The sequence below is a fragment of the Bufo gargarizans genome, chromosome 5 (assembly GCF_014858855.1).
Source record: "Bufo gargarizans isolate SCDJY-AF-19 chromosome 5, ASM1485885v1, whole genome shotgun sequence".
In the NCBI taxonomy this organism is placed as follows: Eukaryota; Metazoa; Chordata; class Amphibia; order Anura; family Bufonidae; genus Bufo; species Bufo gargarizans.
Genome location: NC_058084.1, coordinates 204,305,728 through 205,459,160, shown reverse-complemented (window position 1 = coordinate 205,459,160; position 1,153,433 = coordinate 204,305,728). Strand labels below are relative to the sequence as shown.

Here is a 1,153,433-nt window from a genome sequence, read left to right as displayed (position 1 = left end):
GCGAGCGGACAGCGGAGCATTTTAAAGCTGCTGCTGCCTGATTCAGCTGAGCTGATTGAGCCTGCCCAGTGCCTTGAATGCCTTCTGCCTGGTCTGGCTAGACAGACTGAGTGGCGTGCCATCGATCTGATCATCTGCCTGCTGGCTGCTGCAGTGCCTTGCGAAGTGGGTGCTGACTGCACCTGACCTGGCTGGCTTCCCTGGCTGCACCCTGTGTGTAAGTAATACTGTTACTGTGTGCCATTAAATGCAACCATTGTGCCCATCAAACTGCAGCCACTGTGCCCGTCAAAATGCAGCCACTGTGCCCATCAAAATTCAGGTCACAAAGAGGGCCTCTGTTAGAGAGCCCCCCCTCCAGGATCCATTAGACCCCATTGTAGTTGCCTAATATATCCCACCCCTTGACATGTGTCATTGTAATAATATAATCAATGCTATTCACTTCACCTGTCAGTGGTTTTAATGTTGTGGCTGATCAGTGTAGTATACATTTGCTTTTCCCCTTAGATGTCTAGCAAAAAAAAAAAGTTATCAGGATGTCAATACAAGCAACGCCGAAAAAGAAAGGAAGAAGCTTTGAAAAAATTACTTCTTCTATTACAAGCTTCTTACAGCCACAGTCTTCATTAAGCAGTGGTCAAGATTCCCTTTGCACTGATGCATCAACATCAAGCAAAGAGTTAAGGTCCAGTGTCATAGACATTTCACATAGGGGAGAAGGAGAAAAAAATAAACAATTGGAAGAATCAGAATGTGATGATGATCTGGTACCCGTGGATCCCGAGTGTTGTACTGAGCCAATAACAACTGGAGATGTAACTTCAGGTTACATTGTTTCAGCAGCAGAGATGCATTTTGACATTGAAGAGGAAGATATATCTGATGTTTCCTCTGAGTCAGACACTGAGTCTATTGTACTTATGGATGATGAAACTGAAATGGAACTTGAAGAGCCATCAACAGCATCACATGGAATCTCAAGTGATCCTGCTTTCTGGCCTGAAAATATAGATGACCAACACAGAATAACTTTGATAAAAATTGGTCCTGTTCAAGAAAAGGCTTTTACTTTTCCAAAAGATGATACCAACAGGAGCTTTTCTATCTCTTACTACCAAAGAGTACTGGATAATGGAGAGAAGATACCAAGAAATTGGTTGATCTATTCTACAGCTAATAATTCGGTCCAGTGTTTTGCTTGCCGGATATTCAACAGTGACAATATGGCTTTGGCCTCAAAACAAGGCTTTAATGATTGGCAGCATCTGACAAGACATTTAAGCCGACATGAAAAAACCACAATCCATATCACAAATTATAAGAAATGGATGGATCTTTCAAGAGCTCTGGAAAAGGGAACAACCATTGATCATATCAATCAAAAGATCATTAAACAAGAAGAGAAACGCTGGTATTCTGTCATACAGCGAATAATCTACATTATCCAATATTTAGCAGGACAAAATCTGGCGCTTCGTGGCTGTGATGCCCGTTTGTTTCAAAACAATAATGGTAACTTCCTGAAATTGGTTGAAATGATAGGGAAATTTGATCCCATCATATCTGAACATATTCAGAGAATTCAGTGCTCCATTTCACAGCATTCACAAATGCCACATTATCTCGGTTACAAGATTCAGAATGAGATAATTGCCATAGTTGGCACAAAAATAAGAGAAAAAATTATACGAAGCCTAAATGAGTCCAAATATTTCTCCATTATCCTGGATTGTACTCCTGATATGAGCCACACTGAGCAGATTAGTATTGTTGTCCGATTTGTTGTTCTAGATCAAAGTGCAAAAAAAATTGAAGTTCGAGAACACTTCCTTGATTTTTGTCCAGTAAACAATACAACATCTGAAGGACTGACATCCTTTTTACTGGCCTACCTAAAGAACAATCACATTGCAATTGAGAATATGCGTGGCCAAGGCTATGACAATGGCGCAAACATGAAAGGAAAACATAATGGTTTGCAGCAAAGAATACTCAATATCAATCCAAGAGCCTTTTTTGTGTCATGCAGTGCACATACTCTCAACTTGGTGGTGAATGACGCTGCAAAGATTTCATTCCTGACAATAGATTTCTTTGGCATCGTTCAAGAACTTTATGTGTTCTTTGCCTCATCCACCCAACGGTGGCAAGTACTCAAGGAGCACGTTACAAATCTAACTTTAAAACCACTCTCCGAAACCAGATGGGAAAGCAGAGTTGCAGCAATTAAACCCTTGCGATATTTCCTACCTGAGGTATTTGATGCACTGTATGACATCTCAGATGATGACAACAGGGACATTAACACTAAACATCAAGCTCAATCCTTGGCAACGAAAATAAAATCATTCAAATTCATCTGTTCCATTGTCATTTGGTATGAATTATTATCAAAGGTGAATGTGATCAGCAAAATAATGCAGCAAACAACATCAAACCTATCAGGCTGTGTACAGGAACTGGAGAAGTTGATCAAGCACTTGGTGGAATACAGGTCTGATGAAGGCTTTGAGAATGCGCTAGCTGATGCCAAAGGAATAGCTGAAAAGCTTGATTGTGAAGCAAAATTTCCTGATGCATTTACAATTAGACCTCGACGGAAAAAGAAGATTTTTGACTATGAACATGAAGATGAGTCTCTTGCAGACCCTACACAATATTTTAAAGTGAATTTTTTCTTTGCCGTTTTGGACACATCCATCCAGTCCATAAATGAGAGATTCACATTACTTCAGAGCCACTGTGACACATTTGCATTTTTATATGAAATCCCAAAACTTGGGATGGACAAAAAGGATATATTGAAGTGTTCCATGGATCTGCAAAACAAATTAACTGACAGCCAGTTATCCCACTCTGACATTAATGGAATAGATCTTTGTGATGAACTGGACACCATTCGACCTTTTCTAACCCAGGAGATGACAGTCACCAACATCTTGCAGTATCTAGTGGAGAATAACTTGACCAACACATTCCCAAACCTTTCTGTTTCACTGAGAATATTGATGACACTTCCTGTAAGTGTAGCTGCTGGGGAACGTTCATTTTCCAAACTAAAGCTGATAAAAAATTATCTCCGTTCCACGATGTCCCAGGCAAGACTTACCAACTTATCCATTATATCCATTGAAAAATCCTTCTGCGAAGACTTGGATATAGATGATGTGATTAGAAATTTTGCTGTTGCCAAGGCTCGAAGAGTTCGTTTTGTTTGATTAAATAATCAATGTGTACACACTGCATGCATCCTTTCCTAGTGTCTCACAACTAGAAGATAATGTACCAACATTTTTTGGGAGACTGCAGATGTGTGTTTTCAATATTTAGTTGGGCTTGGATGTTTTTCTTAAGAAAAGGCGTGCCACTCTACCCCATAGCCCAGGCATTTGAAGAATACTGGAGATTGTTGTCACATGTACCACCTTACAGCCAGCACTTGCCATATATTCCTGCAGCTCCTTTAATGTTGCTGTAGGCCTCTTGGCAGCCTCCCTGACCAGTTTCTTCTCATCTTTTCATAAATTTTGGAGGGATGTCCAGTACTTGGTGATGTCACTGTTGTGACATATTTTCTCCACTTGATGATGACTGTCTTCACTGTGTTCCATGGTGTATCTTAGGCTCCTTTCACACTAGCGTTCGCTGGTCCGCTCGTGAGCTCTGTTTGAAGGAGCTCACGAGCGGACCCGAACGCAGCCGTCCAGCCCTGATGCAGTCTGAATGGAGCGGATCCGCTCAGACTGCATCAGTCTGGCGGCGTTCAGCCTCCGCTCCGCTCGCCTCCGCACGGACAGGCGGACAGCTGAACGCTGCTTGCAGCGTTCGGGTGTCCGCCTGGCCGTGCGGAGGCGTGCGGATCCGTCCAGACTTACAATGTAAGTCAATGGGGACGGATCCGTTTGAAGATGCCACAATGTGGCTCAATCTTCAAGCGGATCCGTCCCCCATTGACTTTACATTGAAAGTCTGGACGGATCCGTACGAGGCTATTTTCACACTTAGCTGTTATATGCTAAAAATAATGCAGACGGATCCGTTCTGAACGGAGCCTCCGTCTGCATTATTATGAGCGGATCCGTTCAGAACGGATCCGCCCGAACGCTAGTGTGAAAGTAGCCTAATGCCTTGGAAATTCTTTTGTACCCTTCTCCTGACTGATACCTTCTAACAATGAGATCCATCTGATGCTTTGAAAGCTCTCTGCGGACCATGGATTTTGTTCTAGGATGCGACTAAGAAAATGTTAGGAAAGACCTACTAGAAGTGCTGAACTTTATTTGGGGTTAATCAGAGCACTCTAAGACTAGATTTACATCTAGGCTGCTGTGCTGCCTTGATGTGTTTTTCAGGCATGTTTTGCAGTGCTTTTTGTGTTTTTAAACCCTCCTTTTTGCATGCAGTTTTTATGCATTTTGTGTTTTTTTTCCTCTTTAAACACACTGTATATAGCTGGTTGCTAAGAAGGAGGCCGGGAAGCAAGCCACTTTAAGTTTATTTAACTTTATTTAATTGATATTTGCACTTGATTGTATGCATGAATCTGTTATTTGCACTTTAGTTATTGTATTTATTGAAAATGTAAAAAGTACAGAATCAATCTATCTTGCATATTTTGCATCTGTTATTATAGATTTTCTGCTACCTCATTTTCTGTTCAAAAATGTTATATTGTTCAGTTCATATTTATAGTCCAAGTACACTATTTGTACTATTTGCACTATTTGATTTACATGCACTTGACACAGATTTGTCAATAAATAAAACATTTATTTTGACTTGTCAAAGCCGTTGACTAAGTTATTGTCAAAGCAAATTGGTGGGGCTGAAGTTGGGGGCTGAAGTTGTTGCCATAGAAACATTGTAAAGGGGAGGAGTTAGTAAGATAACCACGCCCACGTGGGGGCGCCAGAAATATTTCTGCACCCAGGCGCCTGTGACCCTAGGATCGGCCCTGTGTATGCCATCTGTACAATGTATACGCCTAGCTTTTTGTATAGCACCTTAGTTTTAAGCATAGCACTGTAGGGCTTCAGAACTTGATCAGAGAGATCAACCCCTCCTATGTGCCTGTTGTAATCAAGAAAGCAGTCTGGCTTATTGACAGTGGTAGTGGTACCTCACACTCGGGCAGGAGAACTGGTGTTAGTGTGAATGGTGGTCAGTGCAAGGACATCCCTCTTGTCCTTGTACTTAACCGCCATTATCTTATCATGGTGGAGAGCCTTACTATTGCCTTTTTGGAGTAGTTGCCCTACCAGGCATCTAGGGAGGCCTCTCTGAGTTTTGCTTACTGTGCCGCAAGCCACAGTACCTCTGGCTTTTAGGGACATGAATAGGGGGATGCTGGTGTAATAGTTATCTACATAGAGGTGGTAACCCTTATCCAGCAGTGGGTGCAGTAAATCCCACACTATCTTCCCAGTAAATTCTAGGATGGGTAAGGCATTCAGGGGGTTGTATCCGGGAATCATTCCCTTCATAAACCCGGAACCTGTAGGTGTACATTTTAATTCCGTACCGCTTGCTAGGCAGGTACTGGCGGGATTTTACCCTTCCTTTAAAATGTACAAGGGACTCATCTATGCTAATTTCTTTTTCTGGGGTGCTCCAGGAGGGGTCTTATTTTGAATAGACGGTCAAATTGTGAGTCATTGGGGGGGGCGGCAGTGTGCATTATCATTATAATGTAGGCATTTAAAAATGGATTCAAATTTTGAGCGGGACATGGCCATGTTGAAATTGGAGTGTGGTACAAGACATCTGAACTCCAATATGATCTCATTTGCATTTTTTTACCAGGCCCATATGCAGCAAGAGTCCCCAAAACATCATAATGTTGGTTGCATTTACTGGGGTCCAACCAAGGGGTCTTGCATATGAGGATGTCGGGTTTTGAGCAATAAATTGCTGGGCGTAAAAAATGTGTTTGGGTCACCATCAAATTTATGAAATCGTCAGAGAAAAAGATTTTGAAAAAATCAATTTTTGTGAAGCCCATGCAGTCAATCTGGATCCCAGAGTTTCCCACGAACTCTGGAATTTGGGGCTCATAATCCTCAGGTGGTGTGGTCCATAGGGGATCACTGGGGGGGCTACTTCATCTCTCCTGGGGCGTCTCCTTGACGGTCCCTTATCACTGGTTGACGATGATAATGGAGTAGATGGAGTTTCAGAGGCAAGGATGCTGTATGCCTCTTTAACGGAGTACATTCTCTGGTATAGACGGGACATTCTTACTTTTATTGGTGTGTGAAAAGTGTCAGGGGGGTGTATGTAGTGATTTAACACGTGAATGTAATGAATTTAAAATAAAATTTATGATAAAGAAAGAAAAGAATAAAAGAAACCAGAAAAAGATAAATTAAAGAATAAAATACAAATTTAGAAAAAAAAAGCCCCCCCCCCCAAAAAAAAGCACTGAAACCTGACCAGACACTTGCTGTCAATAACTGACAGTACTGACCGACGCTCAGCAGGTGAAGGACCCACGCACGCAGACGGCAGTGCATGGGTTCAAAAATCTAAACTAGTACTAACTAAAATTTATATATATATAACTGATTTCTTTTTTTTATGATTAGCACTTGCTAGTCACAACTTGCACACAGAAAAAGTGGTGCAGTGCTGGAAAAGATAAAAAAGGCAAAAAAACAACAACCCCAAAATAGGACAGACTGGGGAGGGGAGGGGGGGGGGGAGGGACAGGGAAGGGGAATGGAGATCTGAAACTGCTGCAGATGACTCAAAAATCACTGCAGCTATTCCAAATGTTCTTCTTCGTCTTTAGTAAAAAGCACAGATTTATATGGTAGTACCACAAGTCCGAGCTGACAACCAGCAGCACAGTAGGGAACCAGGCCCTCTCTGCAAGCAGTCACCAAGCTAGAATGGCTGCCTGCAGAGAGGCACCAACTGTTCTTTCAGCTGCATAGCGCTGCTATTGGCTGGAGCGTTGTTCCAGTCAATCGTAGAGCTGGGAGCCAAGCCCCCCCTGCAGCACCATACCATTGCAGGCGCTGCAATGGGTCGGTCTTTACTAACCAGCCAATCGCAGTGATCGGGCCTGCAGGAGGGGTAGATAAACTCCTGCTCGCCCTCAGCAAAGATGGCTGCCTGCCGATTAGAGCAGCCATTTTGTTCCTTTCAGCGCGCTATTCAGCACGGTGAAAGGAGTTAACCATGACGTAGTATTACTTCTATGACGTAATAGTACGTCATGTATCGGGAAGTTACCAGAAAATTTTACATCAAAGGGAATCTGTCACCCAAAATGTTTTCTGCCAGTTAAAACCAGATAGCAACACATATACTTTTTTTTTCTTAGCTGTTTTTATTTTCTGATTGCAGAATTATTCTATTTCCTGAATATGATAATTGAATCTGCCATCTTTCTTAAAAGCATTTAAAGAATTGTTTTACATCAGCCACATGGGCCAAAGACACAATGTTCAGGAGGAGACCTTATTTAATTTCTATGGAATTGTTTTCTAGGCATGTTCTGTGACCTTTGTAGAGGTCAGGAGGGAGTAAATAAGATGTGTTATCAGCTAATGTGAATGGTAGGTTCTGTGTTATATATCCACAGAAGGGATATCTCATTCTAATCCTGCCTTTAATTATAAGCACATTAAGCAGTAAATGGATCTGTACAGACCAAGAAATGAAGCCTATGAATTAGGCTGTGTGGCCAGTGTGAAAACTGCATAAATTTATGCTTTTTGGTAAAAAATAAAAATCATAATAATAAAAAAAATATATATATATATATATTGACATGGAAAATAAAAAATGAAATCATCAATAATTCTTTAAAAATTAGTTAAATTGTTAAAAAAATATGTGTAACTTAAAATTGTGATTTAAACACTAGGTAATTTTTTGATGAAACATTCTCTTTAGCCCCTTAAGGACTCGGCCCTATTTCACCTTACGGACTTGGCCATTTTTAAGTGCTGATAACTTTAAAACGCTTTGACTTATCCAGGCCATTCTGAGATTGTTTTTTCGTCCCACGTTGTACTTCTTGACACTGGTAAAATGAAGTAAAAAAATGCATTTTTATTTATAAAAAAATAGCAAATTTACCCAAAATTTGTAAAAAATAGCAAATTTCCAAGTTTCAATTTCTCTACTTCTATAATACATAGTAATGCCTCCAAAAATAGTTATAACTTTACATTCCCCATATGTCTACTTCATGTTTGGATCATTTTGGGAATTATATTTTATTTTTTGCGGATGTTACAAGGCTAATAAGTTTAGAAGCAAATCTATACATTTTTCAGAAATTTTAAAAAACCTAATTTTTAGGGACCAGTTAAGGTCTGAAGTCACTTTGCGAGGCTTGCATAATAGAAACTACCAAAAAATGACGCCATTCTATAAACTACACCCCTCAAGGTATTCAAAACTGATTTTGCAAACTTTGTTAACCCTTTAGGTGTTCCACAAGAATTAATGGAAAATAGAGATACAATTTCACTTTTTTGGGAGATTTTCCATTTTAATATTTTTTTTCCCAGTTACAAAGCAAGGGTTGACAGCCAAACCAAACTTAATATTTATGGCTCTGATTCTGTAGTTTACAGAAACACCCCATATGTGGTCGTAAACTACTGTACGTGCACACGGTAGGGCGCAGAAGGAAAGTTATGCCATACGGTTTTTGGAAGACATTTTTCTGGACTGTTTTTTTTTGACACCATGTCCCATTTGAAGCCCCCCTGATGCACCCCTAGAGTAGAAACTTCATAAAAGTGACCCCTTTTAAGAAACTACACCCCTCAAGGTATTCAAAACTGATTTTACAAACGTTGTTAACACTTTAGGTGTTCCACAAGAATTAATGGAAAATAGAGATACAATTTCAAAATTTCACTTTTTGGGCAGATTTTCCATTTTAATATTTTTTTCCAGCTACAAAGCAAGGGTAAACAGCCAAACCAAACTCAATATTCATGGCCCTGATTCTGTAGTTTACATAAACACCCCATATGTGGTCGTAAACAGCTGTACGGGCACACGTCAAGGCGCAGAAGGAAAGGAATGCCATACGGTTTTTGGAAGGCAGATTTTGATGGACTAGTTTTTTTGACACCATGTCCCATTTGAAGCCCCCCTGATGCAAGCCTAGAGTAGAAACTCCATAAAAGTGACCCCATCTAAGAAACTACACCCCTCAAGGTATTCAAAACAGATTTTACAAACGTAGTTAACCCTTTAGGTGTTCCACAAGAGTTATTGGCAAATGGAGATGAAATTTAAGAATTTCAATTTTTTGGCAAATTTTCCATTTTAATCCATTTTTCCCCAGTAACAAATCAAGGGTTAACAGCCAAACATAACTCAATATTTATGGCCCTGATTCTGTAGTTTACAGAAACACCCCATATGTGGTCGTAAGCAGCTGTACGGGCACACGGCCGGGCGCATGAGGAAAGGAATGCCATATGGTTTTTCGAAGGCAGATTTTGCTAGACTGTTTTTTTTTACACCATATCCCATTTGAAGCCCCCCCCTGATGCACCCCTAGAGTAGAAACTCCCAAAAAGTGGCCCCATTTTAGAAACTACGGGATAGGGTGGCAGTATTGTTGGTACTAGTTTAGGGTACATATGATTTTTGGTTGCTCTATATTACAAGAAATAGCTGTTTTGGCACCGTTTAAATTTTTTTGTTATTTACAACATTCATATGACAGGTTAGATCATATGATATTTTTATAGACCAGGTTGTCACGGATGCGGCGATACCGAATATGTATACTTTTTTTATTTATGTAAGTTTTACACAATGATTTCTTTTTTGAAGCAAAAAGAAAAATCATGTTTTATTGTTTCCATGAGATGATGGTTTTATTGTCACTATTTTGGGGTGCGTGTGACTTTTTGATCGCTTGCTATTTCACTTTTTCTGATGTAAGGTTACAAAAAATAGTTTATTTAGCACAGTTTTTATTTTCAATTTTTTACGGTGTTCATCTGAGGGGTTAGGTCATGTGATATTTTTATAGAGCCGGTCGATACGGACGTGACAATACCTAATATGTATACTTTTTTATTTATGTAAGTTTTACACAATGATTTCATTTGTGAAGCAAAAAAAATCATGTTTTAGTGTTTCCATAGTCTGAGAGCTAAAATTTTTGCAGTTTTTGGTAGATTACCTTGGGTAGGGTATGATTTTTGCGGGATCAGATGATGGTTTTATTGGCACTATTTTGGGGTGCGTGTGACTTTTTGATTGCTTGCTATTACACTTTTTGTGAAGTAAGGTGACAAAAAATGGTTTATTTAGCACAGTTTTTATTTTTTATTTTTTACGGTGTTTATCTGAGGGGTTAGGTCATGTGATATGTTTATAGAGCCGGTCGATATGGACATGGTGATACCTAATATGTATCCTTTTTTTATTTTCCCTATTTTTTACCTTTCTTTTTACTTTATTTGGGGAAAATGACTTTTTAGTTTATTTTTACTTGAAACTTTAAATTTTTTGGGCGAAAACTTTATTCTTTTAAACTTTTTTTTTCATTTTATTTTTTTGTCCCACTTTTGGACTTGAACTTTTGGGGGTCTAATCCTTTACAATTTTTTCTAATACTTCTGTATTGGAATGCATTGGCTGTATGAGTAATTTTGTGTGTATTATTCATACAGCTTCCGGCCTGTGAGATCCAGGGGGCTGGATCTCACAGGCTTGACACCGAAAGGCAGCGCGATACCTTCCTTAGACATTGCGCTGCCTTCCATGCCATCGGGTCTCCTCTACAGCCGCATGGGGACCCAATGGCACCGCCCGCCGATGCCGCAACCGCAGGTAAAAGCCGCAAACCGCAGGTCTGAATTGACCTGCGGTTTGTGGTGATCGCCGATACGGGGGGGGGGGGTCACATGAGTGGAAGACTGCTTTCAAGACCCCTGATGGACACTACGAGTATCTCGTCATGCCCTTCGGTCTGTGCAATGCTCCCGTAGTATTCCAGGAGTTGGTAAACTATATCTTCTGGGACCTGCTCTAAGTCTGCGTGATAGTGTACCTGGACGATATACTGATCTATTCTCCAGATTTGACCACTCATCGGAAGCATGTACGTTTAGTTTTACAGCGGTTAAGAGAGAATCAACTTTATGCCAAACTAGAGAAATGTATCTTTGAAAAATCAACCGTACCTTTCCTCGGATACATAATCTTGGATGCCGGGTTGCAGATGGATCCTGAAAAAATGAATGCAGTAATGGACTGTCCCTGCCCACAGGGTCTTCGTGCTATACAGCGCTTCCTTGGATTTTCTAATTTCTATTGTCATAATTTTTCATCTCTTACATCTCCGATCTCCGCTCTTACTAAGAAAGGGGTGAATGCCAGAGTCCGGATTCCTGAGGCGGAGGCCGCCTTCATCCAATTGAAAAGGTCCTTTGCGTCTGAACCTGTGTGAATTGTGTGCTAGTGGAGATGGTGTTGTCTTTGCTGTTGAGATGGAGGTCTAGAAAAAACACATTTTTTGGGTCGGATTCTAGTTTTAGATTTATGTTCTAATCATTTTTATTGAGAGTGTCTATAAATGTTCTGAGGTCATCGTTGTTTCCCTGCCAAATGAAGATGATGTCATCAATATATCTTTTATAGAATTTAATGTTGGGGTATTTTAGTAGGCCATGTTGGTCCTCAAAAGCACCCATGAACAGATTAGCATAGGGGGGTGCAAATTTGGTGCCCATTGCTGTTCCTTTTGTTTTAATGTAAAAGTTTTCTTTGTAGGTGAAGTAATTGTGGCATAGAATGAACTCTATGGATCTGAGAATAAAATCTTTTTGTGCAGGTGACATGATGGTATCGTTATCTAAAAATATTTTGGTGGCTTTCAGGCCTAATGAGTGTATGATATTGCTATATAGTGATGTTACATCTAACATGGCCCAGTGTCACCAAAATATACTACAACAAGTAAGTGGAAATAATGTATCAAAATATCAATTTATTATAAAATATATAGTATGGAGAAAATACAGTATGGTATACAGTGTACATAAAAGCAAAGGGTCAAGGACACTCTAGCATACACCTGTCAACCTATGTACCAATCAGACACAGGATAGTGTAGCACTCAAGGAACGAGGGATAAACGCACAGGGACAACTGATACTGCATAGCATAAAAATATCCACCACAAAAGGGTTATATGCTGTCAAATGCAAAATATCATACCATAGTGTCCATGGGCTATCTCTCACATCCCCTAAAACATATGCGGCATGACTAATAATGATAAAAGGATCTATCAGTATCCTAAAAAATAATAGTCACAGTGGTGGGCCTGAGGAATCTAGGACCCACTATGGATGTAATGGAAGTGCCGGGGGGATGCCAACTAGGCTAAACACAGGACGTACCTGAAGACATGGTGACTGGAAGAATGCCAGACCCTAAGCGCGAGACCTCGACGCGCGTTTCACCTCAGCGGCTTCGTCAGGAGGTACCGAATGATATACCAGCAGGGTATATATAGTCTAAATAGGGGTGGGGAGATATTACTTGGATTCAAGCCACCTGCGGTCCACTTCATCGGGCGCGGAAGACTCCATGATCCACGACGTCATCTCTCAGCGCGTCAATGTCTGCGTACCGCGCATGCGCGGCAATTACAGACATCACAGAGCACGTTGAGATGGCGTCGTGCAGCGCATTCGTGATCCGCGACCCCGTGGAACGCAGGTGACCCGCACCAACCAGTAATGGATCTAAAACAGGAAGTGATAGTGGTCGCATGGATCGTGTAGCATATATGAAAGGGAGGGAAGCACTCTATACATCCATATTGGGTCCCACACAGCCCGCATGCCCAAATCAGAGAAATATATGTATACATTCATGTGAAGATATAAAACGTTTTTTTATATATAAAATCGCATAGACGATCTATGCACTAAAATGACATAGTGAGTGAAAAACATTAAGGATACCTTATGTAAATGATACAAAATGTGACGGTGATAACTATATATACATATATATATATATATATATATATATATATAGTGCATATATAATCAATATATTAATAAAATAATGATAAATGCATGATTAGTAAAACATAGATCATGGATTTATGATACAAAGAAAACAAATCATCGTGAAACTGAAAAGAAAGTGTCAAAAGCATAAAACCCTGATCAATGCTTGAGGATTAAGCATGCAACTCAATCCCAACTAAATAATGGGACAGGCTCACAGGTGTTCAACCAGACTGCGTGGACAATATGCCATAATTGGCTATAAGATCAAAGTATCCTGGCTGGATCTAAATATGCATCCCTCTAAAAATCTAAGACCACAACAGTGTAGAGTAAGAGTGGCCGGGGCGGCCACACCGGCGGCAAAAGCCGCCAGTGGGGTCGACCAGGGCACTCCCACCCCACATAAAATAAAGGCATCAGGAAACGGGACCCATAGGGCGGGATACATATATGCATCTCCCCCAACGTAAAGGACATAAGATATCCATATGAGGGCTGCCCCTAGTCCGAATAACTAAGAATAGCCCCAAACCAGCAATATACAAAGGTATATTAAAGGCCTCATTGGCCATATAATGTCCATTCTCTCATAAGTAGGTGTATATTGCTTGATGTTCTTATTCTTTCTTGTCCTTTTTTCCCGGCCATGTCTTCCGCTGGTTAGTTGCAGGATCCATCCCCACGGAATCCCAAAATACTGTGGATTGATCTCAAGAAAAGGAAAAGACACAAATATTATAGTAAATGTAAAAATGTAGCACAGGTCGGCTCACCCCTGATTCCAGCTGGCAAGGTGCTCCACCCCGATGTCGTACCCCGATCACCAGAAATAAAGCAATAATAGTTGAAAGGATGGGCACTCTAATATCTGGATCACAGAGTAGGCAATGCGACAGTAATTTATTTAACAGTAATTTATTTATGTATCAACCAAAACAGATCAAATCCTATTAAAACACGATGTATATATAATATTAATAAAAAAGGGTAAATATACTTGATAAAATATACTGTGGTAAGTCCACTGGTAATACTATAAAATAGCCTAAATATACTGGCCAAGGATCATGGATATGGTAGCCGTACGTTCCCAGCTGTCATCTATTAGCAGTGATTGCCTCCCTTTATATCCCCTCCCATACTGCCTCACTTAGCAGTTTATACTACTTCCTGGATTGCGCTCACTGCTAGAAGTTTGCTACTGCTGGTTTCCCAGATAAGTCTATCCCTTTATTTGTGTTTTCCTGTTGGCTTGATTCTAGGTGACCCTGACTCCCTCCGTATTAAGTGCAGGGAGCCGGTGGTCGTGTCCCCTCAATATTATAGGGTTTTCAGGTGTCACTCAGTCTAGGTACGTGGACATGCAACTTTCTATCACAGAGATCTTTGCATTGGCTGAGCAGTCAGGGAGAGCTATATGGCTTTAATAGGGCTCACCCTTTTGTTCCTTAGTTTGGGATCAAGTCAGTCGGATCTTTATTTGTTACTTCTTGTTTTCTGCAACACCATCCGTGACATTGTAAACCGCTAAAACCATCTTAAGCATGGATCCGCTTTCAGACTTGACGGACCGCATGCGGGCTCTTTCACTGGAGGTCGCAGAGCTCCGTAAAACTGTGTCTCAGTTTCAGGTGACCGGTTCTGCTTGTGTTCATGGAGTTTGTTCTGAGCCTAAGATCTTGCTTCCGGATACCTTCTCTGGGGTAGTGAGAATTTTGTTTGTTTTAGAGAGGCTTGCAAACTCCATTTTCGCCTACTTCCCCATTCCTCTGGTAATGAGGAGCAGAGGGTGGGGATCATCATATCACTGCTCAGGGATAACGCTCAGTCTTGGGCCTTTTCGCTGCCGGTGGCGGCACGGCCCCTCCGATCAGTGGATGAATTTTTTTTGTAGCTCTGGGTCAGATATATGATGACCCGGATCATATTGCTCTGGCTGAATCTAAACTGCGTCTTTTATGCCAGGGTAAACAGTCCGCAGAGATATACTGTTCAGAATTTCAGAGATGAGCAGCTGATACTGGTTGGAATGATGCTGCACTCCGAAGTCAATTTTGCCATGGTCTTTCAGAGGGATTGAAAGATGCATTTGCCTTTCATGAGAGACCTACCTCCTTGGAGTCTGCCATGTCTCGGGCCGTTCGTATTGACAGGCGTCTTAGAGAGAGAAGAGAGATCACTCCTTCCTGTTATACTCAGTCCAAGGACAGTGGGACTGTCTCATTTATTGCGCAGGGGTCTCAGTCTCTCTCAATCCCCTCTGAGCAGGAACCCATGCAGCTGGGTTTGCTTGCCTGTAACAACAGAGGATTCAGCTCTCAGAGGAGGGTTTGTTTCTGTTGTGGAGGTAGAAATCATTTGGCAAATGTTTGTTCCCCTAGGAGATTCAGGGAGTTTTTTGAGAGTAATAAAGAAACAAAAAGAAAAAAGTCCTCTAAAAACGTTCCATCTGTTACAATTGGCAAGGTTGATGCGGAAATTGAAGGTTTTCCGTTTGCTTGTAGTTCCCGTTTTGTCCTACCTGCCAGGGTGGCGCTAGAGAGCAAGAACATTGTTTGTGAGATTTTTGTAGATAGTGGAGCAGCTGTCAATCTCATTGATAATCAATTTGCTATAACACATGGTTTCCAGGTATGCACTTTGGGAAAGGACATACCTGTTTTTGCTATTGATTCCCCTCCACTTTCTCAAAAATCATTAAAGGGCATAGTTCACAATATCCATTTGACTGTGGGTGATGCTCATGTTGAGGATGTGTCATGTTTCATCCTAAGCAGGTTACCTACTCCTCTAGTGTTGGCGCTTGCCTGGCTCACTAAACATGACCCCATCATTGATTGGCAAGCGAGGCAAATAAATGGTTGGAGTGACTTTCGCAGAGAGAATTGCCTCTCAACGTCTCTTTTAGAGGTTTCTACTAAGACTGTACAATCTTTTCTCTCAGAATTTTCGGATGTGTTTTCTGAGAGTGGTGTTCAGGAGCTCCTGATTTCAAAACTCATAGGGACCACCTACGTCAGGTCTTGCTCATTCTGCGGGAGAATAAATTGTATGCTAAACTGGAAAAATGTGTGCTTGCGGCTCCAGAAATTCAATTTCTGGATTTTCTCCTCTCCGCTTCTGGTTTTCGCATGGACCCCGAGAAGCTCCTCACTGTGCTTGATTGGGAGCTTCCTGAGAATCAGAAGGCAATGATGCGCTTTTTGGGTTTTGCCAATTATTACAGGAAGTTCATTTAGAATTATTCCTCTGTTGTTAAGCCACTCACTGATATGACTAGAAAGGGGGTACATTTTTCTTCCTGGTTGGTAGAGGCGCGTAAGGCCTTTTCTAGTATCAAAGAGAGTTTTGCTTCCGCTCCCATCTTGGTACAACCTGATGTCTCTCTGCCCTTCATTGTTGAGGTGGACACTTCTGAGGTGGGTGTGGGTGCGGTCTTGTCTCAGGGTCCCTCTCCTGCCAAATGGCGTCTGTGTGCCTTTTTCTCGAAGAAACTCTCCTCCGCAGAGAGAAATTACGATGTGGGAGTTGTTGGCCATCAAGTTAGCTTTTGAGGAATGGCGCCATTGGTTAGAGGGAGCCAGACACCCTATTACCGTGTTTACTGACCATAAGAATCTGGCCTACTTGGAGTCAGCCAAGCGTCTGAACCAGAGACAGGCCAGATGGTCTTTGTTCTTTTCAAGGTTTAATTTTGTTGTCACGTTCCGCCCTGGGGTTAAGAATGTGAAGACGGATGCCCTGTCACGTTGTTTTCCGGGAGGGGGGAACTTTGAAGACCCGAGTCCCATTTTGGCTGAAGGGGTGGTGGTCTCTGCTCTTTATCCTGCATTGGAGGCAGAGGTTCAGGCAGCCCAGGTAGAGGCTCCTGATCTTTGTCCTCCTGGGAGGTTGTTTGTGCCTCTCGCTTTACGACACAAGGTTTTTAAGGAGCACCACGATACTGTCCTTGCTGGGCACCCAGGGGTTAGAGCCACAGTGGATCTCATTGCTCGGAGATTCTGGTGGCCGGCGCTTCGTAAGTCGGTTGAGGGTTTTGTGACAGCTTGCGAGACCTGCGCTTGTGCCAAAGTCCCTCATTCAGGGCCATCAGGTCCTCCCCTCCCGTTACCCATTCCTTCCCGTCCTTGGACACATCTGTCCATGGACTTCATTACGGACCTGCCTCGTTCCTGATTCTGGTGGTGGTGGACCGTTTTAGCAAAATGGCGCATTTCATTCCTTTTCCTGGGTTGCCCAATGCTAAAACGCTGGCGCAGGAATTTATTGATCACATATTCAAATTGCATGGTATTCCTTCAGACATAGTCTCTGATAGAGGCACGCAGTTTGTTTCCAGAATCTGGAAGGCTTTCTGTTCTCGCTTGGGGGTTCTGTTGTCATTCTCTTCTGCTTTCCACCCGCAGTCGAATGGCCAGACAGAGCGCGTCAATGCGAATCTGGAGACATATCTGCGCTGTTTTGTGGCGGAGAATCAGGAGGATTGGTGTTCTTTTTTTGTCCCTTGCTGAGTTTGCTTTAAATAACCGTCGTCAGAAGTCCTCAGATAAGTCACCATTTTTTGGTGCATATGGGTTTCATCTGCCGTTTGGGACATTCTCTGGAGAGGGATCTTCTGGCTTACCTGATGAGTAGAGATTCTCCTCGTCTTTGTCATCTATTTGGCAAAAGATTCAGGATAATCTAAAGAGCATGAGTGAGAGATAAAAGCGTGTGGCGGATAAGAGACGTGTGCCTGGTCTGGACCTGAATGTTGGTGATCTGGTGTGGTTGTCTACTAAGAATATCAAATTGAAGGTTCCCTCTTGGAAGTTGGGTCCTAAGTTTATTGGGCCTTACAAAATCTTGTCCGTCATCAGTCCCGTTGCCTACCGTCTTGATCTTCCTCAGACTTGGAAGATCCATAATGTTTTTCATAAGTCCCTATTAAAACTTTATGTCCAACCCACTGTACCCTCCTCTTTGCCTCCGCCTCCGATTGTGGTTGATGGTAATCTTGAATGTCAGGTCTCTAGGATTGTGGACTCTCGTATTATCCGCGGTTCTCTTCAGTACCTCGTTCATTGGGAGGGTTATGGTCCTGAGGAGAGGATGTGGGTTCCAGTGGCGGACACTAAGGCCACTCGTCTTATCAGGGCGTTCCATAGGACCCATCCTGAGAAGGTGGGCTCTGAGTGTCCGGAGTCCACCCGTAGAGGGAGGGGTACTGTCACCGCCAGATCTCTGAGAAGTTCTGACAGACGTTCTTCAGTACCTCCTGCATGATGTTCTTTTGTTTTGGTTTCACTTTGACATCTCTTCTCCCTCTCCCAGCTGTCATCTATTAGCAGTGATTGCCTCCCTTTATATCCCCATACAGCCTCACTTTGCGGTTTATACTATTTCCTGGATTGTGCTTACTGCTAGAAGTTTGCTACTGCTGGTTTCTCAAATAAGTCTATCCCTTTATTTGTGTTTTCCTGTTTGCTTGATTCTAGGTGACCCTGACTCCCTCCGTCTTAAGTGCAGAGAGCCGGTGGTCGTGTCCCCTCACCTCAGTCTAGGTACGTGGACATGCAACTTTCTATCACAGAGATCTTTGCATGGGCTGAGCAGTCAGGGAGAGCTAATAGGGCTCACCCTTTTGTTCCTTAGTTTGGGATCAAGTCAGTCAGATCTTTATTTGTTACTTCTTGTTTTCTCCAACACCATCCGTGACACCCAGATGTAATCATCCTGCCACGTGATCTCATTAAGGCTCCGGATCTTTCAGGTGAGATGGTAGGGCAATTACTATACATGGCCTATTAAGGACTCCTAAATAACATGACCCCGATAGACACAGAAGAAACGAAGACAGAAGAACCAGGCGAATATCAGGAGCCGGAATAAGAACTTGCGTTCCAGCTTGGAATGCACCGCCATAGAAATTCAACTTCCGGACCGGCGCATAACCGCCTAGCCGCTCCGGAGACAAGTACTGGGCATGCACAAGATATCGTGATGCGTTCCCCCTTGACACGCATCAGCTTTCAGCCATGCGCAACATCACAACAGGGCATTTCCGCTTCCGGCAGGCCGAGGAACTTGACGAACAATCTGCCCACAACAGGTTGGCGGTCTTTTATGTATTTTGGCGGTCTTTTTTTTTGTGTGGTTTTTTTTGTGTTTGTTTGCCATTTCATACAATAAACCATTGCTCCTGATGAAGGGACGTGCCTGTCCCGAAACGCGTTGAGCCGGATATCTACCCTAATAAAGACAAGTGAACAGAAGCACCCGTGTGTTTGGCTACCTTTATCTTGTAAAATCCTAGAAGCGATCCAGGCTGGGGGGGTGTTTGGTTTACAGGTGTATTATGCTTATCCTGGTAAACCACCCCCTTCGTGAAGTGAGTAAGAAGTATACGATACTTTAGTATCTTTATGATACATGTATCTTTTTATACGTATTTTACCCTTATGTTTCTGCTTGTTCGCTTTATCCATTGACCACACATTGGCTTGTATGATATTATAGCTACTGGTCTCTTAGGCACCTGAGACCCAGTGTAGTACATTGTTGTTTTATGGTACTTTAGATTAAACACATACCTTCCTACCAACCTAATACGATTGGCGCTCACAACGGGTTTCCAGAAATAGGCAGATTCGAGGGGTTACCCATACCCACCAGTCCCCCCAATTTATTCTTCCCCAATTATCCTACACAAGCAGATGCACTAATCTGCTTGACAAACCCCGAGCTGCCTGTCTACCTACTCTTTCTCCTCTAAACCCCTGGCGCCTCAAGTTTTTCAGAACAAGTGGAGTCCTTTCCATCAGATCTGACTAACCCTCAAACCTTCTTTCTCCTTTTATACGCCTCCATAGGAGTCGGTGCTTTTTTACTACAGAAAGGTTCCAAGGGCAAGATGTTTACATGTTGATTTTTCTCCAAGCTCTTCTCCCCTGCTGAGAGGAATTACTGGGGATTATAGGAAACAGAGAGCTTCTGGCCATAAAGCTTGCCTTGGAGGAGTGGTGTTATCTATTGGAGGGGGCCCAGCATACAGTGATAATCTTCACCTACCACAAGAATCTTAAATATCTGCAGACGGCCCAGCATCTGAACTCTCACCAAGCCAGATGGGCACTCTTCTTATCCCGTTTTTATTTTAAGCTTCACTTTCACCCAGCCAAGAAGAACATCAAGGTGGATGCTCTGTCTCGGTCATTGTAATTTTCCGACCAGCAGGAGCCCCAGTACATTGTAGATCCTGCTCGCTTGATCAAAGTGGCTCCTCTCCTAGTAAAAAAAGATCCCTCCCATGAGGACATTCGTGCCACCTGCCAAGAGAAAACGTATTCTAGCTTGGGGGCACAACTCCAAACTGGTTGGTCACCCAGGGATCCGCAAGACCACAGAACTTTTGTCTAGTCTCTACTGGTGGCCCACACTGTCTAAGGATGTCTGTGATTATGTGTCTGCCTGCACTGTCTGTACTCAGAATAAAGTCTCCAGGACTAGGGTTGAGCAAACCCGAATTGTAAAGTTCGGGTTCGTACCGAACTTTAGGATTTTTTTTACGCCGGACCCGAACCCGAACATTTCAGTAAAAGTTTGGGTTCGGTGCAGGGCAGCCAATCAACAAGTGTTTAACTGGTGTGCCCTTAGAAGCCATCACAGCCATGCCTACTAATGGTATGGCTGTGATTGGCCAGTGCAGCATGTGACCCAGCCTCTATATAAGCTGGAGTCACGTAGCGCCGCAGGTCACTCAGCTATTACTAGTGTAGGGATAGGATCTTGCTGCTGTGAGGGAGAGAATAGGAAAGAATCTATCTGATATCAGAACTTATTGTTAACTCTGCGATCTACAGCATTTTTTTTTTGTGTGGGTGCAATGCAACATTTTTGTACCCTGCCCTGAGCCCAGTGACACAGAAAAATAATTTTGATCCGTCTGTTAGTTAGGTGGGCGTCGCCGGCCATTTTGTGCAAGTTCAGTGCACCAGCACTGCATATGTGCCAGGGAAAATAGTTTAATCCTGTTCTTTTAGTTCAGTGGGCAACATATAATAATTTTTTAAGTGCACCTGCACTGCATATGTGCCAGGGAAAGGGAAAATAATATAGGTAATCCGTCTGTGAGTTCAGGGACCCAGGTGACATATTCATATTTTCCTGTAAAGTACCCCTGTGAAGCATATGTGAGTGTAATCAATTCAGTAAATTCATCTGTTACATTTGCGCCCTGCACTGCATTTGTGATAGTAAAAGAAAATCAGTTAAATTAATCTGTTTAATTTGTGGGTGAAAAAATCATATCTTTTTTTTCCATAAAGTACCTTTAAGGCTTGCACTGCAAATCTGATAGTGAAATATAATCAGTAAATCCATCTGTTTCACTGTGGGCGAAAAAATCATCCACAGTGAAACAGATTGTAAATTTGCGGCCTGCGCTGAATTTCTGAAAGTCCAATACAACCGTTAAATACTGCTGTTATATTGTGGTTTGAAAAAAACACACTTTTACTACGATGCTACATCGTGCATTTGCCGCCTGCGGTCACATTGTCGCCTGACATAAAACATCTGTTAGTTTGGTTGGTGAACGCAAAGAATGAGGAGAGCGCCAAATAAGGGATGTGGCCCTCGTCGTGGTGCTGCTAGTGTTGGTGGAGCTCCTGTTGCAGGGAGAGGACCTGGTCGATCTGTGCCAGCTAAACGCACAAGTGAAACAAGGCCCGAATGCCGCTATACGAATGATGAGACCAGAACAAGTATAGGCAATAGTAGATTGGGTGGCTGACAATGCCTCCATTTCCTTCACATTGTCTCCCACCAGTTCCTTCCTGAAAGATCAGAGTTGGCACCTGCAACCCATGGCCATCAGTCTTTCACCTCACCCCCTTACAAATCAGCCAAGCAGTCTGAGCACCAAGTCATGCAGCAGTCTCTTCTGCTTTTTGATGAGTCTGCTAGGGTTTCCCATCCACATAACCCTGCCCCAGAAGTGGAAGAGTTTGAGTGCACCGATGCCCAACCACTTATGTTTCAGGATGAGTACATGGGAGGACCACCGCAGCACGTCTCGGATGAGGACGAAACACAGGTGCCAACTGCTGTGGCTTTCTGCAGTGTGCAGACTGACAAGGAGGAAAGGGGTGAAGACTGGGTGGAAGATGATGTGGAGGACGATAAGGTCCTCGACCCCACATGGAATCAAGGTCATGCGAGTGACCTGTGTAGTTCGGAGGAAGAGGCAGAGGTCACACAGAGCCACCAGCACAGCAAAAGAGTGAGTAGGGTGCAAAAGCGGAGCCCACTACTACTGCCCACCGCACAAAGGGACCGAGCACACCAAAGCCAGCTCCAAAGAGTTCCCTGGCATGGCAGTTCTTCAGACAATGTGCTGACAACAAGACACGCTGTGCAATCAGAGCCTGAAGCGAGGCATAAATGTTTTAAACCTGAGCACAACCTGCATGACCAGGCATCTAAGTGCAAAGCACGAGCTGCAGTGGAGTAGATACTTTAAAAACCAACAAAGGTCTCTGGCCCCTCCTGCTTCCTCTTATGCTGCAGTCTCTGCCTCTTCATCCTCCTCTGAAGTGACAGTGCCAGCAACGCCACCACCTCGGTCACCAAGCATCTCCACAATGTCCCATGGAAGCGTTCAACTGTCTATCCAAACACTGGAGCAAAAGTACCCACCTACCCACCCACGATCCCTGGCCCTGAATGCCAGCATTTCAAAATTCCTGGCCTTTGAAATGCTGTCATTCTGTCTGGTGGACACGGACAGTTTTAAGAATTTGATGGCGGTGGCTGGCCCACAGTACGTTGTGCCCAGCTGCCACTACTTTTCCAGTTGAGCCTTCCCTTCCCTGCACAACCAAGTGGGAGACCAAATCAGGTGTGCACTGCGCAACGCCATCTGTGGCAAGGTCCACCTAACTACGGATAAGTGAAGCAGTAAGCACGTTATATCTCCCTAACAGCACACTGGGTAAATGCAGTGGAGGCTGGGCCTGAGGCGGATAGCAGTTTGCCGCATGTCCTTCAACCACCGAGCATTGCAGGGCGTTTCTCTTTGCCTCCTGTTGCTTCCTTCTCCTACTCCACTTCCTCATCCTCTACTGCCTCCTCATCCGGTCAGCGTAACACGTTTACTACCAACTTCAGCACAGCCAGGGGTAAAAGACAGCAGGCAGTTTTCAAACTTATCTGTTTGGGGGGCAAACCCCACACCGCACAGGAGCTTGGTTGGTGCCAGTGAGCCTCAGGGCTGGCCTGGTGATGTGCGATAATTGGCAAAATCTCGTAGCAGCTCTGGGCCTAGATGGTTTGACGCATATCCCTTGCCTGGAGCATATCCCTTGCCTGAATTTGGTGGTGCAGAAATTCCTGAAAAATTACCCCAATATGTTAGAGCTGCTGCAGAAAGTGCGGGCCGTCTGTGCATGCTTTAGGCGTTCTCACCATGCTGCTGCTCGCCTGTTAGCGCTGCAGCATAACTTCGGCCTTCCCGCTCACCGCCTCATATGCGACTTGCCCACAAGGTGGAACTCCACCTTGCACATGCTGGCCAGACTGTGCGAGCAGCAGCAGGTGATAGTGTAGTTTCAGCTGCAGCATGCACGGATGAATCGCTCTGCGGAACAGCACCACTTTACCACCAATGAGTGGGCCTCCATGCGAGACCTGTGTGCCTTGTTGCACTGTTTCGAGTACTCCACCAACATGGCCAGTGCCGATGACGCCGTTCTCAGCATTACTATCCAACTTCTAGGCCTCCTTGAAAAACGCTATGGGCGATGATGGAAGAGAATGTGGCACACGAGGAGGAGGAAGAAGGATCATTTACAAGAGTTTCAAGCTAGTCATTCGCAAGTGGCATTGAGGGTGGGTTCCTGCACCAACATACGCCAGGTACACAATTGTCCAGCCAGGGGACAGTTCTAGTGGAGGACGAGGTGGAGGATGAGGAAGAGGAGATGAAGGAGGAGGAACCGTGTTCATAGCAGGGTGGCACCCAAACCAGCTCATGGGCATCACTGGTGCGTGGTTGGGGGATACAGAGGACACAGACGATACACCTCCCACAGAGGACAGCTTGTCGTCGCCTCTGGGCAGCCTGGCACACATGAGTGATTACATGCTGAAGTGTCTCCGCAATGACCGCCGAGTTGGCCACACTCTAACTTGTGCTGATTACTGGGTGGCCACGCTGCTGGATCCCCGTTACAAGGACAACGTACCGTCCTTACTTCTCTCACTGGAGCGTGATCGGAAGATGCTCGAGTACAAGCGCACGCTGGTAGACGTGCTGCTGATGGCATTCCCACCTGACAGCGGGGGTACAGTGGAGGCACAAGGTGAAGGCAGAGGACAAGGAAGAGGTCACAACGCAGCTGGGGCACTGACAGCACCTCAAAAGGCAGGGTTAGCATGGCTGAAATGTGGAAAAGCTTTGTCAGCACGCCACAACAACCAGCACCACCAGCTGATATGGAACGTCTTAACAGGAGGAAGCATTTCAGCAACATGGTGGAGCAGTATGTGAGCACAAGCCTACACGTACTGACTGATGGGTCTGCCCCCTTCAACTTCTGGGTCTCCAAATTGGGCACATGGCCTGAGCTTGCCCTTTACGCCTTGGAGGTGCTGGCCTTCCCTGCAGTTAGTGTATTTTCTGAACGTTTGTTTAGCACGGCAGGAGGGGGTTATCACAGACAAGCGCAGCCATCTGTCCACAGCCAATGTGGACAAGTTCACGTTTGTTAAAATGAACCAGGCAGGGATCCCACAGGACTTGTCCGTACTTGTGCAGAATAGACATGTATACCAGCCTCACCCAGCCATTGTTGCACGCCAGCGTACTTTGTCTTTGTTTTATATTTTTTATTTACCAATGTTTTGGGGTCTACCCAAATTCAAACAAACAAAAAAATAAAAAAATAAAAATAAAAAAAACATACCAAAAACCTTCTCCTCCACTGTCGCTTCCACCTACAGCACCACACCCACGCCTCCTCAACCTCCTACCCCATATGGACCTCCTCCTCCTAGATCAAGATTATTATTTTTTACTTTTACATATTTAATGTTATTTTAAGTATCCACATTTTCCTATACACATTTGTTTGCAGAGCACTTGCCATGCTCTTAACATAATTTAGCTGCCTTTTGCAGCTCTGTAGCGCTTTCCATGACTTTTTTAGAGCCATTTTAGTACTCCAAAGTTCGGGTCTCCATTGACTTCAAAGGGGTTCGGGTCAAGTTCGGGTCAAGTTCAGCTGCAGATTCCTCTTTTAGGGATTTTTTGAAGATTTGACGTGACACCAAGGAGTGTATTAACAAAGTGGTGACCTGCATTAAAACGAATGCGAAGAGAGGAAGACAACCAACTCGGTTTTCCTCTGGAGATAAGGTGTGGCTCTCCTATAAAAACATCCGCTTAAGGGTTCCCAGTTGCCAGTTTGCTCTTAGATTCCCTGGAGCATTTGAAATATTGAGGAGGATCAACAAAGTGACATATAAGTTACGTCTGCCTCTCTCTGCATATTCCTAATGCCTTCCACATGTCGTTGCTGAAATCAGTAGTCTTTAATCGCTTCTCGATGGCTTCTTCTACTCCAACTCTGGTATCTGAAGAATCTGACGAGATATTTGAGGTCAAAGACATCCTGGACATCAAGATGCATGGCAAGAAGACCTACTATCTTGTGGACTGGAAAGGCTTTGGTCCTGAGGAGAGGTCTTGGGAACCAGAGGAGAACATTCATGCTCCAAGCCTGATTAAAAAGTTTCTGCCTCGTCGTGGGCTCAAGAAGAGGGGTGTAAGGGGGGGGGGGGTACTGTAACAGCGTCTGCTGTGTGCCGCTGTTCCCCTGCTTACCATCATGGTTCCAGGCGCCGGGTGCATTCTACTGTTTGAGGACACTAAGTGAGCATAACTACTGCGTGGGAACACTCAGAGCATAACTACTGTGTTGGGACACTAAGAGGATAGCACTGTTGCGTGAGGGCACTAAATGGGCATTTCTCTGTTTGGGGATACTATGGTGGCATAACTATTGTGTTGAAACACTAAGGGGGCAAAACTACTGTGTAGGGGCCTAAGGGAGCATTATATTGTGAAGGGGCACTAAGGAGGAATAGCTACTTTGTGAGGGCATGCAGTAGCTATAGACAGCATAGATAGGCATTGGGTGAGGTTATAGGCTTTGTTACATGACACTTATCTTGTCCTTCCTTGAGCTTTTCAAAAGGTGGGAGTTATGGTTTTACTGAATCTTTTCCTATAAAAATATATATATATATATATCACTCTACTCAGCTCCTCATGTTCTATAACATGCTGTCAGCCGTGATCATAGATTTTTCTTAAACTATGGTAGTATATAAAGGAAATGTGTCACCAATTTTTTTTCCTGCCAGTTAAAACCAGATAGCCACACATATCCTTTTTTTCTAATCTGTTTTTATTTTCTGATCACAGATTTATATATTTTATTTCCAGAACATGATTATAGGGGCTACCATCTTGCCTAAGCTGTTCTTAACAACAAAGCATTAAGAAAATTGCCTTACAGCAGCCCCATGGGCCATAGACACAATGGTCTGGAGGGGACCTCATTGACTTCTATGGGAGAGTTTTCTATGCATGCTCTGCACAAGGAATTAATAGATAAGCTTCGACAATAACCTATTGTGAATAGTGGATCCTGTCTTATCTGTCATTCTAATCCTGCCTATAATGATACAATTTCTGTGTATATAACTACAGTTAAGTGATCTGTACAGATCAAGAAGTGACGCCAATTATTAGGCTTAGTGTTCAGTGTGAAAACTGCAGGAATTTATAGGTTTTGTTTAAATATAGATTTGATATTGATATGAAAAATTAAAAACAACCACCTAAAAATGATTGAAAAATATATTAAACATAATTTTTTTTTTTGCACAATAGGTAATTTCTGATGACACATTTCCTTTAATTAGTAAGTCAATACTGCTATTGTCTTCTGGGACCTGTTACTAATTGGAGATTACCTTGAACAAAATAAAGTTAGAAATCTCTGCAGCAAAGTCCAGATTTCCAGTCATGACATAAAGGATCCACTACCAGTTTTTAACAGAAATAAAGTTTCCATGATATATGTAAGATGGTATTAAATTTGAGTTAATGCACCTTAATTATGGCATATACTCTTTCCATTTCTTGCTCATTGAGACATATTAAAACATTAACCTTAGTTGACACACTGGGTAATGGTCCTCCAAAAAAGTGCAAGCTTTAACCTAGATTTTAATCTGACCGAATGTCTAAAATGCGCAGAGAAATTCAATAGGAAAAGGAACTAAAAGACAAACAGAAAGTCATTGCCAGCAGTTTTTATTTCAGGTAATTGCTCTTCACTATCTGATTTTGGCTTCACAGTCAGTACTTATATAGTCTACCGACTTATACAGCAGAGAGAAATTCAAATGAAACAAGTTTCCCATTCCAAATGATTAATCCTTTCTCTGAAAAAAATAATAAATCTCAAGAATGTGAGCAATGTAAATTACCAAAATGATTGATAAGACTCTGGTTAGAAAGATGACTTTGAATTGCTGAGATGAGGATGAGACTGCTTCAAACATCTTGAAAGGAATTTAAACATCTACGCAAGTGCATTTATGCTAATAGTTCTTTAGCTTCCTGTCTTTCAAGTGGAAATCTTCTTAGATGTTCTGGTCTTGACAGTCTGTATAGGCAGTTGCTGATAACTTCAAATTGTCTATACCGTTCAAATTAGTCTTGGGCTCAGTTTATTACCTTTTGTGCAGATAAAAGATGAACTGGGATAATGATGGCAATGTTCTCTTCATTTCCATTGTCAGATCAAATTCAGGTATCAGTCAAACCAGAGAAAGTCCTTAGCTTCCAAGGTAGATTATAAAACATTTTGGATACATCAAATGCAGCACTGCAATCAGCAGCTTGTAAAATGGACAATTACCCACCATTATGTCTTGCTGTAGAGAGGTTTGCCATTGCACAGGATCTTCCTCCTTTTTAAAACAGCTGAAAATTATTAACTTGCCAAATCTATTTTGGCCAAATCAGTCACTATTACATAAATGACTACTCTTTTAATACCAATGATAAGATATATTTAGATTGTGAAATGGAACCTGTAAATATCTTTTACAATATATTTTATTTTATAAGTACAGTTTTGTATATCCTAGGGATAGGATAATTTTCACATAACTATGTACAGTACATGACAAATTGTACTTTGATGGGAAATGAAATATATATATTTTAAGGGTGAAATCAGACATGCATGGTCTGACATGTGCAATTATGCATGCTGCAGATAACTAAAACCAAATAAAAACAATGAACATAAGAACAACACTTCAATATATTTAATGTAAAGGCATATAATGTAAGCCAAGGCATGAGGCAGAGGAATATTCAAAGTTGGATGGGTTGCAATCCATAATGAAAGGTCAGGTTAAAGGGGTTGTCTAGGTTTAGAAAACATGGCTGGCTTCTTCCAAAAACAGCACTAGACTTGTTCATAGGTTATGTGTAGAATTGTAGATAAGTCTACTTAAATGAAACTGAGATGCAATACTAGACACAATCTATGGACAGATGTGGGGTGATTTCTGGAAGAAAGCAGCCATGTTTTTCTAATCCTAACAACCCCTGTAGGGAGAATACAAAAGGAGAATAAGGAATAAAGAACAAACTATTTGTCCCAAAAGAATGTTTAAAGGGAATCTGTCACCAGGTTTTAGCATATTAAGCTGTCACCATTGCCATGTACAATAAACTACCTTCTTTCCTGCTGTGGTCTTCTTTTATCGTTTCATTGTGTCATTTTGATTTAAAAAAAGCACTTTTTATGATATGCAAATGAACCTCCAAGGTGCCGAGAGGGGCGTTATTCTTCTTCTCTTGAGCCCAGTAACGCCTCCCTGTAGTGCCCAGGCCGCCTTCTCATCAAGAAATATCCTCCAATAGCCAAGGTGAACGGTGAGATGACCAACTTTGAAAAAAAACACCAGAGTGAGGGAAAAGATTATTATTATTATTTTTTTTTTTTTTTTAAGTAGGACACATCTCTACTAGTACTTTTTTATTATAGTACAAATTACACACTGTCCATTTTACTCAATGAGCTATTTTTGTAATATATGGACATAGTGCCTCTTCCAGCAAAGATCCACTATGTGGGTCATCCACTGTGTGTGTGACCAACTGAATAACAATGTCCAATGAAACCGATATCCGTTGAGAGTGGGAATTACTAAGCCAGTGTTCCTGCAGAGTAAGCGCTACTCTTTGATCATACAGGATTCTGATCAAAGGACACCCCCTATTACTTCCCTTTGCCTCTATAATATAATTAAAATATGTGATGAGATTGCATTACAGTTAATAATTTCATGCATTGCTAAAGTTATTGCATTTCGCTTACATTATTTGAATGTAACACTTGTTTTTTTAGGTTTTCAAAGTATGCATTCTTTTATCCAGTTTCATATTAACCCATGTGGCTATTATGGAATTGGATTTAACTGTCCCCCTGCAGTACATAATAACATAATGGTCAAGTATTTAATATATAAAACATATGCAGTCAATAGCTTTAGGCTTCATGCACACGACCGTGCCGTTTTATGCGGTCCGCGGATCCGCAAAAAATGGAGGTCACCCGTGTGCCTTCCGCAATTTGCACAATGGGCGGCCCATTGTAGACATGCCTATTCTTGTCCGCAAAACAGGCAAGAATAGGACATGCTATATTTTTTTTGCGGGGCCTCGGAACGGAGCAACAGATGCGGACAGCACACGGAGTGCTGTCCGCATCTTTTGCAGCCCCATTGAAGTGAATGGGTTCGCATACGAGCCGCAAAAACTGCGGCTCGGATGTGGAACATAATTACGGTTGTGTGCATGAGGCCTTAATGATAGGGGTAATTTGGGTTATAAGGGGGGCATTTGCTACAATAGATAAAATGTATAGTGCACTGTACTTAGTCCTTGTAACTATTTCTGTCACATGCAAGATTGAAAACACTCAGTATATAATTTCAGTCTCTAAAAGCCTTGATTTCCAGTAAAGCTTTATCCAGAAAAAAGTTTTTTCGAAAAAGGCTTATGTAGAAAAAGGGAGGATCAGACATTTGATTTAGGCTTAGCAGGAAGTGCTGAGTGAAGTGGGATTAGAGGAAGTATGAAGAAATCCTTAGCAGCTTGTTTTATAAAAGTGTTGCCAAAGTGTCGAAAATTCAACACCTATCTGTCCCTAGATCTAGAGAGACTTTATGATGTGCTATGACCTGCTTTAGTTCGTTAAGAGGTCATTAAATATCGTTTGACAGTGTCATGCTCTCTGATTATTACACAATAGAATTTTAATATCAGATTCAAAGCCCACACAAAACCTGTGAGACATATGTATGTTAAGAGTCTGCACAATAAAGCTTTAGTACTGAGACACAGTTGGTAATACTTATAATATGAAATGCTATAGCATTGTATCACAAAGTAATCTTCTTTAATAAGTCACCATGAACCTGGGAAAAGTTTTATTAAATGAAATAAATATTTCAAAATTGCCTGACCAAAGCCATAGCATGAGTTCATGCCGAGTAGGACAAAATATCAGACTATTGCAGAGCCTGGGAAATGTTATACACAAATAATGAAGCCTCTATAGAATCTCACCATGTGGCCGGGCTTATATTTCCATAAAAATATTTACACCAGTCTTTAAATTTGGCCAATGCTATTTTCAAGTCAAATAAAAATATATCTCTGCTTCTCATCTTCAATAACATATAATTTTATTCTTTGTCAGCAGAAAAAGAATCTCTCACAAAACATAGCATTTGCAAAATATTGAAGGTTGGGTCCATTTGTTCTGGGAGTGTATGGGCAAAACGTAAAATCTTTGTCCAAACCAAAACTACAAGCTTCTTAACCAAGTAATAGCCAGCCAAGAAGGAAATAACATCGAAACAATGTCTAATATGAAATATATTTATTAATAACATTTCGGACTCCTTTTAGCATGTTTTATTGAATGCTAACCAGTGAAAATAGCTATAATGTCAGGGTGCTTTAATATTACATTTCATATTATATACTAAGCATGATTCCAGTTTTTGAAAATTATTTTGTATTCATATTTTATGTCAGCTTTAAAAATATTCTACCATAGAGAGATGAAGATCCATGAGATAGGACTTAAACTAATGGCCTGAACAACAAGGCAACTATAAAACAATTAATGCAGCCTGGTTCCATACATCCATAGAAAAAGTGAAACTTATTTGCACATTTTATATGCAAGGTGAATGCTCTTTAATATTTAATAGTGTTGGTCGAGCACCAAAGTGCTCGGGTGCTCGAGTAGAACACGATGGAACTCAATGAGAGAACCCGAGCATTATACCAGGCAACCCCTGCTCTGAAGAGGGGAGGGTGTCTGGTTCATAGGAAAGTTCAGAAATTGATGGAAACACCAGTGAAATGGTTCGGGAACATGGGGAGGATGTCTGGATGCATCTTGGACTCCCAGGTCGCTGCTAGGAACGATGTTGTCCGAGTAGTACGCCACTTTTACAACTGACAATAATACACACAAAACCGAAGATAAAATCAATTTTAGAGGAAAAATTGTTAGGAACCATTCTTTCCTCTTTCCTGTATATTTACTTGTATATAAAGTGCAAGTGCTGCCAAAAATTACAAGAAAGAGGCACTCCGATACAACCTGAATATCACATAAAGGAGGGCCTCATTCACAATGTGGTACAATTGTTCAGGTAGTGGGACTCCTACACTCATATAGCCTATGCACTAAGGGAAAGAGCTGCCAAAAATTCCATGGAACCGGCACTCCAATACAACCTTTATTACACATAAAGGAGGGCATCATACACACCCTTGAAAAATTCTGAATGATGGCCTGCTGGTGATCCTCTGAAACATTAGGAGCAAGGCCCTGCTAGTGACCCTGTAAAACATTAGGGGGGAGGGCCTGCTGCTGAGCTGACCATCTAAAACATTAGGGGTGAGGGCCTGCTGCCGAGCTGACCATCTAAAAAATGTTGTGGGCGAAAGCCTGCTGCCGAGCTAACCCTCTAAAACATTATGGGCGAGGGCTTGCTGTCAAGCTGACCATATAAAAAAATGTGTGGGCGAGGGCCTGATGCTGAGCTGACCATCTAAAAATTTTGGGTTGAGGGTCTGCTGCTGAGCTGACCATCTAAAACCATATGCTTGAGGGCCTGAGGGTGACCCTCAAAAACATTATGGGTGAGGGTCTGCTGGTGAGTCGTGACCCTCTAAAACGTTATGGGTGAAGGCCCGCTGCAGAGCTGACCCTCTAAAACATTAGGAGTGAGGGCAGCCTAATAAACATGTTGATATGATGGAGAAGGAGGAGGAGAGAAGGGAGATTGAACCATATACCCTTTTTATTTGTGCATGGGAATACAATGCATTCAATACACCATAAAAGCCACATTTAGAGTGCCTTTATGTTCAGCAGCTTTCCTCTGATGGAGTAGAGAAGTCAGTGGCAATCCAGTCCTTGTTCATTTTTATAAAAGTCAACCGGTCAGCATTTTCAGTTGACAGGAGGATGCGCTTATCCGTTATTATGCCCCCAGCAGCACTAAATACGCGCTCTGACAAAACGCTGGTGGCAGGGAAGGCCAGCGCCTCCAAGGCGTAGAGCACCAGTTCGTGCCACGTGTCCAGCTTGGACACCCAATATTTGTAAGGCACACTGGGATCGCTAAAGACGCTGACACGATCTGCTACGTACTCCTTCATCATCTTCCAAAACTTTTCCCTCCTTGTGACACTAGGCTGCGCATCAGGGTGATGGTGCTGGCGGGGTGTCTTAAAACTGTCCCAGGCCTTGGAGAGTGTTGCCCTGCCTCTGTTGGAACTGTTATGTGTTCAAATCGTCTCCCCTCCTCGGTTGGCCAAGGAACTATGTACTCTGCAGCCAGCGTTGTCAGCTGGACATTTTTGGAGAAATTCTTTCCTCAACTCACAATTATACAAGCCGAAGTTAAGGAAAGAAAAAAGGATAAATTTGTGAGGGACAAACAGGATTACGAGTCAGGTCACATATTTGACTGGATTACAGGAAAAAAATTCAGGAAACAGAAGAGAAGACCTGTCCGTTATCAGAACAATGATTATTGGACCACTGACTCCGATTCCAGTGTGTCGGATGATGCCAATCAAGTGTTGGTGGGCACCGAAGGGGAAACAAGTGACCCTTTAGGAAAAAGGTCAGACGGGGCCGCAGAAAGACAAAGAGGAAGAGGAGTCAGAAAATCAGAGAGGGAGAAGAAACAAGTGTCCTGGAGGAAGTAACTATCTGCCCACCACCATCAGCCTCACAGAACATGAGCTGCCTCCTGGTTGTATAAAGGTCCTTAGTAAAGGACTGGGCTACAGCCTAACCGAGCAATTTGATGTTGATGTTGTTACATTTGAATTAGACCTGTTTAAAGCCACTCGCAAGCTCCATTTACATAAATTGTTCAGGGAGACACCACAGAAAGTTGTGCACAGACAGGGAGAGATCCCCTTAGGATTCCACATTTCCACTAGATTTGATATAGATGAATTGACCTGTCTAGAATTCCTCATGGGTAGCGAGACTGCATTAGAACCTGCTAGTGAGGTACCTTCGGAACCATTTACAGGTGGAGTTAAATCCACATTTTGCCCCCCTATGCCCGCCGTCAGTAGCATCGACATATTTCAGTATCAAGTCATGAGAGACATTAGAGCTGCTATATATTCCTCAGCACAACCTAACATTACTGCTGAGAAAAGTAAAGCTCTTCAGTGGCTGTGCTCTAAAAGTGATGTGGTGGTAAAACTGGCGGACAAGGGGGGCAATGTTCTCATGTCCAGAGATTGTTATATAGGGGAGGCCCTAAAACAATTGGGGCCCGTACTAATGAGAGGATACGGGGGGACCCCATACCCAGTACCCAGCAGTTGCTCAGATCCCTTGTAACTAAATATGTAGAGGTAGATTTCCTTCCCAAGAATATGTTGGATAAGCTTATCCCCTCATCTCCAACAAAACCGTCTTGGTATTTCCTACCAAAGGTTCACAAGTCACTGAGTCGCCCTCCGGGACGTCCCATTGTCGCGGGGATTGGCTCAGTGACTGAACCGTTGTCTAAATATGGTAGGCGCCCCCGCGTATCTTAGAGACACCAACGACTTTTTACCGGCCCTCAAGGATTTACATTGGCAGGAAGGGTACCAGTTGGTATCTCTCAATGTGCAGAGCCTCTACACTCGCATCCCACATGATGCGGGTGTGGAGGCGGTCCTTGACATTGTTACCAACCTCGGAAAAAGTCAAATTTTTGGTGACTTCATTGGTGAGGCACTCGAGTTTATTCTAACTAATAACGTGTTTCAGTTTGGAGATGAGTGGTATAGGCAAAAGCTGGGTACGGCTATGGGGAACCCCGTGTCTTGCACGTTCGCTAATATGTACCTTGCCAGGTTGGAGGACAAGTATGTATACTCTATGACCAATCCATTTTTATCCAGGTTAAAGACGTATTTACACTTTGTGGATGATGTTTTCATAGTGTGGGAGGGTACAGAAATTCAATGCAAAGATTTTGTCAAGTATCTCAATACTAATGACATGGGAATGACATTTACCCTCAATTTTGGGGGGAGGAGTCTACAATTCCTGGATGTGGTTGAGGGCGATGAGTTGGTCACGGAGGGCTTTCGCAAGCCCACGGCGACCAACTCCTTGCTCCACTACGACAGCTTTCATCCATGGAATGTCAAGAAGGCCGTGCCATACGGCCAGTTCATTAGACTCAGGCGCATTAACAGTAGGAATAGTGGGTACCAAAAACAAGCACTTGATTTAAAGCAGCGTCTATTGGCCAGAGGCTATCCAGAGGATCTGCTCAACAAAGATATGAAAAGAGTGCAGTCCTTTTACCAGGAGGATTTATTAAGAAGTGGTACATGTGGAGAGAAGAAAGGAATAAAACAGACGGGGGAGGTTAGAGGGGATCCTAGGTTTGCATTCTCCTTTAAGTATAGTCCCATGGCCGAACGTATACGCTCAGTGATACATAAAAATTGGGACATTTTGAGGAGAGATGCAACCTTGGCCAAATTAACAGATCACAAACCTATCATATCCTTCAGAAGAAGTCACACTATCAAGGATAGGCTTGTAAGGAGCAGGTTCCAGACCAGTAAAAGGGGTAACTGGCTTAGGAGCAGTATCCCAGTTGGCAACTTTCGTTGCGGCACCTGCTCATTTTGTGCAAACAACTCTCAAAAGAAATATGTCGAGTTCGATGGCACCCAACACAGAGTCAAAAGCTTTATTAACTGCAGGAGTACCTACGTAGTGTACTTGCTGCAGTGTGATTGCGGCCGATTCTATGTTGGGAAAACAATCAGGTGCCTCTTTGAGAGAGTCAGAGAACATTTTAATTCTGTGAAAACTGGTAAAGGCTGCCCCAGGTTCATAGAACATGTAAGGAACACACATGGAGGCAGAACTGATTGTATTTCCTTCATGGGGCTTGAGACTGTGCCTACCCCTCTGCAGGGGGGAGACAGACACCGCCTCCTCCTGCAGAGGGAAGCGAGGTGGATCCTGCGCACCTAGGCTTTGGGTGAACTGGGTTTAAATGACAGGAACAATTTAAGTTCCTTTCTGTAATTATTGTCACGGCCTATGGTGTGCGTAGTGATATTTTCCTTCACTTGGTTGCCCGTGACTACGTTTGGCATTGTATGCATGTGGTGGCAGTGTCTCGGCCTTCTGGCTGATCCCCAGGACATGGTTGACACGCATGCTGTTGCCTGCGGCAACAGGTGAAGTGTTTGTTTATGTGTGTACTTCCCTTGCCTTGTGTTGGAAGGGTTAAATCCCTTCTGTGTGTGTGAACACTGGGTGTGTCTGTGTGGGTGTGGCTACTTGGGCCTATAAAGCCTCAGTTAAGATCACTAGTCTGAGGGGGTACTTCAGCCATGGCTAGCTGGAGTCAGCCTCCTGTGTTATACCATCTGCCAGTGGGGGCCACCCTTGTGGTCATAAGTTCATGTATAGTGTTGTGAAGATGTTGCTTTGGTCTCTTTATTTATTGCAGCGTATGGTTTCCTCGGTTCCTGTGTGGTGTGTGCTGTGTCTCTTGTGTTGTTGTGGACAGCAGCACTTATACATGGGTTCCAGGCTCTGTGTCTGTGGCAGGTAGGTGTGGTACTAGTTGCACTTACCTGCCATTGCCATATGTTTGTTTCTGTTTCCCCTTTCTTTATAGCTTGGCCAGTGAGACTCCTGTTCATCCGCATCTAGGAGGAACAGGTAGTCTTACCCTGCTCCTAGTCCAGGGCCACCCTGAGGGCTAGCAGGAATATCAGGAGTATGAGCCCTCCTACCATCAGGGCCAGTTCATACGGCTAGGAGACAGGGTCAGAATTAGGGATTGATAGGAGGTGACCTGCTCCCTGATTCCTGTCCTGGCCTTGCACTGACCATCCATCTTCTGGCATCGCACGGCTGAGGGTTTTCCCCATGCAAACACTGATTATTTGTGTCACTATTATATTGCCTGCTATTTGTTGGTTTTTTTATTGCTTGTTTTGATACATTTGTACTGACCTTTAACGAAGGCACAGCTGCTTTGTCAATTAGCACTGACAATCTTTGGTGCCGCTATAAAAGGGTGATGCGCCGACGCATGCGCCGACGCAGAGCCTGAGGAAGCGCTTGCTAGCGCGAAACGGCCAACGCTCTTCTCATGCGTGTCTAGAATTGTCTGACTCCTGCCTGTTGGAATAAAATACCCGCTTGATTTTCATCACACTGGTGAGTGCCGCTGCATTTTTTCATTCCTCCACTACTGCAATCTTCCAAAACATTTCCCTCCTTGTGACACTAGGCCGCGCATCAGGGTGATGGTGCTGGCGGGGTGTCTTAAAACTGTCCCAGGCCTTGGAGAGTGTTGCCCTGCCTCTGTTGGAACTGATATGTGTTCAAATAGTCTCCCCTCCTCGGTTGGCCAAGGAACTATGTACTCTGCAGCCAGCATTGTCAGCTGGAAATTTTTGGAGAAATTCTTTCCCAAGGACCTTCTGGTATTGCACCATTTTGCTCGTCCTCTCTACCACAGGAATGAGAGATGAGAAGTTCTTTTTGTAGCGGGGGTCAAGAAGGGTGAACAACCAGTAGTTGGTGTTGGCCAAAATGCGTACAACGCAAGGGTCACGGGAAAGGCAGCCTAGCATAAAGTCAGCCATGTGTGCCAGAGTCCCAACAAACAAGACTTTGCTGTCCTCATCAGGAGGATGACTCTCAATCTCCTCATCCTCTTCCTCCTTTTCAGCCCATCAATGCTGAACAGATGGAATAAACCTGCTATGGGTACTACCCTCTGTAGCGTAGGTAATAGTCTCCTGCTTCTCCTCCTCCTCATCATTCAATTCACGCTGAGAAGACGAACTGAGGGTGGTCTGGCTATCACCCTGTGTACTTTCTTCCTCCATTTCTACCTCTTCCACATGCAAAGCGTCCGCCTTAATTGTGAGCAGCGAGCGTTTCAATGCACACAGAAGTGGGATGGTTATGCTGACAATAGGGTGAATGCCGCTCACCATCTGTGTTGATACCTCAAATTTGCGTAAAATCCCACAGAGGTCAGACATCAATGCCCACTCGTCGCTTGTGAAGAGCGGAAGTTGACTGGAAAGGCGACCATGTTGCAGCTGCTATTCCACTACTGCCCTCTGCTGCTCACAAAGCATGGCCAACATGTGGAACGTCGAGTTGGCATTTGCAAGCACTGCTGCAACGTTGCCAGACCGGCGGAAGCTGTCGATGACTTGCGGAAATTGGCACACACACAGCGCACCTTCACAAGTAGCTCAGGCAAATTGAGGTAGGTTTTGAAAAAACGCTAAACCACTAGGTTGAACATGTGGGCTAGGCATGGTATGTGTGTGAGCTTGCCGAGCTCCAAAGCCACCACCAAGTTACGGCCATTGTCAGACACAACCATGCCTGGTTGTAGGTTGAGTGGCGAGTGCCACAGCTCAGTCTGATCCCTTATCCCTTGCCACAGCTCTGCGGCATTGTGCTGTTTGTCACCTAAGCACATCAGTTTAAGCACGGCCTGTTGCCGCTTCCCCACTGCAGTGCTACACTGCTTCCAGCTACTGACTGATGGCTGACTGGTGCTGCAAGATGAGAATTCAGAGGTGGAGGAGGAGATGGAGAAGAGGGGGTTGCATCCATTAATGTATGTGGTGGCGGAAACCCTGATGGAAGTGCGGCCCGCAATCCTTGGCATCGGTAGCACCTGTGCCATCCCAGGGTACAACTCGCTCCCGACCTCCACATACCAGTGTGCCATCAGGGAAATGTATCGTCCCTGGCCAAAAGCACTTGTCCATGTGTCAGTCGTTAAGTGGACCTTCCCAATAACTGCGTTGGTCAGGGCACGGGTGATGTTACGTGACACATGCTGGTGTAAGGCTGGGACTGCACACCGTGAATAATATTGGTGGCTGGGGACAGAGTACAGTTGGACAGCTGCCGCCAACAGGCTGCGGAAAGCCTCAGTGTCCACAAGCCTTAATGGCCACATTTCCAAGGCCAGCAATTTGGAAAGGTGCACATTTAGTGCTATCGTCTCTGGGTGGGTGGCTGTGCATTTGCACTTTAATTCAAAGGCCTGGGGTATAGACATCTGTACGCTGCGCTGGGACACAGAAGTGGATGTGCTAGCTGATAGTCCTTGCGAAGGTCCAGGTGCAGGGCGGGAGGCATCCGGGCATGCGTCTTGGACAGAAGATTGGCCAGCACATAACACAGGGGAAGAGGAGGCAGTGGTGTGACCTGCAGACACTGGCTGTGGACCCAGGCGTTCAGCCCACCTATTAGGATGCCTTGATTCCATGTGGCGGATCATGCTGGTGGTGGTGAGGTTGCTAGTGTTCACGCCTCTGCTCATTTTGGTACAGCACAGGTTGCAAATGTGAATACTTTTATCATCCGCACTTTCCCCAAAAAAGCACCAGACTGCAGAACACCTACCCCTTGGCAAGGGCGATTGCCGCGAGGGGGTGCTCAGAGGAACAGTTGCGGGCCTGTTTGTTGTAGCCCACATTCTCCCTTTTGCCTCTTCAAGCCTGTTGCGGTGCTGCGAATCCCTCCCCCTCTGCACTGCTGTCCTCGCTCGGCTTCCCAGGTTGGGTCAGTGACTTCATCATCCAGCACCTCCACTTCCTCACTCTGGTCATCCTCCTGACTTGTTGACCTACAACGACCTCAGTTATTGACAAATGTGTCTCATCCTCATCCTCTTGAGACCCTAATTGCGGTTGACTTATTGGCAACCTCGTGAAACACTAATTGCCATTCCCTACCTTCTTCTGACTGTGGATGCTCCAGTTTGGGAATCAGGGCGCAAGAACTCCTCATGTCCCTCTTCAAGCGGGCTTGGCAAGAAGCCCAAATTAAGGAATGTCGATGAAAACAGCTCCTCGGAATATCCGAGTGTGGGATCACTTGTCTGCCAAGACTCTCCATGGTGAGTGAAAGGACTATCAGAGTGAGGATTCTGTTGACCAGATTCTTGGCTACTGAGACTAGACTTTGTGGAAGACAGGGTGGTGGTTAACCAACTGGAAGCATTATCTGCTGCAATCCAACCGACTACCTGGTCGCACTGGTCTGACTTCGAGTGGTGTCCTGCAAACTGGGACATGAAGCTAGGTATCGTGGATGAGTGTGTTTCTTGTCCTCTGGCAGCAGGCACAGTTTCACCACGCCTAGGGCCACGGCCTCTGCATGCACCATCAGCAGCACGGCCACTTGCCCGTTCCTTATTGCTCGCCTTGAGCATATTAAATGGTATATATGCTTGCAAGTATGTCACACTTACAGTAGCACAGGTTTTGCAAGTGTATGCGCAAATAAAGTACACAGAATGTCACAGATATTTCCAGGATATGCACACGTTAAACAGGGGGTATAGCGCAAGTGCAGCACGCCAGACCTGCAGGGTATTGCGATAGTGAGGTCACGGTTATGGGCAATCGAGGGTTACTCACTTTTCTGAGGAGAACCCTGGGCAGGCATGCGACAGTGAAGGAGAGGTAGACACTAGTTCCTCTTGGGCACACTCTGTAAATAGGGACCAGGCCTGATGGTGTGTGAGGTGCCCTGGATGTTGCAGGTATTTTGAGTGCCTTAGGTAAGGTCCCTTTAAGAAACGTGACGCCAGTGCCTGTAACGGTGGCACACCGGTTTGCAGGAGGACTAATGGAGTACACAGTTGGTAAACCAAACGTTGCTTTACTTCAGGAAACAGTGCAACTTTATACAAGCAATTGCAGTGGTGTATAATGCAGTCCTTTATAGTACAAATGCACAGCAGGTTTACTTCACAGCACAGCAGGTTTCAATCTTGCAAGATACTTGGAGGGTATACAGTTAATGCTTTGCAGTACAATGCTGCTCTATCCCCTCAGCTATTCTAGCTGGCTGGATCCCAAGGCCCGGATGCCTAATTGCTGGCTTGAATCCTTGGTATATATAATTCTTCCTCCAGTATTGGCACTTGCTTTAGATTACAGTACCTTTGTTTCCTAGCTGGCTTCTCTGCTGGAGTGGAAAAGTGGCTGCAGGTTTCTCCCAGGAGGTGCTCTCCTACTACTGGGGTGTCTCAACTGAGCTAGCTTAATCTCAGGAGCTTCAGGCTGACTAGGTTGCACTTCTAGTCCCCTGGCATTCACTAACTCTCCCCTGTCTGGGCCGTCCTATATATATCTAGGGCTCTCTATCTCCCTCTAGCGTTTGGGAGGCTAAACTGCACCCTGACACCCAGATAACACAGGGAAATGCATACACATGACAGTAAATGCAATAAACACATTAACCCTTGTGTAGTGCCCACCTTTACCCAGTGGGACACTACACAAGTAATGTCGCTGAATTACACTGAATGAATGTCACTGATATTTAGGATGCGCACATGTTAAACATGAGGTATAGACAGGGGCGTAGCTAAAGGCTCATGGGCCCTGGTGCAAGAGTTCAGCTTGGGCCCCCTACTTTGTGGCAAGGGACAGGGAAACACATAGCCTTCGTGCCACCTGAGGAAAAAATTGAAACAGCATCCCCTCTCAATCCAAATTCTTGACCTAACCCCTGCCCTTCAGCCAGAGGTGTAACTTGACCAGCATGTACTTTCTATAATACCAGTGTCCTCTTATATGGCACAAAGGGCTTTGGGCTCCCTCAAGCTCCTGGGCCCGGTAGCGACTGCTACCTCTGCACCCCCTATAGCTACGCCCCTGGGTATAGCGCAAGTTATGTCTCTGTCACCACCGCCTTATAAAAAATGACACTGAATGAATGTAACTGATATTTAGGATGTGCACATATTAAACAGGAGGTATAGCGCAAGCAATGTCGCTAATAAAAAATTACACTGAACGAATGTCACTGATATTTAGGATGCGCACACGTTAAATAGGAGGCATAGCGCAAGTAACGCCGCTGTCACCACCGGCTAATAAAAAATTTCACTGAATGAATGTCACTGATATTTAGGATGCGCACACATTTAACAGGAGGTATAGCGCACAGTGGCGTCGCCAGGGGGGGGCCAGAGGGGGCCACGGCCCCCCCTACATCAGGCTGTGCCCCCCCATGTGCCCCCCCAACTAAAATGCCCCCCTCCCAAGTGAGCCGCCGCCGCACTGCTGCAGCCGGGCTGGGCACAGGGAGATGAGCGCTTCCATTGCGCTCATCTCCATTGTAATCTGCCTGTGCCAGCGGAGGTGCAGGGGAGGGAGAGGTGTGTCCCTTCCCCTTCCTCTGATAGGCTGCAGGCCTAGTGCCTGCAGCCTATCAGAGGGCGGCACAGGCAGCGCGATGACGTCATCGCGCTGCCTGAGCCATATAGAGCGGGACACAGACCGGAAGAGGCTGCATCGCATCGCTGACATGGAGGTAAGTATACTTTTTTTTTTTTTTTTGTGTGTGGTTTTTTAACAATATTGTTACAGGCACAATATGGGGGGCTCTTGTTACAGGCACAATATGGGGGTCTCTTGTTACAGGCACAATATGGGGGGCTCTTGTTACAGGCACAATAAGGGGGGCTCTTGTTACAGGCACAATATGGGGGGCTCTTGTTACAGGCACAATATGGGGGGCTCTTGTTACAGGCACAATTTGGGGGGCTCTTGTTACAGGCACAGTTTGGGGGGCTCTTGTTACAGGCACAATTTGGGGGGCTCTTGTTACAGGCACAATTTGGGGGGCTCTTGTTACAGGCACAATTTGGGGGGCTCTTGTTGCAGGCACAATTTGGGGGGCTCTTGTTGCAGGCACAATTTGGGGGGCTCTTGTTACTGGCACAATTTGGGGGGCTCATTACTGGCACAATTTGGGGGGCTTATTACTGGCACATGATGGGGGGCTCTTGTTACTAGAGCATTGGGGGGGCTCTTGTTACTGGCACGTTATTGGTGGGCACTATAGGGGCATCTACTGAGGCCACAAAGAAGGGGTATTTTATATGGGGGGCTCTGTACAGTACAATTTTATACTGGGACACATGGTGGGTACTATGGGGAAGGGGGAGAGGAGTACTATGGAGTCATCTACGGGGGGGAATAAGAAGGGGAATTTTATACTTGCAAATTATGGGGGCACATTAGCTCAATTGGGGGCATTACAAGGGGGTATTTTTTGCAATGTCACATTATAAGGAGAATTATTTCTACTGGGGGGGGGGCATTATGGTGGGCTTTATTACTCCCCCATGGTATGACCCCTAGTAGCAGCGCCAGCCTCTCCCTGCTCTGCTATCCCTCTGCCTCTTCTCCAAATCCTTATTATGAAATCTTTCTCATTAGGATAAAGCACAACATCAGCTCCGCCGAGCCCCCGGCCAAAGTGTGGAAGTGGTGTCCGAGATCCCCAAGGGCCAAGCCAAGTAACTGTGAGTGTTCATGTGAAATATGTTTTATATTATACACATATAGCCTACACTGTGCCCCACAATATACAGTATACCTCTACACTGTGCCACACAATATACAGTATACCGTTACACTGTGCCCCACAATATACAGTATACCGCTACACTGTGCCCCACAATATACAGTATACCGCTACACTGTGCCCCACAATATACAGTATACCGCTACACTGTGCTACACAATATACAGTATACCGCTACACTGTGCCCCACAATATACAGTATACCGCTACACTGTGTAGTCTGTTCTATAAGCACCCTTATTCTGTGGCGGCGGACAGAAAACAATCTGGAAGTGCCCCTCCCGAGACCAGGTTCTGGATCCGCCACAGTTTAGAAATGTCAAATGTACCCTCCTGTGAGAGACGGGGAGGGAGATCTGTGGATGACACTGTTAGGGCTGTTTCACACGAGCGGATGCCGTGCGTGGCATCCGCTCCGTGAAAGAGTGCCAAGACCCGATGCAGACTACAGAGGCACGGAGCATTAACATGACTGATAATGCTCCGTGCCTCTCTGTGACCTCTTTACTACGAAATCACAGTTGTCACTGTGATTTCGTAGTAAAGAGATCACAGAGAGGCACGGAGCATTATCAGTCATGTTAATGCTCCGTGCCTCTGTAGTCTGCATCGGGTCTTGGCACTCTTTCACGGAGCGGATGCCACGCACGGCATCCGCTCGTGTGAAACAGCCCTTATAGAGGGGGAAATGGGGATGACACTGTCATGGGGTGGATCTGTGGATGACACATATAGCATAAGATGGTATATACGGTATGTGGCATCCACAGATCCCCCCTCCCATAGCAGTGTCATCCACAGATCCCCCTCCCCCCCATAGCAGTGTCATCCACAGATCCCCCTCCCTATAAAAGTGTCATCCACAGGCAGCTAGGACATGTTGAAATCTGAGTGATTATTTTTTTTTTAAACCACAGACAGCAGGACTTTTCTTCCCTGTTGCGGTTTTAGGTATTGGGTAAAGTATCGCAGCATTTCTAAGCATACTTGTGTAAATGTATCGTTGTTATAGCTGCCCCCCCTACTTTTGTCCTGGCCCCCAGTGTGCCCCCCCAAAATTTGAAAGCTAGAGACGCCACTGATAGCGCAAGTAATGTTGCTGTCACCACCGCCTATTAAAAAATTACACTGAATAAATGTCACTGATATTAAGTATGCGCACACGTTAAACAGGAGGTATAGCGCAAGTTATGTCTCTGTCACCACCGCCTAATAAAAAATGACACTGAATGAATGTCACTGATATTTAGGATGTGCACACATTACACAAGTAACGTCGCTGTCACCACCGGCTAATAAAAAATTACATTGAATTAATGTCACTGATATTTCGGATGCGCTAACGTTATACTGGAGATGTAGCGCAGGTAATGTCACTGCCACCAGTAGCAAAAAAATTAGACTGAATGTCACTGATATTTCGGATATGCAAACATTATATGGGAGATGTAGCGCAGGTAATGTAACTGTTCGCAGCGGACACTGTCTACGGAAAAAGTACACTGGATGTCAGATATTTTTAGGCTGCACACACGTTACACAGGAGATGTAGCGCAGATAATGTCGCTGTCTGCTGCGGCCAAAGAATTGCAAGCTATTTAGCGTAGGTTGCGCTAAAAATATATATTGCTGCCAGATACAACAATAGTCCTTAAAAGGACTTTTGGGTCTCTAACAAGTTTTAGAAATTTAGCGCAGGTTGCGCTAAAATATATTGCTGCCACACACAATAGTCCTTAAAAGGACTTTTGGGTCTATAACAAGTATAAAAGCTAAAATATTCCTATTTCACTTGCTACACTATCTATCCCTTCTGCTCTCCAGCTCTCCCTGACTAAGACTGAGCCGAACACGTGTCATTGGGTGCTATATAGCGTTCTGGCCAGCCAATCACTGTAATGCCAGTAGCCAACATGGCCAGGGCTTAACAGTGAATGGCAGTACTTGCCTGCACGTTTATAGGCTGCGTAGCAGCCAACCAACTTGCGGGGAGGAGACTCGAGCACTCGTGGTATTAGGCCGAACACCGCAATGTGCCAAGCATCGCGATGCTCGAGTAAAATTAGTGTTCAGCCGAGCATGCTCGCCCAACACTAATATTTAACTTGACAGACTATATGTGAATATTCTATGTATTTTTTTACCAAACAGGTCAATGGTTTTCTAGATATCGTTTTTTTTAGTCACCCCATGTATTCTGCTTCCGGTCCTGGCTCTTAACTTCCTCCTTCAGACTTTTTGTATGACCAAAGGCCTTACTTGACTTGATGCCCATAGAAGAGCTCTTCTATGGGCATCTTTATTTAGGTCTATCAGAAAAATAGAGCTGTCAGAATATTATTCCACTAATTTACCATTATGCTAACATTATGATAACAGCAGTAAACTAACAATTGGATCAATATCTACATAGGAGCTTTTTCTCTGTGTGCTGACTGCTACAGAAAGACAATATTGTGTATGAAATTTTAAATGGCACTGCCAAAAATTATTTAAAGAATTATTAATGAATAGCGATCTTAAAGCCTACATACACCTCCAGAGACATTATTTTATGATTGCATTTTACTCATTTTGGGCAAAAAAAATTTTTTTTTTCAATTGGTCTTTATTAAAAATATTGAGATATTCAGTCACAACTATTTGTCTAGCTGTGTGAATCATACTTTTAAATTTCTCTTTGTGCCTGTCATCTAATAAACCTGTCACGGGGCACCGGCGATGTGCTCCGCAGCGCAGATGGCGCCCTGCCTCTGTACAGAAGCGAGGACGCGTGCAGCGTCCTCATCTCCTAGGTGATGGGGGCGGGACGGACCCAGCCGGGCACATCTTTCTAGTGTGGTCGGCGTCCTCGGTCCTGCCAGCAATCAGATGAAGCCTGAGCACCGAGCTGGGCACTCGGTGCTCAGCCTTTTGCAGCAGGGTGAGTCATGTGATGCTGGCCACGTCACATGACCCCTGTTACTCAGTATTTAAACAGGCAGCCTGCTGGCCACAGGTTGCCTGTTATTTAGGTCCCTGTTGTGAATTTGCATTACCTGGCGTACTTACGGATCCTCTGCCTGCTCCTTGTGTTCTTTGCTGCTCTCCTGGAATTCTGACCCCGGCTTCCTCCTGATGATCCTCTGCTGACTCCTTTGGTACTTCTCGACTCTCCTGGTATTTATGACCCCGGCTTCTCCTGACTATTCTCTGCTTGCTCCATTTGTACTTCGTTGGTCTCCTGGTATTGACTCGGTCCGTTCACGTTCTGTTGTCTGGTCTGTCCTCCTAGCACTTATTCCAAGCTAGGGATTGCCGTCCAGTTGTCCCCTGTCATTAGGACTTGCGAGGCAAATAGGCAGGGCCAGGGGTGAGGGTGGAACGCAGCGGTCACTTTCCTCCCCCCTGTGTGTGTGTGTATGCGACCGTTACAAAACCCTATCTCTAAATAAATAAAAGGTCTGAAACACTTATTTAAGTCACATTCTTATCAGTAAGATAAGCTAGGCTGATGGAGCAGAGAGAAAATTCAGATCCTGCTACTAGAACTTCTCAGTCCTGAACATTCAAAAATGCTCCATATTTTTAATAAAGACCAATTTAAAAAAGGGATTTTTAGGTCAAAAGGAGCACAATGCAATAATAATAATAATAATAATAATAAATCCCACCAAAGGCGTACATAGCCTTTAAAGGAATACCCCTCCTTTCTTATAGAACCGTTCATTTAGGAATAAGTAGGTTCTCCAGTAACCTAGTCTGAGTAATCTTTGGGAACCAAAGCTTAAAAACATAGTGGAGCAAGCAATTGGTTTTCTATAAGCTGATGGTTTTCTATCAGTATTAGTGATTAAACTGACATAGGCAGATCCAAAAGACACAAAAAAGTACAAAGTAACAAAGTAAAAAGCAAAAAAGGCAGTACAAGGAGACACAAACTGATTAGTCGAGTGAAGCTAGTTAAGGCTACTTTCACACTAGCGTTCGTCGGTCCGCTCGTTAGCTCCGTTTGAAGGGGCTCACGAACGGACCCGAACGCTTCCGTCCAGCCCTGATGCAGTCTGAATGGATGCGGATCCGCTCAGACTGCATCAGTCTGGCGGCGTTCGGGTGTCCGCCTGGCCGTGCGGAGGCGTGCGGATCCGTCCAGACTTACAATGTAAGTCAATGGGGACGGATCCGTTTGAAGATGCCACAATATGGCTCAATCTTCAGGCGGATCCGTCCCCCATTGACTTTACATTGAAAGTCTGGACGGATCCGTACGAGGCTATTTTCACACTTAGCTTTTATATGCTAAAATAATGCAGACGGATCCGTTCTGAACGGAGCCTCCGTCTGCATTATTATGATCGGATCCGTTCAGAACGGATCCGATCGAACGCTAGTGTGAAAGTAGCCTCAGGTCAAGAAAAAGAGAAGATTGGCAATCCAGACAAGGTTCAGATATAGTCAAATATACAGGGTCAAGGCAAATAAAGAAAAAAAATAAGCAGGATATCAACTTGGTGCAGGGAGAAAATAAAAGCTATAACTGGCAACAGCAGCAAGCCAGATAATATGTCAAGAAATCTCTAAACCATACAGGTAAATTCTTAAATTAAATCCTTCACTTTTGGACCAAGATTTACTGCACAGCATTTCTTTAAAGGCTCTATTAATTTAAAATTTCAAAATTCATGTTGTAATTAGTAACATTTCTTAGATTATAATTGTATCTAATATTCCTTTAGGCTAAGAAAGTAAAAATAACGATGTAATATTGTAGTAAAGATGATAGCACATTATTAAACAATTACTATAAAGATGTGGAAGCATTTTGAAGATGCTCGTGACTTCTTTACCAGAATTAAAATTGTCACAGAGCGGTTCACTGTGACAGTTGTGGCCGTGCAGGTTGGCTGCATGCTCTCTCTTGTACTGGCTGCAGGCTGACACCTGTGTATGCTGGTTGCTTGGGGACACGTGCTGGCTGCGGTGTTGTATGTGAATTGTTGCCTGTTTTTGTGTCTCCCCACGTCCATATCTCTGTGGTTCCTGTCACCGATGCCATGCAGGCTGTATGTGCTATGTGTACTGGCTGTGGGTATTCCCATGAATGCTGGTTCTGTGATGCGTGTTGGCTGCGGTTTTGTGTGAACATGGTCTGAGTATGGATGCATTTGTATCACAGTGCAGTTCTGTCACTCCTTGTTGTGATTATATGTTTTATGTTTCTTGTTACTCCTGGTTCTGGTAGGGTTAACATTCCTTGGTCTGTTCCTGGGTGTGGTATATCTGGTGCCCTCATTATGCAGATATTTCTAAATGTGAGCTGTGTGTCTTGGGGTCAATTTGTCGTGTGCCTTGCTGGGTGTAGCCCTTTGCTGCGGACCCAGTTTTTTTTTCCATATGCGCTTCTGTGTGGTGTCGCCTGGTAAAGCATTCTTGTTGTTGTTATATCCTTGTCCATGCATTGTCTGATATTGTGTAACTGCTCTGTGTCTTGATCCTGTCTGTTCCATGTATAGCCTGTAGAAATAAAAAAACTGAGTTAGGGCTGAGGAGGGGGTGGGTAGGTAGGAAAAGAGAATATTGTTTAGGAGAAGGACTTAGTGAAAGAGGCACCAAATACATACTAAACAAACATTGGTCACATCCAAAAAGACCCAATTCTGGGGGAACACATCCTAACCAAACTACACCTTACATTTCACAGGACCTTTAAAGAAATTATAGCACCATCTTGCTCTAATTTAGGCAAGTTGAGTATGATCAAAACTAGGGATCCAGGATCCTACAACCCCGCTCAGAGTTCAGGTGGATCCTTCAAATGAAGACACAAACGGTGCAAATGCTGCTCCAGTATAACTGATGGAGCCAAATAAATAACAATCGCCACATTTGGCGAAAAAAATCCCAATCCATAGCAGTATGGATTGTAGTTAATCGCTAGAGATGAGCGAATTTTTCAAAAATTTGATTCGCTGGTTTGCTAAGTTTTTGGGGAAAAATGTGGTTCGATCCGAATAAATTTGCGGTGAATTACGTTAAAAAAAACAGCTATTTCCTAGCTGCAGAGAGCCTTTATAATGGTGTAGAACACTGTGCCTTGCAGTAACAATCATAGGGAATCTGCTTTGGTAGTGAATAGTGTTGATCGAGCACCAAAGTGCTCGGGTGTTCGGGCGCTCGAGTACAACAGTCAGCTGGAAATTTTTGGAGCAATTCTTCCACAAGGACCTTCTGGTATTGCACCATTTTGCTAGTCTTCACCACAGGAATGAGAGATGAGAAGTTCTCTTTGTAGTGGGGGTCAAGAAGGGTGAACAACCTGTAATTGGTGTTAGCCAAAAAGCTTATAACTCAAGGGTCACGGAAAAGGCAGCCTAACATAAAGTCAGCCATGTGTGCCAGAGTCCCAACAAATAAGACTTTGCTGTCCTCATCAGGAGGATGACTCAATCTCCTCATCCTCTTCCTGCTATGGGTACTACCCTCTGTAGCGTAGGTAACCGTCTCCTGCTCCTCCTAAGCATCATCATCATCTAATTTGCGCTGAGAAGACATACTGAGGGTGGTCTGGCTATCACCCTGTGCACTATCTTCCCCCATTTCCACCTCTTCCACATGCAAAGCATCCGCCTTCATTGTGAGCAACGAGCATTTCAGTAGACACAGAAGTGGGGTGGTTACACTGATAATAGCAGCATCGCCGCTCACCATCTGTGTTGATTCCTCAAAGTTGCGTAAAACCTCATAGAGGTCAGACATCCATGCCCACTCGTCAATTGTGAAGGGCGGAAGCTGACTGGAAAAGTGATGACCATGTTGCAGCTGGTATTCCACTACTGCCCTCTGCTGCTCACAAAGTCTGGCCAACATGTGGAACATTAAGTTCCAGTGCGTGCTCAGGTCGCACAACAGTTGGTGAGCTGGCAATTACAAGCACTGCTGCAGCGTTGCCAGACCGGCAGGGAAAACATCATCACACCTAGCCCTGTCAAAGAGGGCAGAAAAAGCAGAGCCTCTAGGTGTAAAAGCAAAGCCCAGTTACTTTTAGAGCCTGATTTGCATTAATTAAAACATTTTTCGTAGAAATGCGGACACATTTGAACATGGGACCAACACAGATGTCTTCAGCTGCCAAGTGCACATGTAAGAGGTCAGCCAGTTACATAGGTACAAATCTGCTGACAGATGTCCTTTAAAAGGAGATATGTCACCAAACATGTTATCAGCCAGATAGCAGCACATATCCTATTTTTTATTTTGTTTTATTTTCTGCATGCAGATTTATGCTATTTACTGAAAATTATTATGGGGGTGGCCATCTTTCATGAGCTGCTCTTTACAGCATTTAGAAAGCATTAATAAAATTACACATTTTTCACAGTTATGGCATTTCATTGTACCAAAAATTGTATCTACCAGCTAAAAGCAGATAGTGAGACATATCCTTTTTATGTAATCTTTATTTTCTGATTGCATTTTTTTTTTTATTCCCTTTCTTGAACATGATTATGGGGGTGGCCATTTTCCATGAGCTGTTCTTAATAGCATTTAAAAAGCATTAAGAAAATTGCCTTAGACCCATAGACACAATGCTCAGGAGGTGACCTCATTGACTTCTATGGGACAGTTTTCTAGGCACGCATAGTGACCTGTGCAGAGGTCATTGTACAAAGAAAGAATAGATAAGCTTGAACAATCACCTATTCTGAATGGTGGATTCTATCTTATCTATGCACAGAGGTGGCAACATTACAGGCAGGATTAGAATGACTGATAAGCAGATAACTGCAGTAAAGTGATCTGTACAGACCAGGTGATGCTTATTATTAGGCATGATGGCCAGTGCAAAAACTGTACGATTTTTTTCTTTTTGTTTAAATATAGATATTGACATGGAAAATAAAAAATAACATCATTTTAAATTATTTAAAAATATGTTTAAAATAAAAATGTGATTTAAACAATAGGCAATTTTCTGATGACGCATTCCTTTTAAAAACTTAAATTTCATGATGCCATAAACAGAGCATGTGTGACCACCTCAGTGAGGTGGACAAGAAATAAGGAAAATAACAAATAGCAGGTTTTATTGAATAGCTCAGTGACTATATTACATTTTTAATGATGTGCAATTGCAAAAGTAATCAGATCCATAAGCTGGTTTGAAAAACTGGAGAATTTTTTTTTGTGAAACAAGCCCTTTAAGCAATTCATTTTTATATCACATTTCACAAAAATGTAAAAACTGCAAGAAAGATGACTGATAATAATAGAAAACACTGACGATCCCTTAATAAAGATTGAGAATAAGATAAAGAATAAATGAACTGCTGTTTTTTCTTTTTTTTTTTAAGTACAATTCTTGTCCATGGACATAGTCTGTCTGCCATATTCGCTTCCATGTCAGACACAGCCCATGGACAAGAGTAGAGTATTCTAAAGTGTGCCATATTTACAGACTGTATTTAAACTGAACTGTGTCACCAAAACTGTTATATGCCACACACATCCTTTCCTTCTAATCTGATTTCATTTTCTGATTGTAGATTTGTTTATTCTATTTCTGAACATTATTATGGTGGCGGCCATCTTGCCTGAGCTGTTCTTAACAGCATTTTGAAAGCATTGAGAAAATTGCTTTACGGCAGCCTCATGGCCCATAGACACAATGGTCAGGAGGAGCCTCAGGTTTCTGGGCATGCTCTGTGACCTGTGCAGAGGTCATTATACAAGGAAATAATAGATAAACTCTGACAATCACCTGTTGTAAATGGTGGATCCTGTCTTATCTATAGACAGAGGTGATATCATTACAGGCAGGATTAGAATGAGTTAACTGCAGTCAAGAGATCTGTATAAACCAAGAAGTCGCACCAATTATTAGACATAGCAGCGAGTATGAAAACTGCAGGATTTTATATTTTGTTTAAATATATGGAATATATGGAAAATTATATAAAAAATGATTTAAACATATGTTAAACATAAAAACGTGATTTAAACAGCAGGTCATTGATGACACATTCCCTTTAATTGACTAAACATGCTTCACAGAATGTCATTCTAGTCCTTTTAAAGGGAGTCTGTCACCATGAAAATGCAATGTAAGCTACAAGCAGCATGTTATAGACCAGGAGAAGCTGAGCAGATTGAAATATAGTTTTATGGGAAATGATTCAGTAAAACTTGTATTTGATTCATTTAGGGCTCATTCATACAACCGTGTGTACCCCATGCTGCGGAAGGCAAATTGCAGTCTGCAATGCACAGGCATCAACCGTGTGAATCCCGTATTGCGGTTCGGACCCATTGACTTGAATGGGTCCACGATCCTCAATATATGGCAAAAGATAGGACATGTTCTATATTTTACAGTGCAGAGGCACAGACCCAAAAGCCCACGGAAGTGCTTTGCAGTGCTTCAGTGGGCTTCAGATCTGTACCTTCATTCCCCACTGCGCTTTATCTTGCGGATTGCAGACCCATTCAAATAAAAGGGTCCGCATCCGTGCTACGGCTAATGCAGTCATGTCAATGAGCCCTTAAATTCCTGCTCATTCCGGGCTTTGAAGTGCTTTGATTAAATTCAAGTTTTACTGAATCTTTTCTCATGAAACTATAAATCAATCAGCTCAGCTCCTCCTGCTCTATAACATGCTGCCTGTAGCTAAACACTGTGTTCAACATGACAGGTTCCCTTCAAGATACAAATTGATACATTTATTAGGGAACAATAGCATGGTACAGACAACAAACCAACAAACATTTTTAAGTGATCAGTTGTTATCAGGTAAAAACTAAATCTAATGCCCATTTGCAGCTTTATTCCTCCATTACATAGTATAATATCTTAAACTTGAAGTTTCAATGTTCATCACTGTGTGTGTTTCCTAGGAAAATGATATTATAAAGTCCAACTAATCCAACCTGTTTTTAATTCTAGAAGTAGTAAATTGATCACAAGGAAGGCTGAACAATTCATCTGCCAATCTAAGCTCAGAAAAATGTGCTTGATTTCATATTTAATGTTCAGATTATTTCCCAGGATGCTTAACTCAATTTCAATTGATGGCTACAACTACATATACTTTTCAATGGAAATATCTCATAACACTGTCCATTTCAACTTTTCCCTACAGTGAATTCCTAAAGTGAACTCTAAGTGAAATTAACAAAAAAAAAATGATCAATAAACTGACACATAGTTATATAGTGGAACACTTGATAAGGGCCCAGCAACATTCATTGCTGTGTAATTACTTTGACAGGCTCTTACATTGTGCTGTTTTGGTTGGCAATGCTTATTATGAATGACCTGATCGTTATTATGGAACCACAAGGAACAAAAAAAGATTGCTCACTGAGTTCATCATTTACTACATAATATATGGAACTGTATAGGGAAGGGTCACAATTTCAACTTTAGTGATGTAATAGATATCCCATGTGTCTAAAGTCTAGTACCCCAAGTGTGTTGACCTCCTCAATATGTCTACTGTGCTATGACTGCATCAACTTGCATCTGCCCTCAGGGGTGAAATAGCCATAGACCCTACAGGGAAATTTCTTGGTGGGCCGATGCCCAATGGGGCCACTCAAGCTCTTTAGATGGCCCGGGGCAGGTACATAATGATCTGGTGCTCAACGGCCACATTCACTCTATGTACAATATCTTATTCTGTCCTATTAGAAGAGGCTAGTTGGCCATACACATTAGTCTAAAGTCTATCCAAACAGCCAATTTCAACCAAAATGATTGTTAATTGGGTGAAATTTGAAAACGAACAATCCATTTAGACAACAGATAAACTAGTATCAACTAAAAAGAAGTCAGCCATGTTTGAAATTTTTGTCCAATAGTCAGACGAAATGTCTTTCTTACACAGAAAGATTATTCTTGGATGAATGATCTTTCTTGGAAAGAATGCTCCCAGAAATATTGTTTGTGCATCACCCGGTTTTATTGAATATGTATGGCCAGTTTTAACAACTGTAAGGGCCCCATATACATTATTCTAATGTGTGTGGGGAACTAGCAACTTTTCCAGACATGATGTCAGGGGAGAGAAGAATAGGTCTAAGTATATTCTTGCAGATAGGCCCCCATTAAATTCACATACATGTTAAGCCAAACCAAATGTGTATGTGTGTGGGGGAGTTATGAGTGAGTTAGAAGCGATAACTGTCATTAACTGTTGGCTGAATGTGCAAATTCATTTCAGGTCCAATTCTAACAAATAAATCTGCAGATTTGATTCAGGTACAAATAAATTTGACCCAATGGAAAGTGCTAAGATTGTCCTGAAAATTTGTGTATGCTAAATATAATATAAATATAATTTTTTGCAATTTTTCAAGTGGTCTTAAACTTTTGATTTAGGACTGTATTATTTTTTTACTGGTAGATTCCTTCTTCTCTGTCTTCTGACCTGTAAAATGGTGGCCACCATTTTGAGGGATTTGACCAATTCGAATCACAAAAGCTTTAGATTGGGCTGAAACGCAAATCTTTGGGAAATGTGAGATGAATTTGATTAGTTTAGAATCAATTTGCTCATCTCTACCCCCAACTGGTGACACTCAGAGTTCTAAGAAAAGATGCAGCAGAACTGTAACATTATGTGTAATTCAATCATTTATACCACGCAACAAAAATAAAAAATTTCGTCTGCTACTGGGCAAAAACCATTTGTCCTATAATAAATCAAGTGTGTGGACTACAAATCCGAAGTCAGAATTGTTGTAACACGTCACGAAATTTTGCTATGCATAAGTATGCCTAAATGAATTAATCACTTGGAAAGCATTGAATAATTTTGAACACAACGAGTTTTACTCCAACAATTACCTGATCTAGATCAAAGTTTGGGTAGTCAACAGTGTATGAAAATGTAATGGAATAACAAAATTTAAAAAATTCTTGTTTTTCAGTTTAAAAGTCTTACTTGAGCAAGGCCCAGTACTGTTAAAAGTGCTTCAGGCATCTGCTTTTGGGTTTGTGCACGGTCATATTTTCCCATTGCAAAAACCAGCAGTAGTCCCCCATCATGTTGGGATTCCAGCAGCCTTGATCCCTGTTCTCCATTGTAGAAATATCTTTATGGAAATATATGGAAAATTTCAGCCCGCACAACCCCTAGCAGGTGCAGATTGCTGTGGCTCCCTGGACTTTGTGTGGCTGTCATGGCCCATAAAAGGTAGGAACTAGTGTTAGGGACCACTCATGAAGGCGACCTTGACGTGGTGAGTGGCTTATTACGCTTTGGCCAAAATGTACACCAATGCCTTATTCAACATCCAGCATAAAGGCAGGGCAGTGTGCGATTGCATTTTGTGTTTTTACATTTATATCTCTATTTCGCCACAGCAATCTGCACCTGCTAGGGGTTGTGCGGGCTGAAATTTTCCATATTTTTCTCTTTGTAGTACGTATTGGAGGCGTGGCGATCTCCAAGCAGTCAAGCACACCTGTCCAGTTAATCTGCCCCCTGGAGGCTGGTTTTAAAGTCAGTATAAAACTGAGTCTGCTTATACAGCACCTACCAGTAGCCATTAGGCTCCAGGAGAAGTATAAAGTGGGCTCAGCATGCATGTGAGTACTTGCATCCCTGGATCCGATGAAAGCTGTAATGGCACCGGACGGGGTTAAAAGCAGAGTGTGCTTGGCGTGCATGCTGTACCTGCGCTCCCTGGACTTTGTGTGGCTGTCATGGCCCATAAAAGGTAGGAACTAGTGTTAGGGACCACTCATGAAGGCGACCTTGACGTGGTGAGTGGCTTATTACGCTTTGGCCAAAATGTACACCAATGCCTTATTCAACATCCAGCATAAAGGCAGGGCAGAGTGCTGGTTGCAGTGTGCGATTGCATTTTGTGTTTTTACATTTATATCTCTATTTCGTCACAGCAATCTGCACCTGCTAGGGGTTGTGCGGGCTGAAATTTTCCATATTTTTCTCTTTGTAGTACATATTGGAGGCGTGGCGATCTCCAAGCAGTCAAGCACACCTGTCCAGTTAATCTGCCCCCTGGAGGCTGGTTTTAAAGTCAGTATAAAACTGAGTCTGCTTATACAGCACCTACCAGTATCCATTAGGCTCCAGGAGAAGTATAAAGTGGGCTCAGCATGCATGTGAGTACTTGCATCCCTGGATCCGATGAAAGCTGTAATGGCACCGGACGGGGTTAAAAGCAGAGTGTGCTTGGCGTGCATGCTGTACCTGCGCTCCCTGGACTTTGTGTGGCTGTCATGGCCCATAAAAGGTAGGAACTAGTGTTAGGGACCACTCATGAAGGCGACCTTGACGTGGTGAGTGGCTTATTACGCTTTGGCCAAAATGTACACCAATGCCTTATTCAACATCCAGCATAAAGGCAGGGCAGAGTGCTGGTTGCAGTGTGCGATTGCATTTTGTGTTTTTATCTTTATGGAAATGCTCTCCATGTTCGTCACTTACGTGTCCCAAATTGGGTGGGAAAAAGTCAAGATGGGAATGTGAGAAATGCACTTTCAATGACATTCGGCAGTCAAGTTGTTCATATGCTTTAAGCATGTTGTCTACTAATTCAGCATAGTTTGCAGCTCGTCTGTTCCCAAGGAAATTCTGCACCGCTAGCACAAATGCATCCGAAGCTGCAAGACGCACTCGCTTTGTCAGATTCTTGAGCTGATCATAAGTAGTGTATTTGCCACATTTGTAGAAGAAATTGTCTGGATCGTTAACACATTTGCTTTTAATCCATCTTAAGTTTTCAAACTGATAGCACTATAGCAGATCACTTTATCAAAATCTGTCCAGCTTGCCTTATATACTTACTGCTGACATCAGCTTGAGTGCATCCGAACAGGTCTGGACATGTCCATTGGAATATCTCTAATATAATAACAGGCCGAACTGGATGGACAAATGTCTTTTTTCAGCCTTATATACTATGTTACTACGTTATAATGCATTAATATTATAACTAAATAGGCTTTGTATGTACAACTTAAAATCTAGACGTGTCAGGCAAATTCCGAGTTCATATTTGGAATCAGAGCCTTCATTTTAGTATAAATCACATGTTTTACTCTCAGTAGCAAAATCATGGTTGCGCAGTGTTAAAGCAGACATGCCATAAGACCTCGTTCAGGTCTAATTTAGGTTATCTAGCTTAGGCGTGTTTTACACTTCTGGCATGCTGTTCTGGCATAGAATTCTGGGAATCGGCTGGACAAAAAACGCGGTGCTGCCGATTCTTGGCATGTTTGCTGGATCACGCGCAGATCACCGGTTGGCCCCATGATAGTTAATGATGGATCATCGAACGGAAATGTGAAGCAAGCCTTATTTTCGGCTTTCAAAATTCAGGACTTTTTTTTTTTTTCATAACTGCATTCCAGTAGGACTAACTTTTATTTTTTTTGTGGTGCCATCTTAGAACTTGTTTATTTACAAGATTAGTTGCATATTCGATTGGAACCATTTTAGCAACTTATTTAGGGGGGGGGGGGGGCTACAATTTTGTTTAGACACAAAAAATACTTCATATTTTCTTGTGCTGTGCATTTTCTCAGACACCTGTTCCTTGGCATGGAAAAATGATTTTATCACATTCCCAGTTGCTAAACTACACTCCAAAGCAGCAGAGCTCCGAGAGTCAGATATTAACACCATGCCTTAGACTGATAAGTAGTTTTCAGTCTGCTGGAATTACTGGCAAATGATGAAAAGCAGAGCCAGGAAAGTATGAGCCGGGGCAGGGAAGTCCCACTCTGTTAGCACCACTTATTTTACACCTAGCCAGCACATTGGTTTTGTTAATTCAGACATCACAAATGCCTGTACACATTACATAAAGGCAGAAACTAAATTACACACAGGTTTCTAAGTGAGTACAACTGAAGTCGGAGGCCAGGACATTAGTCATGACCCACACAGCATACCAACATAGCAAAGGACGAGAATAGCAATGGTTTACGCTATATAAATATCCCGACCATCTGCAAAGTACAGCTACAAATGATACAGAATTGCTTACAGGACAGTTATTACTTGAAGCATATGAAGCTGTGTATTGTAATTATTGATCAATTTTAATAATTTATGATGATAGTTATTAATGATAATTGTAGAAGGATACATCTAAAGTGAACCACTATTGCACCAAACCCAAAAGTACATGGGGAAAGCAACATTTTAATGCAACAGTTAATTTCGCAGCTACATGAGTGTAATAGTATATTAGTATTCAGGCACGAGCAGCAACAAAAAGTTACATTGAAGGGTGATATAATTTAATAAATATCTGTAATGTTTTAGAGAGATTTATATCCAGGCAGTTCATTCACATTCACAATAGCTATTGCTGCCTTTGTGTGGCTCTCACAAGTCCCAATACCAGGCAATATTGACTAAGTACATAGAACAAGAAGCAAACTCCTTCACATTAGATCACGGTGTATATATAAATGTCCGTCAAATCATTACCAACAATTTTCCCAATCAATATTTGTCCGACAGTGGTCTAAAAAATGTATGCAAATTATGTGCCTAAATAGTTTGTATTTTATCTTAGTACATAATAGTCTTTAAATGGAAATATATTGAGACTTTTTATCTTGATATCACACACTTTTATTTTACCAGTTTTATTTTTCTTTGTTTCATTTTTACATTATTACTAAGTAACTGTCATATAAACAAAGCTACTTCCAAAATACTGCAGCGCTCCGTAAATGAAATATATTTACTATTATTATTATTTTTTTTTACTTACTTTGTACTGTGAAATATTATCCTTAAAATGAAGGACCTCTAGGAGATCACAGCAGTAGACAGAGACCATATTACAATACAATGATCCCAGTAAATAATACAGAATCCTCATTTTTACCTTGACTGTCTTTTGTCGCATTCAGGTTACTAACTGCCCCATAAATTATTGTTAGGAACTGTTTGTTACATTCTGGAATGTCACTTAAGTATCAAATGCTATAGCAGCAGTAAACCATTTTATAATAGCTATTAAAGGCCTCATGCACACGACCGTTGTGTGCATCCGTGGCCGTTGTGCCGTTTTCCGTTTTTTTTCGCAGACCCATTGACTTTCAATGGGTCCGTGGAAAATCAGAAAATGCACCGTTTTGCAGCCGAGACCGTGATCTGTGTATCCTGTCCGTCAAAAAAATATGACCTGTCATATTTTTTTTACGGTTCAAGTCAATGGGTCCGTGAAAGAACACGGATGCACACAGGATTGGCATCCGTGTCCGTGATCCGTGGCCGTAGGTTACTTTGATACAGACGGATCCGAAGATCCGTCTGCATAAAAGCTTTTTCGTGAAAAATAAAGTGTCCTCCCAGGACATTTAACTGCGGGAGCAGATCTCCTGGGTACCGCTCAGAGAAATAAGAAAATATGGAAAAGAAGGGGAGCAGTAACAATTTAAAACTTAACTTTTACTAAATCTATTCTCCCAAGATGGGGAGTAAGAGACCCCTTACAAACAAAAATCACAACAAAACAGACATAACCCCTACAAAGGTTTTTTTTTGGGGGGGTTTGGCGTAGCGTAAGTGGTGCTGCACACCAACACAGGTATCGCCCTCCCCAGGTCTATGGTAGTGACACAAAGACCTGTGATGGAGGGACCGAGTGATCCCTAGTGTCTGAATACCTTGGGGTGGTCAAAGGAACAAACATAAAAAAATGGAAAAATCTTACCAATTTTTATGGGCCTCACTTAGCGACCGCGTGTTTATGGGTTAAAGCAGGAGGTGGTCACATGTGGCAGGTAGGTACTACATGTGGCAGGTAGGTACTACTATAGGCGGTCACATGTGGCAGGAGGCGGTCACATGTGGCAGGTAGGTACTACTATACAGGGAGTGCAGAATTATTAGGCAAATGAGTATTTTGACCACATCATCCTCTTTATGCATGTTGTCTTACTCCAAGCTGTATAGGCTCGAAAGCCTACTACCAATTAAGCATATTAGGTGATGTGCATCTCTGTAATGAGAAGGGGTGTGGTCTAATGACATCAACACCTTATATCAGGTGTGCATAATTATTAGGCAACTTCCTTTCCTTTGGCAGAATGGGTCAAAAGAAGGACTTGACAGGCTCAGAAAAGTCAAAAATAGTGAGATATCTTGCAGAGGGATGCAGCACTCTTAAAATTGCAAAGCTTCTGAAGTGTGATCATCGAACAATCAAGCGTTTCATTCAAAATAGTCAACAGGGTCGCAAGAAGCGTGTGGAAAAACCAAGGCGCAAAATAACTGCCCATGAACTGAGAAAAGTCAAGCGTGCAGCTGCCAAGATGCCACTTGCCACCAGTTTGGCCATATTTCAGAGCTGCAACATCACTGGAGTGCCCAAAAGCACAAGGTGTGCAATACTCAGAGACATGGCCAAGGTAAGAAAGGCTGAAAGACGACCACCACTGAACAAGACACACAAGCTGAAACGTCAAGACTGGGCCAAGAAATATCTCAAGACTGATTTTTCTAAGGTTTTATGGACTGATGAAATGAGAGTGAGTCTTGATGGGCCAGATGGATGGGCCCGTGGCTGGATTGGTAAAGGGCAGAGAGCTCCAGTCCGACTCAGACGCCAGCAAGGTGGAGGTGGAGTACTGGTTTGGGCTGGTATCATCAAAGATGAGCTTGTGGGGCCTTTTCAGGTTGAGGATGGAGTCAAGCTCAACTCCCAGTCCTACTGCCAGTTTCTGGAAGACACCTTCTTCAAGCAGTGGTACAGGAAGAAGTCTGCATCCTTCAAGAAAAACATGATTTTCATGCAGGACAATGCTCCACCACACGCGTCCAAGTAGTCCACAGCGTGGCTGGCAAGAAAGGGTATAAAAGAAGAAAATCTAATGACATAGCCTCCTTGTTCACCTGATCTGAACCCCATTGAGAACCTGTGGTCCATCATCAAATGTGAGATTTACAAGGAGGGAAAACAGTACACCTCTCTGAACAGTGTCTGGGAGGCTGTGGTTGCTGCTGCACGCAATGTTGATGGTGAACAGATCAAAACACTGACAGAATCCATGGATGGCAGGCTTTTGAGTGTCCTTGCAAAGAAAGGTGGCTATATTGGTCACTGATTTGTTTTTGTTTTGTTTTTGAATGTCAGAAATGTATATTTGTGAATGTTGAGATGTTATATTGGTTTCACTGGTAAAAATAAATAATTGAAATGGGTATATATTAGTTTTTTGTTAAGTTGCCTAATAATTATGCACAGTAATAGTCACCTGCACACACAGATATCCCCCTAAAATAGCTAAAACTAAAAACAAACTAAAAACTACTTCCAAAAATATTCAGCTTTGATATTAATGAGTTTTTTGGGTTCATTGAGAACATGGTTGTTGTTCAATAATAAAATTAATCCTCAAAAATACAACTTGCCTAATAATTCTGCACTCCCTCTAAAAGCTTTTTCAGAGCTGAGTGCTGCCAGGCAGCAGGGGGCAGACCCCCCTCCCCCCCTGTAGTTAACACATTGGTGGCCAGTGGGCCCCCCTCCCTCCCCTGTAATTAACTCGTTGGTAGCCAGCCCCCCCTCCCTTCCCTGTAGTTAACTCATTGGTAGCCAGTGGCCCCCCTCCCTCCCCTGTAGTTAACTCGTTGGTGGCCAGCCCCCCCTCCCTCCCCTGTAGTTAACTCATTGGTAGCCAGTGGGCCCCCCCCTCCCTCCCCTGTAGTTAACTCGTTGGTGGCCAGTGGGCCCTCCCCCCCTCCCCCTCCTAATTAAAATCGCCCCCCCCCTATCATTGGTGGCAGTGGAGAGTACCGATCGGAGTCCCAGTTTAATCGCTGGGGCTCCGATAGGTAACCATGGCAACCAGGACGCTACTGCAGTCCCAGTTGCCATGGTTACTTAGCAATTTGTAGAAGCATTATACTTACCTGCGAGCTGCGATGTCTGTGTCCGGCCGGGAGCTCCTCCTACTGGTAAGTGACAGATCATTAGGCAATGCGCCGCACAGACCTGTCACTTACCAGTAGGAGGAGCTCCCGGCCGGACACAGATATCACAGCTCGCAGGTAAGTATGATGCTTCTACAAATTGCTAAGTAACCATGGCAACCGGGACTGCAGTAGCATCCCGGTTGCCATGGTTACCGATCGGAGCCCCAGCGATTAAACTGGGACTCCGATCGGTACTCTCCACTGCCACCAATGATAGGGGGGAGATTTTAATTAGGAGGGGGAGGGAGGGGAGAGGGCCCACTGGCCACCAACGAGTTAACTACAGGGGAGGGAGGGGGGCCCACTGGCCACCAATGAGTTAACTACAGGGGAGGGGGGGCCCACTGGCCACCAACGAGTTAACTACAGGGGAGGGAGGGGGGGCCCACTGGCCACCAATGAGTTAACTACAGGGGAGGGAGGGGGGCCCACTGGCCACCAATGAGTTAACTACAGGGGAGGGAGGGAGGGTGGCCGGCCGCACTGGCCACCAATGAGTTAACTACAGGGGGGAGGGGGGCGGCCGCACTGGCCACCAATGAGTTAAAAACAGGGGGCAGTCATGTACACAGTTTTTTAGTATATTCTAACCTGAAGCGTCCCCATCACCATGGGAACGCCTCTGTGTTAGAATATACCGTTGGATCTGAGTTTCACGATCTAGCTCATATCCGACAGTATATTCTAACATAGAGGCGTTCCCATGGTGATGGGGACGCTTCAAGTTAAAATAAACCATCGGATTGGAAAAAACTCTGATCCGATGGTATAAAAGGGACTCCTGACTTTACATTAAAAGTCAATGGGGGACGGATCCGTTTGCAATTGCACCATATTGTGTCAACGTCAAACGGATCCGTCCCTATTGACTTGCATTGTAATTCAGGACGGATCCATTTGGCTCCCCACTTTTTTTTCATGTCCGTGGATCCTCCAAAAATCAAGGAAGACCCACGGACGAAAAAACGGTCACGGGTCACGGACCTACGGACCCCGTTTTTGCGGACCGTGAAAAAATACTGTCGTGTGCATGAGGCCAAAAAGGTCAATCTATGAATAATGTAAAAAATGAAAATCAGATAAGCCCATGATAGTATCTTAATAACAAAGCTAGAATCAGCTCTGTATATTACATGGATCCAGAGATTTCCTCATTCATTGCTCCAATTGCTCTGCTAGAGTTATTTTAGGCTACCAGCTCAGGGTATGTGTACTTTCTGCTGCAGTTCAAGGGCTGTGTCCTTTCTGCTGCAGCTCTCTAGCCATAACTGTCACAGCTTCTAGCAGTAGATACAGCTGGTGGCAGTTGAAGATTTAAACTGAGCATGTGCGTCCGCCTTAGTGAGGTGGACAGAGAAATAAGAAAAAAAGCGAACAGCAGATGGCACTATACATACATTCCAGATGGGGTCGTTCTTTTTAGGATGGGTGCTCCGTGGCTAGGACCATAGGGCCAGCATAGCACCCGTACCTTAGGGCTGTCTAGGGATCTAGAGCCCCTCTCCGTACCTGTCCGTTACCTGCCTTGATTTTTCAGGATCATACCACCAGTTGTGTATTCATGAAATCAGGAGGACTCCCATGATATGGTAGGACTACCAGTTACTTTTTAGGTGCCGCCGTGCATCATAATGTTTGAGTGTCATTGAGCACTCCAATTGTGTTTTTTCCTTGTTGACCTGTTATATTTTTAGGGACCTTTATTAATTTGAACTGATTAAAAGTTACGTTTTATTAGGGATCACCGTTGATAATTTTCTTGATTCTGTACCCCTTGGTGATTGTGTTATTGATTATCATTTAGTACTCATTAATTCACTATACATACATATTTTACTGAATAACTCACTGGATATACAAAAATGTTATTTACATGCAATTACAAGAGTATTAAGAGCTATGTGCTGGATTGAAAAATGTAGAATATTTTTCAAGGGTATGTTTAGTGTTTTTACTATTTGTGTATTCATTACTCATATGAAACCTTAAAGTGATAGTAGGCTGGAGGAACACTGAACCCAGCCAACAGGCCACAAGCAATATAAACCTTGTGGCCACACCCAGGACACACCTACATCCCCACCAGCTAGATAATTAACCCCTCCGGCACCAGACAGGGAATGCCAGGGAAGGCCACAGGAGAAAGGATGAGGCATCTACATGCTGCAACCACAACAGGCTGCCGCTGGTAACAGCATGCACGGCAACCATGTCACAGCACACACCACAGAGGCCATGACATTAGCCCTCTTATTCATTTAGATAAGTAAGGATATGACCACATGGTCAGGTTTCCTGATGCAGCTTTGGGGGTGAATATCAGAAGTAGATTCTAAAAGTAGAGAAAGTATAAAGGACAGACACCACATCTTCTTATTTTAATTTATTCCTGGTTTTGGCTTTCAAAACTGCATAAGGAAACCCGACTATTTGGCCCTTACCTAAGGGCTGAGAGTTGCTTCATGTGATCATGGAAGTGCTGCTCAGTCGAATATGGTCCCACCCCATAGAGATAGGCTGCCCCTGGTCAAGTAGTGTTATATATAAAGCCATATATTCCTTAGGGTATTTCCTCACAGACAGATTTTCCACTTTGGATTTTGCCCCGAATCCATGGCAAAAATCATGATAAATTTGCAGCAAAATCCACATGTGTTACATATGGATTTTGTCATAGATTTTGCTGGAAATTACTATGGATTTTACCTTATGCATTGCGAAGAGTGAAATATACAGTGGAAATTTGCACAAATATTTGACATGCCGCAGATTTAAAATTATCATCACATGTTAATTTACCTGCTATTTTTTTAATTAACAATGTTTAGATTATTTTTGTATTATGTCTCAGATTCTGTATTGAATCCATGGAAAAAAGGATTGCATGCTTTATCCTATAAACGTATAAAATATATATTGAGGCATTCTCTCCTAGAAGATTTGTGTTTACAGAGACTGATGGAGCCTGTGAAGTACACAGAGGTGGACAGCTCTGCACTATGGTATCATAAGCCTCCAAGCACTGCCAAACAGGCTCAGTGCACTGGCTCTTGGTGTGTGTCCTTTCTGCTGTAGCTCTTTATCACAGCTTCTAACAGCAGATAGTGGCAGTTGAAGGACACCTCAGCAGTGCCACAGGCTGAATGCCTCCATGCCACGCCGCATTGAAGCAGTCATTTCTGCAAAAGGATTCCCGACCAAGTATTGAGTGCATAACTGAACATAATTATTTGAAGGTTGACTTTTTTTGTATTAAAAACACTTTTCTTTTATTGGTCGGATGAAATATGCTAATTTTTTTAGATAGGAATTTTGGGTTTTCATGAGCTGTATGCCAAAATCATCAATATTAAAACAATAAAAGGCTTGAACTACTTCAGTTGTGTGTAATGAATCTAAAATATATGAAAGTCTAATGTTTATCAGTACATTACAGAAAATAATGAACTTTATCACAATATGCAAATTTTTTTAGAAGGACCTGTATATAGAAGGTAGCATTATAAACTTTACATGGTAGGTGGGAGGCCCTGTCACAGACTTCACAATGGGGCCCATGTTGCTTCTCAGTTTTTACATACTGAATATCTATAACATAGAATTCCATTAAATTATTGAATGCACTCGTATTACTATGGGTTTGCCAAACAAGTAAATAAGTGTTCAGCGTTACACATAATTTTTTCTTGATCAATATTTGTAATGGTTGCCGCATAAAGGACAGCTCACATTTGGGCTACACACATGCTGCACACACAGGGATTATTTTAAGGAAGACAAGATAAAATAAGCACTGTTGCTATTACATCTATGGACCTAAGTAATTGCACCCTTGTTAAAAAGTGAATTGTATTTAATGACACAGTTGAGTGCACATTATTTACATTATGTAATGCCTACTTAAAATTCCTCTTTTGAAATGAAATTGTGATTATATCATATGTAAGCAATTTCTTACATAGAGATTTTCTGTGTTGTTAAATATATGTAATTACTGAAAACTACTGTTGGGAGAAACATAACTAAAAAAAAACATATTCATAAAAGCTCTGGGGCTCTTGACTTTTGCCTGAATTTACTATAGCCAGGAGTCTTATTTTTATGTTCTCTGCTAGAGCTGTCATAGCAAATCATTCCATGTGTAGTTTCTGCCAGGGTCCCAGATGGGAAAGAGCAGCAAATTGTATTTTGCTTCTCACTGTACTAGTTTGCTTACCAATAAAGACTCAAGTCTTAGGATATAACATTGTAACACATGAAAATAGATGGTGATACAAATGAATCAAAACAGTATAAAAAGATCCTACAGAATAGAAAATGTATAGAAGTGGTGGAGTAAGCTTTGGACTACTGGTTGAGGGATGTTTTTAAGCCAGATTGTCGGAAGTACCACATTTTCAGAAAGTGTATGAAGGTTTAGAAGGTTGGAGAGTGGATGAGATGAGGGAGTTCCAAAAGAGAGAAGAGGCATAAGAGAAGTCTTGCATGCCAGAGTTTGAGAAAGTAAATAGCCTGGTAAAGGATTCATTGTCAGAGGTGAGGTTGTTTGTAGGGTGGTATCTGAAAATTAGAGCAGATATTTAGGTCGTAGCAGAATTTCATAGAGTTTTTTTAGGATTTTAACCTGGATTTCCTGATCAATAATTTGTAGAGTATTTGAAGAAGATGGGTCAGCACTGCGGTTTGCATGTGGTGCACTCGTCCAGGGAAGGCGTCCCACTAGTATATATTAAAGACGGCCCTGTATGTTGTTACCACCTCCTTCAATATTTTCTGCATCTGTTCCTTCCTTATACACCTATCAAGTCCCAGCTAAGCTGCACCACCCTGTTGGTGGCTTCAGAGTGGGATAAATAAAGGAGCCATGCTCACCCTCACCAGTACCCAATTGCTCCCAATCTGCCACTTACTGGATACCTGCTGGTCTCTCCTTTCTGGTCCCTCAAGTCACACAGGAAATGACTGGTGACTTCTACTCTACTAAGACATTTTCTGTGTGTTGAGGCCGAATTTCTATAAACCTCTTCCTGTCGTTTTTCACCTTCCTGACAGTGTCATTTTATGTAGTAATAACTTTGGAATGCTTTTACTTTCACAGGCCATTCTATGATTGTTTTCTAATGAAACAGCATATTTCTTAGTGGTAAATTTAAGTCAATATGTTTTACCATTAATAAAAAAAAAATCAAAATTACAAAAATTTTTGATAAATTCTCTAAATTTGAACTTCTCTGATTTGACAACAGATAGTGATTATAGATGAACGAATCAAAGTTGATGAAGTGGAATTCGATCCGAATTTCAAAAAAGTTCAATTTGCACCGAATCGAAAATTTCCTCACGCTTCGTGGTAATGAATCACATTTTTCCTAAAATGGCTGCTGCGCATTTTAGGACATGGAGCAAGGAACTCTGAGAATGAGGGATCACCCCCAATGCCATGCATGCAGGCAATCAGCAGCCAGCCCTGTGATGTCACAGCCCTATAAATAGCCTCAGCCATCTTGGATTCAGCCATTTTCCAGCATACTTAGTGCAGGGAGAGACGTCAGCAGGCGCTACGGACAGTGGTAGAAAAGACTTTAAAACTTTTATTTTGTTGTACAGGTATAGAAGTTCAGGTAAAGGATAGGGAGGAATCATTCCACAGTATTTAAGCAGAACAGGGTTCAGTAGGGGAGTTTACAGCCTGGGTAATAGGAACAATCCTATTACACCTTGCTGCACTGTTCTGTAATTCCAGAAAACCACTCTTGTTATTTGGGTGCAAGCACCAAGTTTGATACAGCCATTAACAGGGTTTATTACAAGCAACAGGTGCAATTGCAATTGCCCCCTTGCCTATATGGAAGCGCAGGCCTTGCCAGGAGCTCTAGGCTGTGTATACTTACCAGAGCTCTAGGCTGTGTATACTTACCAGAGCTCTAGGCTGTGTATACTGTGGGGATTCGCTGTGGTAGTTAGGATTAGCGGGTGCAGCACAGAGGCAAAGTATAAGTTCTTGTTTCAAAACATCAGTGTTTATTCACACGTGAATGCAAAACAATAACGTAGACATTGTGTGGTGAAGTGAGAAAATTACAGCCCTTTTTGGCATGTATTAGTGGTAAAAAAATATATATTTGCCATTCAGCGGTGCAGTTGTATGTTCTAAAGCCCTTTTTGGCTTGTATTAGTGGCAAAAAAATATATATTTGCAGTTCAGCAGTGCAGTTACTGTATATGTTCTAAAGTCCTTTTTGGCGTGTATTAGTGGCAAAAAAATGCATTTGCCATTCAGCGGTGCAGTTATATGTTCTAAAGCCTTTTGCAGCGTGTATAAGTGGAAAAAACAAGGGCCTATTTGCCATTCAGCGGTGCAGTTATATGTTCTAAAGCCCTTTTTGGGGTGTATTAGTGGGAAAAAAAGGGCTTATTAGCCGTTGTGTAGTGAAGTGAGAAAATTGCAGACTTGTTGGGGGTGTTTTAATTTCCTTTTTATTTATTTGATCTAGCAATATGTCAGACAGAGAAGTGCCAGGCCCTGCACAGGGGAGTGTCAGAGGCTTAAATGTTTCTGGCGCAGGCACAGGTTGCAGCAGAGTAAGGGGGCGTAGCAGCAGGAGTCACAGCATAAGGCCTGAGCTCCCTGTGTCATCTAGTGGTCGTGTCTTGACCAGCAACCCAGTGGTTCTTGAATGGTTGACGCTGTCATCCACTTCGTCCCAAGTGATATCAGACACCAACAGCCAAGATTCGGTGGGTTCGTAAGACACAACCCTTAGTTGGCATAGACCGGGAGCAGACCCTGTGCCCTCACCTGCCCTCAACCTGCCTCTGTACTTTATTGTTCCCTCAGCCAGAGAAGTATTATATGCTGTGGGCTCAGCTCCACTATACAGAGAGGATGAGCCACTAGAGGACAGTCAGCAGCTACTGGCCAAGCCAGCAAGTCAATAAAGTGGCCGGGAGTCAGCAGGGTGGCAGCAGTGGGAGGTACGGAGCCAATTGTGCCCAGAGTAGACCACCTGCTTCGCAGGAGCCTACCTGCCCAGAAATTAGTGGTGCAGAAGTTCACGGAAGCAGCTGCGGTAGCAGTCAGTAGTGATGGTAAGTTTGCAGTGTTCGCCAGCGAACACTTGCAGGCTGCCATCTTTAGTAAGGTAGACTCACACGTCCGGCAATGCACAGGTAAGCCCTTACCTGTGCCGGGAGCCGGTCTGAAATGAAATGCAGTCACAAGGAGCAGGCTGTTCCGAGAACAGCCGCCGGGGGCCTTAATCGGGCTGTTCTTGGAACTGCCTGCTCCTGGTGACTGCATTTGATTTCAGACCGGCTCCCGGCACAGGCATAGATAGGGGCTTACCTGGGCATCGCCGGACTGGTGAGTAACTTACAGATGGCAGTCTGCATGTGTTCGCTGGTGAACACTGTGAACTGAACATTACTGGAAGTCAGTCAGTGTGCAGTGTTTGGGTAAAATCACCTACTCTGCGGTGTGGCAGTTTTTTGTTAAGCCGCCGGAGGAGGTGAACATGGCTATTTGTAGAATCTGTGGGCAGAAGGTGAATCATGGCCAGTGAGCAACACTTGGCACCACAGCCCTATGTCAACATATGCAGCGTCACCATAAAGTGGCCTGGGAGAACCGTGGCTCCAATGTGGTGGTCCAGCCTGCCGAAGCAACCGCTGCATCACCCAGTGGCACACACCCGATTTCAGGCAGTCAAGACTCCAATTTCAGCCGTCTGTCCTTCCCATCATCTGCTGGTCCTGATACTCCTGCTCCTCCTCCTACTCCTCATCATTCATTCCATCAGCAATCGATCACCAAAGCGATTGCCAAGAGACAATAGTATGCGTGCACTCATCCAATCTCAAGCCAATCAACAAGCATCATACTACTTGCCCCAAGAGGCCATCAAAGCCATGCCTACTAATGGCATGGCTGTGATTGGCCAGAGCAGCATGTGACCCAGGCTCTATATAAGCTTGTATAGCTTGCTCTATATGCGCTGCACGTCACTCTGCTGTTACAAGTGTAGGGAGAGGATGCTGCTGGACTTGTGATTTCAGGGAGAGAATAGGAGAGAATCTAACTTAGTGATCTACAGAGAAATAGTTGTGTGGGTGCAGGGCACAATCGTTTTATCCTGCCCTGAGGCCATTGACCAAAAAAATAAAAACTTTTACAATTCTGTTAGTTAGGTGGGTGGCGGCCATTTTATGCATGCTCAGTGCACCAGCACTGCATCTGAGCTTTTGGAACATTGCAAATCACCATTTTTGGGGGGCAAACTACAACATCTGGATTAGTCAGTGTGCAATTGAAGGTAGAAATACCCCCATCATTATCCTGGGGTTTGAAAAACACTTTTTTTTTACAAAAAAACACTATTTTCAGACCTTGCAGCATCAGCACGTGTGAAATTACAGGCTTATATACCGCTGTCAAATTTAGTTGCTAAACAAACACTCGTTTGGGCACAAAAAATTTAGTTGGCAGCCTTTGATGCAGATGTCATTGTGAGATACACCCTTAATACATTTGGGTTACATTCAGAGATGTTAAATACCGCCATTTGGTGCACCAATCTTGAATTCAGGCCTACACTGGTTCAGGAACCAATATATAGCTCAAACAAAGTTCAGGGCCCACCCCTGATCAAAGCATGAAAAACCGACCAGAAGGAGTGAGTCAAATATATTACAAATAACACTAATAGTACTAGGATAGTCCAAAAATAGCATAATTTTATTAGAAAATCACAAGAGGACACATGATTAACGCAAGTCACACAAAGACAATTAATACAGGTCACAATACATATTAAAAACCAAGGGGACCGATGGTGAACTGCTGGTACATATAAATAAAGTGCATGTGCAAAAAACGTTCTGATTGGTCATCAGTAAGAGGATATGTAATATCCACACACTATGGCTCAAAACTAACATGAATTACCTAAATGCATTATTTGTATAACAGATCCCAAGAATGGAAGTGATAATACACACCACAATTGGCTAACTGAGGCAATGAGGTAAATAGAGTTATAACCAGCACATAGAAAAAATACTGACCACACAATTATAGTATACCGTACAGCAATACTACCGGTCCACTCCCCAACGCACATTTTGTGTACAGCTTTTTCAGGCAGTGTGAGATACACCCTCTACATACAGGGGTTTGAATCAGGGATTTGAAATACAGCCATTTGAAATACAGCCATTTTGTGCAAAGAGATATTTACTTCAGGCCTACACTGGTTCAGACCGTGTAAGATACCCCCCTACATACAGTGGTTTGATTCAGCCATTTGAAATACAGCCATTTTGTGCAAAGATATATTTGCTTCAGGCCTACACTGATTCAGAGCGTGTCAGATCCCCCCTATACATACAGGGGTTTGAGTCAGCCATTTGAAATACAGCCATTTGAAATACAGCCATTTTGTGCAAAGATATATTTACTTCAGGCCTACACTGATTCAGGGCGTGTGTGATCCCCCCTATACATACAGTGGTTTGATTCAGCCATTTGAAATACAGCCATTTTGGGCAAAGATATATTTACTTCAGGCCTACACTGGTTCAGACCTTGTGAGATACCCCCTCTACATACAGGGGTTTGAATCAGGCATTTGAAATACAGCCATTTGAAATACAGGCATTTTGTGCAAAGATATACTTACTTCAGGCCTACACTGATTCAGGGTGTGTGAGATTCCCCCTATACATACAGGGGTTTGATTTAGCCATTTGAAATACAGCCATTTTGGGCAAAGATATATTTACTTCAGGCCTACACTGGTTTAGACCTTGTGAGATACCCCCTCTACATACAGGGGTTTGAGTCAGCCATTTGAAATACAGCCATTTGAAATACAGCCATTTTGTGCAAAGATATATTTACTTCAGGCCTACACTGATTCAGGGCGTGGGTGATCCCCTCTATACATACAGGGGTTTGATTCAGCCATTTGAAATACAGCCATTTTGGGCAAAGATATATTTACTTCAGGCCTACACTGGTTCAGACATTGTGAGATACCCCCTCTACATACAGGGGTTTGAGTCAGCCATTTGAAATACAGCCATTTGAAATACAGTCATTTTGTGCAAAGATATATTTACTTCAGGCCTACACTGATTCAGGGCATGTGTGATCCCCCCTATACATACAGGGGTTTGAATTAGGCATTATAAATACAGCCATTTGAAATACAGCCATTTTGTGCAAAGAAACCTTTAATTGAGGTCTAGTCTGGTTTAGGTCATGTGAGATACACCCTTTACATACTGTCGTTCTTTTCTACTATTAATTAAACACCCATTTAGGGAAAGATCCTAAATTCAAAAAATATGAGGAGAGCGTCAGATAAGGGACGTGGCCCAGGTCGTGGTGCTGCTGGTGGAGCTCCTGTTGCAGGGAGAGGATGTGGCTGATCTGTGCCAGCTACACGCATAAGTGAAACCCTTTCCTCAGGTGCGAGTAGGCAACAAAACCTGCAGCGGTATTTGGTCGGGCCTAATGCTGCTCTACGAATGGTGAGGCCTGAACAAGTACAGGCGATAGTAGATTGGGTTGCTGACAGTGGATCCATTTCCTTCACATTGCTTCTCACCCAGTCTCCTGCTGAAAGACCACAGTTGGCACCTGCAGCCAAAGTCTATCAGTCTGTCACCTCACCCCCTTGCAAATCAGCCAAGCAGTCTGAGCCCCAAGTCATGCAGCAGTCTCTTCTGCTTTTTGATGTCTCTGTTAGCAGGGTTTCCCAGGGCCATCCACCTAGCCCTGCCCCAGAAGTGGAAGAGATTGAGTGCACCCATGCCCAAACACTCATTTTTCAAGATGGAGTACATTGGAGGACCATCGCAGCACATCTCGGATGATGACGAAACACAGGTGCCAATTGCTGGGGCTTTCAAAGTGTGCAGACCGACAAGGAAGTCAGGGGTGAAGACTGGGTGGAAGATGATGTGGAGGACGATGAGGTCCCCAACCCCACATGGAATCAAGGTCATGCGAGTGACCGATGTAGTTCGGAGGAAGAGGTGGTGGTCGCACACAGCCACCAGCACAGCAGAAGAGGGAGCAGGGTGCAAAAGTGGAGCGGCCGTCCTCTAGACAGTACGCCTCCTACTGCCCACCGCAGCAAGGGACCGAGCACACCAAAGCCAGCTCCAAGGAGTTCCCTGGTGTGGAAGTTCTTTAGACAATGTGCTGACGACAAGACATGAGTGGCTTGCACGTTGTGCAATCAGAGCCTGAAGCGAGGCATAAACGTTCTCAACCTGAGTACAACCTGCATGACCAGGCATTTAAGTGCAAAGCACGAGCTGCAGCGGGGTAGACACCTCAAAAACCAAGAAAGGTCTCTGGCTCCTCCTGCTTCCTCTTCTGCTGCAGTCGTGGCCTCTTCATCCACCTCTGGAGTGACAGTGCCACCTGGCACCCCACAAACAGAGGATCTGCCAGCAACACCAACACCTGGGTCACCAAGCATCTCCACAATTTCCCACTGAAGCGTTCAGCTCTCCATATCCCAAACGCTGGAGAGGAAGAGGAAGTACCCCTCTACCCACCCGTGATCCCTAGCCCTGAATGCCAGCATTTCTAAATTACTTGCCTTTGAAATGCTGTCATTCCGTCTGGTGGAGACAGATAGTTTTAAAGGCCTTATGGCAGTGGCTGTCCCGCAGTACGTCGTGCCCAGCCGCCACTACATTTCAAGGCGAGCCATCCCTTCCCTTCACAACCAAGTAGGGGACAAAATCAGGTGTGCACTGCGTCACGCCATCTGTGGCAAGTTGCACCTGACTACGAATACGTGGACAAGTAAGCACAGTCAGGGCCATTATATCTCCATAACAGCACACTGGGTAAATTCAGTGGCGGCTGGGCCTGAGGCGGATAGCAGTTTGGCGCATGTCCTTACACCACCGCGGATTGCAGGGCGCTTCAGTTTGCCTCCTGTTGCTTCCTCCTCCTACTCTGCTTCCTCATCCTCTACCAGCTCCTCATCCGGTCAGCGTAACACCTTCACCACCAACTTCAGCACAGCCAGGGTCAAACGACAGCAGGCAGTTTTAAAACGTATCTGTTTGGGGGACAAACCCCACACCGCGCAGGAGCTGTGGATGGGCCTTGAACAACAGACCGATGAGTGGTTTGTGCCAGTCAGCCTCAAGCTTGGCCTGGTGGTGTGCAATAATGGGCGAAAACTCGTAGAAGCTCTGGGACTAGCCGGTTTGACGCACATTCCTTGCCTGGCGCATGTGCTGAAATTGGTGGTGCAGAGATTCCTTAAAAATTACCCTGACATGTCAGAGCTGCTGCATAAAGTGCGGGCCATCTGTGCGCGCTGTCAGCGTTCTCACCCTGCTGCTGCTCGCCTGTCAGCGCTGCAGCGTAACTTCGACATTCCCACTCTCCGCCTCATATGAGACGTGTCCACAAGGTGGAACTCCACCTTGCACATGCTGGCCAGACTGTGCGAGCAGCAGCAGGCGATAGTGGAGTTTCAGCTGCAGCACGCACGGCTGAGTCGCTCGTTGGAACAGCACCACTTTATCACCAATGACTGGGCCTCAATGCGAGACCTGTGTTCCTTGTTGCACTGTTTCGAGTACTCCACCAACATGGCCAGTGCCGATAACGCCGTTCTCAGCGTTACTATCCCACTTCTATTCCTCCTTGAAAAAACGCTTCTGGCGATGATGGAAGAGGATGTGGCACAGGAGGAGGAAGAGGGATCATTTCGTAGGGTTTCCGGCCATTCATTCCCAAATGGCTCGAGGGTGGGTTCCTGCACCCACAAACCCAAGGTACACAATTGTCCAGTCAGGCCACAGTTCTGGAGAATGAGAAGGTGGAGGATGAGGAGGAGGAACCATGTTCACAGCAGGGTGGCACCCAGACCAGCTCATGGCCATCACTGGTGCGTGGATGGGGGGGGGGGGATGCAGAGGACACAGACGATACACCTCCCACAGAGGACAGCTTTTCGTTGCCTCTGGGCAGCCTGGCACACATGAGCGATTACATGCTGCAGTATCTCCGCAACGACTAACGAGCTGCCCACATTCTAACTTGTGCTGATTACTGGATGGCCATGCTGCTGGATCCCCGTTACAAGGACAACGTACCGTCCTTAATTCCATCACTGGAGCGTGATCGTAAGATGCGCGAGTACAAGTGCACACTGGTAGACGCGCTGCTGGTGGCATTCCCACCTCACAGCGGGGGCACAGTGGAAGCACAAAGGCAAAGGCAGAGGACGAGGAAGAGGTCGCCACTGCAGCTGGGGCACCACCAGCACCTCAGAAGGCGGGGTTAGCATGGCCGAAATGTGGAAAAGCTCTCTGCGCTCACGTTCCTCTGCCATGGCTGCTGTGGCAAGGTGAGGGGGTAGGAGCAGTTCCAGCTCCATCAGCAGCAACCTGAGTCTAGAGTCGCTGATGAGCAGCTTTCTTTACCCGCCTAGTGAAGAAAATACTCAGCAGCAGCTAGACCTGGAGCAGGAAGTGAACCAGCAGGTGATGTCATACTTTGACAGTACCCTGGCACCCCATATTGAAGATCCGCTGGACTACTGGGCAGCCAAACTGTATTTGTGGCCGCAACTGGCAGAGTTTGCCCTGGAAAAGCTGTCCTGTCCACCAGAGCGGGTATTTAGTGCGGCAGGGTCCATAGTTACCCCAAGAACTCGCCTGTTCACCCAAAATGTGGAGAGACTGACCTTTGTCAAGATGAATCAGGCATGGATCTGCCAAGATTTACACCCACCAATGCTGATGCATCAGACTAGATCATCCATGGTGCCACACCAACACTTTGACAAAAGAGACCGGTTTCTTCTGGCTACTTGCCTCAGCTACTATTCTGATGCTACCACTTGTCGGATGCCACATGATGCCATGCTGATGCTAAGTACTCCTTCTTTCACTCACCACCTTCAACTGGTACTGGTATTGCCACCCACCTCCCCACTCTGTCACCGGGTCACTCTGTGGTCTCCTGATGCTGGTGCCACCTCCACACTATGTCACCTTGATACTCTGTGGTCTCCTGATGCTGGTGCCACCTCCACTCTATGTCACCTTGCCACTCTGTGGTCTCATGATGCTGCTGCCACCTCTATACTGTCATTTTGCCACCCTTTGGCCTCCTCTTGATGCTGCTGCTGCCACCTCCACACTCTGTCATTGTGCCACTCTGTGGCCTCCTGATGCTGCTGACACCTCCACACTGTCATAGGGCCACTCTGTGGCCTCCTCCTGATGCTGCTGCTACCTCCAGACTCTGTCATTGGGCCACTATGTGGCCTCCTGATGCTGCTGCCACCTCCACACTGTCATAGGGCCACTCTGTGGCCTCCTCCTGATGCTGCTGCCACCTCCAGACTCTGTCATTGGGCTACTCTGTGGACTTCTCATGCTGTTTCCACCCTTCCACTTCATGACTGGGCCACTATTTTGCCTTTCGGCCTGGCTGACATCACCATCTATTTGACCCTTCTGATCAGAAGGAAGGAAAAATGAGACGCACAACAGATCTTGTCTGTGTAACAGCTGTAAGGTCTGCATGACATGGTCTTTTTTTTTGCATCAGAATTGGCTTATGATTTGGTAGCCAAAAGCAGGAGTAGTTACAAAACACAGAAGACATGCAAATATTCCATTCACGTGTCATCTCTGTTTTGGATCCACTCCTATTTTTTGGGCTTTAGCAATACGGATGGATTACTGACCAAATGCTGACCGAGTGAAGGCGGGTGCTCTACAGACCAATCAGTTTTTTGTGGGTTATTGTTCTGACGGATCTGAGGAAGGGCAAAAAAAAAACTGTGAAGTCAACACAAACTTACTTACTTTTTGCATATTTTCCATTTAAATGCATTCTTTCTGTAACACAGCCGTGTTTAGCAGCAAAACAAACCCAATATTTATTACCCTGATTCTGCAGTTTACAGAAACACACTATATGTCATCCTAAAATGCTGTATGGGCACACCACAGGGCTCACAATGGAAGGACTGCCATATGTTTTTTGGAGGGCAGATTTTTCTATAATGGTTTTTGGGTGCCATGTTGTATGGGAAAAGACCCTGAGGTACCCCTACAGTGGAAACCCCTAAAAAGTGAACATATCCAAAAACTACACCCCTCAAGGAATTTATTGATAGTTATACTGAGCTTTTTGACCCTACAGGCGTCTCATAAAATGTAAAAACACTTGGCTATGAAAACATAAAATTATTTTTCTAATAAAAAGTTGCAACAGATTTTTCATTTTCACAAAGGATAAGAGGAGAAAAAAGACCCTAAAATTTCTTACCCATTTTCTTCTGAATACGGCAACACCCCATACGTGGTCATAAAGTGCTGTTTGGGCACACCGTAAGGTTCAAAAGCAAAAGAGCCCATGTCCATTTGAGGCCTAGTTTGGTGATTTATACAGCACTGGCCGACAACTGCAGAGACTCTGAGGTGAAATAAATAAAAAAAAACTAATTTTAGAAACCACACCCCTCACAGTATTTACCAAACAGGTGCTTTACAAAGATTATTTTACAGCAGATGGTGCAAATGCAAAGAAAAAAAAATTACATTTTTACACAGAAATGTCAATTCAGTCCCCAATATGTTTTGCTCAGTGTGTGCCAGGGCCAGACATCTTAGTATTATGCTGTGCATCCTGGTATTATAAACACCGTACATGTGACCCTAATCTTTTGCCTGGACATACCACAAGGCTCAGGAATAAAAGAGCACTATGCGCATTTAAGGACCAATTTGGTGATTTACACATACTGTGCTGAGAACTGTAGAGGCTCTGGGGTAAAATAAAAATTGGAACCCTTCAGAAGTAACCCCATTTTGGAAACTCCATTCCTCAAGATATTATAGGGGTTATCCAGGTAAAAATCATGATGACCTATGCTCAGGATAGATCATCAGTATCACATCGGTGGGGGTTCGAGTCCTGCCATCCCTGCCTATCAGCTGTTATAAGGAGCCGCACTCACCAGAGCTCTGGCAAGTACATTGTATAGAGGCCGAGCTTGGAATTGCAGCTGAGCTGTCTCCATTTACTTTAATTGGACCAATGTACAGTGATGTCATATGGCCTAGGGAGACCCACGGCATCTCATGGAGGACCAGCCTCTAACAGCTGATCGGCAGGGGTCCCAGATGTCAGACCCCCGGCAATCTAATATTGATGACCTATCCAGAGTATAGATTATTAATATAAATTAATGGATAACCCCTTTATATATTCATATATTAGAAGTTAATGCGCAGCTCACCGTGCAAAATGAAATAATAGATATGGCATTTCATTGCCCGACTTGCCCGACTTCAAAGAATGTGTCACCAAAAATGTTATCTGCCAGTTAAAACCAGATAGTGACACATATCTTTTTTATGTAATCTGTTTTTGTTTTCTTTTTTTTCTTTTTTTTATTAATCCTTTATTATTTTTTGGAGCAAATATACAAGTTCTCATATCAACCAGTTAAAATTTACAAATATACTTTATACAAGTTAATACACTTGTTCCTTTTACTCACCCCATCCCTTTTGTTTCCCTGCTGCGGGATCCGTCCGCATTTTAATATCTACCTTGATTTCTGTTTCCAAAAGATCCAGTATAAGGGATCTTGGGAGCCTGAAGCAAGTAAGGGAGCCTGCTCCGTCGGGGAGCCATCACTCCAATTTCCTTGCCACTCTTCTATACTCCTCAATAGTGTCTAGCCGAGCCCTCCATTCATAAAAACTAGGGCTATCCTTCGTACCCCTATATTTAATTATCAAGGCCTTTGCCACCATAAAACCTTCCATGCTAACTCGTAATTGGTAGGGGGTCAGCTCAGAGCGGGGGAAAAGACCCAATATTCCCTGCGTAAAACTTCGCTTCAATTTGATTTTATATCTTTTATATAATTCCTCATAAATACTAGTCCAAAACCCACGCACTTCTGGACAATTCCATAGTAGGTGATCTAACTCCGCATTTTCTGATGAACATTTCCAACACAAGTCCTTCCTTTCCTTATATATCTTGGCGAGGAAGGAGGGGGAGTAGTATAGGCGGTGAACCATCTTGAACTGTATCAATGTGTATTTCTGAGAGATCGATATTTTTTTATGTTTTTATATACCATATCCCATTCCAAGCTGTTCCCCTCACCCAATTCAGATCCCAGCCTCCCTCACTTTTAAATTTAGTTATTTCCCCCAAACAGTCCCGGAGTTTATGATATATTTGAGAGAGTGTAAGTTGAGTATCCTTAAATCTGAAACAATAATCCAAAAAGGGGCTTGTCCTAATGGCCAATAAACTTTTATCCTGAGTGCTCATATATGCGTGACTAATTTGTGCATACCTATATCTATCTAAGAAAGACAGTGTACCTTTTATTAATTCATCTAAAGGAATAATATTACCGTGTAATATTATATGAGTTAAGCGGTTAATTCCGCGTGAATTCCAGTATTTATAATCTACAATTGACTTAAATTATTTTAAATTATAATTGTGCCAAAGTGGGGTAAAATAAGTAGGGAATGTCTCACCCAGTATTTTTTTTATCTTATTCCAAACCTTATTTAGTGTATCGCTAATCAAACATTGTTTTTTCCTCGTGTCCAAATGACCAGTCTCCAGGACAGAAAAAAATATCCCCATATGGCCCCTGGAAATCCCTTGAGAGGATACCCAACAACAAAGCGGCCTGGCTTTCTGCCCTCCCCCCTCCCAAACACCACTTTATCTGTGCTGCAATATAGTATCCCTGGAGGAATGGAAGGGAAAGGCCACCCCTTCTCTCCGATATACAGAGATATTTTTGCTTAATCCTAACCCTTCCCCTCCCCCAGATTAAGTCGTTCATCAATTTGTCCACTAACCCAAAGATGGAATCATCAATCCATATCGGGCATGCTGTCAGAGGGTATAATGCAATAGGGAGGACCACCATCTTGATCAGTGCAATCCTTTCCTCCTGTGACAGAGGCAGCTTCTGCCAAGACCAGATCTTCTCCCTGATCTTATTAACCATAGGAGTTATATTTAAGGAATTATATCGAGACAGGTCCGCACTTATACTGATACCCAGATATCGGATGGAATCAGTTAGTCCGAGTAACTTAATGCCTCAGGGCCTGTCAGGGGGCACTCGGACCAGAGGGAGAAGTTCAGATTTATCCCAGTTTACTTTATACCCTGATATCGCCCCATATTCTTTCAAGATATTCATAACAGGTGTAACGTCTTTCAATTCCCTGCCTCAGGAATACAAGAATGTCGTCCGCATATAGACTAATCTTATCTTCCTCTCCTCTCCCTCCAAATCCTATGATCTGATTAGACTGCCGGATTTTACAAGCGAGAGGTTCCAGAGCTAGGGAAAATATCAGAGGTGAAAGGGGACAACCCTGCCACGTACCTCGCTGTAGGGGAAGCTGTTCCGAGTCTATCCCATTTATCTTAACCCTGGCCATAGAATCCGAATAAAGTAACTGTATCCATTTAATGAAATGTAATTTGTTTTTGTTTTCTGATTGCATTTTTTTTATTTTTTATTCCATTTCTTGAACATGATTGTGTGGGCGGCCATTTTGCCTGAGCTGTTCTTAATAGCAATTATAAAGCATTAAGAAAATTGCCTTATACCCATAGACACAATACTCAGGAGGTGACCTCTTTGACTTCTATTGGACAGTTTTCTAGGCATGCCCAGTGACCTGTGCAAAGGTCATTGTACAAGGAAAAAATAGATAAGTTTTGAGAATCACCTATTGTGAAAGGTGGATCCCATCTTATCTATACTGTAAGGGATCGCCTCTTATTCGGGGGTCATTCTCACAATGATCTTCATAACTACTGGGTTTCAGGTCCAAACAGTGCAATTTATTTTACACTCTTCATACACAACATGGCATAAAACAAAAGCCTGCCCGTCTGGGCTCTACCTAAACATAATAAACATCGTATCCCTAACTCGGCTATACGATAGCGTTCCCGCATGGAACCCGGTGCAGCTTACCCCAGACATACAGTCAACCAGCCCTCAGGCTGTAACAAATGCAGTACCTTTGGAGGGGGTTGTGGTCTAGGAGTCCTGCCGAAATCCAGGCTATTGCATAGCCTCATGGCCCCTCAGTCTTGCCTAGCTGAGACCACACTGACAGAGCCTCACCAGGCCCCTGTCTGCACACTCTCCAGAGTGAGACACACCCAGGATCCAGTAGCAGGATTAAATAGGATCCCTGGACATGAGCGTGCCCTAAATCCTGGACTAGAACCTGGGGAACCAACAACTCAATGTTCACATTGCCACAATACACAGAGATTATATAATTATAGGCAGGATTAGGATGACTTAATGGCAGTAAAGTGATCTTTACAAACCAAGAAGTGGCGCCAATTATTACACATAGTTGCCAGTTCAAAAACTGCAAGATTTTTTTTGTTTTAGCTTAAATATAAAAAGTGACATGGAAAATTTAAAAATAATCTAATCAAAAAAAAATTCAAAATAAAAAAAGTGATTTAAACAGCAGGCCATTTTCCGATGACACATTCCCTTTAAAGGGAACCTGTCACCTGGATTTTGTGTATAGAGCTGAGGACATGGGTTGCTAGATGGCCGCTAGCACATCTGCAATACCCAGTCCCCATAGCTCTGTGTGCTTTTATTGTGTGAAAAAAAACGATTTGATACATATGCAAATTAACCCGGGATGAGTCCTGTCCCTGAATCATCTCACATACAGGACTCATCTCAGGTTAATTTGCATATGTATCAAATCGTTTTTTTTACACAATAAAAGCACACAGAGCTATGGGGACTGGGTATTGCGGATGTGCTAGCGGCCATCTAGCAACCCATGTCCTCAGCTCTATACGCAAAATCTCAGTGACAGGTTCCCTTTAAGCTGGTGTATAGGAACACAGCAAGGCCAGAAGGGAAGGAGCACCATTTGGCTTTTGGAACACAGGATTTTGCTGGAATAGTTTTCAGGCGGTACATCATATTTGCAGAGCCCATGAGGTACCAGAAAAGTGAAAATCCCCTATAAGTGACCTGATTTTGGAAACTACATCCCTCAATTTAATTATCAAGAGGCGAGGTGAGCAGTTTGACACTACAGATGTTTTGCTGAAATTAACTAGCGGGGGACTTTGTGAAATAATAATTGCACAGATGGTCTTGTATGAGGGCTCGTTTTTTGCTAGATGAGGCGACATTTTCATTGGTACCATTTTGAGGTACATAGGACTTTTTGATTGCTTGATATTATTTTTTTAGTGAGGCGAGGTGACCACGAAAATTTGTGCTCTGTAGTTTTTATTTTTATTTTTTAGAACGTTTACCTGATGGGGTAGATAATCAGATATTTTTATAAAGATGGTCGATACTTGCACGGTGATACCTAATATATCATTTTTTTTTTTCAGTTTTACACAAAAAAGCATTTTTGAAACAATAAATCATGTTTTTGTGTCACTATTTTATGATAACCATAATTGTTTAATTTTTTTGGGTGATGGTCCTGTCTGAGGGTTCGTTTTTTGCAGAATATGTTGGTATTTCCATTGGAACCATTTTGGGGTGTATACCACTTTTTGATTGTCCGATATAACACTTTTTGTGAGGCTAGATTACCTAAAAATAGCTGTTCTGGCACTATATTTATTTATTTATTTTTTAAAGCATTCACCTGAAGGGGAAGATCATGTGATATTTTTCTACAGACATGGATGTTATGGATGCAGCGATACCCAATTATTATTATTTTTTTTAATTGATGATGAGTTTATTTTTTTATTTAAAACTATTTTTTAATTTTATAAAACCCTTTTTTAATTTTCTTTTTCCTTTTTATTTTTGTTCTTTTAGAGGACTACAACTTTTGAGGGTCTGGTCCCTTCATCAATGCATTACAATATACATAGTGTCTTGCATTGTGACTGTCAGTATTACAATGATAGTTGTCTATGAGACCCAGCCTGGGGGCTGAACCTCATAGGCCTACGTAGATGGCAGGCCCAGAAACTTTTGTAAGGCCTCAAGCTCCTTTAACAGCAATCGGCACCCTGCTATTACATCACTGGGAGCTGGTTAGTTGACAGGGAGCCCCTTCCCTCTGTAAACCCCTTAGATACATCAGTCAGCATTGACCATGGCATCTAAGGGGTTAATCCACCAGAGTTAGTTTTCATCAATGCCAGCCGGGCCCCCGCCGGTGATCGAGCAAGCACAGCTCCTGTGCACTCTGCATATATGGTGTGTATATAAAACCCACTTCCTGATGTGCTATACATGTTCAGTTGCATTTATTATACTTATACTTATTTATGCCGTATTTATTAAAGTAAAACAGGGAAGTAAAATCAGTAAAAAATATAAATATTAGCCATATGACACATCAAAATAAACATATTTGGTATAACCATTACAACCTGTGCAATAAATGTATAACATTATTTGTGATGATCGATCTGTGCACAAAGTAGAGGAAGAGTACATACAGTACAGACCAAAAGTTTGGACACACCTTCTCATTCAAAGAGTTTTCTTTATTTTCATGACTATGAAAATTGTAGATTCACACAGAAGGCATCAAAACTATGAATTAACACATGTGGAATTATATACATAACAAAAAAGTGTGAAGCAACTGAAAATATGTAATATTCTAGGTTCTTCAAAGTAGCCACCTTTTGCTTTGATTACTGCTTTGCACACTCTTGGCATTCTCTTTATGAGCTTCAAGAGGTAGTCACCTGAAATGGTTTTCCAACAGTCTTGAAGGAGTTCCCAGAGATGCTTAGCACTTGTTGGCCCTTTTGCCTTCACTCTGCGGTCCAGCTCACCCCAAACCATCTTGATTGGGTTCAGGTCCGGTGACTGTGGAGGCCAGGTCATCTGGCGCAGCACCCCATCACTCTCCTTCATGGTCAAATAGCCCTTACACAGCCTGGAGGTGTGTTTGGGGTCATTGTCCTGTTGAAAAATAAATGATGGTCCAACTAAACGCAAACCGAATGGAATAGCATGCCGCTGCAAGATGCTGTGGTAGCCATGCTGGTTCAGTATGCCTTCAATTTTGAATAAATCCCCAACAGTGTCACCAGCAAAGCACCCTTACACCATCACACCTCCTCCTCCATGAGTCCATCCGTTCACCTTTTCTGCGTCGCACAAAGACACGGTGGTTGGAACCAAAGATCTCAAATTTTGACTCATCAGACCAAAGCACAGATTTTCACGGGTCTAATGTCCATTCCTTGTGGTCTTTAGCCCAAACAAGTCTCTTCTGCTTGTTGCCTGTCCTTAGCAGTGGTTTCCTAGCAGATATTCTACCATGAAGGCCTGATTCACACAGTCTCCTCTTAACAGTTGTTCTAGAGATGTGTCTGCTGCTAGAACTCTGTGTGGCATTGACCTGGTCTCTAATCTGAGCTGCTGTTAACCTGCAATTTCTGAGGCTGGTGACTCGGATGAACTTATCCTCCACAGCAGAGGTGACTCTTGGTCTTCCTTTCCTGGGGCGGTCCGCATGTGAGCCAGTTTCTTTGTAGCGCTTGATGGTTTTTGAGACTGCACTTGGCCTTCATTTCTTATTTTTTTTTTACTTATCTTCTTTTTTCTTGCCACAATACAAATTCTAACAGTCTATTCAGTAGGACTATGAGCTGTATATCCACCTGACTTCTCCACAAAGCAACTGATGGTCCAAACCCCATTTATAAGGCAAGAAATCCCACTTATTAAACCTGACAGGGCATACCTGTGAAGTGAAAACCATTTCAGGTGACTACCTCTTGAAGCTCATCAAGAGAATGCCAAGAGTGTGCAAAGCAGTAATCAAAGCAAAAGGTGGCTACTTTGAAGAACCTAGAATATGACATATTTTCAGTTGTTTCACACTTTTTTGTTATGTATATAATTCCACATGTGTTAAGTCATAGTTTTGATGCCTTCAGTGTGAATCTACAATTTTCATAGTCATGAAAATAAAGAAAACTCTTTGAATGAGAAGGTGTGTCCAAACTTTTGGTCTGTACTGTATATTATACTATTGTTATATGTAGAGTAATGGATGGATGGTAATCTAAAGAATTAAAGTAAAATGACTTTAGAGGTTACAGGAGTCACAAAATAAAAAGTGACTTTAGAGCCTATAACCCACCACATTTATTTCATAGTATTCACACATCTTTACAATACAATAGCCTTTTTATACCAAGGCAGCAATAAAATTGTCATAGAGGTTGTTTCTTCATATATTGCACAGATGTGAGTCTATGCATTTCACATCTCTTGTCTAAAATTAGTAAAGTGAAAAGTAATAAAAGTTTAGCTCTTTCAATTTTCTTACTGAAAAGGTAATTTATTTTTGAAATTGCAGGCTTTATTTTTTATACATCAGGTAGCATTAGTGCAGATTCTATTTTGAGCTATTACATAATGTGAAATGGGGTTGCAGTATTATAAAACTGAAATTAAATATTAGATTAATTTGCCTTCTTTTATTTCTGCGATTACTTTGTCTTTTATTTTTGCTTTTTAAAGGAAAAGCAGTGAGCTTTGGTATATTAGTAACGGAGGATATAATTACATGACAGATAGATAGATAGATAGATAGATAGATAGATACAGTAGATATAGATAGATAGATAGATAGATAGATAGATAGATAGATAGATAGATAGATAGATAGATAGAAAAATGACAGCACCAGAGTCAAAAAGAAACAAATAAGGAGCAAGCCTAAGGGGACTAGAGTATTGCCCAAAAGGTGGCGTCCACATGGGTGAATAAACTTTTTTCATTTTTCAATTATTTGAGAGTGCTGCCTGTTTGCATTTTTAGATAGATATAGATAGATAGATAGATAGATAGATAGATATGAGAGAGAGATAGATATGAGATAGTTAGATAGATAGATAGATAGATAGATAGATAGATAGATAGATAGATAGATCCTCCTTCACCTCTAAAAGGTAAAACTTCTCCAAGGAAAGGCTTTATTGATTATCTTCAAGCCCAGAGATAACTAGGATGGCAAGTTTTACAGGGTTCACAGTTGGAGACTTTTTTACTATCAAGGTTCAGCAGAGGAACCTCATATACTCCAAGAAGACCTGATGACATTCCAGGCTGAATTCCATACAAGGATCAGCAGTCAATTCAATTGTGAATGGAGAGAATCATAAAAATGTGATTTAGGACTGAACTTGTCAGATTATCTTAAAACGTCTATGTTTAACTGCTAACATATGTATCTTACAGTATAACAGACAACTGGACTGTACAGGATTGATACAATTGATTATGTTGTGTAAGCCACTGGTCTAATTATTCTGTAAATAATAAGCCGTAAGGGTAAGTTCACCAGTTGAATGATCTGGTTATGCAGGGTCTCGGAGACTTGAGCTGGTAGACACAGCCTTTGCCTGTCATCATAGCACAGTGTATTTGTCTTTTCCCTCTTGATAGAGTTACAGTCCAGCTGGCTGTTTTAATTCAACTTGGCATGAATTAACCCAGCTTCTCCAGGACTCCTACTAAGCACTAAAGTCAATCCCAATGCACTCTGAATAGTTCATCTGGTTTTCATCGACTAAAACAAAGAACACTGTTAATTTCTTATTAAGGATCCCAATAAGTATCACTCATGCAGCATGCAGGTGGTGTCTGAATCCCACCGGTGGATTGTAACCATAATTTCAGTTTTCCTTCAATATTACCATAACATATAGTTAACAATGGCAATATTAGGACTTACACAATCAGCAAAACGTCGCCAGGATACTAAAGACAACCCCAATGCACACCGAACAGTTCATCTGGTCTTCATTGACCAGTCCACAAGCGAATTCTAAATATGAATTCATCATTTTTATCCATGACTTAAATGTGTCTGTGCCGATATTAACCCCATTCCAAACTGTACTGAACACTTTCGTTGTGGTTGATGTGGTTTAACGCATTGAAAATGTAAATATATCATTACAACAATTCATGTTTGGCTGGCTGCAGGTAGTGTGAAGAAGTCACCTCATGACAACTACACCTTTTCAACTGAAATTCTCTATTCTTTATAAAATTATCTGCTCTTGCCTATACTGTCAGATGACTTTATAAGCTATCAGATTATTCTGGAACCTCTCTTGAGGACTATAAGACAGAACCCGAATATTTCGGGACTTCCGGTTGAGGGCAGAGAATTTAAGATTGCGGCATATGCGGATGATTTATTGTTCACACTCACTAACCCCAGGATTTCCTTCCCGAACCTGATGTCAGAATTCCGCACATTTCATGGCCTTTCTAACCTGAAGATCAACCTTCAGAAATCAGAGGCCTTAAATGTATCATTACCGGATGCTCTCTTGTCCGATCTGGTCACATCCTTCCCATTCAAATGGGCAACCGTAGCAGTGAAATATCTGGGCACTTATATCCCCTCAGATCTCAAGGAGGTATACCAGAGGAATTATGTCCCTCTCCGGGATCAGATAAGAGAAGAGCTTAAGAGATGGTCGAAGGGACTGCACACGTGGTTTGGAAGATGTGCTATTTTTAAAATGAACATCCTTCTGCGTGTGTTGTACCTCTTTTAGACCCTTCCCATTAGACTCCCCGCTAGATTTTTCGATAGGATTCACGGGGACCTATCCACATTCATCTGGGCAAGAGGCAGTCCAAGATTAGCTAGATCTCTTTTACACATCCCAAGGTACAAAGGAGGGTTGGGCGTTCCGGACTTATGAACATATTACATTGCCTCCCTGCTCCAAAGGATTATAGACTGGTGTCGACACGCTCAATACAAACAGTGGGTCTCTATTGAACAAATGTACTCAAGCTCTCCTCTGGCCTCCTTCCCATGGGTGTATCTGGAACTCCCTTCGCCTCTCTCTACTCATCCGATAATCGGTCCCACCATTACACAATTCCATAAGGTTAAAGAAAATCCTCTAATCTCACCCTCTCCCTCCCCGATGTTCCCAATTCTAGGAAACCCCAGTTTCCCGGCGAGTTGTCGGGGGGGGGGACCGTTTTTGCAATGGTGCGTTAGTAGTAGGTCCCATGTTCCCTTTTTTAGAACCTCGGGCAGATGGCGTACTTATGACGAACTGCTGACATTGACGGATCCCTGCTCCCTGGGATCTTGGAGATCCAGACAGCTGACACATTTCCTATCCTCGATTCTGGCTTCCACAGGGTATGACAGATCACTTACCTTCTTGGAGAAGGCATGTGTGGGGTCGGGTACATAAAGACATTCACTATCGGAGTGTTATCAGTCATTGGTGGCTGCACGACAGGACTATCTGCCTCCATATGTGACGAAATGGTCGCAGGACCTGGGAGTGGATGTCCCCCCTGACCACTGGCCTAAACTATTCTGCCTGCTCTACAAGTCATCCATTGCGAGTAGTTTTCAGGAACCGGGCTATAAGATAATGTCCAGATGGTATTATGTCCCGGTCAGATTATGGAAAATGTTCCCATCTGCGTCCCCAATGTGCTGGCATTGTGACTCAGCCATGGGTTCGATGCTTCATATTTTTTGGGGCTGCCCCAGACTCAACCCCCTTCTGGTAGTCGATCCACGCAGCTCTGTCTTCAATTTTTCAGTTCTCAATCCCGAATACGCCAGTTTTTTTTTCCTATTATTTTTATCGGATTTACCAATGAGCGTGCTTCGGAAGTCTTGTCTGTGCTCCCTGGTGATAGCGGCGAGGGCATGCATCCCTGTGAGGTGGAAGTCCTCTTCGCCTCCAACGAATGAAGGAACTCACTTCGCAGCTACGTTCTAAACATAAAGTATTTCTGGATGCCTGGGCCCCGTGGTTCTCCTTCCAGGACTCCCAGGGTTTTCAGAGCTTACTGGCGTGAGAAACTAGACAATTCATTCTTAGTACTCTTATGTGTCCCTCCCCCTGTGCTCCTTGTTAGTCATGGTTATGTTGTTGTCTAAAGTCTTGCAGATGAGATCTGATATGTTTGCTTGTTTCTGTGCCTTCAACTTTTATGGGTGACATTTTCCAGTCTCCATAGGTACCTGTTATTTGCACCTTTTCATTTGGGTACGGGTGTGAAAATATGTTCTTTCTGGTCACTCTCGTTAAGGGTACCGGATCTGCCTCTTCATCATTTTAATTTTTTTTGTGTTAGATACATGTTTAGTTGATATGTTGTGTTTTAAAGATACATATCACCCTTTGCTGCAAGCGCCATTACACTATGTATGTTCAATCTATTATGTTGATCTTTTCACTGTAGTTTTATGCTTTTGAAATATGAGATGTACACTGTTTAATTTACTGTTGCACTTTATGGTATTAGTATACATTTAAATAAAGAATTGAAAAAAAGAAAAAAAAGAAAGAAAGAAATATATCTGATTATTATATGCTGTATGTACTTTTTTGTACATTTTTTGTAATTCTTAGTTTTACACGAGGTAGAGGATGGAGACCAGCTGCTATGATATCTTCCATAGACTACACAGGAAGATTCTGCTCCCTAAATCACTCTCACTCACTCAGAATCACACAAAAGTACCATATATCACATTTTAGAGACATACAGAACCAAATTTATGTGAATAAAGTCTTTGGATTATAGAGACATACTGAACAGAATTTATGTGAATAAAGTCTTTTGGTTAGATAACACTTGCTATTAGCTCCTTCAGTCCTTGTCTCTGTGGCTCTCTCTCACTGCAACTCCAACCCACTCCCCTCTCCATATACCCCTCTGGGCAGCTGTTATCTGATCCTTCAGTGAGCTGACAAACCAGATTGGTGTCTCAAGCCAAAATCAGCAGAGAATGCAGAAAAAACATTAGTTTAAGATAAGGGGAGGAGTAAAATAGCTGATAAGAGGAGAATGAGAGATTTGTCTCTGAAGTACAGTACTGTTGAAAACTTTTAGACATGTGTGAAAAAATGCTGACAGGTAAGAATACTTCCAAAATTATAAGACTTAATAATTTCTTTTTATCAATGAACAAAATACAAAGTTAATGAACAAAAGAGAAATGCAAATCAAATCAATACTTGGTGTGACTACCTTTTCCCTTCAAAACAGCATAAATTCTTCTACGTACACTTGCACACCGTTTTATCCGAAGAACTTGGCAGGAAGGTTGTCCCAAACATCTTGGAGAGCTAACCACATATTTTCTGTGGATGTAGACTTGTTTACTTCCTTCTGTCTCTTCATGTTATCCCAGACATACTTGATGGTGTTCAGATCAGGGCTGTGTGGGGGCCATGTCATCACTTCCAGGACTCCTTGTTCTTCTTCACACTGAAGATAGTTCTTAATGACATTGGCTGGATGTTTGTGACCATTGTCCTGCTGCAGAATAAATTTGGAGCCTATCAGATTCTGCCCTGATGGTATTGCGTAATGACTATCTATCTGCCTGTATTTCTCAGCTTTGAGGACACCATTAATTATGACCTCACCCCATTGTGTGAAAAGTACCATATTTTTTGCTTTATAAGATGCACTTTCCCCCACCCCCCAACATGGGAGAAGGAAGAAGTGTGGGGCGGGGAATGGATATAAAGCACTCTGGAGCAGACAGCGGTAGTGAAACAGCTGAATGCCGCCAGCCCGCATGTCCTTTATCTGCAGCCGGGGTCCATTCCAGAGGAGGAGGAGAGATGAGAGCCGTTCTCCTTTTTCCTCTGCTCTGCCGCCCTGAATGATGCTCTGATTGGTGGTGAGCGCTGCCTCTACCAATCAGCTTACTCCCTCCTGGCTATGTGCGGCGCTGCTATTAGGAAGAAAGAAGGGAAGGACTCATAATGGCCTTCCGTCATCTCTGAATGCTGTGCTGTCCACTGGCCCGTCTTCAACTCAAGTTCCTGGGTGAGTGACAGCCAGGACATGAAGAGGCGCTCAGAGGCAGACCTAAACTTTAACTATGACTATAACCCCCCTCATCCATAGGACAGCATCCTGGCACTGCAGTACATGGATGTATTCTTAAGGATGAGGGGGTTATCGTCACATTTAATATAAACACTGGCCAGGAACTGTACCATTATTTGCCTACATCTATATAGTAAACGTGACTATAACCCCCCTCATCCACAGGAATGCACCCATGTACTGCAGTACATGGGTGTATTCTTAAGGATGAGGGGAGTTAGAGTCATTTAATATAAACACTTTTGAGGGACTGTACTGTAATTGGTGTTTAATGGTAAGTGTTTATATTAAATGCGACAATAGCCCCCTCATTCTTAAGAATTTATTCATGTACTGCAGTGCCAGGATGCATTCTTAAGGATGTATAGTAACATAACATAACAGTGTGTTAACCGTAGATCCCCCATAATAGTGTCATTCACAGATCCCCCCATAACAGTGTGTCATCTGCCAAACCTCCTATAACAGTGCTTGCGTCTTCCACAGATTCACCCATGCACAAACGTGCAGGTAAGTAATGCTGTAGCCATGTTGGTTGATGGCATTACAGTGATTGGCTGGCCGAAACGCGTCATCGGGTGCTATATAGCATCTGATGACGCATGTACGGCTCATTCTTAGGGAGAGCTGTGCTGTGGAAGGGACAGTCAGTGTAGGGAGTGATTTAAGAATATTATTACCACCAAAACTTTTCAGAGAACCAGAGTCCTTTTAAGGACTATTGTGTGTGGCAGCAAGCAATCTATATTTTTTACGCAACCTGCGCTAAATAGCGAAAACTTTACAGACCCCAAATTCTTAATAAGGACTATTGTGTGTGGCAGCAATATCTATTTTTAGCGCATCCTGTGCTAAATAGCTTACAATAATTAGACCGCTGCAGACAGCGAGATTAGCTGCGCCACATCTCCAGTGTAAAGAGTGCGCATCCAAAAATATCTGTGACATCCAGTGTACTTTTTCCATAGACAGTGTCCGCTGCAGACAGTGAAATTAGCTGCGCTACATCTCCAGTGTAAAGAGTGCGCATCCAAAAAATATCTGACATCCAGTGTACTTTTTCTGTAGACAGTGTCTGCTACGGACAGTGACATTAGCTGCGCCACATCTCCTGTGTAAAGTGTGGGCATCCAAAAAATATCTGTGACATACAGTGTATTTTTTCCATAGACAGTGTCTGCTGAAGACAGTGACATTAGCTGCGCCACATCTGCAGTGTAAAGTGTGCGCATCCAAAAAACATCTGTGACATCCAGTGTACTTTTTCCATAAACGGTGTCTGCTGTGGACAGTGACATTAGCTGTGCCACATCTCCTGTGTAAAGTGTGCGCATCCAAAAAATATCTGTGACATACAGTGTACTTTTTCCGTAGACGTGTCTGCTACGGACAGTGACATTACCAGCGCCACACCTGCAGTGTAATGTGTGCGCTTCTAAAATGTATCTTTGACATACAGTGTACTTTTTCCGTAGACGGTGTCTGCTGCGTATAGTGACATTACCAGCGCCACATCTGCAGTGTAAAGCGTGCGCATCCAAAAAATATCTGTGACATCCAGTGTACTTTTTCCGTAGACGGTGTCCACTGCGGACAGTGACATTAACTGCGCCACATCTCCAGTGTAAAGTGTGCACATCCAAAAAATATCTGTGACAACAAGTGTACTTTTTCAATAGACGGTGTCTGCTGCGGACAGTGACTTTAGCTGAGCAACATCTGCAGTGTAACGTGTGCGCTTCAAAAATTTATCTGTGATATACAGTGTACTTTTTCCGTAGACGGTGTCTACTGTGGACAGTGACATTACCAGTGCCGCATCTGCAGTGTAACATGTGCGCTTATAAAATTTATCTGTGACATACAGTGTACTTTTTCCGTAGATGGTGTCTGCTGCGGACAGTGACATTACCAGTGCCACATCTGCAGTGTAACGTGTGCGCTTCTAAAATGTATCTGTGACATACAGTGTACTTTTCCGTAGACGGTGTCTACTGCGGACAGTGACATTACCAGTGCCACATTTGCAGTGTAACGTGTGCGCTTATAAAATTTATCTGTGACATACAGTGTACTTTTTTGCGTAGATGCTGCGTAAAGTGACATTACTGGTGGTACCCCTCCTGTATAACGTTTCCTCATCCCAAATACCTGTGACATTCCCTGTAATTTTTCATTAGCTGCTGGTGACAGCATTGACATTATCTGCGGGATATCTCCTGTGTGACGTTTCCACATTCCAAATACCTTTTTAAATTTGTTTGTGCATACACTTCCAAATCCTACACTACTGTACGTGTGACAGACTTTCAATCATATATAACATTTAATATGAAGAAGGCGAGCAGTAAGGGACGGGGCAGTGGCCATGATGTTGATGGTGCACACAGAGGCCGTGGCCCTGGGCACGGTGAAACTGTGCCTGCTGCCAGAGCACAATAAAAACAATCATCCATGATATCTAGCTTCATGTCTCAGTTTGCAGGGCGGCGCAGGACACCACTCTTGGAGTCAGACCAGTGCGACCAGAGGTCGGTTGGATTGCTGCAGATAATGCTTCCAGTCAGTTAAGCACCACCCTGTCTTCCACCAAGTCCAGTCTCACTAGCCAAGAGTCTGCTCAACCCAATCCTCACCCTGATCCTCCTTCCTCCCACAATGGAGAGTCTGGGCAAACAAGTGATCCCACACTCGTATATTCCGAGGAGCTCTTTTCAGCGCCATTCCTTGCTTTGGCCCTCTCGCCAAGCACGCTTGAAGAGGGACAGATTTTGTGCCCTGATTCCCAAATTCTTGAGCATCCACAATCACAAGAAGATGATGGCGGGGAACAGCAATTACTGTTTCATGAGGTGGATGAAGTGGATGATGATGAGAGGTTGAGGAAGAGGATCAGACACAGTTGTCAATCACTGGGGTAGTGGTTAAGTCAACAAGTCAGGAAGTGGAAGAGGAGGTGGTGGACGATGAAGTCACTGACCCAACCTGGGAAGGTGGAAAGCCGAGTGAGGACAGCAGTACAGAGGGGGAGGGATCTGCTGCACTGCAACAGGCCGGAAGAGGCAGTGGGGTGGCAAAAGGGAGAAGGCGGGCGACACCAAACAGGCCCAAAACTGTTCCCCTGCGCACCTCCTTGCAGAAATCTAGGTGTTCCGCAGTCTAGCGCTTTTTGGAGGAAAGTGAAGACGACAAAAGAATTGTAATTTGCAACCTGTGCCATACAAAAATGAGCAGAGGCGTGAACACTAGCAACCTCACCACCACCAGCATGATCCGCCACATGGCATCAAAGCACCGTAATAGGTGGGCAGAATACCTGGGTCCACAATCTGTGTCTGCGCTTTACACGACTGCCTCCTCTTCCCCTGTGTTACGTGCTGGCCAATCCCCTGTCGAAGATGAAGTCCCGGATGCCTCCCACCCTGCACCTGGACCTTCGCAAGTACCATCAGCGACCACATCCACTTCCGTGTCCCAGCGCAGTGTACAAATGTCCTTACCCCAGCCATTTGAATGCAAGCGCAAATACCCAGCCACAACCCATAACACTAAATGTGCAGCTTTCCAAATTACTGGCCCTGGAAATGTTGCCATTTAGGTTTGTGGACACTGAGGCCTTCCGCAGCATGATGTTGTGGGCCGTCCCGCATTACGCAGTCCCCAGCCGTCATTATTTATCAAGTCGTACACCAACATGTGTCCCGTAACATCAAACGTACCCTGACCTACACAGTTACTGGGAAGGTCCACTTAACCAATGGACACATGGACAAGTGCATTCGGCCAGGGACACTACCTTTCCCTGACGGCACACTGGGTGAATGTTATGGAGGCAAGCCATACCCTGGGATGGCACAGGTGCTACCGACGCCAAGGATTGCGGGCCCTACATCGATCAGGGTTTCCGACAGCACCTACGTTAGTGGCTCCAAACCCCACTACTCCTCCTCCGCTTCCTCCTCCACTTCCACCTCCGAATTATCTGTGTGCAGCACCAGTCAGTCATCAGTTGGTAGCTGGAAGCAGTGTAGCACTGCAGTGAGAAAGCCGCAACAGGCCGGGCTGAAGATGATATGCTTAGGGGACAAACAGCACACCGCCACAGAGCTGTGGCAGGATATAATAGACCAGACTGAGCTGTGGCTCTCGTCACTCAACCTACAACCAGGCATGGTTGTGTCTGATAATGGCCGTAACTTGGTGGCAGCTTTGGAGCTCGGCAAGCTCACACACATCCCATGCCTAGCCCACATCTTAAACTTAGTGGTTCAGTGGTTTCTCAAAACCTACCCCAATTTTCCTGAGCTACTGGTGAAGATGTGCTGCGTGTGTGCACATTTCCAAAAGTCATTGACAGCTTCAGCCGGTCTGTCAACGCTGCAGCAGCGCTTTAAATTGCCAGCTCACTGGCTGTTGTGCGACGTGAGCACGCGCTGGAACGCCACGTTCCACGTGTTGGCCAGGCTTTGTGTGCAGCAGAGGGCAGTAGTGGACTATCAGCTGCAATATGGTCGTAGCATTTCTAGTCAGCTTCCGCTATTCACAAGAGAGGAGTTGGCATGGATGTCTGACATCTGTGAGGTTTTAAGAAACTTTGAGGAATCAGCACAGATGGTGAGCGGCGATAACGCTATTATCAGAGTAACCAACCCACTTCTGTGTCTACTCAAACGCTCGCTGCTCACAATTAAGGAAGACGCTTTGAATGTGGAAGAGGTGGAAATGGGGGAAGACATTACCCAGGGTGATAGCCACACCACCCTCAATTCGTCTTCTCAGCGCGAATTGGACGATGAAGAGGAGGAGGAGCAGTACCCATGGAAGTTTAATTCTATCTGTTCAGTGTGGGTGGGCAGAGGAGGAGGAAGAGGATGAGGAGATTGAGAGTGATCCTCCTGATGACGACAGCAAAGTCTTGCCTATTGGTACTCTGGCACACATGGCTGATTTCATGTTAGGCTGCCTTTCCTGTCCATAGAGAACATTGCTCCAATCATTTCCATCTGACAACGCTGGCGGCAGAGTCCGTAGTTCCTTAGCCAACCAAGAAGGGGAGACAAGGGAAACACACAACAGTTCCAACAGAGGCAGGGCAACACTCTCCAAAGCCTGGGACAGTTTCATGACACCCCGCCAGCACCCTCACCATGATGCGTGGCCTAGTGTCACAAGGAGGGAAAATTTTTGGAAGATGGTAAAGGAGTACATAGCAGACCGTGTCAGCATCCTCAATGATCCCTCAGTGCCTTACAACTACTGGGTGTCCAAGCTGGACACGTGGCACGAACTGGCGTTCTACGCCTTGGAGGAGCTGGCCTGCCCTGCCGCCAATGTTTTGTCTGAGCGGGTATTTAGTGCTGCTGGTGGTATTATAACAGATAAGTGTATCTGCCTGTCAACTGAAAATGCTGACAGGTTGGCTCTTATAAAAATTAACAAGGCCTGGATTGACCATGACATCTCGACTCCACCAGAGGAAAGCTGATGAACATAAAGGCACTTTAAATGTGTTGTTTATAATGTACTGAATACACTATATTCCCATGCACCTCTTCCACCACAAACAAGGGTATATGGTTGAATCTTCCTTTTCTCATCCTCCTTCTCCTCTTCCATCATATCTACTCATAACATCACATATATGCCCTTCACATATAATGTTTTACAGGGTGAGATCACCAGCAGGCCCTCGCATATCATTTTTTACAGGGTCAGCTCACCAGCAGGCGCTCACCTACAATGTTTTACAGGGTCAGTTCACCAGCAGGCCCTCGCATATCATTTTTTCGAGGGTCAGAATTAACCAGACAAATCGCTCCAACAACTAAGAATGTCCACCACCCACAGAATCAAGAAAGAGCTATCAATCTGTCAATCCTTTAAGTGTTTGGGCCGGGTGAGGATTCCCGTGTTGAGTCAAATTAAGCCGCATGCTCCACTCCTGGTGGTGCCCTTCCATCAATTCCTTTAAGTTTCAGCTTTGCAAACATACTCCCCCCAGAACCCAAAGACTTTGGTTTCCCAGAAGCTGCTTGGTGGGTTGTTTTTGATTAATGAAAACATTCTTGGCAAATGCTTTTGCTTTGGTTTGTCTTGCGCCGGTCCAAGAACTTCACTTCTAGCTATGCAATACGGATGCCCCCGGCCATCCCTCTTAATCATGGCCCCAGTTCTGAAAAACAAACAAATAGAATCAGAGTCCAATTCCATTATTCCTAACTGAAGTATTCAGGCGATCCGGCCTGCTTTAAACACTGTAAATTTTTTCAATGGTCAGCTAAGCAGCAGCTCCTTAACCATAATATTTTTGAGGGTCAGCTCAGAAGCAGGGCCTCGCATATAATTTTTTAGAGGGTCAGATCACCTGTAGGCCCTCGCATATAATGTTTTAGAGGGTCAGCGAACCTGCATGCCCTCACCTACAATCTTTTAGAGGGTCAGCTCACCAGCAGGCCCTCACCTACAATCTTTTACAGGGTCATCTCACCTGCAGGCCCTTACCTAATTATACCTAATAGGTAATTTGAACGCATGCTGCCGTGCTTGGAAGTGGTAGCCGTAGCTGTTTCTCAGGCTCCCTCTCTGGAATCAAACCCTGATTACCTGTTACCCATGGTCACCGCAGTTCGCGCTGAAAATAACATCGAAAGTTGATAGGGCAGACATCCGAATGGATCGTCTCCATCACGGGGACGTGTGATCGGGCCCAGGTTATTTATAGACACCATAGCGGCAGCAGGCCCTCGCCCATAATGTTTTAGATGGTCAGATCAGCAGGCCCTTGCTCCAAATGTTTTTGAGGGCCAACAGCAGGCCATCAGTCATAATTTTTCAAGGCAGTGTATGATGCCCTCCTTTATGATATACAGGTTGTATCGGAGTGCCTCTTCCTTGTACTTTTTGGCAGCACTTGCACTTTATATACAAGAAAATGTACAGGAAAGAATGTTTCCTAACAATTTTTCCTCAAAAATCGATTTTATCTTCTTTTTTTGCGTATTATTGTCAGTCTGTAAAAGTGGCGTACTACTCGGACAACATTGTTCCCAGCAGCGACCCAAAATATTTCAGTGGTCTTTCCATCAATTTCTGACTTTTCCTATGAACCAGGCACCCTCCCCTCTTCAGAGCAGGGGGGTGCCTGGTTTAATGGTCGGGTTCTCCCATTGACTTCCATTGTGCTCGGGTGCATCCTGATGTGTTTGGCCCCACTATGGTGTTCGATCAACACTAATTATACTATCTACAATACAAGACTAATTCAGAAAAATAAAAGCCAATTCAGGTGTTATCACAGGATTACATCATCCTGTAAATAGAGGAAAGAGCACACGGTGCTTTCTCATATTCACACACGATGGTCTTTACTAATGGACAATGGTATGTTAAAATCTTTTACAAGCATAGTTTGGTCTGAACGCTCAGACAGTATTTTTACATACTGTAAACCTCCCAAGATGTGTTTTAAACAGCAGGCACTTAGTTCACAAGTCTAGTTCTTGCTTTGTATTCCTGTTAACATTGTAAAATAACTTCAATTGACACGGTTCTACTTTGTCACAACAATTAAAGCTCATGGGTAAAGGTAATGAGGGTATTCTGTCTTTTAGGGATATTAGCATTTCAAGCCTGATAGGGCTATTCATTTGGTTCTAAAAATCATCTGTAAAACCCGAGGCAGTAAAGGAAGCTAGATCATGATTTCATTATTTCAATATCTTACTTTAGAGAGATGTTAAAGTGCACAGAATTGCACTTCTTATGCACCTACTTAGATACTTCAACTTTTTAAAAGTTAATTTGCATCAAACGTTGCATAGTTTAGGGTTCAAATATAATTTTCTTAGGCTACCTTCACACTAACATTTTTACTGGATCTGGCCAGGGTTCAGCAAAAACTCTTCCGTTACTGATAATACAACCATCTGCATCCGTTATGAACATTGCCAAGATGGATCCGTCATGAACTCCATTGAAAGTCAATGGGGGACGGATCCGTTTTCTATTGTGGCAGAGAAAACTGATCTGTCCCCATTGACTTGCATTGGGGGTCATGCCGGATCCATCTTGCTCCGCATCCCAGAACAGAAAACAAACTACAACATATTGCGGTGCGGGAACACAACTAAATGGAACGGGATGCATTGTCGAGCATTCCGTTCTGTTCAGTTCAGTTTTGTCCCCATTGACAATGAATGGGGACAAAACTGAAGAATTTTTTTCCGGTATTGAGCCCCTATGATAGATCTCAATACCAGAAAACTAAAACGCTAGTGTGAAAGTAGCCTTAAAGAGAATTTCAACACATAAAATTAGTCATAAACAGATTTAAAAGGGCATCTGTCAGCAGATTTGTCCCTATGAACCTGTTGCATGTGTACTTGGCAGCTAAAGACATCTGGGTTGGTGCCACGTTCATAAGTGCCAACATTGCTAAGAAAGATTATATTTTAATATATGCAAATAAGCCTCTAGGAGCAACAGGGGGGTTGCTGTTACTCCTAAAGACTCAGCTCTTTCTGCAGCTGCCGCGCCTTCTGCACTTTGCCAGGGCCAGGCAGTGTAAGCATGATCACTCCTGCCTGACCCTGCTCATATTAAAACATCATTTTTCTCAGCAATGCGGGCACAGGTGAACATGGGACCAACACAGAAGCCTTCAGCTGCCAAGTGCACATGCAACCAGTCAGCAAGTTTCATAGGTACAAATCTGCTGACAGAAGCCCTTTAAGCTTTTGAATTGCCCTAGCTTTTGGATTCTGGTGGTCATAGTTTTCATAAACTTAAAAAAGTACCCTTGCATTTTGTACCTCTTGTAACAGGAGATTTTTCTCAGTTTTAACATACAAATAAAACCAAAATACATTTAAAAAAAATAAAAATCTGCTGCATGATTGTAACCCAGTTACCCAGAACCATGAAAGGCAGATCTTCCTAACTACGATTTATTTAGGTAGACTTAATATTTAGTGGTCCCTATTACAGCTTCACATTATGTGTTACCCAGCTTTCCCGGGATCCTGAATTACAAATCGGTCTAGCTTTGCTAAATCGTGGCTACTTTTCACGGAGATTCTTACTCTTGATTTTTCAGACTTCTGGTTTGCAAATCCAGCTAAATATTCTACAATACTGGGGATTTACCAATTAACAAACAGGCTGATCTGGCGTTCTGCAGTCTGGGAGACAATCTCTTTGGGGTATTGATGGGGGCATATTGGTTATATTAAATACACACAATGCTGCCCTGATATATTGTGTGAGTCTGTGACATGATACCAGAGCAACATAATCACCTATTCAGCTCTACAGTCTTGTCATCCAGCTTTTCCAGCACCCTGGTCAGCAAGTTGGTCTATCTATATGAAGGGATTTATCTCTAAATAGTAAGGGCTCATGCACACAAATGTATTTTCTTTCCGTATCCATTTTTGGGGGTTTTTTTTGCGGGCCTTATGCGGAACCATTCATTTCAATGGGTCCGCAAAAAAAATATGAAGTTACTCCGTGCGCATTCCGTTTCTGTATGTCCGTTCCGTAAAAAATAGAACATGTCCTATTATTGTCCTCATTACGGACAAGCATAAGACTGTTCAATTAGAGGCCAGCTATTCCGTTCCACAAAATACTGGATGCACACGAACATCATGCATATTTTTTGCAGATCCGTTTTTTTTTGGGACCACAAAATACATACGGTCGTGTGCATGAGCCTTTTGGGCAAATTTGGAATTCAGTAGTCCGGGTAATCTGGGGACCAATATCTGCAGAGATATAAAGGAGACCACACTTGGTAAATACATTCTGTATACGCTATATACATAAATAAAATAACAGGAAAACTGTGAGTACAGTATATACAGTATATACTATATATGTAGTTTGATCTCCACATGCTACCCAGCTATCGGAAGCTGCTGAAAGGCAAATCTGCACAATTATGCAATAAAGAGGAGGAACTACTAGTACATCACTGGGCAGATTAGCTATTCAGCTATATATATTATGGCTGGTACTATGTGCCCTTTAACATTGGTAATATTGGCACTATGGCTGGCACCGTTACCAAATCTATTTTGTGTTATTACTAAGAAATTCCAAGGTTCACTGTGTAGAGAGAAGGAGGGGGGAGAAGACATGGCTGCAGCCTAAGAGAACAATGCACTGCTGTTCCATTGTAGTTTTCTGCAATTGTGATATCTTATGAAACAAGAGCAAATAACAAAGACACATAAGGAGATTATGCTAGGTTTTGTTGATTGTTCTATATTTTGTCTTTGGATTCCCGATTTAGAGGTCCTTTAAGTTTCCACAGCTAAATTGTCTTTCAGCCAGAGCCAACCCTATGTTCTAAGCATATTTTTATATTTTCATCTTGGAGACCCTTTCTAACAAACAGCTTTTTAATTTTTAACACAAATCCCACGAATAGTAGATTTACTTATTTCACGTTAACCCAAATTATCTAAAAAGTATTTTTATAACAAAAAAGTACATTAGAAATACAAACATTGTAGAAATATAATACAAAATTATGACTCCTCAGTAGAATGTGGCTTTATAATGAAGTAAGAAAATTGATTGAATATATAAAATATATGTAGGAATAGAGATGGCCTTGCAGTTCGCCCGGCGGTTGTTTCGCGGCAAACTTTACTCGTTCACTATTCGCTGAACAGGCGAACATATGTGTCACGTACCGGCAGGACAGGTAGTGGATCCTCTGGACCAGAGAGGCGATGGCGCGGGTTGTACTAGAGGACCGGTTCTAAGCAGTTACTGGTCTTCACCAGAGCCCGCCGCAAGGCGGGATGGATTTGCTGCGGCGGTAACTACCGGGTCGTGTCCCCTAGTAACAACTCGACCTCTCTGGCAGCTGATAAGGCGTGGTACACAGGGAGAAGGCAAGAGCGTAGTCGGACGTAGCAGAGGTCAGGGCAGGCGGCAAAGGTTCAAAGGCGAGTAGACGGTAGCAACGGGTTCGGCAACAGGCAAGGCAAACAAACACAGTGGAACACTTTCTCTGAGGCACAAGGCACAAAGATCCGGCAGGAAGCTGTGGGAGGAGAAGGTATAAATGGGCAGTGCACAGGTGCAGCCTAATTAAGTCAGCACTGCCTCTCACAAACCTTAACCCTTAATATCCCTTTTGGACCAGGCACCAATCACTGGTGCACTGGCCCTTTGAATCTAAGAGTCCCGGCGCACGCGCGCCCTAGAGAGCGAGGACGCACGCGCCGAGACACTGGAGTGCTGCCTGGGGGCATACGCTGTGAGCGCTCCGCGGCCAGCAGGGGACCCAGAGCGCTCAGCGTAACAGTACCCCCCCCTTTGGTCTCCCTCTCTTTTTGGTACCGAAGAACTTGCGGATGAGACTGCGGTCCAGGATGTTCTCCTCCAGCTCCCATTACCTCTCCTCAGGACCGCAGCCCTCCCAGTCGACCAAAAAAAATCTTTTTCCCCGGGAGATCTTGGTCGCCAAGATCTCCTTGACAGAGAATATATCGGAGGTACCGGCGACAGGGGTGGGAGAAACAAGCTTGGGAGAAAAACGGTTAAAGACAGCAGGTTTAAGAAGGGAGACATGGAAGGAGTTATGGATTCGGAGGGAGGGAGGAAGATGGAGCTGATAAGAAACTTGATTGATACGACTCTTGATTTTATAGGGTCCCAAGAAACGAGGGCCCAACTTGTAACTTGGGACCCTAAATCGGATGTACCTAGAGGAGAGCCACACCTTGTCACCCGAGCGAAATTCCGGAGGAGATCTGCGTCTCTTGTCAGCTTGAACCTTCATACGGGCGGAAGCCTTGAGGAGAGCAGCAGTGGGTTTCTCGCCAGATGGAGGAAAAATCCTGTACAAGACTGTCCACGGCAGGTACAGAAGAAGGAGTGGGAGACTGCGGCAGAGGTGGAAGAGGATGACGGCCAAAAACTACAAAGAAAGGAGACTTGTTAGAGGCAGAGGATTGTTTGTAGTTGTAGGAGAACTCCGCCCAGGGAAGTAGATCAGCCCAGTCAGTTATGGCGTGAGGATACAAAGTGACGCAGATAGTCACCCAAAATTTGGTTCACCCGTTCTACTTGGCCGTTAGACTGAGGATGGTACGAAGAAGAAAAGTCCAATTTGATCCCGAGCTGAGCACATAGAGCCCTCCAGAATTTGGAGACGAATTGTACCCCACGATCCGAGACAATATGTTTGGGAAGGCCATGGAGACGGAAGATGTGTTGGAAAAATTGTTTGGCCAACATGGGTGCAGAGGGTAGACCGGGCAGGGGTACAAAGTGAGCCATCTTGGAAAAGCGATCCACCACGACCCAAATAACGGACTTGCCATGGGAGGAGGGAAGATCTGTAATAAAGTCCATGGCGATGTGAGACCAGGGAACTTCAGGAACAGGTAGAGGCAAGAGGAGACCCGCTGGTTTCTGGCGAGGCGATTTATCCCGGGCGCAAATCATACAGGCCTGGACAAAGTCCGAGACATCTTTCTCTAGAGAAGACCACCAGTACCTTTGGGAGATTAGTTGGAGAGACTTTTGCACCCCTGGATGACCGGCAAAAGGGGAGGCGTGGCCCCACTTGAGAATTCGCAGCCGCTGACGTGGAGGTACGTAGGATTTGCCAGGAGGAAGAAGGCGCAGGTCCACGGGAGCGACTGCTATAAGGCGTTCTGGAGGGATAATATATCGAGGAGTTAACTCGTCGCCCACCACATCAGAGGAGCGAGACAGAGCATCTGCCCTAATGTTCTTACAAGCCGGACGGAAATGGATCTCAAAATTAAAGCGGGCGAAGAACAGAGACCAACGAGCCTGACGGGGATTTAATCTCTGAGCAGACTGGAGATAAGCCAGGTTCTTGTGGTCCGTGAAGATGTACACAGGATGTGTGGCGCCCTCGAGTAAATGTCTCCATTCCTCCAGTGCCAATTTAATAGCCAGCAGTTCCCTGTCCCCAATGGAGTAATTTCTCTCTGCGGAAGAGAATGTTTTGGAAAAGAAGCCACAAGTAGAAATCTTGCCCCGGGAAGACTTCTGGGTGAGGACAACTCCGGCTCCCACCGAGGAGGCATCCACTTCAAGAGAGAAAGGCTTGGTGGAATCTGGTCTAGAGAGAACGGGTGCAGAGGCAAAGGCGCATTTCAGGGACTGGAAGGCTTCCTCGGCTTGGGAAGGCCAGGATTTGGGGTTAGCTCCTTTTCTTGTGAGGGCCACGATAGGAGCTACCAGAGTGGAATAGTGAGGGATGAATTGCCTGTAGTAATTCGCAAAGCCCAGAAATCTTTGTATGGCTCGGAGACCAGAGGGGCGTGGCCAATCCAGAACCGCCGAGAGCTTGGCTGGGTCCATTTGAAGTCCTTGGGCAGAGATAATGTATCCCAGGAAAGGCAGGGAGGTCCGTTCAAAAAGACATTTTTCAAGTTTAGCGTACAGGCGATTTCTCCTAAGACGAGTAAGAACTTGTTGCACATGGACCCTGTGTTGATCCAAATTGGAGGAAAAGATCAGGATATCATCCAGGTATACGACCACGCAGGGGTAAAGTAAGTCCCTGAAAATATCATTAACGAATTCCTGAAAGACAGCAGGTGCGTTGCAGAGGCCGAAGGGCATCACCAAATACTCAAAATGGCCGTCCCTTGTGTTAAAGGCGGTCTTCCATTCGTCTCCCTCACGGATACGGATCAGATTATAGGCCCCTCGAAGGTCCAATTTAGTGAAGATCTTAGCCCCTCGGAGACGATCAAATAGCTCAGAGATTAGAGGCAGAGGGTAACGGTTCTTGATGGTAATTTTATTAAGACCTCTGTAGTCAATGCAGGGGCGGAGGGAGCCGTCTTTTTTTGTCACGAAGAAAAAACCGGCCCCAGCAGGAGAAGAAGATTTTCTTATGAATCCTCTCTGTAGGTTCTCACCTATATAGTCGGACATGGCAAGAGTCTCAGGAGGTGAGAGAGGATAAATTCTGCCCCGAGGTGGAGTAGAACCGGGTATCAGGTCGATCGGGCAATCATAGGATCGGTGAGGAGGAAGGACCTCAGCTTGTTTCTTGCAGAAGACATCCGCGAAGGAATGGTATGGCTTGGGCAGCCCAGAGGGCGGAGAAACTTGCGGGTTCTGTTTGACCAGAGCAGGCTTGAGACAGCGGTCCGAACAGGGGGAACCCCAATGCAGGATCTCACCGGTGGACCAATTCAGGATAGGACTATGACGTTGAAGCCACGGCAGACCCAGGAGGAGTTCGGAGGAACAGAAGGGAAGGACAAAGAACTCTATAGTCTCGGTATGAAATATTCCGATGTCCATCTGCAGAGGCTGGGTACGGAACTGCACGGTGGCAGAGAGTCTCTCACCGTTAACAGTAGAGATGAAAAACGGCTTGGGTAGACGGATTACTGGAATACGGTACTTGTCAACCAAGGAGGCGTGAATGAAGTTGCCAGCTGAACCGGAATCCAAGAAGGCGGCTGCGGAGAAAGAGGACTTGGAAGAGATGATCAACTGCACGGGTATGATGAGACGTGGAGAGGAAGAATCCACACCTAGCAACGCCTCTCCCACGTTTACTAGGTGCGAGCGTTTCCCGAACGCGGTGGACGGAGAGGACAATCTCTAAGGAAGTGCTCGGTACTGGCACAGTACAGACACAGGTTCTCGTTTCTGCGGCGGCTTCGTTCTTGCGGAGTCAGGCGTGACCGATCCACCTGCATGGCTTCCACGGCGGAAAGCCCAGTAGCGGGTTGAGGTGGACGCAGAAAAACGGGAGCCAGACGAGGAAAGCGTCTAGGACGAGCTTTTTCCTTTTCAAGGAGGAGTTCCTCTTGTCTTTCGGCGAAACGTTTGTCTATCCTAGTAGCCAGCAAGATGAGGTCACTAAGAGTGGAAGGAAGCTCACGTGCAGCCAGAACGTCCTTTACTTCACTATTAAGTCCCTTCTTGAAGGTGGCGCAAAGGGCTTCATTGTTCCAGTTCAGCTCAGAGGCCAGGGTGCGGAACTGAATGGCATAGTCACCCACGGAAGAACCTCCTTGGGTCAAATTTAGTAAGGCAGTCTCTGCGGAGGTAACCCGGGCAGGCTCCTCAAAAACATTCCGGAACTCTAGGCAGAAGCTCTGGACGGAAGCGGTGGCAGGATCTGCGCGGTCCCATAGTGGTGTAGCCCAGGCCAGGGCCTTCCCGGACAGCAAACTGAGAATAAAGGCTACCTTGGCTCGCTCAGAAGGAAACTGGTCGGACAGAAGCTCGAGGTGGAGAGAGCACTGCGACAAGAACCCACGGCACTGCTTAGGATCTCCGTCATATTTGTCTGGTAGGGACAAACGGATTCTGGAACCGGTGGCAACTGCAGGCGGAGGTGACGCAGCAGGAGCAGACGGAGGAGCTGGCTGTTGCTGAGAAGGCAGGAGCTGCTGCAACATAGCGGTCAGCTGGGCCAGCTGTTGACCCTGCTGGGCCACAATAGTGGTGAGGTCCGCTAGGCTTGGCAGGGGAACATCAGCGGGATCCAGGGCCGGACCTTACTGTCACGTAGCGGCAGGACAGGTAGTGGATCCTCTGGACCAGAGAGGCGATGGCGCAGGTTGTACTAGAGGACCGGTTCTAAGCAGTTACTGGTCTTCACCAGAGCCCGCCGCAAGGCGGGATGGATTTGCTGCGGCGGTAACTACCAGGTCGTGTCCCCTAGTAACAACTCGACCTCTCTGGCAGCTGATAAGGCGTGGTACACAGGGAGAAGGCAAGAGCGTAGTCGGACGTAGCAGAGGTCAGGGCAGGCGGCAAAGGTTCAAAGGCGAGTAGACGGTAGCAACGGGTTCGGCAACAGGCAAGGCAAACAAACACAGTGGAACGCTTTCTCTGAGGCACAAGGCACAAAGATCCGGCAGGAAGCTGTGGGAGGAGAAGGTATAAATGGGCAGTGCACAGGTGCAGCCTAATTAAGTCAGCACTGCCTCTCACAAACCTTAACCCTTAATATCCCTTTTGGACCAGGCACCAATCACTGGTGCACTGGCCCTTTGAATCTAAGAGTCCCGGCGCACGCGCGCCCTAGAGAGCGAGGACGCACACGCCGAGACACTGGAGTGCTGCCTGGGGGCATACGCTGTGAGCGCTCCGCGGCCAGCAGGGGACCCGGAGCGCTCAGCGTAACAGTACCCCCCCCTTTGGTCTCCCTCTCTTTTTGGTACCGAAGAACTTGCGGATGAGACTGCGGTCCAGGATGTTCTCCTCCAGCTCCCATTACCTCTCCTCAGGACCGCAGCCCTCCCAGTCGACCAAAAAAAATCTTTTTCCCCGGGAGATCTTGGTCGCCAAGATCTCCTTGACAGAGAATATATCGGAGGTACCGGCGACAGGGGTGGGAGAAACAAGCTTGGGAGAAAAACGGTTAAAGACAGCAGGTTTAAGAAGGGAGACATGGAAGGAGTTATGGATTCGGAGGGAGGGAGGAAGATGGAGCTGATAAGAAACTTGATTGATACGACTCTTGATTTTATAGGGTCCCAAGAAACGAGGGCCCAACTTGTAACTTGGGACCCTAAATCGGATGTACCTAGAGGAGAGCCACACCTTGTCACCCGAGCGAAATTCCGGAGGAGATCTGCGTCTCTTGTCAGCTTGAACCTTCATACGGGCGGAAGCCTTGAGGAGAGCAGCGTGGGTTTCTCGCCAGATGGAGGAAAAATCCTGTACAAGACTGTCCACGGCAGGTACAGAAGAAGGAGTGGGAGACTGCGGCAGAGGTGGAAGAGGATGACGGCCAAAAACTACAAAGAAAGGAGACTTGTTAGAGGCAGAGGATTGTTTGTAGTTGTAGGAGAACTCCGCCCAGGGAAGTAGATCAGCCCAGTCGTTATGGCGTGAGGATACAAAGTGACGCAGATAGTCACCCAAAATTTGGTTCACCCGTTCTACTTGGCCGTTAGACTGAGGATGGTACGAAGAAGAAAAGTCCAATTTGATCCCGAGCTGAGCACATAGAGCCCTCCAGAATTTGGAGACGAATTGTACCCCACGATCCGAGACAATATGTTTGGGAAGGCCATGGAGACGGAAGATGTGTTGGAAAAATTGTTTGGCCAACATGGGTGCAGAGGGTAGGCCAGCAGGGGACCCGGAGCGCTCAGCGTAACAATATGTAGGTGCCGCCGGTGCCATATTCTTTGCGTTGTGCCATTATACATTCAGTCTTTTGCCAGTGTAGGGAGAGGTTGCTATGTGGAGCAGGGACAGACTGTTAGGGACACCAAACACTAGCTAATAGGGCCACAAAAGGTATAGGTGTGCTATCGATAGGTGTGACATACTGAGAGGTGTAATATACTTATAATATACTTTCTAACATAGAAAGTATATTATAGTGCATTTGTATTGTGCAGCAGTTGTGTGCGGTTCTGCTGTGATACCGCAGCTATACCGAGGGACAAACTCTATTGGAACAACTAATTGCAACTGGTGTCATATACAAGTTGCCCCCTCAAAAAAAAAATGATTGATGCAGGGGTGTGATATACGTATAATATAATTTATATATAGTGCATGTGCAGCATTTGTGCGCGGTTCTGCTGAGATACCACAGCTATACAGAGGGACAAACGACATTGGAACAACTAATTGCCACTGGTGTGATATAACAGTTGCTCCCCAAAAAATCAGATTGAGGCAGAGGTGTGATATACCTAGAATATAATTTCTATATAGTGCATTTGTATTGTGCAGCATTTGTGTGCAGTTCTGCTGAGATACCGTAACTATACAGAGGGACAAACGACATTGGAACAACTAATTGCAACTGTCGTGATATAACAGTTGCACCCAAAAAAATCAGATTGAGGCAGAGGTGTGATATACCTATAATATCATTTCTATATAGTGCATTTGTATTGTGCTGAATTTGTGTGCGGTTCTGCTGAGATATTGCAACTATACAGAGGGACAAGTGTCATTGGAACAACTAATTGCAACTAGTGTGATATAACAGCTGCCCCCCTAAAAAACGGATTCAAAGGTTCTATATACCTGCTTCCACAAATACTGCTCTTCTATAGGGACTTTGTCACAGGATCATTTTGAAAATGACAGGCAGAGGAAGAGGAAGGCCATTCCGCAGGGGTGGTAGGGGTCGGGCAGGTGCACCAGAACGGAGCCCAACTGGGAAGTTGGAGAAGGTGCGTGCAATTACGTCAAAGGACGCACCCGAGTTGGATTAGTGGCTCACTCAGCCTTCCGCTCCTGCGCCCTCCTAATCATCTGTATCTGCACCCCCCTCACTCTCTGCTGTGTGCACCCCCAAAGACACCACCACCCCCACCATAGCCCCTCCACTCAAGTCAGAGGAATTATTTTCCCATCAATTCCCAGACATTACTGATGCGCAGCCATTCTTGGTATCGGATCAGGAAAAGGAGGTAGCAACGGCCGCCACCTAGCGGTCTGATGACAGTACCCAGATCAGCCCGAGGAGGGTGGTCCCCACTGTTGCTGTCTACTCCGAGATCTCTAATGTCAATGGTGGTGAAGGTGACGATGATGACGTGTCGATGGACCAAGTAGGGGAGTTCAGAGGGAGAGACGGAGCAGCAGATAGGGAAGAGAAGGAGGAGAAGCAGGCAGAACTCGCAGTGCACAGGAGGCAAAAAGCAGACTGCAAATGTATCTGGAGCGAGCCACCCACCATGCACGGTCACATGTTGCTCTACCAGGACACCAGCACATGGCTCCACAGTGTGGGCTTTTTTAACTTGTCAGCTGCTGACAATAGTGTTGCCATCTGCAGCCTGTTCTGTCAACGTATAAGTCGCGGTAAACCCAACACTCACCTAGGGATGGCCGCCATAAGAAGGCACCTGGCCTCCCATCACCGAGCCCAGTGGGAGCAACGCCGTCAGAACCCACAAAGCCACACTCCTGGTGCTCCATGTCCTGCCTCTTCTCCTCTCTCCTCCCATTTGTCCTGCAATCTACCTTCCACTGTGCCGCCTTCATTTGGCACAAGGCAGGCTTCCGTGGCCCAAATGTTCAAGCATAAAAAAATTATGATGCCGTATAATCCTCTTGCCCAACGGCTGACCGCTGGCTTGTCGGAACTGCTAGCCCCCCAACTACTGCCATATAAATTGGTAGACTCAGAGGCCTTTAGAAAATTTGTGGCCATTGGCACACCGCAATGGAAGGTCCCCAGAAGGAAATATTTCTCCCAGAAAGGCATCCCAGCGCTATACGGCCATGTTCAGTGGCAAGTGAATATATCTCTGTCACACAGTGTTGGTGCCAGGATACATCTGACCAGAGACATGTGGTCTAGCAAACACGGACAGGGAAGGTACATAACTTTTACTGCCCACTGGGTGAATCTTCTGACGGCCGTCAAGCATGTAACCCGTGGCACCCGTGTGGATTTGGTGTTACCGTCCACGGATTGCATGCAGGCCTGCCTCTTCTTCTTCTCCTCCTCTTACTCCATCCTCCATCTCCTCCTCGGCTGACTCCTCCTTTTCCACTGCTACCGCCTCTTCCTCTGCACCCCCCAAGCTCCCGAAAACCTATTTCAGTGCCAGGTGAGACATTGCCATGCTGTGCTGCGGTTGCTGTGCCTGGAAGCCAAGAGCCACACAAGTCCTGCACTGTTTTCAGCTCTGTGATCACAGGCCGATCAGTGGCTAACTCCGCTCAATTTGACAGTTGGTAAAGTGGTGTGCGACAACGGTGCCAATCTGCTGAGCGTGCTGAAACAGGGCAAAATGACACACGTGCCATGCATGGCACATGTTCTGAACTTAGTTATGCAGCCATTCGTTGCCAAATACCCCAGGGTCCAGGACGTCTTGCGGCAGGCAGGAAAATCTCTGCCCATTTTAGAAGATCTTACACGGCCATGGCTCGCCTTGCTGACGTTCAGCGGCAACACCAATTGCCCATCAGATGTCTGATTTGTGACTGCCTGATGTGCTGGAACTCCACCTTATATATGCTTGATAGGCTTCTCCAGCAGAAATGTGCCATTAACGACTACCTGTACGAACTCTGCGGCAGGACAGGTTCTGGGGAGCTTGTTTTTTTTTCACCACGCCAGTGGCGACCTTTTGATGAGATGACCAAACTGGTCAGTTGCAGCCAGGGCGACATCAGTGACATTGTACTTGTACCTTTCGCCTTCTTTCTGAAGCGTGCTGTCACGGCTGAGGATGGGGGAAATCCTCAGCCGTGCGGTGGCGTAAGATGTCCAGTCGCTAATCGCCAGGAACAGAGAATTAGGGAGCAGGTCACCTCCTGTTGCGTCCCTAATGCTGACCCTGTCTCCTACCTGCATGGGCCGACCTTGATGGTAGGAGGACCCATGCGCAGGAACCTCGGAGCCCTTACTTACCCTCCGTCCGGTCCCTGGGCTAAGGAGCAGGGTAAGACAACCCACTCCTCCTAGGAACGGAGGAGCAGGAGTCTCACTGGCCAAGCAGCATGAAGACAGGGGTACATAAACAGGACTACGGATAAGACAGGTGAACCCTAACAGTTCCACACATACCTGTCTCAGCCTAGCTGACTGGAACCCGTGCAAACGCTGTCCACACAAACAAAGGTAAACAGCACACACATGAAGACACACAGGGACCAGGGCATCCATAGCTGCACTAGAACCAAAGACACAGGACATCAACAGCAAATCACGCAATAACATATGACTGGAAGGGTGGCCCTTACAAGGAGATAGAAATCACAGGAGGCTGCTACAGCAAAGCATGACTGAAGCAACCTCCTGAGCCATGCCAAAGACAGAAGCTATATAGGCCTAAGTGGCCACACCCACCGGTCAGACACACCCAGTGACATCACAAACACTGGGAAGAGAGTTAACCCTTCCAGCACCACAGGAAAGGGAAAACACCAACTTAAAGGAACCGTGTCCAAAAACAACAAACACACTGTGGTTGTTACCGCTGGCAACGACATGGGTGGCAACCGTGTCCTGGAAGTCAGCCCAAAGGCCGGGACACTGCCACCACATTTACACATCACCAAACGTTGCCACGGGCAACCACAGTGCAGGAAAGGTGTCAGTGCACACCACACAATACACAGAGTGCACACAGACAAACATCGGTGCATCCATACACGCACACAGACTCCAAAGGGACTGCACACACACCTGTTGTCCGCGGCAACCGCACCTGAGACAAGAAACATCATGCCTCAAGCTGCGGTTGAAACAACAACCCAAACCGCGGGCAACAGTATGCGGCTCCCAAGGAGTCACGGCCAAAACCGTGGCCGTGACACGTGCATTGCGTTGTGTCATTAATCAAGCCGTCGAGGAGCAGGAAGATGAGGAAGTCGCAATGCTGAATGAATTCTCCATCCTCTGAAGGGGAGTCAGAGGAGGATGGTGCCTGGGGGGAGGATGAGGAGGAGGAGGAGCAAGAATATCAGGCTTTAAACTTTTCTGGTATCTCTGGTGTTCTCCTGGGCGATAAGCAGGAGCCAGGCCGCTCCACTGGTCCAATTTAGTGCAAATGGGGGCCTTCATGCTCCAGTGTTTGAAGAGGGACCCCCGTATAAAAAGTATAAAGGGAAAGGCAACGTACTTAGACCCCCGTTCCAAACACAAAATGGTGGACCTGTTACCAGCATCACAGAGGGCTGTCAGAATGCAGCATTTCCAGGCCTTGCTGCGAGAGATGCTGCATTCTGCTGTTGCCGATGCTGGTAGAGGAATTTCCACCCACACAGAAACAGTTGTGAGTACCAATCCTACAGCGCATGCAAGAAGAGGACAGTTTGAAGATGTGTTGGTCACTTTGGATATGAGATCATTTTTGCAGCCAACCCATCGACAGCCACCCTCCGGATCCAGCCTCAGGGAATGCCTAGACCAACAGACGACGTGGATGCTCTGAGAAGCGAAGAACCCCTGGACTACTGGGTGTGCACGCTTGATCTGTGGCCAGAGCTGGCATAATTTGCCATGGAACTCTTGGCTTGCCCCTCATCGAGTGTCCTGTCCGAAAGGAAGTTCAGCGCAGCAAGGGGGATCATGACCAATAAGCGTACCTCACATTTCTAAAAATGAATGAGGCATGGATCTCGGAGGAATTCAACACCTGTGACGACCATGTTTAATTGAATTTCCTCATGACAGCCCACAAATATCCGCCACCACCCAGAACAAATAATGGTCCCTGTCTTAGGTAAATACAGCGGCATAAAAGGCCTTTTCTGTCCGGTGAATGCCTAATGTTTGGGACCTCGGAGGAATTAAACACCTGTGACATATGTTATCGAATTTCAACTATTATCATTTTGTTTTTTTTCAAGAGGGGGGATTTCTTTAGCCATGTTTTTAATCCAATTTTATATTTTTTGTTCTTTTAAAAGATATGTATTTGACATCGATTTGTACTGGCCTGTAGTAAAATTGATATATAATGACCGTCTAATATACCTCCAGCCACATAATTACTTGTTTTCTGTCCGGTGAATGTTTGGGGCCTGTACTACACTGGCCTGCAGTAAAATTGATATTGAATGGCCGTCTAATATACCTCCAGCCACATAATCCCTTGATCATTTATGTACGGTGAATGCATAATTTTTGGGGCCTGTACTAAACTGGCTTGCAGTAAAATTGATATTGAATGACCGTCTAATATACCTCCAGCCACATAATCACTTGATGTTTTCTGTCAGGTGAGTGCCTAATTTTTGGGGCCCGTACTCCCGTGGCCTAAAATAAAATTTATCTAGGCTACAGCAGGCCACATTTTTGACAGTTTCCCTTTAAGACACATAAAAATGGCCCCTGATTAAAATACATTTTTTGTGGGAATTTTTGCCATTCATCCCCCTTTGGCATGTCACTGTCCATGTTGTAGGACGATTTGTGCACCTCTTGTAAGTTTTTGGTGGCTGCAATAATGACCTGAAGGTTTTTCAGGTTCGCCTGCTATTAAAGGGAATGGGGCCCGTCGCAAACTTGTGGTTCGGGAATATTTGATCGCATTCGCAAATTGTTCCGGCCAATGTTTGTAGATCACTATGTAGGATGCATGGGCAGAACTTAATGGTAACCAAAAGGGAGTCTGTCACCTAATCTAAGCGTTTTAGACCGCTCAGATCAGGTTATAGACTCTCTGACCCTCATTACAATAGTACCTTTCTTTTCTATGTCCCTCGTCAAGATCATGAATAGACACTTTTTAAACGTATGCAAATAAGCTTCTGCAAGTGCCCTGGGGCAGTGTTACTGCCGCAAGTGCCCAGGCCCCTCAGCGATGTGCCCAGAAAAACACACCTCTTTCAGCCCTCTGGCCCGCCCTTCTTTCCTATTATTACCTCCTCCTCTGTCTCCAGCTGGCAGAAGTCACGAGCGGCACCAGAGCACGGCGCATGTGCCGTCTTTAGTTGTCTGGCACATGCGTAATATGAAAAGCTATTTCTCTGCCCATAATGGGCAGAGCAGTGCGCAGGTGCGGGCCTACTGCGCTGAGACTTGCCAGCCCACTGTCCTCTGGCGCCTCTTGTGACTTTTGCCGGCTCCAGATTATTATCGTTGGCTGGAGCGGTGTATTGCCATGTTCATACACTACCAGACAGGAAATCAGCCAGTGTACAAGGAACTTTAGTTGGGCATTGTATGCAGTATTATTTGTTTTTTGTATAGCACTTTTAAATGGTCATTGTATGGCAGTAAAATCTTAGTTGCTTGTGAGTTTATTTTAAAGCAATCCACAGAAGCATAACAACATTTGTAACATTTTGGGTCCTTTAATCTGGAGAATATATCTAAGAATACATAGCCTGTGCACTTCACTAAATACTTTGTACCCTTCGGCTTTATGTTTGACTTATTTTTCAATGTGTAACTTCTTGCTCTTCTGTGTCTGAAGAAGGTCCAGATTATTGGACCAAACATGACACATTTGTATACTTCTGTGGATTGCTATAAAATAAACTCACAAGCAATAGAAGTTGAATGCCAAGTTTTATTTGCATTCTTATATGGATTAGGATTGTTTTAGTAATTGTACTATGTGAACCATTTGTTCAGTAGTTCAGGGAGGGCAAAAACTACATCTGATGTATAAACCGCATGCTCGTGTACTGTGTGCAAATGATGTCATTATGACTCAATTCTAAAAACATGCAAGAAATAGAATGTATCTGTGAGATTAATATGTGATTTTATGGGACTAGGGCTGGCATCATCTCTGTAATACATAAAACTTTTTTTTTTTTCAATATTGTTCCTCAAAAAAATTTCCCCTGCTCTAGACAATTTCTAAAACTGCATAAATGACATGTAAATCTTACTTATGGAGCAATGGTTTCCCTGGAGGCCTATAAACAAAAATCCTTGGGCATACTCATACATATTAGCTCACATGTAAATAATGGCAGCAGAATCAAACTAAGACTACACGGTGACTTGGTCAAACTTTTATTTAAGGTCCAGACTCATTCATAGTTGGAGTCAAACTGCTCTAGATGCAGAATACAATATTGCAGTGACTATCGAGTACTAACTTATGTCACCAGCTATGAGCAGGTTATCATTTAGACTTTGAACAGCTGTATTACATATGGCAAAGAACTAAGCTAGCTACATACATTTTAAATAAATCATGTTTTCAGCAGAAAATTTCATAACATCTAGCATTGGGTATAAATTATTTATTTTACACTTTTCATTTTTGTATTTCAATGCATTGTAAACTTCTGCCAAGCATAGCTGTGTGTGTTTCATGCAGTGTATGGGCATTCTCTTTTTGACCAATCATCATTGCAGCAGGCATCACTGTTACTTACATTCAAGAAAAGGATATGTCTGATGGAAAAAAATGACTGATGGAACCTACCTAAACGATCTCAGGACACGTCAGCAATCCATCCTCAGACCAGTTTTTAATCCATTTACTCTGATTTATTTGTCATCAGACAATTTAGTCTACAACAACAATTTTCCATCCTAAATTATATCTGGCACACAATTTTAATTAAAAATGTAATAAATATGACATATATACATAATCATAAAGGACTGCTAGAGAAATTACTGTCTCATCTACTCTCTACAGTTTATTACATTGTGAGTGGCTAGGTTACTATGCATGGAATAACCAATGGATCTAGCAGATGACCAAATAACTATCCTGTGAGTGCAGTCTCAAACAGTTGTCTACTTTCAGTTCCTAGCCACTGAATTATCTATGCAAGTACAGAGCTGTCCAACTCCCAGGTGGCCCTCATGTGGTCACTTTATCCTGTCTTTTTTCCTTTCTAGATAGAGAGTGATGATGGACTTCATCAGAGAGATTCATAATGGAACAAAACTCGTTTGGCTATATGCCCCCCCCCCCCCCCAATTATACATGCTCACCCTCATATAGGCCATATTAATCCAAAATAGTACATATGACCCTTTTCGGGACACCCCAAAATAAATGCATGCCACACAAAAGACCAGGTAAACACAGAATCCATAACCACACTCCTAGACAAATACAGACCCATAAATAAATACAGATTCTCGAAGATACCCTAAATACATACAGATCCATAAATACATGTGCACCAAATGCCTGACCGTCTGAAAATTATAGGTCACTGATTTCCTAAAATATACAGATTTCAAATATTGACACCCCCTTTTGCTTACACACCCCAGTACAAGACAACCCTGCTGACAGAACCCATACTAGATCCCTACTGTTTACAGAATCCAGGCCCTCTATGTTTACAGACTCAAGACTAGACTCCTCCATTCAGAAACCTGAGACTCCCTCCTGTATATAGACCCCAGATCCGATCCCAAACTACCCTATTACAAGCCTCAAACCAGACATTGAGATTCCCACATCTCCCCATTTCTGTAGTTTTCTCCACTCTTGGTTGCTCACGCTTTCAATGGCTTGACTGCTTTCCTTTTTAGCTGTGAGTCTTCCAGACATTCCAGGAGCTGACAAGTATGATGATGGCGCATCAGGTAAGTGTATATGTGGTAATGGTCTATGGGCAGATATACATGCCACTATTGTTTAGTTACTACTGATACATACTTTAACAATAAGCTGCATTGTTGCATTCTTACCAATACCCACCCAGCACTACTCTGTAGTCAAATACATATGCAGATATTAACACAGCTGTATAGAAAATTATGTATATGCACCTGGCACCTGAACTAGGGTATATCTGGCACTGTTGTGAATAAATGCATACCTGCCTTGCACGTACAGTATATCAAGAACCAAAGTGTACTATTTAACATACCAGTCACCAATATAAGTGTGCACTATTGTATACTAGTCTATTGACATTATTGTATGTTCTCATGTGTAGAGATACATAGCTCACACTTCTCTAGTAGGAAGCTGTAGAGGCTCTGTGCATATGGCTATGGCATGTGCACAAGCCCTCAATCTAACACCATAGCTGTAGGAGAGGTGATTATTACCTGTTTAATAGATTTCATTCAGGAGCTGCATGTTTAGGTCCCAGTTATTTAGACAGAAGGTGTGAAAATTTCCAGAGTCAATGACATTTTGGTTGCATTAACACTACATGTGTGTCCAGTATATCGCATGACATATATGCCAATTTTCCCAAGGATGTTACTTGCCAATATTAACCTTTGAGGTCCTCTGTACTCTGGGGATACTTTTTTGCCAGTTTATGCACATGCTACGTGGTTCCTGTGTGCTTGTTAGTACTCTGCATGTAATGAGTATTTCTGTGGTTTTTGAGCTTTCTTGTTTATCCGAATCCTCTTTGCCTTTTCCTTGCCCGCTACTATTTTTTGACCTTAGACTGTCTCCTACCTTTGCATCTCTGTACCTTCTGCCTCTCTTGGCTTTGACTTGGCTAGTTTCTGACATTGCAGTTCTATACTATTGTTGTGGTAGACCAAGGGTCAGTCACATGATGATCGTTTCCATGTGTTCAGGTGAATGACGTCGACGGAAGAAAATGACAGAGATCAGCGTATAGTTCAAAATTCTGCCAGGATCCCAAAAAGGGAGTGTCCTAGCCCCTTTATTTATACACAGTTCAAAGGGTGTAACCTCTCAAAGTAAAACATGATTGGTTTACAGATATTTCAATAATGGCTTCTGATTGGTACACATATAGTACTTCTAATTGGTTAGAACTGAATCCATCTATTGATTGGTTAATATTCTGTGGGCTTTTTAATATTCCACTATCAAGTTAATAGCTAAGACTGTATTTTTAGCAAGGAATGCATATTTGGTTATTAGCACGCACACACACTTATCTTAACACACACAGATGCTAGTATTGTCTTTCAGCTTAATTCTTGTTTTTCAGCTGTCAGCTGTCACCATTTTCTTTTGAGCACACAGAGAAATGGAAACATAAAGTCCTTTATAATATCCACTTTCAGAAAAGCTGGATAATTTCTTTAACACTATCTTGACTTTGACCACTCTGTTTCTCACCTTAACTAGTACGACTACTCGACCTGTCTGCTTCACTTGCCAGAAGCTACCCAATAAAATCAAGATAAATTCCATACCACCCACAGGGACCTCTCAGGGTTCTTGATAGTGGGATCACTCTTTTCAGGGCGACTGTTCCACTGTTGGCATTGCCCTGTAGTGATACGGGTGTTACAGGGCAAGTTCACCAGCTCTTGTTGAATTGGGAAGCTAGCAGCAAGTCTGGCAGGGAGTGCACGGTTGTCTGGACAGATTACTGGTCTACCTTCAGTTTCACTACAGTTATACAATAAATTGATGCCTGCTAAATATGTACAAATGATAATAACACTTGACATATTTCTGTATTTGGATTGCATTAATATCTGAAATTGCTCACAATTTTCCAAGCAAGTTGGCACAATACTGTATGCATAATCGTTTTATTATTACAGCACTCTTCATATTTATTGCAAAGTATGTAACTGTGTCTAGAACATAAAAGACATTCCTTAAAAAAAATGTAAAAGTTTGGTGAAATATTAAATAAATAATCTAGACTTTGCTTATTAATTTCAAAATCATCAGAATTAACTAAAGGGTTTCTGGCATGTTGTAGATGCCCAATAAACCTGCGGACTTTGTTGTGTATGTTCAGCCATTTAAAACTACACTTCTCTTAGGCCACTTTCAATCATCAGTGTTTGTGAGTGAAACCCAGGAGTGGAGCTTCCACATAGATAAGGTATAACGGAAAGATTTTCTGTGTTTTTGACCCATGCCCGGGTTTTGTGAAAGCAGCCCTAGGCCTGGTCCACTACACCATTTATTTTTCTGTTCCTCTGATCTATCAGAAGAACAGAGCCTGCATCCCAGGAGGATCTTTCCCCCGAGTACACTGCCATCCAAGCTCCTGAATGCTGCAGCTCTCAGCTGGTTCCCGGGCAGGACAATCGTAAGTGCACCAACATTAGGGCAGAAACGTTTTCTGCAACCAGGCCCCAATGTTCGGACTGGGTTAATTGCTAGACAGTAGCGAATAGTAAGCTGAGTGCTTGGAGTAGATAGCTGGGAAGTGCATACTGTCTTTATCTTCCAAAAGATAGTGTGTGTGACTACCATCATGGTTTAACATTAAAGATAGCCATGCCCTTCACCAGGGTTTTTTTCTTAAACAGAATTGCAATCTGTGCCTTGTTCCTTTTATTGCATTGTCTTTATGTTCCTCACCATTGTTCACCCTTTCCCAAATAAATCTGTTGATCAATTAACTCCTTCCTGGGGTGACTGAGTACTGAGGTGGTCAGGGGTTTCCCTAGTCGGCCCCTGACAGAAGAGGAAGTCCCCCCTGCTATCCTATAGAATTTGAAGCAAGATTTGGGTGGAGGAACTGCATCATAGTCAGGTGAGAAACAACAATACATCCTGCTGCCCAAGGGCTGCCCAAAGGGATGCTACATATTATTTATGCAAATTAGGTGACAAAACCTCCTGCTTTCCTGTGCCATTCTCCCTTGCCACTCCATGCCTCCCCTTTGGGACTGATCCCACTAATCTGCTACATTACTGTTTGAGGCCACAAAAGGGCACACATACACCATGTGGTCTCCATCAGTGGGCAAATTCCTCATCTACAGTAGGTATTGTGCATGCATTGGCATGGGACTGCAAGGTGCAAGGGCAGGATTTCATGGCTGCATCCAGTGATGCCAGAGGATAATTGGAATGTCAGTCAAGGCCAAGAGGACAGCAGGGGGCATTTGTGAGAAAGCATTTGCCAAGCTGGGGACTGCACACAGGTAAATTTCCAACTCATAAAGAATAAAACTTCTGTTATTTATCAATAATAAGGTGGGCAATAGTGGTAAAAGTGGGGTTCTAAATGTCTGACAGTAGTAATAGTTTATTGGACACATACTACCTGACAGATTCCATTTCTGGCTTATCACTTACCCCTGCAAAACATTTGCATATGTTGATATTTGACAGATTTATCGAATTGTTGCAAATGTTCCCTACATCTAAATAAGGTAAATAAGGTTTCTAAAAAATATATGCACTGCTACAGCAATAACACCACTTTAAAGAACAGATTTGCTGTCACAAAAATGTATGCAATCAATATAGCTGTCATATGTGAACATGCCTTTCCCTACATATAAAAGAACATGTCACACAAGGACATCAATGTCTATGTGGAGCCATAAACCCAATCCAGTTCTCCAAGGTTGGGTAAAAATGCAGCATGTTGAATCACATCCATATAGTGCAGGTAGTTAGTGGAGGTCTGACGCTTAGGACAATCCATTAATTCCTTTTTCTATGGAAAATCAAGAAAGCGACTGAAGCATAAATCAGTGGGATTCAATAATCACTGCATTTCACTACATGCACAAAACATCACATACGTGATGAAATTGAAGTACACTTACCTCTAGAAGGATATATTCCCATGCAGCAGATTAGTTGCTTAAATCTCTCATTATGTCATATATTGGAATTTTGCTTGCTGAAAACCATGCCCTTGCTATAGAAACAAACCCATTCAGATGTATGGAATATATTTTTCAGTCAATCTGCAACAAATCTGGAAAGAGAACCATAAACAAAAAAAAGACAATCCATTATTGAACCATAACCCATAAAGCTATCTAAACAATTATATTTCGGTCATTCTGAAAGTTTACAGGCAGGGATGTGAGTGCAGCAAATAAGGGGGTTTTGTAACAAGTATAAAAAAACATATATTTTTGATAGTTTATATCTTTAATTAAAGCCATTCTTCCATTGCATACTGAATTTTCTAGTTTGGCATTACCCTGTTTTCCATTTTGCTATTACATTTGTTGGTCTGCTGTGCTGTACTTCCATCGAGAGATGTAACATATTACTAAATTATGAAATAAATTGAGTTAAAACAAACAGGCTCAGTCTGGTTCGCAGTTGGGTGCTGGCTGCTCTATCAAGACTTCATTCTTGTATTGGATGAAAATGTTGAAGAATATGTCAGGTCATTTTTCTTTTCAGAAAAAAACAATCAGTCAACAGCTTTTGGTGCCTTGATAATTCTGGAACTGTTCACAAGTCCAACATTGTAATAAAATGTCACTGAATAGTTGATGTTTTGCTTTGTTTTGGAGTTACAGCTTTTGTGTACGTTTTCTTTGTAGATTTTATATTTAGGCCACGTTCACATCAGCACTTGTATTTCCTTTGTTCTCCTCTGTCATAAGAGCATCACAGACATGAATGATAAACTCTATTGACCTTGATGGGGACTGTTGGGTTTCATGCAGCATGCTGTACTATGTTGTCCAGCATTTCTGACAGAGTCTGCAATGGAGACTCCAAATGAATCCTCCAAAAGAAATGTAAACGCAGACTTATTCTCTAAAAGGTGGGCAGTTTTATACTTTAAAGTGTACCTGAGTTTTCAAAAAAAGCTTGCATAATGGTTGTACTTCTTTGCACAATCATAACTGTGAAGGAGCAGTTATTTTTGGGCAGCCATATTATTCCCTGTTTCAGCAGCACAGCTAGATTAATTTAACTTAGAAGCAGGGGGTGTCTCCCTTCTGCCAGCACTGTACTGCTAAGACATCTTTTCCCTTACTTCCCACTCCATTATCTTTGTTTTGAGCTCCAGAGCTTTAACAAATAAGGATGAGGAAATCACGCTTCCAGACACACATTAGGTTCCTGTGTTGTTCAGAAGCAGAGTAAAAGCAGTTGTTTTATCAGGCTCACAATCTCATCTAGCTCTGACATGCACCCACTTCCCTTCAGCCATCTTCTGAGTCTCTGTTACCAGAGATGGATCTTGCCTGACAACAGGCAGTGGACTGCAAATTAGGTGGAAGTGAGACTCCTAATGGCCAGACATCCAATAAGAGGAAGAGAAAACTCAGTTGTACTGTATGTATCACACTAAATAAAAGTACTTGTGGAATGGATAGGATGATAGGAGTGCATTCTGACTTGAAGGTGGACACATCTTCAAGTATGTACTACTGTTATGGAACAGCGAGTGTGGACCCACTGTGCCAATCAACTGGTTTGACTTAGGGCTAACCCTAAGGGCGTTATCCTAATGCTTCCCTAGTATTGACTCTTTAACCCCCTACAGGGATTTGGACTTTTCAGTAGGGAAACAATCAGGCTGCTAACTCCTGGGATAGGTGTGGTTGGCACCTGACCCGATGGGGGTCATGGATCCTGGTGCAAGCGCCAGGAGCTAAGGATGCAGAAAATGTACCAAAACCGAAAGGTATGTGTGAACAGGCACAGACAGGTTTTCGGTAACTTGTAGTCCGGATTGTATAGAAACATAAAGACACAGGGAGAAGCTTGCAAGCAGTACAGACTCAGGCAAGACAAACAGGCTGAACACTGAGTAGAAGGAAGGACAATACAGATGAACTAGATAAACAGAACTTCACACTGAAAACTGAAGGTACTGGAACACAAGGGTGGACTAGGTAAACTCTGGAGAACTCACAAGGCGGGAGGTAATGCAGGGATAATGCGGGTAAGATGCAAGAGAATACCATAAGCCTCAAGGGATAAAGCAAGGCAGTCTTAACACAGTCCAAGGTCAGGGCAGGCTGAGTATGTGCGTAGTCCAGGTAACAGTTTCAAGGTTGGGGCAGGCAGCATGGAGCAGAAACAGTAGACAGGCAAGGTACGGTACATGGGTAGTCAGACAAGAGAAAAAACCTTTGCTAGTTAGAAGAGACTAGAAAACCTCACAGCTCAGGCACCCTCCCCGTGAGGAGGCTGCCTTCTGCCTTAAATAACAGGGGAACATCAGATATTAGCTAGGGAAGAATTTGGAGATGCACACACTGGCCCTTTAAGAGGCCACATATGCATATGTGCCCTAAGGAAACAGAGACTGATGCAATGGAGACAGCAGCTTTCAGGTTGCTGAGTGTTATGGTAAGTAGCAGGGCGCTGGTGGACACTGACTGTTGACCTATAAATTACAAAGACAAAAAAACAAACACAAAAGTGATCCTGCATCTTCTCTTTTGGGTTTATAGGTGACGTCATCGGCGCAGGCGCACTGAGGGAGTGCTGAGGAAGCGAGCGTCCTTCTCTCAGAGGTGCAGGCGCGGGATTTGAACTGCAGACAGGGCCAGACGGAGGAGAAGAGCACTCGCTGGCCCTGTCAATCAGCAGGAGGAGGGGGCTTTTTTTTAAGGAGGATGCGGCGGCTACTAGCAAGTAACCGCCCTATTTGCCAATAGAGAGGTAATTTACATATTATAAAAGTGCAATATTTAAAGAAACTAGCCAACAGAAAAGGGTAAGAGCCCTATATATTGAAAAATCGCAGTATAAGGATTTTAATTAGCCTAAAAAAAAAAAATTTACTTTTGGGGGGTGACAGAAGCCCTTTAAGTTTTTATAATAGCAATTTGCATATACTCCATAATGTTATGAACAGTGATCAGATGAATTGCATAGTCCTTCTTTGCCATGAAAATTAACTTAATCCCAAAAAACCTTTCCACTGCATTTCATTGCTGTCATTAAAGGACCTGCTGAGATCATTTCAGTAATCGTCTTGTTAACTCAGGTGAGAATGTCGACTAGCACAAGGCTGGAGATCATTATGTCAGGCTGATTAGGTTAAAATGGCAGACTTGACCTGTTAAAAGGAGGGTGATGCTTGAAATCATTGTTCTTCCATTGTTAACCATGGTGACCTGCAAAGAAACACATGCAGCCATCATTGCGTTGCATAAAAATGGCTTCACAGGCAAGGATATTGTGGCTACTAAGATTGCACCTCAATCAACAATTTATAGGATCATCAAGAACTTCAAGGAAAGAGGTTCAATTCTTGTTAAGAAGGTTTCAGGGCGTCCAAGAAAGTCCAGCAAGCACCAGGATAGTCTCCTAAAGAGGATTCAGCTGCGGGATCGGAGTGCCACCAGTACAGAGGAATGGCAGCAGGCAGGTGTGAGTGAGCGCATCTGCACGCACAGTGAGGCGAAGACTTTTGGAAGATAGCCTGCTGTCAAGAAGGGCAGCAAAGAAGCCACTTCTCTCCAAAAAAAACATCAGGGACAGATTGATCTTCTGCAGAAAATATGGTGAATGGACTGCTGAGGACTGGGGAAAAGTCATATTCTCCGATGAAGCCTCTTTCCGATTGTTTGGGGCATCAGGAAAAAGGCTTGTCCGGAGAAGAAAAGGTGAGCGCTACCATCAGTCCTGTGTCATGCCAACAGTAAAGCATCCTGAGACCATTCATGTGTGGGGTTGCTTCTCATCCAAGGGAGTGGGCTCACTCACAATTTTGCCCAAAAACACAGCCATGAATAAAGAATGGTACCAAAACACCCTCCAACAGCAACTTCTTCAAACAATCCAACAACAGTTTGGTGAAGAACAATGCATTTTCCAGCACGATGGAGCACCGTGCCATAAGGCAAAGGTGATAACTAAGTGGCTCGGGGACCAAAACGTTGACATTTTGGGTCCATGGCCTGGAAACTCCCCAGATCTTAATCCCATTGAGAACTTGTGGTCAATCCTCAAGAGGCGGGTGGACAAACAAAAACCCACTAACTCCAAGAAGTGATTATGAAAGAATAGGTTGCTATCAGTCAGGAATTGGCCCAGAAGTTGATTGAGAACATGCCCAGTCGAATTGCAGAGGTCCTGAAAAAGAAGTGCCAACACTGCAAATGCTGACTCTTTGCATAAATGTCATGTAATTGTTGATAAAAGCCTTTGAAACGTATGAAGTGCATGTAATTATATTTCACTACATCACAGAAACAACTTAAACAAAGATCTAAAAGCAGTTTAGCAGCAAACTTTGTGAAAGCTAATATTTGTGTCATTCTCAAAACTTTTGGCAACGACTGTACACTCCAGACATCCCATCCATTCCTTAAATGCTTTTAGTTAGGTGATAGATAGATACATACATACATAGCTGAGTTTTCTCTTCCTCTCATTGGATGCCTGATGGCAGACACAGCTAAAAATAGTAGCAACACAGTATATGTGTGGGTTCTGCTCTCCTGAATGTAGATATCCAATGGCATACAGATAGGTATTAAATAGAGTAGGTTCCAGCCTGGACTGAGGTCACCTTGCTGTGGTGGGTGGGCGGATATTGTTTGGTAAAAATATATTTCCTAAGAACCTCATGTTTGTTTATCATATCAATTGTGGTATTAGTTGTATATATATGTCATTAATAAAGGGGCGGTCACTGTGGAGGTCACTGTTAAAGGGGAAGGCTCTATGGATGTTACTGTTAAGGGGGCAGGCTGCTGTGGAGGTCACTGTTAAGGGAGGAGGGGACTGTGGAGGCCACTATTAAAGGGGCAGTGGGGTACTGTGAGGTCACTGTTAAGGGAGTGGGATACAGTGGATGTCACTGTTTAAAGGGCAGTTGCTGTGTAAGTCTCTGTTAAGGGGGCTGGGAATGGTGGAGGTCACAGTTAAGGGTTTTGTAACCTATATTCAGTGTTAAGGGGTGGGTGATGTAGAGGTCACTGTTAAGGGAACGGGCCCCTGTGGAGGTCACTGTCAAGAAGGTGTGGTGCTTTGGAACTCACTGTTAAAGGGGCAGGCTTCTGTAAAGGTCAAAGTTAGATGGTTGGGCTGCTGTGGAGGTCCCATTTTAAGGAGGCGGAGCACTGTGGGGGGGGTCAGTGTTAATGGGTGCGGGGCTGTGGAGGTCACTGTTAAAGAGGCAGGGTACTGTAGATGTCACTCTTATAGGGGATACTGTTGATACCACACACACAAACATTAAATAAAATAGATGAAATATACCCGTGCGAAGCCAGGTCCTTCTGCTAGTATATATATATATATATATATAGTAGGAAGGCGCAAGGTAAGAGACAGTATTTTCACGTGTCAGTGGCAGCTAATGCTGATTGACACTTTGCTATTTTAGTATGGCTGTATAACTGTTCCGGGACGGCTCTTACTGGGAGTAGTCAAAGTAATGGGTGGGTGACTACACGTTCCAGGACGGGTTTTGACTGGCCTATAAAAAACCCAGCCAGTAGTGTCAGCATTGAGTGATTACCTCTCTCTGACAGAGCAGCTCTGGCAATCGCTAGTGTGAGAACTGAGCTCTGTGCTGGGCTGAAAAGGTGAGACCTGTGTGTTGGGAGAACAGGCCACCTAAAGCCTGCATTTTGATTGATGGAGGCAGAACCGCCGACAAGTTGACTTTTTTTGTTATGCACAAACTTTCTACTTGGTGTGAACAAACACCAACCTTGCAAAGAGTGTTTTTGTTTGACCTTATGTGTGAATAAACACGGACATTTGAATAACCAACCTGTACTTTGCCTCTGTACTGCACTTGCTTATCCCAACTACCAGAGCATTAAGTGCCTTGAGAGTCCTGTTATGTTCTGTGTTTATAGTATCGATATATATACATATACATATCTATTTATTATATCATGCAGAATGTGTTTATCATTTTTGTGTTTTGTTTTCTTGCCTATCTTTTATGACTTTATGCATCTCAATGATAGTTTAGTAGAAGTTAAGACTATATCCCAATATGCTGAATATACAGTAAATTATTTGATTGTATGCGAGCTATGACTTTTGAAGACTTTATAAGAATGGCTCATTAATGGTCAGGGCTAGATGTTTCATTAAGGATTCGTAGACAGCCTTTGCATTTGAGAAAAAAGTCTGTGAAGACACTGTCACTGGCAGTACATTGATATGGTTGATCTAGTTTCTCACAGTAGAAGTCCCCTGAAAATGAGCAGATTGTCTTTTATAAATGGCCAGCAAGTTTTCATAGATCCACTACACAAAGTCCATTAACATTTAAAGGCAACTCAGGCCAGATGAGAACCTGTGAGAACAAAAAAATCTATGTTTGCCATTATGTACAATCATATGTCATATGGAAGAACAGTATGGGCCTATACAGATCTTAGGTGCCATAGATAATGCATTGCAAGTCCCGAGTACAGTTATGTGCGAGTGACGTTAAAAAAGGCTCATAAAGACACCCCTATTCATATGGACATCATAAAAGTAGTTGCCCACTCAGAACCACCTTCTATGAGCCAGCACGGATAGTTTCTCTGTAAGAGTGGCTTCTGCACTGGTGGACTTGGCTTATCTATGCTGTAAGGTCACCATAGGGAAAATCAGTGGCCAGAAGCTACATATTTTGTTTTTTGGGGGGGATAATTTTTTCACTCCCTAGATATTTTTGCTTTTAATTTTCCCTGCTACCAAATAAAATGTCACATCAGTTAATAAACCAGGTCTGAGAATCTTTAGTCTACATCATTGCTTAAGTGGTCAGTTTTACTCAGCTGTTCCATCCCTTGAGCATATAAAGTTTAGAATGTGAATTGGCTGCCCTACATGTGATGAATAATGTCTGGTCTTCAGCTTTTTCCCTTGCATTGTACAAGAGAGCTAGAAGCCTGGCAAAAGCATACAGGCACACAGATTGTAGGAGTTCATAGATCACTGGTCATTTCTTTGCTGTTAATACTCTTGTGAAATATTCTTTGCTTATGAGAAATCTATTATAATTTAGAGGATAGAAATATTGTCTTGATGTATAATTCAGAGATCCACAATTTGTAGCAGTATAAATTATTGTATTAAATAATTATGTCTTGAGGGAAAATATTAATTGCGTAATTATAGCTGTTAGTGGTTGTCACGCTTGTCACCATTATGGTATTTCCATGTGTCCATATTTAGAGAAGAAACTAACTGTTCAACATGATTTGGAATAGACCTAATTTTGGCCATCTTAGGTATGTCATACTCAAACTTAAAGAAAAAATTTCACCAAAAAGTTAAAACCAGATAGCAACACTGCTTTTTTTCTAATGTTTTTATTTTCTAGTTGCAGATTTTTTTATTCTGCTTTCCTGAACATGATTATGGGGGTGGCCATCTTGCCTGAGCTGTTTTTAACAGCATTTAGAAAGCACTAAGAAAATTGCTTTATGGCAACCACATGGGCCATAGAGACAATGGTCTGGAGGGGACCTCATTGATTTCTATGTGAGAGTCTTCTAGGCATGCTCTGTGACCTGTGCAGAGGTCATTGTACAAGGAGAGAATAGGTAAGCTTTGACAATCACCTATTGTGAATGGCGGATCCTGTCTTATTATATCCAGGGGTGATCTCATTAGAGACAGGATTAAAATGACAGATAAGCAGGTAACTTGGGTTAGCGAGGAAAGTAGAGAAAAGACTGGGCATAACTATATACTAATGAAAAATAGAACTGCTGGTATCAAGAACCTGTTGCATACAAACATCATCCAAGGTAACCCAAAATTCCTGGATAATCACTTTACACGTAATAGTAATTTAAAATGTATTTTCATAAATGCCAGAAGTCTAGCTAGCAAAATGGGGGAGCTGGAGGCTATGGTACTAAAATAACACATACATGTAGTTGGTGTGGCTGAGACATGGTTGGACTCTTTGCATGACTGGACTGTAAATATTGATGGTTTTACATTATTTAGGAAAGGCAGGGTCAATAGAAAAGGTGGTGGTGTGTGCCTGTATGTGAGGAGTGATCTGAAGACAAGTGTGAAAGAGGCAATTGTGGGTGAGCATGGTGAGGATGTGGAAACCTTATGGGTGGAAGTTCAAAGGGATAAAAACACTGAAAAAATAATACTTGGTGTAATCTATAGACCCCCTAACATCACAAAAGAGATAGAAATGCAACTGTATAACCAAATAGTGCGGGCTGCACAAGCTGGTACAGTGGTCATAATGAGAGATTTGAGAACCACTTTATGGGCCAGTTTGTAGAAGCTCCCACTAGGGGCAATGCTTTGTTGGATCTGGTAATTTCTAATGATGCAGAGCTTGTTGGAAATGTTACTGTTCGAGAAACACTAGGTAATAGTGACCACAATATAATTATATCCCCCCTAAACTATAAGAAGCAAACTCTGCCAGGCAGAGCAAAGACACTAAATCTCAAAAAGGTTAATTTCCCTAGGTCGAGGGCAGCATTTCATGGCATAGACTGGGAGCAGCTACTGTCACAAAATAATACTGAGGATAAATGGGAGAGTTTTAAATCCACATTGAGTAATTGCAATAAAAAATGTATTCCTTTAGGTAACAAGTATAAAAGGCTAAAATTAAACCCCCCATGGCTGACAGCTACTGTAAAAAGGGCAATAAAGGACATAAAAAGGGCATTTAAAAAATAAAAATCTGAGGGGTCAGCTGTAGCATTTGAAGAATACAAAGGGCTTACAATCTGTAAAAAGGAGATAAAATTTGGAAAAATACAAAACGAACATCAGGTAGCAAAAGAGAGCAAAACAAATCTAAAAAAATTCTTCAAATATATAAATGCTAAAAAACCTAGGTCTGAGCAGGTAGGTGCCCTAAATAATGGTAAAGGGGGGTTAGTCACTGAAGATAAGGAAAAGGCAGAGTTACTAAATGTTTTTTTTAGCTCTGTATATACAAAAGAGAAAGGAGCTGATATCTGTGGTGTTGGGGTTGTTAGTACATCCAGTAATGTACTCAATTGGCTAACTGTAGATATTGTCCAATATATGTTAAATAGGGTAAACAAGGCTCCAGATGGATTACACCCAAGAGTGCTTAAAGAGCTCAGTTCAGTCATTGCTGTGCCCCTGTTCATAATTTTTAAAGATTCTCTAGGTACTGGTACAGTGCCAAATGATTGGCGCAAGGCAAATGTGGTGCCGATATTCAAAAAAGGATCAAGGTCCTTCAAAGGTAATTAAAGACCTATAGGCTTGGAAAGTATAGTTTGTAATTGGATTGAAAACTAGCTGAAGGACCGTGTCCAGAGAGTTGTGGTCAATGATTCCTATTCAGAATGGTCCCGGGTTATAAGTGATGTACCCTAAGGTTCAGTGCTGGGTCCTTTATTATTTATTTAGTACCATTTCTATTTTTGCTGATGATACTAAGCTATGTAGAACTGTACAGTCTATGGTAGATGTCCTTATACTACAAGCTGACTTGAACACTTTGAGTGACTGGGCAACAACTTGGCAAATGAAGTTCAATGTGGACAAATGTGTATGGTAGATTAAATTACAGCATACAATGTCAATCAGCTGCTTCTAAGGCCACCAGGATGTTGTCATGAATTAAACGATGCATAGACTTGCGGGGCAGGGATGTGATATTACCACTTTACAAAGCGCTGCTGCAGCCTCATCTGGAATATGCAGTTCAGTTCTGGGCACCAGTCCATAGAAAGGACAGCTGGAAAAAGTACAGAGGAGAGCGACTAAAATTATAAGGGGCATGGAGGATCTTAGTTATGAAGAAAGAGTAAAAATAATTTTAGTTATTTAGTCTTGAGAAGAGATTTATAAGGGGGGGGGGGGGGGTGGCATAATTAACCTATACAAATATATAAATGGGCTATACAAAAAATACTGTGAAAAACTGTTCTATGTAAGGCTACTTTCACACTAGCGTTCATGGGTCCGTTCGTGAGCTCCGTTTGAAGGAGCTCACGAGCGGACCCAAACGCCTCCGTCCAGCCCTGATGCAGTCTGAATGGAGCGGATCCGCTCAGACTGCATCAGTCTGGCGGCGTTCAGCCTCCGCTCCGCTCGCCTCCGCACGGACAGGCGGACAGCTGAACGCTGCTTGCAGCGTTCAGCTGTCCGCCTGGCCGTGCGGAGGCGAGCGGATCTGTTCAGACTTACAATGTAAGTCAATGGGAACGGATCCGCTTGAAGATGTCACCCTATGGCTCAATCTTCAAGCGGATCCGTCCCTTATTGACTTTACATTGAAAGTCTGAACGGATCCGCTCAGGCTGCTTTCACACTTAGAATTTTTTCTAAGTTATTAATGCAGACGGATCCGTACTGAACGGAGCCTCCGTCTGCATTAATATGATCGGATCCGTTCAGAACGGATCCGATCAAGCGCAAGTGTGAAAGTAGCCTAAAATGCGTTCAAAAGATAAGGGGGCACTGCCTCCGATTGGAGAGGAAAAAGTTTAGTCTCCGGAAGTGTCAAAACTTCTTTACTATAGGAACTGTGAATTAGTGGAATAGACTTCCTCAAGACATGGTCACAGCAGGAACGGTGGACAGTTTCAAAAAGGGTTTAGATAAATTCTTAAAAGTAAAGAACATTAATGCTTATAAAAACGTGTGGAAATCTGAGTCTCAATTCCTTCTGGGATTCGCATCTCCACCTATCCCTTGGTTGAACTTGATAGACTTGTGTCTTTTTTCAACCGTATTAACTATGTAACTGCAGTAAAGTGATCCGTACAGACCAATCCGCAGGATTTTATGTTTTTTGTTTAAATATAGACATTGTATAGACATTGATAAAGAAAATGTAATGTAACCATCAAAAAATATTTCAAAATAAAAATTTGATTTAAAAAATAGGTCATTTTTGATGACACATTCCCTTTAAAGATACACTGTCAGTACTGTAATAGGCAGTCACTTCTCCTGCCAAAATCAGCAGCATCAAACAGGGTGGTCTACTTGCCAAGACAACTGTGTGATTGCAGGATCACCCCGTACTGATACTGCATTTCCCATTTCCAACTTTTGTCATGAAAGTGGATAGTAATTTTCTACTAAACTGAAGAGTTAAAATATGCTCTCAAAGGTGTTTTTCAACGTTATAGCCACAGAAAATATTAAAATCTGATATGCAGGGATCCAACCTCTCGGACCCCACCTTCTTGGGAAAGCAGGAGTCCATTTACGGCCCTTCCACAATAAAAGTGACTGTTGGTACTAGAATCTAAGTGTAGGCTAAGAGAGGTATAGGCATGTGCGCAGCTCTCACTATTCAAGTATATGAGAGTTATTGAAACTAGGCAAGTTTGATTTAGTGATATTATTACCAGGAGGAGAGGTTTAATCAAGAGATATTTCTTGACAACATTTTTCTTATGTAACTCAATTAAAAATATTCTTAATTTTTCAGAGTTGGTACCCTTCTAGTAAAGAAAAAAAAAACACAATGGTCACTGAAATTAATTGAAACTGACAAACGTAATAATGAACAAAAATTTACTGAAAATCAGCTAATGAAAATCAGACATTGGGCTTGTCCGATTATGTTGGCTGATATTGTTTGCAGCTCTTCAACAGTGATGCTACGCATAGTGTTTGTTAAGTTTTCCTTGAGTTCATCCAAGGGATGTGGATTGTTAGCGTAAACTTTCTGTTTTAAATTTCCCCACAGATAAAAATCGCATGTGGACAAGTCTGGGGAACTTGGTGGCCATAACCCCTTGCTTATAGTTCGCTGCTCCATAAACAGTTAATGAACTCGTGCCAGTGAGATCCATAAGGTGCGGCCTCATCTTGTTGGAAAAAGTAGGACATTTTTTCTTCTGATCTTAGTTGGTTGTAAAATTGTTCAAAGATGTCCAGGTAAATTGTGGTATTTTCAGTTGATTTGAAGAAAATTGGGCCCACTAATCATGTTCCTTACAGTGCACACCAAATGACAATTTTCTTTTTGTGAAGTGATTTTTAGTGAGTCAAATGGCGATTTTCGTCGGACAAGTACCTCGTATTCTGGAAATTTAAGTGACCTGATAAATGAAACCAAGCTTCGTCCATCATGAAGTACAGCAGTGGCTCCAAATGTCTGTCAGCAATCATGGTCAGCAACCATGTACAGTAATTTACGCTTTTACCTTTGTCAGACTCTTACAGTTCCTGCACACATTATTCAGTACGGTTTCAGGTTCAGAGGTTTTCAGCACTCGCTGACATGTCATTTGTGATACAGTAACTTGCTGTATCTTGTCTTTGAGTATATTTTTGGGGGCTACTTGCAATCAGCTGCGCAATTTCATGCAAAACTTCAGCCATCCTGATCAATGAAGGCCTCTGTTTCTTCATGTTTGCAACAGAGCCAGTTTGATGCCATTTCCAAACCATACTCTGAATACTGCATTTAGCTGCTAGTTTTGTTCCTGGGTACTTGTCGGCAAAGGTCTCTTGCATTTCCTTAAATCGATCTGCTTCTCACATAGCCTTCCACAATTACTATTCGCTGTTCCAAGGAGAACACTATCTTTCTGACACAATAGGCCACTTTTATGAAACTGAATAATAAATCAGTCTTAGTTGCCCATAGAAACAAATCAGCGCTCAGCTTTCAGTTCCTACAAGGCTCTGAAGAAATGAAAGCTGATCTCTGATTGGTTGCTATGAACAACTAAGGCTACTTTCACACTTACGTTTCACAGATCCGTTTAAAGCGGATCCATTTATTACGCCTTCTTCCGTTTTGACTTCCGTTTAGCGGATCCGTTTTTATGGAGAAGGTGTGCCTCAAAGTGTCCACCTACTTTTACAGTGTATTTAAGCAGGGAAACCTCCATTCAGGCTCATTGTGTTTTGGAACCCTGTTGCCTGCACACTTACATCTGCAATTGAGGTTTCTAATCCTGAAAGTGAGATGGAGAAGACGTGCCCAGGAAAGAAGAAGACTTTTGGATCCACCCAATAACTTCCAAACGGATGACCAGAGGCATTTTTTCTGTCCTCTATTTGGAGCTTTGTGCGAATCCTGAAACATTTTTCAATTATATGCGCATGACTGTTGAGAGTTATGACCAGTGTGGGGGGTTAGCTCTTTTCCGGGGGTCATTCTCAGAGATACGGCTATAGGACACCAGATTTCAGGTCCAAACAGTGCATTTATTGTGCAGCACCAGCAACAACAAAATGACAAAATAATAAACACTTGCCCAGCTAGGCTCTAACTAAAACAGAGTTTTCTGACTCATCTAAGTTACAGTTCACACCCTGTGAACTCATGCGGCTTTCTCAGCCAATGTCCCACAGCCTCCTGGCTGTACAGAGCACAGTACGCCCACTGTCTCCAGTTCAGTTTTTCTTGTGGGGGATTGGGGCTTAGTAGTCCGACTGACTATAGCCCTGTGACCCTCCTAGGAGTCGCTTTGTCCCCCACCTCCAGGCTATCTCCCAGCCTTGTGGTCCCTCAGCCTTGCCCAGCTGAGACCACACAGACAGAGCCTCCAGGCCTCTGTCCACCAGACCAATGTCTCTTGTGGGGGATTGGGGCCTAATAGTCCGACTGACTATAGCCCTGTGACCCTCCCAGGCGTCGCTTTGTCCCCCACCTCCAGGCTATCTCCCAGCCTTGTGGTCCCTCAGCCTTGACCAGCTGAGACCACACAGACAGAGCCTCCAGGCCTCTGTGTACAGGTAACACACTTCCCCCTTTCTGACACTCTGGGAGGTGCTTTATGCCAGGCTGATTACATCCAGCTTGTCTCACCTGTGGTGGAACAGGGGTGTGGACCGCACTATCCACCCCTTCCTTGGCTCCAACCTGCGTGAGACCTGTCACTGTCTCACACCATCTACTGCTGCGCATTTCCACACGCATTGAAAGACAGGATATCCGCTACAGAAGGGCAATTTCTCCTGCAGAGTGGCTAATGGTGACAATAAGGTAAGCATTGTATTTTTTGTATAGTTGTGTATATATATATATATATATTTTTTATTTATTTTTTTCACAGGTTTCTTGCTAGTCTGTCATCACTGCATTACCAATATCGGGTGACAACTTCGATATTCTCCGGTATAGTCTGCGATACTTGTCGTGTCTTGTGGGAGGTATTGCACGAGGATTACATCCCACATCCAACTACAGAACAGTGGCTTCAATAGCAGACTCCCATATTGTTGAATGGATTAGGCAGTGGGAGGGACAGACAAAAGAGGGTTGTAGTCAATGGAGTATATTCAGACCATGGTCTTGTTACCAGTGGGGTACCTCAAGGATCTGTTCTGGGATGCATATTGTTTAATATCTTTATCAGAGAAATTGCAGAAGGCCTCGATGGTATGGTGTGTAACAGGGTTGATGTTCCTGGAGGGATACACCAAATCTAGATTTAGGAAAACTAGAGGAATGGTCAAAAATCTAGCAACTAAAATTTAATGTTGATAAGTGCAAGATAATGCTCCTGGGGCGTAAAGACCCAAGAGCAGAATATAAAATCAGTGATACAGTCCTAACTTCAGTATCTGAGGAAAGGGATTTAGGGGGTCATTATTTTAGAAGACTTAAAGGTAGGCAGACAATGTCATAGAGCAGCAGGAAATGCTAGCAGAATGCTTGGGTGTATAGGGAGAGGCATTACCAGTAGAAAGAGGGAGGTGCTCATGCCACTCTACAGAGCACTAGTGAGACCTCATTTGGAGTATTGTGCGCAGTCCTGGAGACCATATCTCCAGAAGGATATCGATACTTTGGAGAGAGTTCAGAGAAGAGCTACTAAACTAGTACATGGATTGCAGGATAAAATTTACTAGGAAAGATTAAAGGACCTTAACATGTATAGCTTGGAAGAAAGACGAGGCAGAGGGGATATGACAGAAACTTTTAAATACATAAAGGGAATCAACAAGGTAAAAGAGGAGAAAATATTTAAAAGAAGAAAAGCTGCTATAAGAGGACATAGTTTTAAATTAGAGGGGCAAAGGTTTAAAAGTAATATCAGGAAGTATTACTTTACTGAGAGTAGTGGATGCATGGAATAGCCTTCCTGCAGAAGGGGTAGCTGCAAATACAGTGAAGGAGGTTAAGCATGCATGGGATAGGCATACTGCCATCCTTCATATAAGATAGGGCCAGGGACTATTCATAGTATTCAGTATATTGGGCAGACTAGATGGGCCAAATGGTTCTTATCTGCCAACACATTCTATGTTTCTATGTTTCTAAGTTCATGGAAACCAGCCAGTTTCTTAATTGTGTCAGAGCTGTGGATGGCAAACATATACGGATTGTAAAACCTCCCGAAAGTGGCTTCGAATTTTTCAACTACAAAAAATATTTCTCAATTATCTTGATGGCCATTGCGGATGCTGATTATCGATTTGTTGCCATTGGAGCTTATGGGCGGACAAATGACTCGATGGTGGCTTTCAAAAACTCAGCTATGGGATGCCTCCTGTATCCAAAGGACTTTGGATTGCCAGCTCAGAGACCTTTGCCAGGTACTGATGGACCTCTAATGCCATTTGTGGTAGTAGGGGACGAGGCGTTCCAAATGTGTAAGAACCTAATCAAGCCGTACTCTAGCCGTGACTTAAAAATTAAAAAGTGTGTGTTTAACTACAGACTGACACAAGCTAGATGACTGGTGGAGTGTGCATTTGGCATTTTAGTTGCCAAATGGCATATTCTCACCAAAGCCATTAATCCTAAAGTGGAAACCATAGACGATATAGTCAAGGCTTGTGTAGTTCTACATAACTATCTTTTATCAGAGGAACCTCTGCACCTGGACACGCAAGAGGTTGATTGCACACTCACCAGGCTACAACATTTGTCATATCGGTCAACCCTTGCCGTCAAACAAATGAAAGAACAGTTTCACTGATTACTTTGTTTCTGAAGCGGGCAGAGTGAGTTGGCAGGATAATATTGTTTAATTGTTTTAACTGTTTTCCCTTATATTAAATAAAAATATATATTTTTATACACCTTTTGTCTTCTTTTTTTACTCAGCCCCAAGAATGGTTCTGCTACACTGCTTTGATTACATCAGGACATAGCCATATCTTGAACCTAACTAACCCACTGAATCTTGCAGGGCAGATGCATTTTATGGAGATTCGTTGGTGTACTGGGGTCTCCATAGCGCTGCCAGGGGAAGGCATGCGCCCTTCAGTGAGTCCCGTGGCATCACCAGCACAATTGGGCCGCTGGTAGCCCTGCCATAGCCTGTAAAATGGCTAGGACATCACAAAAGCCTGCCCATTACAGTTTGGTGGAATCCTTCACTTAGCAGTGTGTTATTGTCAGCCTTTGTTCTGCCCAATACTGAGCAGGGCAATGAGAACATTGGCAGCTTGAACTGCTCCGTTGTTAACATCTGTGTGTTTTGCTGGATGCAGGTCTGGCTTCGGTTTTAACAGCATCATGTCCCTTTCCTGTCCCTTGTGGTAATAATGCTACTTTATGTGCGGCTTCATCTGCACTAAAGAGCAAAATAAAAATTTGGCGCTCTCTAGTAAATAAATTGTTGATTAGGCTGATTCACATGTACCGTGACTCCCACAATGGCTCATGTGAATTTGCACAAGATTGACTGATGAACAAGCATTTGCTTGTTCATGTGCCAACCAGCAGGAATATGATCAATAAGGAGCTATAAGAAAGCCTGTTATTGAGCGTGCAACATCAAAGGTTAAGACAACTTTGGCACTACAGGGGTTCAGAAAATAAAACTCCTAGAAACCTATTTTTAATTCTATGAGCGTTATAATAAACGCAAAGTTGTGTGTTGCTGGGAATTCTACTTTCCCAACAGCTGGAGTTGCCAAAGTTGAGGATAACCTGTACCAGAAAATAAAAAAAACACACACACACACACACACACTGAAGTACAGTTAACGTATTTATTTTACAAAAATTAACAAAAATCTTTTTTTAATATTGAAAATAAATATTAAGAAAATAAAACAATAAATTATAAATTTTGAAAACGGAAAGGGGAGGTGGACCATTGCAGGGTGGGCACTCTTTGGCCAGCAGGGCTAGCCCTCCTGTCTTCGGTGGTGGGATAAAATCAACGGGCCGCAGAAAAAGATGCAGGTTGGATTTGACGGGTGTGAAGATAGGAGGGGTCAGAACTGGAATGTTCCAGAGTATGTGTCGAAGATGGAGTTTGGAAGGAAGTGGGAGTGATATAGTGAGGAGGAGAAGGAGTAGAAGAAAAAGAAGGAAGATTGAACACATGCTCGGGGGTGGGAATGGGATGGTGATTGGGAAAGACGGATGGCAGGAATGAGATGGTTTACAGAAGTGGGATGGGGGTAGGTGTGGGATGGGGGTTAGGTGAGGGAGGGGGTGGTGCAAAATTTCCCATAACCCGTTCTCCACCAAATCTTTTAAATCATGCACCTGCTTGGGCGTCATTAGGTCCATCATGGGGATTAAGGTTTGCACGTAATGATGGTGAGGGGTGAGTTGACGTGCCGCCTCTGCCTCCAGGCAACGTGCCAAGTCATCTAACCTTCGCCTAATTTCATCGGAAAAACCTTCTGGAGCATCGGAAACAATCTCTACAAGGTTCCCATAATCCTCATGACGGCTCCTACCGGATCTGCTACTATTCAACATAGCGCTCACATTTTGTCAATTAGAGAGAAGAGGGACCCGGTAGGGGACCAGAATTGCCCTAAACAGGGGCATGATGGACAGTAGGGCTGGGGGTGGCAGCTGGTTCAGGGTCTGCTTCAAGAGCTGGGTCAGGCGCCTGAGTGCTGCTGGCAATTCTGTGGGTAAAAAAAAGGAGGCCATGAATAACTGCATCCCGGTTCTATGCTATGCCTTCCTCTTACTGTAGGGGGATGCCAGAAACAGAGGGGCCAAATGCTCCTCTGTCTTCGACAGCCCCTTGCAGTCAGAGGGAGAGAACAGTTGTCCCTCTGAATGTAGGGGCCTGCCAGAAACAGAGGGGCAAAATGCTCCTCTGTCTCAGACAGCCCATTGAAGTCAGAGGGAGAGAACAGTTGTCCCTCCAACCGTAGTGGGCTGCAAGAAACAGAGGGGCCAAATGCCCCTCTGTCTCAGACAGACCCTTGCAGTCAGAGGGAGAGAACAGTTGTCCCTCTGACCGTAGGGGGCTGCCAGAAACAGAGGGGCCAAATGCTCCTCTGTCTCAGACAGCCACTTGCTCTCAGAGGGAGAAGAAAGCAAAACCATTTTATATTTATTTTCAGAAAGAAAAAAAAATACCTTCTAAGCGCCAGCGTCCGTCGTAGGAACCCCAAGGCTGCAGTATACAGGGCCTGAACCTCCTTGTTGTAATCTTTCTTGAAGCGGTCCTGGATTGATCGCCACCAAATAATAACCTTGTCAACGGTGATCAAAAAAACTAAAAATTTATATTAAAATATTAGCATGGTGTTAGGTTAACATTATACATGTGGTAAAAATACATATTGCTGTACTTAGCACATTGTTTCTATGTCACAGTAACCTGCATTAAAAAAAAAAGACTTTTTTTACTGTAATATAATTGCAGTTAGTTGCCTGCAAGCGTGTGTGTCAGGCCTACAGCGTGTACTGTGCCAACTACTGCCAGTGCACAGTGCCACCGGTGCCACTCATATCTGGTGTCATAGTAGCTTGCATAAAAATAAAAAAAAAACAATTTTGACTGTAATATAATAGCAGTTAGTTTTCTGCAAGCGTGTGTGTTAGGCATACAGCGTCTACTCTGCCAACTTCTGCCAGTGCCACTCATATCTGGTGTCACAGTAGCTTGCATTTAAAAAAAAACAACAATTTTGACTGTAATATAATAGCAGTTAGTTGTCTGCAAGCGTGTGTGTCAGGCCTACAGCGTCTACTCTGTCAACTGCTGCCAGTGCACAGTGCCACTCATATCTGGTGTCACAGTAGCTTGCACGCATAGTACAACTAAACTAATGAAAAAAAAATGACAGGCAGAGGCAGGCCACCCCGCAGGGGCCGTCATGGTTGTGGTGCTGTGATTCCCCTTGGCCCTAGAATAATGCCCAGTGTTCAGAGGCCACGTACCCTGAACTCGAAAAGTTCTGAGGACATAGTTGACTGGCTAACACAAAACACCCAATCTTCTACAGCTTCCGCTCAGAAACTTGACGCACCATCCGCCTCCAGCTCAGCTTCGGGCACCTCTCAAGTTACCACTCGCCCGCCTGCCGCCACCACCAACACTAGTACCACAGCTGTTTCACTTGATCTGTCAGAGGAGTTATTTACACATCAGTTGAAAGAAATGATTGATGCGCAACCATTATTGCCAGAGGATGTAGATAACAGGGATATGTCTCAGGCAGCATTACACACATGGACGTACGGTGTGATGATGATGATGTTGTACCTGCTGCTGCTTCCTTTGCTGAGTTGTCAGATACAAGTGAAGTGGTTGATAATGACGATGTGTCCGTGGATGTCACGTGGGTGCCCGCCTGAAGAGAAGAAGAACAGGGGGAAAGTTCAGATTGGGAGACAGAGAGGAGGAGGAGACGAGTTGGAAGCAGGGGGAAGTCGTCGCAAGGAGCTAGTGGAACAGTCAGACAGAATGTATCGGCACCCGGGGTCAGCCAGACAGCACGCCAATCAACGCATGCTGTTGCCACCACCAGAATGCCGTCATTGCAAAGCTCAGCAGTGTGGCATTTTTTTTGTGTGTCTGCCTCTGATAACAGCGATGCCATTTGCAACCTGTGCCAAAAGAAACTGAGTCGTGGGAAGTTCAACACCCACCTAGGTACAACTGCTTTGCGAAGGCACATGATTTCAAATCACAAATGCCTATGGGATCAACACATGAGTACAAGCAGCACACAAACTCAAAGGCACCATCCTCCTCCTGGTCCAGCATCTTCAGCCACTCAACCACCCGCCACTCCGCCTCTTGCCTTGAGCAGTTCCTGCTCATCTGCCCACAGTCAGGTGTCTGTCAAGGACATGTTTGAGCGTAAGAAGCCAATGTCACAGAGTCACCCCCTTGCCCGGGGTCTGACAGCTGACTTTTTGGAACTGTATAGTTCGGGTTCGTACCGAATTTTGGGGTGTCCGTGACACGGACCCGAACCCGGACATTTTCGTAAAAGTCCGGGTTCGGTGTTCGTCGCTTTCTTGGCGCTTTTTGAAAGGCTGCAAAGCAGCCAATCAACAAGCGTCATACTACTTGCCCCAAGAGGCCATCACAGCCATGCCTACTATTGGCATGGCTGTGATTGGCCAGAGCACCATGTGACCCAGCCTTTATTTAAGCTGGAGTCACATAGCGCCGCCCGTCACTCTGCTCTGATTAGCGTAGGGAGAGGTTGCAGCTGCGACAGTAGGGCGAGATTAGGCTGATTAACTCCTCCAAAAGACTCCATCCAGTGATCGATCTGCAGCTGTGGATCATTGAGCTGCTGATACTCAATTGCTCACTGTTTTTAGGCTGCCCAGACCGTTTGTCAGTCACTTTTTTCTGGGGTGATCGGCGGCCATTTTGTGTCTTGTGGTGCGCCAGCACAAGCTGCGACCAAGTGCATTTAACCCTCAATGGTGTTGTTGTTTTTTGGCTAAAGCCTACATCAGGGTGAAGATGTCACACCAAGTGCATTTAACCAGCAATAGTCTGTTTATTTTTTGGCCATATACTACATCAGGGGCAAGCTGCGCCTGTCACCAAGTGCATTTAACCCTCAGTAGTGTGGTTGGTCAAGCTGTCACACCAAGTGCATTTAACCATCAATAGTGTGGTTATTTTTTGGCCATATCCCAGTCTAATTCTGTCAGTAAACGTATACCTGTCACCCAGCGCCTAAATACTAGGCCTCAAGTTTATATCCAGCTAAATCTGTCGTTACTGCTGTACTGTTGTGGCTGGGCAAGTTATTTAGTGTCCGTCAAAGCACATTTTTTGTTCTGGGTTGAAATACAATTCCCAATTTCGCAATTTCCTAATTTAGTGGTTTCTGCTGTATCAGAGCTATTTTATATCTATCCCTAAAAGGGTATATAATATTCAAGGTGCACATAGGGTCATTCTGAATAACTTCACACACACGCTACTGTGCATTTCCAAGTCTAATTCTGTCAGTAAATCTATACCTGTCACCCAGCGCCTAAATACTAGGCCTCAAATTTATATCCCGCTAAATCTGTCATTACTGCTGTACTGTTGTGGCTGGGCAAGTTATTTAGTGTCCGTCAAAGCACATTTTTTGTTCTGGGTTGAAATACAATTCCCAATTTAGAAATTTCCTAATTTAGTGGTTTCTGCTGTATCAGAGCTATTTGAAATCTATCCCTAAAAGGGTATATAATATTCAAGGTGCACATAGGGTCATTCTGAATAACTTCACACACACGCTACTGTGCATTTCCAAGTCTAATTCTGTCAGTAAACCCATACCCGTCACCCAGCGCCTAAATACTAGGCCTCAAATTTATATTCAGCTGAATTTGAATACAATACATTGGGCCAAATAATATTTTTGCTGTTGTGGTGAACGATAACAATGAGGAAAACATCTAGTAAGGGACGCGGACGTGGACATGGTCGTGGTGGTGTTAGTGGACCCTCTGGTGCTGGGAGAGGACGTGGCCGTTCTGCCACATCCACACGTCCTAGTGTACCAACTACCTCAGGTCCCAGTAGCCGCCAGAATTTACAGCGATATATGGTGGGGCCCAATGCCGTTCTAAGGATGGTAAGGCCTGAGCAGGTACAGGCATTAGTCAATTGGGTGGCCGACAGTGGATCCAGCACGTGCACATTATCTCCCACCCAGTCTTCTGCAGAAAGCGCACAGATGGCGCCTGAAAACCAACCCCATCAGTCTGTCACATCACCCCCATGCATACCAGGGAAACTGTCTCAGCCTCAAGTTATGCAGCAGTCTCTTATGCTGTTTGAAGACTCCGCTGGCAGGGTTTCCCAAGGGCATCCACCTAGCCCTTCCCCAGCGGTGAAAGACATAGAATGCACTGACGCACAACCACTTATGTTTCCTGATGATGAGGACATGGGAATACAACCTCAGCATGTCTCTGATGATGACGAAACACAGGTGCCAACTGCTGCGTCTTTCTGCAGTGTGCAGACTGAACAGGAGGTCAGGGATCAAGACTGGGTGGAAGACGATGCAGGGGACGATGAGGTCCTAGACCCCACATGGAATGAAGGTCGTGCCACTGACTTTCACAGTTCGGAGGAAGAGGCAGTGGTGAGACCGAGCCAACAGCGTAGCAAAAGAGGGAGCAGTGGGCAAAAGCAGAACACCCGCCGCCAAGAGACTCCGCCTGCTACTGACCGCCGCCATCTTGGACCAAGCACCCCAAAGGCAGCTTCAAGGAGTTCCCTGGCATGGCACTTCTTCAAACAATGTGCTGACGACAAGACCCGAGTGGTTTGCACGCTGTGCCATCAGAGCCTGAAGCGAGGCATTAACGTTCTGAACCTTAGCACAACCTGCATGACCAGGCACCTGCATGCAAAGCATGAACTGCAGTGCAGTAAACACCTTAAAAACAAGGAAGTCACTCAGGCTCCCCCTGCTACCTCTTCTGCTGCTGCCGCCTCCGCCTCTTCTGCTGCTGCCGCCTCCGCCTCTTCTGCTGCTGCCACCTCGGCCTCTTCCTCCGCCTCTGGAGGAACGTTGGCACCTGCCGCCCAGCAAACAGGGGATGTACCACCAACACCACCACCACCTCCGTCACCAAGCATCTCAATCATGTCACACGGCAGCGTTCAGCTCTCCATCTCACAAACATTTGAGAGAAAGCGTAAATTCCCACCTAGCACCCCTCGATCCCTGGCCCTGAATGCCAGCATTTCTAAACTACTGGCCTATGAAATGCTGTCATTTAGGCTGGTGGACACAGACAGCTTCAAACAGCTCATGTCGCTTGCTGTCGCACAGTATGTTGTTCCCAGCCGCCACTACTTCTCCAAGAGAGCCGTGCCTTCCCTGCACAACCAAGTATCCGATGAAATCAAGTGTGCACTGCGCAACGCCATCTGTAGCAAGGTCCACCTAACCACAGATACGTGAACCAGTAAGCACGGCCAGGGACGCTATATCTCCCTAACTGCACACTGGGTAAATGTAGTGGCAGCTGGGCCCCAGGCGGAGAGCTTTTTGGCGCACGTCCTTCCGCCGCCAAGGATCGCAGGGCAACATTCTTTGCCTCCTGTTGCCACCTCCTCCTTCTCGGCTTCCTCCTCCTCTTCTTCCACCTGCTCATCCAGTCAGCCACACACCTTCACCACCAACTTCAGCACAGCCCGGGGTAAACGTCAGCAGGCCATTCTGAAACTCATATGTTTGGGGGACAGGCCCCACACCGCACAGGAGTTGTGATGGGGTATAGAACAACAGACCGACGAGTGGTTGCTGCCGGTGAGCCTCAAGCCCGGCCTGGTGGTGTGCGATAATGGGCAAAATCTCGTTGCAGCTCTGGGACTAGCCGGTTTGACGCACATCCCTTGCTTGGCGCATGTGCTGAATTTGGTGGTGCAGAAGTTCATTCACAACTACCCCGACATGTCAGAGCTGCTGCATAAAGTGCGGGCCGTCTGTTCGTGCTTCCGGCGTTCACATCCTGCCGCTGCTCGCCTGTCTGCGCTACAGCGTAACTTCGGCCTTCCCGCTCACCGCCTCATATGCGACGTGCCCACCAGGTGGAACTCCACCTTGCACATGCTGTACAGACTGTGCGAGCAGCAGCAGGCCATAGTGGAGTTTCAGCTGCAGCACGCACGGGTCAGTCGCACTGCGGAACAGCACCACTTCACCACCAATGACTGGGCCTCCATGCGAGACCTGTGTGCCCTGTTGCGCTGTTTCGAGTACTCCACCAACATGGCCAGTGGCGATGACGCCGTTATCAGCGTTACAATACCACTTCTATGTCTCCTTGAGAAAACACTTAGGGCGATGATGGAAGAGGAGGTGGCCCAGGAGGAGGAGGAGGAGGAGGAAGAGGGGTCATTTTTAGCACTTTCAGGCCAGTCTCTTCGAAGTGACTCAGAGGGAGGTTTTTTGCAACAGCAGAGGCCAGGTACAAATGTGGCCAGCCAGGGCCCACTACTGGAGGACGAGGAGGACGAGGATGAGGAGGAGGTGGAGGAGGATGAGGATGAAGCATGGTCACAGCGGGGTGGCACCCAACGCAGCTCGGGCCCATCACTGGTGCATGGCTGGGGGGAAAGGCAGGACGATGATGATACGCCTCCCACAGAGGACAGCTTGTCCTTACCCCTGGGCAGCCTGGCACACATGAGCGACTACATGCTGCAGTGCCTGCGCAACGACAGCAGAGTTGCCCACATTTTAACGTGTGCGGACTACTGGGTTGCCACCCTGCTGGATCCACGCTACAAAGACAATGTGCCCACCTTACTTCCTGCACTGGAGCATGATAGGAAGATGCGCGAACAAGCCCACGTTGGTAGACGCGCTACTTAGAGCATTCCCAAAAGTCACAGGGGAACAAGTGGAAGCCCAAGGCCAAGGCAGAGGAGGAGCAAGAGGTCGCCAAGGCAGCTGTGTCACGGCCAGCTCCTCTGAGGGCAGGGTTAGCATGGCAGAGATGTGGAAAAGTTTTGTAAACACGCCACAGCTAACTGCACCACCACCTGATAAGCAACGTGTTAGCAGGAGGCAACATTTCACTAACATGGTGGAACAGTACGTGTGCACACCCCTCCACGTACTGACTGATGGTTCGGCCCCATTCAACTTCTGGGTCTCTAAATTGTCCACGTGGCCAGAGCTAGCCTTTTATGCCTTGGAGGTGCTGGCCTGCCCGGCGGCCAGCGTTTTGTCTGAACGTGTATTCAGCACGGCAGGGGGCGTCATTACAGACAAACGCAGCCGCCTGTCTACAGCCAATGTGGACAAGCTGACGTTCATAAAAATGAACCAGGCATGGATCCCACAGGACCTGTCCGTCCCTTGTCCAGATTAGACATTAACTACCTCCCCTTAACCATATATTATTGTACTCCAGGGCACTTCCTCATTCAATCCTATTTTTATTTTCATTTTACCATTATATTGTAAGGCTACCCAAAGTTGAATGAACCTCTCCTCTGTCTGGGTGCCGGGGCCTAAATATATGCCAATGGACTGTTCCAATGTTGGGTGATGTGAAGCCTGATTCTCTGCTATGACATGCAGACTGATTCTCTGCTGACATGAAGCCAGATTGTCTGTTACGGGACCTCTCTCCTCTGCCTGGGTGCTGGGCCTAAATATCTGACAATGGACTGTTGCATTGGTGGCTGACGTGAAGCCTGATTCTCTGCTATGATATGAAGACTGATTCTCTGCTGACATGAAGCCAGATTGTCTGTTACGGGACCTCTCTCCTCTGCCTGGGTGCTGGGCCTAAATATCTGACAATGGACTGTTGCATTGGTGGCTGACTTGAAGCCTGATTCTCTGCTATGATATGAAGACTGATTCTCTGCTGACATGAAGCCAGATTGTCTGTTACGGGACCTCTCTCCTCTGCCTGGGTGCTGGGCCTAAATTTATGAAAATGGACTGTTACAGTGGTGGGTGACGTGAAGCCTGATTCTCTGCTATGACATGAAGACTGATTCTCTCGTGACATAAAGCCAGATTCTGTGTTACGGAACCTCTCTCCTCTGCCTGGGTGCTTGGCCTAAATTTATGAAAATGGACTGTTGCAGTGGTGGCTGACGTGAAGCCTGATTCTCTGCTATGACATGCAGACTGATTCTCTGCTGACATAAAGACAGATTCTCTGTTACGGGACCTCTCTCCTCTGCCTGGGTGCCGGGGCCTAAATATCTGAGAATGGACTGTTCTAGTGGTGGGTGACATGAAGCCAGATTCTCTGCTATGGGACCTCTCTCCAATTGATTTTGGTTAATTTTTATTTATTTAATTTTTATTTCAATTCATTTCCCTATCCACATTTGTTTGCAGGGGATTTACCTACATGTTGCTGCCTTTTGCAGCCCTCTAGCCCTTTCCTGGGCTGTTTTACAGCCTTTTTAGTGCTGAAAAGTTCGGGTCCCCATTGACTTCAATGGGGTTCGGGACGAAGTTCGGATCGGGTTCGGATCCCGAACCCGAACATTTTCGGGACGTTCGGCCGAACTTCTCGAACCCGAACATCCAGGTGTCCGCTCAACTCTACCCGCCAGCTTTTACCATACAAGCTGGTGGAGTCTGAGGCCTTTGTAGCTATTGGGACACCGCAGTGGCGGCTGCCAAGCATGGAATGCGTGGCTCTGCAGAGGAGTTGGTGACACCGCCACGACTTGCAGGCAGGCCTGCTGCCACCTCCTCTACTCCTCCTACTCCATCCTCTTCGCTAACCTCCTCGGCTGAGTCCTCTTCTGCTGCTGCGTCTTGCTCCACATCAACTGCACACCCCCAGCTCCCCAGGGGCTATTCCACATCCCGGATATGACAGTGTCACGCCGTCTTTGGGTTGACTTGCCTGAAAGCAGAGAGTCACATCGGACCAGCACTCCTGTCCGCAAAGGTGGATCAGTGGCTGACTCAGCACCAACTGGAGATCAGTGGTGTGTGACAACGGAAGCAATTTGTTGGCGGCATTGAATTTGGGCAAGTTGACACATGTGCCGTGCATGCACATGTGTGTAATCTGATCGTACAACGCTTTGTGCATAAGTACCCAGGCTTACAGGACGTTCTCAAGCAGGCCAGGAAGGTCTGTGGCCATTTCAGGCATTCCTACACGGCCATGGCGCACTTTTCAGATATTCAGAGGCGAAACAACATGCCAGTGAGGCGCTTGATTTGCGACCGCCCCGACACGTTGGAATTCGACACTCCTAATGTTCGACCGCCTGCTCTAACAATAAAAAGCCGTCAACGAGTATTTGTATGAATGGGGTGCTAGGACAGCCTCTGCGGAGCTGGGAATTTTTTTGCCACGTTACTAGACGCTCATGCGCAATGCCTATAGGCTCATGCTTCCTTTTGAGGAGGTGACAAACCTAGTCAGTCGCACTGAAGGCACCATCAGTGACATCATCCCATTTATTTTCTTCCTGGAGCGTGCCCTGCGAAGAGTGCTAGATCAGGCCGTAGATGAGCGTGAAGAGGAAGAGTTGTGGTCACCATCACCACCAGAAACAGCCTTATCAGCATCGTTTGCTGGACCTGCAGCAACGCTGGAAGAGAAGTCTGAGGAGGAATGTGGCTTTGAGGAGGAGGAAGACCAACCACAGCAGGCATCCCAGGGTGCTCGTTGTCACCTATCTGGTACCCGTGCTGTTGTACGTGGCTGGGGGGAAGAACAGATCTTCAGTGAGATCAGTGAGGACGAGGAACGGGACATGAGTAGCTCGGCATCCAACCTTGTGCAAATGGGGTCTTTCGTGCTGTCGTGCCTGTTGAGGGACCCTCGTATAAAAAGGCTGAAGGAGAACGACCTGTACTGGGTGGCCACGCTACTAGACCCCCGGTATAAGCAGAAAGTGCCTGAAATGTTACTGAATTACCGGAAGTCGGAAAGGATGCAGCAGTTCCAAAATAAATTAAAAAGTATGCTTTACACAGCGTATAAGGGTGATGTCACAGCACAATGGGAATCTAACAGGGGAAGAGGTGAAAGTAATCCTCCTCCTACCACGACCACGCTGGCAAGGACAGGATGCTTTACAGACGTGTTGTTGGAGGACATGCAGAGCTTTTTAAGTCCTACGCATCGCCACAGCCCTTCGGGGTCCACCCTCAGAGAACAACTCGACCGACAGGTAGCAGACTACCTCGCCTTAACTGCAGATATTGACTCTGAGGAACGATGAACCCCTTGACTACTGGGTGTGCAGGCTTGACCTGTGGCCTGAGCTATCCCAATTTGCAATAGAACTTCTGGCCTGCCTCGCTTCAAGTGTCCTGTCAGAAAGGACCTTCAGTGCAGCAGGAGGTATTGTCACTGAGAAGAGAAGTCGCCTAGGTCAAAAAAGTCTAGATTACCTCACGTTTATTAAGATGAATGAGGCATGATACATTTTAATAAAAAAGGCTTGATAAGATGAGCTGCCTTGGGCTAAAAATGGTCCACACGCTGCTGTATTTTATCTCTGCATGTCGGATGACTTGCGTGACTTATCCGCCACCAACTAGGGTTCAAGCCGTAATGTTTTAGTGCACTTTCTGCCTGGAAAACATCAATTTTTCTGGCCGCTGCTACAGCTACAGCAACAATACCTAATTTTTCAGGCAAGTGCACATGCCTAATTTTTCTGGCCTCTGGTGCTGCACTGTGGCTGCAAAAACAAAACAAAAAAGGCACATACAGGTGTCAATTTCGTTACCTTGTGGTGAAGGGGCTTGCGTATCACAATGAAGCGACCACCTCTATGAGTGTGTTGGCAATGGCAATGTTGGCACACCCCCGATGATCAGTTCGTTGCTTCATTGTGAACAGACCAAAAGCGATTGGCTGGATAATTTTGCATAGAAAAAATATTAATTTTCTTTGTGATCATCTAAGGTGATCATTAAAGCCTACTGGGCCAACAATGGGGCCACACTGCAGAATCATTGTTTTATGGGTCACTTAACTGTCACTGAACTACCTCAGCACGACCATAGGATTTGAAAAAAAACATTGCCTGCAATCTCCCAAACGTGCGCACGAGCACAGTCATCAGTACACCAAGATTGACGTATAGAGGAATACAATTTATGTCATGAGTGTGTCAACTATTGACAACTCTTTGCGGTTGTCTAAAATCTATTCGATACACGTCCCCTGATAAGAGACGTAACAGGGATTAAACTGATAGGAATAGTACTACTTAACACACCACTCATATCTGGCGGCACAGTACATTGCACGGCGCATGTGCAGTGCCCCGAATTGGAAGTAGAAGGACCAACCAAGCATCTTTTTCCATCTCCCGGTTCCTAAAATCTATTCCATAGACTGGCCCCTGATAGGGGACCAAACAGGGATTAAACTGAAAGGAGTAGTACTACTTAACACACCACTCATATCTGGTGGCAGAGTACATTGCACGGCGCACGCGCAGTGCCCCAAATTGGAAGTTGGAGGACCAACCAAGCATATTTTTCCATCTCCCGGTTAATAAAATCTATTCCATAGACTGGCCCCGATAGGGGACGTCACATGGATTAAACTGATAGGAATAGTACTACTTAAACACACCACTCATATCTGGTGGCACAATACATTGCAAGCCGTACGCGCAGTGCCCCAAATTGGAAGTAAGAGGACCGACCAAGCATCTTTTTCCATCTCCCGGTTCCTAAAATCTATTCCATACACCGGCCCTTTTTAGGGGACAAAACAAAGATTAAACTGTTAATGTCACGGCTGTAAGTGAGCAACACACAGTAAATAGCAACTGACCGGACCCAAACTAGGGAGGATAAAGGGTGACCCCTGTCAGACCCTAAAAGCTCTCCCTAAGCTGCTATGCACATGTCCGGATCCATATGGTGGATCGAGACATGCCCGCGTACCTCAGGCTGATGACCACTGAAACCCCTACAATAGTGGAAGGGGCACGGCCACCGGTACCCTGCTCAGTATATGGACGGAACCGGGGTCGCCTCGGATCCAGTCAGCAAACAAACAGAAACACACAATGTCACAACACTTATCTGACGGAGCTGCGGCTGCAGTGAAAACAGATCCAAAGTCAGCAGACAATATCCGAAGTCTTTGCTTCAGCAGAACACAGATCCAGTGAAAATATATCACACAGGTGAACCTACTCAAGCGAGAGATACAGCTCAAATGAAAAGTATAATCCGCACCTCTACAAAGAAGGAGGGGTGATTTAAAGGCAGCGAAATTAAACACAGGAGAGACAGCTGGGAGGAAGGAAACCGAAAGTAAAGACCTTATCACAGGGGCAGAGAAACAGGGCAGAGGGAACTCCTCCAAGCTCTAGTAGTGACATCATCACAGGGGTGGAGAAACAGAGCTGTGAGAACGTCTCAAAGCTCTGGTAGTGACAGTTAAGAACAGATTTTTTTAAATTTTAAAAAAGAGGACAGCCTCTGCGGAGCTGGGTATTTTTGGGCTACTGAACGCTCATGCACAATGGCTGTAGGCTCATGTGTCCTTTTGCGGAGGTGACAAACCTGCTCAGTCAAACCGAAGGCAACATCATGGACCTCATCCCATATGTGTCACGGCTGTTTAAGGGTAACAAGAGCATACACAGTAAAAAAGAGCTACTGACCGGACCCAAACTAGGGAAGAGAAAGGGTGACCCCTGTCAGACCCTCAACGCTCTCCCTATGCTGCTAAAGCACATGCCCGGATCCATGTGGTGGAATGAGGCATGCCCGCGTGCCTAAGACTGATGAGCCCTGTAACCCCTACAATAGTGGAAGGGGCACGGCCACCGATGCCCTGCTCAGAATATGGAGGGAACCGTGGCCACCTCAGATCCAGTCAGAAAATTACCAGGTACACAACAATGTCTGCACACTTAGCTGATGGAGCTGCAGCCGCAGAGAAGACGGATCCAAGGGCCGCTGGCAATATCCGGAGTGCTTGCAGCAACAGAACACAGGTCCAGAGAACTAATAGCTTAACTGTTAAACAAAACAAGGAATGCAACAGCTCACTGCAAACCAAATAAAGTACAAAATTGCATCATAATATCAAATGCTGAACTAATAAGTTAGAGATATTTGGCAAATCGTTTTGTACAAAATTATTTGAGCCCGTCTGCCGACCGTCAAGGCAATCTCTAGTTAGACGGGTTCCTAACACTAAATATATCTGTTATGTGCCATAGCAGCTATCATACAATTCAGAAAGTGCAGGTTCCACTTACATGCTGGATCCGCCTGAATTTCCGTCATTTTCGGTGCCAAAATGGCCTCCACTGACTGACCCCCTTTTTTTCTCTGCAGTTTGTGCTGGAGGTGTGGCTGCCTCTTTAGTCGTGCACTCCTGACCAGCTCGTTTGTCCCACAGGTTGATTTTAATTAGTGTCAGTATATAGCCTGGCCCACTCCCCATCACTCACTGAAGCCACATGGCACCAGGAGAGAGATAGTGTGTGGACTCTCATTGCAGTCCTTGGTGACCATGTGGCGCCGGAGGTGGTGTGGAGTCGGCCCGGCGTGCATGCTGGTGACTGCTTTCCCTGGATATAGTGGAGGCCATTTTGGCACCGAAAATGACGGAAATTCAGGCGGATCCAGCATGTAAGTGGAACCTGCACTTTCTGAATTGTATGATAGCTGCTATGGCACATAACAGATATATTTAGTGTTAGGAACCAGTCTAACTAGAGATTGCCTTGACGGTCGGCAGACGGGCTCAAATAATTTTGTACAAAACGATTTGCCAAATATCTCTAACTTATTAGTTCAGCATTTGATATTATGATGCAATTTTGTACTTTATTTGGTTTGCAGTGAGCTGTTGCATTCCTTGTTTTGTTTAACAGTCTTGTTCTCAGCCATAGCAACGTGCCCCTGCGCTTTGGGATGTGCTGACTGACCCCCTTTTTTTCTCTGCAACTAATAGCTTAACAAGTGAAGATACTCAAGGCAGAGCTACAACTGAAAAGAGAAATATAATCCACGCCCTGCAATAGGAGGAGGGGTGATTTAAAGGCAGGGAAATCAAACGCAGGAGGAACAGCTGGGAGTAAAGACCTCATCACAGGGGCAGAGAAACAGAACAGTGAGAACACCTCCAAACTCTAAGTGACATCATCACAGGGGTGGAGACACAGAGCTGTGAGAACGTCTCAAAGCTCTGGTAGTGACAGTACCCCCCCCCCCCTCTACGGGTGGACTCCGGACACCCAGGACCCACCTTCCCAGGATGAGCCCTATGAAATGCCCTGATAAGGCGAGTGGCTTTAATGTCCGACATCGGAACCCACATCCTCTCCTCAGGACCATAACCCTTCCAATGAACGAGGTACTGAAGAGAACCGCGGACAATGCGAGAGTCCACAATTCTGGAAACCTCAAACTCAAGATTGCCATCAACCAAAATCGGAGGAGGAGGCAAAGAGGAGGGTACCGTGGGCTGGACATATGGTTTTAAGAGAGATCTGTGAAATACATTATGTATCTTCCAAACCCGTGGAAGATCAAGGCGGAAGGCAACAGGATTGATGACTGACAAAATTTTATAAGGCCCAATAAACTTGGGACCCAATTTCCAGGAGGGAACCTTCAGTTTAATATTTCTTGTAGACAACCACACCAGATCACCCACATTCAGGTCCGGACCAGGCACACGTCTCTTATCAGCCACACGCTTATACTTCTCACTCATCTTTCTGAGATTACTCTGAATCTTTTGCCAAATGGTAGACAAAGACGAGGAAAATCTCTCCTCCTCAGGTAAACCAGAAAGAGCCCCTCCCGAGAATGTCCCAAACTGCGGATGGAACCCATATGCACCAAAAAATGGTGACTTATCAGAAGATTCCTGATGACAGTTGTTCAAAGCAAACTCAGCAAGAGGGAGAAATGAACACCAATCCTCCTGGTTCTCTGCCACAAAACAGCGCAAATATGTCTCCAGATTCTGATTGAGGCGCTCAGTCTGACCATTCGACTGCGGGTGGAAAGCAGAAGAGAAGGACAGCCGAACCCCCAGGCGAGAACAGAAAGCCTTCCAGAACCTGGACACAAACTGCGTGCCTCTATCAGAAATATCAGAGGGAATGCCGTGCAATTTAACAATATGGTCCACAAAAGCTTGCGCCAACGTTTTAGCATTGGGTAAACCAGGGAAAGGAACGAAATGAGCCATCTTGCTAAAACGGTCCACGACCACCAGGATCACCGACTTCCCCGAGGAACGAGGAAGATCCGTGATAAAGTCCATGGACAGGTGTGTCCAAGGACGGGAAGGTATGGGTAACGGGAGAAGGGAACCTGAAGGTCGTGAACGAGGGACCTTAGCGCGAGCGCGCGTCTCACAAGCCGCCACAAAACCCTCCACAGACTTACGAAGAGCCGGCCACCAAAATCTCCGAGCAATGAGATCTACCGTGGCTCTACTCCCGGGGTGACCAGCAAGAACCATATCATGATGTTCCTTAAAGAGTTTGTGACGTAGCTCAGGAGGTACGAACAACTTCCCGGAGGGACAACGGGCAGGTGCCTCAGACTGGGCAGCCTGGACCTCGGCCTCCAAATCGGAATATAGAGCAGAAACAACTACCCCCTCCGCCAAAATGGGACCCGGGTCCTCGGAGTTTCCTCCTCCCGGAAAACAGCGAGAGAGAGCATCAGCCTTCACATTCTTGATCCCAGGGCGGAAAGTAACAACAAAATTGAATCTGGAGAAGAACAGAGACCATCTGGCCTGTCTCGGATTCATACGCCTGGCCGACTCCAAGTACGCCAGATTCTTATGGTCGGTAAAAACGGTGATAGGGTGCCTGGCCCCCTCCAACCAATGGCGCCATTCCTTGAAAGCCAACTTGATGGCCAACAACTCCCTATCTCCCACATCATAGTTTCTCTCTGCCGGGGAGAGTTTTCTAGAGAAAAAGGCACAAGGTCGCCATTTGGCAGGAGAGGGGCCCTGGGACAAAACTGCACCCACACCCACCTCGGAAGCATCCACCTCAACAATAAAAGGTAAGGAAACATCGGGATGCACCAAGATGGGAGCAGACGCAAAACTCTCTTTAATCTTAGAAAAGGCTGCAAGCGCCTCCTCCGACCAAGAGGAAAAATCCGTCCCCTTTTTTGTCATGTCAGTAAGGGGTTTGACAATAGAGGAATAATTCAAAATGAACTTTCTGTAGTAGTTAGCAAAACCCAGAAAGCGCATCAATGCCTTCTGATTTTCAGGAAGCTCCCACTCCAGCACTGCACGGACCTTCTCCGGATCCATGCGAAAACCAGAAGCAGAGAGGAGAAAACCCAGAAATTGAATCTCTGATACCATAAAAAGACATTTCTCCAGCTTGGCATACAGTTTATTTTCCCGCAGTATCTGCAGGACCTGAAAAAGATGATCCTGATGGGTCTGAACATCAGGGGAAAAAAATCAAAATATCATCAAGATACACCAATACAAATTTCCCCATTAAATGATAGAAAATACTATTAACAAAATGCTGAAAGACGGCCGGAGCATTCATCAGGCCGAAAGGCATAACGAGATTCACGAAATGCCCGTTAGGGGTATTAAAGGCCGTTTTCCATTCATCCCCCTCTCTGACCCTGACCAGGTTGTATGCGCCTCTCAGATCCAATTTGGAAAACACCTTGGCCCCAACAATTTGGTTGAAGAGGTCCGGGATCAGAGGAAGGGGATAGGGATCGCGAATCGTGATACGGTTCAGCTCCCTAAAATCTAAGCAAGGTCTCAGAGAGCCATCTTTTTTTTTAACAAAAAAAAAACCTGCGGCAACAGGTGACTTTGAGGGACGAATATGCCCCTTCTCGAGACTCTCGGAGATATAGGTTCGCATTGCGAGTCTTTCCGGTTGTGAGAGATTGTAGAGGCGTGCTTTTGGCAGCTTGGCGCCGGGAATGAGGTTAATGGGACAGTCAAACTCCCGGTGAGGAGGTAGCTCCTGAACACCGCTCTCGGAAAACACATCCGAGAAATCAGAGAGAAATGATGGCACAGTTTTAGTAGACACCTCTGCAAAAGTCGCTGTGAGACAATTCTCTCTACAAAAGTCACTCCACTCATTTATTTGCCTTCCTTGCCAATCAATAGTGGGGTTATGTCTAGTGAGCCAGGGTAGCCCCAAAACAAGAGGAGAAGGCAATCCGTTAAGGACAAAACAAGATATCTCCTCCACATGAGTGTCACCTACAGCTAGCCGGATATTGTGAACAATGCCTTTCAGAGATCTCTGCGAGAGTGGGGCAGAGTCAATAGCAAAAAACAGGTATATCCTTTTCTAATGTACAAACCTGAAAACCATGCAAGGCTACAAATTGAGTGTCAATAAGATTGACGGCCGCTCCACTATCGACAAAAATCTCACAAGGAATGACTTTGCTCTCTAGCGCCACCCTGGCAGACAGGAGAAAACGGGAACTGCAGGTCAGAGGAATAGCATCAATTCCCACATCACTTTGCCCAAAGTAGCAGATGAAGCAGAACTTGATGATCTACCTCTTGAGGTTTTTCTCTTATTATCGCTCTTAGTACAGTTCAGGAATCTCCTAGACGGACAAACATTTGCCAAATGACCTATGCCCCCACAACAAAAACACACCATATTCTGAGGACTAAATCCTCTTTTATCAGGGGCAAGTCGGCCTAGCTGCATGGGCTCCTCCTCAGAGGGGAGCGAGACAGGATGAGACCCCTGCATACTGAATGAGTCCGCACCATTGCCCCTAGACTGACAATGGCTGGACGGAGAGGTCTTGTTTCTTTCCCTTAGACGCCTGTCAAGGCGTACCGCCAATGACATGGCAGACTCTAAGGACGTTGGTCTCTCATGGAAAGCAAAGGCATCTTTCAAACCCTCTGAGAGACTATGACAGAACTGACTTCGGAGTGCAGCATCATTCCAGCCTGAATCAGCTGCCCATCTCCGAAATTCAGAACAATAAAGCTCCGCAGACAGTTTGTTCTGGCATAAAACACGTAGGTTCGATTCTGCCAGAGCAACACGATCCGGGTCATCATATATCTGCCCCAGGGCCACAAAAAAATCTTTCCACTGATCGAAGGGAAGGATCCCCTGATTGCAGCGAAAAAGCCCAAGTCTGAGCATTACCCCTGAGCAGGGAGATGACAATCCTCACCCTCTGTTCCTCATTACCAGAGGAGTGGGGACACAAACAAAAATGGAGTTTACATGCCTCTCTGAAGCGAACAAAATTCTCACTGCCCCCGGAGAATGTTTCCGGAAGTGAGACCTTTGGCTCGCAACAGACTCCATGAGCCGGAGCAGAGCCCAATGCTTGTAGCTGAGTCACAGATTGACGGAGATCCGCTACTTCCAAAGAAAGACCCTGCATGCGGTCAACCAAGCCAGAAAGCGGATCCATGTCAACAAGGACGGTTTTGGTGGATTATAATGTCACGGCTGTTTAAGGGTAACAAGAGCATACACAGTAAAAAGAGCTACTGACCGGACCCAAACTAGGGAAGAGAAAGGGTGACCCCTGTCAGACCCTCAACACTCTCCCTATGCTGCTAAAGCCCATGCCCGGATCCATGTGGTGGAACGAGGCATACCCGCGTGCCTAAGACTGATGAGCCCTGTAACCCCTACAATAGTGGAAGGGGCACGGCCACCGATGCCCTGCTCAGAATATGGAGGGAACCGTGACCACCTCAGATCCAGTCAGAAAATCACCAGGTACACAACAATGTCTGCACACTTAGCTGATGGAGCTGCAGCCGCAGAGAAGACGGATCCAAGGGCCGCTGGCAATATCCGGAGTGCTTGCAGCAACAGAACACAGGTCCAGAGAACTAATAGCTTAACAAGTGAAGATACTCAAGGCAGAGCTACAACTGAAAAGATAAATATAATCCACGCCCTGCAATAGGAGGAGGGGAAATCAGGGAAAGGCAGGGAAATCAAACGCAGGAGGAACAGCTGGGAGTAAAGACCTCATCACAGGGGCGGAGAAACAGAACAGTGAGAACACCTCCAAACTCTAAGTGACATCATCACAGGGGTGGAGACACAGAGCTGTGAGAACGTCTCAAAGCTCTGGTAGTGACAATATGCATTTTTTCTGGAGCGTGCCCTGCTAAGAGTTCTGGATCAGGCCGTAGATGAGCATGAAGAGAAAGGGTTGTGGTCACCATCACCACCAGAAGCAGCCTTGTCGTCGTCGATTGCTGGACCTGCGGCAACGCAGAGAGAGGATACTGAAGAAGAGGAGTCAGAGGAGGAAGGTGGCTTTTAGGAGGTGGAAGCCAACCACAGCAGGCGTCCCAGGGGGCTTGTTTTCACCTTTCGGGGACCCTTGGTGTTGTACGTGGCTGGGTGAAGGAAGAGACCTTCAACGATGTTAGTGAGGACAAGGAACGGGACATGGCTAGCTTGGTATCCAACCTTGTGCAAATGGGGAGTTTGCGGTTTTGCAAAAGGACTGTTTGCGGTTGTTTGTGGTGCGTTAAACGGGAGTTTGGTCTGTCAGAGTTTGGTCTGTCACTGTAAAGCGTGTGTAACCCTTGCACTACCTGATCGATACAACATCATACCTGATCGTATACACACACTGGATGTTTTAAAGCACGTTATTCCAAACAATTTAGGAATGTTAGGTGATTTATGCCCTTTATGGATTAAAACCTGACACTAATTTTCCATGGGAGTTTTGCCATAGATCCCCCACCGGCATGCCACAGTCCAGGTGTTAGTCCCCTTGAAACAACTTTTCCATCACTATTGTGGCCAGAAAGAGTCCCTGTGGGTTTTAAAATTTGCCTGCCTATTGAAGTCAATGGCGGTTCGCCGGTTTGCGAAAATTTGCGTTCACCAACGGAAAATGTTATGTTCGCGACATCTCTACTTACCACTTGTTGTATTGACTGCGCCTTCTGGGTGGCCTTCTTGGATGTGATTCTGATGCTTCAGACATCTGTAAGAGTCATAATCCGAAACCAAATCTATATTAAACACGCTATATGACCATGTTTACACCAACATCAACAGAGATATCACATTAAGAACTTACTTTTGATTAGTAATTTTTTGGATTTGGACACCACAGTAATTCTTTTTTTTTTTTTTTTAAATGAAGTTTAGTGGCTCACTTGTTCAGACTTTATGTCTGAATTGTGGTGCTCTATTCTAGGCGTACCCCTCACCTGATAGGAACATGGAATGAATAAAATATATGGATGGCACACACTATATCTGGACCAAAATATAGGAATAAAATATATTTATTAAGAATATAAAGATAAAATCCCGCAAGGACAAATGAGCCTATGGATAAATTACTAACCAATAACAAATAAATAGTAAAAAAAATGGTAAATCAAGATCGGACAAAAGAGGAATAGAAGAGTAGTAAACTCTTTGTGTCCGATTTTGATTATGCCAATAACATAATATGATATAGTACAAAATCTACACAGAAGTATCATATCAAAATAGCTCTAAAATGACATGAAAACAGTATCAGGTATCCATTAATGAAATATCTCTCTTGTTTGACAGAGACTATTTAATCACTCATAAATACATAGAAAATGAAGTACAGTGATAAAAGTATACTTTTTAGTTGTTAGTCTTCTTATATTATAGGAATGAAGATATAAAAATAATAGTTCCTCAGGTTGTAACAATGTCTCCACTTATAAAGGTAAGAAATATTCCAGATGGTTGGTGGCTAGTACTCAAATCATATTAGGGACGTCAATGTTGGTGGTTAGTAGTCAAACCATATTCACATCAATATTTTCAACACTCTAAATCCCTGTATAGTTGGATTGCCTTTATCACAGCTTCGATTCGTACACTAATGCCTCGTTTCCACTGAGCGGATCGGGTCGGTACGGTACAGTTCGCTATTTTGGGTTTTTCCACTATGAAAGCGATCCATACAAGCGAACCGTACCGCACCATTCAGGGTCCTGCTTCAGATGTAGGGTCATAGAAAAATGGAACGGTTCGTATAGGGCGGAGGTACTTGCGTCACACAATACATTCTCCTGATTGGTGGCCTGAATTGCGTCAAACGTAAGCGCAACATAAACACCACGCCGCGATTAGTACAGATAATAGAAGGATGCCTGCAAACAACAGCAAGCTGTGGTCGTCTCAGGAACTATCCACTTTTTTAACTATTCTTGGGGATGGCGCTATTCAGAGTGAGCTTGATGAATCAGTGAGAAATGAAAAGGTGTTCCAAGATATTTTTCAGCGGATGGCGGCCGAAGGATTTGAACGGATGTCGGGTCAGTGTAGAGCAAAGCTTAAGAAGCTTAAAATACAATATAAAAAAATTAAGGATGCCAACGGCCGTAGTGGAAACAGTCGCAGTACCTGGAAGTGGTACGATGCCATAGGCGCCATTTACGGTCATAGGCCGGCAAACCAAGGCAGAGAGGGAGGTCTGGACTCTGCTACTGCACTTCTCGAGTCCATGATAGAACCTGTTGGTAAGTGGTTTTTTTTTGGGATTCTGCATATCATTTCGCTCTGCTAACCTTAGGCTACGTTCACATCACCGTTCAGCCTTTCCGTTCTCCTGCTCCTTTTAGGGGCAGGAGAACGGAAAGGACGGATAAGCACATAACTGACGCCAAACTGAGTCAAACAGAGCTTGAGGACCCCATAGACTATAATGGGGTCCGTTATGTTTCTGCTCAGAAGATGATTTTTAAGCGGAGACAAAAGTTGTGCATGCAGGACTTTTGTCTCCGTTTAAAAATCATCTTCTGAGCGGAAACATATCAGACCCCATTATAGTCTATGGGGTCCTCAGGCTCCGTTTGACTCAGTTTGGCGTCAGTTATGTGCTTATCTGTCCTTTCCGTTCTCCTGCCCCTAAACGGAGCAGGAGAACGGAAAGGCTGAACGATGATGTGAACGAAGCCTAAAAAATATATATATAACCATATTTGCATTTTCAGATACAGTTGAAGGACTCTCCAATGATGCGTCAAACTTGTCTGATGATGGTCCGTCAATGTCGTTCAGCAGCATCAGCACTATTGCATCACCACCTTCCAGTACGCCCAATGCACCCCGGCAAACAGGTAAGACATGATCAGGTTTTTTTCTTATTTTTTTATTTGTGCATATATTTTGTCCACTCACACTAGAAAGAGTACATAGCAAGATTACTTGTGAACTTTTTTCTGTCTGTACGTTTCATATGTGTTAAATCCGTTTTTTATTATCTAATATTAGACATACCAATTTCTAACAAAAACACTATTCTGTTCTGTTGTATATTCCAGTTGAAAGGAGACGCTCGCAGCTGGATCTGCGCACAGTCATGGAGGATATGCGGGCAGCTGAGGAAAGGCAGCTGGAAAGGCTGGATAACCTTTCTGAGCTGAGGTTTCAGGCACTGCGTCAAGATGCCCAGGAAGCTATGCGCAAGGAGGCTGAAATTGCACGGCAACAGATGGAGCAGTTGGCTACATTCAACCAGGCCTTCCTGGGTGTCCTTGGGCAGATTGTTCAAGTGCTAGGAGCCAGTCGTGATCCCGGACCACCACCAAGGGAGTAGTCCCTCTCTGCCAGCACTGTTCTGATGTAAAGATTTGATGTAAATTTGTATATTTCTTAGTATATAGCAAGATTACTTTTTGTTTTGAAAATGCAAGACATGAGAGACTCTGGTTGTGTCTGATGTAAGGTAAACTTTATTTGACCAATAAAAAAATTAATACAACAATAAAAATTAAGCGTTAAGGTGTCGCATCAGAGCCTGACGTACCTCATTGCACTCTTCCTCCATATCCTGTACTACTACCCGTACTGGCTCTTCTGCATTCGTATTCCAGTCCTGGTAGAAGTCTTCTCCATGTCTTTCACAAATATTGTGAAGAGCACAGCAAGTAAGCACCATGGCTTTTGCAAGTTCAATGTCACTGTCATTCCTTTTCATAAGACACCACCACCTACCCTTTAGGCCTCTTTCACACGGGCGTGAGTTTTTTTGCCCGGATAAGAGCCGGGTGCGTTGCGGGAAAATGCACGATTTTTTCTGCGCTCGCGTGAGAAAAATCGCGCATGTTTGGTACCCAAACCCGAACTTCTTCATAGAAGTTCGGGCTTGGGATTGATGTTCTGAAGATTGTATTATTTTCCCTTATAACATGGTTATAAGGGAAAATAATAGCATTCTGAATACAGAATGCATAGTAAACCAGCGCTAGAGGGGTTAAAAAAAATAATAATAATTTAACTCACCTTAGTCCACTTGCTCGCGAAGCCCGGCATCTCCTTGTGCCTCCTCTGCGCTGAGCGGCTGAACAGGACCTGGGGTAAGCTGCTCCATTAAATACAGGTTAAGGACCTTCGATGACGTCACTCCGGTCATCACATGGTACGTCACATGATCTTTTACCATGGTGATTCACCATGGTAAAAGACCATGTGATGACCGGAGTGACGTCATCGAAGGTCCTTAAGCTCTATTTAATGGAGCAGCTCACCCCAGGTCCTGTTCATCAGCAGAGGAGGCACAAGGAGATGCCGGGCTTCGCGAGCAAGTGGACTAAGGTGAGTTAAATTATTTTTTATTTTTTTTAACCCCTCTAGCGCTGGTTTACTATGTATTCTGTATTCAGAATGCTATTATTTTCCCTTATAACCATGTTATAAGGGAAAATAATGATCGGGTCTCCATCCCGATCGTCTCCTAGCAACCGTGCGTGCAAATCGCATGGCATCCGTACTTGCTTGCGGATGCCATCCGATTTTCACACACCCCATTCATTTCTATGGGGCCTGCGTCACGTCGAAATCGGACAATATAGAGCATGCTGCGATTTCAACTGAACGCACAAGTGATGCGTTAAAAACAACGCTCATGTGCACAGCCCCATAGAAATGAATGGGTCAGGATTTAGTGCGGGTGCCATACGTTCGCCGCACGGATCGCACCCGCACGGAAAACTCGCCCGTGTGAAAGGGGCCTTAGTCTTCCAAATGCATTCTCTACAACCACCCTTGCCCTGGATGTTTTCCTGTTGTAGATTTGCTGTTCTGGTGTCAGGCGGCCATTGTCAGCAAATGGTTTCAGGAGCAAATTTTGTAAAGGGTATGCAGAATCCCCGAGCACATAATAGCCAACATTCACCCCTGAAATGTTCCTAGTGTGGCCAGAGTACAGGCCTCCCTGGCCAACCCAGTCCCAAAATGTTGACAATCTTAGAACTCGAGCATCGTGCAAACTTCCAGGTTTTCCCACATTCACACTCCAGAATAGTCATTTTCCATCCACTACTCCCTGGAGGATGATGGAATGCCAGCCTTTTTGGTTAAAATAGTCAGTGTGGTATACTTGTGGTGCTATTATTGGTATGTGTGAACCATCAATAGCGCCAACACACTGTGGAAGGCCCCACCTGTCCTCAAAGTAGTTAGCCATGTCTTTTAGCTTTTCACTGTCTGGAAAATGAACAATCTCAGGAGCTAGCAATGTGCAGACAGCCTTACAGAAGTCCTGCACACACCGGCACACTGTTGATTTGCTCACACCGAAAAGGTGGCCTATACTTCGGTATTCACTGTTGGTAGCTGGCTTCCACAGTGCAATGGCAACTCTTTTCTTCACTGGCAAACTAGCTCTGAAGTTGGTGCTTTGCTTCTCCATTGCTGGACTTACCTTTGCTCAAAGGTATCCAAAGGTTTCCTCCGACATTCTGAAATTGCACAGCCACTGTGTGTGCGTAAATCCGAGGACGGTCACATTCCACCACTCATTGGAACGGGGTAGAGCCCAAATGACTGGTCGGCGGCGCTGCTTTAATGAAAGGAGAAGCATCTGCCGTCTTTGTCTTTGTCGCACAAAGCTGTATTTCTCCTCCCGGCTCAAGATCCAAGATCAAAGTTTTCGTCTCTTTTCTGCTGTATTTCTCTTTGCCGCTCGCAATGTTCTTTCATACAGAACAGCATGTATTTTAACTACCATACACCTAAATGCAAGTAGTGAAAACACGAGCTGCTGGATGACCTCCATTTTTGTTGTTTGTAGCGTCGCGTTTGTTGTCGCACTGCCAGGAAGAAGTCACCAGGGCGCATGCGTGCGCATTCAGTCCAGCGTGCAGCCCGGCCGGGAGAAGACTTCAATCAAGATGGAGCCCGCCCCCTGCCGAAACCAGAAAGTAGACAGCGCGCCGGGAGCAGGTAAGTATAAAACAGCGTGATGGGAATACCCCTTTAATAAATATATTTTATTCCTATATTATGGTCCAGATATAGTGTGTGCCATCCATATATTTTATAATTATATATATTTTTCTTTATTGCAGATGCTAAAAAAAAAAAAGATTCCCATGATCTGGTTTTTGATGCCCCCCTCAGTGCCATCCACCCCCCTCCCAGTGCCATCAACTGCCATAATACTGAAAATATTGTATTTCCCCATATAAACAAATCCCTTATTGTGCAAATAGTGCCTCAATACTACCCATTCTTACTTACATAAATGTGCTGCCAAATAGTAGTTATGAATATCTGGTAGGGCCATACCCCCTTTATCCCAAGGCAAGTATTAAGTCTCCATTTTAATACATAGCGTTTTCCTGTTCCACACAAAATCTCTAAAAACTCCTATAATACATTGTATCTACTGTGACACAGTGAGGGGTTGTGTATGGCAAGGCAGGTATGTTCCTCCCAGCATGTGCGGCTGAGCTGGTTTCCAGCCAGGTGAGGTCAAATACTGGACCAGAGTTTAAGTGCCGGTCTGGGTTTTGGCAGCACCTGGCTGTCCTAAAATAGGCAGCTGGGCTCAGCAGAGATGTCTCTGTTTTTGGGGTCTGAGGCTTTGTGCCGTGCTGGAGGGCTGAGACACATGCTGGGGAAACAGGCCCCCTAAAGCCTGCTGTGGACTACTGGAAGCAGAACTGTAAGGCCTCTTTCACACGACGCTACGGATTGGGGCCGGATATGATGCGGGTGCGTGGAGGGGAAATCGTGCGAGTGAGCACACAATTTCAGTCAGTTTTGACTGCGATTGCGTTGCCTGGTTCAGTTTTTTCCACGCGAGTGCAATGCGTTTTGCACACGCGTGGGAAAAAACTGAATGTGGTAGCCAGACCCGAACTTCTTCAATGAAGTTCGAGTTTGGGTTAGTAAACTGTCATGGAACCATGAACCAGACGTACAACAAGAGATAAGTGGAAATAAGAAGGCTTTATTGAAAATCAAGCTGTGAGGCAAAAGTCCAAACGGATGGCTAAACCGAAGCAGGGTCTTGCGAAGCCAGAGGTCAGGAACCAGAAGGGTAGTCAGACGAAGCCTGGATCAGGAACCAGCAGGGTAGTCAGACGAAGCCTGGATCAGGAACCAGCAGGGTAGTCAGACGAAGCCAGGATCAGGAACCAGAAGCAGCAGCAGTCTTAGAAGCATGTGAACACAGGAGGACCAAGCAAGGAACTGAAGCCACAGACCTCCTATATATATATGAGCTAGGCATCCAGCTCCTCCCAGTGGGAAGGAGAAGCCGCAGGGTGGGAGGCTACAAGAAACCCAGAAACCAAGATGGCCGCCAGCACATGTCAAACGAAGGAGAACAGCAAGAAGGTAAGACCATGACATAAACTCTAACTTGTAGATTTTATTATTGATTAGTAGAAGGTCAATTGAGGGTTAAAAAATAAAAATAAAGTTAACTCCATAGCTGCCGGTCTCTGCTCTTTCTTCAGGACCTGTGGTGACATCACTGAGCTCATCACATGGTCCAATCACATGGTCCATCACCACTGTGATGGACCATGTGATGTGACGTCACCACAGGTCCTTTAGCCGGCAGCTCATGATTAAAGTAGTAAGAAGAGATCGGCAACTACGCGATCAAGAGGAGGAGGTGAGTTATTTTTAATTTTTATAATCCCTCAATCCACATTTTACAAAGCATTCTGTATTGAGAATGCTATTATTTTCCCTTATAACCATGTTATAAGCGATAATAAAGATCGGGTCCCCAGGCCGATCAGTGGCTAACCCCGCTCAATTTGACAGTTGGTAAAGTGGTGCGCGACAACGGTGCCAATCTGCTGACCATGCTGAAACAGGGCAAAATGACACACGTGCCTTGCATGGCACACATCCTGAACGTAGTCGTTCAGCGATTTGTTTCCAAATACCCCAGGGTCCAAGACGTCTTGCGGCAGACCAGGCAAATCTCTGCCCTTTTTAGAAGATTTTACATGGCCATGGCTCGCATTGCTTGTGTTCGGCGACGACACCACTTGCCCGTCAGACGTCTGATTTGTGACCGTCTGACGCGCTTGAACTCCACCTTGTATATGTTTGATAGGCTGCTCCAGCAGAAACGTGCCGTTAACGACTACCTGTATGAACTCTGCGGCAAGACAGGTTCTGGGGAGCTTGATTTATTTTCACCATGCCATTGGCTGGTCATGAACGACGCATGCAGACTTCTGCGGCCATTTGATGAGATCACCAAACTGGGCGCCATCAGTGACATCGTACTTTACGCCTTCTTTCTGGAGCGTGCATTGCGTTGTGTCATTGATCAAGCCATCGAGGAGCAGGAAGATGAGGAAGTTGCAATGCTGAATGAATTCCCAGGGGGGGCTACTCCATCTGAGACAAGTCAGCAGGAGTCTGAAGAGTCAGAGGAGGATGGTGCCTGGGGGCAGGAGGAAGAGAAGGAGCAAGAAGAGCAGGCTTTAAACTTTTCTGGGATCCCTGGTGTTGTCCGTAGATGGGGGGAGGAGACCGAGAACGACATTCTCCTGGGCGATGAGCAGGAGCCAGGCCGCTCCACTGCTTACAATTTAGTGCAAATGAGGGCCTTCATGCTCCAGTGTTTAAAGAGGGACCCCTGTATAAAAGCATAAAAGGAAAGGACCAGTACTGAGAGGCAACGTACTTAGACCCCCGGTACAAACACAAAATGTCAGACATGTTACCAGCATCACAGAGGGCTGTCAGAATGCAGCATTTTTTAGGCCTTGCTGCGAGAGATGCTGCATTCTGCTGTTGCAGGTGCTGGCAGAAGAATTTACACCCACACAGAAACAGTTGTGAGTAAAAATCCTACAGCGCATGCAAGAAGAGGGCGGTTTGAAAATGTGTTGGTCACTTCAGATATGACATAATTTTGCAGCCAACCCATCAGCAGCCGCCTTCCGGATCCAGCTTCAGGGAACGCCTAGACCGACAGGTGTCCAACTACATTGAGTTAATGGCCGATGTGGACACTCTGAGAAGCGAGGAACCCCTTGTCTACTGGGTATGCAGGCTTGACCTCTGGTGAGAGCTGGCAATTTGCCATGGAATTCTTGGCTTCCCCCTTATTGAGTGTCCTGTGCGAAAAGACGTTCATCGCAGCAGGGGGATCGTGACCAATAAGCGCACTCGCCTAGCTCACATTTCTAAAAATGAATGAGGCATGGATCTCGGAGAAATTCAATACCTGTGATGACCACGTGTAATTGAATTTCCTCATGCCAGCCCACACATATCCGCCACCACCCAGAACAAAGAAAGGTCCTTGCCTTATGTATATATAGTGGCATAAAAGGCCTTATATGTCAGGTGAATGCCTAATTTTTGGGGCCTGTACTGGCAGACAGTTACATATTTATCCTGTGACCGCCTAATATACCTCCAGCTACAGAATCCAAGTTCTTTGCTGTCAGGTGAATGCCTATTGCCTAATTTTTGGGGTCTGTACTAGCTGACAGTTACATATTTATCCTGTGAGTGCCTAATGTACCTCCAGCCACAGAATTCAAAGTTCTTTTCTGTCGGGTGAATGCCTATTGCCTAATTTTTGGGGCCTGTACTGTCCGACGGTTACATTTTTATCCTGTGACCGCCTAATGTACCTCCAGCCACAGAATTCAAAGTTCTTTGCTGTCAGGTGAATGCCTATTGCCTAATTTTTGGGGCCTGTACTGGCCGACAGTTAAATTTGTTATCTCTAGCCACATAATCACATCCCTGTCTTACTCCTCTGCCTCTCATTATGGTGGCGTATGAACCGAATCCACCATAAGGACCTTTTAATTTCACAGGGTCATGTGACTGTCTCCCACCCCGTACTGTGCCCCCTTATACCCTGCATTGTGCCCTCTTACCGCACCCTGTACAGCTCCCCTAGTCATTCCCTGTACTGTGCCCTGTTATATCCTTTTATCCGGTCATGGTATAGCGGTGTCATTAGGTCACTCTACAGAGGTGTTATCCAGTCAATGAATGGCGGTGGTATCCAATAACGGAATGGCCATAACTTTATCCCTTTCCCTGCCCACGCCATCCTTTTTAAGACATGGCATGACCACCAAATTGTATTATTATTCGGGTGTAGGGCAAATATCTTTATATTATATTTTTATATTATGTAGATTCTAGTGTATTATACTGTGCCCTGTATTTCCCAGTAGAAAATGACCCTTGGGAAACACAGTCCTCATCCCTGACCGCCACGCCCAGGTAGCGTTCTGTCAGTACATGGCAGCCTCCCCTCTCCGCCACGCTGCTCTGCTGTGTACTGGTGCTTATTCTGACACTAGGGTTGGGTTCACATCCTATTTTTGCCATCCATTTAATGCATACCAAAAACGTATGCATTAACAGATTCCTCAGACTGATGCCGTACAGTGGCGTCCAATAACCATACAGTTCCATGGTAGAAAAAAAAATTACGTTAACGTATGCATTTTTTTAATGGACTCTGCAGGATACAAAAAGGTGGAGTGCTGCACATTTGTATACATCAAACTGATAGTAAATTAAAAATTTCTAGGCTCCAGCAGGGAATTTTTTTTCTGATTTTCCCCTTAAGATGCATAAAAATGGCGCCTGATTAAAATACATATTTTTGGGGGGACTTTTTGTAAATGACCCCCCTCTGGAATATTGTCCATGTTGTGGGACTATTTGTGTACTTCTAGTAAGTGTTTGTTGGCTGCAAATATGACCTGAAGGTTTTTTTAGGTTCGTCTGCCATTAAAGTGAATGGGGCCTGCCGCGAACGCGTGGTTCGCGAACATTTGATCGCGAACACGCATTCGTGAATTGTCCCAGCCGATGTTCGGCCATCACTAGTCATTGATATGTGCAATCTACCCCAGCTTTTAAATTTATCTCTCAACCTTTTTAATAGTGGCAATATATTCAACTCCACATATCTATCCATAAAAACATGTGACTGTTATCCTATCTAAAATGAGTCTACCAATGCAAGACTATTTCCTACTCCACCACCCCCACCACCAAGACCGCTCCTTGTCCCAAGGGTAGATATACAGACTTTTCACAATTCATTTTTAGCCCAGAGAACTTGCCATGATTCTAAATTATTTCAATTGCTTTCAAATGCCCTCGCTCGTCCATACAACAGTTTTACCCAATTTATGAATGTCATACCAAACCCCATTCTCTCCAGGACACACCAGATACTAAAGTCCCACTTGACTCGTTCAAAAGCTTTGACCGTGTCTACAGAGACCACCACCTATTCCTCAGCCCCATCTCATTCACCCTGGATATTCCAGAACAACCATCGGTTATTCTCCATCACTTACTTCCCCTGCATGAATCCCACCTGATCTTTATATACTAGTGATAGTATCACTTTTACTAATCTCATGGCTAGAATTTTAGCCAAGAATTTATAATCCACATTCATTAATGCAAAAAGATTTTCTACTTTAATGGCTAATCAAGTTGTTCAACCTGTTCTATTTTAAGATGAGAGCGCAAAACTTTATCCAATTCAGCCATAATTATCCTGTTGAAGGACCCATTCCATTACCTATGACTGAGAAGTTTTCTGACATTGGGCAGCACATTTCGCTCCAGAATGCCTTGATATTCTTGAGATTTCATTGTACCCTACACAGATTCAAGATACCCTGTGCCAGATGCAGCAAAGCAGCCCCAAAATATAACCAAGCCTCCTACATGTTTCATATTAGGTACAATGTTCTTTTCTTTGTATGCTTTATTTTTGCTTCTGTGAACATAGAGTTGATGTAACTTGCCAAAAAGATCCAGTTTTGTCTCATCTTTCCAAAACACATTTTCCCACAAGCTTTGTGGCTTGACAATGTGCATTTTGGTAAATTCTAGTCTCGCTTTGTTATGATTTGCTTTCAACAGTGGTTTCCTCATCAGTCGTCTTCCATTAAGTCCACTTTGGTGAAGACAGCGACAGATGGTGATATCTCACACTGATGTACCTTGCTCTTCGAGTTCACCTCTAGTCTCTTTGGAAGTTGTTCCGGGCTCCTTGGTTACCGATCATATTATCCATCTCTTCAATTTGTCATCAATTTTCCTCTTGCCGCCACGTCTAGGGAAGTTGGCTACAGTCCCATAGACCTTAAACCTCTGAATAGTATGTGCAACTTTAGTAACAGGAACATCAAGCTGTTTGGAGATGGTCTACAGCCTTTACTTTTAACATGAGAGACAACTCTCTCCTTAGGTTTCTTTGGTCTATGTTCAGTGTGGGGACCCACCATAATACCAAACAGCACAGTGACTATTTTTCATCCTTTAAATAGGCAGACTGACTGATTACATGATGCTAATTAAAGGACATACCTTAGTTTAACATGTCCCAATGATAAAAGTATTATCAATCTTTTCTATGGGTACCACCATCTTTGTCCAGGCCAGTTTCATTATTTTTTTTTTTATTATTATTATTATTATTATTATTATTATTATTATTATTATTATTATTATTGTTATTATTTTGAATGACTATTCAAAAGCAATATCCTATTTTTATTAGTTGATTTTTAGTAAATGTTTATTCATTATTACTTTTGCTAGTTTCAAGTTATTTCAGTGAACATTGTGGGTTTTTCTTTTTTTAATGGAAGGGTACCAACAATTTTGTCCACATGTGTACATTGGTCTCTATTGGCTTGACTCTCTTTGTTTGTTAGTTATAGCACCCTACCTTTCCTGTATGTTTTAGGAGCTCAGCTGGACCGGAGACATGAGAACAAAATGCAGTTTAATCTGCTAAAGCATATTATAGAGCAGAAGCTGAGCAGGATGATATATAGTTCTGTGGGAAAAGATTTAGCAAATTGTTTAATTTATACAATTATATCTTTGATTGTTCTAACTTATGACCACCCCCATGAACAGCTTTCAGTGATTGATAACATTCTCTGTATAAGTGTGCATAGAACGGTAGAGGTTAATACCTAATAACACCTCCTCCATGTACTGAGAGCTCTTCTCAGAGGTGGTAGTGGAAAAAAATAGTTCATATTAAACCTCTAACAGTACAGTGGTGTAAGATGGTGAGACAGCAGCCACCTTAACATATGTGCCACTTCCCCAAAGTTCTGAGTGCCTCTGCCATTTCAGTGAGCACTGCAGCTCTTTAAAAAGCCGGGTAGTGCTGCTACTCCGCCTCAGGAAGATTGAGATGTATTGCCCCGCCCACTTCCAGTGTTGCAGGTTTGCATGTCATCCTTGTTGGACTGGTGAGAATACAGTTTGGATCCACATCACTGTTGACACGACTAACACATTACCATGGAGAACAGCCCCTAGAAGAAGAAGAACAATGCTGCCACTCCAACTGGAAATCCCAGTTCCACCCCCTAAGTGACGCGAGCATTGAATTTCTAACCAGCCTCACAGCTCTAAAGATGAAGATTAGACAGGCTTCATTCCATTAAATGTGGCCACGAGCTTCAAGCTGTTTACTCACCATCCCCTTTATGGTGATGGGTGGATAAAGGCTTACTGCAGCAGCTGCTGAAGCAGGTGAGTGTTGACTCCAAGGAATGCCATAGCTGCTCTCCATGTGTACCACTACAAGTGTTGGGTTCTCCCTGAGAGTGACTATAACCCTTAAATTTAGTGCCCATCACATCCTCTTTGTTTATAAGACCTGCAACCATTTGCATATGTGGCCTCTTGCTGAATAACAATTAAAGCTTAATATGGGCAGCACTGGTGCCTTGCAGCGCTGGGGTCCTAGGTTTGAATCCAACCAAGGACCAAGGAGTTTGAATGTTCTCCCTGTGTTTGCGTGGGTTTCCTCCGGTTTCTCCGGTTTCGTCCCACACTCCAAAGACATACTGATAGGGAACTTAAATTGTGAGTCCCAGTGGGGACAGGTTCATGCTAATGTCTGTAATGTGCTGGGGAATATAGCAGGGTTCTATAAGTACATAAAATAAATACATGTGTTTAAAAGTGTACATACCTCTGCCTGCCATTTAACCTGCACAATTCTGTACCTGCTTCATTTCTGTTTCTTTCAAAGGCACCAAATTAAGAGATAATTAACTAATAATAATTATAATGTTATTACAGTATCTCAGCTGCTGATTGGCTACATATATATGCATTTACCTATAGGACATCCCTGCCATATCTATATATCAAAGCATGGCAGCTGAGGCTCAGTCTAAATTGGAGCACAGCAAACTAGGTTTATTACAACAAAATGATGTGACCAACTAAATATTTTTAGTGTTTTTTCTTTTGTATTTAGATCCGTCAGGACTGAAAATGGACTCATAATGTATTTTTTTATTTTTATTCTTTTAAATTAAATAAATATTTTATAATTTTTTCCCCTAATGCAAAATTAAAATACAATTTGACAATACAGAGATCTGAGTTCATCAATACAAAATTCAAATTCATCAACACGCAGTCTGCCAAGGCATTACAATATTACATACCGCCCCCCCCCCCCCGCCACAATGATGGTTATCCCGGGGGAATACCTTGCACAATCTCCCCCCAAGGGGTATAGCCTTCTCTCTCTCTCCCCTAACCCACGACCCCACCCCCACCCAGGCAGCGGCACCCCCCATCAGCAACCAGTTGAGCCACTCATTGCATATTCCTCAAACTTCTTAATTCTTACAAGTAGATTTTTCCACTCAATAATATTAGGTGCTGTTTTGGAGCCCCATTCGCTTGAGAAAATAACTCTTGCCGCCATAAGACCTTTTTTTTCTTTTTTTCCTTGATTAATACTGGGATATTACCCAAGACAGCCACTTCTGGTTTTAATGGGAGGTTTATCAAAGACTCTGCACATAAAACTTTGTTTCAATAAGTGCTCTTTACAGTATTAGAATGTATCGGCTCTGATGACCCGAAGTTATTACTTCGCGAAGTCTCGCTAGACTTCGCATAATAACTTTATACTGTAAAAAAAAAAAAAATTCACAAACTCGGTTTTGGTTCCATCCCGAATCCTAATCCATAAAAAATACATACACAATTGTCTCACATAAGCAGGCAATCTACAAAAATGTCAATGATTACAACAATAATACTAAAGAAAGCAGTCTGCTTATGCAAAACTATGGACCACTAGGGTTTAGACGTATAGAAGTGAAAAAAGCCCATTTAAAGCAGTTATCCCATGGTTAATGTAAAAAATTAAAATCAGACGTCATATAATACATGACAAACTAACCGGCCCTGTACCTCATATGGATCCAGAGATCTCCCCATTTATTGCTCTGCTAGATTTATATCAAGCTGACAGCTCGAGGTGAGTGTCTATTCTGCTGGAGCTCTCTCCCTATTGTTGGAAATCGGCTGCAGCAACACAAAACTTTTTGAAGCAACTTCTTCTTTGAGAAGATTCTTTTGTTTATTCAGAGACAAGAACAGCAAGACAGCGTAGAAATAAATATAAAAGTCAGGCAGATTATGACATGAAGATGAAAGTGTGAAGCCAGAGGGGCAAAAAGCAGAGCTTAAAACCCAGAGACACAGTTTCTTATACCCCAGAGAACAAAAGAATAATTAGTATTATAATTCAGTTTTTTGGCAGTATGCTGCAGTCCATAAACTTCAATGTTACACAGATTACATCATTATTATACGTAACCACTGATCTACATAAGTTACACCTACAACAACTTCTAATTTGGACAAAAGTTCTTTATCATGACCACTTTGAGTGGAAATACTTTATACTTTGGGCCTTCCATTAATCCACTCCGATTTTAATACCAATCTCCATTTTTCTTTTCAAGACGCCATATAGGCTATAAAACCAAAAGTAGGCCCCTTTACTTATCACCTATCTAACATCTAGGATTGAGCATGATCATAAATATGCTAATAGTCTTCTTCAGTTTAATAGACAAGTACATTTATTCTAGCCCACTATTAAATCATTAACCTTTTAATCAATTACTTAAGAATCCTTACATCAGGATTATTTACTAACCAAGCTATTTCTTCAGTTTAACTCTTTAACCCAGGGGTGTCAAACTCAAATGCATCGGGGGCCGCATCAGCAGTTTGGTCACCCTCAAACAGGGCCGGTGCTACCATAAGGCAGACCAAGCGGCCGCCTTAGGGCGCACCCTTGGGGAGGGCGGAAAAATGGGACATGGAGGGGGAAAAATGTGACATGGGGTCTGATGGCTGACATTGGGGGCTGATGGCTGGGGGATGATGTCTGACATGGGGTTCTGATCTGAGGTCTGATTAACATTGGGGGTAATCCTCCTCTAAAACCTAGGTGTGTCTTAGAGGGCGAAAAATATGGTCCTTAAACCAGCCATTGTCTGAAGCAGAGAGAAGATACCAGGACCACAGAGAGGAGACGCGTGGGGGGGGGGGGGGGGCACCAAAATGTAGCTTCGCTTGTGTTGGCAAAAATCATTGCACCGGCCCTGCCCTCAAAGGGCCGGTTGTATCTGTAGGACTATGCGTCCACTCACTGTATAATCGTATCTCTAATAGTTAATGGTTACCGTATGTATATAATCGCATAAGGAGCGCTGACAGTGGCGTTGCTAGGGCTGGTGTCCCCTGCTGGGACTGCTGAAAGGGGTTAATTATAACTACTGTGGGAGCAAAAGAGGGAATAAATAACTACACTGAAGAGGGGACTGAAAGGGGTTAATAAATACTGTTAAGGAGGGACTGCTGAAAGAGGTTACCCTTCACAGTAGTTATTAACCCCTTTCAGCAGTCCCCCTTCACAGTAGTTATTAACCCCAGCAGTCCCCCCTTCACTGAAGGGGGACTGCTGAGTTTAATAAATACTGTGAAGACTGCTGAAAGGGGTTAATTATAACTACTGTGGGAGCAAAAGAGGGAATAAATAACTACACTGAAGAGGGGACTGAAAGGGGTTAATAAATACTGTTAAGGAGGGACTGCTGAAAGAGATTAATAACTACTGTGAAGGGGCTTCACAGTAGTTATTAACCCTTTCAGCAGTCCCCCTTCACAGTAGTTATTAACCCCTTTCAGCAGTCCCCCTTCACAGTAGTTATTAACCCCTTTCAGCAGCCCCCTCTTCATAGTTATTTCCCCCTTTCAGCAGTCCCCCTTCACAGTAGTTATTAACCCCAGCAGTCCCCCCTTCACTGAAGAGGGACTGCTGAGTTTAATAAATACTGTGAAGACTGCTGAAAGGGGTTAACTACTGTGAAGGGGCTTCACAGTAGTTATAAACCCCTTTTTCAGCAGTCCCCCATTCACAGTATTTATTAACCCCTTTCAGTCCCCTCTTCAGTGTAGCTAATTATTCCCCCCTTTGCTCCCACAGTAGTTATAATTAACCCCTTTCAGCAGCGCCAGCCCAGTAGCCATTCACATACGGTCTTTCCCCCCTTTCAAGTTTCACAATCACCAGCCTTCACCTTTTTATTATCATTATCACTTACACCCGATACAGGAGCCGGGAGGATCAGCTGTGAGGGAGGCGGTACTTACATCTACAAGCGCTCGCCGAGAGGAAGCAGGCCGGGAGGACAGGCGCTGGCAGCGTGAGTCATACAACATGCGCCCACGCCGCCTGCTTCATTCATAAAGTGGGCGGCGCAGGCGCGTGAGGTATGACTCACGCTGCCAGCGCCCATCCTCCCAGCCTGCCTCCTCCCTCCTCTCGGCGAGCGCTCGTAGATGTAAGAACCGCCTCCCTCACAGCTGATCCTCCCGGCTCCTGTATCGGGTGTAAGTGATAATGATAATAAAAAGGTGAAGGCTGGCGGCCGGCGGCGGCTACGCTGGCCACATGACAAGGTCTGGCGGGCCGGATTCGGCCCGCGGGCCTTGTGTTTGACACCCGTGCTTTAACCACTTCAACCCCGCTAGCTGAAACCCCCTTAATGACCAGGCCACTTTTTACACTTCTGCACTACACTACTTTCACCGTTTATTTCTCGGTCAGGCAACTTACCACCCAAATGAATCTTACCTCCTTTTTGTCTCACTAATAGAGCTTTAATTTGGTGGTATTTCATTGCTGCTGACATTTTTACTTTTTTGTTATTAATTAAAATTTAAAGATTTTTTTGCAAAAAAAATAAATTTTTCAGTTGTAAAATTTTGCAAAAAAAACGACATCCATATATAAATTTTTTGCTAAATTTATTGTTCTACATGTCTTTGATAAAAAAAAAATGTTTGGGTAAAAAAAAAATGGTTTGGGTAAAAGTTATAGCATTTACAAACTATGGTACAAAAATGTGAATTTCCGCTTTTTGAAGCAGCTTTCTGAGCACCTGTCATGTTTCCTGAGGTTCTACAATTCCCAGACAGTACAAACACCCCACAAATGATCCCATTTCGGAAAGTAGACACCCTAAGGTATTCACTGATGGGCATAGTGAGTTCATAGAACTTTTTATTTTTTGTCACAAGTTAGCGGAAATTTTTTATTTTTTTTACAAAGTCTCATATTCCACTAACTTGTGACAAAAAATAAAAACTTCCATGAACTCACTATGCCCATCACAAAATACCTTGGGGTGTCTTCTTTCCAAAATGGGGTCACTTGTGGGGTAGTTATACTGCCCTGGCATTCTAGGGGCCCAGATGTGTGAGAAGAAGTTAGCAATCAAAATCTGTAAAAAATGACCGGTGAAATCCAAAAGGTGCACTTTGGAATGTGTGCCCCTTTGCCCACCTAGGCTGCAAAAAAGTGTCACACATGTGGTATCGCCGTACTCAGGAGAAGTTAGGGAATGTGTTTTGGGGTGTCATTTTACATATACCTATGCTGGGTGAGATAAATATCTTGGTCAAATGCCAACTTTGTATAAAAAAAAATTGGAAAAGTTGTCTTTTGCCGAGATATTTCTCTCACCCAGCATGGGTATATGTAAAATGACACCCCAAAACACATTCCCCAACTTCTCCTGAGTACGGCGATACCAGATGTGTGACACTTTTTTGCAGCCAAGGTGGGCAAAGGGGCACATATTCCAAAGTGCACCTTTCGGATTTTGCAGGCCATTTTTTTACACATTTTGATTGCAAAGTACTTCTCACGCATTTGGGCCCCTAGAATGCCAGGGCAGTATAACTACGCCACAAGTGACCCCATTTTGGAAAGAAGACACCCCAAGGTATTCCGTGAGGGGCATGGCGAGTTCCTAGAATTTTAAATTTTTTGTCACAAGTTAGCGGAAAATGATGATTTTTTTTTGATTTTTTTTCTTGCAAAGTCTCATATTCCACTAACTTGTGACAAAAAAATAAAAACTTCCATGAACTCACTATGCCCATCACAAAATACCTTGGGGTGTCTTCTTTCCAAAATGGGGTCACTTGTGGGGTAGTTATACTGCCCTGGCATTCTAGGGGCCCAGATGTGTGAGAAGAAGTTTGCAATCAAAATCTGTAAAAAATGACCGGTGAAATCCGAAAGGTGGTCTTTGGAATGTGTGCCCCTTTGCCCACCTAGGCTGCAAAAAAGTGTCACACATCTGGCATCGCCGTACTCGGGAGAAGTTGGGGAATGTGTTTTGGGGTGTCATTTTACATATACCCATGCTGGGTGAGAGAAATATCTTGGCAAAAGACAACTTTTCCCATTTTTTTATACAAAGTTGGCATTTGAGCAAAATATTTATCTCACCCAGCATGGGTATATGTAAAATGACACCCCAAAACACATTCCCCAACTTCTCCTGAGTACGGTGATACCACATGTGTGACACTTTTTTGCAGCCTAGATGCGCAAAGCGGCCCAAATTCCTTTTAGGAGGGCATTTTTAGACATTTGGATCCCAGACTTCTTCTCACGCTTTAGGTCCCCTAAAAAGCCAAGGCAGTATAAATGCCCCACATGTGACCCCACTTTGGAAAGAAGACACCCCAAGGTATTCAATGAGGGGCATGGCGAGTTCATAGAATTTTTTTTTTTTGCATAAGTTAGCGGAAATTGATTTATTTTATTTTTTTTCTCACAAAGTCTCACTTTCCGCTAACTTGGGACAAAAATTTCAATCTTTCATGGACTCAATATGCCCCTCACGGAATACCTTGGGGTGTCTTCTTTCCGAAATGGGGTCACATGTGGGGTATTTATACTGCCCTGGCTTTTTAGGGGCCCTAAAGCGTGAGAAGAAGTCTGGAATATAAATGTCTAAAAAATGTTACGCATTTGGATTCCGTGAGGGGTATGGTGAGTTCATGTGAGATTTTATTTTTTGACACAAGTTAGTGGAATATGAGACTTTGTAAGAAAAAAAAAAAAAGAAAAAAAATATTTCCGCTAACTTGGGCCAAAAAAAATTCTGAATGGAGCCTTACAGGGGGGTGATCAATGACAGGGGGGTGATCACCTCATACACACTCCCTGATCACCCCCTGTCATTGATCACCCCCCTGTAAGGCTCCATTCAGACGTCCGTATGTGTTTTGGGGATCCGATCCATGTATCCATGGATCCGTAAAAATCATACGGACGTCTGAATGGAGCCTTACAGAGGGGTGATCAATGACAGGGGGGTGATCAATGACAGGGGGTGATCAGGGAGTGTATATGAGGTGATCACCCCCCTGTCATTGATCACCCCCCTGTAAGGCTCCATTCAGACGTCCGTATGCGTTTTGCGGATCCGATCCATGGATCCGTTAAAAATCATACGGACGTCTGAATGGAGCCTTACAGAGGGGTGATCAATGACAGGGGGGTGATTAATGACAGGGGGTGATCAGGGAGTGTATATGAGGTGATCACCCCCCTGTCATTGATCACCCCCCTGTAAGGCTCCATTCAGACGTCCGTATGCGTTTTGCGGATCCGATCCATGTATCCATGGATCCGTTAAAAATCATACGGACGTCTGAATGGAGCCTTACAGGGGGGTGATCAATGACAGGGGGGTGATCAATGACAGGGAAGTGATCAGGAAGTCTATATGCGTGATCACCCCCTTGTCATTGATCACCCCCCTGTAAGGCTCCATTCAGACGTCCGTATGCGTTTTGCGGATCCGATCCATGTATCCGTGGATCCGTAAAAATCATACGGACGTCTGAATGGAGCCTTACAGGGGGGTGATCAATGACAGGGAAGTGATCAGGAAGTCTATATGCGTGATCACCCCCTTGTCATTGATCACCCCCCTGTAAGGCTCCATTCAGACGTCCGTATGCGTTTTGCGGATCCGATCCATGTATCCGTGGATCCGTAAAAATCATACGGACGTCTGAATGGAGCCTTACAGGGGGGTGATCAATGACAGGGGGGTGATCAATGACAGGGGGGTGATCAGGGAGTCTGTATGGGGTGATAAGTGGTTCATAAAGGGTTAATAAGTGACATGGGGGGGTGTAGTGTAGTGGTGTTTGGTGCTACTGTACTGAGCTGCCTGAGTCCTCTGGTGGTCGATCCAAACAAAAGGGACCACCAGAGGACCAGGTAGCAGGTATATTAGACACTGTTATCAAAACAGCGTCTAATATACCTGTTAGGGGTTAAAAAAAAAAATCACATCTCCAGCCTGCCAGCGAGCGATCGCCACTGGCAGGCTGGAGATCCACTGGCTTACCTTCCGTTCCTGTGAGCGCGCACGCCTGTGTGCGCGCGTTCACAGGAAATCTCGGCTCTCGCGGGAGGACATGTATATGCGTCCACCCAGAAGAGCAGGGCCACCGGCAGGACGCAATCCTGCGTACGGCGGTCCTGAGCAGGTTAATAAACTCCTTTTTGCGATGAGAACACAAGATGACTGCCTAAAACAACATGGCTGGACATCAGATCTATTCCTGACTCTCCAACACCAATCACGGCTCAGGAGGCAGTTGAAAGATTAAACTGAGCATGTGCGACCTTTTCAGTGAGCCAGTTAAAGAAATAAGAAAAAGAACAAAGAGCAGATGGTGCTATACAGATATATTTTATTAAATAACTCAGTAGCTATACAAAATTTGGAATTACATGCAATTACAAAAGTATTCAGATCCAGGTGCTGGTTTGAAAAATGTAGAATATTTTTTTGTGGGAAATATTTTTCGTATTTAATAAACTGTATCTGTATAGTGCCACCTGCAGTACAAGAGCTACTAAACTAGTACATGGATTGCAGGATAAAAAACTTACCAGGAGAAAATTAAAGGACCTTAACATGAATAGCTTGGAAACAAAGACGAGACAGAGGGTATATGATAGAAACTTTTAAATACATAAAGGGATTCAACAAGGTAAAAGAGGAGAGAATATTTAAAAGAAGACTAACTGCTACAAGAGGACTTAGTTTTAAATTAGAGGAGCAAAGGTTTAAAAGTAATATCAGGAAGTATTACTTTACTGAGAGAGTAGTGGATGCATGGAATAGCCTTCCTGCAGAAGTGGTAGCTGCAAATACAGTGAAGGAGTTTAAGCATGCATGGGGTAGGTATAAGGCCATCCTTCATATAAGATAGGGCCAGGGACTATTCATAGTATTTAGTATATTGGGCAGACTAGATGGGCCAAATGGTTCTTATCTGCCGACACATTCTATGTTTCTATGTTTTTTTCTTATTTCTTTGACCTGCCCACTGAGAAGGCCGCACATGCTCAGTTTCATCCTTCAACTGCCTCCTGAACTATGATTAGGAGAGCTGAGACACGCCCCCTGAGCTGCATAAGAAAAGACACTCCCCTTGAGCTTTCAGCTTGATATAAATATAGCAGAGCAATGAATGGGGATATCTCTGGATCCATGTCTGATTTTCATTTTTCTAGTTAGTCATGGGATAACCCCTTTAATGTATACTTTTTTTGGTGTATGACGCTTTTGTATCCTTTTTTTTCCGAATCTATACGTTAAGGTAATGGCAAAAACGGGATGTGAACTTACCCTTAAATTTTTCGGAAATAATGAGATATTGAGACACCAGCTCTGAGGAGCTTATATAAAGTTGCAAAAGAAATAGAGCTAATACATTATGTCAACTCTTTATCATACAAATGTCAGCTCTTGCCATATAATGGATCCTTCTATATTCATGTATCGATGGCTGCTGGGCCCACAGCATTTACTATTCTGGACTATCGGCTATACCAGGGAAGGGCAAACTGTGGCTCTCAAGCTGTTGTAAAACTACAACTCCCAGTATGCCCAGTCAGCCTACAGCAGGGCTTGATGAGAAGTGTAGTTTTACAACAGCTGGAGAGCCACAGTTTGCCCATCCCTGTGCTATACTATTTACAGTTTACAAAAGAATACTATAGCAGACTATTGGGATTTTGACATGCTTTCCATTAAGTTCTGCTGCTTGAATACTAAAAAAATAAATAAAAATATATATATATATATATATATTTATATATGCTATGAGTAGTGGATTTTCAGATATGGGACATTGATCCAAAGATTAATTCTGCCATATCTGAAATCGAGAAGGATTTTTTTCCTCCGTAATATGGGGCAATTGGAATCCACTTCACAGGGGTTTAAGCCTTCTTCTAGCTCAACACAGTAGGATTATAAGTTGGACTTGACTATTTTTTCATCCTTATTGACTATAAAAACTAGGTAAATTAAGTTCAATAAAATGTAATAAAAAAAAATAAAAACATTTTTTTTACCATTTCTTAATAGTAAACAAAAAAATACTACTGTTGTAATAATATTGACCTCCAGAAAAAAAATGCATCATTCAATGCATTAAAAGAAAAACAAATAATGGCAGAACCGCTGTTTTTCCCACTATAAGCAAAAAAATAATAGAAGTCACAGAATAAATTATTTGTACCACAAAATGGTGGCAAACAATACAACCCAAACCCACAAATAAACAGAATACATTTTTACATGAAACATGTTTTTATTCATCAAAGTACTAAAACAAAAAAATATATAAACTTGGTATGACAGCAATCATAGCATAAATAGCAAAAAAAAAAAACTATGGAGAATTTCAGTGTTTTTTTTCCATCCCACTTCTTTATGCCCCAAAAAATATATAAATTTATCAATAAATTATATGTATCCCCAAATCGGTGGCAATCAAAACTAAGGGTACTTTCACACTAGCGTTAGAAGAATCCGGCAGGCAGTTCCATTGCTGGAACTGCCTGCCGAATACGGAAATCCGTATGCAAACGGATATCATTTGTTTCCTGATCCGTCTGACAAATGCATTGAAATACGGGATCCGTCTTTCAGGTGTCATTTGGAAAAACAGATCCGGTATTTATTTTTTTCACATTTTTAAAGGTCTGCGTCAATGCGACAATTTCCTAAACACTTGGTACCGGATCCGGCATTAATACATTTCAATAAAAGCATGCTGCGGTATTTTCTCCGGCCAAATACCGTAAAAGGGACGGAACGGAAGACATCCTGATGCATACTGAATGGATTGCTTTCAATTCAGAATGCATTAGGACAAAACTGATGCGGTTTTTTTTCCGGTATTGAGCCCCTATGACTGAACTCAATACCGGAGTTCAGTCTTTAACGCTAGTGTGAAAGTAGCCTAAATTCTTCACCCAAAAATCAAGCCCTTATTCAGCTTTAAAATTGTTCTTGGAATATGTCAACAGAAAAAAAAAATCTTGGTTCTAAAGGTTTAAAATAGACTTGTTCTCAAGAGGTTAATTAAATCGACCCTCTGGTAAAAAAATATAAATAATCTCACTAACTGGGGAATGAACAGAACACTTACCAGGTGTCCTCTTTCTCATCTATTTAGCTGCAGGTCCTCCAATCCCGGGGCTCCTCTTCTGCTATCCAAGATGGCCGTACTGCTTCCCAGACTGCTTGCCGCATACTGGGCATTTGAGCGCCCAAGACACTTCCTGCTGCCCTTGGATTGGCCAGAACTGTGCACCCCACCAATCAGACTGGTAAAAAGGCCATGGTGCTCGTGCTAGCTTTGTGTCCTCTCTAAAGATTTCCAGCACACCATCTCCCTTGTAGCGCTGCTGCAGTGCAATTCACTTGAATGGGATGAACGTCTGCAACTACACTGCACCTCTGCTACAAGGGAGATGGAGTGCATGTGAACACTGAAGAGGATGCAATACGTACGTACACGAGTGCCACAAAAGACATGTCAGAAGTGGCGACAGATGCTTATTAGGGTGCACCTAAAACCTCTACAGACATGTCTGTTTTAGTAACTACTTGCATTTCCCATAAAATAACAATTCTGGAGCATCCGTTTTTTATGTTGTGCCATTTCTTTACTATTCCTGTTACATTATGAATGAATTGCTAGCAGTTTGCAATGAAGGTACAGATGGGTGTTACCAGTTGTTGGTGTACAGTCTGCACAGTCTGACACTGACAGCACTGATGGGATAATTAAAATAAAAAGTTACGGAACACGCTGCTGTTAACAAATCCACAGACAGATTAAGAAGGTTAGATGCCAAAACCTCTCCTCTCCTTACCCAGGCTGCTGAACACTGCTGTAGTGTCAGTTGCGGTACTGCTTCCAAATTTTCTGCACCCTCAATTCCTGCATAAATCAAGGATCTGAGAGCAAATATAGTGAAGCACTGCAGGCACTCGTACACTCACAAGAGTGGATAAAAACTAGGCACATCAATGTAAAAGCCAATTGCCCAGAGTCTGCTTCATCAGGGGCGTATAGTATACCTGTTGGTGGGTGTTAACTTCCTTTTATCTGCCCATCACATGTTCATTCCTCCATTTTAACATATATAAAAATACTTTTATTACATCAAATGCATTTTCCAAATTACACATAAATATTTTAATAGATGATAAACAATATCCATTAACCCCTTAGGCACCGGGCTCATTTTAACCTTAAGGACCAGGTCATTTTTTGCAAATCTCACCAGTGTCACTTTATGTGGTGATAACTTTAAAACACTTTTAATTATCCGGGCCATTCTGAGATAGTTTTTTCATCACATATTGTACTTCATGACACTGGTAAAATGAAGTAAAAAAAATTCTTTTTTATTTATAAAAAAAAATGCCAAGTTTCAATTTCTCTACTTCTATAATGGATAGTAATACCTACAAAAATAGTTATTACTTTACATTCCCCATATGTCTACTTCGTGTTTGGATCATTTTGGGAATTACATTGTATTTTTTGGGGATGTTACAAGGCTTAGAAGTTTAGAAGCAAATCTTGAAATTTTTCTGAAGTTTTCAAAAACCCACTTTTTAAGGACCAGTTCAGGTCTGGAGTCACTTTGTGAGGCTTACATAATAGAAACCACCCAAAAATGACCCCATTCTAGAAACTGCACCCCTCAAGATTTTCCATTTTAATAATTTTTTTCCAGTTACAAAGCAAGGGTTAACAGCCAAACAAAACTTAATATTTATGCCCCTGATTCTGTAGTTTACAGAAACACCCCATATGTGGTCGTAAACTGCTGTACGGGCACACGGCAGGGCGCAGAAGGAAAGGAATGCCATTCGGTTTTTGGAAGGCATGTTTTGCTGGCCTGGTTTTTTTTACACCGTGTCCCATTTGAAGCCCCCCTGATGCACCCCTAGAGTAGAAACTCCAAAAAAGTGACCCAATTTTGGAAACTACGGGATAGGGTGGCAGTTTTGTTGGTATTATTTTAGGGTACATATGATTTTTGGTTGCTCTATATTACACTTTTTGTGAGGCAAGGTAACAAGACATACAGACGTGGACAAAATTGTTGGTACCCTTTGGTCAATGAAAGAAAAAGTCACAATGGTCACAGAAATAACTTTAATCTGACAAAAGTAATAATAAATTAAAATTCTATAAATGTTAACCAATGAAAGTCAGACATTGTTTTTCAACCATGCTTCAACAGAATTATGTAAAAAAATAAACTCATGAAACAGGCATGGACAAAAATGATGGTACCCCTAGAAAACACAGAACATAATGTGACCAAAGGGACATGTTAATTCAAGGTGTGTCCACTAATTAGCATCACAGGTGTCTACAACCTTGTAATCAGCCATTGGGCCTATATATATGGCTCCAGGTAATCACTGTGTTGTTTGGTGATATGGTGTGTACCACACTCGACATGGACCAGAGGAAGCAAAGGAAAGAGCTGTCTCAAGAGATCAGAAAGAAAATTATAGACAAGCATGTTAAAGGTAAAGGCTATAAGACCATCTCCAAGCAACTAGATGTTCCTGTGAGTACAGTTGCACATATTATTCATAAGTTTAAGATCCATGGGACTGTAGCCAACCTCCCTGGACGTGGCCGCAGGAGGAAAATTGATGACAAATCTAAGAGACGGATAATCCGAATGGTAACAAAAGAGCCTAGAAAGACTTCTAAAGAGATTCAAGGTGAACTTCATGCTCAAGGAACATCAGTGTCAGATCGCACCATCCGTCGTTGTTTGAGCCAAAGTGGACTACATGGGAGACGACCAAGGAGGACACCATTGTTGAAAACGAATCATAAAAAAGCAAGACTGGAATATGCCAAACTACATGTTGACAAGCCACAAAGCTTCTGGGAGAATGTCCTGTGGACAGATGAGACAAAAATCGAAGTTTTTGCCAAGGCACATCAGCTGTATGTTCACAGACGAAAAAATGAAGCATATCAAGAAAAGAACACTGTCCCTACTGTGAAACATGGAGGAGGCTCTGTTATGTTCTGGGGCTGCTTTGCTGCGTCTGGCACAGGGTGTCTTGAATCTGTGCAGGGTACAATGAAATCTCAAGACTATCAAGGAATTCTAGAGAGAAATGTACTAGCCAGTGTCAGAAAGCTTGGTCTCAGTCGCAGGTCATGGGTCTTGCAACAGGACAATGACCCAAAACACACCGCTAAAAACACCCAAGAATGGCTAAGAGGAAAAAATTGGACTATTCTAAAGTGGCCTTCTATGAGCCCTGACCTCAATCCTATTGAGCATCTTTGGAAGGAGCTGAAACATGCAGTCTGGAAAAGGCACCCTTCAAACCGGACACAACTGGAGCAGTTTGCTCATGAGGAGTGGGCCAAAATACCTGCTGAGAGGTGCAGATGTCTCATTGACAGTTACAGGAAGCGTTTGATTGCAGTGATTGCCTCAAAAGGTTGCGCAACAAAATATTAAGTTAGGGGTACCATCATTTTTGTCCATGCCTGTTTCATGAGTTTATTTTTTTACATAATTCTGTTGAAGCATGGTTGAAAAACAATGTCTGACTTTCATTGGTTAACATTTATAGAATTTTAATTTATTATTACTTTTGTCAGATTAAAGTTATTTCTGTGACCATTGTGACTTTTTCTTTCATTGACCAAAGGGTACCAACAATTTTGTCCACGTCTGTAGCTGTTTTGGCACCGTTTTTATTTTTTGTTATTTACAACATTCATCTGATAGGTTAGATCATGTGGTATTTTTATAGAGAAGGTTGTCATGGATGCAGCGATACATAAATAAAAAAAGTATACATATTAGGTAAGTTTTACACAATGAATTCATTTTTAAACAGAAAAAAATCATGTTTTAGTGTCTACATAGTCTGAGAGCCATAGTTTTTTCAGTTTTTGGAATGCATTGGCTGTATGAGTAATACAGTGGGTATTACTCATACAGCTTCCTGCCTGTGAGATCCAGGGGGCTGCATCTCAGAGGCTCTTTACCGGAAGGCAGCGCAGATGCCTAAGGAAGGCATTGCGCTGCCTTCCATGTCATCGGGTCCCAATTACAGCAGTACGGGGACCTGCGGTTTGTGGTGATCGCCGATGCGTGGGGGGGGGTCACGTTATTCCCTCACACATTATCCCAGGGTGCCTGCTGATTGATTTCAGCAGGCACCCAGTTCCGATCATTGCCCGCGGCGCGGCAGTGATCGGAACTACACATGACGTACCAGTACGTCATGTGTCCTCAAGTGCCAGGACATCATGACGTACCGGTATGTCATATGTCCCCAAGAGGTTAAGACCTTCTATAATACCCCATCTCTTATTCCCACTAAATTCAATATTAACACAAATAGTTTTTATCAACAATTACTATCTACAGAAAACTGTCATGGCGATGGGGGCCAAATTCACCCGCAGTTTCGCCAACCTATTCATGGCTCACTGGGAGGAGGAATATATAGATCCCTGCTTAGTAGAGAAAGGAGAAAAGGGATTAGTGTTTTGGAAGTCGTATATCAACGATTCTCTATTCATATGGAAAGGAGATATATTAGATCTGAAAAAGTTCCTGGTATATATTAATTCCTATCAGTGGAACATTCCCGCTCTTTGAAAGTGTTAGTAACTAGAGTTGAGCGGACACCTGGATGTTCGGGTTCGAGAAGTTCGGCCGAACTTCCTGGAAATGTTCGGGTTCGGGATCCGAACTTCGTCCCGAACCCGAACCCCATTGAAGTCAATGGGGACCCGAACTTTTCGGCACTAAAAAGGCTGTAAAACAGCCCAGGAAAGAGCTAGAAGGCTGCAAAAGGCAGCAACATGTAGGTAAATCCCCTGCAAACAAATGTGGATAGGGAAATGAATAAAAATAAAAATAAAAATTAACCAATATCAATTGGAGAGAGGTCCCATAGCAGAGAATCAGGCTTCACGTCAGCCACCACTGCAACAGTCCATTGGCATATATTTAGGCCCAGGCACCCAGGCAGAGGAGAGAGGTCCCGTAACAGAGAATCTGGATTCATGTCAGCAGAGAATCAGTCTGCATGTCATAGCAGAGAATCAGGCTTCACGTCAGCCACCACTGCAACAGCCCATTGTCATATATTTAGGCCCAGCACCCAGGCAGAGGAGAGAGGTCCCGTAACAGAGAATCTGGCTTCATGTCAGCAGAGAATTAGTCTGCATGTCATAGCAGAGAATCAGGCTTCACGTCACCCAACATTGGAACAGTCCATTGGCATATATTTAGGCCCCGGCACCCAGACAGAGGAGAGGTTCATTCAACTTTGGGTAGCCTCGCAATATAATGGTAAAATGAAAATAAAAATAGGATTGAATGAGGAAGTGCCCTGGAGTGCAATAATATATGGTTAAGTGGAGGTAGTTAATGTCTAATCTGCACAAGGGATGGACAGGTCCTGTGGGATCCATGCCTGGTTCATTTTTATGAACGTCAGCTTGTCCACATTGGCTGTAGACAGGCGGCTGTGTTTGTCTGTAATGACGCCCCCTGCCGTGCTGAATACACGTTCAGACAAAACGCTGGCCGCCGGGCAGGCCAGCACCTCCAAGGCATAAAAGGCTAGCTCTGGCCACGTGGACAATTTAGAGACCCAGAAGTTGAATGGGGCCGAACCATCAGTCAGTACGTGGAGGGGTGTGCACAAGTACTGTTCCACCATGTTAGTGAAATGTTGCCTCCTGCTAACACGTTGCTTATCAGGTGGTGGTGCAGTTAGCTGTGGCGTGTTGACAAAACTTTTCCACATCTCTGCCATGCTAACCCTGCCCTCAGAGGAGCTGGCCGTGACATAGCTGCCTTGGCAACCTCTTGCTCCTCCTTTGCCTTGGCCTTCCACTTGTTCCCCTGTGACATTTGGGAATGCTCTCAGTAGCGCGTCTACCAATGTGCGCTTGTACTCGTGCATCTTCCTATCACGCTCCAGTGCAGGAAGTAAGGTGGGCACATTGTCTTTGTACCGTGGATCCAGCAGGGTGGCAACCCAGTAGTCCGCACAGGTTAAAATGTGGGCAACTCTGCTGTCGTTGCGCAGGCACTGCAGCATGTAGTCGCTCATGTGTGCCAGGCTGCCCAGGGGTAAGGACAAGCTGTCCTCTGTGGGAGGCGTATCGTCATCGTCCTGCCTTTCCCCCAAGCCACGCACCAGTGATGGGCCCGAGCTGCGTTGGGTGCCACCCCGCTGTGACCATGCTTCATCCTCATCCTCCTCCACCTCCTCCTCATCCTCGTCCTCCTCGTCCTCCAGTAGTGGGCCCTGGCTGGCCACATTTGTACCTGGCCTCTGCTGTTGCAAAAAACCTCCCTCTGAGTCACTTCGAAGAGACTGGCCTGAAAGTGCTAAAAATGACCCCTCTTCCTCCTCCTCCTCCTCCTCCTGGGCCACCTCCTTTTCCATCATCGCCCTAAGTGTTTTCTCAAGGAGACATAGAAGTGGTATTGTAACGCTGATAACGGCGTCATCGCCACTGGCCATGTTGGTGGAGTACTCGAAACAGCGCAACAGGGCACACAGGTCTTGCATGGAGGCCCAGTCATTGGTGATGAAGTGGTGCTGTTCCGTAGTGCAACTGACCCGTGTGTGCTGCAGCTGAAACTCCACTATGGCCTGCTGCTGCTCGCACAGTCTGTCCAGCATGTGCAAGGTGGAGTTCCACCTGGTGGGCATGTCGCATATGAGGCGGTGAGCGGGAAGGCCGAAGTTATGCTGTAGCGCAGACAGGCGAGCAGCGGCAGGATGTGAACGCCGGAAGCGCGAACAGACGGCCCGCACTTTATGCAGCAGCTCTGACATGTCGGGGTAGTTGTGAATGAACTTCTGCACCACCAAATTCAGCACATGCGCCAAGCAAGGGATGTGCGTCAAACCGGCTAGTCCCAGAGCTGCAACAAGATTTCGCCCATTATCGCACACCACCAGGCCGGGCTTGAGGCTCACCGGCAGCAACCACTCGTCGGTCTGTTGTTCTATACCCCGCCACAACTCCTGTGCGGTGTGGGGCCTGTCCCCCAAACATATGAGTTTCAGAATGGCCTGCTGACGTTTACCCCGGGCTGTGCTGAAGTTGGTGGTGAAGGTGTGTGGCTGACTGGATGAGCAGGTGGAAGAAGAGGAGGAGGAAGCTGAGTAGGAGGAGGTGGCAACAGGAGGCAAAGAATGTTGCCCTGCGATCCTTGGCGGCGGAAGGACGTGCGCCAAACAGCTCTCCGCCTGGGGCCCAGCTGCCACTACATTTACCCAGTGTGCAGTTAGGGAGATATAGCGTCCCTGGCCATGCTTACTGGTCCACGTATCTGTGGTTAGGTGGACCTTGCTACAGATGGCGTTGCGCAGTGCACACTTGATTTTATCGGATACTTGGTTGTGCAGGGAAGGCACGGCTCTCTTGGAGAAGTAGTGCCGGCTAGGAACAACATACTGTGGGACAGCAAGCGACATGAGCTGTTTGAAGCTGTCTGTGTCCACCAGCCTAAATGACAGCATTTCATAGGCCAGTAGTTTAGAAATGCTGGCATTCAGGGCCAGGGATCGAGGGTGGCTAGGTGGGAATTTACGCTTTCTCTCAAAATGTTTGTGAGATGGAGAGCTGAACGCTGCCGTGTGACATGGTTGAGATGCTTGGTGACGGAGGTGGTGGTGTTGGTGGTACATCCCCTGTTTGCTGGGCGGCAGGTGCCAACGTTCCTCCAGAGGCGGAGGAAGAGGCCGAGGCGGCAGTAGCAGAAGAGGCCGAGGCGGCAGCAGCAGAAGAGGTAGCAGGGGGAGCCTGAGTGACTTCCTTGTTTTTAAGGTGTTTACTCCACTGCAGTTCATGCTTTGCATGCAGGTGCCTGGTCATGCAGGTTGTGCTAAGGTTCAGAACGTTAATGCCTCGCTTCAGGCTCTGATGGCACAGCATGCAAACCACTCGGGTCTTGTCGTCAGCACATTGTTTGATGAAGTGCCATGCCAGGGAACTCCTTGAAGCTGCCTTTGGGGTGCTTGGTCCAAGATGGCGGCGGTCAGTAGCAGGCGGAGTCTCTTGGCGGCGGGTGTTCTGCTTTTGCCCACTGTTCCCTCTTTTGCTACGCTGTTGGCTCGGTCTCACCACTGCCTCTTCCTCCGAACTGTGAAAGTCAGTGGCACGACCTTCATTCCATGTGGGGTCTAGGACCTCATCGTCCCCTGCATCGTCTTCCACCCAGTCTTGATCCCTGACCTCCTGTTCAGTCTGCACACTGCAGAAAGACGCAGAAGTTGGCACCTGTGTTTCGTCATCAGAGACATGCTGAGGTGGTATTCCCATGTCCTCATCATCAGGAAACATAAGTGGTTGTGTGTCAGTGCATTCTATGTCTTCCACCGCTGGGGAAGGGCTAGGTGGATGCCCTTGGGAAACCCTGCCAGCGGAGTCTTCAAACAGCATAAGAGACTGCTGCATAACTTGCGGCTCAGACAGTTTCCCTGGTATGCATGGGGGTGATGTGACAGACTGATGGGCTTGGTTTTCAGGCGCCATCTGTGCGCTTTCTGCAGAAGACTGGGTGGGAGATAATGTGAACGTGCTGGATCCACTGTCGGCCACCCAATTGACTAATGCCTGTACCTGCTCAGGCCTTACCATCCTTAGAACGGCATTGGGCCCCACCAAATATCGCTGTAAATTATGGCGGCTACTGGGACCTGAGGTAGTTGGTACACTAGGACGTGTGGCTGTGGCAGAACGGCCACGTCCTCTCCCAGCACCAGAGGGTCCACTAACACCACCACGACCATGTCCGCATCCCTTACTAGATGTTTTCCTCATTGCTACTATTCACCACAATAAGAAAAATATTATTTGGCCCAATGTATTGAATTCAAATTCAGGCCTTTTTTTTTTTTTACAGACACCTAACACTATCTGGCTATCTATTTAGGTACCGTATTACACTAATACAGGCACAGCAGTAACGACAGATTTAGCTGGATATAAATTTGAGGCCTATTATTTAGGCACTGGGTGACAGATATACGTTTACTGACAGAATTAGACTTGGAAATGCAAAGTAGCGTGTGTGTGAAGTTATTCAGAATGACCCTATGTGCACCTTGAATCTTATAAACCCTTTTAGGGATAGATTTAAAATAGCTCTGATACAGCAGAAACCACTAAATTAGGAAATTGCTAAATTGGGAATTGTATTTCAACCCAGAACAAAAACTGTGCTTTGATGGACACTAAATAACTTGACCAGCCACAGCAGTAACAACAGATTTAGCTGGATATAAATTTGAGGCCTAGTATTTAGGCGCTGGGTGACAGGTATACGTTTACTGACAGAATTAGACTGGGATATGGCCAAAAAATAACCACACCATTGATGGTTAAATGCACTTGGTGTGACAGCTTGACCAACCACACTATTGATGGTTAAATGCACTTGGTGTGACAGCTTGACCAACCACACTATTGATGGTTAAATGCACTTGGTGTGACAGCTTGACCCTGATGTAGGATTTAGCCAAAAAACAACCACACCATTGAGGGTTAAATGCACTTGGTGACAGCTTGCCCCTGATGTAGTATATGGCCAAAAAATAACCAGACTATTGATGGTTAAATCCACTTGGTGTGACAGCTTGACCCTGATGTAGGATTTAGCCAAAAAACAACCACACCATTGAGGGTTAAATGCACTTGGTGGCAGCTTGTGCTGGCGCACCACAAGACACAAAATGGCCGCCGATCACCCCAGAAAAAAGTGACTGAAAAACGCTCTGGGCAGCCTAAAAACAGTGAGCAATTCAATAGCAGCAGTTCAATCATCCACAGCTGCAGATCGATCTCTGAATGAAGTCTTTTGGAGGAGTTAATCACTGCCTAATCTCGCCCTAACATCGCAGCTGCAACCTCTCCCTATGCTGATCAGATCAGAGTGACGGGCGGCGCTACCTGACTCCAGCTTAAATAGAGGCTGGGTCACATGCTGCACTGGCCAATCACAGCCATGCCAATAGAAGGCATGGCTGTGACGGCCTCTTGGAAAAAAGTGACTGAAAAACGCTCTGGGCAGCCTAAAAACAGTGAGCAATTCAATAGCAGCAGTTCAATCATCCACAGCTGCAGATCGATCTCTGAATGAAGTCTTTTGGAGGAGTTAATCACTGCCTAATCTCGCCCTAACATCGCAGCTGCAACCTCTCCCTATGCTGATCAGATCAGAGTGACGGGCGGCGCTACCTGACTCCAGCTTAAATAGAGGCTGGGTCACATGCTGCACTGGCCAATCACAGCCATGCCAATAGAAGGCATGGCTGTGACGGCCTCTTGGGGCAAGTAGTATGACGCTTGTTGATTGGCTGCTTTGCAGCCTTTCAAAAAGCGCCAAGAAAGCGACGAACACCGAACCCGGACTTTTACGAAAATGTCCAGGTTCGGGTCTGTGTCACGGACACCCCAAAATTCGGTACGAACCCGAACTATACAGTTCGGGTTCGCTCATCCCTATTAGTAACAAATCAGTTCATTTCCTTGATTTAGTAAACTTTATGGCTCAGCCCTCCTTGACGCAGCACCGACACAATGTTCTTCCTGTTGTCGGTCACCATGCTTCCAATTTTGAGTTGTCAAGGAGAAAGCCAGGATTCGATTTCTTGCTGAAAGACATGAAGCAGTTCCTCCCCTGTGTCACTCCATTAGCCCAGGTAAATGAGGTGCAGAACAGTGTGACACCGCAGTGCCCTGCATATGTGGTATGCTGGAGAGACACTGTGAATTGTCCCTGCAGTGGAGGCTAAAGGACAAGGTGGAGGATGAGGAGGCAGAGGCGGACATTGTCGCTGTACCAACGGCGTGAGAATGTGGTGGCGGAGGTGGCGTCACCTGGCCAAGTTTCTGGTGTGGCTGTGCAGGAACCACATTCACCCAGTGGGCAATAAAGGACATGTATTGTCCTTGACCGTAGTTACAGCTCCACATGTCGGCGCTAAGGTGCATTTTGGCAGACACCAACAGGCTCAAGGACTGGCCCACCTTCTGTTCTAGATATGTGTGCCGGGCTGGTACTACCTTTTTGGCAATTAAATGACGGCTTGGGACTCTCTACCTCGGCTTGGCACAAGCCCTCAGTTCTCTGAAAGGTGCAGAGTCCACCACTTAAAAAGGTAGGGACTGCATCTGCAGCACGCCAGACCTGCAGGGTATAGCGACAGTGAGGTCACGGTATGGGCAATCGAGGGTTACTCACTTTTTGGAGGACCCTGGGCAGGCATGCGGCAGTGAATGAGAGGCAGACACTAGTTCCTCTGGGGCACACTCTGGGTGTAGAGACCTGGCCTGATGTTGGGTGAGGTGCCCTGGTTGTTGCAGGTGTTTAGAGTGCCTGAGGCAAGGTCCCTTTAAGGATCATGATGCCAGTGCCTGTAACGGTGGCACACCGGTTGGTAGGAGTAGAAAATGAATACACAGTTGGTGAACTAAACGTTGCTTTACTTGGTAGAAAAACAGTCCAACTTTGTACAGTCTATTACAGAAGTTACAGATGATGATGCAGTCCCTTGAACACAATGTCCCAAGCAGGCTTACTTCACAATGATGGCAGGTGTAAATCATGCAAGATACTTGGAGGGCAAACAGTTAATGCTTTGCAGTACAATGCTGCCCTATCCCCTCAGCTATTCTAGCTGGCTGGATCCCAAGGCCCGGATGCCTAAGTGCTGGCTTAAATCCTTGGTATAAATTCCTTCCTCCAGTATAGACCCTTGCTCTTCACTTTATAGTGTTCTGCCCATCAGGCTACTTATCTGTACTTGGTTGTGTTCTCCTCTCTTGGTAAGGAAACTGCAGGTTGCTCCCAGGAGGTGCTCTCCTACTACTGGGGTATCTCAACTGAGCTAAGCTTAGCCTCAGGAGCTTCAGGCTGACGAGGTAACTCCTCTAGTCCCCTGGAATACACTCGGTCTCCAAGCAGGCTGTACTCCTTCTAGCTTCTTGGTACAGCTAGGAACCAGGACTGTCCAGCTGCATGTCAGGAGGAGGCCCTCAGCATATCCTGGGCTGGTGCCTTCTCACTTCTGTCTTCACAGACTCCTGACTATGACCTAACCCCTCCCTGTCTGGGCCTGGACATTTATACTAGGGGCTCCCTATCTCCCTCTAGTGTCTGGAATGTCTAATTACACCCAACTAGGCCTGATAAGCATATAACAGGGGGAAGATACAAATGCAAAAACACATTGAAAATACCTTACAATGCATAGATTAATACAATATCACTGTCCCTTGTGAGTAGAAGTAACACGCTACCCAATTGACCCTTGTGTAGTGCCCACTCCTACCTAGTGGGACACTACATACCCCAAAGCTATGACGTTGCCTGTCCTCGGCGCAACCTGAAAGGGGCCCTGCCCAGCTGGATACTGCACCTGAAATAGAAAAATAATGCAAAGCAGGAAAATACATCTACATTTGCGAAATACATAATATGTATACATCAGGCAGTTCCACTGGCTAAGGAGCAAGTTCGGTGAAAAGGGGCGTCGTTCTCTTCTCTCAGGATAACATAAGTGTTACAATCCTACAGGCTCACCTGAGTCAGAGGACAGCTGGCTGGAGGTGGGAGCCCAGTGGCAAGGAGCGCAGGCAGGTTGTAGTTGCAGGAAGTCAGGCAGAGGCGTAATCGGTTGGCAGGCGGTGGGTCAGGGCAGGCGGCAGTGAGCGTGGTCAGACAATCCGGATCGGGTACAGTGGTAGCAGTTCAGTTGGTAGGGATAAGCAGAAGAGTAGTCGGGGACAATTCCGAGGTCAGCAGCAGTCGAGTTGGTAGCAGTAGCAACAGAGGAACAGCAGTAGATGCAGCAGGATCAAGTCCAGAAGAACAATAACCAGCAGGGATCTGGTGCAAGAGGCTGGGCTTATAAAGAGGAAGTAGCAGGTGCAAGGAATCACAGAGATTAACAAGGCAAGGCTGGAACAAGGTAGATCAAAGAGTTCAGTAGAAGGCAAAGTCCAGAAGGGTTGGTAGTCTAGTGGCTACAGCTACCGCCTGGGACATGGCTGGTCATGGGTTCGAATCCTGACAGTACTTCTGGGCACCGCAGATGATGGTTTATCGGGATGTCTTTGGTGGAAAGCTTTTACCAGTCTGGGGGCATGGACATTCCCCCGAGTTATCCTCGGGGGAATAGCCCTTCCACCCAACTAGATACTGCAGCCTTCCACGGTGGAGTCTGGAGTCAAGGATCTTGGCCACAATGTATTCCTCCTGGTCTTGTACTCTTACCGGAGGAGGGGGTGGCGGCCTGGGAAAGTGTTCTCAACATGTGGTTTCAGGAGAGAGCAGTGGAAAACCAGGTGCACTCGGATGGAGTCGGGAAGGTCGAGTCGGAAGGTGACTTCGTTGATTCGAGCCGTGATCTGGAAAGGACCCATGTATTTTTGGCCCAACTTCCGGGAGGGAACCTTTGGGCTTAGGTTTCTGGTGGAGAGCCACACCTTGTCTCCTACCTGGAATTCCGGAGCGGGTTTGCGGTGTTTATCCGCTGCCTGCTTGAAGCTGCTCTGGGCTCGTTGTAAATTGTCCCGAATATTTTCCTGTGCCTGTTGTAGACTTGCAAGACGTTCAGCCACAGCTGGGACTGTGGTGGAAATGGGCAAATGAGGGATGAAGGTTGGGTGTAGGCCGGTGTTAGCGTAGAACGGGCTGTATTGGGTAGAACTGTGCTCCGCATTGTTATAGGCGAACTCGGCCGTGGAGAGGTGGTCCAGCCAGTCGTCCTGCAGATGGGTGACAAAACAGCGCAAATACTGCTCAAGGATTTGATTTGTTCTCTCGGTCTGCCCATTGGATTGGGGGTGGAACGCAAAAGACAGGTTCACCTTGATCCCAAGGGCTTGACAGAAGTTTCTCCAGAACCTGGAAGTGAACTGTACTCCCCGATCCGAAACAACATCGTCCGGGGCCCCATGTAGCCTAAAAACCTCTCGGAGTACCAGATCGGCCGTCTGTTTGGCGGTAGGTAGGCCCTTGCAGGGGATGAAGTGGGCCATTTTGGTGAGACGGTTGACGACGACCAGAACGGTGTTCATACCCTTGGAGGGAGGAAGGTCCACAATAAAGTCCATGGAGATTGAACCCCAGGGGCGGGAGGGAACCGGGAGTGGACATAGCAAGCCCATGGGGGAGGAGCGGGGGGTCTTGTTACGGGCACACGTCGTGCATGAGGAGACAAACCTCTCGGTATCTTTTCTGTAAGTTGGCCACCAGAAGAAACGGGAGAGGAGCTCCTGGGTCCTTCTGATACCCAGATGGCCGGCCGGTTTGGAATCGTGGTTGAGTTTAAGTACGTCAAGTCGTGCAGATTCTGGTACGTACAACTGCTGATCCCGGTACAACCAGTAGCCACCCTTGAGAGTAAGGTTTACAGCTCCAGGTGGGTAGGTGAGGAGGTGATCGTTCTCATACCCTTCCTTGAGGGAACCCAGGAGTTCCCTCAAGTAGGTGGCTCCTAGGATGCTTCTGTTGGGAAGGATACCGGCCGGAGCCTCATTGATCTGAGAGGGTTCAGAGAACATCCTTGAGAGAGCATCCGCTTTGCCGTTCTTCGACCCAGGGCGATAGGAGATAATAAAATTGAATCTGGAGAAAAACAGACTCCACCTGGCCTGTCTGGCGGTGAGTCTCTTGGCGCTGTGGATAAACTCTAGGTTCCGGTGGTCGGTGTATACAGAGATGGGATTGTGAGCCCCCTCTAGCAAGTGTCTCCACTCGGTGAAAGCGTCCTTGATTGCCAGCAGTTCCTTATTCCCGATGTAATTCCGTTCAGCGGGGGACATCTGGCGGGAGAAGAAAGCGCAAGGGTGTAGGAGCATCTTTTCCCCTGAACGTTGAGACAGAATTGCGCCCACCGCAGTGTCGGAGGCGTCCACCTTGACCGTAAATGGTAATTCAGGGTTTGGGTGGGCCAGGATCGGGGCAGAGGTGAAGAGGGACTTCAGTTTAGCAAAGGCCTCCTGTGCCTCCGGAGTCCACATGAAGGGGACAGTCTTTTTTGTTAGTTGAGTGATTGGGACGATGATTTTCAAAAAGTTCCTGATGAATTTCCGATAAAAGTTTGCGAAACCTATAAATCTCTGGACCTCCTTTTCGTTCTTCGGGGCGGGCCACTCAGTCACGGCCTGGATCTTCCGGGGATTCATACTTAAGCCCTCCGGGGAAATAATATAGCCGAGGAATTGGGTGGAAGTCTGTTCAAATTCACACTTCTCCAGTTTAATATAGAGAGACTGTTCACGGAGTTTCTGTAGAACCCTGCGGACATGCCCACAATGTTGTTTAGGGTCTTCTGAGAAAATCAAAATATCGTCAAGATATGCTACTACAAATTGGTCAAGCATGTCCCTGAGGACGTCGTTGATAAAATGTTGGAAGGTAGCAGGGGCATTGCAGAGGCCGAAAGGCATGACCAGATACTCGAAGTGACCGTAGCAGGTTCGGAAGGCGGTTTTCCACTCGTCCCCCGGGCGAATTCGGACCAGGTTGTAGGCTCCTCGGAGATCGAGCTTAGTGAAGACTTTTGCCGCCCAAAGTCTCTCAAGGAGTTCAGAAATCAGGGGGAGAGGGTACCGGTTCTTCACAGTAACGTTGTTGAGCTTTCGATAATCTATGCAAGGGCATAGAGAAGAGTCTTTTTTATCCACGAAGAAGAAAGGGACCCCTGCAGGAGATGTGGAAGGTCGGATAAAACCTTTTTTTAGATTTTCGTCAAGGTACTCCTTCAGGGCCTTGAGTTCCGGCTCGGAGAGGGAGTATATACTGCTGAAGGGTTTTCGGCTCCAGGTAGCTCAATCGGGCAGTCATAAGGCCGATGCGGGGGCAGTTTGTCTGCATCTCTTTTGTCACACACATCCTGGAACTCCCGATATTGAGGGGGTAAAAGCTCCTTGGTGGATAGTCCGAATATGGTAGGTTCTTCGGGCGGAGGAGGGACGGATTCACGTAAACAGTTCTGAGAACAAAAGTCAGAGCGAAACCGTATGCAGCGGGCGTCCCAGTCCACCAAGGGGTTGTGGGTTTCCAACCAAGGGATGCCTAGGATCACCGGAAACTTAGGGGAGGTGATCAGGGAGAAGTGAATGGTTTCCTGATGATCGGGTTTGACGAGGAGTTGAAGATCAGCGGTTTGGTGCGTAACCGGCCCAGAAGAGAGCGGGGTCCCATCGACGGTTTCCAGATCGATGGGGGCTGCCCTGGTTACCAGTGGTATGTTGTTCTCATGGGTGAAGGTCAAGTCCATGAAATTTCCGCCGGCCCCCGAGTCAAGCATTGCAGAGCAGGGAAGCTGTCGTTCCCCAATGGCGATAAGGATGGGTACAATGAAGTGGGACCCGGTACCTGTAATGTCCATGGTTTCAGAGGCCAAGGGTGAGATTGTGGCTTGTTGTAATTCCCGTAATTTAGTGACAGCGATGGTTCGGCGAGTCTTATTGGGGCACTTAATAGCAAAGTGCCCTGGCTCGCCACAGTAAAGGCAGAGGCCTGCGGCCAGTCGTCTCTCCTTTTCAGCAGCCGATAGAGTCTTGAGCAGTGTGTCGACCTGCATCGGTTCGGTGGAGGGTTGGTGAGTCGGCTGAGTCATTGGAGTGAAAGGGTACGCGGGCCTGTTATCTAAGGACCAGAGTCTTTCTCTCCTTCATTCCGCAAGTCTCCGGTCAATTCGGATGAAGTCATCCAGATTGTCTGGGGTGTCTACCATGGCGAGCTCATCCTTTATAAGTTCGGAGAGTCCGCGGCGAAATTGACTTTTCTGAGCAACGGGGTTCCAGGTGGTATCTGTGACCCAGCAGCGGAACTCGGAGGTATACTCGGCTACAGAGCGTCTTCCCTGCCGTAGACTGTGCAGCCTAGCCTCGGCAGTCGCGCACCGGTTAGGGTCGTCGAAGACTTGGCTCATGGCTGCGGTGAAGTTGTCTAGGTTATTTAATAAGGGACTGTGGGATTCCACGGTGGTAGCAGTTCAGTTGGTAGGGATAAGCAGAAGAGTAGTCGGGGACAATTCCGAGGTCGGCAGCAGTCGAGTTGGAAGCAGTAGCAACAGCAGTAGATGCAGCAGGATCAAGTCCAGAAGAACAATAACCAGCAGGGATCTGGTGCAAGAGGCTGGGCTTATAAAGAGGAAGTAGCAGGTGCAAGGAATCACAGAGATTAACAAGGCAAGGCTGGAACAAGGTAGATCAAAGAGTTCAGTAGAAGGAAAAGTCCAGAAGGGTTGGTAGTCTAGTGGCTAGAGCTACTGCCTGGGACTTGGCCGGTCATGGGTTTGAATCCTGACAATAAGGGAACAGGGGTGCTGACCTGGTGCAGCATATCAGTAAATACCAGGATAGTCCATATGGATATTTTAAGTGCAAATTGTCCATAATAGAACAGTAGAAAAATGTAAAAACAATTAAAAGTTCTTGGCGGCTCAAAGAACAAACATGAGTCTGTACCCAGGTTCCTTTCTTATTCATAGCAAGGGCAGAAACACAAGATCACAGAGGCTCGCATACAATGGAGTCCATCTCTGGGCACATTTCTTTAAAATAGTAGCAAAATCTCAGAGGCTCTTGTACATTAGAGTCTATCCCTGGGCGCATTCCTTGGAATTTAAGTTGCATAATAAAAGTGACAGCACATAAAATAGTCCACATTATTCAAATGGCACATATAAAAATAAGTGCTGCAATACCCTTAATCAACCTGAAAAGGGGGTGAAAGGGTTAAAGGTGCAACATACACAAAATAGGCACAACTGGGATTATTTCTTCACTTTGAGAAAGCAGGCAGGAGGTCCTGTAAACAATATGGCCTCACTGCAATTGGTATTTTCAGTGGCCAACCATTACCACTGAGCCGTGGGTAACTGGCAGCAGCAACAGAGGGCCAAAACAGCGAAGGACTCCTGTCCTGAAAGGGTTAATCCACTTTATTTAGGGTCCCTTGGCAAAATAAATCAAATGATGGCCTAGCAGGCCAATTCACAGGGGCAAGTCATATCCACTTGGCATCTCAGTGGTGCTCCCTGGCTCCATTTGTAGACTGGGCCTGTACTGAGAATCAACAGGTGGATGTGCCCACAACACAGTATTAGGGGGCAACTGCAGCATGAACGGACCCCTAATAGGTATTGGCCCCAAAGGCCTAGGGGTAATCAGGGTTGCTGACAGCACCGGTGCAGGCATGACAATAGGAGGTTGCTGCAATGGCCTGGGTACCGCTGCTGCAAGCGGTCCGGTGGGTTCCTGGACGACTGGCTCTGTGCGCCGATGCACAGTGTAGGAGAACCTCACCGCAGGTGCTGACACTAAAGAGGGCCGGCTGGAAGGGATAGGTACTCTCACCTTAGACCCGGAGACGTCCGAGTCCTTAAGTCCACTTTCTTTCAGGTCAGGTGGAGTCTGGATCCTGGCGGAGGCAATCTGGCGCAGCTCACGTAACTGCTTCTCCAGCCGCACGATCTGGTCGTCCAGGCTTTCGGAGTCAGGATCGCTGTCCTCCGCTGTCGCCGCCGGCACTTGTACAGGAGTTGGCGCATCCTGTGCAGCCGCTGCAGGTTCAGGTGAGGCGTCCGCTTTCTTTCCTCTTCTGATGTTGTCCAGGGCAGCACGGAATCTTTCGGCATCTTCCAGTTCACGGACAGTCTTCTCCCTGCGAGGCAGCTCAGGTGAGAGCCATGGGCTTACCCTCTTCCCCACCACTGTAGGTTGCCAAAAGACATTCGGGCCAATGAAGGAGCCCCGTTCTTGGAAGGCATGATGGGCCGGTTCTGGAGAGCGCACAGGTTCGCGCTCGCAGCCAGGGTGGTCCTCATCAAGGTCCCAGTCCTCCGTTTTCTTTTTAGGACGGGACACGGCAGTGGCGTAGGGGCCTCGCAGGCCCTCGGCAGGGGTGAACTCGACTTCCTCTCCCTCGCGGAGGTTATGCAGATGCTCTGGGAGGTAACTCCGCTTGACGGACCTGCGATTCATGTATACTCTGCCAGTAATATAGTCCTTGATAAAACCGAAGCCTCGGTCCTTGTCAAAGGCCACAACCAACCCCATTCTCCTTTCCAGGCGGGGTTGGGTGTCAGTGTGGCGCTCATGAATGGTCTTTGCCAGTTCCTCGTAGTAGATTTTAGTTTTAGTTGTCTTCTTTATTGCGGCCTCCCGGATCTCTGCCATTAACGCTGACCACTTGAATGAGGGCTGGAAAAAGTCTCTCCAGGAGCCATAGTAGGTCTCCGGTTGCGTCCTCGGTGGCGGGCAGGTGGGTCTCTCCGGTCCCAGAGAGTAGGCCGGTGGAGCGTCCTCTTGCTCTACACCCATGACGTTCATCTTTAGCAGATCAGGCGCAGACATCCCAGCAGAGCAGTCTTCACTCTTCAACATGCTCGATCCTGCTCTGGAGAGCGACAGGGTGGCGCCAACAATTTCAGACAGATCCTCCCATTGCACTGGGAGGCCGCCCCCCAGGTACTCCAGTATGGGGGAGGCGGAGTCCATTTCTGCAGACATGCAAATGTCCAGACAGGGCGGTGGCGCGGACATACAGCCTTTCCCGCACTTTTCAGCAGAAGGCGCCAATTTTTTTACCGCCAATTTAGTATGAAGATGACGCAGCAAACAAATCCAGTCAGGTTAAGCGGCCATCTTTGAGCAAAATCGCTGTCTATTCACTGACAGCAAGCGGTGGCTTAAATCGGCAGCAAACAGTCCATATAATATAATCTTCACACCGCAATTATCACAGTTCACTTTGGCCCAGCAATTTTCAATAAAGCTAATAGGGCTTTGTCACTTTAATGCAAATAACAGCACACAGTTTTTGTATCTGCAATGGTGCAGGAATGATCGTATCCTGTTCGTGACGCCAATTTATTCAGCACGCCAGACCTGCAGGGTATAGCGACAGTGAGGTCACGGTATGGGCAATCGAGGGTTACTCACTTTTTGGAGGACCCTGGGCAGGCATGCGGCAGTGAATGAGAGGCAGACACTAGTTCCTCTGGGGCACACTCTGGGTGTAGAGACCTGGCCTGATGTTGGGTGAGGTGCCCTGGTTGTTGCAGGTGTTTAGAGTGCCTGAGGCAAGGTCCCTTTAAGGATCATGATGCCAGTGCCTGTAACGGTGGCACACCGGTTGGTAGGAGTAGAAAATGAATACACAGTTGGTGAACTAAACGTTGCTTTACTTGGTAGAAAAACAGTCCAACTTTGTACAGTCTATTACAGAAGTTACAGATGATGATGCAGTCCGTTGAACACAATGTCCCAAGCAGGCTTACTTCACAATGATGGCAGGTGTAAATCATGCAAGATACTTGGAGGGCAAACAGTTAATGCTTTGCAGTACAATGCTGCTCTATCCCCTCAGCTATTCTAGCTGGCTGGATCCCAAGGCCCGGATGCCTAAGTGCTGGCTTAAATCCTTGGTATAAATTCCTTCCTCCAGTATAGACCCTTGCTCTTCACTTTATAGTGTTCTGCCCATCAGGCTACTTATCTGTACTTGGTTGTGTTCTCCTCTCTTGGTAAGGAAACTGCAGGTTGCTCCCAGGAGGTGCTCTCCTACTACTGGGGTATCTCAACTGAGCTAAGCTTAGCCTCAGGAGCTTCAGGCTGACGAGGTAACTCCTCTAGTCCCCTGGAATACACTCGGTCTCCAAGCAGGCTGTACTCCTTCTAGCCTCTTGGTACAGCTAGGAACCAGGACTGTCCAGCTGCATGTCAGGAGGAGGCCCTCAGCATATCCTGGGCTGGTGCCTTCTCACTTCTGTCTTCACAGACTCCTGACTATGACCTAACCCCTCCCTGTCTGGGCCTGGACATTTATACTAGGGGCTCCCTATCTCCCTCTAGTGTCTGGAATGTCTAATTACACCCAACTAGGCCTGATAAGCATATAACAGGGGGAAGATACAAATGCAAAAACACATTGAAAATACCTTACAATGCATAGATTAATACAATATCACTGTACCTTGTGAGTAGAAGTAACACGCTACCCAATTGACCCTTGTGTAGTGCCCACTCCTACCTAGTGGGACACTACACATCACCAGTAATTTGGCCAGGAGCACATTCAGCTTCTGCACCGTTTGACGAGTGCACGCAAACTGTTGTCTCTTGGCAATCGCTTCGGTGATTGATTGCTAACGGAATGACTGATGAGGAGTAGGAGGAGGAGCAGGAGCATCAGGACCAGCAGATGATGGGAAAGAAAGACAGCTCCCTTTGGCTGAGGTGGTGGATCCTTGACTGCCTGCAATCGGGTGAGTGCCACTGGGTGATGCAGCGGTTGCTGCGGCAGGCTAGACCACCACATCGGAGCCACGGTTCTACCAGGCCACTTTATGGTGACGCTGCATATGTTGACGCAGGGCCGTGGTGCCAACATTGGCACCCTGGCCATGCTTCACCTTCTGCCCACAGATTCTACAAATGGCCATGTTCACCTCCTCCAGCAGCTTAATAAAAAACTGCCATACCGCTGAGTAGGTGATTTTACCACCAACACTCCGCACTGACTGACTGCTACCGCCGCTGCCTCCGTGAAGCCCTGCACCACTACTTCCTGGACAGGTAGGCTTCTGCAAAGCAGGGGGTCAACCCCAGTAAGTTTGGCTTCCGACCTCCAACTGCTGCCACCCTGCTGACTCCCGCCCACACTAGTGACTTCCTAGTTCTTTTGCTGACCCATGGGCAAGCTGCAACCCACTTCTCCTGTTGATGATGAAGCCCCCAATTCACATGGCTCCCAAGTGTGATCAGCTACATCATCATCATCGAGTACTGGCTGCACGTCACTGATGTCCTCCTCAACCATCTCTGGTTCAGGTGTCTGACCATTCGCAACACCAGCTTCCATGTCACTCTCCTCATTACTACTTGCCTGCCTACCGGTGGAAGCAGCGGATGTCTCCTCCAGATCTTGGCTGGCCAGTAGCTGCTGACTGTCCTCTAGTAGTTTGTCCTCGCTGTATAGTGGAGCTGAGCCCACAGCATGTAATACTTCTCTGGTTGTGGGAACAGAAAAGGACAGAGGCAGGTTGAGGACCGGTGAGGGCACAAGGCCTGCACCCGGGCCATGCCAACTAAGTGTTGTGTCTGACGAACCCACTGACTCTTGGCTGGGGGTGTCTGATGTCACTTGAGGCAAGGTGGATGACCGAGTCAACCATTCAAGAACCACTGGGTTGCTGGTCAAGAGACAACCGCTAGATGACACAGGGTCAGGTCTCTCGCTGCGACTCCTGCTGCCACGCCCCCTTACTCTGCTGGGACCTCTGCCTCCGCCAGAAACATTTAGGCTTCTGCCACTCCCCTGTGCAGGGCCTGGAGCTTTTCTGTCCGACATACTGTTAGATCAAATAAATAAAACACGCTAATAAAGTCTGTCATTTTTTCACTTCACCACACAACGGTTAATGAGCCCTAGCCTTTTTTTTCCACTTATACACGCCACAAAAGGCTTTAGAACATATAACTGCACTGCTGAACGGCAAATATATATATTTTTTTGCCACTAATACACGCCAAAAAGGGCTTTAGAACATACAGTATAACTGTACTGCTAAATGGCAAATAGACCCTTATTTGTTTACACTTATACACTCCACAAAAGGCTTTAGAACATATAACTGCACCGCTGAACGGCAAATATATATATTTTTGCCACTAATACATGCCAAAAATGGCTTTAAAACATATGACAGCACCTCTGAACGGCAAATATATATTTTTTTGCTACTAATACACACCAAAAAGGACTTTAGAACATATAAGGTAACTGCACCGCTGAACTGCAAATATATATTTTTTTACCACTAATACATGCTAAAAAGGGCTTTAGAACATATAACTGTACCGCTGAATGGCAAATATATATATTATTTGCCACTAATACATGCCAAAAAGGGCTGTAATTTTCTCACTTCACCACACAATGGCAAATAAGCTATTTTTTCCCACTAATACAAGCCAAAAATTGCTTTACAACTTATAACTGTACGGCACAAGGGCAAATAAGACGTATAAATATTTTCTCGTAATAAACACTGTTTTTTTTTTTTTTTCATTTATACTTTATTTTATTTGTGATACAAAAAATAAATATCCATATAACCTTAGTAGTATTATAAATCCTAAAGTCCGTACATTTCTGATTTATAAGCATAATTAGTACCAATTACATACAAATAACCATACTTATGGAGATAAAACAAATCAAATGGAGATCTCGCTTGCTAAGAGGGGAGCGGGACTCGCAGCCACACAAAGCATCTAACTTAACATGTCAATATCCAAAAAAATGCAGAGGTAGGGGACCCAAGGTCCGGGCGGCCATCTGAGAGCGAGCACGCACTCCACGCGTCCTTTCCCGAATATGGGTACAGAAAACGGCAGGATTAACAATCTTAGATCCATTCACCTGGTGCTCACATTTACCATACATAGCGGGCTTACGTAATAAATTATTTTTTTACCACTAACACATGCTAAAAAGGGCTTTAGAACATATAACTGCACCGCTGAATGGCAAATATATATATTATTTGCCACTAATACATGCCAAAAAGGGCTGTAATTTTCTCACTTCACCACACAATGGCAAATAAGCAATTTTTTCCCACTAATACAAGCCAAAAATTGCTTTACAACTTATAACTGTACGGCACAAGGGCAAATAAGACGTATAAATATTTTCTCGTAATAAACACTGTTAATGGCTATATCAAACAGCACTTACACCCTAATAACAAGAACTGTTTGCTAAATTGGCAGAGCAATTTGGATCCGCAGTCAGTGCAGTAAGGTGTAATAGGATTGTTCCTATTACCCAGGCTGTAAACTCCCCTACTGAACCCTGTTCTGCTTCAGTACTGTGGACTGATTCCTCCCTATCCTCTCCCTGAACTTCTATACAGCAAAATACAATTTGTAAAGTATTTTCTACCACTGTCCTTAGCGCCTGCTGACGTCTCTCCCTGCACTACGTACACTGGAAAATGGCTGAATCCAAGATGGCTGAGGCTCTATATAGGGCTGTGACATCACAGTGCTAGCTGGCTGCTGATTGGCTGCATGCATGGCATTGTGGGTGATCCCTCGTTCCCAGAGTTCCTTGCTCCATGTCCTAACATGTGCAGCAGCCATTTGAGAAAAAAATGCGATTCGTTATCACGAAGCATGAGGAAATACGGATTTGGTGCAAATCGATTTTTTCCCAAAATTCTGATCAAATTCCACTTCTTCAACTTCGATTTGATCATCCTTAATTGAAATTGCACCAAACGGCAGGATTACATGGAACAGAGTGAATTAATAAAAGAGATTTATGGAGAAGGGATATAAACTTGTCTCTGATAAGTATACACAGCCTAGAGTCTTGTAAGTATAAACAGCCTAGAGCTCTGGTAAGTATACACAGTCTAAAGCTCTGGTAAGTATTGTAAGAAGGTATAAGGAATCATCGTGGATGATAGGCACGTGTCACCGAGGTTCCTGGCCTTGGTGGAGTAAGAGCCGGTTTTTATGTGTCAGTAGTAGTTGCTGTTTGACACCTTGATACTTAGTATGGCTGTAATAGCTGATCTGGAACAGCTCTTACTTGGAGTAGTCAAAGTGCTGGGTGGGTGACTACTCCCCATGTTCCAGGCCGGGTTTTGCCAGGCATAAAAAAAGCCAGCACTGCCAGGTGGGAAGGATTACCTCCATCTGACAGTGGAGCTCAGGAGGTCTCTGTGCTGGGATCTGTGGCTTGAGCTGGGCTGGAGGGCTCAGACCCCTGTGAGGGGAAACAGGCCGCCTAACGTCTGCCTGTGGACTTGACAAAACAGAACTTCCAACAGGATGTGAAGTAACACCCAGGAGAAAAGGTGACTGTTTTGTATATGAACTATTCATCTGTGTGAACGATCACCAAGCAACTTGCATTTTTGTTTGGCTTTCACGTGTGAATAAACACTGATGTTTTGAAACAAGAACGTAAACTTTGCCTCTGTGCTGCACCCGCTAAATCTAACTACCAGAGCGAAACCCCACATTTGGTGGAGGATGCGGGCAAGCCGAGTGAGGCTGGCGTGAACACCAATATATTTTTTGGGTTTGCATTTTTGGGCACGGTTGTATGTTATACATCAAACCAGCGGTATTACAACCCATACCCCATGATAAAATGGAGGCTGTTGTGAAGGCCCTTGTGGAAGATAATCTACAGCAGCGAGAGACCAACCTGCACCAACGGGAGGCTAATAAGCAACAGCAAGAGACCAACCAACTGCATGCTAAAACACGTGATGGCTTTGAAAACAGCAGACGCAACACCAAGCATCCGCGATGGCCGTAAAGCAGTCCGTGCAGCGATCCCTAAGATGACACCCGCAGACAACATCAAAACCTACCCGGTGATGTACGAGAAAGTCGCCACCAGGGAAAAGCTGCCCCAAGACCAGTTGGCTGAGGTCATCGCTCCTTTCCTGACATCAGAGTCCCAGCACGTATATTTCGACTTGCAGGACGATCAAGCAGCCGACTAGGGAGCCTGGTGACCCTAGTAAGGGCTACACTAGTGCGGTCTGCTAAGTATACTGGCCAGAAAGTTGGGGTGATGTGCATTCACAGAGACTTAAAAGACTACCCCACAGTGCTGGTGACTCAAACCACAGTAACCAGCAGGTGGACCCACGAAGTTGCAGTCACCACAAACTTGCACTCATAATAGGAAGAGACTTTTCGGGTTTCCCGGCCCTGTGGCCGGTTGTGAGAGTGACTAGTACCCCTGAGTCAGGGGTGAGCCCAGGAGATTGGCCTTGTTCAGGAGGACAGCCAGAACCCTGGGAACCTGAGGCTGAAGGGCCAGCAGTAGGGGAGACCGCGACCCTGATGGAAGAGGGGGGAGATAACCCTACATAGGATAATGGTGGGAGACATGGGGGAATTGCCACCGGGACCTGAGTTGGCAGACCTCAACGTCTCTGGGGAGAATTTCGGTACAGCCCAAAGCCGAGACCCAACCCTATCCTGGGCTTGGGAGAAATGTCATAATAGTTGATGGGGTACTCCATTTACTTGTTTTTTGGTCAACCAGAATATGCTATATCAGGTAAACCAGCTGCAGGGTGAACCCATTGAACAGTTGGTGGTGCCCCGGGCTTATCGAAAACTTGTGTTAGAGTTAGCCCACCAACATGTTCTCGGGGGTCATCTGGGACTGCAGAAGTCAGAGGACCGGATACTACAACGGTTTTTAATGGCCCAGTGTGTTTAGAGAGGTGGATGACTTTTGTAAGTCTTGCCCGACCTGCCAAACAACTAGCCCCCAGCACCTATTCCGCAGTCCCTTAGTGCCTCTCCCGATTATCAAGACTCCATTTGAAAGAATCGCTATGGATCTCGTAGGCCCAGTACCGAAGTCCGCTAGAGGGCACCAACATATCTTGGTAGTCCTAGACTATGCCACTCGGTACCCGGAGGCAGTGCCACTGCGACATACATCGGCCAAACTCATAGCAAAGAAGTTAATGGAGATGTTCTCCAGAGTTACCTAAAGAGGTTCTGACTGACCAGGGGACCCCTTTTATGTCCAAGGTCATGCGGAAACTCTGTAAGTTGCTGAACATCAAGCAGATACGGACATCCGTCTATCACCCGCAAACTGATGGCCTAGTAGAAAGGTTTATTAAAACATTAAAAGACCATGTTAAAATGAGTAGTGTCTAAGGATGGGAAGGACTGGGACCTCCTTCTGCCCTATCTTATGTTTGCAGTGCGAGAAGTGCTCCAGGCCTCTACTGGGTTCTCGCCCTTCGAAATCCTATATGGCAGACATCCACGTGGTCTGTTGGATATAGCCAAAGAGGCATGGGAGCAACAATCCACACCATATAAAAGCGTTATTGAATATGTTACCCAGATGCAGAAACGTATGGAAACCGTGTTGCCGCTGGTAAAGGAACATATGGGGGCAGCTCAGCGAGCTCAAAGTCGGGTGTATAATCGGCAAGCTTGGCTCCGGATCTTTAACCCGGGAGGTCAGGTTTTGGTTCTGGTAACGACAGTGGACAGTAGGTTACTGGCTAGGTGGCAGGGACCCTATGAGGTACTCAAAAAGGTTGGATAAATAAACTACAAGGTACACCAGCTAGGGCAGCGGAAGTCGGACCAGGTGTACCTTGTGAATTTGCTCAAACCTTGGAAAGATAGGGAAACCAGTGGTGACGATAGCCCGTGGCCGATTTTTCTAGGAGGAGAGGTTCCGGACCCTCAGTCTGATGTAAAGGAAGTGGTTGCCACAGTGAAGATGGCTGACAGCCTCTCCTCTAAACAGACTCAGGAGGCCAGGGAGTTCGTCAGCAGGAAGACGGACGTGTTCTCAGACCTGCCTGGATGCACTTCCATAATCCAGCATGACATTGTCACTGAGCCTCAGGCCAAAATCCGGTTGAAACCATACCGGGTACCTAAGACTTGGCGACAAGCCATCTCGGAGGAAGTGCAGCTAATGCTGCAACTAGACGTCATTGAGGAGTCCAAAACTGAGTGGGCCAGTCCGATAGTCTTAATACCAAAGCCGGACGGGTCGTTACGATTCTGTAACGATTTCCAGAAACTAAAATAAATCTCCAAGTTCGATGCGTATTCCATGCCACGGGTAGACCAGCTATTTGAGAGGTTAGGACAAGCCCGGTATTTTTCTGTTTTGGACCTCACCAAAGGGTACTGGCAGGTACCCTTAACGGAGGCTGCCAAAGAGAAAACGGCCTTCAGTACACCGGAGGGGGTATACCAGTATAAGGTGTTACCCTTTGGTCTGCATGGTGCCCCCGCCACTTTCCAAAGGCTAATGGAGATTATGCTGCGACCATATCGTTGGTACGCTTTGGCTTACCTGTATGATATTGTCATCCATAGTGCCGACTGTGAAAGTTACCTGCCCAAAGTGCAGGCTGTAGTAGACTCCCTTCAAACCTGGACTAACCGCTAACCCAAATCCCCAAAAATGCGCAATAGGGCTAGAGGAGAAAAAATACCTGGGGTATGTCATTGGGCATGGAGTGATCAAACCCCAAGTAAACAAAACAGAGGCGATAAGAAATTGGCCCCGACCTGTCACCACTAAACAAGTAAAGTAATTCCTAGAAATGATAAGGAAATTACATGAGATTTATTCCACACTTTGCTACTGTAGCCGCGCCATTGACAGGGTTATTGAAGGGACGCAGGTCAGTGATGGTTCACTGGAATGACCGGGCAGAAGAGGCTTTCTCTGCTTTGAAGTTGGCCCAGATATATGCGAGGGTGTGTGTATATATAGATATGTGTGTATGTATTTGCACACGTGTCTATGTATATACACTTATGTCAGCATGACAGTATGTATGTGGGCTTATTGCTGCCCATTCATACCCCCGGTTCAATTCCAACTGTTATCAACAGAGTTGTTTAGAGAAAAACTTGTGCTGATAGCCTGTAGGATAACAGCTGATTAGCATCTAGTCCCCTTTTGTTCAGGCCCAAAGCAATCAGACTCTTTGGCACCATTTGTGAGGGGACCTTCTAACCAGAGACATCAAAAACCACACTATGATGTCACATGCCTGAGGAAGGAGGAGGGGGCTGTTTTGGGGCTATAATAACCCAAACCGAACAGAGGTGGGGGCTCTTTGCAACCAGACTAGAAGCAGAGAAACATGAGGACTGCTGCCTGAAGGAAGAGAGGCCCATTTGGCCCTGGAGATGGCTGAGTATACGCTGGCATGGCATTGTTACCTCCCTTGCAGTGCCAACCATATTCACCCCCCTTATTTCCCTACCACTATCCCACCAACGATTTAACCCTTTGTATCCCAGACCCCATGCTGCCCCTTGTAACCCCTGTTATCCCTTATCCATTAACCCCTGCTGGCCCAGTCCCCTGTTAACCGCCTTCTCCTACTCTGCACACCTTCTCCTACTCTGCCCTGCTGTGTCCCTGGAACCCTCTTGTAACCCCGTAGGGACAGTATAGAGCTAGGCGGGTGGGTTGTTATACTTGTATGTGTGTATTGTATAGTTAGTTTATGGGTGGAATTGGGAACTTGTAGTGTAGTGGAGTACTGTGTATTTAGTGTTGTGTAATTACTGTATTGCGTGCTTGGTGTATTAAATACCGTTATATATGTGTACCCTTTGTGTAGTGTATACTTGTTAGCATTAGTGATTAGTGTAAAGCATAGCGATAGTATTGTTATTTTTATATAAAGGTATAAATAGGCGGAGTCTTCACTAGACGGCTCCTCCTATTTATGAATATTAATTACCGATATTCACATAATATTGGTGATTAATATTCCCCCTTTACATTGGCGAGCCAGGCCCACTGCGTAGATTTTGCATTTGTTTTTGGTCTTAAGGCTAAGGGTCGCTAGTACTGTGAATTAGCGGGCAGGAGAGACGCGGTCAGCGGAGTGTCTGAGCGTCTAGGACCCGATAATTCGGACAGGAGAAGCGATACTTCCCTTACAGTACCAGAAATAAAACAAAATCTTTTGCAGAGAACTTATAATCTATCTGTGTACTAATATTTTTGTACTTGCTTTGCACGGTCACTACATCGCTCGAGTGATTGCGAGGGAGAAGAGGACACGTCACTGGAAGAGATCCATCTTCGTGGGAGCAGCATACAAAGTCAGGCTGGTCGGGAAGAGGCAATCCGGGAAAATGGACTTCTTCCAAGCAGATGCGAGGACAAAGAGGTACGGCCCCAAGGAGAAGATGGACGCTCATCCAACGGTGAGTATGGACTTCCCCACACTGCAACACTTGAGCAGACACAGCACGTTCAATCCCATCCTCCCCACCACATACAAGTCAGCAGAAATGCTGTGGTCCGATTTGTTGGCACAGGCTTGTAGTTATGACAAGCTTTGTGTTAACAAACGGACGGTGTTGAATAAGGCCACTAAAGGGCTTCGGATGCTAGCCAAACTCGTTCATACGTTTGAGGCTAGCATCTGTAAGCCAAAGGAAGTGGCGCTGGTGTCTCAGTCAACAGAGACAATTCCTCCGGCTGTTCACTGCCAGTGCTGTGCCAATAATTCCGACCAGGTTTCGGCATTGCGGGCACAGCTGGCGGAGAATGTGCAGTCTACTGTTGACCGAGATGCGCAGGTGGCTCGGATACAGTCACAATTAGTGGAGCTGCAGAAGCAGAAGGAGGAAATTGAGGCTAAGTTGACCCAGTCTTATACTGAGGTCAAGGCCTTCAAGGAGCGGACTGCCTCTACTAATGTGACGGTAGCCAAATTGAAGGCTCAGGTTGCTGTAAGCTCCCAGATAATGACTGGCATGCAACAGGTCATCACCAAGTTGGTGCCGGCCCTTTCTTTTCCCATAAAGTCAGGGTCGGAATATCCCAAAACTTTGCCCTATACAGGGCAAATAGGGGGGAGAGTAGTCTGTGACAGGCCAAATCACCAGACCAAGCCTGTCCAGACTAACAGAGATTTTTCCCTGACTTTGGGGAAAAGAAACATCATGAAAAGTGCCTCCCTGAAGATGGAACAATTCAGGGAGCGCGGTTGCAGTGTGGACGGACCTAAGCCATGCCGGGCAAACATCAAATGTTTTGCGTGTGGTGGCTTGGGTCATATAGCGAAGCACTGCAAAACATACAGGACAGTAAGCCCAATCAGGTGCTTCAGGTGTGGGAACAAAGGACACATTGCAAGGAATTGCCCTTGTGCAAGTAATTGCAATGTGTCCAGTGATGGGAGGCAGGTAACGAATGGTGCAGCGGGGTCTAGTCAGCTTGGCCATAAAGGGGTAACCTCTTGGCAGCATCATCAGCTGCTGAGGGGCCAGAGTGGCCAAGCTAGGCTAGGCAACATTTGACACCCCTGTACTATTTGTTACACCGTTTGTTCCCTATACATGTCCATGTTGTGTGTTTTTGGTGTCTGTTGTAACGTTCGTCTTGATGTTGATGGTGGTCCTTGTCTATGAGTGTGTTCCACCAGGCTGATTTATGTAGTGTTGTAATGTCCCGTCTGCTGTCTTGTTTCATTCTGTGTCCCCTTGGAGTGGAGCAGTGTTATACTGTGGATCGAGAACATATAGGGTCGCGAGCAGATAATATCACACGGGAAATCCTGCTGGTCGGGAGAAGGCATAAGGACCTTCTTCATGCAGCACACAAAGGATGATGTGATATTATTCTGGGCAACCAGGGTCTCGGATCAATACAGATAACGCTGTTGTGCTCAAGGTTTTCGGTAGGGCTGTGTTGCGCTGGGGACTGGGGCGGACAGACAACTTTGGTGTAATGTTGTGCTGCGCACTTAATTCTGGTCCGAGCAGGTAGCACAGCTCTGATAGGGATTGGACGCGGAGTGTTTGGCAGCAGAGTGTGGACTGTGTTCTTGTGTTGTGGGGTCCTGGGGAGCCGGGGCATGCCTATGCCATTGGTTCTGCGGGCCTCCACAAGATGGGATCACAGGGGGAAGTCAGCCTGGGTACACATGAGTGGACAGGGATGCGGTGCCATCAAGATGGTGCTTTGTCCACAGAACTCCAGTTATCCTAACCTAGTAGGGAGGCCATCCTTATCTGTTGGTGCAGAGGGATGTGTAGCAGAGGACACGCTCCTCTGAAGGTAGGGTGTTCAGACACCAGTGTTGGGATAATGAGGAGTCCTGTGAGACAAAGGGCAGCCCAATACCTTTCTCTACCCATGGGTCAAAGGTATTGGTGCTGGGAATTCTTGTACATTTAACTGCACCGTTAGGGGAGAAATTCCCCTGGGAGCACCTGGTATTTTCTTCTGCCATAGGTTTTATATGGAGCGGAAGAAAAACCCAGGAGAGGCCACGGAAGAGGCCAGCTATTCCCCCTGACACTCTTGGGAGGCTCCAGAGGATCCCACTGGATTTTGGCAACCAAGCGACCTCTGCCTAGAGGTGTTCTAGAGATGGAAGACTGTGCCACAATCCAGCGGGAGCATTATTTAAGGCTCTGGAGGAAGATTTTGTCGCGCCTGCAATTTTTCAACAGTGGATCTCAACTGCGGATTTATTAGGATCAATCAGATATGAATCTCAGGCGTCACTCACAACCTCAACGGTGAGTTTGAGATTCTACCATCACGTGATCAGGAGAAAACAACTCTGGTCGGCGCAGTACTATTGCTTCATAGACTGCGGGTAGGTGTTTAGCATACAAGAATGTGGTAGCTGCCGCGGGGTTAACAGAGGCCACTCAACAAGAGACCTACACAGTTATCTCAGCCTGTATGTAAGTAAGGAGAGGTGCTCTCTCACAGAGAGGGTACTTGCGATTGGCAGCGGCTATGCGATGGTGGAGACTCCCTTGGAGACTGTCGTTTCAGGGCAGAGCGGATCCGTCTTCCTGATGGTAGTGAGGAGATGAGAAGGGTCCGGTTCCTAAGCGGATCCGTCTTCCAGATGGCAGCGGGGTTACTGGCGCGGGTCCGGTTGCGGTGCGGATCCGTCTCCCAGATGTCAGCGGGGTAGCTGGAGCGGGTCCGGTTGCGGTGCGGATCCGTCTCCCAGATGACAGTGAGGGAGACGTGCAAGCTTCGGTCTCTTGATGTCCCATACACAGGTGGTGAGGCAGCAGGCGTACCGACTACAATCACAGCACGCCATGCCGCCTCACCAGCCCCTTTAAATAGAACCAGGAAGTGCCATAGGACCTTCTGATTGGCCCGGATGACTTCCGCGTTCCACCATGGAACGCAGCCGCCGCGTCACAACCTGGAGCCCCCGCGCGTCTTCCGCGTTCCACGGTGGAACGCAAGGACCGCGGCAGACGAAGAAAAGGCCGTCGCGTCGGCGGCATTACAGTATCCCCCCCTCAAAGGAACGCCTCCGGAGTTCTCCCTGGGAGTAGGCCGATCAGGATACCTACGATGGAACAAACGGGTCAATCTAGGAGCATGTACGTCCCGCGAGTCTTCCCAAGAATCATCCGCAGGAGTATAACCCTTCCATCGTATGAGATACTGTATAGATGATCCCCTTTTACGGGAGTCGAGTATCTTGTCGACTTCGTACTCAACCTCACCCTGGACCTGAATTGGGGGGCCAGGGGGGAAGGCTCTAAGGGGGAGTCGGTTAGGTTTGTACGGTTTAAGCAGGGAGACATGGAAGGAGGGATGGATTTTCCAGTCGGGAGGAAGAGTTAGGCGAACCGCATTTTGATTCAGGACTTTCTCGATGGGAAATGGCCCGATGTACTGACGACCGAGTTTCCTAGCGGGCACGTTAAGGCGGAGATTTCTCGTAGACAACCACACCATGTCTCCCACACAGTATGCGGGGGGATTAGAGTGTCGAGTGTCATAATGTCTTTTTTGTCGCTCCTTTGCGGTCTTTAGGTTACCTTGTATTGTAAGGGAAGTCTCTCTTAGACATTCGAGATAGTCCTGAACTGCAGGAACGTTCCCGGGTAAGTAATCAGGGGGCAGGTTGGTGGGGTGGAAACCGTAGTTTGCATAGAAAGGAGAGTATTGAGTGGAGGAGTTCATTGAATTGTTGTATGCAAACTCGGCCAGAGGCAGTAGATCGAACCAGTCATCTTGGAGATGGCTGCAATAGCATCGAATGTATTGTTCTAGACACTGGTTTACTCGCTCTGTTTGGCCGTTAGTTTGTGGGTGGTATGCGGTCGACATTCTGTGATCAATTTGGAGGGCTGTGCAAAGTGCCTTCCAAAATTTTGATACAAACTGACTGCCCCTGTCGGAAATAATTACGGAGGGTAAACCGTGCAATCGAAGGACTTGGCTGAGGAAAGTTTGGGCGGTTTCTTTTGATGATGGTAATTTTTTAAGTGGGGAGAAGTGAGCCATTTTGGTTAGTAGGTCGACAGTAACCATGATGGTGTTGCAACCCTCTGAGCGAGGGAGGTCGACTATAAAATCGACAGAGACCATCTGCCAAGGTCTGGTGGGTGTTTCCAGTGACATCAGTAACCCATAGGGAGGCTTTCTGACAGTTTTGGTAGAGGCACAGACATCACAGGTGGAGACATATTCGTGGATGGATTTGGTCATGTCTGGCCACCAGAATTTTCTGCGTACAAGCTCCAAGGTTTTGGTGATGCCTGGGTGGCCCGCTAGGGGTGTGTCATGCATGAGTCGAATGACAGATGGTTGCATTCTAGGAGGGATGTAAAGTTTGTCGTTTTTGAAAAGGAATCCATCGGTTGTTGTCAACCCCGGAGGAGCAGGAGGATCCCCTTCAGAGGGAGTATGTTTCAAGAGCTCCTTGAATCCCGTGGTGAGACCCACGAACCGGTTTGCCGGAAGTAGTAGGGCAGGAGGTTCTGCGTCAGTACTCTCCTCGTATAACCTGGAGAGGGAGTCAGCCTTTGTGTTTTTGGAACCTGGTCTGTAAGATATATGGAAGTCAAAACGATCAAAAAAAAGGCTCCACCGTACTTGCCTTGCCGACATGGTTTTACAAGTTTTGAGGAACTGTAAATTGCGGTGGTCAGTGTAGATCATAATGGGATGTTTGGCTCCTTCCAAAAGATGTCTCCAGTTGCCCAGAGCATCCTTAATAGCTAACAGCTCTTTTTCCCCAATGGGGTAATTCTTTTCAGCAGTATTAAGAGTTCGGGAGTAGTATGCAACTGGGTGCAAGGGATCAGAAAGGGATGGTTGTTGCGATAGAACTGCTCCAATGGCGAGGTGGGAAGCATCAACCTCTAGAACAAAATGGAAATCGGGGTTGGGCAATTGGAGTATGGGAGCTGAGGTATACCTCTGTTTGAGTATTTCGAACGCCTTTTGGGCGTCGGAGGACCATGTATAGGGTATTGTAGTACTGGTTAGTCTTGTCAAGGGTTTTACTATCTCTGAGAATTTTTTTATGAATTTCCGGTAATAGTTGGAAAAGCCTAGAAATCGTTGGAGTGCTTTGCGTGTGTGGGGCACAGGCCAGGCCTGGATGCATTCCACTTTGGACTGATCCATTTGAATCCCCTGGGGGGAGATGTGATATCCCAGGAAGGAAATGGAGGGCTGTTCGAAGATACATTTCTCTAATTTAGCGAAAAGGGAGTGGACCCGAAGACGGGACAGCACCCATCTTAGGTGCCTCCTGTGGTCGGTAGGACTGTCCGAGTACACTAGAATGTCATCCAAATAGATTACCACGCAGACGTCCAGCAGATCTCGAAAGATGTCGTTAACGAAATGCTGGAACGTTGCCGGGGCATTGCACAACCCGAAAGGCATTACCATGTACTCGAACAGTCCGTATCTGGTTCTGAATGCCGTCTTCCACTCATCTCCTTCCCGGATCCTGATCAAGTTATATGCGCTTCTGAGGTCAAGTTTGGTGGAAATACGGGATGATTGTAACCTCTCGATCAGTTCGGGGATGAGTGGAAGAGGGTAGCGGTTTTTTATGGTAATTTTGTTGAAACCTCTGTAATCAATTATTGGCCTTAATCCGCCATCTTTGTTTTTCACAAAGAACATCCCTGCACTAGCAGGTGAGGTTGAGGGCCTTATGAAACCCTTTTTTAAGTTCTCGTCTAAGTAGGCCTTCAGGTGGACTAATTCTGGTTGGGAAAGCGGATAAATGCGGCCCGTAGGAAGAGGACTGCCTGGAATGAGGTCAATAGGGCAGTCATAGGGTCTATGTGGGGGAAGTGTGGCTGCACCCGATTGGCTGAAAACGTCTTCAAATTCAGCGAGATGGGGAGGTATCCCCGTGGGAGCGATCTGCATGAGTGCAGTGTTTGGATAACAAGTGGAGGTACAGTAGTGGGAATCCAACTGTACCTCCCCTTTAGGCCAGAGGAGAGAAGGTTGGTGAAGTCTGATCCAGGGAAGCCCCAATACTACAGGGAACATGGGAGAGGAAATGACATCAAACATAAGGTGTTCGATGTGACCCTCTCCACAGGCCACGAGTAATGGTTGGGTGTGGTGAGAGATTGGTCCTGAAGGGGATGTGGACCCATCTAAAAAAGTAATTGAGACCGGTTTCTGCTTCAAGGTGTGGGGTATTTTATTGGATTTAACCAGATGTGAATCTATAAAGTTGCCACAGGCTCCGGTGTCTATCATGGCCTTGACGATAATCCTCTCGGTATCCCACTGTAAGCTGAGAGAAATGTATATGTAAGAATTGCGGTGGCAGAGACTATGTGTCAATTTACAGATATGTATCTCCCTACCTTCTGTCTTCTTTTTAACCGCCGGGCAGTCGTCTACTACGTGGTCAGGGGAGGCACAGTAGAGACATAGGTTCAGCGTGCGTCTCCTGGCCTTTTCAGCCGGCGTGAGGGGTCCTCGCAAGGTTCCTAGCTCCATTGGCTCCTCTTTAGGGGTAGATCTGGCTCCTCTTACAGCTGGTGTGGGGGTAAAGACTCTCTCTGCTCTCCGTTCACGGAGGCGGCGGTCAATTGTAACAGAGCGTTGGATAAGGTCGTCTAAGGTGGGAGGTAACTCATCTCGGGCAATCTCATCTTTCAAGGCCTCCGAAAGGCCGAGGCGGAATTGGTTACGAAGGCTGAGATTATTCCACTCCGTCTCCCTGGCCCACCGTTTAAACTCGGCTATATAATCTTCGACTGGTCGGCGGCCTTGTTTAAGTGCTCTGATGGCAGTCTCTGCGGTCAATTGTTTACTGGAGTCATCATAGAGGAGTGCCATGGCCTCCATGAATCTGGGGAAGGAATCTAGGACCTCATCCTCTTCATCAAAGTAGGTCTCGGCCCAGGCTCGGGGTTCCCCTTTAAGGTAGGAAATGAGTGTGAGAACCTTTATACGGTCATTGTAATAAGTGCGTGGCCGCAGATCAAACATGAGTCTGCACGAACTTATGAACTGACGGAATAGTTTCCTATCCCCGGAGAAGGGTTCGGGGGCACAGACCTTGGGTTCAGGTCCCTCTCTGGGAGGTGCAGCACCTGCGTTTTGGTTAACCAAAGTACGCAATCTTTGGTTCTCCAGCTGCAGGTCCTGCACAGAGGCAGACAGGGTCTCGACTCTCTGGGACAAAGAAACCATATGTCTAGCGAGTTCCGCTGGATCCATCTTTACTGGGGTGCTGTGATACTGTCGCGCCTGCAATTTTTCAACAGTGGATCTCAACTGCGGATTTATTAGGATCAATCAGATATGAATCTCAGGCGTCACTCACAACCTCAACGGTGAGTTTGAGATTCTACCATCACGTGATCAGGAGAAAACAACTCTGGTCGGTGCAGTACTATTGCTTCATAGACTGCGGGTAGGTGTTTAGCATACAAGAATGTGGTAGCTGCCGCGGGGTTAACAGAGGCCACTCAACAAGAGACCTACACAGTTATCTCAGCCTGTATGTAAGTAAGGAGAGGTGCTCTCTCACAGAGAGGGTACTTGCGATTGGCAGCGGCTATGCGATGGTGGAGACTCCCTTGGAGACTGTCGTTTCAGGGCAGAGCGGATCCGTCTTCCTGATGGTAGTGAGGAGATGAGAAGGGTCCGGTTCCTAAGCGGATCCGTCTTCCAGATGGCAGCGGGGTTACTGGCGCGGGTCCGGTTGCGGTGCGGATCCGTCTCCCAGATGTCAGCGGGGTAGCTGGAGCGGGTCCGGTTGCGGTGCGGATCCGTCTCCCAGATGACAGTGAGGGAGACGTGCAAGCTTCGGTCTCTTGATGTCCCATACACAGGTGGTGAGGCAGCAGGCGTACCGACTACAATCACAGCACGCCATGCCGCCTCACCAGCCCCTTTAAATAGAACGAGGAAGTGCCATAGGACCTTCTGATTGGCCCGGATGACTTCCGCGTTCCACCGTGGAACGCAGCCGCCGCGTCACAACCTGGAGCCCCCGCGCATCTTCCGCGTTCCACGGTGGAACGCAAGGACCGCGGCAGACGAAGAAAAGGCCGTCGCGTCGGCGGCATTACAGATTTGGAGACGTTCGGGTGGAAGAGCATATCACTTGTTTCACCCAGTGAAACTTCTTCTGGTTCTGGTGATCGTCATCTACAGTCGGAGGGTCAAGGGACTTATTGACCAAAATACACCAGAACCAGACAGAACTGTACAGAACTATCCGGAGGAGGAGGCTCAGGACATAACCAAACATGGTTCCTGTAGCCAAATATTATTGTATGGACACACATTGTTTTCTATGAGGGTTCGGGATGTATACTTGTACTACCCTGAAACCTCATAGCACATTGTATTTATTGATTTTGTTTGTCGGTCGATGGTGTACCCATAGACACTCTAGGTACAAATGTGTGACAGCCCAAAACTCGCCCAACGCACTGCGGTGAGCTATCATTTGACTGTACACATTTGTATCCTATAGTCGTTTCCCATTGACACAGGGGTCTACGACCTACCTGTGTCTTTGGAGGTAGAGAGGAATGCCAGGTTGCATGAGTCTCTATGGGTACACACATGTAATGGAATTTGGTGGTGTTGGGAGGGATGTAACATGTATTTTGTGTGAATGGGGATAAGGTTAGGTCACACTAGGGACAGGCATCATTCATTTGCCACCTTGAACCCTGGAACGGTGAGGTTCTTAACGGAAGGGCTGGAGGTGTAGTGTGGCGGAGGTGTTCTCCGCAGTAGAAATTAGGTACTATGACATCACCGCTTAAGAGTCTGACCTGCCTTGTAAAGACCTATTAATCTGTCCACGGGAGAACCGCACCCATCAAGATGGAAACAGACATTGGATAGAAGAAAGTTGGGACTGAGGTTGTGAGGGTGAACCCGCTCCAGATGCCTTGGAGGCGGGCCATACCTAAAGATCGGCAGAACTACCGAGAGACTGTGGGGGTGTGGTCACTCCAAAGTGGGGGTGGCCGACACCAAGAGACTGTTAAAGAAAGGCCAGTTAAAGACTGTAAGGGTGAACCCACTCCAGAAGTGGGGGGGGGGACGAAGATACCTGAAGATCGGCAGAATTACCGAGAGACTGTGGGGGTGTGGTCACTCCAAAGTGGGGGTGGCCGACACTAAAAGACTGTTAAAGAGATTGTGGGTGTGTGGTATCCTAAAGATGTCAAGAAAGTTCCAGCGAGAAGAAGACGGTGTATCCTGTGGATGGAGGAGTGGGTTACGGTGAAGGGCAGGTCGGAGGAAGCTGGATGAGGGATGTTTAAGTACCTAAAGATCAGTGTGCACTACAGTTCTTCCTGAACTTCCACCAAGGATGGGGTTGAAGGGGGGGCAAATATATCTCAACCCGTTCCCCCAATATATTGTCGTATTAGTCCGACAACAGGGGGATTGTTGAGGAAGGGTTGAGACGTATGCATATATATCCATGCATGCCTGCAAACACGTGCGGGCATGTATGGTATATATATGCATACATTAACCACCGCATCATGGGGTGATGTGCGCAGATGTGCCCAGCATCTGCGCACGTCTGCCCATGGTGATCCCCAGGGGCTCATGGTGGCCCCTGTGGGAAATATGTGGTCCCTGGAAGCTGTGCCCCCTTATAATCCTCCTTATATTAGTATATATGTGCCCCCTTATATGTGTCCCCTGTATAGTTAGTATATATTTCCTGTATGACCGTGTATATATTGGCCCTGTATGGCAAGTGGGGACGTATGCATGTCCCCTGTATGTGAAGCCCCAGATATATGCGAGGGTGTGTGTATATATAGATATGTGTGTATGTATTTGCACACGTGTCTATGTATATACACTTATGTCAGCATGACAGTATGTATGTGGGCTTATTGCTGCCCATTCATACCCCCGGTTCAATTCCAACTGTTATCAACAGAGTTGTTTAGAGAAAAACTTGTGCTGATAGCCTGTAGGATAACAGCTGATTAGCATCTAGTCCCCTTTTGTTCAGGCCCAAAGCAATCAGACTCTTTGGCACCATTTGTGAGGGGACATTCTAACCAGAGACATCAAAAACCACACTATGATGTCACATGCCTGAGGAAGGAGGAGGGGGCTGTTTTGGGGCTATAATAACCCAAACCGAACAGAGGTGGGGGCTCTTTGCAACCAGACTAGAAGCAGAGAAACATGAGGACTGCTGCCTGAAGGAAGAGAGGCCCATTTGGCCCTGGAGATGGCTGAGTATACGCTGGCATGGCATTGTTACCTCCCTTGCAGTGCCAACCATATTCACCCCCCTTATTTCCCTACCACTATCCCACCAACGATTTAACCCTTTGTATCCCAGACCCCATGCTGCCCCTTGTAACCCCTGTTATCCCTTATCCATTAACCCCTGCTGCGCCAATCCCCTGTTAACCGCCTTCTCCTACTCTGCACACCTTCTCCTACTCTGCCCTGCTGTGTCCCTGGAACCCTCTTGTAACCCCGTAGGGACAGTATAGAGCTAGGCGGGTGGGTTGTTATACTTGTATGTGTGTATTGTATAGTTAGTTTATGGGTGGAATTGGGAACTTGTAGTGTAGTGGAGTACTGTGTATTTACTGTTGTGTAATTACTGTATTGCGTGCTTGGTGTATTAAATACCGTTATATTTGTACCCTTTGTGTAGTGTATACTTGTTAGCGGTAGTGAGTAAGGCGCATGCAGCTAGTGTAGCGATCAGTGTAAGCATAGCGAAAGTATTGTGTTATTGTTATATAAAGGCATAAATAGGCGGAGTCTTCACTAGACGGCTCCTCCTATTTAGGAATATTAATTATCGATATTCGCATAATATTGGTGATTAATATTCCCCCTTTACACTTAGTATGGCTGCAATAGCTGATCCGGGACCGCTCTTACTGGGAGTAGTCAAAGTGCTGGGTGGGTGACTACTCCCCATGTTCCAGGGCGGGTTTTGCCAGGCATAAAAAAACAGCCAGCTCTGCCAGGTGGGAAGGATTACCTCCGTCTGACAGTGGAGCTCAGGAGGTCTGTGTGCTGGGATCTGAGGGCTGTGTTGGGATCCGCGGCTTGACCCGGGCTGGAGGGCTCAGACCCCTGTGAGGGCGAACAGGCCACCTAACGCCTGCCTGTGGACCTGACAAAGCAGAACTTCAAACAGGGTGAAGTAACACCCAGGAGAAAATGTGACTGTTTTGTATATGAACTTTTCATGTCTGTGAACGATCACCAAGTAACTTATGTTTTTGTTTTGCATTCACGTGTGAATAAACACTGATGTTTTGAAACAAGAACTTGTACTTTGCCTCTGTGCTGCACCCGCTAATCCTAACTACCAGAATGAATCCCCACAGTATGCACAGCCTAGAGCTCTGGTAAGTATACACAGCCTAGAGCTCCTGGCAGGGCCAGCGCATATAGGCAAGGGGGGCAATTGGCCCCGGGCCCGCGAGTCCTTAGGGGGCCCAAAGCCCACCACCCGACATCGGCGCCGACCCGCAACTAACGGCAGGTCACAGGGAGATGAACGCTTCCATTATGGAAGCATTCATCTCCATAGTTATCTGTATCACCGTCATCGGCGATACAGATGACTATGGTGATACCGGACAATCTGTTACTGCCACATGGGGGAGCAGGAGGCATTTGATACTGGCATATGGGTGTGGGGGGGGTTTGGCACTTGATACTGGCACATGGGGGGGGTTGGCACTTGATAGTGGCACATAGGGAGATTGGCACTTGATACTGGACATGGGGGTTTGGCACTTGATACTGGCACATGGGGGGTTTGGCACTTGATACTGGCACATGGGTGGGTTTGGCACTTGATACTGGCACATGGGGGCGTTTGGCACTTAATACTGGCGCATGGTGGGTTTTGCACTTGTTGTTACTGGCACATGGGGGGTGGAAGAGAGGCACTTGATACTGGCACATTATTATGGGGGACTACGGGGGTTTCTACTTAGGCCACAAAGAAGGGGTATTTTATATGGGGGGCTCTGTGTGTTACTAGTATTAACTGTTTCTGCAGTATAGTATTGGGGAGCACAGTGGCACAGTATTGGGGGTAGTAGGATGATTTGTCCAGAAGATGGGAGGATGATGGAAAAGTAGTAAACTAAGATTACTTTTTTTTTTGTCAAACTGCAGAGACGGAAAATGGCGACAAAATGGTGGTCTGGTCTGAAGGTCTGAAAGGTGAATGAGGACAGAGATCATCTACATCAAAGGAGACATCACTGGATGTAAGAGGTATGGGGTGCTGTATTTCTGTAGTGATGGGGGGGACGTTAAAGTAAGCAAGTGTCATGTGGGGGGGGGGGGTTATTGTTTTTTCGCCCCAGGGCCCCATTTCACCTAGAGAAGGCCCTGGCTCCTGGTTATATTTTGTGGGACAAACCTTTGTTTCTTGAGCTCCATTCTATTATCCAGCTACTCTAGTTTATCAGTTTCCCCAGCAGGAATGTCACAACACAGATGGTTGGTGAGCACCAAGAAGTCTTTTAGTTTCCACAACAAACACAGCTCTTAAGGATTACTACTCAGGCAGAGGTACAAAGCTTATCAGTTACAGTACAGCAGAGGCACAAGGCTTGTTAGTTACACTCAAACAGAGGCACAAGGCTTGCAGGTTACACTCAGAGGCACAAGGCTTGTTGCTTACACTTGGACAGAGGAACAATTCTTATCAGTTATACTAAGGCAGAGGCACAAGGCTTGTTGCTTACACTCGGACAGAGGAACAATGCTTATCAGTTATACTAAGGCAGAGGCACAAGGCTTGTCAGCTACACTCAGGCAGAAGCACAAAGCTTATTGATTATATTCATTCAGAGGTATACTGTAGATGTACTGTTGTGAAGGAAACTTAAAGTTGGGGTCACATCACATTTTTCCCATCTGTTCAACGTATACAAAAAACGTATATGTAAAACCTATGCTTAAGAGTGATGCCATACAGTGGCATCTTTTCACCACAGAGTCCAATTGTAAAAAAAAAAAAAAACAATAGTACAATGGTAAAAACAAGTACAGTACAGACCAAAAGTTTGGACACACCTTCTTATTCAAAGAGTTTTCTTTATTTTCATGACTATGAAAATTGTAGATTCACACTGAAGGCGTCAAAACTATGAATTAACACATGTGGAATTATATACATAACAAAAAAGTGTGAAACAACTGAAAATATGTCATATTCTAGGTTCTTCAAAGTAGCCACCTTTTGCTTTGATTACTGCTTTGCACACTCTTGGCATTCTCTTGATGAGCTTCAAGAGGTAGTCACCTGAAATGGTTTTCACTTCACAGGTGTGCCCTGTCAGGTTTAATAAGTGGGATTTCTTGCCTTATAAATGGGGTTGGGACCATCAGTTGCGTTGTGGAGAAGTCAGGTGGATACACAGCTGATAGTCCTACAGAATAGACTGTTAGAGTTTGTATTATGGCAAGAAAAAAGCAGCTAAGTAAAGAAAAACGAGTGGCCATCATTACTTTAAGAAATGAAGGTCAGTCAGTCCGAAAAATTGGGAAAACTTTGAAAGTGTCCCCAAGTGCAGTCACAAAAACTATCAAGCGCTACAAAGAAACTGGCTCACATGCAGACCGCCCCAGGAAAGGAAGACCAAGAGTCACCTCTGCTGCGGAGGATAAGTTCATCCGAGTCACCAGCCTCGAAATCGCAGGTTAACAGCAGCTCAGATTAGAGACCAGGTCAATGCCACACAGAGTTCTAGCAGCAGACACATCTCTAGAACAACTGTTAAGAGGAGACTGTGTGAATCAGGCCTTCATGGTAGAATATCTGCTAGGAAATCACCAAGGGCAGGCAACAAGCAGAAGAGACTTGTTTGGGCTAAAGAACACAAGGAATGGACATTAGACCAGTGGAAATCTGTGCTTTGGTCTGATGAGTCCAAATTTGAGATCTGTGGTTCCAACCACCGTGTCTTTGTGCGACTCAGAAAAGGTGAACAGATGGACTCTACATGCCTAGTTCCCACGTGAAGCACGGAGGAGGAGTTGTGATGGTGTGGGGGTGCTTTGCTGGTGACACTGTTGGGGATTTATTCAAAATTGAAGGCATACTGAACCAGCATGGCTACCACAGCAACTTGCAGCGGCATGCTATTCTATCCGGTTTGCGTTTAGTTGGACCATCATTTATTTTTCAACAGGACAATGACCCCAAACACACCTCCAGGCTGTGTAAGGGCTATTTGACCATGAAGGAGAGTGATGGGGTGCTGCGCCAGATGACCTGGCATCCACCGCCACCGGACCTGAACCCAATCGAGATGGTTTGGGGTGAGGTGTACCGCAGAGTGAAGGCAAAAGGGCCAACAAGTGCTAAGCATCTCTGGGAACTCCTTCAAGACTGTTGGAAGACCATTTCAGGTGACTACCTCTTGAAGCTCATTAAGAGAATGCAAAGAGTGTGCAAAGCAGTAATCAAAGCAAAAGGTGGCTACTTTGAGAACCTAGAATATGACATATTTTCAGTTGTTTCACACTTTTTTGTTATGTATATAATTCAACATGTGTTAATTCATAGTTTTGATGCCTTCAGTGTGAATCTACAATTTTCATAGTCATGAAAATAAAGAAAACTCTTTGAATGAGAAGGTGTGTCCAAACTTTTGGTCTGTACTGTATATGTTTTTTACGGGACTCTGAAAAACGTGGTATGCTGTGTTTTCAAACCTTTTTTTCTAACGTATACGCCAAACTAAGGCATAAAATGTGATGTGAACCCACCCTTAGCCACAACAACAGCAATTGAAGAAAAGTCTCTGGAGCAAGTAAACCTTCTCCCAAGAGGTAATAAGATGTCGTCTGTTTTGCAGGCCAAGGGTCAGTTTTGCAACTGGGTCACAGTAGGGCTCAGATGTGATAGTGCTCAAATATTGCCACACGTCTTTGATCTAGTGCTCTACAGGAACCTGTATGCTTTCCTTGAATAGACCCTTTAGTATTGCAATTATCCTTCAGTCTAATATAGACATCTCTCTTCTCAGGCACACTGTTCAGCAGCTCTCAGTCCTGCACTGCCCCAGCTCTCCATTAGACTTCTCAATCTTCTCAACCCTGACCTCTCTTTCTGGCTCTTGATCTCGTGTCACTCTAGGAGCTTTGCAATGGACACAGAAAATGCACATTTACATGACTAACCTGTCTTTTTGGCGGAAACCTAGCCCTTTTAAAGGGCATCTGTCAGCAAATTTGCACCTATGAAACTGGGAGACCTTTTGCATATGTGCTTGGCAGCTGAAGGCATCTCTGTTGGTCCCATAATCATATGTGATTCACTAAAGGCCAGATTAGTAAACATAAATTGTGCGTCTCAGCACTAAGGTAAATCACGGAAGAGAAGAGGCGCTACAACTTATACTTTTATTAGTTACTATTAAAAAGTAAGGGGATGTGATATCTAAAACCCACGAACAACATACATGAGATATTAGCCGAGTAGATGTGTATGTTAGAGAGGCAGTGGTGCCTCTCAAATAAAACTACAATCACTCAGGCTATAGCTCTGAAAACGACAATTTTTGCCACAAACAAGCCGCACAGCAGTGCGGTATATGCCAAATTGTAACGGTTATTGTCTGTCGCCATCAATTGGCATATATGTGAGATTGCACATAACAAGGGAACGATAATGCTAAGGGTCTATGGAGTGGTCAATAATGCCTCTGGCTGATATACATAATCAGCTACTCAGGAGGAGACCACTGTATTGAATTTAAAGGGGTTAATAACCAAAGACCCCTAAACCTCAAGACCAATTACTACCCTAACTATCGTCCCAAACTGACTAGCTCTACCTCGTGTAGCGTCTATCTAGTGCTCGACGCGTTTCATCATAGAATCATCAGGAGCAGCAAATGATTACAGATAGAGATGCTAGGCACAACAACGCTGCAACATTGGTGTTGTGTGGCGGCGTCTCCGGCACTATTATGGCCGTGAAGCAGCCGCTCAATGAGCCGATTTAAAGGGAACGTGTCACCGGGATTTTGTGCAAAGAGCTGAGGACATGGGCTGCTAGATCGCCGCTAGCACATCTGCAATATCCAGTCCCCATAGCTCTGTGTGCTTTTATTGTGTAAATAAACCGATTTGATACATATGCAAATTAACCTGAGATGAGTCCTGTCCCTGACTCATCTCACATACAGGACTCATGTCAGGTTAATTTGCATATGTATCAAATCGGTTTATTTACACAATAAAAGCACACAGAGCTATGGGGACTGGATATTGCGGATGTGCTACCGGCCATCTAGCAACCCATGTCCTCAGCTCTATACACAAAATCCTGGTGACGGGTTCCCTTTAAGTAGGGGAAATTGAAAATGTTCACAGTGATGCGCAGGTATACAGAACGTCAGTGGTGCTGCTAATCACTGTCCTCTGCGTAAGATCACTGGGGACAGTGATTGGCTGCAGCTGTTACATGCCGTATACTGGCACGCCCCCGCTGCAGTCCTGAAACAAGTTGCATCATGAGAATGGGGCTGGAGAATGCAGTGAGTATAGGATGACTTTTTTTTTTTTTTTGGCTGTTGCAGGGCTTGTTTGAGATTTTTTATTATCTTGGACAACCCCTTTAAGACAAACTAAATCTGCTCAAGAGCAAGCTCTTGTCTTTGTTCTGAAAGTTTAAATACTGTATTACAAAAATGAGACAAAGGCAATTCCAGCCATGTGTATAAATTGACCACACCAATTTCATAAGATTTCTTCAAAGGCAAACCTTGATCTTCTAAACCATTCATTAATCTTGTGAAGGGAGTGGAAGTGCATGAAGTATAAAATAGTCAGATTTGTGCTGCTTCTTCTTTCAGCCAAATAGTAAAGGAACACAACCATAATATGTTTTCTAACAAAACCGCTCTCCCCTCAAAGGGCAGAAGTCAAGGAAAGTTTGATTGTGAAGTCAAAATATCCTTCTCACTTTGTTATTTTAGCCTCCCTTTCTTCCTCCTGATTACTTTACCCAACATAATCTGTAGTCTTCAGTGATAAACTTGCTGGCACACGATTTATAGACTAACCACAGTCTTTCCCCTTACTTATCTTTCTGACCAGTCAAAGAAAAGCTATATTTAGTGTCTCTTTGGCGTCTATCCTCCTTTTATAACCTTCATGTGTTCTGCACGAGTGAGACCTTTTCTATTTTATTTAAATCAGGATAAAAGAAAGATAGCCTTCCAACCTCACCCGACATTAATTCTAGAAGAAGTTTTACATGCAGTTGGAAAGTCAAAGGCGATGCTTATAACAAAAGACAACCTTGCTATAACATCAGCTTGTTTTAACCTTTTAACAGTCACGCTAAAATTGGAATAACGCTCCCAAAAATGTCCCTTTTTTTTATTGTAGATTTTTAATATGTGTCTGCCGTAAATCTTGTTGGCGTACAACTAATGGGACACTATTGCATTTTTAACCACTTAGTGACATAATTAATGTTAGGACAAATAATATTTTCTCACTGTGTTCTAGCAGTCATAACTTTTGAATTTTGTATTCTAAATGTATTTTTTATTGTGCAGGATTAGTTGTAAGTTTTTTGTGAAGCATTTTGGGGTATATATAGTGTATTAAATGACTTTTATTATTTTAATTTTAGGGGGAAAGATAAAAAAAACTGCAACGTTTACATTATTTTGTGTAGTTTATTTAGGGTGTTCCCTGTGTGGCAAAACAACATCATTTAATTATATGGGTCCCTACAATGATGATAATGTCACATTCAGGGGCTGGCTGGGACGGGGGCAGGAAGGCAATTGCCCCCCAGGTCGCCCTAAAAAAATGGCCGATTACCACAGGCGCTGCGGCCCTAGATGTAATTGCAGCGGCGGTGGAGGCGGTGGGCAGTAGGAGATGAGCGCTTCCATTGTGGAAGCACTCATCTCCATATTCATCTGCATCGCAGTCCTAAGGATACAGATGCCTGTGCTGCGGCAGGGCAGGGGAGAGGCATCTCCCTTCCCTGTTCTTCTCATAGGCCGCAGGCACTAATGCCTGCAGCCTATCAGGTGGTGCGATGACGTCATTATCATCGTGCCGCCTAAGCCGGGCAGCACACACCGGGGGACACAGGCCGGAAGAGGCCTGCACCGCATCGCTGCTGATGGAGGTATTAGTGTTTTTTTTTTCTTTGCGGGGGTAGCTGGCACTATGGGGGAAGCTGGCATTTCTTACAGCCCCATTTTTTGGGGGGTGGCATTCTGGGGGCATTTATTTCTTGCCCATTTTGGGGGGCACTATGAGGGCATTTCTTACTGGCACATTATGGGGGGCACTATGGGGCATCTGTTGTCACTATATGGGCATTTTTGGGGGCACTATGGGGAAGTAGGGGCTCTAAAGGGGCCTTCTTTATTGTCACATTATGGGGGGCACTATGGCATCTGGTGACACTAAGGGGACATTTTTTACTGGCACATTATGGGAGGCATTATAGGGGAGAGTGGCACTATGGGGCATTATTTGGGGGCACTATGGTGGAGTGGAGTACTATTGGGGCATCTAGTGGCACTAAGAAGGAGCATTGTTTACTGGCACCTTATGGGGGAAAGGAGCACTATAGGGGCATCTGCTGGGGACACTATATAGAGGTATTTTATACTGCCATACATTATGGGGACATTAGCTCAACTGCGGGCACTAAGCGCGATATTTCATGTACTGTCATATTATAGGGAGAATTATTACTACTAGGAGGTATTATGGGGAGCTTTACTACTAGTTGGGGACTATTACTACTAAGTGCGCATTGGCAGAGAATTATTTCTATTGGTGGGATTTTGGGGAGCACTGTTACTTTGGGGGGCACCCTGGCACAGTATCAGCTTAGCACAATAATTTTTTGGGGTACATTATCTTTATACTATTATTGTCTGGGTGCAGTTATTTTTTAGAGCACTGTGTGCCAATAATTGGTGAAGGGGGCACTATCTGTGTGGTAGTAGTATTTCCAGGGGAACTGTTTCTGAAGTATAGTATTGGAGGTGGCAGGAAAGGGTGTTCAGAAGATGTGAAGATGATGGAAATGTGGGAAACTAATGTCTGTTTGTCAAAAATCATCATGGTGTTCTGGTCTGAATGGAGAAGATAAAGAAAGAGAATGTCTACAACAAAGGTGACATCACTGGATGTAAGAGGTATGGGGCGCTATGTAGGAGAGGAGGATTCAGAGCTGGGTGAGGACGGCCAAAGAGGGGCAGCAGGCCACGGGCGGGTGACAGATGGTGGGAGGAACCACAAGCCCTGGCAGGATCTGGGGAGGGAGGAGAGCGGAGGAGCTTCCTGGCTGTAGCCTGCTGTTGTTTATTGCATAATGTGAAGCAGGCAGTGCAGCCAGGATAGGCCCTACCCTCTCCATATGATGTGTAGAGACAGGCCTCAACAATAGAATTTCAGCTGTACAGTGTTTGTTTGGAGTGGCCTATTATATGTAGTAGGGTATTTTAATAATGGGCAGGGCTAAAAATGGGCCACTTGAGTGGATTTGCCCCCAGGACTAAGGCTAACAGCCCTCCCCTGGTCACATTTCTATATATTTTTACTATTTTTCCTTTTCTTCTGCAGCCTGTCGGCTCTGCAACTGCTCCATCATTCTACAGACTGAAAGGGAGGGGGGCTGTTGCTTTAGCTACTCATATATCTGTTTTGGTACCAGCTTGAGATATGGGCTTTGTATTGTTTGAACTTCAGCAATAAGACATGAAGCGGCACTCACAGTCCTCCGCTAAGTCCCGATATGTAGGAATCGACCACAGCTCAGTCTCCTAAAAACACTGTCGGTGGTGCTCAGCCCTAAATAGGATAAGATTATGTAGAGACAACCATGTGAAGGAATGAAGGAGGGTGGCACTCACCAGTGTAAGGACTATATAGTTGCTTTATTCAAAAAGTAGCAGTGGACAGCATCGGGCAGGACGCCAAGAGCTTCACACAGGTGATGTTGCAATGGCCGTTTCGTGCTTGACGCGCTTCGTCAGGCTACAGTGTCAGAGCGCTCCGGCTTCTTAATCGTGGAGTCGATGCATTACCTGGGTGACCGGTGACGCTGCCACGATGCTTCCCAAGAAAATCCATAAAGACAAGAAAAACATTTGTATTGTTTGAAAGCTGGCATTCCAGAATGACAGCAATATCTTCAGTACATGGGAAGATATCACTGTTAGCACAATATACTGCCTGAGAAGCTGCCACTCTGTGGTGGTCATAAGTAACTGCCACATTTGGTTCTCCTCATGCTTAAGTTGTCTTCAATTAAAGGGGTTATCCAAGAGTAATACAGACCTCTCAGACTGGCTGACAGGCAGTGGAGATCGTATTTACCTGGCCTCCACTCCTGGAGGTCTGTCTTACTCTTGGAAAATCTTAGGGGGGCTTAGTAGCTGAGATTCGGGCCATATCACAAAGCCAGTACTACCTTCAGCATGGTGCCTGGACTTTCCCTAGTAATGACCCCTATTCTGCCCCCAGTAGTATCCTTGCCAATTGGCCAAAAAAGAAGTGAAAAATAAAATACCTGAGTGCAATTCCAAGTTAGCATGTCGGGGGCAGGACACAGGCCTCTTCCAGCCTGTGTCTCTGCACCATTTGTACATTTGTATACTGCCTCATATAATGGCCTGTGGCCTATGAGGGTGAGCAGCAGGGAGCCCTGAGTCTGAAGACAGCCATACTGACTATGCTATACTATAGTCAGGATGGGCACTGAGTAATAGAGCCCCATATGCAGAAATATGTCTGATCCAATTTTCACTAATTTGTTCTAAAGTAGCTCTTTGCAGGATCAGATCAGATGGGCTGACCTTCCCTCTACCCATCAGTGAGTCTTTGGCTCCCATGAACCCGTCGCTAATTCACCAACTGCTCTTTCTTGGACTACTACTGTGGTAGGCACTAACTACTCCATTCTGTGAAGACCCTATAAGACCTAATCAAAGTGACTCAGATCCTGAAGTTTCCTGCTTCCAAATTATCAACTTCAAGAACTGACTGTTCACTTGTCTAATATGTCCCACCTCTTGACAGATGCCATTGTCACAAGATACTCAGTGTTATTTACTTCCCTGGTCAGTGGATTTAATGTTATGGCTGATAGGTGTATCTGTATAATAAATTGTACCCTCAATAACTGTTATGACTTTTAAACATAGACATATCTTGCAATTGAAATGCATGACCAGATTCATCCCAATGTTGTCTTTGTATGATTTGTCTAAGGTTTTCTTCCAAATGGGATGCAATAAAAGGAAACTCCTGTAAAAATACTGCAGGCGGCAAGATCATCAGTTCTGGTGTCTGCACATGTCGGTAGTTCACATGGGTATTAGAATAAATCAAAGGGCATAGCAAAACACTGGGAAGTTGAACATGCACACTTTTATGACATCTTGCAATTAATCTCACATTACTTTGCTATTATGTGAGCAGCAGACATAACTTATTGATATCCTATACCATTTAGTAGTGATAAAGCTACACTATGCTGTATCCAGATAATATTAATGACCAACGTCATGAGGGTTCCTACCATAAATTGACCAACATTGCAATGCTAGAGTCTGAGTTTATATTATCTCCATTTCCAGAGAAATATCTTTCTAAAATGTGTGTTTTTAATTCATTTTGTAGATATACTGTATGTCAGGTAACCTTGGATAGAAGTTGACTGTACTGTATGTTTACTACATGTGTGTCTGACATTTAGCTTTAAATTTATGACAAGGGAATTTACAACCACAATGAAAGACTATCATTTTCCATTCTGCGGACACTTCCAGCAAGAACTATTTTAGATTCTATCTTTTCTCAGTTTATTGTTTTAGACGATGTAAAATCATTTGAGTGCAGCTGAGCTGCTTGTACTGTTCTATAGAATAACATAGGAGGATGAGTTATGCTTAGGTTTTGGGTGACTTTGCCAAATACGATCCACTGCTGATCTCTTCCAAACCATTTGATACTTTGCTTATTAATAAAGGGGTTGTCTATAATTTATAACAAAATAAATGGCCACAAAGCAGGGAATGCGATCATAAAATAATGTGAATATGAATTACCAACTCTTATTATGGGTGACTTTAACAACCCCATTGACAATTCAATGTCCTCATCGGTCTCTTACTTTCTTTCTGTAACCTTCTCTCTCAGCCTTTCACAATTTACTTCCTATGTCACTCCCTTCATCTGGTCTTCTGCCACTGCTCAGTTTCTGACTTTACCAATTCATCCTTCCCACTTTTTGACCACAATCTTCTTAGCTTTACTATGAAGATTTCTCCTCCACATACAGGGACCTTGTGGCGAAACCAACCTTGCCACAGTGTTTTGGAGGGGGCTGGTTGCCAGCCTCCTGCCCCACGATTACGGCCCTTTGAGATACTTTTGCTAACTTTTAAACCCCTGAACCTATTCAAGTGAATTTTGGATAGGTTTGTCCCCAAGTTATACTGTTTAAATTGATGTAAGTTATATGTATGGACAATGTAACCTCACAAAGTTGTAACAATTTATAATAAGTGTAACTTGTCAGCTTGGGAGGAATATGCTGGGTGTGGTTCTATTGTCCCATTGTCCCATTGTGTGTTTAAATGGTGATGTGTGTCCTGTTGTCTCCATATGTGTATTGGTGATCTCCCCTTTGTCCTGAGAGATAATTGGATCACCCTCGGTTGTCTCTGGGACAGAGAGGAGGAAACCATGATGCATTGTGGGGATGTGTTGTATCTGTTCTGTGTCGCAGTCTCCCTTCTGGTCCTCTAGGGGGTGTGAACGATTGGTTGCTGTACTTGCATTGTGTGTGTTGTAAGATATTGATTGGTTGGATTTCAAAACCCTGTGGGCAGTACTATGTTTGTTTTTTATGAATAAAAGAGGCTGTATCTGAAGTACAGTCAGACCACTGCTGACCCTCAACACGGAGCCTTGTCTCGTTATTGGGGGGATTCCCTGTATGCTGTTGGAGACTGATTGCCAGGAGTGTAAGCCGATTGTATGCTTTTCCTGTTTGTCTGCCGGCAGCTATTCGCGAGGTTCCAGTTTGGAGTGCTATTTTGTATCCAGTTCGGGAGTTTGGTGTTCTGCAGTAGCTGTGCCTGTCCCTCAGAAAGGGGCATATCGCCTAAACGGATTTTAACCCCTTGTCTGCTGAAACGGTCCGTTACAATTGGTGGCAAGCAGCGGGATCGTTCCTACAGCCAGAAGGACAGCTACAGGAGACACCATTTCTGTGGATTCTACAATTTAAGGGCAACGCATGTCCCAGTACAGCGACCCTAAAAGCAACAGGATGGAACCAGCAGTGTTATACGAGGAGGAGGACCTGGATGGCCGGGATGCATTAAGGAAAGGCATCTGGTACCAGGCCCTGGATAATGTACAATACCAGCGAGGTGAGAGTCTCCCCAGTGAAGAGCAGCGGTTGCAGAAGCAAGTGGCCCTGCGGATGCCCTTCCTGGGAGAGCAGCCCCTGAAGGAATGGGTGAAGGAACTAGAGCACCGGGTATGGCAGGAGCTATGGCTGGAGGATGCCTACCAGGCGCTCTGGTGGTATATGGCACAGTATATACCCTGGACAGCTGAGCATGACAAGCCAGAGGGAGAGGAGTTTGATGGTCCTGGCTTGTTATGGGAGTCCTTTGCAGAGCCTGACTTCGGGAGCCCTGCACAGTCCAGACTTCAGGACATTTTCTATGAGAGGGAGGCTAGGCATGAGTGGGATGACCCCCATGAGGTAGAGCAAGACCTGGCTCGGCTAGCAAGCCTGGAGTGGGAACTGGAGCAGGACTACCGAGATCTCTTCCACTCCATTGGGAAGGCTCAGCAGGACAGTAAGGTGACAGACCCAGATCCAGACCCATTCAGCTGGGCAGATATTGTAGAGCGTTACTGGGAAGGACCCCAGGTGGCCGGTAGAGATGGGACCGAGGTCTCTCCACCGGTCCTGCAGGGAATTAGAAGCCCGGTTTCCATTCCCCAGCGGCAGGCGGAGTTACAGGGGGCAGAGACAATCGGTCCTGTCCCCCAGCAGCAGCAGGATTTTTTGGGAACTAAGAGCCTAGTCTTCATTCCCCAGCGGCAGTTTAACGCACCACGGGGAGACAGTAAGCCCCACAACTGTGCAGATGGGACCGTGGTCTCTGCACTCACAGCACAGGGGGTAGGGACAGTCGGTCCTGTCCCCCAGCAACAGGGCTGTTTAGCCAAAGAGGAGACGGTCTCCCGCTCAAACAACCAGATCTCCAGCCATCTCCGCAGGGATACCAGGAGGAGGAGGTAAGCGAGCCCTCCCCTTCCCAGCTACTTCCCAACCGAGTTCTGGGGGCAGGGGATGAGCCTGCAATACCCACTGATCCCTTCCCAGCGGAAGAGCTGGCATCAGGGCAGAGAGCCGCTAGCCTCTGCTCCACCGACCCCCTTGTTACAGGACTGGGAAGGACCCCAGGTGGCCGGTAGAGATGGGACCGAGGTCTCTCCACCGGTCCTGCAGGGAATTGGAAGCCCGGTTTCCATTCCCCAGCGGCAGGCGGAGTTACAGGGGGCAGAGACAATCAGTCCTGTCCCCCAGCAGCAGCAGGATTTTTTGGGAACTAAGAGCCTAGTCTTCATTCCCCAGCGGCAGTTTAACGCACCACGGGGAGACAGTAAGCCCCACAACTGTGCAGATGGGACCGTGGTCTCTGCACTCACAGCACAGGGGGTAGGGACGGTCTCCCCCTCAAACAACCAGATCTCCAGCCATCTCCGCAGGGATGCCAGGAGGAGGAGGTAAGCGAGCCCTCCCCTTCCCAGCTACTTCCCAACCGAGTTCTGGGGGCAGGGGATGAGCCTGCAATACCCACTGATCCCTTCCCAGCGGAAGAGCTGGCATCAGGGCAGAGAGCCGCTAGCCTCTGCTCCACCGACCCCCTTGTTACAGGACTGGCTTGTACCCCCCTCACCCCAGTGGAAGAGCTGGCATCTGGGCAGAGCGCAGTCGGCCTCTGCCCACCAAGTACCTACAGCTCCAAGCTGGAGAACCACAAAGCAAGGAGTAGCAGATGCCCACTCAACAGCTGGGGACCTACAAAACAGAGCCAGGCCCAAAAATTCAACAGGTCCAGTATTGGGGTGTGGGTGGGCTGCCAGACTAACTCAGGTACCGACTGCGTGAGGTCAGGTATCTGGTTAGTCTTCCCTGGGGGAGGGAGATGTGTGGCGAAACCAACCTTGCCACAGTGTTTTGGAGGGGGCTGGTTGCCAGCCTCCTGCCCCAGGATTACAGCCCTTTGAGATACTTTTGCTAACTTTTAAACCCCTGAACCTATTCAAGTGAATTTTGGATAGGTTTGTCCCCAAGTTATACTGTTTAAATTGATGTAAGTTATATGTATGGACAATGTAACCTCACAAAGTTGTAACAATTTATAATAAGTGTAACTTGTCAGCTTGGGAGGAATATGTTGGGTGTGGTTCTACTGTCCCATTGTCCCATTGTGTGTTTAAATGGTGATGTCTGTCCTGTTGTCTCCACATGTGTATTGGCGATCTCCCCTTTGTCCTGAGAGATAATTGGATTGCCCTCGGTTGTCTCTGGGACAGAGAGGAGAAAACCATGATGCATTGTGGGGATGTGTTGTATCTGTTCTGTGTCGCAGTCTCCCTTCTGGTCCTCTAGGGGGCGTGAACGATTGGTTGCTGTACTTGCATTGTGTGTTATAAGATATTGATTGGTTGGATTTCAAAACCCTGTGGACAGTACTATGTTTGTTTTTTGTGAATAAAAGAGGCTGTATCTGAAGTACAGTCAGACCACTGCTGACCCTCAACACGGAGCCTTGTCTCGTTATTGGGGGGATTCCCTGTATGCTGTTGGAGACTGATTGGCAGGAGTGTAAGCCGATTGTATGCTTTTCCTGTTCGTCTGCCGGCAGCTATTCGCGAGGTTCCAGTTTGGAGTGCTATTTTGTATCCAGTTCGGGAGTTTGGTGTTCTGCAGTAGCTGTGCCTGTCCCTCAGAAAGGGGCATATCGCCTAAACAGATTTCAACCCCTTGTCTGCTGAAACGGTCCGTTACAGACCTACACACCATTAACACCCAGCAATATTTTCTTCAGCTTTGCTTTAGATGTGCTGAACATTTATGGAGGAAATCGTGGACATCAGCAGATTTTCTCCATGATAAACTTATGCTTAAAGGGGCATTCCAAGATTTTTATACTGATGACCTATCCACCAGATAGGTAATCAATATCTGATCAGTGGGAGTCCGACACTCAGGACCCCTTTCGATCAGCTGTTTGGGAAGGCAGCGGCCATCTTTCTGCTTTTCTTAGGCCGAGTGACAACAAATTCATTGGTCACGTGGCCTAGTAGCAGGTCAACCCTATTCAAGTGAATAGGGCTCAGCAGCTCTGTACAATGTACGGCTCTGTGCTTATTGAGCAAGGAGAAGGCAGCAGTGCTCACAGGAGTGCTACGGCCTTTTCAAAACAGCTGATTGGATGTAGTAGTAAAATCCTGAAAACCCTTTTAAAACCTATAACTCGTCTCTTTACTTTTGTCAAAGAAACCTAATTCTTTTTTCTCATCTCCTCATTTTAAATAGCCCAAAATGACTATTTGATATATTTCACTTCTTCCGCAGACCTAAAGTGCACACAGCTACCACTGACTTCAGGGTTGAAGACCTGGCCACTTACTTCAAAGATAACATCAACAGTATATTCTCCCAGTCCCCAATCACCATTGACTCCCCTCCATCCCACACTTCCTTATAACAGAAAACTCCAGGCTCTTCTTTTTTTCTCAACAGTGGACCTGCATTAGTGGTCCTATTCCTTCATACTTCCTCCAGTCCCTTTACTCTGCTGTCATTTGTCACTTAACTACAATACTTAATCTCTCTCTCTCTCTTCTGGCATCTTTCACTTTTAAACATTTTGTTATAAACTACTTCTATAAAAAAAAAAAAAATCCCTTGACCTAATACTGTATGTGCTTCTAAATACTGATCTGTCTGTAATCTCCCCTTCATCTCTAAATTCCTGGAACATCTGGTCTATTCCCACCTAATAAGCAACCCCCTCCCTCCCCCTGCTAACTCTCTTCTCGAAACCCTTACAATCTGGCTTTCATACTCTATACTCTACAGAAACTACCCTTACCCAAGTGTCTAACAATCTTCTGACAGTGAAAAAGAATGGCAACTACCCTCTACTCATTCTTCTAGAGCATTTGACACGGTATACCACAAACTCCTCATGGATATGCTCCAATCAATTGGCCTCTAGGACACAGAACTCTCATGATTTTCTTCGTAAAATCACCATTACCTAATAAATACATGGTCACTCCAGTGCTGCCACTCTGGTTGACCACTGTGGGGTAACTAGCCTGGCAGCACTGGAGTAGCCAGGTATTTAGGAAGTGTAGGAATAAAAATGACATTTTTTACCCTAAATAATGGATTATAAGGAACTATGTTTTATTTGGAAACAGTGAGACATTTCAGAGAAAACATTGTTTCAAAAAGGAAAGAGAAAAAGTTTCCTCTGGACAGTTTCTCTTTGGCTTCCTGGGTATCAATCTGAGCCATGCGGACAGAAGCTTGAGAGTTATTGACCATCAGACACCTCCCCAATGCCCGGCTCTTTTTTAAGATACAGTCACACGGAAAAACTTCACGGCTGAATTTATCTGAAATCCTCCACCACAAAAAAACTTCTAAAATGGGCTGCTTTTGTAATGTCAATGCTGCATGAATAATAGTGTGTCCTTTGCTGCTTTCAACCTTTGCATTGCAAAAGGTTAAAAGCTGCAGGTAAAATATGACATGCTGGGGATTGAAAACCCCTAACGCAAGTCATCTTACACTGGATTTGTTTCTGCAGCATTTCTTAAATCTTATCCACTTTGGTGGTACTGTAAATGCTGCAGATTTCCTGCACACAGTTCCACTGCTGAAAATATGCAGCAGTTATGTAATGTGTGGCTGAACCTTAAAATTATACTTTTTCCGAAATGCCTTAGTATTTCAAAGTAAAATGTTGTTCTCTGTAAGCCTTTGTAAGCTTTTTGGCATTTCATGCTGCCAACTGTAGCAATGACAGCATGAATCTGCTGAAAGATTAGACTGTATTCATTATTCTTTATTAAAGCGCTTTTGACAATTTTTTTTGTATGAAAAACGTCAGCTTAGATGTTAGCCGAAAGTCTATAGGAATTTTGATCACAGGACACGAATGCATATTTTGACTAGTGATGTTTTTTTTTATTTGTGTGCATTTTTTGAGTCTATGGTGAAAGGAAGAAACATCCCTCAGCGCAAAGAACCAATCAGGTGTCAAAAAATGAATCTTCAAATGTTTAAACATTCTTCATTTGCACCTGGTTGTTTTTTACACCAAGGGATTCTTCCTTTCACCATGTATTAATTCTCTGTGAGGGCCCAGGCACCCTCATCTGAGGAGACCTGCATCCGTGGTTGCACACCAAACTCTCTCTTGGGGATTGATTTTATTCCCAACACGCCGACAGTAGTGTTATGCCTATTGCTTGCACAACCTTTTAAGGTGAGCCTCCAATTTAGAGTTCATTTTACTATTCCCCATACGTTTTTACCCTATTGTGTTCCTTCTTTTTGTTTATCTAGTAAACAAACGCCTGAGAATCTTTTTTGAGTCTATGGCATTTTAGTTAAAAAATGCTGTACATTGAAGAAATTGAAATGCTCCTGTTCAAGGCCCCATCATACTCTTTTTTTTACATCTTTTATGAGCTTTCTGGCATGTTAAAAAAATCATTAAAAAAATGCAAAAAATTCTTGAGGTTTTACCTGTACTTTTTTAATGTAAAAAAATGACAGAATGAGGGATTTAAAGAGGAGCACTTTAATTAGGAACAGAACTGCCATAACCCACTCCATCCACTACACAGTGGACATGTAATTCCAGTGCCTACTCCTTGACCTGAGGTTACTGTAGAACAGATGATCAGTGGAGTTGTTGGGAGTCAGCCCCTCACAGGTAAAGAACTCCTGCTAATTTTAACGGGAAAGTTGGTGTGGATCCACTGTGCCAACTCACCTGTATGGCTTAGGGCTAGACCTAAGGGCATTGTCCTGGTGGTCCCCTTATGTTCATCCTTTAACCCCTGAACAGGGATGTGGACTTCACTGCAGGTAACCAACCATGCCCCTACCTTCTGGAATAGTCCCGGTGTAGCTGCCAGCTGACCCACGGGCATCAGAGACACCAGTGTGAAGCACTGAAAGATCAGGCTATGCTCGTATCCAGGGTCAACAAAGTATAGCGGGCTATGATCAGAGTAGGCAGCAGATGAGCAGAAACAGTTTAGAGGAAAGGGTACATGGGCAGTCAGACATAAATAAGTACACTTTTACTAGGACTAGACAACTCAGAACCTAAGAGCTCGGGTTATGGGCTGTACCAGAGGATCGGGGCAGCGGCAGGCCCAAGGAACATTTAGCCTGCTGCAGGTGGCAGATAAGAGGATGTGGGTCCAGACCATCTGCATGGCATGCGGTGCCCATGCCCACTCAGGGGAGCAAGACAGAAACAGGCACGGGCCATGTTGATGAAGGGTTGAGAGGTCTATATATATAGATATATCTATATATACACAAACACGTGCATGCATGTATAATAGATATGCATACTTAAATAGCCTCATTATAGGATGATGTGCGCAGATGTGCCCAGCATCTGCACACATCTGCCCCTAGTGGTCCACAGGGACTCATTGTGGCCCCTGTGGAAAATATGTGCCCCCAAATAAGTATATATATATATGTATATACAGTTGCAAGAAAAAGTATGTGAACCCTTTGGAATGATATGGATTTCGGCAAAAATTGGTCATAAAATGTGATCTGATCTTCATCTAAGTCACAACAATAGACAATCACAGTCTGCCTAAACTAATAACACACAAAGAATTAAATGTTACCATGTTTTTATTGAACACACCATGTAAACATTCACAGTGCAGGTGGAAAAAGTATGTGAACCCCTAGACTAATGACATCTCCAAGAGCTAATTGGAGTGAGGTGTCAGCCAACTGGAGTCCAATCAATGAGATGAGATTGGAGGTGTTGGTTACAGCTGTCTTGCCCTATAAAAAAAAACACACACAAGTTCTGGGTTTGCTTTTCACAACTTGTGTTCACTGATGTGAATGATGTCTCGCACAAAAGAGCTCTCAGAAGACCTACGATTAAGAATTGTTGACTTGCATAAAGCTGGAAAGTGTTATAAAAGTATCTCCAAAAGCCTTGCTGTTCATCAGTCCACAGTAAGGCAAGTTGTCTATCAATGGAGAAAGTTCAGCACTGCTGCTACTCTCCCTAGGAGTGGCCCTCCTGTAAAGATGACTGCAAGAGCACAGCGCAGACTGCTCAATGAGGTGAAGAAGAATCCTAGAGTGGCAGCTAAAGACTTACAAAAGTCTCTAGCATATGCTAACATCCCTGTTAGCGAATCTATGATACGTAAAACACTAAACAAGAATGGATTTCATGGGAGGATACCACAGAGGAAACCACTGCTGTCCAAAAAAAACATTGCTGCACGTTTACAGTTTGCACAAGAGCACCGGGATATTCCACAGCAGTACTGGCAAAATATTCTGTGGACAGATGAAACCAAAGTTGAGTTGTTTGGAAGAAACACACAACACTATGTGTGGAGAAAAAAAGGCACAGCAAACCAACATCAAAACCTCATCCCAACTGTGAAGTATGGTGGTGGGGGCATCATGGTTTGGGGCTGCTTTTCTGCATCAGGGCCTGGACGGATTGCTATCATCGAAGGAAAAATGAATTCCCAAGTTTATCAAGACATTTTGCAGGAAAACTTAAGGCCATCTGTCCACCAGCTGAAGCTCAACAGAAGATGGATGTTGCAACAGGACAACCACCCAAAGCACAGAAGTAAATCAACAGCAGAATGGCTTGAACAGAAGAAAATACGCCTTCTGGAGTGGCCCAATCAGAGTCCTGACCTCAACCCGATTGAGATGCTGTGGCATGACCTCAAGAAAGCAATTCACACAAGACATCCCAAGAATATTGCTGAACTGAAACAGTTCTGTAACGGACCGTTTCAGCAGACAAGGGGTTAAAATCCGTTTAGGCGATATGCCCCTTTCCGAGAGACAGGCACAGCTACTGCAGAACACCAACCTCCCGAACTGGATACAAAATAGCACTCCAAACTGGAACCTCGCAAGTAGCTGTCAGCAGGCGAACAGGAAAAGCATTCAGTCGGCTTACACTCCTGGCAATCAGTCTCCAACAGCATACATGGAATCCCCCCAATAACGAGACAAGGCTCCGTGTTGAGGGTCAAGCAGTGCTCTGACTGTACTTCAAGTACAGCCTCTTTTATTGATAAAAACCAAACATAGTACTGCCCACAGGGTTTTGAAATCCAACCAATCAGTAATTCACAACACACACAATGTAAATACAGCAACCAATCGTTCCCTCCCCCTAGAGGACCAGAAGGGAGACTGCGACACAGGACAGATACAACATATCCCCACAATGCATCATGGTTTCCTCCTCTCTACCTGGGAGACGACCGAAGACAATCCAATTATCTCTCAGGACAAAGGGGAGATCACCAATACACATGTGGAGACAACAGGACAGACATCACCATTTAAACACACAATGGGACAATGGGACAATAGAACCACACCCAGCATATTCCTCCCAAGCTGACAAGTTACACTTATTATAAATTGTTACAACTTTGTGAGTTTACATTGTCCATACATATAACTTACATCAATTTAAACAGTATAACTTGGGGGACAAACCTATCCAAAATTCCCTGGAATAGGTTCAGGGGTTTAAAAGTTACTATGGGCCATAATCCTGAGGCAAGAGGCTTTTAAACAGCCCCCTCCAAAACCCAGTGGCGAGGTTGGTTTCGCCACACATCTCCCCCCCCCCCCCCAGGGAAGACTAACCAGATACCTGACCTCACGCCGGTCGGTACCTGAGTTAGTCTGGCAGGCCACCCACAACAAAATACTGGACCTGCTGAATTTCGTAGCCTGTCTCTGTCCAGTGAATCCACCAAGATTATATTTGTAGCTGGTACTCCTGGTCTCTGAGTTGCTCCCTGGCTTGGAGTGGAGGTTGCTTTGTGGGCAGGGATCAGCGGTACTCTGCCCTGGTGCCAGCGTTACCACGGAAGAAGCCTGGTTGGAGTCTGGTTGTTGGAGGGGGAAACTGACTGCCTCCCCTTTGGCTAAACAGCCCTGTTGCTGGGGGACAGGACCGACTGTCCCTACCCCCTGTGCTGTAAGTGCAGAGACCACGGTCCCATCTGCAGAGTTGTGGGGCTTACTGTCTCCCCCTGGTGCGTTAAGCTGCCGCTGGGGAGAGGGGGTAACAAGCTCCTCTCCCATACATACTTCCAGCCGCTGGGGAGGGCGACCTACCGTCTCCGCTCCCAATACAGTGTCCTGCTGCTGGGGAAAGGAGATTGGGCTCTCTATTCCCTGAAGGACACTCTGCCGCTGGGGGACAGGACCGACTGTCTCTGCCCCCTGTAACTCCGCCTGCCGCTGGGGAATGGAGACTCGGCTCCCAATTCCCTGTGCATCACACGGCCGCTGGGGAATGGAGACTAGGCTCCCAATTCCCCAAAAATCATGCTGTTGCTGGGGGGCAGGAACGACTACCTCTGCCCCCTGTAACTCAGCCTGCCGCTGGGGAATGGCGACTAGGCTCCCAATTCCCTGCAGGACCGGTGGAGAGACCTCGGTCCCATCTCCACCGGCCACCTGGGGTTCTTCCCAGTAAACATCAACAATATCCTCCCAGCTGAAGGGCTCTGGACCTGGGTCTGACTTCTTGCTGTCCTGCTGAGCCTTCCCAATGGAGTGGAAGAGATCTCGGTAGTCCTGCTCCAGTTCCCACTCCAGGGTTGCTAGGTGAGCCAGGTCTTGCTCTACCTCATGGGGGTCATCCCACTCATGCCTAGCCTCCCTCTCATAGAAAATGTCCTGAAGTCTGGACTGTGCAGGGCTCCCGAAGTCAGGCTCTGCAAAGGACTCCCATAACAAGCCAGGACCATCAAACTCCTCTCCCTCTGGCTTGTCATGCTCAGCTGTCCAGGGTATAAACTGTGCCACATACCACCAAAGCGCCTGGTAGGCATCCTCCAGCCATAGCTCCTGCCATACCCGGTGCTCTAGTTCCTTCACCCATTCCTCCAGGGGCTGCTCTCCCAGGAAGGGCATCCGCAGGGCCACTTGCTTCTGCAACCGCTGCTCTTCACTGGGGAGACTCTCACCTCGCTGGTATTGTACATTATCCAGGGCCTGGTACCAGATGCCTTTCCTTAATGCATCCCGGCCATCCAGGTCCTCCTCCTCGTATAACACTGCTGGTTCCATCCTGGTGCTTTTAGGGTCGCTGTACTGGGACATGCGTTGCCCTTAAATTGTAGAATCCAAAGAAATGGTGTCTCTTGTAGCTGTCCTTCTGGCTGTAGAAACGATCCCGCTGCTTGCCACCAATGTAACGGCACCGTTTCAGCAGACAAGGGGTTAAAATCCGTTTAGACGATATGCCCCTTTCCGAGAGACAGGCACAGCTACTGCAGAACACCAACCTCCCGAACTGGATACAAAATAGCACTCCAAACTGGAACCTCGCAAGTAGCTGTCAGCAGGCGAACAGGAAAAGCATTCAGTCGGCTTACACTCCTGGCAATCAGTCTCCAACAGCATACATGGAATCCCCCCAATAACGAGACAAGGCTCCGTGTTGAGGGTCAAGCAGTGCTCTGACTGTACTTCAAGTACAGCCTCTTTTATTGATAAAAACCAAACATAGTACTGCCCACAGGGTTTTGAAATCCAACCAATCAGTAATTCACAACACACACAATGTAAATACAGCAACCAATCGTTCCCTCCCCCTAGAGGACCAGAAGGGAGACTGCGACACAGGACAGATACAACATATCCCCACAATGCATCATGGTTTCCTCCTCTCTACCTGGGAGACGACCGAAGACAATCCAATTATCTCTCAGGACAAAGGGGAGATCACCAATACACATGTGGAGACAACAGGACAGACATCACCATTTAAACACACAATGGGACAATGGGACAATAGAACCACACCCAGCATATTCCTCCTAAGCTGACAAGTTACACTTATTATAAATTGTTACAACTTTGTGAGTTTACATTGTCCATACATATAACTTACATCAATTTAAACAGTATAACTTGGGGGACAAACCTATCCAAAATTCCCTGGAATAGGTTCAGGGGTTTAAAAGTTACTATGGGCCATAATCCTGAGGCAAGAGGCTTTTAAACAGCCCCCTCCAAAACCCAGTGGCGAGGTTGGTTTCGCCACAAGTTCTGTAAAGAGGAATGGTCTAGAATTACTCATGACCATTGTGCATGTCTGATCTGCAACTACAGGAAACGTTTGGTTGAAGTTATTGCTGCCAAAAGAGGTTCAACCAGTTATTAAATCCAGGGGTTCACATACTTTTTCCACCTGCACTGTGAATGTTTACATGGTGTGTTCAATAAAAACATGGTAATATTTAATTCTTTGTGTGTTATTAGTTTAAGCAGACTGTGGTTGTCTATTGTTGTGACTTAGATGAAGATCAGATCACATTTTATCACCAATTTGTGCAGAAATCCATATCATTCCAAAGGGTTCACATACTTTTTCTTGCAACTGTATATATATATATATATATATATATATATACATATATATATATATATATATATATACTTATTTGGGGGCACATATTTTCCACAGGGGCCACAATGAGTCCCTGTGGACCACTAGGGGCAGATGTGCACAGATGCTGGGCACATCTCCGCACATCATCCTATAATGAGGCTATTTAAGTATGCATATCTATTATACATGCATGCACGTGTTTGCATGCATATATATATATATATATATATATATACATACGTCTCAACCCTTCCTCAACAGGCCACCACCATTGATTCGCTCATTCCTAGTATAGGTGAGCCTTTATTTTAATTTTTACTACTCATTTTAAAAATATCATAAGTACATAAAGGTAGCACGCCAAGTTTTATCTCCTTAACCATAATGTACTGTTAATCCTGAATCAAAACGCTGCATATGGTGAGTCGTATTCAATGTGATGTGACCTAATCCTGGATATATAAGACACTTTGCATCACAAACATATGACATTAGTGGTAGTTGATTGGGCACTACAATGAAAGTACTTTCATCTGTTTCATGTTTTTGAAACCTCCTAGTTTGGGAGGAGGAATACTGACTCTATATGTAAGCGTTGTGAATATCAAAGAGCTTTAAAATGAACCGTACAAAATGATAGCATCTTCTTGTCACCACACATTCCCAAAAAAACACCAGCAAGGGTGAAGGCAATTGGACTGAACAGTCTCTGAAGATACTTAGCTATTGAACGTTACAAATTGGTTTGAATTGGATGTGAACCAGAAAACTACATATGTGCCTGTTCTTGATATCTGTCACTACCGATTTACTTGATTTAAAACAATTCATTTCTTTCTTTCTTCCTAGTGTTCTTCTCACTTGATTATTCAAGGCTTGTTTCCTCTGGATGGCAGACCACTTTGGCTTGGTTATGCCCATATAATTGCTTCAAGATCTCGCCCTATTGCAGCTGCAGAATTATTCATTTTGTCAAACCATTACGTAAAATGCAAGTCTTTATACTGTATAAAGATTATTACTGTATAGGTAATATACATATTCTCTAGACATACATATTCTTTAGACGTTCTCAATGAGCAACAAAGTATATTCTTCTAGGCTTATGTTAATGTTTTGAACCATAGAGCAGTTCTTTATGTCCCATTTAAAAGCTGTTAATTCCTGATAAAATTTATTCTTCACTGCTTACTTTGCATTTATCATTGTTAATACTCCCTCATGTCATCAGTTTCATTGTTTTAAATGAAATATTTTAATAAGTTGTCAGGTAAGGCAAACAACCACCCAAATTAAGGCTCCAATACCTAGATCCCTTAGGTTGTGGTCACACTTAGACCTACAGTAGCAGCAAAGTGGATGATTATCACAGATCTCATCCACACACTGCCAATATTTTCCACAAGAAAACCTGCACATAAATGGACAAGTGGTGCAAATTTTAAATCCAGAGCATGTCCATTTATGTCCCAGCTTTTATGTGAGACTTTACACTGCAAAATATGCCCCATTTGGTGTGGATTTTTCTGCAGCAGATCCACTGCAGGTGACCCACTATATGTGGCCGTGAAGTTATAGTTTTACTGAACGAAACTTAGATCTTATTTTGCTTCAACAGAACTGTTAGAGACGTGGGTGTTATATCTATAATTCATACTCTATTATACAGTCAGGTCCATAAATATTGGGACATCTACACAATTCTGAAATGTTTGGCTCTATACACCACCACAATGGATTTGAAAAGAAACTAACAAGATGTACTTTAACTGCAGACTGTCAGCTTTAATTTGAGAGTATTTGCATCCAAATCACGTGAACGGTGTAGGAATTATAACAGTTTGCATCTGTGCCTCCCACTTGTTAAGGGACCAAAAGTAATGGGACAGAATAATAATCATAAATCAAACTTTCACTTTTTAATACTTGGTTGCAAATCCTTTGCAGTAAATTACAGCTTGAAGTCTGGAACACATAGATATCACCATACGCTGCGTTTCATCCCTGGTGATGCTCTGCCAGGCCTCTACTGCAACTGTCTTCAGTTCCTGCTTGTTCTTGGGGCATTTTCCCTTTAGTTTTGTCTTCAGCAAGTGAAATTCATGCTCAATTTGATTCAGGTCAGGGGATTGACTTGGCCATTGCATAACATTCCACTACTTTCCCTTAAAAAACTCTGGTTGCTTCTGCAGTATGCTTTGGGTCTTTGTCCATCTGCACTGTGAAGCGTCGTCCAATGAGTTCTGAATCATTTGGCTGAATATGAGCAGATGATATTGCCTGTAACACTTCAGAATTCATCCTGCTGCTTTTGTCAGCAATCACATTATCAATAAATACAAGAGAACCAGTTCCATTGGCAGCCTTACATGCCCACGCCAAGACACTACCACCACCATGCTTCACTGATGAGGTGGTATGAATAGGATCATGAGCAGTTCCTTTCCTTCTCCATACTCTTCTCTTCCCATCACTCTGGTACAAGTTGATCTTGGTCTCATCTGTCCATAGGATGTTGTTCCAGAACTGTGAAGGTTTTTTTAGATGTCGTTTGGCAAACTCTAATCTGGCCTTCCTGTTTTTGAGGCTCACCAATGGTTTACATCTTGTGGTGAACCCTCTGTATTGACTCTGGTGAAGTCTTCTCTTGATTGTTGACTTTTACACACATGCATCTACCTCCTGGAGAGTGTTCTTTATCTGGCCAACTGTTGTGAAGGGTGTTTTCTTCACCAGGGAAAGAATTCTTCGGTCATCCACCACAGTTGTTTTCCGTGGTCTTCCGGTTCTTTTGGTGTTGCTGAGCTCACTGGTGCGTTCCTTCTTTTTAAGACTGTTCCAAACAGTTGTTTTGGCCACGCCTAATGTTTTTGCTATCGCTCTGATGGGATTGTTTTGTTTTTTCAGCCTAATGATGGCTTGCTTCACTGATAGTGACAGCTCTTTGGATCTCATCTTAAGAGTTGACAGCAACAAATTCAAAATGCAAATAGCACACTTGAAATGAACTCTGGACCTTTTATCTGCTCATTGTAATTGGGATAATGAGGGAATAAACACACACATGGCCATGGAGCAGCTGAGAAGCCAATTGTCCCATTACCTTTGGTCACTTAACAAGTGGGAAGCACATATGCAAACTGTTGTTATTCCTACACCGTTCACCTGATTTGGATGTAAATACCCTCAAATTAAAGCTGACAGTCTGCAGTTATAGCACATCTTGTTTGTTTAATTTCAAATCTATTGTGGTGGAGTATAGAGCCAAAAATGTTAGAATTGTGTCGACGTCCGAATATTTATGGACCTGACTGTATGTCCATACTATAGCCATAAAACTAATGGAGGCTACATGCCCAACTAATATAAACATTTTGTGTTCACTCTGGTCCCTTCAGGACATGAGCCAATGCCCAGCAGGTCTAGGCTTTTTTAAGGATTTCCCCTCAATGATCTTTGTAATAACAATAAGGTCTATTTGGTCAGCTCGCTGATAAGAAGTACTTCAGTCTTGATTTCCTAATATTGATCCATTTTGATCGCGACCAAGTTTATCATCTGTCTTGAAACCTTCTCCTTGCCTACCATTGGTCCAGAACTCCATCAGTCCTGACTCCAGCCTGACTTTGATTAAGAGTAGAGATGAGCAAATTTTTCTAAACTTTTCGCCAAATGTTTTGGTAAAAATTTGGTTCGATCCGAATATATTTGCAGCAAATGTAGTTAAAAAAAAACGGCTATTTTCTGGCTGCAGAGAGCCTTTATAGTGTTGTAGAACACTGTGCCTTGTAGTAACACGCATAGGGAGTCTGCTTTGGTAGTGAAATAACACTGTGAGTCCGTATGACATGCAGATGACAGGCGTCACTCTTAGAATCACTGCACACTTCACTTATTTGGGCAGTCATAACTCATTTATGAACTCAGCCTTACAGGTCGATGTTAGAGCCAAGAAAAAGAGCACTCCTTTTACACAGTCGTCAGCCGATTCCACATAGATGTCTTCAGAACCTGTTCTATTAAGCGTTAAAAGCTTATACAAGTAGAGCCCCCCCGACAGAGTGGAGAGGATGTCAGCAGTAAGTTTGTGTGGACGTCACTGATTATTTTGCCCTTCCCCTGATCCGTCAGAACAATAACCCCCAAAAAACGGATCCTGTCTGTTGAGCATCCGCCTTCACTCTGTCAGTATTTGGTAAGTAATTCTGGCTGATGAACGCCTGATTCATCAGTATTGCTAATGCCAAAAAACACAGGAGTGGATCCAAAACAGAGATGACAAGTGAATGGAATATTTGTATGTCTTCTGTGTTTTGTACCCACTCCTGCTTTTGTGAATTGCTGAACGGCAATTAGGCTCTTTTTTTTTTTTCTATTTTTACACAACATAACAGGCCTTTCAACAGATAAGAGCAACTCTGAATGGCGAATATATTTTTATTTCGCCACTGATACACGGCAAACAGGGCTTTAGAATATATCACTGAGCTGCTGATCGGCAATTAGGCCCTTATTTTTTTCTTTTACACAACACAACAGGCTTTTCAACAGATAAGTGCAACGCTTAGCTGCAAATATATTTTTATTTCGCAAACTAATACACGGCAAACAGGGCTGTAGAATATATCACTGCACTGCACAAGGGCTAATATATTTTTCTTTTGCCACTAATACACGGTAAAAAGTGCTTTACAACATATAACTGCACCGCACAAGGGCAAATAAGATGTACTGTAGAAATATTTCCTTGTAATAAACCCTGTTAATGGCTGTATCAAACAGCACTTGCACCCCAATAACAAGAACTGTTTGCTGTAATGACAGAGTTATATAATGGCCATTTGGATCCCCAGCCAGTGCACCAAGGTGCAATAGGATTGTTCTTATTACCCAGTCAACCTCCCCTACTGAACCCTGTTCTACACAAATGCTGTGGAACGATTCCTCCTTATCTTTTCCCTGCACCTATAAATCGTTTTTTTCACCACAATCAAGTCTTTCCTATCACCGTCCCCAGTGCCTAAAGATGTCTCTCCCTGCACTAAGTACACTGGTAAATAGCAGAATCGAAGATGGCTGCAGCTATTTATAGGGCTGTGACATCGCAGGGCTAGCTGTCTGATGATTGGCTGCCTGAATATGGCATTATGGGTTATCCTGCCTTCCCAGAGTTCCTTCATTACCACGAAGCGCAAGCAAATTCTGCTTTGGTGCAACGTATTACACCTCGTTAGCTTCGATTTGCTGATCTCTAATTGAGAGCATGCTGACCATTGCCTGGCTGTCTTCAACGTCTGTCATCTGACTTGGTTCCCTCTTTCTGGCATCATCTTCCCAGTTTCGTGGCAGGTATTGGTAATGGGGACTATTGGCGGGATTGTAACCTAAGGATTCCCCTTAGCAAAGTCCAGATCTCTGTATAGTGGTCTCTGTATAAAGGCTAAAATTGAGTACCAGGGGATCACTTAGACTTAGCTTCTAGATTTAGCCCAAATCAGTGGATTGGCTATAGACCAGGGGTGTTGCTAGGGTCTCAAAAGATCTGGGGCCCAAGCCCCAATTCATATTGACCAATTCTCTAAGTCGACCAACCAACCCCCAACCCCCTCACCACCGCAAATGCTAGCACTGAAGACATTTTACTGTACTTCTCACATCAAGTGCCTCCCAGGTGATGTCTCCTCTCATGTAGATCTTCTCTGCCATTATCTTCTCCATTCGTCCGGACAACTTCTCTCAGCTGCCTGGCGTCTGCAGATTGTGACACACAGACATCTTAGGTTCCTCACATTTCTGTACCCCCAAATACTATTCTGAAGAAAAATGAGTGCCATACAGATAATCTTCCCCATAGTAATAGTGCTCCTCATAGTCACACCAATAGTAATTCCCTTCTAGAATGCCCTCATTAGTAATACTGCTCCCTACAGTGCACCCAACAGTGATAGTGCTCCACAAGAGTGCCTCCATTAGTAGAAGAGCCGTCCAGTATTAAAAATGCCCTTACAGCGCTCCCCAGTATAAATAAGACCCCCTATTGTTCCCCCAGTGGTAATAAAGCTATCTACAGAACCCTCAGTAGTAATAAGACCCCCACAGTGCTCTAAGTAGAAATCATTCAGATCTATAAGTCCCTCCTATAGAGCCCCCAGTTGTAATAAGAATGCCTAATGTCCCCTGGATTTAAAATGCCCCCACAGTGCCCTCATATTTATATTGCCCCCTACTGTTATAATGCTCACCCTGAAGTGCCCCAGTATTTATATTGCCCCCTACTGTTATAATGCCCCTACAGTGCCCCCAGTATTCATATCGCTCCCTACTGTTATAATGCTCACCCTGAAGCTCCCCAGTATTTATAATGCCCCCTGCAGTGCCCCCTGTAGTTATATTCCTCCGTTTAGTGTCCTCAGAAATTAAAATTCCTCAGCTCCTCCACCATACAGTCCCATGTAAATAACATTATTTCCTTCCCTCCATCATAGAGTCCCATGTAAATACCATCACACGACCTCTCCAGCCCCCTCTAATATACAGTCCTATGTAAATAACATCCCTCTCTACCTACAGCCCCTCCAAAATACAGTTCCATGTAAATATCATACCATCTCTCCTCCCCCTCCAATATACAGTCGCACATAAATAGCATCACCCCCTTCTGAGCTGCTTTCAACATACAGTCCCATGTAAAGAACATCATCCCCTCCCCAGCCACCTTAAACATACAGCTCCATGTAAATAACATTAACCCTCAACATTCAGTCCCGTGCAAATAATATCACTACCTTCCACAGCCGCCTTCAACATATAGTCCCATGTAAATAACATCACCCTGCCCTAGCAACCTCCAACATGCATTCACATGTAAATAACATAACCCCCTCAATTTTCAGTCCCATGTAAATAACTTCCCTCCCTTCACCCCTAACATACAGTCCCAGTTAAATAACCACAACTCTGAGTATTGCTCTGCCTCTCCCTTCACTTAACTCTCCTCATGTAGCAGACCTCACCACAGCTTCCTCCCAGGACTTCTCTTCACTGCTGAGCTGTCCTCTCCTGCACTGGTCACATGATGGTGACATCATCTCAGGTCCTTTTCAGCTACTGCATTTAGAACTGATCACATGACCTGTGATGTCACCACAGGTCCTCCAGCTCTTTCAGGGCATTAGATTCAATTGTATTGCTGTCCTGAGAATGGCAACACAGTTGTATCTATCTGGCAGGCAGGACACTGGGACAAAACATCAGGGGCCCAGGCCCCGAATATTTTAACCTAGCAATGCCCCTGCCATAGACCTTACAGGGAAATTTCCCAGTGGGCTGATGCCCAGAGGGCCGTCCAGTGGAAGTTTTTGGGGATGTATTTTGTGCTGCTGGCAGTATTTTGTGATGGACTGCGGTATTTGGGTATGTTGGGGTGGTATAATGTGCCATAACATGTTATTGCTGGCCCTGCCTTCCATCAATTTAAACCCAACTACAAAACGAGGCCACTTTTCATAATTTTTCCAGGGCCACTTTAAGTTCCCAGTCCACCCCTGGCCCAAAGCCAAATCCGTAGGAACCCAGTGGAACCAAACCACCTCGAAAAAGCACATGACATTTTGTTTATTGGTGCAGAGTAGATAATTTATAATCAATTGTTGGCTGGTCAGTGTATATACTATAGATCTCCTATTGTAATATATAAGGATGGAAAATAAAAAAATATTGAGTATCATTTGAAATTCTGTACCTAAATTACTATTTACTAATTTAACAATTTAACCAAGGTATTTTTTAATTTCTGGTCAGTGCTGAACATTGAACTTTTATAGAAAGAGTAACACAGGAAAGGCAAAACACAGAGGCCACACATTTACTAGTGTGGCTGCATTTGAATGGTGGAATGAATTGTGACAAAACTTGGTGCATCTTTGATGCAATTTGGCACTTCTCATTTGTTAAATATTTATTAAACAAGTATATAAAAACGAATACTCCACTGTACCACATCCCCCAAGAGAGACTTTGTGGAAATGTGCTGTGGTTTCATGGGAAAGGGCATGGTCTAATATGGTATATTTTTGAAAAAAATCTGCCACAAAATTCTCTTGCAGTGTAAGTTAACCAACAGATGGTATTAAAAATGCTGCAGGATTGTTATATTATGGGGAATATATGTATTAGAGCAGAATGAGCTGAGCAGACTGACATATATTACTTATGGGAAAACATTCAGTTAAAACTAGTGTTTGATTCATTTAAATCTTTGCTCATTCTGGACTTTGAAGTCAAGGATCCAGTACTATCAGTGATTGACAATCTTCCCTCTATGACTGTGTATACAGAGAGAGCTGTCAATATCACTGATAAGACCGTCTCCTTGACTTCAAAGCCCAGAATGAGAAGGAATTGAAAAGTATAAAATACAAGTTATACTGAATCTTTTCCTTGAAAACTCTATATTTATCTGCTCAGCTCCTCCTGCTAACATGCTGCTTGCAGATTACATTACGTTTTTATGTTTACAATCAGCAAATTATCCTTTTAATCCTTACTGGTAGAGATAAATTTGTTTCCCCAAATTTGTGTCTGATTCAGTCGAATTGGCTAGCAGAAAAGTCGTGCATAATACTGTTGTGCGTAAACAGATGGCAGCCGGTGGTAACAAACAGCCTGTTTAATAGCACAATGCTTTGTTGGATTTTCTTTTTTCATTAAAAAAAACTGTCTAAAAACTATCCTTTTTTGGTGGCAGATGCCTTATTTTCTTCTGATCAGTAAAATGTTGGCAGCCATTTTAAAGCAATTTTTGCACTGGGCAAATCATGAAAGTCTTGCAGTTGTCAAAATTTTAATCTTTTGGAAAATTCATAAAGAATTAGATTTATGTGGAATCAGCTGATTTTTGTGGGATGAGTCCCTTCTGTACCATTCTAGGGTATGTATATCTAGTATATTTTTGAAGGGGGGGTCATGCATGAAAAAACTGCCCTATTTTATGCCATATATTTAAGCACTATAAATAACATGTTAATTTACGACTTTTATGTACAAATAAAATATTTTAATATATACCTTAATTATTCTACCTTAGATTACATTTCTGTAAAAACTTTTATTTTTTAAAGTGTCATTTTTTTTTAAAAACGTCATTTTCTGTAAAAACGTCATTTATTTTACTCACATATTTTTTCCATTAATTTTATCAAACTTGAACTAGCATTTTTTTACCCTACTGGGAAGGGGACTTTGTATTTCAATGTATTATTGTTTTGTGCATAATAACCTGAGGCTTTATCACAGCAAAGATGGGGGTTTGGTAGAAGGCATCACTATTAATCCACCAGTACTGATATCTAAGGGGAATAATCAGATAGACTCCTTGATTCTACAGTTCAGTACATACACATATAAAGTGTAGGGCTTAACATATTTTCCACTCTAAAAAACACACCTGACCATGATGCACCCAGGTTTTAAAGGAGAAAAATATTTTTTCATCAGACCCCCAAATCAGGCCCCCAATCTTCATCAGACCCCTAGATCATACCCCCAATCATCATCAGACCCCCAATCTTCATCAGACCCTCAAATCAGACCCTCAATCTTCATCAAACTTCAGACAAGACAAAACAATAAATAAAACAACTTACCTCTCATGCTCCGGATTGCACCAAGGAGACCAGGGAATTGTGAGTAATACAAAAGCTAGCAGGGATATACATACCCCTCCCAGGTCCTGCTGTACTAATGAGTGCTTCCATAATGAAAGCGTTCATTAGTATTTGCTTTATAAGACACACTGCAATTTTCCCCCCACTCCCCCGCTGTAAATTAGAGCAATGCATAAATAACAATTCCCAAACATACAGTAAACCTCTTTCAGGCAACCACTCAAAGTTAGATCAAAAATAGTCTTCTCAAAGAAAATGGCTAGTATGCATAATTATAAGGTGGGGTTAAAAATTAGGAAATCAGGTCTGAATAAGAGGATAGTCTTCAAAAAGAGGTTTCACTGCATATGTATTATGTAAAATGTTCTAATTCTGAGCAGAAGACATTGAATTACATTGCAGGGCAGTGACAGGGAAATCAATCTGCTCATCAATGCCACGTTTGTCTATTTGGCAGCCTGTATTGTGCTGTGATGCAGAAGACACTGGCAGATGTCACCATGCCTGTTGACAGGTTCCAACATACTTCAGTTCCTGTATCTTTATTATTATGAGGACCTCAAAATCATGAAATATTTTATGTAATTGAAGTACATCTGGGCACTGCAGTATATACTGTTTGATGTATTCCATGTTGTCTAGAGTCCATCAAGATGGATTATTTTCACTCAGAAAGCCACATTTTTATATTGACTCGGAATTGGAAAGCTCATATCTCAGAATGATTTCACAGGCAAAAACAATGAAGCTCTCAGAGTTGCACTCAGAGCCAATATGTTAGTCAGTATATTCAATGCCATATTCAAACTGACAAATATTAAATTTTAGTGGAAACAGTGATGCGCTTAAGTAACTTACCATCCTGTTACATGGCACGTGTCCATTTCAGAAATAGCAATTATTTTCTAAAAGACTTAATAAATAGTGAGTGGAAAATGTAATTGATAAATTGAGTGTTTCAAGTATAGTAGGGGCCAAGTAACGGCAGATAATTATTAATGTAGTGAAAACAACAATGCTACGATTTATACATTTCCTCCGACATGTGACATTTTATGAATTTTACTATGCCTCTAGATCCCTAATACATTAACACTGCTCAGCCTGCACTAGATGTGACTTGTAATATTCTTCATAATGTGTGGCAGGCTCATTCCATTGCCCTGCGCCACCCAACAGTCTGCAGCGCTCCATGACCTCAGCAATGACCGGAGACACAGAGATCAATGTGATATGGCTTATGACAGCTCAATTACAAACACATTTCATCACACGAGGTAACCTAGTTTTTGTATGACTCTGTTAGGTTTAGGAAATCATTCTCTGCTGTTTATGACTGCTTACTTGTCATGAAAATGCTTGGAGAGCTTCACATTTATTTATATTTCAGAGGTAGAAAATGGCTTTGTATACAAGAGTTCTTTGTGTCTTAAAGTTCCCTTGAGCAAAGCAATCTTTTCAAGTAACAGTTGATAATTTATGAGACTGGGGAAATATAATGAATGTGAAAAAAAAAGTGTCACTGTTTGAAGAAATGTGTTCTTTCAATTTAAAGGTTCATCAAGAAAATACACTGGAAATTATCAAATGGATCAGTAAAAGTACAGAAAATGCAGCTTTTACGAATGTTTTAAGAAAGACATTGTCCTGTTACTTCCAATACTTAAATTCTCTGAAAGGAAGGACAATATAATAAGTTAAGTGAATCATAAAACTTGTTACCAGTAGGTGAACAAAGAGACTCATCAGTGTACAAAAATAGAGAAGTATTCAAAAAGTTATATACATTTGGTATTGCTATAGTTGTGCTTCCATTCCTTCACCCTCCCCAAACAAAAACAAAAATATTATAGAGGTTACTCAATATATTAAATGTATCCCAAAATTTTCAGAGATGGAAAAAAAATATTTGCTGAAAACTTAAAGGGGTTTTTGTATGATTTTTTTTATACCATTGACTTATCCACAGGCTAGTCCATCAATATCAGCTCGCCAGGGATCCAACAGCCTGCACTCATGTCAATTAACTGTTCAGGAGTAACTCCAGCACCAGAACTACACCGCCCCATCCATTGTGTAGTGGACGGAGCTGGTTCCATTTAACTATTTTAAGCAGCTGGGGTCAAAGCTCTTTGTTATAATTTTATAAAGTATAGTAATTTGCATACATTTTTTAATGCTTGACTCACTTCCCTTTTCTACCATCTTATAGTAGGCGGAAAGCTGACAGAAGATCTCATATAGATGGGATATGGCATGAATGGGAAAAAAATAACTAGACAGGATTGCACCTGGTCTGTGGTTGCCAGATCCTTGACATAAATAACTTGGATTTTTTTTGTCTTAACTGTAATCCAATATTCAGAATATATGTGCTCCCCCTAGACTAGCAATCACTTCTAATGTATATAGAGTCAAAAAAGGCATAGAGACATTTGCTTTGTGTGCTGAAAATGCATGCAAACTCAAAACTTCCCGCCTATGGTATGAAATCTCTGCACGCCATGTGAAATTAAGCTATGACTGCAGTTTAAAAACTCTGTGTAAAGGTGCACAGGTACACTGCCCAACTTAAGGGTAGGTTATTGGGAACGACTGTTCCTGCGAACGTTTATTCTCGACAATCTGCCCATCTACATGTGCTGCCGATCACCCTATGAACAAGCGACATGCTCGTTCATTGGGTGATCCTGTCATTCATGCAGGCACATCAATCATCGTTTCTGGGCAGCAGATCGTGCTGTCTAAACAGTAACAATGATTCTGTATGGGGATGAGGGATCAAAATAGTGACTGCTCTTCTTCATACTGTGGAGGTGATCACTGCCTGTAATTATAGCGGTCTCCTTCACTGAACAAGCAGCAGACGTTCGGGAAAGAACGCTTCCTTCTCAACAATCCGCTATAACATTCTGATGTGTAAGCCTGACTAAGGGCTAGTTAATCATGTTGAGCAGTTGATTAATATTGATGATCATCAATATTAGATTAGCAGCAGGGCCGTCTTTACCAAGGGGCAAAAGGGGCAGCTGCCCAGGGCCCAGTTGCTCCTGGGGGGCCCAAGACAGCTGCCTCTTAAGCCCAGCTAGCTACTGCCCCGGGTGTCAAGCTGGCACTGAGTCCAGGCATCATGATCGTACTGTGTTAAAGTTTTGATCTAGGACCTTAATGACATCATCACCATGTGACCAGTAACCTAGCAATTACTGGTCACATGGCTATGAGGTCATCACAGGTCCTGTAGAGTGTTGCAGAAGTTAACTGTGGAGCTTTTTTGTGTGAAGATTACATCAGAAAAAGGTGACCGGGGCTGTTATGTTAATATACCTTAAACTACTGTATAGTGGGGTGCTGTATACTGTGTGGGGGCCTGCATACTGTGGGAGGCTGTATATTGTGTGGGGCTGTATATTGTGTGGGGCTGTATACTGTGTGGGACTGTATACTGTGTTGGGGCTGTATACTCTGTGGTGGTCTGTATACTGTGGGGTGGGCTGTATACTGTGGGGGGCCTGTATAGTGTGGGGGGGCCTGTATAGTGTGTGGGGGGGCCTGTATAGTGTGGGGGGGCTGTATAGTGTGGGGGCCTGTATAGTGTGGGGGCTATACTGCTGTACTGTATACTGTGGGGGTCTGTATACTGTATACTGTGGGTGCGGTATAGTGTGAAGTGCTATACTGCTGTACTGTATAGTGTGGGGGGCTGTATTGTGTATATTTTGGGGTGCTGTATACAGTGAGGTGTTGTATACTGTGAGGTGTTGTATACTGTGGGGTGCTGTATACTGTGGGCTGCTATACTGCTCTACTATATACTGTGCGGTACTGTATAGTGTGGGGTGCTAAACTGCATACTGTGTGGTGCTGTATACTATAGGGTGCTATACTGCATACTGTGGGGTGCTGGGGTGCACTGTAACACTAGGATGAGCTGAGCCATGGTCTCTTTCCTGCAGAGCGGTGCCCACTTCCAGCCTGAGCCCGGCTGCCCAGAGCACTGATCCTGAGCCACTGGAGTCTTCAGAACTGGAAGTATTTCATGTCATTCACTGTACTCTACCAGATGTGTGGATTTTTTGTGTGTGTGTTGTGGTGGAGGGCGTGATTGCCTGCTAAGGTGTGGGAAGGCAGGATCCAGGGGGCCCAAGTAAATTTTTGCCCAGGGTCCAATCAATATTAAAGACGGCCCTGATTAGCAGGTTCCCGACTCCCAACACAACTGTTGATCAGCTGTTTGAAGATGTAGCAGCACTCTTGTAAGCGCTACTTCCTCTTCAACATTAACTATGCGTTGTCTCACTTGTAGAGGTGGTGAAGTGTAATTACAACTCCTAAATCCCAATCAGGACAATGGGGTCATTAGGGAAATGATAGGTTATTTTAACAGCATACACAATGGGCACATCACCCTTCTGTTTTCAGGGCCATATTTACAACAAGGCACATGAGGACACATGCCTAGGATGTCAGGAAATAGGGGGTTGCATTTCACAGAAAAAAATTGATTTGTTCTGAATTAATTTGCCACTAATCGCTCAGGTATAACCAAGCCACTCTGCCTTAGAGGATGACCATACGGAGCAGCCGTGCTAAGGGCGTGTTGCAGCCATGCTGCAGAGTAGAACCACGAGGCCAATTAGCCCGCAGCTGTATAGTCGGTCTTCAATGTTAATGGCCATGCAGCACCTTTAATACACTTTTAAACAGGGGCTATTACTGGTACAGGGTTTGGCTGGTTAGGTGGGGGCCGATATGTGGATTATTGGTGTTCTTTCCTGCAATCTCCTGCAGGTTATTTGACTGGCATACCCACTTCTCCAACCCCAGCTCTCTCCTGCCCTACAGGTAGGAGCCCTTCTTCTGCCATCTGCTTTTCCTCCTTTTCCACATCATATAATATCATTGAGAATACGTCATCAGGAACATCCAGCTTCTCCTCTCTCTACATCTTGCTGACTTTTCTAGGACATGGAGACTTTGAAGGATGATTTGGAAGAAGTAAAGCGAGCAAAAGATGAGGATGGTCATCGTTAAGACATGGCCCCCCCTAAGGGGTGCATACTGGATGGTATTGGTTGGAACGCTAGCAATGGAATAATAAAGGCTTCCATCTTATTGGTATTGAATTATATTTGTAGCTGATGTAGGAATAAGTAATTGTAGGAATAAATAAATAAAACTGATGTAGAATAATTCTCCCTGCACTTTCCCTCTCCAATATTCACTGTTCCTAATGCATGAGTGCTTGCCATATCTCTGCCTAAGCTCAGCTCACAGAACAATGGCAGAGACCACGCAGGATGAAGCTTTTATAGGGCTGTGACATCACACAGGTTGGCTACCTGCTGATTGGCTGGCTGCACAGCATTATGGGTGATCTTGTGTTCCTGGGCTTGTCTTCTCTGTACTTAGTTTAGCTTTCTAACATGTGCAGCCGCCATTTTAGGAACACCTGATTCGTTACCACAAAGCGCAAGAAAATTCTGATTAGTTTTGAATCAAATTTTTCCTAAACTTCGGACTGAATTCTGCTTTGGATGCTTTGCTTCACTCTACACTAATGGTGGTGATCTTTTACCTTAGTGCTGCTTCTATTGTTCTATACATTTCCCCCCTATATGTAAATCAAGAATAAATTATGTAAAATCTGAAAAAGGAAATCCATATGGTTTTAATAAAAAAGTTAGGACAGTAAGTCATAACAGATCAATAATTTTTATAATCCGAGATCATTGAAGCTACTGTCAAATATCTTGTAAAGTAACAGTTTGCACACGACAAATGCGCCACTGCACATATACTTCACTTACCGCATTTAAACAAATACATGAAAATAAAATATTTTAATACATAATGTCAAAAATAAAATGTCTGAACCACAAAGTAAAAAAACCTCTTTGATTTATGGATAGCTTTCTTGGTCATGTGCTGCCGTGTAACTCTATACAGCAGCTACATTGTTACTGTGCACACCAACAAATTGTTTACATATGACTGCACAGCAGGGTGGGACCCGAGTCCTGAAAATACGAATTCCTATGTCAGAATTTCATTGATTCATTTACTGATTTGAAATAAACAAAACAAAATAAATCCATTTACAGTTTAGATGTGGTTAGTCTGGACTACAAAGGAGACCAAGGCTACATTTTAGCTTTAAAAAGTAATATAATTGTAGGATCGAATTACATGGCCCTACTAACTATAGAACACATGAAAGTTTAACTTATTCCCTATACATCTAATGAAAAATATATCTCTACTAAAAGAATATTTCAATTTATTTTTTTTTAAATAAAGAGAGGATAAGCCTTCCATATTTTTTGCATAGTACAGTGACCTTTTCATTTCTATGGGGCCATGCACACCCATATTTTTTGTAGGATCCATGTTTCCATTCAATAAGTTATAGAGTAGGTCCTATTCTTGCTTGTATTGCAGACAAGAATAGGCCTTTCTATTGAAGGGAATTAGATGAATATGGAATGTAAATGGAAGGTATCCATATTTTGTGGATCTTTTTTCATGGAGTGAAATATAGAAATAGGTGTGTGCATGCAGCTTAAAGTGAAACTCCGGTTAAAGAAGAACAATCACATTGTATCAGAACATAGTGCTGTCCTTTTGATCTTTTTCGCTGCAGATCTGCCAATTCCCGGGCTCCTCTTCTGCCGTCCAAGATGGCCGCACCACTTCTCAGATTTCCTGACTCAGACTGTGTATTTGGTAGCCCAAGACACTTCCTGCTGCCCTTTGATTGGCCCTCACTGTTCCACTAAAGAGTGCTGGACAATCTATGATCAGGGCTGGACAAGTAGGAAGTGTCTTGGGCTAAACATGCACCAGATAGACTTAGAAGTGGCGTGGCCATCTTAGATGGCTAAAAAGGAGCCAGAGAATTAGCAAACCTACAACTAAACAGATGGAAAGTAGGTCACCATGTAAGTGTTCTGTTTTTCCCCACTTAATATGAATTTTGTTTCTTGAACCAGAGAGTGGGCAGAGCTGTGAGGTGAAGCCTTAGCAATAACTGAGAGATGTCAGAGAGAGGGAATAGCAGTATTCACTACATAATAGTTATTATTACCTGTGATGCTAAAGGTGTTTCCCAGAAATTACGTTTAACTGTCTGATTATTGAGTACCCACAACTGGGATGATCCCAATAAGGGGGTACCAAGTCTATCTTCCTCCTCGACTCATAACCACAGAGAAGAGGAGTTTAAATTGAGCAGGAGCTGAGCATTCAAGCAGATGCTCCATTCCAGGCCTATGGGATTTGTCGGGGCACTCAGCTAACTCCATCAGGCCCATATACTCTCAATGGAGCAGCAGTGCAAATGCTGAGTTGCCACCCATCTGTACTACTCCTCATGCAGTGAGGATGAATAGGGGTGGGGGGCACAATGTTGATTCTTTCAAGATCTCTACTCTCACTTGAAAACTTGCATTTGGGGAACTAACTTGAAAGAATGAATGGTCCTGGTAAAAGCCTTCCATGCACATGACATGCAGTTAAGTACATTCAGGACATGCATTTGGTGGACCATCTGAACCTCCTCTGAAACCTCTATGAGAAAAAACATGCAAAATTGCAGTGACTAATGAACTTGTGAGGGGGAAGTGGTCCTCTCACAGGGGAGGCTTAGGCTGTGTTCATCCTTATACATCAGGAAAGCTGTACATCTATTGGCACATCTATTGTGAGATGCATCTATTGGCCCTCATGCAATCAATATATGCTTAAAGGTTGTCCTTTTGGGCTAGTATGTGTTGGCATATCCTATTTTCACTGTATAGGACAGTTCAGTCTGCTGCTATTTCCTTTACAGAAGGACAGAGTAAAAAATAAAAACATATACTACTTTGTATCATTTTTTTTTTACAATGGGAGTCAAAGGCAATGTATAGAATTCTAAATCTTTGCAGTGGCAAAAGATGGATGCTTCTGGAGATATATGTGGTGGAATACTTCTGACATATACATCCAATGGAAACAAAACATGAGATGTGAACAGAGCCTAACGTTAATGGAAGAAAGTAAAACTGAAGCTCTGTCAGAGAGATCTGGTATATATGAGGGGTGGACTTCTCACAGAAGTGGTCTTTTGCAGAAGTTCCTTGGCAAGTATTTACTTTTTTCCATGAATTCTTTGTAATATCTATGATAAATACTATACACAGTCTGTAAAGGAATTTTGCTCTTTTTGCCTAAAGGATTTCTTGCTTTTGCTGACCTAAATGGTAGCTGAATAACTAAGCATTTTTCAATTCTGCTTCAGTCAACAGGAAAGAAGGAAGGAAAGTAGGATTATGCAACAAAGGCTAGACTGCGGCAGCAGGAAATCTCTCTTTCGGAAAACTGTGAAGGGGAATTTTTATTAATACTCAGTAATCCATACTGCTGTGTTAGTGGTTTCTAAATTGCATCCAGTTTTACAAGCAACTGAGTTTAAATGTCTAAAATGCTTGCCTATTTGTACTGATTAAGGATGCATGTGACAAATTATGTGATTTATTTTCTATTGGTTTCTGATTAGTAAATCGGTAATAATAGTAACTAGTTGTAACACTAGCCATAAAATTATGCTAAACTGGGATTAATGAAAAATGCTAGTAAATCTCTCTTCAAAGGTATTGGTATACATTCCTTTACTAAACCTGCTTCTAATGTCAAAGTATTACATTTATTAGGTTATAGTAACTGTGACGAATACCACACCTCGTGCCCGCTTGACGTCAACTACGTCGAGCTCACGAGGCGCGGTATTGTCCCTGGTTACCAGGGAGGAGCAGGTAAGGTCAGGTTGGTACAGTTTACACACACCTCCTGTCCACACGGGCACAGATAGGCAACAAGCTGAGAGAGCCTTTTCACTGCCGCAGTGAAAACAGCGCTGTCTCAGCCTGGAAAATCTGCCACCAGCTTCTCGTTTGATATAAGCCCGGTCCGCTAACGGGATTATATAGGGTGAGAAACCAACACGGGGTAGCTTATAACTAGGCCGAAATACAGACATGGGGATTCGTGATCGAGATACTAGATAGCACAAGATTAAATTATATATTTAATCGCCGTAAGGGCACACTAGATTTAACACAATATACACAGAGAATATACACAGTGGTCTGAGGTTACAGATATGGGTTATATGGGTACAACAGAGTTAAGCAGAGTAAAAGTCAGTTACCGGGTAGATAAAAGTTCCTTTTGGTTGTGAGATGTTGTTTGCTGGAGTCCACATGAAGGGCCATGATCTCAGCTAGTTCCTGGGTCCCTCTAAACACATTACACAATGTGACCCTTCTTCAGAGAAAGACACGGCCGCTTGCTGGCACAAGCCTTTTAACCTGTAGCCAGCCCCTCCCCTTCCGGCCTCAGGAGGGGTCCACTTCCCCTCTTCTGGGCTGGCAGCAAATGACCCACAAAACACCAAAACACTTTAGGGTTCATAGCTCCAGACCAGAGGGTCACAGGTAGATGGTTCTGGGACCAATGGACCTGCCTGGGTTCCGGCTACAAGTAGAGTCCAAACCTGGTACTATTATGTGGTTTCTATGGGGAGATATGGCTATCTCCCTCCCTTGACCTCGCCCCATTAAACAAAGACCATGGGCACGTACACAAATATGTATTCGGTTTGCGCCTCCGATGGACAAGCAATTCATAATTCCTTATGGAAGGTAGGTGCCAACATGTCTGGGAGGTATCATTGATCCTGGGCAACGGCTGATACCTCCTGCTGGGGGGTTTTGCAGGATTTAGCTTGGCTCCAAACTGGTTGATTGAGGTGTGACCTTCTCCACCTGGGGCCTCATTGAAGCCTGGACCCCTGGGGCTTTCTTCTTTGACAGCTGACACTCAGATGGCTGGGGGGGTGCAAACTTATTTTGCATGTACACTGAGCATGTCAAGAGGTAAATCAAATGACAATCAGGGCTGGGGCTTTGAAGCAGGGCCCACCTGTGGAGTTCACTACCTCTGCTATCTGTCAGCAAATGGGGGTGTGAGGACATGGCTGACAGTAAATATTAATCCATATTCCTCACAGTAACTAGCACTGATTTGTTTTCCTATTACAACTGTAATAGTCACACTCCATAGAAATACAGTGAGTAACATGCAGATGCAGTATTATTATAGAATTATTGTGGCAAATATATCAAGGCATGTGACACAAGACAGAAATTGCTTAACTGGAAGAACGGTGAGCAATTTTAGGGTTAAAAAGGGGTTAGCCACTTTAACATTAATTTTCGAAATGCTGGAAACAGCACAATTAGCCACTTACTAATATATGGGCAGCACAGTGGCTTAGTGGTCAGCAATGGTGCCTTGCACGGCTGGGATCCTGGTGTTTGACCAAGGAGAACATCTGCAAGGTATGTTTTACCGATGTTTAAGTGGGTTTCCTCTCACATTGAAAAGACATACTGATAGGGAACTTAGATTGTGATCTGCTTAATGCTAATGTCTGTAAAGCGCTGAGGAATAAGTAGCACTATATAAGTAAATAAATATATATGTGTTACAAGTTCACAGAGATATCCCTTTTTGAGAAGTGCTGCCCCCTTTTTATAGTACAGCCTACTCCCTTGTTTGCCCTGTGCTCCAATACTCAATATGGCTGCAGACAGAGGGTCACATAGTCAGACCCGATCAACAGTGGCCTACATTTAAAAGGGTTGTCCCACGAATAATATTCTACATTTTTCAAACCAGAACCTGGATCTGATACTATTATAATTGCTTGTAATTAAAAATGTTGTATAGCCCCCAAGTTATTCAGTCAAATCTATCTGTATGCCACCACCTGCTGTTTTTTTATATTCTTTGTCCAGCTCACGGAGATGGAAGCACATGCTCACTTCCATCCTTCAACTGCTACTAGCTGCAGAAGAAAAGACACATCCAATGAGAAAGGACATGCCCCCGATCTGCCAGCTTGAAATAAATCTAGCAGAGCAATTAATGGGGAGATCTCTGGTTCCAGGTGAGGTATAGAGCTGTTTCTAAGTTTGTTAGAAAGAGATTGCCATGTACTAGATTATGAATGGTTCTCTATTTCTGAATGGACGTTCCTGAACGTCTATTCAGAAACTGCAGCTGCACGCTATTCGTGCAGCTGCAGATCGAGTTGCCCGCTGTCAGTGACAGCAGGGCAACCCTTAGAGAGGGCAGGGACAGTGCTCAGGTGTCCCTGCCTTCTAGATCGCTGTATACACAGCGCTCAACAGCGTTTCCTGTTCCGGCCCGGTGGTCATGTGACCGCCGGAGTCGGGTGAGTGCAGATGCTGTGAGGTCTTTCAGAGACCTCGATCAGCCCTACTCTGAGGCTGTACAGAGCTGTATTGTGCTGTACAGCCTCTCTGGGGGGTGTATTTCTCAAAAGTGAAGTTAAATGTCTCCCAGAGGTCTTGTATGACCTTATGGGGAACAAAAAGTGTAAAATAAAAAATAAAAAGATAGTGTTAAAAAAAAAATAAAAAAAAATGTTTCACATGTAAAAAAAAAATCCCCAAGTAAGGAATAAAAAAAATGTTAAAAATTGAAAAGAATTTATAAAATAGACATATTTGGTATTGCCGTGTCCGTGACGGCTGGCTGTATAAATATATTACATGATGGACCCAGTCCGATAAACACCATTAAAAAAAGTTTAAAAAAAAGCCATATTTGTCACCTTAATTCACAAAAAGTGCTACACCAAGTGATCAAAAAAGCGTATATCCCTCAAAATGGTACCAATAAAACCGTCACCTCATCCCGCAAAAAATTTGCCCCAACATAAGAAAATCTCTCAAAAAATTAAAAAAACTTCAGCTCTCAGAACATGAACACATTAAAACAATTTTTTTTGTTTCAAAAATGCTATTATTGTGACTGAACCCCTCAGGTGAACGCTGTAAAAATAAATAAATAAAAACTGTGCTAAAACACAGTCACCTTTCCCCATAAAGTGTTATAATGAATGATCAAAAAATCATAGGTATCTAAAAATAGTACCAATAAAACTGGCACCTTATCCCCTAGTTTCCAAAATGGGGTCACTTCTTGGGAGTTTCTACACTGTAAGGGTGCATCAGGGGGACTTCAAATGGGACATGGCATCTAAAAACCATGTGGCACTCCTTTTCTTCTGCGCCCTGCCGTGTGGCCATACAGCGGTTTATGACCACATGTGGGGTGTTTCTGTAAACCACAGAATCTAGGTAATAAATATTGAGTTTTGTTTGGATGTTAACCATCGACGTGTCAAAGAAAAAATTGGATTAAAATGGAAAATCTGCCAAAAAAGTGAAATTAAAAAATTTGATCTCCATTTTCTAAAAATTTTTGATGGAACACCTAAAGGGTTAACAAAGTTAGTAAAATCGGTTTTAAGTAACTTGAGAGGTGTAGTTTCTACAATGGGGTCATTTATGGGGGTATCCACTATTTCAGCCCCACAAAGTGACTTCAGACCTGAACTGGTCTTTAAAAAGTGGGTTTTGGCAATTTTCTTCAAAATTTTAAGAATTGCTTTTACACTTCTAAGACTTCTAAGGTCCTACAAAAAAAAAATTACATTAAAAAATTGATGCCAACATAAAGTAGACATATGGGGAATGGTAAGTAATACATATTTTATGAGATATAACTTTCTGTTTTAAAAGCAGAGAAATCAAAATTTAGAAAATTGCAAATTTTTCTACATTTTGGGTAAATTTGCGATTTTTTCATAAATAAAGGTAAAATATATTGACTCAAATTTATGACTAACATGAAGTACAATGTGTCACGAGAAAACAATCTCTGAATGGCTTGGATAAGTAAAAGCGTTCGAAAGTTATTACCACATAAAGTGAGATATGTCAGATTTACAAACTAAGGCCTGGTCAGGAAAAGGGCAAATGGCCCAGATGTGAAGTGGTTAATAACACTGCACAGCATGTGAGACTACAACATGCTCAGTATGTGTGCAGTGTTATTCGATGGAGATCGCTGATGGGCGAGTCTGGTTATGTCAGTGAGCAACTACCTACATTTCATGGAATTCCACTCCCTTTGCAGTGGCAGTCAATAATACAGTACACCTATGTAATGTAACCACAGGTAAGGCATGTTAAATACCCAGACTAGAGATGTCGCGAACATAAAATTTTCCATTCGCGAACGGCGAATGCGAATTTCTGCAAATGTTCGCAAACGGGCGAACCGGACGAACCGCCATTGACTTCAATAGGCAGGCAAATTTTAAAACCCACAGGGACTCTTTCTAGCCACAGTAGTGATGGAAAAGTTGTTTCAAGGGGACTAATACCTGGACTGTGGCATGCCGGAGGGGGATTCATGGCAAAACTCCCATGGAAAATTACATAGTTGACGCAGAGTTGGATTTTAATCCATAAAGGGCATAAATCACCTAACAATCCTAATGTTTTTTTTAACAACGTGGTTTAAAACATCCAGTGTGTGTATACGATCAGGCATGATGTTGTATCGATCAGGTAGTGTAAGGGTTACGCCTGCTTCACAGACATTGACAGACCAAACTCCCCTTTTAATGCACCGCAAACAACCGCAAACAGTCCATTTGCCCAACCGCAACACCAAGGGTCCCGGAAAGGTGAATGGAATTGATTTTTCGAACAGGGAGATGGTTAAATAAAACGCTGGCTCCCTCCCCTTTGTTTGAATCCACGCCACGGTCACTGCGTGTGCGCCGTGCAATTTACTGTCACACCCGATATGAGTGCTATTTTCTGTAGTACTATTCTCATCAGTTTAATCCCTGTTACGTCCCATATCAGGGATTGCCTTTTGTGAAAAAAATTTAGGTCGGGTACCTTCGAATGCCTTCACAGTGACAGACCAAACTCTGATACACCAAACTGAATTGATTTTAGGAACCGGGAGATGGAAAAAGCAGCTTGGTTGGTCCTCTTACTCCCAAGTTGGGGCACTGTGCGTGCACGGAGCAATGTGCTGTGACACCCTATATGAGTGGTGTCTTAACTAGTACTATTCCTATCAGTTTAATCCCTGTTACGTCCCCTATCCGGGGACGTGTGTCGAATTGATTAATCATTGTCAAAAAAAAGACATCCTGAAATAAGTTTGTTCTGAGCTCTGTACTTGCTTTGTATTGGAATTGATGGGGATTTTTTAAATTGTCTGCATTATTTCTAATAAACTATTAAGAGACTTTATTATGACTTTTTTATTTTATGCATTAAAAACCCATACAACTTTAAAAAAAAAAGAAAAAAAGAAAAGAAAAATAATGTTTTTTCTATGAAAAATTAGTCTGATCATAATGACGCAACTGCCTTATCTGGGGTGTGGCAACATTGCCAACACACTCATAGAGGTGATGATCGCTTCATTGTGATATGCAAGCCCCTTCACCACAACAAGGTACCGATCACAAAGGGGAATTGACACATGTATGTGCCTTTTTTTTGTTTTGTTTTTGCAGGCACAGTGCAGCACTAGAGGCCAGAAAAATTAGGCATGTACACATGCCTGAAAAATTCGGTAGTGTTGCAGCCGCTGCTGATGTTTTCCAGGCAGAAAGGTGACTAAAACATTGCGGCTTGAACCCTAGTTGGTGGCGGAGAATTCACGAAAGTGATCCAGTATGCAGACATTAAATACAGCAGCGTGGGGACAATTTTGAGGCCAAGGCATGTCATCACTCAGGCCTTGTGTTAGTCAAACGTATCCCCCACTGTCAGTCCCTTCGGGAGCCATGCCTCATTCATCTTAATGAAGGTGAGGTAATCAACACTTTTTTGACCGAGGCGACTTCTTTTGTCAGTGACAATGCCTCCTGCTGCACTGAAGGTCCTTTCTGACAGGACACTTGAAGCGGGGCAGGCCAGAAGTTCTATCGCAAACTGGGATTTTTCAGGCCACAGGTCAAGCCTGCACACCCAGTAGTCAAGGTGTTCATCGCTCCTCCGAGTGTCGATATCTGCAGTTAAGGCGAGGTAGTCTGCTACCTGTCGGTCGAGTCGTTCTCTAAGGCTGGATCCCGAAGGGCTGTGGCGATGTGTAGGACTGAAAAAGCTCTGCATGTCCTCCATCAACAACACATCTGTAAAGCGTCCTGTCCTTGCTGCCGTGGTCGTGGTAGGAGGACGATTACTTTCACCTCTTCCCCTGTTAGATTCCCGTTGTGCTGTGACATCCCCCTTATAAGCTGTGTAAAGCATATTTTTTAGTTTGGTTTTGAACTGCTGCATCCTTTCTGACTTTTGGCAATTTGGTAAAATTTCTGCCACTTTCTGCTTATACCGGGGGTCTAGTAGCGCGGCCACCCAGTACAGGTCGTTTTCCATCATCCTTTTTATACGAGGGTCCCTCAACAGACATGACAGCATTAAAGACCCCATTTGCACAAGGTTGGATGCTGATCTACTCGTTTCCCGTTCCTCGTCCTCACTGATGTCATTGACGGTCTGTTCTTCCCCCCAGCCATGCACAACACCACCGGTCCCAGATAGGTGACAACAACGAGCACCCTGGGATGCCTGCTGTGGTTGGTCTTACTCCTCCTCAAAGCCACATTCCTCCTCTGACTCCTCTTCCTCATACTCCTCTTCCAGTGTTGCCGCAGGTCCGGCAAGCGATGATGACAAGGATGTTTCTGGTGGTGACCACAACTCTTCCTCTTCACGCTCATCTACAGCCTGATCCAGCACTCTTTGCAGGGCACGCTCCAGGAAGAAAACAAAAGGGATGAGGTCGCTGATGGTGCCTTCGGTGCGACTGACTAGGTTTGTCACCTCCTCAAAAGGACGCATGAGCCTACAGGCATTGCGCATGAGCATCCAGTAACGTGGCAAAAAATTCCCAGCTCCGCAGAGGCTGTCCTAGCACCCCGGTCATACAAATACTCGTTGACGGCTTTTTCTTGTTGGAGCAGGCGGTCGAGCATTAGGAGTGTTGAATTCCAACTTGTCGGGCTGTCGCAAATCAAGCGCCTCACTGGCATGTTGTTTCGGCGATGAATGTCTGAAAAGTGCGCCATGGCCGCGTAGGAAAGCCTGAAATGGCCACACACCTTCCTGGCCTGCTTGAGGACGTCCTGTAAGCCTGGGTACTTAGACACAAAGCGTTGTACGATGAGATTCAACACATGTGCCATGCACGGCACATGTGACAATTTGCCCAAATTGAATGTCGACAACAAATTTCTTCCATTGTCACACACCACTTTGCTGATCTCCAGTTGGTGCGGGGTCAGCCACTGATCCACCTGTGCGTTCAGGGTGAAAAGGAGTGCTGGTCCGGTGCGGCTCTCTGCTTTCAGGCAAGTCAACCCCAAGACAGTCGTATCCGGGATGTGGAATAGCCCCTGGGGAGCTGGGGGGATTCAGTCGATGTGCAGCCAGATGCCGCAGCAGAAGAGGACTCAGCCGAGGAGGTTATGGAAGAGGATGGAGTAGGAGGAGTAGAGGAGGTGGCAGTACGCCTGCCTGCAAGTCGTGGCGGTGTCACCAACTCCGCTGCAGAGCCAAGCATTCCATGCTTGGCAGCCGTAAGCAGGTTGACCCAATGCCCAGTGTAGGTGATATACCTGCCCTGACCGTGCTTTGCAGACCAGGTATCAGTGGTCAGATGGACCCTTGCCCCAATACTGTATGCCAGAGATGCCATGACTTCCTTTTCAATCACTGAGTAGAGGATTGGGATTGCCTTTTTTGAAAATAAATTTCGTCCAGGTACCTTCCACTGTGGTGTCCCAATAGCGACAAATTTTTTGAAGGCCTCAGACTCCACCAGCTGGTATGGTAAAAGCTGGCGGGCTAAGAGTTCCGTCAAGCCAGCTGTCAGACGCCGGTCACCCTGTGACATTGGCTTTTTACGCTCAAACATTTCCTTTACAGACACCTGACTGTGGGCAGATGAGATGGAACTGCTGAAGGTGAGAGGCGGAGTGGCGGGTGGTTGAGAGGGGGCAAGGAGGACAGCAGTGGTTGACGTGGCTGAAGATGCTGGACCAGGAGGAGGATGGTGGCTTTGAGCTTGTGTGCTGCTTCTACTCGTCATCATGTGTTTATCTTATAGGCGTTTGTGATGTGCGATCATGTGCCTTCACAAAGCAGTTGTACCTAGGTGGGTGTTGGATTTCCCACGACTCAGTTTCTTTTGGCACAGGTTGCAAATGGCATCGCTGTTGTCAGAGGCAGACACACACAAAAAATTCCACACTGCTGAGCTTTACAATGACGGCATTCTGGTGGTGGCAAAAGCATGCGTTGATTGGCGTGCTGTCTGGCTGACCCCGGGTGCCAATACATGCTGTCTGACTGTGACACTAGCTCCTTGCGACGACCTCCCCCTTCTTCCAACTCGTCTCCTCCTTCTCTCTGTCTCCCCTTCTGAACTTTCCCCCTCTTCTTCTTCACTTCGAGCAGGCACCCACGTGGCATCCACGGCCACATCGTCATCATCAACCACTTCACTTGTATCTGACACCTCAACAAAGGAAGCAGCAGTGGGTACAACATCATCATCATCATCATCACACTGTACGTCCATGTGTGTAATGCTGCCTGACTGAGACATATCCCTGTTATCTACATCCTCTGGCAATAACGGTTGTGCATCACTAATTTCATCCAACTGATGTGTAAATAACTCCTCTGAGGGATCAAGTGAAGCGGCTGTGGTGGTAGTGGTGGTGGTGGCGGCGGGCGGGAGAGTGGTAACTTGAGAGCAGGTGACCAAAGCTGAGCTGGAGGAGGATGGTGCGTCAAGGTTCTTAGCGGAAGCTGTTGAAGATTGGGTGTCCTGTGTAAGCCAGTCAACTATTTTCTCAGCATTTTTTGAGGTTCAGGGTACGTGGCCTCTGAACACTGGGCATTATTCCAGGGCCAGTGGAAATCACAGCACCACGACGGCCCCTTCGGGGTGGCCTGCCTCTGCCTGTAATTTTTTTGGGGACAAGTAGTACTATGCGTGCAAGGTACTTTGCCACCCTATATAAGTGGTGGGCAGTGGCCACAATACAGTCTGTGTGGGCCTGACACACACGGGCTTGCAACTGTGATTATATCACAGACTTTTTTTTTTTTAAAAGAATTTGTTTTTATCTGCAAGGTATTTGAGTGAATGACACCCTGTAACGGTATGAGTGGAGGCCTAGCTAGTGGCCACAGTACAGTCTGTGTGGGCCTGACACACACGGGCTTGCAAAAGTGATTATATCACAGAAAATTTTTAAATATAATTTTTTTATCTGCAAGGTATTTGAGTGAATGACACCCTGTAACGGTATGAATGGAGGCCTAGCCAGTGGCCACAGTACAGTCTGTGTGGGCCTGACACACACGGGCTTGCAAATGTGATTATATCACAGAAACATTTTAAATATAATTTTTTTTATCTGCAAGGTATTTGAGTGAATGACACCCTGTAACGGTATGAGTGGAGGCCTAGCCACTAGCCAGTGGCCACAATAAAGTCTGTGTGGGCCTGACACACACGGGCTTGCAAATGTGATTATATCACAGAAAAATTTGAAATATAATTTTTTTTATCTGCAAGGTATTTGAGTGAATGACACCCTGTAACGGTATGAGTGGAGGCCTAGCCACTAGCCAGTGGCCACAATACAGTCTATGTGGGCCTGACACACACGGGCTTGCAAATGTGATTATACTAATAAAATCAGTGTAATAAAATTTGAAAAATTTAAAATTGAATTTTTTTTTTATCTGCAAGGTATTTTCTGTCACACCCTGTATGAATGGTGTGCACGTGCTGTCTGTGACTGAGCCTGCAGCCTCTCACACACGGGCAGCCAGTCAACTGCAATATATATATATATATATATATATATATATGTGTTACAAAAAAAAAAAAAGCACACTGATGTACCAGCCCTGAAAAGGGCTTTTTGGGGTGCAGTCAGGACGCTGTCCTGTCCTGACGTTGTCCTGAACAATGCCCTAGCTAACGCTTTCCCTATTGAATCAGCAGCAGCAGAACTGTCCCTCCTCTCACTGAGAATGCAGCTTCCGAATGAATCTAAAATGGATGCTGTCCAGGAGGTGAGAGGGTCTGAGAGGGAGGGTCTGCTGCTTATTGGCTGGAATGCGTCCCACATCTTTTCATGTTTCGGAACAGTAGTGGTCACATGGGCCATAGTTTTCTCATAAAGGAAGATAGTATGCAGCTTCTGGAGGATCTCATTTTCAGAAGGAATTTGGCAACTTTTCCTGTTTCTTGTTATTGCCAATTTAGTTGTTATGAACAGGTGAACAACTGCTAGCTGGCATCATGAGGGGATGCTATCTACCTTTAAAAGTAAAAGAGCTAGAGCTAGAGAAGTCTGTATGTTAATACCCGTGATGTCGGAAGCTATGGAACAAAATTTGTGTCACAAGGGGTTTATCTTAGGACAGTCCCAAAGTATATGGAATAGGGTGTCTCTACATCTGCAGTTCCGCCAGCAGTGATGTGAGACGCCAGGGAACAAATAACATAATCTATCTGGTTTGTAATACTGGACTTAGTATTAACCAATAGACCTGACAGAACAACAGATGTGCAGGTTGGGGGACACCTGGGAAATAGTGACCATATAGTAATAACCTTCAAATTATCCTTCAAGCAAGCGTATTCTACAGGGAGGAACAAAAATACCAAACTTCAAAAAAGCAAATTTAGCCAACTAAGAGAGGCCATAGGCCTAACAAGCTGGGACAAAGTCCTCAAAAATAAAAATACAGCCACAAAATTAGATATTTTTAAAAGCATCCTAAAATCTAATTGTGAGAGGTACATACCTTATAGGAATAAAAGGTTAAGGAACAAGAAGAAACCAATGTGGATAAATAGAACTGTAAAGAAGGCAATAAATTACAAAAATAAAGCATTTAAATCACTAAAACAGGAGGGTAGCATGGAAGCACTGAAAAACTATAAGGAAAAAAATTGAAAATGTAAAAAAACAAATAAAAGCCGCCAAACTAGAGACCGATAGATTAATTGCCAAAGAGAGCAAAACCAACCCTAAAATGTTCTTCAATTATATAAATGGTAAAAAGTATAAATCTGAAGGTGTCGGCCCTCTACGGAGCAGTTGTAGAGAGCGACGAGGATAAAGCAAAGCTATTAAATATTTTTTTCTCCACTGTATTCACTGAGGAAAATAAGCTGTCAGATTAAATGCAGAATGTAAAAGAAAATTCCCCATTAAAAGTGCCCTGTCTGACCCAGGAAGAAGTACAACAGCGACTTAAACAGATTAAAATAGACAAATCGCCAGGGCTAGATGGCATACACCCCCGTATCCTAAGGGAATTAAGTAATGTCATAGCCAGACCCTTATTTCTGATATTTACAGACTCTATACTGACAGGGAGTGTTACACAGAAGTGGCGCATAGCAAATGTGGTGCCAATATTTAAAAAGACCCCAAAAACTATAGGCCGGTAAGTTTAACATCTGTTGTGGGTAAACTGTTTGAAGGTTTTCTAAGAGATGCTATCTTGGAGGATCTTAATGAAAACAAGCAAATAACATCATATCAGCATGGCTTCATGAGGGATCGGTCATGTCAAACTAATTCTAATCAGTTTCAATGAGGAGGTAAGTTCTAGACTTGACAGCGGCGAATCAATGGATGTCGTATATCTGGACTTCTCCAAAGCATTTGACACTGTACCACATAAAAGGTTAGTATATAAAATGAAAATGCTCGAACTGGGAGAAAAAGTCTGTATGTGGGTAAGTAACTGGCTCAATGATAGAAAACAGAGGGTGGTTATTAATGGTACACACTCAGATTGGGTCACTGTCGCTAGTGGAGTACCTCGGGGGTCAGTATTGCGCCCTATTCTCAATATATTTATTAATGATCTTGTAGAAGGCTTGCACAGTAAAATATCATTTTTTTTCAGATGACACCAAACTGTGTAAAGTAATTAACACTAAAGAGGACACTATATAGCTACAGATGGATCTGGATAGATTAGAGGCTTGGGCGGAGAAGTGGCAGATGAGGTTTAACAATGACAAATGTAAGGTTATGCACATGGGAAGGAATAATTAAAATTACCCGTGCATACTAAATGGTAAAACACTGGGTAACGCTGACATAGAAAAGGACCTAGGAATTTTAATAAACAGCAAACTAAGCAGTAAAAACCAGTGTCAGGCAGCTGCTGCCAAGGCCAATAAGATAATGGGTTGCATCAAAAGGGGTATAGATGCCCGTGATAAGAACATAGTCCTACCACTTTACAAATTACTAGTCAGACCACACATGGAGTACTGTGTACAGTTCTGGGCTCCTGTGAACAAGGCAGACATAGCAGAGCTGGAGAGGGTTCAGAGGAGGGCAACTAAAGTAATAACTGGAATGGGGCAACTACTGTACCCTGAAAGATTATCAACATTAGGGTTATTCACTTTAGAAAAATCACGACTGAGGGGAGATCTAATTACTATGCATAAATATATCAGGGGGCAGTACAGAGATCTCTCCTATCATCTATTTATCCCCAGGACTATGACTGTGACAAGGGGACACCCACTGCGTCTGGAGGAAAGAAGGTTTGTACACAAACAAAGAAAAGGATTCTTTACGGTAAGAGCAGTGAGACTATGGAACTCTCTGTCTGAGGAGGTGGTGATGGTGAGTACAATAAAATAATTCAAGAGGAGCTTGGATGAATTTCTGGAGTGTAATAATATTAGTATATAGCTACTAGAGAGGGGTTGCTGATCCAGGGAGTTATTCTGATTGCTTTATTGGAGTCGGGAAGGAATTTTCCCCCCCTTAAGTGGGAAAAATTGGCTTGTACCTCACAGTTTTTTTTTTTTTGCCTTCCTCTGGATCACCTTGCGGGATAACAGGCCGAACTGGATGAACAATTGAATTTTTTTCGGCCTTATATACTATGTTACTATGTAAAATGGTTTTCACAAATGATATAACATGCAAGGTACATTTCAGGTTAGAAGAGATGAACCGTGGAGTGGTAGACTATTCTAAGTCAGTGTATGTGGTTTGTAGTTCTTGTTCCCATGAGTGAAATGGGGTTGACTTGTTGAAAGAGTCTTTGTCGCCTATGAGTATATAAATGGGCCACAAGGTAGAGCCTGCCGGAGGAGGTCTAGATCATAAATGAAAGATATCCTGAATGTCCTTCACCTTGAGGATCATTTTTGAGTTTGTGAAATGCCTAATTTGTAGGTATTTGTAAAAACTCTCATTAGGAATTTGGTATTTATGGTGGAGATCTTGAAATGATCGTAGGGACTCACAATCAAAAAGCTGAGAAATTTTAACTAAGGAACTATTTCATTTTTGAGTGGGATATTCCTTTAAACAATTATGACTAAAAATATTACAGCTAGTTACCGTACTATTTTGCCTTACTTATCCAATCTATCATATATTAAAGGTAATGTGGAAAAACATGGTGAACTTTTCATTCCAGAAAACAGAATCATAAAAGAACATATGGAAACTTATACAAATTGAACACTTTGGTGAAAATAATGGGATCCATGCATATAATATAGTATATGTAAATATGAATGAAAACCAAAAGGTAAAAAACAAGCCCCTATTGGTCTCCCGTTTCTTCGTGTTAGTCCAAGGTTTATATACTGTAATATTCTGCACTATTCTTGCTGAAAAAATAAAATAAATAATAATCTGACCAAAACATATAAGTCAAAGGGGTCCATTATGTTTTCAAAAGATCCTTTTCAAATAGAAAAGTGATCATGGCTAAATAAATAAAAAGAAATCGCAGACATAACTACTACGCCAATTATATATTAAGACTTCCTGTTCTGTACAGGTAACTTTTCAGTGCTATCGCATTATCTTGACACGCCCATTTACCTGGGGCTTCTGAGCAGAATATGTTTGTAGCTGGTTCCTACACTGCCCTGAATATTGTAGGCTTAAGTAAGTCCAAAGTGAGGCAGTTTCTTTAGTGATAGGGACCCATTTGCGGAAGCCACCTTGACGCCTGGTAGATGAGCCCGACACGTATGTGCGCTAAGAGCTTCCATTATTCATGTATACTCATTTATAGTCCGTATTATACCACTTTTATCTAGAATGACCCCCATTTCCTAGCTCTATTGTTTGTATATATAATGGTGTGCAGCCATTTTGTTTTTTGTATTATCTTCACAGGCAGGATTACTATGAGCTTAACTACTGCTGCTTGACCTCTGCACAATTAACAGCAAGCGTACAAAGATCTACCATAGAAGTCAATTAGGTCAGCTCCAATCTTTTGTGTCTATGGCCCATGTGATTGTTCTCAAAGAGTAGTAAGTCTTATTATAATTTAGGCCTAGATAAGTAAAAAAAAAAAAAACTCTGACCAGCTAAATTCTATCCTTGAGTGCCGCGTATTTAAGTATATATTTTAGGCCTAGTGTCAACACTGCATATTTTAGGATTTTTTTAAAATATTGATAGGGAAATGGGAAAGTAAAACAAAAATCACAAAAATCATCCAAATTTGTTTAAAATTTGTTTAAAATGAAAAGTTGATTTAAACAATAGATCATTTTCTGATGACACATTCAATATGTTTACATTACATATTAATCTTGGCTATTGGGTACTCTTAGGCTGGGTTCACATCTGTGTTGTGAACTCCGGCAGCCTGTTCTAGCATAGGAGCAGACTGCCAGAGTTCACTGTATCCGGCATAGCCGGATACCACTGTGCACTGCTGGATCCCCATTCAACATAATGCAGTCTGGTGGTAACCCGGCCACTTTCTGCCATATATGATGACTTTCGGCCAGGCAAAAATTGTTGTGTGTAACATTTATTTTCTGGCTGAAAGCCAGCATGTACGCCGGATACAGTGACCGGATTATAGTGATGGAGCTCACAACGCATATATGAACCCGGCAGTACATGTTATGTGCTTTTGAAACTGCAGCTTAACAAAAGGGGTGGCTATAAACACTCATTTAAGCCATCAGTTTGATAATAACTTTGCTATAATGATTGTTTATAAGGTTAGGACTCAGGAGGTTGGAGATAAGGCTTCACATGAGCTGTCAGCTGACAGAACTTAGAAGGGATAGTCTTCAAATAGACTGACATCACTAAAACTACTGACAATTTATAAATACAGCTAATTGACAAAAATATTTTTAGCCCAAAATGAGTAAAACCCATTTATAAAACAAATGCCCCCAAGGTGTACACAGCCTTTAACTGTATTTTAGTATGAGACTTCATAGTACATTATCTGAAATGCTGCCTCCACGGTAAATTGAGATATTTAATATACCTACATGGGAAATGCTCATACAACATCATTATAATAGATATAGAGTAGGATTCTTGCTTCTATCCAGAATTTCTACATTATATACTGTACTATAATAAGAAAGTTCCAGCTCTGCATTGAACCCCCCTCCCCAAAAAAAGCTATCAAACATCGAATTCATAGTCAAATGACAAATACAGATATGAACATTTTAGAAAACATTGTAAAAGTAGTAGAGGGGCTATAAAATCACTTAATCCTGTCTTGAAGTGTTCACAAAGAGGCTGGTAAACATGAGAAAAGAAAAATGAGATCAATCGTTTTGAATTAGAAACACTTGGCTTGTAGAAATATGCAGTTATCAGATGCCGTGGCATAGCGTTAACATCACAACCAGCCTGGCTCGGAATAATGTAGATTTACATAGTATTTACGATGTTGATATTTCAGGAGCCAACTTGTCTGTCATGTACAAGTATTTGGAATGGGAATAGGATGCTATAACACAGAGAGAAAATATCCTGTAGGACGAACTTGATGAATGATTGGGGTTTGTTTGATCCTAATAACTGGACAGAGGCTGAAAAGTAGCAGACAAAGTCTACATAAATGTTTTTCCAGGCAAAGCATATACTAAATTTCTTCCGCAAACAAAACCATGACAGTTTTTTCAGTGCATTCTCTTATTAGCCACTCTTTCCCATCAAATTACTGTTAAAAATAAGCAATAAGAAATCTAGTCTAGTGTTGACGGCGGTGTATGTGGGAATCACACACAGAACAAATACATTTTCTACCAGTTTGAAAACAAAATTGTAGTTTTATAAGTTTGAAATCTGAACTATTTATCTAGTAGTAGGGTGATGATATATGCTATTACTGTACGGATTCCACTGTACTGTGGAATGGGACTGAAGCGAGCGCTGTGTACAGATCGCTGCTCCTGCCTATGCCCCCTGATCTTAGCTAAATCCTGGCACAACACTTACCGATTTGCTATGCCAGGAGGCTGAGCCGCTCACCTGAAAGCTCTGAATTGCACATTGTTACAGGAGAGCTTTCAGCTGAGCGAATCAGGATCCCACAACTGAATGCTCTCCTGTAATGGCATGCTGCTATTAAGAGCTTGCTTAGGCCGAGTTCACACTTCAGTTATTTGGTCAGTTATTTCCATCAGTTATTGTGAGCCAAAACCAGGTTTGGTTCAAAAACACAGAAGAGGTGCAGATCTTTTCATTACACCTGATCTGAGTTGGCTTTACTACTGGTTTTGGTTCACAAAAAGGCCTCATCCACATTTATGTGTTTCACGGATGTGTGCTGTCCACATTTTCCATGGATAGCACACGTACGTGTCTGTTCACATTTCAGTAATTTTTAGTGACCGCGGGTCAGTAAAAAAATCGTGGAGACATGCACTACTTTGATCGGTGATGCGGACCAAGCACGCCCATAGAAGTCTAAGGGTCCATTCACACGTCCGTGGTGTGTTGCGGATCCACAACACACCCGTCCGGCACCTGCTATAGAAATGCCTATTCTTGTCTGCAGCTGCGGACAAGAATAGGACATGTTCTATCTTTTGCGGAGCTGCGGACCGGAAGTTCGGGGCCGCGCTCCACAAAATGCGGAAGCGGAGAGCACATAGTCATACAGACTAAAGAAAGGCATTAATTTAATCAGCATGATGAGCCCTACCAGGCAGTATGTCTGATTTAATAGGGTTGATCCTGGTGACAGAGCTGCTTTAAAAATTGGAGCACAACATGCAGCACATCACACATATGCTCCAATCCTGATATATAGGCCAGCCAGGAGCTTTCATAAATTTCAGGTAAAAATTTAAATAATTTCTAATAAATTATAATAAATATGCTGGCCTGGCTAAGCCAGCCATGTACCACTCACTCCTAGCCCCACACCACCCACTTTTATAAAAACAGTCTCAAACTCCCAAAAAGTCGCAAATCTTTGTGCAATTGCGGAATGCACCAAAATTGAATTTTTGAAAGGTTTCTGGTTTAGAGGGGTTGATGAATGTTGGGAAATATTATGACATGGTAGTAAAACAATTGATACAAAAAACTTAAGTGTAGATAATCACATATGACGGTCATGCAAAAATTAAAGTGTTATCATAGAAAGCAAAAACCAATTAAAACATAACTTTTAATATATATTGTATAAAAAGAGCCCAATTAGGGCTATCAATGTATAACCGATAATCAGTGATAAACTTGGCATCAGGGGCAAATAAGGGCTACATAGCGGGAAATCTGACCCTGTCGGAACCCTAGATAGTGGTGCAGCCCAGAGGCACACACTTATGGTGGATGCCCTCTGTCCTCATTCCTAAGCCAAATGTGCCCCTAGAGGCCCTACTAAAATTGTGAAAGAAATAATACCCTAAATCCCTACGCGTTTCCCAAAGTAGATTGATAAAGGTTCATCAGGGGACAAAGAGGGCAATACAACAAAAATAATAGAGACCTTACAGAGCAATACCTAAGCATAAAAAATAGGCTCCAAAAATTACCAGTGTAGGCTATTTACAGTCAGCGCCATGGAGAACCAATAACAAGGCAATACAATATATTGAGGTTAAGGAAGAAAAAGAGAGGGTTAATCCAGTACTCCTGTAAAAGGAAATATGGGATATACACGCAGGGCACCAAAGATGTGGAGACCTGAGTGGAGGAAAAAGTTTATAATAAATATGAAATAGTTTAGGGTCCAGAGGATACTGACCAGTGAAATGCTAGGACAAAAGCAGGGCAGCCTAGGTGATGAACTATAAGCAAAGGTGCAGTATAGTGGTAATGCAATGAGAGAGGAAAAAATCACCAAGTGGCGCCTGACTGCTATTAAAATGAATGTATATAGGTCTATAAGATATACACCATAAATAAGTACTGGAAATAAGTAAATAAGTAGATACCCCTTACCAAAAAAAGGGGGGGAAACTTTAGTGCTCAGTAACCGTATGATAAAACCATATAACATCTGGTAAATAGCAAAAACGTATAGACGGTGCTATACACCACACTCACTTCACCAGGGAGGGGTCTAGTGGGATAAAACTCAAGACACCCAAAACAACCACCTCCCTTGCCTGGCTCGCTTGTAGAATAGCTGGAAGATACCCACTACTTAGAACTTCTGGTATATTCCTTTAATACATGAATAAGGAATATTCTACAAGCGAGCCAGGCGAGGGAGGTGGTTGTTCTGGGTGTCTTGAGTTTTATCCCACTACACCCCTCCCTGGTGAAGTGAGTGTGGTGTATAGCACCGTCTATACGTTTTTGCTATTTACCAGATGTTATATGGTTTTATCATACGGTTACTGAGCACTAAAGTTTCCCCCCCTTTTTTTGGTAAGGGGTATCTACTTATTTACTTATTTCCAGTACTTATTTATGGTGTATATCTTATAGACATATATACATTCATTTTAATAGCAGTCAGGCGCCACTTGGTGATTTTTTTCCTCTCTCCTCATTGCAATACAATATAGCAAGGTCCATGTGGACCACTCACGTGCGCCAACTTTCTCAGGATGTAAGGATCTCCATTAAGCAGGATATCAGCTACCTTAAAACGTCCACATATGGGATTAAATACCTGTTTGGCGTTAGAACGATGATGCACCAAGGGGCAGGTATAAAAACAGCCATTCCTAATAAGAATCACAAATCATGTGATAAGTCATGTCATACGTCATGTGATACACCATGTCATAAGTCATGTGATAAATCACATGCTGAGGAATAGTGTTGAGCGCGAATATTCGAATTGCAAATTTTTTTCTCGAATATCGCGATTTCGAGATTTTGCGAATATTTAGAATATAGTGCTATATATTCGCGAAATCGAATATTCGCTTTTTTTTTGTTTTTTTTTATGCTTTAGTCAGTGCCCGTTGCCTCTTCTGCCGACTTCCGTGCTCATTGACTATAGAGACAGATGTACTGTCGGATTTGAGAATTACGTTGAAATCGCAATTCGATTATTTCAAGTTATAATGATCGAATTGCGATTTCAACTTAACACTGCTATATTCCATATTCGTTAATTCTAGCCTAATATGGAATATAGCAGTGCTAAGTTGAAATCGCAATTCGATTATTATAACTTGAAATAATCGAATTGCGATTTCAACGTAATTCTCAAATCCGACAGTACATTCTAGTATATGGAGACGTTCCCATGGTGATGGGGACGCTCCATGAGCATGGAATATAGCATTACTAAGTTGAAATCGCCATGCGATTACTTCGAGTTATATTAATCGCATTGCGATTTCAACTTGGACCTGGTTTACTATGGTTGGCTTCAATGGCTTGGTAGAATTAGCGAATATGACGAATGTATTCGTTATATTCCACAAAACGAAGATATTCTCCATCTTCGTTTTAGCTACCTATTCATCAAGTTCGCGAATTCTAGCAATCATATAGGAAAGTTGACTATAGAGACAGCTAAGTTTAATTCGCTATGCGATTATATTACTTAGCTTTTTTTTTATAAATAGAATAATTATAATAATTATCAGGTATTATAATTATTCTATTTATTTTAAAAAAAAAGTAATATAATCGCATAGCGAATTAAACTTAGCTGTCTCTATAGTCAACTTTCCTATATGATTGCTAGAATTCGCGAAATAGATGAATAGGTAGCTAAAACGAAGATGGAGAATATCTTCGTTTTGTGGAATATGATGAATACATTCGTATATTCGTTTTGTGGAATATGACGAATACATTCGTCATATTCGCTAATTCTACCAAGCCATTGAAGCCAACCATAGTAAACCAGGTCCAAGTTGAAATCGCAATGCGATTAATATAACTCGAAGTAATCGCATTGTGATTTCAACTTAGCACTGCTATATTCCATATTAGGCTAGAATTAACGAATATGGAATATAGCAGCAACCATAGTAAAACAGGTCCAAGTTGAAATCGCAATTCGATTAATTCAAGTTATAATAATCAAATTGTGATTTCAACTTTTTACGTATATTCTTAATATTGCTATAACTTCGTCTTTTAGAATATTCGTAATATTGCTCCAACTTCGTCTTTTAGAATATGACGAATATTCTAAAAGACGAAGTTAGAGCAATATTACGAAATTTTGTAAAATACACATATAGACTGTAATTTAGCTAATATACTGCTATAGTAATTTTTTTAACAGTGTACATATTTTACAAAACTTAAGTTCAGAAGAGGCAAAAAAAAATTAGAGAAAAAAAATGATTATAGCACTATATTAGCTAAATTACAATCTATATGTGTATTTTACGAAATTTCGTAATATTGCTCTAACTTCCTCTTTTAGAATATTCGTCATATTCTAAAAGACGAAGTTAGAGCAATATTACGAAATTTCGTAAAATACCGTGGCCTTATACTATTAAAAGAAAAAAATCGCAATACGCGATTAATTAAATTGCATATTATTTGCAATAATTGGAAAAATTACGAATATTCGATTTCGACGAATATAACACGAATATTCAATCAAATATTCGCGAAATATCGCGAAATCGAATATGGCACCTCCCGCTCATCACTACTGAGGAATAGAAGAGATACACATGATAGATCACGTGATACATCACATGCTGAGGAGTAACAGGAACACACAATGAATCATGTCATAATCCACACGATAAAGTGGCAGAAAGACACAATTACCTGTTGATAAAAGGTAATATACCAATAGTACAAGATACGCCAATTGTATCTCTACCTAACACCCCTCTAAAAAACATTATTTTAACTAACACCAGAGTATTAAAATGGAGCTAAAGAAGGTCACATAAATAGCAGATGAAACAATATTGCAACAGACCAATATTGCAACAGACCTGTGCTCCAAACCAATATATGCACAACAAATTAGATGGTAGACTATAAAATTTATCCCTCCCCAAATAGATACCAACCCACAATTAGCAATTGAGTATTTAAATGATGCTAACTTGATATAGGGTTGAAGCTACCCAAATAAGAAAAACTTACTTTTTTGGGGGATGGAGGAATCAATTCTAATGCTAAAAAGGTGAGAACATGAGGATCGCCTCCATGGACCTGTACAACATGATCAGCCACCAGGGTGTTAATTTTTTCCCTAACATCAATAATATGCTCACTAGTGTTGATCGAGCACCAAAGTGCTCGGGTAGAACACTTTGCGATGCTCGGATGCTCTACACCTGTGCACAATGGAAGTCAATGGGAGAAACTGAGCATTAAACCAGGCACCCAATGCTCTGAAGAGGGGACAGTGTCGGGTCCCACTGAGGTCTATGCAGAAGATCTCTGTACAGTGAGGGAATCTTCCAATGTGAGTCCGCAGCTTAGGAGTCCCTGCTCTGACTCCATATATAGCTATGTCCATATATGGAGTCAGTGCTTGGGGACACCCAGTGTATTTAAATCTAATTTAGCCTCTATTTCTGAAAGTTTCAGACAGGATTTGAACTCACAACCTTCTACATTAAAGGCAAGGACTTTAACCACTCAGCAATAAAGCTGAATGATAAACTATGTCAGAAAAACACCATGGTAGTTTGTCATTTAGTAAGTATTCCTATACAGCAGAAGTATTATTTCATATTTCAGTGCAGGTTAACATGTAGCTGTATAGCATAGTGGTTAAAGTTCTTGGCTCTAATGTAGAAGGTTGTGAGTTCAAATCCCAGTAGAAACATTTTCAGAAATAGAGGCTAAATAAAATGTATATATTTTATATTTTTAGTAATTGTAAAAAATGTATGGCACTAAATAAATATGTCATTTCAAAAAAAAAAAACTATATATATATATATATATATATATATACATATATATATATATATATATATATATATATTCATACTTCTGAAACTGCTACTGATGTTTTTAGCCATAATATATTTACATATATTATAATATATTATATATTCTAAATATATAATAATATATGTAAATATATTATGGCTAAAAACTTATATATATATATTTAAATAAATTTTACCCTCTATTTCTGAAAGGATTTGAACTCTCAACCTTCGAGCTAAGAACCTTAACCACTACACTATACAGCTACATGTTAACCTGCAGTGAAATATGAAATGATACTTCTGCTGTATAGATATTCTTACTACATGACAAACTACTATAAGGTTTTTCTGAAACAGTTTATCATTCATCTTTATAGCTGAGTGGTTAAAGTCCTTGCCTCTAATGTAGAAGGTTGTGAGTTGAAATCCCGGTAGAAGCTTTTCAGAAATAGAGGCTAAATTGGATTTAAATACACTGACTTGAGCATCGCGCTCGAGCACGCAAGGTATTCTGCAGAGAATGCTCGCTGAACACTAATGCTCACATATCCTGCGTCTCAGTTCTCTATATATTTTCCCAATATAGACCTTAGGATATGTGCATTGACAAAGGTAAATGACGCCCTTACTTTTACAATTAAATAAAGTCCCTGATCTTAAATATATGGCCAGTGACAGAAAACATGTTGGTTTTTGTGTTCCTCATAAACTTACATGCTTGACAAAAACTGCACTTAAAAGTGCCCAGAGGCTTGCAATCAAGCCAAGTACCGGGATGTCTTAAGCATGTATAATTACTATGCACAAGGCGATTGCCTAGTCTTCTTCCCCTTCTGTAGGTGATGCTAGGCCGTGATGAAAGTACCTCTGACAGGTCAGAATCCATCATAAGAATTGGCCAGTATTTATTAAGAATGTCTCTAATTCTTTTGTTGGCTACATCATAGGTCGAGATTATTCTAATGATGTTGGCTTTCAAGGGGGTAGATGTTCTTGGGACTAGCAAACTGTTTCTATCCTATATCTCTGCTTGCTGAAATGCCTCCCTCAAAACGCGCATGGGGTAACCCCTAACTTGAAATCTATGAAGTAACCCCCGAGATTCAAAAGAAAAATCCTCCGGGTCAGAACAATTTCTTTGCATCCGAAGATATTGGCCCTTTGGGATACCCCTTTTTAATACAGTAGGATGATAACTGTTCCAATGTAATAAATTATTGGTGGCGGTAGATTTTCTGAAGATCGGAGTTGTGAATGGATCGGATTGTTTGATGACTTTGATGTCCAAAAACGTAAACTATTATAAATTATTATTTATTTATTATTATTTATTATCTGGACTAGAGAGGTAGATTTGTGTGTCGTCAGCGTAGGAGTGATACTGAAAGCCATGGGACTCTATGAGCTGTCCCAAGCCAAAAGTATAGATAGAGAAGAGCAGGGGTCCTAGGACAGAGCCTTGCGGGACAACACCAACAGAGAGGGAATGAGACGAGGAGGTGGTGCGGGAGTGGGAGATGCTAAACGTACGGTCTGTGAAGTATGATTTGATCCAGGAGAGGGCCAGGTCAGTGATGCCAAGAGATGAAAGATTTTGCAACAGAAGGGAGTGGTCAACAGAGTCGAAGGCAATGGACAGTTCAAAAAGAAGGAGGACAGAGTATTGTTTTTGGCTGTCAGTAGGTCATTGGTGACTTTGGTGAGGGCAGTCTCAGTCGAGTGGTGGGGTCGGAAGCCAGATTGTAGGTGGTCAAAGAGGGAGCAGGAGGAGAGGTGAGAGGACAGTTCAGAATGGACATGTTGTTCAAGTAGCTTTGAGGCATACGGAAGAAGTGATATGGGGCGATAACTGGACATAGAAGATGGGTCAAGTGAAGGCTTTTTGAGGATGGGTGTAATGGTAGCGTGTTTAAAAGCAGAGGGGAAGACACCAGAGGTTAGTGATAGGTTTAAGAGACGAGCAGTTGTGCAGAGGGTCTGTGGGGACTGTGTAGTGAAGCTTTCTCTGATGTTGACTATCTTTTGTTTGAAATATTTGGCAAAGTCCTCAGCTGAGAAGAGAGGAGAGGGTGGGGGCGCTGGGGGACGGAGAAGGGAGTTAAAAGTGCTAAAAAGTTGTTTAGGGCTGTGGGCCAGGGAAGATATGAGAGATAAGAAGTAGGCCTGTTTTGCATCATCGAGTGAGGATTTGAATATGAGGAGGGATTGTATGCGGTGAAATGATCTTTTGAATGGGATTTTTTCCATCGCCGCTCAGCAGCCCTGGAAGCTTGTCTGAGTTTTTTGGTCAGGTTGGTGTGCCAGGGTTGTCTGTTAATTTTTCGGGTTTTGTTGTGTGTGAGGGGGGCAACAGTGTCCAGAGCTGTACTTTTTGTGCTGTTATATAGGGTGGTAGCAGCATTTGGGTCTTGGAGGGAACAGATGGTAGAGAGTGGGAGAAGAGAGTCATAAAGCAAGCGAAAGCCAAGATGTTTAAGGTTCCTGCGGGGGTGTACTAGTGTGGGGAGCAGCAGAAGAGACCAATGAAGAGAAGGTGAGTAGGTTGTGGTCGGATAGAGGGAGAGGCAAATTAGAAAGGTTAGATAAGGAGCAGAGGCGGGTAAAGATAAGATCCAAAGTGTGACCATCTCTGAAGACCACTGTGATAGGCTGAAGGAGGAAGAGATCGATAGGAGTTTAGAGGCGGCCGAGTGGCAGGTGTCAATAGGGATGTTGAAGTCACTCAGAAAGAAAGTGTAGTAGCCAGGTGTTAAAGTGGTCAAGAAAGATGGTGGCTGGGCCTGGGGGGCGGTAAATGATGGCTACTTGGAGGTTGGAGGGAGAGTAGATGCGAACAGAGTGTACATCAAATGAGGTGAGCGTAATGGAGGGTGGCAGTGGAGTTAGGTTGTAGGAGGAGGTGTCTGATAGGAGAAGACCAACTCCTCCACCATGTTTGCAGCCGGGGCGGGGGGTGTGAGTGAATTGAAATCCAATATATGAGAGTGCAGCACGGGAGGAGGTGTCAGAGGGTGTCAGCCATGTTTCTGTGAGACCCAGAAAGGAAAGTTTTTGAGAGATGAAAAGTTCATGAATGTACGACAGTTTGTTACAGACAGAGCGTGCGTTCCATAATGCTCCTGCAAGAGGAACCAAAGGAGCAGGGGTCACAGGAATGGTTATTAGGTTTAAGGGGTTGCATAAATTTGTAAAAGGAGATTTGTACTGGGACGTAGAGGTGATAGTGGGGATTTGCTGATGGGGGCCTGGATTTGGAGAGATATCACCAGCAGTAAGGAGAAGCAGAGAAAGTGATAATAGGTGAGAATAGGAGAGGGCAGGAGGTATCTGTGTGTGTTTGGGAAGGAAGTGTTTTATGTTGCCAAGCAGGTTTGTGCAAGCTGTCAGACGAGAAGGTAAGATGAAGGGAGAGATGAATAGTTCCTTGCTGGGTGAATGGACATGGGGGTATTTCAGGAGGTGGTTGAGAAGTGGGAACAGTATGATGAAAAATAGAAACATTGTTTGAATTAACTATGTCTGTAATTACCTGTGGTCCCCTTCTGGTCCAATTCTGGTATAATTCAGTCTGTGCACTTAAGAGTTGCACTTGAGAGATGTTGCATTTGGACAGACCAAGGTTTGAAAAGACCTAGGACATTAGATTTATACCACTCAGTGTTCAATCAGGTGTGACCAAGAGGGGAGGGGGCTACATTTGGCCTAATCAAGGAGGACCACATACAGGGGTGAAATAGTCAATGTAAACAAATACTCAATAAATCCAGCAGGGAAAGAGACATTAATAATTCAGACAAGGCATACCAGGATTTAGAAGGAGAGATGAGAGGGGTGGACAATATCAGACTGTGGAAAAGCTGGGTGTAGCAGTAAGCTTCAGACAAGGCATACCAGGATTTAGAAGGAGAGATGAGAGGGATGGACAATATCAGACTGTGGAAAAGCTGGGTGTAGCAGTAAGCTTCAGACAAGGAATACCTGGAGATGAGAGAATTGGGTGATGGTCATATTGGTCAGTAGGCAGTGATGACAAAGTGGATTCAATATCCGTAATATTACATTCTGGTATAAATCAGTCTGTGTCCTTAAGAGTTGCACTTGAGAGATGTTGCATTTGGAAAGACCCCAGGATGGAATTCAAAAGTAAAAGATAAATATATATCGCTGTTATTCAAGGTACCAATAAACGTCTTAAACTCAGATACATTACCATTCCAGACCAAGAACATGTCATCAATGTAATGTGTCCGAAATACAATCTTGTCACCCCACCAAATATGGTTATCAGGGAACACAATCAAGTCCTCCCACCAGCCCAGGAAGAGATTTGCATAAGTGGGGGCACAGGGGTTCCCCACTGCGGTCCCCCTGAGCTGGTGGAAGAACTTTGAAAATAATTATGGTAATCAAGTAAAGGAAGCATAAAGGCATTATGTGACATAAGTTGTGCCCCACGTGTCTTGAGGAAGTAAGCCGCAGCAGAGATGCCCTTTTATGTTTTATGCTCAGGTATGGCTCGGTAAGGTCTCTGATAACAGATGATTATCTTATCTATTGCTTTTGTTGTATTGCCCTCAAAGAACCCCAATCTACTTGGGGAAACACGTCGGGATTTAGGGTATTATTTCTTTCGCAATTTTTGTAGGGCCTCAAGGGGCATATTAGTGCAGTGGCCGGGTTTGGGGTGGCACCAACACTACGCTGGGTCCCCCGGACACCATCGAGGTGTCACCATATGTTGCTGCTCTCCGGAAGGGATGGTAGGTCCAGAGATTCCAGAGAGTGAGGGTCTGCAGTACACCAGGGTGCTTCTTTACTTGAGGAATTCAGGTACAAACCAATATAGACGATGCATTGGGCTGGCTTCTCCAGTCTCCTCCCTGGCAGAAAAAGGGTTTGATGCTAAGGAAAGTCCTGAGCTAGCTATCCCTCTTTCTCTTCAGAAGGCTGGTACCCTGGTCCAAGGCCGTCTTCTTCTGGTCACTCAGCGGTCTGGCAGAGTCTCCTCTTCCAAGCACTGTTCCTTAACTGCAGCACACTAGGGGCTATGACTGCTCACCTTATATACAGTTTTTGCTAGACTAGAACTTTCTAGTCGGAGGGGTGGAGTGGAGAAACTCAGCACAAACAATTACATTGTTTCAGCTCCTGTCTGGTATAGACTTACATTAGAGCTTCAATGATACTCAATGGCAATTACACAGCAGGTTTTCCAGACAAAAACAAGTTTCCAGACATAACAACAGAGCTAAAATTAGACATTTAAAAGGTCAGGCTGTCTGCTTTTTGGTGGTAAAAAAGCCTGGGTTTTCCCCACAAAAAAATTGTGGTATACAAGTCTGGGTTTTTCCCTCCAAAAAATGGTCTTCTTTAACCCCTTCAGGACCAGGCCATTTTTTGCAAATCTGACATGTGTAACTTTATGTGGTGATAACTTTAAAACACTTTAACTTATCTAAGCCATTCTGAGAATGTTTTCTCATCACACATTGCACTTCATGACAGTGGTAAAATATCAAAAATATTGAAAAATTAGAAATTTTCTAAATTTCAATTTCTCTGCTTTTAAAACAGATAGTGATACCTCCTAAAATAGTTATTACTTTACATTTCCCATATGTCTACTTCATGTTTGGATCATTTTGTAAATTATATTTTCTTTTTTTTGGGACGTTAGAATGCTTAGAAGTTTAGAAGCAAATATTTAAATTTACAGCAAATTTCCAAAACCCACTTTTTAAGGACCAGTTCAGGTCTGAAGTCACTTTGTGAGGCTTACATAATAGAAACCACTCATAAATGTCTCTATTTAAAAAAAGAAATCATGTTTTAGTGTCTCCATATTCTGAGAGACATTTTTTTCTAATTTTTGGGTCGATTGTCTTAGGTAGGGTCTCATTTTTTGCAGGATGAGATGAAAGTTTGATTGGTATGATTTTGGGGTATGACTTTTTGATCACTTATTATTGCACTTTTTGTGATGTAAGGTGACAAACAAATGGCTTTTTTGACATTGTTTATTTTTTTTATTTTTTTACAGTATTCACCTGAGGGGTTAGTTCATGTGATATTCTTATAGAGCAGGTCATTATGGATGTGGCAATACCTGATATGTATCATTTATTTATTTATTTAAGCTTTACAAAATAATATCATTTCTGAAACAAAAAAATAATATTTAAGTGTCTCCATAGTCTGAGCCATATTCATTTTTTTATTTTTTGGGCGATAGTCTTAGGTAGGGTCTCATTTTTGCGGGATGAGATGACGGTTTGATTAGCACTATTTTGGGGGTGAATATGACTATTTGATCGCTTGCTATTACACTTTTTGTGACGTAAGGTGACAAAAATGTGGGTTTTTTTACACCGTTTTTATTTTTCACGGTGTTCACCTGATTGGTTAGGTCATGTGATATTTCTATAGTGTAGGTCATTATGGACGTGGCAATACCTAATATATATACTTTTTTTATTTATTTAAGTTTTACACAATAATATCATTTTTTAAACCAAAAAAATCATGTTTTAATGTCTCCATAGTCTGAAAGCCAATTTATTCTTTTCATATTTACTGTACTGATCAAAAACTTGAAAAATCCTTGTTAGTGAACCATGTGAACCCACAAACAACATAATATCATCTGCATAAAGAGCAATTTTTCCTCGTATCTACCAAACTTAAACCCTACAATTTCTTTATCCTGCCTGATCATATCTGCAAGTGGTTCCATGGCTATAACAAAAAGCAGGGGAGAGAAGGGACAACCCTGTCTAACTCCCCTGCCAATATGTATATTATCAGAATGTTCTCCATTTACTGACACCCTTGCTGAGATATCGGTGTACAGTAGTTTTACCCAGGAGATAAAGATTTCACCAAATCCCATTTTCTTCAAGGTGTTAATTAAGAAGTGCCATTCTACAGTATCAAAAGCTTTTTAAGCGTCTATGGTCACAATCATTCGTTCTCCGCAATTTATAAGTACAAGTTGAGTGTTCACAAAATAATGCATAAGATTGTTAGTTGTGGTCTTTCCTGTCATGAATCCCGTCTGATCCTCATGAATAAGCCCCGAGACCACACTCCGGAGTCTAGCTGCCAATACCCTAGCTAGTGTTTTATTGTCAGTATTAATCAATGAAATAGGGCGATATGAATCCAGGAAAGCTGGATCCTTTCCAGGTTTTAAAAAGAGTGTAATTAGGGCTTCTCGAGGAGAATCTGGCATTTTTCCCACCTTCCTCGATTCCACCCACATACTGAACAGTTTCGGAATTAATATTTCTTTATTTTGTACATATACCTCGAAAGGAATACCATCTAGTCCCGGGGCCTTGTTTTTAGTAATCCTAGAAAGTGTATCATCAACTTCTAAATAAATTTAAGGGAGTTTGCAAACACTCACATTGATCTACTGTCAATCTTGAGATAGAAATTTTATCCAGAAACTGTTGTATCTCCTCTGCATTCTTATTATTCTTACTACTATATATATTTCAAATTATTTCTTAAACAGTCGTATTTTTGCCGTATGTTCAATAATTTTATGTCCCGATTCGTCAATTAAACAGTGGATGTAGCTATTCCTTTTTTCTTGGGCCGCTACCAAGGCAGCTAGCTTTTTACCCGGTATGTGTGCCTGGATGTAATTGTCTCTTACTAAATTTTCTTTATGATGTTCCGCCACTTTAAATAATTCATCCTGTAATTTGGAGGCTTTCTCTATCCATTCTTTGTAACTTAGCTCTGTAGGGTTCTTAATATGCTTTTTTTCCCCGTAATTTTCCACTTGTTTTTCAATTTATTTTATCCTTTCCCTTATCCCTTTCTTATACCTTATTGTATATTGTTTATAAATCCCTCTAATGAAAGCCTTTGCAGCTTCCCATACCATGTGAATTGCTGCATCGTTGTGCATATTTAACATCTTCTATATCTAGTGAACCCTTATTATTTATGAAAACTAAATCAATCCGTGATAAACTCCTATGGGTCTTTGAGAAACATGAATATTTCCTTGCTCTTGGGTGCATTACCCTACAAATATCAGTCCACCCCATTTCCTCTGTGATGTTTTTTAAATTTGAGCCTCTATATGAAACTTGAGTGTTTCCTATTCTACATCTGTCTATTCTTCCATTCATTACATTGTTGAAGTCTCCCATAACTAGCAGTGATTTATCTCCCACGTTAAGTGCAAAATTGTGTATTTTTAATAGGACATCATTCTTAAAGGGTGAAAACTAAATCAATCCAGACATCATTTTTAAAGGGTGGCGTTATATAAACACCCGCTATTAGCCATTTTCTTCCTTCCAGTATACAATCTAACAGTACGGAATTTTTATTTTAATTTTTTTACGGTGTTCACCTGATTGGTTAGGTCATGTGATATTTTTATAGAGTAGGTCATTATGGACGTGGCAATACCTAATATATATTCTTTTTTTTATTTATTTAAGTTTTACACAATAATATAATTTTTTTCAACAAAAAAATTCATGTTTTAATGTCTCCATAGTCTGAAAGACATATTTTTTTTATTTTTTTAGAGATTGTCTTAGGTAGGGTATCATTTTTACAGGTGAAATGACGGTTTTATTGGCACTATTTTGGGGTGCATATAACTTTTTGATCGCTTGCTATTACACTTTTTGTGATGTAAGGTGACAAAAAATTTATTTTTTGTCATTTTGTTTTTTACGGTGTTCACCTGAGGGGTTAGGTCATGTGGTATTTTTTTAAAGCAGATTTTTATGGCGATACCTAATATGTCAACTTTCATTTTTTTTTACATTTAACACAATAAAAACATTTTTGAAACAAAAAATATCATGTGTTAGTGTCTCCATAGTCTGATCACTTGGTGTTGCACTTTTAGTGATGTAAGGTGACAAAAAAATGTTTTTTAGCACAATACTCCTGTATTGTGATGCATTGGCTGTAAGTGTTAGTGTTGAGAGCGAATATTCAAAAAGCTAATTTTTATCGCGAATATCGTCACTTCGAGAATTTGCGAATATTTAGAATATAGTGCTATATATTCGTAATGACGAATATTTGTTATTTTGGTGTTGTTTTTTTAACACAGTACACACCAGGTGATCATCCCTCCCTTCTTCTAGATTGTGGGCCAATGAGAAGGCTTTGTCACAGCTTAGCAACATCCCTATCAACCAATAGAAAAGTTGCCTACCCCACACCGGTATTTCACACACATTACGCAAATAATACATTGCCGATTTTCTCAATCAAGAATATAATCTCAAATTCGTGAATATATGGCGAATATTCTACAAAATATTCACGAAATATAGAAAATTTGAATATTGCCCCTGCTGCTCATCACTAGTAAGTGTATTACACACTGTAATACACTTCAGCCTGCTTGCCTGTAAAGTCCAGGGGTCTGGATCTCACAGGCTGTCACGGAAGGCAGCCCCGATGCCTAAGGAAGGCATCAGGCTGCCTTCCCTGCCATCGGGTCCCCGTCACAGCAGCGCGGGGACCCGATGGCCACCCTGCATCCAACATGATCTCGCACATGCCGCAGTCAACGCAGACCATGGCAGTGCGCAGGCATCTGTGTTTTCACCGATGCCGGCACATACAGCTGGGGTCCGGCTATCAGTGACTGCCAGACCCCTGCCGCTGATCGGGTGGGCGCAGCTCCTGCTACATGTACGGCACTGGTCTTTAAGTCACATTCCCCAGCGCTGTACATGTATGGCGGGGTCCTTAAGGGGTTAAACCCTATGGCGGCTGTGGAAAATTACCAGCTTCTCAATAAAAGCCCTAACAGTATCTCAGTATTCATTAACCCTTCCCACAGAGCCATATAAATACAGTGATAATGAACGGGATATATATCACAACATATATATAAAATGCAGTTACACAGTATTAAACAGTGCACGTTAAACCTTTTAGGTGAAATAAAGTAAGACGTTTTAACTTTGCATAGGGGAAATAGGCAAATGTCCAAAAATGTCCAAATGTCAAAGTACTCTCTGCTCCAGGGCACTACACTAGGCTTAGGTATGAGGACAGAGGGCATTCACCATCAGGGTGTGCCTCTGGGCTGAGCCACTATTTAGGGTTCCATCAGGGTCAGATTTCCCGCTATGTAGCCCTTATTTGCAACTGATGCCAAGTTTATCACTGATTATCTGTGTAGCAGTGCTACGTTGGAATATACATTGATAGCCCTAATTGGACTCTTTTTATAGAATATATATTAAAAGTAATGTTTTAATTGATTTTTGCTTTCTGTGATAAAACAATTGATAAGCTGCAACTCACAACACAACCACTGGTTGGCATATATGGACACATATAGGGTAGACATCTCATGACACAATATCGGAAGGTCATTTTTTTTTTTAAATAAAGGTCGGTCATCTTGCACTACCATATGTTTAGCCAAGTGAAAGAGGCACATTTGTAGATTAAAAATTTGATAAATATTATATACAATTTTGTCTCTTTTTATGTCTTCCTGGGTATATACTAAAGGTTCCCTACATTTCACAGGCCTATTCCAATCATCTTTAAAAAGAAGGCTATACTTTTCTTTCCTGTTTGGAACAAAACTAGCCACATCTCTAATCTGCCAGAAAGACAAAAGAAAATACTTAAATGTGTTCTCACAGCATTATTATTATCCATAATCCCCCCAAATATTTTTAATATTCCATAGGACAGCTAACAGATGTGTTTCTGCCAAGTCCCTAAACTCTACATACTTTAAGTTCTGTTTTAGCTCTCAGGCCTTCTAAAAGAGCAATTTCCAAATCGGAAATCTATTTTTTTTTTTTTTTTTTTTTTTGTCTCCTCATCCTTTCTGTTTTCCATATGCTTGTTTAATTCCAAAACTCTGGTGGTATTTAAACTCTGTAAAGGAATCTTGCATAATACTAGTAAAGATAAAAGTAATATACTCCCCCAACAATGAGCGTTTCTTAATAATGTATGCCAGGAGTAACAGTTTTGTCTTCCGAAATAAAATACATTTTCCAGCTTATGTATAGACATGATTTATTTATTTCTGTTTTGTTTTACTGTTGGGTAGGTAAATGGATATGCAAGCTAATTGATATATTGCTATGTTACTATTTGATAAATATATACTGTATTAAGGTACAAGAGTATAATACATAATGTCATCAAACTTTACATTTATTCTTCATTTGTAGCAATTCCAGTTTTTCAAATTTTTTGTTTTTGAAGATATTTATCAGAAATTTAGGCTTACAGCTTATACAGTTGTTCCCAGAGGAGTGAGACTTCTGCTTGTGGCACTTTGTTTCCTGCCCATCAAACAAAGTCAATCAGCAACCTCCTTCTTCACCAAATAGTTTTTGCATAGCTAAAGCTGGCCATACACATGAAATACGTTTTGACTGAAAGCTTGCTCACCTGACAGCTCTCTCAGCTGATCATTCCTCAAAAGCCAACTCAATGGCCAGTAATTTTCTATTACCCACGTCATAATTCCTTTCTGCAGCCAAGAGTTTCTTAGAGAACAATGCACATAGGCACCATTTACTAGGTGAAGGACCCTGCGACAAGGCTGCTCCTACCTCTACCGCGGATGCGCCAACTTCTACAATGAATGGCTGTGACACATCCGGTTGCACCAGTATAGTAGCAGAAGCAAAGCATTCCTTCACCGCTGAAAAGACTTGCAATGTCTCATTAGACTGAGACATCCAAACCTTTCCTTGTCATGTCCGTTAAACCACAGTTGAGTAGTTCAAAATGAATTTACGGTAGTAGTTGGTGAACCCCAAAAATCGCATAAGCGCATTCAGATTTTCGTGTTGATCCCAGTTCAACACAGCACAGACCTTTTCTGGGTCCATACGAAAACCTGAAGATGAGAGTAAGTAACCCAGGAATTGCACTTCCTGAACTGCAAATACACACTTCTCCAAATTGTCGTTGTTCCTTTCCGGGCATCAGAATCTCAGCGGGTGTATTTCGATTTGCCGGACGATCAAGCAGCCGACTACCCAAAGGTAAAAGGGGGAGATTTTGGCAAGACTGGTGGTAAATGTGCTGGTCCGGGCCCAGCGAGTGCATCAGTGTGAGTTCAACCCAGCTGAGCCTATGAGACCTCAGTATTATAACCTGCTCAACCTGTTGCAAAAGTGGCTACAACGTGACGTGCTGAGCCCCACGGCTATGCTGGACCGGTTGTTAGCAGACAGGTTCTGAAGGGCTCTACCACCCCCTCTCCAGCAATGGATTGGCCAGGTGTCTCCAGGTAATGCGCTGGAGATGGTCAACCTGGTGGAGCTCTATGAGGCTACCCGGAACTTACAGGGGGGTTCTTTTGGGAGGGGGGTACTCAAATCCCGCTCTAATAATCTGCCGGCGGTATCAGGAGCCTGGCCATGTTCGAGCGGACTGTCCACAGCAGGGGGAACCCGTGGATACGAACTATGGCTTCCGTCAATCATTGTATGCCGGGAAACTGTGTGCCGTGGGTGCTCCGGTGTCTCTGAACCACCTGTGCCAGGTGAAGGTGGGGGAAACTCCAGCGGAGGGTCTTGGACTCAGGGAGTCTGGTGACCCTGGTAAGGGCTTCCCTGGTACGCTCCACTGAGTACACTGGCCATAAGGTCAGAGTCATGTGTATAGATGGAGACTTAAAAGACTACCCTACTGCTATGGTGTATCTGTCCACGGTTTCCAGCAGGTGGACCCACGAGGTGGCTGTCGCAACCAACCTTCACTATGAACTTATAATAGGGAGAGACTTCCCGGGCTTCCCGGCACTGTGGCTGGCTACGAGAGTGACTGATACCCATGTGACAGGGGTAACCCTAGAAGAGTGGCCCGCTCAGGGGGGAGACCCGAACCCTGGGAACCTGAGTCCGAAGGGCCAGCGGTTGGGGTGACCGCCACTTCGGTGGAAGAGGGGGAAACAACCCTGCTAAGTGTAATGGTGGGAGACATGGAGGACTTGCCACCTTGGCCTGAGCTGGCAGACCTCAATGTCTCCGGGGATAATTTTGGTACTGCACAACACCGGGATCCAACCTTATCCTGAGCCTGGGAAAATGTACTAATAATAGATGGTGAACCACAGAGTCAGTGTTCCACCGTTTTGTGTTTCATCAGGATATGTTGTATCGGGTAAATCAGCTGCGAGGTGAATCCATTGAACAGTTAGTGGTGCCGCAGGCTTATCACAAACTCGTGTTAGAGTTAGCCCACCAGCATGTTCTCGGGGTCATCTGGGAATGCAGAAAATATAGGACCGGATACTACAACGGTTTTACTGGCCCAATGTGTTTAAAGAGGTAGACGAGTTCTGTAAGTCTTGCCCGACCTGCCAGGCAACAAGTCCCCAGCACCTTTTTCGCAGTCCCTTGGTACCTCTCCCGATCATCGAGGTACCGTTTGAGCGAATCACTATGGAACTAGTAGGCCCAGTACCAAAGTCCGCTAGGAGACACCAACACATCTTGGTTGTCCTTGATTACGCCACTCGGTACCCGGAGGCGATGCCACTGCTACATACATCGGCAAGACTTATAGCTAAAGAGCTAATGGAAATGTTCTCCTGAGTGTGGCTACCTAAAGAGGTCCTGACTGACCAGGGGACCCCTTTTATGTCCAAGGTCATGAGGGAACTCTGTAAGTTACTGCGCATTAAACAGTTACGGAAGTCCGTGTACCATCCACAAACGGACGGACTGGTTGACAGGTTTGACAAAACTCTAAAAACCATGTTAAAAAGGGTGGTGTCCAAAGATGGAAAGGATTGGGACCTTCTTCTACCCTATCTCATGTTCGCAGTGCAAGAGGTGCCCCAGGCCTCTACTGTGTTTTCGCCCTTCGAATTGCTATATGGCAGACATCCTCATGGTTTGCTGGACATAGCCAAAGAGGCGTGGGAACAACAACCCACACCGCATAAAAGCATCCATGAATATGTTACCAAGATGCAACAGCGGATAGAGACTGTTTTGCCTCGTCAGGGATCATATGGAGGCCGCTCACCGAGCCCAGAGTCGGATCTATAATCGGCAGGCCCAGGTCCGGATCTTTAACCCGGGTGATCAGGTTTTGGTTCTGGTGCCGATCGTAGACAGTAAGTTCCTATCCAGGTGGCAGGGGCCCTACGAGGTACTTGAAAAAATTGGAGACGCAAATTACAAGGTACACCAGCAGGGGAGGCGAAAGCCGGAGCAGGTTTAGTATGTTAATTTACTAAAACCTTGGAAGGATAGGGAAACCTGTACGGAAGACAGCTCACAACCGGGTTTTCTAGGGGAAGAGGTTCCAGCTCCTCTGTCTGATGCAAGGGCAGCGTTTGCCACAATATAAATTGCTGACAGCCTCTCCTCTAAATAGGCTCAGGAGACCAGGGAGTTCGTTAGTCGGAACATGGATGTGTTCTCGGACCTCCCTGGATGCACTTCTGTAATCCAATATGACATTGTCACTGAGCCTCAGACAAAAGTCTGCTTAAAGCCATACCGGGTGCCCGAGGCTCGGCGAAAAGCCATCTTGGAGGAAGTGCAGTTCATGCTGTGGCTAGACGTCATTGAGGAATCTAAAAGTGAGTGGGCCAGTCCTATAGTCTGAATTCCTAAGCCAGATGGGACGTTACGATTTTAGGAAGTTGAACGAAATATCTAAATTCGATGCATATCCCATGCATCGGGTAGATGAACTAATTGAAAAGTTAGGCCAAGCCAGTTATTTTTCTGTTTTGGACCTCACCAAAGGGTACTGGCAGGTACCCTTGACGGATGCTGCCAAAGAGAAAACTTCCTTTGTCACAACAGAAGGTCTATACCAATATAAGGTGTTACCCTTTGGCCTGCATGGCGCCTCCACCACTTTTCAACGTCTAATGGATATTGTACTTCATCCACATTGGCGGTACACCTCAGCTTACCTGGATGATATTATCATTCACAGTACCGACTGTGAAAGTCACCTGCCCAAAGTACAGGCCATAGTGGACTCCCTTCAAAAGTCGGGACTAACAGCTAACCCAAAGAAATGTGCAATAGGGTTAGAGGAGACTAAATACCCTGGGTATGTCATTGGGTGCGGAGTCATCAAACCCCAAGTAGACAAAATAGAGGCGATACGGAATTGGCCCCGACCTGCCACCTCTAGACAAGTAAAGTCGTTCCTGGGAATGGTGGGCTATTATATGAGGTTTGTCCCCCATTTTGCCACTTAGGCGGCTCTGTTGACAGAGCTCTTAAAGGGACGGAAGTCTGTGATAGTCCGCTGGAATGACCAGGCAGAGGAGGTTTTCTCCTCTTTGAAGTCGGCCCTGTGAGGGTCCCCGGTTTTGGTGATGCCCGACTTCAAGAGGGAATTTGTGGTACAGACCGATGCCTCCAAAGTAGGTCTCGGTGCGGTACTGTCTCAGGAAGTCAACTGGGAGGAGCATCCCGTTGTCTTCCTTAGCTGTAAGCTCACTCCAGCGGAGACCCGGTACAGTATAGTGGAGAGAGAGTGCCTGGCCAAGTGGGCACTCGAGTCTCTCCGCTATTATCTGTTGGAGAGGAAGTTACGTCTGGTGACCGACCACTCCCCTCTCAAGCGGATGATCCAGCCCAAGGAGAGGAATGCTCGGGTCACCAGGTGGTTCTTGTCTCTGCAAAACTTTAAGTTTACAGTAGAACATAGGGCAGGCCGGTTACAGGGAAACGCGGATGCCCTGTCCCGAGTATACTGTCTGGCGTGTGTTCACCCCCTCAGGGTTGAACAAAGGGGGGAGGTATGTAGGAAGGCGCAGGGGTCCTGGGCCTCGTGAGATAAGAACCGGTAATTTTGTGTGTCAGCAGCCACTAGTGCTCGCTGACACTGTTGTACTTAGTATGGCTGTAAAGCCAATCCGGGCCGGTTCTTATTGGGAGCATCCAAAGAGCAGGGTGGGTGGCTGTTCCCCACATCCAGGCCAGGTTTTGGGCTGGGGTTTAAAAACCCAGCCAACAGCTCAGCTGGGTATGGTGTGATTCTCCAAGTGATACTGGAGCTGTGGAATCTCTGTGTTTTGGGAGCTAAGGAAACCTGCAACGCTGCCAGGCTGAGAGCAGCATGAGCGCAGCCTGCTGTGGACTGCCAGGTGATTTGTGGAATCTTGCTGTGTGAATTAACACCAAGACCCTGTAAAGTGTTGTTTTTCCTTTTCTGCTTGTTTTGGTGTGAATAAACACTGAACTTTTGTTTTTCAACTGTGGTCTTGCCTCTGTGTTGCGTCCACTTACCCTGCTTACCAGAGCAAATCCCTACAGTCCGGAGAATAAATTAGTATGTCATCCAGATACACAACAACAAACCTCTCCACCAGATGATGAAAGATATCATTAACAAAATGCTGGAAAACCGCAGGAGCATTGGTTAACCGAAATGGAATGACCAGATTCTCAAAATGACCCTCTGGGGTATCAAACGCCATCTTCCATTCATTCCCTTCCTTGATCCTGACCAGATTCTATGCCCCTCTTAAGTCCAACTTGGAGAACACCTTGGCACCAACAATCTGATTAAACAAGTCAGGAAACAAGGGAAGGGTGTACAGATCACAGACCGTAATATAATTGAGCTCACAGAAGTCCAGACATGGTCTAAGAGTTCCATCTTTCTTCTTTACAAAGAAAAACCCTGCTGCCAGTGGGGATTTGGAAGGTCTAATATGTCCCTTAGCCAAACTTTCGTCAATATACTCTTATGGCTGGTCTTTCAGGTTCAGAAAGGTTATATAACATAGATTCGGGCAACTTCACTCCGGAAATAAGATTGATGCGACAATCATATTCCCGATGTGGGGAAAATCCTGGCAACCACTCAGAAAAAAACATCAGAAAAATCAGAAATGAAAGTGAGTACAGCTTTAGTGGTTAAGACAGAAAGAGATGTTCATGCAATAATCACTCCAATCGAAACTCTGTCTCACTTGCCAGTCAATGGTAGGATTATGTTTGCTTAACCAAGGTAAACCAAGAACCAATGGAGCAGACAGACCCTCCAGCACAAAACACGAAATGGATTCCTGATGAAAATCACCTACTCTTAAACGGATGTCCTGCACCATCTGTGACAAACCTTTCCGAGTAAGTGGTGCGGAGTCAATTGCAAACAACAAAATATTGTTGTTAACTCATGCATACGGACGAACTGACCATCAACAAGGTTAACGCCTGCCCCACTGTCAATAAACTCCTCAGTCCCACAGTTTTGGACTCTAAACAGAGTGGAGTGGAGGGCACAGTGAGAGGAAACTGGAGTGCAATGGCGGTTAGACTCAACTATGTATACAAATACTGGCCACAAGGACCAAAGAAACTCCAAAGAATGCACATCCACTGATTATAAAAACAATACAAGAATTTTATTGGGCTTACAAGACACTAAGACATGATATAAAATGTATACAATGAATACAAGTGTTGGTACACAATAAGACCTATCTGGCTCCCACCAAGCACCTCAAATATGGGTGAAATGTAGGTCGTCCAAATAGCAGCCTCAAAAAACATACAATAAACATAGACTACCAAGTCCACAATAAATGTATAATACACAATAATATGGCATGAAAAATTCTTATGCCTGTACCAAATTAACAGGCAGGGACTACCAAGGTGGGCCTGGATAAAGAAAATAACGCCCCATGCGTATCGCCGGCCAAATCCAGCTTCCTCAGGGGTAAGTGTCCTATGTGCCCAATGATGTATATATACTATATTAACTAGTTATAATTAATAACGGGAGTCACCTGTATAAAATGAGAGAATCTGTTGTACCTCTAGCGTCATAACACGGCAAGTGCGCGTGCGCGAATAATAAACCAAAGGAAGTATAGAGTAGTCATGTGATCGGAAGTTCACACATATTGCACGCCCCCTTCGGCGGTGGAATGCAAATGTGTTCCACAAAAAAGGAGGTAGGCGCGCATATTCATGGCAGGATATCCTGCGATACTGATGTGAGGTCTGACATGAGTGAGGTCTGACATGCCGCGATCTAGAAGAGCGCATTGCTCTCTACTCTGCAGACAAGAACGGTGTTTAAATATATATTAAGCAATAAGACATAACATAATTAGACACAGAATGACAATTCACAAGAGGAGATCAAATTAATTTGTATATTGACAAAATGCTACGTTAGGAATGAATAACAATTATAACCACCAATAATTAAGTGACATAGTACATAATGAAAGCATGATTAATATATAGTAACTGTGTATAAAATGACCCATGATCACAAAATCAATAACAAACATGATTAGGTGCACATAAATATATATAAAAATACCAAAAGATTTATGGCCAAAAGATACCATGAAAAATATATAAATAAAAAACAAAACAAAATTAATATAAATAAATTAAATAACAAAGAACGCTCATGCAACGGCAAGAGCGCAGTGCCAGAGGAGATATAGTGTTATCATGTGATCACACGTGGTGCATGCCCCCTTAGTCGGTGGAATGCAAATGTGTTCCGCAAACAGGGAGGCATCCTACGATACTGATGGAGTAAGGCCAATCATAACATGATCTAGAAGGTTGCATTGTGCTCTACTCTGCAAACTATTTTTTTGTTTAAAGCATAGACGTACTGTATATTGAGCAATAAGGGAACAAATAACAGAACAGCAATATGATAATTTGCAAAAGGAAATCAAATTAATTTGTATATATATACATAATACTACATAAAAAATTTATCACAGTAATTAAGTGACATAAATGTAGAATACATCATGAAAACATGATTAGTATATAGCAGCCATGTAAAAAAAAAAACATGATCACAAAATCAATGAAATTAATAGCAAACATAATTAGGTGCACATACTACATATAAATATGCCAAAAGATTTATTGGCCAATAAATATCATAAAAGATAATATGTATATGAGATCAAAACTCATGTAAATCAATTAAATACATATGAAATATGACAAAAAATATTGGCAAAAATATTATTAAATATACTTAAATATATAGCAAAGAACGCATATGCAGCTTGCCTAAAAGAGACGCCAGAAGCACAACAGGGAGAACAAAAAAAATATATATACCGTAAAGGGGGAATATTAATTGCCAATATTTATGCAAATATCAATAATTAATATTCATAAATACAAGGAATCATCTAGTGACGACTCCGCCTATTTATACCTTAAATAAAGAAAACACTCTCACTTTGCCTTACGCTAATCACTAAACTAGCAAGCGCCTAACTGAGCTAGCTACCGCTAATAAACGCACGTTACACGATAGGTATAATAAGAATAATACAAGATATTTATTATCAACCTACAATGCACAATACACACAATACAGCACCATAAATACAGCACTAAATACACTATTCAATCCCAAGTTCCACCCACAACCTAACTATACAGTACACACACACACACACATACATTAGCAGCCCACCCAACCTGGACTAAAAACTATCCCTACAGGGAACGCTGGCACTGCAGGGGTGAATGCAGGCCACAGACACAGGGTAGTAAGGGTAAATACAGGCAGGGTACAGCAAGGGTTAATAGGGAGCAGCGATGCTCCTGCAGGGAATTGGTGGTTCAGGTGGGTTGATGGGATAGACAATATGGGAGTGGGGGTAGTAGGGGTTCGTTGGTGGGATAGGGAATATGGGGAAGTAATATGGGCAACTAGGGGTACATCAAGTAGGGATAGTCGGTGGGATAGGGGAATCGTTGGTGGGATAGGGGATATGGGAATCAAGTAGGGGTAATCTTTGGTGGGATAGGCGATATAGGGATCAAGTAGGGGTAATCAAGTAGGGGAAATCGTTGGTGGGATAGGGGGTAATACTCAGCCCTCCAGGGAATGCTTGTTGTCCAGGGGGGGGGGGTCCTCTTGAGGGGGGCGGATCGGCTCTTCTGCCCAGTGCAGGGGCCGCCGGAGATAATCAATACAACGGACTCCGAATCTATTGAATCGGAGTTGTTTGAAGGATACAGGAAGACCGGACTTTTGTCCGGTCATTCTGATGCACTTAACCAGATGGCATCAGTGTAAATGCTTGGGGCACATTCACACTGATACCAAAGGAGTGAATGGGCACTCTTATAGATGGACTCACATAGACTCAGCATATAATATATCACTATAATATATTTATTAAATCAGTGATACTTATAGAGATGTATAGAATATATAAGAATATATATATATATATATATATATATATATATATGTGTAAATCAATATAAATGAATTAAAAAATTAAAAAAGAAATTAAAACATTTTTAGTTGTAAAAAATGTCCAGACCAATATCTCCTGAAAAAAATACGTAATAAAAGGATTATGTTTAGAATGAATAAAATAAATCAATAGTAACACAGTGATACGTTGTAGGCATCCACTGTAAATATAGCTGTCTGAAATGCAGTCTGAAATGCAGGATCTAGGATAAGAGCAAAATTCATTCCAGTCTTAAACAGATGTAATCCAATAGATCATAGAGGTAGTATCGTAAACAATCTTTGTGGTAGCAATATGTCCAAATATCTTTGTGTCAATAATATGTCCAAAATGGTGTCCAAATATATAAAAAAATATTAAAATGCAAATAATCAATATAAGTAGCAAAAATCCATCAATAAATGAATCAATGGGTGAATATATCAGTGAATATATCAAATGCAGCCAGTATGGGGTAATCCAAAAATATTGCAGATGTGTAGCAAATATCTAATCAAACGTGCTCAAGAAAAAGAATAAAAATAAAAAGTGGTCACAATGTCAATATGGACATATTGCACGATAAATAGAAATTCTCCGCAGAGGTAATATCAGAGATGTTTTTCCCTCGAGAATGTGGTCAGTAGTTGCTGTTTAATATTTGTATACAGTGTTCATATACAATGTTGCAATTTGTATCCAATGTTCATATGTGATGTTGTAATTTGAAGCTTTGGTTTAGCATGCTCAAAATAGATCAATGATACATATTGCAGTTAGCCAAAGATTGTTTGAGTACTCACATGTATGTAGATACTTTTCTGTTCGTGGCGTCCCACGTGGAATAGGTGTAGGGTAAGCTTACCTCTGTGGAGATCCTCAATAGCAGGCTTCAATATTACCTCACTGCAGACAATGTAGTCTATTTTAGTTGGTATATATAGCTCTGTTTTATGATCTATTTCTTATTTTGATGAATTCAGGGATAGCTTATAGTCTGGCTCCCAAACAGTCTTTGGCGTCCCTCGTGTCTCCGATTCTGTTCGTGCAGTTAATGGGGCTTGATTGGTTTCCTGCTATTTCCTGTGGTACACCAGTCACTGCCGTGTTTTCTGGTTTCCTTTTACTTGTAAGCGCTTACTTTAACATCAGCTGCAAAAGCGATGTTGGATATCCAAATGCCAGTATTGATTGTCTCAGATCAAATATGTCTTATATTATACGCCAGACACATTTCGAAGACTATACTGTCTCCTTCCTCAGTGGCTAGCTTACCCTACACCTATTCCACGTGGGACGCCACGAACAGAAAAGTATCTACATACATGTGAGTACTCAAACAATCTCCGGCTAACTGCAATATGTAACATTGATCTATTTTGAGCATGCCAAACCAAAGCTTTAAATTACAACATCGCATATGAATATTGGATACAAATTGCAACATCGCATATGAACACTGTATACAAATAGTAAAGAACAACTACTAACCACATTCTTGAGGGAAAAACATATCTGATATTACCTCTGCAGAGCTGATGTAAAAGTAAGCGCTTACAAGTAAAAGGAGACCAGAAATTGGCAATGTAATATAATCGCGATAAATTTGCAATGAGAATATTCAACACTATTCGCAAATACGAATATATAGCACTATATTATAAATATTCACAAATTCTCGAAGTGGCGATATTTGCGATTAAAATTTGCGATTCAAATATTTGCACTCAGCACTATCCATTGTATGCATTTTTGTTGGGTATTGCCGTTAGCAACGGCTCACATGAAGAGGAATTGCTTCCCCGGTTATAAACACACCACAGTGTTTGGGTTTTTGAGCATTTCCTCCCATTTAGGCCACTTTATTTTAGTTATTTTTCTTGATATGTATCGTTTGTGCCATTGCGTACTGCTGTTAGCATTCTGTTGCACCTGGTAGCTTGTGTTACATGGCCTGTTATAGGTGGGGCTTACAGCCTTAACATCTCTCCCACTACCTGAGTGATTTCACTATGGAGGTATGTGGCAGCTTGGCTGTAAGTTGTATCTTAGCACCTCTCATACCGTGTTCACACATCGTAGGTAGTCTAGTAGTAGGAACCCATGCCACACTGAGATACCTTGATGGTGGTGCAAAAGGGCTCCGATGTGTTTCTGACAAGAATACATTGGCTAAAGACTTAGTTCTTAAAGAGATTCTGTCACCTACCCTAACCCAAAATCGGATTTTAAAGCAGTCATGCAGCACAGCTTACCTTGAATAGGCTGTGCTCTTCTATCTTGTAATCCGTCCAGTAGTTTATGAGAAAATCGACTTTTATGGTTATGCAAATTAGCCGTGAAGGTGCCCAGAGGGGCGTTTTGTTCCCCTTAGCGAGCCCAGTAACGCCCCTCTTACAGTGCCCAGCCCGCCTTCCTTCCGACTGCCTAACCTCCCACAGCCTCTCATCCCTCTCCTCCCCCTCCCTCACGGCCGAATGAACTCACGCACAGGCGCAGTACCCACTGAGGGCTGCGCCAGTGCGATCTGCAGGAGACTGAGGGCAGGAGCTTCATCCTCGTCACTGGGCATGCGCCGAGCCCAGTGACGTCTGATGCTCGCTCTTCCCTGCTCACTGGGCTTCAGGGCTAATTTGCATAACCATAAAAGTCGATTTTCTCATAAACTACTGGACGGATTACAAGATAGAAGAGCACAGCCTATTCAAGGTAAGCTGTGCTGCATGACTGCTTTAAAATCCGATTTTGGGTTAGGGGAGGTGACAGAATCCCTTTAACATCAGCTTGAGGAATTAGCCAGTGTTGTCAGTTGCATATCATTGTGGTGCACTTTTCGCAGTGATTTATGGAAACAGGTATATAGCACCCCTCAATCAGTATTTGGCGGAAACTGGTATATAGCACCCCTCAATCAGGATTTTGTCGAAGAAGGTATATTGCAGCCCTCAAGCAGTTTTTTGGGGGGCAACAGGTATATCACACCCGTTGAAATTAGTTACTCCAATAGCGTTTGTCCCTCTATCTAGCTGCGGTATCGCAGCAGAACCGCACACAACTGCTGCACAATACAAGTATATCACACCCGTCTATATCACACCTATCGATAGCACACGTATACCAGTCCTTAAAAGGACTTTTGTGGCCCTATTAGCTAGCGTTTGGTGTCCCTAACTGTCACTGCTCTAAAATGCAACCTCTAACACTGGCAAAACACCTAATGTAAAATAGCTGCCAGATTGGGTTCTGTTATAAGGTTGGGGGGGTGTCCATGTGCTGAAACGTCTCAATAGTCTGTCCTGTCCCACCTGATGGATGTGTCATGGGTCAAAGTTCGACGCTATGCAAAAAAAAAATATGGCACGTGTGAATATCGCCATATGTTCGCACGTTTGGCGAATTGAGAACGAGCAAAGTTCACCGCGAAATGACCGCCGGGCGAACCACAAGGCCATCTCTAGCAGTTATATGTTCTAAAGCCCTTTTTTGCGTGTATTATTGGCACAAAAAAAGTATTTCCCGTTGTGTGGGGAAGTGAGAAAATTACAGCCCTTTTTGGTGTGTATTAGTGGCAAAAAAGATATATATTTGCCATTCAGCGGTGCAGTTATGTTCTATAGCTCTTTTTGGCGTGTATTAGTGGCAAAAAATAAACATTTTTTCCGTTCAGCGGTGCAGTTACATGTTCTTAAGCCCTATTTGGCATGTATTAGTGGCAAAAAATATATATATTTGCAGTTCAGTGGTGCAGTTATATGTTCTAAAGCCCTTTTTGGTGTGTATTAGTGGCAAATAAAATATATATTTGCCATTCAGCGGTGCAGTTATATGTTCTAAAGCCCTTTTTGGCATGTATTAGTGGCAAAAAATATATATATATTTGCCGTTCAGCGGTACAGTTATATGTTCTAAAGCCTTTTTGGCATGTATTAGTGGCAACAAAATATATATTTGCCGTTCAGCGGTGCAGTTGTATGTTCTAAAGCCCTTTTTGGCGTGTATTAGTGGGGGAAAAAAGGGCTTATTAGCCGTTGTGTGGTGAAGAGAGAAAATTACAGACTTTTTTGGGGTGTTTTAATTTCCTTTTTATTTATTTATTTGATCTAACAGTATGTCAGACAGAGGAGTGCCAGGCCCAGCACAGGGGAGTGGCAGAGGCCTACCACCCCACATTGAAGATCTGCTGGACTACTAGGCAGCCAAACTGGATTTGTGGCCACAACTGGCAGAGTTTTCCCTCGAAAAGCTGTCCTGCCCGGCCAGAGCGGGTGTTTAGTGCAGCTGGGGCAATAGTTACCCCAAGAAGAACTCGCCTGTCCACCCAAAATGTGGAAATACTGACCTTTGTCAAGATGAATCAGGCGTGGATCAGCCAGGATTTCCACCCACTAATGCCTTATAAAAGTCCAGCAATGCAGATAGCGAGCTTATACTAAGACGGGGTATTAATGTGTATCAACAGTTAGTCCAGCAGAAGTACCCTGTTTATTCATTAAGTAACTAAATTTAATAGGTAATTTCAGAATTTACATATACACAGACAAAACAGTTCTATGCGAATGATCCATGTAGAGGCCAAAAAATGAATACCTAAGATACAGGTATACACGGCGGAAGGCCGGGGAAGGTTATCCCTAGTACTGATTCCCTAATCTGGTCCTCTGCCCAGGGACGTCTCCTGATGGTGGGGGCGCCCTGTCCCCGTACCTACACTCCAACTCCTAACTATCCCTGGTGAGGTGAGTGGTGGAGTGGGACGATATAAGTGGTGTCTAACATGGAAAACAAGCACAGATAGAAAGGATTAGTTGCAAAGGTGTCCACTGTATACTGCCCTCGTGGCATAACCAGGAGGTACAGGGCACACCTAGAAGATAAAATATACAAACAAAACGCACAATTAGGTATAGGTATATTAAGATAAGTATAGATAACCTACAAACCCCGACGCGTTTCACCCATACGGAGGGTTCATCAGGGGGTTACGTGTAGTAGGTATGCAAAGATAACGGGACCATTGCCAATGGTTATGGCCGCCCCAGTTCAGTGATGCGTGTGTGCATATATAACAGGAATAAACAATCCTTTATGACACTGCAGACCCACAGTAATGAAACAATTGCCTTAATGGCAGTTTACATACGTTTTTGGCAGCGTGGTGAGTAAACTCGACTACCAACATGCACACTGAGAAAATAAGTAGACAATAAGGACCCAGGTTAGTTCAGGTAGGATAACAAACGATAGATGCCATAATGCTGAGTATTGAATGTACATAGATACCTGAGGTAGGCAATAAGATATTGCAAACTAGGTCGTTCCTGAGGAGGCTCATAGATAAGAGCATATATAACTGGCTGAAGTGCAGCACGAACGGTATACGTGCCCCAGTTTTTTGTCACCCAGGATGCCGGGCTAACCACCCAGAGGATACCTAAAAAATATATATTGTATGTACCTCAACATACACTCAGGGCTAAACATATATTGCAGATAATCAAGAGACAAATGTCAGCTACTTACATGGTGTGGTCAGTGGTGTGGAATGATGGGTCTGAGGTGGTGATCCTCAGTTTAGCCCTCCCTTTTAAGCTCACTAATGCCCATACACAGGTGGATAGCTAATTAATTAGGTGTGGCCAAAGAAGTGGGGCGTGCCCAGGGGAGGCGTGCTCATTAGTGAAATTGTATACATAGTCGGCGGAAGATGGAGGTGCCCCATGCTGTCCTAAGTTGTTTGTAATCGGACAGCATGTGTGCTTGGCCCGCACGCCGGTATGCGTGTCAGCATAGGACCGCATACCGGAAGTGACGTACATGTAGTCACCATCAAACCGGAAGTGCGGTGTGTGCGTGTCAGCTTGACACGCATACTACCGCTGATGAATATCAGGTGATGATGCGCCGGAATAAAGGCTGTATTGGTGTAGGGAGACTGAACATGTGTGAATGGAAATGCCCAATGCTATCATAAGTTATTAGTGATCGGCCGGTATGTGTGTTATGGCCCGCATGCCGGTATGCGTGTCAGCGTGGACCGCATACCGGAAGTGACGTACATGTATTCACCATCAAACCGGAAGTGCGGTGTGTGCGTGTCAGCTTGACACGCATACTACCGCTGATACCTGCCAGATGATGATGCGCCGGATACGAGGCTGTCCTGGTGTATGGAGACTAAACATGTATGATCATACAGTACACTTACATGATTGGGGATAATCCGTGGTCCGGTTGGGCCAGGCCACAAAGGTTGGAGGTGATGGGCAGAATTCGGGAACATATATAGGGTGGGGCATGAGGAATTCCGTGCCAGAATAGATGCACACAGAGCTGTTACTGTACATGTATAAAACTACTGAAGTACAAAAAGATATATATATAGAGCTCCCTTAAGGATAACAGGGAAGCCCCATAAGGGGTATGTCACTGTAAATAGACATCCCATTAAATGTAACGTTCGGGTACTTTGCGTACCCAGGCTATACGCCAGGGAATTAGAGATATTACTGAGGTCGGAATTGCAGGGGGGGTGACCACCTGATAAGGGAGACCCCGCTAACAAGGCCAGAGCAGCGAAGCAAGGGGAAGTTCATGACAGAATGGAGGTCACCATTCATGTCATAGGGTAAAAAGAGAGAATGAGGAGTTATAGAAAGCACGAAAAAGTCAACCGCTCATTAAGTCCTCGGGGTGATTGGGAGCGAAATCTGTAAATCCACTCGCTCTCCTTCTGTAGGATACGTCTGTCCAAATCACCACCTCTTGGAGAGGGGGATATCAGTTCGAGGACCGTGAAGCGGAGACAAGAGGGATCACCACCATGACAGTCATTTACATGAGTAGCCACGGGTGTGGGCTCTTTTTTGATGACGTCATTTACGTGTTCTAGGATTCTTCTCCTAAACTCACGTATCGTCTTACCAACGTAATCCATAGGGCATGGGCACTGGCAGAGGTAAACCAGCCCACTGGATAGGCAATTGACAAAGTCCCGGACCTGGAACGTTTGACCAGTGACCGAACAGGTGGACTGACTTAGTGGTTCGAATATACTGGCATGCCTTGCACCGACCGCATTTGAATATACCGATGGGTTTCCGGTTAAGCCAAGAGTCAGCCTTCTTAGGTGGTGAAAAATGGCTGTGAACCAGACGGTCCCTAAGGCTCCTACCTCGCCTATAAGAGACCGATGGATATTTGCTTATGATATCTGAAATATCAGCATCCATTTGTAGGAACGGCCAGTATTTCTGTAGGATTTCTCTGGTTTCACGGTTGGCGGCATCGAAATTGGCAATGATACGTGCCGGTTGAGGATCATCAGAGGTACGTCTTCTAGGTACCAGGAGTTCAGTCCGTGGTCTAGTGGATGCTTTCTGAAAAGCCTCCCGAAGAATACCCTTCGGATACCCCCTTGCCAGAAATCTTCCTTGAAGCTTCCCGGCCTCCTGAAAAAAGGAGGAGTCATTAGAGCAATTTCTCCTCACTCTTAAGTATTGCCCCTTGGGTATACCTCGTCTGAGAGGGGCGGGGTGATAGCTGCTCCAATGGAGAAGGGAGTTGGTGGCCGTGCTCTTACGATAGATATTGGTTGAAAGGCTTTCACCCACCTTAGTGACCCTTACATCTAGGAAGGTAATGGATTCATAATCCCATTCACATGTGAATTTAAGACCCACAGTATTAGCGTTAAGGTCCGTGACAAACCGTTTGAAGCTGACGGGATCACCCTTCCAGACTATAAACACATCGTCTATAAACCTGGTCCAAAATTGGATGTAGTCAGCCCACCAGACGATGTGGTCCGGGAAAACATGCGTGTCCTCCCACCAGCCCAGGAAAAGGTTGGCGTATGACGGAGCACAGGGACTGCCCATCGCCGTCCCCCTGAGCTGGTGGTAAAACCGTGCATTGAACAGAAAGTAATTGTGGTTAAGAGTGAACGTCAAGAGTTCACGGATGAAAACATTATGCAAAGAACAGTGGGTCCCTCTGGTTTTGAGATAGTGATCCACCGCCCTTACCCCATGCTCATGTGGTATAGAGCTATACAGAGCCTCGACGTCTATACTGCCGAGGATGCATGCTGGATCCAGATTCAAGGTATTAATTTTATTGAGGAAGTCCATCGTGTCCCTCGTGTATGCGGGGAGGGACACGACGAACTCCCTCAGAATCTGGTCCAGATAAATGCCACTATTTTGTGTCAGGCAGTTGACGCCTGACACAATAGGACGTCCTTTTAAAGGGGAGGTACCCTTGTGTACTTTGGGTAGGCCATAGAATGTAGCGACCAAGGGTTTCACTGGTAGTAAAAATGTGTATTCAGTGGTGCTAATGACCTTTTTCTGTAGACCCGTGTTCAAGATGTTTTTGAGTTTACCCAAGTACAGAGCAGTAGGATTATTCTGCAGTACCTCATACCCCTCCCTGTCTTTAAGGAGGTCCAGGCACATATTTTTATATAATGCGGAGTCAAGGATGACAAGATTGCCACCCTTGTCTGATGGCTTAATCACGATCGTGCTATCCCTCTCCAGTGACCTAAGTGCCTCCATCTCTGACACTGAGAGATTGAAGGACCTGGGTCTCACATGTCCCAGCTGGTCAAGATCTCGTGTGACCAGCTGGAGGAAGATGTCAGTATGTTCTGAACTCGATGGAGGCGGCATTCTACTGCTTTTGGGCCGTAGCTTAGTGAACGGGCCTGTGCCCGGGATGCTATTGTGCTCACTGTTGAGATCCACAAGGTCCTGCAGACCATCATAATCAGTCTCTTCCAAGCCCAGTCTTCGGCACGTGTCCTTGTTGGAGTTCTTAAAGAACTTGTGCCATTTTAACCTTCTGCAGAAGAGATGGAGGTCCTTGGTCCAGGCAAAGGTACTGAAGTCCGTGGTGGGTACGAATGACAGTCCCCGCCTGAGGACCCCCATCTCCTCAGCACGAAGTATACGGGCAGAGAGATTAATGATTTGGAGGTCATCTGCAGGTTCTTTATTCAACGATTTTTCCGAAGTGAATAAGGGAACCCTTCTTTCTCTAAAAAAGAGGAAGAGGATGAGGAAGAGGCACAAGCAGCGAGAGCTGGCGGCTGCTGGGATGGAGCGTTTTGAGAGGGGCCAGGGGGAGGCCTTATGCATCAGACTAGATCATCTATGCTGCCACACCAACACTTGGACAAAGAGACCAGTTTCTTCTGGCTACCTGCCTCAGCTACTATTCTGATGCTGCCGCAGCTTGATGCCACGCATCTGATACCAAGTGCTCCTTCTTTCACCCACCATCTTCAGCTGGTACTGGAATTGAAACCCACCCCCTAACTCTGTAACCAGGTCACTCTGTGGCCTCCAGATGTTGCTGCCTGCTGCCACCTCCACACTATGTCACATTGCCTTTCTGTGGCCTCCTGATGCTGCTGCCACCTCCACACTATGTCACCTTGCCACTCTGTGGTCTCCTGATGCTGCTGCCACCTCCACACAATGTCACCTTTCCACTATGTGGCCTCCTCCTGATGCTGCTGCCACCTCCAGACTCTGTCATTGGGCCACTCTGTGGTCTCCTCATGCTACTTCCACCGAACCACTATGTTATAGGGCCACTCTGTGGACTTCTCATGCTGTTCCCATCCTCCTCACTTCATGACTCGGCCACTATTTTGCCTTTCAGCCTGGCTGACATCATCATTTATTTGACCCTTCTTTTGATCTGTCAGAAGGAAGGAAAAATAAGAGGCACAACGGATCTTGTCTATGTAACAGCTGTAAGGCCTGCATGACATGGTCCCTATTGTCCCTTATGATTTGGTAGCCAAAAGCAGGAGTATGTAGAAAATACATAAGGCATGGAAATATTCCATTCACGTGACATCTCTGTTTTGGATCCACTCCAGTTTTTTGGGGGGATTTAGCAATACTAATGGATTACTGACCAAATGCTGACTGACTGAAGGCGGATGCTCAACAGACAGGTTCCGTTTTTTAGGGTTATTGTTCTGACGGATGAGAGGAAGGGAAAAATAACCAGTGATGTCAACACAAACTTAATGCTGACACCCTCTCTACTCTGTCAGGGAACTCTACTTGTATAAGCATTTAATAGAACAGGTTCTGTAGACATCTATGTGGAATCAGCTTACGACGGTGTAGCAGGAATGCGCATCTTCTTGACCCTAACATCGACCTGTAAGCCTGAGTTCACACTTGAATTAGTTTTTCAGTTTTGGCCCTGTAAGTGCCTGCATGTCATACTGACTACCACAGACTCCCTATGCGTGTTACTGCAAGGCACAGTGTTCTACACCACTATAACGGCTCTCTGAAGCCAGGAAATAGCCATTTTTTTACACGATTTGCCTCGAATAAATTCGGATCCAACTAAATTTTTGGGGAAAATTCTGTGCACTGGCCAAATCGAATTTTTGAGAAATTCGCTCATCTCTAGTGTTAACTGTTATCAATAATAAAGGACATATGATCAAACAGACATTATTGGTTAATCAAATTTTAAATTCGTAGAAATACATCTATATCTCTTTCTAAACAGTGGAGAAGGAAAAAGTGGTTGGAGGGGAGTGGGCATTGTGCACTATAGTTCAATTTATTTGTGGAAGCACTGTTACTATGTATAAGGGACTATTTTCTATGCAGTGGAGGAAGGGCTTAACAAGAGCTGACTGCAGTGCACTCCCGGGAGAAGTAGGAGCTTGATAGTCACATGGGAAGAGGTGCTGCCCACCCACAGAAAGTTAGGGATGCATTCTCTTGATATGGTTGTAAAAAAGTGTGCAATTGCAATTCCTTTAGTACTTGAAGACAAATATTTTCTTAGAAGCAATATTCTGGTACCTTATAGGGCCACTGCAATAATATACCTTTTAACATAAATAGCAGTATTATTCACATGGACTGTTATAGAGGAACAAATCTAACAATGTAATATATAACATGCACAATAAACATATGTACATTTCACAAAATTTAACATAAAGTGAACAATTCAAAACGTTCAACCTTACATAGGAATATGGACTTGCTGCCTGCATACTGGAAAAGGCATAAGTCAATTCTAGTGAACTGCACTGCGGGTGGCCAGGAACATCTCTGTACATTGAAAACCTTTGAAGAGGACACATAGTTAAACCAGCACTGCAGCCCCTTCACTTTGGTGGAAAAAAAAACTTTAATAAAGTAGTATGAGCTCTGCTGAGCTCTGTAATTAACTCCATCCCAAACGATGACATACATTTGTCATGGGCAGATGGAACTTAGCAAACTGTTATGTACATTTACAGCACACAGACGGTGAAGGCTCAAGAGCTGAAAATGCACCATCAGCAGCAGGTGTCAGCTTTAACATGCAGCTGGCAGCCTACTACAACAATTGGGATGGGATATGTCAAATCTCAGCTTTTTAACACTGTTACCCCATTGGCTCTCCAACATGGGTTTTCATGGCAGCATGGTGCCTACTGAAGGCCCCAATGTTCACCATTTTTGTACAACTATTAGATCCTGCCACAGACGGAGTCTAATAGGATGCCTGTCTGCAATATAGAAGTGAATAGTGATGGACAAACATCGGCGGGGACGTTTCGCGAACGCTTCAGGTCATATTTGCAGCCACTAAATACTTACTAGAAGTGCACAAATAGTCTCACAACATGGACAGTGAATTACAAGAGGGGGATCATTGGTAAAAATTCCCACAAAAAATATGTATTTTAATCAGGGGCCGTTTTTATGCGTCTTAAAGGGAAACTCTCAAAAATGTGCCCTGCTGGAGCCTAGAAATTTTTTATTTTAGGCCACGGGAATACAGGCTCCAAAAAGTAGGTATTCACCTGACAGAAAAGAACTTGTGATGATGTGGCTAGAGGTACATTAGGCGGTCACTGGATACAAATTTTACTGTCGACCAGAACAGGCTCCAAAATTTAGGCATTCACCTGACAGAAAAGAACTCATGATGATGTAGCTGGAGGTACATTAGGTGGTCACTGGATGCAAATTTTAATGTAGGCCACCGGAGTACAGGCCACAAAAATTAGGCATTCATTAGGCATTCACCTGACAGAAAATAACTTTTGATGATGTGGCTGGAGGTACATTAGGCGGTCACTGGATACAAATTTTACTGTAGGCGACTGGAGTACAGGCCCCAAAAATGAGGTATTCACCTGACAAAAAGAACTTGTGATGTTGTGGCTGGTGGTACATTAGGCGGTCACTGGCTAAAAATTTACTGTAGGTCCGTACAGGCCCCAAAAAATGTGATATTCACCTGACAGAAAAGACCTTGTGATGATGTGGCTGGAGGTACATTAGGCGGTCACTGGATACAAATTTTACTGTAGGCCAGTGCAGGACCCAAAAATTAGGCATTCACCTGACAGAAAAGAACTTGTGATGATGTGGCTAGAGGTACATTAGGCGGTCACTGGATACAAATTTTACTGTAGGCCAGTACAGGCCCCAAAAATTAGGAATTCACCTGACAGAATAGAACTTGTGATGATGTGACTGGAGGTACATTAGGCGGTTACTGGATACAAATTTTACTGTAGGCCAGTATAGGCCCCAAAAATTAGGCATTCACCTGACAGAAAAGAACGTGTTATAATGTGGCTAGAGGTACATTAGGCGGTCACTGGCTAAAAATGTTACTGTAGGCCAGTTCAGGCCACAAACATTTGGCATTTACCTGACAGAAAAGACCTTGTGATGATGTGGCTGGAGGTACATTAGGCGGTCACTGGATACAAATTTTACTGTAGGCGAATGGAGTACAGGCCCAAAAAATAAGGTATTCACCTGACAATAAAGAACTTGTGATGTTGTGGCTGGTGGTACATTAGGCGGTCACTGGCTAAAAATTTACTGTAGGCCCGTACAGGCCCCAAAAATTAGGCATTCACCTGACAGAAAAGAACTTGTGATGATGTGGCTGGAGATACATTAGGCGGTCACTGGATACAAATTTTACTGTAGGCCAGTGCAGGACACAAAAATTAGGCATTCATCTGACAGAAAAGAACTTGTGATGATGTGGCTAGAGGTACATTAGGTGGTCACTGGATACAAATTTTACTGTAGGCCAGTACAGGCCCCAAAAATTAGGCATTCACCTGACAGGCAAGAACTTGTGATGATGTGACTAGAGGTACATTAGGCGGTCACTGGATACAAATTTTACTGTAGGCCAATATAGGCCCCAAAAATTAGGCATTCACCTGACAGGAAAGAACTTGTGATGATGTGGCTAGAGGTACATTAGGCTGTCACTGGCTAAAAAAATGTCTGTAGGCCAGAACAGGCCCCAAAAATTAGGCATTTACCTGACAGAAAAGAACTTGTGATGATGTGGCTGGAGGTACATTAGGCAGTCACTGGCAAAAAATTTTACTGTAGGCCAGTACAGGCCCCCAAATATTAGGCATTCACCTGACAGAAAAGAACTTGTGATGATGTGGCTGGAGGTACAATAGGGGGTCACTAGATATAAATTTTACTGTCGGCCAGTTCAGGCCCCAAAAATTAGGCATTCACCTGACAGAATAGAACTTGTGATGATGTGGTTAAAAGGTACAATAGGCGGTCACTGGCTAAAAAAATTTCTGTAGGCCAGTACAGGCCCCAAAAATTAGGCATTCACCTGACAGAAATGAACTTGTGATGATGTTGCTGGAGGTACATTAGGCGGTCACTGGATACAAATTTTACTGTAGGCCAGTACAGGCCCCAAAAATTAGTCATTCACCTGACAGAAAAGATCTTGTGATGATGTGACTAGCGGTACATTAGGCAGTCACTGGATACAAATTTTACTGTAGGTGACTGGAGTACAGGCCCCAAAAATTAGGCATTCACCTGACAGAAAAGGTATTTTATATCGCTATTTGCAGTTGCAAGAAAATGTATGTGAACCCTTTGGAATTATATGGATTTCTGCACAAATTGGTCATCTAAGTCACAACAATAGACAATCACAGTCTGCTTAAACTAATAGCACACAAAGAATTAAATGTTACCATGTTTTTATTGAACACACCATGTAAACATTCACAGTGCAGGTGGAAAAAGTATGTGAACCCTTGGATTTAATAACTGGTTGAACCTCCCTTGGCAGCAATAACGTCAACCAAATGTTTCCTGTAGTTGCAGATAAGACGTGCACAACGGTCAGGAGTAATTCTAGACCATTCCTCTTTACAGAACTGTTTCAGTTCAGCAATATTCTTGGGATGTCTGGTGTGAATCGATTCCTTGAGGTCATGCCACAGCATCTCAATCGCGTTGAAGTCAGGACTCTGACTGGGCCACTCCAGAAGGCGTATTTCCTTCTGTTTAAGCCATTCTGTTGTTGATTTACTTCTATGCTTTGGGTCGTTGTCCTGTTGCAACGCCCATCTTCTGCTGAGCTTCAACTGGTGGAAAGATGGCCTTAATTTCTCCTGCAAAATTTGAAATTCATGTTTCCTTCGGTGATAGCAATCTGTCCAGGCCCTGACGCAGCAAAGCAGCCCCAAACCATGATGTCCCCACCACCATACTTCACAGTTGGGATGAGGTTTTGATGTTGGTGTGCTGTGCCTCTTTTTCTCCACACATAGTGTTGTGTGTTTCTTCCAAACAACTCAACTTTGGTTTTATCTGTCCACAGAATGTTTTGCCAGTACTGCTGTGGAACATCCAGGTGCTCTTGTGCAAACTGTAAACGTGCAGCAATATTTTGTTTGGACAGCAGTGGTTTCCTCTGTGGTATCCTCCCATGAAATCCATTCTTGTTTAGTGTTTTATGTATCGTAGATTCGCTAACAGAGATGTTAGCATATGCCAGAGACTTTTGTAAGTCTTTAGCTGACACTCTAGGATTTTTCTTCAACTCATTGAGCAGTCTGCGCTGTGCTCTTGCAGTTCTCTTTACAGGATGGCCACTCCTAGGGAGAGTAGCAGCAGTGCTGAACTTTCTCCATTTATAGACAATTTGTCTTAACATGTACTGATGAACAGCAAGGCTTTTGGAGATACTTTTATAACACTTTCCAGCTTTCAAGTCAACAATTCTTAATCGTAGGTCTTCTGAGAGCTCTTTTGTGCGAGGCATCATTCACATCAGGCAATGCTTCTTGTGAAAAGAAAACCCAGAACTGGTGTGTGTTTTTTATAGGGCAGGGCAGCTGTAACCAACACCTCCAATCTCATCTCATTGATTGTACTCCAGTTGGCTGACACCTCACTCCAATTAGCTCTTGGAGATGTAATTAGTCTATGGGTTCACATACTTTTTCCACCTGCACTGTGAATGTTTACATGGTGTGTTCAATAAAAACATGGTAACATTTAATTCTTTGTGTGTTATTAGTTTAAGCAGACTGTGGTTGTCTATTGTTGTGACTTAGAGGAAGATCAGATCACATTTTATGACCAATTTGTGCAGAAATCCATATTATTCTAAAGGGTTCACATACTTTTTCTTGCAACTGTATACGTTAGAGAAGGACCATTCTTTGTTCTTGGTGTTGGCGGTTATGTGTGGGCTGGCATAAGGAAATTCAATTACACGTGGTCATCATAGGTGTTGAATTCCTTAGAGATCCATGCCTCAATCATTTTTAGAAATGTGAGGTAGTCCACACTGTCATGAGCTAGGCGAGTGCGCTTATCAGTCACTATCCCCCCTGATGCGCTGAACGTCCATTCGGACAGGAAACTGGACGAGGGGCAAGCCAAGAGTTCCATGGCAAATTGTGCCATCTCTGGCCACTGGCCAAGCCTGCACACCCAGTATTCCAGGGGTTCCTCGCTTCTCACAGCGTCCACATCGGCCGTTAACCCATTGTAGTCGGACACCTATCAGTCTAGGCATTCCCTGAGGTAGGATCCGGAGGGCGGCTGTCAATGGGTTGGTTGCAAGAATGATCTCCTATCTGAAGTGACCAACACATCTTCAAACCGCCCTCTTCTTGTAGGCGCAGTAGGATTGGTACCCGCACCTGTTTAGCTGTGAATGGAAATTCCTCTGCCAGCGCGCGCAACAGCAGAATGCAGCATCTCTCGCAGCAAGGCCTAGAAATGCTGCATTCTGCCAGCCCTCTGTGATGCTGGCAACATGTACGCCATTTTGTGTTTGTACCGGGGGTCTAAGTACGTTGCCACTCAGTACTGATCCTTGTGCAACGTGCCAGTCTGCAGGGGTAGAACACGTGAGGTTCACGGTGGGCTGGAATGTACATACAGTTCATCGGTTACTCGCGGTTTAGCAGACTCCTCCCTGGGCCAGCCGTGCAATGAAGTGGAGAACAGCACTGGATTCTCCGGGGCACACTCGGTTATAGGGAACACCAGGCCAGGTGGTGATTGATAGTGTTGATCATGAATATTCGAATTTCAAATTTTTATCGCAAATATAGGTACTTCGAAAATTCGCGAATATTTCGAATATAGTGATATATATTCGTAATTATATATTTTTTTTAAATCAGTACACATGATCCCTCCCTGCTTCTAGCTTGTGGGCCAATAAGAAGGCTGCAGTATATTTGACTTTAGGAGTAGTGTTGTTTGCAAATTTTCGTAATGCAAATTTTTGTAATGCAAATTTTTATTGTGAATATTTCAACACAACTATTAGACAAAGATGATTATAGCACTATATTAGCTAAATTGCTCTATATTCATTTTTCGAATATTCGCTATATTGCTATAACTTTGTTTTTTGAATATTCGTAATATTCTAAAACAAGAATATATAGCAATATAGCGAATATTCGAAAAAAACGAATATAGAGCAATTTAGCTAATATAGTGCTATAATCTTTTTTTATAGTTGTAATTTTTTTCTCATCTGAAGTTCAGATTGGAAAAAAATTGCAACTATAAAAAAAGATTATAGCACTTTATTAGCTAAATTGCTCTATATTCGTTTTTTTTTTTCGAATATTCACTATATAGCTATATATTCTTGTTTTAGAATATATAACGAATATCACACCTATCGATAGCTCACCTATATCAGTCCTTAAAAGGGCTTTTGTGGCCCTATTAGCTAGCGTTTGGTATCCATAACAGCCTTTCCCTGCGCCACACGCAACCTCTCCCTAAACTGGCAAAACACATAACGTAAAATGGCTGCCAGATCGGGTTCTGTGATAGGGTGGGGGTGTGTCCATGTACTGAAACGTCTCAATTGGCTGTCCTGTCCAACCTGATGGACGTGTCATAGGTCAAAGTTTGGCGCAATGCAAAAGTATATGGCGCCAGCGGACATCGCCATATGTTTGCATATTTGGTGAATAGCGAGCGAGCAACGTTCGCCGTGAAACGACCGCCGGGCGAACCGCAAAGCCATCTCTAGAAGTAAAGAGGATATTAGGGCATTTTCCCTAATATATTAATGACCAAGTCAAATGCAAACCGGATTCCCAAAAAGTTGGGACACTAAACAAATTGTGAATAAAAACTGAATGCAATGATGTGGAGATGGCAAATGTCAATATTTTATTTGTAATAGAACGTAGATGACAGAACAAACGTTTAATCCGAGTAAATGTATCATTTTAAAGGAAAAATACGTTGATTCAAATTTTCACGGTGTCACCAAATCCCCCAAAAGTTGGGACAAGTAGCAATAAGAGGCTGGAAAAAGTAAATTTGAGCATAACGAAGAGCTGGAAGGCCAATTAACACTAATTAGGTCAATTGGCAACATGATTGGGTATAAAAAGAGCTTCTCAGAGTGGCAGTGTCTCTCAGAAGCCAAGATGGCTAGAGGATCACCAATTCCCACAATGTTGCGCAGAAAGATAGTGGAGCAATATCAGAAAGGTGTTATCCAGCGAAAAATTCTGGAACAATCTCTGTGCGTAAGGGTCAAGGCCGTAAAACCATACTGGATGCCCGTGATCTCTGGGCCCTTAAACGACACTGCACCACAAACAGGAATGCTACTGTAAAAGAAATCACAGAATGGGCTCAGGAATACTTCCAGAAACCATTGTCAGTTAACACAATCCACCGTGCCATCCGCCGTTGCCAGCTGAAACTCTACAGTGCAAAGAAGAAGCCATTTCTAAGCAAGATCCACAAGCTCAGGCGTTTTCACTGGGCCAGGGATCATTTAAAATGGAGTGTGGCAAAATGGAAGACTGTTCTGTGGTCAGACGAGTCACGATTCAAAGTTTTTTTGGGAAATCTGGGATGCCATGTCATCCGGACCAAAGAGGACAAGGACAACCCAAGTTGTTATCAACGCTCAGTTCAGAAGCCTGCATCTCTGATGGTAGGGGGTTGCATGAGTGTGTGTGGCATGGGCAGCTTGCATGTCTGGAAAGGCACCATCAATGCAGAAAAATATATTCAGGTTCTAGAACAACATATGCTCCCATCCAGACATCATCTCTTTCAGGGAAGACCCTGCATTTTTCAACAAGATAATGCCAGACCACATTCTGCATCAATCACAACATCATGGCTGCGTAGGAGAAGGATCCTGGTACTGAAATGGCCAGTCTGCAGTCCAGATCTTTCACCTATAGAGAACATTTGGCGCATCATAAAGAGGAAGGTGCAACAAAGAAGGCCCAAGACAATTGAACAGTTAGAGGCCTGTATTAGATAAGAATGGGAGAGCATTCCTATTTCTAAACTTAAGAAACTGGTCTCCTCGGTCCCCAGACGTCTGTTGAGTGTTGTAAGAAGAAGGGGAGATGCCACACAGTGGTGAAAATGGCCTTGTCCCAACTTTTTGGGGATTTGTTGACACCATGAAATTCTGATTCAACATATTTTTCCCTTAAAATGGTACATTTTCTCAGTTTAAGGGTCCATTCACACGTCCGTTTTTTCTTTCCTGATCTGTTCCGTTTTTTCAGGAACAGATCAGGACCAGATCTGGACCCATTCATTTTCAATGGGTCCTGGAAAAAATCGGACAGCACAATGTGTGCTGTCCGTTTCCGTTGTTCCGTTCCGCATGTCCGTTTAAATATAAAACCTGTCCTATTCTTGTCCTGAAAAATCGGATCCTGGTACAATACAAAGTCAATGGATCCGCAAAAAACGGATGACATTCGGATGTCATTCCGTATGTCATCCGTTTTTTGCGGATTCCGTTCCTGGAAACACATAACAATTTTTTTTTTTTTCATTTTTTTTTCAAAGAAATCCAAACAACTTTATTTGATTATTGAAATGTATACATGTTTCCGTTTTTTGCGGATCCGCAAAAAACGGATGACATACGGAAACATTTTCAGGAACAACGGATCCGCAAAAAACGGACCGTTTTTCAGGATGAAAAAAAACAGGACGTGTGAATGGACCCTAAACTTTTGTTCTGTGATTTATGTTCTATTCTGAATAAAATATTAGAAGTTGGCACCTCCACATCATTGCATTCAGTTTTTATTCACGATTTGTATAGTGTCCCAACTTTTTTGGAATCCGGTTTGTATATTGACACAATTGTTTGATTTTGTTATCGTTATCTACTTTTCGGACTTGTGTAAAAATCTGATCTGATAAATTTATAGCGAAATATAAAAAAAAATCTGAAGGGTTCACAAACTTTCAAGCACCACTATATACATACATAGATAGATGATATATAGCAGATAGATAGATAGACACAGAGAAAGAGAAAGTTTAGATACATCTAAATATTGTATGATGTAAAAAAAAATGTATCAGTATGATTTTGCCAATACCAAATTTATATATATATATATATATATAGTTTTTTATACTTTTGAAACATAAATACTCTTTTTTAAATGTATTCTATTTTTTGTTACTGCTTTCCACTAGCCATAATATGTTTAGCTTTTTGATAATGGACCCATATGAGAATTTATTTTTTATGAAACAAGTTGTAATGTACATATAACTTTTTGATTACTTTTATTTTTTTGAACTGGAATGAATAACAAACAGTAATTTTGACATTTTTTATATTTTTTTTGTAGGTCACTGTATGCCATTTATATAATTTTATGCAAATAAGTGTGCTTGTATATGAAAAAAAGGGCCACTTTTGTTTTTTACTTGATTTTTTTATTTTTACAAACACTTTTTTTTGGTAATATTTTTTTTTTTTTTTTTTATCTAGGACACTAGAACATGTGATCCTCTGATTACTCATATTGCATTGCTGTGTATTATATCAGTTGCAATAAAACTTACATAATCCCAATTCTGATGGGCCTTTATAGGCATCTATTTATTGCAGGCCTAAGGGCCATAAAGGCCTAAGGGCACTGACAGCCATAGCAACTCATCTGCACCCTGCAATTGCTTCGTGGGGGTCCAATGGGGTGAGAGGGAAATAATTTAAAGGTGCATTCCACACTCTTGATAATGACGACCTATCCTCAAGATAGGTCATTAATATCTGATTAGTGATATACAGCCTCCTGTACAGCTCTGTTTAAAGTTTAGTGGCTGTGTTGGGTTACTGTAACCCAGGTCTCCTTGAAGTGAATAGGAGCTGGGCTGCAGTAACCTTGCAGGACCAGGACATGTTGAAGAGAGCTGGGCTTCCTGTTTCACTCACAGTGTTAGTTCCAGCACCAGAGACTGCAAGGAACAGCTAATCGATAGGTGTATGGAGTGCTGGACCCTTACCGATCAGATATTAATCTTGAGAATCAGTCATTAATATTAGGAGCCTGGAAAATATCTTTAAATCTATGTCTATTTACCGATATCAAATGATGGATCTACAGTATTTAGAATTAAATGGTTTTCAAGTGAGAACATTCAGATTGGAAACAACATCTACTATATATGTGAATGCCCCATTATGATGTTATCATTTTAATATCTTCTAACATCATCCTTCTATCCTAAAATGAATTTTTTTTTACTCATTGTAAAAGTGCATTTCAAAATTTGTGACATAAATATTGGCCAAAATACAAAGCTTCATCACTTATATGAACCGCGCAATGTCTTTAAACTTGGGTGGACTGTAATGTTTCTAAGCAGTTGTGTCTTCAACATCTAAAAGAAGTCATTGCAAGTAATAATTTTAGTGTTAGTAGTTAATGAAAAAACAGCATGTAAGATTTATGGAACCAAAAGAAAACCAAGTTCTCCTTTCTAGGATCATAAAAAAAAGCCACAGGAATCCAGTTTTCACAGTTCATGTGGATGTTACAGCACTGAATGCTTCAACCTGATTTACAACTTTTCATGGGAAAGGATTTAGTATTTTTTTATCTTTATATCAAGTAGGTTTATTAAGCCTGTCAGAATATTTCAGACAGTATAGTATGGTATTCCTGTAAAGTGTTCAGACCTAACAGAAGGATCTTTTTGGCCCTTGAGTGGTATACGTGGCTCTCAAATCTAGGATGACCAGGGGCATAGCTATAGGGGAAGCAGCTGCTTTGGGACGTAAACCCACAAGGGGGCCCCTCTGGAGGAAGACGAAAAGTCTTTATTGTCAGGGCCCCCTCAACAGTATTATATAATGACATTATATACAGTGACACTGTAGGAAACGGATGGAGCAGCTGGTCTGACAGCTCCATCTTGACTAGTCACAGAAGTTGGGGTTGCACGTGAGTTGGGGGTTGTGAAAAAGTTGCTGGGGGGATATTCAAAAATTTGCTGTGGGGCCCAGTCAGTTGTAGTTATACCACTGAGGATGACGATAGTAATGCAGTTGGACACAGTTGGGACTTGTTAAACAAATATTTAGTAGTGTTATGTGGAGCACAAAGCTTGGCAGCTACAAGAGGCAACAGGCTTTGTGGGTTCAGTCTCAGTAAAGACAACTAGTGTGTTGTTATAAAGTCTTTCGATGAGGGCACAGACTTTATCAGTAGCACCTGGTTAACAGAAGTACTTTGAGGGTAATTTACCATCAGAAATATGCCTGTATTAGGCGTATATCTGGTGCAGATTGTGGCGCAAAGGTTACTTGTACAACAATCTGCGACTTTTCCCAGCACATGGCAGGTCGAAAAAAGTAGGAGTGGCATGGGCAGGGAAGGGGACTGGCATAGAAAATTACCTAAATGTAAGCCAGCAAGGAAGATGGTTATAGCATTTTGGTGCTACTATGTTTCTTCCACATGTTGCAGTCCAACAGGCACTCCAGGGTTGTGGAAACCATCATGCAAACCTCACAATTGCACTATGTTCTTCCTTTTTAAAACACACTATTGAACACAGTCTATCATACAGTGTTGCTCACAGGCGGTAGACAGGCTGGTAAAGTTTGAAGGCCTATTTGCTAAACAGGTCTCAGCTGCTCTCAGGATTCAAGGACTAGGTGGCTTCATGCTACTTAAGTCTAGCCTTAACATCTCTGCAGTGCTGAGCTGCAGCTTTTCCCTGAAGTGCCCAGTTCTGAAGTGGTGCATCTTAAAGTGATTAATGTAAAAATTTAAAATCAGGCATCTTATAGTACATGACAATCTCTTTCTAACAAACCTAGAAGCAGCCCTGTGCCTCATGCGGATCCACAGATGTCCCTATTAGTTGCTCAAATTGCTCTGTTAGATTTAAATCAAGCTGACAGCTCAAGGGAATGTCCTTTCCTCTGCAGCTAAGGGGGTGTGTCCGTTCTGCTGCAGGTCTACCTATCACAGCTCAAAAGTCAGTTGAAGGATGAAACTGAGCATGTGTGGTCATCTAAGTGAGTCGGACAAAGAATAAAAATAAAAATAAAAAAAAATAAAAGCAGGTGGCGCTATACAGATACATTTTATTGAATTACTCACTCATCCAGGTCAAGGTTTGAAAACTGTATAATATTTTTCATGGGACACCCCCTTTAATGCTAGTACTACTCACTACAATTGCTTGCTAGCTACATGCAGAAATCTGCCAACTCATATTACTGAATGTGTGACTCTGCATTCAGTAGGTCTGTCCGCACTTCTGTAACAGCGTCAACAGCAATATATCTTTATAAAGGATACATAAGAAGGATAAGGCTGTTTTCAATCCTCTTAATGTTATTGGACCCCACAACTAAAGATATGTCTTTCTGGTTGACCTCAGAGTAGATATTGTAGTGTAGTAGTTTTTTAAAATTAAAATTTAAAACAACAAATGCCATCCCCGTTCCCCAAATGTCATAACTGCATGACATGAGACAGTGAAGTTTGGCATATAATTCACTCTGAAAGGCTAATGTTCATTGGCTGTCAGCTGTTCAGGGTAAGGCTTGTATTACACCAGCAGATGTCTTGCAGATAACGATTATAGATCGAAGATTTGCGACTCGTTTGCAACCAAAAATGTGCTTATTACATAAATACATGTTCATTCGTACTTTGGCTACAAAGTCGTCACTGTATATTACATGTAGAAATGCCTAATTATGAAGGTGGGTGTTAGGATCTGGACTTGAACCCGGGACCTCTGCTGTGTCTGGCGGTGCCTCTACTTGCTGAGCCACCTGAAATGCTGGACAGTTCCTTGGACAATTCCTTGAATGATCTTGTCTTGAATCTTGTTTTCCTTGAACCTTGAACTCTTTGCTCCTCCCATGAACTTCCTGATTTAAGCCACGTCTCTGCACTTCCTGGTTGCCAGAATATTGTGCCTTTACTAGCCAATATCTCGCTCCTGTCTATTCTGCTGCCGACCGTATCTTTGCTACCATCCGTTACTGACATTTGGCTTGTTCCTCGACTACGCTCCTGCTTAATCCCAACCTGCACTATTCGTTACTGACTTTGGCTTGTTTCTCAACCACGCTTCTGCTTGATACCTGTCTGCTATATCTGCTACTGGACCTTGGCTTGCTCACCTCCTGCTGGGGCTATCCTGAGGACCGCGACCTGGTACTAACACGCAGCAAAGTCCATCTCCACCATCAGGGGCTCTGGCGAATACCGGTTAGTACTTAGACCCCGCACCTCAGTTGAACCCGTGTCATCAGCCAGGGTGACCAGTGTGAATATCTGCTCCGCTGCTATAGCTACTGGCCTCCGAGCCTGACTCCAGACCGTGACAGTGGGTTTCAGGTGGAACGCCTCTATATGATCTATAGGCAAGTAGACGACTCCATATTATACGAACAGATCTGTGACCAAGGAAAGATAATTTTTGAGCTGGATGAAAGATCACAATTGGCAAGAAACAAGCAATTCCTCGCTCATTGTTTGATCGCTCATACTTATATCTCGCAAGATTCATTACATTTTGTTCACATTAATGACATTTGATATGATATTCACTCCGTCTGATATAAGCTTAAGGCATCATTCACATGATGTATTGTACCTGCATTTAACGTCTGTATTTTGGGTTTAACAGTCCTGGACCCACTACATTACACTTTGTAGTGATCTATGGTGCTGTAAAGTCAGTTCCTCAGAATCATAGGGGTCACAGTGTTGCATCTGAATATGGACAGTTGAATACTGATACAATATGTCCATCTGAATAAGGCATAAATTCATGTGGTCATGTGTGATCTTATGTAAAAGCTTTTAAAAAAAAAATTAATTCCATCATTAGCCACCAGTATCCGTTGTGCATCCAATTATAGCCTTACAACAATTAAAAGGTGTGTGCTGATAAGTTAGTTGGTCTTAGGATCATACAAAAGAAGAGTAATATCTGCTGTGTATCTGAGTATTAATGACCAAGAATCTAAGATTAATTTTAGATGTGAATACAGTTAGAGGGAGGATCTGCTTTAAACACTTATTAAGAGGATCATCCCATACCTTCAAATAAAATGGCAGAATTAATAGGTATCTTTCTCTATGTTTATGTGGCTCCAGAGATGTCATCAGGGCATCTACTAATTAATATTACTGTTTTCTTCCCAAATATATGAAATAGTAATAATGTTTTGGAGTTTTTGCAGTAGTGGAGTGGTAAGGTTTATGTCTGCATGCCTGCCATGCACAAGATATTGGGCTCAATTCCCAAAAGAAACCTGTAAAGTAATCTCTTTATGGAAATGTCAGGATCAGGGACGGGGAGCCTGCAGGGTCACACTGGATCTCCCTCTGTCACCACTCCATTATCTGAAACTAAACAATCTTAGCTGCCACCACTCGTCATATGAGGCTGATGAGACGCCTTGCATGAAAAAACACCTAAGTACTCTCTACAACTGCTAGCATTCACAGGGTTAATAAATCAATCTAGATAACACTTCTTTTAAGGTCATGGAATCGTTAGAACACAAGTAGGATCTTATTAAAGTGAAGTTTTAATCTAAAAAAAAGGACATGCATACAAACAATGGGGTTATCATAGAAAATATGACATAAAATATATAGACATATACATACAGTTTGGAAAATTAAAGGGACAAAACCAGAACTTAATACGTTACGCGAGTTAAGTCCGGTTGCCTGGGGAAGCAGTCCATCAAACTAGTGATCCCCAAAGAAATGACAGTTTGCATTTCTCCATGCATCTGTTAAAAAGGGTAGGTATCTCCCCCCCCCCCCCATCACCCCCCACCTGGGATGTCAGAGGAGGCCAGGGAGTATGGTATTGACCTTTATGACAATGTTTACAACCACTTGCTGGAAACCAAGTCTGCCTCAAACTCTCTGTATTGAAATATCTTTTCAGGTATTCATCCTAGCAATTTCGCATTACCGCCATCCGTCTGAATGTCCCGCACATGTGCGTACTAAACATGGCAGAGGTAATAGCAGGATAGCTGTAGTTATTGAATTGCTCTGTGTTACTGAGCAGAGAACGATTTGATTTTCATACCAAGGAAGCATATACATGGCCTCAGTTCTCAGGAGGGAGCACGTGGCTCAAATATGGATTTGTGCACTTATTTCTTTGATGTACATTACAAGATAGGGGTTTCATGTGTGACCTCAGTGGAAAGGACATATCACGACCGGCGTGCCGATCACATACGTGATGCAAAGGGAGGGAAAAGGAAGGCCCTGTCCAAGGGAGAGGGAAAGATGGTGACCCCTAACTCACCTAGAGGCTGGCACCTGACTGCCCTGACGTCCCTAAACGGGTTTCTCACCCGTACGCCGATCACGTTCCTAAAACCCTGGCTTTCCCTAAAATGAGTCCTACGTAGTGAATAGGGCGGTGGGAACACTAGTCCGCACCACTAACACTAAAGGGAAACACTAGGGAGAAGACAGACAACAAACAACCAACAGGGATCCGGAGGGTAACGCTCTGGTACGACGACCAGGGATAACAACAACTCAGCTCCAGTGGGTCAGTATAGAGGTCCAGGCAGGAAGCTCTATATCTGGCAACCAGAGAAGTGGGAGAGGAGAATATAAGGAGGTTGGGAGTGACAGACAAGAAACAGCTGAGAAGGAGAAGCTACGGATCCCTGAGTGAGACAAAAAGGATTACAAGGCAAACCCAAAAAGCTACCATTAAGAAACAGCACTATTTTTAGACATAGAGCACGCAGCCACCCGCTGCGACTTCCTGACCCCGGGTATAATGGAGTCAGACGTGGCTCTTGACACCCTCGTGACAGGACACTAGCCTTTTCCTGACCCCTCTAATGGTTCTGGTCAGTATAACACTGGTACATGACATAGTCACACTTTATCTCTGGTTTCTATGAAGTTGTTCCATCCTACTGGTCTTTATTGCTACAATCTCTGGCCTGGAAGGACATGGAAGAGGTGATAACCCCATACAGGAATGTAAAGGGAGGGGTTGCCTACTCCTAACAATACTTTTAATATCTGGATTTCTCTTTTCTTACATAATCCCCATTTAGTACATGTTCTATTATTGACAGCGCAGTCCAGTGCACATCTTGTCTAATGTATGCAGTCCTGGAACAGCCATTTGAGGGTGCATATCTTTGTTCAAAATGTGAGCAAATTGCCCGTTTGGAATCACACATTGAGTATCTAACTGGGCAAATTTCAACATTGAAAAGCATTGACAATTTGGAAAAGAGTTTGCTTCTCACTGAACAAGCACTCTATGGGGTAGATGTGGGGGAGGGTGGTAGCGAAGAGGCGCAGGAAAGTGAGATAGCTAGCTGGGTAACAGTTAGAAAGTGGGGTAGAGGGAAGAGTGCCAGGGAGGCTAGCCGTGATCTGACACACCCCAACAAGTTTGCACCGTTGGCAGATGAGGGTGATGTCGGTTCAGGGAGAGCACTGCTGCAGCCAGACACTTCCTCTGCCAGTCAGGGGAATGTCAGCTCCAGTAAGCAGGGAACCAGGAGAGCAGGGCAGGGCAGACAGGTGCTGGTAGTGGGAGACTCAATTATTAGGGGTACAGATAGGGCAATCTGTCACAAAGACCGAGATCGTTGAACTGTGTGTTGTCTTCCTGGCGCTCAAGTTCGACACATCACGGATCAGGTTGACAGATTACTGGGAGGGGCTGGAGAAGATCCAGCAGTCATGGTCCATATCGGAATCAATGACAAAGTTAGAGGGAGGTGGAGCGTCCTTAAAAATTATTTTAGGGATTTAGGTCAAAAGCTTAGGGCAAGGACCTCAAAGGTAGCATTTTCCAAACTACTACCTGTACCACGAGCCACACAAGAAAGGCAGCCGGAGATTAGGGAGGTTAACAAGTGGCACAAGAACTTGTGTAGGAAGGTTTGGGTTCCGCGGACAAGAAAAGGCATTTTCTATGAGAGTGTCGGCGATGTGCGGTCTGCAAAATGCGGAACGCACATTGCCGTTGCCCGTGTTTTTCAGATCCACAAAACACATACAGACATGTGAATGGACCCTAAAGGTGTTTTTGTGACATTTTTTCAGATGATGCATTATCAGCAAGGCTGATGATATGCGAGTTAACACAATCATTTTGTGAGTATAACTAAAGTGTTTGTATATCATTTTACTCACAGTATGTCACTATATGGAAATATCTATGTTTGGGATAGACATCTGGTCTCCCAGGAAGGTGATGTAGTGGAGGTTTCTGTGAGATGTATGGCAGCAATTGGTTCTGTCAATTAGTAGGAGAATTTTATGTGCAGTATGAACATTTTGAGAGGAGCAGCACAGATCATATAAAAAGTTTTACATTTTGGGGAATGGACTGACCCTTGGAGCATCCAGCAGCGCACAGCAATAAAATACAGATAAGGACAAAAAACACTTTTAATGTTGTTGTTTTTGTGACATATTAAGCATCACAAAACATAATTTTTTTATCCCTGTAATCATACTAACCCATACAATATAATTAACACGTTATTTATGGTGATTGGTAAACAGTGTAAATAAAAATGTAAAAATGGTGCTATTGTTTGTTTTCTCCCTTCATTTAACTCATAATAAAAGTTGATATACCGTAAGTCAAGCTTACATATGTGTATGGCAAAATGGCCTGACACCTATCTAATTTTGTCTAATTTTGCACTAATCCTGACAACGAATCGTGATTCATTCCAAAATCCACATGTACATTTTTTTAGAGGTGACAAATATATATTCTTGTGTGTTGTGGGACTGGAACTTGTCATCTTGGACTTTCCATAAATATCAAAAAATATGATTGGATACATAAAATAGTGAAAAAAAGAACTGATATTAAAAATGGCAGTAATAAACTCCTACATCAATAATAACTTACTTCCTGGTTCCAGTTGATGTATAAGGTATAACACCTCAACAGTACCATATTACATTTCCTGAACAAGGTGAAACTTGTACATTAATATTCTTGGCGCTGTCACTATTTCAAGAGGCCCTTTACAGGCATGTACCCAATATAGAAATGTTATAAAGCTAAACTTTACCATATTACAGCTGTATATTTTCAAAGGTACAGTGATAAATTTCTTTCTGTGCTCAATCTCTAAATATAAATCTTGTCATAGTGAATGTGGCAAAGTGGAAAATTGTCACGTGCATTTAAAAACAATCAAATGCTAATCTACGTCTCTACACAAGTACTGTAAATACTGGACTTAATTTTTTAGGTTATCTGGCATCAGTACAGGGGCATAACGACTTTATATGGAATATCTGTAGTGATCATCACAGCAAGAAGTTTCTAGTGGCGCAGCGCCAAAGAGGGTATGGGTGGGGGTGGGTTAGGTAACTAACTGCGCAGTGCTGCGTACTATAGTATGCAGAACTGCGCAAGTAGTGCTGCCGGAAGCACTTGCGGGGCTGCGGGCCCCGCAAAGCCTTTATAGTGATTTTTTCCATATTTAATTTGCAGATTATATACATTTGTGTAGCAGCAACTAACATAATCCACCATAATGTCATCCTACCATCATATGAGTGACGCAAAAGGGAAGATGAACAAAAAATTCAGAAACTCCCAAAAATAAGCAGCTATTTTTCACAGGCTGCTGGTGGTTATGCAACTACTGAGACCATAATTGGTCAGTGTGAGAAGATAACTGAAAGACCTTCTACAGCTACAGTTACTGAAAGCTCTCAGTCGTTGATGGAGGTGGTTAGTACCCACAGTGAGACATGTAACTTCAGTCCTAGCACTGAAGATGTGGAGCCACATACAAGTGCCAGCATATCTGAAGTACAAGAAACTTTAGAAACTGAAGACACTGGCACTGTCTGTAAAGAACATGCTTTACTTGAAGAAATGTATGTTACAGATAGAGGACATTTTCCCATTACAATAACAGACCCCAACATAAAAAATGTATTCTTGCTAAAGGGCAGCTGGAGAGCCGCAGGTTGGCCAGCCCTAGGCTAAAGGAATCCAAAAATGGCAAAGGCTTTCACTCAAAATACTAATTCATGAAGCTTCCCAAGCTCACATGGACGCTTGTATTGTATATGATTAATGGAGAAGTAAAAAAACAATAGATGAGGAGACTGAAAAACAAATTTTAAAAGAGAAAAACTTTTGGCGACAAGTCCTTCATCGAATAACCAATGTGACCCTAACCATGGCAATGTCTAATCTAGCTTTCCGTGGTCATATAGAAAAAATAGGAGAGAGTAATAATTAGTGATGAGCAGCATAGGCAATATTTGTATTTGCGATATATCCCAAATTTTTGGCATAATGTGCACCATAAATTCGTAAATTCTAGAAATCGTGATCTCCAGTCATTATTTTCTTAATTGCAAAAATCGGCAATCCGAAAATTTGTGATAAAAAATTTGTGATATGAAAATTCGCAATCAACACTACTCCTAAAGTCAAAGATATTGCAGCCTTCTCATTGGCCCACAAGCTAGAAGCAATGAGGGATCATGGGTACTGATGAAAAGAAATCTAGAATATTTGCGATTATGAAGATATAGCACTATATTCTAGTATAAAAAATTCCACGGCACCTCCAAGGCGTAAAATCAGAAAAGACTTTTATTCACCAGACAGCGACGTATCGATCCTCCTCCTGGGATCTTTCTCAAGCAGTGACGGGGGATCGCCTTCGCAGCTGCTGGCACTCCGCTGATACTGATATACTGCAGTGCCGCCCCAATCGCTTTAATTCTATGCACTATATTCTAGATATTTGCGAATTCTCAAAGTGCCAATATTCGTGATAAAAATTCGTAACACTAGTAATAATTGCAAATTTCTCTCAGTTGTAGAGCTGCTCACAGAATATGATCATGTTTTGAAGGAACTACTCCAGTTACCTCAGGGTACAGCCAAATACCTAAGCCCCAAAATACAAAATGAAATAATAGATATCCTAGCAAAAAAAGTTGAAGAAGGCATTGTGAGTTAAATTAAAGCCTCCAACACAAAATGTTTCCAAAGTGACCAATTAAGTCAAATATTCTGATATGTGACTGTAAGCAGAGACAAAAGGCAAAGGGCAACTGTTATAAATATACAAGAAGCGTTTTTACGTTTTCATGTTGTAAAAGACCCTAGTGCTGCAGGACTCGAAAATTACATTATAAAATCTATAGAAAATAGAGGTTTGCAGTTATCAAAACTATGGTCATTCAGCTATGACTCACAGCTTGTCCTAAGCTTTCGGTTTGTTGATGTCCTTAAGGCACTGTCTAAATTAACCCACATATGACGTGATAGTACATCCTGGCGGCAAGTCACTTGCCGCAATTTGATGTATTATTACATCATGGTGATTGGGCGTGCACCGGAGTGGTGCGCACCCGATCACTGCAGGGGCCCAGCAGTCCCTGATAGCTGGGCCCCTGCTGTATCTGCCAGCATCGCTGTATGCCGGCTAATTAAACCCTTCTATGCCGAGCCCATCGGTTTTCTGCTGTGGCGGGGACCCAATGGGTGACAAGGCAGCCCGATGCCATGCACAGGCTTCCCAATGCCTTGCACAGCATCGGGACCTGCCTTCTACAGGGGCCGAGGAGATCCAGCCCCAGCCTCAGTGTAATACACTAACAGGCAACGCATTATTATACAGATGTATTGTAATGCATTGCAGAGGGGATTAGACCCTCAAAAGTTGAAGTCCCAGAGAGGGACAGAAATAAAGTTAAAAAGAAGCAAAAAAAAGTGTTTTTAATAAAAAAAAATAAGTTTCAAGTAAAAAAAGAAAAAAAATACCTTTTCCCTTGATTTTATAATAAAAACTAGAATTTTTTTAAAAAAACACACATATTAGATTTAACCGCGTCTGTAACGACCAGCTATATAAATATATCACATGATCATCCACCGTCTGACAAACACCATATACACGGGCCAAATCTGCAAATAGGGACTCCCTCCTAACTAGTAGTAGATCTAAAATTGACAATACTGGTTGCCGTTTTATTACTCCTTTCAACATGCAGTGGCGCAAAATACGCAAAATATTAACAAAACACTGGCCAATACTGATCTGGGATAGTGACCTGCGGGCAACTCTTCAGGATTATCCCCAGGTGACATGGCGACGCTCAAAAAATCTAGGTGATTTGCTTACCAGCAGCCACTATGTATCCCCTTTGCCATCTTACGTTTTTGTCAGCAAAGGGCCAAAGTGGGGCTCCTATCCGTGTAATAATTGTCAGGCATGTAGGTATATGATCCGGTCTTCTACATTTGGGGACTCGGAGGGCAGACGTGAATACCAAATTGTGCAACATATCACATGCAGGATAGCCCTTGTAAGCTCCTGTATGTTGGGATGACCACCAGGGAGTTGCGCGTTAGGATTTTTGAACATGCAAGCAAAATCCGGCAGGCAGCCACTACGACACAGGAGGAGGGGAGCCAGTTTCAACCCATAGCCCTACATTTTAGGGATCACAACAGGGGGGACCCTCGTGGGCTACAATGTATGGGTATTGATAGGGTGTCTTTGGGCTGCCGTGGAGGGGATATCAAGAAACGCCTTTTGCAGCTGGAGACCAAGTGGATTGTGTTGCTTAAGAGTGAGATCCCTAAAGGTCTCAATGAGACGGCTAGCTTCAGGTCCTTTCTATAAATCGTGCTTTTTATTTTACTATTTGTATCATAATTTTTATCATGTATTTATTGATGTTATTTGTATTCTCACAGTATACTTGATTGCTGTGATGGTGTGGTCCTTTTGGAGGCTTTCTTTGTATCATGATGCAGAATAGAATATGCCCTATGGAACAACGGATACTAACTGTCTACCAACATCAGAATATTCACTCCAAAACATTGTTGTGTCCTGTATTCTATTTTCTGTATGGGTTGATCCGTGCAGCCAGATTAGTGGGTGACTTTAAGCTTAAATGTATGGGTAGTATTTGTTTTGGCTCTGAGGCTACTCTGCTCAGGGCTTCATTGCACAGTGCACATTATATGAGTTCATAATAATTTTTATGAACATCATATCTTATCACTTATATGGATTATGATTATGCATAATTATTTATTATTACTTCTTTGGCACATATGCATGTACATGAAATATGTTTCCACTACATGTATTCACATTATAGGGATATGTGTGTGTGAGGGGGGGGGGGGGGGTTATTCCCCTTCCTTTGATGCGTCAGCATCCATATCCCTATTTCTTAGTTTTGAGGGGTATTTCATTTATTTTATTTATTTTTCAGTGTATTCACTTTAGCAAATATTGTGATTATTAGAATATTACATGTTCACTGCTGCTTGATTATATTGATTATATATGTATATATAGTTTTTGTATTCATCACTTTTTTGGTCTAGGGTCATGTTCTCACTGATGGCATAGGTTTCTATTACCATCTTTGACTTATGGATCCATGGATCCATTTTTATAAAGTTACAATATTACACAATACAGTTGTTTTTTTGTGTTATAGCAATATAGAAGGGGTTTGTTTATGGGGTTGTGCATATATCGCCAATGGTGAAGGCTATAGGGGGCTCTATACTATGCTGCTCTGCCTGTATATATTACCCTGATATGCTGTACGATTGAGCTGACTATTGGCAATTTTGATCTTTGTGCCCCCCATATATTGTCCTTCATATGTGGTTATCTTTCCACTGTCCTCTATACATTGTCTCCACCTGGCATATGCGCATCGCTCCGGTGCGCTGTCTGGCTGGCATTGTAGTGACGCTCCTATACCTGGCTGTCTCAGGGCTGGCCGACGTGCGTGTCATGTGATCGGACCCGGGGTGGGGAGGTGTGGCTGCGTGATGTCAGATGCGGCTCCCTCCCTCCTCCTGGTCTGGTCATGTGATGCGGTGGGCGTGCCTCGCCTTGCTCTGTAAGCTGGGTGGCGCGGCTTTATGATGTCATCCCTGCAACACTGGGCGGATGCGCTAATCAGCTGCCAGCTGTGGACCACACCATTTAAGGACGAACTCAGTTTACTTTACCTCCTGACGAAGCCTCTCCAGGTGAAACGTACGTCGAGGTGCAGCTTTTGGTCACACGCTCTGGGTCCAGCATATCATGGGTAATACATGTTTTGTTGTTTTGCTCAGTTAGTTGTTACATTTCCTTTTATATCTCTATTACCACCTGCACTTGGCACACTTGCCTCTGTCTGTATTGTACAGTTCAATGACTATGTGCATAACTTATGCGGCCATCCCAGGTTTTTGGGTGGGCTAGTTGGCCTTGTGCTACTTGTACATTTTTTTCATTTATCTTTCTGAGCATGCAACATACATACCAGAACATGTTACTTTGAGTGAACCTACAGTTCTCACAATTTTCATGCTGATGTATACCTAGGGCTGTGACATCTTTTTCCCTGTCAGTTGGGTGTTTGGGAGAGAGGTTGTATTTGACCTCCTTACATGAGGTCTTCCCCCCTCCTGTACACTTGTGCCTTATGTTTCATATATTGTTTGTTATGTGATCATGTCTTAATAAATTACATATATTTTATATGTTTGTCTCCCACTTTTCTTTGGGGTTATTGGTTTTGTTTTTGGGTTGGTTCAGTGTAATACACTAACAAGCAATGCATTATAATACAGATGTATTGTAATGCATTGCAGAGGGGATTAGACCCTCAAAAGTTGAAGTCCCAGAGAGGGACAGAAATAAAGTTAAAATGAAGCCCAAAAAATTAAGTTTCAAGTGAAAAAAGAAAAAAAAGGCCTTTTTCCCTTGATTTTATAATAAAAACTTGAAAAAAACAAACATATTAGATTTCACCGCGTCTGTAACGACCAGCTATATAAATATATCACATGATCGTCCACCGTCCGATCAACACCATAAAAAATAAATAAATAAAAACTGTGTCAAAAAAAGCTATTTTTGTCACCTTACATCACTAAAAGTGCAACACCAAGTGATAAAAAAGGCATATGTCCCACAAAATGGTACAAATAAAACCATCACTTCATCCCGCAAAAAATGAGCACATACATAAGATAATTGCTCAAAAAATAAAACAAACTATAGCTCTCAGAACATAGAGACATTAAAACATAATTTTTTGTTTCAAATAAGCTATTATAAGTGAAATAAATAAATAAAAGTATACATATTAGGTATTGCTTCGTCCATAACAACCAGCTAGATAAAAATATCACATGACCTAACCCCTCAACTGAACACTGTAAAAAAATAAAATAAAAATAGTGCCAAAGGTGAACGCTGTAAAAATAAATAAAAACGAAAAAAAAAATTGGTTACCTTGTCCCATAAAGTGTAATAATGAATGATCAAAAAATCATATTTACCCAAAAATGGTACCAATAAAAACTAAAATATATAAAAATAAGGCGTTTTAAAAGATTGAGACACAAACACATAATTTGTTTAAAAAATGCTTTATTATGTAAAACTAAAACAAACAAAAAATGTAGACATATTTAATATCATTGCGTCCATAACAATCTGCTCTATAAAAAATAGCACATGATCTACCTTGTCAGATGAATGTTATAAAAAATATAAAAAAATCATATGTACCCCAAAATAGTACTAATAAAACTAGCACCTTATCCTCTAGTTTCCAAAACGGGGTCCATTTTTGGGAGTTTCTACTGTAAGGGTGCATCAGAGGGGCTTCAAATGGGACATGGCATCTAAAAACCAGTCCAACAAAATCTGCCTTCCAAAAACCATGTGGTGCTCCTTTTCTTCTGCGCCCTGACATGTGTCCTTACATCAGTTTACGACCACATGTGGGGTGTTTCTGCAAACCGCAGAATTACGGTAATAAATATTGAGTTTTGTTTGGCTGCTAACCCTCGATGTGTTAAAGAAAAAAAAATTATTAAAATGGAAAGTCTGCAAAAAAATGTGAAATTTAGAAATGTAATCTCCATTTTCCTTTAATTCTTGTGGAACAGTCTTCTAACCTCCTAAAAAACTAAAATGACGTTTACAAAATGATGCCAACATAATGTAGACTTTTGGGGAATGTTAAGCAATAAATATTTTATGAGGTATCACTTTCTGTTTAAAAACAAGTAAATAGAAATTTTGGTAAATTTAGGATTTTTTCATAAATAAATGTGGCGACTGAAACAGACTATAACTTGTTTCAAGCCACACTGCAATTTTAGCAGTATTATCAAGATGACATATCTTCAGATTTTCTAGGGCAATTGGTTAGTTTTTGTAACACACTACAAAATGAGATCTTTGAGCTCCACACAGTTAAAGATTTGCACACCTTCTTATAATTGACAATGCTGCTTTGTTATCTACCCTACCGGATGTATGTACAGCTTTAATACTTTTCCTCACATTACCAGTGACAGTGGCATCTGCAGAAAGATCATTTTCCTAATTATTTCTGATTAAAAATTACTTGAGAAACAGCATGTCACAACAAGGGCTTTCTGGCCTTGCCCTTCTAAGCATTGTGAATGAGAGCAAGAAAACATTCCAGCTAGTGTTGACAAATAGAAACATAGAAACATAGAATGTGTCGGCAGATAAGAACCATTTGGCCCATCTAGTCTGCCTAATATATCTGAATCTTATGAATAGTCCCTGGCCCTATCTTATATGAAGGATAGCCTTATGCCTATCCCATGCATGCTTAAACTCCTTCACTGAGTCTAAAGCAAGACGGCGCAACTTCTAGTAATATGTATTTTGTGTAAGTGAGCAGTTTTTCTGGTACAGGGAGTTGTACAATCAAAAAGTTCATGCTAACCAGTTCAATTTGTTCAATTTGTTTTACTAAACAGTTAACTAGTTTGGTTTCACTATTATTTTAACTGCCTTCTTTTTTTATAACAATGATACAGATAGTTTACAATTAATAAAGAATTCTGAGTCTTTAGACTCTAAAACACAACAAACTACTTTGAACTATTAGAAAGTAGCACTGTTTTTTGCACAACAAAAGCTCTATTTTAAAAACAAGGCAGATGTTACCAACATCAAAAATACTTAATATAATTACTAAATGCTACCATCTCCTTTCCTACATTGAGAACAAATTGGTTCCTTTCTACTTGATGCCTCCTCATTGGGCTTGACCGGTTAATTTTGACATTTCATTTGGATTTCTGTTATGGTTAAGAAGCACGACTCGTACTTCTTCACAATCAAATTTCTGTAAGTAAAAAATGTATAATATCTAAAATGTCATATCTAATTTTGCATCTGACTGATAGCGAATATACTGTGATTACCATCTTTTTAATTGTAGGTGACTTACCTAGATATGGGTCCAGAAGGTTTATGCCCTATGTGGGGAATCTTTTTTTTTCTATATTTTATATGGTAACAATAAAAAAAAATACCTCTTCCATTTAATATTGTACTACAACGCATTCAAACCTATAGTGGGGGAGCCCGGAGGGGGGGGCCCAATTCAAAGTTTGCCCTTGGTCCATAGAACTCTAGTTACGCCACTGCATCAGTACAAGAGTAAATGGTGGTTTAAGTCGTAGAAACATATAGCTGAATGGATAGACAATAATGTGTGCTAATCTGAAGGTACAAAAGCTCTTCTATAAGTAGAACTTGATTTCTATTAGGCATTTTTGCAGTTGTCTCTTCATGTTTCTATTAGCTGAATTGTGTCTGCTATAAGCAGAGAACATTCTCAGCAAGTGGAATCTGGGAGGCAGGGAGATCAAAATCTTCTCAGGCGCATTGCAGCAGATTGCTTTGCAAGTCCCAAAGAAAGAACCAAAGAGTTAAAGCAAAATATCTATCAAGACTGTTCATGTGACCACTATTAGAAGAGTCAAAATGGAAGGACACCATAAAGAAAGCCACGGCATAAAAACATTGTGGCCCATCTCAAGTTTGTCCATGAACACCTGGATGTTCTACAATGCTTATAAAAAATTGTTGTATAGACAGATGAGGCAAAAGTGTGCAACACACAAGTACACTAAAATGTTTGAAGATAAAAAATAACCCTGCACACCAACATCAACACCCCATCCAAATGTAAAAAAAATAGTGGAAGAAGCATCATGGTTTGGGTCTGCTTTGCTGCCTCTGGGTCTATACAATGTCTTGAGGAAGCAATGAAGTCTAAGGTTATAAAAATATTTTATAGGTGAACTTAGCCCATGACCAAGCTGAAAAGATGTGATGCAACAATGTGGGGATTGTATGAAAGAGCTATGCCATGCACCAAAAGTTGATATTTGCTGACTGACACCTTTATTGCTTTTACAAAAAGTAAGTGGGGAGTGGGTGGAACCTCTATGGCCCTTAAACATATAACAATATATTCACCATAAAACTGTTTGCTGATTTATATTTCATTTTCTGGCGCATGGACCTCCAAAGGTTGCAAAAATTATATTAGAGAATGTGCCTCTTAATAATTCTGGAGCATCATACACCAGCAAGTTTTCTAAATAAGGATCTTGTCCACCTTTGTACAACCTATCTAATTGGTGGGGGGTCTGACAGCCCTCACCCTTACCAATTAGCTGTTTCAGTGTAGCACTAACCATTGTGTGGGGTACAGAGCAGATTACTTCAGTGTTGCCCCCATAGAAGGAACTCGGAGCAGTGTTAAGTAACCAGCTCAATCCCTCACACAATGTACATAACTGTGTAGTTCCAGTGCCAACTAATCTGTGTGGGTGTGGGGTATCAGACCCACACTAATCAGATATCAATGGCCTATTTTTTAAAGAAAGACACTACCTGCTTCTATCTAATACTCCCTAGCCTGATGATATGCACCTTCCAACATATCCCCTGTGCATTTTTTGCAACCCAGTCAGTTCTTTGATGCACACCATCATAGTGACCACAGATTTCGACACATCCATGGACAGAGGCTGGAATCAATTATGGCATTATACGCGTGAGCACCGCTTGGAGATAATCTTGCTCTCACAAAGACATAAACAAGAGTGCATTCATGTGCAGGTGCCTGTTGGGTCTCTCGGAATTATTCCTTTGAAAAAGGAAGGCACTGCGTATGCTCAACAACAAATAGCACCTACTTGTCATAATAGGAAACAGGGGCAACAAAGGTAATAGTTTTTAAGTGAATTAAAGAAAACTGTTTATAATACTAAAATAAGCACTTTATTATTTTGTTATATAAGTTAAGCTTTGCACAACTGTAATACTCCTTTAACTTAAAGACTATGGACATCTTCAGGTCAATTTTTTATGATCGCATTTTACTTATTTAGTACTAAAAAAATCATTTTTTTTTCAATTGGCATTTAAAAAAAAAAATCATCTGCCACTTCTGAGTACAAATGTTAGAAAACAGACTGTGACAGCTTGCAGACTGATTTTTCGTCTCATCATCTGACTGCTCATGTGTAGCTCTTATCTCAGATCTCCTGACCTCATAAATATTCATTATAGCTCAATTCTTATAAAAACTGATAAGAATATGTTTTTAATATGTGTTTATGAGGTCAGGAAGTCAGACATAAGAGCTACACGAGTCATCAGATAACAGGATTCAAAGAAAACTGATTTTGTTAGCCCAAAATGAATAAAATACAATCTTTAAAAATACCCACAATAGGTAAAATTTGTTTTGGACTGTCCAATTCATAGTCCTCCTGACCTTCACCCTATTGACAAGTTGTAGCATAACCTGAAGAGGACTGTGAAAGCAAGGAATCTCAGAAAAATTGCAGGAATCTGCAGGAATGTATGGTCCAAATGTAGAAATCTGCAGGAATGTATGGTCCAAACTTTCTCCTCAAGGTTTTTTGGAAAGGGGACCTACTACTTTTATTTTTATTAAATATAAATGTTTACTTACCTTTTCTCCCTGTTGACTACTTGTCTACTAAATGTTCTAAAAAAAAAGAGGTCATTTGAGATGATGGAAATAAAGAGATATTTAAATAAAAAATAAATAAATATGGAATAAAAAAAATTCTAAAAAAAAAGACACAAACAGCTCAACTGCTTGTGTGCTATTAGTTTTGTTAAGTTAAATTAGATTTTATTTATCTGTAACTGTGACTTCAATGCATAAATCCAGGTAATTCATATACTTTTTCTTGCAACTGTATGATAGCAAGTCACTGACTATATAGAACGGTTTTAAAAACGAACATAACAAATCTTTATTAGTATATCCTTTAAAAATAAATTGATCCCTTTCCATAAATAGGCCAAATCAATGCTGGGGTAGATAGGTATACAGCATGCGTGTAGTGTCGTAATGCTGCCTGCTAGTCCGATTTATATACACTTGTGATTGTGTATTTCCCTATTCCATCTCAGAAGTGATGTCCTGTGGGGCTTTAATTCTTGTATCGCCCAATGCACTACATCACAGATAACAATTAATTTTAGGGTCACTATGTAGTAGTATTGTACTTATCAGTTTTTTTCCAGATCAATTGCGGAACCTAACATCTGGTTGGTCTATGCTACCCCTACTCTACGCGTTTCCAAGACCCTATTGCAGGCTCATCATCAGGAGTATTTGAGGGTAATACTTTAGAGATTAAGCATATCAGCCAAACATAGCAGAGATAGCGTTTGCACGTGGACTGTGCAGCGGTATCGGCACTGGTATGGCCGTACGCACCCACGCTTCTCTGCAGTTTAAATAGGGACCGGAGTCAGGAGAGAGACTTGGCCGATGTAGCGAATCAGCACACAGGGGGCATGGTAACACGCCACAATCCATCCCAGGGGCCGAGATGCCGCCTCATCTTGTACAGTATTGCATTCCAGCCTGAAAAAGAGGGGGGGTGAATTGGGGGGAAATTAAAGCTGCTTCTTATTTACAGGTAAGCCGGTTAGGGATGGGGGAATTCAATAAAGCTCAGTACATGTGGTATTCTAGACTGGGATATACCTGCTACGATAACTACATTAAGCTTAGATCATACTGTACATCGTCTTTTCTATTACAATACTATTGCTTACATCAGATATATTAACACCCTAAAAATTGGCGTGACTGGATCAAGACATATGTAGGTGACCCATATATTCCTAGATGGATATTATACGTTTCAGACCATTGAGTCAGTGGGAGGAATAGAATACACAGTTACAGGGCTATATGAAGCATGTATAGCTGCTTCGCTTATTCAGTCCCTGCGTCTTTTCTGTACAAAGCCGTAATATCCACTCAAGTTCCTTACATTGTATTTGAGTCACCCCAGTGTACCTCTATCACATGTCTTGCCAGGGTGGTGTCTCTTTCATTTCGGATGTCTCCAACGAGAAATGAAAGAAACACCACCCTGGCAGTAACTTGGTACTTAACCTAGACGGTAAACATCCCTATCAGTTTTTCTGCAACTGTATGATAGACAAAATTAAAGGGGAATCCAGGACCTAAAACAATTGTTTACTAAATAAATAGTACTCATCCTGAAAAATTTGCTCAATAGCCACAACGGGTCTCTGTTCCTCTCCTGCTTATTGGCTGCACTGCTCACTTGAGGGTAGCTGCAACGTCATCACTGCAACTCAACAGAGACTTGTAGCACAATATTTTAATATCCCAGATAATCCCTTTAAGTATATTTTATAGGCTAGAAGACTAAGGACACGCACAAGCTAATTTGTTATCCTTGAACCTGCTCTTTACTAGCTAGTAATTATTCCTGCTCAGCACATGAGCATTTTTTAAAGAAGAAACCTATGAGTAATTCAGTTTAAGGAGTTGTCTCCAGGGTAATCTGTAAGTAGCCAATACATGCTGCTGCAGGGGAATGTAGTCTTATATGGTGACAATTCATTCTTACAGAGCAACTCTCAATTCTCTACAAAAAGGGGGAGCATGCGGAGAGACATTGTCATCCACATATAGCCTCTTTACTGTTAGAATTGCATGTTAGATCATTGCAGCTAATACAACTCCAATTAGTTTGTGTACTTTTGTGTAATATTTAACAAGTGACTTTAAAATACACTGCAGCAGAAATGGAAAGGATTAGTAAAAGGGCACCTCACAGGACAAAAATGGTATTGTGTTCCAAGAAAAGGAATGCTATAATTTAAAAAGTTAAAGTAGAAGAATTTTTGCGATGAAGTTTCCTCTTTTGTCCTTTATCCCTGGATTAGCTAAATATAACATGACAAGATAAAGTAGCAGTTACAAATGACACTTTTATAAAGGTGTGTTTATTTTGGTGCATATTCAATGTCAACTGGGCCGTACTGACTCACATCCCTCTGAAAGCGGTCGTGCTTCATTCAGTAGAGAGTGTTTATACACATAGGGGTTGTTCGGCAAACATTTACATCGAAAGACTCAATAATTGCATCACATAACATCACAAATATTTTATCAGTAGTCATGTATCGATTAGTGGATTTTGTCAACTGGAAGGGTTCTATTAGATCAACACTTATTGCTAATTTTTTAGAGTTTAGATCTTATCACTTGGGTTTCTGTCACCCCAATTTTCACTATTAAACAGGCTGACATTATAGATGTTAAAATGTCACCTGAATCTAACTCTGCATTGCTTTTATTTAAGTATGCCCCCATTTTCGTGTAATTTTAACTTTTATTAAATGCAAATGAGCCTCTAGGAGCCTCTGTTGCCGGCAGCCGGCTTTCTCACTGCGCCTGCCTCGAATACTGAATGGGACGGCGCAGGCGTGAGATTTACATGGCAGACGGGGCCAGCAGGAGAACCAATGCTGGCCTGGCCCTGTCAATCAAGACAGAAGGGCATAGAAATTAGGTGGGTGACCGGAGCCTCTAGGAGCAGGTGCAACCCCCCAACCTGCTCCTAGAGGCTTATTTGCATATAATAAAAGTTAAAATTGCACCAAAACGGGGGCATACCTAAATAAAAGTAATGCAGAGTTAAATTCAGGTGACATTTTCACATCTATAATGTCAGCCTGTTTAATAGCGAAAATTGGGGTGACAGAAACCCTTTAAAGGGGTTATCCCATCTGGGCATTTATGGTGTAATCGCAATATATGGCATAACTTTCTGATAAGTGCAAGTCACATCTCTAGGACCTGCTCCTATCTCAAGAAAAGAGTCTGTAACGGATCTCCTAGCACCCCGACCGGGTACCTCCGTCGATAGATGCTCCTAGTGCTTCCCGAGGACTCCAAGCACTCCACTTGACACCGTAAGCGCTGCAGACCCCACGAACCTCCAGGCCCCAGTGGGTGAACCTCTCCTACAGCCAGAGAGCAGGAACAGCTCTTACAAGAGCTAGTAGTTATGCCAGGGAGTACAGCAAATCTTCAGCGTATAGCAATCCCCCAGTGTTGATCAGTTACCCAAACACCAGCCTCAACATGATGAAGGATAAAACAGGCACACTTCATTAAGGGCTACTTGCCCGTATTTATGCAGGTCCCCATCTGGTGGACACACCCCTAGGGGACCAGAAGGGAGACTGTGACACAGGAAAGATAAGCAGCAATTCAGGATACACAGACACAACACATCCCCACAATGCATCATGGTTTCCTCCTCTCTGCCCTGGAGTTAAACACACAATGGGACAATGGCACAATGGGACAATAGAAACACACCCAGCATATTCCTCCCCTCTGTCTAGGAGATAATTGAGTCAATTTCTGTATCTACTCAACTATCTCCTACGCTGAAAAGTTACACTTCTTATAAATTGTTACAACTTTGTGAGTTTACATTGTACACACATATAACTTATATCAATTTAACCAGTATAACTTGGGGACAAACCTATCCCAAATTCACTTGAATAGGTTAAGAGGTTTAAAAGTTAGTAAAAGTATCTTAAAGGGCCGTAATCCTGAGGCAAGAGGCTGGTAAACAGGCCTCTCCAAAACCCAGTGGCGAGGTTGGTTTCGCCACAGAGCCCTATTACATACTACTGGGAATGGAATTGCACTTCTGAAAATAGTTGAGTAAGCACACTCAGCTATTCTTGGAAGTCCCATAGCAGTGAATAGAGATAGCCGTGAGTGTGTGGCAACTGACCATTTTTTTGCATAGGAGCAGATGCGCTTGTCTTATATTATTCTAAGGCCTTTCGCACATGGCTGTAGTGCTCCAGTGGCCGCATACGGTGGTTCAGCAATACATGGGACACCGGCCATGTGCATTCATTCCGCATCAAGGATGCAGACCAATTCACTTGAATGGGTCCGCAAATCCAGGGATGCGGTGTGGAACGGAACCCCACGGAAGCACTACAGAGTTTCCGCTCCGTGCTTCCGTTGCGCAAAAAAATAGAACTTGTTCTATCTTTATGCGGAACGGACGGATTGCGGGCCCCATTCAAGTGAATGGGTCCGCTACCCGCATGTGGCTGCCCCATGGTCGGTGCCGTGAATTGCGAACCGCAATTTGCGGTCAGCAGCATCAACACGGGGCCCTTACATTTGTGGGAAAGAGGCCTAAGACAGAGTGTATGTAAGAGTGTATGCACAGGGGAGCCAGTCCAGCAGGCTTTACACAAGACCCCATTGCTTCTCATACTAAAATAGGGCACCTCTTTTCAAGTATACCCCCCTTTCCAATAATTACTGAGTTTAACACTTCTATCTAAAGTGAGGTAGTCTGTAACCATGTCATCTATCGGAATATCTCCCACATTTTAACCCCTTAGTGACCACCTATACGCCTTTTAACGGCGGTAATTAAGGGGGCTTAGGTTGGGCCGTTGCTTTTTTACAGTGGCCCAGTCTAAGTGCTGCTATCGCAATCTAAGCACGTGCAGCAGGGAGAGGGGACCCGGCTCTCACATGAGAGCCGCGGCCCTGCTTTAACAGCCCTAACCGGCAGGCATGCCGATCCGGGCTGTTTAACAGTTTAAATGCCATGGGCCATGGCTCCCACCGCATGATAAGTGCTGACAGAAGAAGGGGACTCCCTCTGTCTCCCATTGGCACCCCGCAAATGCGATTGCGGGGTGCCGATGTGTGTGAAGGCTGTGTGGGGTCTGATGTAGGCCCCAGATCAGCCTTGAGTAATTTCCAGCAGGCTGTGCCTCTCTGGCGCAGCCTGTTGGTCAATTTCAGAATAGCATTGTGAATAAAATGCAATGCACTATAGGGATACTGCATTGCATTTTAAAAGCAATCAAAAAGCTGTCTGTTATAGTCCCCTTGTGGGACTATTAAGTGGTAAAAAAAAAGTAAAAAAAAAAACTAATTTATTCAATTTAAAAAATGTAAGCTTTTTTTTTCCATTGAAAATGCGCTTTTCAATGAAAAAAATAGCACAAAAAAATCTCCATATGTTTGGTATTGCCACGTCCGTAACGACACTGACTACATAAATATCACGCAAATTACCCCCTACAGTGAACGTCGTAATTTTTTTTTTTTAAAGACAGAATTGCTCATTTATTCTTAGTTGCCACCGAAAAAACATAACAAGTGATCAAAAAGTGTCATTTACTCCAAAATGACGCCAATGTAAAATACAACTTGTCCCCCAACAATAAAGCCCTCATACAACTCCATATGAAAAAATATTAAAAAAGTTATGGGTCTTGGGAACTGGCAAAGCAAAAACATTTTTTTCCTTAAAAAAAGGGGTTTATTGCAAAAAAAATGTAGTAAAACGTAAAAAAAAACTATATGTATTTGGTATCACTGTAATCGTACTGACCCAGAGAATAAATATATTATGTTATTTATACCAAATTAACACTGCAAAATTTATAACGTAAAAACGCAGTGGCAGTATTGCTGTTTTTCCCATCTCCCTCCCAGAAAGAGTCATTAAAAGTTAATCATAAAGTTATGTGTACCCCAAAATGGTGCCATTAAAAACTACAACTTGTCCCGCAAAAAACAAGCCCTCATAAAGCTATATAGATGGAAAAAGTTATAGCTCTTGGAAAGCGACGATGAAAAAAGGAAGAAAAACGCTTGGTCAGTAAGGCCCAAAACAGGCTGGTCACTAAGGGGTTAAATATCAGATCATACCACATTGGGGATCCCCATTTCAAATACTTTATCTATAAGGGCATACACATTTTATCAATGTGAGCACTGGGTATGACAAAACTATATGCTTAAAATGCACCTCTTGTGTGAAGTATCAAGGACACTTGGTGTCAATCCTGACACCCATTTTAAATTCTACCCAAGTCCAAATCCATACTATGGTTTCCAGGTGTCTGGATCCTTGCTTTTGGGACCAGGAAGAGAGCAATATTCCTTGTAAGCTGTGCTGATGCTGAATTCATCCAGCTCAGTTGGAATGACAGGCAGCAGGCAGACTGCACAGTAAAGAAGAATGTCCCGCTAAGCTCCATGGCATGCTTAGGCAATAATTGATTGTTTTCTAGTAAAACTCATCCTCTTTACTGCATATGCATGCCAAAGCATCGAGAGGTCATGTGTCAAACGGGAGTCAGCCTCAAAAGGTCAAGTATGTTTGGTTCTGTATGGAACTTGTGTGCAGTGGCATAAGGAGAAAGATACCAGATCTAGAACATGGAGTGAGCAGGGCTTCAGCAGCTGTCCCCAACAGAGAATGCAGAAGTCGGAATGGGAAGTCAGTAACAGGGCAGCATTTGTATCCAAGGATTGCCTTAGGGGTGTGCAACCTGTGCAGCCAAATAGAGAGCAATACCCTTGACTTCTGAAGGAAGCACCAGATGATCCCCTCTCCCAGGCACCCAATCACTAGGTTAATTCATCTGGTGTCCAGGCGCACCTGCACTTATTTATACATCGACAATGTTGGTTCCTTGTCCCGCCATTTGGCACTCTATGATGCAGACCCTGCAATATTGTCTCACAGTCTGTAACGTTCCACAGATTCCGGCCTGGCAGTGTGTGTACTGCATATATAAGGAAATAGAGAAGGGGCACAAAGAAGAGCCACATTATGGGGGCTCAAAGAAGAGACACACTGGCTCAGTATGGAGGAACACAGAGGAGGCACAACGGCACAGTATGGAGGAACAGAGAAGAGGCACTGTTCTGTCTTCATATACGTTCACACAGTGTGCAGTCTGACATTCAGCATAAACCATTCCTGTCTTTCAAATAAGAGGACTGTTCTTTGTAGTCTAACTTGTTTAATGGTAAAACAGGATTGTTTGATTGGCAAAACAGGATTGTTTGGTGAAACTACAAGAAAACAAATAGCAAGTATAAGTATAAAGTATAGATAGCATGTACTATAACATTTGCATTAACACTGAAGCAGATGATAAAATGGCTGCCTGTACATAAGATTACATGTCTAGCTAACAGTAGTAAGAACAATTAGAAATAGCTGAACAGCTATGCATAACACAATTTCCCTGAAACAAAGGTAGATCTCTCACCAGATATGATTTTACAAGGATGGTGGAGTTTTAGAAGGAGATATGAAAAAGGACAGCTCTGCTGATGTGTCCTAGAGACTAGAGACTTCTCTTTCCCAGGATGTTTTGCACTCCCACAATGCAGTGGTCTTAGTAACAGGAAAAACAAAGTGTAATACAACTTAACACTGCTAGATGGTGCTATAACCACATTAAACACTTCAGAATTACCAAGGCTCTGGCAGAATGAACTAGAATAATTTTCTAACCCTGCTGGGCAGAACAGGCACACTGGCATAATATGGGGGCACAGACGAGAGGCACACTGGCACAGTATGGGGAAACAGAGAAGAGGCACACTGGCATAGTATGGTGGCACAAACGAGAGGCACACTGGCACAGTATGAAGCCATGGAGAAGAGGCGCAGAAGAGGAACAGTATGGAGTCCCAGAGAAGAGGCACAGTACAGGAGCACAGAGCATGAGGCACTATTTAAGGGCGTCACTGAGCAAGAGGCAATATATAAATGAGGCACAGATCAAGAGACATTATGGGGTCACAGAGCAAGAGGCACTATATATAGGGGACACAGAGCATGAGGCACTATCTATGGGAGATACTACCATTAAGGGTACTATGAGTGACATTTTGTTTTCAGGGGGTATAGTATGTGACATGATTGTATTCAGGAACAAGGTGTATGCTGCTGTTATATTGAGGGCTTTGCAAGTGACAGTAAGAGGAGTCTCTGTTTGTATGTAGGGTATGGATGTGTTGGTAAAACGAGACGCTGAAGACATATGGCTGGCAAAGTTTGCAGAGACAAGTTATGGCCTGGAGATGTCAGCATGGTAGTCTGAGCTGGATGGAGAATAACTCTGGAGAAGATGTCACCTGTAAGTCACTAACTTGAAATGTTAATTTTCACACTGACTGTGTCTGATCCAGTGGCGGATCCAGAGCCTGGTCTCGGGAGGGGCACTTTCAGATTATTTTCTGTCCGCCGCCACAAAACAATGGTGCTTATAGAACAGACTACACAGTGTATGCTATATGTGTATAACAATCATATTTCACATGAACACTCACAGTTACTTGGCTTGGCCCTTGGGGGTCTCGGGCGCCACTTCCACACTTTGGCCGCAGGCTCGGCGGAGCTGATGTGTTTTATCCTAATGAGAAAGATTTCATAATAAGGATTTGGAGAAAGGGCAGAGGGATAGCAGAGCAGGGAGAGGATGGTGCTGCTACTAGGGGGCTCATACCATAGGGGAGTAATAAAGCCCACCATAATGCCCCCCCCCCCCAGTAGAAATAATTCTCCTTATAATGTGACAGTGCAAAAAATACCCCCTTGTAATGCCCCCAGTTGAGCTAATGTCCCCATAGTGTCCCCATAATGTGCCAGTATAAAATGCCCCTATATAGTGCCCCTAGTAAATGACCCCATAGTGCTCCACACCCTCCTTCCTCCTAGTGCCCCCCATAATGTACCAGTATAAAATGCTCCAGTAGATGCCCTCAGTGTCCCCCATAATTTGCAAGTATAAAATACCCCTTCTTAGTGCCCCCCGTAGATGACCCCATAGTACTCCTCTCCCCCCTTCCCCATAGTACCCACCATAATGTGTCCCAGTATAAAATTGTACTGTACAGAGAGCCCATATAAAATACCCCTTCTTTGTGGCCTCAGTAGATGCCCCTATAGTGCCCCAATCATGTGCCAGTAATAATAGCCCCCCTGTGCCAGTAATAGCAGCCCCCAGTAATAACAGCCCCCCTGTGCCAGTAATAACAGCCCCCAGTAATAACAGCCCCTCTGTGCCAGTAATAACAGCCCCCAATAATAAGAGCTCCTCTGTTCCAGTAATCACAGCCCCCAGTAATAAGAGCCCCTCTGTGCCAGTAATAACAGCCCCCAGTAATAAGAGCCCCTCTGTGCCAGTAATAACAGCCCCTCTGAGCCAGTAATAAGAGCCCCCAGTAATAAGAGCCCCTCTGTGCCAGTAATAACAGCCCCTCTGAGCCAGTAATAAGAGTCCCCAGTAATAACAGCCCCCAGTAATAAGAGCCCCTCTGTGCCAGTAATAACAGCCCCCCTTTGCCAGTAATAACAGCCCCCCTTTGCCAGTAATAAGAGCCCCCCTTTGCCAGTAATAAGAGCCCCCAGTAATAAGAGCCCCCCTTTGCCAGTAATAAGAGCCCCCCTTTGCCAGTAATAAGAGCCCCCCTTTGCCAGTAATAAGAGCCCCCAGTAATAAGAGCCCCCCTTTGCCAGTAATAACAGCCCCCAGGTGCCAGTAAAAGTATTGTATATAATGAAAAAAAAAAAACACACATACTTACCTCCATGTCAGCGATGCGATGCAGGCCTCTTCTGGCCTGTGTCCCACGCTGTATGGCTCAGGCGGCGCGATGACGTCATCGCGCCGCCTGAGCCGGCCTCTGATAGGCTGCAGGCACTAGGCCGGCAGCCTATCAGAGGAAGGGAAAGGGACACGCCTCTCCCTTCCCTGCCGCAGCACAGGCAGGCATCTGTATCGCTGTCCTGAGGACGGCGATACAGATGACTGGAGAGGAGCGCTTCCACAATGGAAGCGCTCATCTCCCTGTGCCCCTGCTGCCGCCGCCCGCCGCCAGCTCGGGGGGGGGGGGCAATTGCCCCGTTGCCCCCCCCCCCCCGGATCCGCTACTGGTCTAATCAGTGTTTTAGTTAATCAAACACCAAAAGAAAAAGAACTACTGTGTAGTAAAAATGCACAAACTGACAAAAATGCAATCCCACACATTGAATATGAATACATTCTTTATTTCATCATAAAATAAAATTGGATTAAAATCATTATAAATATGAAGTATGAACAATATAGTCAAAACCCCACCTCCTGGAAACCAGGTCTGATAATCCACCACCCAACTACTACGGGCAAATGAAAAAATGATACCCTTTAGTAGTGTTGGTTTGCTCATGAATAAATTAAGGAAAACACACCAAACTTCCCAAACTCTTACTCACATGCATAAGTCCCAAGAGTCAGAGGTTAATAATTACATCAGCATTAGTGCAATTCCAAAATCCTGTGGGCCCATCACATCTGTATATGCAATGCAACATAATATCAGGTGCTAAAGGATGGCATCCCTACTACAGTTGTATACAAGCTTGCTACATAATGAAATAATTATGGTAGAATACAGACCCAGAGTCCAGGGGGTGAGCAACCACCCCGACATACGTTTTGCCCAGCTTCCTCCTAGGGGCGTATCTGACCTCACTACCTGATTTTCTTATATACCCTTAGGCCCCTTTCACACGGGCGAGAATTCCATGTGGGTGCAATGCGTGAGGTGAATGCATTGCACCCGCACTGAATCCGGACTCATTTACTTCAATGGGGCTGTTCACATGAGCGGTGATTTTCATGCATCACTGGTGCGCTGCGTGAAAATCTCAGCATGTTCTATATTCTGTGTTTTTCACGCAACACAGGCCCCATAGAAATCAATGGGGATGAGTGAAAATCGCAAGCATCCGCAAGCAAGTGTGAATGCAATGCTATTTTCAGGCATGGTTGCTAAGGAGACGAGGGATGAGTTACCCGGGACCCCATTTACTTTATTATTTTCCATTATAACATGGTTATAATGGAAAATAATAGCATTCTTTAATTCAGAATGCTAAGTAAAAGGTCCATTGTGGGGTTAAAAATTAAAAAAAATGCAACTCCAATCTGGTCTTCTTTATTCTTCTTCTTGCAGGACCTGGCTGGAAAAGGACTTGCGCTGATGTCACCGCGCTCACCATGTGATGAGCGTGGTAACATCAGCGCAGGTCCTGCTGAATGAAGATAGAAATCTTCTATCTTCATTCAGCAGGACCTGCGCTGAAGTCACCGCGCTCCCCATGTGGTGAGTGTGATGATGTCACCGAAGGTCCTTTTCCAGCCAGGTCTTGCAAGAAGAAGAAAAAAGAAGACCAGCCCGGCTGCACGATCAAGTGGATGAGGTAAGTTCCTTTTTTTTTTTAACCCCACAATAGACCTTTTACTTAGCATTCTGAATTAAAGAATGCTATTATTTTCCATTATAACCATGTTATAATGGAAAATAATAAAATATATAGAACACCGATCCCAAACCTGAACTTCAGTGAAGAAGTCTGGGTTCGGGTCTGGGTACCACAGTCAGTTTTTTATCATGCGCGTGCAAAACGCATTGCACCTGCACGATAAACTTAACATCAGAACGCAATCGCAGTCAAAACTGACTGCAATTGCGTACCTACTCGCACGATTTTCCCGCAACGCACCCGCATCCTAACCGGCCCTCACACGCGACGCCTGTGTGAAAGAAGCCTTACCCTACTTGGGGATTCGCTCTGGTAGGCAGGGTAAGCGCTCGCAGAACAGAGGCAAAAACCCTGTTTGTAAAGCAAAACTTCAGTGTTTATTCACACACCAGGCAAAAACAAAGTGAAATTTTTCAGTCTTGTTGTTAGTTCACACAAAAGAAAGTCCACAGAACAAAAAAATCACCTTGTTGGCGGTACAATCTCCAGCGATCCACAACAGGCTTTAGGGGGCCTGTTTCCCCAGCGTGTGACTCTCAGGCCTCTTGCACGGCACCATGCCTCAGATCCCAAAACAGACACTTTGCTGCTGAGCCCAGCTATCTCTTAAGGACACCTAGGTGTTGTCAAAACCCGGACTGGCACTTAAAATCCAGTCCGGTGTTTGACCCCGCCTGGCTGCAAATCAGCCCAGAAGCACACTCTGGGAGGAAAATACCTGTCCTCCAAGACCATACCCTTCACTGTGTCACACTACATATACCACCTGTTTCTCCATTATTAATCAGTAGATAACATATTCACCTGTGATATGTTGGGTAGTTGGTCGGCTGAACACAGTTTCAAGATGGTGCTGGGTCTCGCGATACTACGTGAGTCTCCCACCTCAGAAGACGCTGTTTGCAATGTGGTTATGTGATAGAACGCTCGACATGATGAGCATCATGCCACCATATGACCCAGCTGTCCTAAACCCAACCGTCGCCTCAAACAGGATAGGTGGGACCAGCGGCAGCAACCGTACACATGGGAGGGACATATACCAGCCCCATTTCCACCATACCCAGCACATGTTACCCGATCCCACCCAATCCGGGGTGGAGAAGGATATAGATACTCTAGAGAGAGTTCAGAGAAGAGCTACTAAACTAGTACATGGATTGCAGGATAAAACTTACCAGGAAAGGTTAAAAGACCTTAATATGTATAGCTTGGAAGAAAGAAGAGACCGAGGGGATATGATAGAAACTTTTAAATACATAAAGGGAATCAACTCGGTAAAGGAGGAGAGCATATTTAAAAGAAGAAAAACTACCACAAGAGGACACAGTTTTAAATTAGAGGGGCAAAGGTTTAAAAGTAATATAAGGAAGTATTACTTTACTGAGAGGGTAGTGGATGCATGGAATAGCCTTCCTGCAGAAGTGGTAGCTGCAAATACAGTGAAGGAGTTTAGGCATGCATGGGATAGGCATAAGGCCATCCTTCATATAAGATAGGGCCGGGGCTATTCATAGGATTCAGATATATTGGGCAGACTAGATGGGCCAAATGGTTCTTATCTGCCGACACATTCTATGTTTCTATGTTTAGGGTTGGAGGGATGGGGGAAAAACTCCATCTTGAATACAGGCATTTTCCCCAACCTTGATACACATTTGTTAGTAAAACTGATTTTGATCATAGGCAAACCATCATTTGAATGGTCAGGTTAGCACTTGCCATATAAGCTTCTATAATGTAAAACTACAACTCCCTGTGTGGCCTGAAGAGTTGTAAAGGTATACTGGGAGTTGTTGTTTCACAAAAGAGACCGCTATCACCTATCATTGCTCTGCAAATATACAAGAAGCTACAAAACTGCCAACAAAACAATCCCTAAACACTAATATCTTAAATTGAATTGTTTTTTATATTAATATGAATGGCACTTTATGATGATGGTTTATAAATACAGCACCAGAACCAAGCAAGGTACATATATGCATAACCAGAACCAAGCATGGTACATATATACATGGTACATACATACAGCACAAGTAAAAAAAAAAAGCTTAGTACAGACACCATCATAAAGTGCCATTCATATTAATATAAAAAACAATTCAATTTAAGATATTAGTGTTTAGGGATTGTTTTGTTGGCAGTTTTGTAGCTTCTTGTATATTTGCAGAGCAATGATAGGTGATAGCGGTCTCTTTTGTGAAACAACAACTCCCAGTATACCTTTACAACTCTTCAGGCCACACAGGGAGTTGTAGTTTTACACTATAGAAGCTTATATGGCAAATGCTAACCTGACCATTCAAATGGTGTCTGTACTAAGCTTTTTTTTTTTACTTGTGCTGTATGTATGTACCATGTATATATGTACCATGCTTGGTTCTGGTTATGCATATATGTACCTTGCTTGGTTCTGGTGCTGTATTTATGTAATGAGCTTGGTTCTGGTACTGTATGTAGGCTTTGGGCTTGGTTCCAGTGCAGTATGTATGTATTGCGCTTTGTTCTGGTGCTCAACATATGTCCCATGCATGGTTTATGATTGGTATGGCACCACTACTACAGTATCTTAAATCGCACTGTGCGCATGCAAAGCATCCTCTCCATTCACTGCTATGGGATTTCTAAAAATAGCCAGGCCTGTGCGCTGCTATTTTTAGGATCCCCATAACGGCGAATGCAGGGGTAGTAGCCCATGTGTGGCTTGCTCTCCATTCACTTGGGGGCCCCATTCTTGAGAATTAGGTCGGACCTGCACCTATAGGACATTTATGGCATATCCTACTGATATGCCATAAATGTCCCACATAGGACAAGCCCTTTAAGCATTAGCTGTGCATTCTTTTCTCCATAAAATTAAATTACATTTTAAATATGATGCTACAAATATAGTGTTTTTAGTACCTTATAATGGTTGCAGAGGTGTATGGGAGAGTGCCAAAAAGATTCTCACACAGGGCGCCATGTACCCTAAGGCCGGCCCTGTTTGTGTCGCATTTCTCCCTTTTCAAAACTGTTCTTTCCAAACATTTAATTTCAAAATTGCAGTGGTTTTTGGTAAAAACACATTTTTCCACCCACGTCACTGCAATACTTGTGGCCTTACAGTCAAACTGTATACTATATCTATAGATATAATAATGAAAGTGAGAAGCTCTTGATCATTCTTTTCTTTTATGGTATGTCCACACATAACAAGTCTACTTCAGATTTGCCGCAGATCTGCTGATATCTCACTGCAGCAATATCCTCACTAGAGAATTTTCCCTTTTTTTTTTTATTCAATCTAAATTTCATTGTGTCGAATCTTGTTAAAAAACTGCTATTTCCAGGCTGCAGAGAGCCTTTATAGTGGTGTAGAACACTGTATCTTGCAGAAACACACATAGGGAGTCTGCTGTGGTAGTGAAACAATACTGTGGGTCAGTATGACACGCAGATGACAGGTGTCGCTTTTAGGCCTCTTTCACATGGGCGTTGCGGGAAAATGTGCGGGTGCATTGCGGGAACACGTGCGATTTTTAAGCGCGAGTGCAAAACATTGTAATGCGTTTTGCACTCGCGTGAGAAAAATCGTGCATGTTTGGTACCCAAACGGTGTTCTGTAGATTGTATTATTTTCCCTTATAACATGGTTATAAGGGAAAATAATAGTATTCTGAATACAGAATGCATAGTAAAATTGCGCTGGAGGGGTTAAAAAAATTTAAAATAAAATTTAACACACCTTAATCCACTTGATCGCGCACCCAGCAACTCCTTCTGTCTTCATGTTAGCTGTGTGGAAGAACAGGACCTGTGGTGACGTCACTCCGGTCATCACATGATCTTTTACCATAGTGATGGATGATGTGATGACCGGAGTGACGTCACCACAGGTCCTGTTCCTCCGCACAGCACAGAAGACAGACAGAAGAGATGCCGGGCTGCGCGAGCAAGTGGATTAAGGTGAGTTAAATTTTTTTTAATTTTTTTTATCCCCTCCAGCGCTATTTTACTATGCATTCTGTATTCAGAACATGGTTTTAAGGGAAAATAATAATGATCGGCTCTCCATCCCGATCATCTCCTAGCAACCGTGCGTGAAAATCTCACCGCATCCGCACTTGCTTGCGGATGCTTGCGATTTTCACGCAACCCCATTAATTTCTATGGGGCCTGCTTTACGTGAAAAACACACAAAATAGAGCATGCTGCGATTTTCACGCAACACATAAGTGATGCGTGAAAATCACCGCTCATGTGAACAGCCCCATAGAAATAATTGGGTCGGGATTCAGTGCGGGTGCAATGCGTTCAACCCACGCATCGCATCCGCGCGGAATACTGAAAGGGGCCTTAGAATCACTGCACATTTCATGGGGCCAAAGCTGACCAAATAGCTCAAGTGTGAACTCAGCCTTACAGGTCAATGTTAGTGCCAGATATAAAGAACCGTGCAGAGGCCCAAGATCCTACTAAAGCGTAAAAGAGCGCACTCCTTTTACACTGTCGTCAGCTGATTCCACATAGATTTCTGCAGAACCTGTTCCATTAAATGCTTATACAAGTAGAGCCCCCTTGATAAAGTGGAGAGGGTGTCAGCAGTAAGTTTGTGTGGGCGTCACTGATTATTTTGCCCTTCCTCTGATCCGTCAGATCAATAACCCCAAAAAACGGATCCTGTCTGTTGAACATCCGCCTTCACTCACTTCCATCAATATTGCTAAAGCCCAAAAAACAGGAGTGGATCCAAAACAGAGATGACACGTGTAGGGAATATTTGCATGTCTTCTGTGTTTTGTACATAGTAGTGAGCTGGCAGCAAAATGTGGAGACCACAGAGTGGGTGGCAGTAGGAGCACCTGGCAGCAGGTGTGGGGCACCAGGCAGGTGGCAACCTCAGAATAGTAGTTGAAGCAGGTAGCCAGAAGAAACAGGTCTTTTTTGACAAAGTTTAGGTGTGGCACTATGGATGATCTAGTAAACCTACAAACACCTCTCTGTCAAGACTAGACAGCAAAACATTCCACCAGTACAGCATACAACATAGCAACAAAAAAGCAAGTGGAGATAGTATACAAAAATATCAATTTATTATCAAATATAAAAAATGGGAAAAGGATGGGATAGTAAAACAGAAAACAGAGAAGCAAAGGGCAGTGTACACAACTGCATATACATCTGTATCCATGCGACAATAAGCATAGATGACCCACAGGAAAAAATGGTACGAAGTCACGGATAGCCAGATCTATATAGCAATATGTCCCAGTCTGGGCTGTATAATCACAGATGGAAAACAATTATGGCTGGATGTCCGTGAATAGCACCACAACGTCCAAGGGTCATAAGCGATCAAGACAGACAGATATAGTACAAAAAATAATATTAATAATAACTCAAGTCTAGTCGACCACTGAATCCCAAGGTATAGCAAAGTTTTGAAAGATATCAAAAAAGGCCCAATATGGATGTAGTGAAAGACCATATATAAATATAGAGCAATGCTAGACGCAGGACGTACCTGAAGTCATGATGAATGCAGGGGGATACTAAACCCTAAGCGCAGGACCTCGACGCGCGTTTCACCTCACGGCTTCGTCAGTTATTTGATAATAAATTGATATTTTTGTATACTATGGATGATCTAGTCCAGGGATCAGCAACCTTCGGCACTCCAGCTGTGGTGCAACTACAACTCCCAGCATGCACACCTCCATGGCTGTTCTCAGGACTCCCAAAGAAGTGAATGGAGCATGCTGGGAGTCGTAGTTTGACAACAGCTGGAGTGCCGGAGGTTGCTGATCCCTGATCTAGTCTGATGCATCAGGCTCTGGTGTTTGGAAATCCTAGCTAATCCATACCTGAGTCTTCACATTTTGGGGTAACTATGGCCCCCGTCGCACTAAACACCCGCTCTGATGCCAAACTGCTGGCGGAGCAAGAAAACTTTTCCAGGGCAAACTCGTCCAGTTGCGGCCACAAATTGAGTTTGGCTGCCCAGTAGTCCAGGGGATCTTCGATGTCAGGTGGCAAGTATGCCACACCCTGCTGGTTCAGGTTCTGTTCTATGTTTACCTGCTGCTGTTGGTGAGTAGTTTTTTTCACTAGGCAGGTGAAGAAAACTGATCATCAGCAACTTAAGTTGCTGCTGATGGAGCTGATACTGCTCCTGCAGCCCCCACCTCCCCACCCCCAGTAGCCATGGCAGTGGAACATGAGTGCAGAGGGCTGCCCGGTCAGACCTGCGTGAAGATGGGCGATGGCGCACAAAGGCAGCAGCCAACTGACTGCATAGAATGTCTTGATAGTAGTTCAGTTTGTCCTCCCTCTCAGCAGGTGTAAGAAAGGCCCCCATTTTGGATGGGTAGAGAGGGTCTAACATTGTTGAGAGCCATTAGTCATCCCTCTGCCGAATGGTGACAATTCGGCTATCACTACACAAGCATGTAAGCATGCATCGGGCCATTTGCGCAAGTGACTTGAAGGGACTCCACAGTGTGTTTGGGTCATCTGCCTTGTCTTCCTCATCGCCCTGTAGCTCCTCTGGCTGTTCCTGCTCCTCCTCTCCCATCACCTGTGTAGAAAAACCACCCATTTATCTACACATTGCTTGTGCTTGAATGTCCTCCTCCTCCCCTAGTTCAGCCCCCACAGGGCTCATGTGGCCGTGAGATGTAGTCGCCAGGTCTCCTGTTCCCTGGCCAGCCAGATTTAGCAACATCTGCTCCAGGACATTTTCAGGATGTCTTGCAGATGGGGTGCAGACTTCAGGAACAGCGTTACAACCAGATTGAACACGTGCACCATGCAAGCAGCATGGCTCAGCTCTCCTTGACTCAGTGCCGACACCATGTTCGTCCCGTTGTTGGTCACCATGGTTCCGAGTTTCAGTTGTCGAGGAGAAAGCCAGGATTTGATTTCTTAATAAAGGACATGGCGAAGTTCCTCCCCAGTGTGACTCAGTTTGCCCAGGCAAACTAGGTGCATAAAAGCATGGCACCGCCGTCCCCTGCACATGTGGTATGCTGAAGGAGCATTGTGAATTGTCCCTGCAGTGGAGACTGAGGACACAGTGGAGGATGAGGAGGCAGAGGCGGACATTGTAGCAGTACCAACGGCGGGAGAAAGTGGAGGCGGAAGCGGTGTTGCTGGTGTGGCTGAGCAGGAACCACATTTACACAGTGGGCCGTAAAGGACATATATTGTCCTTGACCATAGTTACAGGAATTTCACCACTAAGTAATTCCATACCGCAAAAGGTGGTGTACATTCACCAATACATTTTCCGAAAAAGAGAGAGTGTCACTGAAAGCATTTCACCACTAAGTACGTTGTTTCATACCGCTACAGGAGGTGTACATTCACTCATACATTTTCCTGAAAAGAGCCAGTGTCACATAAAGAATTTCATCATTATGTACTTCAGTCTATACCGCAAAAGGAGTTGTACAATCACCCATCAATTTTCCAGAAGAAAACATATTTGAAATTAAAAATTTCACCAATGAAAGGATAATGGAATTCGGTTCATACAGAAGAAAGTCTACTCTCACCCATCAATTTTCCCAAGAAAACCGGTTTCATATGAAAAATTTCACCACTACGTAATTTGTTCCAGAAGAAAACTTGGTTGAAATGCAAAATTCACGTAATTTGCGAAAAGTGCTTCACCACATATAACTACACCGTTGAATGGCAATTAGGCCCTAATTTTTTACTATTTTTACACAAAAGGCTTTTCAACAGATAAGTGCAACACAGGATAGCGAATATATTTTTTTTTCAGCAGTAAAACACGGCAAAATGGGCTGTAAAATATCTCACTGCACCGCTGAACGGCAATTAGGCCCAAATTTTTTTCTATTTTTACACAAAACGCTTTTCAACAGATAAGTACAACTATGAACAGCGAATATATTTGTATTTCGCCACTATTACACGGCAAAGTCGGCTGTAAAAGTCGGCCCAATTTTTTTCTATTTTTACACATAAGGATTTTCAACAAATAAGTACAACCATGAACGGCAAATATATTTTGCCAGTAATACACAGCAAACTGAGCTGTAAAATATCTCACTGTACAGCTGAACGGCAATTAGGCCCAATTTTTTTTCTATTTTTACACAAAAGTAGGGATGAGCGAACTCGAACTGTATAGTTCGGGTTCGTACCGAATTTTGGGGTGTCCGTGACACGGACCCGAACCCGGACATTTTCGTAAAAGTCCGGGTTCGGTGTTCGTCGCTTTCTTGGCGCTTTTGTGACGCTTTCTTGGCGCTTTTTGAAAGGCTGCAAAGCAGCCAATCAACAAGCGTCATACTACTTGCCCCAAGAGGCCGTCACAGCCATGCCTACTATTGGCATGGCTGTGATTGGCCAGAGCACCATGTGACCCAGCCTCTATTTAAGCTGGAGTCACATAGCGCCGCCCGTCACTCTGCTCTGATTAGCGTAGGGAGAGGTTGCGGCTGCGACAGTAGGGTGAGATTAGGCAGATTAACTCCTCCAAAGGACTTGATTAATCGATCGATCTGCAGCTGTGCATCATTGAGCTGCTGAAATTCAATTGCTCACTGTTTTTAGGCTGCCCAGACCGTTTGTCAGTCACTTTTTTCTGGGGTGATCGGCGGCCATTTTGTGTCTTGTGCGGTGCTGCGACCAAGTGCAAGTGTTTTTTGGCTAAAGCCTACATCAGGGTGAAGCTGTCACACCAAGTGCATTTAACCAGCAATAGTCTGTTTATTTTTTGGCCATATACTACATCAGGGGCAAGCTGCGCCTGTCACCAAGTGCATTTAACCCTCAATGGTGTGGTTGTTTTTTGGCTAAAGCCTACATCAGGGTGAAGCTGTCACACCAAGTGCATTTAACCAGCAATAGTCTGTTAATTTTTTGGCCATATCCTAAATCAGGGGCAAGCTGCGCCCGTCACCAAGTGCATTTAACCCTCAGTAGTGTGGTTGGTCAAGCTGTCACACCAAGTGCATTTAACCAGCAATAGTCTGTTCATTTTTTGGCCATATACTACATCAGGGGCAAGCTGCGCCCGTCACCAAGTGCATTTAACCCTCAGTAGTGTGGTTGGTCAAGCTGTCACACCAAGTGCATTTAACCAGCAATAGTCTGTTCATTTTTTGGCCATATACTACATCAGGGGCAAGCTGCGCCTGTCACCAAGTGCATTTAACCCTCAATGGTGTGGTTGTTTTTTGGCTAAAGCCTACATCAGGGTGAAGCTGTCACACCAAGTGCATTTAACCAGCAATAGTCTGTTCATTTTTTGGCCATATACTACATCAGGGGCAAGCTGCGCCCGTCACCAAGTGCATTTAACCCTCAGTAGTGTGGTTGGTCAAGCTGTCACACCAAGTGCATTTAACCAGCAATAGTGTGGTTATTTTTTGGCCATATCCCAGTCTAATTCTGTCACTAAATCCATACCGGTCACCCAGCGCCTAAATACTAGGCCTCAAATTTATATCCCGCTAAATCTGTCGTTACCGCTGTACTGTTGTGGCTGGGCAAGTTATTTAGTGTCCGTCAAAGCACATTTTTTGTTCAGGGTTGAAATACAATTCCCAATTTAGCAATTTCATAATTTAGTGGTTTCTGCTATATCAGAGCTATTTGAAATCTATCCCTAAAAGGGTATATAATATTCAAGGTGCACATAGGGTCATTCAGAATAACTTCACACACACGCTACTGTGCATTTCCAAGTCTAATTCTGTTAGTAAATCCATACCGGTCACCCAGCGCCTAAATACTAGGCCTCAAATTTATATCCCGCTAAATCTGTAGTTACCGCTGTCCTGTTGTGGATGGGCAAGTTATTTAGTGTCCGTCAAAGCACATTTTTTGTTCTGGGTTGAAATACAATTCCCAATTTAGCAATTTCATAATTTAGTGGTTTCTGCTATATCAGAGCTATTTGAAATCTATCCCTAAAAGGGTATATAATATTCAAGGTGCACATAGGGTCATTCAGAATAACTTCACACACACGCTACTGTGCATTTCCAAGTCTAATTCTGTCACTAAATCCATACCGGTCACCCAGCGCCTAAATACTAGGCCTCAAATTTATATCCCGCTGAATTTGAATACAATACATTGGGCCAAATAATATTTTTGTTGTTGTGGTGAACCATAACAATGAGGAAAACATCTAGTAAGGGACGCGGACGTGGACATGGTCGTGGTGGTGTTAGTGGACCCTCTGGTCCTGGGAGAGGACGTGGCCTTTCTGCCACATCCACACGTCCTAGTGTACCAACTACCTCAGGTCCCAGTAGCCGCCAGAATTTACAGCGATATATGGTGGGGCCCAATGCCGTTCTAAGGATGGTAAGGCCTGAGCAGGTACAGGCATTAGTCAATTGGGTGGCCGACAGTGGATCCAGCACGTTCACATTATCTCCCACCCAGTCTTCTGCAGAAAGCGTACAGATGGCGCCTGAAAACCAACCCCATCAGTCTGTCACATCACCCCCATGCATATCAGGGAAACTGTCTGAGCCTCAAGTTATGCAGCAGTCTCTTATGCTGTTTGAAGACTCTGCTGGCAGGGTTCCCCAAGGGCATCCACCTAGCCCTTCCCCAGCGGTGGAAGACATAGACTGCACTGACGCACAACCACTTATGTTTCCTGATGATGAGGACATGGGAATACCACCTCAGCATGTCTCTGATGATGACGAAACACAGGTGCCAACTGCTGCGTCTTTCTGCAGTGTGCAGACTGAACAGGAGGTCAGGGATCAAGACTGGGTGGAAGACGATGCAGGGGACGATGAGGTCCTAGACCCCACATGGAATGAAGGTCGTGCCACTGATTTTCACAGTTCGGAGGAAGAGGCAGTGGTGAGACCGAGCCAACAGCGTAGCAAAAGAGGGAGCAGTGGGCAAAAGCAGAACACCCGCCGCCAAGAGACTCCGCCTGCTACTGACCGCCGCCATCTGGGACCGAGCACCCCAAAGGCAGCTTCAAGGAGTTCCCTGGCATGGCACTTCTTCAAACAATGTGCTGACGACAAGACCCGAGGGGTTTGCACGCTGTGCCATCAGAGCCTGAAGCGAGGCATTAACGTTCTGAACCTGAGCACAACCTGCATGCAAAGCATGAACTGCAGTGGAGTAAACACCTTAAAACCAAGGAAGTCACTAAGGCTCCCCCTGCTACCTCTTCTGCTGCTGCCGCCTCGGCCTCTTCTGCTGCTGCCGCCTCGGCCTCTTCCTCCGCCTCTGGAGGAACGTTGGCACCTGCCGCCCAGCAAACAGGGGATGTACCACCAACACCACCACCACCTCCGTCACCAAGCGTCTCAACCATGTCACACGGCAGCGTTCAGCTCTCCATCTCACAAACATTTGAGAGAAAGCGTAAATTCCCACCTAGCCACCCTCGATCCCTGGCCCTGAATGCCAGCATTTCTAAACTACTGGCCTATGAAATGCTGTCATTTAGGCTGGTGGACACAGACAGCTTCAAACAGCTCATGTCGCTTGCTGTCCCACAGTATGTTGTTCCCAGCCGCCACTACTTCTCCAAGAGAGCCGTGCCTTCCCTGCACAACCAAGTATCCGATAAAATCAAGTGTGCACTGCAGCAACGCCATCTGTAGCAAGGTCCACCTAACCACAGATACGTGGACCAGTAAGCACGGCCAGGGACGCTATATCTCCCTAACTGCACACTGGGTAAATGTAGTGGCAGCTGGGCCCCAGGCGGAGAGCTGTTTGGCGCACGTCCTTCCGCCGCCAAGGATCGCAGGGCAACATTCTTTGCCTCCTGTTGCCACCTCCTCCTCCTCTTATTCCACCTGCTCATCCAGTCAGCCACACACCTTCACCACCAACTTCAGCACAGCCCGGGGTAAACGTCAGCAGGCCATTCTGAAACTCATATGTTTGGGGGACAGGCCCCACACCGCACAGGAGTTGTGGCGGGGTATAGAACAACAGACCGACGAGTGGTTGCTGCCGGTGAGCCTCAAGCCCGGCCTGGTGGTGTGTGATAATGGGTGAAATCTCGTTGCAGCTCTGGGACTAGCCAATTTGACGCACATCCCTTGCTTGGCGCATGTGCTGAATTTGGTGGTGCAGAAGTTCATTCACAACTACCCCGACATGTCAGAGCTGCTGCATAAAGTGCGTGCCGTCTGTTCGCGCTTCCGGCGTTCACATCCTGCTGCTGCTCGCCTGTCTGCGCTACAGCGTAACTTTGGCCTTCCCGCTCACCGCCTCATATGCGACGTGCTCACCAGGTGGAACTCCACCTTGCACATGCTGGACAGACTGTGCGAGCAGCAGCAGGCCATAGTGGAGTTTCAGCTGCAGCACGCACGGGTCAGTTGCACTACAGAACAGCACCACTTCACCACCAATGACTGGGCCTCCATGCGAGACCTGTGTGCCCTGTTGCGCTGTTTCGAGTACTCCACCAACATGGCCAGTGGCGATGACGCCGTTATCAGCGTTACAATACCACTTCTATGTCTCCTTGAGAAAACACTTAGGGCGATGATGGAAGAGGAGGTGGCCCAGGAGGAGGAGGAGGAGGAAGAGGGGTCATTTTTAGCACTTTCAGGCCAGTCTCTTCGAAGTGACTCAAAGGGAGGTTTTTGGCAACAGCAGAGGCCAGGTACAAATGTGGCCAGCCAGGGCCCACTACTGGAGGACGAGGACGACGAGGATGAGGAGGAGGTGGAGGAGGATGAGGATGAAGCATGGTCACAGCGGGGTGGCACCCAACGCAGCTCGGGTCCATCACTGGTGCGTGGCTGGGGGGAAAGGCAGGACGATGACGATACGCCTCACACAGAGGACAGCTTGTCCTTACCCCTGGGCAGCCTGGCACACATGAGCGACTACATGCTGCAGTGCCTGCGCAACGACAGCAGAGTTGCCCACATTTTAACCTGTGCGGACTACTGGGTTGCCACCCTGCTGGATCCACGCTACAAAGACAATGTGCCCACCTTACTTCCTGCACTGGAGCGTGATAGGAAGATGCGTGAGTACAAGCGCACGTTGGTAGACGCGCTACTGAGAGCATTCGTAAATGTCACAGGGGAACAAGTGGAAGCCCAAGGCCAAGGCAGAGGAGGAGCAAGAGGTCGCCAAGGCAGCTGTGTCACGGCCAGCTCCTCTGAGGGCAGGGTTAGCATGGCAGAGATGTGGAAAACTTTTGTCAACACGCCACAGCTAACTGCACCACCACCTGATACGCAACGTGTTAGCAGGAGGCAACATTTCACTAACATGGTGGAACAGTACATGTGCACACCCCTCCACGTACTGACTGATGGTTCGGCCCCATTCAACTTCTGGGTCTCTAAATTGTCCACGTGGCCAGAGCTAGCCTTTTATGCCTTGGAGGTGCTGGCCTGCCCGGCGGCCAGCGTTTTGTCTGAACGTGTATTCAGCACGGCAGGGGGCGTCATTACAGACAAACGCAGCCGCCTGTCTACAGCCAATGTGGACAAGCTGACATTCATAAAAATGAACCAGGCATGGATCCCACAGGACCTGTCCGTCCCTTGTCCAGATTAGACATTAACTACCTCCCCTTAACCATATATTATTGGACTCCAGGGCACTTCCTCATTCAATCCTATTTTTATTTTCATTTTACCATTATATTGCGAGGCTACCCAAAGTTGAATGAACCTCTCCTCTGTCTGGGTGCCAGGGCCTAAATATATGTTATTTATATATAAATATATGTTATTTATTTATATATATTCTCTGCTGACATGAAGCCAGATCCTCTGTTACGGGACCTCTCTCCTCTGCCTGGGTGCTGGGCCTAAAGATATGCCAATGGACTGTTGCAGTGGTGGCTGACGTGAAGCCTCATTCTCTGCTATGACATGCAGACTAATTCTCTGCTGACATGAAGCTAGATTGTCTGTTACGGGACCTCTCTCCTCTGCCTGGGTGCTGGGCCTAAATTTATGAAAATGGACTCTTACAGTGGTGGGTGACGTGAAGCCTGATTCTCTGCTATGATATGAAGACTGATTCTCTGCTGACATGAAGCCAGATCCTCTGTTACGGGACCTCTCTCCTCTGCCTGGGTGCTGGGCCTAAATATCTGACAATGGACTGTTGCATTGGTGGCTGACGTGAAGCCTGATTCTCTGCTATGACATGCAGACTAATTCTCTGCTGACATGAAGCCAGATTGTCTGTTACGGGACCTCTCTCCTCTGCCTGGGTGCTGGGCCTAAATTTATGAAAATGGACTCTTACAGTGGTGGGTGACGTGAAGCCTGATTCTCTGCTATGACATGAAGACTGATTCTCTGCTGACATGAAGCCAGATTGTCTGTTACGGGACCTCTCTCCTCTGCCTGGGTGCTGGGCCTAAATTTATGAAAATGGACTGTTGCAGTGGTGGGTGACGTGAAGCCTGATTCTCTGCTATGACATGAAGACTGATTCTCTGCTGACATGAAGCCAGATTGTCTGTTACGGGACCTCTCTCCTCTGCCTGGGTGCTGGGCCTAAATTTATGAAAATGGACTCTTACAGTGGTGGGTGACGTGAAGCCTGATTCTCTGCTATGACATGAAGACTGATTCTCTGCTGACATGAAGCCAGATTGTCTGTTACGGGACCTCTCTCCTCTGCCTGGGTGCTGGGCCTAAATTTATGAAAATGGACTGTTGCAGTGGTGGGTGACGTGAAGCCTGATTCTCTGCTATGACATGAAGACTGATTCTCTGCTGACATGAAGCCAGATCCTCTGTTACGGGACCTCTCTCCTCTGCCTGGGTGCTGGGCCTAAATATCTGACAATGGACTGTTGCATTGGTGGCTGACGTGAAGCCTGATTCTCTGCTATGACATGAAGACTGATTCTCTGCTGACATGAAGCCAGATTGTCTGTTACGGGACCTCTCTCCTCTGCCTGGGTGCTGGGCCTAAATTTATGAAAATGGACTCTTACAGTGGTGGGTGACGTGAAGCCTGATTCTCTGCTATGACATGAAGACTGATTCTCTGCTGACATGAAGCCAGATTGTCTGTTACGGGACCTCTCTCCTCTGCCTGGGTGCTGGGCCTAAATTTATGAAAATGGACTGTTGCAGTGGTGGGTGACGTGAAGCCTGATTCTCTGCTATGACATGAAGACTGATTCTCTGCTGACATGAAGCCAGATTGTCTGTTACGGGACCTCTCTCCTCTGCCTAGGTGCTGGGCCTAAATTTATGAAAATGGACTCTTACAGTGGTGGGTGACGTGAAGCCTGATTCTCTGCTATGACATGAAGACTGATTCTCTGCTGACATGAAGCCAGATTGTCTGTTACGGGACCTCTCTCCTCTGCCTGGGTGCTGGGCCTAAATTTATGAAAATGGACTGTTGCAGTGGTGGGTGACGTGAAGACTGATTCTCTGCTATGACATGAAGACTGATTCTCTGCTGACATGAAGCCAGATTGTCTGTTACGGGACCTCTCTCCTCTGCCTGGGTGCTGGGCCTAAATTTATGAAAATGGACTGTTGCAGTGGTGGGTGACGTGAAGCCTGATTCTCTGCTATGACATGAAGACTGATTCTCTGCTGACATGAAGCCAGATTGTCTGTTACGGGACCTCTCTCCTCTGCCTGGGTGCTGGGCCTAAATTTATGAAAATGGACTGTTGCAGTGGTGGGTGACGTGAAGCCTGATTCTCTGCTATGACATGAAGACTGATTCTCTGCTGACATGAAGCCAGATCCTCTGTTACGGGACCTCTCTCCTCTGCCTGGGTGCTGGGCCTAAATATCTGACAATGGACTGTTGCATTGGTGGCTGACGTGAAGCCTGATTCTCTGCTATGACATGAAGACTGATTCTCTGCTGACATGAAGCCAGATTGTCTGTTACGGGACCTCTCTCCTCTGCCTGGGTGCTGGGCCTAAATTTATTAAAATGGACTCTTACAGTGGTGGGTGACGTGAAGCCTGATTCTCTGCTATGACATGAAGACTGATTCTCTGCTGACATGAAGCCAGATTGTCTGTTACGGGACCTCTCTCCTCTGCCTGGGTGCTGGGCCTAAATTTATGAAAATGGACTCTTACAGTGGTGGGTGACGTGAAGCCTGATTCTCTGCTATGACATGAAGACTGATTCTCTGCTGACATGAAGCCAGATCCTCTGTTACGGGACCTCTCTCCTCTGCCTGGGTGCTGGGCCTAAATATCTGACAATGGACTGTTGCATTGGTGGCTGACGTGAAGCCTGATTCTCTGCTATGACATGCAGACTGATTCTCTGCTGACATGAAGCCAGATTGTCTGTTACGGGACCTCTCTCCTCTGCCTGGGTGCTGGGCCTAAATTTATGAAAATGGACTGTTGCAGTGGTGGGTGACGTGAAGCCTGATTCTCTGCTATGACATGAAGACTGATTCTCTGCTGACATGAAGCCAGATTGTCTGTTACGGGACCTCTCTCCTCTGCCTGGGTGCTGGGCCTAAATTTATGAAAATGGACTCTTACAGTGGTGGGTGACGTGAAGCCTGATTCTCTGCTATGACATGAAGACTGATTCTCTGCCGACATGAAGCCAGATTGTCTGTTATGGGACCTCTCTCCTCTGCCTGGGTGCTGGGCCTAAATTTATGAAAATGGACTGTTGCAGTGGTGGGTGACGTGAAGCCTGATTCTCTGCTATGATATGAAGACTGATTCTCTGCTGACATGAAGCCAGATCCTCTGTTACGGGACCTCTCTCCTCTGCCTGGGTGCTGGGCCTAAATATCTGACAATGGACTGTTGCATTGGTGGCTGACGTGAAGCCTGATTCTCTGCTATGACATGCAGACTAATTCTCTGCTGACATGAAGCCAGATTGTCTGTTACGGGACCTCTCTCCTCTGCCTGGGTGCTGGGCCTAAATTTATGAAAATGGACTGTTGCAGTGGTGGGTGACGTGAAGCCTGATTCTCTGCTATGACATGAAGACTGATTCTCTGCTGACATGAAGCCAGATTGTCTGTTACGGGACCTCTCTCCTCTGCCTGGGTGCCGGGGCCTAAATATCTGAGAATGGACTGTTCCAGTGGTGGGTGACGGGAAGCCAGATTCTCTGCTATGGGACCTCTCTTCAATTGATTTTGGTTAATTTTTATTTATTTAATTTTAATTTTAATTCATTTCCCTATCCACATTTGTTTGCAGGGGATTTACCTACATGTTGCTGCCTTTTGCAGCCCTCTAGCCCTTTCCTGGGCTGTTTTACAGCCGTTTTAGTGCCGAAAAGTTCGGGTCCCCATTGACTTCAATGGGGTTCGGGTTCGGGACGAAGTTCGGATCGGGTTCGGATCCCGAACCCGAACATTTTCGGGAAGTTCGGCCGAACTTCTCGAACCCGAACATCCAGGTGTTCGCTCAACTCTACACAAAAGGCTTTTCAATAGATAAGTGCAACAATGAAAGGCGTATATATTTGTATTTTGCCAGTAAAACACGGCAAACTGGGCTATAAAATATCTCATTGCACCGCTGAACGGCAATTCAGCCCTAATTTTTTTTCTATTTTTACACCAAAGGCTTTTCTACAGATAAGTGCAACAATGAAAGGCTCATATATTTGTATTTTTGCCAGTAATACATGGCAAACTGGGCTGTAAAATATCTCACTGCACCGCTGAACGGCAATTAGGCCCAAGTTTTTTTCTATTTTTACACAAAAGGCTTTTCAACAGTTAAATACAACCGTGAACGGCAAATATACAATTTTTTTGCCCTATAAGACGCACCAGCCCATAAGACGCACCTAGGTTTTAGAGGAGGACAATTAAAAATATATATTTTACATTACACCTCAGGTCAGACCACCAATCAGAACCACAATGTTAATCAGACCTCAGCTGACAGCCCCAATCAGATCCCCAATGTTAATAAGACCCCAATAAGACCTCCAATCAGACCCCCAATCAGACCTCAACTCAGACCCCAATGTAAATTACCCCCAATCAGACCTCTGATAACAGCCCCGTGCCTCTCATCAGCCCCAATATCAGCCCCTATGCCTCTTATCACCCCCATATCAGTACCCATGCCTCTCATCAGCCCCCATAATCAGCCCTTATGCCTCTCATCACCATTATGCCTCTCAGCCCCCATTATCAACCATTATGCCTCTCAGCCCCCATTATGCCTCTCAGCCCCCATTATGAGCCATTATGCCTCTCAGCCCCCATTATCAGCCATTATGCCTCTCAGCCCCCATTATCAGCCATTATGCCTCTCAGCCCCCATTATACCTCTCAGCCCCCATTATGCCCCCAGAAGCCTCATGTTTTATTAAATAAAAAAAACACTTACATCTCCTGCTCCTGGACACCACCGCTCCTCACCTACATTGCAATCCTCTTCCACCTGCTGTCGGCTGTGATGTGATCTGACGCGAACCGCGTTAGGTCACAGAGCGCCCTCACGCTGTGAGCAGTCGACAACCTAGGACTAGGAAGCGGTGAGTACAGAGCCTCCATTATGGAAGCGCTCATTAGTATTCGCCCCATAAGATGCAGGGGAATTTTCCCCCATTTTTATGGGGGAAAGTGTGTCTTATGGGGCGAAAAATACGTTATTTGTATTTCGCAGTAATACATGGCAAAATGGGCTGTAAAATATCTTACTGCATCGCTGAATGGCAATTCGGCCCTAATTTGTTTCTATTTTTACACAAAAGGCTTGTCTACAGATAAGTGCAGCAATGAAAGGCGTATATATTTGTATTTCACCAGTAAGACACAGCAAACTGGGCTGTAAAATATCTCACTGCACTGCTTAACTGCAATTCAGCACTAATTTTTTTCTATTTTTACACAAAAGTCTTTTCAATAGATAAGTACAACCATGAACAGAGAATATATTTGTATTTCGCCAGTAATAAACGGCAAAATGGGCTATAAAATATCTCACCGCGCCACTTAATGGCAATTAAGCCCAAGTTTTTTTCAATTTTTACAGAAAAGTTTTTTTCTGCAAATAAGTGCTATAAAAAAAAGCGTATATGTTTGTATTTCGACAATAATACACGGCAAACTAGGCTGTAAAATATCTCACCGCACCGCTGAACTGCAATTAGGATCAATTTTTTTTCTATTATTACACAAAAGGCTTTCCAACAGATAAGTGCAACCATGAACGGCGAATATGTTTGTATTTCGCCACTAATACACAGCTGTAAAATATCTCACTACCCTGCTGAGTGGCAAAGATATTGCCAATATTTTTCCTTTTTCCACTAATACACGCAAAAAAGGGGCTTTAAAAGATATAACAGCACCGCTAGGCGGCAAAGATATTTTTCCTTTTTCCACTAATACACGCAAAAAAGGTCTTTAAAACAGATAACTACACCACTGAGCGGCAAATATATTTTACTTTTGCCACTAATACACGACAAAAAGGGCTATAATTTCCGCACTTCAACACACAACGGCTAATAAGCCATTTTTTCCCACTAATAAAAGCCAAAAAAATGCTTTACAACATATAACTGCACCACACAAGGACAAGTAAAACTTAGAAATATTTCAATGTAATAAACCCTGTTAATGCATGTATCAAACAGCACTTGCACCATAATAAGAACGGTTTGCTGGAATTACAGAGCTGTATATTGGCAATTTGTATCGCCAGTCAGTGCAGCAAAGTGTAATCTGATTGTTCCTATTAACCAGGCTGTCAGCTCCCCGACTGAACCCTGTTCAACATAAATGCAGTAGAATGATTCCTCCTTCCTTTACCTACACCTTGAATAATCTTTCCCTGCACTTTTAAATATTTTTTTTAGCACAATTTTTCTATCACTGTCCCTAGCACCTGCAGACATGTCTCTCCCTGCACTAAGTACGTTGGTCAATGGCAGAATGTAAGATGGCTGACGAATTTATACGGCTGTGACATCACAGGGCTGGCTGGCTGCATGCATGTCAGTATGGGTGATCCCGCCTTCTCAGACTTCCTTTCTCCATATCCTCACATGCGCAGCAGCCATTTTAGGAAAAATGCGATTCGTTACTACGAAGTGCAAGGAAATTCACATCCGGTGCAAATTGAATTTTTCGAATGTTTCGATTCGCTCATCTCTACTTATAAATAGTTTTTTTTTTTCAGCACAATAAAGTCTTTCCTAGCACTTTCCCTAGCACCTGTCACATCTCTCCCTGCACTAAGTACACTGGAAAATGGTAGAATCCAAGATGGCTGAGGCTATTTATAGGGCTGTGACATCACAGGGGCTGGCTGGCGGCTGATTGACTGTATGCATGGCATTGTGGGTTCTTTGCTCCATGTCCTAACATGTGCAGCAGCCATTTTAGGAAAAAATGTGATTCGTTGACACGAAGCGTGAGGAAATTCGACTTCGATGCAAATTGAATTTTTCCTGAAATTCGGATAGAATTCCACTTTGTCAACTTTGATTTGCTCATCTCTAATCCTTACCAAATTGTACAGATTTTGCTGTGTTTTTTGGTGTGGTAATGTTGTGGATTTGCCACTGATTTCCCCCTCTGCATTTCAAATGGTTAAATTCCAGAAGATATCTGCAACATAAATTGACATGCTGCGGATTTTAAATCTGCACCTCATGTTGGGTCCCTTGTGGATTCCGCTGCAGGCACTCTGCACAGCATTTGGATGTGATTTGTAAAAATCTCTTCTATGTTGCAGCTACAGTCAACGCTGTGGTTTTTTTGCACGCAATTCCTCTGTATAAAATCCACAGTATTTACAATATGTGTGGCGCTACTCATGAGGATTCTGTGTATATCACATGTGGAAGTAATGGGAAATAAAAAAGCAAAATATGGGCTGGGGAAAGCTCTGATTAAGAAACCAATTCAGAGCCAATAGAGGCTGCGATGCAAAGATTCCTGGGGGAATTCCTACTCACATTCTGTGCTCCACCATCATCATGATCTCCTGTACCTTTTGCTGGTAGTAGCTGGTTCACTAGGACAGCACCCCAACTGTGAAGAACCACATTTTATCCTGTTATAATTTCTATGGAATATAAGGTTTGCAAATAGGTGGGTCATATAGGACAATATCAAGGACAAAAGGACAAGTCATTCACTGGTAGAACCACTATAAAATGCTATAATATGCTCAGCTGACAGTGAGGGGTACACAAATGTATGACTGGACTCAGTGGCGTACATAGAGGAGTAAGGGCCCCATAGCAAGTTTCAAACCAGACCACCCCCACACACAGGGGGGTACACACACAGGACAGAAGGGTTTCCGCCATTTTTCCACTGCCTCATTTGCTAAAAATTTGTTTCTTTAGAGAGTAGAGTCCTGACCAAGTTTTCACCCTCAGTAGAAGAGGAGATGATCCCAACTGGGCCCCCGCTTGCCCTGGGTCCCATAGCAGTCACATGGTCTATCAATATGGTAGTTACGCCCATGACTAGAATTATGAACGGACTCATATAAACCATCAGCAGTAATATATCACTTTGTTACATATGAAACAGGGACAAACTGCACAATGAACAATGTGAAAAAAATAAAATAAATCACAGTACATGAAGTTTTAGTGCTTGAAATTAATAACCTACTAAGACTCATTTTTGTAACTCTGTAGGGCACATTTTTTAAGATCGCATTTTAGACGCTGGTCTTAATAAACCTCACCACTGTCAGTGGTTCTGCAGAAGTTATGAAGAGGCGCTGGCCTCTCCATAACTTCGGCTTATCCACTGCCAATTCTAAATGTAAGACAGCTTCCTAGCTATCTAAAATTTAGACCATTTTCTGTGCCTGAAAAAGATGTAGAAAATGGTAAATGAGATAGGCCTACTGGCCCGTCCCCTTCCCCACTCACACCACACTCACTTTTTTAGACTTGGCATGAGCGTGGAGAAGTTGCACATAGTGGGTCATTATATAAGGTGTATTTCAGGCACAGATTGCTGCGTAACTAGCTACACCTAAAATATGCCTAATATAATGACCCCCCTATGTACCTATCATAATTTCAATTCACTTTACATAATGCCAGTTTGCCTCACATAATCCCAATTCACTTTACATAATCCAAATTCACCTCACATAATCACAGTTTGCCTCACATAATTCCAGTTCACTTTAAATAACCCCAATTTGGCTCACATCAAGCACTTTGGGGTTAAGAATGCAAAGTACATTGGATTGCTTACTGTTATATTGTGTGGCACATGGGATATTCAATTTAGCAACCTCTTGTGCCTCACATAAAAAATAGTAACCTAACACTGCCTAACACTAGGATACTATGCATCTCATTTAAACCCCATGTGCCCCATTGCAATCTTTGTTGGTTTTCAGCTCAAACTTCAAGAGCCACATATGTGGACCTGTGCAAAGAGTGGTTGAGTACCCCTGCCCTGTGAAGTAAAAAATAGCTGTAAAATATCTCATATTTTAGAGTACAGTTAGCCCACAAATGACTCCCATTTTTCTTTCTGAACCCACAAAGGCACAACTGGGTAACCGTCCAGGAGTCTTTGGTTTGCATAAGAGATCAAATTAATTGGAAAATTACACAATACTGCAGCACAGGAACATAAGTTCCACTGTATCTGGAGGGGGCAGCTAAATTCACTCTCTTTCAAAATTGTCATATTTTCTGTTTCTCAAAAATGGATTTGTTCATTTAATTGAAGATGTCTTGACAAGTCATGAAAACCGAAAATATTTAAAAAGATTTTATTAGAGATCTAAGCACTACTCTCAGATTAACACATGTTCTATGTTAGGAAGCGGAGATAAATCCATACCTTGTGAAAAGTATTTGGGCATTAGAGGTTCTTAGTTCATTCCCAGTGTTTCAAATACAATACCTAGTCTGTAATCCAACCTGGGACTGTGTGTGAAAAAAACACCCCATAAATATGCACTGTAGTCTCCTTTAAGTACATGGGAGCTCATTAGTAATGCAATGTCAACAAATGGTTTAAAGCGGCCTCACTATTGAGTATATAACTCACTGCTGAATCTATTAACCTTAAGTAATTGAAAAATAACTAACTTGACGTATGTAATGACAAATCTTTTATTTGTTCCTTACCTGCATAAGAATGAAGGCTAAAGTGTTGGAAAAATTGTAGGACTTGACATTTAGATGAATTTGCTTAGAAACCCCATTTTCCCCCATTGATGTTATTACTTTTAGGGTGGAAACTTTCACTCAATTCAAAAAGGGTCTAAGATTAAAGTGACTTCTAGAATTAGAAGACTCATTATTTGATGTTTGTCTTACATATGGGAGATCCCAATTTGTGACTCATGTGCTCATGACTTAGTCTTTATATTGTGGGTTGTGATAACTAGACTTGTTATTTTAACTTAGAATCTCCAGTAGAGACACCATTTATAAAAATAAAAATAAAGAACTATCAAGCCTAATTCGATCAGGATTTTGATTAAATGTGTTGCTTATGTCTGGTAATGAATACATTCACTGTAAATGCAATTTTGCTTAAATTCCAAATGCTACTACCCTAAGCAGTTTCAATATCCTTTTATCAAGGCCAAATTTAATCTCCTTTACTTAGGTGTTATATTTTTCTTTTTATTTGTACAAAAAATATCCATTGAAAGAACAAATTACTAACTTTCCAGTCTAGGTAAGTACAACCTTTGCTTGTTGGAAAAAATATCAGTTTTCTCAGTCAAACAGACTTCATTGAAAGTATAAGTTACATCAAGATAACAGATTAGGCTTTGTTCACAACTGCTTCAAAACCACCATTCAGAGCCTTTGTTGCAGATTACATAAAAAAGCAGGATAAAATAGTGATATACTGTACCCTATTATAGTCAATGGGGTCAATTGAGAGCCAATAATGTCTGTCTTTTAACAGATCTGGAGTTTCAATTTTCCACAACTATAACAGGAAAGTTATGGAACATTAGCACAGATTTGAACGCAACCTTACATGAATCTAGGTGCTTAAAAGGAAATTCAAAAGAAAAGAAATTAAAATACAGAGGAATTCCAGGCAACTTCTAAATTGAGTGTTGATGGTGCAAACCCCTTTTACATCGTTCCCATTCTACAAATTATAGGGTGTAGGAAGGGAGGTGCATGCCACACTTCCTTGAAGACTACCCTTGGCACTGCTAGAAGACAGACCAGATCAGTCCATGTAGAGCCAGAAACTGCAGATGTATCAATCAAAAACAGCCAACCATGTCAGTGAGACAAATTAAGGAGGCTTCACCAATCTAATCAAGAGTTTGGGCTGAAAATTCCTGTTAAAGTGATTGCATCGACATAAAATGACCTCTTGCTTAAATATTGTATTATGTTAAATGTGTTCTTTTAAACTTTTATGAAGTATTTTTTTATCAATTTTCCCCATCACCCTCTATTTAAAAAGTACTGAAATGCTGTAGTTTTAACACCTGTCAATGAGCCCCATAACAGGTTGACATTTCCATTTTTTTAAAGATCACTGCTCAGCACTCCATTTGCATGAAATTGCAACACCTGTGTTATACATTGGAAGCAGATAATACAGCATGCACGAGTCACAGCAGGTCATGGTCACAGTTTCTCCTTGTCCTCTCAGCATAATGACCTCTGCTGGGGTCACAAACATATGTCTAGACCAATTTACCATAGAAGTCAATGAACATCACCAGTCTACAGGTTCCTATGGTCCATGTGCTTACTATAAAGCATATCTCTGAATGTTGTTACCAGAGTAAGATGGCAGCCCCAATAAACATGTAAACAAAATAAAGAAATATCTAAAATTAGGAAATAAAATAAAATTAAACAAAAATAACATGGTTTCGTTTCTGGATGTATTTAGAAAAATAGGTGATATATTCGCCTTAAAGGAGCTATCTATTCTGGACATAAAGCTGTTCCCACTAAGTTTCCAGAAAGTAAGAGCTGATAATATGCGGAAAAAAATTGAATCAGGCAACTTCTATGAAATTCAACACTGGAAGCTGCACATTTACTTTTCTTCTCTATTTTCTTGCTATATGGTACACTAACTACCCAATCTTCTAAAAAGGAGAAGGAAAATGTATTCAACTGTGCTTTGGCTAGAGGAGAAAGACGTGACCAGCAAGCCCCTCTTCATCTCATAGTTAGTAGGAGTCCTCTGGAAACTGTGGCCATCGACCACATAAAACTGGAACCTAGCAGATCCGGGTGCACTTATGCTATGACATTCATAGACCACTACACCAGGCTTGTCGTAGCTGTGCCTGTAAAGGAGTTAACTGCTAAAACTACAGCTGCTTCCATGTAGAAGAGCTTCATTTTGCCGTATGGGTGTCCTGACAAGATACTCAGTGACCAAGGATCCGCATTCGAATCCCAGTTGTTCTATGAACTTTGTATCCTGTACAACTGCAAAAAACTGAGGACCACCGCATATCACCCTCAGGGAAATGGGCTGTGCTAGAAGATGAACCAGACACTGGTCAACATGCTCAAGGCTGTGCCACCTCACAAGAAGGCCAAGTGGCCATTGCTTTATACTTAATTAGTGTACAATAACACAACTCATTGCTCCACTGGGTACACTCCATACTATCTCATGTTAGCAAGATATGGTCGTTTATCTGCAGACTTCACCCTGGATATCCCTGTGCTGGACTCTGAACCACTCCTCCCTCAATCTGAGTGGGTCAAAGAGCATCAGCCGCGCCTGAAGGACGCCAAAGAAATAGAAGACTCCAAAATAGAGAAAGTCCAGCAAAAACAAAAACAGAACTTTGGTTTCCATTCAAATACTGAGCCCTTACAACCAGGAGACTAGGTCTGGCTCAGAAACAATCACCCAATCAGCAAACTGGACAGTCTCTGAGAGCAGGAGCCATATACAGTGGTGGCCATCCCCTCATCAGAGGTCTATGAGATCCAGAGAAAAGATAAAGATATTCAGCGAGTACACCGCAACTGGCTCAAGTGATGCCTGCAGGAACCTGTTCATGAGCAGCCAAGGGAATTGGATAAGTCACCTGAGCTGCCATTGTCTCCAGAAAGCGACACTCCAACAGAGTTGCCTTCCATGATTGACCCCTTCAGTGGTTTCTCCAGCCTCAAATCTGAGTCCTGATCTTCAGATTGTGCACGTTGGTGCCATACCTAAATTACTAATGTGGATTACAAATACTATCTTTGCTATATTGTGGATTACAAATGACTTTGCACTATGTGTTATGGTTTTGTGACTTTATAAGCCAGCACCCACAAAATGAACTCAAACGTGTACCGGGAAAGAAGACACCCTACTCAAAAGGGCAGAGACCTGTAAGTAGCCATTGTTATTTCAGATTGTATGTAATAGAAAATAGTGTAAAGTAACACTTATAAAGGGAATCCTTGCATACCCTAAGCATAAGTCAAGGGCGGCTTGGTTTTAGATAAGGGTGTATGTAGTAACCCAGAGCTGGCACCACCAATCCTACCCTGCTACTGTCTCTAATGGTTAACCAAATAATGTCACCTGTTTATTTATTCCAGGTCCTTTGATATTGTGCCTTAATATTATTGCTATGAAACTGCTATGATGATGCCATCACGTGCCACGCAAAACTTTGTGCTGGATCTTTAAGCAAGATGGCCACAGCCGCCTCTTCATGATCAAATGGATGAGGCAAGTATGTTTTTTTTTTGCAAACAGTAAAATGCTTTAATATTGATCTATGATGCCACGATCAGAGATGAACGTGGCAAAATTAAAGAACTTCACTCATCTGTAGTCACTACTAAAAGTACACGCTAGTTTACCCTCATGACAGATGAGTGGTCTGTTATGGTCTACAGCATTGAAATCCACTGCAATGACTCTCCTTGCCCTATTTGTGTCTGTAACAAAGAGAACATTGTTAATAACTTTGGCAGGAATAAAGGTATATCTCATTTAAGCGCAGATTTGGATTCCTCATCAAATTCTCTGTCTACATATGTCTCTAAATATGTCACATGCACCCCTTTCCATTTGAAAATATGAACTTGGTTCCAAGATGGCGGCTTTCAAGATGGCCACCATGTTGGACAGCACCCCCCACAGATTTTATCCCTTCCCCTTAGCAACAATCCACACACAGGATGGCCATCCCAACCACTGTTTTCCATTTATTCAGGTGTCTCCATACTTTTGGACCACCCTGTAGTATCTGGTGTATTTACGCCAGTGGCGTAGCGTGGGTTGCCAGCATCCGGGGCAAGTCAAGTATTGTGCCCCTCCACCCAACTTTTGGCCACGCACCCTTTTTTCATATAATGCAGTAGATGTCACCTGCAGTCCTAAATAACACCACAGATAACACAGTGATAAATCTCTGGGTACAGATAGTGTAGTAGATGGGTGTGAGGCCCCAGAATTCAGAACGCATACAGTGTGACCTGATGTCTGGGTCCGGACTGCGGCATTGTGGGCAAAATTCTATATCCAACCCTACTGTAACTAGATATTTGGATGGACATTTCATACATCGCTACAAAATATACAGTAGAATACAGCACCATACCTCTTACATCCAGTGACATCTCCTGTGATGTAGATTCTTTCCTTAGCGTCTTCATTCGGAGATAGGACCACCATGACACCTTCTTTCAGCTGTGTCTCATCTCTGCAGAGTTTCATAGAAAAAAAAATTGATTCCTCATTTTACTATCGTCCTCCCCCTCCTAATGCCTCAACACTGTCATTCTGCTGCTGTTGAGGAACACTACTCTACAGTACCTCTAATAGCATCCCCATTAATACGGTATGTGCTAAATAAAAATGCCCCCATAGGGCCCCTAGTAGAAATAAAGCCTCCTATAGTGCAGTAACAAGGCCCCTCTATTATTATTATTATTATTATTATTATGGTGCCCTCTGTATTATTATTATTATCATTATTATGACCCCCTCTGTTATAATTATTATTATCATTATTATGACCCCCTCTGTTATAATTATTATACCCTCTGTATTAGTATTGTGATATATAATGGCCCTCTCTGTATTAATAATAAAAATAATAATAATACAGAGGGGGGCCTTTATATATCACAATACTAATACAGAGGAGGCCATTATAATAATAATAATAATACAGAGGGGGCCATAATAATAATAATAATACAGAGGGGGCCATAATAATAATAATAATGCAAATGAGTCTATTATAATAATACAGAGGGGGTCATTATAATAATAATAATGATACAGAGGGGGCAATAATAATAATACAGAGCGGGCTTTTATATATCACAATACTAATACAGAGGGGGCCATTATAATACAGAGGGTGCCATAATTATAATAATTTTAATAATACAGAGGGGGCCATTATAATAATAATAAAACAGAGGGGGCAATAATACTGCTACTAATAATAATAATAATACAAAGGGGGTAATAATACTATTATGACTAACCCCCTCTGTATTATTATTATGGCCCCCTCCATACTATTATTATTATAATGGACCCCTCTTTATTAGTTTTGTGATATACAATGGCCTCCATTCTTTCTACATAATTGCCTGAGTTTGCACGTCCTGGGGCAGGCGGTCATGAACACATCACTGTGGTCTCCTGTGCCACGTCATCACATCATCTCACGAGACCCGGCTCAGGAGGTCACAGTGAGGTAATCGCGATCTCCTGCACCACTCTACTGCCTCACAGGTCTGAAGCCTATGAGGCAGAACGGAGGGGAGGGGAGCCATAGGCTCCCATGGCCCTCATTGAAATACTTGCTGCCCGGCGCCCCCTGCAATTTGGAGCCTGGGGCAGCCGCACTCCCAGCCCCCCCCCACGCTACGCCACTGCTTTACGCATTCCATACTTTGTGCAAACCCTGTACCATTTCTTGTGGAATTTATGTTATCAGTTGAGGGGATAGTGTTAGTGAAGTACCCTTTAGTCAGTCTAGTGAAAAACTCAGACCTAGTGCTCACAGGGATGTCATCTGTTGGTTACAGCAGTGAAGTAATAATTTACTCTTAAAAACTCAGGAGGGAGTCCCAATTTCCTGTTTCTTTGTAGACAACATAAGAATAATACATTTTAATTGCAGCAGGTACAGAGAGACCTTTTTGTACCAATGCGTTTGCCGCATGGTTAGAAGAATCAGTGCAGGAGTGGTACTGGCTCTGGCAACAATAGGAGTTCATACAAATCACAATGGCAATCCTTGCACAGATGCTCCCTAGGGCCAGGTAGTGACAGGAAGACACAATATTTCATCCATTGGGTTACACCTTGATGTTGGGGCTCCTGCCTGATGGTGGTTGGGCTGCACTTGGTGTTTTGTAAGGGTGCAAGGCAGGAAATGTAGGTGCTGTGGCCGGTGAATGGTGCTGAGTCAGTAACCAGCCCAGTGGTAGAAAATAAGTATTGCAGAATGGGAAATATACTACATCCAACAATATCAAAGCACAGTTCCAAGCAGATTACAGTACCCATGTATGGATAGAAGTAGTGATGGAGGTTGTGGTACTCCTTCCCTAAATCTTTCTCTTTCTGCACAATCTAAGGCTGTCAATAAGGTTATTGCCAAACCTATCTGTAATTCCTAGGCTGAGGGTTATAGGATCAAGATACGGATGGTCAGGCCATGTCAAAATATGGAAGGGTATATTAGCAATGTGCCTCTGACAGGCTTTATTGAACAGAGTACTTTACTGAGTGACTCCAGTGCATGGCCTTGCAGATTCTGGACATCTTCGTTTTTCTTCATCCTCTTTCAGAGTTCCTTAATGTAGCAATGGCTTGCAGCAAACATTTTATTTTTCCCTTACGACATCACCACAGAGAGAGAGGATCCACCCCCAGGGACAGGAAACCTACAGAATAACAGAATAAAAAGGTGAAGCCTCTTTCCCACCTCAGTGGTTTCCTGTCCCTGGAGTAGGAGACCTACAGTACCTTTTTCCCAACAGGTCACCTTACCACTGGTCTTAATATTGCCTAGGGGATCCCTAGACCAGTGGTATCTTTATCGCGTGGTACCTTCCAGTGGTTACGACCCAAGGATTCCAGGAAGATCCAGGATCTCCCTTTGGGGTCTTGCGGCCGGCATGCTGGCTCCTCCGGCAAAGTGATGCCACGCAGTAGACGTCCGGCATTGCGGCTGCAGAAGGAGGCCGGAGGATGCTGTATTATTTCCGGTTCCAGCGAGAGAATTGGGAATGCCGATGGCGCGCTTCTGGAAGCACGTAGGGCATACACTTCTGGTCTGTGACACATTTGACCTCCTTCGGCGTGTAGGAACGCTGGTGCAGCATGCTGGCCTGAAGTTCCAGAGGCGTTGAAGTGACCGTAAGGAAGCATCTAGGGTTAAGATGGCCCTGGAACTCTCCTGGCTACCTCTGCTTCCTTCACACTGTATTATAGGGTTGAAGTTGAAATGTGTATGCTCAATGAGATGAGTTATTCTTTTTCCCTTCTGTGCCTTTCTGAGTAGATCCTGTAATAGGAATCTACTTGCCATGACAAAAGGAATGATTCAGCAGAGAGAGAAAGCGCGACTCCCATATTGGTACATGCGACATTTGGTGAATGGTAATGCATATGACATTTTTTACTTACTATTCCATATGTGGCTTATGTTTTCAGACCAGACTTAAGAAAGTGTTAATTAAGAAGAAAAATAAGGAATGTGCCCTGTGTAAATGTGCATTGATAAGACGGTGACGGAAGAATCCCCTTCCTTCTTGAAAAATATTAAGACATTCATTAAGTCTGAAATTAGAAACACTTTAAAATCTGGTAAAAATAGGAAAATGGTTTCTTCAGAAGATAGTAATATATCTCAGGATGACTCTTCAGAAAAAAGTGGCTCTTTGTTGGGGAACTTTCTTTCAGAAAATGTATCATCATCTGATGAAGATGTAGATGGCAAAGTTTGTTTTCCACCAGAAGACACGGACAAAATCCACCATAAATATGGAAGAAGTCAGGGAGGACAAATTTGTGGTAGATACTATGTTTGAAGGCTTACAGGAAAAGAAATGTAGATGTTTTCCGATGCATAAGAATGTTATGGCTTTAATCAAAAAAGAATGGAAAAGGCCTGACAGGAAGGATTTTATCCCAAAAAGTTTTAAACGAAAGTGTTCCTTTGAGGAAAAAGCTTCTTCATCATGGGATAAAGCACCCAAAAATGATGTGGCTATTTCTAACATTTCTAAAAAAAAATCTTCCATCTCTTTGAGGACACAGGGGTTCTCAGAGAACCCCTAGATAAAAAAAGCAGTCCTTTTTAAAAGCTTGCGAGGCGACTACTTCTGCTTTCCCAATTACTTTCCTCACCCAATATGGAGCTCGTAGTGTGCGCGCGTCCTTCTGCACAGCCGCGGGCGTGCTGACGTGGTCTTGGCTCTGACGTGGGACGCCCTGTGCTCTGTTGAGCGCGGCCGTCCTACGTCATCGCTGCGACCGCGTACGTGGGCACCGTTGGTGCACGGCGGTTCGTGCGCCACAGCATACGATGCAAGTGATCTTTGATTATACAGGTGAGGAGTTCTGGTACCCTGCCCTCTCATCAACGTGTCCTCATATATTCGTGATTCAACGGACGTTTTGAAACGTCTGGAGAACATCAAAATGGAAGATAACATGTTTTTAATAACATGTGATGTCGAATCATTATATACCTGCATCTCACATGATAAGGGTCTGGAATCCTCTTGCTTCTTTCTGCACACAAGAAATCTTCCATCGGATCTGATTGACCTTTTGATGAGGCTTCTAGATTATATATTGAAGCATAATTATTTCTTATTTAAAGATCAACATTATTTATATTCGTGATTCAACGGACGTTTTGAAACGTCTGGAGAACATCAAAATGGAAGATAACATGTTTTTAATAACATGTGATGTCGAATCATTATATACCTGCATCTCACATGATAAGGGTCTGGAATCCTCTTGCTTCTTTCTGCACACAAGAAATCTTCCATCGGATCTGATTGACCTTTTGATGAGGCTTCTAGATTATATATTGAAGCATAATTATTTCTTATTTAAAGATCAACATTATTTACAACTGCGAGGAGTGGCGATGGGTGCGAAGTGCGCACCCTCGTACGCTAATTTATTTTTAGGCAATTGGGAACGACAGTGTGTGCAGGCATCTATGGATAATGTTGAGGGGGAAGTAATATCATGGATGCGATTCATAGATGATGTTTTGTTTATATGGCAGGGGTCACGGGCGTCTTTGGATTTGTTTTTGGAGAAATTGAATGTGAACAAATGGAACATCACTCTAACCAAAATGGTAAGTCAAAAGGAAATTGATTTTTTGGATATAAACATCAAAATAACAACAAATGGTGACCTAGAAACTTCGATCCATAGGAAATCCACTGCTGTTAACTCTCTGCTTCATGCGACCTCATTTCATCCCAAACATCTGAAAAATTCAATACCTATTGGCCAATTTTTAAGGGCGAAGAGGATCTGCACATCAAGAGGCGACTTTGAAAGGGAGTCAGACATCTTGAAAAACCGATTCATGCAACGGGGCTATAATCAATGCGACATACAGCGTGGCTATATGCGTGCCATTACTGCATCAAGGGAGTCTCTGCTGTCCCCAAAGGCTCGGGATGACTCATCGGCGTTATCTACTATACGCATGATAACCAATTATAACACACAATGGTACAATATGAGAGGGATCTTCAAGAAATTTTGGCCAATTTTAGAATCGGATGTGGATTTGGGTAAAATATTAACACCCACCCCTATGTTTGTGGCCAAACGCAGTAAGAACCTTAGGGATATCCTAGTGAGGAGTCATTATATACCACCAAAATCCGAATTCATTTTTGAATCAAAAGGTCCCAAATGGGGATGTGTCCTTTGTGGGCATTGTACAACATGTAGAGCCATTGTAAAGACTAAAACCTTTGAAGACTCCTCGGGCAAGGTGAGCTACAATATTGTCCATTTCATCAACTGTAGTGTTACAGGAGTCATATATCATGCCACATGTCCATGTGGCTTGATATATATTGGTATGACGACCCGTGAATTTCGGGTCCGCATACAGGAACATCAAAAAGATATTCGGGCGGCTGCCAAAATTGGTGATGGAGATAGGGACAAGCTTGTAAAATTAAAACCGATTGCAAAACATTTCCACCATAAACATAACAACTGTTGGCAAGATTTAAAATTTAGGGGGATAGATAGGGTCTCCCTGGGTGCGCGAGGTGGTGATTTGTTTAAACGGCTGGAGCAGGTTGAAAGCAAGTGGATTGTGAAACTGAACACTCAGGTGCCATTTGGCTTGAATGACAAGATTCCATTTGCTTCGTTCTTGTAGGGTGCAGCATCATCCCTGATATGTGGTGTTTTAGATAATTAGGATGTCCATGTTTTTAAGTTTTCTAGCCGGGATTTTGAGGTCGTGGTGTATGATATCTGCTAATATGTTTCTTTCTCTATCTATATATGTAGGATATGTGTGTATTATGGCCGAGGAATATGAACATCGGGATTCTACCCCCTCCATGATGATATAACCATATGTATTTGTCCTATGTACAATCTCTACAGATAAGTGGGCCAATTCTTTGGATTGTGGTCAATTACATATCTGTATTATGCTATGAATTCTATTTGTATCTATGTTGTGCGGGCACTTGATGTATATGCTATATGGTAGTATAGCTGGGTATCAAATATGCGGATGGATTCTTTTTCATGTCTGTGCTATGGTATTATGCATAGCAGACTTGAACAATTGGTGTCCTCTCTATCATTTTGTACTCACAGCCACTGGAGTGATGTGTGCAGGCATGATATATTTATACAATACTATTTCACTGCCATAGTTATTTTTAACTGGTCTTTATTTTTGGACTCTTCATCCTTTCCCTCTCTGTTTCTTTGTTTTTCTTTTCATTTTATTCTTTATCATCCCCTTATTTTTCAGTGTTACTTTGTGGGGTTTTATTTTTGTGATTAATCATGTTATGGTTGATTGGGCATGTAATAAGAATTATGTATATCACCTGCAATTGTAATAATCATGTGCTACACTTGTATTTGTAATTTTAATTAATGTGCACTTATAAATAACCTTCTTTCGATTATCTAATATATATGTAATTATGTGCTACACTTGTGCTAATCATGTGCTACACTTGTATTTGTAACTTTAATTAATGTGCACTTATAAATAACCTTCTTTTGATTATCTAATATATATGTAAATATATACTGTATATTGAGTATTGTGATACACACACACAATGTATTATATTTATATGTCTATTAATTGGTAAATGTATCACTATAGGGAAATTTATATGTCTATTGGGAGTTTCCATATAGAAACTGATGAGGTTTTTATGTATATTTCACTGCTAGTATTGATATAAATTTGTATTGATGTGCAGCCTTGAGAATAGTCTGGGGAAACTAAGTAATAGTCATCGAGTGAGATGCGCCCACATACATGTGGATTTAATGTTTAGGACAATGGACACATTGATGGAGAGAGGAATTGTGACAGTGACTTTCCCTCACCCAATATAGAGCTCGTAGTGCGCGCGTCCTTCTGCGCAGCCGCGGGCGTGCTCACGCGGTTTTGGCTCTGACGTGGGACGCCCTGTGCTCTGTTGAGCGCGGCCGTCCTACGTCATCGCTGCGACCGCGTACGCGGGCACCGTTGGTGTGCGGGGGTTCGTGCACCACAGCATGCGATGCAAGTGATCTTTGATTATACAGGTGAGGAGTTCTGGTACCCTGCCCTCTCATCAACGTGTCCTAAGTCTATTGGTTAGATGGAGATATTTCCGCCCACCCTAGTGACCATATATACCCGGCTATTAAGTGTTTGTCATTACCCCTTGAAAAAGCTGACGGCGAAACGCGCGTCGGGGCACGGACTGTAGGTGCTGTGGTAGATATGTGGTATCTAGTAGTGTGAGTTGATGTCTATATAGTCCAGGGTCTATATTTGGACTTTGTGATAATATATTGTGGACTGGACAATACTTCTGTATCTCTTTTTTCGTATGTATGTAGGCACTTGCACTTTATCAATATGTACTGTAATTACCACACGTCTGCAGTCTGAGTGACATTTTAAGTGTTCTTAATGTCTGTGAGGCCAGAAATGGTTGCAACTCTATATGTACTAATAAAAACTATTGATTTTGTATAAAGTCATGTTGTTGGAGTTGTAATTTGTGATTTAAATTAGATCCACATATCGATTATTGGTTGTACTTCTGCTTTCCGACCTAACATTGCTGCCACCATTGCTGCTAGATCTTAAATAATTTGGTTGGAACAGCTTGAGGTTCAGCTTAGAGACAGATGTCCTAGGGTACAGATTTTAGCTTCCCTGCCAACCTTACAAAAAGCAGCAGATTTTTTGGTGGATGCATCTGTGAATGCAGTTAAATTAGGGACCAGGCATGAAAATTGGCTTAAAAATTGGCTTAAAAATTGGAGTGGTGGTTATATTGCTTTCTAACAAAAGCTATGCGGTATCCCCTGTCAGGATGAATTCTTATTCGGGCCTTACCTTGATGAATTACCTAAAAAAGCAACTGATGGGTAGAAACTGGGAAACTTTTTTCAATTCAACTTTTATTCCCAAATTAATACATGGTGGTTATAGACCTCAAAGACGCATATTATCATATCCCTATTCACCCAGCTTGTCCAAAATTTCTGAGAATAGCAATAAGGATTGGGGGTCTTTTATGTCATTGGCAGTTTCAGGCACTCCAATTTGCAGTCTCCACTCTTATATAAGGGAAAGGGACATCAACTTAATTCCCTATCTGGATGATTTTCTAATTTTGGCAAAGTCTGCTCAGGACTGTTCGGAGGCAGTCAAGAGATAAAAATCCTGCAAAGGCTGGGATGGATTGTAAACTCCCAAAAATCCAGACCAGTTCCAAAGAGACGAAAGCTGTTTTTGGGCCTTCTTTTAGATTCAATCTTTGAGAGAGTCCTCCTACCAAAAGAGAAGATTCTGAAGATTAATTCTCATACCGTAAATGAATAGATGAGGGGGCACACTCAGAATGAAAACACTGTTGGGTGATGTAAATTTGATTTAATAAAAATAATATAAAAACAAACCCCTAAAATACACATAAAACATATACATCAAAATATCTGAATATGAAATATGCAGCAACCAAATGCATAAGAATATATCAAAAAACACCAGTGTCCCACTTAGGTTTGCAGATATAAATGTAGCGATCACTGCTGTATAGTTGAATATCTAGCACACAATTTGATGATGAGGCAATCTAATTGGAAATTGATGGAGACAGCACTGTGGCCCCTTGAAATTGATGTTGAAAAGCCCGCACTATGTTGCAGCTATAGTGCCATGGCTTTAAACAATGTTCCAATTGGGAATGGAATGTAGGTGCCTTTTTCCTTGATTATCAGGATTCTGTGTCCTTAGATATATGCATCCACTTAGGCTGCTAGTAGTGGCTCGGATTAAAAATCAAAGTCCGATACTTCGTTTATACAGAGATGCGTATATACCCTCCAAGTTACTTACTGATTCTTGCCGCTGTGACTTCTTATCCTTACCCCTTCTTGCTGCGAGACTGCAGCGCTGGTATCCCAGGTGGCCGTACACAGCCGGCTGTGGCGTCCCACGTGACCTGGTCTCTGGGGTTCCGGGTAGACGCTTGTCTATGACGTCACTATTATGCGGCTGTAACTTTGGTATTGGAGGTGAGCCGTTGGTGTTTGTAGACCGCTGGTATTTTTCGATGATATTTAGCGATGATATTTAGCGATCTTGCTGATGTTAAGGTTCCTTTCTTTGTTGTTTAGAATCCACACTCACTCTGATATGCCAGACGCGTTTCGAGGTATTGCACCTCTTCCTCAGTGGCCACCGAGTGAGTGGATTCTCACTCCTTAAATACCGTATTGTCCCACCCATCAATCAACTCTCCTGTGTATAATCTAATGAGTGGGGTGGATTTGATCGCTGTTTTTCTTCCATCATGATATAAAATAACACAATTTAAATAACATTCACATTGAATAATAACAGTATAAATATCGCCATATAGTTTAAAACATATTAAACAATTGTATGAGTGATCTGCATAGTCAAGACTTGATTTTCAAGAAAACCGCATTGAAACCGCATCAATGTGAATTGCGTCTCACATGCGGTTTTCATATTTTTATATTCAGCAGGATCTAATGGTCCCTTTTAAGGTCAATGGACCCAAAAACGCATCAGCCAATGTTGTTATTTAGTGCGTCTTTGTGCTTCATTGTTTTTATTTCATCAGTGCTCATTTCTAAGGGGTAGCATGTAGGGGAAGCTGTCTGGTGGGGAGGGGAGACCACAGTGTCTGTAACTGACCAATCTGTGGTGTCTCGTCCCCACCAAGCAGCCCACCCCCATTCACAGGAATCCGAATACTTCCATCTCCGCATTAAGCCCCCTTGGGACGATGGTATCGTACTCAAAAATTCTGCGGGATTCCTGTCTCGACATGTGAGCAATGTGGTTTCCTCCTCTCCACATTTTTTTGACCCTTTCTATAGCCATGAATTTGAGGCTAGTTGGATCACAATTGTGTTGGATCTTGAAATGTTTCGATAAGGAGTGTGTTTCTAAACCTTTTTTTATATTTGCCACATGTTCAGCTACCCTCTTTTTAAGTGTCCTTTTTGTTCTCCCTATATATTGTTTCTTACATCCACATTCCAGCAGGTATATCACATCTGTAGAGTCGCAGGTCAAGCATTCTTGTATTTCTACACTAAATGAATTTACTGTAGATGTTACCCTAGTTGTTTTTTTGGGGAAGCTAGTGATTTTGCAGTTAGTGCATCTCCCACATTTGAAGAATCCATTGGTTATCAGCCAATTCTTTTGTTTTTGTTGTTGTTGACTATCCATTTTAATTTTGACAGTTGGGGCTACTTTGCCTGCTAGGTTGTTCGCTCTTGTGTATGTTATTTTTGGTACATCACTTAACAGTGGGCCAATTAGTTTATCATTTAGCAGGTGTTCCCAATGTTTTCGGATGCTTCTTTCTATCATTTTATGTTGGGAACTAAACGGGAGAATGATTCTTATTTTTTCATCTCGTATTTGTGATGGACCTATCTCAAAGAAGCTTTTCCTTTCCATCTTTTTTACTTTCTCCAGAGATTTCTCTATGATCTGGATAGGATAGTCTCTTTCCACAAATTGTTGTTTCAAGCCAGTGGCCTCTTCATCAAACTTGCTATCAACCGTGCAGTTTCGCTTTAATCTGCGAAACTGGCTGGTTGGTATGTTGATCAGCCATCGGGGAAGATGGCAACTAGCAAATCTGATGAAGCTATTCTTGGCCACTGGCTTGAAAAAAGTATTACATTGTAGCTGACTACCTTTAATCCATATTTCTAAATCCAGGAATTCAACTTTCTCTTTACTGATGATTGGACTGAATATCAGGTTGTTGTCATTTTTGTTTATATCACTGAGGAATGAATTGAGGGATTCAGTTGTATTGCACCAAATGAACAGGATATCGTCAATGTACCGCCGCCATAGCACCAGATCCGTCCCCAGCCTGGGCAAGATGACTGCCTTCTCCCATTGGGCCAAAAAGAGGTTGGCATAGCTGGGGGCGAATCTGGTGCCCATGGCGGTACCGGTACACTGCAGATAAAACTCCTGCTCAAAAGCAAAATAATTATGAGTAAGGATGTATCTCACTCCATCTAGTAGGAACCCTAATTGCTCCACAGAGAGTCTTCCTCCTAATAATTGCTGATGCAATGCCTGAATCCCCCTAGTATGTTCAATGATTGTATAGAGAGATCCGACATCTAGTGTCCCCAAGATCCACCCATCCGTCCAAGTGACCTCTTCCAAAGTTTTAATAATGTCTGTAGTGTCACGAATGTACGATGGCACTTGTTTGACATAAGGTTGAAGCCACTGATCAATGTATTTGGACAGATTACATGATATAGATTGAATGCCCGACACAATCGGGCGACCTGGCGGTGTATCCAGGCTCTTGTGGATCTTGGGGACACAATAAAACATCGGAACCCTCCTCTCAGTGTCCAGAATAAACTTGGATTCCTGGTCAGAAAGAAATTCAGCTTCTACCCCCCTTACACAATAATTTTTAAGAATATTGTAGTATTCTTGTGTTGGGTCTCCTTTTAATTTTTGGTAGGTATTACCAGATCTTAGCTGTCTATAGCATTCTTCTATGTAGTCTACTTTATTTAGTATTACTACAGCCCCGCCTTTATCTGCGGGCCTGATAACAATATCATTTGCTTCCTGTAGGGATTTAATGGCTTTGATTTCTTCTTTATTTAGATTTGAATTTATCCTGCGACTTTTTATTCTTCTTATATCGCGTTCCACATTGTTCTTAAATGTGGCCATTTCGTTGCTGATTTCCTGCCTAGGATATTTCTTCGATCTAACCTTAAGATCTGTATGTGGATATTTCTTTGCATTGCTACCCATATCTATCTCTCTGTTAATTGGGTTTTTAAGGAAATATTTTTTAAGGCATAGGCGTCTAATGAATTTCTCAACTCCTATGTATGTGGCAAATTTATCCATAGGATTAGTAGGAGCAAATTTTAGCCCTTTATTGAGAAGTTGCACTTGAGTTTCTGTAAGTGTAGTATCACTAATATTTATTATATTCGTAATTGGTATTTTTATCTCTTGTGTTTTCGTCTTTTGTGCATGTCGTCCCCTTCGTATTCTTCGTTGTGGTTGTATTTTTGTGACCTGTTTAATGTTGGTGTGTATTGGTGTGTTATGTCCTGATGATGTTTGTACTCCTGTCTGTGTGTTTGATAGTGTCCTCTGTTTTGTGTGTATTCCCTCGGACGATCCCTCAGGTTGTAGTCGTGAACATGGTTCTGTGTTGTGTACATATGTTTCTTTGTCTCTTGTCGTGTTGGAGTCGGGGTCCGTATCTTTCTTATTCGTGCAATGTGATGTGGGGGTGTGAAATCTAAAAAATGTGGTGTTGCTAATGTTTCATATCTATTTGTGGTTTTTGCATTCTCTATTTGTACCTGTGTGTTAGGGTGTTCACCTTCCCTGTGTCTAAGGACTTCTATAGTCCCTTTCTTTTCTATATGGTGTAGTTTTTTAGATTTTTTACTTATTATATCCCTTTCTAGTGTGTCTAAATTTTTACATATTCTCTCGTGCCATTTCTGGGCTTCCTCAGTATCTGGAAGCATTTCCATTTCCTTTTTTAGGGTATCTATTTGTCCTGTCATTTCTTCTGTCATTTTTGTTCTTCTTTTAATAACCATGTGGACAAGGGCTTCTGACTGTACTGAGCACTGATGAAATAAAAACAATGAAGCACAAAGACGCACTAAATAACAACATTGGCTGATGCGTTTTTGGGTCCATTGACCTTAAAAGGGACCATTAGATCCTGCTGAATATAAAAATATGAAAACCGCATGTGAGACGCAATTCACATTGATGCGGTTTCAATGCGGTTTTCTTGAAAATCAAGTCTTGACTATGCAGATCACTCATACAATTGTTTAATATGTTTTAAACTATATGGCGATATTTATACTGTTATTATTCAATGTGAATGTTATTTAAATTGTGTTATTTTATATCATGATGGAAGAAAAACAGCGATCAAATCCACCCCACTCATTAGATTATACACAGGAGAGTTGATTGATGGGTGGGACAATACGGTATTTAAGGAGTGAGAATCCACTCACTCGGTGGCCACTGAGGAAGAGGTGCAATACCTCGAAACGCGTCTGGCATATCAGAGTGAGCGTGGATTCTAAACAACAAAGAAAGGAACCTTAACATCAGCAAGATCGCTAAATATCATCGCTAAATATCATCGAAAAATACCAGCGGTCTACAAACACCAACGGCTCACCTCCAATACCAAAGTTACAGCCGCATAATAGTGACGTCATAGACAAGCGTCTACCCGGAACCCCAGAGACCAGGTCACGTGGGACGCCACAGCCGGCTGTGTACGGCCACCTGGGATACCAGCGCTGCAGTCTCGCAGCAAGAAGGGGTAAGGATAAGAAGTCACAGCGGCAAGAATCAGTAAGTAACTTAGAGGGTATATACGCATCTCTGTATAAACGAAGTATCGGACTTTGATTTTTAATCCGAGCCACTACTAGCAGCCTAAGTGGATGCATATATCTAAGGACACAGAATCCTGATAATCAAGGAAAAAGGCACCTACATTCCATTCCCAATTGGAACATTGTTTAAAGCCATGGCACTATAGCTGCAACATAGTGCGGGCTTTTCAACATCAATTTCAAGAGGCCACAGTGCTGTCTCCATCAATTTCCAATTAGATTGCCTCATCATCAAATTGTGTGCTAGATATTCAACTATACAGCAGTGATCGCTACATTTATATCTGCAAACCTAAGTGGGACACTGGTGTTTTTTGATATATTCTTATGCATTTGGTTGCTGCATATTTCATATTCAGATATTTTGATGTATATGTTTTATGTGTATTTTAGGGGTTTGTTTTTATATTATTTTTATTAAATCAAATTTACATCATCCAACAGTGTTTTCATTCTGAGTGTGCCCCCTCATCTATTCATTTACGGTATATCAATTTTTGGTCTTAAGGGTAAGACCTGAGGGTGAGCACCTATCCATACGAAATAGCAGTGAGCCGCTGTATCCTTTTCATTCTATTCAAGATTAATTCTCAGTTGCAGTCCTTACAATCCCTCAAGCTAACAATACAGAAGGCAACTTCAGTTCTGGGTTTGATGGTGTCTTGTATTCCAGCAGTAGAATTGGCTCAGCTTCACTCCCCTCAGTTGCAGGCAGAAATCCTGAAAAAACAAGGGGTCTCTGGTGGCCAGAATACAGATATCTTCCAGGACCTTAGAAAGCCTAGCTTGAGGACAGGGATAATCTAGTACAAAGCATTTCATGGAACTATCCAGACCCTATAGTTTAGTTTTAATGACAGATGCCAGCCCATCAGGGTGGTGAGGTCATATCTTGGGGCAGAATTTTCAGAGATTATGGTCTCAGAGTCAGAAAACCTTCTCATCCAACAGGAAGGAGCTCTTGGCAATAAGGTTGTCAGTGGAATCCTCACGGTCCATGCTAGGATCAGATCATGTGAGGATTATGTCAGACAACCAAGCGGCGGTGGCATATGTCAATTAGGAAATGAATAAAATACTGGGCACTCTCCAAAATATATGTACCTCACAGTTTATTGAAAATTAAAAATTAAAAATTAAAAGCTAACAATACATAGTACATAACCTTAGAATAATTGATAAAACATACAGATAAAAATATAAATAAATTAATAAAAAAAAGTCAAGAGCCCTGGATATTAATATGATCCAATCTATGGGGATGATGATACTGGAGAAAATTGTCTATTCCACTTTGGTGGTTATGTTCTGTGCAGTCTATGCAGGAAAATGAAATCCACAATGTTATTATCCTCGAGTAGGAAACAGAGGAGCAGCTGGTAAACTAGCAGTGAGTGGTACGTGCGGCGTCCCGCTATTACTCACTATTAGGTGCTATACAAGATTCTGCTGCTGTGCCAAAGCCTTTTAAGATCGGTATTTCCTTCGGTCCTTTCCCCACACTGTCCTTTAACACGCCACTCTATAGATGTAGGTTCCGGCGCTTGTTACAATCATCGGCTCCTTTTTCAGCGCTGGACGAGTGTCATACGTCCCTCTGGTTAATCTGTGTCATATGCGCCTTGGATCTCCGATTGTGACTGGGTTAACTTGGGGTGTCCGTGGTCTTTAGGTTGGAAAACCCCCCTATGGACATTGAATTTGCCAACCTAAAGACCACGGACACCCCAAGTTAACCCTGTCACAATCGGAGATCCAAGGCGCATCTGACACTGATTCACCAGAGGGACGTATGACACTCGTCCAGCGCTGAAAAAGGAGCCGATGATTGTAACAAGCGCCGGAACCTACATCTATAGAGTGGCGTGTTAAAGGACAGTGTGGGGAAAGGACCGAAGGAAATACCGATCTTAAAAGGCTTTGGCACAGCAGCAGAATCTTGTATAGCACCTAATAGTGAGTAATAGCGGGACGCCGCACGTACCACTCACTGCTAGTTTACCAGCTGCTCCTCTGTTTCCTACTCGAGGATAATAACATTGTGGATTTCATTTTCCTGCATAGACTGCACAGAACATAACCACCAAAGTGGAATAGACAATTTTCTCCAGTATCATCATCCCCATAGATTGGATCATATTAATATCCAGGGCTCTTGACTTTTTTTTATTAATTTATTTATATTTTTATCTGTATGTTTTATCAATTATTCTAAGGTTATGTACTATGTATTGTTAGCTTTTAATTTTTAATTTTTAATTTTCAATAAACTGTGAGGTACATATATTTTGGAGAGTGCCCAGTATTTTATTCATTTACTATTCACTTTTAAAAGGAAGGGTGATTCCTTTTTTACTGAGAGCACCTCCTCCACTGTTTTGCACCATTCCTGTGCGTCACTTTCTGCACGCTTATATGTCAATTAGGGATGAACGGCAGGGGGTCATATTCGAATTCGCGATATTTCGCGAATATTTTGTAGAATATTCATCGAATATTCGCAAGTTCGAATATTTGTTATATTCAATGATTTTTTACTCGAAAAATCGGCAAGATAATGATCGTGTAATATGTGAATTTTCATTATGCGAATTTTAGTAATGCAAATTTTTATTTTTCAACTTTTAGACAAAGAATATTGTAGCACTATATTAGCTAAATTGCTCTATATTTATTATTATTTTTGAATATTTGCTATATAGCTATAACTTTGTTTTTTCGAATATTCGCAATATTCTAAAACAAGAATATATAGCAATATAGCGAATATTCAAAAAAAAAAACAAATATAGAGCAATTTAGCTAATATAGTGCTATAATCTTTGTCTAATAGTTGTAATTTTTTTCTCATCTGAAGTTTAGATTGGAAAAAAATGACAACTATTAAAAAAATGTATTATAGCACTATATTAGCTAAATTGCTCTATATTCGTTTTTTCGAATATTCGCTATATTGCTATAAATTTGTTTTTTCGAATATTCGTAATATTCTAAAACAAGAATATATAGCAATATAGCGAATATTTGAAAAAAAAGAATATAGAGCAATTTAGCTAATATAGTGCTATAATCTTTTTTTTATAGTTGTAATTTTTTTCCAATCTGAACTTCAGATGAGCAAAAAATTGCAACTATTAGACAAAGAAGATTATAGCACTATATCAGCTAAATTGCTCTATATTCTTTTTTTTCTAATATTCACTATATAGCTATATATTCTTGTTTTAGAATATTATGAATATTTGAAAAAACGAAGTTATAGCAATATAGCGAATATAAAAAAAAAAAGAATAAAGAGCAATTTAGCTAATATAGTGCTATAATCTTCTTTGTCTAATAGTTGTGGGTTGAAAAATTTGCAAAAAACATTTGCATTGCAAAAATTTGCAAACACCACTACTCCTAAATTCAAGTATATTGCAGCCTTCTTATTGGCCCACAAGCTAGAAGCAGGGAGGGATCATGTGTACTGATAAAAAAAATAGAATTAAAAAAAATGAATAAAAAATAAATATAAAAAAATAAATCTAATATTCGAAATTACGAATATATAGCACTATATTCGAAATATTCGCGAATTTTCGAAGTACCTATATTCGCGATAAAAATTAGAATATTCCTAATCAACACTAATATCAATCATGAAGGGGGTACCAGATCTCTGACTATTATGCTAGAGACTGAGATTATTCAGGAGGCTGGAGGGTCAGGTCAGCCATGTCTCGGCCCTTCATATAATAGAGAAAGAAAATGATCAAGCAGATTTTCTAACTCGCTACCAATTGAAACAGGGGGAGTGGTCATTGAATACAATAATTTTTCCAACAAAGATTACCGACTTTTGTCAAAACAGTAAGGTACAGCATTTTTGTTCCTTAAATCCCAGGGAATTACCTTATGGGATGGATGCCTTCCTTCTGAAGTGGAACTTCCCTCTGACATATGCTTTCCCACTTTTCAACTAATACCTTTAGTGTTGAAGAAAATCAGGCGGGAAGGCGCAAGGGTCATTCTGATTGCTCAGTTTTGGCCCAGGTGGGCATGGTTCACTCTGCTCAGGACCATGTCTATCCTTGAGCCCTTCCAGAGGTCCCAGAACCTCTGACACAGGGTCCCATACTGCATCCAGAAGTTCGGGGACTTCATTTCACGGCTTGGAATTTGAAAGGAGCCTACTAGTCAAGAAATGGTTTTCTCCAAGTTTGATGTCCACTTTACTTAAAAGCAAGAAAACTGTGACTGTCTCTAGCTATGCTAGGGTTTGGAAGAAGTTTATTGAATGTTATAAGTTAGACCCTAAAGATTTACCATGTTCACTATCAACTTCTCAGGTTTTGAAGTTCCTTCAGAGGGGATTGGAGTTAAGATTAGCTAAAAATACCTTGAAAGTCCAGATATCTGCCCTTTCTGTTTTGTTTGATAAAAATTTGGTGCTAGACTGTCACGGCTGAGGATGGGGAAAACCCTTAGCCGTGCGATGCCAGAAGATGGATGGTCGATGCGAGGCCAGGACAGGAATCAGGGAACAGGTCACCTCCTATCAATCCCTTATTCTGAACCTGTCACCTAGCCGTATGAGCCGACCCTGATGGTAGGAGAGCTCATACTCCGGAACCTAATATTCCTACTAGCCCTCAGGGTGGCCCTGGACTAGGAGCAGGGTAAGACGACCTGTTCCTCCTAGACACGTAGGAACAGGAGTCTCACTGGCCAAGCTACATAAAAAGGGAAACATGAACAGCTTATGGCAATGGCAGGTAAATGCAACAAGTAACACCTACCTGCCACAGACACATAGCCTGGAACCCATGCAGAAGCGCTGCTGTCCACAAGATATGGCGGACACAGCACACCCCACACATCACACAGGAACCCAGGACCATACACACTAGGAAGTAAGTGAACCCTTCACACACCAGGGAAGGGAAGACAGCCACTTAAAGGGGACGTGCACCCATACAAAAACCTTGTGCACAACAAACAAACACAAGGCACACCTACATAGACAGGTTGCCAGGTGCAACCGCATGCAATGACAGCGAGCAGCCTAGCAACCAGCTCCAGCTGCTCTACTGCCACATACCTAATGTTGCCAGCAGCAACCACAGGTGAGGCAACATACTTCAGCCCTCACCTGTGATTGACAACAACCCCAGACCGCAGGCAACTGCATGCGTTCAGGAGTCACGGCCATAACCATGGTCATGACATAGACCCATGGATTATTTGTTTTTTTAAAGCAGTAGATATGTCTACTCTGATAGTGGTTCCAAGGGTTCTCCCCTGGGACTTAAACCTTGTACTTAAGGCTCTGACACAGCCTCCATTTGAGACGATTAATACCATCTCTATTAAACATTTAACCCTGAAATTAATTTTACTGGTTGCTCTGACATCTGCCTGTAGAATTAGTCAGTTACGTGTGATTTAAAAAAAATCCCCCTTTTACTACTATTCTTGAGGACAGGGTTATTTGTCCGGATCCTGCATTTTTTATCATAAGTTTCCTCAAAATTCTATAGGTCCCAAGAAATTATACTCCCCTCATTTTGCAATAACCCCAAATCTCCCAGGGAGGTAGAATTTCACTCATTAGATATTTCCCTATCAAGATGGGATAAGTTAGGGATTTCCCTAGCTTATCTTGAGGCAGGTTGTTACCCCCTTGGTGGTGAAAGCACACTCTACCCACTCTCCCTCCACTTCCTAGGCAGAAAGGGTCTGCGCATCTATTGAACAGATATTTAAGGCTGCCACTTGGGCTTCTCCCTCTACCTTTTTTCGTCACTACCATTTGGATCTCAGTTTTTCTTCTGATCTTTCCTTTAGGTGAAAGGTTTTGCAATCGGTGGTCACTCCCTAAGGAAAGAGTAGCTTTTTCTCTGTAATTCTCTCTGTGGTGCTGTCGTGGGGTCTGGAAAATCAAATAACCAGTAAGTGTAATCATTTTTCCCTTTCTTTGATAATACCACTGGGGGGGAAGGTGGCGTCCCTTGTCGGTGATTTAGATCCATGCACCACCGCCCATTTACCAGGTGCCTTTAATCAGCAGGATTACATAGCTGTATTATACTTTGCCCATATTGTAGGCTGAAAGCCCAGTAGAGGCATGTATCTTATAGCTGGGTCCTACTTTGCCCAGATTGTAGGCTGTTAGCCCAGGAGAGGCATGTGTTAGAGTAGGCCCCTTCTGTTGGAAGCCCCCTTGTTGCAGGTAGATGGGCCCGACATCAATAATATGCGCAAGGAGCTTCTACTTTTTAAGTATGGCAACCAAGCAGTTAATTTTTTATTCATCGTTTACTTATATCTTTGTGCATTTGATATGCAGTGTGCTGTTACTTTTAGTTCTGTGTATTGTATTGTGTTTTAAGGTAGCATGCACCTGCGTTCTCATATTTACACATTAAGAAGGTGCTGGTTCATTTGTTTTTTCCCTAGTTTTCTGAGCAGTCATTACATGTAGATCCTCTTTTTTTCTCAGCTAGACTCAAACTCACTAAACTAGGTTTGGATCGAAGTTCATCTCCTAGCCACCTAAAAGGGCTGAACCAGGGTTGTTAACTCTGAACTACCCATGCAAAACTATTATTTGATCCCCAGCAGAAGTCATCAATATCTATATGGCGGGGGTCCAACTACCAGCATGCCTGACAATCAGCTGTTTGAAGAGGACGTGGCATTCTAGTCTAGTCTAAGATTCCTGCATCTTCTTCCTAGGGCAGTGATGACACGTTCATTAGTCACACATCAATGAATGGGCCTGAGCTGCAATACTAAGCACAGCCGTTATACAATGTGTTTGGCTACATGTGAGGACTTGATTTAAATAGTCATGTGGCAGTAGGAAACTGATTAAATGGGCTATTCACATAGCTCGAAGAATTCTGTCCTGATATTCATTTGCAACATCCAGAATTCCAGCTGTTAGCTGTCAGGGAATGAAGATATTATTATTTATATCTGCCATGTCCTCCTAGTAGGATATTTTGGCTAATCTCTCAATTTTATCATCAGTTTGAGGGTTTAGTAAGTCCGCAGAGTGCACCTGTCTTTGCTATTATTATATTGTTACATTGATTATCACATCCACATAATTGCTATCTTGTGTAGGATGTCTATTGTGGTACTTGTGGTCTGCTGCGGGTATCCTCCACTGTATGCATTTTTGCTGGGGATCGCCATTAGCAACGGGTCACAAGTGCTGGATTTGCTCCCCTGTTTATATATGCACAACTGCATATGGGTTTGAGAACTTCCTGCCTTTTTAAAACCACACCATTTTTTTCAGTTTGTTTGCAATGATAAGAAGAGAAGCTAATCCTTTTTATTTTTTGTGATTGTAGTTTGTTATATATTGTTTTGTAATGTTATGTTAGGTATTGCAACAAGCATAGGTATATATTGATGGCACAGAGGGGGGTTAATAGTCCTGGCTCAGCCCTTGTAGAAACCAAGGTGGTGGCTGGCCCCACCCCTAGTGTGAGAGTGTATAGGAAGAATTCAGAGAGAGATGAAGTTGTTGCCTCATGCTCCCTCTCAGGTCTAGAAAGCTTCAGAGACTAACAGATCTCTGCAAAATCTACATAACGAGAGAAAGAGAAGAAGAGAAAGAAAGGAGAGCATTGGAGAACTTAGAATCTGCATGGCCAATCACAGGAGTCAGCAAGGTAGCCTCCTACTACAGCCATTCAGAATTTGCTGCTGTGAGAGGCACCATTAAGTCACCCTTCACACTGGGAAACATCCTAGCCAGACATGCCTTTAAGACCCAGTATGATGCAGTGGATACTATAGCGATTATTGCCAAGGTACTGTTTCCAGCCACAGATTCAACTGAGAGAGACTTTAGCAAGATAAAGAGGAAAGTGGGCCATAACTCCTAGGGAGCAACGATATAAGGAAAGCCACTGTGATTGGGTGTGACAGCCAGAGCCACTACCACTTCCATCCTCCATTCCGGCTCCTCCTGAGCTTATTGCACATGCACAGTGCAGAGCTTGGAGAGGGGAAATTTCTCCTGAGCTGCCGACATGCACTAATTAAAATCTTGACGGCACATGAGATTTCTGGGCCAGGAGTGCAAACAGTCAGGATGCCAGGCCCTCTCAATCAGGGAATGAGTAAGAGTGGTGACTGGGGAATGGAGGCATTGAAGTAGTGCTCCAAGGGCAAGGCCAGCCCCTCGATCCTCAAACATCTAGTTTGCATAAGAATTCTTCTTACAGCAGACAGCCGGGGCTAATGTATGCAATCGACGATAATGTTGGGGCTCCTGTCTAATGGTGGTTGGGTTGACCTTGGTGTTATGCATGTTGTGCAAGGCAGGAGATGTAGGTGCTGTGGCAAGAAAATGGTGCTGGGGTCAGTAACCAGGCCAGTAGTAGAGAATGAAGTCTCTTTTTATTATAGTGCAGAATGGGAGTTGTACTCGACAGTATCAAAATACTGTTCCAAATCACAGTGCAAATCTTCCCAGATAACACTGTATGGATATAGGTCAGAAGGGCATTGTAATACTACCTCCCTCTATCTCTACAAGGTCTCTATTTTCAGAATCTAAGACTGGCAATAAGGTTCTTGCAAGTTTGACTGCAATTCCCAGCTGAGGGGTACAGGTTTAAGATACGGTGGGCCAGACCATGTCTAAGTATAAAGGGTGTTTTAGCAATGTCCCTCTCATTGCAGTTAAGTTTCTATCAGACTTAAGTGGCAAATACCTTACTGACTGACTCCATTGATTGGCAGATTCAGGACCTTCCTGGTTATTTATTTTCTCTCTTTTTCTGGAGTATTGTATAGTACAAATGGTTTTCTCTCTAATTTCAGAGATATAGTGATTCTCTGGGATGAAGGCCTAGTTCTCTGAGGCATGAGCACATGTAGCTTCCTCTCACTTCCTCAGCTAATACACTACACTAGACTGAACTAGGGGCGGACCTAAGTCCCTCCTCTAACCTCCTACAAGGGCAGAGTCAGGATTATTAACACTGACTAATAGATATTCTGTTACATTTTAAGTCATTAACATATCAAATAACATTGTACAACTATAACCATGCGCAAGTACCCTATTCTGGGGTACTGCTCAAACATACCTCCAGTGCAATTTCTCATGTAAAACTATATTGTGCAAGAAATTACCATAAAACATTATTTATTTATTTATATTACTAATAATTAAAGCAAGAAAATAGAGTACATGATAAGCATCACTGCAGACATTTCCTCTTCTTAAACTGCCATAAAGTTGTATAAACGAGTATGAGCTGGAGCATGCCATTGAGGGTGAACTTCAAAGATTTTTATGAGAGCAGATATAAAACTGCTGTTATTGGCAAGGTTCCATATTGTTTTTATAGACTTTGGTGGAGAATAAAACACAAACTCCATTTAGAATAAGTGCAGAATAAATGGCAGCACTAGGTAAAACATCATTGAACAATAAAAGGTACTGTTTGCTTTCATGGCTTTATTTCTACTCTGTAACAAAGTTTAGTGCCTGCAGTTTCATCTTGAAATCAATATCCGGCATTTTTTATTTTCACTTTTTTTCATTATGTTGTCACGTTGCACAACTCTGTGATATCACAGTAAATGTGCTTTACGTCGCTTGGATGCTTGAAAATAACCGTTAGCCTCTTACAAAGAAAACATATCCTTTAGTTTACTTGCTGCTATGGGTTACTAGTTGACCTTACTGGCTGATTTTCCTAAGCAAATGGCATCACTTTAGTCTATAGACTGGGATTCTGTGTCGAAAAACTAAGGAAAAATGGGAAATATTTAAACGGATCATAGATATACCATTCAGTTTATTTATTTGGTGAGCAAGTAAGAAAGCATGTAAAAACAATCTGTATACAAGCTGCCCAGAATGTATACAGTCAGGCTCAGACTGGCCCATAGGGGAACAGGTGAATCCTAAGCAAGGTGGGCACCTAATTTCCCCCCCTGCACAAGTGACACATGGCATAGTAGACTGACATATAAATAGATTGGCTGAGATGCTATACAGTACACTGCTTATGTACATTTATGTACATATAAAAAACTGAGTAGTGTGGGCAGGCAGAATATGCATGGAGTTTTACAGTGAGTCCCCCAAATTGAATTTTACTGATGGGCCCTAGGCACCCCAGTCTGACACTGTATACAGTAGCCAATAAAGGCTATAAGAAGGCGATCAGATTGGCTAAACTAAAAAAGGAAAAGCAAATTGCAGAGAAGAGCAAAATAAACCCAAACAAATGTTCACATATATTATCAGTAAAAAGTGCTTCTATTGAAAATGTTATTCCAATGACTGAAAAAGAGGAAAATTTGGTGACATTGAGAAGGCAGAAATATTAAAGAGGTTTTCCTAGAGTGACATATTGATGTCTTGTCTGTAGGAGAACAAAAAATATGGCAGCACACCCTATAAATGCAAACAATAGAACTAGGGATTAGAGATTATTCTGAATCACAGCGGTGCTATACCTACTATACATGAACAATTGTAGCTCTTTGCGCACATTTTTGATCAAACGGATGTCGGGCCCATATACTGGCGTCAAGGTGGCTTCTGCAGATGGGTATTTAACAGAACTGCCTCTCTCAAGCCTAAGGCAAATTTCACACTTGCGTTTTGGGCGGATACGTCATGGATCTGCAAAAACGGATCTGTTACAATAATACAACTGCATGCATCCGTCATGAACGGATCCATTTGTATCATCTGTAACATAGCCAAGACGGGTCCGTCGTGAACTCCACTGAAAGTCAGTGGGAGACGGATCTGTTTTCTATTGTGCCAGATTGTGTCAGAGAAAACGGATCCGTCCCCATTGACTTACATTGTGTGCCAGGGCAGATCCGTCTGGCTCAGTTTCGTCAAGCGGACAGGAAAATGCTGCAAGCAGGGTTTTGGTGTTCGCCTCCAGAGCGGAATGGAGACTGATCGAAGGCAAACTGATGCATTCTGAGCGGATCCTATCCATCCAGAATACATTAGGGCAAAACTGATCCATTTTGGACCGCTTGTGAGAGTCCATGACGGATCTCACAAACGGAAAGCCAAAACGCCAGTGTGAAAGTCGCCTAAGGGTCCATTCACAGGTCCACAAAATGGGTCCACATCCCTTCCGCAATTTTGCGGAACAGGTGCCGACCCATTTATTTTCAATGGGGCCGGAATGCACTGTCCGCATCCGCATTTGTGAATCCGCACTTCCGTTCCGCAAAAAAGTAGGACATGTCCTATTCTTGTCGGCAATTGTGGACAAGAAAAGACATTTTCTATGAGAGTGACGGCAATGTGCGGTCCGCAAAATGCGGAATGCACATTGCCGTGTCCGTGTTTTGCGGATCCGGACGTGCGAAGTGTAACTGCCACATTTATTTATTTCGCTAATGTGTAGGGCCAGTGATAGGGAACATTTTTCTAATATTCTTTATTTAGAGAAAACCTTATTTAAAGTAGAAATGTCTCTTAGCAGCGATCTTTTTCAGAAAGCATTGCTAAGGAGCAGTGCTGTATTAGGGAGACGGCCTGTATTGGGAGCTGGCGGGCGTCTGCCCACACTGCTCCCTCATATAGTAGTGGGGATGATAGTCATAACTATAGATGATAATATACATTGATATATTAATAAATGACTGCACTTTATTCCTGCTCACTGACCAGCATGTGATTAACCAGGAGCAATGTCTGTGTGAACGGTAAGTGCTCACTACAGGCAATGCAGGGAAGCTATTTTACTGTTTATAAGAACAGTTATATACTATGCAATGGGGATCTGATACCTGTAACTCCCCATTTAGGTGCTAGTATCAGCGATGATGCGACCCATCTAAGGGCAGGGCTTGTGGCAAAGATATGATCCATCTAAGGCAGCGGGGCTTCTAGTCATGATGCTATCCATCTAAGGGGGCAGAACTTTTGGGATGTCCAGCACCACTGACTGTGCACTGCACCTAACACAGGGATGGCCAACCTGCGGCTCTCCAGCTGTTGTAAAACGACAACTCCCACCATTCCTTTCTGTAGGCTGATAGCTGTAGGCAGACTGGGCATGCTGGGAGTTGTAGTTTTGCAACAGCTGGAGAGCCGCAGGTTGGCCAGCCCTGACCTAACAGATGCTTAGCTAACCTCAAAGGATACCAGAACCAGAGTAACAACTGCCAGGGAGTTCAGTGCAATGAAAACTGAGGGAGTTATTGCTTCCTAAAGGGACTATTATAATTGCTTTCTGCCACTGATAAAGACAGTACCCTCATTCTTGTTAAAACCAGACAAACCCTTGAAAACTTCCATATGAAGTCTACAGATAAAAGGAAGATTTGTGCTTTGTTGCAGGCTAGTTATATTGTCAATGTGTTGTTATAAAGTCTTCTTGTTTCATTTGTTCAAACAACCATAGTTATTCCAAGGCCTGAAGAGCAAGTATGGACAACTGATACACCAGCTTAGAATTACAGTAAGATACACCTTGCAGCTACAGTATCCTGCTATATACCAGCAATTGCTACTTTACCATGAAAATAATAAATTAGACAGTCAACAGATAGTTTTTGGAGTCCCGACGGCTGTTTTTGAACTTATTCTCTCACTAAGCCGTTAAATCTATGTCAATTCCAGCCTTCATTAAGATAATGAATGTAGCAAGGAGAAATGTGCAGAATTCTATTTTCATGGCAATAATCTAGGCTTATCATTGACTACAAGATCGGACCACCTCTGCAGGGACAAATTTCATTGCAAAACTAATTTTGGAGATAAACATTATACCATTTAGTAGCAGAAGCTAATGTTATTTGTCCTTCCACCTTTGGCTTTCACATCAAACATGAACAAGATCCTTCAATGAAAGCACAAAGAGAATGGTAATCCACAGAACAAGAACAGTTCAAAAACATGTCACAAGGGTTTAAGGGTGTCTTGGTGTCTATGTCTATCAAAGACAGAAAATATTTTTGTTGCTCCCCAACAGTATATCACCATGAGACACATCTTATTTGATACCATGTGGTTGAGAGGGTTGTGGCTCCAGCCATGATACTATGGTTGCATATTATTTGAAAGGTCCCCAGCCATGCAGACATTTGAGAATAGGAAAGCAGCTGGCAGTAGTGAAGCAAATAAACATGGGATGGTCGACTAAAACATCTTGAGCTTGGTCTTTATTTAATCTCATGTATTAGTCAGTAATTACCAGGACATGTGGAGATCACAGGAGCAATTATTCCTTCAAAAGCATACAAATCAGCCTCTAGTAACGCATTAGTAGATAGATTTAGTATTGTTTAAAGTAAGCATATGGGGATCATTAACAATTGATTCTAGGATTATTAGACATAGAGAAATGAAAAACATGGCAAGTGATAAAGGAGGTATAATTTGTGAAGACTATTGCACTATTGTGAATTCTACTACACGCAGATGATCAGGTTTTGGCCATCTCTACTGATCACCGAGGAAATGTTATGTCCTACAGGCCTGGCATATACAGACCATTGAGGAATTTTTCAGCATGTCCCCAGCAAATTAGTGACTAAATCTACATGTGTTACATGTGGACTTTACTGTGTAATTTACCACAGATTTCACCATGTGTATTACAAAGGGTCAAATCTACTGTGGAAGTCCAACTAGTGCATGGACGTCACTAGCAATTCTGGAAAGTTACAGTGTCATGTATTTAGCTTGCAGAGGTAACTTAAATGTCAAAAACGACCTATTGTAAAATTAGGTTTTTATGTAAACATGTTATTACAAGTGCTTAAGGCATCTTTTTATATTTTCCATGTTACGATCTCTATTAAAATATTGTTATTTTTACACTGACCACTGAGATCTCCATAGATCCACACGCCACAGGATAGACTCAATGACAATCTGTGATGGTGGCAACTCACCTTCTCCTCTCAGGTCACAGACCACGCTCACTAAACCCCTTGAAATTAAATAAATACTGCATATCATTTCTGACAGAGTTTTTTTTTTTTTTACTGTAGTGTCATGTGGCTTTGCAAGGCAAGTCTCTGACCTGCTGATTACAGAGAAGAGCAGGCACTTAGTCAAGATAGCTACCTCATCAACATGTTAAGAAAATAAAATGTAAAATTGTACAATAAGAACATGAAAAATGATTTGAAAAAAATAAAAATATTTTAACATATTTATATCCCTTTGTATCAATGTATGCCTATGTCTCCCAGTGTTACATAATACATATTACCATATTGTACTCAGTTTTCTTTTGTAGAGTACAACTAAATCATCAAATTTCAATTTGAATTTAGAAGTTACATTCATAAAAGAGATAGATAGATAGATAGTATATAGATTTAAAAAATATATATATAAAAAAGGAAAAAATGAGCAACACCAGCAACAATAGTGGGTGCAAATCTTCTATAAAACTGGTCCAAGTTCTTCGGAGTAATTCCAAAGGTGTGAGGAAACACTCTGGATTTAGTGAAAAATGGTGTCCACTTTATTCCCCCATAACAATGTTTCAGCCCAAACTCAATGAGGTATGAGATAGTGTTGAGCGCGAATATTCGAATTACGAATTTTTTTCTCGAATATCGCAATTTCGAGATTTCGCGAATATTTAGAATATCGTTCTATATATTCGCGAATTCGAATATTCGTATTTTTTTTTTTATTATAATATTTTTTTTCTTTCCCACTTTTCTAAAGTTGTTCTTACCTGTCCTTTGGATTCCTGGCTTCCTGGCTGCTCCAGTCAGTGGTGTTTTCAACTTACTGCTATATTCCATATTAGCTAAATTACAATCTAATCTATATGTGTATTTTACGAAATTTCGCAAGTTGCGATGCGAGTAATATAACACGAAATAATCGCATGAAGATTTCAATTTAGCACTGCTATATTCCATATTCTAGCCTAATATGGAATATAGCTGTGCTAAGTTAGCACTGCTGTATTCCATACTAGGCTAGAATATGGAATATAGCAGTGCTAAGTTGAAATCTTCATGCGATTATTTCGTGTTATATTACTCGCATCGCAACTTGCGAAATTTGCAAATGTTCTTAATATTGCTCTAACTTCGTCTTTTAGAATATTACGAATATTCTAAAAGACGAAGTTAGAGCAATATTACGAAATTTCGTAAAATACACATATAGATTGTAATTTAGCTTATATAGTGCTATAATCCCTTTTTTTTTTCCTCTTCTGAACTTAAGTTTTGTAAAATATGTACACTGTTAAAAAATATTACTATAGCAGTATATTAGCTTAAATACAATCTATGTGTATTTTACGAAATTTCGTAATATTGCTCTAACTTCGTCTTTTAGAAATTTCGTAATATTGCTCTAACTTCGTCTTTTAAAATATTCGTAATATTCTAAAAGACGAAGTTAGAGCAATATTAAGAACATTTGCAAAAGCCGAAATTGCGATGCGAGTAATATAATACGAAATAATCGCATGAAGATTTCAACTTAGCACTGCTATATTCCATATTCTAGCCTAATATGGAATATAGCTGTGCTAAGTTAGCACTGCTATATTCCATATTAGGCTAGAATATGGAATATAGCAGTGCTAAGTTGAAATCTTTATGCGATTATTTCGTATTATATTACTCGCATCGCAATTTCGGCTTTTGCAAATGTTCTTAATATTGCTCTAACTTCGTCTTTTAGAATATTACGAATATTCTAAAAGACGAAGTTAGAGCAATATTACGAAATTTCGTAAAATACACATAGATTGTATTTAAGCTAATATACTGCTATAGTAATATTTTTTAATAGTGTACATATTTTACAAAAAAAGTTCAGAAGAGGCAAAAAAAAATTAGAGGCAAAAAAAGGGATTATAGCAGTATATTAGCTAAATTACAATCTATATGTGTATTTTACGAAATTTCGTAATATTGCTCTAACTTCGTCTTTTAGAATATTCGTAATATTCTAAGAGACGAAGTTAGAGCAAATCACGAAATTTCGTAAAATACACATATTAGCCTAGCCATAGTCAATTAGCATAGGAACGTTGCCTTATACTATCAAGATAAATAATCGCAATACGCGAAAAAAAAATTCGTATATTATTCGCGATAATTGGAATAATTACGAATATTCGATTTCGACGAATATAACACGAATATTCATTCGAATATTCGCGAAATATCGCGAAATCGAATATGGCACCTCCCGCTCATCACTAGTATGAGAAAGGAATTAGATACATAGACATATCCTCATGAGAGAAGAAAGAGGAGAGTGGACATCGCTGTCTTCAGTAATGGCCATCATAGCACTGGAGGTTTTGTGCTGACCGCGCACCACTAGTGTAGTCAGCCCTGCTACTTAGTTTTTTTTACCAACTTCCCGTAGACCACTGTAAGAGATGGACCCGAGGAAGTCCGTTAGGATACAGTGAACCACACAAGAATGAATGCACGGACAGTGAACTGTGTGAACAAAAATAATTTTACTGACTTTAGTAGAGAAAACTATATACAATGTAATGTACACCGTGATCCAGCCGGACCACACGGAGTGAGATATGTTCTGGTGTACTGCAGTGGTGATACAAACTCTCTGGGTTATTAGCAACCCAAGATTGTCCACAGTGGGACCCCAGATGGGAATTCCCAAATTTAGGTACTGTAATTTTAAATATTCATACTTTGCCTAAATGCCACTAAATAAGGCAGGATCTCCTAACCAAACACAGCGAACTGAAGCCACTAGGAATCAACACTAAATTTGGGGTCTGTGTACCTGGGATCTCGGCTGAGGGACACTGTGGCTCACAGAGGCCAAATACAGAAAAATCCCACACTATTCCTCCCCCAAATGCCGATAATGCCCACTCCCCCACCTCAGCTAGACTCCCTTGAACTTCCACGTGGCTATTTGTAACTCCAGAAGCGGGATATGGATCCACTTGCTGTCGCAATAAAGCTTTAATTGCTGCAGTGGTGTCAACACTTGTCCTCACCCTGATTGCAGGGAGGGACCTGAGCTCAGGATTTAAGTCCCATTTAAAGTGCGCACTAACCGAGTGTAAAATGCTTCAGGCTGAGATCTCCAGTGCAGGCTTGAATGGCAGTTTGGTTTTCTTGATGATGATTCACCGCTGGCCTCAGGGCAGGCAGGCCTTTGGTCTCCTCAGCTCCTGAATATAAAAGATGACTACAGATCCTCTTTAACAGGCAGCAGGTATTCGCCGAAGATCCTCTTTAGCAGGCAGCAGATATTTGCCAATCGTCCTTTGCTTGCTGTGGATAAAGCCTTCAATATCTGGCAGATCTCAGGTAAACAATTTAGCAGACACATCTGAATCCGTTGCTCTCCAACTGCCGACTCTCTGTCCTCCTGCCACTTCCTTTCTCCAGCCCCTCTAGCTTTCTAGCTTTTCCCAGGAAGTTAGGACATGGCAACAAAATGCACAAAATAAATAAGAAGCAATTTTTTACAGTCTATTTCAATAAGAAAGCCAATCAGGTGCAGCTATAAGATTACTTTTCTTTTTATATATTAATTGTCAACATCTCGCTCCTATTACCGTATTTTTCGCCCTATAAGACGCGCCGGCCCATAAGACGCACCTAGGTTTTTGAGGGGGAAAATCAGAAAAAAAATATTTTGAACCAAAAGGTGTGCTTTTGGTGGGTTTTGAACTAATTGTGGTCTGTGGATGACACTGTTATGGGGGATCTGTGGATGGCGCACTGTTATGATGGATCTGTGGGTGATGCACTGTTATGGGGAATCTGTGGGTGACGCACTGTTATGGGGGATCTGTGGGTGACACTTATGGGGGGATCTGTGGGTGACACTTATGGGGGATCTGTGGGTGACACTTATGGGGATCTGTGGGTGACACTTATAGGGGATCTGTGGGTGGCTCTTATTAGGGTCTCTGGATGGCACTGTTATGGGGATCTGTGTATGACAGTTATGGGGGGATCTGTGGATGACACATATCCCCTCCATAAGTGTCCCTGTAGTGAATAACCCTCAATACAGGTGGTGGGGGTCGCATCTGCTTTTATCATGACAGCGGGGCCCGTGCAGTGACTGTATTCTACTACATGGGCCCCGCTCACTGTATAATCATATCTCTATTAGTTAATTGTTATGTATATACCGTAATCGCATAATCAGCGCCTGTATACTTACAAGCGCTCGGTAGGTAGCAAAGAGGACATAGGAGGGAGGAGGCAGGCTGGGAGGACGGGTGCTGGCAGCGTGAGTCATGCGTCATGCGCCCATGCCGCCTGCTTCATTCATAAAGTGGGCGGCGCAGGCGCGTGACGTAGTGACTCACGCTGCCAGCGCCCGTCCTCCAGGCCTGCCTCCTCCCTCCTCTCTGCTACCTACCGAGCACTGGGGAATCATTCAATCATCCAGCCATTTGTGTATCCATATACCTAAATATGTTTTTTTTCTTCATTCAAATAATTCTTTTTGATATATATATATTTTTTAAGTATTTTTCCACCCAATTTATTATTCCATCAAAGTTTGATTACGAACTTTTGCAACAATCCAGCAATTATTCTTGTATTAGTACAAATTGATGCATTGTGACCAATTTGGATATTAGATCACACCTTGGTAGATTCAGGGGCTCAGTCCATTTTATTGTATTTATAGTATTGGCCAATACTGCTATTTTACTATGTTTGTTTTTGATGTGAATAAATTTTAATTTGATACTAATATTCTGCGTCACCCATATAAATCGTGAGTGCCGATCATTCCATTTCTTCTAGCATTTATTAGGTAAATGGGGGTTTACAATTTGACCAGCACACCCGGCCAGAATTCCCCACACAAAGTAGAGCCACTCATATCCGAATATTAACCAATGGCAAGTTAATAAAACAAAAGTCATCTTGGTGGCAGTTCTGCCTCAGAAAGTTCAAATACAGGCTTTAGGTGGGCTGTTCCCCTGACACATGGGTCTCCTCTCTCCAGCCCAGAACAGGCCTCAGATCCCAGTACACAGACCTCCTGAGTTCCACTGTCAGACAGAGGTAATCCTCTCAACCAGGAAGTGCTGGCTGGTTTTTATGCCTGGCAAAACCCAGCCTGGAACGTGGAGAGTAGTCACCCACCCAGCAAAACGTAACATCCCGTCTGGCATGGGTATTAAGACTATAGGACTGGCCCACTCACTTTTAGACTCCTCAATGACATCTAGTTGCCTCGGGTACCCGGTATTGTTTTAACCGGACTTTGGCCTGAGGTTCCGTTACAATGTCATGCTGGACTGTGGAAGTGCGTCCAGTGAGGTCCGAAAACACATCCGTGTTCCGACTAACCATCTCCCTGGCCTCCTGAGCCTGTTTAGAGAAGAGGCTGTCAGCCACTTTTACAGTTGCAACCGTTTCCCTTGCATCAGACAAAGGGGCCACAACCTCTTCCCCTAGAAAACCCGGACGCTGGCTTTCTTCCGTAGAGTAATATGGAGAAAGTAGCAGGCACACTCGTATTTGGGAATTTGATAAAAATATTTATTCTAAATATTTGTATAAAAACGTGTATATAGGGTTACAAGTATGTAGATAGAGGGATTGGTGTTCTGGACCTGAGTATGGCTTCCCGCACTGTCTTTGGTTCAGAGGTCACTTACCCACCGACCAGGGATGTCACCTGTAAGTGTTCCGGGCAGGTTCCTCTTGCAGCTCGGCTCTCTGGGTCACTGCGTTCCTTGTGGTTTCCAAGTGACTTACTGATGAAGGGACCAAGTGGAGTCCCGAAACGCGTTTAAAAGTGTGGAGGATCACTGCAAGCTACAAGGAAAAATATCCTAAAACAAAGAACTCTCCATTTAGGAGCGCTCCGCTAACAAAATTGCCTTATTCAAACAGCCCGGCGAATCCCGATCACATGACTATCCCCCTGCTCACGTGTCCTAACTACGTCACACAGCAGACACGCGAGACGCGCTTGGAAACCACAAGGAACGCAGCGACCCAGGGAGCCGAGCTGCAAGAGGAACCTGCCCGGAACACTTACGGATGACATCCCTGGTCGGTGGGTAAGTGATCTCTGAACCAAAGACAGTGCAGGAAGTCGTACGCAGGTCCAGAACACCAATCCCCCCACAGTACCTATTGTACCCTGCTTGCAAGGACAATATACCACACTATGTTATATGTGGGACTATACATAAAGGTTTGATATATACTACCTCGCAGCGAGACAGTTCTATCAAAGAAGGACATTTCATCGCCTATTGTCTCTTGGGAAGCTGACCACTCCACCGCATCTTTTGGGAAAGCGGAATATAACAGACATTATATAGATATACCATAGTACATATGACTAATACAGCCATTGTCATTATTTTTTCTATTTTTCCCATTTTAATTGCTTTTAATTCTATATGAATTTTTTTACTTTTATTTATCACCTTTAACCATGGACCTGTTCAAATAAGCCCTCTCACCAAGTCTGGTACCAGCAATTATATATTATACACAAAATTCCTTATTTATCCAATCCACAACACATATCTAGTGTCCGGTGGTCACAGTATATCTATCTCCAATCCCAACTTCACTCTATTTCACACCTCTATCTACATATAACCCTATATACAAGTTTTTATACAAATATTTAGAATAAATATTTTTATCAAATTCCCTGCTACTTTCTCTATATTATACTACAATTATTTTTGACTAGGTGAGTCAAATCAGCAGACTGCACCTCTACAATTCAATTGAACAGTTGAGAAGCCTCTCATACTCAGATTCTTTCTTCCGTAGAGGTCTCCCTATCCTTCCACGGCTTAAGTAAATTAGCATAGTAGATCTGTTTTGGCTTTCGTCGCCCTGGCTGGTGTACCTTGCAGTTCACCTCTCCAACTTTCTCAAGTACCTCGTAGGGCCCCTGCCACCTAGCCCGGAACTTACTGCCATGATTGGCACCAGAACCAAAACCCGATCACCTGGGTTAAAGATCCGGACCCGAGCCTGCTGATTATAGACCCAACTCTGGGCTTGTTGAGCTGCCTCCATATGCTCCCTAACAAGAGGCAACACTGTCTCTATCCGTTCTTGCATCTGGGTAATGCACTCAATTGCACTTTTATACAGAGTGGGCTGTTGTTTTCAGCCTCTTTGGCTACATTCAAGAGATCGCGAGGGTGTCTGCCATATAGCAGTTCGAAGGGCGAGAACCCAGTAGAGGTCTGAGGTACCTCTCGCACTGCGAACATGAGATAGGGCAGAAGAAGGTCCCAGTCCTTCCCAGCTTTAGCCACCACACTTTTCAACATATTTTTTAATGTTTGGTTAAATCTTTCTACCAGACCGTCTGTTTGCGGATGGTAAACGGACATCCATAGCTGTTTTATGTGCAGCAACTTACAGAGTTCCTTCATCAACTTGGACATAAAACGGGTCCCCTGGTCAGTCAGAACCTCTTTAGGTAGCCCCACTCAGCAGAACATTTCCATTAGCTCCTTAGCTATCAGTTTAGCCGATGTATGTCGCAGTGACACCGCCTCCGAGAACCGAGTGGCATAGTCTAGGATGACCAAGATGTGTTGGTGTCCTCTAGTGCAGCGGTCCCCAACCGCTGGGCTGTGGCCCAGGACCGGGCCCTGAAAGATAGTTTGCAGAGGGGAGCACAGACGCCAGGCGCATGCGCACCCTACGTGCACATCAGCCCAGAGTCAGTGGAGAAGGAGGGAGGGAATTCCTCCCTCTCATGACGCAGCCGCAGCAAAGCCCAATACAATGAGCGGGCTCTGAGGCGCCACACCACTGCCACCAATGAATATGTGTCTAATATTAAAGTAAGAGGAGGGATGGGGGAGCGTTTACCGCTGCGCCATCTCAGCTTGAGCTCAGCGAACGGCAGCAGTTGTAGCCTCCTCCTCCTGATTCTTGTGTTCTCCAGTCCCCAACCATTAGTGCTCTGAAAAGCGCAGGAATCCACACACTGTCCCACACACTGCAAGATTATTATCCTACCTCAAAATAAAGGCAGGCAAAAAACATGTAACAGGCAGCCACCAAGATTTGGGGTTAATATGACTCATTAACCCCAATGTTGCCAGTAGCCATAATTTGAGAAGATGGGGTCACCTATTATTAATCTGAAGTACATGGTGCTGTTACATTAATACGCCCAAGCACCTCATCAAATAATGGGCAACATTGGGTTAACCATTAATGTGAGGTACACATGATGAGGTTACTTACTATTAATGTGAGGCACATGCAGGTCCAAATTGATAAAACAATCTGCTTCATATTAACAGCAAGCTACTCCAGCATGTACCTGATGCCATTAACCCCATGTTGTCTATTATTTTAAGCGGGGTACTTGACGAGGTTGGTATTAATATGTGGCACATGGTTTCATCAATTTAGACTCCATGTGCCTCACATTAATAGCAAGTAACCTTATCATACTGTAGTACCCAACACCAACTCACACATTAACCCCATGTTGCCCAATGTCCATTATGTCAGGAAGTACTTGCTGGTGTTACTATTAATATGAAGGACATGGCTTTATCAAGTACCTCCTCACATAATGGGCAATTGATACTTTGCAAAAAGTAAAAATAATGCTCACACGTTAACCCCATGCAACATGTGGTTAACATGTGAATATTTTTATTTTTTGCATGATATCGAATTGGTATCGCGTGTTGCAATACTTTTTTGGGTATCAAAATCAAACTCAAAATTCTGGTATTAGAGAAGAATTTATCCGTGCTCAGTGGACGTTGTATTTGCTCCAGCTGAGACGCCCAACAATTGCTGCTGACCTCTTCACAGCCAGAGAGAAGATGAGCTGGTCTTGCAAGAATGACCTAGTCTCGCAAGAACAGCTCATCTTCTCCCTGGCTGCGAAGAGGTCAGCAGCAATTGTACGGCATCTCAGCTAGAGCGAATACAATGTCCACTGAGCAGGCATGAAGTCTCTTCCTCCCTGAACCTAAAATTACAGATTTTTTAATATACAGCGCTGCCTATACCTAAACCATGCTACACTACATGCCAAGCACAGCTTGACAAAGGGCATATTCACTGTTGCCCAAAACGTTACAGCAATATGTGAATATCCATATGTGGTGGTTCTCCAATAAAATCTATTCTTAATTGCAGGATTTATTAGGGCCATGCGCCAAATAGGAGAACAAGAATAGTGCCGTTGAACCTGTGTATAAGTCAAGTGAATACATACTAGGTGCGAAAAAGGAACAGGGGCTGTGGCAGAAGAACTGAGGGGCCAATAAAAAAATACGGAGCTATATTCAGGGGAGGAACCGTAAAAAGAGGACATATTAATTTAAATTTTTTCTCACTTGTGCACGCCACACACCGATAAAATAAAGCCACAAGCTAATTAACCCTTGGAAAATGAGTAAAAAAAAATAAACATTGCTGCAGTTTCTTTGAAAAGGGAGATATATCCAATAATGAGACAGCAGAACACTCCAGCACTGCAAAAATAAAAGAAAGCTGCATTTAAAAGAAAATAACAAGAGTCCTACTTAAATTACAGGTTTATCGCAACAGGTGATTCACATGCCCCAAACCTGCTGTGTGTAATATGTGGCGAACGACTATCCAACGAGGCCATGAAGCCTTCAAAACTGCTTCGCCACTTAGAGTCCAAGCACCCTGCATCAAAAGACAAGCCTTTGGAGTTTTTTGAAAGAAAAAAACATGAATATGAAGGACAGAAGCAATTACTGAAGACCACCTCATCATCAAATGTGTCTGCACGGAAAGCATCATTCTGAGTGGCTAACCGCATTGCCAAGGCTAAGAAGCCCTTTACTATTAGTGAAGAGTTGATCCTGACTGCCGCTAAGGACATCTGCCGTGAGCTTTTAGGAGAGGCTGCAGTTAAAAAGATAGCACAGGTTCCTCTTTCGGCTAGCACCATAACTAGTCGAATTGATGAAATAGCAGAGGACATTGAGGTACAATTGTTATAGAGGATTAATGAGTCACTGTGGTACACAATCCAAGTTAATGAGTCTACTGATGTTGACAACCAGGCAATAATGCTTGTTTTTGTGCGATATATTTTTCAGGAGGATGTGCATGAGAATATGTTGTGTGCATTATTGTTGAAAACCAACACCACAGCTGCAAAGCTATTCAAGTCTTTGGATGACTACATAACAGGGAAATTAAACTGGTCATTTTGTGTCGGTGTATGCACAGACGGAGCTGCTGCCATGACTGGACGGCTTTCTGGTTTAACTACTCGGGTCAAAGAGGTTGCGCATGAATGTGAGTCTACGCACTACGTGTCATCCATAGAGAAATGCTGGCTAGCCGAAATATGTCACCCGAACTTGACAGCGTTTTGAAAGATGTGATTAAAGTAATAAATTACATCAAAGTACATGCCCTTAACTCACGTCTGTTCGAGCAGCTCTGTAAGGAGATGGACACGGAGCACAAACGTCTTTTGTTATATACAGAAATGAGATGGCTTTCTAGAGGTAGATCACTGGCAAGAGTTTTTGAGTTACGAGATTTCTTTTAGAAAAATAATCAACACTTGCTGCACATTTCAGTAGTAAAGAATGGATTTTAAAACTTGCTTACTTGTGTGACATATTCAACTTGCTCAATGACCTCAATCTGTCACTTCAGGGGAGAATGACAACTGTCTTCAAGTTGGCAGATAAAGTGGCTGCATTCAAAGCGAAACTGGAATTGTGGGGACGGAAAGTGAAAATAGGGATATTTGACATGTTTCAAACATTAACAAGAATTTTGGAAGAGACTGGGCCTGTACCTTTATTCTCCCAGCTGCTGCACGCTCACCTATCTCAGCTTTTATAAGAGTTTGAGCGTCATTTTCCAACCACACGAGACCCGCGAATTAGAAAGGAATGGATCCGTGACTCATTTGTGAACAAGCCTGGTGAGGCAACCTTGTCCATGCTAGAAGAAGACCAAATGCTTGAGATTGCAAATGATGGCAGCCTTAAAAGTATGTTTGAGATGTCAAATCTTTCAACGTTCTGGATTAAAGTCAAGGCAGAACATCCTGAGATCTCCACAAAAGCGCTGAAGACTCTGCTGCCATTTCAGCACCCCCCTAAGCCCTATACCAGAACCCCCCCACCCCACCCGATCCCTGGGAAAATTGTCTTGCACGAAACTGGTCCTTGGTGCAAAAAAGGTTGGGGATCACTGCTCTAGCGGACTTCGGTACTGGGCCTACAATGTCCATAGATATACACTAAAACGATACCTCCATGATCGGGAGAGGTACCAAGGGATTACGGAAAAGCTGCTGGGGGCTAGTTGCCTGGCCGGTCGGGCAAGACTTACAGAATTCATCCACCTCCCTAAACACACTGGGCCAGTAAAACCGTTGTAGAATCTGGTCCTGTGTTTTCTGCATTCCCAGATGACCCCCAAGAACATGTTGGTGGGCTAAATCTAACACGAGTTTGGAATAAACCTGGGGAACCACCAACTGTTTAATGTGTTCACCCCGCAGCTGGTTTACTCGATACAACATATCCTGCTGAACCACAAAACGGGGGAACACCGACTCTGCCCCAGCTTGTTGTGGTTCACCATCTACTATTAATACATTTTCCCAGGATCGGGATAGGGTGGGGTCATGGTGTTGTGCAGTACAAAAATTATCCCCGGAGACATTGCGGTCTGCCAGCTCAGACCCCGGCGGCAAGTCCTCCACGTCTCCCACAATTACACTCAGTGGGGTTGTCTCCCGGGTTCTGGCCTCCCCCGGAGCAAGGCCACTCTGCTGGGGTTACCCCTATCTCATGGGTATCAGTCACTTTCGTAGCAGGCCACAGTGCCGGGAAACCAGGGAAGTCTCTCCCTATTATAAGTTCGTAGTGTAAGTTTGTTGCTACTGCTACTTCGTGAGTCCACCTGCTGGCCCCCCATGGTTAGAGATACAGGGCGATGGGATAGTCTTTTAAGTCCCCATGAATGCACATGACCCTGACTTTCCGGCCAGTATACTCAGCGGACCATACCAGGGGAGACCTTACTAGGGAGACCAGACTCCCTGAATCCAGCAGGGCCTCTGGTGGAGTGTCTCCCACTTCCACCTGGCACAAGTGATTTAGAGATTCTGAAGTACCCGCTGCACACAGCTTCCTGGTACATAATGACTGATGTAATGCATAGTTCGTGTCCATGGGTTCCACCTGATGTGGCCAGTCAGCTCGTACATGGCCAGGCTCCCAACACTGCCAGCAGACTATCGGAGCCGGATCCATAGGGGGAACATCCCGGGCGGGTTTGGTTGACACAAGTCTCCGGGCCTGGGGGTGGAGATTTACGGCATTTGACTGCCCCCCTCCCAAAAGAACCCCCTGTAGATTCCAAGTAGCCTCATAGCATTCCACCAGGTCGACCATCTCAAGGGAATTACCTGGAGAGACCTGGCCAATCCATTGCTGGAGAGGGGGTGGTAAAGCCCTCCAGAACATATCAGTCAATAGTCTTTCCAGCATAGCCATGGTACTCAGCACGTTTGGCTGTAGCCACTTTTGCAAAAGGTGGATTAAGTCATAATACTGGGGTCTCGAGGGCTCAGTCGGCTTAAACCCCCCCACTGATGTACCCGCTGGTCCCGGACCAACACAATCATCCCCAGTCTTACCCAAATCTCATTGTGTTGGGCTGAAACGTTGCAAGTTGGGTCATTAAAACGGTCCACCATTTTTTTTAACTATTTTGGAGTGCTGCCTCATTCTATATTTTGGATTTATATGGGCTCAATAACCTATAGGGATTGCACCCACGCTATCATCTTGACTAGTACTGCTGTTTCTTTGTATATATATTGTAGAAGGGTTCAAGGGATGATCGTGGGTGAAGTAAGAGCCGGTTTTATGTGTTAGCAGCAGTTGCTGTTTGACATGTTGTTATTTAGTATGGCTGTAATAGCTGATCCGGGACGGCTCTTACTGGGAGTAGTCAAAGTGCTGGATGGGTGACTACTCCCCACATTCCAGGCCGGGTCTTGGCTTTGGGCTATAAAACACAGGCAGCACTGTCAGGTGCTGTGGTTTCCTCCTCTCTGACAGTGGAGTTCTGTCAATCTCTGTGTTGGGACCTGGGAGTTTGGGCCTGGATTAAGGCCTGCTACCTTGTTGGTGTGAAAGCAGGTGAATTTTGCTTTATCCAAGGACTTCTTCTTTGCTGCATGGTGTGAACAAACACGAGAATCACAAGGTGACTGTTTTCCTTGAAACAAACTTTTTGTTTTGTCACTTACTTTTTGTGTGAATAAACACTGAACTGTTTAATTTAAAGACTTTGTTATTGCCTGCGTCTGCTAAACTGCCTATCAGAGCGAACCCCAACAATATATATATATATATATATATATATACAGTTGCAAGAAAAAGTATGTGAACCCTTTGGAATGATATGGATTTCTGCACAAATTGGTCATAAAATGTGATCTGATCTTCATCTAAGTCACAACAATAGACAATTACAGTCTGCTTATACTAATAACACACAAATAATTAAAAGTTGTCATGTGATTATTGAACACACCATGTGAACATTCACAGTGCAGGTGGAAAAAGTATGTGAACCCTTGGATTTAATAACTGGTTGAACCTCCTTTGGCAGCAAAAACTTCAACTAAACGTTTCCTGTAGTTGCAGATCATTCGTGCACAACGATCAGGAGTAATTCTAGACCATTCCTTTTTACAGAACTGTTTCAGTTCAGCAATATTCTTGGGATGCCTGGTGTGAATCGCTTTCTTGAGGTCATGCCACAGCATCTCAATCGGGTTGAGGTCAGTACTCTGACTGGGCCACTCCAGAAGGCGCATTTTCTTCTGTTTAAGCCATTCTGTTGTTGATTTACTTCTATGCTTTGGGTCGTTGTCCTGTTGCAACACTCATCTTCTGTTGAGCTTCAGATGGTGGACAGATGGCCTTAAGGTCTCCTGCAAAATTTCTTTATAAACTTGGGAATTCGTTTTTACTTTGATGATAGCAATCCGTCCAGGCCCTGACGCAGCAAAGCAGCCCAAAACCATGATGCCCCCACCACCATACTTCACAGTTGGGATGATGTTTTGATGTTAGTGTGCTGTGCCTCTTTTTCTCCACACATAGTGTTGTGTGTTTCTTCCAAACAAATCAACTTTGGTTTCATCTGTCCACAGAATATTTTGCCAGTACTGCTGTGCAACATGTTGTGCTCTTGTGCAAACTGTAAACGTGCAGCAATATTTTTTTTGGACAGCAGTGGCTTCCTCTGTGGTATCCTCCTATGAAATCCATTCTTGTTTAGTGTTTTATGTATCGTAGATTCGCTAACAGGGATGTTAGCATATGCCAGAGACTTTTGTAAGTCTTTAGCTGACACTCTAGGATTCTCCTTCACCTCATTGAGCAGTCTGCACTGTGCTCTTACAGTCATCATTACAGGACAGCCACTCCTAGGGAGAGTAGCAGCAGTGCTGAACTTTCTCCATTCATAGACAATTTTTCTTACCGTGGAATGATGAACAGCAAGGCTTTTGGAGATACTTTTATAACCCTTTCCAGCTTTATGCAAGTCAACAATTCTTAATAGTGGGTCTTCTGAGAGCTCTTTTGTGTGACACATCATTCACATCAGGCAATGCTTCTTGTGAAAAGCAAACCCAGAACTGGTGTGTGTTTTTTATAGGGCAGGGCAGCTGTAACCAACACCTCCAATCTCATCTCATTGATTGGACTCCAGTTAGCTGACACCTCACTCGAATTAGCTCTTGGAGATGTCATTAGTCTAGGGGTTCACATACTTTTTCCATCTGCACTGTGAATGTTTACATGGTGTGTTCAATAAAAACATGGTAACATTTAATTATTTGTGTGTTATTAGTTTAAGCAGACTGTGATTGTCTATTGTTGTGACTTAGATGAAGATCAGATCACATTTTATGACCAATTTGTGCAGAAATCCATATCATTCCAAAGGGTTCACGTACAGACCTAAAGTTTGGACACACCTTCTCATTCAAAGAGTTTTCTTTATTTTCATGACTTTGCAAATTGTAGATTCACACTGAAGGCATCAAAGCTATGAATTAACACATGTGGAATAATATACATAACAAAAAAGTGTGAAACAACTGAAAATATGTCATATTCTAGGTTCTTCAAAGTAGCCACCTTTTGCTTTGATTACTGCTTTGCACACTCTTGGCATTCTCTTGATGAGCTTCAAGAGGTAGTCACCTGAAATGGTCTTCCAACAGTCTTGAAGGAGTTCCCAGAGATGCTTAGCACTTGTTGGCCCTTTTGCCTTCACTCTGCGGTCCAGCTCACCCCAAACCATCTCGATTGGGTTCAGGTCCGGTGACTGTGGAGGCCAGGTCATCTGGCGCAGCACCCCATCACTCTCCTTCATGGTGGTGTGTTTGGGGTCATTGTCCTGTTGAAAAATAAATGATGGTCCAACTAAACGCAAACCGGATTGAATAGCAGGCCGCTGCAAGATGCTGTGGTAGCCATGCTGGTTCAGTATGCCTTCAATTTTGAATAAATCCCCAACAGTGTCACCAGCAAAGCACCCCCACACCATCACACCTCCTCCTCCATGCTTCACGGTGGGAACCAGGCATGTAGAGTCCATCCGTTCACCTTTTCTGCGTTGCACAAAGACACTCATCAGACCAAAGCAAGTCTCTTCTGCTTGTTGCCTGTCCTTAGCAGTGGTTTCCTAGCAGATATTCTACCATGAAGACCTGATTCACACAGTCTCCTCTTAACAGTTGTTCTAGAGATGTGTCTGCTGCTAGAACTCTGTGTGGCATTGACCTGGTCTCTAATCTGAGCTGCTGTTAACCTGCGATTTCTGAGGCTGGTGACCCGGATGAACTTATCCTCCGCAGCAGAGGTGACTCTTGGTCTTCCTTTCCTGGGGCGGTCCGCATGTGAGCCAGTTTCTTTGTAGCGCTTGATGCTTTTTGTGACTGCACTTGGGGACACTTTCAAAGTTTTCCCAATTTTTCGGACTGACTGGCCTTCATTTCTTAAAGTAATGATGGCCACTCGTTTTTCTTTACTTAGCTGCTTTTTTCTTGCCATAATACAAATTCTAACAGTCTATTCAGTAGGACTATCAGCTGTGTATCCACCTGACTTCTCTACAACGCAACTGATGGTCCAAACCCCATTTATAAAGCAAGAAATTCCACTTATTAAACCTGACAGGGCACACCTGTGAAGTGAAAACCATTTCAGGTGACTACCTCTTGAAGCTCAACAAGAGAATGCCAAGAGTGTGCAAAGCAGTAATCAAAGCAAAAGGTGGCTACTTTGAAGAACCTAGAATATGACTTATTTTCTGTTGTTTCACACGTTTTTGTTATGTATATAATTCCACATGTGTTAATTCATAGTTTTGATGCCTTCAGTGTGAATCTGCAATTTTCATAGTCATAAAAATAAAGAAAACTCTTTAAATGAGAAGGTGTGTCCAAACTTTTGGTCTGTACTGTATATATATATATATATATATATATATATAAATATATATATATATATATATATATATATAGTTGATATCATCACTCCTCAACCTGCCCCCTCTCAGCTTGATCTACTTGGACATTTGTGAAAACAACCTCATGGCTAAATATAGGATTTATTGTTTTATTGTTAACATTCTAAACAGGTAGTGAAATGAATTGCACAAAAACCAGATGGTAGAATCATATATGATGTATGTATCAACAATGGAAGACAATAATATACTGAAATAAACTCAATGATCAATTACAGGGACCAAATGATGGTGGAGATGGGAGATGTAATGGCATACAGTTTGGCAGCAGATAAGTGACAATGAATGGAAATAAAAAAAAATATGCTGAACTAACCCTGCTTCTAAATACAACCCAGCAAGACAACCAAGACTAATCAAAAACCAACTCAGCAAAACTTCTTCAAAATACTGATAACCATGAAAAACTAGAGGACCACATGTCCCAGGGATACACTGTTAAACACAATAGACAAGGTACTGCATCTAGAAAGAAATGCATAAAGCATACACTATTCCCAGCAATAAGAGAAGAAAACAGTCTGGACATATAAAGTCTAAGCAATCAACAACTCCACTCATAGTAAATCAGGCCAAGCTTAGTGATAACCCAAACCAGATTCAACTGCAAGGCAATTGCCTCAACAGGGATGAGGATCGGAATATAGTAGTGATATAAACTGTTATACAACAATTTTATGTGCAGTATGTTAATACAAGAACATTGTTGAAATCTCACAACTGCTTGGCTGAATTATTATAATGAATATTTTCACTAATGCTGGGGCTGCACGGCAACAAATCTCACAAAAGTCACAGAAAAGAAAGTTGCAGACAAGTTAGAGGATGCTTTTTTGATGCAAGGCTTTATTGAGACTTGCCATTATGCAACACATCATAGTGACTTTATGTCATCATCAAAACATTGCAATAAAACATCATCACTCTGTAAAAGTAGGAATCACAGCATCAAGTTATAAAACATGTAGGGGGAGATTTAGCAAGACTGGCACAGAAATCCCTGATATCTCCTGCGCTGACAGAGGCATATATTAGGCGCATCCTCTGACAGTCCATGTGCTTAAACAGAAAGATGCTCAGAGCTGATGTACATTTCTGCCTTCATTTGCACCCAAAAAAAAAAAAAATTAAGATATCACATCACACCTCCTTTTGCAACATTTTCTCACAATGGCATCTAAGGTCACAAATACAAGGTATGCTATTTTTTATGCTAGAAATCATGGCCAGGAATATGATAAATCTACCCTTTATTTTTTTAACATTATCAAAAGATTTCTTGGTAATTGTGTAATTAGAAAATGCTGCCAAGTCTTCCTGATCCACCTGCCTAATCCACGGTCTGTGAATTCCCGGCCTGTACAGTAATACACTCGTATAGATCATACGAGTGTATTACTGTACACGAACCAATGACGCCGTGCGCTCGTGCACTCAGAAGGACAGCATGACGGGTTTTCACAGACCGCGGTCTGTGAAAATCCACGTATGTGTGAATGAGGCCTAAAGTAAATATGCCTGTGTATTTTTCTCTGACAGCTCTGAATCTGACTTGTCAAGTACTGGAAAACTAACATGAATGCCGTATTTATTAATAACTAGCATTGAAGCGCTGTAACTAACTATTCAACTCCTTTGTAACATCATATAATAACAATACAAATACCGTATATAACATTTCACAATAGGAAGATGAAAGTGTGGGGCATGATCCATAGGTGTATGCCTAGTAATTGTAAAGAATGTCTAAAAACGACCTGTAGCTTTCCTGACGTGTGTTTAACCCCTTCCCGACCTTTGACGTACTAGTATGTCATGGGAACGACTGAGTTCCCGCAATTTGACGTAATAGTACATCATAGTGATCGCGCGGGTACCAGAGCGGTGTGAGCGCGATCACTACACTGCTGTATCCGCCCGCATTGCTGTAAAAGCCGATGCCGGCAGATTAACCCCTTCTATGCCGCGGTCTGTGCTGACTGCTACATAGAAGAGGTTTGTGTCGGGGAACAATCGCATCGTGTCTCTGCGCTGCTGTGGCAGGGGACCCGATGCGACACAAGGCAGCCCGATGCCATGCAGAGGCTGCCCAATGCCTTGCACGGAATCGGGAACTGCCTTCTACGGGAGCCGAGGAGATCCAGCCTCAGGCTGGGTCTCCTAAGCAACCTGTTAGTGTATGACTCAGGCATGCATTACAATACAGATGTATTGTAATGCATTACAGAGGGGATCAGACCCCCAAAAGTGAACGTCATAGGTAAAGTAAATTAAAAAAAATGTGTTTTTGATAAAATTATTAAAGCAATAAAATTAATAAAGTAAAAAAGAAAAAAAAAGCCCCTTACCCCTTATTTTATAATAAAAAACAGAAAGAAAAAAAAACTACACAAATTAGGTAACGCCGCGTCCGTAATGACTGGCTCTATAAATATATCACAGGATCTACCCTGTCTGATAAACACCATAAAAAAAACTGTGTTAAAAAAATGCTATTTTTGTCACTTTACATCACAAAAAGTGCAACACCAAGCGATCAAAAATGCGTATGCCCCCCAAAATGGTATCAATAAAACCATCACCCCTACCTAAGACAATCGCCCAAAAAATAAAAAAACTATAGCTTTCAGAACATGGAGACACTAAAACATCATTTTTTTGTTTTCAAAACTGCTATTATTGTGCTAAAGTGAAATACACAAAAAAAGTATACATATTAGGTATCATCACGTCCGTAACAACTAGCTCTATAAAAATATTACATGACCTAACCACACACAAAAAAAACTATGTAAAAAAAAAAATATTTTTGTCACATTACATCACAAAAATTGCAACAGCAAGTGATCAAAAAGTCGTATTCCCCCCAACATAGTACCAATCAGACTTCATGCCGCAAAATATGAGTCCCTACCTAAGAGAATCGGTCAAAAAGTAAAAAAGCTATGGAGACACTAAAATATGATTATTTTTTTGCTTCAAAACTGCTATTATTGTGCTGAAGTGAAAAAAAAAAAAGTATACATATTAGGTATCGCCACGTCTGAAACAAACAGCTATATAAAAATATCACATGACCTAACCACTCAGGTGAACACCGTAAAAAATAAAATAAAAATGTGTAAATAAAAAAGCCATTTTTGTTGTTCTTCCTTTTTTCATTGCTGCTTTCCAAGAGCTATAACTTTTTTATTTTTCCATCTATATAGCTTTATGAGGGCTTGATTTTTGTGGGACAAGTTGTAATTTTTAATGGTGTCATTTTGGAGTACACGTAACTTTCTGATTTACTTTTATTAACTCTTTCTTGGAGGTATATGGGAAAAACAGCAATACTGCCACTGAGTTTTTAAGTTATACATTTAGCGGCGTTCATTTTTCGGTATAAATAGCATAAATATTTTTTCTCTGGGTCAGTACGATTACAGCGATACCAAATACATATAGTTTTTATTCTATATTTTACTACTTTTTGTGCAATAAAACATCTTTTCTTAAAAGGAAGAAAATCTTTTTGCATCACTGCTTCCCAAGACCAATAACTTTTTGTATTTTTCTTTCCATGGCGTTTTGTGAGGGCTTTATTGTTGTGAGATGATTTATAGTTTTCATTGGTATCATTTTGGAGTAAATTACGCTTATTGATCATTTGTTATTATATTTTTTTCGGTGGCAACTAAGAATAAATTAGCAACATTTATTTTTATTTTTTTACAGCGTTCACCACAGGGGATAATTTACATAATATTTATGTAGTGCAAGTCGTTATGGACACGGCAAAACCAAACATATGAGGGAGTTTTTTGCTATTTTTTTCATTGAAAAGCATATTTTCAATGGAAAAAAGTGTATTTTTTACTGTAATTTCTTTATTTAATAAATGTGTGCTTTTTTTTTACTTTTTTTTACCACTTAATAGTCCCACAAGGGGACTATAACAGAGAACATGTTGATTGCTTTTAAAATACAATGCACTATCCCTATAGTGCATTGCATTTTATTATCACTGCTTTACTGGCAGTCACAGCCTGCTGGAAATTACTCAAGGCTGGCTTGGGGTCTATATCAGACCCCTTCCAGCTTTTACACACCGGCACCCCACGATCACATTTGCAGGGTGGTGATGGGAGTCCGCTTCCTCTGTCACCCCTTTATATGCGGCGGGTGCCATTGCCCACGGCATGTAAGGTGTTAAACAGCCCGGATTGGCACTCCTGCTGATCCGAGCTGTTAGATCAGGAGCACGGTCCATCCTAAGGCCCCTTAGTGACCGTTGTAAAAAGGCATATGGGTGGCCACTAAGGGTTTAAGGGTCCTTTCACATGATTTCAGCTCTGGCATTTTTTTACCTGTAAAAAAACATCAGAGTAAGTTTTCTTTTTGTTTTTTTTGCATCAGCATTTTTGCTGATGTTTTAGTCATTTGTTTTGTGGTGTTTTTTTACATACAGTAGAGGACATTTATCAAATCTGGTGTACAAGAAAGCTTGCTTGGTTGCCCATGGTAACCAATGAGATTCCACCTTTCATTTTGCAAAGGAGCTCTTTAAAATGAAAGTGAAATCTGATTGGTTGCTATCAGCAACTGAGCCAGTTTTCCTTTAAATTTGTTTTGATAAATCTTCCCCAGAATGCTGCATTTTTTTGAAAGAAGCAAACAAAAAAGAAAAAAAGAAACTAATTAACAAAAACCAGGAGAAAACTGCTAGCAATTCATTCATAACTTCAGCGGGAATAATCAAGGAATGGCACAACATAGAGCCATAAGAATAGATGCTCCAGAATTGTTATTACATGGAGAATGCAAGTAGTTACTACAACAGACATGTCAGGAGAGGAGACAGGTCCTCTTTAAAAACACATGAACATTTTTCAAGACTGCATTATAATACAACATAGCATTATAATATTGTAAGGGGTAATTAGATGCATGCTCGGATTCTCTGAGAAAAAGTTGAAGCTAATTGGAAAGCCTGCTCATAAGAAGAAACACGTTTAATAAATATAATAATCACAAACTCAGCATGATCGATATGGGGGTCTAATATGAAATCCTCCATATGGATGAAATAATGCTAAAAACGATGATAACTAAAATAACAATACATATATAGGAGAATATTATGGATAATTCAGCCATGGTTGTAAAATATAACAAAAGTAGATTTCCTCTTAGGCTTCTACATATCAATAGTATATTAAGGTCCATTGCGCCATTGAGATTTTAATAGTGAAAAGAGGTCTCTGAGGCATCTATTAGGCCTCTTGCACATGACCGTATGGCTTTTTCAGTATTTTGCAGTCCACAAAATACGGATCCGCAAAAAATACAGATGACATCCGTGTGCATTCCGTTTTTTGTGGAACGGAACAACTGGCCCCTGATAGAATAGTACTATCCTTGTCCGTTATGCGGACAATAATAGGACATGTTCTATCTTTGAACGGAACGGAAATACGACATACGGAGTACCTTCCGTTTTTTTTTGCCGATCCATTGAAATGAATGGTTCCGTATAGGGTCTGTATACAGAATACAAAAAAACGGAAGGTAAACGGAAAAAAAAGTTTGTGTGCAAGAGGCCTTAGGGAGAGTTCACATCTCTGTTTTATTTTTCGTTCCTATGATCTGTTAGAAGAACAGAAAAACAACAGGATCCTGTAAAAAAAAAAAAAGATCCAGTCCATCAGTTACGCGCATTTTGCATCTGCTTGAGCCATTTCCGCCTTATGCAAATGTGCATAACTGATGCAACAAGATAAATTTTTTACAGGATCATGTTTTTTTTTTTCCTGTTCTAATTGTTCAGAAGAATGGAAAATAAAACGGACATGTGAATTCTACCATATCTCATTATAAGCTGTCATCTACCTCAGCAAATTTCCTGGGTTTTGCCAAGTTTCTTAGATTTTCATGTATATGTGTGTTATAGCACTATCCAAGTTTATGTAAACTGCTTCACTTTTAACACCATCATCTACTTCCATGTTGTTTTAAAGAAGCAACTAGTCTGCTTCCGAGATGTCATATTTCTTCTGATTTATGAGACTTAATGAACCTACAACTGGGAATTTCCTAATTTCTGACTACATGATTGAGGATGTTTGTTCAGTTATTTTTAACAGCTATTTCATATGTCAACAGAGCGTGGCTCATTAAAGCAGATATGAAAATGTCTTAATTCTTAAAATAACACAATTTTTAACATTATCTTTCCTTTTTTTATATACCAGTGGAGCAAAACCTATATTGTAAACATGCTAAAGTGTGACTATTCAATGTAATCAGCTGGCAATGAATAACCCAGAGCTGTACAAACAGGGGTTAATTAGATTTTACTTCCATGAAATAACAGAGTACCAATGTGTGCTAGAAGCATCTTGGTGTTCACTAGTAATTATACAAAATGTAATTGGAGACGGCAAACTTAACTTTATATGTGACCCAAAAACTGCCATACATACCACGCTCCAGAGTCGGTACAAGTTTTGTCTGGTATCTAAGGAAGGTGACCATACTTGTCCATGAACAGAGAAGATGAGCCTGTATATATTGGTGCATCCTACAATTGGCTGTTTTTTACATGCATCTTGTGTGATCAGTGCATATGGTGTTGCGACAGTGGACCCACTGTGTTGCAATTGGATCTGGCTTGAGCCTAAAGTATAAGACATCGACTGTTCTGTTCAAATCTAATCTTGGGAAGTATGGACTTTCTCATAGGGTCCCAGTTTTTCTTCCCAGAGTAATCTCTCATGGCAATAGCTAACTGCAAGCTGGCATTTCCGAAGCCTGGTAGCAGAAGCCATAGGTAGGCAAATAGTTGTATATGTGCAAAATTAAGTGTGGCTGTGTTCTCGCAATATGGAAAACGGGCAGAAGTCAGGCCAGGCACTGATCAATAAACCCAGTCAGGTATGTCAAGAAGCAAAATGACACCTTCTCAAAACTCTAGATAACAAAAAAACGTAGATGCTCATGCAAAGAAGAAATGTCCAGGGCAGCTCTACATAATCAGAGAAATTCAGTAATAGACCGATGTGCCGGCAGCAGAGGCGGCATTCAGGCAGGGACATCTGCCATGACTGTGAGGATTCTCCTGTTATATACAGCAATGTAAAACCTCTTTTACATTGATCTTTGATCTTTAAACCTAAGACTTTTATCTAGAAATGCTACTCTAGTTTTGCTACTCTGGTATACTGAAGTGGCTTTGGGATATTTTTGCGACTTTTAAAAAAAGTCCCAGTCATAAATCTGGAGTGGAACGAATTAACATAGCTAACCATGTTAACTTTTCCACCCACTCACTCAAAACTGAAGTGAGTGATATAAAAATGCCCAACGTGGAAAAAAAATTGTCAAGTGACCTCAAAAAGTCACAAGGGCCCGTATTGCGACTTTTTGAAGAATTAATTCTGGAGTGCAGGGTTTGATTTCTTCCCCCATTATGTCTATGGCTACCATGCGATGTACAGAAAACAGTGGACATCCCACAAAAGGCATGGATGAAATAAGCTCTCTGTCAGCTTTGAACACAGTGCAATTGTTTTTCAAGACTGCTCAAGCTGCATGAAGACAGAAGTTATAAATTTATATTTAAGTCCATTCTCAACTGAATTGATCTCTGGTCACCAGAAAATGGTAACCATTAAAAATCCTGGGAATGTCATCTTCCTCAATTGTCAGTAATAGCCTAGCCGTCAATCAAAAATTAACAGGGCTACAATCAACAGTCAAGAGGGTACAGATACTTTTTCAGCAGAACAAATAATTTAAGGAATTAATTTCATATATGTCAAATAAAGACACTACACATAATCCAATTCCTGTCTGGTCTTCACCAGACAGACAATCTGATACGGAGAGTCAAAAAGATAATGTTTATTGTTTTCATACTCCATATCCCAAGGTGAATATTCATTCCACTAAAGATAGATACCTTCATTAGAAACTAGCAGCGGTGTAAAGGAAACCTCATTAAAAGAAACAATGCCCTGCCAAATTTCACCATTGGGCTTTCATTTAGCCCTTCAGACAAAAGAAAAAATATGGAATAAAGAATTCATTGACGTTTTTTCTATCCTCTCAGCTAAAGAAACGTTAAAATCTGAAAGTAAAGATGAAGACGAGAGAAAAAGGAACACGACAGAAATGTTTTTTAAATTGGGTAAAAAAATAAATAAATATGTAGTGGATTATTTCACCATCTAGATAGCATCCTTGAAACATAGAATGTGTCGGCAGATAAGAACCATTTGACCCATCTAGTCTGCCCAATAAACTGAATACTATGAATAGCCCCTGGCTCTATCTTATATGAAGGATGGCCTTATGCCTATCCCAAGCATGCTTAAACTCCTTCACTGTATTTGCAGCTACCACTTCTGCAGGAAGGCTATTCCATGCATCCACTACTCTCTCAGTAAAGTAATACTTCCTGATATTACTTTTAAAGCTTTTCCCTTCTAATTTAAAACTATGTCTCTTGTAGCAGTTTTTTTTCTTTTAAATATTCTCTCCTCTTTTACCTTGATGATTCCCTTTATGTATTTAAAAGTTTCTATCATATCCCCTCTGTCTCGTCTTTCTTCCAAGCTATACATGTTAAGGTCCTTTAATCTTTTCTGGTAAGTTTTATCCTGCAATCCATGTACCAGTTTAGTAGCTCTTCTCTAAACTCTCTCCAAAGTATCAATATCCTTCTGGAGATATGGTCTCCAGTACTGAGCACAATACTCCAAATGAGGTCTCACTAGTGCTCTGTAGAGCGGCATGAGCACCTCCCTCTTTCTACTGGTAATGCCTCTCCCTATACACCCAAGCATTCTGCTAGCATTTCCTGCTGCTCTATGACATTGTCTGCCTACCTTTAAGTCTTCTGAAATAATGACCCCTAAATCCTTTTCCTCAGATACTGAGGTTAGGACTGTATCACTGATTTTATAGTCTGCTCTTGGGTTTTTACGCCCCAGGTGCATTATCTTGCACTTATCAAAATTAAATTTTAGGTGCCAGATTTTTGACCATTCCTCTAGTTTTCCTAAATCCTTTTCCATTTGGTGTGTCCCTCCAGGAACATCAACCCTGTTACAAATCTTTGTGTCATCAGCAAAAATACACACCTTACCATTGAGGTCTTCTGCAATTTCGCTGATAAAGATATTAAACAATATGGGTCCCAGAACAGATCCCTGAGGTACCCCACTGGTAACAAGACCATGGTCTGAATATACTTAATTGACTAAACCCTCTGTTGTCTGTCCCTCAGCTACTGCCTAATCCATTCAACAATATGGGAGTCCAAGCCCAAAGACTGCAATTTATTGATAAGCCTTCTTTGTGGGACAGTATCAAAAGCCTTACTAAAGTCTAGATAAGCAATGTCTACTGCACCGCCGCCATCTATTATTTTAGTCACCCAATCAAAAAAATCAATAAGATTAGTTTGACATAATCTCCCTCAAGTAAACCCATGCTGTTTTTCATCTTTCAATCCGTGGGATTTTAGATGTTCCACAATCCTCTCCTTAAGTATGGTTTCCATTAATTTCCCCACTATTGATGTCAGGCTTACTGGCCTATAGTTGCTCGATTCATCCCTACTACCTTTCTTGTGAATGGGCACAACATTTGCTAATTTCCAATCTTCTGGGACGACTCCTGTTGCCAGTGATTGGTTAAATAAATCTGTTAATGGTTTTGCTAGTTCACCGCTGAGCTCTTTTAATAGCTTTGGGTGTATCTTATCAGGCCCCTGTGACTTATTTGTATTAATTTTAGACAGCTGACTTAGAACCTCTTCCTCTGTAAAGACACATGCAACTAAACAATTCATTTGTCTTCTTTCCTAACTTAGGTCCTTTTCCTTCATTTTCCTTTGTAAAAACTGAACAGAAGTATTCATTAAGGCAGTCAGCTAGTTCTTTATCTTCTTCCATATACCTTCCTTCTTTTGTTTTTAATTTTGTAATTCCTTGTTTTAGTTTCCTTTTTTCATTTATGTATCTGAAGAATGCCTTATCACCTTTTTTCCCTGACTGAGCTAATTTATCTTCTGCCTGTGCTTTAGAAGCTCTTATAACTTGTTTGGCCTCTCTCTGACTAATCTTATAAATTTGCCTGTCATCTTTGTTTTATTTTTTTTATAATTCCTAAATGCTATGTTTTTGTTTTTAATGATTTTTGCTACTTCTGCTGAGTACCACAGTGTTCGCTTCCTTTTTTTGCTTTTACTGACAAGCCTAATGCAATTTTCTGTTGCCTTCAATAAAGCCACTTTTAAGTAGTCCCATTTCTCCTGGACTCCAATGAAACTGTTCCAATCTGATAGGGACTTGTATACCACTAATATAATTTTAGAAAAATCAGTTTTCCTAAAATCTAAAACTTTAGTTTTTGTGTGGGGCGACTCAGTCACTGTACTTATAGTAAACCACACTGACTGGTGATCACTAGATCCCAAGTTTTCCCCTACAGTAATATCAGATACCAAATTCCCATTTGTGAATACTAAATCTAAAATGGCCTCCTTCTGGGTTGGCTCCTCAACTACTTGCTGTAGAGATAATCCCAGTAGGGAATTTAGAATATCTGTACTCCTGGCAGAACTAGCTATTTTGGTTTGCCAGTTTACATCAGGAAGTTTGAAGTCTCCCATAATTATAACTTCCCCCTTGAATGTCATTTTAGCTATTTCCTCAACTAGTAGATCATCTAATTCTTTGACTTGGCTAGATGTTCTATATATCACACCTACACGAGTTACCTTATGATTATCAAGCTGCAAGGTAACCCAAACTGACTCTAAATTGTTCTTGCTAACTTGTATCAAATTCGATTTCATATAAAGGGCCACCCCTCCCCCTTCTTGCCTTCTCTTCTTGAAGCTTCTAAAAATGTTGGAGGTACTGCTTGGTACAACTATGACGAGTCATTTCGTCAAAAATGAGCAGTTTATCCTGAACTTAAAGGGGTTTTCTCATCTCAGACAATGGGGGCATATCGCTAGGATATGCCCCCATTGTCTTATAGCCGTTGGGACCCGCACCTATATCAAGAACGGAGCCCTGAAAGTGAAGAAGAGAGCACTGTACATGCGCAGCCGCCCTCCATTCATTTTTATGGGGCCGCCGAAAGTCGCCGAGTGCTGGCTCGGGTATTGCCGTCTGCCCTATAGAAATTAATGGGAGAATAGGCCGCGCATGCACGGCACGCTCCAATTCACTTCTACGGTAGAGGCGGGGATTAGCACTTGGTGGTGGACGAACCCCGGGAAATCTGGGGTCCTTCAGCCACAGCGCACCCCGCTCCATTCTCGATATAGGTGCGGGTCCCAACGGTCAAACAATGCGGCATATCCTAGCGATATGCCCCCATTGTCTAAGATGGGAATACCCCTTTAATTGGAGGTCAAAGGATGTCGGCCTTTGGATTAACTTAATGTTACCATAAAGGTCCAATCTTTCTCGTCAGCAAATTCCCCAAAAAGGAATTTATTTCACATACAATGAGTCAGTTTGTAGATGGCAAAACAGTTGCAAATACAAACACGAGTGCACTTTCTGCACAGGAAGCCTTACAGCAAATAAATGTTGCAAAAAACATGGGCATGGTTCAAAAAACAGTGAACCCAATAGAGCAAGTGACACCACTGATTATCAAGAATCATACAATGTTTAAACATTTATCCAAACAAAGTGATGGCCCAAATACTAATTGATAGTTTTACTTATGGTTTCTATGTTCCTTCGTTTACGGGTTTTGGATGTTCACTGGTTAATAGCTTAAAAACTGTCAATTTAAATAAAAATGCAGTTCAAGAAAAAATCCTTGAAAATAGAGTAGCTGGTCCCTTTAAAAGTCCCCTGTTTAAAATTATTAGATTATACCCCCTTGGTTTAGTACCCAAAAGGACCCTAAGGCCCCTTTCAGATGGGCGAGTATTCCATTCATTTCTATGGGGCTGTTCACACGAGCGGTGATTTTCACGCATCACTTGTGCGTTGTGTGAAAATCGCAGCATGCTCCTCTTTGTGAGTTTTTCGCACAACGCAGGCCCCATAGAAGTGAATGGGGTTGCGTGAAAATCGCAAGCATCCGCAAGCAAGTGCGGATGCGGTGCGATTTTAATGCACGGTTGCTAGGAGACGATCGGGATGGAGACACGATCATTATTATTTTCCCTTATAATATGGTTATAAGGGAAAATAATAGCATTCTGAATAGAGATGCATAGTAAAATAGCACTGGAGGGGTTAAAAAAAATAATAATTGAACTCACCTTAGTCCACTTGCTCGCGTAGCCGGCATCTCCTTCTGTCTTCATCTTAGCTTTGTGTAGCAACAAGGAACTTTGGTGACGTCACAGTCATCACATGATCCATCACATAATCTTTTACCATGGTGATGGATCATGTGATGACCGGAGTGACGTCACCACAGGTCCTGTTGCTACACAAAGCTAAGATGAAGACAGAAGGAGATGCCGGCTACGCGAGCAAGTGGACTAAGGTGAGTTAAATTATTATTATTATTTTTTAACCCCTCCAGTGCTATTTTACTATGCATTCTGTATTCAGAATGATATTATTTCCCCTTATAACCATGTTATAAGGAAAAATAATACAATCTACAGAACACCGATCCCAAACCCGAACTTCTGTGAAGAAGTTCGGGTTTGGGTACCAAACACGCGCAATTTTTCTCACGCGAGTGCAAAACGCATTACAATGTTTTGCACTCGCGCGGAAAAATCACGGGTGTTCCCGCAACGCACCCGCACATTTTCCCGCAACGCCCGTGTGAAAGGGGCCTAATAGTTACAGGCTTATTCATCATTTATCATATCCAAAAGACAACTCTTTAAATGATCTCATTATAAAAATACCTCCTCAGTACAATACGCATCCTTTGACCAGGCACTGATGTTACAAAAAAAAGGCCAGAAAAAATGTAATGTTATCTAAAACAGATATCAAATCGGCATTCAGGTTATTACCAGTTAACCCAGAGGGTTATAACTCACTGGGATTTCAATTTGAAGGCAATTACTACTATGATAAAGCCCTCCCTATGGTGTTCTCATTATCCTGCTTTTACTTTGAGGCTTTCTCAACTTTTTTGCAATGGATGCTGGAAAATCATACTAATATGATGTGATCCACTATGTGATCCATATGTGATCCACTAATTGGACGATTTTTTGTTTATAGGCAGTCATGGTACTTTTGAGTGTGTCAATTTACTAAAAACAAATAATAAAAGATGATATAAAGATATGGCTGGAATTTTTTGACAATTTCAACTGTAGATTAATTAAATTTATAGATTCAACGTCTATGCAGCTATGCAGCTGCATCAGTGGACTGCAGAGCATGCTACAAGAACCATTGGTCTGCAGAAAAATGGCCGAAATCCTGGCTAGGCCAATCATTTATTTTAAAAAAATGTATTTTTAGAACTTTTTCCAGTTCTGGTTGCATTAAATATATGGAAACATGAATTCAATAACAAATGTATTTTATTATTTTTGGACAACAAAGGAGTTGTTTTTGCCATAAACTGTTTAGCAGCAAAATCACAAGTAGTCATAAATGTGTTAACCCCTTAACAACCCTGGGATTTTCCACTTTTGCATTTTCATTTTTCACTCCCCGCCTTCCCATAGTCCTAACTTTTTTATTTTTCCATTCACATAGTCTTATGAGGGTTTATTTTTTGAAGGACAAGTTGTACTTTCTAATAGCACCATTTAGGGTTGCATACCATGTAGTAGGGAGCGATAAAAAAACCTACAAATGGGTTAGAATTTTTTTATGTATTTTTTACACTGTACACTATGCGGTAAAATTGACCTGTTATCTTCATTCTCCACTTCCGGTTCCGGTCTGCGCAGATGCCGTGGTCACTTTTGACTACGGCATCTGAAGGGTAAGATGTACAGTACAGACCAAAAGTTTGGACACACCTTCTCATTCAAAGAGTTTTCTTTATTTTCATGACTATGAAAAGTGTAGATTCACACTTAAGGCATCAAAACTATGAATTACCACATGTGGAATTATATACATAACAAAAAAGTGTGAAACAACTGAAAATATGTCATATTCTAGGTTCTTCAAAGTAGCCACCTTTTGCTTTGATTACTGCTTTGCACACTCTTGGCATTCTCTTGATGAGCTTCAATAGGTAGTCACCTGAAATGGTCTTCCAACAGTCTCCAAGGAGTTCCCAGAGATGCTTAGCACTTGTTGGCCCTTTTGCCTTCACTCTGCGGTCCAGCTCACCCCAAACCATCTCGATTGGGTTCAGGTCCGGTGACTGTGGAGGCCAGGTCATCTGGCGCAGCACCCCATCACTCTCCTTCATGGTCAAATAGCCCTTACACAGCCTGGAGGTGTGTTTGGGGTCATTGTCCTGTTGAAAAATAAATGATGGTCCAACTAAACGCAAACCGGATGGAATAGCAGGCCGCTGCAAGATGCTGTGGTAGTCATGCTGGTTCAGTATGCCTTCAATTTTGAATAAATCCCCAACAGTGTCACCAGCAAAGCACCCCCACACCATCACACCTCCTCCTCCATGCTTCACGGTCAGAACCAGGCATGTAGAGTCCATCTGTTCACCTTTTCTGCGTCACACAATGACACGGTGGTTGGAACCAAAGATCTCAAATTTGGACTCATCAGACCAAAGCACAGATTTCCACTGGTCTAATGTCCATTCCTTGTGTTCTTTAGCCCAAACAAATCTCTTCTGCTTGCTGCCTGTCCTTAGCAGTGGTTTCCTAGCAGATATTCTACCATGAAGGCCTAATTCCACACAGTCTCCTCTTAACAATTGTTCTAGAGATGTGTCTGCTGCTAGAACTCTGTGTGGCATTTACCTGGTCTCTAATCTGAGCTGCTGTTAACCTGCGATTTCTGAGGCTGGTGACTCAGATGAACTTATCCTCTGCAGAAGAGCTGACTCTTGGTCTTCCTTTCCTGGGGCGGTCCACATGTGAGTCAGTTTCTTTGTAGTGCTTGATGGTTTTTGTGACTGCACTTGGGGACACTTTCAAAGTTTTCCCAATTTTTCGGACTGACTGACCTTCATTTCTGAAAGTAATGATGGCCACTCGTTTTTATTTACTTAGCTGCTTTTTTCTTGCCATAATACAAATTCTAACAGTCTATTCAGTAGGACTATCAGCTGTGTATCCACCTGACTTCTCCACAATGCAATTGATGGTCCTAACCCCATTTATAAGGCAAGAAATCCTACTTATTAAACCTGACAGCGCACACTTGTGAAGTGAAAACCATTTCAGGTGACTACATCTTGAAGTTCATCAAGAGAATGCCAAGAGTGTGCAAAGCAGTAATCAAAGCAAAAGCTGGCTACTTTGAAGAACCTAGAATATGACATATTTTCTGTTGTTTCACACTTTTTTGTTATGTATATAATTCCACATGTGTTAATTCATAGTTTTGATGCCTTCAGTGTGAATCTACAATTTTCATAGTCATCAAAATAAAGAAAACTCTTTGAATGAGAAGGTGTGTCCAAACTTTTGGTCTGTACTGTATGCAATCAGACTTATGGCTGATCGCATACATGTGCCGCGGGTCTCTGCTATTTAAAATCCCAAAAACCCAGCGGCTATGGCGCCCGCTGCACGTGCGAGCGGGCGCCAAGTTTAGGGACCGGACCCATGACGTACAGCTACGTCATGAGTCATTAAAGGGTTAAGACAAATTACTTTATTTTGTCTCAATAATATCATTTGGCTGAAAACCAAATACATTGAAGGTAATAACAATATAATAGCAGACTCTTTGTCTCCGCAGAACTTTACTCAATTCAGAAAACTGGTACCAGACGCAGAGACAACGGGAATTCCTCGCCCACAACAGCTTTGGAAGATAATCTGGACTTAATATACAAACTAGTTAGTAAATCCTTGGCTCCTAATATGTGGGCTGCATATGCAACTGCATGGAATATTTGGAGGATTTTTTGTTCTGCCAACAATTTAAAGGTATTAGACACAAACATACTACACAACATCCAATTTGTGTTAAAAAAAAAATGTTCAAGGGGAAGGCAGTATACATACCAAAAATATTAGAGGGGATTTCAATCTTAATTTTTTTTAACTCAATACCAATTACATCTAGTTTTAAAAATAAATAAAAAGGGCTAAAAAGTAATTAGAGCGGCCACTTTGGCATCCAGGATTGGGTTAAAAGAAAAACAATAAAGAAATAGGGAGATGAACTTCTAACAGATACAAGTTGTATGTTAGACCTGATTTATCAATTTAACCTCTTTTTCAGATTCTGAAAGGATTATCTGGATTATAAGAAAATAACTTATTTTGGAGGCTAAAAAACATCCATCATTTAAATTCAAATCAGAAAACTTAGGATTCAACAGCAATTTTTTGGAAAAGCACATTCGGACTACGAATAAAAAACATTTACTATGAATGTATATCAGTAGGAAAAAAATGGCCGTTACCTAATTTGTTGATTATACATGCGGGTTCTTTTGACATGGGTAGATTAAAAAAGCATGATTAATCGAATGAATTAAAAACACAATAGAAAAATTCATTATCAATTTCCACAAATTAAGATAATTTTTCGGAAATAACACCCTGGTGGGCATGGAGAGTTGAAAACATGATCTTAATGGAAAAAATCTGAATACGTATTAACAAGAGTATGGAAAAATTCATGGATAAGATAAAAGCAAAATTTTTTAGGCATATCGAGCTGGAAGGATTTGTCAGTGGGTTATATGATGAATCGAGACAGATTCTATCTGATATTGGATTGAATATTCTTAATGTTGGATTCCAAAATGTGATTAAGATAGTTGCGGTGCTTTTTAGCCATTCAGATACGCTATATGGTGGTGTGGGGTAAAGTCGCCTAGGTGCGGACTAGTTGTTTTGGTTTTTTCATATATAAATTGTTATTGTTTAATTAATTGAGTTTTATATAATACTTCAGGTAACATTAGGCACTGTGGCCATCTATAATCCACTAATAAAAGCTTATTAATTCTTAAATTGCGTAATTAGCCATTTATTAACATAATGTTGATGTAGTTGGGATCTTGACACCATGTCTTGGTTTATGCACTGGATTGTTGTCTAGTTCTTCAGGATTTGCCTGTAATTTGCTTCATTATCATTACCATGGTATGACATCCTCACCACCATGCTTTATGGTGGCAATGAAGTACTTTTGGAGATGTGCAGCCATTGATGGCAGTGTCTTGCAGGCTTTTTGCCTTCTGTTTCAGTAGAGAGAACACTCCTTAGATATACCCCTGCCCATTCCCTTCATCCACATTCTCTCTACCGCTGGTACATGTCCTTTTTGAATCATGCTAACCATATAAGGTTTAGTAGGTTTCGAAGTTGTAAAGTTACAGCAGTAGAGTGCCGGTGGTAACTAGAAGCCATGCTGCAACATTAGCAGCCAGACTGAAACACACAGATGCTGTGTATGTAAGGCAGGGCTTAGGCTCCTGACTTAGAAATCCTGCCTTTGTTTATATTGGCTCAGCTTTTATTATACATTAATAATCAGGAAAAGAAAAGAGACTTATGTGGTGTAACTCTGCTTATATTGGAGGGTTCATTTAGTGACAGCAGTGACAGTCTGGTAAGTCTTGAGAAAACAGCCTATGTTTGCCTTTCCTGATTGAGTGGTTAAGGATGGTGCTTGGGATTTTTTTCTGGCAGAGACATAATAAAAATAGCACACACAAAATTTTTTACAAATGCTTTATGTCACGAGGGCTTATTCAAGAAAGCTTTTCTGGAGTGCTTAATCTTTTGCCCTTATTAGTCATTTTGAAGTAAACTTGGTAATGGAACATATTGAGAAAATAGTAAAATCCTGAATTAAAAAATAAGAAAGGTTTATTATAAATACAGAACTATGCTTTCTTACATTTTGTATGTTAAATATTTTAATATCTACTAAAAGGCACCCAAAAACTATATATTAAATACACTTAAAGACCAATTTAACCCATGGAGGCTCAAGCAATTTTTGACCTTGGATTACATAAAATGCTGAATTATTTCAACTTCCCCACAGGTTCTGCAGTGGTCTGTGTTGTTCAATGTTCTCATGACCAATGAGGCCAACCACTGGCCCTAGCAGTCACGTGCCATTCATGCACATGTGACCGCTGAGACTAGTGATAGGCTGCAGAGGCCACATGAATGCGACATCATTATCACAGCAGTGGGGACCCTGCTGAATAGTAAAAGTTTGTGTGGTGAAATTTAGCAACAAATGATTATTTAGGCCAACCAAAGGCAGAAAGTCTGGAAAGAGGTCGATTGTGTTAAAAAACAATTCAGATAGTCAACAGTCCAGAATAAATCTTTCCAGACAAGAACATTCCTTGAATATTCCCAGAAAAATCACTGGTCCTTCACTCGGTGGCCAGTCTGAATGACCGTAATGGGCAATATGGAATAAAATGTGTATGATTGCATGAGTGTAACAATTGTTCACAAGACCACTCAGCTATCGACCTATATCTATATAATGCGTATGGCCACTTTTACTGTATATAGGCGAGTGCACAGAAATATGCACAGACTCTGTCATGGGCAGGTCCTAACAGGCATTTACAGGAGACAGGCTTGAGGACCTTTATAAGGTCCTTCACTGTCTCCATAGTGACACTAGGAATAGGATCACATATTATTGGTATTTAAGGGTCCCCCTTGTGCTGTGTTGTGATAAGGCTTGATTAATGATACTAATGAGTTTAACTGCATAGATCCCAGAAGTTCTACAGGAAGTGCAGCTGTGTATTACCACATACGCATCATTAATTAACTAGCCATGTGCCTTTTTCTAGACACTTTTCGAAAGTGTCTCGTAAGTCAGAGAAAAAGTATCTAAAAACATTGTTCACATGATTATAATGCACATAAGTGTAAATATTTTATATTTCTTTTTTGCTGTTTATTTGCTGTAACCCAGTGAGGATGATCCAGCCGTCGCTCCTACAGGTACTGGTGCTCGTGTTCGCGGGGTTGCATCCCCAATAACAATATCAGAAGAAGGACAGCCACTCTTGAATCTTCACAAATTTTTTGCATAGAGCATAGTACAACAGTACAACTCAGAGACACTTTTTATCTATTTCTGAGTCTTTTTCAAATGTACGTATACTTTAAAAAGACTTAGATAGAACTGAAAAGCATTACAGAATGACTACCATCCTAGGTACAAAACAATTACTGAAGAGTCACAAGCAAGTACAGGAGTGCAGGTCTTTCTTTTGCTACTAACTAGAGGAACTATTTAAAAGCAGGACCCTATTGCAGATCTGTGTTGTACAGTATATAGCAGCCATATAATTATTTCCGTATAAATCCATGAGAACAAAACTATGGCCTTCTAATCACATGTATTATAGAGCAATGTACAGTGTATCACTGAAGCAACATGTGGTGGCACACAGAGCACTTATGGTTCCGTAATACTGATCTATAGTGCACTACAAGGGTTACTGTGCAGAACCCTAAAGCAAATGCCTACTTGCTTATGTTCCATTTATTTAGCATTACTTGCACTTTTCATTCTATAAAATGGTCATTATAACATGGTAGAAACATTTTATAATTAGCAATTCATAAATGCCATCATCTGCCAGAATGCCAGCATCACCAGCTTATATAGGATTTAAAGCATTAGTATAAATTCATAGATACATGTCAATTTGTAATTCTGGCCATCCACCTCATATATTTTGCTCATTATGCCAAACTACATGACAAGGTGCTTTTGGGGGGGCTTTGAAATAAGCTTTAGGTGATTTGTGAGACGCCTGGGTCAAAGGGCTAGTACCTTTAACCACCAGTAGAGTGGTTTAACAAGATCAGAAAAACATGACTGTGGCTTTAAATTGGCAAGAATAATGAGGTGATGACCAGACTGATGATGTCATAACGAAGCTCAGTGAGAGGCAAGCACATGATTCTTTAGTCTCGACACGACCACATGCAGTTTTGTTTAGGAAAGATAAAGCCAATTTCTAACATATGAAATTAAAACAGAGACATGATTCAATTGTCAAGGGGGATATCATAGTAGTTCTGGCATTCCCTTTAGTACTGTTTTTCACTGGACCTTTTACTAGTATTACAGGAGTTCAAATTCCTTAATGGGTTGGCTGGTTTCCGATATTGTTGATCTATCCTCAGGATTAGAGTTGAGCGAACACCTGGATGTTCGGGTTCGAGAAGTTCGGCCGAACATCCCGGAAATGTTCGGGTTCGGGATCCGAACCCGATCCGAACTTCGTCCCGAACCCGAACCCCATTGAAGTCAATGGGGACCCGAACTTTTCGGCACTAAAAAGGCTGTAAAACAGCCCAGGAAAGAGCTAGAGGGCTGCAAAAGGCAGCAACATGTAGGTAAATCCCCTGCAAACAAATGTGGATAGGGAAATGAATTAAAATAAAAATTAAATAAATAAAAATTAACCAAAATCAATTGGAGAGAGGTTCCATAGCAGAGAATCTGGCTTCCCGTCACCCACCACTGGAACAGTCCATTCTCAGATATTTAGGCCCCGGCACCCAGGCAGAGGAGAGAGGTCCCGTAACAGAGAATCTGTCTTCATGTCAGCAGAGAATTAGTCTGCATGTCATAGCAGAGAATGAGGCTTCACGTCAGCCACCACTGCAACAGTCCATTGGCATATATTTAGGCCCAGCACACACACAGGCAGAGGAGAGAGGTCCCGTAACAGAGAATCTGGCTTCATGTCAGCAGAGAATCAGTCTGCATGTCATAGCAGAGAATCAGGCTTCACGTCAGCCACCACTGCAACAGTCCATTGTCATAAATTTAGGCCCAGCACCCAGGCAGAGGAGAGAGGTCCCGTAACAGAGAATCTGGCTTCATGTCAGCAGAGAATCAGTCTTCATATCATAGCAGAGAATCAGGCTTCACGTCACCCACCACTGTAAGAGTCAATTTTCATAAATTTAGGCCCAGAACCCAGGCAGAGGAGAAAGGTCCCGTAACAGACAATCTGGCTTCATGTCAGCAGAGAATCAGTCTTCATATCATAGCAGAGAATCAGGCTTCACGTCACCCACCACTGTAAGAGTCAATTTTCATAAATTTAGGCCCAGAACCCAGGCAGAGGAGAAAGGTCCCGTAACAGACAATCTGGCTTCATGTCAGCAGAGAATCAGTCTTCATATCATAGCAGAGAATCAGGCTTCACGTCACCCACCACTGTAAGAGTCAATTTTCATAAATTTAGGCCCAGAACCCAGGCAGAGGAGAAAGGTCCCGTAACAGACAATCTGGCTTCATGTCAGCAGAGAATCAGTCTTCATATCATAGCAGAGAATCAGGCTTCACGTCACCCACCACTGTAAGAGTCAATTTTCATAAATTTAGGCCCAGAACCCAGGCAGAGGAGAAAGGTCCCGTAACAGACAATCTGGCTTCATGTCAGCAGAGAATCAGTCTTCATATCATAGCAGAGAATCAGGCTTCACGTCACCCACCACTGTAAGAGTCAATTTTCATAAATTTAGGCCCAGAACCCAGGCAGAGGAGAAAGGTCCCGTAACAGACAATCTGGCTTCATGTCAGCAGAGAATCAGTCTTCATATCATAGCAGAGAATCAGGCTTCACGTCACCCACCACTGTAAGAGTCAATTTTCATAAATTTAGGCCCAGAACCCAGGCAGAGGAGAAAGGTCCCGTAACAGACAATCTGGCTTCATGTCAGCAGAGAATCAGTCTTCATATCATAGCAGAGAATCAGGCTTCACGTCACCCACCACTGTAAGAGTCAATTTTCATAAATTTAGGCCCAGAACCCAGGCAGAGGAGAAAGGTCCCGTAACAGACAATCTGGCTTCATGTCAGCAGAGAATCAGTCTTCATATCATAGCAGAGAATCAGGCTTCACGTCACCCACCACTGTAAGAGTCAATTTTCATAAATTTAGGCCCAGAACCCAGGTAGAGGAGAAAGGTCCCGTAACAGACAATCTGGCTTCATGACAGCAGAGAATCAGTCTGCATGTCATAGCAGAGAATCAGGCTTCACGTCAGCCACCACTGCAACAGTCCATTGTCATAAATTTAGGCCCAGCACCCAGGCAGAGGAGAGAGGTCCCGTAACAGAGGATCTGGCTTCATGTCAGCAGAGAATCAGTCTGCATGTCATAGCAGAGAATGAGGCTTCACGTCAGCCACCACTGCAACAGTCCATTGGCATATATTTAGGCCCAGCACACACACAGGCAGAGGAGAGAGGTCCCGTAACAGACAATCTGGCTTCATGTCAGCAGAGAATTAGTCTGCATGTCATAGCAGAGAATGAGGCTTCACGTCACCCACCACTGCAACAGTCCATTGGCATATATTCAGGCCCAGCACCCAGGCAGAGGAGAGAGGTCCCGTAACAGAGGATCTGGCTTCATGTCAGCAGAGAATCAGTCTGCATGTCATAGCAGAGAATCAGGCTTCACGTCAGCCACCACTGCAACAGTCCATTGTCATAAATTTAGGCCCAGCACCCAGGCAGAGGAGAGAGGTCCCGTAACAGAGGATCTGGCTTCATGTCAGCAGAGAATCAGTCTGCATGTCATAGCAGAGAATCAGGCTTCACGTCAGCCACCACTGCAACAGTCCATTGTCATAAATTTAGGCCCAGCACCCAGGCAGAGGAGAGAGGTCCCGTAACAGACAATCTGGCTTCATGTCAGCAGAGAATTAGTCTGCATGTCATAGCAGAGAATCAGGCTTCATGTCAGCCACCACTGCAACAGTCCATTGGCATATATTTAGGCCTAGCACACAGGCAGAGGAGAGGTTCATTCAACTTTGGGTAGCATCGCAATATAATGGTAAAATGAAAATAAAAATAGGATTGAATGAGGAAGTGCCCTGGAGTCCAATAATATATGGTTATGGGGAGGTAGTTAATGTCTAATCTGGACAAGGGACGGACAGGTCCTGTGGGATCCATGCCTGGTTCATTTTTATGAACGTCAGCTTGTCCACATTGGCTGTAGACAGGCGGCTGCGTTTGTCTGTAATGACGCCCCCTGCCGTGCTGAATACACGTTCAGACAAAACGCTGGCTGCCGGGCAGGCCAGCACCTCCAAGGCATAAAAGGCTAGCTCTGGCCACGTGGACAATTTAGAGACCCAGAAGTTGAATGGGGCCGAACCATCAGTCAGTACGTGGAGGGGTGTGCACACGTACTGTTCCACCATGTTAGTGAAATGTTGCCTCCTGCTAACACGTTGCGTATCAGGTGGTGGTGCAGTTAGCTGTGGCGTGTTGACAAAAGTTTTCCACATCTCTGCCATGCTAACCCTGCCCTCAGAGGAGCTGGCCGTGACACAGCTGCCTTGGCGACCTCTTGCTCCTCCTCTGCCTTGGCCTTGGGCTTCCACTTGTTCCCCTGTGACATTTGGGAATGCTCTCAGTAGCGCGTCTACCAACGTGCGCTTGTACTCGCGCATCTTCCTATCACGCTCCAGTGCAGGAAGTAAGGTGGGCACATTGTCTTTGTAGCGTGGATCCAGCAGGGTGGCAACCCAGTAGTCCGCACAGGTTAAAATGTGGGCAACTCTGCTGTCGTTGCGCAGGCACTGCAGCATGTAGTCGCTCATGTGTGCCAGGCTGCCCAGGGGTAAGGACAAGCTGTCCTCTGTGGGAGGCGTATCGTCATCGTCCTGCCTTTCCCCCCAGCCACGCACCAGTGATGGACCCGAGCTGCGTTGGGTGCCACCCCGCTGTGACCATGCTTCATCCTCATCCTCCTCCACCTCCTCCTCATCCTCGTCCTCCTCGTCCTCCAGTAGTGGGCCCTGGCTGGCCACATTTGTACCTGGCCTCTGCTGTTGCAAAAAACCTCCCTCTGAGTCACTTCGAAGAGACTGGCCTGAAAGTGCTAAAAATGACCCCTCTTCCTCATCCTCCTCCTCCTCCTCCTGGGCCACCTCCTGTTCCATCATCGCCCTAAGTGTTTTCTCAAGGAGACATAGAAGTGGTATTGTAACGCTGATAACGGTGTCATCGCCACTGGCCATGTTGGTGGAGTACTCGAAACAGCGCAACAGGGCACACAGGTCTCGCATGGAGGCCCAGTCATTGGTGGTGAAGTGGTGCTGTTCTGTAGTGCGACTGACCCGTGCGTGCTGCAGCTGAAACTCCACTATGGCCTGCTGCTGCTCGCACAGTCTGTCCAGCATGTGCAAGGTGGAGTTCCACCTGGTGGGCACGTCGCATATGAGGCGGTGAGCGGGAAGGCCGAAGTTACGCTGTAGCGCAGACAGGCGAGCAGCGGCAGGATGTGAACGCCGGAAGCGCGAACAGACGGCCCGCACTTTATGCAGCAGCTCTGACATGTCGGGGTAGTTGTGAATGAACTTCTGCACCACCAAATTCAGCACATGCGCCAAGCAAGGGATGTGCGTCAAATTGGCTAGTCCCAGAGCTGCAACGAGATTTCGCCCATTATCACACACCACCAGGCCGGGCTTGAGGCTCACCGGCAGCAACCACTCGTCGGTCTGTTGTTCAATACCCCGCCACAACTCCTGTGCGGTGTGGGGCCTGTCCCCCAAACATATGAGTTTCAGAATGGCCTGCTGACGTTTACCCCGGGCTGTGCTGAAGTTGGTGGTGAAGGTGTGTGGCTGACTGGATGAGCAGGTGGAAGAAGAGGAGGAGGAAGCCGAGAAGGAGGAGGTGGCAACAGGAGGCAAAGAATGTTGCCCTGCGATCCTTGGCGGCGGCAGGACGTGCGCCAAACAGCTCTCCGCCTGGGGCCCAGCTGCCACTACATTTACCCAGTGTGCAGTTAGGGAGATATAGCGTCCCTGGCCGTGCTTACTGGTCCACGTATCTGTGGTTAGGTGGACCTTGCTACAGATGGCGTTGCGCAGTGCACACTTGATTTTATGGGATACTTGGTTGTGCAGGGAAGGCACGGCTCTCTTGGAGAAGTAGTGCCGGCTGGGAACAACATACTGTGGGACAGCAAGCGACATGAGCTGTTTGAAGCTGTCTGTGTCCACCAGCCTAAATGACAGCATTTCATAGGCCAGTAGTTTAGAAATGCTGGCATTCAGGGCCAGGGATCGAGGGTGGCTAGGTGGGAATTTACGCTTTCTATCAAATGTTTGTGAGATGGAGAGCTGAACGCTGGCGTGTGACATGGTTGAGACGCTTGGTGACGGAGGTGGTGGTGGTGGTGTTGGTGGTACATCCCCTGTTTGCTGGGCGGCAGGTGCCAACGTTCCTCCAGAGGCGGAGGAAGAGGCCGAGGCGGCAGCAGCAGAATAGGCCGAGGCGGCAGCAGCAGAAGAGGTAGCAGGGGGAGCCTGAGTGACTTCCTTGGTTTTAAGGTGTTTACTCCACTGCAGTTCATGCTTTGCATGCAGGTGCCTGGTCATGCAGGTTGTGCTCAGGTTCAGAACGTTAATGCCTCGCTTCAGGCTCTGATGGCACAGCGTGCAAACCACTCGGGTCTTGTCGTCAGCACATTGTTTGAAGAAGTGCCATGCCAGGGAACTCCTTGAAGCTGCCTTTGGGGTGCTCGGTCCCAGATGGCGGCGGTCAGTAGCAGGCGGAGTCTCTTGGCGGCGGGTGTTCTGCTTTTGCCCACTGCTCCCTCTTTTGCTACGCTGTTGGCTCGGTCTCACCACTGCCTCTTCCTCCGAACTGTGAAAGTCAGTGGCACGACCTTCATTCCATGTGGGGTCTAGGACCTCATCGTCCCCTGCATCGTCTTCCACCCAGTCTTGATCCCTGACCTCCTGTTCAGTCTGCACACTGCAGAAAGACGCAGCAGTTGGCACCTGTGTTTCGTCATCATCAGAGACATGCTGAGGTGGTATTCCCATGTCCTCATCATCAGGAAACATAAGTGGTTGTGCGTCAGTGCATTCTATGTCTTTCACCGCTGGGGAAGGGCTAGGTGGATGCCCTTGGGAAACCCTGCCAGCGGAGTCTTCAAACAGCATAAGAGACTGCTGCATAACTTGAGGCTGAGACAGTTTCCCTGGTATGCATGGGGGTGATGTGACAGACTGATGGGGTTGGTTTTCAGGCGCCATCTGTGCGCTTTCTGCAGAAGACTGGGTGGGAGATAATGTGAACGTGCTGGATCCACTGTCGGCCACCCAATTGACTAATGCCTGTACCTGCTCAGGCCTTACCATCCTTAGAACGGCATTGGGCCCCACCATATATCGCTGTAAATTCTGGCGGCTACTGGGACCTGAGGTAGTTGGTACACTAGGACGTGTGGATGTGGCAGAACGGCCACGTCCTCTCCCAGCACCAGAGGGTCCACTAACACCACCACGACCATGTCCACGTCCGCGTCCCTTACTAGATGTTTTTCTCATTGTTATGGTTCACCACAACAACAAATATATTATTTGGCCCAATGTATTGTATTCAAATTCAGCGGGATATAAATTTGAGGCCTAGTATTTAGGCGCTGGGTGACCGGTATGGATTTAGTGACAGAATTAGACTTGGAAATGCACAGAAGCGTGTGTGTGAAGTTATTCTGAATGACCCAATGTGCACCTTCAATATTATATACCCTTTTAGGGATAGATTTCAAATAGCTCTGATATAGCAGAAACCACTAAATTATGAAATTGCTAAATTGGGAATTGTACTTCAACCCAGAACAAAAAATGTGCTTTGACGGACACTAAATATCTTGCCCAGCAACAACAGTACAGCGGTGGGTAACGAGAGATTTAGAGGGATTTAAATTTGAGGCCTAGTATTTAGGCGCTGGGTCACCGGTATGGATTTAGTGACAGAATTAGACTTGGAAATGCACAGAAGCGTGTGTGTGAAGTTATTCTGAATGACCCAATGTGCACCTTCAATATTATATACCCTTTTAGGGATAGATTTCAAATAGCTCTGATATAGCAGAAACCACTAAATTATGAAATTGCTAAATTGGGAATTGTACTTCAACCCAGAACAAAAAATGTGCTTTGACGGACACTAAATATCTTGCCCAGCAACAACAGTACAGCGGTGGGTAACGAGAGATTTAGAGGGATTTAAATTTGAGGCCTAGTATTTAGGCGCTGGGTCACCGGTATGGATTTAGTGACAGAATTAGACTTGGAAATGCACAGAAGCGTGTGTGTGAAGTTATTCTGAATGACCCTATGTGCACCTTCAATATTATATACCCTTTTAGGGATAGATTTCAAATAGCTCTGATATAGCAGAAACCACTAAATTATGAAATTGCTAAATTGGGAATTGTACTTCAACCCAGAACAAAAAATGTGCTTTGACGGACACTAAATATCTTGCCCAGCAACAACAGTACAGCGGTGGGTAACGAGAGATTTAGAGGGATTTAAATTTGAGGCCTAGTATTTAGGCGCTGGGTGACCGGTATGGATTTAGTGACAGAATTAGACTTGGAAATGCACAGAAGCGTGTGTGTGAAGTTATTCTGAATGACCCTATGTGCACCTTCAATATTATATACCCTTTTAGGGATAGATTTCAAATAGCTCTGATATAGCAGAAACCACTAAATTATGAAATTGCTAAATTGGGAATTGTACTTCAACCCAGAACAAAAAATGTGCTTTGACGGACACTAAATATCTTGCCCAGCAACAACAGTACAGCGGTGGGTAACGAGAGATTTAGAGGGATTTAAATTTGAGGCCTAGTATTTAGGCGCTGGGTCACCGGTATGGATTTAGTGACAGAATTAGACTTGGAAATGCACAGAAGCGTGTGTGTGAAGTTATTCTGAATGACCCTATGTGCACCTTCAATATTATATACCCTTTTAGGGATAGATTTCAAATAGCTCTGATATAGCAGAAACCACTAAATTATGAAATTGCTAAATTGGGAATTGTACTTCAACCCAGAACAAAAAATGTGCTTTGACGGACACTAAATATCTTGCCCAGCAACAACAGTACAGCGGTGGGTAACGAGAGATTTAGAGGGATTTAAATTTGAGGCCTAGTATTTAGGCGCTGGGTCACCGGTATGGATTTAGTGACAGAATTAGACTTGGAAATGCACAGAAGCGTGTGTGTGAAGTTATTCTGAATGACCCTATGTGCACCTTCAATATTATATACCCTTTTAGGGATAGATTTCAAATAGCTCTGATATAGCAGAAACCACTAAATTATGAAATTGCTAAATTGGGAATTGTACTTCAACCCAGAACAAAAAATGTGCTTTGACGGACACTAAATATCTTGCCCAGCAACAACAGTACAGCGGTGGGTAACGAGAGATTTAGAGGGATTTAAATTTGAGGCCTAGTATTTAGGCGCTGGGTCACCGGTATGGATTTAGTGACAGAATTAGACTTGGAAATGCACAGAAGCGTGTGTGTGAAGTTATTCTGAATGACCCTATGTGCACCTTCAATATTATATACCCTTTTAGGGATAGATTTCAAATAGCTCTGATATAGCAGAAACCACTAAATTATGAAATTGCTAAATTGGGAATTGTACTTCAACCCAGAACAAAAAATGTGCTTTGACGGACACTAAATATCTTGCCCAGCAACAACAGTACAGCGGTGGGTAACGAGAGATTTAGAGGGATTTAAATTTGAGGCCTAGTATTTAGGCGCTGGGTGACCGGTATGGATTTAGTGACAGAATTAGACTTGGAAATGCACAGAAGCGTGTGTGTGAAGTTATTCTGAATGACCCTATGTGCACCTTCAATATTATATACCCTTTTAGGGATAGATTTCAAATAGCTCTGATATAGCAGAAACCACTAAATTATGAAATTGCTAAATTGGGAATTGTACTTCAACCCAGAACAAAAAATGTGCTTTGACGGACACTAAATATCTTGCCCAGCAACAACAGTACAGCGGTGGGTAACGAGAGATTTAGAGGGATTTAAATTTGAGGCCTAGTATTTAGGCGCTGGGTCACCGGTATGGATTTAGTGACAGAATTAGACTTGGAAATGCACAGAAGCGTGTGTGTGAAGTTATTCTGAATGACCCTATGTGCACCTTCAATATTATATACCCTTTTAGGGATAGATTTCAAATAGCTCTGATATAGCAGAAACCACTAAATTATGAAATTGCTAAATTGGGAATTGTACTTCAACCCAGAACAAAAAATGTGCTTTGACGGACACTAAATATCTTGCCCAGCAACAACAGTACAGCGGTGGGTAACGAGAGATTTAGAGGGATTTAAATTTGAGGCCTAGTATTTAGGCGCTGGGTGACAGGTATGGGTTTAGTGACAGAATTAGACTTGGAAATACACAGTAGCGGGTGTGTGTGAAGTTATTCTGAATGACCCAATGTGCACCTTCAATATTATATACCCTTTTTGGGATAGATTTCAAATAGCTCTGATATAGCAGGAACCACTAAATTATGAAATTGCTAAATTGGGAATTGTATTTCAACCCAGAACAAGAAATGTGCTTGAACGGACACTAAATAACTCGCCCAGCTACAGCACTAGGGACAGATTTAGCTGGATATAAATTTGAGGCCTAGTATTTAGGCGCTGGGTGACCGGTATGGATTTAGTGACAGAATTAGACTGGGATATGGCCAAAAAATAAACAGACTATTGCTGGTTAAATGCACTTGGTGTGACAGCTTCACCCTGATGTAGGCTTTAGCCAAAAAACAACCACACCATTGAGGGTTAAATGCACTTGGTGACAGGCGCAGCTTGCCCCTGATTTTGTATATGGCCAAAAAATGAACAGACTATTGCTGGTTAAATGCACTTGGTGTGACAGCTTCACCCTGATGTAGGCTTTAGCCAAAAAACAACCACACCATTGAGGGTTAAATGCACTTGGTGACAGGCGCAGCTTGCCCCTGATTTTGTATATGGCCAAAAAATGAACAGACTATTGCTGGTTAAATGCACTTGGTGTCACAGCTTCACCCTGATGTAGGCTTTAGCCAAAAAACAACCACACCATTGAGGGTTAAATGCACTTGGTGACAGGCGCAGCTTGCCCCTGATTTTGTATATGGCCAAAAAATGAACAGACTATTGCTGGATAAATGCACTTGGTGTGACAGCTTCACCCTGATGTAGGCTTTAGCCAAAAAACAACCACACCATTGAGGGTTAAATGCACTTGGTCGCAGCTTGTGCTGGCGCACCACAAGACACAAAATGGCCGCCGATCACCCCAGAAAAATGAGACTGACAAACGGTCTGTGCAGCCTAAAAACAGTGAGCAATTGAGGATCAGCAGCTCAATGATCCACAGCTGCAGATCGATCAGTTAATCAAGTCCTTTGGAGGAGTTAATCTGCCTAATCTCGCCCTACTGTCGCAGCCGCAACCTCTCCCTACGCTAATCAGAGCAGAGTGACGGGCGGCGCTATGTGACTCCAGCTTAAATAGAGGCTGGGTCACATGGTGCTCTGGCCAATCACAGCCATGCCAATAGTAGGCATGGCTGTGATGGCCTCTTGGGGCAAGTAGTATGACGCTTGTTGATTGGCTGCTTTGCAGCCTTTCAAAAAGCGCCAAGAAAGCGTCACAAAAGCGCGAAGAAAGCGACGAACACCGAACCCGAACCCGGACTTTTACGAAAATGTCCGGGTTCGGGTCCGTGTCACGGACACCCCAAAATTCGGTACGAACCCGAACTATACAGTTCGAGTTCGCTCATCCCTACTCAGGATAGATCATCAATATCAGATCAGCAGGGGTCTGAGTTCTGACATCCTTTCCGATCAGCTGTTTGAAGAGACCACAGTACTCGTATGAGCGCTGCCTTCTCTTCATTGTTTATCGGCCCGCCATTGAAACTGTAGCGGTGTAATTACAAGTCAGCCATCCCATTCACTTGAATGGAACAGAGTGCAACTAAAATTGCTCCTTTGAATGGAACGGAGGCGCTGTAATTACACTGCTCTGCCTATGCAATGCTGACAGCGAGCAGGTAAACAGTGAAAAGAATGCAGCTGTCATATGAGTGTCCTATGTTCAAACAGCTGATCGGCGGGGGGTGCTGGGAGTTGGACCCCCACCAATGTGATATTGATGACCTATCCTGAGGAAAAGCATAAGTCAATATCAAGAGGCTTGAAAAGAATCATAATCAAGTCTGTAGGATACATTTAGTATCCATTATTTAAATTAAAGAGATTCACCAGCTGGCAAGAGGCTATAAAGGAGCCGGTAACTAGATGGCATCATGAATGGAATGGAAGACCAAAGCTGGGCACAGAGGAAAGGTGGGGAATGTTTTGCCCCACCAGTGCTTCATATGCAGTACACCCAGGGGTGCACCACCAATGAGGCCAGATGAGGCAATAGACTCAGGCAGCACCAGGTAGGTGCAAGAGGGGGCAGCAGAAGGGCCATGGGGACTGAGCAATTTCATTGTGGCAAATGGGTTGGATAAGAAATTGGCATGGGGGGGTGGCGTTTCAGTTTTTGCCTCAGGCAGCAGAAAGGCTAGATGTACCCCTGAGTACACCACCAAAGACTGGCCTAGAAAGACGGCCTGTCCTCTCCATTCTGTGCTCCATTTCTAAGTGTATTCTGCTATATAATACTAAATATGGTTCCATATTACAGAATTAGAATGCTTCTAGAGGGCAGTAACATCAAAATATGGTGCCCGATGTACAGTGTCAGACTAGAGTACTTAGGGCCCACCAGCAAAAATTATCCTGGGGACCCACTGTACATCTATGAGCAAATATTATTTGAACCACCATTCGCAAACTCCGAGCCACTGCATTCTCCATACATTTGCATTCAAAGGTGGCTACACGGGCCACGTCTCCACTGAAATATATGGAGAATGCATAGGGCAGGAATTAATAGACTCCTGTTCAGCTGATAAGTGGGGATACCAGAGATCACAAGCAGAGGCCACAGTGGGCTTGGGGCCCACATCTGGCTCAAGGGCCCAGGAACTCACCTGTTCCCCTGGGGGTCAGTGTGAGTCTGACGAATTTGCTCTGATGGATTGAAAATTAAATTGAAGGCAGACAGAGGTTGCAGTAGAGCCCCACAGAAGTTGTGTACATGAGCCTCAACTCTACAATTCTAGCTTTTACACCCGAAAGATAATGTAATCCATTGTATTTAACCATATATTAATGTATATTTTCTACCACTGTCCTATATAGCAGCACACAGAATTCTTATGAGTCTGTATAATGGACCTGTAGCAATCAGGTGGCTACTAGAAGACAATACCTGTGTAATACACATGCATTGGAACATGGCACAATGTACACCCTATTTTATATCCTCCTTCAGCAATGAGAAGGAGGATATGAAAGATAGAAATAAAGATCTTACAGTTTCAGCAGAGATTTTCACATATAAAGCCTACAGCACTAGAGCAGAGTGAAATAGCTGCAAACTAACAGGAAACGTCATTCAGATTATAAGAAACAAATGAAATGAGGCAACTTGAACAATTATATTGATCAGCAATCAAATGTCACACAAAAGGGACCATTAACATCAGAGAATTCTGCTGCTACATCAACAAGTTCTGCCAAAGATGATACATTGGTAAAAAAAGGAAAAAACTACAAAAAGATAATGAACCTGCATAGACACAAAGAAGATTACTACTGCACTTGTAGGACATCATATCTCACCATCAGATGCCAATTTAGAGGATATAAATGTCATGCTTCTGAGAAGAAACTTCAAAAAGCATCCAAGGAAAGATAACCTTTGAAGTGAGAATGATAATATTGTTTGAGGCAAAGGAGAATGGGCTACATGTTGATCTTAGTGTTTGGAATTTTCTATATGAATATTCGCCTCTGAGACACTACTTTAGTATCTCGCGGCTTACTTCAAACAGCTTTTATTCATTATTGCTTTGTATGGTCTCTGGCTCTGGCTTCTCTGCTTGTTATGGTTAAAGGGAATCTGTCACCCTGATGTTGGACTATTATCTGCAGTAATAATGGGTAGTACTGCAGATAAGTAGTGGAGATCATTATTTTATATTTTCCTACTGCTATTTCCTACTGCTATCATGACCTTAAATAGTAATAGGACAGCTCACTCTCTATATGCATGGATAGGTGCCAATGTCCAAAATGAATCACCCCTTAAAAATCTGTAAAATTGAATTAAATTGGACAGGCACTCAAACATAAGGGTTCGCGCAAAGAACCAATAAAGTAAAATAGTGCAATTTATTAAAACATAAAAACATACATACACGTAATAATGGGATGGATGAGATAGTAGATGGACTATCTCATTTACAAAGTCCGTAAGGTGCAGGTATATCTGTTAGGTTGGATCAAACCTAGCTAGTTGGAAAAAATGGATAAGGTCCCGTTCTTATGCTAATAATGGGTTGGGCAAAATCCATAGCAAACAGTCTCATAGCATAATAAGTAGAGTACTCACTATTTGATGCACAACTCTGTGGCGTCCCACATATAAAAGCGCTTACCTCCGTGTCGATTCAATCAAATGCAAACGGCAGAATGTAATTGCTTACTGACATCATAAAATCAGCACTCCGTAAGATCGCTTCAATTATCGTGAGATGAGCTGTTACTTTTTCTTTCCTATAATACAGACTCTTTAATCGCGGCTAAAAATCGCAGTGAAGCTTCGATCTTGTGATCATGGATTGCTATCAGTAGCCAGCCGTTAATAAAGTCGACCACTAGTCGGTTTTCTTTCATACTTTTCAGGAAGTAATTTCCTTGATATCTTTGTTGCATCATCACCAAGGGGACCCCCACGCTGATTATTAATTGCTGCACAAACCGCATCATGTGGATTAAAGAAACAGAAAAGATGAATACCAGAAATTAAAATGATAATAAAATACTGAATAATAAATCTTGATTATATACAACAGTGAAAATTACGTGATTATATGGACACGCTGACTATTGATTGTGGCACATACCACATGATGTAAATTTAGAGAAAGAAAAGGTGAGTACCAAAAATAAAATAATGATTAAAAATACTAAACAATAAATCACTTAAAAACCAAATTAAGTGAAATGTGAATGGAGTTGTAAAGGTCACGTGCACACATACAGGGGGAAGGATAGTAACCACTGCGCTCCACCCTCATCCCTGGCCCTGTCTACTTGCCTCACGAGTCCTGATGACAGGGGACAACTGGACGGCAGTCCCTAACTTAGGATACGTGCGGGAAGGGCAGACAAGACAAATAACGGATAGTGAACGAACCGGGTCAAAACCAAGAGGACAACGCAGTACAGAGGGATAAGCAAAGAATGGTCAGGAGAAGTCGGGGTCATAAATACCAGGAGAGTCGAGAAGTACCAAAGGAGTCCGCAAAGAATAGTCAGGTGGAAGCCGAGGTCAAAATACCAGGAAGGATGCGCAGTACAGGAGAAGCAGGCAAAGGATCGTCAGGGAACAGGATCAGGTAAGTATACAGGTATCCAACAAATGCCAGGAACCTAAATTAACAGGCAACCTGTGGCCAGCAGGCTGCCTGTATTTATAGTGGGGAGTGAGGGTCATGTGACGTGGCCAGCGTCACATGACCGACAGACCGACCAGTCGAGCACCGAGTGATCAGCTCGCCGCTCAAGGCAGACCTAGGAGCAGGGAGCCTCCCAGCTAGCAAAGCCGCTCTGGGAACGGGGTCAAACAGATCCTCGCTCCCGAAGCTAAGCAGCAAGTCTGCGGCTGATGGGAGACCGAGTGCGCCTTCGGCACCCCGTTACAGGAGTGCATCAGAAATGTGTACATATTCAAGATAAAGTGAAAATGCAAAACATCAAAAATGTGAAAAACATATGAAAAATTTAAATATTATAGTAAATAATGAAGAAATAATAATCATGATGGTAATTATAATTAGAAAAAATGAATAAATAATTTGAATAATAGGTGCATAACAGTACACTTGGATGGAGCCCAAACAAGTAGATATACAATAGAAGAGAAAATAATGTAAATCCATATAGTGATCAACCTAAAACAATTATATGGAATATGGAAATTCATGCATCTAATTAAAACATGATAAAAAAACATTTGGCGTATACTGACCCGGAGAATGTCAACCAGAAAAGGAGACATTTCTATAGAAAAGACGAAAAACCAGTGGACCCATTGAGTCCATTCGGACATAAGGTATTCAGCTTCCAGATCCACTTGCACTCTAATTGTGCAAGTTTCTTTGAAATATCTCCACCACAAATGTTTTTTCAAAACACAATCTATCCCCTGAACTTTCAACACTTTAGGATCACAGGCATGATGGAGTTGAAAATATCTAGCAACAAGCTTCAAATTTGCCATATCTCTTTCATCAGCAGCAGATAAGATGTCCCAAACATGTTCCCGCACTCTGACCTTCAGCTCCCTTGTGGTGAGACCCACATAAATCTTTGGACAGGGACATGAAGCATACTAGACGACTGCTGTGCTGGAGCATGTCAAGCGATGTGTAATTCGAAAGGTCTTCTTACCAGTGGAGTCGTGGAAGTCCGTGGCTCTTTCCATATTGGAACAACCATACATCTTCCACATGGTAAAAGGCCCCACTTGGGTTTACCAATTCCAGGAAAGATTGGAGGGGTCTGTTTTGTATAACAGCTCCTGATCAGATGATCTTTCAGGTTCCTGGATCTCCTTGCCACCACAGACGGTCCTGAAGCAACATATTTGGCAATAACCGGATCCGTCAACAAGATTTTCATCTCGGACTATCTGGAGTTGTAGTTCGTAATGAATCTTACTTTATTTTCACTTGACTTTTTTTCAAAAAAGATCATGATGGGAACACAGTTGTGCCATCATATGTCCTTCCTTAATGGAACGTTGACTGTATACACGACTCGAAAACCGCTGCTTCAGATCGTCTGCATATTGCTCAAATATGCAATCAGTAGAGCATATCCTACAAACCCATAAAAACTCTCCAAATGGAATTGATCTAAACATCTGTGGGGGATGAGATGAAGAAGCGTGTAAATAAGCATTCACAGAGGTTGGTTTCCTAAACACATTGTCAATACAATCAAATTTGTATGTCAATCTTATATTCCTGGAGCTATTGTTCAACATAAGGAATAATTCCTTGTCATAAATAAGCCGAGTTCCTTTTTGGTTTTTGTCATGTATTACTGTAGATGATGGTCCAAAATTGAGGTGACAGTTTCCCTTTAATCATAAGAGTTCCAGTTTGACTATGTAAAGCTCGGCATTAAAATTATGCAAACCTAAAGTATCATATTGTTATTAAGAATTTATTTGGAAGCACCCTGTAGATCAGTTCTGGACAAACTGATGCTAAATGCGCTCTGCACTTACATTTCTTCCCACCCCCTAAAAATGACGAAGAATAATAAAAATGTATGAGCTAAAGCAGAATAAGTAACATGTTGCTTTGGAACACTAATTTTCAGACATTTTTGAAGCCCTATATAGAAGCATATGGGAAAAACACCGGAAAAAGACTTTAAAGTAACATTTGGCCACAGTGTATTTGAACTAAAAAGGAGTAAAAACACTAATTAAAATGCCACAATGAAAAAAAAACACATTAAAATACTGATTATGAGTTCAGCCTTATGAACATATTTCCAAAGGTCTGAGTCTACTATAACGCAATAGATTTGTAACATATTCACAAAAGTAGAAATATGCTCAGCATTTGGCAATTATACTTTTTACCTTTTAATGGATTATAGTTTAGATTACATCATATAGTGCAAGAAATTCTTCAACTGGCTCACAAGTAAAATTCTTCCAGAAAGACATATTTCCAAACCTATCATCAATCAACCGCTTCAGACTACTGAACATTCGGTGATAATCTGAGCGGGGGAGGTTATTTGTAGACTAAATTATTGTCTGGAAGATGTGCATGTTTCTGAAAGTTGCAAATATTTTTTTAATGTAATCACTGAATGATTTGGTTATGATAAATTGCAGATTCTTTAATTTTTACTCTTTTTCAACTGCCACATCTGGTTCCGGTTTACTTAGGTCACATTCACATCTGTGTTGGACGTTCAATTAGGGGTCTTTGTCAGACTCTGTAAATAATATACAGCATGTTATTTTGTCTGGTTACATACAGTACCTTGACGAACGAGGGCACTATTCAGGTGCATCATGTGACAGGTACTGCTCCTATAATGGAGCAAAAAAAAATGGAAAATACAAGCATGTGAATGTGACTTTAATAGCTGAAAATAGGTTGTTACAAAAAAAAAAAAAACATTTTTAGATGTGGGTCATGTATGAAACTACTGAAGTTAAAAAAGCATATATTATTACATTTTTAGCACCATTTAAAGAGAAGATATCATTGCAAATGTACAAAAAGAAATCATTATTTCTAGGGAAGAGTAACAGCATGGAGCTTGCACTGCGTTTTGCTGTCAGAGCCACATGGCTCTGTACTAAGCACTACTAAGTACCACCCACAAATTATTAATCAGACAAGAAAGTCACTTCTCCTTCCAAATGGAAAAGAAACCTGTGTCTAAAGATAAAATTATCCTGATTAGCTGAGTGGTCTTTGTTGTGGTGTTGGGGGTGATCTTTTCTCATTAGAGAGACCACGTGCATGAGAAGTACTGTAGTCCAGTCAATACTGCTCTGCATTTCTGGGAAAAGTATATGCAAATTAGCGTATCATACTTCTACTGGTATCAAATAGGCTTAGTGTTCTTTTCTCATTGGAAGAAAAGCTCATTTGTATATCTTTCCCAGAAAACTGGTAAAACTAACTTTCCTTTATGAAAAAAGCACTGATTAAGGCTACAACAAGGAGAACATCTGGTGTTAGCCTTGAACTATTCAATCTGTGATTTTTTTTTATTAAGGTCTCCCTAACAGGAAAAGAACACCCCCAAGACCCCAACAAAGTGCTTTTAGAAGGATAACTGACTTGCATATTTTAATCATAGAAGCATAATATTTGGACATTCAGTACACCTGTTTTATGGAAGAAGAACTGACTTGCATGTCTCTTTTGAAATGAAGTATAATGTACCCAGCAAATTACACCTGAAACGAATTTCAAGAAATATGCTCACCTCTAGTTGGCTCCAGTTTGGAATAACAGAGAAAGCCCTAACTGTCATGCCTCTCTCTGACGATGTGCGGAGGTCAGCCAGGATAGCAGCACGAGTTTAGTGATTGCTTTGGAGCCGTGCTGGATCCGCCTTTCTCAGGTGCACTGGGTGGGGTCTTTAGTTTAAATAGCACACTGGGAAGCTTGGAGAGAAGGTTGGCTGTCAGTTCCTGCTCTCAGAGATAAGTGTCATTGCTTGTTCGGTTGTTTGTGTCTTCTTGTCCATCCAGGTTCTGTGCGAGCAGACTGCTCCTATCTCCCCACTTCACCATCTTAGGGAGTTCAGGGTTTTTGTTAGCCCAGGCTGGAGGACACTAGCACACCTACCTTTAAGGTCTGCTGTGGGCTGAGCAGTGCAGGGAAAGAGGTCAGGGATAAGCTAGGAGGTGACCCTTCCCCTGTCTCTCGTCCAGAGCCTGGTTGGTGTGTTATCTTTGGTATATAAGTGTACGTCCGCCGTGACATTATAATCCGCGATACTGTGACGGCCATTGCTCAGCGCTTTTGTGATGGCGTCAATTGATGCACTGGTTGACCACATGCAGGGTTTATCCCTAGAGGTTGCGGATCTGCGTAGTTCGGTCACACGGTGTCAGAAGGTGCTGGCAACAGGTACAGGTCAAATTGTTGGGGAGCCTAAAGTCGCTCTTCCTGAGAAATTTGCAGGGGGTACTGATTATTTTCAAAGAGTCATGTAAGTTGTCCTTTAGATTGCGCCCATTTTCTTCAGGTAATGAAGATCAGAGGGTGAGTATCATCATGTCTTTGCTTAAAGGGGACGCGCAATCCTGGGCTTTTTCTCTGCCACCCGGTTCTCTGGCCCTTCAGTCGGTGGAGGAATTTTTTAAAGCCCTGGGATTGATTTACGATGACCCAGATCGAGTTTCGATGGCAGAATCAAAATTACGTAACTTACTACAGGGTAAACATACTGCTGAGGTTTACTGCACTGAGTTTAGGAGATGGGCTACTGAGTCGAGGTGGAACGACCCCGCGTTACGTAGTCAGTTTTGTCAGGGGTTATCTGAAAGGTTGAAAGATGCCCTGGCTTTTCATGAATACCCAGATACTTTGGAGAATGCAATGTCTTTGGCTATACGTTTGGATAGACGTATAAGAGAGAGGTGTAAGGGTCCCTCTGTGCAGGGGATTCCTCCCGCGTGTAGTTTTGTTTCAGATTTCTGGCCATTCTGATAGTAGAGACTTTCGAAAAGTGCACAATCTATGTTTTTCTATTGTGGGAAGAAGGGTCATTTTATTTTTTCTTGTCCTTATGTTAAACCACAGGTGGAAGAGAAAAAGAAAAAAGAAAACAAAACTCCCCTCACACTTGGTTGTATGAATGGTGTGGTGGAGCAGACGGGTGTGCAAGCTCCCTGCAGTTACCGTTTTCTACTTTCAGCTATGGTGGCACTAGAGTCTAGAAATGTGTTTGTTGATGTTTTCCTTGATTGTGGTGCTGGGGTGAATTTAATTGACTTTCTTTTTCTTCAGGGCCTGGGACTAGGTACTTGCACGTTAGAGAACGAGATTCCTGTTTTTGCAATTGATTCTTCCCCTCTTTCTCAAAGGAGCCTTACTCACATTGTTCATGGTATTCATTTAAGGGTGGGTGATTCACATGCTGAGATTATTTCTTGTTTTGTCATGAAGGATTTGTCAGCGCCAATAGTGTTGGGGTTGCCATGGTTGTCTAGACAGAACCCAATTATAGACTGGCAAGCAAGACAAATCATTGGTTGGAGCAAGTTTTGTTCGGATAATTGTCTTGTCACATCTATCGCTGAAGTGTCCATTACGGCCTTGCCTCAGTATCTCTCTGATTTTTCGGATGTCTTTTCGGAGGGTGGGGCTCAGGAATTGCCCCCTCATCGAGACTATGATTGTCCAGTGAATCTCATTCCGGGGGCTAAGTTGCCTAAGTCTCGGCTTTACAACCTCTCTCAACCCGAGAGAGAGGTCATGCAAAAGTATGTCGCCGAGAGTTTGGCAAAGGGTCATATCAGACCATCTAAGTCTCCAGTGGCAGTAGGTTTGTTCTTCGTGAAGAAGAAAGATGGATCACTGAGACCGTGTTTGGACTTCCGGGAGTTGAACCGTATTACAGTCCGGGATCCATATCCCCTGCCTTTGATCTCTGATCTTTTTGATCAGATTGTTGGAGCCAAGGTGTTCTCCAAGTTGGATTTGAGGGGAGCATACAATCTGATCAGGATCAAGGAGGGGGATGAGTGAAAGACGGCCTTCAATACGCACGAGGGTCATTTTGAGAACCTGGTAATGCCTTTTGGGTTGACGAATGCGCCAGCGGTATTTCAGCGATTCGTCAATGATATTTTTCATCACTTGGTGGGGAGGTTCGTAGTAGTTTACCTAGATGACATCCTAATTTATTCTCCTGATCTGAAGACCCATCAGGATCATGTGAGACAGGTTTTGACGATCCTTCGGGAGAATAAGTTATATGCTAAACTGGAGAAATGTTTGTTTGCGGTGCAGGTACGGACCTGCCGAGTTCCTCCGGGAGAACAGTGATTTTGGTGGTAGTCGACCGTTTCAGTAAAATGGCTCACTTTATACCACTAACGAGTCTGCCTAACGCTAAGACTCTTGCGCAAATCTTTGTGGATAATATTGTAAAATTGCACGGTATTCCTTCGGATGTGGTCTCTGATAGGGGCTCGCAGTTTGTCTCCAGGTTTTGGAGGGCGTTCTGCTCTCGGCTTGGCATTCAACTTTCTTTCTCGTCGGCTTTTCATCCACAGTCGAATGGCCAGACGGAGCGTACCAATCAAAACCTGGAGACCTACTTGAGGTGCTTTGTGGCTGAGAATCAGGAGGACTGGTCCTCATTCTTGTCCTTAGCAGAATTTGCATTGAATAACCGTAGGCAGGAGTCCACGGGTAAGTCGCCATTTTATGGCGCATACGGTTTCCATCTTCAGTTTGGTACCTTTTCTGGGTCTGGTTCCTCCGGGATGCCAGAGGAGGAGAGATTCTCTTCTGCCTTGTCCTCTATCTGGCGGAGGATGAATGGCTGACAGGAGACGTGTGACTGGTCCGGACCTGTGTGTGGGTGATCTGGTGTGGTTGTCCACTAAGAATATCAAGTTGAGAGTGCCATCTTGGAAACTGGGTCCAAGATTTGTTGGTCCGTATAAGATTTCTGCGGTGATCAATCCGGTGGCGTTTCGGCTGGATCTCCCGCAGACTTGGAGGATCCATGATGTCTTCCACAGGTCTTTGCTAAAAAAAAATTTAAACTGGTGGTACCATCGCCATTGCCTCCTCCTCTTGTTCTAGTCGAGGGAAACTTGGAGTTCGAGATCTCCAGGATTCTCGACTCGAGAGTTCTTCGGTGTTCCCTCCAGTACCTGGAGCACTGGAGGGGATACGGTCCTGAAGAGAGGATGTGGGTTCCGGTGTCTGATGTCAACACCAGCTGACTGGTGAGGGCCTTTCATAGGTCCCATCCGGATAAAGTTGGTCCGGGGTGTCCAGAGGTCACCCGTAGAAGGGGGGGTACTGTCATGCCCCTCTCTGACGATGTGCGGAGGTCAGCCAGGATAGCAGCACGAGTTTAGTGATTGCTTTGGAGCCGTGCTGGATCCACCTCTCTCAGGTGCACTGGGTGGGGTCTTTAGTTTAAATAGCACACTGCCCAGTGCCCTGAGCGGATTATACTGTTCATTCTGGTCTGGGAAGCTTGGAGAGAAGGTTGGCTGTCAGTTCCTGCTCTCAGAGATAAGTGTCATTGCTTGTTCGGTTGTTTGTGTCTTCTTGTCCATCCAGGTTCTGTGCGAGCAGACTGCTCCTATCTCCCCACTTCACCATCTTAGGGAGTTCAGGGTTTTTGTTAGCCCAGGCTGGAGGACACTAGCACACCTACCTTTAAGGTCTGCTGTGGGCTGAGCAGTGCAGGGAAAGAGGTCAGGGATAAGCTAGGAGGTGACCCTTCCCCTGTCGTCCAGAGCCTGGTTGGTGTGTTATTTTTGGTATAAGTGTACGTCCCCCATGACACTAACTGTCCCATAAAAAAAAGATTTAAGAACTCATGTTTTATTAATAAAAGCTATATAAAATGTTACCATTGCAACTAATGCCAATATGTTATATCACCAGAACTGTATTTTTGGAATCATGCTTGATATAGATAGTGATACACGGAGAGGTTAAAGGCTCTGACTCGGGCTTTACAGTAATGAGCTATAATATTATTCTAGAAGTCTTGAGTATAAACCACAGCAGTTTGTAAGCAATAAATATAAAAAATGGAGTGACAACAAGCACCTGCAGTCTGAGAGCTAAAACAGTGCTCACACACATCCTCTTCCTGGCGCGGCTCGGGGAAGAATTAGATGTTGTCTGAGCTATTGATTCTGAGCACCAGATTCCTCTTTCTGCTCGCTGAAAGCTGATTTCACCTCCAGTGCTCATAAAAACCACATTGCACTTGGGACTCAACCAAATATGTTTCTCTTTTTCTGTCTTGAATACGGGCTTGTGCATTTGCGTTTTTAATGTATCATATCATATTGCAAAGTCCTGAAACCATGCCAAATAAAACCAGGCAACTATAACAACTAAACGCAAGACGAGACACAGAAAGTGCATTTATAGCACCCTCATTTTCATGTGTCCTACTTTGTAAATAGTTTAAAATCCTGTTTTGTTCCTATCTATGCATATAGGTGTATTCTCAATTATTATGCTCTGCTCTGTTATTGTACTCTGCTCATCCTATTATACACTCCCCTCTCTTTTTGTGCACATGACGTTATTTCTTTATGACCCCAATAGGCGTGTCCAGCATCAGTGCTTTTCATTTCATCAGGTTATGTCCTCTTTTATCCTCAGCACGCACACAGCTAACATGTCTTCCCATAGTGTCTAGTTTCCTAGACAGTGTCATCCCTCCTGCCTACTCACACATGCTTCCTAGCCTTTGGGCATCATGAGCTTCACCTATAGTATCCTGTTACCAGGTTGTGACATTACTTCAATCCTACAGATACCCTGTACATGTGCACCAGCCTTCATGAGCCGCCAGAGTTCGTCGACCACCCTCCACTAGGCACCAGCTTCATGCATATTGCCACAGTCCACATGGTGAGCTATGATGGTCTACAGTCGTGGCCAAAAGTTTTGAGAATTACATAAATATTGGAAATTGGAAAAGTTGCTGCTTAAGTTTTTATAATAGCAATTTGCATATACTCCAGAATGTTATGAAGAGTGATCAGATGAATTGCATAGTCCATTAAATCATCTTGTTAACTCAGGTGAGAATGTTGATGAGCACAAGGCTGGAGATCATTATGTCAGGCTGATTGGGTTAAAATAGCAGATTTGACCTGTTAAAAGGAGGGTGATGCTTGAAATCATTGATCTTCCATTGTTAACCATGGTTACCTGCAAAGAAACGCGTGCAGCCATCATTGTGTTGCATAAAAATGGCTTCACAGGCAAGGATATTGTGGCTACTAAGATTGCACCTCAATCAACAATTTATAGGATCATCAAGAACTTCAAGGAAAGAGGTTCAATTCTTGTTAAGAAGGCTTCAGGGCGTCCAAGAAAGTCCAGCAAGTGCCAGGATCGTCTCCTAAAGAGGATTCAGCTGCGGGATCGGAGGGCCACCAGTGCAGAGCTTGCTCAGGAATGGCAGCAGGCAGGTTTGAGCGCATCTGCACGCACAGTGAGGCGAAGACTTTTGGAAGATGGCCTGGTGTCAAGAAGGGCAGCAAAGAAGCCACTTCTCTCCAAAAAAAAACATCAGGGACAGATTGATCTTCTGCAGAAAATATGGTGAATGGACTGCTGAGGACTGGGGAAAAGTCATATTCTCCGATGAAGCTTCTTTCCGATTGTTTGGGGCATCAGGAAAAAGGCTTGTCCGGAGAAGAAAAGTTGAGCGCTACCATCAGTCCTTTGTCATTCCAATAGTTAAGCATCCTGAGACCATTCATGTGTGGGGTTGCTTCTCATCCAAGGGAGTAGGCTCACCCAAAAACACAGCCATGAATAAAGAATGGTACCAAAACACCCTCCAACAGCAACTTCTTCCAACAATCCAACAACAGTTTGGTGAAGAACAATGCTTTTTCCAGCACGATGGAGCACCGTGCCATAAGGCAAAAGTGAAAACTAAGTGGCTCGGGGACCAAAACGTTGACATTTTGGGTCCATAGCCCCAGATCTTAATCCCATTGAGAACTTGTGGTCAATCCTCAAGAGGCGGGTGGACAAACAAAAACCCACTATTTCTGACAAACTCCAGGAAGTGATTATGAAAAAATGGGTTGCTATCAGTCAGGAATTGGCCCAGAAGTTGATTAAGAGCATGCCCAGTCGAATTGCAGAGATCCTGAAAAAGAAGGGCCAACACTGCAAATACTGACTCTTTGCATAAATGTCATGTAATTGTCGATAAAAACCTTTGAAACGTATGAAGTGCGTGTAATTATATTTCACTACATCACAGAAACAACTGAAACAAAGATCTAAAAGCAGTTTAGCAGCAATCTTTGTGAAAACTAATATTTGTGTCATTCTCAAAACTTTTGGCCACAACTGTACAGTCATATGTATATATCTATTCTCTCTTCACAGATATTTATCTGTTACACCTGTTATATCTTCAGTTTCTACATGTATCATGGAGTGTATTTATGCTTTATGTCATGAGCAACTACCAATATAACAAGATTTTAATTCAGATCAACCATGTATATATCACTATTCATGTTTTTGTAATATGTTGGCAGAATGTGCCTGTCTGTCTGTCCGTTACCACGGACCATAAAGCAATTCCATGATGGAACTCTCTGCCTGAGGAGGTGGTGATGGTGAGTACAATAAAGGAATTTAAAAGTGGCCTGGATGTATTTCTGGAGCGTAATAATATTACAGGCTATAGATTCTAGAGAGGGGTCGTTGATCCAGGGAGTTATTCTGATTGCCTGATTGGAGTCGGGAAGGAATTTTTAATTCCCCTAAAGTGGGGAAAATTGTCTTCTACCTCACAGGGTTTTTTTTTTTTTTGCCTTCCTCTGGATCAACTTGCAGGATAACAAGCCGAACTGGATGGACAAATTAATTTTTTCGGCCTTATGTACTATGGTACTATGTTACTATGAATGCATAACGGGCATTCCATTATTCATTCAGTTATAATAGAAGTCTATGACCTGCATAACGATCCGTCCGGATTTAGTTATGCTGGAGTCCTCTCCTGCATAACGTAAACCAGATGGATCCTTTATGCAGGCCATAGACTTCTATTATGACGGAATGAATAACAGAATGTCTCTAAAGGCATTCCGTTATGCATTCCGTCATGGAATTGCGTTATGGTCCGGGGTAACAGAAACCATAATGCAATTCACTAAATACCACAATCCGAACTGAAAACAAATTTCAAAATATGAAATTTGCTAATCCCTAATATATATACATACGCTCATGTATAAAATATTCAACTATGATGTACAGGAGAAGTTCTCAAACTTTTCTTCTGGGGCTTCACATTTCTAACCCTAGCATGTAACTAACTGATCAGTTTCATGATGTCATATCTATGGGACCAAGACTATCCACAAATCACAGTGGCTTTGACATCTAAGTTGTTAGTGGAGAGTTGTTGATCGCTTAGCTTGCAATGGCAATGCATCGCTGAATGAAGTGGCCCACTACAAAAGTGAGAACAGATAAAAAGGATGAAACAATTTGAACTATGAAATGCAAAAGTTTATTTTAAAACATACTAATGGATTTGGGACCTGTAAGTAAATTACAGTTATCACTGCAGTTACCTTATTTTGACTAATTTTCCATGGTGATCTACATATCAAATACATAAAAGGTTTAAATACTTAATATGAACCAATGAAAAAAAAAAAAAAAAGCTAAAATAAACATGAGCTCACTGGGAGACAGACTGGGTCTTGCCTGTGAGGAGAGCGTGTCATGCCCTTGAAGGCTTATAATCAATGAGGGAAAGGGGCAAAAATATTAAGACTAAATGGAAGAAATATTACACATATGCACACTATACACTAGCACTTCTGGGCTTAGCTGACATATGAAGAAACAAAGCAGCTATTTATTTTAAAGTATTTGTTTGTTACGCTGGCATCCCATGTCCACCGCTACCCAGCTCCTTCTTGCAGGCACAGGTGCCACACTAGTCCCTCTGATGGCTGCTACTGCCGTGTTTATTCCTCCCCTGGCAAGGGTCCCAACCTCTGGCAACTTCTGTGTGCTGTGGCCTGCACAACTCTGCTAGGCCTCCTGGCCTGTCTCTTAGGACATCCCAATTCTTCCCCAGCCAATGGATGGCTATATTTGGGTGTATAAGACATCTTCCCTAGTGGAAGGGTGCCTGAGTTTTAGGTTCCTAGTTTATAGCTCACCAGTGAAGGTGCATTGTTCTTACTGCCCGTTTACCGAATGTATGCCTGATAACTGACTCCAATTCTCCTCTACCTGCCCTGTCATTAGCCTATTTCTTGTATTGATCCATTTCCACCTGTAGTGACCTTGGACTTGTTTCTTGGATACTTTTGAACTCTGCCTGCCATCACCTGAACATGTCTCCTGGCTACAAATATTGCCTGACCCCCTGTGTGTTTCACATCAGTCTCTCTGGCCCCCATGGGTCAGCCACCAACTACAGCAGGCCAATCTGAAGAGGTAGCAGCCAGGTGGCTCCCCTGCAGCAAAGATCAGATCCCTGTAAAGAGGTTAAAGGGTGAAAACTAGTGGAAAAATTGGTTATGGAGGCACCAATGGTGGGACATTTTGAGATATCTTGACAATTTATGTATAATAACAATATTTTATATTGAGTTATCATAGACAATCTCTTTTCACTATTCTCTCTTAATGTCAAAAAGGAAACCAAAATGATACTTATGAATTCTCAGATCTGTCCAGCTAATTCAGTCTGTCATAAATAATGATTCAAATGAATTCTGCTTAAGTTATTTATGTAGAAAAATATTGTATTTACCCTATTACTATTAAACTGACAAATATGAAACAATATAATGGGGGGATCGGTATTAGGGAAAATATATGAAATGGGGCAAAACCTTCTCAGAGCCCTATATTTACAGTACATCAACCAATATATTATTTCATGTCTGTCTCAATAAGTCTTTTTTTAATCAGAAAAATTGAAAACCAGACCTATTATGGTCTTATATTTTTTGTTTCTGTTGAATCTAAACTTTAGGATATATTCAGAGCTAAAGAGCATTTCCACTTAAAATAAAACATACCGTAAATAAGAACCCAATAAAGGCTTATGCCCGTGAGAGTATTACAGCTGTGTATAACCTATGTAATGTGTAGAAGTATAATGCAGCACCAACAGAAGTCTATTTGGCTCTATTGTATTTCTACATGCCTCCAAATAAAATTACATGAAAACATCAGAAAACAAAACTGTGCTATGGTATGTTCGATCGAATGCTGTGTTAAGGTAGTATTTCAGCACTGAGCCACAGTAAAAGAAAGCTATATGTTACAACCAATGGATGGGACCTACTGGTTTAACCAGAGGATCCCATTCTCTGTGTCAACCAAGGTATGGCAGCCACTAACCCCTAGAGCAGTGAAGGCAAACCTTTTATAGACCGAGCGCCCAAACTTCAACCCAAAACCCATTGCTAATATAGTATATCTTCTGTGTACTTTATAATTTAGCTATAATAGCCTGCCTACATTCAGTGAGCTGCCTGTGCGGTTCATAGTGCGCCCTGCGCTGATGAATGGCAGGAAAAGTCTAAGGCATATTGGCATGCCTTTTTTCAGGGCATGGGTGCCCACAGAGAGGGCTCTGAGTGCCGCCTCTGGCACCTGTGCCATAGGTTCACCACCACTGCCCTAGAGTTTTATTCAGCACTGTCACAGGAGACAGGAAAGAAGGCAGCAAGAGAAACAGAACCACTACCTAAAGGATTAGAGAATATGTGTTATGACAAGGGGGGGAACCACTGGTCAAACCAGAGAATGTGGGGTCTATGTGTCAACCAAGAGATGGCAGCCACTAACCCCTAGAGTGTTATTCAGCACTTTCACAGGAGACAGGACAGAACGCAGCAAGAGAGAAACTGAACCACTACCTATAGGATTAGCTAATATGGTTGACAGCTGACTCAGTAAAAACAGACATTATGGTGAGAATTGGTATTGCAGAAAAGATGGGAGTAAAGGCAGCAGTTGATGATGATGATGATGATGATTGTCAGAGGCAGAAGATGACGCGTGGTCACAGACAAGCCAGAGGTCAGAAGCCGGTATAAGATAGTAGCATGGTACCAAGGATCAGAACGGCTCAGGGTCAGACAGATCCAGGCAGCAGGCAAACAGATAGGTCAAACAGGCTGGGTCAAACACAGGAGATCAGAATAGGACACCTTTGCTATTACTAAATGCTCAGGCAACTTCGTGGGAGAGGAAGCTGCTATTTAACCATGTAACCCCACCCAGGGGCATCCGCCCCTGGAAGCAGAAATGACGGGAAGCAGCAGGCACGCAGCCCTGTGGCGCGCCAGCATTGGATGGAGCTTGGAGGCAGCGTGACCGGAGGACGCATCTGACAGGCGCGGCCCTGCCACATCTGGCGGAAACAGCAGCGGGCAGCGAGGCAGAATATGATGGGGATGGTACAGTAGGTGAGACAGTGGGAGGTATGGCATAAAGTCCAGACCTAACACTATGACACTTCCTATGGAGTCTGTGAAGGTTCTCATTTATCCAGGTCATGGTATATCTGTAAAGAATAAATCAAGGCAACTGGACTTACTGTAGAGTTCTTGAAAACGTTTCACTCGTTCTTCCAACGAGCTTTCTCAATTCTGAGTGACTGTACAAGTGACTGTGAGGTGTGAAGGAGGCCATCTACGTAAAAATGGAGAAGCCAAGCTTGAATAGAGGCAGGGGGGGGTTAGACATCTATTGTCTGCCACATACAATGCTGTCTTGACACCTTTTTCTGGGAGGTCATTATCACCTTCTGACTCCAATTAGGACAATGGAATCAACAGCTTTGACCCAATGCTGGGTAACATTACCAGATGTTGATTCAGTTACATATTTATTCCCAAAGAATTTTTGTACAGTCACTCAGAATTGAGAAAGCTCATTGGAAGAACGAGTGAAACGTTTTCAAGAAATCTACAGGGTGGGCCATTTATATGGATACACCTTAATAAAATGGGAATGGTTGGTGATATTAACTTCCTGTTTGTGGCACATTAGTATATGTGAGGGGGGAAACTTTCCAAGATGGGTGGTGACCATGGCAGACATTTTGAAGTCGGACATTTTGAATCCAACTTTTGTTTTTTCAATAGGAAGAGGGTCGAGTGACACATCAAACTTATTGGGAATTTCACAAGAAAAACAATGGTGTGCTTGGTTTCAATGTAACTTTATTCTTTCATGAGTTATTTACAAGTTTCTGACCACTTATAAAATGTGTTCAATGTGCTGCCCATTGTGTTGGATTGTCAATGCAACCCTCTTCTCCCACTCTTCACACACTGATAGCAACACCGCAGGAGAAATACTATCACAGGCTTCCAGTATCCGTAGTTTCAGGTGCTGCACATCTCGTATCTTCACAGCATATGCACAGCATATGTGCAACCCTCTTCTCCCACTCTTCACACACTGACAGCAACACCGCAGGAGAAATGCTAGCACAGGCTTCCAGTATCCGTAGTTTCAGGTGCTGCACATCTCGTATCTTCATATGCTGTCTATTGTTGTGACTTAGATGAAGATCAGATCACATTTTATGACCAATTTGTGCAGAAATCCATATCATTCCAAAGGGTTCACATACTTTTTCTTGCAACTGTATATAAATCACATTCAAGGGATCGCCTAGTACTTTAACAAATATCTTGGTCTCTGAACAAAATTAAACCTAATAGTAAATAATAAAAACATTAAGACAGAGACAGACATAGAATGGAAACATAGGTAAGGACCAGGGATAAGGAAGCAAATCGATGCTTTACTGGCCAAAAGTCTTAATTAAGTAGAATGTGTGGTTGAATAAGCATCCTATGGTGCCCAATCAAGCTGAAATATATCTACTTTATCAAGAAGTGCAATGAGATATTACATGCTACAGATTTCTCTGATCCGGCTCCTTGGGTCAGTACTAGATGGAGACAGGGGGTTCCTCTGAAAAATGTGTATTCATATTTCTTGTTATGTAACTGTTCACATGAAATGTGCCTGGTGCACCAGCAGGTGACAGCAAGCATGGCAGAGCTATCTTACATAGAATGGAACCTTCTTTCCATTTAATTTTTTTTCCCTCTGGGGAGGAGATTAGCTAGTTAGGAATGAGTCTAGAGTACCCCCTGCCAAGGGAGGGTGTGCAGCAGGTGCACGTCCCTGCTGAACGAGCCTTGCCTAGACCAGCTAGAGCACCTTCAGCTCTGCTGGATCTGGAGGCCACAGCAAAAAGCCTCAGAAGCCAGGACTAGAATGTTCCCTGGACAAAGCTAGAGATAGACCAGACTACAAAGTGAAGTACAGCATAAAGAAGAAGCTAAGTTCTATAGCCAGCCTGTTAGCACAGCAGAGCCAGAGAGCAAAAGACATAGCAGAGAGGAGTTTGCCTGCCACAGTTAATGCCAAAGCCTTCTGGAAACCAAGACAAAGCCTGTAAGCTGTTTGAAAGAACGTTTATTGAAAGTAAAGTTGCTGTTCCACTATATACAAGGTCTGGATTCAATAATTTCTTCAAATCCCTCAACTATTCCTCCTATTTGCTCTGCTTTACACGACAACTCCTGGGGTCCAGCATATCGAGGTAGGAGCACCGTGACAGCCACCCTACACCACTCTGGCATTCCTACACCTGGGTACTGTCTACTACCATATCACTAAAAGGGTCCCTGTGCCCTTGTTGCCTCACTATAACTGGCATCACAACAACATATTTCTTTAACAAAGACCCCTTGCCGCGGTCCAGTCCACCGCATACATTACAGACATAAAATGTGAACGCATTTCTATAGTCATCAGCTAAAATGTTCTTAAATGTAAAATAGTTGATATATTATTTTTTTTCCATCAGACTGTGACTACATTTGGTATAATGCCATGTAGCCTGACAGTTACTCTTGAATAATGTATATGTATATATATATATATATAAAAGTATCCTGGTTTGGTTATGCTTCAGCGCACTGTTTATGTAGCTGTAATATAAGTTACTTACAGAGAGTGGCTAAGAAAATATTTCCTCCACAGCATCCAGAAGGAATATTTTCCTATACATTGAGCATATCTACTGGGGGTAGAGCAAGACACACAGTGATTTTTGCCTACAGGGAGTCCAAATGAAAAAGGTTCCATCATATACAGAACCCATACAGGAATCATGTTGGGTGCCCAGAAAGCTCACATTGATGTGGTTATAATAACTGGCAGTAGACCCTTTATCTAATGATGCAGAGTCTAAGGGAGACCTTGTCTTCATCTTTAACTCTCTCTTGGATATATGGCCTGTGCTACAGGGGCATTCGCCAGGCCATGCCCATTACGGTAATCTCAGATCAGTGGTATGTACTTCACAGCAAATAGCAGACAAAAGGAGAGGTCCATGTTTTAACAGAGGTTAGAGCTGAAGGTCAGAATTTCAACTATACTAGTACAGTAGAGATGAGTTCAAACATATAAGCAAAGGTCATGTTCAGAAATCACCAGCCAAGACTTTATAATCAGGGTGAAACACAGAAACAGGAACATAGGGATAAGAGTCAGGAACAATCTGGAATAGTAAAATCATGGCTAGAGGCAGGCACAAGGCACAGAGACACTAAGGCAGTAGAATAAGTGACATCATTACTAACAGTTGTCAGTTGCCACGGCAGTTTAGAGGGTCCAGCCAGTTTGTCCGGTTTGACTGGAAGAAAGAAGCATCACACCAATTCAAGGACTATATAATGAGCATCCCTAGTGTTCACTATGCTTACATGTTATGGACATCATGTAAATGGCCCCACTGAATGTACTCTTTTATGAAAGCCGAAAAATACGACATCATTATCAATATAGAAAGAGTATATTAATTCTAGAAGGTATTTTGCTAAAAATTCTTGAAAGCCAGAACTAACCATGTAAGTAAACTTGTAGATTTAGCCTGGTGTTGCTTGGTTCACACAGCTCTCTCCTTTTTCAGTTCCTTACTCTTCTTTATGCTTGTCCTGAAATTACTTTGCCACTAGAGATGAGCACACCCATGGAAGTTCGGGTTTGACAGGTTCAGCTAAACTTCAGGTCAAAGTTCAGGTCCAGGACCCGAACTTGACCCCGAACCCGGACCCCATTAAAGTCAATGAGGACCCGAACTTCACTTAATTATTTTCCTTTCTAACATGGTTATAACAGAAAATAATAGCATTCTTACGACAAAATGCTAAATAAAATGGCTATTGAGGGGTTAAAAATAATTTTTAAAAACTCACCTCATCCACTTGATCACGCAGCCGGTATCCTCTTCTTTCTGCAGGAGCTGCGATGACGTCACCGTGCTCACCACATGGTGAGCACAGTGACCTCATCACAGGTCCTGCTGAATGAAGATAGAAGGACCTGCGATGACGTCACTGAGCTCACTACGTGGTGAGGGCAGTGACATCATCGCTGGTCTTTTACCTGTGCATGCTCCACTTCTCTTACTCAGCTGGCAGACATGAAATATTATTAAATCATAGCTTCCCATCCACACTAATGGATATTCGGGACCCAACATGTTTTAATAATGTATATTATATCCGGCTGAGCATTTTGATACCACACATGACCGGTGTGGTTGTCCCAGAAGGTGAGATACTGGTTATGTGGGAATGCTGGCTGTCAGGGACCCATGATCACAATTATTAATATGTGAGTTGTATTGCTTATGAGATATTTTCTTCATCCTCTGGCATTGTATTTGAAAAGCTTCTGGACCCCTGCTTGGTGAGGTTCCATGCTGTCTGAGTGTCTGCATTTCCAGGAACCACCTTCATTATCACTTGCAAAGGGTCAGTTTTTTCACATTCAGGTGATAAACTGATTTCCTCCAAGGGCAATGCGTATTCCACCTGCAGGCCCAGACGGAACGGCACGTACATTCACAAAATGGCATGAACATATATGGGATCACGCGACAGGTATAAAAACATACACAGATAATAAAAGTTAGGAGAATTGTTGTCCATTTCTCACAATCCCACTTTGGCATATGTGCATCCAGATAATCCACAAAGATTTTGTGCTGTCCTACATAATTTTGATAGTATTAAAGGGCACCTGTCAGCATATTTGCACCTATGAAACTAACTGACCTGTTGCATGTGCGCATCTGTGTTGGTCCCATATTCATATGTGCCCGTATTGCTGAGAAATATGATTACTCCTAGAGGCTCTTCTCTCTTTGCAACTGCCATGCCCTCTGCACTTTGATTGACAGGGCCAGGCAGTGAAAATGTCACCACACATGGCCATGACTTCTCCTAATGTCAAAGTGGACTGTCTGCAGCAGTTGCAGAGAGAGCTGAGCCTCTAGGGGTAACAGCAATGCCCTCATTACTCCTAGAGGCTCATTGCATATATTAAAATTCATTTTCTCAGCAATGCGAACACATATGAATATGGAACCAATACAGATATCTTCAGCTGCCAAGTGCATGTTCAACAGGTCAGTCAGTTTCATAGGTACAAATCTGCTGACAGATGCCTTTTAACGTCCTCAGTGTTATAACGCTATCTACTTGACAAATTTGTTATAATGCTATTTTTCTCATCTTGGTTCATCTGTGGTAAAGGACAATGGTTAAATCACAACAGTTATTAGCTTAGGGATCAAATTATGCATACTCAAAATATTATTTGTCTAATTCCAAGTCCTGAAGGTCAAGTCCACGTCATTTGAATTTCACCTTGAACTTACCCAAAACAACACACAATTTAATCAGTTTGCTACCTATCCACCTTTAACTTACCCAACAAAGAACTATAGTAGAAAGCTGTACCAATTAAACAGCTTTTAACCCCTTAAGAACTCGGCCCTATTTGACCTCACGGACTTGGCCATTTTTTGCAGATCTGACCAGTGTCACTTTAAGTGCTGAAAACTTTAAAACAGGTTTGACTTATCCAGGCCATTCTGAGACAGTTTTTTCGTCACATATTGTACTTCATGACACTGGTAAAATGAAGTAAAAAAAAAAATCTTTTTTATTTATAAAAAAAATACCAAATTTACCAAAAATTTGTAAAAAAAAAATGGCAAATTTCCAAGTTTCAATTTCTCTACTTCTATAATACATAGTAATACCTCCAAAAATAGTTATTACTTTACATTCCCCATATGTCTACTTCATGTTTGGATCATTTTGGGAATGATATTTTATTTTTTTGGGGATGTTACAAGGCTTAAAGTTTAGAAGAAAATCCTGAAATTTTTCAGAAATTTTCAAAAACCCAATTTTTAGAGACCAGTTCAGGTCTGAAGTCACTTTGCAAGGCTTACATAATAGAAACCACCCAAAAATGACCCCATTCTAGAAACTACACCCCTCAAGGTATTCAAAACTGATTTTACAAACTTTGTTAACCCTTTAGGTGTTCCACAAAAATTAATGGACAATAGAGATACAATTTCAAAATTTATTTATTTTTGGCAGATTTTCCATTTTAATATTTTTTTTTCAGTTACAAAGCAAGGGTTAACAGCCAAACCAAACTCAATATTTATGGCCCTGATTCTGTAGTTTACAGAAACACCCCATATGTGGTCGTAAACTGCTGTACGGGTACACGGCAGGGCGCAGAAGGAAAGGAATGCCATACGGTTTTTGGAAGGCAGGTTTTGCTGGACTGTTTTTTTTTTTTACACCATGTCCCATTTGAAGCCCCCCTGATGCACCCCTAGAGTTAGAAACTCCATAAAAGTGACCCCATCTAAGAAACTACACCTCTCAAGGTATTCAAAACTGATTTTACAAATGTCGCTAACCCTTTAGGTGTTCCACAAGAATTAATGGAAAATAGAGATACAATTTCAAAATTTCACTTTTTTGGCAGATTTTCCATTTGAATATTTTTTTTCCAGTTACAAAGCAAGGGTTAACAGCCAAACCAAACTTAATATTTATGGCCCCAATTCTTTAGTTTACAGAAACACCCCATATGTGGTCGTAAACTACTGTACAGGCACACGGCAGGGCGCAGAAGGAAAGGAATGCCATACGGTTTTTGGAAGGCAGATTTTGCTGGACTGTTTTTTTTTTACACCATGTTCCATTTGAAGCCCCCCTGATGCAACCCTAGAGTAGAAACTCCATAAATGTGAGCCTATCTAAGAAACTACACCCCTCAAGGTATTCAAAACAGATTTTACAAACGTCGTTAACCCTTTAGGCGTTCCACAAGAGTTATTGGTAAATGGAGATAAATTTCAGAATTTCAATTTTTTGGCAAATTTTCCATTTTAATCCATTTTCCCAGTTACAAAGCAAGGGTTAACAGCCAAACAAAACTGAATATTTTTGGCTCTGATTCTGTAGTTTACAGAAACACCCCATATGTGTTCGTAAACAGCTGTATGGGCACATGGCAGGGTGCAGAAGGAAAGGAATGCCATACGGTTTTGGGAAGGCAGATTTGCTGGACTGTTTCTTTTTTTTACACCATGTCCCATTTGAAGCCCCCCTGATGCACCCCTAGAGTAGAAACCCCCAAAAATTGCCCCATTTTAGAAACTACGGGATAGGGTGGCAGTTTTGTTGGTATTATTTTAGGGTACATATGATTTTTGGTTGCTCTATATTACACTTTTTGTGAGGCAAGGTAACAAGACATAGCTGTGTTGGCACCGTTTTTATTTTTTATTTACAACATTCATCTGACAGGTTAGATCATGTGATATTTTTATAGACCAGATTGTCACGAATGTGGCGATACCTAATATGTATACTTTTTATTTATTTATGTAAGCTTTGCACAATGATGTTATAGTGTTTCCATAGTCTGAGAGCCATAATATTTTCCGTTTTTTGGCGATTACCTTGGGTAGGGTATGATTTTTGCGGGATGAGATGACAGTTTTATTGCCACTATTTTGGGGTGAGTGTGACTTTTTGATCGCTTGTTATTGCACTTTTTGTGATGTAAGGTGACAAAAAAATGGTTTATTTAGCACAGTTTTTATTTAAATTTTTTTACGGTGTTCATCTGAGGGGTTAGGTCATGTGATATTTTTAAAAAGACGGTCGATACGGACGTGGCGATACCTAATATGTATACTTTTTTTATTTATCTAAGTTTTACACAATAATATCATTTTTTAAACAAAAAAAATGTTTTAGTGTCTCCATATTCTCAGGTAGGGTCTCATTTTTTGCAGGATAAGGTTACGGTTAGATTGGTACTATTTTGGTGGGCAAACGCCTGTTTGATCGCTTGCTGTTGTACTTTTTGTGATGTAAGATGACAAAAAATGGTTTATTTAGCACAGTTTTTATTTTTTACTGTGTTTATCTGAGGGATTAGGTCATGTGATATGTTTATAGAGCCGGTTGATATGGACGCGGCGATACCTAATATGTATACTTTCTTTTTTTCCCCTAATTTTATTTTGGGAAAATGACGTTTTTGTTTATTTTTACTTGAAACTTTTAATTTTTTGGGGGGAAAACTTTCTTTTTTCACTTTATTTTTTGTCCCACTTTGGGACTTGAACTTTTGGGGGTGTAATCCTTTACAATGCATTCCAATACTTCTGTATTGGAATGCATTGGCTGTATGAGTAATACTGTGTGTATTACTCATACAGCTTCCGGCCTGTGAGATCCAGGGGGCTGGATCTCACAGGCTCTTCACCGGAAGACAGCGCAATGCCTTCCTTAGTCATCGTGCTGCCTTCCATGCCATCGGGTCCCCCCCACAGCCCCATGGGGACCCGATGGCACCGCCGCCAGCCGCCGCCCGCACAATAAAAAGCCGCAAACCGCAGGTCTGAATTCACGGGACCCCCCCCTAGCCTCGGTGCCTGCTCAATGATTTCAGCAGGCACCAGGTTCTGGCGGCAGTGATCGGAACTATACATGATGTACCGGTACGTCATGGGTCCTTAAGGACTCGGGATCCATGCCGTACCGGTACATCAAGGGTCCCTAAGGGGTTAAACTTCCAATATGGGTATCCTATATGTGCTGAAGAATATATGCAGTGCTTCATTCTATAGGAGCTAAAAAGCCACACTTTGAATGCCATCATGCAGTACTTTTCCTCACTGTTATGCAAAATATTACCTAAGCAGAAAAGTTATTGGAGAGGAATTATAGGTGAACTCAAAACGCAAAACCATTTTGTTCTCTCCTATCTAATTTGTAAACCACCTGTAAAAATATCCTTACTTGTAAGGAAAAATCCAGTACTGGTCAGATTTAAGGAGACATAGAAGGCTCGCCAACAAGTATTTATTGTAATATGAATTGGTTAGGTGAGAGGAAAAAGAAGAATTTGTGCAAACCAGACACTCCATTCCTGGACTACTGTTGCATGTGAAAGAGCTTTGTAGATGGTGCAGAAGAGTGAAGTCTCCAAAGAACAAGATTAGCATGTTTCCTTCAGAATGTCAAATTGTTTACAGCCTGAAATATCTAAAGAGTCTTTACTGGGGATATCAAGTAATCAAATTTGCATAATATTGTTTATGAAAAGAACTTTTGAAGTTTAGATCTGAATATCTTTAAAAATATGTATGCATAACAAGACATACAGAGGTGATGTGTTTATGTGAAGAAACTGCATTGAAAAGTGAAAGACTACAAGATAGAAACTGAGACACAGCTATAAATTGGTGCAATGTTCTTATCATGAGGTACAAACCGGATTCCAAAAAAGTTGGGACACTATACAAATCGTGAATAAAAACTGAATGCAATGATGTGGAGGTGCCAACTTCTAATATTTTATTCAGAATAGAACATAAATCACGGAACAAAAGTTTAAACTGAGAAAATGTACCATTTTAAGGGAAAAATATGTTGAATCAGAATTTCATGGTGTCAACAAATCCCCAAAAAGTTGGGACAAGGCCATTTTCACCACTGTGTGGCATCTCCCCTTCTTCTTACAACACTCAACAGACGTCTGGGGACCGAGGAGACCAGTTTCTCAAGTTTAGAAATAGGAATGCTCTCCCATTCTTGTCTAATACAGGCCTCTAACTGTTCAATCGTCTTGGGCCTTCTTTGTTGCACCTTCCTCTTTATGATGCGCCAAATGTTCTCTATAGGTGAAAGATCTGGACTGCAGACTGGCCATTTCAGTACCCGGATCCTTCTCCTATGCAGCCATGATGTTGTGATTGATGCAGAATGTGGTCTGGCATTATCTTGTTGAAAAATGCAAGGTCTTCCCTGAAAGAGATGACGTCTGGATGGGAGCATATGTTGTTCTAGAACCTGAATATATTTTTCTGCATTGATGGTGCCTTTCCAGACATGCAAGCTGCCCATGCCACACGCACTCATGCAACCCCATACCATCAGAGATGCAGGCTTCTGAACTGAGCGTTGATAACAACTTGGGTTGTCCTTGTCCTCTTTGGTCCGAATGACATGGCATCCCAGATTTCCAAAAAGAACTTCGAATCGTGACTCGTCTGACCACAGAACAGTCTTCCATTTTGCCACACTCCATTTTAAATGATCCCTGGCCCAGTGAAAACACCTGAGCTTGTGGATCTTGCTTAGAAATGGCTTCTTCTTTGCACTGTAGAGTTTCAGCTGGCAACGGCGGATGGCATGGTGGATTGTGTTCATTGACAATGGTTTCTGGAAGTATTCCTGAGCCCATTCTGTGATTTCCTTTACAGTAGCATTCCTGTTTGTGGTGCAGTGTCGTTTAAGGGCCCGGAGATCACGGGCATCCAGTATGGTTTTACGGCCTTGACCCTTACGCACAGAGATTGTTCTAGATTCTCTGAATCTTCGGATGATGTTATGCACAGTTGATGATGATAGATGCAAAGTCTTTGCAATTTTTCGCTGGGTAACACCTTTCTGATATTGCTCCACTATCTTTCTGCGCAACATTGTGGGAATTGGTGATCTTCTACCCATCTTGGCTTCTGAGAGACACTGCCACTCTGAGCAGCTCTTTTATACCCAATCATGTTGCCAATTGACCTAATTAGTTTTAATTGGTCTTCCAGATCTTCGTTATGCTCAAATTTACTTTTTCCAGCCTCTTTTTCTACTTGTCCCAACTTTTTGGGGATTTGTTGACACCGTGAAAATTTGAATCAACGTATTTTTCCTTTAAAATGATACATTTACTCGGATTAAACGTTTGATCTGTCATCTACGTTCTATTACAAATAAAATATTGACATTTGCCATCTCCACATCATTGCATTCAGTTTTTATTCACAATTTGTTTAGTGTCCCAACTTTTTGGGAATCCGGTTTGTAAAATGTTTGGTAACTTGAAAATATGTCCAAAGATAAGCCTTTCAATCTTAAAATAAATTATTAAAAATAAAAAAAATACTAATATCTATAGTATAGGGTATTTACAAACAAGACCTCTAAAGGCTGCAACACCAAGATATACAGTACATAGCTCAGTTTCTTCCAAAGTGAGTTAGGGTACTTTCACACTTGAGTTGTGAAGATCCGGCAGGCAGTTCCATTGCCAGATTTGTCTAACAAATGCATTGAAACACTGGATCCGTCTCTCCAGTGTCATAGGGAAAAACGGATCCGGTATTATTATTTTTTGCATCTTTAAAGGCCTGCGTATGCGCAGACTGGAAAAACTGATCCGTTCTGATTCCGGCATTAATCCATTTCCGGCATTCCGGAAGTGTTCTGGAATTTTGGACGGAGAAAATACCGTAGCATACTGCGGTATTTTCTCTGGCCAAATACCATAAGAGTGACTGAACTGAACACATCCGATGCATACTGAACGGATTGCTCTCCATTCAGAATGCATTAGGATTAAACTGATCAGTTTTTTTTCGGTATTGAGCCCCTAGGACGGAACTCAATACCGGAAAATAATAACGCTAGTGTGAAAGTACCCTTACTCACCACCTTTTAACTACAGTGGAAGAAATTAGCTACAAGAGGAGTGGAAGTGAAATCTTACATTGGAGGTTTCGTCAATTCTCATCCGCAATGCATTGTCACCAAGATCGTAATCATATGCAGAAAATAAATGTGATCCATTTTGTGTGTCTTTTTTAGGATTGTAGAAGGAAATATAGGGGGTCATTTATTAACCAGAAATACGCCTATATTAGGCGCATTTCTGGCACAAATTGTGGCACCACAAAGATCTTTGTGCCACAATTTACGATTCCTCATGCTCACACCATGTCTAAAAAAGTGGGCGTGGTGTGGGTGGGGGTGGGCCGGCACCACAGTTGAGGACAGGCAGAAGAGTGGCATATCCGACAGACATTCTGAAGTCAGGGCAGACAGCTTACAAGCAGCAATGGAGCAATGCGAGGAACAGGTTAAAGTCTGGATAAGTAGCCAGTAGCCAGATTTAGTAGTCAGGCAGAAGTTAGGTAGACAGGTAGTAAGATAGATAATCACCTTCACCAATTTCTAAAATTCTACTTACATCAAATAATGAAATAATGTACAAGGAGAGCTCTAATATGCACACGAACCAACCAAACACTTTCTGGATCAACAAATGCAAATGTAATGCCATTATGAAGATCTACACCTCAGATCAAAAGAGAGACATTTATGAAGCAAAGAGGGACAAAGGCACATGGGTCCAAAACAGGGACTACCTCCTGAAGCTCATCAAGAGAATGCCAAGAGTGTGCAAAGCAGTAATCAAAGCAAAAGGTGGCTACTTTGAAGAACCTAGAATATAATATATAATATTTTCAGTTGTTTCACACTTTTTTGTTATGTATATAATTCCACATGTGTTAATTCATAGTTTTGATGCCTTCAGTGTGAATCTACAATTGTCATAGTCATGAAAATAAAGAAAACTCTTTGAATGAGAAGGTGTGTCCAAACTTTTGGTCTGTACTGGTATATTGAAAAAAATGGTCCCTGTTTTATACACTGTTCTTTAGCAAAGGGTTAAAACGCTTTGAAAGTCTATGGGTTGTTTTAGCATACCAGGACCACATTTCTTAAAGTTTTAAGCTTTAAATAAAAAAAGGTATGATGTGTATAAAGGAGTGACAAAATATTGATGACATACAATACAAGCAAGCTGCTAGAAAACAAAAGGGAGCAAATAAAGATCTAACACTTACAAGCTTTAAATGTTTCTGCTCATTGGGGATAGAATAGGACAAAGGAACATACATAGACCTAGCTGACCCCCACCAATGTGAATCCAGTTTTATTGTTCATGTTTTATAGCTTCATTCCTTGGCTCAGGTTTCAAGATTTTCTATTAAGCTATTAGACAAATGTGCAGTACAGTACATAATTATGAGGGTAGGAGATGTTCAGGTTGGACAAAAAGATGTTTATCTGCCCGTTTATTGAGGACTGTACCAACCTAGCTGAGGTTTCAAGGTTCACACTTCTTCTTGGCCAAGAGATAGAGACTTCACAACATTAAACATGGTAAGGAGGGTCAGGAACAATATTACCCTGTTTTCCTTGTGTAGTTTGTACAAGATAATGCTTATCAGGCCTCATTCATCGAAACTGTCTAACAATAAGGGCTGTTTCACACGATGCCGTGTGGGTCATCCGCTGTGTGAAAGACAGCCATGCCCCGCTCCAGTCAGTAGAGACACGGAGCAGTAACATGATTCACAATGCTCTGTGCCTCTCTGTGATCTATTTACTACAAAATCACAGTGAGATAAAGTTGTCACTGTGATTTTATAGTAAAAAGATCACAAAGAGGCACAGAGCATCATCAATCATGTTACTGCTCCGAGTCTCTGTTGTCCAGTGCAGGGCTTGGCTGTCATTCACGCTGCGGATTACATGCACAGCATCCACTCGTGTAAAACAGCCCCTATTGAAAGAGCCCTAAAACTGTCTTTATTGCACATAACAACCAATCAGAGCTCAGCTTTCATTTTACCAGAGCAGTTTAGATAATGAATGAGGTCCATCATATCCTTCTCTGCCAGTCAAGTGGTACACTTTGAGGAGGGCAGTAGTGTCGTGCATGAGTGGGTTCAACATGCAGTATTCAATTCAACAAAGAACTGTGATAGTGAAGGTCTGTATACGGCCAGACTCAAATAAATGCCGGACTGTTTTACTGGTTAGTTTGTCATCCTTCTGTTTCAGCAAATGTAATGAAGTGTGCTTCTATCTAAGCGGGTGTGTTAATTTGCAGAAGAATAGGTACTGGCACACAGAAAATTTACATGAGCTGCACCAACAGCCACTTTACAATCCACAAATCGGCATTTTCTGTACAGCTATGAGTACACCAATTGTGGATTCAGTATTATTGTGACCCACGTGACCAACTCCCTCTGAGGGTGTCTAAGCACACCCCTCATTCTTCACACAATACCTCTGATGGTGAGGAGAGACTTTCCTGAGGGGTGTACCAGGTGCTACCTCAGAGGGGAATTGGAATACCAGGGAATCGGCACCAAAGTGTGAGGCATGTGTGTAGCTTCTCTACTATAGAAACTCAAACAATGAAGAGCTACCAGCAATCAGTGTTCAACCTTAGAACAGACCATATTTAAAGAGGTTTGATACTGATGGCCTATCCTTGATTACCGGGACCCCTGCTGATCAGCGGTTTGAAGAGGCTACTGTGCTCACTGGAGCTCCATAGCTTACCAAGCACAGTGCCGTACAGCGGCTGTGCTTGGTATTGCAGCTGGGCCCATTCACTTGAAAGGGACTGAGCCGTGTCTGGACCACATGACCAAAGTACATCACTGGCCTGGGAAGAGGCCTAAGCATTCCAGAAATTTAAGATAGATGACCTTTCCTGAGAATAATGATATCAAATCCCCAGAGAACCCCTTTAAATTATATTAAATGTGCTTTAGCACTGAGCAGTCATAGTCTGTTTCTTGGTATACGTCCATGTGATGAATACCACCCCTCGTGTCCGCTGACGTCAACCACGTCGAGCTCACGAGACCTGGTATGATCACGGGGTTTACCAAAAACGTGAAGTTACGCCCTCCAGAGGAGCACGTAAGGTCAGGCTGGTATAGTTTACACACACACCTCCTGTCCACGCGGGCACAGAGAGGCAACAAGCTGGAAGGGCCTTTTCACTGCCACAGTGAAAACCACTGGTAGGTGGCTTCTATGGGGAGATATGGGTATCTCCCTACCCCAACTGGGTACGAGTAAACAAAGACCATGGGACCGTACCTCGTGGCCACCGTGACACAAACATGTATCTGGTTTGCGCCTGCGATGGCCAGGTGCTTCATAATTCCTTATGAGAGGTAGGTGCCAATATGTCTAGGAAATCTCATTGATCCAGGCAAAAGCAGATACCCACAGCAGGGGTTTTTCCTGCAGATTCAGGTGGCTCCCAACTGCTGCACAGAGGTGTGAACTTCTCCTTGAAGCTTGGACCCCCTGAGGGGCGTCTTCCTGGCCAACTGACACTCAGTTGGCTGGGGGGGGGGGGGTAGTGGAAACTTATTTGGCATGTACCAGAATCATGCCAAGAGGTGCATCAAATTACAATCAGAGCTGGGGGCTTTGAAGCAGGGAAATCCCTACCTCTGCTGTCTGTCAGCAAATGGGGGGTGTGAGGACATGGCTGACAGTAAATATTAATCCATATTCCTCACAGTCCATATTGTAGGACCAGCATAGGCGTGCGCACGGGGTGTGCCGGGTGTGCCTGGGCACACCCTAATCATCGCCTTCGTGCTGCACTGCCATCTGCCAACTCCTGATGCGATCCTTCACATAGGCTTCAGGCTAGGGGTCTGAAGCCTATGAGACAGTAGAATGGATTTGCTCTAGGGAGGTATGATGTTGGGAAAGAGGCGGGGTCTCGTCATACAGGGGGTGGGGCCTCAAGATGTGCAGGAAATTCAACAGAGCAGGATATTGGAGAGAGGAGCAGAAGCTACAGGTCAGTATTTGGAGGAGGAGATTGACTGTTATGTGTACTTGGGGGAGGGGTGCAGGGGCTGAAGGGAGGAGGAATAATCCTTGTACAAGTGGAGACTGTTAGAGGGGTCTGAAGAGAGGTGGGTGAAGGGATATTATTTACATGGGGACTGTATGCTGGAGGGGCTGAGGGCCAGGGGAGTTTTGTATTTTACATGGGACTGTATGTTGGAGGGGCTGAAGGCAGGGCGTGATGTATTTTACATGGGACTGTATGCTGAAGGGGCTCAAGGCAGGCAGCGAAGAGAGGAAGGGTGATATTATTTACATGGGACTGTATGTAGAAGGGGCTGAAGGCAAGGAGCGATGTATTTTACATGGGACTGTATGCTGGAGGGGCTGAAGAGCACCATTATTATTACTATTAGGGTCCATTCACACGTCCGCAGTGTTTTGCGAATCCGCAATACACCCGGCCGGCACCCCCATAGAACAGCCTATTTTTGAGAAATAGGATATGTTCTATTTTTTTGCAGATCCACGGACCGGAAGTTCGGCAGGCCGCACCGGAAATGCGGATGCGAAGAGCACACTGTGTGCTTTCCGCATCCATTCTGTCCCCATAAAGAATGCATGGTCCGCACCCGTTCCGCACAATTGCGGAATGGATGCGGACACATTTTGCTGATGTGTGAATGGAGCCTAATACAGAGGGGGCCTTTATAATATTAAGAATAATAATAACACAGAGGGGCCAGTATATATTATAATTATACAGAGGGGATTATACTTATGGGCACTACGGGTGGAGGGGAGGTCTGTTATATAAAGATGATAGTAAAGTGAGAAATCTAAACATTTTTCTGTGAAACTCTGCAGATACGCGGCTGAAAGAAGGTATCATGGTGGTCTTATCTCTGAATGAAGACGTTGAGGAAAGTCTAATAAGAATATACTGGGCACTCTGGTTCATGGACTACCATATGTTTATTATATAATTCTGGTAAAATACCTTAAATCAATAAAAAAATATATAATTATTAAAAAAGATACGATTATTATAAAACAGTACACAATTCTAAGATAAATGATCCAATACAATATTAAAACATCATGGTGTTATCTCAATTAAAATCGCTAAATCTCATATACAGTAAAAGTCTCTGGAAATCACATATAATGTACAGAGTAAAATACTGGGTATCTGTCCGTTCCTATGAAGATAATTCCTGACTACAGGAACAGTTCAGTTAGTTCTTAGGTGAGCGTTATTGCGGCGTCCCGCTTTACTCACTTAAATCAGCGCTGTCTTGTTGGGTCCTTACGAGATCAGCTTGTTGGTAGCTGTTTTTCGGTGCCGTGTGTTGGTGCTGCTGCACAATCAAGGAAAAAAGGATTCTGCCGTTCAGAGTGATCGCTCTGGACACCGCTCCGCTAGGTAATAGAGCCGGTATCCTACGAGCTCAGCGTACCCTCTTCCACGCTCCCACAGCCAGACGCTTGTCTGATCTCAGCTGTGTTCCTGTTCGTTAGTTCGGATCAGCGTGTCAGGTCGTGTATCTCCGGCGTAATCGTTATTAGAGTCCTTTTCAATCAATAAGCTGGCATATCTTTAGGGGGGTCTTGAGCCAAACCAGACGCGTTTCGGGGGATAATATCGCCCCTTCCTCAGTGGTACTTGAGGAAAGTCTACTTAACAGGAGACGTCACTGGATGTAACAGGTATGTGCTGTTGTACTCTACATATAATGGTACACACTATACATTAATGTCCATCCACATATCTGTTTGGAGGGGGGCTATAGGATTTAGCCCACACTGCCGAAGCCTGGCCCCAGACTTCAGGTCACACTGTGCGTGTTCTGAATTCTGGGGCCTCACACCCATCTACTACATTATCGGTACTCAGAGAGTTATCACTGTGTCATCTGTGGTGTTACATAGGACTGCAGGAGACATCTACTACATTATCTGTACTTAGAGAGTTATCACTGTGTTATCTGTGGTGTTACATAGGACTGTAGGTGACATGTACAGCATTATTTGTAAAAAGAGGCGTGTTCACATGTTGGGGGGGAGAAATACTTGGCTTGCTCCGGGTGCTGGCAACCCACGCTACGCCACTGGAACTCTGCCCTGTACAGCCCTGTATGTTCCCTGCTGCTTGCTACCCCTCCTCAATTACACCCCTGTATAATGTACCCTGATACCCCTCAGTTATATGATACCGTATAACTGTGGGGTATCAGGGTAAATTACAGGGGGTAATATAACTGAAGGATCAGGGTAAATTATACAGGGGGTAAAACTAAGGGGTATTAGGGTACATTATTATACAGGGGTAATATAACTGAGGAGGGCTATCTCAGGGGACATGATGAAGGGGTAATATAACTTACATAATATAAGTTATATTACCCCTGTATACTGTCCCTGATAGCCCTCCTCAGTTATATTACTCCTGTATAATTTACCCTGATAGCCCTTAGTTATATTACCCCTGTATAATAATGTACCCTGATACCCCTTAGTGTATTTGTGTGTATATATATATATATATATATATATACATACACACGCGCGCGCGGCGTGTGTTTGTGCTTTAGGGTGCACACCCTAATGCAATAGGCTGCGCATGCCTATGAGGACCAGATACCGAGCGGGATAGAAACTGGGTGGACTGATTTGTTGGAAGGGTGGGATGCTGTGAAAGGTCACAAAGGTCGCAAATGTCTGTCTATAGAGAGTGTACGGCTGTATGCCTAATTTATTCAACTGAAAGGGCTGGGCCGAAGTGTAATTACTGCATACAAATACAGTATCTATTTATAGCCTCTACCATGTCTCTAAATCTGCAGCAAGCCGCAGGGGCAATGTGGATGATGAGAGTAGTTCATTTACAGTTCAGATTCTCCCTGAGCCGTGACAGGAAGGGCACACTTTTTTTTTCCCTTCACGGCACACCCTGGTGTTTGGGTATCCTTCTTGGTGGTGTTGAAGGGTGCCCTTGGTGTTAAAGGGTGCTGTGAGATACAATACAGGGTCCCTGGCAGCCGATGGTGGCTGATGGTGCAGTATGTCAGTACAGACAAAGATGGTATCAGGTTAGCAGTACAACAGTTCTTTACTGAAGAAAAAGGTTGTTCAGATATAGTAGTTCAGTTCTCAGCATGCATGGACTGGCAGTTCTTACACAAACTTTCCTCACACTGCACTTCTCTAGCTGACTTAGGTATAAGCATTCAGAAATAGGGATACCCTATAATCTCTCCACTATGCATGATTTAACTTCTGTTACTCACAGTTGAATCCATAATATCATCTGCAGGATGCGGGTTTTTAGCAGACACTCTCAGTCTGCCACTAATTCATGCCCAGGCTCCTGAAGTTTCTATTTTCTAAGTCAACTTGGCTATGGAGTCTATAAAGTCCTTTAGACAGCTGATATCCACAGACTTTGGTTTCCCTCACAGCTTCTCTCAACACTGGAACACTTTCCAGGTTTTATTTTTTCTTCATTTCTCTGCGACTACTAGTTCTTATCCAGGGTTGTGTCCAGCTTCTCTTCCTCTCACTGTCTACACCCACTGCCTCATCTCCTCCTCCCTATGGGGAGGGTGGCACTGCCTCACCAACAACTGGTTGCTAAGGACTGTTAACTGCTTTTTGCCCCTTACATGGGAAATGCATAAAATACATTAGCACATTTTAACCCTTTTATCAGTGGACTGCCATAGCAGAGGAGTGCTGCATATGTGATTGTAATACTCTCATATTCTTCAGTCCACTGCAACCCAAAAATTACCTTCAACATTTAACAATAAGCATCAGGAACTAGCAGATCCTAAATCTGATCCTCCTCAGAATTTATCCAGAAATGTTCTTCATGCTCTTACTCCATAACTAGTGAATCTTGGCTATCTAACAATTTAAAATGTGATCCAGTTAAAATTCTTGGTAGCATTAGCATATCAGCAGATAATTAGTGGTACAAACTGTATCATGCAGAAAGTAAGCTATTTACTGTAGTCAAACGTAGCTCATAAATCTCAGGGACTGGAGGAAGTCCAAAGTCTGAAGCTCTCCAGATGTCCCAATCTAAACAGATTCTCCATAAGGCGAATTTCCTCATTTACCGTTGGCAAGAAAAGCACCTTTACATCTAGTGCAGTATTATCACCCTTTTACAATCTGCTGCATTTAATTACTGTAAGCAACACTGTATCTTTCCATCTCATCAGATTAATAAGGGACAGCTCAAGCAGACTATGTGTATGCAGAAAATCTGCTCTTGATGGAAAATCATTTGGAGAAATACCTCACCCTAAAACTTTTGAACTTTGCCCACTGGAGAACCTGAACAAAATTGGACGGTTCTTCTTTGGTATACATCATTTATTTTTCTAACACTTATCTTGGTCTGGATCTCAATAACTTGGAATGAAGCTAACACTGACGTTATTTTTACTAAATCAATTGTTATTAAAAGTTAAAAAATAATACTGATAAAATTACAGCAGTAACTAATTAGATACTAGTGCATAAAATATTTTGGAATGCTGGATATAAAAGTTGAACTTGGAATACATGTTTTTATTTTCCACTGCCTTACAAATGTACATATGTAATTTTCATCATTACTGAGTTTCATACTATAATATTAGACATCTGTAAATCAGAGAAGTCTAGGAGAGTAGTCTTAAGAACAGTCAAATGAAAAAAAATATAAGTAACTGTATATTGGAATGTGATAGATGAGGGATATAAACACAACATCCAGAAATGTGGATCAATGTGCTTTCCCTTACAGGTGCAAGAGAAAGGTTCCTCTAATTTACGTAAGATAAAGAACTCACCACATCATATGTATCCCAATGTTTTGCTTTTTATTAACAAGGAAATCAAATATATGTGCAACATTTTAGTCCCCAACTCCTGGACCTTTTTCAAACACTGACTCTAGTGCTGTATGAACTGTTGCAATAGTGCTATGGTGCAAAAAAACAACATCCTCAATAGCGCATTTACCTACTTGACTGGTGGTAAAGCTTGAAAAGTAAGGCTACTTTCACATGGATCCGTTCAGATAATGCACACATTTTTGTTACCTGCCAGTGTTGAAATATGCTTTGTATTATTATTCATGTGAGTCCGTTCAGAATAGATCCGTTTGCATTATCTAGCCGGATCCGTCTTGAACACCATTGAAAGTCAATGGAGGATGGATCCATTTTTTATTGTGCCAGATTGTGTCATAGAAAACGCAACGGATCCGTTCTGACACACAGTGTAAGTCAATGGAGACAGATCCGTTACGCTCAGTTTCGTCAGACAGACACCAAAACGCTGCAAGCAGCGTTTTGGTGTCCACCTCTAAAGCAGAACGGAGACGGAACGGAGGCAAACTGATGCATTCTGAGCGTATTCTTTTCCATTCAGAATGCATTAGGGCAAAACTGATCCGTTTTGGACCGCTTGTTAGAGCCCTGAATGGATCTCAGAAATGGAAAGCCTAAAATGCCAGTGGGAAAGCAGCCATAAAAATTGAAAGTCTAGCCAAAACTACAGTCAGATTGGTACTGGCTAACCCAAAGTGCAGAATCCCAAAAAAACAATCCCAGAAACCCAATCCCAGAATCCCAGGAACCCAAAGTGCATTATACAGGGATCTGGATTTCACTGGAGGGAGACCCCAGGTTATAGTCTTGGATTGTTAACAGGGAGCAGAAAAGAAAGCATACATACTCGTACTAGTTGAGGTCAAAATAAAGAATCAGTCAAAAGACAGCGAACTAAGGTCATAGTAAAAGTCCAGCCAAGGTCAGAATTCAGAAAGGATAGCAATAATAGATCAATCAAACCAGGGATGAGACAAAGGAAAGGGTCAGAGATAAGCAGAGCTTAAGATCACAGTGAAAATACAATCAAAGAGCCTGGAAAGGCTGATACTTTATTCACCTGGCAGTGTCAGTTTGTTGGGATCCCGCTTAAATAGAACTCACGATGATGTAATGATACATCAGTGCCAAGAACCAGAACCAGAAGCAGAGGAACTAAAAGTGAGGAAATTGGAAATGGGAGAACCTAAAGTTACTGCCAAATGCTGAAAAGATGCAGAAGGAAGAAAAACAGATAACCCAGTGTCCGAAGGCTGGAGGTGACCAGGAAAAAGAGGTGCTGGACCAAGAAATTGCGAGTAACCGATATTCTGGTATCAATCCTTTATTTTTGTTCATCTTTAGAAGAAGTAACAACTATTATTTCTCAATGGACCCTGAGTAGCATAATCAGTGTGTATGTCAGTATATCTACACTGAACAAAAATATAAATGCAACACTTTTGGTTTTGCTCCCATTTTGCATGAGCTGAACTCAAAGATCTGAAACATTTTCTACATACAGAAAAGACCCGTTACTCTCAAATATTGTTCACAAATCTGTCTAAATCTGTGTTAGTGAGCACTTCTCCTTTGCCAAGATAATCCATCCCACCTCACAGTTGTGGCATATCAAGGTGCTGATTAGACAGCATGAATATTGCACAGATGTGCCTTAGACGTCCCACAATAAAAGTCCACTCTGAAATGTGCAGTTTCATCACACAGCACAATGCCACAGATGTCGCCACGTTTGAGGGAGCATGCAATTGGCATGCTGACTGCAGGAATGTCTACCATGCCCATGCAATGAATGTTCATTTCTCTACCATAAGCCATCTCCAAAGGCGTTTCAGAGAATTAGGCAGTACATCCAGCTGGCCTCACAACCGCAGACCATGTGTCACCACACCAGCCCAGGACCTCCACATCCAGCATGTTCACCTCCATGATCGTCTGAGACCAGCCACCCAGACAGCTGCAGCAACAATTGGTTTGCATAACCAAAGAATTTCTGCACAAACTGTCAGAAACCGTCTCAGGGAAGCTCATCTGCATGCTCGTCGTCCTCATCGGGGTCTGGACCTGACTGCAGTTCATCGTCATAATCGACTTGAGTGGGCAAATGCTCACATTTGATGGCATCTGGCAAATTTGAGAGGCGTTCTGTTCACAGATGAGTCCCGGTTTTCACAGTTCAGGGCAGATGGTAGCATGTGTGGCGTCATGTGGGTGAGCCATGTGGGTGAGCGGTTTGCTGATGTCAACGTTATGGATAGAGTGGCCCACTGTGGCGGTGGGGTTATGGCATTGGCAGGCGTATGTTATGGATAATGAACACAGGTGCATTTTATTGATGCTCTTTTGAATGCACAGAGATACGGTGACGAGATCCTGAGGCCCATTGTTGTGCCAATTATCCATGACCATCACCTCATGTTGCAGCATGATAATACACAGCCCCTTATTGCAATGACTGTACACAATTCCTGAAACCTGAAAACATCCCAGTTCTTGCATGGCCAGCATACTCACTTGATATATATATATATATATAGTGCATGTCTGGAAGGGGTTAAAAAGGTTGTCTGAGATTTTTTTTTAAATTCTTGTTGTTTTGGCAGAAACAAGTTCACCCTTGGTCATGGGCTATACATTGTATTGCAATTCGTCCTAATTCACAAAACTGCAACATCAGACACAGTATATGACAAAAATAAATTGTAAATTCTAACTGACTTCCAGTACTCACATGAATACTAATGCAAAGGATGTTTCAACACTGGCAGGTAACAAAAATGTGAGAAAATTGTAACTCACTAATAGATGACAGGAACCATAAGGTGATGGCAATGGGTAAAGACCCAAATGGATAATGGTGATGACAAGTAATACAGCCGGCAGTTGATGATATCCAGAGATGAACAGAGAGACAACTGACCCTAACTGTCTATGAATCTTTTCCTGTATCTATCCATGAACACTGGCGCAACACCAAACACCCTTACTGTCTCTAATGATATCCTTATTAACCCTAATCTATAATACTGACCCTAATACAATTGCAAAATGGCTCTAGGACACAGAGATAAGAGACTGAGCAGAGTTGAACTGGAATCAAGGTAACATATTTTCAAATTGGGAGAAATTAAACATGAACTACATGACTCAGAAGAAAGGACTGGATTATAATAACTACAGGAACAAAACTACCCTGAGAAGAGGCAAACTAAACTAGAAAAAATACACTTGATTCAAACATTTGGAGCTTACACTATAACCAGCAGCCCATTGCAGAAGCCAGGAACATTTAAAGAGAGCTAAACCAATCAGGAATAAGCTAATAGAAAACTAAACAGTAGAGAAATCCCTACTGATTGTAGCAAATAGCTCTGTTTCTAATCCTGGTGAACCCCTTTAAGTTGATTTTAGTAGATATCCATGCTCATTCTCGTACTCAGATGCTGTTGCATACTCGAAATGCATCACTGGTTACATCTCAACCAGTACTGTCTGATCAAACTATTACCATAAGAATACAGAACTGAAATCCTACAGAATTCTTGAGAAAGATCTATTCATCCAACACTATATTCGTAAAACAGAGAATGGCTTCATATGAAAATAAAAAAATCTAATGTAATATTAGTAAGGTCCAGGTCATGAAATAATTATTTTGAATTTAAATATAAATTTATATATGTCAGTATTCTATTATAAAAGATTTTAATTCATTTAATTTTCATATGGTATTTGATGCTGTCACATCAGGAGAAATCAATGCTAGGTCAAGCCATAGGTGTAATGCTTTCTGAACTGTCAGCTAAAGTCAATAAATGCACTTAGACTAAAAGGAAAACTGTATTCATGCATGTTTACTTCCACCCTATTGACTGGAAAGAGCTTAGTGGGATTAAAATATTTTGTTTATATCCAGTGTAATATCCTGATGTCTTAGGAGTGATGGAGAATACAACAAATCTTCACGTCCCATGATTTCCTGTTTAGCAAGCATTCCATTGCAATGAGAATGGAAGAAAATGGAAAGTAAGGGGAGATAAGGAAGGCTTTTCTTTTGGGAAATGTAAATGGAACTTTGGCAGATAAAGTGACAGGACAAGCAATAATGTTAACTCTAATCTTATTTGACTTAAATAATAGCAAAGTTTATTTTTAACAAAATCAAATAAAAAACCTTTCACCCCAAACTGTAGCATTGTCTCATTCAGAACACCAAAGAGGACATGTTAGAAATACTGTACTGTATTAAAGGAAATTCTATTTAGATGAAACAGATACTACTCAAAACTTTGTACAAAAAGGCTAAAAGGCTAAAAGTGATCCAATTATTGCAGTCTCCCACCCCAATCTCAAAAAGTGTTTGGAGAGACTGAGGGAGCATGCTGGGTGGTACAATTGATGCTGCAACTATACAAAGTCCTATCTAAAAGGACACATGTGCAAGACTCTGGGTTGCTACAGTTGGATTGGGAACTACACCACCTAGCATGCTGCCTGCATCTCTACATCCCTCCATGCTTGCATGATCAGCCAGGAGAAAGCAACTATTGAGAGATTTAAACAATAGAACAATTAGATATTGCTATTTTTTAGCGTATATTCTAACCATGCATGCAAAATGGGATTTTGGTGTGGGTATAAAAGAGACACCTTTCTAATTAGATTAACAGTATCTATAAGTGATGGCTAATTGCTGATTCCCCATATTTCCCTTTTTATTTGTATGCTTCTCTGCATAACCAGGCCCTGGGTCAGACTACTATTTCAATGAGTTTTAAATTGCCAAAGCTTCATGGGAATAAGTTTTGTGGAACAAAAACCCCATGCAAGCTCATTGCAAAGCCAAACAATGAGCAGAACTGAAACTGTTCAGTATAAAGTTCACTTATATTAGTAAACTACAGCTCCTTAACACATTTCTACTCTCATCATACTATTACATCAAGCGGGAAGGTAGTTAACGCAAAGTGCCGTCATATTTAGCCTTGGTGTAGGCTCAGAACTGTTCCAGTTGTGTTACCCTAAAAAATAGTCTGAGTCCTGAAGACCCTACTTTCCAATTTATAGGTTTTAAACGACCTGCTAAGGTTTTGGTGCCAGATACCATAGGACCTTCAGAAGTCTTTTAGAGTCCATGCCTTGATGGGTTAAAACTGCTTTGGTGGCATCAGGGAGACCTAAATATTTGTAGGTAGTTTTAATTTTATGTCTGATCAGTGTCATTTACTAGGTAGAAAGCTTGCTGATCTTTCCCACCTCATGTCATCATAATAAGAAACAAGGGACAGCTTGCCAGGTTTTGACTTGCATTATCAGGGGCATACACAAGGGGGGTTTATGGGATTTAACCTTCCCTTTGTTATCTCAACTGCTATCTATATTATGTTATTCTACTTTTACCTAAGCACACAGATTACACTCCTATAGGTGTGCGCTGTATGCTATCTATACTACTTCCTAGCCTGATTCCAAGTAGCACTTGTGTGCTAAAAGGAGTCAAAGTGAGCAGATCCTACATCTCAGCGTTTGAGGAGCAGTTCAGCAGGTTCAGTAGCATGTGGGCACCATATGTGGCTTTAGGATGCACACACTCTCAGTGGTGACAGGTGACGTGTCATGTGTAACCTCGCAGGTCGCACTCCTCTAAGGCCATCCCCCTTGACATCTGTCTGCTTGACAACCCCAGACCAAGACTTAGATCTAGTTTCTGACACTGTCACCAGTGCAGGGATATTTGTGATGATTTTTGCTCGATTTATGCTCGTTTTTTATGGCCATTTTTCAACCTTTTGTGCATCCATTTTCTGGCCATCTGTCCGTTTTTCGGGCTGTTTTGCATCCATTTTTAAGGCCATTAAAAATGCCCATGAAAACGGATGAATTTCATAGATTTTTTTTATAAAGATCCCAACCCCTGCAGTGCTCTTAGTACACATAATGTACCCCATAATGCCCCCAGCAGTAATAATGCCACCCATAGTGGCCCTTATCTGTAATAATGTCCCCCATAGTGGCCCCTATCTGTAATAATCTCCCCTATAGTGGCCCCATCTGTAATAATGCCCCCATAATGGCCCCCATCTGTAATAATGCCCCCCATAGTGGCCCCATCTGTAATAATGTCCCCCATAGTGGCACCTATCTATAATTATGTCACCCATAGTGGCCCCATCTCTAATAATGTCCATCATAGTGGCCCCTTGATGTAATGTTTTGTTTTAGCAAAATATAAAAATAAATACTCACCTCATCCACTTGATGAGATCACCGCACATTCCCAGCATAGTGACGTCATCACGTTCATACAGGTCCTTCAGCAGGTCCTTTTCAATGAAGAGAGGAGCGACTGTCTCTGGGCATGCAAGTGGATAAGATTTTTTTTTTATCCCCTAAAAGGCCACATTGTCCTAGTGTACCTGTTTTTATTGGCTGTTAAATGGGTGCACTCCTGTCTAAGTGGCCGTTAAAAATTATCTCATTGATTTCAATGGGATCCGTCTAGCCATGAAAAGTTGTACGAGCAGTGCTGATCCCGTATTCATGTGCTTCCATTGCTGAGAAAAATAAAGTTTTTATAAATGCGAATGAGCATCTAGGAGCAATGGTAGTGCTGCTATTACTCCTAGAGGCTCAGCATTCTCTGCCACTGCCATGCCCTTTGCTTGACAAGACCAGACATTGAAAGCATACCAGACTGTGTGCTTCAGTATCCAGCGCAGGTGCAGTACAGGAAAGAGGCTGCTGTCATTGTACAGAGTTGTATACAACTGTGTACACAGTTTCCCAGTTTGTTGGAGGTTTGCTCAAGCCTTACTCCGTGACTAAGTATAGCTAGGAGCACCATATATAGCAAAGAGTGTGGGTCACCACATAGTGATTAATAGCCACTTTACATGAAAGGTGAAATGCAACTGAGATGAACAAATATAGCCTCTGGCACTTCATTATATTTTTTCATTTCACCTGCGATGATTTCATTTTACTAAGGGAAAATCTTAGCTAATTTCAGACACTGATGTTATTAGGAGAGTAAAATTAGTTCTGCAGATGAGAAAAAATGACTGTGCATAACAACATTAAGAAAACACGGGCAATGACAATGTCACCCGTGTCTTGATTTTCAGCATAAAAAATATGAATTCGGAAACGGCATAGATCAAGATTGGAAGGACACAAACAAGTTCTTACAGGCTTTACTCGAGGGGAGCTTGTGTTGTTTTATCTCCCTTAGTAACCTAAGCTTTACATACAGATAAATCTATTATATGAGAAAATCAAACAACATTTTTTCACATTCTCTACTCATTTTAAAAAATGTATATATAATACAACATCATTCTATAATAGATGTAAATCATATGGTACCATTTTGACAGCTTTACTTGATGGATCCTATATATAAGGTGCCTGGATGCATCTTCTATAGAGGAAAGGCACATCAATGACATAGACTTGATACCATCACCCCTTTTAATAATATAGAAGCAAAATGGAGGACTCGAGTACTTTCTGCTTCGACCATTGGGAGGTGCATGGTACCAAGTTGAAGATAAGTGACCCACAGACCCCACTATCTTGTGCAGTGTGGGTTTCTGCTGCCAGTTCAAGTTCCTAGTATATATTTGGTTTCTATATACTTTGTCTTCGTTACATGGAGTATAGGAATCCTAAAGTTGCAGCACTACTAGAGCTGATTTACTTAACAGAGTAGTCAGGGCAGGGGGATTTGTTAGAGGACTCAGAAGGGATAATCACCCTCAACGGTCCCTTTCTGCTCCCGTTACAACACTTGCCCAGTACCCTGCTGGTCTCTGTCTACTTATCATGCACTACTTGACATGCAGGACATATTGAGATATACTAACTCATCAAATCCCTGGCCACAGTGATAACCCCCATCCAGAGTTTGGCTGAGCATCAATCTCCAGGCATTTGCTGAGTGTCTAGAGAAGACCAGGGTGTAGAGACTAACTGGACCTGCTAAGCAGAAAGGTAGTGGCACAAGATTGGTGATGGTGAGTGTCCCTTCATTCATTCTTTAATGAGTGTTTTATAATAAATTATTCTCAACTGCACTACACCTTTTACGTAAGCTTTAGAATCCTTTTAAGACTTTTCCTAATTGATTAATATAATTTCCATTACACAGCAAATGTTCAATAAAAGCCTATTAAAGCATAGTAAAACATAACTTCATTGATATTACTTGCATCCATGAAGGCAGTGGCAATGTTTCAACAGAAGATAAGGCCCGAGAAGAAAATTCCCAAGTTGTTAAATGGTAACACACTCTTGCTGGATGAGATCATAGCCTTATATTTAGCAGTGAGATAACTGCACTACGTTTTATATCCACATTTAGTCACTTCTGCCAGGAAATTCAGCAATAAAAGCAGTAGTTAAAAAAGCCTCTTTTAGTCACTGTGATGATTTGCTGTGGTTTGACTCAATGATTTTGGCTATATTACATTGCTCTGAGAACTTAGTGTAGTTGGCTCTTGTTGAAGGAAGAAAGGGGAAAGCCTAAGGACAAGTATTTTGTCACTAGGGAGCATTCTTTATATGCGAGCTATTCCCACCAAACACATTACATAAACCTTATAAATCATTTGTGACCACTTCTGCTAAAGCATGATGCATTAAAATGTAATGAGCCTTACACCAGACCTAGTGACATGACTCTTGCACACCAAAGTGCTAATGTGTTGATCCTAATTGCACTTAGATGATGCAAGTCGAAATATTACTAATGCCAGCCAACTACATCAGAAACAATGAGTCTAACTCCCCCAAAGGGGGCACTTTTATTATATATTATTCATGACTTTCCTCTATTAATTATTCATCAAGAAACAATGTATTCTTTGATCCATGTAAATATTTTTCCACTGCAAACAGCGGTATTGACCTGTCCTAGTGACAATACCAGTTCGTTGAAGGTAAAAGCTTTTTCTGCTGGCCACATCGGTATAGCAGGTATTTTGCTTCTTGTTCAGTGAAATGTGTAACATATTCCTTTCATATGCATGTTCTAATCATGAGATTTCATCAAACTATTACACAAGTATAATATAGTAGTACTATACTGTACATAGGCCAACTGGTAAAAAAAAAACTGGAGGTGGGTGCAAGCATCAAGTTCCTCGACTCCAGGCTCCTTTGACAAAAAAAAGTCACACTTTCTTCATCTTTACCTGTTGGTGTGCCGCCATTTTTGTGGACTTTTACAGTTGAATCATTTAGCAAGGTTGTTTATCGTAGCAAGGACTATGAATAGTTATAACTACTGTTATATGAGGGAGCTTTTTAACTTTTTATATAGAGACCTGTGAGTTCCATCTATTTCCTTAAAGTGTTGTTCCAAGTTTAATTTTTTAATGTGTCAACTGCAGGATATTGTTAAAATATTAAAACTCAAGTGCCTGAGCCCCTCGGATCCAGCACCGTTACTTGGCCCCCCTTCGATAGGCTGTAGCACTGACATATTGTTTTGGGTGCAGCAGTGACATCCCATATACCACATGTTACAGCTTTAGCCAGTCAATGGCCTTAGTGGTGGATGGCACAAGACCCCTGAGGCCAGTGATGCTGTAGTCACATGCGACATTCCGTACAGGACTTCCTGCCGCAGCCAAAATTAGTAACTGCTGCAACCTGGTGGATGGGACTGAGCGGCAGCGCTGGATCAAAGTGGGCCCAGGAAGGTGAGTTCAAGATTATCTTATTCTAAAAATGTCCCTGCAGTCGGCTCTTAAAAAAATTCAACTCATAAAACCGCTTTAAGACAGTGTTTCTGGTGCAATAGAAGTGATTGCTTTGAAGAAGAAAAAAACAACTACTTAAGAGATGAACTGACAAATCAATAACTATATATATAGACATTACAATACATTTCAGGATGAGTAAAGGCAACCACTAATGAAAATGGTGGCACTGTGTGGGTCTTTAATCATACTTTAAGAGCATTTTTCAGTGTTATACTGTGAGGTATCGTTTGGGTTTAATTAATATTTTAAACTTACTGTAAGTGCATTTTAGAGATCAGCAGTTATGAGGCAAGAATATAGCTGCAGAGAGCAGTGTTTTTAACATCAAATATAACAGAATCCCCGACAGAAACCTAAAAATGAGAAGAGTCTTGTCTATGGAAATTATTGAGTCACTTCTACATACATTTTGTAGTAACTTGTATTATACTATGCAGATACATTCACAATTCAATCCTTATATCTAAAGTTTCTGAGTATTAATTGATTCTTTAGTGACTGGTCCCCACCATAGGTATGCTGTGGCACAGTGGCATGCCTATTAAGATAAAGCAACTGCTATTGGTCCAGAAAGGGTGACATGCTTCTCCTGTTTACAACATAAATTCACAGAATGCATAAGGGTTTAAATAAACCTACCATGGTCTCATTTGGAGTTCCTAAGAACATAAGTGAGCTTTGACAACTGTTCACATGGTGCGGTTCTGCATGGTGGCCATTGTTGCTGTGCTGGTGGGTTGGTGACGCCCAATGCTAGGTTTGGCATTTTCAAGCAGCAGGGGAGCTGTTTAGCCGCAGCGACAGTCGCCACGCCAAATTTAGAGTAGGTACCCACTCAAAGAGGCAACCTTGGCATGGTGAATGGGCTTATGCCTTTTGATCAAAATGTACACTAATGCCTCATGTATAACATGCAGTACACTAAATATTGCGCTGAGAAGCCAGTTTAATTTTGCTGAGAAGCAGTTTTTAGATCAAAGCATAGCATATTTGTATTACTTTCTGCAATGTCAAAAGTTTACATACACTTAGATTACTATTCTTTTAAACAATTCTGGACTGCCCATATGATGATGTCATGTGTTTGGAAGCTTCTGTTAGGTTTGTTGGCAACATCTGAGTTAGGCCTCATGCACATGACCGTAGTTGTGTCCCGTGCCCGTTGTTCCATTTTCCGTGATTTTCTGCACACCCATTGACTTTCAATGGGTCCATGGATAACTCGGCTAATGCACCGTTTGTCATCCGCATCCGTGATCCGTGTTTCCAGTCCGTGAAAAAATAGGAGGCACACAAGATTGTCATCCGCGTCCGCGTCCTTTTTTTCCTATCATTTGCATGGCAAACTTGACTTAGATTTTTTTTTACTTTCCTTCATGTCTGGAGATCCTCCAAAAATAAAGGAAGACACACGGAAACAAAAACGGACACGGATCACGGAACAACAGAACCCCTTTTTGCGGACCGCAAAAAAATACTGTTGTGTGCATGAGGCCTTAATTAGAGACACACCTGTGGATGTATTTAAATGCACACCTGAAACACACTGCTTCTTTGTGTAGCATCATGGGAAAGTCTAAAGAACTCAGCCAAGATATCAAGAAGAGAATTGTGGACTTGCACAAGTCTGGCTCAACCTTGCGTGGAATTTCAAGATACCTGAAGGTGCCTCATTCATTTGCACAAACAATTATACGCAAGTACAGACAACATGGGAATGTCCAGCCATCATACCGATCAGGAAGGAGACGAGTTCTGTGTCCCAGAGATAAACGTGCTTTGGTCCAACATGTGCATATCAAACCAAGAACAAAAGCAAAAGACCTTGTGAAGATGATGGTGGAAGCTGGTAAGATTGTGTCAATATCCACAGTGAAACGAGTACTGAATCAACTCTGCCAGGAAGAAGCCATTACTCCAAAAGAAACGTAAAAAAGCCAGATTAATGTTTGTAAATGCATACAGGAACAAAGACCTACATTTTGTTTTGCTGCAGGAGGGATTGGTGCACTTCACAAAATAGATGGCATCATGAGGAAAGAAGATTATGTGGAAATACTGAAGCAACATCTCAAGACATCAGCCAGGAAGTTAAAGCTTGGGCGGAAATGTGTCTTCCAAATGAAATCGCAACAATTTTTACAGTGGCTGTACATAAAGATTTGGGAAGGGGTTCATATCCATATCATGAACTCTAAGATGTAGATTGGCATAGTTGACAGTCTAACTGCTATTTGACGTCACCTAACAATGTCTTTCAATGATGTTGTCATCCAACATATCCCTAACAACTAGTCTGTCATAGATCACTAGAATGGATTAGGAAGCTTGGCAGGAGCTAACATTCTCTATCTCTTACTGAGCATTTAATATAATTTTTTTAAAATAAATATAGTTTATGTAAAAATAACATATTTTTTGATGTGGTGGTATTTGCATATTTGTTATTTATTTTAGTATTGCTAAAGAATACCAGTATGTAATAACTTTACTTAAATGGGTTGTCCGGGTTCAGATCTGAACCCGGACATACCTCCATTTTCACCCAGGCAACCCCCCTGACTTGAGCATCGGAGAAGATAATGCTCAGATGCCCTCCCTTGCCCGGCGCTAGATAGCGCAGGGCAACGGTTCTCTTGTTCATTTGTTTACAATAACACACTGCCGGGCAGAAGCTTCCGCCCGGCAGTGTGTTCAGTGACGTCACCGGCTGTGATGGGCGTGCTTTAGCGCTGCCCTAGCCGTTTTAAAGGCTTAGGGCAGTGCTAAAGCCCGCCCATCAGTGCCGATGATGTCACTGGGCTTCCTGGCAGCCACATGGAGAGCCTGGTACGACACCGGACCTTCCGGAAAGTGCCTTTGCCCTGTGCGATTTAGTGCAGGGCAAAGGAGAGCATCGGAGCATGGGTGAAAATGGAGGTATGTCCGGGTTCAGAGCTGAATACGGACCCCTTTAAAGAGGTTCACCAGGTATTATTTAAAATGGCTGCCAGCAACCTATCCTAGAAAGTGATCAGGCTGGTTGAAACCATTTTCTCTGCCTGGGGGTGGGTTGGGCCTCACTACAATGCTCTATAATAGATGGTAATGATGTGATCCTGCCTATGATATGCCATTATGGCTGGGCAACCTGAGAGGATAACTGACCAATAGGTAGTATATGCAAATGCCAGTGTAGTGTGTAGTAAGGCTCTGCCTTCTCAACCCCCTAGGCAGCTATGCCAGTGATGGCATCTAGTTCTGCTTTCTAGGAAAGGTTGCTGGCTGCCATTTTAAATCATTCCCAGAGAACCCCTTTAAAAACGTATGTAATGAATCCATAATGACAGCCTTCGCTCATTGAAATGAATGTGTGAACACACAGGAATGAGCAGACTCTCCACAGACCATATGATGAAGAATGTATCCAAAAGAAAGTGCAATTGTATAATAATTTATACAGCGCAGCAGTTTCATTCACACATAAATGAGTCTTTTCATCATGTCCCTCCTCTCTGTTACTTAAGATAAATAGAAGGCCTTCCTATGTTATTCTTCGAAAGTTATTCATCAGTGTGAGCTAGAAGACACTTTGATGAATAAGCCCAGGAGAATAACTTCGGAAGGCGTCTTGTTTGCCTTATATTAAGGAAAGATAAACCTTTGATGAATAGGCCCCAAGCTGTATTTGTAAAATGAAATGCATAGATAACTGTCATATTATTTACCTATGGAGAGAAGTATCATGGCTATGTATTCTATATAGTAAGATAAAGCATATAGTAAAATATTTCCAGCTCACCTGTTCCACTCCATAGGCGTGCAATAAATCCTGGAATAGGGAGACACTTTCTTGAAAAAACTGAAAAATCCAGCACATGCACTACGGATAAAATCCAAACTCTTTATTATAATCCTTTAAAATTCCATGAGTAGATCAGAAAGCTTTACAGTCTACGTGTTTCGACAATCTGTCTTATTCATGACCATTTTCTGGTTTAAAAAACTCTTCACCCACCTCAGACACTACTCCATTACCATGTGTGAATAATCGCCAAATTGGAATCAGGGGGAGGGTGTCTGGTGACATAAAATACAAAACTACTTGCAAAAACAAGCTTCTACAAAAGGAAAAATGAATCAACAATCACATAGAGTCGTACAGAATATAGATCAATTTTCAAAGATGAGATTGATGCCCTTTGGGATCCTGGTATTCAGTAAGAAGACCCCAAAAGACTCCCCGTTATAAAGCAGTCTGTTTAGATCTCCTTCTCGCAATGATTTTTTAACCCTTTCAATACTAGTGATGAGCGTCAGGGGTTATATTCGAATTTGCGATATTCGTTGAATATTCACGAATTTGAAAATTTGTTAGTAGTGTTGATTGCGAATTTTCGTAATGGGAACTTTCGGAATGAGAATCAATGAGATTGTGAAAACTCTGATTCAATGGTATATTCTAACCCCCAGGCGTTCCCATGTCGGGGAGGAGTATGCCAAAGTGGAACAACTGTAAAGATTTTTTTTTAAAAAGACATATATTTTAAAAAACAAATATATTTGTTTTTTAGAATATTCGTAATATTCTAAAACAAAAATATATAGCAATATAGCGAATATTCGGAAAAAAAAGAATGTAGAACAATTTAGCTAATATAGTGCTATAATCTTTTATTTAATAGTTTTTTTCCAATCTGAACTTTAGATGAGAAAAAAATTACAACTATTAGACAAAGAAGATTATAGCACTATATTAGCTAAATTGTTCTATATTTGTTTTTGTTTTTCAAATATTCGCTATGTTGCTATATATTAATTTTTTTGAATATTTGTAATATTCTAAAATAAGAATATATAGCAATATAGCGAATCGTTATATTACGAAAATTTGCATTATGAAAATTTGCTATCAACACTACTCCTAAAGTAAAAGATATTGCAGCCTTCTCATTGGCCCACAAGCTAGAAGCAGGGAGGGATCATGTGTACTGATTATAAAAAAAATCTTGAATATTCGCTATATATAGCAATATAGCGAATATTCAAAAAAAAAACTAATATAGAGCAATTTAGCTAATATAGTGCTATAATCTTCTTTGTCTAATAGATGTAATTTTATCTCATCTGTTCAGATTGGAAAAAAATTACAACTATAAAAAAAAAGATTATATCATTATTAGCTAAATTGTTCTACATTCGTATTTTTTTTAGAATATTCGCTATATTGCTATATATTCTTGTTTTAGAATATTATGAATATTCAAAAAAAACGAATATATTAGTTTTTTTTTAGAATATTCGTCTTTTTTTTAAATCTGTACAGTTTTTTCACTTTGGCATACTCCTCCCTGACAAGAGTTCCTGTCACCATGGGAACGCCTGGGGGCTAGAATATACCATTGGATCTCAGTTTTCACGATCTCTTTGATCCTCATTACAAAAATTAGCATTATGAAAATTCGCAATCAACAGTACTCCTAAAGTCAAAGATATTGCAGCCTTCTCATTGGCCCACAAGCTAGATGCAGGGAGAGATCATGTGTACTGATTTTTAAAAAATCTCGAATATTCGAAATTATGAATATATATCACTATATTCGCAAATTCTCGAAGTGCTGTGTTTACCTCCATGTATGTCTCTAAAATGGAAATGTTCACTACCTTCAAATTTTAGATGTCTGTTTGAAGTGCAACCCACATATTGAAAGTTACAGCTGCTGCAGGTGGCTAAATAAATCACATTTTTGGTGTTACAGTTTATATATGATTTAATTATAAATTCTTCTCCTGTAGCACTAGATTTAAAACGCTTGCTTATTTTAATAAATTGACAGGTTTTATATACTGTGGTGATGTGAACAGTGAAGGGTATAGTAAAGTCCCGGGAAAAGGGTATATCTCACCCGGATTCCTCAACTGGGTGAGGTAGGTAAGATCTAGAATGGGGCAGGCTTCAGCAAGCATAGTTGCTGGAGCTATTTTTCTTTATTTGTATGGGCTGTATTTTATTTGTATTGGGAAGGTAGGTTTGGTAGTGGGACCTTTTCAATCCACCCAATTCCAGAAAAGGATTTATTCTAGCATGAGGGATCCCTAGGTGTAATCCATCGGGAATTGTTAGTGGGAAGTAAAAGCCCATCCCAGACTGTCAGTCAAGAAGAGTGTGATCCTGGAACAGAGGCCTGCAAGGCTCTGTGTGGTCTCAGCTAGCAGGGCTGAGGGGACACAAGGCTGTGTAGCCAAATCTCTTCCCTGGGTGGAACTGTGCATGGTGTAGCTACAGCCTGGAGGCCGCTGGACAATTGGCTGAGAAAGCCGAACCTGAGACAGTGTGTGAACTGTGCTAGTGTGTGAACTGTGACTGTAGGCGAGTCAGAGAGACACGTCATATGTTTTAGTTAGAGACTAGCCGGGCAAGTGTTTTTTTATTTTGTGCGGATGTCACATTTGATGAGTTGAAGCTGCGACTTCATACCGTGTTTTTGCTGAAGTGTCCAGAATAAAGCATGAGTTTGGACATTCTACCCTTGTCTGGTGAAGTAATCTGTGGTGGTGACACCCTAAGAGTAAATTATCCCTTACAATACATTATGTCCGCATCTGTAGCAGCCAGTAACTTTCAACCAGGTATTACTTACAGACTCTGATTTCTCCAGAAATAAACTCAAAGACAGTACTGTCGATATAGTTGTAGCTCTTTTGCTCACAACTTGAATTCCTGGTTCCAATATCTGTCGTAAATTGTCATCCTGATTCAGAATCGGTAAATACCTAGTGATGATGTTCCATACCTCATTAAACTGTCTGCGATAAGTGGTTGTCATTCTCACCTTTTTTTCTTGTGATTCTATTTTATTATTCCTACTTGTTTCCTGGGAGATTAGGTTTCTTCTATCTAAAAGGTTCACCTTTTCTGCAGTCTGTTTTAGCAAGTTTTCCCTATATCCCCTTGGTTTGAGTCTTCTATATAATGCTGCACTTTCCTTTTCATATGTGGAGCCGTCTGTGCAATTACGGTGGATTATTATATAATCTCACTGTAGGGAATACCATTGATGACATGTTTGGGGTGACAGGAGGACGCCAGGAGCAATGTATTCCTACTTGTGTCTTTTCTGTAGTTGCTACTGACTACCTCATTCCCTTTTTTTGGAAAGCTTGACATCCAAGAAAGGTATGTCACTCACTGCTATTGTATAGGTGAATTGAAGGTTCATTGCATTTTTATTCATGTACTGTATTTCAAGAAATCCATGAAGTCCTCTTCTGTGAAGTTCCACACCAGGATGATATCATCAATGAATCTTTCATAACATACGATCGAGTACAAAAAAAGATAGCCTTTGGCTATGTGTTTCTGCAAAGCACAGTAGGTGCCTCTACTTGAAGGCTATCAGTTGGTCAAGATGGCTACTGTCTGATAGAGATGTCATATCCTCTTAAACTGCATCTCTTATTCCTTTTTATGTGTTGGTTTTCATGATGATATGATTCTACGTAGCACGATGGTACTGAATGATTCAAAGTTTTCTTTTACATAGGTAAATTCAATGAAATCCAGGAGACCTGAGGAAGACGACTAAGCAGAGATACATAGCAGCATTGTTGGTGTTTTCTTTTGAGATATCCTCTTTTTACTTAGGTACAAATTTATATATATGTTCTAGAGTACCAGATGAAAACTCAAGATATGTTATATTTCAACCACTGTGAGATTTCATTTATGCTAGGCTGAAGGACTTAACTTTCTAATTCATAGTTTAATCATGTGAACCTCACTGAAGAATGCTTTTCTCAGCCTAAACTGTAAACTGTGTTACTAGAGTTCAGGAGTTAGTTCCCTTTTTATAAGAACTGCATTATTCAAGGCACACAACAGCCTGGAGAATTCGGCATGTCTTAGGTCATCAGGTGGAACTGTATGGATATCACATCCAAGGAGTTCCATTTTTAACCCATAACTTCATAGAGATGTTGCAACATTCCTGGAAGAGGGTGGTTGAGCGGCACTCCTGGTAATGGAAGGCGGTGCTCAGTGGTAAGGTGCATATAATTAATATTGAAGAACCACGGCACTCTATAGCTATATTTTGTTTACTTCTTTTATTTCATTTCATTTCATTGTATATATTTTTTTGTAAATATTGTAAATATTTTCATATATCCATCCAAAATTAGTACATCACTGGCCAACGTTTCGGTCTATTTTTCAGACCTTGTTCACGGCCTAATATATAAACAAGTAAATATTGTAAATCATATATACATCAAGAAAAATAGTTATTTGTCATATAATAAACTTTTGACAAAATGATGGTAGTATTGCTGATATCGGCAAGAAAATTGTCATGTAGGGGAAAATATACAAAGTGCACAGAAGTCATATAGACACATGTATAAATACAGGTATAATCAAGTAATCCACCAAATAGATTGGAGGGTAGGTCACAAGCTGATAATAATAATATACAACGAGATGTTGTGATAAGAAAATATGAAAATATATATCCAGATGGCGGTAATGGGATATGGGGTATCTGTGGAAACCAAATGATATAAAGATTAGGTGGAGACCAGACTCGTAGTATTCTTTAAGACCACTGGAGTAACAAACATAAATATAACAAGTATGGCAAGAAGCTGACAGCATGCCTAATTGAGATAATAGCCATAAGTATTGACAGGATCGCAAGTCATAGGAGCGCACATACCTTAGTCTGTATAGTAAGAAGTCTGGGATGGTGTGGGGAGACTAGTATTCTATGCGCTGTATATAGGTAGCGGGGAGCGTGGGGAGGCGTGTCTGGCGCCAGTTTACTGGCGTCATAGATATGCGCAGTGTCGTCTCCCGATGATAATGTGGAGAGACGTGTGTAACCTGCGCGGGCGACTAATGCGCCGGCGCATGCGCAGTTGCGCATACCGGTCTCGTGAGGGAACTGGCAGAACGTAGGCAAAGTAGCGCATGCGCACTAGTAATCTCGATCCTGGTTGAAGGAATTTAAAGAATTTAAACAGCACAGGGGACAGGCGGTCAGCATTTAGCATACAGGAATATTTATATTAGTCTATCATCGTTAGGAGTAAGAATGTCAGATAAAACTAAGATGATAATAAATCTAAGGTAATAAGTATGACACAATCTATTTCTTCTATATATATATATATCTCTATAATACTCTATAATATTATGGTATACTAAGGCAGTGGCATGATACTACCTGTAAAATAGTGGTCACTTCACCTGTGAAAAATAGAGAGGGGGGAGGGGGAGGAAAAGGAATTAATATCTAGAGACATATTATATAATAATCTTACGTATATAATGTACAATATACAGTATCTTCGATAATGAGTTAAAATTGAATACTGGTAGTCATATATATCCGTGTGTTAGAGAGAATATAGGCACATTTAGAAAGATTTTTGGAGCACATAGAAAGGTTAGGAAATACAGAAATCAAAGTCTCTATTCAACCCACGGGGTGCCAGGGTGTTCAATTCGAAGATCCAATAAGCTTCGCGTTGTTTTAATCGTGCTATCCTATTTCCTCCGCGTCTCGCCGATCCTACTTGTTCAAGAATTTGATATTGTAGTTGATTAATCTGATGATTGGCAGAGATGAAATGGTGTGGTACTGGTAATTCGGTTCTATGACAACGAATGTCCGATTTGTGCTTCGAGATACGATCCCGTACGCATTGGGTGGTTTCACCCACATATGCCAGTCCGCAGGGACACCGAATTAAGTAAACAACATATGAGGTTGCGCATGTGTAAAAACCTTTTGGGTGGTATATTTTGCCTGAATGGGGATGAATAATCCTATTACCTCGAATAACATTATTGCATTGAGTACAATTAAGGCATGGATAGGTTCCTGTTTTAGAAGGAGCCAACGTAGTTTGTCTTAAGGAGGGTTTTAGAGGACCAATATCTGCTTTTACTAGTTTATCTCTCAGGTTTTGGGGTCTTTTATAACACATGCGGACTGGAGATTGGAATTCTGGAATGTCTGGATATGATTGGGTGAGAATTGGCCAATGTTTTTTTATAATTGTTTGGATTTTGGGCATGATGGGATGATATGTCACTACTAGCGGGAGACGGGGAGATGATGGGGTGGTATTAGAAGAGGAATTCGAGCGTGTAGGAAGAGTCTGTTCCCGTGTAAGTAATGCCAGTGGATACCCTCTGTCCTGAAATTTTTGTGACATTTCTTCTAATCTTTGTTTACAAAGTGTAGGGTCCTTAACTATTCTGGATACTCTTTGGAACTGTGATCGAGGTAGGGAATGTTTAGTGGTACGAGGATGACAACTTGAATAGTGAAGGAGAGTGTTCCTGTCGGTCGGTTTACGGTATAAGTCTGTAGTCAATGTGCCATGGGATGTTTTAATGACAATCGTGTCTAGAAAACTGATAGATTGTAGATCGGTATGTGCTGTAAATTGTAGGTCAGGGTCAATACTGTTGATGTATGATAGGAAGGTAGAAAATGTAGTATGGTCGCCTCTCCATATACAGAATATATCGTCGATATATCGGTGCCATGATGTTGCATGTGACTGGAATAGGTCATTGGGATAAACCCAATTATCCTCAAAGTGTGCCATAAAGGCATTAGCGTAGGGTGGCGCCACATGTGCACCCATTGCAGTCCCCTTCCTCTGAATGTAAAAATTGTCACCGAACATGAAAAAGTTGTGTTGGAGGACGAATTTTAATAGATCAATACAAAAGCTCTGTGCTAATGGAGAGAGTTCAGATGTTCTCAATAGTATTGTGACCGCTTCAATTCCTTTGTCATGTGAGATTGAAGTGTATAGACTATTTACATCTAATGTCACAAGTAAACTGTCTGGGGGTAGGTCGTGAAGGTTAGTAATGATAGATAGGAACTGTGATGTATCTAATAGAAATGATCGCGTTTGTTTAATAAGTGGGGTAAGTATTTTCTCTAGGAACTTGGATAGTGGTGAAAGTAGGGAGTCAGTGGAGGCTACTATTGGTCTACCTGGTGGATGTGTGAGATTTTTATGAATTTTCGGTAGAATGTAAAAAACTGGAAGAATCGGATTGTTATTCAGAAGGAAGGTATGTGTGGGTTTATCAATAGTATTGAGTTGTAGGTGGTGGTCTAGAAATGTCGTGATATCCTTAGTCAGTTGAAAAGTGGGGTTGTATTGGACTTGCTCGTAGGTGGTGGTATCAGATAGTTGTTTTTGTATTTCTTGGATATAGAATGAGGTATCCATTATAACTATCGCACCTCCTTTGTCAGCTGGTTTAATAGTAATGGTTTTGTCTGACTGTAGGGTATTGAGAGCAATATGTTCTTCACTTTTGAGATTAGTCGTGACATGTAAATTACCATTTTTAAGAGCGGCAGTACTATTTTTAATATCACGGTTTATAAGGTCGATATATGCTTCAACACCATGATATGTTTTGGGGGGCATATAATTGCTTTTGTTTTTAAGGCCCATTGTCTTAATAGATAGAGGAGTTGGTGGTGTAACTGTTAATGGCGTGGTGATCTGTTGTGCAAAGTGTGTCTTGAGTCGGAGGGTTCTGTAGAAACTATTAAGTTCCTGTTCCAGAGAAAAAAGTCTTAGATTGCCGTATGGGCAAAATGAGAGTCCTTTCGATAGTACATTCAGTTCGGCAGGTGAAAGGGTTCGTGAGGAAATATTCACTATAAGGTTCCTACCTGTGAGCGGGTCTGGATTCCTGTCGGTTTTGGATCGGTGGGTGCCTCTTCCTCGGCGTATGCGTGTCTTCGGCGTTGTCTCCCCACACCATCCCAGACTTCTTACTATACAGACTAAGGTATGTGCGCTCCTATGACTTGCGATCCTGTCAATACTTATGGCTATTATCTCAATTAGGCATGCTGTCAGCTTCTTGCCATACTTGTTATATTTATGTTTGTTACTCCAGTGGTCTTAAAGAATACTACGAGTCTGGTCTCCACCTAATCTTTATATCATTTGGTTTCCACAGATACCCCATATCCCATTACCGCCATCTGGATATATATTTTCATATTTTCTTATCACAACATCTCGTTGTATATTATTATTATCAGCTTGTGACCTACCCTCCAATCTATTTGGTGGATTACTTGATTATACCTGTATTTATACATGTGTCTATATGACTTCTGTGCACTTTGTATATTTTCCCCTACATGACAATTTTCTTGCCGATATCAGCAATACTACCATCATTTTGTCAAAAGTTTATTATATGACAAATAACTATTTTTCTTGATGTATATATGATTTACAATATTTACTTGTTTATATATTAGGCCGTGAACAAGGTCTGAAAAATAGACCGAAACGTTGGCCAGTGATGTACTAATTTTGGATGGATATATGAAAATATTTACAATATTTACAAAAAAATATATACAATGAAATGAAATGAAATAAAAGAAGTAAACAAAATATAGCTATAGAGCAACATTCCTGGAAGCATAAGAAAACAATTGGCTGAATGTTCTTCTTTACAACAATTGTTGAAGTCCTTGGAACTTTATGGAAAACCAAGATCTTTAGACCAGAATATAACCCTTCCAAGCCAAAAACAGCCCTATAAATTCTTTAGGTGACATCATTTGTCTCAGAACCTGGTAATTTCCTCACTTACTAAGCAAACATTTAAAAAATCACATCAGAAATGTGGTTTTTAGATAGAACCTACAGTTTGTAAGCTAATGCAACCTAGCACTAAATGAGTGTTAACATATATAATCAACAGGGATTTTAATGAATACAATGAGGTTGAAGAGTGTTCTTTCCTTCCCTGTGTAACTTGGCAACTCTTAATATTGTTAGTAATGGAGGTTGACATCCAAATTACTTTGCCAAACTCTAGTAACTTTTCCACATGCAATTTCGAGTTTGAAGTAAAAGCTGTTTAACCATTTTGTTCTGTTTTGTGACTGTATGAACAGAACATTTTATTATGACATTCAACATTTATGGCCTCTATGTTAATGATTGAATATTTACCAGTTCCAATTAATGTTGATTTGGTTTCACTGAGCTGCTTTGTATTGAGAGTATATGAAGGTGTGAAAGTGCTTGTAAGACCTTTTTTTGTGTGATATTTATAAAAATCTATAATGATAGCTATTTACATCACATACTTTTTTTTAACCATGCTAATCTGTGAAGTATTCCATAATCTGAATATTCAAATGGACCTACATAGACCTGTAAATTTGTAGTACACCTCATTGAAGTCTGCTATTCGGTTCATTCCTCTTACCTAAAGCACCAGTCCCTCAGGTCCAGGCACCATTTGTCTGCAAGCAGGAATCAAGTGTGTTTTATAAACTATCTATGACCATTTTATTATCCAGAAAATTCTATAATCTAGCACATATCTGGTCCCATGACACAAGAATAATGGGAATTTACTTTAACTAGCCCTATGGCTAGCCCATTAAGGAGATTGTTTTAGTAATTCTCTATCATAAAAGGTTATCAATCCTGTACCAGTTAAAGAAGTTTTCCTTGAATTAAATATTACACTCAATATTATACTCAGGATAGGTCATCAATATATGATCTGTGGGAGTCCAAATTCCAGCACCCTCACCAAAAGTGCTGTTTGAAGTGGCCACATAAGTGCAACCTCTTCATACTATACCAAAAACACCAGTACATTGTATAAAGGTTGGACATTATATTGCAGCTCAGTCTCATTTATTTGAAATGGAATGAACTGCACAAAGGTCTCATATTCCCCTATGGTTAGCCCAATATGGCGATGGCTTTATTAATCCTCTGTCATAAAGGTTAACAATCCTGTGCCAGATAAGTTTTCCGGGAATTAAATACTAGACTTAACACTACACTCTGGATAGGTCATCAGTATCTGATCTGTAGGAGTCAAACTTCTGGCACCCTCGCCAGTCAGATTTTTAGAGGGGCAACATCACTGTAGCCTCTTCATAATATACCAAGGTCAGCACTCTACATTGTATCGTGGCTGGTGCTTGATATTGCAGCTCAATCCCATTCACTTGAGTAGGAATGAGCTGCACAAAAGACCACGTGACTGATAGATATGACATCACTGGTCTAGGTAAAGGCCACAGCGCTCACCCAAGTGCCTCGTCAAACAGCTGACTGACTATAATACTGCATTCATTGCTCTCATTGACTAATAGATCATCATAAAGGTGGAGATTTTTGTTATTTTTGCAGACTGTAAGATACTATAAAGTTGGCTTAGCTACACAGAAATATATGGCATTATTACTCTGACATAAAACAATCAGACATTTTATATTAACAGATAATAGCCCAGATATTACTAAAAATGTATTTTACTAGGCACAAATGAACTGTTAATAAAAAAAATACATTGTATATGTTAAATAAAAACAGAAGATTTTCCAACATTTGGCACAACGTCTAGTACTGTTCATGTAAGTATGCTGGTCAAAAGATTCTAAGAATTTTCCAAGTGCTAGAACCCCAACTATCTTGAGAATGAAGGGACTGTGGTGCTACTTTAGCACTATGGTTCCTTCAACATTTTCCCTGCACAGCAGTGTTCCAGAAAGTGATAAGAATTCCCCTTCCTATGTATATCTATATTTATATAAAACACTGTGAGACTAAGGTAAAATTGAGGCCATCATAAGGAAAAAAAAACATTTATTTCAATTGCAGTTTTGCACTTTTATTTCACGGCAAAGATATAAAAGGTACATAATCCATAAGAAATATTAAAGGGGTATTCTGGTTATTTGGGGATATCCCTATGTAAAGGACATTGGATAACTATTGGATCAGTAGAAGTCCTACCGTTGGGGCCCTAACCAATCATGAAAATGGGGACCCTGTATCCTGTGGAGACCCACCGAAATGAATGAAGCAGGCATGCACACAGCCACTCCATTCATTTCTATGGAAGTTCTGGAGATTGCCAAGTACTCCAGACTTCGACCGTTTGAGTGTGACGATGCCACCTGCTGCGCTGAAAACGCTCTCTAAAATGACACTTGGAAGCTGGACGAGAGAGTACAAAAAGAGAAAACTAGGCCAGTTCACTGTTCCAATCTGCTTGCCCAGAAGTCCATGGGGTCAGGGAACACAGTATGCTCCAGAGAAAGGCCACAGTCCAGGACAAACTGTACCGGGCTATCTCTTGCAGTACATCATTATTTACTGATTTGCCTGACGCGGCATATGGGAAAACAGCTCCATTAGGTTGAAGATACTGAACTGGCTGCTGCTGCAGTTTCTGCTGCTTGCAGCAAGCTGCGTACAGTGTGTCTTAGTAATTAAGCAATTTGGCCTTTTTCAGCAATAGGAAAACATTCCCCCATTTTGCTTTGATAGAGAGGGTTTAAACGCACGTCTATTCAGTAATCAGTAGACTGCCTGATGGTAAGGATATGCCTGTCATTATCAAGCAGTGCAATGGCAGACTTCTGCCGCTGCAAGTCCAGGAGGGAGTTCCTTACCATATAAGAATGGTTGAAATGTGAGGCCATGGTCAGCACCCTCTGCAAGCTACTTAATATTTTGTCAAAAATCATTGACTAAATTTATCGTGTTTGCCAGAGAGCATGTGCTATTTCCCCCAAATGCACCTCAGCATGATGTTCCTGCCACCTTGCCCAGTTGGAGTTGGCAGGGAGACAGCTAGTGGGATGTTTGCTACTTGATGTAATTTAGCAACTGATAGGCTGTGTGGCTACTGTTGTCCAGGCTCTAAAATGGTATGGCAACACTTCCCTTTACACATATGGCAGGAGGGAGGGGAAGTGGGAGCAATGCTCTGTCCTGCTTCTGTTGGGGACAAGATGATGTCCATGAAGTAGGACCTGGAGGAGAAGATAAGCGCCTGGTGTTGGGCCAGACTGACACTGTTGAGGGGTCAATAGGACCTATCCTTGTTGCTTTGATGTTTGAACAACATACCCTTATCTATGCACAGTCACAATATATTAGGGTGATTAATGGGAGGATGTACCCTGAATGCTGTGTACTAGACATACAGACTTTCCCGCCACAGATGGAGATCTGTGAGACTGGCAACACTTGGTTTGATCTGACATGTTTTCCTTTTGGATCAAATGACGTCTGTGTTGTTTCTGGTGCTTGCCACACCTTCTTTCCCCAGGAGTGGCTATTGTAGTCATTTTATCTTCTCTATTTATTGTTATTTCTCCCACTATGCTATGCGGTTTATAGCTTCTGTTGGACTTGGCTATGGTTAGCTTGTGTTTGGTTCTCGGCTGAGTTTTGGTGCTACCAAAGCTTCATTGAAGATAAGCGTTTCCCTCCCCTTTTGTATTTTGTTTATATAAATATACAGTCATGTGAAAAAATTAGGACACCCTTTGAAAGCATGTGGTTTTTTGTAACATTTTTAATAAAAGGTTATTTCATCTCCGTTTCAACAATACAGAGAGATTAAAGTAATCCAACTAAACAAAGAAAACTGAAGAAAAGTCTTTTCAAGATCTTCTGTAAATGTCATTCTACAAAAATGCCTATTCTAACTGAGGAAAAAGATAGGACACCCTCACATGTATTCCCTCTTAAATTGGCTCAGATCTCACACAGGTATATCATACCAGGTGCACATAATTAGTAGATCGTTACTCTGCATGTTGAATGAGGCTTGCCCTATTTAAACCTCAGACATTTAGTTTGGTGTGCTCCTGACTGTTGAAGTGAGAGTGAGCACCATGGTGAGAGCAAAAGAGCTGTCAGAGGACTTCAGAAAAAAGATTGTAGCAGCCTATGAGTCTGGGAAGGGATTTAAAAAGATCTCAAAAGATTTTGAAATCAGCCATTCCACTGTCCGGAAGATAGTCTACAAGTGGAGGGCTTTCAAAACAACTGCCAACATGCCCAGGACTGGTCGCCCCAGCAAGTTCACCCCAAGAGCAGACCGCAAGATGCTAAAAGAGGTCTCCAAAAACCCTAAAGTGTCATCTCGAGAACTACAGCAGGCTCTGGCTACTGTTGATGTAGAAGTACATGCCTCTACAATCAGAAAGAGACTGTACAAGTTTAACTTGCATGGGAGGTGTGCAAGGAGGAAACCTTTGCTTTCCAAGAGAAACATCGAGGCCAGACTGACATTTGCCAGAGATAAAGTTGACAAAGACCAGGACTTCTGGAATAATGTTCTTTGGACAGATGAGTCCAAAATTGAATTATTTGGACACAACAGCAGAGGACATGTTTGGCGTAAACCAAACACAGCATTCCAAGAAAAGAACCTCATACCAACTGTGAAGCATGGAGGTGGAAGTGTCATGGTTTGGGGCTGCTTTGCTGCAGCAGGACCTGGTCAGCTCACCATCATAGAATCCACGATGAATTCTACTGTGTATCAGAAGGTGCTTGAAGAACATGTGAGACCATCAGTTAGAAAATTAAAGCTGAAGCGGAACTGGACCATGCAACATGACAATGACCCAAAACATACTAGTAAATCAACCAAAGATTGGCTGAAAAAGAAGAAATGGAGAGTCCTGGAATGGCCAAGTCAAAGTCCAGATTTGAATCCCATTGAGATGCTGTGGGGTGACTTGAAAAGGGCTGTACATGCAAGAAACCCCTCAAACATCTCACAGCTGAAAAAGTTCTGCATTGAGGAGTGGGGTAAAATTTCCTCAGACCGATGTCGAAGACTGGTAGATGGCTACAAGAACCGTCTCACTGCAGTTATTTCAGCCAAAGGAGGTAACACTCGCTATTAGGGGCAAGGGTGTCCTATCTTTTTCCTCAGTTAGAATAGGCATTTTTGTAGAATGACATTTACAGAAGATCTTGAAAAGACTTTTCTTCAGTTTTCTTTGTTTAGTTGGATTACTTTAATCTCTCTGTATTGTTGAAACGGAGATGAAATAACCTTTTATTAAAAATGTTACAAAAAACCACATGCTTTCAAAGGGTGTCCTAATTTTTTCACATGACTGTATATATGTGTGTGTGTGTTGCCTTTCCCTATTGTTTGCCATTAGGCCTCAGGGAGACTCCTGTTCGTCCTTCCATTTGGAGGAACAGGTAGACTCAGTCCTGACATTAGTTCCAGGGTCCTATAGGGTGAGGTAGGATTCTAGGTATCTGGTGTATGAACTTGCCTACCTTTGGGGCCTGTTCATACTGGTAGTCTGTCATGACTGGAATTAGGGTTTTCTCTAGGAGGTGTCTGTCTTCCTTCCCTAGTTTCCACGCTTTATTCTGGTATCCCCTTGTCCTCCTATGCTCGGTGTGGTGTATTCCTCCCACACACGAGCGTGACACCAGCATCCCAGCGTATGTCTCACACAATGCTTTGTCAGGAGGTGCTGAAAAGCTGTGCTTGGCAGATATATAAAGGCACATCTTAGCTGCTGGTAATTACCTGAATGATGCCATGCATCCTACTGGGCAAATGTCATAGAACCAGAACATCTTCCTACGCCACTCTCAGTGACTGGAAATTCATACAGAGCATGCGTTCTACAACACACCAACAATTGTGCCCGAGTGGTGGCGGAAGACCCTCACATCTAAATTTGAGTAAACCACAGCAAAACAATTTTGGAAATGGGAGAGATGAAATGTATTGCACAACCCTGCAATCAACTACCCAATATTATTGAATTATATTGAGTCCAGTACATAATATATAGATAATAAATACTTAAAAGCCAAAAGTAGTAGTGTAATTCACTCAAATAAATAACAATAAAAAAAGATTCATAAGTCTTTGTATCTAATATATAAAGATGAGGGTATGTGTATGTATGTCCGCTAAAGGAATCTGCACTGTCGCATTTACAATTAGAGATGTCGCGAACATAAAATTTTCCGTTCGCGAACGGCGAACTCAAATTTTTGCAAATGGGTGAACCGCCATTGACTTCAATAGGCAGACGAATTTTAAAACCCACAGGGACTCTTTCTAGCCACAGTAGTGATGTAAAAGTTCTTTCAATGGGAATTTTTTTTTTAAGTTTAAAACATCCAGTGTGTGTATACGATCAGGTATGATGTTGTATCGATCAGGTAGTGTAAGGGTTACACCCGCTTCACAGACATTGACAGACCAAACTCCCCTTTTAATGCACCGCAAACAGTCCATTTGCCCAACCGCAAACTCCCCATTTGCACAAGGTTGGATACCAAGCTAGCCATGTCCCGTTGATGTCATTGAAGGTTTCTTCCTCCACCCAGCCACGTACAACACCAAGGGTCCCCGAAAGGTGAATTGAATAGATTTTTCGAACGGGGAGATGGTTAAAAAAACGCTGGCTCCCACCCCTTTGTTTGAATCCACAGTCACTGTGTGTGCGCCGTACAATTTACTCTCACACCCTATATGAGTGTTATTTTCTGTAGTTCTCTTCTCATCAGTTTAATCCCTGTTACGTCCCCAATCTGGGGTCCATTTATTGAATTGATTTATCGAACGGGGAGATGGTTAAAAAAACGCTGTCTCCCTCCCCTTTGTTTTAATCCACGGTCACTGCGTCTGCGCCGTGCAATTTACTGTCACACCCGATATGAGTGGTATTTTCTGTAGTTCTCTTCTCACCAGTTTAATCCCTGCTACGTCCCCAATCTGGGGTCCATTTATTGAATTGATTTTTCGAACGGGGAGATGGTTAAAAAAACGCTGGCTCCCTCCCCTTTGTTTTAATCCACGGTCAGTGCGTCTGTGCCATGCAATTTACTGTCACACCCGATATGAGTGGTATTTTCTGTAGTTCTCTTCTCATCAGTTTAATCCCTGTTACGTCCCCAATCTGGGGTCCATTTATTGAATTGATTTTTCAAGTGGGGAGATAGTTAAAAAAACGCTGGCTCCCTAGCCTTTGTTTTAATCCACGGTCACTGCGTCTGCGCCGTGCAATTTACTGTCACACCCGATATGAGTGGAATTTTCTTTCATTCTCTTCTCATCAGTTTAATCCCTGTTACTTCCCCAATCTGGGGTCCATTTATTGAATAGATTTTTCGAACGGGGAGATGGTTAATAAAACGCTGGCTCCCTCCCCTTTGTTTGAATCCAAGGTCACTGCGTCTGCGCCGTGCAATTTACTGTCACACCCAATATGAGTGGTATTTTCTGTAGTTCTCTTCTCATTAGTTTAATCCCTGTTACGTCCCATATCAGGGATTGCCTTTTGTGAAAAAAAATTTAGGCCGGGTACCTTCAACTGCCTTCACAGTGACAGACCAAACTCTGATACACCAAACTGAATTGATTTTAGGAACCGGGAGATGGAAAAAGCAGCTTGGTCGTTCCTCTTACTCCCAAGTTGGGGCACTGCGCATGCACGGAGCAATGTGCTGTGACACCCTATATGAGTGGTGTCTTAACTAGTACTATTCCTATCAGTTTAATCCCTGCTACGTCCCGTATCCGGGGACGTGTGTCGAATTGATTAACCATTGTCGAATTAACGAACCATTACGACATCCTGAAATAATTTAGTTCTGAGCTCTGTACTTGCTTTGTATTGGAATTGATGGGGATTTTTTAAATTGTCTGCATTATTTCTAATAAACTATTAAGAGACTTTATTATGATTTTTTATTTTATGTATTAAAAACCCATACAACTTAAAAAAAAAAAGAAGAAAATTCATGTTTTTTCTATGAAAAATTATCCAGCCGATCACTTTTAGTCTGATCATAATGAAGCCACGGCCTTATCATCTGGGGTGTGGCAACATTGCCAACACACTCATAGAGGTGATGATCGCTTCATTGTGATACGCAAGCCCCTTCACCACAACAAGATACCGATCACAAAGGGGAATTGCACAACCCTTTTTTTTGTTTTGTTTTTGCAGCCACAGTGCTGCAGCAGCGGCCGGAAAAATTGACTAAAACATTCCGACTTGAACCCTAGTTGGTGGCGGAGAATTCACGAAAGTCATCGGGTATGCAGACATTAAATACAGCAGCGTGGGGACCATTTTGAGGCCAAGGCATGTCATCAAGCCTTTTGTTAGTCAAACGTATCCCCCACTGTCAGTCCCTTCGGGATCTATGCCTCATTCATCTTAATGAAGGTGAGGTAATCACTTTTTTGACCGAGGCGACTTCTTTTGTCAGTGACAATGCCTCCTGCTGCACTGAAGGTCCTTTCTGACAGGACACTTGAAGCGGAGCAGGCCAGAAGTTATATCGCAAACTGGGATAGCTCAGGCCACAGGTCAAGCCTGCACACCCAGTAGTCAAGGGATTCATCGCTCCTCAGAGTGTCGATATCTGCAGTTAAGGCGAGGTAGTCTGCTACCTGTCGGTCGAGTCGTTCTCTAAGGCTGGATCCCGAAGGGCTGTGGCGATGTGTAGGACTGAAAAAGCGCTGCATGTCCTCCATCAACAACACATCTGTAAAGCGTCCTGTCCTTGCCGCCGTGGTAGGAGGAGGATTACTTTCACCTCTTCCCCTGTTAGATTCCCGTTGTGCTGTGACATCCCCCTTATAAGCTGTGTAAAGCATATTTTTTTGTTTGGTTTTGAACTGCTGCATCCTTTCTGACTTTCAGTAATTTAGTAACATTTCCGCCACTTTCTGCTTATACCGGGGGTCTAGTAGCGTGGCCACCCAGTACAGGTCGTTCTCCTTCGTCCTTTTTATACGAGGGTCCCTCAACAGACATGACAGCATGAAAGACCCCATTTGCACAAGGTTGGATGCTGAGCTACTCATTTCCCGTTCCTCGTCCTCACTGATGTCAGTGATGGTGTGTTCTTCCCCCCAGCCACATTCAACACCACGAGTCCCAGATAGGTGACAACAAGCACCCTGGGATGCCTGCTGTGATTGGTCTTCCTCCTCCTCAAAGCCACATTCCTCCTCTGACTCCTCTTCCTCATACTCCTCTTGCAGCGTTGCCGCAGGTCCGGCAAGCGATAATGATAAGGCTGTTTCTGGTGGTGATGATGGTGACCACAACTCTTCCTCTTTCTCTTCACGCTCATCTACGGCCTGATCCAGCACTTTTCGCAGGGCACGTTCCAGGAAGAAAACAAATGGGATGATGTCGCTGATGGTGCCTTCGGTGCGACTGACTAGGTTTGTCCTCCTCAAAAGGACGCATAAGCCTACAGGCATTGCGCATGAGCGTCCAGTAATGTGGCAAAAAAAATCCCAGCTCCGCAGAGGCTGTCCTAGCACCCCGGTCATACAAATACTCGTTGATGTTTTTTTCTTGTTGGAGCAGGCGGTTGAACATTAGGAGTGTTGAATTCCAATGTGTCGGGCTGTCGCAAATAAAGCGCCTCACTGGCATGTTGTTTCCGCGCTGAACGTCTGAAAAGTACGCCATCGCCGTGCAGGAACTCCTGAAATGGCCACACACCTTCCTGGCCTGCTTGAGGATGTCCTGTAAGCCTGGGTACTTAGACAAAAAGCGTTGTACGATGATATTCAACACATGTGCCATGCACGGCACATGTGACAACTTGCCCAAATTCAATGCCGCCAAAAAATTGCTTCCATTGTCACACACCACTTTGCCAATCTCCAGTTGGTGCGGGGTCAGCCACTGATCCACCTGTGCGTTCAGGGCGGACAGGAGTGCTGGTCCGGTGTGTCTCTCTGCTTTCAGGCAAGTCAACCCCAAGACAGAGTGACACTGTCATATCCGGGATGTAGAATAGCCCCTAGGGAGTTGGGGGGATTTAGTTGATGTGCAGCCAGATGCCGCAGCAGAAGACGACTCAGCCGAGGAGGTTATCAAAGAGGATGGAGTAGAGGAGGTGGCAGTAGGCCTGCCTGCAAGTCGTGGCGGTGTCACCAACTCCGCTGCAGAGCCACGCATTCCATGCTTGGCAGCCGTCAGCAGGTTGACCCGATGCGCAGTGTACGTGATATACCTGCCCTGAACGTGCTTTGCAGACCAGGCATCAGTGGTCTGATGGACCTTTGCCCCAAGACTGTATGCCAGAGATGCCATTACTTCCTGTTCAATCACTGAGTAGAGGTTTGGGATTGCCTTTTTTGAAAAAAAAAAATCGTCCGGGTACTTTCCACTGTGGTGTCCCAATAGCGACAAATGTTTTGAAAGCCTCAGACTCCACCAGCTCGTATGGTAAAAGTTGGTGGGCTAAGAGTTCCATCAAGCCAGCTGTCAGATGCCGGGCAAGGGGGTGACTTTGTGACACTGGCTTCTTACGCTCAAACATTTCCTTTACAGACACCTGACTGTGGGCAGATGAGATGGAACTGCTGAAGGTGAGAGGCGGGTGGTTGAGAGGGGGAAAGGAGGACAGCAGTGGTTGATGTGGCTGAAGATGCTGGACCAGGAGGAGGATGGTGGCTTTGAGTTTGTGTGCTGCTTGTACTCATGTGTTGATCCCATTGGCGTTTGTGATGTGAGATCATGTGCCTTCGCAAAGCAGTTGTACCGAGGTGGGTGTTGGACTTCCCACGACTCAGTTTCGTTTGGCACATGTTGCAATTGGCATTGCTGTTATCAGAGGCAGACACACAAAAAAAATGCCACACTGCTGAGCTTTGCAATGACGGCATTCTGGTGGTGGCAACAGCATGCGTTGATTGGCGTGTTGTCTGGCTGACCCCGGGTGCCGATACATGCTGTCTATCTGTGCCACTAGCTCCTTGCGACGACCTCCCCCTGCTTCCAACTCGTCTCCTCCTTCTCTCTGTCTCCCCTTCAGAACTTTCCCCCTCTTCTTCTTCTCTTCGAGCAGGCACCCACGTGGCATCCACGGACACATCGTCATCATCAACCGCTTCACTTGTATCTGACACCTCAGAAAAGGAAGCAGCAGCGGGTACATCATCATCATCACACTGTACGTCCATGTGTGTAATGCTGCCTGACTGAGACATATCCCTGTTATCTACACCCTCTGGCAATAATGGTTGCGCATCACTAATTTCATCCAACTGATGTGTAAATAACTCCTCTGAGGGATCAAGTGAAGCGGCTGTGGTGGCTGTGGTGGTAGTGGCGGCGGGCAGGAGAGTGGTAACTTGAGAGCAGATGACCAAAGCTGAGCTCGAGGAGGATGGTGCGTCAAGGTTCTTAGCGGAAGCTGTTGAAGATTGGGCGTCCTGTGTAAGCCAGTCAACTATTTTCTCCGAATTTTTTGGGTTCAGGGTACGTGGCCTCTGAACACTATTCCACTGGCCATTATTTCCACCGGCCATTATTCCAGGGCCAGTGGAAATCACAGCATCACGACCACGACGGCCCCTGTGGGGTTGCCTGCCTCTGCCTGTCATATATTTATTTTTAGATAAGTGGTACTATGCGTGCAAGGTACTGTGCCACCCCTATATAAGTGGTGAGCAGTGGGCACAGTACAGTCTGTGTGGGCCTGACACACACTGGCTTGCAACTGCGATTATATCACAGAGAAATAATATAAATTGAATTATTTTTATCTACAAGGTATTGTCTGTGACACCCTGTATGGATGGTGGGCACACAGTACTGTCTGTGGGCCAGACAGTCACTCACTGGCTTGTAACTGCGATTATATCTGTCACGACCCTTGGTGATGGTCGTGACTCCTTGGGAGCCGCATGCAGTTGCCTGCGGTTTGGTGTTGTGTCAACCGCAGCTGGGGGCACTTAGTGGTTTGCCTCAGGTGCGGTTTCCGTGGACAACAGGCATGCGTGCGGTTGCCCTTGGCAACGTGTGTTTGTGTGCACTTCCTTTGTCTGTTTGTTGTGCACGAGGTCATGTTTGTATGCACTTAGACACCTCCCTTCACTTGCGGTTGTCCGCGGCAACGTTTGGTGTTGTGTGCATGTGGTGGCAGTGTCTCGGCCTGCTGGCTGTTCTTCAGGACACGGTTGCCACGCATGCCATTGCCGGCGGTAACAGGTGAGTGTGTTTGTGTGCTTTTCCCTTTGTGTGGCTTCACTACCTTCCCTGGTGTTGGAAGGGTTAACGCCCCTTCTGTGTGTGTGAGACACTGGGTGTGTCTGTGTGGGTGTGGCCTCTTAGACCTATAAAGCCTCAGTGTTTGGCATGTGTCAGTGGGTTGCTTCAGCCATGCTTAGCTGGGGCAGCCTCCTGTGTATATCACCTGCCAGTGGGGGCCACCCTTGTGGTCATAGGTTTATCTGTGAAGTTTATGTCTTGATGTTCAGTTGATGTTTTCCTTTGTGTCTGTTTATTTTCAACTACGGATGTCCTGGTTACCTGTGTGTTATGTGTGCTGTGTCCTCTAGTTGTTCTGTGGACATTAGTGTTGCATGCATGGGTTCCAGTCAGCGTGGCTGTGACAGGTACGTGTGGAACTAGTAGTTCGCCTGTTATATCTGTATGTTGTATGTGTTTCCCCATTCCTTGTAACTTGGCCAATGAGACCCCTGTTCCTCCGTGTCTAGAAGGAACAGGCCGTCTTACCTTGACTCCTAGTTCAGGGACCGGTCGGAGGGTGAGTTAAGGATCCGAGGTTCCTGAGTATGGGCCCTCCTACCTTCAAGGTCGGCCTATGCAGCTAGGAGTTAGGGTCAGGTTAGGGACGCTTTAGAAGGTGACCTGCTCCCTAATCCTGTCATCCTGGCCGAGCAGCCTAACATCTTCTGGCATCGCACGGCTGAGGGTTATCCCCATCCTCAGCCGTGACAATATCACAGATAAAAATAATTCAATTTATATTATTTATCTGTGATATAATGGCAGTTACAAGCCAGTGAGTGACTGTCTGGCCCACAGACAGTACTGTGTGCACACCATCCATACAGGGTGTCACAGACAATACCTTGCAATTTATATTATTTATCTGCAAGGTATTGTCTGTGACACCCTGTATGGATGGTGTGCACACAGTACTGTCTGTGGGCCAGACAGTCACTCACTGGCTTGTAACTGCCATTATATCACAGATAAATAATATAAATTGAATTATTTTTATCTGCAAGGTATTGTCTGTGACACTCTGTATGGATGGTGTGCACACAGTACTGTCTGTGACTGAGCCTGCAGCCTCTCACATACGGACAGGCAACTGAAATATATATATATATATATATATATAAAAAAAAAAAGCAGACTGATGTACCAGCCCTAAAAAGGGCTTTTTGGGGTGCTGTCAGGACGCTGTCCTTACAGCAGATGAGTCTGTGGACACAGAACACTGCCCTAGCTAACGCTTTCCCTATTGCATCAGCAGCAGCTACACTCTCCCTCCTCTCACTAAGAATGCAGCTTCAGAATGAATCTAAAATGGATGCTGTCCAGGAGGTGGGAGGGTCTGCTGCTGATTGGCTGGAATGTGTCTGCTGACTGTGAGGTACAGGGTCAAAGTTTGCTCAATGATGATGTATAGGGGGCGGACCGAACATCGCACATGTTCGCCCGCCGCGGCAAACGCGAACAAGCTATGTTCACCGGGAACTGTTCGCCGGTGAATAGTTTGGGACATCACTATTTACAATCACAAAATGTTATCACACAGGTACATCAGGTGTCCGGGAAGGTTTTAGACCAGGTCTCAGCTCTCTAGGATGTACCGTTCCTGAGATATTCCCCAAAAATGCATTAGCCAATAAAAGCTTGGTCACATGACCCTTATCAGCCAATTGAAGATCCCAGGCCAGTCTCCACACACACACAGCTTTACACTCGGTTTTCATAACAACCCAGCCATTTTTCTTCACTGCTGTAGGTGAGCTTTAAAGGAAATCTATCACCAGGATTATCGCTATTGAAGTAAAGCCATAGCCTAATAGCACTTAGTACCTTATTTCCAGATGTGCCTTTGTTCTAGCATTTTTATCCTCTGAAAAGCCAGTTTATTTGGTATGCAAATAAGCCAGTAAGGTGCCCAGAGGGGTGTCACTCTTGCAGGAAGGAGCCCAGACACGCCCCCTGCCACAATGTCCCCCCCTCAAAAGATGAATGTAAAACCCCACCCCCAGGTCCCACTAAGCCATGCCGCCTCCCACTCAGACGGAGTACAGGGAGTCTGAAGGGGGCGGGGCGCTGCAGATGTCACTGTTATAGTGGATAGTGTTCATATCTTTTAAAGAAACACACAAACTTTAAATGAAATAGATTAAATATACCCAAGCAAAGCCGGGTCCTTCAGCTAGTATAAAAGAAATACAAAAATCAATATATATATATATGTGATGAATCAAACTTCAAATAAATACCCAATATATACCTATGTGTGATGCAAAATATGAAAAATCTAAAGTGATTATTATTTTTTTTTTTTAGTAACCTATTGTCATTGTGGTAACATTTTAATATATATGCACAGGTTTAATGGAAAGATTCTTCGTAGACCCACACTGTACTGCACTTGCCATCCTGTCACTTCCAGTGCGTTCATCAGAATGAACTGCTACTGTGTGTGTTGTATGTCCAAACATGTCTCAACTTGCACAGACAAGCTCAGCTCTCTAAAATTGAGAGAACATGCTGGGGTAGAAAACTTATTGAACACCCCTCGTATGTTTTGAACATGTATTATGTACTGTTTTAGCCATTGGGTTAGTGTTCTTTACTCTTGATTTTAGAGTCTAGGGCAGTGATGGTGAACCTTTTAGAGACCGAGTGCTCAAACTGCAACCCAAACCCACTTATTTATTGCAAAGTGCCAACATGGCAATTTAACCTGAATACTACAGTCCAGTATAGTATATCTTCCATGTACTTTATCATTTAGCTATAATAGCCTACCTACATTCAGTGCGCTGCCTGTGCCGTTCATAGCGCGTCCTGCACTGAAGAATGGCAGGAAAAGTCTAAGGCATATTGGCACACCATAGACTATTTCCAGGGCATGGGTGCCCACAGAGAGGGCTCTGAGTGCTGCCTCTGGCACCCGTGCCATAGGTTCACCACCACTGGTCTAGGGCAACTTTAGGTACCATGAAGGAATTGACATGGAGTGTGCATATAGTAGTCTTCATGTAAATTAGCTGAGCCAACTTTTATGAATGCTGGAAGAACCATTCCAGGCATGACTGCGAAGCGGACTACTTGTGATATATAGTATATTTATTAAAGGAAGTTAATAAAAACATTCAAAATGTAATTTTAATAAAAGACTTTTTGTAAAAAAAAAATCATAAACGACAGCAGACTTAATCACTTGAATATGAAGAACTCAAGACATATCACATCAACAAGAACATCCATGTGCTAAGTAAAACCAGAAAAACCAATACCAACAGCTGTGATGGACACGTAGCCGAATTTGGAGGTTGCAAATTGAGCTGTTCAAAGTTTAAAGAAAATGGTCATTTATTTGTATGAACAGAAGGCTTTTAAAATTATGTGGTATCTTTGTAGATAAATGTCCGTGTCTAAAGGAAGCAAAATTCAAATATACAAACTAGAGGAAAAGTAAAGGAAAGAGATTATAGGCGTAACGCAGCTCAAAGAGCAATCAGGAGAATCATTTATTTAAGATGGTGTTTTCTCTCGTGGAATTCAAGATGGTGCCAGCTAAGTTTCACAAGGAGAAACACATTTCAAGAACCTATGAGGAGCTTGCTTGTATCATTAACAAATTGGTGTCTCTATAACTTGAGCCTTGGTGCCCGAATAAATTCATAGCAGGATACAATGAGCAATGTTTGTGTGAAATAACATCCAATGCAGTATTATACCATGCAATGAATAAGCAGCGAAAGGTTGATGTTAACCCGGAAAATCCAATCATCGCTAGAACTGCAGAATGTAAACATTCATTATCGGTGGAGGGATTTTCACCAATATTTAACATTTCTTTACCTTTGGGTGTTCTGAACTTTGACCTTGTGCTCATTTCTAGACTCTTTAGTTTTTTTGTGAAATAACATGCAAAAATATTTTGTCATAATAAATGTGGACACCCTTCCAAAACTTTAGAAAACTGCATACAGAATAGCAAATTAACTAAATCCAGATGGTAACATGCTGTCTTTGTTGCCACCATAACATTATATTAGCAGTAGTCTGCAGGCAATGCTTTATGAGAAGAAAATATGCAAATAGTATACATTACATTTAGATATACAGTACAGACCAAACATTTGGACACACCTTCTCATTCAAAGAGTTTTCTTTATTTTCATGGCTATCAAAATTGTAGATTCACAATGAAGGCATCAAAACTATGAATTAACACATGTGGAATTATATACATAACAAACAAGTGTGAAACAACTGAAAATATGTCATATTCTAGGTTCTTCAAAGTAGCCACCTTTTGCTTTGATTACTGCTTTGCACACTCTTGGCATTCACTTGATGAGCTTCAAGAGGTAGTCACCTGAAATGGTCTTACAACAGTCTTAAAATAGTTCCCAGAGATGCTTAGCACTTGTTGGCCCTTTTGCTTTCACTCTGCGGTCCAGCTCACCCCAAACCATCTCGATTGGGTTCAGGTCTGGTGACTGTGGAGGCCAGGTCATCTGGCGCATCACTCTCCTTCATGGTCAAATAGCCCTTACACAGCCTGGAAGTGTGTTTGGGGGTCATTGTCCTGTTGAAAAATAAATGATGGTCCAACTAAACGCAAACCGGATGGAATAGCATGCCGCTGCAAGATGCTGTGGTAGCCATGCTGGTTCAGTATGCCTTCAATTTTGAATAAATCCCCAACAGTGTCACCAGCAAAGCACCCCCACACCATCACACCTCCTCCTCCATGCTTCACGGTGGGAACCAGGCATGTAGAGTCCATCCGTTCACCTTTTCTGCGTCGCACAAAGACACGGTGGTTGGAACCAAAGATCTCAAATTTGGACTCATCAGACCAAAGCACAGATTTCCACTGGTCTAATGTCCATTCATTGTGTTCTTTAGCCTAAACAAGTCTCTTCTGCTTGTTGCCTGTCCTTAGCAGTGGTTTACTAGCAGATATTCTACCATGAAGGCCTGATTCACACAGTCTCCTCTTAACAGTTGTTCTAGAGATGTGTCTGCTGCTAGAACTCTGTGTGGCATTGGCCTGGTCTCTAATCTGAGCTGCTGTTAACCTGCGATTTCTGAGGCTGGTGACTCGGATGAACTTATCCTCCGCAGCAGAGGTGACTCTTGGTCTTCCTTTCCTGGGGCAGTCCGCATGTGAGCCAGTTTCTTTGTAGCGCTTGATGGTTTTTGTGACTGCACTTGGGGACACTTTCAAAGTTTTCCCAATTTTTTGGACTGACTGACCTTAATTTCTTAAAGTAATAATGGCCACTGGTTTTTCTTTACTTAGCTGCTTTTTTTTTGCCATAATACAAATTCTAACAGTCTATTCAGTAGGACTATCAGCTGTGTATCCACCTGACTTCTCCACAACGCAACTGATGGTCCCAACCCCATTTATAAGGCAAGAAATCCCACTTATTAAACCTGACAGGGCACACCTGTGAAGTGAAATCCATATCAGGTGACTACCTCTTAAAGCTCATCAAGAGAATGCCAAGAGTGTGCAAAGCAGTAATCAAAGCAAAAGGTGGCTACTTTGAAGAACCTAGAATATGACATATTTTCAGTTGTTTCACACTTTTTTGTTATGTATATAATTCCACATGTGTTAATTCATAGTTTTGATGCCTTCAGTGTGAATCTACAATTTTCATAGTCATAAAAATAAAGAAAACTCTTTGAATGAGAAGGTGTGTCCAAACTTTTGGTCTGCACTGTACATACACAAAGATAGATTTGCAATATAAAAACTCAGTGGCAGTATTGCTGTTATTTCCACACCCTCCCCCAACTCCCCCAAAAGTAAAGTAAATGATTTCTACCCCAAAGTGGTGCCATTAAAATCTACTTCTCCTGCAAAAATAAGCCATCATATAGCTACATCAATGGAAAAAATAAAAAAGCTACGATGATTAAAACATTTAAAATAAAAATTGCCCAAAGGTAAAAACGAATGGTTTTGCATGCAAGTTCAGTAAGTTTTTTCAGCGATTGCGTTCAATGTTTTCATAACCAGATTGCATGCTTTTTTCACGCACGTGAGGAAATGCTGAAGAATAACAATCTCCTAGCAGTCATCAGTGAAAAACACACTGCATCCAGATTACTTCCTTTTTTAACGTAAGCCAAATTCACTGCTATGGGAGCGCGATAACAAGCACAGCCGCTACACAATGTACAGGAGCGCCGCTGTCTTCTTCACCCCTTAAGGACACGGCCATATTTCACCTTAAGGACCAGGCCATTTTTTGCAAATCTGACATGTGTCACTTTATGTGTGAATAACTTGAAAACGCTTTTACTTATCCCGGCCATTCTGAGATTGTTTTTTTGTCACATATTGTACTTCATGACACTGGTAAAATGGAGTAAAAATAAATAAAAATTTTATTTATAAAAAAATACCAAATTTGCAAATTTCAATTTCTCTACTTTTATAATAGATAGCAATACCTCAAAAATTGTAGGTATTATTTTACATTCCCCAATTAAATTTTTTGGGGACATTACAAGTCTTAGAAGTTTAGAAGCAAATTTCTAAAACCCACTTTTTCAGGGCAAGTTTAGATCTGAAGTCACTTTGTGAGGCTTACATAATAGAAACCACCCAAAAATGACCCCAGTTTACAAGCTACATCCCTTTAGAGGTGTTCCACAAGAATTAATGGAAAATAGAGATAGCATTTCAAAATTTCACTTTTTGGGCAGATTTTCCATTTGAGTCAATTTTTTCCAGTTCCAAAGCAAGGTTTAACAGCCAAACAAAACTCAATATTTATGGCCCTGATTCGGTAGTTTACAGAAATAACCCATATGTTGTCGTAAACTGCTGTATGGGCACACAGCAGGGCACAGAAGGAAAGGAATGGCATACGGTTTTTGGAAGGCAGATTTTGCTGGACTGTTTTTTTGACACCGTGTCCCATTTGAAGCCCCCCTGATGCACCCCTAGAGTAGAAACTCCAAAAAAGTTACCCCATTTTAGAAACTAGACCCCTCAAGGTACATATGCTTTTTGGTTGCTCTATATTATACTTTTTGTGAGGCAAGGTAACCAAAAATTGCTGTTTTGGCACCTTTTTTATTTTTTGTCATTTACAACATTCATCTGACAGGTTAGATCATGTGGTATTTTTATAGAGCAGGTTGTCACGGATGCGACAATACCAAATATGACTTTTTTTTCGTTATCTGTTTCAGTTTTACATAACAAAGCATAAAAAAAAATATGATTCTTTAGTGTCTTCACATTCTGAAAGCCATAGTTTTATTTATTTTTTGGGCAACTGTCTTGTGTGGGGGTTCATTTTTAGGGGGATGAGATGATGGTTTTATTGGGACTATTTTGGGGGGGCATAGGCCTTTTGGTGTTGCACTTTTAGTGATGTAAGGAGACAAAAAAAAATGTTGTTTTTTGCACAGTTTTTATTTTTTGACAGTGTTCACCTGAGGGGTTAGGTCATGTGGTATTTTTATAGAGCCAGTCATTACGGACATGGCAATACCTAATATGCATACTTTTATTTTATTTATTTACACAATAATATCATTTTTGAAACAAAAAAAATCATGTTTAAGTGTCTCCATATTCTGAGAGCCATAGTTTTTTCAGTTTTTATGCGCTTATCTTAGGTAGGGTCTCACTTTTTGCGAGATGGGATGACAGTTTGATTGGCACTTTTTGTGATGTAAGGTGACAAAAAACTGCTTTTTTTACGATGTTCACCTGAGGGGTTAGGTCATGTGATATTTTTATAGAGCAGGTTCTTACGGAGGCGGCGATACCTAATATGTATAATTTTTTTTATTTACTTAACCACCTCCCGACCGCTGTACGCATATATGCGTCCGGGAGGTGGTTGCTTTATTCCTCCTGGACGCATATACGCGTCTTCTCGCGAGACGCGAGATTTCCTGTGAACGCGCGCACACAGGCGCGCGCGCTCACAGGAACGGAAGGTAAGCGAGTGGATCTCCAGCCTGCCAGCGGCGATCGCTCGCTGGCAGGCTGGAGATCCGAATTTTTTAACCCCTAACAGGTATATTAGACGCTGTTTTCATAACAGCGTCTAATATACCTCCTACCTGGTCCTCTGGTGGTCCCTTTTGTTAGGATCGACCACCAGAGGACTCGGGTAGGTCAGTACAGTCCCACCAAACACCACACTACACTACACCCCCCCCCCCCATCACTTATTAACCCCTTATAAACCCCTGATCACCCCATATAAACTCCCTGATCACCCCCCTGTCATTGATCACCGCCCTGTCATTGATCACCCCCCTGTCAGGCTCCGTTCAGACGTCCGCATGATTTTTACGGATCCGATCCATGTATCCATGGATCCGTAAAAATCATGCGGACATCTGAATGGAGCCTTACAGGGGGGTGATCAATGACAGGCGGGTGATCACCCATATACACTCCCTGATCACCCCCTGTCATTGATCACCGCCCTGTCAGGCTCCATTCAGACGTCCGCATGATTTTTACGGATCCGATCCATGTATCCATGGATCCGTAAAAATCATGCGGACGTCTGAATGGAGCCTTACAGGGGGGTGATCAATGACAGGCGGGTGATCACCCATATACACTCCCTGATCACCCCCTGTCATTGATCACCGCCCTGTCAGGCTCCATTCAGACGTCCGCATGATTTTTACGGATCCGATCCATGTATCCATGGATCCGTAAAAATCATGCGGACGTCTGAATGGAGCCTTACAGGGGGGTGATCAATGACAGGCGGGTGATCACCCATATACACTCCCTGATCACCCCCTGTCATTGATCACCCCCTGTCATTGATCACCCCCCTGTAAGGCTCCATTCAGACGTCCGCATGATTTTTACGGATCCGATCCATGGATCCGTAAAAATCATGCGGACGTCTGAATGGAGCCTTACAGGGGGGTGATCAATGACAGGTGGGTGATCACCCATATACACTCCCTGATCACCCCCTGTCATTGATCACCCCCCTGTCATTGATCACCCCCCTGTCAGGCTCCATTCAGACGTCCGCATGATTTTTACGGATCCGATCCATGTATCCATGGATCCGTAAAAATCATGCGGACGTCTGAATGGAGCCTTACAGGGGGGGTGATCAGTGACAGGGGGGTGATCACCCTGATTACCCTGATCACCCCCTGTCATTGATAACCCCCCTGTAAGGCTCCATTCAGACGTCCGCATGCGTTCTGTGGATCCGATCCATGTATCCATGGATCCGTAAAAAATCATGCGGATGTCTGAATGGAGCCTTACAGGGGGGGTGATCAGTGACAGGGGGGTGATCACCCTGATCACCCCCTGTCATTGATAACCCCCCTGTAAGGCTCCATTCAGACGTCCGCATGCGTTTTGTGGATCCGATCCATGTATCCATGGATCCGTAAAAAATCATGCGGACGTCTGAATGGAGCCTTACAGGGGGGGTGATCAGTGACAGGGGGGTGATCACCCTGATTACCCTGATCACCCCCTGTCATTGATAACCCCCCTGTAAGGCTCCATTCAGACGTCCGCATGCGTTCTGTGGATCCGATCCATGTATCCATGGATCCGTAAAAAATCATGCGGATGTCTGAATGGAGCCTTACAGGGGGGGTGATCAGTGACAGGGGGGTGATCACCCTGATTACCCTGATCACCCCCTGTCATTGATAACCCCCCTGTAAGGCTCCATTCAGACGTCCGCATGCGTTCTGTGGATCCGATCCATGTATCCATGGATCCGTAAAAAATCATGCGGATGTCTGAATGGAGCCTTACAGGGGGGGTGATCAATGACAGGGGGGTGATCAGGGAGTCTATATGGGTGATCACCCCCCTGTCATTGATCACCCCCCTGTCATTGATAACTCCCCCCCTGGTAAGGCTCCATTCAGCCATTTTTTTTGGCACAAGTTAGCGGACATTTTTTGTTTGTTTTTGTTTTTTCTTACAAAGTCTCATATTCCACTAACTTGTGCCAAAAAATAAAATCTCACATGGACGCACCATACCCCTCACGGAATCCAAATGCGTAAACATTTTTAGACATTTATATTCCAGACTTCTTCTCACGCTTTAGGGCCCCTAAAAAGCCAGGGCAGTATAAATACCCCACATGTGACCCCATTTCGGAAAGAAGACACCCCAAGGTATTCCGTGAGGGGCATATTGAGTCCATGAAAGATTGAAATTTTTGTCCTAAGTTAGCGGAAAGTGAGACTTTGTGAGAAAAAAAACAAAAAAAAATCAATATCCGCTAACTTATGCAAAAAAAAAAAAAATTCTAGGAACTCGCCATGCCCCTCATTGAATACCTTGGGGTGTCTTCTTTCCAAAGTGGGGTCACATGTGGGGTATTTATACTGCCCTGGCTTTTTAGGGGCCCGAAAGTGTGAGAAGAAGTCTGGGATCCAAATGTCTAAAAATGCCCTCCTAAAAGGAATTTGGGCCCCTTTGCGCATCTAGGCTGCAAAAAAGTGTCACACATGTGGTATCGCCGTACTCAGGAGAAGTTGGGGAATGTGTTTTGGGGTGTCATTTTACATATACCCATGCTGGGTGAGAAAAATATCTTGGTCAAATGCCAACTTTGTATAAAAAAATGGGAAAAGTTGTCTTTTGCCAAGATATTTCTCTCACCCAGCATGCGTATATGTAAAATGACCCCCCAAAACACATTGCCCAACTTCTCCTCAGTACGGCGATACCAGATGTGTCACACTTTTTTGCAGCCAAGGTGGGCAAAGGGGCACCTTTCGGATTTCGCAGGCCATTTTTTACACATTTTGATTTCAAGGTACTTCTTACACATTTGGGCCCCTAAATTGCCAGAGCAGTATAACTACGCCACAAGTGACCCCATTTTGGAAAGAAGACACCCCAAGGTATTCCGTGGGGGGCACGGCGAGTTCCTAGAATTTTTTATTTTTTGTCACAATTTAGCGGAAAATGATGATTTTTCTTTTTTTTTCTTTTTTCCTTACAAAGTCTCATATTCCACTAACTTGCGACAAAAAATAAAAAATTCTAGGAACTCGCCATGCCCCTCACGGAATACCTTGGGGTGTCTTCTTTCCAAAATGGGGTCACTTGTGGGGTAGTTATACTGCCCTGGCAATTTAGGGGCCCAAATGTGTGAGAAGAACTTTGCAATCAAAATGTGTAAAAAATGCCCTGCAAAATCCGAAAGGTGCACTTTGGAATATGTGCCCCTTTGCCCACCTTGGCAGCAAAAAAGTGTGACACATCTGGTATCGCCGTACTCAGGAGAAGTTGGGCAATGTGTTTTGGGGTGTCATTTTACATATACCCATGCTGGGTGAGAAAAATATCTTGGTCAAATGCCAACTTTGTATAAAAAAATGGGAAAAGTTGTCTTTTGCCAAGATATTTCTCTCACCCAGCATGGGTATATGTAAAATGACAGCCCAAAACACATTCCCCAACTTCTCCTGAGTACGGCGATACCAGATGTGTGACACTTTTTTGATGCCAAGGTGGGCAAAGGGGCACATATTCCAAAGTGCACCTTTCGGATTTCACCGGTCATTTTTTACAGATTTTGATTGCAAAGTACTTCTCACACATATGGGCCCCTAAATTGCCAGGGCAGTATAACTACCCCACAAGTGACCCCATTTTGGAAAGAAGACACCCCAAGGTATTCCGTGAGGGGCATGGCGAGTTCCTAGAATTTTTTATTTTTTGTCGCAAGTTAGTGGAATATGAGACTTTGTAAGGAAAAAAGAGAAAAAAAAATAAATCATCATTTTCCGCTAACTTGTGACAAAAAATAAAAAATTCTAGGAACTCGCAGTGCCCCTCACGGAATACCTTAGGGTGTCTTCTTTCCAAAATGGGGTCACTTGTGGCGTAGTTATACTGCCCTGGCAATTTAGGGGCCCAAATGTGTGAGAAGTACCTTGCAATCAAAATGTGTAAAAAATGCCCTGCAAAATCCGAAAGGTGCACTTTGGAATATGTGCCCCTTTGCCCACCTTGGCAGCAAAAAAGTGTGACACATCTGGTATCGCCGTACTCAGGAGAAGTTGGGGAATGTGTTTTGGGGTGTCATTTTACATATACCCATGCTGGGTGAGAAAAATATCTTGGTCAAATGCCAACTTTGTATAAAAAAATGGGAAAAGTTGTCTTTTGCCAAGATATTTCTCTCACCCAGCATGGGTATATGTAAAATGACACCCCAAAACACATTCCCCAACTTCTCCTGAGTACGGCGATACCACATGTGTGACACTTTTTTGCTGCCAAGGTGGGCAAAGGGGCACATATTCCAAAGTGCACCTTTCGGATTTCACCGGTCATTTCTTACACATTTTGATTGCAAAGTTCTTCTCACACATTTGGGCCCCTAAATTGCCAGGGCAGTATAACTACCCCACAAGTGACCCCATTTTGGAAAGAAGACACCCCAAGGTATTCTGTGAGGGGCATGGTGAGTTCCTAGAATTTTTTATTTTTTGTCGCAAGTTAGTGGAATATGAGACTTTGTAAGAAAAAAAAATAATAAAAAAATCATCATCATTTTCCGCTAACTTGTGACAAAAAATAAAAAGTTCTATGAACTCACTATGCCCATCAGCGAATACCTTAGGGTGTCTACTTTCCGAAATGGGGTCATTTGTGGGGGTTTTCTACTGTTTGGGCATTGTAGAACCTCAGGAAACATGACAGGTGCTCAGAAAATCAGAGCCGTTTCAAAAAGCGGAAATTCACATTTTTGTACCATAGTTTGTAAATGCTATAACTTTTACCCAAACCATTTTTTTTTTGCCCAAACATTTTTTTTTTATCAAAGACATGTAGAACTATAAATTTAGCGAAAAATTTATATATGGATGTCGTTTTTTTTGCAAAATTTCACAGCTGAAAGTGAAAAATTTCATTTTTTTGCAAAAAATAGTTACATTTTGATTAATAACAAAAAAAGTAAAAATGTCAGCAGCAATAAAATACCACCAAATAAAAGCTCCATTAGTGAGAAGAAAAGGAGGTAAAATTCATTTGGGTGGTAAGTTGCATGACCGAGCGATAAACGGTGAAAGGAGTGTAGTGCCGAAGTGTAAAAAGTGGCCTGGTCATGAAGGGGGTTTCATCTAGCGGGGCTGAAGTGGTTAAGGTTTACACAATACCAGCATTTTTTTAAACAAATGATGTTTTAGTGTCTCCATATTCTAAACTAGGGCTGCAGCTAACGATTATTTGAATAATCGATTAGTTGTCGATTAATTTCTACGATTAATCGATTAATCGGCAAAAGCGACAAAATTACAAAACAGAGGTTTATATGATCTTACTTGAAAAAATATGTTCAAAGGCCATATTAAAACAAATTGTGGACGACACTATTATGGGGGATCTGTGGACGACACTTATGGGGGATCTGTGGACGACACTTATGGGGGATCTGTGGACGACACTTATGGGGGATCTGTGGACGACACTTATGGGGGATCTGTGGACGACACTTATGGGGGATCTGTGGACGACACTTATGGGGGATCTGTGGACGACACTTATGGGGGATCTGTGGACGACACTTATGGGGGATCTGTGGACGACACTATTATGGGGGATCTGTGGACGGCGCAGTTATGGAGAGGGGGATCTGTGGGTGGCGTAGTTATGGAGAGGGGGATCTGTGGGTGGCGCAGTTATGGAGAGGGGGATCTGTGGACGGCGTAGTTATGGAGAGGGGGATCTGTGGGTGGCGCAGTTATGGAGAGGGGGATCTGTGGGTGGCGCAGTTATGGAGAGGGGGATATGTGCACTGTTATGGGCATAACAGTGCACAGATCCCTTTCCTCATAACAGTGCACATATCCCCCTTCCCATAGCAGTGCCATACACAGACCCCCCTCCTCCCCATAGCAGTGCCATACACAGACCCCCCTCCTCCTCATAGCAGTGCTATACACAGACCCCCCTCCTCCCCATAGCAGTGCTATACACAGACCCCCCCTCCCCATAGCAGTGCCATAGACAGATCCTCCCCCCTCCCCATAACAGCCCCGGCCCCGATGCTTATAAGTCGGACTAATCACAGTCTGCATCTTTATTTTACCTTTTTACAATGACGCTCCTGTAACAGCCAGGCAGAGCGGACAGCGGCGTAACGTCACTCACTCACGTGACGCACCTGCTCCGCCCACCTCATGAATGAAGGAGGCGGAGCAGGCGTGTCACGTGAGTGAGTGACGTTACGCCGCCGTCCGCTCTGCCTGGCTGTTACAGGAGCGTCATTGTAAAAAGGTAAAATAAAGATGCAGCGACCGCCCGCCCGCCTGCATAGCAACGAATCGGCGATTATTCGATAACTGGATTCGTCGACAACGAATCCAGTTATCGAATATAATCGATTACATCGATTAATCGTTGCAGCCCTATTCTAAACCATAGTTTTTTTTATGAAATTGTCTTAGGTAGGGGCTCAGTTTTTGTGGGATGAGGTGACGGTTAGATTGGTACTATTTTGGGGGGCATATGCCTTTTTGATCACTTGGTGTTGCACTTTTTTTTTTACACCATTTTTTTTAATGGTATTTATCGGATAGGGTGGATCATGTGATCAGGTCATTACGGACGCGGAGATAGCTAATATGTGTGTGGTTTTTTTCCCCGTTTTTTATTATAAAAATAAGGGGAAAGGGGCTTTTTTTTCTTTTTTTACTTTATTAATTTTATTAAAAACATTTATTTTTTTTCTTTACTTTATTTCTGATGTTCACTTTTAGGGGTCTGATCCCCTCTGCAATGCATTACAATACATCTGTATTGTAATGCATTGCCTGTCAGTGTATGACACTGAGTTATACACTAACAGGTTGCCTAGGAGACCCAGCCTGAGCCTGGATCTCCTCGGCTCCCATAGAAGGCAGCTGCCTTCTGAGACATCGAGTCCCCGCCACAGCAGCACGGGGACTCAATGGGCTCACTCAAACACAAACCCCTTCTATGCCGTGGTCAGCGGCATAGAAGGGGTTAATCTGCAGCGATTGCCAATATGGGGGGTCACAGGACCCCCCTTGGCATTGACCCAGGGTGCCTGCTGATTGATTTCAGCAGGCACCCAGTTCCGATCACCGCCCTCCAGATACTGATGAGGATAGGTCATCAGTATTAAAATCCTGGAAAACCCCTGTAATCCCTTAGATGCCACGGTCAATAGCAACTGATATCTAAGTGTTTAACAAATTGAGGGGGCTCCCTTTGTGCCGCATTACCCCCCATCCAGCACATAATGTGATCATGGGATGTCAATGGTTGCCATGGCAATTGAAGACCTGACAATGGCCTCCAGGTCTGTCATCTACGGAAGCCAATTTAACCCTGTTAAACACTGCAATACGGAAGTATTGTAATGTATTGAACTAGCAACCAGGACATAGGAAATTCAAGTTCCCTAGTGGGGATAAAAACAAATTAAAAAAAGTTTATGAAAAATAAAAATTTATATTTTAAAAGGATTTCCCGAGATTTTAATACTGATGACCTATCCTCTGGAAAGGTTATCAGTATCTGATCGGTGGGATCCACGCTGATTAGCTGTTTGAGAAAGCCTTTTTACAGCTTAACAAGCACAGCAGCTGTGCTTGGTATCATGCTCAGCCCCATTAGCTTCAATGGGGTTGAGCTCCATCTAGGCCACGTCACTGATGAAAGTGTTGTCACTGGGCTAGGAAAAGCTGAGAAAAGGCCATGGCGCTACTGTGTGTTGCTGTTTTTTCAAATAGGTGATTGGCGGAGGTCTCAGGAGTCGGACCCCCACCAATCAGATATTGATGACTTATCCAACTCAAACCCCCAATCAGACCTCCAATGTGAATATCACCCAATCAGAGCAGATCAGAGCCCAATTGTGAATAAGAACCCCCATTCAGACTTCAGATCATACCCCCATGTTAATCAGACCTCAGAGCAGATAAAAAAATTATAAAAAATAACTTACCTCTCCTGCTCCAGATGCTGATGCCACTCCTGAGGTCCAGCGCTCCAGTCCGCATGTTCTTCCTTCCACGCTGTGCTGTGACACAAAGTTTTACAGCATGAGGTCACAGAGCACACAAACTTCCTCATGCTTTGTGCAGGTCACAGCACATTGTCAGGAGCCTTCACAGGTACAGAGCCCTCAACACTCCCCGGTCCTCCTGTACTAATGATCGCTTCCATACGCTTCCATAAAAAATAATAATGCTCCAAGAAGGAGTTGTTGGAATTGAATGAAACTTTATATGTGTGAAAGCAATAATGATACATGTAAATGATTACAATATTCGAAAGTATAAGATTATTCAGGAAAACTGTTCAATTAATAGGAGGCCCTAGTACCCGGTTGGGCTGTCTCTAGCCTGGATACAAGATGAGATATGTTGGTCATGGCGGCATACAGGTTACGTATGGCTTTATTGCGGCACATTTGCCCACAGGTTTTGCAGCTGTGCCTTTAAATCCTAAACACTTGTAGGTTGCCAAATATGACATCCCAGCTAGTCCCATAAATGCTTTCTTGGCGATAAGGAAGGTTGCAATCTGGTGGAGATGTTCCTAGAAAACCCATGCTGTGTGTCCTGCACATATCGTTGATCTGTTAGTGAGCCACTAGGGGTGACTGACTGTCGTATGCCATGGCTCCCCAGATTATCACACCAGCAGTTGGGGCAATGTATTACTCCACAGCAAAAGCAGGATTGAAGTTCTCACCACCAGGCCTCCATCCCAAACAGAACCTGGGTCCGTCACTAAAGACAATATGGTTCCAGTCCATAGATTTCTCATTCATGACAAACTCCAAAGAAGTTGATGGCGGCTGGCTGTCAATGGCAGGACATGTAATTGTTGCCATGACATCAAATTTCCTTCTGCTAAGCGGTTGGAAACAGTCCAGGCAAAGGCAGAGGTATATATGGAAGGTGGAAAATGAAACTGTTGGAGCTGCTCATGCTTGATGGTGGATCAAACAATCCTGTCAACTAGGGGTCTGTCTGGGCCTTCAAGAGCCTGTTCACCATGTGTGCATGCCTTCACTTAACCACGGCTCTCAACACCTACTAACAGTTAGGTCAGAACAGCCTAGATGGAGTGCAGTTCTTTGAAAAGACTAGACTGCTTTTCTCAGTCAAATGATGCGCCCTTCTCAAAGTCTGTCAACTGAACAAAATGTCTTTGAGTTTGTCATAAAGGTATGTCTAGCAGTTAACAATCTCTCACCATGAGGTACACTACCAAAAAGTGGCCTCTGAGAGCCCTTTAATAGGAAAGTGAAGGAAGCACTTTAACACCTTCTTTACCACACTGGTAATCACTTACCTATCTGCCTGACGTAACTGCATGATGAGGTTTGCAATCCAAAATTTTTATGTGGGTGCATTCTTTTTTTTGTTGTATTAATTTTTAAAAACCAATGCCAGCAAAACCTTGCTGCCAAAAGAAAAAGCATATGCATCCCAAAAAGATACCATGTAAAAATTGGCACTTGTCCCAGGCCTATATACAGTTGCCTCAACTGAAAAATGTTTTTATGGGTCCTAAAATATAGCAACACAGAAAAATGAAAAACACATGATTTTCAAGAAAATTGTAATTTTATAGCACAAAAGTAAAAAAAAAAAAAAGCAAAGCATAAAAAATATATACATTTGGTATTGTTGAAATTGTATCAACCTGTAGACATGTTATGTTTTTTATCCCACCATAAATATTTACATAAAAACACTGACAGAATTCATTTTTGGCCACTTCACCTCCCAAATAATAGAATAAATAGTGATCAAAATGTACTCCAATATGGCACTTATGATAACTCCAACTTGCCTCACAAAAAGAGTTCTTTACATAGCTCTGTCAATAAAAATAAATAAAAAAAGGTTGTAGCTAGAGATGAGCGAATCAAAGTTGATGAAGTGGAATTCGATCCGCACTGAATCCGAATTTCCTCACGCTTCGTGGTAACAAATCACTGCTGCACATGTTAGAACATGGAGCAAAGAACTCTGGGAACAAGGGATCACCCACAATGCCATGCATGCAATCAGCAGCCAGCCAGCCCCTGTGATGTCACAGCCCTTTAAATATCCTCAGCCATTTTGGATTCTGCTAGTTTCCAGTGTGCTTGGTGCAGGAAGAGATGTTAGCAGGCACTAGGGACAGTGTTAGAAAAGACTTTATTGTGCTGAAAAAAAGATTTACAAGTTCAGGGAAAGATTATCCAAGGTGTAGGGAGGCATCATTCACACTATAAAAGGAGAACAGGGTGCAATAGGAGAGTGTACGGCCTGGGTAATAGGAGCGATTCTATTACACCTTGCTTCACTTATTGGGGCTCCAAATTGCTATTATACTGCTGCTTTTAGGTTTGCACTAGAGGATACCTCTGTAATTTCAGCAAACCTTGTTTGTTATTGGGGTGCAAGTGCTGTGTTGCAGTGTATATTTATAGGAAATATACTTACGTCATATTAACCATTCTGCAGTGCATTTAAATTGTTCTACAGTTTCTTTTGGGGTGTATTAGTGTAAAAAAAGGATGTCTTATTTGCCGTTCTGCAGTGCAGTCACATTGTACTACCGCATTTTTTTAGGTGTATAAGTTAAAAAAAAAAAAGTACATCTTATATGCTGTTCTGAGGTGAAGTTAAATTGTTCTACAGCTTTTTTTGGGGTGTATAAGTGTAAAAAAAAGTACGTATTATTTGCCGTTCTGCGATTATTTTCTGTTCTGCAGTGCAGTTAATTTGTACTACAGCCTTTTTTGGGGTGCATAAGTGTAAAAAAAGTACATCTTATTTGCCATACTGTGGTGCAGTTACTTTGTACTACAGCTGTTTTTAGAGTGTATAAGTGTAAAAAAAAAGTACTGTGTTGCAGGGTATATTTATAGGAAATATACTCATGTCATATTAACCGTTCTGCAGTGCATTTAAATTGTTCTAGAGTTTCTTTTGGGATGTATTAGTTATAAAAAGGATGTCTTATTTGGCATTCTGAGGTGCAGTTAAATTGTTCTACAGCTTTTTTGGAGTGTATAAGTGTAAAAAACAAGCACATATTATTTGTCGCTCTGCTGTGCAGTTACATTTTTCCACAGCTTTTTTGGGGTGTATAAGTGTAAAAAAATTACATCTTATTTGCCATTCTGCAGTCCAGTTACTTTGTACTACAGCCTTTTTTGGGGTGTATAAGTGTAAAAAAAGTACATATTATTTGCTGTTCTGCGGTGCATTTACTTTGTACTACAGCCTTTTTTGGGGTGTATAAGTGCAAAAAAAAAGGACATCTTATTTGCCGTTCTTCGGTACAGTTACATTGTTCTACAGATTATTTTGGGGTGTATAAGTGTAAAAAAAGAGTAGGTATTAAAGGTATTTGTCACAATAGGTAGGTAAGCAGGGAAATAACAAAACACAGGAAAACAAACAGAACAAACGACTAGGCCCAAAAGCTAGGGAGAAAAGGGTCACCTCCTAGCGATCCCTAAAAGCTTTCCCTAAACTGCTGTGCCCATGTGCATACCCTTATAGAAGATATTCACATACCCTCGTGCCTAAACCTAAAGACCCTGGGCAAACCCTAAGCAGCAGGGAAAAGGGAAGAGGCAACCTGCTTCTTCAAACCAGGAGGAAGCAAGCGTCTCCCTAGAGGCCTAGATTAATCACACAAAGGGAAATAAAGGAGAGGAATTATCTGGAGCAGAGCTGGAGCAGACAATACATCACACATCAAGAGCTCCCAGGAAAGAACTATAACCCGCACAGGCCACTGGGGGAAGAAGGGATAAATAGCCTCACTAACAATGAAACCCAGTACACCTGAGGGAAGGTGGATCCAGCTCAAACCCAAATCAAAACAAGCAGAGAGGTCAGACATGTGCAGCCAGTCTGACAGACCTCCGCACATTCACAGGGCAAGGCGTGACAGTACCCCCTCCGGACACCCCGGACCAACTTTATCCGGGTGTGCCATGTGAAAGGCCCTCACCAGGCGGCTAGCACTGACATCAGTAGCCGGAACCCACCTTCTTTCCTCAGGACCGTATCCCTTCCAGTGCACCAGTTACTGGAGGGAACCCCGAAGAACACGTGAGTCAAGAATCTTAGAGATTTCAGACTCCAAATTTCCATCCACCAGGACAGGGGGAGGTGGCAATGGAGATAGTTCCACAGGTTCCACATATTTCTTTAATAAAGACCTGTGAAACACATTATGGATCTTCCAGGTCTGGGGATGATCCAGACGAAATGCCACCGGGTTGACAATCGCTGAGATTTTGTAAGGGCCAATAAATCTTGAATGCAATTTCCAGGATGGTACCTTCAGCTTAATGTTTTTAGTGGACAACCACATTGAATCACCCACACATAGGTCTGGACCAGTCATACGTCTCCTGTCAGCCATCTGTTTATATCTTTCACCCATCTTTTCCAAATTAACTTGGATCTTCCACCAGATAGATGACAAGGTAGAAGAGAATCTCTCCTCTTCTGGCATCCCAGAAAAAGTACCAAACTGCGGGTGAAAACCATATGCGCCAAAAAATTGCAACTTATCAGTGGACTCCTGTCTACGGTTATTCAAGGCAAATTAGGCTAGAGACAAGAACGAGGACCAGTCATCCTGGTTCTCGGCAACAAAACACCTCAAATAGGTCTCCAGGTTTTGGTTAGTGCGCTCTGTCTGACTATTCGACTGGGGATGAAAAGCCAAAGAAAAAGACAATTGAATTCCCAGATGAGAGCAGAATGCCCTCCAAAACCTGGAAACAAATTGCGTCCCCCTATCAGACACCACATCAGAGGGAATGCCATGTAGTTTTACAATGTTATCGATAAAAACCTAAGCAAGAGTTTTGGCATTGGGCAAGCTAGGTAACGGTACAAAGTGGGCCATCTTACTGAAGCGGTCAACTACCACCAAAATCAGTTTTCCCCGAGGAACTCGGTAAATCGGTAATAAAGTCCATGGACAAATGCATCCAAGGACGAGACGGGATGGATAAAGGAAGAAGGGATCCTGAAGGCCGAGTGTGAGCCACAAGCTGTCACATAACCCTCCACACCCTTGCGCAACCCTGGCCACCACAATCTCCGGGAAATAAGATCTATGGTGGATTTGCTTCCAGGATGTCCCAAAAGGACCTTATCATGATGTTCATTGAACACCTTGTATCGCAGTTCAGCAGGAACAAACAACTTGTCTGAAGGACAATAATCAGGAACCTCCTCCTGGGCCCTCAACACCTCCATCTCCAACTCGGGGTACAGAGCGGAAACCATCACCCAATCAGCCAAAATCGGAGCGGGATCCTCCGAATCACTCCCCCCAGGAAAAGTACGTGACAACGCATCTGACTTGACTTTTTTAACCCCAGGGTGAAAGGTGACCACAAAATTGAACCTAGCAAAAAATTGTGAACATCTAGCCTGTCTAGGATTCAGGCGCTCAGCAGACTGCAGGTAAGCCAAATTCTTGTGGTCGGTATATACCATAATAGGATGAGTAGCCCCCTCCAACCAATGACACCATTCTTCAAAGGCCAATTTGATGGCCAGCAATTCTCTATCATAATTTCTTTCAGCGGCCGAGAGTTTCTTGGAGAAAAAAGCACACGGACGCCATTTGCTGGGGGATGGACCCTGAGACAGAACTGCTCCGACCCCCACTTCTGATGCATCAACCTCCACGATGAACGGTTGAGACACATCAGGTTGCCTCAGAATGGAAGCAGACGCAAAACATTTCGTAATAGCAGAAAAGGCCTGTAATGCCTCATCCGACCAGACAGAAAAGTCGGCCCCTTTTTTAGTCATTTCTGTCAAAGGTTTTACAATGGTGGAATAATTCAAGATGAATTTTCTGTAGTAATTGGTAATACCCAAAAACCGCATAAGAGCTTTCGGATTCTCAGGCCGGTCCCATTCCTGTACCACCCGGACCTTTTCGGGGTCCATACGAAAACCAAAGTCAGAAAGCAGGTATCCTAAAAACGGTAGCTCATGGACAGCAAATACACAATTTTTCCAATTTTGCATACAATTTATTCTCCCGAAGGATCGACAACACCTGTCTCACGTGATCCTGATGGGTCTCCAAATTGGGTGAGTAAATTAGTATATCATCAAGGTAAATAACAATAAACCTTCCCACTAAATGATGATAAATATCATTGACAAATCGCTGAAAGACCGCTGGCGCATTAGTTAAACCAAAGGGCATGATAAGATTCTCAAAATGACCTTCGGGTGTATTGAAGGTCGTTTTCCACTCATCTCCTTCTTTAATTCTGATCAGATTATAAGCTCCTCTTAAATCCAACTTGGAGAACACCTTGGCTCCGATAATTTGATCAAATAGATCAGAAATCAAAGGAAGGGGATACGGATCACGGACCGTAATGAGATTCAATTCCCGGAAATCTAAACACGGTCTAAGTAATCCGTCTTTCTTTTTTACGAAAAATAAGTCGGCGGCCACAGGGGACTTAGATGGCCTAATATGTCCCGTTGCCAAACTCTCTGCAATATACTTCCGCATAGCTTCTCTTTCTGGTTGGGAAAGGTTGTATAGTCGAGATTTTGGCAGTTTAGCTCCAGGGATGAGATTGACCGGACAATCATATTCTTGGTGGGGAGGCAGCTCCTGAGTTCCACCCTCCGAGAATACGTCCGCAAAATCAGAGAGAAACTGAGGTAGGACCGTAGTTTACACCCCTGGGATAGAAGCACAAAGACAGTTGTCCGAACAAAATTCACTCCAGCTACTGATTTGTCTTGTTTGACAGTCAATAGTAGGGTTATGCATTATCAACCATGGTAAACCCAGAACCATCGGAGCAGGCAAGCCCTTCATAACAAAACAAGAAATGGACTCAACATGTGAATCACCCACCCTCAACTGAATGTCATGAACGATATGAGTAAGACTCTTTTGTGAGAGAAGGGAAGAATCAATAGCAAACACTGGTATCTCTTTATCTAATGTGCAAGTTCTAAAACCAAGATTTTGGAGGAACTTAAAATCAATAAGGTTTACCGCCGCGCCACTGTCAACAAATAGCTAAAAATCAAAATTTCCTGAGTCTAGCGCCACCATGGCAGGCAGCAGGAAATGGGTATTGCAGGGAGAATGCATATTTGTTTGCTCAGACTCCCCATTCACACGACCAAGAGTCAGGCAAGTTTTTTTTTTCTCTTTATGTGAATACCACTTTGAGGTTTAACAAAAGGACACGCACAAACAAAATGACCTTCTTTTCCACAGAAGCAACATAGCTTATTCAGCTTCCTAAAATCCCTATCACCTGAGCAAATGGAAACCTGGCACAACTGCACAGGCTCCTTTCCTGCCCCAGATTCAAAAGTCATATTACCCCGGGGACTAGGTGGTACGGATCCACTTACAGACGGGACCCCTCGCTCGAGAGGAATCTTATACCTCTCTCTAAGACGTCTATCAAGCCGCACTGCCAAAGACATGGCCATCTCTAATGAATCGGGATACTCATGAAAAGCAAGGGCATCTTTCAACCTCTCAGATAGCCCGTGACAAAACTGACTCCGGAGGGCAGGATCATTCCACCCCGAGTCAGTTGCCCATCTTCGAAATTCTGCACAATACGACTCCGCAGTACGTTCTCCCTGTAACAAACTGTGCAGCTTAGATTCAGCTATAGAGACCCAGTCTGGGTCATCATAAATTAAGCCCAAGGCTCTTAAAAATTCATCCACCGACCGGGGGGACGGTGAACCGGTCGGCAGAGAAAAAGCCCAGGAATGTGCATCCCCTTTGAGCAGAGTTATAATGATCCCCACGCTTTGATTCTCGTCACCAGATGACATTGGCCGCAGATGAAAATACAACCTGCAGGACTCCCTGAACCAAATAAAGTCATCACCACCCCCTGAGAACCTATCAGGGAGAGCGACTTTAGGCTCTAAGCAGACCTAATTTCCTCCAAAGGTGTCAGATGCCAGAGCATTCTGACACCATGCAACAGAACTGCGGAGATTAGCAATCTCCAGCGATAATCCCTGCATGTGATCAACCAAGGCATCCATAGCCTCCATTTCGCTAACAGAAGGGATATGACAGTTTTGGACATGTTGTATTAGACAACTGTTCACATGGTGCAGTACTGCGTGGTGGCCTTTGTTTTTGTGGCGCTATGCTGGTGGGTTGGTGGGACCCAGTGCCATGGGTGGCATATTCAGACAGCAGAGGTGCTGTTTGACCCCTGGGTCCCGCCGCCTACTAGGGCAGCACCACCTAGTCACCGCATGGTTGCTGCACCTTTTTTCAGAGTAGGTCCCACTCAAAGAGGCGACCTTGGCGTGGTGAGTGGGCTTATGCCTTTTGATGAAAATGTACACTAATGCCTCTTGTACAGCATGCAGTATGGGGGCTGTACACATTATTATAGCGCTGAGAAGCGAGTCAGATCAAAGCATAGCATTGTGGATGTGCGATCCAGTTCTGTTTTCTCCCTCTGCATCATTAGTCTTTTATTCTTTATTACTGGTATCAGCACTCCTCCCATTCGGCACAGGTGGTTTTAATCACATAGGTCTGCATATAGTGGTCATTGACCTGTAGCTTCTGATAGTGGTGGACATGTTGTATTAGACAACTGTTCACATGGTGCAGTACTGCGTGGTTAGTTTCACCTTTTAAGTTGCATTACTGAAATGAACTTTGCACGATACACAATCTAAAAAAAATTTGAGTTTCACCTGTACATTTTATTTGCCGTTCTGCGGTACAGTTAAATCGTTCTATAGCCTTTTTTGGAATGTATAAGTGTAAAAAAAAAGTAGATCTTATTTGCCGTTCTTCGGTGCAGTTACTTTGTGCTACAGCCTTTTTTGGGGTGTATAACTGTAAAAAAAAAGTACGTCTTATTCGCCGTTCTGCGGTGCAGTTATTTTGTAGTACAGCCTTTTTTGGGGTTTATAAGTGTAAAAAACACTACCTCAACACAATGTCACTGGGCCACTCTGTGGTCTCCTCATGCTGCTGCCACCTCAATACTATGTGACTGGGCCAAATTGTGGCAAAATAATCAGTGACATCAACACCAACTTACTGCTGACACCCTCTCCACTATGTCAGGGGGGGCTCTACTTGTATAAGCGTTTAACAGAACAGATTCTGTAGACATCTATGTGGAATTCAAGGTTCAGACAAGGACACATCTGTGGGAATAATATTACGACAGGTGGTATATGGAAATATCAGCAGTCACAGACTACCATCCCTACAACATAGCCATTAATATATACTATTAAAGAAATAAAAATAACCCAAATAATGATATACAGTGCCTTGCAAAAGTATTCACCCCCTTGACTTTTTTTGTATTTTGTAACATTACAGCCTTAAGTTTAATGTTTTGTTATCATGAATTTTATGTGATGGATCAAAACACAATAGTCTAAGTTGGTGAAATGAGAAAAATATATAAATAAAACTATTGTTCAGAAATAGAAAACAGAAAATTGGCATGTGCTTATTTATTAACCCCTCTGTTAGGAAGCCCATAAAAAGTTCTGGTGCAACCAATTTCTTTCAGAAGTCACATAATTAGTGAAATGATGTCCATCTGTGTGCAATCTGTCACATGATCTGTCATTACATATACACACCTTTTTTTGAAAGGCCCCAGAGGCTGCAACACCTAAGCAAGAGGCATCACTAACCAAACACTGCCATGAAGACCAAGGAACTCTCCAAACAAGTAAGGGACAATGTTGTTGAGAAGTACAAGTCAGGGTTAGATTATAAAAAAATATTCAAATCTTTGATAATGCCCAGGAGCACCATCAAATTTATCATAACCAAATGGAAAGAACATGGCACAACAGCAAACCTGCCAAAAGACAGCCACCCACCAAAACCACGGACCGGACAAGGAGGGCATTAATCAGAGAGGCAGCACAGAAACCTAAGGTAACCCTGGAGGAGCTGCAGAGTTCCACAGCAGAGACTGGAGTATCTGTACATAAGATGACAATAAGACGTACGCTCCATAAAGTTGGGCTTTATGGCAGAGTGGCCAGAAGAAAGCCATTACTTTCAGCTAAAAACAAAAAGGCACGTTGTGAGTTTGCGAAAAGGCACGTGGGAGACTCCCAAACTGTATGGAGGAAGGTGCTCTGGTCTGATGAGACTAAAATTTTACTTTTCGGCCATTAAAGAAAACGCTATGTCTGGCGCAAACCCAACACATCACATCACCCAAAGAACACCATCCCCATGGTGGTGGCAGCATCATGCTGTGGGGATGTTTTTCAGCAGCCAGGACTGGGAAACTGGTCAGAGTTGAGGGAAAGATGAATGGTGCTAAATACAAGGACATACTTGAGCAAAACCTGTACCACTCTGCGTGATTTGAGGCTAGGATGGAAGTTCACCTTCCAGCAATACAATGACCCCAAACACACTGCTAAAGCAACACTTCAGTAGTTTAAGGGGAAACATGTAAATATGTTGTAAAGGCCTTGTCAAAGCCCAGATCTCAATCCAATAATAAATCTGTGGTCAGACTTAAAGATTGCTGTTCATAACCATCCAATTTGAAGGAGCTGGAGAAGTCTTGCAAGGAGGAAGGGGCAAAAATCCCAGTGGTAAGATGTGGCAAGCTCATAGAGACTCTAAGCGACTTGGATCTGTGATTGCCGCAAAAGGTGGCTCTACAAAGTATTGACTTTAGGGGGTGAATAGTTATGCACATTTACTTTTTCTGTTATTTTGTCCTATCTGTTGTTTGCTTCACAATAATAATAAATAAATAAATCTTCAAAGTTGTGGGCATGTTCTGTAAATTAAATGATGCAAATGCTCAAACAATCCATGTTAATTCCAGGTTGTGAGGCACCAAAATACAAAAAAAGTCAAGGGGGGGGGGGGGGGAATGAATACTTTTGCAAGGTACTGTAAATACTCAAGTCAATACTCTGCACTTATGGACATGGTTTGGTTGATGTTGTGGCTTTTCTTTCAGATACAGGCCTACTTATATACTGACCTTGGTGTGTATCTGTCTGTCTTGACCATCCATAACCCTCTCTATGTGTGTGAGTGCCCTCCTCTGACCACTGTTGACACCACCTATACAGTGCAGAAGCTTTTTGTTCAATTCTTTTTGAGACTTGGCAGATGGACCAATGGTGTACGCCTTCTTTTAGCCGGCATAGTGAACAGTTCAACAACATCCAATCAACAGTGATGCCAGGCAACAAAGTATGTTAAGCACCTGTATGTAAAGTAAAGATCTGGGAACTTTGGTCACTACACTCCTTCTAAGTGTTCTTTTTTATTTTATGAATAGGCCCCTCAAAGCCACTTCAAATTTTGACAACTGTACATTTTTTCATAAAGAAAAACAAAATATATTGCTAAAAATTCACAACTGACATAAAATACAATGTGTCACGGAAAAATAATTGCAGAATCGCTTGGATAAATAAAAGTATTCCAAAGTATTACAAATTTATTGCCTCATAAAGTGAGGCGTCAAACTTTAAAAATGGGTGTGTGCCCTTAAAAGGAATATGTCATCAGAAAATGTTTACAGTATGTTAAACATATTTATGAAGAATGTTTGGTGGTTATTTTTAATTTTGAACGTCAATATCTATATTAAAAAAAATAAAATCCTGCAGTTTTCATATTGACGACTAAGGCTACATACCAGAATTAAACAGATCCGTTTTTGATTTTGTGTGAAATCAAAACAGAAAAAAATGGATCTAAATACATTGAAAGTCAATGGGTGATGGATCAGTTTTTTTAGCCTTCATAAAAAACGCATCCGTCACCATTGACATACATAGTTTTCAGTGCCAGATCAGTTTTTATGACCGGACACAAAACCGCAGCTTGTCCGCTCACAAAACAGAGTGTTCACGGAAGGGAAGACATCCTGATACATCCTGAACAAATCTCTTTCCATTCAGAATGCATGGGGACTAAACAGATTATTTTTTTTTTTTTCTGGTATTGAGATCCTCTGCCAGATCTCAATACCGGAAAACAACTATGCAAGTATGAAAGCAGCCCTAGACTAATAATAGAGGCTACTTCCTAGTCTGTACATATCTCTTTACTGTATTTATCTGCTTATCACTTTTCGACAGGATTAAAATGACAGGTACCACCTCTTCATAGATAACACAGCATCCACCATTCACAATAGGTGATTGTCAAAGCTAATCTACTCCTCCTGACCTCTGCACAGGTCACAGAGAATGTCAAGAAAAGTCAGCTCCTATCCATTGTGTTTATGCTGCCTGCTGTAAAGCATATTTCTAAATGCTGTTAAGAACAGCTCAGGCAAGATGACTGCCCCCCATAATCATGTTCAAAACTTGAAATCATAAAATACAAAAATGATATATAGAATATTCCAGTATACATATTGACGTGCTTATATGCTTTCAAAGGGCAAATGCCAAAATTCAATATGCCAAAATTATGTAGACATACATTTGGCCGGGATAAGTAAAACATGGATATGTAAAATCAATGTATGAGAGGAGTCCTCCAGAGGAAGACCTGGTTTTTGTAATGACTATTCTAGTTACGGTAATTAGGCTTCCCCAGCCCATCTGCACCAAATGTAGTTCTTCCAGTTCTTTTCTACACATGATATGGGCCTGTTTTGTTCTACAACAATACTGGTAAGATTTTTACGAGCTTATAAACGCCAGACTGGGGCTTCTTGGAGCTAACCCGTCTACAGTTAGTTTGTTGGGACTGGTCTCTAAATCAAGTTCGACAAAAATATGGCAGAAAGCTACATATACTTTTAATGTTCTACACTAGAAAGGCCATTCTCCTTACTTGGAAACCCCTTAAATGTCCCACAGTATCCCAATGGGTACAATTGATTTACGGTATACTGGCCTATCACTGTACAAACTGACCTATGCTACTAGGGGAAACCCTGAGGCCTCTTTCACACGAGCGTTGCGGGAAAAGGTGCGGGTGCGTTGCGGGAACATGCGAGATTTTTCAGAGCAAGTGCAAAACATTGTAATGCGTTTTGCACGCGTGTGAGAAAAATCGGCATGTTTGGTACCCACAGAAGTTGGGGCTTGGGATCGGTGTTCTGTAGATTGTATTATTTTCCCTTATAACATGGTTATAAGGGAAAATAATAGCATTCTGAATACAGAATGCATAGTACAATAGCGCTGGAGGGGTTAAAAAAATAATAATAATTTAACTCACCTTAATACACTTGCTCGCACAGCCCAGCTTCTCTTCTGTCTTCTTCTATGCTGTGTACAGGAATAGGACCTGTGGTGACGTCACTCCGGTTATCACATGGTCCATCACATGATCTTTTACCATGGTGATGGATCATGTGATGGACCATGTGATTACCGGAGTGACGTCACCACAGGTCCTTTTCCTGTACACAGCAAAGAAGAAGACAGAAGAGAAGCCGGGCTGCGCGAGCAAGTGGATTAAGGTGAGTTAAATTATTGTAATTATTTTTTAACCCCTCCAGCACTATTGTACTATGCATTCTGTATTCAGAATGCTATTATTTTCCCTTATAACCATGTTAGAGGGAAAATAATAAAGATTGGGTCCCCATCCCGATCGTCACCAAGCAACCGTGCATGAAAATCGCACCGCATCCGCACTTGCTTGCGGATGCTTGCGATTTTCACGCAGCCGCATTCACTTCTATAGGGCCTGCGTTGCGTGAAAAACGCACAAAAAAGAGCTTGCTGCGATTTTCACGCAACACACAAGTGATGCATGAAAATCATCGCTCATGTGAACAGCCCCATAGAAATTAATGGGTCCAGATTCAATGCAGGTGCAATGAGTTCAACTCACGCATTGCACACGCGCAGAAAACTTGCCCGGGTGAAAGGGGCCTGAACGTTTTCTACAGATTTTAGATCCTTGAATCCAATCTCAGACGAATCTGCCTTTACGCCTTAACGCAGAATGCCGTGCATGTACGGCGGGGCAGTGTCGGACTGGGATGCCTAGGGCCCACCAGTAAAATTTATTTTGGGGGCCCACCGTGCAAATACATTCAAATATAGTAAATAATCTAACAAGTTTTTTATATGAACATAGGCTGGTTGAGGTGCTGTACATTGAATATATGTGTGTAGTACAGTAAATCTACTGTGTTATGTGCCACTTGTGCAGGGGGTGAGAGACTAGGGGCCCACATTGCTCAGGGGCCCACCGGGGGATTCCCCTGTACCCCTGTGGACCAGTCCAAGCCTGCGGCGGGGGATGCATTGCAAGAATGCATTCCGCCATATATGCATGGCGGGATGATCGGGCGGGCAGCAGAGCGGTGCGCTCCCGATCAATTCAGGGATCCAGAAGTCTCTAATAGCTGGTCCCCTGCTGTGTGTGCCGGCATCGCTGTTTACAGCGATGCCGGCATATTAACCCCTTAACCCCTTCTATGCCGCGGTCCACGCTGACCGCGACATAGAAGTGGTTTGCGGCAGGTGAAGCAGCTCATCGAGTCCCCGTGCTGCTGTGGCAGGGACTCGATGCATGACAAGGCAGCCAGATGCCATGCAGAGGCTGCCCAATGCCCTGCATGGCATCTTGACCTGCCTTCTACGGGTGCCGAGCCGAGGAGATCCAGCCTCAGGCTGGGTCTCCTAGGCAACCTGTTTGTGTACTACTCACTGTAGTACACGAAATGGCAATGCGTTACAATACAGATGTAATGCATTACAGAGGGGATTAGACCCCCAAAAGTTGAAGTCCTAGAGTGGGACAGAAATAAAGTTTTAAAAAAATTTTGAATAAAAACATTTATGTTTCAAGTAAAAAAAAACATGTCCCTTTCCCGATTTAAAAAAAAAATTGAAAAAAAATGAAAAACTGAACATATTCGGTATCGCCACGTCCGTAACGTTTGGCTCTATAAATATATCACATGATCCACCCCGTCCGATAGACACCATAAAAAATAAAAACTGTAAAAAAAAAAGCAATTTTTGTCACCTTACATCACAAAAAGTGCAACACCAAGTGATAAAAAAGGCGTATGTCCCACAAAATGGTACCAATAAAACCATCACCTCACCTCGCAAAAAATTAGCCCCTACATAAGAAAATCTCTCACAAAATAAAGAAACTACAGCTCTCAGAACATGGACACATTAAAACATTTTTTTTTTGTTTCAAAAATGCTATTATTGTGTAAAACTTAAATAAATAAGAAAAAGTATACATATTAGGTATCGCCACGTCTGTAACGATCTGCTCTAAAAAAATGTCACTTAACCGAACCCCTCAGGTGAATGCTGTAAAAATAAATAAAAAAATAAAAACTCTCCTAAAACAACCAATTTTTTGGTCACCTTGCCCCATAAAGTGTTATAATGAATGATCAAAAAATCATATGTACCCAAAAATAGTACCAATAAAGCTGGCACCTTATCCCCTAGTTTCCAAAATGGGGTCACTTCTTGGGAGTTTCTACTGTAAGGGTGCTTCAGGGGGGCTTCAAATGGGACATGACATCTAAAAAACATGTGGCGCTCCTTTTCTTCTGGCCCCTGCCGTGTGCCCATACAGCAGTTTATGACCACATGAGGGGTGTTTCTGTAAACTGCAGAATCTGGGTAATAAATATTGAGTTTTGTTTGGCTGTTAACTATCGATATGATAAAGAAAAAATGTGATTAAAATGGAAAATCTGCCAAAAAAGTGAAATTTAAAAATTTGATCTCCATTTTTAAGTTTTAAGTAACTTGAGTGGTCTAGTTTCTACAATGGGGTCATTAATGGAGGTATCCACTATGTAGGCCCCACAAAGTGACTTCAGACCTGAACTGGTCTTTAAAAAGTGGGTTTTGGCAATTTTCTTAAACATTTTAAGAATTGCTTCTAAACTTCTAAGACTTCTAATGTCCTAAAAAAATAAAATGACATTTCCAAAATTAAGCCAACATAAAGTAGACATATGGGGAATGTTAAGTAATAAATATTTTATGAGATATAACTTTCTGTTTTAAAAGCAGAGAAATAGAAATTTAGAAAATTGCGAATTTTTCAAAATTTTAGGTAAATTTGGGATTTTTTCATAAATAAAGGTGAAATATATTGACTCAAATTTATGACTAGCATGAAGTGCGATGTGTCACGAGAAAACAATCTCTGAATGGCTTGGATAAGTAAAAGCGTTCCAAAGTGATTATCACATAAAGTGAGATATGTCAGATTTGCAAATTGGGCAAATGGCCCAGATGTGAAGTGGTTAATAACTATTTTTGGAGGTATTACTATGTATTATAAAAATAGAGAACTTTAAACTTGGAAATTTGCTAATTTTTCTAAATTTTTGGTAAATTTTGTATTTTTTTATAAATAAAAACAAATTTTTCTGACTCCATTTTACCAGTGTATAAGCAAAACTTCGTGGCACTCTGCCGTCCGTTTGCCGCTGGAAGTCGGGTTCCCACCCCGTTTCAATAGTAATGTAAAAACTCCAGCAAATAGCGTTGCAAAAAGGAATCTTTTAATAGACATATGCGGCTGTGTAAAATTCATGACGTTTCGGCCATACATTAGCCTTCATCAGACTACAGCAAAACAAAAGGAAGAAAAGAAAATAATATAAACACATCTTATATATACATATTTATAAAGTGTGCCATGGCAAGTGACATAGAATGTGGCACATAAGTATAAAGCAGTGATTCAAGTAAAAAGCAATAATTAAGGTCCAGAGAATTCTGTAATTTTGTCCAACAATCCGTGTTCAGACATATCCTTGGTGCAGGTAATGTATTACGATCCCATCTTCAATGAGAACATGTTAAGGAATATAATGTTCATGTGAACAGCAGTCCATAGAGTGCTTACAAGTCCGTGGGCATCAGCAGCGTTACAGAAATGGAGCACAGATGTTGTCATGATAAAAGATTATTTCAACAGTACTAAGATAGGATATCCCTATGCTGCAATTAAATACCAGTATATAGATCTAACCTGGATAAAGTGAATTGGCAGTGGATCCATGGATAGATGGAAGGGAACGGAGAAGGGGGAAGGGAGAGAGTGAGAGCACAAGGCTGGAGATGAGGTAAGGAAGATACACACTATATAAAGCATGGCTACAGGTCATATATGCAGTTTGTCATAAGTAGACTAGTATTGTCCTACCTTCTGCCGCTTAAAGATGGATGTCCAGGATGTGGGCGTAGTGTGAAATGTGCAGTAGCACTGTCTGGGATGCGCCTCTGAGATCCAGGACGCGCGCCCTTATTTGAAGGAGTGTGTCCGGTAATGAGGGTCATGGCGCATGCGCACTGAGTTCCGTTGCGTGTCACGTCTCACTCCTGTTTATTGATAGGATCCGGTATGTCTGGTATGGATGCGCCTCAAGCCTCGCTTGAGGTGTTAGTGTTGCGCATGCGCAGATGGTATAGGTGCGTATCAAGCCTCGCTGTGAGTGCCATTATGAATGTAAGGGATATTTGAAAAGTACAGTATCGCAATACCTGATGTAGGGTAAAATAGGATAGAATGAAAACGGACTAATCTATGAGGGAGAATAAGACATAAAAGATAAAAGGACATAAGGGACATCAATACGGATAGATGATAATGATATATGACGTATGGACATATAGACAAAGGACATTAGACAGTCACAGGAGATATCAGGAAGATAACCTATAATAACATGAAAACATGGATACTATACCATAACGTGAAAAGGATACTATGGATGACCCAACGTAGTGAAGGGTGGTGCGACTAATTCATCTAGAAAGGAACAACAGAATACATGAGAAAGTGGTGGAGACTATGTTACCACATACTACTATTGATATAGATAGGCATATATTAAAATATAGAGGTGTCTAGGTTTCAGAGTAACCAGACGTGGGGGGAGGGTTTTTTTTAAGAAAAAGGAACGGATTAAAAATGTCAAATGGGAAGTAAGGAGGGACAACTTGGATATACACTGCTGGGTATCAAGGTCTGGTATCTGTTATTATGTAACGGTTAGTTCAGATAAGGCTATGTATTTCATAGTCCCTATTTAATCCTTTGGGTTCCAGACTGTCGAGTGTATGAATCCAATATGCTTCCCTCTTTTTCAATAATTTGATTCTATCACCTCCCCTCCTACTGGGTGTCACCTGTTCGATTACTTGATATTTGAGTTGTGAGAGATTGTGGCCTGCTGGTACCGGAAGTAGTAGATTTTTTCGTCTAATATTAGATTTGTGTTGGCATATGCGATCGCGTATTTTTTGGGTTGTTTCCCCTACATATATCTTACCACAGGGACACTTTAATAAGTACACTACAAAATTGGTTTCACATGTAAAGAAACCGCGAATTGGGAAGCTTTTGCCTGACTGTGGGTGATGAAATTGGGGTCCTTTTAATACATTCGAGCACTGGGAGCAATGTATACAGGGAAAAGTTCCTGTCTTTTGTTTCTGTATAAAAGTCTGTCTAGGGATGGTCTTAGTCGGGCCTATATCAGCCTTCACAATTAGGTCCCGTAAATTTTTGGGCCGGCGTGTAGAAGGTAGTATGGGATTTTTAAATTCACTAATATCTGGGTAGGCTTTTTGTAACAGGGGCCAGTGGTTCCTAATACTATTGATTATTTTGTTAACACTTGGATGGAAGGTGTGGACAAATGGTATCCTATTGGTTATTCCTGATTGTTTTTTATTTTGGGTTTAATTGTTTCATGGAGAAGGTGTTGTGGATAGCCACGGTAGAATGGTAGGTATAATTTCTTCCTATTTCAGGACAACTACTACCTACAACAACAGGGTACCGCTATGGGGTCCAATGTGGCGCCCCCTTATGCAAAGTCATATATGTCAGATTTTGAAGAGACCTATGTTTACCCACACTCACTTTTTACACAAGTACTTACATGGAAGCGTTATATCGACGATATTTTTTGCATATGGGATGGCACATTGGACTCCCTAGTGGAATTTCACACATTTCTGAATTCTATTCACCCGGAATTACAATTCACTATACACTACCATTCTGATTCCATCAACTTCCTTGACACCATGGTTACCAAACTTCCAGATGGTTCCCTTACCACAGATCTACACAGAAAATCAACAGACCGTAATAGCCTATTACACTTTTCCAGTTTCCACTCTATAAATACAAAAAAGTCACTCCCACATTCTCAATTTGAACGGATACGCCGCATAGTCAAAACAGTCCCACTTCAACAAATCAGATTAACGGAAATGAAACAGCGATTCCTAACGCGTGGCTATCCACAACACCTTCTCCATGAAACAATTAAACCCAAAATAAAAAAACAATCAGGAATAACCAATAGGATACCATTTGTCCACACCTTCCATCCAAGTGTTAACAAAATAATCAATGGTATTAGGAACCACTGGCCCCTGTTACAAAAGCCTACCCAGATATTAGTGAATTTAAAAACCCTATACTACCTTGTACACGCCGGCCCAAAAATTTACGGGACCTAATTGTGAAGGCTGATATAGGCCCGACTAAGACCATCCCTAGACAGACTTTTATACAGAAACAAAAGACAGGAACTTTTCCCTGTATACATTGCTCCCAGTGCTCGAATGTATTAAAAGGACCCCAATTTCATCACCCACAGTCAGGCAAAAGCTTCCCAATTCGCGGTTTCTTTACATGTGAAACCAATTTTGTAGTGTACTTATTAAAGTGTCCCTGTGGTAAGATATATGTAGGGGAAACAACCCAAAAAATACGCGATCGCATATGCCAACACAAATCTAATATTAGACGAAAAAATCTACTACTTCCGGTACCAGCAGGCCACAATCTCTCACAACTCAAATATCAAGTAATCGAACAGGTGACACCCAGTAGGAGGGGAGGTGATAGAATCAAATTATTGAAAAAGAGGGAAGCATATTGGATTCATACACTCGACAGTCTGGAACCCAAAGGATTAAATATGGACTATGAAATACATAGCCTTATCTGAACTAACCGTTACATAATAACAGATACCAGACCTTGATACCCAGCAGTGTATATCCAAGTTGTCCCTCCTTACTTCCCATTTGACATTTTTAATCCGTTCCTTTTTCTTAAAAAAAACCCTCCCCCCACGTCCGGTTACTCTGAAACCTAGACACCTCTATATTTTAATATATGCCTATCTATATCAATAGTAGTATGTGGTAACATAGTCTCCACCACTTTCTCATGTATTCTGTTGTTCCTTTCTAGATGAATTAGTCGCACCACCCTTCACTACGTTGGGTCATCCATAGTATCCTTTTCACGTTATGGTATAGTATCCATGTTTTCATGTTATTATAGGTTATCTTCCTGATATCTCCTGTGACTGTCTAATGTCCTTTGTCTATATGTCCATACGTCATATATCATTATCATCTATCCGTATTGATGTCCCTTATGTCCTTTTATCTTTTATGTCTTATTCTCCCTCATAGATTAGTCCGTTTTCATTCTATCCTATTTTACCCTACATCAGGTATTGCGATACTGTACTTTTCAAATATCCCTTACATTCATAATGGCACTCACAGCGAGGCTTGATACGCACCTATACCATCTGCGCATGCGCAACACTAACACCTCAAGCGAGGCTTGAGGCGCATCCATACCAGACATACCGGATCCTATCAATAAACAGGAGTGAGACGTGACACGCAACGGAACTCAGTGCGCATGCGCCATGACCCTCATTACCGGACACACTCCTTCAAATAAGGGCGCGCGTCCTGGATCTCAGAGGCGCATCCCAGACAGTGCTACTGCACATTTCACACTACGCCCACATCCTGGACATCCATCTTTAAGCGGCAGAAGGTAGGACAATACTAGTCTACTTATGACAAACTGCATATATGACCTGTAGCCATGCTTTATATAGTGTGTATCTTCCTTACCTCATCTCCAGCCTTGTGCTCTCACTCTCTCCCTTCCCCCTTCTCCGTTCCCTTCCATCTATCCATGGATCCACTGCCAATTCACTTTATCCAGGTTAGATCTATATACTGGTATTTAATTGCAGCATAGGGATATCCTATCTTAGTACTGTTGAAATAATCTTTTATCATGACAACATCTGTGCTCCATTTCTGTAACGCTGCTGATGCCCACGGACTTGTAAGCACTCTATGGACTGCTGTTCACATGAACATTATATTCCTTAACATGTTCTCATTGAAGATGGGATCGTAATACATTACCTGCACCAAGGATATGTCTGAACACGGATTGTTGGACAAAATTACAGAATTCTCTGGACCTTAATTATTGCTTTTTACTTGAATCACTGCTTTATACTTATGTGCCACATTCTATGTCACTTGCCATGGCACACTTTATAAATATGTATATATAAGATGTGTTTATATTATTTTCTTTTCTTCCTTTTGTTTTGCTGTAGTCTGATGAAGGCTAATGTATGGCCGAAACGTCATGAATTTTACACAGCCGCATAGGTCTATTAAAAGATTCCTTTTTGCAACGCTATTTGCTGGAGTTTTTACATTTCCATTTTACCAGTGGCATGAAGTACAATATGTGCCGGAATTTTTTTTTCAGAATGGCCTGGATAAGTAAAAGTGTTTTAAAGTTATTCACACATAAAGTGACACTGGTCAGATTTGCAAAAAATGGCCTGGTCCTTAAGGTGAAAATGAGCCTGGTCCTTAAGGGGCTAAACTAGTGTTTATTGCTATATGTACTATGAAGTATGGATGTTAGTGTGATTGTGTGTTAGTTTACCAGCGGTTGTTCATGATGGCTATTTACTCTGGGTGTTGGGTGGAAATAAACTTGTTCTTATCTGTAATCCTTGGTTTGATGTTTTTTTTCGGTTGTCATATTTTGTAATATTATAAAACCAAGATGTTTAGAATACTGCCTAATGCATTGTGGGAAACTTTTGCTTATGTTGGAAAATCAATAAGAATTTTTTTTAAAAAAGAGAGGTTCCCGAGAGGATGGCTTTCCTCCATTATATCTACATGCCCTAAGAAGGTATAGGCAAAAGGCTTGTCCAAGACATTAATTTAGCATAAATTAATTCTAACTGGCAGTGACCAATATTATATACAGAAAAAATCTATAGATAGCATTATATGCTTCAATACAATATAATGTCATTCAGCTGCACAAAAATGTCCTCCTTCCAGTAATCGAGTTAACTAATTTATGCTAAGATTTAAGTTACTCTTCTGTTAAAATTTTATACTCGTCCACAAAGGCAAAATAAAGCCCACATTTTCTAATAAAAGTTACATTTTTACTGATTATGAAGATTTTGTATGATTAAGTAGATAACAGTATATTTTTCAATAAAATTCACCAAACATTACTATTTTTTCTGATTTTTCCTATTGAACATATTGAAATGATCATTACAGTTTGGAAGTTATGGTGTCCTTATGAAGAAAGCAGTATTTAGTATTTTGATGTGGCTTTAGTAGTAGCACAGGAACTTATAGCAACTTATGAAGCATAGTTATAATTTTAAAACTTTCCAAAAGTGGCCTAATTGGTCAGAAAGGGTGTATATATCCTGATTCTGAACAAGATGATGTAAATAGACATTGAGGGTAACCCCCAATAATATGAGATAAAGCATGTATTTATCCTCCATATTGCCTACTGCCGATTGAGACTTATGCTGGGGTTTGCCCGGAGTGTTATCCTGGGTTTTCTGCAATGTTTTTCTCAGACAGGAATGTAAAAATAAATACGGCTTTTACTGTCTTGGCTTATTTACTCCCACAGGAAGCAAAGCGTATTTACAAATCGTAAATGTAAGCTTTTTTTTGTTATGTTGTTTGCTTTTAGATTTGTCTCTCATGACACGGGTGCTTGAGAATGCAAAACATTCTCCAAGGACTCCTGCCAATAAAGCTAGATAACGTCACCAGAAAGAAACATGTTAATTACATGGCAAAATGTGCGCCAACCAATAACTTTAACTTCTTATAACATGGCACATGAAAAAAAAAAAGATTAAATGTGACTGTTCTCCAATAGACCCTAACTGAATAAACAGCTACCTTTAAGAATGGGAGTGGTTCAAGCAATGATGGAAAGCTGCCAAGGGGAAATGAAGTTCTCTACGACTCGTCACCTTGCCACTATCAACAAATGGAGAGAAAAGAGATACTGGAGTGAAAAGCAGAGGAGTAAATCCTTTGTATATCTTCTATTAGTAAAGCAAGTGTGATGTCAGAAAGGTCTAAATACAAAAATTACTGTAGATGGATATACACTCACCTAAAGAATTATTAGGAACACCATACTAATACGGTGTTGGACCCCCTTTTGCCTTCAGAACTACCTTAAATCTATGTGGCATTGATTCAACAAGGTGCTGATAGCATTCTTTAGAAATGTTGGCCCATATTGATAGGATAGCATCTTGCAGTTGATGGAGATTTGAGGGATGCACATCCAGGGCACGAAGCTCCCGCTCCACCACATCCCAAAGATGCTCTATTGGGTTGAGATCTGGTGACTGTGCGGGCCATTTTAGTACAGTGAACGCATTGTCATGTTTAAGAAACCAATTTGAAATGATTCGAGCTTTGTGACATGGTGTATTATCCTGCTGGAAGTAGCCATTAGAGGATGGGTACATGGTGGTCATGAAGGGATGGACATGGTCAGAAACAATGCTCAGGTAGCCTGTGGCATTTAAACGATGGCCAATTGGCACTAAGGGGCCTAAAGTGTGCCCAGAAAACATCCCCCACACCATTACACCACCACCACCAGCCTTCTCAGTGGTAACAAGGCTTGATGGATACATGTTCTCATTCTGTTTACACCAAATTCGGACTCTACCATTTGAATGTCTCAACAGAAATCGAGACTCATCACACCAGGCAAAAATTTTCCAGTCTTCAACAGTCCAATTTTGGTGATCTTGTGCAAATTGTAGCCTCTATTTCCTATTTGTAGTGGAGATGAGTGGTACCCGGTGGGGTCTTCTGCTGTTGTAGCCCACCTTTCTTTCCCATTCTGACATTCAGTTTGGAGTTCAGGAGATTGTCTTGACCAGGACCACAACCCTACATGCATTGAAGCAACTGTCATGTGATTGGTTGACTAGATAATTGCATTAATGAGAAATAGAACAGGTGTTCCTAATAATTCTTTAGGTGAGTGTAGATAGATATGAGACTGATAACATGAGGTAGATGGAATAATTGATTATTTCCATTAGATAGATACAGTATCTCACAAAAGTGAGTACACCCCTCACAATTTAGTAAAAATTGTATTATATCTTTTCGTGGGACAACACTGAAGATCTAAGACTTTGATACAATGTAAAGTAGTCAGTCAGTGTACAGCTTGTATAACAGTGTACATTTGGTGTGCCCTCAAAATAACTCAACACACATCCATGAATGTCTAAACCTCTGGCAACAAATGTGAGTACATCCCTAAGTGAAAATAGCCAAATTGTGCCCAAATGTGAATATTTTGTGTGGCCACCATTATTTTCACTCACTGCCTTAACTCTCTTGAGTATTGAGTTCACTAGAGCCTCAAAGGTTGCTACTAGAATCCTCTTCCACTCCTTCATGAGGACATCACGGAGCTGGTGGATGTTAGAGACCTTGAGCTCCTCCACCTTCCATTTGAGGATGCCCCACAGATTCTCAATAGGGTTTAGGTCTGGAGACATGCTGGACCAGTCCAGCACCTTTACCCTCAGTTTTTTTTTTTTTTAGCAAGGCAGTGGTCGTCTTGGAGGTGTGTTTGGGGTTGTTTTAATGTTAGAATACTGCCCTGCTGCCCAGTTTCAGCCGAAGGGAGGGGATCATGCTCTGCTTCAGTAAGTCACAAAATATGTTGGCATTCATTGTTCCGCCATTAAACTGTAGCTCCCCACAGCCGGCAGCACTGATGTAGCCCCAAACCATGACAATCCCGCCACCATGCTTGACTGTAGGCCAGACACACTTGTCGTTTGTACTCCTCACCTGGTTGCCACCACACACGCTTGACACCATCTGAACCAAATAATTTTATCTTAGTGTCATCAGACCACAGACATGGTTCCAGTAATCCATGTTCTTAGTCTGCTTGTCTTCAGCAAACTGTGGGCTTTCATCTTTAGAAGAGGATCCATTCTGGGGCGACAGCCATGCAGACCAATTTGATGCAGTGTGTGACGTATGGTCTGAGCACTGACAGGCTGACCCCCCCACCACCACCTTAACCTCTGCAGTAGAACATGTCTTGTTAAACCGCTGTATAGTCTTGGCCACCGTGCTGCTGCTCAGTTTCAGCTGTTGGCAATCTTTTACAGCCTAGGCCATCTTTATGTAGAGCAACAATTCCTTTTTTCAGATCCTCTGAGAGTTATTTGCCATGTTGAACTCCCAGTGACCAATATGAGAGAGTGTGAGAGCAATAACACCACATTTAACACATCTGCTCCCCATTCACACCTGAGACCTTGTAACACTAACAAGTCACATGACACTGGGGAGGGAAAATGGCTAATTGGGCACAATTTGGCCATTTTCACTTAGGGGTGTACTCACTTTTGTTGCCAGCGGTTTATACAGTAATGGCTGTGTGTTGAGTTATTTTGAGGGCACACCAAATTTACACTGTTATACAAGCTGTACACGGACTACTTTACATTGTATCAAAGTGTCATATCTTCAGTGAAGACAGGGAGCGGAGGATCTGGGTCCAATGAGGTGCACCTAAGGGTTAATTTGCATAATATAAAAGTCTATTTTCTACAGATTTCCAGCATGTCTTTGGATACCAGAGATATCGTCGGGCTCTGCAGCGGACAACCGTTACACCTAGTAGTGTGTAAGTGACGTAAGAAAAGGGAGCACCACATTCACCTTTGCATAATTATCAGGTGGCGACATTAGGATATGATATATGCAAATATTATTTACAGACATTACCATAGAAAATTTCATTTTCTGTATAATATAACAACATATGATATCCACTACATAAATATCAGACAGTAACACAAAACCATTTAATATGGGAACAAATATTTATTATTTGCATCTAAATTAAATAATGGTAGAAAATATTTTGGAGTACAAGCGGTAATAAAATAAATAAATAAATCAAATGGCAATCTAAGAAATCTGTTCAACCTGACGTATTTCTCACACATACACTGCTTTCACGGACAATGTATTTGTCATTATTCTATATGCAGTAATTTGTAATTAAATGGCTATCTAAAAAAATATAAAAAATTAAAGGGTTTCTCCAGGCTTTTAATATTGATGACCTATCCTCAGGATAGGTCATCAATATCAGATCAGCAGGAGTCCAACACCCGGCATTCACGACGATCAGTTATATGAAGGGAAGGCGTGCGCAGTGCATGTGTACTGTCTCTCATCCTGGTGTCTATGGCGAGCAGTAATAGAGAAGTGAGGCGGCACACGAGCACTGCATGCGTCTTCCCTTCATATGGCTGATCAGTGGGGGTGCCGGAGTCGCCGATCTGTTATTGATGACATCCTTATTTATCAATACTAAAAGCCCAGAGAACCCATTTAAAGGTTAAGTCTGGACTGTAGATATAGATAACCTATGCTTAGGATAAGTCATTTAAGGGGTTGCCCAAGTAATTTTTTTGTTATTTGTATGTTTTTAACTAATCAAATGTAAGGGGTTTTCAATTTACTTAATCTCCAGAGACCCTGTTCTCCTACTTAGCTGAACATCAAATTAACTGTGATGTCAGCTTCTTTCCCTGCTCTGATGGCGTTCTGTGCACAAGCCTGAGGGAGCAGGTCTGTCTCTGTGCACGGAGCATCCCTGTAAAGGCTGTGCTGGTTGTAGCAATAAGCCACACCTCCTGTACTGCCGATCTGCTGGCTAAGCTGACGGCCAAGTGTCTTCCCTCACACTGTATTCTTCAGCAAAGTTTAACCGCTTCTATCATCAGCAGCACAGTCTCAGGGTTGGAGGCTATGCCGCAGGTACTGAGCAGCTGCAGGGTTTCCTCTTCTGCAGGCAGTAAAGAAACAAATGCTCTGCACAGGATATTTCCTACCTCCCCACCCTGCAAACACAGAGTTGACAATGATCGGGTCTGACTTATGCGGGCTGTAAAAAGTGTCTGCACAGCATTGCACAAGAACAGGTAGGTGGAAGATCCTGTGTATCCGCAATGTCATTGTACTGTACAGCTGGGACTTGTGGTCATACACAAACAACATGCTGGCCGGGCAGCATGTTTATTCCCTCCCTTTGCAGAACAGGGGAAGGGGAAAGGCAGTCTTGGTTGTTGACAGCCTCAGAGATTGTTGTTACAAGCCCCTCAGCTCTGCAACTGCATGTAAACAAAGAGGCCAGAACAGAACTAGGTAAACGAGTAAATATAATTTTTGTTGCCTAAAACTTGCTTAGATTATGTATATATTGATGACAATCAGATGTACTGTGTTTATATATATATATATATATATATATATATCAGAAAACCTATTTAATTTCAGGGTGGTGGGGGACTAACACTTGGCACTGACACCAATCAATTGTTCTCAGCAGCTGCCATTGCCGGAACTAAAAAACGAGATAAAAGCCGGACACAGCTCTATCCATGTAATAGTCATGCTAGGTTACTGGCTGCTACAAATGGATGGCGGTGTATGATTCTGGTTCCGTCCACTGTGTTATTTCTGGCTTTGGTGGCTGCTGAGAGCAGCTGATTGGTGGAGTGTTGAATGTCAGAACCCCACCAATCTGACATTGATGACCTATTCTAAACATAGCATAATGTTCACCGGTCGACACTGCGCTGTAATGGCGTGGTGGTGCATGTGTCTATGGACTGGCATCCCAGGAAACAGCGATGTAGAAAGGACCGGCACTCACACAAGGTAGCTTTTTAGAATGCTGGATTTATTGTCACATATCAATAGTGACACGTTTCGACAATAAATCCAGCATTCTAAAAAGCTACCTCGTGTGAGTGCCGATCCTTTCTACATTGCTATTCTAAGCATAGGTCATCTACATCTAGAGTCCGCACTAGGGACTGTATTACAATAACAGATCATGCAAACGATTGTTGGGAGGGAAGCCTTCCTTCCCGGCAATCGCCTGCTTGTCAGCGGAGGAGACCATTGTTATTACTTGCATCTCATTCAGAGTATGGGGAGGAGCGATTGTTATGCCATCGCTCATTGCCATGCTGACTAGTTGTTAAAAGGCAGCAGACTGTGACTAGACAGCATGATCTGCTGCTGGCAAACAATTTTTAATCATGCTTCAAAATCTGGATTACCTGATGAACGAGCGCTTGCTTGTTCATGGGGTAATCAACGGCAATATTACACTGCCAGATCATCACTAACAAGCGTCACTACAAACGGTCGTTAGCGATGCCAGTGTAATACAGCTCTATCCCTTTAATGCAAAGTACTCTAAGCATAGTCCTAGAAGGTGCTATCAGATAACCATTGTGTGCCCAGCTCTGATACAAATAGAGTATACTTGTAGTGTATGTTCCACTGAATGATATTCTGTATAAAAGAATAACATATGCAGAAAATAGGCAACTTGCCTGTAGAAGAGCACTAAATGGGATCTATAAAATCCTAAATCACCAGCAAGCTGCTGTTATATCGTGTGCTGCAAGTGCTCACATTATGGCTTCATAGTAAAGTGTAAACTACAGTATATACGCTCTATTTACTATGGTAAAATTCCCAGTTATCACGATTCACTGTATGATACACAGCCCTGAATCTGGAAGTACATGATAACATAGGATGATTTCTATTAGTATTGATCATAAGCAGAAATGATTTGACTATTATTTGGTAGATCGATGGTTTTAACTATAACCATCTGTAGCTTTTATACACTAATGATTGAGTATTTACTATCGAATTTTAAAACCGTACTATGTAAAAAAAAACATACACACATAATTATAATAAAAAAGAACAAACTTAGAGGTTGTAGGTTAACTGAAATTTATAAGTGTCAGTGTGATTCATCCTCTGGAATTCACAAGTAAATCTCCAGCTGAAGCAGTCCACAGTATGAGCGTTACTTCTGAGGTTAGTTTCCAGCTTCTATATCCATAGTCTGAGGGTCCACGATTCCTCCTTCTGATGCCAGTGTGTAATGTGAGGACACACGACTGCAGTTCAGAGTGGGATTACTTTAAAAATAAATAACAGTACTAAGAAACTGCAAATGGACGACAACTATTCATTGTCCAGAGATACCTGTGATGTCATACTGAATCCTGAAGGAGAAAATAAAAAAATATAAAAATTAAAAACAGAAAAATAAATAAATGCCACATTTCATGACAAAACATGCAAAAAAAAAAAAAAGAAAAAAAAAAAAATAGAAAACATAACTTGTACATTTTATGTTATTACATATTTATTTTCGATATTTTCTGCATTAGGACAGGGAACATCCCTTGAATGGGAGCAGAGAGCTCTCAGTATTACATGCAGAGTGACTGAGCAGGAGGGCTGGGAGGTACAGTAGCAGCCAATAGCTGGCGAGCGGGAAGTGATGCCAAAGAAGTGGCACTGTTCCCCTGCCCATAAACTGTGTAGACATATCACTGCCTGTATTTTAAGGACCTATAGTTTGCAGAGCACAACAAAACATGTTTTACTTTCACTCCAGTCAAATTTTAATGCACGTTTGGATGAGGTTGCATTTAAAGGGGTATTCCCATCACAAGTTTAATTTGTTACTGATGTGCCCGTGATCATTTTTGCAAATATGATCCATTAGCAAATTCCCACCTTTCTTGATAAAATTACTTCCATCCTACCCAGTGTTACACTTTGGTTCCCCCTAGTTACGGCCACTGCTTCTCAGGCAATTCCATGGGCCGCGCTTGCGCAGAAGAAGCACTTCTTTCCCCAGGTCGGCTGATCATTGATTACATGAATGCGCATGACGCCTGGAGGCCGTGCATGCGCAAAGCTTTATTCCGATAGCCGCGTCTAAAACAGAGCCGCGCATGCTCTGTTTTCAGCGCAGACATCGGAGACTGACCTGCAGCGAGAAGACGTTCAGAGAGAGATGAAAGGTGATCTCTGATTGGTTGGGGAACATCACACGGCAGGTGATGACTCATACTACAGTAGCTACACGAACGAGCAGGAATGGGGGTGATGTCATAAGGAGGCGTGGCAGCCAATCAATCAAACTGCCTAAGCCCGCCCAGTCTCAGAAGCAGAAACCCAGGAAGTGAACAGCAGTCAGGCTGCAGGAGAGGATGAATCTGCGAGATGGTAAAACCCCTTTAAAGGGCACTTAATCAGAATCCAAACAAATAAAATGAACAAAAGACAAAATGTAACAATCTCCTTATTTTTCGTGTCCCACTCCTGTTCTACATCACAACTGCACACCCCAAAAAATCGGTGTATTATTCTCTCAGGCTGCAGCCATGTCTTTTTCCCCCTCCATCTCCCCTCTGATGTTAGAGCACGTAAGCCAGAAAGTTTAGGAGGAGTGGCTGGGTTTAGGCTTCATACTCTGTCTACACAGCGAGCGTACAATGCCAGTAGTGCCACTGTAAATAAATACAGTGCCAGCTGTAGAATTAATAGTGCCAGTAGTAGTGCACACAGTAACACCAGCCAGCTATACCTCACGGACTCACAGTGACAACAGTACAAGGCGTTTTTGTGGCAGAAACAATCTTACTAATACAGTGACAGAAGCAGTATATGTAATGTATGCCATTGTACACAGGCATATAGCATCAGGACAGCAATGTTTGTACAGCCAAATGAAGCCTCCATTACAATTCTACAGCTTTCCAAAGCTCCTGAAAGGCATACAGTATGTGCTTAATTATACCACTATAAATCACGATCCCTGTATTGCTGCTTAGTTCCTGGGAAAGCTGGGTAACATATCATGAGGAGCACTAAATACAAAATCTACCTAAATAAAATCCCATTCTCATTCTAAAGTTGTGTGCTAAAGCTTCCCACATTTACCTCTCAGGATCCTGGGAAAGCCAGGTAACATAGCATGTGGAGCTGCAATATGGATTGCTGAATACTAAATATACCTAACTAAATTCCAATATTTGCTTCCAAATTATGCAATAGCATTCCATATATTCCTTTCAGGATCATGGAAAAGCTAGGTGACATAGCATGCAGATCTGTAATAGGACTGATGAATATTAATTGTATCTAAATAAATCCTCATTCTTGCTCACAATATTTGCCTTTTAGGATCCCGGGAAAGCTGGGTAACAGCATAGGGAGCAGTAATAGGGCCTGCTGAATACTAAATGTACTTAAATAATACCAACTTCCAGCTGCCATAATTGTGCCATAGCTAGTCATATTAGCCTATCAGGGTCTTGGAAAAGCTGGGTAGTTTACACAAAGTAAAGGTTATACTAAGAGTGATCTTTTTTTCTTTATTTTCATATAATTTTTACACTAAAATTCGAAAAGATTTGACCACAAAGAAAAATGAAAGCAACACCCAATACAATCCTCGCCTGTCTCTGCTCCTCTGGTTCTCTCCTGCAGATCCTTCAGGACTATACGGGTTATGGACTCTATTACGGTGAATGGGGAGTAAGCCTGTCCTCTTTTCACCAAACTTCCAGTTTTGCGATGTCATGCTATTGCACATTGCGCATAACAGGTAGCATTTAGTGTTAGGACCCGTCTTACAGAGATCGCCTTGACGTTCGGCAGACGGGCTCAGATGGTTTTGTTCAAAATGTACCGCATTTTTCGCCCCATAAGATGCACCCCCCCCCCCCAAATGGGGGGCAAATGCCCCTGCATCTTATGGGGCGAATGCTGACATTTTTACATCACAGGCTGCGATGTATGAGTGAGCAGGGAGGGACTGGGAGGAGGAGCTGGGGGCCAGCAATTGCGGCGGGGCCGATGCAGTCACTGTACTCCGGCCCCGCCGCTCCAGTACTGCACAATACAAATATAAAATGTCTCATTCAATTAAAAGTGATTAAACATGCCCCCCCACTCCTAATATTACTGTACATTCTAACAGCTTCTGTACAATGCAGGCAGGCTGGGCAGGCGGGCGGCAGCGTAACTCCCTGATGTCACGTGCCTGCGCCGCCTACTTTATGAATGAAGCAAGCGGCGCAGGCAAGTGACGTCAGTGAGTGACGTGCCGGCCGTCCAGCTTGCCTGCCTGCATTGTACAGAAGCTGTTAGGATGTACGGTAATATTAGGAGTGAGGGGGCATGTTTAATCACTTTTAATTGAATAAGACATTTAATATTTGTAACAGTGTCCGTCATCCACAGATCCCCCCATAACAGTGTCCGTCATCCACAGATCCCCCCATAACAGTGTCCGTCATCCACAGATCCCCCCCATAACAGTGTCCATCATCCACAGATCCCCCATAACAGTGTCCGTCATCCAAAGATCCCACCATAACAGTGTAAGTCATCCACAGATTCCCCCATAACAGTGTCCGTCATCCACAGATCCCCCATAACAGTGTCCGTCATCCACAGATCCCCCCATAACAGTGTCCGTCATCCACAGATCCCCCATAACAGTGTCTGTCATCCACAGATCCCCCCATAACAGTGCGTCATCCACAGATCCCCATAACAGTGCGTCATCCACAGATCCCCCCCATAACAGTGCGTCATCCACAGATCCCCCATAACAGTGTCCTTCACAGATCCCCCCATAACAGTACCATTCACAGATCCCCAGTAATAGTGCCCTCCACAGACCACCATTAGTTCCAAACCTACCAAAAGCACACCTTTTGGTTAAAAAATTTTTCTTTTCTTATTTTCCTCCCCAAAAACCTAGGTGCCTCTCATGGGCCGGTGCATCTTATAGTGCGAAAAATATGGTATTTGCTAAGCATCTCACTTTATAAATAAGTGTAGTGTTAGCACTATAATATTTGTTGTGACTATGGCATTATTGTATTTTATCTGGTTTGCGGAGTGCAGTTGCATTGTCTTTTTTTCTCTGTTTTTAGCCATGGCAGCGTGCACCTGCGTATTGGGATGTGCTGAATAACCCCCTTTTCTTTGCAGATTTACAGTGCTGGAGATGTGGCACTCCAGCGAGTCGTGTACTCCTGATTAGCCTGTCTGCCCTATAGGCTGATTTTAATTTGTTTCAGTATAAGGCCCCATGCACACAGCCGTGTGCGGGCCGTGGAACCGCGGCCTGGATCCCTCCTGAGAGCAGGAGCGCACGGCGTCACTGGTTGCTATGACGCCGTGCGCTCCCTGCTGCCGGCACAGTACAGTAATACACTGGTATAGATCATACCAGTGTATTACTGTATTGCGGCGGCAGCAGGGAGCGCACGGCGTCATAGCAACCAGTGACGCCGTGCGCTCCTGCTCTCAGGAGGGATCCAGTCCGCGGTTCCACGGCCCGCACACGGCTGTGAAACACGGCCGTGTGCATGGGGCCTTAAGCTGCGGCCTGCTCTCATTACATTCATTGGAAGCTGTCTGGCACAAGGAAAGGTATGGAGTGGGCTCGGCATGCATGTTGGTACCTGCATCCCTTGTAGGTAATGGAGGCCATTATGGCACCAAAAATGGTAAAAGGCAGAGTGGAGCCAGCATGCATGTGGATCCAACACTCCCTGAACATTATGGCGGCCATTATGGTGCATAACAGGTAGTATTTAGTGTTGGGACCCATCTTACAGAGATCGCCTTGACGTTCGGCAGACGGGCTCAGATGGTTTTGTACAAAATGTATTTGCCAAGTATCTCACTTTATAAATAAGCGTAGCATTAGCACTATAATATTTTTTGTGACTATGGCATTATTGTACTTTATCTGGTTTGCAGGGTGCTGTTGCATTGTCTTTTTTTCTCTATGCTATTGCACACAGTCAGTCTCCGGCCAAAGATGGCAAGGACAGGAAAAAGGGCTCCTCTCTGCCTGCAAGAGGGCCATTTTATACATGTATTTAATGATTTTTATATGTTTAATGTCCATTTAAATTAGATTTTTAATAGGAGTTCAGCCAGGTCCTTGTAAGGCTGATAACAAATAGTAAAACGTTATTACTACCAATGTATCAAGAGTAGAAGTACAATTAGTGCAAAGCTCTCTACCTGCTAGGAACAAGAATAAATAAGCAAAATCGAAATATATTTTCCTATTCTTTGGCCATTTACCCTACAAAGAAATACAAAATGAAAAGATAACTCCAATTTGGGTTTTCTGTCCTGCAATAAAAAAAATACTATTTTTCTTAGATCAAGAACTAAAAAGCATAAACAAATCACTTTCAGAATTCAGCATTTCAAAATGTGAATTCTTGCAATAGGCACCATGGACCAAAACACGTCAGGCTATAAAATGGGCTTAAGAATTTTTTCCTCTGTAAATAAACATGTGAATGACATACAAGAGTCGACATGATCAAGTTGGTTTCCCTTGTTTTTATTGGTAATGTTCATCCATAAAAATGGTCACCATTGTGAGCTCTCAATCAGCAAACATGAGAAAAGGGGTTTTGCTATCCCAGGAGGATGTTGACTCTCATCACGGTCATTACTCTTTAAACAGATTGAAGGGGATATTATTTACAAGTCCTCTGACTTTTCATATCCACTTTGCAATAGTGGAATATGGGAAACATTCCAAAAACTCAACACGCTGTTGAGATTGTTAAGAGGCCATGAAATGAATTTGTATATTCAATACTTCTCTGGTAGAAAGGGAAATGTTTGAGGTCAATTTCAGTTATTTTTAGTATTTTTTTTTTCTTTACATCTATAAAGGGATTATCTACAGTAGTGCTTGAAAGTTTTTGGACCCCTCAGAATTTTCTGTGTTTCTGCATAAATGTGACCTAGAACTACATCACATTTTTACACAAGTCATAAAAGTAGATAAAGATACAAAAATATTAGACTTGGTCATTTAGTTATTGAGGAAAATGATCAAATATCACGTCAGTGAGTGGCAAAAGTATGTGAACCTTTGCTTTCACTACCTGGTGTGACTCCCTTGTGCAGCGATAGCTGGAACTAACCATTTTCAGTAATTGTTGATTAGTCTTTCAAATCCCTTTAGAGGAATGTTAGCCCACTCCTCTGTACAAAACAGCTTGTGTTGGTTGGTGGGTTTCCTCCCATGAACTGCTTACTTCAGGGCCTTCCACAACATTTGTATTGGATTAAGGCTGCATTGCACACATCCAACAGACGAGGCAGTAATATTGGCCGAAAGGTCTTGTAATATGGGATCGGGAACCCATCAGGGCCAGGGGATTTATTCGCTGGAGATTCTAATTCAGTCATAGTAAAGGTTTAGCGAGTGAGAGGGAAGAGAGCGAGGTGTCAATAATTCCTCTGCACGAGTCTCTCTCTGTTTGGGAGGTCTGGGTCCTAACATTGTATAAGCCACTGTAGTACTCGCTAAATTACTGTGCTATACGCTCCATAGTATGCAGGAGCTGTGCTGTGGAATTTTAAATTGCTGAGATATGTGAGCTGGCTTTCCTCTTCTTAATCTGCGCCATCAATAGTTTGGAAGATTGCTTCCGTGGGTATAGTATTTGAATTGGGTGGAGAGGAACAGTTTAGCAGTGTTATCATTTAATACATTTTTCAATTCTTTACGTGCCTGGTTCAATTGCTCAAGCACATCAGGGGATAACTTATTTTTGTGGGATTTCTCTAATTGTGCAATCTTATCTTGTACCTTTAAACAGGTTTGTTGTCTAAGTTTATTAATATGGGCTCCTAGAGCTATGAAGTGTCCCCTAATAACCGGCTTGTGGGCCTCCCATAATAGGCCTTTAGATATGTCTGGGGAGTCATTCATTCTAAAATAATCTTGTAGAGCTTCCTCTATTTGCTTTTTATATTTTTCCCTGCACGCAAAAGGATGCAATTTAGTCTACACCTATAAGATGTTTTAGGGATATCCTGTAAATTGTAATTAAGAAAAAACTGCGCATGGTCTGACAAAACTATATTACCTATTTCAAATTTTTGGCAGAGGTGTAATTGTTGTGGAGGACCAAACAGGTAATCTAGCCGGTGATATGATTGATGGAGGTGGGAGCAAAAGGAGTAGTCCCTGTCCCTAGGGTGCAACAGTTTCCAGGCATCCACTAGGGTATAGTCTGCCATGGATGCCCGCAACCTATCCAGAGCCACCTTGGAGATGAAAGTGGAGAGGCCGGAGGAACCCACAGACGGCTCTAGTGCTAGATTCAAATCTCCGCCCAGGATAATGGAACCTGGATAATGGAAATCTCTGATCATCATCAATACCTTACATAGCCAGTGAAAATGGTGAACGTTTGGGGCATATATGTTTCCCTGGGTGAGCATCTGTGAGCCTATAACTCCCTATCAGGGTCAATTTGGGATGAAGCCAGAGCAAAGGGGAGCGACTTGGAGGCTGATTGAGGGGATGTGCTATGAAACCACTGGCTATATTGCAAATGAGATAGAGTAGGAACATGTTTATGTCTAAAGTGTGTTTCCTGCAACAAGGCTATTCCTACTTTATACTTGTTCAAGAATCTGCAAATTTGGCTCATCTTTGCTGGTGCATTCAACCCTTTTACATTAAAGGTACAGACTTTAACATCAGCCATATCAGTTATAATGGGGGTAGGGGGTCATACGATAAAATCTCATAATAACCTAGGGAGAGTGCACCTTAACAAGATGCTTGAATCCATTGATAGGGAAGCCTCATGTGTGAATCATTATTTACACCTAGATGTATTGCTCTAATCCTGTTGTGATGACAAGGAGAAAGTTGTGGTATGGAGTAGACAGACAGGGTGGGCAAATAGAAGAAACATAATAACACGTATAGGAACATGTTTTGCAGTAGGTGAAAACTCTTAAATGTTATAAGAAATATTAAACCGTACAGTCCGTCTCTCCCCTATTGATATCCCAACCTCCCTTTGTGTATATAGATTAAAGTATAGGTGATCTGATAATGATTGTACTTTTCCGTTCACGCATGAACATTCCTAGGATCTTCGTGCTTTGATTTCCTTTCCAGTCCACGATATCCAGAACTTCTATGTCTAGGGCTTCATATACCCTCTGAAGGTCGGCTAAGAACCGAACTACTAGCTTGCGACCAGGATAATTGATAAGCAACCCAAATGGATACAACCAGCGATAAGTGGTTTTCCTACTTCTAAGAATATCCAGCAGAAGCCTCAGATGGTTCCGCTTGCGCAGCGTCATGGAGGAGAGGTCCTGGTAGATGGAAACAGTCGATCCCTCAAACACAATTGGAGTTGCCGATCTGGAGGCCGCTAGGATATTTATTTTGTCTGGAAGTGAACCAACTTACAGATAATATCTCTTGGGGCTTCATTCTGCTTTGGTGTAGGGCGCAGCGCTCTGTGGGCGCGCTCCAGCTCCAAATTTCCAGACTCTTGGCCTAGTAGGTTTGTGAAGATAGTGGTAAGGGATGTGCTCGGCATATCAGGCATCACCGATTCAGGTATAGGAATATAGGTGGTTCACATGGGCCTGGCAGTTGTCAAGATTAGGAGAGACTTCATTATTAAAATCTACCAAGGATGTTTGTGTAGACTCTAATGCCTCCAATCGGAAATGCATGTGCCTTAAAGGGGTATTCCCATCTCAGACAATGGGGGCATATCGCTAGGATATGCCCGATTGTCATATAGGTGTGGGTCCCATGGCCGGGACCCACACCTACAACGAGAATGAAGCAGGGAGCACAGTGGCTGGAGGACCCCGGATTTCCCGGGGTCCGTCCACCACCAAGCGCTGCTCCCATAGAAGTGAATGGGAGCGCACCGTGCATTCATTTCTATGGAGCAGACAGCAATAGCCGAGCCAGCACTCGGCTATTTTCGGCGGCCACATAGAAATGGGGAGCGGCTGGCACGTGTTCATTTCCTGGCTCTGTTCTCATTGTAGGTGTGGGTCTCAGCGGGACCCGCACCTATCAGACAATGGGGGCATATCCTAGCGATATGCCCCGATTGTCTGAGATGGAAAAACCCCTTTAAGTCTTGTTTGATATCTTTTAATTCACGTAGCAGGGATCCAGTGATTGTGTCATCAGTTCCTTGAGTAAAGTTTTATATATCCTCTGGAGGGCTCCTCCGCTTCATTTGCCCCATCAGCCTCCAAGTCTTCAGTCTGAGGCTCGTAAACGTCTTTCTGTTTTGCCTGCGCCATCTTGCCTGATTCAAGCGCTGTAGCTGCCAGCGTTCTCTTAATAAAGCACTCGATCTCTCCTTGTGTAGAGCACAGTTTGGAGGTCAGATGCTGATAATTTACCCTCTTAGGGCAGGCCTGCAGCGGAGCTCAGTGAGCAGCTTGCATGTGGCTCGGCTGCGAAACTCCGCCCCCCAGGATCACGTCAACTTTTTTTTCCGACCATACAGTAAATTGCACATGGGTAATAAATGAGGGTAACGTCATCAGAAAAGCATAATCATAGCTTTTAAAAAAAAGCCATAGCCTCACTGATCCCTTGCTACTTCTATTCCACCTCTGCCAATTACAGGCTGAATAGGCATATCCTGAAATGTACTATGTGTTAGGATATTATACAATGGACTTCACATTATAAATGCACACTAAGGCTAGGGCCACATTATGACTTTGGCTGTGCCAAGCATCGCATGACCACACAGTGCAGTGTAATAATTACAAAAAGGGGACGATGCACTCCAAGATTATAAGGTGTTGTGGGTGGCGGGAGAAGGGTCCCCAAATATCAGTCCAAAAGTGGGTCCCACTATTGGACTCACAGACTGCTGTGTAGCAGTGTTAGCACACAACATAATGGAAGAGATTAGGGTTTCAATGCGACTTTTCCGATTCTGGGATTGCGATTACTTTCAAGATATGTTGTGATCGCATTCACTTCCCTTATGTTGTGTGGCTGCAATGATACACAGCAATCTTTGGTTGCGTGGTGAAGGTTGTTGTGTAGTCAACCTAAAGGACTTGTTTTGAAATACTGGTCTGACATCACTGTATGTCAAGGTACCTTATAATAACGCATTATGTCAATGACTAAACTCTAAAAAAGAATTGGTACCACACTGTTGTTTAATATTTCAAAAAACATTTACCTTGAATGAGAACAGACTGTTGAGATCCAGAATCAGCACTTAAAGACAATCTGCCACCTTTGGCCAGTCTATCACACAATAAGGTAATGTGTTTCTTCAGCTTGGATGTATCTTTTGGAATGCTCAGCTGGCTGGTGAGGTTCAATGCCTGCTCTTTAGAACTCTTAGATAAACACGTCCTTAAGAGATGAGATAATGCCGCATCCACCGATTCTTCCCAACCCTAATTAAAACAGGAAAATACGATGAGAATGCTTGCTTTTCTCTACAGACTAAAATTCCGTGCTAGACAACGAAAAGATATATAAGACAGTTATTGCTGGAACGACCAGACAAATAATGAATATACATTCTACCCATATATACTGAAAACAATATCCTCATTGGGTATGCACGGATTCTGACTTTTTACATTGTCTTCAAAGGTTCTGTATACTGTAAGAATAATCAAAAGGAAATACATTTGTAAGAAGGAATCTGTAGTGTAACAGGACAAATGTAAACCCTAAAGGAAACAAAGGGTAGCATTACAATGCCCGATCTTAGGGCGGATCGGCTGCTTGATTATACGCGTTAGGTATCAGGAACTACCATTCGTATTGCTGATAACTGGCCCAAAATCGTGCAGTGTAAGGCTGGTTTCACACTTGCGTTCAGAGCGGATCCGTCTGGGGTCTGCACAGACGGATCCGTTTATATAATGAAGATGATGGGATCCGTTCAGAACAGATCCGTCTGCATTATATTTTAGAAAAAATTCTAAGTGTGAAAGTAGCCGCAGACGGATCCGTCCAGACTTTACATTGAAAGTCAATGGGGGACGGATCCATTTGAAATTGAGCCATATTGTGTCAACGTCAAACGGATCCGTCCCCATTGACTTACATTGTAAGTCTGGAAGGATCCGTTTGCCTCTGCACGGCCAGGCGGACACCAAGCAGTGTTCGGGTGTCCGCCTGCTGAGCGGAGCGGAGGCCAAATGGTACCAGACTGATGCATTCTGAGCGGATCCGCATCCACTCAGAATGCATTAGGGCAGGACGGATCCGTTCGGGGCCGCTTGTGAGAGCCTTCAAACGGAACTCGCAAGCGGAGCCCCGAACGCTAATGTGAAAGTAGCCTAAGGCTGGTTTCACATCTGCTTTGTGAAGTCCGGCACTCTCATAGGTACAGTTGTGTTCAAAATAATAGCAGTGTGTTTAAAAAAAAGTGAACAAAGCTCTAAATCCTTCTAATAGCTTTTATTTCCATACACTCAAATGCATTAGGAACACTACACATTCTATTCCAAAATCAAAACATGAAGAAAAATATATCAAATTTGTGTTGTTCCTCTAAAAAAAAAATTAAGAAAAGTGAATATTAGACTGCTCAAAAAAATAGCAGTGTTTGTATTCTTCTTTGCAAACTCAAACATTCACTATATAAACTGAAAAATGTTTGAAGATTTAGCTTTCCTTTGAATCACTTAAATAATATTTAGTTGTATAACCACTGTTTCTGAGAACTTCTGTACATCTGTGTTGCATGGAGTCAACCAACTTCTGGCCCCTGTGAACAGGTGTTCCAGCCCAGGACGATTGGACTACATTCCACAGTTCTTCTCTATTTCTTGGTTTTGCTTTAGAAACTGCATTTTTGATGTCACCCCACATGTTTTCTATTGGATTAAGATCCAGGGATTGGGCTGACCACTGCATAACGTCAACCTTATTGGTCTGGCACCAAGATGTTGCACGTTTACTGGCGTGTTTGGGGTCATTGTCTTGTTGGAACACCCATTTCAAGGGCATTTTCTCTTCAGCATAAGGAAGCATGGCCTCTTCAAGTATTCTGATGTATTCAAACTGATCCATGATCCCTGGTATGCGATAAATAGGCCCAACACCGTAGTATGAGAAACATCCCTATATCTTGATGCTTGCGCCACCATGCTTCACTGTCTTCACAGGGTACTGTGGCTTGAATTCAGTGTTTGGGGGTTGTCTGACAAACTGTCTCCGGCCACTAGACCTGAAAATAATCTTAGGCTCCATTCACATGTCCGCAATTTCATTCCACATTTTTGCGGAATGGAATTGCGGACCCACTCACTTCTATGCGGCAGCACGATGTGCTGCCCGGAAACGGAATTGCGCATCCGCACTTCCGGGTCCGCAATTCCGTTTAGCAAAAAAATAGAACATGTCCTATTCTTATCCTCAATTGCAGACAAGAACAGGCATATTCTATTAGTGCCGGCAATGTGCGGTCCGCAAAATGCGGAAAGCACATTGCCGTTGTCCGTGTTTTGCGGATCCGCGGATCTGTGGATCCGCAAAACACGTTGCGGACGTGTAAATGGAGCATTACTTTCATCAGTCCACAAAATTATTCTTTAGGCCAGTCAATGTGCTCTTTGGCAAATTGTAACCTCTTCAGCACATGTCTTTTTTTCAACAGTGAGACTTTGCGGGGGCTTCTTTCAGATAGCTTTGCTTTACATGGGCGTCTTCTAATTGTAACAGTACTCACATGTAACTTTGGACCTTCTTTGATCTTCCTGGAGATGCTTGTTGGCTGAGTCCTTGCCATTTTGGCTATTCTTCTATCCATTTGAATAGTAGATTTTTACTTTCCTCCATGTCTTTCAGGTTTTGTTTGCCATGTTGAAACATTTGTGATCATTTTAGCTGAGCAGCATTTTGAACATGCCCCTTTCAATTAGTGATTCAATTACACAGAATCAGCAGCATGCATGTCATGACTGTTGGGTTTCTATTACTCTACTACACCTGCTAGTAAATTATTTGCCATGTAGAAATATAATTTCTACCAAAAACAGTGATTGATCAGGTTAGTGATGTCTGACTGCTATTATTTTGAGCACAACTGTATATCAACCAGTGAAGGTGGGAAAGAAGTCAGTGCTGAATGTGAAATTAAAAAATTTAGGATATGTTTTTATATAGCATATTAAAAAGCAAATTTATTAAGATTGCTGTTTCATTAGCCAGCCTTAAAATAAGGGTTGTTGGAGTAAATGCAGCAAATTTGCAGCATGCCTCTTAAAATGCAGCATGCCTCTTAATAAAATTGGGGAATCTTGTGGAAGCTTGTTGGCCCTACCCCTTCCCATTTACTCATCCCTACTTTTCTCATCCCTTGGTAAAACGGTCGAGAAGTGAAAGAAGTCACTAATTTTAGTGTAAATATTGCAAGCCCCAACATTTTCAACTTTTGGACACCAAAAAACTGGCACACAAGTAATGATAAATTCCCCATACACTGCTTTCCAAGGGTAGACATGAAAATAAATACTAGTAAATCAAATTATGTCTACGATTTATTCCTGGGTGGTATCGGATATTTATAGTAAAGAACCAAAAAGCCTCAAAGCTCAGCAATAATCTTTTATGGTCACCACCTTTCTTTGGTAGGTTAACTCTTCCAATGCCGACAAAACAAAATTAGGACATGGGCAATCAATTTAGCTGTAAAATATATGAAATGCAAACAAATGAATTGGTCAAACAGGGAAGAGGGACTTCCGGTTCCAGCGCCGCCATGTGAAGTCGCTTGGAAAGTGAGCTCCCCAGCTACCTGCCGCAAACCGAGACATACTGCCCGTGCACCCTCTTTTCTGGTGTGGTGAGGGGGAACATAGGGTCCGACCACGCTGCATGGATCGGTACCTTGTAAGCATGGGCAAAAAACTGAAGAGCAGAGTGCTTTCTTCGCCGCTGCAAGAAGACGCAGTGCCCACCAACATGGTGCCGAGCTCAGAAACGGCGGACGGTGTCGTGGCCCCAACCTCGCTGGAGCAGTCGAACGATGGGAACGAGGTACGGAATCTCATGCCGGACTCCCACATAAGACACATTGATTATAAAGTGCTTGCAGTGGAGGTTGCTGCACACTTAGCTCCTGACCTGCGGGAGACTCTGGCCTCCTCAGTCACTCATGTTATGCAACAACTGCAGGAAACCGTCCAGCAGCATGATACCAGACTGGATGTAGCCGAGTCCAGAATACAAGTGATGGAGGACACTACAGAATCTATCCTTCACAAGTTACAAAAAGTCCTTACAGAAAATAAGAGACTATGTGAAAAGATGGAGGACTTGGAAAACCGCTCCAGGCGCAACAATTTGAGACTAGTGGGGCTGCGGGAGGCGATCCCGGTTGGTGATCTGTTGGCCATCTGCGAAACCGAACTACCTAGTGCCCTGGGAATTTTGCGCCTTTGTAAAGTAGAACCTTCCAGACCTAGACAGGTCATAATGCGCTACTTGGACTACTCTGAAAAAGAGGCCATCCTCAGAGCTTTTAAAGCGTGCAAAGGCCCTGTCACGCTGAGAGGGGCGAAAGTATTGCTGTTTGGGGACTACTCTGCTGAGGTTGCAAAGAGGCGTAAAGCCTTCTCCCCGATCTGTACGCAGCTACACAATAGAAATGTCAGATTTGCCTTGATATACCCGGCCTCTCTTCGGATTTACTGTTCGGACGGCTCTTCTACGCTGTATCAATCTCCGGATGAAGCGTCAAATTCCTTGGAGGGACACTCACCGCCTATGCGAGCATCACCGACATCGCCACGACATCGCAACGGGGGATCCCGTGGCCTTGCAGAGGAACCGCCAGGGTCGGGTACTCACGAGCAACCCCTAGTGGATCGAGTTGGTTCAAGTCAGCACCGCGGGGCAAGATGACTTTCCTGTTGGGACTTCCTAATGTGTCTCGCCATGCGGACTCAGGAGAATCCATGATAAACACGGCGCGAGAGTCGGTATATTTCGGGGTTAGCCTTTTGGGTAGGGGAGGCCGGGGGCTCCCACGGGGATGTTGGTTTAGATCTCCTTACCCCTGGGGCCCCAGTTTTCCAGATCTAGAGGGTGGATCCACTAACATATCTTGCTGTGTTACACGATTGCTGCTGGGGGCTTTTCAACAAGTGAACTCTCTGCTGTGACTTTTTATGGCTCTTAACTTCACGAGTTGAGTTGGCGCTGTTGACTGAGGTCCGCAAGATTTATTGAATTGTCCGGGTCGACCTCCTGAGAGGGGGAGGCTGGGGGCGATTTTGCTCCTGCAGGGTCCATGGGCATAGTCCCTGACCCTGGGGCCACAGTTTCCCGGGTCCGAGAGGTTGGTCCGACTGGTAAGGCACGATGGGCCAAACTTTACTTCAAGGTTTACATGCTCTGCTAGGTTACAGTTAGAGTTGTGTTTTAAAGGGCAGGAGAGTTGGGGAGTGGAGCGATCACAACACCCTAATCGCTCGCTCTCACATGGGGAAAAAAGTGAAGGCTCCAAGAAACCAATTGTGGCCTTTAAGGTCACCTTCAGGGTTGCGCTCTCCTCAGAAGCGCAATAAGATTGTTCGGCACCTGAAAAATCTTTGCGCTGACATAGCCCTCTTACAGGAGACCCATTTGGTAGAGGAGGACTATGCCAGGATGAGGAAGACATGGGTGGGCACTGTGATGGGTTCCGCAGCGGTTAACCGCAAAGCAGGAGTGATAATTTTGTTCCACAAGAATTTGTCATGTACTATCCTGGATCAGTCAAGTGATGACGAGGGGAGATGGTGCGCAGCAAGAATCTCACTGGGGATGGATGAGTTTCAGATCTATAATGTTTATGGCCCCAACGGAGATAATAGGCCTTTCTTTACTGACTTAGCCAGGTTCATTGTCAAGGACGCGTTGGCCAACAAACTGGTGGGGGGAGACCTCAATGCCGTGGTCTCCTCGAGGGAGGCCAGGAAACCCTTACGGAAACCTGGTGAGCGACCCCCTGCTGCTGAAGGGGCCCTGGCAAATTTTATGGAGGACACGGCATTGATAGATCCTGGCGACTTCTGAACCCCGACAGTAGGGAATACACGTTTTACTCAAACCCCCATGACTCATGGTCGAGAATTGATTATCTTCTGGTAACCTGACAAACAGGATCTCAGACACCAGAATCCACGATCTAATCATTTCCGATCATGCCCCCATCTCTATAAATATAGCAGAGAAGCAGCCCAGAGGCTCTGATATTATATGGCGCTTCCCATCACTCTTATATCAGGATGAGAACTTTGCTGACCTTCTTAGGGGTTGGTATTGGGAATACAAGGGTGACAACAGCTCATATCAAAATTCACCATCCATTTATTGGGACACAGCGAAGGCAGTGTTGAGAGGAAGCATAATGGCTTACACAGGGGGGTTGAAGAAGAAGGTGGCGTCGAATTATAGTAAACTACTCCGATCTGCCTATACCGAGCATCTGACTGCGCCAACAGAACAGTCTAGACTAAAATGGAGGGATGCCAGGGTCAACTATGAGATGTGGGATGAGAGAAAGGCGAAGATGGATATGTCGAGTTCTACGGCCAAATTTTTTAGAGAGGGTAATAAGGCAGGTAGACTCTTGGCGTCGCTAGTAAAGAATTCTAAAAGACAACATCACATAGCAACCATTGCTGATCCCCGGGGCAGGGTACATACGAACCCTGAGAAAATAGTATCTGTCTTGCGCGATTTCTATGCAAAATTATATGAGGATCCCGGTCCGGCCGACCCTATGTCCAAGTTTTTTCTGAAGTGCACTAATCTGCCATCGCCATCACAGGCCCAGCTAGAGACCTTAAACACACCGATCACTGAGTCGGAAGTTATAGGGACTATAAAAAACTCGAAATTGCACAAAGCTTCAGGCCCAGATGGGTATTCAATAGAGTTTTAGAAGTTGCTAGGCGGGGAGATAGCAGAACCCCTCACGAAAGTCTTTAATGGTGTCCTCACGGGATCTCCCTTGTCATCGTCAGACAATGTAGCTTATGTTAAATTAATTCCCAAACCTGGGAGAGACGCCATGCTTCCTTCTTCATACCGTCCCATCTCACTTATCAATGTCGATCTAAAATTAGCAGCTAAAATAATGGCGGATAGATTATCACTGGTAATACCAGAATTGGTGTCTCCATCTCAATCTGGTTTCATCAGGAACAGAGCTGCAGTTACCAACATACGCAAAGTCCTCATGGTACTAGATGCAGTACGATGGAAATCGGATAGAACTATTGAGCCCTCTTTGGTTGCATTTGATGCGGAAAAGGCATTTGATAATGTGAGATGGGATTGGTTGAACAGGGTATTGGATAGGATGCAGATCCTTGGCCCCTTTAGAGTCTTCATCTCAGCACTGTATTGTGACCCCAGAGCTAGAATCTCGACACCAGGATTCTTATCAACACCCTTCCAGCTGGCAAGGGGAACACGTCAGGGATATCCCTTATCGCCGTTATTATTTAATTTAGCATTAGAGCCCTTGGATAGGTTGCTAGAAGAGGGGGATATCTTTCAAGGTATTAAAGTTGGGAATAAGGAGGTGCAGACGTCGCTTTTTGCCGACGATTTGCTCATCTTTTTAGCTGACCCGCTGGCGGACTTAGAGAAAGTGCTGCAACTCTTATCCTCATTTGGCCCAGTCTCAGGCTTTCAGATAAACATAGACAAGTGTATGCTACTCACATTGAGGACGCCGGCGTCTAAACTTAAACTGCCGGAGTCTTGTAGTCAGATTGTAGTAGCTGATGCGTACATCAAATACTTAGGTATCAAAATAGGGAGGACCCCTGAATCTCTCTACACCCTGAACTATACCCGTTGTTTAAGGCAGTTAAAAATGACTTGGAGAGATGGAAAAATCTGCCATTGTCTTTAACGGGCAGAGGTAATCTTATTAAGATGATTTGCTTCCCGAAGCTCTTGTACCCCATGCAAACATTGCCGCTGTTCTTGAAACACTCTGATGTCAAGGGTATCCAGTCAATGTTCTCAACATTTTTGTGGTCCGGAAAAAAACACCAGAGTGTCTTTGTCCAAATTAATGTTACCCAGACACCAGGGAGGTCTGAATATCCCAAACATGCTGATCTATAATTTAGCTTGTCTATTTAGGCATTGCCTTGATTGGATACATAAAACGCACTTTTGCTCAGACCCCATATTGGAGCAACAACTGACTGCTGAATGGCCGCTGGTGAATTTATTGCATACCAGGAGGCAGACACTCCCACCCCACCTGAAGCACTCACTGATATTAAAGGACACTATTGTCACATGGAAAGAGGTGCGCAAATTAGCCAAAAGATCATTTCTGGCCTCCAGGAATATGGAACTTTGGAAGCACCCAGAATTCCCCCTAGGGGCACAAAATAAAATGTTTAGGGCCTGGAGGGCCAGAGGAATTCACTGATATTAAAGGACACTATTGTCACATGGAAAGAGGTGCGCAAATTAGCCAAAAGATCATTTCTGGCCTCCAGGAATATGGAACTTTGGAAGCACCCAGAATTCCCCCTAGGGGCACAAAATAAAATGTTTAGGGCCTGGAGGGCCAGAGGAATTCACACATTTCCAGATATGCTCCATGTTTCTGGGAAGAGATATCTGACGTTCCCGGAACTATGCGAGAAGTTTGGCCTAGACAACTCCCAATTTATAGCTTATAAGCAAATTATTCATTTTTGTAGACAGAGGCTGCTGGATGTATCTAGTGAGTGTACAAACCAATCCCTGGCAATCTCACTGGTGCACAGGGAAGCTAGGTACTCTATTTCCCAAATATATCATGTCATGAGGGAGTCAGTTGATAAAAAAGTGGAAGCCGGACTCTTCAAGAAGTGGGGGAGGAAACTGCAAGTCTCGTTTCCAGTAGAGGAGGTTTTGATGGGATGGGCGAGAGTTTGTAAGGCAGTACCCAGCGAAAATTGGAGGGAGTCGCATTTCCGCCTCATACATTCAGCGATTTATGCATTTAATGTTTCAAGGCGACCACCTAAAAATGATTATTTGGCGGCGTTTCCGAAGTGCGAGGCCGAACGAGCAGATTTGTTACATTGTGTGTGAGATTGTGGCTCTGTTCATACATTCACGAAGGCAGTAGCTGGCTGGGTTAGGGACACTTGGGGAGAATCGCTGGTCCACAGTCCTAATGCATTACTTTTTCATATTTTCGATGATACCTCCAAGCCCAGGTTGATAATCGATGTGACCCTATTGGTATCTCTCCGTGGCCTTCTAAATAATTGGTTGAAGCCTAATACCCCCCAAGTTAGTGAACTTATTTCCCAGATGTCTCATTTTATGTATATAGACAAATTTGACACGGAACACCAAAAGGAGAAGAAGACAAAGGTTTTTTCCCGCAAATGGCAAACCTTTATTGAAAAACGTATCCCGTGGAGAGAGATCAATGAGCTGATGGTATCCTTCAGACATACGGAGTGGTACTCGAAGGCGGTACTAACCGGGAGTATAGCGAGTCTGGGTGTAGACAGCCGGGGATCCCATGCAGGGTCATCGTCCATGTCAAACACATATGCTTGATGTTATGATATGAGAGGGGGAAGTGGGAACAGACATCCTTCGGGGTGGGGCGGGGGGGCTAGGGAGGGAGTTTTGCTGTTGCTTTTATTTTATGCACTGAACCGATTTTGCTATCTAGATGTACTTGTATTGCAAAAAAAGGAAAACATGTAATGTATCCTTTACTTACCTTTATGTGACATGCTAAGACAATGCCATGTAAGATGATACATTATAAATAAAAATATGTTAAAAAAAAAAAAAAAAAAACAACAGGGAGGAGGGGTAGGTGTATACCCAACCCTAAATACTGCTCAAACACAAAAATATGCAAAACAAAGGGGACAGTAATGTAATAAAACTTAACTTTCAATAGTAATAATAAATAGAATATGGGCCCCTACTAACAAAAAACACATAAATGGCAGGCCCAGAGCTCTACTGGTCGCTGATAGTGAGCCATCAAGAGCACTGGGTCTATCCGTCAAGAGGCTACGAGTGCCAAATCTGACTAAGGGCTCTTTCACACCTGCGTTATTGTCTTCCGGCATAGAGTTCCGTCGTCGGGGCTCTATGCCGGAAGAATCCTGATCAGGATTATTCTAATGCATTCTGAATGGAGTGAAATCCGTTCAGGATGCATCAGGATGTCTTCAGTTCCGGAACGGAACGTTTTTTGGCCGGAGAAAATACCGCAGCATGCTGCGCTTTTTGCTCCGGCCAAACAAACTGAAGACTTGCCGCAAGGCCGGATCCAGAATCAATGCCCATTGAAAGGCATTGATCCGGATCCGGCCTTAAGCTAAACATTGTTTCGGGGCATTGCCGGATACGACGTTTAGCTTTTTTAGAGTGGTTACCATGGCTGCCGGGACGCTAAAGTCCTGGCAGCCATGGTAAAGTGTAGCGGGGAGCAGCATACTTACCATCCGTGCAGCTCCCGGGGCGCTCCAGAGTGACGTCAGGGCGCCCCAGGCGCATGGATGACGTGATCGCATGGCACGCCATCCATGCGCATGGGGCGCTCTGACGTCATTCTGGAGCGCCCCGGGAGCCGCGCGGATGGTAAGTATACCGCTCCCCCGCTCCTACTATGGCAACCAGGACTTTAATAGCGTCCTGGGTGCCATAGTAACACTGAAAGCATTTTGAAGATGTTTTTCCGGATCCGGCGTGTAATTCCGGCAAGTGGAGTACACGCCGGATCCGGACAACGCAAGTGTGAAAGAGGCCTAAATAACACAAAACACAAACAAAAATTATTTTCTCACCATTGTCGAAGGTGTATTTCTTCAAATGGTATAGAGCAAAGTGTAAAGGATGGCACCCTGTGCGGACTACGAGTGACTAGGAAGGATGGAAGGGACCCCAGGGAGAAATACTAACCCTATCACACCCTACTTGGCCTAGTCCACCCTATAAATATCCAAGGTACGGGGTCCAAAAAGCCACGCAAGGGGTGGCCCCGGCTGGAACCTGATCCTGATCTAGAGACCCCAAAGAAGCCCTACCCAAAGTAGTGTATTGGCTTGACTGTGTACCTGATCAGGGGCTAAAAACCTAACAGATGGTATACAAGGATAATGTCAAAAAAGATACTAGTGTACTAGTGAGACACTAGTATCTTTTTTGACATTATACTTGTATACCATCTGTCAGCTACCTGATCAGGGGCTAAAAACCTACTCAAGCCAATACACTACTTTGGGTAGGGCTTCTTTAGGGTCTCTAGATCAGGATCAGGTTCCAGCCGGGGCCACCCCTTGCGGGGCTTTTTGGACCCCGTACCTTGGATATTTATAGGGTGGACTAGGCCAAGTAGGGTGTGATAGGGTTAGTATTTCTCTCTAGGGTCCTTTCCATCCTTACTAGTCACCCGTAGTCCGCACAGGGTGCCATCCTTTACACTTTGCTCTATACCATTTGAAGAAATACACCTTCGACAATGGTAAGCAAATTATTTTTGTTTGTGTTTTGTGTTATTTAGTCAGATTTGGCACTTATCCAGCCTCTTGACGGATAGACCCAGTGCTCCTGACGGCTCCCTATCAGCGACCAGTAGAGCTCTGGGCCCGCCATTTATGTGTTTTTTGTTAGTAGTTTTATTACGTTACTGCCCCCTTCGTTTAGAAAAATATATGAAATGCTGCATGCTACTAAAACTTAATTCTCATGATTATGGGATTTAGGGCTGCAGCTATCGATTATTTTATAGGATTAATCCAATGATTAATCGAGTACTCTAATAAGAAAAAACTAATAAAAATAACATTTTCCTTCATAAAATGTCATCAAACCCCCCGTGCCATCAGTCCTCTGTGCCATCAGCTCAACCCCCCAGGTTGCCATCAGCTCCACTGTGCCATCAGCTCACCCCGTGCAATCATCAGACCCCCGTGCCATCAGTCCTCTGTGCCATCAGCTCCCCCCAGTAGTGCCATTAGTCCTTTGTGCCATCAGCTCCCCCATGCCATCAGCTCTATGTACCATCAGCTCCCCATGCCACCAGTCCTCTGTGCCATCAGTCCCCCAGTGCCATCAGCTCCCCCATGCCATCAGCCCCCCCTCAGTGCCAGTCGTATGTGCCATCAGCTTCCCCCAGTGCCATCATCCCCCCAGTGTGATTGATCCTCTGTGTCATCAGCTCCATGCGCCATCAGCTCCCCCATGCCATCAGTCCCCCAGTGCCAGCAGCACCCCCCAGTGCCATTACCCCCATGCCAGTCCTCTGAGCCATCAGTCCCCCAAGTGCCATCACCCCCCCTCAGTGCAATCAGTCCTCTGTGCCATCAGCTCTATGTGACATCAGCTCCCCCATGCAATCAGTCCTCTGTGCTATCAGTCCCCCCGTGCCATTAGCTCTATGTGCCATCAGTCCCCCAGTGCCATCAATCCTCTGTGCCAACTGTCCCCAATGCCATGAGTCCTCTAAGCCATCATCCCCTCCGATGCCAGTGTGCCCTCAGCTCCCCCAGTGCCACCATCTCCACTCCTAGTCTCCAGCAACCCTTTAATACTTACCTCTCCTGTAAGGGCGCCGGTCCTCTGTCTTCTCAGCGCGCTGCACTGTCGCCCTAATGTCACGCAGCGCCAGGTCATAGTGCACGCATACGTGCACTATGCCCTGACGATGTGTCAGGAGGACAGTGCAGCTCACAGGCTGGCGGGTGACCACGGAGCGGTGAGTAGTAGCAAGCACTTCACTCCAGCTCCGTGGTCACATGACACAAATAAATCCTCGATGCAAAAAAATTTGCATCAAGGATTTTTTTGTGTTGAATTACTTGATTCAATCGAGTAATCGTTTCAGCTCTAATGGGATACTTCAGAGTAATGCTCCACTAACTTATTTTCCAAAATTTAACATACACATATAATATAAATAAATGCCGGATCCGTTTTGCCGGATGACACCGGAAAGACGGATCCGGCATTTCAATGCATTTTTTCGACTGATCAGGCATTTTTAAGACTGATAAGGATCCTGATCAGTCTTACTAATGCCATCAGTTGGCATACGTTTTGCCTGATCCGGCAGGCAGTTCCGAAGACGGAACTGCTTGCCGAATCTCTCTGCCGCAAGTGTGAAAGTACCCTTAGCTACACATTAAAGCTGACAGTCTGCAGCAAGATTAGAGATAACTCAGATCCCAGATGTTTAATCCAGTCAATAGCAAAGTTGTCAATTAAACAGTTAGCCAGACAGAGGAGGCTGCCTCTGGCACCCAAAAGGGCCCCCTGCATCATGGTTGCTAGGTGTCGAGGGACTGTAACAGCAGCAGGTATCTAGTGAAAGCCCCCAGGTCTGCCACCATAGAATTTTTACTGCATATTAAAAATTTGTTTAAAAAAAGTTCAATAAAATTTCAAGTTCAAAAACACATCTGTAAAAGTTCAAACTATTAATACATGATGTTCTTTATCGTGAACGGTAAACGATAGATAAAAAAAATCCACAATGCCAGAATTGCTGTTTGTGTTCACCTCATTTCCCCAAACAGAATAAAAATTTATGAAAAAACTTTATATAGATGTAATCAACAGAAAAATGAAAAAGTTATGGGTCTCAGAATATGGCGGAACAAAGCAATATTTTTGTAATAGTAAAACATAAAAACTATATAAATCGAGCATTTCCATAACTGTACAGACATAAAGAATAAAGTAAAAATGTAATTTTATGGAACAGTGAACACTATAAAAAATGGTGGAATTTATTCCATTGAACCCCACAAAAAAATTTGCAAATGTTTTTCAATATATTATAAGGTACTAAACTGTGACAATAAAATAAGTCCTCATATGGCTATATCGATGGCTCTTGGAAGGCCGTTTTCCCTAGTTGTTTCAATCACAGCTGAGTTTGTTATAGTATTGTACTAGAGCATTACTATATACACAAGCTTACTGAATGCAGTGGTACAGCAGCTGATGTAACCCTCACTCCATGGTCATTGACGGCTAGACATATGAAATCACACTATCAAATTTCTGGTGCAATTAAAAGACTGGACATTCAAAATAATTGTGGTATATAAGATATATATCAAAAATGAGTACTGAAAGGGCATCTCAGAACTGGGACGCCCTAACTAAAACACTGTTTTTCTTTTGTTGATCCGAGGGTCCGTTGACGAGTTATACGGTAACACTTTTTTCTAATATGCAAATTAGGCCTTTGGTGCAATGAGGGTGCCATCTTTGCTCATGTTGCACCCAAGCACCATTCATTGCTGTGGCCAACCCCTCCCTTGCTGCCTTGCAACTGCCTGGCCCTGTCAATCATAAGCATTTTGGCTGTATTCCTTTTTCATTTCAGCAGTACTATACCACTGAAAATTAAATACAAAATATTGTCCTTCTTTAGCAGTCAACACAGAGAGATAAAACTCCTATATAGATAGAAATAACATTGTTATTTTACTGCTGTTGTGAGGGAAAGACGTTATCGGTTAGTATTATAGTAGATTAGAAAAAATTGAATAACAGTAAGATCTCTATTCTTCTCTTCATAAGCCTAAACAAAGAGGCCCACAGAAGAGCATTGCACTTATCAGTGTAAAGCTAGATTTACATGGCCCAATATCCAATTATTGGGAACAAACGTTCCTACAAATGCTCATTCCTAATAATCTGCCCGTCTAAAGGTACTGCACTTCGGAGGTGCAGACACCTCAATCATTGTTCCTGTGGAGGTGATCGCTGCATGTATATGCAACGCTTTACCTCCATTTAACGAGCAGCCGACTATCATGAAGGAACACTTCCTTCCCGATAATTGGCTGCTCCTCGGATAGAGTAAATGTGCTTTAATTGAGTTAATTATCCCCTTCCCTCTCTGGCCTCAAGGAATGGTCTTGCTCAAAAAGTCAAGCAAGGCAGAATAATGGAAGATGTTTAGAGTCAGGACCGGAAATAGAATACTTTGTGTGACTATTGTAAAATCAAATACAGAAAACCATACACCTGCATTTATTTTTTATTACATAGTATATAATATGTGATAAAAAAAAAAAAAGGTGTGGTTGCAGTTGGGCCAGTGCCTGCATTGGCCCAGTGGTTTCACTATTAAGTAAAAATGATGGGAGCCAAAGAGGCACAGCTCTCTGAATGGGACTACTGACCCTTTACTCTCAGTGGCTGTAACTCAACCAGAAAGCATTTAAATTAAAAGCCTATAGAACTAGTAAGCAGACCACAATGAGCACATGTTAATTGGAGGTGCTTTGAAAAGTGTAAAGGGGGAAGTCTGCAGCTATGCATCCCCATATGCAGCAAGCTGCCATGCATGGTGTGCTATGCCCCCTTTCTATCATAGACAACATTAACTTTTTCTGCCCTTTGTGCTACACTGCCACACACAGTAGTTTCCCCCACACAGTAATTTCCCCCCCACAGTAGTTTCCCCGACACTGAACCCCACACAGTAGTTTCCCCCACACAGTAATTTCCCCCCCACAGTAATTTCCCCGACACTGCCCCCACAGTAGTTTCCCCGACACTGAACCCCACACAGTAGTTTCCCCGACAATGCCCCACACAGTAGTTCCCCCCCCACAGTAGTTTCCCCCACACTGCCCCACAAAGCAGTTTCTCCCACACCGCCCCCACACAGTAGTTTCCCCCAAATTGCCCTATATAGTAATCTGCCCCCACATAGTAATCCCTCCCATAATAATTTGCCCCCACATAGTAATCCCTCCCATAATAATTTGCCCCCACACAGTAATCCCTCCCATAATAATTTTCCCCCACACAGTAATCTCACCATAATATTTTCCCCCTATATAGTAATTTGTCCCCATACTGCAATTTCCCGAGATGTCCTCCTGTGTGCCCCCCCATGTTCCCCAAAGTTGGCACAAAAATAAAAATAAAATAAAATAAATAAATAAAAGCGAAATACTCACCTATGTCCAGGCGTGCGATGGCAGGCACGCACACTTCACTGTGCTGCGTCCCGGCACAGGCGCGCGCCGGGATTTTAATACCGCATAGGCCTCAGGCCTACTAGGCTTGAAGCCTATAGTGGTGATTGGCTGCGGGGCAGGGAACTATGCGCTCCCGTGCCCCGCCGCTGTATGTGGGGACTCAAACATCCCTATTGTAATCCACCACTGCCTAACAATGCCATTTGTAAATGCTTCTAATATATAAACTTAAACAACTGATTGTTACAGGGAATGAGTGTGGACCCACTGTGTTGGTTTTATTTTGTGCTAGTTCCAAGGGTGTTATCCTGGCAGTCCCCTAGTTTCCACCCTTTAACTAGTATACAGGGATCTGGCTTTTGATGCAGGGGAGCCACCAGGCGGCTACCTTTTGGAAAAGTCCCGGTGTGGTTGGCTGCTGACCTACTGGGGTAAGAGACACTGGTGCAAAGCACCAAAGGATCAGGCAATAGTCGTAGTGAGGAAACAGGTAGAGTTCAGGGCAGGCAGAGTATGAGCAAATCCATGACACAGTTCAGTGGTCAGGTCAGAAGGCAGAGACTAAGGATCCAGGAAACAGGCAAAAGTCAGTACACACACAGACAAAAATATTATAGTTCTTTTGCAAGGCCTAAGAAGCAACTAACACCGTATATATAAGAGCTGCTGAGCTCATTAGCCAAACAGCTGAATAAAGAGCAAAAAGGAAAATCAACCTTGTAGTGCTGTAGGGTCAGTAGACACTAATACACACGGAAAAAAAACTGGCAGCCAGACTACAGCCTGCAGCATGGGACACGGGAGCCTTTTGACCAGCCCCGGGCAGAAGCCAGTGAGTGATGCGTTGCCCGTGGGCACAGAGCATTGCCATGACACTGACCATTAAACTGCTGCTTAATATATCCCACCCCTGTCCAGATGCCAATGTAACAAGGTAATTAATGTTTTTCAGAAGGAAATTATAGGGTGGCTCACCCCCTATGACTATGAATAGGTGCTTGAACCTGAAATTGAATCACCCTATTCAATACATACACACTAGACGAATTAATCTTGTTAGGTAAGCACTCAAACCACCATGGAGCAGGCACACTATTTAATGTTAATAATACAGGGTATATTACAAAAATAATAATAAAATACAACCCTAAAATGTATAAAACTCTAAAACACAATATATAATTATAATTTTAAATTTATATGTTTTAGAGTTTTATACATTTTAGGGTTGTATTTTATTATTATTATTTTTGTAATATACCCTGTATTATTAACATTAAATAGTGCGCCTGCTTCATGGTGGGTTGAGTGCTTACCTAACAAGATTAATTCAATTAATGTTTTTCACTTGACCTGTCAGTCGTTTTAATGTTCGGTGTATACAGTAAGTCTAATAATTTAATTTTCCACAAAGATAAAAGGTTGTAATAAACTGTATTTTTCAATTACTTCAATGACCCTTTCTTTAATAAATGAGACAGATTTGTGCCCCAGAACACTATCTCTGCAGCTTAAAGGAAACTTGAAAGATTCAAAATTTCGGAATGATTTTTATGGTCCAGCAATGAAATTTACAAAGAGTGTAAATAATACAAGACTCATAGTTATATATATATATATATATATATATATATATATATATATATATATATATGTAGATTTGCAAATGTAGGGTTTATTACTCTCCTTCCTGTATTCTGCATCTGCTGGTGCGTTTTTACTGCTGTAATATATCTGTAGATTTGTAATGTATTTTACTGCTTCAACATAAAGTGCTGCTGTTATTAACATTACCAGTATTTATTAAGATGCTCCTGAAGTAGAGGCAGTAAATTAGCAGGATAGTTAAAGGTCAGATTAGAACAGACTGCCTTGAACACTCAAGAAGATCTAGATTCCCTTTAACTGGTGACCATACAGACTAATTATATAACTTAGACTGTAGCCAGAAAAGGACCACCTACATATAACATTATTTTAGGGTCCATTCCAAAAATACATAGGGCTTTATAAATATAATGTAAGGAACAATATAAATGCCACAAAATACATTTTAATTACAAGCAGGGCATGGTCCCACACAAGCTATCCAATAAAAGGCTGTTATTTCATATGATGTCAGATCACCCAAGGAAAATGCAAACATTGCCATTTCATCATAAACTAAAAAAAATTCAAGGAATAAAAACAGACGTAGAAATAGAAACTATACGCAAAGTATAGAAATTCTCAAATGTGGATTACATTTGACCAGAAAGGAGTAAACATGTACTAGATGATCTAACACTCTAGAAGACCCTTTCAGGCAGGAAAGGACAACACAGTTCGGACATATCATATACATGTGCAGAAACATAGCAAGATGGAACAGGCTTACAATTATAGAATATAGCTCGACATAGCAGGTCCTTATAATAGAAACTTGTCAAGGCAGATCAGACAACATCAATAACTAGTGAATTCATTGACAAACAGAACTAGGACCTAATCCAGACATGCATGGAAAAGACACAAGAGCATGGCAAACAGGACTTACAGAATTCAGGCACACACAGGCAATATCCATGGAACAGACAGAACGTGCAAAGATCAAACAAAATCAGGGCTCATGCCCTGCAAAATGCGGATCCGCACAACACGGATGCTGCCCCTGTGCATTCAACAATTTGTGCAATGGAATGGGTCACCCATAAAAGGAATGCCTATTCTTGTCCGCAAAACAGACAAGAATAGGACATGTTCTGTTTGTTTTGCGGCCCCATGGAACAGAGCAAGGGATGCGGACAGCACGCAGAGTGCTTTCCGGATCTTTTGTGGCTCCAGTGAAGTAAATGGGTCTGCATCCAAGTCACAAAAAATGCAGCTCAGATGTGGAACCAAACAACGTTCGTGTGCATGAGCCCTCAATGTAGCACAGCCAGGGCAGGTCACAAAACTCAAGAAACATATATCAGACTCACATAGAACTCAGAAAATATACAGCAGACTTAACAAACTCAATAGTCAAGGAGATGCACACACGAGACCAATGAACATTAACCCTCGTAATACAATAATGAGGGGAGATACAAGCAAATATGCCCCATTGACACCACTAGTAACAGGCAGCGGGCTACACAGAGCAGTGGCAAAATGAACGGCCAATGAACACAATGGCCCCAATTCAAACCCACAAGTTGCCGACACTAATGCGCACGGTACAACGGCAACAACTGAAACACCATAGTAACAGCTAAAATTGGTTGGGGTTAAAATGCACTTGAGTGACCAGAGATGTGCACAATTTACTTGAAACATCAATTAAAAATCTATAATAAATTTAAAAAAATGACATTTGTGGGAGGGTTTTTCCAATTTTGGTGTGACTATTTTGAGCTTGCCTATAGGCTCTTCTGTATTGACTTGAATTTATTAAAATGCTTTTAATTTGGCAATTTGTTTTAAAGAATATGCACACTTATGCAATAAATTTTGAATATTGCTCCAAAATAAAAATTGAAGCTACAACGCATATACAGTGCAACAGTAGAATAAATAAATGGGGGCGGCACTGCTGGATGTCCCTCTTACAGGTGGTGGTCTCCCTCGTACCTTGTCAAACGCACAGTACAGGTGGTGCTCAGCCAGATGTAAATAGACAAATCAAATCACATAGTAATAGATAAATAAAATAAAAAAGGCGGCACTAACCACTGTTGCAGTTACGTTTCTTTATTCTTTTCTCTTCCATGTACAAACGAGTATAAAAGATGGGGCTGGGGCGGACTATTTCTCACATAGAACGCTGAATGGCGACGGAAGTTCCGCACAACCGCACGGTAGCGCGAAACGGCAGTCGCCATTCAGAGTTCTATGTGAGAAATAGTCCCCCCATCCCTATCTTTTATACTCGTTTGTACATGGAAGAGAAAAGAATAAAGAAACGTAACTGCAACAGTGGTGAGTGCCGCCTTTATTCCTTTATCTATTACTACGTAAGTTACTATGCATATACTGTAGTCTTGTCTGCATATATAGCTAATATGCAGTGTTGGTCGAGCACAAAAGTACGAGTAGAATACCTCACGATGCTCGGGTGTTCTAGCAAGCACCCGAGCACAATGGAAGTCAATTGGAGAACCTGAGCATTAAACCAGGCACCCCCTGCTCTGAAGAGGAGAGGGTATCTGGTTCACATTAAAAGGTGCAAAATTTATGGAAACAGCACTGAAATGGTTTGGGAACAGCATGGGGAGGATGTCTGGATGCATCGTGGACTCCCAGATCGCTGCTAGGAACGATGTTGTCCGAGTAGTACGCCACATTTACAGACTGACAATAATACTCACAAAACCAAAGATAAAATCGATTTTAGAGTAAAAATTGTTAGGAAACATTTTTCCTGTATATTTACTTGTATATAAATTACAAGGAAAAGGCATTCTGATACAACCTGTATATCACATAAAGGAGGGCCTCATTCACATTGTGGTACAATTGTTCAGGTAGTGAAAGGGCTGCAAAAAATTACAAGGAACAGGCACTACAATACAACCTTTATTACACATAAAGGAGGGCATCATACACACCCATGAAAAATTATGATTGATGGCCCTTTAGTGACTCTCAAAAACTACTGGAGCAAGGGCCTGCTGATCTGACCATCTAAAACATTAGGGGGAGGGCCTGCTGCTGAGCTGACCCTCTAAAACATTAGGGCCGAGTGCCTGCTGCTGATCTGACCTTCTAAAACATTAGGGGTGAGTGCCTTTCTGCTGATCTGACCTTCTAAAACATTAGGGGCGAGGACCTGCTGCTGAGCTGACCATCTAAAACATTAAGTTGTGAGGGTGAGGGCCTGCTGCTGGGAGATTGAACCATATACCCTTTTTAGTGGTGGAAGGAGTGCATGGAAATACAGTGTATTCAATACACTATAAAAGCCACATTTAGAGTGCCTTTATGTTCAGCCGCTTTCCTCTGGTGGAGTAGAGAAGTCAGGGGAAATCCAGGCCTTGTTCATTTTTATGAAATAAATGAGTCAGCATTTTCATTTGACAGTTGGATGCACTTATCAGTTATTATGCTCCCAGCAGCACAAAAAAATATGCTCTAACGGTGGGGCAGGCCAGCTCCTCCAAGGTGAAGAGCGCCAGTTCGTGCCACGTGTCCAGCTTGGACACCCAATAGTTGTATGGCACAGAGGGATCACTGAGGAACCTGACACGGTCTGCTACGTACTCCTTCACCATCTTCCAAAATGTTTCCTTGTGACACTAGGCCGCGCATAAGGTTGAGGGTGCTGGCAGGGTGTCATAAAACTGTCCCAGGCCTTGGAGAGTGTTGCACTGCCTCTGTTGGAACTTCTGTGTGTTCCCCTTGTCTCCCCTCCTTGGTTGGCCAAGGAACTACCTACTCTGCAGCCAGCATTGTCAGCTGTAAATTTTTGGAGCAATTTTTCCACAAGGACCTTCTGGTATTGCACCATTTTGCTCGTCCTCTCCACCACAGGTGGAGAGATGAGAAGTTCTCTATGTAGCGGGGGTCGAGAAGGGTGAACAACCAGTAATCAGTGTTGGCCAAAATGCATACAACGCGAGGGTCACGGGAAAGACAGCATAATATAAAGTTAGCCATGTGTGCCAGAGTCCCAAAAGACAAGACTTTGCTGTCCTCATAAGGAAAATGACTCTTAATCTCCTCATCCTCTTCTACCCATCCACGCTGAACAGATGGAATAAAAATGGGTACTACCCTCTGTAGCGGAGGCAACCGTCTCCTGATCCTCCTCCTCCTCATCATCCAATTTGCGCTGAGAAGATAAACTGTCGATGGTCTGGCTATCACCCTGTGTATTGTCTTCCCCCATTTTCACCTCTTCCACATGCAAAGCGTCTGCCGTAATTGTGAGCAGCGAGCGTTTGAGTAGACAAAGAAGTGGGATGGTTATGCTGTTAATAGCATTATCGCCGCTCACCATCTGTGTTGATTCCTCAAAGTTACGTAAAACCTCACAGAGGTCAGACATCAATGCCACTCGTCGCTTGTGAAGAGCGGAAGCTGACTGGAAATGCGACGACGTTGCAGCTGGTATTCCACTACTGCCCTCTGCTGCTCACAAAGCCTGGCCAACATGTGGAAGGTAGATTTTCAGCGCGAGCTCACGTCACACAACAGTCGGTGAGCTGGCAATTGCAAGCGTTGCTGCAGTGCTGCCAGACCGGCGGAAACTGCAGATGACTTCACCAGTAGCTCAGGCATATTGGGGTAGGTTTCGAGAAACCACTGAACCATTAGGTTGAACACGTGGGCTAGGCATGGTATGTGTATGAGCTTGCCGAGCTCCAAAGCCGCCACCAAGTTACGGCAATTATCAGACACAACCATGCCTGGTTGTAGGTTAAGTGGCAAGAGCCACAGCTCAGTCTGGTCCCTTATCCCCTGCCACAGCTCTGCGGCGGTGTGCTGTTTGTCAACTAAGCAGATCAGTTTAAACATGGCCTGTTGCCGCTTCCCCACTGCAGTGCTACACTGCTTCCAGCTACTGACTGATGTCTGACTGGTGCTGCAAGATGATAATTCAGAGGTGGAAGTGGAGGACAAGGGGTTGCAGCCACTATCGTAGGTGGTGGCGGAAACCCTGATGGAAGTAGGGCCCGCAATCCTTGGCGCCGGTAGCACCTGTGCCATCCCAGGGTACGATTTGCTTCCGGCCTCCACAACGTTCACCCAGCATCCCTGGCCAAAAGCACTTGCCCATGTGTCAGTCGTTAAGTGGACCTTCCCAATAACTGCGTTGGTCACGGCACGGGTGATGTTACGGGACATATGCTGGTGTAAGGCTGGGACTGCATACCATGAAAAATATTGGCGGCTGGGGACAGAGTAACATGGGACGGCCACCGCACACATTTCCAGGGCCAGCAATTTGGAAAGGGGCGTATTTAGTGCTATGGCCTGTGGGTGGGTGGCTGGGTATTTGCGCTTTTGTTCAAAGGCCTGGGGTATAGACATCTGTACGCTGCGCTGGGACACAGAAGTGGATGTGCTAGCTGATGGTGCTTGCAAAGGTCCAGGTGCATGGTGGGAGGCATCCGGGCCTGCGTTTTGGACAGGGGATTGGCCAGCACATACCACAGGGAAAGAGGAGGCAGTGGTGTGACCCACAGACACTGATTGTGGACCCAGACGTTCAGCCCACCTATTAGGGGGCTTTGATGCCATGTGGTGGATCATGCTTGTGTTCACGCCCCTGCTCATTTTGGTACAGCACAAGTTGCAAATGACAATTCTTTTATCGTCCGCACTTTCATCAAAAATGCGCCAGACTGCGGAACATCTACCCCTTGGCAAGGGAGATTGCCGCAAGGGGGTGCTTCAGGGAACAGTTGTGGGCCTGTTTGGTGTGGCCCGCCTTCTCCCTTTTGCCACCCCACTGCCTCTTCCAGCCTGTTGCGGTGCTGCGGATCCCTCCTCCTCGCTTGGCTTGCCACCTTCCCAGGTTGGGTCAGTGACTTAATCGTCCACCACCTCCTCTTTCAATTTCTTACTCTGGTTATCCTCCTGAATTGTTGACCTAACAACCTCAGTTATTGACAACTGTGTCTCATCCTCATCATCAACCTCTTGAGACACTAATTGCGGTTGACCTGTTGGCAACTGTGTCTCATCATCATCATCCACCTCGTGAAACACTAATTGCCGTTCCCCACCGTCATCGTCTTCTGACTATGGATGCTCCAGAGTTTGGAAATCAGGGCACAAGATCTCCTCATGTCCCTCTACAAGCGGGCTTGGCGAGAGGCCCAAATTAAGAAATGGCGATGAAAACAGCTCCTCGGAATATCCGAGTGTGGGATCACTTGTTTGCCAAGACTCTCCATGGTGTGTGGAAGGAGTATCAGGGTGAGGATTCTGCTGACCAGACTCTTGGCTACTGAGACTGGACTTGGTGGAAGACAGGGTGGTGCTTAACAGACTGGAAACATTATCTGCTGCAATCCAACCGACCACCTGGTTGCACTAGTGTGACTTCGAGAGTTGTGTCCTGCGCCGCCCGGAAAAAAAACCATGAAGCTAGGTATCGTGGATGAGTGTGTTTCTTGTGCTCTGGCAGCAGGCACAGTTTCACCGCACCCAGGGCCACGGCCTCTGCGATCAGCAGCACAGCCACTTTCCCGTCCCTTACTGCTCGCCTTGCGCATATTAAATGGTATATATGCTTGCAAGTATGCCACACATATAGTAGCGCAGGTTTTGCAAGTGTATGCACAAATAAAGTACACAGAATGTCACAGATATTTTTAGGATGCGCACAAGTTAAACAGGAGGTATAGTGCAAGAAATGTCACCGTCACCACCGCCTAATAAAAAATTACACTAAATGAATGTCACTGATATTTAGGATACACAAACATTATACAGGAGGTATAGCGCAAGTAATGTCGCTGTCACCACCGGCTAAAAAAAGATTACACTGAATGAATGTCACTGATATTTCGGATATACGCAAATGTTATACAGGAGATGGAGCGCAGGTAATGTAACTGTCCGCAGCGGGCACCGTCTACAGAAAAAGTACACTGGATGTCACAGATATTTTTAGGCTGCGCACACGTTAGACAGGAGATGTAGAGCAGATAATGTCGCTGTCTGCAGTGGCCAAACAATTGCAAGCTATTTAGCGCAGGTTGCGCTAAAAATACATATTGCTGCCAGATACAACTTTAGTCCTTAAAAGGACTTTTGGGTCTCTCTAATAATTCAACGCAATTTAGCACATATTGCGATAATAATTATATTGCTGCCAGATACAACAATAGGACTTTTGGGTCTCTAACAAGTTTTTTCAATTATTAGTATTTCACTCCCTACACTATCTGTCCCTTCTTCAGCACAGCTCTCCCTGACTAAGACTGAGCTGAACACGTGTCATCAGGTGCTATATAGCACCCAATGACGCGTTCCAGCCAGCCAATCACTGTAAGGCCAGTAGCCAACATGGCTACAGCATTACAGTGAATGGCAGTACTTACCTGCACATTTATTGGCTGAATAGCAGCCAACAAACATGCAGGGAGGAGACTCGAGCAACACGCTCGAGCACATGCGGTGTTCGGCCGAACACCGCAATGTGCCGAGCATCGCGATGCTCGAGTAAAGTTGGTGTTCGGCCGAGCATGCTGACCCAAGACTACTAATATGCAGACCTGTGTGTCTGCAGGGTTGCAGACTGCAAACAAACCCTGTGCAGTATTATGCTATACAGTCATGGGTTACGCTCATCTATCTGCTATCAAGAAGAGAAGGTCCATCGGGAAAGAAAAAATAATGCTATTTACGGTCTGTGCATTTACATTTATGTGACATGTAGGGCATTGTGTTGGAAAAATAGTTTCTACATTATTTTCTATCAAAAGGTCTGACTACTTTTTGTAATTTCTACTACTGTGCTGGAAACAGCGCTATCACCAACGTACTAAGATACTGTTAGAAGCCTACCAGCTGTATTGTCCCCCAAAGAGTATTGCTGTATTGCATTACTTCCATCTCCACACCCATCCATCAGCGACCTCCAAAAAATAACACTGTATATGGCATGCATAACTAGCACGTGCGCTGTGTTATTCAGTGGAGGCTACTTATGAATGGGTCTGGCCACATGGCTCACCATGAGTGACAAAGTTGGGACCAGAGCCCTTGTTAAACAGTGGAGCCGACTGTACAGGGAGTGCAGAATTGTTAGGCAAATGAGTATTTTGACCACATCATCCTCTTTATGCATGTTGTCTTACTCCAAGCTGTATAGGCTCGAAAGCCTACTACCAATTAAGCATATTAGGTGATGTGCATCTCTGTAATGAGAAGGGGTGTGGTCTAATGACATCAACACCCTATATCAGGTGTGCATAATTATTAGGCAACTTCCTTTCCTTTGGCAAAATGGGTCAAAAGAAGGACTTGACAGGCTCAGAAAAGTCAAAAATAGTGAGATATCTTGCAGAGGGATGCAGCACTCTTAAAATTGCAAAGCTTCTGAAGCGTGATCATCGAACAATCAAGCGTTTCATTCAAAATAGTCAACAGGGTCGCAAGAAGCGTGTGGAAAAACCAAGGCGCAAAATAACTGCCTATGAACTGAGAAAAGTCAAGCGTGCAGCTGCCAAGATGCCACTTGCCACCAGTTTGGCCATATTTCAGAGCTGCAACATTACTGGAGTGCCCAAAAGCACAAGGTGTGCAATACTCAGAGACATGGCCAAGGTAAGAAAGGCTGAAAGACGACCACCACTGAACAAGACACACAAGCTGAAACGTCAAGACTGGGCCAAGAAATATCTCAAGACTGATTTTTCTAAGGTTTTATGGACTGATGAAATGAGAGTGAGTCTTGATGGGCCAGATGGATGGGCCCGTGGCTGGATTGGTAAAGGGCAGAGAACTCCAGTCCGACTCAGACACCAGCAAGGTGGAGTACTGGTTTGGGCTGGTATCATCAAAGATGAGCTTGTGGGGCCTTTTCGGGTTGAGGATGGAGTCAAGCTCAACTCCCAGTCCTACTGCTAGTTTCTGGAAGACACCTTCTTCAAGCAGTGGTACAGGAAGAAGTCTGCATCCTTCAAGAAAAACATGATTTTCATGCAGGACAATGCTCCATCACACGCGTCCAAGTACTCCACAGCGTGGCTGGCAAGAAAGGGTATAAAAGAAGAAAATCTAATGACATGGCCTCCTTGTTCACCTGATCTGAACCCCATTGAGAACCTGTGGTCCATCATCAAATGTGAGATTTACAAGGAGGGAAAACAGTACACCTCTCTGAACAGTGTCTGGGAGGCTGTGGTTGCTGCTGCACGCAATGTTGATGGTGAACAGATCAAAAAACTGACAGAATCCATGGATGGCAGGCTTTTGAGTGTCCTTGCAAAGAAAGGTGGCTATATTGGTCACTGATTTGTTTTTGTTTTGTTTTTGAATGTCAGAAATGTATATTTGTGAATGTTGAGATGTTATATTGGTTTCACTGGTAAAAATAAATAATTGAAATGGGTATATATTTGTTTTTTGTTAAGTTGCCTAATAATTATGCACAGTAATAGTCACCTGCACACACAGATATCCCCCTAAAATAGCTAAAACTAAAAACAAACTAAAAACTACTTCCAAAAATATTCAGCTTTGATATTAATGAGTTTTTTGGGTTCATTGAGAACATGGTTGTTGTTCAATAATAAAATTAATCCTCAAAAATACAACTTGCCTAATAATTCTGCACTCCCTGTACTACACAAGGTGGCCGAGCTTCTCAGCAGAGGACAACAGTATATTTGTAAGCTGATCATCAGTATGTTGTTTTCAGTGCATTTGTAAAAGTTAGGATAAAGAGACTTCATAGCTTCCAAGCAGCGACTGGTTATGTGTCAGTCCTCAGGTGAGTGTTTGCCTGGGCCCCTGACATCGGTACTGCACTGATGATGACCCTGGTCTATTATTATGAAGACGCATAGGAGCTGTAGACCAAAAACAGAACATTTCTGTACAAAACATTCTGCAGCTGGACTTATTTTTCATTTTAGCAATTTATCAAACATGCACAAATCATAGATAAGTTATATTATACTGGGATGAAATATATATAGGCCCACAATGTTTCTATGACATCTATGTGTTCACTTGGGTTTTTCCCACGTGAGAAAAACTGGAGCACACACAACCTGACCTCACATAATGTTCATTATCAATCCTGGACAGCTACCAACACTGTGTACAGGAGTCCTATCTGAATGAATGCAGATCACTCTGCTAAATCTCTAGAGTCTGAATGGATCCCAGGAAGCACCTCCTATTACTATACACAATGACGTAGTTTGTGTTTCATGATGAGTAGACATTTTGTAAAAAAGAAAAAATACACCAATTTCTTGAGCGCATTTCCTATTTGTGCTGTTCCTTTATTTAGTGTTCTTGTTTAGTCTCTGCACTTTCCTGTTGGCATTTCACATATAATGCCAGTCGCTGGTGGTAATAAGAATCTTTGTATAGTGGAAAAGGAAGATGGCTCCTGATTGTCGTGTATTCTGTAAACAGGCAACTTGTAGACAATGAGTAGTTTTATTACCAGTCCTCCACAAGACACAATAATGAGAGGCTCTGGAGGATGTGCTTGTTCCTACATCTTGGATTAATGCACCTAGTATCACTGAATCGTATTACAAAAGTGCTGAGAAAACAATTAAAATTTAAAAAAGAAAGAAAAAAACTGGTGAACAAAGCAAGCATAAGACTTTGGCACAAAAAAAGTATATTGGTATCTTGCTACTAAACAGCTGATTTTATTTGTCAAGAGCAAGTGCTAGAAGGCTAATGCTGGACCCACATTGATCAGCAAGTGTCCCCATATGAAGGCAGCAGAGGGGCAGTTGTGAAACAGAAAAGCAGAGCTCCAACAGAACCGAGAACAGAGCTATTCAATGTCATTCTCTACCCCCCACCACCACCCCTGAATATGGCTCTTGGTAGCTGCAGAAGAATGTCATTAAGAGTGCCATAGAATTACTATAACTTGCCAATTGGCTAAGACTCTGTTCACATTAGGGCTCCAATCAAGCACTTGTGCTAGATCCATTGCATGTCAGACCAGCAGTGCTGAAAGACCCCCATAACATATAATGGGGTCCACTATTTGTGATAAGCAAATAGCGCTTTTTCCCATAAAAAAACAACGCGTTCTGTGATGGCGGCACATAATGGCGCTTCCAATGCAGATGTTAATCCTAAGACTGTACCACTGGCTGCTGAACATCATGTCAATACAATATCAATGTTGCTTGGTATTTGTTATTTTATGAACATTTTTGCTTTAACTCCTTAAGGACCACCCTATCTTGGTCATTCAGAACAAGCATTTTAATGAAAATAGTCTCACTTGGGGCCTTGAAGCTGCAATTGCCTGTCCGTTACCAATGCAATATTTCAGGCCATACTGGATGCATTAATAGGCTTATACCAATGGCAGACATGGCTGCCTTGGTAATCCATCTGTACCTTACGATTGTGTTTTTTGGTGGAGCAGATGAGTGGCAGAAGGAGCCCTATATGTCAAACACCTCAGACGCCACAGTTGCCATTGTCCATGGCATCTAAGGGATTAAACTTCTAAACCCCTTTAAAGGTGCTGGTCATTTTTGTTTTAATGAGATAAAGTACAATAATACACTAATGAAACTAATTAAGGTAGCTAACCACACACACTTTTAAAAAAAATTGAGTGAGTAGTGTAAAAATGCACAAAGTAAAAAAGAAAACGTTTGAGCAAACAACAAGCCACAGAGACCTATTTTGCTTTTATTTTTTTATTTTTTTATGAAAGAATTCTGGGAGTGATAAATTCCCACCTATGTGTGGTCAAATTATGACACAGTGGACTAGGTCCATATTTATGCAAACAGCCCCATAAGACTTCGACTGGGCAGTGTAGCTGGAGGTCAGAGTTTTCAGGGTTAAAATAATGTCCAAATTCATATATTGCAATAAAAGTAGTGCACAGTAGTGCAATAAAAACGCAATTATGGTATACTTAAATACATAACATTAATTACATACAATATAATGAAAGAATAAAATACTGCATATTCATAAAAAAAAGTAATTTCTGCGTTGGTAGACATATGTTGCCAAAGGGCAGTTTCACGAGTAAAAAAAACACTCTTGTAGGTTGTGAAATAATCACTGAGGGCAATAAAATATCTTTAGAGAAAGAACACAAGGACACAAAACACGGTTTTCATTGGATTACTATAAACATAAAAACAACATATGTATTATAGGTTCACAAGTGACCTGGATCAATTAAGGGAATGGACTTAGTTTAAATAAGACCCTACACGAGGACACTATGTGCAGAACCTAATTCTAAAGACAGTTGAGACCAGTGGAAGCTTCACAGCTAACCAACATCCCAGTTATCGATGTAAATATTCCAGCTAGATGACACCTCTGGGAGCCTGTTAGGTACAAATATGGAAGTAACTCGTTTAGGGCTGGGGGATATCAGGGCATATAGTGCCCTTGGTGTGATACAGGGTATAGGTCCTGCTATTTTTCCTGTGCCTTCAATCTGTGAAATAAATGTCATTGGATATCAGACTAAATATATTTAGACCTATTAATTTTGGTTTAGAATAACGGATGGAGCCTAAGAATTTAAAATAAATCACCAATATATTGTATTGTAGAGTCTTTGTAATTACCAAATGTAATGACACCAGTGGACCCGTACTTCACCTATGGCAGTTGCCTTTCCCAAGTACTAAGAGTGTCTCTTGGTACTCAGATACCCCCTGGACTTACAGCATAGTTGTATTACATGACAACCGGATGGTCACAAGAAACATATATGACGCATGTATCAAAACTGGCAGACAGGGGTGGACTGGCTATACACCCTGCAGGGAAATTTCCCAGTGAGCTGATGCCCATAGGGTCATCCAAGCCCTCCAGACAGCCACCACCTGGATACATAACAATCTGATGCTCTCAGCATTAATTTATAAAAGAGTGGCTGCACAACATTTCACAAGCAAAAAATAGAATTGAGAAATGGGGATCATTCTAGATTAAAGTGGTATTATACCTACTATAAATGAAAAAATAGAAGCTCTTAGCACACATTTTTTTATCAAATGTGTGTCGGGCCCAACGCACATTTGATCAAAAATGTGCGCTAAGAGCTTCTAATTCTTTATTTATGGTAGGTATAATACCACTTTAATTTAGAATGATCCCATTCTTCAATTCTATTGTTTGCATGTGAAATGTTGTGCAGCCATTTTTTATTTTTTATCAACCATGTTTGCTTGATGGATATGCACCTGTGGTTATGATTATATGTGCTAGTCTAAATTTTCTTGTAGTATATATTAAGGGTAGCGCTTTGATTTAGACTGAGCAATGCCCATTAGCCTGGGGCTTCAGAATTGAGTATTAATGTAGCAGGTTCCTGCACTGCCCTGAAATTTGCAGGCTTAGGTAAGTCCAAGAGAGGCGGTATATTAGTGTTACGCACCCATCTACGGAAGCCACCTTGACGCCTGGTAGATGGGCCTGACACATGTTTGATAAAAAATGTGCACAAAGAGCTTCTATTTTTTCATTTATAGTAGGTATAATACCACCTTAATCTAGAATGATCCCCATTTATCAATTCTATTGTTTGCAAGTGAAATGCCGTGCAGCCTTTTTTTTAATCAACCATGTTTGCTTGATGGATTATACACCTGTGTGAGGAATATGGATTATTATTTAGAGTCAGCCATGTTCTCACACCCGTAATCTGCTGTCTGATAGCAGAGGGAGGAGCACCGATGGGGGTCCTGGCTTCAAACAAGCCACTTGCTTACACATAGCACCTACTCCAGCCAGCCAGGAACCCAACTAATGGAACAGGAAAAACTTCCCTGCAGGAAAGTATCAGACATCATGGAACCGGCGATTCATAAGGAATTATGAATTGCCCATGCATCACATACATAAGTCAGATAGATACAGTATGTGTGTCCCTGTGGCCAAGACGGTCAGGCTGTTACTCGTAGTTTGGTATTAGGATGCCAGGGAAGGAAGATACACATATCTCCCCACAGAAACCAAATAACGGTACCATGTTTGGACTCTACCTGTAGCTTGAACCCAGGCGGATCCGCTGGTCCATTTGCAAATTCGAGAATTCGTTATCTCCAGTCATTGTTTACTCGATTGCGAGAATTGGCAATGTAATATATTCGTAAAAAATTCACGATAAATTCGTTATTAGAATATTCAACACTATTTGCGAATACGAATATATAGTACTATATTCTAAATATTCTCGAAGTGGCGATATTCGCGATTGAAATTTGCGATTCGAATATTCGCACTCAACACTAGTGACTACAGCTAAGAACTCATCACAACTCAAAGGACTCATCTACCTGGTAAACTGACTTTTGTTCTGCTTTACCCTGATTGTACCACGCCATCTGTATTTACCACTCAGACCACTGTATATATTGTTTTATGTCTAGTGAGCCCTTAAGGCAATTAAATATATAATTTAATCTTGTGCTATCTTGTATCTCCACCACGAATCCCCACGTCCATGTTTTGGCCTAGTTATAAGCTACACCCGGGTTGGTTTCTCACCCTATATAATCCCGTTAGCAGACTGGGCTTACATCAAACGAGAAGCTGGTGGCAGTCTTCCCGGGCTGAGACAGCGCTGTTTCACTAGGGCAGTGAAAAGGCTCTCTCAGCTTGTTGCCTCTCTGTGCCTGTGTGGACAGGAGGTGTCTGTGAACACTGTACCAATCTGACCTTACCTGCTCCTCAGGGACGGCGTAACATCATGCCTTGGTAACCAGTGACTATACCATATCTCGCTGGCTCTACATATTTGACATCCGGCGGCAGCGAGGTGCGATATTCGTCACAACCTGTGATTATCATTATGAATGTGCTAGTCTAAATTTTCTTGTAGTATATATTAAGGGTTGCGCCTCGATTTAGACTGAGCAATGCCCATCTGCCTGGGGCTTCTGAATAGAGTATAAATGTAGCTGGTTTCTGCACTGCCTTGAAATTTGTAGGCTTAGGTAAGTTCAAGAGAGGCAGTATATTAGTGTTAGGTACCCAACTGCGGAAGCCACCTTGACGCCTGGTAGATGGGCCCAACACACATTTGGTCAAAAATGTGCGCAAAGAGCTTCTATTTTTTTCATTTATAATAGGTATAATACCACTTTAAACTAGAATGATCCCCATTTATCATTTCTATTATTTGCATGTGAAATGTTGTACAGACTTTTTTGTATCAGCCATGTTTGCTTGATGGATATACTCTTGTGATTATGATTATGAATGTACTAGTCTAAATTTTCTTGTAGCATTAATTAACATTAGGAGCACCAGGTACATATGTACATGGCTGGCAGCCATAGCTACCTTCCTGAATCCAACTGTACAGTTGAATACGTCAGCCTATTAGATGGTTGGCTGAGAGGAGAGTTTGTTCAGCATACTTCTAATATATATGGCAGACTTGCGCACTTCGACTCTGCTAGGTATATGCAGAAATGTGCATTTTTGATTAAGCACTGTAAAACACAGAAAATCTAGCAACTTTATTGAACCAGTATGAATAGACTGCTGAGTTTTTCATCATTTTTAAATGAAAATGATGGTGTTACTTGGGATAAAGATAAATGAAAGAGCAGAAACAAAGGTAGGAGAAACAAGAGATAAATGCTCAGCATTACAATGTGCCAAAAGGAAACAAGGAAAAAAGCGTGGATCTATAAACTGAACTCATGCATTGAGTGCCCAAAACCAGGCGTTAACTATAAACTGAAACTTAAAAACTATGCCAGATGGATTAATTTAACAACTCAATTTTACAAGATATACAAAAAAGGAGTATGGCTTTCACTTCAGTCATAGAGGGGCCTGCAGAACATTTTCAGAAATGCATTGTAGGCCCCATTGGCACTTACAAGGGTAAATCGCACCTTTTTTGTGGGTGACCTGCTAAAATTCATTTAGTGGAGGCCATAAAATTGAAACGAAAAATGAAAAGAAAGGTTATCTGGTTTCACATTGGCTATAAAACTCTGTGTGCACTGTCATAACAATAATAAGGTGAAGAACTGTATATGCCAAACCGCTAGTAAGGAACCAGTAAATTCCTCAGGAGGTGTTCTGGGTGACATCATAAGCCACATGAGAAGAAACCTGGAGTGGTCACAGCAAGTATAAGAAACTTTTTACAACCATTTATGACCTTTCTTATTGAGTTTGGGCATACTGTGTATAGATTTTTACCTTTGTAATTTATTTCATTAACCCAATATTGTTTGCAAGCTAACAATACGTTCAAAGACCTAAAGCTCATTCCGAAGCCTAGTTATTTTCATAAAAAGAACAAGCTATTTGAAGCCAGAAAATTACAAGTTAATTGCACCCTGGACCAGATGACTTTTTAGTTGTTTAAAAAAGTCTATGAAAAATTATCCCTTCAGTTTTTATAGTAATTCTGAATATTTAATGTTTATATTACACATGCATTCCATCTGAGGTCCAGCTGTGGAGAATCTCCTTTTTAATATATTAGTAGCAAAAATATATTAAGTGATCTTTGCAAATGCAAGAAGTGAAATCTAGTACAGGCTGTACCTATGTGTATCTCTAATTTTATACAGAGGGAAGCAGAGTTTTTCCCCAACATTTTTCATGTGCTCTGACACATTCACCCAATTCCAGACAAGCATGTTATGGTGGCTAATCCCAGCCTGCCCACAGGTTTGATCACCTGAACTTACAACATCATAGGTTTGTACAATGCACCCATATTATATTCATGTGACGTTACCTTTTGGAAGTATTCTGACCTAAAAGTTTTGCTTCTCGTGAGGTATGACCTTGTATTATCGGTCATAATCCAGGTATTGCCATGTGCATGGACCTTTTAGGATACTATTCCTAGAAGAAACTTCTTTACATTGTCCTCCTTCGTTTATTTAAAAATAAAATCAGATTAAAATGGCAGTATGAGAAAGTATGGCCTGTATATTAATCCTGGTTTTACTTTACCATTAATTCACTGCCTATTAAGGCTTAGGCCACACATACTTACCAGTTGGTAATATCAGGGCATATAAGCACCGCCCCCTGGGAACACCCCTGCCCTGCCCGGTAACACTCACTTATGGGTGGGGTTTGGGCTAGCCTAGCCATTTTCAGCCAGAGACATTGCAAATTATTTGTGACTGTCTCTGAATATCAGGGACTAAATTTGGGACAGTTGGCAACTATGGCCTCATGCACACAACTAAATTTTTGTTCTGCATCCGGTTTGTAATTTCTGCAGATCAAATGCAGGACCATTCATTTTCACGGGGCCGCAAAAAATGTAGACTATCAATTCTATAGACAAAAAAAATGTCAGCATGCATACAGCCGGTATCCATGTTCTGCAGTTTGTACAGGATGAGGCCTACATCTAAGGATTTTTACACAGACTGGCTGTGATGGCTATGCTGCATTTAAAGCTAATCTGTCACTGACGACAGACCTCATTACATTGGAGAACTCTATGGCACTGCTAAAAGGAACACTCTGTACACTGAGTGAATATACCGCTCAACTGATTGGTCAAGTAGGACCAAGTGGTTGCATCCAAATTCCATACCATCAGCATATGTTTCCCTTAGAGGGCATGCATGACTATACAGGTACAACATCTTGACAGCTACCAGGGCCCTTAAACCTCAATTTCTACAATACAGAAGTGGCTTAGAGACCAGAAAAGTGGCTAGACAAGTTATGATATTGTGTACATGCATCCCTATACATTCTATATGTAACTGCATGAGATAGTTGGGGGGACGGGGAACAGCTTATGGCTGTTATTCAGAAAAATAACCAATGCTCTTCTCAGCTGTTAGTAAAATGCTATAAATCAAAACCTATTCATGACATTGTACCGTTAACATTTGTGAGTCTGCAGCACATGTAGTTGTGATCCATCAATGTAATACCTATGCTCCATAGGGTCTCCTCGCATAGTTTTATTCTAGAGTCATGTTTTATTGCCAATTTCCATCACAGTCCTCAAAGTTGTTATATTAAATGTAACACAGACAGAACATTATACTACTGATATGCACTGATAGACTGCAAGATGGTTTATTTAACGGAGGTTGAGGTCATACACTAAATGTTCATATTTCTCACATGGGTGAGTGTCAAGCCATGCCCCGTCTGACCTAGTGAGCTCAATCGAAATCTCATTGATAAGAGATACAATAAGATAGCACAAAAGGCTCACACTGCCAATAGCAATATAAAAATGTATGCCTGCATAGAAAGCTTCAAAGAGAGTTTGTTTTTATGGAGCTCAGAGGACTTGTTAGATCCATAGCATTTAAAGGTGATCTGCTGCCAATAGTCGTTATATCCATATGCAAGAGCTCCATAAGCTCTTTCAATATCAATGAAAGTGTTGGAAAAATGTACTCTTTCAGTCAACTGGAATTTTTTTCAGTTGGACAGGGGGTGGGGAACATATTCAATCAGCCTTAAAGGGTTATTCTGGTTATAAAAAGTTATCCTCTATCCAAATGATAGGGAATAACTACTACATCAAGGGGTGTCCAGCCTCTGGGACCCACACCGATCATAAGAATGGGGGACCCGTATATGTAAAAGAATAGAATAGCTAGTAGAAGATGCCCTGTGTCGCTCCATTCATTCTCTACGGGATCGCTTTAAATAGCCAAGTACAGCACAGCTATTTACGGCAGTACCATAGAGAATGAATGGAGTGGCACTGCACATGGTCACTTTGGGACACGTGGACCCCTTCTCTGTGAATGTGGAATAGCTTCTTATAATCAGAATGCCCCTTAATTGGCGAAGCACCTATGTGCTGGGAGTGCATGGAGACACTTCTCACAGTGAAATATCTCTCTGCAGAACAAAGGGTGGCCAACATGCCTAATCCTTATCCCACCCTATATATCTGCTGTCAAGCAGTAATCTGCAGGATCCACCAAAATTAAATTGTGTATTTCAACACAGTTCACTGTCAGGGGTTAGTCCAACAAGTGTCTCACTGATCACCAGAACGAAGTGGCATCTGCACTAGAAAAGCACTGTGCCACTTTGTTTCCTACCCATTCAGATTTCTTCCCAAGCAGCTGCCTTGATGGCTATTATAGTCCATTGTTCATCCCTTTGTGAATTTCTTACCCAAGTCAGTGCTTTATCCACACATGTGCCAACGGATAAAGTTAGAAAAAATTACTATCAAATAATGCATTGTGATGAGACTATTGTTGGTTGTGAGACAAACCCTTTAATTACCGGTAATAGAGATCCATGAAGCTCTCCAGTAATTATACTTATAAGGAGCCTTTCTCAAGTAATCGTCAATACTTGAGAAAGGCCTATAAAGAGCTGGAACAATGCATACGGTTAATAAAGGATCAGCAATGGAGTGCTGCCTGGATCTCCATTATTGGATTCTCAAAGCCCTGATGGAGCTGGGTCTTAGTGAGGTATGCACCATACACAGGGGCGTACATAGAAATCACTGGGCCCCATAGCAAGAATCTGAATTGGGCTCCCTACCCCTACCCACTACCCACCCCACCTCCTGTTCCGGCTCCTCTCCTGCTACACCGCCATTTGCGTTTACGTTTTGCGTTTTTTTTTCTTTCAAATTCCACCACATTTGGAATTTTTTTGCCAGCTTCCCACTACATTGTATGCCATATTAAAGTACGACTTCTCCCACAAAAAGCAAGCCCTCGTACATCTATGTGAACAGAAACATAAAAAAGTTATGGCTCTAGGAAGATAGGGAAGAAAAAAGAAAATGAAAAAATCTCCAGTATCCTAAGGGTTAAAGGGGGTATCTAACCCCAAACATGCCCAGGCTCCCCATACAGATAATACTTATGCCCAATGGGGGGGGGGGGGGGGGTGCAGCCAATAGCAGACAGCGTCAGAAATTTGCCTCCCTAGCATCACCCGCAAGGCTCGTTCCCATCGTGGCCTGCTATTGACTGGCCCGCTGGATGTTTTCAACTGCCATCTTTCCAAATAGTCTTTTTATATTTATTTGTCAACCGTTCTCTGAAATCTGACACAAAAAGAACAATGCAGCACAAACTAGCCAACAACGATTATGGTCATTATATATATATATATATATATATATACACACATATTACTTTCACTGGAAAATTCCAAGAATTTTCAGCAAAACACATACATTCTAACATCAGAATTAAATATATGGTTGGCAAATCACTGTGATTTAATAGGCAAGACCTGGAACATTTATACAGTAGAACCATATGTGTAACCTCATAGCCATAGTAAATTAACTCCTAAAAAGTTTGTTTTCCTTTAAAATGGCCTTACATTTTCTTTGCTTGAGTGATATAGTGTCTATAAAGAGCTTCCCAGACATAGCCGCTCCCTCCTGTAACCAAAGTACAGTGTCCATGGATGTGTTCCCACATTTATCATACACTAGACTGCTGTCTACCTGCATTGGAATGGCTCGCCATTAAATGGACTGGACTTTTAACGACATATTTTGCTGTGAAAAAGAAGTGCCATGTATGAAGGTGCCAGGTCTGTCAGCACTTTCATTTCCTCAGAATTTCATGTTCTGTAAACAAATCGGGCGCTCTGACAGACGTCTTGATTTGTAAAGGTATGTATTTCTCTGCTTCCAAATGTAAGCGCTAATGATTTTGCTTTCAACACGACCTCAGACATCCTAAAGAACGTGTGAACAAATCTCATTTCATAGGCTGAAAAAACAGCTGCACATTATTATGGGGAATATAAGCGACAACAGGCCCAATGACATGTGTGCCTTCATTATAACGGCATTTTATTAAAAAATATTATTTTATGTGTTTGTTTTATCATATAAGTAGATTTCACGTGTTACAATTCTTGACATGTCTAATACAATTTTCAGGTTCTATTGAATACCCCAATGGAGGGGGGAACAACCTCGAGCACTCCAGCTTCTGTAAGCCTACAACTCCCAGCATGCACACTTGATCAGTTGTTCTTGGAACTCCCCTAGAAGTGAATGGAGCATGCTGGGGCTGTTAGTTTCACAACAGCTGGGGTTCGGGGGGCTGCTGATTCCTGCCCTAGTGCTTCTCTATAGAGGACCTGTCACCTTTACGGAGATGTCTGGTTTAGAAAATAGAGGCAGATACTTATCCATCATGCAGTACCATCAGAGAGGTGTCCTGATTGGCTCTATATTTATGCTGCAACAGGACAACAACCTCAAACATACAGCCAATGTACTTAACCCCTTACTAACCACCAATATGTGTTTTTTTTACGGCGGACACTAATGGGCCTCTCTGGCGCAGCCTGCTGGTCATTGTCAGTATAGCACTGACATTAAAGTACAATGCACTTTAAGGATAGTGCACTGTATTTTAGAAGCAATCAAAAGATTGCCTTTTATAGTCCCCTTGTGGGACTATTAAGTGATTAAATAAAGTAAAAAACAAACATTTATTACATTTTAAACTTTTTTTTATTGAAAATACGCTTTTCAATTTGAAAAATAGCAAAAATAAAATCTCCACACATGTTTGGTATTGCCGCGTCCGTAATGACCCGCATTACACAAATATCATCTAGCGCATTTCTTTGTATGTAGCGGGCCCAATGATGGGGAATGGCGATGGCTGGGTTAATCCGGTCACAGAACGCCCTCACGCTGTGCGCAGCCACAGCAAAGCCGACAGCTGAGGACCAGGAAGCGGTGAGTACTGAGCCTTCACTGCTTCCTGGTTCTCCGGTACTAATTAGCGCTTCCATAATGGAAGTGCTCATTAGTATACGCCCCATAAGACGCTGGGGCATTTTACCCCCATTTTTAGGGCCAAAAATACGGTATATGGCCACCTTTAATGGTGGCAGATGTTTGTAGCAGCAGGGGTTCTTGGAATCAGTTGTGCTTTTCCTGTACTTACAGCAGATCTATGGTAACTGGGGTTAAACTAGGTATGGTTGAGCTGCACAGTTCTCGGCTGAATAGTACACTACTGTCCTGTGCCCACTGCCTCAAAGCAATTAAATGTGATTAAAAAAACATCACTACACTTGTCCATAATGTATGTCTGGATTAGCAGTTCAGCGCAGATACAACTTAGGTGCCTTACTGTCAGTGACTCCTGGATTCACAATAAAAGAAGGCTCCGGCCATCTACATTGCTAAAGCACAGAAATCATTGACCACCATGCAAAGTATGACCATACAATACAGGAACTAGCACTAAGATGCATATTTGACACATACTGTCAAAACTAAGCTGCAGTGTAAAAAAATAAAAGTATTTAAACACATAAAATGATATTCTGACTTTATGGGAACATAAAAAACGTCTACAAAATAATGGTAAAAATAACCATCTGCCCTGGAAGAAAGCTCTCAGTTTGATTGTGAAAGACCAAAACAAGGTACAGCAGTTTAACTGAAATGATCTAAAAATAAGAAAAAAAGAGTTATCATATAGTTTACTTCTTTGGAATAGACCTAATGGGTCCAAAGAAATGGCGACATTAACAGAATTTATGGCTGGGAAATAGGCTTCCAAAATCCACACAGACAGAATTACAGATTAAGATACAGTAGAGGTCAACAGACAGCATAGGGCCTACATGCAAGAACAGTAAGAGCTCAGGATGGGACCCCTTACAAATTAGCAATCCAACAATAATTGAGAAGTTAAGAAATAAATTCATTTTGTAACGACAGTCAGATAGACAATAAGAAGCTGCCTTTAAGGGAATGTGCTATCAGAAAATGACCAAATGTTTAAATCAAGTTTTTATGTTAAACATTGTTTCTATATATTTATTTTTTTCCATTTCACTATGTATATTTTCTAAGTAAAGCTACTTTCACACTAGTGTTTTTACTGGATCCGTCAGGGTTCTGCAAAAACGCTTCTTTTACTGATAATGCAACTGCCTGCATCCGTTATGAACAGATCCGGTTGTATTATCTTTAACATTGCCAAGACGGATCCGTCATGAACTTCATTGAAAGTCAATAGGGATGGATCCGTTTTCTATTATGGAAGATTGTGTCAAAGAGAACGGATCCGTCCCCATTGACTTGCATTGGATGCTGAATCCATCTTGCTCTGCATCCCAGGACGGAAAGCAAACTACAACATGTTGCGGTTTTCTCTACGGTATGGGAACACAACTAAACGTAAAGGATGCATTTTGGAGCATTCTGCTCAGTTCAGTTTTTTCCCCATTGACGATGAATGGGGACAAAACTGAAGCGTTTTTTTTTACGGTATTGAGCCCCTATGACGGATCTCGATACCAGCAAACTAAAACGCTAGTGTGAAAGTAGCCTTAATCCCAAAATCCAGCAGTTTTTGCACTGGCCACTAAGTCTAATAATAGTTGAGGCTTCTTGTTCTGTACAGATCACTCAGCGGTTATCTCATTATCATCACAGGTAGGATTACAAAGACAGATAAATACAGTGCTGCCCATAATTATTCATACCCCTGGCAAATTTTGACTTAAAGTAACTTTTATTCAACCAGCAAGTAATTTTTTGACAGGAAATGACATAGGTGTCTCCCAAAAGATAATAAGACGATGTACAAGAGGCATTATTGTGGGGAAAAAAACATTTCTCAGCTTTTATTTACATTTGAGCAAAAAGTGTCCAGTCCAAAATTATTCATAGCCTTCACAAACTGTCACAGTCTGTGGGAAAATCAAAAGTTCTATACCATTCCAAACAGTCCAAGCTGTTCTAAAACATCCTAATTACCCTCATTAATTGGGAACAGCTGTTTTAATCAACTCAACAGGTGAAAAACAGCAGCTCTCTGCGCAGTTGGTTTGTGGACAGTTATGGCTAAGACAAAGGAGCTTAGTGAGGACCTGTGGCTGCGCATTGTGGCTGCTCACATGTCAGGAAAGGGCTACAAGGCCATTTCTAAATGTTTTCAAGTTTCAGTGACTACAGTGCAAAGTATTATTAAAAAATACAAGATGTTCCACACTGTGGAAAATCTCAGAGGACGTGGTCGAAAGCCAAAAGTGACACCTGTGCTGGCCAGGGCAGGGGGATAGTTAGAGAGGTGAAAAAGAATCTAAGGATCACCACCAAGGCCATCCTGGTAAATCTGGGCTCTGCTGGTGGCAATGTCTCAAGGCAGACAATCCAATGGACACTGCACACTGCTGGGTTCCACGGATGCAGACCAAGGAGGACGCCACTTCTCCAGATAAGGCACACAAAAGCTCGCTTGGCCTTTGTAAAAGCTCACCTGTACAAAGAAGAAGACTTCTGGTCTTCTGTGTTATGGTCAGATGAAACATAAATTGAATTGTTTGGTCACAATGATCTTTCGTTCATTTGGCATTAAAAAGGAGAAGCCTTCAACCCAAAGAACACCATCCCCACTGTCAAACATGGTGGTGGGAACCTAATGCTTTGGGGGTGTTTTTCAGCCAATGGACCAGGGAACCTAATCACAGTAAACGGCACCATGAAAAAAGATCAATACAGGAGGATTCTCAACGACAACATCAGGCAGTCTGCAGAGAAACTTGGCCTTGGGTACCAGTGGACATTTCAGCATGACAATGACCCAAAACACACAGCAAAAGTGGTGAAGAAATGGTTAGCAGACAACAACATTAACGTTTTGGAGTGGCCCAGCCAGAGTCCAGACTTGAATCTAATTGAGAATCTGTGGAGGGAGCTAAAGGTCAGGGTGATGGCAAGAAGACCCTCCAACCTGAAAGATTTGGAGCTCATTGCTAAAGATAAATGGGCAACAAAAATACCTGTGGAGACATGCCAAAAAGCTGTTCTGCAATTATAGGAAGCGTTTGATTGCTGTAATAGCCAATAAAGGCTTTTCTATTGATTATTGAGAAAGGTATGAATAATTTTGGACTCAACACTTTTTGCTCAAATGTAAATAAAAGCTGAGAAATGTTTCTTTTTTTCCCACAATAATGCCTCTTGTACATCGTCTTATCTTTTGGGAGATGCCTATGTCATTTCCCGTCAAAAAATTACTTGCTGGTTGAATAAAAGTAACTTTAAGTCAAAATTTGCCAGGGGTATGAATAATTATGGGCAGCACTGTGTGTGTATATATATATATTAACGGAAATTCAGGGCAGCACACCTTGTGCTCAATGGTTGGGTGCCAGCAATGATAACACCTTACCAAGGTGTATAATACAAAAAGAATGAAGACACAGCAGCACATCCGTTGGTGAAAAAGAAAGTGTGGACCTTTATTCACCCATGCGACGTTTAATTAAACGTCGCATGGGTGAATAAAGGTCCACACTTTCTTTTTCACCAACGGATGTGCTGCGGTGTCTGCACACTCTTTATATACACACACACACATATATATATATATATATATATATATATATATATATATGTGTATGTATACACACACTCACATCCTTCCCATCAGTGCACAGTGATCCCTACACAGGTCATAGACCAGAGCATGCTAAGAAAATTCTCCTACAGAAGTCCAGGGGCAGACTGGCCATAGATAGTAAAGGGATATTTCCCTGTGGGCCGACGAGCAGGGGGGTGCCCAAACCCTCCTGCGAGCACATAGCGATCTGATTAGTTAATGCTAGGCACAACAGGTACTTATGACCTGGCTGGCAGCGGAGAGTGCCCTCCTCCATTCAACTGTATTACCGCCCTCAGGATTGCGATACAGTTGAATACTGTAGCTGGTGTGGCAGTATTTTATGCTGGACTGTGGTATTTGATCTGTTGGAGCAGAGACTCTTTCCACACAGACTCTTTCAAGTCACTAGAAAAGATCTGGAAATTTCTGACATCCTCCAGCCGCTAATAGGCCTCAACACATACTAAAAGCTAAGCATAGAGAAAAGGCCTCAACACATACCAAAAGCTAAGCATAGAGAAAAAGCCTCAACACATACCAAAATCTAAGCATAGAGAAAAGGCCTCAACACATACTAAAATCTAAGCATAGAGAAAAAGCCTCAACACATACCAAAATCTAAGCATAGAGAAAAGGCCTCAACACATACCAAAATCTTCACCCCTTTACTCTAATGTTAAGTGTTAACCATTGTAAGGAGAGTAATTTATTATTCCAGAATCAACCTTGGCCAAGAATAATGGGGGTCATTTATTAAGACCGGCATTTTAGACCTCTACAAAACTTTGGTGTATCCAGCATCAGTCAGCTTCCTTGCTCTTACATTTAGTCCATTTGCTATGCCTAAAACAGGAATAGAAAATGATGAATGAGATGGGCCTGCCAACCTGCCCCTCCATCCCGACCACCTTTTTTTTACACCTGGCGATAGCAGGAAAAAGTCACAGATTGCGGTGCAAATAACCTTTGCGCCGCAATCTGCGCTAGAAATACGCCTGATATAGGCGTATAGTGGATAGTAAATGACCCCCAATATGTATGAATATTGACAGAGGAGAGGTTCTTATATCTCACCATGATGGACTGGTAAGGTAAATTACAAGAGATATTATTAAGGAAAGCAGCCTCTTATCTGTTTTTACAAAGTGAATTTATAGGCAGAAAGTCCCAACGTAACACATTTTGGGAAGCAATTCATGACGTCCAGAATATATCCTTAAAAGGAATCTGCCACAATGAAAAGGCAGAGCAACCAGCAGGCATCATGTTATAAATCAGGAGGAGCTGAGCAGATTGTTATGTAGCTTTATAGAGAATAATTTAGCAAAACTTGTGTTTTATTTATCCAGTTCTTTGCTCTTTTGGAGCTCAGCAGTCATGTAGGCAGTCCTATCAATGACTCACAGCTATCTATGAATACACGCTCATACAGGCAGCTAATCACTGATAAGACCACCCACAAGACTACTAGCAGATAATGAAATTAATAAAATACAGGTTTTGCTGAATCATTTTCCATTAAACTACACTCTTCAACATTGAAATTCTAACCCCAATTTATGCAAATCGAGGAAGTAGCAGCAGTCACTAAAATCTGTAGATGATCAAATTTTCAAGCACCTAGTTCCAATCTGTAGCATGTGGGAGGGACATAAAAGTCAAATTGAAAAACTTTTTTTTAGCCACATGAAACCTCAAAAATCACATCAAGTTATGTGGGATGATTGCGTGATGCTTTTTCTTCATCGACATGCCATGTATCGCCACTTGTCACAAACCAGACAGAATCCTTGAACTGAGAAAGCTTGGTTTATCACTGTGAGGAATATGTGGAGTTATTATTTAATTCCTGCCATTTGCTCCAGGAGTGGGCAGAAGAAATCACGCTCCACAGGTTGCCCTGCTTCAAAGTGTGGCAACGGGACTTACATATTACACCCCACTCAGCCACACTGGCAGCTCAGCTTCTCTGGCAGGATGAATGTCTGGGCGGGGGGGCTGAGTTAATCAACAAAAAGATTAATTCTGTAGACATCCTGGAACCGGCAGTTTATAAGAAATACTGTTTACGTCTCTGCGACCCTGGGACCGCGGCGGACGTTCTCCTGGCCTTCGTTTGCGTGCAGGACGCAGGGAAGGGGAGATATGGGGAAATCCTAGTATGAGCCAAATAACGGTGCAATGTTTGGTCTCGAATTGCAACCAGAACCCAGGTCTAACCGGTGGTCCAAGAACCATCTCCCTAGGACTTTCCAGTGTGGAGGCATAATGGGTTTTGGGGATTTTGGGCTACCAGGACCAGTCACGGGCAGTGGAATCCTCCCAGGGGGAGGGAGGGACATCACCGGCTAAGGGTTAAAGTGTCCGTGCACGGGAGAGGCCATTGTATTTATCTGAAGGGGGTCACATCATGTAAAGTGTTTAGAGGGATCTTGGGAAACTGCAGACATCACTGCTCCCATGTGACTACAGCTTTGAAGAACCACCTACACAGAGGTCGCGCAATTTTTTTTCTGGAAGAGTAAAAATACTCCTCTTACCATTTTTGAGGAGTATTTTTAGCCGATGAGGAGTACGAAAGTTACAGTTTTTCAAATAGTTAATACGAAGGCCTACATAACATTAAGGGGTTGCTATTTATGCAGGGAAACCATTATCAGTATTCTAGAACTGTCTTCCATGCATAAAAAGCTAATTTAGACAATTAAAAATTTTGCTGAGGTCACTGTTGCGCTGAGGGGTCGGTACCACTGAGGTCACTGTTGCGCTGAGGGGTCGGTACCACTGAGGTCACTGTTGCACTGAGGGGTCGGTACCACTGAGGTCACTGTTGCACTGAGGGGTCAGTACCACTGAGGTCACTGTTGTGCTGAGGGGTCGGTACCACTGAGGACCCTGTTGTGATGAGTGGTCGGTACCACTGAGGATTTTATGAGGTTTAAAGGGTTTGTCCTAAGATCAATATTTCTCACCTGTCGTTAAAGAGGACCCCTCACCTCTCCTGATTTGTCTGTTTTGGTAACTACTTGCACCCCCCCCCCCCCCCCCCACCCCCCAATGTACTAACAATCCTGGAGCATCTATTCTTATGACCTTATGTTGGACAATTCTTTTGTTATTCCTGTTATTAGTTATGAATGACTTGCTGGCAGTTTGCAGTGAAGGTCCAGATGGGGGTGTCCCTGCACAGCCTGACATTATTCAATCAGTGCTGTCAACTGGCAACATCCAACTGGACCTTTATTGCAGACTACTAGCAATTAGTTCATTAGTTCTAGTGGGAATAATAGCGGAATGGTACAATATAGAGTCACAAGATTTGACTCCCCAGAATTGTTATTGCATGGGAAATGCAAGTCGTTACTAAAACAGTCCCCTTCAAGTACATGATCGCTGGGGGTCTCACCTTGGTTACCATGTTCTAGTGTTCTCTGGATCAAGTATGGATAGGTAAATAAGTGTTGATCTTGGGACAATTCCTTTAATTTTTGCTGCTGTTTCTGTGACGCTGGTCACTGTGGTATGCCATCCATCACGTGGCCATTGCTGCCCACCAAAGTTACGTCCTTGTAGATGAGCTCTCAGGTGGGTATGTCAGTGCCACCGGGGCTGTTGGTAGACTCTGAGGCACTGGCAGAGGCACTGTCAGAGCAGGACACAGGTACAATAGATGGTGGTGCATGCTGGTGCCAAAGGCACAAGCGAAAGACCCAGGCACATACCTTGCACCGCCACAGTCACATGTTGTGGATCTGGATGATGTCATCACGCAGTGATAACCACTGACCTAGGGTGAAGCAACCTTTGGCACTCAAGCGCTGCTGTGAAACTACAACACCCAGCATGCACACTTGCTCAGCTGTTCTCCCAAAGAAGTGAAAGGAGGATACTGGGAGTTACAGCTTCAAAACAGCTGGAGTTCTGGAGGTTGCTGATCCCTGATCTAGAGGCTGTCATTTTGTGTTATGCTTGATCTTGCTATAAAGGGGAGTTCGTCTTCCATGACCCTGTTGCCCTATCTCATGCCACAAAATTGCCACCACCGCTGTGGTTATTGGATTATTCAGTTTTACAGCAAAGACTTCTTGCACTTGGCAGAGGGACTGTATGTCCTGGAGGCTGTAAATGGCCACATGCATTCCTTGTAGCACCATGTGCCACCATGCGGCGCCGCATTACAGAAGAAATCCCTATAGCAAACAATATGTCTAGTTCAGCATCTGATGGAACATGCTGCAATGAATGCATGATGGATTCAGAAGAAAGCTGACAAGTGACATAGGTAGAGGTCTACAGGTGACAGGTCTGTCAGTTATGGAGGTTGTATGGAGGTCTCCTGTTGGCATGTCCAGCGCTGGGACCCCCGCTGACTTCTATAAGCAGGAGTCTGAAGCGCTCAGCCACTTTTCCTCACTGATGAGCGCCGTAGTGAAGACGGTCCCCTAGACCTTCTATTGAGGCCGTCTTCAGTACCACACTCATCAGGGAGGAGAGACAGCGCTCGGCTGAGTGCTTCAGACTCATCATTAGATAGGAAAACAAGGCACCCAGATCCGCAAGGCCACTTACCCTGCCAGTAAGGATCGTGCGCCTCCTTCCTCCCTTCAGAGTGGTGTGCCATAAGCTCCGGCAGCCCGCTCAAACTGACCAATAACAAAGCTCCTTACTGTAAGGAGCCTTGTTATTGGTTGTTTCAGGCAGCAGCAGCATCGCTGCACTGCCTGTGCCGTTCACAGCGCTCACTGCGTAGGCGTATCGGTACGCCTTAGACTTTTTCCAGGCAGTAAAATGGCCTGAACAGGCGTCTATGATGCTTGTACTGGCGTTATTGCGGCCTCTGCACCTACAGTCGTGGCCAAAAGTTTTGAGAATTACATAAATATTGGAAATTGGAAAAGTTGCTGCTTAAGTTTTTATAAGAGCAATTTGCATATACTCCAGAATGTTATGAAGAGTGGTCAGATGAATTGCATAGTCCTTCTTTGCCATGGAAATTAACTTATTCCCCCCAAAAAAATTCCACTGCATTTCATTGCTGTCATTAAAGGACCTGCTGAGATCATTTCAGTAATCGTCTTGTTAACTTAGGTGAGAATGTTGACGAGCACAAGGCTGGAGATCATTATGTCAGGCTGATTGGGTTAAAATGGCAGACTTGACCTGTTAAAAGGAGGGTGATGCTTGAAATCATTGTTCTACCATTGTTAACCATGGTGACCTGCAAAAAAACGCGTGCAGCCATCACTGCGTTGCATAAAAATGGCTTCACAGGCAAGGATATTGTGGCTACTAAGATTGCACCTCAATCAACAATTTATAGGATCATCAAGAACTTCAAGGAAAGAGGTTCAATTCTTGTTAAGAAGGCTTCAGGGCGTCCAAGAAAGTCCAGCAAGCTCCAGGATCGTCTCCTAAAGAGGATTCAGCTGAGGGATCGGAGTGCCACCAGTGCAGAGCTTGCTCAGGAATGGCAGCAGGCAGGTGTGAGCGCATCTGCACGCACAGTGAGACGAAGACTGGCCTGGTGTCAAGAAGGGCAGTAAAGAAGCCACTTCTCAAAAAATAAAATAAAATCAGGGACAGATTGATCTTCTGCAGAAAATATGGTGAATGGACTGCTGAGGACTGGGGCAAAGTCATATTCTCCGATGAAGCCTCTTTCCGATTGTTTGGGGCATCAGGAAAAAGGCTTGTCCGGAGAAGAAAAGGTGAGCGCTACCATCAGTCCTGTGTCATGCCAACAGTAAAGCATCCTGAGACCATTCATGTGTGGGGTTGCTTCTAATCCAAGGGAGTGGGCTCACTCACAATTTTGCCCCAAAACACAGCCATGAATAAAGAATGGTACCAAAACACCCTCCAACAGCAACTTGTTCCAACAATCCAACAACAGTTTGGTGAAGAACAATGCATTTTCCAGCACGATGGAGCACCGTGCCATAAGGCAAAAGTGATAACTAAGTGGCTCGGGGACCAAAACGTTGACATTTTGGGTCCATGGCCCCAGATCTTAATCCCATTGAGAACTTGTGGTCAATCCTCATGAGGCGGGTGGACAAACAAAAACCCATTAATTCTGACAAACTCCAAGAAGTGATTATGAAAGAATGGGTTGCTATCAGTCAGGAATTGGCCCAGAAGTTGAGAGCATGCCCAGTCGAATTGCAGAGATCCTGAAAAAGAAGGGCCAACACTGCAAATACTGACTCTTTGCATAAATGTCATGTAATTGTCGATAAAAGCCTTTGAAACGTATGAAGTGCATGTAATTATATTTCACTATATCACAGAAACAACTGAAACAAAGATCTAAAAGCAGTTTAGCAGCAAACTTTGTGAAAACTAATATTTGTGTCATTCTCAAAACTTTTGGCCACGACTGTACATATCCAGTAACTGACTTTCATTTGCTAACTGATTGTACCACCATCTGTATTTTGTATTTAGACATCAGACCATTGTATATATCTGTGTGTATAGAGTGTTGTGTCTATAGCGCCCTTAAGGCAATTAAATATATAAATTAATCTTGCGCTGTTCTGAATCTCGATCACAAATCCCCATGTCCGTGTTTCGGCATAACGTCATATGCTACCTGTGGGTTGGTTTCTCACCCAATATAATCCCGTTAACGGACCAGGCTTATATCTAACAAGGAACTGGTGAGAGTCCACCAGGTTGGCAGGGCTCTGTTTCACTGCGGCAGTGAGAGGACCCTCTCAGCTTGTCAGGGTTGTGAGCGAATGTTGCGCCACACCGGGGGTTGCGTGGGCCACCCTCTCTCACTCCCCATGCCTCCCTGTGCCCGTTCGGACAGTAGGTGTCTGTTTAAACTGTGTTAAGCTGACCTAACGTACTGCCAGGGAGGGCGTAACGTCACGTCTTGCGAGGTGCGGTATCGCCACAATCACTCCAACAGATCACTTACGTGCTCAGGCCGAGATGTCAGCACTGTTCAACATTGCATGTACCAGTGATGGGGAGAACAAGGACGAATTGGGTGCACGAAGATGAAGAGGTGCACAGAGACAAACTACTACATGGACTGAATGGGGTGTAGTGATCCAATCCGTACTGTAAGTGAAATTGGACATCACATCCCAAACTTAGTGCAGCAAAGAGTGTCTATAGAAACCATCAGAAGTCATTAGAACAACAGTGGGCTACAAGCCAGACATCCAGCCAGAGGTGTTCCATAACCTGATGCCACCGCAATCAAAGTCTATCACAGTGAACAGCAAGACAGCAATTGAGGCTAGAATGGAGGCCTATACTCATTATTGATGAGTCCTGCTTTTGTCTCGGATGCAACGATAGGTCTGGAGACCACATAGGCAACGCTGTGAAGAGGCCTTCAAAAGGTAATGTCACAACAGTTCTACTCTTGGGATTTTGGAATGGGGTGGGATAATTTACAGTACCTGGACCCCCCTAGCCTTTTTATGAGTACACCAATAGCTCAGCGTTAAATTGATTTGGTCATAGAACCAGTGGTATGGCCAAAGTGTCCCAGGAGTTTTTTTCAACAGTATAATGCCAGGCCACATTTTGCTCTTGTTACTGTGAGTAGCCTGCATGGCTTCAATGTACTACCATGGCCTGCAGTGTCTCTGGACTTGTCTCCCATGAAGCACATCTGGGATATCATTGGTCGGCAATAGCAAAGGTGCGGCCAGCGGTGGATCTTGATGATTTGTATGCCCAAGTACATTCAGCGTGGCAGAACATTCCTCAACCATTAATAACCTCGTTGATAGCATGCCAAGGTGTAAAGGTGTGTATTTCTGCATGTGGTGCTCACACTCAATGCTAAATAAATCAAGATGTTTTGTTTACATTTTTTTTTATAATTTGCACATCATTAACGTGTCTATCAATCCTGTAAGTTCCATAATTCCATGACTTTTCCTTTTTTGGTGTCGCATTTTCAATGTTAAGGAATGAATTTATCAATCTGCTCAGCTATTCCTGCAGACTGCACTGCACTTCATGCTGACAGGTTCCCTTTAAGAAAACATGCAATTAGACCACTGCTGAGGATGAGGAGGGAATGGAATGAGCATCAGAATTTGCTTAACGTCTTTAAGTGTTTCTGTGCAATGCTTAGGGTGTGTTTGTCCTGCGTAAACATATGTACTACAAAGGGCTCTGGTTTAATTATTCTAACAAAAGAGAGAGGCTACAATATAGGGTCACACTTACTAAATCTACCATGAAAGAATATAGTTAAAAGCGTTTTCTGTGCACTGACACATACCATGACATCTGTAATGAGAGAAAATGGAAGCCATTCTGATACTATGCAAATTACAGCATATGAATGCTTTGCTTTACATAACCTGCATTTATGTAAAGTGCATCTACATGTATACATTTTACATTATTGGGTTAAAACAATGACTCTTTCGAGGAGCAGTGCGCCTCTGTGCGGTTTAAAATGAAATATAAAAATTCACTTTGTGAACATTCATTGCTCCAATTGTTCTGCTAGATTTAGTTGGCAGCTCATGGGGTGTGTCCTTTCTGCTGCAGCTGGTGGCAGTTTAAGGCTAGAACTGACTGATCATGTGCTTCCATCTTAGTGAGCAGGACATAGGAGTTAGAAAAACAGCAAACAGCAGTTGGCACTATACAGATAGATTTTATTGAATTACTTAATGGCTATAATACAATTTTAATTACATGTAATTACAAAAGTATTCAGATCCAAGTGATGGTTTGAAAACTATAGAATACTATTCAGGGGACAGTATGGGACCAGTAAAAATGTTCCCCTCTGTGTTCCAGCAGTTAAAACATGTTTACTTCTTATTCAATATGGCTGTGTCAGACCTTCAATTTTGCAGGACAAGTTGTAGTTTTTATAGGAATCATTTTGGGATACCAATGTAATGTATTAAATAACTTTTATCATTATTTTTGGGGAGATAAAAAGGCAACAATTTCAATATTGTTGGGGATTTAGTCATAACATGAAGCATTAAAGGGGTTATACCATGACCAATATAAAAATAAACATCCGACATCATAAAGTCCATGACAGTCTCTTTCTAACAAAGCTAGAACCGGCCCTGTACCTCACATGGATCCAGAGATCTCCCCATTCAATGCTCTGCTAGATTGATATCAAGAAGGCAGCTCAAAGGAAGTGTCTTTTCTGCTGCAGCTAAGGGGGCGTGTCCATGCTCTCCCTATCACAGCTCAGGAGGCAGCTGAAGGATGAAACTGAGCATGTGCGGCCATCTCAGTGAGCAGGTCAAAGAAATAAGAAAAAAGCAGGTGGCGCTACACTGATACATTTTATTGAATAACTCTGTGGCTATGTAAAATTTGTAATTACATGCAATTAAAAAAGTATTCAGATTGAGATTCTGGTTTTATGTCTAAGCCCATGCAGGGACAGGAGTATGGTCTGTGAGCCTCCACTCCCTTCATATTGTCTGTTCATCTCCCTTTAGTCCACCTCAGCTCCTCCACATAGGCTAAAGTGACAGATGAAATTACAGTACAGGCACCTCTCATTCCACCTGCTAGGTCAGGTTAAGTCGTGGCTAGAGCTGCGTTCTTGGTCTTGTTTTAAAGCCAAGATTCTTTGAATGGCTTAGAAACTAGACCAGGAACTGTAGCTTAAAGGGGTTGTCTCACTTCAGTAAGTGCCATTTATCATGTAGAGAAAGTTAATACAAGCCACTTACTAATGTATTGTGATTCTACATATTGCTTCCTTTACTGGCTGAATTCATTTTTCCATCAGAAGTGACCCCCTCTTCAGTCAAAGATCCCGAGGGACTCTTAAAAGAAAATCGTCCTTTTCTGCTTTAACAAACCAAGGTAGGGATGATCAGCTGAGTAATAAAAGGCGTTGTCCCAAATTACAATTTATCACTCTCACTAATCATGAGAAAGATGTTCCTGTGCCCCCCATTTGAATGGAAAAGCAGTAGAGCACAAAATCCATGGAACTGCTGGAGAGCAGAGCAATGTGTTTAACTATTGTTGGCAGTCCTATACACCATGAATGGTAAGGCAGGATATGTGCTTGACAGCTGGTCCATTCATAAGTCATTCTGGAAGTTAATGTCTTACACGGTGATGATTTTATTTATACTGAACTGCTTCTACCAGTAGCTAACTTGACTGCGGCTTGGAGTTGTTTATTGGGCTCATCATTAAAAGACAACATTTTCATGAAAGTGCCCGCAATATTCTCAGACATGTCCACAAGACAAAGTCCACAGCACACTCCAAACCTTCATATCCTTTACCAGATGTGGATGCATGCCCAAAGAATTCCTAAAAAAATTATGTTACCATAAATAGTAGAATGTGGCAGAATCCATGAAGGTGTTAAAATTCACAATGAGCTTTATTAATCTAGAGCAAGAATATATATATGTTTCGATATGCACAGTGGATCATTCTCAAACGATATAAACAACACCCTGTAAGGGATCGCTCTCTCTCAGGGGTCGGCAATGACAGACTTCTCATCAAACAGGGGGTTTTCAAGCCCTAACAGTGTTTTATTTGTCACACAGCACATCTCACTTCCAAGATTGGCATTACTCGGCACCATGAAGTCACAGCCTTCACATCACAATGCGTTACATCAACACAAAAACTATAAACGCTTGCCCGGCTAGGCACTCACTATACAGAGGTTTTCCCTAACTCACCTCTAGCTCAGTGTTCACACTGTGGTATTCAGCTTTAGTCAGACAGCCTCCTAGCTGTGACCAGTGCAACCCACCAGACCTCCTGGTGGAAGCAGCGAAATACCTTGCTGGGATATGGTCCAGCAGTCCTCCTGACGCTGACCGTGCGACACCTCTCTTCTTCAGGCATTGCTGGGTCCCCCCAAACTCAGGCTTCCTCAGCTTTGTGGCCCCCCAGCCCTCCTGGCTGGGACCACACAGGCCCTCTGCAGGTCAGTTCCCTGGGGCCTAATTCCCCCTCTCACACACTGAGGATTGCTTTATCCCCAAGTGATTATCGCACCTGACCTCACCTCAGGCCAAGTGATCATGGGCAAAACGCAGCAAATCATACCATACATCTCCTCTAATAGGTTTAACATATCTTCCCTCTTCATACATGAGCCCTGTCACTGCTTCACAACATAACTATGCCAGAAACAGTGAACAGTATGACATATCCCGCCACAATGTCCCATAAAACTGCTTGCCACTAATCCCATCTACAGTCGTGGCCAAAAGTTTTGAGAATTACATAAATATTGGAAATTGGAAAAGTTGCTGCTTAAGTTTTTATAATAGCAACTTGCATATACTCCAGAATGTTATGAATAGTGATCAGATGAATTGCATAGTCCTTCTTTGCTATGAAAATTAACTTAATCCTCAAAAAACCTTTCCACTGCATTTCATTGCTGTCATTAAAGGACCTGCTGAGATAATTTCAGTAATCGTCTTGTTAACTCAGGTGAGAATGTTGACGAGCACAAGGCTGGAGATCATTATCTCAGGCTGATTGGGTTAAAATGGCAGACTTGACCTGTTAAAAGGAGGGTGATGCTTGAAATCATTGTTTTTCCATTGTTAACCATGGTGACCTGCAAAGAAACGCGTGCAGCCATCATTGTGTTGCATAAAAATGGCTTCACAGGCAAGGATATTGTGGCTACAGATTGCACCTCAATCAACAATTTAAAGGATCATCAAGAACTTCAAGGAAAGAGGTTCAATTCTTGTTAAGAAGGCTTCAGGGCGTCCAAGAAAGTCCAGCAAGTGCCAGGATTGTCTCATAAAGAGGATTCAGCTGTGGGATCAGAGTGCCACCAGTACAGAGCTTGCTCACGAATGGCAGCAGGCAGGTGTGAGCGAATCTGCACGCACAGTGAGGCGAAGACTTTTGGAAGATGGCCTGATGTCAAGAAGGGCAGCAAAGAAGCCACTTCTCTCCCAAAAAAACATCAGGGACAGATTATTGTTCTGCAGAAAATATGGTGAATGGACTGCTGAGGACTGGGGCAAAGTCATATTCTCAGATGAAGCCTCTTTCCGATTGTTTGGGGCATCAGGAAAAAGGCTTGTCCGGAGAAGAAAAGGTGAGCGCTACCATCAGTCCTGTGTCATGCCAACAGTAAAGCATCCTGAGACTATTCATGTGTGGGGTTGCATCTCATCCAAGGGAGTGGGCTCACTCACAATTTTGCCCCAAAACACAGCAACTTCTTCCAACAATCCAACAACAGTTTGGTGAAGAACAATGCATTTTCCAGCACGATGGAGCACCGTGCCATAAGGCGAAAGTGATAACTAAGTGGCTCGGGGACCAAAACGTTGACATTTTGGGTCCATGGCCTGGAAACTCCACAGATGTTAATCCCATTGAGAACTTGTGGTCAATCCTCAAGAGGCGGATGGACAAACAAAAACCCACTAATTCTGACAAACTCCAAGAAGTGATTATGAAAGAATGGGTTGCTATCAGTCAGGAATTAGCCCAGAAGTTGATTGAGAGCATGCCCAGTCGAATTGCAGAGGTCCAGAAAAAGAAGGGCCATCACTGCAAATACTGACTCTTTGCATAAAGGTCATGTAATTGTCGATAAAAGCCTTTGAAACGCATGAAGTACGTGTAATTATATTTCACTACATCACAGAAACAACTGAAACAAAGATCTAAAAGCAGTTTAGCAGCAAACTTTGTGAAAACTAATATTTGTGTCATTCTCAAAACTTTTGGCCACGACTGTATATTATACAGTTTTCCAATCTACAATATACCCATTACAGTGCAGACCAGCCACATGGGCTACCACAGTGAGCTAGTCCTTTACCAGTGACTGTGTCCCAGGTCACTGGCTTTCACATTACCTTCAGATAAAAAATTTGGAATCCTGACAATATCTGACAGCACTCCATCAGAAGGAGCTAACAGGGATCAGCGGCCCAAAGTTTGTGAAATATGTCCTATGATGTCAACACACTGGGGAAATTATGATTTATTTTAGGGTTATATTTAGGTTTATTTTGTGCCATCATATTGTGCCTGTGCCATTTCTGTGGCAAATTTTTGACCATCTATTTGGATTGTTAAATATGTCTAAAGCTGGTTTTGTTGTAAATAGTGGTATCATTTATTTTGTGTGTAGTTTTTTGTATAAAGGGAAAATGCAACATAATGTACCACAAGATGCCTAAGCGCCACAGGGTTTTATACTATCTGAATTTTACACCATTTTTTAGACCACTATGGTATAGTTTTTTACCACAAGATGCAGCAAAATCTATCTAAGACTGCAACAAAAGAAGGCACAAAATAGGACTAGACAAAAATTGACTTTCATGTCTAGAATGTCTCAAATGGGCACTGATTCCTGAGCATGCACTTAACATTTTTCAGTAAATGAGAGTGTGCCTCCCATGATGGTGCAAATAAAGTAAATTCTAGGTGCATATACATTAATCTATTTCCCCATTGTATTATTAAGGTAATTTATAACCTTTATTTGAGTGAAGTCAAATAGTTTATCAATTACAGTATGTACAGTAATCACCAAGGTTTTTGTCCTGACTATATACTCACTAAGTTGTATATTGGTGCTCATTAAAGGTAATAGGAGATTATTCCTGAGAAAAAATGGACCATATCCAGGGCAGTCAATTCACGTTTCATGCATCTCACAGGTAAAAATGGTTGCTCATCCTCAGCAATGAAGAAACAATTTTTATCTAAATATTTTTATTTATTTTTGTAGTGGAAAAACATGGGGTAGGAATAGGTATTATAATAGATACCTAAAAGGAGGTGATGAATAGTGTTGTCTGGTAATGAAGCTGAGACTTGATTCATATCAGTAGATAGCATCAACACAACCCTTGTATGAAATGTTAACCTGACAGATATTCACAAGGTCACTTCTACCAGGTCACAGTCTTCAATCACAAAGCCTAGACTTTTCTTTATAATGATCCAGACAAGACACTGACTTCTCAACACACATCTCAATGTTTTTTTTCTAGGCAGCACTGTTAAAAAGTATGTACTAATTCTTACAGACAAATTAGGAATGTGAATGACATTGATTATCTCATGACAATAGCAAATGTTATGGAGAGGGAAACATTATGTGAGCAGTTCTTGAAGGTGATGGGGCAGGTCTACTAAGCCTATGGGCTGGCATAGATGTCAGCTGTAATTTACTCCAATTGCCTGGTATAAATTATGATAAATGTGCTGGGCTGAAAAATTTGCAGCTTTTATAGGCCAGTAACCTGCCATACAGCTTTGATAAATTGCCACTGATGTATTGGAAATATCAAAAAAAGGTGAGGCCATACACACTATACGTTTTGGCTGTACAGCAACCTGTTGTGTATTGCGCTGTGGAGTCAAAAAAAAGATAGAATGCACATGTTGACCCCTGTCTACCACCAAAAGTGCCGACAATGAGCATGTGAACATCAGAACTGGACCATGGTGCATTGGAAAAAGGCGGCCTGGTCTGATGAATCATGTCTTCTATTATATTGTATAGATGGCCAAATGCATATGCGTCACTGGGGAAAGAGATGGCACCAGGATGAGAAGAAAGCAATCCACTCAAGGCAGGGTGATGCTCTGGGCAATGCTCTGCATGACACTTTGAGTCCTGGTATGCAGGTGTATGTTACTTTGACACATCCTACCTGCTTCCCCATGGCAGATGTAATTAAAAGTGGCAATGCCTAACTGTCACTCTGCAAAAACTATTCAGGAAGGGTTTGAGGAACATGGCAAAGAGTTCAAGGTGTTGATCAAGTATTCAAAACAGGAGCAATCCATGGAACCTTCAACCTTGCAAATCACAGGACTTAACAAGGCACCTAAATGTATGTTGAGACCAGAAGTGCCCACTGTTGTGCTGCCTGGTGTTATGGAAAGAGCATAGTCAATTTATGTAATCTCTGAACCTATACAAGCACTCTCAGTTTCTTCAATGACAATGAAAAAAGGTGTGATTTCTAGACTTTGATTTTAGATGGTTGGCATACCTGCAACCACCTAATATCTAGAACAGACTGCATCAGACCAATGCAGAAACTAATTTACAAATCTAGACATTAATACACACTAATGTGTGTAGACTAATTCAAGCTATTCAGGTGACAGTGTATACACCATTATACATATATGGTAATTTGTCCCAGGTCTATATAACTGGTGTATCATAGTAGAGATGTGAACCTCCTAGGACACTGTAGAATGTTGCTTGGAGTCGGGTTCCCACCCCATATAATAATAAAGAGAATATTCCAGCACTGTGCGCCAAGGCTTGTTTATTTGGAATGTGGCTTCTCCATCCAGCGTGTGGATACACGCTACAACTTCACAGCGCAGCATCAATTGGCGCATTTCCTTACAGCGGCACTTGTTTGATAAAGGCCGTTCTGGCTGAAACGTCACGTTGTTACGACGCCGCATTCCAAATAAACAAGCCTTGACGCACAGCGCTGGAGTATTCTCTTTATTATTGGTGTATTATAGTAGTCATGATTACACTTGCATTCTTGACAAGTGCTCACGCTGTGGTGACTATGTGGAGAATGCAACGATCTGTAAAGAAGCATTGGTAGATACAGAACCATAATCAATCACACACCCATTACAAAAGTACCCTACGAAGGTGACTACTATCACATACAAGAATTAACATGAGCCTCCGCTGGCTTTGGAAGACTAGGATAAGTGACCTAATGATGTGGTTAGTTGTCCCCAAGTAAATGAACAACTTAGACCACCTACCTTTTTATCATAGGCCATTTAACTTTTGTCCTATAGCAGCCTGAGGGAGGATTAACCAAGGAGAAGAGAGGTGAAAAGATCAGTTTAAGGTTCACCTAATGAATAGCTCTATTCATGGGGAATGTCAAGTCAATGAAATTCGCCTTCATGTCTGCACTTTAATTTCGTCTGCAATCAGCCTGGTAGTAAAAGCTTGTTAGACATGGTTTGTAGACTGCATACCAGGGAGAGGTAACGCGTAGTAATGGCTCCATTACCAGACCCTTCATAGTCACACAGTAAAGCCCGGCCTTGTTATAGGACAAAGGCTAGAAGTGTTACATAAAAGATCCCTCAGTGAACATGCAAACATTTTATTTGCCATGCTATTAGTGCTTGAAGCTACAGGTCAGGTGCATGAGGCACCTCCATTCCTGAGCTACGACAACACTTCATACGTGTGCCTTTAAGGGATAAGAAATTTCTGTATTCGTCATACTTATCTGAAGAGGGCTCACAGAAATCCATGGGCATGCTGCAGAAAAATAACTCAATCACATGTATGCAACTTATTTTCAAATGCAAAAATGTCTGTAATAAAATCTGGCACGTGTGAATATTCTCCAGGGCCCATAAAAATAAAATAAGAGACGGATTGACCACTCACATGACAACTGTTCTGCAGAAATGCCGCATTGTGGCTCAGTGAGATCATTATCACGTAGGTCCATTATTGGCTGGCGCAATCACTGCAGCAGTCTAAATAAAAATGGTCTACAGAACAGGGAACAATTTTTTTAATTTTTTTTTATGTCACTGAAGATGGAAACCCCTTGTGATGATTAAGTTATGCAATTATTTCACCATTTAGATCTGAAGCAAAATTCCAAATTTAGTTGATTTTTTTTTTATACAATAAGGTTCATTTCAAATTAGGGAAGTAATGGTGCAAAAACTAAGGGAGCATTTTAGCAGCTTTATTAAGGATACAATGAGTTTGGCAGAGGACAGACACCTCTGGTGGAGGCTTATGTTCCTTAAAGGGTTTGTCCCATTACAAATAATGATCTCTATTCATGGGATGGGGATAACTTTCTGATTGGTGGGTGTCTGACCATCATTCAACCCAAAGGGGAATGTCAGGGATAGCTGATGCAAGCACCTGGCTATGTCTGGCAGTCCCGTAGAACCACCACCACTACTTTCTAAAAGGAAAGGTTAATACTTGTGATCGGTGGCGGCCCTAACGCTTAGCCCCCAGCTGATTGGACACTTATCCCCTATCCTGTAGATACTGAATAAGTGTTTGTAATTGGACAAGCTCATTAAGAACAAATGGAGCATGTACGTTGAATCCAACATGCCTGAGTCTTCTTTTCCCCTGACATCTGCCACCAGAGGAGACTCAGGACACCTTCATGCCCATTAGACAGAGGGTTTGGCTGACTTTCATCTAATGTTTATGGCCACCTTAGGAATAATCATTCCTTGACTGCATCTATCTAGGACATGATGGAAGTTTACAAATGGCCAGAGGGTGATAAGTAATTGGATAGCAAATCTGTGATTGCTATTAATATGAATAAAATATTAAAGGGGTATTCCCATCTCAGACAATGGGAGCATATCACTAAGATATTTCCCCATTGTCCAATAGGTGTGGGTCCCACCTCTGGGACCCGCACCTACAATGACAACGGATCTGGGAAATGAACGGAGGGCAAACTGCGCATGCGCAGCCGCCCTCCATTCATTTTTATGGGGCCGTGGAAAATAGCCGAACGATGGCTCGGCTATTTCCGTCTGTCCCATATAAATCAATGGGTGCAGGGGCCGCGCGTGCGCGGTGCGCTCCCATTCACTTCTAGGGGAGCAGCGCTTGGTGGTGGATGGACCCCGGGAAATCCGGGGTTCTCCAGCCACAGCTCTCCCCGCTCCATTCTCGTTGTAGGTGCGGGTAACAGAGGTGGGACACGCACCTATCAGACAATGGGGGCGTATCCTAGCGATATGCCCCCATTGTCTGAGATAGGAATATGATTACATTATTTCTAGTTATCCACTTTCAACTCTTTAATGGCGGTACATTTCTGTGCATTCACCTTGCAACCAAAGTGCAATCATTCGTCTGTGCAAATTAGACATTTATGTAATTATCTGTGTGAATCTACAATGAAAAACACAGCTTTAATTACAGGGTAAACGTATCCTTACACATGGTGTAAAATGAGATTTTCCACAGTTGAGGTTTTCATTACAATACACAGTCCATTGTGTGCCAAGAACTTTCTGACAGGTACGTGTGTTCCAAAACCATAAGGATCAAAGGTGCCCTTGACTATCTTTATTAAAATAGATGACAGGAACATATGCAACAGAAGAAAAACATCTACATGCCAAGCTAAAGGAAACTTACTATCGGAATCTGAGAGGAGAACAGCAGGTCTTTTTTCTCAGCCAAAATATAAATGAATGAAGTAATGGTTGAGTCTGTGGGTAAAAGCTGCATTGTTGGAAGCATCTCAACAGGTGATCCAAGAGGTAGAAAACAATACAAAAACACATTGTTGTGTGGCAGGTGAATGCTGTCTCCTGAAAGTCTGCGGGGACACATCATGGAATCTCTGGGGCACTATTGGCAACAGTTATTTTCTAAAAGGAAACAAAGCCTTGCCACATAAAAAAAAGAAGGAAGATTTGAATCATCCTCATTAACGTTCTAATGAATGGTTATCTCAATAAGAACAAATTATGCTATAACATAGAAATAATAAAAAACTTTTTTTTAAAGACTCAGGATAAAATTTCTAGAGATTTCTACCAAAAATTGTCCCTGGTATGTACAGTATATCAAGTTGTACAATAAGGGCTCTTTCACACTTGCGTTATTCTTTTCCGGCATAGAGTTCCGTCGTCGGGGCTCTATGCTGGAAGAATCCTGATCAGGATTATCCCCATGCATTCTGAATGGAGAGAAATCCGTTCAGGATGCATCAGGATGTCTTCAGTTCAGGACCGGAACGTTTTTTGGCCGGAGAAAATACCGCAGCATGCTGCGCTTTTTGCTCCGGTCAAAAATCCTGAACACTTGCCGCAAGGCCGGATCCGGAATTAATGCCCATTGAAAGGCATTAATCCGGATCCGGCCTTAAGCTAAATGTCATTTCGGCGCATTACCGGATCCGACGTTTAGCTATTTATGAACGGTTACCATGGCTGCCGGGATGCTAAAGTCCTGGCAGCCATGGTAAAGTGTAGTGGGGAGCGGGGGAGCAGTATACTTACCGTCCATGCAGCTCCCGGGGCGCTTCAGAGTGACGTCAGGGCGCCCCACGCGCATGGATGACATGATCGCATGGCACGTCATCCACGCGCATGGGGCGCTCTGACGTCATTCTGGAGCGCCCCGGGAGCCGCACGGACTGCAAGTATACTGCTCCCCCGCTCCCCACTACTACTATGGCAACCAGGACTTTAATAGCGTCCTGGCTGCCATAGTAACACTGAACGCATTTTGAAGACTGATCCGTCTTCAAATGCTTTCAGTTCACTTGCAGTTTTCCGGATCTGGCGTGTAATTCCGGCAAATGGAGTACACGACGGATCCGGACAACGCAAGTGTGAAAAAGCCCTTAAACTGCTGCATTTGGTTTCTAAGAATTCCATGTATTAACTTTGCTGCTTTGAATGAGGCTGCTGAATAGGATCTTAGCTTTACTGGGACCCCCATAAATACACAGTTAGCTACACCTGGGATCACGGATACCAGATCGTATTTCTTGCTATTCACACTGTGTGAATGATGTAAAAGATTATTAATCTCATTAATCAGACTAGGTCACCTTCTTTCCAATGCTTACATGCCCATTGTAGGTGCTTTTGGTGGGAGAGGGAGATCAGCATGGGCAGTCTGACTGGTCCTTGACTAAGATGCTCCACATGCAGTAAGCTGCGATGCACTGTATGTTCGGAGACCTTTTCGATAAAAGCCAATAATACAGTTCTCAGGAATTTGTGCTACAATAGCTCTTTCCTGGGATGGGACCAGATGGGCTAATGTTCTCAACCCACATGCATCAATGAGCCTTGGGTGCCTATGACCCTCTATTCACAGGTTGTGTTTCCTTAGACCACTTTTGGTACTAAACACTGCAGATCATGACCAACACTGCCGTTTTGCAGATGCTTTGACCCAATTGTCTACCCATTACAATTTTGACGACTTTTGTGAAAGTTGGTCAGATCCTTGCGCTTGACTATTTTCATCCTTTCAACACAGAAATCTCAAGAATTAACTGTTTACTTGCTGCTCAATATATACCACCCCTTGAGAGAAAAGAATATAAGCAACCAAGGTAGGCGTACCAAAGAAAAGACAAGTCTCTGTATTTGGGGAATGTCTAACTCCCAGAAAAGAGCCTGGATTGCAGAAGTTGGGGGGAATAAGCTCCAAACTTTGCTATTCCATCCCACGTTTTGGGCTAATTAGGATGAACCTAGAAGAACTCTGTATATAAGTTGTGAGCTCTTCCCACAATGCTGCACTCTGGAAAGGCTGGGGAGCAACAACAGGACTATATATGGTCAATTGTGAAGTGTTTGTTTTCTAGTGGTGGGTATTAGACTGAGGATTGGACAGTCAAGGATAGTAAAGAAAAATATAGTTTAAGGCCGATCAGTTTTCATTTTTATGCTTTTTTTTATTTATTTATTATTATTATTATTATGCACAGTGGTGTGTAAACTAATTATTGTGGATGAAGAACAAAGTTGACCAAGTTCAGTTTAAAGAAGCACTCCCCACAAAAAGTTTTATTCTCTGTCCAATTATAAAAGGCACACAATGTAAATTGTAGTGAAGGTAATCATATAACCGGTGATTGTATTTGTAAGTTATCCTCTACCTTCTGGTCCTCAGCCGTACCATGTGACCAATGTCCTGTCAGTCTCAATGTCAGTCTCATATGAATGGAGAAACTGACTTCCTGTCCACACAGAAGACACTGTGATGGCTGCAGAGACAGGGTGTCAGTCACATGACACAGCTGAGGACCAAAAGGGAGAAGATTACTCACAAATAGAGTCACTAGTAAAAAGATTACAATCATTACAGTTTAAATCATGTACCTTTCTAACAAGTGAGAGAATAAAATATGTCGTGGAAGTGCTTCTTTAAACTTGAAATCTATTGTGTAGAGTTCAGTTTTCAAGTGCCAACTGTTTTAACCCAGAAGATGGCGTTCCCAGTGAGCTAACTGACCCCCAAGCTGTCACAATATATTCCCCTATGTGGCTCAGTATTTAGAGACCAGACATGTTAAAATATTCACAATTCAGTCCAAAAATACGCTTTCATAAGAAAATTTGATTAAATTAGATCTAAAATTCATTGGGCAAAGTATTCAGGTATGCAGTTTACCGAGGGAATTTCAGGATAAGGCTTATGACCCCACACTAGTTTCTTTTATGCTTGACATCAGATGGCCAAGCAGTCTGCATGTAATTTTCGGGGATGTGTAGAAAAATCCAGCGCAGTCATAAAATCCCTGCCGTAAATAAATACAAATATTCAGACCTTTTTACGGTTATTGTGGATAAACCACAAATATATTTGGATTCTGAACAGAGAAGCAGCATCCATTATGTTCTCAAATAGACTTTAATGCCCCTCTCTCATCTGGAAAGTAGCCTAGTGCTCAGCAGGTTTATTTTAGGGCACCAGCGTGAAAGGGTTTACTCCAGACTAACCTTACCAGTGCTCAATGTGTGGGTAGTATAAATCATACTCCTGAGCTGTAATTTACACATATAACTGGTGAGCATATTATCATACATGGAGTCTATACAGGCCAGTCAGTAGATATCAACTGCTGTACATGTTGAAGAAGCTGGTCATAAACTTATGGATCACATGGGCACAACTTCTGATACTCCTAGGTCCATGTTAGGTGCAGCGCTATAAATCCTAGTGGAGCAAAGTTCTACAGAAATATTACACCAATCAGTCAAAACATTAAATGATGAAAGTAAATAACATCTTTACAATGGCACATGTATTTAAAGGGAACCTGTCATGTGGATATTTGATTATAATCTAACTAATTATGTACAATCATTAACTACTAAAAAGTGCCTTAGATGTATTCACTTACTGGTGTGACAGATGGTTACCTCATAATATACACACAAAGATGCCACATGCTAATGAGCTGATTTGAGTCCAGCGTGATGTCATTGAGTCCAGCATTTTTATAATTCAGAGATATAGCCACTCCCCTGCCCACCTGCTGCTGATTCATTTGGGAAAAAACTGTCATTCAGCAGCAGATAGGTGGGGAGAGTCAGGAGCTCATAAATATTCATGACTCATCAGCTGGAGCTTTTCAATACAAGATGTTGGCAGATTGACTGGGTCAATTAAAGAAAGGTTACTGGTATTTAGGGCAGCTTTACTAACCATGAAGCGCCCAAGCGTGGTTGTTATATCTGATAACCTCTGCTGAAGCTTCCTGCTGTTCTGCCCTGCTGTGTACTGGACTTTTGCCAATTAACCCTGACATTCCTTGCCTGTCTGCCTCCAGCATTGACCTCTGCATTGCTTGACTAAGATTCTGCCTGCCGTCTGCTACTTAGATAACCTGGACTATTGACCCCTGCATTTCCTGACTACGCATCTGCCTGCCATCATCTGTAAGTTCGTCTGGTCCTCTGACCTTGCACTGCCTGACTACGAGTCCGCCTCACGCAGTATACCGTTTTACTCTGAACTTTGTTTTGCCTTTGTTTCAAGTGACTATTGTCTACCTTCTGCCAGTAAGATAATCTGTTCCATTACTCTGCCTTTGTTGGACTCTGTACACACACCTGCAGTTAGCTGCTTTCTGTGTGACTGGTATAAACACCAGTGTCCTGACTCTGGGAGTCAACAATATTGGGCTAATTCCTAGTCCACTATCAGCTGACCCAGAGAATCCAAATCCTCTGGTCGTGACACACAGTAAGCTACGCTGTTTTCGTAACTCCAGGACCAGCAAAGCTTGCTGTGCTACCTTATTTGTGTAGCTACCTTATACTGCTATGGGAGTTATGTAAACAGAGGAGCGTAGCTGACTGAGATATTTCTCTAACTTCAGCCACCACTTATGCCATGTTCACATTTCCAGTGAACATTTCCGGCATGCTGTTCCAGCAGAGAACAGCCTGACGAAGTTCACCAGGTCCGGCATTAACGGATTCTACAGATCACTACTGGAAAAAAAACAGGAAAAGTTGTATCTGCCCTTTACACTTTCTCTCCAGGTTTTAGTTTCCAAAACTGTAAAAGGAAACCTGTGCATGTGGCCAAACTCTTAGGTGGGCCGAACACATTAGATAGAAGTCAGACAATTGCTTATTTAGCTATTAATTTGTTCTTTCTTCCAACCCCATACACATGCCCACTCAATGCTAAATGTGCATGTGTCATACATGAGGGAGGGCAGACACCCCTGGCAACAACCACTTACCTCCCTGGCAACAAAAGGATTAGGCAAGTAGAAACCCAACTGCTCATTATCTCCCCCAACATCTGCTGTAAGGGGAGAATTAGGCTGTCCCCATACACATTAGATGGTCAGCTGGTCCTGCTGTCATCTAACGTGTATGGCCAGCTTTACTTTACCTCTAACAAAAGGTCGTAGGAATTCCTATCAATGTTGAAACTTCTTAGAACATGTACAGTTTATCAGTTTTATAATTACAGATTCAGCCATGTGGTCTATCCCTATATATGCCATTATAGCAATATTATCTTTTCATACATAATCAGATTTTACTTAATGTCTATTCTGCAATCTGGCATCCACTTGGAAATGTAACTAGTTCGGCTAGGTTCAGGGACAGGGACACGGACCCGAACCCGAACATTTTCGTAAAAGTCTGGGTTCGGGTTCAGCGCTTTCTTTGCGCTTTTTGAAAGGCTGCAAAGCAGCCAATCAACAAGCGTCATACTATTTGCCCCAAGAGGCCATCACAGTCATGCCTACTATTGGCATGGCTGTGATTGGCCAGTGCAGCATGTGACCCAGCCTCTATTTAAGCTGGAGTCACGTAGCGCCGCCCGTCACTCTGCTCTGATCAGTGTAGGGATAGGATGCAGCTGCTGCTGTTAGGGCGAGATTAGGCAGGGATTTACTCTTCCAAAACACTTAATGAAGTGATCGATCTACAGCTGTGAATCATTCAACCTCTGCTATTTAAATGCTCACTGTTTTTAGGCTGCCCAGAGCGTTTTTCTGTCACTTTTTTCTGGGGTGATCGGTGGCCATTTTGTGTCTTGTGGTGCGCCAGCACAAGCTGCCACCAAGTCCATTTAACCAATAGATTTTTTTTTTTGCTATATCCTATATCAGGGGCTTGGCTGTGCTTACTATTTTATTGAGGGGTGAAATACAATTGCCAAAATAGCAGTACCCTAAATCTGGTGTTTCAGCTGTGGCTAGCCAATTGTAATACTGTCTGCTGTCTGGCAAAGGGTATATTTTTTTCTGGGTTGAAATACAATTCCCAAATTAGCAATTCCCTAAATCAGTGGTTTCCCGCTGTAGCAGGCCAAGTTTAAATCTATCCATAAAAGGGTATATTACATTGAAGGTGCTGATAGGGCCATCCTCAATAACTTCACACGCTACCGTGCATTTCCAAGTCTAATTCTGTCCGTAAACATATACCTGTCATCCAGGGCCTAAATACTAGGCCTACAATTCATAGTCCGCTAAATCTGTGGTTACTGCTGTGCCTGTATTAGTGTAATACGGTACCTAAATAGAAAGCCAGATAGTGTTAGGTGCCTGTAAAAAAAGGCCTGAATTTGAATTCAATACATTAGGTCACATATTTTTTTTCTTATTGTTGTGAACGGTTACAATCAGGAAAACATCTAGTAAGGGACGTGGACATGGTCGCGGTGGTGTTAGTGGACCCTCTGGTTCTGGGAGAGGACATGGCCGTTCTGCCACAGCCCGACGTCCTAGTGTACCAACTACCTCAGGTCCCAGTAGACGCCAGAATTTACAGCGATATTTGGTGGGGCCCAATGCCGTTCTAAGGATGGTAAGGCCTGAGCAGGTACAGGCATTAGTCAATTGGGTGGCGGACAGTGGATCCAGCACGTTCACATTATCTCCCACCCAGTCTTCTGCAGAAAGCTCACAGATGGCGCCTGAAAACCAAGCCCATCAGTCTGTCACATCACCCCCATGCATATCAGGGAAACTGTCTGAGCCTCAAGTTATGCAGCAGTCTCTTATGCTGTTTGAAGACTCTGCTGGCAGGGTTTCCCAAGGGCATCCACCTAGCCCTTCCCCAGCGGTGGAAGACATAGAATGCACTGACGCACAACCACTTATGTTTCCTGATGACAAGGGACATGGGAATACCACCTCAACACATCTCTGATGATGAAACACAGGTGCCAAATGCTGCGTCTTTCTGCACTGTGCAGACTGAACAGGAGGTCAGGGAGGAAGACTGGGTGGAAGACGATGCAGGGGACGATGAGGTCCTAGACCCCACATGGAATGAAGGTCGTGCAACTGACTTTCAGAGTTCGGAGGAAGAGGCAGTGGTAAGACCGAGCCAACAGTGTAGCAAAAGAGGTAGCAGTGGGCAAAAGCAGAACACCCACCGCCAAGAGACTCCGCCTGCTACTGACCGCCACCATCAGGGACCGAGCACCCCAAAGGCAGCTTCAAGGAGTTCCCTGGCGTGGAAGTTCTTCAAACAATGTGCTGATGACAAGACCCGAGTGGTTTGCACGCTGTGCCATCAGAGCCTGAAGCGAGGCATTAACGTTCTGAACCTTAGCACAACCTGCATGACCAGGCACCTGCATGCAAAGCATGAACTGTAGTGGAGTAAACACCTTAAAAACAAGGAACTCACTCAGACTCCCCCTGCTACCTCTTCTGCTGTTGCCGCCTCGGCCTCTTCCTCCGTCTCTGGAGGAACGTTGGCACCTGCCGCCCAGCAAACAGAGGATGTACCACCAACACCACCACCTCTGTCACCAAGCATCTCAACCATGTCACACAGCAGCGTTCAGCTCTCCATCTCACAAACATTTGAGAGAAAGCGTAAATTCCCACCTAGCCACCCTCGAATCCTGGCCCTGAATGCCAGCATTTCTAAACTACTGGCCTATGAAATGCTGTCATTCAGGCTGGTGGACACAGACAGCTTCAAACAGCTCATGTCGCTTGCTGTCCCACAGTATGTTGTTCCCAGCCGCCACTACTTCTCCAAGAGAGCCGTGCCTTCCCTGCACAACCAAGTATTTGTAAAATCAAGTGTGCACTGCGCAACGCCATCTGTGGCAAGGTCCACCTAACCACAGATACGTGGACCAGTAAGCACGGCCAGGGACGCTATATCTTCCTCATATGTTTGGGGGACAGGTCCCACACCGCACAGGAGTTGGGGCGGGGTATTGAACAACAGACCGACGAGTGGTTGCTGCCGGTGAGCCTCAAGCCCGGCTTGGTGGTGTGCGATAATGGGCGAAATCTCGTTGCAGCTCTGGGACTAGCCGGTTTGACGCACATCCCTTGCCTGCCGCATGTTCTGAATTTGGTGGTGCAGAAGTTCATTCAAAACTACCCCGACATGTCAGAGCTGCTGCATAAAGTGCGGGCCGTCTGTGCGCGCTTCCGGCGTTCACATCCTGCCGCTGCTCGCCTGTCTGCGCTACAGCGTAACTTCGGCCTTCCCGCTCACCGCCTCATATGTGACGTGCCCACCAGGTGGAACTCCACCTTGCACATGCTGGACAGACTGTGCGAGCAGCAGCAAGCCATAGCGGAGTTTCAGCTGCAGCACGCACGGTTCAGTCGCACTGCGGAACAGCACCACTTCACCACCAATGACTGGGCCTCCATGCGAGACCTGTGTGCCCTGTTGCGCTGTTTTGAGTACTCCACCAACATGGCCAGTGGCGATGACGCCGTTATCAGCGTTACAATACCACTTTTATGTCTGCTTGAGAAAACACTTAGGGCGATGATGGAAGAGGAGGTGGCCCAGGAGGAGGAGGAGGAGGAAGAGGGGTCATTTTTAGCACTTTCAGGCCAGTCTCTTAGAAGTGACTCAGAGGGAGGTTTTTTGCAACAGCAGAGGCCAGGTACAAATGTGGCCAGCCAGGGCCCACTACTGGAGGACGAGGAGGACCAGGATGAGGAGGAGGTGGAGGAGGATGAGGATGAAGCATGTTCACAGCACCCAACGCAGCTCGGGCCCATCACTGGTGCGTGGCTGGGGGGAAACGCAGGACGATGACGATACGCCTCCCACAGAGGACAGCTTGTCCTTACCTTTGGGTAGCCTGGCACACATGAGCGACTACATGCTGAAGTGCCTGCTCAACGACAGCAGAGTTGCCCACATTTTAACATGTGCGGACTACTGGGTTGCCAACCTGCTGGATCCACGGTACAAAGACAATGTGCCCACCTTACTTCCTGCACTGGAGCGTGATAGGAAGATGCGGGAGTACAAGCGCACGTTGGTAGATGCGCTACTGAGAGCATTCCCAAATGTCACAGGGGAACAAGTGGAAGCCCAAGGCAAAGGCAGAGGAGGAGCAAGAGGTCGCCAACGCAGCTGTGTAACGGCCAGCTCCTCTGAGGGCAGGGTTAGCATGGCAGAGATGTGGAAAAGTTTTGTCACCACGCCACAGCTAACTGCACCACCACCTGATACGGAACGTGTTAGCAGGAGGCAACATTTCACTAACATGGTGGAACAGTACGTGTGCACACCCCTCCACGTACTGACTGACGGTTTAGACATTTATAACTACCTCCCCTTAACCATATATTATTGTACTCCAGGGCACTTCCTCATTCAATCTTTTTTTTATTTTCATTTTACCATTATATTGCGGGGCAACCCAAAGTTGAATGAACCTCTCATCTGTTTGGGTGCCGGGGCCTAAAAATATCTGCCAGTGGCCTGTTCCAGTGTTGGGTGACATGAAGCCTGATTCTCTGCTATGACATGAAGCCTGAATCTCTGCTATGGGACCTCTATCCTCTGTCTGGGTGCCAGGGCCTACAAATATCTGACAGTGGCCTGTTCCAGTGTTGGGTGACATGAAGCCTGATTCTCTGCTATGACATGAAGCCTGATTCTCTGCTATGGGACCTCTCTCCTCTGTCTGGGTGCCGGGGCCTAAAAATATCTGACAATGGCCTGTTCCAGTGGTGGGTGACATGAAGCCTGATTCTCTGCTATGACATGAAGCCTGATTCTCTGCTATGGGACCTCTCTCCTTTGTCTGGGTGTCGGGGCCTAAATATCTGACAATGGCCTGTTCCAGTGGTGGGTGACGTGAATCCTGATTCTCTGCTATGACATGAATCCTGATTCTCGGCTATGACATGAAGCCTGATTCTCTGCTATGACATGAAGCCTGAATCTCTGCTATGGGACCTCTCTCCTCTGTCTGGGTGCTGGGGCCTAAATATCTGACAGTGGCCTGTTCCAGTGGTGGGTGACATGAAGCCTGATTCTCTGCCATGAGACCTCTCTCCAATTGATATTGGTTAATTTTAATTTATTTTATTTTTATTTTAATTCATTTCCCTATCCACATTTGTTTGCAGGGGATTTACCTACATTTTATTGCCTTTTGCAGCCCTCTAGCCCTTTCCTGGGCTATTTTACAGCCTTTTTAGTGCCAAAAAGTTTGGGTCCCCATTGACTTCAATGGGGTTCGGGGCGAAGTTTGGGTCGAGTTCGGATCCAGGTGTTCGCTCAACTCTACTCATAACCTCATTTAAGCCATTATTACTATATAAAACTAAGTATAGTACTTCCCTTTAATGTGAAATCCTGGATATGTTTTTGTATAAAGCTTGGCCAAGTATTTATAGTACATACACAAAGAAAGTCATTTAAGTTGTCATTAATCACTTGTAATTACAATCCATGATTAAAAAAGAAAGTTATTGTCAAAACCTGGAGAGGAATATTAGGAAGTAGAAACTTAATAAACATTATAATAGAACACTTCCATGTGACAACTCGTTGCATACCATAATGAGTGCATTCAAGGATAGGCACCCTCGATATAGTTGTTGAAGGGGAAATTTTGTCAAAAATGATTTTGGTGCTAGTTACATGGGAGTTGGTGGTATTCATACATTTGGAACACCAATGATTCCCAAAATAAATTACAAAAACTCTTTCCAGATAACCTGCCCCTCTAAGGGTCCATTCACACGTCCGCAATTTCGTTCCGCATTTTGCGGAACGGAATTGTGGACCCATTCATTTCTATGGGGCAGCACGATGTGCTGCCTGGACACGGAATTGCGGACCCGCACTTCCGGGTCCGCAATTCCGTTCCCGAAAAAAATAGAACATGTCCTATTCTTATCCGCAATTGCGGACAAGAACAGGCATATTCTATTAGTACCGGCAATGTGCGGTGCCGCTTTCCGTGTTTTGCATATCCGCGGCTCCGTGGATCCGCAAAACACGTTGTGGACGTGTCAATGGAGCCTAAAGGTGCCAAAGATCATCCAATGAATGAGCGAAACGTTCGTACATGGGGTGAAACAACTTTTCATGTAGACACTGGGCAGCATATCTAAACAGCACTCCTCTGTCCAGAAACAATGAATGTTCAAATTCCGCTAGCGCAAGACATACACAGAGTTTACTAGTTATGCTACTAAGAAAATGGCTCCTAAAGGCATGCATGCAAAGCAGACATATGAGGGCACCTACCAAAATTACTAGTAGATATATACTCAGGGTCAGATGTTCGGTAGTCGTTGCCCAGTGTATGATTACTCAGTGGTGTCCTTAATTATCACTATTGAACTGAGTGTACCTTATTGTAGTTATTTAAAACATAACTTTCATTTCATATAATTTTTTTAATATTGTGACACTAGATTAAAACAATGCTGTTGATGCACTGCTTTATTGGAAGGGTGTCAAGTATAGCTGGCAGCTCTAGTCCCATATAAGTCAAGCAGCAGTTTGTCAGAGGGGTCACTTAGACAACGTATTGCTGCGGGTTGCTCGGCCTAGGTTCTTTCCCTATATAAGCTAGTTCAGGAGAGAACCCTAACAGGCTGAATTCCGGGCACCCGCCCTTAAAACGGCGACCCACAGCCGCTGGAACCTTGGGTCTATTGCTGTCAAGCACTGACAAATAGTCCTTCCTAAAGTTTGTCTGACGCGTTTCACCACAAAGAGTTATAATTACACCTACCAAAATTTTTTGAAACCTGAAATTAGAAGAACCAACGGACAATCTGCTGGACAATGCAACTTTTTTCTCAGTAAATTTTAACTGATTGTCCCGATTGCCATCCCTGGCACCCTCTGTAAACAGCCGGTTTTGCCATGGAAATCCAAGTATGTAATATTACATGGTGGTCATTCAGATGACTGTAATACAAAGAAGGCTAAAGTGGACTAGAACAGCATATTCTTTGATAGAGTGACTCTCTGTTTTACCTCATACTTGGGGCCTGAACAGTCCTGTCCCTCACTGAGAAGCATGGTGAGTATATAACTGAATGAGCAGGAAAACTGTCTGAGCTTTGGGACTGCTACCTCCAGCAAGAAGGTAGAAGTTCAGCGGTCCAAGTTCAGCTTATGCAACTGAGCCAAAAGTCTTCAAACTCTCTATCTGGCAATACTGATGTTATAACAAAGACATAAAAATATATCATCCCAGTGTTAATTTTCATTTGCAGGACAATAATTTTCTTTTGGCTTCAATCTAAAGTATATAAAAACGCCAACTTGCATGAGGACAAAATTAAAAAACAGACCACAACAACTTTCACTTGTACACTAGTAAAAGCATAGAGACATCCAGAGGGACTTGTCTCAGAGTAATCAAACTCACATTTAATAGCTGTGATTCTAAATGTTGTTTGGTTGAGTATGAAGATAGATGCAAGAACTGGCAGATATAGATTACATCGTATACATAGGAAAAGGTACTCCCCTGTGCAGCCTTTCCAATCCTTGCACATAGATCACTGAGGCTGTGAGAACCCAAGCTGGGAGGTTTATGGAGTGGACTGTTCTAATGTCTTTAGAATTACAACTGAAACTCAGTCCAACTGCTTTTCTGATCACCAGCACTTCATTACTTTGTCTGCCAGTATATTTATTTAGTTTCTCCACAAATTTAGTCTTAACAAATGTTATGTGTAAATGCAATTTCCAATAAGCTTGGATAGTCAGCTTCTCCACCTGTAGGTTGTTTCAGACTGAAGGGTTAACTTCAGCTACCCTCCCACTAAGCCTTCCTTATCATCTAGCTCAGGGATTCTCCACTTGTGTCCCTCCAGCTGTTTTAAAACTACAACTGCCACCATGCGCTTCTGTAGGATGAAAGCTGTAGGCTGTCCGGGAATGATGGGAGTTGTAGTTTTGCAACAGTAGGAGGGCCGAAGGTTGAGCATGCCTGATCTAGCTTATGAGTGTGTCACAGACAAGATATTTGCAAAGAATGTGTATGTTTATAGAATCTCTTCATTGTAAATTACAGATGTCCGGGTGTATGCTTGAGATACTATGTAAAGTCAATTTACAAGTACTAATAGATATAAGGTAATAGCATAAACAATGGCTCTTCTATCAGAGATGTCATTGATCATTATTCTTCCTTCATGCTCTATTACCAGTCTTAAAACAAAGTTCAGCAAGACCATTTATTAAGGCTGTAAAAAGAAGAATATATGGCAGATATATATATTAAAGATGCATAGTATGAGCCCATACTGAACCTCCTTGTGCATCTGATTCTACACAGGGGCACACAAAGGATTTTTTTTACTCTATTAGGCATGAGTGAATTTCTTGAAATTTGTTTCGGGACTTCTAACAAATTGATAGGCAGTTTCAATTCAGGTACAAAAGTGCACAGATTGCCCTAAAAAGTTGCATATGGCACTCTGAGGTCTCTTATGACTGTATGCAACCCTTTTAAAGCTCTTTAATACCAAGACAGCATGGGTCTATGGGTAAATGCATGTTAGCAGGGATAACAAACAGCCTAGTTAAGAACATACTTCACTGTCAGGTTTGTCGTGCTTTTAAAAAATGGCCAAATATTATTCAATTTGGAGAAGATATCTGCCAGTGTTTATATGTAAACAGCAGTAGTGGAAAAAAGCAATGGCTTGTTTTGAACCAGCCTTCCAAAAATTACCCAGCCCCAGCCTGCAACAATACCCCTGCAGATGGGTTATTCCACTGCAACCAGCCTGGACACTTAAAGAGGAACTGTTCCCACCTCTGGTTACACCCTTGTAAACAGCTGTGGGCGGAACGATTCATCCTGTGCGCCCATTTCGTGTGAGTGTCTCTTGTTCCCATCCTTCCCTCTCGGAAGCGTCGCCAGTACATGTTGGAGGTAATGGCATACCGGGCTAGGAGGCATTTTTTGACCTCTGCATAGTCTCTCCTTTGCTCATCTGGAATGGCCCGGTATGCTTCCTCTGCTCGGACTGTTAGTTTGCCAGCCAGGATGGGGACCAATTCAGAGTCGCCAATGTAGTGTAGTTTACACTGCCTCTCGAAGTCCTGGAGGATTCCATCAATGTCTCCAGGGTTGTCCTCAAACACTTTGAAGGATTGATGGGTCACCTTTAGACTATTGTTGAAAGTTGCGCTCCGGTTGGAGGTGATGTCTCCAGAACTGCTCCGGCTGCGGCTGCTTTCTATTTTGCTAGCCCTTTCTCTCTCCGCCATTTGAGTTACCCGGTCTATCACTTCAAAGGGAGGATTTGGCCCATATACTGCCAATCTGCTCCTTACCAGCTGGGAGACGACATCCATTTCTATGTGGGGAGTGGCTTCATAGCCATTTTGGCTTAGAGTGGTTTCTCTTTTGTCCATGTCATGCTGTCTTTCTTCAAGAACTATGAGGGTGGCAATTAGCTCTGCTTTTTTTGAGTCCTGCTGCGTGTTCCCCTCTCTGAGTTAGTAGATATTGAAGTGCTGCTACGTTCATCAGTTTGTAGCTTTCTGCCATCTCTCTGTGCTGAGGTTCCTTTGTTTGAGGAGAATCCCACCGCTTGCCACCAATGTAACGGGTTCACTTGTCTTGCTTGCACTGTGCCTTTAAAAATTATTCTACAACCTGTATGGCTCTCTGTATTTCTTCTGCCTTGGTTAGCTCTCTCAGGACGAGCCAGTCTGGATCCCTGCTGTAATGATTCAAATAGGTGCACATGACTTCCTTTGTTCTTTGAATCAGGCAGAATTATCTCCTTTTATTAAAAACAACACATCTTATATACCCGTGGACACAGCAGGGCACAAACAGATAGAACATTGTAGCTACTCCCATGAGCCTCTGAGTCTGATAGATAAGAAAGTCAGAAATCTGAAGCTTCCCTATCTCTCAGATATGTGAGGCTGCTGGGACAGGGGGGGGGGGGGGGGGGTGGAATACACAGAAATACAACATATTTCCCTTTAGGTGGACAAGTAACATGGTCCTGGGACAGGAAGACACATAGGAGCACAAAGTGCAAGTTAGTGGGGGGGGGGACCAACAAAGTCTTAAAGTCATGGCGCTCCGTGACAACCAACTTAGACAGAAACTAGGGGGGGAACCACCACCTGGAGGACCTTCCGTCCGAATGCCAGGTCTTGGTTGGCTAGAGCATATAGCCTATAGTGTTTAGCAAAAGTCAGGAAACTAGACCATGTTGCAGACTTGAATATCTGATCAACTGAGCCCTCAGCTTTCTCTGCCCACATTGCTGACATGGCTCTGGTTGAATGGGCTTTTATAGTTAAAGGGCAGTCTATATTCTGAAGTCTGTAGGAGTCTCGGATAGTCTCTATTATCCATCGTGCTAAGGTCTGTTTTGAAGCCTTGTTGTCTTTGTTTCTGGACGAAAAGATTAGTTGACCTCCTCCCGGCTTTTGTCCTTTGAAGGTAGCCAGAATTGTTCTTCTAACATCCAGACAATGGAATCGTTCCTCCTGTACATTTTTGATGGAAGCATTATTTCCTGTTCCCTATGAAAGGGCGAAACTACCTTAGGTAAAAAGGACAGATCCAGTTTCAGTATACGCTCGTCTAGAATCTTTAAATATGGCTCCATTATTGACAGGGCTTGGCACTCCCCTATTCTACGAGCTGTAGTTATCACTACCAGGAACACAGCTTTAAGGGACAACATATTATCTGAAATTTGATCAACTGGTTCAAAAGGGGGGCTACAAAGGCCATTTAAGACTATGTTTAAATCCCAAGCAGGAACTGTCTGTCTAAAAGTAGGTCTCATCCTGGACACTGCGTTTACAAACCTTTTTATCCATCTGTGATCTGCCAATGGGGTGTCTAGAAAAACAACCTAATGCAGAAATCTCGACTTTTAAGACACTGGGTTTTAATCCCATATCAAAACCCATCTGAAGGAAATCCGGAATGCAACCTATAGAAGGTGAAGTGTTATCTGGATAAGTAAGAGACAACCATGAAGTAAACTTCTTCCATATTTTGTTATATATGGCTGAAGTTACCGGTTTGTGACATTTTTGCAACGTCGATATTACCTTGTCTGAGAGGCCTTTCTTTTTTAGAGTCTGCCTCTCGGGATTTAGGCTGTTAGATTTAACTTATCGAGATCTGGATGTTTTAAATGACCTTGTAGAAGAGGATCTTGTCTCTTTGGAAGGGATATTGGATCCTCAATAGACATCTCTTTTAGAATTGGGAACCAGCCTCTCTTGGGCCAGGCTGGTGCTATCAAGATTAGAGTTGTTGAACTGACTGACTTTTAAGACCACAGGAATCAGAGGTAAAGGTGGGAACGCATATGGCAGGTCCATATTCCACTCCTGAGCTAAAGCATCTACTCCCATCGGGTTGTCTCTTGGATTTAGTGAATAGAAAAAATCCAGCTGAGAATTCTCTTTTGACGCAAAAAGGTCTATTTGGGACAGCTCCACTTGTGACAAATCAATTGGGATACTTCCATGTTTAGCATCCATTCTACTGGGTTGAACTTGTGTCGGCTCAGGAAATCTGCTGTGGAGTTGAATGCTCCCTTTAGGGGAATAGCTGGGATGGAAAGGATTTTCCTTTCTGCCCATGTAAAGATTTAGTTTCTCAGATTCTGAAGGAGAGGGTTTCTTGTTCCTCCCTGACACTTCAGATAGCAGACCGTAGTCATATTGTCTGAAAGTATTTTTATATGTTGTCCTTGAAGTAGATGCTCTGCTGCCGTTAGCGTCTCCAGTACTGCCTTCAACTCTCTGAAATTTGATGACATCTGACTGTCCTGTAAGGACCACTTTCCCTGAAAGAAGCAATCTCGCAAAAGGGAGCCCCAGCCTCTCTGACTCGCGTCCGTGGTAATCACTATTGTTGAAGACGTGTTCCAAGGGACTCCTTTCTTTAGATTTTCCGGGTTCACCAACCAGGATAGGGAGTTCTTTACCTTCTCTGAGAGGATTGTCTTGGAGTTGAGGGAGCGGTGGTCTCTGTCCCAATATGAGAGCACTGCGTCTTGTAATGTTCTTGAGTGGTACTGTGCCCAAGGTATAATTGAGATGAATGATGGCATTAGGCCCAGGATCTGCATATGCTCTCTTAAGGTATGATTTTCTTTCCTTTTGAAGGATACTATTGTTTCTCTTATCCTTTCTTGCTTTATATCCGGGAGATAGGAATGCTGCTCCACCGAATCTAGAAGGGATACCAATAATTTTTTCCTGCTGTCCGGATGCAGGTCCGATTTCTTGTAATTTATAATCCATCCCAACTCTTTTAGCAGGGATAGAGTATGTTGAATGTGATCCTTCAGAAGCTGATTCTGCTATGAGTAAGAAATCGTCTAGGTAAGGTACTATTAACCCTTTCATGACCAAGGGTCATTGATGCCCCAGTGTCCAGGTCAAAATTTACAAATCTGACATGCGTCACTTTATGTGGTAATAGCTTTGGACAACTTTTACTTATCCACGCCATTCTGATATTGTTTTCTTGTGACACATATTCACATATTCACATATTCATATATTTGAGTCAATATATTTCACCTTTATTTATGAAAAAATCCCAAATTTACCAAAAATGTGGAAAAATTCACAATTTTCCAAATTTCAATTTCTCTGCTTCTAAAACAGAAAGTCATACCTAATAAAATATTTATTACTTAACATTCCCCATATGTCTACTTTATGTTGGCATCATTTTGGAAATGTCATTTTATTTTTTTAGGATGTTAGAAGGCTTAGAAGTTTAGAAGCAATTCTTAAAATATTTAAGAAAATTTCCAAAGCCCACTTTTTAAGGACCAGTTCAGGTCTGAAGTCACTTTGTGGGGCTTACATAGTGGAAACCCCCATAAATGACCCCATTGTAGAAACTACACCCCTCAAGTTACTCAAAACTGATTTTACAAACTTTGTTAACCCTTTAGGCGTTCCACAAGAATTAAAGGAAACTGGAGATGAAATTTCTAAATTTCACTTTTTTGGCAGATTTTCCATTTTATAAAAAAAATTCTTTAACACATTGAGGGTTAACAGCCAAACAAAACTCAATATTTATTACCCTGATTCCGCGGTTTACATAAACACCTCACATGTGGTCGTAAACTGCTGTAGGGGCACACGGCAGGGCGCAGAAGGAAAGGAATGCCATACGGTTTTTGGAAGGCAGATTGTGCTGGATTGGTTTTCTGAACGCCATATGTTTTTTATTTTTCTGCCAATCGTCTTGTGCAGGGGCTTGTTTTTTGCAGAAAGTGTTGAGGTTTTTATTTGTACCATTTTTGGGTACATAGGATTTTTTGATCATTCATTATTACACTTTATAAGGGAAGGTGACCCAAAAATCTGAGGAGTTAGGTCATATGATAGTTTTATAGAGAAGATCGTTACGGACGTGGCAATACCTAATATGAATACTTTTTCTTATTTATTTAAGTTTTACACAATAATAGCATTTCTGAAACCCAAAAAATTATGTTTTAGTGTCTCTATAGTCTGAGAGCCATAGCTTTTTTATTTTTTGGGCGATTGTCTTAAATAGGGCATCATTTTTTGCGGGACGAGGTGACGATTTGATTGGTACTATTTTGGGGGTCATACGCCTTTTTGATCGCTTGCTGTTGCACTTTTTGTGATGTAAGGTGACAAAAATAGCTTTTTTTTTTACACAGTTTTTTTTATGGTGTTTATCGGACGGGGTCTATCATGTGATATCTTTATAGAGACGGTTGTTACGGACGCGGTGATACCTAATATGTGTAGTTTTTGTATTTTTCAATTTTTTGGGGAAAAGGCAATTTTTTTCTTTTACTTTACATTTTTATTTATTTATTTTTACTTTTTTTTTTTTATCAAGTCCCTCTTGGATTTTGAAGATCCAGTGGGGCTGTACTATACTTTGCAATGCTCTTGCATTGCAAAGTGTAATACATTCAGATGCCCTGTAGGTGGCAACAGCGGACGCTTTTGCAAAGCGTCCGGTTGCCATGGAAGCAGCAGCCCCGATGGTGGAGAGAAGGAGCCCCCTCCCTCTATTAACCCCATGGATGCCGCTGCCACGGCATCTATGGGGTTGCAGAACTTACAGCAGAGTGTCAGCATAGAGCTGACACTCTGATGATGGCGGCGGCTCAGGAATGGAGCCGCCGCCATCAAACACAGCAGGGGGGGAGATGGGGGGCAGCGCTAAAAGGGGGGGGGAGGGAGTCACGCCAGCAGGGGGCAGACTCAAGGAGGGGGCAGCACTGTGGATACAAGATGGGGCACAGGTGGAGGGGGCAGCTGCACAGATCAGGGGGGGGCACAAGGACACTGTGATTTCAGGCTCTGATCTGCAGAGCGCAGATCAGAGCCTGAAATCGGCATTTTTTCACTGCCGCGATCCGATTGGTTAGTCTGCACAGACTAACCAATCGGATCGATTGCCGGCAAGGGGCCACTCTGATTGGTCCCTTGCCGGCATTACTGCACAACAGTGCACGGACAGCATACAGGGCAGGGGCAGAAGCTTTAATCCAAGCGTTTTGCAGCGCTTGGATTAAAGAGCTACCAGAACGTTTTTATACGTGGCAGCTGCACGGGGTATGTGCAGCTATTACGTATATATACAGATTGCGGTCGGGAAAAGGTTAATATCTGGTTTTGCTGTAAATAGGCCATAATTTCTGTGATCACTTTTGTGAAAATGCGCGGAGTAGAAGATATCCCGAACGGCAGGCATTGAAACTGGTAATGGAAAATTCTTCCCTTGTATTTGATCGCAAATCTTAGATATTGTTGGTGCTGCTGATGTATGGGGATGTGGTAGTAAGTATCTATGGTGCATAGGAATGCACCTGGAGTTATTAGTGGCGTTGTCGATCTTATTGATTCCATTTTGAATTTGTGATATACCACCCGCTTGTTCAGGAATTTTAGGTTGATAATTGTCCTGATTGACCCATCTGGTTTCTATATGAAGAACAACTTTGAGTAGCGTTCTTTGAATTCTTGTGGGTGAGGCACTTAAATTATCGCTCCCAGACTTACCAGTTTTTGCACATCTGCCAAAAGTTGACTCTGCAGAGAATCTGTCTGAAACTCTGATCTGAAAAATCTGGGGAGGAGGACAACAGAACTCGATTCTGAATCCCTGGCGGATGGAGTCTAGAATCCATTTGTTTTGTTTGATTCGCCCCCCCATCTCTGCCAGAAGAAACACAGTCTCCGCCCCCCCCCCCCCCACCCACCGGCCTAGCGTCATTGTTTTCCTGCATTTGTATTTGGGTTAAAGAGAAATTCTCTTCCTCTTTTTCCCTTAGGGTAGCTCCATCTACCCGTCTTACTGTCACTCCTGTGACAGGTCTTAGAAGGTCTGAAAGATTATCTTCACATTAGTGATCTGACAGCTTCATTTGGTTTTGGAAGAGCTGGAGTGTGGTTCGTGTTGAAGTCCTGTTCATCCATCATCCTCAGAAGTTAAGTGTTCCGCTTGTTGTTTTTTGTATTCCCCCCCCCCTCCCAGTTGTTTATTAGGCCTCAGCGAGATGCAGGTTCCTTCACCAGGGAAGAAACGGGTTGTCTCTGCCCTGTCATTACCTTTAGGGCATCCGAGGGTCACCAGGGTTTTCTAGGTTCCTGTGTATGGGCATCTCTACCATCGAGAGGTGCCCATACGGATAGGAGTTAAGGCCAGGGGCAGGGTTTTATAGGTGGTGACCCTTTTCCTTCCCTAGCGGTGAGGCCTAGTGTCTTTCCCCTTCCTTCTTGTTGTCTTTTGGTGTTCTCCCCTATTTATATCCGTGACATTATCCAGAGCCAATGCCGCCATTTTTGTTCTGATCTGTGCAGCTACGAATACTATGTCTGCACTGGTCGAACAGCAGCAGAATCTGACTTTGGAAGTAGCAGACCTCCTCGCCACGGTCTTGCAGATTCAGAGTCCACAGGCTGCGGGTTCCGGTGGTGGGTGCCAGGCCTGCCCTGAACCGAATGTGGCTCTCCCAGATTTTTTGTGACAATTTCATCCGGTTCAGGGAGTCATGTAAATTATACTTTAGGCTGCGTCCATACTCTTCTGGGGATGAGTGTCAACGTGTGGGTATGATAATTTCATTGCTTAAAGAGGACGTCCAATCTTAGGCTTTTTCTCTGCCGACCGGGTCACCGTCCCTCCAGTCGGTAGATGAATTCTTTAGAGCCTTGGGGCTTACCTACGAGGACCCGGATCAGATCTCTCAGGCCGAGACCAAGTTACGGGGTTTGCGGCAGGGAGAACGTTCCGCGGAGACCTATTGCTCTGAATTTAGGAGATGGGCTACCGATACAGAGTGGAACAATCCTGCTCTCCGTAGACAATTCGGTCAGGGTCTCTCTGAGAGACTGCAGGAAGCTTTGGCTTTTCATGAAAATCCTGAATCATTGGAAGCAGCTATGTCCCTTGCTGTACGTCTTGATAGACGTCTGAGGGAGAGATCTAGGGATCCTCACCTTCAGGACGTACTGTCCAATAAGGGTACTGCTTCTTTTGACACTTATGGTTGAGAGACACTGGTGGTTGCACCTTGCGAGAAGCCTATGCAGTTAGTAGGAGCTACTCCTGGAACTTTTGGCAAAAGTTTTGGTCATGTGAAAGGAGTCTACTTTTGTTGTGGCAAGAAGGGACATTTTGTGAATATTTGTCCGTTTTTGCAGCATCAAGGTGTAAACAAAAAGGAAAAAAACGTTTGATCCCCAAATTACTATTGGTGGTGTGGGTGGGGAGCAAGAAAACCTACTTTTGTCTTTGACTGGTAGTACCCGTTTTCTCCTGTCTGCCGAGGTGGCGCTAGAGTCCAAAACTGTGAAAATCAAAGCATTTATCGACAGTGGGGCAAGAGTTAACTTGATTGATGGACAGTTTGTACGCATTCACGGGTTGACTACTAATGCATTAGAGAATAGTACTGTATTTCTGTCTTTGCAATTGACTCAGCACCTCTCACCCAAAAATGCCTGACACAGGTAGTGAATTACATTCATTTAAGAATGGGTGATTTGCATCAGGAATCTATTTCCTGTTATGTGTTGGAGGGTCGTTGGTGTTGGGTTTACCATGGTTAAGCAAACATAACCCTAACATAGACTGGCAAGCGAGACATATTCTCGATTGGAGTGATTTTTGCATGGACAACTGTCTTAATGCATCGTTCTCTATGGTTACCACTAAAACTGTACCCTCATTTATTTCAGAATTTTCTGATGTGTTCTCTGAGAGTGGTAATCAGGAGTTGCCTCCGCATCGGGAGTACGACTGTCCCGTCAATCTTATTCCCGGAGATAAATTGCCCAAATAAAGGTTGTATAATCTTTCGGAACCCGAAAGAAAGGCCATGCGAGAGTATATTACCGAGAGTTTGGCAAAGGGGCATATTAGACCATGCAATTCCCCAGTGGCTCCTGGATTTTTCTTTGTAAAGAAAAAGGATGGTACCCTGAGACCATCCCTGAGACCATGTCTGGACTTCTGTAAGCTCAATCGTATTACCGTCTGTGATCCTTACCCCCTTCCTTTGATTCCAGATTTGTTTAGTCAGATTGTCGGTGCCAAGGTGTTCTCTAAATTGGATCTGAGGGGGGCATACAATGAGTGGAATACCGCATTTAATACCCCTGAAAACCTGGTCATGCCCTTGGGTAAACCAATGCTCCTGCGGTTTTTCAACACTTTGTCAATGACATCTTTCATCATCTGGAGGGGAGGTTTGTTGTTGTATACCTTGATGACATACTCATTTATTCTCCTAATATGGAGACTCATCAGGATCATGTGAGACAGGTGTTACAGATCCTAAGAGAGAATAAGTTATTTATATAAAATGCTAAGATGGAAAAGTGTGTATTTGCTGTACAGGTTTTCGTATGGTTCCCAAGTAGGTCCGTGTCGTGTTAGACTGGGATCGACCCGAAAATCTGAAAGCTCTTATGCGGTTCTTAAGGTTTACCAACTACTACCGTAAATTTATCTTGAACTATTCATCGGTGGTTAAACCTTTAACAGACATTACTAGGAAGGGTGCTGATATTTCTATCTGGTCTAATGCGGCATTACAGGCCTTTTCTGCTGTGAAATAATATTTTGCTTCGGCCCCTAAAAAAAAAAATCTCGACTGCTGAAAGGAATTATGATGTGGGGAATAGGGAATTGCTGGCCATTAAGTTGGCATTCGAGGAATGGCGGCATTGGTTGGAAGGAGCAATTCATCCTATTGCAGTAATTACGGGTCACAAGAATCTGGCCTACCTGGAGTCGGCTAAGCGACTGAACCCAAGGTAGGCCAGATGGTCATTGTTTTTTCACCAGATTTAACTTCATCGTCACTTACCGCCCTGGGGTTAAGAACGTCAAAACGGATGCATTGTAGCGTAGCTTTCCTGGGGGGGGGGTGAGTCTAATGACCCTAGTCCGATTTTATCTGAAGGAGTAGTCATATCCGCTCTTTATCCTGATCTCGAGGCCAAGGTGTTGGAGGCACAGGAGGATGCTCCGGACTCTTGTCCTTCTGGGAAATTGTTTGTTTCCTCCGAATTGTGTCACAAGGTGTTCGACAAACATCACTGTACGGTGCTTGCTGGGCACCCTAGGAGCAGATCGACTGTCGATCTCATCTCTCGCAGATTCTGGTGGCCGCGGTTGCGTTAGTGTGTTGTGAACTACGTGTCAGCCTGTGGTACCTGTACACGTGCTAAGGCGACACATACTCTGCCTTCCGCATCTCTGCTTCCATTACCCATCCCGTCCAGACCTTGGACCCATTTGTCCATAGATTTTATCACGGATTTACCGAATTCTTCGGGAAAAAACATGATTCTGGTGGTAGTTGATAGTTTTAGTAAAATGGCACACTTTATTGCATTACCTAGTCTACCTAATGCTAAAACTCTTGCACAGGTGTTTATCGACAACATCGTGAAACTACATGGCATTCCCTCTGATGTGGTGTCCGATAGAGGGACTCAGTTTGTTTGCAGACTCTGGAAAGCGTTCTGTACTCGTCCGGGTGTACAATTGTCTCTTCGGCTTTTCATCCTCAGTCAAGACTTACTTGAGATGTTTTGTTTCAGAGAATCAGGAAGAGTGGTCTTCATTTTTGTCGTTAGTGGAGTTTGCTACATATAACCGTAGACAGGAATCCACTGATAAGCCGCCGTTTTTTGGGGCATGTGGGTTCCATCCACAGTTTGGTACATTGTCTGGTGCTCAAAAGTCCGGCATTCCTGAGGAGGAACGATTTTCCTCTTGTTTGTCTTCTATTTGGTGGAAAATCCAAAATAACCTGAAAAAGATGGGCAACAGGTATAAGCGTGCTGCTGACAGGAGACGTATGAGTGGTCCGGACCTGAGAGTGGGTGATTCTGTGTGGTTGTCTACAAGAAACATTAAACTTAAGGTACCTTCTTGGAAGTTGGGCCCAAGATTTATTGGTCCATATAAAACCTGTAGCCTTCCGTCTTGAACTTCCTCAGGCATTGAAAATCCATAACGTATTTCATAAATCGTTGTTAAAGAAATGTGTCAAACCTCTTAAGCCGTCCTCATTAACTCCCGCTCCTGTCATGGTGGACGGCAATTTAGAATTTCAGATCAGCAGGATTGTGGACTCCCGAGTTCTCTGGAGATCCCTCCAGTATCTCATACATTGGAGAGGGTACAGACCAGAGGAGAGAAGGTGGGTTCCAGTGACCGATGTTAATGCTAGTCGTCTGGTGAGAGCATTCCACAGAGCTCATCCTGATAAGGTTGGTCCTGGGTGCCCGTAGGTCACCCGTAGAAGGGGGGGGGGGGGGTACTGTCTTAGAAGGTCTGAAAGATTATCTTCACATTAATGATCTGACAGCTTCATATTTGGTTTTAGAAGAGCTGGAGTGTGGTTCGTGTTGAAGTGCTGTTCATCCATCATCCTCAGAACTTAAGTGTTCCGCTTGTTGTGGTTTGTATCCCCCCTTCCCGGTTGTTTATTAGGCCTCAGCGAGACGCTGATTCCTTTACCAGGGAAGAAACGGATTGTCTCTACCCTGTCATTACCTTTAGGGCAATCTGAGGGTCACCAGGGTTTTCTAGGTTCCTATGTATGGGCATCTCTAACATCAAGAGGTGCCCATACGGATAGGAGTTAGGGCCAGGAGCAGGGTTTTATAGGTGGGGACCCCTTTCCTTCCCTAGCAGTGAGGCCTAGTGTCTTTCCCCTTCCGTCTTGTTGTCTTTTGGTGTTCTCCCCTATTACATCCTTGACACTTCCCTTCCCTTTAGCCGTTGTGTTTTGGAACTGTCTAAAAGGGCAAAGCCTTTTTTCTTATCTGCCGCTCTCTCCAGAATAGAATCCAGGACTGGTCTAAATAGGTAGGATATAGGTATAAAGAGAAGAAAAAAACTAGGGTTAATCCAATCTAGTGGAGGACTCCAAGAGATAGGATATAACTAGAGGTGCCAGCAGATGGAGGATAGAGAAAAAAATTGGAATAAGAACGAGAAAATCAAGTGTAGCAGGGAAGGCAGCTAAGGGGGCACTCACGCTGAAAGAGATCAGCGTGTAAATGAGATAAGAAGTAGTGACTAGGAAGGTCTAATATGGTTCACTGGAAAGTGGACCAAGCTAGACTAGTCAAAAAGTTTGACCCCCATGAGAAGCGCCAAATCCCAAAGTGTTCCAGAAAAAAATCTAAAAGACCAGGATGCTCCTGATAAAGGGGTTTGCATACCCTGAAATGCATTGAGCTGTTTGTGAGCTGTTTGTCTATATTAAAGAAGCCAAAGTCTTCATTAATACTACTGAAGTGAAGCCTTTCTTTCCACACTGGGCAACTATCAGCAATTAAGACTCTGCAGGCAGTCCTGGCTGGGGGGTTGTTGGTCCCTGCTGGTGTCTTGAGTTTATCCAGCTGGCCACCCCCCTGTGAAGTGAGTTATTTTTCTTTTTATCACTTACCTAGCATTTATTTGGCTATTCCAGTTTACCTCACTATTATAGGGTTTTCAGGTGTCACTCAGTCTAGGTACGTGGACATGCAACTTTCTATCACAGAGATCTTTGCATGGGCTGAGCAGTCAGGGAGAGCTATAGAGCTTTAATAAGGCTCACCCATTTGTTCCTTAGTTTCGGATCAAGTCAGTCGGATCTTTATTTGTTACTGGTTTTCTGCAACACCATCCGTGACAACAGGGCAGAGAGTGTAACTTACATGACCCTGGATGGGGGAGTCTGTACCAGCCTCCTGCTTTCCAGACATCTGGATCTCCATGATGCACAACCGAACACTCAGCCATCATCACTTAAATGGACTTACACCATTTTGGTCCGTCTCCCCCGCCGCCGTGCAGCTCCGCCTCCTCTTCCTGGGCTACTCATTCCAAGGAAGAATCAACCCCCATGCGAGGCCTCAGATTACCGAGACCTCCAGCATTCGATGTGCGCCACCATCTTCCGGCGCAGGCGAACGCACACTTCCGGTCACGTGGTCCAACACTGTGTGCCTAGAGGAGCACAGGAGCCACAGCCAAGGCCAGAGCTCCCAAAACAGGAGAAGCGGCATCGGTGTCCCCGGTACCACGGCGATTTACTTGAGGCTTACTGTCACGACCATGGTTGGGGTCGTGACTCCTTGGTTCGCATGCTGTTGTCAGCGGTTTGTCTTATGTTGTCTTCCACAGGTGTGGGCTCGGTATCTTGCCTCACGTGTGGTTGCCGCTGGCAACATAAGGTTGGCAGTGGAGCGGCCTGAGCGGTTGCTAGGCGCTCGCTGTCATGGCCTGCGGTTGCCTCTGGCAGCGTGTGGTTTTAGTGTTCACTTTTTATGTTTGGTGAAAGGGAGTTTGATGTCTGTACACTTCCCTTTTAAGTGACACTTACCTGGTTTGGTGATGGAAGGGTTAAACTCCTTTCCTAGTGTGTGTATGGGTGTGGCCGCTTGGGCTATTTAGCTTCCTGCTGGATGGCAGAAGCTTGAGGGGTACTCCAGGCATGTTGCTGGAGTCGTTCTCCTGGTATCCTGTTACCATCCTTCCAGTAAGGGCCACCCTTGCGGTCATAAAACCGAATCCCTGATGTTAAGTTCATGTCTTATGCTTTTGGTTTTTATTGCAGCTATGGATGTCCTGGTTCCTGTGTGTTCTTATGTGTGTGCTGTCTTCTTAATGCTTGTGTGGACAGCATATCTGAGCACGGGTTCCAGTCAGCAAGGCTGTGGCAGGTTAGTGTGGAACTGCTTGGTTCACCTGTCATAGCTATAGGTCTGTTCATGTCCCCCTTCTCCTTGCTGCTTGGCCAGTGAGACTCCTGTTCCTCCGTGTCTAGGAGGAATAGGTTGTCTTACCCTGCTCCTAGTTCAGGGCCACCCTGGGGGCTTGTAGGGACTACAGGTTCTAGAGTATGAGCCCTCCTACCATCAGGGTCGGCTCATACGGCTAGGAGAGAGGGTCAGTGATAGGGATGCAATAGGAGGTGACCTGCTCCCTAATTCTGTCGTCCTGGCCGAGTAGCGTCCGGACATCTTCTGACATCGCACGGCTGAGGGTTTCCCCCATCCTCAGCCGTGACACTTACATGTCCAGCTGGGGCTTGCAGAAGGTGTCCATGAATGGTCCCAGACCCCAGGTATCCAGAGGGGTGCTAGCTTAGGCTACAGGAAGTTGAGAGGAGAGGCATAAACCCCCCGACGCAGCCTCAGCTTTTTCCGAACATATCTTATTTCTTTATCCCTTAGCAGAGACTCCTCTCTTCTCCTATCCCCGTAGGGTCAGGAAGAACACTGGAGAGTGGGGATGGGGAGGGGCCTTTTAATCTCTCTTGCTTCGTGTCCCTACAAAGACCAATAGGACATCCTCCAGTGGGTGCTGTCATGGAGGGACGTCCTGGAAATTATCACAGATCCATATCTGATTTTAAAGAGGACAAGTTTATCCACTTCAGTGTGACGATACCACCTGCTGCGCTAAACACCCTTAATAACAGTACATTGGTGGTCGGACAAGACAATACACTGGTGGCAACCTGCGCCAGTTCTGGACACTTGTCAGGTCAGGTTTGCTACACTTATTTAAATTTTTTTTTTTTTTTTTATGTGTAATTATGTAAAAAAAAAAAAAAAAGGCAGCCATTGTATTTATGAAATTTTTTAATGTTATTTTGGCTGCTAGCTGACTCCTACACTTTATGAAAAAATGAGTACTATAGCTTTAAATATTGATGTGCAGTGCAATCAGAGTCTCAGTTGATGAAAATAGCCATAGCCCAGTGAAAAACACAATACACTGAATCTGACTAACCCTATTATTCTTCCTATCTTACCAAACAATGTCCCTGTTTGAACCTAAACTGTATTGTATGTCTAAAGATAAATTTTTCTTTGCTGTCTCTCTGACAGATGTCTGGTCACATCGACGTACAAGCTTCGAATACACATGGCTTCCCTGCATGGGATCTGCTTATGATACATGTCAATATCTTCACTCCGGATTGGCTGAGGCTAATAGCAAGGCAAAATTGCAAGATTACTAGCCATGGCTACAGCTGGGGTCGTGCACATAGGCGTGCGTAGCCTATTGCATTAGGGTGTGCACCCTAAAGCACAAACACACATGCCGCGTGCGCATGTGTATGTATGTATGTATGTATATATATATATATATATATTATATACACACACACACATATATATATATATATATATACACACAAATACACTCTGTATACATACATACAGACCCGCACTCATATAATTATCAATATAAGCAAACATTTAAAAACTGTAAAAAAAAAACAACCTTTTTTTTAATTAATTTAATTAATTTAATTAAATAAAATGCTGCAGCCTCATGAAGAGAGCAGAAATCATTTTTAAACTTACTTACTCTACCTGGCTGCCGCCCAGAACCTGTTTTGGGAAAAAACGCTGGGCTCTGCTCTGGCAATGTGCTGTGATACGGCCAGGCCTCACCCTAGCGTTGCCGTGACTCCGCCTCTGTGTACGTTACAGGGGAGGTCTGGAGGAGCAGCAAGTCCATCCTTCTCTATGCGGCGCTTCGGCTCACATAGCGAAGGATCGGATCAGGACAAACGACACGGCAGACTGCAGTGCAGCAGCACACAGGTGACAGAACCTCAATTTTGAGGCTTGATTAAAGTGTGCCAGGCACACCCGGCACACCCCATGTGCACGCCTATGGTCGTGCAATCCTCCTTCATCTTTACTGCCCCGCTGTGCTGTCTTCTGACTTGTAAAATGAGACACCATTTTGAGTGATATGCAAAATCAAATGACATTTTCTAATTTGCTAGAAAATTGGGAAATTCTAAAAGAATTTGATTAATTTAGAATGAATTTCCTCATCTCTATTTTGTATGCATGCAGAGTAGAATGAATTGTTTCAACTTGCCACAGCACAAAGGACCAAGACGCCTGCAATACAGCTAGGTTTATTTTAGCACAGAAAGACTAACCCAAAAGGTGGACAAATCTTTCTCTCCGGGACCAACAATTCATTCCAGTCTGTAGAAGAACCAATACAACAATTACACTACGTTTAATACACAAAACAATATCGTCAGATACTACAATAATATTTACGCACCAAAAACTCCTCATGCATACTGTAGAGAAATTAGATAATACATATTACAAAAATATAATCATCTTACCAATTCTTGACCATCCTGTTGCAAAGGTAAAAAGGTGGATTCCAAAATGCTGACTTGATCTTTACTAAGTTTCTGCCACAAGTCCAATCAGTACGATTATCAGATGGGTTGCAGCCTTCAGCTTTATGAATGCTCGAAAGAGACTGTTCTGCAGTTCTTCAGCAGCATCCGCTATACCTATAACCTATAACAAAAAATACTGATTGTTCAAATTATCTCATGATTCAGCAAGTGCATTTTTTACTAGATTTTTTTTTAACTGATGACCTATCCTCTGGTATCTGAGTAGGTACTGGCGCTCGCAGTACTGCCACTGCCTTTTCGCAGCTTTGCCTAAGCCATGTGATGTCACGTTCATTAGTCACATGGCCTAGGCCAGTGATGGCGAACCTATGGCACGGGTGCCAGAGGCGGCACTCAGAGCCCTCTCTGTGGGCACCCGCACTGTGAAAAAAGTCTATGGTGTACCAATATATCTTAGACTTTTCCTGTTATTCATCAGCGCAGGGTGCACTATGAACAGCACAGGCAGGGCACTGAATGTAGGCAGGCTTTAATAGCTAAATGATAAAGTACATGGCATATATATACTATATTGAACTATAGTATTCCGGTTAAATTGCAGTGTTGGCACTTTACGATAAATAAGTGGGTTTTGGGTTGCAGTTTGGGCACTCTGCCTCTAAAAGGTTCGACATCACTGGCCTAGGCTCAGCTCAGCCCTATTGAAGTGAATGTGGCTGAGCTGCGACACCAAACAGCCACGATGCGCTACTGCGAGTGCCGATGCCTTCTCAAACAGCTGATCAGCTGCGTCTAGGGGACACTACAATGCTACAAGGAGGCCCCGTAAACTCTCAGATATGGAAAACACATAGCGGACACATTTACATGCCGATGACCTCGCTCTGCATATGCAGTACAGATTACTTCTGCCCAGCAAAGTTTCTGGCCTGTGTTGTACATGCGCCAATCCGTGAGGAGAACGCACAGGTGCCAAAGTTCAGGACAAGACAGGTTTACATTGCTACCTGTGGTACCTTGGAACCAAACCAGAGTTCGGGAAATGTTTTTTTACAGTACAAATTAATCCCTGGATATGAAATGGATATGAAATTTCAGAATTTCACTTTTTTTGGCAGATTTTCCATTTTAATAATTTTTGGGGGGGAAAGCAGATTTTGATGGACAGTTTTTTTTTTTTACACCATGTCCCATTTGTAGCCAACCTGATGCACCCCTAGAGTAGAAACTTCAAAAAAGTGACCCCATTTTAGAAACTATACCCTCAAGGTATTCAAAACTGATTTTACAAACTTTGTTAACCCTTTAGGTGTTCCACAAGAAATAATTGAAAATGCATATGAAATTTAAGAATTTCACTTTTTTTGGCAGATTTTCCATTTTAATCATTTTTTTCCACTAACAACGCCAGGATTAACAGCCAAACTAAACTAAACTAAATATTTATTGCCCTGGTTCTGTAGATTACAGAAACGCCCCATATGTGGTTGTAAACTGCTGTACGGGCACACGGCAGGGCGCAAAAGGAACGCCATATGGTTTTTGAAGAGCAGATTTCACTGGGATAATTTTAACTTGCCATGTCACATTTGAAAACCCCCTGATGCACCCCTACAGTAAAAACTACAAAAAAGTGACCAGATTTTGGAAACTACGGGATAAGGTGGCAGTTCTATTGGTACTATTTTAGGGTACAGATGATTTTTGGTTGCTGTATATTACACTTTTTGTGAGGCAAGGTAACAAAGAAATTGCTGTTTTGGCACTGTTTTTATGCTTTTTTTTATTTACAAAGTTCATCTGACAGGTTAGATCATGAGCTATTTTGATAGAGCAGGTTGTGAAGGACATGACAATACAAAATATGTTTTATATAAAAAGATTTTTTTAGTGTCTCCATATTCTGAAAGCCATAGTTTATTTTTATATTTTGGGCGACTGTCTTATGTGGGAGCTCATTTATATTTTTTTTGTATGAGATGACGGTTTGATTGGTATAATATTGGGGTGCATATGACTTTTTGATCGCTTGCTATTACACTTTTTGTGATGTAAGATGACAAAATGTCTTTTTGACACTGTTTTTATTTTAATTTTTTTATGGTGTCCACCTGAGGGTTTAAATCATGTGATATTTTTATAGAGAAGGCTGTTATAGACGCGGTGATACCTAATATGCATACTTTTTTTTATTTATTTAAGTTTTCTACACTAATATTTAAAAAAAAAATAAAAAATCATGTTTTAGTGTCACCATAGACTGAGAGGCATATATATTTTTTTCTTTTAGGCGATTCTCTTATCTAGGGATGAGATGACGGTTTGATTGGTACAATTTTGGGGTGCATAGAACTTTTTGATCTCTTGCTATTACACTTTTTGTGATGTAAGGTGACCAAAAATTGCTTTTTTTAATGGTATTCACCTGAGGGGTTAGGTCGGTGGTATTTTTATAGAGCAGGTTGTTATGGACGCAGCGATACCTAATATGTATACTGTTTGTTTTTTTGTTTTTTACATTTAACACAATAAAAGCATATTAGAATCACAAAAAAAAAACATGTTTTAATGTCTCCATAGTTAGAGCCATATTATTTTTTATTTTTGGGGCGATGGTCCTATGTAGGGGCTCATTGGTTGCGGGATAAGGTGACGGTTAGATTGGTGCTACTTTTGGAGGCATACGCCTTTTTGATTGCTTGGTTTTTGTGATTTTAGTCATGTAAGGTGATGGCTTTTTTTTTTTACACAGTTTTTATGTTTTATGGTGTCTATCGGACGGGGTGGATCATGTGATATATTTATATAGCCGGTCATTACGGACACGGCGATAACTCAGGCAGAGAGTTTCATAGTCTCACTGCTCTTACCGTAAAGAATCCTCTTCTATGTTTGTGAACAAACCTTTTTTCCTCCAAATGCAGAAGATGTCCCCTTTGTCACAGTCCTGGGGATAAATAGATGATGGGAGAGATCTCTGTACTGATCTGTATTTATACATAGTTATTAGATGTCCTTTCAGTCGTCTTTTTTTTTAAGTGAATAACCCTAATTTTGATCATCTTTCAGGGTACTGTAGTCCCCCCATTCCAGTTAATACTATAGTTGCCCTACTCTGAACCCTCTCCAGCTCTGCTATGTCAGCCTTGTTCACAGGAGCCCAGAACTGTACACAATACTCCATGTGTGGACTGACTAGTGATTTGTAAAGTGGCAGGACTATGTGCTCATCACGGGCATCGATGCCCTTTTGATGCAACCCATTATCTTATTGGCCTTGGTAGCAGCTGCCTGACACTGTTTTCTACAGCTTAATTTGCTAAAGTTCACTGAAATTCCTAGGTCCTTTTCCATGTTAGTGTTACCCAGTGTTTTACCATTTAGTATGTATGGGTGACTTTCATTATTTCTTCCCATGTGCATAACCTTACATTTGTCAGTGTTAAACCTCATCTGCCACTTATTTGCCCAAGCCTCCAATCTATCCAGATCCCCCTTTAGCAGTATACTGTCCTCTTTCATGTTAATTACTTTACACAGTTTAGTGTCATCTGCAAAAATGTATATTTTATCATGCAAGCCTTCTACAAGAACATTAATAAATAAATTGAAGAGAATAGGGCACAATACTGACCCCTGAGGTACCCCACTAGTGACAGTGACCCAATCTGAGTGTGTACCGTTAATAACCACCCTCTGTTTTCTATCACTGAGCCAGTTACTTACCCACATACAGACGTTTTCTCCCAGTCCAAGCATTCTCATTTTATATACTAACCTTTCATGCGGTACAGTGTCAAATGCTTTGGAGAAGTCCAGATATACAACATCCATTGATTCGCCGCTGTCAAGTCTAGAACTTACCTCCTCATAGAAACTGATTAAATTAGTATGACATGACCGATCCCGCTCGATTTTCATTGCGGTACTCCAAGATAGAAACTATCTATAATGTTTTATTATAAAATCAGGGGAAAGGGGCATTTTTTTGCTTTTTTTTTTAAAACTTTTTTTCTGTCCCACTCTGGGACTTCAACTTTTGAGGGCCTGATCCCCTCTGCAATGCATTACAATACATCTGTATTTTAATGCATTGCCTGTTAGTGTATTACACTGAGTAATACACTAACAGGTTGCCTAGAAGACCCAGCCTGGGGCTGAATCTCCTCGGCCACCGTAGAGGGCAGGTCCCGAAGGCACTGGACAGCCTGTGCATCGCATCGGGCAGCCTTGTCACCCATCGAGTCCCCGCCACATCAGCTCCCTTACCCACCACATGCACCTTCTATGTCGTGGTCAGCTCTGACCGCGGCATAGAAGGGGTTCATCTGCCGGCATCGGCTTTTGCATCGTTGCAGGCAGATACAGATTCATCAGGGGCTTGGCTATCATGGACTGCCGGGCCTCTGCAATGATCAGGCGCACACTAGTCTAATGCGCGCCTGATCAACATGACGTAATAGTACGTTAAAATGCGGCAAGTTACTTGCCGCCATGACATACTATTACGTAATATGTCGGGAAGGGCATAAAGGGGTTTTGTCGCTTCAGCAAATCGTATTTATTATGTAGAGAATGTTAATACAATACACTTACTAATGTGTTGTGATTGTCCATATTGCTTCCTTTGTTGGCTGGATTAATTTTTCCATTTTATTATACACTGCTTGTTTCCATGGTTATGACCACGCTGCAATCCATCAGTGGTGGCCGTGCTTGTGTAGTATGAAAAAGTACCAACCTATGTATGCTCCCACTGCCCCGGCCGTCAGATAGGCTGGAATTTTTTCCTATAGAGTACTACCATGGCCACCACTGATGGATTGCAGGAAGATCGTAACCATGGAAACGAGCAGTGTATAATGTGAAGGAAAAATGAATATAACCAGCAAAGGAAGCAATATGAATAATAACAATACATTAGTAAGTGGCTTGCATAAACTTTCAAACTGCCACTTGCTGAAGTGAGACAACCCCTTTAACATCATCTGTCTGGTTGATTACCTGATAATCATCAACATCACCTGCCTGCCTCATTACCTAACAATCTTCATTATCATCCATTTAGGGGATATTTAGGGATATTGAGGGTCAGTGGTGGAAAAATTCAGGGTCAGCTCTTGTCTGTTTGCTCATCTTTGGTTGAAATCTACATCTGTCTGCTTCATTACCTGACCATCATCATGGTCATCCATCTGTTTCATTACCTGAAAATCTTTATCATCATGATACATTTGCCTTCATCATTCAATTCCTGTCATCTATCTGAGAGTTTCTAGTTCTGCATATTTGTTACCTATCAGTGTTGATTTGTTCTTCACAATTGTTACACAATTTGGCCCTGTAAGTTCTGGAGGTACTTGAGTACTGTGAAATACTATTAGTACCTGGGGATGGCGACTGCTAAAGGTGAAGTCCAGTTCTGTAGTTTTGGTAACAACTGGTTTCATTACAACGTTTACTGAATGGTCAGTCATGTTACCGGATCTTAACATTGACATGCAGTATGTTATCTGCTGGCCCAGCAAAAACAATAGCCTGATCACAAATGCCTTAAGTGCCCTTTACACGGGCCAAGAATCCGTAAGATAATTGCTAACAAGTGTTCATAGGAACACTAGCAATTTTCTGGCGGTGTAAAAGTGTCACCGATTACCAGATGAATGAGGTAAACGCTCGCTCATCAGGTAATAGATCCTTAATGTTGTTTGCTGGCAGCAATGAGTCAGTATAGGGAGGAGCGATGGCATTAGAGATCACTCCTCCGCATACTGTGGAGGAGATAGTTGCATATAAATACAGTGGTCTCCTCCACTGACAAGCAGGCGATTCCTGGGAAGGAACGCTACTTTCCCGACAATTGCCTGTTGTATCTTCCAAGGTAAAGGAACCATTAGGCTCTAGAGGACCCAAAGCATAGTGCATTTTATGCACAGCAAATTGTTGTAATGCTTAGCTTTCCCAGTGGTGATGCTACAAGGGAACGGAAAACCCGCTGCTAGATTCACCAACAGATGACAATGTTTATTGTCAGGGTATCCCTTCTAAGAAAAAAGAAATGCAGAAAGTAAAGACACTTGGGGCTGTAGAATTCTCTACCAATGTTCACTGAAATAGAGCTGGTATGGCTTAATATATGACCAGCTCAATTTAAAAATTGCCTTAAGACGAGCAGCTTGCCTTTTTGCTTTTTGCCAATGGTCACACAAAAGAACCAACGTGTGGGTTTTTACATTCCAAAGCATTCGTCAAGATAACATATCACTGTGCCACAATGGTCCTTGTAACGTGTATTCACATGGTAGCCTCTAACTAACGGCTTTGATCCCAGTAAGAATAGGTTCATCTGATCTATACCTGGCCGTGTCTGAATGCTCTGCTTTGTTAGGGAGAGAACTGTCTACGGCGTAATATGTCCATGTTTTGCAGGTAATAGAATGGCGCCAGGATGACAGTGCAGCAAGAGATGCCAGAGTAAACACTTTTTTGTTACAACGTTTCTCATTCTTCTAACACCCAGATGGAATTCCAGAGACCAATATGTGCAGATTGTTTGGTGATAGTAAAATTGGGTAATGCTTTATACAATATAGCAAATGGTATTTTAGGTGTTTATTAGATAAGTTATGGTCTTTTATTTACATATTAAACCAATACCGTAAAAAAAAAAAAAAAAAAATTATAATAATCAAACTTCAAAATATAATAAATCATAAAATAACAAAAAACAAGATAATTTTTTAAAGGAGAAGAGTCACTGCTGTACTACTGTACATTTCTGAAACCAGATATGAACATCTGTATAATGTACAATGTGCCGTACAGTACAAGACGACTGTACAATACCAATTTACTTATCACACTTATTTTTCTAGAGACTGAAAGCAGATTGTCAACCCATCATAGTTGCAATGACACACAGATATACAAGTAGATCTTCTATATATTCCAGGAAACTTAAAAGGTAAATTCCAGAAGAAAGGGCTTTATTAAGACCGGCGTCTTAAACGCCAGTCTTAATAAATGTACCCTATAGTGTGTGTCTATCTATATCATCCATCCCCTCTGGATAGTGGCATTTGTAGCCAACTGGGCCGGGAAATGCAGTTATTTAAGGTATGTGCCCAGGGTGCAGAAAAAAGCAATGAAGGGGATGTGGTATACCGGCACCATGGTCCCTTCATCGGTAGGATCGTGCAGTCCTAGAGGTTGGACTACTACCAGTCATTAAATGATGGTATATTCTAGCGATATGCCATAACGTTACAAAATGAAATACCCTTTTATATAAACACTTTTAGAGGTAAAAACAGAGACTTCCAGCTGAGAAATCTGTTACACATGTTATTCGCTTACTGGCAACCTATAATTTTCATAAAGCTCACTGGCAAAGGTACACTCAGATGCGAACTGAAACAAATGTCTCTATGTCTCATCTGTGAAACGCTAAAAACAAATTATATATATATATGTATGTATCTTATCTGACTGACATAACATCTGCTGCAAATTATACAGAAAGGAATATGCCAATGAATTAAAAAGTAATCTTTTGCAGATGCTTTGAACAGAAAGCTGTTATATTGGTAAAGAGTTGTGCCAAGCACCAGATAAGCAATGCTAGTGGAAAGCAAGCACTGGGAAAGTGTTAGCTGCGCCTTTCACTTATCCCTAATGGATGTTTGCCATGAAAATCAGAATAAATGGGAGATGATTAAAGATATACGTATGTGATGTGTGATGTTATATCATACTTTATGTTTTAGCCGCTGAAGGTCTGACTGGTTTAAGACATTTCTGATAATCTAAAGTTGAGAGAATGCAATTAATTGTAGACACAGCTTGAAAAAGCCTCTAGGAGAAGCAGGTATATATATATATTCCTTATCAACTGGAATCATGTTACCACTGAACAAAAACTGATCCTATATTATTTTGAGTGTACTGTCATATATTTATTTTGCATTACTGCGGATGCAAGTAAAATGTACAGTATATGCCTTTAAAGATACTGGACATCCCTGGGGGCTTTTATTATACCCAATTCTAATCATGGTTCATCAAGGGTTAATGGCTCAGATCAGAATAGCCTATGATCCCAGCCATTGCTGCGAGTGTGCTTGTCAATCATAGCCTACTCCACCCCCGCAGTGGAGATTACAGGAGCACATACGATGATGACATACATGTACGACATCGGTGGGAACTACATCCTGCGTATGACATCGATGCATGTTATTTTGCTGGGAAGGCAGTTAAAAATAAAAGCAATATTTTAAAATGTATTATATTTTTTAGGCAAATAAAGGCCCTGGGTGGAACTAGGAACTAGGTAATAGTAACCTGAAAAAAGTCAATTAAATGGGAACACATATGACATAGGCAATAGTAACACACTAAATAACGTCAGTTAACCCGTTCAAGCGACACCCAGTTTGGACCAAATGCCGGAGCCCCATTTTTCTAATCTGACATGTGTCAGTTTATGTGTTGATAACTTTGGAATGCTTTTACTTATCCAAGCCATTCTGAGATTGTTTCTACGTTTTACCTTTATGCATAAAAAAAACATTCCCCATATGTATACTTTATGTTTGCATCATTTTGCAAATGTTATTTAAATTTTTGGGGAATTTAGAAGGATTAGAAGTTTAGAAGGAAATTGCCAAAACCTACTTTTTTAAAGACCTGTTCCGTTATGGAGTCGCTTTGTGGGGCTCACATAGTAGAAACCACAGCTAAATGACCCCATGTTATAAACTACACCCCTCAAGTTATTCAAACCTGATTTTACAAACTTTGTTAACCCTTTAGTTTTTCCACAAGATTTAAAGCAAAATGGAGAGGAAATTTAAAATTTCAATTTTTGGGGGGCAGATTTTCCATTTTAATCAATGTTTCCTGTAACACAGCAAGGGATAACAGCCAAAAAGACCTCAATATTTATTACCCTGATTCTGCAGTTTACAGAAACCCCCCATATGTGGTCGTAACTTGTTGTATTGGCACATGACAGGAAAAGGGTGCCGTAATGTTAACGGACGTCAGATTATACTGGAATGGTTTTCAGGTGCTATGTTACATTTGAAGAGACCCTGAGGTACCCCTAGAAAGAAAACTCCCAAAAGTTACCCCATTTTGGAAACTACACATCTCAAGGAAAAAATCTAGGGGTGAAGTGAATACTTTGACCAAACAAGCATTTCATCGAATTTAGAAACACATGGCTGTGAAGATGAAAAATTAACTTTTATTTCCAATATAATGCTGCTTTAGAAAATGCACCCCACTATTTGTTATGCATTTTTTCCTGAATAAGGCAACATCATTTATGTGGTTGTAAACTGCTGATTGGGGGCACGGCAGCATTCAGAAGGGTAGGAGCGGCATCAGGATTTTTTCACCAATGTAGTTGTGTGGGGGCTTGTTTTTTGTGGGACGGGCTGTAGTTTTTAATGGTATCATTTTGGGGTACATAAGTCTTTTTGATCACTTTTTGTGGAGGTGAATTGGGTAAAAATTGCAATTGTGTCAGTGTTTTTTATGGAGTTCCTCTTGCGGTAAAATTGATATGATAATTTTATTCTGTGGGTTGATATGGTTATGGCAATACCAATTATATATATTCTTTTTTATGTTTTACTGCTTTATCAGCATAAAATCACTTTTGTGTTCAAAATAAATTATATTTTGCATCGTCATATACTAAAGTCCATAACTTTTTTACCTTTTCACCAATGTAGCCGTGTGGGGGCTTGTTTTTTTTTGTGGGACGGGATGCAGTTTTTTGGTATCATTTTGGGGCACATATGACTTTTAGATCATTTATTTTTTTGTCGAGGTGAGGTGACAAAAACAGCAATTTTGTCATCGTTTTCTACATAATTTTCTACAGAGTTCACTGCACGGGCTTAGTAACATGATACTTTTATGGATCAGGTTGTTACAGATGCGGCTATACCAATTATGTGTAGACAATATTTATTTTATATTTTTTTTTTTTACTTTTAACTTTTTTTTTTTTTTTTTTACACTTTTTCATCTTATTTATCAAGACCCATTTGGATCTTGAAGATCCAGTGGGCCAGATGTCTAAACAGTGCATTGCAATTGTCATCTATTGCAATGCTCTGTTTTACACTTACACTAAGCCTGATCAGAGTCTGATCAGCCTTAGATACATGGCAGCGCAAACGCCCTTGTAAAACGTACAGTTGCCATGGCAACCATCGGGATGCTGCCATCGCAGCAGCGGCGGCCCAATGGAAGACAGAGAGATCTCCCTCCCGCTTAACCCCATGGATGCCGCGGGCTGCTACTGATCGCAGGATTCATGGAGTTAAACGGTCGAGATCGGTGCCAGCACCAATTTCGGCCATAGAAACAGAGTGTCGGCTATACGTTACAGCTGACACTCTCTGCTGATGACGGCGGCTCCGTTCCTGAGCCGCTGCTATCACACTGACGTCTGCTGCTGGGGGCATAAGGAGGCAATGGGGGTATTATAGGGCAATACAATTACTGGGGGCACAGTGGGGGTCTTCTCTGATTTCAGGCTGTGATCTCCAGCGTGATCACAGCCTGAAACCGGCATTTTCTCAATGCAGCGCTCCGATTCGTTAATCTGCAGAGACTAACCAATTAGAACGATCGCCTGCAAGGGACCACTCTGATTGGTCCCTTGCCTGCATCCCTGGTGTCTCTGCTCTCCGGGAGAGTGGACTCCAGGGACAGAATACTTTATAGTGTCACAGCCCTGGTAAGCAGTTTGGACGTGACTGTATGTCCAAATGCAGTAAATTACTTGCGATTTGGATGTACAGTTACAGCCAAAGGCAAGAGGGGGTTAAATGAGAACGCATATGACTGCAGAAATATAACAGAACACCAAAACAACTGTAATATACCAAACAAACACAAACACACACCGCTAATTTCTAACTATGCAAAACTAACAGGGTTTATGCCATTTTTAGATTGCAAAGACAAAAGGGTCAATTCAAAAATGCCCACTGGCTATATACTGTGTACTGAATTGACTATATTAGATGTCAAGGCACATTCCCATTTAATATTGGGTACCATCATTGCAAAGCTATGTTTTATAGAGCTGCACAACCAAAAAGTTAAGCAGTTTTTAATGTCTGTGATGAAATAATATAAAAATATATTAAGAAAGAATTCCAGCTGGCTCCATTTGTGGGATTTGCTGTGTAGTAGTTATAAATATGCAGACTGTGAATCTTCTGAGATTAGCGAGAAAGCAAAAGAATTCAGTACTGAAAACTGGATCCCAAAAAAATAATTAAAAAACATCTGGTCTTGAAATAATTAGTATCACCTCCAAATTTGCTCATGTATGGGAGATGTCCTCCAGGACATGGAAGTACAAAATAAAGCCTGCTGCTAGATTAATATTTACCCTCTAAGAACCAGGCCATTATTGTGTTTCCATTTTTTACTCCCAGCCTCCCCAAAGCAGTAACATTTTAATTTTCCATTCACATAAATGTATGAGGGCTTGTTTTTTTGCGGGATAGGTTGCAATTTCTAATAGCTTATACATGGATCTCCAGCGGTGACGTCATATTGTAAGCTGGGACTTGTAGTTTGATATGTCTTGGGGGCAAGTTGTACTTTCTAATGGCATTATTTAATATTGCATACAATGTAAATTCCACCACAGTTTTATGGATCTTGTTTTCATAATGTAAAACTGACCTGAAGCGTTGAAAAAATGGCAAATCGGGCATTTAGATATTTTTTTTTTCACTTACGGCATTCCCGGCACGGGGATAAGTATGTTTATATTTTAATAGTTCAGGCGTTTTGGGGTACAATGATGCCTATGATGTTTTCATTTTTCATTTACTTTTATTTTAATTACGGGGAAAGAGGTTGATTTAAATTTTTATATTTAACTTATTTAATTATAATTTTGCCACCCTATGGGGCCTGAATGTGCAATCATTAGATTGCTTTTCCAAAACACGAGTGTAATTTAATACATTGCTTTCTGAGAAATTTTGTATATTCCAATGCAGTACTTCCCCCTGACGCCCAACATTGGCATAACCCCATCTCAGTACTGTACTGTACCTTAATTGACATATTGAAATGTATTTATAGAGGTTGTAGTAGATTAGAGAAAAGGGAGAACACCCTTAGGCCTCATGCACACGACAGTGTTTTGTGTTTCCTTGTGTCTTCCTTCTTTTTTGTTTGACAGGGGGAAAAAAAGGAAGGTTAATGAAAAGTGTAATTTTATTGCACCAAGGTTTTTTGTTGACGGACCCATTGACTTGAATTGGTCCGTCCTCCATTTTCCACTGATAAGAATAGGACAGGTTATATTTTTTTGACGGACTGGAATCACGGATGCGGAGAAAAAACGGAGGACTATCAGTTTTTTTTCACAGCTCCATGGAAATGAATGGGACCTCCGCTAAACTGTGAAAAATGATGGAACAGCGGTCGTGCGCATGAGGCCTAAATGATATGATTTTCAAACAATGTGAGGATTATAGATTTATGCGCTGGTGCAATCTATTCTACATAGGGCTCAGAAGATATTCAAAAATTGGCAAAAAAAACTACATTTCAAGCAAATTAGCAAAACTGATTTCAAATTATTTCCACATGGCTATACATAAAGCCCCTAAATAAGTGCAATTTTACAAGCTTTACTATCAGAAAGAACATGAAATCTCAGCTGACATTGCTGCCAAGTCTTTTAAGAAGTATGCCTTAAGCATAACAGTGACCATGTACTGTTATCATGCCAATAAAGAAGAAGCCTTCCACTTCCAGTCATGAACTGCAATCCGGAAAGCAATTCATTTTTGATCACTATACTACTTTGACAGAGTTTATTTTGTAAAATATCAAGCTCCAAAGACTATTATTTCATCCAAGAATCTGTGACATTCCCTGGTATTGATGAAAGTATATTCTCTAAATTGTATATTAAATATGACCAGAAATGACCTATTAGATAAAACTTTGAATTTTAATGTGCACTCTTTCTTTCTGTGAACCCTTTGGAATGATATGGATTTCTGCACAAATTGGTCATAAAATGTGATCTGATCTTCATCTAAGTCACAACAATAGACAACCACAGTCTGCTTAACCTAATAACACACAAAGAATTAAAGGTTACCATGTTTTTATTGAACACACACACATTTACTTACAAGTCTAAGTCAGTCTAGGGGCTGGGGCACCTAAGTAATATATACAGAAGAAAATGACAAAACAAAGAATGGCACTTATAAGATTGAATGTACATTCTCCGGAGGATAGTGTCAGTTTGTGTTACAACCCATTAAAGCAAACTGGAGCACTATCTGACCAATACAATCATAAATGGGGAAACCAGCTCTGTAGATATGCACCCTTCCAAATCCTGGATGAATATTCCCTTTCCTCCTTCTGTACCTCCCACAAACAAGTGATACATGGTCTATCACAGACCTGCCTGACTGCAAATTCAAGTAACCATAAGGAATAACTGCATCAGTACATCAAAACAAAGTCTTCAGAAATACTCTGAAAACTAGACATGTTTTCATCTTTTCCAAGTTAAAGAGTACCTAAAATAATACGACCCCCCCCCCCCCTCATTTCCAGCATGCTCCTCCTGATCCTCCCTGTTGGTCTTTGTTAGCAGCCAATCAATGGGGCACCAAAGTGGAGTTTGATTTTTATCAGGTGAGTAATGGTTCTTTTGATATTTGTTAATTTCCTCCATTTGGTCAATTTTCTTCCAACCTTGAAAAAGCCCTTTAAACATTTAGGGGAAATGTATAAATCTGTTTATGTATTTAAATGTTCAATCCTGCGAAAACTCCTTTAATTTTCTATTACCCACCTACAGTAATTTCTATGTGTTACACTGAGTTTTGCCTGCTCTGCTAGTTACAACTACCAACAATGGACTCTACAATACAATGAAGCCATTGTTGCCAATGGTCTCTAAGTCCTTGGGACTATCACAGTAGTTATGCTGTCACATGTTTTATATCTCATATCACCTACTTGCTTATATTGTATAATTTCAAAATGAATATTAGCAAACATTTTAGGTTGGTACAACAGTAAGCATTGTAACAAACCAGCATAAAAAAACAAGACTGACGTAAACAGTAGCCTAACAACAGGACTTTCTTTGAAAGACATAAATGTCTGTCCTTCAGCTGAGGTTGGAGTTGGACATGTTGATGGGAAAATTTGGACGGAGACCAGGGAACAATGAGTAATTGACCTGTATTAAAGAGAAGCTAATACCTCATAGTTCACAGATAATATGCTGAAACGGAAGCCTTTCAAATATCTAATGTTTAGGCACATTGCTCCATATGAGTTCCTCTTTTGCAAAGTAAAGAACAGTTTGTTTAACATGATTCCAGCAGCCAAGAAATGTATCCAAACCAAAAAACCACATGAGTTTTTAATTCCCCTCTGAGGCATTTTTACTTGTATATTTGGGTTTGGACTCATGAGCGGAGAGTTCTAAAGTTAAACAACTCTGGTCTGTAGCAAATTAAAAATTTCCCTAACAATTGGGGAGTATGAATATTTCCTTTTTTCACTGAAACCAGACTGTCTACCTAAAATGTATGTGTACCACATTTGCTGAACAGCACATCAAAGACTACTTGTAATGAATAAGAAGAATGGATTTACTATATTTTGAATCTTCCCTTCACAAAAGTACAGGCAGGGAAGAACGGCTACTTACTTCCAAGCTGAGTTGTGTTTAATAGAAAAAGAATGTCCAGTAGAGCTGTGGTTGCAAAGCCATGTTATCAGCTCTAACCTCAGACATGCATAACCATGAGATCTCTGAACGGTTTTTCGTACAATGCAACATTATTCACTCCAGTCTCATCCACAGGAAAGTTAAACATTGGTAACCCTAAAACCTGAAATCCCCACTGGATTAACGTGGCAACAAAGTAGATACATTAAATAAATAATAATACGGTATGAAATAATATGTCACCTCATGGCAGACATAAGAAGAGATTCTGTTAACTGCAGATAGCTTGGTGATATGCAGATTTTAAATGGGTCTATCACCAGAGATCTCTTCATTAAAGGGGTTTTCTGGATGTTTGATACTGATTACCTTTTCTCAGGATAGGTAATCAATAGCTGATTGGTGGAGGTCTGACCCTATAGCCTTACTATATAGAGAGATTTTCTATGCTTAGAAAGTTAATACATATTGCTGGTTTATTCACTGGCAAAATATATGACTGTAAAGATACTAGTAATATGTATAGAAAACCACTATTCTCAATATGATAAAGATGTCGTCTTTTATTATGAATTAAATGAGGGAGAAAAAAATTGGCCCTGTGTGCACATGCATGCGCTGTCGCTGGGTATTGGCGCAGCACAGCTGATTTCTGACCTGTCAATCAAAGCAGGTGTGATGAGAGCAACAAAAACAGCTCATTTACATACTGTGAAAAATGCTCAGGAACAGAATCTCGGATTGAGAAGGGGAATAATTTGTGCTATTCAGGTGACCTACAGCTATCTAAACTGTTCTCTTGGTTTGATAGGGAAGTCTCTAGCGACATACTCCGTTTAAGTGTTAGTCTACTATTATAGAAATAATGCATATTACTTGTGTATCACAAGATATTTTGCTGACGTTAAACAATGAAAGAGTTATTTTCTACAAGTATTCTCTACATCCGATCATTTCCTGCAAGGACCAATGTTTATAATTAGTAGTACATGAAAATGTGTGGAACAAGTCTCATTAAAAGCATAGGATCTAGGAAAAAAGTTTATTTTCCCATTCACACCTCATAAACTGAGATGTAGTTTTGTTCTGAAGCGAATGTATTAATGCTCGTATTTTTAAAATTCAGGAGCTACTGTACTTCTATCAAGTACAAAAAGGTTTGTATAATTTATACAACTTTCAGCCTCTTCATTCATTAAAGGGGCATCCTCATCTAAAAATATTGTGGCCTATAGCTAGGATGTGCCATAACATTCTGATTGGTGAAGGTCTGACCTCTGGGACTAAGCAATCCCTAACACGAAGGAATAGATGTCCCTTTGGAAGCTCTCCAGCACAATGGGCCCTTGGCTACCCTCAGTACAAGGAATTTCTACAAAGCTTTTTATCTCATAAAGGAAACCGTTCTCTTCTGCATGCAAGAAAAAGCAGTGATTAACTAGCGTTATTCTGAGGAGCAGTGGGTCACCCAGCAGTCAGAAACCCACTGAATAGGAAGGAATGGCATATACAGACATCTCATCAGGTTCTTGGTTGTCTCTGCTTTCTGGTCTAGTCTTGACGCCCAGGAAATGGTTAGAGATGCCCACTCTGCCAATCACCCCCACAGTCTCCTACAGACTACATACACTAGTCCAAAAAATATAAAAGCCTTCCACAAATAGTCTATGAAAACTTAGCCTTTGTAACATTTATCTAATATATTAAATCTATATTATAAAATTCATGTAATTTTCTCATTGAAGTGAACAAACTTTAAATCCCCACTGTGTGTCGTTGCAAAGGAATTGTCTAGCCAGTAACATACACAAAAAAAAAAAAACTTAAAACATTTTAAAATGTAATAGCTCACCACTCCCCTTCCGATGCTTTCTGGGTCCCCCGAAAGTCTCTACTTCCTGATCCCTCTAGACTCAGAAATGGTTACATGTCTCAGCCAGCGAAAGTGGGGCCAGCGAAAAGTGTTGGAACGGGAGTGGCAGGAGATTGGTGAAGTAATACTTTTGTTATTTTTACGTTTTAAGTCATTTTGTATTTGTTACTTAGTTTACTGACAGGACAGCCCCTTTAATAACTAGTGATGTTTGGATGTCTGCAGAACAGCTGGCTCTGTAGCCTGGAACTGTTTTAGGGCCAAGCTGTACTCTTGGTAACTTCCTGTGCAGCAGAACATTTTTGCATCCTTCACCAGATCTGTGCCTCCTCACAACCACATCATTGAGCTCTACAGGCAGTTTATTCCTCCTCTTGCTTGGTTTTTGCTCCGATATGCATTGTCAGCTGTGAAACCTTATATAGACAGGGGTGTGTTTTTCCAATCAAATGAATTTGCCACAGGTGGACTCCAGCCAAGGTGTAGAAACATTTCGAAGAAGTTTAAGAAAAATAGGAGGCCCCCTAAATTGCTAAATCTCAAGTGTCTCAGCAACAGGTCCAAGTTAGTGTCGGGCAAAATACCAGTATATGTGATATACCGTGGCATTAAGAAACAGTTAAATGGTGATATAGTCGTTTCTTAGTTACCGTGGAATTTTTATGACGTCACGCCCGCACACCCATGAAAATTTTTTGTTTTTCCTTTTTAATACATTTGCAAACATTTCCAAAATTCTTCTCATTTTATCACTATGGGGCACTAAGTGAAGATTGATGGAGAAAAACTTGAACATACAGTACAGACCAAAAGTTTGGACACACCTTCTCATTCAAAGAGTTTTCTTTATTTTCATGACTATGAAAATTGTAGATTCACACTGAAGGCATCAAAACTATGAATTAACACGTGGAATTATATACATAACAAAAAAGTGTGAAACAACTGAAAATATGTCATATTCTAGGTTCTTCAAAGTAGCCACCTTTTGCTTTGATTACTGCTTTGCACACTCTTGGCATTCTCTTGATGAGCTTCAAGAGGTAGTCACCTGAAATGGTTTTCACTTCACAGGTGTGCCCTGTCAGGTTTAATAAGTGGGATTTCTTGCCTTATAAATGGGGTTAAGACCATCAGTTGCGTTGTGGAGAAGTCAGGTGGATACACAGCTGATAGTCCAACTGAATAGACTGTTAGAATTTGTATTATGGCAAGAAAAAAGCAGCTAAGTAAAGAAAAACGAGTGGCCATCATTACTTTAAGAAATGAAGGTCAGTCAGTCCGAAAAATTGGGAAAACTTTGAAAGTGTCCCCAAGTGCAGTCACAAAAACCATCAAGCGCTACAAAGAAACTGGCTCACATGCGGACCGCCCCAGGAAAGGAAGACCAAGAGTCACCTCTGCTGCGGAGGATAAGTTCATCCGAGTCACCAGCCTCAGAAATCGCAGGTTAACAGCAGCTCAGATTAGAGACCAGGTCAATGCCACACAGAGTTCTAGCAGCAGACACATCTCTAGAACAACTGTTAAGAGGAGACTGTGTGAATCAGGCCTTCATGGTAGAATATCTGCTAGGAAACCACTGCTAAGGACAGGCAGCAAGCAGAAGAGACTTGTTTGGGCTAAAGAAAACAAGGAATGGACATTAGACCAGTGGAAATCTGTGCTTTGGTCTGATGAGTCCAAATTTGAGATCTTTGGTTCCAACCACCGTGTCTTTGTGTGACGCAGAAAAGGTGAACGGATGGACTCTACATGCCTGTTTCCCACCGTGAAGCATGGAGGAGGAGGTGTGATGGTGTGGGGGTGCTTTGCTGGTGACACTGTTGGGGATTTTTTCAAAATTGAAGGCATACTGAACCAGCATGGCTACCACAGCATCTTGCAGCGGTATGCTATTCCATCCGGTTTGCGTTTAGTTGGACCATCATTTATTTTTCAACAGGACAATGACCCCAAACACACCTCCAGGCTGTGTAAGGGCCATTTGACCATGAAGGAGAGTGATGGGGTGCTGCGCCAGATGACCTGGCCTCCAGAGTCACCGGACCTGAACCCAATCGAGATGGTTTGGGGTGAGCTGGACCGCAGAGTGAAGGCAAAAGGGCCAACAAGTGCTAAGCATCTCTGGGAACTCCTTCAAGACTGTTGGAAGACCATTTCAGGTGACTACCTCTTGAAGCTCATCAAGAGAATGCCAAGAGTGTGCAAAGCAGTAATCAAAGCAAAAGGTGGCTACTTTGTTTCACACTTTTTTGTTATGTATATAATTCCCCATGTGTTAATTCATAGTTTTGATGCCTTCAGTGTGAATCTACAATTTTCATAGTCATGAAAATAAAGAAAACTCTTTGAATGAGAAGGTGTGTCCAAACTTTTGGTCTGTACTGTCTATATATATATATAGACACACACACACACACTCACCTAAAGAATTATTAGGAACACCTGTTCTATTTCTCATTAATGCGATTATCTAGTCAACTAATCACATGGCAGTTGCTTCAATGCATGTAGGGTCGTGGTCCTGGTCAAGACAATCTCCTGAACTCCAAACTGAATGTCAGAATGGGAAAGAAAGGTGATTTAAGCAATTTTGAGCGCGGCATGGTTGTTGGTGCCAGACGGGCCCTTTTGAGTATTTCACAATCTGCTCAGTTACTGGGATTTTCACGCACAACCATTTCTAGGGTTTACACAGAATGGTGTGAAAAGGGAAAAACATCCAGTATGCGGCAGTCCTGTGGGCGAAAATGCCTTGTTGATGCTAGAGGTCAGAGGAGAATGGGCCGACTGATTCAAGCTGATAGAAGAGCAACGTTGACTGAAGTAACCACTCGTTACAACCGAGGTATGCAGCAAAGTATTTGTGAAGCCACAACACGCACAACCTTGAGGCGATGGGCTACAACAGAAGACCCCACCGGGTACCACTCATCTCCACTATAAATAGGAAAAAGAGGCTACAATTTGCACAAGCTCACCAAAATTGGACTGTTGAAGACTGGAAAAATGTTGCCTGGTCTGATGAGTCTCGATTTCTGTTGAGACATTCAAATGGTAGAGTCCAAATTTGCCGTAAACACAATGAGAACATGTATCCACCATGCCTTGTTACCACTGTGCAGGCTGGTGGTGGTGGTGTAATGGTGTGGGGGATGTTTTCTGGGCACACTTTAGGCCCCTTAGTGCCAATTGGCCATCGTTTAAATGCCACAGGCTACCTGAGCATTGTTTCTGACCATGTCCATCCCTTCATGACCACCATGTACCCATCCTCTGATGGCTACTTCCAGCAGGATAATGCACCATGTCACAAAGCTCGAATCATTTCAAATTGGTTTCTTGAACATGACAATGAGTTCACTGTACTAAAATGGCCCCCACAGTCACCAGATCTCAACCCAATAAAGCATCTTTGGGATGTGGTGGAACGGGAGCTTCGTGCCTTGGATGTGCATCCCTCAAATCTCCATCAACTGCAAGATGCTATCCTTTCAATATGGGCCAACATTTCTAAAGAATGCTATCAGCACCTTGTTGAATCAATGCCACGTAGAATTAAGGCAGTTCTGAAGGCAAAAGGGAGCCCAACACCGTATTAGTATGGTGTTCCTAATAATTCTTTAGGTGAGTGTATATATATATATATATATATATATTTATAGAGGGGGGAAGTGTCTAAAGACTGAGTACACTATATTTTTTCCATAAAATGTATCACATTAGGGACTGATGTTGCAGTAAGAACACAACATTAACAGTTGTACTCCTCCTAAATATTTTAGAACTTAATGTGGCATCCCCAGGGGCACTGGAAGCTACAGAATCTGTGGCACATAGGACATGGTCTACAGGAAATCAAATAAGTAATGAGAAGCCCAGGTTCCTATGATTCTAATATAAAGATTTTTGTATACATATAGTTTGCTTGGTGTGTAAAACAAATGTGAGTAATCCCTTCCATTATTGTAAGCAGAGTAACTACATTTCATGCATTAGCAATAAATAATTATAGGCAAGGAATATTTAGATGTGGCTTTCATTAAAGAACACAAAGTCTGCATATCTCTCCATCTTAGATTATGTGTGTGCTGGACAACAGATGGAATATTACAATATTGATCTGCGGGCCAACAATGTCTCAACTCAGTTAAATCAGGACGAACAGGAATGTAAGCTTCTGAGTTGGTAGCCTCATCTGTAGTAACAGACAGACAGTCTGTACTGTATTGAGCAGAGAAAACACAGATGCTCATCCTTCTTCTGACCTCCTTCTTCACATCCTTCTGTGAAATGCTCTGTTAGAAACAGATTTTAAATTACCCAGGAATGAGACTGCAGTAAAGCAGAGCAGTCTTCTATAAGTACTGTGTAATAAGTCTTAAAGGGCTTTTCCAGCCTTTTTTAAGTGATGGACTATCCATAGGATAGGCCATCACTGATCTGACAACCAACGCCCTTGCCTATCAGCTGTTCTGTTTAGCTCTGTCACCAGAAGTCAACGCTGGAACTACAGAGCACTGTCAACATTGTAGTGGACAGTGCTCATAACTTCAGCGCTGCTCCCATTGACTTCAATGGGAGCACCACTGCAGCTGCGAGTACTTTCCACTACAATGATGACAGTGCTGTGTAGTTCTGGCGTCAACTTCCAGCTATGGAGCTACACAGAACAGCTAATAAGTGGGGGTGTGGGTTGTTGGACCCATCGATTGGCTAGTGATGGCCTGTCCTAAGGATAGTCCAACACTTAAACAAGGTTAAATGACCCCTTTAAAAAACCTTAAAGGGGTTGTCCAAGTTATTTCTATTAATGTTCTATCCTCAGGATCAGTAAACAATATCGGATCAGTGGGTCACAAGGAGGCATAATACTGTATGGGGCGGTGGGCCACAAGGAGGCATAATACTTTATGGGGCAGTGGGTCACAAGGAGGCATAATACTGAATGGGGAGGTGTGTGGTAGCGTAGGGACACCTCTTACAATTCATCTAACTGGGGTATAATCCCATTAGGATAATTAGTGGAGGAGGTCTTCTTTGAGAGATTTTAAAGAAGAGGACAGGGCTCCACATAGGCTAGAAGTGACAACTGGTATGGGGGGGGGGGGGGGTCATTCTGTGGTGATGTCACTTTCCACCCCCAAAATAGCCCTACATGAAGAAACTGACTTCAAATATGAAGTTCTCCTACCCCTATAAATCACCCCCATGGACAGTGACTGCAGTCATTACCTGAAGGAGTAGTGACATAGCCAGGGGTTATGTTAGCAGTCAGTAGTGGGCCGTCGGTCACAAAGGGCAACGCAGATGAAAACACCTTCAATGTAAACCATCAGTCTACCGAAGCCCAGTACACAGGATATATACAGATATACACGTCATGTATGTACACAGTGACATCTCTATTTATATGCGTATCACATCACAGGTGGACACTGGAGTGAAGACACATGCGTTGGTGACACATATTAAAGAGGACCTTTCATGGGTCCAAAGAATATGAACTTAATAGCAGGCTGCATAGAGCGGTGCCCAGGGATCTAAGTGCACTTACTATTATTCCTGGGCGCCGCTCCGTTTGCCCGCTGTGGCCCCCGGTAATTTCTCAACATTCAGTGCAAGTAGGAGGAGACGCCAGTGTCTCTCCTTCTCCCTGACAGCAGCGCTGTCCAATCACAGCTCAGAGCCAGAGAGGTTTTTTCTCCCTGGCTCTGAGCTCTGCGCTGTGATTGGACAGCGCTGCTGTCAGGGAGAAGGAGAGACACTGGCGTCTCCTCCTACTTGCACCGAATGTTGAGAAATTACCAGGGGCCACAGGGGGCGAACGGAGCGGCGCCCAGGATTAATAGTAAGTGCACTTAGATCCCTGGGCGCCGCTCTATGCAGCCTGCTACTAAGTTCATATTCTTTGGACCCATGAAAGGTCCTCTTTAATGTTTATACAAAGTCTTGGTAAAGTTGCCATCACAAGTTTATATAAAGTGAAAAAAAAAAGCCTGCTCGTCCCTGCAGCCAGGTTCAGCCCTACACGTGCTAGTAGTAATGCAGGAGGCAGAGGCCAGTGACTGGGGAACATAAGCAGGTGGAATCGGACATTTTAGACGTAGGTCAGCACACATGTGACCACTTCCATGATGTCATTAAATACCGTGGTTTTTCGGAAACAGTGATATCGCCATATCGCCGTGTTTTAATATGGCGGTATATCGTGGATACCGGTATATCGCTCAACCCTAGGTGGTCTTGGTCCAATTGGCCCACACTACCATCCAAATTCAGAAGAAATAATTGACATCACTCAAACTCCACTTTAGAGGAACCTTCTAAAAAAAAAAAAAAAAAAAGAAGGAACCGGGTTACTCCAATTTAATAAAAGTAATGCCATCATCTTATTATCATGGGGGTAGAACCTCTGAGAGTCCCAATGAGGCAGAGAATGAAGGTTCTTCAACACAGATTTAGCTTTGAGCCCTCACAACAGTTTTTCCGTGCATAGACCTGACCAAATCTGTACAGGGAACTGCAGCTCTACAAATCCATGCTACAGATCCCTACAGAGCCAGTGGCTGGGGGCGCCACTGTGTAGGTAAAATCGTACAGTATATTAGCAAATAAGTCAAAATGAGTCTGTGTCTTAAAGTAGAAGAAAATAGAATGAATATAGTTTATGTTATTTTACCAGTCCTGTGAAAAATGAATTACAATAAAAGGTGGAGATAATAAAAATCACTCAAATGGAAATTTGAATAGTGAGTCATCTGGATTACAATTATGCTAATGACTTTATTATCCCAGAAGAACAGCCATTTAATACAAGCATTAACCCATAGATGTTACTATTACCATACGCTAATGTATTCTTACAGTATGCAGACGCCTGTTTTGTATATCTGTTAAGTATATTGAAAGGATCAAGGTACGGCATTTTAGTAACACCATATTCCCTGACATAAAACTCCAACCAAAGAGTGCAACATATACTACTGTATAAGCATACAGTGGCATATGCCGCCTCTTCACTCCTCTTGATGGCATATGCTGAATACATGGTGTGCCAATGCATGCGTTTTCAAAAAAAGACCATGGGAACAGAGCCTTGCTGACTACTTAATAATGTGCTTAGTGTCATATGCTAATGCAAATTTTATGCCTCTCTCTGCCTTGGACCATTTTTCGATGGTGTTTTGGGTAAGATTATTTTGAAAAGTTTTTTATTTTACTGTATCCAATTGGGATGGTCTCTGCAAAGGGAATTAGTACCCTAGTGAGGCTATTCCAACAGTGTCTCACACAGCCAATGGTCTACAGATTGGTATATTCTGGCTTGGTTGCAACTCCAAATCAGGCTATGGTAAAAGTTCATCTAGAAGATTTTAAGATTTCATTTGCAAACAATTTCACCTCAAACTGGCCTGGAGTTTACACTGGGTGGAAAATGTGTATGGCAGAACATTTCCACTCAAAACGTGATGCACTTCCTCCCTTAAGACCACTTTGAGCATGCTTAGTTCACAACAGCGGTGTGAGTGGCCTATTTAAACCCCAAATGTTACAGGTTTGGGCTCCTGTCTGCAAGATAGAATACCCACCATCATGGTGTTTACAGCACAACCATCCCTGCTGCCTATAACCATCTAGTCCATCCTCAGATGAGTATTGCTTTATTAAGTGCCCTATATTGCTTTATTAATTGCCTGTATGATTTTCTTGGGTCGAAGATCCATCTTCACAATATCGGATTACCTATGCATTGGCTGCTATCATAGCTTCTGATGAACCCCATAGTGTGATGTGATTAAGGTGGTGTATATGGTTGTCATCTGTTATATCTTGAGATAGGTAGGGATGAAATTACCTATATTTGCTTTATCTTTTGTTCGTCCATCCCTGAATATAATTGTGATCTTGCAGTCTTATCATGACCCAATGATTATCTGGTACGGTCAGTTATGGTCAGAATCAAAGACAGTGGGGTTGCCTTTATCAGGGTGGGAGTCCTGCCCTAGGCTGGAACACCTAGAATGCTCTTAAAATTGGGGTTATTCTCATTGCTTTTATATACCGGTATGTCTTTTTAATTATTACGTTTCAGGGGATGTTTTGTTTTTGTGATTCTTCTACTTTCTTTTGTAGCAATCCATATCTGAAGAAGAAACAGACTTATAAAGGTTGAAGTTGAAGATATACTACACGTACAAAGTTTAAGTTTTAAAGAGTATAGAATTTAACGTGCTTAAATTTAAAACGATACCTTTATTATTCGACTGGGTTATAGAGCAAAAAGAGGTTTGCTCCAAGTGATATCCCAACTATGATACATACATTGGGACAAAGACTCCTCTTATAGGAAGGGAATAGATTCTAACATACGGTCAATAAAGTACCGACTTGGTAAAAAAGAATGGGGGTGGTGGGTAGATGGATGGGAAAAGACTCTTTCCCTAGATGACCCTTAAGATCTCTGTAGACTCCCACTGTTACCTCGCAAGCATCGATGTTGAGTCCCTAGACACATCGATTCCACACGAAAAAGGCATAGCAGCAACAGCCCATTTCCTGAGGTCTAGAGGTGTACAATGTTTAAACCACAACAATTTCATCGTGTCCCTCTTGGAGTATACCCTTACACACAATTTCTTCATATATGGCGGGTCCTTCTACCACCAGCTCAGGGGGACTGCTATGGGCAGTCCTTGCGCCCCTACCTATGCAAATCTTTTCCTGGGCTGGTGGGAGGATAAGTACGTGTTCCCTGACCACGCAATGTGGTGGAACAGTAAGATCTTATTTTGGACCCGCTATATGGACGATATTTTCCTGGTGTGGAGTGACAGTAAAGAGGAATTTGGGAACTTTGTGTCTGCTCTGAATGTAAATGATGTGGGCCTTAAGTTTACGAGCGAGATACAATCCAAAAATATCACCTTCCTCGATGTGGAGATTACATCGGTAGCCGGTAATCTTGTGACAAACATGTATCGTAAACCGACGGCCACTAACAATATATTACATTGGGACAGTCACCACCCCCTGGCCGTAAAAAGAGGCATCCCAAAAGTCCAATATCTCCGTACACGCCGAAACTGTTCGGTTAAGGAGAATTTTTATAGTGAGTCAAGGAAATTAAAAAATAGACTTATAAAGAGAGGCTACCCTGTATCCACTCTAAGAGAAGCATTTAAGACAGCGGAGAATAGTGATAGGGGGGACCTACTGGTACCTAGAAATAGAAAAAAAGGGGACACAAACGTGATTCGCCTGGTTTCCACCTACGACGTTGCCAATAGAGAGATCACGGCTATTTTGAAAAACCCCATGGCCCATTTTAATGATGGATGACGATCTGTCCAAAGCCATTTCCCCCTTCCCACAAATAACTTACCGCAGGGGCAGGAGTCTGAGAGATAGACTCGTGCATAACCACTACAGCGGCGTTAAGGAGGGCACATGGCTTGACAGACAACCAAAAGGGGTTTTTAGATGCGGGACCTGTAAGGCCTGTAAATCTATATGTACCTCTAAAACAATCACTTGCTCGATGACTAATTTTGTCCACACCATCAGTACTTTTGCTAACTGCAAAACACGGGGGGTTGTGTACATTTGCCAGTGTTCCTGCCCCAAAGACTATAGTGGCAAAACTTACAGAGAACTTAGACGCAGAGTATGTGAACATTTAAATGATATAGCCAAAAAAAAGGACACCTCCATAGCCAATCATGTCAACGATCAACATGGAGGTGATCCTGGTTCCATCAGGTTCTCTGTACTCGAAGTCGTTCCCTTCCCCCCGAGGGGAGGTGACTGGGACCGGAGGATACTCCAAAAGGAGTCCGAGTGGATTTATCGCTTCCGATCCCAGTCACCGGGAGGCCTAAACGAACGGCTGACATATGTTTTATTTGACAATGCCATAATATACGGCCCGTTCTTCTTTCCTTTGTCTCTGAATTAGTCCCAACCTCCGCTCTTTTGGATATCCGTAACTATGTCCCTTTTCACCATGCGGGTGCGGGAAGCACCATTACTTTAGTAGTGACACATATAATTGTCACTGTATCTTTGCCCCATATACATATATCCCAGTCATATATTTTTGGATTGTGTAGGAGGTGGGGTAAAATATTTCTGCCATTTCAGTTGGCTGACTCCTCTTATTCCTCTATATGAGGGCTCAATAGAAACATATATATATATATATATATATATATATGCATATATAAAAAAACTTCCTGGGGAGGTCTTTTGTCCCTGGGCTATAAATAGTGGGGGCCAGGATTGGCTGTTCACTAAGTTTTAACATTATACATACATCTATAACTCTTTATCTGAGCCCTGACAATCTCCCAGGCTGTCTGGCCGCACTTCCGGGTCCGATGCGTTCCAACGTGCGTTCCAAATACCGGAAGTGACGTATCGCATCACTGCTATGCGTTCCACCAACCGGAAGTTCACTTTTTCGGCGTCCGGAAGTGTCACCACACGCCGGCGCTTAAATTCTGGACACAGCCAGCCCCACTTGAGCCCTCCAGCCTCCTATACCCTGGATGCATCTTTTCCAAGGGCCCCCCTCTGATCGGTGAGCATTTTTTCTGACATGGTGAGAGGTATTTACTTGTCCTCCACCATGTAACCTATATCTGATTTATTGTGTCTTTACCCACAGGTAATGTCTCCCTTTGACAGAGGTTGCTCATCATCGTTATTAGAACCTAACAGGTTATATATATATATATATATATATATATATAGGAGCTAAGTATCATTTTATGTTATCTGTTTATTTTGTTGTTCCCTACGTTCACATCACCTCCTGATAAGCTGCCATCTGCAGCTGAAACGCGTTGGGGTTGTTTTATTGTTTACACATGATTCCATCTGTATATGTGTGTTTTTTTGTTTTCCCTGGATTTATTTGCTTTCAATCCAGGTTTCCCAGTAGGGCCTTTTTAGGGCAATAAAGAGACTTGGGTACGGGGACAGGGTGTCTCCACCATCAGGGGACAACCCTGGGCACAGGATCTTAGATCTTAAGGGTCATCTAGGGAAAGAGTCTTTTCCCATCCATCTACCCACCACCCCCATTCTTTTTTTACCAAGTCGGTACTTTATTGACCGTATGTTAGAATCTATTCCCTTCTTATAAGAGGAGTCTTTGTCCCAATGTATGTATCATAGCCGGGATACCACTTGGAGCAAACCTCTTTTTGCTCTATAACCCAGTCGAATAATAAAGGTATCGTTTTAAATTTAAGCACGTTAAATTCTATACTCTTTAAAACATATCTGAAGAAGGCCAAGTATTTGGCCCCAAAAGTTGTATATCTATCAATTTTGAATTGCCATGAAATAAAACTAAAGTCAAGTATTTCACACCTTGAGTGCAAAGTTTTAATTTACTGTCCTATATGCAGTGCAATCCTACTTGTGCACCACTACAACCTGGAGTACCACATATCTCCATTCAACCGAATGTCTAAACGTAATTCACAGATTTCTAATCTGTCCGCAAGGAGTTGCAGAATGCTGGCGGACCCCCTTCATATCCTATTGTAATGGGAGAAGGTTCAACTATTTTTGTGTAAAATATTCACTATGATCTCAAGGTTAGAGAAGAGTCTGGTTGCACCTCCCAGGGACTGCTCTTCTCTATCTTTGAACCAAATAAATTCAGAGGAATGAAGGTAGGTTGAGGGTCAAGTCCTAGACTTGGTGCTCAGCTTAATTCTTGCTAACTAGAAATGGACCCAGAGACCACACATATCTGAGGTTTTACACAATGTTTATTCCTATCTTCAATATGAATATTAGATAGGAATACAAGAAACATTCAGGTCAGCGCATGAAATGCAGCTCAAAGTAAAAATATTAAATATGAGAATTTACACAACCTGCAAAAAACACCTCCTTCCACACCTGAGCAATGTAAATTTAAACTCACCACTGTGTTAATCCCAGGAATTATATAACATGTAGAAAGAACCTTGATGGGAATTTTTATGAAACATGTACAAGAAAATGTGATGAGTTTTTAACAGCAGTCATTGCATCCTTAGGGGCTGAAGAACAAGCAGCATTACAGAATATACAGATGTTGGCTATTCTCTTCCAGTTTGGAAGATATCTTATGTTACAGTAAAATCCAACAGATTTTGGATCAAAAAGACAATTGAGCACCTTTTTTTGGACCTCGACAGAACAGTACATGTAGCAATTGCAGACTCTTTTCTGCCAGACATTCCTCTGAACACTACTCAGTTAACAGACAATTAAACAACCCATGGCCTAGCAACAATATTGTGCTGACTGATGTTATAGACCAACACACTTCAGCTGTTTTAGGGGAAAGTCCTTAAAGGGAAAGTAACAAAAGCCAGAAAACATTAGTTACCATTTTCTTTTTCAATTAAAATGTATTACTATGAAGTATTTATAAATTAGGGGGCATCCAGGAGTTCCATAATCCCTCACATTATGATGATTTAGTAAATGTATCCCTATATGCAAAAAATCATTTTTTGCTGAAAAGAACAAGAGAGTGTTATAACAGCTCCAGACATATACAGTTGCATAGGTGATAAGGCTTCAAAAAAAACATAGGTCCATCTATTCCATCCTATTATCCTACTGTGTTGAGCCACAAGAAGTCAAAACCCCCACAAGGCAGATGTCAATTACTGCATATTAGAGGAAAAAATCCTGACTGCAAATATCTGACTAAATCCCTTGATCAACGTCCCATGTCCAGAAATTAGTACAAGGGGTCTATAAAAAGTTTCCTCACATTTCTATCTGCATTGGAACGGTGAGGACAGGAGTAGTAATTGGTCGTGTCAGAAAGTGTCATGTGACTTAGTCTGGCAAACCGGCTGAACTTGCAGTTTAGTATAAGAGTTGTAGCACTGTGGTGAAGATAGCTGTGAAACTTAAAAATGGCACCAAAGAGGAACAGAGTTCTATCATATGCTTTCTGTGGGCAGAAGGTGTTTCCCGGGAGCACAAATTAATCTCCACATGAGTGATCAGTATGGCGATAAAGTTCTCTCTCGTAGATAACGTGGTCCGTTATTGGTCACTGGTGAGGAAACACGAGTTCACCGTGACAAACAAAGAAATTCAATATGCAACCTTCTACTTGAAAGTTGATTTCTCCATCTGCAGAGACTCTCAAGGGCATATTCTCAAAACCTTGGAGAATTGCTTTTGAAATGCCTCTTTGCTGAACACAAATAACCACGTAGGACCATATCTGGGTAAAGGTATTTACATAACACCAATCAATTAGCTACTGGGGCTTATTACCTAGCTTGACCCAGATTAACAATTATGTGATAACTAAAATATAACTTTTATTAATATGTGTAAAAAACTGTGAGCTCTAAATAAAGTGTTTTAAAAAACTGTTCCCCGAGTACAGACTTGTTTTACAGTTGATGCCCATAGTGGAGATGTGCACGCTCTCCACTCTACAGCCGTGCTGCCAGCCGTACAACAGTAGACAGTGAACTTGCTGACCTACTGAAAGATCTGGACTAATTGCAATCTACTAAGATGCTGATCCAAGAAGCCGAACTAAACTGAACGCAGGTGAAAACATTTAAAACCTAAACCTGCGCCCCAACATGTTTCGCCAGTAATCTGGCGTCCTCAGGAGTAACGGGCAGAATTAGAGCCAAACACCACTAACGAGGTACAAAACACCTCACAGATAGGATTGACAAGAACCTCAATCAATCACAACACATTACGTCAAAGAGTATGAAAGACGAATACGCATGTGATCCAATAGGATGTCCAGCTCACTTGTACTTGGTTCGCCCATGATCCTATCACCGGGCAAGTGGAAGATACCTAAGTGACGGCGCTGCACAAGGACTTAGAAATTTAGTGAGCGAAGGGAAAATCCCCACTGAGTCTGCGCACAAACTTAGTCATAAAAATTAAGTATAGTTCGCTAATGCGCATGTCCTGCAAAGCCGACAGATGCGCAGGAACAGAGGTGAAATAGTCTTCTGCGCATGAGGTGAGTGCGCACAGACTTAGAGAACAAAGGTAGGAAAATGCAGCGGATGACATTGTGACACCTACAGTTGCAAGAAAAAGTATGTGAACCCCTAGACTAATGACATCTCCAAGAGCTAATTGGAGTGAGGTGTCAGCCAACTGGAGTCCAATCAATGAGATGAGATTGGAGGTGTTGGTTACAGCTGCCTTGCCCTATAAAAAACACACACCAGTTCTGGGTTTGCTTTTCACAAGAAGCGTTGCCTGATGTGAATGATGCCTCACACAAAAGAGTTCTCAGAAGACCTACGATTAAGAATTGTTGACTTGCATAAAGCTGGAAGGGGTTATAAAAGTATCTCCAAAAGCCTTGCTGTTCATCAGTCCACCGCAAGACAAATTGTCTATAAATAGAGAAAGTTCAGCACTGCTGCTACTTTCCCTAGGAGTGGCCATCCTGTAAAGATGACTGCCAGAGCACAGTGCAGACTGCTCAATAAGGTAAAGAAGAATCCTAGAGTGTCAGCTAAAGACTTACAAAAGTCTCTGGCATATGCTAACATCCCTGTTAGCGAATCTACGATACGTAAAACACTATACAAGAATGGATTTCATGGGAGGATACCACAGAGGAAGCCACTGCTGCCAAAAAAGAAAAAAACATTGCTGCACGTTTACAGTTTGCACAAGAGCACCTGGATGTTCCATAGCAGTACTGGCAAAATATTCTGTGGACAGATGAAACCAAAGTTGAGTTGTTGTTGCAAGAAACACACAACACTATGTGTGGAGAAAAAGAGGCACAGCACACCAACATCACAACCTCATCCCAACTGTGAAGTATGGTGGTCGGTGCATCATGATTTGGGGCTGCTTTGCTGCGTCAGGGCCTGGACAGATTGCCATCATCGAAGGAAAAATTAATTCCCAAGTTTATCAAGACATTTTGCAGGAGAAATTAAGGCCATCTGTCCACCAGCTGAAGCTCAACAGAAGATGGGTGTTGCAACAGGACAACAACCCAAAGCATAGAAGTAAATCAACAACAGAATGGCTTAAACAGAAGGAAATACGTCTTCTGGAGTGGCCCAGTCAGAGTCCTGACCTCAACCCGATTGAGACGCTGTGGCATGACCCCAAGAAAGCGATTCACACCAGACATCCCAAGAATATTGCTGAACTGAAACAGTTCTGTAAAGAGGAATGGTCTAGAATTACTCCTGAGCGTTGTGCACGTCTGATCTGCAACTACATGAAATGTTTGGTTTGAAGTTATTGCTGCCAGAGGAGGTTCAACCAGTTATTAAATCCAAGGGTTCACATACTTTTTCCACCTGCACTGTGAATGTTTACATGGTGTGTTCAATAAAAACATGGTAACATTTAATTCTGTGTGTTATTAGTTTAAGCAGACTGTGATTGTCTATTGTTGTGAGTTAGATGAAGATCAGATCACATTTTATGACAAATTTATGCAGAAATCCATATAATTCCAAAGGGTTCACATACTTTTTCTTGCAACTGTATGTCTCACACTGCTACTTGAAGTTCGCATGTCAACTCGTGAAGAATATAATGTTGGAAAATTCTTAAGTGTTGTACATATAATGTTACATTTAGTTCCATTGTAAATAAATAAATAGATAAATAATATACACTCACCTAAAGAATTATTAGGAACACCTGTTCTATTTCTAATTAATTTGATTATCTAGTCAACCAATCACATGGCAGTTGCTTCAATGCATGTAAGGGTTGTGGTCCTGGTCAAGACAATCTCCTGAACTCCAAACTGAATGTCAGAATGGGTAAGAAAGGTGGGCTACAACAGCAGAAGACTCCACCGGGTACCACTCATCTCCACTACAAATAGGAAAAAGAGGCTACAATTTGCACGAGCTCACCAAAATTGGACTGTGGAAGACTGGAAAAATGTTGCCTGGTCTGATGAGTCTGGATTTCTAATGGTAGTCCGAATTTGGCGTAAACAGAATGAGAACATGTATCCATCATGCCTTGTTACCACTGTGCAGGCTGGTGGTGGTGGTGTAATGGTGTGGGGGATGTTTTCTGGGCAACTTTAGGCCCCTTAGTGCCAATTGGCCATCATTTAAATGCAACGGGCTACCTGAGCATTGTTTCTGACCATGTCCATCCCTTCATAACCACCATGTACCCATCCTCTGATGGCTACTTCCAGCAGGATAATGCACCATGCCACAAAGCTCAAATCATTTCAAATTGGTTTCTTGAACATGACAATGAGTTCACTGTACTAAAATGGCCCCCACAGTCACCAGATCTTAACCCAATAGAGCATCTTTGGGATGTGGTGGAATGGGAGCTTCGTGCCCTGGATGTGCATCCCTCAAATCTTCAACAACTGCAAGATGCCATCCTATCAATATGGGCCAACATTTCTAAAGAATGCTATCAGTACCCTGTTGAATCAATGCCACGTAGAATTAAGGCAGTTCTGAAGGCAAAAGGGGGTCCAACACCGTATTAGTATGGTGTTCCTAATAATTCTTTAGGTGACTGTACATTGAATTGCCTGCTTTCTATGACTTGAGACATCTGACTGGTGAATATTATATGTGACAAAATAATCAACAAGTGCACTGTCACGTGTACCAGAATGTAGCTTAGGTGATAGTATAATAACACAACTAAAAAGGACATATATCACAATATTGATACCCTAACGTTAACTGGTGGTAGAAATATAATATAAAAAGAAAAAAAAAAGAGGAAAAAGGGGCAATGATAAAATAAATAATGCAAATTGGGAGGCTATATAATGAACTAGCCCAAAAAGTACAAATGGTAAGTGTTGCTATAATGAAAGATACATGAAGATCAAAAGCCAGACATGTCCACAATAGTGGAAAAAAAGATAAAAATATATATATATACATAAAAATAATTACGTTTGGTGTAAATTCTACAGGCAATGGCTACATAATGTCTCACACCAAATTATCTCGATATTAGTAAAAAAAATGATGGTATCCATCAACATGGAACTACAAAAATGAAGCAAACGTAAACCCTTCATTGAGGCCATGTGGGCTAAGACTATCTAGTCTGTAAATCCACTTTGTTTTTTCTTTCAATAGAAGCTTGTCTAAGCTCCCTCTTTTTATCCCAAGTGATTTTTTGCAAATACCGTATTTTTCGCCGTATAAGACGCACCGGCGTATAAGACGCACCTAGGTTTTTGGGGAGGAAAATAAGAAAAAAAATATTTTTAACCAAAAGGTGTGCTGTGGGTTTGGAACTAGGTGGTCTGTGGATGGCACTATTACTGGGGATCTTTGGATGACGGACACTGTTATGGGGGGATCTGTGGATGACGGACACTGTTATGGGGGGATCTGTAGATGACGGACACTGTTATGGGGGGATCTGTGGATGACGGACACTTATGGGGGGATCTGTGGATGACGGACACTGTTATGGGGGGAACTGTGGATGACGGACACTGTTATGGGGGGAACTGTGGATGACAGACACTGTTATGGGGGGATCTGTGGCTTTCACTGTTACAGGGGGATCTGTGGCTGGCACTGTTACAGGGGGGGATCTGTGGATGGCACTGTTATACATGTGTCATCCACAGACCCTCCCAGCCCATAACTGTGCCATCCACAGATCCTCCGCCGCTCCAGTATACTAATATAATATGTCTTATTCAATTAATAGTTATTAAATATGCCTCTTTATTCCTAAAAGTACCTTAAATCCGAAGCGCTTCAGTACAATGCCGGCAGGCCGGGCAGCCGGCGCGTCACTCACTGACGTCACTTGCCTGCGCCGCCTGCTTCATTCATAAAGTAGGCGGCGCAGGCACGTGACATCAGGGAGTTACGCTGCTGCCCGCCCAGCCTGCATACTACTGAAGCGCTAAGGATTTAAGGTACTATTAGGCATAAAGGGGCATATTTAATAACCATTCATTGAATATGACATATTTTATTAGTACACCGGAGCGGCGGGGCGGGCCTTTAGTACAGTGACTGCACCGCCCCGCCGCTATTGCCGGCCCCAGCTCCTCCTCCCAGTCCCTCCCCGAGTCCTCGCTCTCTTTACATCGCATCCAGCGATGTAAAACTGACTGCATTCGCCGTATAAGACGCAGGGGCATTTCTCCCCCATTTTGGGGGAAGAAAAAGTGCGTCTTATACGGCGAAAAATACGGTACCTCAAAAGGAGAGGCATTTTGGATCTCCTGCATGGCATTGTCTCACATGCCTTGATATAGTTGTTTCCGCTTTGGTGTTTATGCTACTTATATGTTGGCATATTCTACGCCTAAACTCTTGGATAGTTTTTCCAACATAGATCTTTTTACAAGGACACCGAGCTGCGTAGACAATCCCTGTTGTTTGACCAATCCCTGTCATTTGACAGTTTATGAACTTTCTGATTTGATATTGTTTGTTGTCAGAGGGATTAACAAACACTTTCATTTTCTTGAGAAACGGACAGAAGGTACATCTACCACATGGGTACTGCCATTGATGTAATAGAGCCACCCCCCGTCCTCCCTTAAACCAAGATCGAAGTTTACACCGCCTTTCGCACAGTTTGGCAATATTGACACTTGTGTCAGGTTAGTTACAAGTGAATTAAAGCAGATTCCAAGATACAATTCATCAAGCATGTGCAATTTAGACAAAGAAGAAAGACAAGCATTGCAGAAGTTGACCAACACTTGTTAATTATTTTGTCACATATAATATTCACCAGTGAGATGCCTCAAGTCATAGAAAGCAGGCAAAACAATGTATAATTATTTAGCTATTTATTTATTTATAATGGAACTAAATGTAACATTATATGTACAACACTTAGGAATTTTCAAACATTAGATTCTTCACGAGTTGACACGCGAACTTCAAGTAGCCGTGTGGGACATGGGTGTCACAATGTCATCCGCTGCATTTTCCTACCTTTCTTTTCTAAGTCTGTGCGCACTCATCTCATGCGCAGAAGACTATTTCCTCTCTGTTCAGATTTCCTGCGCATCTGTCGACTGTGCAGGACATGCGCATTAGCAAACTAAACTTTTTTTATGACTAAGTTTGTGCGCAGACTCAGTGGGGATTTTCCCTTCGCTCACTGAATTTCTAAGTCCTTGCGCAGCGGGCTTATGCGCATGACGTCACTCAGGTATCTTCCACTTGCCCGGTGATAGGATCATGGGCGAACCAAGTACAAGTGAGCTGGACATCCTATTTGATCAAATGTGTATTTGTATTTCATCCTCTTTGAGGTAATGTGTTGTGAATTGATTGATTGAGGTTCTTGTCAATCCTATCTGTGAGGTGTTTTATACCTCGTTAGTGGTGTTTGGCTCCAAGTCTGACCGTCACCCCTGAGGAAGCCAGATTACTGGCGAAACATGTCAAGGGACAGGTTTAGGTTTTAGATGTGTTCACCTGCGTACATTTTAGTTCGGCTTCATGGATCAGCACGTTAGTGGATTGCAATTAGTCCAGATCTTTCAGTAGGTCAGCGAGTTCACTGGCTACTGTTGTACGGCTGGCAGCATCGTTGCTGTAGAGTGGAGAGAGTGCACATCTCTACTATGGGCATCAACTGTAAAACAAGTCTGTACTCAGGGAACAGTTTTTTAAAACACTTTATTTAGAGCTCACAGTTTTTTACACATATTAATAAAAGTTATATTTTAGTTATCAAATAATTGTTAATCTGGGTCAAGCTAGGTAATAAGCCCCAGTAGCAAATTAATTGGTGTTTTGCTGCACACAAAGTGGAGGAGAGAGTGTGCAGAGCATAGGAGCGTTAGAAAAGCAATGCTCCAAGGACTCTGGACGGCCGCCTGGCGCTCAAACTTGTTCATTTGCATATAAGTAAAAACACAGATATCTTAGCAGCTGTTCAACATACAGAAGAAAGTAAGGTATTGTTTTAATGAGTATGATCAACAGTATGCCTGGCTTAATAGAGCTGATCATGCAAACAGATGCCCCTGTGAACAGCTCTCATTACACGGGGGAGGTGTCTATCTATGTATACACACCTATAAAGAAAATGCTATAAAATACCTCCCCCTATGCACTTAGAGCTGTCCATGGGAGTGGTCTGAAGTAGGAAAAGCAAAGCTATAAGTTTTACTGAAGCTTTTCCCACCAAAGTATATATCAGTCTGCTCAGCTTCTCCTGTTCTATAACATGCTGCCTGCGATTACACTGCATTTTATGGTGATGGTTCACTTTCAAGGATGCTTAGTAGTAATCCTCTTCAACATGGAACACATTGTTGGCAATAGTGACACCTAGCGTTAGTAACCATGTATTAATCTAGTTTAACCAAATAATATAAGGATTTGTCCATGTTTTTTTATTATTATTATTTATAGTTATTTAATGCTATTTATGTGCAAGTTGGTAATATATTTCCATCCATTTACCATACATCATAGATGAGAAACAGTGAAATTGAGTGTTTTTCTTAGCATTTTCATTCAAAACGATTTACTTCACGCTCAACAGTGTATGGAGGCAAATGGACTACAATATTGGTCCACAGTACAAATTCCTTACTGCAGTCCATATAACTCCATGCAGTGTTTCTGTGCACCTCAAGAGTCTCCCTAGAAGCAATATATTTCTAAGCAAGAATATTTTATTGACTGAACATACCTGAAATGTCACCAGGATCCAAGACAAAAAGTATCTTAGTAAATATGAAAGGCACACAGGTTCGGCATATATTTGTAAAAATGAGTTTAAAAAAAAAAATTACACAAAATCAGTCTAGTAAGGGGGTGGCCAATTTACTAAAAAAGATTTGTTCTCGTAGAAACCAGAATATAGATTTTCTGCCTGAAGAAAATGCTTCAAAATATATACTTTATAAATTACTTAAAATACTTACTTTAAATATTGAAAGATGTGGCTACCCGCCAAAATAGGCAATAGTCAGGCTAGGTATGAAGGAGTAGCTCCCACCACTGCAGTAATAGGGTGTAGTCCTCTTCTTCACACTAGTAGGCACCGTGTGTTTAGCTGGAAATATACAGTTTTTATGTTATTTGTTCCCTTCCAGACTGCAAGCACCCTGTATAAGATGCTGTTATGTGCTGGATGCAATTTGCTACAAATTTTATTTATTCCAGACAATTGGACACACTATCCTTTCAGTGTGTCCCATTAGCAGAACATGTAGATAGCAGTATTGAAGTGGACTGTGTACCTGCAGGCGAGTGCTCTACTTATCATGCACCTACTGTGTCCTTCTCCCATAGCATGTAGATTGTGGGCCCTCTCTCCTTCTGTACCAGTTTGTAACTCATCTTGTTTATGATTAGTACAATTGTCTGTTATGTATGTGCACCGCTTATCATATGTACAGCGCTATGGAATGAATGGTGCTTAAATAATTAATAATAATAATAATCATGCACTACTGTTTAACCCGCTTCTCCAGTCCTACATCAGTTCAAGCAAACTACTACTATAATCAGCATAATTCCCTGCCTAATGTTGCGTCTGCTCGATGCGTTTCTAGGTCGCCAATATCTGGGTGACATGTCATCAGGAGCAGATTATATATGACATGGGTACAGTTCGCCCCATACACATGGCGATTACGGACACTATGCCTGCAGGAAAGATGCTGCACCCTTCTAATGGCGTGCAGAAGCATATGGAATCACAGCCTGTGGCTCTATTACGGTCGTAACGCGGCCGCTAAGAGCCGCTCTCATATAGAGGGGGCCACTCCCACTGGGTGGAGCTAATGGCAGCAGAGACATCACTGTGGGGATTGGCAAGTCCTCCTCCTCCAGTCTACCTACTAAACTAATGCTAATTACAACAGTGGACATTCATATTATTAGCAGAATATAGCCTAACTTATCAGGGGTATTATTCTGAAAGGTACACCACTGTATGAGAGGTATGCAAAGGGGTAAGCTCCTCCATGATTGTTACATGTACTGAGTTACCATTAGCAACAAGTGGCAACATAACCCACAAATAAAAAGGGCATTTAGGTATCTGGAGCCTCACCGATCATATATGGCTCCCAGGACCAGCACAACATTATAGTCCCATTCAGACCATGAAAAAGCCAAAGAAAGAGAAGAACAGTAGAACTATCACCATATACTTAAATGAAGCACATATAGGAGATGAAATAATTTAGACCAGGCATGCTCAACCTCAGACCCGCCAGCTGTTGTAAAACTACAACTCCCACAATGCCCTGCTGTAGGCTGTTTGGGCATGCTGGGAGTTGTAGTTTTGCAACAGCTGTAGGGCCACAGGTTGAGCATGCCTGATTTAGACCAAATGGTTTAACAGTCTGCAGTGTGAATGTCCACGGTGCTTCTTTACGCAACAGGAGGTTATCTATGTTACCCCCTCTTGAAGACCCCCTTACATGTTCCATCCTTTGGAAGGTAACACATTGCTTTACTCCAGGGTGGCATTCCAAAACATGTTGGGCGATTGGGGTGTCATCCTCATTGCTGATACTCAGCAGATGTTCTCCTATGCGCCTCCTGAATTCTCTTTTGGTTTTAGCCATACACTGTTTTTGACAGATGCATGTAGCCACATAGACCACCACTATTGTTCTGCAGTTAATAAAGGACCTGATATTATAACTACGTCCTGTCGTAGTACACTTTACTATGTTGCTCTTCTTAATCGCTTTGCATTCAACACAGTTACCGCATTTAAACGTTCCAGGTGGTCTATTGGTTAACCAAGTAGACTGTGTAGGAGGGCTATACAGACTGTGCACCAGCTGGTCTCTCCTGTACGTGACGGGTTATGTTGCCACTTGTTGCTAATGGTACATGTAACAAACATGGAGGAGCTTTAAAAATACTGTTGTCTGACAAATACTCCTTTGCATACCTCTCGTACAGTGGTGTACCTTTCAGACTATACCCCTGATAAGTTAGGCTATATTCTGCTAATAATATGAATGTCCACTGTTGTAATTAGCATTCGTTTAGTAGGTAGAGTGGAGGAGGAGGACTTACCAATCCCCACAGTGATGTCTCCGCTGCCATTAGCTCCGCCCAGTGGGAGTGGCCCCCTCTATATGAGAGCGGCTCTTGGCGGCCATAATAGAGCCACAGGCTGTGATTCCATATGCTTCTGCACGCCATTAGAAGGGTGCAGCGTCTTTCCTGCAGGCATAGTGTCCGTAATCGCCATGTGTATGGGTTGAACTTTACCCATGTTATATATAATCTGCTCCTGATGACATGTCACCCAGATATTGGCGACCTAGAAACGCATCGAGCAGACGCAACATTAGGCAGGGAATTATGCTGATTATAGTAGCAGTTTGCGTGAACTGATGTAGGACTGGAGAAGCGGGTTAAACAGTAGTGCATGATAAGCAGAGCACTCGCCTGCAGGTACACAGTCCACTTCACTACTGCTATCTACATGTACTGCTGATGGGACACACTGAAAGGATAGTGTCCAAATTGCATCCAGCACATAACAGCATCTTATACAGGGTGCTTGCAGTCTGGAAGGGAACAAATAACATAAAAACTGTATATTTCCAGCTAAAAACACTGTGCCTACTAGTGTGAAGAAGAGGACTACACCCTATTACTGCAGTGGTGGGAGCTACTCCTTCATGCTTAGCCTGACTATTGCCTATTTTGGCGGGTAGCCACATCTTTTAATAAGCAACTTATAAAGTATATATTTATATCTTCAGGCAGTAAATCTAGTAAGGGGGTGGCACAAAATAAAAACATTTGTAGACAAAAGTGTTATGTGCAAAACTTTAAGCGTGCAATGTTATAAATTAGGTGCAACTCAGACTCAAGCAAAACTGACCTCAAATATTCTCCCTGCTGTTTTCAGGGTCTGCATGAAAACAGTTGTGAACATAGGTGCTTATGAAAACTGACATATATGAAGTCAGGGAAAATGCTGAAAATGTTTCATTTCAGAGATTAAGACTGCACATTCTAGAATGCATTCTTCTGTTTCCTAGCGGTAACTAATTTTGAGGCTAAGAAAAGCAAGAAATTAGGGTCTCTTGACATTTATATTTTGTTTGTCTCTGCGTCTGCCATAAAGGACGCATTTAAAGTACTAGTTTAACAAGTGTGTTTCTGAGCCAACACCTCTGATGCAAGCTGTTCTGGGCAAGCACTTTCTTCTGTAGCGAGACACAAAAGAAAGTATTGCGAGACATCAGGGACAAAGGAAAGCACTGATTTAAGTAGCAGTTTAATTAAAACCGAACAACAAGCTGCCACTCAAAGCTTAAAACGCTTGGGTTCATTAGTCAGGCTGAATGACTTCCAGAGAGGTTGGAATCCAATCCCTTTTACTGCAAGCTTCAGACCAGAAGAGATAATAAGTGCTAAAAGGATTGACTTCATATAAACAAGAGTACTCCGGTGGAGATGTCTCGATCCCCTCCATAATCACTCGTCCATAAAACATACAAAGTGATGTTCCAGCGCTCCCCTTGGGCAAACACCTATTTACAAAGGGACAGATGACATTAAAAAGGGAATACATCTCGTCCCCTGATCCCTTCCAAATTGAGACTCCTTTTACCAGACTATGTCACAGTGGATAATTTAATCTCATGTTCTGGACAATTAACTGAAACCTTTTGCTTTCTGTACGGCTGATTAAAAAGTCATGAAAGAGAGGACATGAGAACTAGCAATCCTTAACAAGAGAGGGTTGAGCTAGTAGACCCCCCCCCCCCATGCCCTCTACAAAATGAAAGTAGCAGATTAAAATGTTCTACCTAAAAACATATATCTCATATATAACATGTCTATATGTACAGAGGTAGCAATCCTTATCCTGATTCTTAACGCGCTATGTGAAGAATGACAAGAAGCTTTTCATTGACTTTTTTCAATGGGCTGTGATATCACGGTGAGATGTGATGTCACACTTTTCAAAATTGCACACGACTAAAGCAGAGCAGCGGCATTGCTAGGGTCTCAAAAGATCCGGGGCCCAAGCCCCAATGAATATGGCCCAGTCGCCACCGCCCTCCCCCCACATTTTGCTGTACTTGCTATACAGCAGCACATATCTGTCACATACAGTGCCTCCAGGTGACGCCTCCTCCGATGTAGAGCTTCTCTGTCATCATCTGCTCCATTTGATCCGTACAACTTCTTTCAGCCGCGCCTGGTCTCTGCAGAATGTGACATACAGACATCTTAGCTTCCTCACATTTCTATCATCATCTCCCAACCTAGAGCCCCCACAATGTTATCCTGTTGCTCGCTGTGCTCCCCAGTACCCCCAAATACTATCCTGAAGGCCCCCGTAGTAATACTTCCCCCTACAATGCCCCCAACTGTGATAACGCTTCCCAAGAGTGCCCTCATTATTAGAAGTATTAATAATGCCTGCAGTATTAATAATGCCCTCACAGAGCCCCCAGTAGAAATAAGACCCCCTATTGTTCCCCCAGTGGTAATAAAGCTCTCTACAGACCCCTCAGTAGTAATAAGGCCCCCCATAGTGCTCTTAGTAGAAATAAGGCAGATCTATAAGACCCTCCCTTTAGAGCCCCCAGTAGCAATAAGAACACCTAATGTCCACTTGATTTGCAGTGTTCCCTGTAGTTATATTCCTCCCTCCATCATACAGTCCCATGTAAATAACATCACTTCCACTCCCTTTAGCCCCTCCAACAAACAGTCCCATGTAAATAACATTGTTTCCCTCCCTCTGCCATAGAGTCCCAAGTAAATAACATCACACAATCTTTACATCCCCCTCCAATATACAGTCCCATGTAAATAACACCCATCTCTATCTACACCCCCTCCAAAATACAGTCCCATGTAAATACCATCACCTCCTCCCCAGCTGCCTTCAAAAAACAGTCCCAAGTAAATAATATCACCCCTCCCCAGCCACCTCCAATATGCAATCCCATGTAAACATCACCTCCTCAACATTCAGTCCTATGTAAATAACATCATTCCCTCCCACCAGCCACCTTCAACATACAGTATCATGTAAATAAAATCGACCCCTCAACATTCAGTCCCATGTAAATAACATCACTCCCTCTTTCAGACCCCTGTAACATCCAGTCCCATTTAAATAACATCACTCCCTCCAAAAGCCACAATCAACATACAGTCCCATGTAAATAACATGACCCCTCCCCAGCCACCTCCAACATACAGTTCCATGTAAATAACATCTCTCCCTTCAGCCCTAACATACAGTCCCAGTTAAATAACCATAACTCCAAGCATTGCTCTGCCTCTCCCTAAACTTACCTCTCCTCATGCAGCAGATATCACCATAGCTTTTCTTCACTGCCATCCTCTCCTGCACTGGTCACATGACGGTGACATCATTGCAGGTCCTGCTCAACCACCGCCTGTTTTACTTGTCACATGACCTGTGGTGTCACCACAGCTCCTTCAACTCTTCCACTGCATTAGATTCAATTGTATTGCTGTCCTCAGCAATACAGTTGTATCTAGCTGACAGGCAGGACATTCGAGGCCTGGGACAAAACATCAGGGGCCCAGGCCCAGAATGTTTTAACCTAGCAACGCCCCTGAAGCATGACTATACAAAAGTCACTTTCTGAATGACTTGTGTTCACTGTAATTCTCTGAAGGTTGCTGTTCTGCGCAACAATGCCATAAATTAATCCCTTAAGGCCTAAGCAAATTTTTGTTTCTGCATTTCATTATTTCTTCCCGCCTTAATTCTCCATTCACATAGCCATACAACGGGTTATTTGTTGAAGGACAAGGGGTATTTTTTTATATCACCATTTAATTTACCATATCTTGTATTGGAAAATTTTAAAAACAATATCTGTGGGCTGAAACGAAGTACAATTATCAGGATACCAAGTTTATAAAGTTTTTAATAATGTTTTACTACATTTACTGTGCATGATAACGATTTTGATATTTTAAGAAATTGGATATTTTTAACCCCTTCCCGACCTATGACATACTTCTACGTCATGGGAACCACTGCGTTCACGCAATTTGACGTAATAGTATGTCATAGTGATGGCTCGGGCACCGGAGCGGAGCGCGTGCGGTCACTGCAAGGGCCCGGCAGTCCGTGGTAGCCGGACCCCTGCTAAATCTGCCGGCATCGCTGTAAAAGCCAATGCCGGCGGATTAACCCCTTCTATGCCGCGGCCCGCGCTGACCGCTACATAGAAGAGGTTTGTGTCGGATGAGTGATCACATCGAGTCCCCGCGCTGCTGTGGCAGGGACCCGATGCGACACAAGGCCGCCCGATGACGTGCAGAGGCTGCCCAATGCCTTGCACAGCATCGGGAACTGCCTTCTATGGGTGCCCAGGAGATCCAGCCCCAGGCCCCCCATATCATATTACATGTTTCACCCTGTCCGATAAACACCATAACAAAAATAAAATAAAAACGGTGTAAAAAAATCCTATTTTTGTCACATTACATCACAAAGCGATCAAAAAGGCGTATGTCCCACAAAATGGTATCAATAAAACAGTCACCTCATCCCGCAAAAAATGAGCCCCTACCTAAGAAAATCCCCCCCCCCCCCAAAAAATAAAAAATATAGCTCTCAGAACATGGAGACACTAAAACATAATTTTATTTGTTTCAAAACTGCAACCAGCTCTATAAAAATATCACATGACCTAACCACTCAGATGAACATTGAATAAAAAAATAAAACTGTGTAAAAAAAATAAAACATTTTTGTCACATTATATCACAAAAATTGCAACAGCAAGTGATCAAAAAGGCGTATGTCCCCCAAAAATAGTACCAATCAGACCATCACCTTATCCCGCAAAAAATGAGACCCTACCTAAGAGAATCGATCAAAAAATAAAAAAGCTATGGCTCTCAGACTATGGAGACACTAAAATATCATTATTTCGGTTTCAAAAATGCTATTGTGTAAAACTTAAATAAATAAGAAAAAGTAAACATATTAGGTATTGCCACGTGCGTAACGATCTGCTTTATAAAAAAGTCACATGACCTAATCCCTCAGATAAACGCTGTAAAAATAAAAAATTTCAAATAAAAACGGTTCCAAAACATCAATTTTCTGGTTACCTTTCCTCACACAAAATGTAATCCCGTAGTTTCCAAAATGTGGTCACTTTTTTGAGTTTCTACTGTAGGGGTGCATCAAGGGGGCTTCAAATGGGACATGGCATCTAAAAACCAGTTCAGCTAAATTTGCCTTCCAAAAGCCATATGGCGTTCCTTTCCAACTGTGCCCTGCCGAGGGCCCGTACAGCAGTTTACGATCACATGTGGGGCGTTTCTGTAATCTACAGAATCAGGGCAATAAATATAGAATTTTATTTGGCTGTTAACCCTTGCTTTGCTACTGGAAAAAATTGATTAAAATGTAAAATCTGCCAAAAAAGTGAAATTCTGAAATTTCAGCTCCATATTCCATTAATTCTTGTGGAACACCTAAAGGGTTAACAAAATTTGTAAAATCAGTTTTGTATACCTTGAGGGGTGTAGTTTCAAAAATGCGGTCATTTTTGGGTGGTTTCTATTATGTAAGCTTCACAAAGTGACTTCAGACCTGAACTGGTCCTTAAAAAGTGGGTTTTGAAAAATTTCCAAAAAATTTCTAGATTTTCTTCCAAACTTCTAAGCCTTCTAACGCCCCCAAAAATAAAATGTAATTTTCAAAATGATCCAAACATGAAGTAGACATATGGGGAATGTAAAGTAATAACTATTTTTGGAGGTATTACTATCAATTAAAAAAGTTGAGAACTTGAAATTTGGAAATTTGCTAATTTTTCAAAATTTTGGGTAAATTTAGAATTTTTTTAATAAATAAAAATTATTTTTTGACTCATTTATCACCACATAAAGTGACATTTGCAAAAAATAGCCTGGGCAGGAAGGTGAAAACAGGCCCGGGGTTGAAGGGGTTAAATGCTGTGATACCAATTATGTCTATTTTTATTATATATGCATTTTTTTTATTTTTCTGATAGCTTGTACTATACACTGCAACAGTATAATATTACAGTCTATGGGATTTTTACAGGCTTGCTATTAAGACCTGCCATAGGCAAGGCTTAACAGGCAGTTTCATTCACAAGTCCCCAGACTGCTAGTTTCTGTTTGGAACCTTGCAATTTCACTGCTGGAGGCCAGAGGGGGGAGCACTCTCTCCCTCTGTCTAATCTCTCAGATGCTGTGGTCGCTAAGGTATTACACAGCGGGCACCTACCACTACAATTGGCAGACCTGAGCTTATATTGATGAGATAAAGTAGCTGGCCAGGTATTCAATGGGATTTTCTGGTAAAAAAAAAAATTACAAAACACTTACATTGTGTTTTTTCATCTTTTTAATTGCAGATCAACCAGTTCCAAAGCTTCTCTTCTGCCATTCAAGATGGCTTCACTACTTCTCAGACTACCTGTTGCATACTGTGTGTTTGACACAACCTCCGGCCATTGGATTGGCCAGTGCTGCTCATGTGAACAGTTTTGCCAATGCAAAAGCAGAGATGGGACAAGTAGGAAATAGTTTGGGTTACTGATGCACATCTTGGATGACAGTAAAGGAGCTAAAAATTTGCGGACCTGCAACTAAAAAGAGGATAAGGAGGGCAACCATTAGTTTCCCAGTTTATGTGAATATTTTTTCTTGAACCGGAGGGTCACTTTCACATGCCCTATTGCTGATCATGAACTACTATCAAAGAATGACAATGACTGCATCCAAAACAGACAATATTTGCAACTTGACAGATTGATTTTTCTACAGATGATTGCCTTCAGTTGGTTACTATTATGTGCTTTTGTGTCACAAAAGGTGTCTACAACTTGCAAAAAAAATGGCCTGACGGACTGGTCATAAACCCTACAGGGAAACTTCCGGGTGAGACCTCCTCATGGCAGCAGCCATGGTAAGTAATAATTTATGATCTGATGTGTAATACCCCGTAGTGATATTACCATTTTTGCACTCCGCTACTGTCTCTAATGGTTAACATGAATGCCATCTTTGTATTTATTTTCAGGTCCTTCACCATTGTGCAGTAATAATATTGTTATAAAAGTGTTACGTTCATGTAATTTGCCTCTTTAACCAGCAGGTGGCAGCGTATATGGCAGAGCTATCCTTAGACAGAATGGAACTCACCATTTCGTTCTCCCCCCTTTGGGCAGAAGTGGACCAACTCTGCTTCCTAGCAGAAGGGAGGGGTTGCAGTTCTAGATTATCCCAGTTTAGACTCTATATTGGAGCTGAGAAGACATGAAAGAAGTAGTGTCACCACCAGACATCTGAGAAGCTCTGACAGACGTTCTACAGAACCTCATGCTTGAGGTTCCTTTTGTTTTGCTTTCGTTTTCTCATCTCGTTAGCCTCTCTCAGCTGTCATGTAGTTGCACTGATTGCATCCCTTTAAATCCCTTCCCATACTGCATCACTTTGCGGTTTATACAACTTCCTGGAGTGTGCTGATGCTAGAAGCTGTTACTACTGTATCCACAAGATAAGTCTGTTTTCTTTATTTCTGTTTGCCTGTGGGCTTGATCCTAGGTGACCTTGACTCCCTCCTTATTAAGTGTAGGGAGCCGGTGGTCGTGTCCCCTCACTATTATAGGGTGTTCAGGTGTTATATAGTCGAGGAACGAGGATATGCAATTTTCTACCATTGAGATTTTTGCATAGGCTGAGCAGTAAGGGAGAGAGCCAGGGCTCTTACAGGGCTTACCCTCCTGTTCCTTAGTTTTGGATCAAGTCAGTCGGATCTTCATTTGTGTCTTCTAGTTTTCTGTAACACCATCCGTGACATTTACTGTCACCACCAGACATCTGAGAAGCTCTGACAGACGTTCTACAGAACCTCATGCTTAAGGTTCCTTTTGTTTTGCTTTAGTTTTCTCATCTCGTTAGCCTCTCTCAGCTGTCATGTAGTTGCACTGATTGCATCCCTTTAAATCCCTTCCCATACTGCATCACTTGGCGGTTTATAATGTCACGGATGGTGTTACAGAAAACTAGAAGACACAAATGAAGATCCGACTGACTTGATCCAAAACTAAGGAACAGGAGGGTAAGCCCTGTAAGAGCCCTGGCTCTCTCCCTTACTGCAAAAATCTCAATGGTAGAAAATTGCATATCCTCGTTCCTCGACTGTATAACACCTGAACACCCTATAATAGTGAGGGGACACGACCACCAGCTCCCTACACTTAATAAGGAGGGAGTTAGGGTCACCTAGGATCAAGCCCACAGGCAAACAGAAATAAAGAAAAGAGACTTATCTTGTGGATGCAGTAGTAACAGCTTCTAGCATCAGCACACTCCAGGAAGTTGTATAAACCGCAAAGTGATGTAGTATGGGAAGGGATTTAAAGGGATGCAATCAGTGCAACTACATGACAGCTGAGAGAGGTTAACGAGATGAGAAAACGAAAGCAAAACAAAAGGAACCTCAAGCATGAGGTTCTGTAGAACGTCTGTCAGAGCTTCTCAGATGTCTGGTGGTGACAAGTAGCAGCCATAGGAAATTGTTCTTCGGCTGGAGCAGGAGCCACAAAAGGGAAGTAGCTTGTAGAGCACCCGGACTCCATGCTAATTTACTTTACTGAGTGTCAGGAGGGGGATAACAGTCGAAGGCACCCCAATCCAACGATACCAGAACTGACCAAAAGTCCAGTAACCAGACCCAAGCAGAGTTTAGCACAGCAGAGTGAAAGAAAGAAGAGCTATTAAGCAAGCCTGTCAGCTCAGCAAAGAAAGAGAGAAGGCAGAGTTACCAAGTTTTCCTGCCAGTTTAAGCCAAAGCCTGCTGGAACCAAGAGAAAGCCTGAATGTAAGAAAAGCCTGAATATTGCCTGGAATCAAGTTTAACCAAGTAAAGCTGCTGTTTATCAAGGTCTGGACTCAAGTTATTCTTCATCCCCTAACTCTACTATTACCTTTATTTTCTCCAGGGCCCCCCAGGGGCCCCGCTGTATCCAGGTAGGAGCACCGTGACACATTTAGGCCGCACCACACCACTCAGCATTCTACTAAACCTGGGAAGCTATAGGGTCCTGGGGGATGGCGCATTGAGGATTCTCCCCTCCTGACAAGTGAATTCAACTGTATTGCCATCCTAAGGCAACTTGAGTGGAGGACAGAATGTGGCAAGATGTGGGGAAGTTTTTGGGGAGGTATGTTGTGCTGCTGGGGCAGTACTTTGCAACGTACTATATTTGGCTCTGCTGGGTGGTACAATGTGCCACAATATGGTATTGCTGGCCCCGCCTACATGTGTTGACCCTAACTTCATTTTGGGCCCCACTAATAAAAAGGAACACTTTTAGTTCTTTCCAGGGCCACTTTAGGTCTTATGCTTAGAACTTAAGACCTTATGTTTTATCACATTAGTACTGTAAAAAAAAGGACATCATTCTGTTGACTAATAATATGCCAACTTATGACTAAAATGTAGCATGTCAGCTTTCAAAAACAATAATTCCACAGAAAAAATGGCTAAATAACAGACATTGTACCTAACTAATTTCCTGGTAATGAAACTGTATAATGGCATGGACGCACAAGTAAGTTCTTACTAACTAATAACAAGTAAACTTCTAAGTGAGCTACACATTACCTTAGACTAGACAAATTTAATGCACAATTAAAAATCCTTTGACCTTTTGTTAAAATAAAAGACAGAAACAAAAGAAGTAATGAAAAAAAACTGGAATTGCTTACTAAGCAAGAACCTCAGCAATTGCACACATACAGGGGACCTGTTACCACGTCTGACAAGTCTTTTTTGGTAAATAATAGTATTCTACATGAAATACTTCTGGAGCAACTTTTCATATGACTTGATTATTACTAGCTAATGTAACGGCTCAGCCAATCCCTGGGTGAGGCGGGTCGCCACTATGGCCAGAAATTTGATCAGTGGTCATTTCTGTGTTGATATGGACCAGGTACAGGGTGCTTGAAAGTTTACGAACCTTTCAGAACTTTCTATATTTACTCCTGAAACTTAGATTTAGTTTTAGGTCAAATTTATGCAGAAACCTTTCTGGTCAGAAAATCACTATAGTTTGTGATACATAGAAAGACAACTCTATAGGTTTGGTGCTCCATTTGAAATTACAAAGGCCAATTCCCTTCAGGGTTAAACAATATAAGCAGTAAGCTCCTTAGCTCCCCAGCAGCAGCTGCAGGCAGCCAGAATCTTATCTTCACCCATCATGCGGACATAAAAAATCATTGTTATCAAAGGCACAGTAAATGTAACAATAAAGGCTCCTTTATATTGACGGAGAATGAGGCAGAAAATTGCTAAAAAACATTCATGTTACAATAAATCAATTTCTCAGAACCTCTGGTGCCGTTGGATTGAGCAGCGCCTCCACATTTTAAACTACTACCTATCACCTGCCCCATAGGTTCCATTGTTAAAGGAACCCTTTTTTAGCACAGTCTGCTGGCTTGCTATTCCATGCGGCTTAAAAATGAAAAAAACGCTGGATACCAAAAGAACACTCTTTGGCATCCATTGGAACTACGAGTCTTGTTAACAGATGCAAAGTGAAAAGAGATTAATAGAATACAGTTGGGATCTGTGTAATGTGATAAAAGGGGCCAGTTGATTTGTAAAGGCTCCAAACCCAATGGAGCAAGTTGGGGATTTCTTAGAATTGTTCTGTTATGCAATGCTTTGTGAAGGTGTTCATCCCCCTCCCTCCAATAGGTTTTCTGTTTTGTCGCATTGCAAACTGAAATTAAAATGGCTTCTAACTTAGATTATATGTAACTAACCTGTTAACCTACAGTGGAATAATAAAAAAAAACTTGTTAAAAAATAAATAAATAAATACTGAAATTTTGACAACTCAAATATTTTCACCCCTTTGATAAATTAATATTTTATAGCATTCTAAGGTAATAAAAAAAAAATAGGTAGCAGGAAAATCGCTAGTTATTATAGCATCTAAACACCTAGCAGAACAGGAAGTTCTGGAGAAAACGTATTTAGAAGGCGAACAACAATTCCAGTCATCCAACAGACATTTTATATACTTACATGTCTACAGTACATAATAAAGACAGTTATGCATGGGTTAATTCGATATCAATACTATTCTGCAGTGAAGTATGGCTTTTAAAAATTGGATATCGATCTAGTCAGTGGACTACTTATGCGGGCAAAAGTATAGACGGGAACAAGCCAGGTGCGAAGAATCAGGGACTACAAGTGTAATCAGGATAAAGTGTCAAGAATCAAAGGCAGAGGTCAGAGCCAGAAGTCACAACCAGGAAGTGGTGCCAACAAACAGAAGCTGGAAAGCTAAAAAGCCAAAGAACAGCAAGCAGGAGCCAGAACACTGAAATCTATGACAGAATGCAGCAGGAATGCTGGAATCAGGAACACAGAAAATGACCTACTGCTAAAGAAGGAAACGGTAATGATAGGACATATGGAAGACACAGGTGTAGGCAATGGCTATTAAAATCCTCAGGATGGTCAAGATATCTATCTATCATGCAAACATTTTAGACAGGTGTGACCACTCCTTGCCTTCATCTTGGCTATGCCAAACATCTTGATGAAATAACCACGGATCTTCTATGGATGTAGACTTGCTGAAATCCTTCTTTTTCTTCATGTAATCCCAGAAAGATTCCATGATGTTACCACCAGGGCTTTTGGGGGCTATATCATTACTTCCAGGATCCCTTGTTCATCTTTATACTGAAGATAGCTCTTAATGACATTGGCTGGATGTTTGGGGCCGTTACCTTACTGCAGAATAAATTTGGAGCTATTTAGATGCCTCCCTTATAGTATTGCAGGATAGCTTCTCAGCATTGAGGACACCAGTAATCCTGACCAAATCCCCCAACTCAATTTGGAGAAATGTTGCCCCAGACTTGTAATAGCCCTCTGCCATGCTTAGCTAGTGCCTGCAGGCACGCATTGTGCCACTCTCCAGCCCTTCAGCAAACAAACTGCCTTCCATTACAGACAAATAATTAATATTTTGACTCATCAGGCCAAAGTACCCCCTGCCATTTTTTCTGCACCCTAGTTCCTATGTTTTCAAGCATAGTTTAGTGGCTTGGCCTTGCTTCCATGTCGATGGTATGGCTTTTTGGCTTTAATTCTTCCATAAAGACCACTTCCAGACAGACTTCTCAGAACAGTAGATGGACATACCTAGGTCTTACTTGTTTCTGCCTGTTCTAAGCTGATGGACATTTTCCGATTTCAAAGGGAAGTAACCATGATGTGCGTTTCATCTGCTACACTAAGCAAGTTATTTATTAGGACCAAAGTTTTAGACACCAGTCGTAATAACCCCTGCACTGGCGGTAGATCCGCCAAAGTTATGAGGCGCGGGCCTCTACATAACAACGGCGCATCTGCCACCGGTCTAAATGCAAGCCAAAATCCTTGCTGGCTAAAATTTAAACCATTTTCCCCTTTTTTAGAACTTGCATGAGCAGAAAAAAGTCGGAAATTGCGGCACAAATACCAAATGTCCTTGGCCAAACATTGCACCCTCATCGTGGTCAGGATCTAAGGTTAGTTATGCAAGATGTTTGGAACAAACTCCCTGTTAATTTCCTTCAAAAACTGTTTGCAAGTGTACCTAGAAGAACTGATATTGTTCGGAAGGCGTAGGGTGGTCACACCAAATATTGATTTGATTTAGATTTCTTCACAGCATTTTTTCCACATCTGCCTAAAACTTTTGCATATTACGGTACCTCAGTGCTGGTTCCATCTCTATTACTATGTGCACACTGTTTCAAACCATTCAATACCTTAACTGAATATAAATATAGCACACTCCATTGTAAGACACTGCAACAGTCAGTCATATATATCTTATATTTCATTATTGCAAAGGCTCCCCCTTGTGACAACAAAGGCTCATTACTAATGAGCATCAAATATACTGACTGTGACATAGCCATGAACCTAGATATCTAATACAGTCAAAAATGTAACAACTTATTAAAAACAATCTAAACGTTAAGTTTTATATTTTAAACATGTATATATTTTTAGGCGCATATATTTCTAAACAGAAAAATCTGGAATAGTTCATAGCTGGTAATCCTCCACATTGGATGCAACTCCCTATGGTATGCACAGATGACTTAGAAAGGGTTGTGTGCGTATAGGCACAACTCTTTTTAGCGCATAGACACACACAGGACAATCAGCAGCTTTGCCCGCCAGTCATCCAGTAGATTCCCAAAACATGCACAGTGAAAATAGAAAGAAGCGTAGGATATCAACAAAGGGAGCAATTTATTAAAACAATAAAACTGGAGAAGTAAAACCAATTTATAACGTGTATCGGAGATGGACTGCCTTCTTCCTCAAATAGGCTCCTTTCACATCACCGTTTCTCCTTACTGTTCTCTAGCTCTGTTGAGGAGCAGGAGAACGGAAAGGACGGATTCTGCAGATAACTGAGACCTTACTGAGCGTAACGGAGCCTAAAGACCCATAGACTATAATGGGATCCGTTCGTCTCCGCTCAAAAATCATATTCTAAGCGGACACCGAACGGACCCCATTATAGTCTATGGGGTCTTTAGGCACTGTTACTCTCAGTTAGGTCTCAGTTATCGGCAGAATCCGTCCTTTTCGTTCTCCTGCTCCTCAACGGAGCCGGAGAACGGAAAGGAGAAACGGTGATGTGAAAGGAGCCTTACAGAGAAAAAGAGCCTCCTTCCTCAGATACAATGAAAGTATGGAGATGGACCAGATTTACAGAGAAAGAGATCAAGGTACCACAGAATACATGCAAAGGTCGGCTGAATAGTGCGACCGATGTACTGCAGTATACAAGGATTGGTAATTAAATAAACCACATAAGAAGATGACCAATTCTGGACATCTCAGATCCTGAACTGCTTAACAGTAACGCATGAAAGAAAGCAGTCTGAACCAGACCTTATGCTGTCACAATATAAATAATTATTGATACCGCCTTTAAAAGAACCACATTTAGAATCATTATAATGGGATAAAGACAATATCAGTGAACCCACTCCTGAAATTATACGATGCCCAGTTGGATTTGACTTGCAAAAAAATTGCATCCTGCGGATTTTTGACATCTAAAATTTTTTCGCTTTTTTGTTTAAAATGCAGTTTGGATTAGGACTGGCAATTAAATGATTATATTCTTAAATTATTGTTTTAGAGGGATTGGTAGACAAGGGTATAGTATTCCGTGTCAGACAAAATTCTGATAGACTTGTCAATATATGCCCCCCTCTATCAAGAATCACAGTGCCCCCACCTTTGTCGGCTGGTCTGATTACAATATTAGTATTATTTCTCAAGGTGGACATCGCAGAACCTGTACCGGCGATTAAATTATCTGTATATTTCATTACAAAACATTTTTCCAACTGTCTAAAATCTTCTAGTACCAATGGAAAGTTTTAAGCTAATGACCTCCATGGTACGTTCGGTAAAAATCTGATTTTGGTTTTGACTGATCTACAGTGCCAATCAAGGTAAAAGGGGTTATCCAGTTTTTTTATTTTTATTCATGCCTCCTGTTGATGTGGGTTAGACTTAGAATTACTGATGATAAGATTGTCCTCCCAGGTCTAAATAGGTTGCGGGTTCTTCCAGGATGACATGCCATACATTTGGCACATGATCCCAGCCCAGCTATAATCCCCAATGTACGTGGGTTTCACAAGTGCAATCAAGCAGCCTCGGCACTGCATGCACCTTTTTATTACCTGACTGAATCCCAGCATATTTGCTGGATAGTGGCCAGATCTCGACCAGATCCTAATATAGCCAATGAGACTGGCGGGTATGCGGTAGCATGCAGCTATGCTGGATCCAGGGAAGTCCAGTAGGCTCTTCTCTGCCGGAGCAGCTTGCCGGAGCTGTAACGCATATGTGAAAGATGCCATAGCATGCAACAATCTTTAGGCTTGCCTACAGAACATTGCCCATAGCATCACACTCTGCTGGCTTGTAGTTCATCCTATTGCCATCTCTTCCCCAGGAAAGTGATGCACCTATACCCAGCTGTCCATATAATGTAAAAGGAAAACATGATTATTGATGGTTGAGCTCTGAAGCTCTCGTGCCCACTTGTAGGTGCTTTCGGTGGTGAACAGATGTCACGATCACCAATCTGGTCTACAGCTACACAACCACATAAACAGCAAGATGGAATGTACTGTTAATTCTGACCTCTTTGTATCATGGCAATATGTGCTATAGAAGCTCTTCTGTGGGATTGCTCCCAATGCACATCAATGGACCTTGGGCACCCATGATCTAGTTGCCTGTCGACCACTTGTCCTTTCCTGGATCCCTTTTGTAAGGATAACCAATATGTACCAGGAACAAGACACGACTTACCTAGTCATCTGGCCATCACAATTTGGCCTTTCTTGAAGTTACTCAGTTGCTTATGCTTGGACATTTTTCCTGTTTGCAACACATCAACTTCCATAAATGACATTCCCGTTGCTGCTTAGAAAATTTCACAGACTGAGAGGTGCCATTGTAACATTGTTGCTCAATCACCCGTGAAATTCAATGACAGGTGAGGTGGTGTCTGATATATCTATGCATACACAATGCACTGACATAGGACTTTTGGGCTGATCAGTAAACAATGCTGTATATAAAATAACACGCGTTGCATATCAGTCATCATGCATTCTGTATCAATTCTGTCATACAGCACATAAATCTCAGCACTCAAATTAAATGTGGCATAGTGAGCAGCCATTTATTTAACAACAAATGACCCTCTTTAAAAAGTCATTACAAATATATGGTTTTTGGGGCGATTAATTGGGCAGTGTAAGGTTCCATAAATCTGAGGACAGTCTCTTCTAATTAATAGGACAGAACGAGGAAGGAGTCCGCTCCAACATTTAATGCAAGAATCGGCTTAGGCTCTGAAAAACGTTCAGACAGTTTCCAAGATATGATCTAGGATGTTAACTTCATCCAGCTGAAATGTGTATCAAAGGCCTTTAACGGAGTCCCTGAGGCAGCCTACATTTTACAGCTAAAAGGTTACAAACAAAATCTTATTCAGACCACTCAGTGACAACCCAGTATAGGAAAATGGAAAAGTAATGGACAAAATAGATTTGCAGTGTGCGTTACCAGTCTGCTTGAAGATTGAAAACCTTTGATTTCACAGTCTGGTGCTCCTAAGCTTTCACCACACTATGAAGAGCAGAATAATATAAACAGGATCTAACGTACTTAAAGAGGAGAACACGAGTCATTACAAAAAACGCTAGGTTAACTCCAGCTATAAAAATGACTAGATATTAAGTGCTGGATACGGTCGTTAGGCTGCAGAAGAAGAGCAAGAGACATGAAAATGAGAATTCCACAAGTCGCCACTAAATATCTTCATTGCAAACTAGGCATACAACGTATAAATCACTACTGTATTCAACTCCTGGTGTCAACTACCAGGGGCAGCTAAGCTGTGCAAACCACACATTAAGGGTTCATTCACACGTCCGTAGTGTATTGTGGATCAGCAATACACCCGGCCGGCACCCCCCTACAACTACCTATTCTTGTCCGCAATTGCGGACAAGAATAGGACATGTTCTATTTTTTGCAGGAGACGCAGCCCAGAAGTTCGGGCCCGCGCTCCGGAAATGCGGAGAGCACATAGTGTGCTCTCCGCATCCATTCCTGCCCCATTGGAAATGAATGGGTCCACACCCGTTCCCGATATTGCAGGAAGAGATGGGGACCCATTTGCGGACGTGTGAATGGACCCTAAGGGCCCTTGCACACGACCGTGTGCCCTCCAAGCCATTGTGATCGCGCACACGGGAGCGCACAGCATCATAGATTACAAAGATGCTGTGCACGTCAGGCCGTCTGTGGGGCTATTGTCCTGCACTCATATGATCTTATGAGTGCGGGACAGTAGTCCTGCGGGTGGCCCGACGTGCACAGTATCATTGTAATCTATGATGTTGTGCGCTCCCGTGTGCGCGATCAATGCCGCTCCGGGACATTTGGCCCGCTCACAGACCGTATGTCTCGGAGGGCATACGGTCGTGTGAAAGGGCCCTAACTGCCATAAATTATTTAGGCCAAAATAACCTAAAAACGGAAGATAAGGGGCACTGCTCGAGAATATGCCAATTCATTTAGACTTGTTGCAATAATCATGTGTCTTTGCATTAATGCGATCTCTTATGTGATTGCTTGTCTTTGACCCTCTCATACCCATTGCATTACAAAATGACAGGCTAATGCCTGTGTTCTTGATGTGCTGCCGACAAACAGTCCATATGATAATCCACCACTGTACATGAGCTGTCAATGATTCCATACTTCATATCAAGGATGTCCACTTTATATGAATGGAACATGTCCACAATAAGCACACCTGGATATCTTGCACAGCTCTGTTTCCATTTTTTTATACTTTAGGTATTAAAATGGAATGTACCTCCCGTATTTTTAGCCCCATAAAATGCACTTTTTTAAAGCATTTAAAGATTTGTTTTATAGCTTCCACATGAACCATAGCACACAAGACACTGGAGATGTTCAATGACTTCTATGTGAGAACCTTTTTGAAATGCTCTAATACCTGTGCAGAGGTCAATGTGCAGGGAGGGGGAGTGGCTAAGCTGTGTAATCATCTACTGTGAATAGTGAATCCTGTGTTATTTATACACAGTTGCTAGTTGTCATTGCAATCCTACCTGTTATGATAATGAAATGACTGCTGAAGAGTGTTTTCCACAGAACAGGAATTGAAACAAAACAAATTTTAAATGATAACCAAGCAGCGGCAGGAGGACCGGATCAGCATTGAAAATGGCTCTGGAGGAAGGGGTGGGTATAATCCCACGATGGTGTTCCGGTCCTCCTGCCGCTGCTTAACAACTGAGGTAGCGACATGCAGAATACTGTAAAATCACCGCTACAGTTTGTAAAAATCTTCAAGGTAGGGCGCATCTAGATTCCGTTCAAGGATGAGGGGAATGTACATGCGCTACCTTCAAATAAAGAAGAATTGTATCTGATCATCAAGACCGTCTCACTCTCTACCAGTAATTTTGCGCCTGAACAGAATTATCTCTTCTACAGTTTGTAAAAAGGCAATGGCAGGAGGACAGGTAGAGAAAGGGGTGAGTAGAATATGATTTTATATTTTAGGCTATTGGAGAGTTGGTCCAGGATTTTTAATAATCACCGACAACCCCTTTAAGTAATACTCATTATTTCCCAGAATGATTTGCAAAGACTGCACCTTCTCTTAGGATAGGTCGCTTGTTGGCAATTATTTGCAATCTAAAAATTGTATTCCAACGAATCATCCTTCAAGCTATCTAACCCCACCTGTCATATACGTAACCTTTTTCTGCATGCTATAAGAATTATTGTTTATTGAGAGCACATTGAGGTTTACAGGTCAGTATTGACTATTGGGGATAGAAAAATTATTGACACCAATATGCAATACATTTGTTATGAGAAATGTGAAATATTTGCTGAGAAAAACGGAAAACACCAGATGTGATGAGGTTCTACAGCAATGATTAAAGGTAGAATGCAAGTCCCAAGTACAATGCACACCACTGTGATTAATAAGTCATGCTAGATTATGTGAGAAATAAAATATTACCGCTCACATAAAGCCTCTTTCTGGAACCTTTTTGCAACTAAGATTTACAGAGTGTATATTTTGAACAGAACTCTCAGAGCGAACTATTGTGCAAGTGTTATCCTTCCGCTTCTGCTATTGTCATTTCCCAAGTGCAGGAAATATTCTCGGCATCTTCAGAAATGTGCTAAGAAGATCACAGCGCTTAGTGTCACCTCATCTATGCCCGGATTTCACTTAAAACAATAAATGGGATTCTGCGGGCTGGGAAATGTCCCTGTTGTAACTCAGGACAAATGTATTTCTGGCAGCATAATATAAGTACGGTAATAAAATAAAGGAGGTTCTGTGCACTTTTACATGATTATGAGCACCAATTATATCAGACATATTTTCCATAACCCTGATTGCTATTTTGGAAATAACCAGGGCCATCTTGTGCCTTTTATCCATCATGTAGCATATTCATTTAATAGGGCACTAAAACTTTATGATATTCCTATTTTAAAAGGAAGACAGCAAAGTGACGAAATTAAATTTCTATTTTAGATAATAAGATTATGTTTTCTGGAAATGCATTTCCTTTTTTTAAAGAGGACCTTTCACTGGTCCTGACATTACAATATAAGTGCCTGGCACTGTAGGGCATTATTAGTAGATGTCAGTGTTGTAATTTGCTTTTTTAGCTTGGCTCCTCGGCTGCTCCGCGTTCTCTTTTGCTGCCCTGTATGCTAATAGATAGTACAGGGAGGAGGAGACGCTAGCTTTTCTCAGGGGTCGTCTTCTTCTCCCTGGCTGTGAGCTGTCCAATTGCAGGGGAACGTGTCACATCTAGGGAGAAAAGAAAGCTCAACTTCTACCTTCTGACGCGCTCTACTCTTGATTGGACATCTCACTGCCAGGGAGAAGGAGACGCCCCGTGAGAAAAGCTGGCGTCTCCTTCTCTCTGTACCAATGCTATCTATTAGCATGCAGGGCGCAAAACCAGAACGGGGAGCACAGAGGAGCAATAGAGCGGCCGAGCTGACAAAAAAGTACAGCGATGATATCTACAAATAATGCCCTACAGTGCCAGGTACTTATATTGTAATGTCAGGACCAGTGAAAGGTCCTCTTTAATTTAATTTAAAATTACATATTAAAGGGGTTGTCCAGTTTTGTATATTAATGATCTATCCTCAGGAAGAAGCAGTTTTAGTTACACTCCATTCTAGTCAAGTGACAAGGAGCTGTAATTACACCTGTGCACCGCTGCAGTGTCGACAGCAAGCAGGTAAACTGTGAAGAGAATGCAGCGCTCACTGAAGCAATGCGTTCTCTTCAAACAACTGATGAATGGGGGGTGCTGGGGATAGGTTATCAATATAGGAAACTGGATAACCCCTTTAACATTGGTAAGTATAAATGGGACTCCAGACTGCTAAATTTTATATGGGAGGGGGAGATAAAAAGGTAGAAACAATTAAGCAACACAAAAAAAGAGAAACCGAGTCTATAATAACCAGATTTGGTAGGCCAATCATTACAAAAAGTCCAACGATAAGAAAGGTAGTAATGAAGAGATGAAACGCAGGCCTACATGGCCCAATAAAGCAGGCAATTATTGTGTGATCATCGGTGGAGGTTTACATTTACATGCAGCAATCACATGCACAGTATGGGGACAAGTAAAGGCTATATCGTTTAGCAACGTACAGATTCATTGTGGCGATGATTTACGGTAGGGGTCAGCATGAAAGACTGGTTCATCGGTGGCACCTTTACACGAGCAGATTATCAGTAATTAGCATTCATACGAACCTTCGTCCTCGATAATCTGCCCAACAATCGGACGGTGTAAAGCCGCTTTAAGGAGCATTATATAACCAATGTTTGGGCGGTTTCACACACAGGTTCACATTTATTTATTTGAGTTCAGCTACATTCTGGCGTAAATTGTGCCAAAACTTGGTACAATTTAGAGCATCTGGAAAAAAGTATGGCTTTACGATAAAGTGTTTGGTCTAATATGCGCTATTTAATGCCACAATTCTGGTGTGAAATGTCTCAAATTAATAAAACCAATAGTTGCTATAGGGTTGTCTATGCCTGCATCAAATTAATTTAGTTAATTTGGTATATATCTAGGTTGCTTGCGTTTACACCATCTATTGCAGGCATGCTGAACATGTGGCCCTCCAGCTGTTGCAAAACTACAACTCCCATCATTCCCTGACAGCCTACAACTACCATCCTACAGAAGGGCATCGTGGGAGTTGTAGTTTTACAACAGCCGGAGGGCCGCAGGTTGAGCATCCCTGATCTATTGTATTACTAATTCTGCCCCAACGTTTTGTTTTTTTTAAAGATAGTTTTTGTGGCAGCTCTTTACTCAGAAATAGATTCAAAAGGAAGAAGTACTATAAAGGAAAGGTTATTCTCCTTCATGTTGGATATACTTCTGGCTTCCGTTCAAAAAGCTGCATAAAAAATACAGTTATATTTTTACCAAAAATACTATTCTGGAGATTTATCAAGGTGGTCATGTGGTATGCTGGTCTTGATTTCTCCTGCACCTTATTTATTGTGAGGTTCAGGCCTCGTCATAAATTCGGTGCATCGTCTGTCAGTCTAGGCGTCTATGCGCCTAAACTGAGCTTCAAGATGCCGTAGATTTCAGCCTAAATTTCCACCAAAAAGAAGATAAAGGTGCCAGGCTTGCTCCCCCACCCCGGGCAGTACACAAATGCCACTTAAACTGAATTTAAGTTCACAAGGTCATACTGAAGTAGACACCGAGTTTGAAGCTTTTTTCCAGCAGAAATCTGGCATAGGGCGATGTTAGTACATACTACAAAAGATGAAAGCTTCTTAGGCAATCATCTAGTAAGATAAAAAAAAGGGCGGTTGCCTACACGTAACCTTATAAAACCAACTGAAAGAAGAGTAATCTTGAGAAAAGGTATTAGTAGACTTCAATCCCATATTGGGTAAAATGTATTTCTTTGTCTATATAATCATGGGCAGATTGGCCATAGACCCTACAGGGAATTTTCCTGGTGGGCTGATGCCCAGGGGGCCACTTAATCCCTCCATTGCAGAAGTTGAACACACCCTATGTTGAAAGCAGGCTATGTGAACCATACAGATTGCCTCCTATTTAGGCTCTGTTCATCCAAAAATCATATCTTCCATTTAGTATAAAGCCATGACAGTTATGACAGATCTGTTTTCAAACAGGTCCTGCTGAAATATGATGGGTCTGTTGGGTTATGCAGTCCCCTATATGATCCACATATGAACTTAAATTCCTACATCAACAGCAACTTTGAATCTGTCACGGAAGTATGGCATAAAGTAACGCAGAAAGTAAGGTTCACTTCTAAGGTCTGTAAACATCTAAAATGAAACATAAAATTCTCAAAAATAAAATCAACTCTATTTTCACAGAGTATGCTGTAAATAATGAAGATATAAAAAATATACATAGAAGCACGTTTTTAGTTACATAGCTGTAATGAATAGACACCTTTACGGCAATTTGTGCCTAGATATGCAGAAGCATTTTTCTTCATGTTTTTTTTTTAACCACAGCTGTCAACTTAGCAATGGGTAAAATGTTTCTTTCTATGACAGTTACTTTGGTGTGGAACTTAAATTACAGGTTTTATGCACAATGTCACATGCCGCTCGGCAGGAAACAAAAAGAATACAATTCTAGAGGAATGCAGAACAAATGTACAACGTTGTATTATCCAACTGTGAAATCAAATTATCCGGATCCGTCAAAACAGGGAAATAAAACAACCGCAGCATGAAATATCTTAGACAATAGCGGCAAAACTAGAAGTTGATTCTAAATGATTAAAGGGTTAACAGAGAATGGAATTATGATAGATACTCTTGTGCTGGCCTCAAATAATGCATGCAATAACAGACCCAGCAGTCATGTACCTCACACGATGCTCAGGCAATCGAACCATGTTATTTCATTTCTATGGTAAAGTATAATTATATTATAGAAGTATCATTTACCAAGGCCCAGTATGATTGATGTCATATGCCTTCCATATTCTCATGTGGTATACACAGTATGCAATCCATATGGGCCAATAAAAGGTATACGATAAACGGGCTAAATACTCTCCAAGACAGACAAGTCTTCGCCTTCTGGACTCCGCGGCAGATGGCAATCGCCATATATGAAACCCAATGGATGTGAGTGAATGATCCAATGACAGATTAAAACATAGGTTGGAAATAATATTCTTTGTGTGAAACTGTAAGCAGATTTTCCGATGCAAACAAGGAAAAAAAAATCCAGTTTGGGTTAAAGGTCAGAATATTCCTTACATCGGCTTACAATATAACATACAGCAAACAAAGTAAAATGATCCCTTGACCTGCCGTAACAAAATTCCCATTTCTGCCTATAACCTAAATGGGTCCTATAGGATGATAAACAGAAGAGTGAAACAAGTACAGTGACATTCGTGGAGCAGGCTACTTAACCCCTGGAAGATTTTTAATTTTTGCATTTCTGTTTTTCACTCTCTTCCTTTCCGAGGCCATAACTTTTTAAATTTTCTGTTTACAAAGCTGTATGAGGGCTTGTTTTTTGTTGGGCAAGTTCTACTTTCACTATTTAATATTCCATACCATGTAGTGGGAAGGTAGAAGTAAATTCCAAATGGGGTGAAGTTAGAAAAAAAATGCAATTCTGCTATAATTTTATTCTGTTTTCATGCAGTTCCTTATGCGGTACAACCGACCTTCATTCTCTAGGTCATTATGATTACAGCAATACCACATTTGTTTAGTTTTTCTTGCCTTTTAATACTGAAAAAAAAATACTTTTTTTTTCTTTTCATTATCATATAACTTTTTTGTAGTCATGTGTACAGAGCTGTGTTAGGGCTAATTTTTTGCAGAATGATCTGTAATTTTTATTGATACCATTTTTTTGGGTGTGCATGCCTTTTTGACACCTTTTTCTGCTATTTTTTCAGGGAGGTGAAGTGACTAAAAAAATGGGCCATTTAGATTTTTTTTTTACAATTCTGTCATTTTCTGTGTGCGATAAATACTTTTATGTTTTAATAGTACTAGCATTTTTGCATATTTTTGCATCTATTTTTATTCTGAGGAGGGGGGGTGATTGAACGTTTAATATATATATTTTTTTTTTTATACTTTAAAAAAACGTTTTTTTACACTTTTTAAATGTTCCTGTCACGTTCCGGAGGCCAGGGCAGACATCCAGGACGCAGATTGCAAAATCCTCTGGGTCAGCAGCAAGAGGCTACACCCAGCAAGGCACAAGACAGAACTGACCACAAGCCCCACTGCTCACATATAGATATAGCTTCAATAACAAGGGCACCTGATAAGCCACACCCAGGAACAGACCAGGGAATGTTAAAACCACCAGAACCAGGAGTAACAAGAAGCACAGAACACAATCACAAGTGTCAGTTCACACCAGTCACAGAAGCTGCAGCTAGCACGCCTCAAACGACAACCAGCATACACAGAGATATGGACATGGAAGCCACAAACACGCAGCCCCAAGCAACCAGCATACACAGGTGTCAGCCTGCAGCCAGTACAAGAGAGAGCATGCAGCCAACCTGCATAGCCACAACTGTCACAGTGAACCACACCGTGACAGCTCCCATGAGGAACTTGAACATGCAATCAATAGATTGCTTCTCTCATAAACTCCAATGTATTATGAAAATTTAACTATGCTCCTATGGAGCCCTGCCACAGAGTGCGCTCCCTGTTGTGGTCACATTTGACTGAGTCATCTGAGGGGTAAATTTCGGTGATCAATTTGTTGATTGAAGACACAGCAGGCACCCGATGGCTATGGCATACGCTGCTCTCCCGAGTGGGCGCCATCATCTTTAAAGACTCGATGCTGGCCAGAAAGGAGGTATGCCATGATTGATGTAAAAAAAAATAATAATAATAATCAGATATCATGCAGTACATGACTATCTCTTCCTAACAGCTAAAAAACAGCCCTATACCTAACACACAAAATCAGAGATCTCTCCATTCATTGCTCTAGATTTAATTCAGACTCGTAGCTCACGGGGCGTGTCCTTTCTCAGTGGCTGTGTCTTTTCTTGCTGTGGCTCTTTACCTGTAACTGCCACAGCTTCTAACAGAACATATGGCAGGTGGCAGCTGAAGAATTAAACTGTGTGCATGTGTCCACCTTAGTGAGGTAGGCAAGAAATAAGGAAAAGAACAAATAGTCGGTGGCGCTATAAAGATACATTTTATTGAACAGATCAGTGGCTATATTAAATATTTAATTACATGCAATTACAAAAGTATTCAGATCCAGGTGCTGGCTAGAAAAATGTAGAATACTTTTCGTGGCACAACTCATTTAAGTTTCTAATGAAATCTGCTTAATAGACTCTTTTAAGAACCTCCACATCGATTCTGAAGTTTTGACTGGAAAAATAGCGCTACATGCATTTGAACAAAGCCAAAATATTCTTTGCTCACACAAGACCATTACTAACTATGGCAGAAGAAAAATATAGCGTAAAGTGCTTTGTGGCTTCTAAGAGTGTGCACATGTATGTGTGTGATAGCCACCCGACAAAATTCACAGATAGGGAGACTTATGCAGTGTTCATCACAAGAAATACATGCATAAGTGATTATTTTTGGAGCTGGAGAAGCTTATGAAGGTTATGTTTGTGTTTTTGAGACTTTTACATATATCACAATAAATGATGCTCCTATGTTTATATTAGTGTTTGAGCTAGTTATACTTAGACATTTTTTATGATTTTGGTTTTCCATTTTGTCTGTAAACCAAGTTACAAATTATACATGAAATGTGGAAAGTACAGTCAGGTCCATAAATATTAGGACATCGGCACAAATGGATTTGGTTCTATACATCACCACAATGGATTTGAAATGAAATTAACTAGACGTGCTTTAACTGCAGACTGTCAGCTTTAATTTGAGGGTATTTACATCCAAATCAGGCGAACGGTGTAGGAATTACAACAGTTTGCATATGTGCCTCCCACTTGTTAAGGAACCAAAAATAATGAGACAGAATAATAATCATAAATCAAACTTTCACTTTTTAATACTGGGTTGCAAATCCTTTGCAGTCAATTACAGCCTGAAGTCTGGAACGCATAGACATTACCAGACGCTGGGTTTCATCCCTGGTGATGCTCTGCCAGGCCTCTACTGTAACTGTCTTCAGTTCCTGCTTGTTCTTGGGGCATTTTCCCTTCAGTTTTGTCTTCAGCAAGTGAAATGCATGCTCAATCGGATTCAGGTCAGGTGATTGACTTGGCCATTGCATAACATTCCACTTCTTTCTCTTAAAAAACAGTTTGGTTGCTTTTGCAGTATGCTTTGGGTCTTTGTCCATCTGCACTGTGAAGCGCCGTCCAATGAGTTCTGAAACATTTGGCTGAATATGAGCAGATAATACTGCTTGAAACACTTCAGAATTCATCCTGCTGCTTTTGTCAGCAGTCACATCATCAATAAATACAAGAGAACCAGTTCCATCGGCAGCCATACATGCCCATGCCATGACACTTCCACCACCATGCTTCACTGATGAGGTGGTATGCTTAGGATCATGAGCAGTTCCTTCACTTCGCCATACTCTTCTCTTCTCATCACTCTAGTACAAGTTGATATTGGTCTCATCTGTCCATAGGATGTTGTTCCAGAACTGTTAAGGATTTTTTTAGATGTCCTTTTGCAAACTCTAATCTGGCCTTCCTGTTTTTGAGGCTCAACAATGGTTTACATCTTGTGGTGAACCCTCTGTATTCACTCTGGTGAAGTCTTCTCTTGATTGTTGCGTTTGACACACATACACCTACCTCCTGGAGAGTGCTCTTGATCTGGCCAACTGTTGTGAAGGGTGTTTTCTTCACCAAGAAAATAATTCTTCGGTCAGCCACCACAGTTGTTTTCCACGGTCTTCCGGGTCTTTTGGTGTTGCTGAGCTCACTTGTACATTCCTTCTTTTTAAAGGGGTTGGCCACCCTGAGTATCAAAAATACAAAAAGCCCCAGATAATAGCCAAAAACATGAAGTATTTATATCATGTGAAATGTACTGGCTATATATGTCATTTTTCTAACCTGTTTACCATGGCATACTTCCCTGGAGGAGCTTCCTCAGACAGCCTGTGTGGGAGGAGCAGCTGTAAAGTGAAAGTAAAAATCCCAGCATACACTGCAGCAAGTATCTTCAGAGGAGCAGTCACATGACATCCCCACCCACCAGTGTTCCCATGGAAACAAGAGCCCCTCCGACATTATAAATAACTCAGTCATCAGTGAATAACTGCAGACATAGTAATGGGAAGAAAACCCCAGTCCCAGCAGTAAAGAGAGGTCACTACCCGTCCCAAACAGTCACTACCATGTATCACACATTTGTTGTTGGGGGAGTTACCCCGTTCATAAACTTGCTGTGGAGCCTAGTCATTTCTAGTTGTACCACTGGATGTAACAGAATGAATAGAAGGGGAGATTTATCATTTGCCTTGTTTCTGAAATGTGGCTAAACTATGTGTTTGCGACTTTTTAACTGTGCCTTCAAAAAAAGGGGGGGGGGTGTGACAATGGCCAGGAGGGGGCATGGCCAGTCGCCTCAACAAATTTATGTTAATTTTTGCCAGTTTTCTGACTCAATGAAGCCAGAATTACAAATTGATCTGCTCACATAGCGAGGAGCATACTGTCTATCATCACACGACTTGATCCCAGCTGACAGCCTAGAAATCATCTATAAATATAGAGCAGCACACTCCTTCAGGCATGGACGAGTTTTCTCCTCCATGGCACCTGCAGCTATGGACAAGACAGGCAGCTGTGAGAGCAGGACAGGAGGGGAGTGGCTGCCAATAGCAGGAAAACCAGGCAGATCTGCTTAAGAAGATATATTAGTAAGTGTAATATCTCCCTACTTTCTTTGCAGTTGAAATAAGTGCTAACAAAGTGGCCAACCCCTTTAAGACTGTTCCAAACAGTTGTTCTGGCCATGCCTAATGTTTTTGCTATCTCTCTGATGGGGTTGTTTTGTTTTTTCAGCCTAATGATGGCTTGCTTCACTGATAGTGACAGCTCTTTGGATCTCATCTTGAGAGTTGACAGCAACAGATTCCAAATGCAAATAGCACACTTGAAATGAACTCTGGACCTTTTATCTGCTCATTGTAATTGGGATAATGAGGGAATAACACACACTTGGCCATGGAACAGCTGAGAAGCCAATTGTCCCATTACTTTTGGTTCCTTAACAAGTGGGAGGCACATATGCAAACTGTTGTAATTCCTACACTGTTCACCTGATTTGGATGTAAATACCCTCAAATTAAATCTGACAGTCTGCAGTTAACGCACATCTTGTTGATTTCATTTCAAATCCATTGTGGTGGTGTATAGAGCCAAAAATGTTAGAATTGTGTAAATGTCCCAATATTTATGGACCTGACTGTATACAAAGATATCATGGCGGGAATTGGGGACACTAGACCCCATGGGGTTAATCTACAAAATTATCAAATATTTTTATTAGCATTCAAGATCCCGCGGAATAATTGTTTCCCATCTACAATAACTAGCTGGCAGTGTCTTTTCTGATGTAGCTAAGGGTGTGTGTCTCAACTCTCCCTTTTGGGTATCCAATACCATAAACAGCCCCCCCATGTGCCGGGCCCCTCAAAGGGAATATATTTACCCCGCGCCGCTCCTGGTCCCTGCACCGCCGCTGCTGCTTCTCCCTGTACATGGATGAAAACATCCGGTGTCGGGAAGGTGGTGGTGGGGGAATCAGCCAATGCCAGGCAGGGACGGGGAAAAGCCTTAGCATCGCGGGTGACGCTAGAGAGGTTCGTCCCTGCCTGCCATTGGCTGCTCCCCCCCCCCCGTTCCCCCGACACTGTTTTCATCCGTGTACAGGGAGAAGCAGCAGAGCGGTGCAGGGACCAGAAGTGGGACATGGAGCAGGGTAAGTATATTCCGTGTGAGCGGCCCGGTACATGGGGAAGGGGGTTATTTATGATATTGTAAACCTTTTTAACAGCCAAGTTCCGGAGGAATACCTTTCATTAAAGAGTTATTGTTGCAGTGGACAATATGGTGGATACACTTCTTCTGAGCACTGTTCATATTGTGGTTACATTGAGGAGTGCCAGTGTGGTGAGCAACCCACACACATAACTTTACTTGTTTTAGACTGTGATCTCACAACAAGTCAATCATAAAGATTAGATGATAAATAAATAAAAAATGAGTGTGTGATGTCATATTACAGGGAATCATAAATAATACATCAAAGATAAATACAACAATCAAGTTCATAAGTTAAAACAAGACAAAAGGAGCCAGCAGATGTTATGCCTTGACTACAATTAAGAGATACTTGGCAACTATGTTGAAATTTCTCACTAAAATTTTTATACCGATACAGAACCTATTTCCAATAATTTTATTTTAAAACTGAACATGTGCGGGAACCTGAGAAACCCATAGCACTTATAATACAGAACTAAAAGAAAAAAATATTCTTAAGGGATTCTGGCTTCAAGATTTTTCTGGCACTAAACTTTAGAGAATTATAGGCAAAAGTAATATTAAATGATGTTTCCAAAACCACGACCATTAACTGTATATAAAACCCTGACGCAAAGCAATTCCTTGATTTCCAGGAAAATATTAGCATTCACATTAACTAATGTTCCTACCTATCATCACTAAATATTAAGCAAATCATGAGAAATTATAGAATGAAATGTGTATTAAGCAGTAAGTAATCCATTTGGTTACCAAAGGTCATGCATAAATCTCATATATTGAATATGTTTCCATATTCTTTGTTGGCTCCGTCTTGTAATTTGTAATTTAAAGACTGTGATCTGTACATGAAAAATGAAAGACGCATGCTATATGTATGTAAAAACTATATATATTATTTTTATCAATACTAATTGTCATGTACTTATGCCACTTTTTTTTAAAAAAAATTGCCTTCTACTTCCTTATTTCCAAGCAATTTCTTGTTGCTCCTTTTTCCGATAATACTATAAACTTCACTGAATAAAATATCTGGCCTGCTGTTCCGTCACATTTCGTCTATTCATATGTTACCACTGTTGGTTTTTAATGGCCACCAGACCAAAGACATTTACACTAACCATCAACTGATTTCTAGTTATACTGTAAGAACTGTGAGGTTCACCATTTTTGACTAGTTCCATCTTCTGAGAAGTCCAAATACTGTAACTGGTGCTAACCCTACCACCTCCAATCTACAGACCATGGAATCACATAAGGAAACATCATTTCTTACAAACCCAGGTAATTTTACCAGTTTGGAACAGTTCTACCACTATACTGCAGATACTGTATATTGAGCATAGCACTTAAAGCACATAAAGGGGTTGTGTAGGCCATACATATTGATGACCTATACTCAAGACAGGTCATCAATATCTGATCGCCGGGGGTCTGGCAGTTTGAAGAGAAGGAGGTGCTGCATGTGAGTGTTACTTCCTCTTCATTCCACTGCCCATCGTCTCGGAAGTTACAGGGGTGCAGTGTAATGAAAAGTACTTGCTCCATTCACTTATGAGCATTTTTGCATCAGTATGTGCCACCGTTTTCTGGTCTTTTATCTTTTTTTAACGGGAGTTTTTTTTTCAATGTTGTTTTTTTTACAGTCATTAAAAATGGATAAATTTCATAGGCTTTTTCTTTTTTCTAAAATCCAAAACCCTACAGAGCCCTCAGTATATATAATGGTCCCCACAGTGCCCCCTAGAATATATCATGCCTCCCTAATGCCCTTCAGTATAGATAATGCCCCTTATGGTGCCCCCAGTATAAATGACTCCTTTGTGCTCCCTAGTATAGATGATAGCCTCACTTGTGCCCCCAGTGTTAAAAAAGTATTATAAAAAGATTTTAACAGGTTCGATCCATTGTTTCCCTGGGACAAAAATGCTGCCAGAACTGGCTTCCCACCATTTCTCTTAACAGTAAATATTCATACTTAGACGATTCATACATACATGTTTATGGGATGAATTTATTTGCTTACCTGCATTTATGTTTATGCAAGATCACCTGCCAAGATCGTCAGCCAATAACTGATTGTTTAAGGGTACTTTCACACTAGCGTTTTGTTCTCCGGTATTGAGTTCCGTCAAAGGAGCTAAATACCGGAAAAAAACTGATCTATACTAAAGCATTCTGAATGGAGAGCAATCCGTTCAGGATGCATCAGTTCAGTCCCTCTTACGTTTTCTGGATGGGGAAAATACCACAGCATTCTGCAGTTTTCTCTCCGGACAAAAATACTGATCACTTGCCGGAATGCCAAATCCGGCATTCATTTACATTAAAGTGTATTAGTGCCAGATCCGGCATTAAGTCAAAACGCATTCGCGCAGACCTTTAAAAATGCAAAAAAATATATTCATGCCGGATCTGTTTTTCTGAATGACAATGGAGAGACGGATCCGGTATTTCAATGCATTTGTCAGACGGTTCCACATATGGATCCGTCTGACAAATGCCATCCGTTTGCGTCCGGATTGCCAAGGACCGAGCCACATTTTGCAAATCTGACATGTATCACTATATGTGGTAATAACTTTGTAACGCTTTTACTTATCAAAGCGATGTCTACTTTATGATGGCATCATTTTGTAAATGTCTTTTTATATATATATATATATATATATATATATTTTTTTTTTTTTTTAGGAAGTTAGAAGCAATTTTTAAGGTTTTCAAGAAAATTTCCAAAACCAACTTTTTTAAGGGACAGTTTAGTTCTGAAGTACCTTTGAGGGGCATACATAATAGAAATCACATCCCTCAAACTATTAAAAAATGATTTTCGAAATGTTGTTAACCCATTAGGAATTTTTCAATAGGTGTAGAGAGCATTTTGACCTCACAGGCATTTTTCAAAACAGATAGTACAAAGTGAAAATTGCCATTTTGACACAGATATGCCATTTCAGTGCCGAAGATCTTGTGCTCATTGTGTGCAAGTGTGAAAACTATGCCTTCTAACTATTATGCCGTGCTTCCTCATTTTAGAAACACCCAAGATGTGGCCCTATTCTTTTGCCTCAAAATATGAGAGGGCTCAGAAGTAAAGAGCACTATGCATATTTTGAGGCCCAATGTGGTGATTTATGCATCTTGTGATGATTTTAAAGGCTCTTAGGTGAAATAATAAATGGAATTCCTGAGAAGCGACATTTTGGAAACTACACACCTTAAGGTATATATTAAGGGGTGTAGTGACCTTTTTGACTGTACAGGTGTTTTACAAAAATGAATGCACAGAAGATGGTGGAAAGTAAAAACTGCAATTCTTCCACAGATATGCCATTTTAGTGCCCAATATATTGTGCCCAACATGTGCCAGTGTGAAACATTAGCCCTCTTACTACTACCTTGGGTTTCTAGGCTTTAGACACATCCTACATGTGGCTCTAATCGTTTGCCTGAACGTATGAGAGGGCTAAGGAGTAAAAGAGCAGCCAAATTAAAAATTGTGGGCCAATAAGTGTAGAGGAAGCTGCTGCATTACAGTATGTATTCTAAAATGACCAGCAAGAAGAACAAGTTGAAATTGAAAAATAAAATACATGGCATGATCTAAACATACTTGTTATACTTTTTAAAATTTATTTGTGAAAAGAATAGTAATTTTAATGGTCATAAATCGTAAAGAGTTGTGCAACATTAGTAAAAGCAAAATCATTGAGTGAATAGCTAAAGGGTTCGTCCTGTTTCAGGAGGAAACCTAATAACACATTTGACGCACCTGCAATGAGGAATAGATCATTACTTACCTGACAGCTCAAATGCTGACGCCCCGCCTCTTCAACATGTGACAGCTGCAGTCAATCATGCCACTCAGCGGTGGACCAAAGGTAACATCACTGGTGTACTTGGGCAAACAGAGCGCTGCCAGGAAAACTGGAGCGATGGCACAGGTTCTGTTGGGCCAGTAACAATCTATTCTTTACTGCAGGCAGATCGTATGTGCTATCTAGTTTCTACCTAAAACAGGACAACTTCTGCGCAGGCACAGTGAGGAAGCCAGCAGCCGCCAAGCGTCCTTCCCTCAATGCGCCTGAACGGCGCGAGAGTTACACTGCAGACAGGGCTGGCGGGAGGAGAGCAGCGCTGCCTGGCCTCGTCAATCAAGAGAAGAAGGGTGTGAAAAGAGGTGGGGAAACGGAGCCTCTAGTAGCAGGTTCAAAGCTGCCCCCCCCCCCCCCCCCGAGGCTAATTAGCATATTATAAAAGCTTGTTTTTTTTTTTTCTCAATAAAGGCTTTAGGCAGTGAGATGGCACTAATATAGTTATGTTCAGCTGACATTAGCACATCGCCAATGTCAGCCAGCTTAATAACCATTTTTCAGGAGACAGTAACCCTTTAAAGGGAACCTGTCACCTCCAACAAACATCCCAAGCCGGCAGCAGTACCTGAGAGTAGCCAGCAGTGTGTTTGTAACGATCATTTTCTTCCTGCAGGCAGATGAAGCAAAAGCTGTAAAAACGTTCTTCAATCCCCTGCCGGCGCGCTTCTCTAGTCAGGCTTGAAGTCACGGAGGCAGCGGCCTCCTTGCTTCAAGTCACGGTAACCACGCCCCCTTCCCTTCCCCTTCGCTGTGATTGACAGCCGGCAGTTCAGCAAAGCCAGCCGAACTCTCGGGCACAAGCACTGTCAATCACAGCGAAGGGGCAGGGAAGGGGGCGTGGTTACCGTGACTTGAAGCAAGGAGGCCGCTGCCCTGTGACTCCAAGCCTGACTAGAGAAGCGCGCCGGCAGGGGATTAAAAAACGTTTTTACAGCTTTTGCTTAATCTGCCTGCAGGAAGAAAATGATCGTTATAAACACGCGGCTGGCTACTCTCAGGTACTGCTGGCGGCTTGGGATGTTTGTTGGAGGTGACAGGTTCCCTTTAAGACTAGCTAACTGAACAGACGAACTAAAAACTACAAAAGGACAAACAAATTGGATCAATTTAGCTCTAGTGACTGACAGTATAAACTCTGCGGCCTGAACTTGCCAAATGCCAAACCCTCATGTGAACAGGTTATCTGCAGGTCCGGTGTGACTGTCCAGTAGCTGCCTTATCAAGTTGTGGCAACAATTTTAAACTTTAGGTGGAATAGAAAGTAAGTTGATAGAGCTACATTTTTAAATAGTGATGATGTCATGAAGACAAAATGTACATGGAGTATTAAAACAAGCAAATTAATTGCCAATTTTATTTAATTTATCTTTTGAGTTCAGTATTATTTATTTAAACCCCTGTAATCTTTTATTGATGAAACCAATTACTTTGCTTTTCTCTTCCTTTTCTTTTTTTCAGTTTAAAGTAGAAGACCAAGAGTATCACTGACCACTTCCAGGCTCCATAAATCCAGAATATATGCTGCTTTACCACAACGTCCAAAATATAACTAACACATGCATATACACCATATAATAAAGCAATACTTCCCTGTTTACTCTAAGTGTAATAAAGCATGGAACTGAATTACTGTAAAATTAGTCTTTTCGTCTAAAGTATATCTCTAATCTGAAAAGCCTATAAAAATACATTTTTCTGTTTTGTTTTCAAATAACCAGTCATTTTTAACTATAAGTTAATAAGTCCTAAAATACGAGGAAAGCTTTTAGACGCTTTAGTGTGCTGAGAGCTCAATGCAATTATAATTCCAGAATTGTTTTATCTGGTAATACCATCTTGCTTTTTACCTGGGAAACCAATTGGCAATGTTAATTAGAAACAAGCTTTTATATTACAAAATGCATCTGAAAATTGAATTGAGACTCATTAAGTAGTTAGGAAGTTAGTTAACCCACAATTGGATATCTATTTTCTCTCGCTTTTTTCACACATAACCCCATGCAGCCCTCTAGTATAACGTAAAACAGCTTTGCCCAGACAACATATTCCTAAGTACCAGTAAAGTGAAATATATTTGCATAAGGATAACCAGGGTTGTATCTCCATTCATTTCTCTATTACAGCCATGGCAAACTTCCTTGCAGCGGCTCTGCCCAGTTGGCAGAGTGTTATGTGCTAAGTAGCAGTGAAGTGTGTGAATAGAATACAAATGTATTGGAACTTCTGACAAGGTATACTGAAGTCCACAGAGGAAAAAGTGATTTGCCTGAGACACATGTACAAGCCAATATTCATCAGTGGAATTACCACTATGGCGTAAATATATATGGGGAAAAAAGTCTTATTTTATGAGTAGTATGATTGGCAGGCTGTTTTTCCCTGTTACAAGAATGACAAATTAAGTAGAAACATTAAGTTGAAGCACCGCAGCTTAGTGGATAGAGTGGAAAGAGCAGTGTTTTTCACAGCTGAGGTCACTTTGGCCCTAGCTAAAACCTATTTATGGCCTAGTCAGTAAACCAGAAATAGGTGCTCTTTTACCAATTGTCATATTATTCTATTCCATTTTGTCCACATCTGAACCACTAACCTAAGCAAATACACTCTTAGGTATGTACACAAAATATAACTGCAAGAGGCAGCAAAATAGGGAGGAGTGCAACTGCTAACACACATTCTGCCCTGATTGCTGTAGGGCTTGTGAGGGGGAGAAGGAGTTTAGATGGTAGAAAAAATTGTGCGAGACTGCTCTCCTATATGTGCTTCTCTACAAAGATGAGATATTTCTGGAAGAGCCCCTCAGTATATGCACTGCTAACCGCACATGAACTGCAATAATATCAAAGTAGATGAAGTTGTCTTCAGCTGCGATGTTCACAGTGAGACTACAAGGAAGCGAACATCTTACATCCTGGTTTTCATGTGGACTGGAGAGTTATTCAGTTATTTCTGACATTTTTTAGTTTGGACAAATACTGGAGATATCCTCTAGTAGCAACCAATACAACAACATTATTCACAAAATCGTATTTTCTACGGCTGCTAATAAAAATGAGATGAGTGAAAATGGGGAGGGAAGAAACAGAGACACCTGAATTTTGGTGTTGCCCAACACTTGCATCCTTTAACAAAGCAAAACTAACCTTACACTGAATAGTATCCAGAGGAAACACTGTTCATTATAGTCGCTTGATGGCACATACATAGGATAATGTACATTTTACTGTGGAATGTTGTGGGATTATGCTCTCCAATGTCAAACCACCAAGATACCCCAAGCATCTCCCACAAAGCCACTCAACTGTCAGCTACAATGACCACATTGCCAGCCACAAGGATCCCCAATTTCAGCCACAATGTCCCCGAGTCTCTGAGCTGAAATATATATATATATATATATACAGGTCCTTCTCAAAAAATTAGCATACTGTGATAAAGTTCATTATTTTCTGTAATGTACTGATAAACATTAGACTTTCATATATTTTAGATTCATTACACACAACTGAAGTAGTTCAAGCCTTTTATTGTTTTAATATTGATGATTTTGGCATACAGCTCATGAAAACCCAAATTTCCTATCTCAAAAAATTAGCATATTTCATCCGACCAATAAAAGAAAAGTGTTTTTAATACAAAAAAAGTCAACCTTCAAATAATTATGTTCAGTTCTGCACTCAATACTTGGTCGGGAATCCTTTTGCAGAAATGACTGCTTCAATGCGGCGTGGCATGGAGGCAATCAGCCTGTGGCACTGCTGAGGTGTTATGGAGGCCCAGGATGCTTCGATAGCGGCATTAAGCTCATCCAGAGTGTTGGGTCTTGCGTCTCTCAACTTTCTCTTCCCAATATTCCACAGATTCTCTATGGGGTTCAGGTCAGGAGAGTTGGCAGGCCAATTGAGCACAGTAATACCATGGTCAGTAAACCATTTACCAGTGGTTTTGGCGCTGTGAGCAGGTGCCAGGTCGTGCTGAAAAATGAAATCTTCATCTCCATAAAGCTTTTCAGCAGATGGAAGCATGAAGTGCTCCAAAATCTCCTGATAGCTAGCTGCATTGACCCTGCCCTTGATAAAACACATTGGACCAACACCAGCAGCTGACATGGCACCCCAGACCATCACTGACTGTGGGTACTTGACACTGGACTTCAGGCATTTTGGCATTTCCCTCTCCCCAGTCTTCCTCCAGACTCTGGCACCTTGATTTCAGAATGACATGCAACAGTCCAGTGCTGCTTCTCTGTAGCCCAGGTCAGGCGCTTCTGCCGCTGTTTCTGGTTCAAAAGTGGCTTGACCTGGGGAATGCGGCACCTGTAGCCCATTTCCTGCACACGCCTGTAAACGGTGGCTCTGGATGTTTCTACTCCAGACTCAGTCCACTGCTTCTGCAGGTCCCCCAAGGTCTGGAATCGGTCCTTCTCCACAATCTTCCTCAGGGTCCGGTCACCTCTTCTCGTTGTGCAGCGTTTTCTGCCACACTTTTTCCTTCCCACAGACTTCCCACTGAGGTGCCTTGATACAGCACTCTGGGAACAGCCTATTCGTTCAGAAATTTCTTTCTGTGTCTTACCCTCTTGCTTGAGGGTGTCAATGATGGCCTTCATGGCCTTGAGGGTGTCAAGGTCGGCAGTCTTACCCATGATTGCGGTTTTGAGTAATGAACCAGGCTGGGAGTTTTTAAAAGCCTCAGGAATCTTTTGCAGGTGTTTAGAGTTAATTAGTTGATTCAGATGATTAAGTTAAAAGCTCGTTTAGAGAACCTTCTCATGATATGCTAATTTTTTTAGATAGGAATTTGGGGTTTTCATGAGCTGTATGCCAAAATCATCAATATTAATGAATCTAAAATATATGAAAGTCTAATGTTTATCAGTACATTACAGAAAATAATGAACTTTATCACAATATGCTAATTTTTTTAGAAGGACCTGTATATATATATATATATATATACCTTACATGGTACTTCAGCATTGCTTTCCTCCTCTTCTCTACACTACTCACATGTAGTTTCCTTTTCTTGTTGTACCAAAACAGGTGAAAAAAACAGGAATGCTCTGTAACATATCATTTCTGACAGAGAGTTGAACATTGCCTATGTAGTGATACTAATCCCACCATAATGCAGCTGAAACCCCTGAAGAAATGTAGCTATACACAGAACCCATTTTAATGGCTTATATTATATTCGTATGCCCAAACAGGACGTATAAAAAGGGCTGGTCCACTTAAGGGCTATGACAAAAAGGCCCTCCGCGTGTACTGACACAGTAGATTGTTGGTCGTGCAACAGTTGAATTTTTTATTATTTTGCATGGAGTTTCACTTTAAAGAGTTACTGTACTTTCACCCAACTTTACATAAACCAACACTATAAACAACCACAAGAAACTTTGTATTATGTTTTTATCAGTGAGAAATGTCATGTTATCAGCTGTTTAAACCCCCCCCCCCCCCTTTCTAATTGCTTTTCACAGGAGGATCATATTACACATGTCAATACAAGTCTATGGAGAAGGGAGGAGGACTGAGCAGCACCAAGAGTGAGAAGAGACTCAAAGTGAGACACTAAAGAGACTGCACAGCTGCATAGTAGATTTATATCTCAGTACAAGTGCTACATTCACAACCAATACAGATTAGTACCTCTCTGTTCATGATCCTGGGGCATATGAGTAAGAGAGGAAGCAGCTTATCTTCTACTTTCTGTGTACAGTGGATGGCAGCTAGTCTCCATCTACCATGTCTGAGATATATGCAAACTAGGTGTTCAGCATGTACATAAGAAAACTGCTAAATAATGCCAGACACAAGTGATAAAGTGGTCAGCAACAGTGTTATTCCTCAAGCACACACACTGTACTATTGATTAATGCAGAGTTTGTTGAAAGATTAGGTATGCTTTAAGCGACATATTCATTTTCAGGATCACATGTACACATACTGTAGGATGTGATTGTCTATAGCAGGCATGGCCAACCTGCGGCTCTCCAGCTGTTGTAAAACTACAACTCCCACCATGCCCTGCTGTAGGCTGCTAGCTGTAGGCAGTCTAGGCATGCTGGGAGTTGTAGTTTTGCAACAGCTGGAGAGCCTCAGGTTGGCCATCCCTGGTCTATAGCCAGCTTTAAAGGCTATGTACACTTTGGAGGTATTTTTCTATTATTGCATTTTACTCATTTTGGGCTAATAATTCTTTCAATTGGTCTTTATTAAAAATATTAGGCCATTGTGTAAGAAACTGTTAACTGCTTTTCTAGCTGTGACTGGTACTTTCACTTTGTGCCATCTTCTAATAACCCTTATCTTAAAATTACTAAGAGGTCATAAAAATGTATTTAAGCCACATTCTTATCAGTAAGATATGAACTGAGCTACAATAATGTCAGAGAGCAGATTAGTTGGCTGACGAAAGAGAGATAAAACTCAGATCCCTCTATTACAGCATCTCAGCCCTGTACAGAGAGAAGGGCTCCATATTTTCAATAAATACCAATTAAAAAAAGATTTTTAGCTCAAAATGAGTACAACGCAATAATAAAAAAAAATTCCGGCAAAGTTGTACACGGCCTTAAAGCTAATCAGTCACTTCTATGTAGTGGACAACCTGTATCTTTGCGTTCACTTTTGGACAAACAGAGAATGGATAGGTCATCATTAATTAGTCCTGGAAAATCTCTTAAAATTTGTATTTGGAGACAGTTCCCCTTTTAAAGGCTGTCAAACTTTAATGTTAATCTGTTTAAGTTTAACTAGAGATCTTTGCTATTCTGTTGTTATTCTTACCTTAGTAAAAATAAAAACATTTTATACTGTAGTCACAGACACTAAAACCCACACCCAATCAGCTGCCTCTCTCTTCAGCTATTTACATTGGTATAGATACAAAAATTGTCCACTAATTGTTTTTGAGGCTTTTTATTGGAATGATTAATGTGATGTTTTAACTTTTACTACATCTTCATAAATATATGCTGGCAAATGAATTTTATAATGAATTACTGCTACAATAACTCAAAATAAAAACTGCAATATATTTTACGGAACAAATGCCACTGACAGTTTTATTGGAAAGTATATAGAGAACAGCACCTGTTAAAACTAGCAACTTGCCCAGGAAGGAAGTATCATTGGGTGGTCAGCAACCCAAATTAGAAGTATTTATACAGAAAGAAACATCACGGTTTTGTGGCAGCAGATAAAATCTAAATAAAGCAGTCGGCAAATAAAGAATACCCCTTATTTTCTCTCTGCCAGTTGGCATGCTTGAGGCCCACACATACTGCAAGCATTCTTCCAGCCTCCACTTAACCAGGAAGACTAAGCAAGGGCAGCTTCTGAAATTGTACCATTGTGGCTTTCTCATCCCTACCTCAGTAAGTATTTCAAATACCATTCCAGTGGCCAAAATAGCGCAAAATGGGAAAACTTTATAGTAGAGGTAGGGAATATGTATTTACTTTCCTAAAATAACAGAATATATAACAGTTTGTATCAAAATATAGCAAAACAGATGAAAGAACCTGCAAAATAGTAAAGTAAAAGTAGTCTCCGATCTGACATTAACAGATGTTGAATGTTATACTGCATTTTCTTAACACACTTACCATTTCTGCTTAAACCCATTATTTGCCTTAACATTTTTCACAAATGTTTGTGAAAATAAATCTGCTTATTTTAACTTGTAATCCAATAGGCTATGAATAAGATTGAAAGCTTTTCTGAAGCATTCACAATGGATAAAACATGTAGTCGATGACATCAGATCAACCGATCAAGTCTGTGATCTTGAAGACGGATGGAGGGGGTCCCTTTAGTTAAAGGAGGTTATATCCTTAAAGGATAGTCGATAAATGTTTTATTGCTTGGTGATCAACCTTTCACTTTATCATTATCCTGTGCATAACTGATAATTGTATTTGTGAGATAAGGGTATTTTCACACTTGCGTTTTTCTTTTCCGGCATAGAGTTCCGTCCTAGGGGCTCGATACCTGAAAAGAACTGATCAGGCATATCCCTATGCATTCTGAATGGAGAATAATCCGTTCAGTTTGCATCAGGATGTCTTCAGTTCAGTCTTTCTGACTGATCAGGCAAAAGATAAAACCACAGCATGCTACGATTTTATATCCGGCCCAAAAAAACGTAAGACTTGCCTGAATGCCGGACACAGCAGTTTTTTCCATAGGAATGTATTCAAAATACCGGAATGCCTGACCCGTCCTTCTGGTCTGCGCATGCGCACACTGGTAAAAATGAGGAAAAAAAATAGAATGACAAACGGATCCGTTCTTGCAATGAATTTGTAAGACTGATCAGGATCCTAATCAGTCTTAAAATGCAATCAGTTGGCATACATTTTGCCAGGCAACGGAACTGCCTGCCGGATTCCTCTGCCGCAAGCGTGAAAGTAGCCTAACCCCTTCAAAAGAGTAAAGACCTCTCCACAGGGGCCAACTTTGCAGACAATTATTGGTAACGTACAGTTCACCCCTGATAATTATATATGCCATGACTAAGAGCAGGCTGCATGCTTGACATTTGTAGAGGACTTGGATTAAACATTTTACATGTGCCCTAAATACAGTTATTGGATTTTATTTCTGAGTGCTCAATGCCTTCCACTTTTGCAGCTGACCATCCCTGATAATTGCCTGCTCAACAGAGGAGGTGAAATCTGTATTTAAATGCAACAGTCATCTCCTCTCTCAATGGAGATGAGTGATTCAGAAAATCATTGCTTTTGGAAGGAAATTGCTGTTCAGACGGCACAACTTGCTGCCCAGAAACAATGTTTTAAGTGAGCACAGCAGCTATGCTTTTACATGATGAATATGTCGTTGGCGGCACCTTTATACAAGGCAATTACTGGGGAGGGATGTTTTTAGGAATGCTCCGTCCCTTTAATTGCCCTGATTATTGGCCTGTGTAAAGGGGTCTTACGAGAAAAGACTGTTTAATTAGAGCTAATGAGTCTGACAACAGAAATTTATGTCTTGTTCCTGTCCCTGAAAATCAAATGGTTAGGTTAGGTTGGGTTCAAATCTGTGTTGTGAACTCCAGCACTATAATCCGCCGTACATGCTGAAAAAATGCTACATGTAAAAATTTTTGTGCTGGAAAGAGGCCGTATTACCTCCGGATCCCAATACATTGAATAGGGATCCGGCGGTGCACAGTGGTATCCGGCCATCTTGGATATGGTGAACTCCGGCAATCTGTTCTTCCGCCAGAACAGACTGACAGAGTTCACCGTGCAGATGTGATCCCAGCCTTACATGAATATGGATGTTTTAAGAATAAGGATTAACAGGAAAATATTTTTTTTTTTTTACTGTTTAGAGCACATATGATGAGATTTAATTTTTAGGGACAGTTGATACAAATGCATGCTGGGTAATGAAAGAAAGGAATTTAGCTTGCAGTGATACATACAGTTTACAAATGCATCACTTGTTCGACATGTTTTGTGAATGCTCCTTGTCTTTTGTATTACCATTTCATGCAAAAACAGCAATTTACAGATAATTTGGCGGTTCCCAGACTAGTATGGTGGCACTAAAAGGAACATCTTACAGTGACCCATCGAGCAAATGGTTTTAATACACTGTTTGAAGTAACTGTTTGTCTTGATATTAAGGAATCAGGTGAGGCATGAAAGGCTACAAGACTCAGCCGGAAACAATTTGGTCCTGCCTTCTATTTCTTCAAGCTGAAAACCCGAAATGCTCTTTGAAACTGATAGCCAAAATTGTAGATTTTTGTCTTCCAACATCCCAAGGATGTAGAAAACGGCAGTTAGTTAATTCCAGTCATTCCACCTGAAATAATTATCCCAGGTATTATGTGAAATCCCCCTAGACGGCAACAACTAATTTTCTCTTTATTCCTGTCCCTGTATAGGACGATTGTACAACAGGTCAACATTCTGTCTCCAATTTCATGAAGGTTGGTGTCAAGTTAATCTGTACAATGGAAACTGTTCATTCCATCTTTTTCACAAATGTGGGCATAATAACGGCTACAAACTAAATGATTATGCAAAATTAATCTAAAATAGAGTTTAGTGTTAATTTTTATTTTTTAAAAACACATTAGTAGTAGTTATATAAGTGAAATTTACATGACAGACTCCCTTTAAAGTGAGTTTCCAATCTCTAAATAAAAAATCCTAAGTTGTTTTAAAAGTAAAAAAATACATTAAAAATAAATGAGTAAATTAAATTAATACTTAGATTATGAAGTAGAAGTGATTTTAGGCTGGCCATACACATTAGATTAGTGGTTGCCCAACCACTTGTTCAGCCGGCAGCTCTCTCTCCCAACTTCTCCATAAACATGCTCTCTAGCGCCATGAACAGGGATAGGGTAGAAAGACCCAAAACAAAAGGCTCAGGAATGTAAAAAACCAACTGCTCTCTGTAGAGAGTTAAACGGCCCCACAAACACAAAATCGGCAGCTTCCAGGTTTATCCATTTATCTAATGTGTATTGCCAGCTTCAGTTTTTTTAGGCCCAGCAGTCCAAACATTACAACAGAGTTTTGGTGGTCAAGTAGTCATAAGCTCACCACGATTAAGGCTACCTTCAGCAGTATCTGCGGTAGTAGTGCTCCGGTAACCTGTTCCGGCAGGCAAGCAGAGGTTCGTCCAGACAAAAACTGCAGCATGCAGCAGTTTGTGCCCCGCGGGTCTTCCACTTGTCACCTGGATGAGAACAGAATGTCTGCCGGATGCCATTATACTTTAGTGGATCCAGCGAACATTCCATTCGCATCCGGCAGCGCCGGATTTCATTCGTTCCGGCAGGCAGTTCTCTGATGGAACAACCTGCCGGAATGAAATAAGCAGATGTGAAGATAACCTATACATTGATGATGTACTGTATGATTTCATATATACACAACGCTAAGTAAACTCTGTGACTACAACTGAGATAAAGCTTTGGGGCATACTCCACGTGGGACCATGCTCTAACAAGAAGCATCTGTCACTCTGGTGGAAGAGGAACACCTGGTAATCAGTTTATCACTTCAGTCTCTCTTACATTAAATGGGTTGTCTTTGATTAAGTAAACATATCCTTTCACTCTATGGCAATTTTAGTACACACCTAAATGTATACGAAAAAAGTATGAATATGATTTCTAGGAGGAGAAAATGAAAGTGACAAGTGGTCATTCAGCCCTAACCTTAGATGAACCATGTGTTTCTTCCATCATCGGATTATGTTCAAGAGGCACACATACAACTCTCAAACAAAAGATATTACACACTGCTTAAGGAAGACCCTACCAGAAAATGGGGACGCATTCCATCACAAAACCAAAGCGTGACATCGTTACAAGAAATATTCACTCGGCCAGTATAAAAGATTAGCTTTCTGCACCCTTATGTCTGTTACGCTAAAGGATAAAACATGTCCTATACTTTTCCACAAAATGCAGACCATGGACCTGCAAAAATGCAGAAGCAACACGGACCACATCCGTATTTTGCAGACTGAAAAACGGATACAGTCAAGTGCATGGGGAAAAACTTTGTATATTCTTTGCAAGGAGATACAATAGGACACTCATATACATGAATGTGTCATAGTAAACAAGCTGAACTTTTGATTAAACACTAGCCTGAGAAGTAGGTTAACAGTAAGATGCTTTTGATGTGAGCAGTGAGAATGGATGAAGTTCTAGCGAAGGAAAATCTGACCTGCTACTTCACAGCTATCAACCCTGTAATAAAGAGATTTCATTATTGCACCATTCCCACAATAATGAAAACCTATTCTTTTTTTGGATATTGTTTTCAGAAGATAACATAAATCTATAGACATGGGGCTTTCTTTCAGTGTTGAGTGTTCATCTTGATTTAGGATGACAGGAGCACAGGAAGTTGCTTATAAATCTTGCGCCTATTCATTTATTAAACAGGTGGTTGGCATAAGAGCGACAGTAATGTGATTCATTTTAGAGAAGCGAGGGGAAATCACATGGAACCCATATTTTCCTTTGAGTCCAAATTTTAAAGTTTTGTTCAATGGGCTTTTCAACTGTATCTTTTGGCGAAGCAACTGAAGCCTCCCTATACAGGAGTCATATTAACTCTGTCTAGGAATACATACTTATATTATATTATTATATACTGTTGTTTGCATGCTTCCGGCCACTCATCAGCCTTCAGCTTTCAACTCCAGAAAAATACATTAAGTACAGAGAAGAAGAATAGGTATTATAACTAGAAAGTTAGGGATGTGCAGATCATAGAATTTACTCATTGGACACCCTGATGGCCAAGCTATAAATATATATACAGTATATTTACTGACCAGCTTCTGTATTTGGAATAGTTTGCCCCCAGTGAGCAACAGCTGGTTCTGTTAAGGAGGTCCTGTCAATTTTCCTGACATGTCTGTTCTAGTAAATATGTGTATTCCCCATAAAATAACAATTCTAGAACAACTATACGTTGTAAGGCCCCATTTTATTCCCCAAACACTTTTATGAATAAATTTATAACTTGGCATTACCAAAAGGGATGTGTTCCTACACAAGCAGCACTGATTGGGAAGTATCAGGTTCTGTAGGAATACACTGCCAACTGATGTAACCCAGACTTATACTATAATAATAGTATTCCCAATGTAAAGAGGTATCTCCCAGAGAAATAGGACCAGTACCCTGCATAAGCTGCATCCAAGGTATTGCACTCAGCCAGCCACAATCCTACTCTATACTGATAGGTGAAAGCACCCCAAAACAGCTGTCTACGGATGGATATTTGGCTTGACTATTTTCCCTCGTCATGTCCCAAGGCTTGTTAGAAAGAAGGGAGTAATTTCCAGAAGGTGGGGCTAGCGAGATGGTTCTCTTTCCCCGAGAGATACCTCTATGCATGTTATTTGCCCATGGAACATTGCCACTAAGTCTCCATACCATGGAGCATTGCCACTAAGCCAGCACACACAGCTGGTCTCTTTAAGGAGAGCCAGTACTCTACCTAACCAGCACTTACTGAAACCGACAGAACCGTGCACGGTTATAAACAAGATTTCAGTGACTAATTTGCTTACGAATAACGTATACAGCCACCTCTTCTACAGCCCCTTTTGATCCCACAGAGTAAGCATTTGCTACATGATGTGATAAAAACGTACGAAGGAGCCCGATAGGCTCCGAAACGCGTTGGTTAACTTTTGTCCAACAGAGGCCCTCGTACTTTGCTTGGTGACGTCACCATCATCGGTCTCCCGGGCAACACATACACAAGCTCCCTCGCGCTGCGCGTGCTTCCGGCCGGAGCCGCACGGCTGCTGAGAGGTGAGCTAGGAAGACGCCGCAAGAACAACATCAGCAACTTCCCATCAAATAACCATATCCTAAGCGGACCAACAATCCAGGAACCACTGTGGATTAGAAGATAAGGTAAACCAAGGAATTACTAACATTACTACTGTCAATAATTTTGACAGTCTCGAGACTAACTCCGACATTACCTTCTCTCAATGCCGTAAAAACCTCTGTGCACCAGTCGCTCTATGCTACAAAGCACAGATTAACAGAATAAGTATTCACTCTAGAGGTTTAATTGTTTTGACTGTGTTATCCAGCGCTCTCTTGCCACTCATTGCCCACGGGTGATTCAATACTAACGTTTACATTTACCTGAGGAGAACAATAGCTCCTTATCGGCTAGTCAGCAGCAGGAGCTGCTTTATCAGGCAGATCTACACAGCCTCAACAACAGGAGCGCAGGGGGGGCTCTATATAATTCTTTTATACATGATGTGATAAAATATTGTGTACAATTAGATGGGACCAATTTTTACACTGACATGGAAAAGGATCTAGGAATTTTAATAAACAGCAAACTAAGCTGCAAAAACCAGTGTCAGGCAGCTGCTGCCAAGGCCAATAAGATAACGGGTTGCATCAGAGGGGCATAGATGCCCGTGATGAGAACATAGTCCTACCACTTTACAAATCATTAGTCAGACCACACATGGAGTACTGTGTACAGTCGTGGCCAAAAGTTTTGAGAATGACACAAATATTAGTTTTCACAAAGTTTGCTGCTAAACTGCTTTTAGATCTTTGTTTCAGTTGTTTCTGTGATGTAGTGAAATATAATTACACGCACTTCATAAGTTTCATAGGCTTTTATAGACAATTACATGACATTTATGCAGAGTCAGTATTTGCAGTGTTGGCCCTTCTTTTTCAGGACCTCTGCAATTCGACTGGGCATGCTCTCAATCAACTTCTGGGCCAATTCCTGACTGATAGCAACCCATTCTTTCATAATCACTTCTTGGAGTTTGTCAGAATTAGTGGGTTTTTGTTTGTCCACCCGCCTCTTGAGGATTGACCACAGGTTCTCAATGGGATTAAGATCTGGGGAGTTTCCAGGCCATGGACCCAAAATGTCAACATTTTGGTCCCAGAGCTACTTAGTTATCACTTTTGCCTTATGGCACGGTGCTCCATCGTGCTGGAAAATGCATTGTTCTTCACCAAACTGTTGTTGGATTGTTGGAAGAAGTTGCTGTTGAAGGGTGTTTTGGTACCATTCTTTATTCATGGCTGTGTTTTGGGGCAAAATTGTGAGTGAGCCAACTCCCTTGGATGAGAAGCAACCCCACACATGAATGGTCTCAGAATGCTTTACTGTTGGCATGACACAGGACTGATGGTAGCACTCGCCTTTTCTTCTCAGGACAAGCCTTTTTCCTGATGCCCCAAACAATCGGAAAGAGGCTTCATCGGAGAATATGACTTTGCCCCAGTCCTCAGCAGTCCATTCACCGTATTTTCTGCAGAAGATCAATCTGTCCCTGGTGTTTTTTTTTTTTTTTAGAGAAGTGGCTTCTTTGCTGCCCTTCTTGACACCAGGCCATCTTCCAAAAGTCTTTGCCTCACTGTGCGTGCAGATGCGCTCACACCTGCCTGCTGCCATTCCTGAGCAAGCTTTGCACTGGTGGCACTCTGATCCCGCAGCTGATCCTTGCGCTTGCTGGACTTTCTTGGACGCCATGAAGCCTTCTTAACAAGAATTGAACCTCTTTCCTTGAAGTTCTTGATGATCCTATAAATTGTTGATTGAGGTGCAATCTTAGTAGCCACAATATCCTTGCCTGTGAAACCATTTTTATGCAACGCAATGATGGCTGCACGCATTTCTTTGCAGGTCACCATGGTTAACAATGGAAGAACAATGATTTCAAGCCTTCACCTTCCTTTTAACAAGTCAAGTCTGCCATTTTAACCTAATCAGCCTGACATAATGATCTCCAGCCTTGTGCTCATCAACATTCTCACCTGAGTTAACAAGACGATTACTGAAATGATCTCAGCGGGTCCTTTAATGACAGCAATGAAATGCAATGGAAAGGTTTTTTTGGGATTAAGTTAATGTTCATGGCAAAGAAGGACTATGCAATTCATCTGATCACTCTTCATAACATTCTGGAGTATATGCAAATTGCTATTATAAAAACTTAAGCAGCAACTTTTCCAATTTACAATATTTATGTAATTCTCAAAAGTTTTGGCCACGACTGTACAGTTCTGGGCTCCTGTAAACAAGGCAGACATAGCAGATCTGGAGAAGGTCCAGAGGAGGGCAACTAAAGTAATAACTGGAATGGGGCAACTACAGTACTCTGAAAGATTATCAAAATTAGGGTTATTCTTCACTTTAGAAAAAAGACAACTGAGGGGAGATCTAATTAATATGTATAAATATATCTGGGGTCAGTACAGAGATCTATCCCATCATCTACTTATCCCCAGGACTGTGACTGTGACGAGGGGACATCCTCTGCGTCTGGAGGAAAGAAGGTTTGTACACAAACATAGAAAAGGATTCTTTACGGTAAGAGCAGTGAGACTATGGAACTCTCTGCCTGAGGAGGTGGTGATGGTGAGTACAATAAAGGAATTCAAGAGGGGCCTGGATGTATTTCTGGAGCTTAATAATATTACAGGCTATAGCTACTAGAGAGGGGTCGTTGATCCAGGGAGTTATTCTGATTGCGTGATTGGAGTCGGGAAGGAATTTTTTATTCCACTAAAGTGGGGAAAATTGGCTTCTACCTCACAGGTTTTTTTTTTGCCTTCCTCTGGATCAACTTACAGGATAACAGGCCGAACTTGATGGACAGATGTCTTTTTTCGGCCTTATGTACTATGTTACTACAACTACTTTCTTTGAGGCTTTTAAAAGTAACTTTTTCTGAAATCCATAGTTTAGTTAACTTCGATGATTATTTTTTTGGACAAGTTGGAATGTAATAGTAATTGCCAGGCCATACCTGTACTTGTATTGGTTTCCCGCTGCAGAGTACAGGCACGAGCTGGCAACTAAAAACAACCACAGTGCTGTACCTGTAGCTCAAGTCATACATGTAAGGCCCTGAGGAGAGCTTCCATTATTATTTGGCTCATCTACGTGATGTTTATGATAAATGTCTTGTAAATAAGGATGTGCAACCCATTGCATACCCAAACAGACTGTTTAGTAATTTAAAGAAGCCTAATTTAGTTATGAATATTTAACTCCACAGACTACATATTGGCATTATCTATCTGATCAAGATAAGTCATTGAGTCCCATTGTCTTCATTAAGACTTTACAAGACTGAATTGAATTGGTCTGTTATGCTAAATCTTAATTATTCCCATTCTTAAAGGGGTTGTCCAGGTTCAGAGCTGAACCTGGACAGCCCTCCATTTTCACCCAGGCAGCCCCCCTCACATGAGCATCGGAGAAGTTCATGCTCCGATGCTCTCCTTTGCCCTGCGCTAAATCGCGCAGGGCAAAGGCATTTTTCTGAGTTCCGGTGACGTACCGGGCTCTCTATGGGGCTGACAGGAACCCCGGTGACGTCACCGGCACTGATGGGCGGGATTTGGCTCTGCCCTAGCCAGTAAAACGGCTAGGGCAGAGCTAAAGCCCGCCCCTCAGAGCCGGTGACGTCACCGAACACACTGCTGGGCGGAAGTTACCGCCCGGCAGTGTATTATTGAAAACACAAGAGCCCGTGCCCTGCGCGATCTAGCGCAGGGCATTGGAGCGCATCGGAGCATGAGATGCTCCGATGCTAGGCTCAGGGGGGCTGCCGGGGTGAAAATAAGGGTATGTCCGGGTTCAGCTCTGAACCTGGACAACCCCTTTAATGACTGCAGGTCATTTCTTTGGTAGACATCTTGTATTTTACAACATATGTCTAACACTACTACAGCATAACCTTTTTATAACAGGTAGATCTGGTAATTCTTCTATCCACAATATTCTCATTAAAGTCATTAAAGCTCAATAACTTACATTAAAACATTGCATTGCTTCTTACCTGTCTGTAGGTACCATCCAGTAAAGTGTCCAGATTTTGAAGTGGAGCAGGTGTCTTATCTTTGAACCTTGTTAGCAGCAGTTTTTGTATTGCACGGAACTGTACAGCACGTTCAGATAACAGATTTTCATATTTTTCTGTATTCATTCGCAACTGAAAAATATAAATAACGGTAATCCCAAAATGAAAACGCGCATGGATACAGCTTCTTACATCATGCACAGCTATGTTAGTAAATATTGCATAAGGTCATCACAGTTTTGGATCCTAAAGGACATTTGTCAGCAGATTTGTACCTATGAAACGGACTGATCTGTTACATGTGCACTTGGCAGCTGCCGGCATCTGTGTTGGTCTCATGTTCAAATGTGTCCGCATTGCTGAGAAAAATGATGTTTTAAGATATGAAAAATAAGCGTCTAGGAGCAACTAGGGTGTTGCCGTTACTTCTAGAGACTTAGCTCTTTCTGCAACTACCATGTTCTCTGCACTTTAGGAGAAGTCAAAGCTAATCGTGATCACGTTTTCTCTTCCTGGCCCTGTCAATCAAAGTGCAGAGGGGGCAGCAGTTGATGAGAGAGCTGAGCCTCTAGGAGTAAAGGCAACGCCTCCATTGCTCCTAGAGGCTCAGTTACATATATTAAAACGTTATTTTTCTCAGTAATACAGGCACATATGAACATGGGACCAACACAGATCTGCCATTGTCATAGGTACAGGTCTGCTGACAGATGCCCTTTAAAATTATGCCCAGTAAATCTTGATGTTGACCAACTGAGCACTGTGATTTAAAGAGGAAAGTCATATGGAAATGGACGTATTTGGAGACCCAACTGTGAAAAAAATGGTCAGAAAAGGAATCTTCATACACATACAGATATAATCCCATTACTAAAAGAATATAATTCTGCGCTTTTTCAAGTTGGCAAGTCACCCAGAAATGATTTCCCAATGAAGACCAGAAAATGATTTCTAATGAGTAAAGAATTTCAACTGGATTTCCTCTGGAAAATACATGCCAGAAAGTAGTAAATGTTTCTAAATACATGACATTACCCTGGTCAGGGATAAAACAAAGATTTATGTTTTGTGGAGCGCTGATAACCATTTTCACAAGCCCCAAACACACAGTGCAAGCATCGCTCTAATATGTTTAAAATTTATTTTCCACCAGCCACTGCTTCTCCAGATTCCAAGTGCAGCATTAATCGAGCAAACAATTTGCCAATATCATGGGAGTTTATGCAGTCTGCTGGACGTAGGAAATATAAAATAGGAAACTGCTGGGAAGACTGAGCGAAAAAAATCACACTTCCCATATCGAAGGTTAAAATCAAATTAGGTTTTTAAAGCTTAAAAGCTTAAAAAAATAAGAGTAGGCAAATGAGGAAAAAATGAAAGACATAAAATATTGAATAGTAGAAGCAAAACACAAAGAATTCACAGAAAAAGCACACCACTCAAATACAATTTAAAGGTAGACCAGTTAAGACAAATTATCTCCTTGCCACTAAATATAAAATTACTGTTAAAAGGGTTGTCCGAGCTAAAATAAAACTCTGGTAAGCGGGTGTAAAGAAAAAACTAAGCAGCGACAATTACCAATCTTTCCCCTGAAAACATGTCACTGCTGCAGTCACTTACTGGCCTCAGCATTGACATCCTGTATAATGCTGAGGTCAGTGTTTGGCTGCATAGTGACTAGTGTGCATGAAATATCACCGCTGCAGCCAGCAAGATTAAATCGGCGGTGCAGAACCAGAGCGCAATTGTGGAAGCGGCAGGGGAGCAAAGTGGTAAGTATTGCTTCTTTTATTTTATCACATATACAGTTGCCAGACTTTTGATTTAATTTGGACCCCCCCCCCACCCCCACCCCAGTAGTGATTCAGCTGTTGGGAACCCACCAATTGAGAACAGAAGTCCTGCTAAATATATATGGATCCAGTGGATAGGTGATTACTTTTTCTAACTGGAATACGACTTTAAGGTTTTATATTACTCTGGATACCTTAAAGGGGTTACCTTGGAAATAATATTGATGACCTAGCCTCAGGATAAGTCATCAATATCTGATGTGCTGGGGTCCGACACCCCATACGATCAGCTGTTAGGAGAGGCTGGGCACTCTGTGAGCGCTGCAGCCTCTTCCTAGGCTATGTGACATTACCGTACATTGGTTACATGGCCTAGTTGAAGTGAATGGGGCTCAGCTGCAATACCAAGTACAGCCACTAACTAGAGCTCTGGTGAGCGCAGTAGCTCATGGCAAAAGTTGATTGGCGGGGGTGCCGGGACACAGACCCCCACCAATGTGATAATGAAGACCTATCCTGAGGATAGGTCATCATTATCGTTTCCTGGATAACCCCTTTAACTAGACATGAACTACAGTAAATCCATTCTTAAACGGGTTGTCGCAGAATAACAACTTATCACCTATCCACGAACACTGTACTCGCCTATCTCTTGCTGTCTCAAACAGTTACTATGGAGACAAATTCTGCATGCTTAAATGCTGATCCATTCATACAGGAGGACATAGGTCAGTGGGTGTCCGAGCAACTGGATCCCCACCAATCTAATGGTCCCTTTACATGGGACAACAATCTAGCAGATTGTCGGGAAAGAAGCGTTCCTTCCCAACAATCTGCTGCTCGCTGGTGGAGGAGACCAGTGTATTTACATGCACCGATCTCCTCCAGAGTGTGGGGAGGAGTGATCGCTAATGCCATCGCTCCTCCACATACTGCCTCGTTGTTTCCTGTCAACAGATCATGTTTACACAGAAAGATCTGCCACTGGTAAACTATTTTTGTGCTGCACAAAAATGCATCACTAACGAGCATTACTAGTAACGCTGGTTAGCGATGATCTGTTCAATTGTCAGCCCGTGTAAAGGGTCACTGGAATACCCCTTTAATCCGAATCTTATTACCAAGAATCTCAAAGCCTATTAGGGTGTATTGAGGTAAGGCAAGGACTTCTCCACTGAGGAACCCACTTTAATTAGGTTTGGTTCAAATCATGTTTTTTCCATCCGTTTTAACGTATACAAAAACGTACACATTAAATGGATGCCTCAGACTGTCATACAGTGGCATCCGTTCCAATGTACATTTTTTAACTATTGTTAAAAAAAAAAAAAAAAAAGTATACTTTTTTTTTTTTTTACCGGACTCTGCAGGATACAAGAACATGGTGTGCTGTGCTTTTGTTTTCTTATTTTTTTCCCCTCTAACTTATAGGTTAAACGGAGGCATAAAACGTGATGTGAACCCACCCTTTGAGTGAAGAACAGCTACTACACTAAAGGACTGGGGCATTCAGCATTTACTGTACTTAATTTCCAGTAAGTGTGCATTTAGAAGAAAAGCTGTCCTGCTGGTATGGCTGCCACTTTCATGAACCTGATTTTAAGAGGAAAACTACTGTACGTTCTCCAGAGTGTAAATTCTGTGCCAACTCACACTTAGTTCAGAACATGACAAATGGACAAAACGTACCTCAAAGTGTTGGTCAATTAGCTCAAAGTAATCTTGCAGTGGAACTGGCCCAGAAAAAGAACATGTAAAGTCTTTAATGCCTTGCTTTAGGAAATAATCTTCAAATCGCATGATGAGCTCTTTTGTAATAAGCCAAAGGTCCTCAAACTTTTCACTCTGGATTCTGTATCTCTCTAAAGCACAAAGACAGAATGAACTATGTCAATTTGGAACAAAGGTAAGTTTACAGTGTAAGTCGGAGTATTAACAAATTAGTGAGAAAGGTTACAAAAGGACTGATTTTATTGTTCATTTGCTTCCTAAATGCGAAATCAATCAGCTTTCGAAATAGTCTTCCATACTATTTTGGTTCTGCCAACTATGTGTAAGTCCTTCACCTAACTGCTAGTGCTGACATAAATCTGTCACAGCACTGCGCCTGTTTCTGATAGCTTTCTCTGTTCTCTGCCTCCCATCTGTCATTGTTAGAGACAGCATAAAGGAGAGTGAAGGTCAGATTGTCATCCAATAAATAAAGTTCACACAGACTGTATATACTTACTTAGTTGATATGGTTGAAAAAAGACACAAGTCCATCAAGTTCAACCAAGAGATAGGTGGGGAGGCCAATCCCAGAAGGAAGTGAGACTCAGATTTCTACAAGTTTTCATAAGCATTAATGTTGTTTACTTTTAAGAATTCATCTAAACCCTCTTTAAAACTGTCCACTGTACTTTGAAAAGCACACAAGACAGTTTGAAAAGAGAATCAAACAGGCTGTGTATAAGTGAACAAAACTTTATATGGCAGGGAGAATCACAGCTCCGTATCAGTGACTGCCAGTATACTTGAGAGGAGGACCCTTGGGAGCTGTAGAAAGTAAAATTACGTCCAGGAAGGAAGCTATGCTGATGCACGAGAGCTAGTGAAGGCAGCGGCATTCTGGACACACACACCTCAAATCCAGCATGTACTATCAAAAAGAGCAACCCACATGAAAAAAAAAAAATCTATAAAACTAGTAGCAGATTGCAAACTGAATAGCAGGTGGTCTGAAAATGAACAAAGCAATAAAGACTGAAGAATGCCACTCAGTGCAACATTTTTTATAACCAACTAGCATCATTATTAATGGTAGTCATAATGAGAGTCTGAGTAGAGCCTTACTGAAATGTTTATTGTGATCTTTTTTTCACTTAGGTTTTCACTTACGTGAAGTCTTAGAGGCAAGGAGTGTAACTTTATGTCCGGCAAGCAATTGGAATCCCAAGACATTGACTTGGTCATCATCGCCACGTTCTAGAAAATCTAAAATATGGAGTAGATAAACAAATGTATTCTAGAAAAATAAGAGTCCAAGTACTTAAGAGAAAAAATACTGACCTGGAAAAAGGTTAACCAGATTTACAGGAGGTTTGTTAGTGTCAATTGTTAATTTGTGGTTTGCTGCTTTAGATGGCTGTGTAGGTAAGCAAACTAGCCGTAATGGAAGACGAAATTTACACTGAGCAACCCGTGGAACACCTGTACAATGAGAATGGAAATGTAGGCAGATATATTAGAACGTAAATGACTACAGGCTTAGAAAAACACAACTATTTCTTCAAAAACAAAAAGTGTCACATATGTCCACAGGTTGTATGTGGTATTGCAGCTCTGCCTCATTTACTTTAAAGAGGACCTTTCACTAGTTTAAAAACTAAAAACGAACTATATCTGTAGGCAGAGCGGCGCCCAGGGGTCCCCCTGCACTTACTAGTATGTCTGGGTGCCGCTCCGTTCGCCCGGTATAGGCTCCGGTGTCTGCAGCTCCGTCTGTTGTACTGGGCAGAGTTTTTCTATTAGGGTTGTCCCTTGCTGCAGCGCTGGCCAATCGCAGCGCACAGCTCATAGCCTGGGAGTCCCATGAACTTTGAATGGGCAGAAGCATTTTTTCTCAACTATGTCTCCTTCCATACTCCTAATAACTGGTGAAGGTCCAAAGCATGTGGACTCCCCAATGACGTATTTATCAACTATTCTGTGGACAGCTGACAAATGTATTTCAAGTAAAATCCATTTGATTTGTATTACAGCTTAATACAGGAGCTGTATATTTAGTGGCAAGGACAGGACTAGATCCTGTCTTGGAATCAGAATACACTTGTGTGAAGCCTTCTTTCCATCTTGAAACAGCATAAATAAAGACAACCATGGTGTAGATAACATGGACAGAAAAATCACATTTTATATTACTAAATAAAGCAACCAATATAATACTGAATGGAGGGGAAAGAGAGACTGACACCTGAGGGGAGAAATGCTGAACTCGCCTTATTGGAGGCCCACAACCTTTATTTTATCATGAAGGTAATATTAGAAGTCAGTTTTGCAGTAGTCTGCATTGGAATAGTTTGCACCAAATTTATAAAATGTTGCATGTTGTTTGTTAAACTTTAAAGCATCCTAAATCTAACACTTTTGTCTAGAAATGCTGCTCCGGTTATTTTTATGCCTCCCCTATACTGGAGTGAATTTGCGACTCTTTTTAAATTTTGTGTGAACCTCATTAACATAGCTAAACCCACCCACATTCCCACCCATTGTGTGTGTGATGTAAAAATATAAAAAGTTTTTGAAAACTAAATTCTGGAGTTCAGGGCATGATAAATTCTCCCCTAAGTCTTTTTGTGAATTGTTTTTAGGACGTCTGCATTTTTGGTGCATTTATTTTTTCTTGCCTAAAAAATACCTCCAGGTGTTAGCTGAAAGTCTATGCAGATTATTGAACACAGTGCAGACACACACTTTAAAGGGAACCTGTCACCAGTTTTATGGTGTCCTAACTAAGGGCAACATAAATAAGTGACTGATTCTCTTAGCAAAATGCTGGGTCACTTTCCTTTTTTTTATTTTATATAAATTATTTTTTATTTTCATTTTCATCATATAAAAATTCCAAAAAACACAAAAGAAAGAACAGATAACATATGCATTGACAGATTCAAGAGCGTTCACAGGCATTTGTTGTCCATTTATCCTTATTCATATCGAGAATCTATCCTTATTCTGTTTCTTTTCTTATATCAACAGTATATAACAAAAAATGTTGTCACACAGACATCCACTGGTTTGTCTTGGATGTTAAAATGCAAGTGTCAATGTTCGTTGCAATTTTTTAAGGAATTTTAATGGCATTTTTTTTTAACTATGGCTCTTTTCATATTGGCGACATAGATATTTTTCTGTAAAAAACAACATGGCTTGCAAAAAAAGAAACTAAAAAAATAAAAAAATAAAAAAAATGCATGTCCTAAAACACTTAAAGAGGACCTGTCACTGTATGCACCATGTTATAGAGAAGGAATTGCTGAGCAGATTGATATATAGTTTTATGGTAAAATATTTAGTAAATAACAAAGTGCAACACTGCGCGTTAAAAATGCGAGTAAATAGACCACCAAGTTAAACAAACACCTTCCTCCTTATTACGCAAGTACATGAGATCGCTTCCACATATATATCTGTGTCTCCGTCCTACCTTAACCCAAGTATGCGCATTGCAATAATGTGTCATGAGGCGATCCTCGTGTCTCTTCTGTGTGTGATGCAGAGAGCTGGGAGAGCGGATCCAAGGGAGGATGGCTGTAGCATAGGCTGTCTGGTATTATTAAAGTATTGGGAGTTCGCCCCGGCCGGTGGCGATTTGCTCCCGTTACCTGTTTAAACTGACGCTCACGTCTGAGCGGGTGACGTCACCACAGGTGAGCCGACGGATAGCAGTGTGGGACAAACTTCCTACGCGTTTCGAGTACAAGCGGTACTCTTCGTTTGTTTAGCTTGGTGGTCTATTTACTCGCGTTTTTAACGCGCAGTGTTGCACTTTGGTATATATTTGTGTCTTGTACAGCAGGTCTGTACATAATCCAGTATAGCAGGATACGGGACTGCTAGAACACTGCTGCGATTTTCATGGTGTGAAGCGCCAGTTGAGAAGTTTGCAAATATTTAGTAAAACCTGTAATTTATACAATTATATCTCAGCTTTTTCCACCTCCTGTGAACAGCTATCAGTACAGGAGGGAAGGGTTATCGGTGACTGACAGTAATTTCTGTATGTACAGTTGTGGCCAAAAGTTCTGAGAATTACATAAAAAATGGAAATTGGAAAAGTGGCTGCTTAAGTTTTTATAACAGCAATTTGCATATACTCCAGAATGTTATGAAGAGTGATCAGATGAATTGCATAGTCCTTCTTTGCCATGAAAATTAACTTAATCCCAAAAAAACCTTTCCACTGCATTCCATTGCTGTCATTAAAGGACCTGCTGAGATCATTTCCGTAATCATCTTGTTAACTCAGGTGAGAATGTTGACGAGCACAAGGCTGGAGATCATTATGTCAGGCTGATTGGGTTAAAATGGCAGACTTGACCTGTTAAAAGGAGGGTGATGCTTGAAATCATTGTTCTTCCATTGTTAACCATGGTGACCTTCAAAGAAACGTGTGCAGCCATCATTGCGTTGCATAAAAATGGCTTCACAGGCAAGGATATTGTGGCTACTAAGATTGCACCTCAATCAACAATTTATAGGATCATCAAGAACTTCAAGGAAAGAGGTTCAATTCTTGTTAAGAAGGCTTCAGGGCGTCCAAGCAAGAAAGTCCAGCAGTCGGAGTGCCACCAGTGCAAAGCTTTCTCAGGAATGGCAGCAGGCAGGTGTGAGCACATCTGCACGCACAGTGAGGCGAAGACTTTTGGAAGATGGCCTGGTGTCAAGAAGGGCAGCAAAAAAGCCACTTCTCTCCAAAAAAAACACCAGGGACAGATTGATCTTCTGCAGAAAATATGGTGAATGGACTGCTGAGGACTGGGGCAAAGTCATATTCTCCGATGAAGTACCAGCTTAAGCCATAATGCAATTCTTGAGGCCAAAGTCATTAACATAACATATGATATTATATCTTGGTGGGCCCCAATGCGATTTCTGTTGAAGTGCCCTATGTGCACAATCCATCAAGCTGGGATGATTTCGGGGACGACCCAGGATAGAATTGAAAATAGCAAGGAGGGTAGCTTGGACATCTTCTCCTTCGGTCTCTGGTACCCCACACACTCTAATATTGTGGCGGCGACCCCTGTTATCCATGTCTTCCACAAGGCTTTGAAAGTCGCGCAGCTGGAGGGTGTGGGAGGATGTTTGAGTCTGGAGCATGCGAATCACTGTTCGTGAAGCATGGTGATCTTCCTCCAACTGGTTCAAGCGGTGACCCACAGTTTGTACATTGTCTCTCCGCTGCCAACTCCTTTTTAAATCCAAAGGATAAGGAGATGATCCCAAGGCGCAAAGAACCGGCCTTTATTCTCAACAGGAACTAGGTTTATTATTATAGCAGGTGGTACAACGCGTTTCGGGGTAAAAGACCCCCTTCATCAAGTACAGACTGCTGATAATTATAAAGACACTACACACATTTAAATACATAAAAAATAAAAATAAAACACCAAAAGGCACAAAATGGAGTGAAGGGGGAGGTCCAAAGCCTGCCCATATGTCACTTTGGTGTACGGGACACAAATCACCTTAAAATATACAATAGAATATTTATAATATCTAACCATATAAGTTGCAGACAAAAGAATGCAAAGACTTTAATATATATTGAAGATATATCATTAGTGCAGGGATGATCAGCTTGGGAAAGACACCGGAAGCATCGCTGCACACAGTGCGAACATGTGACCTGAACAGTGGTCATGTGATCGATCGGTGTCCTGGCAACAGGACGCTGTGGGCAAAGCCCAGTAGAAGTGTATAGGCGGGTAGGAGGAAGCATCACTGCACACCGTGCAACCACGTGACCTGAACAGCGGTAACCCATAAGTAAAGGGGTTTGATCTCTTCTTAGAAATGCATGATTTTATCAGGAAATTAACCCTAAAAAGGCATTTCTGCCTACAAGGCGACATAACCAAGGAAAGCAGTAAAACAACTAACGAGGTCACTCCTGCCCCCATGGTACAGTATGTTTCCACTGATTTAAAACCACGCTCTCACTTCCATCCCCTTCATCATAGGGGCAAATTTATAAAGACCTTCTATGATCTGGTTATGGAAGATTTTCATACCATTCATCAGAAACCAGAGCTTAAATCACAAATCTCAGTGCCAAAGAAAGATTAGCGATCAAACAATTACAATAAAATATGGCTCTAATAATTCAGAACGCTGATAAAGGAGGTGGAATTGTGCTACAGAATAGGGGCGACTACATCAAAGAGGCACTTCAAATTCTGTCCCACACTGAGTATTACCAGCAACTAGAGAAAAAAAACCCTGGCAGAACATGAGTTAGCACTTGAGACACTCATCGACTCAGCATCCCATATTCTTAACAAGAAGGAACAGGAATATATTCTCATCACCGACTCAGTCAACGCTCTTTTTTTATCATTTCTCAAAAATCCATAAAGATACCTCCAATCCACCGGGTCATCTGATCATATCTGGAATATCCTCTCTGACTTGCAATATATCTCATTATTTCTTCATTTTCCTTCAGAAACATGTGGTTCAACTCCCATCGTACCTGAAGGATTCGTCAACCCTGATTCAGTCACTAAAGAATACCGCTTGGAAAGACACATACCAATGGTTAACTCTGGAAGTAACAGCTCTTTATTCGAATATCCAGCATGAATTAGGCATCAGTTGCACTAAACGCTTTCTTGACAGTGACAAGTTCAGGCCAGAGGAACAGAGAACCTTTATCCTCAGATGTATTCATTTTATCCTTACTCATAATGCCTTCAAGTTTGAAGACTCATTGTACCTGCAGATCAAAGGTATCGCCATGGGTAAGCGTTTCGCGCCCAGCTTTGCTAATTTGTTTATTGGGGCATTTGAGGACTCTTACATTTATAACTCTGGGTATTGGACAGACAATATAGTATTTTACCGTCAATATATTGATGATCTGATTTTTATATGTGATGGTAACACCACGTCAATTGATGAGTTCACAAAATACCTCAATAACAATGACTGTGGTATAACGCTCTTGGGAACCCATAATATTTCTACTGCCGAATACCTTGATTTAGAACTGAATATCGTGAACGGAAGAATAACCACCCACACCTACTTTAAGAAAGTGGATTGCAATAGTTATTTAGATTTCTCCAGCGACAAACATAGCCAATTCAAGCGTGTTAGACGAAATTGCTCTGAAGATAGTGATTTTATCGCCCAAAGAGAAAGAATCCGCACCAGGTTTTTACAAAAGGGTTTCCCTCCTGGGTTAATAGAGAAAGCTTTTAACAGAGCCAGTGCAATTATGCAAAAAGACTGTTTACCAAAAGAAACAAATGTAACCATTAAGAAGGACTCTTCTAAGAAACATCACAGTATTCATTTCATGACTACCTTCAACAGCAACCACAGAACGATCAAAGAAGTTCTTTCAACACACTGGTTCATCTTGAAGCGGGACCCCGTCCTAAACAAGATTCTGCCCAAAAAAAACTCTTCTCACATTCAGAAGGGCCCAGACTTTAAAGAATCTACTGGCACCTAGTAAACTTAAACACCATTTAGGTCAAGGTGCGCATCTAAGCGGCACTGCACCAACAGGGAGCTTCAAATGCAACCAGCTAAAGTGTCTTTGTTGCAAGTGTATAAATATCGTCACCTCGTTCTACAGCTCTAATGGTGCCATTTTTCCCATTAAGGAGCACCTAAATTGTGGCTCCACAAACATTATCTATCTGCTTGAGTGCCCATGCGGTGTTCAGTATATAGGACGAACAATCCATACCCTCCGGAACAGACTTAACAAGCATAGATCCAACGTTAAAAAGAAATTCCTACAGCACAGTGTCTCGAGGCACGCTACGGATCACCACCATGGTTCATTTCTTGGGTTTACCATCACCCCAATTGATAGGATAAAACCCGATGGTTATAATACCATCAAAATCTTGCAGAAACTCAAAATGTTTTGGATCTATAAGCTGAACTGTTTGAACCCACGCGGCTTGAATGAGGCTTTTGAGATCAATCTCTAGACCCATGCTCTGATCCTTTGGGCATCTACCAATAACCCTGGGATAGGGCATCAGCTAGTAGTGATGGACGAACATCGGCCGGGATGGTTCGCAACCGCGATTGCGATCAAATGTTTGCAAAACGTAGATTCACGGTGGGCCCCATTCACTTTAATGGCAGGCGAACCTGAAAAACCTTCAGCTCATATTTGCAGCCACCAAATACTTAGTAGAAGTGTACAAATAGTCCCACAACATGGACAGTGACATACTAGAGGGGGATACATGGCAAAAATTCCAACAAAAAATATGTATCTTAAATCAGGGGACATTTTTATGCGACTTAAAGGGAAACTCTCTGAAATGTGTCCTGTTGGAGCATGGAAATTTTTTATTTTAGGCCACGGGAGTAGGTTGTTCCAATGTCGTTTGTCACCATCTGTAGCGGAGGTAACACAGCAAAACCGCAAACCAATGCTGCACTACCCAAATGCACTATACAGAAAGTATATAATTGGTATATCACATCCCTGCTTCGATCAGTTTTTTGGGGGGGGCAACTGGTAATTCACACCAGTAGAAATTATTTGTTCCAATGGTGTTTTTCACTATCTGTAGCTGCGGTAACGCAGCAAAACCGCAAACAAAAGCTGCACTACCTAAATGCACTATATAGAAAGTATATTGTTGGTATATAACACCCCTGCTTCAATCAGTTTTTTGGGGGGGGCAACTGGTATATCACACCGTTAGAAATTATTTGTTCCACTAGCGTTTAGCACTCTGTGTAGCTGCAGTATCGCAGCAGAACCGCACACAACTGCTGCACAATGCAAATGTTAGAAAGTATAAGTATATTACACCCCTCAGTAAGTCACACCTATCGATAGCACACCTATACCAGTACTTAAAAGGACTTTTGTGGCCATATTAACTAGCGCTTGGTGTCCCTAGCAGTCTGTACCTGCTCCACACAGAAACCTCTCCCTACACTGGCAAAAGATTGAATGTAAAATAGCGGCCAGATCAGGTTTATTTATAAGGTAGGGTATGTCTAATGTGCTGAAACATCTCAATTGGCTGTCCTGTACCACCTGATGGATGTGTCATGGGTCGAAGTTCTTGACAATGTTAAAGAATATGGCACGGGCGGACATCTCCATATGTTCGCATGTTCGGCGAATCGCGAACTAGCAAAGTTCGCCGTAAAACGACCGCCGAGCGAACCGCAAGGCGATCTCTATCAGCTAGGACCCTCACCCACTAACGGGGCTAAACCAACAACCGTTAGTCCGCTCTTAATATAGGTGCGTTTGGTTTTTGCAGTTGCAATAATGTTGATTATTTTAACTTATATTTTCTATGGCACGATATACTGTACACATTTCCTGAGTCTCAGCACATTTGTGTACCCATATACATTTCAGGTAGCATTACTCGCGCCAACTTGTCTACCTGTGTCCACACTAAGTATTCTGGTTCTTCCTTGGCACGAAACTCCCCCTATAATTTGTGTACACGTAAAATGATTATAATCCTTTGACTATGTGCTCTCTGGATCAATTTTACATCCTACAATTATTATTTTTTAATGCATTCGGCTATCCAATCATTTATATTTAGCGATCTATGTCTGCCGTTATGTAATTTGCATTGATTGATTTTATACCCCTTTTAATGTATTCCATGATTCAATCATTTATATTCATTTATTTATTTCTGACGTTAATCTATTGTTTTTTTACATTAATTTTATTCTCCATTTTTATAGTTTAGCCATTCATCAGTCACCTCCCTCCCCACCCAGCGTGTTCCAGCATCCGGTCTCGCCTGCACACAGTTCTTGGGGTCGCTGTTTGGCCGGCACAATCCTGCCTCCTACCCGCCCATACAGTCTTACTGGGTTTTGCCCTCAGCGCCCTGTTGCCAGGACACCGAGCGATCACGTGACCGCTGTTCAGGTCACATGATCGCACTGTGTGCATTGATGCTTCCGGCATCTTTCCCAAGCCGATCATCGCTCCACTAATGATATATCTTCAATATATATTAAAGTTTTTACATTCACTCGCCTGCATCTTATATGGTTATACAGGGTGGGCCATTTATATGGATACACCTTAATAAAATGGGAATGGTTGGTGATATTAACTTCCTGTTTGTGGCACATTAGTATATGTGAGGGGGGAAACTTTTCAAGATGGGTGGTGACCATGGCGGCCATTTTGAAGTCGGCCATTTTGAATCCAACTTTTGTTTTTTCAATAGGAAGAGGGTCATGTGACACATCAAACTTATTGGGAATTTCACAAGAAAAACAATTTGTTTTAACGTAACTTTATTCTTTTGTGAGTTATTTACAAGTTTCTGACCACTTATAAAATGTGTTTAATGTGCTGCCCATTGTGTTGGATTGTCAATGCAACCCTCTTCTCCCACTCTTCACACACTGATAGCAACATGGCAGGAGAAATGCTAGCAAAGGCTTCCAGTATCCGTAGTTTCAGGTGCTGCACATTCCCATTTTATTAAGGTGTATCCATATAAATGGCCCACCCTGTATATTATAAATATTCTATTGTATATTTTAAGGTGATTTGTGTCCAGTACACCAAAGTGACATGTGGGCAGGCTTTGGACCTCCCCCATGACTCCATTTTGTGCCTTTTGGCTTTTTTAAAAATGTATTTAAACATGTGTGTAGTGTCTTTTTAACTATCGGCAGTCTGTACCTGATGAATGGGTCCTTTTACCCCGAAAAGCGTTGTACCGCCTGCTATAATAATAAACCTAGTTCCTGTTGACAACAAAGGCTGGTTCTTTGCGCCGTGGGATCATCTCCTTATCCTTTGGATCCATTTGCCTCCTTGGGGACTCCAGCCATCCCTATGTGGAAGTGCTCGTATTCCTGGCTGCATGACCATCCAATCTTTGGGTTTTCATCACCCTCTACTAAGCCTACACTAGTGTTGTGTCTATCATTTACACAACCTGACAAGGTGAGCCTCCAATTTGGAGTCATTTAATATACTACCTGTCTGACGTTATTACCCTATGGTGAGCCTGTCTCGTTTTTCTTAGAAAACCACCGCCTGTTATATTGACAACTGCTTTTTAAAGGCATCCTTTACATCTGAAATAAGGACCCGAAACTTTTGCTTGGTGTGCAGTTGTTGGATATGGGACCACCAGTTGGGAGGAGGTTCAGTGGAAGAACTTGGCCCATTGGAATCTAAAGAGGAGGTCGATCCATGCCTGAATGGGGAGCGGGATCACCAAATCTAAAAGATACCAAAATCCGCTGATGCAGGGTGAGCAGGACTGGTTGTTCTGAGGTCTGCTAGGCCTGACAGACCTTTGAGGAAGAAGTATTCTGGCGGAGGAGGCACTTATGGGTGTTTCATGGGGGGGCTGGAGGTTTGCCAGCAGTAACTGTAGCAGGGTGGGTGACCCCTTAGAGCAGTCCTGTCATGTGGTGGGTACATTCCCCCTCGCTCCATGCTTGTAAGCGGGGGTCCCATTAGGAGATGGCTGTGGGGCCCCAAGTAAATGAGAACTCTCTGGAGGTAGACTAGGAGGGGTTAACACTGGGGTAGCCTCCTGTTGTCACAAGGGTGTGTCTAAGTTAAAGTCCTCTGCCTCAAGGTAGTCTGCCAGTGTGTCAGTTTCATCCACCCATGGGGCATAAGAGGCGGCTTGGGGCTCTTGTGGCAGGGTTCTCTTTAGAGCTGTATGCTGCAGGGCTTCAGGAGGACGGGGATCCGTCTGTTCAAAGTACAGGGGGTGTTGTGGTGAGGTAGGGGTCGCCACGCTTACCAGTTCTGCAAGAGGAGATAGGGCAGGAGGTACCTTGTCCTTCATCGCTTGCACGGCACAAGGCGCCGCCATCTTGTGAAAAGCGCGGTCAGAGCTTCTCTAAAGGTAGGAGTCCAGGGTTTGGGATTGGAGAGCTTCAGTGGCCTCCGGTATTGTTCTAGAAGACCTCCCCACATTCTTCTTTCCCATACTGAATCAGGGTGTCCGCTAGTGTAGCTTATAGGAGCCTGGGGTGAACAGAGCACAGCGCTTACAGATCTGGCTGCATCAACTTCCGGCAACGCCCACCCAATTTGGTGCAGTTTAAAATGCAACTTTGATCTCTGCAATGTAACTTTCCAGAACTGGTCATTTTTTGGGTAAAAATTCCACACTAAACACAGGAGGGAAGGGGAACAGTAACTGGGCCTGGAAACTAGGAAAGGAACAGGTCACCTCCTAAACAACCCTAATCCGGGCCCTAACTACCTATCAATATGAATAGACCTTGAAGGTAGGAATATTCATATGCTGTATACCTAGGCTCTTATATCCCTATAAGGCCCTGGAATAAGTATAGGACCAGAGACAACCAATTCCTCCCCAGATGGACGAATGTAATTCTCTGTCTCAGGCCCAGATACAAACAACAGGGAAAATAACAAACACAAAACAATATGAAAAGACAAGACTTATCTGAAAGTAGAAAACTGCCAACTCTAGAAGCACCAAGTACAACCGACCAGCTAGTTAGAAGGCAGGAAGAAAAACTTTAAACCGCACCTCCAAGAGTGAGAAGCGGCTACTTATGGGAAAATTAAATTACCAACAAACAACACCTGAAGCAAGGGGTGTGGCATTCACCAAAACACAGACACAAAAAGATCCACAGTGAGCTTGTCAATTTAACCCACGAGTTTCCAGTCTCTCCGATCTCCTGGTACCTGCCATGGAAACGTTCGTGACAATGTTACCTTGACATGTACCACCTATCTAAACAGGCCAAGACCATATACACCTCTTTATAGCAATGGTATTGCCTAATGGCATTGGTCTCTACAGCAAAAAGAAGTCCAATCTCTGATAATTTCTTGGTGCCAGACACCACAGGACACCTTTAGAGGTCGGGACCTACAGAGTATTATGCAGGTGGTTGGACTGATGGGTTTCTAACTAAGTTATCTATTCACACACAAACACTTATGATAAACCTTGGAGTATGTAAGTGGTATTTTGTGAAACAATCCAATACTATACTTTTAGTACTGCCACACTCACTTCTGAAATATTTGAAATACAGACCCATTACACAGATGAAAGTCCCAGCCATAGTTAATGTGATTACCATTTGTTTCAAATGATTAAAAGCTTGTGGACAGCTACTATTAAAAATGACCTGTCACATTGTAATTATTGGTTGCTATTGCTGGGAATTCATAATGAAGTTTTCTGACCATAGGAGGACACTTCCACCCCTATCGCTGCCTTAGGTGTCAATGAAGGGATAAAAATCTGCATTGCTTCAGTCTGTTCTCCTTTGTACCTGGCATGCTACATAAAGGAATCTGTTACAAGGACAGAACACTTTGCTGAGACAGAAGAAGAATAATTTCAATCTGAGTCATGTTAGCCAGCAGCATTCATTCAAAATTCTTTCATCTTATCTTTAGACATAGAAAGGTCAATACAGAGCAGAGGTGGATTCCACAATCAAATGACAAAATAAAAAAGATCCTTGAGAACTGGGTACGTCTATAAAGGTAGCCTGTCACATTGAACATGGTGTCTGAGCTGTAGGTAGCATGTCACAGAGGAGGAGGAGCTGAGCAGATTGATGTATGGTTTTATGGCAAAAGATTCAGTAAAACTTGTGTTTTATTCATTTCAATTTCTGCTCATTCTGGGCTTTGAAGTCAAGGAGGCTGTCAATCACTGATAGGACCGCCTCCTAGACTTCACAGCCCAGAATGAACAGGAATTTGAAAGAATAAATTCCAAGTCATAGTCATTTCCATAAAGCTATATATCAATCTGCTAAGAGCCTTCTGCTCTATAACATGCTGCCTGTACCTTACACTGCATTTTCATGGGAATAGGATCCCTTTAAATTCATTAAAGGCATTGTCTCACATCGCTACTCAAGGCTGAGGCTGCTGGCTAGCTCTGCACTTTCTGCTCTGTAGGGGGGTGGTGACTGGGAGGTTGATTGTTGGCACAGGCAAGGAGCTAGGAGGATGTAATCCCGCTTCTTTCCTGTGCGTGGATGCTCCCGAGGCTGCAAATGAATCATATTCACTAGCAGCTTTAGCACTTAGGGACCCTTTCCCGATGGCGACAACCAGCTAGCTATAGTAAGCCGGGTTGCCAAGATCCTTCCCTTGCTTTACCATGCTCTTCCCCCACCCTTTATACCATTAAAACATTCTCCTCATGTCATGTGGCAATGTGCTTCCTTCCTCTGGATGAAAAAACACAGCAATATTCTCCCCATTCCCCCCTGCCACCTATTCACCAGAAACGACTGTAGGTATGTTTTTTTTAACCAGCTAACTGCTTTGCCCGAGTCCAGCTCGGGCAGTGGGAAAAGTAGCTAACTGGAGGAGGAGGGCTGCTTTAGATGCTGCTATCTCCTGAATGGTAGCAGCTAGAAACATGCAACTGGTCTTGTTTGAAAGCTTTCAGACAATACCAGAATCACAGCAATATGTTCAGTACAGGGGAAGATATGAATGATAGAAATCGGGATGCTGTAAATGGAGCTGAAAGTGAAAGTAAAAGCAAGCTTTACCCGCGATTATTCCCAAATCGATTTCTAAAAGTGATTTCTCCTTTGTTGCTTGGACCTAGCTGTCATTTTGGTCTTGTATGACAGCCTGGAAAGATTTCAAACAAGACCAGTTGCATGTTTCTAGCTGCTACCATACAGGAGATAGCAGCATCTAAAGCAGCCCTCTTCCTCCAGTTAGCTACTTTTCCCACTTCCCGAGTCCAAAACTGGACTCTGGCAAAACAGTTAGGTGGTTAAAGAGCTAAAGCCTTTATTTTCTTTTATCTTTTTAATTACCAAAATTAAAGGGGTTGTTCGCGTGGAGACTTCCACCTAGTAGTGAGCCCAGTGACGTCACCAGCACAAATGGGCGGTCTATAGATTATAGTACAATAGTATAATAGATTATAGTACAACAGATTATAGTACAATTGGTACCCGCCTCTAAAACAGACTACAGACTGCCCATTTGTGCCGGTGACGTCACTGGGCTCACTGCTAGGCGGAAGTCTCCACCTTGCGTAGTGAGGAGAAGCAAGGTATGTCACCGGCAGTAAACAAACAGACCTTGTCTTGCACGCAGGTGAATCAGAGAAAGGAAATGCTCCAATGCTCTTCTCATACATAGTAAATGAATAAAGGAGAGGTGGCATTTGTGCCGGTGACATCACTGGGCTCACTGCTAGGCAGTAGTCTCCACCTAGCATAGTGAGGAGAAGCCCAGTATGTCACCAGCAGCAAACAAACAGACCTTGTCTATCATACATAGTAAATAAGTAAAGAAGAGGTTATAGTAAGGTTCAGCTCTGAACGCAGAGACCCCTTTAACCTAAATTAGGATGTACCCGCATTCACCATTTATTCTGGCATATTGTATAATATAGTCAAGCTAGGTTAACTGTATAAAGGGCAGGCACTTCTAATACAGAGCTGGTTGAGGCTATGGGGGTAAGGGTTATTAGATTATTAGTACTTGTTCATATTAGTTTTAGTAGTACATTTTCAACATGTCCCCATAAGACAGAATATATATCTTTGGGTAAGGAAAATTGACACTGTCTTCAGCAAACAGAATAAATCCTATACGCCTTTCAGTCCAGGGGCCCATTTTTAGCATCTTGATGAGAGTTCATTGTCGCTAACACATGTCTTGTTGACACAAGGGGATGTACCAACAAGTGATGATTTTATTCCCGCATAAAATATATGAGCATTTACTCATCTGTCGGCCTATTTGCACAGGCAGGGTTTAGGAAGGAACGCTCAGCTGATCATTAGTTTCTGTACAAGGGCTTTTAGTCATCCTATAAACACATGAATAGTCTTTGTATTAAGGCTAGTTTTCCTTACCTCAAGGACTTCATTATATTCTCTCAAGTTTTGCTCTTGTATGAAACTTAAAGGTGCCTAAGGCTGTGGCCATTTACTGGGATAATCACACAGTTTATATTCTAAGATTATCTAAATTACCTGATATGTTGCACTTCAAAGTACTTTGCTCTAAATGCACTCCAAACTACACAGTTTACAAGAGGAGACCATAAGGACTAAAAATAAATTATATAAAAATTAAATAAATAAGATATATTACATTGCCTAAAAGATGCAAAAATAATACAAGCAATTGACTTGTCCTGGTTATGCTGAAAATTATATTCATGCATTTATTGGTTATATCCTTTTCTTCCCTCTCTTTTTTCCAAAGATGACCATAGGGGATGACTGCTATAACCGCCACAATAGATTATTGTGCTGCACTTTTCCAGAATTCTGGATGGAAAATGTTCACAGCTCTGCAGTGATATAAAGGACAGTTGAGAATTGTACATCAGGAGGCCATGGAAGCTGGATGACAAGCCCTATGGGAGCTGGAAAAGCAGTCATTTCCTGCTGTTACTTTAAAACCAAAAAGCGGAGAAATGTATATAACTGTAAAAACATAAAATAATAGAGAACAACTGAGAAACCTGAACGTACTGGTGATCCTCAGAAGGAAATGCCATTAACCTCAGTTTGGGTTCATGGTATATATTAAGACTAAACTTTCAATATTGTTTTTCAAGATATGCAGTGTAGAAAATTCAGTGAATATATTAATATGTTCTATATATTGGCAATTGAATACATAGTTAACAGTAAAACTGAAAACCTTTTTAAGGGGATCTGTCAACATGACCTTGGACTATTATCTGCTGTAATACATGAGTAATACGTCTTATAAGGAGTCCAGATCACTATTTTTTATTTTCCTAGTGCTCCCTATTTCCCTCTTAAAGCCACACTGAAAAACATTCTCAAGACTGCAGTACATGCGCACAGGAGTCCTCTCCATCATGTTGGCATGATACAGTTTTAACTATGCTGACAGCAGGGAAACGGGGGGCAATGGTAAAAAAGAAAATGGTGATCTGGACTTACTGCAGATAATGGTCAAGAATCATGGTGACAGAGTCACTTTATTGGTCATATCTTGGACACACAGTACAAACTTTTTACATTAAATTTGGACAATATCACATTATACTTTAATGCATATGTTCTAAACTGTATGTAAATTATATAATATGATAAATAATATTATAAATATATGATAAAACTAGGGATATCAATAAAATATAATATGCTGAAGCTGTTAAGAAAGAAAAGTCTAGTAAGCATCCATATCCCTTTGAATGTATTATAAATATATGTATGTTCGGACATGTAATGCTTCTTATTCTACTAAGCAACAATTAGATTATAAAAGCAGACGTGAACCGACAGTTGAAAGAACAGCAAGCACAGTGCTACATGTAAAACAGCAGTGCCCTCTAGTGCACAGAATGAGCAAATTCCAAATCCACAGTTATAAAGATACCAAATACAAGTAATTTTTGTGCAATAGTGATTAAAAAACGGCGAATGGTCTTTGGTGGTAAAAATGTTTTAAAGAGGGGTAGAATGATAATAAGAGACATTTAATAAATATATACACTACTCAGTACTAGAGAATTGATATCAGAAGTGCATAGGTAGGAGAAGAGTCAACTTCATTCTTCCAGTGCCCACAGTTCTTTATTTGACCCTTAAGTTTCTACCCTTCTGAGGATAGAAGGAACACCAGAGGACTCATCAATACTGGTTCTCTAGGAACTATAACATTTACAGTGCTATTTCTGGGACCTCATGAAAAGTATTTTCTTACTAATTTAATTAAATTAATTTATAGAATTTTAGTCTGTTATAAACAGTGGGTATGGAACCACTGAATCAACCAACAGGTTTGACTTTAGGTTAATCCTAAGGGCATTATCCTGGCAGTCCCCTGGTTTTCACCCTTAACTCCTATACAGGAATCTGGATTTTAAGGAGCCACCATCCCGCTACCTCCTGGAGTAGTCCATTTGTGGTTGACAGCCGACCTACAGGGATCAGAGACGGGGACTGGCGCACTGAGAGTTCAGGCAAAACTTGTAGTCGGGGAGAGGCCGAGGTCAGAGCAAGCAGAATAAGTGTGAATATGTGTAACAGGTCTGAGGTAAGGGCAGGTAGCAAAACGTCAATACGATAATGAGGCACAGGTCAGGTAAGGTAGTGGAGAATTAGTCATGAGTCAGGCAGAGGTTGATACAAAGACAAATGGAACAGAACCCATTGCAGGACTAGCACACTAGAAACACAATTGCTCAGGCACCTCTCCCTAGTAAACAGTCATTCGCTGGTGAGAATTAGGGAATGAGCATGCTGGCTCTTTAGAAGCCAAAGGAGGAGCATGTATGCACCCTATGGGCCAAGAAAGTAGACTTGTCATCTGGGAACAGGCTGCAGCCTGCAAGAGCACAGGACAGCCACCGTTGCAAGTGGCGGACCTCCACTAATAACAGGCTACACTCATATATCATACATAAATCCAATCAATCATTTCATATTTCCAGACAGGAAGTACTGGTTGTGTCATGGTCCTATGTAGTGGACCACATTTGTAAGTTGAGTAATTACACACATCACACATTTCACAGTGTGCATTTGATCGGTTACTTAACACAAAAATAGTGGAGTGTTTGTATACATTGGTTTAAGGAGAAGGCATAGGTCTCAAACACATATCCGGTGGATGCCTATTTAGTGGTCATCTTAAATATATGGGCTTGTAACTATTGTTATTTGATATGCTTTTTTTTGGGGGGGGGGGGGGAGTGTTTCAATTCAATTTGTGCGCAATATTTGCAGTATTTAACTGATAAATTGTGTCACATTGTGTGACTCATTTTTAAGTTCTACTTATATTTTTAAAGGAAGTCTGTCAGCAGTTCTGACCCCCTCAACACTGCTGGCAGTGCTAGACAGGTGATGGAAAAAGTGATGTAAGGATATGTGGGGTGATGATCATGTAGGCTTCATGACCAAGTAAACTAACTATCATCCCCAGATTAAAACCTACATTTTGCAGTCATACAACCTGCATGACCATCATCACAGGTAAATTTACACTGTTTGAAGTCTCCTAATTAGCGTAGTTTACAATAAGTTTTTAGAGTTTTTGTAGGTTAGCTCCATTACAGGGATAACATAAAGGGGTGTCCCTGGTAGACAAAAAAAGCTGTCTAGAACTTGTCAAAAGTAACAAAGAATTATTATACAGTAATACTCCATCAATCCCTGTTCCGAAGCTGCTCTGGTCCCCACAGCTCTGTACTTTCAGTGCCAGCTTGATACTCTGGAAACACTAGGAGGCTAAGCTGGCCTTTACTAGCTTTTCTGAGTGTCCAGGTGGGAAAGGAAGAGAGGAGCAGCAAGGACAGGGACAGCTTTGCAACAGTAGCAGTAGTAATTAAAGGCAGTGAGTAAAGCTTCCTGGTTATTTTTAACAAGTTCTGGTCCAACATCCCAGGTGTCTGAGCAGGTAATGGGCAAGGAGAAGAGAGCAAATAAGTAGTATCTACAAGGATGTCAACAGTTTTCTACTATCCAAACACAATATACCAGGAGCAAAAGCAAAAGACTAGCAGAATAAAAGTAATTTTGGTAATTAAACAATGAATTTGTGTTTATTTGTATTGGTTTAGTGTGATAAGAGAACTATCCCTATGGACAGCTAGCTCGAACAGGTCTCTGAGTTCACAAATATCACATCCATATGTCCTTGTTGAATATCTCATTTCAAAAGCAGTTACAATGCTGATTACCCTTGCTGCTGAATGCACAGATCCATAAAAATAAAAAAATGACAAGATAAAAAAAGGGTATGGGGTATTTTCAGTAAGACTCCTTGGGCCATAATTAAGGTGTTTCCTTTTACGATTTACCATGCTATTGAATACATACATACACAGCACATGCTATTAGCTATAAAGCTCTAAATCTGAATAAACAGCCAAGGCCTATTGTTCATTATTCTTACCTTCAGGGTTCAGTTCTAATGTCAAAGGCAGCAAAAATGAGAAAAATAAAATAAAATCACAAAAAGGTAAGAAATGTTTAATACAAGAACAGCTGTGCAAACTTCAGGGCACTTTAACTGAAAACCAACATATAACATTGGAAAATGGTTAATCCAATAAAGATTAGCTACTAAATGGAAATTTAATAAGCTACAGAAAGATGAGGTAAATAGGCTATGAACAACTTCGAGCCTTTTACATATAGAGCAATCTGCAGTACATTTCTCTTCGGTTCAAACTCAGGCCCTCTAGCCATGGAGACCTATACAAACCAGGATTACATACGGCTTTTCTTGACAGGCGGAAGTGAGCTTAATAAAGGCATAATAACGTTAGCAGCAAGTATACAGCTTCACTACTCAGTTTGTACACCGGATCATATAACGCTGTATTAGTGTCCTCTGGCTCTGCAAGAACATAAAGCCCATTTTGTTTTTATGATGTATGAAGCTTATATTCATCTTTTTAATAATTCAATATCAAATAAAGCCACAAAACACAAAATTAAATGGGTTATCTGGCTGATAAAAAAAAAAAAAATCATACTTACCTCAAGGACCCACCGGCCTCACTTTTCTGGTCCCTCTCAACACAGGAAATATGACCACTCAGCCAATCGTGGTGAAGAATCAGTGAAGGGGGTATGACTTTTTATATTTTTTTTATCTATTTTGACCATTTAAAAAAAGTTGATGTCCATCAATCCCCTTAAAAAAATGCCATTTCTTGTTTTGCCATTCTTCTGTTTCCGGACCTAGCAATTTTCATTTTTTGCGTTTTTGTTTTTTACTCCCTGCCCAGAGAGCAATATCTTTTTTTATTCACATAGCTGTATGAGGGCTTGTTTTTGCAGGACAAGTTGTACTTTTCATATTGCATATGATGTAGCGGGAAGCTGGAAAAAAATTCCAAATGGGGTGGAATTGGAATAAAGCAATTCTGCTAGTTTTAAGGGTTTTGTTTTTACCTTGTTCTTATGCAGTAAAAATGACCTGTTACCTTCATTCTCCAGGTCAGTACAATTATAATGATACCAAATTTCTAAAGTTTTAATTCTGCTTCAATACCAAAACAAAATAAAAAGTTTGGAAAAAACGTATTTGTTCTTTTCATCACCATATTCTGACTCCATAACTTTTTTATAGTTATGTCTAAGGAGCTGTGTGGTGACAATTTTTTTTAAGGGACGATCGGTAGTTTTTATTGGTACAACGTTGTGATCACTTTTTATTACATTAGTTTTGGGACGTGAAGTGATGAAAAATTGTAAATTGGCCATTTGTTTTTCTGTTACGCTGTTAGCCATATACCAATGATGTTTCATTTTTTTATTGTTTATTTTTTTATTCTAGAGAAAATGAGGTGATTTTAACTTTTATATATTATTTATATTCAACTTGTTTTTATATTTTTCATATTTTTTAACCCTAGGTGACTATAACATGCAATCATTAGATTGCATTTCTATCCATTAAAGAATACAGTGCTGCCACCTGCAGGAGAGCCTGGAAGCCTTATACAGGCTCAGGCCTGTTACTAGTATGGAACACCTTCCCCAATATTGGCCAGAGGAAGGCGGCTGAGCCCAGTAAACACACGGCTTCCAATTTTAGTGCTTTCAGAGGCCATGGTCGCCAAACACAAACAATAGCCCCAGTCCTCTACTGTTTAAAACAGCGGGCACCATCTTTAAAGATAAAAAGGCCCAAACAACTTTCAGTCATTCGACCTTACTTCTACAGTCATATAAATATATAGCAATATCTTTTTTTATTTTATGCACTTATATAGCGCTACTATATTTCGCAGCGCTTTACAGACATTAATATCAAGCTGTCCCCAATGAGGCTCACAATCTAAGCTCCCTATCAGTATCTCTTTGGAGTGTAGTAGGAAGCCGAAGTACCCGATGGAAATCCATGCAAACACGGGAAGAACATACAAACTTCATGCTGTCATTGGTCGGATTTGAACCTAGGACTCCAGAGCTGCAAGGCACCAGTGCTAACCACTGAGCCATCGTGCTGCCCTATATATCTCTGTCTAGACAGCAGAGAAGGATAAGTGGGATGAGGTGGGAATTGCATGGAATCACTGGGGATGCGTGTGAGGAACAATTTTCTATGCAGGGGTGGAAGACGTTAACAAAAGCTGAGCACTTGTGACTTGCTCCTGCCCACCCACAGAGAGTGAAGAGCCAAGAGCTGCAGATGCGTGAGTAAAAAAAACTAAAAAGGGTGATCATTACACCAAAGAGCAGCAATCTTGCATTGTTGAATCTAAAATAATAAAGCGTTGTACTCAAGATATTTTAATGTTTTTAAAGTGTTTTTATTTTATTTGTGGGATAACACCTTTAACAAGTGGCTTCATAAACATTTTCTTTTCAAATGTCTTTTTATTAAAGTTTTAACAAAGCAGTGAGACAGTTAACCCAGTGGAACGTAATCAGCGAAAGAAAAAAACTGTGTTTAGCACAAAAGTAACATTCGTAATAGTAATTAAACCAGTCCTTTAATCTTAAATCAGTTCAACTGAGAAAGGGCAGGCTTATCTAGCACTGTAAATATTAAGAAACCCAAGAGAAGGACCATTTAGGTTAGGGAGGCTGCTGTCTTCTTGGATAGTCATGTCTATCAATTAGCCAATTAAAACTACGTTGGTCCGAGAGAGCCTGCTATAAGTCATAACAACTAACATTTAGGATCAAGGGAACAGTTCACGGCATAGGGTTAGGAGGATGATATGGGTTAGTACTATCTATTATAAAAGTAGAGAAATTTTTATTTGGAAATTTGCTAATTTTTTCAATTTTTTTTAAACTTAACTTTACTACTGTCATAAAGTACGTTATGTGACGAGAAAACAATCTCAGAAAGGCTTGGATAAGTGAAAGTGTTTTAAAGTTATTACCACATAAAGTGACACGTCAGATTTTCTAAAAATGGCCTGTGCAGAATGGTGAAAAAATTGCCTTTTTTCAAAAGAAAAGAGAATACAACTGTTTTAAATTTGGGTCTGGATTGGGTAAGAGATCCCTGATTAGGATGAGGGGCGATGTGTGTCCTATTCAATAATGCGAATGTTTGGTAGAGTGCCATATATCATACGTGGTTTTGGTAAAAAGTTTAAGCCGAGAAGTAGAGCCGAGTCCTTTTTTGCTAAATTAGAATCAAGTTTCATAGGGCTTTTGGGAAAATATGATTTTCAACAGTGAACCTATACTTTTGTTTGGGCATGGTGAACCAATCTACAACACGGCTAACATGTATAGCTTGATAATATTGGTACATATTCAAAAGTCCACCTTTATTTTCCAGATGTAGTAGCGTATTGTAAGCCATTCTAGGGCTTGACAGTCTTGAGATAAATTTAGAAAACAAATCGTCTAATAGAGGTAAACTAGGTAGTTGGGAGGAATATACGGTAGGCAGAACCTGGCCCAGGTACATGAACCTAGGGATAACCAAGCCTTTAAGCATATTTAATGGCCAATCCAAAAGCTAAAAGGGACTTGCCAAGAGTCCAACAACTGCGTGATCTGTGTGAGTAGGGGCTGAACAAGGAGGTTAGATCAGGGGAAATCACGATGTCCAGGTATTTAAAGTGTACCCAAACCTTCCCACACACTTTATCAAAACCTGTTCTAAATGTGATGAAAATCATTTTTGTACTGTACTCTATTTTTCTAAGCGAACAGGCACCTGAAGTTCAGGTGCCTATTGTGCTGTAGAATCCGTACTCTTGCACTCTGCTGTTTATAGGAATACAGATTGCCCTCTGGCTGCACTGAGCGCTGCACATACCGGAACATTGCCGCTTCTGCCTGTACTGCTCTTCTAAAACCTGGCTGGCATACATGGGTCTTAAAGTGTTTTTAGACCAAGCAGCCAGGGCTTTTTTCACACTGCTGTTAGTATTTCTGGCAGAGAATAGCATGGATCCTGCGTTGCTGGATGTGAACGGTGGAGACCCGGCGGCTACCGAGCAAATATGCTGGTATTCAGCCAGACAAAAAACTGGTGAAGGTGCTATCGGCAGTGTGAAACTAGCCTAACATATTTTAGTCTGTGACCAGAACCTATGGAGGTGCTTAACGCGGCGTCACATAGCATTTGAAGCTTTAGCAGAGCAGGTGCAGGGAAAGCAGCAAAATTAAATGGGAGCTCCTGCCCTGCGCTCCCTCTGCTAATAGCCTGCAGACCACAACAGCACAGGCTATAAGGGGAAGAAAAATCTATGGAAACATATGAAAGGATATATATATTCCACCAATAAACAGGGGCTTCTAAGAGGCGTTACTTCTGCTTCAAGTGTGGATTCACCTAGGCATATCGAAGTGAGTGGCTTTATAAATGTTTTATCATGTCCATCTATTAGTAAGGCCTGGATTCATTTATGTACATAAATAAAATACTGGATTGAAACTGCAAGCCTTGTCATGTGCCACAGAATTCAGCATGGCACTCACACATAACATAAGTAAAGTAAACTCACCTATTGCGTAAAGGCAATGAATGCGTTTCAGTGCATATTCTTATTTATAACAGCCCCTCAACTAAACAAAAAGCTGATGTTATCCAAAACTCAGAAATTCTAATTATGCATTGTGAAAAATGGCCAAGTGAAAACCTCTAAACACTTTCTAACTACGGCCTTGCATTATATTGCCGAGCGGCACATTTCTTCTGCTAAATATTTACACTGGTTTTCTAGGTCACCACTTAGTAAATATACAAAAGCTTAAAGTCATTCTTCGCAGTGAAGTGATGATAAATGGAACATAATGGTCTTGAATTAACATCCAATCTAGTAAGGAGGATCACACACCAGAAGAGCTGCCACAGACAGTAAACCACTGATCTTGTAATCATTTGAGCGCTCAGATTGTTTGTTCTTTTATGTTTATGCAGCTATGCGTCCATGTTTAGCACTTGTTTTACAGAAATTTTGAACTACATACATGCTGTGTTCACATCTTCGCTGGAGGTTCCATGGTAGACTCCACCAGACTTGACAGGATTTTCAATCAGTGCTATTTTACCAGTCAAAACAACACAAGCCATGGCAAAACCCATTATAAGGCGAAGAGGCGTGTTGGGCCTTGGTGGGGTGTTCATTGTATGACAGATCCATGAGTGTGCTGTGGATTCCCTTTATAACTCACATGGAAACCACAACTCAGATGTGAAAAGTCTAAGCGATTACTTCATATTAATACATATCTTTTATGGAAATGCTACGGTTTAAATTTATATTACACTTTTACAGATTAATTTTACGGGTTAGTTTATGATTATAGGGATACCAATTACGTGTATATTATTTCTTAGCATTAATATTTAATGCTCCAGCACAATGCTCCACTGGATGCAGTACTTGCCTTAAAATATCTACACTTATGGCAGCCAATGGCGCATAGCATGAAAAATCCTCCATATGCCTCTCAATGAGCTCAAGGGCATACACACTTACACCAAAGGCCTCATGCACCTATATGGGTGTCTTCTTTTTTCCACTCCCTTTCTCTTCTTTAGGACTGACAGAGACAAGCTACTTTCACATCTGCGTTTTCAATTCTGGTCTTGAGATCCTGCATCAAACTGTTCAGTTTTGTCCCCATTCATTGTCAATGGGGACAAAACTGATCAGGATTCATAAGTTTGCATCTGTTTGACACAAAACCGCTGCAAGCTGTGGTTTTGTGTCCGGTTTGCGAAACAGAACAAACAGGATCCAGCATAAAAATCTAAGTCAAGTTGCAGGCTCGTTTTTTTTCATTAGTGGAATAAAATAGATCTGCGGCCTATTGACTTACAACGATTTTCATACCGGAGCCGGCTGAAACGGATGCATCCGACTGCATTAAATGGCACAGATCCGTTTAATTCCAGTTTTCAGATCCTCTGCTGGATCTCAAAACTAGAATTGACAACGCAGATGTGAAAGTAAATATAATTGAGCACTGTAATAGGAACTGGATGGAGTGGTGTTCACATATGTACACTACCACTTTATTCACACAGGAATCGGTGGGGTCTCTGAACCCCTGAAATTATACATTTACCATCTATACTGTGCAAAACCCCTTTAACAGCCATTCTTCTGCACCTGGCCAAACACAGTGGTAGTACAACCATGATCATTGTGTAGCTTTCAAGGGGGTAGATGAGTACACTGAGATTTTACAACAAAAACCAAGCAAACATTAAAAAATGAAGGCACTTGCCAAATGCCTACATTACGTGATTATAGTTACATTCATAGAGCATTATGATCCTACTAATTAATGAGAGAATCTCCTTCTCTGCTGAGGGATGTGTAGATAGTAACATCACTAAACACTACTCTTCTGGACACACATGCTTGGAGCACCTTGTGTACAACTTGAAAGGTAACATTTCCATACATAGCATTCCAGAAAGACAAATATCTAATATTGTGCTAGTATACACTGCTTAGCAGCAGCGCCCTATTCAGACTTATGATATGCGAGTAATAAAAGTCAGTAAAATGTTAGCACATTACAAAAGTCAGCTTAAATTGGTTCTCCGGGATCGATGTAAAATGGCCACCAGCAACCTGTCCTAGAATGTGAGCAGGACTGGTTGCCACCACTTGCAGAGCTGCCTATGATGGTGAAGAGGCAGAGCCTCACTACACACTATACTGATCTGCAATAGATTGGTAATGATGCCATCCTGCCTGTGATATGCCATCATGGCTGAGCAGCCTGACAGAAACACACCAATATGTAGCATATGCAAGAGCCAGAGTGCAGTATGTAGTGAAGCCCCACCTCATAGGCAGCTCTGCAAGTGGGGGCAACTAGTTCCGCTCACATTGTAGGACAGGTCAGTGATCCATTTCATTGTTTAATCTCTTCTTGCTAAGCTAGGCCTTCTTAGAAATATCAACAAGTATCTTATGAAGCTGTATAGTTACCAACCATTTCCTCCTGTATTTTTTTAATTTGGCTATTTTTTCCATCTTAAAAAAAATGGACAGCTAAACCAGTATGCCTTAAGAGCATCCAGAATCTGTTCATCTTAATCACTGACCACTAATCGTCCTCACCATTCACAACTAGAAAAGCGATATGGTAGTACTCTGGGGCAGTGGCGTACATAGAGAAGAAAGGGGCCCATAGCAAAGATCAAACCAGGCCCCACACACAGGACAAAAGGGTTTCTGCCTAGACCCCTTTTCAATTACCTTTGGGCCATTTTTTCCACTGCCTCATTTGCTAAGAGGTTTAGTTAGAGGGTAAAGTCCTGACCAAGTTTTCACCCTCAGTAGCAGAGGGGATGGGCCCAACTGGGCCCCCTCTTGCCATGGGCCCCATAGCAGTCGCATGGTCTATCAATATGGTAGTTACGCCCCTGCTCTGGGGCAGACTTACTAATCATATACATGGAGTAAACTTAGGCTGTCTAAACCTGCACCAAGCCCAGGCTGGATGATAAATCTGATGCAGGGCTAAACAGTTATGTCTAATTCTATACCAACCATTGGTTGGCTTACTTTGAGACAGAATTTGACATCAGAATTGGCAAAAAATGCTAATTTCGCATAATAGGCCATACCCCTTTCCCAAGAAACCACACTCTAAGGGTCCATTCACACGTCCTGTTTTTTTTCATCCTGAAAAACGGTCCGTTTTTTGCGGATCCGTTGTTCCTGAAAATGTTTCCGTATGTCATCCGTATGTCATCCGTTTTTTGCGGATCCGCAAAAAACGGGAGCATGTATACATTTCAATAATCAAATAAACTTGTTTGGATTTCTTTGAAAAAAAAATAAAAAAAAAATAATAATATTTGTTATGTGTTTCCAGGAACGGAATCCGCAAAAAACGGATGACATACGGAATGACATCCGAATGTCATCCGTTTTTTGCGGATCCATTGACTTTGTATTGTACCAGGATCCGATTTTTCAGGACAAGAATAGGACATGTTTTATATTTAAACGGACATGCGGAACGGAACAACGGAAACGGACAGCACACATTGTGCTGTCCGATTTTTTCCAGGACCCATTGAAAATGAATGGGTCCAGATCTGGTCCTGATCTGTTCCTGAAAAAACGGAACAGATCAGGAAAGAAAAAACGGACGTGTGAATGGACCCTAAGTCACTATTTGCAGCCAATAAAATAGTCACCTGTGGGTGTGCTGTATGAAACAATTGCATTCCCCTCCAAGTCTTCTGGGGGACAGTTTCCCTTCAGGAACAAAGAAACACTTACAGATTTCGACATTCCTGGCTCTGCAAAACAAGATGTAAGAGATGGAATTGTAATATGGCCATCACGTAGTAAGTGAATTCAGAGTTATATAAATAAAATGACCACTTTGCATTATACTGAAAATTCTGTAATAGGACAACTGAACAGGAACACTTGGAGCCATTTGAACACTGCCAAGGCCCGAGCACGCTAACACAATTAAAGGGATTTTGCTGCGCTAAGGTTTTTTTTTTACCAATGTGCAGGAAACAGGACTATATACAAGTTTCAAATATATTGTTATTGAAAGTTCAGATCCAATATATTTGTTAAAGGGGTTGTGCCAAGTTTAGAAGTTATCCCTTATCCACTGGAGAGGGGATAACTAACTAATCCCTGGGGGCTCCCTACGTTTAGATCCCAGGCAATCACTAAGTTATGCCCTATCCGGTGAAAAGGGGATAACATCTAGACTCAGCGGAACCCCTTTAAGCACCCTGCTTGCCAGGCAACACTGAGCTCCTGTCTAACAAAGGCCACCACTGTGATGGAGGGTCATGTGCCAATACATGCCTATCGGCAAAAAGAGAGTGCACATGGGAAGTTTTTTATTAAACACTTAGTTAATTGTTGAGCACATTTATTGCATGCTAAGCTAACCGGCAGGGTTTCTTTACATTAGAAAAAAAATGAACCTATTGTATCCTAATCTAAATTATTAACAAATTATTGGCAATAATTGATTCTCCAAACAAAGAAGAAAGGACTCCACAGAGCCAAAGAGTCACAGAGCTTTCCTTGTGCCATGGTTACTTTGTTCTAGTGATGAACATAGTTCATGTCTTTCAGACCACCAACAATCAGACATATAGCGGTATGTAGGTATACCCCCAGACGTATCAACTATGCAGCGGGAGTAGAACTACTGGACCTCTGTGATCAGAAGAACAGGGGTCCCGTGTCCTGCTGGAGAACAGACCTTTTAATTGATTTATTTTATTTTTTGCGGACTGTTAATTGCATGCGACCAACAAATATTTAAAAAATGTGACATGGTTAGATATCACAATGTCAGAATTTTGGATAGTTTTATTACTCACCAACAGAATAAAAAATGAATTGATCCTGAGTAAGAGCTAGAAAGGGTGGGACATTTATAGACAGCACAGTCTTCTGTACATGCAGTCTGGTCCGTATAGAGAACTAAGTGGAAAATAATAATGACACGTTAAAAAATGCTTGGGATACAAGAATCAACTAGTCAGCCTTTAATCCACACACTGTGATGCTTGTTAATCATGACTATTCATAGACCACACACTAGCACATAGAAGTTAAGGTTGGAGAGCCATAACCATGAGAAAGATCCATGTGTGACAGTTAGGGTACTTTCACACTTGTGGCAGGACGGATGCAGCAGGCTGTTCACCCTGTCGGATCCGTCCTTCCGCTGTTTCGCCATACCGCTATTGACTATAATGGGGTCGGGGCGGCGCTCCGGCGCAGTACGGCAGTTCGCGGTCAGAGGCCGCCGGTGAACAGCCTGCCGGATCCGTCCTGCCGCAAGTGTGAAAGTAGCCTGAGTGATGCATAAATGAGACCTCAATGAAATGTTCAGTACAACACAGTCTGCCACATGCAGAAAAAGACAATGGGGGAGATTTATCAAGACTGGGGTTCCCATACTGCAGTTTTGATTTCCCAGTGCGGAAGGAAGATGCTCCTAATTTATTAAAGGGGTTGTCTCACTTCAGCAAATGGCATTTATCATATAGGGAAAGTTAAAACAAGGCACTTACTAATGTATTGTGATTCTCCATATTGCCTCTTTCCTGACTTGATTTATTTTTCCATCACACTATACACTGCCTGTTTGCAGGGGGTTACGACCACACTGCAATCCAGCATTGGTGGCCTCACTTGCACACTATAGGAAAAAGCGCCAGCAAAGGAAGCAATATGGACAATCACAATACATTAGTGGCTTGCATAATAGTGATAAATGCCATTTGCTGATGTGAAACAACCCCTTTAAGAGGCAGATGCATCTTAATATATTAGACACATCTTTGGCGTTCCATGTGGCAGAAACTTAAAGGGGTTCTGCACTTTGTTTTAACTGATGATCTATCCTCTGGATAGATCAGCTTCCGATCGGCGGGTCTCAGCCCCGCCCACGCTAGTTGATACTAGTCGTGACGTCACTTGGCCAGCGGTAAACAGTGAGGAGGCTGCAGGGCTGCTGGAGCGCCGCTGCCTTCTCATACAGCTGATCGGCGGGGGTCCGACACCAGATCAGAAGCTGATGATCTATCCAGAGGATGGATCATCAGTTAAAACAAAGTGCAGAAACCCTTTAAGTACCACCAATTTCAGAGGTTACTCCTGTTACACAGGGTATATTGCACGCTGAGGATTCTTTATAGGATGGGTTATGAAAAGAGAATAATTGCCCCAGATGCGCAGAAAGAGTGTTCTGGTGTTAAGGGAAGTCAGAGGAGTTCTGGTGGAAAATGGTAGAGCTAAGTAATGAAGTGTTTTCTCTCAATACTACTTTGAAGATGAAAGTGGATCTTGTGATACTGTATGTTGGAGAGGTCGTAGGTGGCCACATGAAGCACAAAGCAGTGACTGAGATTCTTTTCCAGGCCAGTATGGTTATCACTAAGTATTGGTTACAGGAAGATCCTCCTGGAAGATCCTCCTGGTATATCAATTATTATAATTTGTTTTATATATATCTGGACTGTTTATATTTCAATACAACCTAAATAGAATAGTGGACAAATTGACATTGCAGACATTTATGGTCTTGCTGCTACTATTTTCCACAGATCACGACATAATAGACATATTGTCCTTGATCCTAATGTTCCATTTCTGATAACTAACCATCAGAGTTGGATCAAACAAGTTACAAACGTTGCCTTATCTCCCAATGTCAAATAACATACTCAAAGTCTGAAGTGCACTTCTGGAAGTAAGCCCATGACTTTAAAGCACACAACCGCATGCAGTACACAACCTTTGTCTATCGCATTACCTTTTCTCATTCTGTAAATGACAAGGTATGTTTACATAGTACTTTAAGTCATTATACATCTATCAGGGGCAGAGATCTGGCAGGACATTTTAATACAGTTATCCAAATGACAGCCTACAAACAGGAAATGGTAAAGTGAACTGTATTTTATTTCCTGAGAACCTGCAGACACAATTCAAGATACACTTAATGGCAGTTGAGGGGCTATGTGAACCTGATGAGCAGAGCTAGACCACAGAATAACTCATATCCCAGCACAGGAAATAAGGAAGTTTTAGATTTCTGTTAGGCCATTATCAGCGTGATCAGTTCCCTTACAAGCAATTATGTTACTTGCTGGCATTTTGTGGAAAATACACAACTTTAGCATTTTTAGAGATTACAAAACATCTCCATTCAGTCAGTCCAACCAGTCACCTCATATTCCCTGTTACGTTCTAAATACAGACATTTCACAGTAATTTATTTTAAACTAGTTTGTGCAGAAATTCTCTCCATTTAATGCTAACAGATTTTTGGATACCTATGTCGTAAGGGCAATTTCAGATCCTTTTTTTATTTCAAATGCTATTTTGTTGGTGTTTTGAAGCTAAAAAAAACATTCAAAAATGTCAACAATATAGTGTTTATTTTTGTAATTTTGTGTTATTTAATGAAATATTTAATTATTAATTCAAACTAAAATCTAATAATCATTGAAAGAAATGTAACATTTTAAAGGGGTTTTACAAACGTATATACACAGAAGCCCTGTGTATTCTGCCTTTCTCTGTGATACAACTTTGTTTTGATGCCACTAGGGCTTTCTATGGATAGAAAATACCAATGTGAAACACAGCTCCCATGATTCCTCTCTCCTCAAAGATACTGCCTCTGTTTACAGCTGGCTGCATTCCCATCTATTACTCCATAGGGTAATGCTATAATTATAACCCAAATTCCAGAAAAGTTGGAACTTTGTGTAAAATATAAATAAAAACAGAATGCAATGATCTGCAAATGTCATAGACCCATATTTTATTTGCAATAGTTGATAGAACACGTATCAGATGTTGAAAGTGAGATATTTTATAATTTCATGAAAAAATTCACTAATTTAGAACCAGCAAGGAATATCAAAAAAGGTGGGACTGGACCTTGTCTATTATTGTTTAGCATCCCTTCTACTTTTAGCAAGTTTGCAAATGCCTGCAAAGTGAGGAGACCACTTGCTGAAGTTTTTAGAGAGGAATGTTCACATTCTTGTCTGATGTAGCTGCTCAACAGTCCTGGGTCTTCTTTGCAGGATTTTTTTATTGATGAAAGGTCTGGATTGTAGGCAGGCCTGTTCAGCAATTGGACTCTTCTTCTGCAAAGCCATGCTGTTGTGATGGATGCAGTATGTGGTTTGTCTTTGCCTTGCTGAAATATGCAAGGCCTTCCCTGAAAGAGACATTGCCTGGTTGGGAGCGTATGCTGTTCTAAAACCTCATTCCTTCAAAAATGCAACTTTTGTACTCAAGCTGGATGATCCCTCTCCGTTTGAGTCCGCAGAACACTGCATTTATGGTTTCCATAAAAAACTTCAAATTTTGATTCATCTGACCACAGAACAGTTTTCCATTTTGCCTCATTTTAAATCAGCTTTGGCCCATGAACTTGTTTTAGTATATTATTTTCATGAAATGGTAAAATGTCTCACAATCAACATCTGGTATGTCTACTGCAAATAAAATATGGGTCTGAGATTTGCAAATCATTGCATTCTGTTTTATTGACATTTTACGCTGTATTGGGGTTGTACTTTGTATCTGCCGTTATTCTTTTGTTCATTGACACTGTATTATTTGCTGCCCGTCATGCAAAACAAATCCTGAGATAGAGAAGGAGGTGGCAGACCCACGGCAGTTGTGAAGATAAGAGACATGTGATGTGTGACATTCCCTACTACAGGGAAGTGGAGAGGGAAGATAACCACATGTTCACACCATGGGACAAAGAATTGGATGTTACTTGAGTATCATATAAACTATACTATGCTCTCACCTAGAAACTCACTACAAAACTTGTGGTGAATATGGGCTAACATTTATGTATTAGTTGTAATACTGCATGGCAGAGAGAAAAATAAATAAAAAATAGATCAAATAAGTGAGAAACAGGAGAGAAGAAATATTAGTCCTAGGAGACCTCAGAGTATCATACACAAATTATCAAGCCAATTAGAGCACGTTCATTTGGGTACAATTAATTTGAACCTGAATCAATTCGGTCAACCAAATCAAACCAGAATACAATTATGAGCAATTTGCTTATCTTTATTACTCAATCATCTGGAAGATTTGCTAGTCCAATAACAAACCGGTGTTATGTGCCTAACTGATACTATATTACAGTACGTGGGTCTGAACAGTAATGCTATTAGCATCAGATTTAAATGAATAAACTGATTTATAAAGGTTTGTTCATTGAAGAGAAAATAAGCACATTGCATTAAAACAAAGAAAGGGCCTGACTGAACTACACAGTATAATACATACCTTAACTGTGACCGAAGGGACAGCTTCAGACTCCACAGCACTGTCTACAGCTTGCTGTTAAGAAAAATTGCAAAGTAATATTGTAACTTAATTATACTGCCACCATGTTATGGTGCTCAGTTTTCAGTTCTGGCTCTGAAAAAAATGAAAGCTGAGCTAAGGACAACGAAGACAGAGTTAATATTTGATTTGGAAATATGGGAGGCGGGCTACTTTTTCGTGGGCCTCCCTGTAGATAAATAATGGCTGCAAAATGGTATTCTTGCTCCAAAGTAGGCTCTGTTTCATCACAAAAAAAGACATTCATTGTCAGAAAATGGTATTCTATGCAAAAAATAAATAAAAAGATTTATGTTGTGAAATTAGAGGTGGAGGTATTCAGTCAGGGCTGTTGCAATTAACCTAAACAAGCACTATCAGGGCATCTTAACAGGGTTCTCCATGATTTGGCAATTGATGACCAAGCCTTATTATAGCTCACCAATATAAGACCAAAAGCGGTCCGAACTCACAAACAGTAGGGTGTCGGAATCATAGGGACAGAGTCTTCTGACAGATCCTTTTAAAAGGAAGGACTAAAGAGAAGCTAGCCACCAGGGTTGGACTGGGAACTTAAAGTGGCCCTGGAAAAAAAAACTAAAAGGGGCACAATGTTGTAGGCATGTCCAAATTGACAGAAGGCAGGGACAACACTAGTAGGCAGGGACAACAGAAGTAAGTGGGTCCAGCAATACCATAGTGCAGAACAAAATACCTCCCCCAGCAGAACCAAATACTACAGTGCAGCAGAAAATACTGCTGCCAGTGCCACAGTATAAACTGTATCATCGTCCTAAGGACGGCAATAGAGTTGAATTCAGGAGGGCACCTGGGGCTGCTGGCCAGGTGCACAAGTACCTGATGCTCCTACATTAATGCTGAGAGCACCAGATCTTTATGTACCTGACTGGCAGCCCCTTTGGCATCGACCTTCCGGGAATTTTCCCTGTAGGGTCTATGGCCAGCCACCCATGCTGGTCACAGAAAGGAGCTTAAAACAGAACTTAAATTAGGGGAAGCACAGCTATGTGTCTAACCAGATATCTTGATAGAAAGGTCACTGGTGACAGATCCCCTTGAAAGGAAAAATACCCTTACTAAAATTATCACTATTGTAGACGTAGGTGACATGAAGTAATGTCTAAACATACCTAGGTTGCCATACATAGCAGTAGCATAACTGAAAAAAACAAGTTTAATTCCATCTTGAACATATGACAATTTAGCTGGAGTCCCCACTGCCATTGTCGGGAAGTGTCCTGGTATTTGTCAGTAAGATTGATGACTTAGGACAAACACTTTTTATGTCTAGGTGCTTTCCTACTGTAGAATGGTCAGTACCTGGACAAAACTCTTCACTCATTAAGGTCAATAAGTTAAAGTGAACCTGTCACCTAGAAAATGCATATTAAATCGCCAGCAGTACCTTATTGCAACCTGTAGTATGAGTATAAAGGTGTCTGTGTCTTTTCTGTGCAATGCGGCAAAAGTCTGCAAAAAGACTTTTATTCAACGGGCCACGCTATGTAAATGATAGTCTTGAAGTCAAGGGGGCAGCAGCTTTCTCGTCTGAAGTCAAGCACGCCCTGCCCTCTTTACCTCCCCATAGAGTTTTATTGATAGGATGCCCGATTCCTTCACTGCCAGTTGCTTGAATGTAGTCATGCGTATGCACAGGCTCTCATGTGCTAGTGCTTGAGCATTGAGCTTTTGAACAATACCTCATAGCGGAATGGAACAATGCGCAGGCGCCGGTATTGCGGGGACACAGCGCACGCGCAAGACTACATTCAAGTGTCCAGTAGTGAAGGAAATCCTATCAGTCAAACGCTATGGGAAAATAAAGGGGGCTTGACTTCAGGCAAGAAAGCCGATGCCCCCTTGACTTCAAAACTATCGCTTACATAGCGTGGCCCGTTGAATAAAAGTCTTTTTACAGACTTTTGCTGCATTGCACAGAAAAGACACAGACACCTTTATAATCATGCTACAGGCTGCAATAAGGTACTGCTGGCGGTTTAATATGCATTTTCTAGGTGACAGGTTCACTTTAAGCTTCACATGAGGGATTTTCCACATGGGCCAACTATTCATGATCCAGCTACAATTTTCCACAAATCTTTAAAAACTTCCCATATGTGAGCTGCTGTGATTGCCTGTGAACCTGAAACAAGAATAAAGAAAAATAGAAGGCGCATTTATGTGAATTTACCACTGCCCTCCGCTTTCATTCTGGTAGAGCTAGTCTCTACCACATTGTTTTAAAGTTAGTCAGATACCTTCAAGTCCCTAAACTGTGGACAACAGCCCCAGATGAAAACACAATAGAAGCAGTAGCTTCTAAGTTTGGGTAAGATCATGTGAAATAGTTAATGAACATGGGTAGGTTTAAAAAAATAAATAAATAAAATATATAAAAATACGATATTAAGGCTACTCTCACACCTGCATTTTTGCTGGATCCGTGAGGGGATCAGCAAAAACGCATCTGGTCAAAAAGACAACCCTCAGCATCCGTTCAAAATGGATCCAGTAGAATTATCTCCAAAATGAACAAGACGGATCAGGCACTAAAACCATTTTAAGTCAACGGGCGCCGGATCCATTTTATTAGTGTCCGAAAAAACGTATCCGGCACCATTGACCTACATCAGGGGTGGCCAAGTATGACTACGAGGAGCCACAAACTACACATTTACACACGAGTCACCATACTTTTCGCCCTACAGGATGCACCTACATAGGTTTTAACAAAGAAAAATAAGAGAAAAAAAGAAAAAATATATTTTTCATCAGACTCCTAAATCATATCCCCAATCCTCATCTGACCTAAAATAAGATCCCCAAACTTCATCAGACCCCACAAAAAAGGACCCCCATGCTAGGATCAGACAACACAAATCAGACTCCCAGTAACAGACCCTCAGTGCTCAGATCTCCCCCCAGTGTTCAGATCTGCCCCCCCCATGCACAGCCCCCCCCCCCCATGCTAAGATTTTCCTCTTTCTCAGACCTTACAAACCCATGCTCAAACAAGACACCCCATGCTCAGATCTGTCTCTATGCTCAAATCTGAACCTCCATGCTCAGATCAGACCCCCATTGCTCAGATCAGGACATATCCCCCATGCTCAGATCAGAACCTCCCATGCTTAGATCATTCCCTCATGCTCAGTTGTATAATTTAAAAAAAATCTCTTCCCTCTCCTGATCAGGCACTGGGCTACTGTTTGTGCACCTGCTACTCTGCAGGTCTGACACGCTCTCCACGGTGACCTGATGAGCACAACGTCAGGTCATAGTGTGTGTCTACACGTACTACGTACTCACACTGTGCATCAGCACGTGGTGGAGACTGAGCTCGAGCTGCAAAGTAGCAACGGTGTCTGATCAGAAAAAGATATCTGAGCATGGGGTGGAGAGTGAGCCGCTGACTGCTTCCCGGCTCCACAGCTAGAGCCACACTTGAAGAAGCAAAGAGCCGCATGCGGCTCAAGAGCCACGGGTTGGCCACCCCTGACCTACATCATGTTTCATGCCGGATCAGTCTTGCTCAGTATCCCATGACGCACACAAAAACGCTACTTGCAGCGGTTTTGTGTGCGTCATTCAAACACAAAGAAACGGAGTGCATACTGATGCACTCTGTTCAAGTTCCTTCAGTTTTCTCCCCATTCAAAATGAATGGGGAGAAAACAGGAGCATTTTGCTGAAGTTTTGAGATCATGACGGATCTCAAAACCGTATAGCAAAACGCAGATGTGAAAGTAGTCTAATAAAATAAGCCTGTCCAGCAACTAAGCGTGAATATTAGGGAGCGGAATCTGAAAGTGCAAGGGTTGAGTTCATAAATATCAATGAAAAGCAAAAATAATACACATCAAGTTACTACTCACCGACACGGGATCAAGAGAGGGAGATACATTGGCCAATAAAATCAAATCATCTTCCTTTTCTATTTTTGGCAAAATATCTATAAAAAAAAAAAGATAAAAGCTGTAAAATCACATGCTATTCAATGTGCAAAAGATGTGCAAGAAGAGTTATATATGTACTAGTGCTACAATCTATCTACAGGCATTTTAGGCACTATAAACTAAGGTTTATATTTCATTTTGATTTAAAATCACATAAAACCACTCTGCATTTTTACCTGCTGTTTAATTATTGCACAGTCTATATAATAAGATATAAGTCACAGCACTTATAACATAACAAGCTGTTGCAGGTAAAACACACAGGTAGGAAATGTATAATCTCCCTACACCACAGATTCAGCGTTAAAGTCGCAAAACTTGGTTTTGTGACTTTTAAAATGCCGTCACTATTGGCATCGTTACGCAGATGTTGCCAATTTCTGAAAAGAATGGCGATGGCGCAGTGTGGCACATTTATCGTCAATTATGCAGGAAACTGTATTCGGATTTCAGTCTGGTGCCCTGGGGAGGCTTTGAATTTGTGGCCTGTGCCTCGTCTCCTCCAGCAGCGCAGGGCCCACGAAGACTGCCGTAGCACACACCTGTCTTGATAAATAAGTTGTTTTTTCTTCCCTCACATTTGTGAACTACTGCTATTACAGGCTTGCTTCATACTTTCCAAGGATTACTGTAATTGACCATTATGTACCTTTCTGTTATGTTTTGAGGTTTTTTTGGCTTATTATACAAACTGTGCATTCTACCCACTGTTTAACTAATGAGGAGTGGGACACTTATGTCCTCTGTTTTGATCCTGGAAGTACTGCCAACTGCCACAACTTTTTAAAATATTGTCATTCTGTTACTTATGAATATATATATATTTTTTTTATACTTTACTATGACTTTGCACAACTGAATTTTGAATTATATAGTCTTGGTTATAGGATTTATATTCTGCAGTTGGAAATGACCAAAACTATTATAGTTGACCTGTTAGATACACTACTTTGGTTCACATGGTGTGATTATCAACCGGCCAAACGTGGGGCCAACCTACGAAAAGTCTGTGCTTCACTTGGTAATCATTGTGAAGATAGATAATGTCCATACCAATAACAATATTGAATCTATGAAATAAAAAATAAAAAAACGAATACAACATGACACCAACGTAATGCCGTGCTGGAACGCAAACAGCGTAACCTGGCAAAGCCAGCCCCACATGGGTCCTATCTGTCATCAATATTTGCACCAACAATAAAATGACAAGATTTGCTGCTCAAATTTAACTAGAATCTTAAGGGAAAATTTAAGAAAATCCTTACAGAATGAGCATTTTAAGAGAAACAGAGACCTGCTGAGCTCCGATGGTGAAGAGCAGAAGCATTCAGTGACTTAATGAATTGTTTTACTAGCAGTTTGGCATTTGAACGTCAGTATAATTTTATGTCAAGGATGCCTTGTAAAGTACTTGGCTCTAGAGACATTGCAAGCCAGGCAGATTTAAGAAAAATAATTAACATTTATTTCACATGCCATATTTAATACATCTAAATTAAAACAAGTGTTTATGGAACTGGACCGCTGACATCGTGTTAATAAGTACTGCAGATGTGCAGAGTTAGTCAAACTTTTATAGTCTTATACATGACCCCAAATATGGTTTTAGTTAGAATATGCAACTATAAAAGAAGAAAAAATACCAACATTGTCCCTCCGATGATTGCATATTTAGCTTTCACTATTTTCAATCTTGTTGCTTTAGGCAATGTTGTGATCAGGAGACCAACTGTGGTGTCATCCAATAGCTCAGCTACAAAAGGGAGCCAACTCCAACTCTGCGCCCAAAATGCACATTAATCCACTGAAGGCACGTGCGGTTCTAAGCCTTGTAGCATGTGGCTCCACATCTACTGCTAATTCGAAATCCTATTCTTCACTAGTGGCACCAAGGTGTTCATAGCACTACTAGAAACTGGTACCAGGGTTAAACTCCATAAAACTGGCAATTAACACAATGGTAATATCTATGCTATTTATTCATACCTTTAAAGGGGTTGTCCAGGTTCACCCCGGCAGCCCCCCTGACATGAGCATCGGAGCAGTTCATGCTCCGATGCTCTCCTTTGCCCTGCGCTAAATCGCGCAGGGCAAAGGCATTTTTCTGAGTTCCGGTGACGTACCGGGCTCTCTATGGGGCTGACAGGCAGCCCGGTGACGTCACCGGCACTGATGGGCGGGATTTGGCTCTGCCCTAGCCAGTAAAACGGCTAGGGCAGAGCTAAAGCCCGCCCCTCAGAGCCAGTGACGTCACCGAACACACTGCTGGGCGGAAGTTACCGCCCGGCAGTGTGTTATTGAAAACACAAGAGCCTGTGCCCTGCGCGATCTAGCGCAGGGCACGGGAGCGCATCGGAGCATGAGATGCTCCGATGCCAGGCTCAGGAGGGCTGCCGGGGTGAAAATAAGGGTATGTCCGGGTTCAGCTCTGAACCCGGACAACCCCTTTAATAGTTTCCCCCCATTTTAAAAAGGTTTTCTCAAGATTTATGAACTATCCTTAGGATAGCTCAATATCACACCAGTGTGGTCCAACTCCCAGACAGCTGACTGAGAAGCATAGAGTGCACCAGAGCCAGGAACAGCACTGTACATAATTTAGTGGTCGTGTCTGGTTACTACAGCTTGTATGTGACTGAGCTGCAGTAATCAGGTATGGCCACTACACAGTGAACATAAACATAGGTCAACAATATAAAAGTCCTGGAAAACCCAAACAAAATGAAATGTGGTTCGGCACTACCCATCAAATCAAAAAATGGATTATGATTGTCAAAAAGCTGGGGAACTTTGGGGTGCAATCTAGTGTATTTCCAAATCCTGGCTTGTCTGACCAAAAATTACTCCTCAGTCAAGAACACTCAGAAACCATGTCTTACCCATTCTGATGTCAACAACTCAACCTCTTGATCAAGTCTACATGCTTGGTAGATTGTGTGGGATTGGCTGCTTTCAGTTCCCTGCTATTTGGGGTCGGTAAAATGAAATCCTCTAGTACAGCAACAGAAGGGCATCTTACAAACATAAAAAGGCTTGTCTTGGTGACAGATCTACTTTAAAGAGGTTGACCACAATAAAAAAAAGGGCTGGGGGGTTTATGGAGGCCAGGGGAAAAAAAAGCTGACTTGCTCACTTTTAAAGGTCACGCAGCTCTCATGCCGCCACTCTGATCCCCCTGGGCCTGCAGAGGTCACATTAACAATAAATGCATATGATCACTGCAGACCCAGTAGTGATCGCAGTGGTGAGATATTTAAACGTGAATGTGGATAGTCTTCTCTTCATTTCATACAGCCCCCGATCTCTGGCAAAAAAATCGGTCAAGCATTTTAAAGGGGTATTCCCATCTTAGACAATGGGGGCATATCGCTAGGCATTGTCTGATAGGTGCGGGTCCCACCGCTGGGACCCGCACCTATATTGAGAACGAAGCAGGGAGCGCTGTGGCTGGAGGACCTGGGGGGCATCCACCACCAAGCACTAATCCCTGCCTCTCCCATAGAAGTAAATGGGAGCATGCCGCGCATACGCGGCCAATGCTCCCATTCATTTCTACGGGGCAGGCGGCAATAGCCGAGCCAGCGCTCGGCTATTTTCGGCGGCCGCATAGAAATGAATGGAGGGCGGCTGCGCATGCACAATGTGCTCTCCTTCACTTTCGGGGTTCCGTTCTCGATATAGACAATGGGGGTATATCCTAGCGATATGCCCCCATTGTCTGAGATGAGAAAACCCCTTTAAGTGCTAGCTAGTACAGTTATTTCAGCGTATATTTCTGTGAATTATGGCAATGTACTCTAGATGGGTAATATTTACAGCAAGCCTTGCTTCTAAAGCAGCAGGTACAGACAGAAAGACTAAGTCAGTGTGAATCACAACATTTCCTGGATAAAATGAAACCATGAGTCGTAATGACTCTTTCAACCTCCTCTGGAGACAGTCCAACATAGGCTGTACTCCTAACATATAGACTGCCAAAGTGTTAATAAGACTGTAACCAAAACCATGAGCAACTCTTTGTAAAAGTCATGAAAGTAATGCACCAGTTTTATTCTGACTTAAAAATTCCTTTGGTTGTGCCAGTAACCTGAACTCTATTTCTGAAGTGGTAGCTTAGTCTCATTAATAATTAGCTTAAGTGGCTACAGAAAACTTAGACAAGTTCTGTAATACTAGTTTATGATTCATACTTTTTTTGGCTCATGCATGTAAGGGCAGCAAATTACAAAATATAAAAATATATGAGAACCAAGTGTCACATTTAAAAAAAAAACTTTCAAAGCCTAACTTTAAATACTGAAGCTTGGCGCATCGGTATATACTCATAGCTAGCATAACATATGTAACTAAGGGTCTCCTGTATAGATTCTTATATATATATATCTATAAATACTAAATATCAGAGAAAAATTTAAGAAGTTGGTTGGCCTATTAAAAAAAAGGCTCTCAGCGGTGTAAATTAATAAAATAAGCGATACTCCTCTAACACTCCGAATCCGTCACTTCCTGGTCTTTTGCCAGTCCTTCCATCCTAGTTCCTCTCGAAACAGGAAATGACCAATCAGTTGCTGAGGAAGGTCCCCACTATGGACAGTGAGGGGCTAACCATTCACATGAAGAGGAGACAGCACTGAACCAGTAAGAGTTGGAATGGGAACGGTGGGGAATCAGTGTTACGGACAATGGTTGTGGAACCATAGGCTCAACTAACCAATTTGGCTTAGGGTTATAGGAATCTAAAGCTCAGGAACATTCCTCAAAGGGAAGGTGCCTTAAATAGCCCAAGGCTGTGATGGCTAACCTCCGGCACTCCAGCTGTGGTAAAACTACAACTACCAAGATGCACACTTGCTTGGCTGTTCTCAGAACACCATAGCCTAGTAATGGTTACGGCTTTGAGCGTGGGACACTGGACTATGGCAGCCATTCCTGCTACTGGAAGGCAGAGAAGAGCTAGCAGAGGCAGGCCACCGGGATAGGTAAGGGATATGGAGCCTGTGCCCGCCCCAGATAACAAAGCAAACATAGCGCTGCCATGACAATCAGTAAGAGAAGCATGACTAAAAATGTTGAAAAAAAGTCAAAAAAATCCAATTGGCTCAGCCTATAATCCTGGATCAACGACCCTTCTCCAGAATCTAGTACCCATAACGTGAGATACAGTACTATAATATTAGAGAAAGGCATCCAAGCCCTTCATGAACTTGTACAATGAATCAGCCATAACAACCGCATGCAGCACAGAGTTCTATAGTCTTACTGCTCTTACAGTAAAAAATCCTAGACATCACTTTAATGTATTTATTAGACACTTTTTCATACAAATGAAAGTAGTTTTTGTCTGTGCGCTCTTTAAAGATGAAACTTAAGAAACACACCTATCACCTTAAAAACTGCGCACCCAAAAACTGCAGTAACGAAGTGGCATACTATTAGGTAATAAGACTTAAGTGTTAGTGAGCCTCCCAGTAATTCTTCAGTGCAGGTTAGATATTCAAAAAGCAATGTTCTGACAGATGGTTATGGGCAAGATCTGTCTCTCATTAAAGCTCAAATATGGTTTGTGTATAAATGTAAATTTGCTGACCTTGTGTTTTTGTAGCCTCTTTGATAATTCTCTGGAGTTCTTTCATTTCTTTATCCAGCTCTTCATAATTTATGTCCCTGGATTCCACTTTAGGAGCTTGAAAAAGAGATGGATCGGTCCCAAAGTAGGAGCACTGTAAATGACCACTGTCACTTAGTGTGACTATGATTCCTTTCATATCCCTGTGGGAAGAATAAAGAATTTACTGTGCAGAAGAAAAAAAAAAAGATTCTAATATACAGTGTCTAAGAAGAGTTAATGAGGACCTATCACCTCTCCTGACAGCACTCACTCCAGATTTGAAAAGTGGGTGGGAAAGTGGGTATAGTTAGCCTGTCAAGCTGATTTAAAGGGGTTGTCTTGTCATATATATTGATCACCTGTCGTCAGGAAAGGTCAATAACTGATTGCAGGGTCCGGCGCCACTTAAATGGGGCTGAGCTGCTCCTAGGCCACGTGACACATGAATGTGTCATCACTCGGCCCAGTAAAAGCATCAAAGGAGCAAGGCTGTCTTCTCAAAAAGCGAATCGGCAGGGATCCCTGGGGTCAGACCCCCACCATTTAGATACTGACGACCCAACCTGAGGATAGGTCATCAGTAAGAAAATCTCAGAAAACCCCTTAAAAGCTTAGTTATCAGCAGTAGTTTTGATGCCGGCAGCCGCTGGTACCAGGTGATTGGAGGGTTGCCAGGTTTTGGCCCGCCATCCCCCAATTTGATATTGGGTCATCCACATTGTTAGCCTGAAATACCCCTTTTTACCCCTCTTGAGGAACCAGCACATTTGTGCATTAGATAGCCACACAACTCATTCAGATGGCAACCATATATATTTTCACATTCACGTTGACTTGGACACAGTGCTAAATAAAAATAGTAAAAACAGCCCATTGTACGTTATATATGATATTTAGCGTCGCAGGTATTAAATTGTGAAGTGGGCAAGTATTCACATACATTCTAGTTGTGTTTTTGGTTGGACCGCGCTGCCTCAAAGTCCCAGAAGAAAATTCATCAAGTCAGAGCCATTTAAACTGATGGACATGGGTAAACATCGAAAGCAACCCGAAGCCTTCTTCACTCCTTTACGTGCTTCTGTGGAGAACCAAAGGTCGCAGCAATAGTGAAGCACTGTCACCCAGGGTCAAAAATAAAAGGGGTTTATTATACTCACAATGTATCAATAGAATAAAAGCAGTGTATACAGAGATCAAACACCCGACCCGGGTTTCGCTTCAAGCTTCGTCAGGGGTGTCTGCTCAACCCGTTCCAGGGATGTCTTTTAAATAAATAGGTGAGTGCAAGTCCCACCCACACAACAGGCAAACAAATACACTTCCCCACTGCTATATATGAAAAATAAAGACATCCTATAACCATATATAAATCTTTAACAGGATTCCTCTTTTCATAATCTTATCGCACACAAAACGTACACAATATCCTCCCTCTCGTGGTTCCTGTTCATTCACAAAATACACAACCCTATGTCATCCCTCACATGACCCCTCTCAACAGATCTATCTACACCTATCACAAACTACACCTCCTTGTTAATAAAAAAGGAGTTTGAATACCTTACTAATAGGTTCCCAGTTACCCCTGTCATATACTTTCTGCCCAAGGTTCATAAAAGCCTGGCAAAAAAAATCGGTCAAGCCTGGCCAAAAAAATCGGTCAAGCCTGGCAAAAAAATTGGAAGACCGATAGTGTCTGGGATCAACTCACTTACTAGCAGGCTGATAGAATATGTAGGTCAGTTTCTCCAGAAATATTTGAACTGTCTGCCATCTTATTTGAAAGAAATTCCAGTAGCGTTATCGATCTAATGAAAAATCTTGGCAGTTGTCATGAAAAAACCTGCTTGGCCACAGTAGAAGTGGGGTCCTTGTTTATGGTTATTCTGAAGGATTTGGAACTTAGAGCTATTGAGGAAGAGTTGAATAATGATCTGTCGATGTCAGAGGAACAGGCAAAGTTAATTCTCAAGTGTGTCGACTTCTGCCTCTGCCACAATTATTTTGGGTTTAAAAATAATTATTATGTACAGCGAACTGGGATGGCGATGGGGACGAAATTCGCCCCCAGTTTCGCTAATTTATTTATGGGCCTCTGGGAGAGAGAAACCATTCAGCTGGTCCTGAATAAGATGACACAGTATGGAGAGTTAAGAACATGACGTAGGTACATCAATGACTGCCTGCTCATATGGAAAGGGGAGAAACAGGGTGTTGTAGAATTTATTAGAGGGGATAATATGTTCAAAACCAAAATATTTTTTAAAGAGACTGATGTAAATGGCTATATAGATACAACCAGTTGCCACTATAGCCTCGAAAGGGCAAATCAAAAGAATATACAGGAATTGTACTAAGCTGGAAGATTATAGGGAACAAAGTGAAGTTATAAATTATAAATGAAAGAAACAGAAATTTTAAGATCAAAGGGCAAATTACCTGTGAGACCGTTGGAGTGATCTACATGTTGTAGTGCCTGTGCGGCCTCCAATATGTAGGCCGAACAATGAGAAAGCTTAAGACAAGGATCCAGGAACATATCAGGAACATTAAAAAGGGAATGGAGACACATATTGTCTCAATGCACTTTAAAAAGGTGCATCAGAAGGATCAAAGTGGTTTGCAATTTACAGGAGTGGAAGCGGTAGAGCCATATTGGCGCGGGGGAAACACAATATTGCAAATTAATAGGCGAGAAGTCGAATGGATCTTTACCATTGATATATTGCAATCAAGGGGTATAAACGTGGAATTTGATCTAAAGCCGTGCCTGGTATGAGACAAATGATGTTAGTTGTAATAAGGACCTTCTATGGAAGGAGGTGTAGTTTGCGATAGGTGTAGATAGATCAGGTGAGAGAGGTCATGTGAGGGATGACGTAGTGTAGTGTATTTTGTGAATAAAGGGGAACCACGGGAGGGAGGAGATTGTGTTCGTATTGTGTGCCGATAAGATTACGACAACACTGTTAAAGATTTATATATTTTATAAATGGTTTTAGGACATTTTTATATATTATGTGATATATGCAGTGGGAAAGTGTATTGGTTTGCCTGTTGTGTGAGTGGGACTTGCAATCATCTATGTATTTAAAAGACCTCCCTGAAAAGGGTAGAGCAGACGCCCCTGATGAAACTTGGCGCGAAACCCGGGTCAGGTGTTTTATCTCTGTATACACTGCTTTAATTCTATTGAAACATTGTGAGTATAATAAACCCCTTTTGTATTTGACCCAGGGTGACAGTGCTTCTCTATTGCTGGGACCTTTGGTTCGCCACAGAAGCACATAAAGGAGTGAAGGAGGCTTCGGGTGGCTTTCAATGTTTACCCATGTCCATCAGTTCGAATGGCTCTGACTTGGACACAGTGCCAATTTTGGTAAGATCTTACAGCTGAGCACTGAAGATTGTAGCAGCAGGAAAGGTCAATAAATTGCCCAAAGTTCGAAACCTTAAAAAAAAGACAAAAAAAACCCCCTGCAATTTATATAATACAGATTATTATTTTTAACAACTGTACATTTTTGAATGCACACTAATTACAATATTAAAGATATAGTTAATCTAATTCCCTCCTTCACTCCCCTTTTTTCTGGTGGATAGCCCCAAACTTTTTAGCACGTTATTTCTGTTAGTTTAACCTTCAGAAAACGAAATAGAAAAGTTTCACTGGCAAAGTACTTTTCATTACAATAACACAAAGCCAATAAAAATGGTAATCAATAAAAAAGAAAAATCACAAGCTTTAGAGATTGATTCATAAGGGAATCATTTGAGATGATGTAATTATATATATAATTATATTTTTGTTTAAAAGTACAAACCATTCCTGCAGTATTCCATGACATGACTACAGAGTGTACCAAACCTAATGAGCGCCTCAATACAGCCACTGTTCTCATTAAATCTAATTTACAAAAAAATGCATTTCTATACAAAATAATGGAAAAAACACTACTTTCCAAACCTCTATCTTATCTTATATAGCTTAATTTACAATGTGCCTGAAATCGACTCCTGAGTTTCTGCGAAAACTATTACCACTTTTGGCACATGCATCATGTCACCTGCAAATCCAATCACCTTCGCATAAGATTTTTACAATAGATCATTCAGTTGTCTAAAGCAATACAATCCCTCAGTGTGACACGTTTATAGTTCAAGAAATCAATGTCACATGTCAACTTATGTGTATATATATATATATATATATATATATATATATACACACACACACATACATATGAACACATATATATATATTACACAGTACAGACCAAAAGTTTGGACACACCTTCTCATTCAAAGAGTTTTCTTTATTTTCATGACTATGAAAATTGTAGATTCACACTGAAGGCATCAAAACTATGAATTAACACATGGGGAATTATATACATAACAAAAAAAGTGTGAAACAACTGAAAATATGTCATATTCTAGGTTCTTCAAAATAGCCACCTTTTGCTTTGATTACTGCTTTGCACACTCTTGGCATTATCTTGATGAACTTCAAGAGGTAGTCACCTGAAATGGTCTTCCAACAGTCTTGAAGGAGTTCCCAGAGATGCTTAGCACTTGTTGGCCCTTTTGCCTTCACTCTGCGGTCCAGCTCAACCCAAACCATCTCAATTGGGTTCAGGTCCGGTGACCTGGAGGTGTGTTTGGGGTCATTGTCCTGTTGAAAAATAAATGATGGTCCAAATAAACGCAAACCGGATGGAATAGCATGCCGCTGCAAGATGCTGTGGTAGCCATGCTGGTTCAGTATGCTTTCAATTTTGAATAAATCCCCAACAGTGTCACCAGTAAAGCACCCCCACACCATCACACCTCCTTCTCCATGCTTCACAGTGGGAACCAGGCATGTAGAGTCCATCTGTTCACCTTTTCTGCGTCGCACAAAGACACGGTGGTTGGAACCAAAGATCTCAAATTTGGACTCATCAGACCAAAGCACAGATTTCCACTTGTCTAATGTCCATTCCATGTGTTCTTTAGCCCAAACAAGTCTCTTCTGCTTGTTGCCTGTCCTTAGCAGTGGTTTCCTAGCAGATATTCTACCATGAAGGTCTGATTCACACAGTCTCCTCTTAACAGTTGTTCTAGAGATGTGTCTGCTGCTAGAACTCTGTGTGGCATTGACCTGGTCTCTAATCTGAGCTGCTGTTAACCTGCGATTTCTGAGGCTGGTGACTCGGATGAACTTATACTCCGCAGCAGAGGTGACTCTTGGTCTTCCTTTCCTGGGGCGGTCCGCATGTGAGCCAGTTTCTTTGTAGCGCTTGATGGTTTTTGTGACTGCACTTGGGGACACTTTCAAAGTTTTCCCAATTTTTCGGACTGACTGACCTTCATTTCTTAAAGTAATGATGGCCACTCGTTTTTCTTTACTTAGCTGCTTTTTTCTTGCCATAATACAAATTCTAACAGTCTATTCAGTAGGACTATCAGCTGTGTATCCACCTGACTTCTTCACAACCCAACTGATGGTCCCAACTCCATTTATAAGGCAAGAAATCCCACTTATTAAACGTGACAGGACACACCTGTGAAGTGAAAACCATTTCAGGTGACTAACTCTTGAAGCTCATCAAGAGAATGGCAAGAGTGTGCAAAGCAGTAATCAAAGCAAAAGGTGGCAATAATAGCATAAAGTGTAAACGGCCAAGCAGGTCCAAAGGCAGATTGAAGCGATCCAATCTCCCAAAAATTTTAAAAAAAAAAAAATTCCACGGCACTCCAAAAAAGTTTAATAAATGTGACTTTTATTCACCAACGAAACATTTTGGTCCGCACACTGGAACATTCCTCAAGCCACTGGAATGCTCTTCCACTCCACCATGATGACATCATGGAGCTGGTGGATGTTACAGACCTTGAACTACTCCATCTTCCATTCGAGGGTGCCCCACAGATGTTCAGTAGGGTTTAGGTCTGGAGACATGCTTGGCCAGTCCAGCACCTTTAACCTCAGTTTCTTTAGGCAGTGGTCGTCTTGCAAGAGTGTTTGGGGTCGTTATCATGTTGGAATACTTCCCTGCGGCCCAGTTTCTGAAGGGAAGGGATCATGCTCTTCTACAGTATGTCACAGTACATGTTGGCATCTATGGTTCCCTCAATGACTTGTATTTCCCCAGAGCCGGCAGCACTCATGCATGCACTGTGACACTCCCACCACCGTTCTTAACTGTAGGCAAGACACAATTGTCTTTTTAAGTTTTTAATCACTTTTATTCAACTATTTAGGGGGAGACAAGGTGACTAAAAATGGTGGTGTGATTTTTATTGTTTTTTCCATATGGCGTTCAAGGAAAGGGCGCAGGGCTAGAACCTGGGCACTCTTGACGCCTTGTTCTATTCACCATAACAGAGACCAATTATGGGTAATAGGATTTTGAAGCTCTCCATGTAAAGCTGTGCTTTGTGCAAGCAGCTTACCATGGCAGGCCTTCAGCATCGCCCAGGCTCCCATGGCAACCAATAGGAGCCCTGACATTTCACTGCGGGGTTTCCGACTGGAAAGCTGAGGGAGCAGTCTCCCTATGACTAATCTCACAGATGTTGTGATCGCTGTTGAATGTGGCATCTATGGGCTTAACTGTTTTCAGTGTGATCACCATTCCTCGTCATTGCAGCTGGGCGTCTGCTGTATTATACAGCTGGCACCTGCCATGTATGGAGCAGGCTCAGCACAAAGCCCGCCTATTAGTGCCAGTGAGGTTACCGGGATCACTGCTAGGCTGAAGCCTCCGCCTAGCTTACCCATGGAGAGTCTGGTACGTCACAAGATCTCCAGAAAACTCCCTTGCCCTGTGCAATTTAACACAGGGCAAGGGAGAGCATCAGAGCATGAAATGCTCCGATACTAATGTCAGAGGGGCTGAGTGGGGGAAGAAGGAGCGCTGAACCTGGAAAAACCCCTTTAATACAAGGCCCTTACTAATGTATTGTGATTGTCCATATGGCGGTCCTTTGCAGGCTTGATTCACTTTTAGATCACATTATGCACTGCTCGTATCCATGGGTTACGACCACCCTGTAATCCAGCAGGGAGCGGGGGTCGTGGTTGCACGCTATAGGAAAAAGTGCACACCAAAGGGTGGCCAGGACTACAGGAGCACACATCGGCCGGTTCTTTTTCCTATAGTTGGATAGCATGACCACCACTGCTGGATTGCAGAGTGGTCATAACCATGGATATGAGCAGTGTATAATGTGATGGAAAAATTAATCAAACTATCAAAGCTACAAAAGTCCAGCGTGACCTAAGAGACTACCAACAAAATAAGGTCTTTAGGTGGCAGAAAACGTGAGATAGGAGACGCTCCATATCTAGTAATTCGGTTACCTCTGAAGAAGAATGTGGACAACCTTTTTTAGGTGAGGCCCAGACGTGGACAAAGAGAAGTACAACCTACGTACCCCATCTCAGAAGAGAATAAATGGGAACAACAGCGACAAGAACAAATAATTCAAGAACTGAAGGTAATTCATTTATCTAGTATTACCCTTAGTGTTCCCCAGATACAGGTGTTACAAAAAGGTCTGTCCTTTTCCCCTGTTGGGAAATTTGACTTCCTTGAGGCAGTGAAGGATTTAGAACTTTTCTCCCGTAAATTACTGTTGAAGAAATACTTCAACAAGAAGGATGATAAATTAGTACCTGTGAATGTAACCGAACAACAGGCACTTCAGGATCTTATGTCCCGCTTAGAGGAACAAGAGAGCCAGCCTGGGATGCCTGCCCCTGTGCACCTGCACCGGAGATCACAGACGTTCCCTCCCAGGTCACTCTGTCCAGTGGTGGATATATTCACCAAGTTAGTGAAAGAGGATTTCAAGAAAATTTCATCCAAAAAAATACAGAGACAACCTTACTCCACCACAAAGGAAAGCTTTGAGGGAACTTAAATCTCTCAAAGAGGTGGGTTTTAAAGAGGCGGACAATGATGTGATCTGGACGGTGCAGATGTACGAGCGGGAGGCCTTCAGGCAACTCAATGAAAAAGCATGTTATATGCGCCTAGATGGCAACCCTTCGGTTAAATACCGGGCGGAATTATACATGCTACTACAGGAGGCAGTGACCCATAATGTTAACAGTTCCAAAATGATGGAAGGATTGATGGTGGAGTCTCCAGTCAGCCCCACATTATATTTATTGCCCAAGGTACACAAAAATGCCACCAATCCACCGGGACGACCGATCATCTCGGGGATTGGTGGATTGTGTGCCAATATTGGGAAATTCATTGATTTTTATCTTAAGGGCTGTGTGGAGACCTTGCCATCCTTTGTGCAGGACACATGTTGAGGTGATTGGATGGGTTGTGCCTGGAGGATGATATAATTCTGGTCACCTGCGAGGTGGAGTCCCTGTATACGTCGATATGCCACGACCAGGGTCTGAGGGTGTCTAGATACTTTCTCACAATTACGAATCTGGACCATGATCTGATTGAGTTGATTTTGAGGTTATTGGAATTCTTATTAAATCATAATTATTTTCTTTTCAAGGATCGCTTCTTCCTGCATCTCCAGGGGACTGCGATGGGGGCGCCTTGTGCGCCCTCGTATGCAAATTTGTTCCTGTGGCTGAGGGAGGAAGAAATCGTCCAGAACTCGGTGGGCTTTGACGCGGCTCAGCTCTGGTCGAGGTATATCGACGATGTGTTTTTCATCTGGCAGGGCTCCACGTCTCAGTTGGATGACTTTTTGGACGCCCTCAATGTTAATGAGTTTAACATCAGGCTCACTTGGAAGTACAGCCCAATTGAGGTCAACTTCCTTGATATTATAATTAAAAAGGAGAATAGGGGGATGGTAGCGACAGATGTACATAGGAAACCCACGTCGGTAAATGCATTGTTGCATGCCACTTCATCGCACTACCCCAAGGTAATACAGGCCATACCGAAAGGCCAATTTATGAGGATGAGGCGTATATGCTTCAAGGAGGAGAGGTTTGAACAACAATCTTCAGACCTCACGCAACGCTTCCTAGATAGGGGATATCAGATGGGGGTGGTGACAAAGGGTTATGAGATGGCCAAAACCAAGACGAGGGAGGCCTTACTGTGTAGAAAAAAGCCATTTGAGAAATCTAAAGATGGCTTAGTTAGATTCATCACTCCCTTTAACAATGAATGGCGCAGAATGCAGGAGATAATGAAAAGGCATTGGTCAGTGTTGATGACTGACAGGGATCTGCGGTCATCTCTACCCAATTATCCCCAAATTACTTGGAGAAGGTCCAAAACCCTGAAGGACATGTTGACGAGTAGTCATTATGTAGCTGGTATTCCCAAGGGTATCTTTGGGGGCAAAGGTCCCCCCATGGGGTTTGAGAGCTTGTGGGAAATGTGCTGCATGTATATACATGGAACGTTCCACCACTTTCTATGACGCCTCCGGGGACTCGGAGTTTAAGATAGTTCATTACATAACCTGTACCACTGAGAGAGTCGTATACTGGCTAACTTGTCCGTGCCGATTGATTTATATCGGCATGACAACAAGAGCCTTGAAAACTCGGATACTGGAACATCAGCAAAATCCACACAGCCTCACAATGTGAAAACCAGGATGTGCATGAATTACTGTTCCACGGCATTTCCTTATTTGCCACAATAGTGATCCGAGTGTCCTGAGGGTAAGAGGGATTGACAGAGTGAGGCTGGGGGTGCGAGGTGGTGACGCTAAGAAAGCGTTACTACAAAAGGAAACAAAGTGGATTACTGTGTTAGATACAGTGGTTCCAAGTGGGTTAAACGAGTATAATAGCTTCAAGTCATTTTTGTAAGACGTGAATTTTATTATGGGCATATAAGTGTTTTCTTTTATATGTATGTGTCTAATTTTCATTTTTTGTTTAGATTTAAAATGGAGTAAGATTGGTTGGTAGACCCCTATTGAGCATTCCCATAATGGACCCCGATTGAACACTCTTCATGGGACTGTCATTCATCATCAGAGAGGAAGCACCCTGTACATTTTTTGGGCACTATTATGGTTATATTTTTTGTCATGTCAAAATCGATGATGAATATAGATTATGTATCTATATACACTTTGGGTTTTGTTTTTATAGGATGGATGTCCCATCATCATGGGTGGTCTAGTCCGCCTTAGGTGGACAGCTTATCCATATATTCGTTATTTTTATGCGGCTGTGGTGGAGCCCACCCCCCACTGCGCACGGCGGACAGGTCAAGTCTGCTAGGTGGATTGGCTTCTCTGCTGTAGCCCACTGGGGGGGTGGGTGCACCAGCAGCATTGTATTCAGCACCAGGGTGGGGTATCACCAGGGGTCTGTCCCATCCTCTTTTGGACATATGCCTCACTTATTTATAGTGGGGGCGGATCTGACCCACCACTGGCGGTTGCGGCGCGGCTGATTCCTAGGTTTACCTGGGATCAGTTGCCCTGCAGCCGGCTATTGGGGGTTGGACTCGCTCATCATGTAATGCACTTTTTATATATTTGGCAAATATTATTGACATGAAATATCACTGTAATCACAAATGGTATCTGAGCACACACGCACTTTATTCCTCTGCACGGAGGTTTGGTGAAATGTAAAGATCATGTATCTATTCAGTGATTTGTGCCTTCCCTGTATGAATGGATGAGAGGATGTCCCCCCCCCCCCCTTCCTTCTCCCCATAACTTAATTATGGTAATATATATATATATATATATATATATATATATATTCTTCTATGAGATGATATTGAGATTATATTTGTATTTTATAAATTGACCTATGAGCCGATATGAAGATAATTGAGAGGTGTGTTGAGTTATAGATAATTAGCTTTAGTACAATGATTGGTGGTTGCTTATAGTAGTTGTATTCAGGACCTGGGAGCATTTCAGCTATGGTTGAAGGACCTGGGAGATGGTCACATGTCTATGACGTCAGGACCAGGTAGCGATCATGTGATTCCCTCCCTCCCACCTCCTCCTTCCTTCTCTCTATAACTTAATCATGGTAATGTAAATACATATTCTTCTATGAGATGAGCTTGTGATTATATTTGCATTTTATAAATTGACCTAAGAGCTGATATGAAGATAATTGAGAGGTGTGTTGAGTTAGGCTACTTTCACACTTGCGTTCGGAGCGGATCCGTCTGGTGTCTGTACAGACGGATCCGCTCCTATAATGCAAACGCTTGCATCCGTTCAGAACGGACCCGTTTGCATAACATTTTTTTTTCAGATCTGATTTTTCACTTCGTGAAAAATCAGATCTGACAGTATATTCTAACACAGAGGTGTTCCCATGGTGATGGGGACACTTCACGTTAGAATATACTAAAAGAACTGTGTACATGACTGCCCCCCTGCTCCCTCCACCCCTGTTTTTAACTCATTGGTGCCCAGTGTGGGCGGCCCCCCTCCCTCCCCCCCGTTTTTAACTCATTGGTGGCCCTCCCCCCGCTAATTAAAATGACCTCCCCCCCCCCCCCCCCCCATCATTGGTGGCAGCGGAGAGTTCCGATCGGAGTCCCAGTTTAATCGCTGGGACTCCGATCAGTAACCATGGCAACCAGGACGCTACTGCAGTCCTGGTTGCCATGGTTACTTAGCAATATTAGAAGCATCATACTTACCTGCCTGCTGTCTGTGACCGGCCGGGAGCTGCTCCCACTGTTAAGTGACGGATCATTAAGCAATGCGGCGCACAGACCTGTCACTTACCAGTAGGAGGAGCTCCCGGCTGGTCACAGACAGCGCAGCAGGTAAGTATGATGCTTCTAATATTGCTAAGTAACCATGGCAACCAGGACTGCAGTAGCGTCCTGGTTGCCATGGTTTCCGATCGGAGTCCCAGCAATTAAACTTGGACTCCAATCAGAACTCTCCACTGCCACCAATGATGGGGTGGGTCGGTCATTTTAATTAGGGGGGCCACCAATGAGTTAAAAACAGGGGGGGAGGGAGGGGGGTACGCCTCTGTGTTAGAATATACTGTCAGATCTGAGTTTCACGATCTAACTCAAATCAGATGGTATATTCTAACATATAGGCGTTCCCATGGTGATGGGGACGCTTCAAGTTAAAATATACCATTGGATTGGAGAAAACTCAGATCTGATGGTATATTATAGGAGTTTACATTGAAAGTCAATGGGGGACGGATCCATTTGCAATTGCACCATATTGTGTCAACGTCAAACGGATCCGTCCCCATTGACTTGCATTGTAAGTCTGGACGGATCCGTTTGGCTCTGCATGGCCAGGCGGACACCAAAATGCTGCAAGCTGCGTTCAAGTGTCCGTCTGCTGAACGGAACGGAGGCCAAACGGTGCCAAACTGATGCATTCTGAGCGGATCCGCATCCACTCAGAATGCATTGGGGCAGTACGGATCAGTTCGGGGCCACTTGTGAGAGCCTTCAAACTGAACTCACAAGCAGAGCCCCGAACGCAAGTGTGAAAGTAGCCTTATATATAATTAGCTTTAGCTGTATACAGGACCTGGGAGCATTTCAGCTATGGTTGAAGGACCTGGGAGATGGTCACATGTCCATGACATCAGGATCATGTGACCAGGTAGCGATTATGTGATTGGGGGATGACGTGGCTGACGCATGTGCTGTGTGATTGCCACCCGGAAGTGCTGGAATCAGGTCGCATTTTAATGACCAGGGAGCACTGAAGGAGGCTGTTTCACAACATGAACACCCCTGGTACAGATGATCATGGTTAGTGATAATTAATCCCTCCTCTTTAGCCTTTATATGCCCAAATTTGTCTTAGTGTGTTTGTACCTCCTGACAAAGCCTACGTGGCGAAACACGTGTCGAGGTTGAAGCAGTGGGGGAACCGTGTCACCATTTTTCAGCAGCAACATGGGTAGGTAACATGGTATCTGGATTAGGGTGGGACTAGTGGCTTGCAGTTATTGTTATATGCCATCTTTATGAGTAGTATTGCACCGTCCATTTATACCCTACAGCATCCATTGTTTGGACGCTGTGAATAAGAGCTAGGTAGTTGTTCAATACTAGGGAACAGCAATTACATCCGCAACTACCCAATATTCACAGCTTCTGTCAATTGTCTGTTACCTGCTGTATATGGTCACATTATCCCCCATTGTGATTCTCCACATTGTAGAGCCCTTTTGTGGCCCAGTCTCCATGTTCTGTCCCTTTTGAATCTCCCCTGTAATGATCATGTGATTTATATTGAATAAAATTAGATTTTTTTACCTTGTTAAATCCTTGCTCTTTTTTTGTAGTAGGTTGCAGTAGGTTGGGGAGTGAGGTTCAGTTTTTGGGTTATTGTAGGCTCTAAATGGAAAAATTAATCAAGCCAACAAGGGAGGCAATATGGAGAATCACAATACATTAGTAAGTGCCTCGTATTAACTTTCTCTACATGATAAATGTCATTTGCTGAAGTGAGAGAAACCATGAGGCATGGAGGTACTAATGTAATTAGACTCTGTGCCTCACATTAATACATGCACACAGCATAAAGCATATACCTTTCAAACTGCAGGAAACCTCCTGCAGCAAGACCTTCCTGGATGCTGATAAGTTAAAGGACCTTTGATGATGCCATCACCATGTGACCAGTAACAAGTACATGTTACTGGTCACATGGAGATGACATCAAATGTCAGAAAATACAGTAAGAACCAGAAGAAAAAAAACACCTACTCAACATTAAAGGGGGGAATTACTATTTACAGATATAATGCAGGGGAAGAAAAAGATAAGGGAGGGCTGATAACTGAAGAACAAGGCATTTTGTCTGTGATAAGATATACAATAAAAATTCTGATATTTACCTGTACTATTGTTGTATACAAAGTTGTGCTCATATAAATGGGTTTTATGCAAATAATGTGAACTTCCTAGTATATGTCAGTTCCTCAATATATCCAAGTGGATAAATAAATTAGGGGCATAGCTATATGGAGTACATAAATAGCAGTGGGATCTGGGCACTAGCACTTGAAGGGGCCCTGTCAGCCACAAAAGAGACTATTATTATAAAGGACATATAATTGAAGGGGGCCATGTTTCGACTGGTGCCCAACAACTTCAAGTTCTGCCTATTAATACAATTAAGAGTATTATTAGGTATGCCCAGGTTTTCTGCCGTTTGTTCTCAATGTTCTTATTCCGGTTGTTCACATTCACTAGCAACAAAATAATATCTTGAGACCCTTTTAGGATTCGATGATAAGCATGAGTAGCCTATCAATGGGCATAAAATGCAGATGCGCATGCGGCAGAATATACCAGTATTTGGGTAAGGAAATCTCTACTACTAATCTCTTGTGGGGGAGCTAAACTGGATGAAATGGCTGCTGGAATGCTCACCTCATGGTAGGTAGGTGCCCTACTGTGAGTATTTTTTTATTTTGTCTTCTCATGGAAAGTGCACCAGATTAAATAAAAAAGCAATTGCGCCCTACTTTCTTTTGCTATTTCATAATAGCAGGATTCTAAAAATAATTCTGTAGAGCCCTACTGTATGTACAGTCGTGGCCAAAAGTTTAGAGAATGACACAAATATTAGTTTTCACAAAGTTTGCTGCTAAACTGCTTTTAGATCTTTGTTTCAGTTGTTTCTGTGATATAGTGAAATATAATTACACGCACTTCATACGTTTCAAAGGCTTTTATCGACAATTACATGACATTTATGCAGAGTCAGTATTTGCAGTGTTGGCCCTTCTTTTAATCGGAGTTTGTCAGAATTAGTGGGTTTTTGTTTGTCCACCCGCCTCTTGAGGATTGACCACAAGTTCTCAATGGGATTAAGATCTGGGAAGTTTCCAGGCCATGGACCCAAAATGTCAAAGTTTTGGTCCCTGAGCCACTTAGTTATCACTTTTGCCTTATTGCCCGGTGCTCCATCGTGCTGGAAAATGCATTGTTGCACCAAACTGTTGTTGGATTGTTGGAAGAAGTTGCTGTTGGAGGGTGTTTTGGTACCATTCTTTATTCATGACTGTGTTTTTGGGCAAAATTGTGAGTGAGCCCACTCCCTTGGATGAGAAGCAACCCCACACATGAATGGTCTCAGGATGCTTTACTGTTGGCATGACACAGGACTGATGGTAGCGCTCACTTTTTCTTCTCCGGACAAGCCTTTTTCCTGATGCCCCAAACAATCGGAAAGAGGCTTCATCGGAGAATATGACTTTGCCCCAGTCCTCAGCAGTCCATTCACCATATTTTCTGCAGAAGATCAATCTGTCCCGGATGTTTTTTTTGGAGAGAAGTGGCTTCTTTGCTGCCCTTCTTGACACCAGGCCATCTTCCAAAAGTCTTCGCCTCACTGTGCGTGCAGATGCGCTCACACCTGCCTGCTGCCATTCCTGAGCAAGCTCTGCACTGGTGGCACTCCGATCCCGCAGCTGAATCCTCTTTAGAAGACGATTCTTGCGCTTGCTGGACTTTCTTGCTTGGACGCCCTGAAGCCTTCTTAACAAGAATTGAACCTCTTTCCTTGAAGTTCTTGATGATCTTATAAATTGTTGATTGAGGTGCAATCTTAGTAGCCACAATATCCTTAGCTGTGAAGCCATTTTTATGCAATGCAGTGATGGCTGCATGCGTTTCTTTGAAGGTCACCTTTGAAGGTTAACAATGGAAGAACAATGATTTCAAGCATCACCAGCATAATGATCTCCAGCCTTGTGCTCGTCAACATTCTCACCTGATTTAACAAGACGATTACTGAAATGATCTCAGCAGGTCCTTTAATGACAGCAATGAAATGCAGTTGAAAGGCTTTTTTGGGATTAAGTTAATTTTCATGGCAAAGAAGGACTATGCAATTGATCTGATCACTTCATAACATTCTGGAGTATATGCAAATTGCTATTATAAAAACTTAAGCAGCAACTTTTCCAATTTCCAATATTTATGTAATTCTCAAAACATTTGGCCACGACTGTACATATATTTTACAGGTAGGTACTTCATGCCTAGTGTGCAAATGTGTTTTCTGTGACAATTCTTTTTTTTTTTTAAATCTACTTTCGTTGACATCAATTGGCATCAGTTCAGAAAAAGGAAATTCATGCTCTCTGTACGGATTAGTGTGTAGCCAAGAAATAGCCCAAAAGCTTTTTAACAGCTATTTGATGAGAACACTCTTATCCTTGTAGGTGTTAGCAGTTCATATTGCACAGGTTATAGGTTAGCTCAGGTTCTTTTTGTATTGTTATTCAAGCATGAGTGAATCCCAGAGAGTTGCGTTACAGATTATCACCAGTAGCTTGACTTCTCAAAGGTCGGAAAGGTTCGCTTGCTGTGAAAGAAGAGAAAGTGGAAATGTAGCTTGTAAAACTAAAAGGCAGAAAAAAAAAAAGATAAGAGCTCTCTCCTCACATGCAGAGTAGAAAAGCAAAAATGAACTAAAGCAAATCCCTTCATCATTATTATTATTCATTATTAAAGAGCCCTTCATTCCATAGCGCTGTACATATGGGGTATACATACCTAATACAGACAATTGCACTAAGCATGAACAAGACGAGATACAGACTGGTACAGAAGGAGAGAGGGCCCTGCCCGTGAGGGCTTACAACCTTCACTAACCTAGGAGCAGTAAGATATAAAAATAAATGAAACATATCTGCCACACATGGAGTGCTTTCCCCTATACTGACCTGTAGTGCAGGAAGAGACATTTCAATACCAGCAGTCCCTGAATGGCAGCTCACCTGACATGTAAAAGACTGGCACTGTATAATGCCATTAGTAACTGCACTTTTATGTATTTTACCAACTAACATATTCTGTAAAGCCTTAGATTGATTTTCATCACCCACTGTCCCCATTAAGGCTCACAATATAAATTCCAAGTTGACCTATCAGTAAGTGGCATACTACGTGGAAACCCAAGAAACCACAGGGAGAACATACAAACTCCATGTTGCCTTTGCTCTCATTCAAGCACCGGAAACCATCGTTGAAAAACATCATTGCTAACCACTGAGCCACAGCTTGTCTAACAATAATTATTTAGGGCAATGTGACTAAGGCCTCATGCACACGACCGTTGTTTGTCTCCGCATCAGTTCCGCCGATTTTAGCGTTTCAGATGCGGACCCATTCATTTCTATGGAGCCGTTGAAAATGCGGATAGTGCACCGTTTGACATCCGCGTCCGTTATCCATGGTTCCAGTCCGTCAAAAAAATATAACCTGTCCTATTCTTGTCCGCGGACCCATTCAAGTCAATGGGACCGCTAAAAAACGCGGAGGCACACAAAATTGTCATCAGCTTCCCGCGTCCCTGTCTGTTTTATTCCTATCATTTGCATGGCAAACCTGTCTTAGACTTTTTTATTACCTTCCTTTATGTCTGGCAGTCCTCCAAAAATAAAGGAAGACACACGGAAACGGATCATGGAACAACGGAACCCCATTTTGCGGAACGGAAACACAACAACAGTCGTGTGCATGAGGCCTAATACTGTTTGGGGGACACTGTGCTTCACAATTCTTGTTGGGGGATACATGACACTGCAGCTGACAATGTGTGGGTGCTATTGTAGTAATCATATATTTAAAAGCATGTACCATACCAGATAGAAGGGTCACTGAAAAGTTTTTTTTTGCCCCATTCCGAATTTGTCACACTTAAAGTTTCTGATCCTAAAACTACTTTTAATATTAGAAAAAAAAGAAAAAAAGACAAGCCAAAAAAAAAAAAGTGTTAATCTATTTAAAGGGTTCAGAAAAAGAACCAATGCTGCTGATATTCCAAATTTACTGAAGGACACACGGCAAAATGTTTCGATGTGGACATCACATCTTCCACATAAAACATACTTGACAGGGTATATATAGCTGAAAGAAAATTACACCTAACAGAAAGCAACCTTTGATCTTCCAACCAAACATGCAAACAAGGCACACAAAATACTTAAAAAAATACAAACCGGATTCCAAAAAAGTTGGGACACTAAACAAATTGTGAATAAAAACTGAATGCAATGATGTGGAGATTGCAAATGGCAATATTTTATTTGTAATAGAACGTAGATGACAGTTCAAACGATTAATCCGAGTAAATGTATCATTTTAAAGGAAAAATACGTTGATTCAAATTTTCACGGTGTCAACAAATCCCCAAAAAGTTGGGACAAGTAGCAATAAGAGGCTGGAAAAAGTAAATTTGAGCATAACGAAGAGCTGGAAGACCAATTAACACTAATTAGGTCAATTGGCAACATGATTGGGTATAAAAAGAGCTTCTCAGAGTGGCAGTGTCTCTCAGAAGCCAAGATGGGAAGAGGATCATCAATTCCCACAATGTTGCGCAGAAAGATAGTGGAGCAATATCAGAAAGGTGTTACCCAGCGAAAAATTGCAAAGACTTTGCATCTATCATCATCAACTGTGCATAACATCATCCGAAGATTCAGAGAATCTGGAACAATCTCTGTGCGTAAGGGTCAAGGCCGTAAAACCATACCGGATGCCCGTAATCTCCGGGCCCTTAAACGACACTGCACCACAAACAGGAATGCTACTGTAAAGGAAATCACAGAATGGGCTCAGGAATACTTCCAGAAACCAGTGAACACAATCCATCGTGCCATCCGCCGTTGCCAGCTGAAACTCTACAGTGCAAAGAAGAAGCCATTTCTAAGCAAGATCCACAAGCTCAGGCGTTTTCACTGGGCCAGGGATCATTTAAAATGGAGTGTGGCAAAATGGAAGACTGTTCTGTGGTCAGACGAGTCACGATTCGAAGTTCTTTTTGGAAATCTGGGACGCCATGTCATCCAGACCAAAGAGGACAAGGACAACCCAAGTTGTTATCAACGCTCAGTTCAGAAGCCTGCATCTCTGATGGTATGGGGTTGCATGAGTGCGTGTGGCATGGGCAGCTTGCATGTCTGGAAAGGCACCATCAATGCAGAAAAATATATTCAGGTTCTAGAACAACATATGCTCCCATCCAGACGTCATCTCTTTCAGGGAAGACCCTGCATTTTTCAACAAGATAATGCCAGACCACATTCTGCATCAATCACAACATCATGGCTGCGTAGGAGAAGGATCCGGGTACTGAAATGGCCAGTCTGCAGTCCAGATCTTTCACCTATAGAGAACATTTGGCGCATCATAAAGAGGAAGGTGCAACAAAGAAGGCCCAAGACGATTGAACAGTTAGAGGCCTGTATTAGACAAGAATGGGAGAGCATTCCTATTTCTAAACTTGAGAAACTGGTCTCCTCGGTCCCCAGACGTCTGTTGAGTGTTGTAAGAAGAAGGGGAGATGCCACACAGTGGTGAAAATGGCCTTGTCCCAACTTTTTGGGGATTTGTTGACACCATGAAATTCTGATTCAACATATTTTTCCCTTAAAATTGTACATTTTCTCATTTTAAACTTTTGTTCCGTGATTTATGTTCTATTCTGAATAAAATATTAGAAGTTGGCACCTCCACATCATTGCATTCAGTTTTTATTCACGATTTGTATAGTGTCCCAACTTTTTGGGAATCCGGTTTGTAATAAATAACTGAATACTTATATAAAGTGCAAATTAAAAGGAGTACATTGATTGTAATATACCGTATTTTTTGCTTTATAAGACACACTTTTTCCCCCCTAAAGTGGGGAGGGAAAGTCAGTGTGTCTTATAAAGCGAACCTGCCCAGAAACATGGCTGCAGTACGGGCCCCAGCGTGCGTGCTTTCTGGTTGCACTGTATAATGGCAAGTATGTTTTTATGTTAAGTTCTGAAAAAAATAAAAATAAATTATGAACACAGAGGCTACTTTCCAGTTTTATTTTTTATGTAATACAGAAACAAAGAAGACCAACTGTATGGGTAAAGATATCATCGGCATCTGTTATTTATTGTCCGGCTAAAGAAAAGTAATTTCATCTACTTCGAATGAAAATAGATGCAACTTACTAATAGACTTTCATTGAGAAAGATCCTTAAATGGGATACGCTATGATTGATGTAAAAAATAAAAATCAGACATCATATAGTATATTAAAATCTCTTTCAAAGCTAAAACCAGCCCTGTACCCCTACATGGAACCAGAGATCTCCCCATTCATCGCTCCAATTGTTCTGCTAGATTAATTTCAGGTTGGAGGCTCAGGGGGCGTGTCCTTTCTGATGCAGCTCTTTCACTGCAACTACCACAGCATATGGTTAGTGGCAGTTAAAGATTTAAACTGAGCACGTGCGACCACCTCAGTGAGATGGACGGTCTCTGGCCGTGCTTTACAGGTTTAAATATAGAGATAATCCCAAGAGTCCTAGATGTGAGGGAGACACAGAATTTTTTTTACACCTTATTTGGGATTGTCCCTTTCTAATAGAGGCTAAAACGGGCATTGTGTACCCTTTTGCAATAAGGGCTGTGATTCTGGGTGATGTGAGTGAGGTAGAGATATGTAGGAAAAAGCTTATCAGTAGAAAATTAATGCTTGCTAAAATTGTTGTGGTTCATTACTGGTGTACAGAAAACTCCCCCCAGATGAGTGAATGGGAGAATTTGATCCAGCTGGTCAAAAGATATGAACAGATATATTACAGAACGAAGAGTCGCCCCTATGTAGGGGAAAAAATCTGATATCACTGGACATAGGATTTTTTTCCCTTCTCTCTCCTCTTTCCTGGCGGTTACATGGGTTTGGTAAATTACTTTTGAAAATAATTTACATTTAATATGTGGAAAGGGGTCAGGAATTTCTGTATAATTGATTTTAATGTATTTTGAACTTTTGGATATTCTATAGAGAAAAAAAATAGAGAAATAAGGAAAAGAACACACTGCAGGTTCCTTTATACATATACATTTTATTACATAGCTCAGTGGTTATATTACATTTTTAATTACATGCAATTACAAAAGAATTCAGACCCAGGTGCTGGTTTGAAAATGTAGAATATTTTTTTGTGGTACAACCCCTTTAATGTCAGTTCCCAGCACCTCTAGTTCTACATACACTTCTACTCTATCCTTTGTGTCTGTGATAAGATAGGGGGGGGCTGGCTGTCCAGATCATTTAAAAAAAAATGTCAAAAAAATCCATTAAAAATGGGCACATTATTGCCAATTTTAATGGTTGATCAATAAAGAATACCAACTCTAGCTAGAACGCTATGCAGCTCTTTTCCTTAGCATTCTGTTTAGATGGGACAAATACTGCAATGGGTAAGCTCTATCTTTGTTAGATTTCAGCAAAAAAAAAACTTGCATTGTGAAGTTTTGGGTGTTTTTGGAAAAATGGCATTGCGCCCTGGAAAACAGGGGGTTAAATGAACTGGTCAGTACTATATAGGCAACATAAAGAAGTTTTCTGTAAGAAAGGATTTGATGGTGGTAATGATATACTACATGGCAAATAAAAATGTAAAACAGCAAATAAATTATTTAAATAGAGTCTAACTACTGTCATTTTACTTATTTACATAAAATCTAATAATGTTGCCCCACAGAATACTTTCCAGATGAAATTTGTTTGGCAGAATTTTTCTCGGGATGTCAAGAAGAGATGAGTTGGCAATGACTTCTCAGCCGGAACAAAAACCTAATTTAACGGCTGTTGACAGACTAACTCTTTAATGTCAAATAATACCACTATAAAAAGTATACTGAAGGACGCAGAAAAAGGGCTAAGTGATCCGTGAACAGAAGTGCAAAAAATACTCCAGAAAAAAAGGTTACTTTTGGAGGGTGATGAGATTTCGGCAACGCTAGAGAGGAACTTGGGAGCCATTAAAGTGCACTTCACTCATCTGAATAAACCCATTGTGGAAAACTGAAGAAATATTACGCTCCTGTATGTTATATGAGATGAAGAGAAAGTGACTATCAACGTGGCGCGTTTATCATCCAAATCCATTTCAATCACCCATTTCTGAAAGCTATATATTTCTCCGCAGACTCGAGTGACAATGGTATACTGTCAGCACATGCTTATAGATGGGGCATGGGTTTTCACTAATGGGTTACAAATTTACTGTACCTTACACAAGATAGAAGCATTAACATACAAGTTATAGAAAAAAGCCACCCATATGGGTCATAGACGCATAGCTACCTCTTTGTGTCAGCTAATTACATAAACGTTGCGTCATTTAACCCCCTTCCTGACCAGGTGCATTTTTTGCCTTTTTAGTTCATGTACAAGCTATGACTTCAGTTATAAGTTTCAGATTAGTTATGTAAATTATTCGTGCGCCTTTTTTTTTTTTTTGGCTACCTGCACATAACAGTGGAAAAAAAGGAAAAAACATGGCCATCTGTCCGTTTTTAATGGTCAGTTTTGCATCAGTTTTTCATGACTGTTAAACATGGATAGATTTCATTGGCTTTTTTTTTTGTGCCAAATATGGCCGTGTGAGGACTCTTACTTAAAGGTCCGTCAAACTGCCATTTTGACGTTCCTGCGCATGCAAACTTAGGGATACACTGTACTTTATTTTTGCAATTTTTACTTTAGAATTATTTAGTCTGTTTTTCACCATTTTTTTCATTTATTAGTAGCATAATGTTAACATAAAAATACTTTTTTTATTACGTCTCATTTCTATATCAGTCATTTTGATATAAAGAATGTATGAGTTTTGGTTGTAAAGTGCAGGGCAAGAAGTTGCAGTGTGGGGCGTGGTGGTGTTTTATTTATTTTTTATTTAGATTTTTATATTTCCTTTGTTTTATTTTATTTTTTTACACTTTGTACGCCCAGTAGGTGATCAAGGCAAAATATTTGGGGGCATTTAACATAACATTTTTTTATTGATGATTTCTGCTCTAACTGGGGCTGAAATACTAGCCCCAGTTATAGGGGAAATACACCCCCCAGAGGGTTTACTATGCTTGGTCTCTGGGGTAAAACTCCATTATGTCTGCAGACAGCAAGGTTCAAGTAGGTGCTGCAAGGCTATTGTGATCTCCCTCTCCTAACAGTTCTGGTGACCACTGTGACTAGTTGTCATAAGCGCTCACATACCCTAATTAGTCTCTGGGGTAAAACTCTGTGATCTCAATGGGGACAGAATGGTCATGGAGGTACTACAGGGCTATTGTGATCTCCCTCCTCGAACAGCTCTGACGAGAGGGAGACCATCCAACTTGTACAGTCAAGCACATAAATATTGGAACATAAACACAATTCTAACATTTTTGGCTCTATACACCACCACAATGGATTTGAAATGAAACAAACAAGATGTGCTTTAACTGCAGACTGTCAGCTTTAATTTGAGAGTATTTACATCCAAATCAGGTGAATGGTGTAGGAATTACAACAGTTTGCATATGTGTCTCCCACTTGTTAAGGGACCAAAAGTAATGGGACAATTGGCTTCTCAGCTGTTCCATGGCCAAGTGTGTGTTATTCCCTCATTATCCCAATTACGATGAGCAGATAAAAGGTCCAGAGTTAATTTCAAGTCTGCTATTTGCATTTGGAATCTGTTGCTGTCAACTCAAGATGAGGTCCAAAGAGCTGTCACTATCAGTGAAGCAAGCCATCGCTGAAAAAACACAACAAACCTATCAGAGAGATAGCAAAAACATTAGGCGAGGCCAAAACAACTGTTTGGAACATTCTTAAAAAAAAGGAAAGCACTGGTGAGCTCAGAAACACCAAAAGACCCGGAAGACCACAGAAAACAACTGTGGTGGATGACCGAAGAATTCTATCCCTGGTGAAGAAAACACCCTTCACAACAGTTGGCCAGATCAAGAACACTCTCCAGGAGGTAGGTGTATGTGTGTCAAAGTCAACAATCAAGAGAATACTGCAGAGTGAATACAGAGGGTTCACCACAAGATGTAAACCATTGGTGAGCCTCAAAAACAGGAAGGTCACATTAGAGTTTGCCAAAAGACATCTAAAAAAGCCTTCACAGTTCTGGAACAACATCCTATGGACAGATGAGACCAAGATCAACTTGTACCAGAGTGATAGGAAGAGAAGTGAAGAGTATGGAGAAGGAAAGGAACTGCTCATGATCCTAAGCATACCACCTCATCAGTGAAGCATGGTGGTGGTACTGTCATGGCATGGGCATGTATGGCTGCCAATAGAACTGGTTCTCTTGTATTTATTGATGATGTGACTGCTGACAAAAGCACCAGGATGAATTCGGAAGTGTTTCGGGCAATATCATCTGCTCATATTCAGCCAAATGCTTCAGAACTCATTGGACGGCGCTTCACAGTGCAGATGGACAATAACCCAAAGAATACTGCAAAAGCAACCAAAGAGTTTTCTAAGGGAAAAAAGTGGAATTTTATGCAATGGCCAAGTCAATCACTTGACCTGAATCTGATTGAGCATGCATTTCATCTGGTCATGACTATGCGTTCCAGACTTCAGGCTGTAATGGACTGCAAAAGATTTGCAACCAAGTATTAAAAAGTGAAAGTTTGATTTATGATTATTATTCTGTTCCATTAATTGTGATCCCTTAACAAGTGGCAGGCACACATGCAAATTGTTGTAATTCCTACAGCGTTCACCTGATTTGGATGTAAATACCCTCAAATTAAAGCTGACAGTCTGCAGTTAAAGCACATCTTGATCGTTTCATTTCAAATCCATTGTGGTGGTGTATAGAGCCAAAAACGTTAGAATTGTGTCGATGTCCCAATATTTATGAACCGGACTGTAAGTGCTTTAACTAGTTGTCACATCATTCACATGCCCTGGGAACCATACTGATTGATCTCTGGAGTAAAACTCTGTCATCTCAGCTGTCTAAAGACAACAGAGGTAACAGAGGTTCTATATGTATATGCTGAGGTAGTAGAAGCATTGTGACTGCTTGTTGGAGTGCCTTCACCCACTACGTATCTTATTGCAGAATTTTCGGAAGAAATTAATGTCCTTTACTCCCCATTCAAACGAATGAAACTGATTTTCAGTCATGGAAAATTTTGCAACAAAATCTGCAGCATGTGAAGGCACTTTCACAAGCCTGGAGAGCACTCTGGTTTCAGGGTAAAGTTCCATGTTCTTAGCTGTCTAGGGACAGTGGGGTCATGGAGCTCAGATGCAGCAGGGGGAGGCACTTGAGTTGTGGACTTAAAATAATGTAAAAATCTATTTCTTATGCCTACTGGAGACTGTGGAAAATGTATTTTCCACATATGATTGCCGGAATTTACGAACCTACTACATGACTACAGAATGACGGCTTGGTATAGTGGTAGACAACCAGAGGCCCACACACGTGAGGAGGAGGAGGAGGCTACAAGATGGTGCCCACTGATTGGCTGCTCACATGTAACCAATACTCTAGAGCGGAGTACGCAAGTTTTGGAGGAGGGGTGAGTAAAGCTTTCTCCAAGGGGGAGGGGGGAAGGGGGAAGCCTCTAGCTGCTGGTAATACCTGAATGGAACAGAGGAAAAAGGGAACATGGAAGAAAACTATTTTTACAGTAGCGATAAATTCACACAAGAACAGGTGCAGTAACAGAAAACCCTGCTCAACGCTGCAGGTGTCCAGTAGTAGCAGCATACATTCCATCAGTCCACTAATAGGAGTACTGGGACGCTCATATTGCTCAGTTTCGCCCAGTTTTTACTGGCTGAAAAAAGCCTTTCCTTGCGCCAATGAGTAATTTTTCTTGGCGACAACAATAGGCTTATTAATGGCAGAAATAACACTTGTGTTGCCAATTTATTAATTGAAAGCTGCTATTTTTTAAACTGTGAAACTGAGTAGTAAATGTGAAAGGCCTTGTCCTCTGGAAAGCTAAAGAATCAAGTGGTGATTTTAAGAAGTGTTATTCATGTACTAAAAGAGATCATTTCCAACACGTATAGGGGAAGATTTATCAACAGTGGTTCATAGGAAAACTGGCTTAGTTGCCCATAGCAACCAATCAGCTTCAGCCTTTCATTTTTCAGAGCTCCTTTGGAAAATCAAAGATGGAATCTGACTGGTTACTGTGGCCAGTTTTTCGCTGCAACAGTTTGTTAAATCAGGGCCATAAATAAAATTCAGCAATAGTTAAATAGCTTGAAATGACTACACTCTACGGCACGCAATTTGGCGTATCTGGGTTTAGAGCAATTATCTGTGCCTCGTCCAATAGGGAGTGTGGTTTATTGGAAAGAAGGTGTGGTTTTGTGGAAAAAGGGGCATGGGCCAATATGCAACATTTACGGTAACTCTAAAATTGCGCCACAAAATTCTGTCTCAAACTAAGCTAACCAATATTTGGAATAACGTTAGGCAAAAGTGTCAATCACTAGATTTATCATCCAGACTGAGCCACTGTGATACATCTGGTGTACGTCTCCACCGCCCAAGTTTACTCTGTCTACAGGATTAGTACTTATGTACCGGTCTTATCTGTGACATGAAGTCTATTTCTCTATTCAGAGAGCTTCTTTCAAGTCACAATTCTAGGATCAAACGTCTTTTCTGTGCTGGGGATTGGGGCACATCCAAGTAACATGACTACTGAATTAATCCTATACCCAGGTAACAATGGATGTAGTATACAAATTTGTGCTGTCTTCTGTTTTATGCTAACAAATAATATGCTAGTAAATTCCAATTTAGGGGTATCGGAGAATAGGGGGCTGAATACAAAATCACACCACACTTTCCAGATTTTTATGTATTAAAAATTTTGAAAACCATAAAAATGTTTTCACTTCACAGCTACTTTGTGTTGGTCTATCACATAAACACCCAATAGAATACATTTAAGTTTGTGGGTGTAACGTGAGAAAATGTAGAAACGAATGGGACTGAGCTGCACCTATGCCATGTCACTGGCCTGGGAAGAGCTGCAAACAGCTGACGGGACCCTGGCCTCCACGATCAGATACTTGTGACCTATCCTAAGGACATGCCATCAGTATTAAACACTGGGGCAACCCTTTTAAATACACTTCCCACCAAAAGAAAGGGTTAGGAACTAAGGGCTGCAATACTATCATCATAGCAAAAGGTCCCAGCACATTTTCAGACCTACCATAAGGTTGGGTCTCTTTGTTAAGAAAAACTCTTTATGAAGATATCCCAGTCAGACTGACATGTTTTTACAGGTAACAAAGTCTTTGGTGCAGCTAGTTTTAGCAATTACTCTACCGGTTTGAGAATCCTGCTCTGTAATGATGTGTGATATACACTAAACAGTATAGTAAAGACTGATCCATACCGCTTGCTGGACACACACGTATCCTCAACGCAGCCAAGAGAAGCTGAACTGGAAGCCAGTAGTTCCCTAACGTGGAAGCTTAAACCTAATACCTGGACAATGATTGATAGAACAGAGTATATTTCCACAGTGAGCGTGTGCAAAAGTCTAATAAAAACAGAAAAGGTGGCTAAACAGAAACAGGAGCTTAAATGGAACCTGTCGTTGTAAAAATGCAGATCAATCTACCGGCATCACATTGTAGAGCAGGATGACTTGAACAGATAGATTGAATCTTTTCCCCAAAATAATAAACCAAACTTGCATTTCGTTAATTTAAATCACTGCTCTTTTTATGGTTAGGAGTCAGGTAGGCGGATCTTCTCATAATTGACAATTACCTCTGAATACGCACTCACTGAATTCACAAAAACTTTTAATATTCTGCAAATTTCTTAGTGCATGAAATTATAATGAAAAACTGTGCAAAAATGAAGATACAAAAAGAATGATTAACAGAATTTATTTTAAAAAATCTGAAAAAAAATGGTGGCACTTGGTAAGGGTGTGGTTAACAGCATTTGAGCTTTGGCGCAATTATGTTTCATACCCAAAAAACATGGGAAACATAACAAAAAAAGTTTTCTTTATGATGATCTGTAGCAGCTTTTTAGTCACAGCTGAAGCTCTCCATGGCCTACAGCTGTATCGTATGCTATGCCTTGTGCCAACTGTTAACCTCTTAAGGACAACCACCATACATTTATGGTGGAAGTCGGGGGTTTTAAACATGGCGCCTGCTCAAAAGTTGAGCAAATGTCCTAGCCGTAGGGTTTCTGCTGTTATAAACAATCAATTATAACCACAGCATCTGAGAGGCTTTCCCATTGGGGCGCAGAGCTCCTGGGTCCAAACAGCATTACCCATGCAGTGATTGAGGGAGCCATTCATTCGTTGTGGTAGCCTCAAGTCTTCTAAAGGCTCCGAGATTACTGCAGCAATATATGGAGCCCTACCTGTCGCAAGTCTCCATAAGAACATAAGGAATCTCAATAGCCTGCAATTGTACCATAATTCATTGCAGTCAATGGGGGAAGTGATTAAACTATTTTATGTTCAAGAACCCTGGCAGAAAAAAAAAAGGAGTAAAAAAAAATTCAAAATACTAAATATATAAAAATTCTAACCACCTCCCTTTCCTCATATTAAAAATAAAATAATAAAAAAATAAAGACCACAGGCACTGACGCATCCCAAAACACTAAAATATTAATATATTTATCCCATACGGTGAATGCCATAACGGGAAAAAAAAAAATCACAATTGCTAATCCACCATTTTTTCATTGCTTTACTTAAATTCAGCAAAAAGTGACCAAAAAGTCATATACACTTCAAAATCCTTAAAAACTACACATTGCCTCTCAAAAAATTGTGTCTAAAAATGGAACCAATAAAACTAAAAGCTGTTAGTAAAAAAAAGTATAAAAGCATTCAGCTTAAAAAAGATAGACTTATTACATGCAAAGTGAGATATTTCAAGCCGTTATTTGTTATAATTTGGATGATTATGGCTTACAGCTTATGAAACCCCAAAGTTACAATCTCAGGTACCCTTTGCTCATGCGGTATGGATTAATTAGCTGACTAGAGTGTGACACTTTGAGCCTAGAATATTGAACCTTTTCACAAAACTCTAATTTTAAGCTGCATCAATGCAATTCCTTTTAATTTGGATTACTGAAATAAATGGACTTTTGCACGTTATTCTAATTTTTCGAGTTTTACCTGCAAATCTGGTATGACAATAATCTATCGATCTATAGAATATGTTAAAGAGTAACTAAACTTTTATAATAATTTTTAATATGTTGTCCCTAATCCCCTAAAAAAATTCTAATATACTTTATTTATAAATTTTCTATTTTTACTATATAAATATTGTTTTATGTCCCTAAAGCGCACCATTCACAGTGTGCTTAAAACTCAGTTCTCTGTACACCGCTGACTACTCAGCTCAGTACGGAGTACTCATTTTATGAATGGGCAGCAGCAGCGTAGGGAGTAAGGGCACATTGCTGGTCCTGCCCGTGCTCCCCAGACAATTACTAACTCCTTCTCTGTACCCATGTACTATGCCAGGATTAGCTGAGCGGAGCGGGCTCCTGCTTCTGCCTGCTCCGCTAAGCTAAGAGAACTGTCATGCAATTCTCTGAGCTTAGCGAAGCAGGACCCCTCTCAGCTAATTCTGGCTTAGTACATGGGTACAGGGTACCCATGTACTATGCCAAGAGTTAGTAATTGTTCGGGGAGCACGGGCAGGAGCAGCAATGAGCGCTCCTGCCCTTACTCCATGCGCTTCTGCTGCCCATTCATAAAATGAGTTTTAAGCACACTCTGAATGGTTCGTTTTAGGGATGTAAAAGTACAGTAAAAATAAAAAATGTATAACGTCCATAGACCCTTCAGGAAATTTCCAGGTGGGCTGATGCCTAGGAGGGCCATCCAAGCCCTCCTCACGACCCCCAGCCAGGTTCATAACTAATTAATTATCTCTTTTGCACCTGACCAGCAGCCGCAGGTTCCATCCTGAACTCAACTGTATTGAAGTCCTCAGGACAGCAATACGATTGAATAGTGTGGCACACGTGGCAGTATTTTGTGCTGCACTGTGGTATTTTGTTCTGCTGGGGTGGTATACTGCTCTGCACTATGGTATTGCTTGCCCTACCGACTGATATTGCCCTGTCTTCTGTCAATTTGAATCCACCTGTAACATAAGGCCACTTTTAGTTCCCAGTCCACCCCTGTCTACACAGCAACATATTTTGCTCTTCAGCAACTCTCAGAAAAGTTTTAGGGATTTGTTTAGGCTGTAAAAACACAACCAAATCTCAGAAAAGTCGCAGTGGCACGAAACTTGCATTGCGGTCTATGGTGACAAAGTTGCATGGGATTCACAAAGAAAAACTAAAACTGTGTTTTATTTCTTGTTACTGTCATGTCGCAGTACCCATTGACAATCATTTGATGTGATGTTGCAATGCCACATTACAATATTAATGTCAAGCGACACATGTGGCCATGTATCCCCAGTCTTAAAAGGGTGTTCCAGTTATAACTAAATTCTAAGTATTGCCCCCAGCCTGCCTCCTGAAAAAGAAGATTAAAAAAGAAGATGATTCATACTTACCTGCTCCACGTCGTTCCAGTCCACTCTCTACATCTTCTGATGTCAGCACTGTTTACATCTGGCTGGCTATGGTCATGGTCACATGCACCACCCCAGCCATTAGTGGCTTTAGTAGTGACCAGCCGTTGTGGCCATGTCACCACTGAAACCCATTGGCTGGAGCGGTGCACGCACTACTAGAAAAAAAAGTGCGGGGAAGGCAGAGGCAGCGCAAAGGATCGGAGTGACAGGGAGAAGCCAAGTATGAATCCTCTTTTTTCAAGAGGCAGGGCATTACTTAAAAGATTTATATAACTGGAAAACCCCTTTAAGGACAACAGATGACAGTCAGCCCTCATCACCTCGCCATATTTTAACATTATTGACACACATATACATTTTTATTTCCCTGGTATCTGACTGAACTGGCTTTGATAGTGTCCCATAAAGAGGAGCAATTGCATTTTGTTTTTCAATTTCACCTCATTAATATTTTTCCAGCTTTCCCAGTACATCGTATGGAATATTAAATGGTGCCAGCAGAAAGTAGAACAGGCCCTCATACATCTATATGAACTGAAAAATAAAAATTATTGCTTTTGGAAGGCAGTCAGTAAAAAAAATAAAAAATAAAAATGATTAAAACGAGGACCTATTCAGGGGAACTGGCATGCCAAGGTATTGGACCGTTTAATTAAACCTTGTTGGGGGCAAAACAAAAAGAGTATCTGTAACGTTACTACAATAAACTTCTTTTATTGTACATTCAATAGAAATTATTGTTTAAATAAAACCGTTAATGAGATCATCGCTAACAGTTTCTTATGTCCGTGTGGCTGCTATAAAGCAAGTATCTGAACTGCTTGCTGTTAAAAGCTCAGAGCAGCTAAACTCGCTGTCCAAAAAACTTACAAAAAAAAAAACTGATAAAAAAAAAAGATTTTTCAATGTAGTTTTATTTAGCAGTGAAAATATAGGCAAAAAATCCCTATAACATTATTGCAATTAAAAATTTCAAAACAAACAAAGCAGAATCGAAAAATGAAATACACTATGAACAGCTAATAAACTAATGAGACTAAAGAAATAAAGCGACTAGGTATGACAGAAAAATCCAGTAAGCAGTGTGCAGCAATCCACATCTTCCTAGACAACAGCAGTAAATTGTTAAACCTAAAAAAGACATGTAAATCTAGAAACACAAACAATTCCCTTGCTCAACATCCATGGCTGTTTGAAGAGATAAGACCTTCTCATGTACTAGCAAAACCAAATAAGTGGATATTTCGGGATACTTACTGGAAATTGGCAACTTTTACTGCAACAGGAATGTGCGGAAGCTGAGCTGCCCACCTCAGTGTCACATCCTGGTACACAAGTAGCATGTTATTATGGTTTCCGACCAAAGAGTTTATTGTTCCTTCACTCACTGTAAAATAACAAGAAAAAAAAATATAATTTTTTTTTTTAATGTAGAATACATTCAGAGCTATGCATTTAGTTTGTAGTCTAAGAAAACTACATTTTGCCGTATTTATTTCCTGTAGCTTATATGGACCAAAACAATGTATAGTATTGTATGTATTATTAGTCATGGAGGAATATATTATTGTCAGTACAGTACATTTTATATTACATGTGCTGAAAAACCTTTAGGATGATGTGTACATGTGTGCATATAGTAACACACTGTTGTAAACGCTGCAGTCAGTCCACACTGTACAGTATTTGCTGTAACACTGCAGGCAGACTGCTGACAGACTGACCACAGCATTTACAGCGAACCTTGGCTTCAGCAACTTTTATGCCTGTATCCCTGCTTTCTCTTACATTCTGAAGAGAGGAGGGTGGAGAAGGAAGCAGAAGATTTAGAGCGAGACACACACATATGCTGCTAAAAGATCTAATACGTTTTCAGACTCGGCCCAGTGCTGGATTTACAGCTACACTGTTCAGTTCTGGTGTATAATGTCCACCATGATGCTGAGGGTGTACTACAGAAAGATAGAGAGATAGGTGAGCAGGACCTCCTCTTCTCTGTGAACCTTGAATGAAAGATGATATAGCAACTAGTCTGCTGCTCCTGTCCCCTTCTCCTCTCTACATAAACATCTATGGATGGTATGCAATCTAATCCCTCAGTGAAGCTAATAAAAAGTTAGTTTTCTCCTTTCTGGAGATTAATTTGATCAGTGAAATCAGACTGAATGCGTGAGTGAACAATTTAGGAGATAAGGAGGAATGAGGCTGATATGTGAAGAAAGGGGCATTTTTCTCTAATGAGTTACCGTATATTACACAATTTCTTATCTTTGCTTACACCATCGATTCAGGCAAAGTTGTCTACAATTGGAGGCAAACTGTAAGTCCACTTGAAAAGAAAGTCAACTGACCTAACTGATTTTGTAGTGTGTGAAGGAATAAAAAAAAACCTTGAAGCTCAAATAGATCATAAAAACTGCAAAGTATTGCACTTGGATAGATACTAACATGAATGGGTCAAATAAAAACTCATACATTTGATAAGCACACATTTTCTCATATATTTTACAGCATTTTAGGTAAACTTTCTCACTATTCTAAAACTGGTCGCTTGAGTTTGTAGCCTTAGGCTTTGGATAATATTTTAGGCCAAAGATAATTAGACACGCAAGCACAATTCTGGCTCTATACAGGTAAAGGGGTGGCAGCTTCAAAGACAATATATTGACTAAATGTTCTTATTTACTCTACTCACTTGCCAAAAAAAGGTGTCTGCAAATGATCAGTAGGAACAGAGTACGCAGACAGCCCATTGAACCATATATACATTTGTACACCAGGTCCTGTGGTGCTCCAAAGATTGCATTTCATTACTCTCCAACTAACCTGAACAATATGGAAGGAAGCAGCTTGGACTGTACTCAAGCTTTTTCATGAACCGGATCTGTCCGTTCTCTTTGAGGCAGAAGAAGTTTCTCTCGCCAAGTACAAATATTGAGAAAACCGTGTGATTAAAAGAAACGATGCTGATATCCAAAGCCTGCTCACCTATGTTCAGGATCCAGTCGGCCTGTGCAAGAAAATGAAGCACTTTAGCAGCTGCATATCACCTAATTAATGCTTGATGGTATCCAGACACATATTTGTAGATCATGAAGAGCATGCTGTTACCGTACCGAAACAGCTCTAAGAAAATACTATTTGTTATCGTTGGGCTTTCTCATTTCCATCCCACTCATTTTAATTATAAGAAAGTAAGCATACACCGTTTCAGACGTAGACATTTTCTGAATCAACAATATATGGGTTTAAATTTTATAAATTATCTCCCTCTATTTCAAGGTCTTCTGCTAAAATTCACTAAAGTCTGGCAGGATGGATAGGAGGCAGCATTAGGGTTGCATAGAAACAGAGGCATCACAGATGTACATTCCCCGGACATGGTAATCCTTCATTAGGCAGGATTTCATATTGAGTTAACAGAGCCTTTTTATTCACTGGATAGAATAAAATACAAACCCAACGAATCCTCATTCAAAGTAGTTTCTACTGGGTCAAATATAGTTTCTACAAGTTTTTTCTATCTTTCCAAAAAATAAAATTCAAAAATGAATCTAGGGTTATATCAGGGCCACACCAACAATGAGGTGAGGTGAGTCTCCTGCCTCAGGCAGAATTTATGGAGGGGGGGTGGCGGGGCAGCACAATTAGGTAGCACTGACTAGTGTGCTGCAGGCACCTCACAAGAGTCACAGCTTTAACACTACTTTGTAGTGACAGACACAGAATTTCTGCTGCAGATTTGTTGTGGATTTTTTTCCCTTCGGTTTCAACCTACGCATTGAAAAGGGTGAAAGCTGCAGTGAAAATCAGCAGCCTAAGGCCTCATGCACACGGCCGCTGTTTTGGCCGCAGTGTGCTGTCCGAATCCGTTTCTCCGTTCCGTGGCCCCGCTAAAAAAATATAACATGTCCTATTCTTGTCTGCGCTTTGCGGACAAGAATAGGCATTTATATTGAAAGCTGTCTGTGCCGTTACGCAAATTGCGGAACGCGCACGGACGCCACTCGTGTTTTGTGGATGCGCGATTTGCGGACCACAAAACACACCACGGTCGTGTGCATGCGGCCGAAATTGTGCTGCAGATTTAAAATCCACACTGAATGTCAATTTAGTGTCCATTCACACGTCCGCAAAATGGGTCCACATCCGTTCCACAATTTTGAGGAACAGGTGCGGACCCATTCATGGTCAATGGGGCCGGAATGTGCTGTCCGGATCCGCACTTCCGTTCCGCAAAAAAATAGAACATGTCCTATTCTTGTGCAATTGCAGACAAGAAAAGGCATTTTCTATGAGAGTGCCAGCGATGTGCAGTCCGCAAAATGCGGAACACACATTGCCAGTGTCCGTGTTTTGCGGATGAGCAAAACAAATACGGACGTGTGAATGGACCCTTATACTGAGGATTTATTTTGCAGAGTATAGATTTCTTAAAATTACATCCACTTTGCTGGCATTGTAAAACTGTGGATTTTCCGCACACAAATCAGTGTATACGTCCTGTGTGGCTGTACCCTCATACACCGCTGTCACACATAAGTGTACAGACAGGAGCACTACTGTGGAGAAAGGTGTTGCTCCCCCGTCACCCTGTTTAGGCAGTAACCAAAAGCACTTTCTTGGGCGCTGCTGCAGCCAAGTGGAGGAGGCTGGCGGGCAGGGATGTGTGAAAGGTTGCAGCAATATCAGCCAATTGGATAATTTAATGACCAGCAATAGGGTGTGGTTGCTGGCAGAGCAGGGGTAAACTAGTTTGGATTTCTGACTGCCCTGCATACCCTGCACAGTTTGTGAGAAATTTAACTAGAAGTTTTCCTTCGTCCGGTTCTAGGCTGCAATATTGTGCATCACTGCTCGCACAAGCACCTTCATACAGCTTATCAGTGGGAGTGTTGAGTCTTGGACCACACTGATGGGATATCGATAACCCATCCTAAAGGGAGTATTAGCGATTATCTTGCATTGTAAAGCCTGTATTACACAGGACGATTGAGCATGCGATTGTAAGGAGGGAAAAAATCTCCAACGCAGCATGGGGAAGAGCGATAGCTATGCTGTCTGGTGGTTTACCCCGCGACAGATCAAAATTAGACCGCACGATCTGACGCCGGGAAATCCTGATCTTTCAGCATGCTGAAACATATTGATTGCAATCGGCGGCAGTATGGAGGCTGTATTACACTGGTCGATTTTACAGCTGATAATGAACGCTCAAGTGGCAGTGTAATACCGCCACCAAATGCCTCTTAAAAATCAGCTATTGCCGGCAGCAGATTGTGCTGTCTAATAGCGATCTAGACAGTATGAGGATGAGCAATGGCATAGCAATCGCTCCTCCAAATACTGTGGAAGAGATAGTTGCATGTAATAGCAGAGGTCTCCTCAGCTAACGAGCAGGCTTTACACTGCAAGATGATCACTAACGAACGCTTGTTAGCGATTATTGGCCGAAGAAACGGCCAGTGCAATACAGCCTCCATACTGCCGCCGATTGCATTATGCTCGTTCATCGGGCAATCCAGATCCTTCAGATCAGGATTTGCCAGTGGCAGATCGGCAATCCACTATACAGCATGGGGACGAGGGATGGCATAGCGATCGCTCCTCCCCATGTTGCTGCGGAGATCGCTGCATGTAATAGCAATGGCATAACGGAATAGCAGCGGTGTCCTCTGCTAGCTATCTGGCGACCGACAATCGCTTGCAGCTTTGCGGTGTCTAATACACCCCTTAAGACACATCCAAGGTTATTGGGTATACAGTAATCATAACGAACCCTATGAGTGAGCAGTAAATACAATGATACAAATCTTTTCCTGTATACCAGTGCATACTGATGAGTTCTGCAGAGTTCAATCATAAATCAACATGGGTGGCACCACCACCATAACAGGGTCAACAGTACCCCTGGCAATGGAACAGAAACTGTGCTTAACGGAGATGAAAAAAATATATTTTCTTGAAAGAGGGGCAAGGGCACTATGAACACTATCACACGATTATTTGTGGGTTAATGGGTTAATAAAAGTTTCACCAAAGTTCAGAAAATATTTAGGACTGGGCATAAACACAGTGATCATTCTGCTGTAGGATAATGAAAGGATTTAACAAGGAGAGGAGGCGGAACTGGAGATAACACAGACATGTTAAATGACTAGAAAGGTGGTGAATGATATGGGTAGCACGATACCACCCATTCAAAGATGAAAGCGGTGCCTAGCCACATATCATTAAAAATGTGTTATTTTTCCTAAAGCGTGCAATTTATGAAAGATGAGACAGAGAGACTTAGCAGATGCCAATTCAACAAAACTGTCATGAAAACCAATGAGAAAGGGAAAGAACACAGTTTGGCAATTTCACAAATCTTGAAGTGCAAGGTTACCTCTGGTGAACCACAAAGAAATGAGGGATTTAAAAAGGAAATGCACACTCAGAAAATCCCTAATAAAAGCTTATTATTAGAATGACTTATTTTAGCTACAAGATCCTTCCAATATTACACATAGCTGCCTGGAACCGGCAAACTGGCATATCCCTGCCCAGGGGCACACCACAGGCATCCGAGTACCCACATGCAAGAATAATGTATGGATTTACTAAGATCGGCTCTTCATACGCAGTCCTCTTAAGGGCTCATGCACACGACTGTATGTATTTTGCGGGAAGCAAAAACGGATCTGTCAAAAATATAGGGATGACGTCTGTGTGCTTTCTGTATTTTGCTTAACAAAACAGCTGGCCCCTAATAGAACAGTACTATCCTTGTCCGTAATGCGGACAATAATAGGACATGTTCTATCCCTTTGTGGAACGGACATACGGAAAACGGAATGTACATGGGGTAACTTCCCTTTTTATTTGCTGACCCATTGAAATGAATGGTTACGCATAAGGTCTGCAAAAAAATTGACACAGAAAGAAAATACGTGTGCATGAGCCTTCTCATGTTGTCGCATTTCCGGAGGTCTGTGTGCCAGAAATGAAATCTATGGCACCTAGGAGTTGTGTAGATTTCTGTTGCATTGTACACCAGTTTTCTGGCACATGCGCAATAATACATTTGTCAGACTGTGTATGCTTCACCCTGCCCACACCCAGCCGCCTTTTAGAAAAGTGGTAAGCGTGGTGGAAATGGACAAAACATTGCAAATTAGCAAAATGGCTTGGCTCAAAAAAATTGCAACTTTTTTTTTTCTGTGGATGATGAGTTTACTCCTAACGCCAAGTTCACTTCGCCGTTTAGCTATCCATTCTTCTGATCTGTCAGAAGAGCAGAAAAAAAAACCATCCATTTTACGCATCTGTTATGATCAGTTTGCGTCACTTCCATCAGAGATCCGTTATTTTGACAGGAGAAAAAGCTCTGCATGCAGGACTTTTTCTCCCATCAAAAATAACTGATCTATGACGGATGATCTACGGTTTTTTTTTTCGCTGTTGTGTGCATGTAGCCTAATAGTTTTTCATGATACACACAGATCTTAGCTGCAGGATCACAGCTTGTGGAATTGACACACATTACTGTTGTGGGAAAACATGTGTCCTGGATAGAGCGGCCACTGACTCGTCACTCTGGTTGACCTGAATGGGACAAAACTGCATCAGGTCCTCTGCTGAACCGCGTGACCGGCACTCGTGCTGAATCTTTTAGGGCTTTTCCAATGAGTAAATAGAGAAAAAAAAAAGGAAAAATGGGCCAAAATAGAAAATACTCACCTCAACTAATACCCCACCAATATTGTTCCAACACTGGCGCAGTTCCCTCTGCTCTCCACATCCTGCCCCAGCTCAATACTCCAATGTCACCGCTAAGATCAGTGATTGGTCGAGCGGACCTTTCCTGGCATGTTCACCGTGTCAACCTGGTACAGGAAGTGGGGAGCAGAAGGCCCCAGAGCATCACCGAAACGTCAGGGATGGGGGGGGGATTAGTGGAGCTGAGAAATCCTTTTTTTTATTTTTAAGTCATTCCACCCTGTTTTTTTAAAAATGATTAATATTAACTGGAAACTTCCCTTAAAGGGGTTGTCCAAGTTATGGAAAAAAAAGATATAGCACTGTAAATCTGATGGTCAGCGATATATAACTAAGCTAAGCAAGTTTTAGGGGGAAAAAAAAATCCTCATTTCCCTGGCTCTTTTCTGGCCCTTGCTTACTTGCAATAAAAACAATATCTGCCCCTCCCCCTGCACTGCTAAGGGAGCGAATACAAGTGCTGCCCTGAGTCTGCCTGCTATGAGACTCAGCAGCATGTCGTATGTGTAGGACTACAAGTCCAAGCTGTACAATGACACTGCTAAGGGAGTGAATACAAGTGCTGCCCTGAGTGACATGTCTGCCTGCTGGGAGACTCTGCAGCATGTTGTATGTGTAGGACTACAAGTCCCAGCTGTATAATGACACTGCTAAGCGAGTGAATACAAGTGCTGCCCTGAGTGACATGTCTGCCTGCTGGGAGACTCTGCAGAATATTGTATGTGTAGGACTACAAGTCCCAGCTGTACAATGACACTGCTAAGGGAGTGGCTACAAGTGCTGCCCTGAGTGACATGTCTGCCTGCTGGGAGACTCAGCAGCATGTTGTATGTGTAGAACTACAAGTCCCAGCTGTACAATGACACTGCTAAGGGAGTGAATACAAGTGCTGCCCTGAGTGACATGTCTGCCTGCTGGGAGACTCTGCAGCATGTTGTATGTGTAGTACTACAAGTCCCAGCTGTATAATGACACTGCTAAGGGAGTGAATACAAGTGCTGCCCTGAGTGACATGTCTGCCTGCTGGGAGACTCTGCAGCATGTTGTATGTGTAGAACTACAAGTCCCAGCTGTACAATGACACTGCTAAGGGAGTGGATACAAGTGCTGCCCTGAGTGACATGTCTGCCTGCTGGGAGACTCGGCAGCATGTTGTATGTGTAGAACTACAAGTCCCAGCTGTATAATGACACTGCTAAGGGAGTGAATACAAGTGCTGCCCTGAGTGACATGTCTGCCTGCTGGGAGACTCAGCAGCATGTTGTATGTGTAGAACTACAAGTCCCAGCTGTACAATGACACTGCTAAGGGAGTGGATACAAGTGCTGCCCTGAGTGACATGTCTGCCTGCTGGGAGACTCTGCAGCATGTTGTATGTGTAGTACTACAAGTCCCAGCTGTATAATGACACTGCTAAGGGAGTGAATACAAGAGCTTCCCTGAGTGACATGTCTGCCTGCTGGGAGACTCGGCAGCATGTTGTATGTGTAGAACTACAAGTCCCAGCTGTACAATGACACTGCTAAGGGAGTGAATACAAGTGCTGCCCTGAGTTACATGTCTGCCTGCTGGGAGACTCTGAAGCATGCTGTATTTGTAGAACTACAAGTCCCAGCTGTATAATGACACTGCTAAGGGAGTGAATACAAGTGCTGCCCTGAGTGACATGTCTGCCTGCTGGGAGACTCAGCAGCATTTTGTATGTGTAGTACTACAAGTACCAGCTGTATAATGACACTGCTAAGGGAGTGGATACAAGAGCTGCCCTGAGTGACATGTCTGCCTGCTGGGAGACTCTGCAGCATGTTGTATGTGTAGTACTACAAGTCCCAGCTGTACAATGACACTGCTAAGGGAGTGGATACAAGAGCTGCCCTGAGTGACATGTCTGCCTGCTGGGATACTCTGCAGCATGTTGTATGTGTAGTACTACAAGTCCCAGCTGTACAATGACACTGCTAAGGGAGTGGATACAAGAGCTGCCCTGAGTGACATGTCTGCCTGCTGGGAGACTCTGCAGCATGTTGTATGTGTAGGACTACAAGTCCCAGCTGTATAATGACACTGCTAAGGGAGTGAATACAAGTGCTGCCCTGAGTGACATGTCTGCCTGCTGGGAGACTCAGCAGCATGTTGTATGTGTAGCACTACAAGTCCCAGCTGTACAATGACACTGCTAAGGGAGTGAATACAAGAGCTGCCCTGAGTGACATGTCTGCCTGCTGGAAGACTCAGCAGCATGTTGTATGTGTAGGACTACAAGTCCCAGCTGTACAATGACACTGCTAATACACACAGGATCTTCCCCTACCTGCAATGCTTTGCAGAACTTCTCTTTCAGCTCCTGTGCCCAGCATTTGTCTCCTCACTGCCTGCAGTCTGCGCAGCTGAAGAGGTTAAGAATGCTGGGAGAGAGCAATAAGCAGCAGCTGGCAGTGCAGGGGGCGTGGCCAGAACAGTGACCTCTGGTGTACAGGCTTGTGCTCAGACATTATCAGAGCAGGGAGAGAAGCTGACATCACAGGTCATGTGACCCTCAGTGAAATCTGAGAAACCAGCCACTGGAGATAAAGTGGGTTAATTGGAAAGCTGTAACATTTGCCTAGTTAGAAACATAGAAAGAATAAAAAAAATTACTCGGACAACCCCTTTAATTCATTCCTATGACCCTCAGAATGAGCATTTTGTAGAATGAATAGAGAAAGTAACTTCTGGTCCACATAAGAGGCTGTACGTTTCAGCGAATTAAGGCATAAGTTATATGATACAGCAGAGGCCAGAACAGAGTTCCTATCTCTCATATAAAGCATTTACGTGGTATGCGGTTGATATATCAGTCCTAAACAGATGACATGTGTATATTTCTTCTGCAGAATGTGCTGTTAAATAGCAAGAAAGTGCCCAAACATCAATATGTATCTGCTTCATATAGAGCAACACAATATATTGCATGGGTTGTAATAATGCTTAAATGGGTTTCGCAACGTTCACAAAACAAAAATCCCAGTGAAACAGTCTAGAAATTGGACTTTGATGACAAGTAGAGAACCTTTATCTCATCGCTGTACTTACTGCACACAAACATAAAATGAGCACCTAACAACCAAGCTGAAGACATAAAAAGTTGAGACCATATCATGATTAGGTGAAAATCCTGCACAGCGCCAGCAGTATGAACATAAAAGAGTCTCCTGTGTGATGAAGCAGGAGACAGTCATACAAGCTCACTTAAATATGATGAGCAAGGGAATATTATATCAAAAAACAGAACAAACTTAGATTGTTCCTTTTATGACCAAAGGGAGTTTTATAAACATGTGATAAAACTTAGGATAAAATATTCTCTGCCATACGCGTTGAGACAATTTATGCTATAGCCTGTCTGTAAAACAGCTGCAGATGGAGTGTAGACCATTGAGAATCCATTAACTATATATCTAGTGAACACTAATGTAAAGCTAAAAATCATCTCAAGTTTTTACACTAAAATACTTAAAGGGGTTATATCATCATAGACAATGGGGGCATATTGCTAGGATATGCCCCCATTGTCTTATAGGTACGGGTCCCACACCTATATAGAGAACGGAGCACCGCACGGTGGTGGCTGGCTCCCCAAAACGTACTGCGCATGCGCGGCCCCCACTCCCATTCAATTCCATGGGGCCGACAGAAATAGCAGAGCCAGCTCGGTTATTTTCACCGGCCCCATAAAAACACAATAGGTGCAAAAATTATATATGCTAAATTCTCATTGTGATATGATAAAATCTGAGATTCTCTGCCAATATATTTTGATCAAAATACATCTGTGCCCACCTACCAGCATCAAGTTGATTATCAAGTATTCTACCACTATACTTGCTCTCAGCTAGGGGTCATGAAATCTCAAAGTTCATATTGCACAAACCAAAAGGTGAGGCCAATACTTTGGGGGCATGAAAAGAGTTTCAGAAGCTTTCAACTGCTGATCTATCACCTCTTTTAACCCCTGGGGATCTCTTCTACAGACCCCCCACCGAACCCATGAGGGTAATCATATTATTACCTGCCACTGTGTTCTGCCTCCATTGCTGCCTTATCAGCTCTGCACGTCCTGGGCCCTTCTCATGCCAAGATCCAGTTTGACACGGGTCACCTGAATGCAGCAGTAACGTGTTACCCATGAATCACATGATGAAGTGACATAATGCATGGGTGACACGTGACTGCTGTGGCCAGGTGACCCACGTCAAACTGAATGTTGACATGGGGAGACCAAGGACCTGCAGAGCTGCGATGGAGCTCGAATCCAGTGGCAGGGATCAGGTATGTTTACCACCATGGGTCCGGCCAAGCTGGCGGGTCTGTAGAAAAGGTCCCCTGTGTTGTACAACCGTTTTAAAGGGGTTCTACAGTTTGTTTTAACTGATGACCTATCCTCTGGATAGATCATCAGCATCTGACCGGTGGGGGTCCGACACCCGGGACCCCCGCCGATCAGCTGTTTGAGAAGGCAGCGGCGCTCTCACTGTTTACTGCTGGCCCAGTGACGTCACGACTAGTATTAACTGGTCTGGGCGCGGCTAAGCTCTGTTCACTTGAATGGAGCTTAGCCCCGCCCAGGCAAGTTGATACTAGTAGTGACGTCACTGGGCCAGTGGTAAACAGTGAGAAGGCTACGGCGCTGCTGGAGCGCCACTGCCTTCTCAAACAGCTGATCGGCTGGGGTCCTGGGTGTCAGACCCCCGCCGATCAGATGATCTATCTAGAAGATAGATCATCCGTTTAAACAAACTGCAGAACCCCTTTAACTTCCCCTCTCAGTTAGTTAGTATTAACTTGTATTTATTTCAATAAAACTACATTATATATTTTTTTATGTGTTTCTATATAGAAATAGTATGCTCTTTACAAATAAAGTGCAAATAAGGATAAGAATGGCGAGGTATTTATTCCCAGATGTACTGTATGTCTTTTAATGAATAACACTGCTTTTTCTCTGCCACATTTCCACAGTGGATATTGTGCTATTAGGATTTATACTGAGACTTTTAATTACTCGTGGAGTTTAAAACAACAATCATATAGAAATTGTTTTACTGAATTGCTGATGTCATCATGGGTCCATATAATAGACGGTATGTCAGACAAACTATCTAATGCATGTACCCAATACTAACCTGATAGAGGCCCACCGCACTTTTACTTGTAGCCAGATATTGGCCTCAAGACCAATGACAGACTGCAGTGGTTACAAGTGAAGATGGAAATGTCATAGCTACAGCCATTGGAATAGCAGGTGATTTACTAGGTAATATAGAGAACAGCGGCTCACCCCAAACGCTCCCAAAAGGCCAGGTGCTCACTCCACGGATCCACCCGAATCCAGAGAAAATGGTGCAAAAAGTATAAAAAATAGGAGGGCACTCAAAATATCCGGGACCACCAAGAAACAAATGTCTATTACCACATTTAATATAAAAGGTTACTAGCATAAAATAGTACATACATGAAATAAAATACAATATAATACGGTACAAACGTGGTAAAAAAAATGTGCCCTCATGGGCATAAAACGCCTGAATGGCACCAAGCAAGCAATATAGTGGTAACCACACAAGTAATATAGTGGCCGCTCTTGCAAGCTGTGAACCAAGTACTGAGTAGATAATCTGGATCCCAATGTGTTGTCCTCTGGGAATGTATATTGCTGTTGGTCTATAATTTAGACCGCACTGCCATAAGTAGCGTAGCAATTGTATATCGATAAATGTAGCCCCATGGGGCAAAGTACATTACCCCTCTTATTTTGCTTGGCAGAGATGGGGAATAGTCCTTGCTTCGCCCCCCGGACTCACCTCGGCGTCCCGTGTGGTCTCTAGGTCCGATACGCGGCGTCCCACGAGACCTGGCGGCACACCACCTGATACACGTGGCTCGTTAGGGAACAGCTCGAATAATGCTGTGTTGGGTCCTAGATTCCGGACCATGCGATTGTCCACAAATCCAGTCAATAGGGATCCAGGGGGTTACCTGTTGGTATCAGCAACTTAGGAACTCGACAGGGGGACTTGGGAAAAGAGGAAGAACTTTGCTGTCACGAACCGGACGCGTTTCAGGGATCATACCCTTTCCTCAGCGGTAATGACAGCATCTAAATTCAATATACCTTATATACCCTCCATTATTTCAGTCCTGGGAAATAATGGAGGGATCCTGGGAACTCAGTGGAGTGGAACACCCGACATGGAACATTTGTATCTCTCACCTGCTCATGTGGTATTGGTACATTTAACATTATAGCAAACTCTTCAAATACATAAATTACTGGGCTGAAACCAAAATAACAAACTAATGCAACATATCAACTTCAACTTTATATCCCATCCATCTACATCCCGGGATGTCCATATTACTTTATGATCACAAAACGCACCTGCGGTAGAGGTGCGTTATTTGCAATATGGATGCGTTTGTTGAGGCCATCAACCTAAAGCAGAAGTCTCCACTATATTTGGCTAGAGCAACCTTGAAAAACATCCAGAAGTGTACATACGAGACCTTAGGCCATAGGAATGTTATTCATGGGATACGTGCTAGGGTTAACAACAAACGCATCCATATTGCAAAAAACGCACCTCTACCGCAGGTGCGTTTTTTGATCATAAAGTAATATGGACATCCCGGAGGAAAAGGGGGGGCCTTGAAAGCAAAACTTACAGATCTAGAGGATAGATCAAGACGTTGTAATATTAGAATCATAAGGCTTCCAGAAGAAGCTGAAGGCAAGGACCCTGAAGTACTTTTGCAAACATGGCTACTGATGAACTTGGGGAAGGACTATTTTTCTCCTTTTTTTGGGGGTGGAACGTGTACATCGTTTACAAGCTGGAAAAAAAACTTGTAGGTCCTATCCGTCCGTAACGCTAGCTAAAATCTTAAGCTCCAACGATAGGGATAGGATCCTGAAGAGAGCGAGGGAGAAATCGGATTTGTGTTATAATGGTTTTACATAGGACACAAAGGGAAAAAAGACGCATCTTTGTGGCTGTCAAAAAAAGACTGTCACAGGCTAACATTAAGTACTCTCTTAATACTGTTGTCCGATTTTATACTTTATCGGTATTAGGTTCTTTTTCCCCTTTTTCTTCCTGCGGCATTGCGAGTGTTTATCCGCGCCATCTTTTGTCGCTTCAATTTGTTCTGTCTCCCCCTTGCGCCCCCTGTGCCTGCCGGCCAAACTTCTAACTTACTGGCCATTCGGCTGCCTGGTCTGTGGCTCCATCTTACCTCAGGGTTTCTTCTCCTCAGGCGCCATCTTGGTCCCCGATTTCTTTTCCTCACCGCTGTCCTCTAGCGCCCGAGATCTCGCGGGATATCGGGGGGGGGGGGGGTTCGTCCGACGTGCCGGCTTCTCCTGCATCTTGGGCGTTGTTGACACGCCCCCCCCCCCCCCCACGGCCTTCCCGCGTCTAGCTTCGTCTACCGCCCACAACCTCTTCCGGCCCTGCGATTGTGTTCCTGCTCTATTGCCCAGGTTGGCTCCGTTTTTTCTTCTTTCTCCTCTGTTTTAGGGTCCTTTTGTCTGTGAGGTGACTTACCTCCAGCTTTCTGCTGCCATCATATCTCAGCCACCCCCCCCCCCCCACTACACTGCCCTTACCAGCCCCTGCTCCCAGAAGCCAGGTTTCTCCATCCCCCAGAACAGTGTTGGAGCCCTCTGCTTCAAAGGCTCAGGCATTGGCATTACAACTGTCAATTTTCAAATGTTATTATGACAGCTATGGGCTATATGTCCTCTGTCCTCACACACTCCATTTCCCAGGTCCTAGGAGCCCAGCCTCATGCTGCACACCAGGATTTACAATTGCCACAGTTGCCACCTCCATCTGCCTCCAGAAATCATATGACTGATGGCTCTGCTCCATCAATGGTAAACGCGCTTGGATCGCGTAAAAGAGCCTGTCCACGCCAGGCAGAACGTGCGCGGTTATGGAAGTCGGCGCGGTCATAGCCCAAGTCCAACTCCGATAGAGTCCGAGGAGTAGGCATAACTGCATTCTCTGCATGATTCAGAGGAGGATTTGGCCGATATTGAGGTGGATCCGTCTCCCCAAGCTAACCCTTCCCGGAACCGGCCGCCTACTGGCGCCTACCCGGATGTAGCGCCAGGATCTGCCGTTTCCCTTATGGATCCGGCAGGGGAACCGCTATTTAATCCGGACTCACTACACCATCCCCGGTCCTCCGAGTGGCTCCCAGCCACACATGTGGCACATTATATGGAGGCCATGATACGTAAGCCTCTTAATAAAGAGGCCCGTAGCAAATTACGGGCTGAATGCCCACAGCCACTTATCCCGCATAAAATATGCAACACACCAGTAGTGGATCCCAAGATGGTACAATTTTCTGGCCAAAACTGGTTTTAACCCTCGCAAGGGTTTAGATTCTGCGCTGAGGGCATGTCAGGACAAGCTCCTGGACATAACTGGCCCCCTTGCAAAGATTTTTTACATGGCCGAGGCTGCTAAGGCTGACGGCAAGCAAGTGGACCCTGAAGAACTCAGGGGATGGATACAGAGGGCTATCTGTATAGCCGGAAACGTGAACACGTCGCTCGCCATAGAAAGGCGGAAAGCTATTTTGATGATTGGCCAATCTGGCACTATCAGAGGCTGGCAAGGATGCCCACGGTCTCCTATTTGGGGATTCTTTCATTAAGGAGCTGGGCAAATACGTTGGTGCCTTTACGGCTCTCGACAAAGCGCAGACATCTATGCGCAAGGTGTTTCCCAATCGTTTCTCCGCGAGGCCCGGCAGTTCCTGGGGCCGCCTGTCCAGCCGGTCCTCTGTTCACACCCGAGGTTCGGGTAGAGGCTCCTGCGCATACCAGGCATCTCTCCAGGATCAACGCCACCAGCCCGCTTTTTTCCCATCCCGGGGCGGACCAGGTCGATCCAGAGAGTTCCGTGGAAATCCAGGTGCCAGACGTCCATATGGTGAGTCCCAATACCCTCTACTTTTTTTTGTCGTTTGCATCGGGGGCAGACTCCGTTTCTTTTCGCATGCGTGGGCAGGTGTCACCACCGACCCATGGATACTGTCCACGGTCAGTGGTTTCGAGATAGATCTCGGAGCCAACCCGGTAGGCCTGTCTCTTCCACACCCCATGGTGTTGTCCGGCCAAGCACAAACACTCGTTCACAGGGAGCTGACAATATCACAAAGGGGCGATAGAACTAGCCCCCACGGATCACATGGGAGTTGTCAGCAACATCTTCTTAGTGCAGAAGATAGGAGGCCAAATGCTCCCGGTGATCAACCTCAAATCTCTAAACGTGTTTGTTCAGTACCGTCATTGCAAAATGGAGGGAATCCACCTCCCAAGGGATATGCTTCTGCCTGGAGATTGGATGGCCAAACTGGATCTCAAAAGATGCTTACCTTACGGTCCCCGTGGCTCCCTACTCCAGAGATCTTCTACGTTTTCTCTGGAACAACTAGGTTTAGCGTTTCACATGCTTCCCATTCGAACTCTCCTCCGCTCCTTGGTGCTTCACCAAGCTAATGCGCCCAATAGTGGCTTGGCTTCACAGCCAGGGAGTGCGATTAATTATCTACCTGGACGATATTCTGTTCATGGCTCACACTCCCTCTGTCCTCCAGGATCATTTAGAGATGTCTATGACGTTCATCACCAACCTGGGTTTCATTATCAATCGGGAAAAATCGTGTCTAATTCCCTCCACGTCCATGGAGTTTCTGGGGTTCACCATAGACTCCGTTGCTCTGACACTCAGTCTTCCCCAGGCGAAGGTGCGAGCTATTCACAAGGAGTTAAGACACTCCCTGACGCTGCCGCAGGTATCCCTGAGACACCTGGCATGGATAATGGGTCTTTTGGCATCGTCCATTCAAGCAATTTTTCCGGCTCCTCTTCATTACAGGGCGTTACAACTCCTCAAAATTGCACATCTACGAGCGGGGGTGTCTTATGCCGACACCCTCCTTCTAGACGAGGAAACCAGACAGGAATTGACGTGGTGGATCCACAATCTCTCGGTGTGGAATGGCAGGGAGCGATTTTCGGTCCCCAGCCGGACCTCATTATAGAGTCGGATGCCAGGCTTCATGGCTGGGGGGCTCATTGCAACGGCATCTCCACCGGAGGGCCCTGGTCTCTGGACGAAACGCGACTTCACATCAACTCTCTGGAGCTCCTGGCAGGCACTTTAGCAATCCGGAGTTTTGCCAACGACACAGTCAGAGCATGTATCAGGCTCCGCATGGACAATGTATCGGCGGTCCGATACGTGAATTGCATGGGCGTACTGACACACTTAGCAAGAGATTTCTGGGAGCATTGCTGGTCCAGGAACATCATGGTGGTCGCAGAGTACCTTCCGGGCCTCCACAATACTCAGGCAGACTGGAGTTCGCGTTTCATGACCGACTCCAGCGAAATTAGACATGACAGTCTTCTCTGCCGTTTCATCTCGATGGGGCCCTTTCTTCATCGACCTTTTTGCGTCACGTTTGAACGCACAACTTCCCAGGTTTTTCAGCTGGCGGCCGGATCCGGAGGCGATGGACGCCTTCCTCCAACAGTGGTCAGTCTCCCTCATGTACGTGTTCCCGCCGTTTGCGCTCATCCCGAGGGTTCGGCTTCAGATTCGGTGCCAATCTGCCGAACTAGTCCCGATTCTGCCTTTTTGGAGAACCCAATCGTGGTTCCCCCACCTGTTAGAATTGCTCATCGACGAACCGGTCCTCCTGCCCGCTCACACTCACTTACTCAAAGGACAAGCCAGTCAGCTGCACCTGTTGCTTCAAGTAGGGGTTCTACAACTCCTTGCATGCAGGGTGTTGGGGGTCCCTGGGACGTCACGGGCGTTTCAGACACGACTAGACTCTTACTGGAGAGTGCATGGGCTCCCGGATCTAGACGAGCCTATCTGGCGTCCTGGGATTCCTGGGCTCGTTGGTGCTTCACTCGGGATCTGGATCCCGTTGAGGCACCTGTAAATGCTGTGTTGCTTTTTCTGTTGTTATTGTTCGAAGAAGGTAAAGCATACCATACTATCAACCTTTACAAGTCCGCAATCTCGTCTCAACATAGTGGTTTTGATGGATGCCCGGCAGGGCAGCACCCTCTAGTCTGTAGGCTGCTCCGAAGTTCTCGTCTTTCCAGGCCACAGAGACCACGTTTCTCGGCGACCTGGGATGTGTCTACGGTTTTGAACTTTTTCATTGCATGGCCGTCTAACGAACAGTTGTCTTTACGACAGTTGTCCGCGAAACTGGTCACATTGTTTTGCCTGATCTCTTGCAAAAGAGTGTCGGATGTGCGGGCTTTGGACCATGACGCCCGTGCATTTAATCCAGAGGGAGTTACGTTTAATATCTCTCGACGTACGAAAACTAACATCCGTTCTGTGTCCTATCCATTTTTTCCCTCTTCACCGCAGCTGTGTCCTGTGGCTTGCCTACGAGAATATGAATCACACACGCTTGGATTACGCTCTTCGGCTCATCCTCATCTGTTCATCTTTTTCCGCAGACCTTACACTCTCACGCTGGGTCAAGTGGATCTTATCCCTCTCGAGGGTTGATACTTCCATTTTTACCGCACACTCAGTTCGGAGAGCGGCAGCCAAGTCCATGACTGCCTCTGGTGCGCGCTTGGAAGATGTCATGAAGCTACCAGATTGGTCTAGGGCCTCCACCTTCCGTGAATTCTATTTTCGGCCACCATCTCACGCTTTTTCCTCTGTGGTGGCTCGACTTTAAACTTGCAATATGAGCCTCCGTGTCCTGATATACAATTACATGATTTTCCTATTACATTACGTAAAGTCGTGATTTTATGAAGGACATGGAGGCGAGTATTGCCCCACCCCTCTTGCTGACCCTCCCTGATTGCCCTTCTTGATTGTCGGTTTAACTTCTCAGCTATTTTGTACCCTGTTAACCAGTAACAGTGCTATATGTGTGATACTTGTCCCACTCTGTCCTTATCAATTGTTTTCTTCATAGGTTGAAGAGGTCAGGTCTTTGAGGACATGCTCCAGCATTCTTTGCTTCTAGTTCCGGTTTTCCCTGTTCTTGCTTCCAGTTGAGGAGGTCTCGGAAGAAGTTTTCCAGTCGATCCGGTCGAGTTGTCCAGAAGATGTTATTTCTCTTCCTGTTGGTCTCAGTTGGAATTCCTGGCAGTACACAAAGAAAGAGGAGGACCCCAATGGGAACAGACCTTATATACACTGGGATTGAGGGGAGGGGTTGTTACCATGGTTTCTGTACCCTCAATGTTGTTTTTCTTTGCTGCTATGGTAGAAGTAAAGAGAGAGTTAATGCAATACTCGCCTCTGTGTCCTTCATAAAATCATAACTTTACGTCATTTAATAGGAAAATCATGTAATTTTCCTTCTAGATTGCAGGTTGTCTTTGAGGATAGTGTTCCTATTTTTTATACACTGGAGGAGGCTGCAGAATGGATGGCTGGATATAAAGGGACTTAAATAGTCCTATGGACTTGTGAAGGCTGCAGCCCCTTTGTTGTGTGTGGTGGGTGTTGTTGGGGGGTAAGGTGTATTTCTGGAATAGAGTTCTCAGGTTGATATTAGCCGGGGGACAAGTGGTGGGATGAGGATGGGGTGGTGGGGTGAGTTTTGCTTTTTTTTTTTTTTTTCTGACCCAGTATATTGGTTAAGATATTAGCGTGGAATATACGAGGTATGGGGCACAAAGTTACCAGATGTGCCATTTTTTATTTGATTCCTAAACATCTTCCAGGCATAGTTGGTTTAATGGAAACACACCTGACTAAAGACACCATTCATTTAACAAAAAAAGAACTGGATGAGTTGTTATCACTCAGTCTACACTAGTTATTCTAGGGGGATTTTTGTATTGATACATACAAAGGTTGACTTTAAGTGCATTTCCATGTCTAGTGATGGGGAAGGGAAATATACCTCCCTCCATGGTAAATTAAATGGTTCAAAATGTATTTTCGCATTTGTATACATTCCTCCGCCATATTCTCTTTATATACTGGGTCAACTAATAAGATTTATGGATCAGAGGGAAGGCTGTGCAACTATCATTATTGGCGATTTCCACTGTGTAATAGATATAGAACTGGACAGGTTCAGTAGTACCCGGGGGGAAAATGTTCCTTGTAGATATATTTCCCCACTGGCAAAAATTTGCAGAGCAACGGGTTTTGTTGATGTTTGAAGGCATAAGAATGGTAGTACCAAGGCCTTCTCCTGCTGTAGTAGAACAGGGGGCTCATGTCTATTGACTTGGCTCTAATTAAACACGGATATGTTGGCAGCGTGGTCAAAATGTGTTATGAGCCAAGATCGGTCTCCGATCACTCTCCTTTGTTGTTGGAGATGGATCTTGGTTGGGGTAGATGTCTGGGACGCTATGAAAGCATTTATTAGGGGAATCCTACTGAGTAGATTAGCATTTATGAGGAGGGACTTTGCTTTGAAAGAGAAGGAACTTAAAGAAGAGGCTAATAGAAAAGAGCAAGCATATTATCAGAAAGATGTTAAGCGAGAGGATATGATAGAGGCACAACGAAAATATGGTGATTTCATGTATGAAAATGCTCAACTAAGGATTTTTTTTCTCCAGCTATAATGCTTTTAGAGAATCAAGGAAACCTGGTAAGCTATTATGTAACATTGTTAAGAACCAGGGTAGTTCCCCCTTTATACTTGCATTGAGATCATCACAAGGTAATATTCTTCAGAGTCAGGAAGAAATTAGGGACGCCTTCCACTGTTACTTTAGTAAGTAAGGTATCTGAACAGGAGATGGAAGACTACCTAAACCATATTACATTTCCAAGGTTATCTGAGGAGCAGAGATCTGATCTATATTCATCGATCTCTGTGACTGATCTACAGAAGGCCTTGAATTCAATTCAAGGTAACACTTCTACGGGCTCAGATGGGTTACCATTTGAGGTCTATAGGAGAAACCGGGAAGCGTTTCTCCCCTGCTTGGTGGAGGTCATTAATGACTCAGCCCAGGAGGGGAAACTACCTAGATCTATGATGGAGGCTATGTTAATAGGAAAAAAGGGAAAAGATCTGCTGGAGGTCTGCGCATACAGACCTATATCTTTGCTCAACACAGATATTAAAATTATTGCTAAGGTATTGTCGATTACACTTGGAAAAGTTATAGAAAACTTTATACATTCCGATCAATGTGGTTTCATTCCGGGGAAGAGTACTCACTATAATATAAGGCATCTCTTCTCTAGTATGCAGGTGAAGGGGGGCCCTCGCTCCATCCTGTCACTGGATGCCACTAAGGCTTTTGACGGGATGGAGTGGGGCTTTCTCTGGACAACAATTTGGTATTTTGAAATTGGGGACTATTTCATTAATTTGACACAAATGTTATATACAAACCCGACGGCTCAAATTAGTGTCAATGGTGTGTTAACCCCTCCTGTTTTACTATCAAGAAGTATGCATCAGGGACACCCGCTGTCCACTCTTTTATTCAATCTTTTTTTTAGAACCTTTGGCCTTAAAGATCAGACAGGATGGCTCAATAAGGGGTTTTGGAGAAGATGGGAGTGTAGGAAAAGTGTCTTTATATGCAGACGCCATTCTTCTTTGTTTGGGGGATACCCCGAATAGACTACCGAATATTATTCACAGTGTGGAGGAGTTCGGAGGTATGTCGGAGCTAGAAATTAATTGGAATAAGACTATTTTGTTACCTCTAGAGGATATGACACAGGTTAACACAGGGGGAGTGAGGATACTTGGGCCACAGGAATCCTTAAAGTATTTGGGGATTAGAGTTTCCGCCTCTACGGATGGTTTTATTTCACTTAATATTATCCCTCTAATTAAAAAAACAAAAGCTAAGATTGAGATCTGATCAAAATTACCACTATCGATGGCCGATAGAATCTCACTTATTAAAATGATTATTCTCCCTCAATTTTTGTATCTGTTCATGGCCGCACCAGTCTGGATTGGTAATAGTAGATTTTCACTTATGGATAAGTTACCAAATTAATTAATTTGGGGGAGAAAACGTGTTAGAATGAAAATAAAATATCTTCATTATCCTGTTATAGTTCAGGAGGATTGGGTGTACCCTTTTTCAGAGGTTATTATTTGGCAGCTCAGCTACAGAAGATAAGGGAATGGCAGCTAGACCCTGTGCTAAATGATTTGGTTCATAACTCAGGAAATAAAAGCATATTTGTGTTGCTTGTATCTGGAAACTAAATCAGATGAAGGACCCCGCTTGTCGTGCCATGGTCAATCTTCTTAAGGTGTGGGACTATATGAGGAAGTTATTAGAGGTTACTACTGCACTTGATTTCACGCCACTTTGGGGAAATGTTTATTTGGGTGAATTTTTGAATATATGTCACAGGATAAGTTCTGGATAAACTTGGGTATTAATTATATTTCTCAGCTTTTTAGAGATGGGGGTCATTCTTACATTAGATGAGATTACCCATTTAGAAGGGATTAGCAAGATTAATTGGTTTAGATACAGATAACTATATTCGGCTTACACTTCCACAGGCCAATCTTAGTTATTTACAGTGGAACATAATAGATTAATAGATATTCTGACGAAGGCACTGGGGGGGGGGGGGGGGGTTAAATTATCAAATATATGTAGGGGATTGATCCATGGCATGATAAGTAGGGTGTTTTTTCCTAGTTGGCTGAGGTGGAGACGTGAAACTCCTGGATAAGTACAGATAGACTGGGTTAGAATTTATAGGAACATGAGTAGATGCCCAGTGAATACAAATCATACTGCAATACAATTTCATTTTGTACATCGGCTATACTTGTCTCCTGCTCGAATAGCAGGGGTGCATGAGGGGCCTAACTCGAGTTGCCCTAGGGGGGACCATGAGTTTGCTGACATCATGCATCTTTGCTGGTACTGCAGATATGTTCAGGTATTTTCACAAGGTGTATATGGAATTGTTAAAAATAGGATTGGGGTACAGCTGCCTTTTAATGCTCAAGTGGCCATATTAGGGGATATTGTGAAAGATCAGGGTTCAGCTCATAAGTTTAAACTCATTTCCATGATGTTTATGTTGGCCAGAGTGATTATAGCATGTGGGTGGATGGCAAGAGCTCCCCCTGACATTATTAAAAGGCTCAATCTGGTTAATAAGGTGAAGGCCTATAAAAAGATTATATACCTCTCAAAATAAGTCTAAAGAATAGTCCAAAATATGATCTTCGCCGGGTCCGTAAGAACCTGCTGTATAAATATATCACAAGGAACTAACTCCTAAGGTGAACACCATAAAAAAAAAACGGTGCAAAAAAAGCAATTTTTTTGTCACCTTACATCACAAAGAGTGTAATACCAAGCGATCAAAAAGTCATACGCATGCCAAAATCATACCAATTAAACAGTCATCTCACCCTGCAAAAAAATGAGACCCTACCAAAGACAATCGCCGATAAAATAAAAAAAGCTATGGCTCTCAGAATATGAAGTCACTAAAACATGATTTTTTATGTTTTAAAAATGCTGTTATTATTGTAAAACTTAAATAAAAAAAAATAAAAAAAAGAATACATATTAGGTATCGCCGTCTCCATAAGAACCTGCTGTCTAAAAATACTACATAAACTAACCCCTCAGGTGAACACTGTGTAAAAAAAAAAAAAAAGTTGTCAAAGGAATTAAGTAATGTCATAGCCAGACCCTTATTTATATGTGATGCCAATATTCAAAAAGGGGCCAAAAACAGAGCCTGGAAACTATAGGCCAGTAAGTTTAACATCTGTTGTGGGTAAACTGAAGGTTTTCTGAGAGATGCTATATTAGAGCATCTCAATGGAAATAAGCAAATAACGCCATATCAGCATGGCTTCGTGAGGGATCGGTCATGTCAGACTAATTTAATCAGTTTCTATGAGGAGGTAAGTTCTAGACTTGACAGCGGCGAATCAATGGATGTCGTATATCTGGACTTCTCCAAAGCATTTGACACTGTACCACATAAAAGGTTAGTATATAAAATGAGAATGCTCGGACTGGGAGAAAACATCTGTATGTGGGTAAGTAACTGGCTCAGTGATAGAAAACAGAGGGTGGTTATTAACGGTAACACTCAGATTGGGTCACTGTCACTAGTGGGGTACCTCAGGGGTCAGTATTGGGCCCTATTCTCTTCAATATATTTATTAATGATCTTGTAGAAGGCTTGCATCGTAAAGTATCAATTTTCGCAGATGACACTAAACTGTGTAAAGTAATTTACACTGATGAGGACAGTATACTACTACAGAGGGATCTGGATAGATTGGAGGCTTGGGCAGATAAGTGGCAGATGAGGTTTAACACTGATAAATGTAAAGTTATGCACATGGGAAGGAAAAATGCAAGTCACCCGTACATACTAAATGGAAAAACACTCGGTAACACTGACATGGAAAAGGATCTAGGAATTTTAATAAACAGCAAACTAAGCTGCAAAAACCAGTGTCAGGCAGCTGCTGCCAAGGCCAACAAGATAATGGGTTGCATCAGAAGGGGCATAGATTCCCGTGATAAGAACATAGTCCTACCACTTTACAAATCGCTATTCAGACCACACATGGAGTACTGTGTACAGTTCTGGGCTCCTGTAAACAAGGCAGACATAGCAGAGCTGGAGAAGGTCCAGAGGAGGGCATCTAAAGTAATAACTGGAATGGGGCAACTACAGTACCCTGAAAGATTATCAAAATTAGGGTTATTCACTTTAGAAAAAAGACGACTGAGGGGAGATCTAATTAATATGTATAAATATATCAGGGGTCAGTACAGAGATCTATCCCATCAGCTATTTATCCCCAGGACTGTGACTGTGACGAGGGGACATCCTCTGCGTCTGGAGGAAAGAAGGTTTGTACACAAACATAGAAAAGGATTCTTTACGGTAAGAGCAGTGAGACTATGGAACTCTCTGCCTGAGGAGGTGGTGATGGTGAGTACAATAATGGAATTCAAGAGGGGCCTGGACGTATTTCTGGAGCTTAATAATATTACAGGCTATAGCTACTAGAGAGGGGTCGTTGATCCAGGGAGTTATTCTGATTGCCTGATTGGAGTCGGGAAGGAATTTTTTATTCCCCTAAAGTGGAGAAAATTGGCTTCTACCTCACAGGGGGTTTTTTTTAGCCTTCCTCTGGATCAACTTGCAGGATAACAGGCCGAACTGGATGGACAAATGGTTTTTTTCGGCCTTATGTACTATGTTACTATGTCAAAAAAAACTTTTTGGTCACCTTACATCACAAAAAGTGTAAAACCAAGCAATCAAAAAGTCATATGCACCCCAAAATAGTACTAATCAAACTGTCATCTCATACCGAAAAAAATGAGTCCCTACATAAGGCCTTGTCATTTCCGTAACAACCTACTCTATAAATATAGCACATGATCTAGCATGTCAGATGAACATTGTAAAAAACTAAAAATAAAAACCAGCTATTTGTTATCTTGTCTCACAAAACGTGTAAAATAGAGCAACCAAAAATCATATGTACCCTAAAATAGTACCAACAAAACTGACACCTTATCCCGTAGTTTCTAAAATGGGGTCACTTTTTTGGAGTTTCGACTCTAGGGGTGCATCAGTGGGGCTTCAAATGTGACATGGCAACTTAAAATTATCACAGTGAAATCTGCCTTCCAAAAACCATATGGCGTTCCTTTCCTTCTGCGCCCTGTCGTGTGCCCATACAGTAGTTTACAACCACATATGGGGTGTTTCTGTAAACTACAGAATCAGAGTAATAAATATTGAGGTTTTTTTGGCTTTTAATCCTAGCTTTGTTACTGGAGAAAATGGATTACAATGGCAAATCTGCCCAAAAAGTTAAATTCTGAAATTTCGTCTCCATTTTCCTTTAATTCTTGTGGCACACCTAAAGGGTTAACAAAGTTTGTAAAATCAGTTTTGAATACCTTGAGGGTGTAGTTTCTAAAAAGAGGCCATTTATGGGTGGTTTCTATTATGTAAGCCCCACTAAGTTTCTTCAGAACTGATTTGCTTCTAAACTTCTAAGCCTTCTAACATCCCCAAAAAAGAAACTGTCATTTACAAAATGTTCCAAACATGAAGTAGACATATGAGAAATGTCAAGTAATTACTATTTTAGGAGGTATCACTATCTGTTATAAAAGTAGAGAAATAGAAATTTTGAAAATTGCTAATTTTTCCCAATTTTTTTTTTTATAAATAAAAATGAAATATTTTGACTTAAATTTACCACTGTCAAGAAGTACAATTTGTGACGAGAGAGCAATCTCAGAATGACTTGGATAAGTAAAAACGTTTAAAGTTATCACCACATAAAGTGACACGTCAGATTTGCAAACAATGGCCTAGTCCTTAAGGTGAAAAATGGCAGGGTCCTGAAGGGGTTAAGAGGGTTTTCTGGTAGAAATAAGGCACAACATAGTCTTAAGAATAGATGCTCCAGAATTGCCATGTAACTAAAACAGACATATGTATGTGTCAGGAAAAGTTTATAGCATGCTTGAATGATGCAATTACTTTTATATTAAGTGTGTATGCAGACCCATAGAGAATGGATGGGTCTGCACCCGTTCCGCAAAATTGCGGAACGGGTGCGGACCCTTTTGCAGACATTTGAATGGATCCTAATACTGCATGTGTATTTCTCTTCTCCTACTCTCTTAATTGATAAAGACACGTTCGTTGGTTTGTCTATTTTAATTTATCTTTTTATCAGTTTAAAATGTTTGTTTCTCTTTTTGATATTACAGATAACACTGCTATTTTATATAGGTAAATATCAAGGTTACATAAAGACACATGTCATTGCTGGTGAATAACTTACCAGAAGTTTCTTGCCTGAACTAATTTTTTGCTGCTCTTTCTCCTTTTTAGTATCTGCCTCTGTTGCAACAGCCAGTACCTGGTATCTGTGCAGAGAGAACAATGCATTAGATCAAAGCTGCAATGGGGTCCAAACAAAACTTGGAAATGTTATCAAACTGCAAAATCATATTGTAGTAAGAGTACTTTCACACTTGCAGCAGAGGATTCCGGCTGGCAATCCGGACGCAAACAGATGGCATTTGTCAAACGGATTCGGATCCGTCTGACAAATGCATTGAAATACCGGATCCGTCTCTCCGGTGTCATCCGGAAAAACTGATCTGGTATTATTATTTTTTTTTTGCATTTTTTAAGGAATGCACAGACCGGAAAGCCGGATCCATTTTGCCGCAACACTTAATGCTGGATCCGGCATTAATACACTTCAATGTAAATTAATGCCGGATCTGGCATTCCGGCAAGTGATCAGTATTTTTGGCCAGAGAGAAAACTGCAGCATGCTGCGGTATTTTCTCAGTCCAAAAAATGTAAGAGGGGCTGAATTGCTGATCCTGATGCATCCGGAACGGAATGCTCTCCATTCAGAATGCATTAGGATAAAACTGATCAGTTTTTTCCGGTATTGAGCTCCTGTGGTGGAACTCAATACCAGAAAACATAAACGCTAGTGTGAAAGTACCCTAAAAATTTTAATTTTTTTTTTTTTTAGATCAGTTTATCAATTTAGGATCTAAGGCATCAGGCATTATACTGGATTTAGTATAAAACTTAAGTGTCACAGGGGGAAAGGAGAGGAGAATAGAGACTGTATTTCTGTGAAAGCAAGGGGATTCAATGACTGAGTGAACATTCCATATCTTCTGAAAATACCTGCTATAATATTACCACACCAGATCACAAATCTTTTCTAAAATAGAGCTAAAAAGGAATTCCATCCAAAAATTAGAAAAGTCTGTGAAGATTCTCATTTATCCAGGTCATGGTATATCTGTAAAGAATAAATCAAGGCAACTGGACGTACTGTAGATTTCTTGAAAACGTTTCAAGAAATCTACAGTAAGCCCAGTTGCCTTGATTTATTCTTTACAGATAAAAATTTGAAAACACTATATTTTTTTATAAATATATATATATAGACAACTAATAATACTTGTTTACATACATGATTCCATTTTTCTATCCATTTGTGGAGGACATTTTTAAAATACGATCAGGAATTGCATCCATATTGGTTGCCACTTTTGAACTGGCTTCTCAGAAACCGCCAACAAACTGCCAGAATAATCCATTAACACCACCTGCTCGTCAGTGGTGAAGAGCACCGCATTAACCTGCAGCGATCTCCTCCACATTATGCCATCACTCATCCCCATACAAACTCGCTGTTTGCCGGCAGCAGATCATTTTTACATAGCTGCCGGCAAACAATGATTTTGGTGACTACACAAACTATGTAATTACTTGACGAACGAGCGTTTCACTCATTCATCAGGTAATCGGCGGCACCTTTACACCAGCAGATAATCGCTAATGAGCATTCCTATGAAAGCTCATTACCAATTATCAAGCGTATTCCCGGTCCGTATAAAGGGACCTTTAGTTACTTTGGTCAGTCTGAGGAGTTAATCAGATATTTGTAGAGAAGTGATTAAATAAGAAGGTACGCAAGTTTTCACTTCTTTTCTGACAAAAAGGCCCCCACCATACGTGACAATCAGAGAGCATGTACAATGCATTGTGAATGTCTTCAGTCCCTTTCACTTTTTTCACATTTTATGGAGTTGCGGTTTGTGCTAAAATGAAAACATATTTAAGTTTTCGCCATCATTCTGCACTAAATATCTCATAATGAGAATGTTTGAAATCTCTACAAATTTATTGAAAAGGAAAAAACTAAATATTGCAGTGATATAACTATTCAGACCCTTTAGTCAGTACTTAGTTAAAGAACCTTTGTCAGCGATTACAGCCTACAGTTTACACATCTGGATTTGGGGATTTTCTGACATTCTTATCTGAAGACCCTCTCAAGTTCTGTGAGGTTGGATGGTGACTGTCCGTGGACAGTCTTTTTCAGGTCTCTCAAGAGATATTCGACTGGGTTCAAGCCAGGGCTCTAGCTGCACCACTCAAGGAGATTCAGAGTTGTCCCTAAGCCATTCCTGTGTTGTGTTGGCTGTGTGCTTATGGTAATTGTTTTGTTTGTAAATTTTCGGCCCAGTTTCTGGTTCAGCTGTCATAGCCACTGAAAAACACCAAACAGTATGATGCTGCCACCACCATGATTCACTGTATGGTATTAGGCAGCTGCTGAGCAGTGCCTGGTTTCTTCCAAATATCAAGCTTAGCATTGAGGCCAAAAAAATTTCATCTTGGTTTACCTTCATACAGAGAATCTTGTTTTTCAAATCCTTTTTTTGAAAAGTCTAGGAAGGCTTTCAAGTGTCTTTTACTGAGAAGAGGCTTCTTTCTAGCCACTTTGTCATAAAGCCCAATTTGGGAGAGTGCTGCAGTGATGGTTGACCTTCTGGAAGTTTCTCCCATCTGCAAACAGGATCTTTGGAGCTCAGTCTGAGTTACCATTAGGTTCTTGGTCACCTCTCATACCGAGGCCTTTCTCCAGGAGTCCTGGTTGTTCCAAACATCTTCCATCTAAGAATCACGGAGGCCACTGTACTCTTGGGAACAACTTTCAGTGCAGCAGAAATTTTTTGTACCCTTCTCCAGATCTGTGCCCCCAGAAAATCCTGTCTCGTAGCTCTCCAGGAAGTCAACTGTAAGACCTTATATAGGTAGGCCTCTATCTTTCCAAATCATGTCCAATCAACTGAATTTACCACAGTTGGACTCCAATCAAGGTGTAGAAACATCTCAAAAGATGATCAAGAGAAATGAGAGGCCCCAGAGCAATTGCAAGTGTCAAAAGAAAATGGTCTGAATATTTATGTCCTTGCTAAAAAAATATATTTTATTTTTAATAAAATTTGCAAACATTTCTAAAATCTTGTTTTCACTTGCAGGTTGCAGGTGCAGGTTGATGGAGGAAATTTTAAAGCACACAGCCACAAAACAAAATGTTAAAGATGTGAAAGGGTCTGAAGACTTTCCAAATGCATTGTATGCTGTCTGACTGATGGGGGTGGGTGGGATAACAACAAGGTTTATTCTTGTCACTTTTTCCTGGGATAATTTAAACCCATAGAGGGAGAGGAGGAAGGTTTGTGAGCCTCCTCCTCTCCTTCCATGCTGCCTGCTCTTCCCTCTCCAGCCAACCCTCTCCTCCTCCAGACAGACTAAACTGCAAGTTGCAAGTACACTCACTATATGCAGCTCTCACTTCAAACTAATCTAATTCAGACAACTCGAGCCATGTTCATTGAGCAAGACCAAGAACGCAATTCTAGTTGCATTTGACCTGAGGAAGAGTCCTCAGAAACATTCTTCCCCCACCCTTGGACTTACTCAAAATAATATTGTCCTTTTCTGCTTGAACAAACTCAGCTCGGGCTAATCAGTGGGGAGGGGGATTTAAAGTGGCTGCCTAATTTTATTTTATTCTTTTCAATGTTTTCAGCACATAAAGTCAGTTATTAAAGCATAACTGTCATATTTTCTCTCATAATTCATTTTTCATATATGTTGGGGATACAGAAGGAGGGCAACTAAAGTAATAACTGGAATGGGGGGGACTACAGTACCCTGAAAGATTATCAACATTAGGGTTATTCACTTTAGAAAAAAGACGACTGAGGGGAGATCAAATTACTATGTATAAATATATCAGGGACAGAGATCTCTCCTATCATCTATTTATCCCCAGGACTGTGACGAGGGGACATCCTCTGCGTCTAGAGGAAAGAAGGTTTGTACACAAACATAGAAGAGGATTCTTTACGGTAAGAGCAGTGAGACTATGGAACTCTCTGCCTGAGGAGGTGGTGATGGTGAGTACAATAAAGGAATTCAAGAGGGGCCTGGATGTATTTCTGGAGTGTAATAATATTACAGGCTATAGCTACTAGAGAGGGGTCGTTGATCCAGGGAGTTATTCTGATTGCCTGATTGGAGTCGGGAAGGAATTTTTTATTCCCCTAAAGTGGGGAAAATTGGCTTCTACCTCAAAGTTTTTTGTTTTTTTTGCTTTCCTCTGGATCAACTTGCAGGATGACAGGCCGAACTGGATGGACAAATGTCTTTTTTCGGCCTTATGTACTATGTTACTATGTGTAACAGATCACCTGGCACCCCGACTGAGTACCTCCGTTGCTGGATGCTCCTAGCGTTTCCTGAGGTCTCCAAGAACTCTGGCAGACACCACCATCACCGAACCGAAGACGCATATAAATCCTCTCAAGCATATGAATGCTGTAGACCAGGGATGTCAAACTCGTGGCCCTCCAGCTGTTGCAAAACTACAACTCCCATCATGCCTGGGCATACTGCAGCTATCAGGGAATGCTGGGAGTTGTAGTTTTGCAACATCTGGAGGGCCATGAGTTTGACATCCATGCTGTAGACAGTGGAATAGGAAACCATACGAATAGGTTTACGCTCCTAGCAGTCAAACTGGAACAGCATACCATAAATCCTCCCCCAAGAATGAGACGACACTTCACTTTCAGGGTTAAAACAGGAACTCACTGTACTTGCACGTACAGACTCTTTTATTCCCAAACCACCAACATAGTACTGCCCACAGGGTTTTGAAATACAACCAATCAATATATTACAACACATACAATGTAAGTACAGCAACCAATCGGTCACGCCCCTAGGGGATCAGAAGGGAGACTGCGACACAGGACAGATACAATACAACCCCCCACAATGCATCATGGTTTCCTCCTCTCTGCCCTGGAGACAACCGAGGAGCAGACCAATTATCTCTCAGGACAAAGGGAAATCGCCAATACACATGTGGAGACAACAGGACAGACATCACCATTTAAACACACAATGGGACAATGGCACAATGGGACAATAGAACAATGGGACAATAGAAACACACCCAGCATATTCCTCCCCTCTGTCTATCCACTCAACTATCTCCCAAGCTGACAAGTTACACTTATTATAAATGGTTACAACTTTGTGAGTTTACATTGTCCATACATATAACTTACATCAATTTAACCAGTATAACTTGGGGACAAACCTATCCAAAATTCACTTGAATAGGTTCAGGGGTTTAAAAGTTAGTATGGGCCATAATCCTGAGGCAAGAGGCTGGTAAACAGGCCTCTCCCAGTGGCGAGGTTGGTTTCGCCACACTATGTAAAAGAGTTCAAGAGGGGACTGGATATATTTCGGGAGTGTAATAATATTACAGGTTATAGCTACTAGAGAGGGGTAGTTGATCCAGGGAGTTATTCCGATTGCCTAATTGGAGTCGGGAAGGAATTTTTTTCCCCTGAAGTGGGGAAAATTGGCTTCTACCTCACAGTTTTTTGTTTTTTTTGCCTTCCTCTGGATCAACTTGCAGGATGACAGGCCGAACTGGATGGACAAATGTCTTTTTTCGGCCTTATGTACTATGTTATTATGTTTTTGCTGCTGTGGGGATAATCCATTATCACTAATTATTGTGTTCACATACCACTTGTTTAATAAGATTCCGTCCATAGTAACCGCTCCTCACAAGTCTTCTTTCTGACTATCTTCTCAAGATGGCCGCCGATGCCCTTACCCTGAGGCTCAGACCTCCCTCCCTAACTAACCAGAATTCATTCGGCTCATCTCGGGACCGCGCAGCCTCACCCTAACTAATTGGCTTTCTCGAGACTTAAACACACCCTCTTCCTCCTGAGTAGTTGATCGTGAATTTTTATTGCAAATTTTATTGCGTATATCGGCACTATCCCGATCCGACGGGAGCACGCACGCAGTGTTCGGGACTGCCCACTACTACATCCTCCGTCTTCTGTATATAGAAGATAGGAGACGGAGGACACCTAGCAACGCCACACCACTTAAATGCCTGGGGGAGGGAAGAACATGCTGCAATTACTAGGTAATTCAATATTTCCAAAATTATTAACTAGGTAACTACGGAAAACTTAGTCAGACCAATTCAATTACATGAAGAAAAAAAAAATATGACAGTTATCCTTTAATATAATACTATTAGGAGATTTGTGTCTTGCTTTGTATAGTGCTGCTCACTTATTCAGTCCAATCTTCATCACTGACTGTATGGTGCTCTAATCCCTACATGGTTGCTCATCATGTGACCAGACTAAGTGTCCTCCAATAAGTAACACTACGCAAGGTAAGGAAAACTAGCACATGCGTAATGGAAGCTTGTTAACATTCTAGCCAACATATACCTGGAAAACTCTTTCACTGTTAGCACATAATGCTGTTATTTTTAATCCATAATTTGTCTCTGACAACATCTAAGATTTCTTGTACTCAGAACATTACATTTGCACTCACTTGTAGCTTTCGACCTGTCGACAAGAAGACACAGTAACAAAGGAATCCGTTTTAGGACTGTATCTTAGGGGACCTGGTAAAAGGAACCCTGGCAGGTAACGTCCAAATGCATAGCTCTCCTGCTCAAAGAACATAAGCATCCCATCCATTGACTGAATACAAATCAAATCTCGACCTGTAGAAGAAAATACATTTCCGTTAATACTTGACTAATTGAAATATATCAGTAACAATTACATAATCATAGGACTGTCTCAGATATTTACTTTCATTAGTCAGATCTACAGTGGTTTTTCCAACTTGTACATAATATGCCATAAATGTAAGACAGAGGCACCTCTGGGACCCACACATATGTGAAAATTGAGGTTTCCAATGAATCGCCTGGTTAGGCAGCTGCCACGCCCAGACACAGAATGAATAGAGAGGTGGCCTTCACTTCCATGGGAGTTATTGAGACAAGAGCAACTGAGAAGTTACCAGTAGAAAACAGGAAATGTCAATGTATTGTGTTAAATGTTTATAACAAAAGCATGATTTTATATGTCATATTCTGATAACACATAGCCTTTAAGACTGCAGACTGTGCAATAATAACTATTATTATTCCTCTGTCAATAGGATGTGGCTTTACATGGACTGAAACAGTTCAATCATTATTAAAGTGTGCACAGACACATTAAAAGTGTTATCCAGTCCCTTGAAATTTTGGACCCAAAGTTTAGAATGGTATAAACTTACTATACTTACGGCTTACAGTGATTATGTTTAGACACAAACATATGCCAACTGCTGCCCACAGTAGACACTTTTGCGGCTACTGCTGCAGTGGTCAAATGATACAGAAACTGGTTGGGAGCATAGTATGCGAAGGGTGGGTCGAGGAAGCATTAAGGTATTACCCGGTTTGCTACTTTATACCATTCTAAGATTCTGGTAAAAAAAAAAAAAAAAACACACTGGTGAATCTCTCCCATGCCATGCATTCAGATTTATGGCAATTTTTTCAGTTACAGTCACAACTGTAAAATATGGCATTCAACTTTAAAGTGTACCTTCAGTTTCCAAAGGAAAACAATTAGAATGTAGGACCAGCCAAAGTCTGAAATCAGTGGTGTAGCTGACCAGCTAAGACATGTCCTAGGTTGCTAACATAGCTTATATGCTTATATAGCTAGACCTGCCAATAACCTTAATACAGTTCCTATGTCTGTGTGTTAAAGACAAAAAGCTGAGTTAATTACAGTGAATTCATGTTTTGGATGTCATATAACTGTTATATATTGTGTTCACAGAAGCAGAAAAGATAATATGCCTTTAAGATAAATTCTATGGATGTGAGGTAAGCTCAATGACACAGCAGAAACAACAAATCATAGAGATAAACTGTTGTTGCTGGGCAGGAGTCTTGACCAATCACAGCCAGCCTCACACACAGCCTGTGTGGGAAATCCCCCTAGCAGAAGCTGTTGGAATCATTATTCACCAGAGAGGAGCTGAACAGACACACACTCCACTAAGAGCTTTGTTTTATGGAAGAGGCCAAAATAGGTATTTCAAAACAGTTATATAATGTTCCTACTGTTAATATAGTGATTAGAACTGTATACTGAACCAGTTATATGTGTGTTTACTTACAGTTGCCCCAATTGTAAACTACAAAGTTCACAATCCAAATTCAAATTCCAATTGCATACAACTATACCAGATCATACCTCAACCAATCTGCAAATAGTTACTGCTAACTGCATATTATAAACTGCGACCAAATTCAGCAAGTAGAACTATTAGTTAGACCTCAGATATACCTCTCACAGAGATCAAGTCCTTAAATAACTTAAAGTGAAAGTACAGATACTCAAAAGAGAAATATATCCACCATTTTATGTTGAATGACAAGATTGAACAGTTGAACCACCATCTTATAAATACCACCATTTTATGATACTTTATTCAACAGCATGGACTATCTGCAGCGGAGGAGGCAGTGTTATATATGAAGAAAAGTTAAAGTTTATAAAGAAGTTATTTCAAGCATTTGGTGTGCTCTTTAAACCTACTGTTTCCATAGAACGGAGATAGAGGAATTACAGAGTAATAGACAGTCTGGTTAGACTAAAAGTCAGAGATATCAAAATTCTTCTACTGCAACAGCCAAAAAGGCACTTCATAGTGCTGCGCCTGCCACAGTGGAACTATTATTCCAAGAGGGCGAACTGAACTCCTCAACTTGCACAGTAAAGAGCCGTATTAGAGCAGCGGAGCGCCAGCCTATACCGCCACGCAGCAACTGTTCCATGAGTGAGCAAACAAAGACACCTCAGCAGAGCTACCATAGAGGCCATAGAACGTGTGCATTAGTCAAACTGCAGCTGACTCTTAAAGTGGCAGAACGGCAAAATAGTCAGAGAAAGAGCGCCAACCCTCCTGGGATCCCTAGAGAGAGAAAGAGACGCATGGTGGGAGGCCAAAATCCAGAGCTAGAGTGCCCACACCGCTATCCATGGAGAGACCACGTACTAAAGCCAGCTAGTTTCCCGCCACTAGGCCCAAAGCCTGCAGAAGCGTATACAAGCCAGCGCATCACAAGTCATCACAGAGCATTGCAAGCCTACACAGAGCATCGCATCATATCAAGAAAAGACACGTCTCTTTTAAGACTGACATTTGTGCCTGCTCTTCAGAATAAGGTCAGAGCTTTCCTTTTACTACTTATCAATGCATATAAGCTTTGGCATAAAGAGACATTTTTTTGTTCAGAAATAAGAGACTTTAAAGTAAAACAAAGAACAGTTTCTAGTACACGGACTCTAAAGTATTTAAAGTGAAAGTCATTTATTTCTGCATTCTTTTAGTATTGCATTTAAAGTTAGTCATTTATTGCCTGCATTTATCGATGTTACATTTAAAGTGAAAGTCGATTATTTCTGCATTTCTGTCAGAATTGCATTTAAAGTGAAAGGCATCTTATTATTTGTATTAATTGTGATAGCATTAAAAGTAAAATGTCTGAGCCTAGTATTACCATACCACTGTTAGAGGATGCAAAGATAGATAGAGTAGAAGTTGAAGAAGACGGGAACCTGTCTGAGATAGAAGAGTCTGATGCAGGCATTAGTCTTGCCTCAAAGAAATATAGCCCAAGCAGATGAAATAAGACGTTCATCACGTGCCAGAAAACCGACCCCAAAGATGCTGGAAAATTTGGAGCAAGAAGCAGCACTGAAAAGAAAAAAGTTCACCAGAATGTATAAGTGGAAATTAAACATTAAAGACATTCTTAAAAAGCTAAAGCAAGAAAGTATAAAAAGGGAACTTGAGTGATATTGTAGAGACGGTAGAAGAATCTGAATCAGAGCTTATGGCAGCATATGTCAACCTGCGGTCGTTTACGACACCTTCCCAGGATATTGTAAGGAACATGAACACATGTACTGCGGTCAATAAAGATTTAGTAACGCTCATGAGAGAACTATCATCTGCAGCTAATTACGATGAAGTTAAAGCAAGAAGTAGAATGAATGAGCTTTTTATGAGAGACAATGCTAGGTCCTTAGGGGGAACCACAATCTCAAGTGTGACTTCCTTCGCTAGCAGAAGTGCCACCAATATATCAGAGTCCTCAAATACTTCAGCCAAAAGAAAGGAATTAGCTGAACAACTTGCTGTCAAGAGAGCAGAAATTTAAATGGAAGCTGCCATCGAGGCACAGCGCTGTCAAATGGAAGCACAGTGCCATCAAATGGAAGCTGAAATGGAGGCACAGCGCCATAAAATGGAAGCTGAATTGAAAAGTCTGGAAAGGCAAAAAGTAGTTAAGATCATAGAAGCCAGAATCAGTACACAAAGAGGATATGAATCAGAGTAATCATAAGTTCAAATCTGTACTAAGTGAAGAAGCAGACTCCTACTTTCCTACATACTCCCAGGAGAATGGAAGGAAATCTCCAACACTTAGTGAGTAAATAAGTCAAAATCCTTCTATCCCTGCTCAGAAAGACAAAGAGAGGCCTAGTCCAGTGTTAGGAAAAAAGTGTGTGGATTTATTCTCTATCTCTACCAGAAAAGAAGAAGAAAGGGACTCACCTAATTCAGAACTAAGTGAGAAAATAGAACCGGATGATTCTATTCCTAGATGCCACGGCAATGCTCATGAGAATGTTACATCCATTGTCCCAGCAATACCGCAGAGAACAGTTCTAGCTAAACTTTCTGTTCCGGAACCTACTGTATTTTCAGGAGACGTACTGAAGTTCATAGAGTGGAAGGCAAGTTTTGAGATGATAAAAGAGCATCATTGCTTCAGTCCAGTATACAAGTTATTCTACCTTCAGAGATATGTTGGTGGAGAAGCCAAGAAAGTTCTTGAAGGTAACTTCTATAGAAAAGACGAAGACGCCTACAAGCACGCTTGGGAAGATATGGTTATCCTTTCTTAGTACAAAGAGCCTTTGTTACCTGAAGAAGTGGCTTCTAGATGGAATGTGACTAAACAGTTAGATCTAGGCAAGAACTTCACAAGTTTTAAAGAGTTATCTGAGTTAGTCAATAAGGAAGCACGAATAGCATATAATTAGGGCTGCAACGATTAATCGACTTTATCGATAACGGGATTCGTTGTCGACGAATCCAGTTATCGAATAATCGCCAATTTGTTGCTATGCGGGTGGGCGGTTTACTTTAAATCAGTGCATCTTTATTTTACCTTACAATGAAGCTCCAGTAACAGGCAGAGCGGGCAGCGGCGTAACGTCACTTACTCACGCAACGAGCCTGCTCCTCCTGCTTCAGTCATAAAGTTGGAGGAGCAGGCGTGTCACGTGAGTGAGTGATGTTACGCCGCCGCCCACCGGAGCTTTAATGTAAAGTAATAAAGATGCGCTGAGTAAAAGTTACTGCCAGAATAGTCTTCTGTGAGCAGTGGGGCCGGGGCTGTTATGGGGGGGGATCTGTGGATGGCACTGCTATGGGGAGTGGGATCTGTGCACTGTTATGGAGAGGGGGAATCTGTGCACTGTTATGGAGAGGGGGGATCTGTGCACCGTTATGGAGAGGGGGGATCTGTGCACTGTTATGGAGAGGGGGGATCTGTGCACTGTTATGGAGAGGGGGGATCTGTGCACTGTTATGGAGAGGGGGGATCTGTGCACTGTTATGGAGAGGGGGGATCTGTGCACTGTTATGGAGAGGGGGGATCTGTGCACTGTTATGGGGAGGGGGATCTGTGCACTGATATGGGGAGGGGGGGATCTGTACACTGATATGGGAGGGGGATCTGTGGATGACAATTATGGGGGAGATCTGTGGATGACACATATACAGGATAAAAATTCCGGTTAGAGGTTTTAAAATTATAAGATGTATTGATAGATATCTGATCATCTTGCCTAGTTCGCATCTGCTATAGGGAATTAGACTGAACTAATTCCATAAAGCTCATTGTACTGCACATAGTAGAACAATCAGGCACAGATATACAGTACAGACCAAAAGTTTGGACACACCTTCTCATTCAAAGAGTTTTCTTTATTTTCATGGACTATGAAAATTGTAGATTCACACTGAATGCATCGAAACTATGAATTAACACATGTGGAATTATATACATAACAAAAAAAAGTCATATTCTAGGTTCTTCAAAGTAGCCACCTTTTGCTTTGATTACTGCTTTGCACACTCTTGGCATTCTCTTGTTGAGCTTCAAGAGGTAGTCACCTGAAATGGTTTTCACTTCACAGGTGTGCCCTGTCAGGTTTAATAAGCGGGATTTCTTGCCTTATAAATGGGGTTGGGACCATCAGTTGCATTGTGGAGAAGTCAGGTGGATACACAGCTGATAGTCCTACTGAATAGACTGTTAGAATTTGTATTATGGCAAGAAAAAAGCAGTAAAGAAAAACGAGTGGCCATCATTACTTTAAGAAATGAAAGTCAGTCAGTCCGAAAAATTGGGAAAACTTTGAAAGTATCCCCAAGTGCAGTCACAAAAACCATCAAGTGCTACAAAGAAACTGGCTCACATGCGGACCGCCCCAGGAAAGGAAGACCAAGAGTCACCTCTGCTGCGGAGGATAAGTTCATCCGAGTCACCAGCCTCAGAAATCGCAGGTTAACAGCAGCTCAGATTAGAGACCAGGTCAATACCACACAGAGTTCTAGCAGCAGACACATCTCTAGAACAACTGTTAAGAGGAGACTGTGTGAATCATGGTAGAATATCTGCTAGGAAACCACTGCTAAGGACAGGCAACAAGCAGAAGAGACTTGTTTGGGCTAAAGAACACAAGGAATGGACATTAGACCAGTGGAAATCTGTGCTTTGGTCTGATGAGTCCAAATTTGAGATCTTTGGTTCCAACCACCGTGTCTTTGTGCAAAGCAGAAAAGGTGAATGGGTGGACTCTGCATGCCTGGTTCCCACCGTGAAGCATGGAGGAGGAGGTGTGATGGTGTGGGGGTGCTTTGCTGGTGACACTGTTGGGGATTTATTCAAAATTGAAGGCATCCTGAACCAGCATGGCTACCACAGCATCTTGCAGCGGCATGCTATTCCATCCGGTTTGCGTTTAGTTGGACCATCATTTATTTTTCAACAGGACAATGACCCCAAACACACCTCCAGGCTGTGTAAGGGCTATTTGACCATGAAGGAGAGTGATGGGGTGCTGCGCCAGATGACCTGGCCTCCACAGTCACCGGACCTGAACCCAATCAAGATGGTTTGGGGTGAGCTGGACCGCAGAGTGAAGGCAAAAGGGCCAACAAGTGCTAAGCATCTCTCGGAACTCCTTCAAGACTGTTGGAAGACCATTTCAGGTGACTACCTCTTGAAGCTCATCAAGAGAATGGCAAGAGTGTGCAAAGCAGTAATCAAAGCAAAAGGTGGCTACTTTGAAGAACCTAGAATATTACATATTTTCAGTTGTTTCACACTTTTTTGTTATGTATATAATTCCATCAGTGTGAATCTACAATTTTCATAGTCATGAAAATAAAGAAAACTCTTTGAATTAGAAGGTGTGTCCAAGCTTTTGGTCTGCACGGTATATTTCTCTGAAAAACAAGCATTTGTGGTAGAAACAACAGAACTATTTGAGGTGTCTAGTGGATCCAATTCCAATGGAGTATCCTGAAAATGCCTTTTCAATGTTAGGCTAAGTGCAAATCTATTAACATCTAGAATAGTTCTGCATAAATCAAAATGAGTAGTGGGGGAAAAAGATGAACCTTTTCTAAGAACATTAATTTGCGCCTCCGTTATTATTGACGCCGGCATGGTAATAACCTGTATATCTTTTACACTTTCTTGTAGCGGGAGGGGTAACATTGAGTTTTTCTGTGCCTCCTCCTGCCCTCTGTTTTTTACAGATTTCTTATGTTGCGATCAGATTAATTCATCCTCCACTTTATTTAGATTTTCTTTAATTTTGTTATCCAGATTCAGGAAAGTAGGCTTCTCAACATAAATGGAGAGTGACTCTTGTATGGATTTAATCTCATTTCTCACATCAGATCAAATTTGGTGTTCATGTTGCACGATCAGTTCCATTAATTTCAAAGAACGGTCTGAGAGGATTGCTTGCCACTGAGTGATTAAGGACTCAGAAGAGACATTGGTCGGTTGCTTTTTTATCCTTAGACCTCTTGGAATCATTTGTGTATCTATATATTTTGTAGCAAGGTCGCTAATGTCTCCGCTAAGGGAGTTTGGTGTTAGACTGTTGATAGGTTACGATTGTCCCGAAGCCTTGGTACCACGAAAGGTAATCACAGGAGAAAGGGTGAACCCTACACTGTTCAAACTGATCTAGGGTGGGGTTACCAACTATAAGTCCAGCAAAAGTAATCAAGATCCTTGAATCCGAGTTTGCAGACATAAGTTCTAAAGAAAAGAGTGTATCCCAAGAAGACAAAGTTCATACACAGAGGAAGAAAGTATTACGCAGAATCAACAAGGTCATCTTGAAATGCCCTTACCCTTTAGAGCACGACCTTGTCTGCCAAATAACAGAAATCTTGCCCTAGCAAGATTTAAATGTTTGAAGAAAAGGATCGGAAGAGATCCTAAACTAAAGAATGATTATTTGAAATTCATGGCAGGCATCCTCGAAGAGGGACATGCAGAGAAAGTTAAAAATCAACCTAAAGAAGGAGAAGTGTGGTACATCCCACATCAAGGTGTTTACCACTCAAAGAAACCAGATAAGATTAGAGTAGTATTTTATTGCTCAGCAAAGTACAATGGTGTTGCATTTATCTACTAAAAGGACGAGATCTTACAAACAAATCTGCCTGGAGTACTCTGATTCAGAAAGTATCCCATAGCGGTCATGTGTGACGTTGAAAATATGTTCCACCAGTTTCATGTGAATAAGGAAGATAGAGACTTCCTGAAGTTTCTATGGTGGGAAGACGGAGATACAGAAGCAGAGTCAGCAGAATACAGAATTAAAAGTACACTTGATTGGAGCAGCATCGTCTCCAGGTTGCGCCAATTATGGTATAAAGTACCTGGACAATCAGAATGAAGAGGATTGCCCATCAGCAGCAAAAAATGTTGGGAAAAACTTTTATGTAGATGATGGTCTTATGAATATAGAGCCCACAGAATCTGCAATCGAACTAGTGAAAGGAAGCAAAAGAGTTATGTGCAAGAGGAAACCTGCACCTTCACAAATTCATCTCAAACAACAGAGAGGTATTGGAATCCATCAGTGACTCTGAATGTACATCTCAATTATGATCATCTTCTAGTTCAAAACGAACTTGGATTGGGATGGAATGTAGAGAATGACAAGTTCTTTATTGAAGTATCTACTGAAGAGAAAATTGCAACTAGACACACCATTCCTTCCGCAGTGGCTTCTATATATGATCCTTTAGGATTCTTGGCCCCGATGATCCTCAAAGCAAAAGAAATGCTGCAAGAATTATGCAGACAGAAGTTAGTATGGGATGAACCCATACCTGAAAATTTGAGGCCAAGGTGGGCGAGTTGGGCAAGAGACTCAAAATTTGACAAAAAAGGAAAACGTCCCACTACTCCACTCAAGTTGGAACGTCCTATACAGAAGTTAGTTGTTCTACTTGAGAGTGACAAAAGACACTAAGAACATAGAATTATAGGCAATTTTTGTGGGAGTGTAGCTGGCCAGCTAACATAGCTTATATGTTTATACAGCTAGACCTGCCAATAACCAAAATACATTCCTATGTCTGTGTGTTAAAGATAAAAGCAGAGTTATTTACAGTGACTTCATGTTTTGGATGTCATATAACTGTTATATATTGTGTTGACAGAAGCAGAAAAGATAATATGCCTTTAAGATTCATTATATATGTAACGGATCTCCTAGCACCCCGACCGGGTACCACCGTTGATGGATGCTCCCAGTGCTTCCCGAGGACTCCAAGCACTCCACTCTACACCAAAACCACCACAGGAGCCAGGAACAGCTCTTACATGAGCTAGTAGTGATAGCCGGGAGTATAACAGGGGAGTATAGCAAATCTTCAGCGTATAGCAATACCCACACACATGAGACGAGGCTCTATGTTGAATATAAAACAGCAACTCTTTAATGGGTTATTGTTCAGCCTTTTATGCAGGTCTCCTAGCAAGGGACACTCCCCCTGGGGCCCTTGTAGAAGACTGTGACAGTTTATATTTTAGCCAATGACATGCATTTACAGTATTGAAACCTTCCCAGCAATTGTACACAAAACCCCCTTCCCTCTGTCTGTAACGCAATCAACAAAATACAATGAGCATTGTCTTTGACGGAATTAACTAACACACTGGCATTGTCTGAGATGCAATTAACTAACACAGTGGCATTGCCTGAGACGCAATTGACACTCTGTGTTTTACGGAAGCAAGAGGCCGAAATAGGTATTTAAAACAGTTATATAATGTTCCTACTAGGCCTGCACGATATATCGCCAAAGCAATCGAATCGCGATAATCCCCGATTGCGATTTGGCAGACCCAAAAATGCTGCAAAAACTTACAATGATACACCCGCCGCACAGCGTGGTCAGCGGGTGTATCAAGAGAGGGAGGAGGGGCTGGGGGCCATCATCTGGATTAGGAATAAGAGCAGGGGAGCGGGGCAGTCCCTGTATTCTAATGCACCGGCCCCGCTCACTGTTGTATAATCTTATCTAACCTGTAGGCATTGTTAAAATAATCATGTGTAATCCGGCTGTATTACTTACAACAAGTTCCGTAGAGGAGGAAGGAGGAGGCAGGCCGGGAGGGTGGTCGGGCGGCGCATCAGTCACTACGTCACACGTAATACAGCCGGATTACAAATGATTATTATAACAATGACTACAGGTTAGATAAGATTATACAACAGTGAGCGGGTCCGGTGCATTAGAATACAGGGACTGCACCGGTCCCCGCTCTCATTCCTAATCCAGATGCCAGCCCCCAGCCCCTGTATTGGGGGTCATTCACACTACAGGGAAACTGTTATGGGGGGGATCTGTGGATGGCACATAGCATAAGATGCTATATATGTGTCATCCACAGATCCCCACCATAGCAGTGTCATCCACAGATCCCCACCATAGCAGTGTCATCCACAGATGCCCCCATCACAGTGCCATCCAGAGAGCCCCATAACAGTGCCATCCAGAGACCCCCATAACAGTGCCATCCACAGATCCCCTCCATAACAGTGCCATCCACAGATCCCCTCCATAACAGTGCCATCCACAAATCCCCTCCATAACAGTGCCATCCACAGATCCCCCCATAACAGTGCCATCCACAGATCCCCTCCATAACAGTGCCATCCACAGATCCCCTCCATAACAGTGCCATCCACAGATCCCCCCCCCCCCCATAACAGTGCCATCCACAGCAAATATACCTCTAGCACAATTCCCTTAAAATAGTGCATCGCATATCGTTATCGCAATGTTTAGGGCCCTAATCGCAATCACACAAAATTCTGATATCGTGCAGCCTTAGTTCCTACTGTTAATATAGCGATTAGAACTGTATACTGAACCAGTTATATGTGTGTTTACTTACAGTTCCACCAATTGTAAACTACAAAGTTCACAATCCAAATTCAAATTCCATATTGCAATCCAAAATTGCATAATAAAGCAATCTGCAAACAGTTACTGCTAACTGCATATTGCAAATTGCGACCAAATTCAGCAAGTAGAACTATTAGTTAGACCTCAGAGAGATCATAAAGTACTTAAATAACTTAAAGTAAGAGTACAGATACTCAAGAGAGAAATATATCACGATTTTATGTTGAATGACAAGATTGAACAGTTGAACCACCATATTATGCATAACGCCATTTTATGATACTTTATTCAACACGTGTTTTGTACATGGACTATCTGCTGCAGAGGCAGCAATGTTATATATGAAGAAAAGTTGAAGTTAATAAAGAAGTTATTTCAAGCATTTGGTGTGCTCTTTAACCACCTCCGGACCGCCTAACGCGCCGATGCGTCCGGAAGGTGGTTGCTTTTCTCCTCCTGGACGCATCGGCGCGTCATCTCGCGAGACGCGAGATTTCCTGTGAACGCGCGCACACAGGCGCGCGCGCTCACAGGAACGGAAGGTAAGCGAGTGGATCTCCAGCCTGCCAGCGGCGATCGCTCGCTGGCAGGCTGGAGATCCGAATTTTTTAACCCCTAACAGGTATATTAGACGCTGTTTTCATAACAGCGTCTAATATACCTCCTACCTGGTCCTCTGGTGGTCCCTTTTGTTAGGATCGACCACCAGAGGACTCAGGTAGGTCAGTACAGTCCCACCAAACACCACACTACACTACACTACACCCCCCCCCCTCCCCCGTCACTTATTAACCCCTTATAAACCCCTGATCACCCCATATAAACTCCCTGATCACCCCCCTGTCATTGATCACCGCCCTGTCATTGATCACCCCCCTGTCAGGCTCCGTTCAGACGTCCGCATGATTTTTACGGATCCGATCCATGTATCCATGGATCCGTAAAAATCATGCGGACGTCTGAATGGAGCCTTACAGGGGGGTGATCAATGACAGGCGGGTGATCACCCATATACACTCCCTGATCACCCCCTGTCATTGATCACCCCCCTGTCAGGCTCCATTCAGACGTCCGCATGATTTTTACGGATCCGATCCATGTATCCATGGATCCGTAAAAATCATGCGGACGTCTGAATGGAGCCTTACAGGGGGGGTGATCAGTGACAGGGGGGTGATCACCCTGATTACCCTGATCACCCCCTGTCATTGATAACCCCCCTGTAAGGCTCCATTCAGACGTCCGCATGCGTTCTGTGGATCCGATCCATGTATCCATGGATCCGTAAAAAATCATGCGGATGTCTGAATGGAGCCTTACAGGGGGGGTGATCAGTGACAGGGGGGTGATCACCCTGATTACCCTGATCACCCCCTGTCATTGATAACCCCCCTGTAAGGCTCCATTCAGACGTCCGCATGCGTTCTGTGGATCCGATCCATGTATCCATGGATCCGTAAAAAATCATGCGGATGTCTGAATGGAGCCTTACAGGGGGGTGATCAGTGACAGGGGGGTGATCACCCTGATTACCCTGATCACCCCCTGTCATTGATAACCCCCCTGTAAGGCTCCATTCAGACGTCCGCATGCGTTCTGTGGATCCGATCCATGTATCCATGGATCCGTAAAAAATCATGCGGATGTCTGAATGGAGCCTTACAGGGGGGGTGATCAGTGACAGGGGGGTGATCACCCTGATTACCCCCTGTCATTGATAACCCCCCTGTAAGGCTCCATTCAGACGTCCGCATGCGTTCTGTGGATCCGATCCATGGATCCGTAAAAAATCATGCGGATGTCTGAATGGAGCCTTACAGGGGGGGTGATCAGTGACAGGGGGGTGATCACCCTGATTACCCTGATCACCCCCTGTCATTGATAACCCCCCTGTAAGGCTCCATTCAGACGTCCGCATGCGTTCTGTGGATCCGATCCATGGATCCATGGATCCGTAAAAAATCATGCGGATGTCTGAATGGAGCCTTACAGGGGGGGTGATCAGTGACAGGGGGGTGATCACCCTGATTACCCTGATCACCCCCGGTCATTGATAACCCCCCTGTAAGGCTCCATTCAGACGTCCGCATGCGTTCTGTGGATCCGATCCATGTATCCATGGATCCGTAAAAAATCATGCGGATGTCTGAATGGAGCCTTACAGGGGGGGTGATCAATGACAGGGGGGTGATCAGGGAGTCTATATGGGTGATCACCCCCCTGTCATTGATCACCCCCCTGTCATTGATCACTCCCCCCTGTAAGGCTCCATTCAGACATCCGCATGATTTTTTACGGATCCATGGATACATGGATCGGATCCACAGAACGCATGCGGACGTCTGAATGGAGCCTTACAGGGGGGTTATCAATGACAGGGGGTGATCAGGGTGATCACCCCCCTGTCACTGATCACCCCCCCTGTAAGGCTCCATTCAGACGTCCGCATGCGTTCTGTGGATCCGATCCATGTATCCATGGATCCGTAAAAAATCATGCGGATGTCTGAATGGAGCCTTACAGGGGGGGTGATCAATGACAGGGGGGTGATCAGGGAGTCTATATGGGTGATCACCCCCCTGTCATTGATCACCCCCCTGTCATTGATCACTCCCCCCCTGGTAAGGCTCCATTCAGCCATTTTTTTGGGCACAAGTTAGCGGACATTTTTTGTTTGTTTTTGTTTTTTCTTACTAAGTCTCATATTCCACTAACTTGTGCCAAAAAATAAAATCTCACATGGACGCACCATACCCCTCACGGAATCCAAATGCGTAAACATTTTTAGACATTTATATTCCAGACTTCTTCTCACGCTTTAGGGCCCCTAAAAAGCCAGGGCAGTATAAATACCCCACATGTGACCCCATTTCGGAAAGAAGACACCCCAAGGTATTCCGTGAGGGGCATATTGAGTCCATGAAAGATTGAAATTTTTGTCCTAAGTTAGCGGAAAGTGAGACTTTGTGAGAAAAAAAACAAAAAAAAATCAATATCCGCTAACTTATGCAAAAAAAAAAAAAATTCTAGGAACTCGCCATGCCCCTCATTGAATACCTTGGGGTGTCTTCTTTCCAAAGTGGGGTCACATGTGGGGTATTTATACTGCCCTGGCTTTTTAGGGGCCCGAAAGTGTGAGAAGAAGTCTGGGATCCAAATGTCTAAAAATGCCCTCCTAAAAGGAATTTGGGCCCCTTTGCGCATCTAGGCTGCAAAAAAGTGTCACACATCTGGTATCGCCGTACTCAGGAGAAGTTGGGGAATGTGTTTTGGGGTGTCATTTTACATATACCCATGCTGGGTGAGAAAAATATCTTGGTCAAATGCCAACTTTGTATAAAAAAATGGGAAAAGTTGTCTTTTGCCAAGATATTTCTCTCACCCAGCATGGGTATATGTAAAATGACCCCCCAAAACACATTGCCCAACTTCTCCTGAGTACGGCGATACCAGATGTGTCACACTTTTTTGCAGCCAAGGTGGGCAAAGGGGCACCTTTCGGATTTCGCAGGCCATTTTTTACACATTTTGATTTCAAGGTACTTCTTACACATTTGGGCCCCTAAATTGCCAGGGCAGTATAACTACGCCACAAGTGACCCCATTTTGGAAAGAAGACACCCCAAGGTATTCCGTGGGGGGCACGGCGAGTTCCTAGAATTTTTTATTTTTTGTCACAATTTAGCGGAAAATGATGATTTTTCTTTTTTTTTCTTTTTTCCTTACAAAGTCTCATATTCCACTAACTTGCGACAAAAAATAAAAAATTCTAGGAACTCGCCATGCCCCTCACGGAATACCTTGGGGTGTCTTCTTTCCAAAATGGGGTCACTTGTGGGGTAGTTATACTGCCCTGGCAATTTAGGGGCCCAAATGTGTGAGAAGAACTTTGCAATCAAAATGTGTAAAAAATGCCCTGCAAAATCCGAAAGGTGCACTTTGGAATATGTGCCCCTTTGCCCACCTTGGCAGCAAAAAAGTGTGACACATCTGGTATCGCCGTACTCAGGAGAAGTTGGGCAATGTGTTTTGGGGTGTCATTTTACATATACCCATGCTGGGTGAGAAAAATATCTTGGTCAAATGCCAACTTTGTATAAAAAAATGGGAAAAGTTGTCTTTTGCCAAGATATTTCTCTCACCCAGCATGGTTATATGTAAAATGACACCCCAAAACACATTCCCCAACTTCTCCTGAGTACGGCGATACCACATGTGTGACACTTTTTTGATGCCAAGGTGGGCAAAGGGGCACATATTCCAAAGTGCACCTTTCGGATTTCACCGGTCATTTTTTACAGATTTTGATTGCAAAGTACTTCTCACACATATGGGCCCCTAAATTGCCAGGGCAGTATAACTACGCCACAAGTGACCCCATTTTGGAAAGAAGACACCCCAAGGTATTCCGTGAGGGGCATGGCGAGTTCCTAGAATTTTTTTTTTTTGTCGCAAGTTAGTGGAATATGAGACTTTGTAAGGAAAAAAGAGAAAAAAAAAAAAAATCATCATTTTCCGCTAACTTGTGACAAAAAATAAAAAATTCTAGGAACTCGCAGTGCCCCTCACGGAATACCTTAGGGTGTCTTCTTTCCAAAATGGGGTCACTTGTGGCGTAGTTATACTGCCCTGGCAATTTAGGGGCCCAAATGTGTGAGAAGTACCTTGCAATCAAAATGTGTAAAAAATGCCCTGCAAAATCCGAAAGGTGCACTTTGGAATATGTGCCCCTTTGCCCACCTTGGCAGCAAAAAAGTGTGACACATCTGGTATCGCCGTACTCAGGAGAAGTTGGGGAATGTGTTTTGGGGTGTCATTTTACATATACCCATGCTGGGTGAGAAAAATATCTTGGTCAAATGCCAACTTTGTATAAAAAAATGGGAAAAGTTGTCTTTTGCCAAGATATTTCTCTCACCCAGCATGGTTATATGTAAAATGACACCCCAAAACACATTCCCCAACTTCTCCTGAGTACGGCGATACCACATGTGTGACACTTTTTTGCTGCCAAGGTGGGCAAAGGGGCACATATTCCAAATTGCACCTTTCGGATTTCACCGGTCATTTCTTACACATTTTGATTGCAAAGTTCTTCTCACACATTTGGGCCCCTAAATTGCCAGGGCAGTATAACTACCCCACAAGTGACCCCATTTTGGAAAGAAGACACTCCAAGGTATTCTGTGAGGGGCATGGTGAGTTCCTAGAATTTTTTATTTTTTGTCGCAAGTTAGTGGAATATGAGACTTTGTAAGAAAAAAATAAAAAAATAAAAATCATCATCATTTTCCGCTAACTTGTGACAAAAAATAAAAAGTTCTATGAACTCACTATGCCCATCAGCGAATACCTTAGGGTGTCTACTTTCCGAAATGGGGTCATTTGTGGGGTTTTTCTACTGTTTGGGCATTGTAGAACCTCAGGAAACATGACAGGTGCTCAGAAAATCAGAGCCGTTTCAAAAAGCGGAAATTCACATTTTTGTACCATAGTTTGTAAATGCTATAACTTTTACCCAAACCATTTTTTTTTTGCCCAAACATTTTTTTTTTATCAAAGACATGTAGAACTATAAATTTAGCGAAAAATTTATATATGGATGTCGTTTTTTTTGCAAAATTTCACAGCTGAAAGTGAAAAATGTCATTTTTTTGCAAAAAAATCGTTACATTTTGATTAATAACAAAAAAAGTAAAAATGTCAGCAGCAATAAAATACCACCAAATGAAAGCTCCATTAGTGAGAAGAAAAGGAGGTAAAATTCATTTGGGTGGTAAGTTGCATGACCGAGCGATAAACGGTGAAAGGAGTGTAGTGCCGAAGTGTAAAAAGTGGCCTGGTCATGAAGGGGGTTTCACCTAGCGGGGCTGAAGTGGTTAAACCTATTGTTTCCATAGACCGGCACTAGAGGAATTACAGAGTAATAGACTGTCTGGTTAGACTAAAAGTCAGAGATATCAGAATTCTTCTAATGCCACAGCGCAAAAGGCACTTCATAGTGCTGCACCTGCCACAAGTCTGTTATTAGAATATGCCGTACCGCTGACAGTTCCCCTTTAACTAGGTAGCATCCTGCTCTGCTTCCAAGGCTCAGTAAGGGAGCCAGGACCATAGCCTCCTATAATGCTATCTGTTGCTCTGAAGAACATAGCACAGTAGTCAGACAAGAACTCTGTCTAGTTAAGTGTAGCAGCAAAACTCCCTAATACAATTATCTAAAAAAAATATATATACGGCAACGTTGTGCACTATGATCGTTTTCCTTGTGAAACTGGAAGTACACTTTAAAGGTCATATTTTTTTTCATGTACTATATATACACACATGCCAAAACTGCTGTGAATCCACTGAAAATTGCAGGAAAAGTGAATATGTGCAACATAATGATCATTTTTTCAGTGGTTATATCCACTATGTGCAGAGTTTTGAAAACCCCGTCCGCATTTACTGTACTGTAAATTGACAAGGATTTATAGTGCTGAATCCACAAGGTAAGAATGAGGCAATTCACCATGTCTCAACCCAGACAAAAGGATTTGCAAATCGGTATACATTTTGGACCTTAGCAATAAATGTCAAAACACAGAAATTCAAAAGGATCAAATTCTAAACTGATTGGTAAAAAATAAAAAATAAAATAATATATAACATCTTGATGACAGATGCTCTTTAATAAAAAGCACATCACTAATAATGAAACTGAATGCAAATGCCTGGAAAAATAAGCCAGAAATAATGTAACAAAACAGAATGCGTAACCTAGCCTAGAACCACTAACACTGACTATCTTGTGACAATGGCACCTGTCAAGGGGTGGGATATATTGGCCAGCAAGCAAAGAGTCAATTCCAATATGCAATTATTAGTGTCTACAAAAAAAAGGTCCACGGAGGGACAACTGGTGTACTAATGACAGAGTCATAGGTGCCCAAGATTCACTGAGGCACGTGGAGTGAAGGCTAGCAAGTATTCCCTAATGGTAGTAGTGGCTTCCTTCAGAAAGATAATGCACTCTGACACACTGAAAAAGTGCTAGTCAAAGACAAAAATAAAACATGGCATCACAGATGCCAGCACTTTTTTTCTCTCTCCAAAATACCCCTCTGTCCCAGCGTTGATCCAATCGTAGAAGACTGTCACAGCCAGGGAGAAGGTGAGCTGCTTTTTCTCCCAGACGCCCATTGAGAAACCTGGCCATCTCCTCCTCCCTGTACCAATACTCTAAATTAACATATGAGGCGCCAAAAACAGCGGGGGGGCTCAGCGGCGGAATGGATGGGTATTTTAGAAGAAAAAAAACAAAACATAGATGGAGCACTGATGAAAGTTAAGAATTTATTGAAGAATAATGGCAATATTTTTCCATGTGGGCATCACATATTGATCAGGACATTAACCCAGATTACTGGACTGACAAAGATGTGATGCCCATATCAAAATGTGTTGCCATTATTCTTCAAAAGACTTCTGTCTTAGCAACGCTCCATCTACCTTTTCTATTATTTAATCATTACACTCCAAAAGTTGTTTTGGAATGGTTTGAGGACCATGACAAAGCATTCAAGGAGTTGATATGGCCTAAAGATTATGCAGAACTAAATCTAACGGAGGATCTTTGGGATGAGTTGGAAAAACAAATCTGAAACATGGAGGTCCTACTTTGCAGATTACAAGGCTTAAGTGACCTGTTGCTAATGTCTTGGTCCCAGATACCATATAACATCTGCAGAGGTCTTGTGGAGTGAAAGCCTCAATGGGTCAGAGCCATTTTGGCAGGGTGAAAGGGACCTACACAATATTAGGCAGCTGGTTCTCAAGTTATGGCCGATTGGTATAGATTTAATGCTAATCGAGGTTGACACATGAGAATGCTAATGAAAGAAAAGTACAAGGGGCTTGATATCAAAGTTCAGTTTTACAGTTTCTTCTACAAACATTATAGGATTCCTTCAGTTTTCAAAATATAGATAATTCAGTCTTAAAACAAGGGTTTACTGATTTTTTTTTACATATCAATGAAAACAAGACATAGCTATATTCTGTTCTGTTTCCAGAAGCAATACAAAGTGAACTGAACCTGAAACAACGTATTGAAGGCCCTATTGCTCATCAGATAATGAATATTACATATGAAGTTTCTGTGACGGAAATGTGGTTGCCAAGTTCAAACTCATGGTCCAGAATGGTCACTTGGTAACGGTGACAACACACAGTGGAAACCCCTGAACAAGGTTTTCCATGAATGTGTCACAAATTAGCAGGGCTAAATCTTGATTCTGTTGAAAGAGACCAGAGTCTGAATAATCTGTCCCACTGCGAAATAAGAAACTAAGAAAAGAAATAGTAGATACCTGGAAGACAACCAAATAGAAGCTTATCAGGAATAATGGCAATACTCCAAACACCACAGTCTACACAGCGATGACTACTTTGCTTTTCAAAAAGCGCAACCTATAGTATATGAGTTTTTCTTTTCATGGCAACGACCACCTCAGCCTTTGGCAACATGACTCATTGACCATAAAAGCCAGACCGGGAGTAACAGATGTAAACTCTATTTAAATCTGGCATAATGACAGGGTCCTCCACCCAAGCCACTCCATTAAGCTAAAGAAATATTTAAATAAATAGTTCAGACATCAGATAGAATAATCAAATTAACCAGGACATGTAACTTACTGAAAACCATAAGGCTGGTAGAAGGATTGGCCATTGCTTAAAAAAGGAATGGATTATGTATTCTTTCTACCTGATTCTATTTTATCTTAAATAATAGTTGATATTTTATCTGGGATTTGTCAGTCCTGAACACTAAGGACATTCCTATCACTGTGAGAGTCAAATTAATTTTATAGTGAAAAACAAACAAAATAAAACAAACAAAAAAACCTTATTAACCCGACTTTAATAATATAGGAAAATTCTATAAATTTATAATTTTGTCTTCTAAAAATGATGTCCACTAACCTATAAAATGTAGTACCGGTAACTGGAAAGTAAAAATTCTGCTCAATGTTCTCATGTCTGATTTTATAAAGATATTTTTCAGCCAAGAGTATTCAATCAAGCAAATATGACTTTAAAAATCTAATTGAACAACAGTATAATTTAAACCACATATTCCTGTTATTCTTTACAATGGATCCCATATGGTTAATAACTAACCAATGTAACTGTATGTTCACCTTTAGGAACCTTTACTAATGTATCAGTAATAATATATACATTTTTATTGTAACATGATTTAAAAATATATATGCCATTAAAAAGAGGAAGGAAAGTGACAGAAAAAACGCCATCCTGGCGCTGCACACATACCAAAAAAAGTAATAAACGTATCTCAATGGAGTATAATTATAGCACGTATAAACAGTTCTAAAAAAAATTTCATATGAGAAATGAGTCTCGGCGATAATAACCATACTGCCTAAGACATTAAAGATATTGGCGCAAAAAAATACAAATGCTGGGGTAAATATTGAATAAGAACCAGGTAAAAAAGTAACCCGGAACCAGCAAAGCTAGAAAAGAGACTCACCTCAAATAGTTAGTATGCAGAAACAAACAACCAGGATGGTGCTACCCCGACGCGCATTTTGGCGTGCCTTTGTCCGGGGGTCCACGTCGAAACACGTGTCGGTGTAGCGCTGGTTGTTTCTGCACACTGGACGGTACCCTATACTATGTGGAGAGGACCTTAAAACCTGCCTCCTGGATTTTTCTGGCAATGGAGGTCTTATGTGTTAGGAAATAGAGACGGTCTCTCTCTTCAGGTGTGAGAGTGATTCAGTATGTAAGTAGGGGATGGTTGATTAGATGAGGAGATAAGATTATAAATCTGAGATAAGACGTGTCTCAGCACCACTCTCTCGCTGCAAATGCACTCAAAGGAAGTCTGGTCCCTAATATATATGGAGGCTGGTGGGAACAACAGAAGAAAATGTCGTAGTTGTTTGGATTGCCAGCTTGGCAGGGCTATAGGGTCTGAGATGTCGTTAAGTGACTGAGGGGAGAGCCAAGCGTTGGACGTAATGAAATAGTGGGCTCTAAACCTATTATCACTCAACCACCGCCGAAAGGGATCCTGGTCCATCCCAGGAGGAAACAGAAGATTGCCCAAGATAGCAAACAGAGGTGAAGGGAAGAGAGAAATGTCCGGTAGCTCAAAGGCAGAAGATACAGATCGGAGTGTGGGGCCTATGGTGGGGTGGGTGCGTGCTTCTAGTGATATGTGGGTTCCCAACCAAGGTGTTCGAGGCAAGTGGAGTGGGCAGGAATGATTGCTGCACTGTGACCCATTGTTTGTTGGTGTGATTCTGGCACCAGTCCACTACCCTCGACAGGTGTGTGGCCCTATGATAGGAAACTAAATCTGGCAAGCCCAAACCTCCACGGAGTTTGGGTCTAAATAAGAATGAATGGGCTATTCATGAAGATTTCACTGCCTTAATGAATCGTGTAAGAATGGATAATAAAGCATAAATGATACTGATGACTTATCCTGAAGATAGTGTATACAATATATTAAACGGCACTGCGGGAAGTAGATTGGCGGTGCGCGTGTCCCAGGGCAGGGGTCCTATATAGATTAAAGGAAAAATGGACCAGCACTCGCTGTTAGTATATAATCTTGTTGTGATTTATTGTCACATTCCAGTGACGCATTTCGGCATATAATCTGCCGGTTTATTAACGGCAGATTGTATGCTGAAACGCGTCACTGGAATGTGACAATAAATCACAACAAGACTATATACCAACAGCGAGTGCCAGTCCTTTTTTTCTTTAATCCTGACGATAGGTCATCAATATTTAGCACCTAGAAAACTCCTTTAAAATGGGTTGTCCGGTTTAGGAGCTGACAGTCCCAATGGTCTGAACTCATGGCCAATAAAATATAAAAAAATCCCACTAGCCTCAGCTGTCTCATTGTAGAACTGCAACTGCTAGTGACATACCATTATAGCATGTGACCACTGAGGCCAGTGATGGACTGCAGCAGTCACAAGACCAAGATATATCCAGCCAGCTGGGACTGGAAATGGCACTATGGGAATGGAGGGGCTGTAGACAGGTAGGTGGATTTTAATTAATTGGGCACTGATTCAAACAATTGAGTATGGTTGGAACCGATGCTCAATTATAAAACCCCTTTAAAAATCTTACAGAAATTTTAACTTTCCAGAGGGTTCACCAAGTTGCTACCTCCTGGGATGGTCACAATGCACTTGGCAGAAACCTGCAAGATAACCAATGCTGGTGCATAACACCAGCCGTCCAAGCACAAAAACAAAACAGGAACTGGAACACAAACAACAAGAAATATAGGACACAGTACTGACATAAACCACATACTGAACAAAATAAAGGACAAAGGCAAACACAGGTAAAGAGATAGTAGATGAGACGGGCAGATGCCTGAACCTCATGCGGAATTTATACATGGCGATCACAGACAAAGCTGCATGGACATGACACTGGAATGCACATGGAACCGATGTATGCCGCTCCCAGTCAAAGTCAAAGACATAGTGAGATTGATGAATTACCAGGCAACCACACAGATCAGGGTGAAATGGGAAAACACCCAGGTCAGGAGTATACAACCTGCACACAGCCAAGCTGGAGACAGACTGCTCAGGCACACAGCTCACAGGTCTGTATAACTGGTTAACGAGAGCACCTGACCACCTGGCAATCAAGCACACAGACCATGGAAGCATTAACCCTACGAACACAGAGCATACAGGTCACAGGAGACAGTTCACACATAGCCAATGAACACCGCAGCCAGGAATACACAAGACACAGCCACAGAAGGCCACAGCCAGCATGCACTACCCAAGATAGCAGCAGCAAGTACGCAAGGGTAGAGGCAGCCAGCATACAAAGCAACATGTGTCACAGTGAACTGCCCTGTGATACAAACACAGGGAGCATACACATTCACAGACCCATGTTCACACACAGAAGGCAGCAGCCAGCACGCAGCACCCAAGCAACCAGAATACACAGGTAACAGCCCGCAGCCAGTATGCATGCATGCAGCCTACACAGCGAAGTGTCACAGTGAACTGCACTTTGACAGAAGAAAACAACTTAAAGACCGGCCTATCTTGGCCCTTAACCCCTTAAGAACTCAGCCTATTTCACCTTAAGGACCAGGCCATTTTTTGCAAATCTGACCAGTGTCACTTTAAGTGCTGATAACTTTAAAAACGCTTTGACTTATCCAGGCCATTCTGAGACTGTTTTTACGTCACATATTGTACTTCATGACACTAGTAAAATGAAGTAAAAAATATTCATTTTTATTTATAAAAAAATACCAAATTTACCAATTTTTTTTTAAAGAATTGCAAATTTCCAAGTTTCAATCTCTCTACTTCTATAATACATAGTAATACCTCCAAAAATTGTTATTACTTTAGATTCCCCATATGTCTACTTCGTGTTTGGATCATTTTCGGAATGATATTTTATTTTTTGGGGATGTTACAAGGCTTAGAAGTTTACAAGCAAATCTTCAAAATTTTCAAAAACCCAATTTTTAGGGACCAGTTCAGGTCTGAAGTCACTTTGCGAGGCTTACATAATAGAAACCACCCAAAAATTACCCAATTCTAAAAACTAAACCCCTCAAGGTATTCAAAACTGTTTTTTACAAACGTCGTTAACCCTTTAGGTGTTCCACAAGAATTAATGGAAAATAGAGATACAATTTCAAAATTTAACTTTTTGGGCAAATTTTCCATTTTAATAATTTTTTTCCGGTTACAAAGCAAGGGTTAACAGCCAAACCAAACTCAACATTTATGGCCCTGACACCCCATATGTGGTCGTAAACCGCTGTACAAGCACACGGCAGGGCACACAAGGAAAGGAATGCCATACAGTTTTTGGAAGGCAGGTTTTGCTGGACTGTTTTTTTTTGACACTATGTCCCATTTGAAGCCCCCCTGATGCACCCCTAGAGTAGAAACTCCAAAAAAGTGACCCCATTTTAGAAACTATGGGATAGGGTGGAAGTATTGTTGGTACTAGTTTAGGGTACATATGATATTTGGTTGCTCTATATTACACTTTTTGTGAGGCAAGGTAATAAGACATAGCTGTTTTGGCACCGTTTTTATTTTTTGTTATTTACAACATTCATCTGACAGGTTAGATCATGTGATATTTTTATAGACCAGGTTGTCACGGATGGCGATACCTAATATGTATACTTTTTATTTATTTATGTAAGTTTTACACAATGATTACCTTTTTGAAGCAAAAAAAAATCATGTTTTAGTGTTTCCATAGTCTGAGAGCCATAGTTTTTTCAGTTTTTGGGCGATTACCTTGGGTAGGGTATGATTTTTCTGGGATGAGATGACGGTTTTATTGTCACAATTTTGGGGTTAGTGTGACTTTTTGAGCGCTTGCTATTACACTTTTAGTGATGTAAGGTGACAAAAAATGGTTTATTTAGCACATTTTTTATTTTTTACGGTGTTCATCTGAGAGGTTAGGTCATGTGATATTTTTATAGAGCCGGTCGATAGTAACGCAGCGATACCAAATATGTATACTTTTTATTTTATTTATGTAAGTTTTACACAATAACAGCTTTTTTCAAACAAAAAAAATTATGTTTTAGTGTCTCCATATTCTGAGCCATAGTTTTTTTTTTTATTGTCTCAGGTAGGGGCTCATTTTTTGCGGGATGAGGTGACGGCTATATTGGTTCTATTTTTGTGGGCAAACAGCTTTTTGATCGCTTGCTGTTGTACTTTTTGTGATGTAAGGTGACAAAAAAAATGGTTTATTTAGCACAGTTTTTATTTTTTACGGTGTTCATCTGAGGGGTTAGGTCATGTGATATGTTTATAGAGCTGGTCGATACGGACGCGGCGATACTTAATATGTATACTTTTTCCCCCCCCTATTTTTTGCCTATTTCTTTTAACTTTATTTGGGGGAAATTACATTTTTGTTTATTTTTACTTGAAACTTTATTTTTTCAACTTTTTTTTCACTTTATTTTTGGTTCCACTTTGGGACTTGAACTTTGGGGGGTATATTCCTTTACAATGCATTCCAATACTTCTGTATTGGAATGCATTGGCTGTATGAGTAATACTGTGTGTATTACTCATACAGCTGCCGGCCTGTGAGATCCAGGGGGCTGGATCTAACAGGCTCTTCACCGGAAGGCAGCGCGATGCCTTCCTTAGACATCGCGCTGCCTTCCATGCCAATGGGTCGTCCCCCCCCACAGCCGTATGGGGACCCGATGGCATCGCCGCACAGCCGCTGCAACAGCAGGTAAAGCCGCAAACCGCAGGTCTGAATTGACCTGCGGTTTGCGACGATCGCCGATACGGGGGGTCACATGACCCCTCCCCCGGCGTTGTGACAGGATGCCCGCTGAATGATTTCAGCGGGCATGCTATTCCGATTAACCCGCGTCGCAATCGCAGGTTTAAACCCATGACTTACCAGTACGTCATCGGTCCTTAAGGACTCGGGAAACATGCCGTATCGGTATGTCATGCGTCCCTAAGGGGTTAAGTACCAAGCATTTTTTCAATTTTTCATGATTCTTCCAAGACACATACTAATTTTTCTGTCAATGTAGCTCTAAAATGGCATTATCGTAGGACATCTTGTACTTTTTTACATTATCATGGGGTTTGGAGTAATTTATTCATTAGGTTTTCTTTTTTTGGGGGGTTAGATGTAATTAATAATCAGCAATGTCAACATTGTTTATTGAGTTCTAATTTATCATACAAGATGCATCTCTATTGTTTTTGTTTTTTTAATAAAACATGTTTGGGGTAAAAAGTCATTTGTGTGTCGCTGCCTTCTGATACCGGTCTTATTTTTTTGTTGACATAGCTGTAAGAGGCCTTTTGTTTTTTTTTAGCTAAAGAGTGTCTAGGGCCCCAGCTATGGCCTACTATAATCAAAACCAATTAAGGAAGAGAGGAATGTAGAAAGTCCTGTCTCAGTAGCTAACGGCACCTAAAATAATTTTTCCTTTATACATTAGACTAACCCTGAATCAATTTTTTTGTGAAAAACACAGTGTATTTCACAGCCAGATGTGTCCACTTCAGAAGTAGTCCTGGCCGCCAGCTGGATTTGTCACTGACATCTGACATATTTATATAGTGAAAATATAACCTGTTTTGATTTTCAACGGGTCAGATGGAACCACTTACTCTGTATAGTTTCTGCAGCCGCTGCCTCAGGAGACATGACGTTCAGTGTGTGTTACCTTCAGGTCTTCTGCTAGCTACTGTTGGTCTGTGGCCTTAATGTACTCTTGGACAATACCAATTTTTATATTACTGCGATAGGAAAAACAACCTCACTCGGTTAAACAGATGTTGTGCAGAAGGCAGCAGCCAGATATTCAAGAGGTATGATCACTGCTGTATTTAAAATTATCAGAAATTCAGTGTCTTCTACAGATGCATCTTTTATATGTAGGCAAATTAAAATTAATTTAGAGACTAGAGTCTCAGAATCCGATGTGTGAATTGTTGGTTGTTTTTCTTCTTCGTAGAGACAAGGCAAAAACATTTTTTTTTTTTTCAAAGAAAATTACCTATGATATAAATGACGTTTTTATGCTAAACATATTTTTGAACTTTCATTTATATAAAAAAAAAAAATCCAGCAGTTTTTACACTGACCACTAAGCCTAATATTAGGAGCTACGCGTTCTGTACAGATCCCTTTTCATTATTATCATTATAGGTAGGATTGCAATGAGAGATAACACCTCTATGTATAGATAACACAGGATACCATCCACACCAGGTGATGGTCACAGCTAATCTATTATTCTTATTTTTCGTCTTTCACCTGTATAGTGCTTTACAAATGCTCTGCAACAAAACAGATTGCCTAGAATTGGTTTATGAATCAATTATGCTTCTAAATATAATTTTGGAACATAGATTGGGATGGTAGCCACATAACCCACAATGCTCTCATTTTTGTGATCTTTCCAAAACAACCATAAAAACAAGTTTTATTGGCTGTATAGATGGTCTTATTCAGCACATTATTCTCTTAATGTTTTTCTAGCATCTGTCAAAGAACATCTGTGTAATAACCAGTGATGTCTTGAAAAGATGCCATGTCTGTAATGTAAAAAAAAAAAATATCCACTATTCATGAATAGTCCTTTGAATCAGTACATATAAGAATAATTCTATGAATATACACTGTATGATCCAAGGTATATGGACTCCTGGCCATCACACTTTGTGGGACATCTCAATCCAAAGCCATGGGTGTTACTAGGTGTTCAATAGCGTTGATGTAACAGCACTTTGTGGAGACCACTCAAGGTTTTCCACAACAAACTCATGTTTGAACAGGAAAGTCTTTTAACAACTTTTGCCATAAAGGATGAAGCATGCAATCATCTAAAATATCTCTGTATGATATACATCCTTAAAAAAAAAAAAAAAAGGTCCCACACAGTTCCCATTATCTCTTCAACATCAACATGAACTTTTATACTAGTTAGTATACATGCTACTAGGTATTGCTTCTGCCAAGTCCATCACAGCAGCAAACAATGAAACATGGACCATCACTCCCGAGAACATGTTGCCACAGCAGCATGATTCACAACACTCCAGCGGATGCTTGGCAAAGTGTTTGATTATCCTAGGCTTGTGTGCAGCTCCGCAACCTCAGAAACCCATTTCACAAGGCTGATGCACAGTTCTTGTGCTGATGTCACTTCCAGAGGCAGCTTGGAACTTTGCAGTTTAGATGGCATACCGATTCTTGGCTGAGCTGAAATGTGCCCCAAAAGTTGCTTTCTAAGATCAATTTTCAGTGCATAAGACTCTCTGGATGTAGAGAGGATTTTTCTAGAAGCAGAAACCACCTCGGGTGCAGTTCTGGATGAACTCCAGCATACTGTATACTGAAATAAATGTATTCCCATTAGCACTACATACTACCGCAGAGGTGCTAAGCACTTAAAACCATGGTTCTACAAGCGATAACAGTTAAAGCAACAGAAAACCCATGTGAACAGCTTGTTTCCTCAAGATAATAAGACGTTCTCCAACCAATCAATGTACTTTGTTACTGAACTTACTGTCTAATATTTTAAAGATAAAACACATTTAAGAGAATGTAGGTGCAAAGAAAATGTAAAGAGTTGATTCAATAATCAATAAACCTTTTCAGGTGGCATCAGGTCCACCTTTCTTCCCCCTATGCCGGCGGGCTCAGCGATTGACCTCTTCCATAAAAGAGTAATTAGGGATGTACGTGCACTGATATATCCGGTGGCACCCCCTAATATTACTAAAGAGGAAAAAGCAGCTTTACGCTGGCTTTCAGGCCTCCAAGATGTAGTGATTAAGCCCGCCGACAAGGGGGGAAATGTGGTCCTGATGACCAGAGCCTTCTATCTGAGGAAGCCTCTAGACATTTGGGAGACACCAATGTCTATGAGAAACTAGGCGACAACCCTGTTCCAGGGATACTTACTAGGATATGTTCCCTTCTCTCCAAATATATAGAGATACAATTTCTCCCTGCAACCATTTTGGATAAGTTAGTCCCCAAGTTTCCCAAGAATCCAGTCTGGTATTTCGTGCCGAAGGTACATAAATCGCTGTCCCATCCCCCGGGACGACCGATCGTCTCCGGTATGGGATCAGCGACTGAACCACTTTCGGGATACGTAGACTGGTTATTGAGGCCCCTTTTAAAAGGCACTCCCACGTATCTAAAGGACACCGGGGACTTCCTCCGTGCCCTCAACTCGCTTGAGTGGCAGGAGGAATTCCACCTTGTGTCCTTAGACGTGGAGAGCCTATTTACCAGAATTCCACATGACGCAGGACTTAGAGCCATAGCGAGGGTCCTCAGCAGCTCCGATAAAGGCAGCATTTTTTCACAGTTTATCCATGAGTCCCTTGACCTGATATTATCTAATAATGTCTTCCAATTTGGAAGTCAGTGGTACCGCCAGATACTAGGTACGGCGATGGGCACTCCGGTGTCGTGTACCTTCGCCAACCTGTATCTGGCGGTATTCGAAGAGACCTACGTCTTCTCCATACAGAACCCCTTCCTTAGATACATCCACCTTTACCTGCGGTACGTGGACGACGTGTTTCTGGTCTGGTCGGGCAGCGAAATTCAGTGTGCTCAGTTTGTGAAATACATCAATGATATCAACCAGATGAATATGAAATTTACCCTCAACTTCGGAGGTGACAGTCTAGAATTCCTGGACGTCAAGGTCTCCGTAGTTGATGGTATCATACAGACAACAGGTTTCCGCAAGCCGATATCCACCAATTCGCTGCTCCACCAGACCAGTTTCCACCCCCCTGCAGTTAAAGATGCTGTCCCGTACGGGCAATTTATACGCCTCCGCAGGATTAACAGTACAGAGAAGGATTACTACAGGCAGGCCCACCAACTCAGAGACAGGTTGCTCGAGAGAGGATATTCAAAAAGAGACGTCACTGATGCTATGTTTAGAGCGGCTCTCCGCCCTAGACATAGCTTACTTAGTGACCAGGTCCACAAGGACAATGAAGATAGGTTCACTTTCATCTTCAAGTACAGTCCGGTGGCAGATATTGTCAAACGAGCGGTACTCAATAACTGGGACCTACTGAAGGGTGACCCCAGTATGGGAGATATAGTCTCCCAACGACCATTAGTTGCCTTTAGAAAATGTCACACCTTGAGAGATAGGTTAGTTCACAGCACATTGGGACGGCCCCACCAGCCAAATTGGCTTCAAAGTAGGAGACCCCAAGGCAATTTCAAGTGTGGGATGTGTTCCTTCTGCCGCTACAACTCACAGGCGAAATCGCTGTCTTTAGGAGGCGTCACACATCGAGTGAATGACTTCATTACATGTCGCACTACCCATGTCGTTTACGTCATTTCATGTACCTGTGGCAGGTTTTACATCGGTAAGACCATCAGGTCCCTATTTGAGCGCATACGGGAACATCTCGGCTCCATTAGGACAGGACATGGCTCTCCACGCCTTGTTGACCACGTACGCTCTGCCCACAAAGGTGATCCATCGAGCCTCTCCTTCGCTGGGATAGAGGCGGTGGGCCCCATCCCTAGGGGTGGGGACCGCCACCGCCTCTTGTTGCAGCGGGAGGCTCGATGGATCATTAAAACGGGAGCCATGGGTCCACATGGTCTAAATGACAAAAACGACATGGCGGTCTTCCTTTGAAAACAATTTTGCACTCCTTTTTCCACATAGTTTAGGTAGCAGCATGTTTTAGCGTCCATATATATAACCTGCATATGCATCACAACTTTATTATCAGCTTTTCCTGGCTATTGTCTCCAACCCCTCCCATCTCTGTCCCCCTTGTGGAACGGGTTTTCAAACCACTACTTAAATGTGTGTTTCCACAATTGTGGCACTCTTTGCTCTCCCTTTCTATGCTATTGGAATTTGTCCCCTCCCCTTGATATTTAAGGTATGCCATTTAGTATCTTGCTGCAATAACTTGCAGCTACTTTGTATAACACTGCATTGATCCCATTCTGTTTTGTTTCATTGTGCGCACCTGGGGAGCGTCCATGGTTGTCATGGCGATGACCCGGATTAACCTTTAAATAGTACGTCAGTACGCCGGCACATGAGCAGCGGTCCGAGGAAGCGCGACTTGCGCGAAACGGCCGTCACCGCTTGACACACCTGGACCCGTCCGCTCCCCAGCCAGTGCACACAGATCTACTTTGCTGCATTGCAAAATAAAAGCATCGAATTGACCCTGGTGAGTGCCGCGCATCTATTATCTACACTCCCGGTTTCACATACTTGCATCACGCTGAGCACCACGCTGTCCGGGTCCCTATAGCCGCAGGTCGCAGGAGTTCCCGATCAACAGAGGTACGAGGGTGTCCCTTATAGGAGTAGTGCCGCTGGTTTCCCCTGCTTTTCTCCTCCCCACCAGCGCAATAATCTAAACTCACACCTTTGCTTTGTACTCATGTTTTAGTGGACACAAAATATTTATCATGGTACACAGTTCAATGTCAAGAGTATGAAGGTTTCTGTACATGGGTTACATACAAGGTCAGTAGAAGGATTATTCCTGTACATGGGTAACATACAAGGTCAGTAGAAGTATTATTCCTGTACATGGGTTACATACAAGGCCAGTAGAAGTATTATTCCTGTACATGGGTTACATACAAGGTCAGTAGAAGAATTATTCCTGTACATGGGTAACATACAAGGTCAGTAGAAGTATTATTCCTGTACATGGGTTACCATACAAGGTCAGTAGAAGGATTATTCCTGTACATGGGTTACATACAAGGTCAGTAGAAGGATTATTCCTGTACATGGGTAACATACAAGGTCAGTAGAAGTATTATTCCTGTACATGGGTTACCATACAAGGTCAGTAGAAGGATTATTCCTGTACATGGGTTACATACAAGGTCAGTAGAAGGATTATTCCTGTACATGGGTAACATACAAGGTCAGTAGAAGTATTATTCCTGTACATGGGTTACCATACAAGGTCAGTAGAAGGATTATTCCTGTACATGGGTTACATACAAGGTCAGTAGAAGGATTATTCCTGTACATGGGTAACATACAAGGTCAGTAGAAGTATTATTCCTGTACATGGGTTACCATACAAGGTCAGTAGAAGTATTATTCCTGTACATGGGTTACATACAAGGTCAGTAGAAGAATTATTCCTGTACATGGGTAACATACAAGGTCAGTAGAAGTATTATTCCTGTACATGGGTAACATACAAGGTCAGTAGAAGGATTATTCCTGTACATGGGTTACACACAATATCAAGAGAAGGATTGTTCCTGCACATGGGTTACATACAAGGTCAATAGAAGTATTATTCCTGTACATGGGTTACATACAAGGACAGTAGAAGAATTATTCCTGTACATGGGTTACATACAAGGTCAGTAGAATAATTATTCCTGTACATGGGTTACATACAAGGTCAGTAGAAGGATTGTTCCTGTACATGAGTTACCATACAATATCAGGAGAAGGATTGTTCCTGCACATGGGTTAGGCTACTTTCACACTTGCGTTCGGAGCGGATCCGTCCGGTATTTGTACAGACGGATCCACTCCTATAATGCAAACAATGGGATCCGTTCAGACGGAACTGTTTGCATTATATTTCACTAAAAAAGTCTAAGTACAATTTGTATTTAGACGGATCCGTCCAGACTTTACATTGAAAGTCAATGGGGGGCGGATCCGTTAGAACAGATCAGCACCCATTGACTTCCATTGTAACTCTGGACGGATCTGTTTGCTCCTGGAACTGGTTAATTTGGGTTGGTTAATCACTTTACAATGTTAGATTGATAGGGGTCTGAGTCGCTGCAACCACGCTAGTCAGCTGATTGAAGAGGATGCAATGCTTCCAAGGCTGGTGACATCACATCCATAGGTCACATTGGCTCAGCCCTAATCAAGTGAACGGTACTGAGCTGCAATATACTGTAAAGACTGCTTTGTTCATCAAAGTAGTACAGTCTCCTCAAATAATTGATCAGTGAGGATAGGTCAGTGGTCAGCAAAGTGCGGCTCGCAAGCCACAAGCGGCTCTTTAGACCCTTCGAAGCGCTCTTTGGTGCGGGCTCCCACGCAGTTGTGTACATACAGGGGTCGCAGTTGCGACCAGGCCCGGCACTCCAGAGGCCCGGGGCCCGGCCGCCTGTGGACCTCCCTGGCCCCTGCAGTCAGTGTTCCCTTACGTCTAAGTGGCGCAGGTGGGCGGGTGCGCGCCGTTCAAGCTGCTTGCAAAATGTCCGTCATGCGCCTCCTGCCCCGTCTGTCTGCTCCTTCCACTTTATGAATGAAGCAGGCAGGCGGGGCAGGAGGCGCAAGACGGAGGGAGAGATGTCACGCTGCGCACAGCAGCAGAAGGGCGGGCAGCGGCGCTCTAGTTCGGCTGCCCACTGCCGGCCATATGAGGAGTGGTGGAGTGGCAAGTGTCCCTGCCTCCTCCCTTCCCCCCACTAATACATTACTTTACTAGAAGGCACTTATGGGGGATATCTGTGGAGGGCACTTATGGGGGATATCTGTGGAGGGCACTTATGGGGGATATCTGTGGAGGGCACTTATGGGGGATATCTGTGGAGGGCACATATATAGCATCTTATGCTATATATGTGTCATCCACAGATATCCCCCATAAGTGTGTCATCCACAGATATCCCCCATAAGTGCGTCATCAACAGATATTCCCCATAAGTGAGCATCCACAGATATCCCCCATAAGTGCGTCATCCACAGATATTCCCCATAAGTGTGTCATCCACAGATATTCCCCATAAGTGCGTCATCCACAGATATTCCCCATAAGTGAGCCATCCACAGATATCCCCCATAAGTGCCCTCCACAGATATCCCCCATAAGTGCGTCATCCACAGATATTCCCCATAAGTGCGTCATCCACAGATATTCCCCATAAGTGCGTCATCCACAGATATTCCCCATAAGTGCGTCATCCACAGATATTCCCCATAAGTGCGTCATCCACAGATATTCCCCATAAGTGCGTCATCCACAGATATTCCCCATAAGTGAGCCATCCACAGATATCCCCTATAAGTGCGACATCCACAGATATCCCCCATAAGTGCGTCATCCACAGATCCCCCCATAACAGTGCGTCATCCACAGATCGCAGTACGGAAGGATTGCCATCTAAAATCGGCCTGTCCCACAGTATGTAAAAACACACTCTGGGCTCATGCTCACGAATGTAAGGGCGCCGTGCCTGTGCTGCGGACCGCAAATAGAGGTCCGCAATGCACGGACACAGACCATGGGGCAGCTGCATGAGGATAGCGGACCAATTCACTTGAATGGGGTTCGCGATCCACATCCGACTGCCCACACCGCAAAAAAGTAGCGCATGCTGAAGTGAATGGGTCCATGATGCGGGCTGCACACAGCCGTGTGCAGCCCACATCATGGACCCATTCACTTCAATGGGTCTAGGATCCGGGATATGAGTGCTACAGTGTGCATCTGCACCACAGAAAAGTAGTGCATGCGCTACTTTTTTGCGGTGCGGAGGCACAGCCAGGAGCACCACGGAAGCACTCTGTAGCACTCATATCCCGGATCTTGGACCCATTGAAGTGAATGGGCCCATAATGCGGGCTGCACACGGCCAGTGCCCGTGTATTGCGGACCCGCCGTATGCGACCTGCAATATGGCAACGGCGGGCATGAGCCCTAATAGTCCTCACTGGTACTGTTGACGCAATATTTTAGGTTTTAAAAATGTGGCTCTCGAAAGAAATTTCAATCGTGGTTTTGGCGATATTTGGCTCCGTTGACAAAAAAGTTTGCCCACCACTGGGATAGGTCATCAATCTTTAATCTCTGTACAACAAGGATATACAGCAAAGTAAGTCAATTCGGCCAAATCAAATCTAAGCAAATACACATCAGCTAAAAATGTTGGGGGCTGGCGTTCACATTCCAACAGTGATGATGAAACACTGAAAGACAAGACTTATTTTCAAATGAATACCCTTAATAATTCTACTTTTCTCCTGAACTCAAGTATGTGCTCCATCTTCATTCTTAGCTCAGCATGTTAGATCATGGCTTTTTTTTTCCATGGTCACAAGTAATTGCTTGTCTGTTATTACTGCAATATGAGACAAGTCCCATTCAGTATTGTCACTCCTGATACTGCTCATCCTTCGGGACCCCTGTCCCAAATTACCAGACCTGATCAAATAAAAAATGGACAGGTGGATCATGTCTATACTGCTGCTGGCCAACCCACAGGTGGCCTTTTTACAAAAGCAACCTAAAGTCAACGTCTTATCAGTGCAAGACAAAAAAAAAAAGCCAAGAAATTTGTAAACACAACTAAGCAGTCAATGACGACCTGTCAATGGGAGTTAATGAACTTTTGCAATGTTGAATTAGAGACACAGGCTTTCATTGAATTTTTAAGCTCTTTTCGCTGAATTGAGTTGTTAAACATTTCCTGAAACCAGATGAGCTAACTAATAGATCTGTCGTTTTGCAAAGGAAAAAGAAAACATAACTAAAAGGTCACTTTATGGCCTACTGAAAAGCAATAGTTAAACATCGTGCTTTATTGGAAGCCACTGATAAATTGCAGCCAAGATTTGTAAGAGGACTGACTTTAAAACATGGCAATGAGAAGTATTTAACCTTCAAGCATACAACCCAGCTGATAATTTTTTTCTTCCTAGCACCTAATAAAACGGTTTCTTGCAGAATTGTGGAAAAGTTAAGTACAGCCCTGTCTTATTATAAGGTTTCCTGTTACAAGGCTGTATGGTTTACACATATGTTATGTTTCATTGTAAACTAAGAAAAAGTCCCCTATATAACACACTCTTTGTCGCTATGCTCCCCACAACTTCCCTTTCGGCTAAGGCTTTAATGAAAGTAAAAAGGAATACAGTCCGTTTTTTAGGCTCCATCCTGCCTTTTGTACTGTCTTGCTTTTCACTTCCTTTTCTGAACTTCTGTGCCTATTCCATTGCCTTCAGAGAACGAGGGGCCTTATACAATATAAAAAGATAATTTCTCAGTGCATGGCGGATTGATGGACAATTTGGGCAACAATGAGCTGAAGAGACTCAGATCTCAAATTACACATATTTCAATGGAAACACCTCGTCACTCACATGTTTAGTGCTCAACCCCCGCACTTCAAAGACACAAGTCTAATCCGTTCAGGCAAATGACACCCTCTTACCATTTAATTCCTAAATGGAAATGACCCTTGGCAATATATGCTTAGATTAAACAGCATCACATCTCCTTCCCTTGACTGCTGAAATGCACATGTGAATTTTAGTGTTAAAATTAGAATGCTCAAAAATTTGTAGAAGTTATATTTTCTGCCTATTTTTAATATCTGTATATACACTACTCACAAAAAGTTTGGGATATTTAGCTTGTGAGTGAAATTTCAGGATGAACCTAAAATGCACTCTAACCTTTAGGCCCCTTGCAGACGAGCGTTTCTTCCGCAGCGAGTCCGCAACACAGCACCCGGCCTGACCTCCCATCGCTGCCAGGAGTCACATAGCATTATATTGATTTATGATGCTATGTAACCCTTACGGTTCTGGAATGCATTGTATAAAACTGACATAATGCTGCCAATGTTATCCAATACATCCCAGAACTGTAAGGGTTACATAGCATCATAAATCAATATAAGGCCGGGTGCTGCGATGCAGACTCGCTGCGGGAGGAACGCTCGTATGCAATGGGCCTTACAGGTGAACTTAATGTGACCTTCTTTAAACTTCTGAATGCACATGTCCAACTATTCAATGTTTTAGTGCTTTTTGCACAACTTGTTCTGGTTCAATTAGAATTGGTATTTAAACCGAGTCCTCCTCATCATGCTATTTAGATTTTGACATCATGAGACCTAGACGACAACAGTAGTCTTGATCAACAGTACCTCGCCATTCCGATGCTTCAAGAAGAATGTTCTCAGACAGTGGCTACTGAGCTTAGAGTATCACAGAGTGTCATTAGAAGGTTACAACAGAGATAGAGAGAGACTGGAAGAGTCACAGAAAGGCATAGAAGTGGACGTCCTTTGGCTACATCCACATTGATGACCGCTTCATTCTGAATAATATCCTGTGGAACCAGATGATGAGTGCCACACAACTCCAGGCACATTTAAGGGAGGGGAGAGGCACCCAAGTGTCACGTCAGACCATACAAAACCATTTACAACAGTGTGGACTGTGTGCTAGATGACCTGCAAGGATACCTGACCACACCACCAGGCACAAGTGTCATCATCCTGCATGGGCCAGGGAGTATCTACACTGGACGAGGGACCAGTGGGCCTCAGTGCTGTTCCATGATGAAAGTCAATTCCCGCGGAGCTGAAATGATGGCTGCAAACGATGTTGGAGATGTCAAGGTCAGCGCTAACTATTGTCACCAGACGAGCCTTTGGTGGTGGTGGTGTTACAGTGTGGGCAGCTGTGTCTAGTCAATACAGAACTGTCCTAGACTTTGTGAATGGTACAGTGAAAAGCCCATACTACTTGAATAACCTCATTAATCCAGTCATTGTGCCTCTGCATGAACAACACAGGCCTAATTTCATCTTCATGGACGACAGTGAGCCAGCTTCTCGAGGTTGCGTCATTAGGGAACAGCTGCTAGAAACTGGGGTACCTCAAATGGAATGGCCTTCACTTTCTCCAGATCTGAACCCATTGAAAACCTATGGGATCAGCTGAGTCACTCATAACTCTACCCCAGAACCTTAATGACCTGAGGGCCGCTCTTCAAGAGTGGGATGCCATGCCTCAGCAGACAAAAAAAATCGGACTTGTGAACAGTATGAGATGCCGTTGTCAAGCTGTAATTGATGCTTAAGGCCACAAGCTATTGATGAAATCCCCATTACATGCTTCTACTTAAATGCCCTACTTTCATGATATAATATTATTCTAGCATGAACTTTTTACATTTTCTATAAATTTTATACGAAAGCCACATATCGCTAACTTTTTGTGAGTAGTGGATTTGTCTCTTTCCTTATTATTAATTCCAGGGAATATTATAATTAGAAGTTCATTTTAAGGGGTTTTCCAGGCCAGATAATGTTAATAATAAAAAAAGGACTGAATCATTACTCGCCCGCTGAAGTCCTACCACTCACTGTTCCAATGATGCTTCAGTCCCTAATGCTCAGAACTTCCAGATCCTGGCTCAAAATGCCAGAAAACGACCACTCCACATCAGAATGTCAGCGGAGGAGGATTGGTGGAGATGAGTAAAGACCCTTTTTTTCATCTCTAACCATTTATGTCCCTTTTTTATCAATCTCCCTGGAAAACCCATTTAAAACGATTTAATATAGACAGCCTATCTCCAGGACTGACCCTCAGCAACCTCATGATCTGTTGCTTGATGGGGCCTCTTCATTGTATACATGCAACAAACTGCACCATCACTACTAATTAGACTCTGTGCTGGAAGATGGTCCCACAAACACTGAAGAGCCTGCAGCGCTCACATAAGTCGTTTCTAACATCTGATCAGCTGCTGAGACTTTGACCCCCAACGATCTGATATTGATGGCCTAAACTGACATTAGAATATCAATATTCTGATCCAGAAAACCCCTTTTTCACTGCAAAGTTGTTTAGATCATGGCAAAACTCTGAGCTATACATTTTAGGAGGGTTTCGATTTTAAATAGATAAAGATTGATAAGACACTTTAAAGGAATCTGCATAAACATCACATTCTAATTTCAAAATCCTGAAGATTGCACAAAGATTAGTGGCATTACATAGTCACTACAATCTGTGTCCGTCACAGGCTGCTTCTGTGGGCAGGTCCTTCTCCTGTGCCAACCACTAATTGATGTTCAGCGCTCCATGACTTTTTCATGTTTTTTAGTTCTAGAATTGCTGTTAAAGTTATTATAGCATTACGCTTTTTTATTTATAGCATGATGGTTCCCCTTTGCCTCATTGTTTTAAAGGGTCATAAGTTTTTAATAACCGCAATGTAATAACTTCCATAGGCATCAATAGAAAACAGACCAAATTGTTAGATGCCAGAAGAAAATTTCTGTCAATAGTTTTGTAAGACTTTAAATGACAAGATATTGCAAAATTAAGGCTTATTGCTTGCTGACCTCTGTACACAAAGCATTTTCTACTTTGTGAACTGCCAATAAACTTTTTTCCCAAGTTCTATAAATGTTCTAATAATAACACTTTAAGAGGCTCTTAATTGTTTATGGCAGGAGAGCTAAACACACTAGAAGCAGGCCTATGAGTCGGTAACCCAAAGCTCTGACTCAGACTCCTGCATTTTATCACACTCCTGCTTCGATTCCAGCTCCAACCTCGATTACGTCATAAATGGCCAATAATTTTATTGTAGTAAAATGGTGACAGTTTTACAGTTTTTTTTTTGTTTGTTTTTTACTATCATGTAAGTATTACTATCATGTAAGTAATCAGGATACTTAGATGGAACATAAACCATATTTATTGGAATACAATTTCAGAAATTCCTGACATATTCTAAATTCCAGCAAGTAAATGTGTAATGTGCTATGTATTTAATAACTGGAAAACACTGTTATACACTAAATAATTGTAAGAAATCTATGAATTTGTCCCCAGAAAAAGTTAGAATAGCTATGTATGTTTGTCCTGGAAATGCAGAGAAATGTGCAAGTCTAAATGGGGAAAAAAGTTTAGCTGCTATAATCAGTGCTTGCCATAAAAGGGTTGTCTGAGAATAAGTAACTATTCACAGGTGCCCGCACCCTGCCACCTCTATGGGAAGATACACACATACCTACTATCCACAGATCTAGTCCTGCGCACTGGCTCACATGTGTCTATCTTGCAGTCCATGGCTTGTTTCCTTCCTCTCCGGCATAGGCATGATCATCTGCTCCACAAGAGACACATCATCGCTGAGACCAGTTATTGGTTGCAGCAGAACAAATGATCTTACCAGTGCAGGGGAAAAATTTAAACAAGCCACGGAACCAAAAGATGGACACGCGGGAATCAGCACGCAGGACCAGAGCGGCAGATAGTAGGCAAGTATAAATTTTTCCACAGCAAAAGCAGGCTACAGACACCAGTGAAAAGTTACTTATTCCCAGACAACACCTTTAATGGTGAGCTTTCTGAGAAGCAGAGTTTCAGGCATTGCAACTAAGGGCCTTGGAGCAGCATGATGATACCTTGTATAAGGGAATAGAGAGAACTCAGGAGAGGTGCGACCTGATTTTCTATCACCACTAGAACACCCTGCTTATCACTGTTTATAGTATAAGGACAGTAGAGAACAGAGCAGAAGTGATAACTGATTATTTATCACCACTAGAACACCCTTTTTATGACCATTTATAGTATAAGGACAAGGGGGAACATAGGAGAGGTGAGAACTGAATATCTATCACCACTAGAACACCCTGGTTATCACTGTTTATAGGATAAGGACAGGGGATGTGAGAGCTGATTTTCTATCACCACTAGAACACCCTACTTATTGCTGATCATGGTATAAGGACAGTAGAGAACACAGGAGAGGTGAGAAATGATTATCCATCATCACTAGAACACCCTATTTATTGCTGATCATAGTATAAGGACAGTAGAGAACACAGGAGAGGTGAGAACTGATTTTTTATCACCACTAGAACACCCTACTTATCACTTTTTATAGTATAAGGAACAGGAGACAACACAGGAGAGGTGAGAACTGATCTTTCACTACTAGAACATCCTGCTTACCACAGATTTTGATAAATAGGAGCCTTTGATTAATAGAACATAAAATATTTTTACGATTTACCTTTCACAACTTTTCAACCTTTATATGAATGTTAATAAATGACACAATATTAATAACAGATAATATTTTTTTTAAGCTGGGCTCAGAGTCAGTACATTTCTACAGACACTGACTCCACAGCTCTGACTAGTAAACCTGGAAATAGTCTTTTGTTAAAGAAAAAATTAATTTAGAGGTAAATGACAGGAGATTCATTTGCCCTCAGTTTTCCAGTCTGCAGCATTTCTGCAAGTTCGTGAAACAAACAGTTTTGCAGGGAACACAGGGGTTCACTATTGATTTGTTCCATCTTCGGTAGCAGACTGGAATTCAGCTGGAGATACAGCAAGGCGGGGAAGCTAGGCCCAAGACAAGAGGCAGAACATGGCCGATCTCCAGGGACACATATAGTCAAATTCTTTATATATTTATCAGTATTATGAGCTAAAACAGAATCAAAAGAGAGGAAGAGATTAATTAAGGAATTGCTGGGATATTTTTTATTTTTGCACTTTTTCTACGTTGAGATATAGAATACATGGGGAGCAATGCCATTTTTCTTCAACAACTCTAAGTTTATTCATGTAAGAATAAAGCCTGTATTAAGCAGATCGGCAAGAAAGTGTTCCGGACGGAAGCGTTCCCTCCCGGCAATCGCTTGGTAGCTATTGCATGCAGCGTTTTCCTCCGCAGCATGGGGAGGAGCGATCACTATGCCATTGCTCAACCCCATACTGTCTACTGGTTTGCCGGTAGCAAATCGCCATCAGACAGCACGATTATAGTATTACACTGCAAGATGATCGCCAACGAGCCTTTAGTCTGTTTGCATTGTATCTAGTAGTAGTCCAGTAACCTATTTATGTTTGCTTTTGTTGAAGGATTTCAATTTTTTATTTTTTTTTACAATTTAATTGAACTAAATAACAATATTATCACAGTAAATGTGTGTGTATGTTACAGCTTCACAGCTTCAATACTAGACAATCTACTAATTGCTTTACTAGAACATAAAACGATAAAATAAAAACATTTACACTAAAAGTCTAATGATCTCAACTGGTTCAAAAAAGGCTTTAATAACTCTAACCAAGGTCACTTCATGTTTCCAATTTACCGCTGCTGACCCGAATTTTTAGCACTTTGTATTTACACATTTGCACCCTGACAACACTGTCCCATTGGGGATTTGCTGCTAATCTGATTTTGGGACCGTTTTAGTCAAATGTCACATTAGTAGGAATTCCTAATCATCACATTTCAGGTCCACAGTTTCACTGTAAATAGATTCATTCAGACGACTAGCGTATTCCCTCAGAGAAAGGAACCAAACTTGGCTCTTAGTCATTTTGGGGGATTTAGTGCTGCTATGAAGAGCAGACAAATTAAAGCTGCAGAGCCACCTAGTGGTGTTAAAAGGAACACAGCTCAACATGAATACCAGCTTGTAAAGTTGTAGGCACTGAAAAGAATACAGGATAAATATTGTAATGGTGAAATCTAATTTTCTGCCATTTCAACAACACTACATTTAGAGGACAACTTACTTAGCAGTGCAAAGAATATGCTTATATACCCCTTCATCCCTTGCTCGTAGGCCTCATCTATGCACTGCTGGAGAACACCCATGCTTATGTAGACAAAAACGGACATGCAGGTTATGGTTTCATGGGTTTGGGAACACATGCATCCTGCAGGAGTCCTAAAAATGCATCTGGCTCCTCTACAGTGCTTGAAAATCAACTACGTGCAGACAGTTTTTTGCCCTTTTTGATATAGTGAGTAAAGCAGACTCTAAAATGTATTTCTTATTTACTTACTATTTGGGTTTTTCTTTTCTTCCTTTTGTACAGTTTTATTTTTTCTCTCTACTTTTTAGGCTTTAACCAATGAAATCATGAATGATATGGACAGCTAGCTGCTCTACATTTTGTTTGTAATAATCTGATAACAGGCCCCTTTAGAACATAAAATGAGAACATTTTTAAAAAAATAACAATTTTATAAAAACTTTATATGGATTATTTTGTTTTAAACCAAACCCCACACTAAGCAGATGGAGATTTATATGAGACGTGTTATACTCAGAAATGTAGTTACCTGGGTCTTTTTGCTTCATTCTGTTAATGCCAACTTAAACCCCCCCGAGATATTTCTCCTCTGCTGTGTCCCCTCCCCCATTCATTTTGCTATATAACTTATATATTACTTTCCTATAAGGGTATGTGCATCTGTTTTCTGCTGTTGACTGACATTTAACAAACTGCTGCAGGTCAGCTCCAGGTTTAGCTCCATTTAATTTGGTTAATTTGTATTCGCCACCCGCCGTGATTTCCAGGCATAAACCGCAGCAAAAAGGGTCATGGATTTTAACACAAACTGCAGAAAAATCTGCCCTGTGCCATAGCCTAATATATTATGTGTAGTTGTATATACCACTGCTCTATGAAAAATACACTGATAAGTATGCTTTGTACTAGATTTTAATAGATGAATCAAAAAAATGTGGTAATTAAAAAAAACATGCTAAAATAAAAAAAATAACCCAAATTCTCCGGTTTTCCAAATCTTTTTCTTTGCTGCGGTGATGACTTGCTGTACACCCATCTGACTACTGCAGCCAATCACAGGTCTCAGTGGCCAAGTGCCATACATGCAGGCATCATTGTTGAGGCCAGAGATTGGCTGCAAAGACTACATGGGTGTACAACATGTCACCACTGCAGTAAAGTAAACCCCGGGGAGCTGAACAAGTGGGCACTGGCTATTTTATTCTAATTCGGACCAATATTTAAAAATCCTGGATAAAACCTTTTAAAGTATTTAAATGAAAGCCAGACGCTAACCTGTAGCATAAAAACTAGACTAAAAAACATAGATCTTACACTAATACACAGCCTAAGGTATAGGCTAGTCAGCTAAAGTGATCCTAATTGCCTAACGTAGATTGACAAAAGGAGGGAGAAGGAAGGAATAGGGTTAATATTCGGACCATATTCTTGTGAAAATAAAGGCATCCAATTCATCAAGCAAAATCTATTTGTGCAATAGTCCTTGCAATCAATGCAGGATTTGCTGCTGACAAATTTATATATCCCACGACAAAAGCCAATGCCAATAGCCTTGCAATAAAAGCCAGCAGGGATTATCACTTTTATTCAAACAATTCCAATTTATGATGAATTTTCATGCGGTTGTTTTAGTCTGAGTGGATTTACATCCTGTCACTGGTTTTCTCATCGCAAAATTCCACAATTCTTAATAAGACAATATTTTTTTTATCCCTCTCATTACTTGGGCCCAGAAAATATGCTCCACAGAGAGCAGTTGATAACAGCACTTGAGCTGAAGGAGGATGTTAAATCACGGGCTACACTGAATCCCTTCCAAGTCTAATGAGACAGGATTTGGAGGTATTTAGCTTGAACTCATCAAGACAGTCTCATCGGATTCCCACTCGGTAGTCCTCCATACTGTCCAGGTGAGCTTTCAGTAAGGACACAGATGAAATTTCCATACTGGATGGGAGCTGATGATTATGTGGAAGAGGGCGAAGGTTCTCATGCACATGGCGGGGCGCTGTATGCGATATAGCCTCTACATCAGACAGATATGTGTCTAAGCTCACAGTAATATATCGTGGTGCTGCAAATGAAAAAGGGGGAGCTACACTGTGGCGAAAGCCACTTCGTCACAGTGTTTTGGAGGGGGCTGTTTGCCAGCCTCCTGCCCCAGGATTATGGCCCTTTGAGATACTTTTGCTAACTTTTAAACCCCTGAACCTATTCAAGTGAATTTTGGATAGGTTTGTCCCCAAGTTATACTATTTAAATTGATGTAAGTTATATGTATGGACAATGTAACCTCACAAAGTTGTAACAATTTATAATAAGTGTAACTTGTCAGCTTGGGAGGAATATGCTGGGTGTGTTTCTATTGTCCCATTGCGTGTTTAAATGGTGATGTCTGTCCTGTTGTCTCCACATGTGTATTGGCGATCTCCCCTTTGTCCTGAGAGATAATTGGATTGCCCTCGGTTGTCTCCAGGACAGAGAGGAGGAAACCATGATGCATTGTGGGGATGTGTTGTATCTGTTCTGTGTCGCAGTCTCCCTTCTGGTCCTCTAGGGGGCGTGAACGATTGGCTGCTGTACTTGCATTGTGTGTGTTGTAAGATATTGATTGGTTGTATTTCAAAACCCTGTGGGCAGTACTATGTGTGTGGATTGTGAATAAAATAGGCTGTATGCCCCAGGACAGGGAGTTCCTGTTTTTACCCTCGAGGTGAAGTGTCGTCTCATTCTTAGGGGAGGATTTATTGCATGCTGTCCCAGTTTGACTGCTAGGAGTGTAAACCTATTCGTATGGTTTCCTATTCAACTGTCTACAGCATTCATATGTTTGAAGAGGATTTATATGCTGCTTCGGTTCGATGATTGTGGTGTCTGCCAGAGTGCTTGGAAACCTCAGGAAAACGCTAGGCGCATCCAGCAACGGAGGTACTCAGTCGGGGTGCCAGGTGATCCGTTACATACACGTTACTAGATATGGGGTTGATTCACTTTGCATTTTGAGGGTACAGCCACACATGGAGGGAGATTTATCAAGACAGGGGTTCCCAGACACCAGCGTTGACACTCCTAGATGGAGTAAGATGCCCTTATTTATTAAGAGGAAAATGCCTCTTAATAAATTAGTCGCATCTCTGGACTGCCGAGTGCCAGAAACTCACATCTACGCCAGCTACGGGCAGACTTGAGCTATAACCTATGCCAGTTTCTGGCACAAGTTACAGGTAATCCAGCGGGTCACGCAAAGCTCTGACCCCTCCGACTAAACTACAGCTCTTGTCTCGCCACTTCGGAAAAGCATAGAGGAGTTCAAAAAGTAGCAAATATGGTGCGCGCCATAATTTGCGACTTTTTAAAGTCAGAATAGTGGCGTAACTGGCTTAATACATGTTCCCCATGGTGTCAACAATGTGGATTCTCTAGAGTGGAATTGCATGTGGAAATTCCGCAGAGTTTTACAGTAGTGGCAACATAGTGGATGAATCTTAAAAAAAATCTCTAAATATTGCGTAAAATCTGCAGCGGACATTGACCAGTGGTACATATTTTAAATATGGAGCATGTCAATTTATGCTGCAGCACATGGCATATCCACAGCCAAATCCACTGCAAAACTGCATGTACAGTGGATATAAAAAGTCTACACTGGAGGTATCACCGTTGCTTATTCAACCCTGAAGACGCGCATCTATATAGGACTGTCGCATAGAAGCACGAGCTACAAACGACACGTGCAAACGAAGTCCAGCGCAGAGTGCTGGCTCTTGTATCATACGGAGCGGAAGTCAAAGAGGGACCGAGAGGAATTGCAGGAGCACGAACGAGGGCCGGACACAGCCATCAACTGTACCGGAACACCAGCAAGATATGGTATTCATGGAAAAAGCCAATTAAACCCCAGTCAAACAGTGAGTATAGCGGGACGCCGCAAATCTTTCACTGCAACTAACCTATAAACTAATACGCTCTGAGGTGAAGAGATCTGAATTGTGGGATCATATATCCCAAAGGGATTGTACCACTGCACTTTATTCACAGACTTTACTAGCAGTATAAGGACTTTCGGAACCAAACCACTTAGTAGAATTACATTGATTTTAGCATAATTTATCCGGATTTTATATTGTATGATATAGCGTGTTATTTATATGCACTATATTAATTGTATGTATTAATATTACTGTTCACAATTGCAATTTTATAAATAAACTATGTGGTTTAATAGACAGTGAGAGTGCCCAGTATCTTTTGCATCTATCTTTTATCAACCCTAGAGGAAGGGTGATTCCTCTTTACTGTGAGCACCTCCACCACAGATTCTGTCAGTCCTGTGCGCCACATATTACATAAAAAAATAAAAAAGCTATGGCTCTCAGACTATGGATCCACTAAAACATATTTTTTGGGGTTTAAAAAATGCTATTATTGTGTAAAACTTTAATAAATAAGAAAAAGTGTATATATATCAAATATTGCCACGTCCGCAACAATCTGCGCTATAAAAATATCACACGACCTAACCCCTCAGGTGAACGCTGGAAAAATAAATAAATAAAAACTATGCCAAAATTACAAATGTTTTGGTCACCTTGCTCAATCAAGTGTAATAATGAATGAATGATCGAAAAATCATATGTACCCAAAAATTGTACCAATAAAAACGTTAACTCTTCGGCTTCCGGCGCCAACATGGTGAGAAGCGCGAACTAAGAGCTCCGTACCAGAGGACACCGATTACCATATACAGCCCCTCCAAACATTTAAAGAAGCGGCACGAAGTGGGAGTGCGAGTGTCGGCTTAAAGATTGGTCCGGTCGATGGACCGCTACGTAGTGCAAATGGGGAGCAAATCGAAAAAAAACCACAGCGAAGCCTGGAAAGGCGCCAACTGACGCCAATATGGCGCAGCCACCAGAAGAGGAGGTTCCGGAGATGTCACAACCGGAGCAGAGAGAAGATGCAGGCGCTCTCACTACTGCCCGTGAGGAGAAGCTAGTCATTGACTACAAGTTCCTGGCGATAGAGGTGGCGTCACGAATCTTACCTGACCTGCAGGAAGCCTTAGCATCTACGGTGGTGGTCTCCTTTAATGAGCTGAAAGCGGAGGTCGCGCAGCACGACTTGCGATTGGAGACGCTGGAGGCGAAAATAGCAGAGATGGAAGGTGACTACGAGGAGGTACGCAAACAACTCAAGAGGGCCCTACGGGAGAATGCCAGATTATGGGACATGGTAGACGACCTTGAAAATCAATCCCGCAGGAGCAATTTGCGGATAGTAGGCCTTCCTGAAGCGGTATTGGCGAAAGACTTAGAAGCCATATGCGCCAGAGAAATACCGGAGGCGCTGGGCATAGCAACCAGCTGCAAGGTCGAGAGGGCTCATAGGATTGGCCCATATAACCCACAGCAGGAGATGGAGAAAACCGCGAAAAGCGCGAACACGCCAAAAGCCAAAACCAGGTCACGCCAAGTAATCGCCAAGTACCTGAACTATGCGGATAAAGCGGCCATATTAAGAGCGTTTAAACAAACTGGCAGGGCCATTGAAATAAGGGGCCACAGGGTACTAATCTTTGGAGATTTCTCGGCGGAAGTGTCCAAAAGACGGAGGGCCTTTGCTCCACTGTGCTCCGCTTTGTTCAAAAATCAAACAAGATTCTCCCTGCTTTACCCTGCAACACTGAGGGTGTTTTTTCCCAATAACAAGATGGAGACATACACGGATCCGGAGGAGGCGAAAAATGCACTCCAAGGGGTGCTGACAAAGCGACGAGGGGTGCCAGCAATCACCTATGACGCCACGGATCAAGCATCCCTGCAAGAAAACAGAGATCAATCCTGGTATGGATCCGGATCGGTGAGGAGATCACTTCGGGAAGAAGCGATCGCGGATGACTGAATTTCGCCTCGCAGGGACTGATAAGTATACCACGGCATTCAGTAGCGTGTGAATCTCTAACATAATGGTTGGACATTGTTGAGTCTCGTTGATATACACTATAGTAGCCAATGCCGGGACTATTACTTTCAGTAATATGCCATGCTATTAAACAGGAAAGTTAGAGTAGATGGAGGGAGTAAAGAGCATTTTACTGACAAAGGTGGTTTGAGTTAACACTGTTATGTCGCATTTCTGTTGATGTTTGCTCAATGTACACAGGTGTCTAGGTCGGAAGGAATTGGGAAACAAAGGAGTTTCTTCTCTATTGTTGGAAAAAAGTGAAGCCTGAACTTGAATGTTATTGAAAGGTTTAAAACAATGGATAGTTAAGGGGTGCAGTTTACCCTGGGGTGTTCCATTGGTAAACCATCTTGTGATGGTAGTTCTATATAAAGGGGGGGGGAGGGAGGGCACCAGTTCAGTACCACAGGTCTGCAGGGACATTTAACCAAGAACAGAGATTCTAATGGATAGTCATATCAAAATTATCTCCTGGAATGTAAAGGGTTTGCGGTCTCCAGAAAAGCGTAGGATGATACTGAAGCATCTTAAAAAAATGGGAGCTGATATTGCCCTTCTGCAAGAAACCCATCTGCCAGGGGAAGAACTAGGAAGAATGAAAAAGTTATGGGTAGGGGAGGTATTCGGATCAGGGGCTCTAGGCAAGAAAGCAGGGGTGCTAACGCTGTTAAAGAAGGGACTGCCATACGAAGTGACAGGTCATACACACGACCAGCAGGGTAGAATCTCCAGGTTAAACCTTACGGATGGGGAGAAAGTTATTAGTATCTTCAATGTCTATGGGCCAAATGAGTATGATCGACTTTTTTTCAGTGCACTCACCAGAGACGTTTCTGCCGAACCAACGAGTCTGAAAATAGTAGCGGGGGATATGAATGCGGTACTAGACGAGAGGGAAGACAGAAGAAGGGGCCCAGGGAAGAGAGGGAAAAAAGGATCGGCTGATGTTAGGCTAGCGCAATTTATAGACGACACAGGTATGGTGGATTTGTGGAGGGCCCGAAACCCTGAGGGACGAGAATTCACGCATTATTCGCATGCCCACCAATCGTGGTCGCGACTAGACTATATACTATGCGATAAACTAGAATCGAGACGATTCTCAGAACCCCACATAGAAGACATGATAATATCGGACCATTCCCCAATATCTGTCAGCTTGAGGAGGGAGGTCCCCCGGGGAACTGACTTCCTATGGCGGTTCCCAACCGCATTATATAAAAATGAAGAATTTAACAACTTCCTGAGAGGCTGGTGGTTAGAGTATGAGCAAGAAAACAGGGACATAGACAATCATCAAATACTATGGGATGCGGGGAAAGCAGTTATCCGGGGAAGAATCATGGCATACATGTTCGGCAAGCGTAGGAAAATAAAGGAGAAGTTAAGTCAGCTAAGTAGTAATCTCAGAAACGCCTACACCCTTTTTCAGGCCATGCCTACAAATGATTCTCGAGTACTATGGCAGAATGCGAAAACGGAATATGAGGCCTGGCTTGGAAAATGGGATAGTTTTGCAACAACTAAATGGGAAGCTCACCTATACCGTTATGGCAACAAAGCTGGCAGATTATTAGCGAGGCTAGCGAAGGGGCAAAGATTGGTCTCTACAATTCACTCCCTAAAGGGGAAAAACAGGATAGTGACCTCACACCCGGGGGAGATCAATAAAATTTTGGAAGTTTTCTATACAGACTTATATGCGACAAACCCGTCTCAGTGCCAAGAGGGTAGGCAGTGGTTAAATGGAGTTCAGTTGCCCAAACTGTCGGCGGAAGACAGAGAAATGTTAAATGCCCCAATCTCTGCAGAAATGGTAGTCTCATATATAAAGAATCTGCCCCTAGAGAAAGCGCCGGAACCTGACGGATATAGTGGGGAATTTTATAAAATTATAGCCCAGGATATAGCGCCGACCCTTTCGCAGATGTACTCAGGATATATGAAGGGAAACCCAATACCAACACTAACTAATACAGAATACATTAAGGTTCTCCCGAAGCCTGGGAGAGATCCCCTTACCCCGGCCTCATACCGCCCGATTTCCCTCATCAATGTCGATCTTAAAATCATCTCTAAGATATTAGCAGATAGACTCTCGGGGTTGCTGCCTAAATTGATCTCACCGGCCCAGGTGGGATTTGTTCAGGGCAGGTCGGCAGTAATGAATATAAGAAAAGTTTTGCTGGCGCTGGATGAGGTAAAACTCAGGCCGTCCTCCCATTCATTCCCAGCCATCATATCCATAGATGCAGAGAAAGCGTTTGACAATGTGGACTGGGGATGGATGGGAGAGGTACTGGACGGAATGGGCTTTGAGGGACCATTCAGGAGTTTCCTAAAGGGAATATATTCTAATCCTCAGGCTAGGGTGGCTACTCCGGGTTTCCTGTCTAATCCCATACATTTAGGCAAGGGCACGAGACAGGGATGCCCACTCTCCCCGCTCCTTTTCAACTTGGCACTGGAGCCATTATCTAGACGAATTGAGAGGGATAATAATTTGGAGGGGATCAAAATTGGCAGGCCCGGGAAAAGGGTGATTAAACATGCGTTATTTGCTGACGACCTCTTAGTGTTCTTGGAAAAGCCGCACAGGGACATAGGGCATTTGTTAAAACTGTTAGAGTCGTTTGGCTCGTTTTCAGGATTCAAGGTCAACACAGATAAGTCAGAATTACTGTTCATAGGACCCCGAGCAAAAAAGGCCTAGTCAAAAACATTGGGGTTTCCTCTACAGATAGCCGACCATTCCATCAAATACCTGGGTATTCACGTAGGAAAAACTCCTGAATCTTTATACTCATTAAACTACCCTCCATTGATCAAAAGAATCCTAGCGGATATAGAGAGATGGTCGTCTCTTCCATTCTCCCTGGGGGGGAGATGTCAACTATTAAAAATTATGTGTATAGCCCAGCTCCTTTACCCCATTCAAACAATCCCCATTTTACTAAAGCACAAAGACATAGAAGCCCTGGAAAAAGCATTTAGATCATTCCTTTGGAGGGGAAAGAGGTGCCGAATCTCGCTGGCGAAATTACAATTACCAAAAAGTTTAGGGGGGCTACATTTTCCAGATATAAGAGCATATAATCTAGCTGGCCTTCTAAGGCGTAGCTTGGATTGGGTATTTGGTACGCACTTTTACACCAACACCAAGCTGGAGGAGCAATTGGTGACACCTTGGTCACTGACAGCGTTGATGCACACTAAATTTGGGGCTATGCCAGTTGAGATTAAAGGAAGTCTCTTGATCAAAGATACAGTGGCGAGCTGGAAAGCAATCCGCAAAATGTATTCATTGCCTTTCAATTTATCTAAACACATGAGCTTGTGGGGCCACCCAGAATTCCCAGCAGGGAGTGACGCTAAGCACTTTCAGAAATGGAAAGACTTAGGGATAGGTAAAATTAAGGATCTATGGGATACGCAGGCTGGGAGATACCTCAAACATGAAGAATTCATCACGAGATTCCCCACGCTGCGTAACCAACACCCGCTTGCATTTTCGCAAGTTAAAGACTTTTTGACTAAGAGGGTCAGGAATCTAACCAGGGAAATGGGACTACAAGACTTTGATCTACTTATAGGACAAGGACTTAGGAAAAAAATCACTCTCGGAGCTATACGGAGGTCTAAGAGATATGAAACAGAGGCTAGTGGCTGAAGGCATGTTCTCACAATGGAGAAAGGAATTCCCAGCAGTGGACATCAAGCAAATCATTCTAAAGGGATGGGACACAGTCAGGAAAATTACGCCAAATGAGGGATGGAGGGAGACGTATTTTGGGATGATACATAAAGCCATCTATGGTTTTCGTTTTGCCCCCAGGGTGTCCCAAACGGAAAGGATCACTAAGTGTCCGAAATGTCACGAGGTAGGTACAGACCTATACCATGGTGTGTGGTCTTGTACGGAGACTAGGAAGTTTTGGGCAAGGGTCATTCTCCAAATTAAGAAACACCTACAAGTGGAAATCCCGATGGTGGAGGAGCTCTTGATGTTTCAGGTGGCTCCTGAGGGGCAAAAGGTAATCCCGTTGGTACACTTATTGTTGCTGGCAGCTAAAAGATGCCTCTTCAAGAACTGGCTTCAGCCTACAACACCCTCAATGGATGAAGTCTTCACACAAACGAAGGCATGTTTCATGCTCGAGAGAGCGGAGGCAGAAAACAACTCAAGGGAAAGTGGGTTAATGTCTTCTTTAGCAGATGGGAACCGTTCATAAAAGTTGCCCTAAGTAACGCCGAGATGTTGTAAACTATGCAACCATTCACAGGCTCAGAGTGGTATTTGAAAAGAAGGGTAATGAATAATCTTGGACGGATGCAGGTAGATTAATAAGGAGTGGGTAATTTAATACTTAGCACATTAGAAGAGAGGTAGGAATATATAGCAGACCTGGGGGGGAAGGGGGAGGGGTAGTTGGGGTTTCCTTTTTGGAATGGGGCATAAGATAAATGGGGGGGGGGGAATAAAAATAAAAATAGATAGACAAGTATTCACAATGGAGTATGCACTGCAGATATACGCAATACGAGAAAAGTGTGACAATTGTGAAATAAGGATTTTACATTTTATGTTGAAATGCATTATTGCTGTAACTCACTGGAAAATGCAAATCTGTAATGACGCATATAGATAACTTATTTCCATGCATTGCCATACAATGTATTAACTGGATACTGTCTATTTACTTCAATAAAAGCTATATTTGAAAAAAAAACAAAAAAAAAAACGTCAACTCTTCCTGCAAAAACCGAGCCCCTGCACAAGATGATCGCCAGAAAAATAAAGAAAATATGGCATTCAGAAAATAGAGACACAAAAACATACTTCTTTTTCAAAAACGCTTTATTATGTAAAACTGAAACAAAGAAAGTAGACATATTTGATATCATAGCGTCCGTAACAACCTGCTCTATAAAAATTGCACATGATCTACCCAGATGAATGTTGTAAAAAATAAAAACTGTGCCATTTTTTTGTTACCTTGCCTCACAAAAAACATAATATAGAGCAATAAAAAATCATATGTACCCCAAAATAGTACCAATAAAACTGGCACCTTATCCCCTAGTTTCCAAAATTGGGTCACTTTTTGGGAGTTTCTACTGTAGGGGTGCATCAGGGGGGCTTCAAATGGGACATGGCATCTAAAAACCAGTCCAGCAAAATATGCCTTTCAAAAACCATATGGTGCTTTTTTTTCTTCTGCGCCCTTACATCATTTTACGACCACATGTGGGGTGTTACTGTAAACCTCAGAATCAGGGTAATAAACATTGAGTTTTGTTTCGCTGTTAACCCTTGATGTGTTAAAGAAAAAAATTGATTAAAATGGAAAATCTGCCCAAAAAGTGAAATTTTAAAATGTAATCTCCATTTTCCTTTAATTCTTGTGGAACACCCTAAAAGGTTAACAAAGTTTGTAAAATCAGTTTTGAGTAGCTTGAGGGGTGTAGTTTCTACAATGGGGTAATTTATGGGGGGAGGGATCACTATGTAAGCCCCACAAAGCGACTTCAGACCTGAACTGGTACTTAAAAAGTGGGTTTTGGAAATTTTCTTTAAAATTTTAAGAATTGCTTCTAAAATTCTAAGCCTTCTAACGTTCTAAAAAAATAAAATAACATTTACAAAATTATGCAAACATGAAGTAGAGATGGGGAATGTTAAGTAATAAATATTTCATGAGGTATCAATTTCTGTTTTAAAAGCAGAGAAATTGAAATCTTGAAAATTTCGAATTTTTAAAATCTTTTGGTAAATTTGGGATTTTTTCATAAATAAAGGTGAACTATATTGACTCAAATGTATGACTATCATGAAGTACAATGTGTCACGAGAAACAATCTCAGAATGGCTTGGATAAAAAGTGTCCCAAAGTTATATAAATATAAATAATTTATAAACATAAAGTGACATGTCCGATTTGCAAAAAATGGCAGGAAGGTGAAAACTGGCCTGGGGTAGAATGGGTTAAAGACCTGCACAACATGAATCCCAAATACAGCTGTGTAGCTTATGGTGAAGCACAGAGCAGAACCGTTATCCTATGTGTTTCTGCTTTTCACATTTCTATACAAGTATACATACAATGTGTTTGTTTTGCCATCTTGTAAAGCATATTCATGTGGTACTTTTACCATGACACCAGAGGCCTGAGATGTATTTATTCTGGAGAGGGGGCCAACACATATATCAACCATATGACACGTCCGCTGATTGAAATGATATCATCAGAATAAAATCAGTACAGGACTGCAGGCACCTTTAGTTTTCTCTTTGAAAATGTACTGTAGTAAAGGTCAAAATTAAACCCTTTCAGCCCCGGAGGGTCTTTTCATTTTTGTGTTTACGTTTTTCACGGGACAAGTTGCACTTATCCACCATTTAATATTGCATACAATATGTTGGGGAGCTGGAAAAAAAACACAATTCTGCAACAGTTTTCTGGGTTTTGTTTCTGCTGGGTTTCCTATACGGTAAAACTGACCAGTTACTTTCATTCTCCAGGTCAGTACGATTATGGAGACACCACATACCGTATGTATAGTCTTTCTTACGTTTTTATACTGAAAAAAATATATATATTTTTGTCGCCATATTTTGAACCCTATAACTTTTTTGCAGTTAGGTGTATGGAGCTGTGTGAGGGCTCCTTTTTGCAGGATGATATGTACTTTTTATTGATACCATTTGGGGATGTTTACAGCTTTTTGATCACTTTTTAAAAAACGTTTTTGTGGGAAGAGAAGGGATAAAAAAAAACTGTGAATTGGACATATTGACTTTTTTTTCCATGTGGGATAAATATTTTTAGATTTTAATAGTACGGGTGATGCCCATGATGTGTATTTTTTATTTCCATTTAGGGAAAGGGGTGGTGATTTCAATTTGTATATATATATATATATATATATATATTTTTTTATTTTTTTTTACTTTGTACACTTTTTTTTATAGTTCCCATATGGAACTATAACAAGCAGTCATTAGATTCCTTCTTTCATAGACTTCAATGCGTTAGCACTGGAGTCTATGGGGATTATACTATGTTCCTATGGAGACCTGCCACAGGCAGGAGCTCCATAAGAGCTAATGTGCAGTAGCCTCCTGTCCGCCTGTTTGACAGGAGGCTGCCACACATTACATCCAGCTCCCCCGATCCTTGACAGGGGAGCTTCTGGGTTTTAGCACGTCTAGATGCCTTGGTCACGTTTGAGCCCTGCAGATCAGCTGTTTGAAGAGACTGCAGACCGCCATCATGGCCGCAGTCTCTTCCTGGACCAGTGATGTTCAAATCATCGGTGCAGCTCAGTCCCATTCAAGTGAATAAGGCCACTTTCACACAGGTGTTGCGGGAAAAGATGCGGGTGATGGACCATTTGATGAGCGCAGTGACGTCACCAAAGGTCCTTTTCCTCCCAGGTCCTCAAAGAAGAAGAAAGACGGTGAGCTGGGCTGCGCGAACAAGTGGATGAGGTGAGTTTAATTATTATATATATTTTTTAACCCCTCCATCCTAAATTTACTTAGCATTCTGTATTAAGAGTGCTATTATTTTCCCTTATAACCATAAAAAATAAAATAAAGATCGGGTCCCTATCCCGATCAACACCTAGCAACCATGCGTGAAAATCTCACCGCATCCGCACTTGCTTGCGGATGCTTGCGATTTTCACGCAGCCCCATTCACTTCTATGGGGCCTGCGTTGCGTGAAAAATGCACAATATAGAGCATGCTGTGATTTTCACGCAACGCACAAGTGATGTGTGAAAATTACCTCTCATCTGCACAGTCCCATTGACATGAATGGGTCCGGATTCAGTGCGGGTGCAATGCGTTCACCTCACGCATTGTACCCGCGCGGAAAACAAGCCCGTGTGAAAGAGGCCTAAGTCTCAGCTACAATACCAAGCACAGCTGCTATGCAAAGGATGGTGCTGTGCGTGCTAAGCTGCAAGGAGGCTGCGGAGCTCACCGAAGTACCACAACCTCTTGAAACAGCTGACTGGCAGGGGTGCCAGGAGCCTGACCCCCACCAGTCACTTATTGATGACTTATCCTCAGTATTAAGGGACAGCTTTACTAATCCCATCTAATATTTACACAGTGTATCTTGCTGCATAATAAATTTGGTGCATTTCTAGATATGTTAGACACTTTGGGGGTCATTTATCAAACTGGTGTAAAGTAGAATTGGCTTAGTTGCCCATAGCAACCAATCAGATTCCATCTTTCATTTTCCAGATTACCATGTTCAAAATAAAAGTGGAATGTGATTGGTTGCTATGGGCACCTAAGCCAGCTCTTTACACCATTTTAATATTTATTCTGAATTTACACCAGCTATTGGTTGCCTTTCTTTAAGGCACAATTTTAAGCCACGTCCCTTTCCCACAAAGTCAGACGCCTTTCCTGCTAAACTATGCCCCTTGTCTAGTGTGAAGCAAAAAGCCTTTAGACAAATAATAAAAGTGGTGCAAGGCATGTACACCAGGTTTTTGACTGTGGAATCTTCTGCTAAAGGTCCTGAGTACATGCAGCTGAACAGGACCTCTCAGGAATACATCTGAGCAGGACCCAAGCAGAAAAGCCTGCAGCCAGCAAGCAAAGGTGAAGACAGAATACAGAAGTACTGACAAAACTATCTTTCCTATACAGGAATTTTATGAAAAGCTCAGGGAACCCCTTTAAACCAGATTTTTGGAGCAATTCGTAAGGCTGGTTTCACACGGGCGTTGCGGGAAAAGGTGCGGGTGCGTTGCGCGAGTGCAAAGCATTGTAATGCGTTTTACACGCGCGTGAGAAAAATCGGCATGTTTTGTACCCAAACCCGAACTTCTTCACAGAAGTTCGGGCTTGGGATCGGTGTTCTGTAGATTGTATTATTTTTCCTTATAACATGGTTATAAGGGAAAATAATAGCATTCTGAATACAGAATGCATAGTACAATAGCGCTGGAGGGGTTAAAAATTTTTTAAAAAATTTAACACCTTAATCTACTTGCTCGCGTAGCCGGCATCTCTTCTGTCTCTTTCTTTGCTGATTGCAGTCAAAGGACCTGTGGTGACGTCACTCCGGTCATCACATGGTCCATCACATGATCTTTTACCATGGTGATGGATCATGTGATGGACCATGTGATGACCGGAGTGACGTCACCACAGGTCCTTTGACTGCAATCCGCAAAGAAAGAGACAGAAAAGAATATAGAACATGCTGCAATTTCCATGCAACGCACAAGTGATGCGCGAAAATCACTGCTCATGTGAACAGCCCCATAGAAATGAATGGATCCGGATTCAGTGCGGGTGCAATGCGTTCACCTCACGCATTGCACCCGCACGGAATACTCGCCTGTGTGAAAGGGGCGTAAATCTCTCCAAAGTCTTCAAATTTTCTTTCTTTTTTTTGTTTGTTAGTAAAATGCATCTTTTCATTTGACAGCTTTAGTTTGTATTTAGTCTTCTGTTTACTACAACTGCACTTCTCATTTATTATTTCTTGTCAGTTTCTTTAGTCTACATTTATTTATTCATACCGTTACATTTAACTTGTTTTGTGGGTGATTATATTAACATCATATTTGTATAATAAAAGCGTTCTTTCACAGGTCAACATCAGGGGTGCTTTATGATTTATCACATTCCACATATTTACTGTAAGGATGCTTTCATGTACAAAGACATGTTATATATGCTTTTTTGTGTTGTCTGTTAAACGTAAATTACCAAGGAAACACAAAGCATTCACAAAGTATATATGAAACAAAAAAACTAAAATAAATAAATAAATAAAAAGTGATCAAAAAATCATACACACCCCAGAATGGTATCAATAAAAAGTACAGATCGCCCTGCAAAAAATGCGCCCCCATACAGCTACACACACAACTACAAAAAAGTTATAGGGGTCAAAATATGGCAGCGAAAAAAAAAGGATTTTCTTTCCAAATTTCTTAATATTTTATCAAAAACACAAGAAAAACTATACATATAAAGGTATCGCCGGATTCGTACTGACCTGTAGTATGAAAGTAACTCCTTAGTTTTTATCGCACATTGAACGTCGTAAATAAAAAAATAAAACATAAAACTGTGTCGTAATTGCTTTTTTTTGCAATTTTACCCCATTTGGAATTTTTTGCCCGCTTCCCACTACATCATATGCAATATTAAATGGTGGCGTTGGAAAGTACAAAAGTTATGGCTCTGGGAAGGCAGGGAGCGCAAAACAAAAACACAAAAAAAAATAAAAAATAACAACTTTCAGGGTAAAGGGGTTGAAGAGAACCTGTCACCATGAAAATGCAGGGCAATCTGCAGGAAGCATCTTATAGAGCAGCTATGAGAATGAGCAGGAATTTAAATGAATGAAACACAAGTTTTACTGAATCTTTTGCCATAAAACCATATATCAATGTGCTCAGCTCCTCCTCCTCTGTGACATGCTACCTACAGCTCAGACACCATGTTCAATGTGACAGGCTACCTTTAAGAGACATACGCAGAATAAACTTAACATTTTATTTTACCGCTAAGAACGCTGTAAAAATGAAACCTAAAAATGAATGGTTAAAGTGACAGTCCTGTGACGCATTACTGTGCATACAGAGACAGCTGTCAATCACTGAGCAGGACTGCTCTCTGGACTCCTAAGCATAGAAAGAGTAAGAATATTAACCCCTCCACAGCAGGCGGTGCAGGGCCTCAGTCTGCAGTGACATCTTTTGGCTGTATACAAAAGAAAGGAGACCTCAAAGAAGATTAAAGGGGTTGTGCAATGTGTTAATAAATGGGATTCACCTACCAGTGGGACCCCCAAAGATCTGAAGAGGGGGGTCCTGTGTCCCCCTTTCTTCCTCACTGCACCACTCGCAGTGGAGGGAGCGTGGCAGCTCCATTCATTGTCTGGGAGACTTCCTTTTATTATGCACTAGTATGGTATATTACTATACTAGACATCTCTTCGTGGAATTAGTACCAAAAAGAGCTATTAAAAACTATATTCCATGCCACAAATAGCACACGGTATAACGGTGAAGTCTAAGTTATTGTACTTATTAGGGAAAACTGAAGTGCTAGTTTCCTTAGAGAGAAGAACATTACACTGCCGGCCAACTCTAATCTATTTCTGTACGGTTTTATTATAGGCTATAATACAGTCCTCCACAAAGAGACAGGGTGTTTCCCCACACCCTTCTAGTAGCCACAAGTGGCCAACAGTCGAGACACTCAAGTCTTATACCTGGAGCAGTAAAAGATAATGTCTTCATACAAGGGTCATGCCAACTCGAAATGAGGGTACCGCTTTATGCGTCACTGGCAAAGGCTGGAGGGAGGATCTCTGGCCTCTAATGGAGTCTACAACTGTCACGGTGGTGAGTGGGGAAAACCCCCACCGTGCAATAGCTGTTGCTGCAACGCCAGATAGCAGGGAACAGGGAGCTGGTCACCTCCTCACGTAACCCTAAGCGCTCTCCCTGGACTCCTAGCGTATGAGCCGCCTCATAAGGTAAGGGGGCTCATACTCTCCAACCTAGGACCCTGCTATCCCTGCTACCTGGCGTTGCAGCAACAGCTATTGCACGGTGGGGGTTTTCCCCACTCACCACCGTGACATAATAATAAATAAGGGTGGCTCACACAGACAGGATTACAAACAGCCCAGGAGCAGAGCTCCTCACCAAGCTGAGCCAAATCCAAACTGAACCCTCAGACTCCAACACACCAACATATAAGGAGGCCTGAGGTCACACCCACACAGAGACACACCCAATGTTCACAACACACAGAAGGGGATTAACCCTTCCAACACCTATGGAAGGGAGGACAGCAACTAAAAGTGGAAGTGCATACAACTCAAACCCTGTGGACACCAAACAGGGAATGTGCACACATATAAAACACGTTGCCAAGGGCAACCGCACGCATGACTGTTGTCCGCGACAACCGCACCTGAGGCAACCACTAAGTGCCCCCAGCTGCGGTTGACGAACTCCAAAACGCGGGCAACCGCATGCGGCTCCCAAGGAGTCACGACCAAGACCGAGGGTCGTGACAACAACTCAGGTTAATGCCATCAAATATGAATATGAATAAAACGTCACGTCTACAATACAACTATATGTTTATATAAAAAGTGGGTCCAGAAGGGGCATCTACAGGCCATTATTCGAATGGCACCAACACAGAATATCACTGGTCAACTGGCATATATGCAATGGAGTAAAATACTGGGAAGTGGTCACTGCCAAGCTCATGCTACTGACATTTAGCATGTCCTCAAAATCTTTCAGAGGCAAAAGTCCAAATTCTGATGGTGTTAGCCATCACTAGTGCGGCCAACGATTGAAAACCGCAGTCAAGTGGCGCTGAGCAATGACAACAGTATTGGGTGGAGGCATCTGGCGACCAGCTAAAAAGCAAAATTTTTTTAGAATACCAAGGTAAATCTACGTAATATATTTCATTTTAAACCTTTGAACACACTTGGGACTGTGTTTTACGGATTGGAGAGTGCCTTTTAAGGAATGATTGCTAAAAGTGAAGAAGAAACATAGGGGTCATTTACTAAGTTGAAATACGCCTAAACTTGGCGTATTTCAGGCGCAGATGGCGACAAAGAAGTTAGTTATGCCGCTATCTGCAACTTCTCCCTGCTCACGCCTGGTGTAAAGTTGTGGGCGTGGCATGGGCAGGGAAGGGGGCGGACTGGGAGGCTGGCTTCATTCATCATTTTCTACGCCAGTTTTATGCATAGAAAATGGTCTAAATGTAAGACTGCTCAGATGACGTCTTACATTTAGAACTGGCCTGCACCTCTTCATAACTTTGGCGGATCCACCGCCAGCTATGAGCCTTTATTAAGACCGGCATCTAAAATAAATGTGTCCCAATGTCTCAAAGCAGACTGTTGGAAGACTACACAAAAGAAGTCCAAACAGCATGTGAGATGACTGGCTTGTAAGGCCTGTATTACGCCAACAGATTATCTGGCAGATTTTGGTTAGATGGACTATTACACACACGTATATTTATTTATACACAGCAATTATTGGTCTGAGTGGACAGAAATTGGTCAGATAATATGTTGATGTAATACAGCCTAAAGTCACATGACGGCTGACTTTCTAAGGTGCACAGTGATGACTGAACTGATTTTTTTTTTAAAGGGATTCTGTCAGCAGTTTTATGGTGTCCTAACTAAGGGCAACATAAACTAGTGGGCAGGTCCCCTTAGAAATATTGACCCAACAGTTTTGCTAAAATCTTGTACTAAACAGCTCCAGTGCATGCCAAACGACTCCCTATGTTTATCAGCTCAACACTCCCCACCCAACGTCAGCTGATTCATATGGAGAAAACTGTCAATCACGGCTGAGGAGTGCCGTGATCCCATAAATATAGGCACTTACTGGCATGCTCTGGAGCTGTTAGAACCTAGCAGCAGAAAACTGGTGACAGGTACCCTTTAAGAATCACTAGTCATCAAGTGGTTTTACATACTTGCCCACATGTTCAAGTAATGGAACAGAGCCACTGTGGGACAATTTGACAGCTGTTCTTATTCTTCTGTCACATTCTGCTTCTTTCTACTTTACTTAACGTATAAAATATAGTATCTGAAAGTTCCAACCAGGGGCGGGCTGGGACAGCAATTGCCCCCCAGGCCGCCCTAAAAAACGTCTGCTGGGCCCTCTTTAACAAATAATAATAATTTTTTATTTTTTCCCCTCAGGGCCGCACCGCCAATCACCACAGGCGGAACGGCCCTGGATGTCATTGCGGCGGCGGGCGGTAGGAGATGAGCGCTTCCATTGTGGAAGCGCTCAGCTCCATATTCATTTGTATCGCCGTCCTCAGGACAGCGCTACAGAGGCCTGTGCTGCGGCGGGGCAGGGAGAGGCGTCTCCCTTCCCTGTTCTTCTGATAGGCCGCAGGCTCTAATGCCTGCAGCCTATCAGAGGCCGGCTCAGGTGATCCGATGACGTCATTATCATCGTGCCGCCTGAGCGGTGGGATTTTGGGGAGGACTGTTACTTTGGGGGGCACCCTGGCACAGCATCAGCTTAGCACAAATATTTTTGGAGGACATTAATCTTTATACTATTAGTGTCTGGGCGCAGATTTTTTTTTAGAGCACTGTGTGGCAATAATTGTTGAAGAGGGCACTATCTGTGTGGTAGCAGTATTTCCAGGGGGACTTTTTCTGCAGTATAGTATTGGCGGCACAGCAGGCACAGTATTGGGGGCACTATCTGTGTGGTAGTAGTATTTCCAGGGGGACTTTTTCTGCAGTATAGTATTGGCGGCACAGCAGGCACAGTATTGGGGGCACTATCTGTGTGGTAGTAGTATTTCCAGGGGGACTGTTTCTGCAGTATAGTATTGGCGGCACAGCAGGCACAGAATTGGGGGCACTATCTGTGTGGTAGTAGTATTTCCAGGGGGACTGTTTCTGCAGTATAGTATTGGCGGCACAGCAGGCACAGAATTGGGGGCACTATCTGTGTGGTAGTAGTATTTCCAGGGGGACTTTTTCTGCAGTATAGTATTGGGGGCACAGCGGGCACAGTATTGGGGGCACTATCTGTGTGGTAGTGGTATTTCCAGGGGGACTGTTTCTGCAGTATAGTATTGGGGGTGGCAGGAAAGGGTGTTCAGAAGATGTGAAGATGATGGAAATGTGGGAAACTAATGTCTGTTTGCCAATCTCTTCAGAGACGGGAGATGGCTGAAAAATCATCATGGCGGTCTGGTCTGAATGGAGAAGATGAGGAAAGAGAACGTCTACAACAAAGGTGACATCACTGGGTGTAAGAGGTATGGGTCGCTATGTAGGAGAGGAGATGCTCCGGCTCTTCCCCCTGCCATTTGTAGAAGGAGGATTCAGAGCTGGGTGAGAACGGCCAAAGAGGGGCAGCAGGCTACGGGCGGGTGGCAGATGGTGGGGGGAACCACAAGCCCTGAGCAGGATCTGGGGAGGGAGGAGAGCGCAGGAGCTTCCTGGCTGTATGTAGCCTGCCGTTTATTGTGTAATGTGAAGCAGGCAGTGCAGCCAGGACAGGTCCTCCCCTCTCCGTATGATGTGTAGAGACAGGCCTCAACAATAACATTTCAGCTGTACAGTGTTTGTTGGGAGTGGCCTATTATATGTAGGAGGGTATTTTAATAATGAGCGGGGGTAAAAATGGGCCACTTGACTGGATTTGCCCCCCAGGACTAAGGCTGCCAGCCCTCCCCTGGTTCCAACACCCAGGATCCCAACCCATCAGCTATTTGAGAAGGCACTCCTGCGAGTTACGGCCTTCTCAAGGCTTTCCCTAGGCCAGTGATGTCACGTCCATTGGTGACATGGCCTACGCACAACTCAGCCCCATTAAGTAAATGTGTCTCAGCTGCGATGTCAGATACAATGTGATATCAGATACAAAGTACAGTGCTGTGCTTGGTAAGCTGAGAAAAGGCTGCCGCACTTACAGGAGTGCTGGGTTTTCTCAAACAGCGGATCGGAGTGGGTCCCAGGTGTCTAAAGAGTGAAGATGGAGTCTCTGATCATTTGGACTTCATTGTGTCTGATAAAACTATCCTGACCTGAAGACTTGTCTGAAATATTTGTGCAAGACCTCGTTCATTTTACCTGATAGAACGATTAAAGATTTATCTGAAATGTTTCTGCAAGATATTGGCCCATTAATTTGACAGAATCATTATGACTTGTAAATGAACAAAGATGCTTTTTTTGGAAATGTTTGTGAAAGAGGTGGGATTCTGATTTACTGCGGATCTGGGAACCGGCCACTCCAAGGTCTGGATGATAATAGATAAACAAGATATACACAGTGACCCTTGTAGAGCGCATATGCTGGCTCCATTCCACTAGGGGATGAAGTGACCAGCCTGTTTTGGGCCTTACTGACCAAGAGTTTTTCTTCCTTTTTTCATCGTCTTGTTCCAAGAGCTATAACTTTTTTATTTTTCCATCTATATAGCTTTATGAGGGCTTGTTTTTTGCAGGACAAGTTGTATTTTAATTGCGCCATTTTGGGGTACACATAACATTCTGATTAACTTTTATTAACTCTTTCTGGGAGGGAGATGGGTAAATACTGCCACTGCGTTTTTACGTTATAAATTTTACGGCGTTCATTTTTCGGTATAAATAACATAATATCTTTATTCTCTGGGTCAGTACGATTACAGTGATAACAAATACATATAGTTCTTTTTAGGTTTTACTACTTTTTTGCAATAAAATCCCTCTTTTTTTTAAAGAAAAAAAATGGTTTTTACATTGCTGCTTCTCAAGACCCATAACTTTTTGATTTTTCCTTCTATGGTGTTGCGTGAGGGATTGATTTTTGCGGGACGACATGTATTTTTCATTGGTATCATTTTAGAGTAAATAGCGCTTTTTGATCACTTGTTATTATGTTTTTTCGGTGGCAACTAAGAATAAATGAGCAATTCTGTCTTTTATTTTTTTAATTTACGGCATTCACCGTAGGGGATAATTTATGTGATATTTATGTAGTCTGGGTCGTTACAGACGCGGCAATACCAAATATACGGGGGAGATTTTTTTCAATAGAAAAAAAGTGTAATTTTTTTATGGGATTTTTTTTTATTTAGTAAATGTGTTTTTTTAGTTTTTTTATAACAAACAGTATTTTGATTGCTTTTATATCCCTATAATGCATTGCATTTTAATAGCAATTCTATTTTAACATTGACCAGCAGGTTGCGCCAGAGAAGCTCAGCCTGCTGGAAATTACTACAACCAGGATCAGGGCCTACATCAGAAGCCAGGTAGGCTTTGCACATATCGGCACCACGCAATCGCACTTGCGGGGCGCCGATGAGAGACAGAGGGAGTCCGCTCCCTCTGTCACTGCTTTATATGCGGCGGGCGCCATTGGCCGTGGCATGTAATGTGTTAAAGAGCCGGATCTGCATTCCTGCCGGTCCAGGCTGTTAGAGAAGGGCCGCTCCCAGCTCCAGCGCTTAGACTGGGCCGCCGTAAAAAAAAAAACGGCGGCCTAGCCTAAGGCCCCTTAGTGACCTCCATAAAAACACATATCGGTGGTCACTAAGGGGTTAAACAGTTCAGCTAGTGGTTGACTCTCATGTACGAAAAGACACACTGAGTAGGAAACCAATGTTTTTCCCAATCGAGACTGACTGCTTTAGTTGAAAAGACTTCCCAGATGCTGTGTCGCTGTCAGATGGTGTTAAATCAATCGGTGATTTAAGTTTTCTATACCTTAATAAATATATATATATATATATATATATATATATATATATCTCATCTATCTTGCACATGTGTGTAGTGTCTCTTTAAAGAGCATCAAACCTGAAGTCATATCAGGAAAGGGATAGGTCTCAGAAAACCCCTTTAAAGCTGCAAATAAAGAGGTGGGTGTAGAAGAATGGAGCTTGGTGTACATTTACTTTTGGTTGGCTGTGGTGTAACAAGTTTTTCAGCCAGGCACCATGTTATAACCTGGGCATTCATATTGTACAGATGGGAATGTACTTCTTGGAGAACCATATAATCTGATGTGATATCTTTAGTAACCAACTCTGAATATCCACCACATATACAAGTGATCATATAAACAAACATTTATTTTACTCTTTTAGACAAAGTAGTAAAAATATTCGTCAAAGAAATAGTTTACATGCTTAATCTAAACTCAGTGGGGTAAACTAGTGTAACACAGCAACCAATCAGATTCCACCTTTCATTTTTCAGAACTCCTTTGGAAAATGAAAGGTGGAATCTGATTGGTTGCTATAGGCTGCTAAGCCAGTTTTCCTTTACATCAGTTTTGATAAATCTCCACTAATATATTTCAGTATACGATACAGTAAATTGATGAAGCGGCACCAGCATGGAAGTGCACAGCATACCTTTAACTCCTCCAAATGGGCCATGAGTCATGTTGCAGGCTGTTCGTTGAAGATTATGTTCATACATCAATTTAATCTGATATTGGTTCCCATGCTCCACATTTCCCAAGGTACCTGCATGAAAAATCCGGTTACACTGACATTTTGAGTCATATTAATTTTACTGACAAGCAAACGACCATAACATGTACATATATTATAAACTGAATGAGGATGAAGCCACATTTTACAGCCAACACAGCAGCATGCTCAGAGATCTTTTAATCAGATGCAGGGGCGTTGCTAGGCTAAAACATTCAGGGCCTGGGCCCCTGATGTTTTGTCGGAGATTCTAAACGTCCTGTCTGCCAGCTAGTTTCTTCTCTTGGGGTACATCAGGGGGTCTTCAAATGTCACATGGCAGCTTAAAATTATCCCAGTGAAATCTGCCTCCCAAAAACCATATGGCGTTCGTTTCCTTCTGCGCCCTACCATGTGCCCGTACAGCAGTTTACGACCACATATGGGGTGTTTCTGTTAACTATAGAATCAGGGTAATAAATACTGAGTTTTGTTTGGCTGTTAACCCTTGCTTTGTTAGCAGATTAAACAGGAAAATCTGTCAAAAAAGTGAAATTCTGAAATTTCATCAACCTCCTCCTTTAATTCTTGAGGAACACCTAAATGGTTACCAAAGTGTGCAAAATGAGTTTTGAATCCCGTGTTTGCAAAATGGGGTAACTTTTTTTTGGAGTTTCTACTATAGTGGTCTTTAAATGTGACATGGCAACTTAAAATTATCCCAATGAAATCTGCCTTCTAAAAACCATATGGCAGTCCTTTCCTTCTGTGCCCTGCCTTGTGCCCTTACAGCAATTTACCACCACATATGGGGTGTTTTTGTAAACTACAGGATCAGGGTAATAAATATTGGTTTTGTTTGGCTGTTAAACCTTGCTTTGTTACTGGAAAAAATTGATTAAAATTGAAAAATCTGCCAAAAAAGTGAAATTCAGAAATTTCATCTACATTTTCCTTTAATTCTTGTGGAACACCTAAAGGGTTAACAAAGTTTGTAAAATCAGTTTTGAATACCTTGAGGGGTGTAGTTTCTAAAATGGGGCCATTTATGGGTGGTTTCTATTATGTAAGCCCCACTAAGTGACTTCAGGCCTGAACTGGTCCTTGAAAATTAGGTTTTGGAAATTTTCAATTTTTTTTTTAAGATTTGCTTCTAAACTTCTAATCCTTCTAACGTCCCAAAAAAAGAAAGTATAATTTACAAAATGATCCAAACATGAAGTAGACATATGGGAATTGTAAAGTAATAACTATTTTAGGAGGTATCACTATCTGTTTTAAAAGCAGAGAAATTGAAATTAGAAAATTGCTAATTTTTTAAAATTTTGGGTAAATATAGGAAATATTTTGACTCAAATTTACCCATGTCATGAAGTAAAATCACTAAAATAAAGTGGCCTAAATGGGAGGAAATGCTCACACACCATAGGTAGTCTAGTGGTAGGACCCATGCCACACTGAGATACCTTGACGGTGGTGCAAAAGGGCTCCGATGTGTTCCTGACAGGAATACATTGGCTAAAGTCTCAGTTTTTAACATCAGTTTGAGAGATTAGCCAGTGTTGTCAGTTGCATATCATTGTGGTGCACCTTGTCCAGCGATTTATGATTATTGTCATGAAGTACAATATGTGACGAGAAAACAATCTCAGAATGGCTTGGATAAGTACAAGGGATTTAAAGAGGACCTTTCACTAGAATAAAACATCTAAACTAACTATACAGACATGGAGAGCGGCGCCCAGGGATCTCCCTGCACTTACTGTTATACCTGCGCGCCGCTCCGGTCTCCCGGTATAGCCTCCGGTATCTTCATAGTGAGGCTCCACCCAGGGGAACCTGCCGGCGTCTCATTCTCCCATGCTGTAGTGCTGGCCAATCGCAGCGCTCAGCTCATAGCCTGAGAGAAAAAAAGCCTCTCAGGCTATGAGCTGAGCGCTGCGATTGGCCAGCGCTACAGCATGGGAGAATGAGATGCCGGCAGGTTCCCATGGGTGGAGCCTAACTATGAAGCCTATACCCGGAGAACGGAGCGGCGCCCAGGTATAACAGTAAGTGCAGGGAGATCCCTGGGTGCCGCTCTACACGTCTGTATAGTTAGTTTAGATTTTTTATTATAGTGAAAGGTCCTCTTTAAGTGACAAATGATTTGCAAAAAAAAGTGAAAAATTTCAGGGTCCTGAAGGTGTTAACTGGGACTGTACGTTAGGGCTGAAGGGAAAGATGTTATTTACTTGGGACTGTGTGTTGGAGGTGGCTGGCGAGGGGGTCATGTTATTTACATGGGACTGTATGATGGTGGCTGTAGGATGGAGTGATGTTATTTACATGGGACTGTATGTTGTAAGGGGCTGGTGGAGGGAGTGATGTTACTTACATGGGACTGTATTAGTGGCGGTTGTGGAAGGAAGTGTTATTACATGGGACTGAATGTTGGAGGGGGCTGGGGCAGGGTGATGTTATTTACATGGGACTGTATGTTGGAGGTGGCTGTGGGAGGGATTGATGTTATTTACATGGGACTGTATGTGGAAGGGGGCTAGGGGAGGCAGTGATGTTATATACATGGGACTGTATGTTGATGGCGGCTGTGGGAGTGATGTTATTTACATGGACTGAATATTACAGGGGTCTGAGGGAGGGAGGGATGTTATTTACATGGGACTGAATGTTGAGGGGGCAATGTTATTTACATGGGACTGTATGCTGAAGGTGGCTGGTGAGGGGAAGTTATTTACATGGGACTTAATGTTGAGGGGGTGATGTTTACATGAGATTGCAGGTTGGAGGCGGCTGGGGAGGGGGGTGATATTATTTACTTGGGACTGTATGTTGAAGGCGGCTGAGGAGGTGATGTTATTTACATGGGACTTTATTTTGGAGGGGGCTGTAGATAGAGAGGGATGTTATTTATATGGGACTGTATATTGGAGGGGGCTGGAAAGATGGTGTGATGTTATTTACATTGGACTCCATGGCGGGGGGAGGGAAATAGTGTTATTTACATGGGACTGTATGTTGGAGGGGCTGAAGTGAGGGAATTGATGTTATTTACATGGGCCTGTATTTTAAAGGGGACAGGAGAGATGGTGTGATGTTATTTACATGGGACTTTATGGCAGATGGAGGGAAATAGTGTTATTCACATAGGACTGCATGTTGAAGGGGCTGAAGGGAGGGGAGTGATGTTATTTACATGGGACTGTATGGTGGAGGGACGAATATAACTACAGGGGGCACTGAAATCCAGGGGACATTATATGCATTCTTATTACTACTGGGGGCTCTATAGGAGGGACTTATAGATCTGCCTTATTTCTACTAAGAGCACTATGGGGGTCTTATTACTATTGAGGGGTCTGTAGAGAGCTTCATTATCACTGGGGGAATAAGAGGATGGCCTTATTACTACTGGGGACTCTGTGAGGGTATTATTAACACTGGAGGGGTCTTCTACTAATGGGGGCACTCTTAGGGGGCGTTATCACGGTTGGGGACACTGTAGGGGGCAGTATTACTAATGAGGGCATTCTAGAAGGAAATTACTATTGGTGGGACTTTGAGGAGCACTCTTACTATGGGGGGTCAAGCAGTTTTGCTCAGGATAGTATTTGGGGGTATCGGGGAGCACAGTGAGCAGTAGGATAACAATGTGATGATAGATATGTGAGGAAGCTAAGATGTCTATGTGTCACACACTGCAGAGACGAGGCACGGCTGAAAGAAGTTGTACAGACCAAATGGAGAAGATGACAGAGAAGATCTACATCGGAGGAGACGTCACCTGGGAGGCACTGGATGTGACAGGTATGTGCTGCTGTATAGCAAGTACAGCAAAATGCAGTGTGTGGGGGGTGGGGGCTCAGCGACTTAAAGAACTGGGCCATATTCATTGGGAACCGGATCTTTTGAGACCTTAGCAACGCCCCTGATCAGATGGCTGCAAAAGCCCATCTTATGGATCCAGCTTAAATCAGCACAATGGGGGAGATTTACCAAAACTGGTGCAAAGGAAAACTGGTATAGGGTACTTTCACACTCGCGCTTTGGGTGGATCCGTCATGGATCTGCAAAAACTGCTATGTTACAATAATACAACCGAATGCATCTGTCATGAATGGATCCGATTGTATTATCTGTAACGTAGCCAAGACGGATCCGCCTTGAACACCATTGAAAGTCAATGGAGGACGGATCCGTTTTCTATTGTGCCACATTGTGTCAGAGAAAACTGATCCATCCCTATTGACTTACATTGTGTGTCAAGACAGATCCGTTTGGCTCAGTTTAGTCAGACGGACACCAAAACGCGGCAAGCAGCGTTTTGGTGTCCACCTCCAGAGCGGAATGGAGACTGATCGAAGGCAAACTGATGCATTCTGAGCGGATCCTTTTTCCATTCAGAATGCATTAGGGCAAAACTGATCCATTTTGGACCACTTGTGAGAGCCCTGAACGGATCTCACAAACGGAAAGCCAAACCAGTGTAAAAGTAGCCTTACTTGCCCAAGGCAACCAATCAGATTCTACCCTTCATTTTTCATAGCTCCTTTGGAAAATAAAAGGTGGAATCTGATTGGTTAATATGGGCAACTTAGCCAGTTTTCCTTTTTATCAGTTTGATGAATCTCCCCCAATATCTCTACTAATTACTAATCCAATGTTATGTTTTTGCTTGGTTTTTACCCCTTAAGTTCAATTTTTACAGCATTCCCTATGTAGACCTGTTACTTTCATTTTCCGGGTCAGTACGATTATAGTGAAATTATACAATCACATTTTTACATTTTATGTGAGTTTTAATACTTGAAAATAAAATAAAAACGTTGAAATATTTTTTTCTTCTTCTTGCATCTCCCTAATAAACTGATAAACTTTTTATATTTATATCTAAGGAGCTGTGTGAGGGCTCTTTTTTTGCAGGAAAATCTGAAGTTTTTACTGATACTATTTTGGGGATGACTTTTTGATCACTTTTTTTGGGAGGTGCAGTGACCAAAAACTGTGATTTTTTTCCCATCACACTGTTCAATGTACAGGATAAATAAATTTATATTTTAATAGTATGGGTATTTTGCGATGTGGCGATGCTAACAACCTTAATTTTTTTATTGTTTTTTATTTATTTAAATGGTTATATAATTTTTTTAAACTTTTCACTTTTTTACACTTATTTTAAGTTCCCCTAGGACAGTGATGGCTAACCTCCGGCACGCCAGCTGTGGTAAAACTTTGACTCCCAGCATGCTCTATTTATTTCTATGGAGTTCTGAGAACAGCCAAGAGTCTTGGGGAGTCCACAGCTGGAGTGCCGGAGTTTAGCCATCACTGTCCTAGGGGATATGCAATCGTCTGATCCTTTCTCCCATAGACTGCAATGATTCACTATGTTCCTACCGACCCCTGCCACAGGCAGGGCCTGATAGGAACCTCACTATGGCAGGCCTTGAAGACTTCAGAAGAATAGCCACATCCAGGCCACAGCCCCCAATCCCCCCCAAAAAAAAATCTCATTAACTCCATAACAATCAGGTCTGTGTTAGCCTTAAATAGTCGGTCCACTTTTTGATGACGTATCCTCAGAAAAAGCCATCAGCATGTGACTGCCCGAGGTCTGACACCGTGCACCCTAGCCAAACAGTTGCTTCAAAGTAGCTCCATGAGCCATAACTTTTAAAATTTTGCTTGTTAAGCTGTGTGAGAGTTGTGGATTTTTTTTTTGCGGGATAAGTTGTATTTTTCAATGGCATCATTTTGGAGTAACTGATTGATTATCTTTTATTAAGTCTTTCTGGGAGAATGATAAAAAAAATACAATTCTGCACTTGTTTTTTGCTATATAAATTTTGGACTGTTTACTCTGACGCATTACCAACATGTTAGCTTTATTCTGAGAATCAGTACAATTACAGCGATACCCAATTATGCCTAGGGTTTCTTTATATTTTATTCATTTGGCTTAAAAAAAAAATATTAAAAATAAACATTAGTTAAAGCTGTCATCAAAACATTTTAAACTGGAAAAAAAAATTCTCGTGTTTTAATATTTTTTACATTTATTATCTAAGGGGTTAAAAGCCCGGGTCAGAGTTATCTCTGAACCTGGAGATTGCATTGTTTGTCTGATGATCGAATATTTCATACAGCAAATTCTAGCTTGTCAGAAGCACATAGTCCTGTGTAAACTGGTCAACTTTTTTTTTTTTATTCATGCACATGGCCATATATAACTGCCCAGCACATGCTCCAGGTCTACGGGACCATATTGTAACTCCTTATGCCTCCCATTTTTTTACATCCTGACTTCTGGAGGATTATGCGTATGGACAATCCTAGCAGTAGTCTTGCTGACAGTTTCCCTGAGGATTCAGGCTTCTCCTCCCCTATGGCACAACGCTGACACTTACACTTGAGTTTAATAAAATTAGAAGCAAGGATTAGCTTTTTTTTCCACAGACCCAGCCCCACTTTTGCCTATGGACTGAACCTTGTATTCCATTGTAAGATATGGTCATTAAAATATTTAGAACCCAACATTTTATATGTACTGAGTAAATCAGAATGTAGAGTCATTGATATAACAAAAGGAAAAAAGGTTTCTAATTCATGTTCTTTGGGTCAACTGTTGTGGTGAAGTCTTCTGTATGGCTGATCAGGACTAGGGATGAGCGAAGTTATTGCTTAGCGTAATAACTTCATAAATTAATTTGTACTGTACAAAACCTTTCCGGAAATCGCCTGTTCGTTGGTGGAGGAGACCGCTGCATTTACATACAGTGATCTCCTCCGAAGTATGGGGAGGAGCAATCGCTATTGCCATCGCTTGTCCCACACACACTCGTTGTTTGCCGGCAGCAGATGCCATTTACACAGTACGATCTGCTGCCAGTAAACGATAGTTTTTGTGCCCGCACAAATGATCTGGTACCCGATGAACGAGTGAAAGGCAGCCCATTTATACCACCAGATAATCACTAATGAGCCTTCCTATGAACACCCGTTAGTGATTATCTTTGGGATTCGCGGCCCGTTGAAGGGCCCTTAACAAGCAAATTGTGGGAAAATATGGCAACTTCATTCTCCTGTCGCATATTGGGAGGGAACGCACACAAAGATCAAAAAAAGTATTTGAAGCAGGCAATATTTGCCGATAGGAGGGGGGATTAAGTTCTAGTTCCAAAAATGGGTATAAAGCATGGAGGATTTGGTCCTGGGAGTCATTCTTGGGAAGAAGGTGGCCTATGAGCTAAGACAGGGGTGTCAAACTCAAATTCATCGGGGGCCGCATCAGCAGTTTGGTCACCGTCAAAGGGCCGGTTGTATCGGACTTATATGGGGGATCTGTGGGTGACACTTATGGGGGATCTGTGGGTGACACTTATGGGGGATCTGTGGGTGACACTTATGGGGGATCTGTGGGTGACACTTATGGGGGATCTGTGGGTGACACTTATGGGGGATCTGTGGGTGACACTTATGGGGGATCTGTGGGTGACACTTATGGGGGATCTGTGGGTGACACTTATGGGGGATCTGTGGGTGACACTTATGGGGGATCTGTGGGTGACACTTATGGGGGATCTGTGGGTGACACTTATGGGGGATCTGTGGTGACACTTATGGGGGATCTGTGGTGACACTTATGGGGGATCTGTGGGTGACACTTATGGGGGATCTGTGGGTGACACTTATGGGGGATCTGTGGGTGACACTTATGGGGGATCTGTGGGTGACACTTATGGGGGATCTGTGGGTGACACTTATGGGGGATCTGTGGGTGACACTTATGGGGGATCTGTGGGTGACACTTATGGGGGATCTGTGGGTGACACTTATGGGGGATCTGTGGGTGACACTTATGGGGGATCTGTGGTGACACTTATGGGGGATCTGTGGGTACTTACAACTACAAGCGCTCGCCGCTCGGTAGGCAGGAGGGAGGAGGCAGGCCGGGAGGACAGGCGCTGGCAGCGTGAGTCATACGTCATGCGCCCACGCCGCCTGCTTCATTCATAAAGTGGGCGGCGCAGGCGCGTGACGTATGACTCACACTGCCAGCGCCCAGCCTGCCTCCTCCCTCCTCTCAGTCTCGGCGAGCGCTTATAGTTTTATTATCACTTCCTGCAGGGGCCGCCTGCAGGAAGTGATAATAAAAGGTGAAGGCTGGCGGCCGGCGGCGGCCACATGACAAGGTCTGGCGGGCCGGATTCAGCCCGCGGGCCTTGTGTTTGACACCCGTGAGCTAAGAGGAAACCTGATTCTGGGTAGCTGGATGAATTGTTAGTATGTTTTGTTATTAGATTGTTTAATATTGATGGTTGGTCGTGTTTTTACGTTTTATTCTCCAGAATTGTTGATTTGTCGTGTTTTTATACTTTGACAGGATTCTTTGGTACAGGTATCAGTAAAATTGTATTGCTTATAGTTATTGAGGTTAACTGTGTCTCTATTCCTGATAGAGAGGGAAAGCTGTCAATCACTGATAAGACCACCTCCTTGACTTCAAAGCCCCAAAAGAGCAGGAATTTAACCCTTACCGGAGGTTTTTTCATTTTTGAGTTTTCATTTTGATTCCCTATCTTCTTTGGGCCATAACTTTTTTATATTTCCATTCACATAGCTGTATGAGGGCTTATTTCTTGCGGGACAAGTTGTACTTTCTAATGCCACCATTTATTGTGGCATAAAATGTAGTGGGAAACAGTAAACAAATTCCAAATGGGGTGGAATTGGAAAAAAAAAAAAACTTGATTCCTCCAATGTTTTACGCGTTCCATTTGTGGCAAAACTCACCTGTGCCCTTCATTCTCTGGGTCAGTACGATTACAACCCCATACGTATAGGCTTTTTATGTCTAAATAGTGTAAAAATAAATTTAAAACTTTAAAAAATAAAAAGTTTTTTACATCACATTCTGACCCCCATAACTTTTTTATAGTTATATCTACTGAGCTGTGTGGGCTCTCATTGATACCATTTTAGAGGGTGTGTGACTTTTTGATCAGATTTAATAAAAAATTTGGGAGGTAAGAGAAGCAATGGAAAAATAGCAAATTGGCCTTTTTGACCCTTTTTTACGTTACGCAATTCGCCATATTGGAAAATGTTTATATCTTAATAGTACGGGCTTTTTTGGTCGCATTGATACCCATAATTAGAGAAATGACCGAATTGAAGGTGACGAAGTGGAATTCGATCCGATTTCCTCGCGCTTCGTGGTAACGAATCGCAATTTTTCTAAAATGGCGGCTACACATGTGAGAACTGAGGATATGGGGCAAGGAACTCTGGGAAGGCGGTGTTACGAAGCCGCTGAGTACCCTTCTTACAGCGCCTTCCTGCGCCTTGAAACCCTCCAGCATACGGTAGCCCACCCTATACCTAGCCGAAACTTAGTTAAGAGTGAATCAGACAGATTTTATTAACAGGGCCTGCACCAGGCCTTATATACACCTGGACCCCACAGGGGGTCCAGGGACAGAACAATGGGACACAGCCCTGGCGCCGCTGTGTCTGGGAGATAAGGATAACATTAGTCTGACTCACCTTCTCTCCCAGACTACAGGGTGCCCATACAAACAGGACACTTTGACATGGTTACACACATTATCCTTTGACACAATATATATCCCCAGATAGCTCTAGGGATGGGAACACATGGGGAAAATATCGCTCAGATCGGAGCTAGGGAGCCGGTGCAATCGTCAAGCGAAATACACCGGTGCGTGGCTTGTCTCCGATCCGAGGAGCAGCTCCATGGGCTTAATCGTGTTAGTCCGCCGGATTCGAATATGGTGCTTGAACTCGAGCTGTGCGTGGCCGAGTCCTGAAGAGCGGCGTCTCGGGGATTGGACAAAGTAAAGAACTGTAGCTCTCCTGCTGATTGGCTGGCACTCTCCTCTGGCGGTCCAGTGGGTCAGGTGGAACCTTGTAGCCCGCCCAGGGCTCCATGAAACTGTGGCAAAACGTCCCTGGGTACTCGCGTCTCTCCAAGGAGGATATCTCATCGTAGGTAGCACCCGAGAGCGCTTTTCCCAGGGTGGAAAACAAAGGGAAAAAAGTACAACTGGGCCAAAGAGAGCCCTCCTGAGACGGGGGCAAACAAAAACAGAACAGGGAAAACATGAGGGGGGCTGTCCCTAACTGTCACAGGCAGGATCACCTAGGTTGACATGCCTGCATGCAGCAAATCGGCAGCCAGCCCTGTGATGTCACAGCCCTATAAATACGGCAGCCATTTTCCAGCGTTCAGAGTGCAGGGATGCCGTGTGGAGGCACTAGGGACAGCTATTGGAAATACGATTGCGGGGGGGAAAAAAGACTGAAAAAAAGATTTATAAGTGCAGGGAGAGACGTCAGAAGGACATTGATAGGAAAGTGATTTAACCCTCTAGATGCTGTGATCTCACTTAATCACGGCATCTAAAGGCTTTAATTACCGCGACCGGTATTATTGCCAGTCGCGGTAATTAGCCACAGGTCTCTACTGTTTGAAACAGCGGAGACCCGCTGGCCATGATGCCCGCTGTACATGATCGCCGCTGGTAGCGAAAGGGTTAAAAGAATAAAATACAAGTTATACTGAATATTTTTCTACAAAACTATATATCAATCTGCTCATTCCTCCTGTTCTATAACATGACACCTTCAGCTCATACACTATGTTCAACATGACAGGTTCCCTTTAATAGGGACATTTGAATTTTGTTGAGATATATTTGGGTAATTTTACCTGAGACTGAATAAACACTGAGCTTTTTTGGATGTAACACAGCAAGATGAAGAAGTTCTGTACCCCTAGAAAAAAAAGGGGGGAAAAGTACATTAATGCTATTCTGGGATCTGAGGGTAGCAAGTTTCAGAATAAAATAATATTATGTAACACTGGTGGCCATAAAATATGGATGGATACATGGTTCACACTACATCTAGAGGCTACAGTACATTAAGAATTATTTCCAGCATATAGACCTGATATATGAATCTGTATGTATTAGGCTACTTTCACACTAGCTGCAGCCTTCTACATGTCGTAGTTTTATTCCGGCCGCCTCTCGGCATGGTTGTCGTGCTGCCGCCGGAACTCCAGACCGCCTCCATTATAGTCAATGGAGCCAGAGGGGACCTCCGGCAGCACGCATGCAATAGCGGCAGCACGGATCCAGCAGGCTGTTCACCCGCCAGAACAGCCTGCCTGAGAAGGCTGCCGCTAATGAGAAACTAGCCTTACATAACAAATATCTACATTTTCTGAAGGATTCCTTGTATTGAAATGCGCAGTTGACTTTACCTTTTAAGTAAGTGAAAGAAAATTATAGCGACATATACCACCTGAATGCTTGCCACAAGGACTCTCTTCTGCCACACATTATAGGCTATGGATATAAGTAGAAAGGCTCATGCACACAAACATTTTTTTTTCCACATCCAATCCGCATTTTTGCCAGATCAGATGCAAAGCCATTCATCTCAATGAGGCCGCAAAAGATGCAGAAAATATCTGTATGTCCATTGCGCAGCCCCCGCAATAATATAGAACATGTCCTATTTTTGTCCGCATTACGGACAAGGATGGGACTGTTATTATTGGCCGGACTTTACCACTACACTATATATATATATATATAACTGCAGTGATCAGATTTTCTGTACCTAAGAAGCTACTGGAAAGTATTACAGTTTTTTTCACAGGTATATTAAATAAACAGTATTAGTATGCAGGCAGCAGGCTTAGGGTCCATTCACACGTCTGCAATTTCGTTCCGCATTTTGCGGAACAGAATTGCGGACCCATTCATTTCTATGGGGCAGCACGATGTGCTGCCCGGATCCGGAATTGAGGATCCGCAATTCCATTCCCCAAAAAAATAGAACATGCCCTATTCTTGTCCGCAATTGCGGACAAGAAAAGGCATTTTCTATGAGAATGCCGGCGATGTGCGGTCCGCAAAATGTGGAACGCACATCGCCGATGTGCGTGTTTTGCGGATCCACGGATCACACAAAACACACACGGACGTGTGAATAGACCCTTAGACTACTTTCACACTAGCATTTTTGCTGGATCTGGCAGGGTTTCAGCAAAAACGCTTCCATTAATGATATTACAACCATCTGCATCTGTTATAAACGGTTCCGGTTGTATTATCTTTAACAATGCCAAGACGGATCAGTCATGAACTCCACTGAAAGTGAATGGAGGACGGATCCGTTTTCTATTGTGGCAGAGAAAACGGATCCGACCTCATTGACTTTCATTGGGGGTCATGCCAGATCTTGTTCCGCATCCCAGGACGGAAAGCAAACTACAACATGTTGCGGTTTGTTCTCCGGTATTGGAACTCAACCAAACGGAACGGAATTTCTTTTATGGAATATTCCGTTCTGTTCAGTTTTGTCACTATTGACAATGAATGGGGACAAAACTGAAGCGTTTTTTTCCGGTATCGAGCCCCTATGATGGATCTCAATACCGTAAAACTAAAACGCTAGTGTGAAAGTAGCCTTACCACTACACTATCAAGCTACACTGTTATTGAGATAGCATTTTCTGTGCCCAAAAAGATAATAAATAGTAACACTATTTATGCTGTTAAATATTATGCCTGTGAAGAAAACAGTAATACTATTTAAGCACAGAAAATACTATACTTATAACAGAGCAGTTCTATAGTGCAGCGACTTTTACTTTTCAGCTTTTCTTTAGGGTAAAAGAAAAGCTGGAAAGTAAACGTTACATTTGTCTGCAAAGTTAAAGGGTCCCTCAAGATACAATGGCCTCAGGATACAATATTTTGAAGATACAATGGTGTTTTGTGACCCATCGTAAGCTGAAACTAGATTCAACATAAAATATGTCTGACTCAGATCCAACCAATCCAGGCCGCTTCTCTGGTAAAATAGCTGTATTAGATAGGGATCGACCGATTATCGGAAGTACCGATATTATCGGCCGATATTCACGATTTTGTACATTATCGGTATCTAACCTTGCCGATATACCGATAATGCGTATAAAGCGGATACTAGTGAGCACTCCCATTATGGAAGAGCGCACTAGTATGCATCGGGTGCCGGGAACAGGGAAGAAGCGCAGCAAGCGCTTCCGATACTCAACATCCCTGGTCTTCTTTGATGGGGCCCTCGCTGCACTGTCCTGACCCTGCACTATGACCTGCCGCTGCACGTTGTCAGGTGACAGTGCAGCGCGGGCCGTAGAACACAGGGGAGCGAGACACCGGACCCGGAGATGAAGAGTAGCCGCGGCGCAAGAGAGGTGAGGAGTTTTTAATTTTATTCCTCTGAGGTCTGATAGGGGTTAATAAAGGTCTGATCTGAGGTCTGATGGGGGTTAATAAAGGGCTGATCTGAGGTCTGATAGGGGTTAATAAAGGGCTGATCTGAGGTCTGATAGGGGTTAATAAAGTCAGTGAGGGGGGGATGGTGTGGAAATTGGCCTTTGGCACTAGAATATTATAAATGTAAACTATAAATTGACTACCAACTAAGGGCTTTATTAATTTAAAATTTACATTTATAATATACTAGTGCCAAATGCAAATTTCCACCACCTCAGTGACTATCTGGTATAAATTAATCGGCCTGAAAGTTCACAGATTATCGGTATCGGCTCATCCCTAGTATTAGATGCTAGTTAGCATCCATTCCTGACTATTATAGGTAAAAGCTTGTCTTATCTAACCTGGAACCAATTACTATTGTAACTTGAGGGACCACTGTACTGATGTCCTATCCTCTGAATAGGTCATCAGTATATGATCGGTGGGGGTCCGACACCCGGGACCCCCGCTGATCAGCTGTTCGAGAAGACAGGTCATCAGTATTTAAATCTCGGAAAAATCTTTTAACCCCTTAAGTACCAAGCCCATTTTTGTTTTTTGCATTTTTGTTTTTTGCATTTTTGTTTTTTCCCACGTTCCAATAGCGATAACTTTTTTATTTTTTCATTCACATGCATTTTTAACAGCACCATTTAATTTACCATTTCTGTTATTGGAAAACAGGGAAAAAAAATTGTGTAATAAATAAAAATAAAAAATAAACTATTCTACCAAGGTTTTTCGGGTTTTGACATCATGGCACGCTAAAAATTACATGAAATTCTTATTCTGCAGCTCAATAAGAATAAAAATAAAAAAACTTTTGACATTGACATTTTCTGACAGCCATAACTTCTTTATATCTTGGTTTACAGAGCTGTATTATTTTTGGCATAATGAACTGTAGTTTTTATTGGTACCATGTTTGCGGTACATATGACTTTTTGATCACAGTTATTACTTTTTTTTTTAAGGGAAAAGATGACAAAAAAAATGCAAATTGTATGTTTTTCATTTCTTTTTCTGTTACGGTGTTTACCAGACAGGGATTTTTTTTTTTAATATATTTTAATAATTCAGATGTTTTTGGACGTGGTGATACCTAATATGTTTATTTTTTATTGTAAATATGTTTTTATATATAAAACTGGGAAAGGGGGGTGATTTAGACTTTTAATGTTTTGGTTTTTAATTTTTTTCACTTTTTAGTTTTTAACCATTAGCCCCCTTAGAGCGCTAGAAACTGGGATCTTTTGATCCCTTGTCCTATCCACCCTAATAGAGATCTATTAGTGTGAATAGGATTTTCACAGGTTCCCTGCTGCCCTGTGCTTTCTGCACATGGCAGCAGGGAGCGTACCATGGCAGCTATGGATTGCTTCAGCAGTGTCCATGCTGCCATGGCAACCGATCACAGCTGGGGCTCCGATCAGAAGGCAGAAGGACCCACATCCCTCTGCCTTCACTCACAGGTGCCGAGATCAGAGTTGACTGCAGCACCCAAGGGTTTAAATGACAGGGGCAGCATGATCGCCGCTCCCTGTCAGTGAGGCAGGGTGCCAGCTGTATGATACAGTCGGCACCCGCCCTGTATGCTACAATAATCCTCTGCACCACCGTGAAATACAGGTACAGGTGGCTTAAGGGGTTAGTTACAAAAAAAAAAAAAAAAGCAAAGCAAAGGCTATTACAATAAATGCAATTCTGTAACATACTTACTAGTAAATATCACAGAACAGTATAGTATCCCTGTAATAGTGAAGACCCGTACAATACAGTGAACACATTATAAACTGTAAAAAAAAAAAATGGCGCAATAGGATGACACTGCAAAAATACTGCTCTTGAGACAGGCGCCAATGAAATGCTATATGGTCCATGGTGGGGTATTGTTTTCTTCTTCCTTTATCATCCACATAACATACTGGGGTAGGGAGCTATCTAATAAATGGTTTGAGCAAAAAGGAATGAAACACCAAATAAGTTTGCAACGCACTGGAAAAACATAATTTTCCATAAAATGCCAGAGATTGCATCCAAACCAGACAATGAATAAGTAGTCAGCTGGCAGCCAGATGTTAAACTGATCAGCACAATTGGCAATTCATTTCTAATGTTTATAACTGAAATTAATCCAAAATTAAGTCTGAAGTAATGCAGCCTTTAAAATGAACTGCTTCTGATATAAGAAGATTAGGACTGAGTCTTCTTAATCGGATTTAAAAAAACACACTGGAGGCATCTATCTGATCAGTCTTTTCTGATTTACCGAACAAATGCAACTTGCAGAAAAAAACATACCAGTAATATAATAAATATGCATATATAAAAGGCATCAACGCAAAAATGAAGTCAGGGAAAAAAATGACTTGTCTGTTAAATCGCTTGCCTCTACAGCACCAGTGCTCCAATGTTTCTTTTCCTGCAACAGTGCAACCATATGACCACTTCAGCCAAACATTGACTTCCGTGGTCTTGTACTGCGCATGATACAACCACTCTGAATCCAAACCCTGATCCACTGTTTGTACTGAAGTACCTATGCATGCGTAAAAGTTCACACTTTGTGTGTCAGTATGTGTGTGTGGAAAAGTGCACTTGTCAGTAAAGTATGTATGTATAGTATAGTATATAGGCCTGGCGGGGTAAGCAGCCTGCTTGTGGGTAGTGCATCAGCCAACGTTGTCACCAGACAAGACTTTGGTGGTGGAGGCGTTACAGTGTGGGCAGGTGTGTCTAGTCAATACAGAACTGCCCTACACATTGTGAATGGTAAAGTGACAAGCCCATACTACTTGAATAAGATCATTAACCCAGTAATTGTGCCTCTGTATGAACAACTCTGGCCTAGTTTCATCTTCATGGACGACAACGTGACAGCTCATTGATGTTGCATCATTAGGGAATGGAGAACCTCAAATGTAGTGGCCTGGACTTTCTCCAGATCTGAATCCCATTGAAAACCTATAGGATCAGCTGAGTCGCCATGTAGAGGCTCGTAACTCTGTACCCCAGAACCTCAATTACCTGAGGGCCACCCTTCTAGAAGAATGGGATGCCATACCTTAGCAGACAATAAGTCGACTTGTGAACAGCATGAGACGTCGTTGTCAAGCTGTAACTGATGCTCAAGACCACGTGACAAGTTATTGAGACATTGACATTTTTTGTGGGGGAATACCCACCACTGTTGTTGGCTTTTGTATCAATAAGTTGTTTGAGTTGAGAAAATCACCACTGCATGCTTCTACTTAAATGCCCTACATTTACTGGGGAGGTGACGTGTGTCAGCCAGTGACCGGCTGGCCGGGCAGTCCAAGCCATTTCTGGAGTGTCGAACCCAAGATTAGGAAGTGAAGAGGGGAGCAGTGACCAGACCAGCAGTGAGGGATCGGTAAGGCGAGTTAGGATTGTTTGGTACCCCCACTCCTGCCCCATTTTCAGTTAAAATTACTTCTACAACACCCTGCAGTCAATCCACAATGAGGTAGATGGCTGCAGCCAGATACATAAGCGCGGAGCAGAGGACTACGCATACAGAACAAATGAGGACATTCTTCTGATTAAAAAAAGAAAGCTGTAGTAGAAGGTTTTGTGTTAACATTTTATTTGGGGACGGTCCATTACCCTCCATGAAACAATAATTTTAAAATCCAGAATTTTGAATAATCCAGCACCATAACGCAGAATATTTTTACAACCATGGCAAGTCTTTTTTCACAAGCCAAAAACTCCACAATGCACTTGTGGTGCTGGGAAGCATCAAGGGAGCTAAGTCATATTGCTATGCAACTATCACCTGGTTAGCTGACGTCATCATGAAGCAGATTCCTATATAAACAGATAGGGGCCTGTAAGCTTTAGCCTTACATCTAGACATAAGAAATGTGACAATACTGGTGGAATCACTGGTGAGAGGCTTACACGTCACACTTACGAAACAAACTTTCCCACTTCTACTTGGAGAACCGGATCACGTAGCTGAACCTCAAGCAACAAGTCTTCAGCCTGAACGCCATCCCCAGCTTTCGAAGGATGAGGAGAGAATATGCGGAGAAATCCACTGTAGCTACCAACAATGATTTTATCTGAAGTAAGAAAATGTGGACAGCAAGATAAATTACCACTGGAAGGACAAAAATAATACGAAGAAAGCATGTTCTAGAAAAAGACACAAATTATATAAGAATATGTAAAGGTGTATTTCATATCAATATACAGTCAGGTCCATAAATATTGGGACATGGACACAATTCTAACATTTTTGGCTCTATACATCACCACAATGGATTTGAAATGAAACGAACAAGATGTGGTTTAACTGCAGACTGTCCGCTTTAATTTTAGGGTATTTACATCCAAATCAGGTGAACGGTGTAGGAATTACAACAGTTTGCATATGTGCCTCCCACTTGTTAAAGGGCTTCTGTCACCCCACTAAAGTGATTTTTTTTTTTGGGCTGGTGAAATTTGTTATATTGCGATATATCACAATATAATTGTGTCACTTACTTTGTTCCAGCAGTTTCTTCAAAAAACGAAGTTTTATCATATGTAAATTAGGTCTCTAACAGCAAGTAGGGCGGCTACTTGCTGCTAGCTGCTGCAGAAATCCGCCCTCTCGCCGTGTTGATTGACAGGGCCAGCCGGGATCTCCTCCTCCGGCCAGCCCTGTCGGCATTTCAAAAATCGCGCGCCTCTGTGGGTTCGGCGCAGGCGCTCTGAGATGAGGAGGCTCGTCTCCTCAGCACTCCCTCAGTGCGCCTGCGCCGATGACGTCTTCTATTTCGGTGATGTCATCGGCGCAGGCGCACTGAGGGAGTTCTGAGGAGACGAGCCTCCTCATCTCAGAGCGCCTGCGCCGAACCCACAGAGGCGCGCGATTTTTGAAATGCCGACAGGGCTGGCCGGAGGAGGAGATCCCAGCTGGCCCTGTCAATCAACACGGCGAGAGGGCGGATTTCTGCAGCAGCTAGCAGCAAGTAACCGCCCTACTTGCTGTTAGAGACCTAATTTACATATGATAAAACTTCGTTTTTTGAAGAAACTGCTGGAACAAAGTAAGTGACACAATTATATTGTGATATATCGCAATATAACTAATTTCACCAGCCCAAAAAAAAAATATCACTTTAGTGGGGTGACAGAAGCCCTTTAAGGGACCAAAAGTAATGGGACATTTGGCTTCTCAGCTGTTCCATGGCCAGGTGTGTGTTATTCCCTCATTATCCCAATTACAATGAGCCGATAAAAGGTCCAGAGTTCATTTCAAGTGGGCTATTTGCATTTGGAATCTGTTGCTGTCAACTCTGAAGATGAGATCCAAAGAGCTGTCACTATCAGTGAAGCAAGCCATCATTAGGCTGAATAAACAAAACAAACCCATCAGAGCGATAGCAAAAACATTAGGTGTGGCCAAAACAACTGTTTGTAACAAAATTAAAATGAAGGAACGCACCGGTGAGCTCAGCAACATCAAAAGACCCGGACGACCACGTAAAACAACTGTGGTGGATGACCGAAGAATTCTTTCCCTGGTGAAGAAAACACCCTTCACAACAGTTGGCCAGAGCAAGAGCACTCTCCAGGAGGTAGGTGTATGTGTGTCAAACGCAACAATCAAGAGAAGACTTCACCAGAGTGAATACAGAGGGTTCACCACAAGATGTAAACCATTGGTGAGCCTCAAAAACAGGAAAGCCAGATTAGAGTTTGTCAAACGACATCTAAAAAGCCTTCACAGTTCTGGAACAACATCCTATGGACAGATGAGACCAAGATCTACTTGTACCAGAGTGATGAGAAGAGAAGAGTATGGAGATGGAAAGGAACTGATGATCCTAAGCATACCACCTCATCAGTGAAGCATGGTGGTGGTAGTGGCATGGCGTGTGCATGTATGGCTGCCGATGGAACTGGTTCTCTTGTATTTATTGATGATGTGATTGCTGACAAAAGCAGCAGGATGAATTCTGAAGTGTTTCGGGCAATATTATCTGCTCATATTCAGCCAAATGATTCAGAACTCATTGGACGGCGCTTCACAGTGCAGATGGACAATGACCCAAAGCATACAACAAAAGCAACCAAAGAGTTTTTTAAGGGAAAGAAGGTGAATGTTATGCAATGGCCAAGTCAATCACCTGACCTGAATCCGATTGAGCATGCATTTCACTTGCTGAAGACAAAACTGAAGGGAAAATGCCCCAAGAACAAGCAGGAACTGAAGACAGTTGCAGTAGAGGCCTGGCAGAGCATCACCAGGGATGAAACCCAGCGTCTGGTGATGACTATGCGTTCCAGACTTCAGGCTGTTATTGACTGCAAAGGATTTGCAAAAATGTATTAAAAAGTGAAAGTTTGATTCATGATTATTATTCTGTCCCATTACTTTGGTCCCTTAACAAGTGGGAGGCACATATGCAAACTGTTATAATTCTTACACCGTTCACCTGATTTGGATGTAAATACCCTCAAATTAAAGCTGACAGTCTGCAGTTAAAGCACATCTTGTTTGTTTCATTTCAAATCCATTGTGGTGGTGTATAGAGCCAAAAATGGTAGAATTGTGTCATTGCCCCAATATTTATGGACCTGACTGTATCTTCATTCATACAGTATAAATAGATGAACAAAATGCATAAAACTATTGATTTTGCAATAAATCACACCCTTTTAGTCTACGCTGGGTCAATATGGCCGCACACAATTTTTTTGTTTTTAACAGATTAGGCAAGCAAAGTCTGCTGCGCCTTCCTATATAAATGAAAAAAGTAAAATTATGTTTTTACAATAGAAATCAATGAGCAATACATGACATTGCATGCCCACACACTGGCATATGTCACAAGCTTTTAACACAAGTATCATATAGGAAGTACAAACATAGCCTCAGGGTAGGACTAAATGTGGCAGATGTTATACCATGCTCAGTGCAGCACTGCTACCCTGGGCTGGCACAGGCGCCGTGTCTCTCACCCTGTTGCTGCTGTGGATCCAGCAGTCCAGACCAGCTGTCTCTCATCTGCCCACCCACCGGAATCCAATGTCTCATCTTCCACTTCTGCCAAGTTCCTGACTCTGACCCTCCACTGCCTGACCTGGGCCTGATTACCATACTGCCTGACGTAGGCCTGTTACTGACTATGAGTTTTTCCTGATCCCTCAATGCCCTGGACCGGTGTCTCCACACCGGGACTACTCCAGGAGGTGGTGTTCTGTTGGTTCCCCTGCAGCGAAGTCCAGATCTCTGTATAGGTTTTAAAGGGTTAATACTAGGGGACTGCCAGAATCACACCCTTAGGGCTGTTTCACACGAGCGGATGCCGTGCGTGGCATCCGCTCCGTGAAAGAGTGCCAAGACCCGATGCAGACTGCAGAGGCACGGAGCAGTAACATGATTGATAATGCTCCGTGCCTCTCTGTGACCTCTTTACTACGAAATCACAGTAACAACTGTGATTTCGTAGTAAAGAGGTCACAGAGAGGCACGGAGCATTATCAGTCATGTTACTGCTCCGTGCCTCTGCAGTCTGCATCAGGTCTTGGCACTCTTTCACGGAGCGGATGCCACGCACGGCATCCGCTCGTGTGAAACAGCCCTTAGAGAATGCGTTTCAGGGTAAATACACCTTCCTCAGGTCAAAAAACCATAATGATTTGACCATCATCTACAGGGCTGCATAGAAATGTGAGTTCTTCCACAGAGCTAGAACAGCATACATATAATGTTTCACAATAGAACAATATTATACTTAGTCCTCATGCACACGGTCATGTCCGTATTATGGTCCGCAGACTACGGATCAGCAAAATCCAGATACCTTCGCAGGTCAGACCAGAATAGGACATGCAGAACGGCCACACAGATCCTCCAAAAAATACACGTGTGCATGGCCCCATAGAAATGAATGGGTCACTGTGCCATAAGCAAAAAATACAGTTAACACATGGATGAAAATACGTCTGTGTGTATGGCCCCTCAGAAACTAAAGGGTTAGTGTGCTATAAGCAAAAAATACGGCTAGCATGCCGATGAAAAATACGGCTGTGTGAATGAAGCCTTAGTGGATAAACTTACCTTGTCCCGAACCACTGTTGTCAACATCGGCTACAGACAAACATCCTTGGTCAAATTCTTCATTTTCTCCCAGAGTGGCGGACCACCAGTCACGAGCTTTGAAAAGTGACATCCCTGCAGACCCTAGAAATGACAGGATACAATGCTGATTAGGTTATACTTCTCCTAAATTATTGTACACGGTCATTCTGTGCCACTCATGGCAAGCGGGGCAGTAGGCTGCGGTGTATGCCTAGATCACATTTTTATGTCAAACTTTTTTACATTTTTCCACTTCACTATCTATAATAAAAAATTATATATAAACCCCAATTCCCACACTGGTCACTAGGCTTAAAATGTTAAAATAGTTATCCAGGAATTTGATATTGATGGTCTATTCTCAGGATAGGTCATCAATATCAGATTGACTCCCGGAACCCCCTGTTGATCAGCTGTTTGCGGTGCTGTGGTGCTCAATGGGCGCGTAGGCCTCTTCCCAGGCCATGTGACATCACGTTCATCGGTCACATGGCCTAGGTGCAGCCCAGTCCCGTCAAGCGAATGGGACTGAGCTGCACTTCCAAACACAGCCACTATACAATGTATGGCACTGTGCTTGGCTAGCAGTGACCGGAGCTCCAGTGAGCGCAGTGTCCACCCGTGATGGCCAGTTTGCAGTGTTCGCCAATGAACACATGCGGGCTGCCATCTTAACTCATAAGTCCGGCGATGCACAACAAATGCGGTCACCGGGAGCAGGCAGTTCCGAAAACAGCCGCCGGGGGCCTACATCGGACTGTTCTCGGAACTGCCTGCTCCCGGTGACCGCATTTGTTTCAGACCGGCTCGCGGCACAGGCACAGGTAAGGGCTTAGGCTTCGTTCACATCACCGTTAAGCCTTTCCGTTCTCCTGCTCCGTTTAGGGGCAGGGGAACGGAAAGGACAGATAAGCACATAACTGACACCAAACTGAGTCAAACGGAGCCTGAGGACCCCATAGACTATAATGGGGTCCGTTATGTTTCCGCTCAGAAGATGATTTTTAAGCGGAGACAAAAGTTGTGCATGCAGGAAAAGAAAGCCACGTGCAACAGCCGACAACTGGCAGACATCTGCTACCACCAGAGGGCGCCTCAAAGGTAGGCACTGCTGTTACTGCTAGCGGAAAGGAGGAGCTGCTGTTACAGCTAGCGGAAAGGAGGCGCTGCTGTTACAGCAAGCGGAAAGGAGGCGCTGCTGTTACAGCTAGCGGAAAGGAGGCGCTGCTGTTACAGCTAGCGGAAAGGAGGCGCTGCTGTTACAGCTAGCGGAAAGGAGGCGCTGCTAGTATCGCTAGCGGAAAGGAGGTGCTGCTGTTACAGCTAGCGGAAAGGAGGCGCTGCTAGTATCGCTAGCGGAAAGGAGGCGCTGCTAGTATCGCTAGCGGAAAGGAGGCGCTGCTAGTATCGCTAGCGGAAAGGAGGCGCTGCTGTTACAGCTAGCGGAAAGGAGGAGCTGCTGTTACAGCTAGCGGAAAGGAGGCGCTGCTGTTACAGCTAGCGGAAAGGAGGCGCTGCTGTTACAGCTAGCGGAAAGGAGGCGCTGCTAGTATCGCTAGCGGAAAGGAGGTGCTGCTGTTACAGCTAGCGGAAAGGAGGCGCTGCTGTTACAGCTAGCAGAAAGGAGGCGCTGCTAGTACCGCTAGCAGAAAGGAGGCGCTGCTAGTACCGCTAGCAGAAAGGAGGCGCTGCTAGTACCGCTAGCAGAAAGGAGGCGCTGCTAGTACCGCTAGCAGAAAGGAGGCGCTGCTAGTACCGCTAGCAGAAAGGAGGCGCTGCTAGTACCGCTAGCAGAAAGGAGGCGCTGCTAGTACCGCTAGCAGAAAGGAGGCGCTGCTAGTACCGCTAGCAGAAAGGAGGCGCTGCTAGTACCGCTAGCAGAAAGGAGGCGCTGCTAGTACCGCTAGCAGAAAGGAGGCGCTGCTAGTACCGCTAGCAGAAAGGAGGCGCTGCTAGTACCGCTAGCAGAAAGGAGGCGCTGCTAGTACCGCTAGCAGAAAGGAGGCGCTGCTAGTACCGCTAGCAGAAAGGAGGCGCTGCTAGTACCGCTAGCAGAAAGGAGGCGCTGCTAGTACCGCTAGCAGAAAGGAGGCGCTGCTGTGACTACTAAGTAACTACAGAGAAGTGGGCACTGTCTTCATTATTGGGGGAACGGGGAAGGGCATTGCTTTCTGTACAGAAAGAGGGTGAAGGAATTGTGAAGTCAAAGCTGTGGCTTGGGCAGATAAGGGACTGCTGTGACTATTGGTGGGAGATGGTGATAGTATGATGACTGTTGTTGGGGTGCGCTGTTCTAACTACAGGGGGAAGCACACGCTAACATAACTACTGTTGGGGCACAGTTACGGCAACTTGTAGGAGAAAGCGGATGCACTAACTGCTATTAGGGGAGGGCTCCGCTGTGACTACTGGGTGGTACTGTGGAAGGATGCTGCTGATAGACACTGCTTAGAAGCACAGAAATGTCCTTACAGATCTGAAGGCTCCTCCAAGCAGCAGAACAATAATCTCCTTAAGACGGCTGACGATGCCAGCCAGTGAGGGGGCTCCAATCCTCTTTACTACACTTACCTTCTGTCTGACCAAAGGAGGGAGGAGGGTAGAGCGCAGTAAGAACGCTGCACATCACACACCTGGCACGTGGGCGCTCACGTATCTGCTCACTAACAACCACTTTTCATTTTCAGGAAGGGTAGAATCTATTGTTTTCCATGGGCAACTAAGCCAGTTTCCCTTTAAACCTGAGCGTGTTTGCCCACTAGTGTAGCCCACCTGAAGTTCTTCATGCTGCCCCCATACAATTATATGTCCGTCTTTCAGAAAGGCATCAGTGAAATAAACGTCTGTTAAAAATGTCTGGCCGTCGTGTGCATTTAGCCTAAGGGTACTTTAACGCTAGCGTTTTGGTTTTCCGGCGTTGAGTTCCGTCCTAGGTGCTCAATACCATAAAAGAACTGATCAGTTTTATCCTAATACATTCTGAATGGAGAGCAATCCGTTCAGGATGCATCAGTTCAGTCCCTCTTACGTTTTTTGGAAGGAGAAAATACCGCAGCGTGCTACAGTTTTATCTCTGGCCAAAAATACTGATCACTGCAGTTATAAATTTTTCATTGAAGTGTACTAGTGCCGGATCCGGCATTATCTGTTCCGACATGCGCAGACCTTTAAAAATGCAAAAATAAATTAATACCGGAACAGTTTTTTCAGATGACACCGAAGAGACGGATCCGGAATTTCAATGCATTTGTCAGACTGATCCGCATCTGGCACTCTGCGGCCTTCGGGCTCCGGAGAGGTCCAGACATGCGGTATATACCGGTGTGTATAGGTATACAGAGGTATATATATATATATATATAGCAGGGAGATCCGCACACTACACACACAAGTATAAGCAGGGCACAAGACACGGCATAGGCTGTGCTACGTCATATACCTGCCGGGCTCCGGAGAGGTCCAGACATGCAGTATATGCCGGTGTGTATAGGTATACGGAGGTATATACAGTCATGTGAAAAAATTAGGACACCCTTTGAAAGCATGTGGTTTTTTGTAACATTTTTAACAAAAGGTTATTTCATCTCCGTTTCAACAATACAGAGAGATTAAAGTAATCCAACTAAACAAAGAAAACTGAAGAAAAGTCTTTTCAAGATCTTCTGTAAATGTCATTCTACAAAATTGCCTATTCTAACTGAGGAAAAAGATAGGACACCCTCACATGTATTCCCTCTTAAATTGGCTCAGATCTCACACAGGTATATCACACCAGGTGCACATAATTAGTAGATCGTTACTCTGCATGTTGAATGAGGCTTGCCCTATTTAAACCTCAGACATTTAGTTTGGTGTGCTCCTGACTGTTGAAGTGAGACTGAGCACCATGGTGAGAGCAAAAGAGCTGTCAGAGGACTTCAGAAAAAAGATTGTAGCAGCCTATGAGTCTGGGAAGGGATTTAAAAAGATCTCAAAAGATTTTGAAATCAGCCATTCCACTGTCCGGAAGATAGTCTACAAGTGGAGGGCTTTCAAAACAACTGCCAACATGCCCAGGACTGGTCGCCCCAGCAAGTTCACCCCAAGAGCAGACCGCAAGATGCTAAAAGAGGTCTCCAAAAACCCTAAAGTGTCATCTCGAGAACTACAGCAGGCTCTGGCTACTGTTGATGTAGAAGTACATGCCTCTACAATCAGAAAGAGACTGTACAAGTTTAACTTGCATGGGAGGTGTGCAAGGAGGAAACCTTTGCTTTCCAAGAGAAACATCGAGGCCAGACTGACATTTGCCAGAGATAAAGTTGACAAAGACCAGGACTTCTGGAATAATGTTCTTTGGACAGATGAGTCCAAAATTGAATTATTTGGACACAACAGCAGAGGACATGTTTGGCGTAAACCAAACACAGCATTCCAAGAAAAGAACCTCATACCAACTGTGAAGCATGGAGGTGGAAGTGTCATGGTTTGGGGCTGCTTTGCTGCAGCAGGACCTGGTCAGCTCACCATCATAGAATCCACGATGAATTCTACTGTGTATCAGAAGGTGCTTGAAGAACATGTGAGACCATCAGTTAGAAAATTAAAGCTGAAGCGGAACTGGACCATGCAACATGACAATGACCCAAAACATACTAGTAAATCAACCAAAGATTGGCTGAAAAAGAAGAAATGGAGAGTCCTGGAATGGCCAAGTCAAAGTCCAGATTTGAATCCCATTGAGATGCTGTGGGGTGACTTGAAAAGGGCTGTACGTGCAAGAAACCCCTCAAACATCTCACAGCTGAAAAAGTTCTGCATTGAGGAGTGGGGTAAAATTTCCTCAGACCGATGTCGAAGACTGGTAGATGGCTACAAGAACCGTCTCACTGCAGTTATTTCAGCCAAAGGAGGTAACACTCGCTATTAGGGGCAAGGGTGTCCTATCTTTTTCCTCAGTTAGAATAGGCATTTTTGTAGAATGACATTTACAGAAGATCTTGAAAAGACTTTTCTTCAGTTTTCTTTGTTTAGTCGGATTACTTTAATCTCTCTGTATTGTTGAAACGGAGATGAAATAACCTTTTATTAAAAATGTTACAAAAAACCACATGCTTTCAAAGGGTGTCCTAATTTTTTCACATGACTGTATATATAAAGCAGGGAGATCCGCACACTACACACACAAGTATAAGCAGGGCACAAGACACGATATAGGCTGTGCTACGTCATATACCTGCCGGGCTCCGGAGAGGTCCAGACATGCAGTATATACCAGTGTGTATAGGTATACGGAGGTATATATATATATATATAGCAGGGAGATCCGCACTACACACAAGTATAAGCAGGACACAAGACACGACATAGGCTGTGCTACGTCATATACCTGCCGGGCTCCGGAGAGGTCCAGACATGCGGTATATACCGGTGTGTATAGGTATACGGAGGTATATATATATATATAGCAGGGAGATCCGCACACTACACACACAAGTATAAGCAGGGCACAAGACACGGCATAGGCTGTGCTACGTCATATACCTGCCGGGCTCCGGAGAGGTCCAGACATGCAGTATATACCGGTGTGTATAGGTATACAGAGGTATATATATATATATATATATATATATAGCAGGGAGATCCGCACACTACACACACAAGTATAAGCAGGGCACAAGACACGGCATAGGCTGTGCTACGTCATATACCTGCCGGGCTCCGGAGAGGTCCAGACATGCAGTATATACCGGTGTGTATAGGTATACAGAGGTATATATATAGCAGGGAGATCCGCACTACACACAAGTATAAGCAGGACACAAGACACGATATAGGCTGTGCTACGTCATATACCTGCCGGGCTCCGGAGAGGTCCAGACATGCGGTATATACCGGTGTGTATAGGTATACGGAGGTATATATATATATATATATATCAGGGAGATCCGCACACTACACACACAAGTATAAGCAGGGCACAAGACACGGCATAGGCTGTGCTACGTCATATACCTGCCGGGCTCCGGAGAGGTCCAGACATGCAGTATATACCGGTGTGTATAGGTATACAGAGGTATATATATATATATAGCAGGGAGATCCGCACACTACACACACAAGTATAAGCAGGGCACAAGACACGGCATAGGCTGTGCTACGTCATATACCTGCCGGGCTCCGGAGAGGTCCAGACATGCAGTATATACCGGTGTGTATAGGTATACAGAGGTATATATATATATATAGCAGGGAGATCCGCACACTACACACACAAGTATAAGCAGGGCACAAGACACGGCATAGGCTGTGCTACGTCATATACCTGCCGGGCTCCGGAGAGGTCCAGACATGCAGTATATACCGGTGTGTATAGGTATACAGAGGTATATATATATATAGCAGAGAGATCCGCACTACACACACAAGTATGAGCAGGACACAAGACACGACATAGGCTGTGCTACGTCATATACCTGCCGGGCTCCGGAGAGGTCCAGACATGCAGTATATACTGGTGTGTATAGGTATACGGAGGTATATATATATATATAGCAGGGAGATCCGCACACTACACACAAGTATAAGCAGGGCACAAGACACGGCATAGGCTGTGCTACGTCATATACCTGCCGGGCTCCGGAGAGGTCCAGACATGCAGTATATACCGGTGTGTATAGGTATACAGAGGTATATATATATAGCAGAGAGATCCGCACTACACACACAAGTATGAGCAGGACACAAGACACGACATAGGCTGTGCTACGTCATATACCTGCCGGGCTCCGGAGAGGTCCAGACATGCAGTATATACCGGTGTGTATAGGTATACAGAGGTATATATATATATATATATATATATAGCAGGGAGATCCGCACACTACACACACAAGTATAAGCAGGGCACAAGACACGGCATAGGCTGTGCTACGTCATATACCTGCCGGGCTCCGGAGAGGTCCAGACATGCAGTATATACCGGTGTGTATAGGTATACAGAGGTATATATATATATATATATATATAGCAGGGAGATCCGCACACTACACACACAAGTATAAGCAGGGCACAAGACACGGCATAGGCTGTGCTACGTCATATACCTGCCGGGCTCCGGAGAGGTCCAGACATGCAGTATATACCGGTGTGTATAGGTATACAGAGGTATATATATAGCAGGGAGATCCGCACTACACACAAGTATAAGCAGGACACAAGACACGATATAGGCTGTGCTACGTCATATACCTGCCGGGCTCCGGAGAGGTCCAGACATGCGGTATATACCGGTGTGTATAGGTATACGGAGGTATATATATATATATATATATATCAGGGAGATCCGCACACTACACACACAAGTATAAGCAGGGCACAAGACACGGCATAGGCTGTGCTACGTCATATACCTGCCGGGCTCCGGAGAGGTCCAGACATGCAGTATATACCGGTGTGTATAGGTATACAGAGGTATATATATATATATATAGCAGGGAGATCCGCACACTACACACACAAGTATAAGCAGGGCACAAGACACGGCATAGGCTGTGCTACGTCATATACCTGCCGGGCTCCGGAGAGGTCCAGACATGCAGTATATACCGGTGTGTATAGGTATACAGAGGTATATATATATATATAGCAGGGAGATCCGCACACTACACACACAAGTATAAGCAGGGCACAAGACACGGCATAGGCTGTGCTACGTCATATACCTGCCGGGCTCCGGAGAGGTCCAGACATGCAGTATATACCGGTGTGTATAGGTATACAGAGGTATATATATATATAGCAGAGAGATCCGCACTACACACACAAGTATGAGCAGGACACAAGACACGACATAGGCTGTGCTACGTCATATACCTGCCGGGCTCCGGAGAGGTCCAGACATGCAGTATATACTGGTGTGTATAGGTATACGGAGGTATATATATATATATATAGCAGGGAGATCCGCACACTACACACAAGTATAAGCAGGGCACAAGACACGGCATAGGCTGTGCTACGTCATATACCTGCCGGGCTCCGGAGAGGTCCAGACATGCAGTATATACCGGTGTGTATAGGTATACAGAGGTATATATATATAGCAGAGAGATCCGCACTACACACACAAGTATGAGCAGGACACAAGACACGACATAGGCTGTGCTACGTCATATACCTGCCGGGCTCCGGAGAGGTCCAGACATGCAGTATATACTGGTGTGTATAGGTATACGGAGGTATATATATATATATATATATATAGCAGGGAGATCCGCACACTACACACAAGTATGAGCAGGGCACAAGACACGACATAGGCTGTGCTACGTCATATACCTGCCGGGCTCCCGCTGCGCACTGATGTTAGCTGGATGACGTCAGAATGTCAGAAGCCCCCGGTTACACTCTGCCATCCAGCTGCCGCTCACCTCACTTTCAACAGATCAACCGCTCACCGCCATCTTCCCTGTTACCCAGGCAACAGGGACAATCAAAAGGAGGGCGCCGCAGGGGATTCTGGGAGATGTAGTCTTTCAGTGACAACTTGCAATAGCTCACGTGTGATTGTGTATTCCGTGCTGTGACGTCAGCCTGGGTTTACCTACTGCGGGTTATACATCACCGTGTCCTCTGTGCGCGCAGGGCTATGTCTCCTGTACATATCTGCTTTATGTGAGCTATACTATGCTTCTTGTACATGCATTGCTATGTCCATTGTAGTTGTGCTGTGCCTCCTGTGTAGTTGTTCTATATCTCATGGTTCATTACTATGTCTCTAGTATATGAAGAGATGTGTCATATGTCTGTGTGGTTGCACTGTGCCTCCTGTATATGAAGAGATGTGTCCTATGTCTGTGTGGTTGTACTGTGCCTCCTGTATATGAAGAGACGTGTCCTATGTGTGGTTGTACTGTGCCTCCTGTATATGACGAGACGTATCCTATGTCTGTGTGGTTGTACTGTGCCTCCTGTATATGAAGAGATGTGTCCTATGTGTGGTTGTACTGTGCCTCCTGTATATGATGAGACGTATCCTATGTCTGTGTGGTTGTACTGTGCCTGCTGTATATGAAGAGACGTGTCCTATGTCTGTGTGGTTGTACTGTGCCTCCTGTATATGAAGAGACGTGTCATATGTCTGTGTGGTTGTACTGTGCCTCCTGTATATGAAGAGACGTGTCATATGTCTGTGTGGTTGTACTGTGCCTCCTGTATATGAAGAGACGTGTCATATGTCTGTGTGGTTGTACTGTGCCTCCTGTATATGAAGAGACGTGTCATATGTCTGTGTGGTTGTACTGTGCCTCCTGTATATGAAGAGATGTGTCCTATGTCTGTGTGGTTGTACTATGCCTCCTGTATATGACGAGACGTGTCATATGTCTGTGTGGTTGTACTGTGCCTCCTGTATATGAAGAGACGTGTCCTATGTCTGTGTGGTTGTACTGTGCCTCCTGTATATGACGAGACATATCATATGTCTGTGTGATTGTACTGTGCCTCCTGTACTGAGTTTTGTACTATATTTAGTTATGTCTGTTTAGTTGTACTGTGCCCCTAGCATATGAGGAGACGTGTCATATGTCTGTCATTGTACTGTGCCTCCTGTACTATATTTAATTATATGTCTGTATAGTTGTACTGTGTTTCTTAAAGTCTCAAAAAGATGACTAAAAACTGCATACAGACTAATAAATATCCACAATAATGGATTATGCTGACATAATTTGTTGCTTTTTTTATTTATTATGACCCTTTGGTCCGTCACCCGTAGGAGGGCTGGAGAGTAGCTACTGCCATCATGTATGGTGTGGGAACACACAGGACCAACATCTGGTGAGCTGTGCCACTAGCTATTATGACCATTCCAGTCTGGTATTCGTGGAGAGAACATTGCCCAGCCTTTGGTATGTCCAGGACATTGTGGACCCAGTCTTACTGCCTTTTTTGACTCAGGAGACGTGGTGTTCCAACAAAATAACCCATCCACACACTGCCCATACTACACATGTTCTTTGGGATATTCAGCAGCTCCCCTGGCCACCTTGATCGCCAGATCTCTCCCCGATCAAGAATGTCTGAAACTGGATGGGGCAAAGGATCTCCCATTGCACAGCATCCAACAACCACCTTGGCTGAACTAGAAGTTCAAGTTTAAAGAGCTTGAAATGACAGCATCATGTGTGACCATTACCATGCCAGAGGTCCAGCCTTTATCACAAGGGGAGATGCCACCCAGTATTAATGTGACCCTGCCGCCTCAACATATACCCAGCTGCAGAACACAAAATAAAGGCTGCACCACCTTGGTTGTGAGATGATTGACCAAGCATCTCTAGCAGTTTATACTTTGTAAGCGGCAGCTCAACTAGATTTTCCATGTGTCCTTTTTTCATTTTCCAGTAGTGTATTTGGTATGGAACCATATTTAAATATAAACGACTGAAGTCAACGTGTCTATCACTATTTCCTGTTGCAGTCAAACAGGACACCATAAATGTGCTAACAGGTTCGCTTTAAGCCCTTAACGCTAAATCACATACATGGCGTGTGCTGGCTGTATAATACAGCAGATACCCGCTGGCAGTGACTGGGATCAGAGATTATTCTGATCCCGGTCATCTAATCCCTGATGCCAAAAGTTATGTAATCCGATCAGAGCCCCTGTGATCAATTGCTATGGAAGCCTGGGGACTTATGAAGGCTCTGAGGACTGGCATAGCAGACTGCCTGTGGCATGGATTAAAAAAGGGTTTCAGGCTTCTGATATTGATGACCCATCTGTAGGATAGGTCATCACTTTTTGATCAGTGGCGGCAAGACAATCCGCACCCTCATGATCAGCTGGTCCCAGCAGCCTCTGGTACTTGAATTAGTGATACCGGGTTACTGCAGCTCACTTCAAACGGAGCTGTGCTTCCTGTTCAAGTGTCAGAGGCCGCAGGGGATACTGATCTGTGGGTGTGCGGTTTATCTAGCTCCCACTGATCACATATTGATGACCTATTCTGTAGATAGAAGAAAAAAAAGACAATGCAGCAGCACCCTGCAAATCAGATAAAGTACAATAATGCCATAGTAACAAAAAATATTATAGTGCTAATGCTACGCTTATTTATAAAGTGAAATGCTTGGCCAATGCATTTTGTACAAAACCATCTGAGCCCGTCTGCCGGACGTCAAGGTGATCTCTGTAAAATGGGTCCCAACACTAAATACTACCTGTTATGCACCATAATGGCCGCCATAAAGTTCAGGGAGTGTTGGAACCACATGCATGCTGGCTCCACTCTGCCTTTTACCATTTTTGGTGCCATAATAGCCTCCATTACAAGGGATGCAGGTACCAACATGCATGCCAAGCCCACTCCATACCTTTCCTGGTGCCAGACAGCTTCCAATGAATGTAGTGAGAGCAGGCCCCAGCTTTAGGCCTCATGCACACGACCGTTGTTTGCATCCGTGGCCGTTGTGCCGTTTTCCTTTTTTTTTTCACGGACCCATTGACTTTCAATGGGTCCGTGGAAAAATCGGAAAATGCACCGTTTTGCAGCCGAGACCGTGATCCGTGTATCCTGTCCGTCAAAAAAATATGACCTGTCCTATTTTGTTGACGGACAACGGTTCACGGACCCATTCAAGTCAATGGGTCCGTGAAAGAACACGGATGCACACAAGATTGGCATCCGTGTCCGTGATCCGTGGCCATAGGTTACTTTCATACAGACGGATCCAAAGATCCGTCTGCATAAAAGCTTTTTCAGATCTAAGTTTTCACTTCGTGAAAACTCATATCCGACAGTATATTCTAACACAGAGGCGTTCCCATGGTGATGGGGACGCTTCTAGTTAGACTACACTACAAACTGTGTACAAGACTGCCCCCCTGTACAACACCAACGAATTATTACAATAGAGGGAGCAAGGGGAAGGGCGCACACTGTGCCACCCACTAATTATTACAATAGAGGGAGGGAGGGGGGGAGGCCGCACTGGCCACCAATGATATTCAAACTGGGGGGGGGGGGTCTGCCCCCTGCTGCCTGGCAGCCCAGATCTCTTACAGGGGGATATGATAGTACAATTAACCCCTTCAGGTGCGGCACCTGAGGGGTTAATTGTGCTGATCACGGCCCCCTGTAAGAGATCGGGTGCTGCCAGGCAGCAGGGGGCAGACCCCCCCCCCCTCCCCAGTTTGAATATCATTGGTGGCCGGTGCGGCCTCCCCCCCTCCCTCTATTGTAATAATTAGTGGGTGGCACAGTGTGCGCCCCTCCCCTTGCTCCCTCTATTGTAATAATTCGTTGGTGGCACAGTGTGCGACAGCAGGGGGCAGTCATGTACACAGTTTGTAGTATATTCTAACTAGAAGCGTCCCCATCACCATGGGAACGCCTCTGTGTTAGAATATACTGTCGGAAATGAGTTTTCACGATCTAACTCATATCCGACAGTATATTCTAACATAGAGGCGTTCCCATGGTGATGGGGACGCTTCAAGTTAAAATATACCATCAGATTGGAGAAAACTCCGATCAGATGGTATAAAAGGGACTCCAGACTTTACATTGAAAGTCAATGGGGACGGATCCGTTTGAAATGGCACCATATTGTGTCAACGTCAAACGGATCCGTCCCCATTGACTTGCATTGTAATTCAGGACGGATCCGTTTGGCTCCGCACGGCCAGGCGGACACCAAAATGACTTTTTTTTCATGTCCGTGGATCCTCCAAAAATCAAGGAAGACCCACGGACGAAAAAACGTTCACGGATCACGGACCTACGGAACCTGTTTTTGCGGACCGTGAAAAAATACTGTCGTGTGCATGAGGCCATATACTGAGACTAATTAAAATCAGCCCATAGGGAAGACAGGCTAATCAGGAGTGCACGACTTGCCGGAGTGACACATCTCCAGCACTGTAAATCTGCAAAGAAAAGGGGGTTAGTCAGAACATCCCAGTGCGCAGGTGCACGCTGCCATGGCATATTCTGAAGATAGGTCATTAATATCAGGAGCCTGGAAAACAGGAAACCTGTCAAAATACCATAGACTGTTCTAGTCTTATACTGCATTCTATGGTACATAGACTGTACATAGATGATTTGCTGTTATTTTGTCTTGTCACACCCCTCCACCCAAAGAAAATTGAACAGAAAATTATCAAAAAGACTGATATACCACAAAATGGAAGCAATAAAAACTACAGCTTCTCCACAGTCATCAACCAGGCCTCTGACCTGTTGGTGAATGCTGTAACGGGAAGAGATACGGGCCCACTGGTTGCATGCTGGAATATTAGCAGCACCATGAGGGAGATTTATCAAAAGTGGCTTAGTTGCTGATAGCAAGCATTTGGATTCCACCTTTCATTTTTCAGAGCTCCTTCGGAAAATGAAACGATCAATCTGATTGGTTACTACGGCCAAATGAGCCAGTTTTCCTTTGCAGCAGTTTGATAAATTTCCCCCAATGTATTTGCATATTGTATGAACATGATGACCAATATCATTTATTCTTCATTGTATATGTAGAATATTTCTGTGAATATATTTGTATAGATCCTCAGATATTATCTGTCTGGCCATATTTGGCATCTGTGTCACATGGATCCTAATATAACATCCACATTATTTTAAAGGGGTTGTCCAGAAGCAAAAAAATGGAGCAAGGCAGGCAAGGTGTTAAAATAATAAAAGTTATAATCACTGGTTTAAACCCCTTCTGCCGCAGCTTTACCTCTCCAGTTATGACATCACCTTCTTGACTGCAGCGATGACACGTCCATATAGTGCATGCGACCGCTGCAGCCTCCGCCCTGTATGGCCATGTCACCACTGCAGGCTTGTAAAGAAAGCTTGGCCTGGAGGATCGGAGCAGAGGTGGTTTGAACCAGTGCTTATAACGCCCGGTCGTTGCAAACAGCGGGCACGCAATACACGGGCACCGGCCGTGTGCACCACGCATCACGTATGCGGACCCATTCGCTTGAATGGGTCCCCAATCCGGGAGCTGTAGTGCGGAACAGAAGCACGGATCAGAAGCCCACGGAAGCACTATGGAGTGCTTCGGTGGTGTTTCTGTCTGTACCTCCGCACCACAAAATTGTTCTATTTTTTTACGGTGCGGACGGATCAAAGACCCATTCAGTGACTGCTATGCTGTTTTGCCTCGGGGGCAGAGGAGTACAGGGCTGCAGTGTTAGGGCTCATGCACACGGTCGTTTCCCGGGCCCTCATACAGCGGGTCCACAATACACAGGCACCGGCCGTTTACACCCCGCATCACGGATGCGGACCCATTCACTTGAATGGGTCCACAATCTGGGAGGTGCGGAACGTAAGCACGGATCGGAAGCACTACGGAGTGCCTCCGTGGCATTTCTGTCCATGCCTCCGCACCACAAAAAAATAGAACATGTTCTATTTTTTTTACGCTGCGGACGAATCACAGACCCATTCAAGTTGATTGGGTCTTGATCCGTCCTGGCCACTGCACGGATGTTGCAATTTTCGGTCCCCGATGCACGCAACGGCCGCACAATGGCATGAGCCCTTAGTAGACCCTGATTACATAAAAGAAAAATCCCCCGCACCAATCAAAACCGTGGCCATTATTGCCCCATTCATCCGAAACTATATGTTATATAACAAAATGACCAAAACGAAATAGGGAACTAATTATAATAATTTTGAAAATAAGGAGCTATATGACTTTTAAAAAATGTTTTGTACAGTTCCCCCCCCCCCCCCCCAAATAGAACTAAAAAATATATTAAAAAGCCCTATGTGTCACGTGAAAAAAAAAAATAAGTTGCAAAAATGATTTTGGCAGTCCAACAAATAAAAAAGTTTGAACCACTTGTGCTAAATCAGAAAATAGTGTCTGGTCATCAAGTCCTTTTCAGGCCTGCTCATTAAAGTGTTAACAAATGAGCGTCTTCCCCGCCAGTAAGGTAAAGTGCTTACTGGTTACTGCAGGGCGCCTATAGCTGGATTGGCAGGAGTCGGCAATAACCAGTGAGCGACGTCCTCTGCAGTGAAGGAAAGCGCAGTTTACATCCGGCTGGTCATGGACACACACACCGCACCAGCCAATGACTGACTTAAAGGGGTTCTGCACTTTGGATAGATCATCAGCTTCTGATCGGCGGGGGTCCGACACTCGTGACCCCCGCCGATCAGCTGTTTGAGAAGGAGGCAGAACCCCTTTAAGTGGTGAGGTGCTGCTTGTGGCCACATCACTGCTGAAGCCAGTCATTGGCTGGAGAGGTGCATGTGACTATGCCCATGCACTGCCAGGTGTAAACAACGCCAGGACCAGCGGAGGGCCGTGCAGAGGACCGAATAGGGGCAGGGAGCAGGTAAGTATGAATCTTCTATTTCAGGGGCCATGCTGCAGGAACTTGTTAAAAAATCTTTTTTAATGGCAAATCCCTTTAAGCCCCTAATATACTGCACAATATTCAGGACAATTACCGGGAACAAGTGTTCAGAGGCAATCAGCAATCACTCATTTGTCAGATGATTTGCATATTTTATCAGGATGAAAATGTAAGATAATCATCAGCGCATCTCCCTGTATAATCACGGATGTGCTACCATTCACTGGTGTAATAGGCCAATGTAAATGAGCCCTGATCAACATTTTTTTTTTTTCGGTGGCCCCATTGAGTGCCGCAATATGACAATGCGGCACTCAGACTAAAAAAGGTTGTGCACACCTGCACTATAGCCTGTGCCTTTTATTTCCGGAGCCAACCACTAGAGGGTGCTGAAGTGTAGTTTTTGTATTATTAGTAAACCCTATTCTAGTCTATGGGTTATCCCACGAAAAAACTATCCACAGCATGGATAGGTGATAAATTGCAGAATGCTGTGGAATGTGACCACAAAACGGGTGGTCCCTTAATCTCCTGACTGAATGGAGCAGTAATATGCATGTCAGTCCTCTGCACCATTCATTTCATTAGTTTGAGGGAGCACTGTCTACAGTACATCAGCCCCATAGAAGAGAATGGAGCAGTGCACCTACCTGCACACTACCACTATTAAAATTACAACTGGATCGGAGAACCCTTTGATGGCTCAATCCCGATCCGGTGCTCTGTACTGCTGTCACTGACATAATCAGTCACAGATAACTCATGATGATGATACAGTTGACGACTGCGGCGAGTACAAAAACCAATGGCTCCAGTCTCTGCCGTTCACCCTCATGGACTTCAGGAACTAGGCCTGGAGCCGACGAGGCAGTAGAATGGCGCAGGCAGCACGATAACAAAGGCAATGTGCACTGGGATACAGGCAACACAGGTGGAGGCTGGAAGAGGCCTGTGGAGGGTCAGGTGAGTATCTTTTTTTTATTTGTCATTTGTTGGGGGCCATTATAAATATTAGGAGCAATATGAGGTGGGGGATAACAGGTAATGGGATACTATAGGGGTCATTATAAGTACTGGGGGTGCCATGGGGAGATTAGAAGTACTGGGCCAGTATATGGGTCATTATAAGCACTGGCCCACTATAGAAAATAACTACTGGGGGCATTATAACTATTAGGAGCACTATAGGATAGGGACTGTATATACTGAGCCACTATAGTGGTCATTATAAGTACTGGGGATGCTATGGAGGGATTAGAAGCACTGGACCACTATAATGGTCATTATAAGTACTGGATCACCATAGGGGTGGATTGAGCCACTAAAGGGGTCATTATAAGTACCAGGCCACTATAGGGAACACTATAAGTATAAGGGGCACTATGAGGCAGGTATTGTAACTATAGGGGACATTATAAGTACTGCGGGCACTATGAAGAGGAGAGATTATAAATATTGTGCCACTAGAGGTGACATTATTACTAATGGGGCACTATAGAGGGGAGAGATTATAAGTACTGCTCCACTTTGGGTGACAATATAATGCTGGGGGCAGTAAGGAGGGAAGAGATTATGAGTACTGTACCACTATAGGGGTCATTATAAGTACTGGGATACTATTGGGCTCAATGGGGATACTATAACTACTGGAGGCATAAGAAATACTGAGACCACTAAAGGGGCATTATAACTATTGCGAGCACTATAGGGGCTCATTATAACTACTTGTCCACTATAGGGGAACATGAAAACTACTGGAGCACTATAGGGGACATTATAAATAGTGGGGCACTGTATAGGGCAAGATAATTACTGGAAGCACTATAGGGGGCATTATAACTACTTGGGGCACTATAAAAGAACATTATAACTATTAGGGGCACTGTAGGGTGCATGATAACCAGCTGCACTATAGCGGGCATTATAGCTACCGAGGGCACTACAAGGGTTTATTATTACTGGTGGCACTTTTGGAAGGCATTATGGCTACTGGGCCACTAAAGGGGGATTGGGCATTATAACTACTGGGAACACTATAGGGGGACATTATAACTACCACAGTCACTATAGGGCCCTAATAACTACTGGGGGAACTGTGGGGAAAATAATTTCTACTATAGGAGGCACTACTACTATCAGGGGCACTCTGGGGGAGCATTGTCACTATCAGGGTCACTGGTAATAATTAGGGCGCTCTGAGGGAGAATTTTAATTATTGGTGAGGCTTCTGGGTTTGCTATTAATATGGGGATGGGAACTCTCCCTATATGGCAAACAAAGCTCAATATTTATTGCCCTAATTCTGTAGTTTATAGAACCACCCCATTGTACTGGATTCCTGATTGGCCAACAAAATCAGGAATCACAGGCTCAAAATCCTCTGGGGTACACCATGCAAGTTCACCGGTAGGGGGCTCAGGTGGACTTATCTGGTGGGCCGGAAAACTAGTACGAGCCCCAGAGCTGCTCGTACTAGTGTGGGCCACAGGGTCCCTGGCATGGGGGTCCCCTTGCTCCGCCTGGTGGGGTCTCTGCCGCCTTGGGGGCTCATCATCATCACTAGATGATGAGGACGCGGATGACAAGAGGAAAGTGGGGTCATCCTCGTCCTCACTGGGGCTCTCGGAGTCGGAGGCAAGCAGGGCGTATGCCTCCTCGGCCGAGAACATCTGGTGGGTCATAGGAGAGTGTGTGTGTGTGGAGAACATTATTTAGTGTGCGTGTGGGGGCACAGGTGTTTGCGTACTTACCCTAAACCTAACAAAAAAACAAAAGAAAAAACATTTACACAAAAAAAAAATAATGCACAAAAAAAAAAAAAAAAAGGTAAAAAATAAAAATAAATATTCAAACTCTCTGATCAGCGGTGGGGTGGGTGATGCGCTAACAGTGGCCGGACGAGTATTCAGCGCGGGTGCAATGCGTGAGTTGAACGCATTGCACCCGCACTGAATCCTGACCCATTCATTTCTATGGGGTTGTGCACATGAACGGTGATTTTCACGCATCACTTGTGCATTGCGTGAAAATCGCAGCATAGAAATGAATGGGGTTGCGTGAAAATCGCAAGCAAGTGCGGATGCGGTGCGATTTTCACGCACGGTTGCTAGGAGACGATCGGGATAGAGACCCGATCATTATTATTTTCCCTTATAACTTGGTTATAAGGGAAAATAATAGCATTCTGAATACAAAATGCATAGTACAATAGCGCCGGAGGGGTTAAATTTTTAAAAAAAATATTTAACTCACCTTAAAGGGCTTCTGTCACTCCACTAAACTCATTCTTTTTTTTTGGTCTCCCTACAATCCTTATGCTGCGATTTCTCAATATATATAGCTATTACACTGTTTGGTTCAGTAGTTCTATCAAAAAACTGACTTTTATATTATGCAAATGACCTCTCTAGCAGCAGGTAGGGCGGCTACGTGCTGCTAGCAGCCGCATCCTCCATTCATAATGACGCCCCCTCCTCATGTTGATTGACAGGGCCAGCGGACGCGCTCGTCCTCTGACTGGCCCTGTCTGCGTTTTAAATCTCGCGCCGGTCTTCAGTTGGCGCAGGCGCACTCAGAGGAGGGCGCTCGCTCGGCCGCTCCATCCTCAGTGTGCCTGCGCCGATGACGTCACATGTACACCCGACGCAGGCGCACTGAGGAGGGAGCGGCCGAGCGAGCGTCCTCCTCTGAGTGCGCCTGCGCCAACTGAAGACCGGCGCAAGATTTAAAACGCAGACAGGGCCAGTCAGAGGACGAGCGCGTCCGCTGGCCCTGTCAATTTAACATGAGGAGGGGGCGTCATCATGAATGGAGGATGCGGCTGCTAGCAGCACGTAGCCGCCCTACCTGCTGCTAGAGAGGTCATTTGCATAATATAAAAGTCAGTTTTTTGATAGAACTACTGAACCAAACAGTGTAATAGCTATATATATTGAGAAATCGCAGCATAAGGATTGTAGGGAGACCAAAAATAAATAAATAATGAGTTTAGTGGAGTGACAGAAGCCCTTTAATCCACTTGATCGCACAGCCGGCTTCTCTTCTGTCTTCTTCTTTGCTGTGTGCAGGAAAAGAACCTGTGGTGACGTCACTCCGGTCATCACATGATCCATCACCATGGTAAAAGATCAAGCCGATTTTTCTCACGCACGTGCAAAACGCATTACAATATTTTGCACTCGCGCGGAAAAAAAATAAAAAAAATAAATCGCACACCTTTTCCCGCAACGCCCGTGTGAAAGGGGCCTAAGAGTGCCGGCCACAGTCAGCAAACGCACACACAAAAAAATAAAATAAATATATATATACGCTTGCGCCCCCCAAAAAAATTGTGTGGGGGGGCAAGCTGCAGCACCCCTGGGGGGTCTAGGGTCACACAGCTGAGTGTGCTCTGGACCCCAGACACCTGATCAGGTTGATGCTGAAAAAAAAATAAATTCCCCCCTAAACGCTCCCTGCCTAATCTAAGCTGTCCCTAAGTACCTTTTTAGTGCCAGATGGCACTGTGGTGGCTCAGATGGGGGGTGCAGGGCACAGATCCCAGAGGCTCCTCTCTCCACGGCTCCAGGACGCAGTGTGGAGGAGGAGAGCAGAGCTGGGGGAAGTTTAACCCCCACCCATGCAGCCAATTGGAAGCGATCCTGAGAGGTGATGTCACCATCACCTCTCAGGATCTAAGGATGGTGATTGGTGGTGTATTCTCACACCACCGATCACCATCCTATTCCGGGTTATCGGGTCATCAGAGACCCGAATAACCTGGAAACGCAGCAAACCGCAGGTCTGAATTGACATGCGGTTTGCTACGATCGCCAATATGGGGGGGGGGGGGAATCACAGCACCCCCCTCGGCATTTTCACAGAGTGCCTGCTGAATGATTTCAACAGGAACGCCCTGTGTCCTAAAGTATCGGGACATCAGGGAGTACCTTATCAGTGAGGAGAAGGGTACAAAAGAAATTTCCAAGGCTTTAGCTATACCATGGAACACAGTGAAGACATCAAGTGGAGAAAATATGGCACAACAGTGACTACCAAGAACTGGACGTCCCTCCAAAATTGATAATGAGACAAGAAGAAAACTGGTCTTGGAGGCTACAAAAAGGTCTACAGCAACATTAAAGGAGCTGCAGTAATTTCTGTCAAGTATTGGCTGTGTAGTACATGTGACAACAATCTGCCCCTTAGGTCAGCCATCAGCCCCTTATGTGAGCCCCCAGGCAAGAAAAAAAAAAAAAAAAAAACACTACTTGCCTCTCCTGCTCCTGGTCACCATTGCGATCCTCTTAACCCTGCTGTCGGCTGTGTATCGCAGCGGACAGTGTGATGTCACAGTGCGCAGCTCATAGCCAAGCTGAGGACCAGGAAGCGGCGAGTACAGATCCTTCACCGCTTCCTGGTCCTCCTGTACTAATGAAGCGCTTCCATAATGGAAGCGCTTTATTAGTACCGCGTTAAAGACTGCCCTGATCGCTGCGACACGGCAAACAATCTTCCAGGGCCCGGTCCTGAGCCGCGGTGGTTGGGGACTGCTGGTCTAGACAATGGAGCCTCCTCTCTTCCTCGTTCTTTGGGGACTGACTCAAGGATGGAAGAACAAGGTCTTGGGTCCTATGAAACAGGGCGACCACTTTAGGTAGAAAAGAAGGATCTGGTTTAATGAGTACTCTGTCCTCCAGGATGTTAGTATAAGGCTTATTCTGTTTTTTGCGTTCAGTACATGGAACCATTCATATAAATGGATCCGCAAAAAAAAAAAAAAAAAAAAAATGTCAAAAATAAAAATACAAAAACACACAACTGAAGGTACTCCGTTATGCCTTCCGTTTCCGTATCGTTCAAAAATAGAACATGTCCTATTATTGTCCGCGTAACGGACAAGGATAGTACTGTTCTATTAACGGCCAGATGTTCTATTCTGCAAAAAAAGGAAAGCACACGGATGTCATCCATAATTTTTGCGGATCAGTTTTTTGCGAACCGCAAAATACTGAAAAAGCCATATGGTCGTGTGAAGGAGGCGAGGCTGAATTCTCACCCACGCGCCTGGCAGAGGTAATCGCCACCAGAAAAGCGGTTTTAAAAGACAAAGTTTTAATAGATAAATCCTGCAGTGGTTCGAAAAGAGGCTCCATCATTCTAGACAAAACTAGATTAAGAGCCCACGGTAGAACTGAGGATCTGATCACAGGTTTAATCCTACTAATCGCTTTAAAGAATCTCCTAATCCATGGATGATTGGCAATAAGGAAATCAAAAAAAGCACTAAGGGCAGAAACTTGTACCTTAAGGCTTCTTTCACACTGCAGTGTTTGGTCAGTGATTTCCATCAGTGATTTGTGAGCCAAAACCAGAAGTGGAGCCTCCACAGACATGAGGTAGAAGGGAAAGATCTGCTCCTGTTCTGTGTTTAGAGTTGCACCTGGTTTTGGCTCACAAATCACTGATGGAAATCACTGACTAAACACTGAAGTGTGAACGAGGCCTAAGAGTGGTAGGTCTTAGGCTCTTATCGAGACCTTTTTGTAAAAAATCGAAAATTTCAGACTTAGGTGCAGAACTCAAGGGATCTACCAGGTTTTTAGAGAAGTTTAAGAATGTCTTCCATATTCTGAGGTAAATGGTAGAGAATAGATGACTTTTTTTCCTACAATAATAGGGTAGATACAACTTCCTTAGATAGACCCGCGCGTTCTAGGATTTCCCTTTCAAATACCAGGCTGTTAGATGAAGGTTTCTTACTTCCGGATGGAAGACAGGACCCTGAAACAACAGATCCTGCCTGTCCGGAAGAATCCAGGGATCTGTTACAGAAAGCTTTCTCAACCAGGTGAACTATGTTCTCCTTGGCCAGAAGGGGGCAATCAAAATGAGCCTCGTCTGTTCATGCCTCAGTTTCTGTAATACCCTTGGAAAAAGTCTTAGAGGAGGAAAGGCATACAGAAGTTGATTTAGCCACAGAAGGGAGAAGGCGTCTATCCCTGCAGGGGAATCTTCCGGATTTAGGGAAAAGAATAGGTTGCATTTTTTGTTCTACCTGGTTGCAAAGAGGTCTGCTTGAGGATGGCCCCAGAACTGAATTATCTGGCTGAAGACTTCTTGGTTTAAAAACCATTCTCCCTGATCTAGAATGTTTCTGCTTAGATAGTCTGCCACCTTGTTTTCTGTTTCCTTTAACCACTTAAGGACCACAGGTTTATACCCCCCTAGTGACCAGGCCCTTTTTTACAAATCGGCACTCCACAACTTTAGCGGTTTATTGCTCGGTCATGCAACTTACCACCCAAATGAATTTTACCTCCTTTTCTTCTCACTAATAGAGCTTTCATTTGGTGGTATTTTATTGCTGCTGACATTTTTACTTTTTTTGTTATTAATCAAAATGTAACGATTTTTTTTGCAAAAAAATGACATTTTTCACTTTCAGCTGTAAAATTTTGCAAAAAAACGACATCCATATATAAATTTTTCGCTACATTTATTGTTCTACATGTCTTTGATAAAAAAAAAATGTTTGGGCAAAAAAAAAATGGTTTGGGTAAAAGTTATAGCATTTACAAACTATGGTACAAAAATGTGAATTTCCGCTTTTTGAAGCCGCTCTGACTTTCTGAGCACCGGTCATGTTTCCTGAGGTTCTACAAGGCCCAGACAGTACAAACACCCCACAAATGACCCCATTTCGGAAAGTAGACACCCTAAGGTATTCGCTGATGGGCATAGTGAGTTCATAGAACTTTTTATTTTTTGTCACAAGTTAGCGGAAAATGATGATTTTTATTTTAATTTTTTTTTTTCTTACAAAGTCTCATATTCCACTAACTTGCGACAAAAAATAAAAAATTCTAGGAACTCGCCATGCCCCTCACGGAATACCTTGGGGTGTCTTCTTTCCAAAATGGGGTCACTTGTGGGGTAGTTATACTGCCCTGGCAATTAATGGGCCCAAATGTGTGAGAAGTACCTTGCAATCAAAATGTGTAAAAAATGGCCTGCGAAATCCGAAAGGTGCACTTTGGAATATGTGCCCCTTTGCCCACCTTGGCTGCAAAAAAGTGTCACACATCTGGTATCGCCGTACTCAGGAGAAGTTGGGGAATGTGTTTTGGGGTGTCATTTTACATATACCCATGCTGGGTGAGAGAAATATCTTGGCAAAAGACAACTTTTCCCATTTTTTTATACAAAGTTGGCATTTGACCAAGATATTTCTCTCACCCAGCATGGGTATATGTAAAATGACACCCCAAAACACATTCCCCAACTTCTCCTGAGTACGGCGATACCAGATGTGTGACACTTTTTTGCAGCCAAGGTGGGCAAAGGGGCACATATTCCAAAGTGCACCTTTCGGATTTCGCAGGCCATTTTTTACACATTTTGATTGCAAAGTTCTTCTCACACATTTGGGCCCCTAAATTGCCAGGGCAGTATAACTACGCCACAAGTGACCCCATTTTGGAAAGAAGACACCCCAAGGTATTCCGTGAGGGGCATAGCGAGTTCCTAGAATTTTTTATTTTTTGTCGCAAGTTAGTGGAATATGAGACTTTGTAAGGAAAAAAGAAAAAAAAAGAAAAATCATCATTTTCCGCTAACTTGTGACAAAAAATAAAAAATTCTAGGAACTCGCCATGCCCCTCACGGAATACCTTGGGGTGTCTTCTTTCCAAAATGGGGTCACTTGTGGCGTAGTTATACTGCCCTGGCAATTTAGGGGCCCAAATGTGTGAGAAGAACTTTGCAATCAAAATGTGTAAAAAATGGCCTGCGAAATCCGAAAGGTGCTCTTTGGAATGTGTGCCCCTTTGCCCCCCTTGGCTGCAAAAAAGTGTCACACATCTGGTATCGCCGTACTCAGGAGAAGTTGGGGAATGTGTTTTGGGGTGTCATTTTACATATACCCATGCTGGGTGAGAGAAATATCTTGGCAAAAGACAACTTTTCCCATTTTTTTATACAATGTTGGCATTTGACCAAGATATTTCTCTCACCCAGCATGGGTATATGTAAAATGACACCCCAAAACACATTCCCCAGCTTCTCCTGAGTACGGCGATACCAGATGTGTGACACTTTTTTGCAGCCTAGATGCGCAAAGGTGCCCAAATTCCTTTTAGGAGGGCATTTTTAGACATTTGGATCCCAGACTTCTTCTCACACTTTCGGGCCCCTAAAAAGCCAGGGCAGTATAAATACCCCACATGTGACCCCACTTTGGAAAGAAGACACCCCAAGGTATTCAATGAGGGGCCTGGCGAGTTCATAGAATTTTTTTTTTTTGCATAAGTTAGCGGAAATTGATTTTTTTTTTTTTGTTTTTTTCTCACAAAGTCTCACTTTCCGCTAACTTAGGACAAAAATTTCAATTTTTCATGGACTCAATATGCCCCTCAGCAAATACCTTGGGGTGTCTTCTTTCCGAAATGGGGTCACATGTGGGGTATTTATACTGCCCTGGCTTTTTAGGGGCCCTAAAGCGTGAGAAGAAGTCTGGAATATAAATGTCTAAATGGAGCCTTACAGGGGGGGGTGATCAATGACAGGGGGGTGATCACCCATATAGATTCCCTGATCACCTGTCTGTCATTGATCACCCCCCTGTAAGGCTCCATTCAGACGTCCGCATGTGTTTTGCAAAACACATGCGGACGTCTGAATGGAGCCTTACAGGGGGGTGATCAATGACAGAGAGGTGATCACCCATATACACTCCCTGTCATTGATCACCCCCCTGTAAGGCTCCATTCAGACGTCCGCATGTGTTTTGCAAAACACATGCGGACCGCATGTGTTTTGCAAAACACATGCGGACCGCATGTGTTTTGCAAAACACATGCGGACCGCATGTTTTGCAAAACACATGCGGACGTCTGAATGGAGCCTTACAGGGGGGTGATCAATGACAGGGGGTGATCAGGGAGTGTATATGGGTGATCACCTCTCTGTCATTGATCACCCCCCTGTAAGGCTCCATTCAGACGTCCGCATGTGTTTTGCAAAACACATGCGGACCGCATGTGTTTTGGATCGGATCCGCAAAACACATGCGGACGTCTGAATGGAGCCTTACAGGGGGGTGATCAATGACAGAGAGGTGATCACCCATATACACTCCCTGTCATTGATCACCCCCCTGTAAGGCTCCATTCAGACGTCCGCATGTGTTTTGCAAAACATGCGGTCCGCATGTGTTTTGCAAAACACATGCGGTCCGCATGTGTTTTGCAAAACACATGCGGACGTCTGAATGGAGCCTTACAGGGGGGTGATCAATGACAGGGAGTGTATATGGGTGATCACCTCTCTGTCATTGATCACCCCCCTGTAAGGCTCCATTCAGACGTCCGCATGTGTTTTGCGGATCCGATCCAAAACACATGCGGTCCGCATGTGTTTTGCAAAACACATGCGGACGTCTGAATGGAGCCTTACAGGGGGGTGATCAATGACAGGGGGTGATCAGGGAGTGTATATGGGTGATCACCTCTCTGTCATTGATCACCCCCCTGTAAGGCTCCATTCAGACGTCCGCATGTGTTTTGCAAAACACATGCGGACCGCATGTGTTTTGGATCGGATCCGCAAAACACATGCGGACGTCTGAATGGAGCCTTACAGGGGGGTGATCAATGACAGAGAGGTGATCACCCATATACACTCCCTGTCATTGATCACCCCCCTGTAAGGCTCCATTCAGACGTCCGCATGTGTTGCAAAACACATGCGGACGTCTGAATGGAGCCTTACAGGGGGGTGATCAATGACAGGGGGTGATCAGGGAGTGTATATGGGTGATCACCTCTCTGTCATTGATCACCCCCCTGTAAGGCTCCATTCAGACGTCCGCATGTGTTTTGCAAAACACATGCGGACCGCATGTGTTTTGGATCGGATCCGCAAAACACATGCGGACGTCTGAATGGAGCCTTACAGGGGGGTGATCAATGACAGAGAGGTGATCACCCATATACACTCCCTGTCATTGATCACCCCCCTGTAAGGCTCCATTCAGACATCCGCATGTGTTTTGCGGATCCGATCCAAAACACATGCGGTCCGCATGTGTTTTGCAAAACACATGCGGACGTCTGAATGGAGCCTTACAGGGGGGTGATCAATGACAGGGAGTGTATATGGGTGATCACCTCTCTGTCATTGATCACGCCCCTGTAAGGCTCCATTCAGAGGTCCGCATGTGTTTTGCGGATCCGATCCATGTATGAGTGTAACCGTAAAAATCATGCGGACGTCTGAATGGAGCCTTACAGGGGGGTGATCAATGACAGGGGGGTGATCAATGACAGGGAAGTGATCAGGAAGTCTATATGCGTGATCACCACCCTGTCATTGATCACCCCCCTGTAAGGCTCCATTCAGACGTCCGTATGTGTTTTGCGGATCCGATCCATGGATGCTGGATCCGTAAAAATCATACGGACGTCTGAATGGAGCCTTATAGGGGGGTGATCAATGACAGGGGGGTGATCAATGACGGGAGGGGTGATCAGGGAGTGTATATGAAGTGATCAGGGGTTCATAAGGGGTTAATAACTGACAGGGGGGGGTGTAGTGTAGTGTAGTGTTGTTTGGTGGTACTTTACACATCTACCTGTGTCCTCTGGTGGTCGATCCAAACAAAAGGGACCACCAGAGGACCAGGTAGCAGGTATATTAGACGCTGTTATCAAAACAGCGTCTAATATACCTGTTAGGGGTTAAAAAAATCACATCTCCAGCCTGCCAGCGAGCGATCGCCGCTGGCAGGCTGGAGATCCACTCGCTTACCTTCCGTTCCTGTGAGCGCGCGCGCCTGTGTGCGCGCGTTCACAGGAAATCTCGGCTCACGCGAGATGACGCCAATCGGCGTTAGCGTAGCCTGGGAGAGCCGCCGCGATGACGCCTTTCGGCGTTACAGTTGCGGCAAGCGGTTAAAGGGAACCTGTCATCTGGATTTTGGGTATAGAGCTGAGGACATGGGTTGCTAGATGGCTGCTTTTATTGTGTAAAAAAACTGATTTGATACATATGCAAATTAACCCGAGATGAATCCTGTCCCTGACTCATATCACGTACAGGACTCATATCACGTACAGGACTCATCTCAGGGTAATTTGCATATGTATCAAATCTTTTTTTTTTTTTACACAATAAAAGCACACAGAGCTATGGGGACTGGATATTGCAGATGTGCTAGCGGCCATCTAGCAACCCATGTCCTCAGCTCTATACCCAAAATCCCGGTGACAGGTTCCCTTTAAGTGTACTGCTTTGATGAATAGAAAATAAGGAATAATCAGGGAAAAAATGTCTGCAGCTAAAGACATAAGATTTTTTGATCTGGTCCCTCCTTGCCTGTTTAGGTAGGATACCACCGTGGTGTTGTCTGAGAAGATCTTTATTCCTTTTCCTTGTATTATGGGTAGGAATTCTTTTAAGGCAAATAGAACCGCTCTGAGCTCTCTCATATTCCGGGTGTCCTGACTCTCCATTGAGCTCCATACCCCCTGTCGAACCCCCCACTGACAATAGGCCCACCACCCGGTAGGACTGGTATCTGTGGTGATGGCTATCTGCTCCTGTAGATCCCAAAAGAGGCCCCAGACAGATTTGTTGTTCCAGCCACTAGGTTAAGGATTGTATCACCTAAGGGGTGAGAGGAAGCGGGGCATCCAATGGGGATAGTGATCCCTGCCACTCTTTTAGAATCTGTCATTGAAGTGTTTCTGGAGTGAAACAGGGCCCAATTGACCGTGGGTAACGTGGAGGTCACCGGTCTGATGGTTTAATCTTTTGAGGCTATCAGGGACCGCATATACTCTCTTAAAGGGGTCTGCAGTTTTTTAACTGATGATCTATCCTTTGGATAGATCATCAGCATCTGATCAGCTGGGGTCCGACCCCCGGGAGTCCTGCTGATCAGCTGTTTGAGGGTCCTGGGTGTCGGACCTCAGACGATCAGATACTGCAGTTTTTTTTAAACTGCAGAACCCCTTTAAATCAGGATATATTGTGCTGAGGAAGGATATAACATAGGTTCCCAGAATCCAGAATCAGTCCTAGAAATACACAACTTTGGGAAGGGGGCCGCACCACAAAATCTCTAAGAGTGCACAGACCATTAAAAACCTATATGTGAACCCAACGTAAACATGATGGACCACCTTCCCTGGCATTTCCATTGTGCCAAGCCAGGACCAGGATGTGAAGAACAGCAGTGGCAGGGATAGGTAAGCATATTTCTTTGTTACTTGTTTGTGTTTTTTTTTAATCTGAAACTTAAAAGGGCTGTTCGAGTTCAGAGCTGAACCCGTACATACCCACATTTTCACCCAGGAAGCACCCCTAAAACTGCTAGGGCAGCGTTTAAGCCCGCCCATCAGAGCCAATGACGTCACTGGGAACACTGCTGGGTGGGAGCCTCCGCCTAGCAGTGTAAAAACTAACAAAATAGCCCTTACCCTGCATAATCCAGCATTGAAAGAACTGGGGCACGAAATGCTCCGATGCTCAGATCACAGGGCCTGCCTGGGTGGCCGTGTCACGTTTGATGTGCATTTTATTCAGGTGGTTTTTTTCCCTATAGAGAAGTTTATGAGAAAAAATAAACTACATAGCCCCCAAAAAAAAAAAAAAAGCGATGGATCAAAAAAAAAAATGCAATAAAAAAGTTGCACAAAAACTGCACATCTGTACTGCGTCTCACAATCCCTGTATACTTACATCTGGAGGCAGCATTTTCTTTTAAGAAAAGAAAGCACCAAGATAGCCAAGCAAGAAGAAAGCAGCAGTAAACCGCCAGGAAAGAAATAAGGCTGATTTCACACATACAGTAACTACACACACAAAAAATACAAAATAAAAACTGCAGTTCTTTGAGCAAAAGCCAGATGTGCAGATCCAGCCGGGAGGACAAGTACAAGTCCTTGCGTTATATTTCCCCTTCCTACAGAATCCCACTTTCTTTTAGGAAAATGATCGGTTGCTATGGGCAACAATGGCTGCATAGCTCTAACAAATCAGCCCCAATCTCTCATAGCTTTGCATCTCCCCTTCTGTAGGAGTTTCTACTGCAGCTAGGCTATCCTCCCGCCTCCGCGCCAAGGGGAATTCTACAGTTTGTAAACTTCAAAGGCGCTCGCTGTGACGTCACGTGGCTCAGCCTATAGGAAGCGGTATTTACATGAAATGGGCGGGGCTCAAAAGGCAGAGTGAGGTTTGGAACGCATGGAGAACGGAAGCGGAAGAACTTCAACTGTCACTTCTAGAAAAACGTGACAGCCGGTGTTCTATGAAGGTAATGGACTGCGCTTCTTTCTGAACTGGGCTGAAAATCGTACACATTGCCTTTTATGAGGAGCGTCCGACTACAGGGCGATCATGTGATTCTCCATGGCTGAGACCCGTCTAATGCAGCTAGCTGCCTGGGGTTTTCCCTCGCTGATCCCTATGGAATAGCAGTTGCATATAGAATTTATATTAGAATCTGGACCTCGTGATTGTGTGTACATTGTTATTGTGCTAAGGATACTGACCCTTCATTAGTCATGGACAGATCTGCGGTGGCCAAAGTGGGCGCTGTGGCCAGTGCCAGCATGTGTGCCCTGGTGGCTGGAGTGGTGTTGGCTCAGTACATCTTCACTGTAAAGAAGAAAACTGGAAGGAAAACAAAAATCATAGAAATGGTGAGTACCTGCTGTTCAGGACTGGAATGTGGGTCTTGCTTGGCTTCTTCCTGCAGATCATGTGTCACCATCATGCCCACAGCCGAAGATGGCACGTTGTCTCACATCAGCAGATGTAGAGAAATAAAAGGCACTTACTAATGTATTGTGATTCTCCATATTACCTCCTTTGCTGGTTTGATTCATTTCTCCAACACATTATACACTGCTCGCATCCAGGGATTACAACCACCGCTGCAGCACAGATATGAGGTGGCCGGGACAGGAGCCGCTGTTCATGTTTGCCTAGGCGCACTCCTGCGGTCCCAGCCACCAGAGAGGCCGGGGCTTTTTCATATAGCAGAGATCAGCAACATTCAGTACTCCAGCTTCTGTGAAACTACAACTCTCAGCCTGCACACTTACTTGGCTGTTCTTGTAACTCCCACAGACGTGAAAGGAGGATTCTGGGAGTTGTAGTTTCAGAACAGTTGCTTGCTGATTCCTGTCCTATAGTGTGCAAGCAGTGGATTGCAGGGTGGTCGTAACTAGGGATGGGTGAACTTCTGTTTTCAAGTTCAGCATACACGGTACGGGTTATCTAAGAATTATGGTGCATGGTAGCGGAATCCATAACAGAATTCTTAGATAACCCAAACCTTTTATGCTTTACTTGAAAACACAAGTTCACTCAACACTAATCATCATAAGTAGGGATGAGCGAATCGACTTCTGATGAAACATCCGAAGTCGATTCGCATAAAACTTTGTTCTAATACTGTACGGACCTGGAGCTCCAAGAAAAAAATACAGTGCACTCTGCAAACCAAATAAAGTACAAAAAAAGTATTTTAATGCTATGCTTATTAAGTCAATTTGAGATTCTTGGCAAATACATTTTGCACAAAATTTGAGCCCGTCTGCCGCACGTCAAGGCGATCTCTGTAAGATACCATAACGGCCACCATAAAATTCAGGGAGTGTAGGTTCCACATGCATGCCAAGCCCACTCTATACCTCTCCTGGTGCCAGATGGCCCCAACGAATGCAATGAGAGTCCACACTATACCTCTCCTGGTGGAGCAGGCTACAGCTTTATACTTGCACTAATAAAAATGGTTATGGTACAGTATTAGAATGTATTGGTTCGCTAAGTATTGTGAGACTTTAGGTCATAACTTCATAAATTAATTTGTACTGTAAAAAAATATTTCCCGAACTCTGGTTTGGTTCCAAGGTACCACCTACTATTAGAACGAAGTTTTATGCGACTCAATTTCGAATGTTTCATCCGAAGTTGATTCGCACATCCCTAGTCATAACCCCTAGAAACAAGCGGTGTATAATATGATGGAAACATGAATCCAGCCAGCAAAGGAGGCAATATGGACAATCACAATACATTAGTAGCTACCTTGCATTAAAGGGGTATTCTGGTAGGTGAAAGTTACCCCCTATCCACAAATCGACAGGGATCCTACTGCTGGGACCCTTTACCATCCTGAGAAAGGGGGCCCCCTGCTGCTCCCCTGAAGTGACCGAAGCGGCCTGTCGCACATGTGCTCGGCCACTCCATTCATTTTTATGGGAGTTCTGGAGATGGCAGCGCAGGCTATATCTGGAACTCCCATATAAAAATGAAGTGCCTATGAGCGCATGTGACCGTCTGCTCCAGTCATTTCAGGGGATACCGGGCCCCGTTCTCGTGATTGGTGGGGGTCCCAGCGGTAGAACCCCTGTCGATCTGTGGATAGGGGGTAACTTTTACCTACCGGACTACCCCTTTAACTTTGTTGACTTGAAAAATGCCATTTGCTGAAGGGGGACAACCCCTTTAAGGAATGTAATATGGTATCTATCTCCACCTGTTATTCTTGCTGTGGCTGACTGAAGGGGGTTCTATGGTTGGCTTTTGCTCAGTAATATCCATGTGTATGAGTAGAGTTTGCCTTTGATGGTACTTTTACATGGACCAATGATCTGGCAGATTATTGGGGGTGAGCGTTTGTATAAAAGCTCGTTCCTAGTAACCTGCCTGTGTAAAAGACGTCGGCAATGGTCCTTCATTGGGTGATCGCATCGCTCTGCCAACACCATGGTTCCTTATGCAGCAGATCGGGCTGTCTAAACAATGAATAATGATTTCCTATGGGGACAAGAGATCACTTGGTGATTGCTGTATATGAATGCAGTCCTCACTTCCACTGATGATCAGGCAATTATTGGGAACGTCTGCTTTGTTCCCAATAATCTGCCAGATGATCAGTCTGTGTAAAAAGCGCTTTTAAGCCTCATTCACACGTCAGTGTTTGGTCAGTGATTACCATCAGTGATTGTGAGCCAAAACCAGGATTGGAGCCTCCGCAGACATAAAGTATAAGGATAGATCTGCACCTGTTCTGTGTTTAGACCCGCACCTGGTTTTGGAAATCACTGACCGAGCACTGACGTGTGAATGAGGCATTACAAGTGATGTGGATTATAGAACCAGTAAAGTAAATGAGGTTGTTACAAATATAATTTCTATCTGTTAATTTCTCTTACGAGAAATGACCTGCTCTGCAGTAAGGCTTCCGTTTAGTCGTCATGCATTCTGAATGGAAAGAGATGCGCTCAAGATGTCTTCCATTCTGTCGGCATGCCCTTTTTGTGTCCGGCCATAAAAACTGGAAAAAAACTGGAAAAAAACTGATCCGGCACTGAAAGCTATGTAGGTCAGTGGTGATGGATCCATTTCTCTAGGAGCCTAAAAAAATCTTTCGCCCATTGACTTTCAATGTATTCAGTATCCGTATTTTTTCTGTTTTGATTTCACACTACCACATCCTAACGGAATGGATGCATCCTGTTGTGTAAAATCAAAACTCATCCATTTAATTCCAGTATTGAGATCCTCTGCTGCAAGTGTGAAAGTAGCCTAAGTTTTTAAAACCTGTCAATCTCCAACACGGAATTATTGTCAGTTTGTTGCAGATTTTCTCCTTTGAGGTCAATGGGATAGTGAACCCCAGTTGTTGCAGATTTTGCTGTAAGTTGCCTGTTGATCCACCACAAAATCGTCAGGTCTTTGTGCCACCCACGTTTTTTTTTACGGACTCATTGACTTCAATGTGCTGTGGACCGAATTTTGCGGACCAGAATAGGACGTTCTGTAACTTACGGAGTGGACATACAGATGTGGACAGCACATGGATGTTGCACACGGAAGGCAGCTTCTCCACAGCAGTTCTGCTAAATGTGCGGCCTGTGAACCCTAACTTGGGGCTCTTTCACGCGAGTGGATGCCGTGCGGGTAATCCGCTGCGTGAAAGAGTGCCAAGCCCTCTGACAGCAGAGGACGCGGAGCAGTAACATGATGATAATGCTCTGTGCCTCTCTGTGATCTTTTTACTACAAAATCACAGTGAGATAAAGTTGTCACCGTGATTTTGTAGTAAAAAGATCACAGTCAATCATGTTACTGCTCCGTGTCTCTGCTGTCCGGAGAGGGGCTTGGCACTCGTCCACGCAGCAGATTACCTGCACTGCATCCGCTCGTGTGAAAGAGCCCTTAGTTTCCTGTCCGGACTGAATCCTGACCCATTAATTTCAATGGATCTGTGTACACGCATCATTTCTGCCTTCAGGAAAAATTGCAGCAAGCTATATATTGTGCATATCCAGATGCCATGCATTTTTCACTGCTGATTGCTAGGAGATGTAAATTGTTGTTCTTCAGGTTTTTTGTTTACGCACATAAAAAAATGCATAACGCAAACACGGACCAAACTGATTAACTTGTGTGCAAAACAATCAGTTTTTCCCAGAACAGATCCTGACAGAATCCGTATCACTCGTGTGAAAGAGGCCTTAGGCCCCTTGTAGACGAGCGTTCCTCCCGCAGCGAGTCCGCATCGAAGCACCTGACCTCCCAGCACTGATGGGAGTCACATAGCATTATATTGGTTTATGATGCTATGTAACCCTTACAGTTCTGGAATGTATTGGATAACACTTGCAGCATTATGCCAGTGTCATCCAATACATTCCAGAACTGTAAGTGTTACATAGCATCATAAACCAATATAATGCTATGTGACCCCCGGGAGTGCTGGAAGGTCAGGCCGGGAGCTGTGTTGCGGACTCGCTGCGGGAGGAACGCTCGTCTGCAAGGGGCCTTACTGTCTGAGCTGCAGTACCCCAACATAGCCACTACACAGTGGATGGAGCTTTCTGCTTCCACCTCCATCCAATATATAGTTTTCAGTGCCGGTGACTGCTCGAAACAACTGATTGGCGGAGTTACCTGGAGTCAGACACCCACTGATCTGATATTGGTGACCTAACCTGAGGAGAAACAATCATAATGCCAGAGCTCTGTAACTTTGTTGTTCCGTGTATGCAACTGTTCTAAATGTTGCCTGGTGATCAGCTGATTGACACTGATCGGCAGTTGTAGCCTTCAGCTAATGGTGGTTATCACAAGGGAGTGGGCACATGTTCTCTGTGGCAGAAACCACAGTATCCTAAAATAATGCTTTGTCCCATTAAAGTCAGTAGGGCCGTGCTGTGTTTTCAGGAGCACTGATGTACAAGTAAATCTATGAAAGGGGTGCAAAGCTAAACCAATGCTGTGATCCTTTTATGATTGGTCCCCCACAAAGTGATGTCATATCTTAGTAATATAGCGTTGTTTTATCAAGAGTATTCCCGTCTGGGCATTTATGACATATCTACAATATAGGTATGGGTCCCAACTCTAGGAGAACGGGGCCTGAGAGGTGGGACCTACACCTATCTGTCCTTTATGGCATTAAGAGTAGACCAGTTCTGTTAATTTCTGTAGAAACGACACTAGTCCTTCCTGCACACTAAGCTCCTGGTCCGATGGGTCAGAAGAATGAGGCGTATATTGTAGTTGCCAGTTTTCTGTTATTAGCAGGCTGTGTTCAGAAAGTGGACATACCCTATTATTGTCAATGGGATCAGTCAGACATTGTTGGTGTCCATCAGGTGGCGGATCTGGCACTGCCATTATTTGGAAATTGTTACTAGAAATGGTGGGTGCAGACCTGAAGCTATCTTATTAGACCATCACAAACCAGAGCTGGACGCCTCACCGCTTCCAGAAGGGATACCTCACCTACTAAAACCAGGATGAATGAGTGAAAGATCCTTTCTGAAGAATATCCGTTTGTCATACATTGCTCCTTAGTGAATTATAACTCTGAGAAGTTGTCATGGATGACAGTAGACATGATAGTAGGATGACGACTCTTGTGTACGCGTTGTGTCCTCGTGCGGTAGGCAGTTCTGTCATAGAAAGATCATGCTTTATAGTGGTGATTGTACACTTGCTCACACTTGTAAGGAAATGTCTGTAATGTGGACTGTAGTATTGCAGCATTCAGGTGGACGGGGATGAGCCTGCACAACCAAGTAGTAGAAATAATCATGGCATTATGTGAGGTCCGGAGGGCTTGGAGGAGGTTACATCTCAGATCAAGATGTATTCAGAGAACTCGCACTGTACAAAAGTTGATACAAGACTTTTTACTCACAAAATTGGATTATTCACAAAAGTCAGTTTTTTGTTTGTTTTTTTGCCACATGACCCTCTTCAGACCATCACACTGTCCTATGTCACACCATGGACAAGGTCTTACTGGTCGCTAGTTGGCATAACTGCAATCCACCATATAGAGGGCACTTGGCAGGCATACCTTTTTAATCCACTATGTAGACGGCGTCCAACTAGTGCCCAGCAAGACTCTGCCCATGGTGTGATGCATACTGTTAGGACAGTATATAATGGTCTGGGGAAGGTCCCATGGCCGAAAACCCTATTGTGGATTGTCCAATTTTGTGAATATATACACTTGCATTATAGGGCTTTTCTCATATTTGATATTGATGGCCTATCCTCAGGATAGGTCATTAATATAGGATCGGTGGAGGTGTGACTCCCTGCACCCCTGCCTATCAGCAGTTTGAAGAGGCCATGGTGCCTCTATGAGCACCGCAGCATCTTCCTTGGCGCAGCTCAGCTTGGTAAGCTGTGGCTGAGCTTGGTAAGCTGTGGGGAGGCCACAGCGCTCTAGGGAGCGCTGTGGCCTTTTCAAAGACCTGATTGGCAGGGATATCGGACACCTGTCAATCTGATATTGATAACCTATCCTCAAGATAGGTCATCAATATCAGCATCTCAGAAAACCCCTTTAACGTTTAGTGAGTGCAGAATTCTCTGTACCAGTCTTGAGCCTCAATATCAGACAGAGACCATGAGCCTGACCATTTCAGTTTTTTTAATAATATGTTAGACCGGTATTTTTCATGGTTCAGTCATTGAACAGATCCGAAACCCCAAACTCGTACGAGTGGATGGGATCATGAACTGGGATGAGATCGCCAGGGTAGAAGAGGCGGGTGCAAAGGTTTCAGCTAAATGCTCCAAAGTTGTTTTCAAAGTTGGGTCCAGACTGTCGTGCTCACAGCGGATTGTGTGTACTGGATACAACTGAAAACATGTTTTTACCCACTTGTAGCAAGCAGAGATATTGAAGCTAGTGCGTGATTAACCCTCAAAGCTTATTGGAAAGATAAAAAAAAAAATTTGTATAGGAGCTAGCACCACCAGCAAAGAACTGATTGCCAAGGTAAGCTGCAGCCCACCAGACATCGCCCTAGAGGTGAAGTGTAGTATTACTGGGCTGGGATGTTCTTATTTCCCTGCTGATGATAGTATAAATAATAAAGGGAACCTGTCACCGGGATTTGGAGTATAGAGCCGAGGACATCCGCAATACCCAGTTCCCATAGCTCTGTGTGCTTTTATTGTGTAAAAAAAAAAAAAAAAAAACTATTTGATACATATGCAAATTAACCTGAGATGAGTCCTGTATGTGATATGAATCAGGGACAGGACTCATCTCAGGTTAATTTGCATGTGTATCAAATCATGTTTTTGTTTTTTGTTTTTTTTTACATAGGAGCACCATGGCCTCTTCAAACTGCTGATAGGCAGGGGTGCAGGGAGTCACACCTTGGAGCGCTCTAATTGTCTTCCTCAATTGGACCATACACATTGACAGCGGGTGGGCAAATGTTCATTCAACCATGGGAAGCTGACAAGCCATTGCTAGACGCAACTTGTGGTGGCCCATACCTGGTAGTAGAAAGGGTCAGATATATTGAAGGCCAACGTGCCCTGTCCTTGTTTATCTAGACATTGGGCAATCTGGAGGCTCCCATATACATGAGATTGTCCATGAGATCGCCTGACATTTATATAATGTGAATAGACAGCTTTAGTCTACAGTGATGTGTCCGTCCTTCTGACTGTCTCGGAAGTCTGAGCACTGAGAACTAAAATCTGGCAAGTGTTTTTCTCAAATCTTTTGTGAGCGTCTTCTATGCATTAAAGGGGTTGTCCAGTACTTTTATATTGATAGGATTGTTCATCAATGTCTGAAGGGGATTCGGACAACCCCCCCCCCCCCCCCCCCCATCAGCTGTTCAGGAGTAGTTCTGGCGCTGGCACTACCCCATTCCTCCATTGTGTAGTGGACAGAGCTGGTCACTGTAGCATTCTCTCCAGTGGGAGCGGAGCCCCATCCACTATGTAGGAGCCCCGCTGTTTTGACACCAACCAATGCCGCAGCTACCACTGAACAGACCCCCACAGCGGACAGGCCATCAGTATAACAGTACTGGATGACCCACTTTGAAGCTATTTTAACTAAAAATGTCTTTGTTGCGTTAGCATTAAATCAGATCCCAGCATTGACTTTTGACACTTTGGACCCAATTTACCAAAAGGAAAATGGTGTAAAGTAAAACTGGATTAGTTGTCCATAGCAACCAACCAGATTCTACCTTTAATTTTCAAAAGGAGCTCTGATGCTAGTTTTACTTTACACCAGTTTTGATAAATCAGGGCCTAACTGTTTAATGTATGTGTGAATTTTCTGGCATAAATATCCACCATTGGCTAACAATAATCTGTTAGGAGCTTCATGCTGCCCGAACTATAGGCAGCATGAAATCCTGGCAGGCTCCTTGGTCAAACAGCTATGTTTTACTCTGAAATGCTTGCTTCTCCCGGTCCAGCGTCACAGTTAGGGCTCGTGCAACGCAAATTGCGGTAGGCAGTGCACGGGCACCAACCGTGGGGCCGCCGCATGCGGATCGCGGACCCATTCAGTCTGCAAAAAAGTAGTACATGCATCTCCCGGAAAAGCGGACCCATTCAAGTGAAGTGATGTGGGGTGCACACAGCCGGTGCCCGTGTATTGCGCCGTATGCGGGCTACAATACGGCTACGGCCGGGCAACGGCCATGTGCATGAGCCCTCAGGGTTCCTGTTTGTGTATGCGGAGAGACCCGTCAGTCAGTTGAGCCATTGGGGCGCCACCCATAGCTGTTTGTAACCAGGGAGCCTGTCATTGCTTGGGCAGCATGGAGCTCCTGATGGGCAGAACTGGATATTACTGTAGACATTTTAAGTTTGTGGCCAGTTTATCTGTAGATGTATAACGTGCTTGATGATGAGATGCAGACAACATGACGTGATCTTTGTTTTGATTTTTTTTCTCTTCTGTAATTATGATTATACATTGCATAATAGTAAAAAATAAATAAATGTAAGAGCGACCGGTCTTTCTTGTTGTGATAGTTCTATGTGATGTCATTTTTTTTCTTTACACAATGACTGATGCACTTGATTTCTTTATTGTTTTAATATCGTTCCCCTCAATAAATGACTAAATGGACTGCTGTGCACAAACACCTTCCCGTAGGTACGTTGGAATTAATATCCTGGTTGTACTGGTCCCACAGGTGGTTTACGGACATACCACATGACTTAGGTATGTAAGATAAATTAGAAGCTAATATTTACACACGGCCTTGTGAGGTACGGTATATGTATGATGAGGCTCGTCCTGCAGTGCCTCAGCGTTATTTCCTTCAGTTCAGAGACCACATGATATTGAGTCAGTGGAATCTAACAGATGGAAAGGATCTCTGAGGATATGTCTTCCCAATCTTTAAGATTTGGCTTGTAAGAGTTTATAAATGAGGATTTCCACCCAAAATGGTTTACTACCATGTAGCCATTTGCTGAAATATAATCATTTGTTCCATTGACCTTACAGTGGGAGCAATTAGGGCATTGGTTGTCATTTTTGTGTCTGCATCATGTCTGACGGTCACTTTGAAGTATTCTGATGTACTGAACAAATTGGTCTAGGTACCCAGAGGACTCGTTGCCTCTCTCTGCTTTAGTAACTAGTTGTAGTCCCGATGAAATCGCGGTTCCGGAGCATCTTTTCTTAGAACTGTATGTTGTGCTGTTCTCCTATTATTCCCACTATACATTTGCATTAATTGCCGACTGGGTGTTACTCTTCTCTTTGTAGAATGGGTGTGTCTCTACACAGTCTGCCACTGACAGCGCACACACCAACTGGTAACGCCCTTTTTGTCAATTCCTTAATGTCTAACGTCGCTTTCACACAGGTCAGTGTTTGATCAGAGATTTCCAAAACCAGACGTGGGTCTAAAACACAGAGCAGATGCAGATCTTTCCCTTATACCTTATCTCTGGGTAGCCTCTGATCCTGGTTTTGGCTCGCAATCACTGATCAAACACCGACCTATGTAAGCGGCATAATAGTAAAACAACACAAAGCAGACATGCAAAAAAGGATGCCCCAAAATTGTCATTTCAAGAGGAGTAGTGACAGGTCTTCAGTTGACCACACACGCATGGCCATATCTCTGCTCAAATTAACAGAAGTTCTGGAAACCCATGAGTGAATAAATTATAACCTGCAGGGGAAATACTGTCATTTTTATCTGATGTTGTAGATACGTGATTTCACTTCACTTCTAGTTTCTAACATAAAAATAATCATACCACTAGTCAGGACTCTCACAGTGTCTCCATACTCTTCATACTGATTCCCCGCTCCAACGCTTTGCGTCCCTCTGCCAGTCTCTGGCTTCCTGGTCCCTCTTGACACATGACCAGTTAGCCAACCAGTGGCTGTAGTGGTGACCCTAGTGAATTGATTGGCTGAGCAGTCAGTTCCTGGGTGTCTAGAGGGACCTGAAAGCATTGATTGGTAGGGGTCTGGGATGATCAGAACATGAGCATACTTAAAGGGGTTATCGGATAGGCCCTAAATATTCTATTAGTGGGGGGTTTGACTGCTGACGCCTCCACTGATCAGCTGTTTGATGAGGACATGGCTCTCCAGTGAGCACTGCAAGATCTTTCTAGGTCCGTGATGTTCATCTGTCACGTGGCCTATTTGCAGCTCAGTCTCTTCAAGTGATTGGGTCTGGACTGCAATACCAAGTGCATCCACTATACAGTGAGTGGCGCTGTGCCTGGTAATCTGTGAGCTCATCAAACAGCTGATTGGTGAGGATGCCATGTGCCACACCCCCACCGATCAGATATTGATGACCTAGCCTGAGGATCGTTCATCAATATCGAACTCTAACAGAAAACCCCTTTAATTTGCCAGACAACCCCTTTTTAATGTCATCCAATGTTGGTGTAACAGTAGACGAGGCTATGTGTGTGCCTCAGACATGTAAACGTGGAGGCTGTCATATAGATATGTGGTATGTACAGGCAAGCAGTATACTGTCTGCCTGCTGTCATGTCACTCACGCACTTGAGCTTACCGGAGAAGCAGGGGCTCGCACCTGCTGTTGGTCAATACGGGATCTGTATTTAGAACTACCAGGCCGATAATGTATACAACTACAGTGCCCTGCGTAACTGCCGCAGTATCTGCTGTACAAGTACAGTTTGGATACAACATCCTGACTGTGTGAAAGAGGCCTAAGGTGCAACGTTATAGAGCACTGCGTCCAGATGCTGTGGGGTAACATGTAATAACAGTTTCAATATGTGAACTTTACATAATATCTGCTTGCAGAAGTGGACTGGGTACTTAAGGTGACCCCCAATATCGTAGGTGGGTCCAAATTGACTGGTAGGTGGGGTGACACAAGTAGATGGGCCCAATACAAGTGACAGTGTCAGTGATAACATAGTGTAGCACAGAATAACATCCCACAGGACCAAATATCACGGTGCAGCAGAAGAAGCTGTCCCTTTGTGGTAGCCATCAACAGCTGCCACCTTCTGTCCTCCTCCCCCACTTGTCTTTTAATATGGGTATGGAGCAGGGGGCTTAGGAGGTGAGATGTGGGCCACAACACCCAGCCAGCTCTACCTTCAGCATGCTGCCAGGACTTCCTCTAACAATGACCCCTATAGTTCCCCCAGAAGTATGTGCCTGGCCATCGGCAGGTAGGAGGGCTCAGGTGGCCCTATGGGCATCGGACCAACCGGAAAATTCCCTGTAGGGTCTACGCCAAGCACCTCTGTCTGCTTGCAGATGTGATGCAGTCTGAATCCGTGTCCCTGAGGACCTCTGTGACAAAACAGTCAGTGTTTCATCTGTTTGGTCCCTGTGCCCATTTTATGCCCTCCGTGTGTCATCCTTATTCCTCATACACTGAAACCAGAGCATCTCCTACCAATGGAAAACCACTGACAGAACATGGATGCCATCAGTGTTCTGTCAGTGGTTTTTCATGGACTTCAGTGGGCGTGTGTGATCCTCATCACTGATCAAAGTAGTGCATGTTTCCGTGTTTTTTTTGGGTCAGTGGAAAACCACTGACGTGTGAACAACCACATTAAAATCAATGGATCCATGTGCTATCCATGGAAAACACAGACGGCACACCTCTGTGATTCACTGAAGCTTTAGTTATTCTTCTCTGTATCACATTGGGTACTTGCCATTTTTTTTCCCCAACAACTTGTATTTACTACATCCATTAAATGGGAATTTTGGGATCATGCTTTTTGCCCTAATCAACAGCGTCTTTGTAATGTACGCACAGTAGTGATCCTGCCCCATTGTCGGTTCTTCTGGGTTTTACTCCTACTGTATTGACAATGACATCTGCCGGTCAGGATGTCAGCAGTGGTGTATGGACATGCCTCCCCCTTTTTTTTTTTGTCTTTTGGAAGGGTCTTCAGCTAACGTTCTCCCGGAAACCACCACTAGTCCGGATATCCAAAGTCCAGTCTGTATAATCACAAAACTGGATGTTTTACTGCCACGGCTGCCCAAATGTTGGATCCCAGGGAACAGTCAAATGTTTTAAGTGCAAGTTGCCATACAGACAACGTTTTGCGTGCTGATTTTTATTTTTTATTATTATTTCTAATATCTTTTAGGCCCCTTGCAGATGAGCGTTTGTCACGCTGTGCAGCTCCCGGCCTGACATCCCAGCACTGAAATGGTCACATAGCATTATATTGATTTATGATGCTATGTAACCCATACAGTTCTAGAATATATTCATGACAGTGACATAATGCTGCCAGTGTTATCCGATACATTGCAGAACTGTAAGGGTTACATGGCATCCTAAATCAATATAATGCTATGTGACCCAGTCAATGCTGGGAGGTCAGGTCTCCCACTACCCTTTGACCTAGCGGTTTTTCAAGTACTATTTGGACAATGTCCTCTTCCTGTAATACTTTGTGCACTTCCTGAGGTCTAGTCTGCACACAAAATGCATGAAATCGGTTTTCATTGACCGTTTACTAGGATCTAATGTTTGGGCAGCGCTGACCCTAAAAGATCCAGTTTAGTGATTGTACCGATGGATATCCAGGACAGTATTGGCTTCCGAGAGGATAATCTGCTACAGCCGCATCCAAGAAACAAAAAGCGCTCATGGCTGGTGTGCCTCAGTGCCCATGAGTGCGAGCTGGACTGGTTATCCTCCGAAGCCTGATGGAAAACCTTGTCGATTATGTAGTCCTCGCTTAGCATAGTTTACAAGTGGCGGATACATTATTAGTATACCAGGTTGTGCATTATATGTTCTGTTCTATTAATAGTTGGCTTCTCTTGGACTGTACCATACATTTTGAAGGATTCATTACTATGGTTGGAGTTGGCCTGCTGGATCTTATGTGACTGCCCAGCTCACTCACCATATTTATAAAGAATTCACCATATTTATAAAGAATACATTTTGAAGGATCCATTACTATGGTTGGAGTTGGCCTGCTGGATCTTATGTGACTGCCCAGCTCACTCACCATATTTATAAAGAATTCACCATATTTATAAAGAATACATTTTGAAGGATTCATTACTATGGTTGGAGTTGGCCTGCTGGATCTTCTTATGTGACTGCCCAGCTCACTCACCATATTTATGAAGAATACATTTTGAAGGATTCATTACTATGGTTGGAGTTGGCCTGCTGGATCTTCTTATGTGACTGCCCAGCTCACTCACCATATTTATGAAGAATACATTTTGAAGGATCCATTACTATGGTTGGAGTTGGCCTGCTGGATCTTATGTGACTGCCCAGCTCACTCACCATATTTATAAAGAATTCACCATATTTATAAAGAATACATTTTGAAGGATTCATTACTATGGTTGGAGTTGGCCTGCTGGATCTTCTTATGTGACTGCCCAGCTCACTCACCATATTTATGAAGAATACATTTTGAAGGATTCATTACTATGGTTGGAGTTGGCCTGCTGGATCTTCTTATGTGACTGCCCAGCTCACTCACCATATTTATGAAGAATACATTTTGAAGGATTCATTACTATGGTTGGAGTTGGCCTGCTGGATCTTCTTATGTGACTGCCCAGCTCACTCACCATATTTATAAAGAATTGTGTCTCAAGAAGAAATAAGGTTTTACTCTATTTTTTTTCCTGTTTCTTTTTGCTTGTTGTTTTCTGCAAATAACACTTGCCTGTTATAGTCATTATTCTTGTTTATTGGATACCGTTGGGGAAGTATTTAAAGCATGACCCTAAATATAGAGCCGGTCAGTACAGCCAAGGATGATGACTTCTGAAGGATGCTATGGACATTTCAGTGTATAGTGTTTCGCAATTTAGTTTTTCTCTTAAAGTAGTTGATGGAAACCTCTAATGTCCATACTGTATGATGAATAGATTAAAGGACACATGACAGGATTGGCTTTACAATATGAGCTTCAGTCTGTAAATGTTACATCTGTAGGGATCCAGCGGCCACGTCTGTTTCCAGAGGGGCTGTTTGTGTAACTCCCATGATCTTAAAGTTTTTTTTCAGTCCTTCTGCATTGACCTATCTTTAGGATAGGCCATCAATTTCTGATCTGCGGTGGTCCGACAACCAGCACCTCCACCATTGAGCTGTTCTGCACCAGCTCTGGTGCGTAAAGTCTGCACCGGAACTACAGCACCATCTATTTTGTGTTTGATGTGGAACCTGCTTCATCCACTACGCACAATAGACGGAGCTGTGCAGTTCTGTTACTGAGTTCCAGCACCGGAGCTACTGCAGAACACTCCATAAACAGGGAGCCCTGCCAGTCAGATACTAACGGCCTATCCTGATGATAGGAGGCAATTAGTATAATAATTGTTTAAACACAGAGTAACTACACACAACCAACACTTCATAGAGAACCCATGTCTCCATTACTGGAATCCCTGGGGATCCTAGTGCTTGGACCTGACCAATAAGCATATTATGACCTGTAAAATACATGTGCAAAATTGTCTATTGTGAGACACTCTAATGCTACAATGCTTCCAAGAACAGCATTTTAGTACTTATTGTTATGGCGTCTGTCCATGCCCACCGCTGCTCCTTTTCTGCTTGGGGGAACAGCAGCCACCCTGCTCACCCGCTCCATAGATGCAGGGCTCTGGCTTGAACCAAGACTACTCCAAGAAGTAGCAGCCTGGTGGTTCCCCTGCAGTGAAGCCCAGATCCTGTATAGGGGTTAAACAGTGAACACCTGGAGAGTTCCTTAGATGAACACCCTTAGGAGTAGCCCCAAGCCAAATCTATTCAAATGCCACCATGAGTCTACACCCACTTCCTTATACTTGTCAAACAGAACATTACTTGGTCAGACATTAGCCTCCCTGACAAAAGCATAGCAAGACATCCAGAACATCACACCTGTGGAGTATTGTAATCTGAAAGCAAATTGTCCAATGAATCAACCAAGTCCAGCACAATGATATTAAAGGGGTATTCCAAGATCTGACCTTTTTTATTTTGTAATGAATCCACTGCCCCCCACCCCACTTTGTGGTCACATAACCCCACCTGCGCTGTTGCATTTTGTCTGCACTGACGTCATGTCTACAGGTCACGTGGTATACAATCTCCTTAACACTGCCCTATTGGTGTGCCATAGTAACATAGTTTATAAGGCTGAAAAAATACATCTGTCCATCTTGTTCGGCCTGTTATCCTACAAGTTGATCCAGGGGAAGGCAAAAAAAAAACTGAGGTAGTAGACCATTTTCCCCACTGACTCCAATCGGGCAATCAGAATAACTCCCTGGATCAACGACCCCTCTCTAGTAGCTATAGCCTGTAATATTATTACACTCCAGAAATACATCCAGGCCCCTCTTGAATTCCTTTATTGTACTCACCATCACCACCTCCTCAGGCAGAGAGTTCCATAGTCTCACTGCTCTTACCGTAAAGAATCCTCTTCTATGTTTGTGTACAAACCTTCTTTTCTCCAGACGCAGAGGATGTCCCCTCGTCACAGTCACAGTCCTGGGGATAAGTAGATGATGGGAGAGATCTCTGTACTGACCCCTGATATATTTATACAGAGTAATTAGATCTCCCCTCAGTCGTCTTTTTTCTAAAGTGAATAGCCCTAATTTTGATAATCTTTCAGGGTACTGTAGTTGCCCCATTCCGGTTATTACTTTAGTTGCCCTCCTCTGAACCCTCTCCAGCTCTGCTATGTCTGCCTTGTTTACAGGAGCCCAGAACTGTACATAGTACTCCCTGTGTGGTCTGACTAGCGATTTGTAAAGTCATCACGGACATCTATGCCCCTTTTGATGCAACACATTATCTTATTGGCCTTGGCAGCAGCTGCCTGACACTGGTTTCTGCAGCTTAGTTTTTTGTTCACTAAAATTCGTATGTCCTTTTCCATGTCAGCGTTACCAAGTGTTTAGTATGTACTGGTGACTTGCATTATTCCTTCCCATGTGCATAACCTTACATTTGTCAGTGTTAAACCATCTGCCACTTATCTGCCCAATCCTCCAATCTATCCAGATCCCTCTGTAGTAGTATACTGTCCTCTTCAGTGTTAATTACTTTACACAGTTTAGGATACTTTCACACTCGCGTTTTGGCTTTCCGTTTGTGAGATCCGTTTAGGGCTCTCACAAGAGGTCCAAAACGGATCAGTTTTGCCCTAATGTATTCTGAATGGAAAAGGATCCGCTCAGAATGCATCAGTTTGCCTCCATTCAGTCACCATTCCACTCTGGAGGCTTGACGAAACTGAGCCAAACTGATCTGTCCTGGCACACAATGTAAGTCAATGGGGACGGATCCGTTTTCTCTGACACAATGTGGCACAATAGAAAACTGATCTGTCCCCCATTGACTTTTAATGGAGTTTACGACGGATATGTCTTGGCTGTGTTACAGATCCGTTCTTGAGAGATGCATGCGGTTGTATTATTGTAACTGATCAGTTTTTGCAGATCCATGATGGATCAGCCCAAAGCATGAGTTTGAAAGTAGCCTTAGTGTCATCTGCAAAAATTGATATTTTACTGTGCAAAACTTCTACAAGATCATTAATAAATATATTAAAGAAAAGAGGGCCCAATACTGACCCCCGTGGTACCCCACTAGTGACAGTGATCCAGTGGCCATAAACTTGCTCGGCTGGATTTAAGCGTGCTTCAGGATGTCACAACAGTCTTGGGAATAATAACATTAAAGGTTTAGCTTAATTCAAGGATAGAAAAGCATAAAAAGAGTTATTGTACAAAACTTTTATGCAATGTATTTCTCTTATAACCTAGTATGTATAACTCGCCCACAATTTTATTGGGAACAGTGGCATTGGTCTCCCTTTTTTGCTAAGGCATCAAAGTCTGGAGTTAGCTTTGTTGTTGCAATTCACAGAATAGATACTGTGCCAGTATATAGGGCCCCCATAGTGCTTCCCCTCTTCTCCATAGTGCCCGCCATATTTTAGCAGTATATAGGGCCCCCATAGTGCGCCCCCCCATATGTTGGCAGTATATAGGGCCCTCATAGTGCTTCCTCCTCTTCTCCATAATGGCCCCTATAGTGCTTTCCCTCTTCTCCATAGTACCAATCCATATTGTGCCAGTATATAGGGCCCCCATAGTGCTTCCTCCTCTTCTCCATAATGGCCCCTATAGTGCTTTCCCTCTTCTCCATAGTACCAATCCATATTGTGCCAGTATATAGGGCCCCCATAGTGCTTCCTCCTCTTCTCCATAATGGCCCCTATAGTGCTTTCCCTCTTCTCCATAGTACCAATCCATATTGTGCCAGTATATCGGGCCCCCACCCCCCTTCTTGCCTCAGTATACTATAAATAATAAAAACAATAAACACATTTACTACCTTATGCTGCTGTCAATGATGCGATGCAGGCCTCTTCCAGCCTGTGTCCCGTGCAATGACGTCATCGTGCCGCCTGCACTGGCCTCTGATAGGCTACAGGCACAAGGCCTGTAGCCTATAAATCAGAGGAACGGGCAAGGGAGATGCCTCTCCCCTGCCGCTCCGCACCATTCATCTGTATCACTGTCCTGAGGACGGCGATACAGATGAATATGGAGATGAGCACTTCCACAATGGAAGCGTTCATCTCCGGACAGCTCTGCGGGCCGTATAAAAAGGTACGCCGGGCTGTAGTTTGCCCATTACTGGTCTAATGACTGCTGGGAAATGTAGTTTCAACATGAAGCTGGAGCCACTGACTTGCTGTCACGGTCATATTAGTGTTTGACCGTGACGCGGTTGCCGTGCAGACTGGTTGCCAGGGGCAACATGTAGTTTTGTGGTTTGCATTTGCATGTGCATGTCCCCTTTAAGGTTAATCTTCTGGCTAGTGGGGCGTAAGGTGTTTTCTGAGTGTGGACGCAGTGATCAGTTCGGTCTCTCCTGGCTGTTTGTTTGCTGGTTTCTAGGTGGTTCCAGGGACTGGCAGCAGTCCGGGGGAGACTCGCTTGCACTGACACTGATTCTGCAATTCTTTTTTTTAGACACATGGTTAACTCCTCCGGGAAACCAGCCCCCTTTCGGAGGTATCAACATACAGGGTAACGTATAGCATACATGCAGGGACCAACAACTGCCCAGGCATGTAACAACCAACAAAACGCTACACACACCCAGAACATAAACCCACACCACACATACAACAAGTGAGGGTAAAGGTACATGGAGGGTACATAAGAGAAGACAATTTATGTTCCATAAGGTGGCCCTCAAGGACTGGGCAGAATCACCCAGGCAAGGAGCAAAGCTACAACACCAAGCAAGGCTGTGGTACAACTGCCCCCAGCCAGCAAGCCACAGGTATATATCAAGCCCGCTGCCACACTCAGAAAACATCTTAATCCCCACTAGTCAGAAGATTAACCCCTTGCTTACCAAACAGCAGGGAGGCACACCTTAAAGGGGAAGTGCACGTGCAAACTACAAACTACACGTTGCCCTGGCAACCAGTCTGCAGGGCAACGCGTCACGGTCAAACGCCAATATGACCGTGACACTTGCTCTACATGTGGCGTGGCTATGGGTACAGTGGGAATGTACAGTCGTGGCCAAAAGTTTTGAGAATGACACAAATATTAGTTTTCACAAAGTTTGCTGCTAAACTGCTTTTAGATCTTTGTTTCAGTTGTTTCTGTGATGTAGTGAAATATAATTACACGCACTTCATACTGTTTCAAAGGCTTTTATCGACAATTACATGACCTTTATGCAAAGAGTCAGTATTTGCAGTGTTGGCCCTTCTTTTTCAGGACCTCTGCAATTCGACTGGGCATGCTCTCAATCAACTTCTGGGCCAATTCCTGACTGATAGCAACCCATTCTTTCATAATCACTTCTTGGAGTTTGTCAGAATTAGTGGGTTTTTGTTTGTCCACCCGCCTCTTGAGGATTGACCACAAGTTCTCAACGGGACTAAGATCTGGGGAGTTTCCAGGCCATGGACCGAAAATGTCAACGTTTTGGTCCCCGAGCCACTTAGTTATCACTTTTGCCTTATGGCACGGTGCTCCATCGTGCTGGAAAATGCATTGTTCTTCACTAAACTGTTGTTGGATTGTTGGAAGAAGTTGCTGTTGGAGGGTGTTTTGGTACCATTCTTTATTCATGGCTGTGTTTTTGGGCAAAATTGTGAGTGAGCCCACTCCCTTGGATGAGAAGCAACCCCACACATGAATGGTCTCAGGATGCTTTACTGTTGGCATGACACAGGACTGATGGTAGCGCTCACCTTTTCTTCTCCGGACGAGCCTTTTTCCTGATGCCCCAAACAATCGGAAAGAGGCTTCATCGGAGAATATGACTTTGCCCCAGTCCTCAGCAGTCCATTCACCATATTTTCTGCAGAAGATCAATCTGTCCCTGATGTTTTTTTTGGGAGAGAAGTGGCTTCTTTGCTGCCCTTCTTGACACCAGGCCATCTTCCAAAAGTCTTCGTCTCACTGTGCGTGCAGATGCGCTCACACCTGCCTGCTGCCATTCCTGAGCAAGCTCTGCACTGGTGGCACTCCTATCCCGAAGCTGAATCCTCTTTAGGAGACTATCCTAGCGCTTGCTGGACTTTCTTGGACGCCCTGAAGTCGTCTTAACAAGAATTTAACCTCTTTCCTTGAAGTTCTTGATGATCCTATAAATTGTTGATTGAGGTGCAATCTTAGTAGCCACAATATCCTTGCCTGTGAAGCCATTTTTATGCAACACAATGATGGCTGCACGCGTTTCTTTGCAGGTCACCATGGTTAACAATGAAAGAACAATGATTTCAAGCATCACCCTCCTTTTAACAGGTCAAGTCTGCCATTTTAACCCAGTCAGCCTGACATAATGATCTCCAGCCTTGTGCCCGTTAACAAGACGATTACTGAAATGATCTCAGCAGGTCCTTTAATGACAGCAATGAAATGCAGTGGAAAAGGTTTTTTGGGATGAAGTTAATTTTCATGGCAAAGAAGGACTATGCAATTCATCTGATCACTCTTCATAACATTCTAGAGTATATGCAAATTGCTATTTTATAAAACTTAAGCAGCAACTTTTCCAATATTTATGTAATTCTCAAAACTTTTGGCCACGACTGTATTTTTGTACTTGGTCAGGGGATCTGGCCATTGCCACATTCTCAAGATTAATTCTTTAGTTCATTTCCACACATAAAGCGGTCTAGGATATCGCTGATCTTGGCTTTCATTTGGTTGTTGATGAGCTTCATTGTTCTCACTGATCAACATTTTTTTTTTATTTTTTCCAGGCCCTCATCCATGCTGTCCATGGGCTAACACGTGATGCCCCATAATTACTTATTTGTGTTTACGGCCCTATATTTTATTTAATTTGAGATGGCTCTAAACTTGACTTTGATTCTTAAATATTGTGGGATTTCCCAAATGGTAGCCTTCAGATAAATACACAGTAGCCTTTTAGTGGTGGAAATCAAAGTAATAAATGTATTTTATTGTTTATTCAACAGGCGGTAGTGATCAGCTTACTTCAGCTGACACTTAAAGAAAAACAATTCAGTCTTGAATCTGAACAATCGCATAGAAAGTTTTAGGGCACAGTACCGTACTTCCCACGGAGTGGATGGGAACCTTGCTTTGTCCTTTGTCTCTCGGCAGAGACCCTCTGGTTTTTACTCGGCTCCAAAATCGCACAGCTACACAGAGCTCCACCATCAGCCAGGTAATCATCGCCCCTGACCCTGCTGGCTGACTTTTTGTAAGCCCGTCAAAACCCGGCCTGGACCATGGGGAACAGCCACCCATTCTGCACTTTGGCTGCTCCCAGTAAGAGCCGGCCCGGATTAGCTTTTCACAGCTATGCTAACTATAAAAGTGTCCATCAGAAACTGCTGCGGACATATGCACTACTGGCTCCTACTTCACAGAGGCCAGGAACCTCGGTGACACATATCTTCCATCTGTGATGGTCCCTTGTGCCTCTATACATATCCCTCCCCTCTGCCCAAAGCCGGGGGTCTGGGCAACTCCAGCAAACATGCAGTGTACTCTGGGTAGGGCATCCGCATTTCCTAGTAGCCTGCTCTACCGAAAACCTAAAGTCCTGTAGGGCTAGAAACCAACGGGTGACATGGGAATTCTTACCCTTTTTCTCTCTTAACCATTGCAGAGGGGCATGATCCGAGACCAGTGTAAATCTCCGTCCCAGGAGATGGTATCGGAGACAATCAAGGGCCCACTTAATGGCTAAGCATTCTCTTTTAATTATAGAGTAATTCCTCTCTGCCGGGGACAGTTTTCTGCTGAGGTAACACACGGGATGTTCCTCCTCATTTATGACTTCATTACTGCCCCTATGCCTACTTCTGATGCATCTGTCTGAACAATAAATTCCCGGGAGAAGTCAGGGGCTACCAAGATGGGCTGTCTATAGAGGGTGGACTTAAGTTTTTGGAAGGCCTCTTCAGCCTCCGGGGACCACTTGATCACAGCAGAATCCCCCCCCCCCCTCCCCCTTTTGTAAGGTCGGTCAGGGGTACTGCTATTTCTGAAAACTTAGGAACAAATCTCCTGTAGTATCCCACAATACCGAGAAAGGCTTTGTCCTGTTTCTTGGTAAGTGGGCGGGCCATTTTTGGACAGCTTCCACTTTAGTTACTTGGGGTTTTATTATACCTCTTCCTACGATATATCCCAAGTATCGAGCTTCTTCCAACCCCATGGCACACTTAATTGGATTTATAGTGAATCCGGACTTTCGTAGCGCATCTAGGATGCTCTGAACTTTACTGAGGTGACTCTCCCAATCTTTACTGAAGATCACTATAGCATCCAAGTAAGCGACCATATATTCCCGATGTGGGCGTAAGATTTGGTCCATAGCTCTCTGGAAGGTGGCGGGGCGCCTTGCAACCCAAATGGCATCCTAACGTACTGGAAGGACCCTTCCGGTGTAGAAAACGCAATTTTTTTCTCTAGCTTCTCTCAACAAGAATTTGCCAGTATCCATTTGTAAGATCCAGGGTCGTTATGTATCGAGCTGGCCCTAGTCTCTCAATGAGCTCATCCACCCGGGGCATGGGATAAGCATCTACTTTGGACACCTCGTTTAATTTTAGGTAGTCATTACAAAATCGCCATTCTCCATTGGGCTTCGGGACTAGCACTATGGGACTAGACCACCCACTTTTGGATTCATCAATTACCCCCAGTTTTAACATTCTCTGGACCTCTTCGTGCCTGAGGTTTCGTTAGAATTTCATGTTCCACGACCTTGGTTAAGCCAGGGGTTTCTGTAAACAAGTCCCTATTCTGCTGTAACAGGAGCTGGTATTGGTATTTTTGGGAAGGGGACAGGGTTTCGGCGATTTTTACATTGTCGATGGTGCCGTCTGTTGGGTCAACAGACATGGGCTCTCAGGAGGGTCCATATCCTTCCATGGTTTTAACAATTTGATGTGGTAGATTTGATAGGGCTTTCTCCTACCTGGCTGATGTACCCGGTAGTTAACTTCGCCCACCCTCTGTTATCTCGTAGGGCCCTTGCCACTTGGCCAGGAACTTGCTCTCCACTGTGGGGACTAAGACTAAAACACGGTCCCCAGGACTGAACTGTCTTAAGACGGGCCGTCCTGTTGTATATGTTCGCTTGCGCCTCCTGTGCCTGGAGCATATGCTCTTTCACAATAGGTGTCATTTGAGCTATTCGCTCCTGCAATGTAGTCACATGTTCAATGACACTTTTGTAAGGCGTTACCTCACTCACCCAGGTCTCCTTAGCGATAGCTAATGGGCCTTGTGGATGCCTTCCATACAACAACTCAAAAGACGAGAAGCCTGTTGACACTTGGGGTACCCCTCTGATTGAGAACAGTAGATAAGGCAAGAGGTAATCCCAATCTCTGCCATCTTTCTCAACCACTTTTTTTCAACATGGCCTTCAAAGTTTTATTGAAGCGTTCCACCAGGCCATCTGAGGTACGCAACTGGTTAATTATTAATACTTTACAGAGATCCTGCATGACCCTGGACATGAACAGGGTCCCCTGGTTAGTCAGGATCTCCTTGTGCAGCCCTGTTCTGGAGAAAATCTGAAACAGTTCTCTGGCTATAACTTTAAAGGTAGCTTTCCTCAAGGGCACCGTCTCAGGGTATCGGGTAGCATAATCCATTGCCACTAATATATATTGGTGCCCCCTTGCGGATTTTACCAAAGGCCCGACTAAATCCATCGCAATTCTCTCGAATGGTATCTCGATAATTGGTAATGGTATTAAAGGGCTGCGGAAGTTTGCGACTGGAGAGGTTACTTGGCACGTAGGGCAGGATTGGCAGTAATCCTTAATTTCTCTGTAGCATCCGGGCCAATAAAACCCTTTCAAAAGTTTTAGCAGCCCCTAAGTGTCCCCCTAATACATGGCTATGTGCCAGGTCCATTACCATGCGTCAGTATGCTTTAGGAACCACGAGCTGTCAACGAATTCTTCCCGGATTTTAGTCACCCGGTATAACAAGTTTTCATTCATTGCAAAGTGAGGGTACCTTTCGTGTGCCCCTGGCTCTTGAGGTGCCCCATTGACTACCCCCACATTGTTTAAGGCCCCTTTTAGAGTTTCATCTCGGAACTGAGCAGTCCCAAAGTTTCCCCGAGGCGCCTCTAAGTCGCGGACAGTCTCCTCAGGGGCAGACTCTTCCTCATTCTCGCCTACCATGGCCGAGAACGGAAAGTCAGGGACCATCTCAGGGTCAAGGAGCATGGGGCTGTCTGCAGCACCAGGGCGTTGCTGCGGTACTGCCTGGGCCCACAGGTCCCAGAACACAGGACAGTCTCGGCCAATGATCATCTCCTGCATTAACCCCTGCACTACCCCTACCTGGTGGTATATCGTACACTCTTCTGTTTTTAAGGTCACCTGGGCTATTGGGTAGACCTTGGTATCGCCATGAATGCAGGTGAATCCCAAGGTCTTCCCAGGAATCAACTTATGAGGAATACGGGCCATTAGGAGTGTGACCAGGCTCGCCAAGTCCAGAAGTCCCTTTGTGGGGTTGCCATTCACATTAATTGTACAAAAAGGGAGTCCTCCCTCAACATTAGGAACCGCACTACACGCAAACAGTGAAGTTCGTCTCCCCACAGAACAGTCCATTTGTTCTGGGCTGATGGGACATTGGGCTGCCATATGTCCCAGGCCACGGCACCTCCAGCAGATGACCTCTCTTAAGGATGGTCGTGGCGTTGGTTCTGATAGACTCATAACGTCCACCCGGGGGGCGGGTTTTAGTCCCTTTTTTTCTGCACTTCAGTGTCAACCCGTGCCTTCCAGTAGGGGGAGTTCAAGGATCCTGAGGCAGCTATGGTTGGCTCTACGGCATAGTACCTCTCTACCAAGCCTATTAAGTCATCTGCAGTCTCCGGATTTCCTTGTGCAACCCAGCACTGTACCGGCTTAGAGAGAGCATGCAGGAATCGGTCCATTACAACCCGCTCCACCGTTTTGGTTGGGGAACAGACATCCGGCTGTAGACATTTTTGGACGATGTGCAGTAGATCAAACATTTGGGACCTGGGAGGCTTGCCTCTCTGAAACCCCCACTGGTGCACCCTTTGAGCTCGGACGGTTACCCCTAGACGTGCCAAGATTTCTGCCTTTAGTCGGGAATATTCCCGTGCATCCTGCAACGATAAGTCATAATACGCCTTCTGGGGTTCGCCTGAGAGGAAGGGGGCCAGCACCTCAGCCCATTGCTCAGCTGGTAGTCTCTCACGCTCAGCGACCTGCTCAAAGACAGTGAGGAAGGCTTCTACGTCATCCTCTGCGGTCATTTTTTGTAAGGCAGATTGCAAGTTTTTTCTTCTGCCCACATTCTGTTCAGCCACATACCCCGCTGGTTGTGCTGCCACCCTCTCTCTTAGGGTTGCAATTTGCTCCGCCTGTAGGCAGTTTGTCTCATGTTGATGTGTATTAGCCTGCCGTTGTTGCTCCAATGCCTGTTGCTGCTGTAGATTGCTCTGCACCATCTGCTTGAGAAGATCCTCCATTTTCATTGACTCTTGTTGAATCTCTGCTGCTGCTTTAACCCAGGACATCAATTGAAACTTCCTTTCAACAAAAAAATCCATTCAGTTATTTAGGCTACTGGCCCTTTAAGAGTCCAACCAGAGGGGGGAAAAAAACAGCTTCTGACATTTAACTTGTTGCTGCTTCAAGCAATCCTGGGTGTGCCCGAATCAGACACCAATTGTAGGGATTTCCCAAATGGTAGCCTTCAGATAAATATACAGTAGCCTTTTAGTGGTGGCAGCTTACTTCAGCTGACACTTAAAGAAAAACAATTCAGTCTTGAATCTGAACAATCACAGTACCGTACTCCCCTCGGAGTGGATGGGAACCTTACTTTGTCCTTTGTCTCTCGGCAGAGACCCTATGGTTTTCACTCTGCTCCAAAAACACACAGCTACACAGAGCTCCACCATCAGCCAGGTAATCATCACCCCTGACCCTGCTGGCTGACTTTTTGTGAGCCCGTCAAAACCCAGCCTGGACCATGGGGAACAGCCACCCACCCTGCACTTTGGCTGCTCCCAGTAAGAGCCGGCCCGGATTAGCTTTTCATAGCTATGCTAACTATCAAAGTGTCCATCAGCAACTGCTGCGGACATATGCACTACTGGCTCCTACTTCACTGACGCCAGGAACCTCGGTGACACAAATCTTCCATCTATGATGGTCCCTTGTGCCTTTCTTCAATATATAAATCCTGTTTTGTGCCTCTCTTAAATGGTTGCACATGCTCCCCGTGTTTCAGGGGAACTACCCTCCAGGATTCTGGCCAGAATTGAAAGGGTCATTAACTATTCAAAAAACTTCTGATATGTCATAGAGACATATCAAAAGGGTAGATCAGTGAGGTCCTGAGTGCTGAGACCCCCACTAATCCCTAGAAAGAGGGGAGAGAAGTGTGCACGTATCAGCTCGTTCTCCTCGTTGCACAAGACGTTCTACATAGAACTCTATAGGCCCATCTCGATTTTGTCCTCTGCAGGGAGGAGAGAGAGTGTTGTGTGCGCACTTCTCTCCCCTCGTTTTGGGGATCAGTGGGGGTCTCAGCACTCAGACCCCAACCAATCTAAACCTTTGATATTTCTATGACATAGCAGACGTTTTTTTGAAGAGTTAGTGACTCTTTAAAGGGACACTGACAGGCCGTTAGAGCATATAAAGTGACATATATTCTTATGTTGGTCTTAATATGCTTTTTTAAACGGCCTGTCAGTGTCCCTTTGAATTCTTGCCAGATCCTGGAGTCTAGCTTCCACTTCCACAGGCACACAAGTTGGTGACCCTTTAATTAAACTGTATTCTACTCCAAGTCCAAGTGTTAAAGTATATTAATATGTTTCTATGCTCATAATACTATGTAAAATCAAAAGAAAAACCAAGGAACAAATAGATGCTGCTGGATGAAGGCTTGTATCCAGATTGTTGAAGTTTTATTCAAAGACTATGCGTTTCAGTATTGAACTAGTGCCTTCATCAGGCTTAAAGGGTAACTATCAATTTTTTTATTTTTTATTTGCTAGTTTATTAGAGCTAGACATGTAAACCTGAGTTAGGCTACTTTCACACCTGCGTTCAGGTGTCCGCTCGTGAGCTCCGTTTGAAGGGGCTCACAAGCGGCCCTGAACGCAGCCTTCTGGCCCTAATGCATTCTCAGTGGAGGCGGATCCACTGAGAATGCATCCGTCTGCCAGCGCTCAGCCTCCGCTCCGCTCAGTGAGCGGACACCTGAATGCTGCAAGCAGCGTTCGGGTGTCCGTCTGGCCGTGCAGAGGTGAGCGGATCCGTTCCGACTTACAATGTAAGTCAATGGGGACGGATCCGTTTGAAGATGCCACAATATGGCTCAATCTTCAAGCGGATCCGTCCCCCATTGACTTTCAATGTAAAGTCTGAACGGATCCGCTCAGGCTACTTTCACACTTAGAAATTTTTCTAAGTTATAATGCAGACGGCTCTGTTCTGAACGGAGCCACCGTCTGCATTATAGGAGCGGATCCATCTGATGAAACATCAGACGGACCCGCTCCGAACGCTAGTGTGAAAGTAGCCTTAGTCTGTCAATTGTCAAAAGATCTGCAATTACCTTATAATAACAGCTTTCATTAATGTCCCTTTAAAGGGGTTGTCTGGGTTCAGAGCTGAACCTGGACAAACCTCTATTTTCACCCATTTCATGCTCCGATGCTCTCCTTTGCATTGCGCTAAATCGTCCAGGGCAAAAGCTCTTTTGTTTACAGTAACACACTGCCGGACGGAGGCTTCCCCCCCGACCATGTGTACGCTGACGTCACCGGCTCTGATGGGCGGGCTTTAGCGCTGCCCTAGCTGTTTTACTGGCGAGAGTAGCGCTAAAGCCCGCCCATCAGTGCCGGCGACGTCACCGGGCTCCCTGAGCAGCCAGAAGAGGCTTCAGCACTCCTGCAAGGGACCCGGTACGTCACTGAGTCTAAGAAAACGTCACTTACAGCTAATCATTTCCTATAAGAAAACGGGGCTTCAGAAACATGTGGAAAAGGTAGGACATGGATGTATGTTCTCCCTGTCGGATCCGTCCTGCCGCTATTTCGCCATGCTGACGGACTGCCGCTCTGTCCCTATTGACTATAATGGAGACGGGGCGGAGCTCCGGCGTAGCACAGCAGCGCCGGACTAAAAAGTCGGACGTGCAGTACTTTTGGTCCGACGGCCTCCCGCCGTGCAGCATCGGAGCTCCGCCCCCCCGTTCCCATTATAGTCAATGGGGATGGAGCGGCGGCACGGCAAAATAGCGGCAGGACAGATCCGACAGGGTGAACAGCCTGTTGGATGCGTCCTGCCACTAGTGTGTAAGTAGCCTAAGAAGACAGGAAGATGGAGGGGCGGTCCTTCACACTGCATGCCTGCATTAGGCTTCAGAATGAGGAGGCGTGTCTCTCAGTAATCCAATCTGATTGGCTGGCAGGGAGCTGCTGGCTACAGCAAGTGTGTATGGGAAGTGAGGGAAAGCAGTTTTGGCCTCGGAGAACTGGCAGAGGAGCCATCTTGAGAAGGTCCTCATATTGTAAATGTTTAAACAGCCGTAACTAAGAGAATAAGTCAAGGAAAACAGTGGTATGTGAAGAAACAAAAGATTGCTTTATGCATAATGCTGCTGCAGCAGTAACATATGCTAACATTGATTTTTTTATTTTTTTATTTTTAATGAAAACATGATAGTTACCCTTTTAATAACAGTAATAGCACTCTCCAAAGTATATATTAAATTTTTGTGATATTTTTATAAGATATTTCATTTTCTATATAGGTCTATATCCTATTTTGACTATGATCAGATAGCTATTGGACCTGGACAACTGGAATCCATTCTAGTGTCCAGCTAAGAGCTAATAAGAACCAGCCATAACATGGCCATAAGGACCTTGTGGTTTTTCACTTGAACATTTTTAGTACATTTGACTTGCAGAATGAAGGTAGGGGCTAGTATAAAACTGTAGGTTATCATAACAGTACCAACTCTTCTGCTCCATATGTGAGCTTTCTAAGCCCCTGAGCAGTTGACACATGAGGTATACAGGACTGAAAGGTGCCAGAGCCTTATTTACCTTCTCAAGCTCCTGCATTGTACCTTCAGGTGTCCGTTAGGAGACTACATAATAAGCTGGATGTCATGCATGGTGCCTTATCTAGAAATAGTACTGCCAAAGCAGGTTGGGTTGTTGGTGAATATCCAGCTCCATGGATTGGGCAGTAGGTGTGAGCAATCCACATCCAAGTCTACAAGGAAAAATATTTTCAGCATTTATTTTTGGCTCTTCTGTTTTAATTTGTTGCTATGTTTGTATAGCAATTAGTCAAAGATGAAACCAACCACCTGATACAATACCAAGCCAACAGTGATAAAAGAAATGAAATCTTCTTCTAGTTTCGATTCCTAAGAGGCGATGCACAGTCTAGGCCAATTTTCCGTTTTGTTATTATAAGTGGAGTTTCTTTTGGGGAATTATTCTAAATGTATGCAGAAATTATTATAAAATCTGAGGAAAAAAGTTAATATAGTTTACTATAAGTCTGAGGAACAAAACACATTCTTGTGCCGTGGCCAAAGATGGTACCCCCTTGACCTCTCCTGTCAGGATTCCAGCCGTGGCACTGGGCCCAGCTCTGCCGGGTACGTCAGAGAGAAGACGCCTGCTAGGTTGGATTAGAGCTTCTATTTCTGTCAACGCCCTTATCTACCACTGGAGCTATATAAGCACTCCGCAGACGAGCAGAACTTTCTTTTCTCTTGTCAGCTGCTACAGAATATCCTGTGGTAAGAATGTGCTGGCCATGTAAACAAGCAGGCTCATGACTGCGCTGTGTACCTGCCAGACTGGTTAACCATTGAACTGTCGGATGACTAATTGTGCATGCCCTGGTATACCAGAGTGACTGTGATAATTATCACATTATGTAATGGTGCGCCATTACTGTGTGAAATCTGGTGAATTTAGAACATTTTTCAAGAATTTTGTTTTATGCTTTTAAATATGTCTTGGCTTTGTTGGTTTACAGTTTGCGTTTTCTCCTGTTCTACTATTTCACCATTTTGTCTGCTACTGTATGTTAATTAGTGAGTGCTCTTGATGTAATCTTGGTTGATCTGTGATTGCTGATGTAACGGGCAAATATTTGTATCAGATGGAGAAATGTTGTAATTTTTGTGTGTGTGATATATATTATAATCTCGGTATATATTCTACACATGACCCAGTGATTTTACAGTTTTTGTTTCTAGACACTAGAGAGTTCTTTCAACTTGTAAAATCACTGAGTAACATGTTCATGTTTATTTGGTGGACTATGTCCTTATCTGATGAATTATGCAGAATCCTGATTCCTTCTTAAGATTGTTACATGGGTTGAAAAAAAGACACATTTCCATCAAGTTTAACCATTCTTAGATTACATGACTGTAATATTAATTCTAACCATTAATGCTGTTTGCCATTAGATAAGCCTGTAACTGACATTGTCTGTCATTACTACCTCTTACGGTAAGGCATTCCATAGCTTGACTACTGTAACTGTATAGAATCCTTATCCTTTCCTGTATTGATATGCTTGTTAATTTTTACTGTATGTGTAATCTACTTTTTAACACTTTTAAAAAATGTTGATAAGTTTTTTATGTGTATGTATGTGTGTGTGTGTGTATGTATGTGTATGTATGTGTATATATATATATATATATATATATATATATATGCTCAGAGCTCTGTTTTTCTAATATAGTACTCCAAAGACTCTGCTTCCATAACATTGTGGCTTACATTACATGTTTGAGCTGTAAATAGTCAAGCTCCCTCTAGTGGTGGCCATAACCAGCTAGATTATTCTCTTCAGTTGAAGAGAACTTGTTGACTCTCCTTACATGTTTTAGTAAATACCAGTAATTGTGTTCCTCATGAAATAGCAATTATGTTCTCATATTTGCCATTACTCTTATATTCCTCCTAGAAATGTATTAATAAATTAACAACTGATGTTACCGATTTGGGGTTGTGTCCCTATGCAGGCTGCCACTGTCTAATCAGTGCTGCCAGTGGCCAGTCTGTAGGGACACAATGTGAGTATTTGCTAAATCGGACATGTCAGGAGAGGTTACAGGTCCTGTTGGCTGTGTGAGAGGAAAACCCGAGCTCTGACCCCAAGGTTGGGTTCACATCACATTTTATGCCTCCGTTTGATGTATACATTAGAAAAAAAGATTAAAAAACCGCAGCGCACCACGTTCTTGTATCCTGTAGAGTGCGGTAAAAAAAAGTATACTTTTTTATGCTTACAATGAAACTCTAAGGTGAATGGATGGCACTGTATAGCATCAGTCTGAGGCATCCATTTAAAGGGTTTCTACCATCAGAACTACTGTTATGTAGCTGACTGATATAGCGATGGGCTAATGTCAGCACTACATAACAGTGTGTTTTTTACATTTGTCCCTGCAGCTCTTTTGCTAAAATACACACTTTTACAATATGCTAATGAGCCTCTAGGTGCTATGTGGGCATAGATTCAGCACCTAGAGGCTCGGTCTACTTACCCTTTATCCCGCCCAGGTTCCCTGTTCTGCCCGCCCCGCTCCTCTTGATTGATGTACAAGTTCCATGCATCGTCGAGGAAAACCTGCGCCTGCGCCGTTCACTTCTGTATTCGACGCAGACGCAGTGAGTAAAGGCTGCGCTCCTGGTGCCGGCTTCCGCACAGCGCCTGCGCCGACTACGTCACCGGCGGAACGGAGCCAAACTGATGTATTCTGAGTGGACGCTTTTCTATTCAGAATGCATTGAGGCTGAACTGGTCCGTTTTGGGCCCCTTGTGAGAGCCCTGAACGGATCTCGCAAGTGTACCCAGAAACGCCAGTGTGAATGTAGCCTAATGTTTACCAGGGATGCCCAACCTGCGTTCCTCCAGCTGTTGAAAAACTGCAATTTCCAGCAAGCCTGGACAGCCTAAAGCTATTAGGGCATGCTGGGAGTTGTAGTTTTGCAACAGCTGGAGGGCCGCAGGTTGCGCATCCCTGATGTATACGTTTATTGTATACGTTAAACAGATGAGTAAAACACAATGTGAACCCTGCCTAATAATAAAGCTGTTTTATGAAATTAATCAACACAACTGTCACATAGGGTAGCTCACAACTTGAATAGTCACTACTTCCTTTAGGACTTCTTCTTTATGGAGATGTGCTAAGAGAGCTGCAGTCCAAAGCAAAACTCTTGAGATCCCAGCACCTCTGATAAAACAATAATCTGTAAGAGACCCAATGCCCTTACACATTTCAAACTTTCTAGTCCTTGATCAGCAGTGTTCAAGAGCTGGAAAGCTTGAAACACATTGGATTAGATATTGTACACAACCTGTTGTGATTGTATTCCAATAAAGTGAAGAGTTTGTCAGAGTTGCTGGAATCTGAAGATTTTAGTTTTGGTCTTTAATTGTATCTAGCCCTATAAAACCTCTTTCACTGGTCAGTGATTGTGAGCCAAAACCAGGTAACCAGGTGCGGGTAAAAAAAAAAAAAAACTGGTGCAAACCTTTCCCTTATACCTTATCTATGTGTAGGCTTTGCTTCTGGTTTTGGCTCGCAATCACTGACCAAGACACTGATATGTCAACTAAACTTAAGGCTTTGGTCACATCTGTTTTAGATCACTCCAGTAGTCTGTTCGGGCAGAGGAGCAGTCTACTGGAGTTAGCTTACCGTCGTAGCCGGGCACTTCTAGACCCCTTCCATTAGGGAACTAGCGGGTATCAAGCATAAATGCTGGCTTTGTGCTGGAAACCCACTGGATCCAATTACAGTAAATGGGGATCCAGTGGTGTGTGGCTATGCTGGATATTATAACTCTGGCAGTCAGGTCCTTCTCTGGAACAGACTACCGGATTTACTTGCGTTAGATGTGAACATACCATTGTGTTATATACGCATTTGCCTGTTCTCATACTTGGTGTTCGTAAGGTTGTGGTGATTTACATGGTTTGTACATGCCCTTAAACAACATTTGTAAACCATGAGTCAGAAGAGGATTTACTTGTCTTTTATGACCTAAAGGAGAGGCTTTTCTTTGTAAAGATGTGTGCCCATTAGATAGGTGTCAGCCGAGTCCCTCATGAACATGCCCGCTCAACTCATGTATGTGAGAGAGCTGCTGCCAGATCCCTGAGGACAAAAGGATCAGGCAGTTGAAATCCAACTGTCCAATCTTTATCTCCACCGACATCTACAGTCATGTGATAGTTGGGAGCCCAATCTAGACATTAGCTGGCCAACTGGTCATGCCTAATTGGTGGGTTGTGTGTGTGTGTGTGTGTGTGTGTATATATATAGGACAGCACGGTGGCTCACCGGTTGGCACTGGTGCCTTGCAGTGCTGGGGTCCTAGGTTCAAATCTGACCAATAACAACACCTGCACGTCGTTTTTATGTTCTCCCTGTGCTTGTGTGGGTTCCTCCAGGTACTCCAGTTTCCTCCTACACTCCAAAGACATACTGATAGGAAACTTAGATTGTGAGCCCCGTTAAGGGCAGTTGGATGCTAATGTCTGTAAAGAGCTGCGGAATATAGTATCGCTGTATATCTGAATAAAATATATATATTTATTTATATATTTATAAACCATAATTCAGGGCAGCACTCCAAGTAGAAAAAACTGGCGGTCGCGGCCCTTTCCGGGGGGTCGCCTGAGGCTTCCTATTAGGGCTGCACAATTGTAGCGTTACATTACCCTACTTCGTGAGATTTCCCTACCTCCTGACTTCCCGTCGCACTGCTAATGACGTGAGGAGGCGTTCCTGAGTTTTGACGATCTGCGCATGCGCAAACCGACAGTTTATGGAAAATCTCAGCGGAGTTCAGCTTCACACCGGGACACTGCGCATGCGCCGGCCGGAGTTAGCCGCGCTTGCGCACTGGGCCGTAATATTTCCCTACTAAGGCTCTCCTGCGCATGTGCAGTGTCCCGGTGTAAAGCTGAACTCCGCTGAGATTTTCCATAAACTGTCGGTTTGCGCATGCGCAGATCGTCAAAACTCAGGAACGCCTCCTCACGTCATTAGCAGTGCGACAGGAAGTCAGGAGGTAGGGAAATCTCACGAGGTAGGGTAGTATAACGCTACAATTGTAAATAGGAGAGAGATTGTTTGTTTCACACAGGAGTAACATACTTTACACGCAAAGCCAGTTATGTGCGCAGTTTAGGACACATGAGGGGACACATAGGGCCATGAGGGGGACCAGCATAAGATGCTATATGTCTTATGCTGGCCCCCCTCATGGCCCTATGTGTCATAGCACACATCCACCCCATAACAGTGCCATCCACAGATCCCCCATAACACTGTCCTCCACAGATCCACCCCATAACAGTACCATCCACAGATCCCCCATAACACTGTCCTCCACAGATCCCCCCCCCCATAACACTGTCCTCCACAGATCCCCCCATAACACTGTCCTCCACAGATCCCCCCATAACACTGTCCTCTACAGATCCCCCCATAACACTGTCCTCTACAGATCCCCCCATAACACTGTCCTCTACAGATCCCCCATATAACAGCGTCCTCTACAGATCCCCCATATAACAGCGTCCTCTACAGATCCCCCATATAACACTGTCCTCTACAGATCCCCCATATAACAGCGTCCTCCACAGATCCCCCCATATAACAGCGTCCTCCACAGATCCCCCCATATAACAGCGTCCTCCACAGATCCCCCCATATAACAGCGTCCTCCACAGATCCCCCCATATAACAGCGTCCTCCACAGATCCCCCATATAACAGCGTCCTCCACAGATCCCCCATATAACAGCGTCCTCCACAGATCCCCCATATAACAGCGTCCTCCACAGATCCCCCACATAACAGCGTCCTCCACAGATCCCCCACATAACAGCGTCCTCCACAGATCCCCCACATAACAGCGTCCTCCACAGATCCCCCATATAACAGCGTCCTCCACAGATCCCCCATATAACAGCGTCCTCCACAGATCCCCCATATAACAGCGTCCTCCACAGATCCCCCACATAACAGCGTCCTCCACAGATCCCCCAAAACACAGCGCCAATTACAGATCCACCTAACACCTTGTAATAGACTGGCATACATCCTGCATATCAGATATTTACATTACAATTCATAACAGTAGCAAAATTAGTTATGACGTAGCAAGGAAAAAAATATAATGGTTGGGGGTCACCACAACATGAGGAACTGTATTAAGGGGTCACGGCTTTAGAAAGGTTGAGAACCACTGATCTAAATTCATCATATGCTTCAGTGAAACCACACACAGAAAGTGACCGGTGACACAATTCTACTTATCCACGTTGGCCACCTGGTTCAGGAATATTTCAAACTTTTTCTTTGAAATATTTGCCTTCATGTTCCGACCTGTTCTAGGAAATGCCTGGAAATCAGATTGCTTGCCGGTAGTGATTTCTCAACAGCCTTTTATAAAGGTCACCAGTTATTACTTACATATCCAAATATGACCTTCTGTTCTAGGTTACATCTGTACATGAAATGGGAATTTTGCTACAGATATGTGGAATTATTTGATTTCTTTCCTGCAAGTTAGGTGCAAAGACCATAGTTTGTTTTATGAAATTCAAATTGTTTTAATCCCGTGTTCTGCAAGTTTCTAGAGTTGATTCTGTTTGTAGAAGCTCCTTATGACCGCCGTGTGTTTCGTAACGCTGCACAAGGTCTTCCAAGGACACGAACCATGGGGGGAAGGGGGAGGTGACGGCACATTTCACTATTCTCTCAGCAGTGCTCACAAAATATTGCAGCCAGTAAGATGCCTGCACACGTTGCGGATTATGCACCTCATGGGCAGCTGACTTTCCATAGGTTCAGGCAGCACGTGTGTGATCAAGACACATGGCTCCCCATCAGTGGCCCTGAGTAAGGAAACCCTATTGGTGGCATCACTAAATTATACAGATGATGGGTTTTAGTGGGCAGAATAAACTTGTGGTTAAAAAAGGCCTCTGCTCTTTGGTGAACGTTAAAACTTTTCTATAATTTCATGTAAAAAAAAGAGATTTAATGAATTAAGGGAACTTTCACACTTGCATTTTTCTTTTCCGGCATTGAGTTCCGTCAAAAGGGCTCAATGCCGGAAAATAACTGATCAGTTTTATCCCCATACATTCTGAATGGAGAACAATCTGTTCAGGATGTCTTCAGCTCAGTCTTTTAACTGATCAGGACAAAGATAAAACCGCAGCATGCTACGGTTTTATCCCGAACCAAAAAACTGAAGACTTACCTGAATGCAGGCAATAGGAATGTATTAGTGCCGGATCCGGCATTCAAAAATACTGAAAGGTGGGAAAAAAAAAATGACGGATCCGTTTTGCCAGAAGACACTGGAAAGACTGATCCAGCATTTCAATGCATTTAAAAAAATGATCAGGACCCTGATCAGTCTTACTAATGCCATCAGTTGGAATACGTTTTGCTGGATCCGGCAGGCAGTTCCGGCGAACTCTGCCGCAAGTGTGAAAGTAGCCTAAGGCTAGTTTCACACTAGCGTTCGGCTGTCCGCTCGTGAGCTCCGTTTGAAGGGGCTCACGAGCGGACCCGAACGCTTCCGTCCAGCCCTGATGCAGTCTGAATGGATGTGGATCCGCTCAGACGGCATCAGTCTGGCGGCGTTCAGCCTCCGCTCCGCTCAGCAGGCGGACACCTGAACGCTGCTTGCAGCGTTCGGGTGTCCGCCTGGCCGTGCGGAGGCGTGCGGATCCGTCCAGACTTACAATGTAAGTCAATGGGGACGGATCCGTTTGAAGATGCCACAATATGGCTCAATCTTCAAGCGGATCCGTCCCCCATTGACTTTCAATGTAAAAGTCTGGACGGATCTGCTCAGGCTAATTTCACACTTAGCTTTTTTTTTGCCAATATAATGCAGACGGATCCGATCGAACGCTAGTGTGAAAGTAGCCTAAGACGTGCAGTCGAAACGTGTAGACCTTGCCTGTCTGGTCAGCCTGAGGATTTTATAATAAAGAAATTGGATTTTATCCTGAGCCTACTGCTGGATCTTTTCTAACATTGTGTAATTTAAAAAACTAAACCGCTTTTTACTACTACTAGGTTTTCTTTTAAAGCAGATAAGTATCTGACCAGTGGGGCTCTGTCCACCATGACCGCCACCAGTCACAAGAATGGGAATCCCCAATTCCCCTGGGTGAATGGCACAATGTTGGCACAAATATGTGGCGGCTCCATTCATTTCTCTGGGACTGGTGAAGAGAAGCAGAGGACAGCACTTGGCTATCTCTGGCAGTCCAGTGGAGATGACTAGAGCAGCAGTGTGCATGTGAGACCGTAACTCCATTCACTCACGCTCGGGGACCCACGTTCTTGTGATCATGGGGGTCTCAGCTGTCAGGACCCCACTGGTTAGTTACTTTTGGATAGGTTATTAAATTGTTATGATGGGGCAACTTTAATGGAAGAATATTCTCATGACTAGTCTAACTAGCTATATGTCAAACAGAACAAGAAAATATTGAGATGCCACTAAATAAGAAGGTGGATCTCTAGCTGCGAGTTTGCTGTATGTATGGGCCTGTCAATCCTCATCTTCCTGCTTCCTTGCCAATTATGGATCACTGAAGAGGGTATGAACATACACCAGAGGTCGTCAACCTATGGTCGAGGGGGCATTGCTGAGTCTGCTGTGTTCTCCTCTTTGACTGTTTGGACACAATTTGGTCTATACTTAGTTGGCCCTTCTAGATTAGTATGCTGCCCCCAAATACCGCAGCTTATTCTGATGTCAGATCTGCAAATATCTTTGGAGTACTTTTGTGTCAAGGTCATAAGTAGACATATTATGTAACAGCCTGAGGCATCCAAACATTGTGCGCCTTAATACACATGGGCACCTTTGTTCTTGCACTCTTGCTTAAGACTGATCAGTCTTTTCAGACAGCAGTGGAGCATAGGAGTACAAAGAGCAGTGTCCCTGTATCCCCTGCTGAGATTTCTGCTATAGTACTTTGGCACAATAATGACACAAGCTGACAGCCCCGGTTATGTCTATGGTATCCATAATGCATCGGATCAGGCACTCCATCATTTATGGTTTTCTACTCTTATGACGGAACAGGAGATCTGAAATGACAACGCAGATCTGAATGTAGCCTAAAATAGGGTGGAGTTGAGGTCCCCTATTAATCTTACAGTCACACACCATGGTTGTGACATAGATGTGAATGCATCTAATAGATTTCCTTATAAAACTAGACTTGTGGTTGCTATAGGAGCACATACTTCAGTCTGAACTACTTAAGACTGCATCATAGGTGATTGCTTAAAGAACTCCCGCAAAAAATGTTAACCTCTGACCTGCTAGAAAGGTACATGATGTAATCTGTAGTAAAGGTAATGTTCTTACCATTGACTGTATTTGTGCGTTATAACCTCCCTTCTGCGTCTCAGCGGTGTCATGTGACCAGCAATCAGACTTTCCAAATCATAGCCTCTTATGTGGGGACAGGAAGTCAGTCTCTCTGTGTATTCCTACGGGATCCTCAATGTCAGTCTCATAGGGATGAATAGAGACGTAACTGACTTCCGGTCCTGTGTCAATTGGAGATCAGAGAGTTGGTCGCATGACATCATTTTCTAGCAGGTCAGAGAATTTTGTGGAAGTTCTACTTTAAGCCTCACATGACATGCTCTGCACCACCGTAGTTTCTGTCCACATCCGATATGCATTTTTTGCGTATCAGATGCGGAACCATTAATTTCAGTGGGGCTGCAAAAGATGCAGCCAGCACACCGTGCTGTCCACATCCACACTTCGGTTCTGAGGACCCACAAAAAAAATATAGAACATGTCCTAGTCTTGTCCATTTTGAGGACAAAGATAGGACTTTTCTACAGATAGAGATCCGTGTTTGCAGACCGCAAAATGTTTATGGCCATGTTCATGAGCCCTTAGCGTAAGATCACACAGGGCGGTTCTGATGCAGCCTAAAACATTGGTGGCACATGGCTGCTGCAGTTTTGCACCTTTGATATGCACAGTCCGGACTGCTGTGCTAATATACAGTAATGGAGAGGGCTCATGTGCGCATGCACAGCAGTCCTCAGAATATATTTCAGTGCAGCTTTGAGAGCTGACATCAGGAGAACGGGGAGGGCGGTACTATACATGAAGTACAACAAATAACAATACAAGATCATGGTGACCGATCCCTTTAGAGGGACTCTGTCACCAACCAGGACAGTTTGTAACGGCTGGGGTGTCTATACCTCTCCTAATGTAATTTACAGATATGTCTTTATGTGATAATCAATCTTTTTCTAGCCCCCGAAAAACAGGATTTCGTAATTATGCAAGTGAGTTGAAAAGAGACCAAGGGGGATGTCTATATCGGAAGCTGGAGTCCTGCCGTGCCCATCAGAACAGAGCTCTGCTCCTGCCACCCTCTTGACATCACCAAGGCAGGGAGGTGGAAAGAACAAGAGGGTGGGGGTAGTGGAGCTCCAGTCTGATGGGCACGGCTGGGCTCCAGCACCGATAAATACAGCTCCTCGGGACCTTTTCATCTCATTTGCATAATTATAAAAAAGCTGGTGCTAGAAAAGATTGATTGTCCCATAAAGGCATATCTGTCAATGACATTAGGAGAGCTATACAGACACCCCAACGATAGCAAACTGTCCTAGTTGATGACAGACTCCCTTTAACTTTTGCCATGGGAAAATTGGTTAAACTCAATGGGGGAGATTTATCGAGACTGGTGTAAAGGAAAATGGTTTAGTTACCCATAGCAACCAATCAAATTCCGCCTTTCATTTTTCAGAACTCTTTTGGAAATGAAAAGGATCAATCGGATTGGTTGCTCTGGGCAGCTAAGCCAGTTTTCCTTTTACACCAGTTTTCATAAATCCTCCCCTTTGTCCTAGAATTTTACAGTTAGTAGTCATTCATAGATTGTAAGCTCTTGTGAGCAGGGCCCTCAGTTGTATATTAACCAGTTACGTTTTGATGTCTTTTTTGTTTTGTACATGAACCCTCTGAATTTGTAAAGCGCTGTGGAATATGGTGGCGCTATAGAAATAAAGATTATTATTAGAGCGGTGGCCACCTTCTGGTGATTATTGACCAGTTTATTTGTAAGGTGACTATATGGCACTTATTAATAGAGCCTTTGTTGATATTCTGCACCATTTTCTAAGTCTCATAAGGTGTGGCCCCTTGTTTACAAAATGTTTTGTGCTGTTCACACAGAGGTCTTGTCTGTAAGATGGCCGCAGATGGTGGGTCATGTGACCAGGCAAATCTCCTCGATTCAAATACACCGCACCTGCCATCTGCACTTGTTCTTGTGAATGGAACTTCGGATCAGAGATTTTTAGTCTCCGTGGAGGCAAAATTCATTTCATCAAAGTCTTGTGAGACTTTGATGAATGAATCCAGTATTCAGTTCTGCATCTTTCAAAACATTTCAATATTGGCAATCTGAAGTCGGGTTTAGTGCCCAGTTACCAGCCGGTACCAAACCCGACTTAGGATTCCTCCTTTGTTCGCTTGATTCATTTTCACATCACATTATACACTGCTTGTTTCCATGGTTACGGCCACCCTGTAATCCAGCAGCAGTGGTTGTGCTTTCACACTATAGGAGAAAGCGCCAGCCTGTGTGCACTTCGGTGGTCCTGGTCACCAGACAGGTCGGTGCTTTTTCCTATAGTGTGCCAGCATGACCACCGCTGGTGGATTGCAGGGTGGTCGTAACCATGGAAACAAGCAGTGTATAATGTGATAGAAAAATGAATCAAGCCAGCAAAGGAGACAATATGGAGAATCACAATACATTAGTAAGTGCCTTGTATTAACTTTCTCTACATGATAAATACTATTTACTGAAGTGACACAATCCCTTTAAGTAATTAAATGCATAACTATTCATCCTCTTCCATTCAGTATTGATTTTGTGTGGGTAGGTCTCGAACAGCCTAGCATATGTTAATGGATTTTTCCGTTTTCCACCTTGATGATAACTTTAACCGAATAGCTATTTTTTAAGTCCAGCCACAAATTCTCGATTCAAAGGGAGTCTGTCACCACCTATTTACATTGAATTTCACATAGAGCCTATTCCGGACATACATTTGTGTTCTTTTTCTTATTCTTTATTGCCCCCAAAACCATCTTTAGATTGATATGCAGATTGGCATAAAAGAGCGCAAGGGGCCCAGCTGCTCCCACCTGAATCGAATCCTGTTCCTCCCCTCCTGTCCGCCTCTCTGCACTCTGAACATCATGATGCTTGAAAACTTGCCCAAGCGCACTTCACTGTTGTCTTAGCGCCTCTCCATCTAGGCCCCTCTATGGGCAGTGCGGTCATTAGCTGTGCTACACATACGCAGAAAGGCGTCTTGTCTGCCATGCACAGCCTTTTGGTGCATGTGCAGCACAGTTAATGAAACCGCTGCTGACAGAAGGGCCCAGATGGCGCAAACACTGCAGTGAGGTGCGCCTGTGCAAGATTTCAAGAGGTGACTTGATGGCTTCAGGAGTGCTGAGAGGAGGGATAGAACAGGATTCGATTCAAATAGGGGCAGCTGGGCCCCTTGTCGATGGGTATAGCGCGTCATGTTCTTTGGTATGTGAACTACAGGGCACCAGGAACAGTGTAAAACATAAATAGGTGGTGACAGGCTCCCTTTTAATTGAGGCCTGATCTTGTAACTGTGAATATGACTGTTTGTTTATTTTTTTTATTCGTTATTACAGATGCCAGAATTTCAGAAGAAAACTGTCCACATAAAGGACCCAGCTAGAGTTGAAGAGATAATATGTGGACTAATAAAAGGTGGCGCAGCCAAGCTTCAGGTATGTGTTCAATTTTGTATAAGTGCAGCACTGGTACCACTTTACACAGGACTTTTCACCCCTCCAGCTCCTGTGATATGAGCATCGGAGCATTTCATGGATCGAGCAAGGTAAGGGCTTTTTTTATTTATGTTTTTACACTGCTAGGCGGAGGCTTCCACCCAGCAGTGTATCCGGTAACATCACCGGCACTGATGGGCAGGCTTTAGGGCAGAGCTAAAGCCCGCCCATCGGTGCCGTTGACGTCACTGGACTCCCTTCTGGGTGGAAGCCTCCGTCTGGCAGTCCCTATGGAGAGCCCGGTACGTCACTAGATCTCTGAAAAAAGACTTTGCCATCCTCGATTCAGCATATCACAGGGCCTGCCTGGGTGATAATGGGGATATGTCCAGTTTCAGCTCTGAACCTCCTTTAAAGAGGTTTTCTCATCAACATAACCACATAACTGATGGCATCATTTTGGAAACTCCCTGCAGTGTACTGTTTTCACCAGGGGTAACTCTGGTTCCTTAAAGCGGCCACTGCAGAGAAAAAGTAGTATTACATGCCATAGCTTTACATAATAAGAACATGAACTTCTTCAGAGGCAATTATTATTACTTTTTTTTACTATTTGCATGTTACTAATTTTTTGCTAAAATTTTTTTTTCTTTTTTTTCAGTTGGCCTTTTATTACAAATATTGAACTGTTCTGTCACAAAGGGTTGTTTTTCTAGCTGTCTGACTGGTACTTTCACTTTGCCAAACCTTATCTCTAAACTACTGAGAGGTCATAAACACTTAATTAAGCCACTTTGTTATCCATAAGATAAGAACTGAGCTATAGTCTTTAGGAGGTCCTAGAGCAGAGATAAGGAGCTCGGCTGCTCCTGGTCTGACGGAAAAGACAAAAAATCCAAATGGTTCTACTACAGCATGTCAGGTCTATTAAAGAATATGGCTTCCCTTTTCTGCACAAAGACCAATTTAAAAATAAATTTTTAGCTCAAAATGAATACCATGGAATTGCCCCAAAGGTGTACATAGCCTTTAAAAAACGAAACCACAAAAAAAGAAGGTTCAGTGAAAGCAAAAATAATGATGCCGTTTACAACACCTGTTCAGTCTTATGTTACAACTGAGCATTGTCTATAGGCAGTTTGAGGTAGTCTAAAACCCACCCTCTAAAGCAGACAACTTCTGCTACATGTAGTACTGTCTTTGTTAGTAAAGGGGTTAATGGGCTTTAGAAGTGAGTCGGGTACCTTGTGCCTAGTGCTTTACTCGCCTCCTCAGGCTCCAGCACTGTCTGCAGCTAAGCTGGCAGGTCTGAGTGCAGGGATGCTACCATATAGAGAGGAAAATGTGTGAAGTCAGTGACGCACATAGGGACAGTCGGTATTAGCGCTGTATTACACTGACAGATGAGCCTTACGATTGTCGGGAAGTAAGCATTCCTTCCCGACAATCTCCTGCTCGTCAGCGAAGGTGACCACTGCTATTACATGCAGAGATTTCCACAGTATGGGGAGGAGTGATCACTAATGCCATCATTCGTCCTCATACAGAATCATTATTTGCCGGCAGCAGTGCGTGATTAGACAGCGCGATCTGATGATATATATATTTTTTTGCATGTGTCTAAAAGATGCACTTTTACACAGGCAGATCATTGCTAACGAGCAGTCCTACAAACGCATGTTAGCGATGATCTAGCAAAACCTTGGCCAGTGTAATACAGGCCTTACACAACATATACACACACACCACTTACACACATTCTCTTGAGGACCTGAACAGAGCTGGTCATGTGACTATATCTGTCAAGGTCCTTCAATAGCTCTTGCATAGCGCTTATTATTCATCACAGTTCTGCTGGGGGTTTTGCTGCGATTCGCAGCAGAAAATGCTATACAACTGTACCGCACTATAATCCCCAAAGACACAAATTCATGTAGAGCTTCTGTTTCACGTTGGCTGCAGTTTATATGCACAAGCCCAGCAAGTGCATAGAGAGCTGATTTGCATTATAGTCAGCAATAAAATAGTAGAGAGCTCAGAGTTTGTATCAGTAAATTGTGTTCTGTTTGAGAGATCTACGGGAAAAAACTGTTGTGAATTGTATCCAAGAGTAATTTGCTATTGTTTTTCCAGGTGATAACAGATTTTGATATGACATTAAGCCGATTTTCTCACAATGGCAAACGATGTCCCACTTGTCATAGTAAGTGTATTTCATCATACAATAACCCTGCTTTCCATACATATCTTAATCTGTTGAGTTAATCTTTACTTTTCTTCTACAGATGTAATCGATAACTGCAGATATGTAAGCGATGAATGCCGCAAAAAGGTATGTACCATGATCCCCTTGTATCGTGAGTGGGTTTGCTGTGGTTAAACAGATCAACTGAGTAATCGTAACAATCCAGCCTTCATCAGGCTGGTGACGGGCGTCAGTGGAAATGTGCAATAGCACTAATGGAGGTGCGTACCTCAATTAGTGCTATTGCACATTTCCATTGACGCCCGTCACCCAGGACGTTTCATGAGAATAGCGGCACCAGTCTGAAGGCTGGATTGTGGCTGAAACGTCATGTGTCCTACACAGCCGCATTTTCCAATAAATATTGTATGCTTTTGCACCGCATCCGCTGGAGTTTTTTCTATTACAAGACTGGGTGGGACCTGACTTCCAGCAGCTGATATAAAGCAGAATGCCACGAACTTTTATCTTAATCGTAATCGGTGTAATCACTCTCATTTATCATCAGTGAATTTGTAAGCCGCTCTTCCAGTGCCTAATGCATAGCTCTCCGAGATGTCACCAGGCAATGTTCACACTGCGTGCTGCTCAGGGGAAATTCCTCCCCAATGATTGTGGTGATGGAAAATGTCTATGAGACGATTATTCAAACCAAGGATTGTTTGGGAGCTTGGAAATTTGTTCCCTGTGAATGGACTTGAGAGTTTATTTTCTTTTTAGACTGGTACCTAGTTATGTGTTGTCTTGTGGGTGGTGTACCTGAGGGGCTTGGGGTTGTTGAGTGTGGCTAAGAGTTAAATCTGTTACGATTACTCATCTAATCCTATCCTGTGTGATACAGCCTGCTGAGCTGTGTATCTAATCCTATCCTGTGTGATACAGCCTGCTGAGATGTGTACCTAATCCTATCCCGTGTGATACAGCCTGCTGAGCTGTGTATCTAATCCTATCCTGTGTGATACAGCCTGCTGAGATGTGTACCTAATCCTATCCTGTGTGATACAGCCTGCTGAGATGTGTACCTAATCCTATCCCGTGTGATACAGCCTGCTGAGCTGTGTATCTAATCCTATCCTGTGTGATACAGCCTGCTGAGATGTGTACCTAATCCTATCCTGTGTGATACAGCCTGCTGAGATGTGTACCTAATCCTATCCTGTGTGATACAGTCTGCTGAGATGTGTATCCAATCCTATCCTGTGTGATACAGCCTGCTGAGATGTGTACCTAATCCTATCCCGTGTGATACAGCCTGCTGAGCTGTGTATCTAATCCTATCCCGTGTGATACAGCCTGCTGAGCTGTGTATCTAATCCTATCCTGTGTGATGCAGCCTGCTGAGCTGTGTATCTAATCCTATCCTGTGTGATACAGCCTGCTGAGCTGTGTACCTAATTCCATCACTGACCGTCCACAGGCTCTTCCCTCACCATCTCCAGAGTGTAATAAACCAGCTGGAATCAGCAAGCACACCTGTATCTAATCCTAACATGTATGTGTGTGATACTTCCTGCTGAAGTGTGTATCTAATCCCATCTTCTATGATACAGCCTGCTAAACGGTGTATCTAATCCCATTTTGTATAATACAGCCTGCTGAGCTGTGTATCTAAACCCTTATGCACACCACCGTATCCATTTATCCGCTATAAGGATACTGTCCGTGTGCGACCTGCATTTCTTTTGCAGTCCCATTGATTTCTATGGATTTCAGGTCTGCATTATGAGGACCAGAATAAGACATGTTCTTTATTTTTGCAGAACTGACACTGTGCTTTTTTCCACATCCATATATCAGTACAGCAAAAGATAGAACATGTCTTATTCTGGTCCTCATGATGCAGATGTAAAACCCATAGAACTCAATGGCTCTGGAGAAAAATGCACATCTCACACAGGCAGCATCCTTATTTAGCAGATCTGCTATTTCGAGAAAGCAGAACGGATACGGTCCTATGCATGAGGCCTAATTTTATCTTTTTTAGTCATGACTGCTGACTGAAGGGTTTCTCTTGGGCCAACATGTGTGATACACGTGAGATAAGACCATGATCAGCCTGGGAAACACGGTCCGCGTGTCGCCGCATCTCCCCGGTCGACCACACTCTCCTGACCGAACTGACGATATGACAGTAATGTATGATACAGCCAGTCTCTTATCTGGTCAGGGAAGCAGAGGTTGGCCTGGAAATTGTGGCTGACTGAGACATGGATTCCTGGGCCGATCGCAGTAGTTTGTATGATCCCTATCACTCATACTGAGCTGCCATAACGGTGACCTCCAGTGCTCCCCCATAACGGTGACATCCAGTGCTCCCCCATAACAGTGACATCCACAGTGTCCCCAAAGTGCTACCATGTGCCATCCGCAGCTCCCCCAATGACCACCACAGCATAGCGATAAGCCTCTGTGGCTGATCGCTGTGCTGTCACTCATGTACAGCGCTTACATCACACTGTACATTAGTCAGTACAGGCTTCACATAGAAGCCTGTACACTCAGAAGACGGCCGGCGGTCCAAGCGCATGCGCAGTAGTGTGCGAGCGACGGGACTGATGAAGGCCGGCAGGAGGCGGTGAAGTCAGTGATGATGTTCCGTCTCCTGCCTCAGGCAGGTAAAGAAGAGGACGGCGCTGGATCGGAAGACTTAAAAATGCTTCAGGAGCGGTCATGTGACCGTGAAGAGAATCATAGGAAGGGCTGCTCTGGTAAGTATTGGTGTAATAACCTTCCCTCCACAGGTAATGAAGATGGGCACATTTCAAGTAGGGGCCGGAGAACCCCTTTAAAACCATTTTAAAACATGCACCCGAAGTTGGCTACGGTACGTCTGTACCAAAGCTGGCTTCGGATCCATGTTTTAAAATGGTTTTAAAGTTGAAAAATAAAATCCCAAAGTTATTCACCAAAGTCTTGAGACTTTGGCAATAATAAATTTCCCTCGCCAGAGCCTATACGTTTGAATGCTGTATACGGAGATGAAGCTCCTTCGTACAGCATTCAAACTGTGTTTTGAACCAATCGACTTCAACGTAGGTGAGAAGCCGGGTCCTCATACAGAAAAGCTGCATAATCTGCCCTTGTGCCTGCAGAACTCACGGGAAGGAAAGCAGTCACCGGAACTTACATGGTGGCTATGCAGTCAAAAATCACATTTTTCCTATTGCATCAGATAGTAATCATAGGGCCTCATTTATCAACATTGTCCAGCAGGAAATCTGTCGTAGTTGCCTATGGCAGGGGTCGACAAATCCCTGGCGCCAGATCGCCATGGCGATCAGGAATTTGGTCCTGGCGCTTTGGGTATTTGTCAGCCTGTTGGTAGACTGGCAATGGGTGCAGAGTGCCGGAGGGGGGCCCACTCTGTCTGGAGGCAGCAGGAGTGGAGATGAGCGCCTCCATTGTGGAAGTGCTCATCTCCATATTCACCTGTATTGCCATCCTCAGGACAGTGATACAGATGAATGGTGCGGAGGAGCAGGGGAGAGGCATCTCTATTGCCCGTTTCTCTGATAGGCTACAGGCACTAGGCCTGTAGCCTATCAGAGGCCAGTGCAGGTGGAGCGATGACGTAATCGCGCCGCCTGAGCCTACAGTGCCGGACACAGGCTGGAAGAGGCCTGCATCGCATTACTGACAGCAGCATAAGGTAAGTATATGTGGTTATTGTTTTTATTATTTATAGTATACTGTGGTAAAAGGGGGGTGGGGGCCCTATATACTGGCACAATATGGGGGGGCGGGCACTATGGAGAAGAGGGGAAGCACTATGGGGCCCTATATACTGGCACAATATGAGGGGGGGGCCCTATATACTGGCACAATATGGCGGGCACTATGGAGAGGAGGGGAAGCACTATGGGGGCCCTATATACTGGCACAATATGGGGGGCACTATGGAGAAGAGGGAGCACTATGGGGGCCCTATATACTGGCACATTATGGGGGGCACGATGGAGAAGAGGGGTAGGAGCACTATGGGGGCATCTACTAGGGGCCCTATGTACTGGCATGCATTATTGGGGGGCTCTATGGAGAAGTGGGGGGGGCAGTATGGGGGCATCTACTGGGGGCTTTATGACGCAGCTCCGCCTGGCTCCTAACTTTTTTAGCTGGCTCCTAGATTCCAAGGAAATTTGTCAAGCCCTGGCCTATAGCAACCAATTAGAGCTCACCTTTCATTTTTTCAGGACACTTTAAAAAGAAAGGTGAGCTTTGTTTTCCTGTTACAGTTTTGATAAATGAGGCCCTTAGTGTTTTTAGAAGAAATACAATGGTGTGCTTTACTTTATTTTTTCTCTGTACCTCTAATTTTGAGTGAAGGTGTCATTTACAAATAATTTTTGGGTAATTTCTCGGGAACATTTCAGACTGCACTATAAAGGACTATAGGTTTCTTTCCAATGGAAAAGAACAACGTGTGAGCCCACAGCAACATTTTGGAATAAAGCCTTATTCACATTTCAGTGTTTGGTCAGTGATTTCTATCAGGGATTGTGAGCCAAAACCAGGCGTGAAGCCTACACACATACAGATCAGGTATGAGGGAAAGATCTGCACCTGTTCTGCATTTAGATCCGCGCATTGTTTTGGCGCAAAATCACTGACCCAAAACACTGACATGTGAATGAGGCTTAATCCAGAGGAATATCCATGTCCTGATTTGTAACAGATTTTGCTTCAGTTTATACCTTAGGCATCCACTTTTCTGCTGCTGGAATACACTGCAGCATATTCACTGTGTGTCATCACCCCCATGGGTCTAGATCAGGCATCCTCAAACTGCGGTCCTCCAGCTGTTGCAAAACTACAACTCCCAGCATGCCCAAACAGCCTACAGGTATCTACCTACAGCAGGGCATTGTGGGAGTTGTAGTTTTACAACAGCTGGAGGGCCGCAGGTTGAGCATGCCTGGTCTAGATGGTAAATTTGCTGCAGATCCTGCTCCTCGCCGCGATTCCACTGCATCTACAGTACAACACAAGAGGATGGGGTTTTCAAAACCTCCTCCACAGGATCTGGAAATTTTCCATGTGAAAGTCAGAGCCTGGGCAGCTTTTCATATCTGTGGCACGCTATTTCTGCTGTGGGTTTTTACTGCCTGTAGTGCAAAGGATGAAATCCATGGTCAATCTGCAGCAAGATCTACATGTTGGGGTGGGTTCACACTAGTGTTAAGGATTCTGTTATGGCTTTCCGTTAGAACATGATTATAACGGAATGCCCAGACAGAATGCAAAACGGAAGCCTTCAAAAGGCATTCCATTTGCTCTCCTGTCCTAATAGAAGTCTATGGGAATCAAAACAGATCCGTCTGGGTCCCGTTATGCAAGACGGAAAACAGAAGTCATGTCAACAGGACTTTGTTTTCCATCTTGAATAACAGGAACCAGACGGATCTGTTTTGATTCCCATAGACTTCTATTAGGACGGAGAGCAAATGGAATGCCTTTTACAGGCTTCCGTTTTGCATTCCGTCATAATACAAGTCTATGGGCAGAAGAACGGATCCGTCCTTCCGTCTTATGGATTCCGTTATAAAGCCATAACGGAATCCCTAACGCTAGTGTGAATCCACCCTAACAGATGTTGATTTGTTGTGAATTTGCCACAGAATCGGGACCCAGTTTTAGAACCAACTATCTCATCTACGAGAGGTCACACTAATGTTGTTGCCCAATGGTGCAAAGAAGGCAGCAAGTTTTGACTAATGATCTTTCTGGTTTTTCTCCAAAAAATGCAGCACACTTTTCAATAGTTTTCTACAGCAAACGTTTTCACTCTGACCTCCTTTCTGTCTAGTTATATGCACTGAAAGAAAAATACTATCCAATTGAGATAGACCCAGACCTTACAATCAAAGAGAAATACCCCTACATGATTGAATGGTAAGTCAGATGTCACCACGCACATGTTCAAGAGCTTTCAGTATTGTAATATCTTAGTTCTGTATGGTCCATAAACTTCTGCTGCTCAGTGGCCTGTAAATCACATGGTCACAGGTAGCGTGGCAAAGATCTTTTGTGTCCGCACACAAAGAAGGCCTTGTTAATGAAAATGGCTCCAAATGCAGATTTTCTGTTCACGTCCGAACATATACTTACATTTGGCTTTTTTTAAAGGTACACAAAGTCACATACACTGTTAATTGAACAGCGTCTTCAGAAAGACAAACTGGAAGAAGTAATAAGGGACTCTGACATTATGCTCAAGTAAGTTTTATTCATAGTAACGTAGTACATAAGGCCGAAAAAAGACATTTGTCCATCCAGTTCGGCCTGTTATCCTGCAAGTTGATCCAGAGGAAGGCAAAAAAAAAAACTGTGAGGTAGAAGCCAATTTTCCCCACTTTAGGGGAATAAAAATTTCCTTCCCGACTCCAATCAGGCAATCAGAATAACTCCCTGGATCAACGACCCCTCTCTAGTAGCTATAGCCTGTAATATTATTACGCTCCAGAAATACATCCAGGCCCCTCTTGAATTCCTTTATTGTACTCGCCATCACCACCTCCTCAGGCAGAGAGTTCCATAGTCTCACTGCTCTTACCGTAAAGAATCCTCTTCTATGTTTGTGTACAAATCTTATGAGAGGATGTCCCCTCGTCACAGTCCTGGGGATAAACAGATGATGGGATAGATCTCTGTACTGACCCCTGATATATTTATACAGAGTTATTAGATCTCCTCTCAGTCGTCTTTTTTCTAAAGTGAATAACCCTAATTTTGATCATCTTTATAGTTCCACCATTCCGGTTATTACTTTAGTTGCCCTCCTCTGGACCCTCTCCAGCTCTGCTATGTCTACCTTGTTCACAGGAGCCCAGAACTGTACACAGTACTCCATGTGTGGTCTGACTAGTGATTTGTAAAGTGGCAGGACTATGTTCTCATCACGGGCATCTATGCCCCTTTTGATGCAACCCATTATCTTATAGGCCTTGGCAGCAGCTGCCTGACACTGTTTTTTGCAGCTTAGTTTGCTGTTTATTAAAATTCCTAGGTCCTTTTCCATGTCAGTGTTACCGAGTGTTTTACAGGTGACTTGCATTATTCCTTCCCATGTGCATAACTTTACATTTGTCAGTGTTAAACCTCATCTGCCACTTATCTGCCCAAGCCTGCAATCTATCCAGATCCCTCTGTAGTAGTATACTGTCCTCATCAGTGTTAATTACTTTACACAGTTTAGTGTCATCTGCGAAAATTGATATTTTACTGTGCAAGCCTTCTACAAGATCATTAATAAATATATTGAAGAGAATAGGGCCCAATACTGACCCCTGAGGTACTCCACTAGTGACAGTGACCCAATCTGAGTGTGTACCGTTAATAACCACCCTCTGTTTTCTATCATTGAGCCAGTTACTTACCCACTTAGACGTTTTCTCCCAGTCCGAGCATTTTCATTTTATATACAAACCTTTTATGTGGTACAGTGTCAAATGCTTTGGAGAAGTCCAGATATACGACATCCATTGTTTCACCGCTGTCAAGTCTAGAACTTACCTCCTCATAGAAACTGATTAAATTAGTTTGGCATGACCGATCCCTCATGAAGCCATGCTGATATTTGCTTATTTCCATTGAGATGCTCTAAGATAGCATCTCTCAGAAAACCTTCAAACAGTTTACCCACAACAGATGTTAAACTTACCGGCCTATAGTTTCCAGGCTCTGTTTTTGGACCCTTTTTGAATATTGGCACCACATTTGCCATGCGCCAATTCTGTGGGACATTCCCTGTCAGTATAGAGTCTGCAGATATCAGAAATAAGGGTCTGGCTATGACATTACGTAATTCCCGTAGGATACGGGGGTGTATGCCATCCGGTCCTGGCGATTTTGTCTATTTTAATCTTTTTAAGTCGCTGTTGTACTTCTTCCTGGGTCAGACAGGACACTTTTAATGGGGAATTTATTTTTACATTCTGCATGTCATCTGACAGTTTATTTTCCTCAGTGATTACATTGGAGAAAAAAAATATTTAACAGCTTTGCTTTCTCCTCGTCGCTCTCTGCAACTCCCCCTCATTACTCTTTAACGGGCCGACACCTTCAGATTTATACTTTTTACCATTTATATAATTGAAGAACATTTTAGGGTTAGTTTTACTCTCTTTGGCAATTAATCTCTCGGTCTCTAGTTTGGCCGCTTTTATTTGTATTTTACATGTTCTATTTCTTTCCTTACAGTATTTCAGTGCTTCTGTGCAACCCTCCTGTTTTAGTGATTTATATGCTTTCTTTTTGTCATTTATTGCTTTCTTTACAGTTCTGTTTATCCACATTGGTTTCTTTTTGTTCCTTAACCTTTTATTCCCATACGGTATGTACCTCTCACAATGAGATTTTAGGATGCTTTTAAAGATATCCTATTTTGTGGCTGTATTTCTATTTTTGAGGACTTTGTCCCAGTTAGTTAGGCCTATGGCCTCTCTTAGTTGGCTAAATTTAGCTTTTTTGAAGGTTGGTATTTTTGTTCCTCCCTGTAGAAACGCTCTTTTGAATGATAATTGGAAGGTTATTACTTTATGGTCACTATTTCCCAGGTGTCCCCCAACCTGCACGTCTGTTGTTCTGTCAGGCCTATTGGTTAATACTAAGTCCAGTATGGCCGTCCCTCTAGTCGGGTCCTGAACTAGTTGGGAGAGGTAATGGTCTTTGGTTATTGCCAAGAACCTGTTTCCTTTATGAGATATACAAGTTTCAGTTTCCCAGTCTATATCTGGGTAGTTGAAGTCCCCCATAATAACCACCTCATTATGATTTGCCGCCTCGTCTATCTCGTTTAGTAGTAGGTTCTCTGTGTATATTAGGTGGTTTATAGTAAACTCCTATTAGTAATTTATTATTGTTTCTTCCTCCATGTATTTCTAGCCACAGTGACTCCACATGTTCATGTCCCTCACTTATATATTCCAGGAGTGTGGGCTTTAGACAGGACTTTACATAAAGGCAAACCCCTCCCCCTCTCCGGTTTTGATGATCCTTTCTAAACAGACTGTAACCTTCTACATTAACTGCCCAGTCATAGCTATCATCATAGCTCTCATCCAGCCATGTTTCCGTTTTTCCCACTAATGTATAAAACACTATAATGCCATCTTGTGAGTTGAAAAAACATACTTTCTGTATTTAATGTTCAGTTTGCTGTACCGATAAATTAAAGTATCGCTAAACGTATACCCTGTCATCAGCTTGAAACGGACAGGGCAGTGAGATCAGACTTGGTTGCAGCATAGAGTGAGTGATTTATTTCATCCCAGAACTATAGTTTTTCACCTGTTAATCTAACTCTGGGGAAAGATAAGTTACCTAGTAGTAGCTGCAGATGCATCTGGGTCTGCCTCCTTATGAGGCTTCTTCCCCCTCCCCTCTCCATAGACTTCAGTCAGCTGTGTATGGACTTCTGTGTATGGATTTGCTCAGTCAATTCAGAGACAGTGGGCAGGGCAGGGACAGGTGGAGCAAAATACTGCAAATGTGGAAAAAGGCAATTGTGTTTAATAAAATATATTACAAAGTTCAGTATTATCACCTCTAATATTGAATTATGTAAAATAAAAGGTTAGGTATGCTTTACATGCATCACATTACAGAACACAATAGTCTAGATTTACTAATGTATCTGTGCCTAGAATCTGTGTAAAAAGTGTAGCAATTTAGCGCAACTAGGATTTCTCCCTTTTTTTCTGACTTGAAGGTGTGGGGTTTAGTGGAAAGGGGTGAAGCTTCACAAAAAGGGATGGGGCTGAAGATGTGATGTCTCAAAGGAGGCAAAGCAATAGTTTGATAAATCTTGTGCAGGTGTAGACAGCTAGTCTAAGTTTACGGCATTTCTAGGATTAGTAAATCTGCCGCAATGTGCTGATTTATAATGACCAATCTGCTGTGCCTGGGTAAAGCTTGTTAAATGGGTTATCGCATGAAAAGTATTACTTTGCAATGAACAGAGCATTTTCAATTAAGTAATATTGCAATATACCTGCAATAGAAATGTAAAGAATTTTTAGGATTAATCCACACACCAACAATTAATGGATTGTCTTTAGACATCCAAGTACACCAGGCTTCCAAAACTCATTGTGGGGTATTACATACCATATTTAGCTTTGGAGCTATATTTCAGGGGATGTAGGGGTTAACACAAACTAACTGCAGTACATCCTGGCAGATGCATGAGCAACTGTCCACCCACAGAAAGGCAAGTAAGTCCTCCAGATATGTGAGTAAAATGGTTATAAATTTGGGGGATAATCTCTTCAATAGTACTTTTATATGGTCACTTGCACTACCAGTTTTAACCACTATTGGGAGCTATACCTTTCCGTAAGAAAGATCAAATAAAGGAAAACGAAGGCTTTTGAAATGCAGTAGCTTTGGCTTGAACTGTCCTCTCATTGTATCTATATCTGTCATAAAATAGTTTCTACAACCCCTTTTAATAAAGTATGATTAATTATTGTATCAGAAGAATAAATCAGCATTTTTCTGTTCTGTTTTGCAGAGAAGGATATGAAACATTCTTTGATAAACTGAATGAGTCCGCTATCCCCGTATTTATCTTTTCAGCGGGGCTTGGAGATGTCTTGGAAGAAACCATACGCCAGGCTGGTGTATACTACCCTAATGTTAAAGTCATCTCCAACTTTATGGATTTTGATGAAAATGTAAGTTTTGGTCTGTTTAGTGTACTGTATTTCTGTAAATGTATGGCTGTAATGGTATTATTCTGATCCTGGCCATTTAAGGGGTACTGTATTTTGGTAATTTTAAGTTATCCCCTAACTATTACATCGATGGGGATGTTACCACAAGGACCTCCACCAATTGCAGGAATCGGGACCCCGTACCCTGTCATTCCACTCCCAAAAAGCGGAAAAAAATTACCAAAAAATCATATGTATCATATGGTAACAAAAAAAAGTTAACTCATCCTGCCATGACAACTTCAGTGTAAAAATATGGCTCTCTTAATATGAAGGCACAAAAAAAAAAAAGTATATATATCTAATGTGTTTTTCTTGTGCAAAAGTAGTAAAACACAAAATATATAAAAATCTGATTTTTAACAAACAGTTAATGCTATAAAACAAAACTCAAACATTGTCAACTTGTTTTTAAAAATACATTATATGTAACAAAGTTCTGATAAAAATACAACACATCCTTTGGCCATCAGAAAGCAGGGATGAAAAAACTAAAAATTTTCACATCATGAAGGCCAAACTAGGCCACATCCTTAAGCGGGTTAAAGGGGTTGGCACATATCACACATTTGTGGTGTATCACTAGGATATGTCAAAAGTGTCAGGTGCACCTCTAGTACCCGCACCTATGTCTACAATGGGCGCCCAGAACGAAGGAGAGCGCACTGCGCATGCACGGCCACCTGTCCATTCAGATGTATTGGAGTTCCAGAAATAGCTGAGCCCATTCTTCCATAGAAGTGGAGGGTGGCCCGTTCTAGAGCTAGGTACGGGTCCCATAATCTGACCTGGGCCTCTGACATTTTTAGCACATCCTAGCTATATGCCACCAGTGTGTGATGTGGGCCAACCCCTTTAATTCCATTTTGTGGCTACCTGAAGCCACCACTAGGGACAGCAAGGTGAAGATGTATTTTTCATTAAGCTGAATGGAGGTCTGTGAATACTTATGAAGTGGACTCTTCCTAGCGATGGATACACAGGTGCCCGAATTTCAGAATTTTGCCAATTAACTCTGCGTGAAGGGCAGCAATTCATCCTGTAATAACTTTTTTCTTAAGTGTAGGAAAATGTTAACCTTCTCTTCCTCTATAACAGTGGTGGCGAACCTATGGCACAGGTGCCAGAGGCAGCACTCTGAGCCCTCTCTGTGGGTACCCTTACCCTAGAAAAAGTCTGGTGTACGGTGTACAAATATGCCTTAGAGTTTCCCTACCATTCATATGTGCAGGATGCACTATGAACAGCACAGGCAGCGCATTGAATGTAGTAGGGCTGCAACGATTAATCGATAATTGGATTCGTTGTCGATGAATCCAGTTATCGAATAATCGCCGATTCGTTGCTATGCGGGCGGGCGGTTTACTTTAAGTCACTGCATCTTTATTTTACCTTACAATCGTGACGCTCCAGTAACAACTAACAGGCAGAGCGGAGGGCGGCGTAACGTCACTTACTCATGTGACGCGCCTGCTCCGCCTCCTTCATTCATAAAGTGGGCGGAGCAGGTGCGTCACGTGAGTAAGTGACTTTACGCCGCTCTGCCTGTTAGTTGTTACTGGAGCGTCACGATTGTAAGGTAAAATAAAGATGCAGTGAGTGATTAGTCTGCTGTGAGCAGCAGGGCCAGGGCTGTTATGGGTAGGGGGATCGGTCTATGGCACTGCTATGGGGAGGGGGAAATCTGTCTATGGCACTGCTATGGGGAGGGGGGAAATCTGTGCACTGTTATGGGGAAAGGGATCTGTGCACTGTTATGGGGAAAGGGATCTGTGCACTGTTATGGGGAAAGGGATCTGTGCACTGTTATGGGGAAAGGGATCTGTGCACTGTTATGGGGAAAGGGATCTGTGCACTGTTATGGGGAAAGGGATCTGTGCACTGTTATGGGGAAAGGGATCTGTGCACTGTTATGGGGAAAGGGATCTGTGCACTGTTATGGGGAAAGGGATCTGTGCACTGTTATGGGGAAAGGGATCTGTGCACTGTTATGGGGAAAGGGATCTGTGCACTGTTATGGGGAAAGGGATCTGTGCACTGTTATGGGGAAGGGGATCTGTGCACTGTTATGGGGAAAGGGATCTGTGCACGGTTATGCCCATAACCGTGCACAGATCCCCTTCCCCATAACAGTGCACAGATCCCCCTTCCCCATAACAGTGCACAGATCCCCCTTCCCCATAACAGTGCACAGATCCCCCTCTCCACAACAGGGCCACCCACAGATCCCCCTCTCCACAACAGGGCCACCCACAGATCCCCCTCTCCACAACAGCCTTAATATGGCCTTTGAACTTAATTTTTCACGTAAAATCATTTAAACCGCTTTGTTTTGTAATCTTGTCGTTTTTCCCGATTAATCGTAGAAATTAATCGGCAACTAATCGATCATTCAAATAATCGTTAGCTGCAGCCTTAGAATGTAGGCAGGTTGTTATAGCTAAATGATAAAGTACATGGAAGATATACTATATTGGACTATAGTATTCAGGTTAAATTGCCGTGTTAGCACTTTGCGATAAATAAGTGGTTTTGGGTGGCAGTTTGGGCACTCGGTCTCTAAAAGGTTCACCATCACTGCTCTATAAGTATATACCTAATAATTTTCAGTATCATTTGCTGTTCCTCAGTCCTACCACAATTTATAAAGCACTGTTGGTGAAGTATTTTTTCTAATCCTATTTTGTATTGCATTTACTTTTTCCAGGGTGTGATAAAGGGATTCAAAGGGGAACTGCTACATGTTTACAACAAGCACGATGGTGCCTTGAGGAGGACAGAATATTATAGCCATTTGAAAGAAAACAGTAACATTATACTCTTGGGAGATTCCTTAGGGGATTTAACTATGGCTGATGGAGTGCCTAATGTGGAAAATATACTCAAAATAGGATACCTCAATGATAAGGTAAGGATTGGAAAGGGCAACTTGCAGTTTGTCATATTATTAAATGCTTAGGCTGTATTATAAGCTTTCAGGTGTATTATTGGGATGAACATTCCTATGAACGCTATTTCTTAATTGCCTTGTGTAAAGCTGCTGCTGATCACCCAGTGAACACGCTCGTTCATGTAATGAAAGCATTGTTGATGTGGACATCAAAATCATAGATTCTGGGCAGCAGATCGTCCGGGGTGAAAACAGGGACGTGTTGCACAAACCATGAATCTGTTATAGGGGACACATGCCTATGCAGAGGGGATGATTGCTGCATTTACATGCAACTTTCACCTCGTCCGATGAGTAGGCAATTATTGGGAGCAAATGGTGCATTCACAAAAATTGCCTGCAAAGTCAATTCATGTAAAGGGGGGGATTAGGTTAAGTGGTTAAATTAAAGGGGTTATCCAAACCTGGGCCCCTCACAATGAATATACCTTACCTGGCTTCCCGTGCCGCCGCTGCTGTTTCTCCCCGTGCGCGGATGAAAATATCCGGTGTTGCGGAATGGGGGGCAGCAGCCAATGGCGGACGGAGACGAGCCTCCCTAACATTGCGGGTGACGCTAGGGAGGTTCATCCCCGTCCACCATTGATGGCTTCCTCCGACACCGGATGTTTTCATCCGCGCACAGGGAGAAGCAGTTGCGGGGAGCCAGTTAAGTATATTCATTGTGGGGGGGGGGGATTTAAAAGTCTTGGATAATGCCTTTTAAGAGCTGCTGGCGAAGCTTACTACCGCACCATCCAGCTTTGAGTACCCAATAGTTTAGCACTTTACTGGTCTTAAAATGCGTCGGTCATAAGAAGGACGGCCACAAAAAATTAATTGGATAGGTCATCAATATCAGATCGGTGGAGATCCAACTGATATCAGCTGTTTGAATAGGTCATCAATATTAAGCCACTGCACAACCCACTTAAAAGAGGCCATCGTTATCTGATGGAGGTTGGACCCTACTCATCATGAAGGGGTTGCAGTGATCTTGTGCAGATTGCCCTTTCAGTGCAAGTTCATGGTTATGCAAACTGCTGAAGTGTTCTGCAGAAATAAACTGATAGGACAGGTTGCACTATGTTATCCTATTGTTTACAAGATAAGCAAGTATAATGCCGCATTTAGACGCGCCGAGCAAGCAGGCAATTATCGGGAAGGGACTGTTCCTGCTGGTCAGTGCAAGTGAAGAATTGCATTTCCATGCAGCTATCGCCTCACTGTGTGGGGACAAGCAGTGGCTACTGTAATCACTCGTCCTCCTACAGATTTGTTGTTTCTGGGCAGCAGATCACTATTGCAGCCTAGAAATGATGATTTATTGTGCTGCATCAACTATGGCCCTGATTTTATCATGCCTTTACTCCAGAATTCTGGCTTCAAAAAGTTACAAAATGGGGGCTTGCCTGCATTGACTGTACTTATCTGATGAAGGGACCATTTTGAATTTTCACTTGTCTTCTCTTGTTCTTATCCGAAATGAGAGTTTGAAGTGATGTTCGTTCCTGATAATCTAACCGACAGTGACTCAAGACACTGTTGGGCCTCCTATCTAGCTCGTCTTATGTGAAGAGGACCTGTCGGCTCCTGACAAAATAATAAACCAAATAACAAATGAGTACAATTCAATAATAATAAAATTGTCCCCAATGGTGTAGCTCTGTAGGTTGTGTTTTGTAGGTTGGTCCAAATTGACAGAACAGTAGGCGGGTTCAGCAATCCCATAGTGCAAAATACCATCCCAGCAGAACAAAATGCAACAGTGCAGCACATTTTACTGCCCCAAAAGTGGTCCCTCTGTGGTGGCCATCAAGAGCTACTATTTTCTGTCCTCCTCCTCCAGTTGTCTCTGATTAGGATCTGGAGCAGGGGGCTTAGCCTCCTAAATTCCACTGCTGTGACCCTCATGTCACCTCCTATGTGTTGTTGAGTGCCGGGTACATGAGTACCTGATTCAGAGTTAATTACTGTTAAGAGCTCATTATGGACCTGGCCAGCGGCAGAGAGGAGGGCTTGGGCGGTGCTCTGGGCATCAGCCAAATGGGAACTTTCTGTGTGGGTTCTATGGCCAGTCCACCCCTGGCACATGTCCCTACTCAGTCTGACACTACCCAGTCTGTGCAGAGACACCCCTGTTTACAGGAATGGCAATGCCAAGTTGCCAGGCTTTAAAATTTGGCTGCTGCTGTTTGAAATTAGCTGCAGGTTTCACACATTGCTATGCAGAGATTTGAGATCCTCTGCGATCCAAATGAAAGAGAGCATTTCATGTCATCTCCACGGTGGAAACTGATATACCGTATGTGTATAGGTGACATTACAGTAAAGGTCACTCATATATGTTCTCCCTTCTACAGGTAGAAGAGCTGCTAGAAAAATACATGGACTCTTACGATGTAGTTTTAGTCAAAGATGAAACTCTGGATGTGGCTAACTCCATTCTACAAAAGATTCTTTAATCTGCACCGTTGGAAGCATGGAGGAACTCACACCAACTTCTTTTTTTTTTTTTTATTCTCATTTTGATTACATTTTGATTTTCATTTATTTTAGTATATTTAATAGAACCATTTTGGTCTTTTAAAGCACCTTACCTTTTAGCACTGTGCTGCTTTATTATACCCTAGGTTTTTTTTTTTTTTTTTTTTTTTTCCCCCATTTTTGCAATATGGCAATCACTTTGGGCCTCCACGAGAAATCTGCTTGAAATAAAGCTGACCAGCATTACAGGACATCGTTCTGCGGATGAAGAATGTAAAGGTGTAAAGAGTTGAAGTGTATCTTTATTTTCATATGCACTATTAGGTGTTGTGTTTCGTATAAGCATATATGTTTTTGAAGGCCAAAAATGTGCACGTTTGAAACTGTTTGTACAATCTTTTTATGTATTAAAATATCCACTTTATTCATTGAACATATGTACTGAACTTTAGTTACTTTATTATGATGTGAGGCTGATCCTTTCACCAAATAGTCTTCTATAGCCTTTGCTTCATGGTTTATATGTCCATAAGGGTGCTGCCACATGCGTCTTTAGCCCCCTTTTTTTTTTTTCTTTTTTTTTTTTTTTTGGGCTTTTAAAAATCATCAGACAATTCTGGCATTATAGCAGTGTTTTTAGGCACACAATTTTTTTTTGAAAAACATAAAAAGAAAATCGTTGATGGCTCTTCACAACCCTTTGTGCGGAAAGAATATTACTATATTGATGAATAACCATTTTACTTCTGTGAGTATAATAAAACAAAGTTTTTACTGTGCCGGAGGTACTATCACTATTGTGTGATTTATGACATCTTGCAGAAGAGCCTTCAACGATCCAGCATAGATTTGCTGAGTTTTAATCTGTGTTGAAGCACACCACTATCCAACTGAAGGGTGTCTGTCTTGAGCCAGAGAAAGTGATTACCTGCATTCCTGGAAAAATGCTGCGCGGTCCCACTATATTAACACTTTGTATTTGTGAAGAACCCAGTGACTCACTTTATTTCATTTTTATTGCATAAAAAAAATAACCCACAGGCTAAATGAATGGGAGAGCGAAAAAGCCACTGCCAAAATCCTATCTAGTGACAGGTTATCTTCCCGAAAACAAATGTATTCTGTTGAGGGGGAGACAAGAGGTACCCATACACATTAGATGGTCAGTGGAAATCGTTGAGTTTGCTGATATAGGTCTAAAGTGTACGGCTAGTTTCAGACAGACGGAATACAGACACTTTAGCCTGCTGTCTGTTACAGCTACAATATTCAGACCCGTTAAAGTTCTACGGAACCAAACTTGGTTTACTATAGGGTTGTATGGAGATTTAAGGTTTTGTCTGTAGGCTTGGAGGGGGGTTCATGTGTTGTGGCCATAAAACAGAAGCTAATTGTAACTATCTGAAACCTGTAGCTCTGTTTTCTTTACGTTTAGAACTCCATTAAATAATGTTTTTTCCTTTCCTCCATAGTGCTGTTGAACCTAACTTGGATTACCATGGGATTCTATGTTGGTCTAAGTTAAGGCGTACCTGAGTTTTTATCAAAAACTGCAAACTAGCCTCATCTTACTGCTGCCAGATACGTTTCATGTCCTATTCCCCCATTTCTGCTGCACTGTTATTATGTTGTGTCTATAATAGGGACTGTGTCCCTTAGACATCAGTCTGCCAGTACTGAGAAGACTTCAGTTTCCACCCTTCCCTAAAAGGACTGCATAGCAAAGAAAAGCCTGATTCTGGATGCCTCGCTTTACATCATGTCTGGACACATGACACAGAACTATGCAGCAGGAAGAGCTCAGTTTACTTACATGAGCTGTTGCAGTACTGCATATCTGGCCAATAGGAGACAGATGTACCGCCATCTCTGCTTTTGTGTTACTAGGGTTGGAAAAAGCATGACGGCAGATTTAGTGGAAGGGAGACACCTAGTGGCAGAAAGTGTAGAGATACTTTTCAAGTGGATAAGGGTACTTTCACACGTGTGGCAGTGTGATCCGGCAAGCAGTTCCGTCGTTGGAGCTGCCTGCCTGATCCGCCGATGAGGATGTGACTGAAAGCATTTGTGAGACTGCTCCAGGTCCGTCTCACAAATGCATTGCAAGAACAGATCCGTCTCTCCGCTTGTCATGTGGATAGACTGCTCCGTCTTGTATTTTTTTTTCACAGTTTTCTCGGTCTGCGCATGGACGGATCCATCCTTCAGGTATTTCTTAATGCCGGATCCGGCACTAATACATGTCAATGTAAATTAATGCCGGATCTGGCATTCCGGCAACTGATCAGGCATTTTGGGCGGAGATAATACCCCAGCATGCTGCGGTATTTCCTCCGTCCAAAACGCCTGACCGTGACTGAACTGAAGACATCCTGATACATCCTGAATGGATTTCTCTCCATTCACAATGCATTAGGATAAAACAGATCAGTTCTTTTCCGGTATTGACCCCTATAATGGAACTCGTGCCGGAAAAGAAAAACGCAAGTGTGAAAGTATCCTAACTCAGAAATTTGTAAAGTAAGAGTTGCAAAGTTGCTAGCTATAACATGTACGGTTGTCGTGTGAAACGTTAGTGTCCATTTAACCCCTTAAGGACACAGCCTTTTTACACCTTAGGACCAGGCCATTTTTTGCAAATCTGACCAGTGTCACTTTAAGTGCTGATAACTTTAAAACGCTTTGACTTATCCAGGCCGTTCTGAGATTGTTTTTTCGTCACATATTGTACTTCATGACACTGGTGAAATTAAGTCAAAAAAATATTTTTTTTTGCACCAAAAAATACCTAATTTAACAAATTTTTGGAAAAATTAGCAAGTTTCAGTTTCTCTACTTCTGTAATACATAGTAATACCCCCAAAAATTGTGATGACTTTACATTCCCCATATGTCTACTTTATGTTTGAATTGTTTTGGGAATGATATTTTATTTTTTGGGGATGTTATAAGGCTTAGAAGTTTAGAAGCAAATCTTGAAATTTTTCAGCAATTTACAAAAACGACATTTTTAGGGACCAGTTCAGGTCTGAAGTCACTTTGCGAGGCTTACATAATAGAAACCACCCAAAAATGACCCCATCTAAGAAACTACACCCCTCAAGGTATTCAAAACTGATTTTACATACGTTGTTAACCCTTTAGGTGTTGCACAAGAGTTATTGGCAAATGGGGATGAAATTTGAGAATTTCTTTTTTTTGTCAATTTTTTTATTTTAACCCATTTTTTCCACTAACAAAGCAAGGGTTAACAGCCAAACAAGACTGTATCTTTATTACCCTGACTCTGCCGTTTACAGAAACACCCAATATGTGGCCGTAAACTACTGTACGGCCACACAGCGGGGCGTAGAGTGAAAGGTGCGCCGTTTGGTTTTTGGAGGGCTGATTTTTATGGACTGGTTTATTTACACCATGTCCCATTTGAAGACCCCTGATGCACCCCTAGAGTAGAAACTCCCTAAAAGTGACCCCATCTAAGAAAATACACCCCTCAAGGTATTCAAAACTGATTTTACTTACGTCGTTAACCCTTTAGGTGTTGCACAAGAGTTATTGGCAAATGGGGATGAAATTAGCAAATTTCATTTTTTTGTCTAATTTTCCATTTTAACCCATTTTTTCCACTAACAAATCAAGGGTTAACAGCCAAACAAGACTGTATCTTTATTGCCCTGACTCTGCCGTTTATAGAAACACCCAATATGTGGCCGTAAACTACTGTACGGCCACACAGCGGGGCGTAGAGGGAAAGGTGCGCCGTTTGGTTTTTGGAGGGCTGATTTTTATGGACTGGTTTATTTACACCATGTCCCATTTGAAGACCCCTGATGCACCCCTAGAGTAGAAACTCCCTAAAAGTGACCCCATCTAAGAAAATACACCCCTCAAGGTATTCAAAACTGATTTTACTTACGTCGTTAACCCTTTAGGTGTTGCACAAGAGTTATTGGCAAATGGGGATGAAATTAGCAAATTTCATTTTTTTGTCTAATTTTCCATTTTAACCCATTTTTTCCACTAACAAATCAAGGGTTAACAGCCAAACAAGACTGTATCTTTATTGCCCTGACTCTGCCGTTTATAGAAACACCCAATATGTGGCCGTAAACTACTGTACGGCCACACAGCGGGGCGTAGAGGGAAAGGTGCGCCGTTTGGTTTTTGGAGGGCTGATTTTTATGGACTGGTTTATTTACACCATGTCCCATTTGAAGACCCCTGATGCACCCCTAGAGTAGAAACTCCCTAAAAGTGACCCCATCTAAGAAACTACACCCCTCAAGGTATTCAAAACTGATTTTACATTCGTCGTTAACCCTTTAGGTGTTGCGCAAGAGTTATTGGCAAATGGGGATGAAATTTGCAAATTTCATTTTTTTGTCTAATTTTCCATTTTAACCCATTTTTTCCACTAACAAATCAAGGGTTAACAGCCAAACAAGACTGTATCTTTATTGCCCTGACTCTGCCGTTTACAGAAACACCCAATATGTGGCCGTAAACTACTGTACGGCCACACAGCGGGGCGTAGAGGGAAAGGTGCGCCGTTTGGTTTTTGGCGGGCTGATTTTTATGGACTGGTTTATTTACACCATGTCCCATTTGAAGACCCCTGATGCACCCCTAGAGTAGAAGTGACCCCATCTAAGAAACTACACCCCTCAAGGTATTCAAAACTGATTTTACATACGTCGTTAACCCTTTAGGTGTTGCGCAAGAGTTATTGGCAAATGGGGATGAAATTAGCAAATTTCATTTTTTTGTCTAATTTTCCATTTTAACCCATTTTTTCCACTAACAAATCAAGGGTTAACAGCCAAACAAGACTGTATCTTTATTGCCCTGACTCTGCCGTTTACAGAAACACCCAATATGTGGCCGTAAACTACTGTACGGCCACACAGCGGGGCGTAGAGGGAAAGGTGCGCCGTTTGGTTTTTGGAGGGCTGATTTTTATGGACTGGTTTATTTACACCATGTCCCATTTGAAGCCCCCTGATGCACCCCTAGAGTAGAAACTCCCTAAAAGTGACCCCATTTTGGAAACTACGGGATAAGGTGGCATTTTTTTGGGGACTATTTTTAGGGTAAATATGATTTTTGGTTGCTCTATATTACATTTTTGTGACGCAAGGTTACCAAAAATTGAAATTCTGAAATTTCATCTCCATTTGCCATTAACTGTTGAGGAACACCTAAAGGGTTAATGAAGTTTGTATAATCAGTTTTGAATACCTTGAGGGGTGTAGTTTCTTAGATGGGGTCAGTTTTGGGGAGTTTTTACTCTAGGGTACATCAGGGGGGCTTCAAAAGGGACATGGTGTCAATAAAAAAGGCCATCAAAATCGGCCTTCCAGAAACCATGTCGGTCCTTTCCTTTTGCGGCCTCCCTTTTACTGATACAGCAGTTTACGACCACAAATGTGGTGTTTCTGTGAACTGCAGTATCAGGGTAATAAATATTAAGTTTTGTTTGGTTGTTAACCCTTGTTTTATTACCGGAAAAAACTGATTGAAATGGAAAAGTGCCAAAAATAGCGGTTTTGGCACTGTTTTTTTTTTTTTACTGTGTTAATCTGGGGGGTTAGGTAATGGGATATTTTTATAGAGGAGATTTTTACGGACGCGGCAATACCTAATAAGTCTACTTTTTTTTTACAATTATTTAGGTTTTTGACTATATTATCTTTTTTGATACAAATCTTTTTTTGGGTATCTCTAAAGTCTAAGGGTCATTTTTTTTGTTTTTTTTATCCAATTATCTCATGTGGGGACTCATTTTTTGCGGGATGAGCGGACGGTTTTATTGGCACTATTTTGGGGGCTATATGACTTTTTTATCGCTTGCTATTAAACTTTTTGTTATGTAAGGTGACAAAAAAATTATTTTTTTGCACCTATTTTTTTTTTTTTTTGACCGTGTTAATCTGGGGGGTTGGGTCATGGGGTATTTTTATAGAGGAGATTCTTACGGACGCGGCAATACCTGATAAGTCAACTTTTTTTACAATTATTTTGGTTTTAGACTATATTATCTTTTTTGATTCAAATTTTTTTGGGGGTATCTCTAAAGTCTAAGGGTCATTTTTGTAAAAAAAAAAATTATCCAATTATCTCATGTGGGGGCTCATTTTTTGTGGGATGAGTGGACGGCTTTATTGGCACTTTTTGGGGGGCTATATGACTTTTTGATCGCTTGCTATTAAACTTTTTATTATGTAAGGTGACAAAAAAAAACCTTTTTTTGCACCTTTTTTTTTTTTTTTTCCTTGACCGTGTTAATCTGGGGGGTTAGGTCATGGGGTAGTTTTATAGAGGAGATTATTACCAACGCGGCGATACCTAATATGTCTACTTTTAATAAATTATTTTAGTTTTTTTTGGGTGTCTCAAGTCTGAGAACCAGTTTTTTTTATCCGATGTCAGTGCTAAATTGGGATATAAATTTAGTACTCCATGGAAGTGTGATACTCCCTGAAGCAACCGTCAATGCAGAGGCCCGGATGATCGGGGCAAGTGTCGCACTGAGTAGTTGTGTCCTTCCGTATCCCCCTCCTGCGACACACTCTGCACTTTTTTTGGGTTCGTCCCTTCTTTCCAGTATGGGGGACCACACCTGGAAAGTGTTGGCCAGGGACGATCCGGGCACCTACAGTTCCCGAGGTACTCCGGCCTGCTCTTTCCCGGTCCGAAAAGATCAGGGCCTTGAGGACTGCCTCATAGAACTGGAGGAATGTCCCTGTGCTGCCAGCGCTTCGGGATAGTACAAAAGAGTTGTACATGGCAACCTGCACCAAGTAGACCGCAACTTTTTTGTACCATGCCCGGGTTTTGCGCATGGCGTTATATGGCTTGAGGACTTGATCAGAGAGATCAACTCCTCCCATATACCGATTGTAAGCGACGATACAATCGGGCTTGAGGACCGTTGCCGCGGTACCTCGCACAGGGACAGGGGTGATGCCGTTACCATGAATTGTGGACAGCATAAGGACATCCCTCTTGTCCTTATACCTGACCAGCAACAGGTTTCCAGTGGTAAGGGCACGGGTCTCACCCCTGGGGATAGGTACCTGGAGGGGGTGGGCAGGGAGGCCGCGTTGATTTTTCCGCACGGTCCCACAAGCGGACGTGGATCTGGCGGCAAGGGACTGGAACAAGGGGATACTGGTATAAAAGTTATCCACGTAAAGGTGGTAACCCTTATCCAGCAGTGGGTACATAAGGTCCCACACAAGTTTCCCGGTAACACCCAGAGTGGGGGGACATTCTGGGGGTTGAATCCGGGAATCTCGCCCCTCGTACACACGAAATTTGTAAGTGTACCCTGAGGTACTCTCACAAATTTTGTATAGCTTCACGCCATACCTCGCCCGCTTGGAGGGCACATACTGGCGGAAAATGAGTCTCCCCTTGAACGCAATGAGAGACTCATCAACCGCGACCTCTCTTCCAGGTACATAGGCCTCCATGAATTTGGCCCCAAAGTGATCGATGACTGGCCGTATCTTGTACAGACGGTCATGGGCAGGATCACCTCGGGGGGGACATGCTGCATTATCGGAATAATGCAGACATTTCCGGATGGCCTCAAACCGGGAGCGTGTCATGGCTGTACTGTAAAGTTGGGCCTGGTATAGGACGTCCCCACTCCAGTACAGCCTGACACTGGGTTTTTTGACCAGGCCCATATGCAGCACGAGGCCCCAAAATGTCCTCATTTCGGCTGCACTGACCGGCGTCCAGCCACCGGGCCTGGCCAAAAAGGAGCCCGGGTGTTGAGCGACGAACTGTTGGGCGTACAGATTCGTCTGCTCCACCATCAGATTTACCAGTGGGTCACTGAAAAAATGACAAAAAAAGTCATATTCAGTGTAGCCCACTGTGGAAATCTGGATTCCTGATTGGCCTACAAAATCAGGAATCACAGGCTCGTATCGCTCTGGGCTACACCAGACAAGTTCACCGGCAGGGGGCTCCGGTGGATTTAACTGGTGGGCCGGGAAACCAGTACGAGCCCCAGAGCTGCTCGTACTAGTGTGGGCCACAGGGTCCCTAACATGGCGGTCCCCTTGCTCCGCCTGGCGGCGTCTCCGCCGCCTTGGGGGCTCATCATCATCGCTAGATGATGAGGAGGATGCGGATGACAACAGGAATGTGGGGTCATCCTCATCCTCACTGGGACTCTCGGAGTCAGAGGCAATCTGGGCGTATGCCTCCTCGGCCGAGAACGTCCGGCGGGCCATAGGGGAGTGTGTGTCTGCGTGTATATGTGCGTGTGTGTAACTCTTTATTTTGTGTGCGTGTGTGTGGGGGCACGGGTGTTCACGAACTCACCCTAAAACTAACAGAAAAAAAATAAAATAAACTAACTAAAAAAAAGGGCAAAAAATGTGGGGAAAAAAATTCAAAACCGCTGATCAACCGTCCGAAGTTGATCAGCGGTGGGGTGTGCGATGCGCTAACAGTGGCCGGACACTAAGTGCCGGCCACAGTCAGCGTACACGAAAAAAAAAAAAAAATGCACCCCAAAAAAGGTGGGGGGGGGGGCAAGTGGCAGCACCCCTGGGGGGTCTAGGGTCACACAGCTGTGCTGTGGACCCCAGACACCCTAACTTAGGGTGATGCAATCAAAGTTCAAAAACTAACTTTCCCTTTTTTTTCCCTGCCTAAACCAAACTTTCCCTAGCTGTCCCTATGTACCTGATGGGGTCCTGGGGGGCACAGATCGGGTCCTGGGGGGCACAGATCGGGGTGCAGGCAGCGGTGGCAGACACGTGCAGGCAGCTCCTCTCTCCTCCGGCTCCGGAACACAAAAGGAGGAGGAGAGGAGCGCCTGCCTCTTTTGAATCTGCCGCCGGACCGCCCACAGACCAATCAGAAAGCGATCCTGAGTGGTGATGTCACCATCACCACTCAGGATCGCTGGATGGTGATTGGTGGGGTGAAATCACACCACCATCCTGTTCCGGGTTATCGGGACTTCAAAGACCCGAATAACCCGGAAACGCAGAAAACCGCAGGTCTGAATTGACCTGCGGTTTTCTGCGATCGCATACATGGGGGGGTCACCGGACCCCCCGGCGCATTTGCTCCAAGTGCCTGCTCAATGATTTGAGCAGGCACGGGGTTCCGATCACCGCCCGCCGTGCGGCGGTGATCGAAAATGCACAGGGCGTACATGTACGCCCTGTGTCCTTAAGTACCAGGGCACAAGGGCGTACCTGTACGCCCTATGTCCTTAAGAGGTTAAGGCCTCTTTCACACACTCCATATTTGATCAGTATTTGTAAGCCAAAAGCAGGAGTTGGTCGAAAACACAAGAGATGAAAATAATTCCATTACATTTTATCTTTGTTTTGGACCCACTTCTAATTTTTGGCTTACAAATACTGAGCACATACTGATGCAAAATACTGACTGTGAAAGAGGCCTAAGTTATATAGCACAGTGGAGCTCGTGGTCGTTGGCAATGGGATCAGCCTAAGGGCTCAAACTGGTGCCTCAGCCCTGTACAAGAAGCATGTGCAGCCTCACAACCTCAATGCACTGCTGTACAGGTTCGGCAGAGATTTTCTCTAGAAGCAATGCTTCTAAATATTATGTGTAACACGGCCATGTCTCGCACAAGCATGTTTGGTCCAGTGCGACGGCCACGTTTGCTGGACCGAACACTGCTCCTCTGACCTGCGCTTAGGCAGGAGCTCACCGCATTATAAATCATCATGATGCTGTGAGTTTGGGTCAGAGGAGCAGTAATGAACCTACTTGTGTGAAACTGGCCAAAGGGTGCATCCACACAAGACAAATCCACAGCAAAACCTAAATCAGCTGGATTTGTCCCAGATGTTACTGAGCGTATCGCAGCATAAAGTGTAATGGTCAAGTTATGCTGCAGGCGATTTTTAGCATTATGTGGTTGAATTTGCTAAAATGTTATCTATTTCCCTTGTCCTATAACACACAGCAGATATGTGGTTATACCCCAAATGTAATACTAATCCTATAACAGCGAGATGATTTTAAACACATTATTTACCCCACTTCTTCCAATTTGTTAGGATCTGTTCCTAAACAAGCGAAGCGGTCAGTGTCCGATGTCAGTGTGAATGAGGCTTTATATGGTTCATTGTTTTATGCAACACGTATAAAAGACATTCCCACACAGAAGAGTCCACCCGTTATTTCTTTATAAAGGTTTCAATGGTAGATGTCAGCAGCCAACCAGTAACGTCTAATGGACTTGCCATTTGGGACAGTGAAGCACAACTACCTGGAGATGTGAACATTTATTTAGGTATTTGGGAATACATTAAATGAAATGATTAACTTTGATCAACTTTAAAAATCTTAGAGATTTGCATAAATTTGCTGTGTGCTTCTTCAGCTCCGTCCAGATGTTTCCTACAGCCTGCATTTCTCAAAAAATTAGCTAATAATTTAATTTGCTTCCACTAGGTTTAAATCTGCACTGCGAAATTCAGAGGAACAGCCTGCTGGAATTCACTGTATCCGGTATAACCAAATCCACATTGGCCATGATGGGATCTGGCCGCTTTCTGGCAGAAATGCATGCATGCATGTATGTATGTAGGGTCCTGTATGCGTGACTTTTTGTCGAGCCAAAACCCGGTATTTCTGCAGGAAAGCAGATACCCATTGGATCACATTATAGTCAGTGGCGATTCGTGGCATTATCCAGCTGTGCCAGATACTGTGAGCTCTGGAAGGCTGTTCCTCTGCCTGAACAGCTTACTGGATTTCATAATGCAGATGTGAACGTAGCCTTAATTGGTAGTTCATAGCTTTATTTCCCTCTGTGTCCTCAAATCCTTTAGTGTTTGGTCTCTTGGATGCAAAATACATGGGGGGTCATTTATTAAACAGAAATATGCCTAAATTAGGAATATTTCTGGCGCAGATTGCGGCGCTAAGGTTCTTTGCACCGCAATCTGCGACTTTTGCGTTTCGGATCTGGACCCATTACCTGCGGACAGCAATCCGTGTGCTGTCCGCATCTGTTTCTCTGTTCCGTGGCCCTCCCCCCAAAAATAGAACATCTCCTATTCTTGTACGCAAATTGCGGTATCCGTGTTTTGAGGATGCGCAATTTGTGGACCTCAAAACACAGCATGGTTGTATGCATGAGCCCTTAGGTGTAGAAAAAGGTCTTAAATATAAGACAGCTAGGAAGCTGTCTTGCATTTAGAAGCGGCAGTGGATCTGCCAAAGTTATGTAGAGGCCGCTCCCTCTTCATAAGTCTGGCGGATCCGCCGTCAGGTGTAGGGCTTATTAAGACTGGAGTCTAAAATGCTGGTCTTAATAAATGTGCCCCAATATGCTTAAAAGTACGGCCATACCCATGAAACTGCTCAAACAGCTCATAAAAAGAACATAACGCATCATGGTTACATTGCCAACAAATGTCTCGTTTACTTCCTCATTCATTTTCCAGCACTCCATCACTTAGCAGCACTTATACTTTAAAAGGGTTTGCATGGAGTTAGAAGAACATGGTTGTCTGGCATTGTAGCTCACTTTCTAGAAGAAAGCACTTGTGTTTTTCTAATCTCATACAAAACTGAATAAATGCCCACGCCGGTACACGAAATGATGAGATCCCAGCAAAAATGAGCTCAAAGCCTTAAGCATAAATGCCAAAACAAGACATGGTTATATTAAAACATAACTTTTACTGCTTATTTCTGAAAATAAATAGAGGTATAATAGGGATTGGTGAGGAAAAAAATAAAAAAATGAAACAAATATTACTAGTATCACTATCGCAGAGAGATAAATGCAAATAATAATGGCTCCAAAAAGGTTTTATCTTGCCAGAAGATGGAAGATGTTATATTTCAACTTGGTCAATTGTATTTTACGTCCTTGTTCAGATTGCGTCATCAAGGAAGCGGAGCAGGACTCCTTTATTCTATAAGAATAACACGTGGAGGAGGGGAGTTACATGATCGCCAGGGCGGCCAGACAAATTGTGAGGCGATGCCTGCAGCGTCCACTGCTGCTATGCAAGGTGCCGCTTCACATTCAATGCTGATTCTGATAATGAACAGCTTATTTTACCTATTATTGGGTGTCTTTACACCAAACCGAATTCTCAATACCGGACACACAAAGAACCAAAGAATGATAAATAGATATAAAATACTCAGAAAATATAAAAGAAATATATACACTAATTGTATCAGTATTAGATGAATGGGGAGGGAAAAGATGGGAGGAGCAATAAAATATTTAAGGGAAAAATTATATATCAAAAAAGGTAAATACAAATGGATGATGCATCAATCAAACAATCAAATCCCTAAACCAAATAACTCCTCGTGGGGACAACATCGTACTAGGGTGTCTTAAATAAAGCAACTATAATTGAGGCCATTAGGATGAACCGTCTTCAAATAAAAGATCCATTTGGACTCACACTGCAGTACTTTATTGTCCCAATTACCCCTTCTACCCGTTTGCTTAACTAGCTCAATGCCCATAAGGCTGAGGCAGTCAACTCTTCCTTCATGGAAATTGCTTACATGGCGGGCAATAGGTGTCTCTCTCTGATTCGTTGCGTCCCCAATGTGCTCTCCAACCCTGCGTCTAAACTCCCTTGTGGTTTTACCGATTTATTATTTTCCGCAGGTACAGGTCATTTTATAGATTACTCCTTTGGATCTACAATTGTTCATATCTCTGATCTCATATTCTTTATTCGTAATGTTACTTCTAAAAGTTTTACCACTCCGGATGTATTTACAGGCAATGCAGCCGCTACACCTAAAAAAGCCGGAGATTGGGTTTGAACCAAGTTCTTGGGGCTACAGGAGCTATATAGTGACTGTACCAATCTGTCTCAAACTCCTTCTTCTGTAAGTGATACTAGGGCGGTCCCCAATTACTTTACAAATGTCTGGATCCATCAATAAGGGTACTTTCACACTAGTGTTTTTCTTTTCCGGCATTGCGTTCCGTCCTAGGGGCTCAATACCGGACAAAACTGATCAGTTTTATCCTAATGCATTCTGAATGGAGAGCAATCCGTTGAGGATGCATCAGGATGTCTTTAGTTCAGTCTTTTTGACTGTTCAGGACGGAGATACCGCAGCATGCTATGGTTTTATCTCTGGCCAAAAATCCGAAACGCCTGCCTGAATACCAGATCCGGCATTTTTTTTCCCTAGGAATGTATTAATGCGGGATCCGGCATTCAAAATACTGCAATGCTGTATCTGTCCTTCCGGTCTGCGTATGCGCAGACCCAAAAAAATGTGAAGAAAATAAATGCTGGATCCGTTTTGGACCAGGATCCTGATCCGTCTTACAAATACCATCAGTTTGCATACGTTTTGACGGATTCCTCTGCTGCAAGTGTGAAAGTAGCCTAAGATATTCCAATGTTTAGAGATATTTTCTCTAACATTGGAAGCTGTCATCATAGGTACTGATGAGGCGGATCTCTCTCTTACCACTACTCGCATCATTGTTTTTTTATTATTATTGTTTTTGGGTGTCAACAGGGATATGGACTGGAATACGGTTTTTAGAACACCTACAGGATACCTTCGATCAAAAAAGCTTTTTTTTTTTAAATCGTCTGCTTGCTTCAAGAAGTCACTCTGTTGTGAACAATTTCTTCTAACCCGCAGGTACTGACCACGAGGAATACCCTTTTTAAGGGGATAAGGTGGCTGCTTTACCAACGTAAAAGGGAATTAGTAGATGTCGGCTTCCTAAATATCACACATGTCAAGAAATGGTTATCTGGTGTCATGGCATTCAGATGTAAATCTGAGCCCTATCTTATTGACATGGAGGTTACTTGCCCTTGTTGTAAATGCCTCTGTGGTACCGTTCCATATAACAAAAATGTAAGCTATGAAACGTGCCCACATGTTAATGCAATGTGTGTCCACTGATGCTTCATCCCCGAAGATGCAAGTATTTTCCCACCAGCCCAGGAACAAATTAGCATACGATGGGTCACAGGAACTCCCAGCATCACAGTGCCCCTGAGCTGGTGATAACATTTGTTATTAAAGAAGAAGTTCCTGGTAAGAGAGAATTCAAGCAGTTGGAGGACAAAGTGATCGTTATGAGCACTGACGTCCACAAGTGGACAAAAAGTATTCAACTGCTCGCAAACCTAGTTTGTGAGGGATAGATAAGTATAGTGCCTCCATATCTATACTCCCTAAGATTGAGTCAGCATACAGATGGATGCCTTCCCGCTGCTTTAAAAGATCACCCATATCATGAACATAGTAGGGAAGGGAAGGACCGCTACAAAAGATGCCAACATTTATATCCCCACATTTTGGCTCTAACTGCATACTCCAGAGACTATGGGTCTCCTCTTATGCACCTTTGATAGGCAGTAAAATGTGTCTATCTGTGGATGAGAAGGCAGAAGGAAATCATATTCATCTTGATTAATGGGTTTATTTGTTTTTGCATTATCCAAAATGGTCTTGAGTTCTTGCTTAAATTGGATGGTGGGGCCCCCTTCCAATATTTCATAACAGTCTCTAGATCTCAGTAAAGCTTCACACATGGAGGGACAGTAGAGATGGACAGCTCTAAGGATACAACCCATCTAGGGACAGGTTCCTGTCAGGGTCGCCTCTATCGGGGTGGGTGCTCCATATTTAGCAGGAAGGGACTTATAGTCCCAAAATGGATGTACCGTGGCCATTTAGAGCCATGCTGGATGCAGGTTTTTTCCAGTTTCATTCAAATAAAACATATGTGGTTCGGTTCACACTATTGTCATGGCTTTGATTCTTAAAGGGTTTGTACCAAGACAAACGTATTGCCTGTGGATAGGGGATCTGACTAGGGCCTCTTGTACAAGACCGTATGGCTTTTTCAGTCCGCAAAAAATACGATTGACGTCCATGTGCATTCCGTTTTTTGCGGAACGGAACAGCTGATAGAATATTACTATCCTTGTCCGTTATGCGGACAATAATACGACATGTTATATCTTTAAATGGAAATGGAATGCATACGGAGTACATTCCGTTTTTCTTTTGCGGACCCATTGAAATAAATGGTTCCGTATACAGATCATATATGGAACGCAAAAAACGGAACTTTAACGGAAAAAAAACTGTGCAAGAGGTCTTATCAAGGGGACATTGGCCCCTAGTTCTCTGTATGAATGGAGCGGAGGTCAAATGCACACTCTTCCGCTCCACTCATTCTCTGTAGGACTGCTGGGGATAGCCAAGCACAGTGCCAAAATGAATGGAACAGCACCATGCTGGCTTGACTTCTACTCCATTAATTCGATGGACCCCACTGATCAGATGCTTGTCCCCTATCCCATGGATAGGGGGTACATTTATATATTGATACAAACCCTTGAATGGAGCCATGGCTGGAATGTGTAAAGGAGTATTTAGTTCTGTTTTAGTGCACAGAGGATTGCCCAGTAGGGATGAGCGAACCCGAAACTCAACGGGTTCGGGTAGTGAAGGAATTCCGTTCTGGTTTCCATTATAATGGAATTTGATGACTGAATGCAAAACTTAAGCCTTTAAGAGGCATTCCGTTTTGATCCTTCATAATAGAAGTCTCTGGCCAAGCATAACGGATCCGTCTGGTTTCCGTTATGCAGTACTAATTTACGTCCTGTATAATGGAAACCAGACGGATCTGTTATGCTTGCCCATAGACTTTTATTATGACAAGTGTTGAGAGAACTTGTGTTTTCATGTTTAGCCTACAAGGTTCGGGTTATCTAAGAATTCTGTTATAGAATCCGCTACCACGGACCATAACTCGTGGTTTGTGGTAGCGGAATCCATAATGGAATTCTTAGATAACCTGAACCTTGTATGCTGAACTTGAAAACACAAGTTCGCTCAACACTAATTATGACAGATCAAACTGGAATGCCTCTTAAAAGCTTCAGTTTTGCATTCAGTCACCAAATTCTGATAGAGTCTATTAGAGCGGAATCCAGAACGGTATTCCTTCACTATCCGAACCTCACCGGTGAGGTTCGGGTTCGCTCATGCCTATTGCCTAGACTGGATTGTACAAATACAGTATATACACGTCACACCTAATAGCAGAACTAGGTCTGTATCAGTTATTAGCCTCGGAATGTGAGCAAGAGCGTTCATATTCTCTGACAGAAACCAGAGATCTTGAAAGCTGCTGAATTTTTCAGTACACTAATGAAGCTTTATTTCTACAAAATCATAAAACCCTTTTAGCTAAACTTTCCGGAAAAGGATATGAGAACAGGGTGTATATGCCATCCTGCTAGTAAGTATGAAGTTGTACTAGCGGCATCTAGGCCCCTTTTTCTGATACCTCACAGGGATAACATGCAACTCTTCCCACAATCACAGCATTAGAATCCATATCTAAATGTTTCCCATGTGATGCCATGTTTCTGCTTCACCTACCCCCCTATCAGTATATATATAGTTTTATTAAACGCAGCAGTGAATATATATATATATTTATTTATTTTTGTAATAAAAAGGGTTCTGCCTTTTACCCCAGAATCTGCTCTATTTAAAGGACATCTGTCAGCAGATTTGTAGCTATGGCTGACCTGCTGCATGTGCTCTTGGCAGCTGAAGGAATCTGTGTTGGTCTCGTGTTCATATGTGCTCGTATTGCTGGTAAAAATGATGTTTTCATATATGCAAATGAGCCTTTAGGAGCAATGGGGGCTTTGCCATTACACCTAGAGGCTCAGCTCTCTTTGCAACTGACAAAATAAGGCAATGAAAACATCATCACACCTGGCCCTGTCAATCAAAGTGGAGAGGGTGCGGCAGTTGGAGATTTATCAAACCGGTGTAACGATAAACTGGCTTAGTTGCCCCTAGCAACCAATCAGATTCCACCTTTCATTTTTCAGAGCTCCTTTGAAATGTGATTGGTTGCTATGTTTGATAAATCTCCCCCACAGTGTTTGTATACTCCTGACCTAATATTGATTGTATCATAGAACCTATTAGTAAAATATCTGCAGTAAGCCACCCTTTTAGTAGAATATGGGAGAAGATCACAGTAGGGCTAGGGCTACACGATCACCATAACCACATACAAACTCTATTATACCCTATGAAGAAAGAACTGCATTTACTGCCCGAATCTGCATCGTCTCCATGTGGCCTCAGCATGACCCCACATTTAGGAACGTAAATCCCCACATGACCTGCTTTGTGAAATAATAGAATAACTAGATAACACATTTTCGGGACACACGGTATTTTTGGTATAAAATGATATTTAGACAAGATCAGTAAAAAATAAAAAAAAATCTATAACTTTTTTTTCATTCTGAATTTGACCTGAGATATTAATGTTGTAATTCCATATGGAAAGTTGAATGCGGAGCCCGTGTTCCCGCAATCCATTCAGTGACTGTAATTCCCCCGAACCATCCATCTCCCAATTCACATCATTGTCACCATGTCATAAAGCGTTCACAGTGCAATTGGACACAAACCCCGACTCAGATTACAGTTCATCATGTCTTTCTTTATCCTCTTGCTCTTTTAATTTAAATTCTGCTTCTGTTATTTTGCCGTCCTCGTTTCGATCCTGGTTTTTGAACATGTTCTCTATGATCTTGGCAGGATCAAAGCCAGGAGCTAGTTTTCCTTTGCCTGATTCAACATGGGCATTGATATATTCTGCAAACTAGAAGAGCAAAGATTGTCAGCGTTAATACATCCCTCGTGTCAGTGGATCAATCAGAGATTTATTATACTGCAGATATGGGCATACCATGTGCCGTCCCTGTCTTGTCAGCTGACATGTTATATGTGTCCCCTTGTTATAAGCCCCCACTTACATGAGCAGATTACCAAGGCAAACTGAGCACGGTTTTCTCCAGTTAATATAGCCATAAAGATTTGCTATCTGATTTCAGCCACAATACCCGGTGAAGCGAAGGTATGCCACTGCTTGCACAAGAAATGTATCAATGCAGTGCTTTGCTATTGCATTTCTATATTTCTTGTGTTCATAAATGAGATAATCTGTCATAATTATTACACTAATGGAGATGAGATCTGACACGTACCTCTTGTAGAAATATCTCCCCATTTTGGTCTTTATCGATCTCTTCAAAGAGATTGGGAGACACTTCATCATTCCATATAAACATGTAACCGTCAGGCAGGCCTGGTATCAGTTCCAGCAGTTCAATGTTAAATATCAAGACTGCACTTCCTGGTACTTCTCCCTCTGTCATATGGCGGAATACACAGAACATTATTTTTATTGGCGATTTTCATATTGCATTTTATATAATAATCATAACAGATAGGGTTCGGTTCATCTTAGCATGATGATGTCTGTCCACATAAGAGGTATGACAGCTACTGATGTGTCCCCCTCGCTAGGATATGCCCCCATTGACTGATGGGTGCGGGTCCCACCTACACCGATAACGGAGCGGGGAGAGCGGTGGCCGGAGGACTACAGGTTTCCGGCCACAGCCAAGCGCTCTACCCAGACAAGTGAATGGGAGCGCACAGCGCTTGCGCAGCCATCGCTCCCATTTATTTCAATGGGGCTGACGGAAATAGCCGAGCTTTTTGGCGGCCCTATAGAAATGAATGGAGGGCTGCTGAGCATGAGCAGTGCACCTTCCACCACCTTTCGCCACTCCGTTCTCAGTGTAGTGATATGCCCCCATAGTCTGACGGGAAAACCCCTTTAAGGAGCATCTGTCAGCAGATTTGTACGTATGACATTGACTGACCTGTTACATGTGCGCTTGGCAGCAGATGGCATCTGTGTTGGTCCATGGTCATATGTGCTCGTATTGCTGAGAAATATGATGTTTTAATATATGCAAATGAGCGTCTAGGAGCAATGGGGGCGTGGCCGTTACTCCCTGAGGCTCTACTCTCTCAGCAACTGCCTCGCACTCTGCAGTTTGATTGACAGAGCCAGGCAGTGTAAACGTGATTATGCTCGGCCATATCAAAGTGCAGAGGGTGTGGCAGTTGCAGAGGGAGCTGAGCCTCTATATGTAATGGCAACGCCCCCGTTGCTCCTAAAGGCTCATTTGCATATATTAAAACATCAGCAACGCAGACACATATGGACATAGGACCAACACAGAGGCTTTCAGCTGCCAAATTTTCAGTGATGCCACTGGATTTCCAGAATTTTTTAGGGCTGTATGTAAACTGTGCTACTCATTCAGTGAAAAACCTGGGGCCCCTGGTGAAAATCTAAAACCACATACAAATTGCATATAGCGTAAAATAAACATGTAAACAAATCTTGCCAGTGCAAAACATAAAAAACCAAAATATGCTTTCCACACTGCAAAAAAATTCATACATTCATGATCTTTAGTGAAATGGTATACAGTAGCAATTGGAATGGTTTGGGGCTGTGAGGTTGTAAGACTTCATTTACTGCAATGCTTTCTAATGCACTCACCTACTCCGGCTTCTCCATAACCAAAATGCGGAGGAATAACAACTGTGCGTTTCTCACCGACACACATGTCCTGCAGTCCTACGTCCATCCCCATTATCACCTGTCCAGATCCAAGGACAATGTTGTATGTTTTCCCATATTGGTGGCTAAAGGAAGACATGAGGATAAGAAACTTGTATGTACTGTAAGCATATTTCTGGAAGCCAAATGTGCACTGCCTCAGAAAAGCTGAGTGCAGCGCTCAGCTATCTCTGTCAGTACCACGGAGGTGAAGGGGGTGGCAGCCCACGTGTTCCACCTTCACTCCATTTATACGACGGCACACAGAACCCCGTTTTCATGTTCGGAAGGGGTCCCAGGAGTGGACGCACAGTGATCAGACACTTGTCACCAATCCTGTGGATTGGTTATAATTTAAAATATTACAACCCTTTTACTGTCATGGTGTCATATAATGGGTTAAACCAGGAAACATAGCCTTATGGCTCATTCACACAGTATCAAAGCCTTTTTATTACATTAAAAAATGAAATTACATTTCCATGTTTTTTTTCTTAAGCACACTACAACAGATCTTTGTGGATACAGCATTTAAAAATGCAACTTCACGTGCGTAATTTATAATCCATATTTCTACAATGCAATGCAGAACAAAAAGTGTTACACTATAGAGACAAGAATGGAAGAAGTTGCGCATGCGTATTTCATCTGTCTTTTCATGCAGGTGTAAACAAGCATTAAAAGTGCTGAAACCAGGAGCCAAAGCCTTGCAGACTGTACCGTGTGGAGATTTGTGTTCACACATGCAGCTCTATTGCCAATCTGCATTCTGTCAGATCAATATAAGCAATATGTCCATAGACCAAAGGAATATTCACACGCTGCATCTTTGTTGCAGAAATTTCTCTGACTTTTCCATTCATCTCAATGGAGCTCGCAGAAATCTATGTGGTTGTCACCAAAATAATCCCATTCAGATGAATGGAATAGATTTTCAGTCACAGAAATTTCGGCAACAAATCTGCTGCATGTGAATATCCCCTAACTGTAAGGGTAAGGGAAGCCGAAACCAGGAGTCAATTCAAAATAGAGAAGTTGTATCTCTCCTTTATACTTTCTCTCCTTTCATGATTCAATCCTGATTTTGGCTTCCAAAACTGCATGCAGAACTCTGACCATGTGGCCATACCCCGAGAGTAATTTCAGACAAACGTATTCAGTCGGGAAAACACTCTCCGTGTGACAGCAGTATTTCCCGGGCTAAACACTGGTTCTGTGACATGAACTCACAGCATTATAATGATTTATATTGCTGTGAATTCCAGTCTGACCGTGGCTGTACTGAATTGTACTCATGGCATCATGAGAGTACAGTTCAGTAGATCTCAGGTCGGGCAGGAACTCACAGCATTATAAATCATTATAATGTCGTGAGCTTTGGTCAGCCTGGGAAATACTGCTGTCACACGGAGCGTGTTTCCCCGACTGAATACACTTGGGTGAAATTGTCCTAACGAAAATGGGAGTCGTAAAATGCTACGGAAATATTTACAGATAAGAAGAAATCATCTATATAACAGTACAGTCACCACCATATAAAAGATCACCATGGGAAAGCAGTGCACACAGATGTTACCCTGTGACAAGGACAAACTGCGCCGGACAAACATTCCTGCATTGGCAGGAAATTAACTGTTTGCACAGATGTGAACGTGCTACTGACCTTCTGACAAGCATCAAGTGTCATTGTCCAGCCTCATGTATACCTCCACTGGAAGGTTCACATGGCCCATAGACTCCTGTGCAACCAAAAAAGGGTACTCAGCAATATATGTCTTTTAGTAGGATACCTCTGTGTAGAAAACCGTAGCTAACTACACATTTCTAAGCAGTAAAAAAAAAGCAGACCAATGTATGTCTGTCAGGTGAATGGACTCCTATGTGGACACATTTAGGGCCAGAAGCTTTTCCCAACGTGTAAGCTAAACGTAGGGTTTAACCCCTTAGTGACCAAGCCTGTTTGGGCCTTTACGACCAAGCGTTTTTTATTCCTTTTTTCATGGTCTCGTTCCAAGAGCTATCACTTTTTTATTTTTTCGTCTATATAGCTTTATGAGGGCTTGTTTTTTACGGGACAAGTTGTAGATTTTAATGGCACCATTTTGGGGTACACATAACTTTCTGATTAACTTTTATTAACTCTTTCTGGGAGGGAGATGGGGAAAAAATAGCAATACTGCCACTGCGTTTTGACATTATAAATTTTACGGCGTTCATTTTTCGGTAAAAATAACATAATATCTTTATTCTCTGGGTCAGTACGATTACAGTGATACTAAATACTTATAATTTTTTTAAGTTTTACAACTTTTTTTCCAATAAAATCCCTTTTATTAACAAAAAAAAATATTTTGCATTGCCACTTCACAAGACCCATAACTTTTTTTTTTCTTTTTCTATGGAGATGTGTGAGGGCTTGATTTTAGAGGGACAACTTGTATTTTTCATTGGTATCATTTTGGGGTAAGTGCCGCTTTTTTATCGCTTGTTATTACGTTTTTTCGGTGGAAACTAAGAATAAATTTGAAATTATTTTTTTTTGTTTTTTTTTTACGGAGTTCACCATAGGGGATAATTTATGTAATATTTATGTAGTCCGGGTCGTTACGGATGCGGCAATACCAAACATATGGGGGATATTTTCTTTTTGCAATTTTTTTCATTGAAAAGCGTATTTTCAATGGGAAAAAAAAGCTTTTTTTTATTTTATGGATTTTTTTTATTTAATAAATGTGTATTTTTTTTCTATTTTTGTTACTACTTAAAAGTCCCACAAGGGGACTATAATATACAGTATTTTGATTGCTTTTAAAATGTAATGCATTATCTCTATAATGCATTACATTTCAATAGAAATGCTATTCAAAGATTGACCAGCAGGCTGCGCCAGAGAGGCACAGCCTGCTGGAGGGAACTGCAGACAGGCTCGAGGCCCTGATCGGAAGCGAGGTAAGCTTCCGTACAAATCAGCACCCTGCGATTGCATTTTCGGGGTGCTGATGGGAGACAGAGGGAGTCCGCTCCCTCTGTCACCACTTTACATGCAGCGGGCGCCATTGCGCCTGGCATGTAAAGGGTTAAACAGCCCGGATCGGCACTTCTGCCGGTCAGGGCTGTTAGAGCAGGGCCTCCCACGGGGGAGCCGTGCAGCGCTTAGACTGGGCCGCCGTAAAAACGCGGCGGCCCAGCCTAAGGCTCCTTAGTGACCGCCGTAAAAACACGTATGGGTGGTCACTGAGGGGTTAATATGATGTGAACATGGTTCCTTTTAGATACCAAACGATACCAGAAAACCAGAACATTTTTCCTAAAATTACTTACATGACAGAATGTTTTCCAGTGACCAATTTTAGGAAATGTTCCTATAGCAAATAGAGTGTGCATGACTGCATATAAAAAGTGTGAAGTCCTATGGCTTTTTGACATTCATTTAAAAAAAGTATATGGTATTTTACTTAAAGGCGCTTTCAGGGACTTGGCAAGTGATGGCCTACCCTCAGGATGAAAGGTAAATGGGACAAGTACAGCCGCTATACAATACACGGATATGTGCCTGCTGCGGCATTGTCCGTGGCTCCCTCAAACAGCTGATCGTGGAGATGCTGGGAGTCCCACTCCTGCTGACAAGATATTGATGACCTTTCCTGAAAACAGGGTCATCCATACTTAACCCCTTTAGGCTGTGTCTGGATTCAATACTTTTCTTACTTGTATCACTAGAAAAGCCAATTCCTGTCGACAAATATCATTTGCAAAACGGCCACATGGATCTGTAAGAAATATGCATGTGTGCATGGTCCCTTAGAAATGAATGGGTCACTGTGCTATGCGGATATAGACACCAAAAAGATAACAGCTAAAGCAACTTTCACATCTGCGTTTTTGCTGCATCCGTCATGGCAAAAACGCTTCAGTCTAGATAATGCAACCGGCAGAATCTGTTAAGAACGCATCCGGTTGTATTATCTTTTAAAAAGCCTTGACGTTTTCTTTTGTGTCTGAGAAAAAGGATCCGACACCATTGACTTGCATCGTGTTTCATGCTGGATCCGTCTAGCTCCTCAACCCATGCCATACAGAAAAACGCTGCTTGCAGCGGTTTTCTGTCCGACATGGGAATGCAACCAAACTGAACAGAATGCATTCTGGTGCACTCCGTTCCATTCAGCTCACTTTTGTCAACCATTTTCCTTCGGCATTGAGATCCTATGCTGGATCTCAATAGCAGAAAGGAAAAACATAGATGTTAAAGTAGCCTAAGACTTCATAGTATTCAGTACTACTAATATTTGTATTTTTAGTTAATACCTTTAAAACCCATTATATAAAAGAGTATCCAACTTCTGTGATCTTACTGCTGCAGCCACATATATATTATTTTACAGCAGGGTAGGTTAGAGGTTATCCCATAACTGTCACCTATCCACAAGATAAATGATACATGTCTGATCACCCCCACCGATCTCTAGAATAAGGGCCGTGGTGATTGTGGGAAAACCCCATTAATTCTAATATGCATTTTTATTGTAGTTACGTCCATACTTACGTTGAATCCAGCATGGTGCCATCCATAAGCGTTGCATTATAGTGATACTTTAAGTAGTCCCCCTTCTTGCTCAGGACAGTGCAGTTTTCTGGCTTATAATATGATACGATGCTCACAGAATCATCCGTGTTGTGGAAATCGATCATGTGGATGTCAAAAACCAACACTGCAGATCCTGGGATTTTTCCTTAGGAAGTCAAAGCAATAAGTCATCATCATGTAATGCAGAATCAATCATTGTCAGTATTAGGTCATTTGTCAACATCTGTGATTTGTGACAAAAACTATATCATAATAGCAGTTATAGTTTTTTTCTGGAAACAGTCTCTGAGCTGGACTATACGCCAGGCTGCCTGTCATTTTAATAGAAACAGTAGATGCCTACCTGTTCCTTCTTCACCATAACCGAGATGTGGTGGGATTGTGATTCGCCTCTTCTCTCCATTGCAAACACCAAGCAAACCTTCATCCATACCAGTGATCACATAACCTTTTCCAATGTATGTGTTATAAGTGTGGTTTCGAGAGTAACTAGGGTGAGGGACAAATCATAAATACAAAAAGTTGTAATGATGATCATCTCCCAGGAACAGAAGCAAAGTATAAAATCTTACGAGTTGACGAACTGGATTCCAGTGTTACTTGGACATAACCTAGACTTCAGCATGGCTTAAAGGGGGTTCTCCAGGATTGTTAGCGTTGCCCTCTACTCAGAATAGGCTATCACTAGCTGATCGGCGGGGTTCCTGTACCCCCACACCCCTGCAGATCAGATGTATGGTGTAGCTCTGGAAGTTGGCACTGGAGCTACAGACCATCATCAACATGGTAGCTCTCTACTACAGTGCTCCAAACAGCTGATTGGTGAAAGTGTAGAGTGCCAGCCTTCCCTGAGGATAGACCATATCTTAAAAAATGGCTGGACAACCCCTTTAAGCCACATTAAAGGTTTGTAATAGTCCTGAAGAACAACTTGTCTCAATTTAGTATAGTCTATAGTTAGCTGAGCATGCAGCGTGCAGTACAGTGATCCCTCAAGACACAATGGCCTCAGGATACAATATTTTCAACATACAATGGTCTTTTCTGACCCATCGCAAGTTGAAACCAGACTCAACAGACAATGCCCCAGACTCCAACCAATCCAGGCCACTCCTCTGGTAAAATATCTGTATTAAACCTAGTTGGTAGCTATTCCTTACTGTTATATGTAAGAACTTGCTTTATCTTTCTTAGTTATCTGTCTTAGTTATTTTCTTAAATTGTCATTTTCTTTTACCTTGGATGGAATTTATGGGATTTGGAATCAAATACTCAACTTGCAATGGTTTTAACATACGATGGTCATCCTGGAACCAATTAATATTGTAACTTGAGGGACCAACTGTCCTGCCACACAATACGCCTTAGGCACCAGTGTTACTCCGTCCGTGTTGTCTGAATGATACTTGTATGTCGCCAGTGTAATGTACTCATCTCACCGCAATCTAATGCCTTCTTTCCCCCTTGGCCACTGCTGCAATGAGTTTCTTGGAGGCACATGTACAAAGTGCACAGCTGCCCCACCATTTGGAGCACCAGGAGCTTTACTGAATCATCTCCACACTGTGTTACAGTATGTTCCCCTAACTCTGGTTGTCCTTTTGATAGCTATCCCATTCCCTAAACATACTAGAATCTACTACTGTGGCTTCCATGCAACCTAACTACACTACTGGAATATACCCTGTACGGCATACTCCACTCTACTACATCATCATTACCGTGCCACACAATGTCTGACTGCTCTCCTGCCTATTGCATACTTGCCAATGCTACATCGCCAGTGCTGAGCCCTGGTTTGACTGATTAGTCTTTTATACCGTGTACCCAGCTCCGCTACACCAACACCACTGTTGTTATCAAGTCCTGCTATGTAAGATTCCTGGTATATTTTATTAGACTTTTGACGCAGGTACTCCTAGCAAGCATGTCTCCTATTTTCCTCATTGTCTGGTTCCCCAACCACTGACGTTATCTACAGAATCAATCACCAGGCATGCTAGAAGTGTCAAAGCCCTGGGCCAGCTAAGTACCATGACCATGCCAAAGCTCCTGGGATATAGGGTGCTAGAGGTAAAATCATACCTACTGGTAGTTTCCTTTCTCTAGTTATCGTAGGATCCAGATCCTCACATCTAGTCTAAAGATCTTCATATAAGTCTATTAAAATCACATGTGATAGTCATGTTTGCTACAGTTCAGATACAGTATCATGTAGGGATCTCTGACAAAGCCAATGGGGTTGATTGACACTTAGATTCTTCTCTTTCTAACCTCAATTTAAACAATCCGTTTAAAACTTATTTTTGTGTTTTATCGTAAAATTATATTAATGTCATTACTACAGTGTGTAGCTAGTACTACATCAAAAGAAAGGAGCATCTGTAAACCTGGAGTCGAAGAATGTGCCATCCAGCAGAGTGCCATTGTAATGGTACCGGACGTAGTCACCAGCCTGAGTTTTCCTCTCACAGTCTTCTGGGATGTGCTGGACTTCTACAGTGATTCCATCTTTTGGGTTGTGCAAGTCCAGTAAGACCACGTCGAAGACAAGACTTGCCTGAGAGGGAATATCTTTACCTGTAATGGCATAGAATATATATGGTTCAAATCTCATAATATTTGGTATGGTCCCCCCTACCCCACCCAGTGTCCCAGTCTGCATGCATCAATCACTCCCAGGCAATGCAGAATGCAGATTTCTGAAAAAATGGAACAGGGGCTTCATAACTATTGCGCTCAATGTATGTACACCAGACACCTGCCATAAATACACTGATAAATCTCTCCCCACACATACAGCTCCAAATCACTGCTTCCCTTCACATAGTACGGTACAGCACAAAACTGACTTTCTGCAGCCACCACTAGGGGGAGCTGAGGCATAGGAATTTGTGTAGTTACTATAATAATCTCTGCACCGAGTTCTCTCCAGTGATAGCGGCATTCATGTTGGGAAGAGCGGAAATTCAGTGCTGGGGCCCCCAGGCCCCATAGCAGTTGTGTGGTCTGCCTCCATTGAAGCTACGCCACTGTCTCTCACTCAGTCTGTCAAGCCATGCCCATTTTTAGCTGTGGTCTGAGATCATTAGGGTGAGAGTTGTAGCCATCTGGCTCAGCTTATTTTTCCAAAAAGGGTGGTTTACTATATAGTGTTTTTTGGGAGAAATGTTGCTTTTTCCTGGCGTTTTGTCATGCGTTTTTTTTCTCGCAAAAATCACTGCAGCCAGCTGTTCGCTGAAAGTTAATAATGCGATATAAAACACTTTTTTTTGTCTGTGGTGTTTTTCTGGCTTTTTGGTGTATTTTTGAGCCTTTGGCTATTTTTAAAAAAAAGTATTGTCTAGTTATGGCATTTTTTTGTGGTGTTTCCTCACAGGCTTCTTTATATGTATGAATTAAAAAAATGCCGCAAAAACTGTTTAAAAAACGCAATTAAAAATGTCTGAAATTCATGGCGTTTTCAGAAGCCAAAAAAAAAACTGCACAAAAAACTGTGAAGGAAGCTGAGACATTTCCGCTGCAGACCTTACTGTGTTTCCATGGCAAAATCCTCAACAAATTTTCAGCAAAACCCAAATGTGTTACATGTGGATTTGTTGCAGATTTTTGCAAAGGATAAAAACCGCAGCGGAAATGTGCAGCACAAATTGACAGCTGAGCATTTAAAATCCACACCGCAGGGCAATTTATCCTGTGCATCTTTGACACAGGGTATGGATAAGATTTCTTGAAATCACGCCACATAAAGTTACATATTAATAAGTAGAAAACATGGAACCTATTTTATAATACAAGATTCTCCGATAGGCTTAGTTTCAGAGTGAAAAAATTGGTTCATTTTTTGAATCCGCATTAATGCACTGTTCCTGAACCAACACACGTCTACAGAATTATATACAATTCCCTAATTTAAACCTACATATCAGTATATAAGGTAGTGTACAGTACAGAAATTATAGAACTGTGTCAGTGTAATTAGAGTCACAATGTCATCTTACCATCACCATCTTCTCCATATGCGAGAAAAGGGGGGACTGTGATTATACGTTTTTCGCCCACACACATTCCAAGCAGTCCAGTATCCATCCCAGGGATGAGCCAGCCAATTCCCACATAGGTGTCGTAGCTTCTCATGCGATTGTGACTTGAAAGGAAGAGTATACAATTTATTGCTGTAGTGCTGTTACTTCCTTCCCCCATGGAGAAGTAAGAAAGGACATTTGTTCTAGACTGGTAAAAGGATACAATTAGGATGCAGAACAAGTAAAACATAACATTTCTTTGTATTTACACGTGGATGCTGATTGCATATCCATATCAATATGGGGTGATTTCACGCAAAGCAGTCTTCAGTAATCACGTATAAATACAAAATTTAAGAAAAGTTATAGTTATGTCTGGATTATGTCCTTACAAATGACGCATTTTGCGTAATTTGCACGGTCAGTCTCAGAGTCAGGCGGACACACAGAAGAAAAGGCAGAAATGCTGTCTTAGGGTACGACCACACGGCGTGGTCGTGTTGCGGTCGTGTTGCAGTTAGAAACCGCAGCATCTAATTTTCCAATAGGAGTCAATGGGGAAATATGTTCCTGAGACAGACCTGGCACTTTCCAAATTGTGATGACAGTACCTGTTGTATGTACAGTCGACCACCCGCCTTCAGCTGTTGACTGCATTGGCTACACAGTTGATCAGCTGCTTGTGGTATAGGTTTACCATATTTTACCACATGTATCACTATTTGAAGTTAAGCAGAATGCCAAAGAACCATGACAATTCACAACAGTTCAAATAACATTCCAATAACGATTGCGGACAAAAATAAGGTACAATAAGGCCCCTTGCAGACGAGCGCTTGTCACGCTGCGAGTCCGCAGTGCTCTCAAAGTGTGACAAACACTCGTCTGCAAGGGGCCTAAAGGTATGACTACAAATGTGGTAAGCTCAAGCAGTCAGCTGCATGATTTCCCTGACCACAACATGGCTGGGACATGACCGCACTGCGTGGTCGTACCTTTATGTACGTGGCAGGGCCTGCATGCACATGTATTTTCATATGGAAGTATTTTCTGCAGACCCATAAAAAAACTGCATCATACCCTCCTAGAAACATGTTTTAGAACAGGCATGCTCAACCTGCGGCCCTCCAGCTGTTGTAAAACTACAACTCCCACAATGCCCTGCTGTAGGCTGATAGCTGTTCGGGCATGCTGGGAGTTGTAGTTTTGCAACATCTGGAGGGCAGCAGGTTGAGCATGCCTGTTTTAGAGCTTCTAGGAGGAAATATGGTGTGATATACAGTGGATATGTGTGGTTCCATACCATGCACCGGTACTGAGGACCAAATTCTGCACAACTCCACTTACTGGTGAAAACTGTAGCCTAAAAAAAATATATAATATGAACAAAAGGTAATTTTTTACATATTTAACATATACCTGGAGTCAAAGAGTGTGCCATCAAGCAAGGTTCCATTGTAGTGGTAGCGAATGAAGTCAGACACTTGAACGGTTCTCGCGCAATTTTCTGGTTTGTAGTACGTCTTTATTTCCATTTTGTCTTCTGGGTTCCAGATATCCAGTAAAAGAACATCAAAGTGAAGCACCGCATCCGGGGGGATGACACCTGCTGTAAAAAAGAAGACCTCTATTCCCACACATGTTCTAGTACATGCACTCTACTGCAGAAATATTCATGTGCGGCAGATCTGAAAATCAGTCCCACTCACAATGGGTTGGTTTTGGCATCAAGCACATGGTGAACGGGAAACTGTAGAAATTCTGCAACATATATGCCGTGTGTGTAAAGGTAAAATGTATGATCCTTACCTGATGTGAAACTGACCTTAGATCCATCTAGAAAGCTGCCGTGTGTATGAATAGAATTTGTATCACTGACATGAATAGAATTTGGCAGGCACTTACCCATTCCTTCACTCCCATAAGCGAGACTAGGGGGGATCTTCACTAATCGCCTCTCATTGACACACATTCCAATCAGTGCTTTGTCCATTCCTGCAATGGTCTGTCCTTTACCCACAAAGACATTATAGGTTGTACCTCGGTCATAGCTGCAAAAAACAGGAGATCTCAGTGATCAGCTACATTCTTTGGGGCTCCTGCACCCCGATCTCCCATAGAATCACTGCACTGAATGCTTCAATATACATCATGGACTCAGATGCACAATGCTTGTGTCATAGGGTTATCAGTAAAAATGTAGCCGCTTTAGTTTTAGGTTTCATATTCGGAGAAAATCTGTCCCAAAGGGCTCATGCACACGACCGCTGTTTGGGTCCGCCCCCATTTTTTGAAGATCACACATGGACCTATTCATTTCTATGGCTCCATAAAATATGTGAACAGCACATGGATGTTGTCTGAATAATAGAACAGGACATTGTATGGCCATTCCCAAATAATTTCTTCTGCCGCAGTGATCAGAAAACTGGCTGCAGGGGAACTGTGTACAATGGTCACTGTAAATGGTGCCCGCACCCTGCTGACTAAAGCACATTCCTTCACATGGTCAGATTTTAGGTTTGTCCATATGTTACTTGCCAAAATCAGAAGCAGATCGAATTGAAGGTAAGCAGCTGTTAGGCCACATGCACATGGCCGTTGTGCGGCCGTTCCGTGTTGGGGACCACGATTGCCTACACCACAAAGGCCTATACTAGTATTACTGCCCTGTGTCTTGTAATTTGTCTATAAAATCGCTTTTATTAATATGCAAATTACCTAAATAAGGATCCCAAGGGGCTGTCCCTCTGGCCGTTGGAGCCCAGCCGCACCCATTATCATGGAGCCTAGCACCGCCCCACTGCTAATTTATTCACTGCTCATCGCCGACGTAATGTGTTTGTTGCGCCCGAAATCTTGCGCAATTCTGGGCAGAGCGAAGCTGGCGCATGCGCACGTTGTTCTGTGAGGCCGATGCCAGGACACGCCGCAGGCGCTGACATGAGTATCGACGGCGCATGTACAAGATTTTGGGCATAACAAACACATTACGTCGGCGATGAGCAGTGAATACATTAGCAGTGGGTGCTGGGCTTTAAGATAATGGCTGCGGCTGGGCTCCAACGGCCGGAGGGACAGCCCCTTGGGATCCTTATTGAGATAATTAGTATATTAATAAAAGCGATTTTATAGACAAATTACAAGACACAGGGCAGTAATACTAGCAGATTCTAATATAAATCATGGAGAATGATGTGGATGTTAACAGCTCAATAAGTGAAATCCAGGTGACAGTGTCCCATTAACCAGCTCAGCTCCCCTAGCTTAAACCCCCTTAATGACCAGACCACTTTTTACAATTCTGCACTACGCTACTTTCACCGTTTATCGCTCGGTCATGCAACTTACCACCCAAATTAATTTTACCTCCTTTTCTTCTCACTAATAGAGCTTTCATTTGGTGGTATTTCATTGCTGCTGACATTTTTACTTTTTTTGTTATTAATCGAAATTTACCGAAATTTTCACTTTCAGTTGTAAAATTTAAAAAAAAATAAAAAATTCTATATAAATTTTTCTCTAAATTTATTATTCTACATGTCCTTAATAAAAGAAAAAATGTTTGGGTAAAAAAAAATGGTTTGGGTAAAAGTTATAGCGTTTACAAACTATGGTACAAAAATGTGAATTTCCGCTTTTTGAAGCAGCTCTGACTTTCTGAGCACGTCATGTTTCCTGAGGTTCTACAATGCCCAGACAGTAGAAAACCCCCAGGGTTGTCACAAGTTAGCGGAAAATTATGATTTTTTTTTTCCTTACAAAGTCTCATATTCCACTAACTTGTGACAAAAAATTAAAACTTCCATGAACTCACTATGCCCATCACGAAATACCTTGGGGTGTCTTCTTTCCAAAATGGGGTCACTTGTGGGGTAGTTATACTGCCCTGGCATTTTAGGGGCCCTAATGCGTGAGAAGTAGTTTGAAATCAAAATATGTAAAAAAATGCCCTGTGAAATCCGAAAGGTGCTCTTTGGAATGTGGGCCCCTTTGCCCACCTAGGTTGCAAAAAAGTGTCACACATGTGGTATCGCCGTACTCAGGAGAAGTCGGGTGTCTTTTTACACATGCCCATGCTGGGTGAGATAAATATCTCTGTCAAATGACAACTTTGTATAACAAAATGGGAAAAGTTGTCTTTTAGAGAAATATTTCTCTCACCCAGCATGGGTATATGTAAAAAGACACCCCAAAACACATTGCCCAACTTCTCCTGAGTACGGCGATACCACATGTGTGACACTTTTTTGCAGCCTGGGTGGGCAAAGGGGCCCACATTCCAAAGAGCACCTTTCGGATTTCACAGGGCATTTTTTTTACACATTTTGATTTCAAACTACTTCTCACGCATTAGGGCCCCTAAAATGCCAGGGCAGTATAACTACCCCACAAGTTTTGGAAAGAAGACACCCCAAGGTATTTCGTGATGGGCATAGTGAGTTCATGGAAGTTTTTATTTTTTGTCACAAGTTAGTGGAATATGAGACTTTGTAAGAAAAAAAAAAAAAAAAAATCATCATTTTCCACTAACTTGTGACAAAAAATAATAAATTCTAGGAACTCGCCATGCCCCTCACGGAATACCTTGGGATGTCTTCTTTCCAAAATGGGGTCACTTGTGGGGTAGTTATACTGCCCTGGCATTTTAGGGGCCCTAATGCGTGAGAAGTAGTTTGAAATCCAAATGTGTTAAAAATGCCCTGTGAAATCCTAAAGGTGCTCTTTAGAATGTGGGCCCCTTTGCCCACCTAGGCTGCAAAAAAGTGTCACACATGTGGTATCGCCGTACTCGGAAGAAGTAAGGCAATGTGTTTTGGGGTGTATTTTTACATATACCCATGCTGGGTGAGAGAAATATCTCTCTAAAAGTCAACTTTTCCCATTTTTTTTATACAAAGTTGTCATTATAGAGAGATATTTCTCTCACCCAGCATGGGTATATATAAAAAGACACCCCAAAACACATTGCTCAATTTCTCCTGAGTACGGCGATACATGTGTGACACTTTTTTGCAGCCTAGATGCGCAAAGCGGCCCAAATTCCTTTTAGGAGGGCATTTTTAGACATTTGGATCCCAGACTTCTTCTCACGCTTTAGGGCCCCTAAAATGCCAGGGCAGTATAAATACCCCACATGTGACCCCATTTTGGAAAGAAGACACCCCAAGGTATTCAATGAGGCGCATGGCGAGTTCATAGACACAAGTTAGCGGAAATTGATTTTTATTTTATTTTTTCTCACAAAGTCTCCCTTTCCACTAACTTGGGACAAAAAGTTCAATCTTTCATGGACTCAATATGCCCCTCAGCGAATACCTTGGGGTGTCTTCTTTCCGAAATGGGGTCACATGTGGGGTATTTATACTGCCCTGGCATTTTAGGGGCCCTAAAGCGCGAGAAGAAGTCTGGAATATAAATGTCTACAAAAATTTACGCATTTGGGGTATGGTGAGTTCATGTGAGATTTTATTTTTTGTCTCAAGTTTGTGGAATATGAGACTCTGTAAGAAAAAACAAAAAATAAATAAAATCAATTTCCGCTAACTTGTGCCAAAAAAATGTCTGAATGGAGCCTTACAGGGGGGTGATCAATGAGTCTATATGGGGTGATCAACACCCTGTCATTGATCACCCCCCTGTAAGGCTCCATTCAGATGTGGGTATGTGTTTTGCGGATCCGCGGTGTCCGTGTTTTGCGGATACACGGATCCGCAAAACACATACGGACGTCTGAATGGAGCCTTACAGGGGGGTGATCAATGACAGGGGGGTGATCAGGGAGTCTATATGGGGTGATCACCCCCCTGTAAGGCTCCATTCAGAGGTCTGTATGTGTTTTGCGGATCCGATCCATGGATCCGTAAAACACATACGGACGTCTGAATGGAGCCTTACAGGAGGGTGATCAATGACAGGGGGGTGATCAATCACAGGGGGGGTGATCAATCACAGGGGGGGTGATCAGAGAGTCTATATGGGGTGATCACCCCCCTGTAAGGCTCCATTCAGCCGCCCGTATGTGTTTTGCGGATCTGATCCATGGATCCGTGGATCCGTAAAAACACATATGGACATCTGAATGGAGCCTTACAGGGGGGTGATCAATGACAGGGGGGTGATCAGGGAGTCTATATGAGGTGATCAGGGGTTAATAAGTGACGGGGGGGGGGGGGTAGCGTAGTGGTGTTTGGTGCTACTTTACAGAGCTGCCTATGTCCTCTGGTGGTCGATCCAAGCAAAAGGGACCACCAGAGGACCAGGTAGCAGGTATATTAGACGCTGTTATCAAAACAGCATCTAATATACCTTTTAGGGGTTAAAAAAAAAAATCGCATCTACAGCCTGCCAGCGAACGATCGCCGCTGGCAGGCTGTAGATCCACTCGCTTACCGGCCGATCCTGTGAACGCGCGTCTGTGTGCACGCGTTCACAGGAAATCTCGCGACTCGCGAGATGACGCACCGGCGCGTCCAGGAGGAATAACAGGGCCTCCGCAAAGACGCAATCCTGAGTGCGGTGGTCCTGAGCTGGTTAAATAATACTTTATAATAAATATACTAAATAATAAAAATACCTTACATTAGTTATAATGGCTTGTTATGTCCGGGGGGCAATCATTAGGAGAAACAAAATGGCTGTCGTCCTATTAGTACACCAAAACCTGTCCTAATCACACAGCAGGACAAGTTACTTCACAACACTGAGGTAAAGAGCTGCCTCATCCTCCTCATCCCGGAGAACCCCTTTAAGGCCCTTTTACACTGCCCAATTGTCAGGCAGATTAACTGGGATGAACGATTGTATGAACACGCATTCCTGATAATCTGCTTGTGTCAAGGTGCCGGCGATCACTCGTTCACCGGGTAAAACAATAGTTTCTGCAGACTTCTAAATCATCATTTGTGGGCAGCAGATCGCTCTGGATCGCTGCATGTAAATGTGGCTTTCTCCTCCATTGAAGAGCAGGCCAGAAAATTTCCTGCTCCATTGAGCCGTTTAAGGACTTATGGACACACATATCTTTTGTCTGCATCCCATCTGCATTTTTTGCGGATCAGATGCGGAACCATTCACTTCAATGGCGCCGCAAAAGATGCGGACAGCACTCCGTGTGGTGTCCACATCCGTATGTTGATCCCACAAATACCAGGGCCAGATTCATCAGTGTATTTATCCAGTTATCTTGAGTACTGGTGTTGATAAATTCCCTCCATAGCTCTCTCCTGAGAAAAAAGGACTAACTAAGGGCTATTCACATGATCACACATCATAGGTCTGCAAAACACAAATACAGGCTGAGTTTAGCCCGCATTTTCCGCTTACACAGGTCCCACACTATGTTACAAATGACTACATGTACTAGTTTTTTGTGGGGATGCAGAATGGACATAAGCATCCAACAAAAAATGTGGATCGGATGTGGACCAAAAATATGGTCCATTGCATGAGGCCTTAGATTGCCATTTTTGGTCCCCTCAACTCGCTGTATACAAAACTAAGGCTTCATGCACATGGCTGTGTCTGTGTTTCAGTCCACAAACAATGGATCCACGATACGGACAAGCATATGACATGGATCTGCAAATAATATGGACGTGTTCATGGCCCCACAGAAATAAATAGGTCGGTGTGGATTTTCTGTGGATAGTACACAGATGAAAAATACAGTCGTGTTCATGAAATCTGAATGCAAAAAATACAGGACGTGCAGTTCTAAAAACAACTGCAACATTTTCTGGTCTGCATTAGGGTACGGCCACACAATTAGGTTTAGAAGCCAAAACCAGGAGTGGATTAAAAAAAACTGGAGAAGTTGTGTATCTGTCCTTTATACTTTCTCTGCTATTTTGGCTTCCGAACCTGCCTGTGTGGCTGTACCCTTACGGATCTACCAGGGACCGTGTGTAGGACTGGGACCACAGGACGCCTGTGCTAGGAGCGCTCCTATGTGTTCACAGCCAGGCCTATAAAAACTATGGGCAAAGGGGCTCTACTGAAATTCCAGGCGGCCTCTGCAAAAGACATTCTCTCACAACAGACGGCTTCTCTATCCGAAATTCACAGGCGAGTGTGGGGACGTGGACAGGCCATGGGAATCAGGTTTCAGCTTGCCTCTAATCGAGAACAGAAAAAAAAAGCTGCTGCTGTTCCAAAGCTTCAGCTCTTAAATCCTATATTAGAGCACACTGATAAAAATGGCCGGTTATTTGCGTCCCAGAAATAGTATAGATTGAAGTGAATCTGCTGCACGGACTGTACAAATACTGCAGCGGACACTCTGCTCCACATACTCTATGCCCCTCACTTTATACATATGGCCCACTTCTGGGACCTGCACTTATCTCTAGAACAGCGCACCTAGGTACAGCCACCCTCCATTCATTCCTATGGGAGCGCTGAAAATAGCCGAGAAGCACTCACAGCTATTTTCGGAAGCCCCGTGGAAATGAATAGAGAGTGCACCGAGCAAAGGGAGGCCACCACTCTATTCGCTTCTATGGCACTGCTCGGCTAATTTTGGCGCTACCATAGAAATGAATGGAGGGCGGGCATGCACGTGCGGTGTGCTCTCATTCTCTTTAGGAGTTTCGTTCTAAAGGACGGGACCTGCACCGATGTGAAACTGGTGATTTATCCTAGCAATATGCCACCAATGTTCAAGGTGACACAACTCTTTTAAAGATGAGAATCACAAATATAGTCAGCATCGCATCTCTCTTGCCACCAAGGCTGGCAGTGTAGCAGGGCAGCCATAGAAATGAATGGGGTCTCAGTGCGACTCGCATGTCTGCCACAACCGTAACCCCAGAATCGCAAAACATCCAACTCTGCTGGCCATACACCAGAGATCCTGGACAGACAAAAAGGCCAATTTAGATCATCAGCACATGGGTGACAGATGGCAAAGATGACAACTGGTGGCACACATCTGATGAAAAGTTTATCTGCCATGTTGGATTTTTTTTTCCGTAAGGTTCAAACCTAGCTAGCCCAGAGTAATGGAAGCCCAGAGTAATAGAAGCCCAGAGTACTAAAAGCCCAGAGTAATGGAAGCCCAGAGTACTAGAAGCCCAGAGTACTAGAAGCCCAGAGTACTAGAAGCCCAGAATAATGGAAGCCCAGAGTACTGGAAGCCCAGAGTACTGGAAGCCCAGAGTAATGGAAGCCCAGAGTAATGGAAGCCCAGAGTACTGGAAGCCCAGAGTACTGGAAGCCCAGAGTACTAGAAGCCCAGAGTAATGTCACGATCAATCCGTGATTTCTCATTTTATCTCATGGCATCCTTTTCCAAGACCACAACCTTCACAGACCAACCATGGATCCGGTTGTACATGCATACAGCTAGGACACTGATTTCCAGCAATACTATCACAGTAATGTTTTATTACACCCCTACCACCCGGATCACCCACTTTATCGTCTCCTCATGCTGTTTATGAATGGAGAGAGGACAATGTTATTATGGTAACAGTTCACATTTCTCCTTCCATCCACAGAAAAGCATTGATATAGCCTTACTACTGATCTTGAGAATGAAGATGTTCTACCAGAGTTAGGGACCCCCTGGTCTATGCGCGGGGTCTGGTGAATAAGCCTATGTATGGAAGTGGCACTATGGAGAAGCCACAGCACTTGGTTCTCACCATCATTAGAGGTCCTAGAGACATGAAATCAATGTCTAAAAGTACCAATCCCATTAAAAGTAACATCTTGATTTGTTTTTTTATGGGGCACCAACAATTTAGGTGACAGGGCATGTAGTGATAAAATGAATGAACGGGTGAGTGGGTGAATGGATGGTTTGATGGGTGATTGAGAGGAAGAAAGGGAGGTAAGAAGAGATGGCTGGTAGGATGGAAGTGTATATGTGTGGGTGGATGGATGACTGAGTGGTTGGTAGGTTGTATGTATAGGTGGATGAATGGATTAATAAGTGGATGGATGATAGATGACTGAGTGGCTGATAGGACAGATGTATGGTTGGACGGATAACTGAGTGGTTGATTGGTAGGATGAATGAATGAATGGTTGGATGGATGGATGATTAAGTGGTTGGATGGATGGATGACTGAGAGGTTGGTAGGACGGACAGATGGATAACTGTGTGGTTGGTAGGATGAATGAATGGTCGGATGGATGGGTGGGTGGATGGAAGATTGAGTGGTTGGTAGGATGGGTGGATGGATGACTGAGAGGTTGGTAGGACAGACAGATGGATAACTGTGGTTGGTAGGATGAATGAATGGTCGGATGGATGATTGAGTGGTTGGTAGGATGGATGGATGGTTGGGTGGCTGAGAGGTTGGTAGGACAGACAGATGGATAACTGTGGTTGGTAGGATGGATGGATGGATGACTGAGAGGTTGGTAGGACAGACAGATGGACGATTGAGTGGTTGGTAGGATGAATGAATGGTCGGATGGATGATTGAGTGGTTGGTAGGGTGGATGGATGGATGGGTGGGTGGCTGAGAGGTTGAATGGCTGGCTAAGCTGTTTCTATTATCAGCTGCCATTACTCCTCACTTCTAACCTTCCAGTAATGTTACTCGTATTCAGAAGATGGGCAGTTACTACTGGCACCTACCTGGAGTCGAACTTGGTGCCATCAGGGAAGGTGCCATGATAGTGGTACCGCACGAAGTCTCCCTCCTTGACGCTGCGCGGGCACAGCTCGGGCACCGAGGTCCTGTTAATGTGCAGCTGGTCCGCTGGCACTGGCGGGGCGTCGTTACAAGTCACAAAACTCACTAGAAAGGCGGCCTGCAAGGCCAGTACCGGCCAGCGACCGACTGGCATCCCCGGTGGAGCGGCGGCCGTCCTGTGCCTGGAACCCATGATGTCTCGGTGGGGAGAGAAGGAGGTGAGCACGGGGAGGGGGAGGTACAAGAGGAAAGTATGTGGAGTGTCGGGCGCCCGCGGGTCAGGAGGTGGCAGGACGGGCGTGTGCGGGCAGGGAAAGTATAGCCTGATACCTGGATACAGCTCGTCCGTCTCTGACCAGCAAACTTCTCCTCAGAAGAAACCGTAACTTTTATTAGTCACCGGTGTGTGGCCGCCATTAATGATAAATGTAAACGTGGACACCCCCCCTCCAGCGACAGCTTGTACAAGCCCCTCATACACTCATCATGAGGGGAGGATACCATCTGGGGGGGAGAAAGGGGTGGAATCAACAACTGCGTGCGTAACTAGTGCAGCTGGGACTGAGGCTGGAGGAAGATGCTGGTCTCTCAGGGAAGGGTCACACACAGGAATGCCGCACTGAAGGCTATAGTTCTGCATATCCCGTCATGCTACGTGGCTGGTGTGTTGGCACTAAACTATGAGGGGAGGAGAGACCGCTTCCATGTGCCAGCCATCCCCTCACACCTACTTATTGGCCCACCACAGAGCTGAGATGCCAGTCTGCCTGAGAACCTGAGCTCAGCAAACCTCCACTGGTCTATCCACGGCTCAGGAATAATCATACAGATTAGTACAATTCCTATAAAAAGTAGAAATAAAGAACTAATGACTATTATCCATAATAGTACCTGTACACAACCTAAAGGATAACTGTCATATATTTTTTGTTTGCTAGTTTATTAGAGCTAGGCATGTCTGTTTCACACGAGCGGATGCCGTGCGGGTAATCCGCAACGTGAATGACGGCCAAGCCCCGCTCCAGACAGCAGAGACACAGAGCAGTAACATGATTGATGATGCAATGTGCCTCTGTGAACTACAAAATCACAGTGACAACTTTATCTCACCGTAAGGCTACTTTTACACTAGCGGCAGGACAGATCCGACAGGCTGTTCACCCTGTCGGATCCATCCTGCCGCTATTTTGCCGGACTGCTGCTCCGTCCCCATTGACTATAATGGGGACGAGGGCGGAGCTCCGGCCCCCGGACTAAAAAGTCGGACATGCAGTACTTTTAGTCCGGTGGCCTCTTGCCATGCTGTGACGGAGCTCCGCCCCCGTCCCATTATAGTAAATGGGAACGAAGTGGCGGTACAGCGAAATAGCAGGACAGATCCGACCTGCCGCTAGTGCGAAAGTAGCCTAAAAAGATCACAGAGGCACAGAGCATCATCAATCATGTTAATGACCCGAGTCTCTGCTGTCCGGAGCGCGGCTTGGCCGTCATTCACGCTGCGGATGACACGCATGGCATCCACTCGTGTGAAAAACCCCTTAGTCTATCAATGATTGTCAAAAGATCTGTAATTACCTGATAATAACAGCTTTCATTAAAGGGATTCTGTCACCTCATTTTTCGGTTATAGAGCTGTGGACATGCACGGCTAGATCACCGCTAGCATGTCCACAATATACCGTGGTGCCTAAGGGACTGTACGAACCTTCCTGGTGCCCAGCCATGCCCCCCCTGTGAAGGAGCTCAGCACCGCCTATGTCCTCCAAATCTCCTCCTTTCAATAACTAAAGGACCAGACTAGGGCAAGGTTAATTATACACTTTGTTTACAAATGCCTAAGCAGGCAGAAAAACCTATCTTGGCCCAAGTCAAATTAATATATCACTTTTATTCGGTATACATTAAAAGCTAAATATGTGCATGGAACACAATTGTACTAACTGTACAGACCATTGAAACAGAAGAGTAGGTAGGGTGTTAAAAACACAGTCACCAAACCACTGTTAATGATGTTGGCTTAATGAGATAGAAGAAAGGGGAGAGGGGGGGGGGGACGTGCACAATCCCTAACCCCAAAATATGGAAAGGGCCAAAATGTGCCCTGCTACATCTGCAGATGTTGGCTATGGCTATGGCTACATCTAATTGCCTTACTATCAAGTCTACTGCATGTATACTGGTGTAAGATTCGGATCATTAAAACACCCAGTCAACTAAAGATGTTAGCTGTCTACTGTCAATTAGTATAGACGTGGACTACACAACTGTGTCTCCTATAAGTACCAACTACTGTCAGTAATGAAGCTGTAATCCATCCGGACTACTAGTGAAAAAGTAAACAGTAGGAAGGTGACCGCATGTTAAAACCTAACACTGCCCCCCGACATGTTTCGCCAGTGACACTGGCTTCCTCAGGGGTAATGGGCAGCAATGATTGTGTTAGGTTTTACCACTTTTTACCTTAAATCCCAGGCTGATTTCTGCAAATCTGACATGTGTCACTTTATGTGGTGATAACTTTCAAACGCTTTTCCCTATCCAGGCCATTCTGAGATTGTTTTCTCATCACATATTGTACTTCATTACAGTGGTAAAATGGAGTTTAAAAAAAATCATTTTTATTTATTAAAAAAATACCAAATTTACCCAAAAATTTGAAAAATTAGCAAATTTCAATTTCTCTACTTTTATAATAGATAGTAATAACTCCAAATATAGTTATTATTTTACATTCCCCATATGTCTACTTCATGTTTGGATCATTTTGAAAATGACGTTTTATTTTTTGGGGACCATAGAAGTTTAGAAGCAAATCTTAAAATTTTTAAGAACATTTCCAAACCCCAATTTTTTCAGGACCAGTTCAGTTATGAAGTCACTTTCTGGGGCTTACATATTAGAAACCACCCATAAATGGCCCCATTTTAGAAACTACACCCCTCAAGCTATTCAAAACTGATTTTAGAAACTTTGTTAACTCTTTAGGTGCCCCAGGAGAAGTGCCCCACGTTTTTTAGCAGATTTAAAATTTTAATCTATTTTTGCTGCAACAAATCAAGAGTTAACAGCCAAACAAAACCCCAAATCTATTACCCTGAATCTGGAGTTTACAGAAACACCCCATGTGTGCTCAAAAACTGATGTATGGGCACACAGCAGGCTTCAGAGTGGAAGAAACACCATATGGCTTTTGGAAAGCGGATTTAGCTGGAATGGTAATTGGGAGCTATGTCGCATGTGAAGACACCCTGAGGTGGCCCTACAGTGGAAACAATCAAAAAGTGCCCCAATTCTGGAAACTATACCCCTCAAGGAATATTTCAAGGTGTGTAGTGAGCACTTTGACCCATCAGGCGTTTCACATAATTAGGAAATGCTTGGCTGTGAAAAAAAAATAAAAAATTGTTTTCCAGAAAAAGTTGCTTTACACCCACATATTTGACTTTCACAAGGGGTAACAGGACAAAATGCACCCCACATTTTGTTCCCCATTTCCCCCCCCGAATACGCCAATACCCCATAACCCCATATTTGCTCAAAAAAGAAGGCAGATATACTAGAGAAAGCATTTCTAAGCACACATTTGTAAAAATAAACAATTACTAGCATACCAATTTTTCACTTTCACAAGGGGTTAAAGGAGAAAATGCACCCGGTATATGTTCCCCATTTTCTTCCCTTTTTGCAAACACCCCATATGTGCTTGTAATCTGCTATATGAGTGCACAGCAGGTCTCTAGAGGCAAACTGCACAATATGAATTTTACAGGCCTGAATAAAAAGACATGGATTTTAGCTGCCATGTCACATTCTGAGGTCCTCAGAAATAAAAAAAACCCAACAAGTGACCCTATTTCGGAAAGAGCACCCCCGTACGAACATTTTAAGTGGTGGAGAGGGTACTTTTCAGCAAACAGGTGTCTCACAGAAGGCAGAAATACTAGAGAAAGCATTTCTAAGCACACATTTGTAAAAAGAAACAATTACTAGCATACCAATTTTTCACTTTTACAAGGGATTAAAGGAGAAAATGCACCCCAGTATGTGTTCCCCATTTTCTCCCCTTTTTGCGAACACCCCATATGTGCTCGTAGCCTGCTGCAAAATAGTAGAGAGAGGATTTCTAAGCACACATTTGTAAAAATAAAAAAGTACTAGCAGGAGACACATTTCTGTAGCTCAATATACTGATAAGAACTTATTACCAGCATTTACTGTGAGCTGTAAAATGCTCATAATTACCACCAAAATCATCTAGTCAAGTACCACCAGCCTTAAAAAAAATCATGGACACGTCTATTTTTTTCACATACAGGAAAAAAATCACCTCTTTTTACAGACTTGGCAGGGTTGGCAATCGTTGGTAAAGGGATAATTCCGAAAAATGTGATCACATAAATCTATGTAATACCTATGTGCCAAGTCCACCAGAGCAGCAGCTCTGAGCTAAAGCTACGGCTACTTTCACATTTGCGTTTTTTACGGATCCGTCATGGATCTGCAAAAACGCTTCCGTTACCATAATACAACCGCATGCATCCGTCATGAACGGACCAGGCTGTATTATGTCTTCTATAGCCATGACGGAGCCATCATGAACACCATTGAAAGTCAATGGGGGACAGATCCGTTTTCTATTGTGTCAGAAATGTAAGTCCCCATTGACTTACATTGTGTGTCAGGACGGATATGTTTTGCTCCGCACCACATCACAGACAGAAAAACTTTAGTGCACTCCGTTTCGTTCAGTTTTGTCCCAATTGACAATAAATGGGGATAAAACTGAAGCGTTTTCTTCCGCTATTGAGATCCTTTGACAAATCTCAATAGCGGAATTGAAGACGCTAATGTGAAAGTAGCCTAAGGCTGTAATCACACCTGCAGTTCCTGCGACATTTTTTGAAGCAGTTTTTTCTTTCTAGCCAAGCACAGGAATAAATACAATGGAGAGAGGAGGTCTTTCCGTCATACATCTCCACTCTTAGGGTAAATGCACAAGATCAGGATTTATGTGCGGAGAATCCGCTGTGAAATCCGCAGGTGTTCACAGGGAAATCCGTTGTGGACAGTCCGCATCAATTGGTGTTGATTTACATGCGGATTAAGGCCGAATGCACACGGCCGTGTTTCACGGGCTGGATTCCTGCTGAGAGCAGGAGCGCATGGCGTCATTGGTTGCTATGACGCCGTGCGCTCCCTGCTGCCGCCGCAATACAGTAATACACTGGTATGATCTATACCAGTGTATTACTGTACTGTGGCGGCAGCAGGGAGCGCACGGCGTCATAGCAACCAATGACGCCACGCGCTCCTGCTGTCAGGAGGAATCCCGGCCAGGTTTCCACGGTCCGCTCTCAGCCGCGGAACACGCCGTGTGCATGAGGCCTTAGTGTGATTTTCCACATTCGGATTTTACTCTCCCAATTGAAGTGAATGGAGAAAATATGCAGGAAAAATAAAATAAATTGACTTGCTGGGGATTTTAAAATCCGTACCAAGGTCAAAATCCGCACGGAAAAGCAATCTGCATTGTGTACATGAGAATAAAAATTTCTAATAGAATACAATGTACATGACCTACAGTGCGCATTTTCTGCACGCAATCCTGATCGTGTGCATTTAGCTTTAGGTCCCATTCACATAACATTTTCTGTCAGAACTTGCTGAATAAACAGCGTGGAAATAAGAAGCATCGTGCTCTATCTGGGAGCACAATCTGCGCTGATTCTCTTATTGAAATGAATAGGAAACTGAAAAAATGCACCAAAACCGCACAGATTTCTTTAGACCATTTTCAAAATCTGCCATGTGAACATACCTGTATGCTACCCCTCCTGACTTGTACAGCATGTGCCAATGCAGACTGTGGGTGCTTCAACGCTGTACGTAAAACCCTAAAAAACGCACCAAAATCTGCCTGGCATTTGGCTGCAGAATTGCTACGGATTTCATGCCCTGCAATGCAAAGGTTCACATGTGTGGCAGCTATGCTTGGCCTAATACAGAATTCAAATCTGTGCCACCGGTCAAATTTCTGCAGCGTATGGATGACACTTCCTCACATCTCATCAATTTGGTGTTACTGTGAATCGCCGATTTTCCGCTCGCCGTTTCTGTACCATGAGGCAGTATCCTAATATAGGGGTCATGAGAAGGAGTAATATTCATGAAGCCGCTCTGGGCACAGATTACGTCACAGAAATGCCGTCTGACCCATCTCTGTTGTATTGTGTTGATCCAGAGGAAGGAACCCAAATTCAAAGGTGGATGCCAATCACCTTGACTTTAAATAAGGCAATCAGAAAAAGATTCCCTAAATCAATGCCCCGCTTCCAAAAATCTAGTACATATAACCTGTGATATTATTACTTCCAAGAAAGGCATCCAGACCCTTTTTGAACTTTACAGGAGATGGATACATCAGGATATGTCATCAGTATCAGGTCGGGGGCAGTCCAACTCCTGGGACCGATCTGCTGTTTGAAGGGGCTGCAGCACTCGGCCTGTGACATAACATCTATCGGTCACATGGCCTTTCTGTAGCTCCCATTCCAGATTTGATGAAATCTTATGCAATACCCAGTATAACCACTATACAACATACGGCGCTATGCTTGGTATGTCAGTCATTATCATGCTTGGTATATATCATCGGAGCGCTACTGCCTCTTCAAACAGCTGATCGGTGGGGTGTTGGGAGTCATGCTCCCAATGGTCTGATAATGACCCTTCCTGAGGACAGGTCATCAATATTGAACTCCAGGAAAACCTCTTCAAGTTCACCATCACAATCCCCTCTGTCATAGAGGTGCATAGTCTCACTGCTCTTACAGTAAAGAATTCTCATCTGTGATGATGATGAATCACTCTGGACATAGAGAAGGCACCCATGTCATGGTTACAGGCCTAGATATAAAAAAGAAAATCACTGGAAGATCTCTGTCCTGCCCTCCATATATTTGTACATTGTAATCCATCCTTTTTCAGTAACCAAACCCAAGTCTGAGAATCTGTCTTATTACCGCAGTCCACCTATCCCTTTAATTGCCTTGGTTGTCATCCTCTGCATCCACTGTAGTTTAGATATGTCCTCATATTCAGGTGTCCACAATATTCCATGCATGGCCTGATTTGTAGGGAGTCAAAACTATGTTACTTCTGACAGTTTATGTCCACTACACTGGACTGTGCCTTAGCTGACATACAACTTTTCTCTTTTTATCCATGCCTTACTGATCACTGTGGCCATAGTATACAAACTGTCTGTCAACTTTCATTTTACAGTATTAATCGTGAAAATGGTCCAGAAAAGTTACCTGAATCCATGCTAATCTTGTGTTACAGGGACTTCAGTATATTTGTGCACTCTGTCCAACCAGTGCTGGGACACACCATCTGGGTAACACCCAGCAGTACCTTTACTGCAAACTGCTGGCAATTCATGGCACATCATAGAGTCATAAGAATAGAGGCTCCAGATATCCTATTACAAGGGGAATGCAAGTAGTTAATTCGATTTTTTTAACCAATGGGTGTATTATTTCAATACATTCAATGCATTTTTTCAGGTCCTGGATTTTGCCGCAAATCCACACCAAAAACTGTGCAGAAAACGCATGGACATGTACAGAGCAGTCATTTTTATGCTTCCCATTCATTTCAATGGGAGATTTAGCACAGATTCTGCCCCAAGATACTGTAGGTTATGCTTCCACGTGGAAAAAAAAGCAAGTGCTGCTCCCCTTAGAAATGAATGGTAGGCTGTTTTGAGGCAGAAACATAAAAAATCAGCACCAAAAAACTCTGAACTGGCCTAAGGCTACGCTGTCTTCCACACAAAGGATTCCAGTATCCTGTTCTGGCAGAGAAGCTGAATACTGCCAGAGCCTGCCTATACCCCCTCTCTATGATGGGATGTGTCAGGTTTCTGGCATGAATGCGGGCTTTCTGCTGGAAAAATAGCACTGCGTGCATGCCGAATACAGCTATTCTTGTATTCTGCTCCCCTACTGGAACAGAATGCCAGAATCCCGTACACAGATGTAAAGGTAGCCTAAGCGAGCTGATCTGTCTGAGATTTTAGCAGTTAACTGGGAGTGAATGATCAGTGCAGAGAAAGGCATTTTGGGGGTCAGTTATTAAGACAAGCGTTTTACAACCGGTCTTAATAAGGCATGTGCTGGCAGTTTGCTGCCGAAGTTATGTAAAGGCACCGATCTGTACATACCTTTGGCGGATCCACTGCCGCTTCTAATTCTATGCCAGCTCCCTTGCTGGTGTAGATTTAGACCACTTTCTACACCTGAAAAGTGATGAATGAGATGGGCGTTCCGGACTTTCCACATCCGGACCTGGCATGAGCGGGGATAAGTCACAGATTGCGGCGCAAATAACCTTTACGCCTCAATCTGCAGCAGAAATATGCCTAATATAGACGTACAGTACAGACCAAAAGTTTGGACACACCTTCTCATTCAAAGAGTTTTCTTTATTTTCATGACTATGAAAATTGTAGATTCACACTGAAGGCATCAAAACTATGAATTAACACATGTGGAATTATATACATAACAAAAATTGTGAAACAACTGAAAATATGTCATATTCTAGGTTCTTCAAAGTAGCCACCTTTTGCTTTGATTACTGCTTTGCACACTCTTAGCATTCTCTTGTTGAGCTTCAAGAGGTAGTCACCGGAAATGGTTTTCACTTCACAGGTGTGCCCTGTCAGGTTTAATAAGTGGGATTTCTTGCCTTATAAATGGGGTTGGGACCATCAGTTGCCTTGTGGAGAAGTCAGGTGGATACACAGCTGATAGTCCTACTGAATAGACTGTTAGAATTTGTATTATGGCAAGAAAAAAGCAGCTAAGTAAAGAAAAACGAGTGGCCATCATTACTTTAAGAAATGAAGGTCAGTCAGTCCGAAAAATTGGGAAAACTTTGAAAGTGTCCCCAAGTGCAGTCACAAAAACTATCAAGCGCTACAAAGAAACTGGCTCACATGCGGACCGCCCCAGAAAAGGAAGACCAAGAGTCACCTCTGCTGCGGAGGATAAGTTCATCCGAGTCACCAGCCTCAGAAATCGCAGGTTAACAGCAGCTCAGATTAGAGACCAGGTCAATGCCACACAGAGTTCTAGCAGCAGACACATCTCTAGAACAACTGTTAAGAGGAGACTGTGTGAATCAGGCCTTCATGGTAGAATATCTGCTAGGAAACCACTGCTAAGGACAGGCAACAAGCAGAAGAGACTTGTTTGGGCTAAAGAACACAAGGAATGGACATTAGACCAGTGGAAATCTGTACTTTGGTCTGATGAGTCCAAATTTGAGATCTTTGGTTACAACCACCGTGTCTTTGTGCGATGCAGAAAAGGTGAACGGATGGACTCTACATGCCTTGTTCCCAACGTGAAGCATGGAGGAGGAGGTGTGATGGTGTGGGGGTGCTTTGCTGGTGACACTGTTGGGGATTTATTCAAAATTGAAGGCATACTGAACCAGCATGGCTAAGACAGCATCTTGCAGCGGCATGCTATTCCATCCGGTTTGCGTTTAGTTGGACCATCATTTATTTTTCAACAGGATAATGACCCCAAACACACCTCCAGGCTGTGTAAGGGCTATTTGACCATGAAGGAGAGTGATGGGGTGCTGCGCCAGATGACCTGGCCTCCACAGTCACCGGACCTGAACCCAATCGAGATGGTTTGGGGTGAGCTGGACCGCAGAGTGAAGGCAAAAGGGCCAACAATTGCTAAGCATCTCTGGGAACTCCTTCAAGACTGTTGGAAGACCATTTTAGGTGACTACCTCTTGAAGCTCATCAAGAGAATGCCAAGAGTGTGCAAAGCAGTAATCAAAGAAAAAGGTGTCTACTTTGAAGAACCTAGAATATGACATATTTTCTGTTGTTTCACACTTTTTTGTTATGTATATATTTCCACATGTGTTAATTCATAGTTTTGATGCCTTCTGTGTAAATCTACAATTTTCATAGTCATGAAAATAAAGAAAACTCTTTGAATGAGAAGGTGTGTCCAAACTTTTGGTCTGTACTGTATTTTCTGATTAGTAAATGACCCCCTTTGCCTTCTGATAAGATATAGTACAAACTTTCTTATATTTGATTGTACTATTGATTTTTACAAAGCTTGTTGAAACCACAATGCCTAGTTAAATATTAGTAGTTTATATATCTTTATAAGAGACAAGATACACAAATAATGATGCAGCGATGATTATCTATTGATGTGGAATATAGCCGCCTATTAGACAACTGGATATAATGTTCAATCTATAATGTGTGCTATTTTATGTTATCATTTTATTTTATAGTTGTTTTGACGCTCTTTTAGATGAAGGCCTGTTTTTTTAGGTAATGAAAAGTTTGTTTCAAAAGGTAAATATAGTCAGCAACTAAAGAGCACTTAAGACAAATGTAGACCCAAAAACACATCTATGCATTAAAAAATTGCATAGAAAATGCATTATAATTGCATAGTGCTTTCTGGAGAGGAAGGAACACAAAAATGAATGGACAAATCAAGAAACAACATTTATAATAAAGATAGAGCTATTTGTTCTTAATAATGAGAAAACAATAATGAAGAATCCACAGCTGTGTCTTTGTAGGAGCCGTGGGAGTGTATATATAAGCGGGCACAGGGCTCTGACAAACATGGCCACTGAAAAAGGAGTTATGTCTACTCTGAAACGCATCTGGCATTAAACACTATGTTTGCAGAACCCACAGCCCACGTAAGACTGATATTTCTATAAAGGATTGTGGAGCGCTCCATGAATATCGCAATACATGTACTATATACAGATGCCGAAAGATCAAAACCAGCGCATCTGACCACGTGACACGCTGGCAACACGTGGGACGCCGAGGCTGCAAGAGGATCACGCAACAAGACTACACAGGATACACTACCAAACAGGTATCAATACCCACTATAACCATTATTCATCTCGTGGGACGCCACGATTGGACGATACCAAATTTAGTAAATAAGTGTAGCATTAGCACCAGAATATTTTCTTTTACTATGGCATTATTGTACTTTATTTGGTTTGCATTCAGTTTTTTTCTAACTGTCATATTATACAAGCGTGAGCTACAGTGCTGTCCATAATTATTCATATCCCTGGCAAATTTTGACTTAAAGTTACTTTTATTCAACCAGCAAGTCATTTTTTGACGGGAAATGACATAGGTGTCTCCCAAAAGATAATAAGACGATGTACAAGAGGCATTATTATGGGAAAAAAACATTTCTCACCTTTTATTTACATTTGAGCAAAAAATACAAGATGTTTCGCACTGTGGAAAATTTTAGAGGACGTGGTCAGAAGCCAAAAGTGACACCTGTGCTGGCCAGGAGGATAGTTAGAGAGGTGAAAAAGAATCCAAGGATCACCACCAAGGCCATCCTGGTGAATCTGGGCTCTGCTGGTGGCAATGTCTCAAGGCAGACAATCCAACGAACACTGCATAATGCTGGGTTCCACTTCTCCAGATAAGGCAAACAAAAGCTCGCTTGGCCTTTGCAAAAGCTCACCTGGACAAAGAAGAAGACTTCTGGTCTTCTGTGTTATGGTCAGATGAAACAAAAATGTAATTGTTTGGTTACAATGATGTTTCCTTCATTTGGCGTAATAAAGGAGAAGTTATTATTCAGAAAGGGGTAATCCTAAAACATAACATTTAATGATAATACAAATAAAATATATTGTGTCCAAAAATTGTGTGCAAAAACAAACATTGGGATAAAGGGTAAATGAACCCCCGATTAATGCAACCATGAATATCCCAAATGAAATAATACAATAAATAAAGTGCACGGCGGCACTAGTAACCAGCAAGTCCTATCGGTACCAAGGGACGATCACCAGATCCTTTGCCAAAAGCTAGAGCCGTATCGTACCCATCTGAGGATGATGTCCAATCAACATGAAGATGGCAATGATACTCAGCTATGTAGGGTCCCTGTTCAGGCCCTATGGCTAACTAACCATTCAGCACTGATACTAAATGATAAGTAGCAGCCTGACCACAGGGCACTCGTTCTAATAAGGACGACCCCGTCCGGAACCTGTCCCTCGGTCTAAAATTCTATATGTCCCTATATATACATTAAACACTTCCTACACGCATGTTTCACTGCCAGGACAAAAAGCAGTTCATCGGGGGAGATGGAAAAAGTACTAGGGATCAATACCTAAATAAATCATCAATCCCATACAACAAGTTGACAATTATAAGTCTGCTGGTCAAGAGCGGTGCCAAGATGGTGGGACCCTCCAGGGGCAACCTCAAATTTGGGAGGTAAAGGTGGTGCAGGATAAAGATGGATATGCCTGCACATGGGACGCCAACTAAACTGGCGCTCCCACCTTGTTTAAATGGTTACCTGGTTCTGACTGCCGCCACCTGTGATGCCAGTAGCCAATGAGCGCACCCGCACGTCAGCGCGGCGCATGCGCTCATCACATCACAAATCCAGAACGAGGTATGAAGCGCAGGGCAGTGCCGGAACAGACTAAGCACTCCCGTGCATGCGCGATCTCGCACTGGGTCCCAGCAGATCGCGTCAGCGGGCCAAAACGACCAGGGCATTAGAGGCAATCAGCGATACCCATTGCTCCTATATACTCACAGGTGGTGAGATGATCGGACTAAATATTAAACATGGTATTGAAGGCCATTTATCATAAAAAAAAGACGCCTGCATGATGGCCCAACAACAAAAACGTTGGCCATCGGTCAATGCCGCCGACTTAGAGGCTACGGTGCAGTCCCTGTTTGGCTCTCTCTTAGGGGATTCGACCCCCTTGCCCATTGAATTGGACCGAGTTCATAGAACACTAGGTCCTAGATCTAATGATGCAGATATCGTTTGCCGCGTACACTTTTTCAAGATTAAGGAGGACATCCTGAGCGCGGCCAGGAGAGCAGAGAAGTTGGAAGTCAGGGGCTCTCCTGTTCAAATCCTTCCAGATCTCTCAAGGAGGACACTTCAATTACGCAGAGCAGTGAGACCTCTGCTGGCTCTTCTAAAGGAGAAGGACATAATCTACAGGTGGGGGTACCCCTTCCAGCTGCATGCTAGAAAAGATGGTCGGTCTGCGATATTCAGGGATCCGGAGGACTTACCTAAGTTCCTAGAGACCTTTTCACTGCCAAGAGTCTCATTACCAGATTGGCCGACCATTCCCCTGCCGACTCCTCTTCCGGTCAGGGAGCAGTGGTCCCAGGTGTCACCCAGGGCCTCCAAGCAGAAGAAGGCACCGTGACTTCGGTCACCTCTATTTGTAGGCCTGTGTTGTGATCCCCAGCTCGCGTTGTCTGGAGAGCTGTATTGGGGTACCATTGTTTAAGGACTGTTCCCTACTGTTTTATTTGTGTGGGTCCCCCTCGTCACTATTATTAGGGGTCCATCGACTCCGTCGTAACCTACAGCAGGTTCAGTGGGCTCTCATAGGTGTTGCATTTATAGTACGGGGTGGGGGTTCGAGTTGTCCTGTGTGTGGTATTAGTAAGCGATGCATTTCATTGTATTATGTTTACTGTTACATGAACAGGGATGGGGGGAGTGGACCTTCGCTTGCTCTGGGCTTCCTTTCTCCGGTGGAGGTGGGGGCTGGTCTCTCCTCCTTTGTTGGCTGCTAGAATGTCTACATTTAAAGGGAGTCTGTAACCACATTTGACCATATTAGCGGTGAAGGTGGGGGTTGGTCTCTCCTCCTTTGTTGGCTGCTAGAATGTGTACATTTAAAGGGAGTCTGTAACCACATTTGTGGACATCCAGGTTCTGACCGCGGCCAAACTCGTAGCTGGCGCATGCGCAATGCGATGCCCGGCCCTGGCTGGTTATGAGCCGTTGGGGAGGTCCGGTCTTGGGCTCGGAAGATTGAGACACCGCCCTGGGCACTTGAGAGGGCTCATTTACATAGTCTTCAAAGTTCATTTTTGGCAGAAAGAAGACTCGGTTATATGCAACAAAGGTACCGTTTTTAACTGCTGGGTGGCACATATAACGCTATAGGATCTGTCTAATATGGTCAAATGTGGTGACAGACTCCCTTTAATCCATATTCTCATATGTATAATATGGTGTTTTGTGTGTTTCTCTGTTCGTCCTATCTCCCCTTGTCTGTTGAGTCTCCTCTTGTGTGGTCCCCTCCCTCCCCCTCTCCTGGGTATACATCCCCCATATCTGTTTGCTTACCGGTAGTACCATGACGGCTATTAAGACATGTTCGTATAACACAAACGGCCTGAATGTTCCGGGCAAAAGGAACCAAATCTTGTATAGCCTCCACAAGCAGAAGGTCGGTATTGCCCTCCTTCAGGAGACCCATTTTAAGTCAGGACACGTTCCTGTGCTTAAAAATAAATATTTCCCGTTATGGACCCATAGCACTTTTGACGCTTCTAAATCTAGAGGGGTGTCTATTGCAATACATAGGAATGTACCCTGCTCCATTCTAGGTTCTGTGGCTGACTGTTTAGGCAGATATTTGTTCCTGAAGGTGTCCATCTACTCCAGAACCCTTGTAATTGCTAATGTCTACTTCCCGAATACAGGTCAGCTGACTTTCGCATCGGAGGTGTTCGCAGCCTTGGAGGAGTTTTCGGAGGGTTTGCCAATCATTAGGGGCGGACATGTTAATCTCCCTCTAGACACCAGACTGGATACTTCCACAGGTAGGTCCTCCGTCTCTACTGGGGTAGCTTGTGGACTCTTGAAACACCTACACTCCCTAAGTTTGGCGCATTCTCCACCCCAATGATAGGGACTTCACGTTCTTCTTCCTAACTCATAACTCACCGCCTTGACTATATCTTTATTTCCCACGGCTTACTAGATTTCCAGCCGGGGACAGGCATTGAACCCATCATCTTTTCTGATCACTCTTTGATTTGGGTCTCCCTGAACTTAGGGAACTCTAGTCGCGGGAAGGGGTCGTGGAAATTGAATGACAGTGTGTTGAGGGATCCTGTTTGTGTGGCGGATATCAAGACTGTGATCTCTGACTTTGTGGAGGTTCATAAAACGGACTCTTCGAGTCCTACCATTAAATGGGAGGCCTTAAAATGCATAATCAGAGGCAGATTAATTTCTCATGCCTCCAGGCTCAAGAAAATGCGTTCTGCTGGGATTTCTGAACTTCTGAGGCAAATAACTGTTCTTGAGCAGAAACATAAAAGAGACCAGTCATTATTGTTGTTCCAGGAGCTCAGCAGTGCTAGGTCCGCGCTACGGAAAATTATTGATCAAAAATATCTGGGGGCCAGGGATAAGCTTAAAAAGCTCTTTTATGGCCATGGGGATAAAAGGTGGAGACTCTTAGCTAGAATGCTACGGGCGAGACAGCCGGTCACTTATATTCCCTCAATTAGTTGTAGGAGCGGGGGTAGGGTTCATTCTACCAGGGATATACTGCAAGAGTTCCAATCTTATTACAAAAGCCTGTACAATTTGAATGGGAAATATGCTGACTTACCTCAAGAGCAGAAAGTTCCCTACAAAAGCCTGTACAATTTGAATGGGAAATATGCTGACTTACCTCAAGAGCAGAAAGTTTCAAGAGCTGAAAGTTCCCTAAGGCCCTAAGCTGTCTGTAGAGGAGAGGGATGATCTAGAGAGAGAAATCTCTCTTGTTGAGATCCAGGGGGTCATTAAGAAACTAGTGGTTAGCAAATGTCCGGGTCCGGATGGCTTTACCCCGCGTTTTTATAAGACCTTCCTAGATGATATTTCTCTCCCCCTAACCGATATGTGCAATCCTATAGCGGATGGCTCTTGCTTCCCTGCCCAGGCTCTTATGGCTCACATTTGTGTGATTCCCAAACAGTGGAAGGATCCGTTGGTGTGTAGTAACTACCGCCCAATATCATTGATAAATATTGATGTGAAGATTTATGCCAAAATCCTTGCTGAAAGGCTAAAAGTTCATATGCCATCGTTGATTCAAACGGATCAGGTGGGTTTTGTTCCTGGGCGGGAAGCAAGAGACAATACCATTAGAACTTTGGTACATATTGCGAAGTCCACCTCTTCCGGATCCCCCCTATGCCTCCTCTTGGTTGACGCCGAAAAAGCCTTTGACCGGGTGGATTGGGTATTCTTACAGGAAGCGCTAGGGGCTTTTGGTCTGGGCCCTAATATGACGCACTGGATTCTCGCCTTATACCACAACCCCAGAGCGCAGGTCCGAGTGAACAGGGCTCTTTCTGATCCTTTCCCAATTCTTAACGGTACGAGACAGGGATGTCCCCTATCCCCGCTACTATATTTTATGGTCATGGACCTATTAGGTATGGACCTATTAATATATTGTTCCGACCCAGTTGTTAGTCTCCCCAATATATTGAAAGAGTTCTCACTTTTTGGGGATCTAAGCAATTTCAAAGTGAACCTCCACAAGTCCGAGATTCTGAATGTTAACATACCGCCTGCTACAGTCTCGTCCTTAAGAGCGTCATTCTCTTTCCAGTGGATAAAGGACTACATTACATACTTAGGGACTGCCATCCCGTCTAACTTGGCTTGCCTACATCAGAGGAATTTTGTTCCCCTGCTGGAGGACATCAAGAAGGATTTGGCATCTTGGAGGAAACTCCCTCTGTCGTGGTTTGGGAGATTGCACACTTTAAAGATGAACGTGCTGCCTAGAATCTTATACATCTTCAGAGCCATCCCCATATCTGTGTCTTGTGCTTTCTTCAGGTCCCTTAGAACACGGTTTTTGGAATTCATCTGGGCGGGCTCCTCTCCTAGATTGGGGTTGCGTTTTATAACTAGATCTAAATTGAGGGGGGGATTGGGGTCCCAGACATGCAGTTGTACCACAGAGCATCGATCCTCTCCTATGTACTGGATTGGTTTCACAACATCTCCTCCAAAAGATTGGTTCAGTTTGAGAGGTAGGAATTGGGTTTCCCGGTTCAGGACCTATTGTGGATTTCCAAGCCTCATAGGCCTAAACACGTCCCATTTCTCACAGATGGGGTGCTGCATGTCTGGGACAAACATGTCATATCCCTGGGTTGCTCTACTTTTCTGGGTCCCCTGACTCCCATATTCAACAACACGAGCTTTCCGTTGGGTCTAGGTCGACAGTCGTTGCTGGGCTTGAGCGGGGAGGAGAACGTGAGAGTCCGTGACTTGGTACAGAAGACAGCAGTCCGTCCCCTCAATTCCTTCCCTGGGCGTAATGATAAGGGGGCCTGGTTTCACTACATGGGCGTTAGGAAGTTCATAGCCTCGCTAGGGCCCATCTCCAAGCTATCTAGACACCTTACGGCCTTTGAATCTTTGTGTCTCCAGAAAACTCCACCTACCCATTTGGTGTCCTTGGTCTACGGGCTGCTTCAGGAGAGCTCCCTGCCTTATGTTAAGGCTTGGGAGAAGGAACTGGGGAAAAATTTATCTGAGGAACAGTGGATAAAAGCATTCACCCTCTCCCATAAGTCCACTGTTAGTTGTGGCCTGCAAGAGAAGAACTTTAAGATCTTATCCAGGTGGTACAGGACGCCAACCGTCTTGCATTCCTTCTACCCTACTTGCTCGGACTTATGTTGGAGATGTGGCTTGGAGACAGGTACCATGTCCCACATTTGGTGGCATTGCCCTAAAGTGTTCTCGTTTTGGGAGGCTCTGAACGGTCTATATAATAAGGTCACGGGTACCTCAGAGAAATGGTCCCTGGAGGGGAGTCTGCTTTCTATGCTCCCCGGTTCCATTCAAAATCTCAAAAAAGGCCTTTTGAGGGTTTTTTTTAATCAAATTTCTTTTTATTTGAGAAAGGCACAAAGTTATGTAGAAGAACATACATCTCATGTACCAGACGCAGCTGGGTATAAGCTTAATCAGTATACACAGTACATCTCAATGGTGGCATACATAACTCAGAACACCAATAACCTGTGCAAACAGATATCTGGTGGGGGGGGGGGGGGGGGTCGACAAGACAAAGGGGAAGATGAAACTGTGGGAGGGAAGGATGGGGTAAATTAGATGTCAATCACATATCTTACGTACTTTCATGTCAAAGCCTAGAACTTGTGATATTGCTTCCAGGGGGACCATATTTTAACAAATGCCGCTCTAGAGTGATTTTCCCAGTGGGCCAGCTCTTCAAACCGGTATAATTGATCAATTTTCTCAATCCACATCATGATCGAGGGAGCCGCATCATTCTTCCAGAGGAGAGGGACCAGTAATCGGGCCGCTGTTATAAGCATGGTGGGTAGGTTAGACTTTGAAGGGGTAAGCGTGCTATTAGGGCACCAAAGCAATAGAAGTTTCGCATCTAGCTTAACCTGAGTATTACATATCTTAACTGCCACCACTTCTACCCAAAAAGGCTTGATTTTCTCGCAACTCCACCAAATATGAGATAAAGAGTCGGGACCTCCCCGACACCTCCAGCAACCGTCCGGGATAGCGGGATTAAGTTTATGGAGGAATTCTGGCGTTTTGTACCATCTTGTAAGTAATTTATAAGAGTTAGCTTGAATCCTAATGCAACGGTTAAAACCGTGCGAGTGTGTGAGGATAAACGCTTTTTCTGGTTCCGTTAAAGCTATGGACAGTTCCTTTTCCCAGGCCGCTAGGAACCACAGGTCTGGAGGTGCGGAGGAGAGCAGCTCCTTGTAAAATGTGGAGAGAGGTTTCTTAGGGCGAAGGGCAGTAGAGAGTTTCCCTTCTATCCATGAGGGAACCGTTGTAGGCCTAGGGAGCTCTGCTAAGAGCGCCAAATCTTTTTTGAAAGCCATGACCGCCAGGAAAGAGGCCTTCTGAACTCTCGGGATTGCATAAACCTTACTCCAGTCTAAAGCACCCGACTCAGTCAAGATGTCTTGTAGCGTAAGATTAGAAAGCATTGCCCAGATTGATGCCTCTGATGGGCCAGAGGTGGCAGGGTGAATGTATGCCTGCAGCAAGTGCAAGGGAAGTTTCATACTAGGGAACTTGAGGGTCGAAGACCTATATAGTTTGGACCATTCCAGTACCAACCCCTTCCATAAAGGCGACTTAAACTTATTATTGGCAGTACATCTGCTCAAGCCCCAGAGAACCAGCCTATCCTTATAAGAGAGCATAGCACATTCTAGTCGGGAGACGAGGCCAGGAGGGCGCCAGGAGAGGAGGCTCAAGGCTCTATTTAGCATTGACGCTCTGTAGTAAAGGTAAATGTCAGGAAGGCCAAAACCTCCTGTCATGGTCTTACCTCCTTGCTGTTCCCTTCGTTTGACATGTGCTGGCGGCCATCTTGGTTTCTGGGTTTTCTTGTAGCCTCCCACCCTGCGGCTCCTCCTTCCCACTGGGAGGAGCTGGATGCCCAGCTCATATATATAGGAGGTCTGTGGCTTCAGTTCCTTGCTTGGTCCTCCTGTGTTCACATGCTTCCAAGACTGCTGCTGCTTCTGGTTCCTGATCCTGGCCTCGTCTGACTACCCCGTTGGTTCCTGATTCCGGCTTCGTCTGACTACCCCGTTGGTTCCTGATTCCGGCTTCGTCTGACTACCCCGTTGGTTCCTGATTCCGGCTTCGTCTGACTACCCCGTTGGTTCCTGTTCCTGGCTTCGTCTGACTACCCTTCTGGTTCCTGACCTCTGTCTCCGCAAGACCCTGCTTCGGTTTAGCCATCCGTTCGGACTTTGCTTACGGCTTGCTCTTCAATAAAACCTTCTTATTTTCCACTTATCTCTTGTTGTACGTCTGGTTCATGGTTCCATGACATTAGGACCAAGCCATGAATTCTGACGGTACAGGGCCACCCTCGCTACCTACGCTGGTTGCCAGACTTGATCAGCAGGATCACCTGTTGGGTCGGTTCGCTGTGGCGTTGCAAACCCTGCTTGAACGCACAGCTCATTTAGCTTCCGTTGCCGATGGGTCGGTTGTCGCTCCTGGGCCCGCTCCTACTGCCGCTCCGGTTGTTGCGCCAGAGTCTACCCTGACACCTGTTGCTGCGCCTGTGGTGTTTCAGGGTATGACCGGTTCTGCCCCCCTTCCACAGCGCTTTGGGGGAGAGCCAACTCAGTGCCGAGGTTTCCTTAACCAGGTGGGCATTTACTTCGAGTTGCTGCCACATGCCTTTCCTACTGAGAGATCAAGGGTGGGCTTCTTGATCTCGCTGCTCTCGGACAAGGCCTTGGCCTGGGCCAGCCCTTTATGGGAGAACAACAATCCGGTGGTTGCCGAGTTTTCCGGTTTTGTTGCTTCTCTTCGGAAGGTATTCGATGTGCCGGCTCGTGCTGCCTCTGCTGCGAAGCTCCTTATGTCCATCAGACAGGGTTCACGATCCGTAGCTGAATACGCCATTGAGTTTCGTACCCTGGCAGCAGAGGTGGGCTGGAATAATGAGGCTCTGGTCGCTGCTTTCTCTCATGGTCTCTCGGATGCCTTGAAGGATGAGGTTGCAGCTAAGGACCTACCAGTGGAGCTCGAGTCTCTTATTTCTTTCCTGATTTTGATTGACACCAGACTCAGGGAGAGACCTTCCTTTAAGGAGAGCCTGCGGAGGTCTCCTAACAGATTGGCGCCTACGTTTGCTGTCCCACCCGTGCCTCCCTCTCCTCCCACGCCTCCTGGGGATGACTTGTCTGGGGGTGAACCCATGCAGCTGGGGTTTGCTCGCCTGTCTGAGGGGGAGAGGGTACTCCGGAGACGCGAGGGCCGATGCATGTACTGTGGTCTCGGTGGGCATTTTCGGTTGGCATGTCCGAACCGTCCGGGAGAACGCTCGCACCTGAGGTCCTGTCGGGGGCAGATCTTGGGTGGAGTCTCCTCGTCCCCGGTTTCCCAGTGTTGACAAACCACTGATCACGGTTGTCCTCTCCTGGGTCGGGGGCTCGGTGACGACCCAGGCGTTGGTGGACTCTGGTGCTGGTGGTTTGTTCATTGATAGAGTGTTCGTTGCCGCCAATTCCATTCCTCTGCAGCCTCGAGGTTCCCCACTGGCTCTTGAGGCGATAGACGGCAGACCCCTTCTGCCGCCACACGTGACTCATGAGACCCTTCCAGTGGGGATAGCCATTGGTGCCGTTCACAGAGAGTCGGTCTGTCTCCAGGTTATTTCGTCTCCACACTACTCGGTGGTCTTGGGGTACCCCTGGCTCCAGAAGCATAATCCGACTTTCGATTGGAGATCGGTCGAGATCCTCTCGTGGTCACCGCAGTGTGGGGCTAGTTGCATCCATGGGCCTGTCAAGTTGCTGTGTACTTCCTCGGACTCTCTGTTGCCTCCTGAATACGAAGAGTACCGGGATGTATTCGATAAGGTGCGCGCGGTTGCCCTACCTCCGCACCGCCCATACGATTGTGCCATAGAGTTACAATCCGGTGCCGTTCCTCCTCGTGGCAAAGTCTATCCACTGTCGGTAGCGGAGAATGAGGCCATGGAGGAGTACGTGAGGGAGGCGCTTTCACGCGGACACATTCGCAAATCCTCGTCCCCGGCAGGGGCTGGATTTTTCTTTGTGAAAAAGAAGGGCGGCGAGTTGAGGCCTTGCATCGATTACAGGGGTCTCAATCGCATCACGATCAAGAACGCTTACCCGATACCCTTGATTTCCGAGCTGTTCGATCGCCTCAAAGGGGCCACGGTCTTTACCAAACTCGACCTGAGGGCGGCATATAACCTGGTAAGGATCAAGGCGGGCGATGAGTGGAAGACCGCGTTTAACACCAGGACCGGTCATTATGAATCCTTGGTTATGCCCTTTGGGTTGTGCAATGCGCCCGCAGTCTTCCAGGAATTCATCAACGATGTTTTCCGTGACCTGTTGCAGCAGTGTGTGGTGGTCTATTTGGATGACATCTTGGTATATTCTGCATCCATGGAGGCCCACATTCTGGATGTCAGACGAGTGTTGCAACGCTTACGAGAGAACAAGCTGTTCGGTAAGCTTGAGAAATGCGAATTTCACCGATCCCAGGTAACCTTCTTAGGTTACATCATTTCCGCTGAGGGGTTCTCCATGGATCCTGAGAAGGTTTCGGCTGTCTTACAGTGGCCCCAGCCCAGTGGGCTTCGTGCCCTGCAGCGCTTTTTGGGCTTCGCCAATTATTATCGGAAGTTCATCAGGGACTTTTCCATGCTAGCCAAGCCTCTCACGGATCTGACCAGGAAGGGCAGTAATCCTCAGGTCTGGCCGCTCGAGGCCATCCGAGCTTTTGAGGCTCTAAAGTCCGCCTTTGTGTCGGCTCCGATTCTGTCGCATCCCAACCCTGGGTTGCCTTTTGTCCTCGAGGTGGACGCGTCTGAGACGGGAGTAGGCGCCCTCCTGTCTCAGCGTAGAACACCAGAGGGTCCTCTGCTTCCTTGTGGGTTTTACTCCCGGAAACTGTCTTCCGCGGAGTGCAACTATCAGATTGGTGACAGGGAGTTATTGGCCATCGTGCAGGCCCTTAAAGAATGGAGGCACTTGCTCGAGGGCTCGGTGGTTCCGGTTCTCATCCTGACGGACCACAAGAATCTGACCTACCTCTCTGAGGCCAAGAGATTGACACCACGTCAGGCCAGATGGGCTCTGTTCTTGTCACGTTTTAATTACGTGGTCTCCTACCTACCCGGCTCCAAGAACATCAGAGCGGATGCCTTATCACGGCAGTACTCCGAGCTGTCCGGGGAGGAGTCGATTCCGACTACGGTCATACCCCCGAATCAGATCCTGGCCGCTATTCGCACCAGCCTGACTTCTCCTCTGGGTGAGCAGATTTTGGCGGCTCAATCTGGTGCTCCCTCTGGGAGACCCAACGGCAGATGTTTTGTGCCTGAGGAGTTGCGCACTCGGTTGTTGCGAACCTACCATAACTCCAAGGCCGCGGGGCACCCTGGAAAGAATCAGCTGTCCTGGGCGGTTTCACGTCTGTTCTGGTGGCCTTCTCTACGTTCCGACATCGCCGCATATGTAGCGGCATGCTCCGTTTGTGCCCAGAGTAAGTCCCCTCGGCACCTTCCGTTGGGCCTTTTGCAACCCATAGCCACCGGGGAGCGTCCATGGTCACACCTGGGGATGGATTTCATTGTGGACCTCCCTGCATCCCGAGGCCATACGGTCATTCTCATGATTGTGGATCGGTTTTCCAAAATGTGCCACTGTGTTCCTCTCAAGAAGTTACCCTCTGCACAAGAGTTGGCCTCGATTTTTGCCAGGGAGGTCTTCCGGTTGCACGGTTTGCCCAAGGAGATTGTGTCGGATCGGGGGAGTCAGTTTGTGTCCAGGTTCTGGCGCGCCTTTTGCTCCCAGTTGGGGATTCATCTCTCTTTCTCCTCGGCCTACCACCCTCAGTCCAATGGGGCCGCAGAACGATCCAATCAGGCCTTGGAGCAATTCCTTCGTTGCTATGTCTCCGATCACCAAGACAATTGGGTTGACCTCCTGCCTTGGGCTGAGTTTGCCAGGAACACGGCGGTGAACTCTTCCTCTGGGACGTCTCCCTTCATGGCCAATTATGGGTTCCAACCTGCCGTGTTACCGGAGGTATTCTCTCCCCAGGATATTCCGGCTGTGGAGGATCACCTTTCCGTCCTACGTGCTTCTTGGGTACGGATCCAGAGGTCCCTTGAGGTCTCTGCGCAGCGCCAGAAACTCCAGGCTGATCGCAGACGAGCGCCCGCTCCTTCCTACCAGGTCGGAGACCGCGTATGGTTGTCCACCCGCAACCTCAACCTTCGAGTGCCCACTCCCAAGCTGGCGCCTCGCTTTGTTGGTCCCTTCCGAGTGCTTCGCAGGGTAAACCCGGTAGCCTATGCCCTTGCGCTTCCTCCTGGCATGCGGATCTCCAACGTGTTTCATGTCTCCCTGTTGAAGCCACTGGTGTGTAATCGTTTCACTTCCTCGATTCCTCGGCCTCGTCCGGTCCAAGTGGGCAATCGTGAGGAGTATGAGGTGAGCAATATCCTGGACTCACGCCTGGTCCGCGGCCGGGTGCAGTTTTTGGTCCATTGGCGTGGTTATGGTCCAGAGGAGCGTTCCTGGGTTCCCTCCGCAGATGTCCATGCTCCTGTCTTGCTCCGAGCCTTCCACGCACGCTTCCCTCAGAAACCGTTCCTTACTCCGCGGAGGAGGGGCCCTTGAGGGGGAGGTACTGTCATGGTCTTACCTCCTTGCTGTTCCCTTCGTTTGACATGTGCTGGCGGCCATCTTGGTTTCTGGGTTTTCTTGTAGCCTCCCACCCTGCGGCTCCTCCTTCCCACTGGGAGGAGCTGGATGCCCAGCTCATATATATAGGAGGTCTGTGGCTTCAGTTCCTTGCTTGGTCCTCCTGTGTTCACATGCTTCCAAGACTGCTGCTGCTTCTGGTTCCTGATCCTGGCCTCGTCTGACTACCCCGTTGGTTCCTGATTCCGGCTTCGTCTGACTACCCCGTTGGTTCCTGATTCCGGCTTCGTCTGACTACCCCGTTGGTTCCTGATTCCGGCTTCGTCTGACTACCCCGTTGGTTCCTGTTCCTGGCTTCGTCTGACTACCCTTCTGGTTCCTGACCTCTGTCTCCGCAAGACCCTGCTTCGGTTTAGCCATCCGTTCGGACTTTGCTTACGGCTTGCTCTTCAATAAAACCTTCTTATTTTCCACTTATCTCTTGTTGTACGTCTGGTTCATGGTTCCATGACACCTCCCAACCTTCTCTCCCGAGTGAGAGTGGCATACGCCAGTCTGGGGGAGCTGCCTGCCCACACGAATTTTGAAAAGACTCTGCGGACCTCCACGAAGAAGGAATGGGGTAGCCATATAGGGAGTGTTTGGAGGAAGTAAAGTAGTCTGGGGACAATAAAAGCTTTGACATAATTCTTCCGACCAATCCATGAAATAAACGGAAGTTTTAGGGATTGCAGATGAGATTTAATGGATTTTAATAAGGGGACTTGGTTCAGCTCAAAGAGCTCCTCTGGTTTTGCTGAAATATCAGTACCCAGAATTGGGATTGACTTAGCAGCCCACGAGAAAGCCGTGGAGCCCTTGAGCGTCTCGACGGTAGGGGGAGGACAGGAGATATTCAGGGCCTGTGACTTAGTGTAATTAATCTTAAAGTTTGAGACCGTACCATACTCTTCAAAAAGGGCCTGAAGTCTGGGGAAAGAGGTTAAGGGATTAGACGTTATGACCAAAAGATCGTCTGCAAAAGCAGCCGTCAGGTGAGTCTGTGACTCTAAATTGATTCCTTCAATGTCTGGGTCTTGCCTGATCTTAGCCAGCAGGGTCTCCATGACAATAACAAAGAGGGCAGGTGAGAGTGGGCAGCCCTGTCGCGTCCCATTAGTGATGGGGAAGGCTGGGGAGAGCGTTCCATTGATCCGTATCCTGGCAGAAGGGAGCGAATAGAGTGAGAAGATGGATTGGATGAACTGGTCCGGGAGGCCAAACTTTGACAAGGCTCTAGACATAAATTGCCAACTAATCCTGTCGAAGGCCTTCTCTGCGTCCGTACTTAGAAGGGCAAGAGGTACCGAGTGCTGTCGGGCATGTGTAATCAGTTGTATGACACGGACCGTATTCTCACTCCCTTGCCTGCCAGACACGAATCCCACCTGCTCCTCGTTGATAATGCCAGGGAGAACCGCCTGAATCCGTTGAGCCAAAATCTTGGCCCACCATTTCACATCTGTATTCAGAAGCGAAATAGGGCGGTAGCTCCCGCAGTTTAGGGGGTCTTTATTCTCTTTGTGAATAACCATGATGTGGGCAGAGAGCGATTGGGGCGGAAGAGAACCTCCTTTTAGTAAGTAGTTACACAGGGTGTTAAACTGGAGGATTAATATATGCTTAAAGGTTTTGTAGTAAGAGATGGTGAAACCGTCGGGGCCTGGGCTTTTCCCTGAGGGTATGGAGGAGAGGACCTTACCAATTTCAGTATCAGTGATGGGCGATAAGAGCTGGGCTGACTGCGCTGGAGTGATAGTAGGCAGCCGTATGGAGGAGAGAAATTTCTCCGTTGCTTCTCCAAGCTGTGCCTGTGACAATTCATTTGGTGTTTTAAGATTATAAAGGTCCCTATAGAAGGCACAAAAGGACTTTGCAATGTCTGGAGTACTTTTATGCAACACACCTTTGTCATCTTTAATTGCAGCAATAAAGGAGTCAGTTTTCTGCTTCTTGACTAGGGCGGACATCAACCTATTTCCTTTGTCCCCGTGGGCATATGACCGGAATTTAGCTCTAAGTAACAGCTTGGCTGAAGTGACATTCATCAGGTTTTTGAGTTTAGTGCGGGCTTCTGATAGTTCTAAGGCGCAGCTAAGAGCCTGTGAGGTTTTGTGCGATAACTCTAGAGCCTGGATCTGAGCGAGAAGCTGCACCATGGCTTGGTTCCGTTGTTTTTTAATATGGGCACCTAGGGCTATAAGTTCTCCTCTCAGGACCGCTTTGTGGGTTTCCCATATAATGGAAGGGGAGGGCGCATCAGGGCCTGAAGTATTAGATGAAAAGAAGTCAGTTATGATAGAGGACAGTTTAGTGGCATGAGAGGGGTCTGAAATAATGGTCTCGTTTATACGCCAATTCCATTCCCTCTTCGGGAGGTCCTGCAGAGAAATATCCAAGAACACAGGGGCATGGTCAGACAAGGTGATGTTCCCTATGTGGGACCCGATAGCCCTATTAGCAAAGGATTTAGAAAGGAATAGATAATCTAGTCTATGATAGGACAATTTAGCTGCTGAGTAGAAGGAAAAGTCCCTGCCAGAGGGATTTGTGATACGCCAGATATCTAAAACTCCCAGCTTCTGTAGGGCACGTTTAAGGCGTCTTAAACGAATGTGTGTAATGGCAGATTTCCCATTTGAAGAATCTAATGTAGGTTCAAGGGTAGCATTGAAGTCACCGCCCAAAATAACCATTCCCTCTTTGAAGGAAGACAGTAAGCCAAGGGTCTGAACGAGCCAAGCAACCTGCCCTCTGTTGGGAGCATATACAGTTGCTACGGTAACAGGAGTGTCAGCGATAGTGCCCTTAACAAACAGGTAACGACCCTCAGGGTCTGCAGAGACGGCAGAATGCTTAAAGGGGAGCTGTTTGTGGATCGCTATGCTGACACCCCTGCTAGCCGAACTATAGGTGCTGTGGAACCATTGGGAAAACCGTTTGGGGGGCAATTTGGGGATCTTACCCTCCTTGAAGTGGGTCTCCTGAAAGAATGCTATAGACACTTTATCCCTCTGTAAAAGGGCCAGTATTTGGGACCGCTTGCAAGGCTCGTTCATTCCCCGGGTATTAAAAGATGATATCACAATAGACGACATTCTGAAATAGAAAGTAGACAATCAGCATCTAAAAATGCAATGTATGACAACTGATGGAGCAGGGGGGGGGGGAGGGAAGACACAGGAGGGAAGGAGGGAAGACACACAGGTAGGGTATACAACAATAGTAGTGCAAATACATATTGCATAGGGAGCTCTACTGAGCACCTGACTGTAGGGCGACCCTTTCTCATAACGGCTACCAGCCGGGGTCTGTCAGGTGGGGGGTCCCGCAGAGCTAAAGAGGGCCAATGATTGGCCATCAAAAGGGGGAAAAGGTGACCCGTGGGTAAGGCCGGGTTAACCCCTGCAAACTGAGAGCAGGGAGTGGGAATGGGCCAGACCATGATAAAAATCATAAAAGCCTGGACAAAGGAGGATCCAATACTAAACCGTAAACAAATACTAATAAGGCACATAGTCCCGTAAACTTAGAATGAAACAGGAACATAGAACGTAGAGAGCCTATTTACGGTCCTGTATTCAGGTCAGAGCTGGAGCAGGATTTTCAGCCCTGGTCTTGGGCCCTTTTCTTGTGCGGACAGTGCGCCATTCGCCCGCATGGGGCGGTGGAAGAGGCGGGTCCTCCAGGTCGGCTGGCATCCACAAAGGGATCTCAATGGGGGTTAGCCCCAGCTGGGACCAGCTCGCTTGTAGATCTGTTGGTGAGCGGATGGTGATTTGGCGACCATTTTTAAGGACCGCAATGCCAAAAGGATATAGCCACCTAAACGGAGTGGCAGCAGCTTTAAGGGCATCCAGGAGGGGGCGAAGGATACGCCTCTTAGCCAGTGTGGAAGGGGCTAGGTCTTGGAAAAACAGGACTGGCGTACCTTCATAGTGCAGCTTCTCAGCTTCTCTGGCAGCTCTCATCAGCGCAGCTGTGTCAACATAGCTAAGGAGGCCGCAGATGACGTCGCGTGGAGGATCTGAGGCTTTGGGTTTGGGCCTGAGCGCACGATGTATGCGCTCGATTATTATTCGCTGCGAATTTTCGGCACCCAAAATATTTGCGAAAATTTCGCGCGCGACTTTTTCCAGCGCTTCATTGGCAATCGTTTCCGGGAGGCCACGAATCCTCAGGTTCTTCCTGCGGCTGCGATTCTCTTGATCCTCAAGAGCGCTTCATTTAGCAGGTCTGTGTGGGAGATGATCACATTATATGACTTCTCCTCTCTCTGAAGAGCAGCTTCCTGTGCGCCCTCAAGGTCAGCCGGCGCCCGATGTCTCTGAGGTCTTCCTTTATCTCAGATAAGTCCTTCTTAATAGGGGCTAGTGCTGAATTAAGCACTTCAAGGAGTGCAGCTTTAGTAAAAGATCTCCCCTGTTTGCGCGATTTGCAGGTGGAAGCATCTGAAACACTCCCGGCATCTGAATCTTCCTCCATGTCAGATAGCTGAGCCGGCGCCATCTTAGGAGTCTCGGCCGACCTGAGCTTCGGCTGTTTTCTTAGAAATTGGTCCATGTCAGGCTGTCTAGACCGAACTGGAGTGGGATCAGCTTGATCCTTGGATCTGTCTCTACCCACTTTGCCCATCAGAGCGGTGCTGTAAGCTGATTATAGGGGTTAATTCACCGGCAAGGTTGAGGAGCTCAGCAACACACAGCCATTCAGCTAGGCAGCCAGGCTCCGTCCCCCTTTTGAGTTTTTTTGTGCAAGCTGCGCGTTTAATTGTACCTAGACATTGGAAGTCTAAAGATGCTCCAAACATAAAGGAGTGGTTGGACACTTTTGAGGGTATACGTAGAATGGAGGAATTAATAGCTGAAGATGAAGGTTCCGATGGGAAATATCTTAAAACTTGGACTCCCTGGCTTCTGTTCAGGGACACTCCAGCGTTTGGTAGTTGGCTAGATCAAGCAAGCAGCAGCAGCGAGTAATTATACCAGTTACACACCTTACCCTGGGGTTTTCCTTCCTCTTGTGTCCCCCTTCCCTTGTTGTCCTGTCTGTTGTTGCCGTCTGTGATATTGTTTTCCTTTTCTTATTTTTGTTGATATAATTATTCTTTCATTGCCATCATCATTTGCTGTTAATGCGAGGTCGTGCTGTACAAGTGTTATGTCATACCAAGCTGCATATGCTGTATTCTGCTACCAGTGTGTCAGTAATACTGTAAGTCTGATGTGATACTGCTTTATTTACAACCTCCGTAATAAAAATTATTGAACAACAAAAATACCTGTTGAGACATGCAAAAAGGTGGTCTGCAATTATAGGAAGCGTTTGATTGACACTTTTTGCTCAAATGTAAATAAAAGCTGAGAAATGTTTTTTTCACAATAATGCCTCGTGTACATCGTCTTATTATCTTTTGGGAGACAGATATGTCATTTCCTATCCAAAAATTATTTGCATGTTGAATGAAAGTAACTTTAAGTCAAAATTTGCCAGGGGTATGAATAATTAAGGGCAGCACTGTATATGGACTTGATGTCACATTGATAGGGCTAATAATATCTTTTTACCTCATTATCCCTTATTTTTTTTATTTTTTTTTATTCTTTATATATTTTTTTGTATTTTTATCTTATTTTATTTTATGTAATTTTAATGTTTCAAATCAATATGTTGAAGGAAACAACGGTTGCAAACATAAATATATCTATTAATATTGACTCGGTGAATCAATTGGACAGAGCACTATATCCATAATTACAAGGGGGAGAGCCGCTATTATACATTTTTTTGCAATTAGTTAAACTACTGGAATTATTATGTTTGAAAATAAATGGAACCATGGCTCTTAGACCGATAACTTATATATGAATTTAGTATCCAAATGCTGGGCACCAGTGGCATAGCTAGAGGGGTCACAGCTGTCGCAATAGCGACCAGGGCCCTAAGCCAGAGGGACCACAGAGCCCTTCTTGCCAGTGGCTCACTGCCAATTACGTTATCTTTCGCTTTATATGATGCAGTGCGTCTTATAAAGCGAATACTAGTGAGCACTTTCATTATGGAAGCGCTCACTAGTATGCAGGAGGAGCTGAGAGTGAAGCTATGCACTCACCCCTTCTCCCTGGTCTTCTCCGGGCCGCACTGCACTTTCCTGACTGCGTACAGTGTCAGGACGTAGGCACACACTATGACTTGACGCTGTAGCCAGTCAGGTCACAGTGCTGAGCGGGACTGGAAAAGACGGGCAAGTATTGAAGGAGATAATACCGGACCTGGAGAGGAGCAGGAGAGGTAAGTAAGTTTATTTATTTTGGGTCTGATCTTAGGTCTAATATGGGGGTCTGATCTGAGGTCCGATATGGGGGTCTGAGGATCTGATATGGGGTTCTGACAGATCTGAGGTCTGATATTGTGGCCTGGGAATATGATATGAGGGTCTGATCTGAGGATCTGATAAGGGGTTCTGACTCTGATCTGAGGTCTGATAAGGGGGTCTGAGGATGTGATATGGGGGTCTGATCTGAGGTCTGATATTGGGGGTCTGATCTGAGATCTGATATGGGGGTCTGACAAGGAGGAACTGAGGTCTGATATGGAGGTTTGATGAGGGTCTCATCTGAGGTTTCATATGGGGGTCTGAGGATCTTATATGGGGGTCTGATTTGAGGATCTGATATGGAGGGTTGATTTCAGGGTCTGATCTGAGATTTGATATGGGGTTCTGATCTAAGATGTTATATGGGGGCTTGGTCTGAGGTGTGATATGGGGGTTTCATCTGAGGTGGGATATAGTGGTCTTATGTGAGGATGTGATGGTCTTATCTACGGGGAACATGATTACTAGTATGGGCACAATGGGGACATTATTACTATTGGGGGCACTGTTAACACTAAGTGCACTCTGGCAGATAATTATTTCAATTGGTGGGACTTTAGGGAACACTATTATGGGGGTGGGTATCCTGGTACAGTATCAGCTTAGCACAATTTTTTTTTTTTTGCCATTGTAATGTTTGCCTCAAGCAGCAGAAAGAGTAGGAGCACCTCTGCCCCTTGCCACAAAGCACTGAGGGAGGGGTCCAAGCTGAACTCTTGCCCCAGGGCCCTTGAATCTTTAGCTGCTTTATCTACTAGTGCCCTGTAGATGGTGGACATGGTCGAACGGTATAGGGCTAGTGAAGAACTCCAGGGGGGAACTCTGGGGAAGGGCGTAATAAAGCCAAGAAAATCCCTGCCCCAGACCCAGCGGCTTGAGCTGAGAAAGACCACACAGGATGTGCCCTTTGGGGATCGGGACTTGATAATCTGCTGGTGGTGTCATGAGCCCAGCCATGTACGGGCCGACTGTCCCCACCTGATTGAGCCCATAGACACAAACTTTGGGTACCGACAGTCATTGTATGCCAGAAGGGTCAGTGCGTCAGACACTCCAGAGACTCTCAATAACGAACATTTGTGTCAAGTGGATGTGGGAGTCACTCCTGTGGTGGCTCTGCTGGATTCAGGGAGTCTGGTGACCCTTGTGAGGGCTTCCCTGGAGCAACCCACCGAGTTTACGGGCCGGAAAATGATGATTACACTTACCGGTAATCTGATTTTCCAGACCCCACGACAGCACCATAGAGGGAGAGGATCCACCCCCAGGGACAGGAAACCTGCAGAATAAAAAGGTGGAGCCTCTCCCCAACCTCAGTAGTTTACAGAGCATGAGAGGGACTTCAACCTGGCTTAGTTTATCCAATTATGTATATATATATATTTTATTTTTTATTTATTTATTTAAAAAAATATATATTTTTTTTACACCCTGTGCAACTCAAGTCAAGAAACCAAAAATAGGGAGGGAATAAGGAAGGGTGCTGTCGTGGGGTCTGGAAAATCCGATTACCGGTAAGTGTAATCATCATTTTTCCCTTCCCCTACGACAGCTCCATAGAGAGGAATTACAGAGAAGAATACCCATTCCTTATAGGGGGGCACTACTTGCAGAACTTCTTACCGACAGAAGAACAGAGGCAGAATTTAGCTGGAGCCAATAGTGACGGTAAGGCAGAAGGAGAAGACCACGTGGCAGCCTAACAAGTTTGCACAATAGAAACATTAGCCCTTTCCTCCCAAGAGGTAGACTGCGCAAGTAGAAAAGGTTTCCATACCTTCTCACTATTGCCTTTGCTGAAAGAATCTCAACATCTATCTTTTATTTATAATCAACTGGTGTTACAAAAAAATTGTTGGACACCAAGTTGGGTCATTTGTGAAATAATACCTCTGATGCCTATCTAAATACTGCATCTATGTCCCCTGATCAGCCCACTTTACACACTGGGGGAAACGAGTTGGGATAAAGGGACCTATAAATTAATTGCGATGACCTTTGAAAACTGAAGTTTTTTTGCGTTTAATTACTATACAATTCGATATTGCAGAAATTGTACTGAGCATCTATTCATCGTTATGTATTGAGCAATGACTCAACTTGATGTAATCAGCACTTTATTAGGCTACTTTCACACTTGCGTTTGGGGTTCCGCTTGTGACATCCATTTGAAGGCTCTCACAAGCGGCCCCTAACTTATCCGTACATCCCCAATGCATTCCGAATGGATGCAGATCCATTCAGAATGCATCAGTTTGGCTCCGTTCCGCCTCCATTCTGCTCAGGAGACGGACACCCAAACGCTGCTTGCAGCGTTTTGGTGTCCGCCTGCCGTGCGGAGCCAAACTGATCCGTCCTGACTTACAATGCAAGTCAATGGGGACAGATCCGTTTGACGTTGACACAATATGGTGCAATTGCAAACGGATCCGTCCCCCATTGACTTTCAATGTAAAGTCAGGAGTCCCTATTAATATACCATCGGATCGGAGTTTTCTCCAATCGGATGTTATATTTTAACTTGAAGCGTCCCCCATCACCATGGGAACGCCTCTATGTTAGAATATACCATCGGATTTGAGTTAGATTGCGAAAACTCAGATCCGACAGTATATTCTAACACAGAGGTGTTCCCATAGTGATGGGGGCGCTTCAAGTTAGAATATACTAAGAACTGTGTACATAACTGCCCCCTGATCGGGTGCTGCCAGGCAGCAGGGGCCAGTGCAGCCCCCCTCCCTCCCCAGTATTAGCATTGGTGGCCAGTGAGGCCCCCCCTCCCTCCCTCCCCAGTATTAGCATTTGTGGCCAGTGTGGCCCCCCTCCCTCCCTCCCCAGTATTAGCATTGGTGGCCAGCAACTTCTTCCAACAATCCAACAACAGTTTGGTGAAGAACAATGCATTTTCCAGCACGATGAAGCACCATGCCATAAGGCAAAAGTGATAACTAAGTGGCTCGGAGACCAAAACAATGACATTTTGGGTCCATGGCCTGGAAACTCCCCAGATCTTAATCTCATTGAAAACCTGTGGTCAATCTTCAAGAGGCGGCTGGACAAACAAAAACCCACTAATTCTGACAAACTCCAAGAAGTGATTAGGAAAGAATAGGTTGCTATCAGTCAGGAATTGGCCCAGAAGTTGATTGAGAGCATGCCCAGTCGAATTGCAGAGGTCCTGAAAAAGAAGGGCCAACACTGCAAATACTGACTCTTTGCATAAATGTCATGTAATTGTCGATAAAAGCCTTGGAAACGTATGAAGTGTGTGTAATTATATTTCACTACATCACAGAAACAATTGAAACAAAGATCTAAAAGCAGTTTAGCAGCAAACTTTGTGAAAACTAATATTTGTGTCATTCTCAAAACTTTTGGCCACGACTGTACATACGGATCCCCGGGAGATAGGAAAGCTCCAGTAGCGAGGCCTGGCCCAGTTGAAGTGTTAGAAAACTATAGTTGAAGTGTTAGAAAACCCAAGACGGATGAGCCCGTGGTAGGTCCGGTGGGTGGTGGGAGACAATCCCACTGAATAGGATAGGTAAGGAGCATAGGAAGATAGCTCAGCCAGCCCAGAATCAGGCTTATAATCGAGCATCTGGGGTCTGTAACTGTAGCCTGGGAGATCCGGTTTTGGTTTTTGGGCTTCCTGTCAACAGTAAGTCCCTCGCATAGAAAGTTGGAGACACAAATTACAAGGTACGCCAGCCAGGTTGGCAAAAGCAGAGGCAGGTCTACCATGTCAATTTACTAAAACCTTGGAAGGTTAGGGAGACCTGTACTGAGAACAGCCCGCAGCCGGTTTATCTAGGGGAAGAGATTCCGGTCCCTCTGCTACAGGGAAAGCTGCTGCCACAGAAAAGATTACTGACAGCCTTTTTAGCTAAACAGACTCAGGGGGCCAGAGAGTTCATTAGTCGGAATACGGATGTGTTCCCTGACCTCCCTGAACGCCCTTTGATAACCCACCGGGATATTGTCACTGAGCCCCAGGCAAAAGTCTGGTTATAGCCGTACCAGGTGCCCGTGGCTTGGCGACAAGCCATCTCTGAAGGAGCGATACGGGATTGGCCGCGGCCTGTCACCACCTGGACAAAGAAAGGAAGTCCTAGGACACCAGATGGCTCTGGTCACTGCAAAACTTTGAGTTCACGGTGGAGCACAGAGCAAGCCGGTTGCAGGGAAACGCGGAGGCAGTGTCCTGGGTTCACTGTTTATGCATGTGCAGGTTGAACAAAAGGGGGGGAATATGTGAATACAGTAAAGGGAATTGTATGTGGAGGCAGGTATTTTCCTCCCTGGGGGGACGCCCAGACGCCAGCCCTACTATCAATACCTGGCCTCCTAAGCGATTGGTTTTACCTGCTTACATCTGGTTTTACACTTCAAATTTGCAAGCAACTTTCTATATTGTCACACAAGCAACTTCCTATACCGTCACATAACATCAGTGACAATTACTATTGGGAAGAAATATAGCAATCACAATTTCCTTTTTTTCACAGTTATATATTTGTACTATATGTTATAATAGGTCAAGGTATTTATTATTAATTGTGCACAAATAATCATTTGATTATTTCATATATTATGTTTAAGCACTAAGGGTCACTGTTTTTTGATATTTTGATATATTGTTTCCACACTATTGCACAGCTTATAATCCTTGATTGCAAAGACCTGAAATCTGAGATCTATTATTGGGTGCCCAAAATAATCGCAGAATATTATAATCGCAGAATATTGTAGGAGTAATTGTTTACATTACAATTGAAGAATACTGTAGGGGTAAAAGTTATTTTATTCTTTATCATATTTTATCTAAATAAATATCAATTTTTTAACTGTCCGATGGTGAGTGCCTGTTTTTAAATTTTAAAACTGTTCTTTTAATGGGATGATTAGGTGAATCATCAAAAAACAGAGCACCTTAACCATAATTTGATTTGGGTGAGCCACGGTATATTTGCTTTATATTTTTCTCCCAGTGTGTGCTGCTGGACTAATAAGCAATCAGGTAAGATCAAACACCGGACTGGATCGCAGGTCTTGGTTTTTGTTAACACCTAGCTGCCTTTAAAAGACAGCTGGGATCAGCAGAGGAATCTCTGTATTGCAGGCATGTCCAAACTGTGTCCCTCCAGCTGTTGCAAAACTACAACTCCAAGCATGCCGTAATAGCTGTAAGCTATCCAGGCATTCTGGGAGTTGTAGTTTTGGAACAGCTGGAGGGCCGCAGTTTGGACAAGCCTGCTGTATTGGGATGTGAGGCTTGTGCCGGGGAGGAGGGCTGAGATCCATGTGAGGGGAAACAGGCCGACTAAAGCCTACTGATGGACTCTTGTTGGCAGAACAGGCCGCACGGTGTGAACTGATACCAATACTGCAAAGTGACGTTTTTGCTTAAAAGTTTTTTTTGTTCTGTGTCCTTTCTAACGTGTGAATAAATTGGTTACAAACTGGTTGGTGCCTCTATGCTGCGTACGCGTATCCTTTTTACCAGAGCGAATCCCCACATCATGTATTAAGATATGTGGTATTGGGTTGGCTTTTTTGCTGCATAACAAACATAACCTAATGGCGATGCAGGATTAGTGACATAAGCATAGTATTACAGTAGTGAAAGTAGATGTTTCCACAATTTATTCCATGTGCTATAGCTTTACTCCTGAAAACAAATCTGATGTCTATGAGTCTGTATTGTACTCGTGTCTCCATCCAGTTTTACCCAAGAACATGCAAATTTATTCTGCAGACCACAAACACCCAGCCAATGTGATTAAGAACTATCTTCAGTGTAAAGAAGAACAATGAGTCCAGGAAGTGATGACATGGCCCCCACACAGCCCTGATCTGAACACCATCAAGTATGTCTGGGATAACATGAAGAGACAGAAGGATTTAAGCAAGCCTACATACACTCAAGATTTGTGGTTAGTTCTCCAAGATGTAACAATTGCCTTGCTGAGTTTCTTCAAAAACTGAGTGCAAGTGTACCTAGAACTGATGCTGTTTTGAAGGCATAGGGTGGTCACACCAAATATTGTTTGGATTTAGATTCTTTTGTTCATTCACTTTGCATTTGCAAAATAAACTATTAACACATCTGTTTTTGAAAGCATTCTTACTTTGCAGCATTTTCTCAACACCTGCCTAAAACCTTTGCACATTTCTGTATAATTTGTCATGCTTCATCGCATGTGGTAAAAAGTGTTCTACTTCATGCTGTATTATGGCTATATGGATAGGCTATAAATGTTGGGAATACCCCTTTAATACATTTAAAAGAGTTTCTATCATCATTTTATCACCCCTGATCCTGAGAATGAAGGGAATGCAGCGCTGCTTAGTTTGGTGACCAGGCAGCCAGACATCACTGTGCAGGAGAAAAACATTGAAGGGGATGCAGAACCGCACCTTCATTCAGGATTGGTGGTGGCCCCAGAGGTTATGGGATATGGCATTACTTAGTGAAATGGGAAAAACTCTTTAGCTCTTCTTGCCCAGCACCTTATGGCGGGTCATTAGATCATGGGTGCCAAAGCCGCCAGGTGTCTGCCGTTTTAAACAGCAGACACCCAGGGCTATTATATGCGATCAATAGACCCCTAATGCATTGGGGTCTATGAGAGAAGCAATCTGATTGAGCATTTCTCTGCCTCTTGAGACCACTTTACTTTGTCATTTTGTTTGTATATGTGTACCTGGCGGTGTGGCAACTCCAGGTTGAGTATTATTTAGGTGCACCTGTGTAGCCTGCGTCACATGACTCAGTGATAGGTGGGACTAACAGCCTCCTCCCATTGTATATGTGATTGAACACTGGAGGTAACTGGGAGTTGTTCACTGTGTGTTGGACCTTATACCCCTGCAATAGCCCATACGGCCCCTGTAATTGCCCATACGGCACAGGTAGGTTAGCGTTAGGTCCCGTGCCACTATGAGAGACCTTGACGAGGTGCACGGGCTCCGGTATGTTCTTGATATAAGAATATATTGGCAAAAGTCTCATTTTTAATATCAGAGTGAGGGTTTAACATATATTGTCAATTGCATTTACCATTGTAGTGCACCATTTTTTGCAATGTTCTGTTTTATATAATCAATCACATCCGCACATTTGGCTATCCTGTTTAGTATGTCCTTGTGGTACATGTGGTCCGTTGCAGGCATCCTCCATTGCATGCATTTTTGCTGGGGATTGCTGTTAGCAACGGATCACATGTGCAGGATTTGCTCCCCCAGCTTGAAATGCGCAAAAGCATTTGGGGTTTTGAGCATTTCTCTGCCTCTTAACTTTACTTTGTCATTTTGCTTGTTCAAGTTCCCTACGGGAACTATTAAAAAAAAAATTAAATCACTCCCCTTTCCCCAAAATAAAAATAGATAAACAATAAAAAAAATAAACATCATGGACATGGTCACACGTGAAAATGTCTGTACTATTAAAATATAAAAATATTTATCCCATATGGCGAAACAGAAAAAAAGTGAAAATGGCCAATCCACAGTTTTTGGTTGCTTTACCTCCCACAAAAAACTTTATGAAAATTTATCAAAAAGTCATACACATCCCAAAATATTATCAATAAAAACAAACAAAAAAAAGAGCCCCACACAGCTCCGTACACATAGCTACATAAAATGTATAGGGGTCAGAATAAAGCAATGAAAAGAAATATATATCTTTTTTTTCAAGATTATGTTTTTCAGTAGTAAAATGCAGGAAAAAACGATACAAATGTGGTAATGCTGTAATCGTACTGACCCAGAGGATGACAGTAACAGGTCAGTTTTACCGCTTAGGGAACTCCGTAAAATAAAAACCCATAAAACTGTTGCAGAAATGCAGGTTTTTTTTCAATTCCACTCCATTTGGAATTTTTTTCCAGTTCCCCACTACATCTTATGCAATATTAAATGATGCCATTAGAAAGTACAACTTTTCTCGCAAAAACAAGCACTCATAAGGCTAAGTGAATAGAAAAATACAAAAGTTATGGCCCTGAAAATGCAAGGAGCAAAAAACAAAAAACCCTCCTGGGGTGAAAGGGTTAAAGAGGACCTGCCCTGACTTGTCAGATTCAGTACTTACTTGCATTCCTCTTGTAATAGTTCTGGAGCATCTATTCTTATGACTCTGTGCTGTGCCATTCCTGCTAGAAGTTTATGAATGAATTGTCTGCAGTACAGGTACTGCTGGGTGTTACCAATAGATGGCGTGTCAGCTACATGTAGGCAATAGTCCTAAAACTATTATAATAATGTAACTTTTGCAAAACCGTTTTGAAAGAAGTGTCCACATAAAACGAGCATGGATGTGTCACCAATCAGTTCATATGAGAGGTGCTACTGTATGACATTAGGCACATACAAAAATGCTTCCACCATAAAAATACCACTAAAAGAATCCTGACTTTAAAAACTATAGTGCAATATTTTTCCTGCAAAGGACAAACGTTCCTTCTCAAACCTCCTGATACCATGTGTTGCAAGTAATAACTATAAGGAAATTGTGACGTTCTTAACTGTAGATTGTTATTTCATCATTGGATTTGTTACTAAACATCCTTCTAAAGCCCCATGCCATTCTCTATAGAACAATCTGTAGTCGCATCGTCTGGTACAGTCACACCTGTCTGGAGAAGATTCACAGCACACCAAAGTACGGTAAGTTTTATAGTGCAGCTATCATTTAGAAGTACTGAACGCTAATAGTATGTATGAGAGTGTCTGGTCTAATGCACTTCAGCCTAGACCTGTGATGTTAAGAACATTCATACACATTTTTCATTACTTTCATTAATTTTATAGAGATACTGCTGAAAATTATGGAAATATTTAGGATTTAACCAAAATTTATGCTGAACTAAAATACAAATATCCAAAATTTCTGAAAATGATTTCTGCTACAGAAATGTCTGCACCACATCTACAATGTGTGAACATACCGTAATGCCTACCCCTTGGATACCAGAGTTTTTTTTTCATTTTTGGGTTATCATTTTTCGCTCCCTGTCTTCCCGGAGCCATAACTTTTTTTGTGTGGTCATATCCAAAATGTAGTCAGTGGGATGCAGATTTTGGGCATTTTGTAAAGGTCATTGTTGAGTAGAAGGTTTACTGCAGAGTATGTGAAGCAGAAATCTGGTGTAAAAACAGTAGCATAAGTCAGGATACCCAAAGGTCAACACTGAGAAGTTAGTCTGAGCCATGCCAAAAATGCCAGGGATCTAAACTTGATGGTACTGGGGATAACAGAGAGTTCATTACAAAAAGGTCCAAGCATAAACCGAAAGGGCAAGATGGGAGCAAAGGACCTGGCATAGTTTGTAACCAGAACACAGCCAATACTGCAAACAGTCAGGTGCTACTAACCTGGAGTTTAGGGGATGTCTAGAGGTAGATGTTCCTTTAAAGGTTATGTATACTTTTGGGGCATTTTTTTTATTATTGCATTGTACTCATTTTGAACTAAAAATCATTTTTATATAAACACTCATTATAACTCAGTTCTTATCTCACTGATAAGAATGTGGCTTAAATAAGTGTTTATTAGTAAATTACAGATAAGGGCTGTTAGATGACAGGCACAAAGTGAAAGTAAAAAGTATGGTTCTCACAGCTAGACAGTCAACCCCTTGTGGCAAAACAGCTCAATATTTTTAATAAAGTCCAATTGAAAAAAATGATTTTTAGCCCAGAATGAGTAAAATGCAATTATAAAAAAAAAATCTGGTTCAGTTCCAAGTGGTTCGGGAAAAGGTTTTTAACAGTAGAAATTAGTTTTTGAAGATATTACCCGAAGTCTCGCGAGACTTCGGGAAGTAATAACTTTGGCTCATCTGAGCCAATACATTCTAATACTCGCTCCATACAGTATTCAAACAGGGGCGTAGCTATAAGGGGTGCAAAGGTAGCAGTCGCTACCGGGCCCAGGAGCCTGAGGGGCCCAAAGACCCTTGTGCCACATAAGAAGACACTGGTACTATAGAAAGTGTATGCAAGTTACACCTCTGGCTGGACAGGAGGGGTTAGGTTAAGAATTTAGTATGGAGGAGGGGAGGTGCAGTTTCAATTTTTGCCTCATGCAGCACGAAGGTTTGAGGTAAGGGGGACCCAAGCTGAACTCTTGCACCAGGGCCCATGAGCCTTTAGCTACGCCCCTGTATTCAAACAAAGTTTTATGCAAATCGACTTCAGATGTTTCATCCGAGGTCGATTCGCTCATCCCTACTCATGATAATGTTCCATTTACCCTAGAGAGCCTAAATAAATGTCTAGAACTTAAATTAACAAAATAAAATACTCTTCTAGCAGAAACAACATGGACAATCAAAATGGCTTTCTCCCAGAATCTTGGACACAGATGTTCCTCAAACAAAAGCCTCTTATACCTGCCGTAAGTATTTCTGTTTTCAAAGTACCAAGCTTAGTCTACTATTTTCTTCTGTATGTTCATTAAAAACAACTCATTCTTGTACTTAACCCTTTAATGACCCAGGACGAGAATGCTAGTTCTAAATGGCCGGTACTTTGTGCCCCAGAATGAGAATTCTCGTCCTGCTGTCCTTCTCTTCCCCCACATGCAGTACCGCAGCATATGGGAGGTTTGCGCTCCCTCTTCTGAGCCATCGGGTTCCCGTGTTGCGGTGGCGGGGACCCAATGGTTGCCATGACAGCCCCAAGCCTTTCAAAGGCCTTGGGGCCCGGCAGCTACAGAGGCCTAGGCTGAGTCGCATAGGCAAACTATTAGCGTATTACACTGTATAATACACTGGTATTCAATGCAGTACAATACATATGTATTGTGCTGCATTGAAACAGGGATCAGACCTCGTAATGTTGAAGACCCATAGTGGGACAAAAAAAATAAATGAAAAAAGTGTTTATAACAATAAAAAAAATTAAAGTTTCAATTAAACAAACGCTCCTTTCCCACAAAAAGAGACATATTAATTGTAAAAAATAGAAAAATAAAATAAAAAACATATTAGGTATCGCCGCATCCATAACAACCTGCTCTATAAAAATATCACATGATTTACCCAGATGAAAACCGTAAAAAAAATACTGTATTTTTCGCTTTATAAGACACACCTAGGTTTTTGAGGAGGAAAATAAGAAAAAATATATTTTGAACCAAAAGGTGTGCTTTTGGTGGGTTTTGAATTCACTCAGTCACGCTCCTGCTCAGTCAACTTCATTAATGAAGTGGGAGGAGCATGACTGAGTAAGTGATGTTACACTGCCGGCTTGCCCGCCGCTTTGTTACTGAGTACTACTACAGACGATTATGGTAGTTTAACAAACCAGAGCCACTGCTTGAGCATTAAGACTGCTGTAAGCGGGGCCCGGTTTAATGGAGTACAGTGACTGCAATGGGCCCTACCACGAGTGCAACAGCAGTTGCCAGCCTCCAGCCCTCCTCCCACCCTGCGTGATAGAGGTTTACTGTAACTGATAAATGGCAGGCTGCGCTGTGCAGCTTAGTGGCTGGCGATATATCAGTGTCAGACATTTAAAAATTGCACCATTTGCTTTATAAGACGCTCTCCCATTTCCCCCCCCCACACCCACTTTTGGGGGGGGGGGGGGGAGGAGTGCATCTTATAAAGCGAAAAAAAACTGTAAAATAAAAACCATGCCAAAAAAAACTATTTTTGTCATCTTACATCACAAAAAGTGTACTACCAATCAAACCGTCATATCGCAAAAACTGAGCGCCTATATAAGATAATCACCCAAAAATAAAAATAATATGGGTTTCAGAAAGAGGAGACACAAAAATATGATTTTCTTTTTTAAACGCTTTATTATGTAAAACTGAAACAAAGGAAAAATAAAAGTAGGCATATTTGATATTGTCGCCTCCATAACAACATGCTCTATAAAAATAGCACATGATCTAACCCAGGCATGCTCAACCTGCGGCCCTCCAGCTGTTGCAAAACTACAACTCCCAGCATGCCTTACAGCAGGGCTTTGTGGGAGTTGTAGTTTTACAACAGCTGGAGGGCCGCAGGTTGAGGATGCCTCATCTAACCTGTCAGGTGAACACCATAAAAAAAAACTGCAATTTTTTTGTTACCTTGCCTAACAAAAAGTGTATTATAGAGCAATCAAAAATCATATATACCACAAAATAGTACCAATACAAGTGTTACCTTAGTCACTTTTTTGGAGTTTCTACTATAGGGGTGCATCAGGGGGTCTTTAAATGTCATATGGCAACTTAAAATTATCCCATATTGGGCTCCTTTCCTTCTGTGCCCTGCCTTGTGCCCGTACAGCAGTTTACAACCACATGTGAGGTGTTTTTGTAAACTGTAGAAGCAGGGTAATAAAAATTTAGTTTCATTTGGCTGTTAACTCTTGATGTGTTATGGGAAAAATGAATTAAAATAGAGACTCTGCCCAAAAATGTAAATTAAAAAATGTCATCTCCTTTTACCTTTAAGGCTTCTTTCACACGGGCGAGTTTTCCGCGCGGGTGCAATGCGTGAGGTGAACGCATTGCACCCGCACTGAATCCGGACCCATTTATTTCTATGGGGCTGTGCACATGAGCAGTGATTTTCACACATCACTTGTGCGTTGCGTGAAAATCGCAGCAAGCTCTATTTTGTGTGTTTTTCACGCAACGCAGGCCCCATAGAAGTGAATAGGACTGCGTTAAAAACGCAAGCAAGTGCGGATGCAGTACGATTTTCACGCACGGTTGCTAGGAGACTATCAGGATGGAGACCCGATCATTATTATTTTCCCTTATAACATGGTTATAAGGGAAAATAATAGAATTCTGAATACAGAATGCATAGTACAATAGGGCTGGAGGGGTTAAAAAAAATAATTTAACTCACCTTAATCCACTTGTTCGCGCAGCTGGCATCTCTTCTGTCTTCTTCTGTGAGGAAAAGGACCTTTGATGACGTCACTACGCTCATCACATGGTCCGTCACATGATCCATCACCATGGTGATTGCATACCTACTCGCGCAGGTTTGCTGCAACGTATCCGGACCTTATCCAGACACTCTCGTGTGAAAGAAGCCTAATTCTTGTGGAACACCTAAAGGGTTAACAAAGTTTGTAAAATCTGTTTTGAATAACTTGAGGGGTGTAGTTTCTACAATGGGGTCATTTATAGGTGGTTTCCACTATGTAAGCCCCAAAAAGTGACTTCATAACTGCATTGGTTCTTAAAAAAGTGAGTTTCAGAAATTTTCTAAAGTTCTAAGCCTTATAAGAGCCTAAACAATAAAATTACATATACAAAATGATGCAAACATGAAATTGGACATATGGGAAATGTAAAGTAATAACTCTTTTATGATGTATCACAATCTGCCTTAACCGCCTCCGGACCGCCTAACGCAGAATCGCGGTCCGGAGGTGGCAGTCTCAGGCAGAGTCACGCAGGGATGCGTCATTTAGCCCCCAGATCACCCTCCATCACCCCAATTAACCCCTTGATCGCCCCTGTCAATCACCTAGTGAAAGGGAAAAAAGTGATCAGTGTAAACTGTCACTTTTTTTTCCCACTGGTATTGACTGATAGGTTTTAGGATAGTTTAGGCCCCTTGGTTAGGTAGTTAGCAATCAGTTAGCGCCCAGCCCACCGCACCGCAGTCACTGATTCGCTGATTAGCGTATCGCTAATCAGCATTTGTACTTTTATAGTATCTGTAAGTGATCATAACTGATCAAAGTCAGATCTATAATAGTATTAGTGTTACCTTAGCTCGCCCTCCACCCAAAACGCAGTGTTTGCCCGATCGGGCCTGATCGGTCGCCCACACGTGCGTTCACCCACGTCCGCCCCGCCGCAGTGACAAAACGATTTTTTTTTTTTTATAACTGCACAATACTTTACAAGCGCTGTGACGATAAAAATAAATAAATCAGTTTTGATATTTTTTATCAATCACAGCAGCTTCCGGTACATCGCTAGCCTCCCATTTGTAAGACAGGCTTGCTTTTTTTCTTGGGTAGTCTCAGGGAATACCCCCTAAATTTAGTAGTCCAAATGTCAAACTAGGGGTATTCTTCTGAAGAGGCCTACAGGCTTCTGACCCAGTCGGATGAGGAATCGGAACCCTCATCTGACGAATCTAGCGGGTCAGAATATGAACCTGTAGAAAGCAGTGGCAGTCTGACCCAAAGTTCGGACGAGGAGGTTGAGGTCCCTGATAGCACCAGGCGTACCCGGCCCTGTGTTGCTACACCACAGGTTGCGCAGGATCCGCTTCAACGGCAGCAGAGAGGGGCTGGTGCTGTCGGATTACGTGGTGAGGCATACACCAGCAGCACAGCCCACCCTGGACCTAGTACCAGCACTGCCGTACAACATGGTGAAGTGGCGAGCACCAGAAGGGCAGTTGAAGCTGGTACGGTGGCACGTGCAATAGTTACCCCGTCGCAGCCACCGCACAGACAGGCCCGTAGACCCCCTAGAGTCCCTGAGGTGCTAGCAAACGCTGATTGGCAGTCCCCAACTTCAGCCGCACCATTAGTTCCCCCTTTCACCGCCCAGTCTGGAGTTCGGGTTGAGACAGCTCAGATCGGTTCGGCCCTGGGATTTTTTGAGCTGTTCTTGACTGTGGAGCTCTTCGACATAGTCGTGGCAGAAACAAAACGGTATGCCACTCAATTTATAGCCGCCAACCCGGGAAGCTATTATGCCCAGCCTTTCCGGTGGAAACCCGTCCAAGTTTCCGAATTAAAAAAATTTCTGGGCCTTCTCCTCACCATGGGTCTAACCAAAAAGCATGAATTGCGGTCATATTGGTCCACGAATCCAATTCATCACATGCCCATGTTCTCTTCTGCCATGTCCAGGGCACGATTTGAGGCCATCGTGCGTTTCCTGCACTTTAGCGACAACACCACCTCCCGTCCCAGAGGCCACCCAGCTTTTGACCGGCTCCACAAAATTCGGCCCCTCATAGACCACTTCAACAACAAATTTTCAGATTTGTATACCCCTGAGCAAAATATCTGCGTAGACGAGTCCCTTATACATTTTACCGGACGCCTTGGCTTCAAACAATACATCCCAAGCAAGCGCGCCCGGTATGGGGTCAAATTGTATAAGCTCTGTGAAAGGGCCACAGGCTATACCCACAAATTTCGGATCTATGAGGGTAAAGATCAGACCCTGGAGCCGGTCGGTTGCCCTGACTACCTGGGGAGCAGTGGGAAAACAGTCTGGGACTTGGTGTTACCCTTATTTGGCAAGGAGTACCATCTTTATGTGGACAATTTCTACACAAGTGTGCCCCTCTTCAGGCATTTGTTCCTAGAACAGATTAGCTGCTGTGGCACCGCGCGACCTAGTCGCAGGGGCTTCCCCCAACGGCTCGTTACCACCCGTCTTGCAAGGGGGGAGAGGGCTGCCTTGTGTAATGAAGAACTGCTCGCGGTGAAATGGAGAGACAAGCATGACGTTTACATGCTCTCCTCCAAGCAGACACGACAATACAAATTGAACGAGCAACCAGTGTCATTGAAAAGCCCCTCTGTGTCCACGACTATAATTCGCTCATGGGAGGGGTGGACTTCAATGACCAGATGTTGGCTCCGTATTTAGTTTCCCGACGCACCAGACGCTGGTATAAGAAGGTGTCTGTATATTTAATTCAATTGGCTGCATATAATAGTTTTGTTCTCTACAGTAAGGCTGGGAGAACAGGATCCTTCCTCAAATTTCAGGAAGAGGTCATCGAGAACCTCCTGTATCCAGGAGGTTCCGTGGCCCCATCCACCAGTGTAGTGAGCCGTCTACACGAGCGACATTTCCCCAATGTCTTTGCTGGTACCTCAACCCAACAGTCACCCCGAAAAAGATGTCGTGTGTGTAGCAGGAGTGGAATAAGGCGTGACACCCGCTATTTCTGTCCTGACTGCCCTGAAAACCCTGCCCTATGCTTAGGGGAGTGTTTCCGGAAGTACCACACACAGGTACACTTAGCATAGGGATCACATCTCACAGGACAGGCACACAGGGCTATTAGGGCCCATTCACACAGAGCTGCTGCAAACCTCTCCTTTCACCTGGGACAAAGTGCATAATGTACTTCGCCACATCTTTGGGCGATTTGCGCTTTGCACATTGCCCCATGGGGAGGTTTGTCCTATAAAGGTAAAAAAAATCAAATTAAAAAAAAATCACCAGTAAGCAAAAAAGTTAACGTTCTGTTCAAAAAGTTAAATAAAGTTTATATGTTCTGTTCAAATGTTATTATAAAGTTAATAAATGTATTGCGTTGCGGCCTGGTTTTTTCTTTTTTGTTTAGTTTTTTTTACCTTCCAGGTGGACCAACCGATCAACTAGCTGCAGCACTGATTTGCTTTCTGACAGAAGCATTGCGCTGCCGTCAGATTACACAAAAGTCGGTGTATGCAGTGCTGCAAGACGAGATTTCTCCTCTGCAGTAACAGATATGTTTGCCGAGGCATATGAGCTGAGGAGGCGGCAGTGTTCATATGCTTTGGCAAACACTTTGTATATAAAAAATAAAATAAAAAAATCCCGGCAATGATTTATTCATCCACATCGATTGATGTGAATGGAGAAATTGGGTTTGCCAGGGCATACGAGCTAAGTGGGTATGGATGTAGGGCGGAGCTCCTATGTCCTGGCAGACGCCTTTTCATCCACATTGATCGATGCGAATGAAGAAATCTGTGCTGTTCATTCTTTCTTTCAGCCCAGAGGCTGAACGGAAAAAAAAAATCTCATTACCCGTATGCTCAATATAAGGAGAATAGCAGAAACTCCTAATGCTGGCCATACATGTAATGATTGCGGAGACCCTCAAATGCCAGGGCAGTACAAACACCCCACAAATGACCCCATTTTGGAAAGAAGACACCCCAAGGTATTCGCTGAGGGGCATATTGAGTCCATGAAAGATTGACATTTTTGTCTCAAGTTAGCAGAAAGGGAGACTTTGTGAGAAAAAAATAAATAAATCAATTTCCGCTAACTTGTGCTAAAAAAAAATGTTTTCTATGAACTCGCCATGCCCCTCATTGAATACCTTGGGGTGTCTTCTTTCCAAAATGGGGTCACATGTGGTGTATTTATACTGCCCTGGCTTTTTAGGGGCCCTAAAGCGTGAGAAGAAGTCTGGGATCCAAATGTCTAAAAATGCCCTCCTAAAAGGAATTTGGGTCCCTTTGCGCATCTAGGCTGCAAAAAAGTGTCACACATGTGGTATCGCTGTACTCAGGAGAAGTTGGGGAATGTGTTTTGGGGTGTCATTTTACATATACCCATGCTGGGTGAGATAAATATCTTGGTCAAATGCCAACTTTGTATAAAAAAAATGGGAAAAGTTGTCTTTTGCCAAGATATTTCTCTCACCCAGCATGGGTATATGTAAAAAGACACCCCAAAACACATTTCCCTACTTCTTCTGAGTACGGCGATACCACATGTGTGACACTTTTTTGCAGCCTAGTTGGGCAAATGGGCCCCCATTCCAAAGAGCACCTTTCGGATTTCACGGGGCATTTTTTATAGATTTTGATTTCAAACTACTTCTCACACCCCTAAAATGCCAGGGCAGTATAACTACCCCACAAGTGACCCCATTTTGGAAAGAAGACACCCCAAGGTATTCCGTGAGGGGCATGACGAGTTCATAAATTTTTTTAAATTTTTGTCACAAGTTAGGCTGCTTTCACACTAGCGTTCGGGTTTCCGTTCGTGAGCTCCGTTTGAAGGAGCTCACGAGCGGACCCGAACGCAGCCGTCCAGCCCTGATGCAGTCTGAATGGAGGCGGATCCGCTCAGACTGCATCAGTCTGGCGGCGTTCAGCCTCCGCTCCGCTCGCCTCCGCACGGACAGGCGGACAGCTGAACGCTGCTTGCAGCGTTCGGGTGTCCGCCTGGCCGTGCGGAGGCGTGCGGATCCGTCCAGACTTACAATGTAAGTCAATGGGGACGGATCCGTTTGAAGATGCCACAATGTGGCTCAATCTTCAAGCGGATCCGTCCCCCATTGACTTTACATTGAAAGTCTGGACGGATCCGTCCCAGGCTATTTTCACACTTAGCTTTTTTTAGCTAATATAATGCAGACGGATCCGTTCTGAACGGAGCCTCCGTCTGCATTATTATGGGCGGATCCGTTCAGAACGGATCCGCCCGAACGCTAGTGTGAAAGTAGCCTTAGCGGAAAATTATGATTTTTTTTTTCTTTCTTACAAAGTCTCATATTCCACTAACTTGTGACAAAAAATAAAAACTTCCATGAACTCACTATGCCCATCACGAAATACCTTGGGGTGTCTTCTTTCCAAAATGGGGTCACTTGTGGGGTATTTATACTGCCCTGGCTTTTTAGGGGCCCTAAAGCGTGAGAAGAAGTCTGGGATCCAAATGTCTAAAAATGCCCTCCTAAAAGGAATTTGGGTCCCTTTGCGCATCTAGGTTGCAAAAAAGTGTCACACATGTGGTATCGCTGTACTCAGGAGAAGTTGGGGAATGTGTTTTGGGGTGTCATTTTACATATACCCATGCTGGGTGAGATAAATATCTTGGTCAAATGCCAACTTTGTATAAAAAAAATGGGAAAAGTTGTCTTTTGCCAAGATATTTCTCTCACCCAGCATGGGTATATGTAAAAAGACACCCCAAAACACATTTCCCTACTTCTTCTGAGTACGGCGATACCACATGTGTGACACTTTTTTGCAGCCTAGTTGGGCAAATGGGCCCCCATTCCAAAGAGCACCTTTCGGATTTCACGGGGCATTTTTTATAGATTTTGATTTCAAACTACTTCTCACACCCCTAAAATGCCAGGGCAGTATAACTACCCCACAAGTGACCCCATTTTGGAAAGAAGACACCCCAAGGTATTCCGTGAGGGGCATGACGAGTTCATAAATTTTTTTTAATTTTTGTCACAAGTTAGCGGAAAATTATGATTTTTTTTTTCTTTCTTACAAAGTCTCATATTCCACTAACTTGTGACAAAAAATAAAAACTTCCATGAACTCACTATGCCCATCACGAAATACCTTGGGGTGTCTTCTTTCCAAAATGGGGTCACTTGTGGGGTAGTTATACTGCCCTGGCATTTTAGGGGCCCAAATACGTGCAAAGTAGTATGAAATCAAAATCTGTAAAAAATGGCCTGTGAAATCCGAAAGGTGCTCTTTGGAATGTGGGCCCCTTTGGCCACCTAGGCTGCAAAAAAGTGTCACACATGTGGTATCGCCGTACTCCGGAGAAGTTGGGAAATGTGTTTTGGGGTGTATTTTTACTTATACCCATGCTGGGTGAGATAAATACCTTGGTCAAATGCCAACTTTGTATAAAAAAAAATGGGAAAAGTTGTCATCATTTTCCGCTAATTTGTGACAAAAAATAAAAAGTCCTATGAAGAACTCACTATGCCCATCAACGAATACCTTAGGGTGTCTACTTTCCGAAATGGGGTCATTTGTGGGGGTTTTCTACTGTCTGGGCATTGTAGAACCTCAGGAACCATGACAGGTGCTCAGAAAGTCAGAGCTGCTTCAAAAAGCGGAAATTCACATTTTTGTACCATAGTTTGTAAACGCTATAACTTTCACCCAAACCATTTTTTTTTTTTTTACCCAAACATTTTTTTTTATCAAAGACATGTAGAACAATAAATTTGGCTAAAAATTTATATATGAATGTCGTTTTTTTTAAAAAAAAAATTTACAACTGAAAGTGAAAAATTTCATTTTTTTTTCAAAAATTTAGTTAAATTTCGATTAATAACAAAAAATGTAAAAATGTCAGCAGCAATGAAATACCACCAAATGAAAGCTCTATTAGTGAGAAGAAAAGGAGGTAAAATTCATTTGGGTGGTAAGTTGCATGACCGAGCAATAAACGGTGAAAGTAGTGTAGTGCAGAATTGTAAAAAGTGGTCTGGTCATTAAGCTAGGGGGGGGGGGCTGAGGTGGTTAAAAGCAGAGAACTAAATTTTTTTAAAATTGCTAATGTTTTCAAATTTTCTGTACATTTTGGATTTTTAATAAATAAAGGTGAATTATATCGACAACATTTTTTCACTATCATGAAGTACAATGTATCGCAAGAAAACAAACAATCTTAGAATGGTTTGGATAAGTAAAAGCATTCCGAAATTATTACCACATAAAGTGACACATGTCAAATTTCATAGGGTCATAGGCGTGCTGCTGCGCTGCACCTGATTTATGAGGAGGCTTACGCCTTAGTTAGCCACAGCATCCGGCTGTCAGCGCACTTGAACTGCAATCTACGCCAGCCCCTGGCTGACCTAGATTTTAGTATTCTTCTACGCCAGAAAACTGGTGTAGAAGATAAAAACACGTGGCCTGGATGCCAACCTGGCGGAGTAATTGCACATGCGCAACCAAGTGGACCAATGATCTTCTCGATTCAATTTAGGGTACTTTTCAACACTTGCAGCAGAGGATTCCGACAGGCAGTTCCATCGCTGGCAATCCAGACGCAAATTGATAGCATTTGTCAGACGGATCCGGATGCGGATCCATCTGATAAATGCACTGAAATACCGGATCCGTCTCTTCGGTGTCATCTGTAAAAATGGATCCGGTATACATTTTTGGGCATTTTTATGCATGAGCAGATCGGAAAGCCGGATCCGTTTTGCCGGTACACTTAATACCGGATCCGGCATTAATACACCTCAATGTAAATTAATGCCGGCTAGTGTTCAGTATTTTTGGCCGGAGAGAAAACTGCAGCAGTCCAAAAAACGTAAGAGGGACTGAACGGATTGCTCTCCATTCAGAATGCATTAGGATAAAACTGATCAGTTTTTTCCGGTATTGAGCGCCTGTGATGGAACTCAATACCGGAAAACAAAAACACTAGTGTGAAAGTACCCTTAAGACTTTACTCAAGTGCCTCCTGCAAATTAATGTTTCTTAGTTTCAGTGTAAGGAGGGAGAAAGTAATTTTAAAAATCTTAGTGTTCATGAATAAGGGTGCAAAGAAACATCTTTAAGGTGGATAGATGGTAGCCACCTATAGGTAGCACTGGAGACTTTGTAAAGAGAACTCTCTCTTTTCGGTTTATTTAAAAAATATTAAAGGCAGTGCATTTTGAATACTATAAAATTGATTGTTTAATGTGTCTTATTTGTACTTTTCTTGATAGGTTATACAGCTTGTCACAGCCATAGTGATCATTATAGTTGGATGCTTTGGGGAAGTCCATGTGGGAACACCATGGTGGTCTGGAATACTGGTAAGACTTTCCTAAAAGATTAAAGTGAACCTGTCACATTGAATATGGTATCTGAGCTTCAGGCAGCATGTTACAGAGGAGAAGGAGCTGAGCAGATTGCTATATAGTTTTATCGTAAACGATTCAGTATAACTTTATTTACTCATTTATCTGTGCTCATTCTAGGCTTTGAAGTCCAGGAGGTGGTCCTATCAGTGATTGACAGCCTTCCCTCTATGACTATTGTGACACAGTAAAGGGTATGGTCTGGGAAAACAGGCATTTTCCTCCCAGAGTGTGCTGCTGGGCTGATTTGCAGCCAGGTGGGGTCAAACACCGGACTGGATTTGACAGCACTTAGCTGTCCTTAAAAGACAGCTGGGCTCAGCAGCAAAGTCTGTATGTGCTGGGATCTGAGGCTTGTGCCTTGCTGGAGGGCTGAGACCTGTGTTTAGGGCAAACAGGCCCCCTAAAAGCCTGCTATGGACTGCTGGAGATAGAACTGCCAACAAGGTAACTTTTGCTATGTGGACTTTCCATTGTGTGTGAACTAACACCAAGACTGCAAAGTAACGTTATGTTTTTACTTGATGTGTGAACAAACACTTAAGTTTGATTTAAGAACTTGTAATTTGCCTCTGTACTGCGTCCGCACACCCTGTCTACCAGAGGGAATCCCCACACTATGTATACACAGATAGCTGTCTATCACTGATAAGACCAGCTCCTTGACTTCAAAGCCCGGAATGAGCAGGAATTTAAATGTATAAATTACAAGTTTTACTGAATCTTTTCCCACAAAACTATATATCAATCTGCTGAGCTCCTTCTTTTGATAACAAGCTACCTGCAGATTACTTGCATTTTTTATGGCGACAGATCCCCTATAAAGCGGCTCTGCCACTAGAATCCACCTTATTAAACCAGACATTCTGGCTGGTAGGGCTCATCATGCTGAATAAAACAATACCTTTATTTTTGTCTATATCCTAAACAGCTGCAGAGAAATGTATGTTTTTATCCTTATGCAAATAAGAAGTTCGAGCACCAGGGCTCAGGGCTGAATCTTTTGAGCACTGCTCTGCACAATCCCCCTCCCCTTGAATGACAGGGCTAGATATGCTGAGGGCAGAGCTGTGTGCTAGCATCTACATATCATATACACTATGTATTATAGCTTCACCACACTGAGATCTGCTCAGAAAGCTAATATACATATTACTGCTTTATTCATAAGCACAATATATGATTATGAAGACGCCAGTGATATGTGATAGCTTATAAGTATAGAAAAAACATGTACCGTATTTTTCAATAAGAAAAAATATTTTTCATTAGACCTCAGATCAGACTAGCAATCAGACCCCAATGTTAATCAGACCTCAGCTCACCGTCCGAATCAGATCGCTAATCAGACCTCAGCTCAGACCCCAATGTGAATAACCCCCAATCAGACCTCAGATAAGAGCCCCAATATAAATAAGACCTCCTATTCAGACCTCGAATGAGACCCTCATGCCTCAGAGCAAATTAAAAAAAAACTTTAAAAAAAACTTACCTCTCCTGCTCCGGACCCGCGGGCTCCCAAGATCCAGCTCTCTCTTTTCCTGATGAGGCTGTGCTGTGACCCGACGTGCACAGCGTGAAGTCACAGAGCATCTTCATGCTGTTAGCAGTCACAGCATAGCCGACAGCAGAGGACCAGGAAGTGGTGAGTACAGAGCACGGGGAGTGTTGCATTTACCGCTTACCAGTCCTCCGATGCTAATGAGCACTTCTACAATGGAGCTTAAAACATGGTATCTCTGTGGTAATGCTATAGCTTTGTGCCAAATGCATGGTTTCACGGCCGGTGCAAGGATTTTTGCCGCCCTAGGCAAAGATCCATTTTGCCGCCCCCTCATGTCACTCACTCACTGACGGACACACACACACACACTGACAGACAGATACGCACTCAGACACTCACTGAATGACGTACACAGAAACTCACTAACAGACATACTCACTGACATACATACACCTACCCACTGAAACACACACACACGGAAACTCACTCACTGGCAGACAAACACACACATATACTCACTGACAAACATACACATACTCACTGACAAACACACAGACACTTACTGACAGAAAGGCAGACATACATACAATCACTGACATAAATACACAGGCAGACACTCACTCAGTTAAACACTCACCTCCCTGGGGTCCAGTGTTGTGCAGCTCCTCAGTCCTCCAGCGCGCCGTTTAGTATGCCGGGGCCGGAATGATGTCATATTCTGGCATCACAGAGGGCGCGAGAGGGAGGAGTGGGGAGCTTCTAGAACAACCTCCCTTGCCGTCCGCCTCCTCTCCTCCGGTAATTTACTGGCAGAGCAGGGTAAGCAGATGCCTGCTCTGCCATATTTAACAAGGACCTCCACCTCCTGGCCCCCCAGTAACGGTGCTGGGGGCGGCCCCCAGCAGGCCAGCGCCCTAGGCGAACGCCTAGTTCGCCTATATGGTTGCGCCGTCCCTGCATGGTTTTGCATGTCATATTATTAGGAATAAGAGGTTTGTTCCTGATAATTGCCTGCTCTGTCGGGCCATGTAAAGAAGCCTAGGACATTTCTGCAGACAGTGAAAGGGAAGCTACAGACTGCTGTGAGGTGAACTCAATGCTACTTAATACATAAAGTTTATAAATATATATTAAATGTGTATTAACCTTTATGGCTGTTTCTGCAAACATAACTATAGCAATAAGTATGCATTAAAAAGGTTTTATGTACAGAAAGCATATTCATTGTATTAATTAATGTAATGTTATGACGCTAACTTGCTTTGTATGCTATAATATTAGAATGTGTGTTAAATGGATTCTTATGTAATGATGTATTTTCAATATTGTAAATTTGTAAATATAATGCTTGCACCTATGATTAGGCGGTTCTACATAACAAAAGTAAGCTGGTAACATCAACTTGGTCTATGCAAGATTGTAATAGATTTTGTTCTTTTGTAGTATATTCTGTCTGGGGCATCTTTTTGTCTATTATATATCTGGAATCTGATTAAATTGGTGAGTAATAATAATAATAAAAAAAAAAGATAACAGCAATTATACATTTTCAGATAGAATGTAAATGAATAATTTACCTTTTTTTTATAGTTTGCTTTAAAGGGCATCTGTCAGCAGTTTTGCACCTATGAGATCTGGCTGACCTGTTGCATTTACACTAGGCAGCTGAAGGCATCTGTGTTGGTCCCATGTTCATATGTGCTTGCATTACTGAGAAAAATGATATATTTTTTTTAATATATGCCAATGAGCCTCTAGGAGCAATGAGGGCATTGTTGTTACACCTAAAGTCTCAGCTTTAGGTGTAATGACATTTGCACTGTCTGGCCGTATCAATCAAAGTGCAGAGGGTGCGGCAGTTGCAAAGAGAAGAGCCTCAAGGTGTAACGGCAACACCCTTGTTGCTCCTAGAGGCTCATTTGCATATATAAAAAACAGGGGTGGGGAACCTTTTTGCTGCACAGGGCCATTTGTATTTGTAACATTGTTCGCGGGCCATACAAATTGGGGTCTATTTTTATTTTTTTAAAGAGCAACCCTGTACGAAGATTTTAAGTGGTGGAAAGGGGAATTTTCAGCAAACAGTATCTCATAAAAGGCAGAAACACTTGTTAACGGATTTCAAAGCACACATTTGACTGCTATATTTGGTCAAACATATAACTCACTTGGGGGTAAGTTACAGAAATTGCACTTCAATTTAAAAAAATCCTGAGAGTTGTATTCAGTGTTGTATTGCAGCACAAAATGGTGCCTGCACTATATATATTATATACAGTATAGTGCAGGCGCCATTTTGACCAAATAAAGCAGTCTAATTTTTAGGGGAAGAATGTTATAGATTTAGTTCTTTATTTCTTTATTTAGCATTAATAGCAGCCAATCGTATCCCAGAGGGGTTCACCCATCTTTCACTCTCCTTGCCTCTGCCTTTCTCAGCCTCAGATCAGCCTCCCATCAGACCACCCAGCCTACATTAGCCTCTGATCAGCCCCATCACACCCCACAGCTTCAGATCAGCCCCCTCATCCTCCACCAGCCTTACATCAGCCCCTAGCCTCCAATCAGACCCCCCCCCCCCCTTCCCAGCCTGCACTATCGTCAGATCGGACCCCAATCAGACATATAAAAAATTAAACTTACCTCTCCAACTCCGGATGGCGCTGCCACTCAGCAGAATCAATCACCCTCCATGATCTTCTTCCCGCAGTGCTGTATTTTTACCTGACAGCGCACACTACGTCATTATGCTGTACATGTCAGGACACAGAGCAGGGCCCGGAAGAAGACCAGGGAAGGTGAGTCCAG

General features: G+C 43.0%; 3 protein-coding genes and 1 long non-coding RNA gene across 5 annotated transcripts; 2 read left to right on the top strand and 2 right to left on the bottom strand.

Moving 5' to 3' along the window:
* Positions 1 to 576,468: 576,468 nt before the first annotated feature.
* BBS9 (Bardet-Biedl syndrome 9) lies at positions 576,469 to 971,264 on the bottom strand. Its single transcript, XM_044293961.1, is given in 23 exon segments — positions 576,469 to 579,691; positions 589,529 to 589,751; positions 680,200 to 680,280; positions 680,282 to 680,383; positions 769,807 to 769,959; positions 773,313 to 773,485; positions 774,504 to 774,599; positions 774,675 to 774,815; positions 793,261 to 793,275; positions 801,466 to 801,570; positions 802,630 to 802,732; positions 807,092 to 807,145; positions 811,027 to 811,103; positions 816,698 to 816,879; positions 848,321 to 848,450; positions 849,890 to 850,073; positions 874,694 to 874,778; positions 881,131 to 881,305; positions 947,038 to 947,151; positions 957,830 to 957,894; positions 964,375 to 964,525; positions 968,518 to 968,640; positions 971,110 to 971,264. Coding segments are annotated over 23 exon segments (2,628 nt in total). The 5' UTR covers positions 971,165 to 971,264; the 3' UTR covers positions 576,469 to 579,650.
* A 26,946-nt stretch (positions 971,265 to 998,210) lies between these two features.
* On the top strand, positions 998,211 to 1,058,941 carry NT5C3A (5'-nucleotidase, cytosolic IIIA). Of its 2 annotated transcripts, none has more exons than XM_044294615.1 (9): positions 998,211 to 998,592; positions 1,040,037 to 1,040,135; positions 1,042,269 to 1,042,338; positions 1,042,421 to 1,042,467; positions 1,048,184 to 1,048,269; positions 1,048,504 to 1,048,593; positions 1,052,891 to 1,053,053; positions 1,055,800 to 1,056,000; positions 1,058,385 to 1,058,941. In XM_044294615.1, exons 1-9 carry the CDS (start codon positions 998,455 to 998,457, stop codon positions 1,058,484 to 1,058,486), a joined length of 996 nt encoding a protein of 331 aa, XP_044150550.1. In that variant the 5' UTR covers positions 998,211 to 998,454; the 3' UTR covers positions 1,058,487 to 1,058,941. The 2 variants fall into 2 exon arrangements, with proteins under 2 accessions (XP_044150550.1, XP_044150551.1); XM_044294616.1 differs by lacking the exon at positions 998,211 to 998,592 and adding an exon at positions 1,027,981 to 1,028,030.
* A 16,798-nt stretch (positions 1,058,942 to 1,075,739) lies between these two features.
* Positions 1,075,740 to 1,097,844, bottom strand: FKBP9 (FKBP prolyl isomerase 9). The gene is made up of 10 exons (XM_044293256.1): positions 1,097,217 to 1,097,844; positions 1,088,531 to 1,088,676; positions 1,088,045 to 1,088,234; positions 1,086,602 to 1,086,747; positions 1,084,991 to 1,085,180; positions 1,082,944 to 1,083,089; positions 1,082,559 to 1,082,745; positions 1,077,953 to 1,078,098; positions 1,076,577 to 1,076,740; positions 1,075,740 to 1,076,191 (listed from the first exon to the last, which is right to left on the bottom strand). Exons 1-10 carry the CDS (start codon positions 1,097,465 to 1,097,467, stop codon positions 1,076,009 to 1,076,011), a joined length of 1,749 nt encoding a protein of 582 aa, XP_044149191.1. The 5' UTR covers positions 1,097,468 to 1,097,844; the 3' UTR covers positions 1,075,740 to 1,076,008.
* Positions 1,097,373 to 1,149,060, top strand: LOC122938008. The gene is made up of 4 exons (XR_006389960.1): positions 1,097,373 to 1,097,492; positions 1,136,425 to 1,136,495; positions 1,138,143 to 1,138,227; positions 1,148,987 to 1,149,060. It is a non-coding gene; the product is annotated as an uncharacterized LOC122938008 (long non-coding RNA).
* Positions 1,149,061 to 1,153,433: the final 4,373 nt, after the last annotated feature.

Coding starts and splice junctions, on each gene's coding strand:
- NT5C3A (XM_044294615.1), top strand. CDS start 998,455: ATGGACAGATCTGCGGTGGCCAAAGTGGGCGCTGTGGCCAGTGCCAGC. Junction 1,040,136..1,042,268: donor GTGGCGCAGCCAAGCTTCAG/GTATGTGTTCAA, acceptor TTGTTTTTCCAG/GTGATAACAGATTTTGATAT. Junction 1,048,270..1,048,503: donor TACCCCTACATGATTGAATG/GTAAGTCAGATG, acceptor CTTTTTTTAAAG/GTACACAAAGTCACATACAC.
- FKBP9 (XM_044293256.1), bottom strand. CDS start 1,097,467: ATGGGTTCCAGGCACAGGACGGCCGCCGCTCCACCGGGGATGCCAGTC. Junction 1,085,181..1,086,601: donor ATATGGAGAAGATGGTGATG/GTAAGATGACAT, acceptor ATGCCATTACAG/GTAAAGATATTCCCTCTCAG. Junction 1,083,090..1,084,990: donor GGCACATTCTTCGACTCCAG/GTTTACAGATGC, acceptor CCCTCACCCTAG/TTACTCTCGAAACCACACTT.